The sequence below is a fragment of the Cetorhinus maximus genome, chromosome 7 (assembly GCF_964194155.1).
Source record: "Cetorhinus maximus chromosome 7, sCetMax3.hap1.1, whole genome shotgun sequence".
Taxonomy (NCBI): Eukaryota; Metazoa; Chordata; class Chondrichthyes; order Lamniformes; family Cetorhinidae; genus Cetorhinus; species Cetorhinus maximus.
The window spans coordinates 135,549,547-136,702,979 of NC_135885.1; the positions used below are offsets into that span (position 1 = coordinate 135,549,547).

Consider the following 1,153,433-nt stretch of genomic DNA (forward strand, 5'->3'; position numbering starts at 1 on the left):
CAATGAACCACTTTTTGAAATGTAGTCACTGTTGTGATGTAGGAAATGTAGCAGCCAATTACTGCACAGCAAGCTCCCACAAACAACAATGTGATAATGACCAGATAATCTGTTTTCCTGCTGATGTTGATTGAGGGATAAATATTGGCCCTGGGTGCTGTGGCGTATTGAAAATTGCATTGTGTTACCAACTGAGCCACAACTGACACCTTGCTAATGTATGTTAGTTGGAGCCAAATTAGAGTTATGATCCCCACACACTGTTATTGCCCAGACTGTTGCTGACAGTTCCTGCTCACAGAAGTGGACAATACGAGCCAGGAAGTGATCATTTTGAGTGACATTTAAAGCATCTCTTACAATGCTTTGCTTCCTCATTGCTGTACTCAAATATCAGCAAAGATTTTGTGATCAAGTGTGGGGATTAAACCCATGACCTACTGGCCTGGAGGCAAAAAAGCCACCAGTGAGCAAAGGCAGGCACCTTGCATGGCATTTTGGTGGGTGCAGATAATCGACATTTGCTGACTGATCATCATAGTATACCAACTTTCATGAGAAACACAGCATGCTGTGACTGTCTTGTTTCTGAAGTATAATGGTTAGTCAGCGCTGTACTCTCCGGCCTAACGATATGACCCATGTTCCGAGTTGGAAAGTTTGCATGCACTAATCCTCTGGCAAGGTAAGGTTATGTTCACCACTGTCCACAGATGTTGGTGTACAGGCGGCAGCAGATGGGGATAGGTCATACCTGAACTACCTTCAAGGGCTTTCCTCTTAGTCCAAACACGTATGGCAGGAGATCCTTTTTAAGCAACCCATTGATGCCGCTATTGATGAGGGTAAAAGTTTAAACAATTGGCGGAAATCCTCACGAGAAACTAAATGCCAGCAAAAAGGGAAAAGGAACAGGCCAGAAATTACTGAACAAATTTCAGGATTAAATGCTCTTCAATTTGGTTCCATTTTACTGCTGAATGGCCAACAACCATTGACACCAATTTATATTCATGGTGATCACGTGGCCAGTGTAGATGCTGGAAATTGACGTGCATGGTGTCAGTGCATTTTGCTTCAGCTGGGAATTTCCTACATTTCGCTGCATTTCTGTCAGAAATCCAAGCTATGGATGGCGGAAATTTGGAACTCCCTTTCCCCAAAAGGCTGTGTGTCCTGGGTTCATTGAAATGTTCAAGACTGAAGCCAATAGATTTTTATTTGGTAAGTGTATCAAAGGAAATGAAACATAGACGATTAAATGGAGTTGAGGCACTGATCAGCCGTGACCTAATACATTGGCCAAACAGATTGTGGTCAATCTCCGCCAGATGACATAATCTACCGAGCTAGTATAACCCACTAAGCTAGCAACTTCTTCAAAAGCTCAACCAAATTAATAAGGCGCAGGGTGGAATCATCCCAGATTTGCACTGTTTTGTAGCGGGTGTGAAAAATGACGTTTTACCCGCTGGCTGCAATGGCGGCTTTTTGCGCCGTATCATTCAATCCTGCCTCATTAATTATGCAGCTACAGGAAACATGCCGTCTCATTGGCGGGCGACCTCGGATTTGCCCACCATGTTGTTACCTCACCGTTTTTTCAATGCTGGGCATCATATTTAAAGTGCACACACTTCTCAATGCTTGCAGCCCAGGAGGGCACCGGTGAAGACATGGCCCCAAAAGCCAAGAAGACTTCAGCCCCCTGATTCAGTGACACATTCCAGGGACACCTTTTGGATACCATGGAGGCCCGCCGCAATGTCCTCTAGCTTTGGTCTGGCAGCAGGAGGCCCATCAGTCTCACTGCTCCAGCTTGGGAGGGGGTGGCAGAGGTGGTCAGTGCCAATGCTGCACCCAAGAGGTCGGCCATCCAGTGCAGAAAGCGGATGGATGATCTCATCTATGCCACCAGGGTAAGGCAACCATTTGTCACTCTAAACTCACAAGGCCATCACACATTCATTGGCATCTCACTCACTGCCAGCTCAAGGGACATCACCACCCATTCTCACACACATACCCTCACATGCTCATCTGGCTCCTCTGCAGACTGCCCCCTCAGCCCTCACCATCTTGAGGCCACTTGCACAGATCAACATGTGTCCCCACACACACTCTGGGATATCCTCCTTCCCCAGCACAGCCCTCGTTCTGCAGCACCTTCCCTTGCCTGAGGCCACTTCTCCCCCTTCCCCAAGCAAGCCGTGCAGCTGTTGAAAAGCTGCCCCCGCCTTACAGTTGGCCTGGTAGATAAAGACTGGCCCTAGAGTCCCCCTAAAAGTGATGTGGTGCTACCTGCGAAGCCTGGCACTAATGACCGCGAGTGCTACCTGAAGAAAAGTAGGCAAACATACCTGGAAGTCCCGAGCGAAATGCAGCTTGACAGGTTCACGGCGCTTATGTACAATTGTGAAACACATTGGCATACAATCACACCGATGTGCCCGGATGATCCAGCATGGGGGAATGATCCAGCGAGCAGGGCTTATAATGACATGCAGATGTATTAAAAAGACATTACCGATGTCCGGCGGCAGGAAACACGGCCCACCATTGGCGGGCAGAGCGGATGATCGCAAACTGGTTTCACAACATTGTGAAACTGATGTTTGGCCTTCCCGCCATATTGTTCGCTCACGCCTGCCATGACGCCCAACGCCAACGAGGATGGAAAATTCCATCCGCAGTCTTTTCTTTCAAGACGCCATGTTGAGTGACTCTGATAGCTATTCTCTATTCGGGTGACCATACAGAACCTGATATGTGAGATCGGGGAATTATCTTATGAGGAAAAGCTGGACAGGCTGGGCCTGTATCCACTGGAGTTTAGAAGAATGAGAGGTGATCTCATTGAAACATATAAGACCCTTAGGGGACTTGACAGGTTGGATGCTGACAGGATGTTTCCCCTTGTGGGAGAGATCAGAACTAGTGGACACAGTTTAAAAATAAGGGATCTCCCATTTAAATGGAGATAAGGAGATTTATTTTCTCTCATCGGGCCATTAGTCTGTGGAACTCTCTTCCCCAGAGAGAGGTAGAGGCAGTGTCATTGAATATTTTTAAAGGCAAAGGTAGATATATTCTTGACTAATAAGGGAGTCAAAGGTTATCGGGGTAGGCAAGAAAGTGGTGTTGAGGCCACAATCAGATCAGCCATGATCTTATTGAATGACAGAGTAGGCTCAATGGGAGTAATGGCCTACTCCTGCTCTTCATTTGTATGTTCGCTTGTAAGGTAGAAATTTGTATGCATTAGTCCAATTGTACATTCCGCATAGCGTACCAGTTTGGCAGAGGGGCAGCCTGTGCTTGGTTTCGGCAGGCGTTCGTCCCCCTGGCTAATTTGTGGGGCTGCTTTTATTAATAACTACCAGCAGATATTTGAAAGAAAGGTTAGGCCCCTTGGATATGTAAATTAGGGGCCTATCTTCTGTTAAAGGACCCCTGTTGGGAATTTGGCAGTGACGAGTGCGGCAGGTGTGTTCACTTATAACATGTCCCTACTCATGTGACAGAGTCACATGAGGGGACTTGTTTTGTAACATTTCTCACATCTTTTTCTTGGAAAACTCAGTCTTCTTCAGTGCCCCCGACAGCTGCCAACGTGAGATATTAAAATTATTTTCCCTGGCCCTGCAGCAGCTCCGAAGACCATTGTAGCCCCCAACCCCTTCCTTGATCATCACCTGATCACCTGATCACCTCCTTCCCTACATCACCTCTTCCCATCTGATTGTCTCTGACTCCTCCCTCAATTTACCTGCAGTTTGCTGCTTTCTGAAATTGATATCTACTTCGCTAGTGAGCTGCCCGGGGACGTGCAGTAGGTGGCTGCAGCTCAATGATCTAATTTAAATAAGGCTCAAGGCCTGATTTTGATTGGGCCCCAGGACTTCTAGATCATAAGAGCATAAGAAATAGGAGCAGAAGTAGGTTATTTGGCCTATTGAGCCTATTCAGCCATTCAATAAGATCATAGCGGATCTGATGGGAATGGGACATAAGGGTAGTGACATTTTACTACAGTTGTACAGGGCATTGATGAGACCACCTTTGAAGCACAGTGTACAATTGTGGTCTCCTTACTAAAGAAAGGATGCAATTGTATTAGGAGCTTAGAAGAGGCTCACTCGACTCATTCCTGCGATGAAGGGCTTATATTATGAGGAAAGGTTGGACAGGTTGGGCCTATACCCATTGGAGTTTAGAAGAAAGAGAGGTGATCTTATTGAAACATATAGGGCAAAGTTTTTACCTCGGCAGGCGGGCATGCGCCCGGCCTGCCTGTGCATAAAACGATGCGCGTTGACGTTGGGCAAGTGTCCCATCAACGCGCAGTCACGTGATACATCTGTCAGCGGGCGCGCGCAGGAATTGGCAGCACGCCCGCCGACAAGTAAAAGGCCTGTTAAGGCCATTAAAGTCCCAATTAAGTTAAATTTTTCACTGCCCATCCAACCTTACGGTTGGCGAGCGGGTGAAAAGGCCAAGAGGCCTTTGCATTTTTTTGGAAACCTCCATGGGCGGGATGAGGTTTCCAACATCAAATAAAAGTAAAATAAAATGTTTTAAATTTCACTTATAACATGTCCCTATTCATGTGACAGAGTCACATGAGGGAACATGTTTTATAACATTTCTCACATCCTTATTATTTAAAAAAAAACTCTTCATCTCCCTGAGGCAGCTCTGTGCTTCGGGGAGATTCTCAAGCATGCACTCGCACCCATGTACAAAATCTATGCTCGCCCCGCTCACCCTCCTCTCCCCCGCCACCCTACACAGGCAGCGCTGAGCGCTGCTGCTCATGTTTCACGCTGGGTGGGCCTTAATTGGCCTCAATCGTGGGTGGTGGGCGGCTTCCGGACCACCCCTGCCTGACCTGCCAAGCCCGCCCGACAAGGGTTAAATTCTGCCCATAAGATCCTGAGGAGACTTGACAGAGTGGATGCTAAGAGGATTTCTCCCCTTGTGGGAGAGACTAGAACTAGGGGGCACAGTTTAAAAATAACGGGTCTCCCATTTAAGTTGGAGACGAGGAGAATGTTTTTCTCTCAGAGGGTCATTAGTCCATGGAATTCTCCTCCCCAGAGAGCAGTGGAGGCAGGGTCATTGAATATTTTTAAGGCAGAGGTATTGATTGACAAGGGACTCAAAGAATACAGGGGGTAGAGTTGAGGCCACTGTCAGATCAGCCACGATCTTATCAAATGGCAGAGCAGGCTCAAGGGGCTGAATGGCTTACTCCTGCTCCTAACTCGTATGTTCGTCAAAACCTGTCTAACTCAGCCTTGAAGACATTCAATGACCCATCCTCCACAGCTCTCTGGGTAAGAGAATCCTGAAGATTAACAATACAATTTCCACCTCAACATTCCTTATGATCCCTCCAGCATCTTGCTTGAATTGAAGTCAAACTAACGGGCCCACAGTTCTCTGATTCTGACTTGTTCCAAAATCTAAAACATTTAGTTTAAATATAGTGGGCTTTTTTAAAAAGTTGTAGCACCTATGCAGACTGAACAAAACTTCAGTGCAATTTTACTGAGTATGGGTAATTCACACACTTTCATCAGAAATCCTCCATCGCTGGAAAACTGGGAACATGTTCCTGTCATTGCAAATTAGGCCAGCATAACTAATAAATGGAATAAATTGCCAAACACTGACGGACAATTTTAAAACAAACCTTTTTCTTTTCTCTGTGATGGTTTGTTATTATGCACAACTGATGTACATGATGTGTACAGCTTGTTTTAAAAAAAAAAGGCTTTTTCTTGAACAATGTTGACAGTCTGTTTAAATGTTTGTGTTCAGGTGAGGGGTCTCAGCTTGTATTCAATTCCAATGTTGTGATTTTTAACTCGAGTGCTAGACAGCCACAAGCAAAGATGCACATGTGAAGTTAGCAGTCAAAACCATTGGCCCAGAATATTAAGGATTTTTCAGTTCACATGTCTTTACAGAAATATTTGCTGGCATTGAAAGGGACACTCTGACTGCAGTTGTAAGATCTATCTTATTTAAAGAGTACAGTCGCACATCTAACAGTGCTGAAGGTTATTTGTAGACTGAAGGTCTTTTCTTGTCAAGAGATGATGAATACCGTGTGCATAGAGAGAAGAGCATTGGGCCCTGCATTAACCGGAAAAGCCACTGATCTGTGAATAACTTAAAAAAGAAAACCTGAAGATTAGCAGTGTTGCTTTTTAAAATGATCCATCAAATTCAACTAGCACATCCATAGAGATGAATCATCTGCAGCCTTTGATTTGTACTGAGAAGAAAGTCCTCATCTTTTTTCGTTAAGGAAATATAAACACAAACAAAAATATAAAAGCAAAGACCTCTGTCTGCTTCCTGCACTTCTTGAGGATTATATTTCATAGGTATATCATTTCTCCCTTCTTTCATCTAATCTGAAGAGTATTGGATTGTAGAATCAATCTTCTTCCTAAAGCTTTTTTCCATATATAGGAATTCTCCTGTGTGTAGCTTTAGCTTTACAATGCACTGCGGGATACTTCCACAGCTTGTTTGAGAGCTCAGAAACAAGAGAACTCAATGGGAATCAGTGCGACTCACGTTATAACTTATACTTTACTTCAACAGCGGAATAGGAGAATGCCTGTTCAAATCTTACGTAAACACTTGAAATTTGCATTCTAACATTCAGAATGGGCTTGACTTTTAGCTAGGGGCTGTGTTTCACACATTCACTGTCTAACTTCTCTGCCAGCTCCACTAGAAAGTTGAGCTGGCATTATAATGAACAAGCAGTGCGCACCAACAACAGAGGGCAAGCGCACAAATCAATGTTAGCTGGCACTAACTGTACCCAACTGGGCTATTTTCTTGTTCCATTTCATAGTACAAAATTGAAGATTGCTAAGACAAATAACGCGGATAGGGTGCTAAACCACCTTTGTTCAAATAAATAAAAGAAAATGAGGGAAGGTTTATTCTCCCTTATTCATTCAGTAGAGCAATGCAATCAGAAAACAAATGTGGTGTTACTCTGAGGGTGCAAATAACCTTGGGATCCTTGAATTTCTGTGACTTTGGCCCCTCTTTACATGCACAGAATGTTTGCATGGATCGAAAACTAGAGATGTAGCTTCAGTAGAATAGACAGATTTCTTTCATTATTCTCTTCTTATATTCTGGCAAGTCATCTAGCTGAATGAATAAGATCAAGAGTTCCATTTTATGTTCTGTCAGAATTGAAGAAAAGACCCTCTTTCATTTTTACAGTTGACTCCACTATTAGCTAAAGTTCAGAGTCAACTTTTGTTTCTAGTGATTTAACAATCCACTGACCATTACTCACAACATCCTGGGGGTTGACATTGACTAGAAACTGAACTGGACTGACCATTTCAGTACTGTGGCTACAACAGCAGGCCAGAGGCTGGGCATTCTGCAGGAGTAACTCACCTTCTGATTCCTGAAAGCCTGTCCAATATCTAAAGGCACAAGACAGGAGTGTGATGGAATACTCTCCACTTTGCCTGGATGAGAGCAGCTCCAACAACACTCAAGCAGCTCAACACTGTCAGTGATGAAGCAGCCAGATTTATCCCATCCACCCACTTTAAATATTCACTCCCTCCACCACCGATGTACAGTAGCAGCAGTGTGTACCATCTACAAGATGCACTGCAGCAACTCACTGTGGCTCCTTTGACAGCATCTTCCAAACCCAGGACCTCTACCACCTAGAAGGGAAAGGACAGCAGACGCATGGGAACACCACCACATGCAAGTTCCTCTCCAAGTCACACATGCTCCTGACTTTGAACAATATCATCTTCCTTTATCCTATATCATCCCTTCCCAGATGCATCAAAATCCTGGGAATTCTTTAGGAGCAGCACTGTGGGAATACATACACCACACTGACTGCAGCAGTTCAAGAAGCTAGTTCACCATCACCTTCTGAAGGACAATCAAGGATGGGACAGTAAGTGTTGGGCTTGTCGGCAATGCTCACTCATGAATGAATACATTCATGAATGCAAAAAAAATGTCCTTGGTTGCTATTTACCCAAAGCAGATAAAAAAAATGGACAAGGACAGTTTGTGTATTGGGGACGATTTGTACTCAAGCTGGATTTTTGTGATGTGGAGGCTGAAGTGGATGCAAAGTGTCTGCTATTTTAATTCCTGGTCCTCGCTAATGTAATTCGACAATGACCCCTGCCTGAAGCCGGTGGGAATGATGTCACCAAGGGATGGTGGGGCGTTAGGGGTAAGGGCTGAAGGCTAGGGATGGGGTTTGTCGGTTTGGAGGAGTGTTGGGGGACACTGTGGTCAGCGGAGTGGGGAGATGCAAGATATTTTTGTCGAGCCATGAGGAAAGCTCCTTCTCAACCTGGCCCACAAGGGCCCTTTTTGTAAAGAAAAACACTGCACCTGTGCCTGAAGTGGCTAAAAACCTTGTCGTAGCTGGAGGGCACGAAATCATGTGCCTTTTAGTTGGCCTAAGTCCCCGTGACATCATCAGGATGCGACATTACCATCTAAATTTGGCCCCTGCTCCACTGTGATGAGTGACTTTCCCATCTCTTAATTTGGGCAAGTTAAATGATATGGCAAGGTGGGGAGGGGGAGCGCGGGTGAGGTTGGTGGGTGCTGGAAAAATGACAGAAACACCCTATGAGTATCATAATCATCCACCACATCATCAGCCTGTTCCTTTTTACTCATTGATGGGATGTGGGCATCACTGACCAGGCCAGCATTTATTGCCCATCCAAGAGTCAACCACATTGCTGTGGGTCTGGAGTCACATGTAGGCCAGACCAGGTAAGAATGGTAGATTTCCTTCCCTAAAGGGCATTAGTGAACCAGATGGATTTTTATGACAATTGATTCATGGTCGTTATCAGACTTTTAATTCCAGATTTTTATTGAATTCAAATTCCACCATCTGCTGTGGTGGGATTTGAACTCCAGAGCATTACCCTGGGTCTCTGGATTACCAGTCCAGTGACAATGCCACTATGCCACCACCCCCCACTGAACGGAGGTGGGGGAGGTGCTGGGAATGAAGTTGGGAGAGGTGGGGAAGGGAATGGGTTTAAAATCAGCTCCCATTGAATCAACTCCAATCAGTCCCCCGCTTCTTAAAATTTCGAATTGGTGTTTAACCAACCATTGACATCACGAGTAGTAAAATGTGTAAATGGGATCAAACATCAACCAACAAGATGACATTTTCATCGTTGACCCAAATGATGTGCTGTATAGCTGTTTCAGTAGAATTATTTCCATTAGAAGCTGTTCAAAATATCAATTTTGATTTTAAAATTGGACTATAATGCAGAAACATTTAATAAGCAAGCTATGTATTTAAATCTGGGAACTAAATACATTGTCACCGTACACCCTGGTCAGTAAATCATTTGCTGATGTTTACTACAGATCTCTTTAGAATTGTTAATTTTATATTAGTTGTGTCAAATTGTATGCAGGTGGTGGGCATTAACTTGTGCTCCTTTGATTTGATCCGAGTTCAGTGGAATGCCTGAGGTGGTGGCTGCTACGAAGGGTGGTGTGTCCCGCAAGGCGGCGAAACAGCCGCTGAATAAAGTCACTAAGAAGCCGTCCAAGAAGCAGAAGAAATCTCACAAGCAGAGCTATTCCACTTATGTATACAGGGTGCTGACCCAGGTCCACCCTTCCATCAGGATCCCACCCAATGCCATGAGTATCATAAACTCCTTCGCTGTTGACATTATTGAGCACATCATCTACGAGGCCTCACACCTCATTCACGACAAGTGCCACATCATCTGGGCCAGGGAGATCCAGAGCAGCGTCCACCTTACGCTGCCAGGGGAACTGGCCAAAAACGCCATCTCCAAAGGCACGAAAGTGGTCACCAAATACACCAACTCCATTTAGGTCAACCATTCTAAAGATTATAAATAGGAGCAAAACTGATTCTGTGCTGATTGGGTTAGGTGGTGCATGTTTGTAAGGTGCCGCTATGAAAGTAAAAGCTTATAAAGTGTAAAGATTGGCTCCAGTTCTATCCTTCATAGCCTGTCTTTCTGGAATAGAACAACAGTTACTGACTGTTCCTGTTTAAGACAGGTGATGTGACAATATTTATGAGTTATGGACTAACTAGATCTTGAAAACATTTTGCCATGAGACCTGTTTCTAATGTAACCAGCACCAAGCCCCAATATTGACTTCTATTCACAAAGATTTCTTGACCTGGTACATCAAAGTTTTCTCACATGTTTTTCCCCCACAAATTGTGCCTTTTCACCAAATGATCTTTTCAAGTTAATGCCATCAGGTAGCATATTGTACAATATGCAGTTTAATGCTAACTAAACTGTGTCCCACTGTGTTAATAAGAAAGAAAGGACTTATTATAGCACCTTTTGTGACCACAGGATGCTTCATAGCCAATAAAGTACTTTTGAATTGTAATCACTGGAGAATGCAGGAAAGTCAGTGGCTGCCAGATTACGCACTCTGAGAGCAATATGATGGATGATCTGTTTTAGTGATATTTGAGGGATAACTATTAGCCAGTGTTTGTATCAACCACATCTACAAATTCTGATCTTGCCCAAGCCTTACTTTGAACCCCAGGGAATCGCTTTCTTCAGCGATGAGATGGAAATTGTCTGCTGAATGTTTTCTAGATTTCTTGTAAGGGATGGAGTCACGTGTAATAATGAGCATCAAAGGTCTTAGTTGGCTGCGATTAGTCTGAAGTTATCTCTTCTTTGATAGGAATCTGATCCTGAGTTTTAATTAGTACTTCACACAATCACAGAATCACACAGTGCAGAAGAGGCCCTTTGGCCCATCAATTCTGCACCGACACGTGAGAAACACTCAAGCGCTTGCATTTTAGTTAATGCTCATTACTAACACTTTTACAAACTAACCTTTAAACATTAAAATAAAAGCAAAAAACTGTGGATGCTGGAAATCCAAAACAAAAACAAAAATACCTGGAAAAACTCAGCAGGTCTGGCAGCATCTGCAGAGAGGAACACATTTAACGTTTCGAGTCCAAATGACCCTTCAACAGAACTAAGTAAAAATAGAAGAGAGGTGAAATATAAGTTGGTTTAAGGGGGGGTGGGACAAGTTGAGCTGGATAGAGGGCCAGTGATAGTTGGAGATAACCAAAAGATGTCACAGACAAAAGGACAAAGAGGTGTTGAAGGCTCCTCTCACTCACTCTAACCTGTCTCTCTCTGAACTTGCTGCACTCCGTTCTCTCAGCTCCAACCCTGACATTGACATCAAACCCGCTGACAAGGGTGGTGCTGTTGTTGTCTGGCGCACTGATCTCTACCTCACAGAGGCTGAGTGTCAACTCGCAGACACTTCCTCCTACCTCCCCCTGGACCATGACCCCACCACTGAACATTAAGCCATTGTTTCCAGGACTGTTACTAACCTCATCTCCTCTGGAGATCTTCCTTCCACAGCTTCCAACCCGATAGTCTCCCAAACTCAGACGGCCCACTTCTACCTCCTACCCAAAATCCACAAACAGGACTGTCCTGGCAGACTGATCGTGTCAGCCTGTTCCTGCCCCATGGAACTCATTTCTTGCTATCTTGACTCTATTCTCTCTCCCCTTGTCCAGTCCCTTCCCACCTACGTCCGCGATTCCTCTGACACCCTACATCATATCAACAATTTCCAGTTCCCTGGCCCCAACCGCCTCCTCTTCACCATGGACATCCAATCCCTCTACACCTCCATCCCCCACCGGGATGGTCTGATCGCTCTCCGTTTCTTCCTCGAACAGAGGCCCGAACAATCCCCATCCACCACTACTCTCCTCCGTCTGGCTGAACTTATTCTCACACTGAACAATTTCTCCTTAAACTCCTCTCACTTCCTCCAAATAAAAGGTGTGGCTATGGGTACCCGCATGGGCCCCAGCTATGCCCGTCTCTTTATGGGGTATGTGGAACATTCCTTGTTCCAGTCCTACTCCGGCCCCCTCCCACAACTCTTTCTCCGGTACGTCGATGATTACTTCGGTGCTGCTTCATGCTCTCGTCTGGACCTGGAAAAATGTATTCATTTTGCTTCCAATTTCCACCCCTCTATCATTTTCACATGGTCCATCTCTGACACTTCCCTTCCCTTCCTTGACCTCTCTGTCTCAATTTCTGGTGATAGACTGTCCACCAATATCCATTACAAGCCTACCGACTCCCACAGCTACCTCAACTACAGCTCCTCACACCCCGCTTCCTGTAAGGACTCCATCCCATTCTCTCAGTTCCTTTGCCTCCGTCGCATCTGTTCTGATGATGCCACTTTCAAAAACAGTTCCTCTGACATGTCTTCCTTCTTCCTTAACCGAGGTTTTCCATCCACGGTGGTTGACAGGGCCCTCAACCGTGTCCGGCCCATCTCCCGCGCATCCGCCCTCACATCTCCCTCTCCCTCCCAGAAACATGATAGGGTCCCCCTTGTCCTCACTTATCACCCCACCAGCCTCCGCATTCAAAGGATCATCCTCCGCCATTTCCGCCAACTCCAGCATGATGCCACCACCAAACACATCTTCCCTTCACCTCCCCTGGCGGCATTCCGCAGGGATTGTTCCCACTGGGACACCCTGGTCCACTCCTCCATCACCCCCTACTCCCCAACCCCCTCCCACGGCACCTTCCCATGCAACCGCAGAAGTTGCAACACCTGCCCCTTTACTTCCCCTCTCCTCACCGTCCAAGGGCCCAAACACTCCTTTCAAGTGAAGCAGCATTTCACTTGCACTTCCCTCAATTTAGTCTACTGCATTCGTTGCTCCCAATGCAGTTTCCTCTACGTTGGAGAGACCAAATGCAGACTGGGTGACCGCTTTGCAGAACACCTTCGGTCTGTCCGCAAGCATTACTCAGACATCCCTGTCGCTTGCCATTTCAACACTCCACCCTGCTCTCATGCCCACATGTCCATACTTGGCCTGCTGCATTATTCCAGTGAAGCTCAACACAAACTGGAGGAACAGCACCTCATCTTCCGACTAGGACTTTACATCCTTCCGGACTGAATATTGAGTTCAACAATTTTAGATCATGAACTCTCTCCTCCATCCTCACCCCCTTTCCGATCCCCCCTTTTTTTCCCAATAATTTCTATAGATTTTTCTTTTCCCACCTATTTCTATTATTTTTAAATGTATTTCCATCCATTGTTTTATCTGTTTGGCCTTTTTTGATTCCTTCACCTCACCCCACCCCCACTAGAGCTATCTGTACCTTGCTTGTCCTGCTTTCTACCCTTAATTAGCACATTCCTTAGATAATATCACCACCTTCAACACCTCTTTGTCCTTTTGTCTGTGACATCTTTTGGTTATCTCCACCTATCACTGGCCCTCTATCCAGCTCTACTTGTCCCACCCCCCCCCGCCCACCCTAAACCAGCTTATATTTCACCTCTCTTCTATTTTTACTTAGTTCTGTTGAAGGGTCATTTGGACTCGAAACATTAACTGTGCTCCTCTCCGCAGATGCTGCCAGACCTGCTGAGTTTTTCCAGGTATTTTTGTTTTTGCTTTGAACATTAAAAGTTCTCACAGTCTTTTGTTCCTGCAGCCGCATATACCACTGTATTCATTCTTACTTGTCATTGGTTTGGGTTCATGCCTCAAGGGCATTTCTACATAAAATGCCTTGTTATCAATGATACTTTCCTGTTCCTGGCTTTCTTCCATTTACTTGATATATCCCTGAGTAGAGCAAGCCATCAAGATGAGAACATTAGTGCAATAACAAATTTAATTGTGCTTATCAGTGGAGGTAAACACTTAAAAAAGACATGACCTTCACACAACAATATTGTTTTTAATTCCAACACAATAATGGGATGCCTTCCGTTTATATCCTTCATATATGAAACACAAATTCAATTTACCTAACCCATTCAATGAATGCAAAATCCATCAATTATGTTGGCAGAATTTTATCAACAAATGTCTTAGCAAAATGTAGGCTTTAAGCGTTGGTCTCCTCAAACTGTTTCCAACGGAAAAATATGCAAGCTGTTCAAGGTCTTGTCATTGCATTGAAAAAAAAAACAAAAATTGAGTCTTACTTCCTACCAAAGTTTTTCTGTGCATCTTGCTCTCTCAATTTCTCTCTAAAGAATATAATCAACCCGTTACATGCTCTTTTTATGTCTCTGTACCTCTTTTTGCCATCAATTCTTTTTGACATGCAGCCTTTCTTTCTCATACCTAAGCCTGTTCTATTGATCTCCTCTCTCCTGTATATTTCTCATTGTGTTTGTATGCATTTCGCACATGATTTAATGGATTGGAGTTTAACTTCTCGATTGCTGGCAGCTTGGGGAGTCCAGCAGTGTGTGGGGAACCTGAACGTTTCAGCACAGTGTTTGTCAGTGGCTTTTTAACCTAGCCCCTGCATTTGCATCAGCTTTTTGGGTTTCCTGACCAAGTAGCATGCGTGGGTGGGATGATGACCTAATTTCAGCTGGAATATTGGAAAGGACCCTGGCTGGGATGAGCCTCGATGGGCTCCCCAGAATCAAAAGAGCACGAAACTGCAGCAATGGACTCCCAACATTGCAAGGCAGTCGACCTCACTACACTGAGGTGATGCTGTTGACTGTATGGGTCCACAGGAAGAAATCCGCCAATGAGAGCAAGAAAGCATGGTTGGAAATGGCTGAGGAGATCAGCAGCATGAATGTGATGCCATGTTCCTGGGTACAGTGCTGGAAGATGTGTAATGAATGACCTGATCAGGAAAGGTGAGTACAATAACTACATCCTGCTATGCGCATTGTACCAACCCCCTCACTCTCAGGGGGAGACAATGGAGTAGGAGCAACCGGACTAGTAATCCAGAGATCCAGGTTAGTGCTCTGGAGGGCCCGGGTTCAAATCCCAACATGGCAGCTGATGGAATTTGAACTCAATTAATAAATCTGAAATATAAAGCTGGTCTCAGTAACGGTGACTATGACAACTATCAGCCATTGTCGTAAAAACCTACCTGGTTCACTAATGCTCTTTAGGGAAAGAAATCTGCCATCCTTAACTGATCTGTGACTCCAGGCCCAGAGCAATGTGGTTGACTCTTAACTGCCCTCTGAAGTGGCCTAGCAAACTACTCACTTTGATGGCAATCAAGGGTGGGCAATAAATGCTGTCCTTGCCAGCAATGCCCACATCCCATGGAAGAAGGAAAACAATCTCTACCTTCCCAAGTTTACTCCTCTACATTGCTTCTCATTCCACTTACCTTCCAGATACACCCATTCCTCTCTCCCTAAGCACTACTTTACATCTCCATCTCAACATCCACCACTGACACTTACTCTCATCTTAATGATGACAGAATTAAATATCGCACAGCCACATGGCATTCAACACCCACACCTGCTGACTTGATGTCAGCCGCCTGTGAAATATGATCACGTGCAATAAAGTAACACCTTCTTATCTTGACAGTTCCAAATCAAGTCTTTCATCCCCCACAGGTCCATCAAGTGTTCTGTAGGTGATGGTACATGAGCAGGATGAAGATTCTTCAGAGGAGGGCATTCACTTTGAGAATGCCTAGTCAAAGGACTCACTGCAGACTGTCCACCCATTCAGATACACATATCTTGGAAGGACTGTCAATGCAGGCAGTTGGGTTCTCATAATGTGCCTCACAATGCGAAATCAGAAGGAATACAGAATTTTTCTGATTGCTCTTGACAGAGTTCTGCTGTGGCTCATTTGGTAGCACTGTTGCCTCTGACTCAAGAGGTTCTTGGTTCAAGTCCCACTCAGAGCTTAAGCACAAAAGTTAGGGCTGAAGTGTTGTCTTTCAGATGAGAAGCTAAACGGAAGCCCCATCTGCCTGCTTGGGTCCACGTTACTGGTTTCATGATGCCATTTTGAAGGGAAACAGGGGAGATAGCCTGATGCCCTGACCAATATTTATCTCTCAACCAACATCACAAAAACAGATTATCCAGTGATTATCACATTGCTGCTTGTGGCATATTGGCTGCCACGTTTCCGACATTGCAACAGTGATTATGCCTCATTGGCTGTAGAGCATTTTAGATGTCCAGTGGTTGTGAAAAGTGCTATATAAATGCAAGTTTTTATTTTTATTTGCTTTGGAAACCAGAGAAGAATTGCTAGGATCTGAGTGGGGGAAGAGTAGAGTATAGCTATTGACCAACATTTCAAGTTTGAGGACTATGCACAGACTTACTCAATGTCAGTTGCAAATCGGTCTATTTCCTGTGCGTAGATCTTGCTGCTTCTCTGTTTTAGTTTGTACAAACAATCTGTACAGAGTTCAGCAAATCAATAGACTTGAGCTCTGACAAATGTTCAGTAACCTAAACTGTTAATTCTGTTTTTCTCTCTCCAGAGATGCCACCTGGCTTGCTGAGTATTTCCAGCAGGTTTCTGTTTTCAAATGAACAGATTTGTTGGTCCCAAGTTTGAGGAAGCCTGCCTTGCCACTTAAAACCTGTACAACTGGCAGCAGGATCAGACTGTGGGAAATGGAACTGGGAGCCAGGAGAGCAGCAGAGGGTGCAGTGGGAGAATGGATCTAGAGACAGTAAACGCAGCGAGGATTAAAAACTGCGGAGAGTACTTGGAACCAGAATTGTTCCCAAAACCATCAGAGGAAGGGCAGAATGTTAGCAGTAGTTATGTCTCTTGGTGAAAGTAAGTCTGAAAATGGTGCTGAACTGCCCATAATGGGCCCGGGAAAAAGAATTGAAGTACAGCTGCGGGCAATGCAACAGGTTTTTATGGGATCAGGGCACAGCTGGGATGCTTGGATGGACGTGGAAGTGAATGGAGCAATAACCAGGTCAAATAGTGAAGCTGAAGTGTGGGAAGATTAGATGCTTGCAGACTTGGGTAAAAGGACCATGTTTAAAGATTCAGAGAGGGGTCCAGGAACCATTTAAGGGAACTGAAAACTTGTAAACAACAACATTTTTCTCGCAGTCTAATTGATCAGGTATTTAGCATGGCTCTATCTGTCTCCTTACGGAATCACTACAATCTTGCAACCATAACATTTTACAGACAGGCAGAAATTAATTTTGTATCATTTGTGAAAAAGTACCAATTAAGAAGCACATGAAATATTAAAACACTTAAATAACAGCTACCCTTTGGAAGTATGGGCACATGTCGGTCTTTCGATTGCATGGAAAATGCTGCCATAATACATTTCAGATGGAGCTCTCCTTTGTCAGTCCAGAAACTTGTAGTTCTGATAAACACTTATAACCAGACTACCTTGAACATTAGGTGGAACTTTCTGTGCCCGCTGGCGTGGGCGTGATCGGTGGCGTGAGCGGACAATATGGCGCGATCGGTTTTACGGTGGTGGGAAACCCAGTTCGCGATCATCCACTCAGCCTGCCAACGGTGGGCCACACTTCCTGCCATCGGACATCGGGAACCTCATTGTAATACATCAGCACATCATTATCAGGCCAGCCCACCGGAATCGCTCCCCCCCCTCCACAACCCCACTGGGTCGTCCATCCACGTTGGCGGGAAAGCACGCCGACGTGTTTCACAACAGCACATAAAAGGTGTGCACTTCGCGGCCTGCACTTTGAGGGGAACTTGGAGCTGAGTACATGGTAACGTTGTGCAGCGCTCACCTGTTGGACTTAAAGCTTGAGGGGCTCTGGGGGGAGGTCAGGGTTAAGGGCAGCCCTGGCGTTGAGGCGACTGGTGCTGGTGGCAGGGGTGGGTGGGGGTGGGGGGGGGGTGCAAGGGCAGCCCTGCCATTGAATATAGCGCACAAGCATTTGGGGTGAGGGGGTAAGGTGGGTGAGGGAAGTGGCTACGCATTAGGGAAACCTGTATAAAGTGACCATTCCTCTGTAACTGAGACAGTTCAGGCGCAGCCACAATGCCATAATTGGGGTCGGGCTCCTAGCTTATCTGCCCACTCAAGCAACGCAGAGGCATGAAAGTGTCACCAAGTGCTCCAAAGCAATTCCCCCCTGCCCCTCATGAGCATTTTAGTGGACTGGAGTACAGTTGGATGACTGCACATGTTGTACAATCCCCTTGCTAAAGCTGCCCATGGAGCAGACACTGGTGGAGGTGCTCACAGCCTCTTGTGATGTTATCATTCCGATTTGGAACAGTCTCCCCCATGGTTCAAGCTAACAGGGCAGCCATGCAGCGCACTAATCTCTGGCCATCCAAGTGGTGGCTAGCACTCTCCGGGAAGCGTTAAGGGCTGTCACACTTAACCAGGACAGGTTCTTAGTACACCTAGGCTAACCACGTGTCTCTCTCTTTCATCCTGCAGGAGGAGTACATCAGGATCATGGAGCCTGGAGAACTAGCTGTATGCTTGATGGCCTACAGAGCGTGAAGATGATGGAGGAGAGCGACTGAGGCTCCTGGCTGTGCAGAGGCAGGAGCAGCAATCTCAGGGAGAAGGGGTGACTGGGACTCGCACACACGCTGCCCAGGAGCCACAGTGAGCCGTCGCTGGTCGGTGCCTAGCAACACTCAGAGTCTATAGACGCCGCCTTTCATTCCTGCAGATGACCGAGAACCAGTGTTGCCAGAGACTGCACATGTCTAGGGAACTGGTCGGTCACATCTGCCACTTACTGCAGGATTTGGCACCACGGGGACATGGAGGGCATCCACTGTCAGTGGCTGTGAAAGTGACCTCGGCGCTCAATTTCTACACCAGTGGCTCCTTTCAGGGATCCTCAGGTGACTTCTGTAGGATATCACAAACCTCCACCCACAAATGCATCCATGAGGTCACAGATGCCATCTTTGTGAGGGCACACAACTTTGTGCATTTTGCCTGGGACTAGGGCAGCCAGGTTGCAAGAGTGATTGGATTTGCCCAGATCTCAGGTTTCTCACAGGTGCAGGGTGCGATTGCTGCACCCACGTGGCGCTCGGATCTCTGTCGCAATACATGGTCGACTACATCGATCGCAAGGGGTTCCATTTGCTGAATGTGCAGCTCATGTTCGACCACCAGAAACACATCCTGCAGGTCTGCACACGGTTTCCAGGGAGCGTGCACCACTCCTACACTCTCAGGGGCTATTCTAAAGCTAGGTCCCACCGGTGTGTGTGTCTCTGCGCTGGTAGAGGGTGTGGGTGAGCGCTGTGACAGGTCTTCAGGGAGGGTGCCTCCAGATTCCTCTCCAGAGGTTTCTTCGGGGTTGTTTGGAGGCCCTGGATCGTGGACTCCGTCGGCTGTTTGGCAGATGTGCCTCTGGAAGCAAGGGGATATAATCAATGCATGTCAGTCGCCTGTGAAACAGGACACAGCAGTCACAGCATGGTTGTCTGATGGATGTTGTACTGCCTGACCCTTACTTGGTTGAGCACCGCCGACCTCACCATCAGCACAGGAATGGTTCAGATCCTCACCGGCCAACTGGGTGGCTCTGTTTTCAAAGTCCATGAGGACCCTGATTTTGGGCATTCTACCACCGGTCTGCGACCTCTCCCTCTTGTTGTGTGCCAGCTTGTGCTGCATGAATAGAGATGGAGGAAGTCTAAGCAGGATGCCAGCCAGGCCAGGTGATAAGTATGCCTGGCCTGTGTGGGTGGTGAGTGGTCCCACAGACAGGATGAGGACATTGACGGTGAGCATGAGAGGGTGAATGGCGATGTCCTTTGAACTGGCAGTGAGTGAGGGCTCTGTGGATGTGTGATAGGTTTGTGAGTGTGTGAATTGAGGGTAATGAAAAGAGTGACTTACCCTGGCGGAATGGAGGAGATCATTCATCTTCTTGCAGCACTGGGTGGCTGTCCTCTTTTGAAGGGCATAGGCACTGACCACCACTGCCACTGCCTCCTAAGCTGGGTTAGTGCCGTTGCTGCCCATCCTATGGCCAGAGTGGGGGTAGAGGACATCCTGATGGGCCTCCACAGCATCCAAAAGATGTTCCAGTGACGCGTTGCTGAACTTGGGGGCTGGAATCTTCTTCAGTTTCAGGGCCATGTCTGCTGTGCAGCAGTGGTGGTCTGGAAGCACTGGGATGTGTGATTGTAGCCGGACTTTAAAAATTGCGCCCGGCGTGATGTAGCTGTGGGGCGATGGCGGGTGGGCGGGCGAATGAGACCCCGCTTGCCATGGAAATGGAATGTTTCCCGGGAATGCATAAATAATGTGGCGGATTTCGGATGATACGGAATGGAAACCCGCCATCATATCCAGAGTGTAAGATATTGTTTTACCCACCTGCTACCGCACAGTGCAAATCTGGGACGATTCCACCTGCTATTAAAGCAAATTCCATCCAGTTTACACATCATAATTCAGTTATAATTGTAGAGGTAAAACTCCAGTTTCCCCTATGCTTACATCTTCCTGTCATCTCACCAGGCCCTCCTGGCTGAAATGGCACATTCAGATGTCCTTGCAGGTGTAAAGTCATTGCTAGGCAATGCAGTGCTTGACCCTCTTATAGACATGAAAAGCCTTCTGGTTTCCCTTTCACACTGGCGTCTGTGCAGATACTGTACTGTATTCACCAACATCCTTTAAACAGGCACAATGTACAACAAGTTAAGGTTATGAAGGAGGAAGCCTTGTTCACAAAGTTCTGAGTTAGCATGACAGCCAGTGAACCACCTACAGTTTTGTTTCCCTTTGGCTAGAACATACATGACCTTGGATCTTCTGCTAAGCTGAATGCAGTCTCATTACCTGGCTAAAATTCCTACTGAATCTGCTGTATTGCGGTTGTTAACAAATGCAGGTTCCTGTGCCTCAAGTCCTTCCTTCTTTGTCCTTATGAACTCTGTAGGGAAGCTCCCATGTTGATTCAATAGGTAACCTTGGTGCTGAGCTACGTCTAATATGAGGGCTTGGCCAACTTGTCCAGCATTGAGGAGTGAATCACTCAAAACCAGCTCCGCTGGACAGGACATGTCATTTGTTTGCCTAACGGCAGAGTCCCGATGCAACTGCTCCTTGGAACTCGGTCATGGCAGGAGACTCCCAGGAGGACAACAGAAACGCTTTAGGGATGTCCTCAAAGCATCCCTGAAGAGGACAAAAATCCCTGCTGACTCATAGGAGTCCCTGGCTTATGGCCGACCAAAATGGAAATGGCTCCTTCCAGGAGCACACCGAACATGGTGAGAGACTTTGTCAGAACCGTGCAGCGGCTAAGTCGAGGTATTGGGGGGAGCGCACAAACCTCCAAATAATACAACCAACCAACCCTTCAGGCACCATGTGCCCTGCATGTGACAGAGTCTTCAGAGGTCAAACATTAGACTTATCAGCCATCTCAGAACCCATCAAAATAGAGTGGAAGCAAGTCATCCTTGATCCTGAGGCACTGCCTAAGAAGAATAGGAGGTCTAAGGCTAAATACTTAGTTTGCGATGATTTGCCAATCTCAACGAGCATAGAACATTGTAACCGACCACATCATTCTTGGCTATTGGGGGGGAATATTTAGCCAGCATACCTGCTTCTAACCAATAATCCCTGCTGGAATTATATGTATTTTTGACTACCCATAGTATTAAACAAGGCACTAATATTCTGTCCTGATCAGATATTGTTCTGCCTTCTGCAGATTGTAAATTTGAGGCAATTCTCAGCGATTTGTTTTCAAGAGTGATGATACTTTGTTGGAAATTAGGTTGGCTACTCTGAATCAGCAGTCACTGGGGTATTTGTGATGAAGGTGTTGGGTCTCTCAACCTGTCCTATACCCTCAGTAAGAAGATGTAGTGATTTGGGCAGGACTTTTAGCCCCCACTGTGGCCAGGACAGCTGGTTCCTTGGCTCCATCCAACCCCAGACGGAATGGAGAGGTGGGGCGGGGGTTTGTGGGGGGCCACACATCTGCCAGTGGTGGGTAGCCAATTGAATTAATCAAAGGCCTATTGAGGCTTATTGAAGGAGGCCAACTAGGATTTTCCAGTTGGTCTCCAGGCCCCTGCATGCGGCGAGGGTCAGTTTAGCTGCCAGGGGGCAGCCTCCCGGTGGCACACCTGGGGTAATTGGGAGACAACGCTCCAGGCAGACTTAGAGACCCTGCCTGCCTGGGTTTAGCAGTAGCCATAGGATGCCCTGTAAAAGGGATTGATCTCCTCTGTACTGTAGTACCTGGCTGCAAATAAGGCCATGTATTATTTTGAGTTTGAAGGAGTTGGAGAGAGCGCGCCTCTGTTTTGAAGCACCCTCTCTCTCACTTACCTGCCATAGCATCCTGCTGCTGCTTTCAAACTGGGGAGTCTCCGGTTGGCCCTTCAACTTCAAAAGCCTGCTCGCCATTGCACAATGAGCCCGCCTTCTGGCTAATAATTGGCCAATCATGGAAAATCAGAGGTAAGGGACTGTTTCCCACATACCGTGTAGGTTTCCAAACCCCATTTGAGCTTGACAGTGGAGTTCAGAAACCCGAGGGAACTCTGCCCAACAGAGAGTTCTGGTTTGGATTGTAATAACGGCACACGGTGAGATTTAATGCATGCTAATGTTTCTTGATTGCTTGTTGACTTGATTGCTTGTTAAGTTGGTAAGGCAAACGTGTGCTATAAAGTTGTGTAAATCAAAATTTATGCCCACCGGTATGATGGCAGATCAGTACGCAGTGGTATTTAAATATATCATCAATTACCCTACTTTCACTCCGGCTGCTATCTTTCATCCATTGGGGCAGAATTTTCTGCTCATCGGGCGGGCGCATGCCTGACCCGAACGAACGTAAAATGACGCGCGATATTTCAGTTGACGGGCACGCGCGGGAGTTGGCTGCACGTCCGCCGACAATTAACGGGCCTATTAAGGCCATTAAAAATCTAACTGGATTAAATTTTTCGCTGCCCATCCAACCTTATGGTCGGCGGGCAGGCGAAAAGGCCCAAGCGGCCTTTGCATTTTTTTGTGAAACCTCATCCATGGGCGGGATGAGGTTTCGATCCATCATTTATAAAAAAAAACATTTTCATGCTAATTTCTAACATGTCACATGAGGGGACAGGCTTCTTTTAATCATTTTTAAATTCTTTATTTTTAATTTTTTATATCTTCGGCTCCCTGAGGCAGTTCTGTGCCTCAGGTAGTTTTTCCTGTGCGCACCGGTGCGCATACAGGAAGTTCCCCACTAGCACCCCCGCTGAACCCGCCCGGTGAGGTCGTAATCCTGGTCTTGGTGTATTTGATAATTGCAATTATCAGACTGCCCAGTGAATCTATCCTCTGCCCTTTCTGACCTCTCGAGTGAAGCAACCAGACCACCTTTCTACATGGGTACCACGATCATTAACTAGTTGACGACCAACTGTATAATAAAAGCAAAATACCGCGGGTGCTGGAAATCTGAAATAAGAACAGAAAATGCTGGAGAAAGCTCAGCAGGTCTGGCAGCGTCTGTGGAGAGAGAAAAACAGAAAGCAGAATTTTATGGCACTGCCATGGCAGAGGTGGTGTTGGAAAAAACGGTGAGCCATCCAAAGGTCCACTGGGCAGAATTTAGCCCTCGATGGGCGGGTGGGCCCCACCGGCTAGGCGGCAGGCGGACAGCTGAACTCCGCCGCCGAAACGGGCCCCGCCGCCATTTTGAGTGGGCGGGCCGCCCGACGGGAAGCGCTATGTGCTTCCTGTGCGGGGACGGGGGAGGGAGTCCCCATCTGACAAAGTGCGCTCTTCCACACATGCACGCGAAAGAGCGCACTGCTCCCTGAGACCAAGTGCTGTCTCAGGGAGATCACCGACAGTTTGATAACTTAAAAAATAGAAAAATAAAAAAATTATTAATATGTCCCCCTCATGTGACAATGTCACATGAGATGGGACATGTTAATAAATATCACATAAAATTTATTAAAGTTTTAAAAAATGGATATGAAACCCAATCCCGCCAGTGGATGAGGTTTCATGTATTATCAGAAGCTTGCTGGGGCTCCTGGCCTGCCCGCCAGCCTTAAGGTTGGACGGGCAGGGCCTTTAATTACCTTAATTATCCTGTCGATGGCCTCAATTGGCCATTGACAGGTCGGCGGGCGGACAGCTGATCGCGCTGTGCCCCCGCCTTCCTGAATATTTAAATGGGGCGGAATGATGTCGGGGGTTCCCTGTGATGTCATCCCGCGTCAGTTTCGTGTCGGCGAGCGGGCCCCACCCCCAACTTGCCGACGGAAAAATTCTGGCCATTGACTTCGGCAGGACTGGAAAATCCTGCCGGCGGGAGGGGCTGTAAAATTCTACCCAGAGTTAATGTTTTGAGTCCAATACAGCTCTTCTTCGGGGTACTACTGTATGTTCTGTCAGTAATGCCTTTTCTGTAGCTTCCTTTTGGTGATAATTCATCAGTCTCCCCTATCTTGCTTACATGTGAGGTGACAGGAGTTTCTGCACGGGAGTGAGGGGGGTGCGGAGTGGGGGGAGGTGGTAAAAAAACACACTGGTCAAGACTTCATCAGCAGTGGAGTTTTCAACATTTTCCAAACTTTCAAAATAGAAATTAAATCTCCTGATGACTGACTTGATCTTAAAAAGATGACTCAACGCTCATCATGCAGGTAGTGTGCAAACAACCCAGGTCACGGGTATTGAATAGCGGAGCAGGCCTGAAGGGCCGAATGGCCTACTCCTGCCCCTATTTCTTATGTTCTTATGTTCAAATTGGTATAGACGTAAGCGGATTAGGGAGGTAAACAAGTGGCTGAAGGAGTGGTGTGGGAAAGAGAGGCTCCAGTTCTGATGCAGAGTCATACGGACTCGAAACGTTAACTCTGTCTTCCTCTCCGCAGATGCTGTCAGACCTGCTGAGTTTTCCCAGCTCTATTTGTTTTTGTTTCAGATTTCCAGCATCCGCAGTATTTTGCTTTTATCCATTTCATGGGACACTTGCTCCAGTAACGGGATAGAAAGGAGCTGTATCATTGGGGTAAATCTCCACCTGAACTGGCCTGGAACCAGGGTCCAAGTGGAAAGGATAAATAGGGCTAAAAATAAATAGACAACAAGTAAATTGGGGGCAGGGAGGGCTCATGCAGGTGGAAGAGACAGTATAAATGGCAGTCTGGAAAAGAAACAAAAGGGAAGAGAGTAGAGTATGAGTCAAAAATTATGCTTTAGGCACTGCAAGTAAAGGGAAAACTAAAAGATGTAAAATTATTAAACTAGAAGAGAGAAATAGGAAAATTGTGAGTGAAACATCAGAACTGGAGAACAGGGTAGGGCATGTGGGCTTAATAAGCGTTCTTTATACAAACATGTGGAGTATAAGGAACAAATTGAATGAATTGCAGGCACAAATTAAATCTGGAGGATATGAGATGGTAGACATAATGGAGACATTGTTGCAAGATGATCAGGTCTAGGAACTAAATATACCAGGTTATAAGGTCTACAAGAAATATGGGTTCACCTTGTTCACTAATATCCTTTAGGGAGGGAAATCTACCATCCTTACCTGGTCTGGCCTACTTGCGACTCCAGAGCCTCAGTAACATGGTTGACTCTTAACTGCCCTCTGAAATGGCCTAGAAAGCCACTCAGTTCAAGAGCAATTAGGGATAGGCAATAAATGCTGGCCTTGCGATGCTCACATCCTATAAAAGAATACATTTTTAAAAATGGGGAGAATGGTAGAGAGGAGGAGTAACCTTAATGATTAAAGATAAAATCACTTCCATGATAAGAGAGGATATAATAAGAGGAAAGAAGGTAGTGGAGACGAACTGGGTAGAATTAGGAAATAAAAAAAAAAGATTTAAGACTGCAGCAAGAGTTGTGTATAGGACTCCTGGTAGCATCTGTGAAGTGGTAGCTTGTATAATTGCTGAGATTAGACAAGCTTGTAGCAAAGGCAAAGCAGTTTTAATAGGAGGTTTGAACTTCCATATAGATTGGGGTAAGCAGAGTTGCATATGTCAGAAAGTGAATTTCCTGAGCGTTTGTCGGATCATTTTCTGCAGCAAAGTGTTCCAGAACCAACAAGGGGATAGGCCATATTAGATTCAGTAACTTGCAATGAGCCAGATTGAGTTAACAGCCTAATGGTGAGTGAACATTTATCTAGCGTTGGAAAGGAAGAAGCATGAAACAGCTACTAAGCTTCTAGATTTAGGTAAGGCTGCCTTCAGTGGATGGGACAGAGACTTGGGTAAACCTGTTAATGGGTAAGATGACAGAAGATCAGTGGGAGGTATTCAAAGAACATTTTAATGTGATACAGAACCAGTTTATACCCTTAGAGGACAGAAGACCTATTTGCCAAAAATGACAGCTACGGACAGCTGAAGAGGTAAGAGACAACATAAAATTATGTTAACTGGTGCATTCTCCATGGCAACACCTCTACCAATCAGAGCCCACTTGCCAACCAGTCAGCGCCATCTTCTCATGCAGTATAAACTGTTCCCTTTACATGTGGTCTTCTCGCGAATTGTCCGGATGAGTGTAAGACAAAAAGCTTTGACAACATGTGCCTTTTTTCAGCAATACTCTCAAGTCCTATGCCACCAAACGACTATATGCGTATAAAAATGCAAAAAAATTGAACAGGTCCTGGCGAATGGGAAAGATACAAAGAGCAGCAAAAGGTGACAAAAAGATGGCACAAGCTATAGAATGGGAGTACGCAAAGAAACTTGCCAGGGGTATCCAAATCAGGACAAGAAAAGTTTTACAATTACATTCAGAAAAAAGAGGGTGGTCAGAGGCAATGTGGGCTGCTTGAAAGCTAATGCTGGTGATGTTGATGATAACCAAATGGCCAACATGCTGAATAATTGCTTTGGATCAGTATTTACAGCAGAGGAAGAGGTCAGTCTGCCAGATATCCTGAGGAAATTATTGAATCAGGGACAGGGGCTCAACAAAATTAATGGAAACAAGATAACAGTAATTGAGAAATTAATGGCACTAAAGAACAACAAATCCCCAGGGCCAGACTCTTTCCATACCAGCATTTTAAATGGAGGAGTTGAGAACATGTTAGATGCCTTAACCATAATCTTCCAAAAACTTCTCAATTCATGGGGGAGAATTTTACTGTGGGGGTGGGCGTGGAGGGGACTTCATTTGCTCAACCTCCCCCCACACCCTCCCATAGAAAAGTTGGTCAGCAGCTTACCGACCTTAAACCGAGCTGCCCCACGGCGATAGTACACTGCGGACAGCCTGAATGATTTTAGAGTGGGACTTCCGTCCCTCAGGCACAGGAGGTCCAGCCCTCGAGAGCTGCCAGCCAATCGGACTGGCCGGCAACTGAGTGCCCCCGGCAGTGACAGAACGCACTAGTGGGCGTTACTGGGGCCACAAGAGGGTCCTGAGAAGAAGATCCATGAATATCAGGCTTCAAGGTAAGTCTGGGTTTTTTGGTTGAGGGGTGGGGGGGATCTTTGTATTTAGGGCAATGAAGGTGGAAAGAGGCCCTTAAGGGCCAATATGCCTAAGGCTGGGTGGGCTGGCTGACACCTTACCCACCCACCGTAATATGGGAGGCAGATCGGTGGGCGGGGGTGGGCAGGAAGGTAGTGGGCTGGCCACCCACTTTATTATATGTGTACCCTGCCTTCAAATACACCAGTGGGGTCGGGGGTAGGGGCATAAAGTTCTCCCCCAGGAACAAATCCTTTGGCTTGGAAAATTGTGCATGTTACTCTGCTTCTTAAGAAAGGTGAAAGAGGGAAACTAGAGAATTACAGACCAATTAGCCTAATATCTGCTGTCAGGAAATTACTAGAGTCTATAATTAAGGATTGGATGACTGAATTCATTGAAAATTTTCAGCTGATCAGAGGGACCCAGCATGGATTTGTAAAGGATATGTCATGTTTAAACTCCGATTGAATATTTTGAGGAAGTGGCTAAAGTAGTGGGCAGGGGAATGTCTTTGGACGCTATTTATATGAACTTCCAGAAGATATTTGACAAAGTCTCCACAAGAGACTGTTAGCTAAAGTTGGAGCTCATGGATTTGAAGGCAAATTATTGGTCCGGTTGCCAAATTGGCTGAGCAGCGGGAGACGAAGAGTAGGGGTAATGGGCAGGAATTCCAATTGGCAGGAAGTGACTAATGGCGTCCCGCATGGATCAATGTTAGAGCACTTACATATTCCAAAATCTATCCTTGCCTCAGCTGCCAGTTTTCCTGAGGGCAGCCAGGGTTAAATGTGGCAGGTTAAATGTCAGGCTCGCAGCCTCATTATAATAATATGAACCAGGGAACATGGTGGCTGTCTGTCTCCTGTTCTGTCTCCGTTGAACTGGAAATGCGCGGAATCGGGTCGGCTTTAAGGCTTTAAAAAGTTTTACATCTCACCTGACCCCAATCTGCCTGTTTCTTGGGGTTAACATTATTAAACAGGGATGCTAAGAAAGAAAAACTTCCATTTAGATGGCCCTTTATTATCTCTTTCAGAAACATCTCAAAAAATTTTATGTTCATTGAATTACATTTAAGTACAGCCATTATTGTTAGGTTGGCAAATGAGATAGTCATTTGGCACACAGCAATATGACACAAACAACAATGAACTGTTTTTTTTTAATCATGGTTGAGGGCAAAATGTTTCCAAAGTCCCTGTGAATCCATCAGTCTCTTTGAGTTAGTGCTGTCTAACTTTTAAGACCACTGGAAAAATCAGAAAGAACTTTAATTGAGCCTCTCATTAGAAGATCACTCCTCCAACCATTTGGCACTCCCTCAGTACTACAATGGAGCGCAAGTGCAGATTTTAAAAGCCGAAGTCTGTCATTCATGGCTCAGTTCATCGCACTTTTGCCTCTGAGTTACAAGGTCGTGGATTCAAGTCCCACCCTAGGTCTTGAGCAGAACAGTCTAGGCTGACACTCCAGTGCAAGTATTGAGGGAATGCAACAGTGTCAAAGGTGGACTCTTTTGGGTGAGATGTTAAATCGAAGCATCATCTGCCTTCTCAGGTGGATGTAAAAGATCACATGGCATGATCTCGAAAACAACGGGGGAGTTATCCCTGGTGTTTTGGCAAATATTGATGCCTCATTTAACATTCCAAAAGCAGATAATCTGGCCATTATCACATTGCTGTTTGTGGGAGCTTGCTGTGCACAAATTGGCTCCTATGTTTCCTGCATTACAACAGTGACTACATTTTAAAAGTATAGTGCTTTGACACACCCTTAAGCCATAAAAGGTGCTATATAATTGCAAATCTTTTATTATTCTCATAATTCTTCCAAAGGTAGTATCTTGTGGTGTATGAAATCTGGGCTCCCATCCAATGCTTCTTCACCTGGTTTTTATTTTTCTCATTGATCCAAGGGCACTGGGCCTATTTGTAGTGTGTTACCTTTGGCCTAGCTATATTAGTTAACTTTGAAGCAGGCCTGTTCGGCTCTGTATAGCTTTGTTACATATTATGGGCAGGATTTTATGTGTCGGCCAGTGGGGGCGGGGCCTGCTCGCTGACGCATAAAATGACAGGCGGTGATGTTGGGGGGAACTCCCGACGTCACCGCGCTCCATTTAAATTTTCAGGGAGGCGGGAGCGCAGCAAAATCAGTTGCGCGCCCACCAACCTGCCAATAGCCAATTGAGGCCATTGACAGGGTCAGTTAAGTAATTAAAGGACCTGCCCGTCCAACCTTAAGGTTAGCGGGCAGGCTAGGAGCCCCAGCAGGAACTAGAAAAAAACATGAAACCTCATCCACGGGCAGGATGAGGTTTCATGTAGGCTTTAAAAAATTTTAATAAAGGTTTTGTAAAAATTATGGACATGTCCCAACTCGTGTGACATTGTTAGGGGACATGTTAGGGAAATTTTATTTTTCTATTTTTATCTTTTTTACATTTACAGCTGATTTCCCTGAGGCTGCACTTAGCCTCAGGGAGATGAGTGTGCTCTTTTGTGCGCATGTGTGAAACAGTGCACTCTCGATTTTGGGATTCTCCCCTGCCCGCACAGGGAGTGCATAGCGCTTCCGTGCGGACGTCATGCTGGGCGGGCCAATTAAGGCCCGCCCACGTAAAATGGCGGCGCGCCTCCGATCGGGGGCGCTGACCAGAAGCGCACCCGTACCCGCCCTCCCTTCAACATCTCCCCCGACGGGGGGATAATTCAGCCCTATGTTTCCAATTAAATCAGCAGTTTACTAAGCTCTTTAATCTTTGAAGAGATTTAATTTGACTTGACCAACTCAGCAGTGCTGACTCTATAGTGATGCTGCTGAACTGCATCAAACCAAGCTTGGAAGTGCTCATGTCAGACCATACAATATGGAGGGGTCCATACATCACAAGTTAACATTCTTACGGTAAACAAACCAATAAGTTGGCAAGACAAAAGCTAAATACTGCAGATGCTGGAAACCTGAAATAAAAACAAAAAATGCTGCAAATACTCAGCTGGTCTGGCAGCATCTGTGGAGAGAGAAGCAGAGTTAATGGTTCAGGTTGATGACCTTTCAGCAAGACTCATGTTGTGTTTCCGATGGCTAAGGCTAACTTTAGCTATTATGACAGTCCTGACACTATCATGTAGAAGTGTTGCTTCCACAGCCATCAGATACAACACCGCCAAATGAAATTTAATTGACTCATATATGTTACTTCTTCCTTTCATAGCAGGTAGGCATTCAGCTAATTTGCTGCAGACTCCTTCAGCTTTATGTTTTAAAAAATAGTTAAATTTCACTTCTCCATTATTACACACCTAATGTTATTTGATAATGTGGAAGTTTTTTTAATATTTACATTATCAGTAATTATTATTAACCTCTTTGCAGATCTTTCTCTGTTGCTGCTTCACCTCCAAGTTGTCCTCCCTCAGCTAAGGGTATGCAATGCTGTAGACAAAAGGCTTCTTCCCACTTGTTGTCATTTGGCTTCAAATGAGGTTAGCTCTAGGGAAAGGGGTACCTTACTCCCACCACGGCGATGGGCACAACTGTTTCTAGTCTCCTCTCAACCAACAGGCTTTTCAAAAACCTCTGAACCAGCGAAACCCTCACATTGCAATTAGTTCCTTCATACACAGACTCTCAGTGCTCTGCTTCCTTGTATTTGGAATGATATTTTAGCTCAACATATGCACTAGGTAATTGAAACACCTTGTCCAGAAAGATACATGTTAGCAGCATTGCCATTTAATTTTGTAAGTGGATGGGTTGAGTATGCTCGCTACCTTCAGTAAAAGGGATAGCAAGTAGCTAGTTAGCACAAAATTAAATGCTGAAGGACACCTATCATTACAGACTCCGTATAGTGCATTTTTAGTACATAATAAAGCTACTGTATGACTGACACTGGGAGTTATTGGAATTACAATAATATGGAATGAATAACTACTGAAGAGAAAAATTAACAGCACAACAATGCATGTACTTGACTTTTTAAGATGCAATATAGGCACAGTTTATGGAGTGATGGCTGCAGTTATTTAGGAACATATTTACTGGGAATTGCATATACCTAGGAGGCACATTGCAGTGCATCAGCACAAATTGTTCTTCTTAATTTCATCAGTGTCTGTAAATGAAAAATAATGACGCTGACACACATGATTAAGGGTGAAAAATGTAGATTATTCTAATTACTTCCCTAAAAACGGAAACGTGATCGAGGTGGCCCTCCTATTATTTAGAACTATTAGATAAACCAGAAAGAAAAATTTTATTTCAGTCAGACTCAGAAGAGAAGTTAGAATCTTTTTGTGATAATGTTCTGTTCAGCTGGGAATTTATTGCTATGCATAATTATGCAAATGTGATTGCAATTAAGCATGAGATCTGTTGTAGGCTTCTGTAAATTTATTGCAAAGCTGGCATCTGCATTACTCATGATGAATTTTGGCAGTACTTATTTGGAGGTGCAATGACATTCAAAAATGGTCAGACGCAAAGGACTATTCTGTACATCAATTAATTTTCTTTACATACCCTAGGTATAGTATTATAAGTAATAGGTAGCTATCTTAAAACTCAATTTCAATTATTATTATATGTAACACAGACAATACTTATCCTTTTGCCTCTCGCTTCCTTATAGGAATGTGTTTCTCAAGCTATGCTACATTTAATGCTTTTTAATGTAAGCATGTGCAAGTTAAAGCTATATAATGACACAAAGTCTGCATCCTTGAAAGAGATACATGGTTATCAAATGCATTGTATTGAATATGTTGTCCTGATCTTGAAGTATAATTCATGAATGATGAAGTCACATTTGAATGAAATGGTTCTGGGTCAGGAGTGAAAAATGTTCAGCATTCAGAGCTGCTCCCATTTACAGTATGCCTAATTCTTTTAAAGCGACAGTGTCATCTTCTTATATTTATTTGCCAGTGGCTTCATAAAATAATTTTTTTTGACACTTTTAACCGCAGTATATACTCTTGAGGAAAACAGTAAAGGTATGAAGATGTGATTAGGTAATGCAGTGCGTGTGGCTTGGCATTCCAAGGGTTGCTTCATTAATTGTCATGTATTGTACCCATGGCTGTGTCACACCAGGGCTGCTCTTTTAATGAACAGATGTGATATCCCATGTGTGTTATCTAACAGCTCTGCAGACCACACACAAGTTATAAATAGAAATACCCATCAGCAAGCAAAAAGTGGACATTTCGTTATACACTCTGCAGTAACTATTAACCCATGAACTGCTACAAAACATGCCCTTCAGGTCAAATATCCAAAATACTTTTGGAAGTAATGGCCTTATGTCAATCTCATCAAGGGACCTTGTATTCCCAGTGCATAACAAAAGGAAACAAATATCTACTATCATTTCTCGATAAATCCAAGTAACATCTTAATGATAAAATTTTGATTTTATTAAGAAATGTTAATATTGATCAAAGGATGTACATTGGGACAAATAGTTGTGTCATCATAGGCCTTTATTACAAAAGGTAGAATGGACTTCTTTAAAAATAAAATCTTATTGGACAATAGGAATGAAAGCAGAAGTAATTTGATAAACTGATTTGGCCCAGTAAGTAATTTTGGGTTAAACTGCCAGTTCCTAATTTTGTCCAGTTTGGCCCATTTTGAAGTCTTGTTGTCCCCATCAACAACATATCAGGTAACTATAAAATGCAGAGTGATACATTAGTGTACTATGTATTGGTGCTATTGGTATCCACTACGGGTGGTTTTAGTGGAAGAAATGCCAGCCCCTACCCTCTGCTTGTCCGATTCCACATAAATAGCTTGAGATTACAAGCTTAGGGGAGTATAGAACTGCGTATCTATATCTCCAGTCTGTGGCAGCTATGTGTCCACTCTTTTCCTGATGTGTGGTGGTGTAATCAGTCCAGGACATGGAAGGAATCTGCAGCTAGTGTCTGGAGCACATGGGTTAATTTGTCTATTTCGCATGCCATAATAAGAAGGGAGAAAGATCCTTACATCCTAAGAATTTTTACATGAGCAGCTAAGGCAATTTGAAATCTTCTAAGCAGACATTGAAATAAGGAACTTGAAACCTAAGTGCTCACTCCTACAAAGCCACCTGAGATCACTCTGGGACAGTACACTGAAAAACACATCATGTGTTTATAAGATGCTTTATAAGTCACATTCGTGTCACACAGTGTCAGGCGATGACCAGCTCAAACAAGAGAGAATCTAACCATCTCCCCATGATATTCAATGGCATTACCACCACTGAAGCCCCCACCAGCAACATCATGGGAGTTACCATTGGAACCTAATTGGACTAGCCTTATAAATGCTGGAGCTGCAAAAGCAGGTCAGAGGCTGGGAGCTTCGTGGCAAGTAACTCACACCCTGACTCCCCAAAAGACTGTCCACCATCTGCAAGGCACAAGTCAGGAGTGTGATGGAATACTTTTCACTTGTCTGGATGAGTTCAGCTCCAACAACGCTCAAGAATCTCGACATCATTGAGGACAAAGCAGCCCACTTCGACTGGCACCCCATCCAGCACTTTAAACATTCACTCCCTCCACTACTGGCACACACTGGCAGCAGTGTGTACTATTCACAAGATGCACTACTGGAACTCGCCAAGGCTCCTCAACAGCACCTTCCAAACTCACAAACTCTACTGCCTAGAAGGATAAGGGCAGCAGGCACGTGGGAACACCACCACCTGCAACTTCCCTTCCAAGCCCCACACCATCCTGACATGAAACAACATCACCATTCCCCCACTGTCACTGGGTCAAAATCCTGGAACTCCCTTCCTAACAACAAGGTGGCTGTACCTGCACTACATGGACTGCAGCGGTTCAAGAAGGCGGCTCACCACCACCTTCTCAAGGGCAATTAGGGATGGGCAATCAATGCTGACCTTGCCACCTCCCAGGAATGAATAAAAAAAGGCTATAAAGAAACTTTACTGTGCATTTAGTGAATTAGAAAAAAAAAAAAATCCAAGGAGAAAGTTTCCCTGAGCATCCTTGAAAGAAATAGCAACAAGTTAAAATAACAAATATATGAATTGAAGGTAACATTTGCCATTCAATCATGTGAACAGCAGTAACATAAACAGACCACTCAAGCTGCTGGTTTGCATTGTTATATTTCCTGAACTCCCTGGTGAAGTTCCAGTCATACTGCTGTCCTCTCAGCTCATTTGACCTGCTGAATGTGCCTCTAAGGTATTTTCAACCATTCGCTTGAATAGCATTAAAATGACCCCATCTCCGTTACAGATATAAAAGTGAACTCGGTGTTTAAGACAGAAGTAAGGATGTACTCATTGTGCGATAGGTGGTGACGTCAAGTATTTCTTAGTGCAAAGAAGCATGAATGATGCCTCTGCTGTGTCAGTGCCTGTGCAGCTCTGGTTTTCTGGTGTGAGTGAGTGTCTAGTTAGCTTTTGGACTGATGTAGCACTGACAGAGCTGATGGCGGGGATGCAGAAAGCTCTAGGCTGCATGTTTTCCTCTGACTGAAAAATAGTCATAGATCAGCCGACTTGTTTTATTGGGCAGAATTTTCCCATAATGAAACTAAGTCCGGTGGCGAGTGGTTTTGGCAGCACCCAGCCCGCTGTCCGTAATGGTGGCAACTTGCGCCCGGATTCTGCGCTTGGAGCCTCATTAATTATTCAAAGATGCGCATCGGTCTGAATGACCTGGTGGGTCAGGACCTGATTCATCCACCAGCCGCCAGCCAGCGAATTCGAAGGTCCAGGCACCACATTTAAAGGCCAGTCCAAGACACAACCTCACTCTCTCCAGCCCACCAGAGACGCCTGGCAGCCAGAGAGCCTGAACAGGGAGGCAGCACCCCGCTTCATGCACCAGGCCCTCCAGGACTTAACCAGAGGGGCGCAGGCACACAGAGAAGTGCCCTATCCCAGGAGTGGCTGCAGGAGGCGCAGCAGCCTCACCTCTCCGGCCTGGGAGACTGTCGCAGAGCGGGCCAGCGTGGCTGGTATCTGTGCCCAAAGTGCCACCCAGTGCAGGAAGAGGATGAATGATCGCGGGACAAGTGCAGATGTACACGGCATTGCCCATCACTCATTTGTAAATAGGAGACTGTTGTAGGGGCGGCACAAGTACATATTTTTCAAGACAATATAATGTTTACACTGAGTAAGGAATTTACAAGTCCAGTCTTTCAGGTGGTTTCCTGGTACATGTGGAACTTCGCAGCTTCACAACTTCAGATTCTTTGTCAAGAATCTCCTTTTCCGGAGTTGCCTGAACATCAGGTGCTTCGGTGGGGACTTGTAGTTCTGTATCCTCAACTCTTACAGAAACATCAGACATGTCAGTCCTGGGTTGGAGTATCCTCAACAGGAAACGCAGACCCAGTCATGATCACTGGTGGAACCAAATCTTGCTGATTTGTCTCTCTCTTCCTTAAATGGTCCACATGTTTCCAGATGATCCGGCCTTCCACCTCCTTGTGGTAAGAGAGAGGTCCAGTCACAGCTTTGGTCCTTCTCCAAAGTTCTTCACGTATACCGTCTCTCCCAATGTAAATTTCCTCTCGCGACTATGCCAGTCATGTCTAGCTTTCTGGCTTCCCTGACTCCTTTCCACCTTCCCCTCGAAATTCGGCATTATTAAGCTCAGTCTCGTCCTGAGACGACGTTTCAACAATAACTCTACAAGTGTGACACCTGTTGGTGTGGGAGGGGTAGTCCTGTAATGAAAAATAAAGCGTGCTAGCTTGGTTGCTAAGGAATCTCCAGCTAGCTTTTTTATGCCTGCCTTGAATGTTTGAACCATCATTTCGGTCAGTCCGTTTGAGGAAGGGTGGCAGGGTGCAGTTTCTACGTGCATGATACCATTGACGCTGACAAACCGTTGACACCCAGCACTCGTAAATGCTGTGCCATTTTCAGAACCGACTACTTCTGGTAGTCTGCAAATGGCAAAACTTTGTCGTAGTTTCTCAATTGTGCGGTTGACATTGGTGACTTCACCTCATATATGTCCAACCATTTTGAATGGGCATTGACAATGAGCAGAACATTGTTCCCAGGAAAGGTCCCACGTAGTCAATCTGTAACCGCACCCAGGATCTACCTGGTCACTCCCATGGGTATAACGGAGCTGTTACTGGCAACTTTTGCAGTGCTGACATTGCACACAATGCTTCACCAAACTCTCTACTTTGCCATCCATCCCAGGCCACCATAGATAGCTGCATGCTATGGTCTTCATTCGGGAAATTCCTGGATGTGCGCTGTGTAGTTCAATTGACAGTGGCTCTCTCCCCTTTGGAGGAACTATCACTCGTGTTTTCCACAATAAGATCCAATCCTGGCTGGTTATTTCATGTCTTCTGTTGAAGTACGATTTCATTTCATCAGATATGGGCTCCTGTGACCAACCACGTAGCACTTGTTCTCATACATGTAGGACTGGGTCCCAACTTGTCCAGTCTCTGATCTGTCGAGTATATATCGGTGAGGAATCTAAAAAATTTAACAGTAAAACAAGTTCCTGTGGAACTGGGACGTGCTTATCATTTTCTTGTAAAGGCAAATGACTAAGGGCGTCGGCGTTTACGATTTGATTGCAAGGCTTATGTACGAAAGTGCATTCATATGCTGCCAGAATTAAAGCCCATTGTTGTATTGTTGCTGAGGCTATGGGTGGTATAGCCTTGTCCTCACTAAACAATCCTAGCAATGGTTTGTGGTCTGAAACGATTGTAAAATGGTGGCCATGTGCGTACTGGTGAAATTTCTTGACACCAAAGATGATGGTCAGGCCTTTTTCTACCTGTGAATATCCCTTTTCCGCTGTGGTGAGCGTTCTTGATACATAATCTATTGGCTGTTAAATGCCATCATCCATCCGATGAGAGAGCACTGGTACCACTCCGTACGGAGATGCATCATATGTCAACACCAATTCTTTCGTCTGGTCATAACGCACTAAAGGATTGGACGAGTGCAACAATTGTGTCACCTTTATGAAAGCTTCTTTCTGGGGCACCTCCCAAGACCAATGTTGGTTCTTTTTGAGTAGAGAATGCAGAGGGGCCAGCACTGTAGACAAATTGGGTAAGAACCACCCATAATAGTTGATAATTTCTTGGAATGATTTGAGTTTTGAGGCATACTTTGGTGCAGGTGCTTCTCTTGTGGCTCTCACTTTCTTCTCAACTGGGTGGAGGCCCTGTGAATCTACCCGGTGACCCAAATAGATTACCTCCCTCGCTTGGAACGTGCACTTTTCTTCTTTTAAACGCACTCCAGCTTGCAAGAAACGTTTTAAGACTTGTTCTAGGTTTGCCAAATGCTCTTTTTCTTTGAATCCTGTCACAAATACATTGTCTAAATAGACTACAACCTGGGGCAGTCCCTGCAGTAAGCTTTCCATTGTTCTCTGAAAGATGGCTTTGAAGTTACCAAAAGACAATGGTGTACACCTTTGTGGGTACCCTTACGCCCTCATCTCAATGAATTTCGGGCTCGGCATGATGCTGAACTCTTCTTCCGCCGTCTTCGTCTCCGTGCTCACTTCTTTGGGCAGGAGTCCTCTCCCCGTTCAACGGATCCTTTTACCCACCTCCAATATTCTCCCTCCACCTGGACCCCTCCCTCTGGATTCTTACCTTCTCTTGATCTTTTCATTGAGAACTGTCGGCGTGACATTAGCCGTCTCAATTTCTCTGCTCCTTTCACCCATTCTAATCTGTCTCTCTCTGAACTTACTGCACTCCGTTCTCTCAGGTCCAACCCCAACATTGTCATCAAACCCGCTGACAAGGGTGGTACTGTTGTTGTCTGGCGCACTGACCTCTACCTCGCGGAGGCTGAGCGTCAACTCGCAGACACTTCCTCCTACCTCTCCCTGGACCATGACCCCACCACAGAACATCAAGCCATTGTTTCCACCTCATCTCCTCTGGAGATCTTCCTCCCACAGCTTCCAACTTGATAGTCGCCCAACCTCGGACAGCCCGCTTCTACCTCCTACCCAAAATCCACAAACAGAACTGTCCTGGCAGACCGATCGTGTCAGCCTGTTCCTGCCCCATGGAACTCATTTCTCATTATCTTGACTCCCTTCTCTCTCCCCTTGTCCAGTCCCTTCCCACCTACATCCGTGATTCCTCTGACACCTTACGTCACATCAACAATTTCCAGTTCCCTGGCCCCAACCGCTTCCTCTTCACCATGGATGTCCAATCCATCTACACCTCCATCCCCCACCAGGATGGTCTGAGGGCCCTTAGCTTCTTCCTTGAACAGAGGCCCGAACAATCCCCATCCACCACTACTCTCCTCCGTCTGGCTGAACTTGTTCTCACACTGAACAATTTCTCCTTTAACTCCTCTCACTTCCTCCAAATAAAAGGTGTGGCTATGGGTACCCGCATGGGCCCCAGCTATGCCTGTCTCTTTATGGGGTATGTGGAACATTCCTTGTTCCAGTCCTACTCCGGCCCCCTCCCACAACTCTTTCTCCGGTACATCGATGATTACTTCGGTGCTGCTTCATGCTCTCGTCGGGACCTGGAAAAATTTATTAATTTTGCTTCCAATCTAAACCCTAGGTCTGGTGAGTCACCGCCGTTGTTGAGGTCTCTCCTCCTGACACTCCTGTTCATGCTGTGGCTCCGCTTCACCATGCCCCTCCTGCTGAAGCCGCGTGCAGAGTCACCTCTCCTTCCTGCACCTCCTCCCTTGCATTAGGACCATGGCAAAGGCAGCATTGAGCCCTGGATCCATATCTGCTTTTGCCTTCTTTCTGAAAGGAAACACTGAAGACAGTAATGATTCAGGTGCAAGAGCGCGAAGCTCAGAAGGTGACACATTTGGAGAATATAAGGGTCCATAGTTTTTCCGGACCTGCTTGTATGACGGCTGATGTTATCTTGTCTCTGAGACACTAGCACACACATCAAGGTGACCAAGATGGTATCGCAGATATGTAACACCTTGAGCCCTGTGTGGGATGCTAAAGCTTCAGTGAGATGAGTGACCCAACCTAGCTCTGTGCTCCAATCTCTGATGTGGCATATTAAAGGCCAATCAGTTGCTCATGGTCAGTGAGCGGATGACCTTTGGCCCATTAGAAGCGTCACATCTGGTGAACACGTGACAGGCCTTCATTGATGGAATGTCACATATGATACAGCTGTGTCTCCTCACTATTGCCTGCATTCCCAAATTCTACATTCTTAAGATGCAGCGACTGTGATGTGTAGCCACTGAGTTTTGAGTAGCCCTTTAACAGTGCTAATGAAGCCATTTGTTTTCAGTGGCTTTCATCGCAAGGAGGTTTTCCTCCTTTCTGTCTAAGCAGACCCCTGCTCACTCCTGCAGCAACATGAGGTGGAGGGTGACCCTAGAAAGGCAGCCATAATGTTCGCCCTTCCCTCTCACTGCCATCCCACAGCTTTCCCTCCTCCTCGCCCCCATTATGTTTGTCAGCCCGACCCTTGTCTCACAGCCCACCCCCAGCTGAAGTGCTGGTCTCTGAAAGTGGAGACCTGCATGAGTACCACAGCACAGCGGTGTTCCTCGGGACAATGAAAACCTAAGAGAAGGAGCAGTCCAACCCTACAGCCCCAACAGAGCGGTGACCATTGCAACAAAACCGGCGCAGCGCTATGGCAGGTATGTTCTACTCAGCTCGAAGTTACCGGCGAGCTGAGGTCTGACTTGCGCACACCACCCTTTTCACACGGATTTGAGGCCATTGTCATTTCCCACTGGCGTGATGGAAGGCTGGAAGGCGTGGCAAGATCCAGGCGAGCATTTTAACGAGCGTTAATGTTTTAATGAGCATTCATGACATGCTAATGTATGCGAATGGAATCCGCTCCGCTAGGCGGTGGGATAACCAACCCACCATGAACAGACCATCGGGAGAATTGTAACTTGTTTTTACGATGGTAGATTTGCGACTTTTTGCCGGCCGCTGGATCCTCCGCTCCCGCCCACCACGAAACCCACCACGGGCGGGATGGGAAAATTCCGGCCATAGAAGCAATAATTTCTTTTTGTTTTCTCTCCCTCTCTGCAAACCCTGTATCTTAACTCAGTGGGGTTTCACAACCACCAACCATCATCTAATATCCCACCCAAGTTGCCAATCTTTCTATAATATATAAAAGCGTAAGAAATGGGAACTGGAGTAGGCCATTCACCTCTTCAAGCCTTCTCTGCCATTCAACAAGATCATGGTTGATTTTTTACCTCAACTCCACCTTCCCACACGATCCCTGTTTTATATTTTATCATTTGGATCCATGCAAAGATAACACACCGGCCCTACGTGTGCAGCAACTTTAATCACAAAGGTTTTACACCATGCTCCTATCCCTAGTTTCCAGGGGCTGTATTTTACAGTTTTTGGTGGGGTGGGGGAATGGTGGCTGAACTGCTTCAGCATCCACCCTACCTGCCCCCCACCCCCCTTCAGAAGGGAAGTTTGTTGGCAGTCGACACACCCGAAAGAAGCCGGCCCCACAGCCCATAGTATGCTGCGGGTGGGCTAAGCTGGGCGCTAGTGGGATTTACGCCACTCCTCAGTGGGAGGAAGCCCCTGTCTCTCGAGAGCTGCCAGTCAATCAGAACGGGAGCAGTGGGCACTGTCAGGACAGCGAGCAGGCCCACGATGAAGAGAAGTTAGATGCTGGAGCCAGCCAAGTCAGGCTTTTTTGGGCAGCTAAGCATCAGGTAGGCTAGGGAGGGGACGAGGAAGGTCTGGTGCTGGTTTTGGAGGCCAGGCGGGAGGGGACGGAGGGATGGTAATATTTTGGGGCGGGTACCCTGATGTGCACATGGCACCCCCAAAGGATGTACCCCCTTTCCTTCCTGCCTTTTAAATGCTCATGTTTAAAAAATAGCCTCCCACTCCCCCCTGCTTGCCCATGCCAATCGAATTATGGCGTGGGCAGTGTATTATCCAGGTCAATTTTCTAGTTAATAAGTTCAATTGACCCTTAGTTATTTACTTAGAAATGGAGGGTGGGCTGCCGATTTCAGCGCCCACCAAACTACCATGTTATGGGGGACAGTTTAGGGTGGGTCGGATGGTGGTGGACTTGTCACCTGTTGTATTTTACATGCCCCCCCCGCCCCTCACCCCCTGCGGAAAACACACCGAGTGGTGGGTGAGGGGGTTGGGGGTGCATAACAGGAATTTCTTTTCACCTCGGGCCTATGTGGCTGACTTCTTATTCTGAGACGACGACTCTTATTTCTAGATTCCCCAGCCAGGGGAAACAACCTCCTGGCATCTACCCTGTCAAGCTTCTGAATAATCTCATGTGCTTTAATTAGATCACCTCTCATTCTTTTAAACTCCATGGACTATAGGCCTAGTCTATTCAATCACTCCTCATTGGACAATCTCCTCATCCCTGGAACCAGTCGGGTTAATATATATATTTAGATTGGATCTGGTTTGGATGCACTCAGTGATGCTTGAATAGGTAGTATGTGATGATCACATCTGCATAGAAGTTTACAACACTAAAGGAGGCCATTCTGCTCATTACGTCCATGTGATAATTTCCCAAAACTTAATCCGACCATAAAAAATCAAACGCTTCAGGTCCTGCAAATCTGAAATAAAAATAGAAAGCAACAGAAATGCTTGGCAAGTCTGGTAACCTCTACGGGAGGAAGCACAAAAGTTAATGTTTCAGGTCATAATGACCCTTTGTCAGAACCGAAAGATGCTGTAGAGATACTGTGCCGATTCCTCTTAGAGTATTATTCTTACCTCTGCTCCAAATATTTAACCACTATTCTTTTTAAAGGTGTCATGGCCTCTTGTTTTAAATACTCTCTTTAACAAAGTATGCCATACTCTAACAACTCTGAAAAATAAAAGAGGCAAACATTATATTGGGTTTAATTTTTATGAGTTTGACACATACGGAAACTACCTCAAGCTGAATTCTTGGAAATGGCTCCACTGAGGCACCAAAGTTCAGGTCAAGTGCCACATATGTCAAGTTAGAATAAGGAAAATAGTGGCACAGCCCCAAAATACAGCGAAGTAGGTGTTTTGGATGAATAGCAATGCTTACTCGCCAGTAAAATTCTTAAAATATAAGGCACGTCCTGCTGCACCAGTGTAATGTTTGAATTTCTACATTGCTTATCCATCTGGTCTTTGTGGGTGAACTTGCTGATCAGTGTTACTTATTGTTGAATTACATATTACATTGCAATTACATGAGAGATTACAGAGCTCTGAGATTCTTCTCAGTTCCTTCACTGTTGCTGGGTCAAAATCCTGGAACTCCATCCCCAACAGCACTGTGGTTGTACCTACATCACATGGACTGCAGCGGTTCAAAAAGGTGGCTCACCGCCACCTCCTGAGGGCAATTAGGGATGGGCGATAAATGCTGTCCTTGCCCTCATCCCATGAATGAATAGAAAAAAATTCCGAGGGATCTGGGTGTCCTAGTGAATGAATCGCAAAAGGCTAGTATGCAGATACAGCAAGTAATTAGGGAAGCAAATAGAATGTCTTCATTTATTATGAGGGGAATTGAATACAAAAACAGGGAGGTTATGCTTCAGTTGTACAGGACACTGGTGAGACCATATCTGGAGTACTGTGTACAGTATTGGTCTCCTCATTTAAGGAAGGATGTAAATATATTAGAAGCAGTTCAGAGAAGGTTTATTAGACTAATACCAGGAATGAGTGGATTGTCTTACGAGGAAAGGTTAAACAGGCTAGCCTGTTTCCACTGGAGTTTAGAAGAGTAAGGTGACTTGATGAAAACCTTTAAGATCCTGAGAGGTCTTGACAGGGTGGATGTGGAGAGGGTGTTTCCCCTGGTGGGAGAATCTAGAGCTAGAGGTCACTGTTTAGCACTAAGGGGTTGCTGATTTAAGACAGAGATTTGGAGAATTTTTTTCTCTCAGAGGCTAGTGAGTCTTTGGAACACTCTCAAAAGGCAGTGGAAGTAGAGTCTTTGAATATTTTTAAGGTAGAGGTAAATAAGTTCTTGATAAACAAGGGGGTGAAAGGTTATCAGGGTTAGGCAGGTGGTTACAGTCAGATCAGCCGCGATCTCATTGAATGGCGGTGCAGGCTCGATGTACCGAGTGGCCTACTCCTGCTCCTAATTTGTATGTTTGTGTACAGTTTCCCATTGGAGCCTTATGCTCACCAATTGTCAGGTTGGCACTGTCCAAATGCATTTCACTTCGGACTTACAGCCATAAAAATGGAAGAAAAAAAGACTTGCATTTATTTAGCGCCTTTCATGACCACAGGACTCCCAAAGTTCTTTACATACAACGAAATATGTTAGAAATGTAGTCACTGTTGTAATGCAGGAAGCACAGCAGCCAATTTGCAGACAGCAAGCTCCCACAAACAGCAATATGATAATGACCAGCTGGTCTGTTTTTGTGAAGTTGATTGTGGGGTAAATATTGTTCAGGGCACAGAGGATAACTCCCCTAGTCTTCTTCAAAATAGTGCCATGGGATCTTTTACATCCACATGAAAGTGTAGGTGAGGCCCCAGTTTAACATCTCTTCGAAAGACAGCACTTCTAACAGTGCAGCACACCGTCAGTACCGCACTCGAGTTTCAGCTTCGATTTTTGTGCTCAAGTCTTAGAGTAGGACTTGAATCCACAACAATAAGAGAAACAAAACTTGACACCAGTGAATAAATTGGATTTAACCCAAGGTCTTAGAACCAGAGAGATAGTGGGGTCCATTCTGTGATTCCTGGAATGACTTTTCTTCTTCCTCTAAGATGGAAAATTACCTCCCTAGACGAAATGTTACCTCATTCAATACAAACTTTGATACTAACATCAGAGGGCGTTTGCATTGAAAGAGTTAACGCTTTGGGATTGTTCATTTGTCACACATTTGGTTGATGTATTCAAGTGAAAAACCTCTTCACTATTTTGACAAAACCATTAACCTGTTTAAAGTGCAATGCCCTTTAGTCTAGAGATTAATTAATATCTTTAAAAAAACCTTACAAAAAACATTGCATAAACTTGTACTGTTTTAACCGTTCAGCACCCAGCAGAAGTATTTTCATCAAGTTAGTTTCAGTCATGGAAGTAAGCACTTTTTGTGTCTGAATATACATTTTGGTTTAACCACACAATATTTCTAATCTAAACAAATCACCAACCTGAATTGGATTTGTTCCTAACTGTTTGCAATTTGCAGTGTTGGACTGCACAACTTTGGTCTAGCGTCATCCTGTAAGTCACATGTTCTCGCTTTTTTTCAATTGATGGAAAGGTACACAGCAAACACCTCATATAATGTCTTTGACCACTGGAGATAAGGGCAAATAGTCAGAAGTATTAGAACATATGAACTGCAATGGGAAAAATTAGACTAAAGAAGAAACAAATGGAACCTTGTATATGAAAAAGACCAATAGGAGAAACATGTGTGGGACTGAGCTTTAATCAGTATGTTTGTATGGTATCCATAAACTACCCTGATGGCTTAAGATATTATTCAAATATTTTGAAACTGTTTCAGCCTTGAACACATGATTAACTCTCTGCTATTCTCTAACATGTCTAAATTGGAAAGTCAGAAATACCCGAATCCGTGGTCAATGATTGTGAGTGGGCAAATAATGGTGAGTTTCTAGAACTTTTTCTATGATCACTGGAATACCTAGCTTGGAGCAAATATTAAAGGTGATCATTTATTTGTCAACTGATGTTCCATCCAAAGATCAATCCTGTATTCATTTTACACTTGCTATTGAAGAAACACAATAAGAGTATAGGAAATTAAAATAGAGCCTATGGCACCTGACAGTGATTCTATAAATAACTTTTCTCTCATGTACATAGAAGCTTAAGAGATTAATCTTATAAAAAAGGTGTATGCTCACCCATGTAATTTGAAGTTGTTGGAGTGTATTTGTGCACTGACATTGATGACCAGTGAACTACTACTGAGTTCTGTTTCTTGACTGACCAGAACACAGAGTTGAATAATGGGGTTCACCAGTGTAAATACGTATCAAATACTGTTGATATTGTTAGGACCATGTGAAGAGGGGTAAAGTATGACTCCCCCATCTTACACCCCAAGCCTGGCCATAACAGGGTTTGTTGAGGATTTAGAAGAATGAAGAAATTTTACTCAATGTTTGTGTTTAACTATTTACCCACTGACAGGCTTCCTTGAGGTTTAAAACAAAAAGGGTTAGATTTTATTGAGTCAAAAGCCCACCCAGGTAAAGATTGCAAAATATTTTAAAAAGTAAATCCACACTTCTCGAACTTTTGCTACCCACATTCACACACACAAGCATGAAAAATGTACAAGTTATACTGTAGGTAGTTACTTTCTTAGCCAAATTGAGGTTCAATGCTGAGAGACAAAGAAATTGAGAGTTCACTGTTTGAGAGTCCTTGGGTGCATCACTGTGGCTGCGGCAGAGAGTTTTCCAAGTTGCTTTAGACTCCAGGAGTTGAATTGAAGCTCATGTAACTGCAATTGCCAGAAACAATTTCCTTTTAATCCATAATCCGTCTCTTCCAGAAGTAAGTGAGTTTTGCACCTGAGGTTCCTTTCGATGGAAAATTCACTATCTTCGTGCTGGATTTTTAAACTATAAGAAATAGGACCTTAACTTAGGAGAGGAGAGAACAGAGCTCCTACTGCTCCATTGGCAGCTTTTCCAGACTACTCACATTGTTTTCATCTTGCATGCAATATTAAAGAGATTTCAAAGTGGTTACTTTTAATCACATGACTGCTCTCCCCCACATAATAATTTCAGAAGGTGTTTGTTTATCTGATATCTGAATGCTTTTATTTCATGGCCAGGTTTCTGAATGGATCTTGTAATGCCCCATCCATTAACCCCCTGAATGAGTCATTATCCACCTTGGTGAGATAGGAAGACTTATCTCCATATTGCCATTGTTCTAGCAGACTTTCAACTCTGCTGGAAAGGTAGTCTTATAGAAAAGTAAATGCTGTGCTAAGAATATTTCAGTAGATCCTTTGAAGTGGTTCTTGACATCCTCAGGTGTGAAATTCCAGAGAAAGATGCACGTATGAATTGTATTCTACATTGGACATTTATAGAAACTGGTCACTGGCAATACCAGGCATCAAGTCATTTATGGCAACCATCTTTAGTCAGCATCTTCTCTTGTCTTTAAAAAGTCCTTTTTAAAACAGTTCAGCATCTTTTTGGTCAGCCAGTGAAATGACAGATTATTACAAAAAAGGCTTTGCATCTTGGTCTCACCAGGATTCTTTGCAAGAATACCAATATAAGAGGAAAACAACGATTTGTACTGTCTGTGAAGAGAGTGCTGATTGGTTGGCAAGTGGACTCTGGTAGAGGCGTTGCCATGGAGAATGCACCAGTGATGGTGACTGACAGTTAACATTAAATTGCAGATTAATATTACCCATGTGCAAGTCACATCATCGTGACAATATAGATTAGTATTGCAAAAGACATTTGCAGTAGAACACACAAGCGCTATCATATTTACAGAGGGAGCTAATTAATATTAGCTAGGTAGGGATGGTCACTGTTGGTTCCTGAGCTGCTTAGACTATTGGAACATCAAGAAACCGACTGGACTGCAACTCATCATTTAACTTGAATGATATTCAATAAGTTTCAGGAGTTCTGTTTGATTTGTCTTCGGAAGATAGGGAATATGTTTGCAGAAATTTTCCTCAGGAGGTGACTTGGATGAGGAAGAAATCATGATAATGTAAATAATACATGATCTACTGAGGTATTGTGCTTGATGGACATAATTAACTTATTTCACATCCAGTGTCTTATGTTCTTGCAGTAGCAGAATTACTGTAGGAAACTGATTTTAAAAATTACTTATCAACATTTTGTACATCTGTGGTTCATGGAGGCAGTTGCACATGGAAAAATGCAGCTGTCTTCAAACAGATTCAATTTTCACTAGTGGGATGTCCAAATACAACTTGTGGCCTTTATACTTTTTCAGGAGAAAGTCTAAAGCTGCTGGAGTTATTTGGAGAGAGAGGGTACCCTTTTGGATAGGTCCGGGGACACCTTTGGGAGAGGTCAAGTGCCCTTTGGGATTGATAAAATTAGACATGAATGCGTGTAAAATGTAGATAAACTCATTGGAATTGTAAAGCTGTCAAGGCATTTAAATCTCCTGGCTGTTAAATGTTTTTTAAAAATACATTCTGCAGTTTTTAAAAAATCAGTGCTTGATATTTTACTCTGCCTGCTTCCATAAGCCTGAGAGCTATCATGACAGCATTTATGCTGCATGACTGATTTCACAACCTGTAATATCATTATCACAGTGGGGTGCCTGTCAGTTCACAGTTTGATTGACAGCTCCAAGTGGTTATAAAGTCTTTTGATATGGGGTTATGAATAAAAATGCTTGTTTGGTGAGGGATTACGTACTTGAATGAAATGTTTGTTTTTATAAGGAATTATGTAGTTGAAAGGGTGTAAATGCAATGAGTGGGCTTTTATAAATGAAAGTGTTTCTTTTAGAAAAGGAAGTCTGCACTAGACGTTTAGAGCTTTATTTTATTTCATCTCAGCATGAGTCCTGAGGTCTGCCCATAGTGGATACTGGGTGAGTTGGCATGCAGGGTGTGAGGGCCAAGGATGGCAGGTATGTCCATGAGTTGGCATGAGTTGGCACTAAGTTGGCATAGCGGCTATAAATGGCCAGGGGGTGGTGGGTAGAGGGGAATAGTTCGGCATGGAGGGTATTAGGGGCCATGGGTGATGGATAGAGGGGCACAGATTGGCATAGAGGGTATGAGGGGCCATAGAGGTGAGTGAGGGGCATGAGGTGCACGGATTGGGTATGGAGAGCGATGGGGCCGGTGAGGGGTTTGAAGGGTGAGCACTGGAGGCTTTTTTTTTTGCAGTCGGATCAAGTCCTGGATCACCAAAGTGGGACTTTTAAATATCTTGTCTCTGCCACTCGGCATCCCCTGCGTCTGCGGCCAAACTCTTTCCGGGGCCGGCGGACTTAACTCCTGTTAGCCACCACCCCTCCCCTGCCGCCTGAAAATGCGACAGTCCAGGGCACTTTATCTCAAGTCAAGTTGGGGAGTTGGGAATTTTCCTGCCTCTGTGCAACTGACCCTGGAGTGAAAATTTGGCCCAAAGTGAATGCTCTGCTTAGCTTCATATTTATCCCCAGATTTAACAAAGAAGCTGAGATAGAACTGTGTCATAGAGTTTACTGTCACATAGACACTAATCTCATTTATATAAGGCACAGGCCACAGGTTTAAAGCTTCTTAGCGTTTCACAGCTTTTCTGGGCTTTATTTTCATCGAGGGGCAAAGATGGACAAAAGAAAAGTTGCTGTAAGTAAGCAAAACTGGTAGAAAGAGGCAATGGAGTTTTCTTCCGTTTTTACCTCTACTTGGTCCACATGTAAACGTGTTTACGAATGGTAGTGAACAAAAAGACTCCTTGAAGTAGTCAACCACAAATTCATTCATTTGGTTGTATGCGTAATTCCTTTCTCTTCTATATTCATAAATGCCTCTCCTACCCGTCTGTAGAGCGGTAGACTGCACTCTGCAGGTTCATTCATCGAGCACATGAGCTGTCCCTAGAAATTATGCCAGTTTAAGAAGTCAGGTTGGGGACAAGAACTTATTCACAGAGCTGTAGCCATATCTCCCCTCCATCCACTAATGTTTTTGGCTGGCTGACCCTTCAACCTGAAATGGCATCATACGCTTCAGTAAAGCTATCTAACCGTGCCTTAATACGGTCTATAAAACAGGATTTGAGAAACCTTTAGCGGGTCACTTCAGCTAGGATTTACACACTCCAACAGCTGGGTGAGCAAAATATTTATTGTTTATGCTAATTATCTGCCAAATTAAGTGCTTGAGAAGTGTGAAAGCAGCATTATTACAGATGGGTCCCGATTAGCTGATATCCTTTCATTAACGCTAATGGATTTAGATTGAATAAAAAAAACCTTAGAAGCAAAATGGCGCATACCTGCCATTTTCAATTGGGCTCCTTGTCTTCTACAATACAGGGAAAGAATTAGTCTGATTGCTTCATTCTAAACTCATCCTTTATGATGTTGTGACACATGGCAACCACAGCAAATCTTTCCCCATAAAGAAAAATAACCTTATGTTAAAAAAAAACAAAATATGCACAAGAATACAAGAACTAGGAGCGGGAGTTGACCACACGGCCCATTGAGCTCCGCCATTCATCGGGATCATGGATGATCTTGGGTTTCAGCTCCATTTTGGATTGAAGGGCCAGGCATCAAAAAACCACAATTTAGGGTTAAATATTGGTGGATGGAGGGGAGATATGGTTACAGCTCTGTGAATAAGTCCTCATCCCCAACCTGACTCCCTAACCCTGGCAAAATTTCTAGGGACAGCTCATGTGCTCAGTGAATGAGCCTGCAGAGTACAAGTCTACCACTCTACAGATGGGTCAGAGAGGCAGGGATGAACATAGAAAAGAAAGAAATTACACATACAACCAAATGAATTAACTTGTGGTTGACTACCTCAAGCAGTCTTTTTTGTTCGCTAACATTCGTAAACATGTTTACATATGGACCAAGTAGAGGTGAACACAGAAGAAAAACTCCATTACCTCATTCTACTAGCCTTGCTTACTTACAGCAACTTCTCTTTAGTTCATCTTTGCCCCTGGATGAAAATAAAGCCCAGAAAAGTTGTGAAACACTAAGAAGTTTTAAACCTGTGGCCTCTACCTATGTAAATGAGATTAGATGCCTATGTGACAGGAAACCCCATAACACAGTTCTATTTCAATTTCTTTGTTAAATCTGGGGATAAATATGAAGCTAAATAGAATATTCACGTTGGGCCAAATTTTCTCGCCTGCTCCCCATAATCCCTTAATTCCCTGAGATACCAAAAGTCTGTCTCTCCCAGCCTTATAGGTATTCAACAGCGGAGCAGCCACAACCCCCTGGGGTAGAGAATTCCAAAGTTTCACAACCTTTTGAGAGAGGTAATTTCACTTACACTTATATGTAACAACCTGTGATACCCTTGTACGATTTGTGTATGGGCATACAATTTGATAATTAGAGCGATTGCAATTCAGTGATTTACAATTGGCAAATTCAAAAGACAATGAATTATTTCATGCGTCAAACAAATGGCAATGGTCCAGGGCTGCACCCTAAACAGGGCTGCTTTCTCAGACTCCAGGCGGTGGGCTTGGAGAGGGTGGGGCTGGGAAAATAGTGAGGAGCCATGTTGGGGTAGCTCCCCAGCGCAGCCCCACCGCCATGCAAGTTTCCCCGGCTGAATGGGCTGTCCGCTGAATGGTGGCGGCAGCCCATCTAAATAATTAAAGCTCCTATTAAGGATGATTTCCTCAGGGGAGGCATTCCCTGCCTCATCTGGAGGTTATCAATTTCATGAAGGCAGCCTGCCTGCAGCCGTCTGGGAGGGCCACTTGAGCTGGAGGCTCCATGCCCCAAAGAGAGGGCCGTGAGCATGGTAAGGCAACCCCAATGGGCCATCTGGAGGGGGCCTGGCCACTTGGCCCCTCTAATCTTTGGTTGAATACTCAACTGCCTGGGGGCACCTCAAAATGCCCTTGAGTTCTCTGAGCTGCCTCCGTAGCGTGCACCGCTCCTTCTGCCGCTACCAAGGCTTCAAAGCTGCTGGCCCTCCGATTGGGCCAGCATCCCACCTGCCCTCTTTAACTGGCCAATTATGCCTCCAGAACATTCATGGAGCCGGTTCCACTGCTGGTTCCTGTGTGCCAGGTATCTTATCGTAGGTTTGCGAATTTCCTTAATCTTTCATAAAATAATTTTATCATTATTTTTATTAGTGGTGATTGTTTGAGGGTTGTGAGTAATTCTGGTTTCAGTGGGTGATAACGTTGAAGTTTTTATTCTCCCAGCCAGGTTTGATTATTTATAAGTAGGTTAATAGGTGTCAGCCCGTGAGGATTTATTGAGCAATTGTGAATTGTTGTAAAGCAAGAGTGGTATCTGTGATTCAGTGAGCTAATGATTGGCTAAAATTTATTTCGCACACCATAATTGACCAATAATGAACTTAACACATGGGTAACCTCATTATGATTGTTTTGGCCTAAAATGACGTGAAATATTAAAATAGACAATAAAGTATTGTAGTGAAATATATAGCTATTTTAATTCAATTTTAAAAATTTATTTTAAAAGCAAAATGCTGCTGAAGCTGGAAATCTGAAATAAAAATAGAAAATGTAAGAAAAACTCAGCAGGTCTGGCAGCATCTGTGGAGATAAAAGCAGGGTTAACGTCTTGAGTCCATATGACTCCTCTTCAGAGCTAAAGAGAAGTAGGAATGTGATGTATTTATACTGTTAAAGAGGAGGCAGAGCAGGTGGAGCTAAATAGGGGGTCAGGGATAGCTCGGAGCTCAGGAGAGAGATTGACAAAGATGTCGTGGACACATTACAAAGGGTGTGTTAATGGTAGTGTTAAAGACTAGAGAGGTGCTGATAGTGGCATAAAGGTGGGATAGCAGAATATGTTAATAGCAGAACAAGGGTCAGTGCTCTGTGAAAGCACAACATAGAAACAAGTGTCAGATGGCCCTGTCGGGGTGCGGGAGGGTCGGGGGGGGAGGTGCGGGGTGAGGTAGTTGTCGGTTGGGGTGAAAGGATAAAAAAGAGAGGGTATAAAAAAATAAATAAAAAATAGAAAGTAAAAAATATTTTTTTTAAAAAAATGAATAAATATATAAAAATAAATAAATAAAAATTAATACAAACATTGGATTAAAAAAGAAGTACAAATGGAGCAGCGAGTTCATGGTCTGACATTGTTGAACTCAGTGTTAAGTCTGAAAGGCTGTAAGGTGCCTAATTGAAAGATGAGGTGCTGTTCCTCCAATTTGCGTTAGGCTTCACTGGAACATTGCAGCAGACCAAGGACAGACATGTGGGCATGAGAGCAGGATGGGGTGTTGAAATGTCAAGCGACAGGGAGGTCTGGGTCATATTTGCAGACTGAGCGAAGGTGTTCCGCAAAGCGGCCACCCAGTCTGTGTTTAGTCTCCCCACTGTAGAGGAGACCACATTGGGAGCAGCGAATACAGTGGACCAAATTGAAGGAGGTGCAAGTGAAGCGGCTTCACCTGAAGGGAGTGTTTGGGGCCTTGGATGGTGAGGAGGGAGGAGGTAAAGTGTTAGGTGTTGCACCCTCTGCGATTGCATGGGAAGGTGCCATGGGAAGGGGATGAGAAGTTGGGATTCATGGAGGAGTGGACCAGGGTGTCACGGAGCGAACGATATCTACGGAATGCTGGTGGGGTAGTGGGGGGGAAGGGGAAGGGGAAGATGTGTTTGGTGGTGGCATCATGCTGCAAATGGTGGAGGATGATCCTTTGAATGCAGAGGCTGGTGGGGTGAAAAGTGAGGACAAGGGGGACCCTATCATGGTTCTGGGAGGGACCGTAAGGGGTGAGGGCAGAGGTGTAGGAGATGGGTTGGACACGGTTAAGGGCCCTGTCAACCACAGTGTGGCGGTGGCAGTGGGGGGGGAATGCCTTGGTTAAGGAAGAAGGAAGACATGTCAGATGGGCCATTTTGGAAGGTAGCATCATCGGAACAGATGCAACTGAGGTGGAGGAACTGGAAGAATAGGATGGAGCCCTTACAGGAAGCAGGGTGTGAGGAGCTGTAGCCAAGGTAGCTGTGGAAGTTGGTTGGCTTTTAATGAATATTGGTAGATAGTCTATCACTAGAAATGGAGTCAGAGAGGTCAAGGAAGGGAAAGGAAGTGTCGGAGATGGACCATGTGAAGATGAGAGTGGGGCGGAAATTGGCACTAAAATCAATAAATATTTTCAGGCCCAACCGAGGGCATGAAGCGGCACTGATACATTCATCGGTGGGTTGAGAAAAGAGTTGTGGGAGGGGGCCTGAGTAGGACTGGACAAGGAATGTTCCACATACCTTAAAAAAGACAGACATAGCTGGGGCCCTTTTGGGTACCTTTTATTTGAAGGAAGTGAAAGAAGTTAAAGGAGAAATTGTTCAGTGAGAGAACAAATTTAGGCAGGTGGAGGAGCATGGTGATGGATGGGGATTTTTCAGTCCTTTGCTTTCACAGAGCGCTGGCCCTAGTTCTGCTATATTACCTTTATGCTACTCTCAGCACCTTATTTAGTCATTAACACTACCGTTAACACTCCGTTTGTCTTGTATCCATGACTCCTTTGTCAAATTTCTCCTTAGCTCCCGCCTATCGCTAACCTTCTATTTTGCTCCACCTGCTCCACTCCCTCTTAAACAGTATAAAACCCATCACATTCCTACTTCTCTTTAGCTCTGAAGAAGAGTCACACAGACTCAAAACGTTAACGCTGTTTCTCTCTCCACAGATGCTGCCAGACCTGCTGAGTTTTTCCAGCATTTTCCATTTTTATTAAGGAATGACCAGACTGCCTCTCGACATGTCTCATAGTGGACAAAACGAAAGATTGAACCTCAGTTGGTGACAGATAGAACTGAATGGCCTCTATCTTAAAATGCTTTCTGACATCCCATTATGTCGCGATGATTGTCTCAAACCCCCAGAAATGTTAACCCACAACACAGGATGTGAAGTAAACGTAAACACCACCCCTGATTTGGAAAAGGACCTGAACTTGTGAAAAGCTATGCTTTTGTCTAGTTTTGAGAATCAACTCAGAGCTGTTTGGAATTAGTCATCAGTCATCAGTTGGTCAGACCACGAACTAACTGCAAATCATCAAGCAGCCAAGGTAATTAACAGCAATGCCTTGAAAGCAGGAGATCCCAAAAGAGAGAAGGCACACCCCCCCCACCCAACCTATTCCACTTTAAAGTTTGCCTGAGAATCAACCTCCTAGCTATGTAACTGCAACGACCCTCACAACTAACTGCTGTGAACTCTTCACTTTACCAGGCCCTCCCTTCAACTTTAAAGCATCAAACCCATCCAAGAAACAATGGGCCTGCAACACAGGCCACTGGAGATCATACACCAGAATCTGAAATACCTGTAATCTGTATAAGCTCATGACCTCTATCTTTATGTAATCTTTGTGTGTGTGTGTATGTATTTGAGAGAGAGAGAGAGAGAGAGAGAGGGAGAGAATGTATCTGACATTGTGCTTAATTCAAGGTAAATGTGTGAGAATAAATAGCCTCATTTTTTTCAACTCACATGAACTTGCTGCTGAATTATTTAATTGGAATGCAAGCTCCAAAGGTAAGAAAACACACATCCCTTTCCATACAAAACATACTGATCATGCGCAGTAGGAGAGCACATACATTCTGCCCGCGACAGAGGGCAGACAGAACCTTGGTTTAAGGTCTCCTCCAAAAGATGACACAATCGACAGTGCAGAGCTCTCCCTTAGCAGTGCTTTGGAGTGTTTGTCCAGATAATGTGCAGAAATCCTCAGGAGTTGGGACATTTCATGACAGCCTTGTGAGCTGAGAATGTTACCACCGAGAACATTATAATGGCACTTTCATTGTGGTCTAAAAGGCATGGCACAATCCACTTGCCTCATAACTGAAACAAAAAACTACAGAGAGGAAGAATGTGTTTTTAGCTTATTGTTGTATTATCTCCTTCTAGACTAATATAAAAGAAGCCGAACGGCAGGCAAAGAAGTCGAACACATTGCTTTAATGGAGACCTGTTGATGCTTCGGCTTACATGTGTTAAGTGACCGTGCAGGTGAACGGGACCACATGATATGGCGTCACTTCCTGTGATGACATACAGATTAGCATAAAAATATATTTAAATGATTATATTTAACATCATGACAAATACACTATCGCAATACTTATCTGCGTAATAAGTTAGGAATTGAGATGTACCTTTAATTGTTGGTTCTCTAACATGGATTGCTTCTTACAATATGCATTACAAAGAAATGCCTTTGTTGTAGGAATGCTAATTATATCCCATATCTTCGAGAAATAAGGCTATAAATCTCTTTTTGTATGAAAAAGGAAGGCATGGAGGATGTTAGATTTCTTTTATCAATGTCATTTAGTTTCCCTGCTTTATAAAAGGCAGTTTATTTCAGCTGCATAGAAACTAAATAATGCCCAACTTTACCTGAACCCTTCATTATTGAATTCCATTCATTACCATAGCATAATAGACGTATTCCTCAACAGAAATGCAAAATACTTCTCACTAAAAAGTGTGAGATAACAGCAATGAGAATGCAGGAATGCACGGCTTTCAACTGTAGGATTTGTGAGTTCATTGGAGTCAACTGAAAATAGCAGGGAATCATATTGCAGTGGCAGTAATGGCCCTTTAATACTTCACAAGTTTGATGATCCAGCTGCAGCGAGTGCAATTGTTAGCAAATGTGTTTGAATGTCAGAACAGCTAATGCTCAGGATTGGAGCCATACATTGCAGGTGGGTAAGAACTGCCTCCAAGCATATGAAGCAGATGTAAAGAATGTTAATACGCCTCGATGGGCCTTTTGCAGCTTGCTAAGAGAGCCACAGAGAGTAGATGCGGTCTGATGGCATGGCCGTGTTACAGGAAGGAGAGAACAGCCTAAGACAGGGGCCAAAAAAATAAAGATGTAAGTACTGCTCACCGGCCTAGTGTGCAGCCAAAACACAGAATGGCACAGAGGAAATTTAAATTACAGAGGGCATGGCTGAGATATGTTTTGGTTATATGCCTAGGACAACAATAAAAAACGATCATGTGAATGAAATTATTTAACACTTTGGCACTCAATTACTTAATAAAGAGTAGTTAAACTCATTCTGAAGTGGCAAATCCTACCTGATCCATCTGCTTGGCATTTTTGCAGTGACATCCAAAGTGAACTGTAAGAAGCCCATCAAGGTGGCCTACATTTCCAAAAGACATTTAATTTCCACACAAATGTTTATTAGTTAACTCAAAATAGTGGAGAGCCAGGGTAAGTCATAGGGAATAGATTTTTAAAAAATGGTGGAAGTGTTCAGAGCAATTTTAAACAGACAAATTTTTCATTGCGGCTTTCTTCTGACATTCTACTACTCTCTGCTCGCCTATCTTTTCACTATCATTAACAAAAACAGGATTATTAGGTTGTAGATATAGGAATGTAGGAATATAGGACATTGAAACATAAAATCATAGGACATGGGGACAAGGGTAGGCCCTCTGAGCCAGCTCCACCATTAGCTAAGATTATGGCTGATCTGGCTTTGGTCCCAACTTCATTTTCCCGACTGCCCCCATAACCCTTGATTCTCTTGTCGATCAAAAATCTCTCTAACTCTGCCTCGAATAAATTCAATGACCCAACCTCCACTGTTTTCTGGAGAAGAGAACTCCACAGACTAACAACCCTCTGAGGGGAAAAAAAGTTTCCTCAGCTCCATCTTAAAAGGGAGACCTCTTATTCTTAAACTGTGCACAAGAGGAAACAACCAGCTGATATCCATCCTTTCAAGTCCCCTCTGGATTCAATGGGTAAAGATACAATCTTTCAACTTTTCTTCATAAGATAAGCCTTTCATTCCCAGGAATGAATTGAGTGAACCTTCTCTGAACTGCTTCTAACACAATTATATCAGTTTTCAAATAAGGAGACCAAAACTGCACACAGTATTCCAGATGTAGTCTCACCAAACCTCTGTATAGCTGCAGTAGAACACTACTTTTATATTCTATTCCCTTTGCAAAAAATGCCAACATTCCATGTGCCTTCCTAATCACTTGCTGTACCTGCATACTAACCTTTTGTGATTCATGTACCAGGACATCCTGAACCCTCTGTACCACCGAGCTCTGCAGTCTCTCTCCATTTAAATGGCATACTGTTTTTCTAATCTTCCTGCCAAAGTGAACAAGTTCACATCTTCCCACATTATACTCCTAGTGCCAAATTTTTGCCTGCTCACTTAACCCATCGATATCCTTTTGTAAATTCTTTACCTCCTCTTGACAACTTACTTTCCTATCTTGGTGTCATCGGCCAAATTTATATCCCATGCATTTGCTTCCTTCATCCAAGTCATTGATATAGATTGTAAACAGTTGAGGCCCCAGCACTGATCCCTGTGGCACCTTACCAGTTACAGCTTGTCAACAAGAAAAGACCCATTTATTCCTACTTTCTGCTTACTGTTAGCTAACCAACCATTTATCCATGTTAATCTGGTACCCCCTACACCATGAGCTCTTTTTTTGTGTAATGATGTGGCACCTTATCAAATGCCTTTTGGAAATCCAAGTACACTACATCCACAGTTTCCCCTTTATCTGCCTTGCTTATAACTTCCTCAAAGAACTTAAATGGTCAGCATGATTTCCCTTTCACAAAACCATGTTGACCCTACCTGATTCCATTATGATTTTCTAAGTAACCTGCTGTAACCTCCTTAATAACGGGTTCCTGCAATTTTGCTATGACAGATGTTTAAGCTAACTAGTCTATAGTTTCCTACTTTCTGTCTCCCTGCTTTCTTGAATAAAGGGGCAGAATTTTGCCCTTGATGGGCAGGCGGGCCCTACCGGCTCGGCGGCGGGCAGGCAGCCGATTGCTGCCGCCAACACGGGCCCCGCTGCCATTTTGAGTGGGCGGGCCAATTAAGCCCTGCCCAGCGGGCCACCCGGTGGGAAGCGCTATGCACTTCCTGTGCGGGGGTGGGGGGGAGGGACTCGCCAACTGTCAAAGTGCGCTTATAGCTCCCTGAGACTAAGTGCTGTCTCAGGGAGAGCGCTGAAAGTTTTATAAACTTAAAAAATAGAAAAATAAAAAAATTATTAACATGTCCCCTTCATGTGATATTGTGACACGAGATGGGATACGTTAATAAATATCACATAAAGTTTATTAAAGTTTTTTAAAACAGACATGAAACTCATCCTGCTGGTGGATGAGGTTTCATGTTTTTTCAGAAGCCCGCTGGGGCTCCTGGCCTGCCCGCCAGCCTTAAGATTGGATGGGCAGGGCCTTTAATTGGCTTAATTATCCTGTCAATGGCCTCAATTAGCCATTGACAGGTCGATGCGTGGACAGCTGATTTCGCTGTCCGCCCGCCTTCCTCAATATTTAAATGGGGCGGGATGATGTTGGGGGTTCCCCCTGACATCATCCCGCATCATTTTTGTGTCGGCGAGTGGGCCCCGCCCTCAACTCACCGACGGAAAAGTCCTGGCCAAGGTGTTACATTTGCTATTTTCCAATCTGCTAGAACCCTTCAAGAATCTAAGGAATTTTGGAAGATTATAACCAATGCTCCATTTTCTTTGCAGCCACTTCTTCCAAGGCCCGAGGATGCAGGTCATGTGGTCCCAGGGACTTGTCAACCTTTAGGTCTAATGGTTTACCCAGCACCTTTTCCCTGGTGATGGTGATTGTTTTAAGTTTCTCCCTCCCTTTCTCCTCTTGATTTTCAAGTACCTTTGAGAAGTTTGCTAGTGTTGGCCAGGGGCTGCAGCCAAACAGTTAAGAGAGAATTGACTCTTCTCCTCTTTGTACTAAGCCAATAACCATTACCGGTGACCTCCGGCAACACTAGGTTTTCTATAGTGAAGACAGACACAAAATACCTGTTCAACGCCTCCACCATTTCCTTGTTTTCCATTATCAATTCCCCAGCCTCACTTCCTGGAGGACCAACACTAGCTTTAGTTCTTCTTTTCCTATGTAAATGCTTGTCGAAGCTCTTACTATCTGTTTTTATATTATTAGTTAGCGCCCTCTCATACTTTACCTTCTACCTCTTTATTTTTTTTTTGGTCATTCTTTGCTGGTTCTTAAAATCTGACCCATCTTCTGACTTAACACTAATATTTACACATTTGTAGAGTCTCTTTCAATTTGATACTATCCTTAACTTTCTAATTCAGCCACAAATGATGCATTCTTCTCAAAGACTTTTCTTTATCACTGGGATAAATTTTTGTTCTGCGATATTGAATATCTCCTTAAAAGTCTGCCACTACACCTCTACTGTCCTTTCCTTTTAGCCTAGTTTCTCAGTTGACTTTAACTCACTCTGCCTTGATACCCTTATAATTACCTATATTCACATTTAAAAAAAAATCATCTTAGACCCCATTTCCCACCTTCAAACTGGACATGAAATTCTATCATGTTATGATTGCTGTCACTTAGAGGCTCCGTTACCATGAAATTATTGATTAATCCTGCCTCATTGCACATTGCCAGGTCTAGAACAATCTGCTCCCTGGTTGGCTCTAGAATGTAATGCTCTAAGAAATAGTCTTGTATACAATCTATGAACTCATTTTCCAGGCTACCTTCTCCAATCTGATCTGCCCAATCTATAGGTAGGTTAAACTCACCCACGATTATTGCGGTATCTTTCTTAAATGCCCCATTTAATTATTCCTGTATACGTGTCCTACAATGTAGCTACTGTTAAGGGCGCTATAAATTACTCCCACAAGTGACCTCTTACTTTTCCTATTCTTTATCTCTATCCAAACCGATTCTACATCTGGCTCTTTTGAACTAAGGTAATCTCTCAATACTGTTCTAGTGACATCCTTAATTAACAGAGCTACCCCACCATCTTTTTCCTTGCTTCCTGCATTTTCAAAATGTCAAATATCCTTCAAAACTCAGGTACCAGTCTTGGTCACCTTGCAGTTATGTCTCTGTAATGGCTATCAGGACATGCATATTTATTACATATTGTTCTGCTATTAACACCTTCTGCTGTTTTACTTTTATGCCACTATCAACATCTTCTTTACTCTTTACCACCACCATTAACACTCCCTTTGTCTTATGTCCATGACATCTTTGTCACTCCCTCCTTAGCTGTCAGCTATCCTTGACCTTCTATCTTGTTCCACCTGCTCCACTCCCTCTTAAACAGTATAAAATCCATCACATCCCATTTCTACTTCTCTTCATCTCTGAAGAAGTCATGTGGACTCAATATGTTAGCCCTGTTTCTGCCTCCACAAATGCTGCCAGACCTGCTGAGTTTTTCCAGCATTTTCTGTTTTAATTTCAGATTTCCAGCATCTGCAGTATTTTCCTTTTATCATACATATTTATTCATATTTGTGCTAACAATTCATCCATTTTATTAAGAATGCTGCGCACATTCAGATACAGAACCTTTAACTCTGTCTTTTTTTTTTACCATTTTTGCAATCTCTGGCCTTATGGGCTGGTGCACTCTTAAGTTTGTTTTGCTCTGTCCCTTTCTGCCACACCCTGCTTATCATTACCCAAACTTCTACCCTACTATATTATCTCATTGTTTCCCTTTGATTTACCACATCTTCTCTCACATGATCCCTTCCATCCACCATTTAGTTTAAAGCCCTCTTTGCCTACCAGCTTAGACATACAATTCACCAGAACACTGGTCCCAGAACGATTCAGGTGAAGACCATCCCTATGGTACAGCTCCCACTTTCCCCAGGACTGGTGCCAGTGCCCCATCAATCAAAACCCATTTCTCCCACATCAACTTTTGAGCCACACATTCACCTCTTTAATCTTATTTACCCTATGCCAATTTGCTTGTGGCTCAGGTAATAATCCAGAGAGTATTACCTTTGAGGTCCTCCTTTTTAATTTAGCCCCTAGCTGCTCATACTCTCTATGTAGATCCTCTTTCCTAGTCCTATCTATGTTGTTGGTACCCATGTAGACCATGACAACTGGATACTCCGCCTCCCACTGCAAGTTCCTCTCCAGTCCAGAGCAGAGGACCCGAAACCTGTCACTGAGCGGACAACTCAGCCTTTTGGACTCTTGCTTTCGGCTGCAAAGAACTGTGTTTATGCCCTGACTATACCATCTCCTACTACCACTACATTCCTATTTTCTCAAATGGCTTGAGTAATATTTTTGGTCCAGATTCTCTAATAGTAATCTTCATTCTGCAGAATTAATACACTGCTTGACATTAATAGTCATGATTGCTAATTGCTCTTACCCGCATATACCTGTCAAAAATTGATCAATATCTACTTAATTGTTCCTTACACATCAATATATTGGTGGCTAAAATGTTGATGACTAAACCTCTCCACGAATCTTAAGTATGTTTTAGCAGAAGTACCAACTTGATGGTGATGGAATTAACATTGTCCTTGGAATCAACTTCTGGCATCATGCATTTTCAAACAAATTTGGAATTGCCATCATTTCATTGTCAAATTAATGTGACAGGGCAATGACAGTAGTAAACTATCGGTAAAGCCCACTTTTTTTGAGGAGTTTAAAATTTAGTAACTCATTAATAGTCTTTCCAGATACTTCAATGGAAGTATCGGCAGCAAACCATCAGGTCATAGAACATAGAGCATGCAAAGTAGAACTAACCAGTGAATACTAATTAAAGGAAGAACTTTCATTTATACATCTTCTGTGCCTTACAAGATTCTACATCTAAAGAATTGCCTTTGACTTGCATTCACTGTTGCTCTTTAAGGAAACGTAGCACTAATTTGCACAAAGTGCCACCAGCAACAATTGAGTTAAATGACCAGTTTGTCTGTTTTTTTGTTGGTTGCAGCTGAGGGAATTCTTTGGGACTAATCTCTACCTTTCATCGAACAGTCCCATGAATCTTTTGCATCCAGTTGAACAAGCAGATGGGGCTTTGATTTTGCATCTTCTCTAATAGATAGGACTTTGGAAAATGCAGTACGCTTTTCTGGGCATGTAGCGCTGTGCAGCATTCCTCAGGATGGAGGTATTGGCTTTGGAAAGGGTGCAGCTCATATTCAACAGAATGCTACCACGGCTGAAAGGGTTGAACTCTGAGGATAGGGTGCACAGACTTGACTTGTACTTCCTCGAGTATAGAAGACTTTTATTTATTTATTCATTCATTGATTCATTCATTCATTTGTGTTCTGCCTGAAGGCAGGTCCTTAGCTCTTTGTCTGCTGATGCTTCATCCTGAATGGCTTTCTTGGCAGTTTTTTTCAGTGCTGGTTTGCCATTGCCTTCGACTTATAGAAGATTAAGGATGATCTATTTGAGGCGATTAAGGTGATTGAATAATTTAATAGGTTAGATAGAATGAAAGCATTTTCTCTGCTGAGGGAAACCAGAACAATGGCTGCATCTACCAGTTATAACAAGCAGCATAAATCCAAATGATCCTTGATCTAGCAATTTGCTGTCAGATTAAATGCCCTAGACTTTCAGAGAGTTGTGGAGGCTCCACGGCTTATCCAAAATGCACTAGGAACCCAGATCTGTACATCCTGCCCCCATTTCTGACAGATCCTGCTTTTGCCGGAAGGGAAATGGTGTGGAACGTGACTCACCTGAAATCAGCAGGGCCAATGGAACTCAGTGCTGAGTTCAAACAGATCCTTTTATCGCTGGAGAGAGGTCCTTCATGTGTGACTTACGAATTTTTAGAATAGACGTAAATGCTCATGAAGGGTGGAACTGTCAAGCTGTCAAGTTTAAATTCTCTGCCCTTTAAATTTTGAAAAAAAAGCCTGTCTGTGCTTTTGAGTTGAAAAACAATCTGTGCTGCAGTTTCATTAAATGTTTGTTGACATAACCCGAAGTGCTGTCATTATAGCATTGCGGAGAAAAAAGAGACATTTTTGTAAAAGTTTTTTGTCTTGCACTCAACAGGACATTTCACAAAATATGTCGTACATGAATTCCAGTGCCAGTGTGATGCTAGGTGTGTAGGCCGTACATCCCAAAGACTGGCAGACTGTATCAAACGGCATGTCCCTTCCTCTGTTCACAATGGGCAAGGTACAGACTGTATCCAATCCTCCTGTGCTTGCAAAAATCAAAACGCAGTGTCCAACATAAGGTGTGATTCTGCGATTGGACAACATTTGCTAAATATTCCTCAGTGTGCTAAGAATTACGCTGACAACCAATTTAAGATTGTCAGTAAGGCTCACAGTGTGGTGCATTTGCATGCGCTGGAAGCCTCATTATATTAATACACAGGGCTCAGTTTTTTTGCAGGCAGAAAGAGCAGTTGCAAAGAAATTGTGGGAGATGAGTGAGAGAATGGTGGGACTGATTTAACCACTAAAGTGCTGTAAATATTCTGCTAGGCTATTACCTGAAATGCAAGCAGATGTTTTGTCTGAATTATTGCCTAACTGAATTAAAAAGTTGCTATGTGCATGAAAAGCAGTTGTTATACCAGTGAGCACTGCCCGTTTAAGTTTGCAGTTGCACGGAATGATGTGCTAAAGTAATGTTGTACCTATTTCAGCTAAACAAAATAAGCGACAGCCACTTGCTGGTTCATTCTTCAGGGCAATGCCTTGACCAATCAGAGTCAAGCTGAATGGTTAAATTTCAACCAATGCTTGGCAGTTAACTGTAAGTCACCATCAACTGGTGCATTCTCCATGGCAATGCTGCTACCAAACAGAGCGAACTTGCCAACCAGTCAGCACTCTCTTCTCATACAGTATAAATTTGTTGTCTCCCTTGGATTTGTATTCTTGTGAAATGTCCTGATGAGCACTTGCTGAAAAGCTTTGACAAAAATGTCCCTTTTATCAGCAATGCTCAAGTCTTATTACAAAACGACCATTATAGCATTATCATTACTTTACAGCTTTTACAACCTTCCATTATCACAGTGGGGGGCTGTAAATTCATAGTTTGCTCGACAACTCCAAGAGTTTATTAAAGGGTTAGCTCTCTTTGATGTGGGATTATGAATACAAATGTTTGTTTTTATTGAGGATTAAGTACTTGAGGGTATCTAAATGTATTGAATGGGCTTTTATGAATGAGTTTTTTTAGATAGTGGAACCTGTAATAAATACTTTGAACTTCATTTTGTTTCATCTCAGCATGCACCTGAGTTCTGTCCATGGTGGATACTGGGTGAGTTGGCATAGAGGGTGTAAGGACAAAGAGGAATGGGTTGGCATGAGTTGGCACGAAGTTGACATAGGGCTATAAGGAGTCATGGGGATGAGTGGTGGCATAGGTTGCCATGGAGGGTATTAGGGCCATTGGGATGAGTGGACAGGCATGGAGGGTATGAGGCGTGATGGGGGATGATGGAGTTGGCAAAGAGGGTATGAGGGACCATTGGGATTCAGTGGATGGGCATACTTTGGCATGGATGATATGGATGAGGCATGGAGAGTGGGTGGGTGTGAGGGGATGTGAAGGGGTGAGGGCTAGAGGGCCTAACAACATCCCAGGGAGCTGGCCTTTATAACTAGCTTGCCTCGTCATCTAAGCACTCAACTTTCTCTGTGGTTGCCTCTGATCTACATCTGGGATGGCAAGCCCATTTCTGGCATACACCTGTCCCCCCAGAACAAAGACCCCACCATTCAAGTCACTTTGTCCTGTGGCAGATGTGGCAAGCCGGGAGATTTCCCGACACTGTGCACACTCACCTCGGGAGTGAAAATCCAGCTCTATGTCTCCATTCCTACTTCATTTTGAGCTGGTTTCCACACACTGAACTGGCTCAGCACGTAAAAACAAACATGATCCAAAAAGAATCTCATCCATACTAGGAATGCGCACAATCTTATTTGCTTCAAAATCTATTTTTTTCTCTAACCGCTAACATTAATAATGGTGGCAAGCAATAAGTGGGCAAATCAAATGGGAGATCTGAAGACAAAGAAAAATGTCTCACTAATGTAGAAACAGTTTCCCATGTCCATTTGTGAACATGTTGGATGTCTAATGGTTATAGTCAGAGAGAACCATTTTTTCTCATTGAGCTCCACAGTTGGCTGCAGATTACCTTTTCTTCCCAAGAGTTGTGAGTAGCTGATCTACCAAAGTGGTGACAGTTCGATTGAAGGCAATCCATGAGCTTAATGTTCCCTTTCCCATGTAATCCTCCCGATCAGAAACAGCCCGCTAGGCACCCATTGATCCTTTTACAATAGCAACCAGTCAATCATACAATGAACCACTTGTAATTTATTGGTAGGTAAGGAAAGGAAGATCTTATGATTAGTAAGGAAATAGTTAAAGTCATGTCTCAGTGAAAGGTGTCCCCAGTGAAGAATGTCTAACATTCAGCTCCCATCCTTAAGCACAGTTCTGCATATCAGCAAACACTTTGGTGAGTATGGGAATTCAAAAAAAAATTAGCAAATGAACCCTATGCTCTTCAGCCTTAGGCATTCCGTTTGTGTGATGCAGTGGGTGATTTTGCTTGTTCTCCTAAAACTTCTCCTCTGTATTGCCTAAGGCTTATCTCTGCATATCAAAGAAGCCTGGTGCAACCTGTCCAAATTGATGTCTCTCTGATATCCCTGGGAGATTTGAAATTCATTGCATTTATAATACCACTGGCTTAAAGGCACAAGCTGCACTGCACACATCATTGTCAATTATAAGTTAAATATCTCATTACAAAGCAATGCCTCTCACTAGTTGTTCGCGACTATTGCAAACTGGAGTAATTGGCTTCTTGGAGGCACAGCTAGTGCTTTACAACATTGTCCTGGAGTACAGCCCCTTGCGCCTCTGCTAGTGGAACCCACAGCTGCCCTATTTTTAAAAAAATAGCTCCAGGGAGGATTATCTTTAAACTACTCTGTTTACCCTATAGCTGCTTTTCAACTACAGGCTGGGTCTCAGGGGAACAACCTAAATGCACCGTTCTTTTGAATTAATGTCTAAGTAATGAAGTTGGTCTTCCTGCAAATTGACTGGAAAAACATAAGGTTCTGGTATTTTGCCTCACCCCAGTTTTGGAACAGGGAGAAGAAACAGAACCTGAAACACCGCTAACCAAAATTCGCCCGGAAGTGCGGAGACTAGAGTTAGAGTTTCAGGCAAGGAAGGAAAAAGAAGAGAGAGAAGCCCAGGAGGACTGGGAAGCAAGGGAATTCCAAGAGAAATAGGAGGAATGTGCTTTCCAGCTAGTAAAGTTTGAGAGAGAGTTACAGGCACAGAAAGATAGGGAATTGAGACAGAATGCAGTAGCTAGGCTAAACCTGACTTTATCTGGTGGCAATTTAAATACCTTTCGCCCAGAGACAAATTTTGATTTCCCAAAGCGTTCCTGATTTGTCCACAAGTTTGAAGAGGAAGATATGGAAACTTTCTTTACAGCCTTCTGGCTGTAGAAACTGGCAGCTCAATTACAATGGCCAACAGAGTTTTGGACACTCCTAATACAAGGCCAGCTAGTCAGAAAACTCCACAAGGTTTATCCCATTGTGTCTTGTTGACCACTCTGCTAGTTACCATCAGATAAAGGCTGCTGTTCTCAGTGCATATGAATCAGGGGCATACCATCAACAATTGTGGAACTCCTGTAAAAACCCACACAGACCTTACTGGAATTTGAAAGAATTAAACGGTTCTCTTTTGACTGTGAAGGGTTAAGAGAAATAGTGCTGCTAGACAAGCTTAAAAACTGTTTCCCATAAAGCCTCAGAACTCACATTGAGGAACAAAGCATTTCCAAATTCAGGGACATAGCTATCATGCCCGATGACTGCGATTTAACCCATAAAACTCTAAACCAAAACGAGTTTGGATCTAGTTACTCTCCCAGCAAGTGAGAGGTAAAAAGCTGGTAGATGGAACAAAAATAGACGTTGGAGGAATGGAGAGTAGAGAAGACAGGTTACACCAATCCCCAGGTAGAGAAGACAGGCTACATCAATCCCCAACTTTAAAAGAAAGAGCCTGGAAGGTAAACCAGCAGAACCACATCCTGCTTGCTTCCAGTGTGGCAAGCCAGGCTACATAAAAGAGAACTACTGGGTGACCAAGAAACCAATGGGGCTGGGGGTGGGGGAGGGAATTGCAGTCAGAACCATGTCCATAACCTTGAAAGTACCAGGCCCAGACGCAAATGGACATGGGGTGGGACAAGGTACCTACCAAGGCTTATTGCACAAGGGGACAATGATTCTTTCTGCATCACAAGCTCCCAGGAAAGAAACAACTATTTTCTGAGACACAGAGTGTTTTCAAACACTGCTTGGAGCGAAGTTTGCTGATTTGCCACCTGAAAGTAGGGCAAACACCATCGTGCTGGTAAAGAGGCTTACTGGCACATGGTTAAAGATTCCCCTAGTAAAAATTCACCTACAGAGTAAGGGGGTCACTAGGGTAGTGGGGGTTATGCCGGGCTTACCGATAGGGAGAAAAAACCTATTGTTGGGAAATAAGTTGGTGGGACTCCAGGTACTGTGTCCAGGGGGTCAAATACGGTCCACAGGGACTGGGGAAACAGTAGGGAGCCAGAAAAAAAGCTATTCAGCTGCAGAAAGCTGAAGAAGATCATAACATCCTACAGGAAAAGATAGAGCCAATAAGGATTTAGGAACTAGAAGAAAAGCCTGAAAACTTCCTGGAGGCCAGGAGGGAGTCTTCTGAGATAAAAGGAAGGGCCTATGGAATTTAAAATCGATGAAGGAGCTGAATCAGAGGTCTGGTTAGCAGACATTTTCTTTCCAGATTTAAATAGGGACAGAGAAAGTTCCCAAACCAGCAGATAGACAGTGAGGGAGGTGCCTCACCCAGTTGAAGTGCCACAGGCACTTCAGAAAGCAGAAGCTGGCCATCTACCTGTGGGCAGTAGTGTTCCAAAACACTTGGGGCAGATTGGGGATCAACCTCTCCCCTAAGTAACAGAAACGGGAAAGTCAATATCCTGTAAGATAAGCCGCAATTATTAAAGGCACAAGGGAAGTAAAGTACAACGAGCTCAGGATTAATCACAGAACCATCAAAAAATCAGGTTCAAAACTTAAATCCGCCAGGACTTAGAAGTTCAAATTCCAAGGCCACTGACAATAGGATGCAAAGGGAGAACCCAGACATTTCACAGGGGTCTAAAAACAATACACCCCTTGCCATTACCTAGAAAGACAAATCATCAGTGGACTAGGATGGAAGTTAACAGGCTCATGGATTATGGAAGCAGCCATAAAGGGGTTACGAGCTTTGCAGACATCACAGCAAAGCAGGCACAATAATGTACCTCTTATAAGCTTCAAACAAAGTACAGCCTGGTGAAACTTTACCCTCACCTAGGGCCCAGCATGGAGTCTGAACTTTCCTTAACTGCTAACTGTTTTGAGACTCATATATCTAATAGTGTCACCTTCCTGAAATTTTGTGTACTGATGTTAGTAGACATTCACCAGTTAAAAAGTAACTGAAACTTGTTAGAAAAGGAAGGAAAAAGGACAGAGGACACTGTAACGGTGCTGAGTTGCTGGGTATGACTGAATGAGTATATGTGGAGATTGGATACATATATGTTTTCTCTTGCTTCGCAGGAAGCCCATGTTAAAAAATGTTATAGAATTCAATTTTCCCCATGGGATGGAGGCATGTCATGCCTAGTACAGACATCAATATATTACAAACTTTAAATCTATATATATATATTTAAAAGTGGACACCAAAAGCTGATGGCTGTAGCATATTGTGTGACTTGGCAGTACTCAGCTCCAGGTAGTCCTGAAACTCAAGCAAATGCTTATTTAAAATATGAAGAATCACAGCCATATGTGAAATTCACATATTCCTTTGTTAAAGATGGAGTGTCAACAGAATGGACAATAACATTACAGCCAACTCATCTTTCAGCTTCATCATGGACAATAGGGACATGGAAACTCTTGAGTTCTAGATGAATATGAAATGGATCTCATTGATTTCTCATTGTATTGTAATGGCTCCTCATTCCAAACACAAAGATCTTGGCCGTGTGAAACTCTCAGGCTCTGAAAATCCACAACACAGGACGTTTAACGATCTAACACATCATCTTATTTGGAAAAGGGCTAAGGACTTGTAACAGGTCACATGGGTAAGGCAGCCATGTTTGCTACCTGCTTTTAAAAAGTACAGAAGCTGTTCGAGAACAGGTACCATCAGGAACACCATCTAAGCCATCAAGCCAGCTGCAAGTCAACTACACAGCGAATGTACTATACAGATATACCTTGGAAGTGGGAGAAAAACTCTTCTCCCCAATTTGTTTCAATTTGAAGTTCACCTGAGAGCTGACCTCTTGGCAATTCAACTACAAGAAGCCTCTTGCTTACTGAGAATCCTCTGCTTTTACAAGACCTTCGCTCCAGCTAAAGCATCAATTCATCCAAGAAACTACTGACCTGCTACAAAAGAGACTGAAACAATTCCAGATTGTAATCGTATTTTTTTTTTTTATCTTCATCTGTATTTAATCTTTGTGTGTGAGATATGGCGTGTGTTTTAAGCCTACAGGGAAAATCTGTGAGAATAAGTAGTCTTCTTTATTTTTAAATTCACAAAAGCTTGCTGGTGGGAATAATTTAAATTGGGTCAAATTACTCTGAGGATGAGAAACCACACTAACCTCACATGTTAAAAAACTTTGGGCCTTCAACTTCCACAGAGCGGTAATCAGAGTCGGATTGCCACTTCACTCCTACTTTTTAATCTTGAAATCTTTCCGATCCTTTCCCCCCCAACCTTCTGGCACAGGCCAGGTGAGAACTACGCAGGGTAACGTATTTCTGGGGCCTTCTGTTGAAGGCTTTAGAGTCGGACACAAGGAGGCAACACCGCCTTTTTTACAACACTGGCTGCTGTAAATCAGGTGAGTTTAAAGGTCCAGCCACTTTCAAGCCAGGAAGAAGGTAGAAATTGGGGGCGTGGTCGGGCACTCGGAGGGGGGAATTGGACACTCTGGGGGGCATTGGGCACTTAGGGAGGGCCATCAGTCAGGGAAGGGGGTCTCTTGCAATCGGGTGAGGGGTGCGGGCACTTGGGGGTTCGGATAGTCGGGGAAGGGGGTTGGACAGTTGGAAGTGGTGGGGGGGTGGGGGGGGTTGGCCTGTCAGTGTGGGGGGGAGGGTTGGGCAGATGGCGGGGGCAGGGGAGGTTGGGTTGGATCAGGTCAATTCGGGCCTGGGGCGGTGTTTGGGGGAATCCCTGAGGTGTCGCATGGGGAGTAGTAGTCGGGGGAGGGGGGGTTGTGGGGAGGTGGGGGGGTGGGTTTGGTTGGGGGGAGTCCAGTGGAGACAAATCCTGTTGGTGGGGTGTAGGTGGGGGTGGGAGGGGAGTCCTGTGGTGGTTAGTTTGGAAGGCTGGGGCGTTCCACTGGGGGTGATGCTGGGGGAGTCTCATGGAGAGGGTAGTCAGGGGGTGGAGGTAGTTGGAGTGTGGGGGGGACTTCTGGGGGTTCAGAGGTTCAGGGATGTGGGAGGAGTCCCATGCGGGTCATCGGTGTGGGTTTGCACAACAGTTACCCAGAAACTAAAACTGATTTTAATTCTTCTAACATTTTCTGGATAACTATTGGTGTAAGACAGCCAGAACCATCCAAGGTTTGCAAGTTAAATCACATTTTCGGATGGGACCCAGTGCAGGGCAATTGCCCATTGGGAGTTTGCACTTTCCGGGCAATTGATGTGCAAGTCTTAACTGGGAACTTCTGAGGGGCAGGTAGGAGTGGTGGGGGTGCAGTTCTCCAGTGCATCTTTGGTTACCCCCTGAGTTACACTGCCTCAGAGCTTGGATGTTACAGTCCCTTCGACTACAGACAACGATATTACACATGAACTCTGTCCGTGACAGTTTCAAGCTATCTTAGAAATTTATACAGCACAAACTACTAAATCCCCTTTTAAATATATTTAAAGGTAGGAGGAAAATGGGGCCTAAAATCACCAATTTCACGGGGTTATACTCTACTCCCCAAAGATGCCTGAAAATGGTCATATTGGCCTCGGACAATTTTCAGGCTTCAGGGCAGTTGCCTGATATAAGTGTTAGGCCTCCTTGCATCCACTATGAAGGGACTAATGCCCCTTAGTGCCCCTCAGCGGTCCTGATGGCCGCTGCCAGCCATGGTCGACCAACCCCCCCTTTCCTGCTATTCCAGAACCACTGGCCTGTACTTGCTGCATGATCAGCCCCTCTCGCCCATTATCCAGACCCCTTCTGACCTGCATTTGCCCTAAGAGCCATTGCTAGTGAGGCAAGCAGTTTGAAATTGGTTGTCTGAAATGGACAGGCTGTCTGTGGGGGGTGCCACAGGCTGCAGCCACCGCGTTTAGATTAGGCCCAGGGTCCAATTCAGGTGGATAGGGGGGGCCTCCCTGGTTAAGCCGCGTGTGCTTAAGGGCGATGACAAAAATTCACAAATTCCATATTCAACATATTTCAAAAATTCAACTCGGCTAAATAAATAATTCATGATAATAGTCTTAAATATTGGAGATGCAACTTGATCTCCATCACAATTTACATTACCAGACATGTAGTTGCATGACTTTTTACCTCCAACCGCAACCTCCCATCCCAGTGAAACGCTCTTATTTTCTATCTCCAAAATCTTTGTAACTATTGAACGGAACCACTTAAAGAAAATGAGAATTTTTTTAATGCTGCTACGATTCCTGTCCCAAGTTGCTCGTAACAGTGTCCAGGGTCTTGATCTTTAATTCTTGGAGTCTTCAAGACAATCCTGGAAGGTTAGCAGACAGACGCTTGCTGGGTGGGCTGATTACCCACGTTCCCATCCTATCTGCGTTCTTGTGATTTCCGGGACTGGATTTTGAATCCGGAGTTGGGAACCAAACCAATGCCGGGGTAATTTCCGGGACCAGACCCCCATACCCCACCAGCGTCACTTCACTTGTGCGATGCCGTTGTCAAATTTAAGTGCCCTGATTGGGCCGAAAGTGAGCTCGACGCCCAATTAGTGGCATCGAGCATCGTCAGGAAGCAGGAGCTGCCTGCTGAACACGGGCAGAAAATGCAGTGGGCAGCCATGATGAGGCTTGCCGTTTGCCTTGCAGAAGAGAGGTGGCAGCAGAGCGATGGGCCAGCAGCCTAACCATGCACAAAAGCGATCAAATGGCCAAAGGAAAGTTCCGCCCGTGATCGGGAGCAAGATCGCCAAGGTCCCAAAATGTTTCTACGTAAAAAATCCTTAACCTCTGACTGTATAGAATCCGACGGGCTGTGCACTAATGTGAACCAGCCTGTTCGGGTTCGGTGATTTACAAGTTGAAAATCATCTTCTCACCCTCTTCGCCTGTTAACAAACTCTTCAAAGAGATTAACAGGCTGCTAATTGGAGGTGAGTGAGTTTCCTCCCCCTCCATTTTGAAAATCCCACCTCGTCCTGGGGGTACTGGGATTCTGGCACACAATCCAGTAGCACTATTTTCAATCCGTGCCCACTCCTGTTCTGGTCACAAGAAGACAATTGAAAATCCAGGTCCTTGTGACCAATTAGCTCCCTCTACCTACAGGAGGTCCACCTCACCTCTCTCTTTGTTTCCCCACCCCCCCTACCCATTGAACTGAGTATTCCCTGGGTTAAAGTAAAACAAATTTGGCCTTGATCCTGGTTACTGTGAAGAAACAATGGCCTGGATTTTGTCAATGTGTCATTCCCGACGTCATAACCGGAATGGTGAACCACTTCCACTTTCTCTCTTTCAGCCCTTTTCCCCGTGACTATAATTAAAATTCTAAATGCCAGCAGAATGCCTGCAAAACACGTGCAACTTAACGGCAGGGGAAAGCTTTTCATTGGTGAAAGCCGCTGTCCGTAGACGATACTGCATATTAAAGAGCCTATTAAAGAGCCTCCCGGTCAAACAGAGAGGCTGTACTTCATGGCCACAACCTTCCTTCCCAACTGCATTGTCATTAGCACAAGACTTGAGACCTCAGAGATGGCACAAAATTAAATTTCACTTGTAAATATTTCACATTACATCTGTTCCACTTTATTCACGTGTGCATCATCATTATTTGTTGAGACCAGCTTAGTCAGAGAGCTAAATGTACTGGCACGCCTCGTGGTTGGCACACATTGATGGGTACAGGGGAGATCGGGGCAATTCCTTTATTTACTGCGGAAGAAACAGTGTTGTGTTTGCTCTTGTTCACTCTTACCTGAATGTTCATATCTGTGCCCAGTGTTGTACTTGCCACTCTGTGGGACACGGCTGAACTCACAGGTTCAGCTGGCCCTCCCTCCTGTGCATTGTAAAGGACGTTGTCCAAGAGCGGTCTCAACAGGGGTCATTGAGATGTTATAGGTGAACTCAAAGCCTTGTTAAAAGACTCTGCCAGCCTACACCCTGAGATAGACCCACATGTGGACAGTACTGACAGCGCCCTTTAGGCCCCTCATTTTCTTACGTTGACTGACCATCCACACCACCCGCCCACATGCAGGACGCCAGGCCCTTCTCACGTGACTCCGCAATGCCACCGACCCCACCCTCTGTCCTCCCCTGGATCCCTCTTCCATCCCTCCGTGCCATCAACTCCTGTCCAAGAACCCCTCAGCACTGACTTACCCTTGCTGGTCGCAAGCCTCCATGCAGGAGTCCATTCTCCTGCGCCCTTCCCTTGTGCTGTAGAATTAAACAAGGAAAGCCGCTGACCTTACCCACAACTGTACAAAGCTGACCGTTGCGCACCACCTTTAAATAATTGTTGTGAACTGGGTGCCGCGAGATTCTTGTGCGCCGGTGACTTTATCTTGAAGGTAGGACATGATTTTTAAAAAGTTTTAGGCTAATGAGTACTCATGGTGTGCCAATGTATTACAAGCGGGAACCTGCCACAGGCCCACATAATGCTCACATGCTGCAAACACGCTGCTGAGTTTATCTCTGCCTCTCAACCCACTGTCAGGAAATCAAAATTTCCCATCCCTCCTAATTAATTCACCCCACACTCTACCTTTCCCACCCTTCGGGGCTCCAAAAAACTACCTCCTGCTAATGTCACTACTATTCTGACACTCTAAGAGCAGAATTATCCCAGATTTGCACTAAGGGCAGTAACGGGCGGGTAAATCAACGTTTTACCTGCCTGACACAATGGCAGCTTTTCAGGCCGTTTCGTCCCAAACCTGCTGCATTAATTATGCATTCCCGGGATACAGGCCGTTTCCATGGTGGGCAGGCTCCAATTCGCCTGCCACGCCATCACCTCCCCGCTTCATCACGCCAGGCAACACATTTAAAGTACAGCCACACTCAGTGCTTCCAGCCCAGGACTGCAGCAAAGAAGACACGGCCCCGAAAGGCAAGAAGACTGCAGCCCTCGAGTGCCTTTTGGACGCCGCTGTGATGTCCTCCACCCCGGCTCTGGCCTCAGGAGGGGCAGCTACATTACCACTCCAGCCCGGTAGGCGATGGCAGTGGTGATCAGTGCCAATGCTGCACAGAAGAGGTTGGCCATCCAGTGCAGATAGAGGATGAATGATCTCATCCGTGCAGCCAGGATATGGCAACCATCTCATCACTCTAAACTCACACACTCAAGCGCATCACACATTCACTGGCATCTCACTCACTGCCAGCTTAAGGGACATCACCACTCATTCTCACACACACCCTCACATATTCATCTGGCCTCATCTCCTCTGGAGACTTACTCCTCAGCCCTCAGCATCTTGAGGCCACTTGCACAGATCAACATGTGCCCCCACACACACCCTGGGATACTCTCCTTCCCCAGTACAGCTCTTGTCCTGCAGCCTCTTCCCTTGCCTGAGGCCACTTCTCCCCCTTCCCCAAGCAAGACCTGCAGCCATTGAAAAGCCACCCACATATGGCATCTGGTAGGTGATTCCCCCTAAAAGTGATGTGGTGCTGCCTGTGAAGCCTGGCGCTGATGACTGTGAGTGCTGCCTGAAGCAAGGTAGGCAAACAAACCTCGAAGTCCCGAATGAAGTGCAGCCCACCAAGTGCAAGCTTTATATATGCTGTTGTGAAACACGTTGGTGTGTTTTCCCGTCGATGTGGGCGGACGATCCAGCGGGGATGGGATGAGCCCGTCGGACTGGCCTTATAATGATATGCTGATATATTACAATAAGGCTCCCGACGTCCAATGGCAGGGAATGCGGCCCGCCATTGGTGGGCAGAGCGGCCGATCGCAAACTGGTTTCATGCCGTGGTGCAACTGATTTATGGCCTTCTCGCTATATTGTCCGGCTCACACCACCGAACACGCCTGAAACCGGCAGGCACGGGAAACCCCGGTCTAAGTGTTGAAGCGCTTCTGCATGTTCTTTGAGGCGCAGAGACACAATAATGGATTGAACTGTTGTTGAAAGAATTGGCTTTCTGTTCTGCTACCGCACTTGCAAGCAACAATGGTGATCATGACAATGATGATGTAATTAAAAAGCTTACAAGATTACCAGACCTACACATTTCATGTTCTAAATCCTGTTTGAGGCAAGCAAGACATGACCACATCAAAGGCAGCAGCATGTGGATTTTCTACGCTATTAACTCGTAATTAAGGAACTTGTCTTTGCCTCATTCTGCAGTTACTTGGTCATGTGTGTCACCAAACCAATTATTAATACACTGTTGAGATATCTCTTCTCACATAAAAGTGTTTTTGAGGATTTTTGCGTGTACTTCCTTCCCCCCCCGCCAACCCCGGTAAGAAAAATTCTGAAATGGCCATCAAGTATTGATCATAAAAGAATCATGTCTAAAGTCTTATTTATTCATTTTATTATGATCAGTGTTCAGGAAAAAAAATGAAATTATGAACAATAGCATGCCAATTTTCAGAATGAGATTGAAGCTTTTAACTACATTTTACATACTCAAAACTTGAGTGGCCTAATTATGTTCAATGAGTCCTGATCCCTGCTACCCCTAACCTCCATAGGGAATCGGTAAATGTTTGATCAGGAGAATACTTATCCCATTTTTATTTCACGGCCGCGTGCACCATTTCCTTTGGGAAAACTGTCATTAGGTTATTACAAAGGAAGTGGAGCTGGTACAAGCCACTTGGGCTCAAGCAGAATCCCACAACAGTTTCGGTCTGAGATATGATGACACAATCTCGAGGTTTGATAGATAATAAATAGAGAAATGATGTCCAATAATGTATAAGCTTCTGAATTTGGGTAGACTAAGAGATACAAAATTTGACTGAAGCCTTGTAAATACATTTTTGTGACTATTTTGATGCACTTAACAAAGTAAGCAGAGCATTGGGCACTTTGGGAAGCAGACCTTTGAGTGCAGCTCATAAATATCTACTACAGTTAAGTGGACTTTTTGCATTGTTTCACTGAAAATCAGGGTATTTTGCTGCATGATTGGTCAAAAACTTGGGATAATATACTGTTTTCTGAATAATTTGTTTGGGTTTCAGGATCTTTTGTCAAGCAACAACACACTTCATTGACAATACTATCATATAGAAAATTATCTCTACTTACAGGTTGTCACTGATGTTGGCATATAAAAAAAAAAATGACTTGCATTTCTGTAGCAACTTATCCATCCTCGGGATTTCCCAAGGCACATCTCAATCGATGGATTCCTTTGAAGTGCAATCACAATGGTTATGTGGGGATCAATGGTGCGTGCACATTGAGGTCCCCACAAGCAATAAAATGAATTAATCACGGGGCAATCTGTTTTCCATCCAAGCCCAATCAATTGTAAAATAAAAAATAGCTTTTGAAATATTTGTTATCAATGCTTTATCCAGACTTTCTTTTCCTTGTATTTGTTTGGAAAAAAGTTTCATAACATCAGGTGATCCCTTCAAGAGTACCATGAGGCAGGCACATAACCCATTCCCAGTCTCAAAACTCTTAGCTGAGTGGCTTTTGACCTTTAACTAAACCTGTGGATTATAAGCGTATAAATGCTTAACATGCTCGCGTGAGGTCATTTTTAACTGTGAAAGCAACAGAGGAACGACATTAACTTTTGTATATTGATATTCCTACAGTGTCATTTGAAGACTTTTATGCCCTGGGATAGGTTTTGAAGATGCTTGCATGGGATTGACGGCCAGAATTTTACGTTGTTTGAGCGGGTGCACGCCCGACCCGACAGAGCGCGAGATCACGCAAGAAGAAGTCGGGCGCATGTCCCGATGTCATCGCGCACTTGCGCGATATTCCACTCGGCAGGCCTGCACGGCGGTCAGAAGCACGCCCGCCGACAATTAAGCGGGCAATTAAGCCCATATAGGAGTCAACTGAAAGCGATTTTATGTGGCCCATCCACGTTTACAGTTGGCGGACAAGCCAATCGGCCAGGAGGGCTTCACGTTTTGGCTACAACCTCGATCCGGGGCGGGATTAAATGTCCGGGGTGGATAATAAAAAGAGATGTCTGGTGACTGAGGTTTTTTTTGAGTTCTGCTGTCAGTATGTACTGCGCAGACACAGTTTGCTGCGTTCTTTTTCTTCTCATTTAATCTGTCCGGGTCTGCAGCTCCCTGAGGCAGCTCCGCGGTAGCTGTCTGTCTTCAGGCAGCTCGTAAGAAGCCCCCGCCCGCAACGTCACTTTTCTTGGTGCCCGTCCTCTTCCCACGGCCCCCCTGGCAGCGCCAAGCCTTTCTTAGTACGGGTTTCATGCTGGCTGGCTGTTAATTGGCCAGTCAGTGCGAAATTGCGTTGGGGGAGCCGATTGCGACTGGAAGGGCTTCTTGCGTCCACTTCCGAGCCCGCTAATTGAGCGTGCCCGACGAGCACAAGATTCAGGCCATAGAATGCTACAGCACAGAAGGAGGCCATTCGGCCCATCATGGCTGTGTTGGCCGCTTGGAAGAGCTATCCAACCTAATCCCAGCCTAACACAAAAGCAAAATGCTGCAGGTGTGGGAAATCTGAAATAGATGCTGGAAATACTCAGCAGGTCAGGCAGCGGAGAAACAGAGTTAATGGGGTGGATTTAACTCTCGCCAATGGGTTTGATGGCCACCAGCCATCCCACCTCCTAGCCTGACCCTAATGGGCTTGTTAAATTCAGGGCTTGGTCTGTCCACTGCTTACCCACCCGCACCTGTCCCCACCCCAATTATACCAAAGGCGGAGGTAATTGAGGCCCTTAAGCAGGTAATTAATGCCCTCTTAAGGGCCTCATCCTGCTGCTGCTGAGATTTAAACCAGCAGTGGGAGAAGCCTGTGCTAAGCCCAAAGCCTATCCTAGTCCGGCAGGTTTCCCTGTACTGGCTGGTGGCGGGTGGGAGGCGTTCATCCTAATGAGTGCCCTGGGCCCATTGGAGGGCTTACACCAAGGTTTTACTCCCTGCATGGCCTCTCAAACCCCAGCCTGTCACCCCCTCACCTCCCCCTCCCCTCGCCAGGACCTGCCAGCTGGGCATTCGGCAAGACCCCCAAACGCATCCCCAAATCCTGACCCAACACTGCAGGCCTCTGCCCAAACCACTGGAGAGTTTCTCGCCTCCAATTGGCTTGCAGCTCTCTGAGGCAGAACTTCCTGATCCAGAAGGAAGGAAGTCCTGTCTCAAGCCTATAAATCAGCCAGCATTCTCCTCAGCAGGCTCCCCCCTTGGCTTTTTAGGGGGCCGGGGGTTGGGAGGGGGGGGTGACAAGGAATCTGGTGCCTTGTATAATTCAGCCCAATGTTTCCAGTCTGTGCCCTTTCCTCAGAACTATTGGTCCCCTGCTCTTTTTCCATAGCCCTGTAATTTTCTTTCCTTCAGGTGTTCTTTTTCTGAATGTTTCCATTGGATCTTCTTCCACGACCCCTTCAGTCACAGCCATAGAAGCATAAGACTAAAGTTTATGGGGGTGGCACCCCTTTGCTGGGCACGAAAGTGGTAGGCACCCTGCTCCAGTGGGCAGCAGGACTAGGGAGCACCATTTTGCTGGTGGCAGCCAATTAAAAGGGGCCACTGGACCATCATCCAAATGAGGATGGTGGCCCGCCCCCCCAAGAGCTGCCAGTCCAATCAGGGGGCTGGTAGTTCAGCAGCCTCAGCAGTGCCAATGTTAATGGTAGCCATCGCTGAGGCTGCAACTTCAGGATGCAGTCTGCCTAATGGCGAGGAACCCTTGAAAAGTCAGTAGATTTTGTGCGGGAAGATGGGGCTGGCCATTGCTGCCAGAGGGTCATGGAGTGCCCCTAAAAGAGGGTCCATCCCCCCACTCCTTGGAACCCATGTGGGGGGGGAAGGGGGAAATGACTCTTAATTAGCCACTTAAGTGACCCAATTGGCTGCACAGTGGGATATGCCATGGCATATATGCAATATGCCCTGGTGGTGGGAATACATCAGGCTTCCCTCCTGATGCCTTCCTTTGTTATATTGCCAGCCATCCCACCTCCCAGCCTGACCCTAATGGGCTGCAAAAATTCAGCCCATAGAGTCATTCCGGCACAGAATAAGGCCATTCTGCCCACCAAGTCCATGTTGGCTTTCTGTTGAGCCCAACAACCAATCCCATTTCCCTGCTCGATTCACATAGCCCTGCCAGTGTACTTCCCTAAAGTGTCAATCCAGTTTCCTTTTGAAATCATTCATCATCTCTGCTTCAGACCACAACCTGATGTATAAAAAAGCTTTTCCTCAAGCAGCCTCTGGTTATTTTGCCAATCACCTTAAATCTGTGTCATCTGTTTACCAATACTTTCGCACCTGGAAACAGTTTCTCCTTATTTATTCTATTAAAACCATTCTTGTTTATTTACAGATCTATATACATCTCAGTACTCTATCACAGAATCACAGAATCACAGTGCAGAAGAGGCCCTTCGGCCCATCGAGTCTGCACCTACACCTGACCTACCTACCTAATCCCATTTACCAGCACATGGTCCATAGCCTTGAATGTTATGACATGCCAAGTGTTCATCCAGGTACTTTTTAAAGGATGTGAGGCAACCCGCCTCCACCCCCCTCCCAGGCAGTGCATTCCAGGCCGTCACCACCCTCTGGGTAAAAATGTTTTTCCTCACATCCCCCCCTAAATCTCCTGCCCCTCACCTTGAACTTAAGCCCCCTTGTGACTGACCCTTCAACTCAGGGGAACAGCTGCTCCCTATCCACCCTGTCCATGCCCCTCATAATCTTGTACACCTCGATCAGGTCACCCCTCAGTCTTTTCTGCTCCAACGAAAACAACCCAAGTCTATCCAACCTCTCTTCATAACTTAAATGTTTCATCCCAGGCAACATCCTGGTGAATCTCCTCTGCACCCACTCCAGTGCAATCACATCCTTCCTATAATGTGGCGACCAGAACTGCACACAGTACTCCAGCTGTGGCCTCACCAAGGTTCTATGCAACTCTAAACGAGGTTGTGCTTCTGCTTCCCACCAGGTTGCCATTCCTTAGTCATGTGACATTGCATTGCAGTTACACCAGTAGCTACATCAGTATCAGGTGCTCCTGATGTTAACCCTTTAATCTACGGTTAGTTGGCTACTCACAGATGCGTCAAACAAGTGACAGAGGCCTCATTTTCAAGGTGTAATATAATCGTTTCTTACCCTGTGGAATGGAGGCATCAGTTTACCAGAGCCCAGAACTATTTCCAGACCTATAAATTACACAGGATAATAAATGGTATTTGCATCCTGAATAAATCATTAAGCTTGCTCAGTACCTATTGATATGCAAAAGAACAAAATCTCTCATGTTGTCCCAGACACTTTACAGTCAAGGAAGCACTTTAAACCCAAAATCAGTGCTGTAATGTTGGAGACACAGCAGCCAATTTACACACGGCGAGGCCCTAGAAAGAGCAATGTGAAAATGACCAGAAGATCTGTTTTTCCTTGATGTTGATTCAGGGATAAACATTGGTCTGGACGTCAGGAAGAATTCCACTGATCTTCTTCATAATAGTACCGCAGAATTTTTTATGCCACGCCTGAGAGAGCAGATGGGAACTCGCTTAATGTCTCATTCAAAAGACAGCACCCCTGCAAGTATTGCACTGGAGCATCAACCCAGATTTTGCACTCAAGTGGGACTTGATCTCATGACCTATCTGACTCAGAAGTGAGAGTGGTATGTATTGAGCCAAAGCTGACACTTCAGGCAGGCTAGATTTTGAGTAATTTTGGCTAACATTATTCATGTTAAGGAATTGCTGCTCGTGCAAACCAGTGAAAACATAAACATTGGGGAAATAATTGCACATTGGTAGAAAGTACTTACAGATCATCAACTTCACCAACATTGAAAATGGAAACAAAGTGAAATAAAAACTTCAACTGGGAACTATTCCGAATATCAGAGCAATAAAAATAATTATACCGATGTTGATGTCGGTATAACCTTTGCAGATTGAAACCAGCTGTACTTCTGTTCCCCAACTGTACCATTTTGTCATAATCGTAAAATAATTCCACTTTAACAATTAAAAACGGAGACTTTTAAAACTGGAAATAAAACAAATGATAAGGACAGTTAACACTTAAGGCAAACTAAATGCCTGCACTTCATTGTTAATTGCTATTTTAAAATGAATCCTTATTTCTTTTGGCAAGAACATTTACCAGGAATTAATTGATTTACAGTTAATTGAGCAACTTAAATAGTTGCAAGGCCTGTAAATTAATCACTTTTAATAGATGTGCAGTGTACCAGATTACTTGGCAATTCAGTATAAATTTGCTTTGTAAACGAGAAAACAATTGCAACCACAATAAAGCCTGATATTTGGATTATTTTTGTTGTGTGGTCTCATTCTTTACTGTAGTCAGGATTTCTTTGAAGTAGCTGATTGCACAGCTTTGTAAGAACTAATAGATCTTTCTAAGGCAGCCTCGCATAAAGTTGAAGCAGAGAGAGTATAGCATCTCAGTGGTAATGGAAAATTAATAATAGATACAGGCGGCATTACATTCAGGAGCAGCAATTAATTCTTCCCATCACATAACAATGCCAGAAGCAGATCAAACAGCATTGCATTTACATTAGGAACCCAGGATTCATCTTCAGTAAATGGCGTGCATTCTATTCCAAACAAGCACTCCTCTTTTGATTACTGAATGCCATCGCTGTCATTAATCGCTTATAGTGAGTGGAAAAATGAAAAAGTCTCTAAATGGGGATGATTGTACCATTTAATTAAATTGTCAATTAGCTTAATGATAAAATTAATACATAAACGTAAAACTCTTTATATGTGAGGTACAGCACTTGAAAGAGTATTATTGGCAACCCATTTACTCGTAATATTTTCTCTCTAGTTTGCTTTTAACACGTTAGATATTAAGTTTGTATCTTTACTCGTTCTTTTTGATAGTTTTGATAAACCACAGGTGAGTGTGTGCATTTGCGCATGTACACTACGTGTTTTTGATAGTTTAAGAATTTTAGTACTACATCTCCAATCGCAGGATGAGTTGATTCAAAATAGAAGGATGCAAAGGCCGGAGTAGGTCTTCCAAATAGCAACAAGGACAACTGGACTCACTAACTATTATTTGTCTTTTCCCTCCCACTAATTATAATAGGCTTCCAGCATGGCATTTAGAAGGGAAAAAAAATCAACAAGATTGCAAAAAAAACGTTTGAAAGGAAATCAAGGAAGTCGTGCATTTGCACCGCAGAAGTGCCAGGCAATGACCATCTCCAACAAGTCAGAAACTAACCATCTCCCCTTGACAGTCAATGGCATTACCATCGCTGTATCCCTCACTATCAGCATTCTGGGTCGCAACCATCACTCCTAGGCTCAACCACCTTCAGCTGCTTCATCAATGACTTTTCTTCCATCATAAGGTCAGAAGTGGGGATGTTCGCTGATGACTACACAATATTCAGCACTGTTCACGACTTCTCAGATACTGAAGCAGGCCATATCCAAATGCAGCAAGACCTGCACAATATCCAGGCTTGGGCTGACAAGAGGCAAGTAACATTTGCACCACACAAGTGTCAGGCAATGACCATCTCCAACAAGAGATAATCCAACATTGCCCCTTGACATTCAATGGCATTACCATCGCTGAATCCCCCACTATCAACATCCTGGGGGTTACCATTGACCAGAAACTGAACGGGACTAGCCATATAAATATTGTGGTTACAAGAAAAGGTCAGAGGCTAGGAATCCTGTGGTGAGTGACTCCCAAAAGCCTGTCCACCAACTACAAGGCAAAGGTTCAGAGTGTGGTAGAATACTCTCCACTTACGTGGATGAGTGCAGCTCCAACAACACTCAAGAAGCACGACACCATCCAGGACAAAGCAACCCACTTGATTGACACCTCACCTACAAACATTATTCACTCCCTCCACCACTGACGCACAAGGGCAGCAGTGCATACCATCTACAAGATGCTCTGCAGGGATTCACCAAGGCTTCTTAGACAGCACAGTCCAAACCTACAACTGCCACCATCTAGAAGGACAAGGGCAGCAGACACTTGGGAACACCAACACCTGGAAGTTCTCCTCCAAGTCAATCAGCATTCTGACTTGGAAATATATCACCGTTCCTTCACTGTCGTTGGGTCAAGATCCTGGAACTCACTCCCTAACAGCACGGTGGGTGTACCTACTACAGATGGATTGCAGCAGTTCAAGAAGGTTGCTCACCACCAGCTTCTCAAGGGGCAATTAGGGATGGGCAATCAATGCTGGCTTAGCCAGTGATGCCCACATCCTGCAAAACAACATATTAAAAAATTATGTAGAGTCTTTCACAATCACCAGATGTCTCAAAGCACCTTAAAGCCACTTTTGAAGTGCAATCACTGTTGAAATGTAGAAAACACGGCAGTCAATTTGCACACAGCAAGCTCCCACTAGCTGCAATATGATAGTGACTGTTTTCATGATGTTAATTGAGGGATAAATATTGGCAAAGGCAGCAGGGGTAATTTCCCCACTCTTTGAAATAGTGCTTATAGGTCCTTTTACGTCCAACTGAGCAGGGAGATGGGACCTCTGTTTAACATATCGAGCAATCTGGGAAAAGCAGGACTTAAATAATTCTTTTTTATGAGTTTCAACATTTCTGGAAGCTTAACAAGTTGTTTGAATTAAAGTAGGAATTTAGAACACCCTTTTAATCTTAGGAGCAAAATCAGTATATATTAAGGGACAAAAAGATTAGTAATATAATGGACATTAATTACTGTACTATTCATTGTTGTTAGTAAAATTATGATACCAAGATTATACCAGCTCACTAGCAATGATGCACATGTCTGCAGACTAAGTAAGGAAACAAACCTGCGTGAGAGCAGATCAGCGTGAGAAGGGCAGCGTCAGCGGGAGATAAAAAGGTAAAAAGATAAAAACCGGCAGCAGAGAGCCCCTTTGACCTGTTTCTACCTATCAGAGCCGAAGTGTAACATCAAAGGAAAACAGGTAAGGTGATTGGCGGGTTTCGCTTCTGTGTCTCTTATGATCGGCCAAGTGGTTTAAATCAGGTGATGTTATTACAGCTGAAGTTAAGAAATTCACTTTTAAAATATTTAATATCCAAATTAATTAATTGAATAGAATAGAGATGGCTGGGCAGGCGATGTGTTGCAGCTGTAGTATGTGGGAGCTGGTGGACGCCGGTGTGTGACCACATGGCGACCACATCTGCAGCAAGCGTTGGCTGCTTGAGGAACATCGGCTCAGTGTTGATGAGCTGGAGTCCGAGCTGCGGACACTGCGAAACATCAGGGAGGGGGAGGGTTACCTGGACAGTGTGTTTCAGGAGACAGTCACACCCCTTAGATTAATTATATCAAATTTAGACCATAGTCAGGGACAGGAGGGTGTGACTGTGAGCGAGGCAGGTAAGGTGGTCCAGAATTTAGCTTTGGAGGAACCTCAGCCAGTGCCCTTGTCCGATCGGTATGAGGTTCTTGTTCCCGGAGTGGGTGAGGGCACAGACTGCAGGGAGCACTGGCACCAGTAATGGGAAAGGAGAGAGCTATTCCATTGGGATAGGCTTCATCTGAACCATGCTGGGATCAGTGTCCTGGTGAATTGTATAACTAGGGTTGTAGATAGGACTTTAAACTAATTAGTCGGCAGGGGGGTGGGTTTAATTGAAGGGAAGTTTAAAAAATCAAAAAGAAACAAGAGAGCAGAGGTGCAGGGTTGTGAGGAGGTGAACAATAATCAAAGTGTGACAGGAAGGGGCAGAAAATATAAGCAGAAGAGTGCAGCAAAAATCAGAACCAGAATGAGAAATAATGGTAAAAAGTCAAAGCTTAAAGCTCTTTATCGGAATGCACACAGCATTTGTAACAGGATAGATGAGTTGACGGCACAAATAGAAATAAATAAATATGACTTGATAGCTATTGCAGAGATATGGTTGCAGGGTGACCAAGACTGGAAACTCAATTTTCAAGGGTGTTTGACATTTTGGAAAAATATGCAAAAAGGAAAAGGAGGTGGGGTAGCTTTGTTAATAAAGGAAGGTATCAGTGCAGTTGTGAGTAGTGATATAGGTGCAATAGATTGTGATGTGGAATCAGTTTGGGTGGAAATAAGGAATAGTAACAGGAAGAAGTCACTCGCGAGAGTCATCTATAGGTCCCCAAAGAGTTGCCTCATGATAGGACAAAGTATAAATTGGGAAATAATGGAGGTGTATAAGAAGGACGCTACAATTGCCATGGGCAATTTTAACCTGCATATTGACTGGGCAAATCAGATTGGCAGGGGTAACGTGGAAGACGAATTTGTAGAGTGCATCAGGGATTGTTTCTTAGAGCAATACATTGCAGAACCTACCCGGGAACAGGCTGTTTTAGATCTAGCAATGTGTAATGAGGTGGGTTTAATAAGAGATATCATAGTTAAGGATCCTTCAGGGGGTAGCGATCAGAACATGGTAGAATTTCAATTTCAGTTTGAGAGCGAGCAACTTGCGTCTCAAACCAGTGTCCTCAACTTAAATAAGGGGAATTACAGAGGTATGAAGAAAGAGGTGTCTAAAGTGGCCTTGGAAAATAGACTAAGGGGAAGGTCAGTGGATGAGCAGTGGCAGATATTTAAGCAGATATCTCATAACACTCAGCTAAAATTTATCCTGGTCAAAACGAAGGATTCGATGAGAAGGATGAACCACCCATGGTTAACAAAGGTGGTCAAGGAGAGCATCCAGTCAAAAACTACGTTATACAGAGTGGTGAAAACTAGTGGTAGGCCAGAGGATTGGGAATTTTTTAGGAACCAGCAGCGGATAACTAAAAAACTAATTAAGAGGGAAAAAATTGATTATGAAAGTAAATTGGTAAGAAATATAAAAACAAACAGCAAGAGCTTCTACTGGTATATAAAAAGAAAGAGAATAGCTAAAATGAGCATGGGACCCTTGGAGAATGCGACTGGAGAATTGATAATGGGGGACAGGGAAATGGCAGATAATTTTAACCAATATTTTGCATCGATCTTCATGTTGGAGGACACTATAAACATCCCAAATAAGCAAGATAAGTCAGATAAGCAAGGAGCTAATGGGAGGAAAGATTTTGTAACAGTCTCTATCACGAGGGACAAAGTATTTGAGAAACTAATGGGACTAAAGGCAAACAAGTTGCCAGAACCTGATGGCCTGCATCCAAGGGTTTTAAAGGAAACAGCTGCAGAGATAGTGGAGGCATTGGTCGAAATATTCCAAAACTCACTGGATTCCGGGAGGGTCCCAGCAGGTTGGAAAACTCCAATGTGACAGCCTTGTTCAAGAAGGGAGGGAGACAAAATGCCCAACACCTGTCATTGGGAAAACACTAGAGTTCATTATTAAGGAAGAAATAGGACATTTAGAAAAGCTTAACACAATCAAACAGAGTCAACATGGTATTGTGAAAGGGAAATCATGTTTGACAAATTTGCTAGAGTTCTTGGAGGATATAACAAGCAGAGTTGATAAAGGAGAACTGGTAGATGTAATGTACTTGGATTTCCAGAAAGCATTTGATAAGGTGCCACATAAAAGGTTATTGCACAAGATAGGAGGTCGCGATATTGGGCGCAATCTTTTAGCATGGATTAAGGATTGGTTAACACACAGAAGACAGAGAATCGGGATTAATGGGTCTTTTTCAGGTTGGAAAGATGTAACTAGTGGAGTGCCACATGGATCAGTCCTAGGGCCTCAATTATTTACTATCTATATTAGTGTCTTGGAGGAGGGGGCAGAGTGTAATGTATCCAAAATTGCTGATGATACAAAAATAGGTGGGAAGGCATGTTGTGATGAGGACTTAAGGAATCTGCAAAAGGATATAGATAGGTTGAGTGAATGGACTAAAACTTGGCATTTGGAGTTTTACATAGGAAAGTGTGAGGTAATGCACTTTGGTAGGAAGAATCAAAAGGCAGACTATTATTAAACTGGAGAGAGACTCCAAAATATTGAAGCACAGAGGGATCTGGGTGTTCTTGTGCATGAAACACAAAAAGTGAGCATGCAGATGCAGCAAGTAATTTAGAAGACAAATGGAATTTTGGCCTGTATTGCTAAGGTGTTGGAATTTAAAAATAGGGAAGTCTTGTTACAACAATACAGGGTATTGGTGGGGCCACACCCAGAGTACTGTGTACAGTTTTGGTCCCTGTATTTAAGGAAGGATATACGGGCATTGGAAGCAGCTGAAAAGAGATTCACTAGGCTGATTCCTGGGATGAAGGGGTTGACTTATCAAGAACGGCTAAACAGGTTAGGCCTTTACTCATTAGAGTTTAGAAGGATGAGGGGTGATCTTATTGAAACATACAAGGTTCTGAGGGGGTTTGACAGGGTAGATGTTGAGAAGATGTTTCTATTAGTGGCGGAATCATGAACTCAGGGACATAGTTACAGAATAAGGGGACACTCATTTAAAACTGAGATGCGAAGGAATTTCTTCTCTCAAAGGGTAGTGAATGTCTGGAATTCTCCACCCCAGAGAGTTGTGGAGGCCAGATCACTGAAAGTATTTAAAGAGGAGGTAGATAGATTTTTGAAATATCAGGGAGTTGAGGGCTATGAGGAGGGTGAAAACCCGCCATTGCTGCGAGCAGGTAAAACGTCTCCCTTCCCGCCCGCTACTGCACTTAGTGCAAATCTGGGACGATTCCGCCCTCAGGAAATATGAAAAATGACAATAATGCCCCACCACCTCCACCATCAAAATAATCTTTTGAAGTCAATGTACATTAAGGTCGGGAGAATGTGTAATCGGCAGCTGACCCAATATTGCGCAAAGTCAAAATTATCTCCCTGGGACCAGAAAATGTAGCTTTTCCTATTCTGACACATTTCCAACATACAAAGTTATAGGCCAGTAGCCAAGACATTCCAATCGGCTATTGATTAATATTCTCACAGTAGACTTTAGCCTGCAGCGTAAAAGCTCCAAAATATTAAATCAAATTGCAGGGTTGTCATCGTTTGCTTTTAAATTAACTCTGCCTGCTTTCGTTTCCTTCAACATCACAAAATAGAGATGCACTTTTTTTTAACCACAAATATCACAAATCTGTTCCGCTACAACAACAGCTTATATGTATATAGAGCCTTTAATGTAATAAAATGGCCCTTCACAGTAGAATCATAAAACAAAACATGACACCAAGCTACCTAAGGAGATATTAATTGCACCATACAATGGAATGGTTTACATCACCATTCCTGTAATAAACATCTTGCCATTAACTACAACTTGCATTTATATAGCACCTTTAATGTAGTAAAACACCCCATGGCACTTCACAGAAGCATTATGAAACATGACTTGATACTAAGGAAAATAAGGAGATAGTGGGACAGGTAACCAAAAGCTTGGTCAAAGAGCTAGGCTTTAAGGGATGTCTTAAAGGAAGACATAGAGGTTGCGAGGTGGAGGTGTTTAAGGAGGGAATTGCTCAGCACCAGGCCTACGCAGCCTGGGAAGGCCTTCAGCCGGGAACTGGCGGAGCAATTAAGATCGGAGCTGCTCAAGAGTTTAGAGTTGGAGGAGGGCAGAGAGCCCGAGGGGTGCGAGGTTGGAGGAGGTTAGAGAGATAGGGAAGAGAAAAACCATGGAGGGATTTGCGAACGCGGAAAGTTTTAAAATTGAGGCAATGCTCGGCCAGGAGCCAGTGTTGATCAGTGAACACCCAGGTTGTGGATGGCGGGGGGAGAGGTAATCAGGATGGGTGTGGTGGTAACAATTGGGAGGGAGTTGAGGTGATGACTGCTGGGGTTGTCGGGGGGGGATGTTGATCTGGCAATTAGGGAGAGGGGAGCCAAAAACATTGATCAGGAGTCCGTGCCGGTGTTGATTGGGATGGGTATGAATGTTGGCTGGCAGTGGCAGGTAGACTTAATGTGGCGATGAGAGGAATACTCCTGTACCTACATTAAATTTTTTTTTTACATACGTGCCTCGCTGGTGACAACCTCCAGTGGTCCTTTTAAGGACTACTAGCTAGATCACATGTAGACCAGGGTTTCCTGATCACAGCCAGCCCAGTGCCAGCAATGTTCACCTGCTTGGTTAAATAGCCATCAAGCAGGCTCGGGCCTCTTATTTGTGTTTGCAAAGGGCCCTAAAGCCTATTTCAGGTATGGGCTCTTTTGGTGCTTCCACCAGCACGGTGACAATACACGCCATATTGTTCGCTTTGGCACACATTTGACCCCTGAAAAATTAAGGCAGCATTATCAAATATATAGGCCTATAAGCTTTCAGACTGCATGCAAATATGGTGAACTTTATTGTAAATATCGAGAGCCACGAATATATTTTGAAATCGCACATGGAGTCCAGCTCTCTTGGAGTGGAAGGGTATGGATCGTACTGAAAGCTCACCGCACAGCCAATCCCCGACCCCAGTCATTGGGATCAAGAGTCAAGTGATAATGAGGCAAAGCCTCACAGCGAGGGGGATAACATCGGAGGAAGTTCAGTTCCTCCCATGCACCGTCCAATATCAAAGGGCAGAGAAAAGGTCATTGGTGAGTCCTCTTGATAGTGAGTGAGGAACTAAATTTTAAAAAAGACAGGAGATAAATAAATTGAATGAAAGACACACAAAATGAATATTATATTGCTGTACCTTTGCTGCGGTTAATTGTGAAGTGGAGTACTTAAGGTACATATCAATCTAGAACTGGCATTTTAATTTCAATGTCAGATTCCACTTGCAGAAAAGGGAAATCATTCACAGCAATGAAAATGGAAAAAGGGGACATTCGTCAATAATAAGCCCTGGCAGCACATTAGACAATTGATTAATAGAGTGCTTAACTGAGATTTTCATAAATATGTCTCTCCCTGCTAAATGAAATGTGCAGAAAACATTTCGGTATTGCTTGTTCCAACATCTGAAATGTTATATAAATATTAACACAGCCTGACTATCAAAGATAATTTCCTCCAACATTAACATTACCGTATCCTCTACATTATCCTAAGTAGATTCAAACCTTCTTCAATTCAACCCCGCACAATATTCTTTCACTTATCTCAGCATGCTTAGAAAATTTGCAAGTATTAAATATAGTTTGAAAAAAAATGCTGATTTATTTGATTTTATCTTTTCTTCCGCTCATAGATTCTCTCCATGTCAAAGCCAAGAAGATTGATTAAATTGGATCTCTACGCCTGACTGCTAGGAAGAGTGTGAAAGGGATTCTGTGGTAACGATTGCTCGGACTTCCTCCCCACAAATATGGAAGAAACCGGGAGGCACCTGCTGCTTCCTTTCTGCAGGTTGGCTGAGAAAATAAACTCACTGTGTGGGCAATAAGAGGCAGCCTACCACTTTGCCGCAGCAAACTGGTTGTCAATGTTTTGCATTACCACATAACTCATGCCGTTCTTAATTTCTCCTCGCGCAGTTCTTATTTTCTCCACCTCACACTTAATTTTCTGTGTCACATTAATCTTCTGATGTATGTCACCTACGACACTGCCAGCTACAACTCCATAGAAAAAGTCAGCAGCCACATAGGCCTGGAATGTTATAACCCCAAAAAGCACAAATGCACTTGTTGCAGATACACCACTTTCTCTATTGACGTGTGCTATAGAAATAGAAAAATTATGATCTTCAGATGGGCTACCTCTCCAAGGATGGGTAAGAAAGTGGAAATACCTGGAACATTGTTCCACTATATCCTATTTCATGTTTACTACTGCTTTTCATCTCTGTCTTCTTCCCATTTCATTCCCCATAAGTTGTGAGCAGACTTCCACCAGTACTATTCAGACTTGTCCTTGGAATTTCTCCCCTCTATTGTGAGGGAGGAATCCTGGTTCATGTTTCTCACTAATGCACAGATCAGTCCAAACATTTGCCAGTGTGGTGGTGTGTAAACAGTTCACCCAGAGAGGCCAAGTTGTTGTGGCATCATGCATTTTTACATGCTTGTTGTAGTCTGGGGCTATGGATAGTGATAGTAGAGGCTTCAATATTTTTTCCATCACATGGCTGACCAGGAATCTCTCCTACTGCCTGCCATTGGCATGTGTTGGAAGGATTTGCAGGTTGACACTCAACCTGTTTGGCCACCTTAACACACCTTCATTAACCACCAAGTCCTGCAGTGGGATTCGAACACAGAGTCTCCAGCTTGGAGGCAGGGATGCTACCCACTACACCACAAGACCTCCACTCGCCAGTGTAAGGATCCCATATCCCACCACTCTGTGGAAACTGTCAAGGTACAGACTATTAACCAAGATGGGTTGGAGGTTGAAATGCTTGAGAATATTTCAAAACAACAGAAAATATTTTTCAATTTGCTTCGAGAAAAACACAGTTGCTATCTTTTGACACCATACTGCCAGAACTTATACAGTAGTATATGCACCCTAAACTCTGTCTTAGTAAAGGAATCAGGTAAAAATTCGCTATATTGTACCCCAGGGATTCAATCCTTGGTCTGTGTAGAGATAGTGGACCAGTGGATTGGTTTTGAATGGGTTAAAATCAGGCTCAGCCAATCACAGCAGCGTGTTACTGAGCGTGTTGTATTCTGTATCAGCATCTTGAGCAAGGCAGGGTAAATTTCCTTCAGGGCCCCCACTCCTTCTTGCTGTCCACTGATCCCTGCTGGAAGCGAGCGTTGGGTTCAAGCAAGACTGTGTTGGCCCATATTGGTCTGCTTCTTGAGATTCAGTCTCCAGGCTCACAACATAAGGAACGCCGTCTTGCTGGAGGCCTGCTCTTGCAGCTCATCATGAGTTACCAAGCTTCAGGAACAGAGCAACAGGAGGGTAAAAAACAAAGGGAAGACCAGAGGAGGAAATTGCCTAAATAAGTAATCACAGACTCTTACAAAGGAGGAGTATTGTGGTAGAAAAAAAAAATGGATCTTTTTGAGACATGAGCAGCTATTAATAGTAATGCCTTTTATATAAGCTCATCTTGCGATACAGTTGAATGAACGAGTATATTGATTTTTTTTCTTCCCTCCTTGACAGTGCTGCAGTGTAAATGGAAAATATCAGACTTGGCAATCACTTAAATCATGTGAAAATTTCATAGACTGAGGAGTACTTTTGTGTGTCCCCAAATGACCAAATAGAAAGATTTCTACGTTTCTCCAGATGTGCTCCTTGACAGCTGGGGAGAACAAACCTCTTTCTGTTCTTTGTAATAAGCCAGCAATTCTTTAGCCGAAGCCTGATCCAATGCTTTTTCTGTCACAAACTGAAAGAAGATGGAAGACCTGGACTTGTATAAATGGCCTTGCTGAACCATCAGTCTTTTAGCTGTGCAAGGCGGCTGTGCCATTTACATTAGTCTGCGCACCAAATAAAATTGAAGTAACTTAGCTGTGACCTTGGCTTTGACAGTTCAAGTAGAAATGAACTGTACTGACAACAGAATCGCACAGTGACAAATTTGTCAACTTTGTTCCTTCCCAGCCTACACAACATTCGGAATCATTTTGGGAGTGCTTTTTATTTGTTTGGATTTTTTTTTTTTTGTTTGGTCCAGTGAAATTCTGGCTAAATCTAGGCACTGACATAACATTTAAGACAATTGCCAGAAATGCCACAGGAGCGATTAAGGGATATTTTTAAAAAAAATTAACCCAGTATGGTGGCGTCTGTCCACCTGGGGAACCGATGGACTGTGCCCAGGTTTGTATGTCACTTCTGGATTGAACATCGCCTGTTGTGGCTGTAGAGGCCGATTCGTGACTGGTCAGTCCCTTCCGCAGCTGGCACAGATGAATGGCGTCGACCCGAGGTCGGCTAATGCTTTCTCCTTCCGCTGGGCTCTCTTTTCCGCCACCTGCTCATTTCTTCTGTCCCCTGCTTTTTCCACACCCTTCCTGACTGCTTGTCTCCAAGTTCTCCGGTCAGCAGCAAGGACAACTCCGATCCCGGCCAACTTGAAGTCTCGCTTGCAGAAGTCCATGTATGGCAGGCGTAGGCGACCTGTTGATCTCATGTCGATAGCAAGTTCACTCCACAGCTTGTCTTTGGCGATGTGGCCGTCATCCATTCAGCTCACCTGACCCAGCCAGCAGAGTTACCGCTGACTCAAGAGGGTAAACATGCTGGGGTTTCCTGCGTACTTCCATATTCGGCAGTCAGCCTTGCCAGGAGATGGCCAATATTCATCTGAGGCAGCAGAGGTGGAAACTGTACAGACGCTTTTCTTGGCTTGCAGATGTTGTTTATGCCTCGCTGCTGAGAAAACAAGGCTAGTACACAAGCCTTTGTATTTTCGGCTAGTTTGCTGTTCGTCCACTCTCGCCTTCTGAACTTTGACATGACAGCAGCAGCCTTGGCAATCCTGGTGCTGATTTCAGCATCAAGGGACAGGTTGCTGGTAATTGTTGATCCAAGGTATGTGAAGCTGTTGACCACCTCCAGAGTGAAACTGTTAATGTTGTTGGAAGGTGGAGTCGCTAAGTCCTGGCCCATACCTCTGGTCTTCCTGACGCTGATTATTGGTCCAAACTTCTCAGTTTGGAGAGCTGATCTACAACCCAGCAAATTGTTTTGATTTGGAAGGCATGTTGGAAGATGATTCAAAAGTAACTTTCCGCAGGGAATTGGATAAATACTTGATGGGCAAACATTCATGGAGAAATGGAGAAAGGGCAAGGTACTAATTGAATAGCTCTTTCAAAGAGCTGGCACAGGTATGAGGGTCCTTCTGTACTTTATTGTTCTATTATTCTATGGCTTACTGTTATCAAATATTCCCTTCTCTTATTTTGTATCTGTCACCTATTGCTGAACAGTGCATTGATGGCCCATTGCCTCTAATGTTTTTCCCTGTCCTTATTGTAGACCGTAGAATAGAACCATAGAATCATAGAGTGGTTACAGCACTAAAGGAGGCCATTCAGCCTGTTATGCCTTTGCTGGCTTTCGGAAGGAGCAATTTGCTTAGTGCTATTCTCCTGCCTTCTCCCTTTAGCCCTATATTCTTCCTTTTCAGATAACAATGCAATTGCCTCTTGAATGCCTTGATTGAACCTGCCTCTACCACACTCGCAGGCTGTGCATTCCAGATCTTAACCACTCGCTGCATAAAATAACTTTTTCTCATATCTCCATTGCTTCTTTTGCCAATTACCTTAAATCTGTGCCCGTTGGTTCTCAATCCTTCCACTAATGGATGGTTTCTCTCTATCTATCCTTTCTATATCCCTCATGATTCTGAATACCTCCAACGAATCTCTTCTCAATCTTTTCTTTTCCAAGGAGAACAGTCCCAACTTCTCCAATCTATCCACATAGCTGGACTTCCTCATCCCTTGAACCATCCTCATGAATCTTTTTCGCACCCTGTCTAATGCCTTCACATTCTTACTAAAGTGTGGTGCCCAGAACTGAATGCAATATTCCAATTGAGGCCATACATGTTTATTATAATGTCACTGTTTTTGTACTCTATGCCTCTATTGTTAAAGCCCAGGATGTTGTATGCTTTATGAACCTGTCCTCCCAGCTTCATTGATTTATGCACATTACACCCAGGTTGCCCTGCTCCTTCACCCCCTTTAGAATTGTACTTTTTTCCCTCACTGCTGCCCTCACAGTACATGCTGGGGAAGTCAGGAGGAATTCTTTCCCGAATATTGTTTGAATTATTTATTAAAAATGAGACATTCTGGCTAATTCCACAACAACCTTTTCGTCCAACGGTGATCATTTTTACTTTTTAAAGTTCATTTTAGGGGATGCGTGTATTGTTGGCTATTCCAACATTTATTACCCATCCCGATTGCCCTTGAGAAGGTGGTGGTGAGCTGCCTTCTTGAACCGCCGCAGTCCATGTGGTGTAGGTACACCCACAGTGCTGTTAGGGAGGGAGGTTCAGGATTTTGACCCAGTGACAGTGTTTGGATTTGTAAGGTGATGTCGAAGGAGCCTTGATGAGTTTCTGCAGTGTATCTTGTAGATGGTACACATTGCTGCCACTGTTCATCAATGATAGAGGGTGTAAATGTGGATGTGATGCCAATTAAGTGGGCTGCTTTGGCCTGGTTGGTGTCAAGCTTTTGAGTGTTGTTGGAGCTGCGTTCAACCAGGCAAGTGGAGAGTATTCCATCACACTCCTGACTTGTGCCTTGTAGATGATGGAAATAACTTGGGAAGTCAGGAGGTGAATTACTCACTGCAGGATTCCTACCCTCTGACCTGCTCTTGTAGCCACAGTATTCATATGACTAGTCCAGTTCAGTTTCTGGTCAATGGTAACCGCTAGGATGTTGATAGTGGGGGATTCAGTGATGGTAATGGCATTGAATATCAAGAGGTGATGGTTAGATTTTCTCTTGTTAGAGATGGTCATTGCCTGGCACTTGTGTGGCGCAAATGTTACTTGCCACTTGTCAGCCCAAGCCTGGATATTGTCCAGGTCTTGCTGCATTTGGACATGGACTGCTTCAGTATCTGAAGAGTTACAAATTTTGCTGAGCATTGTGTAATCATCAGCGAACATCCCCACTTCTGGCCTTATGATGAAGGGAAGGTCATTGATGAAGCGGCTGAAGGTGGTTGGGCCTAGGACACTATCCTGAGGAACTCCTGCAGTGATGTCCTGAAACTAAGAAGATTGACCTCTAACAACCACAATCATCTTCCTTCATGCTAGGCATGACTCCAACCAGCATTTTCCCCCTGATTCTCAATTTCTCCAGTTTTGCTTGGGCCCCTTGATGAAACACACACGGTCAAATGCTATCTTGATGTCAAGGGCAGTCACTCTCGCCTCACCTCTGGAGTTCAGTTCTTTTGTCCATGTTTTAACCAAGGCTGTAATGAGGTCAGAAGCCGAGTGACCCTGGCGGAATCCAAACTGAGCGTCAGTGAGCAGGTTATTGCTAAGCAAGTGCTGCCTGATAACACTGTTGATGATCCCTTCCATCACATCATTGGTGATCAAGAGTAGACTGATGGGGCAGTAATTGGCTGGGTTGAATTTGTCCTGCTTTTTGTGTAAGGGCGTTCTTGGGCAATTTTCCACATTGTCGGGTAGATTCCAGTGTTGTAGCTGTACTGGAACAGCTTGGCTAGAGTCGCAGCATGCTCTGGAGCACAAGTCTTCAGTATTATTGCTGAAATATGGCCAGGGCCCATCGCTTTATCAGTATCCAATGCTTTCAGCCATTTCTTGATATCACGTGGAGTGAATCGATTTGGCTGAAGACTGGCATCAGTATGCTGGGGACCTCCGGAGGAGGCCAAAATGGACCATCCACTCGGCACTTCTGACTGAAGATTGTTGTGAATGCTTCATCCTTATCTTTTGCACTGATGTGCTGGGCTCCTCCATCATTAAGGCTGGGGATATTTGTGGAGCCTCCTCCTTCAGTGAGTTGTTTAATTATCCATGACCATTCATGACTGGGAATGGGGAAAATATGTGGAAAAGTTACATTTTTTGTCAATTTGTATGAGGGTTGGTCACCACACCACTTTAAATAGGCTATAGGACTATTAATACTGCACTTTAAGTTCCTCAATGATGCAATTAATATATGACTAGTGGCAGCTGCCCTTACATGTAAAAAAAATCACTCCGTGTAATTTAGATGTCATGTTATTACTGATAGCTAACACTGAGGGATAAAGCTGTCTGTGTGAGGGAAATCATTCCCGTGCATTAGTTGAAGACTTACCATGGCTTGTGCAGGGAAATGCCTTAGAGCCAGCTTTTTCCCCTCAGTGGGACTATGCTTGTCAAAATGCAAGATGCTTTCACAGGACTCCATCCTCAGCTCGAGAACGATGACCCAATGATTGAACAGTTCTGAGATGTGGGGACTCCTTCAACAACCACATTTACAAGATATCATGATGACAACGTCTAGGCTTGGGCTAATAAGCATCAAGTAACATTCATGCCATGACAAGTGCGAGACAATGAGCATTCCAACAAGAGAGAGTGCTGATAGTGGTACGACACTATCTGCTATCTTACCTTTATGCCACTATGAGCATCTTCTTTAGTCTTTAACACTACCATTAACACTCCCTTTGTTCTGTGTCCATGACATCTTTGTCAAATTTCTCCTTAGCCACCACTTATCCCAGACCCTCTTTTTTGCTCCACTTGCCCCACTCCCTCTTAAACGGTATAAAATCCATCACATTTCTACTTCTCTTTAGCTATACGGACTCAAAACGTTAACTGTTTCTCTCTCAACAGACGCTGCTGGATGCACTGAGTTTTTCCAGCCTTTTCTGCTTTTATTTTATATTTGCGTAAGAGAGAGCCTCATCTTGTCTGGACATTTACCAAGCCCTCCCAGGTCAGGCACAATACAGCAACTGTTCCTCCTGTACTAACTTTGTAACTTAGTCCTAACCTTAGAAAATCTGAATACCGTTTTCTATACAATCAGCCTGTAACCTTGCCGATGAGCTTGCCAATTTTACTGCTAAAGTGGGACAGTTATAAAGCTCCCACCAGGAACTAGATCAGACTTTCCAAGCTTATATCGTACACAACCATCAGATGGAAATAATTTTCATCCCATAAGTATGGCTGGATTTCAACCTAGAGGGAAAACACCTGAGTTTAATTCATTGCAACACCTGGTCTAATTTTTTTCTCAGTGCCATCTGCCTGGCATGCTGAATGCGGGGTCATGTCTGATTGGCATCAACAGAAATCATTCCAGAAAAAAAAATGCACCGTAGCTTTTAGTTTGCCTTCTGTACCAGCCTCTAAGGACATCTCTGTTGCATACCAAAGTCAGAAGTGATGCAAAGAAAGAGAAACAGACAAAGTGAAAGAACGCTAAGAAAACTGAACAGATGGCTTCCTGTACCGCACACACCAAATGATTCCACATGAAGCTTTTGATGAACTCTCCAAGCCATTAATGTAAAGTCGCTTCTGATGTGAAGAAACTGCATCTTGCAATCATTATTGTTTTATTGTTCATCTCCATGTGCAAAACTGCGCAATTCACAATGTGAACATAATTTATATTTGTGTAGTCTGAAAGGTAAACCAATGTATCCAATAACTTGAATTTGACTCTTGAGGTTCTTAGGCTCCAGTCACTTTGATGGCATGGGTTCAGATCCCATTGTGTCACCATGTTATATGATTGTATGTTGTCTTATAAAGAGGCCTAGAGGTCTGCATGGTTGAACAGTAACTGCTTACTAATAACACATAACTGTATACATATGTACAGTCCTGACTAAGTGCTATTTTCATGCCGACTTCTGCCAGACTCACCACTAGACTCTACTACACCCATGTGGCTCTCTACATCATAAATTGGGTGGTTCTGTTCCCCCAGGCCCGCATTAATCCCTATCGTCCTGAACAACTTAATTAGCTTGAATTTGACTAGTGGGGTTAAGAAGACGTTCTTAGGAGGTTGGTGGCAGTGCATATACTGACTCATTCTTTGGCCCGCTAATTACAGCAACTACAGCATCTCTCTTGCCTGTGATATTTGGTGCCTACAATGTCATTTTGACTGCCAATGTCAGATTTGTGACTAATGGCCTAAGCAAAACTAAGAACAAAACAAATTACAATACAAGATATTCTACAAACTAAAAAACACCAAATACACCCATCCCACATTGCTCGTTTCCTATTGAAGAAAAATTGTAAGTTAAATTTAAGAACTCAAGATTTAAAGTAAAATATTAATACTAGAGAACTGCAGAGTACAGCAGATAAGATATTGTTCACTGAAAAATGTGCAAGTATCTTTCTTTCTAACATTTAACATATGTGACATTTCAGCACTTCCCTTTGTTATGAAATGTCTGGTATGGATTTTCAAATATTGGCATTTCAGAAATTCTGACACAGAGGTTGAAGCCATATAAGAAAAACCTTTCACACAACTAGCCTGATCCTCCAGGGGCTGACATCATGTGAGGACCAGCCCTTCGTGTGAGTGCTAGCCATGGCTGGGTGTCAGCCATGGCTCAGTTATTGGCACACTTGCCCCCGTGTTACATGGTTTCTGGGTTCTAGTCCCACTCCAGGGATTGAGAACAAAAGCCAAGGCTGCAACTCCAGTGCCCTACTGAGGGAGTGCTGGCCCCATCTGCCTACAGGTACATGTAAAAGATCCCAGTTGCCATTTTGCAGAAGAGGAGAGCTATCCCTGGTGTCCTGGCCAAAATTTCTCAACATCAACATCAAATTTGTTGAGTGAAAATTAGTTGCCATGTTTCGTACATTATAACAATGACTGCACTTCAAAAATGACTTCATTGGCTGTAAAGCACTTTGAGGTTTCTGTTGGTCATGAAAAACAATACATAACTGCATGTCTTTCTTCTGTTTCTTTTTCATGTACATAGACCTCACACAAGCAGCGCCCCTGGGATGTAGTCAGTTCTCTTGTTTATTACAATAAAGAACACCACGCTTAGAGGTTTCGATTGACTGCCAATTTGTAGTGACTATTCTGCCAACCTGATCTGCAGATTTGTTTCAAGTGCTAGAGTATCCAGTCCGAGCATTAAACTTCATCTTTATTGCACAACAAATAATTAAATAATAGTGTTATTTCTAGTTACGAAGTGCATAAACTTGGGCTTGGTGTGGTACAGAATATAATTCTGTTGGGACACCCCCAATTTACAATCAGGTTCATGCCAATATCAGTGCAACTCTGGCACCAGATTGATTGCATAACACCCTGGTATACCACTTCTTCTAGAATCACTGTTCCATTTACACTTTCTGTAATAAACAGGAGAGGAGTGTTCTGGGTCTCCACTCCTGTTCTGTATGCTCAAGAATAACAGTTAATGCCTCACTGGCCAACCTAGATAAATATACAATTTATCATCCCACTCCCATCTACTCAAATTGGGTACCTATGCATACTTTTGTTTGAATAAGAGCTAGCAGCGGTTATGCTTTGGTGTTCCATGGATTATTGAATTTTAGACCATTTTCATTAAGCGGTCTGTGCTATCATGAAATGCTCAACAGCTAAGCAGCGCAGCAAGATCCGATATGCGCTTTCCAGAGATTAGAAAATGCCGCAAGCCAATGTAAAGTGAAACTGCCTTGAATCCTACATTTGCAGAAGCCATTTTACGATGCCAGTTCAAATAAATTTGGGACAGCACCAGGGACACACATTAGCTACATTCTGGGGGCAGATAACTAAAGACAGTTAGGTGATACCAGTTGCGAATGTGGGTAGCATATGGACGTGGCAATCAGAAATCTGGAGCAGCAGAACTTCACGCCATCTAATATCTCATTTCAATGTGCCTTCGAAAGCACAAAATTCAGCATTTCAAAACAATTCCTGCTGCCAAGGAATTTTAACAAAAATAACCTTTTTTCCCAAGGCTCAGCTATAGTTGTCAGTTAGCCCCACCGCAAGTGAGACGCAGAAAGCCACACATTCAGAGTGCGAGACCGTCATAAACCAAATAAGGAAAACTTGCACATTCATAAAGAATATCTGAAATGGCCCATGTTTGGGGCAAAAACAGAAGATGCTGGAAAAACTCAGCAGGTCTAACAGCATTTGTGGAGAAAAAAAGAGTTAACATTTCGAGTCCTTATGACTCTTCAGAGCATGTTTGGGGCACTCAGGTGCCAGTGTGAATCAGGTCTTATTCTTCAAAACAGCGATGCCCATGTTATGACGTGGCAGATGACGTGTGCCAGGCAGATCAAACCCATGAGGCAAACTTGATCATGCGATCACAACAGTTTTGCAATTTATTTATTTCGAGATGCGTGCCCTGAATTCTGAAGTAATAAGTCCACCAAGACTTCAGAGATTTTTTTAGAAAACTAAATTAAACATTTATTAACAAAAGAAAAGATTTCAAGCACATACATAGGTCTACAAATTACTACTATAATAACTCCTTAAACCCCTAATTAACCTGTCTTCCAGTTATACCCCCATTAAGGCAACGGTTGAAAAAAAGGTTTTAAACAGAGCCAGGCGAGTCAACACAATGTCCTGGACAGTAGAATTCAAAGTAGCCTTTCCCAGCTTCGGTTTCTGTAGACAGCAGGCTTAATGCACAAATACTGGAGGCTTCTCACACTTGTGTTAGATCTTACAATGCCTTCTCTGACACATAGCCTCATTCTCTTTTATACATGTTTCTCCCTAATCATGTAAATCCCATGGCTCCCATATGTCTTTGGAACTTTACCTTTCTTATAATATAAATCTTTTCATGGAAATAAACAGACTGCTTCACCTAGCTTACCTTTGAAATTCAAACTGCCCTGATTTATCTAAAAATGCAAATTCTCCTCACCTTAAATTCTAGGACCTCAGCCATGTTTACATATTTAGCATTTCAAACCTAGCTTCTTTTGATGAATCAAAGCCTCCAGACCAACTGTCTCCAATTCAATTAAATCCCACACACACACACATACAGAAACTATCCAAACCCCACAATTAACCTACTTATACAATAAATCCCTGCTTCTGTATTGCTTTTAACACTGCAGTATTATGAGGATTATTGTACTTTCATGGCACCCAATTGTCAAACTGAGAAGTATAGTATCATTTTTGGCATTAGAGTGGTCTTAATGTTTTTTTTCTTTTCAAACCAAGCTCTGATTTAGTTGAGCTGTCATTTTATCGAGTTTTAACATATTTATTCTCTGCTTCTGTATTGCTTTTAACACTGCAATATTTAGCCCTAACCAGTTTTACCAGTGGGGAACATATTTGCTTGTTTAAACCTTTACAGCCATTGTCAATCCAGGTTTCAGAAGACTAGATTTTACAACCATATCATTGTAACTGAACGCCGCATGTTCTGACCTTCCTCTGTTTGTCTAACACTGCAATTTTCACATTTGCTTTATCACGGTCACTTTGTGTATCCTGCTGTCTGCTTCACTATTCAAGCTACATGTGCATATTAGCCAGACATTTTCCAGCATACATTCCTAATCACAGCCTTTTGTTTGTCACTTCCTCCATTTTCTTTACAGTAATCTCTAGCTGCATACGTTCTTCCTTATTCCCCTCTCTCTAATCGCTTCTCAGCACTCTAAAGCTCCCTGTGCACACTCCATTATCTATTTCTTTCAACTTTTGTCCACTTGAACTAAGTTATTATTGTTTATGTTGTCATCAGTACCAATTGAACTGTGGGTCATTTGTTTCTGATGTTATTGTTTCTTAACTAAATATCTCATACAAAGTCTCTTAGTATTACATTACCTATTAACTTAGTTCCTGTTTTATTAGGTACCTCTGATGTTGTAAAAAGTATGATAGCATAGAAAAAAAAACAAATGATGTGTGTGCTTTAGGCTTGCTAACAGTTTTATACAATTCTTGTACTTCAACAGAACTTGACCACACAGAAATATTGAACTGGTTATTCTAACTAATCTGTATAAGCACAGATAGCCTAATGTTCGTCCATTGGAGATAGAAATATTGCATATAATTCAGAACATGATCCATCCCTGCCCCTGCCCCTCCCAACAAGATTCCCCTCCACCCTAGCTCTCAAACTGCATCTTTCTCTACTTTCTCCTGTCTCCCCTCACACCCCTCCCCGAGTTCAATCTGTTCTGCCCCTTGACCCATTCCCATAGAAATGCAGAGCACCTAACTATCCTTCCTGGCTCCCACACCAACTGACATTGTAAACAGGTCCCTCTCATCAGATATAAAAACAAAAAACAAAAACAGAATTACCTGGAAAAACTCAGCAGGTCTGGCAGCATCGGTGGAGAAGAAAAAAGTTGACGTTTCGAGTCCACATGACCCTTCAACAGAATTGAGTAAAGTTAGGAGAGGGGTGAAATATAAGCTGGTTTAAGGTGGGCGGCAGGGGGAGAGAAGTTGAGGGTGGGGTGGTTGTAGGGACAAGCAAGCAGTGATAGGAGCAGATAATCAAAAGATGTCACAGACAAAAGGATCAAAGAGGTGTTGAAGGTGGTGATATTATTTAAGAAAATGTGCTAATTAAGAATGGACGGCAGGACACTCAAGGTACAGCAAAATCATCTTTTGCCGTTGTCCTTCTAGGCAGTAGAGATCGCAGTATTGGAAGGTGCTGTCGAAGGAGCCTTAGTGAGTTTCTGCAGTGCATCTTATATATAGTACACAACACTGCTACTCTGCACCAGTGGTGGAAGGAGTGAATGTTTAGGTTGGTGGATGGGGTGCCAATCAAGCTGGATGTTTTGTCCTGGATGGTGTCGAGTTTCTCGAGTGTTGTTGGAGCTGTACTCATCCAGGGAAGTGGAGACCATTCCATCACACTCCTGACTTGTGCCTTTCAGACGATGGACAGGTTTTGGAGAGTCAGGAGGTGAGTCACTCGTCACAGAATTCTCAGCCTCTGGCCTGCTTTTGTAGTCACCGTATTTATATGGCTGTTCAAGTTCAGGTTTGTGGTCAATGGTAGCCCATAGGATATTGATAGTGGGGGAGTTCAGTGGTGGTAATTCCATTGAATGTCAAGGGGAGGTGGTTTCAGTCACTGTTAATGGAGATGGTCATTGCCTGGCACTTGTGTGGCACAAATGTTACTTGCCACTTATCAGCTCAAGCCGGAATGTTGTCCAGATCTTGCTGCATATGACACAGACTGCTTCAGTTTTTAAGGAGTTGCGAATGGTGCTGAATATTGTACTGTGCAATCATCAGTGAACATCTCTACTTCTGACTTTATGATGGAGGGAAGATCACTGATGAAGCGGCTGAATGTTGCTGTTCGCTATGTCCAGTTTGACTGTCATGTTTCCGACACTGCAACAACTCAAAAGTACTTAATTGGTTATAAATTGCTTTGGGACATTCTAAGGTCATGAAGGGCACTTTATAAATGCAAGTGTTTCTTTCTTTATCAAGGTGGGAACTTTACCATTAATTAATGACAGACCAATAGCATAATATCAATTCGTTACAGTGCAGCAGCTATTTTGTGTTGGCTGGTGTAAGTCTGATATTCGTCTAAAAGATGCCTAATGGGAAATAAGAGTGCGGACTATATGGAAACTGGAAACCTCCAATCATAAATGTCCATGACAGCATCCTCAATCTACTGCCAGATTCTCACTAATAACAGTTTTACAGTTATTGTATGATTTTTTCTCAACATCTTTTTAACCATTCAACCTTTTCTTTGAAAAATCTCTGTTATACTATTTTGACTATTTTGATAGCTTCACAGCTGTTCATTAACAATGATCAAACACTGTAAGTATAAGAAGAAATATATCCTATCCTGATTAAAAAGACGCAGTCCATTTTTCAGAATAAGGTCACAGTAAAAATGATCAATATTAGTGAGAATGACTATGGTGAGCAGTTCTGCTAAAAATATGGATTGTGTTTTAAAATCAAATCTCAAAATATTTGCAGCAGTACAAACTCAGCTGTGTGCTGCTGTTTATGAGCTTATTAATATCAATAATGTTAATTATTTAACATGGAAATAAATCTCCCATTATACATTTTCTAATTTCAGGTTAAATAAAATATGTCTTGTTCTGTTTGTGCTTAGGAGGTAACTGAAGATCAATAAGACCAATTATTGAAAAGGGTAACTATTTATCTTGCCATTAAGACTGCAAAATTGATTTCCAATGCTTTTCATTTTCCACATTTAGATTAATCTTGCACCATTTTGTAAACATTTTTTATTATGACACTCAGTCAAATCTGCAGCAAAGACCATCACGTTGTTAGATGTCAGACATCTTCTTTCCAGCCACCATTTTACAGTATAAACAGCTAGAAATAGATGTTACATAATTTTTAAAATGCAATATCAATTGGCAATTTCTGTGTATAAATGTTTCCCTATGTTTTGAAACCTGTATCCTCTAAAGTATGTGTGAGGGAAAAAAGAAATACGGGGCTAGAGAGGAAAGGGAAGTTGACGTAGGAGGTCGGTTGTGAACTTATTGAATGGTGGAGAAGGCTCAAGAGGCCATATGGCCTACTCCAGTTCCTATTTCTTATGTTCTCACTTGCTGGCAGCTTCAATCAGTGTCATAACGTACTGTTGGGGATAGTAATTAGGGATAATTGTCAAGCCGAATGGAAACCCATGATCTGAATTAAACAATTTCAGATATATGCTTGGCCAGTAACATTTGGCTTAATTTGGACCATTTTGGATCCTTATAATAATGGTGCAAGACAAAACCAGATAATTTGTGTGCGTCACATATTTTATTGTCCCAATTTCCTCAGTAATAACTTCCTACTCAAACTTCAGCTCATGGATAAAACCACTTAATTATATGCATATTTAAGTGTCACTGTGTTTAGCAACCTTCTTTAACTTGCTGAAGCTATTGCATTAGATATGTAGAACAGATTAAGCTTTGCTCAAGCACATGGTGCAGAACATGTTGTTTTGGCTTGTTTATTAGTAAAGTAAAAAAACTGTGATTTCTAAAGCTATATTTGTTGAATGCTGCTTATCGAACAGTTCAATATCAGTTTAGTTGTTTTCTGCTATAAAATGTGAAAAGTACAGTAAAACAAGGCTCGTGTATTTCAGAACATTGCTAAAACATTTAATGCCACCAAGTAATACCTTTACATAGAAGCAGAAGCAGGTATTAAATTCCTGAAGCATGTTCCACCATTCAATGGGGCCATGACTGATCTGTGGCTTTAAAATTATATTTGTATAAATATTTACGTGCAAATGTATGCTGAAAAAAACATAAGATATAGGAGCATGAGTAGGCCATTAGGCCCTTAGAGCCTGCTCCATCATTCAATACAATCATGGATGACCTTCTACCTAAATTCCACCTCCCTGTACTTTCCCCTTAATTCCCTTAATATTGAAAAATCTATCAATCTCCGTCTTAAATGTGCTCAATAATTGAGTAACCACAGCTCTCTGGGATAGGGAATTCCAAGGATTCATAACCTTTTTGAGTGAAAAAATTTCTCTTCATCTCAGTCCTAAATGGCCAACCAACCCCTTATTCTGAGATTGTGACCCCTATTCTAAACTCCCCAGCCAGAGGAAACATCCTTCCAGCAGCTACTTTATCAAGCCCTCTTAAGAATTTTATGTTTCAATGAGATCAACTCACATTGTTCTAAATTCCAGGGAATATAATGCCAATCTTATCAATCTCTCCTCACAGGACAATCCCTTCATCCCAGGGGCTAGTCTATTGAACTTTTATTGCACTTCCTCCAAGGCTAGTATATTCTTCCTTAGGTAAGGAGACCAACCCTGTACACAGTAACTCCAAATCTGGTCTCACCAAGGACCTATGCAATTGCAATAAGACTTCTTTACTCTTGTACTCTAATCCCTTTGCAATGAAAGCTAACTTACAATTTGCTTTCCTAATTGCTTGCTCTTCCTGCGTGTTAAATAAGGGTAAACACAGCTAGAAATGATAGAATGCTGGGTGAAATACGTTGATTTCTGAGCTTCTTAGAGCCATGTCATATCGAAGAGGGCAACATGACAAGGACATATGATATATGATAAAAGGTTAACGTGTATTCTAACCTTTTAGTTTGGAGACAAGTAATCGTGACTTTAGCCACTGAGCTGCAATGATGGTTGTCAGCCACATGGGCATGGGAAGTGAATATCTTAATTTCTGTATTACAGTATCAGTCACTTAAGTATAACTTAGTGTTAAGGTGTGATATGTTGTGCAAAGAGATACAACCTCCTCGGTGAACTGTGGTTTGGCATTACAACCTAAACCCACAAAATATGAATTTACACATTTCCTTGGCAAGTGTATGACAAACTGTAGCTACAACAAATCTTTTAGTTAAACAGCCCATTGTTATATTATCAATATATTTCATTCAGATTGCATTTAGAAGTATTTTAAAGGTAATTAATCAACTTAACAACCTCTTTCTTCATAATCACTATATTTTGTCTGAACGCCATTGCTGTAAATCTGTGCCTGCTAATTAAAATGGAGATCTATTAGCAAGTACACAAATTAAGTTCTGTCATTGGGATTGCTTTGACTATTGGTCATTTCTAAATGCCTTTTTAATCCCCTAATTTATATATTAAAATGCAATAGCTTTACGGTTTTAATCATTCTGGGATCAAATTTATCATTAGCAACAGGAAACCAGATGGTATAATTTTGATTTACCGGAGTTAAGCATGAATTAATGTACTGAGTGCCGATAATGAATACATCAAACCTGATATAGCCGAATCTCATCAATCTGGCATATTGAATTAATAATACACACTATGCACGGACTGAACATAATCTCATACACAACTGAAAAGCAATTTATTATAATACAACATTGTAATGTTTTCGGTTCTACTTTTGGGACAGTGTTTAATCATCTTTTTCAACCAACAGTCCAGAGAAAAATAATATAAACACAATAGCATTATAGACAAAAAGGCTTTGAGCAGTTACTGGGGCCCCAGCCTACTTTTGACCCTTTTTTTATAGTGCTGAACCTAATCTAAGACTAAATGTAAACCTGCGATCAGTTAGCACAGTTGCAGGAGAGTTTAGTGCCAGGAACTAATGACATCAAATCTACTGAATAATTGATGAAACCAATAACATTCTCTGCGCTGACAACTACTTTGCGCTATTCATCCCCGCAGCCTAAATTGATTGGGTTTTAAATTTTTGCTTGTCGGCATTTTTTGCGTAGCTGTTTGGTAAACCCTTTTGTGGTTAAATAAAAACAAATGGACAACAAAATAAATATGAGAAAAAGACCACCTGATTCTCGCAAAAACATTCCTAGGAGCGTACCTTGAGAGAGATATTTAATTTCACTTATAATCAAACACTATGCAGTGGTTAGCCAAATCCTCTTTTGGAACTTGCATCGGATCCGCTGATGGGAAATATTTCCACTTTTTATATTACTTATGATCCAGAATCCTATTTATTTGTGACTCCTGGTCAGCTATGTTACCAAAGTAGTGTCCCAACTTGACAATTAAAGAAAGGGCAGCTGGAAATGTGTAATATTGCCCCATCTGCAAAATAGAAAATAGTACATATGGGCAAGATTTTTCAGGTGCCAGTGCTTCCTGCTCTGCCACCGGGGAACACGTCCCCTCTGATCACGGCGGACCCTCAGCGAGGACCGTTGGTTGGCTGGAGACAGGACTTCCGCCCCCTCACTCAATCTGATTGGCTGGCAGCTCTGCAGTCCCAGCAGCGCCACCGCCAGCAGTGGCCAGAACTGGGACTACAATCAATCGCCTGATTCAAAGGGCTGAATTTTCGCACTTGCGTCAGGAAATTTCCCAACTCTGCAAAGCCGACTCAAGGGAAAGTGCCCTGAACTGTTGGATTTTCATTTGGGGAGAGGGGGGGTTGCTAACTGGAGTCAGGCCCGCCAACCCGGGAAACAGTGTGGAGGTGGCCACAGGGACAGCCGGGTGCTAAGATGGGCTGGATAAAAGGCCTACCGAGGTGTTCTGGGACTTGGTCCCAGTTGTAAAAAAAAGAGTAAACAAAAAAAACAGCCATCTAGCCCTCATCCCTCACAGCCCCTCATCCTGCACCCCCCACCATGGCGCTTTATAGCCCCATGCCAGCTTATGCCAACCCAGAACCTCACCCACCATCCTTTGCCATTACACCCTCCTTGCCAAGTCACCCAGTATCCGCCCTGAGCAGACCTCGGGGGCCATGCTGAGATGAAATGAAATAAAAGCCGGAATTTCCTAGCCCCATTGTCGTCGGGCATCATGGGGGGCGGAGGGAAGGGAGGACAACACAACATGGCGAGGAAGCAAAAAATCGGTTTTACGCTGTCATTAAACCAGTTTGCAATCGTCTGCTCCACCTGTCAAAGTCAGGCCGCATTTCCCGGCACCGCACATTGGGAACGTCATTTTAATACATTAGCACCTAATTTCCGCCCTGCTCGCCCGGCAGTATACCTCATGGCTTACAGAGATCAGAGGAGAAGGAGAAGAAGAGAGCGGCGGAGGCACCTGGTTCAGCAAAGGGAGGAACACCACCTCAAGATGAAGGACGGCAGAGCTAGCTGTGCATCGCAGCTGAAGATCCAGAGACAGCCATTACTCGTAGGTGCCGAGCTAGACCCAGGGTCTTTAGATGGCGCTTGTCATGTCTGCAGATGACAGACAACCTGTGTCGACGAAGACTGCACATGGCTAGGGAACTGGTCAATCACATATGCCACCTGCTGTAGGATTTGGCGCCACGAAGATATGGAGGGCATCCACTGCCAGTGATCATGAAAGTAACCGCAGAACTCAATTTTTACATTAGTGGCTCCTTCCAGGGCTCCACAGGTGCCCTGTGCATGGAGGCTTGTGAGATCCCACACAAGTGCATCCAGGAGGTCACGGACACGATCTTCGCGAAGGCACAGAGCTTTGTGCATTTTGCCCGGGATCAGGAAAGTCAGGAAGCTAGAACGCTGGGGTTTGTGCAGATCTCAGGTTTTCCATAGGTGCAGGATGCTATTGACTGTGCTCAGATCTCCCTGGCAACAAGCAGTCAACTACATCAACTGCAAGGGCTTCCACTCGCTGAATGTTCAGCTGGTGTGCGACCACGACAAACGCATCCTACAGGCCTGTGCACGATTCCCAGGGAGCATCCCAACTCCTACATTCTTAGCAAGTATCAGATCCATGACATCTTTCAGGGTCCAGAGAGGCTAGGCTGCAGGGTCGGCTCCTCGGGGACAAGTGCTACCCACAGAGGATGTGGCTCACAACGCCTGCACCCGCGGCAGACTGCAGCAAAGCGACAATGAAAATCACCATCGAGGTGCAGGCATCACTAATGAGTCCAGTGAGTATGAAGCGGATCCTCACTTTGGTCTGAAAGTTACACATTTCACAGGGAAGAGGCCCTGGATTGAGACACCTGCCTTCCTTGTATAGGGATCAAGGTTTCACATCTGAATGACATGAACACTGCTCATCAGAACAAAGAACCATAGGCAAGGAGATATTCTTGGGACTTTATTTGCAATAATGAACATTTTGTACAAGTGATTAACACCCATGCCCAGGCTGTGCAACTGTCAGCTGTGGCTCAGTTCATAACCCCCTCGCCTTTGAATCAGAAGGTTGTGGGTTCATGTCCCACTCCCGGAAACCAAGAACTGTGAATGTACTCGAAAGAGTTACGTGCAATCTGTTGATAACTCGAAAGAGTTACATCTCCTTAACCTTCCTAACTCTGCCGTTATGTCTCGGTGCTCCCCAACATCCACAGCGGAGGTGGAGGCAGCCTGCTGACTGCCACGCCCTTACTGTGATGACCTTGGCGGACGTCCTCTGGAGGCCCGAGACCAAGAGGTTTACTTTCGGGGTCCTGCTGTGTGGGAGGGGCACCCTCCTCGGCCTGTGGAGCTGGAGCTGCTGGGGTCACAGGAAGAGGGGATTCGGATGGCCGGACACTCCCGGAGTCACCTGGGTGGATGGCCCCGGGATGTGCACCTGCTGATCCTCCTCCCTATGGGTGCCCAAGGGCCCCTGGCTGACTCTTTGAGGAGAAGGGGAATCTGGAGTGAGATTGGGCTGCCCCACACCCCTCTCACACACACACTGTTGGCGGCCAACTATCATGTCAGCAATGGAGTTTCGCCTGCACAGCAGTGTAAGAGCAATGTCCTGGACCAAAGTCCCAATGAGGACAGCCATCCCACCGGTGATGACCTCAGTGGATTGGCATGCCGGCGCTATCACCTCAGACTGAAGGTGGATGGATTTCTCCATTGTCCCTTGCAATCTGAGGAGTGCAGTGGACATCCCTTCCTGATGTTCCCGAGTTTGCCTTTGCAGCTCCAGCAAATGAGGATTACAGAGGCTCCTCATCTGGCTCAGGCTCAGGCTCAGCAAATTTCTGGCCTCCAGCAATTCTCTGAGTGCCGGACACCTGGGAAGCCCCTGCCTCCACCTGCTGTGGATCAGACAGTGCGATGTGCTCACCAGATTGTGACCCTGAGGCTACTCTAGAACTACATCCAACCGAGGTGTGTGTCTTTGCACTGGTGAAGGGTGTGGGTGAGCGCTGTGATGGGTCTTCAGTTAGGGTGTTATCAGATTCTTCTTCGAAGGTGCCTTCGGGGCTTGAGTTGAGGACCTGGCTTGTGGACCCCCTCGGCTGCTCCCCAGGTGTGCCTGCGAAAGCAAGGAGAGATAATGAGTGCATGGCAGGGAACTGTGGAACAGGGGAGCTGACTCACAGCATGGTTGTCTGATGGATGTTGCACTGCTGGATCCTCGCTTGGTAGAGCAGCGCCGACCTCACCATCAGCACACGAATGGTCCAGGTCATCGCCGGCCAGATGGATGGCTCTGTTTTCAAAGTCTGTGAGGACCTTGATGTCAGGCATTCCTCCACCGGTTTGCGACCTCTCCCTCTTGTGTACCAGCTTGTCCTGCATGAACACAGATGGAGAGACAGTAAGCAGGATGCCTGCTAGGCCAGATGAGAAGGATGCCTGGCATGTGTTGGTGGGAAGTGGTGCTACAGATGGGATGAGGGCATGATCTACAGGGCAGATGAAGGTGTGTGTGAGAGAGTGAATGGTGATATCCCTTGAATTGGCAGCGAGTGAGATCCCTGTGGATGTGTGATGGGTTAGTGAGTGTGTGAGTTGAGAGTGATGAGAAGAGTGTCTTACCCTGGCAGAATGGAGGAGATCATTCCTCCTCTTTTGGCACTAGGGGCTGTCCTCTTTTGCAGGGCATTGGTGCTGACCACCACTGCCACCGCTTCCCATGCTGGATTGGTGACCTTGCTTGCAGGTCCTCGCCCAGAGCTGGGGTAGTGAACTTTGCAGCGGGCCTCCACTGTGTTCAGTAAGTGCCTGAGGAAGGGGACTGGTAAATTTATGGACAGCATGTTTCCTTCCTTGAGCAGCTATGACTTTCCAGCAGCTTCGGATCCCTTAGAGAGTCCTAGTCCTGTGCAGGGGAGCCCTTTAAATATGGCACCCAGGTTACTGAAGGCCTGAGGTGATGGTGAAGTGGGCGAATCAGGTTACCCTGCCAACGATCTGGTGTGTTTCCCGGGAATGCATTATTAATGAGACAGGACACGCTGGCAATGGGACGATATGGCGCGAAAACCCATTGCAGCTAGTGGGTAAAACGTCTGTTTTCCTAGCCCTACTGCACTTAGTGAAAATCTGGGTAATTCTGCTCAAAGTTCTAAGAATCTATTATGGACTGTTTTATATAAAAAGAACACTCTCATTGGCAAAAGACCATTCAATACATTTAAATTCCTTCAAGTACTTTATGCCTTATAAAAACAAATCAATCTATTCATAGCCCCACATCAAAGACAGCTGATCTATTTATAACCACTTAGAACTGTTAATCAAACCATGAACTTACATGACTCCCGCTGTGATAATGATAGGTTGTGGAAGCAGTCAAGCATACTAATCCTTTAATAATAACCCTCACAATTATGTCAACAAAGTGACATTGCAAGAACCTTTTTTTTTTCAACTGCAGGCTTTTTCTTACATCAAATATTTAAAGAGTAGGGGATTTAAATGGCTTGACAGTTCCACAAGCTTTATCCATTTTTATGCACATTAAATCATGCCTACTCTTAACAATCTCAAAGAGGTCTTGACCTCTACCAAATGACACCTGACCCCTCCCAAAGGACACCTTACCTGTCTAAATGACTCTGGCATGTTTGGACCTTTCCCTCAAATGTGTGAAGTCCATGAGTCATGTTTCAGAAACTTGGGTGACTGAAATTGCTTCTAAGTGAAGGCATCTGCACTTTTAAATGAGCTGAAGCTGGATGTTTACCTGTTATGGTAACTGCATCTATGATCCCTTCCTATCCACAAAAGGGGACTTTATAGATAATTACCCTGGTGCATATGTTTTGGTGCTGTAAGCAGTCAAGTTGGAGTAAGCTTTGACTTAGGAACAGAAGTCAAACGCAAATAAATGAAGACTTGGACTCTTATATTTAACTACACCGAGGTATATCCCAGTTTAGATCTGGACAAGTTGCCAAATCAGGCATTGATTTATAACGTGGGCTGTTTTTGCACACAGAGGGTGATTAGATAATGGAATATTTCATCACGTGGTTTTTGAGGAGCAGGCTATGACTTCAATTTAAAGAGATTAGGATAAGTCTATGGAAAGGAAGAAGAATAGCAGGACTTAGCAGCCAAATGGCCTCGTTCTGTGCTTTAATTTCTATGATGCTACGAATTCATCAGCCAGGAGTTATAAAATTGTTTCTCATATTACACACACAGATCAGCTCATTATCTCAAAATCAATATGCTGTGGTTGCTGGCAACCTGAAATGAAAACGCTGAATGATGGAAATACTCAGCAGGTCAGGTAGCCTCTGTCGAGAGGGAAATAGAGAGAAACAGGGCAGGTTTACGCTCCCCCAGGGGCAGGTGGGCAGGCAGACGGTGTTCATAAAATTGGGCATAACATCATGGGTGTCTTTGCCGGTGCCTATCCACCTGGATTTTACGTGCAGTAGTGGAGGCATTGGGCAGCTCTCTTGCCCTTCGGCCACTTGAGGCCCTGAAGTGGCCAACTGATGGCCACTTAAAGACCTCTTCCTGCTCCACCACAGTTTTCCCTGAGACAAGTGGAGGAGGATGCCAAGTTTGAAACTTCTCAGGCTATGGTGGGGGGGGGAGGAACGGCAGAGGGGAGGCAGGTGGGCCCTCTCCAAATGTCTGGTCCCCCCTTGGGTTTCCCCTCTCACACTGTCCTGAGCACCCTGGCCCGCATCACCTTTGACCCCTCGCTAAGTCCTCCAAACCTGGCCCCCACCAAACTCAATGGCCACCCATCCTGCCCACTTACCTCCCCATCTGGTAATCTTCGATGGGGACTGGGTGCAGCCACAGCAATGGGCGCTGCTCCCAATGGGGCTACTGGGATCAGAGAGCTGCCGGCCATCTGACTGGCTGGAGGCTCTCAGAAGTGGGAATACCCTCCTGGTGGGAGTGGGGATGGAAGTCTCACCTTGAGCAAATTAACACCCCTCCGAGCAGTAAATGGCTGTTGGAGCAGAGTGTGGTTCGCTACCAACTTTTTCACTGGGATGGGGGCAGTGGGAATCCCAGCGCCACGTAAAATCCTGCCCAAAATTTCAGGTCGATAAGCTTTCATCAGGAAACTTATCATGATGGACTCTAATTATTCTTGCTGAGATCTATCTGTGATAATTAAAATGACAGCTTGCACCATATGAAAAATGGTGGAAAATACTAAAGGACCACAAGGATGGCAACCCATCAAGGGGGATTTTGAGTATGTGGAATCATTTCACATTGTAATGCATACCAAGCCTGTTTTGAAATTGGTTAGACATTTCTCAGCTTGTGACTAAGCTCAATGAGAAACCGTGGCTGACTCACAGTTATATAACCCCAGTCAAGATCTTGCTTAAAAATTAATTATCTGATCAGCAAGCCTCTACAAATTCATGTACCACTGCCTTTCTCATATGACTATTGTCACTCATATTGAAATGAATACTTTTGGGCATTTTCTTATCCACTTTACTCTTGTGTATCTGTTAAAATATAATTATATGCTCCCTAAGAAGGAAAATGTCAGTACATTGCTATTACAGTGTGAAATACAGCATATTCTGGTATGCTTGCTATTTTCTACAGTGCATAACAATTCAGCACTCTCTCCATTATTTACAAAGCAGATTTAGTATTATTGCTGCTTTCTACAAAGTATATTTCTGTATTAGTTATGTCTTCTATAGCTATTATAGGAACTTGTTTAATACTATTTACTATCTCATGGTACTCCTTCATGTTTCATTAGCAATGCATGGGAAATTCACTTGTAATATTGTAAAACGACAGAAACTGTGTAATACTGTATCTGTTACATTAGCATCACCTTTCCTGTTTCATTCTTTGGTGTATCATCACACTTACAATATTTTTCATAAAACACAGTTCTGTATTGTTTGGTCCTCATGAGGAAGATGTGGCAGAGATTCTTCATACTTGCCTCCCAATGACCCTGCTAATCACACTCCTGATGGATAGGGTGGCCATTGTTGGATATGCAGTGAGAAGCTCACTAGCCTTGTGTAGCTTATTTTTATTCTTTCACAAGATGTGGGGCATCGCTGGCTAGACCAGCAGTTTCAATGATGCTCCAGCAATATTAAGCCTTTTCGCTAACCTACAACTGCCTTCGGCAAAAACAGGTTTTGTCCTCCTTGGGGAGTTTACTGGCGGGCAGGGGATGGGGGGTTAGTGGTTGTGGGGAGCTCTATTCAACACTCCAGGTCAGGTAAACCAACGCTGGGGTAGAAATTGATTTGAGAGAGTTTTCAGGTGCCGGAGATGGAGGCCCATGTTTCTCGCCTTTGGGCCTCATTGTAGCCACGAGGCCTCAAACATCTTGGAGATCCAGACCTTCATCGTCATTAAAGTCATTGGAAGGAGGCTTATTATTCATTCATGGGATGTGGGCATCGCTGGCTAGGCCAGCATTTATTGTCCATCCCTAATTGCCCTTGAAAAGGTGGTGGTGAGGAAAGCAAGAGCGTGTTCAGTACTCTTCAAAGTACATAACTGGGGGTTTACTGTTAATTGCCTAATGCAACATACATGGATTTAATACCACAAAAAAAATGTCAAAATCAAGAAAACTTAAGTAGAACAATTAGCATTATTACAATTCCATTGGAACTGTGTGTGTGTGTGTGTGTGTTCGTGTGTGTATCATTTCATTGCCATCTAATTGCAGTTACCTTTTGAGTTAGTGGGGCAGTGCCTGCATGGTGTAATGGTCAATGTGGGCCGTGAGTGTGGTGTGCAGGGCAAGAGGCAAAATTTAAACTTTTTTTTTCCGCTGTAGGGGGTGGTGGAATGGGAGAAACTATACAGAGCATTCAGGGGCATGCTCCACGTCTTTGTGAATATTGCATAGAGCCCTGAAACAAAGCCCCACTTTGCATATTTAAATTGGGCCAACACTCTGTTCAGGTGGCCTTCAGGGTTGCCTAAAAACAGCAAGGGCTAATATGACGTCAGCCACGCTGCAATTACAGTTTAGGTGGAGGGCCTCATGCCCAGAAATTGGGTAAATGTTTTGCTTGTTTTATGCTCAATTAATGGCCACAACGCAGAGTCACTTGTCACCCAATCTATTTGTACAAATTGCTTTTTAATGTTGGCTGGTCCTGCTGGAGTATTGTCATGAGTTTCTTCCTAAGCCAGAAACTTGGCTAACCAAAAAACTCATAGTCCAAGTAAAATACATTGCTTACAGCCCCATGGTTTGTATTTCTGAAGATCTGGATCACACCCTCCCACATGCTTATTTTCTTTAATGAAAGTAGGTTCAATCTCTGAATCTGCCCCCAGTATTGAAATCACCTATATTGTTCCTCTTTACTCTACTACTTAAATGTGTCTTTTTTAAGTATCCCAAAAAATACTCACAGCATTAAATACTTGGCTTTGCCAATCATGTAAGCAAAGCTAAGATAATCAATTGACCTCAAGATACATTGGCTCAGATCTTCCAATTTCCGGATGGTCATACCCCAGACGTACTACCCAAGGTGCACTGGGGAATTAATCGGAGGTCCCCACGCACTGATTAGATGGGAATTTCCTGAAAAGTTTGACCTTCCGATGAGCAATTACCCTGCATCTAGATCCCTCTGAAACTCTGAGTTAAAGTCGGAGACTGTAGGTGGTTCTGACTCGCTTATCAGAATAGTTACCCTGGAAGTTATAAAGATTGAAACCAGTTCTAACTTCTGAGTAATGATGCAACTGACATCCCCACCCACCAATTCCCTCTGAGGAGGCCTGGTTTGGAAGTCCGGACACAAAATGTGGAGCTCCAGTGCAAGGTATGTAAATGGAGCAGCGTGGCAGTCCAATGGTGATTGCCATACCTCGGAAGATTTTCCCCAATGTTGGTCCTCAATGGCCTGGGAACTAATCTGGGTCCATTTTCTGCCTCAGACTCGCCAAGGTGTGACCAGAGAGTGCCTGAATCAAGAGGATCGAGGATCAATGAAAATTGGACCTCAGGTCATAGAGTCATAGTCATAGATGTCTATAGCACATAAAAAGGCCCTTTGGCCCATCGAGTCTGCGCCAGTCAAACAACTATTCTAATCCCATTTTCCAGCACTAGGCCCATTGGCCATGGCATCGCAAGTACACATCCAAATACTTCTTATATGTGATGATGGTTTCTGCCTCTACCACCCTTTCAGGCAGTGGGTTCCAGGTTCCCACCACCCTCTGGGTGAAAAAATTCTTCCTCACATCCCCTCTAAACCTCCTTCCCCTTACCTTAAATCTATGCCCCCTGGTTATTGATCCCTCCACCAAGGGGAAAAGTTCCTTCCAGGTCTCGTCAACCTATTGAGGGCTAGTGGTACCTCTGCAGCTGAGACAAGGCATCAGTGTCAGGTATACCCAGGGGAAGGGGGCAAGGGATTTGAGTGGGATATTGTGGGGCCTGATTGCCATTCCTGATTGTCAATGGGAATTCACCTGCCCACGTGTCTCCACATGATGGGTTTTCAATTTTTCTTAATGTATCCAGATTTAGTGACAACCAGAGCCACTGAAAAATCCAGTTCTTGTCTCGCTCATTGCCAATTAATCTACCAGATACCCTTAAAAAAGGAGTTCTATGGATTTAGGAGTGGGACCAGTGCCTGCACGGACTAGGCATGGGCCCTCCCACTGCAAACCTTGCATGTTTTGCACCTATTTTTGTCTGAACAAAATGCATACCAATTTCTACCCCAATGATCTTGTTGATAATAGCTTTATTTTGATCCCGTGCTTTAAGTGGATCATACCGGAAATATTTTCCATTTCCACCTTTGACAATGGATACCCTTACATCATGTACAAGAATTTCATATTCCAAAATGAACTACTTTGCATTTATGTTTGCATTCGGATCAACTGGCAGATTCCTTAGTGCATTTGTTTATTTGGATTGGTTCTCTTTTAATGACAGCAGTCTTCTTTATACTCATCGCATTGCCACATAGGCTTGTGTCATTGACAAAAGTAACAGAAGTGGATCCAAGAACTTAGCCCTGCAGTAATTTGTTGTTTATTGCCCATCTAAGCAAGCTTTTTACCACACATTGTCACTTTCTACTATGAAGCCAGGTTTCAAATTAACTAGTTAATTTAATACTAGTTCCATGAGATGCTAATTTCTTTCAACGCCACAGATGTGGGATTTTTTTCAAATGCTTCCCAAGCTAGGTAAATTATACCTATCCATTAATGTAGCTACCTCTTCCTGTGCATTAATGAAGTGGAATTGGCCTGTTCAAAGACTACTCCTTATGTGATTTGTGCTGTTTAGGTAAAGCATGAAAAACTCTTTCTCTCTAGATAAACATAAATTGTATTGCATAAAACACTCTCCAACATCGCCATACTATTAATGTTAGATTAACTGGCCTATAATTTGCAGCTTAATGTCTCATTCCCTCTGTTGAACATCAGCATAAGTTCCTCCATGCTCCCGCTCTTAAGTTTTTGGCACTTTAATCGCATAAAATGCAGTCTCGCCAAATGCTTTATTCATTTCGTTGAAGCTTCTAGATGTGTCTATCCAGGCCAGCTACATTATAGATACTTAAAGAGAGAATTTCTGCTTGACTGGTGTACAGGAATGAATAGACAGAGATATTTTGGGCTGGGCTGGACAGTTTCCACCAAAGCAGTATGTCAGTCCTTTAATTCCTTGAATTTCTTCACAACACATGACAAACCTGTAGCATTTTTGATTTTGCTATATAGCCTTTGTAATGGATTTTTGATTGAATTATTTCTTGATGGTCACGTTATGTATAAAATATACATTATGGTTTGATATGGTGTAGACATTAAGATGTGCTTGTGAATGGTCTTATTTTAATATGTGGATTCATGTGGAACAAAGGATGGTTTATTATGCTAATGTTAGTTGAGTATAGAGCCATGAGTAGCATCCTATCCAACAGTGTCCCTGATAACTGTGCGGATAAATATCAATTCTGTAAGATTGCAGGTCATCAGATTGAAAGAATATTAGGGATCTTAATTGTCCAACAAATAACCTTGGTATCTGGAAACCCATTAATGTCTAAACACAGTTGAGGAATACCATCTTTAGCGTTTTTATTTCTGCATCCTCAAGTAATTGTGAAGCTATAAGGCCGATTCCCCAGTTGAGCACTCCCAGCGGGGAGCAGCACTCACAGGGAGCACCCATATAAACCAAGAACAATAGGCAAGTGTAAGGAAGCTGTAGTAGCAGGTAGCCACAACAGAGGAAAAGAAATCTTGTTCCAAGGATCAGTTTAATGCTGAATATCAGAAGGTATGTCATTGTCCTTGATATTCTGAGAACAGTGATGCCTGCAAATTATTGAGAGTCTACCATTTTATTTACCTGTTTAATGGTCAATAAATCTGTCTGCTAGTTTAGAGTTTAAATTATAGTCTGAAGGAGTGTTTATTCTCTGTCTTCCAAAGTCAAGGGCATCACACAGTGGCAGAAAATGCATACAGTAAGTAGGCCAATATACAGTGATAGGGGTTCGGTGTTAAATTCCTGGTGCTACATTTACCTCCATACTGGGAAAATATATTACATAACGGGATACCTTTTCCTTAAGCGAATGGTCAGTAACACTGAATCAAAAAAAGGAGCTGGAGTAAAGACCCAAAATGAAAACAATCTGATTTAGTGACCTCATCGTGTTACTGATTCCTGAGTCAAAGTAACTGGATCAGAAATTTTCACAATCTTCAGCTGTGAATCCAGTTAAGGCGCCTGTAGTTTCTTGGTCCTCTATAATGTGTCTATTATACGTGATCCCTTGTTGGCTATTATAGGTGTAAGAGGTGAAAAGTAATGTTGACTTATTGATTTTCTGACAAAATACGGCTCTGTGGAAATATTTTATAGCAATCACGATGGCTAGTTAAGAGAGCCATATAAAGTATAAGTGCTTGATATTAAAGCAATTGTTCAGCCAACTTGTAGGTCTGAGTGAGGCAAATCAAATAATAGGTCGCACTGTCCCTACAAAATCAAGAAATCTAGTTTCCATCAAAATGTAGTAAAGCACAATATATACGGAAGTATATTTAATGATCTAGGTCATTAAGTACTCTGAGTTTGTACTGAAAGTGAATAAATTGTAGCAATTTTGGGATCTGGGGAATGCAGAGTAACATTTTGCATTTATGCATGGATAAATGAAGACTCATCATTCAGCTAAGTTTTGTTTCAGTTTTGCTTTGCGGAATTATCTTTACAACCCCATTGCGATAACAACTGATGTTTTAAGTAGCAGTTATAAGTTTGCTCTGTTGCAGTACTGGAATGCATATGAAGCTGTGAGAGAGCTGTAGTGTCCAAGCACCATAGGGCTGAATTTAACCATGGGTTTCAGGGCCCCGAAGTTGGGGCTAAGCCTCACTCTTGCCGGCAGCGGGACCAGCTCGGTGATTTTCCCAGAGGCAGCCACATAATTGGCCGCCTCCCGGCCTGCCAACCAAGTGGGTGGGCTTCTGATGCTGCCGGCTCAATCAGAGGGCCTCAACATGGAGGTGCCCTATAAAATATTGAGGATGGTCAAGCAGACGGGCCCTTCCAGTCGGAGGAGAAACCTCTCCAGATTATTCAGCGGGGCCCCGAGGGTTATCTTTCCTCCCCATGGCCCTCTCTTTAAGGGGATAGAGGCGCTGGCTCCGATCGCCACCTGGGCTGGCACAGGGAGGCTGCCCCCATGAAGCTGGTAGCCTCCGAAAGGGGCAGTGGGCTCCCTGCCACCAGCAGGAAGATAGCAACCCAGAGAAATTGCTCTAATTAGGCACTTAATTATTTAATTGGCTGCCCGCCACCATTTCAGTTCCCAACCCTCCAGAGGGAAATGTTCCTGGTGGACGGACTGTAAAGAGGAGCTGTACTAATGTGGCTCTCCACTATTTTTCCACCCCTGAACCCCATCAGCCCCACCCACCGCCCCACCCCCACCAACGCCCTGGCTCCAAGCCAACCAACAGGAGACTGGTAAAATTCTATCCATAGGGCTACATCTTCTGGTCAGCGAACAGGGGGCGGGGCCTGCTCGCCGATGCGTAAAATGACGCGGGATGACGTTGGGCGGGCGTCCCAAGACCACCCTGCGTCATTTAGGTTTTCAGGTCGGCAGGCGCGGAGCTGAGTCGGCTGTGTGCTCACCAACCTGTCAATGGCTACTTAAGGCCATTAATAGAGTAATTAAAGTAATCAATGGACCTGCCCGTCCAACCTTAAGGTTGGTGGGCAGGCCGGGAGCCCTGGCGGGCTTCAGAATAAACATGAAACCTCATCCACAGGCAGGATGAGATTTCATGAGGGTATTAAAATTTGTATGAAATGTCTAAATAAAAGAAATTGACATGTCCCAGCTCATGTGAAAATGGCACACAAGGGGACATGTCAGTAATTTTTTTCCCTCATCGTTATTGACTGTTTGAAACCTGAGCTTATCTCCCTGAGGCGACTGACTGAGGGAATCCCCCCCTCGCCTGCACTGGGAGAGCATAACACTTCCTGGCAGACGTCAAGCTGGGCGGGCCTTAATTGGCCTGCCCACGTAAAATGGTGGCGTGCCCCCGATCGGAGGCGCCAATCAGGAACCTGCCCGCCTGCGCCCGTTTCCGCACAGCTCCCCCAACGGGGGAAAAATCCTGCCCATAGTGTCGTCAGATTGTTATGCAAGAGCCCTCAGTCAGTGTAAAACTGATCCAGAGCAAGCTTTATGTACACACTTATATACTTTGTCCATCTACTAGGCGTGGGGAAACGCTGCTTAACCTTTTCTTGGCTGATTTCCTTATCCGATCAAACATTTTCCTCATTTGCTCCCAGGTCCTTTGGATATTGAAGAGCATAGTCATCCTTTGTGAGATGTCCTCCCATACAGCTGGCTTTGTACTTTGAACAGGGTGCCTTGAATGCGAAAAAAGGATAGCCCTTTCTTTATCCATACGTTGTAGGGTGAACTTCATAGATCCATCAATGAATGGAGGTGTTCAGCAAAACCTTTGACCAGATTTGGGGCCTGACATTTTCTGAAAGCCTAACAAGGACAACAGTAGCAACCTTTAAGAGTAGTTGAACACAATTTTGTACACTGCATTTTAACAGGCATAATCCAAACAGCAGTTTACCATGGTGAACCTTTATAAAACATTAATTTGGCCTCCACTGGAGTATTGTGATTGGTGCTGGGCATCACACTTCAGGAAGGATGGGAAGACACTAGAAAGGATGCAGAAACGATTTACCAGAATAATTCCAGGGATGAAGATCTTCAGCTACGCGGATAGATCTGAGAAAACTGGGGTTGTATTCTCTGGAGAAGACAAAGCTGAGAGGAAATTTGATGGAGGTGTTCAAGATGAGGGGGTCTGGACAAAGTAGATAAGGAGAAACTGTTACCATTGGTGGAAGGGTCGAGAATCAGGGGGTGCTGATTTACAATGATTGGCATAAGACCCAACAGCACCATGAGGAAAAACATTTTTGCACAACAAGTGGTTAGGATCTGAAATGCACTGCAGCAGTGTGGTGGTGGAGGCGGATTCAATCGTGGCTTTCAAACAGAACTGGATCATTATCTGAAGAGGAACAAAACTTGTAGGGTTCCAAAAAAAGGGTGGATATGTGGAACTAGCTGAGTTGCTCTTGCAGAGATCCAGCATGGATGTGAAGGGTTGAATGACCTCCTTTTGTGCACTAATCATTTTACGATCCTATGAGTAACTAATAAGGCTGGTGCTGAAAAATCGCTAAAGGTTAACGATTTAAAAATATAAAAGCGTAATGTTCACAGCACTCGCATTTATAGAAACACAACCGGAAAGTATAATTTCAGTCCACCTGGCATCCCCTGTGATAAAGAATGTCGCGTCACACCCTCAAAGCAAAATGCGAAATGCTTTTCACCCAGTGAATTATTTTTGAAATGCAGTGGCCTTTGTTTTGTAGGCAATTGATCACTTTGCATATAACCAAATCCCACAAACAGCAGTTCAGATGTTAGACCAGTTATTTTGTTTTTGATGGAGTTAGATGGGGTGGAATGTTGGCTCGGACATCGAGGGAACTCCACACTGTTCACTGAACAGTGCCTTGGACTTTATACATCGGCATAAAGTGCTGAAGCAGATAAACAGGGCCTGAGCTTGATGTCTCATTCACAAGACACTTGCTTCAGGGACATGCTTAAGTGTTAGGCAAGAACATTTGTTTAAATCTTGTGGTAGGGCTTGAATCCATAACACTTGCCATTGACTGACCAGAGCTGAAATGTAAAAATAAAATGAGATGGTCACGTGCTCGGTATCAGCAATTTCAACCATTCTGTTCCTAAGCTAATCATAAATATGTTACAGTCCTTGCTTTGAAATAAGTCACATCATCAGTCATAAAGAGCTCCTCTGGCAGACCAAAGGGACTGCCAATAGCAAATGTACTTCATATAACATCTTTAGAACATAATGCAATCCCTATAGTCTATGCATTTACATTTGTGAAATTAGTCCCTAGTGTTAAATATTCACCCCTTTTTGAACAAAATATAGCCCAACGTTAATCTATAAATTCAGAATGAAAAGCTGCTAAAATGTGTGAAAGAAGTCATAGTTTGCTGGTTAATAATGTTATGATCCCTGTGGGGAAACTAAACCAAAATAATCAAATTTACTAAATGATCCCCAAATGAAGAATTTATCAATAGGATTTCACTTTTTGTAACTTTTACTTTAACTCAAATCAGGACCAACATAAATTAAGCATGAGTTAACAGACAACAATACTTTAAATGAAAAGGTAAATTTCACTGGCAGCGAGGTGCTTGGATGGGGGTACTGTGAACATTGCAGTCCATGTTTTAAATTCTTAACGTTTTGTTAATTTTCAAGACCTGCCTTACCAGTCAATATAACAAACCACGAGCACCCACATCACTCCCTGCAGACTTGTCACGCTACATAGCTCCACAGTATGCTGCCCTTTATCCAGGCAGGGTAGGTCAGAAGTCATTTTGACGTCCAAGATTCAAGGGTATGGTTATCATTAGCAAGGTACACTGCTACAAACCCTCCCTCCTTCGAGTCACGTCAGTCCCGAAAATGTAGCTTTCTAGAGTTCCTCTTCAAATGACCAACCAATAACACCTCAGTTCATGGTTTGGCCACTTCTGGGAAAACACCCAGCTCATTGGCATCTCCCAACTATTCACAAAGCTTTTCAGGCGTTAGACCTTTTTAACCAGCTGGCAGGTCGCCTTCAAGAGTTCTTATGTCTCTCTTTCTGCCAAACAGAAAAAAACTAACACCTTCCTGAGAGTGATTTGCTTCTTCTCCTCACAAGAATTATCTGGCCAGGATTGGTTGCAATGACAGAGAGTCTCTTTGTCATTGCAAAAATGGAGGAGTCCAAAATCCTGAAGTCCGACCCCGGAACATGGCACCGACCATTTTAACGGGGGCGGGTTGGGATTTGTACGTGCTCATTTTGTGGAAGCAGCTGCCTATATAAAACAAGAGTTGCCTTCGGTCACGTCTGATTTTAGTTAGCCAGGAGTGGGAAAAAAAAACATGTGCAAATTAGACCTGCTAGGAGGAGGTTTAAACTTTGCAGAGTCCTTGGAGAGGTAGGGTACCCCTATAGATATGGTCTCAGGACACCTTTTCAACTACCCTTTGGGAGAGGTCATCTGCCCTTTGGGAGAGTTAAGGTGTCCTTTGGTAGTGGTAGTGTGTCCTTTGGAATTGTTAAAAGTGGACATGAATGTGCATAAAAAGTTCATAAACTCATTGGAACTGTCAAAAGGAACTGTTAGAAACAACTATAAAGCTGTCAATGCATTTAAAACTCCTACCATTTAAATCTTTGAAAAAATTGTGTGCAGCTTTTAAAAATCATTTCTTGCTATTTCACTCTTTCTGTTGACATAAACCTGAGGGTAATCATCACTGGGTTTGTGCTACATGACTGATTTCACAACTTTCCATTATCATAGTGGGATGCCTACCATTTCACAGTTTGATTGGCAGCCACAAGTGATAATAGACTCTTTGAAGTGGGACTATGTATTCCACTGTTTGTTGTTATTAAGAGATTAAGCACTTGAAAGAAATGTTTATTTTTAAAAGGGATTATGTTACTGAAGGAATGCAAATGTAGTGAATGGGTTTTTATGAAGTTTTTTTTAAAACAATAGCTGCAATAGGCACTTAGAAATTTATTTTATTTAACCTTAATGTGGGTCCTGAAGATATGATGGATACCAGGTGAGTTGCCTTGGAGGATGTAAGGGCAAAATGTGGTGGGTGGGTAGGAATTGGTTGGCATGAGTTGACATCATTTTGGGGCTACCCACCATAAGAGGTGGGCAGAGGGGCATATGTTGGCATGGAGAGTGTGAGAGGCCATGGGGATGGGTGAGGGGCATGAGGTGGCATGGGTTGGCATGCATGGGTATGGGGAGTGTGTGGAAGGTGAGGGGGTATGAGGGATGAGGGCTTGGGGGCTCTTTTATTGTTTTTTAAAAAAAATTCCACACAGTGCCAGTGTATCGAGGCAGGTTTTCTGCCCAGCCTGCCTCTGCACCCAGCAACCTTTGCATTCATTCTGGAGTCGCCCACTATGACTCCCATTTTCACCTGCATCTCCGGACCAATAATCCAACCTTCCAGGGCACTTTCTCCTTGGCTGGGTTTGCGAAGCCGGGAATTGTCCTGACTGCGCTCCTGACTTGGAAGCAAAAATTTAGGCCTCAGTGTTCCTATTTCTGCCTTTGTCTACTTTCTCTTTTTGCCTGCACCTGGACCTTCACCCTTCAGCTCCCCTGTTTATAGCTGTCCTTTGTGTCTGCACGTCTCCTTTGTGTCTGGCCGCAGGGTGCCCACATCTTAACTTCCTTCCTTTTGGTACTGCTTCCGCGTCAAATGTTGCCAGGTCACATGGACCAGTATTTCTTATCATCCAAGAAAATTACAATTTTTAAGAATTCTTTCACAGGGTGTGGGCATCACTGGCTAGACCAGCGTTTATTGGCCATCCCTAATTACCTTTGAGAACGTGATGGTAAATCACCTTCTTTAATTGTTACAGTCCATGTCATGTAGGTACAACCATAGTGCTGTTAGGAACAAAGTTTCAGGATTTTAACCCAGCAACAGTGAAGGAACAGCGATATAGCTCCAAAACAGGATGGTGTGTGGCTTGAAGAGGAACTTGCAAGTGGTGGTGTTCCCACCCATCTGCAGCCCTTGCGCTTCCAGGTGGTAGAGGTCACAGGTTTGGATTGCTTTACAATTGATGCAAACTCTTAAAAGTCCTTTACAAACATTCTTAAAAACAATTACTAATTCCCTCAACAAATTTTCCTTAACTGGGCCAAAGGTCATTATAGTAAATAAAATGAATGCTGATTTGAATAATGGATTTATGAACCCAAAGTAGCAAAACTGGACAGTGAATTCTAATCGACTGCAGAGTTTATTCACTACTGACCTGGCAATATAAAGGTAAAATTTCTTGGTGGCAATTGTCGATCGGAACTGGGCACCATTCCTTTCCCCATCTCATGTGCACTGTGATTCATCTGGTGAAACCCTTCTCAATATCTGCATCCTCCAGGGTACATGTAACTGTGCTGCTGATCGCAAACAATGGTGAGAGTGCTGAGGAACAGTGTGGCACTGGGTTGCTCTGGGCCACTGGCAGTGTTTCCAGGCTTTTAGAGTACTGACTTCAAGAGACACTTTAAAACAGCTTTGTATTAGGAACAACAGCTGACCTGGCCATTGGGCCCTTCCTTTTCCCTCCTCTTCTGCCCTCAGAGAGGCAGGCATCATTCGAATTTTCTAGGCGCCTTTTGGGATGGACACCACTGGTGCCTCACTACAGAGACCATCACGTCCCTCCATCCATATAGATGGCCCCAGAACGCGGGATAGACAATTCATTCTGGGGCCATCCATAAGACCATAAGACATAGGAGCAAAAATTAGGCCATTAGGCCCATCGAGTCTGCTCCGCCATTCAATCATGGCTGATAAGCTTCTCAACCCCATTCTCCCGCCTTCTCCCCGTAACCATTGATCCCCTTACCAATCAAGAATCTATCTTTCTTGGTCTTAAATACACTCAATGACCTGGCCTCCACAGCCTTCTGTGGCAATGAATTCCATAGATTCACCACTCTCTGGCTGAAGAAGTTTCTCCTCATCTCTGTTCTAAAAGGTCTTCCCTTTACTCTGAGGCTGTGCCCTCGGGTCCTAGTCTCTCCTACTAATGGAAATATCTTCCCCACGTCCACTCTATCCAGGCCTTTCAGTATTCTGTAAGTTTCAGTCAGGTCCCCCCCTATCCTTCTAAACTCCATCGAGTATAGACCCAGAGTCCTCAAACGTTCCTCATATGTTAAGCCTTTCATTCCCGGGATCATTCGCGTGAACCTCCTCTGGACCCTCTCCAGGGCCAGAACATCCTTCCTGAGATACGGGGCCCAAAATTGCTCACAATATTCTAAATGTGGTCTGACCAGAGCCTTGTAAAGCCTCAGCAGCACAGCCCTGCTTTTATATTCTAGTCCTCTTGAAATAAATGCCAACATTGCATTTGCCTTCCTAACTACCGACTCAACCTGCAAGTTAACCTTAAGAGAATCCTGGACTAGGACTCCCAAGTCCCTTTGCACTCCAGATTTCTGAATTCTCTCCCCATTTAGTAAATAGTCTATGCCTCTATTCTTCCTACCAAAGTGCATGACCTCACACTTCCCCACGTTGTATTCCATCTGCCACTTCTTTGCCCATTCTCCTAACCTGTCCAAATCCTTCTGCAGCCTCCCAGCCTCCTCAATACTACCTGTCCCTCCACCTGTCTTTGTATCATCTGCAAACTTAGCCAGGATGCCCTCAGTTCCTTCATCTAGATTATTAATGTATAAAGTGAAAAGTTGTGGTCCCAACACTGACCCCTGCAGAACTCCACTAATCACCGGCCGTCATCCTGAGAAGGACCCACTTATCGCCACTCTCTGCCTCCTGCCAGAAAGCCAATCTTCTATCCATGCTAGTACCTTGCCTCTAACACCATGGGCTCTTATCTTTCTGAGCAGCCTCCTGTGCGGCACCTTGTCAAAGGCCTTCTGGAAGTCCAAGTAGATAACATCCATTGGCTCTCCTTTGTCTAACCTACTCGTTACCTCCTCAAAGAATTCTAACAGATTTGTCAGGCATGACCTCCCCTTGATGAAACCATGCTGACTTTGCCCGATTTTACCATGCACTTCCAAGTATTCTGAAATCTCATCCTTAATAATGGACTCTAAAATCTTACCAACGACCGAGGTCAGGCTAATCGGCTTGTAATTTCCCGTCTTTTGCCTCACTCCCTTCTTAAACAGGGGGGTTACATTAGCGATTTTCCAGTCCTCTGGGACCCTCCCTGACTCCAGTGATTCCTGAAAGATCACCACTAACGCCTCCACTATCTCTTCAGCTATCTCCTTCAGAACTCTGGGGTGTAATCCATCTGGTCCAGGTGATTTATCCACCTTCAGACCTCTCAGTTTTCCTAGCTCAAACTCCTTGGTAATGGCCATCATACTCACCTCTGCCCCCCGACTCTCTTGAACTTTGGGGATGTTACTCATGTCTTCCACCATGAAGTCTGATGCAAAGTACCTATTCAGTTCCTCCACCATTTCTTTGTTCCCCACTACTACTTCTCCAGCGTCATTTTCCAGTGGCCCAATGTCCACTTTTGCCTCTCTCTTGCCCTTTATATATCTAAAAAAACTCTTGCAATCTTCTTTTATATTACTGTCTAGTTTACCCTTATATTTAATCTTCTCCCTCCTTATTTCTTTTTTAGTTATCCTCTGTTGGACTTTGTAGGCTTCCCAATCCCCTGGTTTCCCACTGCTCTTCGCCACATTGTATGCTTTCTCTTTAGCTTTTATGCTGTCCCTGACTTCCCTTGTCAGCCATGGTTGCCTCGTCCTCCCTTTAGTATGCTTCTTCTTCCTAGGGATGAATTTTTGCTGTGTCTCCCAAATTACTCCCAGAAACTCCTGCCATTGCTGTTCCATTGTCTTTCCTGCTAGGCTCATCTCCCAGTCAATTCTGGCCAGCTCCTCCCTCATGCCTCTGTAGTTGCCTTTATTCAACTGTAATACCGTTACATCTGATTCCAGCTTTTTCCTCTCAAATTGCAAGGTAAATTCTATCATACTATTGTCACTTCCTCCTATGGGTTCCTTCACCTTAAGCTCCCTTATCAAATCTGCCTCATTACACATCACTAAATCTAGAATTGCCTGTTCCCTAGTGGGCTCCACCACATGCTGCTCCAAAAAGCCATCTCGTAGACATTCCACAAATTCATTTTCTTGGGATCCACTACCAACCTGATTTTCCCAGTCTACCTGCATATTGAAATCCCCCATGATCACTGTAACCTTGCCTTTCTTACACGCCTTTTCTATCTCCTGGTGTATCTTGTGCCCCACATCCTGACTACTGTTTGGAGGCCTGCACATAACTCCCATTATGATTTTTTTACCTTTGCAGTTCCTCAACTCTACCCACACAGATTCTACATCATCTGACCCTACATCATTTCTTGCTATCGATTTAACTTCATTTCTTACTACCAAAGCAACCCCACCCCCTCTGCCAACCTGCCTATCTTTTCGATAGGATGTATATCCTTGGATATTTAGCTCCCAGTCCTGATCCCCTTGCAGCCATGTCTCCGTGATGCCCACCACATCCATATGAACGGGGGGTGGTGATAGTCCCTGTAAAGAGATGCCAATGGTGTTCATCCCAAAAGGGCAGAGATTTGGTCCACTCTACCATTTTCCCACTGCCAGAGAGACCCAATAGGAATTTCATGGCCTTGGCTTGATGTGGTTAAAATGTAAATATATATATTTTGACTGACAAATTTCATGGGCAGAAATATGGTTTACACTGGTGTGGTGTGAGAATTGAATTTCTAAGGTACAGCCTGATACCATTCTGTCTGTACGTCAACTCATTGACTTAATCAAAATGAGCTGCTATGGACAACTTCAATAGATTTTTTTTTTTGCCCAAGGAATAAAAGGTATAAAACACAAATCTTTCAGTGACTAGCAATACTGATACAATGCTGCAGCATGTTTAACTGTTTTCAGCTCTTATCATCAGGTTGCTAATGTATTATGAGGTAGATTTGAAGAATGCTCTTAGCACAGACGTTTAACCAAGAAGAGTACATATTGATTATTCAAGCACAAAAGCCTGCCCATCCTGATATTATTACAGTTCTATTAAACTACCATCCAAAGGAGGCCAATTCTGTTAATGCACATATCCCTTGAGAGTGTACTGGAATGTCAGGCTAGATTATTCACTCTAGTTCTAAAGCGTGCTTGGAACTCACAGCCTTCCAACACACTGGCGTAACCCTCATAACTCAAATACATTTAGCTGCCTTGGCCCTAAGCCCTGGATTTCCCTCCCTAAACCTCTGCACATTTCTACTTCTCTCTGCTCCTTTAACATGCTCCTTAAACCTACCTTTTTTTACCAAACTTGTTTTAATACCTCCTTTTGCGGCTCAGTGTCAAATTTTGTTTGATAACACCCCTGTGAAGCAATTGCGACCTTTTACTACATTAAAAGCAATATTTAAATCTGTTGGTGACCCTCATCAATAGGTAGTGCAGTTAGAGATGGAGGTGAGGAGGAATTTCTTCCCTGAGAAGATCGTTAACCTTTGGAATTCTCAACCTGAAAGAGCAATGAAGGCTGCGCCATTGAATATATTCTAGGCGTGTTAGACAGATTTAGTCAAGGGTTATGGAGGGCTGGCTGGAAAGTGGAGAAGGCCACGGTCAGATAACCATGATCTTACTGAATGGTGGAGCGGGCTCCAGGTGTCAAATGGCCTACACCTGTTCCTATTTGTTGTGTTCTTATGTTTGTCTCAGTCTTCCTGTAAACTGTGTACGTGCAGACAGTGAGGGAGGGTGAGCTCAGGATAACTGTGTTCCTTGTTAATGGCTCAGTAGCCTAATGTTGATACTTGAAAAATGGTCACCATATTGAGGTATGAGATGGCTGCCTGTGCTGTGGAACTGCACCACAAAATGTGTCATTACTTTGACAGCGAATGTAATAATAACATTTAAATGCTGACCATTTTTCGAAATTTGGTCCTTAAGCAACTGGACATGAACCATATAACAATCATATAATTTTAAACTCACAGTTCTAAAATTAAAACTAGTGACTGTCACCAAAAAAATACACAAAATAATTTTAGAGAAGCAAATCTCTGTAATCTAATAAGCAAAATTGGCCTCTTTTGTTTGATCTCTTCTCTGTTATATTACTCAGTCATGGAATCATAGAATGATACAGTGCAGGAGGAGACTATTTTGCTCTTCACATCTGCACCATCTCTTTTGAAGAGTAATCCAGTTAGTTCCATAGCCCTGATCTCTTCCCACATCCCTGCAAGTTTTTATGCTTCAAGTGATTACCCAATTCCTTTGTGGAAGCTACTATTGAATCTGCTTCACTAGCCTTACAGGTGCATTGCATGAACAAAAATGTGCTCCCTCATGGTTCTTTTGCCAATTACCTTAAATCCGTGCCCTTTGGTTATCAGCGCCACTGCCATCGGAAACCGTTTCTCTTTATTTGCTCTATCCAAACCCTTCATGATTTTAAACAGTTCTGCCAGATCTCCTCTTTTCTGCTCTAAAGAGAACAACCCCAGCTGCTCCAGTTTATCCACATAACCGTAATCCCTCACCTGTGGGACGACTCTAGTAAATCTCTTCTGTACCAAAGCCTTCACGTCCTTCCTAAAGTGGCACCCAGAATTGGCTACAATACTCCAGCTGAGGACAAACTAGTGTTAATCTCAATATTACCCCAATAACTGGGGTAAATACTGTTCCTGTTTGAGTGCTCAAAGCAACCTCTGCCTGATGGAACTCCTAGAGCTCAAAGCTGCTTTGCCAACTATTGCAATGAACTCACATTCAGTAAGGGTCTAGTGGAATGGCTGCTAACTCTCCTGGGACCTGATTACACTGGATCCCAGACTTACCATGGAGTTTCTGCCTAGCCTAAGTGTCTGGATTTTCTTCCCCTCATTTTAATTAAACTTTTTAATTTCACATCTTTACAAAAAGGGGACCAAATGTAACCGTTTCTGGGGACATCTGACAATCCTCTTCACTGGCCTGCACAATAAGGCTGTATAGTGTGGCATCCTCCATGCAGCCGGGCATCTGGTGTCCCACTTTAAAGGAAGTGAGCACCCATTGGCCTCACAGACCCCAGTGCCAGATGTTGAGAGTGGGTGCAATCCCTATGTTTGCGGCCTGAGCATTTTGAGGCCCACCAGAGCCTAGTGGACATCATAGAAACCTGTGGGCATTGGTCTGCTTCATATTTTCACATCTCTGCAGATTTTATCGAGGCTGCTATAAAGTCATTAACATCTGTATTATGTTTCTTCAGACTGCACCACTATCTGCCCTTATTATGCTTCTGGCACACTCAACTGCATATCTAGTGGTTTAAAATATTTAAAACCCAAGAACATGATTTTCATTGCCAAATAGCTTTGAGAACTAGAAATCGGGCTAAAATATTTAAGGTTATCTGCTACGTCTGCAGCCTGTCATTCATTTTCTTTCAGTTCCACTACACTTAAGTGTCCTTTCCAAGGTCCCATGTTGCAAATACAATTCAGGAGATGTTTTTCTTTAAATTCTCCCGTCAATGAAGTGGCTTCATTTTTACTTGGAGATTGCCTCCATGTCAGGTGTTGATCATCATGTGCCCCTTAACTGACTTCATGATGTGAATCTATTTATCACAGACTTGCAGGACTTTTCCTCAGTGTCAATAAATCATTGAATTCACAGATAAATTATGGATTCTTTAAAATAACTTATTTACCGTCTGTACATTACTTCAGATGTTTAAGCAAAACAAGACGAGAGAACAATGCGCCGCTACAATTTATTAAACAGCAGACTGCGACTAACAAATACACTTTGATCAGCATGAATGGAGCACTTCCTGGCCGTTTTGTTTGCCAGTTCACATTCGTGAAACTAAGCTGCTGTGACAGGGCTTCATCCTTTTTCAAGCAAAAATACAGTTCTCAACAAGAAAATGCTTATGTGGAAAAGTGGATCCACAGCTGGCAGATTAATAAATAAAACGAATGTAGACATAAAAATGTGTAATTTCTTAAAAGGAAACTACACTCAAGGGGGGGAACGTCACCCTTATTCTTTGATTATTATTTTTTTGTTCTCCTTTCTTCTCTGATTACAGCTCCCTGCTTTTGTCAGGTTTGTAGATAACACTGCAAAAGTCTATTTAAAGATGAATTGACAGGGCCAGCTCAACCACGATGCGAAGCAATTTCAGATTTTCTCCCAGGCTTACAGACCACTAGATTCTCCCGACCATGCACTGTAACTTCAATAGCACTATAGTTTAGGGGACAAATGTGTACTGAAACCATGCACAGGTACCTCACTTTAATAGCAAATTGAGGCTTGTGCTCACTTCAGGGCCCCAAAATAGCCCTGAAAATTTAACAGTAGTCCCAACGCTCTTTCTGTTGCACTGCATCATTGTTGCATTTGTTCTGTGACTGTAAATCGAGCACAATGATTTGTCTTTTATGCCTCTGAGATATGCAGAGATGACACCAGTTTCTGTCTAAACAGGAGTTTTATTTGCAGTGCATTGCAGGCTTGACAAATAGCAATGGCACAGAGAACAGTCAAATACCAGACAATTGAATACAACTGTTGTAAAATGTTTGCTCCACTGCTAAATTCACCAGGGCTATTTTTAGACCGGGAAATGAACACAGGCCTCAAATTGTGACTGAAATGAGTGTCCTGCACCATTTCTGGTTCAAATTTGTCCCTTATCTTTTAGTCCCATTAAAGTTGCAGTACAAGGTAGGGAGAGCCCCTTTGTCCATTTGTAATCCCTTCATACAATTTTTCCCTGGATACCGACAAAGACAATGATGGAACAACATCAGCTTTACTGAGCCTTTTAATTAGTTTATTGCTCCATTTTGTAACCTGAATGCTATTCTTAGAAGTTTAACATCATTGGTGTAATCCTCTGGGAAAGACATTAAACTGCGAAAAATGTTTCAAATGACCTTGTAATCAGATTCAAACAACAGGAATGACTTGAATGAACAGGTTCTTAAAGGGATATCATAATCATCTGAATCCCCAGAAAATGATAAAGTGAGATGGTTATTATATTTTGGGGCATATAGACTTTCTTTGTTTCTGTGCTTTGTACTTTAAAGCTTCTGGTCAGAAACAGGCTTGAAAAATGTTTTTTTTTAATACTTGCCCATACAAGAGCATCATGCAGACATATGGGAGCGACAACTGATTCAGACACCGTGGCGTGGTGCTTTCACTTTTCAGTCATGCACACTTTACTATCTTCCACCTGCAGACAATTGAAATATCATCACCTATAGTTACTTCATCACAGTGCTGGAGGGCCATTTACCAAACTGGACAGAACCATTTTAGAACAATTAATTCAGCATCTCTAAAGTCTACCAAACTCTCCCTGTGTCGTTGCATCATATAGTTAAGTTGATATTATTTTGTGAAATCTGTATATTCAAACGTAGTAATGATCTGCCTAAGGGCAGGTTTCTGCTCGTTTCTCTATGCCTTGGGGTCTTGCACTTTCCTTTTCAGTTGCTCCTAGGAGCCTCCCATTTTCAATTTTACTGAGCAATAAGCAGCATGACTAGGGAAAAGAATGGTGGGTTCCCTTTGCCTTCCTCATGTGTGCCTAAGAGGAAACACAAGTCCTCTTCCTGAAGGATCCTCCACCTGTAAGCAGCCATTATCCCTTGAGGTGTCAGTTCTTCCACTATCGTCACCGAAAGTCTGTTGGTTCGCTTGTTGGGCCAGATATGGCTCGTAACTCTGAACCTGGGATACCTGGGCCTGGGGTGACGCGCAAAATGGCAGCGAAGACCACTTTGTGAGGCCTCAAATGACCCTGTTATTTTGTAAATATCTTTACATAAATGCCCTCAGTTGTGATATTGTTTTGTAGTGCATGTAGTTTCACAAAATGATTAATATCATGCCGAATATATAAATGGTTTGGTATGTATCAACACAGGAAGTGATGCAAGTTAACATTTGATATTGTAGTTAGAAGGAGGTCTTGTGGCGCATTGGGTAACGTCACTGCCCCTGAGCCAGAAGCTCCAGTTTCAACCCGTAAACCCTTCCAATGTACGTCAAGGGCAAGCAGTGAGAGCCGGAGAGATTCCTGGTCAGCCATCTGATGGAAAGAACGTTGGAGCCTCAACCATCATTATCAATAGCTCCAAGCTACAACATGCACGTAAAAGTGTGTTTCCATAGCAGCTCGGAATCCCTGCGGGCTCGTTTAGCTGGACGGCCGACGTGGATCAGTTTGGTCCCAACCGCATAGAGTTCAATCCCTGGTCTGGCTGGAGTGGATTTGGGGTGCCTCTTTGCCCTACCTGTGATGGAAATCGCGGTGCTGTGGGCCGGACCTGCCTTTGGGCGGGCAGAGAACTGAAGAAAATAGTAGTTGGAACAATGTTGATCAGTAGGTAACAAGTGAGTGAAAAGCTCTCCTGGAATCCTGCTATACTTCAATAAAGAACCCTTTTGTTTAGATTACCAATCATTGTCATAGTGTTTGTGTAAATAACCAATATTTTTCTATTGAGAACTTGCGTTATTAAGAACCATTACTTTTTATGGCTTTAACATTCATACTGTTTCGGGATAGGCAAACAATGGCCTATAGACCACATATGGCCTCCGCGATCTTTGCATCTCTCCCCCGAGCTGCACTGCATCTGTAAAGACTTGTCGGGGGATTTCGGAAGATGTTCTGAATTCAAGAATTGGAGACTTTGAGGCGGGAAGAAACTAAGATTACCCGCTTTTATCTGTATAGACTGACCTTTAGTGAATGACCACGGGAAGCGGTCCAAGCTAAGCCAAGCATCAGTGACCAGAGGCGGGAGTTCTGTGAGGTGGAAATGGAGTGCTACTGCCATTTGAGCAGGAGAAGTGGGCATGGGAGGAGGAGTGAGAGCAGCATCAAGATTTAGAAGGTAAGTAACCCTCTGGTTGTCTGCTGATTTCTGCTGACTTTGTGTTAAACACTGGAACAGATTGAACTGAAGTGGTTTAAAGTGCCAGTGGGCATAGTATAGATAGGTAATAAACTCTACCAGTAAAAATGCCAATCAAATATTTTCATTGCTCTGGTAAACTTTTATGTTGTTCTTAGTCCAAGGGTTTATTGATCAATGATTATTTCATCTCTAACCGTAACACAGAAAAGCACACTGGGGGAGGGGCGGGGTGGGGGGGAATGAAACCTCATACCTGTAAATAAATCCTGTTTATTTAAAAGCTTAATTAAAATACTCCAAGTTTAAATATAGTGTGTTCATATCACGAATATTGTACAGCATTATAATGAAGGGCCTATGAATTGCTAATCTAATCTAACTAGTTAACTAAACTAAGAATGGTTCATCGTACCGTAAATGCCACAACAAATTTCAATAGTAGCTGTTATTAACACAACTCATTACTTTGCGCATGGCCCTTAATAGCTGACCAAAATTTGTTAAGTGGCCCGTCCAGCCACATGATTGCCCACCCTGCTGCTGATGGAATTTATCAATCCAGTGTACTTGCTTATTTATCATCAGTTTTAATCTTTGCCATACTTCATAAAGTCTGCTGCTGTGTGCTGAGATTGATTTCCACTTTGGCCCAGAATTTGTTGGGGAACTAAAGGTGAGTTAATGTCCTTGAAGGTCTAAAGGACACTGGCCATCAGCTGTTTTCTGAGGGTCTGGGGAAATGTAGCCTGCACGTATTTTGAATTGGCAGTGTGCTATGCTGTTGTTCTTTATCACATCTCATGGTCCACAAGGCCATTAGTACAGAGTGCAATGCTAAAATGTGGGTATGCTTATGCATGTGGAAAGAAAATCGACAGCTACTGAAGTGTTGCGCATTGTCCCTCAGACTAATGTCGCTAAGATGTATTTGTAAGGCAGCATTGTAAAATTAGACAAAGCGCGAGCACACTCACTGGGACACGTGTTTCCTTTTTTATCCCTGGCATGCTCCTAGATTCTGGTTTTAAGAGAAACAGCTTTCAGTTTTTCTGCTCTTTTAACCCAGGCTGCTACTGCTCTATTCTTCAAAAACAAATGCTCTCCTATTTCAAAGAGAATGACCTCCGCCAGGCGCCTCCTGCAAAAGGAAGTTACCTCTTAGAAGTTACAGCTTACAACTGAGCTACGGCAGTGGCAAGCGGTAAGAGCAGGAGAGATTCCTGGTCAAGCCATCTGATGGAAAGAACATTGGAGCCTCAGCCATCACGATCAATAGCTCCAGGCTACGACATGTATGTAAAGGTAAAGGCAAAAAACTGCGGATGCTGGAAATCCAAAACAAAAACAAAAACACCTGGAAAAACTCAGCAGGTCAGGCAGCATCTGCGGAGAGGAAGACAGTTAACGTTTCGAGTCCGAATGACCTTTCAACAGAACGTTCTGCTGAAGGGTCATTCGGACTCAAAACGTTAGCTGTGTTCCTCTCCACAGATACTGCCAGACCTGCTGAGTTTTTCCAGGTGTTTTTGTTTTTGTTTTTGGCATGTATGTAAAAGTGTGTTTCCACAACAACTCAAAATCCTTGTGGGACCGGTAGGTTCGTTTGGCTGCTCCAGCTATTTCTGCCCCAACTGACGCAGAATGGTTTTAAGATGACCAGCAGCCCTTTAAGATCGATGTGCTGCTGACGGTCAATGTGACTCTTTGCTTTTTACACTGTGTGCTAAAGGCACTGAGTTATTGCAAAAATAAGCTGAATTCAGCTCCTAGCAATACAAAGGACCAAAATGGCAGAACCTTTGCGGCCAAGGTGCTAGGTCCTTCTGTTCAACCTTCGGTTCTATTGTGATGGAAGCTGGGATGAAAAGCTTAGGTGATTTTGTCTAATTTTGGTTGGACAGTAAAAGCGGCGTGTTGAAAAAAAAAAGTGCTGCTGCTCAAATTCCTGTCCCAAACTTATATCAATAAATTGTTGCATTTTTTCGCAGCAGCAGGCTGGCAAGAGAGAGGATTCAAACTCAAGTAATGCTGTGCGATCGGTTCAGTTTGTATAAGACTGACGGTTCCTTTTTAAATTAGCCCGCAGCCAGCCATTCAAAATCCAGCAACTCCCGCAGGAACAGGAGTAGGCCATTCAACCCCTTGAGCCTGTTCCACCATCCAACGAGACCAAGGCTTTTAACTGCATCTGCTTGCTTTGGTTCAGTAATGCTCAGTATGCTTGTCTGGCGAAAAGCTAATGCAGTAACTCCTGTCAGGCTATAATAGGCAGCTGTTTTATTCAAATCGGAGAATAAGAAAAGATACAATCAACTTGAAATCCCTGAAAGAGAGAAAAAAGAAACAGTTCCAATTTACAAGAAGCATTTTACATGAATCAGACACTCAGAAGTGGAATTTTTGGAGGCGTCGAGGGTGACTCCTACCAACTGGAGAGCCCCGGAGAGATCTGCATTGCCTCCTCCAGGATGGCCCACTGATAGCAAGTGGCACTCAGGCACTCATGTAGCCAGCGGCGGGTTTGCGCAGGATCAAGGACTCCAGGGGCGGAGGTCCCACTTACCGAGAGCTGCTGGCCAGTCAGAGGCCGACAGCTCTTTTGAACGGTAGCGCCACTAGGGAGGCCATGGCTGCTGTCGAAATGACACCCACCCGGAGGCCCAGAATCGAGGAGCGACCCAGGCCACATAGGTAAGTAATGGCAGGAGAGATTTCATGGGGTGGGGGTCATGGGGAAAGGGGTTTGGGACGTCAGTAGCAAGGGTTCAGCGGGCCCCCAACCACCCCCCACCTCCTGATGTCACGTCCCTCGGTCAGGCACTGAGTACCTTTGACCGAGGAACCACCCGGGGAGACGACAAGCAGACTGCAGAGTTTTACCTGACATGCACGCAAGCATGTCGACAGGCCTGCCCGCCACTGGGTTAACACCAATGACAGTGGGATGAGCCCTTCAGTGGTCATTAAGGGCCATCCCACCCCTGGCTTAATTCTGGTGGAGGCAGGAAAGCAGTGGAGTTCAGGCACGCCACTCACCACTAATTAAATGCCCTTCACGCCACCAAACACGCCACGAGAGAGGCTATAAAATTCCACCCTCAGAGGGATAAAAATAAAATAGGAAAATAATGACTTTCTTATTTAATAATTCTTAGTTCTTAGAATTACAGTGGGTGGAATTTTCTGTGCCTGTTGGCGTCGGGCGTCATGGAGGGCGTGAGCGGACAATATGGCAGGAAGGCCAAAAATCAATTTCACGACGTTGTGAAACATTTTGTGATTGTCCACTCCGCCCGTCAATATTGGCCCACCTTTCCCATCGCCAGACGCTGGGAATTTCATTTTAATGCATCTGCATAATATTATAAGCCCTGCTCGCCGGAATCATCCCCCCACCCCCACGCTGGCTCATCTGGGCACATCGCTCAGAACTTCGAGATTTATTTGTCCGTCTGTTTCTTTGTTTGTTTGCTTCGGGCAGCGCTCATGGTCATCAGCGCCAGGCTTCGCAGGCAGCACCACATCACTTTTAGGGGAGCTCACGGGCAGGTCTCTATCCACCAGACCAGCCTAAGGCTTTTCAATGGCTGCAGGGCTCGGGCTTACTTGGGGAAGCGGGGTATCTCAGGGTGTGTGTGTGGGGCATGTGTTGATCTGGCTTTATGATGGTGAGGAGGCTGTGTCCAGAGGAGATGAGGCCAGATGGAGATGTGAGCGTGTACGTGAGACAGTGAGTGGTGATGTCCCTTGAGCTGGCAGTGAGTGAGATGCCAGTGGGTGTGTGATGGGTTTGTGAGTGTGTGAGTTTAGAGTGATGAGATGGCTGCCTTACCCTGGCGAGACAGATGAGAGCCTTCAGCCTCTTTCTGCACAGGATAATGAACCACCACTGACACCACCTCCCAAGCCAGGGTGGTGACACTGATGGGCCTCCTGCAGCCAGAGCGGGGGTAGAGGACATTGAGGCGGGCTCCAACCATGTCCAGAAGGCATCCCAGGGATGCGATACTGAATCAGGGACTTAAGTCTTCTTGCCTTTTGGAGCCATGTCTTCTGTGCAGCAGTCCTCAGCTGGAAGCACTGAGAGGTGTGCATACAGCAACACTTTAAATATGGTGCCCAACATGAGGAAGTGGTGTGGTGATGGCATGGTGGGTGAATCGGAGGCTGCGTGCCAGCGGAAATCCTGTTGGAGAGAAGAGCAGTGCTTCTTCAAGGTAGGCATTCCTGGAAGGGAAGTGGCAGTCAATTAAACACTAAGATAAAAGCAAAATACAGCAGATGCTGGAAATCTGAAACAAAAACAAAAATTGCTGGAGAAACTCAGCAGGTCTGACAGCATCTGTGGAGAAAAAGGCAGGAAATTCCCACTTGTCTCTTTTGCCCTGTTCACCTTCATTGCTTTCCATTTCCCTCCATGTGTTTGACAAGGTGTTTACTAAAACTCACTTTCAAAGCCATATTTCCTTCCTCAGTGACTGTCTCCATCTCTGACTTACCCCACGTGGATTCCAGCTGAAGTTCCATCCCTCATATTTCGAACCCACCCAGGATTACAGGTATCTCCGGGACATACAACGCTCCTCGGACTGCTGTTCCCGTCGCATTCTGAGATCCACACTCAGTGCCATGCGCCACCATATGAACACACTCGACCTCTCCCTCCAGCAGCACCGACTCACCCTATCTCTAAGCTGTCCTTGCCCCCAGTTTCATTTAATTCTTCGTCTGATCCGAAGCCTTAATAAGAAACTTTGTCTCTTTCTTTCAGGTGCTAAGGAACGCAAGCTTCAACAACTCATTGATACCAATCCCCATCCAGGACCCTCCACCCCTTCCCTTCCCTCTGACCCCATCCCGTCTTCTAATCCCAGCCCCAGCCATGTATTCACTATATCCTCTGACCTTCCCCTCTCTGATGCTGAATGTTCAGCACTAAGCAAAGGACTCAGTTTCATACTCTTACGCCCTCACCTCAGTGAATTCCAGGCTTGGCACGATGCTGAACACTGCTTCCGCCACCTTTGTCACTTCTTTGGGCAGGACTCCTCCCCCTGTTCAATAGATCCTTTCACCCACCTCCAGTATTCTCCCTCCACCTGGACCCCTCCACCTGGCGTCTTACCTGCTCTTGATCTTTTCATTGAGAACTGTCGGCATGACACCGGCCATCTCAATTTCTCTGCTCCTCTCACCCACAATAACCTGTCTCCTTCTGAACTTGCCACATTCCGTTCTCTCAGGTCCAACCTTGACTTTGTTATCAAACCTGCCGACAAGGGTGGTGCTGTTGTTGTCTGGCATACTGACCTCTACCTTGCAGATGCTGAGCGCTAAATCGCAGACACTTCCTCCTACCTCACCCTGGACCATGACCCCACCACCGAACATCAAGCCATTGTTTCTAGAACTGTCACTGACCTCATCTCCTCTGGAGATCTTTCCTCCACGGCTTCCAACCTCAGTCTCCCAACCTCGGATAGCCCACTTCTACGTCCTCCCCAAAATTACCACAAACAGGACGGTCCCAGTACCTGTCAGCCTGTTCCTGCCCCACGGAACTCATTTCTTCCTATCTTGACTCCGTTCTCTCTTCACTTGCACTTCCCTCAATGTGGTCTACTGCATTTGCTGCTCCCAATACGGTCTACTCTACATTGAAGAGACCAAACACAGACAGGGTGACCAGTTCGTGGAACACCTTCGGTCTGTCTGCAAGCAAGACCCAGACCTTCCTGTCGCTTGCCATTTCAACACACCACCCTGCTCTCATGCCCACATGTCCGTCCTTGGCCTACTGCAATGTTCCAGTGAAGCTCAACGTAAACTGGAGGAACAGCACCTCATCTTCCGATTAGGCACTTTACAGCCTCCCGGTCTGAATATTGAGTTCAACAACTTCAGATCATGAACTCTTTCCTCCACCCTCACCCCTTTTTGATCCCTTTTTTCAAATATTAATTTTATAATTTATTCCCATTCATTGTTTTATCCCCATCTTTTAGCCTATTTCGATCTTTTCTCCCACACCGTCCCCTCCCCCACCCCACCCCACTAGGGCCATCTGTCACTGGCTCATTCTGCTTTCTACTCTTAATGTCACCATTAGCACCTCCTTTAGCCAGTATCACCACCATCAACACCCCTTCAACCTTTTGTTTTTGACATCTTTTGCAATCTCTCCTTTGCCTCCCCCTATCACTGGCCTTCTATCCAGCTTCACTTGTCCCACCCGCCCTTAAAAAGTATAAATTTCACCACATTTTTACTTCTCTTTAGTTCTGAAGAAGAGTCATACGGACTTGAAACGTTAACTCTGTCTTTCTCTCCAAGAATGCTGTCAGACCTGCTGAGTTTTTCCAGCAATTTTTGTTTTTGTTTTATTATTTTGCCCACTTAAGGTGCTGGGGGATGGATATCTACAATAAATAAATGACAACCATATCATTCAACATGTCACTGGAAGTTTAATAAATCCCAAGGCAAGGAAAGACATTTTTGAACAAACAAGGAGTTGGAGCTCAGCAATGAGAATTATCTGAGATATGAGTGCTGGAATAATCCTGGATTAGAATGTTGGCAAACACCCAATAATGTAGCAGTTGAAGACAGAAAGTTGAGCTTTGAGAGTCCAGTGTTGAGCTTTCCTTCAGCAAAAGACAATATCCAGGGAATCTACCTGAGATGAGAGGGTTGTCCTATGATGAGAGGTTGAGTAAATTAGGCCCATGTTCTCTGGAATTTGGAAGAATGAGAAGTGTTCTCACTTAAGTGTACAGGATTCTGATGGAGCTTGACTGGGTAGACACTGAGAGCTTCTTTCCACTGGCTGGAGAATTCAGAACATGGGGCCATGATGTGAGGATGAGGGGTCTATCATTTAGGGCTGAGGTGAGGAAAAATTGCTTCACTCAAAGAGTTGTGAATCTCTGGAATTCTCTATCTCAGGGAGTCCTGGATGCACCATCATTGAATATATTTAAGACTGAGATAGACAAGTTTTTGACTTCTCAGGGAATCAAGGGATTATGGGGAAATGGGTAGGAAAATGGAGTTAAGGTTGATGATCAGCGATGATCATATTGAATGGCAGAGCAGTGTCAATCTGGTATACTCCTCCTATTTCTTATGTTCCTACACTAATCACTCACTTTTACACCAGTGACGTCCTCGCTACTCTGCATGGTAAATTCTCTGTTAAGATGTGCTCTGCAGTGCTGTCCTTGAAAGTCACATCCCCAGTGATGTGTACTCCTGCCCCAGGCTGAAAGAGCACCTTGCTCCATAATAATTTTATTGCTTGGGGAAAAGCAAGGTGGGGAATTGTGTTGTATCAGCCTGGCCTAAAGCTTATAAAGTTACTTAGCAGTTTGCATCTGGCTCATCTTACCAGGCTGCTTTCTCAGTCTGCTTTCAAAGAGTTTGGAGGTATTCATAGGAAATATGCAAATTGACATGTACATCCAGATCACGAGGTTGCACCTCTGAGTTACTCTATTCTATAGGTATTGGGAAACCCATAAACATATGGCACACTCAGACCACAAAGGGTTGATTGGCGCTTCCACGCCCATTGTGGTATCTAGGACAAGACTCTGACTTTGCAACAAGGATATCTATTTGGATGTAGCAGCTTTGATTCTTATGCAGTCGCACTCTTGACCAAGCCACGAGTGGCTACGACAGTGACACCACATCCAACCATCACCAGTGGGTCCTGGGATTTGATAGCGCTCTGCAACATCACACGTTCTCAGGCGAAACTTGGCGAGGGTAGCCAGCATCTATTGCAGTCGATAATAGAAGGGTTGGTGCATTGAGCATCTTCCTGTTAAGCAATGGCACCAAAGTCACAACAGCAAAGCACCTGACAAATAAGCGGTGTAACTTTGGTGAGAAGGAGATTGTGACCAGCCACCACCAGCAAGGTTTTAAGACGGTCCAGGTATTGCAAATTTCCCCTTTGCAAAGGAAATATTAATTATTTAACATACTTAAATGAAGTTGTGGAATGGAACATGTGATTGGCAAATGAACTTCAAAATAGATGATGGTAGATTTTGATAGGAAGTATAAGGAGGTCACATCCTTCTTGGGAAAGAAAAGTGTGTTATAGAGTTGATATTCCAGGCAGCTTTTCTTGGTGCAGGCATTTAACTTTATTTACATGACAGCAGCAGCAACATGAGTGCAACCAACTCTATAACTAAAGAACCTTCCCCTAGAGGTTCCCCGCTCTGCTAATTCATTGGTTTACACACATCATGTGACCTTACAACACAGGATTAATCTTAAAACTTCAGTCCTACGCTTATCAAAACTATAATTACTACAAAGTGGCTGAGGAACAGAGAGATTTGTGGATATAGCGACCACTAAAAATAGTGACAAAGGCCATAAACCAAGCAAATAAAGCACTGAGGTTCATTTCTATTGGGTTATAATTGAAAAGGAGAAAGGTTATGTTAAATTTGTATTGAACTTTGGTTAGAACACACTCGGAGTTACTGTGAACAGTTCTGGCCTTCATATTATAAAAAGGACAAAGGGGCACAGGAAAAGGTGCAGAAAAGACGTGCTAGAATTATACCAGGAAAGATGGAAAAGGCTGGGCCTCGTTTCTCAAGAAGGGAGAAGACTGAGGGGTGACCTGATAGAGGTTTTCAAGATTACAAAGGGATTTGAAAGTGTAGATGCAGAGAAGATGTTTCCATTTGCAGGTGAGACCAGAGCTAGGGGCCATAAATATAGGATAACTGTCAATAAATCCAATAGGGTATTCAGGAGAAACCTCTGGCAAGAGGGTGGTTATAATGTGGAACTCACTACCACGGGGAGTAGTTGAGATGAATAGCATAGATGTAGTCATGGGGAAGCTAGATAAGCGCACGAGGAAGAAATAGAAAGATAGGTTGGTGGAATTCAATGCAGAGGGGTGAGGGGAGGCTTGAGTGGAGCATAAACATCGGCCTGGATCAGTTGGGCCGAATGGCCTGTTTCTGAGATATAAATACTGTACAATGTGCTACTTAAGCTAAGGCTCAATACATTGACTAAAATTATATGTAACTGAAAGAAGTGCTGTTGAAGAGAAACTAAACGTCAAGTCAGCAATTTCAATAGATCTGTAAAATGTATGCACTGATGCGTTCATGAATGCATCTTTGTAATGCACCACAATACATGATGACTTAATACAAGGTGATGCAAGGTAAAAGCTAAACTGTGTCTCAAAACATTTGTGTTGGTAATACTGAACACACCGTAACTCAGGGAACGCTTAAAAAAGACATCGTAAATCCATTTGTCATGTCATTATTTGGAATATAAGAGTGTACTATTTGTCCTCTCTGACATAGCAACATTTTAGGATGGAGCACGTTAATAAAGCTTATAAGAATATAAATGGGATTCTAGGCTTTTAAGTTCAATAGCAAAGTGATAATACTCAGGCCGTTCAAATCATTAATTAGACCACGGTTAAAAACTAAAAGCTGATACTGCATTCTCTGTTTGGAGGGCGATCTTCTGCTATTGCTGCATGTGTCATGAAACTAACATATTTCTTCTAATATATTATTGTAGTTTATTGTAAAATTGGTTTATGTGGTGAGTGTGGATGGTTGTCTGTTATAGCTGATTTAATTGAATTAGAGTCAGATAGGCAGCAAGCTTGACATTGTCAAAAGAGGTTAGGGGTAAAAGGCATTTGAAATGCTAATGAGTAAACATGGATAAGGTCCTGGCATGTAGGGTGTGAAGGAAATTTTCATTTTTAGATAACTGAAGGGTTGTTTAGATTTCAAAGTGATGATGAGCTATTTACAACTAACAAGATAAGCAAGGCCAAGCCGCATGTTTATTTTTCCCAAAGGTACTGACCATATTGGCAACATGAAAAATGTTTATATGATGGCAAAAGTAAATTTCCAAAGACATATCAAACAATGGAATTTACAGATTAAAGAGAGAGAAACATATATAAAGAGAATGGAAGGCTATGCTGGGGGGCCATGTAAGATCTAAAAGGATCATATGAAACAGCCTTGGGGAAGCCTCCAGCCATTTTTGCCAAAGTCTGCCGTGTCCAGTGGCCAAAGGTGGAGGAAAACCTTTGGAATTCCACTGTCAAGGGGGTGCTGTGGTAAACTTGCTAGCTTGCTATTTAAATTTAAAATCTATTTTGGACTGTTGACTTAAAGCGGGTGTGTTGTTGGGAGTCAGGCTAATTAGGAATTTTGGGATTTGTTATAGTATTAGGTAACTGTAATCTTATGTTTGTGCTTGAAATCTTTTCTTTTGTTAATAAATGCTTTAATTTAGTTTTTAAAATCCCTAAAGGTCTTAGTGGACTCATAACTCCTGAATTCAGTGCACAAACCTTCTCATAATAAATACAAGTTGCAAAACTGTTATGATAGCATGGCCAAGTTTCCCTTGTGGATTTGGTCTGCCTGGCACACCTCACCTGCCATGTCATAACAATGGAATCAGGTGGGTAGCTTTCTCCCTGCGTAGTTGCCTCTGAACTCCTGGTTCCATGGTTGGAGTGTTGGTTGGGGGGGGGGGGGGGGGGGGCGGGGGGTGGTGGTGGGGAGGGGGTGGAGGGAGGTAAGCAGTTTCATTTTTTAAGGCTTACATAGACCTGCAAAATTATGATAATGTCCTCAAGATGATGCCACCACTAAAAGTTAGATTGCTGTCTCTGTACAAATTGCATTTTAACTTGACAGAACACAACACTCTGTATGTTAGAGCCGGGGTTAACAACTCTGGGTGGGAGTATTCCTGGGGTTTCATCACATGACCTACCACCTTTAATTGTCTCACTCCCCATACTCCTGCCCTTAGTCCATCCTTTGGCCTCCCCACAGCCAATTGGAAAACAAATAGGTTCTCTGTTACCCATCTGATTAATCTTGGCTGTCTTTAAACAGGTCTTTTACCACCACCCCTCCCCATCTCCAATATCCCTACAACTAATAAATGAAAATGTTCGAGGAAAATGAAAATAACACTGTTCTTTTTACTATCCCTATGCTTTTTCTCCCTGGTTTCTCACAGCATTGTCCTGGAGACAATTCCTTTAATTGCCAGGAAGCACTCTAGGATAATCTGAGAGAGTTGGCAAACTTAGCTGGAGCCAGGCTGCTGTGGTACTGAGGGAGTGCAGCACTGTTGGAGGTGCCATCTTTTGGATGAGGCGTTAAACCATGGACCCACCTACTCCCTCACGTGAACACTATTCTGAAAAATAGCAGGGGATTTATCCACAGTATCCTGGCCAAGGTTTATCCCTCCATGAGCATAGCTAAAACCAGCATTATCACATTTCTGATTGTGGGACCTTCACAATGTCTCAACGAGCTTTACAGCCAATTAAGTACTTTTTGAAGAGTAGTCGCTGTTGTAATGCACCAAAATGCATCAGTCAATTTGGGCACAGCAAGCTCCCACGGGCAGCATTGTGATAATGACCAAATACTCTGATTTACTGATGTTGATTAAGGGACAAATATTGGGCAGGACATTGGAGATATCTCCCCTGCTCATCTTCAAAATACTGCCTTGGGACCTTTAACGTCCGCCTAAGAGAGAAGCCAGGGACTCAATTTCATTCGAAAAATTCTGACAGGGCAGCACTTTCTCCGTACTGCATTGGAGTGTCACCTTAGGTTTTTGTGCTCAGGATCTGAGTGAGACCTGAACCCACAACCTTCTGACACAGAGACAAGAGCTAACAGTGTGGAGTAAAGAGAAATGAATGCAGACAAAAGAAAAAATACAAACAACTGATATATCCATAAGTGCAAGTATCATCGATATTAAATCTGTTGTAAGTCTATTTGAACGCACAGTAGAAATCCATAATTGGCAGGCGAAGGAAGGGTGACGTGCAACATTACATCAAGTCATTGCTGCACACCAAAATGTAAATTGGATATAAAAGAACAGAATAAATAAAGCCATGATGAATATTTTTGCAGTTTTAGTCAAAGTCCCAGCTGCCTGTCAAACAAACTTCATTGGCACCAGCTGTGATATCATGTGTTAATATCCATAGCGAAATGGGTTTGGGCAGTCTCAATCCAGTTCCTATGGATGCCTGTCGCTATCACAATCACGCTCATAATCCCACTCATAATTCAGCAATACTTGAGCATTCTCAATTGGACAGGTCGTAAAAAGATATATGATGTGTAAAAGGAGAATATTAAAATGAAACCAAAGCTAGGTTTTTATGACTTGCAACCCCAACAACTTATTTCTCCCAGAGTTTACTATTAGAGTTTTGAAATGCAGAAGTTGCTTGTTCTCATGTCAAGGTGCCTCTAGAAACAGTAGACATCTGAAGAAACTTGGAGGTCCAGGTACATAGATCATTCATGGGAACACCACGGCCTGCAAGTTTCCCTCCAAGCCACTCCTGACTTGGAACTCTAGCATCATTCCTTCACTGTCACTAGAGCAAAATCCTGGAACTCCCTTCCTAACAGCACTGTGGGTGTACCTACACTGCATGGACGGCAGCGGTTCAAGAATGGGGCTCACCATCACCTTCTCAAGGGCAACTAGGCCTGGGCAATAAATACTGGCCCATCCAGGGATGCTCACATCTCACGAACAGATTTTAAAAATTTCAAATGTCATGCATAGGTACATATACTAATCAAAAAGACTCAAAAAATCGTGCCCTTTTTGTCTAATGGAATAGAACACAAGGGGATGGAAATCATGCTTCAGCTATGCAAAGCCTTGGTTACATCACAACTGGACTGCTGTGAGCAGATCTGGGCACCACACCTTAGGAAGGATATATTAGCCTTGGATGGATTATGGCATTTGTATAACAGCACAAGCGGTAAAGGTCATTTTAATGATCGCTCGGTTGAGATCACAAACATCTCCGAGTTGCTTCTCATCGATGTTGGAGCAAAAATATCTATTTTGAGCGACAAACACTACCGTCAGTATTTCTTGCAACTTTCTCTCACTCCGGTGACGGACATTCTTCAAGCTTACGATGATTCCGATTTTGGGAACAATCACAGCTCCAGTGCGTTAAAAAAGCATCAACCTAGACAGGTTCACATCCTACATAGCCAAAGACACAACCTTATTGGCTAAACCTTATCGATAAGATTGGATTCGAACTTGAAGACTCCACCAGAGCACGCAATAATGTGATCAACGATGCAGACTATACACACCGGCAACCTTCCTTATTTACTGGATTTGCAAGATTAAGGTCATGCACTTTGTGTCGACACATCAATTCCACTAGTTTCACTAGATTTGTAAAGGTTTCCCTTTGCAATCCATGCTGAAGTGTCACAGGTGCTGAAACAATTAGAAGCAAACATTGAGCAACTCATCAATGTGGATATTGAACCTAATCAAAAGCAAAAATGGTGACCTAATGCATTTACCTTAAGGCTAACAAAGTTATCATTCTAATCAAGTATCCGCTTCCTACAGTCCAAGAACTATCAGCATCATTTCATGACTCCAAAATCTTCACAAAGCTCAGCATGCAATGGAGCTAGCTTCAGATACTACCAGTAGAGCAAAGCTAATATCTTACAGTTTTTGGTATTCAGAAGGCATATTTAAGGACTGCAGAATGCCCTATGGACTAAGTTTATCACCTAGTGAATTTCAGAAGATCGTTTCTGCAGCCTTGTCAGATGTCGAGGGGATGGCAAATTGACTCAATGACATTGTTGTCCATAGAAGAGACAAAGCAAAACCTGAATAACAGTTATCAGAGGTGCTCATTTGACTCGGACAATACAGTTTGATGCTCAACAAGGAAAAATGCACATTCGCGGCACGAGAAATTGACTTTCTAGGATACAGAATGATAGTGGCTGGGGTAAAGCGTGCACACGACTGCGTCAAAGCCATTCATGCACTTCCGGCCCCATCTAACATGCAAGAGTTGGCATTGTTCCAACTTTTATCACAAATTCATTCCTAAGCATGCAAAGATTGTGGAGCCTCTTCAGGAGCGACTGTGCAAAGATGCACAATGAGAATGGACAATTGTACAGCAAACAGCGTTTGACACGTTAAAGGTGAAGCTAGCGTCTCTGCCAGTCCTCGCGCATTTCAACCCACATGCAGAAATGTGTGCAACAACAGATGTATCAGGAAATGTGATAGAAGCTGTGCTCTCTCAGTAAATTGAAGGAAGCGAAAAATCAATTTCTTATACATCATGCCCATTGTCGGAAACTGAACACAAATACTTTACTGGAGAGTGGAAAGCACTAGCCTGCATCTACACATGTGAACCTTGGCACATGTATCTCTATGGTATAAAGTTCACACTCCACAACAGTCACCAAGCAATGACTGCATTGTTAGACACATCAGGATCTGTTCATTGACCTCTCTGCATCTACGGGTGGTCAGACCATCTTCGTCATTCCAACTTCAAGGTCGAGTATCTCAAAGGTTCACACAACAGAGTTGATGACGTAGAATCACAACCTCAAATTCGTAGATCTAAGCATAGCCATTACAGAGCTTCATATCTCAAAGACTATTTCTGTACTTAGAGAAAACTAACAAGCCGAAGTGTTTCGATGTACATGTGCTGTTTAGGATGATTGAATTTAAAATAAGTTCAGAATTTTCCGTGCCCGTTGACGTCGGGCATCATGGTGGGTGTGAGCGGACACTACAACAGGAAAACCAACAATCGATTTCACGCCGTCGTGAAACCAGTTTACAATTGTCCGCTCTGCCTGTCAATGGCAGGCCGCGTTTCCTGCTGTCACACATTGGAAACTTCATTGTAATACATCTACATATTATTATAAGCCCTGCTTGCCAGAATCAGCCCTCTCCCCCAACCCCGCGCCCCCTCCCCCCCACCCCACCCCCCCCCCCCCACCCCCCCCACCCCCAACACTCTCCACCACACTGGATCATCTGAGCACGCTGGTGTGATTGCACGCTGACGTGTTTCACAACTGAACATAAGCGACGTGCACTTGGTGAGCTGCACTTCATTCAGGACTTTGACGTTTGTTTGCCTACCTTGCTTCAAACAGCGCTCACAGTCATCAGCACCAGGCTTCGCAGGCAGCACCACATCCCTTTCAGGGACGTTTATGGCCAGGTCTTTACTTATGAAATTAGCCATAAGGTGGGTGTGGCTTTTCAACGTCTGCAGGGCTAGGGCTTGCTTGGGAAAGGGGAGAAATGGCCTCAGGCAAGGGAAAAGGCTGCAGGGCGAGGGCATCACTAGGGAAGCGAGGTATCCTAGGAGGTGTGGGGGCACACATTGACCTGTGCAAGTGGCCTCAAGATGGTGAGGGCTGAGGAGGCAGTCTGTGGAGGAGATGAGGCCAGATGGAGATGTGAGGGTATGTGTGAGAGAGTGAGTGGTGAGGTCCCTTGAGCTGGCAGTGAGTGAGATGCCAATGAATGTGTGATGGGCTTGAGTGTGTGAGTTTAGAGTGGTGGCCACTTCTCCCCCTTCCCCAAGCAAGCCCTAGCCCTGTAGCCATTGAAAAGCCATCCACATATGGCTGATCTGATAGGTAGAGACCTACCCTTGAGCTCCCCTAAAAGTGATGTGGTGGTGTCTGTGAATCCAGGCACTGATAACTGCGAGTGCTGACCGAAGCAAGGTAGGCAAACAAACCTTGAAGTCTCGAGCGAAGTGTAGCATGTCAAGTGCACGCCTTATATATACTATTCTGAAACACGTTGGCGTGTTTTGCCGCTGATGTGCGCAGATGAACCAGTTGGGGCGGAGGTGGGGGGTGAGTCCGACAGGCTGGCCTTATAATGATAAGATGATGTATTACAATGAGGTTCTCGATGTACGATGGTGGGAAATTGGCCCGCCATTGGCGGGCTGAGCGGACAATTGCAAACTGGTTTCACGCTGTTGTGAAACCAATAGCACCATATAGTCCGCTCACACCACCGAACACACCTGACATCAGTGGGCACGGAAAATCCCAGCCTAAGTATCTATTTCATACCACAATATTGAAAAAAAACCTCTCATTGATAAAAACCCATTCAATACATTTAAATCCATTGAAATACTTAATCCCTGGTAAAAATAAACATTTATATTCATAGCCCTAATTCAAAGACAACTAATCTCTTTATAACTTTTGGAACTGTCAATCAAACTGTGAACATACAGGTCCAGCACTGTGATAATGATATTTGTGGAAGCAACCAAGGAGCACTAAGCCTATAATGATAGCCCACAGGTTTATGTCAACAAACAACTATTGAAATTCCAAGCATCATTTTTTGTTCAACTGGTGGTTCTTTCCAAAACTTAAAGGGCAGAGCATTTAACTGACTTGATTGTTTGACAGTTCCACACACCTCATCCACTTTTTTATGCACATTTATGTCTACTCTTAATAATCCCAAAAGGGTAGTTGACCTCTCCCAAAGGGGTATGCGACCTCTCCAAAAGGGTACCTATGCTCTCCAGAAGGATACATTACCTCTCCAAATAACTCCAGTAGGTTTAGACCTTGCATTGAAATGTGCAAAACTCTCGAGTTTCAGAAACCTGGGTGATCAAAATTGCTTTCGATTGAAGGCAGCCACTGCCTCCTGGAACTGCAGATGTGCAAAATACATCCTGCCCTGTACCCCCTCCATAAAAATAGTGGGTGCTAGATCCAGGGGTGGGACTTTGAGCCCTGGCACCATTTTGGCTAAGGCACAGAGCCCTTCCTGCCTTGTGAAAATTCAGGCCATAGTGTTCAATTGTTCAGTTGTTGTGTGTTTGATTGTGAGTGTGTTTACTATTGATGTCCATAGTGTTTGATTAGTTAAGCTTGGATATGGACTCAGAGAAAAGTAAACAAACTGTAGCAATTGCTGGAAGCTCGGGCTGTAAGCATGGAGCAGACATTTTAAAGTACTGTGAATGAATTCCTGTTACACACGTAAGCTGGTGTAAATCTAAAATTCAGGCAGGCACTTCAAACCATTTGCTGATCCTTATTTTAAATAGTTGGAAAGTCAGGTGAAATGCATGCTTTGATTTCTAATGTATGTTTCTGGTGAAAAAGGTTCCCTCCTGGAGCACGAATTGAAAAATGACCATGCACTTTTGATTTGACTATTCAGCAGTACAATGTTACTTAACATAATCATTAACAAGTTAAAAATTTGTTCCTTTCAAGTCTTCTTTCACTTGTGCAGGGCTAGGACTTTTTAAAGCAGCACTTTCTGTGAGGAAATAGTTTACTATCACTTGTGTCACCACATGGCAATGCTTTTTACACATGCCTACCTTTTGGCTAAAATAGGCCAGTCCATAAACCTATCTTGAGGTAGGAAATGACAACATCACTTGTCTATTGCTAGATGTCTGCTGCAATTGGGCAACACTTGTTGAACAATCCTGACTGCGCTGATTGCTACTCTTACAACCAATTTAAGATAATCAGTTGAGCTCGTAACATGGCTCATTTACACTTTCTATAAGTGACATACATTCATACACATGGACCCATTCTCTGCAAGCAAAGGGAATAAAAGGAAAAGCTTTGTGCCTTTTTTGAATTACCCGGGAGCTTGGGGAGCCTATAGTTCCCTGTAGCTTTCTCCATGGCAACGCCTTGACCAATTGGAGTGGACTTGCCAATTAATCAGCATCCTTTTTTCCCTCCTGCATTATAAATTGTTGTGATCATTTGAAATTTGGCATTCTTGTGTTTGTCCTGATGAGGGCAAGATGAACATTTTCAGCAACATGTCTCTCTTGTCTGCAATATCCAAGTGCCAGTGTCTGAAAACACGCGTTACATCACAGCCCCTATGGCTCATGTCATATTTTCTTTAGATCCGGTGCTTGTGTCTCTTAGCCATTGGCCTGTGCTTTATGAGCTCAAACAAAATGAAGAAAATGGAATCATTGGTGACCCTTTTTTTATAAAGTCCCCCTCCCCATCGCCCCAATGCCCTACCCGCTAAAATGAATGAGAATTGGAGAATAATGTGTGCTGTTGGCGTGAATAGATGATCAGTATTGAAGGCAGCAGGTTTCTCTGCGTACAATGTTGAGGCAAGCTGCAGCAATTCCAAATTTAGGGTTGGCTTTCTACCTGAGCTCAGTAAACGTACTGGCCAAAAACGGGACTGATGAGCAGGAGATTTTGCTGAGCAGCCACAGTCTTTAATCTCTTTGTCATTGCCTCTGATATTCCAGTAGGTGCCATTAGCATTTGTTTTGGCATAATGCTGAAAGGTTCTAAGATTAATCTTTTCTGAAATGCAGTAGGAATTTTAAAAAAAATTTTTTTGAGATGCAAATTTTGACATTTGCCACTTATATCCCAGATCTGTTTATAGACTGTAAAACTGTGCATACCATTAACTGAGAGCAAGTGAAACAACAATGTTTACGCAAATACACTTGGATATAATAAAAATCTGATTTATTGTCCCATATAATAAAAGTTTTACTAGCTTTGATTTATGGCATGTGCTGTCATTAATTTTCATGAATCTAGTCAATGCATTTTATAGAGTTTCCTTTGTGTTGTGTTTTGAACAGTACCAGGATTAAGACCTGCACAGACGCAACCTCCACAAGAGAGCTCTCCCCCAACCACCTCCCTAGCCCCCGCCCCTCCCCCCACCGAAACTGTGTCAGCAGTTTTTTATACCTTTCCAGTCAACTTTTTGAAATCTATTAGCATTCTTAATTGCACCAGTGCAGTCGTTCATTCCAACTGGCAAAATACCCAGTAGTCATATCATTTCCATTTTTTAAGACTGCAGATATGCAATGGGAGATTTAAGTCCAAATGCTAAATCATTCCTCAGTGTGCCAAGTGTGCAGTTAAGTTTCCTGTGGAAGACAATAACTGCTTTGCCCTGATTACTTTCTTAAGGGGAAAAAACAAAGACCCAAGCAAATACTGATTAAAGCAATTAAAACTTTCCTCTGCTTTTAAAAGTAGCCGAGGTTCTTTGGGAGCTCCCTGCTGTGTGTACAGAGCTTCAAATTAGACAATAGCACAATGGGATGAAATCTGTCATGCATTCTGTTTACTGTAGACACACTGGCTACTTGGTTGAAACAAGACACAAAGGCACATGATCATCACATTAGCGTGAGTCCATTTTGTACATTCAAGCTTTACATAACCCCAGGAAGGGCATGCGTTCAGTGTTGAGATACCCCAAGAAGAATGTGATCCCCTTCAAGCGATTTTTGAAATGAAATCTCATTCCCTAATCCCACCCCTCCCCGCCAATTTCTCCATGGAGCATCCTTAATTATCTGAGGGTGGCTGAACTGCGGCCAGCGCTGTGATTTTACTACCAGGCATGGTGAGGAGGCAGGTTCCAAGTATACCTCAGATGGAACAAGGACTGAACCCAGCCCTGGTGGTGTTATTCTGAACCCTGTGCTAGCCGTCTAACCAACTGATCTAACCAGTATAAAAGCAAAAAACTGCGGATGCTGGAAATCCAAAACAAAAACAAAAATACCTGGAAAAACTCAGCAGGTCTGGCAGCATCTACGGAGAGGAGCACAGTTAACGTTTCGAGTCCGAATGACCCTTCAACAAAACTAAGTAAAAATAGAAGAGAGGTGAAATATAAGCTGGTTTAAGGTGGGGGGGGGGTGGCGTTAGGACAAGTAGAGCTGGATAGAGGGCCAGTAATAGGTGGAGATAACCAAAAGATGTCACAGACAAAAGGACAAAGAGGTGTTGACGGTGGTGATATTATCTAAAGGAATGTGCTAATTAGGGGTAGAAAGCAGGACGAGCAAGGTACAGATAGCCCTCGTGGGGGTGGGGTGGGGTGAAGGAATCAAAAAAGGCTAAAAGGTAGAGATAAAACAATGGATGGAAATACATTTAAAAATAATGGAAATAGGTGGGAAAAGAAAAATCTATATAAATTATTGGGAGAAAAGGGGGGGGGGGATCGAAATGGGGGTGGGGATGGAGGAGAGAGTTCATGATCTAAAATTGTTGAACTCAATATTCAGTCCATCGAAACGTTAACTGTGCTCCTCTCCGTAGATGCTGCCAGACCTGCTGAGTTTTTCCAGGTATTTTTGATCTAACCAGTACCCCTCCCTCCAAATTAATGAATAAATTTAAGGGCTACGGAATAGCTCCTTAATGCCCGCGATGACTTTCCACCAATAGTTAAAATGTTTCGGATATATAGAGGCTTGTCAGAACCTCCTACATCACATCCCCAACCAAAACAGAAAGGGGCTGCTGCAAATGCTTTTCTCTTTCATCAGAAAGTTAGAATTATATTTATCTCCATCAGAATTATTTTTTTTCTCTCTCTCCCCCACAACAGCTGCACACTTGTTTCTTTTGTGAATGTATAGTTATATTGCAGTGGAAAAACACCCAATGCGAACTCACAAGTGCCGTAAGTCCAAAAACTAGCGAGATATAGAACGTTGGCATTCGAATAATTTGACGATACCAGACAATAAATTTAAAATGATGCTGATAACATGAGCAGTTGGACAAACGGTATCTGTATAGCTGCCGTGAATAGTTTAACAATTAATAACGATGCAAATGGCATAGCAGGGTGAGTTGGCATACTGCCTTTCCATTCCCAAGAAGTCAGCTTAAATCCAGGGGGATTGATGAGATGACCAAAACACTGAGGACATTTCTAGAGAGTTAGAATTGAAAAGCTGAGGAATTATGTCAAACTTATGCAGGGCCTCGGTTCGACCACACTTGGAAAACAGTGAATATTCTTGTCTCCGTATTATGAAAAGGCTGTGGAGACATTGGGAAAGGTATAAAAAAAGATTCACTGCATGGGTGGATACCAAAACTCAAGAGTTTATATCTATCAGGAAAGGTTGAACAGGCTGGGCTGTTTTTGCCAGAAAAGAAAACACGAACCAATTTCCCGAGAGTGATCTTCAGGATTATGAAAGGGTTTGATAGAGAACATGATTCTTGTAGATGAGACCAGAACCAGGGATCATAAATATAAGAGTCAATAATAATAATAATAATAATAATAATTCAGGAGCAATATCTTTACCTAGAGAGTGGAACATGGAACTTGCTACGATAGGAAATAGCTGAGGTAAATAGCATATCTAGCTTCACTTTAAATTCATCTAAGTACAAGGGAGAAAGGAATAGAAGGGTTGATAGGGCTAGATGGAAGTGAACAGGCGGAGGCTTGTGTGGAGCATATATCCTGAAATGGACCAGCTAGGTTTGATGGCCTGTTTTTGGCAATCACCGTCGGATTGCCAGCCCCCTCCTTTTTACTCGCTCTAGGCTGGAGCTGCACATTTTTCACATGGAACTTTGACCAGGGCTTGCTGAGAAATGTGTAGCGTTACCGGTCTGGAAGTCCCTTCTGTGCAGGGCAGCAGCGTCAGAGGAAATGGGGCCATGCCCCCTTTTTACAGCACTAGCTACCATAAGCCGGTAAGTTTAAACGCCCCAGCCACTTTGACAGGAGAGGAGCTAAGTGTGTAAGGTAAGTGCGTAAGGGGGTTAGGGTACCCAGGGGGTGTGAGTGGGAAGTAGTCGGTGGGGGGGGGGGGGGGGGGGGGGGGGGCGTGGGGGAGGGAGGGGGGGCAATTGGTTGGGAGGGTTTGGGTGATCAGGGAGGTGGGGGTAGTCAGGGTGCGGGGGGGTAGTTGGGCGTAGGGGGATAGTCGGGCGTAGGGGGATAGTAGGGCGTAGAGGGATAGTCGGGGTGTGGGGGGTAGTTCGGGGTGAGGGGGATAGTTGGAGGGGGTCATGTGGGAGGTTAGTTGGAGGGTGGGGTCTAGTCGGGGTAGTTGGGTGGGGGTGAAGTAGTCAGGAAGTAGGGGGGATAATTGTGGGGTAGTCAGGTGGTTGGGGGATAGTCAGGGTGGAGGATAGTTGGGTGGTCAGGGAGGAATAGTGGGGGTGGGGGGGTAATTGCTGTTCCAGTAGGCGGCTGGGCAGGGGGGGTGCGGTGGTGGTCAGTAGTATAGTCATCCAGGAGTTAGAAGTGGTTTTAATCCTTCTAACTTTTCCTGGGTACCTATTCAGCTAAGAGAGTCAGAACCATCTGAAGCCTCTGATTTAAATTGGAGTTTTGGATGTTCCAGGCACAGGGTAATTGCCCAACAGAAGTTTAAACTTCCCGGGCAATATCCATGCAGCTCTTGGACGGGGACTTCCGTGGGGTCTCCCAGCGCATCTTCCGGGGTACCTCCGGTGTACAACACCACCCCTCCCCCACCATCCCACCCACCCCTCCCCACCCCCCACCCCCCCCTCCCCCCCATCCCCACCTGGGAAACGATATCTCTGGGCCAATATTTTGAATTATTTCTCTCCATTGATACTGGCTAAGGGGAGTTACAGTTTCTCCAGCAGTCATTTTTGGGTGTATAATACACACCCGTGTCCACACTTCAATCTTCAGAATTACTCAAATTCCAGTTTTATTTTTATGTTGTTGTGTTTGCTTAGTGGAATTCAGTGCCGCCAGCGTTTAGAAAGATCAACTCTCAACACTACTCCACTAGTGATGTAATGGGGCTGTGAACTGATCGTTTTGCAAAGCACCAAATGCAAATAGACAAACACAGAAACATTACATTTTAAAAAATGGAAATATTAATGGGGCCTAGCAGAGGAGGGCCAGTCCCTGGAATAGCCATTGCTGCTCATTTACTTTTCTTTTATTAAATAGTAACCCAAATCAATTTAAACATTAATCTTATTCATACCAATCAATACAAACCTCGTACATGCCATGATTCAATTCTGTGCAGCAATCCTTCTTTTCTCTTATTCCCTTTTAGGTTCAATGTTTCAAATGAGACCGAAACTCATTCAATTCTCTCCCAAGCAGATTCTAATTTTTAAATTAATGTGATCATCCACAGTGAAGAATTTGTGCTAATCCGACTTTCCTCCAAAATTAACACGTTCGGCAATTTAGTAAGATCGGCGTTCTAAAATGAGCAATATTGCTTTTGTTTATATTAATTCTATTTACTTCAGAGCCAAGCTAACATGGGATGAAAATATATCTTAAATTGGGCAGAACCAACCCTTACTCATATGTCCTGGCCCTCCTCATTCAATCCTCCATCCAGGTTTCTATCTAACCCATGTGAAGATGGGTTTTTAAAAATATTTTGGGGAATATGGTGATATTCATAAAGAAGGTTGTGTGTGTGCGTGTCCATGATTAATTCAACTGGGGGTAAGGCTAGTCAAGACAGCTTGTCTGTGGGAACTAAGAGATAAAAGGGTAAATAGCTAGATGCATGCATTTGTAATGAGAGGCTATGGTTAAGTTGGATTTCAAGTAAATAGGTTGGGCAGAATTTTGCCCTTGGTGGGTGTGTGGCCCCCACCGGCTCGGCGGCAGGCGGACAGCCGACCCCTGCCGCTGAAACAGGGCCCGCCGCCATTTTGAGTGGGTGGGCCAATTTAAGACCCGTCCAGCGGCCTTCCCGACAGGAAGCACAGGGTGGGGAGGGAATCCCCAGCTGTCAAAGTGCGCTCTTTCGTGCATGCGCGTGAAAGAGTGCACTGCGCCCTGAGACTAAGTGCTGTCTCAGGGAGATTAGTGAGATTAGCACAAAAGTTAAAAAATAGAAAAATAAAAATATTATTAACATGTCCCCCTCATGTGACAATGTCACATGAGATGGGACATGTTAATAAAAACGACATAAACTTTATTAAACTTTTAAAAAACGAACATGAAACCTCATCCCGCCAGTGGGATGAGGTTTCATGTATTATCAGAAGCCTCCCGCTGGGGCTCCTGGCCTGCCCGCCAGCCTTAAGGTTGGACGGGCAGGTCTTTAATGATCTTAATTAGCCTGTCAATGGCCTCAATTGGCCATTGACAGGTCGGCGGGCCGACAGCTGATTTCACTGTCCACCCGCCTTCCTAAAAATTTAAAGCGACTGGGGTGACGTCAGGGGTTCCTCCCGACATCATTTCGTGTCATTTTCCCGTCGACAAGTGGGTCCCGTCCCCAAATCGCCAATGGGAAAATTCTGTCCGTTGGGTTTGAAATTTGCATTAGGTGATAAGTAGGGACTTGACCTTACAGCTGTTAAATTTCAAAGGGGGGTTTAGGAATGACAAGGGACCTTTATACAACTTACAAAGGTTTCATTAGTAAACAAAGGAAAGTTATTAAATTTTACTTGACCCAAAAGTGGAGGCAATAGGAAAACATGAAAGATTTGTATATTTTGGAAAAGTTGAGTTCAAAGAGGAGCTTAGGACAATGGAATCTAATATGAAAGAGGCAAAGGGTATTTAAGGAAAGATGTTGAGCTTAGTTGTGTGACTGTGTGGGGGAGATTCTCTGAGGCCAGGTCTGCGCTGGGAGAATGTGTGTAAGTTGTGAATTTGAAGCAGCCACCGAGTTTTCAAGCCAGAGAAGTCTTTGTTTTCAGAAAGATGTCTGATTCTGAACCTTTCTTTTGGATTTCCACAGCAGAGTGGAAGAGAGTGAGAAGTCGCGTGGTATCCCTTTTACTAAAGTGACAGCAATTATTGCCTTGGCTAGTGTCACTGGATTTTTATGGTTAAAAATCTGTAAGGGCACTGTTGCCAAGTAGTTTACTTGTGTGTTCCGATCAAGTGGATTTTTTGGGGGGGATGTTTTGTAAAACTGTCTTTATTGTGTAACTTTAATTTTGGGTGCTTAAGTTTTTTTTTCTTCGTGTTAATAAATCTTTTACTTTGAAAAGTCCTAAAAATGTTACTGGGATTCTATGCCTCTGGGATCAGTAGTTCTTTCTCTCATTTTCAAAATACGAAAAAAAGGTTATGATCAGTAAGACAAGTCTCCCTCTGGGATTTGACTTGCTCAGCGAATAACATCAGCTGTGGCCATAACACCCAAAATAATTGGAGTAGAGTTTCTGCTTTGGGTGCAAAGGGGAAATTGTGCCAAAAATGTGCTTGAGATGGTGGACTTCAGATTACACTTCAAGTTTACACTAAAATGAATTAGCATAATCACAAATGTAAAACCTTCCACGAACGAGCACAATCAGGCTGTGGAAGAGAACATAATGATTTATTTCTTTTCATTCCCTTAACTTATACTTGTAGCACACTGAACAAAATCAGAAATAACATCCTGTGTGACTGACTCCTCTCTCCTTATCATCTCTATCTCCATCAACTACTCCATCCTCCTGCAATCCCTCTCGTCTATAACTCACCCCTGCTGCATTTCTGTCTCCTGATTCTGCTCTTAGCTGATGCAGGGCAGATATTACATTGCTGCCTGTTTAGTGAGGGACTTCTTGCCCCAAGTGCATTGTCCCAAATCTGCACTGTGGCCTTAATGACTGGTTTAAACTTTACAAAAATTATCTTATGGGTGCTTATGCACACTAGTAGTTTGCAACTATGGTCCAACAGATAATTGTTAATGTGAACAGTAGAAATTTAATACTAGAAAGATCATGTTTTTTCAGGTAATCTTAACTTTTATTTATTTCACTGAACATATTTGTATATCTTAAATATTTTTCTATATGCCTTATAAGAAATTATTTAAGATACATCATAAAAAGCTGGAAGTGTAGCTAAACCTGGAAATATAAGAACACCCCATTATGAAAATATTTAAATTTAATTGAGGCATGAACAATATTACAATGATAGAGGGGAAAGCAAATGTGCTTTAAAATTATAGACAGATCTCAAAAAATAGGCACAGCACTCTTAACCAAAAGAAAAGTCAAAATTACATTGGCAATTGGAAAGTATACATGTTCTGAAGTCTTACAAGATACTTTCTGGGGCACGCTTATTAGTGACCAAAGAATCCATTATGCTTCAATGGTTGTGTTTCAGGAACTTAACGAATGCCATCGAGATTTTGTTTGGTAGGGGGGTGAAAATTTTGCACTCATCACGGCAGTAAATGTTAACATTGTGGAATGGATCACTTTGGATTTTAGGCACTCAGTTCTAGAATGCAGCACTTTCAGATCAGGAACAACGTGGCCAACTTCAAAGCAAGTGTGCCTTAACCATCAGATCAGAGGAACACCTCCATTAAATTTTGTGAAGTTTTAACCAGCATTAGGGCCACCAATGTGAATGCTTCCACTTCCAACATTTCTAAAGCTTTTATTAGCGAGATTGCTAATTTGGTGGCAATTTAAGGACAATTTTGAGCTTTCTCGTTCGTGAAAGGTATAGGAATTCCACCCATTACATCATGTAGTCCCGCTCATAAACTGCATCCTAGAAAACCATCACAAAATTATTATATTCTATGAAGCTACATAGCTGTGAAATAGAATTATCGGATTTCACCATTAGAATCTATCATTGTGCCAATGATGCAAATTTAAATTAACATTACAAGAGACTATAACTATGACAAATGCTGGGCGGTAAGGTTGGCCATAAGGTAAGGTAAGGCTTTACAAAATTATCTAAAAGCTTACTTGCTAAAACTCTAATACTTCATTACTAATGGTACTATATAATGATTCCCCCTTCACTTGGTTATGAGCAATCACACACTGAAAGCCAGAAGAATATGAAAAAAAAAAACTTAATTATTATACAATTGGGGACCATTAAAGTCAAATTCAGTGCCAATTTAAAAACTCAAGTTAATTACTAGAGAAAATCAGTTGTGGAGGTGGTGGGGAGGCGGGAGGGGAGTGGTGGGAATTGGACCCCAAAAAAACCTTGGAAGCAAAGTCAGGGAAAATTGGTTTAACAAACGGCTCAGAATGTTCAGTAGTAATAATAATGAGACAGCAGTGCTCGCCATTTTTACTGCACGGCAGTGAATGCAACTTTCGGCAGTTAAACACAAAAACCAAGCAAGATAAAGGCAAAATACTGCAGATGAAAACCAAGCAGTTGCTGTGGGTGATATCCTGCTTCGCCACGGTGTGCTGTTACAGTCTTCGCAGATTGATTTAGAAATCACTGAATTGTCATTATCCTCAGCTGCATATACATTATTGTCACTAAGAAGAAATTATGAAATTATGGGTGGAGTCATGCCTAAGTGCGGGTTTTCAGGCTGTATCATCTGAATTGCGCCTCATTAATTATGCATTCCCGGGAAACACGCCATTTCGCTGGCAAGCGGCTTCTGATTCGCCATCACCTCACCGCTTCATCATGCTGGGCGCCATATTTAAAGTGCAGCCATGCACACTCCTCTCAGTGCTTCCAGCCCAGGACTGCAGCACAGAAGACAGGGCCCCGAAAGGCAAGAAGACTGCAGCTCCTGATTCAGTGACACATCCCTGGAACGCCTTCTGGACACCGTTGAAGCCTGCCACGATGTCCTCTACCCCCGCTCTGCCTGCAGGAGGCCCATCAGTGTCACCACTCCTGCTTGGAAGGTGGTGTCAGTGGGGGCCAGTGTCAACACTGCACTGAATAAGTTCATCATCCAGTGCAGGAGGAGGATGAATGATCTCATCCATGCCACCAGGGTAAGGCAACCATCTCATCCCTTTAAACTCTCACATTCACAATCCCATCGCACATTCACTGGCATCTCACTCACTGCCAGCTCTAGGGACATCACCACTCACTCTCACACACACCCTCACATCTCCATCTGGCCTTATTTCCTTTGGAGACTTACTCCTCAGCCCTCACCCTCTTGAGGCCACTTGCACAGATCAAAATGTGTCCCCACACACACCCTGAGATACCCACCTACCCCAGTATAACCCTAGCCCTGCAGCATCTTCTGTTGTCTGAGGCCACTTGTTCCCCCTTGTCCAAGCAAGCCATAGCCCTGCAACCATTGAAAAGCCATCCCCTCCTTATGTGTGGTCTCATAAGTAGAGACCTGCCCGTGATCCCTCCCCTAAAAGTGAATTGGTTCTGCCTGCAAAGCCTGGCACTGATGACCGACCACGAGTGCTGTCCAAAGTAAGGTAGACAAACAAACTTCAAAGTCCTGAGTGAAATGCAGCTTGCCAGGTGCATGTCGCTTATGTTCAGTGTGAAACAGCATACTGACATGCCCAGGTCATCCACCATAGGGGGGATGATTCCCATAAGAGGGGCTTATGATGATATGCAGATATATTAAAATAAAGTTCCTGATGTCCGAAGGCGGGAAAGGTGGCCCGCCATTGATGGGCAGGACGGATGATCGCAAACCGGTTTCATAACTTGTGAAACCAATTTTTGGCCTTCCCGCCATATTGTTGGCTCATGCCCACCATGACACCCAATGCCAACAGGCATGGAAAATTCCGCCCTATGTTTCATTCAATGAAGAGTTACTGAGTGTTTTACGGCGTACTAAGCCATAATTACAAATGAGCAACCCTCTCTATCCTTGACAGACTAATTTTACAATTGTGGAGTCATATTCCCTCAGGTGAACATTTAAAAAGTATAGATCTTCAATAAGATAAGTTTTGATTTTTTTTATTTAATGATATTTATGTTTCTCCCTTAGCCCCACGTGTATGTCCCAATCTTTATTTTGCTTTGTGGTACAATGGTTTAAATGTGAGTTATATTCCCTTCTTTTTACTTTCTGTCTTGCCATCTATGAGAATCCTTCTGTCTGATTGGTTGATCAGCCTGCCTGCTGCCAGCTCTGTTGCTGGATGCCCCTAATCCACTGGAGGAGGCACCAAATGCAAACTGACACCCAAAAAGAGGAAGTCCACACTATAGAGCCTGTTAAATCTTTATGGGCAGCTTTTGCGATGTTAGTGGTGAGTGCTAGCCTTCGCTACTGACTGCAAAATCCGGGCAATTACATTTTATTTTGAACATAGCCAAAAATAAAGAAAGCAAGCAAGGACTTAAAAATACAGTCAAGCCAGAGGAAAACCCCTTGCTATTTGCAGATTTCACAGGCAACACTTATATGGGGCTCACTATCAGACACTTCCTTAGCCCCTAGGTAGGTTTATTTTTAAATTGAAGGGCCTGTGCTTTTTTGGTTTGGCCCCTGGCACTTGGTGTTGGAATGCCAAAATGATTTGTACCATACGTGCAAACGGAACAGTTGTGGCATTGCTTCTAGTGACCAGCACCTGAGTGTGACTGGAATCAACACTTAAAGACTTCATGGGACTATCAGTGTCATAACTGTGCTTGTGCACAGCTGTCCTTACTCCATAACTTAACTGGAAATGGAAGGTTGATGCCTGTTGCTGAGTAAAGAATATAATCCCCACTCCCACTCAAGATCTAACAAAAAACACCCCGCCTTCTTTTCAAAAGAAGACCCTAATTTTGTGCTGCCTCTTCTGCCAACAAATGGTGTCCGGACATGTATGAGCATCACACCATATTGCCGCTATGCAGCATGTGCCAATATTAAAGGTGCAAGAGGTTGGACCTGATTTTTTTTTGTTCATAAATGTGGGAAATTTCACAAGAAAAGGCAGGAGGTTGGCACTAGGTTAAAATGCTCAGAGACCCAGTGCAGACATGATGGGCCGAATGGCCTCCTTTTACACCGTAACAATTCTGTGATTTGGTGGGAGTGGGTGGGAAGTGGGGTGGGGGAAGATTCTCCTTCAAATTCAGCCGGCTATTGTGATATTTCTTTCACCAATTCACCTGATGGGGTAGGTCTCATTTTAATTATCTCCCATCATATTGTGCTAGCAACTGGTTGAGGCACCTTCAGAAGGCCAAAGGTCTGCTTGTTCACACACCAAGTGGACTGGTATATCTTTATGATTCTTCTGTTGAAAGAAGATAACAGATGAACATTAGTAGCTAAGCTCCTTGAATTTTATGGCCATTTAATAAAAAAAAAGAAAATTCCATGGATGAGATATCTTAAAGCACTGTTTGAAACTGCTTTTAAACATGTAGGGAAAAATGTAAAATTGTACAAGGGCCAGGAAACTCTGACCCGATTTCTTTTGGTCCCCTACTTAAACAGAGATCTAACATATTCCTGTCCTGTGAAGCCCACTACTTGATCTAATTGGCGGATGTTGATTAAGTTTGTTAGGAAGATAAAGGCTGAGTTCATATTCTCCAGAAATGTTGCATTCTGGTAACTTGACCATTCTTAATCACAATCACAAGTATTCAGTTTACTTAAGCTATCTCTTTCATTTATGCAGTACAGTCAAACTTTGCTCAGCCTAATCTCAGTGGAAATGACAGGTGGTGAAATGTCCGCAGTCAACAAAAAGACTAGCCAAGCACGTACTAGATAACGCTCTGAAAGACAAATAATGTTCCGAGGCATTGTCAGCTTGTGCTTTATCTCGCAGTAATAGTAAAGACAAGTAGAAGCAAATGCAGTGAGCTGAAACTTTCTAAACCATTCCAATCCTGCACATTTTGAATCATCGGTGACAATGTTGGCTTTGGCACCTGGCATGTTAATAGTTGTGCATCAGATAACATAACAAGACTGCAATATCTGAATTTGCTGAATCTGTGTTTGAATATGAGAGGAGATAGCTGGCTCCTTCTTTGATTCATTTGAGAGCGGCAGCACACATTGTTTGGCACATTATTCTTCTACAGTTCTCCTTTTTAATTTTATAGCGAGAGTTGTTTGCCTGTTTGAAGCCGCCTGCAGATTTGTTTTTGGTGGTGAGGGAGGTATGTTTTGAGAATCTTGATGACAAAAGATAAGGAACGTGTTTACTCAAAACAATCTGAATATACCCTATGTTTCCTCTGGTCATGTGCTTGACTCAGGCGCTTTGAACTTCATCTTCAGTCATCTCACAACATCTGTCTCAAAACAAGGGATGGAATCCAGTAATGCTAAAGGTTTGGATGTTTCCAAACATAAGAAGGAACTTATCTCACTATACTACTGAGAGAATGGTACAGTGCACTCAACAACGTATCAGTTGAATAGATTATTATTTTCATTTTTTTCTAACATTTGGTATATTATACAAGTCATACAATTATTATATGTTGACTTCAGTGGAAATTTATATCAGGTGAGGCATAAAGCCAGCATTGCACCCAATCATTCCACGCACCCAAATGGCGGGATAGGATAAAACTACCCCCCTATTGAATAGGGTGTAAAATCAGTGTTCTGCCTGATCCTGTGGGATTATCACACAGTGGGCAGAAATTAATGGTTGACGCGAGAGCCTGTCCACTGGCAGGAGAGCCAGCGGCAACTCTACCGTGGTCCTTCCCGTGGCACCCCCAATGAGACTAAAAGCCAATCAAGTACCTACCTGGTTGGCAACAGGATTCCCAGGGCCTAAATGACAGATGTCCTGCCTCTGAGAGCTGTTAGCCAATCAGAGGCTGGCAGCACTACAGTGCCAGCCATGCCACAGGAAGCGGTGGCCATTTTTGTCACTGTGGCCAATTTCTCAGGGGAGGAGCAGCCATGGAGCCCCGAAACACAGTTAAGTGAGGGGGCATGCTGGGGCCTGTCAGTCAGGCCCCGGTGAGGGGAGGGAGAAGTGATGGCTTAGAGGGCAAGGGAATCTTCTTGCAGAGACAAGTCTCTCCATTTGCCACAGGGTGCCTGAGCAGGAGGGACTCGCCCACACCCAACCCCCCCTCCCCCTCCCACAACACCCTCAGGCTGCAGGTAGGTCCTCTAGGGACCTGGCATGGGGCCCCTGCCCCTGGTAGAATATCAGCGATGGCAGGCTGAGGCACTTAAGTGGCTCTACACCCTGCACCATTAAGCACTTCCCCCCACTCCCGCACCGACCACCCCCCTCCCCCGTCTCCTGGCCTAATCCTGGGCAAGGCATTAAATCCCAGCTAGTGAGTTACATTAAAATTGCCCCCATTGAGTGCACAATTGCAACATTTAAACGTTGTTATTGTTCTTAAGCTGAATAATTTTTCATAATCCAATAGTCAAACAGGTCAATTCCAGCATAGTTGACTTGGTACAAATTCACATAAGCATTTTTGGGTTTAGAAATTTAAGACACAAGTTGTTATGCAAGGGTGGATTTTCCTCCAAAATCAAAAATCATTTTTATTTCTGAATCAGAATCTGCTTCATCGTGGAAACCTTTGTTCACAGTTGGGAATATTTATGTAAATGTTGTAACCTGTTCCTTTCAAAATTATGGCCTTAAAATAATGCTGTATGCTTGCCTGCCTGAAATTTCTCTTTCCACTACTTAAACAGGACCATTAACCAATCGATTTCAACTGAATTAATGCTTCAGCTTCAGTAGCAGAAAGGAGAGTTTCAGATTAATGCATTGTTAATTTCTCACCATTCAATTCCTGGGCTTAAATTTTATGATGTAACTTACACATTTTGCAATATCTGAAAGCTGGGCAATGAGTAATATGGAGAGGTGAAATTCCTCTTATCCATGGCCAGAAGCTTCTGCTCAGCATGTGGGGGTGGGCCCCGCTCGGTGACACGTAAAATGACGCACGGTGACGTTGGGCGTGCGTCCCGATGTCACCGCGCGTCATTCTGCTCTTCCGTTCGGCAGGCACGCACCAGAGTCGGCTGCGCACCCGCTAAACTGTCAAAGGCCTGTTTAGGTCATTAATTATACAATTAACCCTATTGAGAAAGCTGCCCATCCAACGTTAAGGTTGGTGGGTAGGCGAAGAGCCCAGGCGGCCTTCGCATTTTTCATGGAACCTCGTCCAGGGGTGGGACGAGGTTTCACAAAGGTTTCGTTAATTGAATAAAAATTTTTATGAAAATTCGTGAACATGTCCCAACTCATGTGACATGGTCACATGAGGGCACATGGCTAAATAATTTTATTTTTTGCAAGTTTATCACTGAAGTTAATCTCCTGAGGTACGGAGCTGCCTCAGGGAGATTTCTGCGCTCTTTCGTATGCGTGCGCGGCAATCAGCTCCGTGCCTACCCGCACCCGCTCCCCCATGTCTTTCTCTTGATAACTGGAGAAGTCAACATTGGGCACAAAAATGGGAGCTCCTATTTTGTACTCCCATCAACTATTTCAGTATATTCTCTGCTCCTCTCCGGGAAATCATTGGCCAGGGCTGAGCAATTTCCTGACCTATATGCTTTGTGTATGTGTTGGAAAGCAGAAGCGGAATTCATCATGTTTCATTACAGTCCTCGAGGAGGCCCAAAACAATTGCATTGTTATTTTAAATAGTTTCCTTTCCATTCTTCATCAGATTTATTGGTTCAAGACTATTTGACAATCTCATAAAAGCTGCTGGAGATCTTGAATATACACATTTCAGCGAAAAAATGGAATAAGGCAAATGGAGATTTCGGGTTACCAATGTTTTGCATTTGCAATTCAGAAACATTTCTGACATACCAAGCCATTACATAAAATTACATAAAATATACAGAACTGAAACAGGCCATTCGGCTCAACAATCCTTTCTGGTGTTGATGCTCTCCATGTTAGCCTCCTCCCATCCTTCCTCATCTGAGTCTGTCGGCATAACCCTCTATTCCCTTCTCCCTCATGTGCTTATCTAGTTTCCCATTAAATTTACTTATGCTACTCACCTCAACTACTCTCGGTGGTAACAATTTCCACATTCTTACCATTCTCTGGGTAAAGAAGCCTCTTCTGAGTTCCTTGTTTGTTTCCTTGGTGACTATCCTCTATTGATGACATCTAGTTTTGCTCTTCCTCACAAGTGGAAACACTGGCTCCATGTTTATCCTATCAAGATCTTTCATCATTTCAAAGACCTCTATTCGGTAAGCCTTCAGCCTTTTCTTTTCAAAAGAAAATACATGCACCTTCTCATCCTTTCCTGATAGGTATAACTTTGCAGTTCTAGTATCATCCTTGTAAATCTTTTATGCACCCTCTCTAGTGCCTCTATGTCCTTTTTATAATATGTTGACCAGAACTGCACATAATACTCCTAGTGTGGCCTAACCAAGGTTCAGTGTAAGATTTGAATAACTTCTTTACTTTTCAATCCTATCCTTCTAGAAATGAACCCTCGTGTTTGGCTTGCTTTTGTTGTGGCTTTAATGACCTGCACTGCAATAGTATTAACTATTGGAGATATTGCAGATATCCGAAATACTGATCCAAAGATGTTAGAGACTAGATTCTGAGTAAAACAGGATCATGGTGAAAATTCAAAATCTCTGCCTTTCTACCTTGTGCAAATTTCCCTTCCACAGCCTAACTTTAGCTCCAATGTTTGACGATGCCAGAGATGTTACAGATTTATTCAGAATGCCACTAAACGCTTTGCACAAAATTGATTAAAATTCCATGCTGATCATGAACAGGGTACATCTAAAACAAATCTCAGTAGGCAGAAACATGACCTGCAATTTATTTCTCCGCATGTAAACACGCCCTTTAATAATTCCAGCCAAGGTGAATTGCAATTTGAACAATTTCCCCCCTGCTAATTTTTTTTTGCAACACGTTGGTCAATTTGATTAAGAACAAAAGCTAAAAAAAATTACATTGCATTTTGCTTTAGTGGCTCACATTGCAGTGTAAAGGGTTTAATGTGGATATGTAAAGGAGACAGTTCACGTCATGTTGGGGAAGTGATGTAAGATTACATGACTATTTTGAGCAGGTTCTCTCTGGCAGCCTCATGGCAAGGATGGAGTCTCAATCTAGATGTAGTTATTCTTTGTTATGTTTTGAATAAAGTTGACCTCAGAAGAATCCAACAATAGTCATTAACAACAGCTCGAACACAAGAATATTAGACACACAGGCCATAATAAAGCACGCTGAATACTAGTGAGCAATGGCTAAAGCCAGTATTGGGTGGAGTTGATTGCAAAATTGCAATGTAGGTTTGGATGTAAAAGAATAATTTGGTTTCTTCCTTCCTAGTGCCTTACCTTGCAGCATCTAGCTGCATTGCTATTGTTTCAATATGTGACATCAGGGAAATTGTTGGCCTCAGCTTTCCAGTTCACACCAGGAATGCAGATCAGGAAATTGCACGCCCTGTGCTTTTTCCACCCAGTAATCAGCAAAAATTTAATGCTAAGCGTGCACAATCACCCAGTATGTGCTTCCAACACATGCCAGGAGAGCTGAAGTGGAAACTTGCCCCTACAATGCTATAATTTAGTGTGCTTGAACAATGTAAGCAGGAAAGTAGCACAAACTAAAGCTAAGATTGCTCTAGTAGCAGCTAATCAGAGGTCAGCAATTTAAAATCATTGGCAAAAGATCTAGAAAAGATACGAGGAGAAATGTTTTCGCCCAGAGAGCAGTTGGGGTCTGGAACTCTCTACCTGAGAGGGTGGCGGAAGAGGACTCCATCAATAAGGTTAAAAGGGAGCTGGATGAGTATTTGAGGATGAGGAGCTTACGAGGGTTGTGGGAAAGAAATGGGGATGTGGGATGAAAGCGCAATTAGTTTTTTCAAAGAACACAAGCATAATGGTGGAATGACCTCCTTCTGTGCTGTAAATTTCTATGATTCTAATTCATTGGACTTTCTTAAGATAAAAGCAAAATACTGCAGATGCTGGAGGTCTGAAATAAAAACAGAAAATGCTAGAAAAAATCAGCAGGTCTGGCAGCATCTGTGGAGAGGAAAATCCAGTTAAAAGTTTGAGTCAATGGGAATCGGGGGAAAACTTAGAGTCATACCTAGCGACAAGGTTGTGGTTGTTGGAGGCCAGTCATCTCAGCTCCAGAACATCACTGCAGGAGGTCCTCAGCGTAATGTTCTAGGCCCAACCATCTTCAGCTGCTTCAGCAACGATCTTTCTTCCATCATAAGGTCAGAAGTGGGGATGTTCGTTGATGATTGCACAATGTTCAGCACCATTCACAACTCCTCAGATACTGGAGCAGTCCATGTCAAAATGCAGCAAGACCTGGACAACGTCCGGGCTTGGGCTGACAAATGACAAGTAACATTCGTGCCACACAAGTCCCAGGCATGACCATCTCCAACAAGAGAGAATCTAACCATCGCCCCTTGACATTCAATGACATTACCATCGCTGAATCCCCCACTATCAACATCCTGGGGGTTACCATTGACCAGAAACTGAACTGGGCTAGCCCTATAAATACTGTGGCTACAAGAGCAGGTCAAAGGCTAGGAATCCTGTGGAACTCACCTCCTGACTTCCCAAAGCCGGTCCACTATCTACAAGGCACAAGTCAGGAGTGTGATGGAATACTCTCCACTTGCCTGCATGAGTGCAGCTCCAACAACACTCAAGAAGTTCAACACCATTCAGGACAAAGCAGCCCACTTGATTGGCACCCCATCCACAAACATTCACTCCCTCCACCATCAACGAACAGTGGCAGCATTATGTACCATCTACAAGATGCAGGAACTCACCAAGGCCCCTTGGACAGCACCTTCCAAACCCATTACCACTATCATCTAGGACAAGAGCAGCAGACACATGGGAACACCACCAGCTGGAAGTTCCCCTCCAAGCCACTCACCATCCTGAATTGGAAGTATATCGCTATTTCTTCACTGTCACTGGGTCAAAATCTTGGAACTCCCTCCCTAACAGCACTGTGGGTGTACCTACACCACATGGACTGCAGTGGTTCAATAAGGTAGCTCACCACCACTTTCTCAAGGACAATTAGGGATGGGTAATAAATGCTGGCCAGCGAAGCCCACATCCCATAAATGAATAAAAAAGAGTCTGTATGACTCTTCTTCAGAGCTCTGAAGAAGAGTCATATGGTCTCGAGACGTTAACTCTGTTTCTCTCTCCACAGATGCTGCCAGAGTTTTTCCAGCATTTTCTTTTTTGATTTCATTGGATTTTTTTGTTCCTCTTCCATGGTTCAACATCTTGGCTATAGTGAAATTACTACTGATAACATTGTATAAATGATTAATACTTTGCATGACCTCCCTGTTGTGAATTGCACTAAGACGAACACATGCTCAACTAAGGCAGTCATTATTGAAGTACTTCATTTACACCTCCTCACCAGAGAGGGCAGTATAATAAAAGGCTTTGGTATTGCAATATATTACGGGGAGAATTTTCTCCCCATTGGGGGTGCTGAGCAGGAGCGGGCGCGGGTGGGCGCACAGCCAATCGCTGCCCGCGATCGGCTGTGCACCACCATTTTACAATTAAGGCCCGCCCAGCGTGAAGTGCACCTGGAAGAACTGAGCGCTCCCTGTGCGGGCGGGGCGAGGAGGCTGAGCCGGGGCCTGCACTCTTTCACACATGCTCGCGAAAGAACGCAGAAATCTCCCTAAGGCACAGAGATGCCTCAGGAAGTTTAATTTAATTATGCAAATTTTAAATAAAGAAAAAAAAAATTCAGGCATGTCCCCTCATGTGATAGTGTCACATGAGCTTGGGTATGTCAATGAATTTTAATACAAAAATTTATTTGATTTATAAATCCTTCATGAAACCTCATCCCGCCCGTGGATGAGGTTTCATGATAAATGCAAAGGCCGCCTGGGCTCTTCACCTGCCCGACAGCCTTAAGGTTGGACGGGCAACTCCTTTAATTCTCTTAATTAGTTTTTAAATGGCCTTAACAGGCCTTTGACAGTTCGGCGGGCGCGCAGCTGACTCTGGTGCGCACCTGCCGAACTGAAAATCGGAATGACGCGCGGTGACGTGGGGACACACGCCTGACGTCACCACGCGTCTTTTTACGCGTCAGCGAGCGGGGCCCACCCATGCACGATGTGAAGATTCTGGCCTACGTTTCCTCTGTCTACTGTTTTGGTGGCTGTATTAATCTATTTAAAATAAATGAATTAACATCTCTGGTTAAAATAAAATCAGATAGGAATAAGTCAAACAAATGCATTAAATGTTTAGACATCAATAATTTTTGTGATTAGATGACCAAAGTGCTGGCTCAAGATCATTTAGTGAACAAGATATGGGATGACAACAAAAAGAATGGATATAATTTAATCATTGCTTTTTCTAAGAACAAAATTTTAAATTCACTTTGAAATAGTTTCCTGCTCCTTCACTCTTCTTCTTGTCACTTCAGATGTAACCCATGTCATGTTACAAGTCGCATTGACTAAATTGTTGGCAGGAGTTGCTACTACTGTTGAAATTATTTTGGTTCTGGTTTGATTCAAGGCCAACAAGATCAATAACACAGGTTATTAAGTACATAAGGGCATTATTATCGAAGTGCCAGTTCAAAGCAACATTTACTATAAGCTTAAAGCTTCCACTATTGAACTCTGTTCTCCAAGATAGACCACGCACTTTGTAGGATTCAGTCACCTGTCCACATCCAATAATTGATCAGGTGCCAAAAAACACGTATATAGTTAAAACCACTATGTACATGGAACAGTTCAGTAGCCAAGTTATTATCTCTTAATTTGCTCATACCTTTTTGGTGGGGCAATAAAAGTTCTGATTCTTGCAATCCATCAGAGACACAACCCGAGATTTTCTGTCTAGTTATGCTGGTTCCTGGCTGTAATTCAAAGTCATAAAGGCAGGAATTTCTTCAGGGGCTGCTGCTTTTGTTCCCCTGCCACTTGAAGGAATTGGAATGTGGAAAGTGCTTGCCCATGTACGGGTGTGTGCATTGTGATCATGTATAAAGGGTTCTGCCATTATGTTGTGTCATTTTCACCATTCTGTTGCTGGCACAAGAGGGGCCTGTTCGACTCCGACAACCAACCGTGAAATAGTTGGTGAAGGGACCATGGTTACACTTGGTTAGACACCATTTTTCTTTTCTTTTGCAGGCAGCTCATGGACTGTCAGCCATGCTTTGCTACAGCAGGCATTCCATAGTTAATCCTTAACCAAGGTTTTCCACCCACGGTGGTTGACAGGGCCCTCAACCGTGTCCGGCCCATCTCCCGCGCATCCACCCTCACACCTTCCTCCCCCTCCCAGAACCATGATAGGGTCCCCCTTGTCCTCACTTATCACCCCACCAGCCTCCGCATTCAAAGGATCATCCTCCGCCATTTCTGCCAACTCCAGCATGATGCCACCACCAAACACATCTTCCCTTCACCACCCCCCCCGCCCCCACCCTTCGGCATTCCATAGGGACTGTTCCCTCCGGGACACCCTGGTCCACTCCTCCATCACCCGCTACACCTCAACCCCCTCCCACGGCACCTTCCCATGCAACCACAGAAGGTGCAACACCTGCCCCTTTCCTTCCCCCCTCCTCACTGTCCAAGGGCCCAGACAGTGAAGCAGCATTTCACTTGCACTTCCCTCAGTTTAGTCAACTGCATTCGCTGCTCCCAATGCGGTCTCCTCTATATTGGAGAGACCAAACGCAGACTGGTGACCACTTTGTGGAACACCTTTGGTCTGTCCACAAGCATGACACAGACCTCCCTGTCGCTTGCCTTTTCAACACTCCACCCTGCTCTTATGCCTACATGTCCGTCCTTTCCCTGCTGCATTGTTCCAGTGAAGCTCAATGCAAACTGGAGGAACAGCACCTCATCTTCCGATTAGGCACTTTACAGCCTTCCGGACTTAACATTGAATTCAACAACTTCAGATCATGAACTCTCTCCTCCATCCCCACCCCCTTTCCAATCCTCCTTTTTTCTAATAATTTATACATTTTTTAAATATATTTTTCTTTTCCCACCTATTTCTATTATTATTTTAAAATTTATTTCCATCCATTGTTTTATCTCTTTTAGCCCATTTCAATCCCTTTCCCCCTACCCCACCCCCACTAGGGCCATCTGTCACTTGCTCGTCCTGCTTTCTACCCTAATGTCACCATTAGCACATCCTTTAGCTAATATCACCACCATCAACATCCCTTTGTCCTTTTGTCTATGACATCTTTGGCAATCTCTTCTTTGCCTCTGCCTGTCACTGGCCCTCTATCCCGCTCCACCTGTCCCACCCCCCTCAAACAGCTCATATTTCACCTTATTTCTATTTTTCTTTAGTTCTGATGAAGAGTCATACGGACTCGAAATGTTAATTCTGTCTTCCTCTCCACAGATGCTTTCAGACCTGCTGAGCTTTTCAAGCTATTTTTGTTTTCATTTCAAATTTCCAGCATCCGCAGTATTTTGCTTTTATTCCATAGCTAATGTCTGCCCTACCCTTCCAGCCTGCCTTCCTAGCAGAGGCCAGGGAATTCACGCACAAATGAAGATCACCATGATATTACGATATTGCCCAGAGACTGTGGTGCACCCTTCAGGCAATCCTTGTCATACTGAAAGTGCACTGGCATTTCTTACAAGTTGTAAACTCCAGTTGCACATTCTTCATGATACATCTTTCAACCGACAACAAAAGGTAGCAACTGTGCCAATCTGACGGGCTGACCCTTTCTCATTTATTGCCATGTTTGCCCTTATAGCTTCTTCTTACATCAAACAGAACTCCCACAGCCAAATTCGATACTAGAGCTCCCCCAAGCCCAAACCTCTGTCCCTCTTTCATGCCATGCACTCTTTTCCCTCTTAGCTTTATATTAAGCCTAGTTATCCCCACACTACCACCATGAACAAGAAAACTCTTGTAACACCTCTCTTACATTGCTGGATGACACAGAAGAGAGAGCTTGTTTTGTAGCAATTCCTCTTTTGCCCCCGCCCTCCAAATTTTCCTTTTCTTTTGTAACCCTATTTCTCTATTTTTCACCAAAGCTCCAGATGGCTTGCATTTAATTTTTCCACTCTTGTTTTTCCTACGCAGCAAATGAGCTGTTTTATTTTTCCTTCGTGTGTCGGCGTAGAAATTAAGAGTCAACATATAATGTCATTCTCCATTTTCCTGTGATGACAGGGAACAAAAGGCTCGAGATGAGAGATAGATGACCCATCATATAAAAAGGCTTTTTATTGTGCCCTTGTCGTGGTTTGGGATTCTGTAGCCATTGTTTCTACGAGAAAAACTTGGACGTCAGCGATGGCAATGGGTTTTGGGCAGATGTTTGCCTGATGGGGAATAGTTTACCCAGTGAGCCTCATACTGTAATGATCTTACACAGGCAGACAAGAGCTAATTAGAACATATAACGCAAATTAGGCTTTTCGGCCAACTGGTCCATACCAGTGTATATGCTCTACATAATCCTTCCCCCAACTACCCCATTTTATCTAATACTATTGTTCTATTCCTTTCTCCCTCATGTGTTTATCTAGTGTTCCCTTAAATACAGCTATGCTGTTCACCTGAACAATTCCTTGTGGTAGCAAGTTCCACATTTGAATAACGCTCTTGGTAAAGAAGTTCCTCCTGAATTCCTATCGGACTTATTAGTGCAAACTTATTATTTATGGTCTCCTCTACAAGTGGAAGCATCTCTTCTATGTCTAGTCTATCAAACCCTTTCATAGTCATGAAGACCTCAATCAGGTCATCCTCTCGACCATCTCTTTTCTAGGAAAAAGAAGCGAATTAAAACTGCGATGCGCAATTGTTTTGCGCAGATTCCAAATAATGGCCCATTTATTGGGAATATTTGGTCATTCATGTGGCATCCAGCAGCTTGGGGTGGATAAATTTCTTTGCTGTCTGATGTATTTAAAGGGTTGCTTTTGAAGAATTAATGCCAACACCAAAGTTTGGTCAATTAAGGCAGCAGAAAAGGTGCGAAAGAAGTAAAGCGGTAGTGAGACTGAGAAGAGAATTAAGGGAGCAGAAAGAATGCGAGGGAGAAATAACTTCTGTATTACTGGTAGGACAGATCACACAACAAATGGCCTGAACCTTGGGCTTGTCGGGCATGTGCCATCGGCTTCTAATGAGCTTCCTGAAGGCAGACAGCTGCCGCAGAGCTGCCTCAGAGAGCTGCAGACCCGGACAAATTAAATGGGAAGGAAAAAATGCAACTAAGTGTGTCTATGCAGCACATTCAAGCACCTGACAGCAGAACTCAAAAAACCTCAGTCCCTCAGACACCTTTTTTCAATTATATTTTGCCCTGGACGTTTCATCCCACCCTAGATCGAGGTTGTAGAAAAAGCGTGAAGGCCACCTGGCTGATTGGCCCGACCACCAACCATAAAAGTGGACGGGCCATGTAAAATCACAGTCAGTTGGTTCTTCAATGGGATTAATTGCCGGCGGGCGCGCTTCCCACCAAGCGAAATATCGTGCGAGTAGCGATGATGTTGGGATGCGGACCCGACGTCTTCTCGTGTGATTTCACGCTCTGTTGGGTGGGGCGTGCACCCGCACAAGCGACGTAACATTCTGGCCCATCTTTCTTCGTCAGGGTAGAAGCCTCCCAAGTGGACCAACATGTGCTGCTTCTTTACTTTTGCAACAGCTTCGAATTACGAATATGAAATTGCTCCAAGTAGCTTTCACCATGCTCGCTTCTCTGCTACTATGGAATAAAGCAACTAATGGGCAATGACATCTTGTCTACTGTCTCCCTTTGAAAAGATAAAAGGAGCGCATTTGTTTAAGACATAGCGACGTAATCTACATCATAAAGGAATTTCATTGTTACACTCCTGGGGCCCCATTACAATGCGAGTTTGTACAGGATGGTGGGAGTCAACACATCTTTTCTAAAACAGCGGAAAGCTAGGTTCTTTCTTTGGACCTCCATAAAACTGTGGAATTTCTTGCTTTTGTTGCGGACTCAAACGTTGTTCTAATGTATTTCAGCCTGCCTTTTCCTTTTTTTATGCTTTGTTTTTTATTTGTACTTGAGGTTTGTTTTTATTCGTAGGATGTGGACACCACTGGTAAAGCTGGCGTTTATTGCCCACCTCTTATTGCCCTTGAGAAGTTGGTAGTGAGCCACCTTCTTCAATGCAACTGAATGGCTTATCAGGCCATTTCAGAGGGCAGTTAGGAGTCAACTATATTGCTGTGCGTCTGGAGTCACATGTAGGCCAGACCAGGTAAGGACAGCAGATTTCCTTCCCTCAAGGACATTAGTGAATCAGACGGGCTTTTCATGACAATTTGGTAGTTTCCTGATCACCATTACTGATACTAGGTTTTTAAGCTAGATTTATTGAATTAATTCAATTCAAAGTCCCTCAGCTGCCATTGTGGAAATTTGAACTCCTTTCTTTAGATATTTAAGCAAAGCCTCGAGATTACTAGTCCAATACAGTAATCACCATGCTACAGTACCACATATGTAGACAACATGTGAAAACAACATACCTATTGCTCATTCTTATTATCCTAAGGACATGAAGGTGGACTTTCTTCCTAAGTTGCTTATGGTGATGGCACTCCCACAATGGTGATAATTAGAGAATTCCAGAATATTACAATGAGGGAATGGTGGTATATGTCCAAGTCAAGATGGTTTATTGTTAGTATTCCCATGACACTGATACTCATCTTTCTCTGGAGTAGATATGACTAAGGAGGAAACTGCCACCAAAGTAAGTTCACTGAGTTGCAGAGTATTCCATCACACTCCTGACTTGAACCTTGTGGAGAAGCTTTGAGGAACAGGAGTTGTCCTGCTCTCGCAGCCATGGTGTTTGGTATGTGGTGCCTCAAGTCAATGGTAATGCCCGAGATGTTGATTGTGAGGGTCTAAGTAATGATGGTGATACTGAAGGCCTTTCTCCTTTTCAGGACAGTCAGTACGTTGCATGAGTAATACCAGCTACTTGTCACCCAAGCCTGGGTATTAGCGACATCCTAGTGTAACTTGGCGAGGGCAGCTTCAATGTCAAAAGTGCTGGGAATAGAGCTGAATGTTGTGAATCCATCATCAATCAGCCCCATTCTGGACCTGTTAATGGAAGAAAGGTCATTGGCGAAGCAGTTGAAGATGGTTGACCCAAGAATGATTCCCAGAAAAACTCCTGCTGTAATGTCCTGTGGTTAAGGTGCGTTACAATTCCCGTAGAGACGGATGGCATTGAGAAATAAATTTGAACTTCCTGTTAATAGCTGAAAAGGTTGACACAGCAAGATTTCAAATTTTAAAACTTTACTTGTAAGAAATCACTAAAACACGAATGACTAAACACTACTTTTATAGACAACTTACACTTTAAACTACAGCGAAGATGGTTCCCCTTTTATTCTTATCACAAATTGCACTCTCCATGGGCTTACTACAGTCCTTACAGTAAGTGGTCTACTGTTGCTCCCAGTTCCATGGGTTTGTATTTCCCCATTTTGCTGAGTAGTAACATTGAGTGACCATCTCCAGGCACTTTCCTTAGTTTCCAGAGAGTTTCCTAAATCCACTACCAACTGTAAATCCTTTCCTGATGATTCTACCCTCTAGCCACACCAGGATGAACCTATTGGAATCCTTTGATAGCTGCTGGATGTGTTTCTTCGGCTAGAGAGTTTTTCCCTCCTGCATCCAGCTGTGGTGGCTCGCCAGGTGGTCTCTCTCTGTTGATCACATAAAAACTGTTGTCTGTCTGTGGTACTCATTGATTTGTAGGGACGACTGTCAGCTGATCTCAAAAAATCACTTCCCCTACGCACTTTTCCATAGCATGTGAAACACATTAGCCTTGCATCCTGGTAGAAATACTGATTAGTTATTCTTGATGCCAACTCTCATCATGGAAGCAAATGGACAATTTACAGCACAGCTGTTTACAACCGGATACTTTCAACACTTTCTGGGACTGTGGGACACAGGTTCTACCCATTATGTACTTAGAAAATGTGGCCATTGTCTCCAACATGAACACCTTACACAGTAACACAATATGGGTCTCCCTTTGATCTTTAACTATCCCAGATCTGTTGTCAAGCAGACTTCAGAATGGGTCACATGACCCCCTCCATTTTACTTTAAATTGAAGACACAGTTCCATAACAATCTTATAAATTTCATAATTGTAACAGGTGATTGGCCTCAAAAAACCAACGGCCTCTTCCCAGACCAACTATAGTTGGTAAGACTGCAGCCACCAGACGATATTTCCTTTGAGCACCATTGATCTCCACTTTGATCAATCTCCTTGCTATTATTCTCAATCAAATGCTGCATTGACATTGAGGGTAATTGTTCTCACCTTTTCTTTAGTATTCAGCTCTTGAATCCACTCTGCGTCCAGATTGTGTTGATACAGAAAAGAATAACATTATAGGGAAGATTTAACAATGGTCCAGATTTTATGATAGCAATGGCGTTGTTGTCATTATTCCTCTGAAAATGAGAGCGACTTCTGGAGTCTGCACATGTGCCAATAAACACAGAAATACAGAAGCTGCTGTCAGTAATGTTTTGTTTTTCCATTAGGTCCACTGGTGAAGTCCCCCCAGACTGTGATCAAGTAGAAATCACTGAACTAATTAAAACTTGCACTTTTACGCTATTAGTTTTGTTGAATGAGGTGTAACTGAGTTTCTAATGGTATATTAACTTCGTAATTACTCCTGAACAGTTTACATGTCCTGAAAAATAGATTTTATATATCTGGAATGTCAAGTTTCTCCAGTATGAAAAAAATATACTTTTTAAATAGTTTGTTTGTTTGAATGTTTGTTAATATTTCATCTTCTAACTTAAGCGATGTGTATGTCCCAATTTCACTGTGTAAAACCGTACTGAAAGGTGGACAATTTAATGGCATTTGTTTCCTGGTTTGCTGCCTGTAAGAATACTTCAATGTGATTAGCTGCTTCCCTTGCTTGATGACATCACAGTTGGATGTCTGGAGATCCACTTGACTCAGTGTCAGTTTCAAACTGATGTTGGGAAAGGGGAAGTGCAAACCAGAGTGAATGTTAAATCTTTGTGGATAGATTTTCACAAAGTTAGCTGTGAGCTGACTGCGAAATCCAGATCGATGTTATGAATGTTGAATTTTACAAGGCAGTTATGTATTAAAATGTTTTCCTTAGAAATAGAATGTTCTCATTAGAGGGGGGGAGGTGGTGGTGGTCATAGTAAACCTCTGCCCAGAGACAGGCTCATGTAATCTGGTTGTCATGGGAAAGAAACTAAACTGAAACCAATTGAAAATCAAGTGACAATTTTCATGCCTTGACACAATATCTTACAGTAAGAGGTCAACTGCTCTGGGAGATGGATTTAAGGGCATGGAGAGAGAGAGAGAGAGAGAGAGATAAAAGTAACTACTGCTGTGAAGGGCAGGGAAAGACTGTTTCCGTGTTATCAACTACGCAGGATGCTGGTGAGAGCTAGTTCTCTGCTTGAAAGGAAGAAGACAGAACAAATGGAACTTCTGGAGCTTGAAGGAACAAGGAGTACCCACGGTGGGCTTCACTCATGGAAGTTTATTCTGAGGAATACTCAGGCTGAGTGGAATGATTTTCGAAGGTCACTGTAAGATTCAACCTGGTAGTGGCAGGGAGAAGTGAGCCCACTGGAAAGCGGGGAGTAACTTGGGACTTAATCATGCATTGCTGCAGATCTACCAGAAGTGTGGTGCACAGAAAAAGGAGCTGTAAGATGAATCTTAAACTACATTAATTAGTTAATGCATAAGTACCTTTTCTTTTGTTTGGTGTATTAGTTACCTGTGTATAAGCAATGTTTTATATATGTAGATTTGAGTTTGCATATTCCAGTAATACTCTGAAAACAAGAAAAGTTGTCCTTTTGTTATTTCCATTGATCACTGAGAATGACATCTCTTTTAAAAAAGTTATCAGTCCCTGCAGAGATTGTAACACCTACACAACTAACAGAAAGCCATAATAGACTACTACTTATTGTAAGATAGAAATCCTTGCAATGGTCTACAATATTCTATAACCTGGATCAATAGTTAAACAGCCACTACCACATTAATCAATACTGCTTCCCACAGTTGCGGTGAAACACCAGAATGTAATACTTGATTTGTTTTGTGTATACAAAGTCTGTGTCTGTATATACAATGACTGCAGTTTCAGATAACAGAAAAATAACAGCATTTTAAATTGTTTTTTTGCATCAAGTGCTTAAATACTATTTTGGAATAGCATGGATAAATTTTTAACCCAACTCTGCCTTGTGACTTGGGATATTTGATTGAAAGTGGTCCCAGAAGCTTAATTTATTTGCAATATCAATTGACCCATAACTCTTTGATGAGGCTGTTACTTAAATAGTTGTTTAAATTCAATGTTCCTCCCCCTTTAGGTACCATGCCTTCTTAGACCACCATGGACATCTGTTGGATTGGTTATGATTATGCTGAGCAAAATATAATGGTTTCCTGTTGCCTTCGCAAGGAAACTTCCCATTCTTAGGCATAGTGGAAAGATTTACAGGCTGATAATCAACCTATTGGGCTATGAAATGAACATACTTTTCATAGCCATCAAGTCCTGAAGTGGGATTTGAACTCAGAGATTCTGGGCTAGAGGTAGGGATGCTACCACTGCACCACAAGACTCAGAAGCATCATTCACAGTCGCAAATGGAAAACTGAGTGACTCCAGTTTTTCCAATCTGGCATAATTTGTTGGGTCATGGTTTCAACTGGGCTATATGATAGCCATTGGAGCATGTGCACATTATCACTTTTCTCCTTAACATTTACACAGTCATACAGTGTTTTCTGTGTTAAAATTTCATGTATGCCATTCAGGATGCATTATTTAAATACCTAAACCTGGCTCCTATTCATCAGCTTTTCTGTGATTCTCAGTCAAAAGAATGTCTTCTACAGCTTTTTCATTCAGTGTCTTTGCTTTTGGACAGGGTTCGCTTGGATTTTGCATTCAACAGTCTCAAAGTTCAATGTGACTGATTATTTGAATTAAATATTAATCCAAGCAATACAATTGCAAAACAATGTTGTCGATTTACGTGTCAGGAATTAGTGCCCAGTTTGAGCTTGAGTGTAGAATGATTAAAATCATTCAGTTAAGAGTGAAAACTCAGATAGGAAGGATGATTCAGAATTCATTTCCAATTCAGCTAATACTTTTAAACAAAAAATTGTACAAGACGTAGCTTTTCCTTCTGCAGCTATCGTCAATCTGGGGGTTTTGCATTTGCAGGCTGATAATCAACCTGTTTGGATCCATTATGAATGCAGCTTCCTTAGCCACCAAGTCCTGAAGGAACTTGAACCTGGAGCTTCTGGCCCAGAGGTAGGGGTGCTACCATGAATCTTACAGTGACCTTCAAAAATCATTCCACTCATCCTGAGTATTCCTCAGAATAGACTTCTACCAGTAAGGCCCTTAATACATAAGGGACTCTTTAATATAAAAGCAAAGTACTGCGGATGATGGAAATCTGAAATAAAAACAGAAAACAGTGGTAAAACTCAGCAGGTCTGTCAGCATTAGTGGAAAGAGAAATAGAGTCACCATTTTGAGCCCATATGACTCTTCTTCAGGGCTAAAGAGGACTCCTTGTTCCTTAAGTCTCCAAAAGTCCTATCTGTTCTGTCCACTTTCTGGACCATTGGCAAGAGCAGAAAGGTGAAAGATAGATTCTGAGCACTTCACAGGATCTTTACAGTGCAGATGGAGGCCATCTGGTCCATCGAGTCTGCACTGGACGTGGGGTGAGGACCTGAAAATTCACCCAACAATGGGGTTCCAGTCCCAAAATAAAAATCTGGCACCTCATGTTTCATTAAGCAACTGAATCATCCACGCTCTGGAGGATCCCAGCTTTGATCCCTATATTGTGATTAGTTGGCTGATATAAGTTGAGCTGGTGGATTGAAACCTGCAGTTGGCCTCAGCACCCAAAATTCAGGAGAAGACTATCAGCCAGAGCTCGGGCAGAACTTCTTGCCAGAAGCAATGAGTGAATGCTGTGAAATATAAAGAGAGGTGCAGTGGTTAGTAACCCAGGAATGATCTGGAATTACATTCCAGGCTTTGAGTACAAATTTAGTATTCAGTGCCTTGGCGTTTGTGTTCACCTATAAGGAGTGCGGAAATAAAGTCAGTCCAGAATTGGTATGGTCACTGATGCCCAGTAAGGCTAGTTCTGAAACTGTCAATGCAGGTTTTGTGAGGAATCTCACGGGTACTGCTCCCTTCTTGAATTTGCTATAGCAATATAGCTGATCTGAGTTCACACCTGAAAAGAGCTAGTTGCCATGTTTGTCCATCAACTTCTGTTTCTATTTTAGAGTCATAGAATCATAGAGTTTTACAGCACGGAAAGAGGCCCTTCAGCCCATCGTGTCCATGCAGGTCGTCAAGCCCCTATCTACTCTAGTCCCATTTTCCAGCACTTGCCCTGTAGCCTTGTATGCTATGGCATTTCAAGTACTCACCTAAACACTTCTTAAATGTTGTGAGGGTTCCTGCCTCTATCACCCTTTCAGGCAGTGAGTTCCAGATACCCTCCACCCTCTGGGTGAAAAACATTTTCCTCAAATCCCCTCTAAACTTCCTGCCCCTTACCTTAAATCTATCCCCCCCTAGTTATTGACCCCTCCACTAAGAGGAAAAGTTTCTTCCTATCTATCCTAACTATGCCCCTCATAATTTTATACACCTCAAGCAGGTCCCCTCTCAGCCATCACTGCTCTAAAGAAAACAACCTTTCAAAAAAACACAACAATTTTAGAAAAACCCTAATATTTGTTTGGAGTACTGGACATATTGCACACAGGTCTTAACCATTTTACTTTAAAAGTAGAAATAAGGATACGAAAGCAAAACATTGGGGATACTGGAAACATGAAATATGAACAGAAAACGCTGCTCAACAGGTCAGGAAGCATCTGTGGAGAGAGAAATAGAGTTAATGTTTCAGGTCTGTGAGCGTTCATCAGAACTGGCTCAAGTTAGAGATGAAATATTTGAGCAAGGGAGAGGATGGGAAGCAGAACAAAAGGGAAGCTCATTGATAATGTGGAGGGCAGGAGAGATTAAATGACTAAAGGTTTCATGGTGCAAAAGCCAAAGGGAGTGGTAATGGGGCAAGTAAAGAATCAAAAGATGTATGTAGATGAGGTGTGAATGGCTGTATACCAGCCGCCCGAATGCAAAGTAAAGGTATTAAGAAAGAAACAAGAGAAGAAACTGAACTAGTGAAAAAAGACATGAAACAAGATGGTGTAGTATAAAGGGTTAACAGACGGGATATGCTAATGTATGATATAGATGGTGATGTACCACTGACACTAATCAGTCACGTGTTAGACTCTCAAGAGGTTAGATTCGTGCCTAAGAGCTACATGCCTACTCTGTAAACTGTTTAGAAGTAGCACTAATAAACAAGTGATAAGCAGGTACCAGAGTTTGTCTTCAGCCTGGTCAAGACCTAAGTCCCGTGCCTAGAACCCAAGGCAGAAAGACCAATCTCAGAACATGCTGGCAGTACGAACATAAGAACATACACATTAGGAGCAGGTGTAGAGTAGGCCTCTCAGCTGTTTGAGCCTGCTCCGCCAATCAATAATATCATGGCTGACCTGAAGGTAGCCTAAACCTCATATACCTGCCTAACCCCCGATAACCTTTCACCCCCTTGTAAATCAGGAACCAAGTGAAACATCGGTGTCATCAGAGGAACCATAGAGTGAAGAAGCAGTTCAATAAATGTTGGTGGTATAAGGAAGCATGCTGGAGAGAGGTAATGATGGCCTTACCGAGTGAGCGTCACTAGTCTTGCCCGCCAGTTTGATTGCCAGGAGAGTTCACAGAGAGGCCAGAAGCGGGAGTTATGGAAACACCATTTTCTCCAGTACAAAATAGTGTCAGATCTTCAAAATTCAAGTCAATTCCTTTCGTAATGCAATAGGTCCAGTAGCAGACGACGTTCTTAAGAAGGGGTGTGCAGGAGTCCACTGCAAATTTAAATCCATTATTAAAGCCTTTGACATCTATTTTAGTCTGAAGCAAAATTTAGTCATTGAAAGAGTGCATTTTAACCAGCGCTCGCAACGACCTGGGGGGAATCGATTGAATTATTTCTAACAAACCCATATCACTTAGCTAGTTCTTCAGGATACAGGGCGCTGAAGGACGAGTTAATCCATGATCGCATAGTCGTGGGTGCTCGGGATGAAAACTCTCCAACTCTCTGCAGGCCAAAGATGATTTTACGTTGGATAATGCAGTCCAGTATGCAAGGCAGGCCGAGGTTTGAGCATTTAACTGGGCTATAATTTGTGGCGAAACTGAGGCTTCACATGAATCTGTAGTTGGGTAGGCCCCATGGGCAGCGGCCCCACCCATACAAGAGGCCGCCAGACAAACCGAAAGGGCAGGAAACTCCACGCCAGCAGCCATTTTGAGATGTTTACATTGTGGCACAAAAACCCAGTATAGACAGCAAGGCTGCCCTGCAGGAGGGCGTGAAATGCTTCTAGTGTGGCAAAAATGCACATTTCAAGTGTTTCTGCAAATCCAGCAATTTTAAATGAAGTTACAGGTCAGCAAATATTTATGAAACATATTCCTTCCAAGAAGTCGAAAGTCCAGGAAACGACAGCCCTGCAGAGTTCCCGGGGAGGAAGTATATAGTTTTAATCCAGACTACTGGTCAGTTACAGTCCAAGTTCAAGGCTTCAATGCTTCTTTTAAAATTGATACTGGAGCAGCTGTTAACAGATTAGCAGATAACCTCGATCGGCTTCAGCCAATGACCCCTCATCCATCAGGCATCAAGTTACAAGGCCCAGAAGGCACTGAGCTTTAAATTAAAGGCAGGATTATTGCTCCCCTTAGCTACAAGTGCGACAGGTCATTGATTCTCCCTGTGCTCTTCACAATCAACGTATATCCTTGCTGAGTGGTGATGATAGCATACTTCAAGGAATCCTAGAAAAAACAGATGATGCTTATCATTTTGAAAAACTCGCTGTCCTTTGCGCAACAACTTTCAACATTTTATTTGGACACAGTAGAAATTCAGCCTTCAGCTGCTGAGGGAGTTTTTACACTCAGCAGTAAGCTCCTTTCTTTCACAGAGACACCAACCACTAGACCCAGGGCGAAGGTGGACGTTATGGATCTTTCAGTAAGGCCAGAGGTGGTAGATACAGAAGGCACTGCAGCGGACGCTGACCAGTCCCAAGAAGACCTGCTGGACCTGAATTGGCTCTTCCTAGAGAGAGTGAGGGGGAAGAATCCCTTGCAGTACTAAGTGATGTCTTGGAGGTTGAGGTCTAAGAGAATGATTTGTCTTTCCAGTTGATGGATGCAGCTTACAGAGTCTGTGTTGTCTTTTTAGGAGGATCAGCTGTGGTTTTAGTGGCTGAGCAGCATTCAGGGTTTAATTTCATTGAATCTACAGCGGTATGGCTTACTTTATCCCCTGTTGTTCATGAAGAGTCTTCTACTGAGAGTGCTTGGCCTGAGTTCAAGTTAGAATCCATAGAGGATCACACTACTAGAGAGCTGCTACCTTCCCAGGGTGAAAGTCAATTAACACCCATGCTTCAGCTGCAGAGGAAAGTCTTCCTCTGTTCAGAGCTGGAGGTCAGCATGGAAGCTGCAGCAGAACCTTTAACACTTCTGAAGCTGCAGAATCCTGTACAGCAATCGTATCCCCCGAGTTGATTATCTACAGGAAATTCCTCGCATTACAGAAGTGAGGCTGTCTTCTCTCAATGTTCAGGAATTCTTCCCATTGCCCAGAGTGGAGCAACCTCTGGGTTAGTAATCCAGAGGCCCAGGCTATAATGATCTGGGGATGTGGGTTCCAATCCTCCCAAGGCAGCTGGTGGAATTTAAATTCAATTAATACATCTGGAAGTGAAAGTTAGGCCGGAATTTTCAGACCCTGGCTGGCGTCAGGTGTCATGGTAGTTGGGGAGAGGGACACAATGGTGGGAAAGTCAAAAATAGGTTTCACGTCATCGTGAAGCCAGTTTGCGATCGTCCGCTCCGCCAGTCAGTGATGGGCTGTCTTTCCTGCCGTCCAACGTCGGGAACCTAATTTCAATGTATTTACATCTCATCATCTTGCCTGCCTGCCGGAATCGTCCCTCCATGTCAAATTTACCTCCCACGTCCACGTGACATCGGAACAACGTGATTCACAGCAGCATTTAAAAGGTGTGCACCTGAAGAGGGGAACTCAGAGATGGGTGCACAGTAATGTTGCACAGTGCTCGCCAGAGTCGCCCATTCAATTTCAACGAAGAGGCGCTGCGTGTTCAGGCGAGGGCACAGGTAAGCCGCTTTTCCCCGGCTGGCAGACAGTGCGGTGTCGGGGTAAGGGCTGCACTGCGGTTGGGGCAAGGTGCGGGGGGAGGCGCAAGGCAGCACGGTCTGTTGGTAGTGATCAAGCACATGTGAGGGGTGTGGAGGGAAGCAACCATACATTAGGGGAACCTTGAATAAAGTGACCATTCTCCCCTAGCTGAGACAGTTCAGCATTGATATGATTGGAGTTGGGCCTCTCACTTAACTGTCCACTCTAGCAAAGCAAATGTTCCTTAACTTTTTACCCCTCGGGCGCCAATGACAGATTAACGAGCGTTTTAGGGGGCTGCAGAACAAATGGACGAGAGCAAGTTGTACAATCTCCTTGCTAAAACTGGCCATGGAGCAACCACTGGTGGAGGTGCTCATAGCCCCTTGCAATGTCTTCATTCAGGTTTGGATCGGTCTCCCCCATAGTTCAAGCTAACAGTGCAACCTTGTGGGTTAGGAGAATGCCTGCACCTGAGCTGAGAACACAGCTTGCAGTTCAGTGGGTGAAGCTGCCTCTAATTGGTCAGGTGGAGTGGGGCGGAGGTGAGTCGGGTTTCGGGCGGCCATATAGTGCACTAAACCCTGGCCTTCCAAATGATGGCCAGCACTCTCCAACATGCGTTAAGCGGCCTCCAGACTTAACCAAGAGAGGTTCTTAGTACACAAATGCTAACCCGCGCCTCTTTCTCTTTCATCCGGCAGGAGGAGTACATCAGGAGCACGGAGCCTGGAGAACTAGCTGCATGCCTCGTGGCATACAGGGAGTGGAGATGAAGGAGAAGAGAGCAATGGAGGTGCCTGGCTGGACAGGGGAGGAGCAGCACCCTCAAGGAGAAGGAGCAGCTGCAGCTCCTGTGTGTGTCGACACCGAGCTGGATCCAGGGTCTGTGGACGGTGCTTGTCATTCCTGCAGATGACCGAGAACCAGTGTTGCTGAAGACTACGCATGTCCAGGGAGCTAGTTGGTCACATATGCCACCTACTGCAGGATTTGGTGCCATGGGGACTTGGAGGGCAGCCACGGCCAGGGCCTTGAAAGTGACAACAGTGCTCAATTTTTACGCTAGTGGCTCCTTCCAGGGCTCCACAGGTGACCTCTGTGGGATCTCGCAAGCCTCCACCCACAAGTGTATCCAGGAGGTCAAGGACGCCATATTCACGAAGTCACACAACTTTCTGCAATTTGCCTGGGATCAGGAAAGCCAGGAAGCAAGAGCGCAGGGATTTGTGCAGATCTCAGGTTTTCCACAGGTGTAGGGTACCATCGACTGCATTCATGTGGCGCTTAGATCTTGGTGGCAACAAGCGGTGCAGTAAGTGAACTGCAAGGGCTTCCATCCACTGAATGTTCAGCTGGTGTGTGACCACAACAAACACATCCTGCAGGTCTGCCTATGATTCCCAGAGAGTGCCCACGACTTCTACATTCTCAGTAGGTCTCAGATCCCTTCCAGGGTCCACAGAGGCTGCAGGGTTGGCTCCTCGGGGTCAAGTGCTAGCTGCAGAGGATGTGACTAATGTTGCCCATGCCGCGGCCTCAGAGTGCAGCAGAGAGAAGGTACAACGAGGCTCATGCTGCAACTTGCACTTTGGTGGAGCAAACACTTGAGATGCTGAAGATGAGGTCTGGACCATTCAGGTGGAGCCCTGCAAGACAGTTCACAGAAGTTGTCACGCATCATCATTGCCTGCTGTGCTTTTCATAGCCTGGCACTGCAGTGGGGTGAGGAGCTGCCTGAGGAGATGAAGGAGCTGCACGTTTCCTCCGATGAGGAGGAAATCGACGGAGATGGGAGTGAGGAGGTCCTCGAAGGTGAAGATGACGGTGATGCGGTTCATTGCGTAGCCCAGACGAGGCAGGTATGCTCAGGAGGTCCTCATAGCTGCTAGATTCGTGGAGAATGATGATGACATGCAATGAGGGCACTCCAGAGATCCTCACGTGGCATCTGTGAATGTTTGACTCCTGTCTGGCTGATGGCAGTGCGATGTGCTCACCAGTTTGTGACCCTGAGGCTACTCTAGAGCTAGGTGCCAACGAGGTGTGTGTCCCTGCGCTGGTGGTGGGTGTGTCTTCAATTAGGGTGTCATCAGATTCTTCTTCCAAAGTGTCTTAGGACCTGGCTCGTGGACCCCCTCGTCTGCTTCCCAGGTGTGCCTGCAAAAGCAAGGAGAGATACTTAGTGCATGGCAGGGGACTGTGGAACAGGAGGACTGACTCACAGCATGGTTGTCTGATAGATGTTGCACTGCTGGATCCTCATTTGGTTGAATACCGCCAACATCACCATCAGTACGGGAATGGTCCAGATCATTGTCAGCTATTTTCAAAGTCTGTTAGAATCTTGACGTCAGACATTCCTCCACCAGTCTGTGACCTCTCCATTTTGTTGTGTGCCAGATTATCCTACATGAAGACAGATAGAGAAAGTGTAAGCAGGACGCCTGCCAGGCCAGATGAGAAGGATACCTGGCATGTGTTGGCAGTGAGTGGTGCCATGGATGGGTTGAGGACATGATCTGTAGGGCAGATGAAGGTGTGTGTGAGAGAGCGAATGGTGATGTTCCTTGAACTGACAGTGAGGTGAGATCTGTCAGGAAGATACGATAGTTCTCATAATGTTATTGGAATTTATTGTAAAATAGAGTAATAGTGGGATGTGTCTATGCGTCTATATGTGTCTGTGTGTGTGTGAGACTTATTTGAATTAGAGGTAGCCTAGTCTAGGTGCTTTGATGTAAGAAGAGAAGTTAGGTTTGAAATGTTAATTAGGTAAACATGTGGAAGCTTAGAAACATAGGTGTCAAGGGAATATTTGCATTATTAAATAAACCAGACTGGATTGTTTTCAAAAGAGGGAGTGAAATGTATCACCTGGCCTGGTGAAGTTTAGAAAGAGTGTGTTTATTTTTCCCAAAGATTATTGGTAAAACTTAGTGCTGTGAGAGATGTTTATTATTGGAAATATAAAGTCCAAAGACATATTGAAACTGTGGGAATCTTCATTCAAAGGGGAAAATATGTATAAAGGAGCGAAGGCTGTGTGTAAGGGTAAGTTGTTTAAGATTCAACAAATGTGAAAAGCCTTCAGCATCTATGCCTCATACTGCTGCCTTCAGGGACTGAAGTTAAGAGAACTCACTTTGCATTCGACCATTCAGGGTATCACTTACTTTGCCTGGGTCTTTTAAGTTCTATGTGCTTTACTGTTGCCTTAACAAGGGTATAACTGGAAGATTAACTAAGGAATTTAAAAATTATTGTAGCAGTAACTTGTAGACATATATATACGCTTACAATCTTTTCTTTTATTAATAAATGTTTGATTTAGTTTTACAAAAACCTCTCAAGGCTTGGTGGTCTTATTATTACTGAATTCAAAGCCCGCATCATGAAACATACAAATTGAAAATTAGTTGTGACAGTTGTTTCAAGTTTCCCTCTGGGATTTGAACAGCTCAGCATTTACCATCAGCTGTGTCATAACAGGTCCCTATGGCTGTGTGATGGGCTTGTAAGTGTTGATAATGATGAGAAGAGTGACTCACCCTGGTGGAACGGAGGAGATCATTCATCCTCTTTCCACACTGGGTGGCTGTCCTCTTTTGCAGGGCATTGGTGCTGACCACCACATCCACCACCTCTCATGCTGGAGTTGTCACCTTGCCTGCTGGTCTTTGCCCAGGCCAGGGTAGAGAACATCGCGGCAGACCTCTACCGCGTCCAGCAGGTGCTTGAGGGAGGCGTCGCTAAATTTGGGGGCAGCATGTTTCCTCCCTTTGGCAGCCATGACTTTCCAGCAGCTTCCAACTCCTTAGAGAATGCTAGCTCTGTGCAGGGGCACCCTTTAAGCATGGCGCCCGGATTACTGCAGGCCAGAGTTGATGGCGGGGCAGGCAAATCAGAGGCCACCCCGTCATCAACCCGGTGTGTTTCCCGGGAATGCATTATTAATGAGGCGGGGCATGCCAGGAATGGGACGATACAACGTGAAAAGGTGTCATTGCAGTCGGCGGGTAAAACATCCTTTTTCCCATCTGCTGCTGCATTTAATGCAAATCTGGATGATTCAGCCCTTGGTCTTAGTAATGGTGACCATGAAACTATCATCAATTGTTGTAAAACCCCATCTGGTTCACTAATGTCCTTTAGGGAATGAAATCTGCTGTCCTTACGTGTTCTGGCCTACATGTGACTCCAAACTCACAACAATGTAATTGACTCTTAACTTCCCACTGAAATGGGAAGCTGTTTCAAGGGCAACTAGGGATGGGCAACAAATGCTGCCTTTACCAGTGATGCCCACATCCCATGAAAGAATAAAGAAAAAAAAAATCCTTGAACAGACAAAAGTGTGGTTCTCTTCCCACTGCCTGCAGGAAGTAGACAGTCCTCCCAGGAAATCATTGGGAGATCATCTCTTCTTCCTTTCCTGATAGTCTGACAGGAAGTTGGTTGTTTTTCATTGTTATTTAAGTTCATTGAAACCACAGACCTTCAATGTCTTTTCAATTTCTGACACAGCAGTGAGTGACACAGCTGTGACCCCTCTTCCCAAGAGTTGAAGATCATTCCTCTTCTGAAACCTCTTCCCACAATCCTTCAAGGGCACAACAAGTTCCTCAGTGTTCTGCGTTCTTCCCTTCTAGTCCCAGAGGGTCCAAAGTTCAATTCCGTTCAGTCTTCCCTCTTGAATCAGTCTTTCATTGAAAAGTCTTCATTGTGCTTACAGTTCAGTAATCCTGCAACCTACACTCTGCTTCCCAGCTACGCTGACAGCAATGCTGCTAATGTTGTCCTATTCTGTGGATGATGATGTCCTACCAGAAGAAAACCCTTATATGTCCAAACGTTCTTCCCTCAAGGGAAGAGAATACTAAGAGAGATTGAATTACCTTGCACCGTGACTTGGGGAGGGGAAGAGCGGGAGTTGAATAGAACCTGTGGTTGTAAAAAGGAAATGCAATGTAAGAAGACATAGGCCGGAATTTTCTGTCCCTGTTGGTGTCGGGCATTATGGCAGGCGTGAGCAGACAACATGACGGGAAAGCCAAAAATCAATTTCATAACGTTGCGAAATCAGTTTACAATCGTCTGCTTGACCCGTCAATGGCGGGCCATGTTTCCCACCGCCAGATGTCGGGAATGTTATTTAATACATCTGGATATATTTATAATCCCTGCCCACCAGAATCACCACCACACATTGGATCATCAGGGCACGTCGTCGTGATTGACAACTGTACATAAGCAAAGTGCGCCTGTTGAGCTGCACTTCACTCAGGACTTTGAGGTTCGTTGCCTACCTTGTTTTGGGCAGCGCTCGCAGTCATCAGCGCCAGGCTTCACAGGCAGCCACCACATCACTTTTCGAAGTCTAATGGGCAGGTCTCTACCTACCAGACCAGCCGTAAGGAGGGGTAGCTTTTCAACAGCTGCAGGGCTAGGCCTTGATGGGGAAAGGGGAGAAGTGGCCTCAGGCACGGGAAGAGGCTGCAGGGTGAGGGCTCTACTGGGGAAGGGGGGTATCCCAGGGTGTATATGGGGGCAAATATTTGATCTGTGCAAGTGGCCTCAAGATGGTGAGGGCTGAGGAGGCAGTCTCCAGAGGAGATGAGGCCAGATGGAGATGTGAGGGTGTATATGAGAGAGTGAGTGATATGTCCCTTGAGCTGGCAGTGAGTGAGATACCAGTGAATGTGTGATGGCCTTGTGAGCGTGTGAGTTTAGGGTGATGAAATGGTTGCCTTACCCTGATGGCATGGATGAGATCATTCATCCTCTTTCTGCACTGGATGGCTGACCTCTTCTGTGCAGCATTGGGACTGACCTCCATTGCCACTGCCTCCCAAACCGGAGTGGTGTGATTGTTGGACCTCCTGTGGCCAGAGTTGGGCAGGAAGACATCAAGGCAGCCCTCCAAAAGGCATTCCAATGATGGGCCACTGAACTCTTCTTGGCTTTCAGGGCCATGTCTTCACAGGCACAGTCCGGGCTTCAAGCATTGAGAACTGTGTGAGCGGCTGCAGTTTAGATATGGCACTTGGAGTGAGGAAACAGTGCGGTAACACCATGGTGGGCGATTCAGAGGCCGCCTGTCAGCGAGATGGCAAGTTCCCTGTAGCTGCATAATTAATGAGACATGAAAAGCCGCCATTGCGGCTAGCAGGTAAAATATCCTTTTTCCCAGCCACTACCGCACTTAGTCCAAATCTGGGACAATTCCGCCAATATTTTCATGTTGTTCTAAGTACTTGGGAGAGGTATAACATAAAGGGTTAACAGATGGGATATGCTAATGTATGACATAGATGAGAATTTAGCACTGACACTCATCAGTCATGTGTTGGACTCTCTCTCTCTCTCCCCCTCTGTCTCTGAGAGAGAGAGAGGTTGGAATCGTGCCTAAGAGCTACATGCCGACTCTGTAACCAGTTTAGAAGTAGTACAAATATACAATTGTTAAGCAGATACCAGAGTACGTCTATGGTCTGTATAAGGATCAAGCCCCACGGCTATAGTCCAAGACAGAAAGTTCCAATCTTAGAACAGATGGGGGCCGATGTTATGATCTAAGATCGTTGAACTCCACTGTTGCATCCCGAAGGTTGTAAATTGTCAAGTTGAAAGATGAGGTGCTGTTCCTCTATGAGCTTCATTGGAACACTGTAGCAAGCCAAGGATAGTAAGATCAGGATGGGAGCAAGGTAGAGAATTGAAATGACAAGCGACAGGAAGCTCACGATCATGTTTGTGGACTGAATGGAGGTGTTTTGCAAAGTAGTCGCCTGGTCTGTATTTGATCTCCCTATTGTAGGGAAGACCACATAGTGAGGAGCCAGTGCAGTAATATAGGATAAATGCTATGATGGAAATCTGAAATAAAAACAGAAAATGCTGGAAAAACTCAGCAGGTCTGACAGCATCTGTGGAGAGAGAAACAGAGTTAATGTTTCGAGTCCGTATGACTCTTCTTCAGAGCTGAAGAAGAGTCATATGGACTCAAAACGTTAACCCTGTTTCCCTCCCCACAGATGCTGTCAGGCCTGCTGAGTTTTTGCAGCATTTCCTGTTTTATTATATGATAGAGGATAAATGTTTGCTTTCTATTTGCTTATGGAGGAAGATAGAGAAAAGGCACCTAGTAATTGCTGTGGGTGTACCTACGCCATGGGGACTGCAACGGTTCAAGAAGGCAGCTCACCACCACCTTCTCAAGGGCAATTAGGGATGGGCAATAAACGCTGGCCCAGCCAGCGACACCCACATCCCAAAAATAAATAAGAAAAAAAATTGCCCTTCTGAACAGAGTAGCTGAGACCAGGAACATCACCTTGTAACTGACTAAACATACTGCCATCAGCTTGGAGCTGAACTGGAGCTATCAAATATGATTGTTATGTAACATTAAGGGCAAAGATTGGTACTTGTCTAGTTCATCCCTCAAATCATACGGTTTCTGCGTGTAAAATCTATAATATAAAGTGTTAAATCAATGCAGAATTAATTTGCTGTCTTTAGATCCTTTAAGATTAATTATTTAAGATTTCATGAATCTAAGTGGTCCGAGGTCTTAAAACATGCCGATTTTGAATATAATAGTCAACTACTGCCACAGAAAAGATCGTCACAGTGAGCTCAATATGTGTATTCAAAGTGAACCCTAAGTTAGGACAGTTTTCAAACATATGCTTATTGTCAAGGAGTCTCTAACATCGTGGTTTGAACAAAGAATTGGACGCGTTATATTGGACAATTGTAGCTCAAGTTTGATTTTAATAGGGCAAGGCAATCTTGTCAATGAAACTTCCTGTCCACCTTGGAAAGAAGGGTATGAAGATCGTTGCAAAAGGTGCTTAGCCAAAGTAGCATGGTCAGCTGCAAGAGGGAACAATCGGCAGGAGGTTGATCATTCACTGGGTGTTCGTATGTATGATTTCTTGTAACATATTTGTGGCTAATGGGTGTATGGATAACAGGTATATTGTAATAGGTGAATTGTATTGCTAACTAGTATTTACATCAAGCCTAGCAAAGACATCAATGTTTAATTTGAGCTTTGAGTTTTTTTTCCTTATTTCTCGTAATTCTCCTGTTCCAACCGTCACGGGCAAAAGGTTACTTCTTATGGCTCAAGTGGTGAAGGTCAATCCTATAAAGTCACAAGGTTCTGCATGAACTGAACTCTTCTCTCTATAAAAGATATCATTTCACTGCAATGTGGACTGTAGATTGGCTGCAAAAATTAAACCAATTAACCATTGCTTTACAGGTTTTTTGATCAAGTGATTGTCCTACCCTCCCAATTCAACATTCTGAGGGATAAGAACTGCAAAGTGCTGGGAAACACACAGCAAGTGTGGAGGGAAACAGGGCTATTGTTTCAGGTCGATGACCTTTCATCAGAATGGGAAAAGTCAGAGACGTAACAGGTTCTGAGCAAGGGGTGGGTGGGACGAGAAAAAACAGAAGGTAGGAGAGATTGAAATGACGGAAGCGTCAATCTTTGGGATGGGGCAAGGAAAGAAACAAAGAAGCAATAAATGTTCCTGGGGCAGGTATGCTGCTGACTGAAAGAAAAAAAAATCGCAACAAGCAGAGAAAATGGAACAAAACGGAGCAGAGATTAGGGTCTGGAATTGTTGAACTCGATGCTGAGTCTGGAAGGCCGTGAAGTGCTTAAACTGAAGGACGAGGTGCAGTTCCTCACGTTTATAAGCTATGTAAGCTTCAGGAACAGCACCTCATCTTTCGATTAGGCATTTCACGGCCTTCCAGACTCAGCATCGAGTTCAACAATTCCAGACCCTAATCTCTGCTCCGTTTTGTTTCAGTTTCTCCGCTTGTTGCGATTTTTTTTTCCTTTCAGTCAGCAGCACACCTGTCCCGGGAACACCTTCTGTTTCTTTCTTTCTTTCCCTGCTCCATCCCGAAGATTGGCTCTTCCGTCATTTCAATCTCTCCTGCCTTTCGCCCTATCGAGGACCTTCCGTTTTCCCTCGCCCCACCCGCCCCTTGCTCAAAACCTGTTACGTCTCTGACTTTTCCCATTCTGACGAAAGCTCATCGACCTGCCACGTTCACTCTGTTTCCCTCTCCACAAACGCTACCGTGACCTGCTGAGTATTTCCAGCTAGCACTTTCCCCTTTTTAATTCAGACCTCTGGCATCCTCCGTTCTCACGGCTTTGCAACATTGTGAGGGGGTTTAGTTAGTGGAGATGGGGAGAAGCTGTTTCCATTTGCAGGGAGTTCAAAAGCCAGAGGACACAGATTTAAGATAACTAGGAAAAGTGAAGCCTTTTTTTACACACAGCAGGCTATGATCGGGAATGTAGTATTTGGAAAGCTGGTGGAATTACTGAGGCCCAAGCACTACTGATCCATTCGGTACCCGCTGGTTACAGCCTGCCAACCCCCAAAATGACCCATTCGTTCCTATTCTTTTCTCCATTAACCGGCCCCCAACCCATGCTAATATTTTGCCCTCAACTCTAATTTTGTCTGAGAGCCTCTTATGTGGCAGCTTTTCAATGCTGTCTGAAACTCCAAATGCACTAACATCCACTGGTTTCCCCTATTCTACTCTGCTAGTTGCAATCATAAATCCGTGTTGATGTGTCCTTATCGAATTATGATTCTTTAAGTGCTCTATTACCATGTCCCTAATAATTGAGTCTAGCATTTGCCCATGATCTGAGAACTGAGCCTCCTAGTTTTGGGACATTCCTGCTGAAAATGTCTGTCCTCTCACACCTATTCCAACATCTTTTGTCCCTAAGTACTTTGAGTGACTGTGGATACTTTATTAGGAATGGGTGGTGGCACAGCCCAAGTTTGACTAACAGAGGATGCAGATGCTGCCTGGTCCCTATGGCAACATCTCAGATCTGGGCCTTAATCCCCAGGTCCACCTTAAATGGTTACAAGCAGCTGGTAGGTCTTATATAGGGGGCATGACCCAGGGCCACACAATGAGAACCAGGATAACACAGAAACTGCAAGCGTGGATAAAACACAGCAAGGAGGTGCAATCTGTGCACTTGTGTCTGAGAGTGTGACTAGAGAAGAGATGAAGCCAAGGGCGGTGATAAAATGCATCAAAATCTTCAAAAGATATCAAAAGAGGCACCGTTTTCAATAAGAATCATTTAGTTCAACTATTAAAATGTATAGTAAAATGAATAGTTTAGCGGAGGAGGCATCGTCTTAAACTTCAAGTAGATTGATAGAATGGACCCTACTGTGAATTTATTTTCAGCTACTGTGGAGAAGATAATTGCTGAGACTGAGGAAGTCAAAAACCATCCGTCAAATAGAAGAGAGGATCACTTCAAGCGAAAACCATGAGCAGCAGAGAGCTGTGCACACCACCTTAGAGCGGCTGCTGAACGTTTACTCAACACAGTGGCACGTCAGCGAGGGTGTACCTCGAAATATCGTGTGGACTCAACTTGGAAGGCTAGTGCAGCACTCTGTAGATTATTCACTCCCAGTTCGACCCAGATGGCCCTGGACCCTGCCTACACCATCCTGTCCAACCAATTATCATCTGAAGGCGCCAATCTGGATCGGCACCAGGAACTATTAGGTGTTCTGCAAACACTCCAAAACACAGCTAGTGAACCCTCTCAGATGTCGTTGCACTTACTGTTAATGAACAGATATTCTGTTGTGCTCTAAATAAAAAAAAACTGGATCTCACACAACTGACTTGACAACTATCGACAATTTATCGCAAGAGAAAGGGCAAATTTGCTTGACCAACCTTATTGGATTTTTTTTGCGGAGGTAACAGAGAGAGGAACTGGAGAGGGCGCAGGGAAAATTTACAAGGAGGATATCAGGAATACACCAGTATACAAATCAAGAAAGAATTGACAGCCTGGGTCTCCTTTCTTTTGAAATTCAGCGTGGTGGGGTGGGTTGGGCTGCAGGGGAGGCGGTGGGGGGGTGAAAATCCTTCCACTGGGTGACCTGCAGCTGCTGCGCTGCCCAGGCCAGCAGGGAGGACCTCCAGGCCTACCTGGAATGCTGCCCCCCCGCATCACTCCCCTCCACCGCTCTGCTACTGTTAGTCACCCAAAATGGCTCCTACTGCCTGCGGGGACCAGCTGGAAAATCCCAGTTGGCCTCCATTAACAGGCCTTAGTAGTCCGTTAATGACCTTAATCAATCACCTCAACCATTTCTAAGTAAAGTCAACCTCAACCAAGGGTCGTTGGCCTTGTCGCCCTCGATCCCTCTCGGGGAAGTGCCCGGGAACAGAACGGAGCCATGGAACCATCACGCAGGCCAGTGGCGTTATTCTTTGTACTTGCTCACCTCCGTCTCGGTCCCTGGTTGGGCCTAAAATTCAATCCCCTGGTTTTAGTGCAGTATGCCAGAACGAAGCAATTTAACCACTACTATTATTGCTGATGCAAGGTGATCTAGCACAAACACAAGCCATATACAGAAAGGAAATGATGGAAGGTGTAGAAAATGACTATTACCTAGTGGAGGGATGTTCAAATGAACCGTATATTAGTACCCTGTTGGAAATAGCAGTAGAAGAGAATGACAATTGGTTTGAAATTGTTGGTATCAGTATGTGAGACCCCCAACAAATCACTCAACCTCATACCTCAGCATTTTTTCTTTATAACATCATCAAGCGATGAAAAATGCTGACTCGAGGCATAGGTCTGACTACGTTGGACAGTTGGTAACTTATGATTCATATTGACTTTACTTAGAAAAGCTGGTATTAATTCATACATTGAGCCAAATTATGATTTTATTATTTCCAATGACTTGGATAGCCATAACACATATAGCAAGAGTTCCATACTGGAATGCTTGTTTGTGGTTTGTTTATTATAGTTTAATCTTTATGATCCATTGGACATAGTCTTAAAGTTGAATAAACCATGATTATAATTATTTTTGTAACAACTGAAGTTTACATACCATTGGAGCTTGGATGATATGACTCATTAGAGAGATGTGGAAACTCATAACACTGCAGTGAGTTTACATTATTGTACCTGATTAGTTGTTTAATGTGCATGTACTTACATGAGTGATTGCACTATTATGTATTAAATCAAAGGCCACTCCCTCATGCTACTTCAACCTATACGCTGTGTCTCCTATTCTTTCTTTTGTTTTAGGCAAATACAGCCCATCATCACCGCCTTACCTTACTCACCTTGCAGACACTTGCCAGCACTTCAGTCAGAGTTGGAATCGGCAGGCACTATTGTGTCTGCTAAGGCAGGCCTTTAATTCTGCCCACTCAAGGGTCGGCCCTCCTCTGTTTCCACCTCCATTGTGCCTGATTAGGCGGCAGACCCATCCCTATGCACATTAAGGCCCTGGCCCCATGAAAATCATGTCCGGTTCCAGTTTCCCGATGCTATTCAGTATTTCTTGGCCACATTCCATTCCTTTCCTAAAAGGGTGGTCAAGTGACTTGCTCCCATGGTCTCTCAATGTCACTCTTGAGCCAGTTGTTAAGAGACACCTGCACCAGTGAACCATGGATAGCTCACCCTCTGGTTGTTCCTCCCTTCCTCTGGAAAAACACCCGAGATCACCAATTAGTGTCTCCTCTTCCTGGAGTGACTGATACCAGCTAGCTCACCGAGCAGGAAATTGTGCGCTTCTGTGCCACAGAATATTGGAGCATATATACTCTGTGCGATTCAGATGCCTGTGATTTGACAATTTAATTTGTCTAGTGAGGATTCTAGCAGCCTCTAGCATAACTCACTGAAAGTAGCTCCTGATCCTGCAGTTAAAAGGAGTTCTGAATCAAACAAAAATCCATACAGCCAAGTGACCTATAATACAGGAAATCAACACTTTATATAGTCATAATTAGAGCTACTCCAGTGGACTTCTCACTGTGCCATTGAAAACAACAAGTTGATCAAATATGAGAAAATTCTCTTATGTTGTTGGCAGGCAAATTAATTGTGGTAATGTGCTCTTACATAATGTGCTCTTACGTTGACTCTTGTTTAACTTGCATCAGAGGAGTAGGATCCGTGTGTAGGGTCCTCACACTTAAATTGCCATATCTAGGTTCCTGATCTCATCAGCAGAACTACAACACCACAAGAAGATGGATTCTGTCATCAGGAGGTGGGATCCAGTGTCAGATTAGTAAATCCAATCAGCCACAGCTTACAGAATGCCAGTGCTCTCCAGCAGTCCAAGGTAAGTTAGTGTAAATGTAGAATTGCCTATAGACATTCTACCGATTTCTCAGCCTTGACCCAGGTATCAGTAGATTCAGTCCAGTTGACCCTGCCAAAGTCCTCCTCCCTACCATCTTGAGTCAAGCAACAGTCTGACGTGGTCATACTCACGGAATTATACCTATGTTCCAGGCTTCTCCATCGCCTTGCCTGAGTATCTCCTGTCCCACCAGCAGGACAGACCCACCAGAGCTGGTGGCACAGTGGTATACAGTCAAGATGGAGTGGCCCTGGGAGTCCTGAACATTGACACCAGGCCTCATGAAGTTTCTGGGATCAGGTCAAACATGGGCAAGGAAACCTCCTGCTGATTGCCATCAGAGATACTCAATCAGTAACTCCTCTGTGTCAGACACCATTTGGCAGAAGCACTATGGGTACCAAGGGTACACAATGTAGCCTGGGTGGGAGACTTCAAAGCCCATCAGCACCAGTGGCTCGGTAGTATCACCACTGCCTGAGCTGGCCAACCCTGAAAGATATAGCTGCCAGACTGGACTGGAGGTAGGTGTTGAGAGAACAAGGGGAAAAACCTTCGCTACATAGCATTAGAGAGCATTACATCGTACTTAAAGTACAGGCAAAGGCCATTCTGCCCAGTAGGTCCATGCTGGTGCTTATATTCCACATTAGCTTCACCCTGTCCTACTTCATCTAGGCTCATTGATATGACCTTCTATTCCTTGCTCACTTGTGTGTTTATCTAGCTTCCCCTTAAATGCATCTCTGCTATTCACCTTAACTACTCCTTGTTGTAGTGAGTGCCACATTCTAACCACTCTCTGGATAAAGAAGTATCTCCTCAATTTCCTGTTGGATTTATTAGTAACCATGTAATATCGATCCTAGTTCTGGTCTCCCCACACCAGTCCTCACTAATCTACATGTCACAGATGTATCTGTCCATGGCAGTACTGATAGAAGAGACTGCTACATAGTCCTTGTGGAGACAAAGTCCCATCTTCAAAATGAGGATGGGCTGAATGGCATCCTTCTGGGCTAGATAATTCTATGATCCTGGTTGCTTCCAGTAAAATGTCGATGCTGGTGGCGCACAAATAATACTGTTACTGTTATAATGCTCCATGCTATTATTAATTATTTTTTACACTGTGGCTCCCCTAACCCCACTTGCTTACAACGCTTTAAATTGCTTGTGGGCTTCTTAATAGTCATTGTGATTTTTTAATCAGAATGTATATTCAGGGGGTTTAGTATGCAAAAATAGCCATTGAATATTGTATAATGTTTCTGAAGTAAAACTTGCTTCTGCAGAGTGTTAATCTTGCTGATCTGAAAATAGGCAGGCCACCCTGCATTGAGAAGTGATAGATGTAGCTGGCTTTGGTTCTGTGTTCTTTGCGTAGACAGGTGAAAGAGGGATTTTTTTTTTGTTTTTTGTTTAATGTCATCCATAATCAAGTTTGACTTTTTAAGTCTGCTTGTCATCAGAAACAATTGTTTAAATCATCCTCTTATTGTGCTGCCTCCTTTCACAAATTTATATATAAACTGGGACAAGTCCAGTTAACTGGGATGAAAATTGTTGTGTTAGAGTGGGTAAACATTGTAAAGTTCAATGTCAAACCTCTGTTGCCACTCGGTCCCCGGGCGGGGTCTGCCAATTTGTTAACTTCCCCAATGGGACACTAATTTTGCTATGCTCCCAGGTGAGGAGGAATGAGCTGGCTCTCCTCCTTTATTCAACTCCCTCGGTTGGTCGCAACAAGGTTAATTTAAAAGGGATCCCTTCCCCCGTGGATACCTTTTCCCAGTCCAAATCTATGTATGTTTCAGAAGGCTTTATTGAGTCAAAGAAAGAGTAAGTTTATTAGTTACTAAAAACCCAAGGAAAATAATAAAAATGCAACACACGTACACACAGATCAGAAATGAGAAGTTAAGAGTTAAAAAATAAAAGTTAAGAAAGATATATGAATCAGTCTTTGGCTTGTCTGTGAGGCATTGATGGTGATACATTGCAGCTGTCAAGCTGGGTGACCCTGGTAGAGCTGACTTTGGCAGTTGAGCAGTTGGTTTGGAGACACTTGGTTCTGCAGGCTGGCTGAAGAAGCTGTCCTATTTCCTTTTTGATTGTGGCTTTGCTGACTTGCCTTCAGCAACAGAGAGAGAGGGAGAGAGACTTTGCCTGCAACTGCAGGGATGACTCATTGACCTTCTATGCTGTCACTTTCACAGTACACTAGCACTGCTCTTCAGTTGGCTTTTTAAACCCTTTTTCCCCCTGTGCATTCCTGTAAGGGAAGAAAAAAACATTGCCTCGCCCGCAGAGTCTGTTTTCTTTGATCTCTGACCATTTTACATTCACATTCTGAGATATAAATCAACACGAGATGGGTTTTAGATGCCTGCTGCGACGTGGTAATCAGTCTTTTGTCTCTGCAACCACAGGAGATTAAATTTCAGTCTTTTGCTTCTTTTCTATCTCCCTTTTAAGTATCTCTACTTGAAGAAGGCCATGACACCTGTTCAGGCGCGACATTCCATGTTCTCTCAGGACAGGTGTGTCAGTATAATCCACATAGGAATTTTCCAGAAAGTGGCCACTTTACATTATCAGCCATCTTTTGCTCAGTGTCCTTGCTTGTATTTCTTTAGAAACACGCACGGATTCCTTAAAAAGTTCAGTACGCCGGTAAATAATTTGTGGTCGTAATTGGCTTTTATGACACAACCTTGAATACTTCTATCTTTAATATTTTGCTTCTCTGATAGAACACTGTGCAATGTGGCTGTGGTACTAGGAATGCTTACCACACTGTACAGTTTCTTCATGTTGTCCGTATATTAGATCAAAGAAAAAAAAATCCAAATCAGCTTGGCAATTGTTTAATGTAGCAGCTTAAATATAGGAACATAGGAACTAGGGACAGGAGTAGGCCATTCGGCCCCTCGAGACTGCTTTGCCATTCAACTAGATTACGGCTGATCGTCTACCTCAGCACCATTTCCCCGCACTATCCCCATATCCCCTGACATCTTTAATATCTACAAATCTATCTATCTCTGTCTTGAATATATTCAATGATATATATGAAATATATGTAATATACTCCTAATTCCTATCTTCCTACATAAATTTGCTATCATATTTTAAATAACTCTATCAAGCTACACTGGCGAGTCCCTTTTAGTTGGGACTCAGTTGGTAGCACTTTTGTTTCTGAGTTACGAGGTTCTGGGTTCAAATCCCTCTCCAGGGCTTGAGCACATACACGATGGCTAATACCCCAGTGCAATACTGAGGGAGTGCTGCACTGCTGGAGGAGCTGTCTTTCAGATGAAACATTAAACTGCCTGCTCGGATGGATATAAAAGAACCCATGACACTATTTTGAAGAAGGGCAGGGAGTTATCCTAGGTGCCCTGGCCAATATTCATTCCTCAATCAACTTCACAAAAACAGATTATCTGTTCATTATCATTGCTGTTTGTGGGAGCTTTCTGCGTGCAAATTGGTTGCCGCATATCCCACATTACAGCGGTGACCACACTTCAAAAGTACTTCTTTGGCTGTAAAGTGCTTTGAGAGGTCTGGTAGTCATGGTATAAATGCAAGTCTTTCTATTTTTTTCTCTGGATTTAATGTGCAAATCACATGAAATAAGTGAAAAATAATTTAGTCATTCCCAGCCAATGATTTTTTTCACTGCCCAACAGCAACTGGGAGTAAAGATAGCTTGACTGAGCTGGATGGTTGGAGATGGGAGGTCACACGATGAAACCTCCAGGAATAGGATCAACCAGAGTTGGCAACACTTAACACATGGACAGATTTTTGGTTTTGCACTCACCTGATTTTCTTGTCCCTCGAGTAACAGGTCTAAAGCAGGCGACAACCGTGATATCGCCCATTTTCCATGACTGTCCTTGGCTAATTTCACCTCCAGTGTTTTATGACCATGCATTTTGCTTATTGGTGAAAATAGAAAATGCTGCATAATGTGCATCTTCCTCAGGTGCTGGGTGAAATATTACATTGTAAGCTTTGGACCTAAATTAACCCTGATCAGGTAGTGATGGATCAGGGCATTTAAAAGAAAGCCACCTTAAAGCTGCAGCATCATAGCCAAGGCGGCAGCCATTGCTGCCAGGGGTCCCCTCCGTGGGCCATGGAGCAGCCTGAAAGGATGCTCCCCCTGCCCCGGGAAACCACCTCCAGAGTTTACCTGGCAATCTGTGCTTCTGTCAGCAAAAATGCTGATGGGGGCAGGAAGTGGCCCTTAATTGGGCCCTTAAGTGGTTCAATTGACTGCCAGATGGGCAGTTGTGCCACCAGAGTTCCCACCGTTGGTAATGTGCCATGGCAGTGGTAAAGCATCGGCCCCCCACAGCACCCGCCCGACTCCTTCCCCCACCATATTACCAGCCCTCCGACCTCCCGGGACATGGGGAAAACCCACGCCATTGTCTTACTACAGTTTTAGGAACTCTTGGCAGTTGCTGAGTGGAGCAGTGGTTTGCAAAATGAAGTTTTTCCCCCCCACCCCGGGGGCCTGAATTTGAGCTCAGTTTAATTGCATGGCGGTATCTTTTTTGCCACTAGGTCAGGGAGGCCACATGTCCCAACCCTCAGTACTGATATCCTTTCTCTTATTGAGCAGAAAATATTCACCTGGATCAACCAATTTCAAAAGAAGGGGAGCGTTTTCACCTGCAATAATGGCACGGATTCTGAATGGAAACAGCAAAGACGAACAAAACCTTTTTAAAATCAAAACAGAATTGAAACTTCTAGCTACTAGGCCTGTTTTGTAATGTTATTCCTGTCTAAAAATCTGAGTGTCCCTCAGGCTCTTAAATTATTCTTATCAGGCAGATCTAAAGCAAATTATACCATAAAAGCTGATGGCTCCGTTGTTTTTTTCTATAACAGGCATTAAGGCGAGAATCTTCCAGACCCTATGTGGCGGGTCCGGCAAGCCATTGACATCGGCGGGTCCGGGAGACCCCACTGGCCTGAGGGGCTGGAGAATTCCAGCCTAAGTTTTTTAAAATTCATTCATGGGGTGCGGACGTCGCTGGTTAGGCCAGCATTCATTGCCCACCCCTAATTGCCCTTGAGAAGGTGGTGGTGAGCCGCCTTCTTGAACCGTCTGCAGTCCGTATGGTGTAGGTACACCCACAGTGCTGTTTGGGAGGGATTTCCTGGATTTTGACCCAGTAACAGTGAAAGAATGGCTATATAGTTCCAAGCCATGCATGAAGGTCTGGATCTCTTAGTAGATGTTGCAGAAATGAGAGTGGAGGCTGTATTAATTCAGAACTTGTATTCTAAGTGACCACAATAATTGCAAAATTATATTAACCTGATGTATTCTGCTTTGAAGTGATGACAACAATCAAAGTGTACATCAGGATATTAGCAAAACATTGCTGCATGCTGGTTCAAACCTCAGTGTATTTGTTTTTAAGAACCCACTGCTTCTGGTTAATCTAACTGTTTACATGTTTCATTATGATTCGTGCCTTTTTCCAAATTAAAGAACAGCCTCTTCGAGTTCCTATCAGCCAATAGAGTTCAGGGCCGTTAGGTTTAGAAATGTACCAAGATGTTCCTGTGGGAATGTGAATGGGCAGGCTAGATGGACCAAAGATCTATTGCTGCCTGCAATTATGACTATGATCATATTGCATCCCAGCCATTAATGCCACCACAGTGCATCATTATCTGCAAGTGACAGGTGGCTTTGTGGACTCAAAGTCAACGTATTATACATGTCCTTGTCTGCAAGTATTAAAACCAAGTTATTATATGCTGGTGATGGAATTTTCCAGTAAATCAGCTACCAATTATTGTTTGATCAATTTGCAATGACTTTATAATTGGAACAGCTTCATGCATCAACAGCAGGGAGTACACTTGCTGTTGACCTTTCCTGAAAATTGTTGTTCAGTTAAAAACAGGGCAAGAACAATGAAACCACCCTTTAAAATTGGTGCAACCTACAAATGACATGTAGATTGAACTGTCTTATAAAGTAATCAAAGGAAGAAAGGCTTGCATTTAAATAGCACCTTTCACAACCTCAGGAAATCCTAAAACATTTTACAGGCATCAAAACAGGTTTGAAGTTTACTAAATGTTCTAGTGTGGGAAATGCAGCAGGCAATTTGCATACAGCATGGTTCCACAAACAGCAATGTGATAATGGCCGGTTAATCTGTTCTTTAGGATGTTGATTGAGGAATAAATATTGGACAGGACATCATGGATCTGTCCTTTATTCTTCTTCAAAATAGGGTCATGGGACACTTCACAATCACCTGAGAGAGCAGACAGGTTTAACATCTCATTTGAAATACAGTACCTCTGACAATGCAGCACTCCTCAGTACTGGACTTGAAAGTCAGCCTTGATTTTTGTACTCAAGTCTCTGGAGTAGGACTTAAGCCCATAATTTGCTGTCTTTAAAGGCTAGAGTGCTACCAACTGAACTATGGCTGACACAGAAATTTATTAAAGGGTCCAGGTCTTACAGCAATTCACCAGTCATCCCATTCTGAACAATGGGGTAGATTTTCCCTCCATACAGTTTTCAAATGGTTGTTAGTACTGGTGGCAGGCTTGTGTACATTTTGGTGGGCAATGGTTGTAAAAATAATGCCCCTAGGCAACCTACTCGCTCTGGGCTTCCATAGCAGGATGAAATGTGGGATTCAGTCAGTGTGCAGGGAAAGTCAACACACTTCATGATGGGGTGCATCACATTTAATTGAACTGTGAGATGCATTTTATTGCTTTTAATGGGCTCAAAAATGGAATAATAATATTCCGATCTTTGCTGTATGATATCAGTTTGACTATAACTGAATTACGACTCTATATAGCCATTACAAATTAACAATAATTTATACTGGGTTTTTATAATACATAAGAACTTAATATGAACTCATTTATACTGAAACTATTTCAAGTTATAAAATGTTCAATTAATTTACATATAATGAAATAAAATAAACCTCCTAGAGATAGGGTAGATTCAAGCTGTAAATCGTGTTTAATTCTTCCTCTGTCCTTGTAGAAAACCACGGACAGCAGCTTTTGGATTTCCACTTTCAACTGCAGATGTGCAGATTCCAGAATTTGCTGTTACTTTCAGAGGAGTAGTGATGGCAAACCCTGACAGTTTCACCACCATTACAACTGCAAAATCTGGCCCATTATTGTTCATTGTTGTTAAATGAGCATTCCAAAGAAAGAAAGGTTTAGCTAGCAGGCTAAAACTCCCCTTCTCTTTTGTGTGAATGGATATATATGAAAAGAAACCCATAATGTTTGCGTTTTCTGCTCTACTGAATTTATGGCAATCCGATTTGCAGGTCCTAGATAGTGAAATAATATTTGATGCGATGTAGATCCATCAGAAAATACAAACAAATATTTATCTTCATTTAATAGCAAGTGCATACAATATTAAGAAGTAAATATTGACGTACAGTATTTTGCCAAGTGTTGTTATTCATTTGTGAGACAGAATGTCAAAAGGCTACTTTGACCACGATTGGTACTACAACTGGAACTGAGCCTGTCCTTCTTCAACAGTCTCACATTTTACTTTCCAACACTGGATAGTCTTTAGGAGAACACCTGGCTCATTTTTCACCTTCATAATTCGTCAGCACTGAGATCAAGTGTAAAGTCTCACAACAAGATCACTAACTCAGTGCAGGATACGGTCCAGATTTCCATTCTCGGGTCGGGTCTGCAGAGTTGGGAGAATTTCTGGCAGTTCCTTGACGGCTTGACGGTTATTTGACAGCTTTGACAAGTCCAACAAATTTATGCAGCTAGTCCAGTTGTCGCCACTGACCAGCTATATCATAAGCTGCCTGAGGGACTTTACATCCCATCCTTCAGAGAAACCATTTAATTTTTCCCTCCTTATCTTGATGTCTTTTCCCTAGCTGCATGTGAGGTGCATGAGGGGAAATCTCAATATAGATTTAATTGATTAGACACCTCGAAGGAACCTTACTTGGAGGCTCGCATTTCATTTTGTAAAGCTGAAATAGACAGGGCAGAATTTTCCCGTTGGCATGCCAGGGCGGGACCCACAGGCATGCACATAAAATGACATGTGGTGACGTCGGGTGAACGTCCCATCACTATGCGCCATCGCAATATTTCGTTGGGCGGGCGCACGATAATCTACTATGTGCGCCCGCCATTAATTAATGGGCCATTTAAGGTCCTTGAGGCGCCAATCAACCGCAATTTTTCAGGGCCCGTGCAGTCTTTGGGTCAGTGCACACGTGCAACGGGCAGGTGGGTAGGACACATTTGTATAAACCTCATCCACGGGTGGGATAAGAGTGCTCAGTGGGGTTATGAGTGTGCTCTGTCACATATTGATATTTCAAAGTCATTGATACTTGTCTGCGCAATCTGCAATACTTAAAACGCATACCTGCGGCTTGGTCTGGACTCACAACCTTCAGGTCAGCACACTGCAGTGAGGAATCTTTTTTGGGCCTGCATGTTTCAGGAAGCCTTCCCTTAGCCTGGGAATGGGAGCTGAGCTCTCCACTGCAGGCACCTCCTCTGAGGAGGAAGGGAGGGCTAGAAGGGGGAGGAGGCCAGGAGTGCACATTCAGCCTCCAGGGGAGCCACCTTTGGTAGGTCAGGCGTAGGCACAAGGGGCGCAGGGCCAAGAGGTTGTCCAAGGTGGAAGGGGCTGCCACTATCCTGCTGCCAGGGTTTACAGGCGACGAAGCAGCTACCTCAATATGTCTGAGGTGCAGTGTCAAAGGAGGCTCCGTCTCTCAAGGGAGACAGTCAACTATATGTATCAGGTGATAGGGCCTGAGATCTCCCCTAACTGTGTGGGTGGACACCCCATGCCAGCAGCTCTGAAGGTCACAGCTGCCCTCAACTTCTATGCCTCTGGCTCCTTCCAGGGCTCGGTGGGTGATCTTTGCTGTGTCTCCCAATCAGCTGTCCACACTTGTGTCAAGCAGGTTACAGATGCTCTGTTCAGGCGTGAATTGACCTTCATCCACTGCCACTGGGACCAGGCAAGCCAGACACAGCGAGCCAGAGGCTTCACAGCCATTGCTGGCTTCCTCCGCGTCCAGGGTGCAATATACTGTACACATGTGGCCATCAAGGCACCAGCAGGTGAGCCCGGTGCCTTTGTCAACAGGAAGGGCTTCCACTCCATGAACATGCAGATAGTGTGTGATCACAGGATGCTGATTCTGCAAGTCTGTGCAAGGTACCCAGGCAGCTCCCACGAAGCCTACGTCCTCAGACACTCCCAGATGCCGGGGCTCTTCAGTGCTCCAGCTCGGCTGGATGGATGGCTGCTGGGTGACAAGGGTTATCCCCTCAGAAGATGCCTCTCCGCCATCCAAGAACAGAAGCTGAGCAGTGGTACAATAGGAGCCACGTCTCCACAAGGGCTGTGGTGGAAAGAACCATCGGTCTTCTCAAGATGCACTTCTGATGCCTGGAGCGCTCAGGGGGCACACTCCAGTACCCCCCAGATCGTGTGTCACTGATAGCGGTTGCATGCTGTGCTCTCCACAATCTTGCGCTGGAAAGGGGGACGCAGTGGACGATGAAGATGTCGACACAGTGGCTGCGGCTGCACACGATGAGTCCAGCAGTGAGTCCGAGGATGAGCACGCACAGGGGGTAGACACTGACCCGAACATACTGTAGGGAGACAGGGATACCCAGGAGGCTTTAATCGAATGAACCTTCAGCAAGCACAGCACATATGGACCTCCAGGACAATCCTGGGCTGTAGGCTCCATACTTGATACCTGAGTGCAAAAATCTGCCTGGATAGGAACATTAATTAAGGTCCTTGTTAATAAAGCTGAATGTCCCATAAAGCACTCATTACATTATTGGAAACCATCCACCTGCAGAACAAAAGGGGCAACCTCAGCCATGGTCACATGTCTGAATTTAGTATTGCAACCAAAGGAACTTAATGAAACAAAATGAAAAACAAAACAAAAGCTGTTAAAAATCACACCAACTCATTAAGATCTCATTGCGGGCCAACACAAAAGCACCAGTTATAAACCCGTGGTGTTCCTAAGGTGCTTTATGTTTATGTTTACGTTTTCGGGTGTTACATGTTGGTGCTGCCCCCTTGCCAGGAGTGGCATCTGAGACAGCCTGCTGACTCTGCTGTCCTTTTGGCCTCGTTGACCTTAGCGGCCGTCCTCTGGCCCGTGGAGCCTGTGCCGGCCCCTCTTGGGAGGGAGCTACCAGTTCCACAGCTGGCATCTCCCCAATCGTCGCAGCCTCACCGGATGCAACAGTCACTGGCAGAGGGGCAGAGGAGCTGCCACCCTCATCCAGACTGCCCTGAGAGGAGCCCGCAGAGGTGACAGGTAGCTGCTGTGCCGACGTGAGGTCGCTTCGGACCTCCCTGCTCACCGTGATGGATGGGCACCGGGCTGGGAAACTTGGTGCCCAGACCATCTCCCACACTAGCACTGACCAGCTGAGGTCAATGCTGTTGTGAGGACTTGCTGGTCTGAGCGCATCCAGAAGGAGCTCTGATTGGTCTCCTGGAGGAGCCTCTCCACGAGAGTCACCACTCTCTCCATCGAGGATGCATGTCACTCAGAAATGTGGCTCATTGCTTTGGCGATCGTCCGCATAGATTCCTCCACCACAGACATCAAGCCAAGCATAGCCTCATGCGTCTCCCCCAGATGCTCCCACACACCCGGCCGCATTTCCTGCAGCCGCTGCATCGCGGACGATTCCAGAGGCGCATCATCAGGCATCGACTGAGCATGTGCCTGGTCCCCTGCAGTCCTCTGACTGCTGGTGCCATGGGCACTCTCTGTCTCTGCCAGCTCCTCCAGTGACTGTGAAGTGCCCTCACCGCTGTGCCCCAGGACACTAGCCGACGTTCTAATTCCCACTGAGGTGCTAGTGTCTGGGCTGGTGCCTGCCTGGCAGAGATGGTGTGATGCTGGTGAGCCTTCAGGCCCCTCAGGTGTGAGAGGGGAGCCTCTGCTACTCCTCCTCCCGGCCCTGCTCCCCTGATGCTGAAAAGAAGAACAAGGACATTGGATCAGTTAACGTGGAGACAATGTCAAAGTGCATCCCTGTCCCCCGGATCATTACGCGCTCATCCTTCCATAAGTAATGGTCAAGCCATGCTGCAAACTTCAATCACTGAACATTCAGCCCTGCCATGGCTGCTGGGAGAACAATGGTGACCTCACTGCTGGGCAAACATACCTGCCCGTGGCACCCCAGCCTCACCGACACCGGTGAACCTGGGTGCATGGCGCCTCTCCAAATCTAGGGCCTCCTGCTTGAAGCGGCTGAGAATCGCTAACTGTGCCGGCCCGCCGCCAGTCCTCACCCGCTCGGCGGCATTATGTGCATTCTCCTCCTGAGAAGGAGAGAAGAGCATTGATTAGTGCTAATTGTACCTGGACTCTCTTTGCGGACGACCCACCCCAACCAGAGTGGGACATTGCAGGGCCTCAGTGTCTTCTCACCCCACTGCTTTCAAACATTCACATAAAGATGCCAGGCCTGTCCTCCCCCTCGCTCACCATCCCCTTGGCCACATGTTGCCTACATCACATTAGGTACCACATGGTCTAACCTTCCATAGCAAGGAGGCGCAAGCACGTGGAGCGCAAAGAACAGCAGATCGATCAGTGCCAACGCCACCTTGAAGCTCCCCTCCCAGCATCTCATCACCCTGACTTTGACATGTCCTGGAGTTCCAGCACTGTGCCGAGGTGCAGCTCCTCCAGGTTGCCCCCAATACAGTAATGTGGGTCTCAGTGTACCACATGCTGCAGGGGCAGAACCCACCTCTTCACCACCCTCTCAGGGTGACCTCGGCATGGGCAATATCTGCTGGCCCACCCAGCGAAGGACACATGCTGTCAATGATTCAATGCAGTCACTACACTCAGACTTGGGGGGGGGGGTGAGGGTGGGGCGCCGGTGGGGGGGAGAAGCCGACCTGCTAGGTTAAGTGGCCAATGCCAACATGGTACTCACCCTTCCTGAGTACAAGAGGTCGCTGAAGTGCTTGCGACACTGGATCCAGATGCGCTGCACCACATCGCAGGAGCTCACCACCCCCGCCACCTCCTCCCAGGCACGTTTCATCATGTGGTAGGGGGGCCTCCTCCTCCGGTCCTGGGGTAACAGGACCCCTCCGTGCTGCCACCTCCTCAAGGAAAGGCACATCCAAAAAATGAGGGGCACAGTGCCCCCCCTGCCCTTCCCTCCTGCCTGGCCTGCCCCCCCAGCAGCGCTCTGCGGAGCCCTTCCACTGGCCATGATTCACAGCCTTTGAAAGGCTGCAGCAACTTTTAAAAACAGGCCGCCGGGTCACCATTGGACCCGTCGGTCATTGAAATCCCACCGCCGCCCGCACAGTCCCGCTGTCCTCGGGAGCCGCGATTCACACTGGGCGGGCCTTAATTGGCCCGCCTGCTTAAAATGGTGGCACGGACCTGATCGCGGGCAACAATCGGATCCGCGCCAGCCCGCACCCGGTTCCTGGGAGCGCCCCCCAGCCAGCCAGAAAATTCTGCCCCTAATCTTCGTAAGTACAGCATGCAGTGATGAACAGCAATGATAATACATTGCTATTGTCAATTTTATGATCCCTGGACTAGCCTGAACTATCTGAAGCCATCAGTAGTTAGGTTGGTTAGGAGCACTATGTGCTGGAACACTCACCATGCACTACGGGGTGAGAGGATATCAATTTGCACCAACAACTTTCCCTGTTACTGAATACTCAATCTGAACTACAAGGACCAAACTGAGGTCATGATAGACTGAAAAAATTGAAACATTTCTGGGCTAATCTTCTAAGTTCTACTGGCTGCCTAGGGATAGAATTCATAGAAACGTAAAGCACTGAAAGAGGCCACTCAGCCCATCGTGCTTGTGACAACTTCTTGAAAGAGCTAACCAATTAGTCTCACCCTCCAGTTCTTTCCCTATTTGCATTTCCTACAAATTCTTCCTTTTCAAGTAGATATTCATTTCCATTGACAGAAATTTCAGACCAAGTCACTAGCCTTGAGAGTCCATGAGACAGTGCAGAAGAGATTTACCAGAATGAGGGATTTTAGCTACAAGGTTAGGGTAGAAAAGCTTGTGTTATTCTCCTTGGAGCAAAGGAGATTTGATCGAGGTGTGCAAGAGTATGACAGTGTAGACGTGGTAAACAAAGAGAAACTTTTTCCATTAGCCAATTGGACAAGGTTTAAGGTTTTAGGAAAGGGATACGGGGAAATGTGAGGAAGAACCTTCGTATGCAATAAATGGTAATGACCCGAAACACTCTGTCTACAAGGCTAGCAAAAGTAAAGATGGTCAATGTTTTCAAAAGGAAAGTGAATTGGCATTTGAGGGAAACAGACTTGCACAAGGATAGAGCAGGGGTATGGGATTGACTGGCTTGCTGTACAGAGAGGCGCCATGGACTCAATGGGATGGATTGTCTCATTCCATGGGGAATGGCTTTAAGAATCTAAGACTTGCCTTCCAAGCTAAAGACCACCTATTGTTCAAGATGATCAGGGAATAGGAAATAAAAATGTCAGAACAAGGAAGTAAATCAGTGGTTGATTTAGAACTTTAGAACAGGTGATACTGGATTAACAACAGTTGCCTTTGCGTTTTTTTTCAAGCACCAACATTCCCACAAAGTGGGTGATAATGTTTCTGCAGATAGAAAGGATCTCCATTTTTGTGAAAATGGTTCCTGGGGCCTGAATCCAACGTGGCTCCAGGACACCTTTGGGAGAGGTCAGATGTCCATTGGGAGAGGTAAGATACATTTTTGTAGAGGCAAGGTATTCTTTTGAATTGTTAAAATTAGACATGAAAGTGTGTAAAAATTGGATAAACTCAGTGGAACTATCAAGCTCAATGCAACTGTCAAGGGAGCTGTCAAAGGAACAATCAAAGGAGCTTTCAAGGAAACGGTCAAGGGAGATATCAAGCTATCAAGACGTTTAAATCTCCTGCTCTTTAAACATTTGAAAAAAAACTGTCTGTGTTGAAAAAAATCTGTGCTTGTTATTTTACTCTGTATGTTGACATTAACCTAACAGTTACTATTATAGGATTAGTGCTATATGACTAATTTCACACTATATCATTATCACAATTGAGTGCCTGCTGGTTCATAGTTTGATTGACATCTCCAAGTGCTTATAAGATCTTTGAAATGGGATCATGAGTAACATTTCTTGTTTTCATAAGGGGTTAAAGGGAGTTAATTGCAGTGAATGGGTTTTTATCAATGAGAATGTTTTTTAAAAATACGTACTCATCAATAGACACTTAAGAACTTTATTTAATATCAGCATGGGTCCTAAGGTCTGCCCATGGTGGATACTGGGTGAGTTGGTCTGCCCATGGTGGATACTGGGTGAGTTGGCGTGCAGGTTATAAGGGAAAAGAGTGGTGGGTTTTTTTTATTCATTCACAGGATGTGGGCTTCGCTGGCTGGGCCAGCATTTATTGCCTATGCCTAGTTGCCCTTGAGGAGGTGGTGGTGAGCTGCCAATGGTTACCAGTGGTTGGCAAGAGTTGGCATTAAGTTGGAGTAGGGGCTATAAAGGGCTGTGGGAATGGGTAGAAGGGTATAGATTAGCATGGAGGGCATGGAGGGCAATGGGGGAGGTGAGTGGATGTCATGAGTGGGATGGGGCATGGGTTGCATGGATGGGGCATGAGGGGTGTGAGGGTTGAGCACTAGAGGGCTGTTTTTTGTTTAGTCTTTTATTCATAGTTGGGACAAAATGCTGGATCGTGGAGGCCAGCCTTTCGCCCAGCCCATTTCCATGTCCTACAGCCCCTGCGCTGCCCCTGTGCTCTTTCTGGGGGCAGCAGGCCCAATTCCTGTAAAACCCGCCTCTCCAGGATGAAAATCAGAACTTCCGGACACTTTCTCAAGAGTTGAGATCGTGGAGCTGTGAATTCTCCTGACTCTACGCACCTGACATGAGAGCGTAAATTCAAGCCATGCTGTCTTAATTGAACTTAAAACAAAATACTTCAACGTGCAACATGCCAGCTGCATTGAAGTGGAAACCACATTATTCCCTTGGGGCCACCTATTCAATGCACAGCTCCTACACCCATTCAGCCGCAGTTTTGCGAAGGAGCTTACAGAATTGTTGCGTGGGGATTCACATTGTAAAATTCAGCGGATTAAATCACTTACTAAATGCAGATAATTTCTGCAGCACTGGATTTAATAATTCCCACTAGGTATGCAACTCTTCACGAAACAGTTTCCTCCTTGTAACATCTGCTCAATGATTCTCCAAGTCTCCAATGGCAAATGCAACATGATTAGGGTTTTATATAAAGTTACTGTAATTTGAAGCAGGAATCAGAAGGAGAAAAAAAAATGCAACTTGCATTTTGGAGTTGAAATTGTGCAGGTTCAAATGGTTATTGAGATGTAGCTGTTGGTTTTAGTTTCAGGAAGGAAATATCTTACCATGCCCCAGATACGTAACCTTCATAAAATTTGTCTGATAGCTGCAACAGGACAGTTCGCTAATTAAACGAGATGCAGAAATGCCACCGTTATTGAACGCATTTCCTACAATCCGCAACAAATGTCCTCCTTGGTCTGCAATTGAAATGTGATTGTTTTTAATCAATCAAAGGGGTCAAAGAGCAGCTTCTGTCTACGTTTTTAATGGAGAGGTCAAGTGGGATTCATTTAAATCATTCTGGCTGCCTGTGCATAAGAACAACAACCTCTCTCAATGGCAATGTAATTACTTGTATTCATCCAGCTTCTCTGTTAATTCAGTAGGTCATAAATTCCAGTTTAGTTCAATCGTGGCTGGCTGGTTTAAAAAATACTATTCACACATCGTGATTGTTTTAAAGAGGCATGTGTTTAATTGGTGCAGTTTGTCATGGATTCCAGTTGTGACAGTTTTTCTGTAACATAGTACATTAAGCTTGCATCTCAACTTGTTGATGAAGTATTTGGGACTTATGCTCTGGTTTAAAAGACACAGTGATATCCCATTATAAGATGTTTATAGTGTCCTTTGCAAACTGCAAACTTTCGATTTTTGCTACATTCATCAAAAATTTAAACCCTGATGACAGAGTCTTGACCTCTGTTGTTAATGCCCTCATACAAATCTAGGGAAGCCAATTGCAGTGAAATGACGAACAATTTTTCTGTATGGTGCATGTCCCATTTGGCATATTATGTTGTTTTAACAAGCACTTCAAAGGAATACCTTTTGGATGCATGAAAAAATGGACTTCCAGTTATCCTAAAGCATCAATCAAGTTTCTCCAGTAAGTAAATTATATATTTTTCCAAATGTTTCTTGTAAATTTCTTCCTATCTTGCTTTGAATAAGCTTCCTGGAATGCCATCACCTGCAAGTTCCCCCCCGCAAGCCACACATCATCCTGACTTGGAACTATATCACCGTCCCTTCTTCACTGTCGCTGGGTCAAAATCCTGGAACTCCCTTCCTAACAGCACTGTAGGTGTACCTACACCACATGAACTGCAGAGGCTCACCACCACATTCTCAAGAACAGTTAGGGATGGGCAACAAATGCTGGCCTAGCCAATGTTGCTCACATCTTGCAAAAGAATAAATTTAAAAAAACTACTTTCTGATCGAGGCAAGTTACCAGGGATATTTTCAAATACGTCACATTTTCAGCCATTATTTTTGTCTAATTCTTGAAAGTGTCACAGGACATTCAACAATAACACCCCTGTTATAGTGGATCGCTATTATGGACTGTGCAGGTCCCAACATGCTGCCCGCAGTCTCTCACAGGGCCACCACCACTACCCCCATCCCACCCCCTCCACCCTGAAGAATCGAAGTAAATCTGTACGCGAATGGTTACTCCCTCATTCACTCCCTTTGCGATGTTGGTAGAGAAAGCAGGAAAGGGAGCCTTGGCTGCTTTTCACCTTCCAATTATGATGCTCCATCACTGCCGCAGCTAATATCAGTGAGTTCAACTCAGGCTGACATTGGTACCTTCCACATCTGCACCATTAGGCCACTTAGTGCTTTCCTAATCTATCATGAAAGCTCCTCTCTATAAAAGTGTGGACATACTGGAAGTATCAGCCGTGGCTCAGTTGGTAACACACTTACCTCTGAGTCAGAAGATGGTGGATTTAACTTCGACTCATGAACTTCAGCTTAAAATCTAGGCTGACAGCCCATTGCAGTACTGTATTGAGGGAGTACTGTGCTGTTGTCTTTCAGATAAGACATTAAACTAAACGAAGGTCCTGTCTGCTTTTTCAGATGGATGTGAAAGATCCCACGGCACAATTTCAAAGAACAGGAGGAGAATTCTCCCTGGTACCCCAGCCAACATTCTTTGCCCAATCAACACCTAAAAACAGATCCAATCATGAACACATTGCTGTTGGTAGGACTTTGCTGTGTGCAGATTGGCTGCCACAATTCCTACCTTACAACTACACTTCAGAAGTACGTCATTGGCTGTAAAGCATTTGGGACATCTTGTGGTTGTGAAAAGAGGTACATAAATACCCGAGTTTCTTTCTTTCATATGTTGTTGTATTGCAGCACCGAGTATTAAATACATCAATGTGTTGTTGCACAGACCCATGTATGTGCAATGCTTCTAATTTGCTACTAGTTGATTGTTTACAGCCACGGAAGCTGCTTCATAATTTGCAAATAACGTGGAATGAGTTGGTTTGGATACAGAATCGTCCTTGACTATTCACACAAACGCTAAAGCAAAATACCCTGGATGCTGGAAATCTGAAATTGAAAACAGAAAATGCTGGAAATATCCAGCAAGTTTGGTAGCATCTCAGGCTGGTGACCTTTCATCACAGCTGGCCTGATGAAAGGTCATTGACCTGAAATGTTCGCTCTGTTTTCCTCTTGATTATTCACCCTCTATCTTAGGGCGCTTCCCAACATGCCAAAATCTGCTAATATGCACACGATTCATAATCCCTTCAGTCAAAGAAGCAAAATGTGATTTTATAGAATTTATTGATATGCTTGCACAAGTCATGTCAGAACAACTAATCCTTCAGTGTGAACAGCACGTCACATCAACAACTCAAAGCTCAATAGTAGCACCAGCCCTGCTGTGAAACAAACTGATCAAAGGCAGAATATATTGGTCAGTTTATAGAAATAGAAGTAAATATCCTGAAGTGACTTCAAGGCAGAATTGAAAACCTGAGTGTTACAATCACCGAAAGCTTTTATCTTACATCATCATCTGAACCGTAGGCATTCCAGATATTCATTGTTCTGTACAAAAACGGCTGGTCCCTAATGCTGTAGCAAAATTTTCACTTGGCCACAAATAGGGTCCAACAGATATATTGATTTAATTAACAGCAACCTACATGTTGCTTTTTCTGGGTACAGTTTGTGGATGCATGCATTATATGCTAATAAGGAATATTAAATTGATTGAGCAATCCTGTGGCAGTGTGACTGTCTTTGAGCACCTTGCCGCTCGTAGCACGGATAACAGACCTAGCATTATGGAACATAGAAACATAGAAACATAGAAACTAGGAGCAGGAGTTGGCCATTCGGCCCTTCGAGCCTGCTCCGCTGTTCATTATGATCATGGCTGATCATCCAACTCAATAGCCTGCTGCCGCTTTCTCCCCATATCCTTTGATCCCTTTCGTCCCAAGAGTTATATCTAACTCCTCCTTGAAAGCGTACAATGTTTTGGTCTCAACTATTTTCTGTGGTAATGAATTCCACAGGCTCACCACTCTCTGGGTGAAGAAATTTCTCCTCCTCTCAGTCCTAAATGGTCTACCCCGTATCCTCAGACTGTGGCCCCTGGTTTTGGACTCCCCCGCCCTTGGGAACATCCTCACTGCATCCACTCTGTCTAGTCCTGTTAGAATTTTATAGGTTTCTATGAGATCCCCCCTCATGCTTCTGAACTCCAGCGAATATAAACCTAACCGACTCAATCTCTCCTCATATGTCAGTCCCGCCATCCCAGGACTCAGTCGGGTAAACCTTCGCTGCACTCCCTCTATAGCAAGTACATCCTTCTTCAGATAAGGAGACCAAAACTGCACGCAATATTCCAGGTGTGGTCTCACCAAGGCCCTGTACAATTGCAGCAAGACATCCCTGTTACTTTACTTGAATCCTCTGGCTATGAAGGCCAACATAACATTTGCCTTCTTTACCACCTGCTGCATCTGCATGCTTACCTTCAGCGACTGGTGTACAAGGACATCTAGGTCTCGTTGCACATTCCCCTCTCTCAATTTATAGCCATTTAGATAATAATCTGCCTTCCTGTTTTTGTTACCAAAATGGATAACCTCACATTTATCCACATTATACTGCATCTGCCATGCATTTGCCCACTCACTCAGCTTGTCCAAGTCACACTGAAGCATCTCTGCATCCTCCTCACGGCTCACCCTCCCACCCAGCTTTGTGTCATCTGCATGAAGAAAGGTTTGCATATTTTATAGCGTCTTTCACAGCTTCAGGATGGTCCCAAAGCAATTTACAGCTAATTTCGTATTTTTGAAGATTAGTCACTGTTGTAATGTAGGAAAGCTGACAGCTAGTTTGCACACAGTAAGATCCCAGTAAGAGCATTATGATGATAACCAGGTATTCTTTTTTCAGTGATGTTAGTTGAAGGAAAAATACAGTCCAGGACAAGGAGCTCCCTTGCTCTTTTCCTTATGAAGCATGGCAGTTAATTAGCACAGCATCGAGGCACACCTAGTGCACACTGAGTGGGATGTTTGGAATGCATCAGGCCACCATTAAAACTGTCTTGTTACCGAAGAGGGAATATTGACTACATTTGTCCAAAGACATACTGCTGTACTCGAAGATGCACCTTTAAAAATCCTGCTGCAGGGGATCTTGCTCAGAATGGTGCGTGCCTACTTGTGACAAGCCCCCGCAAGGACAGTAGACAGAGGCTGGGGAAAGAATTAATTTGGTTGCCCCACAACTCTTCAGCAGTCATACCAGTGTCCTGTTATTAGCCATGGAAAATAGCTGAGATGAGGTTGCACCAGGCCCCACCGTCCACATATCACTTGAGGCCAGCAAGTGGAGGTGTGCCAGTCTCGTTGCTGTCAGAAGTCTGCATCATCAAAGGGCTCCATGCCATGGAAGCACATGGAGAGGGTTGCTGTAGATCAGTGGCGCAAGCACATAATTAAAGCTGTCATTCATCAAAGCTAGACTAAGGCTTCTTCTAACTGATAGGTAAGTTCGGCAGACGTCACTGCTCTTGTGGACCAAGGTTAAATCCTGCAATTGATTGAGGGCTGGTTCTACCTGCATTGTTATATTTCATCTTGGCTGGGCAAAGTTGAATAAGGCGCAGCAGACCACAATAACTTTCAATATTTTGGTCAGGATACAATACTCCGGGTCCTTCTGATCAACTGTGCATCTCAACAATTTTTCAACACCCTGATGGCCTATTCCAACAAACTATTGTAGCCACGTGCACTTCACTGAGGTCACTCCAGATGATGTTGGGATACATGACAGCTATCTCTGAAGTTCAGGTGGCAAGAAAAATTAAAGCAGCAGCCACCTTGGCAGTCACTGCCACAGATGCCCTTGTTTGGGCAATGGTTTATAAATCTTGCTCTTGAAGACTGTATAGTTCTATAATATGCCTGGATCTTCCTTAGATCTGCTCCCACTCTGGCACTGAAACATCAGGGCTTCCACTGCACTTCCAGTGAAAATACAGTAGCTCCAAGGGAATTCCAACTTTCCTAGCTTCTTTGTGAACTTTACCCGATATGTTTTTCTTGGATATGTTGAGCTACAGTTATATTGACCAGTGTGCACAGGTTACATAGTGAGGGCAGTTATGTCTAGCACAGGTAAGGTGTAAATGCATTTTTCTTGCATGCTTCCTTTGATTCTTTGCTCCTGTCTCTCGAAGCAGCAGATGGAATCAGATAGCCATGAATACTTTTAAGTGTCTGGGCAATGAAAGTACCATTGTCTATCACCATTGATGAGGGATAGGATGCAGTTGTAAGAAAGTAATAGTTGCTTCAAAGGTGGAATGAAGTAAACAGACTTTTTAAAACTACTTTTCTAGTAATCTGATTCTAACATTTACTAAGACTTGCCTTTAGAAAGACTTACTTAGAGGCTTCCTTGTGTCTAATGACACATGAGGCAGACAAAGCTTATGGCTGGCGGACGGGCGAATCGGCCAGGCGGACTTTGCATTTTTGCTGAAACCTCATCCAAGGGCGGGATGAGGTTTCCATTACTAGGTGAAAGAAAAAGAAAGACCAATGGACAGACTTTTTAACATGTATATGATCAGATAACTGATTGTAACGCTTGGACATTTTTTTTCGTGATTTTAAATTCTTTATTTAATTTTTTTTTGAAGTCTTCAGCTCCCTGGGGCAACTCTCTGCCTTCAGGTAGCGTTTATTCTGTGCTCGCCCGCACCCGCGCTTATGTCCACGCCCACCCTCCTCCCACCCCCGCCCGGCAGCGCTGAGCATTTCAGTGCGTGCTTCACATTGGCTGGCCGTTCATTGGCCAACCAGCGCGAAATCGCGGTCAGGGGTCCATCGCGGTCGGTGGTCCAATCCCCGGCCGATCCCTGACCCACTGACCGTGCCCGCCCGCCGACCTGAAAATTCTCCCCCCAGTCACTGACGTCATCACAACAGCTTTGCTGTAACAAGGTCCTGCAGGCAGGTATTTAACATCCTTTACACGGTTTCACCTGGGTTTTATTTTGACTAAATTAACAATGTGGCTTTGCTATTTAGTCAACATCGGACCGGTGTGGATACCGAAGAAAAAGCCTGAAGGCTGAGTTCATCGATCATCCAACCCATCATCGGTTTTTAAGCACAGGGTACGTGACTGCCATTTATTCACTCATTGAAAATGTTTAGCTTCGGTTAAATATCTTTTACTTTAAAAGTTACATTTTGTAACATACTGTGTTTTTTTTTACTGATATTATGTCCATCTGTGAGTATATATTTTCACAAGAACTCACAGGATACCCGTTGCCTATATTTCAGCATTCAAATGGGATGTGTTTAAATTATTTATGTAACTTAAGTATTGCGTAGGTATAAAAATAAACAAGCTGAACTTCCAATCCTCACTAATCCATCTCAAAGATAGCCCACTTTCAACTCTGTAACATCACTCACCTCTAGCCCTGCCTCAGGGGAGGAGGCAGTGGTGTAGTGGTATTGCCACTGGATTGGTAATCTAGAGTCCCAGGCTAAAGCTCTGGTGAACCTGGGTTCAAATCTTGCCACAACAGTTGGTGGATTTTGAATTCAATTTTTAAAAAAATCTGGAATTAAAAGTCTAATGATGACCATGAAGCCACTGTTGATTGTTATAAAAACCCATCTGGTTCACTAATGCCCTTTAAGAATATCTGACATTTTTACCTGGTCTGGCCTACATGTGACTCCAGACCTGTTGACTCTTAAAATGCCCTCTGACCAAGGGCAATTAGGGGTGGGCAATAAATCCTGGCCTAGCCAGTGAATGAATGAAAAATAAACCATCTGTCAATGAAACCCTTGTACAATAAGTATTTGTTACATATCTAGACTAGACTATCCCAATGGTCTCCCCTCAGTTGCCCATTCTCCATCCTTTGTAAGCCTCAACTCACCCAGAATTCCTGCCCATGTCCTACCCTGCATTAAATCCCACTCATCCATTGTCCGTAACCTTGCTGACTTACATTAACCCCCAGTCCAAATTCTTACCCTTGAGGTTAGATCCCTTGATGGTCTCGACCCTCCCTACCTCTATAATTTTCTTCAGCCTCCCTGCCCCCACCAAACTCTCAATTTATCTTATTCTGATCTTTTGTACCAACCCCAGCACCGCCATCCCCCCCCAACCCCCCCCCACCAATCCCCCCACCCCCCCAACCTTTAGCCCACAATTGTGACCATGCCACCAGCTTATGCTGTGGAACGCCCACGCACCTGCCAAACCTTTTCACCTCTTCACCACCCGCTCCTCCTTTAAACTGCCTCTTAAAACCCATCTCGTTCAATGTTCACAGTGGTGTGAAATGATTTGGGTTGGCTTCAATGTTAAAGTGCATAAATACAAGTTGCCGTTGACTAGGGCCGTATCACTGTACATCACTATCTTAATCATAAAAATAGGATCCATATTAAATGGATGTGGCCTTCACAAAAAGCTGTTTGTTAGACAAGGAATAATACTGCTACCCTACACTCCTGGCAAAGTCTCACACTTGCAGGGAGCACTAAAGGTAAATGGCATTTGCTTTCCTATGCATGTTACTATAATCTATGTCTGAATCTGGAGACTAATTGATTTTGTCTCATTTTTCATCCATGAGCTGAAATTATTTGTCCACTTTTCCTTCTATTTCAGTGGCTACTTTTCTGTTTACAACATTGTCCTTGCCTTAGCTCCATAGCCCTTTATTACCGCCTTTTTGATGTTATTAAGCCTCTTTCTACAGTCCACTAGATTGCGTTTGATTTCTGAAAGGTTATTTATTTTGTGGATGCTGATAGCCCTAGCCATTTCGAGAATCAGTAACTGTAGTTAAATAGCTTTCGGCACTCATGATATCTTCTCTCTTTTAATGAATTCCTTCAGTACAACTTGAAGCGCATGGTCTCTGAAACGTGACTTCGATCTTAGTGTGGTTGAGTGAGTCATTTTCGTTCGGTTACATCACAACAGAATAAGTTACACTCGTTAACAAAGGTCAGGCAGGTCAGTTCCAGTTGTTAATCTATTTAATATGTATTATTACATCTTGTGTTCCATTGGGTGGTTTAACTTGCAGTTAACACGCAGAAAAGCGGAAAATGGCATTTTAACAATTGAATAGTAACTGTGGGTAATTACCATGCGTTAACTGCCCAAATAGTCCTAACGGCTACAGACTGGGAGATCCAGCTGCCTTTTTAAAAAAAATTAAAGCGCTGTAGATGAGGCTCAACTTAATAAGAACAAACTGGAAACATAAAACCAAAGTGCTGGACATTGCACATATTGATATCGAGAATCAGCATATTTCAAAGATCACTGCATTTTTTTATTAAAATCAGACTATTAAATATTCAACTAATGAAGACTGCTGTTTGAAGGATCTTGGTTGAGGCACATATATTGGCCAGGCTATACTCCAGCCCTTTTTCAAAATCATGCCATGAGATCTTTTACACCCATCTGGGAGCCTTACTTTTAAATCTCATCTGAAAGGTGGCATCTCCAACAGTGTAGCGTTCCCTCGGAAGTACACTGGAGTATCATTCTGGATCATGTACACTAGTCTCCAGAGTGGGATTTGAACCCACAGCCTTCTGGCTGAGAGCTACTTCCGAGCCACAACTGCATCTTGAGGAATGCAAGCTTGCCTGTGGTGATGCAGATGTACCAGCAGCCAAAGAGCCATTTGATGCTTCTAAATGGTTTAGAAAGAGGAGAATTTAGCTGGAGAGTGAGGGACAGCTGTGCAAAATAGCTAAATATCAGCAGCACTAAATCGGTTTTACTTGCATGGCTGGGGAAGCAGTTGTAGTCCGATGTCATGGTTAGCAATTCATTCACCAGCTTCAGCTGATGCAGTGTGAATGGTTCTGATGCCACCAGGAATGGATCTGTCGGGGCAGGAGTTCAGTATATGGATGATGGCCTGACTTGAATGGCCACAATCACAGTTTGAGCTGTCCCTCATGTTCCACTTGAGGAGCAAGTGGCCACACCTTCCCTGGCCTGCCCTCAAGTGGCTGAGGCTTGTCCAGATTTTCAGTGGAAGGTTGAAACCTGAGACTTCACCACTTGGGTCAGTTACCAGGTCGCGGCTGGCGCCGTTTGCAGTCAACCAGGAGATGCGCCGTTGAGAGGTGGAGCTGTCCGCAGTTTGTAAGGTATAGAGTTAGATCCAGAAGGGCCTGCAGGGTTTCAGATGAGTGTGCTTGCTCTTTTTTTTGAGGTCCCGTGCCAACGGGAATGGTTCGTTAACTGTCAGCCCGTGCTGTTCTTTGAAGCAGATGTTTTCTCAGGAAGTCCGACACGTGCTAGCACAGAATGCCACTCGAGCTGTGATGGTCTCAACATCGGCCCTATGAAGAGGATCTTACAGGTGCAAAGAAGATAACACTGTCAAACTGAAGGATTGCCTGGACGAAATGGGCACCAATTCTCACAAACCCGCATCTCGACCTGGACTGACTGGTCTGATGCTCCTCATTACAGAAAGGATGTAATTGCATTAGAGAGGGTACAGGGCAGATTAACCAGGATGTCACCAGGACTGGAAAATTGTAGCTATGAGGAAAGATTGGATAGGCTGGGGTTGTTCTCCTTGGGTCAGAGGAAGCTGAGGGGAGATTTGAATGAGGTGTACAAAATTATGAAAGGCTTAGAGTGGATGAGAAGGGCCTATTTACCTTAGCAGAGAGGTCAGTGACGAGAGGGCATATATTTAAAGTGATTGGTAGAAGGATTAGAGGGGAGATGAGGTTTTCACCCAGAGGGTTGTAGGGATCTGGAACTCAATGCCTGATGAGGTAGTAGAGGCAGAAACCCGAAACTCATTTAAAGGTGCCTGGATATGCACCTCAAGTGCCGTAACCTACAGGGCTACGGGCCAAATGCTAGAAACTGGGGTTAGGCTGGTGGCTCGTTTTCCAGCCAACGCAGACATGATGGGCCAAGTGGCCTCTTTCTCTGCCGTAAACTTCTATGATTTCTATGATTCTATGCTGGATCTTGCTGAAGTAATAGAGTTTGTGTTGATACAGGGCTCCAGTTGCCTCCCAACTGGAGCAATAAAAGGTAAAGTAACTAATTCTTGAGATTATCCCTTTCAGGTGTCTGTGAGGTACAATAGGCATCAGCATTGAAAACAGAGGTAAGATTAATTGTCACTGGCACGGCATGGCAGATGTTTGACTGTCACTGCGGCTCTGCAAGGACCAATGCCAACTCAGTTATAATCTCCCTGCTGAGCCTGTCCTTCCTAAAGCACTGATTCTCTGCCCTGTCCAGGAACCAATGCTTTTTGGAACTTTGTTGCCTGATTTAATATTTACTACAACTCATGAGCCTCCCTGGCATCAACCACTACTACTACAGATGCCTGCAAAGCTTGTCCATAATTGTCACTAATGCTTGATCTGAAATTACATTAAATAATATCCAGCAGTACTCTCCTAGCTGTGGAATGCTATTTTAATTACTTATATATGACCTTTAACAATTCCTTAACAAATTCCAGCAATCTTTTCTGCAACTTTAATAACATATTTCTATTTTTCAGAGGGATAATTGGAGAATGTAAATTTAATCCATTGCCATTTCACCAGTCATTCCAACATTCCTTAATTGTATCTACTTTGCATAAAATTTCCCAAATGTTGGCTCTGAGTTTTCTATTCCAGAAAGCCAAACTGTGAAGGATAGAACTACAGCCTAACCTTTAATTACTTTTTAAGCTTTTATTTACAGAGGTGGACATAATAATCATGCACCTCCTAATCCAACAACTACAATTTCAGTCTGTTCCTATTTATAGGAGCACAAGTGAATCCCCAGATAATGTCCCACCACCTGAATACAATTAAACACCCAATTAATTTACAATTAGCACTAGGAATCTAGAAATAGGAATATGTAAATGTATTTTTGCTATAGTAGGTGTGTGAGAATAGCTGTCTAAACTAGTCATTACTCAAGATCATAACTAACAATAACTGAGCAAACTGAGACTAAATCAACAAAATAATGCATTCAAGTTTCAAAGCTTTAATTACAAATGATTCAATGTGTTGCTTGCAATTTAAAAAAAACTATTTTATTAAGCAATGTTCTTCTGATCCTTTACATGCAGCAAAAACAAGTATTAATTTCCTGTTGGTTGAAACTGAGATTATCATTGCATCCATTGACTGGCAAGGGCGTTGTGCTTTTCAATCTGTTACGATCCCCATAGAGACCTATAGCTTTTAAAAGAGATTCAAGTTTCCAGTTGACAACTGAAAGAATGGCATGACAGGATTTCACATTTTAAAACTTTTACTGTAACAAACGATTAAAAGCAGTATTAACTAAACAGTATTTTCTTTTTTAGGCATCTTGAACTTTAAAACACAGAGAGGAATGTTCTCCTTTTATACTTATCATATTTCTCACTCCAAATAATTATTGCCTGTTTATTGAACAGACAGGCATATGTTGGCATGGAGAGTATGTGAGGACATGAGGGTGGTCAGGGGGGCATAGGTTTGCATAGAGAGTATGAGGGGACATGAAGGTGGGAAGAGGGACATGACATGACATAGAGGGTATGAGGGACAGGCAGAGGGCATAGGATGGCATGGAGGGTTTGAGAGGCTTTGTCCATAGTTTGGCATGGGTTGTCATGGAGAGTGTTTGGGGGGGTGGGGGTTAAGGGGTGTAAGAGGTGAGGGCTGGAGGGAAGTTTTATGGTTCCTTGTGTTTTAAAAAAATCCTTCAATACAGTGCTGGTGCACAGAGACAGGCCTTCCACCCAGCCTACCTCCATACCGGGCACCCTCCAGGCACATTCTGGGGTTGCCCTGACCAACTCGTAATATAGCCCACCACCCCAGAATGAAAATCTGATGTTTGGCCAGGCATTTTTTAGAAGTCAGGTTCGTGGAGCTGGGAAATCTCCTGACCCCTGCGCACCTGACACACAGATCTAGGCCTATATCTCAAAAGTTAATAGATGGATTTCAACAAAACTTGGTGCACAGATTGGGTATAGTCCAAAGAAGCGCTGATTAGTATTTGGCAAAGATGTGCATCTGGATCTGGCTCCTGGAATTTTTTTAAAGGGCCCATTAACATTGGCAGATAGAGTGAATTGTTTTTTTTAAAGAATATAGTGGGTTGTTTTATTTAGAATGTTGTTGATTGTTTTAGAATGTTGTAGTTCATCTCAGCTGCTGAAGTGGAAGTAGTCACAGCTGTCAAAATGTGAGCAGAATTTTCAGAGCTGGTTGTTGGATGTGGATTGGCCTGAAGCCTTCTCAGTGAGATGGAAGCTCTCAATAAATGTATTTTTTTTTCAGCTTTGTAGTTACAGAGCACCAACCATGCAGGGAAAAGATATTATTTTTCCACCCAAATTAGGAATATATTACCTTGCAATCATGAACTGTTGAATTAATTCTATGGAATGGTCTATGGTGCTTACATTTTATTTATTAGTGCATTTGTAAGTACAAGTTACAAGAAAAGTCAAGAATCTATGTGACAGAATAATTATACAGGGTTTATTTTTTAAAATTGTTTGGGACTCTGGTATTATTTATGTCAATGTAAATGGTGGTTGTTCTGAAGATTGAGAAACTCCTTTTTACATTTGATGCAGGGTGAAGGGCATCAAATGCTTCTGTCCAAGTGTTGCATGAATGAGGCCCAAGTTGCATTTTGACCCATCAAGTCACAGGCTTGTTTGTTAATCATCGTAACTCTTGCCTAGATATTTGTTGAGGTCTGTAGTTATGCAGGCATAAAGCAGGCACCGGAGTGTTCAATAAGGCAGGCACCCTGCACGTGCATATTTCTCACTACCACATTAGGAAAGCCTCCAGTACTGGGGAGTCCAGACCCACAGAACAGAAGCTCTAACTAGTTTAAATGAATTTCACCAGTGAGTCTGGGAATGGGCACATGAAACTCAGTTTAATATGGAAAACCTTGGGAGTTTTGTGCCTTGCAGTTGACCTCACAGATGCTATGCTACGAGCCTCAAACCCATTTACCAACAAAAAACGCTTCTTGATGATGCATAACCATTTAAGCTGTCCTCCCATCCCCCAACCACCCCATCAGTGACAAGCTCACAATTGGAGGCAGAAACACCCACAGGAGCATGGCTTTTATTATTTAATTGAAGCTGACACTGGAACATTTGCTGGGTCAGCACTGGTTCATTAGAATGAGGACTGGAAATGAAAAGCTGTAAAAGTGACCATAAAGCTATCAAATTATCATAAAAACCCAACTGATTCACTTATGTTCTTTAGGGAAGAAAACCTGCTGTCCTTACCCGAGCTGGTCCTACACCAATGTCATTGACTCTTAATCATTACTCTGAAATGGTCTAGCAAGACACTTAGTTGTATCAAAGAATGTGGAACTGCAGCAGTTCAATAAGACAGCCTCCCTTCACTTTCACTAGGGCAACTAACAGTAAAAATGGACAATAAATGCCAACCTCATCGACAATGTCCACATGCATAGACTGAATTTTTTAAAAATCAATCCGATTCTTGGTTTCACAAAATTTGTGTATCAACTCTAAATTTAACAGTGATGGAGTTTGAAAGCAAACAATTGTTTTCTAATTCTGTTTTATTTCCAATCTTCTCCATCCCTAAACATAAGCAAGCAAAGGACATTTAAAGAGAATGTTTTTCAATTAATGCACTATTGATCATACATCAGATCATAATCAGTCACAAAAATCAATGTTTACTTGTACAGCAACTTTCACCGTTTTTACTTTAAATATCTACAAATCCTAGGCAAATGCCAATATGGGGAGATGGACTCACAATTCATTGTGAGCACTGCTTGGAAGTCAAGCAGTTCAAAATGATAAAAGTCAGTGTAATGCAACGCAGCACAATTGCAGTTTAATGCTTTAAGTGCAGGACAGTGATGAAATTAATCTCTTGCCACAGCATTTCCAATTCTCGAGTTTACTTGAGAAAGGAATCCTTTGCGGCAACAAATCCAAATCAAGATACTCACGTTTCAGCTAAATTTCTTTCCGCTAGAGTGGGAGCAATAAAGCTCCTTGTGAACATCCTCAGCAGGAGGCATTTGAAAAGTGCTGTTGTATCAGTAGCTTTTATGTATTGGTTAACTGTACTCTGGAGACCTGCAAACTATGTATTAATATAGCAAGCAAGCTCAGTGCGGGAATCTCATAATTCTGGTTCATGGACTATAAGGTTATTGATTTTGCAATTAAACCATACAGCATTAAGAAAATACATAGTATCCAGCTTACGACAAGAGATCTATTGCAGCACAAAAAGAATAACGTCACCTCTTGCTTTCCCCTGATTACAGTTCGCTTAATGTCTGGTAGAATTGCTGGACTGAAAAGTTTACGAAACCTCAAGGAGATATAAGATAGTCTTCTCATGAAACGTGCAGAAAATCTTTGTACAGAAATGTCTGCTCACCAAATTCTATTTAATAGCGGGAACAGATAATCCATATATGGTTATTCCTTGCCACGTTTAATACAATTTAGCTTCTTTTTTGCACCTAATAAGGGTTAGACAGCACACTTGTACATTAGCATTTACATAGGAAATTTGTCAGCCACCAAATTGAGTGTCTGCTGTTTTATGTACAGCAGATCTGCCAAAGGCAGATGTTCACTCAAATGCCATGGTCATTTCAAGGACTTTGAAGCAACGTTGTCATGTTAACCATACCAAATATCATTTGGTTACATGATAATCGCAACATGTATGCAAACGCTCTTGATTGCTATTCCACGATCGCATAGTAACTCTTTTTTACCCCCCCCCCACCCCGTATAGTCATAAAAATGCATAGTGTGGTATTGTAATGTACAGAAGACACTGAACTGTTTCGCAATTCACCATAGCCTGGGGTTCAGTGAAATTCTTAGTCATGAAAGTCATACTCAATAAAATATTAAGTTTTGCGAAATAACTTTAATGAATTTATCAGTGAAAATAAATAAATTGACTAAATAACGTATTACAATAAATTGCCTACAACCGTGACTACATTTCAAAAGTACTTCATTGGTTGTGAAGCATTATGGGATGTGCTGATGTAATGAAAGGCACTGCAAAAATGTAAGTCTTTCTTTTTGGAAATTATGGACAATGGTGGAGATTGTGAAGCAATCATATGACATCATTAGAACATTAGGTCACTTTCCCGATTCTTACACTGGATTACCTCCCTGCATATTGCCAACAACCACTCAGTAGCTTTTAAATATTTTGACATTTCATATACTTAACAATTGCTTTACAATGTGACTTTTAACATGTGCAGACTGCACAGCTACTTGAAGAGTTGCCACACTGATTTCTACAATAATCAAAATTACCTCTAGTGGGTAACTAACCATTATGATAACGGTAGATAACTATTTGAATGCTGTAAAAGTAATAGTGAGTGTGTGAAGGAAGAGAGAGTGACAGATCTACATTTTCCACATTGATTATAAAGTAGACTATAAATAATGCATCTGACAATATGGTGCTTCACTGGGGATGATGCACAATTTATGACAAAACAGGACAACAGCTGGAATGGTAGCAAGTGAAAAATAAATCAAAGAGCTTTTAAGAACAGGCACATCAATATCAAATTTTCTTTTCCACATTTTATTAAATCTTATTATAACAAGGTTAACAAACGTTAATCAGACAGATATTTAAAGATTGCCTAAGGTCATCTGATACTTAAAAAAAAATCTTGCGAATTTAATGTTCTTGAAGTGAATGATGGTACTAATTAACAATCTTTACACGCTGTCTGTAAAACTCTTAGTTACAATTTCTGTTGTTGCTGGATTAATAAATTATGCCTTATGATAACTGACGTTCCAAAATATAAATTAAAGAATTACTTCAATTAGATTGATCTAATATTTAAATTGTCAAATGCAATAATACAATTGGTATTTTGTTAAAAAAAACCTATGCTGATGCGTAACATATGGGGACTGTTTAAAGACTTGCTATGAGGCTACATATTTGTTCAGTTAATTTTTCCATTGCATAAGCAAGAATTAAGGTTTGAAAAGAAATCTATAAATAAAAGATGGCAAAAGACATAGGATACAACGTTCTGAAGATTTTAGGTGTTGTGTTAATCAAATAGAGACCAATCTGCCTCTGAAAGAACTAAGTAAAATACTGGGGAGAATTTTCTCCCCATCGGGGGGGATTGGGCGGGACCGGATGGGTGTGCACACAGTCAATCACTGCCTGCGAGCGGCTGCGCACCGCCATTTTATGTGGGCGGGCCAATTAAGGCCCACCGAACGTGACGCGCACCCGGAAGTGCTGGGCCCTCCCTGTGCAGGCGGGGGGAGTAGGCCGAGTCGAGGCCTGAGTTCTTTCGCGCATGCACGCAAAAGAGCGCAGAAATCTCCCTGAGGCACACAGCTGCCTCAGGGACATTATTCGATTTTGAAAAATTTTAATAAAGGAAAATAAAAATTTAAAGGCATGTCCCCTCATGTGACAGCGTCCCATGAGCCGGGACATGTCTATGAATTTTATTTAAAATTTCTATCAATGTTTTAAAGCCTTCATGAAGCCTCACCCCGCCCGTGGATGAGGTTGCATGATAAATGCGAAGGCCGCCTGGGCTCTTCGCCTGCCCGCCAACCTTAAGGTTCAACGGGCAGCTCAGTTCATTATTTCAGTTGGAACTTAAATGCCCTTAATAGGCCTTTGACAGTTTGTCGCGGGCACAGCCCTCTGAACTGACTATCTGAATGACGCGCGGTGACATTGGGACCCACGCCCAACGTCACCGCACATCATTTTATGTCATGCGTGCCCGCCCGCTCCCGCCCAACCCCCCCAACAGGGAGAAAATTCTCCCCAATATTTTATCTAGTTCTTTCAGAGGCAGGTTGGTCACTATTTGATTAACACAATGCCTAAAATCTTCAGAACATTGTATCCTACGTCATTCAGGCCCCACTCGCCGACCCGAAGACTGTGCCCATTAAAAAGACTCAAATCCAATCCATTCTGACAGAATGAAAAGGTTAAGTAAAGTCAGGGAATTGTTCAAAATGCTGTGCAGGTCAGGCAGCATCAGTGGGGAGAGAAGTAGTTAACATTTCAGATCGATGACCTTTCATCAGAATCAGAATGGGATGAAAGCCTTCATCTCTTGGCAGCGTCTTCTTTAAGATGAATTTGGATAGTCATAATCAAGGCACTTGTGCGTGCAAATTCACAGCACAAGACACCCCATAGTTTGCAGGAACAGATATTGACAGTCTCAATTAGCAAGTAGGACAATAATGAAAGTATCACATTTAGTTGCTCGGTAGTACAGAACTTGACTATTGCTGAAAAAAGAAACATGTTGTCGAAGCTTTTTGTCTTGCACTTATCAGAAACAGGTGCAAGAATGCCAAATGCCAAAGGGAACAGTAATTTATACTGCATAAGAAAAGGGGTACTGATTGATTGGCAAGTCAGCCCCGATTGGTCAAGGCATTGCCGTGGCCAATGCACCAGGAGCAGGTCCCTTCGGCTGTTTGCAATAAGCAGAGTACTGACCATACTCAACCAAACCGTGCTTGCAAAACTCAGAACATAATGTCTAACGTTAGATGTGATTCTGCGATTGGACAGCACTTCTTGAACAATCCCAAGTGTGTTTAGAATTACACTAACAACCAATTTAAGAGTATCAGTTGGGCTTGCAATGTGGCTCACTTATGCTTGATGGAGGCATATGTAGGGACCATTCTCTGCAGGCAAAAGGAATATGTGAGACATTGCGCCTCTTTTGAATAAACAAAGGCATGGGGGAGGGGGCGCAATAGCTCCTTGGTGTTCTTCTGAGATGGACATTTAAGCACATTCATCCAGAATTTCCTATTTTCTCGACAAAACCTCTTACCTGTATATTTCTGAGTGGATGATTTATTTTTCATAACCTTGATGTGCCCGGTCTGGCTACATATGACACATTAACCAGCATATAGGGCAGGCTATTACGCGTTGGCGAGCGGGGGCGGGGCCCGCTCACCGACAAGTAAAATGACCCGCGGTGACGTTGGGCGGAACTCCCGATGTCATCCCGCCCCATTTAAATTTTCAGGTAGGCGGGGGCTCAGCGAAATCAGTTGCGCATCCTCTGACCTGTCAATGGCCAATTGAGGCCATTGACAGAGTCAACTGAGTAATTAAAGGACCTGCCCATCCAACCTTAAGCTTGGCGGGCAGGCCAGGAGCCCCGGCGGGAAGTAGATAAAGCATGAAGCCTCATCCACGGGCGGGATGAGGTTTCATGCAGGCTTTTAAAAATTTTAATAAAGTTTTTGTAAAAATTATGGACATGTCCCAACGCATGTGACAGTGTCACATGAGGGGACATGTTAGGGAAATTTTAATTTTCTATTTTTAGCTTTTTTACATTTAGAGCCGATCTCCCTGAGGCAGCACTTTGCCTCAGGGAGATGAGTGCGCTCTTCCGTGAGCATGCACGAAAGATCACATTCTCAGGTTTAGGGATTTCCCCCTCCCCCTATCTGCACAGAGAGCGCACAGCGCTTCTGAGCGGACATCACGCTGGGCAGGCCTTAATTGGCCCGCCCACGTAAAATGGCGCCGTGCCCCCAATCGGGGATGCCGATCGGAAGCGCGCCTGTGCGCGCCCACCCTTCAACTTCACCCCCTGACGGGGGGGGAAAATTCAGCCCATAAAGCCTACTTCTATAACAAGCTCTTGTTACACCACTGATCATGTTTGACTCTCAGGTTATTTTAAAATAAATTGAGTGAAATGGTTCAAATATATTTCAATTAGAACCTGCAACAATCACAGAGACAAGAACATGATTTAATCTAATGTGTACTTAAACATGGGCCACTCAAATCAAAGGACACTATTCTCATCCACATCCCCACCCAAGTCCCCACACTGTGGCGTTCCTTAAGCATGTGCATATAAATGTTGTTCCTGATTAGTCTTTTGTTCGTGAAAATTTCCCATTGAGTGTCACCCTATAAGATCACATTCCACCGATTGAACTTGAGGGGTTGCGTAACACAACTGGCTGACAGAAATAAAAAGAACGAAATATTATGGGTTGGGAGTGGTGGCGTTTAATAAGTCAGCGGATTATGTTGCATGTTTTAGCGACGATTCCAAACCAGTTACTTACTTCACAAGACTGGCACTGTACTGGAGACAGAATTGGAGCAGAGATAGTATTTCACTTCCATCAAAACAGATTAAGTCAATGGGTGAGGTCAAAATATTGTTTCAATGAAACAGAGACAAATAGAAATTGTTTTGTAGCAAAGTGAGGCTTGCTCTTGTTAAGGACCTTGTCCAACCTCATTGTGGTGGGAATTGATAATGCTAGAGGCAGTGGGAGATTTACCTACGTTGTGCTCAGTCCAGCTACTATATAATAGAATATTCTAGTTGCGCTTCAGGAATGCAAGTTTTTTTTTCTAGCACAACCAAATCTTGATTCCTTACTGTGAACAAATGCTTTTTCTCTTTAAAAGCATCCAAATGCCTTAACTGTCCTGGTCTATCATTCAGCCCCACTTCACACCGCAAATGATGGAACTTTTGAAGTTGCCAGATAAATGGCCTGTAAAACAGAAATGTTCTTCGGAGATAGTTAAGCATTTATTTTTAGTCAAAGTGCAATCACTGGGGAGATAATGGTATTGAAATTTGATTACGTTGCATTAGTTTTCCAAGCATATAAGCGTATGGGTCCAACATGACAGGCGGTGTGGGTCCACTCATTTTGCACCAGAAAGGCACTGCCCGCCACAGTGGTTTGGGTTGCTCCTTCGGTGCCCAGAGTGCACGTTGAAAATATTAAAAGGACTGATTAATATCGTAAAATAAGTGTCCTGTAGGACCCACTTTGTCAAAATAGTATGCCTGACTTTTCCTGTGATAAACTCACCCGGTAAATCATGGCACCAACAGCCAGAAAGGCTCCTGCTATTTAAAGGGCTCATACAGGCTGGTTTCTGGTTTGGCCCCTCAGGTTGCTGATTACCTGCTGCGCTTCCAGTTGGTCAATTTTCTGCATTCCATAAATGAATGCTGAATTCAAGGAACAGCCTTGTGCTGGTGCTTGATGGCTTTTGTCTGCTTTGGAAACAGTTTATTTCAATGGGGGGAACGGTAGCATAGTGGTAATGCTCCTTGACTAGTAATCCAGAGGCCCAGCAACATGAGCTTCAATTGCTTTGAAACTGCAACTCTACAAGCATTGAAATTCTCTGGTGTCTTGGATGAAACTAATATTCTTAAATCACCGAATACCTTTCCGTTCTTCATGCAGTTTATTGTGAACGATGGCAGAAATGCTCGATTGGCTCCGGGTCAAGCAGCCCCTCAATTTTAAAATATTCTTGCTTGTTTTCAAAGCCTTTCATGAGCTTGCTCCTCCCTAGTTCTGTAATTTCCTCCAGCCTCTCAATCCTCTGGGACATCTGCGTTTATCGAATTTTAAAAAATATATATTCTTCCACAATATGTGGGTGTCACTGACTAGGCCTGCATTTATTGCCCATCCCGACTTTCCCTTGAGAAGGTGGTGCTAAGCCACCTTCTTGAACCATGTGGTGTAGGTACATCACAATGCTGTTTGAGAGGGAGTTCCAGGCTTTTCACCCAGTGACAGTGAAGGACCAACAATATGGTTCCAAGTCAAGATGGTGTGTGGCTCGGAGGAGAACTTGCAGGTGGTGGTGTTCCCACCTGTCTGCTGCCCTTGTCCTTCTAGGCGGTAGAGGTCGCAGGTTTGGAAGGTGCTGTTGAGGTAGGCTTGATGAGTTGCTGCAGTGCATATTATAGACGGTTCACACTGCTGCCACTGTGCATCAGTGGTAGAGGGAATAAATATTGAAGGTGGTGAATGGGGTGACAATCAAGCGGGCTCTTTTGTCCTGGATGGTATCGAGCTTCTTGAGTGTTGTTGGAGCTTCACTCATCCGGGCAAGTGAGTATTCCATCGCACTCCTGATTTGTGCCTTGTAGTTGGTAGACAGCCTCTAGAGAGTCAGGAGGTGAATTAATCAGCCTCTAACCTGCTCTTGCAGCCACAGTATTTATATGGCTGGTTTAGGTAAGTTTCTGGTCAGTGGTAACCCCCAGGGTGTTAATTATGACCTCTTGAGCATCCCGATTTTAATCGCTCCACCATTTGTGATCGTTGCCTTCAGTTGCCAAAGCCTGAAATTCCTTCCTAAACCTCTCCAACTCTCTACCTCTTTTTTTTGCTTTCAGACGTTCCTGAAAACCTACCTCTTTGACCAAACTTTTTACCATCTGTCCAAATATCACCTTCTGTGACTCGGTGTCAAATCATGCTCATGTGACATGCCTAGCAATTTTTTTTTTATTACATTAAAGGTGCTATATAAATAACAGTTGTGGTTATTATTGAAATAAAGAACAGAATAGCAATCATTATAATGAAAAACTCAAAATCCTGCTGGATCTATTAAAATGCCCCACTGAACTACTTGAAGGGTTAGGGATATTCCTTGAACACTTTCTAACCACTTTCATTTTAATCTCTTGGAGATGTCCTGTTATTCTTCCTCAACTGAGAGCAATCAACAGGAGACTCTTGCTAAAAGAGCAGCTTCAATTAAAACCTTTTTGCCATCCCAAGTTAAAGGAGCACTGTGTACATGCAGAAACATCTTCCCATTTTTCCAGACTTTACACATAAATCTTTCATAATACATTGTGTTCACAAAAGCTAATTAAGGGAGTGTTTAGCTTCCACACGAGACCCCTACAGGCAAATTGCAAGGCCCGATTAGGCCCTGCTGTGCCAAATTGCATGACACTTATTTAATGTAACAATAATCCTGCCTAAACAAGCCTTGCAATATGATACAAACCAGCAAACATGATGAAAAGCTGAAGGTAGAGCATCGGAATTGAAGTAATGAGGAAAATGGAATAAAATACAGTCGTCATTTACAAGCACCTGATCTAATTGATCAACAATTACTTTAGCAAGCTACATTCTATACCTGCAAACCGGAACAAAGAATTTCTCTCATATTGCTAAACCTTCCACAGGTGCCTGAAGAATTTTTTATATTTTCTGCAGTGTCCAGTTCATATTTAAAGCAAGTTCTTGGGCAGCATTTTCCCGTCGGCAAGCGGGGGCAGGGCCCGCTCGCCGACACGTAAAATGACGCGCGGTGACGTCGGGCGAGCGTCCCAGTGTCACCGCGCATCATTTAGATTTTCAGTTTGGCGGGCGCGCAGCCGAACTGTCAAAGGCCTATTAAAGCCATTTAAAACCTAATTAACTCAATTTAATGAGCTGCCCGTCCAACCTTAAGGCTGTCGGGCAGGCGAAGAGCCCAGGCGGCCTTTGCGTTTATCATGAAACCTCATCCATGAGGTTTCATGAAGCGTTTTAAAATCTAATAAAAATTTATACATTTATTCTTTGACAGGTCTCAGGTCATGAGGGGACATGTTTTAAAAGTTTTAAAAACCTTTATTTAAAAGTTTAACATGGATCCGTGACTCAGGGAGATCTCTGCGCTCTTTTGCGCGCGTGAGCAAAAGAGCGCAGAGAATCATTCAGGGAACCCCCACCCCCTGCCTGCACAGCACTTCCGGGCGTGCGTCACGTAAAATGGTGGAGAGGACCCGATCGGGGCCACCGATCGGGTTCACGCCTGCCCCGCCCACCTCCGCACAACCCCCCCCTCCGACGGGGGGAGATTTCTGGCCCTTGGACAACTCAACAAATACATTAAAATGTCGAAGTGTGCATTTGTAATATAAACACACAAACTGCATTTGACTTGTGCATAGGAATGCCTGCACACACATTGACAACTTGCTCAATGCACTACTATTGATCCAACATTTCCTTTACTTATTTTATGCATCCACATGCAATCTGTGCCCAAGTAGTGGCTATAATTTTTGGATCATGCCCCCTGCTCTTGGGCTCCACAATCAGTGGATTCAAGTGCATCTATGTAGTTAAGCATTTTTTGTGAAGGTACGTTTCCAGCCCATGTGCCAGCCAAGCTCTGGAGGGTAGATAAGGGACCTGTTTCTGGACTTCCAGCATATCTGCTCTGAAACACCCAATAGCAAGTGTCCAAAGACAATCCAATGACCTTCCCTACAGTTACTATTTCAACTGATTGCAGAGCCTAAGAGCAGGGAGCATGATCCAAAAATTATAGCCACTACTTTTGAGAGTGAAATTAGGAAACACTTCCTTATGCAATGGATGCAGAAGTTTGGAACTCTCTTCCACAAAAAGTGACTGATGCTTGATCAATTGTTAATTTTAAAACTGAGGTTGAAGAGATCCTTTCTCTAAACCAAAGATACTAAAGAATATAGGGAAAAGGTGGGTACTATGAAGTTAGTTTGCTGGATCATCCATGATCTCATTGAATGGTACAACCCTTTCAAGGGGCTAAATGGCTTCCTCCCATTCCTATATGTTCCCTGTCTGAAAGCATGAAACAGAGGGTGAGAAATTCCCAGAAGCAACAAGGCATAGCAATCCACAACGTGGGAGGTCACAGAAGAATGTCAAGTCCCACCATTTTGCTGTACATTGGCATGTTAGAGAACTCCTGGAATCATGAATACAGCACAGGAGTCCATTCAAACTGCCGTGCCTGTGTCGGCTTTTTAAGAGAGACATCCATTACTTCCAACCCCCTGCTGTTTCTCCGTAGCCCTGTACATCGTCTTCCTTCAAGTGTTTATCCAATTCACTTTTGCAAGTTAATCTTGAATCTACTTCTGCCATCTTTTCAGTTAGAGCATTCCAAATCACAACGCACTGTGTAAAAAATATTTCTTCATGTCGGCTCTGCTTCTTTTGCCAGTCACCTCAAATCTGTGTTCTCTCAATACCGACCTTCCACCACTGAAAATGATTCCTCCTTATTCACTCTATCAAAGCTCCTCATGATTTTGACTAACTCTATCAAATCTCTCCTTAACCTTCTCTGCTCTAAGGAGAACTGTTGTGATATGGCTTTGTAGTGCACGCAGTTTAAAATGCTGATTAAAATACTGCTGAATATATAACTAGTTTGGTCTGCATCATCGCTGGTAGTTGGAACAGCGTTAATCGGCAGGTAACATGTGTATGAAGAGCTCTCCTGGGCTCCTGTTAATCTTCAATAAAGAATCCTTTGGTAAGATTACCAATCATTGGCCTAGCGCTTGGTACATTTCTGTTAAAAGACAATAACACAATAAGAACAATCCCAGGTTCCCCAATCTCTCCACATAAATTAAATCCCTCATCCCATTCTAATAAATCACTTTGGCACCATGCCCCACTTTTATGCCTCACCAAATAGACATTTCATAAAAATGCAAAGGATTACCTTCCCTTCTCAACTCCACGGGTAGATGTTTCCTGTGCATAGATGTCAGTCTGCACTCAGACATGAGCCTTACATGAGCTTTCAAATAGAAATTTTCATTGGAAAGCTTTTTTAAAATCAGAGGATCTATTGGGAACAATCACATCAGTGGTTGCAACTGATTGGAGTACACTGACGTTTCCAGTACAGGAATCTGTTGTTTAGAAACATCAATTGTCCAGAACTTTTTTGGAGCAGAACCAAACTACTCCCGGGCATCACTTTAGTACTTTGGGAGTGGAAACATGGAAGATGCAGTATTTAGATAGTAATTTTTTAAAATTAGTTTTGTTGTTGTGGACAGGGGAGGAGAGAAAAACTGAAACTCCCAATCCCTTTCTTTACTTTCCGTAATGAGCGTGGTTTTGGAAAGGGGGATGTATGCATGTCTCTAAGCCCCCTTGTGTAAGTAGTCAATTTGAATAACAGCAGCAAGCTTTTGTGGGTTTAAATAAAGAGGATTCTTTATTCGCGCATTCATACCCAAAGTCTATAAACTTCACATTAATCATTCAGCGCTCAGCACTCACACACACACACACAGACACACACACACACACACAGACACACACACACACACACACACACACAAACACACACGCTCAAGTTAAAGAGAATAGGGCACTTTTACAAGGTGTAGACAAAATAATAGTTCATAGTTCACATGTCTGATTGTTGCAGGAGAACAGTTGTTGTGGCCTGGTAAAGAAAAGAGTCTTTTAAACTCTTGAGTTGTAGTTTAAATGAATTAAAATCGCTAGACTCAAATATCAGGATTATGGCAGGATTCCCTTGAAAAGATGGCTTCTCAGCAGATCATGAAGTCGGCTCCTTGGGGCTTTCTTACTAGGAGGTCATGCTTTGTACTGGTGGAAGTTTTGGAGAGAAAAAGAATCAGGTTTGAAGCCTTCTAAGATTTGCATAGCCTCCAGGTTCTTAAAGGCAAAGATGGCCCTGCCATTTTACTGCTGCTGTTCTGCAGCCTTTGGTAAACTGTAACTTTTCTGTAAACTGCCCTAAAAGCCTCTTCTTTTAAAGGGTGACCAACACGGCTATGTGCCATGTGGCTCCTCGGAGCTGTCTTCCAAATGTAATGTTGGAATTCAAACCTAATCTTTGTGTTTGCAGACAACCCCCTGGGGTTTTGAGACAATCATCATCTTGGTCTCAGAATGACCCATTTAAGTCAGAAAGGCAGTCAGGGTGGTTTCAGGATATGGGTATTGTTATGTCAATAAGACATGAAAGAACTCCAAACTATGCACATAAGATATTATTCTTTTTGCTATTTTAAAATGGGCTTTTGCTGAACCACGAGATGGCTGCTCCAGGTCACATGCTTCACAAGATTGGCCATCTGTTCTAGAAGTTTCCAACAGAGATTAGAAGAACAAAAGTGTTCCACTCTCTTCCTTGTGGAATCTCCCACCCCATTGTAAGGCCACATTATAATCATGAAACTGGACGACTAGCAGGTGAACTTACTGCCCCAGCTGGGATGATAACAAAGACAGAGACATTGAAACTCGTTATACCTGAAGAAGTGTTAACAGTCACCATTTTACTCCTAAGGGGAAGAATGGATTTTGGCCAGAAGGACAGAAACTGCTTATGGGGCTGCAATTAACTCATTAATGGGTCATGTCACATGACCCCATGCTTCCAGCCTTTTGGATCATTTTAATATTACATTTCTAACCACACAGCTCGGACTGCTGCTTTAACACCAACGGGAAAGAACTCCAGCAGATCTTCAGGCTGACCAAGCAGCAAACCACCATCGATCAACTCCTCGAAGCCTGTTTGACTTTCAAAGTCTCTGATCGTCACCTGCCAAGCGGTCTAAGCACAGAAATCCCATCATGCTGCATCGTCATTCATTTCAAGGATTTTCATAGCTGGGTTGAACTCCGCCATGAAGGAAACACCCTCTGGACTTTGACCTCTTGAATTTTGGAAGTCACATGAACCAGGATTCATTTCTATGGTTCTTTTACTGTTGTTGCCCATAGTTGTAAACCTTCCTCTTTTCTATTCTCCCCTCCTCCACCTTACTGTATGTTTGTGTGTGTGTGTGTGTGTGTGAGAGTGAGGTTGTGAACACTCCCCCCCCACCCCCAACTCCCGGATTTGAATGTGAATAAACTAACCTTCTGAGTTAATCATCATGTGAGGTTGCTGCGAGTTATTTTGGAATTGGATCACACAAGCTGAGGGTTTGGGGAAAAACATTACATACTACTTTAAAACTAATTCAAAACCACCTCTGTTTACAGACAGACAGAGAGAGGATAAAGAAGTAAAGAAGTTCCTTTTCTCTCTCTCCTGTCCATAACTGTATTCACATCTCTTTATTCCTGAATGTCCCTTTGTCCTGTCAAGGCAGTCGGGCAGTGTTTTCTGGGATTCACAGACTGAGGGTCAGGTGACCCTTCAGCAGCCATCTTTTGCAGGCTACTAGTGTCCAGGTTCAAAAGTAAGACATTCCCAGAAGCTTCCATACAAACACAATCCATATTTGAAATTATGAATAGGACATGCTCCACTGGGCATGACTGCCTTATAATGTTTTACCACTGCTCTATGCTTCAGGTAAATATTTATATCTATAGTCTTCACACACTTGTGATTAGGCATCCTAACATCATTCCATAATTAAGAAAATTCCAAAATCCAGAAATGACTTGGTCCCAAGTATTCCAGAATGGAGAGGTAACAGTATATTAGTATTTGCTTGTTTATTTGCGTAAAGGTATTATATCGAGGATTTTTCTATTTCTGTTGTCTGTTAACATGGAGAAAGAAACAGGCTCCCTAAGTGAAACATATAGTTTACATAGCCTGCAAAAGTACAGTACGTCATTACAATGATCAATGGGAGCTGACGGTAGATAGAATGCAACTTTAATTTTGTCAGCTATGTTTAATATGAATAAATCTTCAAAGTTGCTACTAAATGTCACTGTTCTGATGATCACTTGGAGAAACGATAAAATCAGAGTGTGTGGTAATTGGAAATGTCATGCTACTGAAGCTTAGGGTTAATGCATATTATAAGGGGTAATGCACAGCCAGCTCCTGAAATTGACCAGACCTGTGCTAAACAATTACTGAGGGTAATTAATGGAGTGACTGTGGGGTTAGCGCCTTGGCCCTCAGCAATCTCTCACCTTAAAAGGCAAATAGGCATAAATGACAAGATCAGTTAAAGGGAGTTAGAGAAAAGTGGGAAAAAAGTCTTAATGCTTTAATTTAAAAAAAAAATACTGGCTTGATTGCATGATTTCAATGATATTTGTTTCCCCTTGTGGGAGAGACCGGACTAGGGGACACAGTTCAAAGATAAGGGGTCTCCGATTTAAGATGGAGGCAAGGAGAAATTTTTTTCTCTCTCTGAGGGTCATGATTCTGTGGAACTCTCTTCTCCAGAGAGCGGCAGCGGCCGGGGCATAGAGGTAGATAGGCTCTTGACTAACAAGGGAGTCAAAGGGTATCGGGGGTAGGCAGGAAAGTGGTGGTGAGGCCACAGTTGGATCAGCCATGATCTGATTGAATGGTTGAACAGGATCGAGGAAGGCAAAAGGCCCATTCCTGCTCCTAATTCAAATGTCCAAACTGACAGCACCTCATTGTTAAAGCTTAGGAAATGTCACATTTTAAAGTGTGAAATTAATTGAATTATATGGCAATTATTCTATTGCTTATTAATAGATTCTCTTAGATTTTTCGAGATTGGCAGCTACTTTCATAGCAGACACCAGGATATTAATGTCAACAGTGCCTCTGTTAGCTTGATTTCCTTAGAACAAAACACTCAGCTCACCAAACACACAACTCATTTTATTACACAAAACTTCTCTCTCGAAAAGACCTGCAAGATAGGGTGAGATTCTGTCTAATTGTCCAAATTTTTCCTTGGAAACAGACCCAGTTTTTACAGCAACCCCTTTTTGAAATACAGCTGTACTTTATCATTTGATTGGATATTTATAGGATTCTTGGCATTTTACCATTCTTACAGGACAGGTATCAGTTGGTTAAACGAGGTCCGTGATAATTTAGTAGATAATTCTTTCCAAAGATGACATGAGAATAATCTTTTGATGCATTATTCCATAGGGTTTTCTTCTGGCTGCGTGGGCTTCAATTGGCTGTTTTGACACCTCACAATAACGTTGCCTCTCTGACCGGAATTTTCCAGCTGCATTGGCTTCAGGTGTCATGGCTGGCGGTGGGGGAGGGGGGGTGGTGGTGGGTGCAGTATGGCGAGAAGGCCAGAAATCAGTTTTACACCGTTGTGAAACCAGTTTGCGATCGTCCGCTCCATCCGTCAATGGCAGTCCACGTTACCTGCTGCCACATTTCGGGAATGTCATTGTATTACATGTGCATCTAATTACAAGCCCTGCTCCCTGGCATCATCCCCCAGTGTCAAATTTAACGCCCACGTGGGCGTGACTTCAGTGCTTCACGCCTGCCTTTAAAAGGCATGCACCTGGAGACCTGAACTTCGAGGGGAACTCGGAGATGAGCGCACACAAACTTGTGCAGCGCTCGCGAGCATAGCCCGTAGGACATAGAGGGAGAGGCGCATTCGCGGGGGCTGCAGGCAAGTCGCTTTTTCCCAGCTGCCTTTCAGTCCAGTGCTGGGGCAAGGGCTCCAGTGTGGGTCAGACTGGGGTGGCGGTGGGGTGGGGGGTGGGGAGGTGCTGGGTTTGTGGGGGGGTTAGGCTCACACAGACTGAAAGAAATACTCAAGCACGTGCCTTGGGAGGGTGAGTGAGGGAGGGATGGTGACGGAAACAGCCACACACTTGGAAAAGCTTGTCAAAAGTGAACATTCTTCCACAGCTGAGACCATTCAGCTGCAGCTCCATTCCCCTGCTTGGAGTCGGGCCTCTGAAGCTTTACTGCCCACTCAAGCAATGCAAGAGCATGAAAGTACCACCAAATACTCCAGAACTTTTCACACTTCCGGTGCATACTGCAAATGAATGTGTGTTTTAGGCGGCAGCAAAGCAATTGGCCGACGGGGCAAGTTGTACAATCCCCTTGCGAAAAGTGACCATGGCACAGTCACTGGTGGAGGCACTCACAGTCCCTTGCAATGTCTTTATTAAGGTTTGGACCAGTATCCATTATGGTTCAAACTAACAGCGCAGCCTTGCAGTGCAGGTTAGGAGAATGCCTGACCTTGAGCTGAGAGCACAGCATGCAGTCCAGTGGCCGAAGCTGCCGCCAATCGGTCAAGTGGAGTGGGACGGAGGTAGGTGGGGTTTTGGACAGCCATGAAACGCACTACACACTAGGCACCCAAGTGGTGTCCAGCACTCTCCAGCATGCATGAAAGAGCCTTCAGACTTAACCACTTCGTACACCCACACTAATTCAGGAATCTCTATCTTTGATCCTGCAGGAGGATAATATCAGGAAATGGATCCTGGTGATTTAGCGGTGTGCCTTGTGGCTTACAGAGACCAGAGTAGAAGAAGAAGTGTGCAGCGGAGGCGCTTGGCTCAGCAAAGGGAGGAGCACCTCCCTCAATATGAAAGGGGCGGCAGGGTCTGCTGCTCACACAGCTGAAGATCCATAGAGAGCCATCGCTTGTAGGCGCCTCACTAGACCCAGGGTCTATAGACGGTGCCTGTCATTCCTGAAGATGACTGAGAAGGAGTGTTGCCAAATACTGCACATGTCCAGGGAACTGATTGGTCACATATGCCACCTGATGCAGGATCTGGCGTCATGGGGACATGGAGGGCATCCACTGCCAGTGGCCGTGAAAATGACCGCAGCGCTCAATTTTTACGCCAGTGGGTCCTCCCAGGCACCACTGGTGAGATGTGCCAGATCTCGCAAGCCTCCATGCACAAGCATACCCAGGAGGTCACAGATGCCATCTTCGTGAAGGCACAGAACTTTGTGCATTTTGCCTAGGATCAGGAAAGCCTGGAAGCAAGAGCGCTGGGATTTGCGCAGATCTCCGATTTTCCACAGGTGTAGGGTGCCATCGACTGCACTCAGGTGGCGCTTAGATCTCCATCGCAACAAATGGTCAACTACATCATCTGAAAGGGCTTCCACTCGCTGAATATTCAGCTGGTGTGCAACCACCACAAACACATCCTACAGGCCTGTGCATGATTCCCATGGAGCCTCCACAACTCATACTCCCTTAGCAGGCCTCAGATCCCTGGCATCTTCCAGGGTCCAGAGAGCCTGCAGGATTGGCTCTGCGGGGCAAGTGCTACCCGCAGAGGGCATGGTTGATGATGCCCGTGCGGTGGCCTCAGAGTGCAGCAGAGCGACGGTACAATGACACTTATGCTATGACCCAGACTTTGGTGGAGCAAACAATAAGCATTTTGAAAATGAGGTTCAGATGCCCTGACGGATCTGGAGGAGCACCGCAATACAGTCCCCCGGGGGTGTCGAGCATCATCGTCACTCACTGCGTGCTCCACAACCTGGTGCTGCAAAGGGGGGAGGACCTGGCTGAGGAGGAGATGGAGGAGTTGCACATATCCTCTGAGGAGGACATCGAAAGGGATGACGGTGATGAAGTCCTTGAAGGCAAGGGTGCCGGAGATGAGGCCATCGCACTGGCCAGATGAGGCAGACGCGCTTGGGAGGCCCTCATACCATAAGATTGGTGGAGGATGATGACGAGATGCAGTGAGGGCAGTCCTCACCTTGTATCTGTGAACATTTGACTCCTGTGTGACTGATGGCAACGCACATTCCCTCATTGCTCAGGCTCATGTTATGGAGACGCAGCGGAGACCCTAATAGTTGCTAGATTCCAGGAGGATGATGAGGAACTGCAGTGAGGACACTCCATAGGTCTTCACATAGCCTCTGAGAATGTCTGACTCCTGTCCAGCTGAGGGCAGCTCACTTGTGCTCTGTGATCAGGGCCATATCATGGAGATACAGCCTGATCCTTTGCCCAACTTCAGCACCTGACCCCTTTAGGAGCACAGCGTCATCGGTCACAGATGCTGAAGAGATGGGGGGCCAGCCCCACCTTAAGGTGCTGAGAGCAGACAGAGAGAATGACGGAACTCTGTGATGCCTGTCCACGATATTTTGGCAGCAATAACAAGCACCATTGAGGAGCAGGCATTACTAATGTGTCCAGTGAATGTGAAGCCAGACCATCACTTTGGTCTGAAGGTACTGCACAGGAAGGGGCTCTGGACTGAAACGCCTGCCTTTATCTTGTGCAGAAAGGTTTCACACCTGAGTGACACGGACATTGCTTATCAGAGCAAGGAGCCATGGGCAAAGAGAACTTCTTGGGGGTTTATTGACAATAGTGAACATTAAGTACAAGTGATGAACACCCATAGCCAGGCTGTGCAACTACATCTTCTTAACCTTCCTAACCATGCCTTGGTGCTCCCCCGACTTCCACAGTAGAGGTGGAGACAGCCTGCTGACTGCTACACCCTGTCTGTGGTGACGTTAGTGGGCATCCTCTGGAGGGCCCCAACCTGCTTTCAGGGTTCTGCTGTGTGGCAGTGGCACCCTCCTCGGACTGTGAAGCTGGAGCTGCTGGGGTCACAGGAAGAGGGGAGTCGTATGGGCCGAACACTCCCGGAACCACCTGAATGGATGACCCCGGGGTGTGCACCTGCTGATCCTCTTCCCTCTGGGTGTCCAAAGGCCCCTGGCTGACTCCTTGAGAAGAAGGGGAGGATGGAGTGAGATCAACCTGCCCCATACCCCTCTCGCGTTGACACTGTCGGAGACTAACAATGGCGTCAGCAATGGAGTTCAGCCTGTGCAACAGCAGTGCAGGGCCGAAGTCCTGGACCAAGGTATCCATGGCAGCCACCATTGTACCAGTGTTGGCCTTGGTGCATTGGCAAGCCAGCGCTATCATCTCAGCCTGAAGGTGGGCAGACTCCTCCATTGTGCCTTGCAATCTGAGGAGTACAGCGGACATCCCTTTCTGATATTCCTGAGCTTGCCTTTGCAGCTCCAGCAACTGTGGCATGACCAAGTCCAGAGGCTCCTCAGCTGACTTGGACCCAGCAGATTTCTGGCCTCCAGTTTTCCTCCGAGTGTCAGAAACCTGGAAAGTCCCTGCTGCTGTGGATTAGGGAGTGCAATGTGCTCACCAGATTGTAACCCGAGACTACTCTAGAACTAGGACCTACTGAGGTGTGTGTCTCTGCACTGGTGGAGGGTGCAGGTGAGCACTGTGACAGGACTTCAATGAGGGTGTCATCAGATTCTTCGTTCTGCCTTCGGGGCTCAAGTCAAGGACCTGGATCATGGACCCCCTCGGCTGCTTCCCAGGGAGAAATAATGAGTGCATGGCAGGGGACTGTGGAACAGGGGGACTGACTCACAGCATGGTTGTCTGATAGATGTTGCACTGCTGGGTCCTTACTTGGTTGAGCACTGCCGACCTCACCATCAGCACAGGACTGGCCCAGATCATCATCGGCCAACTGGATGGCTCTACTTTCAAAGCCCGTTAGGGTCTTGGTGTTGGGCATTCCTCCACCAGTCTGCAGCCTCTCCCTCTTGTTGTATGCCAGCTTGTCCTGCATGAACACAGATGGGGAGAGTGTAAGCAGGGTGCCTGCCTGGCCAGATGAGAAGGATGCCTGGCATGTGTGGGTGGTGAGTGGTGCCATGGACAGGATGAGGACATGATCCGCAGGGCAGATGAAGGTGGGTGTGAGGGAGTAAATAGTGATGTCCCTTGAATAGCAGTGAGTGAGATCCCTGTGGATGCATGATGGGTTTGTGAATGTGTGATCTGAGAGTGATGAGAAGCCTGATAGAACGGAAGAGATCATTCATCCTCTTTTGGCACTGGGGACTGTCCTCTTTTGCAGGGCATTGGCACTGACCACCACTGCCACTGCCTCCCATGCTGGATTGGTGACCTTGCTTGTTGATCTTCGTCCAGAGCTGGGGTAGAGGACTTACAGCGGGTCTCCACTGTATCCATCCAGCGCTCAAGGGAGGCGTCACTAAATTTGGGGGCAACATTTTTCTTCCCTTTGGCAGCCATGAATTTGCAGCAGCTTCCGATCCCTTAGAGAGTGCTAGCTCTGTGCAGGGTGCCCGGATTACTGAAGGCCTGAGGTGACGTCGGGGCGGGCGAATCATTATATGCATATTAACGATGTTAGCTGTGATGGCGCACCTGAGAAGCCTCGATCGTCACATGCCCTGGTCTAGATTTTATGCTGGGAGTGGGTTGGAAGGTTGGCATAAAATTGGACGCGATGCCATGGGTCCAATTTCTGGCGTTTGCCCATTCCCCCTGCCCTCGTTGCAATATTACACAAGGTGGGCAAGGCGTCATGCAGCCTCCCCACTTGTGGGTCAAAAGAGACCACAATTGCACCCCCTGGTGGGCAGAGGACCACACCTAGCGGAAAACCCAATGGCTTTTACTGTGCAGGCTGGTGGCAGGCAGAGCTCCCTGTGTTTCGTCTGCCCATCATTGGCCCCATTGTGGTGCTCCCCCTGTTTCCCTTCCCCCGTGGTTTACTCACCCAGCCTCTCACTCCCCTCACTGGAGCCTGCCATCCAGGCCTCTGTGATACCCACCCACACTTACCTTTATGTCTGGTTCCAGTGATGAGCTGTTGGTGATTGAATGCAGTCCCAGCAGTGGCCACCACTCCCACCCCTAACTGCCCTTGAACTGAGAGGCTTGTTGGACCATTTCAGAGTCAACTTGTGGATCTGGAGTCACATGTAGGCCAGACAGCAGGTTTCCTTCCCTAAAGGACATCAGTGAACAAGGTGGGTTTTTATGACAATTGATGATAGCTTCGTGGTCACCATTACTGAAATCAGCTTTCAATTCCAAATTTTATTAATTGCATTTAAATTCCGCCAGTTTCCAAGGTGGGATTTGAATCCATGTCCCAGAGCATTACCTTTGGATTACTAGTCCAGTGACATTGCCACTGTCTCCCCATATCACTGGAGCACCTTGGTAGGCCTTCCAGTACCTTGAATAATTATTTGTGTGAGGTAAACAGTTTTCCTTTCATGGCTGTGCTCTGGAAGTCTGCACCTCTGTCCTCCTCAGCAAAGCTGGGAGAGAATCTTCCCTTCTGCAGAGTCATGTTATAGGTTGCCCTTGGTGCCAATATCGGCTGCTACTCATTAGTGCCAGGTATATGTTACCATGTGCGAACTCCTGTAACTCATTTTTGCATGTCAATCACTGTGCTGGTTCTTCATCAGAAGGATTGTCCTCCTCTCAGATATGTCTTCTTATGCAGAATCTTGCTGTTGAGAAGGAGCTAAAGAAAGGGTGAGGGTTAATCTGGCACTGACAGGGTGCACAGTGGCAGAGGACAGACTTCACAATGCAGCTTGCTGTTGACAACCTGCTTGAATGTTTGTTCTTCTGAGCAACAGAAAGGGGTGCAAGTAATAATCAAAGACCCAGATCAGAAAAGACCCAAAAGCCTCAAAGTCTACAGTGTGGGCAGCAGTTGAGGGGCCACTGACGTCGAGAGCTTGGAGACAATCACGATGTTGTGTGTTCCAGCCCCCAGTCTTATTCCCCCCTCTTGTGCTGTGCTCCATGTTCTCCTTCAGAAAGGTTTAATGAGAGGCTACCGAAAAGGAGGGTGCACATGTGAAAGGTTTCACCTTGTGCATATGCTGAGCAGTAGAAAATGCAACATGCAAGCTGGGTGGAGAGGTATCAAATGGAAAGCAAATGGCTGGAGTGTGAAGTGAGGAAGTAGTCATCAGAGGAGTGCTTTGTTCTGCAATTGCTACCATGTGAGAAAAGAGTTAGTAGCTACGGTGAAAGCAAAGCAACGGATGAGTGTATTTTTAGACTGAGAATAAGTGGTGGCAGACGACCAATGTGATGGGTGGTGAAGGATGTGTTACAGAGGAGAGAATTATTCAGACTGCTGAGGGGGAACTGTTTTTGGAGTCATTGAGAGAGACAAAGAAATGAAGAGTTGTACTCACCACTCAGTCTTGTTGCCTTTGTTAGACCATTGAAACCTTTCCTGCAGTGCACCCAGATCCCAAGGTGTGGTGCTCATAGAGATGATGATCTTAACCACCTCCCTTTAGGCCGGGTGATGTGTCATTTTTGAGTTTTTCATTCCCATTCCTCTGACAGAGAATTTTCCACTTCACCCTCACCTCCTTCTCCAGGGAAGCTTCAGAAAACCTTGGGGTTGCTTAACTTGACTCATCTTGCATTTTACAGCACTAAAAGACACCAAAGTCAGCAAAGTGACTATGACCTCTCTTTAAGAGGTGCATGTCCGCTTTGAATAGATCTCTGGATCCCTCCTGTTCCTAACTAGCTTAGGAAAGAAATCCACCAATAATGTCGTAAATCCCTATGAAATGTGTTCTTGGGGAGGCCTGCGCCTGAATCAGAAGCCTGAGGCTATACCTGGAGCACTCTGCTGCAACTTGAATTATTGGGTTGGGTCACAGAGTTACAGGATTGTTACAGCGCAGGAGGGGGCCATTCAGCCCATCATGCCGGCACCGGCTCTCCGAATGAGCAATTTACTTTGAGCCATTCTCCCCGGAACTTGCAAATCCTTCCTTTTCAGGTAACAGTCTAATTCTCTTTTGAGTGCTTCGACTCAACCTGCCCCAACCTCAATCTCAGGCTGTGCATTTTTTTTATTCTTTCATGGGATGTGGGTGCCAGCACTTATGGCCCATCCCCACTCTCACCCCCCCACCACCCGCCAAACTGAGTGGCTTGCTCAGCCATCCCAGAGGGTTGCCAAGGGTGACGTTTACATGTAAATGTTTTGGTTTCTCTTTACAAAGCTGCTGTCCATACCAATAAGAGCAAACCATCCCCTTTGTTAATTTGGCCTCCGATTGTAGTAAATAATCACTCCACTTTGGCTCTATGTTGAAAGAGTGCATCAGAAATTCCCTCAACTCCTTGCAGTCCAGGAAGGGAAAAATACAAAAACCCGTGTAGTAACTGAACACTTCTTCTGTACAAAATCAACTTAAACCATCAATTTTTTCAGACCTTTTCTGAAGTAAATGATGTAATTAACAACATACAGGGCAATTGTTCTTGTTTTAATGGAATATACATTTAATTTTTTAAAATCTAGGTCTTTCCAAGGTACCTGTCATTCCAGCAATCAGTCTCCTTCAAGGTAACTTTGCATCCTTTAAATTATGCTAAGGTAATTATTCTGACAAAAAGAAAATTGAGTCCTGTATTCATGTTTATTGCATGTTACATGTTCACATGTATGACAAGTGAAGCTTTCACAAATGCCAAATTTCATCATGGATGTTGGATCTTTTCTACTGTATTCTAAACCATTGCAGCAGCTGCCTCTCTTTTACCTGTTTAATCTGAGAAATCAAAATAACTACGATTCTTCATATCGATAGACTTGGGTAAGGAAAATATATTCATTTATTATCTGGTCACCAATTAAAAAAATTTTCTGTGGAGAGATTGCTGACAAAATTTAGAGAGCAGGATATGAACTATACTCCTCTGCTGCTTCTGGACCCTGACTTCAGTGTCAAATGGGGGTCAGAAGCACGCACTGTGAGGGGAACATTCACACGGGGGCGATTCTCTCCCAACTGGTCAGTTAGTGGCTGGAGGGCAGGTTCACGATCCAATTAAGGTTGTCGGGCTGATTCCTGAAGCTGGACGGCTAATCATGGCCCTCCAGCACTGACGAAATAAAAGCTTGTTTTTCCATGTAAGAGAGAGAGAGAGAGATGGGGTGTCTCAAAATGGAAGTGCCCGCTCACCAATTTTTTTTCAACCTTTAAGCTAGAAAATCCCCTCAGCAACTGGGTCACCATTATGGAGGGGGAGTCCTTCCTCAGAGCAGCCTCAGGCCACAGCTGAAACCAGGCAGGCAAGGGAGGGCTTCGATTGGAGGACGTTCGATTGGAGGACAGGAATAAAGAAGTCTTGCTACAATTGAACAGGGCTTTGGTGAGACCACATCTGGAATAGTGTGTGTGGGTTTGGTCTCCACATTTACGGAAGGATATACTTGCGTTGGAGGCATGTTAAGTGCAGGTTCGCTAAATTGCTCCCTGTGATAAGGGGATTGTTCTCCACTGAGTTGCTGAGTAAATTGAGCCTGTACTCTCTGGAGTTTAGAAGAATGAGAAGTGATCTCATTAAACCATACAAGATTCTACGGGGGCTTGATAGGGTAGAGGCTGAGCAATTATTTCCGCTGGTCTAATTCACAGTGGCACAGTCTCAGGATCAGGGGCCAATCATTTAGAACTGAGATGAGGAGAAATTGCTTCACTCGAAGGGTTGTGAATCATTGAAATTCTCTACCCCAGAGGGTTGTGGATGCTCCATTGTTGAATACATTTAAGGCTAGGATAGAGAGCTTTTTGGTCTCTCGGGGAATCAAGGGATATGGAGAGCGGGCAAGAAAGTGGAGTTAAAAGCCCATGATCAGCCATGACCATACTGAATGGCAGAGCAGGCTCAATGGGTCATAGGTCTACTCCTGCTCCTATTTCTTGCGTTCTTGTGTCCAGACAACTGGACTATTTCTCAACTCCTCAGGGGACCCTAGAAGCCAACTGGAAAATTCCAGTCAGCCTCTGAGAGTAGACCTTCAACCATTGTTAAGCGGCCATCAGCCCCTTGCGAGTGGGTAGCCCTGCCGTCTTCAATCCCAATTCCAGGAAAATGACCCAGGGATAGGATGGAGCTGGCAACCTGGCAAGCTGGCCGGAAGCATGAATTTTTGCAACCCGGTCCTTGGCTACTTGGGGGGGGGTAAAATTCCTGCCCTTGGGGTACATGTTCTATGCCTATCACACTTCCTGTGCACACTTTGGGTAATCAGACCAAATTCCTGTATCACACATATTGACTAAAATTTCCAATTCATAAAACAGTGACATTTGGAACTTAAGAGCTAGACCAAGTACCAGTCAGGCATCGCAAACAGAAATGAAAATGAACAAGTAGCAATTTCAAAAAAAAATTTCCAATCAAAATCAGCAATCAACAATGGCTACCACTGGCCGGGAACGGAAGGGAAGCCAAAGCAAATTGATTGTGTTCCTTTAGAAAACTTTCAGCCACCACCTTTTTTTCTTTCCTAAGGTGGAGATGGTAGCCAAATGGAAACGACACCTGTAACATAATAATAATAATAATAATACCAAGATAACAATTTTTACAAGGATAGGAGTAAACTCACCTTCGAAGTGATACTTGCTGCATTTGCAACGGGTTTAGCTCCGTCTTCTTCAGGGGCCTGTGCCTGGTGAGATGCCTGCTGATTCACAGATCCATCACTGTCACCCAAAGAGCCTAATCTCAGCAGGCCACAGTTCCCAACATGCACCTTGTGTTTGGTTTTCTCTGCAACTAGTAATCTGCTCACGAAATCAAGCTTGGCTTTGCAGCATGACGATGCAATTTCATTAGTGGATCATTAATCACAGTGGGGAACTATTCAAAGAGGAAATTCTGTTATAACGTCTACTGTAGCATCGAGATGTTATCATGTCTTGCAGCACCAGGTTCCCCTCACTAACTTATTTTGAGCTCAAAACGCTCTCGTGACTTAAATCTGTCCGAGCTCGTGGTGACAGTCGTGAATGCAGAACCAAAAAAAGCTGCCCAGATAACAAGAAACACATCAAACAAATCTCCATGTTGGATATCTGAAAATCCCATTGATTTATAACAAAAGGACACAACTAACAATATGGTGCATTCTCCTAGTTCACATCGGCAGCAGGGAGTACCAGACACTGCCAGGAAATTTTGGGCCTTATGCCTGAGATTTCCTGATATGTTCAGCCGGCCAGTGAAGTTCTGGCTGCTAGCTTGTAAGCAGGAAATTGGTGCAAGAAGTAAGTACTTACTGAATTGGCTGTCAGCCTTAGATAATACTGAATCAAGGTCTTTTGTAACTGGTTAATTTTCAATGCAGTGTTTTAACATCCCTAAATTTTCACTTTTGTATCAAGACATATTTTGTCAATAGCAGTTCGTTCTTATTGGTTCCAAGCTAGTTTGTGTATCTACCTATCCATTTTAATGTTTTGCTTTTCTTCTGCGATGTGTTTAGTTTCCATTTGATTTTGAAGTGGTATTTTTCATTCCTTATTTTTTATTCCCTCCCCATTTTCTCCACTCCACCCCTAAAGGCATTGGCGTAAGCTGAGATAATTTCCATGATTCCACAGATCTTGGGTGCCTCCAATACCTCTTAGCCCTCCATGTAAAACCAAAACAGTGAATACCAGTTGCTTATTTGACCGTGGAATCACTAGAGCCAAGCCCAGTACCACCCTCATGTCACATCCACACATGCACACTAATGTGAAGCTGCACTGCTAAGTATAAAATAACCTAGTATACAGGTACGGGCTCATTATAACTAAGTAATTACTTCTGGTTGGTAAAGTGATGATTTATATTAGGGGAACATTGGAAATTCCGGTTAGTAGAGAATTCTGGTTGGCAGTGTGTCGGATAACACAAAGTCAACTGCAGTACCAGAGAACTGGTGGGAAGCTTATATAGTTCCTAATGTCAAGAAGGGAGATAGAACTAATCCAGTGAACTGAATTCCAGTTTGATTAAAATCAATAGTACAAGAGGGTACAATGATCTTTGCTGAAAGATCAGATTACAAAGAATCTAGGGATGGTGATATTTTCCCTAAAAGCAGCATGGATTTCTTAAAAGGCAGTTCATGTTTAACCAACCTTGTTGAAATTGTTGAAGAAATAGCAGAGTAGATAGGGGCTATACATTAAAAGTAGTATACATGGACTTCAGAAGGCTGTCAATGAGCTAGCACATAAGACACTCATGACAAAGTTCAGGGAAAATTGTGTCAGGGGTCAGCTAGCAGAATGGTTTGAAATATGTCATCAGAACAGAGTACAGGACTTAATGGAAGTTTCTAAAGTTGGAGAAAGTGGTGTCCTACATTATTCCATGCTGGGATTACTGTTGTTGTCATAGATGATTTGGACTCAGGAATTAGATTGAGCAGATTAGCACTGTTATTTCTTGAAAAGAGAAGACTGAGAGGAGACATGATAGAGGCCCTGAAGATTAAGAAGGTAATTAATTACAGACCAAAAAGTCTACTCTCAGCAAAGTGATGGAAAGCATCGTTGACAGTGCTATCAAGCAGCACTTACACAGCAGTAACCTGCTCACTGACGTTCAGTTTGGGTACCACAAGAGCCACTCAGATCCTGACCTCATTACAGCCTTGTCCCAAACATGGACCAAAGAACAGAATTCCAGAGGTGAGGTGGGACTGACTACAAGGCTACATTTGACCGAGTGTGGCATCAAGGAGTCCTAGAAAAACTGAAGCCAATGGGAATCAGGGGGAAAACTCCACTGGTTGGAGTTATACCTAGCCCAAGGGAAGATGGTTGTGGTTGCTGAAAGTCAATCATCTGAGCCCTGGGAGATCGCTGCTGGACTTCTTCAGGGTAGTGTCCTAGCCCCAACCATCTTCAACTTTTTCATCAATGACCTTCCCTCTGTTAGAAGTGGGGATGTTCGCTGATGGTTGCACAATGTTCAGCACCATTTGCAGCTCCTCAGATACTGAAGCAGTCTGTGTCCATATGCAGTAAGACCTGAGCAATATCCAGGCTTGGGGTGACAAGTGGCAAGTAACATTCGTGCCACATAAGTGCCAGGCAATGACCATCTCCAACAGGAGAGAATCTAACTATCTCCCCTTGACAATCAATGGCATTACTGTCGCTGAATCACCCACTATCAACATCCTGGGGGTTACCATTGACCAGAAACTGAACTGGACTAGCCATATAAATACTGTGGCTACAAGAGCAGGTCAGAGACTGGGAATTCTGCGGCAAGTAACTCAGCTCCTGACTCCCCAAATCCTGTCCGCCATCTACAAGGCACAAGTCAGGAATGTAATGGAATAGTCTCCACTTGCCTGGATGAGTGCAGCTCCAAAAACTTTCAAGGAGCTCAACACCATCCAGGCCAAAGCAACCCACTTGACTGACACCACCTTCAACATTCACTCCCTCCACCAACAACACACAGTGGCAGCAGTGTGTACCATCTACAAGATGCATTGCAACAGCTCACCAAGGTTCCTTCAACAAAAACTTGCCAAACTCGCAACCTCGATCGCAGCAGATACATGGAAACACTACCACCCGCAAGTTCTCCTCTAAACCACACACCATCCTGGCTTGGAACACTGTGGAGAAATTTTCGCTTGGCAGGCGGGCACGTGCCCGGCCCTCCCAAGCGTGAAATGACACGCATTGACGTTGGCCGAGCGTGCTGATGCCAATGCACAGTCGCGCAATAGTTCAGTCGGCAGGCGCACGCTAGAGTCTACAGCATGCCCGCCGACAATTATAAGGCCTGTCACGGCCATTACGTAATCAATTAAATTAACATTTTCGCTGTCCGTCTAACCTAACGGTTGGCGGGCAGGCGAGAACGCCAATCGGCCTTTGCATATTTTTGGAAACCTCATCCGTGGCGGGATAAAGTTTCCAAAAGCAAATAAAAATAAAATAAAAACTTTAATTTTCCATTAATAACATGACAGAGTCACATGAGGAGGCTTGTTCATTACATTTTTATCATATCTCTTCATTTCTCTGAGGCAGCCCTGTGCCTCAGGGAGATTATGCAGCACTCACTTGCGTGCATGTGCGAAGTTCGTGCTCAGCCCACTAGCCCTCCACCCCCCAACCCACATAGACAGCGTTCAGTGCTGCTCCTTGCATTTCATGCTGGGCTGGCCTTAATTGGGCCACCAGCGTGAAATTGTGGTCTAGTGCCGATCATGGGCAGCGGGCAGCTTCCTGACTGCCTCCACTCGCACACACCCCCCCGCCCCCCCTGCCGAGCACCCCTGCCAAGGGCAAAATTCTGCCCTAAATCTCCGTTCATTCACTGTCGCTGGGTCAAATTCTTGGAACTCCCTCCCTAACAACACTATGGGTGTATCCAGCACTACACCACCTGGACTGCAGTGGTTCAAGAAGCACTCACCACCACCTTCTCAAGGGCAATTAGGGATGGAAAATAAATGCTAGTCTAGCCTGTGATGCCCGCATCCCATGAACAAATAAATTTTAAAAAAACAGGGTGCACGTGGAGAAACCTTTTCCACTTCTGCGTAAATCAATAAAAACAAGGCTTATATAGAAGACTGCCACAAGCAGATCAAATATAGGACTTAGGGGGAACGTATTTACACAGAGAATGTAGAACTCACTGACCCATGGAATGGTTGAAGGAAATAGCATTGACACATTTAAGGGAGGCTTGATTTACACATGAGATGCAATGGAATAGGGGGATATTGGAGTAGGGTCGAAAGACATAATTAGATTTGGAAAGGCAGAGATTGGCATAGACCAATTGGGCTGAATGGCTTGTTTCTGCACTGTAGATTTTATTGAGATAAAATTAGATAGATTGGTAGATTGATGAGGGCAAGGGTCTTCTGTTGGTTGTCTCAATAACTGCTGCAAGCCCAGTCTGGCAGATATGTCTTCCAGGGCTTGGCCAGATTGGTCAGTAGCAAGGCCACTGATCTGCTGTTGGTGATGGGCATTGGAGTCCCCCACTCAGAGGTTCCACCACAATCTGTAACCGTGTCGCCTGCATTTCCCTCACTCTACCATGACCATCAGGCCAGGTAACCAACCCTGGTTAATGAAGCACGCAGAAGGAGCAGAACCAGGTGATCAGGATGGCCAAGGCAGGAAGCAGTTGAAGCAATAAAGCCTCCTTGAAACAAAATGTAACAAAGAAAACTTTGTTCCATTGAAGAACATGTCTGAATTTGTCACTGCCTTATTCTCATGCCCCATTCCCAACAACCTACCTGAGCTAGGTAGCAGAATTATAGGGGATCGTTTTAACCCAGCTCTGTTGGTGGGAAACCAATGGGGTTTGGGTGGATTTACTGGTGGTGGGTTTGCTGGATTTATATCCAGCCAGTATTAACCTCCATTGCATTTATCTCACTAGTTTTGTGGGGGCTCTATATTAATGTACTTATTTTAGTCAGTCTCTGCTTTGGGTTTGCAAGATGTAAAGAAAATATAATGGGACTTTCCTAATGATAATTAGTGATGGAGAACTTATATTGCCTAATGCACCTCAAAAAGGTTCAATTCTGAGTCAACACTGAGGTAATCAATGCTATCAGGTAGACTCTTTTGAAACTTCAACCTGGTATTAACTTGAAGAGCAGCATTCCAGCCAACTACACTTCATCACGAGTAGTGCTTCTGTCAGTTGAGAATGTAATTGAGAATTTCAAGTGTCTTGTGAAAAATGTTTTTGAATCTCCTTTTGATTAGAAATAAAAGACATTGAATGTACTTTTTTAGAAAGCTAATTCTATTTTGACTGCATTCCAGGTACAAATTTGTTTTACCAGCTATAAAGTCTGAAGTATTAAGTTTTGCTCACGCTCCCCTAACATGTGAACTGATATGCTGGTCAAGCGTTCATGTTGGTTTTTGCCCAACAGCTCATGTATCTTGGAATACAATCAACTTATATACATTATAAACAACATGATGGGACAACCTTTAGTGAAACACTTCCTTTGGATCATCCTCCAGAACTGACACTATTGTCAAGTTTGCTGGAAATGTTTTTGTGTGAAACTTGCTGATGTTTTTTTTCCTCCAATAAGAAAGAGGGAGGTCTGTTAGAGGCACTAATTCCATTTGTCCAAATTTTGTCCGATCATATTATATGTAATGTATAAATCCATGACCCTTACCACTTATAACAAGGGCAGCAGACACATGAGATCACCAAACTCTAAGCTATACACCATCCTGGCTTGGAACTATATAAAGTGTCTCACCATCACCTTCTCGAGCATAGTTGTGCATTGGGCAACAAATCCTGGTCTTGCCTGTGACGCTCACACCCCATGAATGAATAAGAAAGAATAAAAGCCAGTAAAAAGAGAAGATCTTGCATTTTATATAGCGCTTTTCATAATCTCAAGATATTCCAAAGTATTTTACAACCAATGAAGTACTTTTTGATGTTTTATCATTGCTGTAACGTAGGAAATGTGGCTGCCAATCTTTGCATAGCAAGGTCTCACAAAGAGTATTGAGAAAATGATCATATAATTTGGTTTTTAATTATACCCAGGGGTAAATAGGAGGAGAATAAGTCAGACTAAAGCGTGTGCATTGATTGTCAGAGAGTAAAAGGAAATGTAGAAGGGGGGCATTGTGAGTACAGTATCTGCAGGTGTGAGAAGAAAATAATCAAGGTGAGAAGTAAGATTCTTACTTTGACAACTCTTGTGAGGCCATTGAACTTTTTCTTGAATTGTAGCCATGTCCTGGGAAGCTGCTTGCATTGACTTCCTCTTTCCACTGGCAACAGATGTGTTGGCTGGAGGGCTTTCTTATGGCCTGGCCCAGGGTCTCCAAAGTTGCATCCAAGGACATGAGTGCACGCTCTAGACCTTTCAAAGCTACACAGCATTTCAACATCTCAATTTTAAATTTATCATTTTTGTTTTCAAATCTCTCCATGGCCTTGCCTCTCCCTACCTCTGTAATCTCCTCCAGCCCATAACCCTCAGACAAATCTGTTCTCCTCTAATTCTGGTCACTCTTAAGCATCCCCGATTTTAATTGTTCCACCATTGGTGGCCGTACCTAAGCTCTGAAATACCCTCCTTACACCTTTTGGCCCTCTCTCTGCCTTTTAAGACATTCCTTCAAATTTACCTCTTGGACCAAATTTTTGATCATCTGACCAAATATCGCCTCATGTGTCTCAGTTTGTTTTATAACGCTCCTGTGAAACATTTTGGGATTTTTTTTTATTATATTGGTAAAGATGCTATGCAAATACAAGTTTGTGTTGTTATTGTTATCTGCAACTAGAATGCCACTTCTCTTTACGAGATGCTGGCTGTCTTTAAACTGTGTCAGTGAAGCTCAATGTTGTGACCTTCCCTCCCCCATCCCAGGAGTGCAGGCAATGGACAGCCCAGGTAGCTCAGCCAATCTGGTTCATTATATTTTAATACAGTTCCTGAGACCACATGAATGTCGTCTGCAGCATGCGAACATTTTCCCTGTGCGACAATTTCCATGCAGCTTGGAACTTCTGTGTCTACAGTCCCAATTCCACAGATCAGTGATTAGTGGGAACACAGTGTACTCGCTTGGGTTACTCATTTGTCAAGTTCATTTCCACTTGCACATTTCTGAAATTCCTGGGATTTTTTTGAGGTTACTCATAAAGATCAATAACTTTTATTTGTTTCCCTGTCACTGTATTGCATATGAGCAATGCCTCAACATATCCAGTAGATTCCCCTCCGGAATTTTATGATGGAAGTTGGGCTCCAGGGTGTGATCACATGATGCTAGAGATGTCATTAAATGCACACGTCATCATGCAATCTGTTCAAGGACGTCACAAACACACTCAACTTGAGATCCATTGGGATCAGGGAAAATCTGATCTTTGAAGATGATCAATAGGCTGAAATCAATTGTTACCACTCCATTAGCTACAGAAAAATCTCAGAATTTCTCAGTGACAATCAATAAAAAAAACTGATGTTACAGGTATCTGTGTATAGTATGGAGAAGTTGAAAGGTGACACAAATATTTAGTTGTGCCCAATCAAGCCATACTTCTGGTCTAATTAACTGTAGGCAGTTCACCTAGGTTTTTGAATATAAAGCAGCGGTATTTCTGCACACTGTCTGTGGCAATCATGTCAATCGTAAATCAACCAAAACTGACCGACAATATGAACCAATAGATACAAAAAAACAGTCACTTGCACTTGTGTAGCACTCCTAATGGTGTAAGATGTCCCAGGGTACTGCATAACAGTGTTATCATGCAAAAACTGACAGCAAGCCTCATAAAGTTATTACGACATGTGATCAAAAACTTGTTCAAAGAGGTAGTTTTTAAGGAGTATCTTTAAGGAGGAGAGAGAGAGGCAGAAAGGTGAATGTTTAGAGAGTCATTTAGGGCCAGAGGCAGCTGAAGGTAGAATTCAGAGAATCAAGGATAAAGAAGAGGTCAGGCTTGGAGGAATGCAAAGTCTCTGTAAGGTTATAGGGCTGGAGAGGTTACAGAGTTAGGAAGGGATTTGGGTACAAGTGCGAGAAGTTAAGATTTAAGGTGTAGTCGGACCGGAAGCCAATGCAGGCAAATATGTCCAGGGATAACGGGTGAACGGGATTTCGTGTGGGTTAGGATGCACGCAGAAGTGATTTTGATGAGCTGCTGAAGTTAATGGAAGAACGAAAATGAGTCCCTCAACCCTGACAACTGACAATTCAATAATACCCTGAATATGAAATGTGAAAACAAATAATTACACTGCAAGTGCAGTGGGTTACAAGTGTGTTATAAATTTAGCTGCAAGTATACTCAGCATTCCAATGTTCCATCGCTTGTATTGAAACATCTGATTTTTAAAAATTATTCGTTCATGGGATGTGGCGTCGCTGGTTAGGCCAGCATTTATTGCCCATCCCTAATTGCCCTTGAGAAGGTGGTGGTGAGCTGCCTTCTTGAACTGCTGCAGTCCATGTGGTGTAGGTACAGCCACAGTGCTGTTAGGGAGGGAGCTCCCGGATTTTGACCCACGACAGTGAAGGAATGGCGATACAGTTCAAAGTCAGGATGGTGAGTGAATTAAAGAACATAGAAACTGTTAGATGAAAAAGATCCAAGGCCTATGAAGTCTGCCGCCTATCATCCTGGTAGTCACATGATACAACAATAATGGAGTTGTTGATTAATCAGGGTTGTCAATTTAGAAGTGAGCGTAGGTGGGCAAAAGATTTATTTTCTAGACAGGCCACAGACCATGCTAGCTGTCACACAAAAATAATAATTTGAATCCTGTATTTGATTCATTGGCAAAAACTTTGCAGCCTATTAATAGTTAGCTTGTGTTACTGGAGCATTGCTACCTCATGAACATTGTGCTTTGAGTACGGGTCACCAGTCTGGGAATGAGTTTACAGCACCGAATAATTAATCTTTAATTATAGATATTTTAAATATTAAAATAACACAGTTGTCCATACTTCAATCCAACTCTGCAATGATCCAATTCCTTCCACTGGGAATTTAACCCATCTGTGGTGACTATTATTTCAGATCCAGCATCTGTTTCCCTGTACTTTTCAGTTCAACAACTAGGTCAACTTACATTTAAATTTCACACTCCTCTCCTGTGTAGGAGCTGAATATACTTTGGGGTCCAGGGTGTGAGCTAGGAAGGGATGTATCCACCAGGACAACTTAATGTCTGTTAGTTGGAGAGGATGGGAGCTGAGTGGAGGAATCTGCTTGATTGCACTAGGAACTTAGCGAGGTAGACCAACATCTGAATTGCTGTTTATTTTATCCCTCACCATGAATCACTCACTTAAATATTGGTTTCAGTCATGCTGCAATTAATATTATTATTTAAGCTATAATTATCATTTTTATTCATTGAAATTAACGTTTTTTAATCACACTTCAGTGAACTACTGAGCTTAATCATACTGCAGCTAATAGTTTAATCACAATGAACTGTTTAAATTCCTAGAACCTTCTGTGCAGTCTGAGTTCAGTTGAATCTCTCACTCAGCTGTCTTCTGCTTCACCAAATGTCCCACAAAACCTGAAAGTCATGTAGTGTATCTGCTGAAGAACTGAGTTGTGGTGGCTAATTGGATGACCTCTGAGGAGCAGAGACAAAATGGTAATAAATTGTTTAATTAACAATATCAAATTACGGAGAAACAACAGCTAACGATCTTTCACCTTCAAGCCTTTAAGACACCAGAATCATATAAGAAACACCATTGCTTAGTTGGGAAGGCATCCAGTCCAGGAACGCACTTCATTTCTTCGAAGACAATGGAGCATACAATGTGGCTCTAATACAACACTGGTGGGACCTCCAGTCCTGGGATGCTATTTGTCTCTGCATGAATATGCAAGGCCAGTTTGTTTCCATAGCTTGAAATTTGGGCGGGGGGGAGTGCGGTGGGTATGAGGGGTCATGAGGATAGGTGGAAGGGCAGATCTAGGCACTGGGGGCATGAGGAGTATAAGGAATGGATGGGGGGGGTGCTGAGCTGGCATGGATGGGGCATGTGGAGTATGTGGGTGGGGGTGAGTGGGTGTGAAGGCAGAGAGCCGGAGGACCTTTGTGTTTTTACTTGAGCTGGAACAAAGTCCCACAGCACCAAGATGGGCCTTTTAAAGAGCCCACCTCCACAGCCTGCAGCCCCTGTGGTTGCCTTCGATTTTTTTTCCTGGGTGGGCTGGCACGACTCAAGCCCACATCCACATCCCCCAGCAATGAAAATCCCGCCTTTGTAGTCACTTTCTTCCAATGTGGGGTAAGCCTAGAATTTTCCTGACTCCCACCTCCTGCCTCAAGGATGAAATTCCAGGCCTTAGGTTCTGGTAGGAGCACGCAATCAGAAAATCACCCTGTCATCTAGTGAATTTTGGATTTGATTGATCTTAGCTAAACATATTGGATTGCTTAATCTCAAATATGACCAAACCCCACTCCGACTGCAGGACTACATGTTAATTCCATCAACAATCTATTGTATGGAATTGGCCCTCTCTAGTTATGAAAGGTGCATTCTTAATCTCCTCTCCCTTTTAACTGTGCCCACGATAGTACACATCATGCTTACAACTCTTGTTTAATGCCTGTTCATTGTTATGTGATGCAGAGAGACATGTTGAAACAGTGTTGTTATAACTGAACAGGATAAGATATCACCACTGACATTAAATTTAAATTAGAAAGCTCAGAGATCAAAGAGCTAAACAGGTCTATTAAAGGATATTATTTCAAGACTTCCAACTTGCGAGGAAATTAAGATTATTTGCTAGTGAAAAGTATTTTAGAAATTAGATGCATTCTCATATTCCTGACAACTGAAACTGAATAAGCAAGTTCAAACTTAATGCACGTTCAATACTCTTTATAGAGGATGCAAATTTCAATGGCTTCGCTTTGGCGTTGATTCAGCTCTGAAAGTATATCACTAAACTGTATGATATATGAGCAGAATTATGGTGGAGACACATTGATGGATGATATAATAGTGTGGAATTCATCCAAAGAAGAACATGACAATAGACTTCATAAAGAATTTGAAGTTACTAGAAGATTCAACCTGAAATTTAAAATAAGACAAATGTGCATTTGGAGTCGCTGAACTGACATTTGTGGATGACATGTTGACTAATGAAGGCATTAAACCTGACAATATAAAGGCCTCAGCTATTGTCCATGGTGAAAGAAAGACACATGAAGATTCCTAGATGTGGGTAATTGTTTGAGCCAATTCATATCTAATCATTTGGAAAAGCTACTACCTCTTTTAGTCAACTATTAGAAAAGACTACTGAATGAAGCTGGGAGGGATAGGTTAAAAAGCCTGTTCACTGCAAGAACTAGCTTAGAATCAACAACTCTCGAAGACCTTTAGAAAATTTCAGCGAATGCTACATGCTACAGCACAGAATGAGGCTATGTGGCCCATTGTGGGCAAGTTGGCAAAGAGCTATCCAATTTTTCCTACTCCCTGCTCTTTCCTCATAGCCCTGCAATTATTTTCCTTTTAAGTATATATTCAATTACCTTCCATAAGTTACTGTTGAAACTGCTTTCAGGCACTGCATTCCTGATCATAACAACTCGCTGAATAAAAACACTTCTCTTCAACTCCCGCCCAGCTTTTTTGACAATAATTTTACATAGAAACTAGGAGCAGGAGTAGGCCATTCAGCCCTTCAAGCCTGCTCCACCATTCATTATGATCATGGCAGATCATCCAACTCAATAGCCTGCTCCTGCTTCCTCCCCATATCCTTTGATCCCTTTCGCCCCAAGAGCTATATCTAACTACTTCTTGAAAACATACAATGTTTTGGCCTCAACTACTTTCTGTGGTAGCGAATTCCACAGGCTCAACACTCCCTGGGTGAAGAAATTTCTCCTCATCTCAATTCTAAATGGTCTAACTCGTATCCTCAGACTGTGACCCCTGGTTCTGGACTCCCCCACCATCGGGAACATCCTTCCTGCATCTACCGTGTCTAGCCCTGTTAGAATTTTATAGGTTTCTATGAGATCCCCCCTCATTCTTCTGAACTCCAGCGAATATAATCCTAACTGACTCAATTTTAAACCTGAGCCCTCAGCTTACCAACCCTCCTGCCGGTGGAAACGGTTTCTCCCTATCTAAATTGTCAAAACCCCTCATAATTTTGAACGCTCCTGTTGAATCTCTCCTTAACCTTCTCTATTGTAGAGAGAACAGTCATGGATACAAGTCATGGAGCATGCTACTGTAAAATGATCATGTTAATGCAGAGATTCCAAGCACAGAAAAGGACAACATCAGGCCAAGCAAGGGTTTTATTCTTTATAAATATGCATCTCCACTTCCAGGACAGAAATGTGTTATCGTGTGCCTTAGAAATCACACCAAAAGCGGATGGGCATAGAAAAGTACAGCAGTGACTCAAAACCGGAAATGTCAGGGTCAAGGCCATGCTGGATTTCGGACCTTGCCGGGTTTCCAATCAAGAGGTTCAGACCATGGGTAGTTCAGGTCAAGTCAGGTTGGGTGGGGTCAAGGGCCATTTGGAGCACGGGAGTAGACCGGCGCCCAAGCAGAGGAGCAGATAAGGTCTGACGCCACACCACGCCAATGTTGCACCTAGCTGAATTGTCTAAGTAAGTTTGATTTTTTTTTGTGGATTTTACTCAATTAAAATTGATGCGCGGCTCATTCTAAAAATGACTGGTTTTCGGACAACTCCCGTTTTTTGACAGCCGGATTTGAGACACTACACTGTATCATCAAAGCCATTGTCAGGTGCAGCTAATGGGAAGAGAAGCCAGAAGAGGCCCAAAGAAATACGTGTTTAATTTTTTTTTAGTTTCCTTGTGGTGCCCTTATTAAGGCCTCCCCTGCCCCGCGGTTGGCCATTAGGCACTCTGGAAACCACCTCCACCCCCACCTCATCCCACCACCCACGCATCCTTCCCCTCCCCTCCACCACCACCCCCGCCCCCACATGCCTGAGTGCTGGGAACTGTTTCTTTAGTCTTTTCCAATGGGGACCTTTCGTCTGACATTCTGGCCTCCGTCCAGCTGTCACTTCCCATGGATTTGAGCCAACAACTGACCAGGCACATGCAAATCACGCCCAGGCATTAACATCACCCACACTTCATACTGCCAAGGTCAGTGAGGGTTGCAACTTTCCCCGGCCCTGTCCCACCCTTATTTTCACCTTGAGTTGAAATCGGGTCTTATATGTTTATAGGTACAAGATGTTTTAAAAATGTTAACGTTTTTCAGAAGAAAAATGCCTTTTAGTAAATCACTCGCACTTTATTCTTACAAATTGTGATGACAATTCAACCCATCAAAGTAACATATTCCAGACTTTGTGTTATGCTCTATTTAATAGTTTACGCAAAAACTATCAGTGCTAAGGACTGTTTTAATTTGATATCCATCTCATTGTAAAACAATGGGAAGTAAAAAAAAACATTTGGTATTGACATGACACACATTCTCATGCTATAAATGCACCCTAAAGGATGTAGAAAGAAAAGCAATTGTTATCATTGGTATATGAATGTTGCCAACAAAAATTGTAATCAGAAGCAGTGAAGGTCTCTCTGTTCCTTACCATTGTCTCTGAAGGGCAAAGTTTTTATGTGGTACCTTGCACTGCTATGGATTCATTTTTGTTAAAGCTAATGTTTCAAAAACAGAAGCACAGATCTGATCCTTAAAGACTGAATTTTTTCTACTTTTGTGCCAGTTTGTTTCAAACTGTTGAATGGAATGTCTCCCTTTGGGAACTGAGCATCCCCAGGTCAGTTATAATGTGGCCTGTATTGTGTTTTATACCTTGGAGATATGCAGAGATGACATACACCACATTCTATGTTTGAACAGGACTTTACTGCGAAAGCTTTGTAAAAACAGCCAAAGGCTTCCATCTTATTTTCAGTTTGCGTCTCTCTGTAACCACACCCACGGGTTTGACTAACTGCACACAGCACAGAGAATAGTCAACAAACACACATAATCAAACACTGAGCAATTGAACACAACAGCCTGGATGCAAAGTAAAGCTCCCTCAACCACTTTCATAAAATGTGCCTTAATCCCATGCTCAGGACAGTAGCGTTAAGGTACATTCGCAACAGCCTAGATTCCCTTCACTTCAATTCTAGCCATTCCTCTGGCTTCTCCTGTAAATGACAAAGATAGGTAGGAAAATAAGACACAAAGATTCTGCAAAGGGATATAGATATTTTAAGTGAGTGGCAAAAAATGTGGGAAAATATGAGGTTGGCCACCTTGGTGGGAAAAATAGAGAAGCAGAAAATTATTCAAATTGAGAGACAGTCCAGAATGCTGTGGTACAGAGGGATCTGGGAATCCTTGTACATGAATCATGAAAGGTTAACATGCAGGTACAACAAGCAATTAAGAAGGTAAATGAAAAGTTAACCTTTATTGCAAGGAGGTTGGAGTATGAAAGTACGGAAGTCTTAGTCAGCATGTAACAAGCCCAACAAGAGGGGGTGCGATTCTAGGTTTGTCTTAGGAAATGAACTTGGGCAAGTGGGCAAAGTAGCAGTTGGGGACCATTTTGGAGATAGTAACCATAATACAGTTAGATTTAACATCATTTTGAAAAAGTACAAAGATAGAACAGGTGTGAAAGTTCTAAACTGGGGGTAGACAAATTTTACGAAGCTCAGAGGTGAGCTGGCGAGAGTGGACTGGATACAGCTATTAGAAGGGAAAGCAATGTCAAATCAGTGGGAGGTACTCAAAAGCAAGATTCTATGGACACAGTGTAGACGTGTCCCCACAAAAACAAAGGGTGGTACTGGCAAATCTAGAGCCCCCTGGTTACCCAGAAGCATACAGTCCAAGATAAAGCATAAAAAGAAAGCCGATGACAATCACAAAAGACTTAATACTGTAGAAAGCCTAGAGAAGCATAGAAGGTACAGGGGTGAAGTAAAATGGAAATTAGGAAAACAAACAGAGGAAGCGAAAAAATATTGGCAGGTAAAATCACAGAAAACCCAAAGATGTTTTACCAGTACATTAAGAGCAAGAGAATAGCTAAGGAAAGGGTAGGGCCGATCAGAGATGTACATGGTAACTTGTGCATTGATGCTGAAGATGTGGGCAGGGTTCTCAATGAGTACTTTGTCTCTGTTTTCACTAAGGAGAGGGATGATGCAGACATTCTAGTTAATGAGGAGGACTGTGAAACATTAGATACAATAAGCATAGTGAGAGAGGAAGTATTGGAACGGCTGACATCCTTGAAGGTGAATAAGTCACCAGGGCCGGATGGATTGTATCCCAGGCTGTTATAGGGAGGAAATAACAGATCATTTTCCAATCCTCGCTTGATACCAAGTGAGATGAGGTACCAGAGGATTGGAGATCTGCAAATGTTGTACCATTATTTAAAAAGGTTGCAAAGGATAGGCCAGAAAATTATAGACCAGCCAGTCTGACCTAAATGGTGGGCAAACAATTGTGAGAGACAGGATAAACTGTCACTTAGAAAGTCACGGTTTGATCAGGAATAGTCAGCATTGTTTTTTTAGGGGAAGATCATGTCTTACTGACTTAATAGAATGTTTTGAGGAAGTAACAAGGAGGATTGATGAGGGTAGTGCAGTGGATGTTCTCTACATGGATTTCAGTAAGGCATTTGACAAGGTCCCGCATGGCAGACTGGTCAGAAAAGTGAGATCACATGGAATCCAGGGGAAGGTGGCAAGTTGGATCCAAAATTGGCTCAGCGACAGGAAACAAAAGGTAGTGGTCGATGGATGCTTTTGTGAATGGAAAACAGTTTCCAGTGGTGTTCCATAGGCCTCGGGCCTTTGCCTTTTGTTGCATATATTAATGATTTGGACATAAATGTGGGAGGTATGATTGGGAAATTTGCAGATGACACAAAAATTGGCCATGTAGCTGACAGTGAAGAGGATAGCTGTTGTCTCCAGAATGATATCAATGGTTTGGTTGAGTGGGCAGAAAAGTGGCAAATGGAATTCAATCCAGAAAAGTGTGAAGCAATGCATTTGGGGAGGGCAAACCAAGTGTTATGATGCCGCAGATAATTTGTGCCAGGTGGATCAAATCCATGAGGGAAATTCAATCCTGCTATCATAACAGTTTTGCAATTTGTATTTATTTCGAGATGCATTCCATGAATTCAGCAGTAATAAGTCTACCAAGACTTTAGAGTTGTTTTGAGAAAACTACATTAAACATTTATTAACAAAAGAAAAGATTTCAAGCACATACATAGGTCTACAAATTACAATAACTCCTAAAACCCCTAATTAACCTGGCTTCTAGTTACACCCCCATTAAGGCAATGGTAAAAAAAAGGTTTTAAACAGATCCAGGCAAGTCAACACAATATCCTGGACAGTAGAATTCAAAGTGGCTTTTCCCTGCTTCGGTTTCTATAGACAGCAGCTTAATGCACAAATACTGGAGGCTTTTTGCACTTCTGGTAGATCTTACAATGCCTTTCCTGATACATAGCCCCATTCTCCTTTATACATGTTTCTTCCCTATAATGTAAAACCTATTGTTCCCATGTGTCTTTGGAACTTTACCTTTCTCATAATATAAATCTTTTCATGGTGCTAATATTATCAGTAAATTTTGGCCAAAATAAACACACTGCTTTGCCTAGGTTCTCTGGCTAGGTGTAACATCCTACCGTCTCTTTGAAATTCAAACTACCCTGATTTATCGAAAAATGCAAATTCTCCTCACCTCACATTCTAAGACTTCAGCCATGTTTACATATTTAGCATTTCAAACCGAGCTTCTTCTGATGAGTCAAAGCCTCCAGACCACCTGCCTCCAATTCAATTAAATCCCCGCACACACACACACACCGAAACTATCCAAACCTCACTATTAACCTACTTTTACAATAAATCACAATAATTTTATGAAATTTATTATACTTTCATGACACAAAGCAAGGGAATACTCAATAAATGGGAGGATATTGAAAGGGGTTGAGGAAGTGAAGCACTTTGGAGTGCATATCCACAGGTCCCTAAAGATGGCAGGACAGGTGGATAAGGTGGTAAAGAAAGTATATGGAATGCTTTCTTTTATTGGCTGAGGTATTGAATACAAAAGCGGGGATGTAATGATGGAACTGTATAAGATGCTGGTTAGGCCACAGCTGGAATTTTGTGTACAGTTCTAGTCACCACATTACAGGAAGGACATAATAGCTCTGGAGAGAGTATGGAGAAGACTTACAAAACTGCTGCCAGGTCTTGAAAATTGCAGCCTTGAGGAAAGATTGGATAGGCTTGGGTTGTTTTCCTTAGAGCAGAGGGGTCTGAGGAGTGACCTAATTGAGGTGTACAAAATTATGAGGGGCCTAGATAAGGTAAACCATAAAAGTTGTTTTCCCCTAGCTGAGGGGTCAATTACCAGGGAGCATAGATTTAAGGTGATTGGTAGAAGGATTAGATGGGACATGAGGAAAAACTTTTTCACCCAGAGGGTGGTGGGCATCTGGAATTCACTGTCTAAATTGGTGGTTGAGGCTGAAACACTCAGCTCATTTAAAAGGTACTTGGATCTGCATCTGAAGTGCTGTAACCTGCAAGGCTACAGTCCAGGTGCTGGGAAGTGGGATTAAAGTGAACGATTAGTTTCTTTTTCATCTTTTTCTGGCCGACACAAAGGGGGTGGGCTGAATGGCCTCTTTCTGTGCTGTAACTTTTCTATATCTCTATGGTGCCAAACAGATCATTGGTGAGGCCACAACTGGAGTACTGGGTACAGTTTTGGTCTCCTTACTTAAGGACGATGTTATGGGCCAGAGATGAGATTAATTTAAACAGCTCTGGTTTCTCCTCTCACTACCCATCCGTAAACAGAAAGGCTTTTTTGATTTTTGATTTCCCTCTTTATAGTGGTGGTGTATTTTCCCCAACCCATCAGTTTTGGAGTTATCCAACACTCTATTAATAACCCCACAGCCAACTTGAGATAAGATAAATAATAAGGTTGGTTTATTATACACACGCACAAAACATGGGAAAGGGGTTTCGCAATGTCCACCTATTTTTACACTTATACAACAATAGAGGGAGAAGGGAAAGTAAGGAGTACAGGGCAAGACCATGATAAAAAATAAGAGTTATGGTCTCACGTGAGTCCAGAGCCCAGAATCAAAAGTCCAGTGATGCATTCCTTCAGAGGTTAGCAGGCTGAACTGTTGCAGAGTGATCCAACTTTCCAGAATTGAGGACTTCCATGATGGGAGAAGGCACGTAGAGATGAATTAGTCTTGATGGCACAGATACAGAAATTCCAAAGTTCCACTTGTTCACAGTGTAGATGAGGGCTAGGCACATCACCTGGACAGAGTTCTTTCTGCTGCTACCTGTTAGATGATAAAATTGTAGGCAGGGGCAGGCTGCTTGCCCGGAGTCCTGCTTCTTTTCTGAGGTCAAACAGGGACTGAATATAAAATTCAAGAGCTGTATAATTAAAGGAATTCAAACAGTTCAAATCTCGGTCATGTGACAGCGTGGTTTTGGGTCAAGATATTCAGCTAACGAGGTGCCTGGTTGAAACCCATTGCGTTTTGGAGATGATAATGGTCGGGCCATTAGCACAACGTTGGAGACTAGGAGTCATAAATAGCTCCACCTTTCTTCATAGCTGGCTGGTGCAAACTTGTCATCTACGAATCCCTTCTGTTGGCTTGGCTGGAATGTTTATACAATACAAGTCACATTCCAGGATGATGAGGGAGCCTTTGTCCATTGGAACAGTTTAAAATCTTCCAGGAACCAGCATGTAATCAGCTGCAGCTATTTTTATCAGCCCAACAATTGTCCATTTTGAAAAACAGAAAAAATAGTTTTATAAAGTAGCCAGGCTGACATTGATATATATATATATATATTTTTTTTCTTCCTGTCCCTGGACGGGCAACTGACATATTTACACTGGAGACATTTCAGGGGAGATTCACTAGGTTGATTCCTGGGATTAAGGGGTTGTCTTTTGAGAAACAGTTGAGCAAATTGGGCCTATAATTCATTGGGATTTAGAAGAATGAGAGGTGATTTTATTGAAACATATAAGATTCTGAGGGGAGCTGATAGGGCAGATGCTGAGAGGATGTTTTCCCTTTGTGGGAGAATCTAGAACTGGGAGCAAAGTTTCAAAATAAGGGGTCTCCCATTTAAGACTGAGATGAAGAGGAATTTATTCTCCCAGAGGGTCATTAATCCTTGACATTCTCTACCCCTGAGGGTAGTGGAGACTGGGGTCATTGAATATATTCAAGGCTGAGTTAGACAGATCTTTGATCTGGAAGCTGGGAGTCAATGATTATGAGGGACAGGGAGAAAAGCGGAGGGAAGGCCACAATCAGATCTATCATCAACCTATCATCGGACTTGAGGGACCCCTGTTCCTATTTCTTATGCCCTTTTCTTTTTTATTTTCTTTATTCTTTCTTGGGATGTGGGTGTCACTGACAAGGCCAACATTTGTTGCCATCCCTAATTGCCCCTGAACTGAGTGGCTTGTTAGGTCATTTCAGAGGGCAGTTAAGGGCCACCCATTGTAGATCTGGAGTCACATGTAGGCCAGACCAGGTAGGGAGAGCAGATTTCCTTCCCTAAAGGGCACATAGCAAACCGGGTGGATTTTTACAACAATCAATGCTGGTTTCATGATCACCATTACTGAGACTAGCTTTCAATTCCAGATTTTATTAATTGAAATAAAATTCTACGAGGTGCCATTTGAACCCAAGTTACTGGATCATTATCCTGGACCTCTGGATTACCAGTCCAGTGACATTGCCAGTATGCCACCATCTCCCTTGGGTGTTATGACCTAACTAATAAAAGAGTGGCAGTTCAAGAGTTAAATATTACTGAACCAACACCTAAAATTAACAACCCTTTACCTCATATCAGCAGGAAACTGATTGAACTATAAAAGCTGAAATATGGAGCTCTCTTAATGTCTTATTGGCAAATGCAATGTCTGATTACCGCGGAACCATGCAGACCAGGGAAATCCCAAGTTCAATTGCTGGGCTGTGACATGTTAACTACAGTTGACTTCAGTGAACATGGCCTTGGAAGAGGGAAAATCAGCCTCACACCCAGTTACTGCTTTTGGAATATATACATATGTGAACAGGTTAGAGGGTAAGAATCGTGTGACGAGTAACTCACTTTCTGACTCCCCAAAGCCTGCCCACCATCTACAAGGCACAGGTCAGGAGTGTGATGGAATGCTCCCCACTTGCCTAAATGAGTGCAGCTCCCACAACTCTCATGAAGCTTGACACCATTCAGGAAAAAGCAGGCCGCTTGATTGGCGCCACATCCACAAACATTCACTCCCTCCATCACCGACACACAGTAGCAGCAGTGTGTACCATCTACAAGATGCATTGCAGGAATTCATCATGGTCTTTCCACAGCATTTCCAAACCCACAATCACTATCATCTAGAAGGACAAGGGCAGCAGATAGATGGGAACACCACCACCTGGATGTTCCCCTCCAAGTCACTCACCATCCTGACTTGGAAATATATCGCCATTCCTTCACTGTCACTAGGTCAAAATCCTGGAACTCCCTTCCTAACAGCACTGTGGATGTACCTACACCACATGGATTGAGGCGGTTCAAGAAGGCAATTCACCATCACCTTCTCAAGGGCAACTAGGGATGGGCAATAAAATGCTGGCCCAGCCAGCAACCCACACATACCATGAATGAATAAAAAAAATTAAAGTGAAGAAAGGATTGACCTTGACTGTGATGATCCCTATAGTTGTCTGTTAACACTCTCCAGACTCACACATGAAGAATGGCCAATTCGGTGAGGTGCCAACCGTTGGCTTGAATCCTGGGAATGACACACCAGATGAAACATAGGTCATTCTGCTCTTCAATTTTAAGTGCTGTGTCTCACGCCTGAAAAACGAGATGCAACAGAATCCAAATCATAGCCCTGTGTTTGTCGGAGCACAAAGAAAGCAATACCAGCAGGAGTAAAGCTCCTCAAAATATTACACATCAGGCAAACTGTAGAACAACCCCACTGCAATTAGTCCTGAGTTGGGAAATTTCCTCAGAGCTGCCCTCGCTCCATTACTGGAACTTTACACACACAAACAAGATTTGAGCCCCCTTTGTCCCTTTGTCTTGTGTCCATGACATCTTTGTCAATTTCTCCTGAGCTCTCACCTATCCCTGACCTTCTATTCTGCGCCACCTGCTTCATCCCCTCTCAAACAGTATAAGATCCATTGCATTCCTACCTCTCTTTAGCTCTGAAGAAGAGTCACAACAGACTCAAAATGTTAACTCTGTTTCTCTCTCCATAGGTGCTGCCAGACCTGCTGAGTTTTTCCAGCATTTTCTGTTTTTATTTTAAGATTTGCGCCCCACTTCCACCAAAACTAAATCAGCAGAGCAGGAGTGGCTCCAGAAAAATTCCCAAGCCTTTTGGTTTCAATGTGACTACCTCCCAAAATTAGGTCTCTATCTGTATTCTGTTACTGATTGGCTGAAAAAAAAACACAAGGCAGCGTGGTAACCTGAGATGTAATACACCTTTAAGAGACTGTGAGCAGATTGACCATGTGACTGCAAGACCCAATCGCTATATAGCGCAGGCTACCATGTTAATTGTAATGTTAGTCTAGAGTAGGGTCTGGCTGGAGAAGCGCACATCATGTTAATGCTCTGTTGTTTGTGTAAATAAATAGTATGTATAATACAAGTGAAAGGTATATGCAATGTTCCAGTGCAATACGGAGGCCAGTCTGCTAACCTACCCTTGATAGTGGTAGCAGGGGAGGGTCCAAGTCTACTTGGTTGGAATTGGCTTCGGGAAATAAAATTGGAGTGGACTGAGATTTTCCAACTCAGAATGAAAGACCCACAAAAATTGTTACAGAAATATGCTCCTGTATTCAAGGAAGAGCTCGGGAAGATTCAGGGGCTGCAAGCCAAAACCCACGTGGAGCCCGGAGCAAACCCCAGGTATTTGAAGGCGAGGCCAGTCCCCTAAGCATGACAAGAGAAAGCTGATGTTGAATTAGACAGACTGGAAACGTTGGGAGTCTTACAACCTGTACAATTTTCCAAATGGGTAGCAGCCATTGTTCCAGTACTGAAGCCTGACCAGAGTGTGTGAATATGCGGGGACTACAAGTTGATCATTAACAAAGTGGCCAGACTTGATAGGCATCCTATACCAAAAATTTATGAATTGTACTCCAAGCTGGCAGGGGGAACTGCATATAAGAAATCTGACATGAGCCCCAGCAAGGCGAGCTAGAAAAAGCCTCTCAGGTTTTTGTGACTATCAACACACATAGGGGGTTATACCAGTATACCAGGTTACCCTTCGGAGTCTCATCAGCTTGTGCCAGTTTCAAACAGACTGTGGAAAATTTGCTCCAAGGTCTACCCCATGTGGTGATTTATCTCGATGATCTCTTAGTAACAGGACTAACTAAGAACACCTGGCTAACTTGGAAGAGGTATTGAAGCGTTTCTCACAAGCCAGAGTACGCTCAAATCAGGAAAAATGTATCTTCTAAGCAAAAGAAGTGATTTACCTGGGCCATAGAGTCAACTCACAGGGCCTTCACCCAGTAGAAAACAAGGTGAGAGTTATTGGTGAGGCACCAAAAAATGTCACAGAACTCAGGTCTTTCTTGGGAATGGAGCCAGTTAACTACTATGGTCGTTTTCTCCCAAATTTGTTGACAGTACTGGCTCCATTATACGGGTCACTCAAGAAAAACCACAGGTGGACTTGGCAAGCCCCACAACAACAGGCTTTTATGCTAGTAAAGCAGTTACTACGTTCATCAGCTCTGTTGGTACATTTTGACCCAAACAAATAACTGATTTTAACATGTGATGCACCCCCTTCCGGAGTAGGGGCAGAACTCTCCCACCAGATGGCGGATGGCTCTGAACGGCCCATTGGCTACATTTCAAGAACACTCAGTGAGGTAGAATGAAGATATTCACAAATAGAAAAAGAAGGCTTATCCATCATGTTTGGCGTTAAGAAATTCCACCAATACATAACATGGTCGCCACTTCACCATAGTATCCAACCATAAGCCATCAGTAGACTTGTTTGGGGAAGAAAATGCAATATCCCCAATCGCCTTGGCACGCATCCAATGGCGGGCACTGTTTCTAGCTGCTTACGAGTATACTTTTATCCACAGGCCAGGAAGCCAGATTGCCAATGCTGACGCGCTAAGCTGATTACCGCTGAAGGACAGCAATGTCAATATCCTCATCTCTCAAGAACTTGTCTTGTTCTTAAAATTTCTGGATTCATCACCAGTGAATGCCAAACAGATCAGAGAATGGACCAACTGCGATCCAATTTTGTCTCACGTCAGGGAACAAGCCTTGCAGGGATGGTCTAATGAGCCAAAGTCGGGTGAAATGAAGCCCTATTTTAACAGAAGAAAAGAGCTCACCTGCCGGGATGGCATCTTACTGTGGGGAGCGAGGGTCATTCTGCCTTCCAGAGGAACCATTATTGATAGAATTGCATAGCGCACACCCCAGCATTTCCAGAATGAAAATGTTGGCCTGCAGCTACTTATAGTGGCCAGGGATGGACACTGAGATCGAAAACATGGTCAAGAGCTGCATGCAGTGACAATGGGTGCAGAAAATGCCTCCTTCTGCCTCACTGCATCCTTGGGAATGGGTCCGCCTCCACATTGACTACGTGGGGCCTTTTTTGGGCACAATGTTTCTCTTACTAATCGACTCCCACTCCAAATGGATGGATGTTTACGAGGTGAGATCACCCACATCTCCCGACACCATAAACAGATTGCATCAGATTTTCACAATGCATGGCTTGCCAGAGATAATAGTGTCTGACAATGGAACAGCATTCACTAGCAAGGAGTTCCAAAGATTTACAACTCTCAATGGCATAACACGTGTCAAGACCTCACCTTACCACCCTGCTTCCAATGGGCTGGCTAAGAGGGTGGTCCAGACCTTCAAGGCCAGAATGAAAAAAACTAAAGGGGGACTCTAGAGCAACAAAGTTATCAAGTTTCCTGCTCAGCTACAGAACCACGCCACATACAACCACTGGCATTACCCCCGCAGAGTTATTAATGAAGAGACGTCTCAAGACACAGTTAAGCCTCATAAGGCCAAATTTAGGAGGGAGGGTACAGAGAAGTCATAATGATTATCATTGGACATGAAAGAAACTTCACTATGGGGGAAGCTTTTTTCGCAAAGATCTTCGGAGATGGGCCCAAATGGCTATCAGGTGAAGTCAGTGCAGTGACAGGAGCCCTGTCCTACCATATCTCGGCTGAAGGTCGGATAATCAGGAGGCACATAGATCACCTCAGGAAACGGGAAACAGATCTACAAGAAAAGGTGTGCCACGCATTCGCTTTGGAGTCTACACCACAGGTGTAGCACTAGTGCTTTGGAAGTACCTGCAGAATCTGTTGAGCCTGAGAGAGTCGAAGAGACAAACTTACAGGTTCCGAATGGGGAACCCGGTGGACAGGTAACTCCTGAGAGGGAGGCCTCAGATAAACCATCCCAAGTCGTAGGACTATGACGGTCGACACGTTTGAAAAAGCCTCCAGAGAGACTGAATTTGTAAATAGTTCATTTTTGTAAATAGTTAATATATTGTAAAATCTACTTTCAAGTTCAGGGGAGGAATGTGGTAATCTGAGGTGTAATACACCTTTAAAGACTGTAACCACGTGACTGCAAGACCCAGTCGCTGTGTAGTGTGGGCTACCATGTAAATGTTAGTCTGGAGTAGGGTCTGGTTGCACACATCATGTTAATGCTCTGTTGTTTGTGTAAATAAATAGTATGTGCTTCATTTCATGTTGGTCTGTGCGTCTGCCATATATTGTAATCAACTCGCCTGCCAATAAATAAGCCTGCAACTAATTCATGAGCAAAGCGACCCATAGTCAAAATATAACAAGCAGCTAAAATATAAAAATATTACCATCCCAATACCAGAGGGGTCAAAGGAATAAAATGAATCTGTGGCCACACTATGGAACTGCGAGTAAAGCATGTACTAAGGTTTTTTAAGATGATATTGGAATGTCCATAGCACATTTAACCAGCAACAGCTGATACAATAGCTTTTAGGCATTTTTTTTATTAGCTTACATTTGTCAACTGACTTAATATTATTTCTTCATTAGTACACTAAAGTTTAAGCAAAGGAGCACCAGAGAATATTCGACTTGATCCCTGTTTGCTGTGTCTTTATTTTTCCGGTTCCAACCTGACAATCCGTCAATTAAGGGTACCTAACTCACATAAAATGGAACTGGAGTTTCATCAACATTAGTTCAAAAATAACCTCACAAAGACAGATAAAGAACTTTCTCCAAATCTCAACTGGGCGCTAGGGTTAAAACAACCAATGACAAAGAGTCTCATCCAAAAAGGGTAACCTACCTTTTTCTTTGAGGTGCCAGCTGACCTCCTGTTGCTTCCGGCACTTTTCTGATCTTCTTTCAGAATTCCAGATTTTCTTCTTGCCTTACATTCTAGCATGAGATGTATCTCTCCATTTGCCTCCTCCTTATTCCATCACATTCTTTTAAACAGACGCTTGGAACCATTGTAAACTTAAGTTGTTGCTGTCAGTTATTTCTGCTGTAACATGTTCTGGGCATAGCATTTCTGAGTAGTTAACCAGAGAGTTTCTCTATATGCATCACGATAGCCTTTAGCACTCTCTTGATAACATTGTGCTGCACTGCAGTCAGCTGTCAATTTACCTCATAAGCCTGCAAAGCTACTGAAAACAGTAAACAATACCTCAAAATGTCTATCTTCTGTCAGCCCTTATTTTATTGCAGCCATCAGCTGTGGAGGGATATTTTTATTCAGCAGCAGACCAGCCACAGGCTAAAAATAATTGAAAAGCAGTGGCTGTTATGAAACTTGTCTGCAACTTACCTGGCTTTATTCAATGGTGTAATGGGACGCAGCCAGAATTGAGGAAAAAGTTTCACAAAATAAGCTGCGATACTTGTTGAATAACAAAGGTCCAGGAGGGTCCATGCTAGAGTATCAAAGTTCATGCACAGATTTGCCCCATGGCTTGCCTAATGCATGTTGCAGCAACTGTGCTGTAGTAGGTGATTGTTCAACTTGTACCTGAACCTCTTGCAGCAAGAAACAGAGCTCTAGCTTAATGAGAGTATCTTCAGGGTAAATGGCATGTAATGATTTGCTGCCAGTGACTCTAAGTAGGCTTTTGGAACCGACACAGAGTGTTAAAGTCTAAACAACTCCAGTATTCCATATATAAATGTGTAAACACGTGTTATTAGTTGCTGACAACCTCTACTACGATCTTCTGGGGAACTGACAAGACTGGCCACATCTCTGACCTAATGTGGCAAATACCTTTTCAGCTCAGCTTTGTTTTTCCACGGTCCAAAGTGGATTTGGCACGTGGAATCATAGAATGGTTACAGCACAGGAGTTGGCCATTCGGCCCGTCACGTTCATGCTGGCTCCCTGCAAGATCAATTCAGCTAGTTCCACTTCCTTGCCTTTTCCCTGTGACCCTGCAAATGTTTTCTCTTCAGAGAAGTGTCCACATCCCTCTAGGAAGCCACGATTGAATTTGCCTTTAGCATATCCTCAGGTACTAGGTTCCAGATCCGAAATAAAAAGTTTATTTCCTCATGTTGGGTTTTCTTCTTTTGCCATTTCCCTTAAGTTGATGTCCTCCGCCAATGGGAACAAATTCACCCCATCTACTCGGTCCAGACCCCTCATGATTTTGATCACGTCTATCGAATCTCCTCTCAGCTTTCTCTTCGGTAAGGAGAACAGCTCCAACTTCTCCAATCTATCTACATAACTAAAGTGCCCCATCCCTGGAACCAGTCTCATAAATCTTTTCAGCACCCCCTCTAATGCCTTCACCTCCTTCCCTAAATGGTGTTGCCCAGAAGTGGACACAATACGCCAGTTGAGAACGGTCCAGGGTTTTATAAAGGTTCACCATAACTTCCTTGATTTTGTACCCTATGCCTCTATTTATAAAGGTCCAAGATCCAGTATGCTTTATCACTTTCTCAATCTGCTCTACTGCCTTCAACAATTTCTGTACATATGCCCCCAGGTTCCATTGCTCCTGCACCCCTTTAGGATTGTGCCCTTTATTTTATACTTCCTGTCCTCGTTTTTCCTACCAAAATGTATCACATCACACTTCCTTATGGAAATTTCACCTGCTACATTTCCACTCATTCCACCAGCTTGCCTTTGTCCCTTTGAAGTCTATTACTGTCTTCCTAATAACTCACACTACTTCCAAGTTTTAGGTCATCCGCAAATTTTTGAAATTGCGTTCTGTACGCATCCAAGTCTCGGGCTGGGATTTTCCAGCCCTGTCCTGGTGGGACCCGCTGCCGGAGATTCGGTGGCCCAGTTAAAAGCCCATTGACTTTCAGCGCAAGCGGATGATCCGGCGACGAGCAGGGCCGGAAAACTCTTCCCAAGGCCATTAATATAGATCAAGAAAAGCAGTGGTCCTCATTCCGACCCCCTGGGGAACCCCACTATACACCTTCCTCCAGCCCAAAAACAAAGGTTCGCCACTACCCTCTGCTTCCTGCCGCGCAGCCAGCTTCGTATTCATGCTCCTGCCATCCCATTTATTCCATGGGCTTTAACTTTGTTGACATGCCTGTTATGTGGCCCTTTATTAAGCATATTTTGGGAAGTCCATGTACAAGGCATCAACCATATTACCCTCGTCAATTCTCTCCAATGCCTCAGCAAAAAAACGGTAAACATGATTTACCGTTAACAAATGTGTGCTGGTTTCCTTTAGGTAATCCACATTTGCCCATGCGAGTGTTAATTTTGTCCCAGGTTATCATTTCTAAAAGTTTTTCCACGTTAAGGTTAAGCTGACTGGCTCGTAGCTCCTGGGTTTATACTTGAACCCCTTTTGGAATGAGGGTGTAACATTTTAAACTCTGCAGTTTCTCTGGCACAATCCATGTACCTAAGAAGGATTAGGAGATTATTGCAAGGGCTTCCACAACTTCAACCTTTACTTCGCTTAGTATACTTTGATACACTTCGTCCAGTCCTGGTGACTTATCAACTTTAAGTGCATCCATCCTTTCTAATAACTTCTCTTTATCAATTTTTATCCCCCTCTAGTGTTTCAACTACCTCCTCTTTCACTATGACTTTAGCAGCACCTTCTTCCTTGGTATAAACAGGTGCAAAGTATTCATTTAGCACCTTAGCCATGTCTTCTGCATCCATGTGTAAATCCCCTTTTTGATCCATAATCCATCCCCCTACTACCCTTTTACCATTCGTATGCCTATAGAAGTCTTCTGTATTCTCTTGTATTTTAGCTGCCAGTCTCTTTTCATACACCCTCCTTGCTTCTATTATTTATTTTCCACTTCCCCTCTTAATCTTCTATATTCAGTCTATTCTCACTTGTATTGTCAACCTGGCATCTTTCATATGCACTTTTTTTACTACATCTTGTTCTCTATCTCTTTACTCATTCAGGGAGCTCTGCATTACTTTCCTGCCTTTCCACGTAATGGGAATGTACCTCAACTATACACAAACCAAGGCAGCCCATTGTTTCATTACAGTTTTGCCTGCCAATTTTGATTCCAAAGTAAGTGCATTTCTTTAAAAAAGTCCCTGCGTGAAACAGATTCACTTATGCAGATGTGAATTAATCTGTTCCTGCATCCATTTTAAAGTTTAAGGGACAGAAATTCACAGGTAATCATTTTCAAGCTTGCAGGAAACAGGAATTATTTCTGTAATATAGTTATTTCCAGCTCCCAAGCTTATTTCCAAATTCTTTACATTGTAAAACGTGCATTTTAACCACTTATTATACTGGTGGGCTGCTCCTTCTCCCATGGCTTCATTTGCTGTGCCACATCACTTCAGTCTTTTCCCTCCTTTTATGTATTACGATGACGATTATGCTTCAAAAAGTACTTCATTGGATGCAAAGTGCTTTGGGATGCCCTGAGGTTGTGAAAGGCGCTATATAAATATAAGTCTTTGTCTCTTCCTCTCTTTCTTTCCTTCTCTGGCTGGGATTTTCCGGCCCCACTGTGGTGGGATCTTGCTACAGGGAACGACGAGCCAGCCAAAAATCCATTGACTCTCGGCAGGACCAAAAGATCCCGGTGGTGGGCAGGAATGGAAAATCCCGGCTTCTTTTTCTTCCTTTCTCAACAGTAACTTTCCTATCACTCAAGTTTATTAGACTGAGACTGGCATCTGGGGAGTGAAATCCAATGGACCTGATTACTGTAGAGAGCTTCACACTTAGGTAGCTGACTTTTAGTGTTAAGATGGAGCATGTGGGATGTCTCTATCTTTTACTAAGATTAAAACCACACGTTCCCTTGTAAAGAAGGTCTGGAAAGCAGTACATTGGTTTTTGTTGGGGTACATCCCAAATAGCTCCATGACGCAGGATTCTGTACCCTACAGGCTGTACCCAGAGACGCACACAGAGACAAACCTCAGGACTGGAGGACTATCAACTCGGTGAAAGATGCCCTTTGGCCTGCCCAAAATTTGCTGGTCTTCCAATGCGTGGAGCTGTCCACAACTGAGTGTTGCAGATTGGAACATTCCAAGGTTCAGGACTACCCACTCAGGGACTCGCTAAAGCTTGGGGTAGCCACCGCAAAGGCTCAATGGGGAAAGGCCACAACCTAAGGCCCTCCCACCATTTACACAGGTTCAAGCCTCTTAGTGCTGCTTGGAATGTATACACCGGGGAATGTTTGATATGAAATGTAAGTATACATGGTAAATATAACCTGTAATTGTAACTATAATAAGAGTGCTTCAGAGTGCCATATACTGTACTGAAAGATATTGAACTGTTCTGAATTTTATATAAGGTTCAGTTTGAACTGTCAAGTTATGTACTTTTATAAAATTTATAAATGAAGTATACTTTTTGGGAAAAAATATAGAAGGTAAGCATTAAAGATGCCCAAGAGATTGATTGGAGTCATATTGGGTCCTGTGTTAATTCAGAACCGTGCAAAATGTCCCTCTGGTATGTTTTTACATCATCTGGTTTCAGCATGCTTGCCAGTCGGAATAGGACCTGGTTCCAGGCCCACTACACTATTTACATATTGATGCATAAACAACTCCTTTGTACTGGCAAAGAATGATCAGTGTAATCCTACAGTCTGTATTTCAGTAAAATAGTGACATTCATCGGAGTGATGTTTTTCGACGATCTGTGCAAGAACAAATTGTCACAAACTGACTGATGAAGTCTGAAACTTAAATGAAGAGATTGAAACATGTCACAATGGCAGTTTTACCATTTGTTTAGAGGTATTGTCCATCATATATGTTTTGATTACACAACAGCTTCTCTTGGACGTCATTTACTCATTTGTGTGCCCTGGGACTAATTTCCTACTCTACTTGGTCTGTAGAACTGCCTCAATTAATGCACTGAAAACAGTATATTTTAATACTGAGTCATTTGGCTAGCTTTATTTTATCTCAATACTTTGTTATTCCTATAATTAAAAAAATACATTTTACAATTTGCAACACAAGGAACTTAAGTGCAGCTAATAGCTAGATGTTTCATAGCATACCAAAACAGAAAAACAAATATATATCTATATAGCCTGAAGGATCAATTGGTGCAGTTTTCTGCTGCTTTTGCTTTAGTAAACAAAAATGATATCATGGCTCCAGAGTGAATTCCGATTTGAATTCCAAATGGAGTGGAGTGAGACCCAAAGAGAAAGGCTGCCTCAAGCCACTTGAGCTTAAAACCAGGTAAAGTCTAATTCTAACTGCGGGATCAAACCAGGTTTACCAAATTACTCAGCTGGTCGGTTATAGTTCCTGGACATTCTATAAATTTAAGCAGAGTCTTTTTTAAGAAAAAAATGTTCCTTGAAACCAAACTTTCCTGCCTGCACTCTCTAAGCATGCTGCTGGCTGGTGAGTGGCACCTTTGTACATTCCCACATAGAGGTCTTTTTTGATGGTCATATCTTTTAATAGAGGTCTTGCCAGTTGTGTGTTTCCCTCGGCACCGAGGGACCTCTGAGTGGTCAGCGTGAGGTAACCACAGCAACAGGGTCAAGAAGCTAGAAATGTTAACTTACCCTGCAAGAACATCTTAAACTGTATGCTATTGCCAGTAATTGTTTTAACCCCTGCTGACATAATCTGAAGATGGTGGACAAATGTCCCGGAAAAGGGTAAACCACTTCAGATGGGAAGCATTGATGTACTTTCTGTGTTTACAATAGCCTACACTACGGTCGTCTACCTAAATAAGGTTGTCAACATCGTTTGGGTGTATTTCTGAAGCCTTAAACTACCCCCAAACTCCTGAAATTGGTCCATCTACCAGGCAGCCTGCCTTCCCACGCCAATTGAAATGCGAACAGGTACTTTGATATCTGATTGGATTCTTCTTGACTGTCAGTCAAACAATGCTTTCCCCCCCATCTACAATACTTTTATAATTAACGGTTGAAATTGCTCAAAGGAAATGAAGAAGAGGCACTTTTTCCAATGCTCCTCTGATGTTTCCCCTGGGTCTGCTCACAGCAGTATGCTGGAGATTAATCTTCAATTCCTGATGACTCCAGGACATTCCTGGGGTGTCGGCAACCCAATGCCAACATCATGCGAACTCTGTCAACTCTTTTGAGGGTGAAAGGTAGTTTTTTTTTAATCTATGAAAAAACAACATTCTAAGCGTTAGAAAAACCACCTTTTAGAACTATGTTCTATGAAATGCTCACTGTAAAATTTGACCTTCATGACTTATAATATTGGCAGCAGGCTTGAGTCGGAAAGTCAAGAGCCTGGCCGCTGATTTACAAGGTATCAAATTTTCCAATCAATGATATGGGTGTAAATGCTGCTGCCATGTTGCCAACATATGTTGGCCCAATATAATATTTAAATCCCATTAAAAGAGTCCCATGCTAAATTCCATGTCTTCAGCCAAACCTCTGCATGAGCTTCACTCAAATGAGTCCTGGGAACTGGTTTGTTCTTTGGAGTGGTGGCAGGGGGAGGGGGGTGGAGTCCCACACTTCAGAGGAGGAGCAGGAACGTGATGGGGGACCCCAAAAGGCAGGTGCAATGACTCATGAGGTGTTTTGGCCACATCTGTTACTAGCCCAGGAATGGCTATAACAAACTCCTTCACATCTATCCGAACATCTCAGAGCAGAACTATCTTTGTTGCCTTTACTTCATAAGACACATAATTGCAGCATCTACTGCATGCTGATCTGCAGGCACAACCTGAATCCCTCCTGTACAATTGAACGTTCATGCCATATCATCCTTCCTACTAATTATGGGGACATGAATCACATCACACACATTTATTAATTGAATAACAATACTATATTTGTGAGGTGCAACTTTTTTATTGCTTTGAGGAACAAAGACATCGGTTGGACAGGCTCCACAGCTGTCACGGGGCTCTCTTCATTGAAAAGAGTCACATATGGTAGCCATATGGGCATTGGGGCTCTTGTTTATAAACTCCAAAGTTATCATGAACAGAAAGAGTTTGCAGTCAATTAATGTTCAGATGATATCTGACCACAGAAATATAATTGTACACATCAGTTGCCATTATCCTGGAACAGCCACAATGTCATTGTTGTGCAGCGATGTTAGATTAGAAGGAAGGGGTGTGAGAAAAAAGTTAAATCAGAGGAAGCAGTCAGGAAATATAAAAGGAGTTCGATGAAACTGTCAAAAAGGCAGGTCAGTGGTAGATAAAATTCAATGAGGACAAGTGTTTATTTATTCTTTCATGGGATGTGGGCATTGCTGGCTATGCCAACACTTATTGCCCATCCCCAATTGGCCTTGAGAAGGTGGTGGTGAGCCGCTTTCTTGAACCGCTGCAGTCCATGTGGTGTTGGTACACACACAGTGCTGTTAGGAAGGGAGTTCCAGGATTTTGATCCATTGATAGTGAAGGAACAGAGAAATAGTTTCAAGTTAGGATGGTGTGTGGCTTAGAGGGGAACTTGCAGGTGGTGGTGTTCCCATGCATCTGCTGCCCTTGTCCTTCAAGGTGGGAGAGGTAACGGGTTTGGAAGGTGCTGTCAGAAGAGCCTTGATGAATTGCTGCAGTGCATCTTGTAGATGGTACACACTGCTTACATTGCAAGTGTAAAATATTAGACATTGGAAGGAAATAAATTGATGTTACAGGTACAGTATGGATGGTGCAGAAATAACTAAGAGTGAAGTTGAAAGAGTCTGGGGTAGCGATAGTTATCATACTTAACATGTTCAACAACTATAAATCATAAAATGAATGGAATAATTAATTATTTCACGGGATTGGTTGACTATAAATTGGAAGGCATGCTACTCAGCTTCCAGCTCCAGTACTGGGCTCAATGTTGATCAAAAGACAACAGGGGAACCTCCAAACCATGCATAGAAAAGATATGAGGCTGATTCCTGACATCAAAGGATTACAGTGCAAGGCAACACAAGCTTTGAAAGAGACAATTGAGTGGAGACTACATAAAAATACACATGAAATTGAATTGTATAGATAACAACTTTCAGTTACTTTTAATATAACACATCCCAAGGTGCTTCATGGGAAAGACTATATTGACATAAGGAGACAAAAGGATGTGTAGCCAAAGCCATACTCATTAAAGTGGGCTTCTAACAGCACTGAGGGTGTACCTACACCACTTGGACTGCAGTGGTTCAAAAAGGCAGCTTACCGCCACCTTCTCAAGGGCAATTAGGGATGGGCAATAAACACTGGCCCAGCCAGCGACGCCCACATCCCATGAAAGAGCTTTTTAAAAAGGGGCATCTTAAAGGAGACTGGAGAATTGGAAAGGTGGAGATATTTAGGGAGGGATTTTCAGAGGTTAGGGCCCTGCACTGATGGCCCAGTTACCAATGGTGAAGTGATGAAAATTGGGGGTGCACAACAGGCCATAATTGGATGGACAAGGAGTCACATAGCAACTTAGGGCTGAAGACAATTGCAGAGATAGGGAAGGGGTGGTGAGGTCATGGATGGGTTTGAAAACAAGGATGAGAATTTAAAAACGGAGGCTTTGCCAAAACGGAAATTGTTAAAGGTCAGCGAGCACATGGTTGATGGGTGAGCAAAACTTTGGTCCGCAGTTGCACACAGGTGAGTTGGGAGATGAACAGCAGATCAGATTAATCCAGAGCACTCTTTCAAGGTAGAATAAAAAAAAACAGGGAACAATAGGTTAAATTTGATGAAATTAAGGACATTTTAGGGACTGTTTGTTTACTCACGGAATGATGTACTTTTGAGAATGGTGTTTGGGGTTGGAGGGTGAAGGTAAAAACCTTGGATTTAACCATTACACATTTAGATAACTTGATGAGGAATCTGTATGGTTTCTCTATTTGCTTGATGGAGCCAAAGATGAAACAAATAATTGAGTTTATCTTGTGTGTGTGTGTGTCACATTTTAATCCGAATCTAAACAGCTCGCTAAAATACAAGAGGATTGGGGTACATTTAGCAGCGAGATTGTAGAGGCAAGGATGCTCATTAATCAAATCTATTTTATAAAATTGTCTAATTTTCTCTTTGCTAATGTAACTTGCATGAGTTTGATCAAATAAAATGGAATACTCCGGGCATCTGAAAGATTTTGCAAACATGTATTTTTAAAATAATGGGCACAAAGGGAACAGTTATTACCCTTGTCCTGTAGAGGTCGCTTTTATCTCATCATTATGTTTCAGCCTCTCTTCAGGAATCAAACAGACAGCAAAACCAAATCCGGAATCAATTATTTCAGAAAATTACACCTTGTGAGATACATGACATTCGTTTCACAAAAATCACTGTTTTAACATGTCTTGTGAAAAGTAATATGTGAAAAAAGTAACGTGTAACAAAAGTTAAAGCAGACAAAAAGTAATGATATCCACTTAAAAAAAAACGCTTTTTAAATTGATGATATACAGCAAAATGTAACAGGAATTAAGACTTTAAAGTTTACCACTAGCACATTATAAGAGTGTTTTTATAATAAAAACGATTGAAATGCAAACAAAATAACGGGGCAAATGTTCTTCAGCATGCACACTACAAACAAAGTGAGACCTCTTGTCTGATTAAACGAGCAGAAACGCATCAACTGACTACCTGAGAGTGGATGGACTTTCCTAAGAAATGCGCGCTGGCGAACTCATAAAAATCGGGAGGTTGGACAATGGAGAAGGTAATGTCGAAAAGGCTTGAGATGTGATTTCAAACTCAGCAGAGCTCTGTTTAGTATGATTAATTCTCGAGAAAGGTCGCTTCGTTGCAAGGCGATAAAAGGGAAAACAAAATCAATAAACTCCCTCGTGTTTGTTTACTGTTTAATGCATTTGATGGTGCCTGTAAGTGTTTCACTTTCCTTTCACAGAACACCAAGACTGAGACTTGGAGACCTCTTGGGGCTACGCAAGCGAGACTCCTTCTACCATTGTATGTGTGTGTGTGTGTGTGTGTGTGTGCACTTTTTAATTATTATAGCTTTGCAGTGTTCCTGTCACTTGCAAAGTTGCCCCTGTAAATATGCACATTGTTCTCATTGCACAAGGAACGAGTCAGCATTAATTCGACTGCTGTCTGCTGTACAGCTTTAGAACTCGGTTATGCTGACCCTGATCTTTAATGCCCGGTCTTGGCCAATGAAGGAGCAGCTCAACAATGCGTTCACCAAAGGTCATTTTTATCCCATGCCACTTAAAATTAGACTGATTAGGGGGTTTTCAAAGCTAATTTCTTGCTGACTGCAGTGTTCAAGAAATCTGTAAAGCCCGAGAATTAAAATCTTTCATAGGAAGTGGTCCCAGCTGATCAAATTTAAATTGACACATCTCCATCCTTGAATGTTCCTGCTTTAAAGGCAGCATTAAACCTCAAAATACGTCCACTTCACTCCAATAAACGCCTTCCTTTTAAACCTAAAACCTGCTTCTTTTGAAAAGTTTACATGCGTTGGGTTACGGTTATCTGCCCCGTTTGCCATCCCGGCTTCCAGGATCGGTCAGGTGTCCAGGAAACTGATTTTGGAACCGACCAGAAAATTACCTCGAAAGCGATGTAGTTAGGGACAGAAAACGATGAGGTAACAGTCAGCTCAAAACAGTCGTGAATCACGTCTGCAAATTGGAAATTAAAGAAATCTCCCGTTTTATTGAGAACCGGGGAGGGGGTGGACAGAAAGAAAACGTACGGGAAGATCGTATCCGTTCTCTATTTCGTTCAATTTCTCGTTCAGCCTGTGTCAGGTATGAATCCTGGCCGCTCAGGGAGTTGTGCTGAATTCTAACATCTCTCCAGCCCAGGCAGCTGGTGCATGCTGATGAAACTGACAAGCAGCGACCAGATCCTTCAGGGACGTGTCGAGACAAGATGGACCTGTTCGCAAAATGTGTCTTTTTATTTGTTTGCCCGCTGATCTACCACTAATGCTGGAGATGGAAAAATTAACATGTTTTCACTCTTGTCGATTACCTTCACTTTCTCTGAAAGTTAATGATGCCTTTGTAGAAAACACTTCTTTTTTAAAAAAAGCCCTCTTATTGTGCATTGTTATCTGCAGTTTGCAGTGTTCCTGCGAATTAATGATCAATTTAGCCTTTTATATATATGTGTGTGTGTGTGTTTACGTTAAATACACTTTTACTCGCAGTGTGATTGGTTAATGTTTATTGCCTGTTAAGAACCAAATATCCAGATTGCAATGCTCACAAAGATCCTTAACAAGTGTCGTGCTGGTCAACGGTTCGTGAATGCACTCTTGACTAAATAAATGACAAAATTATCTACTGGCATGGTCAATGGGTAACCGTGATTTTATTAATGGATTAACGATGGAAATTATTTATTGACAGAGCAATTTTTGTACAGCATGACTGAAAGTGATGAAGATTGAATAGGAAATATGTTCCACTGGTTAAAACAAATGTCCTTCCCGCTTCAGGAATAAAAAGTGCGATAGAACCTCATTTCCAGCATCCGCAGTTTTTTTTTTGCTTTTATTTTTGCTTTTATCCATTAGGAGGAGCTTATCACTTAGCATTGCCGAGTGTGACTTGCGACCTTCCCGAGCGAGCAAGCGCGCGGACGCAAACGAGTATACTGTAGGTGTCAGTGGCCACTTTAGGAAAAAAATGCTTAACGAAACATTTCACTTCCTTTGCTGACTTTACCTCCTCCCTGAGTTCCTGTCAGCGAGTCAGCATTCAACCCGTGCAGTCAAACGGTGTGTGTGCTGCACTTTATTTTTCATATTGTAACTGCCAACCTAAATAACTCTGAATTTGCGACCAGCTCATATCAGTGAGATTTGTGTGTGTGTGTGTGTGTGAGAGAGCGATAGACCCACAACAGTAGCACAAGATTGTGCATCCTGAGGCCATTATGTTGTCTGACTGAAGAAGCGTGTGCTTGAAGTGTTGGCGGGATAACTTAAAAAAGCAAGTTAAAACCTTGTCCCTCAGTCTTTGGCTTGTTTCGCCAAAGCGGTGCAGTTCTCATTCCTCGCCGCGACTCAGCTGTTATTGCTCCATTTTCCGACTAACGACTGACAATCAGGGCAACCCCGCACATTGAGAAGGCCGCGATCTGTGCGGCTGAACTGCAAAAAGCCTTATGATTTGTGCCTGTTGTGCGCGGGTTAAATGGGTGCTGTTTATATTTCTCTCTCTCTCTCTCTTCGTTTTTATTTACTGCTTCTGTCGATTGTGAAACGCTGCCTGTTTTGTCAGACCCACCTCGGTCTTCATCTGCATATCTGCGGTCAACACGGCTTTTATTTTTAATATCCCCTTCCACATGAATTGAAATGCAAGTTCTGGAAGTGCCCTGGCTTCAATTAAAAGCAAACACAATTACAGTGGGTCGTGCTTGGAATACAAGTTCGACACTTGCATCTATTAATCATGAAATCTTCCTGGACGCTATTTAAATGAACTTCAAGTTTAGACTGTCAGTTGCAGTGGGAGCTTTAAAGCCATGTTTATTCACAGCTCCTGATCTCACAATGTGCAGCCCTGTTGTCTAAAGGACACAACCACAGTCGTTTTTTGGGGCCACATAGAAACAAGCCGACCCTCTCCAATCTAATCATTCCGTTATTGGAAAGCAAAAGTAACACTTGTATAGGGGCGGGTGGACGGGCATGGGGGGGAAAGACTTGTTGAAAAAAAGGATGTGTGAAACTTTTCTGTCCTAACTGTCAAATTAGGAGCATCAAACGTGATGCTTCATTTTTGGGGGATTCCCCCCCAACCCTCTTGACTAAATTTAAACGACTGTCGCACTCAACCAGTCGCTGCTGTATTCTCAATACCTTAAATTGTGAGGATGTTGCAATAAGCAGTTTTATCCAAATCTCGGAACTCCAAACAAAAGCTGTTTGTGCAGGACCTGGCATTCTACACGCTGTCCCACTGGAGATTGGAAACTGTGATTAGGCTTTGTCAAGGACAATAGCAAACGGACAAATTGAAGCCGTTGTCTCAGAGTCTCTGAATTTTAAATGATCTTATTGATCTATTTTTGTGTGTGTGTGAGCGTGTGTGTGCATGGCCATCGCCGTTTCCGCACTTAAAAGGCTGGCAAATTCTTTATGTTGAAATATCATCTGTGGCCACCGTTTTATCTAATAAACCATTAAGTTGGGGGAAGCAAAGTAAATATCTTTCATTTTGACTGCAAATTAAATTTCATTTGACTTGGGGTTTTTTTTGCGTATGTATGTGGCCGGGATGATTACCCTCTCTCCGCACCCTGAAAACCAGCAATTTGGGGTCAGCTCCACCGTTTAATTCGAGAGAGGGGAAAAACGAAACCACAAGGCTGAACTGTAAACAATTTGCTCTTTCTGTCAGCATCTCGTTTCATTTCTGCATCAAACTTTCCCCCTGTACCACTTCTCTTCCCCCAGCAAGGTGTATTTCAAAGCAACACTTGCACACTTAATTATGGTCACTGGAGGATTAGAGAGCGGATCTGCACAAGGGGACAAAAAAACAAAACTGGTGTAAATTCTATTGTGCTGGTGCTGACTGCATGAATGCCATTTGATTCCTATGCTACACAGAATATCTGCACATTCCGGAATCGATCCTGTGCAGTTATTTGCTTGATCCGAATGTGTGTGTGTGTGTATGTGTTAATCGTTCAGAAAATGCCTTGGCCGATGTACAATTTCCACACGGAGGGCCACTAACTGTAAAAAAAAAGTCTGACCTATTTGTTCTGTCCTGGTATGTTTTTAATAACTTTGGTATTTCTTTGTGTTTCCATCTAGAATGACAGGGGGGTGGGGGTATTTGTGTATTGTTTAATCCCTAGGCCTGAACAGAGATTTTTCGAACTGAAGACTTACTTTAACCAGTAATGTTGCGTGTTTCCCCCTTATTATTAGGGAAGCCTTCGATATGCAACTGAATAGGGAGCAATTCGTCCCATCGATATATTGATGTAAAAGTGAGTAATATGCAGGATCGCTCTAAGATCTAGGTAGACACACACATACCACCCTTGCTATACCTAGGAGGGGGTCACAGTGTGTAAGGAATCTATTATAGCTCCAAAGTTGATCTGCTGATTTCCTCCTGATGTTTAGCAATGATGCTGTCAACGCATTGAGAGTGGAGAGATGAACTGCTTTAATTTATTGGATGTTAGTGGGATGAGGGGCGTTTTCAGTTTAATTGGAGTGTAAGTTTGTGGGGGGTGGGTGGTGGGGGTGAAGGTTAACATTCCGGAATCTGCTCCATGGCTCTTCTGATGATGTTCGGTTGGGGGGATTTCCAATACCTGAGCCACGGCCACTTGGCAAGTTGATCTCTCTCTCTCTCCGTTCCCCACTGCAGGCTGCAGTTAAAACAGATGGGAGAAGCGATTTATGGTCAACTTGCCCTCGTTTTGGCTTGGCAGGCTCGCTGTGTCCAGCGCTGCTCGGACCGAGAAGGAGCGGCTGTCCCTCCCTCCCTCCCTCTCTCACTCGGTGCGAGTGGAAAGGGGGTGCTATTTGATATATTCCTGGCTGGAAAGTTAATTGCTCCGCCCCCGGGATACCGTGTGACATGTCATTTCTCCTTTTGATGTTTATGTGTGTGTGTTATGTGTGTGTTTGTCCGACTGTGTTTCTCCTTCTCTCCGCTCCTGTATAGGGAAATAACAATAATAACAACTTCAGCAGGCCGGTGGTGGACTGTAAGGGACAGGAGACAACTTTGGCCAGCCACAGAACCCACCTTGAGCATTTTTTCCTTGTTCATGAGCGTGTGTTGATTTTTTTTATTTTGCCCAGAGGAGAACACCGAGGGGAATTTGTCTCTCTCTCTCTCTCTCTCTCTTCAGTTTCTCTATGTGCCAGCGACCATGGCCGTCCCGGTTGCCCTGATGCCACCAGCCCCGGTGAATCAGACTCCAATCTCGGCCCCTTCATCCTCCTCCTGCTCCTCCTCATCCTCCTCCTCCTCGTCCCCCGCGATCTCCTCGATCTCGGCTTCCTCGGCGGCAGGGGCGACAGGGCAGAGTCTGTTCCGGGCGGACGGTAGCGGTGGCGGCGGCGGCGGCAGCAGCAGCAGCAGCAACAAGCCGGTTTATTCCACGCCGTCCCCGGTGGAGAACACCCCGCAGAACAACGAGTGCAAGATGGTCGAGCTGCGAGGGGCCAAGGTGGCCTCGTTCACGGTGGACGGACACGAGCTGATCTGCCTACCGCAAGCTTTCGACCTGTTCCTCAAGCACCTGGTCGGCGGGCTTCACACCGTCTACACCAAGTTAAAGAGGCTGGATATAACGCCCGTGGTCTGCAACGTGGAGCAAGTTCGCATCCTGAGGGGGCTGGGCGCCATCCAGCCCGGGGTCAACCGCTGTAAGCTCATCTCCAGGAAGGACTTTGAGATCCTCTACAATGACTGCACCAACGCCAGGTAAGCAGGGCAGAGTCAGCACTGAGCATTGAGAGGAGAGGGAGTGGGGGTGGAGGGAGAAGAGTGACCAGAGCACAGGCTGGAAACCATGGCCAGGCGCATGGGGTGGGGGGTGGGCAAAGATCAGCCTCCACTTTTATCAACTTGCCCCTTCCCTGCCTCCGCACCACCACACCCCACCTCCCCCCCATCCACCCAGCCAGTCCTGCAAAGTGAAAGTTTTTTTTTTGCACTTTTATTTTCAAAGCAGCAGCAATATTCACGTTCAGCAAAAGCCCGAGCAAAGTTTTATTATTAAAAGTCGGCGACACGTTGGGGATGTTGTGCTTTTTGTTGTTGTCCCTTCGCTCACGAACCCCGAGTATCTCCAATGCCTTAAGTTGTGAGGATGTTGTGATGAGGAGTGACAAAGGTTAAAGTTTAGGTGGCGGATAGATTGCACTCCCCCTCCCCCCACTCTCTCCCCACCCTCAAAACAACCCCCCCAACTCTCTCCAATCGGACGGTTTCACTCTTAAAGCGTGAGTTTCCAAACGGGAGTTTAAGTCCCCTCTCCCCGGCGATTTCACTGCACCCTCGGTAGGTTCCACAGCTCTGGGCAAACCCTCTCAAAGCCAGCCCCCGGAGTTTCTGTGGCTACGGGTCTGTACTCATTCTAACGCGCCACCTGTTCGGTCTCTCCGCCTTTCCTCGTCATGTGTAACCAGTCCTGGCGACTAACGTATCATTACTGATATATTGATACATGTACGTTTAAAAAGGCACGCTCCTGGGGTTTAGTTCTCCCAGATTATAGAATACATCATGCTCAGGCTGCGGATCTCGCCAGTTAACACCTGCTGATCATGTCAGAGAGCCTAAAGTGAGATGATATTGGCGATCCCACTAGGCAGTGCAAGCGCCTCTGCTCGGATAGGAAGGGTGTATTGTAACCAGCAGTGACCTATTTTCAGATGGGATCCACCTGAGTGGATTTTCTGAAAACTTTCGACCTGATGTTGAAAGATTAAAGTTTAGGCAGAGACACTCTTCCGATCCAAGTGACTGCATTTGCTTTAAACTCGTGCTGTTGTGCGGGGGTCAAGTTCAGCCTGCAGTCCTGAAACTTCGCAGTGGTGCAGTGCTCTTTAAAAATAAACTAACTTGTATCAAGTTTAAAGCAGAGTCAATCCCAAATGATAACTTTAGTCCCAGAGTGTGTGTGTGTGTTTTCCCCCTCTAAACAAATAAGCTAAGTTATATGAAAGGCTAAATAGGTGATTCTCATCCTATCTTACTGAGAATTTCACATTGATCTGTAGCTACTGTAGCGCCGATTCATTGTATCTCTCTCACACAACGATAAACTGTTCCATACAATTCCTTGGACAAGGGCGTATGTGCATGCAACTGCCCCCCGCCCCCACCCCAGCCCCACCACCCTCTAGACAGGCAAGACTAACTTTCATGGGAGCCCCTGTTCCAGGAAACCCAAAATTGCACACATGATGCATTCTACAGTTAATAAGCCTTGAAATCTTTCACAAAATATTGTCTCTCTTTTTTTAAGTCATCTCAATTCAGCCTTCCTAAGGTTCAATCTTTCAAAAGGATTCAATGTATTACCAGCCCTTGGGTAATTATTAGTCACGTCAGTTTAAAGGGAGATAAGGTGTAATTGGCAAAACCTCTTGCTTTTATACCCTACTACTAAACAAGAGGTTTTCATGAATAGACATTTCAACTAATATATAAAAAAATGAGTGTACCCTCACTTACATGATGTGTTCTAAAATAACAGGCTGTACCAGATGGCTGCAAACAATTGTGCTTTTACACCGCCCGTTAATAGTTTTACTTTGATCTTTTTACACTTTAGAATATATGGCACATCATTGAGTTCTTACGTGTAAGTTGTACTGTGCTCTTTAATGATCCATATCAATTTAAAAGAGAGTCTTGCTGTATCACATGTTGCAAGGGCAACATTCACAACACCCACATTGATAACTCATTCTTTGCCCTCATCAGGTTTCTGTTGATTTAAAGTAATCGAACCAGCTTCCGTGTTTTTTTTCTGTAAGCTAACTTTTGCAATAACAGGTTGAATTCATATTTTAAAGGAATATTAGAGTTAAAATAACATCTGTTACCTACTATCACTTAGCCTGATAGGTTTTAGTTTATCTGAAGGATCCATCAGTGAATTAGAAGTGTTGGTGTATTTTCTAACACAATGTAGTCCAGTGTTCAGAAGCATGATCTCATCCTATGAAAGGGTTACTTTAAAATATGTTACCTTGGCAACACCCTTGTTAAAAGCTATCATAGTTTTGTTATATGTAAGGTTAAATAGATTAATCTTAACCTATCTTACTGTGAATTTCACATTGATTTGAAGTTACTGTGGTATGGCTCTACTGGTTTAAAACTGAGAATTAAAAGTAAGGTTCTTTTTAGGAAGAAAATGTTGCATTACACAGTTTTAAAAGCAATCAAATCTTAGAGAGCTTATACTCATCAGACAAGGTTACAGCACCCTGTTTAGCCACCTCTGTCATTTAATACTCATTGATGCATAAAGAGGTACAGAGTCAATCTACCCTTCAGATGGTCAAAACAGTTAATGCAGTGGAATTATTAAAATGCTTCATGGACCAGTGACTACTGTTTCAAAAACCACAACTTTACCCACCTCCTGTTGACAATAGTATTCACTTTTTTGTTGTATGTAACTTTGTGATTTCTTTAGATCCAGTATTAGAGCATAAAATGCTTACTGAATGAATGGGGAATCTTTATCCGCCACATGAGTGCCACATGCATTACTTTATATGACAACAAACTTACCCTCAATGCAATAATATGGGACGTAACATACATTGGTACTAGCGAACACATAATTGACTGATGAAATATTTTTAAAATTATCATTTTAAGTGTTCATAAAAAGATCTTATTTTCACTGACTACAGCTTTATATCTTCACAATCATTAAATCTTTGGGTAGTCGACTGGCTCTGCAAGTTTTAAAGCAGTATTGTACACATGGACCCTCACATGGAATTGGTCTGTTTAGTATTTTAATATATGCCATTATTGACTGTTACATTGTTAAAGTGCACAAATCATTTTTTTAATCAGGGTTAATTTTTAACATCAGAGGTATAACACTTAAATTAGAACATTCTCTGGAATGATATGAATCTTGTTCTATAGCAATACATTATAGCATTGTTCAAATCGAATATTCTGCACACATTACTTGAATAGATAAATGCATAATCAAAAATATCAATATTCTTTGATCATGTATGTGAGCTTGAACAGAATGCATCATATGGTATTTAATTGGTGAAGCAAATTGTACACTACCTATTGATTGGGTCCAGAAATTATACTTTATTTAAGGTGTATACTGTATATATTGTACAAGTTTTGTCTCATCAGTAAAGTGATATCCAAGGTTATTATACATATTGATATTAGTTCTTGACTTCAATACTACACATTTCCATGTGAACTATTTTTCTTTTGGTCTACAATTTTCAAATTATACCTCTTATGTATACAATAAATTCTAAGGAAGCCAAATGATATCTTTGCTGAACTTCTGTCCTGAAATTTTCAGAATATCTTTAAACCCTTCACTTGGGTTCTCCATATAATTTCAAATTTATGAAGGTGATGTCTGAGACTTTGTAATGTCTCACATTACTGAGTAAATTGAGAATCAATGTACAGAACAGGCAGGGACTATCCATATGGACTAACAAATGAAAATTTGTTCCACATCATGTTTTGCTATTAAATAAATGTTACTGTTATCCATTATCACATCCTACATTATAAGCACAAGCATTTTATATCCTTTACTCACAAAAATAGTGTTGCATTATGATTTGAGCAGTGAGGTACAAACATTTCAAATCCTTCTGCTTATCAAAACTGCGCATGTTTTCTTCTTAAAAGCAATTTCTAAAGGATTACTTTGTTTAAAAGGGAAGGTGAACAATTTTGGTGAAAACCAAATCACAGGAACAAAATGTCCTGTGCATAGTGCATAAAGCCCAAGTAGGCACCAGAACAGGAGTTTCCCATTAAACAGATTTGATGGCATGAGTTGAACTTCCATGAGAAATGCATCATATTAAGTGGCAGACCACAAAGGGAAGAGTTTTCATTATATCTAACTGAGGCTTACAGGTTTATATAATTATTCAGTGATCTACTACGTGTGATCCAGTGTGTTGCTCAGATTTGTCATTCTACAAGGGAGAAGTGAAATAACATTCCATGGACTGATACGTGTAAAAATACACTGAAGTGTGTAACTCTTTCAAGCCTTCTAACTACACAGAGTCTGGTTTATTATAAAGGTGAATGAGGTAATAAACTAAAACAGAGATTAGTTATAATGTGCAACTTTTTTTTTGCTGATAATGTGACCAGATGCTCTATAGGTTTCCTGCGCTCAGTTCAGGGTCTCACAGTGAGAAAAAGGGTAAGAAGGATATACTTGCGATATTAATGGCAGCATTATTGAAACGAGAAGCTATATTTTATGCTGTCACTTGAAAGCGACATAAATTGACATATTATTGTAAAACAGATATTGGAAGGGGAGCTGTGTTTATGATTAAAGAAACCACAACTGACATTGGGAAGCAATTAAGTCATAACTTTGAGTTACTGCTTGATCCCACATGCTGGAGTCTTATCTGATTGATAGCAACCCAGTTTGACGCAGGAACAAAGAATACCTTTTAAAATAATAAAGGTAAAATGAAAGTTTGGAAAGTTGAACTACAGAATAAACAAAACTTACTGCGGCTAAACTCTGAAACTGTCGAGCACACATAGGATATGAACAGCCATAATTTGTTAATAAGGACTATGATGCCCTGCTGATACAAAGCTCGTCATGCCAACAAATATTTGAGCAGACTGAAGGACTGCCTTGCATAGTGAAGTCCTCTTTTATAATGTTTACTGGAGTTGACCTTAACTTATTCTCTGTGATTTCTGAAATAATCCACTTTATTGTTTCTTTTTGTGTCCAAAGTAAGCAGTTGCTTCCAGAAAGTGCGATGGGAATGTATCTGATGTCAAAGGATTTGCTTAATTCCTTTGGAACAAGCAAAGGTATTGCTACATTCCGTATTTCAACTAAATGGGCTTTACAATAACACGCTTTGAGAACCATCATACCATGCGTAGGAAAAGGGCGACGAGGAACATTGAGAGTGAAGGATTTCTGAGGTCTTGAGTCCAAAAGGTGTCAGGAAGTCTTTACGTGACTTTTTTTTTACTGAAGTTGAGCGAGGACCAAGTCCCTTAAAAGTTACTTTCAGATTGTAGAACAAACATTTATTTTATAAACCCTAATAAAAGCTATCTGTTGTCATCAAAAAGATGGAGTCTTAAGGGCCACGCTTTTGATCATATCAGCTGAGAATAATCAGCATCCACGATTTAATATACATACTTCCAAAGTCTGATCATTTCAAAGTGAAGTGCATTTAGATTAGAATCAGCACTGGAACAATAATGAGGTATTGAGCAATAGGGGAAGTGTAATTCTGACATAATACTTGTAGTAAAACTCTACGTGTGTGTATGTGGGGGTGGGCCGGCCGATCTTTAAGGCAGTGATACATGGGAGTTTAATGGCAGTAAGGTGCTTAGCTAATACTGGAACACACAGGCCTGTAATTGCCTTTCAGAGCACCTGGTAGCGGCTGTGTCAGATTGAAATCTATCACTTTCACAATCGCTCTGAACTATTTCACTGCTGAAAATGCAGGCGTCCACCTTAATAGGAATTAAAGGCATCTTCAGTCAGAGGGTGAATGGTCTGGATCCTCGCGTTTGTAACAGGTTTTAGGCAGCTATCCCGCTTTCAGAGGGGCTGCCAACTCATTTGTTGTTTGGGATGCCAGTTGGTGTCATCCGATAGCTTGACAGCGATATGCAACTGCTGTCTGGAAGTGTCATCAAGAGGTCATGGTTTTTAAGTAGCGTTTCAAATCATATCACTTCGAGATTAAAGGGACCACATCCTTTCTGCTGGTCTGTACAGGGTGGCGTCCCCAGCTACCAAAATTTAAACAAAAATTCTATTGTCCTGCGTGGTTATCTCGTGTAAGGTTTCCGAAGAAGTCATATTGGCCTCGAAACAATAACTCCGTTTCTCTCTCCGCTAATGCTGCCAGGCCTGCTGAGTTTTTTTTCGAGCACTTCCTGGTTTTAAGTTATTTTTTTAAAACCGTCAGACAGACAATATGAGAGTACTTATACAGCCCTGGCTTAAAATGCCACACCTGCTTGGGGATTGAGACTTCAAAACTGGAAATGTTCTTCAGGGAATTGCAATGTTAAATCAGGTGAATCAAACTTAAATAAAACGATCGAATCGCTGTCAAGGCCACCCCGTGACTAAAACACGATTCCCCAGCAACCCCATCCACTCCCCACACCCAGCCCCATTCAGGCCAACCTCTGAATTGAAGCAATTATTTGATCATAAATCGACTATAACCAGAAAATTGCGTTCTGCGCCTGGAAGTACAGTTATACCAGTCCTACGTTCGTGAACTTTGCGTTGGTCGCCTTACTTTATGTGAAGGCACAACTTTACTTACAAGGGCCGAAAATGAGGAGAGGTCAGTGTTCACGAAGAGGGTAGGGGGTGGTGGTGAGGGGAATGGGCAGGAATAATACCACTGTGGTCATATGATATTGTTGCTTTGAACTGATTCTATTCTCCCTTCAGTCTCGCAACATGCGGAGTTGAATGAAAGGGGGGGTGGGGGGGAGTGTTGCGGGTTATGGGGAGGGCACTTGTCCGATGTGCATTTCACATCAACAGTGCAGTGGGGTTGCATTTATTCGGGTGAGAGAAAGAAGAGTCGGAGGGAGGGAGGAAGGGAGGGGGAACCAAAGGCAACTTTCCCTCCCCCCCCTTCAGCCTGATCCATGCAGATGTTTATTTTATGAGGGAGCTGTGTGTGTGTGTGTGTGTGTTTATGTCGCCCATGGGAATCGCTGGATCAGATTCAGATCATTTCGAGTGGAAATGGGTGCTAAGATACCAGTCACCCAGCAACCGCATCCAAGCGGGAATTGGGATAATAATAACTTCAAAAAGGGACGGCATAAGGCTGATCAGGGTGGGAACCAAACTGCAGGGAAAAATGAGACAGTGCGGAATTCACTCAAGTGGCCTTAATGCCAATTAAGGCAAAATGGCGCAGTCTGGGCCAGTGGAATGATTTCTTTTTTTTAAAAATCGCTTCGTAGTTTTGAGCTCGACCTCTTAGTAGACAGCTCTGAAAACAAATATCTCCGCGGAGTCTTTAAACATGGTCCCTGCTGTTACTGTGTTAACTGTGCTGCACTTTTCGGAAATAGAGACTGATACAATTGATATTTGCAAATACAGCTTGCCTATGTTACAAAGTAGATGGAACTGAAGCCACAACAGCGTGTAACTTTATTCTTCGAAGTGGACTGCGTTACTTTTCAGCTTCAGGCTGCGGTGCACAATCCTATCTGGCTGCGGTGAAATGGGCTAATACTTACCTCCAAGTGTTTACTGTCTCACAAAGCCGCCACTAACCCTGTGCTTCAGTGAGACACAAGGCTCATGGTCGGTGCTACCTTTAAAGAGACAGTGCTTCCCAACCGCCCCTCCCTCCTCCTTTTCCAATCTGTTTAGGCTGCGATTCACGCCCATGAATAATCCAAACAGCATCAGCAGTACCTTTTTTTTAAATCACGCAACGACCTTCTCAAAATGCCCAATACACTGTCTTTAACGATTCAGTTGATGTGCTGTGAAATAATATTTCAGAGAGGGGAGGGGGAAGATGACTGCTAATTGCATTGTAATATTACTGTCATGTTTTTTTTGAATGTATTACTTCTGGAGACTGAATTAGTGAATAATCAATTGCAATGGCTGAAGGCAGATTCTGCTGGTGTTTCAAACTCGCTTAAACCAGAAGGCGAGATAAAATGTGTACAAATATGTAGAACGGACCTGGATTATTTGATTGTCAATTATGTCCGCACCCCACCCCCCCACCCAAAAAAAAAACAATACATCTACATGATGCTCCCTTTTACTTCTCTAGCGTAATGCTTCCTCCACATAGCTTGCAATCCGAAAAGACTTGAAGGAGACAGGACTCGGGTCTTAGTTCGACTTATGTTTAATATGATCACGTACAGAAATTGATTTTCTTCAGGAATTAATTAATTTTTCATATCGCCCTAAGCTGCAGTTAAAAAGGGTGCACACTTGCCTGTTTTTTTTTGCAGAAATATTGCCTAATCATATTAATACGATTGCCCGAAGGATGGAAAGATAATTGTACAAACGCATTTGGAAATATGTATCACTGAGTATTTATGATTAAATTATGCAAATCGCCCATCTCCCGTCCTTTCCAGCCCCAGATTCTCTAATTAGGATTGATATGCTGAATGGATGTTGCTCAATCTAGATACAAGCATGACCAAAAAGCATAAAATTGGAAATGACAGGGCTGGAATTTAAGAAAGTAATTCCCCAATTCCTTTGCAGACTTGAGTGGTGTGGGCTAGCTACAGGAAGGAATGTCCCAGTGACCTGTCATTGTCAGCAGCCATTGTTAGCAGTGGGTAGTCAAGTCACTTTCTAGCTCTGCCGGCTCCTGCTTCCCATCTGCGAACCCTGATGAATTGCCGTGTTTAATACATTTCAGCTTTTGTCTGACTGTCTTGCGGTGGAGGGGCGGGGGGGGAGAGAAAGGACAGACTCAGTCACGAGTTACAGACACAGCTCCGCTCCATCTCTCTCTCACTCACACATGTAAAAGCCTGGGAAGGTGAAACTCGGCCCCCGGCTGATTGGCTTTGGAGCAACGCGCGTCGACCCCGGTGTTAACCCTTTTTTTTGAAACGTGCAAGAAAATAAGAGTAGGGGCTTGTCAGCGGAGAGCTCGGAGGTGGGGGGTGGGTTATTAACGACCTGCCGGCCGGCCGGCCAGTGCTCCGGCAACGCTTTGCCCTAGAGCCCCCACTCACTGCTGCTGAATAGGTCGCCTCCAACCGCAGTTTCTTTTGAAGTTTGTACTCTGCAATCTCGAATGGATCTGAGAATATCTCGAGATAAAAGGGGGAGGGGGTGCGGGTGTTGTCTGGGTGACAGAGGGAGAAACTTGGTTCCTTCTCGCTGAAATATTCAAAGCTCCTGTTTACCTTACAAACTTTGCTAAGCCTCCCGTCAAAGACAATGGCGTGAATGGATTCTGTTGCATCTACAAATTGCTAAACGTCTAACTAGGGAGATTTGCCTGTCTACTCGCTCTTACCCCGCTGTATAAACAGAGGCTCCATATGGTTAACACAGTAAATGCTGCGATTAGCGCTATAAAGGCGAAAGCTGTACAAACATCCCATTCAGGAGGGCTGGAGGCGGCTGGAGTGATCCCTGGTAATAGAGTTATGAGGTTTGGTCACTTCTGAAACATCTAACCGGCGCAGGCGCACACCAGCCTTATTTGATCCGAAAAAAAATGATGACAATGTCAGTCCAGGAGAGAGGGAAGTTAAATATATATATATATATATATACTTAAACAGCCCGACTGCCGCTGGCTGAAATGACACCAGCTTACAGAATGATTTGGAAAACTTGGTGCCTTTGCTTCCCATTGGATCTGACCAACAAGTTATTTGGACAGTTGCCATTCGGTTATTGGGGGCTGCCTTTGCCAGGCTGCACTCTCAAGGGTGGAGTTTTTACACTAAATGTCTCGGTGCGCCTGGGCAATAATGATGGAGCCTTTTCAGCCACTGACCACATCGGGGTTAGGGGGGATATTGAAGTGCTCTCTGATATGAAAGCCTTCAGTAGACCCCCCACCCACCACCACTCCTCCTCCTCCTCCTCCTCACACACCATCTACATGGGCATATCCGCGAGTGGGGAGGGGGTGCGTTTCTCAAAGGGTGCTGCGTGTCCGGCTACCACCCAGGAGCATTGAAACTCCCCCAACACCGTGAAATTCCGAAGGAAAAGTCCAGCTCCTGGGGGTGGGGGGGGCTTTAATATGTGGGCTATAATATGTGGGCTACACTTGAACACCGAAAACAGCAATTTAAGGATTTTGAAAGATAGAATTCCCTAAAGCCATTGCCCCAGATGATCAGAAGGTCCATTTGCAATTGTCATCGTAACATACAAACACTTAAATTTGGCAAGGGAACGATTATGACGTTGGATAAGATGTATTAATATTGACTCGTATAAGCCTATGAAGGAATCCGCCATCTAATTGTACGGCTGTTTTATCCGTGTACATTACAATAGCTACCATATTTCCCACTAGCAATTACTTGCTAATGAGCAGTCCTGCTTGTGTAATAATTATGAAAATAGCACGAATGAATAATATGAACGCTAGCTGTAGAGAGAATGGACATCTCCGCCACTGCTCATAACAAGCTAGTGCAGTTATGCAGCTATTAATGAAATCCAGGATATTAGTGAATGTTGGGGGCGGCCAGAAAGTTTTCTGGAGCTTGCAAATTGTAATGATGACCTTGGGGGTGGGGGGAGAAGAGAGAAACGCGATCTCATATTTTAACAACATTAATAATCGTAATGGGAGTAAAAGAACGGGGTTGTTTAATGACATGATAGAAGGTCTGGATAGCTATTTTTTTTTAAATACTCAGCAAGTTACAAGCGAGAGCCTGACATCAAATCGTTTAATACGTTAAAACGAATGCGAATGGAAGAAAAATGCTTAAGCAATCTTTTGAAAGTGCAGTGGGGAATAGCAAAAATAAAACATGATAAATAAAAAAAAAGTCTCCAGTCATCATTCCCCAGTACCCGGGAGAGCTGCTTAGATGGACTTTCTGCAAAGCTTAATGCTGTCCCATCGGAGATTTCAGCCCCGGCTTGGTAAATATAACGTGAAATGTATCGCTGGGAAATCAACAGCAGAAGTTTAAAAAGGTTCACATGATCCTTCAAGGCCATCATTTAGCCGAGTGATTTATCTCGTGTCGTCCGCGGACTGCAGATTCTAGATTGGTTATTCTGAATGGAGAGTGAATTAAATTGAGCTGACATGACATGCCAATAAGCATTGTTTCATTATTGAAGCGGAATTCATTTTTGGAGCCCAATGATTTATTGCATGATTTGCAATTATGAGCAGATGACCTAGTTCTTTGGAGGAGAACACAAATGATTTTCATGGCTCAAAACATTGGTTTTTTTTTTGAGACCTTGCCTTTTCCTATTACATTTTCTTTCGGGGGAAAGAAATCTGCGGGTTTAGTTGGTTCAGTTTTGAGGGAGTCCCAGTGACACGTGGGGGGAAAAGGTGAAGTGGAGCCCATATGAATTCCGACAGGGCCTTAAATGGAAGCATGGTAGTATCCTACAGCATTGTTTCGCCAAATGTTCTACAAGAGGGCAATTTAATACGAGAAGGAAATAGAAAACCTTTAGACTCCCTACATGGTTTATTAAGGGGGCGTACAAAATGGAGATTTCGAACACGTGAGGAAAGAATAACATTAATGGTTAAGGACATGGGCACCAAGGGATTTCATGCCTGACTTTTTTTCATGTAAGATGTCTTAAGAGTCGCCTTGGTACTATGCCAGTCCCCACATCATATGTTCTCAATGCGAAACAGTTGAAAAATAATCCAATGAGGTCAGTCTCTGGGTGTGAGATAGAGTGCTGGGTAGAGCTCAAAATAGTCCAGTGGATCTTCTAAACGGTTTTCAAGATTGTTCAGCCACAGAAGTAAATATAAGAGCCAGATCGACCACCCACTTTCCATGTGCTGAGAGTAGCAATATGAAATACCCTGACAGGGAAGAAAAACAAAACCTCCTGCAGCCAGAATTCGTTTCCTTTGTATTAAAACAAAATATTCATTTTACGGCTTCTCGGTGTTTAAGCAATTAAAGAATCGTCACCGACCTTATAATTTTGCTCTTGGAATTAGAAAGGAGGTCTCACTTTCTCAAAGACCTCAAGAAGTTCTGGAGATCAAATAGGGCTTATTACAGACTAAAGAGAGTTTTGGATTCAGGTTTAAAGAGGGTTGTCAGTCTTTCATTGAATTTATGTCAGCCAGGGATGGTTTGTGGTGTTAGGTTTCCCACAATAGTACTGAGACAGTGAAAGAAAGATTCAAATTATATAACATTTTTTAGAAGTTGTAATGTAGGAAACCTGGCAGCCAATTTTTACACAGCAAGCTCCCACAAAGAGCAATAGTGATTGGACAGGATATCAGCAATACCTCTTCTGCTCTGCTTGGAAACAATGCCATGGGATCTTTTTTATCCACCCAAGAGGGGTAAGACAGGGCTTTGGGTGAATGTCTCATCTGAAAGAGGGCACCTACAAACAATGCAGTACCTCCTCAGTACTGCACTGGAGTGTCAGCCTTGATTTTTGTACTCAAGTCTTGGAGTAGGTCTTGAACCCAGAATCTTGAGAGTCAAGAGTGAGAGTGCTACCAACTAAAACACAGCTATCACACAAGATGGTTGAAATAAATTCGGCTGGAACATTCAGTCCCTGTTACCTCTACTCATCTTCAAAGATCTCCTCTAAACCAGCTTCTTCCCCAAGTTTTGAATTGCCTCCACTACCCTGTTACAACTGCTCCATCACTCTAAAGGCTTTAGGACATTTACAATGTTAAAGGCCCTCTATAAATCTAGCTTGTCCTTTGCAGACAGTAGGCATGCCTAGTCAAAAATAATTTCTATTTCTCGGCTTGTGTTATGAAGGTGACTGGACAAAGATGGTGTCTGACTTCTTTTACAAGGACTATGTAACTTTTAATTGGTATTCAAAGAACTTGAACATTACAAACACATTAGGGCAGATATTGTGCGAAATGAATTATTAAATCCAAGACTATATATGAATGCTTACTGATAAAGCATTACTGATTTCTAAATAAATCAACAACCTGTTACATTAAAAAGGGTACCCTTAAACAGAGATCCAAAGCAGACAGTCATTAATGGAAGACACTTGTCTCCATGTGACAGTATTGCTTAGTTATGCAACCTGATGTGGGAAGACTAGCAAATTAATTTCTGTTGGACGTGTGCATTAGAAAATGTAAATTTTGCTTGTTGACTACCTCAGTGACAGGGCCTCAAAGCAGTCACTCTTCATTGTTCCTAAGGAGCTGGCTGAGTAATTGTACAGGCAGAGTGAAAAGAAGCACAGCTCTGTAACCAACCCCCCGCCCCCTCCGCACCCACCCCCCTCCACATCTACAAAACAAAGTCATTTTAATTAACAGAAGAGTACAAAATTGGTCAGAGGTTTCTCTCTATTGAACAGTGCTAAATACTTCGGGAAAATGTCATCCATTGTTAACTGTAGCCATTGCACAATGGGAAGTTGTGGAAGACACCCCAACAATGCAATAAAATCACACAACTGGTATGGAGTAACGTTTGTGGAATAGGAGCAATGTCTGCTTGGAGAAAATGACAGCCTAAACCAAAGTGTGCTCTTGAATACTTTTAATATTGTTTCCCTTGTCAGACATCCACTTGCCACTCACCTCACTTGCTAGTTTCATTTCATCTCCTCTCGCACAAAGGCTTTTCCAGTAGAAATTCTTTTCACCTGGTTTCTAAAATGCAGTAATAATAGGCTTGAATGTTGCATTGAAAGTTAGTACTAAGGTTGCACATTGCAAGGATAAAACAACTTCTTAAATGCTTACAGACAGCAAATTAGATGCATTAAGTGCCCTCCGTCTTTGCCAAGACGAGGGTCCTTTACCAACCTCAGGAGGTTCAGACCCTGGAATGTGCACTCTCTGTCAGTGAGTATTCAGTTCCCAGGACACCTCAATGTTTGTTGGACAATTTATGAATTTTTCATATAGAATTGGGAGGTATGTAGCTCTGTGTGGAGAGGACCTTCACTTGAACCACACCATTACTGTTTGTGCTGACATTTAAACCTCTTAGTGTGGAGAGGACTCAGCTCTGCAACATACCTTTAAGACGGAGGACAAGTGCTTCTAAGTGCTGTCATAAAATTATAGTTGCTGGAGTTGCTGAATATACTGCCAGCTGCTTTGAAAATATGCCATCACTTAACCTTTCTTAATGGCTGGTTTCAGATACTCAGAGTGGGGTAGGGCTAAAATTACAGTGTATTTTCTTGGATATTTGGTAAGCATGCTTTTAAATCTGAAGCTGAAGCTCACTGCTCCCTTTGAGTCTCTGTGATAATTGTATTAAGTAAGTGATTGTAAATCTTCACACTTTTCTCATCTACGGATCCAAAGCCTACCATTGCACCCCGTTTGTAACCTTGCTTCCATTTTTAGGTGACCCAAGTACATCAAACATCTACCCGCGATGCCTAATGTCATTATTTTGGCATAGGAGCCAATGGTAAAGCGACACAGTAAACATCTCTACCATCTTAACAGAAAAATACACTTATTCAAGCCTTGAGTACCAAGTCATACCCTTGTTCCTGAGTTGCAAGTTGTGGCTTCATGCTTCATCTCCCAGTTTGATTTTATAATCTCACTGACACAGTAATGCAGTATCAAGGGTATGCTGCAATGTCAAAGATGTTGTGCTGTAGATGTGGCGTTGAACTGAGGACATGTCTATCTCTTCTGGTGGTTCAGGTGGGCATTAAAGATCTGAATCACTATTTAAAACAGGAGCAGGTCTGTTGGCCAATATTTCTCCTGTGGCTAATATCCCCAAGAAGTAAAAAACAGTCATTCATTGGATTTTGAGACAGGTTTAAGGTTCAGAATGGTTGCTGTGTTCATCCATATAATAGCAGTTATTGTACATCAGAAGTAATTAATTGCTTGAAGCACTTTGAAATGGTTCGATCTGATAAAACCCTAAATAAAATCAAACATTATTATTTTTGTCTGATTCAACTGATCAGTTTTGAGTTATTTGAATTTTCTTGGAATTGCAATGAGCACTTGTATCTTATAGGCAGCCTAAATTTCTGTTTGGTTTACTTAGCATTTTGAAATGGATCACACAGGAATGGTTCTTGAATAGAAAACGCTAAATGATTATAAAAATACATAAGGTTTTCAAATAGGTAAAGCATATGATGTTTATTTTGGTAAAAATATGACATGGTCACATGACAATTTGACCAATTGATTTATTGTTGCAGTTGAATTGACAAAACTGGCAGATTTTATATTACGCGAGCAGCCTGTTTTTTTAAAACAAAATACCCAAAAGACAACTGTTCCAAATGTTTTAATTCTTTGGATCTAAAGCTGGGCTATTATTTCCAAGAAAACTCATCATAGATTCCAGATTTCCTCGAGCTTTTCAGTGCCAATGATCCACAAAGAAGGACAAGTTGAGAAAGTTTGCTAGGCGGTTTGATGTAATGCTACAAATGATGGCATATTTGTACTGACTTTTTTTCCCCCCATATTGGTATCCAATCCTTGATCAAAGGAGACAACATATAAAACCAATCAATAATTATGAATATTCAGAATTAGTTCTCTTTATTTTGTTAACTTCCATTGTGTAAATGCTTGACAGGCAATTCATGCAGTGGAGGAAAAAATGTTAAATTAATTAACCTGAATAAATGGAGAAGAGGTGTAGCACTGGGAGAACAGCCTTTTCTTAAAGCTTTCTTATAGTGTCTAATGGCAAAAGTACCTGTTGGTAAATATGACAGATTCTCTGCACCACAATTTATTGTCCTACAGTTCATCTGGACCATGAGACAACACCTTGAAGAGTTAAAAAGTTTGTCAAATCTTTTAACTTTTCTAATTGCGCAGCAGTTAACACAGCCCTTATTTTAGGTGGGTTAAAGTATGTACTATAGTGGTGGAAGGTTGATGCTGCGCTAATATACAGTTTTCCTTTTTCCTCCCCTACAGCCACAATAACAACTCCGTTTAGCTCTGAGCGCTGATAAACCTAACTAGATTATCTTTACTTACTTGGCTCAATTCACCAATGATAAACACACATGCAATTCAAGAGCCAACATTTCGATTGATCTTAACTTGTGTGAGTCGGTAGAAGCTTGTCATTGCAGTACACACTTGTTAGGGTAGGACTCTAACAAATTTTTGATTTATTTTTCCAGAACAAAATTAAAACCTGGAGCTGTTTCAAGCTTTCGCTTTGCCATTGAGTGAGGGAATATTAATTTTAATGGTCTGGTTTTGATTCAAATTGGGCAATATTCTGGAGCTCATGCTTCTGTGCTGGGTAATTCACTCAAACTTATTTTGGACATCACCCAGGCCTAAGGCAAAAATCTCCCTTCCTCTTGGTTGAAGTTCCTAAATGAAATGAGTGCAGATATTAGCAATCCATTTCCTGATAGCTATGAATCCACAATAGCACACACCTACTTATGATTCAGCATTGATTCAATTGGGCAATTTCAGTTAGAGAGAAGAAATAATGATAGATGGTGTGTGGAAATGAAAATATTACATCAGTGTTGTGTGAATGTTTTTATGAGGTTGGGAGCTTAGGCATTGTTGTATCTGCATCTAGTAGTATTAGCTGATTGAAGAAGTGAAAATTGTTTCAATTCCTGATGCCGTCATCTCTCACTTTAAGAATATCACTGATCTAGAGTATCGCATTATCTTGAGAAGGGGAAGGGAAATCAAATAGTCATTTTGATATTAGATAAATCAGCCATTTACAGAATGTTGATTCTCAGTAACTGCAGAACGAAGGTACATTTCTATACCAGGGTATTACCACTATGGATGGTTTATTCTGCCAAACTTAATTTATCCCAGAGTGGAGCTCATCCTTATTTGGAGATGAACTTTGTAATCTGAGGTGTTCAGTCTTGCTTCCATCGTAAATAATTTTTCCTAAAAGTCCAATTCATTTTAGCACTCCACTTTCATTTTGAAAACAATGGAATAAACTGGAAAGGGCATTTTGTGAAATGACTGCAGTATTTATCGGATCTGTCCTGCTTAGTTGTCATTTGCCGTTGGCTAATGGAAATCTCATATAATTGTCTTTCTATTTTTGTGTTAAGTTAAAATTCAGTTGGACTAACATAAGGGCAATTCATGTAGATAATGTGGTGTGTCAGAAATGCTTGTGTGATGACAGACATCCCACAGTGTTGTCACAGCAGGAAGACATCAGTTAAAGTAACAGATACGGCCCTTATATAAAGTGTGGTCAGCAGTATGGACAGGGTTTCACAAGATTATAAATCACCCCAGGGTCGCTTCTTTCCCACCAGAAGGACTGGGCTGTTGTTTTATTATTGTAATCTAATAAGTGAAGCAACCAGGGTACAAAATGAGCCTGTTGCCCTGACCTTCGCTTGGCTTTCTTTGAAAGTAAAGTGTACAGTTACCTTTCCTCTGATGTTGTGTAGGTTAATGTACAAAGGGGTTGCTTTGATGCCAGTTGCTCTCTCATGATACAAGGAGAGAGTAAGACCCCATAACATTTCCATTTGTGGTCTGAGGAGACTTGCTTGGGAAAACGATAAACCCTATCGTAAAATCCCATTTGAGAAAATACATTTTCAGCCAAAATGAAAGCAGCCCCACTGGCACAACTTGGGGGAAAAATGGTATTGTGCAAGCATGAACAAGAATTGGAATGCACTGATGTAATGGTTACAGGAGACTTTTTAATGGATATGTTTTCTAAAATTGTTATCCTGGTATTAAAATACATATGATTTTGTTTTAAGAGCTCTATTATCCAAGGTTTGGGCTGCGTTATAATTATAAATGATTCTGCAGGAAAAGTGATTGTTGGAGGCTGTGGATAAACATAGTCTTCAGCGATCTTTAAATGTATCGACCAAACAAAGTTTTTTTTTTCTACAACTGTAAACTCAGGAGCTACTTTAGCACATGACTTTGCTTTGCACATGGAAAGATTATGACAGAATCCTGTGCCCTTGCTTAGTATTCCCAGGATAGTACACTTTAAAAAATAATTTTAGTCAACAGTACAATTCCTCACAGAAAATATTTGTCCAAATAATATGGCCCATAAACTCTTGACTTCAGTTTGAATCATGTAGAGTGACAGGGAAGACTGTGTCTATTTATTTTTTCTCAGTGAAACTGCTTTTTGAGAAAGCAAGGGGTTGAGTAAAATATGGTTTGTCTTTAGTTTTTCTCAGCGTATTAAAATTTCAAGCCTTATCTGTTCAGCTTTGACTGTCAAATGGGTTATGTTGGGAGTCAAACTGACCCCTGGAGATAAACTCTGTCAGATGTTAGGGTGATTTATTAAATTCAGATTTGTGCAAAGCACTTTAACGTTGAGAGAATGAAAATACATTGCAGGTGGCTGACAGCTCGAGGCAAAATTTGTGCTAAATTGCAAACTCCAAAGGCAAATGAGACAAAAAGCAAGGAGGAAAATTGTTAGATTTCAGCACTTTGTTGTGGGATGAAGTTGAAAATTGCTTGATCTAAAAATTGGCGCATATTATGATCAGTTTTTTTATAAAAATAGCATCCTTTCTGTTTATTCGGAGCCTTTCAAAGAGGTGGTGTCTTTTTTTTTAAACGCACCATTGCTGTTTCATTTTTTTTTGAAATTGCTACCTGTACATCTTTCTAGGGGCGGCCTGGTAATGCTTCACAATAGACTGGTTTAGCTTCTTAAGAGTTTCAATGCTGACGTCCAAACTCAAGTTGCTCACTGGCTTAATTTTGCAGGCCTCAGCTAGGCCACTAGATGGAGCACTGTATGATAGAGGAGGGCTTCACCACACAGGGGGCAAGGGCACACTCATTCTGGTCATGGGCCAAAGGCCTATCTGCTCCAGTGAGTGCTGAGAGTTGTTGAAGAGAGATTTAGCACATAAATCAACTTGTAGTTAACCGTGCGGGAAAGTAACTGTGACACTGAAAGTACAGTCTTCAAAAAGTTACTAACATATTGATTGCTCCTTGGTTAGGAGCCTGGTTTTGAGTTTAGAGTGCTTGCTGGAACAACCCATTACAACGTCCAACGTGTGGTGTTATATGATAGTGATGCTGAGATTTTTTTTTTAAAAATCCATTTCATTTTAAAGAGGGGAACTGCTTTTTCTTTATTTTCCAATACAGCTACATTGGTATATCTAAAACAAAATTAAGCCAAATGGGACATGGGAGAAAATGTTCAGGGCTCTTGCCCTGCTAAAGCTTTAGCTTGCCCTTTCATTAAAATTCCCAGATGCAATATATTTAATAATAATTTCCCTAAGTTGGCTCCCTAATCCCCAAGTCTGAGTTCCAATATCCGAGCTATTATTTGTGAGTTTCACCTTGGCTTTGGAAAGGAAAATTTTTTAAATTTTAAAAGGAAATTTTAAATATGACCATTGAACACCATGAATAGATTTTTTAACTTCAGCATATAAACACTGTTACACTGTGTAGAAAAGAACAGAGCCTCACAAGTATCTGAAAGAAGGCATTTTCTCTGCACCCTCAGTGGCTCGGTGAGTTTATCTGGTGGGTAGCTGAACCATCTAGGTCAAGAAGATCCCAAATTTGATTCCTGAGCAAGTGTCACATTCATTGAGGTTTCTTGAGGTACTAGGCTGCTCGTCACCCAGGAACTGTACTGGTAGAATGTTGAACTCGCAACAAGAGGGTCATGAGTTTGAATTGTAGCTGTGGCTATTATTTAAACTCTATTTTCTTTCAAGCAGCTGGAGATGGAGCAGTGGCCAGGAGTGGAAGAAAACTTATGAGGATGCATAAAAAAATTAAAATGGGATTGAGATTAGAAGAATCACAGAATCACAGAGTCACACAGTGCAGAAGAGGCCCTTTGGCTCATTGAGTCTGCACCGACACGTGAAAAACACCTGACCTACCTACCTAATCCCATTTACCAGCACTTGGCCCATAGCCTTGAATGTTATGCCATGCCAAGTGCTCATCCAGGTACTTTCTAAAGGATGTGAGGCAACCCGCCTCCACCACCCTCCTAGGCAGTGCATTCCAGACCGTCACCACCCTCTGGGTAAAAAAGATTTTCCTCACATCCCCCCTAAACCTCCTGCCCCTCACCTTGAACTTGTGTCCCCTCGTGACTGACCCTTCAACTAAGGGGAACAGCTGGTCCCTAGCCACCCTGTCCGTACCCTCATAATCTTGTACGCCTCGATCAGGTCGCCCCTCAGTCTTCTCTGCTCCAACGAAAACAACCCAAGTCTATCCAACCTCTCTTCATAACTTAAATGTTACTTTTTGTTTTCTATTTTCCTCTCCATTTCTGCAAGAGCTGATTTCTTTGCTGGGATATGGTCCCAGTAAGTCTTATCCAACAGACAGTTCTTCGTTTGTGAGGCTAGGTAGAAAGCGTTGGTAGATTCTTTTCATTTGCGGAAAGAGTGGGTGCTGACATCACAACTGAGCCCAACTTCGACCTCTGCCTCCATCCACAGATGTACCCTTCCAGGATTGGCTGCTGGATTCCAGTGCCCTCTCATTAATAAGAAAATCCTGTGGCCAACTGTAACATCTATACTAACCGAGATTAGTTAACACAGGGATCAAACCAGGCATGATCTTGGCCTAGATGGTTCAGCTGTTCAATGGATAAACTCACTGAGCCATTGAGGGAGCAGAGCAAATGCTTCTTTCAGGATTTGGGCAACCTTGTTCTGTCATCACCAAACAAATGATTTCAATATTTTCTCTAGAGCTCTGCAGAAACATTCATTCAACGTTTGCCAGGATACAAGAAAGGGCTACACTCGACATTGAACCTTATCCTCGTTTTCTTTCCAAGAATATTGTAGCATGTTATTCGACTAGTAATCCACAAGCAAGGACGAGTAATCTAGAGATGAGCTCAAATTCCACCATGGCATTTGGGGAATTTAAATTTAATGACTAAGGAATCTAGGGCCGGATTTTCGCTATTGAGGAGTTAGTTTGAATTGGGAAATTTCCCGACTTGGCAGATCCACCTCGGTTTAAAGCACCCAGCCATGCACAATGTTTGCTCAGGTTGTGGGGGAGGTGGGTTGGGTGCAGGATGGAGTGGGGCCCGCTGACCAAGGAATCAATCCTAAGGGGCCACAGGGGCAGGCAAGTGCCATGGTTGGGTGGTTAGAGGGCCTGCTGAGAGAAAAAACATCAGTTCAGAAATAGCTTTGAAAAAGTACCTGCTGTTCTGAAAACTGGATAAAAGGGTCAATCAGACAGGCCATTACAGTATCAATAGCAGAGGCTTCAAGCATTTCACATCTCTTGATCTTGTCCAAGTAAACATTGAGACATTGACAAAAGAAATCACTGAAAGACCAGCTTATTTTAGCCACTTAAAGATGTCAATCAAGTAAAGTCAACAATTCACTTTCACTTGTCAAAACACATTTTCTGTTGAGCTATTGCTTTTATTCATTTGGGCTCTCAACCAAGCATGAATAATGAGGGCAGGTGGGCTATGAGGAATGTCTGAGGGGCATGTGTTGGCATGGAGGGTATGACAGAGGGTATGGAGGGGCTTGGGTGGGGTGGGGGCAGAGCATGGGCAAGCCTTGTTAACTTGCCTTTCAAAAGGGTCCGGAATCCAGACTTTGGTTCACAAGCACGAGTCATGGAGAAGCTGGCCTGATTCCGTGAAAAATGTGGTGGGCTAAGAGATGACTATCCCCGTAATGGAGCCGGTCAGGTCAGCAGCTCGTTACCTGCACCTTTATCCCATGCTGGCAAAAATTGCAATCTCTGGGAATGGGGAATCCCAGACTCTGGTCCCCTCTACCATTCTTAGGTAGCTCTGGAGTTTTTTTGACCCCATGGAAATCCAACCCCGAGTATCAGTAATGGAGACCGTGGAACTATAGGATTGTTGTAAAAAGCCAACTGGTTCACTCATGGCATTTATGGGAGGACCTTGCTGTCCTTACTCAGTCTGCCCTATATATGAGTCTATGCCCACAGTAATATGGTTGACTTTAACCCCACTCCTGAATGGTCTTGCAAACCAATAAGACAGCTCACTGCCAACATCTCAAGGGCAATGAGGAATTCGGAATAAATGTTGGCCTTTCCAGTGATGCTCACATTCCATGAATAAATAAATAAAATGTGCAGCTGTCGAATAGAATTATAACTGCCTTTTGACAGTTAGGAATCCCTTCCGACTGCATTTGTATATCTGTGCTGTAGCAAAAATAACACCCCTTTTTGAACTAGATATCCAGGAATTTCCTATGGCTCCCCAGTTTCCTTCTGCTTTGTAATAGGACTGGAAATGTAGAGGAAGTTGTTTGGGATGTTATGACAGAAAACATCCCACGTGTTGAAAGCTACCATTCGGGCATCCGGCACTCCAAGGGTGACGGGACCTGTTCTCCCTCTCCCACAAAACAAAATCTCTCAAGCTAATTCGGTGTCTTTTGCTGGTTACTGTCTGTCTGTGTCAGTGCCGCAACGTGAGGTTGCTGTGAGGTAAACAATTCGTGCAGTGGCAGATCCGGTGTCCGTTCTAGGATTCCTCACTTTTCAGGGCAGATCTTGTGAGGTAGACTGTCTGCTCACAAAGTTCTCCGAAAGGATGTTGCACAGACTCACATTGAAATGGTTACGTTGAAGTGAATATTCTGGATGAGAAAACAATGTTTAGAGGTGAGCAAGCGACTCATTTGCAAGGAATCACCAACATCCCATTTTCTTAAATATAATAATAACCTCTTCATAATAACATTGAAGAATTCACACCTACTCTTTAACTTAGTCACCACGAGCAACATGATGCCTCAGTGCAAGGAGAAAAACCCAAAGTGACACAATCTGAGCAATGAAATGAATTCCATGCTGGCTATCATTTTAAACTGATTTAAATTGATCTGAATTAGATTTATCCACACAGTGTTGGACCTAGGGCAGATAGGGATTTAGATCAATCTGCTTTAAGCCTAAACTCAAAACCATCTGTTACACGGAACTTAAATTGATCTTAAAAATGCTGATGTGCAGACATAGCACTGCAGAATATGATTACTGTATGAAGCAACAGATCACCTCTCAGCAGCTGAGACCAGACACAGACCTGAGTATTGAGCACTTTGCTTTTTTCTCTCTCTCAGCAAGACAATGGCAACATTCGTGAATTCATATGGAAATTATTGTTGTGCTGGAGCTGAAATTGTCAGTTAGCAAAGAAAGCAAGTCTGACTGGTGGTGTTCAGGCATTAAAATTAAATAACACACCATTTTGAACAGACACAAAATAAACCTTTTATTGCATGCGTGTGCAAATTTATACCAGCCACACTGATGAATATTACATCAGTTCAAATGTAAATCAAAAGCATTCAAGTTAAAATCAAATTGATACTAAATAAATGAACAACAGATTGAATCTCATGCAAATAACAATCTCAGTTCATGATATACCTATTTGTTTTTATTTGAAGGTAAACATCATCTTTATATTTTTACCCTCCGGGACGTGCATTGCTTTTGAGACTGATTCTGGGCTGCTGTGAACTAGCTAGTGGACACTTGCATGTAAGTTGCCTAGAAATGACTGTTCCTCTGTTACTTTCTCCTCATCCTCCTCAGGGTAACACTGGAATGACAGTAAACTTATCAGCTTTGGGGAAGGAACATGTGTCCCGGTGTTTCATAGCACCATACATTGATATGGGAATGAGCCTCTAGATCCATTTGAGGCTAATGCAAAGAATACTTATAGGGACTTGTTATACTGTCAGTTTGCTGTTGGCAATAGGGTTGTCAACCTTCCAGCATTGTCTTGTAGTCTCCAGGAGTTAAAATTAATCTCCTGGGCACTGCTGCATGCAACCTGGGAAAAAAATCATAAGTGTACTTGTAAAAGAAAAGTGTTTCCTTTTCCTTTTCTTTGAAGATTTTTGTTTAGTTGTAAAAATGTTGGAGATGGGAGGGACACTGTTTGAATTGACAGCCAAGAATCACTCAGTTGGGGAATGAACAGTCTGTTAGCTTTACATTTAGGCATGGGAATTTGGCAAACCTGAGGGTGAATATGTTGGGCAGCCAATGGCAATGCTCGGGGCTGAGCGGTGTGATTGGAGGAAGGGGGTCATGTGATGAAACCTCCAGGAATATGTCCAGCCAGAGTTGGCAACCTGAGTTAGCAGAGCCTACATAACAGAAATCAGAAGATGTGGCTTCAGCTAGAACGGGAAGAGCAGAGTTCTCATTGAGCGAGTATTGTTGGGTTTCACTTAGAAATGGCGGCAACGCCCTTCAACTCAGGGCAAGCGAAGGGGAACAGAAAGAGTTAATATGATCAGGAGTCTACTGCAGGGCCATACCTCTCAACAGAATATCAAATGAACAAAATTTTATACTCTCCTGGAAAGGCGAAATTAGAAAATTACTAGTTGTACAATTTATAGGAAGAAGTGGAGGGGAACCTTGGTGCATGTGATGTCATTACAAATTTTTCATTGCCATTATCACCATGTCAGCAGATCATGTCTGGTTTAGCTAGTGCTAACCATATAAATGTTGGCTGAATACGGACGTTAGTCTCTGATGCTGACACAACCAAAGTAGAAGAAGAAATCGAAGAGTAGGACATTGTTTTACAATGTTTATATTTGCTTTCAAACCCCTTAGTGACCTAATCACTACACACTTTCTATAATTTCCTTCAGTTCTACACCCTTTGAAAACTCTGAACTCCTCCAAATGTGGCCTCTTGCCAGATTTTCGTTGCTCCACCACTGGTGGCCCATCCCTTCAACCGCTTAGGCCCCAAGCCCTGGGATTCCCTCCTTAAGCTTTTCCAACACTCTTACCTCTCTCTTTCCACCTTTGAAACTTAACATTTTGACCAAGCTTTTGGTCATCAGTCCTCATATCTACTTAAGTTTCTCGTTGCAAAACTTTGTTTAATCATCCCTTCGAAGCGACTTGGGATGTTTTGCTACCTTAAAGGTACTATATAAGAAGTTGCTGTTGTTGACAGATTTGATATTTGTGATTTCAGTCACACACACACACAGGGAATTATGAATCTCAGCAATATCATCATGAAGACCAAGCGCTTCCTTTCAAAATGAAGGAAAATTGGGAAGAAAATCAGCTGACGTTCCTCTTGTAACTTTCCAAGTCACCAATTATGAAGCGACATTCAAATACATCTTTGAATAGGTGCAAAAATGCTGGAATGACATTGTATGTCAGTCAGCATATCTCAAGAATAAAGGCCAGCTGCTTACATGTCGGCTATGTACCCTGAAAAGGGACATACACCCAAAACCTCAACATCCTATTTATGGTCTTTACCTATGCCATTGACCTGACATCCATCTCCATCATTTCTGTTTGCATTTCAAGAAATCTCCAGCGCTTTGCTGTTCTTTTTATGTCGTGTGGCCCTGGAGTTTGATAGGTGGAGATGTGTGTTGCAGTGAAGAGAAATTATATATTATACCATAAGTACAAGACAGCGGTGTGAGGAAGTACTCAGGAAGTAGGGATGCATTTCATGGTTACAATTAGAAAATCAATTTACTTTTGTTTAACCAATTTTTTCAGCAGGCGTTCTTTTATAGGCATTCACTTTTATGTAACAGATCTTGAATATAAAGCACGGAAAAACATCTGTACTATAATTGCTTGTAACAACTTCATATTTCTATATTCTCTTAAAAAATAAACATAAAAAAGAAATCAAGATATAACCAAGACAAGACAAGTTAGTATATTTTGTTAAAAACAAAAAGCTAAAAGCTACTGCGGATGCTGGAAATCCAAAACAAAAACAGAATTACCTGGAAAAACTCAGCAGGTCTGGCAGCATCGGTGGAGAAGAAAACAGTTGACGTTTCGAGTCCTCATGACCCTTCGGCAGAACTGAAGTATAGTTAGGAGAGAGGTGAAATATAAGCTGGTCTAAGGTGGGGGGCGGGGGGAGAGAGAACTCCTTCGCAGGGGACCTGTTTAATGGGGAGGTAAGGTGCAGTGTAGAGACTCTGTTGCCTTCCCGCCTCTCCTTGATTAAGTTCTGGGCAGGAAGGCTCATGCTTGGCCTTCCCACCCGAATGTGAAGCACCTCATCTGTTTTTTTATTCATTCACGGGATGTGGGCTTCGCTAGCTGCCCATCTCTTGTTGCCCTTGAGAAGGTGGTGGTGAGCTGCCTTCTTGAACTGCTGCAGTCCATGTGGTGTAGGTACACCCATCGTGCTGTCAGGGGGTTCCAGGACTTTGACCCAGTGACAGTGAAGGAACGGCGATATATTTCCAATCAGGATGGTGAGTGACTTGGAGTGGAATTTCCAGGTGGTGGTGTTCCCATGGATCTGCTGCCCTTGTCCTTCTAAGTGGTACTGGTCATGGGTTTGGAAGATGCTGTCTAAGGAGCCTTGGTGAATTCCTGCAGTGCATCTTGTAGATGGTACACACTGCTGCTACTGTGCATCAGTGGTGGAAGGAGAGAATGTTTGTTGATGTGGTGTCAATCAAGCAGACTACTTTGTCCTGGACGATGTCCAGCTTTTTCAGTGTCATAGGAGCTGCATGCAACCAGGCAAGTGGGGAGTATTCCATCACATCCCTGACTTGTGCCTTGTAGATGGTGGACAGGCTGTGGGGAGTCAGGAAGTAAGTTACTTGTCGCACGATTCCTAGCCTCTGACCTGCTCTTGTAGCCACAATATTTATATCGCTAGTCCAGTTCAGTTTCTGGTCAATGGTAACCCCCAGGATGTTGATAATGGGGGATTCAGTGATGGTAATGCCATTGAACATCAAAGGGCGATGGTCGGATTCTCTCTTGTTGGAGATGGTCATTTCCTGGCACTTGTGTGGTGCAAATGTTACTTGCCACTTGTCAGCCCAAGCCTGGATATTGTCCAGGTCTTGCTGCATTTGGACATGGACTGCTTCAGTGTCTGAGGAGTCACGAATGGTGCTGAACATTGTGCAATCATCAGCGAACATCCCCACTTCTGACCTTACGTTGGAAGGAAGGTCATTGATGAAGCAGCTGAAGATGGTTGGGCCTAGGACACTACAGTGAGGAACTCCTGCAGTGATGGGGGAGGTGATGTCATAGTGGTACTGTTGATGGTATGTAACCAGTGATGGATGGTGGCCACAACATGGGTGCAACCTGCCAGGCAAATCCTGGTGGGTATGCCTGCAGCATGGTAGGGGCAGTCAATGCTGATTGGAGATAGGGCCAGTCACAGTTGAAGACATCTGCCTGCCCTAAATACTAATTCCCCTCCCCACCCACTTCCACTGGGTCTTCCCTACCTGACCCCAGTGAAGCCGCCCCACTTACCGTACTCTTGGGGCTCCATTGCCGATCCTCTGCCTGTGCCCCCTTGTGGTATCGGCAATAGCTGCTCCCTGTGGCACTGCTGGTACTGGAGAGCTGCCAGCCTCTGGTTTGGCCGGCAGCTCTCAGGGGCAAGAAACTTCTGAGGATGACGGGGATTTGATCCTGAGCAGGTAAGTGCCTAAATGGCACTAAATTGGGTGGCATGGGATGGGGAGGGTGGGGACGGGCGTGGAACAGGCGAGGCTGGTTTGCCACAGGCCCTCTGGGTGGATGGGCTCACTGCCACAAGTATTAAATTCTGATCATAAACTCCGTATTTGTCTTAATAGATGATGCCAGACCTGTTGAATATTTGCAGGGTTTTCTGTTTTCCTTTAAAAATGTTCTAGTAATTTGTAGACATCCAGTAGTTAAACTTCTGATTCAAACAGCATTCGCAATGATGGAGTGGTGAGATGCTCAGTTTATTGCACTTGTGACCTAGCCACCCAGAGCAACAACAGCTTGCATTTATGTAGCATCTTTAACATAGTAAAATGCCTCAAAGTGCTTCGAAGGGAAATTAGACACCGAGCCACGGAAGGAGATATTAGACCAAATGACCAAAAGCTTGGTCAAAAAGGCATGTTACAACGAGCATCTTAAAGGAGGAAAGAGAGGTAACGAAGCCGAGAGGTTTAGAGAGGGAATTCGAGAGCTTAGGGCCCAGAGAGAGAGAGGAAGGCACGAACATCAATGGTGGGGCAAAGAAAATCATGGACGCTCGAAGAAGCCAGAATTAGAGGAGCACAGGTGAGATCCCAGAGGCTATAATCCACTGTTTTCCAGACATATACCTGTCCCCCATGCATTTCATAACATAAATCTCGGAGGAAGAAGGCAAAGCTTAAAGCTGCTGATTGAGCGAGGAACTCGGAAGCTTTGATTTATCATCTCTGACATCAGCTGCTCTCTTAGAAACAAAATGAAACTCATCTGCACCGAAGGACTATGATGTAAACATCACTTTGATTATTTGCAACAAACCATTAAATTCTGGTGCAAGTCCCATTTATACCCCAGGTTTCAAGCACGGGGCTGCATTTCAGACGGCAAATGCAGCTTGTGAGGTAACGGATGAACAGCCTGTGGATCGGTATCCCCGACAAGCTGTAACTAAAGAGATTGTTTGCAAGCTTACACAGAAGGTGTTTGGTAGTTATTAAAACTGAGAGCTGTGGAACATCCTCAGAAATGTGCATGCCTCTGGGCAGGTCTTAAAACTATTGCTCTTTAAGCAGTTTATTCGGCTGTTGATTAATTATTCTCTGTTCACTTTTCTTAAATAATCATCCTTTTCAGGAAAGAATTGGAGGGACCCTCGCTCGTACATGTGCATGTGCTTGTGTGCAAGCACGTGCATGCTTGTTTGTGCACGTGCCTGCACACATGGTTACGTGTGTCCGAGCGAGTGCTTGGACAGCTGCTTGTGAGTGTGTTTGCATTTGCAGGATTCCGTGTGCATTTATGTGCGCAGGTGAGAGCGTGTTGCATTCTCATGTGCACATGGCTGCATGTGGAGAGGATGTGTACATGTGGGTACATAGCGCATGTGTGAGAGTGCATGTGCATTGGCACGCGTGCGTGCACATGTGTGTGCGTTTGCATATGCTCACTATAATCCGCACACACGCACATGAGGCTGAATTTCATTTTGCAAGCACTAAGTAATGTGAAGGTGATCCCAGGATATTCCAATCCAGGAATTTGGATCAAATTTTTCTGGGAGAATTTCCAATGAAGACAAAAATGTTGAAACCCAATGCGCTGTGAACAAATCAGCGTGCACCAAGAAAGAACTTGTGCTCACACCCAGAGATTTCACATACACTTCACAATGACCTCTCATCACGTGGAAATTTCCAGTCTTTCATTTTTACATGGTGTTTATGACAAAGCTCAAAAGAGGCAGATATTACAGAAAATGTGCAGTGCAGAAATAGGCCATTCGACTCGACTGGTACTTGTGCTTCACAAAAGCCTCTATCCATCCATCTTCATCTAACCCTATCGGCAAAACATTCTAATTTTTAACCAAAGTGCCTGTTTATTCATGTCTGACAGTTCCCCAGGCCAGGGGTAGAAAGATACTGGTCCCCATATTTTTTGTACAAGAGTTCCCGAGTTCAAAACTTAGATTTTTACTGGTTATAATAAAAGAATCCGATGAATATAGTTGAGATTCAGGAGTCTACAGTTTGTTCGGGATGTATTAATGTCATAATGTAGCACCGAACTAACCGGGAAGGTGATTAGGAGGGTTGGTGGGTGGTGGCCAGGTTGGGGGGAGGGTGGCAGAGGTTGAGATCCTCCTGGTACATTCTTGTTAAAAGTTTTAAGTATCTGAACTTTGAGAGCCTCAGGACCCTGAATAGTGGCGTCAGCCACATTGGCTCTTGTCATAAGTAGCCAAAAATAAGAATCGACAGACGGAAAGTGCTTACACAAGTAGTTTTCAAAAAAATTAGAAGCCCTGAAGTGATTTTTTATTGGTTTATTAAAATACTGCCTCCTTTGCATTAACAGTGCCACACTCTTTGATTAAAATACTTTGAGAAGATTAGTAAATTGAAAGGAAAGTTCATGGTGTCACATTTGGTTTTCAAATACTTTATTAGTTCTGAGCTTTGCAGAAGGAAGTTTCAATGATGGTTTTGCAGGAACTACTTAAAGAAAGCTTTGGATATCTTTTAGGCTAAAATAAAAGTAAAAGCTGATTTCTTATTAACTTGTACCTGTCTTTCCTTTCCCCCACACAGCACCCCCACCCCACCGCAGTTAACGTTCACACAGGCTATTCACAAAATAGGTTGTTTGGGATACACTTGTAAAAGTTCAATGCAGTCTGAATGCTTGGAATAAGTATGCACTTAATAGGACATAAGAACATAAGAAATAGGGGCTGGAGTAGGCCATTTGGCCCTTTGACCCTGCTGCACCATTCAGTAAGTTCATGGGTATTTTTTAAATCCTCAACTCCACCTACCCCCATTGTTCCCATATTCGTTAGCTCCCTCAACACTCCAAAATCTATCGACTGGAAATACTCAATGACTGAGAATCCAGAACTCTCTTGGGTAGAGAATTCCAAAGACTCTCAACCCCCTGAGTGAAGAAATTTCTCCTCATCTCATTCTTTATTCTGAGACTGTGACCCCATGTTCTACACTCCCCAGCCAGGGGAGTCTCAGCATCTACCCTGTTGAGCCCCTTAAGAATTTTATATACTTCAAATGGATCATGTCTCATTCTTCTCAACTCTAGAGAATATGGACCTAGTCTCCTCAATCCACCCTCGTGAGACCAATCCCAGGAACCAGTCTAATGAACCCTTGTTACACCCTCAGGAATGTGTCTTTCCTTCGGTAAAGAAATCAAAACTGCATGCAGTATGCCAGCTAGCCTCACCAAAACCCTGTATAATTGGGGATAATAGATAAAAGAAACACATCATATGCTGGAAAACACTCAGCAAGCCAGACAGTATCAGTGGAGAGCAATAGGGTTAAATTTCCAGCTCAATGACCTTCCATCAAACAACCCCGCTAAAAGTTTGACGACCTGAAATATTGGCCAGGATTTTCCAGCCCCCTCTGGGATGCGGGCTGGGAGGCAGGGAGTCAGGGGTGGTCGGGAGAGGAGGTCAATGAAATCGCGGGGAGCCACATCAGATCGGTTTCCCTACGCGGTCCTGCCAAGGGGGCATTTTCCCAGTGCCGAGGTCAGAAGCAGAGACTGCCCATTCCTAGGAGATCCGCAGTTGATTATCATACTTAACGGCCCAATTAATGGTCATTGTATGTGCTGTTATCTCACTGAACCCCCTGCCCACCCCCCCTCCACCATTGCATGCTGAGGTAGCCCTCTAAATGGAGGTGTCCTCCCTGCTGCAGGACGAGGTCGGGGTCAGGCACGATGGGGCCATTGCCACGTAAGCCTGGCCCCCACAGCCTCGTCAGTTTCCCCAGAGGGGATTCCCCTCTACCCCTCGGTCCCGTGATTTATTCATTTTATTTTTGCTTACCTGTCCAAGGCCTCCTGCCTGCCTCAGCGGCGACCACCCCTCCCGGTGGCATTGCCAGCCCTCTGATTAAGGTGGCAACGTAAGGAGCCTCCCCGCCTTCCTAATTGGACAGCGGAGCCTGCAGGCAGCCAATTAGGAAGCAGCCAGCGGTAAGTAAAATTCCCAAGCAGGCCCAGCTGCCAGTAAGTGCAGGCTTGGGACTCGCTTTTTACTGCGATGTCGGGCCCCTGACACCCGTGGTAAAATTCAGACTATTTTAAATTTGTTTCCCTCCCCAAAGGCGCTGCTTGAGCTGCTGAGTAATTCCAGCATTTTCCGTTTCTGATTCAGGCTTCCAGTAAGTGTAGTACTTTGCTTGTTTGAGGAAATAATTCAACAGATGATAGATAGGACTCTGCAGTTCTGATTTTCCAATCTCCTAAATGCATCCCTGATGATCAGAATTGATGGATTACAATTAGAAAGTTCACTGAAGCACCTATGCTTCTTTTTGATTGAATTATTCCACAGATACTGTTATCAAGGAGTGCGCATGGTCAGGTCTTGGCTAGAGAAACAGCATCCTAATGAAAGCATATTGACCTGGAACGTTAACTCTGTTTCTCTCTCCATGGAGGCTGCAAGTCCTGCTGAGTAGTTCCAGCACTTTCTGTTTTTATTTCAGATTTCCAAGATTCGCAGTGTTTAGCTTTTGTCAAGTCTCGACTCTTGGGTTGCCACTAAGGCTAAGCTTCAATTAAAAGATCACAAAGATGATAACATTGTTCTCCAATATGCCACGGTTTATTGCTGGGCTCGGCATGAAGTGAATGGCAGGATCAGAATGCCCCAGAGTGTATGAGTGTATGAGTTTTCTGTTGTGTCGAAGACTTGCCCATTGAATTGTACAACTCTGATATACACTTTAGTTGAAGTGATGTTTTTTGGTGCATGTTGCAAAACAAAGGTAGGGTTTTAGTTGCTTTAAATCTAGGAGCTAATTTAGGTCAAAATTAATTAGCTCCTTTTGACTAAGGACATTTCTCACAATTGTAAAACTGAATGAACGAGGATGGCAAGCAAACACTAGCAAGAGCTCGTGGAAATGCGACTCTGTGTCATTTGGTCTTAGTCTGCCAGGCTTCTGAGGGCCCAATAGGATTTAGCTTAGCAATCTATATGGATTGTTATGGCTTCTTGTAGTCATTTAGAATCCGAGCAGTGATCAGCATGATATGGACAGATTTGCTAGTGCTGATCTGGCTTTGTCCAGACTCCTCTCCGGAGATGTCCATCCAGTGTCACATTTGACAGGAGCTTTTGCTGCTTGACTGGCCTTCTGAAACTGTATGGAGATTCTGAGATGTCTCTTTGTGAAGGGAGGCTAAATAAAAGGAGATTAGGCTAATTAAACTGACGACAGTCAAAAGGCTCTGACAGAAACTACTTTGGCTTGTTGTCCATTTGATAGCTTGCATTGTTATGTTCTGTTTCTGATACCAGAAAAATAATTTATTTCAGTGACATTTGATTATGTTAAGAAGGTCTATAAGACTGAGGGGTTCCGCTGTGAATATAGCCAGCAACCTGGGCACAAACTGTGCTCAAAATTGTGCTGGTTTTCCAAGTTGAACTTTTGCTGAAGTGCCCACTCCAACCCATTGTTATATCGCCCACTGTTAAATCCCATGAACCTATGCAATCAAGCAGCATTTTACAGCATTTCTTTTTACATTAAAAAATATTCCTTGATATATTTAAGAGTGGTGACCTAGCAGGTTTATTGCAAACAAATAACCATTTTAATCAGAATGTCAATTAACCTGATTTTACAAAACTGAATTTGACTTAAAAGCTATACACCAGCATTTACATAGGTGTACGGTAGTCAGTTCTTAGTAAATTAAAACAGCATAATACCTAAAAGCTTTTAAAAGGTGCCTATTACCATCCTTGAACCTAAAGGAAAAGCTTAATTTTAAGAGCTTTTTCAAAGGGCTGCACTTGGATGCAATTAGCAGAAATTCGCAATGGCGATCTATTCAATCTGGGGGTGTGGCCAGTTTTGAGGGTGGGACCAATTTCCAACGCAATATCTTTTAAACAAGTGCAAAATATCGCAATTTGCCAAAGGTAATAATGTGCACTTGAAATTCCTCAATCTTTCCCACTGTTTTAGACATTTTGGGGTGAATTGAATTGCTGAGTGGAAAGCCCAGGTTTATCATTTAACTGTTTACGTACAAAATCATCTTTGGAAATAATATAGATTTGTTCTTAAGTGATTATTCCAAACAGAAGAGAAGCTCAAAGTGACCTGATGGGCCAGTAAACACAGGCTCTGTGAACAAAAAAATAACAGCTTTGTTGGTAATTATGAACCTTAAAATCACAGGAGGATGCAGTATTGAGATGTGCAATCTCTGAGAATGTGACTGTTAACCGGCCACTAATTATGGCCAAAGACACTTCCCCTTTTTTTTGTTTAGAGGAAACACAGCCCCCCGTCGAAAATTGTATTCATAATGCAAACCCTCTCACAACAGTTTCACTCTGTCTTGATTGATGCCACTTAATTGCTATTGCTGGATGCATCTGTCTCTCGTGGACTCTGTCTTTACAGACAATCTCATTTGGTCAATAGCAAAGCAACTTCAGTGGTCTTATTAAATATCTGCAGCTCAAACTAGCTGTGCTCCTCGCTGAACATATGCAAGTATAGGAGTGGGAGTAAATGTCAATGTTACATTCGTTAGGTCTTTAAGATTATGAAAGGGTTTGATGGGAAGATCTTTCCACTTGTGACGGAGACCAACACTAGATGTCATAAATTTAAAAGAGTCACAAATAAATTGAATAGGGAATTCAGAAAAAAATTATTCTTTTCTGTACTCTTTCATAGGACGAGGGCGTTGTTGGCAAGGCTAACATTTGTTGCCCATCCCTAATGGCCCTTGAGAAGGTAATGGTGAGCCACCTTCTTGAACCACTGTAGTCCATCTGGTGTATGTACACTCACAAAACTGTTAGGAAGGGAGTTCAAGGATTTGGACTCAGTGACAACATAGTTCCACGTCAGGATGGTGTGTGGTTTGGAGGGGAACTTGCTGTTGGTGGCGTTCCCATATGCATCTGCTGCTCTTGTTCTTCAAGGTGGTAGAGATCACGGGCTTGGAAGGTGCTGCCTAAGGAGCCTTGGTGAGTTGCTGCAATGCATCTTGTATATAGCACACACTGCTGCCACTGTGTGTCGGTGGTGGAGGGAATGAATGTTTAGGTTGTTGGATTAAGTGCTGACCAGGAAAGTTGCTTTGTCCTGGATGGTGTCAAGCTTCATGAGTGTTGTGGGAGCTGCACTCATTCAGGAAAATGGGGAATTATTCCATCACACTTCTGACTTGTGCCTTGTAGATGGTGGACAGGCTTTGGGGAATCATGAAGTAAATTACTCGCCGCAGAATTCCCAGTCTCTGCCCTGCTCTTGTAGCCACAGTATTTATATGGCTAGTCCAGTTCAGTTTCTGGTCAATGATAACCTCAGAATGTTGTTAGTGTTTTATGCAGAGAGTGGTTTGAATGTGGAACTAACTACCACAAAGAATAGTTGAGGTGAATAATATTGATGCATTTAAGCAGAAACTAGATAAACACAGGAGGGAGACAGGAATAGTGGTTTTACTGATAAGTGTTAGATGAAGTACAGTGGGAGGTGGCTTATGTAGAGTATAAGCACCAGCATAGAACTGTTGGGTTGAATGGTCTTTTCCTATGCTGCAAATACCCCGTAATTTTATGTAATAAGCTCTATAAGGAAAGAAGTTCTATAGAATTATAAAAATGTTTTTAGTATTGCTGAGAAAGAACACATATCGAAGCTTTTCATCTTGCACTCATTAGGACATTTGCAAGAGTACCAGGTGTAAAGGGAACAAGAATTTATACTTCATGAGAAGAGAGTGCTGATTGGTTGGCAAGCGGACTCTGATTGGTAGAGGCGATGCCATGGAGAATGCACCAGTTAACTGATGACTGATAGTTACCTGCCAAGCTTTGTTTAAATTCAAGCCAAGCAGGTTCACTCTGATTGGTCACAGCAGTGCCCTGGGGAATGAACCATAGAGTGGCTGTCACCTATTTTGTTCAGTTGAAACAGGTGCAATAATCAAGCCAGGGTGTAGGTAAACACTTGTTTTTATTTTCAAAGTTCATCAGCAAACTTGGCTAATTACCAAAGAACATTCTGACAATGTTTAAATTTTAAACTATTTAGACCTTCATACAGTTGGCATATTAGTTTACAAGCAGAATGAAAGCACAATGAAGTAAATCCGAGTGTTGGTTCTGTGGTTTTTTTTTCAATCCGAGCCAGGGAGTATCTCTGTGACTTTGATATTAGTATGATTGGCAGGACTCAAACCCCACAGTTAAACAAACATCTTGGGCCGGATTTTGGCTATCGAAGGGGATGGCTTGAGTCAGAGAATTTCCTGACTCGTCGCACTGAACTCAGTAAAAAGTGACCTGAGACATGGGATTTTTCCTGTGGAGTTGGGGGGCGTGGATGGTGGTGGGGAGGGGAAGCCGGGGTACAGATTCAGGCTGGGCCAGCCGACACCGGAAGCAGAGCTTAGTTGGCCATGGGGGTGGGCAAGTGCCACTGTGGGCTGGCTAGAAGGCTTGCATTCATTCTCTGGGACTTGGTCCCAGTTGTTTTAGAAGTTGCTAAGTCCTCTATTCCCCACCCTTCACACCCCCTAACCCCATCATACAACTGACCCACCACCAATGGCCCTTCATACCCTTCATGACAACTTGATGCCAATTCAAACCCCACCCACACCCCCCTCTCAAACCCTCCATGCCACCCCCATTGCCACTAATGCAGTATCCACCATGGGAAAACCTCAGGAGCCATTTGGAGATAAGGAAAAGTAAATTTCCAACAATCTAATGCATCTCTCACTCCTACACAATTGATAGTGGGGAGGGAAAAAAGCACCCATTCCTAAAATTCTTTCAAATTCTTTTAAATCTCCTGAAGTGGTTAATATCTGATGAAAACAAATAAATTTCCAATTAGCCATCACATCAAAGGCAGCTAATCTTTTTAGAAGCCTCTTTAAGCCATCAATCAAACTGTGAACTTGCTAAGATAATTAAAGCTTTTGAAACTCAGCCACTAATTCACAATATAATGATGACCCTTGGGGAACGAAAAAGCTCTATTGAAACTGCATGACCAGATGCTACTTTGTTTTCTAACCTACACCTTTCAATCAAAGCAGTTCAGCAGAGGATTTTTTTTTAACTCTCACTGACAGCAGAATGCTTTTTCTAAGTTTAAAGAGCAGGGCATTTAAAAACAACTTAAGATTGTGACAGTTATACGGATCGTATCTGCCCTTCGAGAGTGTTTACATCTACTCCATCAAAATGGGGCATTTTCAAACTCAGCACTAAGTTCAAATGGCCCTGCTGAGTTTGAGTTTCTTGCTTGTATGAGTCATAGCCCACCCCCTTCCAATTTTTTTCTCGCTGGTGGATGTCAGAAATGGGGGTAAGACTTCCACATTTGGGACCCCCCCCCTCCCCCCCCCCCCCCTCGCACCCACTGTTTGTAAAGATCCGCCAAGTCTTCTCAACGCTGTGAAAATTCTCATATATGTATACGCATTTCATACTTTACTCAGATGTGCATCATGTAATAGATTTTTAACTGTTTTAGCAAAATTAAATTATGAAAGGACGTGACAAAGTAGATGGAAGCAGACTGTTTGCAGTAGTTAAGGGGTTTAGCATGAGGAGGCACAGATACAAAATCAAAACAGAGCAGAAGAACCTTCTTTACACAGATCATTGGGAGTGGTAGATGGATATGACCTATCTCTGGAAGTGAGAATTAGTGATTGTTTCTGCTTCAATGTCAACATTCTAGTTTAGATTATAAAGGCAGAGGAATAGGAGCTGGAAGGATATGAGTACAAGGTAGTTAAGTATGATTAGGACCACGTGCATGGAGTATGAATGCCAACATGAACCTGTTGAGCGGAACGGTCTGTGTCCATGTTGTAACTTTGTAAAGTCACATAGAAATACAAAGATGTTCTACATCAGTTACACCATAAGTAGATCAATGGGTTGTGAGTAGCACCCTCATTTATAATGTTAAGGGAGCAGGGCTTTTAAGTGTTTCAGCAGCTACTGGCTGTTTCCAGGCTGCCCCCAGCTAGTATTCTGAAAGTATTAAGCAGAGTTACAAGAGGTGACCGGGAGGCACCATAAGTGCACATGTGTCACTTTAATAATGCTTCGGATTATGGCACAATTTGGTAGACTGTACTTCCCCTTTAACTGGTAATAATGTGATTGACAAATTGTCTAAAAATAGACGTGTCTGTTTGGTCAGTATCAGAAAATGAGTACTTCACAGATAAGCAGATTTTCTTTCTATCTCTTCCTTCGATGGTTGAAATGTGAATACAGTAAAGTACTTTGGCTAGATCGCATTCAACTGGGCATCATGTGATAAATTTCGGAATGGTAGCATAGACACTTTATAAAAAGGGACAGGTTAGTAATTTATTCACATATCCTTGAGGACATATACTTTTTAATTAGTGTTTGCTGGACCTGAATGCTTAATGTGGGTAAAGTGATATTTGCATTGTACAAAAATTGCAGCAACATCCTTATATGAGGAGCATTTTACTTTCCAGCACAAGTAACATAGTGATGGCTTCCACTTGACAACTTTGCAATGGACAATGATGCACAACCCTGATGATTCCTCTCCCACTTCTAAAGAAAATCACAAAGGCTCTCCCTTTGCTATTACACTAACTAGTAGTACAAAGAAATTGTGCAGTGAAAAGCTTAGATAATCAGACAGAAAAGTAAGTGATCTTATTACTTTTGTCCTTCTGTTGCATCAAGGATGGTGATAAAATGACTTCTAGTGAGATTTGATGATAATCAATTTGAGATATTAAAAGGTGTGGCCTTATCCATTTTAGACTGTATTAAGATAAGATATTGGTTGGTCAATTCCAGCCTCATCATTCACATAATTAACTCGTCACTGTGTCTTGCAATCATGAAATACAGTCCAATTCCATTGTCAGATTCCCCCACCACCAACATTCTGGAGGCTCACCATTGACCAGAAATTTAACTGGGCCAGCCACTCAAATGCTGTGTCTACAAAAGCAGTTGGCAAGCTGGGAATTTTCTGGCGTGTGTGTGACTCACCTCCTGGCTCCCCAAAACCTTTCCACCTTCTACAAGGCATAAGTCAAGAGTGTGATGGGTGAGTGAGGTTCCACCAGCAGTCAAGAAACACAACACCATCACAGTATAAAGCTGCCTGTTTGAGTGGTACCCATCCACCAACCTAGATGTTCATTCCTTCCACCACTGGCTGCAGTACAGTGGCTGCAGCGTCTACCATGTACAAAAGGCAACTGCATCAACTCGCCAAGGCTTCTTCGACAGAACCTCCATACTGCAACCTCACCATCTAAAAGGACAAGGGCAGCATGGGAACATTAAAACCTGCAAATTCGCACCAAGTCACACACTGTCCTGACTTGGAAGTATATTTTCATTCATTCTTCGTCCGTCCCTGGGTCAAAATCCTGGAACAATGCCTTGACAGCGATGGTCACATCCTGTGAATGAATAAAAAGAAACAATTCAGTCCTGTTCGTCATCATAAATATTGATCTCTTGTTAAACTTCTGATATCTACATATCCTTGAATGAAAAGCTACCACACTAAAAACTGCACATGTCCAAACAAACTGCATATCACCATTTGTAACCTGATTGCAGAGAAAGCTTTAATTTATTTATCTCTGTTAAGTATCCCTCACCTTTGAGAAGATACACGGTCAAGCAGCAATGATGATTCTGGAGATTAGGCATTTAATCTTTGTGGAAAGGTGAAATAAGTTGGGTTTGTCTTCTTTAAATAGTGACTTCAACTTGATCAAATAATGTTTTTAAAATCATAGCAAGAGTTGATAATGTTATCCAAGCAAACTTTCACTGTGGTGAAGAGTTTAAATACCAGGGCATGCACTAAAAAAACTAGGAAGTTATGAATAAGAAGGGATGTCCTGTAAAGTTAGGCTGAACCTGTTCACATGTGGACTAAATTAATAGATGTGGTAACTACCATGGACATTTTAAATAGAATTATAGAATGGGTACAGCACAGAAGGAGGCCATTTGGCCCTTGATGTCTGTGCTAGTACTCTGGAAGACCAACTCAGTTAGTTTCTCCCCCCTGCCCTTTACCCATAGCCCTGCAATTTTTTTTGTCTTCAGATAACTATCCAATTCCCTTTGGAAAGCCACAATTGAATCTGCCTCCACCACACCCTCAGGCAGTGTAACCCAGACCCTAACCACTCACCCCATAAAAACAACTTGTCCTCATGTCGCCTTTGGTTCTTGATCACCTTAAATCAGTGTCCTCTGGTTCTTGAGTCTTCCAATGGGAGCAGTTTCTCTCTAGCTACTCTGTCCAGATCCCTCATGGTTTCGAACATCTTGATCAAATCTCCTCTCAACCTTCTCTTCTTGAATCCCCAGCTTCCCCAGTCTATTCACGTAACTGAAATCCCTCAACCCTTGGACCTCACTCTCTAAAGCCTTCACGCCCTTCCTAAAATGTGCGGTGCCTAGAATTTGACACACTACTCCAGCTGAGGCTGAACCAATGTTTTGTAAAGGCTCACCATATTCCCCTTGCTTTTGTACTCTGTGCCTCTATTTATAAAGTCCAGGATTCTGTATGTTTTATTGACCACTTTCTCAACCTGCCCTGTCACCTCCAATGTTTTGTGCACATGCACTCCCATATTTCTCTGCTCCTTCACCCCTTTTAGGATTGTGTTGCCACTCCTCATTCTTCCCACAGTTCTTCCCATCATTTCACAGTATTAAATTTCATCAGCCACACTGTCCACCCATTTCTGCAGCTTGTCCATCCTCCCACAGTTTGCAATGCTTCCTAGTCTTGTGTCATGTGCAAATTTTTAAATTCTGCCCTGCACACGCAAGTCTAGATCATTACTATAGATCACGAAAAGCAGTACTGACCCCTAGGGAACCCCACAGTGTAGCTGCCTCCAGTCTGAAAAACAACCATTCACCACTACTCTCAGTTCACTGTCACTCAGCCAACTTTGTATCTGTGCTGCCATGTCCCATTTCTTCCATGGGTTTTGACTTTGCCAAAGCGTCTGTTATGTGACACTTTGTCAAACCTCTTTTGGAAGCCCATGTACATCACATCAACCCTCATCAACTCTCTCTATTACCTTCATCAATAGACTCTTGCTCTTAGGCAGTCCCTTTGGGTTGAGGATGACTTGCTTTCACTGCAGTCCGATGGGTTCTGATAAGTCCAATGCACGATCTGCAGATTCTACCACATGCGAGGTGCTTGAGAGGTTGGGTAGAAGGGTTATTTTGGGTTTGTGCATTCCCTCTGATTCCTTGACTTCACCTATTTGTGTGCCCGATGAAACATCTCAATGTGTTCTCTGCCTTCCCAAAAAGCACTTCTCCATTTTGGCCAGTCACAAGCCAGGGTCTCTCATGAGTCAGCAGGGAAGTTTGACCTCTTCAGGGATGTTTTGAGGGCATCCCTGAAGAGTTTCCGCTGCCCTCCTGGGAGTCTCCTGCCAAGTTCTGAATAGGGCAGTTGCTTTTGAAGTCCAGTGTCAGGCATATGAATGACATGTCCTGCCCAGTGGAGCTGGTTGGGCACAGGGTAACCAAGCAGGAGGGAGCCCCCCCTGCAGGTCGCTGGCAGGCCTGTCAGGGTTTGCCGGGTGGCTTGCCCACATGGCATGCCCTCCCCAGCACCCCAGACTGAGGCCCTTGAGAGGCCCATAATTGGCTTCCTCAACCCTTCCCACCCTGGACTTAATTGACAGTATTCGTGAAGGTGACGGGCTCTTTACCCTTGCGCCTTCCCGTCCACTAAATGGCCTCCCAGACTACTCCAGGAGGTAGTGGTGGTGGGGGGGGGGTTGGGGGGGAGATGGTTGCGGTGGGGGTGGGGGGGGGGTGCATTAAATTCTGCCCAACATTTCCAAATGCCAGGGCTACTGCAGTTTCAACATTTACTTTCCTCAGCGTACTCTGATACACCTTATCCAGTCCTGGTGATTTTCAACTTGAAGTACAGCCAGCCTTTCTAACATCTTTATCATGTTTTATCTCATCCAGTATCTCAGCTTCCTCCTTTTTCACTGTGGCTTTGGCAGCATCTCCTTCCTTGGTAACTTAGTGCCTCAGAATTGTCCTTCTTGCATAAATTCCTTTCTTGGTTGCCAGTTGGCCCCCTTTTACTAATTATATGCCTATGGAAGATGTTTGTCTTCCCTTCTGTATTAGCTGCCAGTCTCTCCTCATACTGTCTCTTTTCATCATTTATTACTTTATTCACTTCCTCTCTGATTTTTTTATATTCAGCCTGGTTCTCACTTGTATTGTATTATCAATCTAACATCTACCAGACAAATCCTTCTTTTCCCTTTGCTTCATCTCACTGTCTTTCTCTTTCGTTATCTAGAGAACTCTGGCTTTGCTTGTCCTCCCTTTTCCCACCTTGGGAAAGAACCCTGACACTACCTGAGCCATCTCTTCTTTAAAGGCAGCCCATTGTTCCATTACAAGTTTTGCCTGCCAACCTTTGATTCGAGACCAATGGAAAAAAAGGAGTAGCTTTTTGGCCTGAAAACCATCCAAAAATATTTAATGTTCCTGCAGTGATTTCCCAAAAACAAAAAGGATACTTCTATTTTTCAATTGCCTGTGCACAGCATAATTTGACTTGTGTGAGGCGTCAGTTTTGTGCCCTTTCTTCTGATCTCTCTGTCTAAAGCAAAAGAGGTTTGACAAACTTTTTTGTTCACTATAGGCAGTGACCTTTTAATGGCAGGACACTGAACTGGAAATGTCAAGGGGTATAATCACACATTTATTATACTTTGATTCCCCCACCCCCATTAGTCACATGAATATGAGATTATTGCTTTCTTCCCTATTATGTTTCTGAGGTTGTGTTATCATGCAGTATGTCCTTGAAAAGCTGATGTGTACGAACGTTCAGTCGTGGTGTTCTATTTCCATTTCTCCCGCATGCTGTGGAAACAAATTTGGATTGACCTAAATTGAGGGGAAGTGTAACTTTAGCTGCTCCTACAATCTGCGACCCCGGGCAATGCAAAACACAGGTTTATTAAAGAACCAAACAGGAGGTCAGCTCAGCCAGGCCTATGCCTAATGTTCTCTTCCTTCTGATTTCGCCTTCTGCTAGACTTCCTTTGTCTCCTCAACATGGCTGCTCCCCTGATTTCTTTTTGAGATTTTTTTCCCTCTTCAACATGCAGCATCTACATCTGATTCCAAAAATATAAATAGTTTGGACTCTGGGGACAGCGGAGCATTTTTCACATGCAAAATCGTGTTTGTATTTCCAATGGGATTACAAACAATTGAATTAATTCTGAATGACGGAATCAGTCAACTTAAGTCCCTGTTCTACAATTAGAACATTACTTAACCTGGTACAGGCCAGGCGCCGAAGCCTACTGACTGATCCCATTGAAGATAGAGTCGATCTAGATTTAAAGGCATTTCAACTACTCACTGTGGCTTGTGGCAAGAAATATACCAATGAAAAGAGCTGTGGTCGTTTTTGCTGCTGCTTTTACATAAATGACTTGTCTCGGTTGACCAGGATTCTCGTCTCTGAGTCAGAAGATTAAGAATTCAAGCCCAATGCCAGATACTTGAGTACAATATCCAGGTTGACACTCAGTGCAGGACTGCACTGTTGGAGGTGCTGTATTCTGGATGAGATGTTAAGCTGAGGTGCTGCCTTTCCTCTTGGGTGGGCGTAAGAGATCCCTTGGCACTATTTCAAACAAGAGCAGAGCTCTTCCGTGATCATGGCTAACAAAATATCTGTTTGTGGAATCTTGCTGTGCACAAATTGGGCATTCCCTTCATTACAACAGTGACTACACTTCAAAAGTACTTATTTATTTATTCTTTCACGGGGTGTAGGCATCGTTGGCAAGGTCAGCATTTGTTCCCCATCCCTAATTGCCCCTTGAACTGAGCGGCTTGCTTGGCCATTTCAGGGGGCATTTAAGAGTCAACCACATTGCTGTGGGTCTGGAGTCACATGTAGGCCAGCCCAGGTAAGGATGGCAGATTTCCCCCCCTAAAGGACATCAGTGAACTAGATGAGTTTTTACAACGCCTGACAATAGCTTCATGGTCACCAACACTGATGCCAGCTTTCAAGTCCATATTTTATGAATTGAATTTAAATTCCAGCAACATTACCATTACGCCACCATCTCCCCCAAAGCCATCATTGGCTGCAAAGCATTTTGGTACATTCTGAGGTCGTGAAAGGTGCTATAAAAATGCAAGATTTTCTTGCTTACAGTTTTTGCACCCTGTTTAATCTTTAAAGATATGCACTTGTTTTTTATGACTGTGAAAGCAGTGGCCTGGGGTGACTATTAAAGAGACAGCTACCTTTTTGTTGGCCACAGCTACAAAGAAATATAAATCAAACCTCTTCAATATTCACTTTTACTTTAACTGTCATAAAGTTCAAGGCATTTTAATTATATCTAGTCGAGATGACAGTTGTACTGCTGAAATCAGCTCTCATCTTTATTTATGGTTCCATAAACATTATCATGTAGCAATCAAACTAATTTGCTTTTCAAAGTGAAGACATGCAAGTAGGCTTGAGCACTGGTGAGGGGGAGGGAGCAGAAAACGATGCAATATGAGGAGATTTAATCTTTAATAACACAGGGAAGCATTTCGTAGAATCTCAACAAGCCAAAGGATCAGGAAATTGTCCTTTACATTTAAAGCTTGCTCCCCTGTTGCAGTGCAGTGCGACCTCGAATACAACGTCTGCATTATGACGTATATACCATGGTGTAACCTAACCCCGCACTGTCATGAAACATCTCACTGTGAAGCCTTGCATTACAGCAACAGCTTCTACATCCATCCCCATAAATTAATAATTAGCCTTACATACACTAGCACTTTAACCAGCTGCATTGAGATGAATGTGAGGCATGTGACAGAGCTTACTTGTGGCAAAGCTGGACATCTGGCTTGTCAAAATAGTTTAAAAGGAAACTGTGTAAAAATAGAAAATGAACTAAAGGCTTCCTTATTTACAACTGAGATGATAAGTTATTTCGAGTTTTGTGCCGGGAGGAGAGAAAAAAGGCAGAATACATTTGCTTAAAAAAGCAGACAGTGCAAGGGGATTAAAAAGCTCTCTAATCAGATAGAAATGGTTTGGCCACTTGATTAGGGCTGATTTCCACCATCTGGTGATACTTAGGGAGGAGCTACCCTTGCTCATTGAACACTGTAGCTGCTTAATTTGTGCAGTTCCTAGACATTTAAAGCTCTCTGCAAGCAAATTAACAAGAGGGGGGTTAGCGTAATAATGGAGTGCTTCAGGTTTTGTTCACGCAGACAGATGGATGGAGTGAGCTCAGACTGAATTCAGCCTTAATTGCATTGTGTCATTTAAAATTCTATCTGCTCCCTGTGTTTTGTTTACAGGTTCTGGATCCAAAAACCTTGGAAGTTTCAATGCAAAGTGAGACAAAGCACTGTGTAATTCTCTACGACTAGGTATTCATTACCGCTGTTTGCCCTGGAGGCGAGAATGTTCGAAAGGGCAGAGAATTATTGTGTATGGGGCATTGCACATGGAGCCGGAATGTTATCCACTCCAAAAGTGTTGATTTAAATGAAATTAGCAGCTTGGAAAAGTGGTGGGATGAACTTAAAATTTGCCTGGCGGTACAGTTTTGGAAGAAGGTCACTTTACAAAGAGACGGTATCCATTTTTTACACCTCTCCCCACTTCCCAAATCCGCCAAGGCTATGCTTAACAAAAAAGAAAAAAATAATTTGAGCTCATTTAGGCGATCGATTGAAATAAATACATATGTTTACCTCACAAACTCTGAACGTGCCCCGGTGCAAAATTATTTGGTGCCACGAGAAATTTATTCCACAGCATCCCCTAGTTCCAGCAACACATTTCGAGCACTTGTTAGGTGCATGAAACTCCACCCCAACCCCTTCATGAAGTGCACAAGGAAAGAAACCACTGTGTTAATATTTGGCACCAATCTCACTTGTTTATGCGTTGTTAACATTAAATCGCCTCATTTATACCTGTTCTAATGAATGGAATAATTTTTTGAATTTACGTTGAACCACAATCAGCAGAAAGATATCCAGCCTGATTGCGTTGAGACTTTATAAAACAGGCTGCAAACATTTTGCCAAATTGGAGAGACACCCCTGTACGTTCCAAGTGACCCGCTAAACAGTAATCAGAGACAAACGGCAAAGACAGAAACAAGGCAGTTAAAATAGTAAAGTACTACCTTGCAAAGGAAAGGACAGAAATGGTACATTATTTATAGGAATTAAAAAATAATGTTCTGTAAATGGGAGTGTATCTGTGATTGAGTGAGCAGGTTGTGAGGCTGACGAAAGCTGACTGGGATTTGCTATATCTCCCAGTGTACATTCTGGGTCCGCAGATTTGGAATAGTTGTGAAAGATAGTGAGAAATGGCTTAAGGTGCATTGCATGAAGTGTTTTTTGCTTGACTTTTTTTTTTGCCTGGTGATGACAGAAAGTGAAGAACAGGTGTTGCTAAGGAGATTCAAACATCTAGGTTATTGATCTGTTGTTTTCAGATTTTGTTTCCAGATGTCCTTTGCACAGTACAGTGCAATAAAATGGTTTAAATTTGGACAGCGCCCTGTCAGACAGCAGTACCATCTTCCAGAGTCTGTTTTGTTTTGTGTGTGATATGTTTGACAGGCCAGCCTGCACACAGTGCCTTTACAAAACAGGAGAATTAACAGCGAGTCTTTCAATAAGCTAGTGCGTTTGTTTCCTTGAAGGATTTTAGGGCGTAAAGCAATCAATTAATGGTGTGCAAACAATCAGCAGAAACAAAATCTGAAACAGAAGCTTGGCATCGTGGCTGATCTTTGCCTTAAGCTCCAAAGGCCTGGACAGCGTTTCACTAAAGATCCTGGTCCTTCTTTAAACATGAGCCTCTTTGCATTAATTCAAGATTGGACCAAAGTTTCTGAACCAGCAGATATTCCGTGTCACCTGACCAGGGCACGCTGTAGCAATGGTCATAAAATAAGACAAATTGTGGGGTTTTTTTTCATTGCAATGTGCACTTGGCAGATTTTTTTTCCCCCCTGGAATTAGTTTATTTCCGAGGAAAGAAGCAACTTAAGAATAAAACATTCATGCATTAAGAGGCAGGGTGTTTGGTCAGGAGCAATACCTTTCACAGGGAGAGAGTGCTGTGGGAAGACAAGTGACATTCTTCTGTTGCAGCAATTTTAGATGGACAAATTACAGTGGGGAAAATTTCCTGACTCTGTAAAATGAGCAATGATGACATCTGTGGATGCAGGCCTGTTTATATCTTTGTGAAGCCTTTGGGGAAATAAATATCTCTGAACATTCGGTGAAATGAAGCTCACTTAATAAATCAAACTGACACAATAACACTTCTGGCACATGACTCTCTCCCTCGCTCCGCCACCACCCCCTCCCTTCCCAGCAGTGCCTACTGTCTCTATTCTTGCACCACCAAATGGTGCATCTCTACAGGCGTCTGAATCAACAGAAACACAGAGAGAATTTATTGAGAGCCACTTCTGTTTGTGAGGGACATCAGTTGTTAAGCAGGCTGAGACGATAATGACTTTTGACCCTTTAAGCACTGAGCAGGTTGGTGCAGCTCCTGGTCCTTGGTAACCACTTCGCTCAAACTGTACTGCACATCGGAGCTATCACAGGTAGGTGATAGGGGAAGGAAGGGGACATCCTGGGCACTTGGTTAAATGGAAAAGTGAGAGACTTTTTTTTAGGCTGTCTGTTTTAACACACATCAAAGCAATGATGCAACAAAGTCAATTTTCAGCCCCCGACCCCCGCATAACATGAACATGTGTTATAGCTCACCAGCATCTTAAGCTCCTAAAACACAGCAGAAAAACAGTTTTCATTATGATGTCTTTTAACTGTGGACATTAAATGAAGGTTGATGCATTTGTGTTTTTTAACCAAGTGCTGGACCTAATGGAAAACCATGGTGTTAACATATGATGACCAAGCCAGTTACCTGGGGACTGGAACAGTTTTTGTGCAAACAGTGCTTAAAGTGTCAAATGTCATTATCGTTTCAGCCTCCTTAGCCACTGACATCCTCACAAAACAGAAATGGCTCTCAATGAATTCTCCCTGTGTTTCTGTGCTGATTTGATTCAGGCGCCTGTAGAGACACACATCGTAGCTGATTAAACCCAGGTACGCCCAGTATTTGTTTCTGTGCACAAGAAAGCAAGGATGAGGTCTCTACCTTGCTCTGTGACTTAGTTAATATGAAATATCCTGAAAGCTGAGCTCTACTGGGAGCCAAATTCTGGACTTCAGTTTTATTCTCTTAACCTTTGACTGGATTAAAAATCTTAATATTCATGAGACATTTCTCCAACCCTCTCCAATTTCCTTTAATACTGTTTTTGTAAATGGCAGCAAGGATGCAAGTGGACTGCAGCCGTTCAAGGACCTTCTCAAGGACAGCTCGGGGTGGGCAGTAAATGCTGGCCTAACCAACGACATCCCGTGAAAGAATACATTTTTTAAAAACTGGTGTTTGACGTTGGGGGTGGTGACTGACCTCCTTTTCTGTCCTATCACCTCTGGGATTTAAATTTGAATGCAGAAACTGGTCACCAAACAAGGTAGCCTCCCAGCAAGCACAGATCGACTAGGCTTTGGGATATGTGCTAAGCCACACTTTGCATCTGCACTGGCATGGATTTTACTTGCACCTGTGTGTTCATGATGAGTCCAGCTACGTAATAATTGTTCTTGTTCAATTAATGTGTTTACAGTTCACTGTAAGTCCCTAGTAAGTAAGCAACTGTTGCTAAGAGTTCATGTTTGGTCAGATTTACAGCCCATTTACTCAGTCAAGGTCGGGCACTTTTCTACATATTTGGTAGAGTCAAGAAATTTGGCTGGTTATTTATCAGTGTTGATAAAAGGGAGGGTTGTCAGTGATGACAAATGCCCATTTTTGCATTCTTTGGTACCTGGTATCAGCATTGAACAGGTCAAGTATAACATGGGTTAGATCTTGATTAAGACAACCTCCACTGCAACTTATTACTGGATGATCAATTGTTCCCATATTTCTCGAATGCATCTTTGGAAAGACCTTCAGCAAGAGTTCCTTTCCTATTCTTGTTATAGAAATTGTGAATTTCCGATGACAGCGGTTTAGTTCCAGTACTGCTCTCAATCACATGTAAGCTGAGCTGTCCATACATATTTTTAAATATTAGTTGGTACAGGCAAAAAATGGTTTTGTAACAGAAAGTCCTTTCAACCCCTTTGCTAAAATTGGACCCATTAAGTTAATGAGAATAAACTGCACATGTGATTTTTAAAACAAGCCTGTGTGGCAATTAGTTTACGATGAAAATGTTGACTTCTGTTGAACCATTTCTGTAGTTAATACGCACAAAATCAATATTGAAAGCTGGGACAAAGTTATCTAAATACTTTGTGGCATTGCTGGTAATCTGTAAATACATTAAAATAGATTTCCTTAAAGGGCCAATATGGCCTCATTGGGAAATGTACTTCCCATGCTGTCATACAGTGGTAATCACACTGCACTGTCAACCAGGAACTTTCTCATAGTAGCAAGTAGTCCACCTGATGGAAAAATAAAAGAAAGGCTTATATTTATATAGCACCCTTCATGACCTCAGGATGCCCACAAAGCATTTCACAGCCAGTGAACTACTCTTGAAGTGCACTCACTGTTGTGATGTAGGAGATGTGGCAGCCAATTTGTGCATAGCAAGCTCCCACAATCAGCAATGTGATAATGACTCGATAATCTGTTGTTGTGATGTTGGCTGAGGAATAAATATTGGCCAGGACACTGAGGAGAACTTCCCTGCTTTTCTTCAATGCATTGCCACGGGATCTGTGTGTCTGTTGGCACTTCATTTTAATGCCTCATCTGAAAGATGGCGCCCTGGTGCAGCACTGGAGTGTCAACCTCGATTTTTGTGCTCAAGTTCCTGAAATGGGACTTGAACACACAACCCTCTTGTTTAGTTTTATTAAAAATACTTGTTTCCCAAACCAGTAGTTGTGACCTGTGGCCTAATGCTTTCATGTGTAGTTGATTGTCACGTTGTATTCTCCGATCCTTCCCCGATTTATTTACAGCACCTTTTAGGATAATTAGAGGAGAACAGTTTTTTTTTAAAGGAGCCCTTGTCTTCACAAAAGATGCCATTTGGCAGACTTCAGGGCGAAGAAGCGAAATATGTACCAATTTTTGGCAAGGTAGCATCACATGGAAGTGACACAATGATGCCTTTGTATGCAATTTACGCCATTGTGTTGCGATGTTTCTCCTGAGTTTGCTCGCAGCAGTGTCCAGGAGATTAATCTTTAATTCCTGGAGACCCAGGACAATCATTGAGAGTTGGCAGCCTTCCTGTGAGCTAAAGGAATGTTGGCCGGGTTGGGCAGCTCATCCTCTAATGGTGTCGTGGGACCTCTAATGTTCAGTTAAATCGCTGGAACATAAGTTTAACATTCTGTCCAATGCACAGCACCTCTGACAAAAAAAAAAGCACTTGAGTATCAGCATAGTTTATGCGTCCAAGTCTTGGATAGGGGCTTGAGCCTTTTCACTCAAAGGGGAAATTGCTACCAGCTGAGAACAAATTATACTTTCAACTTTTCACTCACTTAGGTCCAGATAGAACAGGGAGCTAGAACAGTGCCAAGCATAATAATTATTAATCCTTTCTGAATGAAAGAATTGTTTTTTATGAGTAACACGAAAAAAAACGCAGCGACTTGTCTTTTTAGCTTCAATAGGATTTGAGATTTAACAGAAACATTATTGCCTATTTTCTCTCCATTTCATCATCTCTCCTGAAGGTCTAACTTATTGCTGAAGTATGATTCCTCCAGTACCAGCTACCCTCCGTTATCCTGCCCAAGTGGCCAGTATTTGCATTTGAACATTGACGGTGAGTTATGGTTGCCAACTCTCCAGGACTGGCCTGGAGTCTTTAGGAATTGAACATTTATCTTCAGGATACTGCTGTCAGCAAATAAGTGGTGCTTTTATTTTCATTTCCTTTGAACATTTATTAGTTTTACAAACAGTGGAGGTGGTGGGGGGGAGGAGCTGTTTGACTGACAGTCAAGAATCATCCATTTGGAAAAGGAGACTCTTTTCACTTCCCAATTGGCTTGGGAAGCTGGGCTGCTGTTAGGATAGGCATGTTGGACAATTGAGGATGGGGGCAGGGTGATTGGAGGCTTAAGGTCAGTTGATGAGATCTCCAGGAATACATGTGATCAAATTCATTCTCTGCTGTTTTAGATGATAGGTTAGAGAGGTACATATCCAAGATGATACAAAGATAGGTGGCATTGCAAATTGTTTAGACTGAAGCATAAAATTACAAAGGGATATTAATAGGTTAACTGAATGGGCAAAACTGTGGGAAAATGGAATTCATTGTAGGTAAATGTGAGGCCATCCATTTTGGACCTATACTGGATAGAAAAGAGTGGTGAAAAGTCAGAAACAATGGAGATTCAGAGACTTGTAGCTTCATGCACATAGATAGTCAGTATCTTATTAAATATATTGTTAACGTTTGTTAATGTCGTATCAATTACATTATTAAGGTTAAGAGGAACCGATGATGGTATTAATTGTCTTGGAGCACATATAAATAGGGGATAGCTGGGACACTGGGTGGAGGAGGAGGAGAGCTGTGAGACTGAACAAGTCAATAAAATCTCTTATTAAAGAAAAGCTCTGTGTCTTGGTTTCGGCATTACCAATTGGCTTAGATCCTATTAACATAGATCATTAAAATGCCACGTACAGGTACAGTAAATAAACAAAAAGGCTAATGACATTCTAGCCTTTATATCTAGAAGACGAGGGTAGAAGCTAAACAAAGCCCTGGCTAAATCACACCTGGAGCAACGTGAACATTTCTGGGCACCACACTTCATGATGTTGAAATTGGCCTTGGAGTGAGTACAGCATATATTTACTAGAATGATGCCTGGACTCCAAGGGTTAAATTACGAGGTGATGTTACACAAATTAAAGATATAGTCTCTGGAAGTTAGAAGGTTAGGGGTGATTTGATCAAAGTTTTCAAGATATCAAGGAGAATTCATAGGGTAGATAGAAACTATTTCTGCTGGTTAGGGAGACTAAGAATAGGTGGCATTGTCTAAACTTTAGAACTGGATCTTTCAGGGGTGAAGTTAGGAAACACTTCTACACACAAATGCTGGTGGAAGTTTGGAACTCTCTTCCCCAGATAAAAGTTGATGCTAGTTCAATTGTTAATGTTAAACATGAGTTTACTGGGTTTTTGTTAGGCAAAAGTATTAAGGCATATGGAACAAAGATAAGTAGATGGAGTAAGATCACACATCAGCCACGGTCTCATTGAATTGCAGAACAAGCTCCAGAGGATGAATGGCCTCCTCCTGTTCCCATGTTCCAAAATTGTCCAGATGGTTTCAGTTGGAGCCACTAGTAACAGTCAAATGGAAAGCCTGATCTAATTGTGCAGTTAATTGTGTGAACTGCATTGAGGCGTTTCAACATTGTGATATGGTCCTATGTTAATGCACATATTTTTCACCCTCTATCCCAGGACACAACAAATGATCTAATGTCTACTCTTGGTGAGGCAAGAGAAGCAACTTTCAACTTTGATGACATTGGAAAAACAAAAGTCAGTGGAAAGGAAACTCCATATTGGGATGAATAATAGGGAGCTGGGCCACTAGTGCCAGTGTCCATCTACCAGCACCCCTCACCCTGTGCTAAAGTTGAATATTGCTCCCACAGAGCCAGATAAAATATTCCTAGCATTGTGGCTCACTACTCACTGGTAAACTCAGTGTGTTAACCAGTTGTGGTTTCTTTATGGGAAACAGTACACTGGGTTGGAATTTACTGGAAAAATAAACCATACACACTTTCAGTAATGCCCAAGTTGGTGAGCCAGTTCATGGGCTTAGCACACCTGTGAGCTGTGAAACTCCAGAACTCGCTGTTTGATTTACATTTTCCATCCTTTTGCCTCATACAATCAGCATCTTGCTGTCAACCTCCCTTTTATTTTTAAGAACTTGCTGAAATTATACATTATTTGCCCGTTAAACTCACTGCAGAAGTCATCAACATGATAATTGTGAATAACTGCCAAATGACATCACTGGCCCACAAACTGAACAACTTAAATTGTGGTGTCTCAATCCTTCAGCTAGTGAATTGTTAGTGGAGATTTTTAAAAATGCCAAACTTAATTTATTTTTAAAATTTTTTTTCTTTTTGTCTTTTTTCTTCTCTCATAACCCATTCTTCCTTTCCCTCTCTTTATTTCTTTTTCTGCACCTGATTTGACTCTAAATCATCCTATTTCCTTCCTCGTCATTCCTCTGCTTCTCAATCCTTAAATCTCATTGGTTAAGGGTGATAGGCTACTGTCTACATTGTTCACCAAGATTCCAGTTGCCCCGTTGCCCTTGCCCTGCTGTTCTCAGCTTGTATTTTCAGCAAGTGACAAGGTAAGAACATTTCAAGCTGAAGCATGCAGGAATAAATCTAAGGAAGATATGAGATGCCCCACTCCTCCTCATTGTGTTTGTAAAATCTTTGTGCTACAATTTATTTTCTCAAAAAATACTGTGTAGACAGGGTGACCAATAGGCTACGGGATACAAAGAAAATGAGTTAGCAAGCTCACGGGATAAATTGGCCTTCTATCTGTCCAGCTACTCACTTCTGTATATTGTCCCGGATTTTGCAGTCTGTGTCGAAGCAATGACACTTGCCCCTGACCTAGAGAAAAGATCTAACGATCTCTGTTCCATCGTTTTCCTCTTGAACCTGGCACCAAGTCGAGGGGACCTTCAGCCTCTTCCAGATGCAATGTCAGCAAGTAGGGAAGCAGCCTGCTGCATTGAAGTATTGTCACAGAGGGCAAAGCAGGATGTTAAAAATACTGAATACCTTCTACCTTTGATTTATGATTTCAGATAGCAAAATAAATGATTATCATTGGATCTCAGTTAATAATTAACTTGGTGCCAAAAACAAGTCAACCTAGAATGTGAACACAATACCGTAGGTTAGGAATTTCATCCTTCAGTCTCTCCATCTCTCTATATCTCTCCCTTCAGCATTAAGGTATTCCTACCTGTTCAACAAACTTTTGGTTTTCTGCCCTATTATCTCCTTATCTTGGTGCTGAGTATGTTTGATAATGTTCCTATCAAGCGACTTGGGATGTTTTATGATGTTAAAGGCATTATGCAAATACAAGTTTTTGTCCAATTGATATTCCCCAAGGTTACATGTTCATAAAATTAGATATTGGGCAGTGCAGGTACAATCATAAATTTAAGGTGCTCGGGTTGCTTACTGCACTTACCAGGACGACTGCACCTTGAGGGAATGTTGAAAGCAGACCCTGAACTTCTAATAGTGCCATGATTTCTTTCTGTGACATGCTTTAGTTTCCTTTGAGTCTTTTTTTATTTAGAGTTCGGAAACTTATGTTGACAGGCATTTTGAAAATAAACCCACGTCCTCCCATTTCCATATTGTTCATTATATTGGAAAGAAATCATTTTAATGATCCTATTTGCACAAGTCAGGTTCATTGACAAGGCCCTGTTAAATTGTGATAGCCCATTTAATTCCAGAAAATGGCATCTTATATGCCTGTAATTTTTTTTCTATGCAAGTGATGACTTAATTATCGATTGCAAGTGTATCCAAACTTGAGTAGTTCCAAACTGGGCCAGATTTGAACTTTTCCAAAGACACCACCTCAGCCCAGTTCAAATGAACATGCCCACATCACAAGTTAATCCAGCGCAAAGTACATTTAACCCGTTTACTGACGTCAGGACTAAAATGTAAGCAGCTAAAGTTTCCAATTATTAGTATTTGTGCTGCTATGAACTATTGACCAAGCTCATTCAGAGATGCTGGAAAAAGTGCTGGAGATTTAGCACTGGCAATATGTTAGTTGTGTTATATCCTATCTTATTAAAGTGGTTTCTGTCTCAATTAACTGTAATGATGTCTCTCTCACTGCGCTACTTTGCTTCCAGCACACTTAGAATTCTATAAAGACGTTACCCCACCCCTAAACTGGGAGGATTTCAAATTTTAAAATTTCCCTTAAGAAGAAGACCGAATTTTAGAGTTTAGGCTAACGAGAGTGTCGGCTGATGGAAATCTTGGTTATGCTCATTTCCCATTCACCTTTCACTCCTGCAGTTTACGATGACAGCCTTTGAGGGACTGTTGGAGGCTTCTAAATAAGCTACAGTGGCCCAGAAAGGGTTGCCAACCCTCCAGGACAGGCCCAGAGTCTCCCAGAACCGAAGATCAATCTCCAGGTTGCTGCTGTGTGCAACTGTGGAGAAAATTCATCGGGACATTAAAAAATATTGCTTTTTTATTTTGTAATTTTCTTGAAACATTTCTCTTTACCAGATATAATGGTATTGAAAATGGGGGGAAAAATGGTTATTTGACTGACAGTCAAGCATCATCCAATTGGGGAATGAGTCTTTTTGCTTTCCAATTGGGGTAGGAAGACAATGTGTCACGAGGATAGATGTTGTTGACTGACTAATGGCTGGAGCATGGGGTAGGTCATGTGATGAAACTCCAGGAATACATTTAATCACAGCTGGCAACACTTGGCCCAGATTTTTACTCCCAGGTTGGGTGTGTAGAGACAGGAGAATTCCCAGCTCTGCAAACCTGACTGATTAAAAATGGTCGCCTACATGTTTTCATTCTGGGTTTGGGGGAGGGTAGGTGGATGGTGGGTTGGGGGTGGGGTGCAGGCTGGATTGGAAGTCAGGCCTGCCACCCCCAGAGTGTGTGCGGAGGCTGCCGGGTGCGGAGAAGGGCTGGGCGGAAGGCCTGCTTCCGTGCTCAGGCACTGTGTTGAATTGAATTTAAAAAAAAGAATGAAGCAAAAGACAGCCCTCCAGCCCTCACCCCCCACACACTCCGCCTGCCCAATCCATGTCAACCTATGCCACCTCATGCCCCACTCACCCCAGGGTCTCTCATACCCCCATGCCCCTCTACCAACTCCCCATCACCCTTTATAGCCCCTATGACTACTTAGTGCCAACCCATACCCCACCCACCATCCTTCCCCTTCATGCTAGCTCACCTACTATGCTTTGACAGTTCCTTGACTGCTTTGACAGTTCTTTGACAGCTTGACAGTTTTAATGAGTTTGTGCACTTTTAACGCACAATCATGTTTATTAATGTATAATTCTAAACGATGCCTTACCTCTCCCAAAGGTGTCTCTGAACCAGATCCATGGGGTGCCTTACCCCCAAAAAGGAATACCCTGGCTATCCAAAGGAATCCACCAAGTTCAGCCCTCATACCTCATCTAATGGTGAAGATGTGGGCAAGGTCCTCAATGAGTACTTTGTCTCTGTCTTCATTAAGGAGAGAGATGATGCAAACATTCTAGTTAAAGAAAAGAGTGTGAAATATTACATACAATAAGCATAATGAGAGAGGAAGTATGGAGGGACTGACATCTTTGAAGGTATATCACCAGGGCTCGATGGATTGTATTCCAGGCTGTTAAAGGAAATCAGGGAGGAAATAATGGATCCTCTGGAGATCATTTTCCAATCCTCACTAGATACAGGCAAGGTACCAGATGATTGGAGGTCTGTGAATGTTGTACCAATATTTAAAAAGGGTGTGAGGGAAAGGCCAGAAAATTATAGGCCAATCAGTCTGACTTCAGTGGTGGGTAAGTTATTAGAATCAATTCTGAGAGACAGGATAAATTGTTACTTAGGCATGAATTGATGAGGGATGGTCAGCATGGTTTTGTTAGGGGAACATCGTGTCTTACTAAGTTAATAGAATATTTTGAGGAAGTAACAAGGAGGATTGATGAGGGTAGTGCAGTGGATGTTGTCTACATGGATTTTAGTAAAGCATTTGACAAGGTCCCACATGGCAGACTGGTCAGAAAGGTGAGATCACGTGGGATACAGGAGAAGATGGCAGGCTGGATCCAAAATTTACTCAGCGACAGGAAACAAAGGGTAATGATCGATGGATGCATTTGCAAATAATAAGCGGTTTCCAGTGAAATTCAACAGGGCTCACTGTTTTATATATTAGTGATTTGGACTTAAATGTGGGAGGCATGATTGGGAAATTTGCAGATGATACAAAAATTGGCCGAGTAATTGAGGATAACTGTTGTCTCCAGAATTATATCAATGGTTTGGTTGAGTGGGCGGAAAAGTGGTAAATAGAATTCAATTTGGAAAAGTGTGAGGTAATGCATTTGGGCAGGGCAAACAAAGCTAGTGAATATTCAATAAATGGGGGGATATCGAGAGAGAGGTTGAGGAAGTGAAAGACTTGACGTGTAAGCCCACAGGTCCCTGAAGGTGGCTGGACAGGTGGATAAGGTGGTAAAGAAAGCATATGGAATGGTTTTCTTTGTTGGACAAGGTATTGAATACAAAAGCAGGGATGTAATGCTAGAACTGTACAAAAATCAAATTAAGCCACAGCTGTAATTTTGTGGACAGTTCTGGTCACCACATTACAGGAAGGGCATAATTGCTCTGGAGACAGTACAGAGGATATTTACAAGAATGTTGCCAGGGCTTGAAAATTGTAGCTATTGGGAAAGATTGGATGGGCTAGGGTTATTTTTCTTAGAACAGAGGAGACTGAGAGGTGACCTAATTGAGGTGTACAAAATTATGAGGGGCCTAGATAGGGTAGACAGGAAAGATCTGTTTCCCCTAGCTGAGGGGTCAATTCTCAGGGGGCATAGATTTAAGGTGATTGGTAGAAGGATTAGAGGGGACAGGAGGAAAAACCTTTTCACCCAGAAGGTGATGGACGTCTGGAATTCCCTGCATAAGTTGGTGGTTGAGGTTGAAACACTCAGCTCATTTAAAAGGTACCTGGATCTGCACCTGAAGTGCTGTAACCTGCAAGGCTACAGACCAGGTGCTGGAAAGTGGGATTAAAAATGTGCGGCTAGTTTCTTTTTTTCCTCTTTTTTTTGGCATGCGCAGACATGATGGGTTGAATGGCCTCATTCTGCGCCGTAGCTGACCACAAAAGAATTACAGGGGCATATGTTGACAGTGAGTGAGGATAGGGTAGGACATGGCTCTCTGGTTTCCACCCCCACTTCCCGGCCTGCCCCCAACCCTGCCCACCTACCAATGAGTGAATGTTCGACTAATGAAGATCTTACAGGCACAAGATGGAGGTTAGCATGCATGGACTATGCCAAAGTATAAGTCAGTGCAAGCTGTTGGAAAGAACTATCCAATAAGTCCTTCTTGCGCTTTCACCATAGCATTTTTGTCTCATTCAAGTATATGTCCAATTCCATTTTGAAAGTTTCAATTGCATCTGTTGCCACCATCCTCTCAGGTAATGGATTACAGGTACAATTCATTGCATAATATTTTTCCTCATGTCGCCTCTGGTTCTTTTACCAACTTTTTTACAACTGCAGCCTGTGGCAAGAGCAGAGGGGAGAAGAAAAGGGAAAAAAAACATCAGGACCAACAACCTGAACCACTCTACAAACCCAACTTCGCAAAATAAAGGCCAAAATTACAGTGAAGGAACATGCAGCAGCCTTTTATTACACAGACCTACAGACTTTCTGTGTGGTTTTGAATTGGAACTTGTTGTGATTAGAGAGCCATTTCAGGGCAGTGGCCTCTACAAGGGACCTGCGGCCTGTTTGGACATGATAAGCAATAACGTGTCTTCTTAACCCGACCGAGTTGAATTGTTTTTGAGCAGCGCAGAGTATGAATTAAGAAGTGTAAGCTAGATGGTAAATATAGTGCCAAATCATGTACAGAAAGCAAAATAAAGGAGTGAAGAAATATGGAGTTGAGAGAGGTATAAAGGAGACAAAGTGTAAGTTAAAAAAGGTTATATTTTTATTTAAAAAAATATTTAACAGTAATTAAAATATAAAGGAATGAGAATCACACTTGTAAATGTTGGCCTTCATTGCAAGAGGATTTGAGTCCAGAAGTAGGGATGTCTTAATGCAGTTACACAAGGCCTTGGTGAGACCACATCTGGGGCAGAATTTTACAACAGCGGGATTTTACGTTCCTGCTGTCGTCAATGGGATTTATAATGGCCCGCCGCATTTTCCTACCCCGTACCCGCTGAAACGGGCTGTAAAATTCTGCCCCTGGAGTATTGCGTGCAGTTTTGGTCTCCCTATCTAAGAAAGGATATACCTGCTATAGAGGGAGTGCAGTGAAGGTTCACTAGGCTGATACCGGGGATGGCAGGACTGTTGTGTGAAAAGAGATTGGTTGGACTGGGCCTGTGTTCACTACAGTTTAGAAGAATGAGAGGGGATCTGATTGAAACTTATAAAATTCTAACAGGGCTAGACAGACTAGATGCAGGGAAAATGTCTCCCCTGGTTGGGGAGTCTAGAACAGTCTCAGGATACAGGGCAGGCCATTTAGGACTGAGATGAGGAAGAATTTCTTCACTCAGAGGGCGGTCAACCTATGGAATTCTATGCCACAGAAGGCTGTGGAGCCTGGGCCACTGAGTGTATTCAGGAAAGAGATTGATAATTTTTTGGATATTAGGGGCATCATGGGGTATGGGGAGAAAGCAGGAATATGGCATTGAGATAGAGGATCAGCCATGATCATACTGAATGACCTGCTCCTGCTCCTAGTTTCTATGTTAATTTTCAGTGCCAGGGAGGTTGCCTGGTAGTAATTAAAACTTATCATGGTGTTAAAAGGGTACTTACACTAGAATGGACAAATTCTAACTTATCCTGGCAAGTTTGGTGGGCGTCTACCACGAAAGTAGGGCAACCTCAGTCTGCTTAATGTGTTTCAATATGGAGTCTCCTGGCGGGATACCAGTGCACTGGAGGAGCAGGGCGACTCAGATAGCAACTTCCTGCTGTCTGTGTGACTGCATGTGTGTAGTCACTGGAAGTTGCTGTCTGATTTGCACTTTAATAACGCTGAGTGCTGTTAGCCTCACTGTTATTTTTAACCACAAAATCCAGGTCAATATAAATAAACCTAGCAGAGCGTGGACCTCCCTGGCAGCCTGGTGATTGGGAAACGACAAACAAAGTTACGGAAGACAAAGGGAAATGAGGAGCGAGCTGACAGACCAAATTGCCTGTGCTGCATTTAGTAATTAGCTTTTAACAAGACACATGCCATCCTTGTTGCAGTTAATGAAGCAAAGACGTGGCACTGAATGTGAGGTGCAGCTGGCATGATCAAACTTATTTGTTTTCCCGAGGTCCAGAGAAATTCCCATCTCAGAGCCTTGCGCACCATGCCCCTTATCTCTGTTTGCTCAGTTGTTTGTAATATTGAATACTGAAAGAATTTCAATAGCTTGTACCATGAAATCATTTGTTATCCTTCATCAGCCACACGGGCTTGCTGAATTGTGAAGTAACCCAGGCCTTTAGCCTCCACACGAAGCAATTCATAAAGTAGGGAATAAATATATTGTTTGTCTTCTCTGCGTACATAGAAAGAAATGTCAAACTTCATGGCATCGGAAATCCAAACGGTTTTCGAGATCTTACGTAGTCATCTTTTGAGATTCTCGCTGTCACAGACTCTGAGAAACCCATTTTGTTTTTTTTTGTATCTGAGTCTGTTATTAGCTTTAAATAGGAGCTCAATAATAAAAAAAAAAGCCAGAGAATTTGATTGCATTGTTTACGTCTGCACAATTGTCTAATTCAGTTGCAGTTTGTTGTGAGGAAGTACTGTTTTCATGTTTCCCAGGCTGCTTGTATAAGCAGTTGCCGAAGTTCCCAAATCAGTGTGGGGAAGAAGTTCAGCAGAGGGAATGAGAACCTCTTGTGAGCGTACTGTCGTTTTATCTTTCACAGCTAAAAAGATCAGCTCTTCCTTTCAAAAACCACGCGCTGTACAGATGACAAAATGAAAATAAGGATTAGTGAGGGCTGTGGCGTTTATGAACCAAGTTCCCCAGCTCTGAGTACCTGTGATTTGGGATGCAAATTTGAGTTTATCTCCCTTTGTTTTTGTTACTGTAATATCCTTTTCAATACGGAGATTCTCACAGTGATCAGGAAATAAAAATGTGCATTTTTACAGATTGCATGTACTGTTATGAACATGCAAAATTCACCAGCTGCTCCATCAAACTAGGACAGTTGGAGCATCATGAGTAAAGGATTCCCCCTTCTTCAAAATACTGTCCCCCACCCTCCCTCTCCACCCTTCCCCACAGCCATCTAATCTCGTGGGAGGAGGCAGGTCAGAGGCTGGGAATCCTGCGGCGAGTAACTCACCTTCTAACGCCACAAAGCCCATCCACCATCTGCTAGTCAGGAGTGTGAGGGTATACTCTCCACTTTACTGGATGAGTGCAGCTCCAACAACACTCAAGAAGCTCAACACCATCCAGGACAAAGCAATCGTTTAATTGGCACCCCATCCACAAACATGCACTCTCTCCATCACCAACGCACAGTGGCAGCAGTGTACGATCTACAAGATGCACTGTAGGAGCTCACCAAGCCTTTTAGACAGCATTTTCCAAACTCATGACCACTACCACTTAAAAGGATGAGGGCAGCAGACACATGGGAACACCACCACCTGAAAGTTCCCCTCCAAGCCACTCACCATCCTAACTTGGAAATATATCGATGTTCCTTCATTGTTGCTGGGTCAAAATCCTGGAACTCCCTTCCTAACAGCACTGTGGGTGTACCTACACCACATGGACTGCCACAGTTCAAGAAGGCAGCTCACTACCAACTTCTCAAGGGCAATTAGGGATGGGCAATAAACGCTGGCCTAGCCAGTGATGCCCACATCTGTGAATGAATAAGAAGAAGTCAAAAACAGAGAAATCTCAGGGCAAGTTAGGGAAAAAATGTTAAATTATTATTGTGATTTTTACCATGTTACTTATTTACGTTACTGAGCAATGCAGAGAATATTTGCTGCATGTTTGCAAATGCATTTATCCATGGTCTAGCCGATGGGTTGGCATTATTCTAACCGGGTTATGGTTACTTTGTCTAGTTACTTGGCAGAGCGATGGATACTGGGAATTGCCCATTAAAACAAAGCATGAACTGGGAGTTTACAATTTAAAGTGAATAAAGAAAGAAATTACATTTACACAGCACCTTTGACAATCTCAGGTCACCATAAAGCGCTTTGCAGCCAATTTGCCTGAAAGTGTAGTCACTGTTGTAATGTTGAAAAACGTGTCAGCCAATTTGTGCACAGCAAGCGGCAATGAGATAAATGTTGGTTGAGGGATGAATATTGGCTTAGGGATCTCCCATTCTCTTCATAGGAAAATGCCATGGAATTCCACTTTAGTTTAATGTCGCACTTCTGACAGTACAGCACCCCTTCAGTACTACTCTGAAGTTTCAAGCAATGGTTATGTACTGTCAAGTGGCACTTGACCCCATGACCTCCTAACCCAGAGGCACAAGAGCTGTCACTGCACTGAGTTACACCAAATAATTTGCATTTCATTCATAGCAGAGCAAAATATGCTCTTATGATTGGATGAGCACCAAGCCTTTTACTGGGTGGACATGTTAATTAGTGCGACTAGTGAAAAAAATCAGATGGGTCATTGTTTACAGCAGTGACTGCGCACAGGCTAACAGAAGCTGATATTATGCTTGTTACGCAAGTGACATTGTTTAAAATGGCCCTGAATGGTTACATGTATGGATTTAATATCTCTGAGATGTTAGACAGACAGCAGTTAGTTTCGCATTTACCAGCTTCATTTGGTTTTCTGACTCCTTGTGTTGTGGTATTCCCACATTTTTCTGGTAAGTCTTCTCTCACTGCCTGACTTTGTTTGCTGAAATGCTGTAGTCATAAATATTTTGAATCAATACTTTAAATGTTTTTCAAATATTGCTCTAGTGGAGTTGCTTAACTAAGCATGAAGTCACTTCATGTACTTAAATTTTAAATATTGCTTTCATAATCATAAATTTTAAATATTGCTTTTGATAGGAAGTTGTTTCCATTTAGAACAGATTATATAATCACTCCATTTGTAATTTGCAATTTTTTTCACTCTTAAAATGCTTACATAGAACTACATAGCATCGCACAGAAATGAGCCATTCAATTCAACAGGTTTATTCTTCATGTGGGCCTCTTCCCACCCCTCTTCATCTAACCCAGTCAGCATAACTTTGTATTCCTTTGTCCCTCATGTGTTTACCTAGCACCTCCTTAAAGGCATCTATGCTGTTTGCTTCAACCACTTGAGTTCCACATTCTAAGCGTTCTCTCGGTTAAAAAAAAGTTTCCCCTGAATTCCCTATTGGGTTTATTAGTGTATCTTATATTTGTGGCCTCTAGTTTTGATCTTCTCCATAACTTCACTACGTCTACCCTATCCAATGCTTTCACAATCTTAAAGGCATCTTTATCAGATCACCTGAGAGAAGAGGGGAATAGATAGAGTGGACAGGATAAAATTGTTTCCCTTGGTGGAGAATTCTAGAACCAGGGGACATCGATTCAAGATAAGTGGCAGAAGGTGTAGAGGGGACATGAGGAAGAACTTTTTTAATGCAGAGGGTAGTGGGTGTCTGGAATTCGCTGCCCAAGTTGGTAGTAGAGGCAGAAACTCTAAACTCTTTTAAAAGGTACCTGGATCTGCACCTTAAGTGCTGTAAGCTGCAGGACTATGGGCCGGGTGCAGGAAGGTGGGATTAGAAAGGGTACCTGGGTGTCCTCGGGCTGGCGTGGACAAGATGGGCCAAATGGCCTCCTTCTGTGCTGTAACTTTTCTATGGTTCTATGGCTCCAGCTGTTCAATCTTTTTCGATAGCTCCCATTTCTGGTATTATCCTGATAAATCTTTTGGCACCTTCACCTCTATATCTGTTTTATAGTAAGGAGGCCTGAACTATGGACAATACTCCAAATGTGGTCTAACCAGGATTCTAGTTTCTCTGCTTTAAAATTCTGTTCCTCTAGAAAAAAGACTGAGGAAGATGGTGGTGTATCGGTAATGTCGCAGTATGAGTAATTTAGTGATCCAGACTAATGCTTAGGGCACAAAGATACAAATCCCACCAAAGCATCTGGTGGAATTTAAATTCAATTAATAAAATCTGGAGTATAGATTATAGATATATCAGTAATTGTGACCATGAACCTATCATCAATTGTGAAAAACCTGCCTGGTTCATTATCACAGGATCTTTACAGTGCAGAAGGAGGCCATTCAGCCAATCGAGTCTGTGCTGGCTCTCTGAAAGAGCATTCCACCTACTCCCACTCTCCTGCCTTATCCCCGTCACTTTGCAACATTCTCTCTTTTCAGGTAGTAATCCAATTCCCTTTTGAATACCTTGATCGAACCTGCCTCCACCACCCCTTCAGGAAGTTTGTTCCAGACTCCAACCACCCTCTGGGTGACAAAATATTTTCCTCACATCACATTTACTCCTTTTGCCAATTATTTTGAATCTGTGCCCTCTAGTTCTTGATGTTCTCTTGAGTGGGAACAATTTCTCACTATTTACCCTGTCCATACCCTTCTGGATCTTGAATACCTCTTTCAAGTCTCCTCTCAGCCTTCTTTTCTCCGAGGAAAACAGTCCCAACCTCTCCAATCTATCCTCATAGCTACAGTTCTTCATCCTGGGAATCATTCTTGTGAATCCCCTCTGTACTCTCTCCAATGCCTTCACATCCTTCTTCAAGTATGGCACCCAGAACTGGATGCAGTACTCCAGATGAGGCCTAACTACTGTCTTATTCAAGTTCAACATGACCTCCTTATTTTTGTACTCAATTCTCCTATTAATAAAGCCGAACATACTATATGCTTTTTTAATTACTCTCTCAACATGTCCTGCCATCTTCAATGACCTATGTATGTATGTGTACATCGAAGTTCCCCTGTTCCTCCTTTAGAGGCTGTCCCTTTATTTTATACTGTCTCACCATATCTTTCCTGTCAAAATGAATCATCTCACACATCTCTGCATTGAACTTCATCTGCCACTTGTCTGCCCAATCCACCAACATGTCTACTCCTTTTGAAGTTCAAGACTATCTGCGCCCCAGTTAACAACGTTTCCAATCTTCGTATCATCTGCAAATTTTGAAATCATGCCCTGCACGCAACAGCCTAGGTCATTTAATATATATCAGGAAGAGCAAGGGTCCCAACACTGACCCCTGAGGAACTCCACTACAAACCTTCCTCCAATCTGAAAAATAACCATTTACCGCTATTCTCTGCTTCCTGTCACTCAGCCAATTTCTTATCCAAGTGCCTACTTTCTCTTAATCCCATGAGCTAGAATTTTGCTCACAAGCCTGCTGTGTGACACTGCATCAAATGCATTTTGAAAATCCATATACACCACATCAACAGTGTTCCCTTTATCAACCTTCTCTGTTAGCTCCTCCCAAATCTCCAGCAAGTTAGTTAAACATGATTTTCCCTTAATGAACCCATGCTGGCTTTCCTTAATTATCATGCAATTGTCGAAGTAATTATTGATTTTATCCCATACTATAGGCCAGGATTTTACACTGACTGGGTGGGCACACGCCCGACCCACATGAGCGTAAAATAGCACGTGATGATGTCAGGCAAGCATCCCAATGTCAACACGCACTCGTGCGATATTTCGGTCGGTGGACGCGTGCTAAACTCAGAAGAGCGCCTACCGACAATTAAGAGGGCTACTAAGCCCATTAATGGCGCAATTGACTGGGATTTTTCACTGCCTGTCCAACGTAACTGTTGGCAGGCAGGCGAATCGGCCAGGCGGCCTTTGCATTTTTCAGGAAACATCATCCAAGGGCGGGATGAGGGTTCCGTTATTAAATAAAAGAAAAATCTATGCACAGAATTTTTATAATGTCTATGCTCAGCTGACTGCTTGTGTTGCATGGACTTTTTTTGCCAGGTTTAAAAATCTTTATTTGATATTTTTGAAGTCTTCGGCTCCCTGAGGCAGCTTTCTGGGAGTGTTCCCCCGCACCCAGACTGACTTCAGTGCTTGCCCTCCATTTGCCCCCAACCCAGGCAGTGCTGATCATTTCGTGGTTGGCAATCCATTCCCTGACCCGCCGATCGCACCTGCGCATTTACCTAAAAATCCTGCCCATAGCTTCCAGGAGTTTCCCTAGCACTGGGGTCAAACTGACTGGTCTGTAGTTGCCAGCTTTATCCTTGCGCCCCACTTTGAACAAGGGTGTAACATTCACAGTTTTCCAGTCCTCTGGCACCTCCCCTGTGTCTAAGGAAGACTGGAAGATTACCACTACTGCCTCTGCAATTTCCACTCTCACTTCCCTCAGTGCCCTTGGATGCATCTCATCCGGTCCTGGCACCTTACCTATTTTAAGTAAAGAGAGCTTTTCCCACACCTCCTTCCTCTCGATTGTAAGTTCTTTTAGTGCACCCAGTCACCTCCTCCCTTACCTCGGTCTGGGCAGAGGAGTAGAGGGATTCTCGGAGTTCTTTTATAAAGACAGATGCAATGTACTCATCCAACACCTCTGCTATTTCTCCAGCCTCCACATGCCAGTCCCCTTTTTTGCCCCTAATCGGCCCTACTCTTTCTTTTACCACCCTTTTATTATTTACATGCATATAGAAGACCTTAGGATTCCCTTTTATGTTCACTGCCAGCCTCTTTTCATGCTCTCTCCTTGCTTTTCTTATTAGTTTCTTCACTTCACCTGTGGTCCTTCTGTATTCAGCCTGATTCTCCATTGTATTTTCGACCTGACATCTGTCGTACGTGCACTTCTTCCTTTTCACCTTTACCTCTGTCTCTCTCGTTATCCAAGATACTCTGGATTTATTTGTCCTACCTTTCCCCTTCAAGGGAATATACCTTGACATTGCCTGTAATACATTTTCTTTGAAGGTGGCCCATTGTTCAGCCACTCTCTTTTCTGGCAACATTTGATTTCAATGCACTCAACTCAGATGCATTCTCATCCCATTGAAATTGACTTTCCCCCAATTAATTATCCCTGCTCTAGATTGTTCTCTGTCCTTTTCCATGATTAACCTAAACCTGGGCCAGAAATTTCACCTCGTCGGTGGGGGGGAGGTTGTGCGGGGGCGGGCGTGAACCCGATCAGGGACATGCCATCATTTTACATGGGCGGGCCAATTAAGGCCCACCCAATGTGATGCTCGCCTGGAAGCGCTGAGCGCTCCCTGTGCGGGCGGAGGTGGAGATTCCCTGAGAGGTTCCCTGTGCTCTTTCATGCATGCGCGCAAAAGAGCGCAGAGATCTCCCTGAGGCACGGAGGTGCCTCCGAGAGATTTGTTTCAGTGCTAAAGTTCTAAATAAAGGTAAAACCCCGCCCGTGGATGAGGTTCCATGAAAAATGCGAAGGCCGCCTGGGCTCTTCGCTTGCCTGCCAACCTTCAGGTTGGACGGGCAGCTCAGTAAATTGAATTAATTAGGTTTTAAATGGCCTTAACAGGCCTTTGACAGTTTGGTGGGCGCGCAGCCAACTCGGCTGCACGCCCGCCAAACTGAAAATCTAAATGACGTGCGGTGACGTCGGGTCACCACGTGTCGTTTTGCGCGTTGGCGAGCGGGCCCCACCCCCGCTCGCCGACAGGAAAATTCTTCCCCGGTACACCAGAAGAACTTAAAATCGAGAGGAAGGAGGTGTTGGAAAGCCTATCTTTACTTAAAATAGATAAGGCAACAGGACCGTTCCCAGTCTCACTCCTTCTCATGCTTTTTTAACTCTCCGACATCACTCTCGGTCTCGCCTCTTCTCGCATTCTTTTAACTCCCTGACTCCGCTGTCAGTCTCACTCCTTCTCACACTCTTTTAACTCTCCGGCTTCCCTTTCGAGAAGGAAATCTGCCATCCTTACACAGCCTGGCCTACATGTGAGTCCAGATCCGCAGCGATCTGAGTCTTAACTGCCCTCTTGAAATAGCCAAATAAGCCAATCAGCTCAAGGGCGACTAGGGATTGGCCAACAAATGCTGGCCTTGGCAGTGATGCCCATATCCCATGAAAGAATAAACTTAAAAAAACCCATTGCCTAGTTTTCTATTTTAATGGCCTTATCGCGATATAGCCTGCATTGCTATATGATTTGTGTATCTGTATCCCCAAAATCCCTCTGCTCCTCTGCCTATTTAAACTCTTATCTTTGGAGGAGGGACTTCCTTTTTTTCCCTCCCAAAATGTACCACCTTATCATCTGTAAAGAAGTTTATTTGCCAATTATACATCCAGACTGCAAGTTTATCGACGCTTTCTTGCATTTTGTCAGAGTTCTCTTCTGTATTGACTATCGTCCCAATTTGGTGTCATCTGCAATGCTTTGAAATTGTACTTTTGATTCCCGAGTCCAAGTCATTTATTCAAACAGCAACAATATACATTTATGGTGAACAACAGAGGTCCCAGAACTGATCATTATGGAATCCCCACTCCCACCTTTTGCTCCATCTTGGTGGAGATTTTGAACTCTTTTCTCAAGAAATATGTTATACCAGAAAGATGTTTTGTATAACAAGCCCAGAAGAAAGTGGGGGTGGGGTAAGGCTTGTGCATTGAGATCAATTAGGATGACATTGAGGGAGGGGAAGTGATGCAATGATTGACCCCATAGTCAAATGTTGGCATATCAATGATAATATTGGGTGCGTCTTAGATATTCCCTCAGGTTGGTGTCATTGGCCTCCCCCATAAGTAGACCTGCATCGCTTAAGATCAGGAGTTTACTCTTGCTTCATAAGATCAAGGTGTACAATAGCACAACCCAGGGTTGTAACAATTAGATTCCTTTACAAGATCCTTTGCTAGGTAGTCTGATTACTATTTACTGTATTGCTCTCTGATACGAATCATTTGGCTGATTTGTTTTACAGTCAGCAAAGGAACATATAGAGTAATAATTATAAGGAACTTTACTATACTTCACTCCCTCCTCATAAATAAGAATCATTGTTTAAGCACTGCAAAGTCAGAGAGAATTGTCTAAATAACATTTTATTTTAGACATTCTCACAATTGAATCAGATTAAGCCTTGCACCATGGACCTGGCTGACTCTGTTCTTAAGATACATTAATGTACAACTTGCATACCTCTCTCCATAGATCTTACCAACTGACCCTAAGCATGTGAGACCTTGTTCCTTTTTAGTCCTTCTCTTTGGAAATGCGGTAGTTTGATAACTGACTTCTTCCAGGGGTTGACCAATAGGACGGCCATTTAATTTGCATCCTGTCTTGTAAAACTCAGAGAGATGAGGCATTCCAATCTCTAAAATGTGAATATTTGCTGGGCAGATGCTTTCTCTGGTTTTTGATCTACACCCCCAGCATGTGGATGCACTGCAACTCTAACAACTCGAAAGCATATTTTAGCGTAAATTACACTTTCTGTGCCAAAGTGGTTGAAAATTCTGGAATGTAACATTTACTGTAGGATGCTGGGGGAAGAAAAAGTCTCCAAATTGAGAAAGAAAAAAAAAATCAGCATGCAAGAGCCAAGCAGGATGTGCCAAGTGACCTCCTCCTGAGTTGCATGATTTTAAGCCAAGAGCCTAAAAAAAAATTAGGACTGTTCTTTCCCTCAGGGAAGACAACATTGTGGCATTCGGCACATCTCCTGTCTCCATGGTGTCATTGTCCTTTCAGAGATATTTCTTTTCATTTGCTAGACTCTAAACTGACTTTTACGTGGTTCACAAAGGCAGTGCTGAGCACATCTATTCTTCTTCCCGTAACTGTGCCTTTTTACATCAGCACCCGCTGGGCCCAGTCTTTCACATCAATAAACCCGCTGAAGGAGCTATGTTTACTGTAAGTCGTGGCCTGTTTATTTTGCTGTTAACCCCTCCGAGATGTAATGGAGTGATGACTCAATTTACCAAATTGCTTCAAATGTTCAGTTCCTTCCATGTGTGTGTGTGTGTGTGTGTGTGTGTGTGTTTACCTTCCCTTCTGCTAAGGTACTTCACAATACTTCATACATGCTCTGCAAAATTACAATATGCAATCTCTTATGAAAGGATTTAAGTTGAGATGGCATTTAGTAGGCTAGGACAGATTGGTTTATTAAGACAGATGCAGATTTTTCTTTTCTCTGGCCAGAGTGGGTAAGTGGAGTTTCTGGAGTGGATTAGAGTCATCTTTGACATAAATGAGTCTAACAGTAATTTGAAGGCTAGTAAGTCATCAGTTAGTATCAACTGTGGCTCAGTTAGTAGCACTCTCACGTTTGGATTACAAAGTTCTGGGTTCAAGTCCCACTCCAGGGCTTAAGTATAAAAATCAAGTACTGAGGGAGTGCTGCACCGTCAGAGGTGCTGCCTTTCAGATGAAACATTAAACCAATTACACATGCCTGCTCGGTTAGATGTAAAAGATCCCATGCCACTATTTCACGGAAGAGCTGGAAAGTTATTGGTTTGGGCTAATATTTATCCCTCAATCAACACCACAAAAGACAAGATTATCTGGTCATTATCACATGGCTGCTTATGTGAGCTTGCTGCATGCAAATTGGTTGCCATACTTCCTACGCTACAACAGCGACTACACTTCAAAAGTACTTAATTGGCTTAAGGTGCTTTAAGATGTCCGGTGGTCATGGAAAGTTCTAGATTAATTCAAGTCTTTCTTCATTTTACCTGTCTTAAGTAAATCTTCGACCCATCACAGTGCAAGTTGTGTCAAGCAGAAAAGTCTTGAATCTACTGGATCATGAGTAGGCCTATGTCTTAAATTGGGAATTTATCTTGTTTCTGACAACACGGTTCCCACTTTATTATCGGATAAAATCATTTACTAGGTGGCAACAGTATTGTAAAGGCTATTTTTCTCCCCCTTCTGACAGATAATATCATTTTCAGGCAATGCCTTATTTTAAAAATTCTTATTCTTGCATTCAAATGCCTCTATGGCCTCATCCCAATCTCTGTAACCTCCTCCAGCTCTACAACCCTCCGAGATCTCTGTGGTTGTCCAGTTTGGCCTCTTACTCATCCTCAATTATAACTGCTCCAGCATTGGCATGCCTTCAGCTGTCTGAGCCCTGAGCTCTGGAATTCCCTCCCTAAACCTCTCTGCCTCTCCACCTCTCTCCCCTCCTTTAATGCTCCCTAAAACCTACCTCTTTGACCAAGCTTTGGTCACCCACCCTAATATCTCCCTAATGCTCTTGTGAAGCAGCTTGGGATGTTTTATTATGTTAGAAATGCTATATAAATACAAGTTGTTTTTTGTGTGACAATGGGCAAGATTTTCCAGTCCTGCCCGCAGTGGGAATCATCGCAGAAGATTCGATGGACCAGCAAAAGGTCCATTGACTTCGGAAGGGAATTTCCGGTCTCACAGCAGGTGGGACTGGAAAATCTCACCCAATGCACTAATGGCAGTGACTCAACAAGTAGGCTTATCAGCTCAATCAATGTATGGGTCAGTTACCAGTGTAGGTTCCAGCAACTTCTCCTTTATTCTGTCTGCACTTAAGCAGTGACCATCCTAAAATAGGCATGAATGTTTTAGTATTTATTCTACAATTGTGACTATTCTTTCTGATATTTAGCAATTGATTATCATTTTCTCTAAAAATAGTGAATCTCACATCATGTATATTATCACACACGTATGGTGTAGAATGGGTTGCTTGCTGACCATCCATTGTGACACCTTGAGCTAAAAAAAGAAAGGAATAAATATAATTGATTAAACAGTGATTTAATGTTATCCTCTTGCATTTAGTAGATTTCATGACTTCAAGTGTCCCTATGCACTTTACAGCAATAAGCTACTTTTAAAGTATAGTTACTGTTGTAACAAAAGAAACAAGTGAAGAGGACACTCAATAGAGCGCATATTTCTGCCATGCTGTCTTAACTCAAAGTGGTCATAATTCCGCAACTCTTCCTTTGCCTTGCCTGGTTGATGATCTGTAAATACAAAGCTGAAAAGAAGTATTTTTCTAAGAGCTTCCATCACACTGAAGTGGCATCAGGCCAATTCACATCCAACAACCTACTCTGAAAACTCTGCTCACATTTTGACAGCTGTGACAAATTTCACCACAGCAGCTGAGACAAACCATAACATTCTAAATCAAACAACCCACAACTTAAAAAAAATATCAATTCACTTAACGCCAAGTATTAATGGATCGTAAAAAACAAATTCTAGTATCTGGATCTACATCTTTACCAAAAACTAACAAGTTCTTCCTTGGATCATACCCTACCCGTGGACCAAGTTTTGTTGAACTACGTCCATTAGTTTTTGAAATATATTGTTTACAGGCAAACAATTAATAAACAGGGGTGAAAATATTACCTCTGCCCACCTTCACTGGCAAAGGTAATAATGCAGTCAATGTTGCACAAGCCAAGATTCCACAAAAACCAATGAGATAATGATAATGGTAGAGGGGTAAATGTTGGACAAGACAACAGGGAGAACCCACCGACGTTCTCTGAAATGAGAACTTTTATGTCTACCTGAGAGTGCAGATGAGGCCTTGGTTTAAAGCCTCTAAAAGATGGCACCTTTGACAGTACTGCATTCTCTCTCTCCTGCACTGGAGTGTCGGCCTAGATTTTGTGCTCAAGTGTCTGGAATGAACCTTCAATTTTCTGCCTCAGAATTGTGAATGTTATCAACTGGTCCACGGCTGACAGCTTCAAATGATGTTTAGAAACTGTTTGCTCTTGTGGCTTACATCACTTGAATTCCTCTGCCTTGAAATCTATTATTCTATGCAACAATAATGTGCATGTTGGCTAAGGTTGATTTTGGCTCCCCTGCAGTAATTGCCGCTTTGCCTCCAGAACACTAAACCGAACCAAACTGAATTGATGTTGGTATTGATTGATATTTCTTATGTTGGTGTGCAAAGATTCACTTGTAATGATGTAGATTATGGGGGAAGAAAAATCATTCAACCCATAAAGCTTGTTCATGCCTCAGACCATACATAGTCTGTCCTCTTAAGCATTCTTCTCAATCCACCCAGCCTACTGCTACAGACTGACATCTGAGAAGCCCAATGGAATTTCTTCCAATCCCCTATAAAGACCGCTGAGAAAATTGCAGAATGTTAATTCAACAATGCAACCGATGTATAACGCTAACTAGTTGCACTCCACATATGACTGAGGTGTCTCAATCATAGAACCATAGAAAAGTTACAGCACAGAAGGAGGCCATTTGGCCCATCTTGTCTATGCCAGCCCTAGGACACCCAGGTGCCCTTTCTAATCCCACCTTCCTGCACCCGGCCCATAGCCCTGCAGCTTACAGCACTTTAGGTGCAGATCCAGGTACTTTTTAAAAGAGTTTAAAGTTTCTGCCTCTACCACCAACTTGGGCAGCGAATTCCAGACACCCACTACCCTCTGCGTAAAAAAGTTCTTCCTCATGTCCCCCCTACACCTTCTGCCATTTATCTTGAATCGATGTCCCCTGATCATGATTCCAGGATAGCAAGGATCATTGTATTTCAAAGTAGATTTGATCATCTTCATTTATCTTTAACTCTATAGTTGTCAATCCCGTTATTTTTTAAAACAATTAATCAAATCCACGCTTAATTTAACTTGGGATCTCTTCCACGTGATTTGCAGGGGAATCAATTTTACTCTCTAGTTTTCATTCAAGTCTGTTATTGCTTTCATGTCCTTTAGTTCTGCAATCACACGCTAAGTTAGAAGTCATCGTCTGGATTTTTACGCACCATCGATGCCCTCCCCGCTCTGGGAATGGGCTGGCAGGTGAGGGGGGTGGTGCATAAAACTGGGTGGGATGACACCTACTCGCTCTGCTGGTATTTTGGGGGTAGCTGGCAAGCGACTCATCTGCCCTTGGACCAATTGAGGCCTTAAAATGGCCAATCTTTTGACACTCAAGGGTCTCTTCACAGCACTGCTGGTGTACCCTATGGCCTGCTTACTGGCCCTGGTGAGCCTGCCCCACTCCTCCAGTGATTGTTCCTGGCCTGGGGCCTATTGCAGTGCCAGCATGTGGCCATTGCTCCTCGTGGCGCTGCTGGGCCTGAAGAGCTGCTGGACATTTGATTGGCTGGCAGCTCGGAGAGGTGGGCCATTCTGTCTCAGAGGGGCAGAATCCGTGACTTCAGGCAACTAGTTGATTGAGCCTTGTAAAATTCAGTCATAGTTTCCAGGCAGGCAGTTGTGGGCTCATCCCTGACTTTCCAGCTGGTGAGCAGGGCACTGCCTGAATTGTTAAATGCTGGCCCATATCTACATAATCCGGTGGCTTTTATGATCTGAATTATGTTATCCATAAACATTTACAAGCAATAAGGTGATAGGATCTGTAAATTCCTGGATAGTCTAGAAATTCAGCATTTATGTGCCTTTATAGTAGGCTGCCGCATAATATTCTAAATGTGGCTTTACCAATGAGTTACGAAAGAGGGAATCGTGATTTCTCTTAGATGGGAAGCAGCAATGGGAGGATGGTCCATTTTGATGGCTGGGCCTTATTGATGGTTCTGCTGGTCAGCTGCCCTTCTGAAATGGGTGCTTGCCCTGAGGCAGCTCGCTGGTGCTGCGTCTAAGGTGATCAGATGGTACTGAAGTTTTCAAGCGGACAGTTAGATAAGTCGCGTGGAGGATGGGGTAGATGTCTGGGGTGATAGCATCCCAAACTTTCATGATGGGGGTCTGATGGAGTGATCCTGCCCCTGTGGACCCCACAAAGATTCGCTTTATACTTACCTTACTGGTGGCCCAACAGGAGGCAGTTAAACAGCAACATAAAGGAGTTTACAGCCCTTTGCCCCAACCAGTCTCTTGACAGTGTTCATGCTCCACACAAACCTCCTCCCACATAATTCACCTAACTGTATGAACACGACCTTCTTTTCCTGTCTCCCTCATGTACTAAATGCATCTATACTATTTGTCTCAGCCACTCCATGTGATAGAATAGCGCAGGATTTTATTATATACATGAAGCTCCTGTCCGGATCAGGCCAGTGCCAAATTAACTCCAGAAAACAAAGTAGCCATGGAATGAGAAATAAGTGGGAAGTGTATCGTTTAGATTTTAACTCGAGTTTCGCTGCTTTCTGCTCGGTAAAGTGAGCTGAAATCCCCCCTAAAGAATGAAAACACAGGTGTGCCTCCCAGTACATGGTTAACACTTTTGATTAAAACTTCAAATTGAGTGAATAATGACCACTGAGTCATCTTCTTTTTCCTTAAAATTTGTTGCCCATCCCTAATTGCCCTTGACCTAAGTGGCTTGCTGGGCCATTTCAGAGGGCAGTTAAGAGTCAACCACATTGTTGTGGGTTTGGAGTCACATGTAGGCCAGACCAGGTAAAGATGGCAGATTTCCTTCCCTAAAGGAACGTTAACGAACCGGATGAGTTTTTTTACAACAATTGATGATAAAGTCACCATTACTGAAACCAGCTTTATATTCCAGATTTATTAACTAAATTTAAATTCCACAAAAACAAAGTATTTCAGATGCTTGAAACCTAAAAGCAAAGTAGAGAGTGTTGGAAACACTCGGCAGATCGGACAATACCTGCGGAGATAAAGTTGACATGTGGGGTTCAAAACCAACAGCAGCTTACGTTTATTTTAACATTCAAAGCCATCCCAAGGCGTTTCACAGAAGCATAATTAGACAGAAAAAGACACTACATGAAAGTCGTCGGCTGTCCTTCGATTCGTGAATGACACCTAACAAGTTTCGCAAGTTTCTGCCATTTTCTTCATGTGACTGAACAGGCCAGTTCTCAGTCCATAGATCTTGAGGCACAGGGGCAAGGTGTGCCACGAGGTAGTGGGATCCAGAGTGCAGGGTTTGCTTCCTTTTCTTCTCTGCTGATACCCTGCCTCATCATTAAGACGTTGTGACTCAAAGCACGATGCAGCCTGATGGCCAAGTTGTCGCCTTTTCCAACGATTGGTAGCAAGCTCCTCCCGGACATTAACGTCAATGCTACCCTGCTTCAAGGAGAGCTTCAGCCACTCTTTGAAGTGTTTTCTGTGTCCTCCCCTGGAACGTTGGCCATTTGAGAGTTAAGAAAATGGTGCCAGGCGGAGGAAGGGCTTTTCGGTCATCCAGAAACAGTGTCCAGTGCATCAGAGTTGATTTTGCAGGAGTTTTGCCTGAATGCTTGTGGAGCTGGCTTCAAGAAGAACACAACCATTTGTTCGATGGTCCTCCATTGAATCCGGAGGATGCAGCAGAGGCATTGCTGATGGAATTTCTCTAGCTCTTATGTCTAGCTGATATATAGTCCAGGTCTCACCGCAGTACAGGAGGGTGACGACAACTGCTCTGTACATTAGGACTTTTGTTGACTTGTGGAGGTCGTTGTTATCACACACTCGCTGCCATAGTTTGTGAAAGGCTGAGCTGGCACAGCTGATCCATTGTTGAATCTCCCTGTCAATTGGTGGCCTTTTGAGAGAGGCGGCTGCCATGGTATGGGCAGTGCTCAACATATTTCAGAGTCTCTCTTTCAACATATATGGGAGGTGGAATATTTGGCTGACCAAGTGTGGCTTAACATCAGTTGTTTTGGCAACATTCAAGGGCGAACCAAGTTTCTTGCATGCAGAATTGAAGAGATCAAGAGTGGCTTGCGAATCTAGTGCAGGGTAGGCATCCGCAAACTGTAGATCATGTACATCTATGGTGGTCAGTTTGGTTTTGGCATGGAGGCAACTGAGGTTAAAGAGTTTTCCATCTAGGTGGTTTTTAATGCTGACAGCAGAGGGCAGTTGATCTTTGTTGAGATGAATAGTCACTGCCCGGTAGTTTGTGTATAGTACGGGTGCTATCACACAGACTTGCTTGACAATGGTCTGGATTTTGAAAGAGGCTTTTTCGGACCTCCTGCTCAAGTCATACATCATGAGGCAATTGCAGGATTGCGATGAAGTTTCTTGGACATCGTAATCATTGGAGCATAATCCATAGAGCCTTGCGATTAACCTAGTCAAATGCTTTGGTCAGGTCGATGAATGCAATGAAGAGTTCCTCGTGGTGTTCCCGACATTATGCTTGGATTTGTCTGGCAACAAAGACCATGGGCTGAATCTTTGGCTCGGCGAGTGGGGGCGGGGCCTGCTTGCCAAGGCGTAAAATAACGTGGGGGGAATTCGGGCTTGTGTCCCGACTTCACCGCACGTTAGTTAGGTTTTCAGATTGGCGGGTGTGCACCAGAGTCGGCCGCGCGCCCGCCGAACTGTCAAAGGCCTTTTAAGGCCATTAATGAACTAATTAAGCCTATTGAGAATGCTGTCCATCCAACGTTAAGGTTGTCGGGCAGGCGAAGAGCCCAGGCAGCCTTCATATTTTTCATGGAACCTCATCCACGGGCGGGATGAGGTTTTATGAATGAGTTAAAGCTTTCAGAAAATTTTTTATTAAAATTAATAGTTTCACATGAGGGGACATGTCATAAAAATTTTTACAACACTCTATTAGACTGTTTAAACTTAAAACTAATCTCCGAGGCACCTCTGTGCCTCAGGGGGATTTCAGCGCTTTTTCATGCACATGTGCAGAAGGGCGCAGTCTGACTCAGGCAACCTCCCCCCAGCCCACACAGGGAGTGCTCAGCGCTTCCGGGTGCGTGTCACGCAGGGCGGGCCTTAATTGGCCCGCCCATGTAAATTGCCGGTGCCCACACGATTGGGGGGCACCGATAGGCTCTGCGCCAGCTCTTGCACAATCCACATCCACCCCAGAAAGGGGAGAAAATTTGTTGGGGGTTCCTCTGGAATGTCTGAAGCTACATTGTGTGTTTCTGGGAGGATTTCCTCAGTCACAGGAAATAGGTAATTCGAGAGAATGTGTGTCAGGATTTTCTGTTATGGAAAAGAGGGAAATACCTCAATCGTTTCCACAGTGTCATTTATCTCCCTTTTGAAGATAATTATAATTGTCATATTCCTGAAATCCCAAACCTGTAGGATGAGTTAATGGAATCCTAATATGAGCAAAAGCCCACCAACTTTGAAGGCCTAAGCTGGGATATCATTGAGACTGCAGGCTTTGTTCTTTTTCAACCTTTTGATTGTTTGCTGCAGCTCTCCCATTGGTGGTGGCTCAGGAGCAGAACCATTTGGAAAAACAGCGTAGGAAAAACCATTGCAACTTGTCTCCTCCTGCTGACCAAGTATGTTCAACATGGCCTCATTAAACAATCGCCCTCTTCTGCCAGAAGGACAAAAACCAAACCACATTGGAAGCATCGTAGATCAAAGCGTTGATAACTCCTGGATTATGTTATTGTTCAGGTCAAAGATCTAAGCGATGTCTGTATCATGTGATCTATCAGGGGACTGATGCCTGCTGAACTGATGATCGACTTGTTCGATCTGTGATTAACATCCACCTAGCACCAAGACATCACAAGGCCCAAAACTCCAAGAGGAGGAAGGTCAATGTCTCAGCCTTAAAGCAGCTGAAGAGAGGAATTCCAAATGCAGCTCACAACCAATCTGGAAAATCTTCACACATCCAGCTCAATTCTAGAGCAGTGGGATCACATAAATTCAGCTATACCAGGCTCCTGTGCCCATTCGGTTTGAGCATCATTGACACAAGAACTGGTTTGATGAAAACTATGCTGAAATATGTGACCTCTTAGAACAAAAATGAGCAGCCTTCATTGCCTGGCAGAACCACCCAAGGTCACAAGTTGAGAAGGCAGCATTCCAATAGCTCAAGGTTGACTGAGGGGGTGGTAGAGGCAGGGACCCTCACATTTAAGAAGTATTTAGATGAGCACTTGAAACGCCATAGCATACAGGGCTATGGGCCAAGTGCTGGAAAATGGGATTAGAATGGATAGGTGCTTGATGGCTGGCACGGACATGATGGGTTGAAGGGCCTGTTTCTATGCTGTATTACTCCATGACTCTATGACTTCCAAAGCCAAATTCAGAAGATAAAGGACAAGTGATGGGAAGAGAATGCGAGATCCAACAGTATGCTGACCATCATGACATGCAAAGCCTTTTTGAAGCCACCAGAACCATCTATAGACCTAGGGCAAATGGACAAAATCCCCTTTGTTCACAGGATGATGTTTCTCTGCTATCCGTCAATGCTTAGAAAGAACATTTTCAACAGCTTCTCAACCATCAATCCATAATGCCAGCTGATACTCCCCAGGCTATCCTCCACCGTCGATAGGAGGGATACATCAAAATAGAAGATATTAAAAAATGGGTTTTAAGGAGCATCCAAAGGAGAAGAGAGAGAAGGAGAGGCAGAGAGGTGTGGGGAGGAAATTCTAGAGCAAGCGGCCTAACTAGCTGAAGATTTGGATTCTTCAACAAAAACGCTCTTTGAACCTACTTCACACTTGGAACTTCTTTAAACTCCTTCACCTCTCTCTCCCAACTTTTAACAGTCCCATCAAAACCTACTTCTTTCAACAGTGCTTCTCCTAACTCTTACACTATCATTCAGCATCTGTTTGTTTTCAACATGGAGGGCCTGGCAATTGTTCTTTTATGTAATTAGAAATGAGAGCTCTTTTCATTGCCCGACCTCTCTGACCACCTCCAGCGATCTCTGCAACTCCTCCAATTCTGGCCTCTTGCGCATCCCCAATTTTAATCGCTGCACCATTGACTGCCATGCCTTCAACTGCCTAGACCCAAATCTGTGGAAATCCTTCCCTACACACTCAGCTCTCTCTCCTCCCTTTGAAATGCTCCTTAAAGCCTACTCTTTGACATGTTCTAATGTCTCCTTATATGGACAACCACTCCTGTGAAGTGTCTTGTGATGTTTCAAGGTGCTATATAAATGCAAGTTGATGCTAAAAATAGTGCCCATTTTGCTGGCCTTTCCCCCCCACCCCATGGTGAAGTCTCTAAGCACTGTGCTGTGTTAGCGAACAATAACTAATTTCTGTCTTTATAAATTTCCCCACCTGAAGGAGCAAGATAGAGGCATTGCAGCAAAAACAGTTAACAAGCTATGGAACAATGTTTTCATTGGTCTCCTGAGAAAGTGTGAATACTAAGAACCTAAAATCAATCACCCTTGATAAAACAACTGTTAACAATTAAAAGGAAGAAATGAAATGTATGTTTGTTTGAAAAAGGTAATAAAATATATCACCAACTAAAAGAACAAAGTTCTGTTCAGATAGTTTAGTCTTATTTCAGCCATCATCGTTGACAAGTTTTTATCTTTAAAATTAAATCAGGTTAACTTTCTAAAGTTGCACCAGTTTTCCTTATTTCTTCTAGTTGCACATGCACCTTCTATTTATTGTATTTGTAGTATGTTTTTCATTTCTGCTTTTTAAATTACCTTATAACCCCATCCCTCACTAAGGGCTATGCCTCATGTTATCAAATCGTTTTGCTTGTCTGGTCAGCGTGTGAACACTTCATGGAAATGACCATTCTTTGTATGTGAGGACTATGTAGACAAGCTATCCAACTGACCATACTGCACCCCCACTAAACCTGAGTCTATCTTCATGTTGTGCCCATAAATTTGTCCAATCTGGAGGGCAAATCTGGAGCAAATCTAGGCTAATTTATCGTTTCCATTGTCCACTGGGACTGCAGTCAATTGTAGGACTCTTAATATTGCCACAGCTGAAACCACCTATCTCAGGACAACCCAGGAACTGAACCGTGGACATTCTGTCTATTGCGTAGTGGAAGTCTATGGAGAACGCTATTGTCCGCCCAAGTTTTGAGGAGCTTTGTGGTCTATATTTTAATCCTCCCTTTTATTTTTCTATTAATATACTCCCCTTCCCTGCTACCTTCCTGAATTCATTGATTCCTTGTGGGGGAACAATTCCAAGGGGATCACTTACCTTTTGTACCTTGTCTAGGTGGTCATTCTTTAAGTGCGACTCCAGGCACTGAATGTTACGCAGCTGAGAATGAACCTGTCCTCATGACCACAACCACACACATTGTAACAGGAGGCACAGGATAGAGATCAGTATTGGATATGCTGCCTGTATTTCTTGTTCCACCTTCCCAAGTCTTAGGATAGTATGAACAATGACCATCTTGGCTGTGAACCATTAGCTCAGCACAGACTCGCCTTAAACATGGGATCATCCTGACCTGTATTTCTCACCTGAGTCTTTTGGTCAATATCGTTTTGTTTGGAGATGGGAAGAATTAAAAAAAATATATATATATAGATTTTATTTCTTCTTGTAACCAAGGACAACTATTCGAAAGTTCTCTTTGGTATTATTTCATTGCTGTGCCGTCATTCAAGTGGGCATATCCCTCCCCACCTTGATCTTTCTCCATAAGACTCATGCTTTTAATATAACGTCACAACAACAACAACCAGTATTTATATAGCAAATTTTAACATGGTGAAATGTCCCAAGGCCCTTCACAGGAGCATTGGCAAACAATGTTTGACACAGAAACACATAGGCCAGAATTTTGATGTTGGCGTGCGGGGGCAGGCCAAGCACGCCGATGCGTAAAATGACGCGTGGTGACTTTGGGCGTGCGTCCCGATGTCACCGCGCGTCATTTAGGTCTTTTGTTCGGCGGGCGCACACCAGAGGTGGCTGCGCTCCCGCCAAACTATCAAAGGCCTGTTAAGGCCATTAGGAAACTAATTTAGATAGTTGACAGTACTGCCCATCCAACCTTAAAGTTGGCGGGCAGGTGAAGAGCCCAAGCGGCCTTCGCGGGATGAGCTTTCCTGAAGGTTTTATTAAATAATTCATTTTTTTTTCACAATTCATAAACATGTCCCAGCTCATATGACAGAGGACATGTCTAAATAATTTTAATCTTTCTTTATTTAAAACTTTCAATGTGAACTTAATCTCGCTGAGGCAGCTCCATGCTTTTGCGCGCATGCATGACTCTCCCTCCTCCCTCTGCCCGCACAGGTAGCGCTGAGCGCTACCAACCGTGCATCACGCTGGGTGGGCCTTAATTGGCCCGCCCACGTAAAATGGTGGCGATCGGCTCTGTGGCCGCCTGCGCCCGCTCCTGATTGGCCCGCCTAACAGGCAGAAATTTCTGCCCATAAGGAAATATTAGGACAGAGGACAAGTCACAGAGGTAGGCTTTAAGGAGTGTCTTCAAAGAGGAGGGTGAAGTTGGAAGGTGCAGATGTTTAGGGAGGGAATTTCAGAGCTTAAGCTCTGAAGACATGACTGCCAAGGACTGAGAGGAGGGCAAGAGATCTAGAAGGGTTGTAGGGTTGGGGCAGATTACTGAGATAGGGAAGGGTCACAGATTAAATATGATCAATCTCGCTTTCACAAGCAGGTTTGTTAAGCTCCAACCCTTGTTTGTGGAAAAGCACAAATAAGAGACACTTCCAATTGAAGCATTTTATTCATGAAGGCATTATGGTAGTGTAAAACTTTAAGTGTGTGTTGCTATTGCTGTGGGCTTCCCTGCAGTTGGAAAAAAATCTTTTAATCAGCCCCAAGCTTTTAATATACAAAATGCTTTCAGGTTAGCACAATAAATGAGCAGCTTCCTCGCGTATAAAATACTGTTCCCTACAGAAGAAAAAAAAAATCAGGCATTTAAATCCTGCTGTGTCTATAATACTCACACTAACATTTAGGGCTTATAGACTCAATTATAATAACATTGCTGGCCAAATACCTGTAATTAAATTCAAGAGTGTATTGCTTCCTTCAGGAATACAGAAATCTAAGTCATTCTGAATCTTTTTCAATGGCTGGGTTAGTTAGTAACATGCAGAGGATTAGATACATTATTATTTGAAGGAGAACAAAGGTGTAATAAAAAATGAACAAGTACTTGCTGACTTCTGGCTGTTTTTGCTCTCCATATTTCACTTTGGTTCCAATAATGGTGCACAACAAAGCCCTTTGGTTTTGTGGTTGTATGTCTTGATGCAGCTAGTTTATTATTACAGTATGGTTTCTTATTTAAGGTTTAAAATGATTAAGACCCCCTTCTTTTTCACCACAAACTCAACTTAGAAGTTCAACATTAGAATGATATTTTCCCTTCACTTCAACCTCTGTAAGCACAGTACCATGTTGGGATATAGCCTAAATATAATGATTGTCGCTCCCAGTGTGGAACTTCGCTTGGCTGGAGAAGAAATCAAGCCATCCACACAGTGGTCAATGCGGTTGATTTGTTATTTCTACTTTTCTCATTTTTAAAATGTTCACAGTCAGAAGCGCAGCAAGTTGGCTGTGCTGCCCTCTCAGTTAATACTTGTGATGCTAATTCACTAAATTTGCCCTGATGTTCCATGGGCAGCAACAGCCCTCCAGTGCCTGATGCAAGTGGTCTTTCATAACAGCTACTTAGTTATGGTGTTGGTAGAACATCTGATTTTGGGAGACATTGCAGAGAAGGCACATCTAGCTAATCTCACTTTGCATCTCCTTTACATCCATTTGTGTGTACCTTGCATCTTGGGTCCACTGTTACAGCTAGGAAATAAACCCCACCCACCCCACCAGTCCAAGGACAATCAGATCAATGATATGAGTCCCAATGCTACCTATAAGCATTGAATGTGGGACTTTTGTGATATAATGGCTCATTAACTTCACATATACTTATGTACTGAGCTAACAGTGAAGCCACAAAGTAATTATTTTTAATGACATAAAAAATGTAGAATTTTCTAAAACCTTGCATTGTGATTTGGGATTTTCCCTTTGAGTTTTCATCCTCAGCTGAAGAGAATGAGACTCACTGGTTTCTACATTTTTATGGATTTCTGATGAAATAGAGCAAAGAGCATCTTGTGTAACCTAGCTTGTTAAAATGGCTGAACTTCTTTAAATTTAATTCAGCAAGGACTGGGCAATGCACAATGTCAGTGGGGAAAACATAGACTGGGAGATGGGGTTGTAGCATGGTTGTAGAGGTGGCAGCAAGGCAATAGATAGTTTCAAACTCAAGGATCAGAATTTAAATTCGAGGAAGTGTGGGGACCAGCAGCCAGTGTCGGTCAACGGGAACAGTAATGATAGGCTGCACAGGGATTTAGGATGAGCTGAAGTTTATGGGAAACAGAGGCAGGCCAGGAGAGCTTTGAAATTACTGAGTGTGGAGGTGGATAAGAGATTGAGCAACATGTGTGTGTGGAGTCGGGTGACATTAAAGAAGTGGAAGTAGATGGTCTTTGTGACTGATAGATTTGTTTGCCCCTGCAGAAAAGATTTCGATTGATGCAGAAGAAAGATCCCAGATTCCACTTATTGAAGAGTGCGCAACATTCTAACAAAATTATTCAAAATATATTGCAAGCAGGACGTCTAAGAATCCACCTCCTAGTCTTTTGATGAACTACCAGTCAGCCAATTAGATGTCTGATTTGCTTGCCTTAAAGAGGTCATAACCTTTTAATTGGGTTAAATTGGCTCTATTGGAAGTACCAGACTTTAGGCACCATTTACTTTTAAATGCATCATGAATTTGGCACTAGGACCTACTGAAAACATCTCATATTTCTGTGCACTTGCCCATTCATTCAGCATTTTTCATATTTGACCCTTTGCCTCATATTTTCCAGTTCTCTCATTTTTTTCAAAAAAAATCAAGTTTTCCAAAGGAAAGTTTGGAATTAATGCCACTGATCAAACACTGATGCATTTATGTATTTAATATATATAACTTATGTATTTGAAATCCTCATCCATATCCTTGTTACCTCTAGACTTGACTATTCCAATGCACTACTGACCAGCCTCCCCAGTCTAGCCTCCACAAACTTGATGTCACTGGAAACTCTGCTGCCCTCACCCAACTCCCCACAAATCCCACCCTCCCATCTTCCCTGTGCTGACTGACTGACTGACATTGTCCCTCGGTTAAGCAACACCTACATTTTAAATTTCTCATCCTTGTTTTCAACTGCCACTCCCTATCTCTAATCTCCTACAGCCATACGGCTCCTCAAGATCCCTGGTCTCCACCCCTCCCTAAATATCTCCACCTCTACCCCTCTTTCCTCCTTTAAGATGCTCCTTAAAACATATCTCTTTGAGCAAGCCTTTGGCGACCTGGCCTAACAGCTCCTTCTGTGGTTCAGTGTCAAATTTTGTTTGCTAATGCTTTAAAGCATCTTGTGACATTTTTAATTTGTTAAAGGTGCTATGTAAATATATAATTTAGGGGGAACAGTGATAATGTCACTGGACTAGCAATCCAAAGGTCCAAGCTAATGCTCTGGGGGCATGGGTTCAAATCCCACCACAGCAGCTGGTGGAATTTACATTCAATTAGTACAAAAAACATCTAGAATTAAAAACTAGTCTCAGAAACTATTATTGATTTGCTGTAAAAACCTGTTTGATTCAATAATGTCCTTTAGGGAAGGAAACCTGCTATTCTTACCTGGATTGGCCTACATGCGACTCCAGATCCACAATAATGTGGTTGACTCTCATCTGCCCTCTGAAATGGCCTAAAACAGTCAGTTCAAGGGCAATTAGGGATGGGCAACAAATATTGGCCTTGCCAGCAATTCCCACATTCCATGAAAGAAAAAAAGAAAATAAACGCAAGTTGTTATTTATACCTACAATAATTAACCTGTAACTAAAATTCCAATTGTGGTTTCTCTGCATTAAAGAATACAACAGTATTATCATTTTCCCACAGGATGCAATTGATGTCCGTGTAAAAAAAGTTTTTTTTTGGGTGACATTTAAAGACAATTCTCTGATTCACGCACCGGCACTGGTGACTTTGGCTGAAATAATTTCAATACGCTCACACGGTCTGTTCACTTAATCAGGGAAACAGAAAAAAAAATAGCATCTCGTTGTTTTCTTATTTAGAGAGAGAAGTTTTCACCCAAACTGAGGAATTCTTCGGCAGGCTATGTTCCAAAAAAAGCCTGCAGCCTGTTATGTTGGCTGGTGAGAAAGTTTACATTGCGAGAAATAATGGTACTAATTGAAATATGGATTCTTTGCAGCGAGCTTAGTACTCATTAGGATCTGTTTTCAAATGAATCTATTTTAGCAGCATTAAGACAAAATATTGCAGATGTTGAAGATCTGAAGTTAAAAACAGGAAATGTTGGAAACGCTAAGCGGGTCGGACTGTATTTGTGGAGAGAGAAAAAGGGTTTGGAACTGGAGGAGGCCATTTGACCCTCGAGCCTGCTTCACCGTTCACTGTTGGCTGATCTTCTACATCAACTCCACCTTACTGCACTGCCCTTAAATTCCCTCAGTATTTTTTCTTTATTCATTCACGGGGTGTGGGCTTCACTGGCTGGGCCAGCATTTATTGCCCATCTCTAGACGCCCTTGAGAAGTTGGTGGTGAGTTGCCTTCTTGAACCGCTGCAGTCCATGTGGTGTAGGTACACCCACAGTGCTGTTCGGAAGGGAGTTCCAGGATTTTGACCCGGTGACAGTGAAGGGATGGTGATATATTTCCAAGGTAAGATGGTGAGTGACTTTGAGAGGAATTTCTAGGTGGTGGTGTTCCCATCTATCTGCTGCCCTTGACCTCCTAGATGGTAGCGGTCGTGGGTTTGGAAGGTGCTATCGAAGGAGCCTTGGTGAATTCCTGCAGTGCATCTTGTAGATGGTACACACTGCTGCTACTGTGCATTGGTGGTGGAAGAAGTGAATGCTTATGGATGTGGTGCCTATCAAACAGGCTGCTTTGTCCTGGACTGTGTCAAGCATCTTGAGTGTTGTTGGAGCTGCTCTCATCCAGGCAAGTGGAGAGTATTCCATCACACTCCTGATTTGTGCCTTGTAGATGGTGGACAGGCTTTGGGGATTCAGGAGGTGCGTTCCTCACCGCAGGATCGCTAGCCTCTGACCTGCTCTTGTAGCCACAGTATTTATATGGCTAGTCCAGTTCAGTTTCTGGTCAGTGGTAACCCCCCAGGATGTTGATAATGGGGGATTCAGTGATGGTAATGCCACTGAACATCAAGGGACGATCTAACTGTTGGATTCTCCCTTGTTGGAGATGGTTATTGCCTGACACTTGTGTGGCACGAATGTTACTTGCCACTTGTCAGCTCAAGCCTGGATATTGTCCAGGTTTGCTGCATTTGGATATGGACATATCCAAAAATCTCGCTCTTTCTGCCTTGAATGTACTCAATGATTGAACATCCAGAGCTCTCTGTGATAGAGAATTCCAAGATTCACAATGTTCTGTTAAATTTCTCCTCATCTCAGTCCTAAATGACCAACTCCCTATCTGAGACTGTGTTCTAGATTTCCCAGCCACAGGAAACAACCACTCAGTATCAACCCTTTCAAGCCCCTTAAGAATTTTATATGTTTCAATTAGATTACCTCTCATTCTTCTAAACTTGAGCGAATGTGGGTCTAGTCTACACAATCTCTTCTCATAGGCCAATCCTCTCATCTCACGAACCAGTCGAGTGAACATTTGTTGCGCATCCTCTAGAGTGAGTATGTCCTTCCTTAGGTAGGGAGACCAAAACTGTGCACAATACTCCATTTGCGGCCTCACCAATGCCCCATATAGTTTTCTTTACTCTTGTACTCCAGTTCCTTTGCAATAAAACTTAACATACCATTTGCCTCCCTAACTGTTTGCTGTACCTGCATGTTAAGTTTCTGTGTGATTCATGTAAAAGGGCATCCAGGTCCCTCTGAATGCAAACGCGTCCCAATCAAAAAATATTCTTCATTTTTGCTGCAAAAGTAGACAACCTAACGCTCTGTTTACCTCTCATTTATCTATTTTACTTTAGTTCTAAAATGGTCAGGAAGGATTCATGTCACCAACACAGCCAATGGATGTGTATGACTGGGATTCACTGAAGTAGATCAGAGATGCTTTAACTCGTATTTTGCACTTTGTGAGAGATTTGAGGTGAAAATGCAGTTTGAAAGTTAATTATTCAAATTTCTTATCATTTCTGACCTGCAAACAGGCTAGGCCATGGGTGAGCTATCCAGCCCAGTGCTGATGGAAAAATGATACCATTTATCAAGACTATTATTAGCCAGCATTTGTTTGCAAAATCAATTCTGACAGCACAGCGTACAGCACGCAGAAATGGTTTAATCTTGTATGCGTGGCCTCAATATAAATTGTCTCCTCAGCAGATGAGAGGCTATAGGGGAGGGCATTCCGTTTGCTGTCTGTAGCGAGATTGTTTTCCTGCGATTGATGAAACAATGGGCACCTTCCCCAGTTTGGGGACATTGTTTGCAGCTCTTCTCCAAGTGTGGGGGTGGAGCGCTGATCAGAGAATCAGGGGGGAGAGTCACCTGGGCTTGCTCACCAGGAGTGTCCAGGAATTAAAGTTTAATCTCCTGGATGCTGTGAGCAACACTCGGGTGGAAAATCAAAGTGGCAATTAAAAAAGAAAAAAAAGTTGTATTCTGAAAAAGCATTTCTTTGAGCACTGTTCATTACTGGTGAAGATATTGGAATTGAGAAGAAAGGCTGTTTGACTGGCAGTCAAGAATCATCCATTCAAGTAATGAAGTGTCTGCTTTGCTGTCCAATTAGTTTGGGAAGGCACTAATATGGGCATGTTGGAGGACCAATGGTGTGAGTGTGGAGGTGGGGAGGCTTGGAGGCAGGAGGTCAGGTGATGACAACTCCAGGAATATGCCCAGCCAAAGCTGGCAGCCTTTTAGCGCTCCTGATTCATGGCGCTCCTGATTTTGTCCAGGAACTTCATATAAAAGACTAAGGCCAGAATCTTTGGGTCGGCGTGCGGGGGTGGGCCCTGATCGCTGGCACGTAAAATGACACACAGTGATGTCGGGCGTGCGTCCCGACCTCACCGTGCGTCATTCTGATCTTCAGTTCAGTGGGCGGGTACCAGAGTCGGCTGCGCGCCCACCGAACTGTCAAAGGCCTATTAAGCCCACTTAAATATCAATTAAAGGAATGAACAGAGCTGCCCGTCCAACCTTAAGGTTGTCGGGCAGGCAAAGAGCCCAGGCGGCCTTCACATTTATCATGAAACCTCATCCACGGGTGGGATCAGATTTCACAAAGGCTTTTAAAGTTTAATAAAAATTTTAAATAAAATTCATAGACATATCCCAGCTCATGTGACACTGTCACATGGTGGTGGGGGACATGTCTTAATTTTTTTTTTCTTTATTTAAATTTTTCTAAATCAAACTAATCTTCCTGAGGCAGATCCATGCCTCAGGGAGATTTCTGTGCTCTTTCGCCTGCATGAAAATTCTCTCCTAAGTGATACCAACCTGGCTGTGCGAAATTGGATTATTCTTTCCACAGCAGCGGTACATTTTGCCACCCCCAAACTGAACAGGACATCTGGAGCCTCCCAACACTAAGATGACATATAATTAGCTCCAGGTCTGAAGTTGTTGAGTTGGTAAGATGGGAATGCCACACAAGAAGCGGACTGCACTTAAATCTGCATCAGTGTGGTCTTTCTCCCTTATAGTGTAATCATATTACTACAATAAACATTCCAAAGATGACATTGGACCAAACTGTATCAGGCAGTAACCGTAAGAGCTTCATTGCTAATTAAGATTTTTATTTTCAATCCAACACATTAATACCTTGATGATTTAGTAAAAATGGAAAATTATTCGTAAAATATATCCGCGGTGCATTTTTATTCCTGAAATTGGACTTCCTCTCTTCATTTTCTTTCAATAACTGCTTGGCCAGATAAACAAAATCTCTCAATATCACATTTTTGCTTCATTTCTCCATGAGGACAACACCATAAAAATTACTGCCGTTATAGTATATGAAAATGTCTCAAGGTGTCTCACAGGTGTTCTGACGTGGCAGGTGATGTGCGCCAGATGGACTAAATCCATAAGGGAGGCCACGCTATCACAACAGTTTGCAATTTGTATTTATTACGAGAAGATTTGTGCACTGAATTCAGAAGTATTAAGTCCACTAACACCTTTAGCGATTTTGAAAACTAAATTAAAACACTTATTAACAAAAGAAAAGATTTCAGGTACATACAAAGGATTACAGCTACTTAATGCTGTAACAAATCCCAAAATTCCTAATTAGCCTGACTCCCAACTATACACCCTCTTTAAGGCAACAGTCCAAAATAGATTTTAAATTTAAATAGCAAGCCAGCAAGTTTACCACAGCACCCACTTGACAGTGGAATTCCAAAGGCTTTCCTCCACCTTTGGTTACTGGACACAGCCGACTTCTGCTAAAGTGGCTGGAGGCTTCCCCAAGATTGTTTTACATGGTCCTCTTTGACCTTATATGGCCCCACAACATAGCCTTCCATTCTCTTTATATGTTTTTCTCTTTTTAATCAGTAAATTCCATTGTTTTATATGTCTTTGGAAATTTACTTTTCCCATAACATAAAAATCTTTCGAGTTGCCAATATGGTCAGTACCTTTGGGAAAAACACACTGCTTGGCCTTGCTTATCATGTTAGTTGTAAACATACTATCATCGCTTTGAAGCCTAAACAACTCCTTGTCTAAAAGTGCACATTTCTTTCACACCCTACATGCTAAGACCTTATCCATGTTTACTCATTAGCATTTCAAATGCCTTTTACCCCTAACTTCTTTTGATAATTTCAAGTTTGCAGTCTATCTGACTCGAATTCAATTAAACCAGCTACACAGATAACCATCTGTACTCACATCCGTAAGCCTACTTCACAATAAGGTAATGAAAAAAAAATGTTAATTTCATGACACAGGAACATTATCAAACAAAACCTGACATGAGGCCACATAAAAAGATTTAAGGACAAGTGATTAAAAACTTAGGGCAGAGTTTTTTAGCCGGGGGCGGGCCCGACACGCTGACGCGTAAAATGGCGCGCAATGGCATCAGGCGTGTGAGCCGACGTCATTGCACAGTCCCGCGATATTTCGTTCGGCGAGCGCGCGCTGGAGTCAGCTGCGCGCCCATCGAGATGTAAACAGCCTATTACGGCCATTAACAAAGCAATTATTGTAATTGTTAACACTGCCCATCCAACCTTAAGGTTGGCGGCCAAGCGAAAAGCCCAAACAGCCTTCACGTTTTTGAGGAAACCTCACCCACGAGCGGGCTGAGGTTTCCCAAAGCTTTTAAGAATTAAAATTTTTTAAAATGTTCATAAATATAAAAACATGTCCCATCTCATGTGACACGGTCACATGAGGGGACATGTTTAAATACATTTCTAAACCTTTTATTTAACAATTTTAATAGCGACTCGATCTCCCTGGGGCAGCTCTGTGCCTCAGGGGGATTGAAGCGCTCTTTCTCGCGCATGTGTGAAAGAACTCTGGCCCCGACTCTCCCCCTCCCCCACCCCACTCGCCCGCACAGATAGCGCTGAGCGCTACGGCTCACTTATTACGCTGGGCAGGCCGTAATTGGCTCGCCTGCGTAAAATGGCGGCGTGGAGCCAATCACGGGTGGCGATTGGCTCGGCACTGCCCCTGCCCACTCCCGCCAAGTACCCCCCCCCCAACCCACCGTATGAAAACTCCTGCCCAGGGAGGGTTGAGGCCAGGAATGGAATTGAGAAACAAAGATGAGGATTTTAAAAATTGAAGCATTGCCACTGGGAGGAAATGTAAATCAGCAAGGATAGGGGTGCTGGGTGAATGGGACTTGGTGCGTATTTCAGGCTGCACTTTACATAATACATTGTAAAATATAACTAGAATGTTTGATTAGAATCCACTAACTATTAGTCTACCTAAAATTCACTTTCAGAAGGCTATTACTATCGTGAAGAAATCAATTACAACTGATAAAGAAGATTTGTCACACAGATGACATGGTGTAAACAACATCAAAATGTGTAATTTGGACTTCTTCCTGGCTATAAAAATACCGATCCCAGTTAAAGGGGAAACTGTTCACTTTAAAAAAAAAAATCCACCATATATCGGTGACAGGTAACCTGAATTGCTAAACTGTATATGGTAACAACATAGCAAGAATTCAGCGACATCAATCATATCAATTGTGGCATCTCTTTCAAGACACGTACAACAAGTACCAAATACCAGTTGCTGCCAAGCTGAGGGATCCTCTTTGCCTTCACTGAAGAGCATTGATCACAGCTACCTGAATTCAACAATCAACCATAGAATCATACAGCACAGAAGGAGGCTATTTGGCCCATCCTTCGAATGTCGGAAACCTTGACCCATCAAACGTGGGTATTTGAAGTCGAGGGTTAAATAGGAAAATGCACAATATACCCAAGAATTGTGGGGGTCTGGCTAGCTGAACTGCTCACTCCAAGATAGGCCAGTGTGAGGTCAAAATTCTGAATCAGCTTTCCATCTAGAGTCTGAAAATAATCCCCAAGCCTGGGTATCTCTTTTCGATCTGGGCTCTGTATATATGAGATTTAATATTTATGTTTAAGATAAAAGTTTATTTATCACACAAGCTGGAGCTAAGTCTCCTTAAACCACGCCTTTTTCAATCTATGCTTGGGTTATACGGAGAGCTCTACAGGCTGCCTAATCTTGCTGCTCAGGGTAACCTCTGAACAAACATAACTGACAATCAATGCTGAAAATCGTCGCTCAACCTATCTTTCTGCAAGCATGACGTGTCTTTCATTTTCTACTGTGTTTGCATTATTCACTTGAATGCACTGTGTGAAAATACGAATGCATGTCATAAATTTGAATATTTTGACAAACAAGGTTTAAGCAGTTCCAGAAGTGACAATGCAATGGCTCCCCTCAACCCCCCACCTCTCCCTTTCTTCTTTTACATCCCTGTGGGAGCTTTAATTGCATCTGCTTTTTCACAGTGACTGGCTAAGGAGTGTCTTACCTCCCTGCTGATGCCTTAGTTTTTCAGCTGTATTAATCTGTGAAGGAGAACTCCCCACCCCCTTCCCTCGGTCTTGAGGGATCAGCACTGGCAATAAAAGAGCTGGAATGAAGTATTGTCCGTGACTACGCCTCGCAGTCACAGTCTGGGCACCAAGCGGGAAAATGCATGACTAACTACAAGACCAGTGACATGGCTTTAGCCAGTTCAGTGGAAGAGGCCTTGCCGCAGGTTAATGTTATTTGTCATGATCAGACTGTTGCTGGGGAGGGAAAATGAACATATTCCCTCCGTCAGAAATTGAAAGGTGGGAAAGTATCAAAAAAGTTCTTAAGATTTTCAGATTTTAATGTCTGATAACAAAAATGTATAGTATTTCTATGTATTTAACAAGAGCGTTATTTTCCTGTCACCTGAATGTATAGGCCCAGATTTTGCAGCAATGGTGCTTGCTGCTGACTGATATGTATTGTCAGTCTGTTGTATATTTTTATATCCCTGGAGCAATGCAGAGATGACACTAGTTTCTAAGCATGCACAAGGTTTATTTACAAGAATTTTAAAATATCTCTACAATGTCTGCACTCATGCTTAAAGCTCAGCTTCTAGTAGCTTCAGTGGTGTCTGTTTACTTTAGCTGTCTGGGTCAACACCCAAGCTTAACCAAGCACAGTGAGCATAGATTAGTTATCAGACTCTCACAATAGAATACTATTGAACACTATACTGATCTCGACCAAAGCTATCCACAAAGGTTTAATGATCTCATGGTGTGGATTTCCCTTTTCCCCAGTGTCAGTTTGAATCTGGCACCAAGTCAAGGGGATCTCCAGGCATCCAGCATCAATCATGTCATCAAGCAGGGTAGGCAAACAGCCAATCACATTGAAGTATCCTCACACATGCAGCAAACCAGGAAGTAAAAACTACCCTCTTCATTTTTAATTTTTAAATGTTATGGGTAGCGAACTAAATGATTGGAACATACACATGGGATTAAGGTAGAAGTTAAAATATCATAAATGTTAAAAGAGTGTTTTTGAAAAGGTGGAATTTCTTATTATAATGGAGAAATTTGAAATCCAACAATATAACATTAATCTTTCAGGACCTTTGAGGATGTTCAACACTATTTTATGTACTTGGGACGCCGATAAAAACTCAATTACACCTCATTCAATAAGGTGTAACTTTTTTAGTGACACTAAGAGCTTAAGAGTACATGTCCTGGTCTGTTCAGTGATTTCTAATTGATTGCAGCTTGGGTGGGACCTTTGGAGAAACGTAGTGCCACTGACAACAACTCCTGGATTTCTGCATTCGGTTGGGAATTGCGGAGTCCAGAAATTGCTGTCAGTTTCAAGAAGTAATGATGTTGGAGGCTGACGGCTTTGCTGTCATTGCTACTGTAAAATCTGGGCCAATATAATTTTGGACTGACATCATGATGTAAAGCTTCTCCCTCGGAGTGACAGTGTGGGGGACAGTTCTCAGATTTAATGGTGGTATTATGGAACCCATACAAACTCCAGTAAAACTAACTGAATTTCTCTCAGAGGTTGTATATTAATAAACTACACATTTGCGTATATCCATTAAAATGTTAACAACCTTATCTCTGGGTGCACTTCTTGTAAGCTTCACACCAACTTCCTGTAACACTTTTCTGTCACATTTGGGTACATCATTGCCATTGACATAGAGAAGCAGAAACTCTATGTAGTAAACACTCTAAGTGAATTGAGTACAGTGTTTCATCAGTAAATGGATGAATTGTGGCATTGGTCATCGTGATAGGATAAGATATTTGGGAGGTGCAATAAATGCTGGCCTAGCCAGCGACACCCACATCCCATGAATGAATGAAAAGAAGAGTTGCTGGAAATCAGGAGCAGCAGAAAGTCAGGAGCAAACAGGGAAACCTTGGAGATTCCAGGGAGGCCTGTAAGGTACCAGAGACAACAGCATGTAGTGGCGAAAGGCTTAAATGCAACACAATCAACGCACAAATTAAATATAAATTTAAATGAAAAGAAGTGGCTGCAATGAAAAAGATATATCTTAGCCACATGAAAATTGGTTATCTAAAAGGGTGGGTGGATTTGTGTTCTCTTACCTCAGTGGCACCAGTTTTAAGAGGCCTGGGCCTTTATTTTGAAGATTCAAACACAGGGTTATTGGAAATTGGTAAATCACCCTGTCCAGGTGGAATTCGTCCTTGGTCACTGAATGTAGCAAAGGTAGAAATAGCAGAGGAATTGCTCACAATATTTCAGTTCTAATTGAATGCAGGAGTAGTGCCGGTGGATTGGAGGTTTGCTAATTGTGTACCATTATTCAAACCTGGAAACTACAGCCTGTCATTGGTAATTGGAGAAGTTAGTGGAAACCATTATGGACAAAATCATCTTTCCTTTGGAAAGGTATGTCTTAGTCAAGGAGAGCCAAAATGGATTTAATAAAGACAAAAACAAAAAACTGTGGATGCTGGAAATCCAAAACAAAATCAGAATTACCTGGAAAAACTCAGCAGGCCTGGCAGCATCGGCGGAGAAGAATAAAGGTGACGTTTCGAGTCCTCATGACCCTTCAACAGAACAAATTCTGTTGAAGGGTCGTGAGGACTCGAAACATCAACTTTACTCTTCTCCACCGATGCTGCCAGGCCTGCTGAGTTTTTCCAGGTAATTCTGTTTTTGTTTTTAATAAAGACAAATTGTGTTTAACTAACTTAATTGAATTCTTTGAGGGAACAAACACGCAGGATGGACTGAATTGCTCCCTTTTCAGCAAATTTGCAAAACTCGAAGCACTTTCAGTGACTTGTTGAGGCAAGCTTTACAGGTCAGTGGTCAGCTTAACATTGGAAATCCAATAGGAGTGCCATCTACTGGCATTACAGGGAAAGACGCAACACTACCAGTGGACATTTTAACGTCGGGTTCTCCATAGAAGTGTTTACATAGGACTCTTCCCAACCCATGTACTTATGGTAATATACTTGAAAATGTAACATGATCTCAAGCATTTGATTTTCCCTCTAATATTAAAGTCATGTATCACCATGGTTTAATATTTATGTGCAGGGAGGTCATTAAAGCATATTTAGTATGTATCTTTAGGAACTGAAGTTTTCTGTCTTACCTATATACGTTCTGTACTACGACTTTGCAGTTTTATTCATGCTCCACCTTTGTATTCTTTATTTTAAGGTGATGCAACTTGTTTTGGATCTCAGCTGTGTCCTTCATATATACGTGCATATTAAATAGGAGCAGATGTAGGCCATTAGGCCCCCTGAGCCTGCTCTGCCATTCAATAAGATCATGGCTGGGCTGTTTGTATTTCTAATTCCACGTTCCCATTTACCTTTGATTACCTTGCCTAACGAGAATCTATCAACCTCGGCCTTAAAGATGTCCAGTGGCCCCGCCTCCATCGTCTTCCAGGGCAGAGAGTTCTAAAGTCGCACAACTGTCTGGGAGAAAAAAGTTTCTCCTCATCTCTTTCCTAAAAGGGCGCCCCCTAATTTTAAAACAGTGCCCCCTAGTTCTGGACTCACCCACAAGAGGAAACATCAATTAGTTGAAACAGAGCTCTCTGTCACTGACTAGTGACCATGCATGACCGATTTGCGACACATATTTAGAGTCTGACTTCATAACAAAAATTACAAGGGCTTGTGGATGGTTAAAATAGTCTGTTCAATGCTGACATTCAAGCTTCTCACTGAAAATTCTGCCCCTCCACATTTGAATTTATAATGTTTTGATGATTAAGCAATTTAAGCAACAATTTTTCTGGTGGTTCATCAATTGTACTTACACTTAAAAAAGCAGTTCTGCCTCAAAGCATTCATAGTACTTCCTGGGAGATGGTAGCCCTTGGAGGAATCGACCCTATCTGCACCATTGGTTGCTTCAGCTTTGGGGATACTGTCCCCTGTTTATGTTGCAGACAGGGAAACCCATTTCTATCTCTTGACTTCTGTATAGTCGAGAACCCTCCAAAGCTATGAGTTTTTTGGGGAGGTGACTCATTCCATGCTACTGTTAAGTCTTCAGTCCGGCCATGAAGAAAATGTCTGACCAGCAAAGTAACAATCTCTTAATGAACAAGTGTTATGGACCTTGCAGTAGATAACAGAGTTGATTGGACACTCCTGTCAAGGCTCCTCCAGTGATGGCTAGTCGGGTAATTATGGACCCCACCTTATTTGCTGCCTGCTGAAATTAGTGGATGGTGAATCAGAGGCTGAAGGGCCATAGGTTCTCACCCTATGTGTCTCCCCTTGTCAGGAGTGTTCAACCGGGGAAATCAGTCTGAACAAGCAATATTTGTCTCCCCGCGACCCTGAATTGGTAAAGTGAGCAAAAAAATAATATTTAGTAAGTTATGAAGCAACAAGAAGAAACACAGTCAATGGTCACTCATCTGTGTTGCCTCATCTGTGGCTCACTCTCCCCTCTCAAGGAGAAGGTTGGGGGTCCTAGTTCCGCTCCAGAGACTTGAGCACAAAACCGAGGCTGACACTCCCAGTGCAGTGCTGAGGGAGTGCCACAGAACCAAAGGTGCCATCTTCTGGCTGCGGTGTTAAACCGAGGAGCCCGCCACCCTCTCCGGTGACCGTAAAAGATCCCGTGGCACCATTGCGAAAAAGAAGGGGATGTCCTGACCAATATTTATCCCTTACCCAACATCACTTTGGGGGGGGAAAAAAGATTGTCTGGTCGTGATCACATGTTGTCTGTGGAGGCTTGCTGTGTGCAAATTGGCTGCCCAAGCTTTTACATGACAACATCTCCAAAGGTATTTCATTGGCTGTTATGTGCTGTGAAATCTCTTTCATGGTCCATGAAAGGCGCTATATAAATGCAAGTTCTTTATTTCTTTGCACCCTGGCATAAGTTCCTCAAGTCCTTTTTTCTTCTCAGCACCTGCCAGTTTCATCTGATGAGTGACTCGTCCTTGTTAGAGGTGTTTACAAGTGCATCCAGTTGTTATGCTATTTAACAAAACTGGAAAGGGTTTTGCAGGAGGCCCCTGGTTTCAGCGACAAACAGGTTAAAAAGGAACCCCCCACCCCCCATCCCCACCCCCTCCCCCCACCCCCCAAACTCCCCGATTCTCATTTTGAGCCCCACCAACCCTGAGATTGGCATGTACCTTTTGTATCCGTCTTGTAACCTGTGACAAAGTGACATGCAGGAAGGACAGGGGAGAGAGGTTTAGGTTTATTAAAAAATCGACTTGAGATGCTGTGGCTGCCAGGGATGTGCTGATGCAGCTTTCACACAGGCTCCTGCCCATCTGAGAATCCGGCGTCTGCATTGTTTGGGACAAAAAGTGGCCGGACTCCCCCCACCACCCTCCAACGAGGCTTTATCGGAGTTGCCTCTCCATTTACCCAGCGCTGCCCTACAGATAACCTTTCTGATCCAAAGAAAGAAACAGCTGAGCTGAGATGCAGCGTTCATTCAGAGTGTGTGGAAAGTGTATCGGAAATCTATGACGATTATGGCAGTGTAAAGTGCACCTACACTGCTGACATAGATATACCGGGGTTTTCATTTGTGTGTTTACAAAGAGCTCGCCTGCACAAGCCTGTATTTCTCACATCTCCCGGCTCTGTTCTTTCAGGAATATTGGAACATTGATGGGAAACGTTCCTGTTCTTGTCACTCTTTAACTGCCTGTATGAGAATATCCAATAACGTTGCATTACTCCTAAAGTGTCAATTCGGCAAGTCAACAATTTAAAAGGTTTTCATATCTTTTATTAAAATCTCATTTGCCTGCTCCCTCCGTGTCTCACTGAGCTTAAACTGTGTGTAAACCAAGCTTTGCACAGCATAGTCTCTACTTCAGTGTTCAGGCTATGTTGAGTTAGCTGACATTAGTTGGCCTGGATTAAGTAAGAATGATATAGCTAGCTGGACTCTGCTCCAATCTTAGCTCATCTGCTGCTGAAACCCTCCTCCTTGCCTTCATTACTTCTAGATTTGACCGGTCCAATGCACTCCTGGCTGGTCTCCTACATTCTGCCCTCAGTAAACTTGAGGCCATCCAAACCTCTGCTGCCCGTTTCTTAAATCCCACCCAGAAGCCAATTGTGCATTTAAGTGGCCAATTAAAGGCCCCTTTCTGCTGCTACTGGCAGCGGTAGGTGGACCTCCATCATGCAGGGAGAATGCCTGGTGAACCCTGGTGGCCTCTAAGTAGGTTTGTAGGTGGGTCCCTCTTGATCTGGCACTCTGTGGCCCACAGAGAGGTGTCCCCCCCACCCCTGCCGCCAGCCATGGCCACCCTCACGGCAGCCCCCCCCACCCCTCCCCCACTGCCCTCATCACCCTACCAACCCCCGCCCCAACCTCCAAACCAGGGCCTGCCTGACTGACCCCGGTGATCCCAGGTCATTTAGTTGCAAGGGCTCTGTTCACTGCTGCGTCCTCTCCGCTGGGTGCAGTCTCAGCAGTGGCCAATGTTTCTGGTGGAGCGGCTGAGACCGGAGCGCTGCAGGCCCTCTTTCAAAGCCACAGGAGTCCCGAGGGTAACCAACTAGTTGTCAGATGGGCCTAAAATGTGGCCCGGGGTCCACATGATAACATCAGTTGCTGTCCCAGATTTAAACCTGAAAAAAAAATGAATTCCAAGTTCTTGCCTTAATTTCTATAACATGTTTCCAAATCTCCACTACAATTTGTTCTTATGGAATGTATTTAACATTAAACAACGTCCCATGCAGCTTTAAAGCCATCATCATTCAAAAACAGATGTAGTTTGTGAGTTTGTATCGCTAATTGGTTTGCGACTTGATTTTTGTTAGATCTTTACCTGTGGTCTAGGCTACATTTCCTCTGTTTCCTGGCTGGTTAAAATCCTTCGATGGCATCTTCTTTGATTGAAATTAACACTGAAATGAGTCTCGTTTGGTCTTCAATTACTAATCCGCTGCATCAGAGGGAAACAATGAAGTGCCGAGTTTTGATAGCTTTAAAATTCAGCTACGGGACTTTCAGTGTGGGTGAGAAATACCTACAGCTTCCTTGGATTGCATTGTTCAGATGTGCCACTTACAAACAAATGAAGTGCATCACAATTTCAGGTCACTTGGGCTTTCTGCCTTGTTGATTATCTCTATTGATAAAGCACACTTTCGCACTCACCTCAGATATAGAAAACAACATCGGCGGTAAGTACTAGTGAGTAGAGCAAGTCCGAGGCTAAGTTAAGAGGAAAGCTATTGCCACTGGGAGCACAGAAGGGAGTCATGAGGTGACTGGGAGCATGCTCATAGTCAAAAGCATTTCAGACGTTAGACATAATAGCATTCATTCTCCGATTTTCTTTGCTCTCAATGATGGGAAACGCCCAAAACCGACTCCTCCATCTGTACTATGTGGATACGGGAGTCAATTTGAATCAGTTTGAACTCGGATGTGCTCTCCATCAGTCTGTTTGAAGCTGATTAACAGGAAATGCCACAAACTGGGTGGGGGGGGCAAGCAAATGTGGTGGACTTTGTACACCCCTTGTCTAGCTTTGAGCAACTGTATATGCTGTTGCATTTTGTCTGACTGGGTGGATGGTGAGTTGTTTTTCTGGGATTTAATTTACTCTGGTAGCTCACTGGTTAAGGGCATTGAGGAAAATTCCTTTGTGTGCTATTTTAAAATCAAAGTAAACTATTTAATGGCTGCATTAAAATAGTGCACAAAGGAATTTAACATAGATGTGTTAACCAGAGCATAACATGTTACCAGAGGAAATTAAAGCCTTCCCTGGTGTCTTCTGAGTCTAAACTGTAAAACTCATTCCACACGTGGATTATTGCCACTGTTGTTTTATGTTGAAAACTATCCCATAAGGACTGGTTTGAACGTCTCGGTGAGAACAGGGCAGCGGAGTGCCCCGTTGACACACAGATAAAGGGCACTTAAACCTGGTTGTGATTTTGATGCCTGGCGTGCACAATGCTGGCCTTGTCAGAAACAGTGGCCGGACTTTTCCGCTCCCGTTGGTGGCGGGCGTGATTGGACGTTATGGCGAGAAGGCCAAAAATCGGTTTGACGCCATTGTGAAGCCAGTTTGCGATCGTCCGCTCCGCCCCGTCAATGGCTGGCCGGGTTTCCCACCGCTGCACCTCGGGAACCTATTTTCAATACTTTAGCATCTCATTATAAGCCCTGCTCACTGGAATCACCCCCTCCCCCCGCCCCCCACCCACACTGGATCATCCGGGCACACGCCGACATTGTGGCCGATGGGTAAAACGTCTTTTTTCACGCCCGCTACCGCACTTAGTGTGGAATCATCTCATGTTTGCTCTGTGGGAGCCAACTGAGCAGCATGCAGCCCAGAATTGGGCTGAGCAGGTGAGTTATTTTTGTTTCCTAAGGGGTAGGAGGAGAAGCTCAGTACTCCTCTGACTCCCCGGGTCTCTCCCCAGGCATCGTAACCCCCCCCACCCCCAACCCCCCACTCCCCCCAGCCAAACTCCCTGATGGTGATCACATTCGTACCCTGACCTCCCCAAACCACACACCTGACTACCTGGCTGCCCCCGTCGGTAGCCCTCTGCCACGTTCACCCCGCTCCTGCCCACTAGCCACTTGATAATCAGGCCTGCACTATGGTAATGAGGCCTGGGAGTTCAAATAACCCAGGCCTCACGGGCCACGAGCTGGAGCTCTCGTGTATACGTTCTGAGAGAGACACATTTCATCCCATCAGGTAGTTTGGTCACCAATGGTGACTAATGATTCAGTTCCCAAAGGTACCTGGAGTTATTTCAAAAAGAAATATTCTTTCCTGGCTATGCTTTTTATTAAAATGAAGTCAAATTCAAAATAACCCAAATAAGAACACAAATACTGCTTAAGTTTTCTAGTTCCCAAAAGCTTGAAATAATCTCATTGTAGACCCAAAAACGCTGGAGTTTCATCAAGCGTATTTCTTGCAGCTCTCCATGTGGTTGGTGAACTGATATGTTGTTGCTAGGCATATGACTACAGTGCGACTGTGAATATGGCACCCTGGATATACATTCACATAACAATTAGTTTCTAACCTTTTATGAATAATATAATTATATAACAAATATGGAAGATGGAAAGCCTGCTATGCACTCTAGGCATCGAACACAATCCACTTTATCTTCTAAGTGAAGACCTTCCAACATTTTCCCCCATACCTAGATGCCCTTCAAAATACTGACAGCCCTGCCCCTTGTGAAGAAATTCAATAATCATGATTACTTTATGTAGTATAAGGGTGTTTGGCATAGCAAAGCTTAATGTGGGACTGGAGAATAGTACAGCGCACAGTGTGATGTAAATGTTCATATGACAATGGGCCTAGATCAGTCTAAGAGCATCTGGAGACCTGTGTAGAAGTAAGCATGGAGTTGGCTCATAGTTTGGTCTGTACTTTGTACATATATGTATAGTTCTGTGTTACCAAAACAAAAATTACTTCAACCTTGCAAGCCTCTGAACCTCTTTTTGAAATCAGCTGACCAACATTTCATAGAACCTCTTTACTGGACAGATGTGCTTCCCAGAATGTCCAGTAAGGCACTGAATTCTAGTGACCATTGATTGTGTTTCTTTCTGTTGCTCCATAACTTACTGAATATTATTTTCTCACTCACTCTTCCAATTCAGGGTTGCGGGGAGTCGGAGCCTATCCCAACTGGCAGTGGGTGCCAGGGGCAGGATATACCCAGGATGGGACATCAGTCCATCACAGCGCACACACGCACACTGAGGGGCAATTTACCTTAGCCAATCCACCTAACCAGCGCACCTTTGGATAGTGGGAGGAAACCAGAGCACCCAGCGGAAACCCACGCAGACACAGGGAGAACGTGCAAACTCCACACAGACAGACACCCGAGGTCAGGATCAAACCCAGGTCCTTGCAGCTGTGGGGCAGCAGCACTGACCACTGCGCCACCATGCTGCCTCCATATTATTTTTTAATTGTGGTAAATTTAGTCAGGCAGATTGTGAGAGTTTTATTCTGTCTGTCCATGCTTTATCTCATCATGCGATTGATCCCAACCTTACATGATAAAAACAAGGAAACGTTCTATTCCTCTGTCTCCACACCTTTTATTTGGCATTTTGGAAAGCATAAAATTCCCTAACACTCACAAAAAAGTAAAGATTGGATGCTGAAAACCATATCAAAACCTTCAGAAACAGCTGCAGAAAAATGTAGGACACTGAGAATCCTAGTCCTGGACTGTGCACAGCAAGAACTCAGCTGACTTATTCCTAGACCAATCATGGGTTTGTGATAGACCATTCTGAGCTCATTTCCTTGCCAAACAGTAAAATAAAATAAATTGAATTCAGTTGCTTAAGCTCCCCAGTGTGAACAGAAACTGGTTCATTGTTGAGTGGAGTTATTTTAAACCATTTGTTTCCTTCTCCCGATGCTTGGCTTGTTTCAGGGAAATGCCTTGTCTGACTCCAAGTGAGAGGAATGAGTTTGAGAAAGGTAGAACGAGTTCCAAAGGTTCTTTTGCATGGAGGTTGGGAAGGCCAGCAACATCTTTAATGGGAGATTGCTGCTGTTTGGAATGGGACAAAGGGGACTGGAATTGCTTGGTGCATCACAATGGTATATAACACACAAAAAAACGCAAATCATGCTTTTTGGCATTCATATCATACAGTATTTAGAGTTATCAAACTAACATGTATGTATACTCCTGTATTGCCATTCCTGTGTCTGTGGCTGGAGGACTCTTGCACACACCACGCAGGCATGATTTTAGGACTATTCCCATTTCAGGATTCAGAGAGTGGTTGGGAAGCCGTCTCTGTTGTGCTGCCTGAACACTTTGATGAGTTTACAGCCTGGCCACGACTCCCATCTTTCCATCATTCCCTCACTTACTCAGCTGGGTGACTGTGAAATGCCACTTTTATGCCGAGAGCAAGAAATACTGTGGAACTGAAGAGTGACAAAATCTTGAGCAAGTTGTACAGGTTGTCTCTCAGTGTGTGGTAAGCAAGAGCCCTTGAAGATTCAATTTCTAGTACATAAAATCGTCATTTAAATTGTTTTCCACTTTAATACCAGGGGTGAAATATCTCTAGATGTTCCCTGTAGACATGTGAATGTTTTTTTTCTTATAAATACACATTTTTTTGTCACTGTCAAGACTATTCTTTCTACCTGGCTCATACAAAAAGCTTGCTAGTGTTAAAAGCGAATTACCATATCATTTACATCAAGCTCTGCACAAAGTATAATAAAAATCAAATACTAATTTCTGAGCCATCAATACATTCTCTGTACAGTTGGGATAAAAATTACACTGACATACAGATGATAATAACAGCATCTTCTCTCCACTCTAAAGGCACTGGTAAAGTAGACCTGTTTATTCAATGTCATTTGAAGCAGGGTTGTGTTTCCTTATACAATTGCTGACATGAGCTGAGGTAGGTGTAGAGCAGAGGCTGGATACTTGCATAAAGGAGAGCAATTCCCAATTGCTTTTCTACACTTGGTTAACAAGCTTCCTTTGAGGAAAGAAAGATTTGCATTTATATAGCGTCTTTCACAACCTCGTGATGTTCCAAAGTGCTTTACAGCCAATAAAGTACATTTGTAGTGTAATGTATGAAAGCCAGCATTCAATTTGAACAGAACAAGTCTCCCACAAATACCAGTGTGATAATGACCAGATAATCTGTTATTTTGCTGTTGGGCGAGGGATAGACATTGCCCAAGGCACCAAGGAAGAACTTCTCTGCTCTTCGTAAAGAGTGTCAGAGTCATTACGACACAGAAGGAGGCCATTCAGCTCATCAATTTCATGCAGGCTCTCTGCAGAGCAAACCAGTCAGTCCCATTCCCCACTCTATTCCTTTTTCCCTCAAGTGTCCATCCAATTTCCTTTTGAAATCAAGGACTGTCCCTGCTTCCACCACCCTAGTAGGTAGCGAATGCCAGGCCATTATCATTCACTGTTTAAAAACGTTCTTCCTCACATCCCCGCTGTATCTCTTGCCCCAAACCGTAAACTCATGTCCCCTGGTCCTTGTAACCATCAACTAATGCGAACAGTTTTTCTTTGTCTACTTTATCTAAACTTGTCATTATCTTGTACACTTCCACCAGGGGTTCAAGGGGAACAAGCTCAGCTTCTCCAACCTAACATTGTAGCTAAAATCCCTCAATCATAAAACCATTCTGGTAAACCTCCTTTGTACCCTCTCAAAGACCGTCACATCCTTCCTAAAGTATAGTGACCAGAGCTGAATGCCATACTCTAGTTGTAGCCTAATCAGAGCTTTATAAAGATTCGGCACAAGTTCCCTGCTTTTGTATTCGATACCTCAGTTAATGAAGCCCGAGATCCCATATGATTTGCTAACTACTCTCTCAATATGTCCTGCCACATTCAAAGGTCTATGCACATGTATCCCAGGTCCCTCTGTCCTTACATACTCTTTAGAACTGTGCCATTAACTATACATTAGCTCTCCATTTGCCCTTCTGCAAAAATGCATCACCTCTCACTTCTCCGTATTAAACCCCATCTACCACTTGTCTGCCCATTCTGCTAGCCTATTTCTGTCCTGTTGTAGTCAATTGCTATCATCCTCACTGTTTGCTGCATCTTCATGTTTGGTATCTTGGGCACATTTTGAAATTTTACCTTATATTCCAAAATCCATGCGTCATTCACTTTTACATCTGTTTGAGAAGTCTAAGGTTTGATCTAAAAGGAAACATCTCCAACAGCACAGCACTGCATTGAAATATCAACCTAGATTTTATTTGCAAGTCCTTGGGTGAGACTTGAACCCATGACCTTCTGGGTCCAAGGCAAAGAGCGGTATGTGGAGAGGAGGAAGGAAAGAAAGAAAGACTTGCATTTATTTAGCACCATCCGCAACCTCAGGATGTCCCAAAGTGGTTTACGTGCAATGATGTACACCTGAGAGTAAAGGCCTGTCTGCTTGTATATCCTCTCATCCATCATTAGTGCAGGGATAGAAAGTAAAGTACAGGATTGAAAGAAGCTTGGGAGTGCCTTTTTAATGAAGCCAAGGGATATTTTTGAGTTACTGACCCAGGATTAATCCCAGGCTTCCCTCTGAGATTCTGAAAAGGTTTTTTTTTATACATCTATATTTTTTTCAGATTGAGCCACAGTCAAAGTGTTCTGTAAGTATGTGGAAGTTTGACATCCCTGAATAAGTGATAGTGATATTTATCAGTGTGAATAGCTCCAGAAGTAGGTGATGTCTTTGATTGATGCTCTGCCTCCTTTGGAGCGGAATTTGACGCTGGCGGGATTTTACAGTCCCGCCAAAGTCAACGGACTTTTGAACAGCTCGCCGCATTTTACAGACCCGCCCCTGCCACAACGGGGCCATAAATTTCCGCACTTGGAGCATTGTGATTTCCCCTGAGTTTTTTAAATGGGGCAAGGAGGGCAGGTGAACCATGCTTCCATCTCCGAGTTAACCCGCTCAAGCTGCTGATGTCTGCACAGGGCAATGGTTAGGGAAATTGATTTGGCACTTCATATCAATTCCTATATATTTCTATATTTACCTTGGCGTTTCAAAGTATGGACAATTGCGCATAAAAAGTGTCAAAGGCCGTGGAAGTGTTGGCATCAGAGCGATAGCAAATCATGAATCGCAACATATCAGTTACCTGAACTCCAGGCAACCAGCGATTTTGAGTTACATGTAGAAACAAATTCCATCATTTTTCTTTGTCGGACTATGGAACACCATCACTGACACAGACTTCCGTTCTTGAGTTAGCTTGTTCGACAATTTGTCTGGTAAACAAAGAGGAGTAAATAAACCTTGAGTTATGGCAACTGAAGCTCAGTCACGATGTCTGTGAAAAATTGATCGCATGCAATGTTTATGCATATATGTGTATAAGATGCCTAGTTTTTTCTCTCTGTCTCATTTTAAAGAAAGCTGTTCAAAAGAGCGGTGCTATCATACCTGACTTCAGGCATTGGTCCCTTTCTGAGCACATGGTCCCAAAGTAATGTCAAACAGTGTCGTCAGGCTGTGCACTCACTGCCAATAGCTCATAAAACACAATGACTGAACATGATCCCTCTCACTCTCTCTCTTTCCCTGCATGTAGCTACTCCTGCCAGGAGGTCTGCTGACATGGTGTATCATGCTCGTCTGTCTTGTGCCATCCTCACACATCCACTGTAGCTCATCAGCAGCTACTCTGTGATGTGTGTCATCCAACTATGCTCAAGTTTTTCTGCTGTGCTCCACTTTGCCCCCTGGAAGAGACCTCTGTAGCTTTTCAGCTCCGATGAAATGGCCGAAATACTGAGATTTTCTTTTCTGGATGTCACTTTATAGAGATCTTTTTGCCCTTTGCTATTTCAAGCACCTCTTCATTTATCTTACGGTCTGTCTGTGGAACTTTAAACATACGTCTTAATACATTTCAAAGGCCTCTATTTTCTTCCACAGATCTTTATTTATTGTCCAGATATCTGAGGCATATAGGAAAATGGAAAGATTGTACCATACAGGGAGTATTAGCCCAGTTAGAGGTTTGGTTGGCTAACAGGAAGCAGAGAGTCGGGGATAAGTGGGTCTTTTTTGGGTTGGAAAGCTGTAGCTAGTGGAGTGCCACAGGGATCAGTGCAGGGCCCTCAACTATTTACAATCTACATCAATGACTTGGATGAAGGGACTGAATGTATGGTAGCTAAATTTGCCGATGGCACTAAGATGGGTAGGAAAGGGTTGTCAAGAGGGGGTAGAGAGTCTGCAAAGGGATATAGATATGTTAAGTGAGTAGGCATAAACTTGGCAGATGGGGTATAATATGGGAAAATGTGAACTTGTCCATTTTGGCAGGAAGAATAGAAAATCAGTATACTATTTAAATGGGGAGAGACTGCAAAACTTGGTGGTACAGAGGGATCTGGCTGTACTGGTACATGAATCAGGAAAAGTTAGTATGCAGGTACAAAATTAGGAAGGCAAATGGAATGTTGTCATTTATTGCAAGAGGAATGGAACATAAAAATAGGGATAAAAACAAAAAGCTAAAAGCTACTGCGGATGCTGGAAATCCAAAGCAAAAACAGAATTACCTGGAAAAACTCAGCAGGTCTGGCAGCATCGGTGGAGAAGAAATTTCTTCTCCACCGATGCTGCCAGACCTGCTGAGTTTTTCCAGGTAATTCTGTTTTTGTGTTGTGATAAAAATAGGGATGTTTTGCTACAGTCGTACAGGGCCTTGGTGAGACCACAAATAGAGTTCTGTGCACAGTTTTGGTCTCCATCTTTGTAAAAAAAAGATATAATTGCATTGGAAACTATACAGAGAAGGTTCACACGACTCATTCCTGGGATGAAGGGTTATCTTATGAAGAGAAGTTGATCAGATTGCCCTATACCCATTGAGAGGTGATCTTGTTAAAACATATAAGATCCTGGCTTGTTAGGGTGGATACCAGGAGGATGTTTCCTCTTGTGAGGGAGAATTGGGAGAGAATTTTCCCCTGTCAGGGGGGTTGTGCGGGGGTTGGCGCAGACCCGATTGTCACCCCCCCACCCCCCCCCACCCCCGATCGGGTCCGTGCGCTCCCTGTGCGGGTGGGGGAGGGTTCCCTAAGTTGGGAGTGTGCACTTTCGCGCGCAGAGGTGCCTCAGGGAGATAAGCTTTAAGTTTTCAAAATTTTAATAAAGAAAAACAAAATTTAAGACGTGTCCCCTCATGTGACAGGGGTCACATGAGTTGGGACATGTCAATGAACTTTAATGAAAAAATTGATTTAATTTATAAACCCTTTATGAAACCTCATCCCGCCCGTGGATGAGGTTGCATGAAAAATGCGAAGGCCGCCTGGGCTCTTCGCCTGCCCGACAACCTTAAGGTTGGACGGGCAGCTTTCCCAATAACCTTAATTAGTTAATTAATGGCCTTAACAGGCCTTTGACAGTTCGGCAGGGACGCTGCCGAGTTGGCTGTGTGCCCGCTGAACTGAAAATCTAAATGACGCGCAGTGACGTCAGGATGCACGCCCGCCGTCACCCTGCATCATTTTACACTTGGCGAACGGGCCCTGCCCCCGCTCGCCGAGCTGAAAATTCTCCCCTTGAAGTAGGAGGCACAATTTAAGGATAAGAGGTCTCCCTTTTAAGACAGAGCTGAGGAGATGTTTTTTTCTGAGTGTCGTTTGTCTGTGGAATTCTATTCTGCAGAAAGCAGTGGAGGCTGTGTCATCGAATTTATTCCAGGGAGAGTTGGATAGATTTTCGATAGACAAGAGAGTCAAGGGTTATTGGAGGGTGGGGAGGAGGGTGGGGGGGGGATGCAGACAGAAAAGTGGGATTGAGAGCACAAACAGATCGGCCATGACCTTATCGAGCACGGAACAGGCTTGAAGGGCCGAATGACCTACTCCTGCTCCTAAGTCCTACGTTCCTATGTTTCTAATGTAGCATCTTGTGTGTTATTTCCTTATTACAAGCTTAAGTTTTCTTGTTGTAAGCACATTCCTCATCTTCACAAAATTACTTCTGGCTATCTCTAGCCTGCCTTCTGCATCACAGCTACCATCTTCTGTTATCATTTGTCTTAAGCAGACAAAATTAACTTGTTCCTCAAAGTACAAGTGCAGGTAAATAAACCATGGGCAACATTTCCCAACCTCCCCTGTTGGGGGGGGACGTGCAGGAGAGGCCGTGGGCAGGCGGCCTTCCGATTGCCCCCCACACCCCGGTCGGGGTGGAGGTGCCGCCATTTTGCGTGGGCAGGCCAATTAAGACCCACCCAGCGTGACGTCCGCCAGGAAGTGCCAGGAAGAGGGGGGATTCCCTCAGCCGGGAGTGCATTGTTTCGCGCATGTGCATGAAAGAGCACACTCATCTCCCTGAGGCAAAATGTTGCCTCAGAGAGATCGTCTCTGATTTGAAACTTTAAATAAAGGTATTTTAAAAATTTCCCTGCCATGTCCTCTCATGTGAAACTGTCACATGAGTTGGGACATGTCCATAACTTTTATTGAAACCTTTAATAAAAATTTAAAGACCCTCATGAAACCTCATCCCGCCCGTGGTTGAGGTTTCATGCTTTTTCTGAGGCCTGCCTGGGCTCCCGGCCTGCCCGCCAACCTTAAGGTTGGACGGGCAGGTCCATCAATGAGATTAATTAATTTTTTAATGGCCTTATTAGGCCAAACTGAAAATCTAAATGAAGCGGGGTGACGTTGGGACGCATGCCCGATGTATCCCTGTGTCATTTTATGCGTCGGTGAGCAGGCCCTGCCCCCGCTTGCCGACCAGCAGATGTTGCCCCATAGAAAGGCCAACAGCAAGAAGTGAGCTTTACAAATGGAGAATTAGAGTATAAGCATAGAGGAGCGATAACCTATTGTACACAATTTTCAGATGCAGCTGGTGTGCTGTTTTGGGCAGAGCATGATAAAAAGGAGACTAAAGCTATAGAGAGAATACAACCAGAACACAACAGTAAGGTGACAGGGAAGGCAAGCTATATTCACAAGAAGAGATTTGAGATGTTGAAACTATTTCAACTGGTTTGGAGAGGGGTCAGAGATCTAATAGAATTTTTTTTAAATTATGAAGATTTTTGATGGAGTGAATGGGGGAAGATTTTTTGTCATGTTGTAGAGTCCATAAGCAGGGGTCACCAATTTAACATTGTCAGTCAGAATGTGGAGGGAAGTTAAGATACAATGGGGATGTTCGAGCATGGAGTACTCTACCATAAGGACTTTTGAGGCACAGACTATTGCATGAGAGGAAATTGGACAAATATTCGTAGCAGATGAAGATGGAGGACTATAGGGGAGAAAGCTGGCCATTGGAATTACTTTGGGATTTTTCTAACAAACAGCATCTAGCAGAAGCAGCTCAGTGGTCCCCTTCTGACTGTAAGGTTCTATTGGTCCGTGGAGAATGGGAGTTTATAGAGCCGGTCTTGCCAATACTCGGACATCTGCATTTATAAATTGTTGGACTGGAGCCTTCACCGATACTGGTGACTCATGCAGTACAACGCTTTGCAAAGTGTGAAGATTATATTGAGCAGAGCTGATCCTGGTATCTGCAGCGTACAAGACTAAGGTTTCCAAGAAGTCTTAAAATTTATGTTAGCTCCTGAACACGCCATCAGCCCCACAAATTATATCATTGGCCCTTTAAAAGCTATACATTTGTACACCCATAAACATTCTTGCACAGTATATGGAAACTTCATGGTGGCAAAGTGTAAATAAATGCAAGTTTGAGAGTCCCTGGGATTCCTTTATGAAACCGTTGAGAAGAATGTAATTATTTTTGCTGTTCAAAGAAGCACTGACCTGCTTCCAGAAGAGTTCTCTAAAACACGATTGAAATTACACTCAAACCAAACTTGAGACTGTTTTCAAAAAATTGACTTAAAAGAAATTTTGATCCAGGTAAAGGAATACTTTCTGCTTGAAGATCAGGGCAAAAGCATTTTTTTTTTTCCAAATGTTCAAAAGGCAGTAAGTAGTGATTAAAATAGCAATGTGAAATGCTGTGAGATTAAAGTGATGCTAATGATAACTGAAAGAAGAAAAGGGCAAGCTATATTTTAATCCCTGAGAGAATGGTTAATGACTTCTATTGCCTGAGATTAAACTAAACCTGTCTCATCAGCTCTTTCTACTGAGCAAAAAAGCTTTCCACACTTCAATGTATTAAAGTCTGTTTTAAGGTTTGCATTTAACCATAGAGACTCTTAGAGGCTACACAAAATACATTGGTCAGATTTCTTGAGCGATTGTGTTCCTTTTGTGTGCCAGGGGTCTGGTCTTGGTTTCATAAAGTATTTATCTTGCGAGCTAACAAAAATAATTAGAAATGCGAAGGATTAAAGCAAAAAGCTTTTTTTTCCTAGCTTGAAACATTTCGGCTGTATGAAGACCAGATATCAGTCAAGACAAAGGCTCAGTAAGATTTGCTGACATATCCTAAAGAATGTTTTTATGTTAGAGGTGTCTGCACTATTTGAAAGAACCAGTTCATGTATAATGTACTGCTTACAGCTTCAGGACATCCCAAGGACTATTACTTGGCTAAAAGCAAAGAACTGCGGATGCTGGAAACTACTATTACTTGGCTGTTGGTTAAACACACTCCCAGTTCTATTGAAAGGTTTTCTTTCATTTCCATGGAAAACCTTTCATTTACCCCCAGATGCGTTCTTTAATAATTAAACTGAAAGAAGTGTGTTAAGCTGCATTATGGAACAATGTTAATAATAATTCCTGTGTGGTTTATGTTATTGCCCAGCAATGGACAAGGAAGAATGCTGCAGATGTTCAAAATATATATTTTTCAAAACATGTGTTTGTTTTAATTATGTGACTACTGCACTGAAATCTGACAGGACATTTACATTGCTATATTTGGAGAAGAACGTTATGTTACAAAGTTGAGTGCAGTGATTTGTCAATGTTGCAACACATTTAATGCTAGCTGTCTCAGCAAATAAAAACAATTGGTTGCATTAATTTGTTTGCTACTGAAAATTCAGTGAATGGTGTCATTTTTGCTGCCTGATTTTTGGTAATAACACACAGCTTGAGAAGGGAGTAGGGTATGTCACACTGCTTTGTAAAGGTAAAAGAAGTTATTTACTGAAGCCATTATTAATTTAAAGCGGTAGTTCAGTTGAGGACAAATTCTTGGGGCAGAATTTTTCTCTCGTCAGGTGGGCGCGCGCCCGACCCGAGCGAGAGTAAAATAGTGCGCAATAATGTCAGGTGAGCGTCCCGACGCCATTGCGCACTCTCGTGATATTTCGCTCGGCGGCACGCATGCGAGAGGCGGCAGCGCGCCCGCTGACAATTAAGAGGCCTGCTAAGACCCTTAATCAATTAATTAAATCAGATTTTCCACTGCCCGTCCAACCGTTTGGTTGGCGGGTGGGCGAAAAGGCCAAGCAGCCTTTGGATTTTTGAGGAAACCTCATCCACGGGTTATAAATCTTCAGCTCCCTGGGGCACCTCAGTGCCTTCAGGGAGCTTTCAGTGCGCGCACTCACGCTCGTGCGCAAACTTCCACGCTGGCCCTCCTCCTGCCCCTACCCTGCCAGCACTCAGTGTTGTAGTGCACGATTCATGCTGGCAGGCCGTTAATTGGCCAGCCGGCGTACAAATCGCGGCCGGGGCCCGATCGCGGGCAGCAGTCGGTTTCACAACCGCGCCCGCCCAGCGCGCCCGCCCAACAAGGGCAAAATTCAGCCCTCGGTCTCTTTATGAAAACGTAGCCCATGATCAGCAGAGGCAAGTGGACTGAGCACCATGGCAAACATTTCTGATGAGTTTCAAAAAGAGCATTTTGTCACATGTAGCATTATTGGAAATCAAAGTTGTGCACCTTTGAACACACTTCAAGTGATACTTATTCTAATTCTCTCGCAAGCTTTTCAAAAATTTAATCTCTGTAGTTAATTTTTACAAGCTGTAGGCATAATAAGGGTGGCCTATTTCATGCAGTTGAAAAGTAAATCACACCATCAGAATACTTTTTTGAAAATCAAACACCTGCAGAGAATTATTATGGACTATGTATGCTTTTGATCAATGGGAGAAGGGAGTGTTGCAGTGGGGGGTGGGGGTAGGAGAGTTCCTCAGGCTGCTGTTTCCGGCAAAATACTTAAATGAGAAGCCAGAAATCCTGAACCTAGGAATCTTGAACTATTGTTTATAACATTGCTCACGGAAAGAAAACTGAGGAAATTTCCCCTATTTTTGTTCTGTTATGAGAAGTGCCAATTAGGGTTTCAGTGTTCACTGAACCGGATTAATTGGGAGCTTGGAACATGTTAGGGCGAGATTTTCCAGCTCCCCCCACGGCCGGGATCGTCCGGCACCCCCCCCCCCGAATGTCGATGGGCTGTTGGTGGGGCGGCCGAATCTCCCACAGTGTGCCTTGCCATGAAAAGGCTGGAAAATCTTTACAATGGGCTGTTTCCTTGAATACACCATTTCCACAGTGCATGCTCTGGTCCAGCTACCTCACATTGTCAAGTTCAATGACTCTTTGACAGCATTGCCTCCCAGCGATGACCTACAGTCCAACCGAGAAAATCTGCAAAAGCAGGAAACAATTTCACAAATGATAGCATAATGGTTATATTATGTGGTTTGTCATCCAGAGACCTAAGCTAAAGGTCTGGAGGCACGAGTTCAAATCCTACCATAGCAGCAAGGGAGTTTAAACTCCATCAGGAGTCAGCATGGGGGACTATAGAAATTTGCTGTGTGGTGTCCTGGTACAACCTGAGGACATGTGGGCACGACCTAAGGAATAGAGATTATTAACATGCATGCAACTAGGTGAACAATTCAATGACAAGAAATCAGTGGAAGTGAAAAAAAAAGGAAAAATGGAAATAGTCATTTAGTCGTACAGAACTTGGGCAGGGTCATTCGGCCGGTGACCGGGGGTGGGGCCCGCTCGCCGATGTGTAAAATTATGTGCGATGGCGTCGGGTGGAACTTCCGACGTCACCCCGTGTAGTTTCCATTTTCAGGTCGGCGGGGGCACAGCCGAGTGAGCTATGCACCCGCCGACCTGTCAACGGCCTATTGAGGCCATTGAAAAAGTAATTAACGTCATTAATGGACCTGCCCGTCCAACCTTAAGGTTGGCGGGCAGGCCGGGAACCCTGGCGGACTTCAGGAAAAGCACAAAACCTCATCCACGGGCGGGACGAGGTTTCTTGAGAGTATTTACATTTTTAATAAAGGTTTCAATAAAAGTTATGGACATGTTCCAACTCATGTGACAGTGTCACATGAGGGGACTTGTCAGGGAAATTTTTCTATCATTTGTATAACAATTTTTAATTGGGAGCCGATCTACCTGAGGCAACGCTTAGCCTCAGGGAGATCAGTGCACCCTAGGCTGAGGGAATTGCCCCCCCGCCCGCACAGGGAGTACATAGCGCTTCCTGGAAGATGTCACGCTGGGCGGGCCTTAATTGGCCTGCCCACATAAAATGGTGGCAGCCATTGCCCACTCCCGCACTTCCACCCCGACTGGGGGAAAATTTTTCCCCTTAGGTATCACTGAATAAGACACATGTTAGAGCTTTCTGTCTTGAACTCATGAGGACATTTGCAAGAATATCAAATGTAGAGGGAACAACAATTTATACTTCATTAGAAGAGAGTGCTGCTTGGTAAATGGATTCTGATTGGTAGAGTGTTCTTACTGAGCAGTTGGTAAAGCTGAGTTATTTAAAATTTCAGAGGGAAACTTTAAACAACTGTAATAACCTATATTTTTAAGTGGTATGTGTGAGATGCAACTCTAAATTCAGGAATCAGACCACCAGTTCTCGAGAGGTTTTATATTAAACTAAATGAAACATTTTATTAAGTTACAACACACTAAACACATATACATGGCTACAAATTACTGCTATCATAACTTTTAACAAATTCCCAAACTAATCTCTGTTAAGGCAACAGCAACCCATAGACTTAACCAAATGCCTGGGAAAGCATTTTCACTGTATGAATTCAAAATGAGGTTCCTTTCACTTTGGTGTCTGTGGAGACAGTTGTAGGCTTACAGCTGCTTTGATCTTACATTGCCTCTGCCCTGCACACATGAAAACTGCTATCGGCTACATCCAGCACATCTCATTGAATGTAACTTCTCATTGTATCACCAGCCTCTTTGAACTCCACCTCTTTTAACAATAAAACCCCTTTCATTGCACCAATTTTATTAGTAATATAAACACATTGTTTGGTCTCTGCTAACTAGGTGCCAGATTTCACCCCAATTCTTGAATGCTCTATTCAAAAAAATGCAAATGCACTCTACCTTTATTACATCTCAAAACTAGTACACATCAAAACACCCAGACTAGCTGGTTTTAATCCAATTAAGACACACCCACAGACTAAACCTCTATTTAAAAGAAAAATAATTTCCAATAATATTAATACATTAATAGCTTCATGAGATAGAGGCATTGTCAAGGGAATGCACCATTTAACTGATGACTGACAGTTAACTGCTGAGCTTTGTTTAAATTCAAACCAGGCATGTTGACTTTGATTAGTCAAGGCATTGCCCTGGGGAATGAACCAGAGAATGGCGGTCGCCTATTTTGTTCAGTTGAAGCAGGCGTAATGGTGTACTTGTTCTTTCTGTCTGTAAAAGAATAGGCTGTTTGCAATAGACAAAGTACTGACCATTACTATCAGCCTGTGCTTGAAAAATTCAAAACACAAGTGTCCACCATTAGATGTGATTCTGTGATTGGACAACATTTGCTAAACAATCCTGAGTGTGCTGAGAATTACGCTGACAATAAATGATCAGTCAGGCTCAGAGTATGGCTCACTTACACATACTAGAAGCTGCATATATCAACACACAGAGCCCTGTTTTTTTTGCAGACAAAAAGAACATCGACACACATCGCTTCTGTTTCACCTGAACAAAATAGGTGACAGCCATTCTCTGGTTCATTTACCAAGGCTGATAGTAATGGTCAGTGCCTTGTCTATTGCAAACAGCCTATTGTTTTGCAGACAGAAAGAACAAGTACACCATTACACCTGCTTCAACTGAACATAATAGACGACAGCCATGCTCTGATTCATTCCCCAGGGCAATGCCTTGACCAATCAGAGTCAAGTTGCCTGGGTTGAATTTAAACAAAGCTTTGCAGTTAACTGTAAGTTATCAGTTAACTGGTGCATTCTCCATGACAATGTCTGCACCAATCAGATTCCTCTTGCTTACCAATCAGCACTCTCTCCTCATGAAGTATAAATTGTTGTTCCCTTCACATTTGGTATTCTTGTGAATGTCCTGATGAGTGCAAGACAAACAGCTTCGATATGTGTCTTTTTTCAAAAAATGGAAATTAAAAATTTATTGTAATTATTTATAATCATTCTAATTGTGAATAGAATTCTAATTCTGAGATACTTTTGTGACAGCATTGATTTAAAATTTACAAGATACTGGCAAAATTGTTTGTCTCCCATTCAAGCTACAGGCAATGTTGTTTGCATCTTATTCAACTTACAGGCAGAGTTGCTTGTCTCCCTTTCAAGCCACAATCAAAGCTGCTCTTCATCCATTCTAAAGATAGGTGAAGTTGTTTGTGTCTCATCCAGGTTACAGGCAAAGTTGCTTGTTTCCCACTTAAGCTACCATAACAGAACGAAAATTCATGGTGGTTTATACACAGGTGTATACCACCTTTGGTACTTCTGTGTTGCTCTTGGTTCTGTGACTACCAGGAGCCCAGGTAGCCGTCAATGGTGGGAGTGGATGAAGCCTGTAATGCTGTGAGACTGGGAAAACCTTTGGAATGAAAGAAATTTAACAGATCTGTACTTTACACCTACACATTGGAGATGAGACAACAACGAGCTACTGAATTTAAAAAGAATAACAAGTTGTGGTAAAGAATTTTTTCTTTTGTCTTGAATTGAGCGCTCCTTATCATGGGGGATATAAAATTTAGAGAATTTACACTTTTTATACCCATTGTTAGCTTTGAGCAATCCCAGGTCAGATCTAATGCAGAATAAAGCTCTTTATTCAAAAATGAAACACTGCGGATGCTGGAAATCTAAAATAAAAACAGAAAATGCTGGAAATACTCAGCAGGTCAGGCAGCATCTGTGGAGAGAGAAACATTTCAGGTCAATGGTCTTTTATCAGAACTGAAAGTCTGAAATGTTAACTCTACGGCCAGAAGTTTACCATCGGCGAGTTGGGGGCGGGTCCCGCTCGCCGACATGAAAATGACGCAGGATGATGTTGGGAGGAACCCCCAACGTCATCCCGCCCCATTTAAATATTCAGGAAGGCGGGCGGACAGCGAAATCAGCTGTCCGCCCGCCGACCTGTCAATGGCCAGTTGAGGACATTGACAGGGTAGTTAACCCAATTAAAGGCCCTGCCTAAGGTTGGCGGGCAGGCCAGGAGCCCCAGCAGGCTTCTGAAAAAACATGAAACCTCATCCACTGGCGGGATGAGGTTTCATGTCTGTTTTTAAAAAGTTTAATAACGTTTCTGTGCTTCTTGTTAACATGCCCCATCTCGTGTGACATTGTCACATGAGGGGCACATGTTAATAATTTATTTATTTTTCTATTTTTGATGTTTATAAAGCTTTCAGCGCTCTCCCTGAGACAGCACTTTGCCTCAGGGCGATGTGCGCTCTTTCGTGCACATGTGCAAAAGAGCGCACTTTGACAGTTGGGGAATCCCTCCCCACCCGCACAGGAAGCACATAGCGCTTCCTGTCGGGCAGGCCGCTGGGTGGGCCTTAATTGGCCCGCCCACTCAAAATGGCGGCAGGGCCCGCTTCAGCGACGGAGTTCGACTGCCCGCCCGCCGCCGAGCTGGTGGGGCCCACCCGTCCATTGAGGGCAAAATTCTGCCCAATATCTTTCTCCACAGATGCTGCCAGCCCTGCTTAGTATTTCCAGTATTTTCTGTCTCTCTTTACTTAACATCAATCACGAGGGACCATTGAATAAAAAGGGGATAATTCCTCCTTGTGCCATGTTTAACAAAATTGTAAACCTGTTCTTTATAAATTGTTTTATGATTTTGTTACGTGTATCACATAAGGGAATTTTGCTCCCCCATCCCTCTTTCTGCCCTACATGTGCTTCAATCCTAACCTCTCCTATTTTTACAATAAGACATGTCCCTTTTGTAAACTGGCTTGCAGGAAACCTCAAATAATCCTAATTAGTATGTATTTGTAGGTCGTCTTCTGCTGTGTCCTCTACTGAGAATGCTACAGTGTTTTGCAGCACTTGTGAAATTTCCCTTTAAAATGTTTTGCTAAGCCCAGGTGTATTTATTCTCTGACTAGGCTGGACGATGATTTGACATTTTTTTGTACAGTGACTTTGCTTTATTTTTACATATGTTCAGCAGAAGCTGCGAGTGTGTGGGCTAGTCAAGGAGTCTTGTATGAGTGATGAACACTGTTATTGAGAGTGGAACCCAGAACATGTTAGTTATGTCGTTTCATCATTCACTTTGTGCTAAGAGTAACAGAGACATGGGCCTGAATTTAAGCCCCTGCCATCTGAGGAGTTGGCGAGGAACCCCCACCCCCCGCTGACTCCAGGAGCCCCAGTGCCAATTTACGTGCTAACGAGCATTGATTGGCATAAGGTGGGACTTCTGCCATCACTCAGGAGGAAGTCTTGCCTTGGAGAGCCGCTGACCAATCAGATTGGCTGGCAGCTCCCCAGTCACTCCAGTAACAGCGCTGTAGTGGCCGGAAGAGGCACTGCAGGGAGCTGCTTGGAATTAAGTCCAGGGACCTGGAGGACAGGTGAGTGGCAGGTGTCCCAGAGTGGGGAGGGTAGACAACAGCTGGGGGGTTGTGAGGCAGGTGATTGGGATCTCAGGGGATAGGCCATGGTGGGGAGGGGGGTGTTGGGTGCTGGACGTCACCTGGCCCTAGGCCTCCAGTCAGAAGGGGCTTTCTGATGGAGGCGCTCCCCCCACTTCCCGCCTGAGATTGAACTCAATTTATTTCCAGGTCCCCCCCTCCCCCTGAGCTGTCATCCACCCGCCAGCCTAAAAATTGAAGCGGGTCGGGAAAAGACCCTTAAGTGGCCATTAAGTGACCCCACTGTAAAATCGCTACCTGAGGATGGGAACCTGGAGGGAATCCCGTCCGTGCAATTTCACGCTCCCCCATCCTCAGAACCTGCTGTGGCGGGGTGGTGGGGGGCGGGGGGTGGGAGAGCTTAAAATTCTGGCCATGGGTACACTTTCCTCCAGTCACTACAGCAAGCAAAGCAGTTGGTGCAAGTGTGAAATGGGAAAACCCTGTCTTTAACACGCACTGCAGCCTCTTAGCAGTGATCAGAGCAAACAATATGTGCCAGAACGCTAAAACTGGCAAAGAGGTCTCTGACCTGCTGAACTCTCTTGCTGTTTGTCAAGTTAGTAATGACATGAGCGTTAGTGTCTTCACTTCTTGATCCAAATTTAGGCTTGCTCAAAAAAACTCTAAATCCACACTTCAAATATTTATGTTGCAGGTGCTAGAACACTCATCATATCACAAATTACCTGGTGACAACAGTTTGCATTAATCTTGCGCCTTTAACGTCCCAAGGCACTCCTAGAGCAATTATCCAACAACCTTTGACTCCAAGCCACATGAAGAGATATTTGAGTAGGTGACCAATAACTGGGCCAAAGTGGCAGGCTTTAAAGCAAAGGTTTGAAATGGCAGTGCCACAGTAGAGTTATGGGGGCAAAGTCTTCAATGCGCCAAGCCAAAATTTCCATTGAGCCAGCAGAAGCGTCTTGCATAAGTAACCATATTTAGTATTTTGAGTATAATATTTAAGAAGAGAACGTTCAATATTTTATTTTCCAAGGAGGTAGATCAGTTAATCCTGAAGGAGCACAGAGTAATGCAAGAATTTGCATGTGCGGACTATAAACCCCACTTCAACTACTTAATGATTGTATGCATGTGGTCTCCTCAAGGAATTCAGAATTTTTCATTTCTTGTCTTATTTTGACTTTCATTTATGCAATGGAACAAACAAACTGTTTGCTGGTCACGATCTTTTGGCTTGAGTGTATCCATGACTCTAGTATGTCGTGAAAGTGAACTGCTGTGAAACGCCACACCCCTTGATTCACTGGGCTGTCAGTGTGGTGCTAGTCCTAGAAGGCTGTGAGCCCCCTGGGACATTTTGTTATCTTTGCATTGGTGACGCAAACGGCTTGACTAGAGCTGTGTAAATGAACCAGTGCCATTTAGACGTTGAGTGCATGTTGACTGCCTGATGCCAGTGCAGCCTCTGTGATTTATCTGAATGCTGTTGGACTCACTGAGCCCAGGTCATATTGAATGCTGTGGCCTGCTTTCATTACCAGCCTCGTAATTTAGAAAACACCCAAAAAAGATGTTTATTGAAATAGGCCTGTTTCTATCCCGCTGCATGGGAAGCATGCTGATAAAGCTCAGCATTAAATCAGCCTTGCTTGCATGGGAGGCAACATGCGTTAAACATTTCCAAATTAGCTGTTGCACAAAAAGTTGATACTTGGTCGGTAAATAACGTGAGCAAAACTCCCGTTACTTGGAGCAACCAGGAATAACGCCAAGACTTTGTACTTGATTGCACTGGGATTTCGCCAGTTTAACTTGGGAGCAGGGTTTTGTAGAGGAGATGCATCGAATGTTGCTGATGGGAGAGGAAATGGTAGCAGATAAGCTACAGAGTAAAATGTGTGAGATAGGGTTGGGTAGGAGCTGGGAGATCAGGAAGGCGGGGAGGAGACGGGGGCTGGGGAGTTGCACAGAGTCCCAATCTTTGAGCCAAAAATAGTCTATTGGAATAGTGACAGTAGTAGGAAGCATGCTTCCTAATTATAACCCTAAATGATCACAGACCATTTTGCCATGAACAACCACTGTACCATTTGGTTCAGACTTCTAAAGCCAGTCATTGCAAACCTGGCGGACATAATCTCTCAGTTATGCTGTAATATGTATTTTGATGACTTACATGTACAACAGAGAACCTCAAGCTCTTCATTATTACCATCTCACCAGTGTGAACAGCAGGCATAAGCCCATCTTTATTTGTGGTCACACATGTTGCCCTAAGCTTACGCAGTTAAGATGTATTTACAAGGGCTGTGGAGCCTGAAGTGCTTTGAGGTGCTGGCAAAGACATGATTGGTTAAGGTCGCCATAGAAACCGATTAGCTTTCATTTCTGTGACAGTGTCAAGTGTATTGTACTACAGCCATAAATTGTACTTTAGGAAAGGTTCTGACAAAACAGTGCAATGGGGCCAGGGAGCCTTCAAAAGCTGAACAGAAGACGCCTTTGCAAACTGCAAAATATGAGATAACAAGCGTCAGTGTAAAACATCTTCAGTGGCAGTTGTTTAAAGACAACAAATGATGTATGAATAACACTTGAAAGGTTAGCAGAGAATACATGGGGCTTTCTGACAATGGGTGTTTGTCACATGCAGAATGCAAAACAATATGTAATAATTTACAATGCATCACTATGGTAACAATAACTCATGGCATAATTTTTCTCTTCTTGATGGAAGGACCCTAGCCTGATTTAAAGGGCAGTGCCAGACTTAATGGTCAAAAGTACCTGACACATGGACCCTGGTTGGTGCAATGTAGATGATGGAAACTGTAATATCTAGATAATAAAGGTTAGAAGATGTTTCTGAAGAACAGAGCAATGATCGTAAAAAAAGCAGCTTCCCCCAATATTGAATGATCCAAAAATGCGCCAAAAATACCTGCGGTCTATTTGTATGTTTGAGGCCATATTATGATGCTCCAAACCATCTCCTGTTTGAAGGCCATAGCTTTTGGGCTTGCCAGTCAGAAATTCCTGATACCACCAGCTATCCCCCCGCCACCGCCCCACCACCCACCCCCCCTCCACCCCTTGAAGATGCACCATAACTGAACATGAGGTAATTGAGATCAATGGTATTTTTCGCAAACATGCTGATCAAGAAATTGCTAACTCTTGACTTTCTATCTACTCTTCGCCACATGCACCTGACAAAGAGAAAAACAGTTGGAGCTGCGGAGGAGAGTGGAGAAGGATCTTTCAATCTGTGCACAGTAGGCAAAGTGTTAAAAGGCCTAGAAAAACATTATTTCATCATGTCTGTTCCATTAGAATTCACTTGGGTGGCTGAGAAAATGGTTTATAGATCCAAGAGGGGAGTACAAGTAAAAACATTCCATGCTTTTCATGTGTGATAAATTCCCCAAACTCATTTCTCACATCTCTGGGATATAAATAACAATCGGGGAGGGATGGGGGTGTTAAGAAGAAGCAGGCCACGGGTTTTGTCTGTAAACAATCCTTTTTGTATTGCGAACTAATTAAATGTTAAATATTATTTACACTTATGTGCACGAGGGCATGCTTTCAGATCCAACTAAAAAGAGCGGATTTTGCAAACTCAGCATTGCCAGTGTTGTCGGCAGTTGGCTGAGATGAAATTAATCTTTAGTTTTCTGTCAATAAGCAGCGAGGGAGGACGGCAACACAAAACAAAGTAGAAGCACAGAAAATCCGCTGGAAATGATGGCGTGGCTCCTTAATCCTTGATGGACACTGGCAAAATGCTTCGTTCAGTGAATATGGCAAATAGAAATGTTTTATAATTCTGGCTCTGACTTATGGAATAACACTCTAAATGGACAAGGTGTGTGGCATGTACTTTAAAATCATTAAAGAGCATTTGGCAGTGCATGCGATATGTATAGGTTTCAGAGTGGCATAGCCCTGAGGGCTTTTTTTTGTGTGTGTGTGTGCTAGAGAATTCAGAATTGTGGGAGAGCATCTCTCCATCGGGTGAAGGGATTGCAATTTTTCTACAAGCAAATTGGGAAAGAACATGATTTTTCCCCATAGTGTTACCAACCTTCCAGGTTCGACATTAAAGATGATCTCCAGGACACTACTGCAGTTCATCAGAGAGAAAAACAGTAGGGGAATTTTTTTGAAATGTATTTTTCTAATTGCCTTTGAACAGTAGAAGTAGTGGAGATGGGAGCAAAGGCAGGTTAACTGGGTAGGATGATAGACAGTGGAAAGTCACATCTGAAAACCTCCAGGAATATGGTCAACCAGAATTGGTAACCGTACCCCAAAGGCCCACAAAAGCTAATATTCTACTTGGAATTTTAATTACTGTTTGAGATCAGCTAACTTGCAACAAACCCGGGGCATATCTGGTTCACCTTTGGAAGAAGGGCCTGTTGATGTTTGAGATTGTTGCACTTGTGGAGTAGTTTGCATTTCACATATTTGGTCTGTGTGGCTTAGTTCCCCTGTGGGCAATACATTGGTCTCCTAAATAATGGATGGAAAGAAAAATTAAAGACTTGCATTTACATGGTGCCTATCACAATTTCCTCAAATGCCTCAAATAGCGCTTCACCTGCGTTGGATTACTGTGCAATGTGATTGTTATTTAGGCAAACAGCAGCAGCCATTATGCTCAAAGCAAGCTCCTATGAAAAGCAATGAAGTAACTGGCCAGTTAATCAGCTTTTGGAGGCACATGTTGAAGAAGGAATGATGTCCAAAACTCTGGTGAATTCCAAATTATTCTTTCAATAGTTTAGCAGGATCTTTAGTGTCCACCTAAACCACTAGAGTTGGAAGAAGAACATGTCACATGAAAGACGGGGTGACAGAGGAACAACAAGAATGATATAAGTGTCAATGATCGTGAAGACTTTATTCTGTTTTGACCCAATATCTACACAGGCGCACTCTCCAGGAAGGGTTGTTGAGTAACTGCTCAGACTAATGAGAAAAAGCAAGAGAAATATCAAAATAAATATCGTGAGTGTGTACTCACGAGAGATGTTCCTCAAAGAGGAATGTGTGAGACATGTAGGTATTTTGCAGTCATCCCTTAAAAGCAGCTTTTCGGGCTCAGCTAGAATGGCCTCTCATTTATGGCTAACTGGGCTCATTTGGGAATCCAATCTTGCTCAGTTTATTTCTTGATATCCATTTTCAGTTGGTTTAAAAACTTACCAAACTACAAACCAATGTAGCTCCAGTTTAATCAACTATATTACCCAAATTTATTCTCAACTTTAAGTCGGTCTTTCCTTTTTAAATTTCTGATCTCATTGGATTTTTAAACAGATTTTTTTATTTCAGAGAGTCAGTTATTTTTATTTAGCATCTTGTTTCTTCCCCCCTCCCCACTGCCACTATTCTGCTTGTCAGCTATGTCTCAGCTGGTAACACAATTAACTTTGAATCACAAGGGTTGGGATTTTCCAGCCCTGCCTGGCATCTTCTGGTCCTGCCGAAAGGCAATGGACTTCTGGCTGGCCCATCGCATCCCATGTGGCAGGGCAGGGCAGGGCGGGAAAATACCAGCCAAGGTTCTGGGTTCAAGTCCCATTCAAGGAATTGAGCACAAAAATCTAGCCTAATACTCCAGTGAAGTACTGAGGGAGCACTGCACTGTCGGAAGTGCAGTTTTTTTTTAAATGAGATGTTAAACAAGGGTCCCATCTGCCTGATCGAGTGGATGTAAAAGATCCCATGGCACTGTGTCGAAGAAGTGCAGGGGAGTTATTATCCTGGCCAATACTTATCCCTCAATCAACTTCACAAAAAGCAAATTATCTGGTCCAGGACAAAGCAGCCCACTTGATTGACACCCACCCACAAATATTCATTCCCTCCATGATGGACACACAATGGCATCAGTGTGTACCATCTACAAGATGCACTGCAGGACTGCACCAAGACTCCTCAGACAGCAACTTCCAAACCCATGACTGCTACTATCTAGAAGGACAAGGCCAGCAGGCACATTGGAACATCACCACCTACCAGTTCTCCTCCAAACCACACACCACCCTGACTTGGAAATATATCGCCATTCCTTCACTGTCACTGGGTCAAAATCCTGGAACTCCCCCCTAACAGCACTGTAGGTGTACCTACACCATATGGACTGCAGTGGTTCAAGAAGGCAGCTCACCACCGCCTTCTCAAGGGCAATTAGGGATAGGCAAAAAATGTTGTCTTAGCCAATGGCGCCCACACCCCATGAATGATTATAATTAAAACATTATCACATTGCTGTTTGTGGGAGTTTGCTGAGTGCAAATTGACTGTTGCATTTCTTACATTACAACAATAACGAGTCTTCGAGAACTACTTCATTGGCTGTAAAGCACTTTGATATGTCCAGTGGTTATGAAAAGTGCTGTATAAAAACAAGTCTTTCTTTTTTCCCACTTATGATCCCACATGTTGCTGCCGGTTTTCACTGAATGCTTTCTTTGCACAAAGCTGACTCTTGCCCCCACTCATGTACTGATCTTCACTGTCATTAACACAGAGCCTTGGACAAGGCAGTAGGGCATGAGGGATCTCACTCCATTGATGAGCCTAGTGTAGATGCAGGTTACCAACAGCTTCGCCATATTCCTTGATGTATTACCAGTGGTCTCTTGCTTTCAATCAGGCTGCTCGCACCCTCTTGCCATTGGCTCATCCAACACGTCCATTCTCACAGTGCCCTGTCTTTCCACACCAGTTGGAACACTAATCTAATTTTCATTACCCAATTGAATGACTCTTGACTCTCGGTTGAATAGCCTTTCCTAATTTTGAGTTAATTTTTGATAACTGGTAAACAAAAGCGTTCACCAAAATGAAAATAAACACAATTCTTTAATGTCCCTAGGATTTTTCTCCTAGGTTGCCCAAAGTAGCGTCCTGGAATTTAACGTTTAATTCCTAGATCATGCTGAGCAACCCTGAAGGGTTGGCAACCCTCTGTCAGACAACTTAATATAAAAACAAAATGCTGCGGATGCTGGAAATCAAAAATAAAAACAGAAAATGCTGGGAAAAACCCAGCAGATCTGGCAGCATCTGTAGCGAGAGAAACAGAGATAATGTTTTGAGTCCAATATGACTTCTTTGGAACTGTCTCTCGTTCTGAAGAAGAGTCATATTAGACTCGAAACGTTGACTCTGTTTCTCTCTCCCCAGATGCTGCCAGACCTGCTGAGGTTTTCTGGCATTTTCTGTTCTTATTTTATATTAACTTCAAACACAATAGTAATTTTGGTCAAGTCCTTTTTTTCTCTTGGTTTTGGTTGTAGATAAATGAATTGCGTTGGAAGTAGTGTCAGTGGTGGTTGTCTGATGAACGTTTGACAGCTTAAAGGCTTCACATGCTACCTCTTGCACTGTGAGACTCCTTCTTAATGTGGGAGTTTTAGCTGGCCTGATAATGACAGCGACTAAACCGCTGACGACACGTTATGGAAAGCAAAACTGCAAGAAGAAATTTATGGTCTGCACAATGAGAAAATGGGGGCGGGGGGGAGGAAAGGCAACAGAGAAATGACCCCTGATTCAAATCTTCATTGCTTTTCCAAGTGGTATGAGAAACAAGGAAGGAGTTGACAGGATATGTCACACTAATATTTAATCCATCTGGTCATACAATCCCATTCTGAATAGAGTTAGGCTGAAATGTTAGTGATGATCAGGATTTTTTTTTTGAATGGGTCCTCTGTTGGGTGCCTCCTCAATAGTACTGTGCCATTTAAAAAGAAACCCTATTGTGGCTAATAGCTTCCATTTTTGTGCTTAACTGCTGACAGAAAGTTGTTACTTTCCTCTGAGGCTCAATAGTATCTTTGTGCTGAATCACTGCTGTACAATAGGGGGCACGCCCATTCTACACCCCCATTCCAGTCACACCGAAGACCCCTAAGCCTAGCCGCTCTTGTTAGGGAATTTGTGGAGTGGAGGTGAGGTACAATCCAATATTGGGCAAAAGGGGGAAAAAATATCAGAGGCTATGTCAACAAAATCAGAGGGTATGTCAACCAGTTTCACTCTGTCCTCCCAGCAAGTGGTACTGCAGTGATCAAAGACTTCAGATAAAAGGCCTTATTTCTACTCTCTATGTTGTGACGGTGGTGAGGAAAGAGAGGCCAATTAAGTAAATAGCTTCTAAAAAGTATGGGAAATCCTGTCTCTATAAACCTCCAGCTGGGAATTGGTTTTTAAAAATGGGGACTTCATTAAGTCAACTGTTTGTGCTATGCCATAAGGTTAAGCGGCTGTGTAAATCTTATATTTGAATTTGTGACCTGTATTCCAACAGATATTGTGCTCAACTGCAATATGTTTGCTTTTGCTTTTATATTGTTGCAATATGTTTCTGGTATTTTGCTGTTGATCACTGTGCAAGACCAATCTCTGGGTGTCCTGCCACTTTCAAAGTGGGTCTGGCCCTGCACCGGTGGGCATGTGCCCCCTTCATTTTCCTTGGGCTCTGCCCTATGGCAATGGTCTCCTGTCCCATCACAAAGTGACTTTGGAAAGTGGAGGGATGGAGAAAGTAGGGGAGGGAAGGAGGGAGGAAGTTTCAGAAAGGGGTAGGGGAGGGAAGAGGGAGGGAGAAGGGAGCGAGGAGAGAAGGAAAAATTGGAGGGCAAGTCACTGGGGAGGGACCATACTCTTGTTCACCTCGGATTGAACAGCTGCCTGTCTCACCATAAGATAATAATTTGCATCATTTGGCGTCTAAAGAATCAAGAAGAATGGAAAACAACAGTTACATAGGAGCAAATTGAGCATTAATTGTACAGCTAGGGGAACAAACCTTTCAGAAATAGAAATCTCAAGAACAGAAAACATTCCACCCTAAATTGCCAGGCTCTCTTAAGTAAAGTTCAATATTATCCTTTCAGAAAAAAACAAGGTACTGAGCAACCCCACCAAAAATGAAGCAGTTTGGACTTCAGAACTTATCCTGCGCTCGTTAGAAGAGGGAAACGTTCAATGTTCAATCACTAGATTATTTCCTTTTAGCTTCTCTTTATACCACCCAGAGTCTGGGCGATGTATAATTCAGGCTAACCGTGCATAAAGCTGTTAATTTCACTCTTGATTAGGAATCTGTTGTGGCATCTCATGGGTTTAGCATATCTATAGCCTCTCATTCCTTCTGTTTTTCTCACCCTTCTTGCATTTAAAAAAAAAAGTCGTCCACTTCCTCACGCTTTTTGCCCTTGACAAATAGACGAAGGACAAGAAATCTGTTGTGATTAATGGTCAAGGAACACCAAGTGTCTTCTATCATCTTTCTCGCTTGCGTTTATTTAAATTGATAACGCGTTTTTGGCGAAATGGCGTACCTCTGGTTAATAAAGGAAGCACAACACTGCCCACTCTCCTTTGTAAAGTCAAAGTTGAACAGCGAACAAAAGGTGACAGAGCTGTAATCATTTTCTTTCTTCCCCTCCACTGGCCCCTTTCCCTTTTCTCTAACTTTTCTCTACTGTTCCCCCTTTCAACCCCCTCCCCCTGCTTCATTAGATTGGCTGAATGTTTATTTGAAATTGTAATGAAATATTTACTTTATATTGCCATAAGGATTAGCAGAGATAATTGACTGAAGTCTGCTTCAGAATTTTGGTTATAATAGGGCCCCTCTTGTTTGAATACAGACTCAGTGTGGGGGGTGGGGGTGGGGGGGTGGTGGTTGCAGTGAGTGCGTGTGTATGTTCGTTTCTGCCTGTCAGTTGCTCTCCACATGTTGCTCTTTCTTCTGGAGATAAGTGGGCCTAACGCTGAACAAATAGTGGAAATGAGAATCCACTGAGAATCATTCGCTTCTCGTTTTCCCATGGCAGATTGATAGGAGCCCAGTCACAAACCCAACCCCCTCGCACCACCATCCCCCTGTCCCCCCCACTATCACCACCACCTCACCACACCCCCCAACCCCCTTTAGCAAAATTATTTTGTCACAGAGAGCAAATCCAATTGAACAGTTCCCCCCCCCCCGACCCTCCCCGGATGGTAAAGGAACACCAGTTGTCAAAATCAGCAAATGTAATGAAAGGGACCGAGTGGAATAAATTGGCATCAGGTGCAGCACTCTGTGTATGATAGGCTGCTGCATTGTGTCCGGTAGACATTCAGCGATTTCAAATATAATGGGAGAAATTAATGCAAATGAGGGGATGGAATTGAAATGTATTTTAATGCAGATTCGTGGGGACCTGGTGAAAGCTTGATAACAAGTTGCTCCAGGAAAAAGACTACATTGTGCCGGGTCATTTTTTTTCCCATTTCTTGTCACTTGTGCTTTATAAGGGTCCATTGTTCTCTTAAGTAAACTCTTTTAAACTATTGACATTACTCATTTATTTGAATTTCAGATGGGTTTTTTTCTCCCCTCTTTTCTGCTGACACTGTTGCCACAGGAGATCTGGGAAAACATTAATAGCAGGAGAACAGGGGGTCCCTTTGCAACACAAGATGAAATCATTAAGTGTAATGTTGCTGCTGTCCGTGCCTCATTATAGACCGCATTCCAGGCAATAAACTGTACATTTTCACAAGTAGATTCCTGGCTAAATGAATTACTCCAGGCCTGGGACAGTTCAATGCGACATGGTGCGTTACATTGACAACGCAGAATGCAGCCGTTAAACATCGTTCCATTTATCAGTACTTCGTTAGTTGCCCACTTTTCATTTCTTTTGCTTCCCCTATCTCTGACTTTCCTGCCATCACATTGTGAAGGGAGCCGAAAACCTCTGACACAGGCAGCGCTCAGTCACCGTGACTGCCTCATCAGCACTTGTGTGCTATTGTCATGTTGCCATGTGCCAGAGCATGCCTGTGTCACCGTGTCCATGTGTCATGGCTGCGAGATGAGTCCGTCTAAACTATCCTGCCAGTGGAAAATAAATTTTCCCTGAACCCTGCAATAAAAAATTCTTTCTGACAATTTCATTTAAATAGAGGATGTGTACTGCATAATAAACAAGCGAGTCCATCTGCCTGTTGGGGTAAATATTGCATCTAGTGGGAATCTGGCAGCACATTTTCTACTCAAAACATAATAAAACATTGTCTTATAAACACTGGACTTACTGACTAGTTGATTTGATGCGTTATCAAATCTCAAAGTCCCAAATTTTGCGGGAAAACTTATACTCACCGACCAAAGTGTTGAAGAATGTAATCTGTGTTTAGACACAAGTTTCATTTTTAATAGAAAAGCCTTCTTTTGTCTCTGTGGCACATAGTAGTAGACTTTTAGCTTTCCTGAAGCTGGGCACATTACTACCATTTAGAAGGACAAGGGCAGCAGGCAGATGGGAACACCACCACCTGGAAGTTCCCCTCCAAGTCACTCACCACCCTGACTTGGAAATATATCGCAGTTCCTTCACTGTCACTGGGTCAAAATCCTGGAACTCCCTCCCTAACAGCACTGTGGGTGTACCTACACCACAGGGATGGCAGCGGTTCAAGAAGGCAGCTCACCACTGCCTTCTCAAGGGCAATTAGGGATGGGCAACAAATGCTGGCCCAGCCAGCGACGCCCACATCCCATGAATGAATTTAAAAAACACTACTGCAGATGTAGGTAGGCTGCCTGTTACATATCTTCCCTGGTTTCCATCTCACCTAAAGTCGATGGATAGGAAAGCTGGGCAGTCTATCTGCAAACCTGCACAGCAAGTTGAACATCCATCCCATGAATTCATGCAGGTGGCAAGGAGGTTGTAGAATAGCTTTATGCAAGACCTTCACTGTTCCTGGTTCAGAGTTCAGGCGACCTCCCCAGTAGCACTTGGAAATTGGAGGTACATAGGAATTATTTTGCCCTCTCCATACTCCTCCCACCCCAACCTTCCACCACAATCTTGCTCCATCCCTATTCTGCCTTTGATCCCACAGGGGGAGTATTGCTCTTGGCAGAGCATCCTTCTGCCTACAGTGACTTCTCACAATGGCTATGCTGGGATGGGGAGCTCGATATGTGGGAATTCGTTAACAAGCTTTGAGCTTTTACACCATGGTGCAGCATGCGGCGTGTTTGGCCAACCATGACATTTTCTTAACAAACAAGGGAATAAATAGTTACAATTTCAATAGGAATGCAAGAGTGCAGGCCATTCAGCCCCTCAAGCCTGCTCCACCATTCAAGTACACCATTGATGCTAGTCAATGTGCCATCATCTAACGCACAGACACCCTGTGACACCCAAGCCTGATGGAATAGTTTAGAACCTTTGTCAAATGCCAAGCACCTGGTTGTGGCCTGTCCAGAGGAAGGTAGGTGGCGAGTTTCTAACAGGTGTTCTCTGTTAGCCAGAATGCAACCCTACTACACAGCGGAGTTACAAATCAAACACACCAGAGAAGGGGTAGGCCCGATTACCCGTACCTTTCAAATGAGACAGTTTTGTGTTACAGCGAAAGGATTGGGCAGCCTAAAGGTGAGGTAATGAGGCTGCACAAGTGGTCAGCCAGTGCATTGATAAAAGCAAAGCCAGGCCATTCAAGTCACTGAAGAAATGGTTAGATGTTGCCACAGGAAAATTAAGACCCATCGACTTGGTATCACGAAATGGCAAAATCGAGCGAGTGAGAGGGCGGAATTTTAAGGCCTCGTCGCGGTGGAGGCGGGGCTGCAAAAAGCGGGGCGAGCACTCCACAGGTCCATTGGCTTCGGTGGGACTGGAAGACCCCGCCAGCGGGAGGGGCCGTAAAATTCCGTCCAGAGGGTCTGCTTCATCCAAAGCCTCCATATCAAAGGCAACAGGGCAGCCGGGTATTGTTATTCTGCAGTGCAAAGCTGTCGAGTTGCGAACTGTGCCAGAGCTGTTGGTCCACACAGGTTGGTGCTCCTCCTTAAACAAGCAGAACTATCACTTTTAGAGAGTGATTTTTCCTTGAAGCAGTGATTGATAGAAATGCGAGTGGATGAGGTTCACGGCTGTGGTAACATAAACACAGCAATCTGTTTGCTTTTTCTCAAATCTTGTTCCTACATGCTCATCACAGTATTCTGAAGAGCGAAAGGAAGTACTTTGCAACCTCTGCATTTTGCAGGCAAGGGGCCGGAGGACAGTCTGTACATTTTGCCAGAGTATTGGGCAATAATCTGCAGAAAAGGGGGGATGAGGGTGATAAAGTTGGAGACAGTTCAAAGTATTTGTAACCATGTGTTAAAAAGCAGGAGAGAATGGGGGATAGTAGCAGAGCACTGGAAAGACTTACAGGAGAGAGGGGTAGTCCTTTACTGGATCCAGAGGATTAATAATCCTGGGCTGTATGGAATTAGGGAGGTGTAATAATCCTGTCCAAAGGTAGAGAGATTAGTTCTGTCCTGTAAAGGAAGATGGGGTAATAATCTTGTGCAATAGGCAGACGGATTAATAATCCTGTATTACATGAAAAAGCAGAGAGTAATAACTCTGTACTATAAATAAGGAAAGTAGATGATGATCCTATATCGTAGGCAAAGGAAGGGAGTAATGATCCGATATTGTCCAAGAGGAGGTATACAGTATAGAAGGAGATGTGTTATCAATCTTGTACTATATGAAGGACAGGAGTAAATAACCCTACGCTTTATAAAAGGAAGGGATAGTTCTACATATAGTGCTCGGTATATTTAGCATCGCATGCTTCTTACTCCATTGCTAGTTACATGTGTAAATGTGCAGAACATGTAGAGTGGCAGGGGGAGAGTGCATTAACAAGCACCAAGTCCTGGGCAGATGAAACATGCCGGACCAGAGTTTCACAAAATCAGGCCGACTCCAGAGGCCTTTGAAAACGATGGGCCAAACCCAGTTCAGGGATTCCTGCCCCCATTCCCGGCACTGGCAATTTTCGCTGGATAAGGGAGTGGCTAGCAGGCCCGCACCCTGCACTCCCGACCTAGCTGGCTCCTTTGCAGGGTTAGGCACCTCATACCCACCTACAACTGTCATGGAGTCCAGCCAGATTGTTGAGGACTCGCGGCTCACAGGCCCTCAGAGGAGTCGTGAACCGTAGTCTGGATTCGGGAACCTTTTGAAAAATAAGTTTAAAAACATTTGCCTGTACCCCCTTATATCCCCCTTGCACCCTCAATGCCCCTTCCATGCCCCTCACCCAGCCTGCAATGTGTACCGTATGCACATGAGCCATATAATAACAATGGCAAGCTGTGAAATGCTTATAAAAACAGCACCCATTCAGAAATTTGTTTTGAAAAAAAGCTGCCCTAACAACCCTATAGAAGTGTCAATTGGACAGAATAATTATAGTGCTGGTAACAGAAACTTTACCTCACTTCAAACTTCTTAATCTTGTCCAAATAAATATACAGACATTGAAAAAAACTAATCAAAGAAAGAATAATCCATTATAACCGCATAAAGATACCAATCAATCAAAGCTAACACTCCACTTATGCCTGTAAAAACAGAACCCCTGCTAAACTAATCCATTAGTCAATCGTGGAGATCAGCCAAGCATTCCTAATGTCAATCATCCAGACCTTTAAAGTACCAATAGTTGAAGTTGTAAGCACTTGAAACTTTTTTTATCTTGTGTAAATAAACATTGTGCGATTGACAGAAGCGATCAGAGAGCCAGAGCTGTCAAACAAGCAATATTTTGCCTGGGGCTCAGGTGTTACAGTACCCCAATGTATGGATGTATGGGCTCTCAGCCAAGCTTCACTGTGCATTCTTGACTGAGAACAAAGATAATCTCCCTGAGTAACCTATTTTTTCCTCACTTAAGCAGTGGAAGAAAATACTTTATTTTTCACTACAACCATTGTCATCTAGTAACTAGTGGCAAAAATATTAGAGAAGATGACCAAATAAGTGCCTGTTCTGGATTGTTCATGACCCATTTTGAATCACATTTAAATCTGTAGACTGCATTCAAAGCAGTTGAATACAGTCTTTTGCTAAATTATCTTTTTGCACAAAAGAAAGTGATTGTGTAACATCTGTTGTTTCTGACTTCCCAACTGTGATATGTGTAGTCTGAGTTTAAGTGAGTGCTTCTTTCATTTGTGCATGTTGAATGAGTCAGAGTCCATCCCTCTAAAACCATTGTTAAAATGTAAAACTTAGTGCCTTGAATTTGGTTACCTGCTGTGTGCGATATCTTTGAACAGGGCAAGCTCTTCATTTTCTGTTTCACTGGGATGCAGCCCTTACACAAAGACCCAGACAAACACTTGGTCAGATAGTTTAAAGTCACTGCACTCCCTATTCAAAGAGAATCAGCCATTGCTCTGTCCTGGGATTCTCGTTCAGCGTTCATTCTTGCTTGGGGATTAGATCCTAAATGTTTGTAAACTCAGGAAAGTTGCGAAATCAAGTTCTGATTTCTATCATCATGCTTCACAAACTGGGAACGTATCCTTTTTCTTTCAGATGAGTGGTTAAACCGAATAGCTTTCTTTCCCATTCAGATGAATGTAAAAATCGCCCATTGCTCCTGTTTTGAAGAAAAGCTGGGATGTTCTCCCTGGTGTCCTAAGGCCCAATGTTTAATCCTCAACCAAAATCGCCACACACAGATTATCTGTGCACAAATTAGTGACTAGTCTTCAAAAATGTATTGTAAAGCAGTTTGAGATGTCATGTAAATGGCTAGTTCGTTCTTTGTGGGTCAGATCTCCCCATGGCCTGGCCCTTTCCCATTTTTGTAATCTCCTCCAGCCCTGCAACTTTCTGAACTTCCTGCACTCCTCCAATTCTGGCCTTCTGCACATCCCCGATTTTCTATGCTCCATCATTGATGACCGTGCCTTCAGCAGACTAATCTCTGAACACTGGAATTTCCCCTTCCTAAACATCTCTGCTCTCCTCTGTTGCTCCTTGAAACCTATTCTTTGAGCAAGTTTCTGGTCACCTGCCAAGATGTCTCTTGATGTGAAACAAAAACAGGAACAGAAGTACCTGGAAAAACCCGACAGGTCTGGCAGCGTCGGCTTTTCCAGGTATTTCTGTTTCTGTTTTTGTTTTGGATTCCCAGCATCTGCAGTTTTTTGTTTTTTGTCTCCTGGTGTGGTACGGTGTCAAATCTGTAAACTCGGTTCAGACACGATGGGCCGAATGGCCCCCTTCTATGCCGTTAAAATGCTGTTATTCTGTGAATCTCTATGTGATAACACTTCTTTGAAGTGCCTTGGGACTTTTCACTATGGTCAAAGGTGCTACATAAATGCAAGCCATTGTTGTTATAAGAAATATCCACAGCATCAGCAAAGCTTGCGAGGGTCAGATTCTTAGAGAACTGCCCTGAATGAATGCGTTCACAATATAAATAAAGCCAATGTAGATACACTGGTGAGCCAGTGGATTCAGGGGGGGTGATACAGGCAGAAAGAAAAAAACTGTAACAGATTTGCTGTTGTCTGAAAGTTACAGAATGTTGATTAATGTGTGAGATAATGGACTTGGGAAATGAGTAAACACTCCTGTGCTCCCTGCTTTGTGCTTGAATGATTTGATGACAAGGGCAGAGCAAGGTGAGAATTTAACAGGATTGCCGAAAAAGCAGGATGGAGTGAAGCATGACTGAGCATAGCAACAACATTTTCCGAGTGGGAGGCTTTAACTTAATAAAAGAAAAAGTGGAAGTTTTTAGAACACGTATAATTAAAATAGCTCAGGGGAATGCAGCATAATTTCTCTTGTAAGTCTATGCAGATTTAATTTGCAGCTTTAAAGCGTCTTTCAGGCTACCCAGAATGATACCAGTTTAAAAGACTGTAGGGAACAATCACAAGTTTCAATTACCTCAACACATTTTAGCAGTTCAAATATATTTTAGGTGTTTAATAGATAAGAGCCCATGTCATTCTTTGTTTTAATTTACTTCTTTTTGTCTGTTCAATGGATTGTAACCTGCTTAGATACAGACAGTGGGACTGCGCTTGTCGAAATGTATTTGTAGAGATCCTTGGTTAGACTGCACCTGGAGTATTCTGTACAGTTTTGGTCTCCTTATCTACTGCCATTGAAGGAGTGCAATAGAGGTTCACCAGACTAATCCCTGGGATATGGCGAGATTGTCTTATGAAGAGAGATCAAGGAGACTGGATCTGTATTCCCTCGAGTTTTGAAGAATGAGAGGTGATCTCATTGAAACTTACAAAATTCTAACAGGGTGTGACAGGGTAGATGTGGATAGGATGGTTACCCTGGCTGGTGGATCTAGAACCAGGGTACACAGTCTCAGAATAGGGGGCAGATCATTTAAGGCTGAGATGAGGAGAAATTTCTTTAGCGTGATGTATCTTTGGAATTTCCTATCACAAAAGGAAAGGGGCTGTAGAAGCTCAATCACTGAGCATGCTCAAGACAGAAATCAATAGATTTCTGAATACTAATGATATCAAGGGAGGTCGAGTGGGAAAGTGGCGTTGAGATAGATGATCAACCTTGATCTAATTGAATGGCAGAGCAGGCTTGATGGGCCAAATGGCCTACTCCTATGTTCCAACGTTCCTAATTGTTCTTCTAGTCCCTAAAAGAAAAAAGCTTGAATATTTGCAAGGGCAATAAGAGTGAGGTTCACTGTACAATGTCCTGAGTTTTCATGGAGTAACTGTGACGTTCTACCTCTTGGTTTGTGTTCAGTGCAAATAGCTCCAGTAGATCTTAGAAACGTGCCAACAACTTACATATACAATGCCCTGTATATCCCAATATGCTTTACAGTGGGAAATAATGGACAGTGAACAGGATGCAAGGGAGAAGCTAGGACAGGTGTCTTGGGCATTCTTGAAGAGATAGCATTTTGAGGACAATTTGAAGGAATGAAGAGTGAAGCAAAGGGATTTGGGAAAAAATTTTGCAGTGTGCAATATCATTACTGTGCCACCTATGGTGGAACAGAGAAGCAGGGGGAACCTGTAGACCAGAACTTGAAGAATATAAGATGTTGGGCTGAGGAAGATTGTAGAAGTACTTTTTAGAGAAGCTATGGAGGAATTTGAAGAACAGGATAAAGTCAGAGTGCGCGGGGACCAGGAATTGTGAAAGAGGCATCTCCTAATATCGCCTTATGTGGCTTGGTGTCTTACTTTGTCTTATAATGCTCCTATGAAGTGCCTTGGGGTGTTTCATTACATCAAAAGAGCTGTATACATATAAATTGTTGTTGGGTGATGGGTATGGAATTTGGTCTGGATTTGGATAGGAGTTCTGAATGAGTTAAATGTGTGGATATGGCTGTCGCATTGAACAAATCAATCCTTGAGATCTTCTTGAAGATACAGGTAGGGGTTCAGTTGGAGAAGAGCAGGAGCAAGGCTCCAATCTTTGGGAGATGGGAATTAGTGATCTTGGTGATGGATCAGAAGTGTCTGTGGGCTCAACCCGAGTGAACAGCTGAGAATGGAAATACGATTGGCCCTTACTGCACGAAGACTCTGGCAGAAGACAACTTGGATTGTTTCAATCCAGCTGATGCGAAATGGAGACAGTTCCAATTCATTCTGCGCTCGCACATTGAACAGCAGAGTATTAATTGTGAAATGTAGGTGGAGGCAGAGGAACAGTGTGAAGTTTCATCAATGCTCTCAGGAAATGGAATCCATGTTTGCAGATGGTGTGGCTGAGGGTCAATATATAGATGAGGAATAGAAGCTACCCAAGGATGAAGCCTTTGGCACACTGGAGATGAAATTATAAACCTGAGGGGGTGAGACATTGTAGGAGGTGAACCAATTGTGTCAAGAGAGATAGGAAAGCAGGTGAAAATAGTGTTACAGTATTTTATGTAAAAATACAATTGATGGCCTGAGAAAAGAGGCGCAGGAGGGGGACAAGCACACAGCCTCGGGATGAAAATTCATGTTACTAGCCAGCATGCTGCTTTGCTGGCCTCAACCTGCTCCAGAGGCGGGACCCCAGACAGCAGCGCTATACCCGCTCGAATTTTCCAGTCAATTTTCAGCCCCCCCCGAAGGACGGGGAACAGGCCAAGCCACCAGCTCGAAGAATTACCTCCCAATAATGGTGGCTGGCTGTCGAGGGAATTAAAAGTTTAAAAAGTTGGAGAAAGGGTGCTTCCATCTTGAGGTGCCTCCTCTCTACCTTACCTGGAAAGACAAGTTTTCACTTCTTCTGTGCTTGAGAGCCTCCTATTGGCCTTCCAGCTTTGAGAGCCCACCCGCCATCCTTAATTGAACAGCGAGTCTACCCTAGCTCTGGACACTGCCCAATCCAGGGAAAACCAATGCCAGTTTCCCACAACGTGCGGGCATCTGACCCTCATTTGACCCCAACAGAAGCGTCCTTTAGTCCGTGGGGAAAACCATACCTGATCGATGTCAACTATGGCTCGGTGATAGCAACCTCGCCCCTCGGTCAGGATAGGATTGTAGGGTCAAGTCCCACTCCGGGAACCTGAGCACAAAATTTAGGTTGAGGCTCCAGTACAGCACTGAGGGAGTGCCGCACTGTCAGAAGGGGTGTCTTTCAGATGAAATGTGGAACTAAATCCCCGGTTGCCCCCTGAGGTGGACTATTTAGAAGAAGTGACACTTATCCTTTGACCAATCATTGGGTTATTTTCGCACTGTTGTTTGTGGAACCATGCTGTGCGTATATTGGTCTCCACATTTCTTGGTTTACAGCAGGGGCTACACTTCAAAAGCATTTCATTGGCTGTAAAGCACTTTGTAAAGTGCTGAGAAATATGCAATGTAAAGGCAAGTCTTTCTTTACATGTTTTTGTGAAGTTTTATTTCAACCTGCTATACATAAGTGAGGAGGATTGATGTGGTGGCACATGTTATAATGCAGTAAGTGGTGGAAGGAGCAATGGTTCTCTGTTACCATCTCTGGATCATACTATTGTTTAACTAGATATTACACAACAAAAGTGACACTCTAGATTGTAGGGATAGCGAGGCTCACTTAGGGGAATGACTTGTGACCCCCAGGAGAATATCAGATGTAAATCTGTAAATTGTGACTGAGCCCTCAGGGTAGTTTTAATCCTACATGGAAAGCAGGCATGTTGGCAGTTATAATCACCTAACTTACCAAACTGTCTTTGAGCTGCTGGAAGCTGACAGGTTTGTTTATTTTAACCTCCTGAGCTCATGGCAAGGATTTCTGCTCAAAGTCAGAAGCGTCCTTTTTAATATAGGCATGTGGGGTCACACACACACACATACCCAGAGACATACACGCACACACACACACACACACAGACACAGACACACAATCACACACACACACACCCACAGACACACACATACACACACACAGACACACAATCACACAATCACACATACACACACACAGAGACACACAATCACACACACACACAGTTCCATTTAAAAGAAGGAAGATTTAAAGGAATATCATTATTCCTGCAAATTTGTCAAACTTTGAGGTACTGATTTCAAGCTTGTAACATAACTTTATTCATATTAGAAATTTTAATTTTGTCAACAATGACAACTGTCTCTTTTAGCCTCTATTGCTTCCCAAAAATAAAATGCTTCCTTCTTTAAAAGAAAGAGGAGTCGGTGCAACAGTTTTGCACTCGTCGGAACATACAATAATGGGAAGACTTGATACAGGTGTTTGATATCATGTGGGGTTTTGATAGAGTAAATACAGTTGGCAAAGGCAGAAGGGTTGGTAACCAGGGAACACAGAGTTAAGGTGATTTTTGAAATTCTTTCATGGGATGTGGGCATCGCTGGCTAGGCCAGCATTTGTTGCCCATCATTAATTGCCCTTGAGAAGGTGGTGATGAGCCACCTCCTTGAAGCGCTGGGGAGGGAGGGAGTTCCAGGATTTTGACCCAGCAACAGTGAAGGAACGGCGATATATTTCCAAGTCAGGATGTTGTGTGGCTTGGAGGGGAACTTGTGGTGTTCCTATGCGTCTGCTGCCCTTGTCCTTCTAGGTGGTGAGGTCGTGGGTTTGCATGGTGCTGTCAAAGGAGCCTTGATGAGTTTCTGCAGTGCATCTTGTAGATGGTACACATTGCCGCCACTGTGCATCGGTGGTGGAGAGAGTGAATGTTTAAGGTGCTGGATCGGGTGTCAATCAAGTGCTGCTTTGTGCTGGATGGTGTTGAGCTTCTTGAGTGTTGTTGGAGCTGCACTCATGCAGCTAAGTTGAAAGTATTCCATCTTGTAGATGGTGGACAGGCAATGGAGAGTCAGACGTGAGTTATTTGCCTCAGAATTCCCAGCCTCTGACCTGCTCTTGTAACCACAGTATTTATATGGCTAGTCCAGTTCAGTTTCTGGTCAATGGTAACCCCCAGAATGGTGATTGGCAAAAGAATCAGAGGCGACATGATGGAAGGATTTTTTAAATGGCAAGTTGTTGTGCTCAGGAATACATTGCCTGAAAGAGCAGTAAAAGCGGATTCAATAGGACCTTTCAAACAGAAATTGAATGAAAACTCGGAAGGGGAAACAATTGCAGGGGAAAGAGCAGGAGAGTGGCGCTATCTCTTTCAAAGAAGTGGCACAAGCCACGTGGCCTCATTCTGTGCTGGGCATTCTATGGCCAGGATTTTCATGGCGGGAGATTCGGCTGCCCAGCCAAAAGCCCATTGACTTTTCGCGGGATCTGACGGTCCCATGGCAGGTGGGGCCAGAAAATCCCGCCCGATGATTCTACGTTTCTATCATGTCATTTACCCCCACAAGTCTTGCTGGAAACACAATAATACAATTTGCACATTTGTAATTTATATGTGGTCCCCCGTGGCCTATTTATCTTTTCATTCTTTAGAGATTGTCTTCTGATTATTTGCAGTTTTATTTTGCAAGATCTTTGGGATGTTTATTTACCATTATGTGACTTCCCTTTGGCCTTTTTATAGAAAATTCCCATTGCGTGGATCTCAGTGTCCTGGATTCAGAAAACTTGTAATGAAATCCACTGTATACATCTGCAAAATTTTCAATAAGTGTGTTTTTTTTCAATATTGCTTGATTTCCATAATTAACCAAAACGTTGGCAGTGATTTCCCCAGCATAGCCCATTATGTGAAACCCTCCAGTTTCCTCATAGGTGCATTTCCGATTGCCTGCAAATTGCATTTCTTTTCGTCTTGCTCACGGGAATACACACCAAGAAACTTTTCCCGACAACCTATGCAAATTAACGCACTTTATCTGACATTGGAGTATTTTGTGCCCATCAGTCTCTAATCAAACACCAGCAAGTTTGTCACGGAAGGAAAAAAGCAATTCTTTTAATAGCATTAAACGAACCATGAGGATTCACTACTTAATGGTTCCTTTACCAGTTGCAGCTGTGTAGCTGTTGCTTGTGCTGAAGCACAAATTTGTTTTCCAGGGAGATAGATGCAGATTCCAAATTCTTTGGCTATTTATTTGATACATATAAACACACATGCCAAGACTCAGGATGTGAAGAAAATGGGTTTCCTAGTTTGATGTGTGTTTCCCAATGTACATAAATATGACATAATGTACCCCATACTTACACATTTAAATTTGTGTATTTTTTAAAGGACCATTAACTGCTTTTATTTGCTAATTGAACTGTGGATTAAGCAATGCACTACATTAAACCAGAACAAATTTGGTTTTGCAAATGATGCGCAGTTTTTTCCAATGATGAATCTGTCAAAATTTTTGTTAATATTTATCTTCAAGTCTCATTGGGTCCCAACAACAATAACTTACATTTATATAGCACCTTTAATGTAATAAAGCATCCCCAAGGCACCACACAGTCCGTTATTGTGGGTTTATCTTGGGATTCATTGGTTTCTTACTCTCGAAGAGAACTTGAAGGAGGCAATGGTCTTTTGCTCAAAAACATTTATCCACCTGCTAACTATTTACAAAGGTTAAATAAGACCAAGACATAGCTGGAGCTACTCTCTGAGATGCTTCACACTCACCTCCTCTCAGTGAGTGATCACTGTGACATGGCTCCTTATGTACCTGCTCAGTATCTATCATTAGAGTTAACCCTTTACTCTAGACACAAGAGCTTTTTGAAACAAAATATGACACTGAGCCACATAGGAGATATTAGGGCAGACAACCAAGGTTGGTCAAAGAGGTGGGCTTTAAGGAATGCCTTAAGGGAGGAAAGCGAGTTAAAGAGGCAACTGGGGCTTGGGCCCTGGCCAACTGAAGACACAGCCACCAATGGTGGAGTGATGAAAGAGTTCAGAATTAGAGAAGTGCAGATATCTCAGAGGGTCGTGGGGCTGGGGGAGATTACAGAGATAGGGAGGGGTGAGGCCATAGGGGAATTTGAAAACGAGGATAAGAATTTTTAAATTGAGATGTTGCTTGACCCAGAGCCAATGTAGGTCAGCAAGTACAGGGTTAATAGGGGAAAGGCCTTTATTGCGATTTAGGACATGGGAGGCAGATCTTTGGATAGCCTCAAGTTTGCAGGGGGAGGGAGGGTGGAATGTGGGAGACCAGCCAACAGTGCATTGGAATAGTCAAGTTTAGAGGTAATGAAGGCAGGAATGAAGGTTTTAGCAGCAGGTGAGCTGAGATGACGCAAAGTTGGGCGATGTTACGGAGGTGCAAATAGATGGTTTTAGTGAAGGCACGAATATGAGGTTGGAATCTTACCTTGGGGTCGAATGTAACACCAAGATATTTAATTGGAGGAAATGTTTACTCATCCAGCTCTGGATGTGAGGCAAGCAGTCCAATAATTTAGCAACAGAAGTGTGGGAGATGAGGGCTAGTGGGTGGGAGATGGGGTCTCCGGGCTGAGGGGCATATGGGAGATGGGGATTTTTGTCAGAGACAGTGGGTGGTAGGAGAGTGGGTATCTTAGACCAGAGGATGGGAGATTGGGAGTTGGGCCTTCTGTAGGGCTGGTTTCCCTGAGTGCACCCCATGGTGTTGCATGCTGCCAGAGGATAAGACAATATGCAGTAGTCAAGGAGGCTTTAGGTACCTCATTTGCATATGCAGAGGGCCTAATTCCTGTTTATAATGATGATCCTTGTTTGTCCTTACCCAATCAGGCTGTATATGGGTGCTTGCTTAACCTGCCCAACGTTTTGGGCTTTAGTAGGCCATATAGCACCTGAAAAATGGAGGTTACCCAACCCATTTCTAGATCCATAAATTAGTAGTTAGGTTGCAATCTGATTTCTTGTACACCAAGATGGACTTTGCACTGGATGCAATATAGCATGAGCCTTAGGTGACAACTACAGATTGTCAGATATTTACAATTGCCATTTCTTTAAATAATTGTCACTTTGTCGTAGTGTGGGACTTTAGCTTAAAAATGCAGAGGCAAGGCCAGGAAGGAAGAAAGAAGGAAAAAAAAATTCCTTTTATATTCTGCCCCATCACGTCTCCCAAACATTGTGAATCAGTTCACGTACAATGAATTGGAATCACTGTCACCGTCATGCTGGCAAACGTGCCAGTCATTCTGTGCATAAGCAAAGCTCCATAAATAGAAAGGAGCTTTTGGTAGTGATATTTTTTAGAGGTATGTCGGCCAAAACAGTGGGAGAATTCCCCGTCCCTCTCTGAAATAGGGTCATGGGAGCCAGTGCTTACTTCAGGCACAGGCAGTTTTTAAAGATAAAAGTATTCTTCCACGGGCTGTGGGTGTCACTGGCGAGGCCAGTATTTGTTGCCCATCCCTCACTAGCCCGTGGCTCACTCGGCCATTTCAGGGGCCAGTTAAGAGTCAACCACGTTGCTGTGGGTCTGGAATCACAGGTAGGAGACCAGGTAAGGATGGCGGATTTCCTTCCTTTAGGGACATTAGTGAACCAGATGGGTTTTTACTACAAAGTAACAATAATTTTATGGTTACAATTAGCTTCAAATTCCAGATTTTTAAAAAAAAAATGTATTTAAGTTTCATTAGTTGTCATGATGGGATTCAAATCCACATCCCCTGAGCATTAGCCTGGGCCTTATAATTATTAGTCCAGTGATATTCCCACTATGCCACTGTCTCCTCCTAAAGTGATAGCTGTGGACTAGCTACTCAATAGACCCTTCCCCAATTTTCTATTCCATTGAAGAAAGTGGGAAGGAATTTTGGCCGCAGCATTTAGGGGACCTGTCTACAACCTGCCTGTGCCGAAAGTCCAAATTACCCGTCTTGGCACCTTTTACCTATACAGTCAGTTTAATGTCTCATCTGAAGTCACAAGCCATCTTTCCTAATTGCTTGCATCTGATGCAAAAATTAATAAGTTGGTAATTATGGTTGCATGTGCACAATGGGTAATTAATGAGCAGGCAAGCCTAGATTTACCACAGCAGTAATTGTTCTCAATGAGCGCAGCAGGACTTTCACAACACTGTGATAACTAGTCATAGCATTGATATCAACTATGATTCAGTATAGTATTTGTAAATACAAGGCTAAATCACAATCACACTCTGCCACTAAGGACAAAACAACATGGTACACGTATCTTTGCTTCACAAACGTTTTATTTTCCTAAGCTTTCTGTTAGCAGTTCGATAGAAAATATCAAATCCCTTCCAAAGAAAGAACAAAGCATATGTAGATGCTGGAACATGGAAAAAAAACCCCCAGAAAATGCTGGAATTACTGAGCAGGTCAGGCAGCGTCTGTGGAGAGAAAAAAAAACGAGTTAATATTTCAGAGCATTCTGATGAAGGGTCATTGGCCTGAAATGTTAATTCTTACTCCTTTCTCCACAGATGCCCCCAGTCCTGCTGAATATTTCCAGGGTTTTCTGTTTTCTCATCCCTTCTCAAGATTTTTTTTCACTAATTTTCACTCTGGCGCCTAGTACAAGCCACAATATTTATGAGCTTTCTTTTGGTTCATTATGGTAGGAGAAAAAGATGCTGGGCAGTCATAGAATCAAAGGAACAGCGCAGAAGGGGCCATTTGGCCCATCATGATATTTCTGTTTCTTCTACTTTCAATCCTTCCTCAGGCTGAGGTAGTCCAGTATTCTGCTGCTGGCTTGAGTTCATTGGGAAACAGTTCACCTTTGCACATCCATTGAGCATCCATAAAAGCTATTTTAGCATCCGGTGTGAACAGACAGTGCTTGATTCTGGCTCACTGAGATCTTTTGACACAACGCAAGACATTTTGTTCCAATCGAGTAAAGGCGCATGTCTTCCTATAATGGTCAGTCATCCTCATGTGAAGGAAATAAAAGGTCTTGTAAAAATTACCAGACCCTCAGATGGTCAGTGACAGCAATGCCATGGCTGTGAATATCAGCTGAAAACATTGCTGGAAACAACTGGTGTTTAAAATGAACTCCAAAGCAAAAAAAGATGAGCATAAAAAGTAGGGAAAGGATTGGTTTCCTTTTAGCCTTTTTCCATTTTGGTAAATTACATCATTTTCTTTTGTCTCTTCACTACATGCTCGGCTGAGAAGCTGGGCAGGAGACTTGCTGTTGGCTCCTCTGATTCTGAATGGACTTGGAGGCAGTATTTGAGAAAGCGGTGTGGGCTGATTAACCCTCCATTTTACTTTCTTTGAGAGCCAGTGGCTGTGTTTTACTCTGATGCCTGTGTGGCATAATCACTGGCATGAGTCTGCTTCTAGGCATGTTGGCGCCGTACCACTTTGACACCCTTACCACACCGCATAATCTAAGCTGACACTCCATTGCAATACTGAGGGAGTGCTGCACTGTCGGAGCGTCGCCATCTTATAAATGAGACGGACGGTTAACCAGGGATCTGCCTTCCCTTCTCAGGTGGATGTATAACCCGTGTGAGATTTTGGGGAAGAACAGGTGACCCAGCCAATATTTATGCCAAATCTAAGGACAATAAAGCAGATTATCTGGTCATGTATCCTGTTGCTGATTCTGGGACCTTGCTGTGCGCTGCCTCATTACAACAGTGTCTATGGGCGGGATCTCCTGGACCCACCAGCAGCGGGAACCTTGGCGGGCGGGGGGGCTGTTTAATTTGGCATGAGGCGAAAAACCAATTTCCCAACAGCAGGATGGACTTCAGGAATTAAGTCCTCAGGACTTTAAAGGCGGGTCGAGGGTCCCGATGGATGATGTTGGGAAGGCCTTTTGCAGACATTAGCAAATCATGCACGCTCATTAAAAGGCCACCTCGCCGCAATTAAGCTCCCCCTTCAAATTAAGTTACCCGCCAGCGCGTAATTGGAAGGTTCATTTTTATGACTGTGCATAAGTAGCGTGCACCTGGTGAGGCGCGAGACTTCTTCCATGATTAACGGTGAGCTGCCGCTGCATTGTCCTCTTTGTGGGGAGTGTCTGTAAATGCCAGCCTGTGCACGAGACCAGGCGGTGGCAGTGCAAGTTGCATGGAGGATGACCAAGGAAGGGTTAGCAGGGAGGGGGTGGAGCAGCGGACGTGCAAACGTGAAAGGGATAGTGCAGGCTGTCCGGGTGCCCTTTAATTTTGGCACCTGGGCCTTCGGCGGTGACGATGGGGATGGTGGCTCCCTCTCTGCCCCCGCCCCCCACCTCTGTCGCGAGAATCGGCGAGCTCCTTGTGGCTGCATGTTTAATGAGCTGAACAGTACAAGGTCGTGCGTGGTCAGCCACCCAGCCCAGTGGAAATCACCCCCACTTCCGCGCCCGCCTCCGAACTTAGACTGCAGAATGGAAGATTCCGGCCTATAGTGCAAAAGTACTTCATTGCCTGTAAAAGGTCAAGTAAGACATGACATTAAAGCATGTACTTTCTTTTCTCATTTAATGGTAATTCCAATGATGAAAAGTTTAATTTGCCACTGTGCCTCTCCCATACATTGTTGTGAATTTATGCAAGAAACAATCTAACAAAATTAGCAACTGGGGGCAACACGATTGTGACAAAATGATTTAAGGGGGATTTTGGGAGTGTGAACCTTTGAGGTTTGTATTTTAACAAGGGACACATCTGCTGGCCTAATTTGAAAAGTATGCTGTTCGCTGGAGGGATTATAGTAAATCGGATATCAAATGTCAACCTTTAGTCATTTTTAATGCTGGGATTTCCTAGTCCCACCCAGCTGCCAGGATCATCCAGTCCCGCCGAAAGTCAATGGGCTTTGGCTGGCCCACTGCACCCACTGTGGAGGGTCCAGCCATGGCGGGGCCAGAAAATCCCAGCCTAAGTTCCATTAGCTCAGTAATAGGAGTTCAAAAATCAAAACAAACGTAAGGCCTCTGGATATAAAGGGCAGAATTTTACACCCGACGCGCAGGCGCGTGCCCGACATGCCGGAACGCAATATGACGCGCGATGACGTCGGGCGTGCGTCCCATCGTCATTGCGCTGTCTCGCCATATTTCATCCGGTGGACGCATGGCAGAGTTGGCTGCGCGCCCGCTGAAAATTGAAAGGCCTATTAAGGCCATTAACTAACTAATCAACTTCAAATTTACACTGCCCGTCCAAACTAACAGTTCGCGGGCAGGTGAAAAGGCCAAGCGGCCTTTACGTTTTTTTAGGAAACCTCATCCACGAGCGGGATGAGGTTTCCTGAAGCTATTACAAAGTAAATAAAAAGTTTCATTTGAACTTAAAACATGTCCCATCTCATGCGACACGGTCACATGAAGGGACATGTCTCATTGTATTTTTCTGCTCTTTATTGATTTTTTTCAAAAAGCGCTTCAATCCCCCTGAGGCACGGAGCTGCCTCAGGGAGATTGAAGGGTTGTTCCACGCGCATGCGCAAATTGCGCACTAGGCCTGGCTCTCCCTCCTCCCCCTGCCAGCACAGGCAGCGCAGGGTGGGCCTTGATTGGCCCGCCCGCGTAAAATCACGGTGTGGAGTTGCTCGCGGTGTAGCGGTCGGCCCCCTCCTGTCGAGCCCGCCCGCCAAATGGAAAGTCCTGGCCAAAGTGTATTAACAACGTCATTCTTCACATGGCCTAACGTCTTAATTTTTTTTTTTAACTTTATCCCAGGGAAAACCAAAGGAGTAGATTTGTCCAAACAAAACTCCAAGTTGTTTTGTAATGCTGCCTTCTATCATTAGCGCGCCCTTAACTAGAAACAGGATCACAGTCCTCTGGGGGATTGTTCCCTGACTTTGTCAAGTCTTCGAACATTGCAGCAACTCTGGAGCCACATCTGAAGAAAATGCTGTTGTTTCTAGTGAGCAGTGTGACACATGATACCGTTCCCCTGCCGGACCAGACTGATGGTGGTCTCCTCATTGTCTTGCACTTGCGAAATCAGCTGTGTTGCTCAGCCACCATTTTTTTTTGCTGGATTCTCCAGCTCTTAAAAAAAAAAGGCTCATGCTCATCTTGCGTTTCATCTTTCCGATTAAGCCCTTTTCATACCTCTGCAGAAACCCAGCTGTCCTTTATCCTCAATGTCCCCATGCATAACAGAATTAAAAGCTTGTTAGTCAAAGGAACAATACAATTCTCTTCACACTTGTTCCTACAGTTTTTCAGACTTTCCAACTAGACGTGGGAAAACATTTATACCGACGCTGTAATATATGGTTTGCTTTGAAATTCAATATTTCTTTTGCAGCGGAGTCATATGATCTAAATTCAAATATACAAATGGTCCCTTGGACTTAATGGTTCAATGATTAACGCCCCCCCCACCCCACCACCCAACCCCTACTTTCCCTCCAGAATGTCCGCTCATTCATAAATAATGCTCTTGGCATCCATGACCTTCATATTAACAACCAAGCTTTGCCTCATTGCGATGTTGTTTTGCCCTTCACTGGGGGTGATACATTCAATCACCTGCCCCAACCACAGTGAAGGATTGGTCCTTATTGCCAAATTGCTCTTTTATCTCTTTCCCCCCCTGCTCCTCTTGTACATTCGCCGCCTGTGAGCACCTCACCTTGCTCCACCCCATTTACCCTCCTCGACCTCTCCAAGCCCCACTTTTGAGTTTCTCAGTAAAGCATCGTCCCTCCTCTCCCCGCACCCCCCACCACACCCACCCCACCCCACCCCCAGCCTTTTTCCACTGAATCATACCACGGCCCTGTCAGGGAAGGAGGAAAACGGCAGTGGGAAAGAAAAGGAGAATCCACAGTATCCAAGCTTGAGGACTCTTCAGCCAAACTCACCCCCTCAAGAAGAAAAATGGAGAAAAGTAGCAATTCTCCAGCGCTGCCAGAGTTTCCCACAATGAACACATTTTTAACGATTGCAAACGAGGAATACATTTTGGTAGTATATAGCTCTTTGACTAATAAATCAGCAAAATATTTTACCAGTGAAATATTTTACCATTAAATAATATTTGGTATAATTGCATGACTTTTAAATTTTAACTGTCATGATAGAGAAGTGTGTTCAGGATAGTTCGAGGATAGTTCATTGCCAAGAGGTCACTACATTAAAACTATCATTTTTGTGTCAGGGTGCAAAATGATGCCATTGTTTCCACGGGTTGTTTTCAATTAGAACTGTTACAAATTATGATGAAAACTTGGGTAACATTTAGTATAAGCACTGAAAAAAGTCTTTAAACATATGTTTATGATTTTCTTCAGGCAGTAAACTGAAGATGTCTTTGCTCTCCGCTGTGTATTAAACATGAGTGTGTAAGGTATTGACACGCGTTGTATGCTGAAGACCCAAGAACATCACATTATGGTACTAACCAGGGAACAGACTATTTTAGATCTTGCCTTGAGTAATGAAACAGGATAATTAGCAATCTCATAGTAAGAGATCGTCTGGGAAGAGTGATCATAATATCATAGGATTTCATACTAAGTTTGAGAATAACGTCCTTAAGGTTGAAGCTAAAGTATTAAGCTTAAATAAAGCCAATTACATCGATATGGGGGTGGGCGGGGGGGTGGGGGGGTGAGTTGAGCAAGGTAGATTGGGAATCAGATCAAATCAAGCACAAACAGCAGTGTCTGGAATTTCTTCAATTGCTAAAATAAGCTGCATTACTGCATCATATATTTCAGCTCACCACTGCTCAGGGTTGGGGGGAAGGGGAGGCGGGAGAAGATCGATGGTGTTCACAATGGTGAACATTTGAAGAAATATTTCATAATTCTCAATAGATACACCTTTTGTTGGGAAATAAAATCTTCACAGGAAAAGTGATCCACCCATGGCTAACTAAAAAGGTTAAGTATAGTATTAGATTAAAAACAGGGACTTATAATTTTGCCAAGAAGAATAACAAGCCCAAGGATTGGTAAAAGATATGAGCATGGATAGAGGATTGGTGGTTAAAATGCAGAAAACAGAAAGTAGGAATAAACGGACCATTTTCCGGTTGATAGGCTGTTGCTAGTGGAGTGCCACAAGGTTCAGTGCTGGGGCCACAGCTATTTAGAATCTATTTCAGTGAAGGGGCTGAGTGTAATGTATCCAAGTTTACTGATGATACAAAGCTAGGCAGGAAAATATGCTCTGGGGAGGACACAAGGAAGCTGCAAAGGGATATAAACAGATTAAGTGAGTGGGCAAGAGGTGGTAGATATTGTGGGAAAATATGAGGCTGTTCACTTTAGTAGTAAGAACAGGAAACCAGAATATTTTTTAAACAGTGGGAAACTATTAAACATATGGTATGCGGAGGGATTTGGATGTCCTTGTATATGGAACAGGAAGTTAACATACAGGTACAACAAACAATTAGGAAGGCAAATTACATGTTGACCTTTATTGCTAGTGAGGGGATGGAGTACAAAAGTAAGAAATCTTTGCTGCAATTGTACTGGGCTTTGGTGAGACCCATACCTTATTGTGTACAGTTTTTGTCTCCATGCCTAACGAAAGACAAACTTGCCTGAGAGGTGGTGCAACAAAGGTTCACTAAATTAATTCCTGGGATGAGAGTGTCGTGCTGTGAGGAGAGATTGAGTTGAATCATCGTAAACTCTCTGGACTTCAGAAGAATCAGAGGTGATCTCATTGAAACATATAAGGTTCTAAGAGGGCTTGACAAGTGCAGAGAGGTTGTTTCCCCTGGCTGAATAGTCTGGACCTAGGGTGTTTAATCTCAGATTAAGGAGTCAACCATTTAGGACTGAGATGAAGATAAATTTCTTCACTCAAAGGGATGTGAATCTTTGGAATTCTCTACCCGACAGGGCTGTGGATGCCCAGTCATTGAGTATATTCCAGGCTGATAGATTTTTGGGACCTAAAGGAATCGAGTGACACGGGGAGCGGGCAGGGAAGTGAAGTTGAGATTGAATCCTATTGAATGGTGGAGCAGGCTCAAGGAGCCATGTGGCCAAATCCTGCTCCTATTTCTTATGTTCTTATGTTGTACCATTTTCACGGTGAGCCACAGGTTCATAGTTCCTCACATCACTTCCTCACATAGTTTAACTGTGCCTTTAGAGGGAGATCCCGATTAGAAGCTGTGAGGAGAAATATTTGGAGGGAATGTCACTGTTGCGAAGCTCCTCACAGGCAATTAATTACTGACCAATGGTTGGTAGGATTAGGTTAAGTAAATGTTAGCTTGACCAGAAATTCCAAACAGTGTTTAACTTTTATTTTAGCGAAAGCAGTTTATGGATCCCCTTTATTCATTTTATATTCATCTTTCAAATTCATAAGCTAGCAGAGTTAACAAATGTGTGTCTTTGTACCAGGAAAGGCTTTGGGGAGATCATTTGACCAGACTGCCTGAAACATTAGATACTCAGACTGTCACTTCCCTGGTTGTGAGCCAGTTTTGGATATTTTTACACAATATCACCGAACAATACCTCAATTAAAAGTTTCAGACTGTCTGCATCCTGAATGTTTTATTAAACCAGAAGGTGTTGTGCTCTTTTTGGATACACTATCGGTGATGAGTTTGTTTATGATTATGAACTTGTTCCCAAATTGATAAAAGTGCATTTCTATAGCAGGGCAGTTAAAAGGAAATTTATTTAATTAATCCAAACGCTTCAGCTTTGAGTCACCATTGCTTTCTAGGCCCGGTACCTATTGATCAGCACCACTAAATTTTATATTCTCATTGTCTAGACAATACGTTCATCCACAGCAATGCTAACACATTACTTTCAACATCATACAAATTGCTGTGCTTTTTTCTCTCAAGATTATGGCCCTGAAATGACACCATGGGAACATGTTGACCCATTTATTTAAAATGGGTTAGTACTTCATTAACATAACAGAGGAGTTCATTTCAAATGGTTATGTTAGATATTTGTTTGGACACTAATTTTCCAGGGAGTAATTTCAGGGCCTATATTGCATGTTATTCCAAAGGAAAGGTAAAATGTTGTGAAAAAAAAGGAGACGCAGAGAATCAGGACATTTAAATGTAAATTGAGTTTCTTCTTAAAATACAGGCCTAGTAGACCCAGTGAAAAAGAATTAATTGTTAAAATTGGCATTGAATGGGCATTAGAGTGGTCCGTTGCAGCAGTCTGTAGTAACCATTTGGATTTCAGTAATCTGTTTAATTTGAATAGGGAGGAAATTCTTGTTAAAATTAAAAGATACAACAACAATAATCAGTGCAAAATTTCAGAAAGGCAAAACCTGTTTAGATAGAAACCATTGAATAAAGTCTGCCTCATTAGGGAGACCGCACTATGCCAACCTCATTAGAGTTGATCCAGTACTAATGTGCACTGGAAATGGATTGTTAGACACTGGTGAGAAAGCTACCACATAATCATCACAAATATTTTCTCAGCCCTCCATGCCAAAAGGTAATCTTTGTGTTTCTAACACGGTGGCCACTTTTCTGTGTCTGTATGTTAGTTTTTCAAACGTTAACAATGAATAATCTGGGAATATTACTGTGCGTGTATTGATAATCATGCACAGCCATGCATGACTAAATTCCTAGTGATGGTGAAAAAGATGTGGGGTTAAACAATGGCCGGAATTTTCCGGTCCAGGTGGCGTTGGGCATCATGGCTGGTGGGAAGGGTGGGGCAATAGGGCGAGAAGGCCAAAAATTGGCTTCACGCCGCCGTGAAAGCCAGTTCGCAATCGTCCGATCCACCCATCAATGGCGGGCTGCGTTTCCCGCTGCCATACGTCCGGAACCTAAATTCAATACTTTAGCACCTCATTATAAGCCCTGCTCGCCGGAATCATTCCCCCACGCTGCATCATTCGGGCACGCCAGTGTTGATTGGAGGCCAACATGTTTCACAACTGTACATAAGCAAAGTGCACCCTGGCGAGCTGAACTTCGCTCATATCTTCAAGGTTTGTTTACCTACCTGGCTTCGGGCAGCACTCATGGTCATCAGCACCAGGCTTTGCAGGCAGCACCACATCGCTTTTATGGGGACCTCACGGGCAAGTCTCTACCTACCAGAGCATCCATGAGCCTTTTCAACAGCTGCAGGGCTAGGGCTTGCTTGGGGAAGGGGAAGAAGTGGCTTCAGGCAAGGGAAGAGGCTGCATAGTGAAGACTGTACTGGGAAAGGGGGATATCCCCAGGTGTGTGTGCAAGTGGCCTCAAGATGGTGAGGTCTGTGGAGGCAGTCTTCAGAGGAGATGAGGCCAGATGGAGATGTGATTGTGTGTGTGTGAGAGAGTGAGTGGTGATGTCCCTTGAGCTGGCAGTGAGTGAGATGCCAGTGAATGTGTGATGGCCTTGTGAGTGTGTGAGTTTAGAGTGATAAGATGGTTGTCTTACCCTAGTGGCACGGATGAGATCATTCATCCGTCTCTGCACTGGATGGCTGACCTCTTGTGTGCAGCATTGGCACTGACCACCTCTGACACCCCCTCTCAAGCTGGAACGGTGAGACTGATGGGCCTCCTGTGGCCAGAGGGGGATAGAAGACATCACGGTGGGCCTTCACAGCACCCAGAAGCTGTCGCAGGGATGCGTGACTGAATTGGGGGGCTGCACTCAGCTAGGCTTTTGGAGCCATGTCTTCACCGGAGCAGTCCTGGGCTGCAAGCGTTGAGAAATGTGTGTGCGGCTGCAGTTTAAACTTGGCGCCCTGCATGAGGAAGTGGCGAGGTAACGGCATGGTGGGCAAATTGGAGGCCGCCTGCCAGAGAAATGGCATGTTTCCTGTCGCTGCATAATTATTGAGGTGGGAATGGGACAATACGGCGCGAATTGCAGCCGGCGGGTGAAACAACTTTTTCCCCGCCCACTACCGCACTTCATGCAAATCTGGGATGTCCCGCCCAATATTATCATGATGACACAACAGGGACATAGGGACAGGAGACAGCCATTTAGCCCCTCGAGTCTGTTCCATCATTCGATGAAATTATGGCTGATCTGTGACCTAACTCCATATAATCTAACTTTGTCCCATACCCCCCAATACTTTGGGTTAAACAGAAATCTATCAGTATGAGATTTAAAATGAACAATTAGCATTGCTGCTGTTTGAGGAAGAGAGTTTCAAAGTTCCACCACTCTTTGCACGTAGAAGTGTTTCCTAACTTCACCCTGAAAGGCCTGGCTCTAACATTTATTTGGGCTGTGCCCCCTAGTCCTACACTCCCCAAACAGCAGCATTGAATTATATTGAATAATTGAAGGAGAGGGATAGAGAAAGCAGAGCTAAATTATTACTTCAGTTCGGCATGAGTAAAGCACACGCCATCGGTAATGCACCATGCAGACAAACCTTTAATTCTGATCCTGCAGGGAAATATTGATCGAGTAAAATTGTGCCATATTGGAATTATCTATCATGGTATCCAATATACTGTAATTTCTCTAGCGTTTCTTAGTTACTGGTGTTATGTCCAATATACGCATTAAGATATTACAAATTCTAAAGCTGTATTTTTTAAAAGTGGACACCAAACGCTGTTTAAGATGGCTGTAGTATATCACATGACTTGGCAGTGTTCAGCTCCAGACAGTCCTGCAACTCAACCAAATACTCAGTCAAAATATGGACAATCACAGCCGCTTGTGAATTTCACACACCCCTTCCTTAAGGGTGGACTGTCAACAAGAAAGACCATAACAGACCAACCGACTCAACTTTCTTGCTTCACCACGGGCAATAGAGACATGGGGGCAGGATTTTCCTGCCCTGTCAGGGGTGGGACCCGCCATGGACGAGGCAGCACCCCAGCCAGAAGTCCATTGACTTGCGCCGGGACCGGAAAATCCCGGCAGCGGGTGGGTGCAGAAGATCCCGCCTATGCAAACTCAATGGGTTCTAGACAAATATGAAATGGATCTCATTGACCTTTCCTTATATTGTGATGGCCCCTCATCCAAAACACAAAGATCCTGGCTTCTCTGAAACTCTCTGGGTGCTAAAAGCCACAGCATTGGATGTTTACCAGTGAACGCCCTATCTTGTTTGGAAAAGGACTTTGAACTTGTCACAGGTCACATGTGTAAGGAAAACATTTTTCTTACCTGCTCTTAAAAATAACATAAGCTGTTTCTGGAACAGATACCATCAGAAAAACCATCTGAAAAGCCATTAAACCAGCTGTAAGACAAAGATGCAGCCAAGGTAGTATACAGCTATAACTTGAAAGTGGGAGAAGGACTCTCCTGTCAACTTGTTCCAACTTCAAGTTCACCTGAGAGCCAAGCTCCTGGCAATTCAACTACAAGAAACCTCACGGTTTACTGAGAATCCTCTGCTTTTACAAGACTCCAGCTAAAGCATTAATTCTTCTAAGAAACTACATGCCTGCTATGAAAGAGACTGAAATAATTCCAGAATGTAACTGTATTGTTTTCCCCTTCATCTGTATCTAATCTTCATGTGCGTGATAGTGTGAGTGAGATGTTGCGTTTAAACCCCTGGGGCAAATGTGTGATACTAAATAATTTTATTTACTTTTAAATTCATATAAGCTTACTGCTGGAATCATTTAAATTTGGGCCAACCACTCTGAGGGTAAGAAAACACACTAACCTCACATGTTAAAACATTTTGATCAGGGACAACAGCAAAACACACAAATTCTGTCAGTGACACTGGATGCGATGTGGAGGATACATTACTGTATGTCCCAATGCCTTGAACATGTGATATCTAGTGGATTTTTTCCTCAAAAAAGAAATGGCACTACCCCAATTAAAAGTACTGAGGTGGTTCTGCATGGCTTTTAAACCATATTTTGAAGTGTATGGCTGATCTTTGCAATTGCTTACGTACGTATAATGGCTATTACATACCTAGAGCAATTTCTAATCATATAAAATACCTCACCGAAAAAAAAATGTTCTGCTATTTTTCTGCCATTATTCTGCTCCCTGTTCCCTCTTGGTTTCCACCAAATTTGGTGTACCCATTATTTTTTTTGTAACTAATATGGTATGACAGTGACCTGCTCTCAGGATTCTACCATCTTGCTGCTTAAGTGGGCTGATCAGAAGTACATTTAACCAGCAATGAGCGGGCTTTTTTCTCTGTTACTTTTCTCTGATCTGTGGTGACATGCTTCACCTTCTGAAAAGAGGTCACTTTAGTGTCTAATGGAAATACAGGACAGGACAAGTAGTCTGATGGATATACCTACCAGTGCAAGTTGGGTGTACCCATTGCTCATTCTTAACACAAGCAGAGCACTTCAGCGCGAAACTGGATTGGATAGAGGTGATGTGTAACACAAGTACAACTACAGTGCTTTATAACTTAACCCTAAAGCTGTTTTTTTCATGATTACCCCTTTCTTACATGAAGACAGTACTGAATCCAAGGTTGCTTTTTTCTGGTGGCTTTACACGGAGGTGCATCTTAGAACGCAATACAGGAGAACCTGAGCAATCAGACGAACAGCTAACTATAAAATATCACACGGCCAGATTGTAGAAACTTCCACCAGGCACATGTTCAAGAACAGAACGGAACCAACCTGACCGTGGGATGGCACGGAAGGTTGCTAAAGGTTGTAATGACTTTTACCAGTATACAAATTCTTCCTTTACTCTGTATTTTAACAGATAATTGGGATATAAAAAAAGTTCTTGTTAAGCAATGGTTTTCATTCTGTGGTCGAAATGGCTTCCTTTTAAATCAAAATGAAGGGAAAACTTGTTTCCTTCCTTTTGAAGAACAGCTGATTGCTGAGAGCAGTTCTATTCTGATGAAGCGATGTGACTAATTTTATCCCCTAAATGCATTTAGGCGCTGTCAGGCAGGCTGGTTTTGCAAGTGAACATGCAACGTGATGGTATTATAGTAAACAGCACTTAAGCACAGCTGGCAGAATTGATCAGGGCCATATTAGAACGAATTTCAGCAGATGACTGGAACAGCAGAAACAATAACTGAATATGCAAACAGTTTCTAACAGCAAATACTCAGGGGATCTGGCACCATTATTTCCGACTTTGAAGAGGGAAAAGAGTGCAAATTTGTAACCTTCTCCTATACAAAAAGGTTCTGGGTATTGTGTAGGCATCTGCCTGTGATTATACTGTCATAGTTAGCAATTCTAAACTGTTAACTCCATTGACTTTATTTACAATTCATTAATTATTAAAAAGGAAAGAATATAAACATTAGATAATTTCTGTTTATAAAGACATGCCTGAGAATCACAAGGCCCCAAACCAATCAATATTAATCAGAAAGGATTTCCTGTTGAACTCAAATGCAAAGGCACATTAATTGTCTCTATTTCGAAAATCTGTTTTCTTTCTGTTTCCTGTGAGTGTTAGCTGATTACATGCTTGAGCACAAAGAGATATTTTCGCTTTAGTTAAAATAAGCCAGAAGGGGAACTGCAATAAATCTGAGTTTAAAATATGGTGATTTGGGATTCGTGATTTCCTGATTATCAGGGATGAATGTAAATTGCTGCAAAGTATTCTTCCGCACTTAAAAAAAATAATTTAAGTTAATTGTGTACAATTGTGTGGTCAAAGCATGGCCTCACCTACTGGGAATGCGTATTTGGGAATTTGGGCCTGAGGTCTGACCAATGCTGTGACTATTAAATTAAATGAATCAAAATTTGTGAGGAGTCCAAATCCCTGATGCATAAGGAAAAGGTTGTGCAGCCTTCTTCAAATCTCCTCCTCAGCAAATAATTTCCGAATCTTGACTTAGCGAATAAGCTGGATGTACATTTTAGATTGTGCTGTTGATCGTATACAAATATTTAAGGTTAGGAATTCTTATGCTTGCACCTGAAATAGTACAGATTTTAAATAAACCCAGTTCTAATTAAAGGTCGCCGCCCTGAAACGTTAACTCTGTTTTTCTCTCCACAGATGCTGCCTGACCTGCTGAGTATTTCCAGCATTTTCTGTTCTTATTTCAGGTTTCCAGCACCATTTGCAGTACTTTGCTTCCATATTAGTGTCATCCAGGTTTTATATGAATTTTAATGCAGCATTTAACTTCATTCATATCATTGAAGATTGATTTCTTACAGAAACTTTGATCCAGTTTAATAAGATTAGGTAATCCTGCTGAAAAGAGAGACATGATTGTTGAAGATTTTCATCATGCAGTCATCAGGACAAATGCAAGAATGCCATATTTCTCCATGGCAACTCGTTGGCCAACCAGACTCCACTTGTCAACCAATCAGCATCCTTTTCTTCTGCATTGTAAATTGTTGCAATTGTTTGAAATTTGGCATTCTTGTGCTTGTCCTGATGAGTGCAGGATGGAAAGCTTCAGCAACATGTCTCTCTTTTCAGAATTATTCAAGTTCTATCCTACCAATCGACTGATTAAGTTACCCGAAAGTTCATTCATTGAGGACGCATAAAATGAGGCACAGATTAGAAGCTACATGTTCCGTCACGACATGAATGGAACTAAATTTTGGATGGGGGCATACGGGTCACTGGTGAGATACCACACCTAAATCCCAGACTGCGAATTTTAAAACAACTGCAAGCAGTCCTGTGTGGTTACCCCGATCACTAAATGCTCACGAGACATTGTTGGGCTTCGCACATGCAAAGTTCTTGATTTCAGGTTGCCGTTGACATGGATAACACGGCTGCGCACAGGCTTGAGTTTTCCAGCTGCTGCGCTTCTCACCCAAACAGCTGGCAGCATGACACACAATCTTTATATGCATTCCGACCCTAATTAACTTTTTCCAACCCAAACGCTTAAATGCCATCCTTTGTTTGGCAGTCGAAATGTTGGGCCTGCCTAACGTTGGGGTTAATATCGAGCCTTCGATACAAATCCCCTCATGCCCTCATTCACTTTCTAAAGCCAGGGTGCTTGGATGTCTTCACTTACTTTGGGACCCCAGAAGATTCCTTACAGCGTAAGCACTTTGAAGTTTGACGGAAATCAGCACAAGGTCACTAATGGAAATCCTTGGCCGGGATTTTCCGGCCCCATTGCGGGCGGGACCAGCCCAGGGCAGAAGCCCATTGACTTGCGGTGGGATTGGAAGATCCTGGCGGTGGGTGGGTGTGGAAAATCCCACCCCTTGTATCTAACAGTTAAGGGAGACATTTTTTAATATAAATTGGTGCGCTCCTTTTGCAATAAAAGAACATCCTGGGAATTTGGGCATCGAGATCAATGCATCCCGCACAATGCTTTGCTTATTAATTGACAATTGGGAGAAAGTTGCGCAGGGTGCACATTCCCCCCCAGGCCAATGAGAACAGAAGGCTGAGGGGGTGACCTAATAGGGGCCTTCAAGGTTCTGAAAGGCTTTGAGAAAGCAGAGAGAATGTTTCCGCTTGTGGGGGAGAGCATAACTAGAGGCCATCAAGATGAGGCAGTCACCAAGAAATCCCCAGCAGGGAATTCAGAAGACATTGTGTCACCCGTGGAGTGGTGAGAGTGTGGAACCCCTACCACATGGAGTGGTTCAAGCCAAATAGTATAGATCCATTTAAGAGGAAGGTAGGCGAGCATATGAGGGAGAAGGGAACAATGTGTTACAATGATAGATTTGACAGGGACTGCCAGTTGGGCCGAGTGGCCTGTTTTTGTGTCAATATCCTGTAAATGTATTGCCAATATCCTTTCCCTTTGCGCAATACCCTACATTGGGAGTTTTAACCCCAGGTTTTTTTTTAAAAAAATATCCTATTTTTCCCTGCATAAAGTTGCTGCCCGTTAGCTGCCCTCCACTGAGGTTAGACTTTTAAACTGGTTGAGGCCAGTAGACCCAAAGTCAGCGCATTTTGTACCTGTTCCAAAAGGGCTCCAAACATGGGGGAGCCTTCACCTAAGTCAATGGTTTCCCCCAGTGCTGTTTACCGCTTCCAGGGCAGTCAGTTTTCACTGATCCTTCTCAAGGTTGTCAATCGAGGCAACCTCTGGCTCTCTCGGCCTAGCCAAGTTGGCTGCCGTCTGGAAGCCGTAATTTGAACGTTTTGTTTTGTTGCTACAAAAGCCTTGGGTGTTAACAGCAAAAAGAAATGTATCACCTCGCATTATTCCTGAAGCTGAGAGAAGTTATTGTTATCTTTCAGCCTCTTGAATATTGGGAGCATTTCAGAAACCTTCAATGTCAAAAGCCTTCCATCCTCACTTTATTGAACTCCAAATGGTTTGGGACAAGCACTGTGGTAGTTTGTAGCCATAACAGCTGCAGATGTATTTCCTCCCACTTGGATCTGGAGCACTATTTCTGCTAATGAGTAACAGATAACTAAAAGCCTCAGCTTTAGATTTAAACTACCCAATCAGAAAACTGGATTTTTGATTCAGTTGATTCGATTGGGTGGTTTGGTCCATCAGATGACCAATAGTGGGTTGAGCTATTATTCGATCGCGGTGTTGATTGAGAAAAAAAGGGGGAAAAAAAGAGATTGGCATTTATATAACACCTTTCACATACCCACAGGTCATCCCAAAGTGCTTTACAACCAATGAAGTACTGTTTTAATGTAGGAAACATAGCACCCTTTTCACTCAATCAGCTCCCACAAACAGCAATGTGACCATGGGCAGATAACCTGCTTTTTAGTGATGTCGATTGAGGGGTAAACATCGATCGGGACACTGGAGTTAACTCCCCTGCTCCTCTTTGCAATGATGTCATGGGATTTTGCACATCCACCTGAGAAGGTCAACTGGACTTCGGTTTAACCTCTTATTCAAAAGCACCCCTCGGTACTGCACTGGAGTGTCAGCCTTGATTTTGGTGCTCAAGTCCTGGAGTGGGCTTTGAAGCCACAACCTTCTGCCTCAGAGAAGCCTTCTGCAAGAGGGAGTTGTGCCCGTTTTAAGAAAAAGGCAAAACATAAGGAAATAAGAGAGAGAGTCAGAAGTTGAAAATTACCATTATTGTCTTGTTGCATTATTTATCTTACTTATCAGCATCCAAACTATCCGTGGAAAAACAGGCCATAAAACAGTTGCCAATTAGCTCAGATTTTCTTGGCAGAAGAACCAGTGACATTTGGACTGTGGGTAGCTGTATTGGATAAACCTCCTTATTTCCCCAGCTGTTGCTGTTCCCAAGCAGGGATCGGCTCTGTGCATCCTCCAGCTACAGGAAGCTCTTGGCTCCACAGTCAGGGGGAATAAAGAACTTTACAACTGCAACCCCCTTTCAATCACTAGTTTCCATTAAATGCTTCAGAATCGGTCTGATGTCTTGTTTCACCATTCTCAGGATCACGCTGTTTAGCAGAACAGGTGGTACAGATTGCGAGAAATGAAATAATGTGCCTTTATTTTATAAGCAGGAAAATTCTTTTGCCATTGCAACACAGCTTGGACCAATTCTAATAGACAGCTCATGCTGGGAAACATTGGAACTAAAAATCTGTCTACAATCAGAGGAAAAAAATTGCTGAAAATAAGTTTTAGTAATATTTTACAAACAAAACGCTCTGATTTATTGGGGGTTGTTAATGTCAAGTGAGGCACTGGGAGAGGATTATGTTGATTTTGCTTCTAGTTAGAAAGTTCCATTTAATAATGTGTATAAATGATTATATTGTTCTGGTTATACTTACACCACTGATGGATTATTTTTTCCAGGGTAAGTTGCAGTAGTCGCAACTTTACATTCTTCTCCTGAGATATATTTCCAGTGTGATACAAATGTGTGGAAATTAGTACAACCGTGCTTTAACTAACGCTGAGAGAGCTTGCAATATCTTCTCACACCTTCCAATACAAAGAGTACCGTAAATATAGAAGGCAGAATGAGTCTGATGAGGAGCAATATGCCAAACACTTGCCAAAAAAGATTTAATTTGCTCCATTTCCAGCAAAATCAGAAAGCTGCTCAAAAGTAAATGTTGTGCGATTTTGTAGGGATGCCAGTCAGAGGCAAATCAGCACAAAAATTTGCTTACGATATTGGTACACTTATGGCAGAGAAACAGTTCCCCATGCCTGATTAACTAGCTCTTATCACTGCTGTGGGACACCAGGGGCAGAATATTATGCTCAGCATGCGGGCGCGTGCCCGACATGCCCAAGCGTAAAATTACGCGGGATGACGTCGGTCGTGCATTCCCAACGTCATTGCGCAGTCTCACGATATTTCGTTTGGTGAGCGCACGCCAGTGTAGGATGCACGCCTGCCGATAATTAAAAGGCCTATTAAGGCCATTAACAATCTAATTAAATTCAAATTTACGCTGCCCCATCCAAGCGGCCTTTACGTTTTTTAGGAAACCTCATCCACGAGCGGGATGAGGTTTCCTAAAGCAAATAAACATTAAATAAAAACTTTATTTTTGAATTAAAAACATGTCCCACCTCATGTGACAGAGTTACATGAGGGGACATGTTTTATTAAATTTTTATTCTCTTCATTATTTTTTTTACACAGCGCTTCAATCTCCCTGAGACAGCTCCGTGCCTCAAGGAGACTGAAGCGCTCTCTCTCACGCATGCGGGAACTGCTCGCTAGGCCCGGCTCTTCTCCCCCCGCCTGCACAGGCAGCGCTCAGCTGCTCACGATCCACGCAGGGCGGGCCTTAGTTGGCCTGCCCACGTAAAATCGCAGTGCGGAGCCGATCGCGGGTGGCAGTCAGCTTCCCGACTGCCCCTGCCGAGCACCCCGCCAAGGGCAAAATCCTGCCCCGGATTTATTATCAATGATTTGCGTAGCAATTCACCTGAAGCTGTTTGTCTGCAGGGCGCAATAGTTGCGGTGAAGCGTTTTGGACGGCTATTTGCTGATGGTCACCAGTTGGCAATCACAGCTGTAACCGAAACTACTTGTGGCTAAGAACCAATGTGCAACTTTTGTTGCATGTACCACCAACTAAAGCATGCATGCAGCAGAATCCTATCCGTGGTGTGCTGATGGTCTGTCATATTGAATAAGAATTCCTTTGGCAAAAGATACATTTATGTCAAATCATGAAGAGGATTGTATGAAGCTGAAGGAAAAAAAAAACTAATTGTGCAACAAACCTTTCATAAGTTTCAGATTTAAATGTATTTCTAAAGTGTATATTGAGTTTCCAATTTGTTTCCTTTCTGTTTCTCAGAACTATTCTTTGAAAAATAAATTTTCTGTCCTTATTGTAATTGAGAGCTAAGTGAGTTCTTGTCCATGTAAAAATACAGGAAGATATTTTAAATCTTTCAGTTGGAAAACACGACCTTATCCATTAAGGACGTGCTTCATTTTGTGTATGAGAAAATCGTGCATGTAAAGAAAAACGCACATCAAGCTATTCAACATAAGGGACACCATGAGCAGTGCCTCCAATTCTTATTAATAGTGCATAATGGTCCAAATGTTGTAGGAGTGGGGCATGTCATAATTTGAGCCATTAGGCAGACCTATTCCTGCACCCTTCAGCACGAATATAATTTGTGCCATAACTGCGTGGAAGTCTGAACTGTTAACAACGCTGCAAGGGTATCTGGGACTTTGAATGATGGGACCAATAGTCTATCTCCTTAACCCATGAGATTTTGGGATTGAGAAAAGAAAACAGGAATGACTGAGTCTCCATAGGATGATGAATTAGAGTTAAATTAGGTACAGAAAGAGAAATAAAGTGAGGGAAAGAGAGACTGATGAAGGGAGAAAAAAGAGACAAAGGGGAGGCAAGATAAAAGATAAAAAAAATTTAAAATTCCACATTTTTGAACTTGTAAATCTCTAAGAAGCATTCTCTGCATGTGGGAATAAGATGCAACAGTTTAAACTGTTTACTACCTGGCTGGAGAGATTGGTTGTCATTGCATTAATAATTATCACATCGCTAAAAGGGTACTTACTCTGTTAAGTATGAGCCCTAACCTTCTGCAGTGAGTTCAATGGGCAATTAATATGCAAATCCAGCAAGTCCTTAAAAATAACAGAGCGTCTAAGGGTGAGATACCATTTGTGCAAATGAAATCTGCTACCAATTCTGGAGATTCGCAACTCAGATCAATTCTTTTAATCCCTTGAACTTGCTGGCTGATTTGTGCATTGTGAACTTGCTGTTATTTTTGCAGCAATAATTGACCCATTGGATTGAAATTTATTTAATATTATATTAATCCTACTCTTCATGTCGCTGGTATATCTGTTACTTCACCCGATGGTTTTAATTTATGACACAAGCATCACATTCCACAACTTTTTACGCAGAGGGTTGTTATGATCTGGAATACAAAGGGTAGTGGAAGCACACTCAATAATAACTTTGCAAACGGAACTGGGTAGGTGCTTGAAGTGAGCAAAAAATATTGCTTCCAAGTTCAGTATTGTGGATTTGCACAGTCCAAGTGAAGATCTTGAAAATACTGATTGATGAGCATGAAAAAATAGTGGGAAGTGGGGTTATTTAGTGAGTTCTTTCAAAGAGCTGGCACTGGCATGATGGGCCTAATGGCCTCCTTCTATGCAAGTTCATTGCATAATTCTATAAACTTTCTATATGTTTTTTTTTGCGATGAGTGACCATTAAGATTATGTCATATCCGACATAAAATATTCTGAAAGCTTTTGAGTTCTCGGGCTGAATTGTAATTATTGAGAGATGCATTATTGTCAAAGGGGGAGTTTAGTCTGCATTAGCAATTCAGAGAAGAAGGTTATACGCGTGAGCTGTTTAACTATCCGCATCACTAGATATTCGCTGATTATTTTATTTGTGCTTGGATGCCACACGGTGGTTTCACTGGTTTGATTCAGTTTAGAAAGGAGGCAGGTGCTCATGTACTGACAGATCCATTGCCAGATGCACCAGACAAGAGGAAGAATCTGATTCCAGGATGGATTCAAGGCAGTTTCTGTGGAAGGCTCGCAATTGAGCTTTCTTAAAGCTCTAGCCCATGAGTAATCTTGGACCACAGGCCCTGAGGTATCATGGGAGTTTCTGCTGCTGCAGCGTACCCACCGCGCCAGAGGTACGATGGAAATCTCATCTATACCCTTCTTCCGTTAAAGTTGGTGCTCGTACGGTAGAAGCCTGAAGAGGTGCAGGGCCAAAAAAAAACGTACCCAGAAAGGAAAAAAAAACAGTAAAAGCTGGGGAATAAGAATACTGGTCCGAACTGGTCTTGTATACCTTAAAGTGGAACACCAGTAAAAAAAAAGTGGGAAATAAGAGCACTGGTCCAAACTGTTTTTTCCTTCTGGGTAGGCTGGAATTCTCCAGCCCCGCTGTGATGGGACCCGCCAGAGGGGGCGGGGGGGGGGGTGCGGTAGGCCAGCCAAAAGGCCCATTGACTTTTAGCGGAACCGGAAGACCCTGGTGGCAGGCGGGGCCGGAAAATCCTGGCCGCATTCTTTTTCCCTGTGAGACACCTTTGCCTGTCTTTGTCTCAGGCTGATTTCCCGAACCATTGAACGGGGGCGGGAGAGCCAGTGTCCGCCCTTGCCCAAGATCCATGTTATTACACTTTCAGTGGGCTTTGCTAGACAGCAACAAGGTAAAAAGAACCCCAAGTGGCTTTGCCTTCTTTAAGCCGGGGCGGCGAGGTTAATTGCAAGTCGCTACCATGGCCCAGCTAAGATCAGCAGAGTGCCATTCACTGGGGATGATCAAACCTGTGGCCTCCTGAGCCTATGTCTCTTGTCACTAAGTTCATCTAACAACTGGCCCATTAAAGATTGCCCCTAAGATTATTTCACCTTGCGACTTCGGAGAGCTAGATGCAAAATATGCTGCGCATTGAGTGCATACGCTCGAACCGGTAATGGAATTTGGTAAACTGGGAAATTAGGCTTCCACGTTTTGCTTTTAAAATTCTGAGAGAACACCCGGTTATAATTAATGCAACATTTAAGATATATATCACACGTTGCTCCCAAACTCCGAAACAAGACTGGTGAGACGAAACATGAAAGGACGCTGTTACGTTTTGATATGGAGAGCACACAGACCGAAGCTTAGAGCACTTTGCTTGTCAAAGGTTTGTAATGAAGGGATAAAGATTACAGCAAGCTAACAGGAGGCGTTTGGAGGAAAGTTTGCAAGTGCGTGTGACAGCCTATGCTCTCTCTCTCTCTCCCCCTCATTTCAAATGTTGGCAGAGTAGCAGTCAGCTCCAAGGGAAATGTGGTGCTTTCATACTTGAGTAATTGATGAATTGTATGCAATATGCAAATGAGAATACATAAATCTTATGAATGACAGCTTAATTTATGTGAGCCTTAATGAATGCAGGATTAGATTTTAATTAAATATCCTCAAAGGCACCCTGACTTGTAAGTTTTTTTTTTCTGGCCTTCTTTTTGAAGACTTGTTCCACATTTAATGGATTTTGTGAAAAGTAAAGGAGAAGATCAGTCAAAACAGGTTATTCAGAATTGCTTTTTGCTTTAATGAGATTCAGTGTTGCCTGTTGTTTGAGTAGACAAGTATTTAATAGCTATCAAAAATCAGATCTACATAAAAAAAAATGCGCTTTCTTATTTTTCTGCCAAATTCCTTGTGAGCTTTGTTACATCAAAGAAACAGCATGTGAATACTATTGTAAAAATACTATATTTCTTTCACTCCAGTAGGAGTCACATCTTGAACACAGTGCAAGAGGATTTTCTTCCAAAGGCCATAAATGCCATATGGAATCATGTGGGATTTTTGCCAACTAGGATTTCCTATAGGATATTTCTGCAGAAGAACAATAGAACCACATTTTGTTTTTGAATGTATGCGTTCATGAGTGCAATGTTTCATTCTTGTGGCACCGCGCTCAATATGCTGCCGGATATCAGCCTGTTTAATGTTGTTTTACCCTGGTGTGACAGCAAGCCCAGTGGAATAGTCATCTGCTAGATTGCACACAAACACCTGAGCCCTATTTGAAGAAAAAAAACTCCATTCAGTGAGGATGGCAGGATAACCTACATCTGCAAAATGATATACATGCCTGCAAAAAGATGTAAATAAAAATGATGTGCGGGGAGAGGAACCATGCAGATTATCAGAGTGGCAAGGATAACCAGGGCTACTTCTGACTTACATCTCGTTGTTACTGCCTGTTCCAGATAAAACAGCTGAATACTGGTGATGGGGATCATGAATTATCGATAAACTTGACCGTGGCCAGAAGCAGACAGCTTGGGCAGGGCTCTCTAATTTTTTTCTAAGTCTCTGTATCCTTTGCGAGTGTTGCGAATTAACAGGATGTAATGACACATCCCCAGCCAGCCCAGGTAGAAGCAGCTGTCTTTGTCCTGTTGTTTTTTTAAAAAATTGAATATTTTTCATTTGATGTCTCCAGTTGCCCTTAAAAGAATAAGACTCTGACTGCAGGAAAAAAAAAGGAAGTCTCTTTGGACAGTGGTAAAGAACATTTCTTTACACGTAGGCCCGTCTGATAATCCAGCCTCAATTCTGTGGATGTTCCTGCATCCTGACAGTTGTGAGAGATGGATGATTGATAATACGTTCGTTTCTGCTGAGTGTAAATCAACAGTTTGATAAGGCTGTCACAGCATGTGCTGATGAACACACACTACATTGCATAACATCTTGCTCAAAGAGACAGTATCCCTTTAAACCTGCCCTGGCAGCGATAATAGTTCAGTTCATTCAAATCTGTAATCTAAATAATATAACCTTTTAAAACACTTCAATCTTCTTTAAGAATTCAACGTATACCCTTCTTGATTTCAAACCAAGTTTTATTGCTATTTGCTATACAATAAATGAGCATAGACCCAAGATTATCTAGTAACCACTCATACTGGTGGTGTTTATTTCCAACCTACTGACATGCAATAGGATTGAGTTCTACATGTGACGGTCTTAAGTGTGTTCATACTTTGATATCCATCAGTGCCTGAAATGGAACACTGCCTAATTTTATCTTCTATTGCCATCTCTCTTGTCGGCTGATCAGAACTGGAACTTGCACTGACTAGTGTAGAATGATCTCTAGCATTAGATTATTATTAGCTACCGGAGGAGGGGTTTGAGTCTTTGGTAACGATTATGTCACCCTTTTCCAGTGGGAGCGCCTTCATATTTTGATAACAGGACTGTATGGCGATGCTGGTGTGGAGGTGTGCTCTGAATGAATTGCCAAATCTGTATAAGTGCTACCTTTTCTCATGGCTAGTGGAGCAGCGGTTCTCAAACTAGATCCTGCAAAACTTTAGGGGTCTGTAACAAACTTTCTGAAGGGTCTGCAAACTGATGGCGAAGTGCTTCTTGAACAGGGCCAGTCTTGAGGGTGGGAAACATGGGCAGCCGGAGGCAGGTTCGGTGTGAGCTGGGAGGTGGGAGCAGAGTGCGGCCGCCAAATGAAGGCAGCGCGCGTGAAGGAGAGTGTCTTGAAGATCGCCATTTCAGGAAGTAATACAGAAGTAAATATCTGTAAGTGTCTGTAAGTAAATATCCGCCATCTTAAACGCATTATTGAAACACTCATTTTATGCAGTACTTCCGTATTATGAGTATTATAATTTAAGATGTGGGGGTGCTGTGGATGGGGTCCATGATTACCAATCTATTCCTAATGGGTCCTTCAACCAAAAAACCTTGGGAACCACTGATTTAGCTTTTTTATTCCTTCTTTCATTGGGATGTGGATGTTGCTGGCATGGTAAGCATTTATTGCCCATCCCTAATTGCCCTTGTGAAGGTGATGGTGAATCGCCTTCTTGAACCGCTGCAGTCCACCTGGTGACTGCACTGGTAGGAAATGGGGCAGCGGCATGCATTGCATTGCTGTGGGGAGACATGGAATGGAGGACAGGGGTGAGATTTTTACTCATTCAAAATCCACCCACTTACACGATGTTTAAAATGGGGCCCTGGGTGCTCCCCTGCAAGACCGTAAAGGTGGGTGAGTGACACATGTGCTCCCTCACACCTCCTAGTGGCCAGCTTTCAGGGATGCATCAGTGCAGGCCTTCCAACAGGTCCTCTCAATTGGCCTCCAGGCAACTCAAGACAGCGGTGGGGCCAGAAGGAGAGGAGGTGTCTCTCAGAAAAATGCAGCCCAAGTACTGTCCGAATTATTTGTTTATTGTTGGTGAGAAATTGAGCAGGGACACTGATGTCATTATAAAGGCAAAGGCTGTAAGAATTCTGCACCGCCAATCAAACTCTAAAGTCATTCGGTTTTAAGATATTACCTATTCCTGTGTGAGACCATAATCACGTACACACATTGTAAGTGCCGACATTGATTCTGCAGTGCCTCTTCATTCAATCACAGAGGCAAGAGCTAGTTATGGATTTAATAATGTATTTCACATGTGAGCTCTCAGTTTTACTGCTCCAGATACGAGCACAATGCTTGTTTTGTAAATTTAAGACCATTTAATGTTCACCTGAAGGGGCCGCTTTTAAAAACCAAACTGCTGATTCCGCTAACATTTCAATTTGCACTAACCAGTGTTGAATTCAGCAACCCAGATCAAAAAGATTCCAGATTCAGACCCCCCCCCCACTCTACACTGAAGTAGCTGATTTTAGAAGGGCTGTTGGAGAATGCCTGACAATTGGTCTTGATACTCCTTGACCCCTGTCAAAAAGTGTGCAGATGGCAGGTGAGAAAGATCAGGATCAAGCTTAGCTGTGAGGCATTCCATAAGGAATGACACTTGGGTTGGAGTTGGGGTAAATGTTCCAAGCCAATGGGACCTTTCCTGCTTTACCTGATAAGGCAGGTGGATCACAAGAAATGGTGTTGCTTGTACAATTTTGGACTCTGGTGTAAGCTGCACTTGCAAAAACCATACAAGAGTTTAATTCATCTGGTCAGTTTGATGTTCATCTGCTCTTGCCTGTCTTCAGAGCGTTACACAACACTTGCGTCCTGCGTTTACTGTCCGTATAAAATGGGTGTCAGAGGTGATTCGTGTTATGGCTTTGCAGGAAGAAGATTCTTCAAGGTGTAATCTTTGAAATTAGATTGCCACAGCCAAAGTTATGAAAACAGATTTAGCATTCATTGGAACTCAATTCAGGATGTTTTGGGTGGAGGATGACAGCTGAAGGATGCCAGGCACTTTCACTTGTACCTGTTCCATACCCATTATTACCCTAGGCCCATGTTTACACGTTCAGGCATTTTTAGCTAGGACCTTGTTAATAAAAACTGTCTTCAAAAAGAGAGTCATGTTGCCAAAACTGTATTCACATGCTATGACTCACCAGGAATGCTGGTACAAAGTTACACCACCTGTTACACCACCTAATGATCATCTTAACCATACGAATGGTACCAGCCATTGCTGTCAGTGTCACCACTACCCTCATCTTATATGCCATGGAGTTATTCTAGGCTAGCACATGGGGCATCTGCAACATCAGTCAAGTGGCAGTGCAGAGATAAACCTAGCAGGTGCTTTGTTTATGAAGGCAAACATCTATATTGCTTTTCCCCAGGGAAAAGCGACATTAGAATGGTAGGATTTCCCCAAAGCTCATGACATTATTGATGGTACATATGCAGCCATCTGGATGCTAAAGTTAATAGCGTGGCATTCATGAACCACCAGTACTGTCAATGTGTAAGACACCAGTGACTAGCTATACAGACCATACGATTAATGGATAATTCCCAGAGAGTAGCATAGCTTTTTAAAATTTTGAAGCAGTCTTCGGTGGGTAAACTGGAGCAATGGCTGGCAGAGAACCAGCAAGTCCCATTTTGTCTGAATTCCTGGGCTCTACTGCTGAAAAAGGGATGTGGGTCTGTCCTCTAACCAGCAGCTTCCTGCTTCTCCACTTGGTGCTTCTCATTCGCATGTGATCTTCCCTCCTTCACTGTACTCTTTGGTGGCCATCATACCTCTGACCAAGACGCTCGTGGGTTTGAGCTCCCAGCCCCCACCATTACACGGACTTAAGTACAAAATCTAGGCTGATGGTTCAGTGCAGTGCTGAGGGAATTCTGCATCACCAGAGGTGCCTTCTTTCAGATGCAACGTTAAACCAATGTCTGTCTGTTCAGATGGATGTAACACCTTTGCCAAGAGATGAATTGATGAGTTGCAGCCAGTATTTGTGCCTCTACGCTGCATTATTGACACGGTAATTATTCAAAGGAGTGCGAGGCAGTATAAATGCATGGGACAGCAATCAATATTAATAGGGCGTGAGTAAACACTTGATGTCACACAAATTTTACCCATCCTATACCAGTATCTATAGGTGACAGAGGCTGCACTGATGTACTGTATCCCCTCTGACCAGGCATTCTTGACCAGTCTCCTGAGTGGGCTACGAAAGAGAGCAACTCCCCCACGTCCTGCATGTTTTACAGCCATTGTATCCAAGGCAATGCTCAATAATAACAGTTCAGAATGTAGAAGGAGTGCCGGAATTGTTTGTCGGCAAGGGAAGATCCTTCTCTTCTCAAGGTGCTTTAAATAGCTGTGTTATTGCCTCATGTCCTGCTCCTGAATCTGTGCTGTCCCTCTGATTGGTGAACTATGGATCAAAAATATTGCATCTCAAAAGATGTTTTAAGATTGGCCGTTCACTTCTTCACCAGGTAAAAATCCTGCACTGGCAACATTCTGTCCCATCTGAGGCCATCTGAGATAATCTATTTTTTTGCTGTTGAGGTCCACAACAACACAAAGGAGGATAGATCTTCAGAAGGTGGATTCAAGAAAATTGGCACTTGAGCCATTGAGCAGGAAGGAGATAAACTGACATCAGTAGAAAACCAGTTGACCCACATTGCTTCAGCAATCATATCCTTTCTAGCTGCGTGCATATTAATTCAGCGGCCTCACTCTCCTGCGTGTTATAGGTCATTTCAATCTTAAAATCATTTCTGGAAGTTTATTTCGGTTGGAAATTCTTACCTCTGCTGTCTAGACTCACAATTAAAGTGACTGCTGGTCTCTCATGGTCCTCAATTACAGGAGAATCAAACCGAAGAATGGAAATAGAGGGGCTAATGTTAACCAAACTCACCGAGCAGGATTCCCACAGGATCAGGTTGATCATGGGGCCCAGTATCACTGCATTGGATTTCAGTGGAAAATAAAATTGGGTGGAAGGCAGGACAGTTGTCCTGAAGGACAGTTGAAGTTAAAATTCCTTCAGTAGAAGCTGGTTATCTCTAATATAATGTAAACAAAGGGCTGAAGGCATTGGACACAGCAAAGGCTAAGGGCCTGGACAATATCCCTCGGTACTGAAGGTTTGTGCACCAGAACTAGCCGCATCGTTAGCTAAGCTGTTCCAGTACAGCTACAACATGGGCAACTGCCTGACGAAGTGGAAAATTTGCCCTGTCCACAAAAAGCAGGACAAATCTAATCTGGCCAATTATAGCTCCATCATTATATACCCAAAGCAATGGAAGGTGTTGTCAACAGTGCGATCAACCGGCTCTTAACTCAGCAATAGGGTAGTTAGGTCGGGTTGGGTCGGCGGGCGGGGTGTGGGGGTGTTGTTTGGAGGCTGGGGGTGGGATGTTAGTTGTGGTGCTCCATTCAGTTGCACCGGTTAATCCCTTAGTTATTCCAGAGATTAAACTGTGCAATATTCAAGGGTAAGTATCGAGGTAAGTCTCACGTATCTGGCCCAAGTCTCTGACTCTGAGCTCAAGGTTGGAGACATTTGTGGAGGATTCCGGGCAGTCCAAATCAGCGCATAAGAAGTTTAAACTTCCCAGGTAATTACAATGCATGCATGTGCTGCAGGACCTCTGCAGGGTCCGATGCACAATACAGCCTGGGCATCAGAAGCTCTGAACATGAATTTGCTTTGAACTGTGGGCTAAACATCCCGCATGCAATGCTCATCCGCTCTTTCTCCTTGAGCACTTGTATTTCTAACTATGAAGCAGTTACCGATAGCTTGTGCATGTCCACGTGATCCATGGTTAGATATTGGACCTACAACATGTCTGTGGGGGTGCCAGTTAGCTCAGTTGGCTAGACGGCTAGCTTGTGTATCAGATTAACACCAAAATCTTGGGATTTGATCCCTGTTCTAGTTGAGGCAGGCTTGGGGCCTGCATCCTTGCCTTACCTAGTAAAAAAAAAATCACTGCACTTTGCTGTGGTTTGATGAATAATCACCAAGGACCCTGTCTTCAGGCAGAGAACTCAAGAAGAGGAGCATGTCTGCATATATTTTCAAAGCATCCTTTGAAACTAAAGTTGATAAGTTCCCATCTGTGTGTGCTGAGCAAATCTGTTTTCAAGTTGTCATTGGCTTTCTTTTTCTCTCGCACGTCCTCGTCTAACCTAATTCGATCATCTGAGACAACATAGTTTATCAACGGTGAAGCTTTGGGGTAAAAATGAAAAGTTGAATTCAGCCTTTTCTGACAAAGTACAGCCAATTATTCTTGACAATTTTTGTTGCTGACCTCTGCAATGTTGTCGATACCCATCTGAGAGGATGTCTCAAGAGTTTACAGTACGCTTATTGGCTCTATAGACGAGGTGCTGGTATTCCAGAAAGAAGCATGAGGTGACAATAGATTAATCCAATTAGTGTCCAGTTCTACTTCAGAACTTATTACAGACTGAACCACCACACTTTGTATTGATAAAGTGAATATCCAAAGGGTTTGTTTTAAACTTCTGCGATGTCCTTAAAGCACAGGACACTAAAAGGAATCAGTTAATTAATTAACTGTTAATTAGTAATAGTATGCTAAACTTTCTCTCTCAGTAAAATCCTAATTTGCTCCCTCATGATATCAATTTTGGATTTTCATTTGAACCAAGTGCCTTTAATCATCACCCTTAGTGCGAAAATGCAGGGAATGTCGATATATTTTGGGGGAGGTATGTTTTGCTGTATAATGATCTAGGTTGTTATTCATCAGGTGATCAGGTGTTATTCTGCTCTTAATTCAATGTGGAAATTTTTTTTGCAAGACAATTTGATTAAGTTAAATGAGTTGAGTTAATCATTATCGCAGAGCAATATTAGATTCCAAGTTGTTTCTACATTGGAATTTGCTGTGTCAGTCACCATTTTAGTTGTGTAGAAATAATGACGATCATAGACCATAGCATCATACAGCACAGAATGAGGCCATTCAGCCCATAGTGAGTTTGCCAGCTCTTTGAATAAATAAAATGATTTGTGTTCTTATCCAATACCATCATTAAATTTTGACCGACAACACCAAAACAGATTATTTATATCATTTTCTGGCTTATTGTAGACAAGTTGACTCTTATTTTTGCCTATATGACTATCGTGGCTTGCCTTAAAAGGGAAACTAGGGTGCAGAGGACTGGGGTGCAGGGGCCAACACACCTGCACAATCTTGCTTCTGTATGGATGGAAAATTTTATGAGATTTAGCTGTGTTCTGTGTACTCCTGCACTGTGGAACTCTGTGCTGGGTGCTCTAAATAAAAATCACCTCATTAAATCTTCCATTGAAAAAAAATTAAGGCCTGAATTCATCAGAAGATGGGGTCTTACTTCCTGCCATCTGAAGAGTTGGCAGGGAACACATCCCCATCGACTCCAAGTACCCTGCAGCCATTTGACACTGGAATGAGCGTCAGTTGGCTGCAGGCGGGATTTCTGCTGCTCACCTGGGAGGAAGTCCCGCCTCAGAGAGCTGCCAGCCAACCTGATTGGCCAGCAGCTCTCCAGTCCCCGCGACAGCGCTGCAGTGGACAGAAGAAGAAATGCAGGAGGATGTCGGAGTCTGGGCACCGGAGGCCGGTGTAAGTTCAAGGGGTCTCAGGGCAGTGAGGGGAAGGAAGGCCTTGGGAGGAGGAGCGGGACGCGAAGGGGGCAGTCGGGATCTTGGGGGAGAAGCCTTGTGGGGGAGGTCCGGAGGTCACCGGATCTTAAGGGGAGAGGGATGGGGGGCGGCCTCAGTCAGAACGGGGCTTATGATGGAAGTGCTTCCCCCTCCCCAACCCCAACCAACCCTCACCTGCCGCACCCACCCCCCCCCCCCACCACCCACCCCGCTTCCCACCCGGGATGGAACTCTGTTCTTTTCAGGGCATCCCCCATGGGTAGTCAATCCTCCTGTAAGCCTAAACTTGAGGCTGGATGGGAAATGACCCTTAAGTGGCCACTTAAGGGCCTCAATTGGGATAAGGGTGGGCTTCCTGTCCAAGGCCCGGAGGGTATCCTGTCACTTTAATTTCACGCTGCCCCCGCCTAAAATCCCACCAGTGGCGGGGGGGAGCGTAAAATTCTGGCCTAAGGCTCTGGGCAGTGCAGAAGCCCATCTTCCATTTGATTGAAGCTGTCTTTGAACGTAGCGGAGAGAAATTTCTCCATGTTTCTGTTGGTTTTGCATCCAAATTCCAGCTTGTGTTTTTCGCCATCTTTTACACTCGTTCAGATTCGATTCCTCTGAATCAGGCCTCACCTACAAAACTCACCACTCGCCCAGGCCAAGATTGTGTGATTGTGAGATTCCGCCAATTGGCTGGCTAGTGAAGGCTCTTTAAGTTGCACTAATTTTCTCCCATGCAGAGGCACTAGTACAGTACATTTTAAAAGTTTTTTTTTAAACATCAAAAAGTATTTAATTTGCTAAGAAACAGACTAGTCTATGCCAAGGAAACTTAAATGATTTAGTGCAGTTATTTTTAAAGTCGTTCACAGTGATTGTAAATCAGATTACTCACAAGTGGAAGATTGACAACTTTATTTAAAGTACTTATTTTTGCAGATAGGCCCATTTTTCTGTATTAGCAAAACTGTACCAGGTTACCAAATACATCAAGGAATAAACATTTTAATGGGGAAAAAATTGCATTCCCCTTGCCCTGCCCAATTGTGTGTTTTATGGCAGATTTTATGTCCGTGATTATGCAAATAAATTTTAGCAGAATCCTGAAGCTTAACCTAGCCATCAAAATTTCAAACGCATTTTGGGTGTAATTTCCCAATTCCGCCCAAAGTGAAACTCTAGCCCTTCATCCCCATTTGCTCAGATTTCCCAATTCCTTTGTTCTCCTCCCTTCAATGATCAGGTTCTCCCATTTAGCCCACTGATCCCCTGAACAGATTGCATATGGTCTTTATTAGCACCTCTCTGAGGAGGCTGTAACTTTTACTGAAGAGTGCTTTTCCATTTTAATCCTTGGATCCTTGCGTTAAAAGATAACTGATTTGAACTGTATCTTGGCACGATGTAATTGAAACAAACTTGCCCTATATGACCCAAGGCTGTCAGTGTCCAAGGAACAGAATTCTGCACACAAAATGTGTAATAGCTATTATTGTTTATGTGTGTGTGCATGTCTGTGTAATAGCTTCTATTTTATGTATGTTTGTATGTGTGTGCGTGTCTGTATGTGTATATATGTGTGTGTAGTGTGTCTGTGTGTGTAAACGTGTGTGTATGTGTGTGTGGTATTTGTGTGTGTGTTTGTATGTGCGTGTGTGTGTCTGTGTGTACGTAATGGCTTTTATTGTTTGTGTGTGTTTGTATGTGTGTGTGTCTGTGACTGTGTTTATATGCATGCGTTTGTAAATGTGTGTGTTTCTGTATATATGTGTGTGTGTGTGTGTGAGAGAGAACGTGTTTGTGTGAAAGAGTGTGTGCGTGTTTGTGTGTGTGTGTGTGTGAGTGTTTGTATATGTGCCTGTGCGTGTTCATGTATTTGTATATGTGTGTGTATGCTTTTTCTCTGGGCTATGACAATAATTGGGATTGCTTCCATTTCTGGTCAGAGTTTCTGCAAACTAATCAATAAAGCATGAACTGTTATCTGTTGTTAAAAAATAAGAATAAACTGGAGATAACGCTTCAGTTAGAAGTTCATACTGCATGACAAATAGCTACTTTGTAAATTTATTTGCTTACGGTAGAGTGAGATAACATAGGAAACAATGATGGAATACTTGGTGAAAGATTTACAGAGATAATGGGCAGAATCTTCTGGCTGGTGTGCGGGTGGCGGAGTCCACACGCCAGTGTTTAAAATGTCGCGCGAGCGCCCCGATGTCAGTGCGCGGTATCATGATATTTCGGTTGGCGGGCGCGCTATACAGTGGGACGCGCGCCCGCCATTAATTAAAGGCCTCGCTAAGGCCCTTAACTTGCCAATCGTCGACGATTTTGAGGGACCCGTGCGAACTTTGGCTTGGCGCACGGGCCCAACGGGCAGGTGGGTAGGTGATTTTTTTTACAAACCTCATCCAGTGGCGGGATGAGGTTTGATATCAGGTTTAAAAACGCTTAATAAAGTTTTTGTTTATTTCATTAACATGTCCCATCTCGTGTGACATTTTCACATGAGGGGGACGTGTTAATGAATTTTTTATTGTTCTATTTTTTATATTTGCCAGCCTTTCAGCGATGTCCCTGAGGCAGCGCTTTGCCCCGGGGAGATGTGCACTCTGACAGATGGGGATTCCCTCCCCCCATCCCGGCACAGGAAACGCATAGCGCTTCCCCTCGAGCAGGCCGCTGGACGGGCCTTAATTGGCCCGCCCACTTAAAATGGCGGCGGGGCCCGTTTCGGCGGCAGGCGGGCAGCCGATCGCCGCTGCCGAGCAGGTGGGGCCCGCCCGCCCATCAAGGGCAAAATTCTGCCCAAGGGCTAGTCCTGTTGGATTGGAAAGTTTCCTTTTGCAGCTGTGCTAATAATTCCAAGGAGAATATTCACAAAGTAAACACATTAAAGGTGAATGTAGCATTGCTTGGCCAGTCATTTTGAAATGTGAAACAGTTTTGAGTACTAACATGCTACAGTCCTGAGGAAGTGCTGTACTGATGGAGGTGCTGTCTTGAGATGTTAAACTGAGGCCTCATCTACCCTCTCAGTACACAAAAGATCCCAAGGCACTCTTCTGAAGAACAGCAGAGGATCTCCTTCCCCCAGTGTCCTGGCCAGGCAAATGTTAACATCACTGAAACAGATAACCTGGTCATGATCACATTGCTGTTTGTGAGAGCTGTCTGTGTGCAAATTGACTGCTCCATTTCCTACATTACATCACTTCATTGGCTGTTAAGCACTTTGGGACATCCCGACATAGCGGAATGCACTATAGAAATAGAAGTCTTCCTCGACTGCGATGGTAAACTATGATTTAGCTTTCTTAATGAATTGTCAATTCTGAGCAGACTGAGCTGGGGTGTTGGGGGTAAAGTTGACTGCCCAATAAGAGATGAGGTGCTCCTTCAAAATGAAGAATGATAAAACTGGTGCAGGTTCTCTTGTTGAACACCAGACGACTATTGAGAGGGACTGGAGAGGGCAGGCTGCGGCTGTTGTGTTTAACAATGAAAAGATGCATGGGTGCCCCAAAATATGGGAAGAATATAGAACATGATCCAATAAAATTGGTTGTGTATAGATGGGAGTTCTTAAGCTAGTTTCTTCATAAACTGAGTAGTTTACCACATGCTTCTCATGCAGTGACAAAACAAATTAGACTAAACCCTGCATTAAGCAGTCGCCCATGGGAATGAGAACAAGTGTCTGATTAAAATGTGAGTGGCTTCATAATTCAGCTTTGGTTGCAAAAGCCATTACAGATCTATTCCACACCTAAACTATAGACTCTGTTCCTTAGTCCCTATATGACTCAGTGCTGTGATTTCTGAAAGGAATTGTGTCACATGACCTCAAGGCACTTTAGAACTGCAGCGATTTCAACTTAATCAAAATTCAAAAAATGCTGGAAATGGTCAGCATCTGAGGAGGGAGAAACAGAGCTAGCTTTTTACGTTGGTGGTCTTTCATCAGATGTAGCACCAGCCATTTTTCCTCCTCTCTCCCCACCATCTAGGGTCCCAAACACTCTTTCCAGGTGAAACAGCAGTACCCTTGCGCTGTTTTCAATTTAGCATTCTGTCTTCGCTGCTCATGACGTAGTCTCCTTTATCTTCAGGAGCCCAAAGGTGGATTTCAGTGCTCGCCACGGTGGGTCAGTCCACCAGCTGGAGAGCCGTTGGCGATTTTGCTGCAGCTATTCCTGGGAGCCTCATTGGGCTTAAGTCTCAATCAGGCGGCTCATTGGCTGGCGTCGGGATTGGCAGCTCCACCACTTTCCCACCAATCCTCCTGATGTTGGGTGAAGGTCCCGCCTCGGGGGGGTCTTCCGGCCTCTCTGAGGGAGCAGTGAGAAAGGTGAGCACTGCCCGTGCTCTGCTGGGGCCTACCAGATGGATCGTTGCTGAAACAAGGTGAATGGGGGCGGGATTGCTGGGGCCAGTCAAAGTGGCCCTGGCGAGCAGGAGAGGGAGAGGGGTTGTTGTCAGGGGCAGGGGATGACTCCTGAGGGTACCACCAGTGGATGCCCGAGTAGGAGGGATCCCTTTCCCAGCGTGTAGCCATAACCACCAGGGATTACCTGGCGGTTTGCCCATGGCATGAACCCCCCATCTGCTGCTGGTTAAATACCAGTGGCAGTGGGATGATGCTCTTAAGTGGTCAATCTTGACACTTCTAACCCTCGAATCAAAGGGTGGGGGTGGGCAGGAAGGTGATGGGGTCTCCACCCAGCACCTTCATATCCCATTATATAGCACCTCAACCTCCCAGCCCACCCCTGGGGGGCGGTGTTGGGGGTGGGAGTGGCGGGGGGGGGGGTGGGGATGGAGTTGGGGGGAGCATCAAACTCTGCCCCGAATGCAGATTGGTTGACTGCTTTGTGGAACAGCTCTGTTCAAGGTGTAAGCATGAACCCTGAGCTTCTGGTCATTTGGCATTTCAGTTCTCTGCCCCACTCTCACTTTGACCTCCCTGCCCTTGACCTCCTACACTGTTCAAATGAAGCTCAAACTAATGGCAAGAAACATCAACTGACCTTTTGATTATGCACTTTGCAGCCTTCTGGACTCAACACTGAGTTCAACAATTTCAGATCATAACCATTGCTCCAATATTTCCAGACAGCAGTTGTTGGCTGTTATTCTGTTATTTCCGATTTACACCTCATCTGGATTGTTCTTTTGTTTCTATCACCATGTAGCTTTGATTCACTAAGAAATATAGTGGAATTCTTCAACATCCTATTTGCACAGAATTAATTTAGTCATTACGCACTGCCATCTCCTTTTGCCTTGCACCATCATCCTTTTTGTCATTTAATCTCTCTCGCCAACCAGCCTATCACAGCCCTACCTTTTTACCCACCCCTTACACTGCCTCTGTACTCGCTTAAAACATCTCCAACTTTCTCTGGTTCTGACAAAGATCACAGGCCTGAAACTTTAGCCTTGCTTCTCTCTCTCCACAGGTGCTGCCTTACCTGCTAAGCATTTCCAGCATTTTCTGCTTTTATTTTAGGTTTCCAGAATCCGCAATACTTGGCCTTTGTAATTGAAATTTAGACTTGGCTGCATAGATGCTGCCAGACCTGCTGAGTTTTTCCAGGTAATTCTGTTTTTGTTTTGGATTTCCAGCATCCGCAGTAGCTTTTAGCTTTTTGTTCTTAACAGCTCATTTGATGTTGCCAGTTTGTGCAGTGCAGACTCTGCATGCTTCAGGATCCTCCAGTCCACGTGGATATAATGCTTTATGGTAATTTTCACCACATGAAAAACGGCACGTGTTACAAGTTAGCACCAGGAAATAATCCTGCAATTTAGACAATGCACTTACCATTCATACTGCCTGTTTATACATGCTAAACCTGAAGTAAATCCGGCTTCAGGCTTAGTTTAAGTAGTGCACTTCAGACCAGCAGTGCGTAGTGGCTAAATTAACTCTGTGCAAATAGGACCTTGAAGAATTCCACTATATTTCTTAATGAATCAAAGCTACATGGTGATAGAAATCCCTTCACAGGGATTTGATGCTTCTTGCGCAATTACACAGTGCTCTTGTTATATGAATATTAGGATGCCAATTTTCAAAGCTTTTCATTTAAGGGAAACATAATGGGGGTGGAAGCTTATGTGACAGGTCCAAGGAAAGATTGGAAGAGTTTGTAAAGAATGGGTGTTCCAGAGCATTTTACTTCAGGGGTGTTGTTTTAAATATAACTCGGACACACAATATGAAGGCATTATATGAACACGATAGACAGTGCTTTATGAACCACTGCTCTGGGAATTCTTAACGCTTTATAACAGGAGCTTTACTCTACATTTATTGTGTTCTATGCTTTGCGTGAAATAATGGTGTTGTGTAGAGATATTATATTAATGCATATTTACCTAGTAACACTTGGTTTGACAGTGTGAGGGAAGCTTTGAATTGTGTCTAATGTGCAGTATCCTGAACAGGGCAGTACGTGATGGTCTATGTAATGTGCGCTCACTGTTATGTACGTGTTCAGAAGTGGGTACAAGAATATTTGATGGGCAATGCAGAGGGAATGGTTGGTGAAAATGTCCAATTATTTGGTAGTGCCAGGATTCATTACATGGGCACAAAATCTAATCTAGGAGCAGAGTTTTGCCATCGGCGAGCAGGGGGCGGGGTCCGCTCGCCGACACGTAAAATAATGCGGGATGACATCGGACGGAACCCCTGACGTCATCCCGCCCCATTTAAATTTTCAGGAAGGTGGGGGCGCAGCAAAGTCAGCTGCAGGCCCGCCGACCTGTCAATGGCCAATTGAGGCCATTGACAGGATCATTTAAACAATTCAAGGACCTGCCCGTCCAATCTTAAGGTTGGTGGGCAGGCCAGGAGTCCCGGCGGCAACTAGAGAAAATATGAAACCTCATCCACTGGCGGGATGAGGTTTCATGCAGGGTGTTAAAATTTTTTAACAAAGTTAATCTGTAAATTATGAACATGTCCCATCTCATGTGAAATTGTCACATGAGGGGGACATGTTAGGGAATTTTTTTTTCTATTTTTAATATTTTTCAAAGTGGAAGCGATCTCCCTGAGGCTGCACTTAGCCTCAGGGAGATGTGCGCTCTTTTGTGCGCATGCGCGAAAGAGCGCACTCTCTCTTTTTAGGGAATCCCCACCCTGCCCGCACAGGGAGCACATATCCCGCTGGACGTCACGATGGACGGGCCTTAATTGGCCCGCCCACGTAAAATGGCGGCGCGGCCCGCTTCGCTGGTAGGGATCGGCTGTTATAGAAACCGATCTGTTTCCATTCCCATATTGGATGATTGGAAGTGAGAGATGTGCTGTTTCCAGAATGGATGGCTGGTCCGAAATGCCAGCTTTGTGTCCGACTGCCAAGTGAAATCCTGCCCTCTTTGTTTGAACGCTCCAAATGTCTCGTGTTTACAGAGAGTAGAGGAGGAGGAGCCACTCAAAGTGCATGATTCTCCTTAAACTGAGGGGAAAATGTCTTAACTCCCAGCAACTTTATCCAGTTAATCTCTTCACAAGGCAATTCAATAGATCGACTGGTCTTGATGGGAATTTTCAATGGATGATTGAATTGCCTCTGTTGGATGATCCATCTGATGGTTAATCTGGTTTACAGTTTTAATTACATTTATGGAAAAAAATCTCCTAATTATTATACAAAGGGAAAAAAAATGGCTTATACAGTGCCTTTCTCAATTCCATGATGTCCCGAGGTGCTGGACAGTCAATGAAGTACTTTTGGAGTGAAATTGGATGGTTCAGAGCTCCTTTTCAAAATAATGCTGTGTGATCTATTATGCCCACCTGAGAGGGTAGATGCGTTCTTGGTTCATCTCATATGAAAGACAGAACCCCTGACAGTGCAGTGCTCCCTCAAAACTGCACAGGAGTGCCAGTCTAGATTTTGTGGGCTCAAGTCTCAGGAGTGGAAGTCAAACCCACAAATGTTTTGAGCTGGAGGTAAGCATGCTACCCACTGTGCCACAGCTGCCACTATGGACGCCGGTGACTATTCTTTTTTGGGAATGAATGTTAGCAGTGTCTTTTCAGTGTTGGGGTGAAATTCACAATGAAACCTTGCAACCAAGTATTTGTGATAACTTGATTTGCCACCTAGTCCTGAAGTGCTGTTGGCCACTGTTCTTGTTTAATCAGCCAGCCTGGCACACAAATTACAGTTGAGATTGAGGGTTGGATTCTTCCCATTCAGCTGCTGAACGTTGGTGCCCTAGCTAGGCCGATCCTAGCTAGGAAAGCAGTGGGAATCTTGCCATTGCTCTGGATTGGTAAGCTATATATTACCAAGTTAAACCCCTTGCCATACTCCTTATCTTGTACCTCAGTACTTAAGCTCTCTGCACATGGGATAAGTGGGATGCATACTTGTAGAGAAAGAAGAGATGGTTTTCACTTTCATGGGTGATGGAAAACTGGCAGCAGTGGATCTATGTTACACCTGTCAACCACCCCTTTTAAATTGCCTTTCTGTTCAAGTCAATGCAAAAGTGAAAATGACCTTCAGAGAGTGTACTTTGCAAATGACAAATTCCATAAGGGTGAATTTCTCAGTAATTTAGTTTGGAGACTCTTAAGCATGGAAATGCATTTCCCCCACACAAATCAGACAGGAGGCTAATGTTAAAAAAATATTGATCGATTACCACCATTGGAGCTCCTGAGTATATCATATTAGATTATAACCCAGCTATAACTAGTCTCTATTATCCATTCCCATATTTTAAGTTTCCAGAATGACCATAAAAGGCCACAATAACTTCCTTGTTGATATCACAGGCTGGGTCAGGAGTGTGCGCGCATTGAAAATCATGCTCAGATGGCATGCCAGCCTTCTGACACCGTGATGCGCTGGAATTTTCAAAAGAAGGTGGGGGAGGGGAGCAGGCAACTTGCATGCCTCCAATTAACTTGCTGTTAAGCTCATTGAAGAGCTTGTTAACTGGCCAGAGAGAGACAGAATCAAATTTTCAAAGTCAATAAAGGGAAGCGCAAATGGCCTGGGACATGTTAGTGCGCAGCTGTTGGGTGCACAGTGGGAGCCATTATTGATTGAGGCTGCTGATGAAAAATCTTGTTTAAAAAATGAATAGTCAAATTGAGGTGCTCAAGCAGTGGCACAAGGTTGGCATCGCATGAGTACCTGATGAGCATTTGGGCACTTGTGGGGACCATCGGCTGCTCACCCTCTGTTGCCCTCTCAGCTCCATTCCTCCAGCAATGGCAAGCCCACTAATGACTGACGTTTGCCTTTTAAAATCACCTCCCAAAACTAATCCCCGCCTACGCTCCAAGCCTGCCAGCCCTTACTGGGCGCTGATCTCACCACCGTGCCAAGTAGGATCTTCTTCACTGAAAATAACTGATGCTGATGCGCTGCGGGGTCAAGAATTGGAAATGGCCCAGACTTCGGGTTCCTGGCCCTTGACTAAGAATTCAGGCCCACGCTTTGTATACCAGTTGCCTTAATTTAGAAGAGTGACCACAATTATTTTGTTCAACTATCTTGTCACAAAGATTGGAATAGCCTGTAGCTGTAGTCAAATTAATGGACAATTAGCTGACTGTTATCCCTTCTTTTCTTTACAGAGACAGAGTGGGGGGGAGTGAGGGGTGGGGGGGGGAAATGCGTGCTTCTCATTCCCGCACTTTCAGTAATGGTTGAATAATTTATCAACATGTAAAATACCAATTATGACTTTTTGCTGGTTCCTTTGGATGACATAATTATGATTTAAAACGTGGATTAGCTGTGTGTATTTTCTGGTAGTTCAAAGCCTGTGTGCACAGTTCTCTTTCATTGATCATTCTACCTAATTGTAGTGCCCTTTTAAAAAGAATTTAAAAAAGCACATTGAAAAAGAATTGCGAGTGATTAATTGATGCAGTCTATCTTTCTCTAATGACAATGACTTTGTTGTGTTGAAATTAGGAATGTAATTGAGTGTAGTTGCTCTTTAATCTGATTGCTTTACCAGTAGTTTGTGTGATGGTATCAGGTTTTAGCCTGTATTGCTGGGTCAACATGGGCCCAGTCCATTAAAGGAGCAAGGTTCAGCGAAAGTTCGCACTCTATTGTTTCACCATGGTTACAAAACAAGAAAGGAGAAATCCTGCATTTCTAACCTACTGTTGCAATGGGCCCTGGAGGTACCTAAGCTTGTTATTGTTCAAAAATTAAAACCAGAAATGTAAACCACACAATTATCTTCCAAGTAAACAGATGACTGTCCTTCATTTGCTACATAAGCAGTGCACAGATGTTCTGAGTTGAATCTAATGTCAATAAGTTAAAAGCATATATTTGTTCCGTTTTATGCTGGCCACCTTTAATAATGTTTAAACAGCGGGCACCCTAGTCAATTGCATATTAGCATAATACCGTTCAATAATACGCCAATGTTGCCTTTTGTGTACATTGGGTGTAAAACCTTAATCAAATTATTTATAGGACGCAAAATTGCAGTGTCTTTCAGCTGTTCTTGCAAAGTATCCTTTATCCGTAAATCCGAAAACCGAAAACAACCAAAAACTGCACTTGTCTGGACCTCATTGACCTTTAGCATGGGAAGTCTAGTTGTTTGTCTGCACTGTTTTTGTGGCGAACATGTCAAAAAGAAACTTATTACAGGTACTCTATATTTATTATTCAGTGATACATCTTACTTTTCTAGCCATGTTATTCACTTTAGACTATAGCTAGCCTAAGTTTATACGTGGCACCCAAAAACTGAAATGATCTGAAATCCGAAATGCAATCCACCCTGAGCGTTTCGGATAAAGGATACTCAACCTGTATGGGCCTATATCAATATTCCATTATAGATCAATACATCCTATACATGGCTTGTGTGAAACTGATGGCAAGTATAGTCCTCTTGCCTGAAGGCTGTTGTGAAGTTTTTGGGACAGAAACAGTTACATAAGGACACAATTTATTAAGAGCAGGCATAGGCCTTTCAGTTCTTAGAGCCTGCTCCATCAGTCAATATGATCATGGCTGATCTGATGTGGCCTTAACTCCACTTTCCTGCCGACCCCCCTTTCCTGCCTTGACTCCCTTGCCAATCAAAAATCTGTCTAACAAAAGTTTATATTCAGCCAGCGACAATTGGAACTAGAAGTGCATGAGCTGTTAAACATGAATCCATTATTATTTCTTCCTAGTAGACTCCCTTAGCTGGTACTTGTACTGTCAAGTGGACAAAATACGCTGTGCAATTTTTAATACACTACATGTTTTCGCAAGTTTATATTCAAAACTGTTGGAACTATATTTGTAGGGTAGAATTCTAGAAAAGCAGGATTATCTGTAGCATTCTGGGATGGGAGTGGTGGGAGAAATGCGTTGTCTTGGAAAGGTGACGGCCCAAAGGCAAGTTGGGATGGTCTGCTTTGAAACCTCAACCTCTTGCGTTCTCTTCTTGACTAGCAGAGTGAGTTTTTGACCGGACTGATATATGCTTTTCAAAGAGTGAAAAGGCCCTCTCCAATGGAGCTGTTGACAATTACATAATACAGCAAGCAGCTCCTGTGTGGGTTTTTTTATGAGTCTATTTTAAAAAGGAGTCATTTATTCGTGAAGATGCTTCTCACGCATGTGAACATTGACGGAGGCCATTTTAATGTTTGAATCCTAAAGCCATGTGACATAGTTTGTGACCAGTTCCAATGACCAGACACTATTTGTTTACTGAAGTAAATCTCAAAATAACCACGGATTAACTGATACAAGCTGTGTAATGTGATTGGCCTGCAGTGATATCATGCTCCCTGGTGATCAGTCATTGGGTGAATTATTTCCCATGTAACGATTTTCTCATGAATATACACGTCACTTATCAGAGTCCTTTCCTGCATTATAAATGTTCATGAGCATCATGACAAGGTTCAGAGTGTCAGGGTTTATAGCGTGAGAACCTTCTGCATCAAAGTGAGGAAATAAGAAAAGGGAAAATAGCTGAAAAGAGAGACGTATTGCCAAAGTTTTTCATCTTGCACTCAGCAGGACAAATGCAAGAATGCCAAATTTCAAACAATCACAACAATTTATACCACGGGAGAAAAGGGTGCTGATTGGTTGACAAGTTGACCCTGACTGGCTGAGATTGTTGCCACGGGAAAATGAAAATGAAAGGACAGAGAAGTGGATTGTTTCATGGCAAGAAACATCTTGCCTAGTGGTTGCAGCTGTAGCTTATTTTGGTACCATGAGATAAGGTCACTCCTACTGCCCGCCCACTTGGTGTCGAACTGTGTAAGCACATCTTTTTCTAACCCTAAGATGCCTGCAGAAGGGCTGAAACACCAAAGCAGAATGGATTAATGGTCAGAATGGTTGTATAGTCAGATCAGAGTGCAGTATTTTCTTTCCAAATAGCACATAAATCATAAAAAGTGGTTAATAATTCAACAGTTAGATATCCTGTAAAAGAAGCCCAAAGCCACTCCAACATCACCTTGCATTTATATAGTGCCTTTCATATTTAATTGGCACTTCATAGGAGCGATTATCAAGCAAAATTTGACAATGAAGGGGATATCAGGACAGGGGGAGGTAGCTTTAAAGTGGATGTCTTAAAGGAGAGAGAGGCAGAGAGATTTAGGGAGAAAATTCTAGAGTTTAAGACCTCAGCAGTTGAAAGCTTTGTAGATGGCTTTGCGGGTGAATAGATGGCTTTGTGTCGCATTAGTCATATTGATCAGGAAAAACCTAGATGTGTGTAATAATTATGGTTTTATTTAGTGTGTAATGTACCTTTCAGAATAATACTTGTTAGGCAAGATCACGTGATCTGTAGCAACCAATGGGAGAGTAGTGCGGGCTACCTCAGCCATCAGTGCAGGGATGGAGTTGGAGTTGAAAGCACACGTGTAGTTGCTGCTGTGTATATTGTAAATAAACTTAATGGCCAGAAACGTACTTGTGTTGGGTGGGCTATGCGGGAGCAGGCGGGGGCAGGCAAGGAGCCAATCGCCACAAGTGATCAGCTGCGTGCCGCCATTTTACGTGGGCGAGCCAATTAAGGCCAGCCCAGTGTGAAGCACGGCTGGTAGCGCTCCGCTACCTGTGTGGGCAGGGGAAGGAGGGAGAGTCAGGGCCTGCGCTCTTTTGCGCGTGCACGCAGAAGAGCGCAGAAATCTCTCTGAGGCATGGCGCTGCCTCAGGGAAATTAAGCACATATTGAATTTTTTTAATAAAGAAAGAGAAAAATTATTTAGACATGTCGCCTCATGTGACAGTGTCACATGAGCTGGGACATGTTTGTCAGTTTGCCTGTGGATGAGGTTTCCTGAAAAACGTGAAGGCCGCCTGGGCTCTTCACCTGCCTGCCAACCTTAAGGTTGGGCGGGCAGCGCTGTTAATTATCTAAATTACTTTCCTGATGGTCTTAATAGGCCTTTGACAGTTCGGTGGGCATGCAGCTGCCTTCGGTGCGCGCCCGCCGAACAAAAGACCTAAATGATGCACGATGACATCAGGACGTACGCCCAACGTCGCAGTGCGTCATTTTGCATGTCGGTGTGTCGGGCCCGCCCCCGCAGCTGACGGCAATATTCTGGCCACCGTTTCCACTCAAGGAGTGTCTGCTGATCAACTCTTTCACTAATAGAATACAACTCGGCCATCCTAAAGCAATGTGTTTGATGGACTCTATTGAGCCAGTTGATCTGAACTGAGGGGATGGTTGAGACATTGGAATACGTCTCAGTCCCACTGGATTGTGGAGTGGAAAAAGAACAGCCAGACTTTCCACTTCTGATCACCAAACAATTATTCCTTCTGGAGCAAAGCAGCGTAGGGACATTATGTGTGGACATGCTCGGATGCCTCTGGAACCCATAGCCACTCACCAACTCACCGTCCAGTGTCACACATGAAGAATGGTTGAGATTTTGGAGGCTTTCCAATGCCTCTGCTGAATCACATTCCAGGGCTCTGATGCTTACAGAGAAGTGAATGTGGATTCAGCAGGACCTGGTTTTCGCTTTCTTACTTTGCTTCCTGCCCTGGAAGCCAGCCAGGTTGACAGGATGACCAGCTGCTGGGCGGAAAGACCGACAATCAAAGGCTGTAGCTGGGGATCCTTGGGGACGGCTACTGGAAACCAGGAAAGGTAAGGGATTGGTGGGGTGGGGGAATGCGGTATGTTCCAGCAATCGGAAGGGAGGAGAAACTGGGAGAGAAGACAGATTGGTGAGAGTGAGGAGCGGGGAGCCAGTTGATACGTGACAGCCGATTTGCTTGAGGGGCTGGGCCAGGGATGATGGGGGTGGGGGGAATAAGCACTGCTGCTCTTCGTGAGCCAAAAGGAATACTATAATCAGCCCTCAACTGCTGGATCCGGCTGCTCCCCACCTCCTTTTAGCTGCCGGGATTAGCGATTCCTTGGAAACCTGGCCAGCTAGCGTAATCTTCAAACAGCTGCCAAAATACCAGGAAAGGGTGCCTCGTTTAGAAATTATAATGCAGGACCCCTCTCTCCAGAGCGGACAACAGCACGATTAAACAGGAAGTTGGCCCATTAGCTCTGGACTGGTGATGGGTTTCGCAAATTGCCAATTTAAATATCCCTTCTCCAAACCCGTTCCCGCCCACCATCGGTGGATGGGGAGGGGGTTCGGTTAAAATTTACCCCCCATGAGTCAGCGCCTTCAAGAGTGCAGGAAGAAGCACCTTTTGCTAAAATAGAATTACAACTGAAAAAATGCATCAAAACATTAAGTTTACCAATATGCACGTGTTTCAGCAAATATTTTTCACTGGCTGCTGAGAGGTAGAAAATTTCCATCCCTGTATTTTTCTTATGTCGTCCATTAAGAAATGGTGCCTTGTTTGTTTTGGCTTCTCCCTCTTTTTAAGCCATTTGAAATGGTCAATCACTTCTGCAGGTGCTATAAGAAAGGAAATGCGTGCGTTTTCATGAAAATAATGATGGAAACTCAGTGCTCCGAGTGTTATATGTTCTACAGAGAGGTCAGGTGCAGACTTCTGAAGGGAACAAAGTGTGTTGTTTGTCCATTACTGTCTGAAGTATAATGGGAATTGCAACAATAGCCATTGTACATGTTCACTGCATACAGTTCCTTTAATCTTTAATTACCTCTACAATCAGACTACCTATGTAGCAGGACAATACACAAGTTATAAATTATCTTAAATTTATGTTTGTTGATGTTTTATAGACCACTGTAGTTTAGCTGTAAAAATAAACCTTGCCTTGTACAGTACTTTCAAAGCCCTGGCGTTGAGCAATTCTGGACCGGTGGCTATCTCAGCTTTACTTTAAAATGACATTTGCCAATGTACTTCCTTCTCTTGAAGGCATTGACTCCTTCAGTCACTCACTGGATAAGCCTAGTGAATTATCTGGGGTTATAGTGTTCCCTCTAAGAGCTTAACCCAACAGGAGCACACACATTGTGGGCTGGATTTTAAGGGGCACAGTGGTCCCCTCCCACGCCCCCACCGCCCCCCGCCTCCCCAACCCCAGCTAAAAGGTATGGCGGGGGGGAAGCCCGCTCACATTCACAATGGCTGTCCCATAACAAATTTTATACCGGGGGCAGTGTTAATTGCTTTAAAGCGAGACTTCCACCACTTTCTCGGGAGGAAGTCCCGCCTAAGAGAGTTGCCAGCCAATCCGATTGGATGGCGACTCTGTAGTCCCAGCGGCGCCACTAGGAGTGGTGGACACTACTCGTACTACAGGCACTCCCACAATGCAGGGGAGACCAGCTAAGCCTGAGGAGAGGGGTGTTGGTGAGGGGTGTGATGGGGGTGGGGGACTGGGTTCAAGAGGCCGGGGAGGTGGGGGGGAGGGATGGCGGAGGCCTCTTCCTCTAGCCTGACACCAGCCCGTGCAGCTAAAGCTGCCAGGCTTCCCACGTGGCGTTTCCACTCCAGAGGTGAACAAAAAAAACAAGACTGATGCTCCAGTGCAGCGCTGAGGGAGTACTGTACTGTCCGAGATGCCGTCTTTCAGAGGAGACATTAAACCAAGGCCTTTTTCCCATTTCAGCAGGACGTAGAGAATCCCATAGCACTATTCTCTAAGAAAAACAAGGAAGTTCTCATCAGTGCCCTGAACAATATTTATGCCTCAATCAACATCATAAAAATAGATTATCTGGTCATTATCACATTTTTTTTTAAAGCACAAACTGGCTGCTGTGTTTTCTACATTACTACATTAAAAAATTCCTTCATTGGCTATAAAGCACTTTGGGATGTCCGGTGTGATAGGCACTACATAAATGCAATTCTTCCTGAAAATTCTGTGCAAATATTTTGATACCAATATTACCCAGGAAGAAAGTGTTAACAGCTAAATGATTAAGAACTGTGTTTTTGTGGGCATAACTAGGAGCCCCCTTCTCACCCTGATTAACAGTAAAATATTCAGTGTGGCTGCAACGAATATATATATAGGGACCACCCGTAGAGTCAGAAGTTGGCGGGGATCACTGGGGAGTGTTGATTGGCTGGAGAATCAGCCAATCTGATTGGCCGGCAGCTCTGTAGTCCCAGTAGCGCCAGAGGCAGCAGTGACCAGGACTGGGACTACAAGCAGTCACCAGGTTTTAAGTCCTGGAGTCCATAAGTGAGAGGATGGGAGCCGGGGGTGGGGTTTCATGGCGGGGAGGGGAGGTACGGCTTATAGCAGGGATAAGTGCCTTGATGAAGAGGCTGGAGGGGAGGGGGCACTTGCACGGGGCAGGCACTGCGGGGGGGAGGCGCCCTTTGTGGAAAGAGGGGTCATGAGTGCCCCCCCTTCACATCCGATTCCCGAGCAGGGTGACCTGCCAGGCTTCTCCCCTGCCCCTGAACTGCTTCCACCAGTCTCACATTGAGGCCGGGTGGGAAGCAGCCCTTAAGTGGCCAATTAAGTGGCAGCCCTAGGCCTCATCCCCCCCACCCCCCTGCCATTTCAAATTACAGACAGGCCACCTGGGGAATTTCATACCCCCGTCCGCCCCAGCTTGTGGGGGTCTGTAAAAATTTTCCCGTGGAATTTTTAGTAAGTGTATTATGTGACTATGAACCTGGACTAACGTACATAGTCAGAAGGTTGTGGATTCCAGTCTCACTCCAGGAACTTGAGTACATAACCTAAGCTGATATTCCATGTGCATTATTGAGAGAGTGCCGCACTGCCGGAGATATATACCTCTCGGCTGAAATGTTTGAGGCCCTACATCAACACAAAAGCAAAATACTGCAGCTGCTGAAAATCTGATGTGAAAACTGCTGACCTGACAGCAGCTGTGACGGGCGGAACAGAATTACGTTTCAGGTCGATGATCGTTCATCGGAAGTGGAAAACGTTAGCGATGTAACAGATTTGAAGCGAGTAAGGCAGGGAAAGAGGGGAGGGAGGGGGAGAAAAAAAAGGGGAGGCCTGTGATAGGGTGGAAGGCGGGAGAGATTGAATGACAAAAGGGATGATGGTGCAAGGTTAAAGAGGATGATAATGAAACAAGTAAAGGAACGAAAGGAACGTAATTGTCTACCCTCCCAGGTGGATGTGAAATATCCCACGGCACTTCTTCGAAGAGGAGCAGGGGAGTTTCCCTCCACCCACCCCCGGTGTACTGGTCTGTCGTTATGTGCGGGGCAAGTTTTTTACGTAGAGGGTAGTGAGCGTCTAGAATTCGCGGCCAGAGGAGGTGGTGGAAGCAGGTACGATAGTGATGTTTAAGAGGCAGCTTGACAAGTACATGAATAGGATGGGAATAGAGGGATACGGACCCCGGAAGTGCAAAACGTTTTAGTTGACGGGCAATATGATTGGCGCGGGCTTGGAGGGCCGAAGGGCCTGTCCCTGTGCTGTACTTTTCTTTGTTCTCTGTTCTTTGTTATACCCCAACCAACATCACTAAAATGGCTCCACAGACGTTGCCCAGGCTGCAGACCATTTCCAGCATTTTCTGTTTCCGTTTCGGAGTTTTGACGCAGCAGTAAATTGCTTTTGTATCACCAGGACAAGTGATCTTTTTGTTATCCTGTTGCTGTTTGCGGGCGCTCGCTCTGAGCAGCTTGGCTGACACACCTCCTCCAGCAGTGAGTACGAACTTATGCGCGGACATACGAGTTAGGGGCAGGAGCCGGCCGCTGCACTTCAAAAAGCACTCCATTAACTGTAAAGCGCTTTGGGCATCCTGAGGCCAAGCTAGGCCCTGTAGAAGTCCAGATTCTTTCTTTCACCCAGGATAATTAATTCCGTTGTTTAATCTTTCCTTAAATAACAACTCGTGCGAAGCTTCCCTCTGAATTTGACTTGGTAACGAAACCTTAAAGTGACATATAACGAACTCAGTCATGGGTTTGCGATATGTAGTGACCTTAAAAACCCTTCCACCGTGATTTTAAAGAGCAGGAAGCTACTCAGGGACTACCCATGGCAGCAACGGAAAAGTGCTACAAGGAGAAGGTGGAACTCGATAGAAGAAAAGCGATCATCACAAAGAATATCAATCTTGATAATAAATGATTGCTGAAGGTTTGATATAGGCCATGGCTCAATTGTCAAGGGCTTAAGGACCAGATGAAGCACACGGAGTGAAACTCGGAGCGGCTTTAATGTGATACAGAACCATTATGCACTCTTAGCCCCACAGGTTTACTTCTCTTGTGGCCTGAAATTTAAAAAGAGGAATGTTTTACTTCAAAACTGATGAAAACGTTAAATTCAGTCCTGAGCATGCAAGTCTTTTTTTCTTGACAAGATAATCGTACCCTCATGGGGATTGACAAGATTTTTTCACACAAGCAGGGCATTCTTTTTCCTTTTCTCAAACAATGCATGCTCTAAGTGCATCATAAATTATGACTGTATAGGTTCTTCCCCAAACAGCACCTTACCTTGATGTTTTTTTTGGTGACCGGCCCTTGATGCTTTGCGAAATGAATGTCTTACCTCCGAACTTCACCCCAAAAGATATTTCGCTTCTGCCGCTGCTTTGAGGCAGTCTCCGATTGATATTATGATTTATAATACACTTTAAATGTTTATCATCCTCTGGAAGCCCAAGCACTTATACTTAGGATGGAAATGATATCATGAGCATATTCAGAAACATGTAAAGTGATCCTGCTGTACTTCAGGTTGTGGCACATTTGAATCAATAAAATATTCATAACGCAAACTTGTCTTCATGACCTTTATTAGAATTACTGTAAAACAGGATACTTACAGACGTGAAGTTTTACCTTGTGTGGAGTCATTTTGGTTGTTTATTCAAGGCTGCAGGGTAGGGAAATCTCAGCAATTATTTTTTTTTCTGCATTTATTCAATGACCACGAATGACAACAGAAAGATTCCAGTAGCAAAACTGGGAGAATATTGGGTGATTTTTCTTCCATGTTTCACAAACCAACATTAAAGAATCGGTCTGGCAATTGTAATTTAGCGGTAACAAAAACAGAATTACCTGGAAAAACTCAGCAGGTCGGGCAGCATCGGCGGAGAAGAAAAGAGTTGACGTTTCGAGTCCTCATGACCCTTCAACAGAACCTGTTCTGTTGAAGGGTCACGAGAACTCGAAACGTCAACTCTTTTCTTCTCCGCCGATGCTGCCAGACCTGCTGAGTTTTTCCAGGTAATTCTGTTTTTGTTTTGGATTTCTAGCATCCGCAGTAGTTTTTTGTTTTTATCTCTGTAATTTAGCGGTGTTGTTTTCAGCTGACGGTCAGGGAGAGTGTAGGTTTCTATCTGTTGTTTTTGAAAAAAATTGGAATGGAGGGACATTAGAAAAGATCTTCATTTTCTCCAGATCAAACCTGCTAGCTTTGATTCATATCATAATATTGTGGAAAATCTGTCACAACTTTTACCTGATTTGCCTTTCACCTAACGAAGATGGCTATTTTCCTTCATACGTGTGTGAAAGGAGAAGCGGTTTGATAATCCTTGGTGCATATTAGATGTCGATAACACCAGTCTGACTGCTCAGGCATTAATTAGCCTTTGTGTTCTGCTCTGATCAGTCACACCCTCAGGTCAGGGCATGGCTCAATTTCTTTTACAATTCTTATTTGGCCTTCAACTGCCTTTAAACATTTTTTTTTATTCTTTCATGGGATGTGGGCATCGCTGACAAGGCCAGCATTTTGTTGCCCACCCCTGATTGCCCTTAAAGTGAGAGGCTTGCCACATCATTTAAGAGGGCAGTATACACTCAACCACGTCGCTATGGGTCTGGCGTCACATGTAGGCCAGATCTGGTAGGGATGGCAGATTTCCTTCCCTAAAGGGCATTAGCAAGCCAAATGGGTCTTGACAACAATCAATGATAGTTTTGTAGTCACAGTTACTGAGACTAGCTCATATTCTAGATTTATTCATTGATTTTGAGTTCCATCAGCTGTCACGGTGGGATTTGAACCCATATTCCCCAGAGTATTCATCTGGTTCTCTGGATTACTAGCCCAGTGACAGTACCACTACTCCACACACCACCATCTCCCCTTAATCCTGCAACGCTTCATCAAGACATGACATTATCTTTTTGTCCTGACTCCTAAAATTGTGGGAGCCAAGTGCTCCCAAGCAAAATTATTATGGGGGGGAGTTTTCTCCCTGTCGGGCGGGCCGGTCGGGAGCGGGCGCGGAGCCGATTGCCACCTGCCATCGGCTGCCTGCCGCCATTTTGCGTGGACGGGCCAATTAAGGCCCGCCCAGCGTGACGCTCACCCGGAAGCGCTCAACACTACCTGTGTGGGCTGAGGGCGGGGGGTAGAGGGAGAGTCGGGGCCTGCGCTCTTTCACGCATGCACGCAAAAGAGCGCAGAAATCTCCCTTAGACACCGAGCTGGTTCAGGAAGATTAAGTCCAGTTATAAGGATGGCAAATAAAAAATAAAATAATTCAGACATGTCCCCTTATGTGACAGTGTGACATGGGCTGGGACATGTTTATGAATTTTCATGAAAAATTTTATTTAATTAACAAATACTTCATGAAACTTCATCCCACTCGTGGATGGGGTTTCATGAAAAATGTGAAGGCCACCTGGGGTCTTCACCTGCCCGCCAAGCTTAAGGTTGGACAGGCAGCCCTGACAATCACTTTAATTTGTCTATTAATGGCCTTAACAGGCCTTTGACAGTTCGGAGGGCGCGCAGCCGATTCTGGTGCGCGCCCACCGAACTTAAAGATCAGAATGACGGGCGGTGATGTCGGGTCGCATGCACCCGCCATCACCACGCGTTATTTTGTGCGTCAGCGTGTAGGAGCTCGCCCTGCACGCCAAACAGAAGCTTCTGCCAGTGGTGAAAATAATAGTATCTGTCTGAGGACTGGTCCTCTGCTCACTTCTCCGTTCCTCATGGACCTGGACCTTCCTCTTCAGTTACTCACAGGGACCTCCCATTTTCAATTTCAAGTTATCTAACATCATCCTCTTTCTTCCTCTTGGTTACATCCCTCTAACCTTCTTTAAATCACTTCATGCAGCCAGTTCTCATGCCTTGGAATATGGGCAATCCGACCTTGTTGCCTTCTGTTGAAGATATTCATGAACAATCTCTCTGAAGGCAGAGGGGCATGTGAGTGGGGTGGTGAAAAAGGCATATGGGACACTTGCCTTTATCAATCGAGGCATAGATTACAAAAGTAGGGAGGTCATGTTGGAGTTGTATCGAACCTGGGTGAGGCCACAGCTGGAGTACTGTGTGCAGTTCTGGTCGCCACATTATAGGATGGATGTCATTGCACTGGAGGGGGTGCAGAGGAGATTCACCAGGATGTTGCCTGGGATGAAACATTTAAGTTATGAAGAGAGGTTGGTTAGACTTGGGTTGTTTTCGCTGGAGCAGAAAAGACTGAGAGGCGACCCGATCGAGGTGTATAAGATTATGAGGGGCATGGACAGGGTGGATAGGGAGCAGCTCTTCCCCTTAGTTGATGGGTCTGTTACGAGGGGACATAAGTTCAAGGTGAGGGGCAGGAGGTTTAGGGGGGATGTGAGGAAAAACTTTTTTACCCAGAGGGTGGTGACGGTCTGGAATGCACTGCCTGGGAGGGTGGTGGAGGCGGGTTGCCTCACATCCTTTAAAAAGTACCTGGATGAGCACTTGGCACGTCATAACATTCAAGGGTATGGACCAAGTGGTGGTAAATGGGATTAGGTAGGTAGGTCAGGTGTTTCTCACATGTCAGTGCAGGCTCGATGGGCCGAATGGCCTCTTCTGCACTGTGATTCTGTGATTCTGTGAACAATCTTGCCTCCTCCAACGCCCTGAGAACTTGTTCATTGCTCTCATGTTCTCTCCAACTGACCAGCTTCATCATCCTCCAGAACTATGTTTCACAACTCCCAATTTTTGGATATTTGCTTTTCTCAAGGTCCACGTTTCAGCCCTGCATGACAATACACCCCAAATCAGGCTTGACAATTGTTTTCTTTACTATTATGCTGAGCAATTCTTTTCGTTCGGAGAATTCATTCTTTGCCGTTGCTATTGTAGCTCAGATTTCTTTATGGCAGTAACCATCTCCTGACAAGATGCTTCACAGGTACTGATGTTGTAATACCTGTCCCAGCTGTTGACCATTTATCTGCTTTCTTATCGTTATTTCTTCCGCTTGTCAAAGTAAGAGGTTAATTGGTGAAGGTGGAGAGATTTTCAGATGACCAATTCTTAGTGACTAGCACAGGGTATTAATGGACAGAATGAATGAAGTGGTGAAAGTTTCTGGAGTGAAAATTAATGTAAAAAGATGATTATATTTGAGGACTAATAATTGAGATTGACAGACAGGGTTTTAAACAAAAAATTGGCACAGGGCAAGAATTGATTTGCGAATAGCAGAACTTGTAAACATCCTCTTGTATGCATTTCTGATATTATTATATAATTGCAGTTCTTCTGTTATTTTCTCTTTAGACTTGGATTTGGTTGTAACCTGTTCTCACCGGCAGTAAATAGCGACAGCAGATTGCTTGCCCAGTTATGCACCCCACCCGATTCTCTTCCTCCCTTTGAAGCCGATGTGCCTTGTCCAGCGAGAGCGGCTTAAAACTGACCTCTCAAAAGATTACATAAATAACATAGCCCCAGCAAATGTTAATGTGTACCTGCGCGCGCATAATATAAGTGCCATATATTTAATCGCTTTCCACCCAAAAACCTAGCTGAATGGCAGTGGATTTTGGTCATTTATGCCAGTCCATTACTGTAAGGTCTGCAGACCACAGAGTTTTAGCCAGGAGGCAGCAGCAACTGTTAGAAAAGCTGATCATGGAGAGTAGACCCCCCCAATCTCCCAGCCCCCTACCCTCTCCCTCATTCATTTTCTTCCTCCTCCTAGCTAATTGTCGGATTAGAAAGTGGGGACAAATCTCCTAGAGCTGACATTGCCTTTTAATTTCCTGCAGAATCCTAAAATAGCATTCATTTAAACTACTACACATATTTGGCTTTTAAAAATCCCATAAATCAATATCAAGCTAACTGCAGTAATTATTACAAGTTAGAGCATAATTTTCAAGCTGAAAGCTCCATGTCGAATTTTAGCATATGCAAACTAGGCAATTCTAACATGTATAGATATTAATATTGAGAATCAGGTAACGAGATACGAGCTATGAATAATGCATTAACAGTGGCTGATCTTTATGAAAGAAATGAATTCAGCATGTAATCTAATTAGTAAAGGCAGTCTATTACATCTAGAGAAAAAGCAATCGTCCTTGAAATAAGTTTATTTACAATCTCTCCCAGCACTTTCAACAACTTCAAAAATGTTGCTAACTGATGTGGAATGCTCACTGAATTGAGATGTGTTTTTTTTTAAAAAATATTACTCTCTTTCTTCCCCAGTTCCAGGCCAGGAAGACCTCCCAAACGATCCCAGAGTGTTACGTCGCCAGAGAACTCCCACATCGTGCCACACACTGTCCCTGGACTAATGTCTCCAGGAATGATCCCACCTACAGGTAACTGGTTTTTCAAGAGAATAATCTTCGCCTTGCGTGCATGGTTGCCTTGAACTAAGTGCGAGTGCCCAGGTGGAAGGGCAGGCCCTTCATGTTTGCCTGAGATCGGCATGAAATTAACTAAGGCAAACGTTCCCTTTTTGTTGTGGCGTGTGGATTCCTTCCATGCCCACTGTCAGCGATGATTAATAGAATTTCGTTAATTGCTTACACTTTGTGCTAGCTTTCCCCAACTATTGCGAGGCTTTCTAAAAATAAACCACCCTCCCCAACCCCCCACCCACCCCCCCTTCTCTCCCCGCCACCGTCCTCCCATTTGGGAGGGATCGCTGCTCCAGAAAGTTGCAGGAGATGTTAAAGTGTCCCAATGGGGGTCCTTTTCTGAATGTTCAGTTGTGGAACTGAGGCAATTGGAGCAGGAAAGTCACAGGCCTGGGTCCTGCTCTATGGTGGGTTAAATAGTCTCAGTCCCAAGTATAGCTATAATTCACTTCAGTGTTCCTGTGCTACATGGGGGAAAGGGGAGAGAAACTGCCTGGCTTCTTAGCCCCGATCAGTGTCCCACTGGACAGAAAGTGAGATAACAGATTGAGACTCAGCTGTGGAGTTCTCAAGGTTTGCATAATCTGGTGACTCTCAATGTCTCCGCTCACACACATGGGGCAGAATTTTACCGCAGCGGGATTTTATGTTCCTCCTGAAGTCAGTGGGGTTTAGAATGTCTCGCCGCATTTAACGGCCCCGTCCCCGCCGAAACGGGGCCGTAGAATTCTACCCACGAAGAATGACCGCTTGGGCAAAGTAATCGCAAACAGTATCAGCTGTGACTCAGTTGTTAACATACTTGCTTCTGTGTTAGAAGGGTTATGAGTTCAAACCCCGCTCCATGACCAAAGCGTAAAAATCTAGGCCGACGGTCTAGTGGAGTGCTGCACTGTCACAGGTCCTGTCTTTTGGATGAGGTGTTAAACCGAGGCTCCGTTTCCCCTCTCAGATGGACGTGAAAGATCCCATGGCACCATTTTGAAGAAAAGGAGGGGAGTTATAGACACTGAGGTGTCCTGACCAATAGCCATTTCTTGATCAACATGACAAAAACAAATTATCAGGTCATCTCACCTTCCTTTTTGTGGGAGCTTGCTGTGCGCAAATTGGCTGCCATAGTTCCGACATTTCCTGCAGTGACTGCACTTCAGAAGTACTTAATCGTTTGTGTGGTGTTTTGGGGACAGCCTGAAATTGTGAAAGGCGCTATATAAATGCAAATATTTCTTTTGACAGACAGTGCCTGTTGAACTGTGCTTCAGCATGACGGGTAAAGAGGAGAGTAATGTAAAAGAGAGAAATTAAACCCTTTTAAAGGCAATCCAAATACTCCAATGTTATGTGTGCACGTTCAGCTGAATGAGCAAAAATTTTGCTACAAGAAATTCAATTTGCTACTTTTGAAAATTCCTCAACCTTGCTTGAGGTACCTCCCCAAGGAGTTGGGTGACTTTTAGCTCTTACGGCTCGAGATCACTTGCAAGTTTGAATGGAAATAACTTAATAGTCCTCTTGTTGTGTTTGTGAAAGCATTGCAAATAGTGTCCTACTTTGGTGCTGAATAGTGCCAGTTTGCTGTTGGGATTTCTATGCCAGCTAAAGAGCCAGAAGTCGGGGCAGGGGAGAAACTGAACCCCCAGAGCAAGGGTGAATTTGGCTGCCAACTCTGGAAAGTTAGGTCGTTTTTATTTCATGCTTCTAAGCAAACAAATGGATGCCAGTAACTAGGCCCTGGCTGAATGTCAGTGGTGTGTTGATGGTTCCACTGCTGTGCTAAACAGAATGCCTGTTAAATCACTGGTGGAAGATCTTCAAAATCAACACAAATATAACAATATATAAGCCAGATGCTTTATTTTTAATCTGTAAAGTGGAGTAAGTGCGCTCAGTTTGAAAGAATATAATTTCTTGCCCATGCTTCGAACGCTTTGGTTATGACTTTGCCGTACGTTTGCACTTGTTGTAATGTTGTCGGGGGGGTTTCAATTGATTTTGTTTTTTAAGAGTCACCCCCATGTCATGGGCGGCGCTTGTGAAAAACAATTGAAAGCAACTATTAGATAGGTTTTCAGTTTTATAGCAAGAAGAAGAGGAAAGAAGGGGCAGAGGTTAATGCCCCCTCCAAGGCAGGTTTAGAGGCAGGGAGCATTTCATGGGGCGAGAGGGTGTGGTTTGGGGATCCCGTTGCCTTCTGGCTTCTGCAGCTGATTAAGTCTGGGCTGTCCTCCTGCCCAGATTCCAATTGAGGCTCTTCATTGGGTGATTAATACCCACTTAAGGGCCTCATCCCGCCGCCGCTAGCGTTCAACCAGCAGCCGGTGAGAGAGTCATCGTCCAGGGAACCCCGGAGAGCACACTCGGTCAGCTTTGCTTGTAGGCTCCAGGAGGGGTTCCTCGTTAGACCCTGAGTATCTGATCGAGGGACCCGGCATTGGGAAGTCAGCCCTTGCCCTTGCCTCCGACCCTCTTCACCCATCGCCCACCCTCCCAACCCTTTAACGACACCCCACCTGGGTTACACCCTCAGTCATCTTTGGTCTCGGGTCCCTCATTGATCCTGGGCCTCTGGTGGGTGCATTGAAAGCAGCAGTGTTGCTGACAGCAATGGAGAGCTGCTGGCCTCTTTGGCGGGCACTCAATACGAAGGGCATTGCCCAATGGAGGCAACGCGGGGCTTCTGCCAGAGCTCCAGCCAGTAGGCAAGACTTCTGTCGCAAACATTAAATTCAGCCCATGGAGTTCCACAGTTTTGAGACCCTGCATAGGAATGAATTCACTAGGAGCGAGTGTATTGAGTCTTGGGTTGGGCTTTTCAAAGGGCCACAGGGTCTGAAGCTGGTAGGAGCTGCCGATGAAAATCACAACCCTGGAGGTTGTGTCGGAATCCTGACATCTCCAGGACGGCCTCGAAGTTTCAGTTGGCCACCGGGAGGGTGGGGGTGGGGGAGCGAGGGAGCGGGAAAGTCATTTCGCTTCCCATTAGTGATCCAGCTCTTTGAAGAGCTTGTGAATCCTGAAACGGAATGAGATTTTGAACATTTTTGCTGGTGACCCCGCACAGTTTTGCATCGGTCAGTGCACAGCTGTTGGTCTGGCCAGATGACTTGGATAACTTGCTTTACACAACTGTTAACTTTTAATCAGTGGGTCCAGTGAGTGCTGGAGCGAGCACCGTTCCTACCCACCTTCAAGGACAACTCATTGCTCTAATCACCAAGGCAGTGGCAGCCCCTAATTTGGCTGCCACCTGCCATTGCCCCTGGTGCCAGGCGGGCAGTTCCTGCCTCTAGGATGGCTCTCTGTGCCTCTCATTGGACGCTGAGCTCACCTCCTGCCCAATCCGGCTATTTGCATTTGGCGGTCACATCACGGGCGGGGTCAAGACCCAAAATTCATTTGGGTGTCAGGTTCCCAGCCCCGCACTGAAAATCCGGCTCTTGAATTCAACCGAGGAAGGGTGTAGGGGGAAGGATGAGTGTATATTATGAATTGTAAAATAATAAAACATTTTGCAATAACCTGCATTTTAATATGCTGCCTTGCAAATTTACAAAACATTGAATTTACCATGTCACAGGGAAGAAAAGGAGATGCAACTCTGACAACTAAACATGTTTGTCAGTGTGTAGAAGATTAAATAATTGGTTTAATTTCCAAATTATGAACCGAGGGAATAAAATGCCAGTCAATGTCCAAGCTTAATATATTTTTAGATGCTATTTTTTTTTGCGCAAAATGTTTTTTTATCCCCTCATGTTGCAAGGCAATGATGAAAGGCATTAGTCGGGAGACACACTTGAAAAGGAGTACTCAGCCAGTATTGCATGATTGCTGAGCTTTCTGCAAGAGGAAAGGTCAGCAGGAATCTGAGCGACTGACAAAACAAGGCCAAGAGAGAAGGGAGGAATGTTTAAACTCTGTGTGCCACACCAAGTGCCCTTTTAAAAACTCCAATATACCAAGGGGACAAATTCATTGAGTAGTTGATTCCCTCACAGCACACGCAAAAATCATACGCTTGATTCCAGCAAATCATTAATGCCTCCTCCCTTGAGTAATGTTGATATTACCTTCTTGAGAAACGGCATTGATATTTGTTGCAGGATTGCTGGAACATTTTTATATGTTACGATCAATTGTATGGCCCTGAGGATAGCCTTTCCACAAACCCATTCCTATAGAAATGCCTGGGGCTGGTTATGAGCAGCGCACAAATATTACCCGCGGACAGGGTATTTGCTTTTGTATACCATGGAAATTGCACATGATGTCAAGGTCCCTGATATTGAAGTTGACACTGAAGACGTGAAAGAAAACAGAAGTATACAGCCCACTTGCGTGCTACCATGGTTCTTATGTGTTTTGGTCATTGTTTCACCATGCTTGGGTTGAGTGCAGTTATTGAAGTTTAAAACAGGTATCATCATATCTATGTTGACACGAAATAAAGGGAGAAAATATTGGGAACCTTTGGCAACCCAGTCAGCGACTGAAAGCTAGGGACCGATGACATTAACAATTTGGGCCCGACCCCCAATAGAAATCCTAAAGTTATGGGATCCACCTTACCAACTAGCATTACGTCCGCAGATTTGTCCACAACAGTAACACGCAGCAAACATTTGTTCATAGGCATGATATTTCTAAGTCATAAGGTTCTGGGTTCAAGTCCCACTCCAGGGATTGCCTACAAAAAACTTCAAAAAGCCGGTACACCAGTGCTGCACCCTGTGAGAGGGCGCTGTCATTGGGTTAAGGCGTTAAACCCGCGGCCCCATCCACCTGTTCAGGTCGGTGGATAAGATTCCATGGCACTATTTCAAAGAACAGTAGGGGAGTTATCCCCGGTGTCCTGGCCAATATTTAGCCCTCAATCCAACGTCACAAAAACAGATTAGCTGGCCATTATCAAATTGCTGTTTCTGGGAGTTTCCTGAGTGCATATTAGCTGCCACAGTTCCTACATTACAACAGTGACCACACTTCACAAAGGACGTAATGGGCTGTAATGCACTTTAAGATGGCTGGTACTTGTGAAAAGTGCTATTTAAATGCAAATCTTTCTTTTCATTAAATTTAAGGGCAGGATTTTGCCCTTGGCGGGGACCTCAGCGGGGGTAGGCAGGGACGATTGGAAAGCCGAGTTCTGCCCGCGATCGGTTCCGCACTGCGATTTCACACAAGCAGGCCAATTAAGGCCCGCCCTATGTAGATCGTGATCGGCAGCGCTGAGCACTGCCTGTGCGGGCAGGGGGGAGGAGGGAGAGCGGGGCCTAGCGCACAGTTCGCGCATGCACGAGAAAGAGCGCTTCAATCTCCCTGAGACACGGAGCTGCTTCAGGGAGATCGAAGCGCTGTTTAAAAAAAAAATAAAGACAGTAAAAATTTAATAAAACATGTCCCCTCATGTGACATAAGATGTGACATGTTTTTAATTCCAAAATAAAAGTTTTTAAATGTTTATTTGCTTTAAAAAATGTAAAGGCCACTTGGCCTCTTCGCCTGCCCACCAACCGTAAGGTTGGATGGGCAGTGTAGATTTGAATTTAATTAGATTGTTAATGGCCTTAATCGGCCTTTTAATTATCAGTGGGCGCGCAGCCGACTCCGGCGTAATATTCTACCCTAAAGAATGAAGAGTCTTGTGGGGTGCAAAAAAACTATGTGCTGCAATTTTCCATATGTTCTCAAGTGAAGCTCTGTACCAGCGACACTAATTTGTAAAATTATAGAATCATACAACACAGGAGGGGGCTGTTTGACCCACTGTGCCTGTACTGGTTTACTGATAGAGCTACCCAATTAATCTCAATCCCCTGCTCTTCCCCCATAGCTTTGCACTGTATTTCCTTTCCAAGTACTGCATATATCTTATTCCCCTTTGGAAGCTACTATTTTATCTTTGCAAAAGGCAGTCCATTCCAGACCATAACATCTCATTGCATAAAACAAGTGTCTCCCCATCTCACATGAAAGATGCAGATATTTACGGATCAGCCTTCCAGAGGGCTGATGAAAATAGGGGAGAGAATCATAGATCTGTGATTCAGATTTCCAAAATGTACTTTTTTTTGTTGGGGGGGTAGGGGGGGGGATGTTTTGACTACACAGGAGGGTGGGGTAGGTGGGGGGCAGTGGTTAAGTTCACCAAAAAACAAAGCCTGACCCTAACCCATTCACTTCCAGCTTTACCCAGGCTGGGTTGAGGCAGGGCAGATAAATAACCTGCCCGCCAGAGGCGGGTTCATATTTTAAGTACTTTAATGAGGTTGCTCGCCTTAAATTTTTGCTGATTTCCACTTTTAATGGCCACAGCCATATTTCCCAAGGCTCAGGAAATGCATCAGCTAAGGTAGGTGAGAATGGCCAGATCTATGAGGGTAAGTTACTTTCCAGCGCTTCTTGTGGGCCAGGAGGAGCGGGAGTGCTTCTCCCCAGACTGATCTCCCCGAGGTAACTTGCTACCCTCCCCACGATGGTGCAACCCCTCCGGCCCCATAATCTGCTCAAGACCTCTCGTGTCTGCTTTCTCCCCCTCACTGGCCTCTGACCTCCCTGAGGCCTTTCCTTTCCCTCCCTCCTTTCCTCTCTTCAGTACATCCCATCCCATCCAACAGCTTCGCAACTTGCCCAGCTGCAGACTCAAAAACACATGCAAAAAACTTAAATGAAGTCCTGACATTAAATTCTCCACCTGCTACGACCACCCCATCCCCAAAACCCCCCCGCCCCACCTTTATGTATGGACACGGGTGAGCACCTGTACTAGACCAACTAAGGGTTAAACTATATTCAGCATCACCTGATGTCAGGTTGGAGGCTGAAGGATGACATCAATTAACATTATCTTATGGTGTTAGAACATGTGGTATCTGTTTCAAATCCTTTGGATTTTTTTGGCAGCACTAAATATGAATTTTATTAGTTCTCTCTGTCATTCTTATGCTTAAAAAAATAAAATTAGGTGTGAATAATAAGAGTAATTTACTTATCGTGCTGTTTCATGGCTACTCCACATTTAAATGAATCTGCAGGACAAGCTATTTTTAATACAATTTTCTACACAGTTGCCAATTCCAGGGAACTTGTTTCTCTTTTCCCTCTGGTTCGTGCTTTTCTTCAATATGTAACTATGCAGCTCTGTGCCTATGTTGAAATTTGTTTTGTTGGAGTCAGTTACTTCCTTCAGATACAGTCGGCCGCTATTGGCCACCATCAAGATTTGACCTTGTCGATCACTTTGTGTTAAAACAACTGCAAAATCCAGGGGGGACCGAAAACTAATTCTGTACGTGAAAGTAAGCTTCAATCGTGTGGTTCTCTTTCGAGCAAGCCAGCTATTGGTCTTGAGTCCATTCCCATAACCGGTTCTTTCAGATTTATTCTGCAAGGGGCCTTGCAATGGATTCACATTCCTGGAACTTGCTGCCCACAATCGAGGGTGGTGGAAGCAGAGACAATCCACAATTTCAAAAGGAAATTGGATGGGCACTGAAGGGAAATAAGCTTGCAGAGTGACAGGAATACCGCGGGGGAATGGGACTGACTGGATTGCTCCATGCCGAGAGCTGGCATAGACTTGGGTGGGCTGAATGGCCTCCTTCTGTGCTGTAAATGACTCTATGGGCGGAATCTTCCTGGTCCTGCCAGCAGCAGGAAACTTGGGGGGGCGGCGGGTGCAGGGGAACTTAATTTGGTGTGAGGCCAAAAAATCAGTTTCCTGATGGCGGGATGAATTTCAGGAAATAGGTTCTCGGGGTTTTAAAGGCGGATTAAAGGTGGGTTGAACTTCCTGACAAACAATTTCGGGAAGCCCTTTTGCACGCATTAGCAAGTCATGCATACTCATTAAAAGGCCAGAATTAAGTCCCCTCTCCAAATTAAGTTCCCCGCCAGCGAGAAAATTGAACTTAAGTTGACATGCACCCGTCAAAGTAAACTTCTGCCCATATTAACGGTGAGTTGCCACTGAATTGTCTTCTTTGGGGAGCGTCTGTAAATGCCAGCCCATACTTGAGACCGGGTGGTGGCAAGTTGCATGGAGGATGACCAAAGAAGGGTTAGCAGGGAAGGGGTGGAGCAGTGGTGGGGCTAAAGTGGAAGGGAGAGTGCAGGCTGCCCGGGTGCCCTTTACATATGGCGCCCAGACCTTCGCCCCCAGGAGGTGATGGCCAGGACGGCGACTCCCTGCCTGCACCCCCTCTCCCCCTGCGAGAACCGGCGAGCTCCTCACAGATACATATGTAGTGAGCTGAACAGTGCGAGAAAACGCGTGGTCAGCCATCCCACCCCACAATTGAGAATCGCTCCCAATTCCAAGCCTGCCACCAAACTTAGACTCCAGGATGGAAGATTCTGGCTATGACTATATAAAATCAGAAACTCAGCTGGGCGTTGGAAAGGCCTAACGTGGTCAAAGTTCACTGAAACTTTTCAGCTCATTGACTTCTTCTTTGACCAACACCTTGTGGGAAACAGCTGATTTCATCTTTTATATTAGGAGACATAGTGGTGAATCCTAGAGTGTGCCTATTGTTTTCATATTTGGTTTCAAGTAGTGCCAGATGTCTCTTAATCCCTGGAATGCAAGGCATTTTGTTGTGACCTCAGAAGATGGTCTGGTATGTTTAGGAAATGCTGATGCAGCTCTGCACACACTGACTGTCACTGCAAAAATGGTGGAGATTGTTGGCATTAGCTCCCAATTCTGAAACTAAACAAACCGCCCATTTGAATACAGTGCTTCAAAGTGTAAACAGCAAATGGAAAAGGTTTTCTGGGGTTAGATAAGAAAATAAAAAATAGGAACATGAGCAGACCATACAACACCTCGAACCAGCTTAGCCATTCAATATAATCGTGGCTAGGGTTGCCAACCCTCCAGGATTGGCCTTGAGTCTCCAGGAATTGAGAATCAATCTCAAGGACACTGCTGTGTACATCCCTGGAGAAACATGAAAAAAATATTGATTTTCTTTTGTCATTTCTTTGAATATTTATCTTTACCAGACATAAAAATATTGAAAATGGGGGAAAAAAAATGGCTGTTTGGCTGACAGTCAAGCATCACCCAGTTGGGTAATGAGTCTTTTTGCTTTCCAATTGGCGTAGGAAGGCACTGCGTCACGAGGATGGATGTATTGGCTGACTAATGGCTGGAGTGTGGGGACAAGTCACGTGACGAAACCTCCAGGAATACATTTAATCACAGTTGGCAACCCTAGTCACAGCAACTCCCTGGGCTCAACTTCACACCCACTCCCCAGATCCCTTGATTCCCAGAGAGATCAATAATTTATCTATCCCAGCCTTGAATATACTCAATGATGGAGCATTCATAACCTTCTGGGGCAAAGAATTCCAAAGGATCACAATCCTTTGGGTGAAAAAATTTCTCCTTATCTCAGTCCCAAAGGATTGACCTCTTACCCTGAGACTGTGACCTTGTGTTTCAGATTCCCCAGTCAGGGGAAACAACGCCTCAGTGTCTGCCACGCTAATCCCCTTCAGAATCTTGTATGTTTCAATGAGATTACCTATAGTATATAGAATTATTAATAAGGATAGCTTAGTATTGTCTGTGAAAAGTTAAATATCCAGTCTTTTGTTTTTCGCATCTGCTTTACAAGCAGTTTAGATCAAGCCAATCTGAAGGGAAAGTAATATTACCAATGGGCTGTGGTTTCTCCTCAGGGCAGAAAGTAACGATGGCTTGTAGTCACGCTGTGGCTATGAACCTGATATGAATGTGCAACCAGCTTCAAAACAGATGTCAGGAGGAGGGAGAAAGCCCACTCTAGAGTACATTTTAATGCAGTAGTCCTTACTGTGTAAATTTGAGCTCATCACAAGCTCTGTACCTGTATCCTAAATCGCACTGACCCCTGCCTTTGCCCATCAAACTCGTGCTTACTGATCTACACAGGCTCCAGGTTCGGCAATACCTACATTTTAAACTGCTCATCCTTGTTTTAAAATCCCTCTGTAGTCTTTCCCTTCCCTTCTCTGTAACTTCCCCCAGCCCTCCGAGATCTCTGTGATTCTCCAATTCCGGCCTCTTGTGCATCCTTGATTTCCATATTGCCTACAACTGCCTAGGCCTGAAGCTGTGGAATTCCCTCTCTACCTCTCTTTCCTCCTTTAATATGATACTTAAGACCTAGCTCTTTGTCTAAGCTTTTGGTCACCCTGTCTTAATAGCTCCTCATATGGCTCAGTGTCAGATTTTGTTTGATAATTGCTCCAGTGAAGTGTCTTGGGGTATTTGACTAAAATGACCTGGAATTGAAAGCTAGTCTCAGTAATGGTGACTGTGAAACTATCATTGCTTGCTGTAAAAATTCATCTGGTTCTCTAATGTCCTTTAGGAAAGGAAATCTGCCGTCTTTACCTGGTCTGGCCGACATGTGACTCCAGACCCACAGCAATATACTTGACCCTTAACTGCTCTCTTGAAATGTCCATTTGATTCAAGGGCAATTAGGGATGGGCAACAAATGCTGGCCTTGGCAGTAATGCCCATGAAAGAATAAAAAAGACAGTTGCTTGAGTTGTTGTTGGTCTGCCTTCAGGTTTAAAGAACCTCCAATTTCTGCCCTTTGGAGTAAGTGTCTCAGAACCCTATAGCTAATGGAACATAAAAAATTAGCAGCATTGCTGATTTGCTACAGCCAGAGGGGATGCAGGGAATTAAGGTACCTTATTATATATCCATGTTACATTTGTGTGATTATGTAGGCTTAAGCTTTATTTATGCTCAGAGACATAGTTGACAACCATACATCCTTTCAGTGAAGCTGCTCAATATACATTAAGGCAGCCTAATATATAATTGGGACTCTCGCCAACAAGTGGTAGAAATGAGATTGCTGTCGCTTTGAAGAAAAATAGCAACCAAATGTTTTGCCTTCTGTCTTCACATTTATGCTCTTAAAATGCTTGCACACCGAGACAAACATCAACCACAGCTGGAGGATCATCAATTTGGTGAAAGACGCTCTTTAGTCTGCCCGAAACTTGTTGGTCTTTCAGTGCAAAGAGTTGTCCACGACTGAGTGTTGCAGACTGCCACATCCCAAGGTCCAGGACTACGTGCTGAGGGATGCACTAAAGCTTAAGACAGCCACTGCAGAGGTGCAGTGGGGAAAGGTTGCTGTCTAAGGTCTTACAGCTGTAGTGCACCGAGCAGCTGGAAAGTGTATAGAACCCTCAGGCTGTATGACTTACATTGAATGTCTACGATGGATATTACTTGTACCACTGTTGTATTGAAGCACCTCAGAGTGCAACATCCTCTATGTAGAAAATTTGAATATCATTGCACTTTCTGTAATAACTATTTTGAAATGTTTTGTAATGTTTTTTCGGATATTTTAAGAATAAAGTATATTTTTGCAAAAAAAACCTTCTTTAAATAACTTAAGCTTTAAAATGGTTCTGAGCTGAAAACAGAGCTGAAAAATCTGGTAAATGAAAATAAATACATGTGTGAATGTGCTGGTGCCACTGTGATTTCTTTCTAAGCATTTCTTTGTCACTTGTTATTTCTATTTTGCCACAATGACAACAGAAGGCCATTGCGCCAGAACGAAATGGTCTCCCATTGCTGGAGAAAGTTTTCTGTGGCTAAAACCAGCTGAATTTAAAGTGATAACAGAATCCTTTCTTCCACATAGCCCTAAGATGCGAAGGCAATAAAGGTAATCTGAAAGAGAGAGACAGAGGCCATATTTTAACCAAAGAGGATTAGGATTCCTTTTCCAAACCAGCAGTCACAAGCTTAAACAAGTATTAAGCTGAAGGAAGAGAAATTTAAGATTATACCACAGTTTGCTCATCCACAAAAATGGCTCCCAACAATGGTAGAGAATACTGGAGAGTCTGTAGTGAGCAAGGCACATCCTGTACATTGTGTAGTTGCGTGCTAAGTTTAAAGCCTGTTATCTAAAGGGATTATATGATGTCCTAAAGGTTCCTGAACACTTCATTGAGTCAAGTCCAGTTCGATGATGTGTTTCTCTCAGACTCCAACATAGGAGGAAGCTTGAGTTTCTTTCTAGTCGCCTTTTGTTATTTGTTCCCTTGATATTTAAACATGTGGCGAGGTGAAAGCTGCGTAGGGTCCTATCCAGGGAAATCATGGACTCTTTGAGGATGTAGCAGGATAATTTCTTTGAAGTATAAGGTTTTCGAAGGTCATTTTGCACGTGAACAACAGATGGCCAGCAATTAAAAATTGCGAGAGATAAGTTGACTTTCCCAATTATTTCCATGTTCTGCCCGATAGAATTTCAAGGCGACCCCGTAAATGAAACAGGCAACAGGCTGCTTAAAAAATACAGATTGAGTTACTATGCTGTAGAATCCTAATTGCAATTTTTATTTAAAATGGGTGGAGCGTGGGCTACCCATGCTCCATCCATTTGTACCAGACACCGAATGGCTTTAGGCACAGTACTTAACAGGACTGCTGTCGGCCGATCAGAAAGTAGCCCCGAAAGTAATTTATATTTCCTTTTAGACACAAAAAAATCCTACTAAAACCTACCTACTTACTAAAACCTTGTTAGTCTTTTCCACCCCACCCCCACTAGAGCTGTACTTTGAGTGTCCTGTCTTCCATTCTTAATTAGCACTTTTCTTAGACAAATATCACCACCTTCAACACCTCTTTGATCCTTTTGCCTGTGACATCTTTTGATTATTTGCTCCTATCACGGCTTGCTTATCTCCACAATCACCACACCCTCAACTTCTCTCTTCCCCCACCCCGTCCCCCCCCACCTTAAACCAGCTTATATTTCGCCTTTCTCCTAACTATGCTTCAGTTCTGCCGAAGGGCCGTGAAGGCTCGAAACGTTAACTGATTTCTTCTCCACCGATGCTGCCAGACCTGCTGAGTTTTTCCAGGTAATTCTGTTTTTGTTTTGGATTTCCAGCATCCGTAGTAGCTTTTAGCTTTTTGTTTTTAAAAAAAACCTATGTCTGTTTCAGATCTGCCCTTTCAGGAGGGATCACCTACACCTTACCCAGAACCAACCTGGCCAATATTCCATCCCCTCAGAACTGGTGAGCTGCAACCAGCAAATGATCCCAGTGGATGTTTTTCAGTGGTACCTAAAACCATGTTAATGAGATCTCAAAATGTCTCAGGTTTCAGGCCGACAAGTACGGGCCGAATGGGCTGACTTTGTGCCTGTTTTGGCCACGGTTGAGATTCACCTCCTGCTATCCATTCCTGCTACCTTGCCAGCGACTGTTCAGAATGCCACATATAGTACGCACAAGTTACTTCCAAAGCTCAGGTGGCACAATCAAAACCAACAAGTGTCGATGAAGCGGGAAAGCATGGCAGGACAGTCTTAACGTCACTACCACTGCTTGGTATCAGACTCCAGAGCCAGTCACTATCTAAGCCTCTCAAAGCCGTTCATTATCCCCATGTACCATGTGCAGCAGTGGATACACATTATGTGCTGTGAATGTATTAATGTATGTGTTGTAACCAAAAACTAATAGGTGGTGATCTCACTCAGTGCCAGCTATATGGCAGATGTGGGAGAATAGAATTTTCCTACTGGCATTGTAGGAGGTGCTTGGTTTGGTTTAAGACAAACCTGGAGGGAAGTTGAAGCTTAATGCTGACTTTGGTTTGTGCTACCATTGTCAGAAATGGTGGCACTTGTGTACAAAAAGGATTCTATCCTAACATTGACATCAGCTGAATAAAATTGAGAAATAATTTCCATGCAAAAGGATTATCGCTTGTTGGAAATTAATTTGAAAGAGATCACTTTTGAGCGTGATGTTGCGGGGAAAGTTCAGTATTGAAGGTGGTTGTGCAGTTTGCTCTTCTTTTGTTTTCCATTCGCAATGTTGAAACAATAGAATTAATGGGCATGTTGCTCCGGCTCAGGACCCTGTGCAGCAACGATCCCTGAAAACAAGGCCAAAGTTGCAGGTCACTCTGAACCTTAGTGCAGTTTGCAAAAGGTCCATATCTCATGCCAAGACATTCGCTTGCACCATTTTACAGTTACCCCAAACACAAATTCCTTTATGCCTATAATTGCCAGAATAATGCAGCAGTCATTAAATTGTGTATGGAAAATCATATACTTTAATTATAAAAGACTGCACATAGAGTACTAATCACAGTATTTGTCATGCTAATGTATAGAGCTTCAGTTTATTCAACAGACTGTAGAACTTGTCTACATTGGTTAATATAATCTGTCCAGGACAATTTGAAAGTTCATCTATGATTCTTGTTTTCTCCCTTCCATTTTTTTAATTGCTAACTCTTTGCTCTAAATATTGTCATCTTCTATTAAAGAGGTACATCACAAATCAGTGCAGCAAAATTACCTGAGGCACATTGCCGTCTTCATGCAACACATCACATGCCCAATCAAGCACTTCCTCTCAAGAAGCCTCAGAGCTGTCCATCTGCAATTTGTACATAGGAAACTTGTCTTCTCCCTAATTGATAATGTTCAAGATTTTTGCATTTGCCACCAGTGGTGAAATACCCCTTGCAAATATTCAGGCAGCAAGCGTGCTTGTTTAATCATGAATGCAATTATGGTCCAAATCCGATAAGATCATTTGGACATGGGGAATATTATGAAAAGCAATACTCAATCTTATCGGTTCTGTGACCTTATTGTTCCCCGTTGTGTGGGGATAAAATAGAATTTTGATAATGTATGATTGAAAGTAATTTGTGCTGTTAATGCGCAAGATCCTATCAGGATTTGGGCATTGGCTATTTTTTTGTGAAGAGCAGTAATTCCATTTGCAGTTGACAAAACAAACATTGTGACCAATGCTTTGCGTCTTTGCAGCCTGGGCTTGTTGAATCTGGTTGAGCGATAAAGAAAATTTCCTTTCATCCCATTTGCCAAATATATCCCAGCTACTTGAGTTATTGATTCTATTGATATTCAAAAGAAGTTTCGAGAAAAATGCGACTTGTGGCCATTATTCTCAAACGTCCAGTTCAGAGCAGCATTGTTAAAGATGTGGCATTCTTAAAGACGGGGGGGGGGGCGGGGGGGAGGAATTTAATGCCTTCCCCCGGTGCAAGTTTGGCGGTGGGGTGGGAGCATTTAATCAGGTGGGAGGGTGGCAGATGGGGACCCTGCCACCTACCTGCCCGCACCTAATTAAGCCTCTGGTGGAAAGGCCCGTGGTCAGTCTTCCTGCCTCGCCACCAATTGAGGCTCTTATGTGGGAAATTAATGCCTACTTAAGGGCCTCATCCAGCCGTCGCGGGTATTCAATCATTGATTGGTCGGCGGGGGGGGTGCGCTAGCCACGCGAGGATCTTGCCAAGAAAAACTGTGAGGGGCTGCTTGCAGGCTCCCGGGAGGCCGGTTGGGGTGTCTCCTGTTCCTGATTGAGGGGCCTGGCATCAGGGCTGGGGGTGGCGGGAGGAGGGGGCTGCTGAGAGTCAACCCCTTGCCCCTGCTGCCAACCTTCCCTCCCTCCACCCCGGGGACACCTCTCCCACCCTCGCTCACTGTGCCCAGGGAGACAGCATTGATATTCGGGCTTCAGCTGGGTGTCATACCGGCTGCTCCACCGTCTCCTGGTGGCGCTGCTGTTCAATGGAGCTGCGGGCCTCTGATTGGCTGGCAGCTCTCGGTCGGCGGGACTCCTGCCCACCTCGGGGTCCTTGATCTGCTGTCCGGTTAAGAGCCTGAGTGGCACTTAATTTGCTGGGTCTTCCCTAAAAGAAGCAACATGGAGCTCTCGTCAGCTCTCGAGCCGGCGGACGAGATTCCCGTCACCTCCACTCAATCCAGCCCATTGGCTCCAAGATGTACAGAGAGATGGGGAGGCAGAGAATAAGAAATAGGGGCCGGGCTAGACCATACAGCCCCTCAATCATGCTCTGCTAATCAAAATGACCATGGCTGGCCAGGAGCTTTAACCCCACGTTCCCACTCGTTCCCCATCTCCCTCAACTCCCTGAGTGGAGGAGTGGGGGACTATATTTGCAACAAGGTGACGATGGTCGCGGACAGCTTGTAAATTCAGTGATCATGGAGAACCTGCTGAATTTAGCAGCAGGACCAGGTTATCATTTTTTTACTCAGTTTTCTTCCAGGCAGCTTGCCAGACTATTGGGGTGGGGGAGGGGGAGGGGTGGAGCGGTTGGGATAGTAGTTTGGTGGGGGGGGCGCTGGGAGGTTGTTTGAATGTAACAGGTGATTTATTGAAGAAGCCAGGGGAAATATTCCTGCTCCACAAACTCTCTTTAATGGAGTATAGGAAGGTTCTATATGTACCTCGGCTTAGTTGGTGCACCTTTGGTTCTAAATCACAAGGCTATGTGTTCAAGACCCAGTCCAGGGTATGACCGCAATAAATAAAGGTGATATATAGTGCAGTACTGAGGGAGCACTGCACTGTTGGAGGTGCCATCTTTCGGATGAGACGTTAACCCAAGGCCCCGTCTGCCTGCTTGTTTGTAAAAGATCCCATAGCACAATTTTGAGGAAGGGCAGGGGATTTAACCCCACTGTCCTGGGCAAATATTTATCCCTCAATCAACATCACAAAAACAGATTAACTGGTCAGTATCACATTGCTGATTGTGACTACACTTCAAAAAGTACTTGGATGTAGAACATTTGGAGATGTCCAGTGGCTGTGTAAAGCGCTACATAAATGCAAGTCTTTATTTTCTTTTCTGTCTCTCAGTTTTGGCAGCGCTAGGTTGTAATTCTACCAGCACTGTTCTAAATGGATGAACAGGAATTCATTTGTAGTTGACACATTGAACATTGTGACCAGAGAGTGGTGGCTTTGTAGCATGCAATCTTTGAATTTGGTTGAGCTATAAAGAAAATCTGTTTTTATTCCATTTGCCAAACACATCCCTGCTGCCAGAGTTATAGATTTCGCTGACAGTCAGCTGAACGAAAAGGCAAAAAGATCCTTATCTCGGATTGCCACCAACCTTTGCAGAGTTAACAATGTGTGTCCAGTAAAGGCCTGAGAGGACTGGTTATTTAGTAACTCTCTTATTATGGGAATATTTTGATTGGCGATGCATGACCCCCCCCCCCTTCGCCAACAGCCTGTGGCTGCGTGAAACAGGGTGGCGAAGGCTTTGCCAATGGGAATGGACCCCACAAAAAGAAACTGCTCCTGATAAAGTGCCAATATCAGATTGGCGATAAGGACCAGTGGATGTGCCGCTGCCATGGTCACCGCCCGGGAAAACAATAGCATATTGGCAAATAAAATTATACGCTGCCATATTAAGGTGGAACTGGTTTGATAGAAGTAACTGTAGGTTAATTTTTTTTTTGCTCTATTAGCTCAGCACTGGGGTCTACAGCAACAACAATAACTATTTATAGAGCACCGAAACGTCCCAAGGCACTTCCTAGGGAGGGTGTCAAACAAAATGTGATACAGCCCAGGAGGGCTTTGTCCCCAACTAAAAGAATGGAAAAGGGAGTTTGAGGTTTGGAGGCATTGATATTGATTCTCAGTTTGTTTAATATGGCTGCAATAAGGAGTAGAGTTTAAATTTGGTATCAAACTGTACTGGAGTATCCCAGATTGGGGGTGGGGTGGGGGGGTGGTGGGGGGGAGCGGGGTGAGAGTTTGCCAGATAGTTAAATTGATCCCAGGAGTACACATCTATCTGTGTTGATGACCTGACCCAAAGAGTTTGTGGATACCAGCTATGGTAGCATGATGGAAAAGAAATAATGCAGTCTGGACATTACAGGGCTACAGTCTGAGATAAAAAGAAAGAATTTGCACTTATTTGGAGTCGTGGGGTGGAATTTTACAGCCCCTCCCGCCAGCGGGATTCTCCATTTCTGCCAAAGTCAATGGACTATTGAACAGCTCGGCCCATTTTCCGGCCTCATCCCTGCCGCGATGGGGGCCGTAAAATCCTGCCTATAGAGTCATAACGGTATAGAAGGAGGACACTCAGCCCAACAGGACTATGGCAATATATATATGTATGTGTATAGTGCCTTTCATGGTTTCGGGATGAACCAAAGCACTTTACAGGTAGTGAGGTGCTTCTTGAAGTGTAGGCTCCTTCGTAAGAAGCACACGGCCAGCTCCCATACACCTGGGACAGACCAGATAATTATGCAGTTCGAGCTGAGAGGTAGAAAATAAAGTAGGGAGATAACAAGGATAGATTAAGAGAGAGAGAGAGTGCGAGGGAGCATGTAATGGAAAATTAATGGAGAAAACAAGCAAATCCACAGAAGGTGGTCTCTTAATAAACATGGTTCTTGGGGCATTTGGTTTGCATACAGTAAATTATTCCAACTTTACTAGGTTTAAATGGGCACCTGCAAAGAAGCTGCCCTTTGGTAATATGTGATTCGATGAGGGTAATCTTTCTGTCTGAAAGTATTGCAATTTTGAGTATTCTCAGAATAAAGTTAGATTATTTAGCCAGCCAAATTTAATGATAATATTTAAATTGTTCACTCTGTATTGCAATTGGCTTCAGTTTGCCCTATTTGAACAAGCTAAATGACTCTCTGGAGTTATATATAATGCATATGTTTTTTGTGCGTGAAGAACACGCAGGATTGTGCTAACTGCTGTTATCTCTGTTGTCTTTGCTAAGAGTCCAAAGTGTATTCCACAACCTTAGAAAAAAAGTACAATATTGCAGACACTTGAAATTTGGAATTAAAACAGACAATACTGAAAGTACTCGGCAGGTTGGACAACAGCTGTGGAGAGAGAGACAAAGTTAATGGCCGGATTTTACTGTTTGGGCTGCAATCCCAACTTCAGCCTGAATTCTGGATCGGGAACCCAGAAGTGGCCATGGCGGGACATCACACGCAAACTTCCCAGCCAAGTCAGAAGTGCCTGCGGAAGCCCTGCCCAATTAAGGATGGTGGGCGGACTAGGGAAGCAGAAGACTCAATCAAAGGGCCTATTAGTGATGTGGGCTGGCACCCCCAAAAGGAAAGGTGGGTGCTGCTGAGACAAGCAGGAGGCTGCAAGGGTGCCCCAAGATTTGGAGGCAGCATCGTAAAAACTGACGCATGGCCACAGTTATCAGGCCATCATTGTGGAAACCCCTCCACAGTACAGCCTATGGCCGTGACTGTAGCTTTTCCTTCCAGCGGGTCCCTGGCGTTGTGATGGTGAGGTGACGTTGATGACCCCCTGGAGGCTGCCGCTGGTTCAATTCCAGGGGGAGTTCGTCCGCCATCGGTGAAATCCTGGTGTCCCCTATCATCTTTCTCCAATTGGCTCATTAATGAGCCTAATTGGTTATATGTCATTGCCAGGTGGGTAGCCTCTGCTGTGTTAACCCTGCATTGGGTAACCAGCCGGACACACTATACTCCGACTTTGCTTTCTGACCTGGCTCCTAGCCTGTCACAGTAAAATTCAGCTCAATAGGACAGGATAATGAGCTTTCATCAGACCTGTATGTAGCCATCATGGGGAGTGCTTTAAACCAGCACCTTACAAGCACAAAGCAAAAAGATTAATATTACCTCAAACTAATAGAACTTGGCTCCTGGTTGCTTTGCAACGTTTACCCTGTTGCTGAGCCCCATAGATCAGGCAGTCCCCAGGTTATTGTAGAATTAGTGCTGCATGACTGACTTAATGGTAGTGTACGGGCACCGCAACTGATAACAGAGTGCCTGGGTCACAGAGGGGAAACTGGGCCAGGGTTCCTACTCCTAATTGTGTGCATGCATCAATCTTGCCTGGCAGTTGAATGGCTTGCCAACACTTGGTGCCAGGGCTTCTGTGTGAATGATGGTCATCCATGCAAGGTACCAATGGGTGAAGAGTGCCTACGAAACTGCACATCAACACCTTCAGGAGGGAGAGTGGGAAGACCTGAGGGGAAAATAAATTGAACCTTTCAAGTATGATAAGTCTATATATTGTGCAACTCAGCTACTTCCCTTCATAGTCGCAGATGTGCTGGATCCACAATGAAAGAGTTGCAAACAAATGTTAATGATCAGCTTAGTTCCAACGTAAATCGATGCACTGACATGCTGAGAAAGAGCGATGTGGCTCCTTGTCTGCATTTTTCAGGGCAGTGAGATTTTAGTCTTCAACCCATTCTTAGTGGAGGGGGAAGCGCTGAGCAAACTCAGGCACTTTTCCCACAGGGAGGAAGTAAATAGTTAGAGGGAGATTAACCTGTGATCTTTCTGAGCTCCCCCTCAATGTGCCTCGAGAGCAAACATTCGGCAATAAGTTGCCTCACTACGTTTCGAGTTAGACAGTACAGTGCACGGCAAAGGAAAGTAGGATGTGGAGGGGAAGGGAGTAGGTTTCATCTCCGCACCAACTCGCTTCTCCAGGAAAACAAATGACATGACCACAGCCAAACTGCTAAGCTATTTTGCCAATTTTGCTTAGCAGTTGACAAATACCGTTTTATTTAACACTCGGCTGAGCAAGATGTTCCTGCATAAACAGGGGGTGCTCAGCCCATTGCCTGAAGCGCTGTAGTTTTCTTGATTGTTAAAAAAACCTTTTTAATCTTATCTTCAGCTGTGGAGTCGTACCTGTTTTATTGTAAGTGGCACAATTTTGGTGTTTACGTCCTCAGAGCTGCAGCCACAGCTGTGGAGGCATTGACACACTCCCGGCAATAGATCTTGCTGCACACTTTAAGCAGATGCTTTAATCCTGTACTTTCTGTGGGATTTAACTCCATTCCATCAATTCATCATGACGAGGCTTATTAAAACCACAAATTTCGGATATTTTGTTAATCCTCAGCTGGTTGTAACACTCCTCTTATTTTGTGGCAGTTGATACCAACAACATTAAACATTCGATGATGCCTCCAGTTTGAGGGAAATGCATTTGCCAAACAGTAACACAAACATCTAGAGCCTTTTGGGCCCCATTTATCGGCTCCACAATTCAGATGATTTGCAACTTTTGCCCTCAGAGGATTCCACAGTGTTTATTTACTGAATCTATAGTGTTTATCCCGGATCTGTCAATAAAATATTCCTCAGGATGTTTAGCTCAGGGAACTTTCTTGCTTGGGGTTCCGGGGCAGTGTCTGGTTTTGACAATTGGAGTTAACATTGGGATTTTTAGCTTGAGCAGCAAGTTCAGTCTTGAGCAGCCAGTACCGTCAACGTTTATTAGTGCTCAACAAGACGGACCTTATTTGAATGGAGTTTGCGCTGACCACTAGGGCACTAAAGTAATCATTACAATTACAGGTTGTGTCAGACGCTACTGTTGTGATGTGCTAGAGGGGCAAACAAGTAAAATACAACCAAAACATCCGAACCCCACGGGACATAATCATACGGTGCAAATGGATTAATTATTTCAAAGTGTAGGGGATAATTTATCCAGGGTGGGGAGGCAGGGGGTTGGGGGGGGATTCACCATGCAGGAGGCCTAGATACCAAAACCTATTGTATTTGCTTGGAGGCTCCCAGGGTGGTGGTGGGCGGGGTCCCTGTTCAAAGGCACTCAGTGCCTGATTGAGGTATCCAGCAATGGGTGGGAGGCCCCCACCCCACCCCCCCCACTGAGAGCCAGCCTCCTACTCTTGCTGCTGACCCCCTCCCCCCTCTCCCGTGACCCACTTCCCACCCATCACCCACCTGTGGCCTGGGAACCTCGGCGACCCTGGGCCTTGGGTGGGGGGGTGCAATGCCGGCAGACGCCAGCGCTCTCCGGGTGGCGCTGCCTGCAGCGACAGCTGCCGGGTCCCTCTGGCTGGCCCCGGGGGGCTGTATTTCTACCTGGGAACACCCAGTTAAGTGGCTGAGAGGCACTCAACATGGCAGGCCTTTCTGAAAGGAGGCAACGCTGAGCTCTACAGCAGCTGAGACCCCCGTCCCCTCCATCAAACGCTGCCCTGGAAATGGGCAGATTCAAACCAGATTGAGTTTCTGTTTTCAGATGTTTTGCACTTCAACTGTTGACGTGACCCAGCTCACTCATTTTTGGGAGTTTTGAGCTCATAAATCCCATTGCACTTCCAGTGAATCTGTGACAATGGAGTGAGGGATACCCCAAGGAAACTCATCCCCACTGTCTCTGCCCTGGGTTGAAAATATTTACCCACACTTCACTAAAGAAGCTATAATGAATTTCAGCCTCAATCGTTCCGTGTGTAAACACACTCCAGAACAGCTCTTTGCAAAAAGAGATTTCTCCCAAGCCCTCTCCTCACTCTCTCAGTGTTTATTTTACATTGATGTCCCCTCAGCACTGCCTCCCAGACCAAAGGAAATAGTGGAATGGTGGTTCCTGTTGAAACACTTCAGGATTTTAAAATCCTCGATTAAGTTTCTACGTTGTCTCTTCTACTCCACTGAAAATGATCCCCGTGACTGAAGTGCGCCTTCATTAATATAGTTTCCCATCCCTGGCATCATCCTGCTTAATCCACACTCCGGCTCTATCAACACGTGCAGTGTCTGTAGGTTGACAAGTCTTTCTGCAGTTAGGGAAAAAACGTTTTCAGAGGTTTTCCTTATGAGATTACACCTATTCAATAAGATTTCCTGATGAGTCAAATTATACATAGCTTTTGGAAAGATTGAGTTTGATGAGCTAAATACCTTTTCTGTTCCTTCTTATCCTCTATTTCTGTCCACCTCCATCAACTACAGTAAATATTGTGCCTGATGCTTCAGTCATGTAACAAGTTATAAATAAATTAATATTATTTTGAAAGCTTACACAAAAATGTCATTTTTGGCAAAGATATATTTGCTTAATATGTTTAACAATATTAAATTAACAACAGATGCCTTGACACAGTAGCAGCCATGTGTACCATCTACAAGATGCACTGTAGAAACTCCTCCTATTCCTTTCTTCACCTCAAACAATTATCTGACTTCCTTTAAGTGCAACTTACGTTTCAGACTTAAAGCCTGAATGGCCTGACAGTGTGGTATAATGTGGATCTGTGAGTAGAGCAACAAACAGGCTCTGAATTCAACGTTGAAAACATTCCATTTGGGAAGTACACCTAAAGCAATAAGTCACTTAACTTTTTTGGTGATGGGAGAGGGAAAGGCTAGTGTTATCTATTGTTTTATTATCATAAATATCTGTAAATAGCTGGGATCTAATGTGTTATGTGAAAGTATTCCAGGGGGCCACATTTCACGGCTCACATGATGTATAACAGAACTAGTTCAATCCGGTCCTTCTACCAAACAGACAGCATGGCAAAATTAAACATAAAGGGTTTCTGATCTTTCCAAGCTTAAAGTGTGATTTTTAACAACATCTGGGAACAAAAGACAACAAGAAAACATAACACAGTGGCAGCAAGTGTCTGTGAGTAAACCTAAAGCATTTTAAATGAATTTAGTGCTGATTTGGAAAATTGGCTCCCATGGTCTGGGTGGTACTTAAGTAGCTATCAGCAGGTAAATAATTATAGCTTAGAGTAGCCTACACATTATCAATAGCATAATAAGTGTACAACACTTGCATTTCCACTTTCTATTACAGATCAATCATTGGTTTTCAACTGGTGGGTCCCAAACTGGAGAAAACTCCAAGTAGATTAAGGAGAGTCCCTAAGGTGTCTGTCTCCTTCTCTCTAAATGTTTGTCTTTTTCTGTGTGTTTTTTTCTCTTTTTAACAAAATATTGGTGTGGATTTTCTAGTAGCAATGATGGCGAAACTATCAGTGCTCCCTGTCACTACTCCTCTGAAATTGATGGCAACTCCTGGAGTCCACAAATACACAGTTAAATATGGAAATCCAGAAGCTGCTGCCAGTGTATCTACACTGCTCTGTTGAAGTCCCCTTAGACTGCAATAAAGTAGAAATCACTGAACTGATGAGAGCTTGTCCCTTTTTGCTATTAACCTTGCTGTAAAAACACTTGAAAAAAATTACACCTTGTTGGGATGAGGTGTAACTGGGTTTTACTAACTTCATATTTACTGATGAACAGCCCCACTGGCCCTGAAAAACGAATTTTATATGAGTAGAATGTGAAATTTCTCCATTACAATAAAACAAATAACATCTTATTTAAAAAAAACCTTTTTTTGAAAAAAATGCTTTTTTTTTAGATTCTACTTTAAGTCCACATGTCTGTCCAATCATTTATTTCACTTCGTATAAAATTGAATTAAAAGTGAAGAATAATCTGTGCATTTTATTTCCTGGTTTGCTGCCTGTGGAAATACTTTAATATGATTGGCCGCTTACCCTGATTGATGACATCTCTGCTACCAGATGCCTGGAAGTTCCCCTGAATACCGCCAGATACAAACTAACATCAGAAAATAGGAAATCCACTCCACAGAGTTGCTACATCATTGTGAATGGCTTTCTTTGAGGGTGCGTTGTTGCTTCACTGCTGACCTCGAAATACTGGTCATTATTCTTAAAGATATGCTTTGTGTTTATCAGATGAGGTATATTTGGGCAGGGGTTGCTTCCCCTTTGACATATCCTCAGTCAGCATCAGAAACAGCACAGCCCAATTCAAAGCTTCCTCTGTGCTTCACCAATTATTGTCCTCCACCATAACTGGAAAAGTGTGCCAGCGCGGTGATGTTTTCCACTACAGTGAATTCTCTGAGTGAGATTGCCAAATTGGGAGCAATTTTGTGCTGTCAGTCTGTGCCCATTAAAAACTGGAATGAATTCTGAAAGATTATTCCATGTTGGACAGTTAGTAGGCAAAGAAGTAAATCGGTCCATCAGTCTGGACTACAAATGTACACATCATTGTCCAATAGGTGAATTAATACTCATCATTGACTCACAAGTGAAAAATTAGTGGGGGTAAAATATAACCTTGCGGGGGGGTAGAGTATTTTTGCATTTATTAATATTGAGTTTTATTTTTTGCTGTTACTTGCACAAACCTGTAAATAAGGTGGATAGAGCTTGAATTTGGTTTGCAGTGATATTGTCGAAATACAGCAGAGAGAACATAAGACGCTTTTATGTTCATTCAGTAAATGCCCAAAGCATCCTGCTTAAACAGTTATATCCCGTCTGTCTGACTGCGACCCTCCTTAACATTGAGCAGGTGACTCAATTAAACATAAATCAGGCATAAATGCCCTACATGGGACAGAGTAGTAAATCAAGCAAATTATCAAATGGCAAAACTGATTTTGTGCTTTGGGCAATGGGAGCTGCCAGCACTTATACATCAAAACTTCACTCAGTGTAAGATTGATTTTATTTTATTTTGTTTATTTTAATTCCCTACAGCAAGCTGCATTTATGAACTGAAAATCTGTCAGCATTGCTAGAGTCCCTTGAAATGATTTTTATTCTTCTGTGTCCAGTCATAGGCCATCTGACTGGATTCTGTTTCACAACAGAAGCTATTTGTGGCAAGCCACCATCTTAGGAATAGTTTTGAGAATGGAAGAGTACTTTTAATAAATGGCAGCAGTTTAAGTTACAAAGGGGGTGAAATTCTTCTTTGACCCCAATGCCAAAGAAAATTGGGTGAACAGCACAGCAAACAGCAAATTATCCGTTTTGCTCCCCCATTGTCACCACCGTTCTCTCTCTATTTAGAATCATGGAATTTTGCAGTGCAGAAGGAGCCCATTCAGCCTATTAAGTCCGTGTTAGCTCAATCCCAAACTGATCCCACTGTCGGGTTCTCTTCCCCAAGCCCTGTATCATCCTCTGCTTTGCATACTGATTTCATCTCATTCCCTTAAAAAATTCAATGATTTCTGCCTAAACAGTTCATTTTTGTAAAGGATTTCATGGTCTAATGGCCCTTTGTATGAAGATGTTCCTTCAAAATTCTCACCTTACTCTCTTAGTGATGACGTTCCATTGATGACCGCCTATTAATGCCTTCCTAACCAAAGGAAATAGTCCACTTTATTTATTTAATCAAAGCCCTTCACAATTTAAAAGGGAAACTTCTATTAAATATCCTCCTGGCCTTCTCCGCTCTAGTGGAAACTAAAGTCCCAATATCTCAAGTCACTTCTTACAGCTGTACTTTCCCAACCGTAGATTCCTGGTGTACCTAAGTTATAGGGGCCGATTAGCTCAGTTGGCTAGATGGTTAGCATGTGGTTCAGACAACATTGTGGGCTCAATTCCTGATCTGGCTGAGGTAGACTTGGGACCTGCCTCCTTGACCTACCCCTGATAGTGGAAGGCGATGGCACACCACCACTGAGGGGAAAAGTAAAACTGCCTAGGAAACAGCTCAGGATGAAACATCAGCAGACAATGAACCAAGGACCTTCCCTCAGGCAGAGCACACATGATGGTGATTTAAGTTATAGGGCATTTCTTGGCGGTAATGTCCTCTATGTAATGGGCTGCTTTAAACTTCACACAGCACCCAAACTGTGACGTAACTTAATTGCGCAAAATTATTTTTAATTTGAGTGAATCTGTAATTCATTGGTTTTAAACCATTTAAATAGTTGCAATCACAAGGGCTGATATTACTTAGCATAAAATTTGCTTAATGTTTTGAGCTGCTATTGACTCCACTGAAATGAATCCCTGGTGATTTATGTACAGAAACCACCTTAAAAATAGATAGAAATGTTTGCATTTATGTAGCACCATTTATGACCTCAGGACATCCCAAAGTACTTTATAGTTAATGATGCACTTTTGAAGCACAACTCCTATGGGGTTGGTTAGCTCAGTTGGCTGGACAGTTGCTTTGTAAGGCAGAATGATGCCAACAATTCCTGTACCAGCTGAGGTCATCCATGAAGGCCCAGCCTTCTCAACCTTACCTGAGATGTAGTTAAACTCACCAGTTGTCTCTCTCTAATGAGAAAGCAGCCTATTGTCCTCTGGGACTATGGTGACTTTCATTTCATGGGAAATACAATAGCCAATTTGCATATAGTAAGGCCCCACAAACAATAATGTACTAATTACCAGATAATTTTAATGATGTTGATTGAGGGCCAGAACAGTGGGGAAGACTCCCCTCCTCTTCTTCAAAATGGTGCATTTGGGTATTTTCGGTCCCCCCTAAATGGTGCCTTTTTTTTTATTCATTCATGGGGTGTGGGCATCGCTGGCTAGGCCAGCATTTATTGCCCATCCCTAATTGCCCTTGAGAAGGTGGTGGTGAGCTGCCTTCTTGAACCCACAGTGCTGTTGGGGAGAAAGTTCCAAGATTTTGACCCAGTGACTGTGAAGGAACGGTGATATATTTCCAAGCCAGGATGGTGTGTGGTTTTGAAGGGAATTTCCAGGTGGTGATGTTCCTATGCACCTGCTGCTCTTGCCCTTCTAGATAGTAGTGGTCGTGCATTTGGAAGGTGCTGTCTAAGGAGCCTTGGTGAGCTCCTGCAGTGCACCTTGTGGATGGTACACACTGCAAACACTGTGCATTGGTGGTAGAGGGAGTTAATGCTTGTGGATGAGGTGCCAATCAAGCTGGCTGCTTTGTTCTGGATGGTGTCAAGCTTCTTGAGTGTTGTTGCAGCTTCACTCATCCAGGCAAGTGGAGAGTATTCCATCACACCCCTGATTTGTGCCTTGTAGATGTTGGACAGGCTTTGGGAAGTCAGGAGGTGAGTCATTTGTCACAGGATTCCTAGCCTCTGACCTGCTCTTGTAGCCACAATATTTATATGGCTAGCCAGTTCAGTTTCTGGTCAATGGTAACCCAACAGGATGTAAATAGTGGGGGATTCAGCCATTGAGTGCCAAGGGGCTAGATTTTCTTTTGTTGGAGATGGTCATTGCCTGACACTTGTGTGGCACAAATATTACTTGCCACTTGTCAGCCCAAGCCTGGATATCGTCCAGGTCTTGCTGCATTTGGACATGGTCTGCTTCAGTATCTGAGGAGTCGCGAATGGTGCTGAACATTGTGCAATCATCAGTGAACATCCTCACTTCTGACCTTATGATGGAAGGAAGGTCATTGATGAAGCAGCTGAAGGTGGTTGGGCCGAGGGCACGACCCTGAGGAACTCCTGCAGTGATGCCCTGGAACTGAGATGAGATAATCTCATATTTGTTTCGAATAACGATCAAAGTTCACTTAACACTTTGTTCTACAATGGTCCTATTGGCATGACAGCCTTGTTTCAGCTCAGTTAAGACAAGATGAATGCACACAAATTCTTGGAGAATGTTAACTTGGAATGATTCCATTTTTTAATTTCTGTGTCATCATAAAATGATGAAGATTACTCGTGCTCCCCTTCCTTCACCCTAACAAAGAAAATTACAGCTTTTGAAGAATTGGAGAATATTGTTGCTTGCTTCCTACTTAGGATTTAGATGCCTTGATCAAATATTACTCAGTATCTGCACCACATCCACCCAATAGAGAATGAAGAACAAAAATGCTTTGCAGAAATCATGATTACATATCCAGCGAAACCGGGCAGGTACATTAAAATATACCTTACATGCACAATGAAGCTACCTGAAATGCAGTGCTAATAAACCTTTTGCAAAATGCAGAGTTTCATTCTTGAAGTTTTCTGGACTTTTCCTTCAAAGATATCTGCTTTTCTAATTCTGGCCTCTTGAGGATCCCCAATTTTAATTGCTCCACTATTGGTGGCCACACTCTTTTAGTTGCTTGGGGTCTAAGCTCTGCAATGCACCAGCACTACCACCCCTCCCCCCCAACACTTCTCTGTCCCTCTATGTCACTTTCCTCCCTTAAGACACTCTTAAACCCTTAAAACCTATCTTTTGACCAGGTTTTTGACATCCGATGTAATGGCCCGTATCTTCTGATCTCTGCATTGTTGGAGACCGGGCGTACCCCGCAAGATGCACTTGGTGATCCTCTGGAAGTCCTGATGCAATAACTCTGTGGGAATTGCCCAGAAAGTTTGGCCTTCTGATGGGCAAGTCGCCTGCTGCCTGAGACTCTCCAAATATTCCTTTGACTCTGAGCTACTACCCTACCCACTTGAAACCCTACCCATCTGCCACCTTATCCAGCTGCCTCCCTACCCACCTGCACCCTACCGACCTACCACCCTACTCCGCTGACACCCTACCCACTTATCTCACCCACTCTACCCACTTGCCTCCCCCATCCTACCCACTTACACACCTACACACCCACCCATTCACTCATACAGCCATTCGCTAACACACTCAAAAGCTATTTCAATGGACCAAAGCTTTTCAGTGTGCGAGGGAACATTCACCAGAAGACCAAAGCTAATGCGGTAAAAAGGGGACCTGGCCTATCTCCCCCTCCACCCACCCCCTCCCCCACTCCACCCGCCCTCTCTCCCCTGACTATCCAGCGCTATGAGGAAGTGGTCCGATGGGAGACCGTTCTGCTTCCTGAAGAAGTGGGATGGGAAGACCCAACCGGAAATGCAAAGCTCCACTGGGGCGCGGGAAAGTGGAGCTGCGACCCAGCGGTGATTGGCACTCCGCTGAAGATTCTGGCCAACGTTTCCTCATGCAGCTCAGCGTCATAGTTTGTTTTATAACGCTCCTGTGAACTGCCTTGGTACATTTTATGATATTAAAGGCTCTGTATAAACATAAGTTACTGCTGTTTTCTTTCAAGGAACACCCAGATTTTGCAATCAGTTCAATTCAGAAAGTACCTGGTTTGAAAATTTATTTGGCACAGATTCCAAAATTTCTCTAAAAATGCGGAGGGAACGAAACAAATGCAATTTTATTTTTGAACCCAGAGGAGCTTGATCGTGTTTTTACAGCAAAAAAATACCTGAAGCTCATTATGTTTTGAAGTTGAGTTTAACAAAATTATAATCTGTGAAGCTGCAGTATCAAATGTATCTGTAGGTGATTCCACATTTAACAGCTCGCAACTCACTATCTGATAAATCTAGCAAGTATTACTGTCAAACTCTATCCTAAGCCCGTTAAGGAGCAATAAACTGCCTTTTGTTACCTCCCGATGCTGTGTGCAGTGCCATCTGCTGCATGGAGTTTAAAGGAAGACAAGTGTTTGTGATGTATACTTGGAATTAATGAGTTATGATATGTGTTTAAAAATGTTATGTATATTTGTTGACGAGTGTGCAACTCTGTCAAAAATCATTCACTCTGTCGGAATAGTTGAGCTGATCATTTCTGAGATTTTGGATAGTATAGGATTTGCACAGATGAACGATGGGCGAGAACTTGTTTTGTAAACTGGAGCTTATGCAATGAAAAACATCATTACTTCTTTAAGATTCATTGACTAATGGTTGATTAATTACACTTGTAAACTGCACATGTTATTCGGTGCCCAAATAACAATCCCCTTCTATGCCTTCAAATGGAGATTGATGGCGTTATGAGATAACAACAACAACTTGCATTTATATAGCACCTTCGACAGAATGCCACATCTCTGGATGCTTCACAGAAGCACTGCAAAATGAAATTTGACACCAAGCCGCATATTGAGGCATTTTGGCGAACAACCAAAAGCTTGGTCAAAGAGGTAGGTTATCAGGAGGGTCCTGAAGGAGGAAAGAGAAGTAGAGAGGCAGAGGGAGAAAATTCCAGCACTTAGGGCAGCTGAAAGCAATGCCACCAATGGTGGAACAATTAAAATTGAGGACATTCAAGTGGCCAGAATGAAGGAAGACAAACATCTTGGAAAGTTGTGAGGCTGGAGGAGATTACAGAGATAAGGAGGAAATTGAGATGATGGAGGGATTTGAAAACAAGGATCAGAATTTTAAAATTGATGTGTTGCTTAAAGGAAAGGCATTGTAGGCCAGGGAGCACAGGGCCGATAGGTGATTGGGGTTTGGTACAGGTTAGAACATGGGAAGCAGAATTTTGGGCGATCTCAAGTTTATGGAGGATAGGATGTGGGAGGCTGGAGGGAATGCATTGGAATAGTGCAGTGGAGAGGTAACAAAGGTATAGACAAAGGTTTCAGCAGCAGATGAGCTGAGGCATGAGTGGAGCCTGATGATGTTACTGAAGTGGGGAGGCAGTGGCATAGTGGTATTGTCACTGGACTAGTAATGCAGAGATCCAGGATAATGCTCTGGGGACCCTGGGTTTGAAACCCACCAAGGTGTATGGTGGAATTTGAATTCAATAAAAAAAATCTGAGTCCGATGATGACCAAGAAACCGTTGTCAATTGTTGTAAAAACCCACCTGGTTCACTAATGTCCTGTGCAAAGTCTATGGGCCCTGACAACATCCAGAACTGGCTGTGCCCCTAGCCAAGCTTTCCAGTACAGCTACAACACTGGCATCTACCTGGCCAAGTGGAAAATTGCCCAGGTGTGTCCTGTACACAAAAGGCAGGACAAATCCAACCCAGCCAATTACTTCACCATCATCAGTAATGGAAGGAGTCATCAACAGTGCTATCAAGCGGAACTTGCTTAACAATAACCTGTTCACTGATGCCCAGTTTGGATTCCACCAGGGCCACTCAGCTCCTGACCTCATTATAGCCTTGGTTCAAACATGGACAAAAGAGCTGAACTCCTGAGGTGAGGTGAGAATGACTACCCTTAACATCAAGGCAGCATTTAACTGAGTGGCATCTAGCAAAACTGGAGTCAGTGGGAATCACTCTCCGTTGGTTCGGGTCATACCTATTACAAAGGAAGGTGGTTGTTGGAGATCTGTCATCTCAGCTCCAAGACATCGCTGCAGGAGTTCCTCAGGGTGTGTCCTAGGCCCAACCATCTTCAGCTGCTTCATCAATGAGCTTCCTTCCATCATTAGGTCAGAAGTGGGGATGTTCGCTGATGATTGCACAATGTTCAGCACCATTCGTGACTCCTCAGATACTGAAGCAGTCCATGTCCAAATGCAGCAAGACCTGGACAATATCCAGGCTTGGGCTGACAAGTGGCAAGTAACATTCATGTCAGGCAATGACCATCTCCAACAAGAGAGAATCCAACCATCACCCCTTGATGTTCAATGGCATTGCCATCACTGAATCCCCCACTATCAACATCCTGGGGGGTTACCATTGTACTGGACTAGCCATATAAATACTGCAGGTCTGAGGCTAGGAATCATTACAACGAGTATACTCACTTCCTGACTTCCTAAAGCCTGCACACCATCTACAAGGCACAAGCCAGGAGTGTGATGGAATACTCCCCACTTGCCTGGATGAGTGCAGCTCCTACAACACTCAAGAAGCTGTTCACCATCCAGGGCAAAGCAGTCTGCTTGATTGGCACCACATCCACAAACATTCACTCCCTCCACCACTGACGCACAGTAGCAGCATTGTGTACCATCTACAAGATGCACTGCAGGATTTCACCAAGGCTCCTTCAACAAAACCTTCCAAATCCATGACCACTACCATCTAGAAATACAAGGGCAACAGATAGATAGGAACACCAACACCTGGAAGTTCCCCGCCAAGTCACTCACCATTCTGACTTGGAAATATATCACCGTTTCTTCACTGTTGCTGGGTCAAAATCCTGGAACTCCCTTCCTAACAGCACTGTGGGTGCACCTACACCACAGGGACTGCAGCGGTTCAAGAAGGCAGCTCATCACCACCTTCTCAAGTGCAACTAGGGATGGGCAATAAATGCTGGCCCAGCCAGCGACACCCACATCCCGTGAATGAATTAAAAAGAAAGTGAAAATAGGCAGTTTTAGTGATACCATGGATATATGGTTGGAATCAGATCTCGTGGTTAAATACAACACTTAGGCTGTGAACAGTCTGGTTCAGCCTCAACGAGCTGCCAGGGATAGGGTTGGGGTCAGTGGCTAGGGAATGAAGCTTGTAGATGTGACCAAAGACAGTGGTGACTGAAGTCAATAAGGTGAAAATGACAATCATTTGAGTGACCAATGAATATGAGGTAAGTTATTGAGCCATAGTTTTCTGTCAAAATATTGGTGTTTGCTGTTATTTGTATGCTCATGGTTCAGGAACTGCAGATATGTGGTTAAACTCAAATATCTGCCCAAGATGTATCACTCTGCTAGTAGGTTCACAGAAACATATGTCCTGCCTGCCTCACCATGGAAATATATTGAAAGGCATGAAGTTGTTGCATTTGCAAGATAGGTATGAACTAATCTCACCATAAAATTTAAGTCTTGTCCGTTTACTTCTAAGTACGCTTAATGAAGTGATATGTTTTAATTAATGCTAATTAACCTCTATAGCAGTGGAAATTAACTATTACAAATATGGAGTCTTATTCCTTAAGGTTTTAATTGTTGTTGGAGATTTTTTAAAAGTAACTTTTTAAGTTCTACATTTTTAAATTTTCTGCCTTCTGTCTCTTTTTTCTTTTTCTTAATTCAATCTTTCTTTACCTTTTTTTTAACCTCTTTCGGTATCTGATTTGACATTGAATCTACCCACTCTAATTTACACTTCCTTCTCCATCCTCATTCTGTTAGTTCCACACACTTTCAATCTAATTGGATAAGGCGATACTCATTCACTTGCTCTGTTTACTTAGTTCCCAAATACCCATTTTCCCTCAATGCAATGTTATCAACTCACAACAACTTGCCAAGCAAAAAATTTAAAAATTTAGACATGCAATATGAGAAGTCTGACAAATGACAAATCCCATTAGGTGCTCTATTACAGCAAAATTATGGCCTTTTTTTTTCAAAGGACAAATGAAATGAAAACTGTGTTTTAATTTATCCTCAGGAAATAGATGACAAAGAGCAGCCAAAAGTGTTTATTGCCTGTCTCTAATGCCTAAGGGTGTTAAAATTCAACCAAACCTTGTGGAATTGGCTTTCCCCACCCTATCACTATAAAGTGCTCCAAGATCTCAGTGCTCCTCCACTTTTGACCTCTTGTCTAACGCTGTTTTAGTCACACCACCATTGGCAGTTAGCCTTTCTTTATTTTGCACAAGTGAGATTTTAGTTTGTACTGCATTACTCTGGGTGATGGGATCATACTGCTTTCTTATATGTAGCTTATAGCCTAACATTTTATTTAATTTCATGATGCATCATGGATTGAAAGGCCTGATTTCTTGGGCTGGATTTTGCCTTCGGGGTGTGTAACCCGAGTTGGGAAATTTTCCAACTCAGTGAACCTGCCTCAGTAAAAGGTACCCCTGAACATGCAAATTTCACTCTGGGATTGGGGGGGTGTGGGTCTTGTCTGTGTGTGGTGGGTGCGGGACAGAGTCAAGCCACCTACCCCACAAGCGGAGCGTAGGTGACCATGGGGGTGGGCAATTGCCAAGGTGGACTGATTAGAAGGTCCACTTCAGTTTTCTTTGACTGTTTTCCCTGGATGCTTGAGGTTGTTAGGCTCTCTAGCCCTTGCCCCTTATACCCCTACCCACCCCCCATGACCCCACATAGCCTCCATGCCAACTCAATGCTAAAACATGCCCCCTCATACCCTCCATGCCAACTCCTTGGCACTCAACTAGTGTCCACCATAGACAAATCTCAACAGCCATGAAAAAGATAAACTTCTAATAATTTAATAAACTCTCACTTCTGTATATTTGATAGTAGAAAAAAGCTATCATTTATAGAAGCTATTCAAAGCTTCTAAATCTCAAGTGGTTAATTGTTTATAGAAACAAAAACATCTATTTCACAAACCACATCCAAGAGAGCTAAATGTCTAATAGCTTCTTTAAGCTGTCAATAAAACTGTGAACTCACAACGCCCTGCTGAGATAATTGTAGCTTTTGAAACTCAGCCAAGCTTTCATAATAGCCTTTTGGGGCAATTTCACTAAAGAGCTCTATTGAAACTGCACTACCAGGTGCTACTTTTTTTCTAACCCAAGCCTGTCAATCAAAGCAGTCCAGCAGCTACAGCCTGTTTTTGTTTCAGGTTTAAAGAGCGGGACATTTAAAAAACTTGAGCTCATGACAGTTATACAGAATTTATCTGCCCTTTAAGAGCATTTATATCGGCTCCATAACAATTATATATTCTGCCCTTCAAGAGCGTTTACATCTACTCCATCAACTCCTGACTCTCTCACTGCAGGTCAAGGCTCTTGCAACCCTACCACCAAAAAGATTTTCGGCCCGAAATGGGGGTGGCACTTTTGAATCCGGGTCCCGCCCACCACTTTTAAAGGTCTGAGGAGCCTTTCTGACTCTGGAAAAAAAATCTGGCTCCCGATTGCCAGTCTAGTACCATAACCAGAAAGCTACCATATACTCAGTAACATTGGGTCCTCTCTGCAGCAGTGAGACTAATAGTTTGGCGTTGGCAATTTTTTTGGATCACCACTGCAGTTTCTAAGTTCCTGTCTGAGCTGCAGATAAGCCTGTTTGAACAGTGGGAAATAGTTACGCTCAGGAAGACAATACTGAATAATTTGATTTGAGCTTTGCATTCAGAGGGGAGCCATATGATCTCTACGGATGAAAAAATTAAGCAAAAGACAATATAGTTAAGTGTTGTATTACTTTTGAATTCCCATTGATTGCATTGCAGCTGACTGCTGCACGGTGTCACTACGAATTACTATTTTAAAGATGAACCTTTTGAAAAACTAGCAAATGGTTAGCCTGCCTGGGAGTTCTTTACAAAAATAAATAGCAGAAAATACAGGGAACAATAGTAGAACAAGATCAATGATATCATTCACTGTTCAACCACCAGCTGAGAAAGACTCCAATCAATAAGAAATTGCCATTGTTATACCACAGTGATTAAAATCCATAGATAGAGATGATGATTAAACCTCCCAGCACCTGTCCCCTGGTATTGCATCTCTGCCTCACTTATGTCAGACCATAATTGCAGCAAGGACGTAAATTTCTGCAAGATTATTTCTGTTCCAACAGCATGCACAACCCAATAATCCTTAGGAAATATGCACAGTAAGCCTGCCGGAAAATTATTGTCTTGCCAGTAAGAGCCAGCAGGAAGATACCTTTGGGACCAGCAGAAAGCTGATTTAATACAATCACTATGAATTCTGGCATTTTTTGCTACTTGTAGATCTGTTTAGCTATAGGGAAAAATAACTGTCATTTTCCTTCTCTTAACATCACTAATATTTATTTCAGCACACAGCTCACAGGTCTTAATTCGGGAGGTTCTAACATCAGAGACTGGTTTGTTGTTATCCGTCATTTGTAACTGTCAGTTGCCTGCAGACAATGGAATGGCAGGAAGGACTAGGAATTAGTAACAGTGGATATAAAGTTGCCGATTGTAGTTGGACATATTCCTGGTGGTTTCACCACATGGTCTTCCGCCTCTGACCACCCCACCCCCACAGTGTCGCCACTCGTTGCCCCACACACTCCTACCCACGATGAACTGCCTTCCCAAACCAATCAGGAAGCAAATAGAAGCTTTATGGCTCAATTGGATGATTATTGGGTGTCAGTCAGACAGCCTTTCCCTCCCCTCCCCCACCACCCCACCTCACATCTGGTATCTTGATAACCAGCAAATGAAAGCGCTCAAAGAGAATGCAAAATCAGGCACAATTTTTAGTGGCCCTATGACTTGTCTCCTGACGTTGCTTGTAGAAGTGTCCTAGAGATTAATCTTTAATTCCTAGAGACTCCAAGGCAATCCTGGAGGGAGACAACCCTTTATAATCTGTTACCTTTACTGTCATTATGTCCAAGGCTGCAATAACACTGTATTTAATATATATATGTATATATATTATATAATGGGATATATATATATATACATATGATGGGATATTATACCTAGGACTCATTTCCAGTGTTCTATTGTTAATGCCAAAATTCTGAAACAGAATATGTTTTACAGTTAAACATGAGCAGACAATGAGTAAACCAAGCAAAGAAAAACAAAAAAAAAAATTGCTCGCTTCCTTAAAACAAGTGGATGCAAATGCAGTGTGGTTTTCCATTTCAAATCAGTGCAATAAGCCTGAACAAATGGCTGTTGAAGGCAAGTGATTACTTAATCCTGGTTCTAGTTAAATATTTGCAGGTGTTGTTGAAATGTGTCCCTAGTAAGCCGTGCGGCTGCCTCACAATGCACTTTAGAACATTTTGTTGCTATTTTAAGTACTTAGTCATTTTGTAAGCCCCTCAGTGATAAAGAGCAGGCTGTTATTTGATCGTCTTTAATGACAACTCCTCCTGCTCAAACTCCTCTTGTCTCCTTTGATTTAATGTTGGAAGATCAGGGAAGTTTAATTTTTAATCAGCATAGATGGCTTACTCGGGATTGCTGAGTCTTGAAGGATGCAGCCTCTGGTGAGTGTACTTCTGCAGGCCTTGACAACAACTTGCATTTATATAGTTCCTTCGATGGCGTCAAACACTCCAAGGCACTGCACAGGAACTTCATCAAACAAAATTTCACACCGAACCACATGACCGAACGCTTGGTCAAATTGGTAGGTTTTACAGACCGTCTTAATGAAGGAGAGAGTGGCGTAGGGAGGGAATTCCAGAGTGTCGGGCCTAGATATCTGAAAGCATGACCACCACTGGTGGAGTATGACAGAAAAGGAGTGGGGGGGTTTTGGGGGGGGGGTGGGGTGTGCACGAGGCCAGAATTTTGAGAACCAGATATCTTGCAGGGCTGGAGTCGTTTGTGGAGATAGGGAGGGCCGAGGCCATGGAGGCATTCGAAAAGAAGGACGGGAATTTTAAAATCCCAGCGTTGCTCAACCGGGAGCCGGACTAAGTTAGGGAGCGTAGGCATGATGAATGACCGTGTCTTAGCATGAGTTAGAATATGGGCAGCAGAGGTTTGGGCCGATTTTGATGGGTTGAGTGTTTTGTCCTTTTTCTCTAGTACATTGGTAAATAAATGATTGTTCTGGTGCATCGGAAGCAGCCTGTGTCTTGGCCAATACATTCCTTGGCTAAAAGTTGGATGCCGGAGTTTGCTTTCTTAAAAATAATGAGGTGACTTTTATTCATTGAAGACAATCTGCATTTAAAATCCCAGGAGTTTCAATAGATCTGATGCCATCAAAACATGTGGAATGCTGTTCCTATTAGTCTGGGAGGCAGACTCCCACTGATTTTAATAAGACCAGACGAGACAGGGGAGAAGATTAGTTTTAAAAACAAATAAAGCTCCTACAAAATTATTCTGATATTTGCAGAGCTGCACTTTAAAGTTAATGAGTTATGATGTGTATAATAATGGATACCAAACAGTGATTACAGGAGGGTGATCTAATGAAAGGGTTTAACTGAAGTAATAAGCCCCAAAACACTGGGCAATTAGCCCAGCTATAATACTCTTAATTTTATGATGAGGGTTCACTCTGTTTTAATTTATTATGTTGACGATTTTGTACCTGTGCGGTGTTCTGTCCTAAACAAAAACAACCTCCAAAAGGATGAAAATCGGCCAGTTCAGGAAGAAAAAAGCTGAAAATGTGAGAAATGTACAGCAAGGCTTCCAAGGGCTCAGAATTAGACTAGAGAGGTCAACGGGCTGGGTTCTTTGGCTCATTGAGGTCTTCAAGGTCATGACCAGAATTTTACACAATGGCAGTGGCGCCGCTCCTCTTGGCTGAAGTGTCAGAGGCACACCCCTCTCCACATGGTCTGGAAGCCCCGGCCTGATTGTACGGTCATCAGGCCGTTAGTCGGCCCAGGGTGAGACTTCGGCCCCCACTTGGGAGGAAGTCCCGCCTCTAAGAGCTGCCAGAATCGGATGGCATCAGACTGGCAGTCCGCCAGTCCCAGCAGTGCCACTGAGAGCGGTGACCACTGCTAAGACTGTAGCCAGTTCCCAATGACAGTTCTCACCAAGTGAATGGGTGGGGTGGGGTGGGAGGGTTGGGAGGGTGGGGGTTCGGGTTGTGGGGGTGTTTGGGGGTTGTGCGGTTGGTGGCGGGGGGAGTGGAGGCTGGTTTTCATTGGGCCAGTCTGGCAGGCCCCAGTTAGGTGGAGGCGGGGGAACATCATCGGGATGGCACTGTGGAGGAGACTCAAGCATGGGTGGGGAGTACCGTAGGTGGGGACCTCTGTTGGGTACATGGTGCCCAAACATGAGGGCACCCCACCCAACCCTCCCAGCCTGAAGCCCTGGTGGCGTCTTCACATGGCATGGGCACCCCCATCCCAAACATTGGTAAAATACCATTAGCACTGGGAAGAGGCCATCAATTGGCCACATAAGGGTCTCAATTGGCTGAGGGCTGGGTAGAGTGCCCGGTGTCTCCATGCTGCTGTTAAAATGCCAGTGGAGGTGGCACCCTCAAAATGCCACCCAATTTTATGCCTCCTGTCCTGCCTGCTAGCCCGGTCCTAGGTTGAGGGCTGGGAGGGGCCCCCATGAAAGGGTTTGGTGGACTTAGAGAATATATTTGTACTTGAGGGTGAGAGCAGAAGTTAGGGCCATAAATATAAGATAGTCACTTTAATAAATCCAATAGGAAATTCAGGAAAACCCCTTTACCCAGGGATGGTTAGAACGTGAAGCTTGCTCACACAGGGATTATTTGAGGTGGATAGCAAAGGGGAAGCTAGATAAATACATAAGGAAGAAAGGATATGTTGGCAGGTTTAGTAGAGGAGCATAAATACCAGTATGGACCTGTTGGTTCGAATGGCTTGTTTCTTTGATGTAAATACTTTGTAATAGATCTCTGAAGGCGGAGGGGCATGTTAATGGGGTGGTGAAAAAGGCATATGGGACACTTGCCTTTATCAATCGAGGCATAGATTACAAAAGTAGGGAGGTCGTGTTGGAGTTGTATAGAACCTTGGTGAGGCCACAGCTGGAGTACTGTGTGCAGTTCTGGTCGCCACATTATAGGAAGGATGTGATTGCACTGGAGGGGGTGCAGAGGAGATTCACCAGGATGTTGCCTGGGATGAAACATTTAAGTTATGAAGAGAGGTTGGATAGACTTGGGTTGTTTTCGTTGGAGCAGAGAAGACTGAGGAGCGACCCGATCGAGTTGTACAAGATTATGAGGGGCATGGGCAGGGTGGATAGGGAACAGCTGTTCCCCTTAGTTGAAGGGTCAGTCAGAAGGGGACATAAGTTCAAAGTGAGGAGTAGGAGGTTTAGGGGGGAAGTGAGGAAAAACTTTTTTACCCAGAGAGTGGTGACGGTCTGGAATGCGCTGCCTGGGAGGGTGGTGGAGGCAGGTTGCCTCACACCCTTTAAAAAGTACCTGGATGAGCATTTGGCACGTCATAACATTCAAGGTTATGGGCCAAGTGCGGGTAAATGGGGTTAGGTAGGTAGGTCAGGTGTCTCTCTCGTGTTGGGGCAGACTCGATGGGCCGAAGGGCCTCTTCTGCACTGTGATTCTGTGATTCTGTAGGGGAAGAGGTGCTCTTTGAATTTTTCCTTGCTATCCAACTTCTTAATATTCTGTAAGATGTCAGATGTGGATCCTCATTAGAACTGTGTTCTGATGAAATGTATACACCCATTACATCAACCTGCCGTCCACCCTCTCCCCCAGTGATACCATACTTGCTGCACACCCTCAGCATCCTGTGACTCTTAAGACAATAGAAGGTAGCAAACCTAAAGTCTGAAGTTATAAAAGTCCAGCTTTCAACAGGGCTGCAGAGCTCTTGGGAGAAAGATGAGATATTGGGCTAATTTTCATGTACACACTGGGTGAGGTTTTCCCAGTGTGGGTTTGACACTTAGTAAATTACTCTCACAGTTCCTGGTGCTTGAGCTGAGCTTGACTGGACAGTTTAGGCAGCAAAAGATGGAGCGGTCAAAGGGGGAATGAAGAGGCTAAGTTGACGTGGCGAGTAAAAATGAAATCAGGATCAGTCTTGGTTTTAGGATGGAGGTGATCATTCAATCTGCATTTGGTGTTTCCAATGTGACCAGCGAGTAGGTTGGTAGAAGTGCCACATAGAAGAAGTTTTTAAGGCCTTGGACAATGGTGTAGGAAGAGAGAAAATGTATGACATAATTGTACGGGAAAGTGACAGGAGAAGAGCAGGTTGAGGTGATAGAAGAATAACCTAGAGGGGAAAAGTCCATTGTGAAAGAAAAATGAGGAGAGATATGAAGAGAAGATGTACTGGGTGGAATGGAAGAAGATGACCTACCAAATAGAATAACGGGATCACAGAATTGTTACAGTACAGACGGAAGCCATTTGGCCTGTTGTGTGTGTGCCAGCTCTCTGTTGGAGTAATTTACCTCATGTCACACCCCCGCCTTCTCCCCATCATCCTGCACATTCCTCCTTTTCAGAAAATAATCCAGTTCCCTCTGAAGGCCTCAATTGATCCTTCACCAACCACACCCTCAGACAGTGCATTCCAGATCTTAACCACTCACTATGTGAAGAAATTTTCCTCATGTCACATTCCTTCTTATGCCAATAACCTTAAATCTGTGCCCTCCCATTCTAGAACATTCCACCAGTGGAAACAGTCTTCCTATCTATTCTGTCCAGGCCCCAGATGATTTTGAATCTATCAAATCCACTCTCAACCTTTTCCGAGGAGAACAGTCCCAACTTCTCCAATCTAGCTGCGTAACTAAAGTTCATTACGCCTGGCGCCATTTTCGTGAATCTTTTCTACGCCCTCCCTCATAACTTCACATCTTTCCTGGAGTGTGTCCCAAGGAGTGGACGAAATACTCCAGTTGAGGCTGAACCAGGGTATTACACAAGTTTAACATAACTTCTTTGCTTTTACATTCTTTCCCATGTTAATAAAGCCGAGGATGTTGTCTGCTTTACTAACTGGTCTCTCAACCTGTCCTGCCATCTTCTGAGATTACTGGGATGAATGGGTTGGAAGGTGGCCCCCTGTTATTACTGAGGGGAGGAATGCTGATTGAAAGCTCGTGTACAGGAAGTAGGTCAGGCACGCTCAAGTAATACAGCCAAGGAGAAACATCAGCGGAGGGAAGAAAGGAGAATATTTCACAACCTCCAGTGTGGAAATTGGAACGACTGGACAGGGATTTGAAAAAGATAAAATGGCCCTGGTTAAAAATGGGATGGCGTCTCCAGGGGGAATAGGCTTGGGAGAAACATCACCTCCGTGGTTGTGGGAGTCAGTGGGCCTGTAATAAATGTCCATGCAGTGTTGTGGAATGATGAGATGGGAGGCCAGAATAGTTCAAACAAAATGGGATCAGCCTTAAGGTGCCAGGGTGTGAGTGTGGAATTCCTCGAAAAGCAGTAAATACCTAGAAACTGGAGAATGTAACTCAAATATTTAACAATATGAAAATACAGGGTGTCTGATATATTCTACTGGCTGATCACATATTCAAATCAAGGCACATGAACTGTGGCAGTTGAATATCTCTGAAATGAGTTTGGGCCATTTCAGTTCTACTCCTTAGTGGAGGTGGTTCGCATGTAAAATGAAAACATGACACCCTAAAGTTGGAGTTGCTCTTCCGAAATGAGACCTTTAAAGGCTTTTAGAAGTCTAGAAGTCTTCTTTCAAGGCTAAAGAAGCTATGTTCAATTAGCGAATGCTTATACACTGACTGAATTAGAAAAATTCTCCAGTGTGGTCGCATTTTGCCCTGTGTTAACATCATTAATTTTAACCTACCAAAAATGTCATAAGCCATACACACACTGATGGGTGAAAGTTTTGATAAAGTCTGGTTTAGACCTGACCCATCTGTGTATGCTCGCTTGTATATCCTAACACTCTTTCTCCCCCATGGAGAATGGGTGTGGAGAGATGGAAGGATTTGCAGGCTGAACAACAACCTGTTGAACTGTCTCATCACTAACCCTTCCTTGGCCAACAAGCCCTAGAGTGAGATTTGAACCTAGACCTTCTAGCTCAGAGGCAGGAGTGCTATCAGCCAGGCCACAAGGGTTCCCATGTGAAGGAGGATCTGCTGATTCAGCACAAGCCATCAGCTAGAATCTATTAGGCTTTAAGGCTTATTTTACAACTGATCCAGTCACACCTGACTGTGTAACCATGGCCAGGATTTTCCATGCATCGGGCAGGCTGGGCGGGAGAGGAGCCGACCGCAGCCCACGATTGGCTGGGCACCACGATTTCACGCGGGTGGGCCAGTTAAGGCCTGCCCAGCGTGTATCATGAGCGGTAGTGTTGAGCATTACCTGTGCGGGCGAGGGGAGGAGGGAGAGTCGGGTCCAGCGCTCTTTCACACGCATGCGCGCAAAGGAGTGCTTCAATCCCCCTGAGGCACGGAGATTGAAGCGCTTTTTAAAGAAGTTATTAAAAACATTAAAAATTTAATGAAACATGTCCCCTCATGTGACTGTGTCGCATGAGATGGGACATGTTTTTATTTTCAAAATGAAGTTCTTATATAATCAGTGTTAGCTTTAGGAAACCACATCCCGCTCGTGGATGAGGTTTCCTAAAAACGTAAAGGTCGCTTGGCCTTTTCGCTTGCCCGCCAACCGTTGGGTTGGACGGCAGCGTAAATTCGGAGTTAATTAGTATGTTACTGGCCTTAACGGGCCATTCAATTATCGGCGGGCATGCAGCCAACTCCAGCGTGCACCCGCCGAACAAAATATCGCGAGACAGCGTGATGACATCAGGACGCACGCCCGACATCATCGCGCGCCAATTTGCGTTCTGGCGTGTTGGGCCCGCCCCTGCAAGCCGAATATAAAATTCTGCCCCAACTTTATTTAAAAATCTACCACTTAATGTTGATTTAAAACACATCTTATGCGATTGAAGATGCATTTAATTGCCCCTTTCTCTAACACTTTTTCAGTGTTGAAGTCTGACAGGTGATTTGCACAGACTGTGTGGAATTTTTAAACTCATTTATGCGCACACAGTTGTTACACTGCAGAAGGAGGCCATTTGGCCCATCGTGTCAGCTCCGGCTCTCCGAATGAGCAAACTCCCCGGTGCCGTTCCCCCATCTTTTCCCGTAAGCCTACACGTTCTTCCTGTTCAGAAACAGTCTAATTCCCTTTTGAATGCTTCGATTGAACCTGCCTCCAACACACTCTCAGGCATTTCAGACCCTAACCACTCGCGCGTGAAAGTCTTTCCCCCTTGTGTTGCTTTTGCTTCTTTTGCCAATTACTTTAAATCTGTGTCCTCTTGGCCTCGATCCTTTCAAGAATGGGAACAGTTCCTCCCTATGTATTCTGTCCAGACCCCTCGTGGCTTTGAATACCTTGATCAAACCTCCTCTCAGCTTTCTTTTCTCCGTGTAAAATAGTCCTAACCTCTCCAATAATAAAAACAGAAAGTGCTGGAAAAAATTAGCAGGTCCAGCAGCATCTGTGGAGGCAGATGTTTCGAGTCCAACTCGATTCTTCTTCAGAACACTAACTTCTCCAAACTATTTTCATAACTGAAGTTTCTTATCCCTGGAACCATTCTCACGAAACTTTTCTGCATCTTGCAAGTAATATGCAGCACTACGTTTTGGTTATTGGGGGGGATGAAGCTTGGGGACTTGATGTGATAGGATGCGGAGGGAATTGTGTTTAGAACTTTGAGTGAGTGCAACTATAGAGTGGCAGCACCTGCAGTTGTCTTTTAACCCCGTTTGTCTGGTCATGTCCCTGAATGAATGGATTACCGAAACCGGAGAGCCTAGTGATTTACTGAGTGCAGCAGAGCCACAATTCATTTGCACTGGCTGCTATACAAATGTGTGGGAAATCAAAGTGCCAAAAGAGGCTTTGCAAAAGGGTGCCGTCTCTTTGATAAGTTTGATGCGGCTTTATTTAACCAAAGGGTGTGTGTCAAATAACAGTTCTGTTATCTCTGCAACATCTGCATATTATTCAAAGTTTTCCCTGACAGGTTATTACTTGTGGTAATGGTATTGTACCCATGAATATGGTACGGACATCATTGCATGCCAAACAGGGAGTACGCTGGTTGCTTAAGACTATGCTTAGTTGGTAGCACTCTCACCTCTGAGTCACAAGGTACTGATTCAAGTCCCATTCTAGGGCTTGAGCATAAAAATCTAGGCTGACACTCCTGTGCAGTACTGAGGGTTGCTGTCCTGTTGGAGGTGCTGTATTTTGGATGAAATATTAAGCAGAGACTCCAACTGCCTGATCAGATGGATGTAAAAGATCGCATTGCACTATTTTGAAGAATTGGAGGGGCGTTCGCCCTGGTGTCCTGGCCAATATTCATCCCTCAATCAACTTCACAAAAGAACAAATTATCTGATCATTATCACATTGCTGTTTGTGGGAGCTTGCTGTGTGCAAATTGGCTGCTGTGTTTCTACATTACAACAGTGGCCACATTTCAAAAGTACTTCATTGCCTGAAAAGCACTTTAGGATGTCCGGTGGTCACAAAAAATGCTATATAAACTCAAGTCCTGCTTACAACATCATCAGTACAAACCCTGAGTGAGTAAAAACACCTCATCAATTCATCAGTGCACAACCATAAAGTGTCTGTGTTAAAATAGAGATTATCCCACCACTGCCTATGAATCCTTGGAAAATGACGACATTGTAATCATTAATCTATCAAGCAGGATATCATTTTGGAAAGTCTTGGTCGTCCAATTTTGGGTTGACACCTTTTTGCAGCCAAAAATGAAGCAGAATAGTTCTGCCCTTTATCAACTTCATGGGGCGGAATTTTATGGCCCATTCGCAGCAGAGCTGTAAAATGTGGCGAGCCATTCAAAAGTCCACTGACTTTAGTGGGACCGTAAAATCTGGCAGGCATAAAATTCCACCCCATGTTCTACAATAAAGTAACAGGCATTCTGGGATCTACTGGCAATAAACTAATCTTGGAATTCAGGCAACGGATCTGAAGTATTTTCATTTAACTGTAATCACTTATGATCTCATCTGAGCTACTCTGCTGAATTTCTCTCTTGGAGATCTTCCTGGACTTGTGCCCAAATTCACTGCGCACAGTGACTGGTGGAAAACTGGGCAAGTTCCCTGATCCATCCAATTTTCTGATGTTCACTACCTGGGTGATTCCTGTATCTCCTCTCAATTTACCATTTGCAGCATTTTTGGGGAGGCGGTGGCATAGTGGTATTGTCACTGGACTGGTATTCCAGAGATCCAGTGTAATGGTCTGAGGACCAGGGTTCAAATCCCACCATGACAGATGGCAAAATTTGAATTCGATAAAAATCTGGAATTAAAAGTCTAATGATGACCATGAAACCATTGTCGATTGTTGTAAAAACCCAGCTGGTTCACTAATGACCTTTAGGAAACCGTCCTTACCTGGTCTGGCCTACACATGACTCCAGACCCACAGTTGACTCTTAAATGCCCTCTGAACAAGGGTAATTAGGGGATGTGAAATAAATGCTGGCCTAGCCAGTGATGCCCACATCCCATGAGAATAAATAAAAGCTAAAACATGTACAGCAAACATGAAAAAATGTTCAATAGTACCAACAGAAATACTCCACAAATCAGACTTGTGGCCTGTGGAGGGAGAAACAGGGTTAACGTTGCAAGTCAATGACCATTCATCAGAACTGGGAAAAGTTAGAGATGTAACAGGTTTTTAGCAAGGGGTTAGTGGGACAAGGACAAAAGGAAGGTCTGTAATAGGATGGAAGATGGGAGAGGTGAAAGACAAAACAGGGCCAAAGGGAATGGAGATGGGGCAAGTAAAGAAACAAAATAAAACAAAAGATATGCCTAGAGCAGGTGTGCTGCTGACTGAAAGCAAAAATATGAGAAAAATGGAAACATGTAAAGAAACAGAATCAAAACGGAGGGGTGGAGTTTATGGTCTGAACATTGTTGGACTCAATGTTGGGTCCAGAAGGCTGTAAAGTGCCTAATCAAAATATGAGGTGTTGTTCCTCAAGCTTGCATTGAGCTTCACTGGAACAGTGCAGCAGACCAAGGACAGAGATGTCAGCATGAGAGAAAGGTGGTGAATTAAAATGACAGGGCAGCGGAAGCTCAGAGTCACAGCTTACTGAGTGGAGGTGTTCCGCAGTCACTCAATCTGTGTTTGGTCACCCCATTGCAGAGGAGATCACATTGTGAGCAGTGAGTACAGTAGGCTAAATTGGAAAACCTTCTTCTGATCAGTATGTAATTTATCCCATTCTAAACTATCACAAAGTGCTCTACTTTCCATAATTTATGTAAGTTTTCATCTTCAAACAAAGCCAAGTAGCTTTACTGCCTTCATTGCTTAAATGGGAATTTTCTTTTAAACTAAACTGTCATGTAAACCTAATATGTCAGAAATGGAGATGTCACACGTGCCAACTTCCTCAACTCAGTGAAGCTGACAAACAGCTTTGAAATAGCTGACACAGCTCTTAAGAAGGTGACAGCTCAAAGATAAAACATGCGCCTGAAAAACAGCCCTGCCATGTCCAAGGCCACTGCTCCAAGGTGACTGAATAAGCCAAATTTCCCTTTTATTCCACCGGATTTCATGATTTCAATCAGTGCTTTGGCATCACATTTCCACAAATTTGTTTCTTCTTCTGTGAGAGCTATTTGCAGGAAAAGTGCAGCAGGCGCAGGTGAATGCCACCACCACTAAATTCCCCTGGCACCCAGCACCCTGACCGAGCAATGTATCACCGTTCCTTCATTGTCAGTGGAACTATAGGTGGGGTGCTACATTCCCGCTAAGTTGTACGGGTGTGCAGCCATGCAGTAGCCTGGAAGGTACCAAACAGGTCTTGTTCCACGATAAATAACACACATATTTAAAGGGACAGGACGCTAAAGAAGAGTCGTATAGACTCGAAACATTAACTCTATCCACAGATGCTGCAGAGCTACTGAGTTTTTCCAACGCTTCCTGTTTTTATTTCAGGTTTCCGGCATCTGCAGTATTTTACTTTCATGTTCAAAGCAGGGTCTTGCCAGTTTCAGGTGGGTGCCCTTTCTCCTGCCCGGGTAAAAATATAAGATTGAGGGAATGAAGTGGGATGTTACATTGGATCGGATCAGGATGGAATTCCTCTATGTATTTTATTGTTCCCACAGGGAAAGCCAAATGGTTTCATGTCTTTTCCTGTGTGCCATTGTAACTAACAGAGGAAACTTTTCCTTTGATGTACTCCCCCACCCCCAGTGGTATTGTTTCTTTATTTCCTCTTATTATGAGGGTTAACAAAAGCAGTGGAGTGAGATGCAGGACATGACCGACGTCCAAAGAGATGCAGCTTGGTCTGTGCACTATTTGTAGAAAGCTGGTTTGTGCATTTGGATGAAATTTGCGTGTGTGCCTGACTTTGGTATAACCAATGCTGAAATTACATCCAAACGATGTCCATATTTAAAAAAATATATATAAATAAATAGATATAAATTATTTGCATTTTGTATCACCTTTCATGACCTCAGCACACCTCAAAGTGCTTTATAATCAATGAAGTACTTTTGAAGTTTAGACAATGTTGCAATGGGGCAAAGGTGGCAGCCAATTTTCTCACAGCAAGCTCCCACAAACAGCACTATGATAATGGCCAGGTAACCTGTCTAAGTGGCTGAGGGATAAACATTGGTCAGGACACTGCTCTTCTTCGATACCCACCTCATAGGGGAAAAGGGGGCTTGGTTTAATTGCTCATCCGAAAGATGACACCTCCAAAAATGCAGCACTCCCTCGATATTTCGCCAGGAGTGTTATCCGAGGTTATGTGCTCAAATCTCTGGAGTAGGGCTTAAATTCACAACCTTCTGGCTCAGAGCTTTAAGAGTGTGACCAGCTAAGCCAACAGGTCGCACAGGTATGCTTTGTGCACAGGTGTATAAGCCAGTGTACTTTAACTTTGGTGTTGATTCTTGTCTGACTCTGCTCCCTTGAAATGCCTTGGGAAACCTTTCTACGTTAATGGCATTATGTAAGAGCAAGTGATTTTTAATATTGTTTAATATTCAATTTGCTAACAGTATGCATTAGCCAGATTCTTGATACATTATCAGGAAAAGATAGTTTGCAGTCTTGTGGTAGTGTACAAATATTTGATTGATAGGAACACAACTCATATGGCTGCGGAAGTTAAGGGGCAATTTTGACCACAGATTAGATTGGGCAGGCTGTGAGCCTGACTGGGTGGGCCTGTCCAACTGGATAATGCCTGTTAACCTGTTTGCAAACAGATGGATTCATGTTTACTTGTGAATTTGCCAGATTCTTGTAGAATTGGAGTTGAGTCATAGGCTGGATCTTCGCAGAGTTGGGAACATTCCGTGGACCTTTAAAAATGGTGACCCGGACCCGATTTTGGGATTCCAGTCCCCATTCCTGGCACCCCTAATTTTCATCAGTACCGGATCTGGACCTGGCCAGCTCCATTGCTCGGATACCCGTCGCCCAGCCCTCTGCAATTTTCATGGACTCAGGCCGACTTTTCAATGAATCGTGGTTCACGGTCTCTCAGAGGCATCGTGAGCCATAGTCCGGATGAGGGAGCCTTTTGAAATGTAAATTCGAAAGTTCTTACCCATGTTCCCACCCCCTCCACCCCCACCATGCTAACCTATGCCCCTCCACACAACCCGGATGGCCACTCATGCTCTCCATGCCAACCTGTTCCCCTCCAATCACCTCACATGGCCACTCATACTCTCCATGCCAACGTATAGCACTTCAATGTCCATTTACCCTGGCCAGGATTTTCCGGCCCTGGTGTGGCAGGTCCCGCCGCAGTGGATATAGCGAGCCAGCCAAAAGTCCATTGGCTTCAGCGGGACTGGAAGATCCTGTCAGTGGGCGGAGCCAGAAAATCCCACCCCCTCTATACACTCGATAGAGAACAGATGGACCCTAAAGTAACAATGTGATGTGTGAAAAAGCTTTAGAAAACACTAATTCATTCATAACTTTCTTACAAAAAACTCCTTTTACTACAGCCCTATAAACATGTCAATCAACCAGCCCTTTAAAGTATCAGTAACAGAAAGTGCAAGCACTTGACACCTCTTTATCTTGTGTAGATAAACATTGAGCAATTGAGAAATAGGTCTAAGGGAGAAAGCTGTCAATCAAGCAGCGTTTTCCCTTGCTGCTTCAATAGACTAATGGATGCTTGGGCACTCAGCCAAGAATGTATAACAACCAGTGTCCCCAAATCATTAGCCTAGGCCTCTGAGTTACTGCTCTAGTGATGTTACCACTATGCTACCATTCCTGCATTTACAAACTAATGTAGGCTCTTAAAGATCTCTGAAAATGGCATCTTAAATGGAATGAAAGTGGACACAGCAGACCATGCTCTAAACGCAATGAAGCGTGTAATATCCAACAATTTTTTTTTATTCATTCATGGGATGTGGGTGTCACTGGCTAGACTAGCATTTATTGCTTGTTGCTTGCTTGCTTTAAAATGGAGCAAATGGCTGGATTGGTCATTTCTGCATTTGCATGCCCATAATATTTCCCTGAAAGCTGTGTGACCTATTGAATTTGGTGAGAAGGCTACTGCTTATAATTGGGAGAAATAGTTGCTGAATCGAAAAGGACATTTTCATTTTTTTCTAACCGAAAGTCACCTCCATGTTTAAGGTGGTTTCCCAACAGCTCCAGAAGTCAACATTGCTTCATACAAAATAAGGAACCAAAAGATAATCAGTCCTTTGTCTTTTCCTTGGCTGGAGTTTGAGATGAAATGTAATGTCAGTTTTAAGGATTGAAAATGGGTGTCATTCAAGGTTGCTTTTCTCATTGTCCAGCAACAGTTGAAAGGAACCTTCAATGAAAGTGTATCAACTGTTTCACAGCCTCAGGGAATAATACCTCGTTTATTATCAGTCTCTTCGCTGTTTTTCTTCTGCCTTTGGGGCAAAAAATGATCTTGTAAGATAATACTTACTGAAGCAAAACCTTTGACCCCTTGCTGAGCTTGTGCTCCATTAATAAGTTTGGTAAGACAATTGTGTGGGGCTGCGCCTGACCTAAGGTTGGACATTAAGTGAATAACCCAGGTGGCTAGCTGCTGGTTTAAAGAAAACCATTGTTTCCCTGGGCAGTTGAGAAAAATTGACAGAATGATTTGGAAAAGAAAATAAACTGCACTTAAATGATATTTGCTCAGCGAAATGTATTTAAATTGTCAAAAGACGAACATTCATTTTGTACAGTTTTAGCAGGGGAACAACAACACACCTTTGATCTTCTTCACTGATTTTGTGAAGGGTGCTTGTGTCCTGAAATGACTTTTACTACCAGGAAATGGGCTGAAATCTAATATTAGGTATTGCTATTTCTTGGCTGCCTGATTATGCTTTGCCAGGTAGTTGGGATGTGTGTGTTTGCTCTGTGTGTGTGTGTGTGTGTGTGTGTGTGTTGGGTGTGTGTAGTGAGCATGGTGTACATGGTGAGCACAGTGTGCATCTGTATGTGTCTGTATGTGTCGGTGCGCGTGTGTGCCTGTGTCTGCATGAGTGTGTGTGTGCATATATGCACCTCTGTGTACGTGTGCATGTTTGTGTGTGTGTGCGTGTGTGTGTGTGTGCAACATTTAAAAAATCTTGGAGATAAATTGTTTGTAAAACAAAATGTTACAGTCAGTGGGCTGAACAGGCTGCTGGTTTCCCAAGAGGTCTAAAGGGTGGAGAAATGTGCTTTGTCCTTTAGCAACAGAGTCAAGGAATATGAATTGTGACTGTCTACATGATTTAACTTTCAATCCTTTGAAATGTAACTGCAATAGTTAGACATGTTATCTCTCACACGTGGACCAAAACTGATCTCTGTTCTTTACACATTGAATTTACCATTTCCAGCAACAAGCCTAACTTTTTGGGGTTTTTTGAAGGCCTGTCATCCATGGTTTTCCCAATTGGTTTTCTACCCCCACCCTGCTTTGATTCCTCCAGGTTGAGCACCCCCAACAGTTAAGAAATTGAGTGCGTGCCATGTGCCGAGGATTATGAGCTGGATCCTACCTAAACCAGCCTATCAGCAGGCATATAACTGTGTCCTGATGATCTAGCACCACCCTTTGCTCAGTGATCAGTACCTCCACCAGCCTTCTCCTTCCCTCCCCTCTCCTGTGAGCAGTTCTAGGCACCACAATGGATATATTGGCTTTGGCTTTGGAGGTTGGGCACCAGAGATTTGCTAGAATGATACCTAAGCTCTCAGGGGCTAAGTTAGAAAGAGAGATGATATGAACTAGGGTCCAGCTGTTAACTTTAAAACCGAGGTTGATAGTTTTTTTATCTTTTGGGTCACAGATCAGCCATTATCTCATTGAATGGCAGAAGGCTTCAGGCTTAAATGCCCTTCTCCTGTTCCTATGTTCCACATACACACACACACACACACAATCATGCCTATCAGCAACTTAGCAGACTGGGACTTGTACTCTACTCCTAAATAGTTAGGGGAGAGGAGGCATGTCAAAGTTGCTGTGTCTGGCACAGCAAGGCCTAGAATTTCCTCAGATTTCATTGCTATTGCTTCTTTAACTAAAAAGAACTGCACTCACCAGTGAGAGTTACACAAAAGTTTCCTGGATCTGCTTATTTACATTCCCATTGGAACCTAGAAGCATGAGTAGACTATTCAGCCCCTCAAGTTTTATTTTCCAGCCATTCAGTTAGATCAGGGTTGATCTGTAACTTAAATCCATCTACCTACCTAAGTTCCATAAGCGTTAATACCCTTGCCCAATAAAATTCTCTCAACCTCAGTTTTGAAATTTTCAGTTGACCCCCAACCTCAACAGCATTTCAGGGGAGAGTACTCCAGATTTCCACTATCCTGTGTGTGAAGTATTTCCTGGCATTAACTCTGAATGGTGTAGTTCTAACTTTAAGGTCCTGCCCTCATATTCTGGACTCCCCTATCTGAGGGAATAGTTTCTCCTCTACCATTTCAAATCATTTAACACCTCAGTTATACCACCCCTTAATCATCTATACTTAAGGGATGCAAGCCTGTAGCGTGGCCTCATAATTTAACCCTTTCAGTCCAAGGTATCATTCTGGTGAATCAGTTCTCCAAGATCAATATCTCCATCCTGCGGTGCAGTGCCCTGAATAGTATTCCAGTTACCGTTATCCAGAACTTTATACAACTGCAGCATAATGTCCACTCGTCTGCATTCTGCTGGTGTAGACATTACTGTAAAACCTATTTCAATAGGTGTAGTGAGCAGCTGACTAACCCAGTGGGTCAATTCCCTCAGGTCATCTCCTGTTCTGGCTCCATATTCCCTTAAGAGCTGGATTAAGTCTGGTATTGGAGGCCTATTAACCAAATGTGTTTGCCTTGGAGGCTGGGGGTTCCCTGCTTAGGACCTTTTCAGGTACACCTAACAGTCAATGCATCATCTCTCAAACATTACAAATAGGCCATTTATACTAAGGCACCTCTATCATTGATACTTTTACACCCAGCAGAAAAATCAGGGAGGCAATAAAAAAAAGGAGTCTTTTAATCTATTTTCTATTTTCTGCTTGTCTACCAGTTAGAAAACTATTGGATGTAGATTTTTTTTAAAATGGCTTGTTGACTGGCAGTCAGAAATCATCCAATCAGGTAATGAAGTGTCCAATCATTTTCCGATTGGCTGGGAAGGCATTGCATCATGAGGTTGGGTGACCAATGGTGGGAGCATTGAGCGGGCCAGTTGGTGCCAGGAAGTGACCTGTGAAGCCTCTAAATTACGTCCAAGAGTTGCCAACACTCGCAGAAACGTGGGGCAGGAGCCCTTTAAAATGAATCTACTGTGATAACGGCAACTGCAAACAATAAAATCTGTTTGGCGATGCTTTGATGCTAAAATCAGGCTCTAGAGACACATGGGAAGGAGCGCAAAAACATGTGTGTCAAAGGGAAATAGATTTTACACAATTAGATTTTTGCCTCAAGGCAGGCGGGGTAAAGTTTTTTTTTGTCTTTGATCAAAACTAAAACCAAACTAGACGTGAGGAAGGAGAGAACTCAAGAAATTAAAAAGAGTAACAAAGTCACACAAGTAATGCACATGAAAAGAAAATAAGGTTTAAAGTGGAAAAATGCAGTGGAGAACAGAATTAGGAGGGGAAATAATAAAAGGCGACGGAAGTCACGGAATCAGAAAGGGATGATGGAGGAAAGAGAGAATGAAACATCAAATCAAAAGTCTCCCCTGCCACCCTCTACATCCCCCCACCACCCCTGTCACCCCGGTGCCTAATGGTCTCAGGGATAACGTACTGTCTGACTCAATAGACAAACTAATCCACAATAGACAAGAAGTCCGGCTTCATTACAATAAATCATCCCCAACTCCGGCCTGACACCTGGCCGGATTGGTTAAGTGGCCAGTGGACATGAGCAGGAATTTGCTGGAAGAGACCACAAGCAGTTATCCATGGGAAGCATTCCTACTCCATCTGACCCTTGAGGGGTCCAAAGAGCATAAAGCTTTTAATACTTACTATGTACCATCCTGTAGTGGTTCTGCTGCCAATTGAGCACCAAAAGCGTTAATGTTCTGTGACCTCTGCATCTTGAGCAAGCCCACTTTTAGCAGGAGCCTCATCCAGGGCCTGAATCACAGCCCTCCCATTGTTTTTAATTTCTCTTTAAATCAACCCGTAAGAGTCTATTAACGACAGACAAGACAAAATATTTGAGAATTGGATAATATAGTGGATCCATGTCAAGGAGGGTTGCACAGTCTCAATTATCCTCAATTCCTGTCTGATCTTGTGGCCCCTCAGTTCAGGTGTGAACATCTTAACTGCGTACAGCCCACCCACTAGAAAACTAAAATTGCCACATTTGCACGTCTAACATTGTGAGGAGTTCAGTGTTTTACTTAGAAACTAATATTATTATCCCAGAAAGAGAAATTCTAACTTTAATGTTTTTTTTAAAAAATCTGTTTTTTGCATTAAACCATCAAAAGATTTACAGACACTGGTTCATTTAAACCCGGCGAGTAAACCTGGCATTTTTACTTCTCCCACATTGGCCTGGATTTTACCCACCCATGCCGGTGGGTTTCAAAGTGCAGGGGCACGTTAAATCCTCCCCGCCCATCCTCAACCTGCCTGAAATTTTATGGGGACCGAGGAAAGTGTCCCCCACTCCCAAAGGTCATTTTCCATGCTTTTAACCCTCCTCCCAGCCTTTTGAACCTAACCCCCACTTCACCCATTTTGCCGGGACTCTGGGCCCCGGACTTACCTGCGTTCCTCAGCTTGGTGGGACTGCCGGCAGTCACTGCACCCATCTGGCTCTGTTGGGACTACAGAGCTGCCGGCCAATGCAATCGGGAGCAGCGTTAATTGCTGTAAATCAAATTGGCTGGCAGGTATCCAAGGTGGGACTTCCTCTCAAGGTAGAGGTGAAAGTCTCGCCTTAAAGCAATTAACGCTGCTCCCAGCATTAAACTGCTGCAGGGCAGCTGTCGGGATTGTGGGCGGGCTTTCCCCTGATTTTTGAGCGAGGGTGGGGGTGGAAATGTGGGGACCACAGCGCCCCATAAAATCCAGCCTATTGTTTCATAGGCCAGGGTTTTACATTGGCCGGGCGGGCTTGGCGGAAGTGGGTGGGGGTGGTCATGGAGCCGCTTGCCGCCTGCGATTGGCTCCGCACCGCGATTTCCCACGGGCGGGCCAATTAAGGCCCACCCAGCCTGGATCACGAGTGGTAGCGCTGAGCGCTACATGTGCGGGCGGGGGGGAGGAGGAGGGAGAGTTGGGTCCAGCGCTCTTTCGCACTTCAATCCCTCTGAGGCACGGAGCTTGTTTAAAAAAATAAATAAATACATTAAAAATTCAATGAAACACGTCTCATCTCGTGCGACTGTGCCACACGAGATGGGACATGTTTTTATTCTTCAAAGGAAGTTTTTATTTAATTTGTCATAGCTTTAAGAAACCTCATCCCGCTCGTGGATGAGGGTTCCTACAAAATGTAAAGGTCGCTTGGCCTTTTCGTTTGCCTGCCAACCGTTAGGTTGGATGGGCGGCGTAAATTTGAAGCTAATTAGTTTATTAATGGCCTTAATAGGTCTTTCAATTATCGGCGGGCACAGAGCCAATTCCAGTGTGCGCCCGCCGAGCAAAATATCGCGAGACAGCGTGATGACGTCGGGACGCACGCCCGACATCATCGCGCATCATATTACATTCCGGTCTGCCGGGCACACGCCCACAGAATGTAAAATTCTGCCCATAGATTTTTTTTACATGTGCCAATGCCAACTTCCTTTCAGGCAATGTTACCTGTTGAACCATGGAGCCTATTGTCTTTTTAACTGCACTTAACTCATTGTAGATGGGTGGCGGCCGGGGAAGAAGCATCGCAAAGGTTGTTTTTTTCCTCCAGGAATGGCTGAACTAAATTGGAAATGGCTCAGGTGATTATTGCAATGCGAGCACAGCTGGAGCTGGTGTTTAGTGCTGACATCATGGTTTTCAGGTGATGATTTGAGACGTTACTTTAAGGTCATGTTCTTGTCCACGAAGATGACTACAAAGAAATTACATCCTACCTTAATCCTTCCAAATTATAGACCCTAATAAGTGAGAAACAATACATTCTGGTTTCTTTTTCACAGCACCGTGTGTGCCCTGTTCTCTCGATGTAAGATGGGTGATGAATGATGTTCGTCAACTTAGGAGCAATAATTTGCATTTAAATGGTGTTCTAAGGACAAGAGAGAGCTAGAGAGGCAGAGAGGTTTAGGAAGGGAATTCCAGAGTTCAGGGCCGGGCAGGTAAAGCCATAGCTGCCCACGCTGAAATGAAGAGAATTGGAAATGTAGGAGAAGCCAGAATTGGAGGAGCATAGAGATCTCTGAGATCTGTAGGGCTGAGCAAGGTTGCAGAGACAGGGAGAGGGGAATGTAGGTCAGGGAGCTCTGGGGTGATGGGTGGACTGGCCTTAGTGCAAGTAAGGATACAGGCACCAGAGTTTTGGATAAGCTCAAGTTTAGGGGTTGGGGTACAAGGTGGAAAAGAAAAGACATCCATTTCTACACCGCCTTTCATAAACTCAGCTACTGTAATTATAGCCACTGGATTAAATGCCTCAAAATTAATTTGCTGCCTATACAGTTTAAGAGTACAGTGTTCGGCTCCATCTGAGTGCGATGCACAGAGTCTCACATGATGACTCCTGGAGAAGGTGAGGCTTCATTCAGAGACTCAGGACACGGGGTCATAACCTTAAAATTAGAAGCTAGCCTGTGCTTCAGCAGTGATTCAGGGGAAACTTCTTCACGCAAAGGGGCTGTGAAAACCTGGAACCCTCTCTCCCAAAAGCTAGAGGGCGGTTGAAAATTTCGGAACTGAGATGGCTAGATCTTTAGGCAAGGGTTTCAAGGGTTACGAGTTCGGGCAGATGGAGTTAAAGTACGGATCAGCCATGAACCCTTTGCACTACCTCGTATCCTTTATTCTGCAGAAATGCAACAGGCTAATGTAAAACCCTTGATCGGAGTACAGAAATTGATATTCATGGGCGAGACAAAATCAACGGCGCGTCACTTCCAGAGTGCTGCACTAGTTACAGACTCCGTATTTAAATGACCCCTGCATACTGCTATTTTCTGCGTTTATCTGTTAGAATGCAAACAAGCTTTTAAATGATGTGCCCCTTCTTTCCAACCGGAAAATCAGCTTCACACCATCTGCCTATCAGATGTTTAGAAACTAGGGCTGCGTATTAATGCCACATGCTTTTTTTTTCTCCTCCCCCTCCCCCCATGCCTGTAGCCGCACCACTCGTGCTGCTCATAGCAGCGTCCGAGTCATGTCGCCGAAACGCTTACGACGGCTGAGTGATGAGATATTTATAAAACTGATAAATCTCTGAATTAACAGGAGTCGGAACACCAGACTTTATCCAATAAGTAGTTTCTTAAAGGACCTTTCTAGACTTCTTCTGTCAGATGTCATTTTGATAAAGGCGAGTCTGTCTCTGCCTTCTAGTCCCTGGCTATGTTTTTCCTTGTTTGCACAGCCTGACTTGCTTGAGACTCTCAGTTTGCTCATTTAAAGGCATAGAAGCCTGGAATGACTTTATTAATCCCCCCCCCCACCCAGTGTGTTTTGGAAATAAAGAAGTGTTTTGTTCACTGCTCATCTGATTTCTAGATTGCTCAATTCACAGCACTGTCACATGATTATCACAGAGGTTAGCTGAGAATTGACACCAAGATGCTGCAGGAAAAGCAACAGCTGAGCTAATTCTCTTCTAACGTTCTGCAATATGACATCCTCATAGGCCGAGCCCACGTTTGGGCCCGCCCAGTTTAAAGGGATCACAAATCTGGGACGTTCATCCCTTGATTTCAGAATGATCACAGGTTGCAGGGCAACGTATCCCACCACCAAACCCTCCACCAGCACCAACCTAAGTTTGCCGCCAGTGTGGCTTGTCACTAGGAACGACAGATCATGGAACTGACTCTTCAATTCATCACCACTTAGTACTTTCAGTGACAGGATGTTCAACAGCTTAAAATACTCCATACGTAAAAGAAAGGACAGACACTTAAAATTGAATTATTTTGTCAGTTGTTTTCTTCAGGCCAAGTAGACTTTGTCTACTATGTGTAGCCTAAATCCCACACGCCCAGTATTACAAAGCACAGAAACAGGCTATCTGGTCCAGCTTGTCTATGTTACTACTTGTGCTCCACACAAGCATCCTTCCACCCCTCTTTCCCTAACCTGATCAGTATAACCATCTATTCTTTTCCTCCTCCTGTGCTTATCTAACTTCCCTTTATATGTACCTGTGACATGACACTGAAACCCAATGACAACACCTGCACTGATTCATCCAAGAAAAATATTTTTCCATTGGCATTATGTTATAATGGTAAAAAGATATTTAAAGCCGTCTTCAGTAATTAATTAAAGTACACTCCTGTTAAGAATTATTTTTCTCCCCAGTTCAAAACGCGTAAGTGTTCAAAAAGGACACACACGTCAGGGGCAGAATATTGCGCTCGTCGAGCAGGCCCGCGCCCAACCCGGACGAGCGTAAAATGATGCGTGATGACATCAGGCAAGCGTCCCGACGTCATCGTGCACTCGCGCGACATTTCAGTCGGCAGGCGCGTGCTGGAGTTGGCAACGCGCCCGCCAACAATTAACGGGCCTATTAAGGCCATTAAAGATCTAATAAATGAAATCTTTCGCTCCCTTCCAACTTTACGGCTTGGGGGGGGGTGGGGGGACAAAAAGGCCAAGCGGCCTTTGGGCTTTTTTGTGAAACCTCATCCACGTGCGGATTATGGTTGCGATCAGTGATTTAAATAAAAATAACAATTTTTCAAATTAGCTTGCGACAAGTCACATCTTATGTTATTAACATTTTTTAATTCTTGTTTTGTTTATTTTCAAAAGTCTTCATCTTGTTGAGGCAGCTCTGTGCCTCAGGGAGATTTTACTGCATGCACCCGTTCTCATAGGTGAAGTTCCGCGCTCACCACCTCCCCCCCACCCCCACCCCACCCTTCCCCCCACTACACAGGCAGCACTGAGCGCTGCAGCGCGCGATTCACACCATTAGTTGGCCAACCAGCGTGAAATGGCGGCCGCGGCCCGATCGTGGGTGGCAGTCCGAATCGCAGCTGCTGCCTCTTGCCCTCCCCACCCCGCCCTGCCGAGCCTGCCCGACGACCGGAAAATCCTGGCCCAGGCACATAATGAGGACTTAGCATTGCCAAACCAGGGATGACATATTCCTGGAGGCATCATCACACGACCTCATGCACCCAACTGCCCACCTCTACCCTCCTGCGATTGGGCGCCCAACATGTCCGGACTCATGACGGACGGTGCTCCCAGCCAATTGGAAAGTCCATTAGCCGATTGACTGACAAGTGGAGTATCATCCAAACCGCCTGTTTTCCATGTCCGATGTTTTTATAATTAATAAACAAAAGAGAATTTTCTCAGAGTAGTGTCAGTAATTTATAATTCTTGGGGATTTTTGCAGGGTTGGCAGCCCTATAAAGACCTGCGCCAGTTATACTGGGGAATCTTTTTGCACTTTCTTCCCTCATTTGGCCGTAGCCGTTGCAATAGCATTTACCTTGCTGACCATGTTGTAACCTCTGCTTTTGTTACAAAAGTACTATGAGCTTAAGACACTGGGCTCTGCTCCTCAATCACGACTTTTGGTTCTTAGATCGCAGCCTTGTGCATTGGAGATAGTGGTGGCGGGGTAGGGAGATTGGAAGGGAGGAGAAACTGAGAGGCCCTGTAACTTTAATTCTACAGTTAGGATTTTTATATTAAATTCTATATGTTAGAACCTGAACATTAGCGACATGCTCTTGTGTTAAAAGCCATACATGAAACTTGCATCTTTTAGAACGGGTATAGCAATCTCTGGTAGCTTGAGGGTATTGCTAATAAAATGTCTGGAGACGATCATATTAATTTGCATCCTCCATCAAGGAACTTATTTATGCAAGTAGTGGTGACTAATGTGATCAGACAAGTGTTGTTGTAGTGGCGTATCTCAAAAGGATTTGATTGTAGGTATGTGAAATAAACTATTCATGGTTGCTAACCCTCTAGGCTTGTTCAGGTCAATCTCAGGAGAAAAATCATTGAGAGAATGAAAAAAAGGTGTGTTTGCTTTCAGTTTCCATTCTGTTAGCGATAAGAATATCAAGAGATGGGAGCAAGGGAAAATGGCTGTTTGACTGAGCAGCTGGAGCTGGGAGTTCATGTGATAAAACCTCCAGGAATATGTCAACCCAGGGTTGGCAACAGTTAGTGCGGTGCAGTTTACAAGTTTTTACTGTCAGCAGTTGGGCTGTTGACTCCAAAGTGATTCCCAAGCCATCTAAGCTGTATTAATAGATCTGAGCCAGGTTAGTGGTAATAAGGGAGCTGTAATGAGGCCCCCTAGTTTGGAGGGTGTAAACTCCGCTCCCGATCACCTGCTGCTGATCCCAGCTCAGGAGCCGCCAAGATTGGTGTCGTTTTATAGCCACGACACTCCTTCCCCACTCTCACCACAGAGTTGAGTGAAAGACCTGCTGGAGCTCATTGTCAAGGCATAGCATGTAATGAATGGCCACTTGGTGATACTGGAGAGTGATTGGGGCCCTTTATCCAACAAGGACTGCATATCACGATGAGACTGGGGGAAGTTTGAAAGAGGAAAAAGAGCGTGTAAATATATGATTAACAGTGGGATTCTGTGTCATGTTATATAATACATGTGGACATCATAGATGATTAAATTTTGCCTGTAACATGATCAGCCCTAAGCTGCATTGGAGCATGGAAGTGTTAAGCTGATTGTCCTGGTAAGTATAATGCAGCAAGAAGTAAATTCAGATCGGCATTCTGGCTTGTGCACGATTTATATTTGAGAACCAGGAAGTAATTTTGCAGAACTTTTCCTCAGAGGATGAACAGGGCGGAACAGTGACTGTGAGGAGGATGGATTGTGCATCTTCTTTGGAAGAATCATGAACCAACCATCCCTGGCTCATTACCATTGTGATGATTATAGCCCCAAGTCAGACAATGGAGGTGTACTTATCATTGTTTCCACGGGTTCATTTTACCACTAGTGATGTCAGTGCTCAAGTTAGATCCATTAATCAACAGATTATCGCCAACAATAGGTTATTTAAGAAAAAAAATGACTGTGTATCTGTGTTTGTTTCAGAGTTTTTATAAAGCTCTTAGTAGCCAGCTTGTTTACGAATGGGGTATCCTTCTAACTTCTAATTCAAAACATAAGGCAACATGGAATGGTAAGATGACACATGCTTCCAAACTGCCTCAGACTTAATCATAAGAGCTACACTTAGCTCAAGTACTACAAGGAGGTTCTCCGTTGGCTGCCTGATACATGCTTCAATTTACTTGGCAACAAGCGATTTGCATCTGTCATCGACAACCAGCCCGACGTGAATCTTCAACTTCACAGCCTGGGCCAACTAAATGAGAAGGTCACGGAGTGGGGGCATTCAATTGCAAAACACAGATGGAGCAGTAAACTCCACATAGACTTCATACTTAGACACTTCCTTCATTCCAGATACAAATTCATGACAAACATCCAAGTAGGGCTTCACAGATGAAAGAACGTCAGATGTAAGTGCATGGATTGGTTTGGATGGGTAGTGACAAATTTCTAATGCTCTCCTCCCTTCTTTATCCTTGGAGGTAGTGATTCATGCCTATATCTGGGCTGAGGGTGATGGCAGGATTCCGATAAGTGGTCTCCTTCACCTGTGATCTTGAGGTTGAGTGTTACCTGATGACTTTGCTATGAAGGAGCATTACAACATCAATAGCTTGCATTTGCATAGCGCCTTTAATGTAGTAAAACATCTCCAGGTACTTCAGAAGACTAGTTATTAAGCAAAAGTTGACACCAAGTCATATAAGGAGATATTAAGACAGATTACTAAATACTTGATCAAAAGAGGTAAGTTTCAAGAAGCATCTTAAAGGAATAAAGTGAGAGATAGAGAGCCGGAGAGATTTAAGGAGGGAATTCCAGAACCTTAGGCCTAAGCAGCTGAAGGGATGGCTGGACGGGGCAATTAAAATTGGGCATGCTCAAGAGGCCAGACCTGGAGGAACCCAGAGACCTCGGAGGGTTCTGGGGCTGAAGGAGATTATAGAGATAGAGATGAGCAAAGCCATGGAGGGGTTTGAAAACAAGGATGAGAATTTTAAATCTGAGGCATTGTTGGACCAGGAGCCAACGAAGGGTCAGAGAACACAGGAGTGATGGGTGAACAAGTTAGGATACAGTCGGCAGAGTTTTGGATGAGCTGAAGTTTACGCAGTTTAATATACACCATCATAGGCTAATCTTAGAAGTGTTTGCCTATTTCACTATGTATCTCTTTTTGTCTCGTCGTCTCTTTATCAGGTCTCACGGCGGCAGCAGCAGCCGCAGCAGCAGCAGCTACCAATGCCGCCATAGCAGAGGCCATGAAGGCGAAGAAGATCAAACTAGAAGCCATGAACAGCTTCCATGGTAACAGTAACCAGCATGGTACAGAGTCTGAAAATGGTGACATGAACTCCAGTATTGGTGAGTTCCCTCAAAAAATAATCTACGAATTAAGAGTCCGACACATGTTAATATCAGGCAAAAAAAAAACGTAGACACAAAAAAAATCACATTTTTGCAAATACTGTGACATTGCCAATTTCGCATAGGCCTTGCTGAACACTTACTAGAGTTGCCACTGGGCCCATTTGAATGGACTGGTACGTTGCACACAAAGGCCCAGAAAATCCTGGAAGTAATTTTCTGGCAGTTTCAGAGTAACTACAGCATCAGCATAGAGTTGTTCCACTTTTCTTTCCTGGGAAAATTTGCAAATAAATGATTTACACTGGTTTTACGCCGAAACAACCAATATGCACGACTGCCCCAGACATTTGCATTGCTGCCCAGTCTCATTCGCTGAAACCCCACTTGGCTTGTTAAAATAGCTTTGCTCACATGCAAAAACTCAGGGCCCATGTTTTCCAGTCCCGCCAGAGGCAGGTATCGTCAATTGACTTTTGGCCGCTCGCCAAATTTCCCCATCCCGTCAGCGACGAATCCCGCGGCTGGCGGGACCGGAATTGATGGCCAAAAGTACAGGAACACTTGGAGTCGCTAGTTTTTTTGTCAATTTCTTTACTGGTTGTTTTTAGCAGTTTCTTTTACATGTTATTTCTCCTTATGCATAGCCGCACTGAATTTTCTATACCTTTGAATGCTTTTTTATGGCATCATTATGTATTCCATTACAAAAGAGGAAAGCTTACGATTGCATTTTCCCAAACATGCTGCGCTTTACATGCACAAATGATGGCTTCAAGCTTTAACGTTCACAACCCGATTGCTTGTTTCTGTTGATTTTCACTTGGCCTATGCCGGTTTTTATGTCGTGGCGAATGTTGATGCGATTCAGGAAATTTGGGTGTAAGATCGCTGTTAAAAACCAGGGGTGGGATTCTACGCCCCCATCGTGGCAGGGGCGGGGCCATAAAATGTGGCGAGCCGTTCAAAGGCCCATTGACTTCAGTGGGGACTGTGAAATCCCACCGGCGTAACATTCGCCTCATGCACTATTCCCATGTCAGTAGATTCTAGAAAATTCCTTTTCTTTTTAATGCACTTCTGTGTAGAATAATGTGCAATCATGAATAAATGTAAGACTTCGCAGATTCTTTAAGTTTGTTTTAATGTCCGTCATTAGCAATGCAAAGCTCACGGTTCAAACAGTGATTCCACCCTTCACTTCTCCGACCCACCCAACCCTTTCTATCCCACTCAAGGTCAGGCTTTGGACTTAAAACAATGTAACTTTGAAGATTCTAGGCTCTGTCATCCTGTAAATAGATTGTTGTTGGACGAGATGGTAAATACTTTTATAAATAATTCCTGATAACTCTATTACCCAATATCAAAAATTTGCTCGCCACATTTTACATCCCTGACTCCACCACAATGGGAAGATTTGGAGAGCGGCCAAAAGTCAATTGGTATTTATAGGGCCTTACAGGAGAACTCATAACAGTATCGATTTTAACACCTTGGAGAATTTCAGGGGGTAGGGAGGAGCTTTCTTTACACTTTCCTCTACAAATTGGTTTCTGTCCCCTCCATTTTGTGAAGTTGTTGACGCACATTTGCAAGCTTCCTTCTAGTACCTCACCCAAGTGGCCATTATCAACTGCCATTCGTCGTAGGATATTGGCCATGCTGTACCTCACAACTGAGCCCTGGTCAATCTACATATGTGTACTTCCAGCTCAAACAAGGGTTAGGAAGCTCTAACAAGGATTAGGAAGGACCAGAATGGTGAAGAGAGTTGAGATACTCTTCATCCACAAGAAATTCCACATGGCCAGTGTATCAGGTGAAGTCCCAGAGGACCATAGACTACAATCTCATTAGAGAGAGAGAGATGACTGGTGGTGAGTGTAACCTGAGGGTCATCACACCTCAGGCGAGGGGTGAGGTTGAGAAGGCAGGGCTGGCACAGGAATTGAACCCATGCTGTTGGCATCACACCTGCATTACAAACCAGCCAACTGAGCTAATGGAATCTCTCCAAAACAAGCTCCTATTGCCTGGCTTCACATGTTAATCCCTGTTTCGAACTGTGGGCAGAGGCGTGAAGGCGGGCATCTGACACCTCAAAACCAGACAGCTCCGGGCAGTTAGGACTTGTCAGCCTAGGTTGATGGCTGACCAAAGAGAAGGAAAACTCTGATTTTCAACCCTCAGCTGTGGATGCAAATAACAAAGCCTTCGTCGGCTGACAGCACAGACCGGACTGGGTGATAATGTGAAAGGACAGATGAAGGTCTCCAGCTTGTTTAGCAGCTCATCTAGACGTAGGGGAGGCGGTGGCATAGTGGTATTTCACTAAATTGATAATCCAGAGACCCAGGGTAATGCTCTGGGGACCTGGGTTCGAATCCCACCATGGCAGATGGTGGAATTTAAATTCAATAAAAATCTGGAATTAAAAGTCTAATGATGACCATGAAACCATGTTGTAAAAACCCATCTGATTCACTAAAGTCCTTTGGGAAAGTAAATCTGCTGTCCTTACCTGGTCAGGAAAACTGATTTTTTACTTACCTGGTCTGGCCTACATGTGACTCCAGACCCACACCAATGTGGTTGACTCTTAAATGCCCTCAAGGGAGCGACGCCCACATCCCAAGAATGAATAAATTTTTAAAAAGGACAACTTAAAACCTGCATCCTTGTGACACTTGTTGCACCAGTGCAGCATTAGCTGCCTCGTATGAGAGAGTGGGAGGGGCTCTGCACTTAAATATACTCAATATTTAGTTTGTTCAGCAAACCAAATCAACCAGCTCCAGAGCCTTTGTTAACCAGGCACTGTGGTTAATCCTGGTACCCTGATCATATTGAGCAGCTAACTTTACACAGGTCAATGGCTGGACCTGTGGCCTTTTTGCTCTTCATGTCCTTTAGGGAAGGAAAACCTGCATCCTTATCTGGTCTGGCCTACATGTGACTCCAGACCCACAGCAATGTGGCTGATTCTTAAATGCCCTCTGAACAAGGGCAGTTAGGGATGGGTAATAAATGCTGGCCTAGCCAGCGGTGCCCACATCCCATGAACGAATTTTTAAAAAAGATATTCATTAAATTTGCTGAGCCATTGGAATCGATGACTCAGGTTCGGTGAGAAGGAAAGAACAGCATTTGTAAGGTCTGGTTGACTGGTCTAATGTGAGAGGAGACGGGATAGAATCTTGTGTAAATGTTAGTCAAGATCGAGTACAATCCAATGTCAGGAAGAGGTGAAAACTCAACTCCCTTGAAATCAAAACACAGCCTTCTTTCTTAACACCACAATGAGCATGGTGGCAGAGACTGATGGCGGGATTTTCTGGTCCTGCCTGCTGGTGGGGTTTACTGGTGCCGCCAATGCCATTGAACTTTTGGCTGACTTGCCGCATCCACCATGATGGAACCGGAAAATCCCAGTCTTAATAAAACGCACTGCCCATGAAATTCCCACCATTTAGCTTGGCAAGAATGTTTTTTTTTATTCATTCATGGGATGTGGGCTTCGCTGGCTGGGCCAGCATTTATTGCCCAGCCCTAATTGCCCTTGAGAAGGTGGTGGTGAGCTGCCTTCTTAAACTACTGCAGTCCATGTGGTGTAACTACATCCACAGTGCTGTTAGGGAGGGAGTTCCAGGATTTTGACCCAGCGACAGTGAAGGAACAGCGATGTATTTCCAAGTCAGATTTGTGAGTGACTTGGAGGGGAACTTCCAGGTGGTGGTGTTCCTATCTCTCTGCTGCCCTTGTCCTTCTAGATGGTAGTGGTCGTGGGTTTGGAAGGTGCTGCCAAAGGAGCCTTGGTGAATTCCAACTGTGCATCGGTGGTGGACGGAGTGAATGTTTGTGGATGTGGTGCCAATTAAACGGGCTGCTTTGTCCTAGGCGGTGTCAAGCTTCTTGAATGTTATGGGAGCTGCATTCATCCAGGCAAGTGGGGGGTATTATCTGCCCCACCTGGACGACTGTGCATGATTTTGTTCGCCGCCTTATGAGAATGATATTCAAAATTGACAAGGGCCAACCAAGTTGATAGCTAGGGTTAGGCACTTGAAATGTAAAGAGAGGCTGCAGGAATGTTTACACTGGAAAGGAGAAGGATCAAGTCTGATTTACGATAGCAAAAGGTAAAGAGAGGATAAATATTTAACATATTCACAGATCCTACAACAAAATTACACAACCTCAAGATTAGAAGTGAGAAGACAAAAAGACAATTTAGATTTAATTATTTTATGTTGAAGGTGATGAAAGTGGAGAATGGCTGGCAAGGGATGAGAGATTGTATCGGCAACTTCTAGAGAATTAAATTTATTACCCAATAAAAATTATTAGTAGTGAGGTATGATAGGTGCTTTGGGATATGTTTCCAAGATACTGGAACTTGTCTGATGGTTCTGTGCATTCCGACGTCCTTACGTTCCCATCATAGATGCATATGTTAATGAATCACCACCAGGAGAATGCCAAGCCTAGCACTGGGTTTAACACCTCATTCAAAAGATGGCACCTCTACCAGTGCAGCACTTCCTCAGTGTCAGCCTAGATTTTGTGCGCAAGTCTCTGGAAAGGGATTTGAACCCACAAATTTGTGGCTTAGAGTCAAGAGTGCCACTACTGTGTGATTGTTGTAATGGCATAATTGTGTGTAATGGTGATTGTTTGTTTATCCACCACAAAACCAAGCTTCATCATTGTGTAAACTAACAGAAATGCATATTTCCCCCACAAAACAGCCTGCCTTCCAGCCCACAAGACACTGGCAGCCGAACAGACAAGACAAATTGGTGGTTGTTACTAATGCGTTTGTGTTGACTGGTTGCTTTTGTAGCCAGAACTGCAGTTGTACCAACCATTAAGACAGTTTGTTCAATATGAAAGGAAGAGCTTATGGGTTTTCAGTACCCATAAAATGGAGAGCAGGCCACCTACACCCTCTGGAGCTGAATATCCTGTCGATGCCCATCCAGGGTTCAGAGTCAGAGCTTCAGGCCCCACTCACTGGGATGTCCACAGTAGGCTTCCAACCTTGACTCAAAACAGGAATGTTGTCACTAAGCAATGGGTATGGAGCATGGGAAAGGGACTAAGCCAATAGCTCCTTCAGAAAGCCAACACATGAACGATGGTCCAAATGGCCTCCTCTTTGCAATGTAACTCCAATAATGACAAAACAGCCATTTTACATGCCATATTCTGAATTTCCTGGTTTTTGATGGACTCCTCGTGCATCAAAGTTCATATTAAAAATTTGATGTCTGTCGTGCATGATTTTTCGACCATTATCCCAAATGGTCAGAAAATGTTGTGGAGGGTTGAACTATAATTTCCAACATGCCCTTGATGGGCCAACCTCCCTGCAGAAAGCCCAAAGGCAGCTATCTACCCCTTCCTGCAAAGAATAATGCTCTTTCCCAGCGGACAGAGCTCTATGGGCCATTTGCCATCTCACGTAATCCCTGCTATCAGGAAGTGAGGGAAGTCTGAGTCATTGTCCTCTGCACTGACAACCTGCTGTTCAGAAAGTATGACCACCTAGATTATCACTTCTTTTCGTAATTGCTTTAATGCTGCTTCATGATTGTCCAGCTGGACGTGTCTTTTGAGGTACATGTAAAGTTGTAACTGCACTGTGTGATATTAGCAAAATGTGTTTGTACGAAATTTCTCCATCTGCTAGTTCAATTTAACTGAGCTTTTGACCAGTTCAAAGCAAACCAGGTTATTGGCTTCTTTAAAGTAGCAAGCAAATGCATTTTACAAAGAGCAGGTGGAAGTGTTTGCCACTAATACTGCATGACCAAAGTGTGCAGATGTGGAGGTGGGAGCAGAGTGAAGCCGGATGAGATGAATTTGAACTCCCACAGAGATGGATATATAGCTTTGCTTCCGCAAGGGGATGAACCTATCAGCTAAGCCAGGAAGCAAACATCAACTGACTGAAGCAGACAGGCTTCAAGTGACAGGAAAGCCCCAGGAAAAAGTGTCCTGACTTTGATGGTCACAAGGCTAGTCTTACTGGATGACCATGTCATATAAATTGATGTTGCTGGGCTATCTGATCATCAGTGAAAATAGTATTCTTGTTTCTCCTATGGATAGAAGGAGGTTATTCAGCCTCTTGAGCATATTGCTATTAAATTAGATAATGGCTGATCAGCACATGAACCCTGTACCCAACTTGGCTCCATTGCCCTTTATAGCTTGCCGAACAAATGATATTTTGAAATTTTCAATTGACCCCCACCCCACCCCCAAGCTTCAACAGCATTCTTTTTGACAGAAGAGAATTCCAGATTTCCACTACACTTTGTTAGAAGAAATGCTTCCTGAAATTAACTCTGAACAGCTCTGATTTTAACCAGAGGAAGTAGGATAGAGAGAAACTATCAAATGTTTTAATCACCTCTTAATCTTCTGCACTCAAGGGAATACAAGTATAGCCTGTGCAACCTCTCCCTTACATTTGAACTTTTCTTCTTGATTCCCTTCCTGCATCTAATGATGCATGAGGCAGGCAAAGCACATGCTTACATCTGATCCGTAGCTAGCTTTCCTGGGACAGGTTGCAGGCCTGTTGCCAGAGGCTGTAGTTTGAGGGGCATCACACCATATCAAGCACAGCTGACCCTCCCACTCTTAACCACCTGCCATTGGGTATAGCAGAAGGATTTACAGGTTGATGATCAACCTGTTTGGCCACGTTATGAATGCAACTTCCTCGGCCATCAAGCCCCGAAGTGGGACTTGAACACGGAGCTTCTGGCTCAGAGGCAGGGATGGTACCCACTGCACCACAACACGTCCTTTTAACTCCTTTAGCCCTGTTAAATTTCAGGGAATCTGTGCCACGCCCCTGCTAAGGCCAACATACCTTGTCTCAGGTGCAGTATGCAGAAATGAATGCGGTGCTCCAGTTTCTTTTAGGGAGCACAGATTATCAACTTGTACAACAATTAATGAGCATTAAGACCCTTTTCTGAAATGATTTCTTGTTATTTCATTGTGTTAATTTCTGGCTTTCTGTCATGTCTTAAGCTATGCTGTAGTAAGTACAATGATTCAATTCTACCTCTTACCGTCAGGATTAATGCAGCAACATGGGCTTGAGATAACCAATCGATCATAGCAGGCACACCTAAAAGCTTCTAACCTCCTGGAATGTTGTACGGTGAAAGGCTCTGGGAAGCTCCCATGTTCTTTGCTCTGGTATTATAGATTACTTTCACATTTGAACAGGGTAGGTCGGCGACAGTAGCTGGAAGCGGACAAGTTAAATTCTGAGGCATATTAACCAATATTAAGTAGTGTTAAGTGGGAAAAATGGCATAATTATGGTGTTTGAGACTATCCTTAAATCAGAAAATGCCATTGCTTAAACTTCCAGTCGTTCCAGGCCACCCAAACAGCATTGCTGTGGCACGTCACTGGTACAGTTGCTGGCTCTGGTTGGGTGCGCTCACCCTCTCGTCTGAACCTCCACCCTCTCCCTTCACAACCAGATTCCTGCCATTGGTCACCTGACACATCCATCCTCGTGCCGTCCCACTTCCCCTGGAATGTTAACAGACTTTCCATCACTCGATCGGATGGTTCTTGGCTGTTGGCCCATATACCGTTATCATCCTCCTCCGAACAACCCCCCACCCCATTTCTAATATTTTTACAATGAATAAAGAGAAGTGTTCAATGAGAGTAACATTATAATTTTTCTCTAGGATTGCTGGAAGTAGTGTCCATGAGCTCAATTCTTAATTCATAGCACCAGGGCATTCTTGGAGGGTTGACAACCCTAATCGCTGGTGCCAACTAACCTCACACTCAAAATCCAGAAAGAGACATCCACCCACTAGTGTTGCAAAGGTCACTTCATTCATTTATTCTACTCAGGTGAAAAAGCCCTCTTCAACATTCAATGCAGTCTGTGACTTTTAATCTTGTGCTAACCAATAATTACTTGTGAATGGAGGGCTGGTGTATGCAGGACAGATAATCAGATAGTCTTTAATAGATTGGTTTGGTTGGGGTTCCAAAAACAAATTTTCCCAACATCTGTTGTTACAGTTAGCACTTTACTGGCCCTAAGTTAACTGTTAAGTGTCTTGGTAGCGCCACAACAGACCGGGCTGGCTGAGTCCTAAAGGACGTAGCTGCTGGACTGGGTTTGCATCAGATGGTGAGGGAACCAACAAGAGGGAAAAACATACTTGACCTCATCCTCACCAACCTGCCTGCCGCAGATGCATCTGTCCATGACAGTATCGATAGGAGTGACCGCCGCACAGTCGTTGTGGAGACAAAATCCCGTCTCACACTAAAGATACCCACCATCATGTTGTGTGGCACTACCACCATGCTAAATGGGATAGATTTCAAACAGATCTAGCAGTTGAAGACTGGGCAACCATGTGGCGCTGTGGGCCATCCACAGCAGCAGAATTGTACATAATCACAATCTGTAACACGATAGCCCTGCATACTCCCCACTCTACCATTACCATCAAGCCAGGGGATCAACCCCTGGTTCAATGAAAAGTGCAGGTGGGCACGCAAGGAGCAGCACCAGGCATACCTAAAAATGAGGTGTCAATCTGGTGAAGCTACAACACAGAACTACTTGTGTGCCAAACAGCATAAGCAGCAAGTGATAGACAGAGTTAAGCGATCCTACAACCAATGGATCAGATCCAAGCTCTGCAGTCCTACCACATACAGTTGTGAATGGTGGTGGTCAACTAAACAACTCACTGGGGGAGGAAGCTCCACTAATATCCCCACCTTCAATGATGAGGGAGCCCAGAACATCAGTGCAAAAGATAAGGCTGAAGCACTTGCAACAATCTTCAGCCAGAAGTGCTGAGTGTATGGCCAGGATTTTAGGGCCCCTCCTGCCTAAAGGGATACCCTCCAACAAGAGAAAATCTAACCATTGCCTCTTGACATTCAATGGCATTACCGTCATTGAATCCTCCACCATCAACATCCTGGGGGGTTACTATTGACTGGAAACTGAACTGGATTAGCCATATAAATACTGTGGCCACACAAAAGCAGGTCAAAGACTAGGAACCCTGTGGCAAGTAACTCACCTCCTGACTCCCCAAAGCCTGTCCACTAATTAGAAGTTGCAGTCAGGAGTGTGGTGGAATACTCTCCACTTGCCCTGATGAGTGCAGCTCCAACCACACTCAAGAAGCTTGACACCATCCAGGACAAAGCAACCCGCTTGATTGACACCACATCCACAAACATTCACTCCCCCGACTACCAATGTACAATGACAGCAGTGTTTACCATCTACAAGATGCACTGCAAGAGCTCACCAAGGCTCCTTAGGCAGCACCTTCCAAACCCATGACCACTACCATCTAGAAGGACAAGTGCAGGAGAGAAATGGGAATACCACCACCTGGAGGTTCCCCTCCAAGCCACTCACCATCCTGACTTGGAAATACATCGCCGTTCCTTCACTGTCGCTGGGTCAAAATCCTGGAACTCCCTCCCTAACAACACTGTGGGTGTACCTACACCACATGGAGTGCAGCCGCTCAAGAATGCAGCTCACCACTGCCTTCTCAGGGACAATTAGGGATGGGCAATAAATGCTGGCCTAGCCAGCGACACCCACATCGCATGAATGAATAAAAAAGAGTCTTTCATTGCAGAAATATGATATGGTGCTTTGTTTTGATTCAGAATTGCACCTTTACTGTGTGCAATGGGAGAATGGTCAGGCATGCTTTGGTTTTAGTTCAGTCCTGATTCTTCTGCACTTTATTGGAAAGGAAGCAATCTAGCATACATTCATCAGCTATCGGATATAGGTTGAAGAATCCATTGTCACATTCTTAGTTTTTACTCAGCCTGCTTTTCTGCTTTTCAACTCAATGTCAATTGGTTGAATGCTTCCCTTCCATCTGATCTGGAACAGTGTGACTGAAGTGAGATATGGGAGACCTGCTGCAAGGTCTCGTTTTGTTTTAGACATTCAGATTGCTATATTGGAATGCTGCACATGTGAACCACAGCATTACATAGAACCATATAGAAATGGCAACAGACCATTTTGCCCAACATGTCTATACTGGTGCTTATCCTCCGCACAAACCTCATCCCACCCTTCTTCAATATGGATTCATGTCTGTGATAAAGCCTGATAAATGGATGTATTCAATTCCCCAATGTCAAAATAATCTCATCAGAAGAACATAGTAGTAAAGCCACCTCATTTTACAATAATATTCCTTCCTATATGAAAATGTAAAACACAATCTCGTATATGTGCTTTCAAAATAGATGTGATTGATGTGTGGGGATTAGGTGTACATATTTCTATACAGTATGTGCATTTTGTTATTCAGATTGTTAATGGCACATCAAATTAATGTGGACAATAAAAGTTTGTTTAGGTTGAATAATAGGGTTAAAATGATTCACAGGCATCTAAAGATCTTGGAAAATAGGGTGGCTCAATAAATTCAAAGGATTAGCACACTGCCTTTCATCCCCAAGTAGATAAGTGGCAGTTGGCCCTCACCAGTTGATGGCTGTGGTGTTAAGCCCCAACCCATTACTAGTGGGTTTGATTCCACAACATAGACCTATCCACAAAAAATAATGCATTGACGTTAAACTTACTTCTTATGCTAGGCTGGCAGAAGGATGGTTGGTGTGAGAACAGAAGTACCATCCTTACACCATAAGGTATATCTTTCTGACATTTGGTTAGTGTGTATTGTTGGGATAGAAAAGAAGTTGCAAACCAAGGAACAGCTGAGTTTGGGTGATGCCACATGGAAGCAATCTATCACCCCTGAATGGGAACCAAAATCCTACACTCCAAAAATTATAAAGTCAGACATCCTGAATCTATTTATCACTTCCTTATGCAACAAGCTGAATCTGACTATGTTGAGCCCTGTCGCTGCAAATAGATTGGACAATCCGCAATATTAGCTCATGCCATTCAGTAACATGCATACCTCTAAGGTGATTCACTGAATTTGCTTCTGTGTTTTACTTTTGCTGCTCAATGCGCATCTCCTCTGTACTTGTGACAATTTTTTTGCTTTTTTGTCTTGCTTCATATTCTTTTTATAGTGTCCATCAGTTGATTTATGCTTGCAGAAGTAAAAAATGAGAGCTGGAACCCCTTGGGTGTTAGTGTGAAAACGAAAAGGAAAATGGCATTAACTCGGGCAATCAGAAGAGATTTCCCGATAAGGGTGAGGGGCGGGAAGAGGAGGGGGAGAAGTGGGGGATGGTGGGGTGGGGTGGGGTCACAGATTTGCTGGGTGATCGAGATCAATCTCTGTTTGGGGTAACAAAATAAGGTGCCAGAACACCCGTGACTGTACTGACACAAACTGGGTCAGAAGTGAAAAATAAAACATTGTCAACTCAGCTCACACTTACAAAGGAGTTAATCTAGTGAGGGTTCCTTTCATCGGCAGTGTCATACATGCGATATTTAATAACAAGAATGGATCAAATCTCAGCTGAAATGTGCAATGGGGGAGGGCTTTGTCCCACATCATGAATAGCTCAAGCTTTTTTCTGGTATTAAAAAGAGCCAACATCATCATTGCTTCTCTCTCCTGAATTAAGACATTGCTTAAAACCGACGTCTTTTACTGAGCAAAAACAAAAACAAAAATACCTGTTCTGTTGAAGGTCACGCGGACTCGAAACGCTAACTGTGCTCCTCTCTACCGATGCTGCCAGACCTGCTGAGTTTTTACAGGTATTTTTGTTTTTGTTTTTGTTTTGGATTTCCAGCATCCGCAGTTCTTTGCTTTCATCTCTTACTGAGCTTTTGGCCACCTGTCCGACAGCTCTATATCTGAGTTGGAAATGCCACGATATCAATGCACATTGTTGCTTTATTAAACCTTATCAAAATGAAATAAAATAACAGCTGTATATTTCATAGATTTGCGGAGGTGCACGGTGGGTTACTTTGTGACAGCAGGGGGCAGATGCAAATTCTTTCACTGCCACCACTGACTGAAAATGGTGATAGCTGGTTGACATTGTTTTTTTCTCATGCAACATGGGTTTCAGCAGCCCCCTGAAACCTCATAGAGTGATTATTCTTCATGGACATGCCCAGCAATCCATGGATCAGTTTGTGGCGCTCTTATCTCTGAGTCAGGGGCTTATGGATTCAAGTCCCACTCCAGAGACTTGAGCACTAAAATCTTGGCTGGCAGTCTGAGGGATTACTGAGGGAGTGCAGCACTTTTGGAGATGCCACCTTTCAAATTAAATTGAGACCTCATTTGCTCTCCTGGTTGGATGCAATAGATGCCATGGTGTTATTTTGAAGAATGGCAGAGGAGTTCTCCCCAATGCCCTGACAATATCTTAAATCAATATCAGCAAAACAGATTATCTGGTCATTATCACAATGCTGCTTGGGGGAGCTTGCTGTGCACACCTCAGCTGTGTGCAAATTGGCTGCTGTGTCTCCTATATTATAACAGTTACTACACTTCAAAAGCACTTCATTTGTTGTAAAGTGCTTTGGGATGTCCAGGGTTTCTGTTCACCCCTTCCCTATCCCAGGGCTATGAAACCAATTGTATCAGGCCTACTGCTTAGACTAGCCAAATCAGCACAGAATGTCAAGTGTGTAACATACCTGCTTTGTGTGACTCAGTATCACACCATGAGTGGTAGAGTAGAGGAGTTTTAATCAAAAACATTAACTATGCCTGGCCAGCCTTGCACGTTCAACCCTCTATAAACTTAAGGTCATCCTAAACTCTGGTGTCCATGTCCTAATTCTGTTCACCCATCACTCCTGTTGTCACTGACCTACATTGGCTCCGGCTTAAGTAACACCTCAATTTTAAAATTTTCATTTTTCTTTTCAAATCCCTCCATGGCCTTATCCCTTTCTATCTCTGAAATCCCCTCCAGCCCCCACATCCCTCCGAGATATCTGCGCTCTTCCAAATCTGCTCTCTTGGGAATTCCCGGTTTTAATCGCTCCACCAACCTTTTTCCGCCAAGGCTGTAAGCGCTGGAATTCCGCCTCGCTACCTCTTTACTTCTCTTTTCCCCTTTAACACTCTCCTTAAAACCCACCTCTTTGACCAAACTTTTGATCACCTGCCCTGACGTCTCCTTGTGTGATTCAGTGCCAAATTTTGTTTCATAACACTTGTGTGTGGCACTTTGGATGTGAGATTTAATAGAAAATGTATTACCAGAAAGCTGCATCAATGCAATTGTCCCCAGACGGATACAATTGTTGAGATGTAGTTTGCGGAAAGATTTCTACATTAGGCCTGACAGTTGCGGATCAGGGGCGGAATTCCGTCTGACATCACGTGTTGAACGTTGTCAAGTCACCGAGAATTCGCTATAAAGCTCTCATTGTTTGCCCGGTGAGCTCATCACTTTGTAACTGTTTCCTGTAGCTTGCATATCAAACAATAGAGTCATCTTGCTCATTCGGGGTAAATGGAAGTGAACAGCAAAGTTTAAAGCTGAAGTAAGATAACACAGTGCGAATGGCTGGGAGTGACAGCTCTGGAGAGGTCACAATAGTGGCAGTGCATGGTGTGGGAACAGTTGGTAGCCCAAAGCCAACAGTGTGTGGAGATTAGAGCTGGAAGGCAGAGAGGTGAAAGGGGGAGAATCACCAAAGTGATAACAGTGGAGACTTGTTTCTAAAGGGGGGGAGAATGTAACTAGGTGCCTGGAGTGATACCTCGCTATGGACTGGTGTTAGCCCAGCTTGTTTCTCAGTGAACCGCTCAGTGAACTCGTTACTGTGAGTTCTGCTTAAACCATCACGTATATTCTTTTCAACTGATTTCCATTGTGACCAATATCACAGCACTCATAAACCCTTGGGTATGCTAACAATTAAACAAAGCGATACGTGCAGCCTGGAAAAAAACGTCTGGCTGAACCTTTTGGTGGAAAATTTGTTAAGGAAGTTGGGACAGAGAAGCTGTGACTGCAGATAAGCGAGCAGATAGGGTCAGACTAATCGCCTGAGCTGAGATCCACTGATTAACAGAGTGCGGTCATGCCAATGAAGCTAATAGGAAACTGTTTTATCTCTTCCCTTTCACACTGTAACCTTGAGCCGCTGCCTCCAAGCAGCATTATAATTCTAGTAAATGAGCCACTGAAGGCACAGAAAGTGAGGCATTAGCACTTTGGGTAAAATATATGGCCGTGGTGCCTTCTCTCTTTCATCCACAATCAATTGGACTATTTTACTTTAATATTTACTTGCTAGGATGAGATGCTCGTCTGCATGATGAAGAATGGTCTGCCTGTGGCGTTTGAAGGTGACCTGTCAGTCGGAATGGACAAATCTCCCGCTTCGTGAAATGTACAAAATAAATCATTAAAGCAGGCAGCCGCATGGTCCCGGATTTAAATCACCTCAGATTTATTATTGGAATTAATTCTTCGTTTGGCCATCGAAATGGAGGGTGAGAAAAATGATGAGCACTGGAGGGGCCTCAATACTCGAGCTGTCCTACTATTGATTACCAGCAATGTCTTGGTGATCTCTTGTTTATATCAAGCACTGCCCTTGTGACGGATTTGCTGATCTGAACTAATGACTTCCAGATAAGGTGCGAGAGATGCGTTTTGTGTCACAGTCGACTGGGCCTGACAGCAGCACAAAGGACATTCGAATGTACACCTTAGAACTTTGAAAGCAGAACCTGCAAGGTTCAGAACTTTGCAATGCGTTAATACTGCAAAGTAGATTTTGTTTTTTTTTAAATTTAAACGGTGTCAAAAGGCAAGCAGGTTCTTAAAAGATAAAATACAAAACAGAAGTGCTATTCTGTTTCACGGTGCCTCAACTGCCTAACCAAACACTAGGATATGTGTTAATTTAGCTGCTCAATTTAGACCTCTCAACCACAGCCCCCTTGAGGTAATAACGAACAGGCTGTCGAATGCACTTAAAGCGTTTGAGATGAAAGCTTGTCTCTGCACTTTTATTCGCTGCAGCCAACAAAGAAATGGACGCATAGTTAGGAATGTTCCTTCAGTTTTTCTTGAGTTTGGTTGCCTTTACTAAACTGAGCTAGGATGATGTTCATGGTCTATTCTCATACAGGAATAGGGGTCATTCAGGTGAGATATGAAAAGTCTGGTTGCTGATCACCACGGGTGGCTGTCCCTTCAACTCTCTAGGCCCTAAACACTGAAATTCTCTTCCTACACCTCTCCACCTCCCTACCTCTGTTTCCTCCTTTAACAGACTCCTCAAAACCTATCTCTTTGACCAAACTTTTTGTCATCCAGCCTGATATCTCCTAATGTGGTTCAGTGCCAAATGCTGTTTGATAATGCTCTTGTAAAGCATCTTGACATGTTTTATTTTAGTAAAGGTGCTATATAAATGTAAGTTGTTGTTGGTATTAGCAGTACTTCAGAGAGGAAACCAGAAAATCTTGGGTTTCCTTAGTGCACAGTTCTTGTCCATTAATAGCACCTGGATGGTAAAAGATTATGTGGCCACATTATCTGCTTGAATTAGAGGGAGTTCTAAGGTCAGGGAGCAGGCAGCAAGCTTCCCTGATCCATAGTACCTGCCTGTCCACAGCTATACCCCAATTTCAGGCCATCCTATAATGTATGTGTGCCATGAACTAGATTATATTACATAAACATAAACAACAGCACAACTTATTGTTCTTGTTGATTGGGATGAGGGGGGCAGAGTGGGGGTGGGGGGGTGCGCGAGGAAGTAAACTGCTCAACTCATTACAGGATCAGTTTTATTGGCATTCGAAAAGAATCCTACACTCCCAATGAGAATCCCCCACTTTAGAAGATCAGAGGCTGGAGGTAGGGTTGCGCCGTTCTCTGGCCCATCATTTGCCTTGAGCTTGGAAGGTGAGATTGGTGATATAAAACTCGTACACCATCCGAAATGCCCATTGCATTCTTGGCCCAGATTGTTCACTCGGGTAATACCAGATCAACTGATGTTTGTTAAAGTGATTTCATCAGTGTGATTAAGTAAAGCCTGTGTACAAGTGGTGACCTTCGCTTGGCATTTGTGAACATCAAAGTCATGTCACTGTTGGGACGGTGGTAGGTGCCAACAGAAGGTGTCATTAATTTTTGTGCTATTTCTGCTATGCGTTGTGATTAAAGAGAAATGAAACACAGTGACCCATTCATACATCCTAACGTTTTGCATTACGTTATTTCATTCGATTTTGGAGTCAGTCTTTAGCTTAATGGCAGCATTGTCATCTCTGAGTCAGATAGATGCAGAGTTCAAACCCCACTCCAGACAGTCATGGCAAGTTCTAGCTCTGAACTCTGGGTTGGCGTTCATCGAGTAATTCACATCTAGTGGGTGAGAGTGTCCCTCCCCACCTTATTTTAGGGGTTGTGGCATCCCATTAAACCCCATTGAACTAACCACCCTATCAGTTGGTAGAAAGATGGTTATGGCTAGGGAATGAGCACTCATTGTTAAACAACCTGAAATCCCGTCCATTAAATCACACAGTTCTCCGAGGGAAGAGATTGAAGAAACAAAGACACAAGCTTTCCGTCCCTTTTATTTCACCCTTGGTACAAGAAAGACTAATTTTTGGTGGCACTGTTAAACTTTCTGGGTTCCTGCATTGCCATCTCTTTATGTTCTCAGAGCTTTCTAGAAGTTTTGGACAGACATCAGAAAATGTGATAGACAATGAGAGTTGATTGATGAACAATGTAATGCCCACAACTCCAAAGTGACTAATTTCATTAATGTCAATAGTAGGAGTAAGGGGCACGTGAGGAGACAGGTGACTACACCGGAGTGAGACGGAGAACGAGTGAGTAGCAAATTAGGTTCACATGGGAATTCGGTGCACAGGGGGAAAGAGCTGTGATATATGCAGGAATTATTCTAAGTTAATTGAGAAAGTAATTAAATTAAGCTAACTAAACAACATTAGAGAGCTTATAAAGCAGTGGGAGTTCAGAGAGAGAGAGAGAGAGACAAGTCCATAAAACAGCAGAGAGAGCGAACCAGGAGTTTACAGATAAAATCTATTCAGTGACATCACAGGAGTCCCGTAAGTTGATTGGATGTTAAGTATTGTCCTTTCCGGACTCGGCACAGAGGAGATGATTGGTGAGTGACAGGTGAGTTAGTATAATTATACCATGCTGTAGTAAATACTTTATACAAAGTTTAAGGTATGTGAGTGCAGCTCAGCCATGTGGAATGTGCATCTTGCAGGATGTGGGAAGTCGTGCGACTATATCTGCAGGAACTGTCACCAGCTGCAGAAACTTGAGTGGCAGCTGGAATCACTGTGGTGCATCTGCAAGGCTGAGGATTATGTGGATGCATTGCCTAGGGAGGTAGTCACATAGTACACATAAGTAGTACATAGGCAGAGAGGGAATGGGTGACCACCAGAGTATCTAAGAGAAACAGGCAAGAGTGCAGAAATCCCCTGAGGCTGTCTCGCTCTCTAACTTTTTTTCCATTTTGGATACTGGTGAGCGAGATGGTTCCTCAGGGGATTGTAGCAAGAGCCAAGTTCGTGGCACCGTGGGTGGCTCAGCTGCACTGGAGGGGAGGAGGAAGAGTGGAAGTCCTGTAGTGGTAGGGGATTCCCTAGTTAGGGGAGCAGACAGGCGTTATTGTGTCCGTAGACATGATCCCAGGATGGTATGTTGCCTCCCTGGTACCAGGACTAAGGATGTCACCAAACAGCTGCTGGACATTCTATTAGGGGAGGGTGAACAGCCAGGTCATGGTCCACTTTGGGATCAATGATATAGGTTGGAAAAGGGATGAGTTCCTGAAAGCAGGTTTTAAGGAGTTAGGAAGTGAATTAAGAATTGAGACCTCAAGAGCAGCAATCTCAGATTACTCCCAGTGCCACATGCTAGTGAGCATAAGAATATGAAGATTGAGCACTTCAACATGTGGTTGGAGAAGCGGAGTAGGAGGGAGGGCTTTAGATTTCTGAGGCATTGGGACCAGTTCTGGGGCAGGTGGGACCTGTACAAGAAGGACAGGTTACACCTTAACAGGACTGGGACGAATGTACTCATGGGGAGATTTGCTAGTGCTGCCGGGGCGGGTTTAAACTGGATTGACAGGGTAATGGGAACCTGAGGGGACATTCAGAGTGGAGAGGAACTGGCAGTAGGAAGTATTGAAGTATTAACTTATAAGGAGGATATATCAGAGAGTAGTATCAAGGTCGATAGAATACTTAGAGAGTTTCATTGAATTAGAGTAGGCAACGGTAAATCATTAGATGGTGTCAGGGTAAGGGGGAATGTAAAAAAAGCCTAAATCAGGACTAGTGTGCATGTGTGTAAATGTACACAGTGGTTTTAATAAGATTGGTGAACTATAGGCACAGGTTGACAAATGGAATTATGATATTATTGCTATAACAGAGGCCTGGCTCAAAGGAAGGCAGGACTGAGCATTAAATATTCCTGGGTACAAGGTGTTTAGGAGAGACAGGAAAGGAAGAAAAGGGGGAGAGGGAATGGCAGTGTTGATTAAAGATAGCATTACAGTTCTGAAGAGAAAGGATGTTCCAGAGTGGCCAAGATGGAATCTCTCTGGCTAGAGGCAAGGAATGAAAAAGGTGTAATAAGATTGATCGGTGTAATGTATAGACCACCAACCAGTGGAAGGGATGTAGAGAAACAAATCTGCAAAGAAATTACAAGAAATTGCAAGAATTATAGAGCAATCATAATGGCATATTTCAATTATCCAAATATAGACTGGGATAGGAATACTGCAAAGGAACAAGAGGGGCGAGAGCTCCTGGGATGTGTTCAAGATAATTTCTGCAGCAGTATGTTTCCAGTCCAATGAGGGGGCAAGTACTGTTGGACCTGGTTCTGGGGAATGAGTTGGCCCAAGTGGATCAAATATCAGTGGGAGAGCATTTAGGGAACAGTGACCATTGTATCATAAGGTTTAGGTTGGCCATGGCAAAAGACAAGGAACAACCCAGAGCAGGGATAATTAATTAGGGGAAAGCCAACTTTGATGAGATGAGATTGCATCAGATGCAACTGATCTGAATGACAGATGTCATATAGAATATACAATGGAGAATCAGGCTGAATATAGAAGAAGCAGAGGGGAAGTGAAAAAACTATTAAGAAAAGCAAGCAGAGGGCATGAAAAGAGACTGGCAGCTAATATAAAATGGAATCTCAAGGCCTTCTATAAGCATATAAATAATAAAAGGGTGGTAAAAGAAAGAGTAGGTCCGACTAGGGATAAAAATGGGGACTTGCACATGGAGGCAGGTGAAATAGTGGAGGTATTAAACAAATATTTTGCACCTGTCTTTACAAAGGAAGAAGATGCTAGCCAGGCTGAGGTGACAGAAGGTAACTGGTACACTAGAAGAATTTATAATTGAGAAAGAGGCGAAAGGCTATCTTTACTTAAAATTGATAAAATACCAGGACCAGATGAGATGCATCCAAGGGTACTGAGGGAAGTGAGAGTGGAAATTGTGGAGGCACTAATGATAATCTCCCAGTCATCCTTAGACACAAGGGTGGTGCTAGAGGGCTGGAGAACTACGAATGTTACACACTTGTTCAAAAAAGGGGTGCAAGGATAAAGCTGGCAACTACAAACCAGTTAGTTTGACTTCAGTGGTAGGGAAACATCTGGAAACTATAGTTTGGGACAAAATCAATAGTCACTTAGACAAGTACAGGATAATTAAGTAAAGCCAGCAGGGATTCATTAAGGGAAAATCATATTTAACTAATTTTCTGAAGTTTTTTGCGGAAGTAACAGAGGAGGTTGATAAGGGCAATGCTGCTGTACATGGATTTTCAAAATGCATTTGATAGAGTGTCACACAACAGAATTGTGAGCAAAATTCTAGCTCATGGAATAAAAGAGAAAGTAGACACTTGGATAAGAAATTGGCTGAGTGACAGGAAACAGAGAGTACTTGAGCATTGCTGAAAAAAGAACCATGTCGAAGCTTTTCGTCTTGGCCACATCAGGACACATCGAAAGAAAATACCTATATAAGAGGAAAAATACAATTTATGTTGTATGAGAAGGGAGTGCTGATTGGTTGGCAAGGGACTCTGATTGATAGAGGCATTTCCATGGAGAATCGCCAATTGATGGTGGCTGACAGTTAACTGCCAAGCATTGTTTGAAATTTAAACCAGGTTGTTTGACCCTGATTGGCCAAGGCATTGCCTGAAGAATGAGTCAAAGAGTAGTGGTTAATGAACATTTTTCAGATTGGAAGAAGGCTTGTAGTGGAGTTCCCCAGGGGTCAGTGCTGGGAATCTTGCTTTTCCTGACATATATTAATGACCTAGACAGTGGTGTTTAGGGTATGGTTTTGAAATTTTCAGATGATTCGAAGACTGGAAATGTTATCAATTGTGATGAGGATAGTCTTGAACTTCAAAAGGACATATATATGTTGATGGATTGGGCGGACAGGTAGCAGATGAAGTTCAATGCAGAGAAGTGTGAGGCAATTCTATTTGGCAGGAAGAATATGGAGAGACAGTGTAAAATAAAACGAGAAACTCTAAAGGAGGTGCAGGAACAGAGGGACATCGGTATTTATGTGCATAAGTCATTGAAGATGGCAGGGTATGTCGAGAGACCAGTTAGTAAAGCATATATTATCTTAGGTTTTATTAATACGGGCATTGAGTACAGGAGTATGGAAGTCATATTGAACTTGTATAAGACACTAGTTAGGCCTCGTCTGGAGTACTGCATCCAGATCTGGGCACCACACTTGAGGAAGGAGAGGAAGGCATTGGAGAGAGTACAGAGGAGATTCACAAGAATGGTTCCCGGGATGAAGAACTGTAGCTATGAGGACAGATTGAAGAGGTTGGGACTGTTTTCCTTGGAGAAAATAAGGCTGAGAGGAGACTTGATAGGGGTATTCAAGATCGTGAGGTGTATGGACAGGGTTAATTGTGAGAAACTGTTCCCACTCAAGGGAGCACCAAGAACCAGAGGGCATAGATTCAAAATAATTGGTAGAAGGAGTAAAAGTGTTGAGACGAAAAAGAAAATCACCCAGATGGTGGTTGGAGTCTGGAAGAAACTTTCTGAGAAGGGTGGTGGAGGCAGGTTCGTTCGAAGTATTCAAAAAGGAATTGGACAGCTATCTGAAAAGAAAGAATGTGCAAGATTATGGTGATAAGGCAGGGGAGTGGGCTTAGGTAGAATGGTCTTTCAGAGAGCCAGTGCAGATTCAATGGGCCGAATGGCCTCCTCCTGCACTGTAAAGATTCTGTGAAGCTTGAAACCATCCTAACCTCAACTTTACAACAACAACTTGCATTTATACAATGCCTTTAACATCAAAATAGGTTTCAAGGCAGTTTCAAACAAAATTTGACACCGGACCACATAAGGAGATATTACGCCAGGTGACCAAAACCTTGATAGGTACAAAAGAGTGAGAAGGCAAGCGAGGTAGAGAGCTGAGAATTCCAGAGCTTAAGGTCTAGGCAGCTGAACGTGTGGCCCCAAATGGTGGAGTGATTAAAATCAGAAATTTTCAGAAGGCCGGACTTGGAGCACAGTGATCCTGAGGGACTGTAAGGCTAGAGGAGATCACAGAGATCGGGAGAAGGAAGCAATGGAGGGATTTGAAAATAACGGTGACAATTTTAAAATTGAGGCATTACTTAACCAAGAACTAATGAAGGTCAGTGAGCACAGGGGAGCTGAGGGACTTGGTACAAGTTAGGACAAAGACAACAGAGCTCTGAATGGCTTCAAGTTTGCAGTGGGTAGAACAAGACAGGCTGGCCAAGAGTGCATTGGAATAGTCAAGTGTAGAGATAGCAAAGGAGAGTTTCAGCAGCATATAAGCTGAATCAAGTTCACAGTCGGGTGATGTTAGGGAGGTGAAATTAGGCATCTTAGTGATCGTGCGTGTATGTGGTAGGAAGCTCATCTCATGTAGTGAAGGTTGGGAACAGTCTGGTTCTGCCTCAGCCAGTTGCCAGGGAGAGGACTAGCATAAAGGGCAAGGGAACAGAGTCTATGGTGAGGACTGATGACAATAGCTTCTGTTTTCTGAATATTAAATTGGACAAAATTTCTGTTCCTCCAATGGGTGTCAGGCAAGCAATCTGACAATTTAGAGACAAGAGGTCGAGAGAGGTGGTGGTGTCATCAGCGCATGTGTGGAAACTGATGCTGTGGTTTCCAATGATGTTGCCAGGTGACAGTATGTAGATGAGTAATAAGGAGGGATGAAGGATAGATCCTTGGGGAACACCAATGGGAATGGTGTAGAATCAGGAAGAGAAGCCATTGCAGCTGATATTCTGGTCACGTGGCTAGATGAATAAGAATAGAACCAAGGCAGCCATTCAAAAATCCATTGAGTTCTGCAGGACTGTAAAATCCCGCCATCATAAAATTCTGCTCTCGGTATGTGCAGACCCACCCAACTGGATGCAATGGAGAAACCGTTGAAGCAGAATTTTATAGCCAACCACATTAAAGGCTGCAGGCAGCTCGAGAAGGATGAGGAGAGATAATTTGCCTCTGTCACAGTCAACTAGAATGTCATTTTGTCATTTTACAATAACAATTCCTGGTTAGCACACAACCATTTGGAAAATATTTCCACCTTAAGTTTTCTTGCCTCCTGGATCCAAGTGCCTGCTAAATGATTGTGTTTAACTCCTTAAAGATTTGAGTAGTTTTTCACCTGCTCAATGGAAATTGAAAAGTCAGGTTGACATTAGTCACAGGTCCAACGTTGTTTTCTGGAGTCCAGGCCAATTCACGTAGTATTTGTTTGTGTCCAGTTTGCATGAGAGTTCACAGCGGGTGGAATTTGGATTATGGCAAGGGTTTATACATTTAATGTATATCATTCATGTAAAACTGGGCTAGAGAAATAGGGCCATGGTGTACAGACATAACAGTGCTATTTTTAAGTGATGCATTCTTTCCTTGTTTCAAATGACACTTTGATACTATATTTACAATTAAATAACAAAATCTATGCCAACTTGAGAAGCAGAATTGGTTGCATCATTGAAGGTTTACTGAAGTAGAGACTGAAGCCTGGATTCCCACTCCTGGGTTGGGAGCGCAGTGTTGGGACATTTCCCAGGACAAAGTGCCCCATAAATTGGGATTTTCATTCCAGAGTGGTGGGGTCCTCTGGAAGTCAACCCCGGAATAATTTCGGAGGCTGTTAGATCGGAGGTGGGCTTGACAGAAGGCATGCATTGGCACTGTGTTGAAGTGTAAAAAAAAATTAATAAAACATAAAACATCTCTCACACCCCTTTAACTCACATACACGCCCCATGTTCCATCCATGCCAACCCATGCCCTCCATCCACCTCATGGCCCCTCATACCCTCCCTGCCACTTCATGCCCCTCTGCCTACTCCCCAAGGCCTCTCACACTCTCCATGCCACCTGATGCCCATCTTCCCACCCCATGGCCCTTTATAGCCCCTATGCCAATTCAGTGCCAACTTGTGCCAACCTATGCACCCCACCCATCATCCTTTGCCCTTACATCCACATTGTCAACTCGCCTAGTATCCACCATGGGTAGAACTCAGGAACCAGGCTGAGATGAAATAATATAAACTTCTAAGTATCTATTGCAGACTATTTATTTCCAAAACATGCTCATTAATAAAAACCCATTTACTACATTTACATTCCTACATTACATAATCCCTTATAAAAACAAACATTTCATTCAAGAGCATAATCCCTTTTAAGAACAAACATTTCATTGGAAGCATTGGAATCCATAATCTCATTTCAGAGAGTCTAAGACTACCTGGAGCTGACAAACTATGAAATGACAGGCACCCTTTGTGATGAAAGAAGGTTGTGAAATCAGTCCTGGAACACAAATCCAGTAATGGTTGCCATCATGCTTATGTCAAAAGACAGAGTGAAAGAGCAAGCAATGATTTTTTTTAAAGCACTCCAGACTTTTCTTTCAAAGATTTAAAGGGCAGAAGTTTTAAATGCCTTCACGGCTTGATAGTTGCCTTTGACAGTTCATTTTGACATTTTGACGTTTACTTCTGACAGATGCTTCTGACAGTTGCCTTTGACAGTTGCTTCTGATAGTTGATTTGACAGTTCTTTTTGTCACTTTCACACACCTGGGTCATCAAAATTAGACATGATTGGAGGAGCTGCTGATTTATGTGGGCAGCTGCCTCCGTAAAACAGGCATTTGCGAAATGTGACCCATATCCTTTCCCACCCCTGCGAAAATGGTAGGTGCCATGTTCGGGTGCAGGACTTCTGATTTTCGGCCTCTCCTGCCATTTTTACAATGACAGAGGGGGTCTCCATCATTGCCGAAATCTAGGCCTGGGTTGCTGGGAGATGAAAAACTGAGGTGACAGCACCACCCCTGGCAGGAAGGTGTAATGACAGTGTGACGATTTGCTGTAGACCTTTACCATTATAAATGGTGACCCAGGAACTTGCAATAAAATACGTCAATAAGAATTCCAAGGATCTTTATGAAACACCATGACATCAAAGCTTATTCATGAAATAGGAGTACATTTTATGAATTAATGTTCCCACAGCAGATTTTTTTTTGTGCTAGGAATATATATTGGCAACTCAATCGATGGAGGTCAGAAGCATGGCACGATTTTCCATCCTCTAAGTTTAAGGGATAGCAGTCCTTACAGGGCACACTGACCCCTGATATGAGCTTCCACGTTGCAAACCTCTACACCGGGAGCAGCTTTTGGTAAAGTTGATTCCATAGAGATCCCACACAGCTGAAGTGAAGAACTTCAAATCGAATGATCGGCGGTGTATCTTATAGAATTTTCTTTTTTTTTTTGCATAGGGCAGAATTTTACATTCGACATGCGGGGGCGGGCCCGACACGCCGGAATGTAAAATGATGCGCAATGACTTCGGGCGTGTGTCCCGACGTCATCGCGCTATCTTGCAATATTTTGTTCGGGGGGTGGGGGGGGACGCGCGCCAATAATTGAAAGGTCTATTAAGGCCAGTAACATATTAATTAACTCCAAATTTACGCTGCCCGTCCAACCCACAGGTTGGCGGGAAGGCGAAAAGGCCAAGCGGCCTTTACGTTTTTTTAAGAAACATCATCCAAGAGCGGGATGTGGTTTCCTAAAGCTAATACTGATTATATAAGAACTTTATTTTGAAAATAAAAACATGTCCCATCTCATGCGACACAGTCACATGAGGGGACATGTTTCATTAAATTTTTAATGTTTTTAATAATTTCTTTAAAAAGCGCTTCAAGCTCCCTGAGGCAGCTCCGTGCCTCAGGGAGATTGAAGTGCTCTTTCGCGCGCTAGACCCGACTCTCCCTCCTCCTCCCCCCGCCCGCACAGGTAGTGCTCAGAGCTACCGCTCGCCATCTAAGCTGGGTGGGCCTTAATTGGCCTGCCCGCGTGAAATTGCGGTGCGCAGCCAATCACGGGCAGCCGTCGGCTCTGCAACCACACCCATTCGCTCCTGCCGAGCCCGCCCGACCAATCCTGGCCATGTTTTTTACATGCTTTGCCAATGGTTATAAATAGGTGAGAGAACTATAATTGTTAGGCTATATTAAACTTGCTGGGATGTTCTGCAGCCTTATATATTTAATAATATTCAGAGCAAGGTATTTGTGGTTTTGTTTCAGGCCTTACTCTGCATGGGAAAGCATGCATTTGGGATGTTGCAAAGATATTAGCTTTATTAACTTTGTTAACTTCTTGGAACATGTGCTCATTTATCTATTGTGCAAAATAATGCCTCTGTGTGAGATTTACTGACAGAAAGTGGAGAGATTTACAAGTGAATTTTGAGGAAATGTAGGTTTCTGCTGTTCTTAATTAAAAGGAACTTGCATTTATATAGTGCTTCTCATGTCCTCAGGACGTCCCAAGGAGCTTTGTAGCCAATGAGGTATTCTTGAAGTGTAATCACTGTTATAATGGAGGAAGTTAATTATAGGGGGAGACAGTGGTAATTTCATTGGCTCAGAGGTTCAGGTTAATGCTCCAAAGACATGGGTTCAAAACCCACCACGGCAGCTGATGGAATTTAAACTTAATTAATAAATCTGGAATATAAAGCTAGTCTCAGTGATGGTGACCATGAAACTGTCATCAATTATTGTAAAAACCCAGCTGGTTCACAAATGCCCTTTAGGGAAAGAAATCTGCCATCCTTACCTGGTCTGGCCTACCTGTGGCTCCAGACCCGCAGCAATGTGGTTGGCTCTTAACTGGCCCCCCTGAAATGGCCGATCAAGCCACTCAGTTCAAGGGCAATTAGGGATGGGCAACAAATGCTGGCCTTGCCAGTGACGCCCACACCCCCGTGAAAGAATAAAAGAAAACCTCCCTGAAACTCCTTCCGGCAAACCAAACACAAGATACGACATAGAAGGTGCATTTGCAGTGACTTCAACAGATGGCTATTGTCAAAAGTGTGGCCATTTTCTTTTTAACAGCACCTGTCTGCTGATCCTCAGAAAACTGAATTAATTTTACAGGGGAAAGAAAATGGACATCCCAGAGAAAGGTGGGAAAAAAAAAAGAAGCAAAATTTCTGGCCATGGAACAAGGCTTGGCACTTTCACACTTAATTCCCTGCCTAGCTGATGTTAATGAACCTGAAATCCTCACCGTAATTAGATGTGGGAATTGCTTGTATTTTCAAGCAGATGATGCTGTTATAATGAAGCAAGTGACAGGGAATTTAAGCCCGTCTACCGTACTCATTTTGTGTCAGTTTAAAAAAGGCTGAGGAGAAGTTTTAAGAAAGCAATTTGGCTTTCCATAAAAGGAGCTCATTTAAACCCCGTGAGAGGTGGCGGTGAATGAGCAAGTAACACGTGGCAGATCACAAGCAGGAATTAACTGCGAAACAAATGGCAGCCACTGTGGATGCTGGGAAATGATGGGGAAGTTGGGGGGTGGGGGTGGTTGGGCGGAGGGAGGGGAGACGGTGCTGCGGGGAGCGGTGTTGGTTGACGCGCTCATTCTGCCTGCCCTGTTGCCTGAGAAGGCCAAGGCTCCAGAGAAGGTTCCGGATTGAGTGCACAGCTGTAACTGCTGATGAGCTAATTGCTCCTTATCTCTCAGTCCCATTCATCTTCATTTTTTACCAATTACTGGGAATTATCAGTGTTCTCAGATGGATCTGAGAGTTAATCCTTTTGCCTTTTTGGTTCAACTCACAGTTTCCGTCAACTGATTTCTTAGCAGGCATATGGGGTTAATAGACAGAGTGCAGCCCCACTTTACAGACTTGTACAACTCAATGTTATAGCTTAATCTGACTTTCTGCATGCTTTACTTATATTTACTTAATTATTTTTAAGAGTGTTCGGCTCCTTTCCTCTACCTACTGCTCTCGTGCAGTCTGCTTCTCTACAATGGATCTTTAAGTGACAGCTGCCCGTGACGCTGCTCTGCTTTTTGTTGGCTCCAGCTGTACTGGGTGTTGGGAGTCAGGCAGAGGGTCACCTCCACCGCTTTGCCAAACGCACCTACCCCACATCCTCATGACGCTCCACCTGGTGGCCCGTTTGGGAACTGACAGAACTCACCCACCTGAGGCAGGTGAATGATGAGCAACGTGTGGGCCTTGGAATTAACCTGCAAAAGTCGAGCCCTCAACCGAGTGAGCCAGAAGCCTGGCTGAGCTAATTATTTACGGGGCCTGCATCCTTTCTGAGAGCCGGCATAGCCGTGTCAAAGATTTATTTCGCTCGGGAAAGGACATTTTCCCTCCATTTTATACAATGTCTCAATTAACTGGCTGGGAACTTTGAACATTTTCAAGGATGTAGGTTCTGATTTTTGGGTAGGTTAGCTTCAAATTTACATGGTCGGAATCCAAGTGGGAGAAGGGGCTGATTTAATTATGAAGAAAATAAGGGTAATCATTAATATTTATGTGAATAAATAATTAGCGTAGAGCAGCATATGTGAGGGGGTTTTGGTCTCATAACCAATTTAAGAGGGGGACATACATACCTTAACTGAATATTTTCCTCCTCACCCATTAACCCGATATTTTAAATGGATATTACCCGCCATAACTTTCAAAGAAAAGAGATACTTTGGGAACACATACCCTCCCCGAGCTCCTCAACTGCTAATTAAAGAGTGTCCTGCGTTTTTAATCATTAAGTCACGCACACACACACGAAATAGAATGCGCCACATGATACAAGCAAAAGGACAAGTGCATAAGAAGAATACCAACGGTCATCCACTTTCAGCTGCTAGTTACATACATTTAAAAATGTATTCAGTATACTGCCTACAAGATGAGCAGAACCATGTTACTTGAAAGGAGGAAAGAGTCAGCATGAAGTCACTTAAATTTACCCAAAACGGGCAAACTCAGAATTCACCCAAATTGCTCCCACTTCAGATCAGAGCCTCACTTGTTGCTATTTCGAGGTCCACCCCTGCTTATTGTTCAAGAATAAAACTGTGATATCAATATATTTATAAGGAATGGAAAATTTTTACACTAAAACATGGAAAGTTTAGTCTCCTCTGCCCCGGCTTTTCTCCACCCGCAAATCGCCAAGCCCTCCTTGGGCATCTTATCTGAATGATGAGGCATGTTCCTTCGGTTCTAGCATTGTGCTCTTTCCCACCAGCCTGATGCTGCTGTTGCTTCTTGCCTGTTTTGGGCAGATGACTGACTCCGTCTGTACAATTGGGGCCAGGGGATAACTCTGGTCGGATGTATTCTTGGAGGTTTCATTGCATGACCTTCTGCCTCTCGCCACCCCACCCATAGGTTCCCACCATTGGCCAGCCAACACACCCATGCTTGCATTGCCCCTCCTTCCCACAGCTAATTGGAAAGTGAACAGATCCTTCAAGATCTGATTGGAGGATTCTTGACTATTAGTCAATGAGCCTCTATCCACTAGCCCATGAAGGTTTGCAAATAAACACTACAGAATGATCATTGCAACTCCTATTAGTTGTGAATCTTGGTGTCAAGCCACTGCTCCTGATGTGGAGTAAAACACCCAGGAAAATGGCAAACTTCTGGTGTGGACTAATTGCAGAAATTAACGCATTAACGCTGTTGGACTGGGGTCTAAACAGTAAACCCTAAACAGTGAACCCTTACAGCTTGAGTCCAGTTAAAAATAGTAACTTGATGAAACAATCTACTGCAGTTCCCAACATCCCCAGTTTAATTCCAGTTAATGTTCCAGAGGAGGAGTTGGAAACTTTACCCACTGCTGCACAAATAAGGTCCCGGGATCAATTATTGGGGCTTCTCCCCCTCTTTCCTGTCAGGAAGTGGCAGAAACAAATGTGATCATTGCCTGCCCACCAGCACCAGGTGAATTATGCCATTGGCTGCACTGCCTAGGTAGACTCTCAAGGGTCTTGCGACTGGGAATGTCAGGGGTGGTGGGGGGAGGAGTGCGTGCATCTGTCTGCTCACCCTCGTGCCCTCTGGGTGCCCAGCCCTCTGTTTCACCTCGGTTTCTGATGCTGCTCCCCTCTCGGGCAATTGCGTTAAAATTGCAGAAGAAAAATACCACAGACGCTGGAAACCTGAAATAAAAAAAAAAGAAAATGCCGGCAGTAGTCAGCAGATTAGGCAACATCTGTGGCGAGAGAAACAGGGTTAACTTTTCAGGTTGTGACCTTTCATCGGAACCCGAGAAGGACAAGGGCAGCTCTGATGAAAGGTCACAGCCTGAAACATTAACTCTGTTTCTCTCGCCACAGATGTTCCCAAACCTGTTGAGTATTTCCAGAATTTTCTCAGAGGGTTAAAATTTGCAGTCATCTCCTGATTGATATCATCCGACCCTATGTGCATATGTAAAAAATGCACTCCAGCTTCGGGCAGCAATCTTTTCTGTTTGAGGAACATGCCAGGCCTGGTTTCTTGTGAAGAGGAACTGTAATCAGACCAGGGTATTTACTTAAAGCTAGTTTATTTACAATATGTACGATATGTACAAGGTGGTTACTGAGAAGGCACATCTCCTCTAAGAGTTGCCTGTGGGATGTGCAGAGTCTCTGGCAGATGACTGACTGTTGTCAGTGATACATCATACTCTACATCTTCTCGGCCTTTTGGCTAAGATCAAGTGTTGCAGGGGCGACACCATGGTCCTGCCAAGGCAAGGTCGGGATGGAAGGGCTATAACCAATCGAAATCCATACCGTGGGTTACCTATCACCGTCCGAGTCACGGTGAACCACAGCGAGGGAGGATCACCTATGGATCGGGGCTTCTTCACCAGGAGGATCCTGTTGAAGGCGTGCGGCTTCCAAGCTCCGGAGATCTTCACCCTGCACGACTCCCGCAAAGGTGGTTATTTTGACGTGACGTTCAAGCGGGTGGCAGACTGCGTCCGGCTCCTGAGGGTGTTCGAGGAGAAGAGAGACCTGCCGGAGATGAAGATCCTGACGGCGGAGCCACACTTTTCTCTGCCGTTGCAACGGGAACGTGTGGTGATGGTGCATGTGTACAACCCCTTCGTCCCTGTCGCCGACGTGGTCACCTTCCTCACCAGGTACTTCGATAAGGTGGGGAGCGGCACCGAGATTCGAGACGACCTGGGGATCTGGACAGGCAAACGCCTGTTTAAGGTCACGCTAAAGACCGATGGTAAGGGACCCATTTTCCACCCTCCTTCCAGTTTCACTATCGGGGGAAACCGTGGCTACCTGGTCTACGCTGGGCAGCCCAAGCATTGTCGCTCATGCGGCAAGGCTGGTCATGTGGCGGCCAACTGCAGCGCCTCCCTCTGCAAGATCTGCAAACAGGAAGGGCACCAGACAAAAGACTGCAAACAGGCCAAGTGCTGCAACCTGTGTGGCGAGGCAGGTCACCTCTACAGGACCTGCCCCAAACGCTGCCGTACTTACGCACAGGCAGCCAAAGCCGACCAGGGGGAAGCAGAAGAAATGTTTCGTGTCACTCCAACCACCAAGGCCCCCAGGGAGCTCAACGGGACAAAGGAGGACACAGAGAGAGACAAGGTGGAGAAAGAGATTGAGGCAACAGAGAGCCAATCAACAGCACTACCCCCTGAACCTCCCAGTCCTCAGGACAGCGAATCAATGGAGGAGGAGGCAGCAGTGGAAAAGCAGCAGGGGGAGTGGCGGACGGTGAAGAACAAGAAAAGTAAGAGGGAGCGAAGAAGAAGCAAAGGCGTTTCCCAGAGAAGCGGCAAGAGGCGTCTCCCATCCGACACGGATGACAAGGGCAGCAGCTCTTCGGATGATGAAGTGCCAGGGCGGCACCGACAGAAGAGGCGGCAAAGCTCCAGGGCGTTGGAGGACGAGACACCCGAGCTCCAGAAAATTGGAGACAACAAGGAGACCAGCGCACCCCAACTTTGCCTGCAACCTGAGGAGGCCAGTGCACCACAGCCCCTGGAATCTGGGAGCAGTGAGGCAATCATCGCACCCCAGCTCCAGGAAGCCGGGAACAGCAACACCCCAGAGGGGGTGAGTTTTGGAGAAGCTTCTCCAGCAAAGGTCATCTCAAAACCCGCTCTCTACGTGAACCTCCAGATGCCACCGGAGCAGAACACGGCCAAGGAGATCTACCTCAGCCCATCCAAAGTGAAGGAATTTGAGCTCACTACGGGTATGAAGGAGCAGACTAAAGGTCTGGGACTCTCAGAGACAGTGGGTTTGGTAGGAGAATAAATGCTTTAAAATGGGTTTAAAGATTGTATCCATAAATGTGCGTAGCATTAAATCTACTACGCGATGTGTTGCGACCTTGGACTACCTAGCCAAGGTCAAAGCTGACCTGTTGTTTCTGCAGGAGTGTGCGATACCGCACCTCAGCTCCTACAGGCAATGGTCACGATGGTGGTCCCACGGGCCATCGATCTGGTCGGGTGGAAACGACTCTCGTTCCTCCGGCCTGGGTATTCTGCTGCGGGGAGGCAACTTCACCGTCTCCGAGGTCAAGGAGGTGGTGGGCGGGCGACTCCTCGTAGCAGACGTAATGTACAAGAACGCTCCACTCCGGTTAATTAACGTGTATGGCCCGGCACAAGGGGCTGAGCGGCTGGAGGTTTTTCAGCAGCTCCCACTGCTGCTGGCGACCTCCAGGCCGGTCATTCTGGGCGGTGACTTCAACTGCATCATCGATGCGGCTGGACGATCCGGCAGGGCCGGCAGCAGATTGGACGCTACGTCCAGATCCCTGATGGAAACAGTTAAGGATGCCAAGCTGCACGACGTCTTCAGCAACCCTGCAGATGGAGCGCAGCGTAGATACACCTGGTCGCGGCCAGACGGGTCCATTCGTTCCAGGATAGACTTCCTGTTTGTGTCCCGTGCATTCACAGTCAGATCCACCGAGGTCAAGCCGGTGTTCTTCTCTGACCACTGCCTCCTACTGGCGGACTGCCACTTGGAGAAGGACCTGAGGGTGGGCAGGGGGGCATGGAAGCTAAATGTGCAACTGCTGACCCCAGAGAACATTGAGGAGCTCAAGAGGGATTACAAAGGTTGGAGAACCATGAAACCCCTCTTTGAGTCCCTGACACACTGGTGGGAAGCGATCAAGGGAAGCATCAAGAGGTTTTTCATCCGCAAAGGCACCCAGAAAGCTAGAAAGGAACAGAGGGAAATGTCCCGACTCCAGAAAAAGATGCAGAATCTGCTCCGGCTGCAGTCGATGGGGGTCGATGTCAAGGAGGAGCTCCAAGAGGTGAAGGGCCAGCAAGCCTCGCACTTTGCCTCGGAGGCCTCCAAGATCATCTTCCGTTCCAGAGTCCGCTCCGTGGAGCAGGATGAGACGTGCTCACGTTTCTTCTTCCAAAAGGTACACAGAGAGCGCTCTGTGATCAGCAGCCTGAAGGAAGAAGACGGCTCAGTAAAGTCATCACGGTCCGACATTCTGAGGATCAGCAAATCCTTTTATGCCGGATTGTATGACGTGAAGCCCACGGACAGCACGGCCTCCCAGTCCTTCCTGTCCTCTATCACGGAGGTCTTAGACCACAGTACGCGGGAGAGCCTGGACAAACCGCTAACTCCTGATGAACTGACTAAGGCCCTCGAGTCCTTCGAGAAGAGTAAAACCCCCGGAAGCGACGGCTTGCCGGCGGAGTTGTATTCGGCTCTGTGGGACTTGATCGGCCCAGACCTGCTAGGAGTGTACGAGAGTATGCTCCTGGCCGGTAGTATGTCAGAATCCATGAGGAAGGGCATCATCACCCTCATCTACAAGCACAAGGGGGAAAGGGAGGAAATTAGAAATTGGCGACCCATTTCACTGTTGAATGTGGACTATAAGATTCTGTCCAAGGTCATCGCCAACCGGGTCAAATCCGCTCTGGAATTGGTGATTCACCCTGACCAGACCTGCTCTGTGCCAGGCAGGAAGATCTCTGACAGCCTGGCGCTGCTCAGGGATACGATTGCCTATGTACAGGACAGGGGTGTGGATACCTGCCTCATCAGCTTGGATCAGGAGAAGGCCTTTGACAGAATATCGCACACCTACATGGGGGATGTGCTCTCCAAAATGGGGTTTGGGGAGGGAATTCGAAATTGGATCCAACTGCTCTACACTAACATCAGTAGCGCAGTCTCAATCAATGGGTGGGAAACAGATAGCTTTCCGATTAAATCTGGAGTCAGGCAGGGCTGTCCTCTCTCGCCTGTCCTTTTCGTGTGTTGCATAGAACCCTTTGCCGAGTCCATCAGGAAGGATCCGGGCATAAGAGGAGTGACGATCCCAGGCAGTGGAGGCACTCAGGTAAAAGCCTCCCTGTACATGGACGACGTCGCCGTCTTCTGCTCGGATCCGCTGTCGGTGCGCAGACTGATGCACATCTGCAACCAGTTCGAACTGGCCTCGGGAGCCAAGGTAAATCGTGGGAAGAGCGAGGCCATGTTCTTTGGGAACTGGGCTGACCGATCCTTTGTCCCCTTCACTGTCAGGGCTGACGGCCTGAAGGTGCTGGGGATATGGTTCGGAGGGACCGGGGCATGCGTTAGAAACTGGAAGGAGCGAGTGGCTATGGTGAAAAGGAAACTGGGCATGTGGGAGCGACGCTCCCTCTCCATTGCGGGTAAGAACCTGGTCATCAGGTGTGAGGTACTCTCGCTGTTGCTGTACGTGGCGCAGGTCTGGCCCATTCCAGACTCCTGCGCGATGGCGATCACTCGAGCCATCTTCCGCTTTATCTGGAGGTCGAAAATGGATCGTGTCCGCAGGGACGCGATGTACAAGCCTCTAGATAAAGGGGGAAAAAACGTGCCCAACATCGCCCTCATACTGATGGCCACCTTTGTGTGCGGCTGCATCAAGCGGTGCGTAGACCCTCAGTACGCAAACACCAAGTGTCACTACGTGCTGAGGTTCTACCTGTCCCCGGTGTTGCGAAGGATGGGTCTGGCCACGCTGCCGCGGAACGCTCCAAGTAGTTGGACCGTGCCGTACCACCTGTCCCTGGTGGAAAAATTTATACAGAGAAACACCTTTGACCACAAGTCCATCAGGCAGTGGTCAGCACGTAACGTCCTAGAGGCCCTGAGGGAAAAGGAGAGGGTGGACCCTGTGGGATGGTTCCCCGAGCAGACTGTCAAAGTCATTTGGCAGAATGCCTCATCGCCAGAACTTTCCAACAAGCATCAAGACGTAGCTTGGCTGGTGGTGAGAAAGGCCCTCCCCGTCAGATCCTTCCTACACGCCAGGAGGCTCACCCCCTCTGCACGTTGCCCTCGAGGTGGCTGTGGTGGGGAAGAGACCGTTGTTCACCTCCTTGTGGATTGTGCCTTTGCAAAGAAAGTCTGGAGAGAGATGCAGTGGTTGCTGTCGAGGTTCATCCCGAGCAGTTCTGTGACACAGGACTCTGTGCTCTACGGGCTGTTCCCAGGGACACACACCGAGACAAACATCAACTGCAGCTGGAGGATCATCAACTCGGTGAAAGAGGCGCTTTGGTCTGCCCGAAACTTGTTGGTCTTCCAGCACAAAGAGTTGTCCCCGACCGATTGTTGCAGACTGGCACAATCCAAAGTCCAGGACTACGTGCTGAGGGACGCACTAAAGCTTGGGGCAGCTGCCGCAAAGGCGCAATGGGGAAGGGTCGCTGTCTAAGACCTTTCTACCACAGCGCACCGAGAGACTGGGAACTGTTTAGAGCCCCTCGGGCTGTACAGATCAAAATGAAAGGCTGTAAATGATTGTAATATTGTTTGTACTGATGCACCTGGTGATACATTTTGTAAAAGTTTAACCTGGATTGTACCCTTGTAATGTTGTTTTTGAAATGGTTTGGAATGTGATTGAAGATATTTTATGAATAATGTATATTTTTACAAAAAAAAAAAAATACTCTACATCTGTTGCCCTCAGTGAGGGTAGCTGACGGGTCTCAGTGGCAGACCACCCATTATCTTTATCTTTGTGGAAGAAACAAATCTGCCTGCGGCTCTCAGTGCGGCATTTGACCAGGTCGCAGCACAGTGGAAATGATGTTCACTGTGACCATGTTGCAGTGGATATGATGTTCACTGTGACCAGGTCGCAGTGGAAATGATGTTCACTGTGACCAGGTCGCAGCACAGTGGATATGATGTTCACTGTGACCAGGTCGCAGCACAATGGATATGATGTTCACTGTGACCAGGTCACAGCTCAGTGGATATGGTGTTCACTGTGACCAGGTCGCAGTGGATATGATGTTCACTGTGACCAGGTCGCAGCACAGTGGATATGATGTTCACTGTGACCAGGTCGCAGCACAATGGATATGGTGTTCACTGTGACCAGGTCGCAGTGGATATGATGTTCACTGTGACCAGGTCGCAGCACAGTGGATATGGTGTTTACTGTGACCAGGTCGCAGTGGATATGATGTTCACTGTGACCAGGTCGCAGCACAGTGGATATGGTGTTTACTGTGACCAGGTCGCAGTGGATATGATGTTCACTGTGACCAGGTCGCAGTGGATATGATGTTCACTGTGACCAGGTCGCAGCACAATGGATATGGTGTTCACTGTGACCAGGTCGCAGTGGATATGATGTTCACTGTGACCAGGTCGCAGCACAGTGGATATGGTGTTCACTGTGACCAGGTCGCAGTGGATATGATGTTCACTGTTACCAGGTCGCAGTGAATATGGTGTTCACTGTGACCAGGTCGCAGTAGATATGATGTTCACTGTGACCAGGTCGCAGCACAGTGGATATGGTGTTCACTGTGACCAGGTCGCAGTGGATATGATGTTCACTGTGACCAGGTCACAGTGGATATGATGTTCACTGTGACCATGTCGCAGCGCAGTGGATATGGTGTTCACTGTGACCAGGTAGCAGTGGATATGGTGTTCACTGTTACCAGGTAGCAGTGGATATGGTGTTCACTGTTACCAGGTTGCAGTGGATATGATGTTCACTGTGACCAGGTCACAGTGGATATGATGTTCACTGTGACCATGTCGCAGCGCAGTGGATATGGTGTTCACTGTGACCAGGTAGCAGTGGATATGGTGTTCACTGTGACCAGGTCGCAGTGGATATGATGTTCACTGTGACCATGTCGCAGCGCAGTGGATATGGTGTTCACTGTGACCAGGTAGCAGTGGATATGGTGTTCACTGTTACCAGGTAGCAGTGGATATGGTGTTCACTGTTACCAGGTTGCAGTGGATATGATGTTCACTGTTACCAGGTAGCAGTGGATATGGTGTTCACTGTGACCAGGTAGCAGTGGATATGGTGTTCACTGTTACCAGGTTGCAGTGGATATGATGTTCACTGTGACCAGGTCACAGTGGATATGGTGTTCACTGACCAGGTTGCAGTGGATATGATGTTCACTGTGACCAGGTTGCAGTGGATATGATGTTCACTGTGACCAGGTTGCAGTGGATATAGTGTTCACTGTGACCAGGTCACAGCACAGTGGATATGATGTTCACTGTGACCAGGTCACAGTAGATATGATGTTCACTGTGACCATGTCTCAGCGCAGTGGATATGGTGTTCACTGTGACCAGGTAGCAGTGGATATGGTGTTCACTGTTACCAGGTTGCAGTGGATATGATGTTCACTGTGACCAGGTCACAGTGGATATGGTGTTCACTGACCAGGTTGCAGTGGATATGATGTTCACTGTGACCAGGTTGCAGTGGATATGATGTTCACTGACCAGGTCGCAGTGGATATGATGTTCACTGTGACCAGGTTGCAGTGGATATGATGTTCACTGTGACCAGGTTGCAGTGGATATAGTGTTCACTGTGACCAGGTCACAGCACAGTGGATATGATGTTCACTGTGACCAGGTCGCAGCACAATGGACATGATGTTCACTGTGTCCAGGATGCAGTGGATATGATGTTCACTGTGTCCAGGTCGCAGCACAATGGATATGATGTTCACTGTGACCAGGTCGCAGTGGATATGATGTTCACTGTGACCAGGTCGCAGCACAGTGGATATGGTGTTTACTGTGACCAGGTCGCAGTGGATATGATGTTCACTGTGACCAGGTCGCAGTGGATATGATGTTCACTGTGACCAGGTCGCAGCACAGTGGATATGGTGTTCACTGTGACCAGGTCGCAGTGGATATGGTGTTCACTGTGACCAGGTCGCAGTAGATATGATGTTCACTGTGACCAGGTCGCAGCACAGTGGATATGGTGTTCACTGTGACCAGGTCGCAGTGGATATGATGTTCACTGTGACCAGGTCACAGTGGATATGATGTTCACTGTGACCATGTCGCAGCGCAGTGGATATGGTGTTCACTGTGACCAGGTAGCAGTGGATATGGTGTTCACTGTTACCAGGTAGCAGTGGATATGGTGTTCACTGTTACCAGGTTGCAGTGGATATGATGTTCACTGTGACCAGGTCACAGTGGATATGATGTTCACTGTGACCATGTCGCAGCGCAGTGGATATGGTGTTCACTGTGACCAGGTAGCAGTGGATATGGTGTTCACTGTGACCAGGTCGCAGTGGATATGATGTTCACTGTGACCATGTCGCAGCGCAGTGGATATGGTGTTCACTGTGACCAGGTAGCAGTGGATATGGTGTTCACTGTTACCAGGTAGCAGTGGATATGGTGTTCACTGTTACCAGGTTGCAGTGGATATGATGTTCACTGTTACCAGGTAGCAGTGGATATGGTGTTCACTGTGACCAGGTAGCAGTGGATATGGTGTTCACTGTTACCAGGTTGCAGTGGATATGATGTTCACTGTGACCAGGTCACAGTGGATATGGTGTTCACTGACCAGGTTGCAGTGGATATGATGTTCACTGTGACCAGGTTGCAGTGGATATGATGTTCACTGTGACCAGGTTGCAGTGGATATAGTGTTCACTGTGACCAGGTCACAGCACAGTGGATATGATGTTCACTGTGACCAGGTCACAGTAGATATGATGTTCACTGTGACCATGTCTCAGCGCAGTGGATATGGTGTTCACTGTGACCAGGTAGCAGTGGATATGGTGTTCACTGTTACCAGGTTGCAGTGGATATGATGTTCACTGTGACCAGGTCACAGTGGATATGGTGTTCACTGACCAGGTTGCAGTGGATATGATGTTCACTGTGACCAGGTTGCAGTGGATATGATGTTCACTGTGACCAGGTTGCAGTGGATATAGTGTTCACTGTGACCAGGTCACAGCACAGTGGATATGATGTTCACTGTGACCAGGTCGCAGCACAATGGACATGATGTTCACTGTGTCCAGGATGCAGTGGATATGATGTTCACTGTGTCCAGGTCGCAGCACAATGGATATGATGTTCACTGTGACCAGGTCGCAGTGGATATGATGTTCACTGTGTCCAGGTCGCAGCTCAGTGGATATGATGTTCACTGTGACCAAGTCGCAGCACAATGGATATGATGTTCACTGTGTCCAGGATGCAGTTGATATGATGTTCACTGTGACCAGGTCACAGCTCAGTGGATATGGTGTTCACTGTGACCAGGTCACAGTGGATATGGTGTTCACTGTGACCAGGTCACAGCTCAGTGGATATGGTGTTCACTGTGACCAGGTCGCAGTGGATATGGTGTTCACTGTGACCAGGTTGCAGTGGATATGATGTTCACTGTAACCAGGTCACAGCACAGTGGATATGATGTTCACTGTGAGGCAAATCCAAGAAAAATGCCTCAAGCAGAACATGACCCTTTACTTCATTTTCATTGACCTTGCAAAGGCCTTTGGCACAGTCAACAGGAAGGCTCTCCGAACAATCCTGGGAGCATGTGGTTGTCCAAAAAAAATTGTCAAGATCATACATTTGTTCCACGATGTAATGACAGGACAGGTTCTTTTAAGAACCTGCTTCCTTTGAGACCTCGAACAGAGTGAAGCAGGGCTGCGTTCTAGCACCACTCCTCTTTAGCCTGTTCTTCACCTGTGTCCTTAGCCATACTATCAAGGATCTTGGAGAGGGATTCTGTCTCTGACATCGTCTTGATGGCTCACTCTTTGACCTACATGTCTCAGTGCAAAATCTAAAACTTTTGAGAATCTCATCCAGGAAGTCCTTTTCACTGATGATTGTGCCTTAATAGCTCACAAAACGAGAAGTTTCCAGACCATGATTGACAGATTTTCAGAGGCTTCAAAGCTGTTTGGATTGACCATCAGTCTTGGAAAGACCGAGGTTCTACACCAGCCCTTGCCAAATTCCAGCACTGTTCAACCAGACATCTCCATCGATGATATAAAGCTGAAGAATGTTGATAGCTCCAAAAACCTTGGAACCATAATCTCCCACAATGGTTTGCTTGATAATGAGATATCAGCATGGCGAGGCAGGCACTCGGAAGTCTTCGCACCAGAGTAATAAATCACCGCAGTATTATTTGCCCACAAAGATCAAGATGTACAATGCTCTTGTCAATACTTCCCGCCTCTATGGCTGTGATTCCTGGACTTAATACCGCAAACGCATAAGGCAGTTGGAACAATTTCACATGCGTAATCTTCACTCCATCCTCGGCATCTGCTGGCAAGACTGGATCACAAACCTAAAAATCTTAGACCGAGCCCAGGCAACAAGCATTGAGGCAACACTCCTGAGTGCCCAACTGCACTGGGTAGGGCATGTCATCAGAATGGAGGACCATCGCAATCCAAGGCAGCTGCTGTATGGAGAGCTGGCATCTGGCAAAAGAAATCAAGGTCAGCCACACAAGTGCTACAAAGACTTGCTTAAGGGAGATCTGAAGTGGTCCGGCAGCAAACCTAATAAGCTGGAAGAATCAGCGTGAGAAGGAACTCGGCTGGAGAGCCTTGATCCATAGAGCTTCTGTCACTTATGAAAAGGATCGGCGTCAACAACTTATTGCTGCCTGTGAACTACGTCATAGAGCAGCACCTATCTATGTCACAACGTATAAGTTCCAATGCCCCAACGGTTTCCGACTCTGTGCTTCCAGCCTGGGACTACATAACCATCCACAGGTTCATCGTTGATGAGTCTGCGCATGCATCGTCTTCTTCCAACTCGAAGGACAACCATCCTCATCATCGTCTGTTAACCTTTTATACTACAATTCCCATCAATTGCCAGAGTCAGCTCCCAGTGCCATTAGGACAAGCCAGTAACCTGGTTTATTTTAATTGCCTAGCCTTCTGGCTTCCACAGAGTGGGCGAGCTTCCAATCACATCCCAAGTTTATGTTGCAAGATTAGCTTAAACTAGCTTGTGAACTGTAGGCTCCCAGAGGAGGAACCAAGCTAACTTTAAAGCAACATAGATAGTGTAAGTTGTCCAGTTAAGTGCATGACGGTTACTTTGAATTCGGTTATCAGTGTTGAAAAACTAAAGCACGCCAAGTCGGTGAAAGATCATTTGAAGCAGCTACGTTCTGTTCATCAAACTGAGTTACTGAAAATCATCACAGGAAGAGTAAACTTGTTAACACCCACACTCAGAAATGACTGCAAAGAAGCAAAGAAGTACATTATTATAAAAAAGTTATATGTAAAAGGGTGGCTGGACATTTCTGGCTCTGTTGGCATTGGGCGTCATGGCGAGCGGGGGGTGACAACATGGCGAGAAGGCCAAAAATCAGTTTCTCGCTGTCTTGAAACTAGCTTGCGATCGGCCGCTCCACCTGTCAATGACGGGCCGCGTTTCCCACCACCACGAAAACTTAATTTCAATACTTTAGCATCTCATTATCAGCCCTGCTCTCTGGAATCATTGGGATGACCCCAATGCTGGATCATCCAGACACGTTGGCATCCATTAACGCTGACGCGTTTTAGAACTGTACATAAGCGAGGTGCACCTGGCGAGCTGCGCTTCTCTCAGGACTTCGAGGTTTGTTTGCCTTCCTTGCTTCGGGCAGCACTCACGGTTATTAGTGCCAGGCTTCGCAAGGAAGAGCCACATCACCTTTAGAGGAGCTCTCGGGCAGGCCTCTACCTACCAGCCCAGCCATAAGGCGGTGGTGGCTTTTCAATGGCTGCGGGGCTAGGGCTTGCTTGGGGAAGGGAGAAGAGTGGCCTCAGGCAAGGGAAGAGGTTGCAGGGAGAGGGTTGCACTGGGGAAGGGGGGTATCCCAGGGTGTGTGTTGGGGCCACATGTTGATCTGTGCAAGTGGTCTTAAGCTGGTGAGGGCTGAGGAGGCAGCCTCCAGAGGAAATGAGGCCAGATGGAGATGTGATGGTGTGTGTGAGAGAGTGAGTGGAGATGTCCCTTGACATGGCAGTGAGTGAGATGTCAATGGATGTGTGTTGGGCTTGTGAGTGTATGATTTTAGAATGATATAATTACCCTGGTGGCATGGATGAGATCATTCACCTATTTTCTGCGCTAGATGGCTGACGTCTTGTATGCAGCATTGGTGCTGACCACTTTTGCCATCACCTCCCAAGCTGCAGTGGTGAGGCTGATGGGCCTCATGCAGACAGAGTAAGGGTAGAGGACACCACGTTGGGCCTCCACAGCATCTAGAAGGCATCCCAAGGATGCGTCAGTGAATCGAGGGGGCTGCACTCTTCTTGACTCTTGGGGCCATGTCTTCACTGGAGCAATCCAAGGCTGCAAGCATTGAGAAGTGTGCATTCAGCTGCAGTTTAAATATGGTGCCCTGCATGAAGAAGCGGTGAGGTAACTGCGTGGTGGACAAATCGGAGGTCGCCCGCCAGCGAGACGGCCTGTTTGCTGCGGCTGCATAATTAATGAGGTGGAAATAGCATGATACGGCGTGAAAACCCGCCATTGCAGCCGTCAGGTAAAACAACTCTTTTCCATCCCGCTAACACACTTTGTGCAAATCTGGGGCAATTCCGCCCAATGGCTTAATATTGGATTGTGACTCAATATTTTTACTACTTGAGGAGTGATCTCTCTGGCAGTCCCTCATGTCAAGAATGTATCTTTACAGATGGCTGGGCTTAAGTGAGATGTCGGTGTCGGCTGTGGGTTTGCAAATAGCTTATCAACCCTGCTTTAACCTTACAGGCTTTCACAGAGTGAGGACATTTGTTGTTGACCGGTAAAGACGATGGTGTATTTTTGGCTCAAGCAGCCGCCCTCTTTTCCTGTCTCTCTTGCTGTTCCCTCTCACTGGCTGTTCTTGTTGATCGAATGGCGTTGACACCATCTTTGATGAAGGATCGCCATTTTGGTCCCAATTGGGTATCTGCTGCCGATGTATTCATGTTAATAGAGCAGACCTTCATGGAGGCTTGGAGAATGTGTTTGAAATGTTTCCTATGGCTCCCATGTGAATGGGAACCCTGGTGTTGCTTTGCACATAGCGCTTATTTGGGCAGCCTTGAGTTGGGCGTTCCGACAACCTCTCCTACCCATCTCGGCTGACGTCAGATTATCATGGTTTCTGTACCAAATATATCAAATCCAACTGAGATTCATGGTGAGGTGTTTGAAAATGTCCCTCACTTCCCACATCTTGGTCACTATCAATCCATAAATGCTGACATTGATGAAGAGGTACAAAACCGAATCCGATGCGCTGTCTCAGCCTATGGTAAATTACGTACTCAAGTTTTTGAGAATCTAATGGGTAACATTTTTCCCCACGATTCTCTTCAGTGCTGAAGCTTGGACAACTCACAGACATCATACCAAAGCCTAAGGACAACGTCATCAATGCTCTCTTAGAAGGAACTTGTGAATCAAGTGGGAGGACGAAAGAACTAACACGAACATCCTCCAAGCCACAGATATGCCAAGCACAGAGAGCATAATAATCCCAGTGTGAATGTAAAAACTGTATTATATCACTGATAGGCCAGCCTTTAATGATTGAAGTAAGATCTTATGGAGACATAGGATAGTCCACTTCCAATAGCAATTACTGACTAGGATATGTTGTTTGTCTCTCATGTGTTATTGAAAGCTTATCTCAAACTCAAACAAGAATGTATATTTTTGAGAATATCATGTTTGAATGAGATTTGGAACTAATGCATGAAGGTGATCTAAGATTTGAGAAATCATCTTGAGTGATAACATTTAAAGAGATCCAAACATGACATTGTCCCTGCCAGGCATGTCCCTCTCACCTTTCTTGCATTCAACCTACCTGACGTTCTGAAAGAATCCTTACATATAATCTCATCAGATATAGTTCTATCTTAATAGTCTCGGACCTGACCTATATTCCCTTGCCCGCAAACATTCCAATTAAGCTTTTAAATGCACATTTTGCAATGTAAAATGGAACGTATACATTTATAATAGGATTTCTTATGTCAACAGTTGGCTGCCATAGTGTAGATAGCAGCTATTCTGATTGGCTCCTGCCGACAAGCCTAATTTACAACAACCTTAAGGCCTTTATTTTCAGGCACTTGACATTGGTGCACTTCTCAGTTCACATCGATTGTCATGCATGAGACTGTTGTTTTGGGAAGGGGGCATCACTGCCTGTACTAGAAATGGGAGAGTAAGTTACTGATCAGATTTACAGGGCCCCATCATGCAAAACAGCGATTGCTTTTACTCATATCTACAATGACACGAAATATCCACGAGTCTTATGAAAAAATCATCAATACTAAAGCCTTCTGACTGTGTTTCTATTTATCATAAGCCCCTTGTTGATGGTTTCAGAATCCAATACCATGCTTTGGTATTGCTGTGAGATATTAGAATAGAGAAGTTGGGATTGTTCTCCTTAGAGCAGGGAAGGTTAAGGGGAGATTTAATTAGAAGTATTCAAAATATTGAATGTTTTGATAGAGTAAATAAGGAGAAACTGTTTCTACTGGCAGAAGGGTCAATAACTAGAGAATACAGATTTAAGGTATTTAACAGAAGAGCCAGAGGCGACAGGAGGAAAATTTTTTTAATGCAGTGAATTGTTGTGATCTGAACTACACTGCCTGTAAGGGCAGTAGAAGCAGATTCAATAATAACTTTCAAAGGGGAATTGGATCTTGACGGGGAAAGTTTTCCAGGGCTATGGGGGAAAGAGGGAGGGGAATGGGCGTAATTCCCTCTCAGAGCCAGCACAGTGACAATGGGTCAAATGCTGCCTTCTGTGCTGTATCATTCTACAATTAGAGTTAATGTTACACCACGTTTACCAGCTACCAATCCCAGGTCCCATTAGAGATTGTGCCTCTTTAACAAAGGACGGGTCTGTCAGTTAATGGATCCGTGGCATATTGTTGGGCGTTCATTGCTGTTCGTTTTATTCCTGTGTCCCCAGCAGAATCAGCAAAGACTGTTGATTTTTTTTTTAAAAAAAGGATCCCTGCTGTTGAAAGGTAATGAGGTTATTAACAGTTTTATTGCCAGCCAAATAACATCCCTTTTAAATGTCTTTTCTGTTGAACCGAAAGATTGCAGATACAAAGAGAAAGACTTACGTTATTTTTTAATCAATTCTCCTTCTGAAATTATATATTATTATTTAATGCCTCTGCAGCAGGCCTGAAAGAACATTATAAAGAATGGATTGAAAGTGAAGTGCGTCCTCCTTGCAGATACAGATCTGTTTGGTCACAGGCAGTAACAGCTGTCATCTCAGCCACACTGCTGTGATTTAATTAGGCTGTTTATGTCCTTTCTAATAATAATCCTGTCTCTGTGAAAGGGCAAATGTGGCAAGGATTTTTTTTTTCCATTGGTGTTGCATATTGAGGAATCTGGCCTACATCTGATACACAGAGGAAAGGCCATAATGCAGAATGGAATCACTATTCCAGTCACTTCAAATGGCTGATGGATTGCATGGAGGAAGAGGGTGCTTATTTCCTAAGGGGTTACGCAGGGGCCAGGGAGTGTGAACCAGATTGAGTTGTAAGAACGAGAAGAGCTAATAGATACCTATATTCTGTGAAATGCTTTTTAATTAATACAGTTTAACCATCTTTAAGCTTCTCACAATAATACAATAAAGGGAAGCCAGTTTTAGCTGTGTGTTTTATTTTACATAAATGTATTGGCTCAAATCTTGCTGGAAAAGTAATGGCGAGGTCATGGCACAGGCTATTATTAATGCGCAAATCGGCCAGAATATTCAGGCGCAGCATTATGTCGTGAGTCGCGAATCTTCAGAGCTTGATTTGCATTGTTCCATTTTGTTTTGCACAGACAATATCTTGTCCTGAGCATTCTGGTTAGTTTTAAGAACTTGCTGTATTAAACTCGAACTGAACCGGCTGCAGAACAATAAGGCATGTACTTAACAGTGTCAGTAATTTCTTTTCACTCGTGATAATTGTTACTGCAATGCCAATCAACTTCTTTGGATCAGAAAGAGAACAAGTTAAACTGTTATGTTTTATTCCTGTAGGTAATAAATTCTTAAGTTATTTAAAAGTTTTTAAACTTTAATTTTCCTTCTTACTTTTCTTTTCTGTTTCTTTCTCTCTCTCTTACTCCACCTTCCCTTTCCCTCTTTATTTCTCTTTCGGGAAAATCGTACCTGATTTTACTCTAATTCACCCTATTTCCATCTCTTTCCTCTTTTCCAACAAGTTAAATTTCCAGCAAGATTTTGGCCCATACTTTCATTTAAAAAATACACCATCTGCACTTTATTGTACTCCTTTCTCACTCCTTAAATCTCCTTGGTTAAAGAAATAGGCTGATGGTGCCGTCCTTCACTAAGATCCCCAATGCCCCATTATCAGCTCGCACTTCCAGTGAGTTATGGGGCAAAGGAATTGAGTTGAAGGGTGAAGGAAATTGTCTAACAGTGCACATTGTACATTGCCTCATTCCAGCAAGATTCGGGCTAGTCGAGATGTGCATACCTTACTATTAAAAACCTTGCATACAAGTGTGCCTTTCCTGCAAGTGTTATATTTATTTCCTGCAGCAGGTTTTCCTTCTCACTATTTCTGTTATTCCTGTTCACCTTTCTTGCCTGTAAAACCTGCTGATCACACTTAAAAATAATAGCTATTTATTCTATTTATCTGCCATTAGGTCTTCAGAGCTCTGTCCTCGAGGGGCGGTGTTGTTATCTCTGAGCCATATTACATGATGTGGCCTCTGACTTACTCTCTTTTTCCCACTGCCACCTCTCACAACCCACTCTGAGCACCAATGCCTTTACCAACACCCTTCGCAGACAATCCCCAAACTCAACGGTTGCTTCCTCCCTCTTTGACTTCCATCCCTGTTGCCCTTTTGACCTGTCTCAGCTGTGATTACTTCCTTAAGACTTATTTTATTCAGACGTTCTGATCGGTGCTGTTTAATGGAAGAGCTTGATGAGAGTTTTAGCTGATGGAAAATCTACGTATTCTTGTGCATGCTCTCTGTTGGCCAGGGGGTATTTAAACAAACCATGTCCTTTCATGGTCTTTCTAAGCTGCCACTTAAACTTCAAATGTTGCTTTAAAAAAGAAAGGCTTGCATTTATGAAGTGCCTTTCATCACCTCAGACATCAAAAGTGCCTTATAGCCAATGCAGTACTTCTGAAGTGTAGTCATTATTGTAATGCAGGGAACACAGTGGACAATTTGTGCACAGCAAGCTCCCACAAACAGCAATGCAATACATGGCTATTAATTTGTCTTAGTGACCCTGAGTGAGGGATCAATGTTGGCCAGGACACTAAGGGGAATTGCCCTTCTCTTCCCAAAAGTAGTGCTGTCAGATCTTTTACATCCACCTAAGAGCTAGGGCAGATACTTGGTTTAAATTAAGGCAGAGGTGGATAGATTCTTGATAAGCAAGGGGGTGATAGGTTATCAGGGGTAGGCGAGATGCAGATTTGAGGCTACCGTCAGATCGGCCATGATCTTATTAAATGACAGAAAAGGCACGAGGGGCCAAATGGCCTACTCCTACTGCTTGTTCGAATGTTAAATGTTATCTGAAAGACAGCATCTATGACAGTGCAGCATTCCCTCAGTACTGCACTGAAAATGCCCACCTTTTGCGCTCAAGCCCCTGAAACGGGACTTGGACCGACAGCTTTCCAACACAGAGGCAAAAGTACGACCAACTGAGCCACGGCTGATTGCTAGTGCCTTTATCGTCAACTGAGAAAGATTGACTAACATCTGTGGTCTTCCTTCCATTCTCAGTAGGTTAAGATTGAAATATTGGGACACTTTGAGACTTGGCCAGAGAGATGAAACTCTGACACACTGAGGCAGAGCAGCAGGAACAGTAGTAGCATGTTGGGGTTGGCCTGCCTCTGCTGCCTGAGCAGGTTTTTCTGCAAAGCTGTACCACAGCCAGGTGGGGCCCCCATGCAAAAGCTCAGAATGAAACTTTGCGATCATGCGGAATAACAATGATTAGGCTCTTTTTTTTCCTGCTGTTCTCTATTGTCGCACCTTCCTATTTCTAATGCCTCCTCCAGCCCTATGTGACCTCTGCACTCTTCCAATTCTGGCTCCTTGTTCATCTTCATTTCCCTTCCCCTTCACCATTGGCAGCTGTAGCATTGGCTGGGATTTTCTGGTCCTGCCCAACGTGGGATCGGAAATTCCTTCCCGAAGTCAATGGAACTTTTGCTGGTCTATCAAATTTTCCATCCCACCTGTGATGATTACCACGGCAGGTGGGACTGGAAAATCCCAGCCTTGAATTCTCTTGGCTGTAACTTTTGAGATTCCTTCACTATCTCTCTCTTCCTTTAAGACGCTCCTTAAATTCTACCTCTTTGACAAACTGTTGGTCATCGATCCTAATATCTCCTTATGCAGATTGCCATCAAAGTGTGCATGAAAACATTTCCCTTGGGATATTTTACCATCTTAAATGAACTATGTGGGCTGGATTTTGTGCAGCCCTCTGGGAGGGGCTGGGATGTGGTGGTAGGGGGATCAGGGGAGGAGTGGGAAAATTTTGAGGTAAGGCGGGCAGTGGAGTGCACATGGTCTTCCAATCGTTATGGCATTGTACCAGCATGAGGGAAGCCAGAAAAGGCCCTCCCACCTAGGAGTCAATTGAGCCACTTAAGTGGTTAATTAAGGGCCTCTTACCGCTGCCACTGGCATCCTAACAACGATGAGTGAGCCCTCTGCCATGTGGGGAAACTGCCCAGTGAACACAGGTGGCCTCGGATTGGAGGGGTCCCTCATAATTTGGCCCACGAAGGGGTACCTTGGTGGAAATGGCCTCCCCTGTGGTGACACCCCCAACACCACCATCCCACCCCCCCCACCCCCAACCGTCCCCACCCATGACCCTTAGCAAATGGTCCCGTTCATGGGGCCTGCCTGATTTGTGACCAGAGACCCCACTCGCCTAGTTACGATGCTGGCATCCATTTCTGCTTCCTTTTACCTGGGTGCAGTCCCTGCAATGGGCATTGCTCTTAGTGGCGCTGCTGAGATCGATGAGCTGCCTTTTGAAAGCATGGGAGCCCCAAAGGCAATTTTGTTGCCGGACATGTCTAAAATGCAACCCGGGGCTCCACCGAATAGCCAAGGTGGAGTTTCCCCGGCTTCCCTGCCCATCGTCGGGTCCATCGCTGCCCTGGCTAAATATAGCCCGATAAATGGAAGTTGCTGTTCTTGTAATAGGGGTTCTCGTTAAACATGAGATGGTGACTTTCAAATGGGCGGGTATGAGACCTGCACATCTTGTGCTATTCCTAATAAGTACAGGAGAGTTAGTAGAAATGGTCAGTTTTGGATAAGGGGTGTTGTTGAGTGGAGTAGCAAAAAAAGATGAACTTCAAAATAGACAAACAGATCTATCTAAAACTGCCCTGGGTTTCAGATACTGCCTAATATGGTAGCGAGTTCCAGCATTTTTGGCTTTTGGCCTGGAGATTGTGGTCAATGAAAACGTAAGGGTGCTCGCCACTGACCTCAAAGTAAGCCTCGCTGTGAGATCTACTGATGTCACTGTTGAGAATTTCACCGCTATCGCCCTGCAGTGATACTGCAATAGTTTGAAACATTATAAACTGCAGTTCCATGCTGGGAATTCCCAATGATGGCATAAAACTGTCTAAGCAGCCAATCACATTAAAGGATTTTAACAGACAGACAGACAGGAAAGAAAAAAGCAGTAAAAGAAAATCACTTTTAATTTTTTTTTACATAGAGCAAGTCCAAGATTGAGACATACCCATGGGGCAAAGTTAGAAACTGGAACATCATGAGAAATCTTCTAAAAAAATGATTTTTAAAAGTTTTCAGAAACTAATTAATCGGAATGGAAATATTTAACAACCTTGCACAAACGTAAGAATATTTTCTCACAGCAGTCCTGTTGTTCAGCAGTAGTTTTTACTCATATCACAAAACCCAGTTACACCTGATTGAACAAGGTGGAACTTTTCTACGGGGTCTCCAACGGCGATGTGGGAGTGGGAAAGTTGACATTCTCACTGACTTCAATGATTGCCGGCTCTGGGATGGGGTTTACAGCTCAGCCTGTGTCGCAGCCCCCGAGTGACAAACCGCAACTTCAGGATTTCCACACTAATCTGCGGATGCTCGACCTCCCAAAGTTGCCGTCAGTTTCAGAGGGACAACGACGGTAAAGCCAAACAGTTCATAATCAACCACCACCCACCCCTGCAAAGCTCAGGCTGATGTTCAACATGCATTTGGGGAGATAGACTATGGAAAGAAGAATCCCATTAGTCCAATCCCTTACTCATTTTCTCACAGCCCTGTGATTTCCTGAACTTTTCAAGTATATATCCATTTCCCTCTAGAAAGTCACTATTGTATCTGTTTCCTGCACCCTTTCAGGCAAATAATCCCAAATCATAACCACTCACTGTGTGAAAAAAAAATCCTCTGTCTCTTCTGGTTTTTTTTTGCCAATTACCTTAAATCTGTGTCCTCTGGTTACCGACCCTGCTGCCAGTGGGAACTGTGCCCTCTTATTTACTCTGTTAAAACACTTAGAAACATAGAAACATAGAAACTAGGAGCAGGAGTAGGCCATTCGGCCCTTCGAGCCTGCTCCGCCATTCATTATGATCATGGCTGATCATCCAACTCAATAGCCTGCTCCCACTTTCTCCCCATAGCCTTTGATCCCTTTCGCCCCAAGAGCTATATCTAACTCCTTCTTGAAAGCATACAATGTTTTGGTCTCAACTACTTTCTGTGGTAACGAATTCCACAGGCTCACCACTCTCTGGGTGAAGAAATTTCTCCTCATCTCAGTCCTAAATGGTCTACCCCATATCCTCAGACTGTGAGCCCTGGTTCTGGACTCCCCCACCATCGGGAACATCCTTCCTGCATCTACCCTGTCTAGTGCTGTTAGAATTTTATAGGTTTCTATGAGATCCCCCCTCATTCTTCTGAACTCCAGTGAATATAATTCTAATCGACTCAATCTCTCCTCATATGTCAGTCCCGCCATCCCAGAAATCAGTCTGGTAAACCTTTGCTGCACTCCCTCTATAGCAAGAACATCCTTCCTCAGATAAGGAGACCAAAACTGCACACAATATTCCAGGTGTGGTCTCACCAAGGCCCTGTACAATTGCAGCAAGACATCCCTGTTCCTGCACTCGAATCCTCTGGCTATGAAGGCCAACATACCATTTGCCTTCTTTACCGCCTGCTGCACCTGCATGCTTACCTTCAGCGACTGGTGCACAAGGACACCCAGGTCTTGTTGCACAATCCCCTCTCTCAATTTATAGCCATTCTGAACACCACTAATAAATCTCACCTTAATTTAACTTTATAAAGTAACTAAGCCAAGACTTATAAAAGATTATTTGAAAAAAACAGCTATAAAGGAAAACAAATAGGAGATTAAGGTTTACTTATTTCACTCCGAGTAAAGAGATGTGTTACTGTTTACATGCAAAATCCAGTTTTAGCTTAAACCTAATCGGGAATGCATGAGATAAAAATGTTTAGTGCAGTTTCTGCCGTCAGTGTTTGTATAAGGTGCAGCACAAAGCACAAGACAGAGAGCTCAAGGACATTTCTGCTTCAGATTCCCATGACACTTTCAGCTGTATTGTGAATGTTATCAAGAAGCACTTCATGTCCCGCAGTACATATGGGAAAGCTGTAAACAGCTGTCAGAAAGCGGGCTTCTCTGCTGTGCCCATTTAAAGCCGGAAATATCTCTAAGCCTGCCCTATTTATCATGTTTCCCCTAAAATGCTACAACGCACTTGCAAACTAATGGGCATTGCAAAGAATGGGTCACTTTGCACCGGATCAGTGGGCTTTTGCTGTATTTGCACCAGTATAACAGAAATAAGAGTCACATGCACAAAAAACACTTGCGATTACTACTCGGCACAAGCGCCCAGGTTGCAGCATAGACGCTTGCTTTTTCAAAGAGAAAATGCTAATATTTTGAGTCACTGCAGAGGCAAGTATGCAAATGTCAAATAAAATGTTTATTCCAGATCAGATTGTAGCATCTTCCAACAGACACAGCGCTGTATTAATTTGATCTGCAGAGGACAAGAATATTGCATTTGCAAGAAAGGGTGGCACTTGAATCTTTGCACCAATATAACAAGGGTTGCTGTCAAGTTTATAGATACCTAGCCTGAATACCTCAGAGAACAACGTTTCTAACCTAATATCCTATCTTTGTCCTATAAAAACATTACAGAAATTTAACTCCCATCCATTGTCTTCAAACTCTAATTCAACCTGATTTTGCATCTGCCAAGGGCATTCATCTTTGTTTTACAAGGTAATATAATGTGTTATGGTAAATTATGCTATCTTAAGTTTTAATTAGGTTACACATATTCAATATAATGGCATGTTTGTTGTTCTAAGGTAACCAGAACATCTAATGTGATCAGCAAACATGCCTAGTTTAATTCTACAATTTTCCTGATTCCTTTTGATAAGAATAGTATAAGATATATTTTGATCAAGACAAGAAAAATGCATTTCCCAAAATTAATGCTACATTGAGTTAAAAGGGATTCAGTTTAAAAAAAAAGGAAAAGTTACTCTTTTTCTCGGTACATTGATAACTGTAACAGTGCCACTTCATGCCCTCGTCTGGGCCTGGAAAAATGTATCAATTTTACTTCCAATTCCCATCCCTCTCTCACCTTCACATGGTCCCATCTCCGACACTTCCCTTCCCCTCCTTGACCTCTCTTTCTCCATTTCTGGTGATAGGCTGTCATTAAAAGCCCACCGGCTCCCACAGCTACCTCGACTACAGCTCCTCACACTCAGTTTCCTGTAAGGACTCAATCCCATTCTCTCAGTTCCTCCACCTCCATTGCATCTGTTCCGATCGTGCCACCTTCCAAAACGGCACTTCTGACATGTCTTCCTTTTTCCTTAACTGAGTGCTCCCCCCACACGGTGGTTGACAGGGTCCTCAACCGTGTTCAACCCATCTCCCACACCTCTGCTCTCACCCCTTCGTCTCCCTCCCAGAACCATGATAGGGTCCCCCTTGTCCTCATTTTTCACCCCACCAGCCTCCTCACTCGAAGGATTATCTTCTGCTATTTCCGCCAACTCCAGCATGATGCCAGTACCAAACGCATCTTCCCCTCACCTGTCCCCTGTCGGCATTCCGTAGGGACCCTTCCCTCCATGACACCCTGGTCCACTCCTCCATCACCCACAACTCCTCATCCCCTTCCTACAGCACCTTCCCATGCAATCGCAGAAGGTGCAACACCTGCCCCTTTACCTCCTCCCTCCTCACCGCCCAAGGCCCCAAACACTCCTTGAAGTTGAAGCATCTCCTTCAATTTGGTCTATTGTATTCGCTGCTCCCAATATGGTCTCCTCTACATTGGGGAGACTAAATGCAGACTGGGTGACCACTATGCGGAACACCTTCACTCAGTCCACAAGCATGACCCAGACCTTCCTGTCGCTTGCCATTTCAACACACCATCCTGGTCTCACGCCCACATGTCCATCCTTGGCCTGGGGCAGTGTTGCAGTGAAGCCCAACGCAAACCCGGGGACCGGCACTTCATCTTCTGATTAGGCACTTTACAGCCTTCTGGACTTAACATTGAGTTCAACAACTTCAGATCATGAACTCACTCCTCCATCTCCAGTCCTTTTTTAATCCAATTATTATTATTATTTCTATTTTAATTTTAATTTTTATTTCTATTCTTATTTATTTTCATTTTTTATTTATTATTTTTCATTTATTTATCCATTTTTAAAATCCTTTTTCCCCCAACCGACACCTCCACACCCCACAGGGCCATCTGTCACTTGTTTCTATGTTGTGCTTTCACAGAGCGTTCACCTTTGTTCTACTATTAACACATTCTGCCACTATCAGCACCTTCTTTACTCTTTACCACTACCATTAACTCTCCCTTTGTCCTGTATCCAGGACATCTTTGTCAATCTCTCCTTAGCTCCCGCCTATCCCTGACCTTCTATCCAGCTTCACCTGCTCCACCCTCTCTTAAACAGTATAAAATCCATCACATTTCTATTTCTCTTTAGCTGTGAAGAAGGGTCACACAGACTCGAAAGGTTAACTCTGTTTCGCGCTCCACAGATGCTGCCTGACCTGCTGAGTTTTTCCAGCATTTTCTGTTTTTATTTCAGATTTCCAGCATCCGCAGTGTTTTGCTTTCATATTATGGAAAAGTTACTCCCTACTTGACCACTGAGATCCAGGATATTTTGAATGTTCTGCTTGTCCATTGGAATTAGCTCTGATTCTTTCAGCAATGTTTGTGCAGGAGTTCCTCAGTCAAAGCATAAAACCCGAATGGAAAGAGTTAAACCCAGTTTTATTCTGAAAAGTCCAAATTTGGCAAGGTTCAGAGAACTTTATATTTTATTACATTGCTTGCTTTCAGAAAAATGGCATTATGCTATGCAATCCACTGTGTAAGCTTAACAGCACACCCTGATCTTTCCCAAAATAAGTGACTTTATTTTCTTGATCTATTTTATACTTGCATTGGTTTATTTGTTCTTCTGTGGCACTAGAATGTTCTCAGGCTACTTTCATGGTTGTTTAATGATATTCCGACATGATATTCATGTCAGTTTAAGGACAAGGATTCCCCTGACCTCTCGAAGTCCAGAGACAAGGATATCTGGGATTGCCATTAGTCTACTAATTTCTGCTAGTCTAGTGGTAACAATACCTCTAACTCATGTCAGCCTAATGGCAGGCTATCTAATACACCTGCCGATCTAGCGGCAGCAATTCCTCTAACTTTTGTCAATTTAGTGGCGGAGATATCTTTAAGTCTTGTCCATCTAGTCATAGGGATGCCTCTGAATTCTGTTAAACCACTGGTAGGGGTACCTCCAACACTTATCACCCTAGTGATAGGGATACATCCAAAACTTGTAGACTGACAAAAGTTAAAGGTAGACTTAGTAATGTAGCGTTTTTGAAAGATGGGGGCAGTCAGGTATCCAGGATGTGCCAATGGTGGCACAGACACTTACTGGACCCATGCAGACATCATGTCCACTTACTTCAGAAACTGTGGTAAAGCCGCTGCTAATGTGGTGCTGAGGTTAGCGGGTGCAGTGGTGCGATCCAAGGATGCTTCTGGGATCACTGCCCTCATGTTTTCACGGCCAAAGTGAAATTGCAGCATACAGCAATAGATATGTTTTGTCACCCTCTCAAGGAAGCAGCAGCTTTTATTTAAGTACCAGAAAAATGATGGCTTTGTACTTGAGATCTATGGAGTTTTTTTCATTAGAAGCCTTTCATGTAAAACACCAACAACAACTTTTATCATCCAGGTCAGCCTTATTAGGGATATCAATCCTGAACAAGTAGAAAATTAAGTATTATAACGAAGTTAAAAAAATGACTGCCTCATATGAGGCAATAAATCAAAGGTTCATAAATGACTCAAACTTTGTTCATCAACATTACAAAGCGTCATTCAGTACCTGCATTATATTTCACTCTCAGTGTGTTATCCTGTAAATAATGCTGAGCCATTGGGATACAACACACATTTTCAGATCAACATCCTGTACAAAATGGAACAGCTGGTGCTGAGGGACATTTTTATGAGATATGATTGGTGCTTAAAATTTCCTATTCTAGTGCTTTGATAGCAAGTAAGGACTTTAAATGGTAAACGCTCAGAGTGAGATTACTCAATACACCAATTTAGCTTTCACAAAACAGTGTGCAGAAAATGAAGTAGAAGAACATCATTTTCTATTGCTCAACTTTATTTGCAACACTGCAAAGTCATACATCATGTTGTGAATGTTTCCAGGTCAGCTATGGCCCTACAGTTTCTGACAGCACCTGGATGATAAATCTTCTGACCAGGTCTGCAGTAGAATAGTATCGTAATGTCTGCAGGTATTGAAAGCTCTTATTGGCTGCCTAATCTTTTTCAGGAGATCTCCTATTTATTTTGTAAAGATTTCAGTTCTCAAGACCCTGATATAATCAACGCACATCGAGGCAGCATTCAACCAAGTGTGTTACCAGGGAGTTTGAGTAAAATTGAAGTCAGTGAGTATCAGTGGAAAGCACCCCACTGGCTAGAGACAGATCTGGCATTAAGGAAGATGGTTGTGGTTGTTGGAGGCCAACCTCAGGCCCAGGACATTACTGCAGGAGTTCCTCAGGGCTGTGTCCTGAGCTCAACTGTCCTCAGCTACTTCCTGGCATCATAAACCATGAAATGCGACTGTGAACTGATGATTGCACACTGTTCTCCATTCATAGGTTGTCAGATAATGAAGCAGTCTATAGCTACATGCATCAAAATCAGGCTTAGGATGATAAACGGTGAGGAACATTCATGCTACACAAGTGCCAGATAATGACCATGTCCAACAAGAGCCTATCCACCTCCGCATGACATTCAACGACAGTACCATCACCAAGTCCCCCAGCATCAACAGCCTGGTGTCACCATTGATCAGAAACTCAATTGGAGCAGGCGTATAAATTCTGTGACAATCTCCCAAAGCCTTTTCACCACCTATAAGGTATGTCAGCAATGTGATGGAATTTTCTCCTCTTGCCTGGATGGGGGGAGCTATAAGAAACCTCGAAAAGCTCCGAACCATCCAGAACAAAGCAATCAGCTTGATTGGAACCTCATTCATTAACTAAAATGTTCACACCTTCCACCAATCATGGCTGCAGTGTGTAGTATCACAGACTTTGTTTGCCATCTGTGGTAGGGACCTGTGGGTGGTGTCTTTTAGAGTGAGAGGCCTGGTACACAGCAGGTCTTGCACTGTTTTGGTGGGGCATTGCTTGGTTTCAATGGTCAGGCGAGCCCTTATAATTGAGGACAGCACCCTACTGCAACATTTCATCTGCCTTCACAGCCATCAGCCGATCGGCCATTGAAGAATTTGGTTGCGGTAGGACTAATTGAATGGTGGCCCCTGTTCGTTATGCTACAAGTTTTTGCAAGGTATATTTATGGAGGCTTTGAACATTCTACCTCACCCCAATGTAAACACCCTGTGACTGTGGTCCATGATTGCTTATTCATCAGCAGAGATCCTGTTTATTTTGCAGTTAGCCTCCATATCTGGAGGTTGTCTGGCTATCCGCCTCCTGTCAATGTTGTTGGTAGCTGCAGTTCACCCCAACATAGAATATATATACAGCTCAGGTACAGGCCTTTCAGCCCAACCAGCCCATGCTAGTGTTTATGCTTCATTCAAGCCTTCAGGATGCACTGCAGCAAGGCTTCTTCAGCAGCACTTCCCAAATCCACACACCCATCACCTCGAATAGTGAGGGCGGAAGGTGTGTGGAATCACACCACTTCCAGTTTCCTCTCCATGTGACAGACCATTCAAGAAGACAACTGACCACCACCACCTCAGGTCAATTAGGGACGTATAATAAATACCAGCCTTGCCAATGATGCCTATATCCCAAGAATTAATTTCAATAAAACACTTTCTACCTTCATTCTATTCAATTTTTCAAGCACTGTTCATTAAGTAGTTGTATCTGGCTTTAGTCAAATGCAATGCTGTATTTCACACTTTAAAAGAAAGACATACATTTCTATAGGCCCTTTCATAATCTCAGGACGTCAGAAAGTGCTTTACTGCCATCAAAGTATTTTTGAAGTGTAGTAATGTAGAAATCTTGTACACCCTTTCTCCAAAGTGTTACAATCCCAGCTGGTGTTAATACTGAACAAGTCAGATCTCAGAGTGAAACCTGGCTTGATAGATCCTAACATTTCTTTTTAGAAACTACGGGGTGAATTACTGAACAAATTCACAGGAGTCTGCTGATGAGATTTTAACACAAAGCATAAAACAAAATGATTCAAATATTCACTATTCCTTCACCCTCGTGATGTCTTTACAGGCACATACAAATTCAGAAAGATAAACAAATTCACCAGATCCATCTTATACTCTAATATTCAGGGCGAGTGTGCAGTACATATGAAACAACCGGCAAACTGTGGACAGACACGCCACACTCCAAAGTAAATGACAGATGTGGCCCAAGCAGATTCTACAGAGAGAACTTTCCCCCCATTGTGGGGGGTTGTGCGGGGGCGGGCATGAGCAGGCACCGCCATTTTACATGAGTGGGCCAATTGAGGCCCGCCCAGTGTGATGTGTGCCCGGAAGCACTGAGCGCTCCCTGTGCGGGCGTGGCGGAGGAGGGGGGGTGGTTCCCTGGGTTGGGAGTGCGCTCTTTTACGCGTATGCGTGCAAAAGAACGCAAAAATCTCTCTGAGGCACAGAGGTGTCTCAGGGAGATAAGTTTTAAGTTTTAAAAATTTTAATTAAAAAAAAAAAATAAGACTTGTCCCCTCCTGTGACAGTGTCACATGAGCTGGGACATGTCAATAAACTTTAATGAAAACATTTATTTAATTTATAAACCCTTCATGAAACCTCATCCCGCCTTTCTCAATAGCCTTAATTAGTTAATTAATGGCCTTAACAGGCCTTTGACAATTTGGCGGGGGCGCAGCTGACTCGGCTGTGCGCCCACCAAACTGAAAATCTAAATGACGCCTGGTGATGTCGGGACGCACGCCCGATGTCACCCCGCATCATTTTACGCCTCGGTGAGTGGTCCCCGCCCCCGCTTGCCGAGCCGAAAATTCCCACTCCCCCCGGGGATTTTTCAACAACCCACTCAGATGCTTCTAAAACACTGTGATCCAACCAGTCCCACTGAAACTCTGTCTTTCTCACCAGGGTTTCCAATCTCCACATTTAAAGAACTCGCCTTGGAATTCTCTCTAAAAGCCACTCCCTCTCAGGCAGCTTCAATGAGAATCCACCTCCAGGGTTTCAATCTCGCTTTCTGAGATTCCTTTCCCCTGGATCTCCAAGTACACTCAAGCTTGTACTGCCAAGCACAATTTTTGATCTTTTGCTGTGCCAAGCAGAACACCATTACTCCAAATGGTACTTTGGCCTACAGCATGGAATTACCAATCTTCGGATGACCTCTTGGATCTTCAGGGCTTTTCTTGAGCTCACTCTGCTTCAGGCCTGCTCCCTACAACTCTCTCTTTATTTCCGAGCCTATTGCTCTGCTTCTTTCTCTCAGCTTGGCTTAACAGGATCTGTTTCTGATCTCTGTCCTTCTCCCTTGCCTGGGACTGTTTTCTGGGACCTCTTTCTGTCACATTCCCTTGTTTGGGACCTTCTTCTTGGTTTGGGACCTTCTCCCTATCCCCCTCCCCCATGTCCTGCTGCCTGGTACACCTTCCCTTCAATCGTGTTCCTCTTCAGGTCAACTGACCTGCAATTTCACACTGTTTCCTTTTCCTTCTGAGCATGTGTGCAGGGTCGGTTCCCATCTGAAGAACATAAAAATGGACTAACTGCGCATGTGTGACCCTTTCTCAGCCAGCGCATGCGTGAAATTGATGAGCTGCATCGGCGGCCATCTCCTGGTCGGCGCATGCGCAGGAGGCCTGAGGCCTACTGGGAACTGTCGTTCCTGGTATCTGAACTCCCGATCTTCGGCTGCTGATTAAAGTGTTCTTTTCTCTCTTGAGTGTCGTTACAAAAGCAAGTTCTCATGAGTAATAATGAGATCATCTCCTGATAATCTGTTGGTTAAACATTGGCTTAGACACTAGGGTAAACTCCACTGTTTTGCTTTGTGGTGCCAAGGGACCTTTTGTGCCTACCTTAAAGGGCAGACAACCCATCAGTTTAACATTTCAGCCAAAATACGGCATCTTCCACAGTGCAGCTCTCCCTCAGACCTGCACTGAAGTGTAAGCCTAGTCATGAGGCTATGCACCTTTACTTTTTGAAAATATGATTTTTCAACTTTAGCTGACTGGAAATTTTGCAATTTGAACTGAGACAGAGAAAACTGGTTAAAAATGCAAGGTCACATTCTAAGGTGAAGATGAGAAACAAACAAATCACCCTCAGGGGAGTGTGAAGAGAAAGACATTTCCTATAATCCAGACGTCCATTGAAACTCGTAACTGTCTAAGGAAGAGAGATTAAAAATGCAAAGTACTGGATATTGAAACTATGGTTGTCATAGGTGGGCCCATCCAAAACCTCTTGGAAATACACGGTGGGTGAAGTATTTCGAAGCAAGGCTGCCTAACCACTTTAGTGAGATTGCAAGTGACACAGGTGGTGTCAAAAAGTCTTCGGCAGAGGAAACAAGCTGAAGGCTGCTCTGTCTCTCCCTCTCTCTCTTTTGGAAGATGCACGTTGCCTGGTGCGAGAAGCCAACTTGACCAGAATACTACCAGCGAACTGAGATCACGTAATAATTGTACCATCTTGTACATCCAATCACATCCAAGAAACCAGCAAACATAAATCGGCTGCAGCATTTAAAATCTAGGCCTCAAGGACCATATTCATTTACATTTTTTTTATTGGACTCTAACTGATGCTTGTGTGTGTGTATGTGTATGGGCCTGAATGACTGCACGAGGGCCAAATGCCTGACATCACGTTTTAATATTTTTCTCAGGTTTAGTGGTCAATAAATTTGCTCTTTCTTTGACTCAAGAAAACCTTGTTTGATTGCCTCCTTATTGCTCACAGCTTAAATCATTCTGATTTGGAAGACATACCCTGGTGAAAAAGAAACTTAAACCTTTGTTGTGACCAATTGACCAAGAAGGTTGAAGAGAGGGGGCCAGTTCACCCCTTCTCACCTGGTTGTAACACATGGATTAGGCATGGAACTCTCTGGAGCAGGACTTGAATCCACCACCTTTGGCTCAGAGGCAAGAATGTTATAGCTGAGTTGCAACTGATGCCTTGACCTCTCGTCACCACTCCATCAGGTTCATAGTGTGGTTAGCTGAATAATACAGATCAGGTAGTGTCAGCATTTGACTTGTCTGTAATGCCTGCAAAAAAAAAAAGGCCTTGTCAATGTTCAAATTTGAGATTCTCAATAAATAATGAGCAATTGGGCAAGGTGTCTGAGGGCAAGTGTCATCAATGGAACTGTACCCAAGCAAGCAGTCAATGGTGAAAACTAGTGCGCATGTATTTCATTTCCTAAGCTTGATCTGTGAGCCAGCCATGAATCTTGCCCTTCTTTTACAACCTTTTCCCAAAGGCATTAATCATTGTATTTATGGAAAGAGTGTTCCATTTGCTGATTATCCATGCATTCTCTCAAAACTTGACATTTTAATTGTTGAAAGTAATGCTACCCACTATAGCCGGTCATACAAATAAATCACAAGGGGACCACTCCATGTTGCAACATTATCGGACCCTAAGCGCTTCATTTGAGCACAGGTGAAATACTTGCAAAACAAAATAGTACAGTTTCTGGTGTTGAAGAGCAATATAGAATATTTAACTGACCAGCTGTAGTATTGTGCATGTCAGTGACAGGACACAAACCATTAAAAAAAAATATCGATTATGAGAAGCAGAAAATGTTCTAAATGCACTGTTGGCTCCTCAGCATTTGTAACACTAGGTTAATGCTTTGAATGTCGTCCCTCACCAGACCTGATTACAAGTGACCATTTTCAATGCAACTACACTCCTACTTTAATATTCAAAAACCACAATGACTCACGACACAATTTCTGCTTATACATAAGAGTGAGTACAATACTGTACTTAGCCTTAGCGCTGTTAATGCCCTGAGGAAGATAATGAGGCCCAGTGGCATCTAAGGCTTTCAATCAACCTCTATTGGTGATTTACAGACACTCCTTGTTGATAAAAGGATATTTGCAGAATCTAATTCTGCATGTGGATATAGGTTAATGAAAGCTAGTATAGAAATTGGTCCTATAGAAAGTGAGCCTGGGGGATTAATAATGGAAACTACGAAGATGGCAGGTGAATTGAACAGGTACTTTGCATTGCTCTTCACTATAAAGGGTACGAGTAACATCCCAGAAATAGCTGTAAATAAGGAAGTGGAAGGGAGGGAGGAATTCTGGAAAATTCCAATCATCAGGGAAGTGGTTCTGAGCAAATTGTTGGAGCTGCGGGCTGACAAGTCCTTGGGTCCTGATGGACTTCATCCTAGGGTCTTAAAAGAAGTGGCTAGTGAGATAGTTGATGCGTTGGCTTTAATTTTCCAAAATTCCCTAGATTCGGGGAAGGTTCCATTAGATTGGAAAATAGCAAATGTAACTCCTTTATTTAAAAAAGGGAGGGAGACAGAAAGCAGGAAACTACAGGCCAGTTAACTTAACATCTGTCATAGGGAAAATGTTAGAAGCTATTATTAAATACGTTATGGCAGGGCACTTGGAAAAATTTAGGGTAATCAGGCAGAGTCAACATGGTTTTGTGAAAGGGAAATCATGTTTAACCAATTTATTGGAGTCCTTTGAAGAAGTAAAGAATTCTGTGGAAAAATGGGAACCAGGGGATATACTGTATTTGGATTTCCATAAGGCATTTGAGAAGGTGCCACATCAAAGGTTATTGAAAAAAATAAAAGCTCATGGTATCAGGGGTAATATATTGACATGGATAAAAGATTGGCTAGCTAACAGGAAACAGAAGGTAGGCATAAATGGGTCTCTTCCTGGTTGGCAAAATGTAACAAGTGGGGAGCCACAGGAATCAGCGCTGGGGCCTCAACTTTTTACAATTTATATGAATGACCTGGGTACAGGGACCGAAGGTGTGGCTGCTAAATTTGCTGATGACACAAAGCTAGCTGGAAAGTAAGATGTGAAAAGAACACAAGAAGGCTACAAAGGGATATAGATAGGTTAATTGAGCAGGCAAAGACCTGGCAAATGGAGTAAAATGTGGGAAAGTGTGAAATTGTCCATTTTGGCAGGAAAAATAAGAAGGAAGCACATTATATAAATGGTGAGAGATTGCAGAGCTCTGAGATGCAGAGGGATCTGGGTGTCCTAGTGCATGAATTGCAAAAAGGCTATGTATTTAAGCAGGAAAAACAAGTAATTAAGAAAGCTAATAGAATTTATTGTGAGGGGAATTGAATACAAAAGTACGGAGGTTATGCTTCAGTTATACAGGGCATTGGTGAGACCACATCTGAAGTACTGTATACAATATTGGTCTTTTTATTTAAGGAAGGATGTAAATGCATTGGAAACAGTTCAGAGAAAGTTTACTCGACTAATACCTGGAATGGCTAAGTTGTCTTATAAGGAAAGGTTGGACAGGCTAGACTTGTATCCACTGAAATTTAGAAGAGTAAGAGGTCACTTGATTGAAACCTTCAAGACCCTGAGGGGTCTTAACAGGGTTGAAGTGGTGAGGATGTTTCCTCCTGTGGGAGAATCTAGTTCTAGGCGCCACTGTTTGAAAATAAGGGGTCACCCATTTAGGACAGGGATGAGGAGAAACTTTTTCTCTCAGAAGCTAGTGAGTTTTTGGAACCCTCTTCCTCAAAGAGCAATGGAAGCAGAGTCTCTGAATATTTTTAAGGCAGAGGTAGATAGAGTCTTCATTAGCAAGAGGGTGAAAAGTTATTGAGGGTAGGCGGGAACGTGGAGTTGAGGTTATAATCAGATCAGCCATGATCTTATTGAATGATGGAGCAGGCTCGAGGGGCCGATACGTTCATAAATATTGGCCGAAAGGGTGGGACCTGTCGGGGCGGGACCTAGCCTGCCAACAAAAAGCCCTTCGACTTTTGGTGGGAATTTCCGGTCCCATCCCGGCCATTAAGTCTGCTTAGAAACTTTTCATCATCCTTGGAGTCCAGTTCATTTGTAGCTTCGGAGTTTGGCAAATAAAGTAACTGATAACTGAAACTTCACCGTGTTGAAGAATGTAGCTCTAAGCTTTGGCTGTACTATAGGTTATTATAATTTTTTTAAAAATCTGGCAAGAAAAATTATAGCACATTCTTTTACAGTTCACGACTCATTGTATAAATAGTAACAATTTGTGCCACTTTGCATAAATGACCAAGTGTAGCACTCCCAAGTGAAATATGATATCTATTAATCATAATGTTTGACTGGTGCTGCAATGCCACAGCAATGCACCTATCTTAGGCACTGTTCTCCTGTTCTGTTTCAGGACCAATGGAGTTTACGGAATCACACTGGATGTAATTTTAGGTGTTTTGTGTTGATCATTTGCTGAGTTTAAGGTGGTTAGTCTGCCACTTAAGGCGGAATTCTATGGTCCCGCCAAAGTCAATGGACTTTCGAACGGATCATTGCGTTTTATGGCCTCACCCCCGTCACAATGGAGCTGTAAAATTCCACCCATAGTCTGTAGAGGGCACACTCCTCGGTAATGTGCACCATCTTTCAACGAGTGCATTAAGGAGTTTGTACTGAGGCCCCAGCGGTGGAGGTTAAGTACACAGGGGTCCTGGCCCATCCTGAATCTGTTTGGCACGGACCACTCTTGCCATGGTAGTTCAAAGCCTGCCATACAACAGATGGGGTTTATCACAAGGAACTTGCTAATGACTTCCCGTGTTTCCTATTCCTTGATCCAAAGTATGCCTGCTGCCAGGTCTTGCTCAGGAAGGGTGCTCCGTGTGGGACGCCGAGATGGAAAATAGGCAGTAGGTGGGTTGAACAGGTCATCATGGAGTGAGCTTCAGCCCAGATGGTTTCAACTAGCTTGTGGGTTTTTGTCAGAAGCTGGTTGAAACCATCTGGGCTGCAACTCACTTACCTTGATCTCCATGGTGACCTGTCTCACAATCAACCTCTCCCTTAAAATTGACACTTTACAAGAGTTTCTCAGTTAAAATTGTAAGTTTGGTAAAGCGCCAAGACTTCTCTGCTTGTATTAATGGAGTTCTTTTGCACTATCAATGACCCTTCTGAATATTTAACATTAACGCAAATAATAACTAACAGAATTTGACTTGAAAAATAAAATAATGATGAATTTATCTTAACACATGGCAAAAGAACATTAACGTTTAATCTGCTTTTGAAAGGAGATCTGCGATTAAATATTTCTGTTACATTTTGAATTTGCCACTTTGGCCAGGAAAAAGTGGCCCATAAATATGTAACCCTCCCCAGGGCCGTATGGCAAGAAGCATATCATGTTTTTGTGCCCAGTGTTGCTAAACTTCAAATGATGGGAAACACTTTGTATAACCTTATTTCATTATTTACATCTTCATATTTTATTCCAGCCTTACTAGAGTGGATGTATTGTTCACTCGATGCCATTTTTGGTGGGAAATTTTGGAAATGCTATTTAACAGCAGGTGCCCAGCAGATTGATTCCCTGTTTAATTTTCCTTTCCGCTTGCCAAAGTCATTGATGAGCAAATTCAGGCCCATAATGTCATACGCATGGAAATTGGACATGATGGGATGGGGTGGATATAATTCCTCCTGTTAATAATTTTAGCAGGAAAAAAAAAAACAAGTTTGGAAAATAAAGTCTTTTGCCAAAGTTCTCAACACAAGGATTTCATCTTCAATGTTTTCCCAACAGCATGCAATTCTCTCAGTGTCATCTATTACTGAAAAGGACAAATGCATTTCAAGACTAACTGATTGTTTTTAAACATTTAAACCTGTCAAAGCTGAAGAAGTATTTTCTTCAGAACATCCACGATGTTCTCACTTTCTTGTGTTCTCTTTGCTGTGTGTCACGCTGAACTGTGTCCTTTCATAACTGGATTGACACCAGCACAGACTCTTGGCAAAACAAAGCCAAAACACAAAGATCATAGATTTGAAAAGGAAGAGCATCTCCAGTGAGCCTTGTTAACACAGGCGTGTAAAGCTGAGGTGTTTAGTGGCAATGCAGGATCACACTCGGGAGGCAGTTGCATCTTCTGGGTGTCTTTTAGTTACGACTATTGTTATGATCCCAGTGGAGACGAACAAACTAAACAAAAACAAATTTACCAAAGAGAAAACCAATGGGCGCTATTTCACTTCTTATAACTTTTACCTTAACAATCAAACCAAAATTTGCATAAATTGAATATGAATTAATTGGCAAATTGCAGTCAAAATTAACTATAAATTATATATTAAGTAGGAGATACAACTAAGATAGATCTCACAAAAGTGCTGGGCAGTCCACTTAGCATATATGACATTAATGTCAGCCACAATATCTTTCAAAGCACTCAATCTCCTCAGGCAGAATTCCAGCCCCTTTTCTTCGAGGATTTAGCATCTGATCCTGAGCTGAGAGCAGCACCCAAACAATGCTAGGTTGGCAGGCACGGTCTTCATTAAAATGGTGCATGTCTGAAGAGCCTCCTTAGCTCTGCTCATGACAGTCTTGATGGCATGGATCTACCCTGTGCACTGTATGGCTGGTGCTGGTCAGGCAATTCCTTTAAAATAACTGAAGCAGAGGCAGTAACTTTATTTTCCTTTATGTCTGCTCTCAGATCCAGCCTTTGTGTTCCTTCAGCCTGCCTGCTCTGTACCACTGGGTCTCAGCTCGGATGGCTCTGTGTCTTTTTTTCTGGTTTCAATCAGTTTCGGTTTCCCCCAGGAACCTGCAGTTTCTGTTTCTGTTTCCATTTTAGTTTCCCTAGAAAACTGAAGGTTCAGTTTCCCTTTCAGTTAGTGTCTGATCCAAAAACTACAAGCTTTGAAACCATGGATCCCATTGCACTATGTTTAGAAAAATATGGAAAATCTGGAGAATACTTTTCACTTTGAATGAATGTACTTCTTGTCCTTAATATCCACATATATATATATAAAAGTAGCTCAGTATCACCGAAAGGATGGGGCACAAAGTTATGGGATCATGCTTGCAGCTAGAGATTTTCATACACGGAACTCCTAATATCAACTGGAACATTAATGGTAGGGAAATGCTAATAGACTTGCCAGCAGTTTTTGAGGATCTGCAGCCTGCATATTTTACTGTGACTGTTTATAGAGGAGACCTGGAGAAGGCTACCTGAATCCCTTCTTTGATTAAAATGGTGTGGCGGGCAGGGCGATCTAAAAACAGGAAATAAAGAAACTAAGTTAAAGGATAAAGGTGGAAGAAGGCTACCTGCAAGGAAGAAATCTGCTTTTTTAGAGCTATAGTTGAATTTAAGTTTACAGAGTTCAAGGGCTGTGACTGGGATTAGTGTTACAAGCAGCTGTTTCTATGAGCCCACATGCATTTGCCATATTGTTATGTGTGTGCATGTGTTTTTATTGTCTAGTGTAACAATCCTTTTTTTTTGTCTTTAATGTACCACTCATGATCAATTTTCAATGCTTTAGTGCAATGTAATCACTGCCTGGCCAGAATATGTGAATTGATCATTTGGTTTTGCTGCTTGTTCTCAGATCTTAAAATCGTAAATCATCTTCAGATCAATACAACAGCAGCCTTGGTCTATGTTATTGTGAAAACATCATCCATAATGGAATTGGAAAATTCTTACTATTAAAGATCTTTGTGTTCTTCATTCAAAACATTTCAGCCTGAGGTCTCTATGCAGAAGCTCTTGAAGAACTAGAAAATAACTTGCACTTATATAGCACCCTGAATATAGAAAAGCAGCTCACGTCTCCTTACAGAGATGTATGAAAATCGACAGTCGGCCTGAGAAGGAGTGATTATGAGATATGACCAAAAGTTTGGCCAAAGACTGGGGAGTCTAAGTAGGAGCTTGAAAGAGGCGAACAGGCAAATGGAGTGAATTCAAGAGAATAGGACTGAGCTGACTGAAGACACTGCCAGCACTAATGGGGCAAAGGGCAGGAGAGATACACAGTGTGACTGGAGACATTGAAAGGCTGGAGGAAGTTTCAGAGATAGTAAGAGCCAAGTCCATGAAAGGCTTTAAATACCATGATGAGAATGTTAACTTCCAAGTGTTGATCGAGACTGGGAACCAATGTAGGTCAGGAAAGATTGGAATGATAGCTGAGCAGGACTAAGCATTGTGCTCAAGGGGTTTAGAGAGGAATGGGGTGTTGGTAGATACGGTAGATAGCGAGGAAAGAGGGGTCTAGGCTTGTTTTTTGAGGAGGAGGCATGATGGTGGCCACCAAGGGCAGACAACAATGACCGTAGAGAGGGAGCTGTTTACAATATCATCTAAAATCAGGAGGGGTAGTTTGGTGGTCAAGACTTTAATGGAAATGTGACTGAGTGATGAGGAAATAGGTTTCATGGATAAGATTAGTTTAGGAAGGGTTGGGGTAGAAACTGTTAAGAGACAAGGGATCAGGGCTGAACTATGGATAGACCATCAGTCATCATTGGGTTTTGAGGAATGAGGGATTATATCTGAATTACATTTGTTTATCTGGAATATGCTGATCCTACAGAGAAGTGTGCTTCATTATGAGGTTATCAGGCTCCATTGAAGTCAATGAATAATATTGGGCGGGTGCAAAATTAGAAATGCACCCAATCCCCTGGATTTCCCACTCAACCAGTTAGTGTTAAAATTACCACCATTGTTTAAATTAGATGCATTAAGGAAGAACAGAGTTACGTGTATGATTATGGCAGTGCAGATTTAAGTTAGATGCCAGAATGTTTGGCTTCATGGGCAGGGGGAAGAGGGAAGCAGTAGAGGGAGTTGAATGGATGATTTCTATATTGAAGATGAAGGCATCCATTAGCTCCTTTCACTTAATACAAATGAGGGTAAAGGGGGAAGGGATAAAAGCTTTATGGAGTCAGTTGGTAGCAGTGAAAAGGAGTCTGGCCTTATCTTTGCTCTCTTGGATATGTTAGAATAGTGAGCCAGTTTTGCAGATGTGGTAGAGTCTTGACAGAGCTTGATATGGTAAAATAGATAGGGTGATGGGTGGTGAAGCCAGTTACGTTTCACGTTTGTGTCCCTTGGATTTGAGGGAATGAGGGTGGACATTCATAGTCAGTCAAAGGAAAATTTAGACCAATGTTGTGAACCCAATGAAGCTTTGACAATTCCACTGTCGCCATTGAATTTTGAGGAATGACGGATTATAGCTGAATTACATCTGTTTATCTGGAATATGTTAATTCTACAGGCAAGTGTGCTTCATTATGAGGTTATCAGGTTGAATTTGTCCAGTAGTCACAATTGAGGAAGAATTGGCTCGATCACTGTTGATGAAAAGAGATACTGGTATTCATATAGCACCTTGGCATGTTCTTCCAAGTGCTAAAAAATGTATTATGTTTGAAACGTTTTCACCATTACATTGGCAAACAAAGCAGCTATTCTGCACACAACATAATAGTGAGCTGAATGACGTGTTGGTCTGTTTTTGTACTGCATTGTTTGAGAGAAGAATGCTGATGAGAACATCAGGAATATTTCCTGCTGTTCTTCAAATCGTACTCTTTTTAACACTTAACAGGCAGTATAACGGACCAACAGGATCTTGGCTGAATATCTCATTTAACAATACAGCATTCTCCCTTTACCATCCTACAGTGTTAGCCTGTATTACGCACCCAAGTCCTGATGTGAGGATCAAGCACCCAATCTCCTGAAGCAGACGCTACTGTCCTACTAACTGAGTGTTAGAGAGGTGGACATCAGCTAATGATCACTATCCAATAACCCCTTTTGCAAACATACGTGCGTGTGTGTGTCTCTATGGGCGGAATTTTACACCAGCGGGATTTTATGGACCTTTGAACAACTTGCCCCATTTTAAGGCCCCGTCACCGCTCCCTCCCCCACCGTGACAGGGCCATAAAATTCCGCCCTATGTGCATGTCTCTGTGCGTGTCTGTGTGTGTGTCTGTGTGTGTGTCTGTGTGTGAGTCGGTCTGTGTGTGTGAAATGAGGGATTGGTTTAGTGTATCCCCTTGTCAACATTGTCCTTGTATATAAGACTTTGGGTAGCCCTGACTCAGATTACCATGTCCAGTGTTGGTCTCCTCATGCTGGGTAATGTGTAGACTTTGTACACCCCAAAGGAGGCCCACAAGAATGATACTCAGTTTGAAATACCTTAAGTATCCATATAGAATTAATTAGCTGGGCCTATTTAATTTATGAGGTGCATAGATTCTGATGCAGTCTGAAGGAATGAGACTGTGGCCCAGATTTTCATCCCTTGGCCGGATGCACAGGGGTCAGGAGATTTCCCAGCTCTGTGACCCTGACCTTTAAAAATGTCCGTCCACAGTTTGGATTTTCGGACGGTGAGACAAGGGCTGAAGTAGCAGCCGGGGCAGGCGACCCTGTAATGAGTGCGGAGGCTGCCGGGTGTTGAGGTGGGCTGGACAGATGGCCTGTCCCTATTCACCGGCACGGTGTTAAATAAATTTAAAAATGGATTAAAACAAAAAACATCTCTCCAACCCTCACTTCTCAGCCCCCTCACCAGCCCCACAAACTCCCTATGTCCTACTCATGCTAACCTATGCCAACCCATGTCCTTCTACCTACCCCCCAAATGGCCCATCATACCCCCTGTGCAACCCATGCCCCCACCCACCACCCACTCCATTGCCAACTCACCTCGTACCCTTGGACATTTCCTTGACATCTTTGACACTTCCTTGACAGCTTTGATACCTCCTTGACAGCTCCCTGACAGTGGGACAGTTCCGTTAGAGTTCTTTGATAGCTTAACAATTTCTTGACAGCTGGAAAGATCTATGACAGATTAATAGTTCCAATAAGTCTGTGCACAAAAAAGTGCATAATCGTGTTAAATTTTAACAATCCCAAAGTGTGCCTTACCTCTCCAAAAGGTACCCAGGGACACTATCCAAAGGGCTATCCAAATGACTCCACCAAGTTCAGACCTCCTGTGAAGAAGAGTCATACGGACTTGAAACATTAACTCTGCTTCTCTCTCCACAGATGCTGCCAGACCTGCTGAGTTTTCCCAGCATTTTTTGTTTTTATTTCAGACTTCCAGCATCTGCAGTATTTTGCTTTCACTAGGCCTCCTCTTACCTGTTCTAATCTGCACACTCAGGGTTTCACATTCCTGGCCTACCAAAATCCTATTTAGTAGAGGCGGCTGGTGATTTCAATGGCCAGCTGCCTTCATGAATTGCGCATGTGTGAACCCCAGCCCGACTCCAGTCCCGCCCCAATGAAGGTGGAAAATGTCAGGTTCAGGGGCAAGACTTGGAATTGTTTGCCATTCCTGGGATTTTCGCCATAACGGAGAGGCTCCATTGTGGCAAAAATTTGGGCCTATGTTTGTATTGACAGGCTGGGAGGAATTTTGCCCTCGCTTTCTGGCTGGGTGGAAAACTGGGATCAAGTGGAATGCTGATTTTACACTCCATGCCCCCACCCTGCCCCGCCCCGCCCCCAAGCCCCACAATTTTAACCCATCCCGCCATTCGGGAAACTGATAAGATTGGGTGCAATGTTGGTTTCTACACCCTGTCTGATTTTATTCTCCATTGAAGTCAATGAATAATATTGGGTGGGTGTAAAATTAACATTCCACCCAATCCCCTGGGTTTCCCACTCAACCAGTTGGTGTTAACATTTCCCCAATTGTTTCAATTGGATATATTAAGGCAGACCAGAGTTATGGGTATAATTATATCAGTGCGGATTTGGGTTTGATGCCAGGAAGATCTTTTTGTCTGAGAGGATAGTAAAGCTAGGGGCAAGTTGCCAGATATTACAGTGGGCGCTAATTTGGTGCATTCCTTCAGAAAGGGTTGTAATCACTTCCTGGCTGGGATGGAGATTATGGCATATCAAAGATATGTGGAATACTAAGTAACATAAACATGATCAAATTGATCTCCTGCAGCAGCTTTGATTGCAGAAGATGATTTGGGAGGAATATTCCACATTTTTTCCCCATGGTAGCATCGTGGTAATGTAACTAGACTAGTAATCCAAAGGCTCAGGCTAATGGTCTGAAGATACAGGTTCAAATCCCATCACAGCCATTCATGGATAAGTCTAGAATATAAAACCAGTCTCAGCAATGGTAACCATGACAGCTATCATCAATTGTAATGTCTTTTAGGGAAGGAAATCTGCTGTCCTTACCTTGTCTGGCCTACATGTGACTCCAGACCTACAGTGATGTTGTTGACTCTTAACTGCTCTCTGAAAAGGCCTAGTAAGCCACTCATTTCAAGAATAATTAAGGATGGCCATCCAATGCTGGCCTTGCCAGTGATGCCCACCTTCCATGAAAGAATAAAGAAAGATTAATTTGCCTTGGAGGTTTCATCTTTTTTGTTTGCTTCTCCTAGATTACATTGGCAGCAAAGGAATTGTTGTGAATCATGATACTTAAGGCATCACAACTGTGTGGAGTGGATTCAATGGACCAGTTGGTCTTTGTCTGCCTCTCATTTGTTGTCTGCCTATCTGTCTGCTGAAAATCATCTCAATGATTAACAATCATTAAACCACCATTTAACTACTTCAGGATCATCCTGAACAGCAAAGATAACCCTTGATTTCTCTTCTCCACTCCCAACTTTCCTTCTCACTTTCGAAATCGGCAACATGATTCTTCATCTCAACTTTTGAGTTTAATTCTATGAAGAACTTGCTTGAGATTCCTCAAGCCCATTTCACGTAAGATCATTGTTATTGTTTTCAAATCCCTCCATGACCTTTCCCCTGTGTGTGTTAGCTCCTCCAGCTCTACAACCCGCCAAGATCTTTCCAATTCTTCCATTCTGACCTCTTATGTATCCCTAATTTTCTTCATCCACCATTGGCAGCCGCGCCTTCAGCTCTAGAATTTCCTTCCTAAACCTTTCTGCCTCTCTACCTCTCTCATTCTTTAAGATCTGCTTAAAACCTACCTCCTTGACCAAGCTTGTGTTGACTTGTCCTTTTATCTCCTTCTGTGTCTCGGTATGAAATGTTATTTGATAATTGCTCCTGTGAAGCACCTTGGGACGTTTTAATCTGTTATGATATTTTGTAAATGTAAGTTGTTGTTGCAGTGATCAACTATTCATTTGCAGGGTACAGCTGCCATCTTAGTTTGCCAAGATATACTCCATAACAATTCATCACAATTTCTAAGGAAACTTTGAAAAAAAAGCTGCAGCATGTTCAAAAAAAAAGTCAGATCTAATTTCTGATAGAGTGCAGCCTTTTACAGTCAGATAATGTGATCAGTTACAGTATAAAATTATCCCTTGAAGATTTCTGGTTATTAATGTGCAGTTCTATCAATTCAAATCAAGTGCTTCCTGAGTAAAATTATTTGCCTCTTAGGAATAATGTGATTTTGTCATCAAAACTGACCCCATTAGATCAAAAGCTTACAATTATTTAAAATATAGTTTATAAGTGGCTATTGCAACTAAGTACAATGCCAAGGCAGTGTTAGTGATTGTCTTTATGCTTAACATCTAATGAGTATATCACTTGTGCCGATGATCAGTTTTTAATTTTGACAGTTGTCACAGGGTCATTGAGGGCCAGGATGTCAGAGACAAGTAAAGATATGGCCCCTTTAAGAACTTCCCCTTTAAGAGCTTTCCCTTTAAAGATAATTGCAGCTGTATTGTGAGTGCCTTGCATCGGAGAAGACTTCCCCAGCCAGGTGAGCATAAAAGGGAGTTTCTGTTTGTAAAGAAATGGGGGGCTGGAATTTCAGGCCCCATTGGGGCCAGGATCGAAGCCAGGTAGAAGCTAAAAATAGCCTTTCATGTTGGCATACTAATTCCCTGAATCCATCCTGCCTCTGGACTGTTTTTGTTGTGGGTGGGGAGGTTGGCAGTGCTACTGGCCCGCGTGTGGTGGATAGTCCCAGCTCATCAAGAGCTTCATTGTGACCGCTGAGAAGAGGTAGACTGCAGGAAGTGGGGTTTGATTTAGGTGCCTGGAGGTAGCAACTCAGAGACAAGCTGGGGGACCAGTGCTCCAGGGAGGCCTGGAGGCCCGTCTGGTTAGAGGAAAAGCCAGAGGCTAGCCCTGTAGAGGAGTGTTCCCCGACCCTCAAAGTGGTGGCCTGGCTGCAAAATCCATCTTCCAATTTAATTTTTAAAAATGTAAAAGAGAGGGTACCTCCATTTTGAAGTGCCCTCCACCTTACTTGCCTTCTTTGGAGCCTGCTGCTCCTTTCAAGGTGGAAAGCTTTGACCTGCCAGCTTCAAGAGCCTGCTCTCCTTAATTGGACCCAGAGCCTTCCTCCACGCCCCGGTGAAAATCCCAATGCGTGACTGTTCCCCTATGGGCAGATTCAGCACCTAGAAACAGTTCCAACCTCTTCCAAACCCACCCCGCCCCAGGGCTCTGAGGTAATGGGAAACAGTTAGCTTTTAAATCCTGTGTCACTTTGTCAGAATTTCAGAAGACAAGCATTTGTTCATTCTGATTGGAAGATGCATGCCAGTAAAACTTTGTGCCTCAAGTTAAGTGCAGCCAGTTCCCTTTGATAGTTCTCTGACCTGAAAATATTTGTATGATTGAGAGCTGAAGGTTAATGTGGTAAAACGGCTGATGAATACCAATTGTGTTTTGAAACACTCCAGTCATTTTTTTTTAAACTCATCAAACTTATTAACACTACTGCAGTTGTGAATCAATCTAATCGTGTGGAAGGTAGGATTGGAAGATTACAGAATTATTTTCCATCGGTTGACCTGTGACTTTAGTTATGATAGGCTTGTGGCCTGCTGCACTTTCAGCTGATCATTGTTTTCACATGTCATAAGTCCTGGATCCAGGCCTATATTCCTGCTATAAGCTTTCCTGAAGCTATTTTCAAGGTTGGTATGCATGGCACAGACTCCCATTCAGGTTTTGCTTCATTTTTGTTTTCAAGTGGTTGCCATTTTGTCACGTTGACCTTTTGCAAAATGGGATTATTTTCTGGGGCAAGTTCCATTTCTGAAGGGCTGTAATCAATGTCTGTAAATGTGGCATCTCATGAATTTAGTGTTGATTACAGTTGAATATATTTGGCATTGATTGAAACATCCAATGATAGCTTCTCTGATTTAAAAAAAATTCATTCATGGGATGTGGGGGTCGCTGCAAGGCCAGCATTTATTGCCCATCCCTAATGTCCCTGAAGGTGGTGGTGAGCTGCCTTCTCGGATTGCTGCAGTCCATGTGGTGTAGGAATACTCAGTGTTGTTAGGGAGGGAGTTCCAGGATTTTGACTCAGCGACAGTGAAGGAACGGCGATATATTTCCCAAGTCAGGATGGTGAGTGGCTTGGAGGGGAACTTCCAGGTGGTGGTGTTCCCGTGTGTCTACTGCCCTTGTCTTTCAAGATGGTAGCAGTCATAGGTTTGGAAGATGCTGTCTGGAAGGCTTGGTGAGTTCCTACAGAGCATCTTGCACATGGTACACACTGCTGCCACTGTGCGTCGGTGGTGGCGTAACTGTTTGTGGATAGGTTGGCAATCAAGTGAGCTGCTTTGTCCTGGATGGTGTTGAGCTTCTTGAGTGTTGTTGGGGCTGCACTCATCCACGCAAATGGAGAGTATTCCATCACACTCCTGACTTGTGACGGCTCAGTGTGTGGCTGAATAGTGCAACTGAACAGCAGAACCATTCAGCGCAATTAAGCTCTCGCTCCGATCCAGATTTCCCGTGTTAATCGACCTCTGCTGGTGAGGTGGCATAGGTCTTACATTTTACCTTTGCACACTTTGAAAGGAAGCAGAACATTAGTCGGAGTTTCTGCACCTGATCGCTATGCCTGAGCCTGCTGATATTCATGAGAGTGGATTTTGATTGAAGTTGTGTTACTTGCACTGAATTTCTGCAGAACTACTCCCAGTCAGCCATCTTAAGGTAGGTAGGAAGGAGATTGAAGGACTTCACATAAATAGGATTTTTGCTGAAATTACAATGGTCAGTTGGGAGAATGTGCTAGGAAGTTCACAGCATCAAACCTCTCTACTGGGAATATCTTTCAACTGTAATGTCAGTGCTCTTCTGTGTTGCTACAATTCTGGCCTCTTGTGCATTCCCAATTTCCTTTGCTCCACCATTGCCAACATTGCCTTCAGCCATCTAGGCCCTAAACTCCCAAACTAAATCTCTCCACCTTTCTATCTCCCTCTCTTCCTTAAGTCACCCCTTAAAACTACTTCTTTGACCAAGCTTTCAGTCACCTGTCCGAATATCTCCTTGCATGGCTGAGTGTCAAGTTGCAGCTGTGAAAACTTTTTTGTGAAGCATTTTGCTACGTTAAAAGTGCCATATAAACAAAGTTGTTGTTGCTAGGGGCTGAAACTTCCAAACCAGAGGGAGAAATAAATAACCATACAGTATTTGTGAAGATAATAACCTGGATTTTGTATTAAAAGTAATGGTGACGCTATTGGCACTCCACAGGCTGTGGTGTTAGAAAACCTTGCTGATAGGCTTAGCATTGAAATAAAAGCAACAGTCTGAAGTAAGGGGAGCTATTAGTTATCCACCAAATGCATTCAAAAGTTCAGGTTTTGGAAAGGTGCATTTAATTGCATGGTAAGTGATTATTTCTTCCAAATAACCTCTCAGGCCCTGAAAATTTAATTTTACAAATGTGGGTCACTCTCCTTCAGAAGTTAATTGTTGTTTGAGAATTTTTAATTTGAACTTTTGTCGGTTTTCCTTCTCTCATCTCTACCTCTTAATTCCCTCTCAGCACAATCTAAAGCTAACTTATGCTTCCTTATTTATGTTTCCTTATTTAAACACTGCTTGGTTGAGTGAGGATTCTGATTGAAGAACCTTACTCTTTTTCTTGTCCTGCTCACAGATGCCCTGTAGAAGGCAACACATTGGACCAGCTGCCAGATTAGAGCAAGCACAAGTCTCCGCTCAAAGCCCAAAAAAAAAACATTTTGGGCAGCTGCCAATGAGTTGAACGACGAGTGCTGTTCCTTTGCAGCTGACCACAAAATCTGGTCCATTGTATTTTGTGGCTGAGCGGACATTCTACTCTTTTTCAAAACTGGTATCTAAGCTAACTGTGCTATGCAACTAGTGATTTATTCACTTTAACATTATGTTTGCTACTACACAGATATAGAAGTGTAAATTTCGTGGAACCCTGGGGTTGCCGACAGGGTCTGGCTCATTGTGATCAGGGAGTGGGGTGGCAGGCTCTGACCTTCATGCCCAATCTGCAGAGCTCCCAATTTTCTGATTATTAACTATTGACTGGACAAGTGGATGTCCCACAAATTTGAAGAACTGGTCTTTGAGCCTGATTATCCAATCCAGGTGGATTTGTTCAAATTTACCCTATAAAATTAATCCTCTTCTGGTTTCCTCGTGTCTCAGTTAGAAGCTGCAACCTAATAAGGAGATTTTTGGAAACTACTTGCCTCAGCTTTTTGATTCCACAACATTCTCATTCATAAACTCTTCATTAGGGGTACATTATCAGTGGACATGTTTGCCGACAATCTTATTGGATAATTGTTGTAGATCTAATGCATTTTGTATTGTCAGACCTGAAGAATGAATATCTAACTTGTTTTCATTTATTAATGACTGACTAATTGACTAAGATAATAGTGAGACTAAAAAACTGCAAATGAATGGAGTTTAATGAAGTGCTGGTTGTCTGGAAGATATAATAATCTTCATAATGTTATTAGAATTTATTGTAAAGTACAGTAATAATGGAGTGTGTGTTTATATAGCTGGTCTGAAGGCTTTGGTGTAACAGAAGATAAGCTGGGTTTGAAATGTTAAGTTGGTAAACATAGGTGTAAAGGGAATATTTGCATTTTTAAATAAACCAGACTGGATTGATTTCAAAGGAGGGTTGAAATGTTTCACCTAGCCAGGAGCAGTTAAGAAACATTGTGTTTATTTTTCTCAAAGATTACTGGTAAACATGGTAGTATGAGAGTTTTTTATTATTAGAGGTCCAAAGACATAGTGAAACAATTGGAATTTGCATTCAAAGGGGAAAATATGTTTAACGGAGAGAAGGCTGTGTGTGAGGAGGGGCATTCTAAGATCTAACAAGTGTGAAAAGCCTCCAACATCGAAGTCTCAAGCTGCTGTTAATAAAGAACTGAAGTTAAGAAAACTCACTTTGCATTTGACTGTTTCAGGGTATTGTGTGTTACTTTGCCTGGGTCTTTTTAAAATTACTGTTGCCTTCACAAAAGGATAACTAGGAGTTAAATTAGTTAGGGGATTTAGAAGTTATTGTAGTAGTAATTTGTAGATCTATGTATGTACTTAAAATCATTTCTTCTATTAATAAAGGCTTAATTTAGTTTTGTTAAAAAAAATATGACTCAGTAGTCTTATTACTACTGAATTCAAGGCATGCATCTCAAAATATATACAAATTGCAAAACAGTTGTGGCAGCTGTTTCAAGTTTCCCTCTGGGATTTAAGCAGCTCAGCATTTACCATTGGCTGTGCCATAGCACTGGTTATGGTTAGGTTTGCTTCATAGAATAGGTGTGACCTCATTTGCAATGCAAAGAAGCAAATGTGACAACAGAGTGAAAACTCATAATTAATTAAACATCATATTAGTTGATTAATGGTGTCAACTAAAGCAACAAACTATTTTTAAAATTTAATGGCATAATGCATCATAGTCATATAATTACTGTGAAGGACTTGAGCATATTTATTTTGGAATAAATGTCCGTTACAGTGATGGTACTTTTTATAATTGGTCGAAAGGTATATTTTATGGTCCTAGTGCTGGGGTAGTAGAACAGAAATGCTATAAATTTTCCTTTTGTGAGGATTAGGATGGGCTGGTCCAGCAGCCTCTGATCTTTCAGGGTCTGCTTTGATCAACCCTTTCCAACTCTTACACAAGACTGAAATGGGGAGCTTTTGCAATGGGAGATGGGCAAGGAATAATGCTAAAGGTATTCCTGGTAGGACTGCAGGCCAGATGAAAGGTATGTTACTGTATAGGAAGGCAAAAATCTTTTGTCACTTGAGGGTATTTTTCTTTTGGTTTATCAAAAAATAATGCAAGGAAAAACAATTGCCTCAAAAAACCCTTTGATGAAATTTGTACGAGTACACCCTGTTTTTTTTTTAAAAAGCAACATTTAAATGTAATTCTCATTTCAGTGAAAAATTGTTAAAAGACCATCCCAAGACAGATCTATTCATATTCCTGTAGTACACAAATATTCAAGCTGTAACTTACAACTGAATGCTTCGGTATACTGATACCTTCAAAAAGGTTTCTTACACCAAACCCACCTGCATGACATATAGTCCTTACTGACTTACAGGGTGGACTGAGATTGGGCACATGCATTCCTTCAACCCAAGAAATGTTCTCTGCTTACTGGACAAAGCTAACACTTAATACAATGAAAGACACACAAAGTGAAAGTGGGCTCAAATATTAAAAGCCTTTCACTGCTTGAAGAAAGTCAACATGGAGAACACTGCATATTATAAGCACCAGAAGAAAGTAGGAGATTGATCACCCAAGCTCCAGTTGGTGCTATCCCACTCATACATCTGGCTCCACATCTCACTCATTCCCAACTTGGCATATAACAACCAGGCAAACACCACTTACAGCATCTTACTCTGTTGAAGGTCTCTTCAGAACCCAGAATTTCCTTTTTCTGTCACTGTAGACCTGAAGGAGCAGCCTGTCAGCACTGCCCATGTCTCTAGGGGGTTGGTAAAAAGTACCTCAGAATCTGGCATAGTGGTATTGTCACTGGTAATCTAGACACCCTGGGTAATGCTCAGGGGACCTTGGTTCAAATCCCACTATGGCAGATGGGGGGAATTTGAGTTCAGTAAAAATCTGGAATTAAAAGTCCAATAATGACCATTGTTGATTAACGTAAAAACCCATCTGGCTCACTAATGGAACCAGAAGGAAGGAAATCTGCCGTTCCCACCTGGTCTGGCCTACATGTGACTCCAGATCCAAAGTAATGTAGTTGCCTCTGAAATGGTCTAGCAAGCCACTCAGTTGTATGAAATTTCTACAAAGTCAATAAAAAGGAATGAAACTGGACAGACCACCCAGCATTGACCTAGGCACTGGAAATGACAATGCAAACCCAGCATCCTGTAAAGTCCTCCTTATTAACATCTGGGGTCCTGTGCCAAAGTTGGGAGAGCTGTCTCTCAGATTATTTAAGCAACAGCCTGACATAGTCATACTCACAGAATCATACCTCAAGGATCATGTCCCAGACACCAGCGTCACCATCCCTGGGTATGTCCTATCCCACTGGCAGGACAGACCTAGCAGAGCTGCTGGGACGGTGGTTTACAGTCTGGAGGGAGTTGCTCTGGGAGTCCTCAACATCAACTCTGACCCCCATGAAGCCTTTTGGCATCAGGTCAAACATGGACAAGGAAACCTGCTGATTACCACATTCCCTCAGCTGATGAATCAATACTCTTCCATGATGAAAACCACTTGGAGGAAGCACTGAGGGTGGCAAGGGTGCAGAATGTACTTTGGGTGGCAAGAGTGCAGAACGTACTCTGGGTGGGGGACTTCAATGTCTATCACTAAAAGTGGCTTTGTAGCACCACCAGAGATCAAGCTGGCTGAGTCCTAAAGGACACAGTTGCTAGACTGGGTCTGCGACAGGTAGTGAGGGAACCAACAAGAGGGAAAGACATACTTGACCTCACCCTCAGCAACCTGCCTGCCATAGATGCACCTGTCCATGATAGTACTGGTAAGAGTCACCATCGCACAGTCGTTGTGGAGACAAAGTCCCATTGAGGATGCCCTCCACCATGTTGTGTGGCACTACCACCGTGCTAAATGGAATAGATTTTGAACAGACCTAGCACATCAAGACTGGGCATCCTTGAGGCACTGTGGGCTATCAGCAGCAGCAGAACTATACTCAAACACAATCTGTAAGCTTATGGCCCAGCATATCCCCTACTCTACCATTACCACCAAGGCAAGGGAGCAGCCCTGGTTCAATGATGACTGCAGGAGGGCGTGCAAGGAGCGGCACGAGGTATACCGAAAAATCAGGGGTGAACCTGGTGAAGCTACAAAACAGGACTACCAGTGTGCCAAACAGCATAAGCAACAATTGATAGACAGAGCTAAGCAATTCCACAGCCAATGGATCGGATCTAAGCCCTGCAGTCCTGCCACATCCAGCTTTGAATAGTGGTGGACAATTAAACAACTCGCTGGAGGAGGAGGCTCCACAAACATCCCCTTCCTCCATGATGGAGGAGCACAGCACATCAGTGTAAAAGATCACTCTAAAGCATTGGCAATAACCTTCAGCCAGAAGTGCCGAGTGGATGATCCATCTCGGCGACTTCCAGAGGTCCCTAGCATCACAGATGTCAGTCTTCAGCTAATTTGATTCACCCCATATGATATCAAGAAACAGCTGAAGGCACTGGATACTGCAAAGGCTATGGGCCCTACAATATTCCAACAATAGAACTGAAGACTTATGCTCCAGAACTTGCCATGCCCCTAGCCAAGTTGTTCCAGTACAGCTACAACACAGGCAACCACCCGGGAATGTGGAAAATTGCCCAGGTATGTCCTGTACACAAAGCAGGACAAATCCAACCTGGCCAATTAATGCCCCATCAGTCTACTCTTGATCATCAGTAAAATGATTGAAGGGGTCATCAATAGTGCTATCAAGCGGTGCTTGCTTATCAATAACCTACTCACTGACACCCAGTTTGGGTTCCGCCAGGGCCACTCAGTTTCTGACCTCATTACAGCCTTAGTTCAAACGTGGGAAAAAAGCTGAACTGCAGAGGTGAAATGAGAGTGACTGCCCCTGACATCAAGGTAGCATTTGACCGAGTATGGCATCAAGGAGCCTTAGGAAAAATTGAGTCAACAGGAAGCAGGGGGAAAACTCTCCGCTGGTTGGAGTCATACTTAGCACAAAGGAAGATGGTTGTGGTTGTTGGAGGTAAATCATCTGAGTTCCAGGACATCACTGCAGGAATTCCTTAGGGTAGTGTCCTATGCCCAACCACCTTCAGCTGCTTCATCAGTGACCTTCCCTCCATCATAAGGTCAGGAGTGGGGATGTTCACTGATGATTGCACAATGTTCAGCACCATTTGCAACTCCTCAGATACTGAAGCAGTCCATGTCCAAATGCAGCAAGACCTGGACAATATCCAAGCTGGAGCTGAAAAGTGGCAAGTAACGTTTGCACCACATAAGTGCCGGGCAATGCCATCTCCAACAAGTGAGAATCTAACCATCGCCCCTTGACGTTCAATGGCATTACCATCACTGAATCCCCTGCTATCAACATCCTCGGGGTTACCATTGACCAGAAACTGGACTGGACTAGCCATATAAATACTGTGGCTACAAGAGCAGGTCAGAGGCTTGGAATCCTGAAGCGAGTAATTCACCTCCTGACTCCACAAAACCTGTCCACCATCTACAAGGCACAAGTCAGGAGTGTGATGGAATAATCTCTGCTTGCCTGGATGAGCTCCAGCAACACTCAAGAAGCTTGATACCATCCAAGACAAAGCAGCCCGCTTTATTGGCACCCCTTCCACAAACATGCACTCCCTCCACCACCGACGCACAGTGGCAGCAGTATGTTCCATCTACAAGATGCACTGCAGAAACTCACCCAGGCTCCTTAGGCAGCAGCTTCCAAGCCCATGACTGCTACCATCTAGAAGGATAAGGGCAGCAGATAGATGGGAACTCCACCGCCCAAAAGTTCCCCTCCAAGCCACTCACTTGGAAATTTCTTGCCACTCCTTCATTGTTGCTGGGTCAAAATCCTGGAACTCCCTCCCTTGTAGCACTTTGAGTGCACCTTCACCACATGGACTGGAGCAGTTCAAGAAGGCAGCTCACTTTCCCAAGGGCAATAAATTCTGGTGATGCTTACGCCCCGTGAAAGAATAAATTTTTAAAAAGTCTTGCTCCAGGATCTCGAGCTAAGAGAAACTGAGGTGTTATGAAGAGGTTTACTTCAATATAAATTGATAGTTACAACCATTACCCCATTCAATCATGGGACAAATAACTTTTTTTTGTCATTCCACCCCAGACAGTATCAATAGTTACTGCTCGGATGTAAAAGCAATCAAGTTTGAACCAGGGCTTGTTAAGTAAATCGTTTTTTTTGCCAGATTATTTTGAAATGGTGAAATCAAAAAAGAACTTCATCCTGTATCTATAAATAAAGATGAAGGCTGTTTCCTCCAGTGCTGTTGTTGATGAATTTGACTGATTTATTTACAATACCATGACCCCCATGACTAGACCTGGATCGGTGAAAGACAGTGACAAATAGGGACCTTGATTCTTGCAGTATGAAAATTGAGCTCTGTATAGGTCAATGAAGTGGGAAATTGTCTTTTTAATCAATCACACCAAACTGTAACTGTTGCGTTCCATTGATTGTTGAATCTAGTAATTCGTTGTCTGTCTGTCTGCCTGTGTCTCTCTATCTCTCTCTCTATCTCTATCTGTCATGGCTTTTAAGTGATGAAGAAAGATGCAGGTAATACACTTTGAACCCTGACCTTTCACTTGAGTCTAAAAAACCCCAGACAGTGGCCACTGATGATCTCCCGTTCACCCTATCAAACATCTTGCTGATCTGGAATTAGTTAAATGTGGTTCTTCTCATTTTATAATTGACAAACAATGGGAGTCATTTTAACTTTGAGTGACTGACTCCCATGAATGTGAACGGTGGGAGAGATGTGTACTGAGCAGTCAGTCCAGTTTAACTTGTTTTGTACTATTGGCTGATGTTAAATGACCCCTCGTGTGACCAAACTGCCCCAAATGTGTTACAATAAGGCAGCAGTCTTGCTCTGGGAGGATGGAAGGATTGAATATAGGGAATGTGAACAAGATGAGATACAACCAGGGGCAGCAGAGGAGACAATTTCTATTCTATTTGACCTGTGTGATTCCCAGGGTCAATGGGAAAAAATTGGCTGTTTTTTTTTGTTGTTGCCTATAAATTCCATAAAAATAGACTATTTTCTTTATCTCTGTGGAATCTACCTAATCCCAAGCTTTAAAATGAAATTTAAAAGTGAAGGGATTGCATGAAGTGGGCTTTTGGAGACAGATTACAAGATTGAGCCAGGAATACTGCACAGTAAATGATTGCTAAATAAAAAAAGGCTCTCTTACCATGAGCTTTGCATGTTTATGGATGCTCAGTTATTGTGTTTTTCTTCATAAACTGCTAGAGGCTTTATTCAATGTAAGGTTTGAAGTTTATTACTTAATTATTTTACTTTATTGCCTCATTGTTATATCTAATATATTTGGCTTTATTAGCACAAGATGTATCACAGAAAAAAATTGAATTAAAATGTTACATGCATAAATACATTTTAAAAATGTTTTATATTCAAACAGATTAACCTGCATGAGGCATGCATAGAAACAGCAGTAGGTCATTCAGCCCCTCCATCCTATTCTGCCATTCAATTAAGTGTGACTGATCCGTATCTTAACACTTTTTACCCAGCTTGGTCCTGTAACCCTTAATATGCTTGTCTAATGAAAAACTATCTTTCTCAGTTGACCCTTGGCCTCACCCTCTTAGGAGAGAGTTCCAAATTTCTAAGGATGAGGGTGATTTGTTAGATTTTTTGCAGAACGGTATTTTACGTACCATTTGTTTATTTGCTACAACTTTTGGATTAATATGAAGCTGAGCTAGTCATGAACTGATGGAAAGTGGGTCAATTTAATGTCTTGTTGATATCTAATAAAAGTCCCAAATGCCTGCATTATCACCTCTTTGAGCCTTTGTAAAGGAAAATGTATGCTTATCTGATCCTTATTTGACAATGAGTTTGGATGTAAACTCCTCCAGGCTTATCGCAGATTTCATAAAAATTCCCGTAAGATTTTGCTGACATTTTTGACTGATTTCTTATGCCTGGTAATAACCTGCCTCACTGCCTCAGTTCTATTACTGATAGAAAGTGGCTAATGTTAAGGCTACCATCATCTCTCACCTTGATGATCAAGCTTCGTACCAAATATGTCAGTGAAAGAACTTAGCTGTTGCATGTGGATGTTAAAGGATCCATATTTAAAAACGTAAGCCATCATTTGATGCACAGTTAAACCTGTATTTAACAATCACTTTCAGGCTTCGAACAAGCTAACTATATTCCAACAGTATGACAGCCCTTAAACATTGCTCTTTTATTAATGCCATTGTGAGGACTTCATCGTCTAATGCTGTCCCAAAGTGATAAACCATACCTCTGCAACTAAGGCACTTCACAGGAGTATTATAGTTCTAGACTAAAATGTCCTATTCCCAACTTGACCATGAGAGCACTGTGAAGCATTGACCTTGACTCTAAACTTGTTGCTTCATTCGGGCCTAGGTAACACTGATAGCTGTTATGAGGCAGTTGCTTAATCTTGGTGCTGGTCCTGTTTAATTGAAACTCTTTCGAGTTATCAACAGTCACAGATTGCAACTCTTTCGAGTGCAATCACAGTTCTTGGTTTCCAGGAGTGGGACATGAACCCACAACCCTCTGATTCAAAGGCGAGGGTGCTATGAATTGAGCCACAGCTGACACCATTAAAAAAAAATTCTTTCGAGTTATCAACAGTCACAGATTGCAACTCTTTTGAGTACAATCGCAGTTCTTGGTTTCCGGGAGTGGGACATGAACCCACAACCTTCTGATTCAAAGGCGAGGGTGCTATGGACTGAGCCACAGCTGACACCATTAAAAATTCTTTCGAGTTATCAACAGATCGCATGTAACTCTTTTCGAGTACATTCACAGTTCTTGGTTTCCAGGATTGGGACATGAACCCACAACCCTCTGATTCAAAGGCGAGGGTGCTATGAACTGAGCCACAGCTGACACCTCAGCTGACACCATTAAGGAGACATTGGTTGATTCAGAAGATAATTGGTTGCTTAATCAGGTTGACCACGTGGACAGGCCAAAGCTGCAATCATTACACCTTGATTGTTGAGTCAAACAAAGGCATTGTTTAAATTGCATAAAGTCCTCTGGAAGACATCAATGGGAACATCGACAGTCCACAGAATATTTAGAATAGAAAACTCAGTTAGCATCAATAGTTAACAGACTCTCATCATCAAATACATAACAATTGGACACTACAATATGTTCCTTCACTTTCCCACTCCTGTGTGTCAGCCATGCCTTGGTAGCACTCTCACTTTTGAGTCACAAGACCCTGGGTTCAAGCCCTACTCCAGTCTTGAGCACAAAGATCAAGGCTGACACTTCACTGCAGTAGCGAGGGAGTGCTGCACTGCTGGAGGTGCCATCTTTTGGATGAAACATTAAACCGAGGTCCTATCTGTCAGCGTACATAAGGAAATATTAAGACAGGTGACCAAAAGCTTAGTCAAGAATGTAAGTTTCAAGGAGCACCTTAAAGCTATTGTACTAGGTATTACAACTTTTTATTTTCCCACTGTATGAAAAAGCTAAGCTGCCTTTAGATCTTTAACAGTTTCTTAATAATTAAAGCAATGTTACTTATGCATTCCTATTTACGTTGTGTGTCAATATTTTCACCTGTTGTATAAAAGGATGCACAGTGGGTGTTCGTTAGAATTAAAGCATTTATAGTCTGATTGTGAGTCACAGATTATAACATTTTGTTTAGCTTCGGAATAAATTGCTTCTCTCAGCAGTCTCCACTGTATGGATTCTATTTATGAGCTGTGGCTGCAATGCTCTGAATTAATATGCAGTATTATGCTAGGAAGTTTACTGGTATTCTATAATTGATGTTGACAGCAGAGTTGTTAATATTGTGATTCTACTACCAAACAATCTGACAATTAAAATGTATAATAATTTATATCGTATTGCTAGTTGGTCTCTCATGGCATCATTCACAGAGAAAATAAAATAAAACTTGTCCTCTCATTCTGGAATGGCTTGCTTCACACTATTTGATTCATTGTCTGACTTTGTCCTTTTATTTGTCTTCTATACTTTTTGTTCCTTTCTTTCTCTCTCTCGTGTATTGTATATTTTGGATCTATGCAGAGCTTAGACTAGTTTCTATGTGCGTAATAGGTTTTAAAATGTTTGTTCCATGCTTACAGTTCTTGTTTACAGCTCTTTCTACAGCTTTGTTTACTTTTCTCTGAGTCCACACCCAAGCTTAACCAATCGAACACAGTTAGCATCAATAGTAAACAGACTCATAATCAAACACAGAACAATTGAACACTGCAATATGTTTCTTCACTTTCCCACCCCTTTATGTCAGCCATGCCTCAGTTGGTAGCACTTTCACTTCTGAGACACAAGTTCCTGGGTTCAAGTCCTACTCCAGGTCTTGAACACAAAAATCAAGGCTGACATGTCACTGCAGTGCTGCAGTTTTGGAGGTGTCACCTTTTGGATGAAACATTAAACTGAGGTCCTATGTTTGTCCTGTGGGTTTAAAAGCCATCAGAAGGTCATGGTTGATTAACTTTTCATTATGATCCGACTATTATTTATTAAGAAATCAGTCTTAAAGGTATGTTTATCAAGTGAAGTATAGTTTAAACAGAAGGTTTTCATCCAAATGTAATTGACGTGTAGACTTAGTTAAAATGGCCCTTCTAGAAGAAGCCAAGAATCATAACAATTTTTGGAAGAAGGAGCCTGTTCAGCCCTCATACCCACATTTCATGCTTGGTCTTCAGCTGATGCTGTCAATGGTAATCCCAGTTCTCCTTCTCTGCTCTTGTATCATTTTCTCATATTCTTCCCTTTGCAAACCGTTACATTCATGCAGGCTACAAAAAGCCTTTTTTCTCAGTATTTCTTCATGTAACCTCAAACTAGCAGGAAGAGTGTAAAAATCCAACAATTTACTTGGATTTGGGTCAGATGTAATTTACCCAATTAAATGTCCATTATGACAAATCTAGATTAAAAAAAAAGAATGAGACAGATTTTTGATTGACAAGGGAGTTAAGGTGGTGGCGTGGGTGTGCTGGTGGTGAAAGTGCAGGTAAGTCCACAATCAGATCAACCATGCAACCTTGATCTTATTGAATGGAGTTGCAGGCTTGATGGCCCGAATTGCCTAATTCTGCTCCTAGGTCTTATGATCTCATATATTTAATATTTAGGACTCCCTTTTCCACAGGGATATCCACGTGGTTTAATGTTGTTACTCATTTATTCCTTCAGTTACAGGAAAACTTTGAGTTGAATATTGCATTGCATGCCTAGTAGCAAATGGTTCAAAAGAAAATCTTTTGTCTATTATTTTTAATTGAGCTATTGACCCATTGGGGAGAATTTTCTCCCCGTCGGGCGGGCCGGTCGGAAGTGGGTGAGGGCGGACGCGGAGCCGAACACCGCCTGCGATCGGCTGTGCACTGTCATTTTACGTGGGTGGGCCAATTAAGGCCCACCCCAGCATGACGCGCACCCGCCCGGAAACGCTCAGCGCTACCTGTGCGGGCAGGAGGAGGAGGGAGAGTCTGGGCCTGCACTCTCACGCGCATGTGCGTGCAAGAGCGCAGAAATCTCCCTGAGGCAGCTCCGTGCCTCAGGGAGATAAATTTCATTATGAAAAATTGAAAAAGAGAATTAAAAAAATTATTCAGACATGTCCCCTCACGTGACAGTGTCACATAAGCTGGGACAAGTTTATGAATTTTGATAATTTTTATTTCATTAATAAATCCTGGATGAAACTTCATCCCGCCTGTGGATGAGGTTCTATGAAAAATGCGAAGGCCGCCTGGGCTCTTCGCCTGCCCGCCAACCTTAAGGTTGGATGGGCAGCCCTGACAAGTACTTTAATTAGTTCGTTAATGACCTTAACAGACCTCTGACCCTTCGGGCGCGCAGCCGACTCTGGTGCAGGCCCGCCGAACTGAAGATCGGAATGGTGGGCGGTGATGTCGGGACGCACGCCCGATGTCAACGTGTGTCATTTTATACGTCGGCGTGCGGGGCCCGCCCTCGCTCGCCGAACAGAAGGTTCTGCCCATTATGTTTTAAACAGATTAATGATACAATTTAAATAGCGGGATAGAGGAATTTGACAAAAATGTGTAAATGCATTCAGTATTAAATCTGCAGAATGCAATCTCCTCTAGAAAGGATAGATTGATCTCTCAACACTACTCTTGTAGAACTGGAGTTCATGGTAATCACCCATAGGCAATTCTACAGAATTGAACCATTTTATTCTGAGTTGCCTTAAGTCTCCTTCTTGACAGGCTGACAAGTGCTAACATTGGTCTTTTCCATGAAGGTGAATTGTGGTACTTCATAGGAAGTCATGAAATACTGTTAACATTCCCCTGAGTGAGGATGATCCAGTTACTCAAAAGTGTCACAGTCACAAGTGAACTCCTGTATAAAGTGGAGACTTCTGAGTGGGGATAACCTGGGAATTTTATGATTTTTGCCAAAAGATATCCTACCTCTCTCCTGTAAAATATCGTTCATGTAAAATGGTGTTGCATGTGCTTGCTTTATTACGAGAGCTACTTTGAGTGTGTGAAAACGACCTGTATTGTGAGCATACTGATGTGAATTGTATCATGTAGAGTGTTTTTTTTCTCTTGGAAAAATCATGGGTGTTGTCATAGAAATTACACTTTGTGTGATCAAAAGACAAGTGCTGTCACAGACGGCTATGGGAAAATGAGAATTGATGAGATCTTGAGTGAATTATAGTTTTCTCACGACTTCAGATCGTGCAAAACTATAGCAACATAGTCTATTCCTAACACTCAGGTACGTTTTCAATGAAAGCAACTGTTTCTGCGATTAAAACAAGTTTTGAATGTCACGACTTTTTTCAACATACACCTTTGGAAATATGGCGGTAGGTTTGCCCTTTTCAGGCAGCTGCTAATTCTATCACAATGCCCAGCTTATTTTGAGGGGCGGGTTTTTAACGTAGGAATGGCAGAAAGTGAGAACTCCGAGGCAACCTGCTGACCACTGGGTCTGGAAAAGGTAGGCCCGAGAGCTGGAGGGAGTCCATTCCTTCAGCTGGCTGGTGGGAGGCATGGTTGCTGAGTAGGGTTGCCAACACTCCAGGATTGGCCTGGAGTTCCCAGGAATTGGAGGTTAATCTCCAGGATGCTGCTGTGTGCAATCATGGAAAAAAGATCAATGGAACATTAAAAAATGTAATCTTCTAAAATTTTCTTTGAACATTTCTCTTCACCAGACTTAAAAATATTGAAAATAGGGGGGAAAAAAAGGCTGTGTGGTTGACAGACAAGCATCATCCAATTGGGTAATTTGCTTTCCAATTGGCATAGGAAGGCAGTACATCACAAGTATGGATGTGTTGGCCAATGAATGAGCATGGGGGCAAATCATTTAATGATACCTCCAGGAATAAATTTAATCACAGTTGGCAACCCTAGTGTTAAGGGTCTCCTGCTATGGTTGTAACCCGGTTTCTCTTTGTGGATCCAAAGCGCGAACCTTTGAGTCTCTTCTGTGCCGGACCTTTAGCTGGGACTGTGTGGAGCATATGTGTCCTGAGATGACATTCGAGGTTCCATTTACATCATAGGACCCCGATTTGAATGGTAAAGGGGCTACTGCCTGACTCAGGCAGACTGTCTGGTCACCCAGCAGTACGTCCTTGGGAAAATAGCCTGCAACCTCCTTCTGCAGGAATGGTCACACTCCATCATTTTAGGGACATCATTATCCTCTTTCTGTCAGAACCAAAGTCTTCTCCCATAATTTCACTTCAACTGTGTGGATCTTACAGAGAACTTGTTCTGCTGAAGAGGATAAAAACAATTTCTGAATAAGAACAAGTTTAATACATGTCCAGGCCACTTTCTGGTGAGTTTAGTTAGCGCAGTGGTGATAGTGCTAAAAGGATGGAACAATTGTCTACTTGTGTGTGTAGGCAGTGCCAGTATCAATCACCAGAGTGAGCATTATCAGAAATAGATTGAAGGACCTTTCACTCTGCCTAAATAATGCATGTATACCAGCCAATCTAACACACATTTCTGTCACTGGAGCTTCACTGCTCCCACATGTTCTAGCCTGAGTTCATCAGTAAATTGACAGTTCTGCCTCATTGTACCACCCGTCTCAATTGTCTAATGCCTTACAGGATATTTAAAGATGTTCTTCGGCATCAATGTGTTTGCAAATGGAACATTTAAGAGCCATCAACCTTCTCAGCCTTGTTTGCATGCTTGGCAATTATAACATATATCATCTTTTGCAGATTCTCTGACATGCAATGAGAGATGGTAAAAAGGTTGAGATTAAACACTTTGCTTTGGTGCTGGCACTGGCTGATGAATAATTAGCATTTGATGTTTTTGTAAAGCTAAAATGTTGGCCCAGTGCAGCATAGAATCATATTAAATATAGTCAATCTGTTTGGAACAATTTCCTTCAACACTGATATTGAAGTACTGTTGAACTATACCAGTGTTCTTAAGCAACAATGAATGATGAGGCATGAAGAATTAGTTTCTTTTTAACCGAGGCAATGATTAGTTTGGCACGAAAAGATTCCCAAGTACAAACAAATTGCTGGTTAGCTTAAAAAAATGCAAATATACAGATGCCCTATCATTCATTATTGCCATTAGATTAGTAAGTTGGAAATAATGTCATTACAAAAACATAATGTAAGGAATAATGATTTACATTTAAAAATGACAGTCACCCTACTTTCAGGAAGTAATAATTAGAAATCAAGGAAACCAGGATTCTTCTTAAGTCTATATCCCAAAAGGAAAAGACAGTTCAGACTAGTACTCTTAGTTCTCAGTTTTTACTGGTGTTCCATTTTAAGGTATACAAGCCCAGTATTCTTATTTCCCAGTTTTTACTGTTTTTTATCGTTCTGGGATATAAGGGCTTTTATAACACTGTTTGTTGATGCACAGTCATCTATTGTTCCAATACTGGTCCTTCACCTCCAGTTTTGATAACATAGTCCCATTGTGGCATACTTTGCAAATTCTGTGATAAACATATTGTCAACAGGGACCTTGGTGCATGTTGGTGTGGTGTAAATAGTCTATCACTATTTTTCATCAACCTCACTAATGGCTTCCAATTTTTTTACTCATAAATATATTTTCAGTGCATTCCAGATGACCACATATATTATTGCCTGGTGGGCAATTGGCCCTGGTCTAAGGAAAGGAAAATCAGCTCAGTTCAAACCTTTCTTTTTCTCCTGATTAAATTTTTGTGCTGATTAAGTTAAGTGCTGGGCTTCAAACTCTTTTAAATCCAAGCACTCAAAGTGAGCATGTCAATCAGCTAAGTCACGCATAGCACAGCCAGATACTGAGTAAAGCACCCCTTCATCATTTTCACATGGTCCATCTCTGACACTTCCCTCCCCTTCTTTGACCTCTCTGTCTCAATTTCTGGTGATAGACTGTCCACCAATATCAATTACAAGCCTACCGACTCCCACAGCTACCACGACTACAGCTCCTAACACCCCGCTTCCTGTAAGGACTCCATCCCATTCTCTCAGTTCCTTCACCTCCGTCGCATCTGTTCTGATGATGCCACTTTCAAAAACAGTTCCTCTGACATGTCTTCCTTCTTCCTTAACCAAGGTTTTCCACCTTTTAGCCTACTTCGATTCCTTCACCCCACCCCCACGAGGGCTATCTGTACCTTGCTTGTCCTGCTTTCTACCCTTAATTAGCACATTCCTTAGATAATATCACCACCTTCAACACCTCTTTGTCCTTTTGTCTATGACATCTTTTGGCTATCTCCACCTATCACTGGCCGTCTATCCAGCTGTACTTGTCCCACCCCCCACTTAAACCAGCTTATATTTCACCTCTCTTCTATTTTTACTTAGTTCTGTTGAAGAATCATATGGACTCGAAACGTTAACTGTGTTCCTCTCCGCAGATGCTGCCAGGCCTGCTGAGTTTTTCCAGGTATTTTTATTTTTGTACTAAGTAAAGCTCCTTCTGTCTGTCCACTCCTAAACTTAAAAGAGCTACTGCATCAGAATTACATTCTTTTTTTTTCATTTGCACAAGCATTTGCTATCCTCTCTAATAAGATAGATAATGAGTTGCAATTTAGGGGGATAGTCCTTATGTAATAGGTTCATGTTTGCTAACAACTGGTGCTGAGATTTTCTAAACTCATTTAAGGTAGGATCCAGACAACCAGTAGAAAGAGGAGATTTCATATCCTTCACTTTTGCTGGATTTGAAGTCAAATCCTAAAGGTGAAAGGTTGTTCCCCTACTCCTTCACCAATTTCCCCAAAGTTCTCACTTCTTGCTCACGTGTAATGATCAGTACTATGAAGTATCTGTGCATTCAGGTGAGGTTAGGAGCACTGTCAGCAGTCGTGGTCTCAGCTAAATAGCCTGCAGCATTTGCTGTTCTGGCTCACACTTGAAGAATGCCCATTTGAGCTCGGTATTGGGAATCCTCATTACGTCTGCTGCAAATACCTTCCTGGTTCATGATGACAACACCTCCAGTAAGTGGGTCCCACATCCCTTTGTATGCCAGAGCAAATTCACACTGCCCAGTAATCTACCTATACAACAGTAACAACAGTGTGATCCAAGTTGACATTTTCACACATGGCCCATGTATCTCTCCTATCAAAGGTGGAAACTCTTTCGAGTTACCAACAGTCACAGATTGCAACTCTTTCGAGTACAATCACAGTTCTTGGTTTCCGGGAGTGGGACATGAACCCGCAACCCTCTGATTCAAAGGCAAAGGTGCTATGAACTGAGCCACAGCTGACACCTCATATCAAAGGTGGAACTTGAACATACCCATTGAGATCAGGCCAGATGCAAATTTTCCCCCAGCACATGGTTTAGATACAGTAATAACCGGGGCATGACAACTGCTTGAATTTAGGGGAATTTATCTCTGAAGCTTACATTATTGAAATAGTTTCGAAAATACTGGGGGAAGGATGGCTGTCAGGATGATGTTGAGCTGGATGGACTTTTTCAGACGTGATCTTGTGGTTGGTTTTCCCGGTGGCTGAGCTTGTGAATCCATCATCTGATGTAGCCTCAAAGGCCAGGAAGCTTCCAGCTTCAGCGATCTATGTTTACTGAGCTAATCATTTCTATTATAGGCTTCAACAACTGAACTCAGAGCACCCAGGTGACAGCTGCTGGTAGGATGGGGATCAGTCAGTTAGGGTTCCTATCTTATTATCCAGTGAATTCTGCCAGATGATGAATGTCAGCTTTGGCTGTGAACAAGGACCGTTTAGAGTCTCACCTGACAATGGCAGGTGAAGCACTGAATGGCCATCCCCTCTAATTGTATCTCCGCTCACATGAGGAGGAAGAAACCCGGTGGGGGGGGGAGGAATAATTGTTTTTCTTCAAATTACACACTCCTTATATTTATCAGAATTAGCTTTCAGCAAGCACAGTCTGATTACTTTGCTTCTGATTAATTAAAATTTCAGTCAATAACTGTGCACGATCAATCATCAGTTAATCAACTCATCATTATACCCAAGGTGTAATGGACTCCTTGCAGCATAGGTTTAATTTGTAGCACATCAGTAAATTTACAAGACTCTGTGATGTGGAGTCAACCAGTTTATATTTCACTCAGAATCTTAAACAAAAGTAAGTCCAATAATTGAATCCATGTAAATACCCTACTTAACAGTTAACTAAGTGACTAGTATTTGTTTAACTAAGTTTGATTGATCCCAAACCATTGCAGCTTTATGCCTTCTTGCATTCAATTAAATCCCATTACCATTTCCTTAACATCACCAAACTCTTGAACTGTGCACATACATATTTCAAATGCAATGTAATCAACATGTGTATGTACTCACAGGATTTGCATTTTCAGCAAACATCCTTTTCATACAGCTCATTACTCATGCTTTTGTAATTCATCTAATGGAGCTTTAGGCTTGTTGCCTGAAAAGCTGATTCCTTTTTGGTGGAATCTCAGCCACACTGGGCAGCATTTTAACCATGGTAATGCCGTTCCTGGAACAGGAAGCAGGCACTTCTGCTCTTTCGCAAATTACAATGAAAATTTAATGTGCCAGCGGCACACACAGGAGACACGTGATCACGCGGTGGGGGAAGGTTTTCAGTTGTGAAACCTGCCATCACCTGACAAAAAGCAGCAGGTACAGGCGGACTATGAAAGAGCCTCCTGAGCAAACACAGGGGGGGCTCTTCATCATCCCTGCCCAGCTCCATTGCCATTAACATAAGCACAAAGGATATGGGTGCTTTTCAAAATTAAATCTCAATTCTAAATATTTCATATTACATTTGTTTCACTTTATTCATTGGTGCATCATTGCTATTTTTTGAGACTAGCATAGTGAGAGGGCTAAATGTGCTCATGGTTGGCACTTATTGGTTATAGGGGATTTAGGGACATTTCCTTTATTGCTGAAGAAACAATGTGTTTTTTGTTCACTCTTAATTAATTGTTCATGTTAGTGTTGTACTCGCCACTCTGTGGGACATAGTTGAACTTGCAGGCTCAGCTGGCCCTCCCTTCTATGTACTGTAGAGGACCTTGTCCAAGATCATTCTATGCTGGGATAATTGAAATGTTGTAGGTGAGCGCAGAGCCCTGTAAGGACGCTGCCAACCAGCACGCTGAGATGGACCCACATATGGACCCTACTAACACTGCCTTTTAGGCCCCTCATTTCCTTACCTTGACTAACTATTCCCAGGTCACCAGGCCCCACCCATTTCATTCCCCCATGTCCCCGACGCCACCACACCCAAACCACTGACTCACCCCAGCCAGCCCCGAGCCCCTATGCAAGCTGCCATCCCCCTGCTCCCCTCCCTTGTATTGTAGAGTTTGACAAGGAGAACCACTGATCTCAGACACGACTGCACAAAGCCAACTGTTGCATGCCACTTCTAAAAGAGTGTGGACCAGGTGCCACGAGATTCTCATGCACCTCTGACTTTATGATGAAGGCATTTTGTAATGACAAAAAACTTTAATATAATGAGCATTCATGATGTGCAGATGTATCATAAGTAGGAATCTGCCACAGGAAGGCATGAGTCCTGACCTGCCCAAGACATGCTGCTGACTTATTCTGTAAATCCAAACCCACCATCAAGAAAGTCACCTCTCCGGCCATATTTCCTGCTCTTGCTGGCCCCTTAAAATTCACCTCCCACCTCTCCACCCTTACCGTTAGCCATAAAATACAGTATTGGAGTAGAGTTTCCACTTGTTATATCAATACAATCCGAATAGAATTGGCTAACAGTTGCAAAAAACCTGAATGCTAAACTTAGGTGAGTTGCGCCTAAAAGCAATTTTATTCCTGGTGTCCACTATCATTTACACTGGTTTAAGATTCCATTTTACTGGATCAGATCCCCAGGCCAAATCTGGGGATCTACTGGTTGGGGAAGACTCGTCAAATTGCACTCAGTATCCAAGGCATTAAGGCACGAGTTGACAGGTTTTAAAATCTAATTGTTGTATGTTCAGTAGGTCTCGCTAAGAAGTTCCGAATCTTGTATGATTGAACATTAAGTGTTTGTTGATAACACATAAACATGTACATATATACAAGGTATAGCCCAAGCTGTGAGCCAACTCCATGCTTGCTTCTACACAGGTCCCTGTCCAGCCCACAACTGACTCTAGTCCTCAGGTCATGTGTGTCTTTGCATCACTCTGTGGGCAGTACTGTCCCCCAGTCCCACATTAAGCCTTGCTATGCCAGATATACTACAATTATCAAAGAATAATTCATTTACTTAGAAACCGACTGGTGCATACCAAGGAAGCTATTAAACCAATCAGAAAAAGTTTTTTTAAAGACTGGTTTTAAATTGGGCACTACTTAAAAAAGTGTTCATTTCTTGCTGATGAACCCATTTTCAGTTGTTAATAAAAGGTTACTACTTTTTCACCCATGTCGGGCGGGCTTGGCAGGGGCAGGCGGGGGCTGTCGGGGTCAGAAGGCGATTTCACACTGGCGGGCCAATTATGGCCTGCCCGGCGTGAAACGTGAGCGGCAGCGCTCGGCGCTGCCTGTGTGGGTGTTCGAAGGAGGGCGAGTGGGGAACTTAGTGCATGCGCGCGAGTACTTGCTTCTTAATCTCCCTGAGGCACAGAGCTGCTTCAGGGGGATGAGGAGTTATAAAAGAAATAATAAAGGAAATAAAAATGTCATGAAACGTATCCCCTAATGTGACTCTTGCATGAGCAGTGACATGTTATTAATTAAGTTTTTAAATTTTTATTTTATTTATATTTGCTTTAGGAAACCTTATCCCGCCCGTGGGGGTTGTAAGGCTGGACGGGCAGTGGAAAATTCAACTTAATTGATAATTTAATGGCCTTAACAGGCCTGTAAATTTGTGGCGGGCGCGTCATTTTACGCTCGAGTGGGTCGGGCGTGCGCCCGCCTGCCAACCTAAAAATCTTACCCTTAAATACACAAGCAGTACATTTTCATGGAAGGAGACAAAAAGGAACGATTATATTATATTAGATTTCCCGATTGCTAATTCCTGGAAGATTTTAGTTTTGTGCCTATGCAAATGAATTTTAGCAGAAATTTGAAGTTTAACTTTAATCAGTGTAATTTGGGTGCGATTTTCTGATTGTGCCCAGAGTGGAAGCTCTACTCTATTATCTTAACACAGATTAAAGCAATCATCAACTGAAGATAAACCAGCTAGCAAAATAGACCTGCTGAGTTTTTCCAGGTAATTCTGTTTTTGTTTTGGATTTCCAGCATCCGCAGTAGCTTTTAGGTTTTTGTTTGTAGCAAAATAAACTGTTCCTTTAAAATGTGTCAATTTAGAAAAAGGAAATCTTGACAGCCAGTATTTTGAAGGTGAGGATTGCATTGAGTCACTTCCATTAATAAAATATTTTCACAGAGAATTAAAAGGACCCCAAGTAGGAAGCCAAGCGTTTGTGTTCTTTCATTTTTGTACAATTAATTTTCACAAATGAAATACCAATTAGATTAAAGTTTATTGGAATACAGTTCAGCAGAAGAGGGAGATGAACCAGCTTATTTTGACTCCCTTTGTAATCAAATGTTTGTAGAGCTTTTACTATGCCCCTGACAGTATCCATGTTTGTAAGACTTTGATTGGAATGTACACAGAGGCATCTGGTTGCATTTAGTTTTTACTGTCATACTTGTTTGATTTGCACGAAGCAGAGAGAGAGATTTAGGTCTTGTTCTGTGGGCGAAGGGAACGCAAGTCTTGTGAAAGATATACAGCAATCGTGACACTGTACTGCATGTTTAAAATACTGCTAGAGGGGAAAGAAAGTTGTGTTAATAAAGTATAGTGAACAACATTGAGGAGTTGAAGAGTGATTTAACTTCCGCTGACGAGATATTTTGCACCTGAATTGTGTGAGCGAGTGATTTGCATTAATGAGATGAAATACACTCAAATGACACAAATTTGTGGATAACCCAAATGTAAAGCAGCCTAATCCAATGACCCTTAAAGTAATGGCATTATTGCTGATGCTTCAATGAATAAAATACCAACTCCATCATTTAAACCATTGAAAGTAGATTTAGAAATCACACAAGCTTCAGCTGGCCAAAATCTCCTTTTTGGTTTGTAACTGAGACATGCTCTAGTTAATTATGGGCTAACAAATACAATACTCACCAATACATGTAGGAGCTGCCGCCTTGGCAGTGTATTACGGAGCACTAGGACATATATTCTTCATTCTACAGCTCATTGGGTGTGGCTTTTGCAGGAGCTTCTCTATGTTCATTACCCCCCATATCCATACATTCCTTATCATTATCACAGCCCTTCAGTTATTATGGAATCTTAAAGTCGAATGAATCATGTGTCCTGATCTCTATGGCTGAGATAGCTGTAGTGACACCAGTCTACAAATATTTCATGTACTCTTTCTGCAGCAGTCGAGTGTATGATCTTTGATCTGATTAATCAAATCAATATTAATCCAATCGATAGCAATCATTTATTAATCATATCAATACTAATCAGATATCATATCAATATTAATCAAATATTAATCTGATATTGGATATTAATATTGGATCAATATTTGATCTGACATCTGATTACTATTGATCTGATTAATAAATTATTGCTATCAATTGAATTCATATTTGGTTAATATCAATGTGATTAATATCTGCATTATTCAGCCAAGAGAAGTAGATCAAAATGGTTCTTCATGTTTTCAGTTGTTGAGTGAATGCAGTGGTTCCACATTGACCTAGTTTTTCTTTCTTTATGCTAACAGAAAAAAGAAAAAAAATTGGTAAAACTGAAAAAAAAATGCCAAAACATACATAAAGCCTGGTAAAAATGGCATGTTATATTTAGTGGGAGATCTGGTTTCTCTGATTACCAACCAGGTAGAAAGCTTAAAAATTATCCCCATTATCTTGTACACAAAATTGCTTGGCTAACTAGTTGTGTATTTATTAACTTCAATGGTGTCCAATGTTTATTTCAATGTCTGATATATTTAACAATTTTTTTTAAACTTGCACTTCAAATATCTTTTATTGTAGCCTGTTTGTTGAACTATTAAAAAGTACGTAGAAAATTGTTCTTTAACTTTTTGTATAGGAGTAGTAAAGAAATTCTTTCTATCAGAGTTGTTGGCAAACTACTTATTTTCTTGTTCTTTGTCATCTGGGTGCACAATTGCTTCTGCATGAAGGTCATTCCATCAATTGAGAACACCTGTAAATAGAAATATTGGTCTTGACTGTCCTCTTTGTGTTATTTTGCCATCAGCAGTAACCTGTTTCACTCGTGTTCAAATAAAATTGATCAGAAAATCTAGACTATGTTGAAACTGCTACTCTTTACTATTGCATTTTATTACAACTTCATAAAATGGCTCTTCAGATTCTCTTGTCTTCTCTTTTCTCCCATTTTTGTCTATGATGGCTGACTTTGTTTGATGGATTCAGATGATGCATGGTGCCAGGGAGTAACTGAATTAAACCCCAGATTTGAGTTAACCTTGAAATTGAGGACTCTCTTGCTTTGGATGTTCATGAGGCAAAACTAGAGTCCAGCAAGCCAAGATCCACTCTTGGACATCTTGAGGAATTCTTATTCAAATTAGTTGAATAGATAAAAGGATACAAGAGCATTTTTTTTGCATTAAATGCACTTACTTTAAACAAGGTAATACTATGACTGAACTAATTATTAACAACCTACAAAAGGAAAATATAGTATAATCTATATTGCAATGCCCACTGCATCAGTCACCTATTCAACATGACCACCCCTCATGTTTATCGTCATTTAAAAAATATTTTAAAGGTGTCAACTTTGGCCTCTGAGTCAGAAGGCCCTGGACTCAAGTCCTACTCCAGAGAATTTAGGTTGATCATCCAGGGTATTAACAAGTGAATGCTGCACTGTTGGAAGTGTTCTGCTTAGTCATGCTAGGTCCTCAGTGATTTAATTAGTGGTCCTTAAAGGGGCCACTGAAGAAAGCTCAGGTAAAGGAAAAAAGATAAAGTTATATACTACCTGTCATGATCCCTGGATGTCTCAAAGCACTTTACAGCCAATGAAGTACTTTTAAAACGTAGTCACTGTTGTAATGCAGGAAACATGGCAGCCAAGTTACACACAGAAAGCTCCCACAAACAGCAATGAAATAATGAACAGGTAAGCTGTTTTTGGGATGTTGATTAAGGGATAAATGCTGGCTAGGACACCAGGGAGAACATCATTGCTGTTCTTTGAAGTAGGACCATGTGATCTTTTACATCCATCTGAGAGGGCAGAGAGGGCCCCAGATTAATGTCTCACCCAAAAGATAGCACCTCCAACAGAGCAGCATCCCTCAGTAATGCACTGAGAGTGCCAACCTAGATATTTGTGCTGTAGCGCTGGAGTGAGACTTGAACCCAGAACCTTCAGATTCAGAGGTGAGAATGCTACCAACTGGGCCACTGCTGGCATGCAAAAGCCTAATAATTATAAGTTTTATATTTGTGGGCCAAGGAAAGACTAGAGTTAAAGGAGGTGTATTGTCCCCCTCATCCCCCCAAAAAAAATTCCCCCTTATTAATGCAACCTCCTAGCTTACTCCATTGGTAGAGCTGGAAGAATCGCTGCCTTACCCCACCAGAGAGTGGCTGTGATGTGCCTGTTAGGCACTTGTTTGGTCCTAATGCCTCACTGAGGGCAGAAGGAAGAATATTCCTTCTGCTTATAGCAAACAGCAAAGAGTCAAAATCTTTCCTGATATATTTTAAATCTGCATAGTACTGATGGGGTTGAATCTGTTTTGTGCCTGTGCCATTGTTGGGTTGTGTTATACCCAACTAAACTGTTGCACCCACACACTTAACCTCCAATATATTCAGTTTCTTCAACATCAGCGAGACACTGGGCTGTGTTCTTGCATCTAAGGAAGGTAGGCGGGTTGGTAAATTTTCCGGCACCCGCCTCAGGAAAAAGTGCCCTGAATAGCACGGAGGGGGCAGTTGGTGGGGGGCGGTGGGGGTGGTACGAGATAGAGTCGGGTCTGCCGCCCTCTGACACAGATCAGAGGCAGCCATAGGGGCTGCCAACTGCCAAGGAGGCCTGGTTAAAAGGCCCAACCCCGTTCTCCGGGATGCTGTCTCGGCTGTTTTGTTAAGCACTAGGCCCTCTGGCCCTCACCCCTCATACCCCTTCAACTCCCCACCTACCCTAATGGCCCCTCATGCCAACCCATGTCACCTACCAAGATGAATTAAAATAAAGTTCTAAATATCTATTAGAGTTCACTATATAAAAGACTCCCATTCATGAAAGCCTATTCAATGTACTTAAATCCCACCAAGTACTTAATTCCTAATGAAAACAAACATTTGGATGCAAAGCTCCACATCAAAGACAGATAATCCTTTAATAATCTAAAAGCGAAATACTGCAGATGCTGGAAATCTGAAATAAAAACAGAAAATGCTGGAAAAACTCAACAGGCCTGACAGCATCTGCAGAGAGAGAAACAGAGTTAACATTTCGAATCTGTATGACCCTTCTTCAGACCCATACAGACCCTGTATGACCCTTCTTCAATAACCTCTTTGAATTGTCAACCAAACTATCAACAGTTTCCTCCACATGAGTTTGAGACAAATGAGTTTCACTAAGAAATTGGTAAGTGTGGCTTTGGTCTTGAGTTCAGATGGGGGTGTTTCTCCATGATAGATGCTGACCAAGGAGGGCAGTAGATGATTCAATTGACAGTTTGACTGGCCATTCTCCAGACTCTGAGCTGGGTGAGGGTCAGAGCTGAAGTCTTTGGCTTCCTGTCTAGCTGGAACATACAATCGAGAGGAGCTAGGAATAGAAGCCACATTGGCTCCTCAGAGAGCGACAGTTGCTTTCTTAAGCTGACAGACCTGCTAATTTCAGAGAATAGCTGCTCAGAAAAACATACTTAGTTTGTTAACATGTACAATGTGGCATGCTTTGCCTTCTATGTTACAAGGGCCATTATGAAATAAATTAAAATTCACTGGAAATGTTATTCCTGTGCATTCATATATTATTTGTGATTTACAATTAGCCTTGTGTCATGGAGTATATATCAGTCTACATTTCAGAAGATGGGAGAATTGCATGCGAGGGCACGTGCAGAATTACAGTATCCAGTTCACATAACTAGGGGTTCCATTGACATGACCCCTGGGCCATGCTATCATATGACTAGATATTGGGAAATAAAGGTAACTTCTTATCATAGGTGACTTGGGATTCACTTACAGGGAAGATCAATGGTACTAAACCTAAGTGGATAACTAGTGGAGACCTGAAATGTGTAATACTTCCTTTGGGAGAATAGTGGCTAGTACTATTGTTGCTGTAGTTTTCTTGGATTATATGGCTAGATTTCAGCTGTTTTTCCACCACTTTTTTTTCTAGTTTTGACGAGTGTTCTTTCCGTCTTTTTATTTCTGTTCCATCCATCACCTTAAACATTCACTCCCTCCACCACTAGTGCACCATGGCATCAATGTGTACCATCTACAAGATGCACTGCAGCAACTCGCCAAGGCTCCTTCGACAGCACCTCCTAAACCCGTGGCCTTTATTATGTACAAGGACAAAGGCAGCAAGTTCAGTGGAACACCATCACTGCCAATCCATCCTGATACGTCCACATAAGGGGCATTCATCTATTGTCGCTGTATCAAAATCCTGGCACTCCTCACCCAGTAGCACCGTAGAAGCACTTTCAATACACAGATGGCACCTACTCAAGGGCAGCAAAGGAAGGGCATTAAATGCTGACCCTGCCTGTAAAGGCCACGTAGTGAGAATAAATAAATATCTCAAGGGCACTAATTCATACCAGGGTGCAGGAATTGTGGATACTAAACGTACTTTTTGGTAGCTTGCTGAAGTGGCCATTCTTGACAACCAGGCAGTCAGTGGCTATAGGCTTCAACTAGGATGAGCTACAGCAATAGTTGTGAATTTGAATATGAGATCCATGTTTCCTCAGCAAATTGTTTGGACATACACATTAGACATGCAAAAAGCAGGGGGCATGGGATAAAAAGTGAAATCAATAACAAACAGTTGCCTATACAAGCTCTAGTCACATTACAGGGATAGGACAAAATGAATAGTTACACTAATTGAATAATTGTTTCTGAATGTGATGGTTCATGACCCTCTACCTTGTTTCAGAAGTTAGGTGAAAATTTATTGTTGATTTGCGGTCTCCTCTACATTGGAGAGACCAAACGCAGACTGGGTGACTGCTTTGCGGAACACCTTCGGTCTGTCCGCAAGCATGACCCAGACCTCCCTGTCGCTTGCCATTTCAACACTCCACCCTGCTCTCATGCCCACATGTCTGTCCTTGGTCTGCTGCAATGTTCCAGTGAAACTCAATGCAAACTGGAGGAACAGCACCTCATCTTCCGACCAGGCACCTTACAGCCTTCCGGACTTAACATTGAGTTCAACAACTTCAGATCATGAACTCTTTCCTCCATCCTCATCCCTTTTTGATCCTCATTTTTCAAGTATTTATTTTCTAATTTTTATATATATATTTTCTTTTCCTGCCTATTTCTATTATTATTATTCTTAAAAATTTATTCCCATTCTTTGTTTTATCCCCACCTTTTAGCCTTTTTCGATATTTTTTCCCACACCATCCACTTTCCCACTCCATCCCCACTAGGGCCATCTGTCACTGGCTCATTCTGCTTTCTACTCTTGATGTCACCATTAACACCTCCTTTAGCCAGTATCACCACCATCAACACCCCTTCGACCTTTTGTTTATGTCATATTTTGCAATCTCTCCTTTTCCTCCATCAATCACTGGCCTTTTATCCAGTTTCACCTGTCCCACCCCTCTTAAACAGTATATATTTCACCACATTTTTACTTCTCTTTAGTTCTGAAGAAGAATCATATGGACTCGAAACGTTAACTCTATATTTCTCTCCACAGATGCTGTCAGACCTGTTGAGTTTTTCCAGCAATTTTTGTTTTTGTTTCAGATTTCCAGCATCTGCAGTATTTTGCCTTTATTTATTGTTGATGCTGTCCTGGGCTTTTTATTAACCCAAGATATTATGTTGCTTTTATTGATGACAAAATGTATATTAATGTTTAAAATAATACCTCAGGTTTCACTAAATTTCTCTCCATTTCGTGATACCAACTCAGTTGCATTTACTACTAGGCCTTCATAGATATCCTCTGATGCCCATTGCCAGAGTTACCTGTAGCAGGTAATTTACAGCATTATTCACTATACAAAGAGTAAAATTGTGACCTGTATTAATCTGCCTTTATCAGGACATTTTTAAAATTTGTTTTTGGGATGTGGGTGTTGCTGGCCAGGCCAACATTTATTTCCCAACCCTATTTGCCCTTGAAAAGGTGGTGGTGAGCAACCTTCTGGAACTGCTGCAGTCCCTGTGGTGTAGGTACACCCATAGTGCTGTTAGGGAGGGAGATCCAGGATTTTGACCCAGCGACAGTGAAGGAACGACGATATATTTCCAAGTCAGGATGGTGTGTGGCTTGGAAGGGTACTTGCAGATGGTGGTGTTCCCATTCATTTGCTGCCCTTGTCCTTTGAGGTAGTAGATGTTGTGGTTTGAAGGTGCTGTTGAAGGAGCCTTGGTGAGTTGTTGCAGCGCATCTTATGGATGGTACACACTGCTGTCACTCTGCGCACTGCTCATGGAGGGAGTGAATGTTTAAGGAGGTGGATGGGCTGCTGCTCAAGCGGGCTGTGATGCCTTGGATGCTGTCAAGCTTCTTGAGTTTGTTGGAGCTGCACCGACCCAGGCAAGTGGAGAGTAAGCCATCACACTCCTGACTTGTGCCTTGTAGATACTGGGAAAGGCTTTGGGGAGTCAGAAGGTGAGTTACTCAGTTTTTTCCTACCAGAATTATGAATGAAAATACTATTGTAATTTTGGGCTCTTCAGTTTCAAATAGCCATATACTAACTCTGGTTGTTGACTGACATGTCAGTAAATTCTGAAAGCACCCAAGGAACTATGATGGTTTGATTGTATGAACAAACTAAACTTCTGATTTAAACCTAAAAGAGTTTGCTGCGAGCTACTTAAAAAATTGACTACACAAACCAAGGGTTTTTAGGAATAAGTGCCACAGCCTATTATAAACAAAAAAAAACGCCTCTGCTCACTGACAGACGGTGGGATAAATAAAGGAGTTTTGTTTTGCCCCTTCTGTCCATAATATTACCAAAGTCTTATAGATTGAATTATTGGCTAGAACTGAGGGGTTCGGCTGATCAGGAGAGAATGAAGCAGCTTGTTTTTGCCTGACCTCTTGTTGACCCCTCTTGCCTCGCCCACATGAGCACCAGCTTTGAGCACAAATGATTGTCACGGTTATTTGACCATGGAATTGTCTTATTCACCTATGCACACTTTGCATCAGGGGTCAGTGAGTTGCAATCAAAATATCATTTGAATTTGTTTTTCTCCTCCGTAACCGAATGACATTTTTAGTGCCCTGAATGAGATTAGTTACTGCAACGCACACTTGGGATCATAACCAGGACCGTTCCTAGTCCTTAGTTGGCCACCTCCACGCTTGCTGCCCAGTAGGGATGGATGGCTCCTGATGCTGCAGGCCCAATAAGAAGCCAGCAACCCAACTGGGAGAGGTGGTTACTGCTGAGGCAGGCAGGTGAGCATGGAGTTGCCTGCATTGAAGTTATAAATGAAAATATAAATGAAGCTGGTAGATACAATGGGTTGGAGGAGAAGCCACTCCGTAGGCCTAGCCTATTCAAGAATTGGCTGTTTGCCTTTCAGCTCTGAGGTCCCATTAATGGGGGGCAAAGAGCCTCCAACTCTGATGGTCCCCCTGGCCTGCCACTGAGAGACCACCTCAATTGAGCCAGCGGCCTCCACCTTCAAGGGTGGGGCGAGGGAGGGGTAGGGATGTGGAGGGGTGCAGGGGATGGTGGTGGTGTGGGGGATTGGCGTGCTTTGGCGTTGGTTAAATACCAGTGCTGGCACAAAATGGCCCCCAGGTGGGGCCTTTAGTGAACGACTTGGCTGCCTGCCCCTGTGAAGTGGGCTGCCAACCCGATTCCAGATTTTCCCCTTTACATCACCCAGAAGAAGGAATGCCTCAACCCCAACTCCAATCCCACCTCCACAGGGCTGGGAAAATCCAGCCTTTTGACTAAGTATCACACCACAAACTTTATTTACTCACTGATCCATTAGGGAATCTTCTGACATTCATTCTACAACTGTAATCTGACCTCTGGGTTAAATTGCCATCGTGAAATCACTACATGGCTTCTAGTATTTTTCCTAATGGGAGTATATTTTACATTGGTTATATGTCTGTTCTGGCAATCACTCAGACTACCATGTCATCAATCTGTGTCAATGCTTGAGAATACTGAATGAGATTGAGAAGTAATTTGCAGTTTGCTACCAGAAAATTGTTCTGATCACGTGTTGTAAAAGTATCTTTTTTTAAATGCAACATATACTTAAATTCCTAAATCAATAGAGTTTACAAGTAGACAGCAATGCACACATTAGGCAGTGCTGTTGGAAACAGGATTGTGTATTGTGCTGTGGAGTATTGCTTGCGCTGTGAGAGTAGGAATACTTTTGGAAGGGATGTTAATGATGGAATACCTTTTGCAATGGATTACTTACAGAACACCCAAGAGAGAGAGTGTAAGGAAACTGAGGAAGTGAGTACAAGTTTTCACCACCCACCTGGAACTTAACACTTCCAGCCCCCTATGAACAAGGCAAAAAAGGCAGAAAACCTCAGGGCTTTTAGGAGATCACCTTTAGCCTCTTGGTAAAGGGTAATAATGCAAGGTAGGTTCTTGATAAGCTAAGGGGCGAAAGGTTATTGACGGTAGGCGATAAGATCTGCCGTGAACTTACTGAATGGTGTAGTAGACTCTTGGGCCGAGTGGTCTACTCCTGCCCATAATTGGTATGTTTGTAAGTATGTGTAACACTGGCTGAAATCAGTACACTCTGCGTAAACCAGAACTCAGGTTTGGGACACATACTGTGTTATTCAGACTGTTCAAAGCATTTGGCCATTGAACAGATATTCATTTGCAAAGATACATTTTTAGTTTTGTTCACAGTTGTACCAATAAGCTGGTCCAATAAAGAAGTGCAGATGGCCTGTATCAAGTGTGTAGTTCAGTCAAATTCAAGCTGTCTTTAGTGTGGGATTTGAGGGTTTAGTTAAAGAAGCTTTTCTCAAATGCTTTGCTCTTTGAAGTACGAAATAAGTTATTTTACCCTAACTAGCCTTCCAAATATAACCAGTGTTGCATGCTCGGGGAGTGACCCCTGCGTGCAGAAACTAAATGTGTGTGTGTGCAAATGAGAGAATATTTATGTGGAGAGGAAGCCACAGCAAGTGGATATATCATAAGCTAAGAAAGTAATTCTGCTAGAATGGTGGCACTAAAAAGAAAGACTTTAGATCTAGAAGTGCTTCATTAGCCACTTGTGTACAAGACAAAGGAGCTCAGTCATGTGGTTCAAAACCATCTCGGGACTAATTTTCCACAACATAAACCCTATGTATCCTTTATTTCCTGTTAAATGTAGACTGAAAGATTGAGCTTGTCTTGCATTTTGTGCAATATGTAAACGATTCTACATTACGTGCTCAGCTTCTATAGCAGCACCGGTGTTGAGCTGAAGGTAATAACAAGGAAACTTGACTTGTCATTGATTTTTGGATTCCACTTTCTCCGAAGTAACGCCATGAATAAAAAGTGAAACCGCAAGTGAATGAGGAGTTTTGGTCTCCTTACCTAAGAAAGGACATACAGGCTTTGGAGGGGGTAATTCCTAGGCTGATTCCTGGGGTGAGGGGATTGTCCTATGAAAAAACATGGGCCTGAAGTTTATCCCTCCACTTGCGTGCGCGGACGATCGGCGCTCCCGCCCGAGACTGGCAGCCGACGGCAATCGTGCGCTGGCTGGCCAATTAACAGCTGCCCAGCATGAAACTCGTTCTGAGAGGGCCAGCACTGTGGCGTTGGGTAAGAAGAGGGTGAGCGCCTCCATGGAGTGAGCTGTGGGAGGGGAGGTTTGAAAGGATGGAAGGAAGGATACAGTGAAGGTCATGGAGAGGGGTTTTGGGAGATTGTGCTGTGGCGGGTCCATTAATACCTCTTTAAGGATAGAAGCATCCTTACTTGCTTAAGGTATGAGCAATATGGTTCACAGAAAAAATGAGAGTCCACTTATACAAGAAATGTATACCCCTACATCCACAATCCTCACTTCTGAGCCTTATATCCCACCCTGGGTTTAGAAAGTGCAAATTGGGCATACCCCACATGCCTGTTCAGCTCATGTCCTGACCGTAAGACACACGAGCCTCTTAAAATCGCAGTCCATTGCCTACTTGATTGCCTAAATTGGCCCTTTAATTAACATCGGGAGGGGGGCTGCCGACGTTTGGGCATGCCCACCCAGTGAATTATTGCGATGTGGTGAGATGACGTTGGGAACACCTCCCAAAGTCTGCACACTCTCTGTTCCACAGGATGTTGGGAGTGCTGGGTAACTGCACAGGCACCATGAAGTTCAGGCCATTGAGTAGGCCAGACCTATATTCCCTGGAGTTCAAGAAAATGAGAGGTGATCTCATTGAAACATCTAAAATTCTTAAGGAGCTTGACAGGGTAGATGCTCGGAGGTCTCGAACTAGCGGGGTCACAGTTTCAGAATAAGGGGTCGACCATTAGAAGTGAAGTGAGGAGACATTTCTTCACTCAAAGGGTTGAGAATCTTTGGAATTCTCTACCCCAGAGAGCTGTAGAACACACAGTCATTGAGTATGTTGAAAATAGAGGTCAACAGATTTTTTGGATAATAAGGGAAATGAGGATTATGGGGATGGTATGGGTTGCTGAGCCAGATGAACAGCCATGATCTTATCGAATGGCAGAGCAGATTCAATGGCTCAAATGACCTACTCCTGCTCCTGCCCTTATGAAAACTTAAATGAAAGGGAAAATGCTGGAAGTTCATATTTGCTACACACTTGAAATATTATCCTGTTCTTTTATTAAACATGTTAGGCATGCTGCATATTTACAGTATTTTTTTGGTGCAGATTCACAGACTCTTTAAAAGCCATTGAAACTATAGGCAAACTCAACGATGCAGCGGAGTCACGTTGAATAGGAACATCAGTCAAAGAATAGGGCCTTTCGTGCAACTCCTGTTAACCCGACCAGCAAAGGCTCCGTTCCAGGAGTGGATCCTGACTGAAATTTCCCTCCAGCACCTATCGACGCCAGGGAAATAAACCCACCTCAAATACCTGGCTGCATTATTCCATTCTCCTCCCCCCCCCCACCCCCACCATGCTCGGGAAGGAGCTGAGGGAAGCAGCCGGGTCACAGCTTGCTAGAGGCAGCACCATAACATTTCCAAAGTTTGAAAGATCAAAGCTTACACCTTTTTGAGTGGAAATATACTTTGTGATGGAATATTGCGCTCATCTTTATTAAATAAATGCTGCATGTTTAATTAATCCTGCACCAGAGATTGAGGATTAATTTGATTTTTGGGTTTGGGGAGTGGGATGTGTGAAAAGCACAGGCTGGTTGGTGGGTTGGCAGTTGTAAGTGTTTTTAAATTGGGAGTTCCCAATTAAGAAAATCATTTTTTTATAAAGCCATTTTAGGGGTGTAGCTGTGGTAATGAAATCTGATGTAAAAGTCACAGACATGCTTTGAACAGTTTGAGTATGAAGTGTGTCTAAATTACAAGTGAAATGTCCTGTAAAGCATAGGATTGAAACAAAGCAGCCCACTTGATAGGTACTCCAGCAACAAACATTCACTCCCTCCACCACCGACGCACAGTAGCAGCAGTGTGTACCATCTAGAAGCTGCACTGCAGCAACTCAGCACAGCTCCTTAGACAGCGCCTTCAAAGCCCATGACTGCTACCATCTGGAAGGACAAGGGCAGCAGACACATGGGAACACCACCGCCTGGAAGTTCCCTTCCAAGTCACTCACCCATCCTGACTTGGAAATATATCGCCGTTCCTTTGCGCTCACTGGGTCAAAATCCTGGAACTCGCTCCCTATCACCATTGTGGGTGTAGCTACACCACGTGGACTGCAGCAGTTCAAGAAGGAAGCCCACCACCACCTTCTCAAGGGCAACTAGGGATGGGCAATAAACGCTGGCTCATCCCATGAATGAAGAAGAAAAAAATCTTACAGCTCTGAAGAAGGTCATTTGGCCCATCATGCCAATCTCAGAAGATTCCTCCTTTGTGCTGAGTTAGTTGATTGTAGCAGCTGAGGCCAGTGCTGCTGCGGCAAGTAGGGGGAATATAAGATAAGTTCGCAATGTCTCTTCAGTAGCTTCCTCTAGGTGTACGCATGTGTGGACATGGAGTGAGGATAGTATTGGGCTGCACTGTAATCACTTTCGTGGGGATGTAGCCCACTGATTCCTGAGTTCACACATCAAGAATGCCTACTTGAAGAACAACTTAAACTGGTCCCTTAGTGCCTCAGATTAGGAGTTTTCATGCTCCAGTTTAAATCCCCCCCCCCATGGCCTAACCTCCTTCACCACAGCAACCACCCACCCCTAATCTCTGACTTCCTGACTCCAGCCTCTTGTGCACACTACCAACAACAACTTGCATTTATATTGCACATTTAACATTGCACCCCATGGCACTAAACGAGAGAAATGAATAAAAACATTTTTTTGACAGAGTCACAGAAGGAGAAATCAGGGAAGATGACCATAAGTTTGATCAAAGAGAAGAGGGAGAGGCAGAGACGTTTGGGAAGGAATTATAGGGCTTGGGGCCAAGGCAGCTGAAGGCACAATGGCCAATGGTGGAGTGACTAAAAACTTGCTGACTTTGCCTCTAACCACATGGGTCAGAAGCTGTGCCATAATCCCCCTGAAACCCTTTGTTTGGAGAAATGCCTATGTGCACTGTTGCCTTTGTGCATTGTGGCTAGCCATAGTCATGTGACCTCTGACATCATCTTTTGTAAATGAAGATTATAGGGCAGTAGCCATTTTACACACCACATGGAACACTGGTCGATAATCTGGGAAGAGCAGATTTCCTGATAGCTGCCCCCCTCGCCAAAGAGTGGTGAATGGTGTAACCCCAGAGAGAGGAAGTGTACATTAAAACAAATAAATGTCATGCTATTGTGGTGAACAACATACACCTCAGCAGAGAGTGGGATAACTTCTGGGTCAGTTGAATAAAGCAAAACTCTGACAAGACTTTGTTCATCATTCATTCAGGAAGGCAGCTCGAGGTGGAGTTGGAAAGTAGACAGTTTTATATAGCTTTCAGTGTGAAAGCAAACCTCTCAAGTTATAAATGGAAACTGACAGTCCCATGCAATGACTGTATCAGACAACAATTCCAGTAAAATGAACTGCCCTGTTATGTGTTGTATCTGACATGCATCCTTTGACATGTTGTATGTGTGATTTGTTTATCCCTTGGGCAAGCAGCAGTAAGCAGCATTTAACTGAGATATGTGCTCTGCAAATATCTTTGACAAGTAAACAAGTGTACTGAACCCCAATATTTTCTGATGTCCCCCAATCAGATGCCGTTTTCACTCTAAGTTGCGTCTTTTACACGGGTAGAATCTTCTCAGCCCTGCACAGGTGGGTTGGAAGGTGGGACCAAGAGCAAATTGCGAGAGCCATGCCATGGGTCGGCTCCTAACGCATCCCTGTCACTGCGAAACCTTGCTGGAGGCAGGTGCTCAACAGCTGTGGCGGAGAGTCAATTAGGGCCACTTGAGGGTCAAGATGACCGACTGTCGGGATGTTCTAGACATCGGGTGGTCCCCTGCTAAGGTTGAAACCAAACGGATACTTGGAGGCCTACTCCCGGTGGCAGGCCAAAGAGCCAGTTTTACCTCTTCCCATCCCTGAGCTATTGGGATCAGAGGGTTACAGCCGTGGCCACAAGTAATCCTGTGAAGCCACAGCCTGCCAGCTGTGGCCATTCTTCATTTTTAAAGTTCCCACACAGTTCCAGAGAGTGCCTCCACCTTGAGGCGCCCTCGCTGTCTCCTACCTGCTTCAGCAGTGCCGTCCTCTCCCAGTGGGGCTGCCGGACATCTGCACCTTTGGACCTTCTGATTGAGCCTCCCACCTTAGGGGAACCCACCCACCATCCTTAATTGGGCGCTGAAGGCCGAGGCGGCCTCCTAATTGGTTGCCTCCAAGAGGATTGCGCAGTCGGGTGGAATGCAGATGCCATCGGGGGTCAGGACTCGGAGGCTGCCCTTCGAAAAGCTGCAGGTTCCGCCCAAGGTTTCAGATTGCTGACCTCTCATCAAACTTAAGGATGCAACAGGATTTAAACAGGTACAGAGGCAGTGAGAGGTGGGAGGAGAGGAAAGAACAAAGGGGAAGGCCTGAAGAGGAACTCCACAGATCCTGCCTGACCTGCTGAGTATTTCCAGCACTTTATGTTTTTATTTCAGATATCCGCAGTGTTTTGCCTTCACACGAGAAGAGCTGCGGTGCACTTCATTGACAAATTCTGAACTTGAGTTATTTAAGCTTTATGTGGACAGCCCCAGATACACTGGGGAATGACTGATAAATGGTTTTACCTTGAAGGACTTGATTTGGGAGCTTTCTGCTTGAAACAGCACAATGTTCAAAACCTTGGAACGGTGCAAATTGATTTCTTCAATCAGTCTGATACCTGCAATTTCCCTGGTATGGCTGAGATCAAGGCCTTCAAGTTAGTTCGATATCTTCCTCGGTACACGACTGGCGGCATTCTTCAAATGTCCTGCTGCCTTTTATTCACCAGAACAACACAAATTGTCTCTCTTGTCACCTATGAGATTACAGTCACTGCCACTGGGAGTCATCTCTACTTCTTTTCCAAGTTGCAGCCTGGGCCCAAGCAGGCAGCAGCCGCAAATTCCTAATTTGCTGTCGGTGCGGCTTTGTGTTATAGCCTCCTCACTCGATCAGGACTGATTCTTCTCAATTGAATTTAAAGACACAGCTTTCAGCCAATACAGTGTGATTGAGTTGCGGATACTGTACAAAATAGAGCTGCCGTTGTTTCAAAGCGCAGAGGGATACAGAATGTTTCACTGTCAGCAGAAGCGTTCATTTTGCTCTGTGTAATACAAGCTTTATCCACAGAGAGTTTAGAAAGATAGCTGGAAAACACAGCCATGCTATACTTCCCGGGAATGTTGTAGTGGTTAGCTACTGATTACTGTACCTTGTACTTACATAAAAACAGGAGGCCATTCAGCCCCTCAAGCCTGTCCCACCATAGAATGAAACCATGGCTACTCTGTATCCTAACTCCATCCACCCACCTTGGTTCCGCATCCATTAGTACCATTGACTAGCAAAAATCGATCGATCACATATTTAAAATTATTGGTTGAGTTAGCATTATCTGTTTTTTTGTGGGAGCGAGTTCGACACTTCTCACATCCTTTGCATGAAGAAATGTTTCCTCGGTGGTCTGGCTCTGATACTAAGGGTGTTTCCCCTTGTTCGAGACTCCTCCACCAATGGAAAATGTTTCTCTCCACCTGCCCTGCCAATTCCTTTCTTTTGTATGAAACGTGGCTCTTGGTTTTCGAACCTTTTTTTATAGGTAGAGGCACACCTCATTGCTTCAAGAATGATACCTGTGGCTGGGATGTTCCGCGGGAGATTCAACGGCCCAGCCAAAAGCCCATTGACTTTTGGCGGGACCGGATGATGCGGACAGAGTCGGACAATCCCTCCCCATGTTTTAAATCCTGGATGTGTTATTTAGGCCTCATCTGGAGTACTGTGTCCAGTTCTGGGCACCATACTTGAGGAAGGATGTGATGGCATTGGAGAGAGTACAGAGGAGAATGATTCCAGGGATAAACAGCTATAGCTATGAGGATAGATTGGAGAGATTGGGTTTGTTTTCCTCGGAGAAAAGAGGAGACTTGATAGACGTATTCAAGATCCTGAGGGGTATGGACAGGGTAAATAGTGAGAAACTGTTCCCACTCAAGAGAACATCAAGAACTAGAGGGCACTCTAGAGGTTCAAAATAATGAGCAAAAGGAGTAGAAGTGATGTGAGGAATTTTTTTTTTTACCTAGAAAGTGGTTGGAGTCTGGAATGAACTTCCTGAGAGGGTGGTGGAGGCAGGTTCAATCGAGGTATTCAACATGGAATTGGATTGCCACCTGAAAAGAGAGACTGTGCAAGGTTACGGGGATAAGGCAGGGGAGTGGGAATAGGTTGAATGCTCTTTCAGAGAACCAGTGCAGGCTTGATGGGCCAAATGGCCTCCTTCTGCACTGTAAAAATTCTGTGAAATTATTTCAAAGGATTGCTCTGCTAATGACACGAAGGATTTCATTTCATCCATTCCCTTTGAGGTATATGTGCCAATGTCCTGGACATGATTTAGTTGGACAATTAATGTAAAATTAGAGGAACAACTTAATTCTGTTTGTTTATTAAATTAAAATGCTTCTTTATCAGATTTTAATTAATGATCAGAATTCTAAATGTTTAGTCTCGAGTGAATTTATTTTAAACAACTCTGCATAGGTTGTCAATTGTGCGTACGCTATTATTTTTCATGTGGAGAATTCTACTGTGGTGACACTGCATGTGCAGAAATAAATTATCTGCACAGACTCACATGTGGCATCATAAGTTTTGTCACTGTATGTACAATTTGTGATAAAACAACCAGAAAGTCCCAAGTTTGATTCCTATTCATTCCTGAGTTGGACCTCCATTTCAGATGTGTTACAATGTCCTCAACACCTCTGGATTGAGGAGAGCAAAATACATGCACTCCTGTTTACTGTTCAGCAACTCTCGCTATAAGAGAGTGAGTGTATGGACATTAGCTGAAGCCAGACTAGAGTGTACATGTGAAACCCTTTCCCTAGTCTAATGATGGAATAGCTTGCTAATATTCACCAGCAATACTTGCCCATCAACAGTGACCATTTGTATGTGGTATTCGTGAGTGCGCCCAGTACCTTTGGAACTGCTCTATTGCTACAGGGTCAGAAGAGGAAATAAATATTTGCAGAGAAAATTCATTTGAAAACCTACGGTAACTATGGTTTAATGTAATGTGTAGTACACCTTTAAGAAGAATGTTATAAAGGAAGATCACATGATCTTATGTAACCAATAGAGGAGTAGCGCGGGCTACCCCTGTAGTCAGTGGTCTGAGTTAGTAATCAGAAGTATGGAGACAGGGTTTGAGTTAAAAGCACACATGCAGCCGCTGAGTATCTTTGTAAATAAACAGAATATCTTTCACCTAAGGGCTGTCCGCTGATCAACTGTGTCTATTATACCAACTCGGCCATCCCAAAACAAACGTGTAACCTGGATCACTAAGTCCCAACAAGCTGGTGACCAGGATCCTACAAAACCAAAGAAAGATGAAGAGTCATACGGACCCGAAACATTAACTCAGTCTTTCTCTCCACAGATGCTGTCAGGCCTGCTGAATTTTTCCAGCACTTTTTGTTTTTGTTTCAGATTTCTAGCGTCCGCAGTATTTTGCCTAAACCAAAGTAAGGCTTCAGAGTTATATCACCATACAGAGGTTTCATCACAGTAACGATGCGTCAATTTAGGGCAAATTTACAGACTGTTACGGGAGACAGGACTTTTTTTTAAATAGAAGAAATATGAAATCCCAATTATTTACTAAAGGAATGAAGCCACAGGATTCGTCAGTTTTACACAGAAGAGTTTTTAACTATTCCAGAATCAACAAAACAAACACTAAATACCATCTATCCTATACTCCAACATCCAGAATTAACATGAGTTAAACATGAATTAACAGGCATATTGTGGTCAAATATAGACTATAAATTGGACATTAAATGGCAGACACAACTAAGACAGATCTTATGAATTGGTTCAGCAGCCCACTCAGATTTTAGTGATCGTCGTGAGTCACAACGTCCCTCAAACTCTGTCTTCCATATAAGGAACTTCATTTTCTCTCCTCCTAGGAGCTAGTCTGATCCCCCGTTGACCACAGTGCACAACTAACTCGACCACAGGCTCCATCTTCACCGCAAATCGCACATGTCTGCAGAACCTGCTCAACTTGGTCTGGAAGGGGTAAACCCACCAATGTTATTTTCCAGTAACAGAAACAGCAACTTATTCTCAGCTTCGGGATCTGGGCACAGCCTTCCTCAGTTCTCTTCGGTTTGATGGACTGCATTAGTGGACTCAACAACTGCTACTGCACAGCTTGATCTAATCTGTCCTTTTATATCTTTCACCAAGAAAACCTCAGATTGCTCCTGATTTCCTTAGAGACTGGGAAGTTCAGTTTCATTTCCAGGTTTACCTTTTCTTGCTTCCCTTTCAGTTTCATTCTCAGGTCAGCTTCAGTTTTTGAGGTCGGGTCTGCCTCAAAATCATAAATTCAAAAATGTAGATTCCCTCACAAGAGTGTTGCGCTGCATTCTTCAGTGAGCTTCAAATATCATTAACCAAAGGTGCAGATAGAGTTATAGTGCTTCAGAGGTCGTTCTCAGCCTTAAAAGGGAATGTATGTCGGAACTTTCAACTTAGGCAGAGATGTAGAGCAGATGATCTTCAATTCACCACCTATTGTGCGAGTCACCTGATTTTCCTTTCTCATGACTTTGATATTGTGCATTTTACAACCTCGCTGCAGTTGGACTTTTTGTCCGTATTGTTTAAAATGTTTCCGAGGCAAGAATTTGCATGTGTTAGATTTGTCTCATTGGGAGCTCTCTTACCTTTGAGTCAGAAAGTTGCGGGTTCAATTCCCAACCCAGAAGGAAACAACCGTTCAACTTTTGTCCCATTTTCAGGTATACAAGACCAGTTTGGACCAGTATTCTTATTTCCCAGTTTTTACTGATTTTTTTACCCTTCTGGGGCTTAAGGGACTTAAGCCTAAAATCTAGACTGACGCTCCAGTGCAGTAGAGTGGGTGCGTTACACTGTTAGAGGTGTCATTCTTCAGATGAGTGCATAGACCGAGCCCCTTTCTGTCCCCTCAGGTAGAAGTAAATGGTCCCATTGTACTACTTCAAAGAAGGGCAGGGGATTTCTCCCTGGTGTCCTGGCAATGTTTAATCCTCAACCAACATAACAAAAACAACCTCCCTGCTCATTATCGTATTGCTGTTCACAGGAGTTTTCTGAGTGTGAATTGGCAGCCACATTTCCTATCTTAAAACAGTAACTATATTTCAAAAGTTACTTGATTGGCTGTAAAGCATTTCGGGATGTCCTGAAATTGGGAAAGGCATGATGCAAGTGCAAGTTCTTTCCCTCTCTGCATTTTCAGTACTATCTCACAGGATTGCATTGTTTAGGTCAAAAAACCTATTCAGGAGTAACAGCTGCTGTGGCTTTTCTATCACAAAATGCACATTTTTAATTAGCTCTACACCTTACCAAAAGCAATTCTGCTCCCAAGTAGAAGAGCTTCACTATCGAGCCACATAAATGATATTACAGATGAGAGAAACAGAAGGCAGGATGTGTGTCTAGGGAAAGCGGGTTAAGGAGAAAAGAAGGTTGATGCTTTGTCTAGAAACACTATAGACATTAAAGTAATCAAAGGAGTGTGTTTTTCATGTCTCAGCACTGGCTTTTTGCTGTTTACTGGTGTCAGAATTTGTTTTTAAATGACTAACCTCTAATATAGGATACATTTTTGAAATCTGTAATGTTTGCGTCAGGGTTTATTTTATATAAAGTTGGATAATTGTTCTAAGTAACCATGTTTCTGTAACAGACTTTGGTTGCTGTTGTAAGACTCTCTTTTTTGGAAACAAAAACAGAATTACCTGGAAAAACTCAGCAGGTCTGGCAGCATCGGCAGAGAAGAAAAGAGTTGACGTTTCGAGTTCTCATGACCTGCTGAGTTTTTCCAGGTAATTCTGTTTTTGTTTTGGATTTCCAGCATCCGCAGTTTTTTGTTTTTATCTCTTTTTGGAGCTGTCATTTCAGTTTGTACTAGAGATAATGCTGCAAACTTTTACCATGTACTCTTTCATATGGAGCAGTTTTTACACTTTTTAGAGGTAGTTTATTTTTCTTTCCATGAAATTATCGTGCTGTTTATATCACCGATTTACAAATGTTATACCCTTTGTAAAGGGTGATGTTGTCTTGGTAAAATATTCTAAAAGACAGTCGGCAAATTAGAGATGAAATTCAAAAAGGGGGATTTTCCACTTCAAAATGTTTTGCTCCAATATAAAAATGGAAATCCAAAATCTTTTGCTTTGTTCTCTTCAACTTTTTGTTGAAAACTCTTTCAAGGACATCATTAGGGGAACTGGTTTGGAGGACGCACTGATCATGACAGAGAGAATGAGCTCAATTAACATTAGTGGAAATACTCATTAAACCAAGAGTGATTCAATAATGGTCTCATTTCAACTCTTTGCGCATTTATGTGTATGCTTGTGTGCATGAATTGACTGCCCTTGACTGTCAACATTACCAACTCCTTTAAAGTCAATCCCCTCACTATAATAGTGAAATGAGTTTCAGTGAGGCACTGTTAGCTTAATCATGGGCAGGTTTGCACTTGCTGTGGCTTTCCAACACACTGATGATGCTTTTGGAAGACAGGCCCCTTCCATCTTTAGGACACGGCAATTTGCTGAGTGTCCAGTAGAGGATTGTTAGGACTACAAGGTCGGAGGTGGGGATGTTTACTGATGATTGCACAATGTTCAGTACCATTCACAACTCCTCAGATACTGAAACCATCCATGTCCATACGCAGCAAGACCTGCACAATATTGAGGTTTGGGCTGACAAATGGAAATTAACATTCACACCACACAAGTGCCAGGCAATGACCATCGCCAACAAGTGAGAATATAACCATCTCCCCTTGATATTCAATGGCATTACCATTGCTGAATCCCCCACTATCAACATCGTGGGTGTGACCATTGACCAGAAACTGAAGTGGACCAGCCATATAAATAGTTAGCTACAAGAGCAGGTCAGTGACTGGGAATTCTGAGGTGAATAACTCATCTCCTGACTCCCCAAAGGCTGTCTACCATCTACAAGTCAGGAGTGTGTTGGAATGCTCCCCACTTGCCTTGATGAGTGCAGATCTAACAGTAGTCAAGAATCTTGACACCATCCAGAACAAAGCAGCCCTCTTTATTGGCACCCTATCCACCAATTAAACATTCCCTCCCTCCATCACTGATGCACAGTGGCAGCAGTATGTACCATCTACAAGATGCACTGCAGCAACTCATCAATGTTCCTTCCAAAACCATGACTTCTACTACCTAGAAGGACAAGGGCAGCAGGTGCATGAGATTACCACCACCTATAAGTTCCCTTTCAAGTCACAGACCATCCTGATTTGGAACTACATCACTGCTCCTTCACTGGGTCTAAATCCAGTAATTTCCTCTCCCTAACAGCACTGTGAGTGTGCTTATATCACACGGACTGCAGCAGTTCATGAAGGTGGCTCACCACCACCTTCTCAATGGCAATTAGGGATGGGCAATAAATGCTGGCCTAGCCAGCGATGCCCACATCCCATGAAAGAATGAAAAAAAAGGGCTTGAAACAAGGATCAGTGGTTGAGAGTGTCAACATGGAGAGCACATCTAAACAAAACTACTGAATTGTGAGACTGTCAGTGTCTAATTCACAGAAGAGGTGTCCTGAATGAGATTGCAGCCTCAGGTGCTAGTTACATTTTTGTTTTTATAAACTGTTGCGAGGTTATCTTTATACAAATTTTGATTTTAATTAATAAAAATATGAATGGTATATAATAAATGATGATTGATGTGAAAAATAATTAAAATTATTTAACTCTAGATAGGTCATTACTGGTACAAAGGGTAGGATTTTTGTGGGGTTAGGAAGACTGCACAGACTATTAAAAGTGGCAGGTGAGATCTGGATGTGGAAGCCCTGCCCCCATTTCCAGCAGATCCTATTTTTGCCAGCAGGGGAAGGGGGCAGGGTATGATTCACACAGATGGGAAAGCTGAATTCAGCAGACCATTTGAGCTTAGTGCTGAGTTCAAACAGGCTCCATTTTGGCTATTCCAAGGGCCTTTACCTGCACTATGGGAGTCACAAACTTCTTGAGTAGATGTAAACACCCTTGAAGGGCTGATTAGGACTGATAAGTGTCATGATCTATTTTTTTTAATCCCCTGCTCTTTCAATTTGAAAATAAAAAGGCTTAAGCTGTCAGTGAGAATTAAAGTAACACAGCCTGCTGGACTACTTTGATTTACAGGCCATCTGGTATAGGTCAGAAAAAGAAATTACCACCTGTTCCACAGTTTATTCCACTGTTTAAATAGAGTGCTTTGTTGACATTTCCCAAGGGCTGTTATTATGTCATCATGAATGCTTGGCTGAGTTTCAAAGTTACAAAGCATTATCTCAGCAGGAGGGTTATGAGTTCACAGTTTGATCATTTAAAGAGGCTATTAAAGCACCAGCTGTCTTTGGTGTAGCCACTGAATAGAAGTGTATTTTTCATAACAGATTAACCACATGAGGAGATAGGCTTCATAAATCAGAATCTTTTCACAATCATGTGTGTATGAGTGAGGGCTGTATTAGATTGTTAGAAGTTTATTCTTTTTTCATCTCCAGGTGGCTTCTGAGGTCTGCCCATGGTGGATAATGGGTGAGTGGCTATGGAAGTGTCATGGGGTATGAGAGAGCATGGGGATATGGAGTTGGCATAGAGGTGGATTGAGGGTATGGTGGCTGAAGGCTAGTGGGCCTAACTGCATCTAAAACAACAGAGATAAAGTCCCATAGAACTAAGGAGGTCCTTCTAACCAGCCCGCCTCAGCATTCATTCGCCCCGCGGCTTCCTGATGTCTGCTTCCAGGGTCAACAGGTAGGACTCGATCCTGCCCTGCCTCCCCGGAGCAAAATTTGTGCCTAATACTTTAGCTGGTTATATATAGATAGATGGCTATAATAGTCACTCACAGCCCACACCACCTTATTTATACTGACTGATTGAATCTAGCTCCCTGGTCCAGTCTCTACTTTTTCAATGGATTGAGCGCAGGGTGTTTTTGGGCAACTTTATGAGGCATCTGAGGGCACAACTGACAATATTGTCACTTTTTAGGCTACAATCAAACTTAAATATTATCCAGCTAAAATATTGTGAAATGATTTCTTTCTGAAGAAGAGGAGGAGGCCCTTCAGCCCCTCTTGGTCTATTCTGCCGTTTAATTCGATCATGGCTGATGTATTTCAACGCCATCTCCCTGCAGGGACTCCAGATCCCATTAGCCTTTACTTATCAAAAATTTGTCAATCCAGTACTAAAGTTTTTAATTGATCCCCAACCTCTTTGTGGGGCGGTGGTGGTGGGGGGGGTGGTGGGGGTAGAGTTCCAGATTTCCTCGATACTTTGTGCTTCCTGACATTAACTGATTTAGTATTAGCTTGAGATTTAAGTTAACACCCCCTTGTTCCAGGACTACCACCATCTCCCCACCCCCTACCCACAAATCGGAAGGAATAGTTTCTCGCTATCGACTCTATCAATTTATTTAATCACCTTAAACACCTCAATTAAATCACCGCTTAATCCTCTATACCCAAGAGAATAGTCTATGAAACCTGCCCTTACAATTTAACACCCTCAGCCCCATTATTATTCTGGTCAATCTGCGCTGCACTCCCTCCTAGGCCAATATGCAGTCAGACCAGCCATGTTTTGGAAGTGGAAAATGCATAAATGACTTTACTGGAACAGTTTAAGAAACAATATAGACTTGGCGTTGAGGTCGCAGTCGTCATACTCATGGTTGAACTGGTTTACCATGAGGAAGTAGATGGGGGAACACGAGGGATGAGCACCCAGCTTATAAGGGGAGCTTTTTCTTTCACCTAGGGGTTGCTGTGCCATTCACAATTAAGCTTGGAGCAAAAGTGTGCAAGGAAGGCCAGGGAAGAATGTGTATTTCCCCTCCCTTATGAGCAGGGTAAATACCTATGACAGGCAACTTCATTAGATGGCCATAGATGTGTACTTTGCTGGTTAAATGATAGGCTTTCACTGGAGGGCATCTGCTGACTGCCCCCGCCCCCTCTCTCCCCCCATCCTGATCAATTATAGTCGACATCAGTGGTTGTGGTGAGCTTCTCCTGGATATAATAGGACAGAAAGGCTGCTGTGGCAAAGAAAATGCAATTTCCCTCCTTTTTTTCCCCTCTGCTTTCAGACTGCAAACTATAAATCATTCTCGTGAAGAGATAATGAAGCAGCAAACGGATGCAACTTTAATTCTTGTCAGGGGAAATCTTCAATATTTGCCGAAATAATGTGATGGGAGAGGGCCAAAGGTTCCGGGTTAGAAAAACTGCCCTGATTGGAGGCTTCATTGTGGAGAGCATGATGGATGGGCACTGAGTTGTTTGAAGAGGAGGAGGCGGGGAGGAACAAAAATAAAGTAGAAAAAATGTAATTGATTTGTTTCTGTAGAACAGGAGGAAGCTCTGTTTGCTCAGCAATGTTTGAGGTCTGGTGGGTCTGTTGGTTAATTCAGTGTGGGCTGCAGGCTTACTTACCGACTAGATAGAAGGCCAAACAGAGAGTTGTTTGCTCTGAAGATTGCTCAGCAGCACAGAAACAATTATTCTCAAGCTGGAAATGAAGAATTTGTCAGTGAGCAACAAAAGGCTATTACAGAGAGCTGGAACGCACTGAGAAATGGGACTTGTGCCTTCAAGATGACTCACAGGGGCTGATCTCGGACATGACAGTTAGAGCTGCTCAAATGGAATTTGTGGCTTACGTAACTGAGTATTCTGCAATTTATTTTTTATTGATTAGAGGACAAAATACTAACATTGCCGAGCTTAAGCTATTTAATTGCAGAAGTACTTCAATTCATTCGCAGTCCTACTGTTTGCTCTAATGTTTTTTTTGGAATCAAAGTTTCGCAATTGGTGCGCTGTTTAAAAATTGGGGCTGAGAGTTTCCACTTTGGCCGCAGCCCATGAGCCGGATGCAGATTGCTCTAGTTTTAAGAAGCGTTTTGCATTCCTCGTTTTACCGCTCAACTAATTTGCATACCTTGCCAAATGTAAAGGCTTCCAGCGGACAGCGTTTTAGAATGTGATTTTCTTTTTCAAAAATGGCATTCAAAGAAAATTCCTTGATGTATGTAAGAGTGATGTCTTAGTGCGGTTTGTTTCATACCACTGAAAACGGGTCTATCACAAAAAAAAAGCATTTTTAATGACTGCCTAATCCACCACCTGTGAGTAACTCAGTTTTAAATAACTGGAAATGACTTTAAAGGAAGTATACAGAGCAGTTTTCTCATTTCGTTGGTGTACGGTAGTCAGTTTCTTATGAAATTTTAAGTATATATTGTATAGTTTTTAAATGGTCCCTATTAATGTCCTTGTACCTTTAACAAAAAACAATTTAATTCTTGGAGACTCCCCAAAGACATGCAAATGGGCGCAATTAGTGGAATTCTCAGTGGCGATGAATTTGGTCAGGGGGTGTAGCAAATTTTTAAAATTCACTCAAAATGTTTTGGTCTCAACTACTTTCTGTGGTAATGAATTCCACAGGCTCATCACTCTCTGGGTGAAGAAATTTCTCCTCATCTCAGTCCTAAATGGTCTACCCCATATCCTCAGACTGTGAGCCCTGGTTCTGGACTCCCCCACCATCGGGAACATCCTTCCTGCATCTACCCTGTCTAGTCCTGTTAGAACTTTATAGGTTTCTATGAGATCCCCCCTCTTTCTTCTGAACTCCAGTGAATATAATCCTAATTGACTCAATCTCTCCTCATCTGTCAGTCCCTCCATCCCAGGACATATTTTTGCTTCACTCACTAATCCTGGAAGTAAAACTTGCTGCTTCTCAATTCTCTGTGCAAAGAAACTTTTCATGCTCCCTGTTCTAAATCCCTTATGTCTGATCTTGTGTTTTATGGGCCCCTCAATCCAGTTCCTCCTCCTGCTGGAAAGTTTGCTTCTATCTACCCTGTCCGTTTTTTCGTAATTGTTAACACTTCCATCGTATTTCCCTTTAGCCTGCATTGTTTAACAAAACAAAGGCCCAATTTTTCAATTCTTCCTTCATATTTTCCCTCATATATTTGTGTGCTTATTGTATTTTCTCATAACAAACAGTACCTAGTGAATCCGCATTTTCCCCTCTCTTATGCTTCAATGTCCTCCCAAAGGTGCGGAGTCCAAGACTGCACACACTATTCTGATGGAGGTCTTATAAACATTTTATGTAGACTCACCATAACCTCCTGGTTTTTATATCCCCCCCAACTTGTGATAAAACCTAAGCACCCTCTTCCCTTCTAAGCACCCTGTGCTCCACATGTATGATTACAATAATGTCATAAAATAAATTATAGGAAGTAAGTTGAAAAAAGTTCAGTGATATAGTGACACTGTAATAGATATCCCTTTGAGTTTATAATTCAGAGTGACTTCTGCTTAATAACTTAAAGAGAAGTGAGGCAGGCAATCACTATAACATCTCCCCATGATTAACATCATTCCCTCAAGGGTGCGATAAAAGGCTCTCACTTAGGTCTTGCGTGCCACACTTTCAGTGATCTTTTATTGCTGCTAACATACAGTGAAATGCTTGCACTCATTCTCACTCTTTCAAAATTGACTCACGGTTCTCACAACCTCTCCTCAGGGCACTTTCAACATCCCATAAAAATCTTCTCATGCCGACATGTAAACGTTGAAGGCTGATGTGCACCCGGCTCCGTTTGCAAGCCCGCACATATGTGAAAAACACATGCCAGCAATCAAACACATTTCTAGCTAATACGAAATACTACGAGTGATGGAAATCTGAAACATACACAGAAAATGGTGGGAACGCTCAGCAAGCCAGGCTGCATCAGTGGAGAGAACCAGCATTAGAGAGGTGTAACAGTCTTTTAAGCAAGTACAGAGGCAGGGGAAGTGGGGGGGGGAGGAAAGAGTAAAAGGGTGAAGGTCTGTGATGGATTGGAGGAAGGAGTGATTTAATGAACAGCAGAATTATTACCAGCACCAGCAGCCCAAAACGAAATGAAAAGGGGAGCAGTAGCTATGAACTGAAATTGTTGAACCTGATAGTTGAGTACGGGAGGCTATCAAGTGCCTAATTGAACAATGACGTTCTGTCCCTTGAGTTTTCGTTAAACTTAATTAGAACAGTATAGGAGCTGGCCAAGGTGGGAGTGGCATGACAAATTAAAATGGCAGTGACCAGAAGCTCAGGCTCACACTTGAAGACTGGGAGATTGGGCTTCCCCAGTGTAACAAAGACCACATTGTGCGCCATTACTGGAATATGCTAAATTGAAAGAAGTAGAAGTATATTACTGTTTCACCTGGAAAGAGTTTGAGGCCCTGAATGGTGGGAAGGGAGGAGGCATTGTAGGTGTTGCATCTCCTGTTTATGCACAGGAAGATGTAACAGGAGGGGGAAGGAGTGTTGACTGTGACTGAGTGGACCAGGGTGTCGCCAGCAGAACACTACATTTGGAATGCTAAAAGGTGATGGGAGAGGACAATGTACTTGGTATTGGTGAAATGCTGGAGGCGACAGAAATGGGGAAGGATGATCTGTTCAATGCAGAGGCTGGTGGAGTGGATGGTGAGGACAAGAGGAACCCTATCACGGAGAAGGTGGTGGGAGCAGGAATGAGAACAAAATTGTGGTAAATGAGATGAACATTGTCGAGAGCCTTGACAGCCACTTTTGGAGTGGCGGGGGGTATTCCGTGTTGAGGAGGAAGGAGGACATATTGGAAGTATTTATGTGAAGGGTAGCATCATCAGAACAAGTGCAATAGAGACTGAGAAATGGGGAATATAGAATTGAGACCTTACAGGAACCAGTGTGGGAGGAAGTGTATTCAGAGCACCTCTGGAAGCCAGTGAGGTTATAGTAGACCCGGGTTGTTGACAGTCTATACCAGTGCCACGGACAGAATGTATATGCTCTTGTGCTCTCTTACTGTCTATAATCAATAGGTCTTATATTGAAAGAGGTGTTTCTTTTCTTAGCCTTGTAGTGTCTATTCCAATTAAATAATTTAGCAGCAAGCTTTTGTGAGTTAAAATAAAGAAGGTTATTTATTCTCACACATGCTGAATTAATGCAACATTGCACACTTAGTCTCATGCATGTACATGTACACACATACACACGATCACACGTAAACACACAGATACAGATTGGATACAGATAACTGTATTCTGTAAAATTTTTTACAGAATACAGTTAATCCAGTCTCTGATTTATGATTTCCAGTCCCCCATGTGGCAGAACTGTGATTTCTTGAATGGATTCAATGATTTAAAGTTGAAGTGAGGGTCTTGAAACCTGCTGTGAACCCTTCACTTTACGAGATTTCTTGTAGTTGAATATCTAGGAGGTTGGCTGTCAAGTGAAGTTAGAAACTGGAACAGGTTAAGTGCTTTGGCTGCTTGATGACTTGCACTAGTTTCCAACTCTGGTTCTCAGACAGGCTGGCAACTGATGGTTCTGATGAATCTGCTGGGTCCTAGGGTAACAAAGGTGCATCTCTGAACCCAGTTTCGATCACATGACTGCTGGGTTAACACTTCTGAGGCTCACCTAGTGTAGTTTGGATGGGGGAAGCCATCGTCTCACAATAGGAAGTTGAAGCCTCCAATCTTCCCTTTTGCCAAGTATGAAATATGAAGATGGGTGGTCTTGAAACTCCATAGTCTGTGGCTGTTGGCTCATCCTTAAACAATAAGGTGTGTGAATTCCACAAATGGCTGTGAGGTACCCTCACCTATGTCCATGTTTAATTAGGTATTTACCAGAGACTTGATGCTACCTATAGTCCAAATGCCAAAAGTCATGATTTGTGGAAGCCAACTTAACAGCTTGTTTGTGTCCAATTTTTATAAGGTATTGAGTTAAAGTCATAATGGACCATAACCACAAAGCTCTGGGGCAACGTACACTGGGGTGGTATGCCAAAGATGTGCTAGGGAGCCACCCTGGATGTTTCCAGGTAAGAATTGGACAGCAATTGCCCAGGAAGTGCAAACTTCCGATGGGCAATCGCCCTGCACTGGGAACCATCCAAAAATGTGATATAAGTTGTAAACTTCGGATAATTCTGACTGTGTTACAGCAACAGTTACCCAGAAAAAAGTTTGAAAAGTTAAAACCACTTCTAGCTTCTGGATAACTATAGTACTGAGACACCCTGATGGCTCACGGGACTCACTGACCACCCCCTCCAATCACCTTCATCATCCTCCCTAACTACCCGCGCCCATGGGACACCCCTCTACAGCTACCACCCCTAGACTCCATCCCCAACCTCCCATGGGAGTAATCCCTGATCCCTCCCCCATGAAGCTCCCCGCCTCTCAAAAACTGCCCTCATCTACCCTCTGCACCCCACCCCCCCAGGCCTGAGGCCTGAGACGACTTACCTCCCAAACCCCCAGACCCAATCCCAACTCCTCCCGACTCACGCCCCCACCCCAGGCCTGACCTGAGTCCCCCGCACTGGGCCAATTCACCTCCAACCCCTACTCTGGGCCTGACCTGATGCCCTCACCCACCTCCCCCCCACCGCAAGCCCGGCCCATCTCCTGACTCCGCCCCATCCCCCCAGGCCCCAGGCCCGACCCAACTTGACCTGACCCCCCACCCCCCCGCCCCAAATCCTACCCACTTAACCTTATACACTTATCTTCTCCCTGGCTTTTCAAAGGTCTTTAACCTTGGCTGGACCTTTAAACTAACTTGGTTTACAGCAGGTAGTGCTGGTAAAAAAAAAAGAGGGCGTGACTTAATTACCTGTAACCGAGCTGCCTTCAACACTAGGCCCTGGGAGCATGCCGCGTGACACAAATCTCACCCGGCCTGAGTTGGAAGGTCAGGTGCAATATGAGCAGCTGGATTTCAAGGTAAGTAACTAGGAGCGGAGTGCCATTCCGACTCAATTGCCACTTTACAGAACAGAACGAGACCACTCAGTCCATTGTGCCTGTGCTAGCTCTGTGGAAATGCTGGCCAATTGGTCCCAAGCTCCTGCTCCTATCCAATAGCCCAGCAAATTTGTAAAAATTCTCATATACAATTGGACTTCAAAGGTCCATCTGGTCTATAGCAGTGGCAACAATGCAGACTTTGAATTAAAACCTAGAGTGAATGGAATCATGCCAAGTCATAATGTAAATGTGGTATTCATTAGCATATTAATGAGACTATAAGAAGCAAGACCAAAGATTTTTTCAAAAAACTTACCTCAGCCAGCCTGTTGATTTATTAAAGGTAATTCCAATAGGCTAGAAAGCACCCTGTGGAGTATTGTAATGAGAATGCATATTTCTCCAGTCCACTAGCTTAATAAAGGTATTCAGCTATTTTTGGATTAAAACCTCTTGGTAAAATTGTTAACAAAGGAGTTTTAAGTGAATGCATTCAAAGTTTGTTCAGGCTAATGTTCCTAGCTGAGTGGAAATTCAACATGTTCCATGGAATTATGTCATTTTACAATGTCCGTCTATAAAGTTTAACTTCAAAGGTGCGATATAAAAACGAGTTGTTGCTGTTGTCCAAGAAGAAATACAGAATATATGGAGCCCTAAAGAAACGTAAATTCAATTCTGAATAAGGAATTCACGCAGGTAAAAAAAAAACTACTGCAGTAAATTGATTAAAGTAACAGGTGCTCAGAGTGAAGATTTTTATAATTCACTTGAATTTATAAAGCACCTTTTCATGACCGCAGTACATCCCCAGGTGCTTTTCAGCCACTAAGGTACTTTTTGAAATGTAGTCACTGTTGTAATTGTCTCTACCTGATAAGAGTGAATCTATTACAGATAATCTTGTCTTCCCTCATGGGATCCTGAATGGTTGGAATTTTTAGGTCAGAATTAGCAGAACATAGACAAGTACAAGATTGGGATCTGGGCAAGTGTGGAAGTTGGAGAACTATCTAAAGGTGACATTGAAAGGGGCCAAAGGTATTAGTAAACTCAGATACTTAATCATTATGGTGCTGCAAAGGCAGAGCAACATTCAAAGTCTACTGAGTACATTTTATGCCGCTGTCCTGGCCAAAACTCCTCAGTTGATGGCAGAGTGGATAACATTGGACAGGGAGGTCAACGTGAACAATTCACGATTTGAACATCGAGAGCCGTGAATTCAAGGCTCTCAAAATCACTGCAGGTACAAGTAACACAGGGCAGGATTTTCCCGTTGGCCAGTGGGGGGAGGCGGGGTCCGCTCGCCGACGCATAAAATGATGAGCAGTGACGTTGGGCGGAACTCCCGACGTCACCGCGCCCCATTTAAATTTTCAGGAAGGCGGGGGCGCAGCAAAATCAGCTGCGGGCCCACCGACCTGTCAATGGCCAACTGAGGCCATTGACAGAGCCATTTAATTAATTAATGGACCTGCTCATCCAACCTTAAGGTTGGCGGGCAGGCCAGGAGCCCCGGCGGGAATTAGAAAAAGCATGAAACCTCATCCACGGGCGGGATGAAGTTTCATGTAGGTTTTAAAGAATTTTTATTAAAGTTTTTTAAAAAACTATGGACATGTCCCAACTCATGTGACACTGTCACATGAGGGAACATGTCAGGAATTTTTTTATTTTATTTTTAATATTTTGGACAGAACAGCCGATCTCCCTGAGGCAGCACTTAGCCTCAGGGAGATGAGTGCGCTCTTTCATGTGGACGTCACGCTGGGCAGGCTTTAATTGGCCCGCCCTCGTAAAATGGCGCCACGCCCCCCGATTGAGGGCGCTGATCGGAGGCGCGCCTGTGCACGCCTGCAATTCAACTACGCCCCCGCCGGGGGTAAAATCCTGTCCAGCGTTTATTTTTGAAGGGGCTCACTGGAAGAGTACTGGGGAGAGGAGTCTGGGGCAGGAGAGTCTGTCACCACCTTCTGCACCTGTTGGTCCCCACATCCTGAATTTTTCTTCACTTAAATGTTGCAGGGCCTGGTTCTGCCTGCAGATCAGCTATAGATGCATCTCCAAGGGAAAGCTGCAGCAACTTAGCCCCTAGTTAAGATGCCACCTGGCCATTTTTATGGCAAAAAACCCTAACTGGCATCAGGGGGCCCCTCATCCACCCATCGGCGATAGTCAGAAAGGGCGCAAAAGTGTTGCTTCATGAGCGGGCAAGTAACCCGTTTGTTTTAACTTCTCAGTCACTTTCTGCTGGGTCAGTCAGTTTAAAATTGTCCCTTTGTAATCTGTGCGTGTGCACTGTCGGAGGACTGCAATGTCCTAGGCTGGGATTTTCCGGTCCCACCTGCCAAGGGAATTGTCGTGGACCTGATGGAAAATTTGACAGCAAAAGGCCCGTTGACTACCGTGGACCTGAAAATCCTGCCCCTGGCCTCTCTTTCACTAGTTGGATCACAGAACAAGAGATTGCTGTCTCAGCAATTAGCTGTATTCCAGAGCTTCAGTTCATTGGATACCAGAGAGGATGACCAATTATCCATAAACCAGATCATAGTCCAATCACAACATTATCACATTAATTCTGATTGGCTCAGTCACGGAAAGCATTTTGTACAAAAAAAAAGTTACTATGATCTGACCCATTATATATGTTGCCCATGTCCTAACATGCACAAAATCCCATTCATCTATCAACCGTGTGCTTGCTGACTTATATTGACTCCTAGTCAAGCAACATCTTGACTTTAAAATTCTCATCCTTGCTTTCAAATCCCCCCATGGCCTTGCCCCTTCCTATCCATATAATCTGCTCCAACCTCACAAATCTTTTCACTCCATTAATTCTGGCCTCTTGAGCATCCCCAATTTGAATTGCTTCACCATTGATGGTGTGCTTTTTTGTTGCCTAGGTCCTAAGGTCTGGAATACCTTCCCTAACCCTCTTTGTCTCTTTACCTCTCCTTCTTCCTTCAAGACGCTTCTTAAAAGCCAAGCTTTGACCAAGTTTTTGGTCATCTGACCTAATGTCTCCGTATGTGGCTCACTGTCATGTTCTGTTTTATAATGCTTTCCTGAAGCACCTTGGGATATTTTATTGTATTAAAAGTATTATATAAACGTGACTTATTATTTAAAAATACTTTCCCCGTCCTCTTAAAACTGGAAGCAAAGCACATGTCCAATCCCAGTTTCACTTTGCTTGAATGGGATGGCTTGCTGAACAGAATAATTGCTCCAGGCCGTCAGTATGCTTGCAATGCATTGGAAAGAGTGTGTGGTGTAGCTTCAAATTTTATTCATGTCTTCACACTGTTGTGTAAGTGATTCACATAAAAAGAACTCTTCTTCATTGAATCTGCAATAGAGGTGATTAAACTGATTTTCGTTTTCTTCTTCAATACATTGAAAACAAAGTTAAAGCTACACGCGGCAAAGAATGATGTGACATCCTGTCGTGAGACATGTCCTTTTTACCTTGGACTCTAGGGGTGGGACTTTGTTAGTAGACAGACTACAGACATACTTTGGTATCTGCTTAACACTTGTTTATTAGTTCTACATCTAAACAGGTTACAGAGTAAGCACACCACTCCTAGGCACGATTCCAACCTCTCTCTCGCTCGTCTAACACGTGACTGACCGGCTGTCAGTAGTACATCATCATCTACATCATACATTGGCATATCCCACCTGTTAACCCATTATACTACATCTCCCACCAAGTATGCTATCTTACTTTCAGCAACAACATGAAACTATATCTTTAACTATTTATGTCCAACTCCTACTCTTCCCCTCCCCAAATCACAGTCCTGGGGGGGGGGGGTTCAATCTCCCACAGTATTCTTGACGCTTAAGGAAGGATGTTTTGGAGGCAGGAGGGTTCTCCTCTGAATCTCGTAGCACATCATCATCTTTGGAATAGAACAACACTTTAGTGGCATTGCTGTCAACATAGCTGGGAAGCAGAGTGTAGGTTGCATGATGACTGAACTGCAAGGACAATGAAGACTTTTCAATGAAAGACTGATTTAAAAAGGAAAACTGAAAAGTATTGAATTTTAGGCCCTCTGGGACTAGAAGGGACGAACTCCGGACAATGAAGAACTTGTTGCTCCCTTGAAGTAATAAGGGAAAGACCTTCAGAAGAGGAATGATTTTCAGCTCCAGGGAAGACTGTCACAGCTGTGTCATTCACTGCTGCATCAGAGACTGAAAAGACATTGAAACTCTGAGATTTCAATAAACTTTGACGGTGGAGGAAAAAATGACCAACTTCCTGTTAGACTGTCAGGAAAAGAAGAAGAGGCAATTTCCCAATTATTTTCCAGGAGGACCATTTACATTCTGTAGGTAGCGGTAAGAGAGCTTCTCTCCGTATGAGGTTGCTCTACTATGAGCAATGGGAAGAATTGCTTCTTGATGCCTCTTGATGACCTAAACAATATCCAGGCTTGGGCTGACAAGTGGCAAGTTACATTTGTGCCACACAAGTGCCAGGCAATGAAAATCTCCAACAAGAGAGAATCTAACCATCACTCCTTCGTATTCAATGGTATTATCATGGCTGAATCCCCCACTATCAACATCCTGGGGGTTACTATCGACCAGAAACTGATCCGGACTAATCATATAAATATGGTGCCTACAGGAACAGGTCAGAAGCTAGGAATCCTGCAGTGAGTAACTCACCTCCTGACTCTTCAAAGCCTGTCCATCATCTACGAGGCTCAAGTCAGGAGTGTGATGGAATACTCTCCACTTCCCTGGATGAGTGCAGCTGCAAAAACACTCAAGAAGCTTGACATCATCCAGGACAAAGCAGCCCATTTGATTTGCAGCCTATCCACAAACATTCACTCCCTCCACCACTGACACACAGTGTTAGCAGTGTGTACCATCTACAAAATGCGCTTCAGGAACCCCCCAAGACTTCTTAGGCAGCACATTCCAAATGCACAGCCGCTACCATCTCAAAGGACAAGGGCAGCAGACAAGTTGGAACGCCCCACCTGGAAGTTCCCCTTCAAGTCACTCACCATCCTGACTTGGAAATATATTGCTGTTTCTTCACTGTCCCTGGGTCAAAATCCTGGAACTCCTTCCCTAACAGCACGTTAGGTGTTCAGGTCTTGATGTAGCAATTCTTCCCATTGTTCATAGTGGAGCAAGCTGATACAGAGAGAAGTATGGCTCTCTTACCACTGCCTACAGAACGTAAATGGTCCTCCTGGAAAATAATTGGGAAATCACCTCTTCTTTTCCTGGACTGCAGCAGTTCAAGAAGGCAGCTCACCACCACCTTCTCAAGGGCAATTAGGGATGGGCAATAAATGCTGGCCTAGCCAGCGATGCCCCTAAAATGAATTTTTTAAAAAGGCAACATCATCTTCTGTAATGAGATAAATTTCCTGTAGATAATCAACTCGGGGGATACGATTGCTGTACAGGATTCTGTAGCTTCAGAAATGCTAAAGATTCTGCTGCAGCTTCCGTGCTGACCTCCAGCTCTGAACAGAGGAAGACTTTCTGCTGGGGCTGAAGTATGGCTCTCAATTGACTTTCATCCTGGGAAGGTAGCAGCTCTCTAATAGTGTGATCCTCTATGGGCTCTAACTTGAACTCAGGCCAAGCACTCTCAGTAGAAGACTCTTCATGAACAACAGGGGATAAAGTAAGCCATGCTTCTGTAGATTCAATGAAACTAAACCCTGAATGCTGCTCAGCCACTAAAACCACAGCTGATTCTCCTAAAAAGACAACACAGAGTTCATAAGGTACATCCAACAGCTGGAAAGACGAATCATCCTCTTAGACCTTAAGCCCCAAGACATCATTCAGTACTGCAAGAGATTCTTCCCCCTCACTCTCTCCTAGGAAGAGCCAATTCAGGTCCAGCAGGTCCTGGGGATATCACCATTTGCCGCAGTGGCCCCTGCATGTGCCACCTCTGGCTTTACTTCGTGAAGAACTGAGAGATTCATAATTTCCACCTCCACCCTGGATCTAGTGGTTGGTGTCTCTGTGAAAGAAAAGAACTTACTGCTGAGTGTAAAAACTTTCTCAGCTTCTGAAGGCTGAATTTCTACTGCTTCACAATAAAAGGTTGGAGGTTGTTTCATGAAAGATGGTGAACTGTTCAAGTGATAAGCATATTCTGTTTTTTCTAAGATTCCTAGAAGTATGCCATCATCACCACTCAATAAGAATGTGCATTGATTGTGAAGAAGATGGAGAGAATCAATGATCTGTCACCCCCTGTAGCTAAGAGGAACAATAATCCTGCCTTTGATTGGAAATTCTATGCCACCTGGACCTTGTAACTTGGTGTCTGATGGATTGTTAGGAAATAGGGATAGTTTAAGTAAGTTATATTTGTATTTTGTGGGTATTAGGAATGAGTTTTAGCTTTAAAGTTTAAGTTTAATTTGCATTTCTGTATTTGTGTGTTAAGAAAGGTCAAATTTAATTTTAGCTTCACTTTAAAAGGTGTCTGCATTACTATTGAGAGTTTTATGACTGTTGCAGTTAAGTTAAACAACGAAGAGTAAAGAAACTGGGCTATTGCCTTGCAACATGAGTCCAGAGAGGTAGGCTCCACCCATCCACACGCGCACACACACACACACACACACACACACACAGATAAAGAAGGAACTAGAAACAGCAGTTTTATTTGGAAGCTGTTTGAGTTCAGTTGGTTTTGAAAGCTGCTGGGAGAGACTGGAGCAAAGGGGACAGATAGCCAATCCCAAGCTTAATAAAAGACCCCAAAATCCAGGGGAGTAGAACAGGAGCAAGTCCCAAGAAGACCTTGTAGTCCAAGGAAGGACAGGAACCCTGAAAAAGCCCTGTTAAGTGAAGTTAAGAGTGAGGGGCAGAGAGAAAGTCTCCAAGCTTCAGGTTTACAGAGACAAAAGCTACAGAAAACAGATTTAAAGAAAGAACAGCTTGCAAGAGGCCAGAAGGTCCAAAGAGATGGCTGAAGGTCTATAACTCCTTGCTTTGGACATGTGAAGCAATGGTACTGTTGACAGCTGAGTCAGTGAGAGACAGTGTGTAGAGGAAAGCTTGAATGCATGTGATGACCCAGGGGAGAGGAACATCAGAAGGAGAGTTTGAAACCCTGGGGGTGAAACCTTGCGGAAGGTATCTGAGAGAAAGCATCGGTTTGGGAGATTGGAAACTCTTGTGTGAAAGACGGAGTTCGGTGAGACTGACTGATTGGTTTATGGCGCGACAAGCATCTGGGGGGAGTTGAGGAGAGATCCGTCACATCTGGTTGAGGTGGCATCTGTCACTTGGTTTCAGAGTGTGGTCTGTCTGACCACAGGTCGCCTATTGGTTTACATGGACTGTGTACTTACTGTGAACCTTGGAATATAAGATTATTTTTGTAACTTGTGATATCCTTACAAATCTGTATATACCTGTAAAGGTATAGTTGCGGGTGAAGGAGTATTGTAATATAGTTGATCTTTTCTTGTTTAATAAATGTTATGCTTTTGTTAAAAGGTCATTAGCTGACTCTGCTGACTCTGTTCAGTAGCCCCCCTCCATGTCTTTAAACAAACAAATAAAAGTTAGGATCTATCAAGCTGGGTTCACCCTGGGATCAGGCTCGTCTAGTGGCAACCTAAGCTGGGATCATAACAGATTGAAGAGTCATTGGCTGAAGCCAGTCGAGGTCGTCTACTAATATGTTAACAGTAGCTCCAGTATCAATTTTAAATGTTGTATCGGAGCCTTGAACTTAGTTATCTGAGCTAATATCTCCTTATGTGGCTCAGTGTCATAATTTGTTTTATAATGCTTCTCTGAAGCACCTTGGTGTGTTTTATTGTATTAAAAGTACCAGATAAACATAAGTTTTTAAAAGTGGAAGCAAAGCAATTGTCCAATCCAATTTCACCTCACTTGAATGGGAGGAGGGGGAGAGGGAGGGGAAGAGGGGGTCGTGGGGGTGGCACAGTCTTGCTGAACAGAATAATTGCTCCAGGCCATCAATATGCTAGCAGTGTATTGGAAAGAATGCATGGTGTAGCTTAAATTTTTTTCATCTCTTCACACTGTTGTGTAGGCGCACCACATGAAAAGGATTCTTCTTCATTGAATCTGCAAGGTAGAGGTGACTAAACAGACTTTCATTTTCTTTTTCAATACATTGAAAACAAAATTAAAGCCTCATGCAACAAAAAATGATGCAACATCCTTCCTAACACTGCAGCCATTTCATTAGTATTTTTAATAAAGAATACCTTCCCACCAAGTCACTATTCTACTGCATGGGGGGAAAAAAGCCTTGTCTTCTTTTATATATATCAATGATAAATTTCTAAACAAAACTGGTGCTGCTGAGTTAATGCTTTTATTTGCTTAGATGCCTTAAGTTTAATTTGGCAAGACAAAAGCATTGGATCCAATGATTGGACCGCTACTGGCGCATTCAATGTGCACTTTCAAATTAGAGTTGACAATTGCAAATATACACCAACCAACACGGTAATAAAATCAATACACATTTTTCCCTGAGGGACCACTATTTACTGTTAGCATTGCCATTTGCTTAAATGGATGGCATTTATGCCTGAAGAAAGCTTGTAAGTACTACTCACCATGCTTTAACTAAACAACTATTGTTGGAGCTACGCAGGAGAAAATCCTTTCTTTTTATTTGCAGGCCTGTCAAAGCTGTGGCATCTCTATAGTCTTTGGTAATGGCTTTTATGTTTGTCTTGTTTAGAGACATTTTTCTTCACAAACACTACAATCCTTTTCAAGTATTTTGCACCTGCTGGAGGCTTAGGTGGTGTCTGTCACTTTATATCACGATCTAGTTTTGCATACAGGTTATGTTTTCAAATGGACTGAGCTTGTATATATAGTGGGGTGGTAGCAGAGGTGTTTGGCAGCGAATATTTGGCCAACATAAGATAAGAAATGGGGATGTTCACTGATGATTGCACAGTGTTAGGTAATATTCACAACTGCTCAGATAATGAAGCAGTCCGTGCCCTTATTCAACAAGGCCTGGACAACATGCAGGCTTGGGCTTTTAAGTGGCAAGTAACATTGGTGCCACACAAGTGCCAGGCAATGACCATCCATAACATGAATCCACCCTTGCCGTTCAACACAATTACCATTATTAAATCCCCCACCATCAACATCTTGGGGGGTTACCATTGACCAGAGACTATAACTCCCAAAAGGCTGTCCACCATCTACAAGGCACAAGTAAGGAATGTGCTGGAGTATGCTCCACTTGCCTGGATGAGTGCAACTCCAGCAACTCCAACAACACTCAAGAAGCTCGACACCATCCAAGATAAAGCAGTCCGCTGGATCAAAACCCATCCACCACCTTAAACATTCACTTCCTTTACTACCGGCACATAGTGACAGCAATGCATACCATTTACAAGATGCACTGCAGTAACTTGCCAAGGCTCCTTTGACAGCACCTTCCAAAGCTGCTAGCTTCAAGAACAAGGGCAGCACATGCTTGGGAACACCACAAACTGCAGGTTCCCCTCCATGTCACTCATCATCTAGACTTCACAGTCACTGTGTCAAAAACCCCTCCTAACAGCATTGGGTGTACCGATATACCACATGGACTGCAGTAGTTCAAGAAGGTGGCTCACCACCACCTTCACAAGGGAAATTAGGAATGGGCAAAAAATTCTGGCCTTGCTAGTGACATTCGCAGCCCATGAATGAATAAATAAGGATATTGGTTCTGTCTCATATGCCATTCAGGATATAAGATACTCACCATCATTTTAACAGTGGGTCAAATCCCTGAGCTGATTAGGCATAGCCGGCCTTGCTAAATTGGTCTACTTTGTACCTGTTTTATGTTTGAAAAGCAGGTGTAACACACCCACAAATTTCTACCTTGGAGTGAAGTAGGATGAAACTCCACAGCCCTGTTTCATTTAAAAGAAGACTGCTTCTGGTATGAAGAAATTCAACAAATTCTGATATTTCAATATTGACATGGCACGTTCTTCATCAAGAAGATATATGGCAAGGCTTCTCTTTAATTGTTCATTTCTCAATCTGTTATGACGCGGCTGGTGATGTGTGCCAGGCGGATCAAATCCACGAAAGAAACTCGATCACGCGGTCAGAATTGTCTCTCCATTCCAGTTTTATCTTCTTGCAATAGTATGGCCCTATATCGCTTACGTCAGTGGCCAACTTAAATTGCTTGGCATCATTGGGTACTGCCAAAGCTGGTGTCATAGTCAATACAGTTTTTAAACTGTCAAATGCTGTCTGACACCCTGTGTCCGTTGAAACTTCTTGTTCTTTTTTAATAGTTCGGTCAGTGGAGCAACCACACTGCTAAAATTTGGTACAAATTTCGGTAAAATCCACTCATGCCCGGAAATCTCAAGGCTTCTCATTTTGTTGTAGGCTCAGGGAAATCTACGATAGCTTTGAATTTCACACCTCTCGGAGCCACCTAACCATGTCCAATGGTATGGCCTAGATATGTAACTTGCGCTTTTGCAAATTCACTTTTAGCCAAGTTCATCACCAAATTAGCTCCTGGTAGTCGATGAAACAATTCTTCCAGATGTTGTAAATGCTCCTCCCATGTTTGACTGAAAACTAACAAGTCGTCAATATAAACAGTGCAATTGCTCAGTCCTGCAACTACTTTGTTGGACAGTCTTTGAAATGTTGTGGGTGCATTTTCCATACCAAATGGCATGACTTTAAACTGATATAGTCCGACTGGCGTCACAAAAGCCGATATCTCCTTTGCACTGTCCGATAACGGCACTTGCCGATATCCTCTCAGCAAGTCAATCTTTGTGATAAACTTTGGTTGTTTCACTTTCTCAATGCAATCTTCCAACCATGGCATGGGATATGAATCCGCGTTTGTCACTGCATTCACTGTTTGATAGACCACACACAGTGGCCAGAATTGTTCCCTCGTCCGGCAGGCTCAGCGGGGACGGTTGGGAAGCCAACCATCGCCCGCGATTGGCTCCGCTCCACGATTTCACACAGGTGGGCCAGTTAAGGCCTGCCTTGCGTGGATCGCGAGTGGCAGTACTCAGCAATACCTGTGCAGGTGGGGGGAGGAGGGAGAGTGGGCCTGGCACGCAGTTCATGCATGTGCACGAAAGAGCGCTTCAATCTCCTTGAGGCACGGAGCTGCCTCAGGGAGATTGAAGCGCTTTTTAAAGAAATCATTAAAGACAGTAAAAAAACTTTTAAAAATGTCCCCTCATATGACTCACATGAGCTGGGGCATGTTTTTTAATTCAAAAATAAAGTTTCCAGTTAATGTTTATTTGTTTTATGAAACCTCATCCCGCTCGTGGATGAGGTTTCCTAAAAAATGTAAAGGCCGCTAGGCCTTTTCGCCCGCCCGTCAACCGTTAGGTTGGACGGACAGCGTTTATTTGGCTTTAATTGGCTAGTTAATGGCCTTAATAGGCCTTTCTATTATTGGCAGGTACGCAACCGATCCCGGCGCGTGCCCGCCGAATGAAATATCGCGCAAGTGCACAATGACGTCGGGACGCATGCCCGATGTCATCGCACATCATTTTATGCTTGGGCGTGTCGGGTGCGCGCCCGCTTGCTGAACGTATGTAAAAGTCTGGCCAGTGTTTGTGTTCCATTTGGTTTTGGTACCATCACAACAGGCAAACTCTAGTTACTGCAACTGGACCCAATGATGTCATTTTGAAGCATGAATTCAAGTCATTTCTGTAATTTTGATAACTTTGCTGGATTTAACCTATCAGGATTTTTTGCCCTCTGCACTCACAGCATGTGTAGCTAAATTTGTCCTCCCCAGCTTATTCTCACACAGAGCTTTGTGTGACTGCAATAGCTTTTCCAAACCACTTTGACACTTGGCTGGAAGGTAACTCAATATTACATTTAAATTTTCAAGTACCCTCTCATTATCCAATTTTATTAGAGGAAAATCAATTTCAGAATCCTTCATTTCCACCTCTTTCTCCTTATCTACCACAACTAATACCTTCTTTTGGCCCTCTTCCCTGTCAAAGTACTTTTTAACCATATTTACATGACACACCCTCTGCTTTCTTCTATCTGGAATATTTATTAAGTAATTTACTTCACTCAGTTTCTTTTCAATCCTGTAAGGCCCAGTAAACCTTGCCTTTAACAAGCCACCCAGTACTGGTAACAGAACCAACACTTTCTCCCAGCAACAAAACTACGAGCTTCTGGCTCTCCTGTCTGCCTTCACTTTCATCACTTGCTGCGATAACTTTAAACATTCCCTAGCCAACTCACATGCTCTGTCTAATCTTTTTCTGAAGTTTGATACATAGTCCGGGAGAGTAGTTTCCGAATTTTGACCCCCCAGTTTCTCATGAATCAATTTCAGTAGTCCCCTTCCCTCATTGCCATAGGCTAATTCAAAAGGACTAAATCCAGTCAATGCATTAGGAGCATACCTGATAGCAAATAACAAGAATCCTCTCCCCAGTCCTGTGAATAGTCCTGACTATATGCCCTCATCATAGTTTTTAAAGTTTGATGTCATTTTTCCAAAGCCCCTTATGACTCCGGATGATAAGCTGTTGACTTAAACTGTTTTATCGCCACAATGTTCATTACTCCCTTAAACAGTTGTGACATGAAATTTAATTCCTGCTCTGCTTGTATTTCTTTAGGTAAACCATATCTTGTTTTAAAAAAAAATTAGTCAACTTTTCCACAACTCTCTTTGTTGTAATATTTCTCAAAGGTATTGCTTCAGGAAACATTGTAGACATATCTATTATTGTCAGGAAGTACTGATTTCCACATTTAGTCTTAGGGAGGGGTCCTACACAATCAATCATGACCCAAGTAGAAGGTTCTTCAACTGCTTGAAATGGAATTAGAGGTGCTGTTTTAATCATTGTTTGTGGTTTCCCTATCACCTGACCTGTTTTCCACTTATTCTTTAAATTTACCTTCCACAATGGAATAGGTTTAGCATCTCCATGAACCCCACTTATTATCACCTGTTTGTGCAATACCCCATCTGAACAACAAATGTCACTATCCCACCACATTAAGGATTGACTAGTCCCTGTGTCTCTTAAAATTTTAATATCTTTACCCACTCCACCTTTTACACATGGAAAGACTTCCCCTTCACATACAAGATCTTTAAACATTTCTGCAACCTGCTCCTCAGAACTCCCTTGGGTAAATTGTGAACATACTCCCACTTCTGTACTTATCACCGATTTTTCCTGTTTTATCTGTACACAAACCACTGGTTTTTCCTTTGCCTGAACCTTAGAACCAACAGCATTTTTACTTCCTGAACTTTTCTGCATCCCAATAATCCCAACAGATTTTCCCTGTAGTTTCAACAAACTGACTTCATGGGTTGAATTATCCCCCCCTCAGGAGGAAGGTTGATGGGTGGGCTCGTACAAGTGCGCTTCCGATTGGCACCCCCGATCAGAGGAACGCCGCCATTTTACATGGGCGGGCCAATTAAGGCCCGCCCAGCGTGACGGCTGCATGGAAGTGCCATGTGCTCCCTGTGCGGATGGGGGGGGATTCCCAAAATCAAGAGTGCGCTCTTTCGCGCATGTGCACAAAAGAGCGCACTCATCTCCCTGAGGCTAAGTGTAGAGGCTCTAAATGTAAAAAAGACAAAAATAGAAAAATAAAATTTCCCTTACATGTCCCCTCATGTGACAATGTCACATGAGTTGGGACATGTACATAATTTTTACAAAATTGGCCATTGACAGGTCAGCGGGCGCGCAGCTGATTTTGCTGCACTCCCGCCTTCCTAAAAATTGGGCGTGGTAATGTTGGCAGTTCCCCCCAATGTCACCGTGTGTCATTTTATGCGTCGGCGAGCGGACCCCGCCCTCGCTCGCCGACTCGTAAAATTCTGCCCCATGTGTCCAACTTTATTACAATGAAATCACCTCAATTTTCGAGTGTCATTTCTACCCTCAGCATCTTCCTTTTTAGCCTGAGAAAAAACTTCCTGGGAATTTCCACCTTCTCCTTCTCTTCCCTGACTACCCACCTTCCTTTCACCTTCCCACTTTCGATCCTTCTCTGATTTAAAAGGGTGACGAAAGAAAGGATTAGATCTATGAACTAATAACCATCAGCTATTTCTGCTGTTTGTCTGACCGTTTTAAATCTCTGTTCCTCCACATGAGTTCTCACTACCGAAGGAATTGAATCTTTAAATTCTTCCAAGGGAATTACTTCTCTAAGAGCTGCATGTGTCATCTCTATCTTTAATGCCTGTATCCAGCAGTCAAAATTGTTTTGTTTTACTCTCTCAAACTCAATATAAGTTTGCCCAGGCTGTTTTCTTATATTCCTAAATTTCTGTCTGTATGCTTCAGCAATCAACACATGTGCACTCAAAATAACCTTTTTTTTAAACCACATCGTAGTCCACTGACATTTCTTCTGACAGCGAAGCATAAATCTCATGTGCTCTACCCACCAACCTAGATTGTAACAACAATGTCCAGTTTTCTTGTGGCCATTTCATCTGTTTAGTTATTTTCTCAAATGAAATAAAGAATTTCTTCATATCTCTTCCTTCAAACTTTGGAAGAGCTGGCACAAGTTTAACCATCTCCCCATTGGGCTTTAGGTTAACATTTTCTCATCATCCGAACTTTCCTCAGCACCTGATGTCTCTTTTATACAGTCCAGCTTTTTAAAATCGATACACTCTGTCTCTTTCCTTCTCTCATTCCTCCATTGCCAACTTCTCCCTCTGGAGATCAACTTTTCGCATTTTCATTTCTTTTTTAAATAATCTCTCTTTTTCCTTTTCTTTATCTGCTGCCTCTAGTTTCAGGTTTTTTTTTTCCATTTACAATTTTTTTTCTTTTGCCTCCAGTTTAAGTTTTTTCAGTTCCTTTGCTTGTTCAAATTCCAGCATTTTCGTTTCTAACTGAAGTCTCGGTACCTCCAGCTGTGACTCACTAGTGTGACTCACTTCCAACTTCAAATGCTGTGCTATACCTTCAACCATGTCTGCTTTCTTTGATCCTACAGGTAACCCCAACTGCAACTTATCCACCAACTCTGTTAACTTACCCTTAAATACTTCTTCCAACCCAATCAGAGTTATATCTTCTACTTCCAAAAATGTTTTAGCTGTGGGTACAGCGATCTTTTTCAGTCTCACTACTTTACAAATCCCTCACACCAACTCCTGAATTCAAAATGCTTCCCATACTCGTAACCTTAAGATTCATGAACTCCAAACCAATCAAGGATTTCAAATATCCTGCAAAGAGCCCCCAATTTGTTATGATGTGGCAGATGATACGTGCCAGGCATATCAAATCCATGAGGGAAACTTGATCACGCAGTCACAATGGTTTTGTAATTTGTACTTTATTTGGAGAAGCGTGCCCTGAATTCAGCAGTCATAAGTCCACCAATACTTCAGAGATTTTTTTAGAAAACTAAATTAAACATTTATTAACAAAATAAAAGATTTTAAGCACATACATAGGTCTACAAATTACTACTATAATAACTCCCAAAACCCCTAATTAATCTGGCTTCCAGTTATACCCCTGTTAAGGCAACAGTTTAAAAAATAGATTTTAAGCAGATGCCTGCAAGTTACCACAATACCCTGGTCAGTAGAAATAAAAATGGCTTCCCTCAGCTTCGGTTTCTGTAGACAGCAAGCTTAATGCACAAATACTGGAGGCTTTTCACACTTCTGTTAGACCTCACAATGCCTTCCCTGACACATAACCCCTTCTCCTTTATACATGTTTCTCCCTTTTAATGTAAATCCCACTGGTCCCATTTGCCTTTGGAATGTTACATTTCTCATATTGTAAATCTTTTCAAGGTGCTAATATTATCAGTAACCTTTGGGAAAAATAAACACACTGCTTGGCCTAGCTCCTCTGACTAGGTGTAACATCCTACCATCTCTTTGAAATTCAAACTACCCTGATTTATCTAGAAATGCAAATTCTCCTCACCTCACATTCTAAGATTTCAGCCATGTTTACGTATTTAGCAATACAAACCTAGCTTCTTTTGATGAGTCAAAGTCTCCAGACCAGCTGTCTCCAATTCAATTAAATCCCACACACACACACACACACACACACACACAGAAACTATCCAAACCCTGCTATTAACCTACTTTTACAGTAAATCACAAGAATATTATGAGAATTGCTAGACTTTTGTGACAAAACGCACAAACATGCTGGAATAATTTGTATCAAAATGTGTCAGTGCATTGCAAAACTGTTGCGGTGTAATTGCACAGGATGCTATCGTAGCTGTAATAGTCGGCAGCTATTCAGGTGCATTTGCTACATAGGCATAAAGACATTGTTTCTTTGAAGAAGTCACACCAAATTGATTCTCAGGCCTTTCAAAGTTTACAGAACACTAAACGTCACCCTCAAGCCCTTCTGTTTGTGCATTGAATGATATAAGATTTCTAAAACTCAACATTTTAAGGTAGTCTGCTCTCAAAAAATGACTTGTATTTGTATAGCGTCTTTCATGACCGTAGGATATCCAAAGTGTTTTACAGCCAATGAAGTTGTTTTGAATGTAGTCACTATTGTAATGCAAGAATTGGGGCAGCCAATTGGAGCATAGCAAGCTTCCACAAGCAGCAGTGTGATAATGAACAGAAAATCTGTTTTTATACTTTTGAGGGTTAAGTATTCACCAAGACACTGGGGAGAATTAATTTTTTTTCTTTGATCTAGTGCCATGGGATATTTTACATCCACCTGAGAGGGCGAATAAGACCTTGGTTTAAGGTCGCATCCAAAATACAGCAGCTCTGACAGTTCAGCACTCCCTCAGTAATGCACTGGGAGTGTCAGCCTAGATCATGACCTCTAGTTGCTGGAGTGAAATCTGAACCCACAACCTCCTGCCTCAGAGGTGAGACTGCTACCACTATACCACAACGCATACTAAGTAGCTGGTACCCCCTTTTCATTATGGCACAGGAGCAGCTGTAGCAGTGTGGTTATTGTGCCATGTAGATGTATCTAAGAATATGATATTTATAGTTGTTTAGTAGGACATAACTTGAGTCTTGCTAAAAAAAGACATTTTGTCAAAGCTTTTTGTTTTGCACTCATCAGGACAATCACAAGAATACCAATGTCAGAGGAAGTAACAACCTTATACTGTATGAGAAGAGAGTTCTGGCAAGTGGACTCTGATTGGTAGAAGCATTCTTGCAATTGTCCTGATGAGTGCAGATGAAAAGCTTTGACAAAATGTCTTTTTTCAACAATACTCGGTAGGATACTTCCAAAGCTAAAGATGCAAAAATGAGATGAAAGCGTTTAAGCGACATTAAAGGTTTGGAATTTAAAAGCTTGTAGATAGTTAGGTAGCATTAGGAATCAAAGGCTCAGGGTGGTAAGGAGTTCCACATTTCTGTAGACTTGTGCAGGGCATTCATTTCAACAGAATAATGTTCTGGGGAGGAAAAAGGTTGTGCAGAATTGGAGCATTGAAGGACATAAGAAGAAAGAAAAAGATCAACATCATAGGAACATAGGAGTAGGCCATTCAGTCCCTCAAACCTGTGCCGACATTCACTTAGATGATAGCCAATTTGCATCGTAACTGTATTTACACCCCTTAGCCCTTTGCCTAACAAAAATCTATTGATCTAAGTTTTCAAATTTTCAATTGACCTCCAGCTTCAAAATGGTTTATAGGGAAGAGAGTTCGAGATTCCTTCTATCCTGACCACACTTGTCCTGATACAAAACACTACTGTACATTCTTTACACAATAAAAATCTGTTAAAACTGCCCAGCATTTACAAGCAGTTAAAGTTTCCATTTTCTTCCTATTGTTTCAAGTTTCAGTGCTTGTTTTTCTCTTGTACCAAATGCAACATCTGCTTTCTTTTAGTTGCATTTTTAGCCCGACTTTCAATAAGACAAGTTACTCTTAGTTTGAGTGTCATGCCTAGAGTTGGGCTTGTATGTGAGCTATTAATTGAGTCTAACAGTGAGCTGTAATTGATACAGAATCACGATTCGTCAAGAGCTGTAATAACAAGGTAATGCCATTTCTTTTTAATCTCCTTGCACTCCCTCCTTAGATGTTTTCTCATCAAAATTAATTCTGTTGTAGGTTGGTAAGGTAGCTTTCTTATGGAAATGAATCATTTTTCAGGCTTTTACTTTCAAGGCTTAATACCTACCTATAAATCAATGGCATGTAATAGAAGACTTTTCTTTTTTGTGTTCAAGGTTCTTCAAAAGCAAACTCAAAAGAATCTCCAAAGAGACACTCTAATTGCACAGAAAGCAATGCCAAATATCAGGATATGCAAGGGGATATTTTTTGAATTTCCCTTCAGGTTGACAATGTTTTCAATATCTGAAGTTGATACTCTGCGGTCTTCTTTGTAATATGTCCCCCAGGCTGGGTTAATCTTTGAGTGAGCAAGGAAAATTGAATGGTAAATAACAATTCTGTGGCATTTTTCCTTTCAATGTCAGTGTTCACTATACAAATATCACAGTTGAAGACTATCGCACCGGGACATTTACATGAGGGCCGCTAGTTTGCCTTGCAGGAACATAGGAACAGGAGTGGCCCATTCAGCCCCTCTAGCCTGTACTGCCATTCAGTTAGATCATGGCTTATCTGTATCTTACAGATGCCCTCAATCACAGTGTGCTTCTTGGGGGAGGGGAGAAGAGATTTCTAGATGTCCGCAACTGTTGTGTGAGGAAGAGCTTCTTGATATCATCCAAAAACATCCTAAATCTAATTTGCAGATTATACCTCCTTGTTTTACACTTCCCAGCCCGAGAAAATAGTTAAAAGCTAAATACTGCGAATGCTGGAAATCTGAAATAGAATAAAGAAAATGCTGGAAAGACTCAGCAGGTCTGGCAGCATCTGTGGAGACAGAAACAGAGTTAACATTTCGAGTCTGTATGACTCTTCTTCATAGCTCTGAAGAAGAGTCATACGGACTTGAAACATTAATTCTGTTTCTCTCTCCACAGATGCTGCCAGACCTGCTGAGTTTTTCCAAGAAAAATGTTTTGCTGTATCTAGATTAGCCTATGCAACTTTCCCCCTTAACCACTTACCCCAAATATCATATGGCCCTGGTCTCCATTCTGTTTTAATTACATCCTTTATATAACAAATTTTTAATGGATCACTTTTACGTTACACATTTGATAGGTGCTGTAGGTTGATCTTAAAGGCTGGCAATCTCCATTTGTCTTGTTCCCTGTTGTAAGAGGTTCAAAGGCCAGACAATAAAATTCGGATAAGGAGACACTTGATGGAGTGGTATAAGGACAACTTATTAAGCGGCAAAAGTTATACTTAACAAAAGAAGGCAGTCGATATCCTAGTTTAGGTGGTTCTTGCTTCCCACTAGCTCCAGTGGTTGCAAATGGCTTGTGACTTCTGTTCTTCTTTCTCTCTGTATGTCTCCTTCAAATCTGTGCAAATAACTGCTCCAAGTTCATTCTTTTTAGCCCCTGCAAGCAAGGCTCTTTCCTATGCTGTTGTGTTCTGATCTTGTTACCTGTCTGTCAATGCATACATTAAGTGTCAATTGTGATCACGACCGATGGTCACGACTCTTAACAGTTGCAACCCAAATAGCACATCCTTAACACACAAACAATCTGTCCATACATGTGGTTCTCATTATCTCAAGCCATGCAAGCAGTACTCACACATTTAAAATAATCCTTCATCTACCAGGAATTCATGCACAATACACAAAAATAATTCATCGAAAACTATAAAGACACAAAAAAGCATAAAAAGGTTCGCATTTCCTGCAATGCCAACCCTGAAGACGAATTCCCCTCCGGCACCAATTACCAGGCAATAGTTGGAATCCATTTTGTTCAACCCGATGCTGTTTTAGATTTAAAAGCAAAATAAAACAACTTAAGTTGAAATAACATCACAGAATGGTTAGAAGGAGGACATTCAGCCCATCAATCCCGTGCTGGTTCTTTGAAAGAACAACTCAGCTAGTCCCACTCCCCTGCCTTTTCCTCTTAGCCCTGCAAAGTACCGCCTTTCAAGTCTTCAGAACTTGCTAAGCTTCTAAAGAGGTGGTGTTATTTAGGTCATTGATGATTATGGACACGGAGTTGGAATGCTTTTTAAAATTCTGGGCAGTGAGTGACTGAAAATAAAATAAATCATAATCTTATTATCCACTCCCCCCAATTTATTGTAGTTTATATATACTTAGCTCTCCAAGAGGGATCAGTGCAAAATTTACCAGCTTTAGCTCTAATGAAGTTGTAATTAGAATAAAGCTAGAAATACAGAAAGGTGAACTGTATGAACTCAAATGATTTATGGCCGAAGTATTAACTTTGTAAAAGATGGTTCAATCCTTGATTCATAATGAGTCAAAAAATAATGAATAATTAAACCATAAGCATTGTGCATCATGGATGTAACTTGTATCGAGATTTGTTTAGGCATGCTGGGCCAATTCTGAGCAACTTTATTTCCCTGTTAGGCATACCCATCTCTTTTTTATTCCCTGTCTGTTCTGCTCTGTGGGTCACCTTGTGACTGATCTAGTAATGTATAAATTAAATAAAAAGGTGATGAGGCACTGTGAAAGGCTGACAGCAATGCTGCACTGCAGATATTCTCATAAAGGACGGAGGGGTCTTGTGAGGAGGGTAGAAGTGGAATCCGATTTGATAGGAGCTTTCAAAAGGCAATTTAACATGATCTGGGAGAGGACTAATTTGCAGGGTTGTAGGAGAAAAAGCGAGGGTACGGGGCTAAACCGGACAGCTCGTTCAAAGAGCTGGCACAGGTACAATGGGACAGAGGGCTCCTTGCTGTGCTGCAGGATCCTGAGCTTCTGTTCTATGATTCCTTCTTTCCTCTCCTGTTAAGTCTTCTGCCATTTTCTGGATGTGTTATGTTCCCATAAGCATCCTCTGTTCTTGGCAATCCTGCCCATTTCTGCTTGTACCCTCGAATAATTGCCTCCCCTTCATATTTTGAAAGCATTGGAGGAGAAATTGATCCCTGTTGTATATATTTTTCTGGGCAGAAAATTCAAAACAAAGGAGTACAAATTTCCACTGGGCCGTGTCCCACGTCACAAGGTTACTTGAAGTATTCCTGATGTCTTGTTGGCCATAATGATTTTCAGGCATTGCAGGGTGCAGTCATAATCTGGTAGGTGCCCCTTGCACATATTAATCAGGGACTACTTATCTTCACGTGCATGGGCGCAATGGGCCGAATAGCCGCCCGCTACCCTGGATGAACCTACGTGGACTGAGGAGGAGCAGAAGTGTTTGTTGTGGCTCCACAACACTCCAAGTCTGTGTTAACCTGCCTTACCCCATCCCAGCCTAAACTGGAAATCTTCAAACCAGCGAGCTGCCTCTAAAGGCACAACTACCGCTGATAGCTCCCCCAGTTAGTACTGAAATGCTGCCTGAGGAGTAACTTTGGAGTGATTCTCAAGCTCCCCTCGCCAAGCTGTTTCATCTCCATCAATACAGGCTAATCAATTTCCCCCTCAAATTGGCGCCTTGCCAGGACAGAAAGGCATGGACACTGGCTGCCCTCGGGTACCTGATCCAAGGATTCATACCTTTTTGTACAAGGCTACAAACTGCACACCGGCACTTAATTCAGAAAGGGGGAGGGAAGAGGAATTAAAAACCCTGGCCCAACATCTACGCCCTCACACGCATCCCAGCAGATTCTGTTGGATAGGGATCAGCAGCTGGAATGGCGACTGTGCTCCTAAATTCCAAGCCATGAGATCAATTGTAAGACTATTGCCACGGCCCCAGCTCAGAACGGGACGTTTAGCACAGATTAAGAGGCAAACCTTTTCAGTTTATACGCTTCAGTTACTCTGTGATCTTATCAACTAATGGCTTTCCAAGTGTAACCTTATATGTTAAGCACAGTACAATCTTTATTTTCTGGTATGCATGGGGAATGGGTGGTGCCAGTTAATTAAAATGTTAGTTAACGAAGAGTTTCCATTCACCAGTGGAATACAGCTCAATACCTGTAGCATGAACTAATATGCAAATGCAAGTGCTCAGGAAGTAAAGAACAGTATTCTTTTTACTTCTAATCTTTGACAGTACATTAAGACATAAATTTAAGTGTGAAGTTATACAGTATACAGGTATGGGTTCCGGATAACTTCGCAATTGCTTTCCATTGGTAAAGTAATGATTCGTACTAGGGGAACATCTGAAATTCTGGTTGTTAGAGTGCCAGATGACACACAGTTTGCTGTAGTAAGGAACTAATTGGCTGAGGGGGGTCAACATATTCCTGCAACAGCGACAGACGGAATCATCCCTTCTCGACGGGTGTCTTGCTGCCTGAAAAAGTGGTGAGACAGCCGTGCTGACTCTGAGGAGGAAGGCCCACCATTACTTCTAGCCATCAGGCAGTTAAGTGGACCTTCGATGGGCCTTCCTCCAGACTGAGGACCCTGGAAGACAACTTCCAGCCTGTCGAGAGCTGCCAGCCAATCAGAGGCTGGCAGGTCTTGCACTCAGCAGCACCGCGGAGGAGGCTGTGGCTGCTGCAGGAACAACACCCCCAGAGTCCAAGAAGCGTGGAGTTACCCAGGAAAAAGATAAATGCTGTTGGGGGTTTTGCAGGGTGGGTGTCATGGGGAGAGGGGGGGCCATGAGAGTAGGCAGCAAGGATATGGGGGTGGCTGCTGACAGCCACCCCACCCTGCCCCATGTCCATGATCATGCACAGATTAGTGCAGATTGAGGGACCCCTCCTCTTTCACCCATTCAGCTGACACGCAGCCCACAAGTTTAAGCAATCGGCAGGCCCACCTGGGGGGAGATTACAGCGGAGTTGGTAAGAGGTGCTTAAATGGTTATTAATTGGCCACTTAAGGGACTCAAGTAGAGTTGGGATGGGGAGGTGGACCATGGGCCTTCCTGCCCAGAACTTACCCAACGCTTTCCCGCCTCCTATGGAAGTATCAGTCCCGACGGCAACCTGTCAAATTTTCAGGCCGGCCTACTTCCTTCCTTGTCTCTGTGGGGGGGTGTCTAGTGTTGCCAACTCTCCAGGATTGGTCTGGAGACTTCAGGAATTAAAGATCAATCTCCAGGACACTGCTAAGTGCAGTCCTGGAGAAAAATCGTCGGGACATGAAAAAATATTGTTTTTTTTGTCATTTTCTTTGAACATTCCTCTTTATCAGATATAAAAATATCGAACATTGGAAACAAAGGCTTTTTGGCTGACAGTCTACCCAACTGGTTGATGCCTATGAGTCTTTTTACTTTCCAGTTGCTGTAGGAAGGCAGTGCATCATAAAGATGGATGTGCTGGCTGACTAATAGCTGGAGCATGGGGGCAAGTCATGTGATGAAACCTCCAGGAATGCATTTAATCACAGTTGGCAACCCTAGAGGGGGGGCGGAAGATTCCAGCCAACATCTGGTATTTATAGAGCACCTTCAACACAGTAAAATGTCCCAAGGTGGCTTCACAGTCAGTCAGTCAAACAATATATGACACCAAGCCACATATTAGGATAGGTGACTCAGTCAAAGAGGCAGGTTTTAAGTACTGTCTTAAAGGAGGAGAGAGAGGTAATGAGGCAGAGAAGTTTAGAGAAGGATCTCAGTAATGGTAACCATGAAACTATCAACAATTATTGTAAAAACCCATCTGGTTCACTAATGACCTTTAGGAAAGGAAATATGCCCCTCCTTGCCTAGTCTGGCCTACATATGACTCCAATTTGAATGACTCTTAACTGCTCTCAAAGGGAAATTCAGGATGGGTAACAAGTGCTGGCCTTGCCTGTGGTGTCCACATCTCATGAACAAATGAAAAAAGTCTGAAGGCATGATCACCAATAGTGGAGTGTAGAAAATCGAATATGTGCATGAGGCCAGATTTCGGAGGAATATAGAGTTCTTGGATCCTGTGCTGATTAATTCGCTATGAACATCACCCAGAAAGGTCTCAACCTCTGGTGTGAGCTACACAAGTTGCTTTCACCAAGGATGCTACTTTTATCATTGTTGCTCGATTTGGAAATAAAAGTATCAGCCGGGATTAATGCCTCTGGTCACTCTCTGGTGAGCTGAGATAGGCAGAAGCGTGGATGTCAAATTGGGCTTATCAGCGATTCCTCGAATTGTTGAACAGCTTTCCAAAACGCACTTATCCTCTTGCAAGAAGAATGACCGGGTGTGAGAGAGGTGTCAGTCTGCAGCCAGCATCTGTGGAAGGAGCTTGAGAAAATTGGAGGGAAAGAGTTAGAGAAAAATGATCTTCCAACACAAATCTAAATGAGGCCTGTCATGTGACTCACGGGTTTGGCTAATGGACAAAGATTCCAATTCCTAAGGAAGCTGTCTAAGTGAAATTCCAAACTGCCACCAGTTAGCTTTTTGAAGGAAATATGCAACTGTTTAATCAGATTAAAACCGGATCCTACTTATCATCCTGGTTACATAAGGCTGAATTTAATGTTGATTGGGCAGGCACGCGCCCGACCCGATCAGGCATGAAATCGTGCGAGGTGACACTGGGCGAGCATCATCGCGCACTTACGCGACATTTTGCTCGGTGGGCGCACGCAAGTCAGAAGCACGCCTGCTGAAAATTAAGAGGGCAATTAATCCCATTAATGGCGGAAATGCCTGCTGTTTTTCGTTGCCCGTCCAACCTTATGGTTGGCGGACGGGCAAATCAGGCAGGCGGCCTTTACATTTTCCTGAAACCTCGTCCAAGGGCGGGATGAGGTTTCTATTAAGAAATGAAACAAAAATCCGTGAGCAGCGTTTTTGTTATCCATGTTTTCGGGTGCCTGATTGTGATGCTCGGACATTTTTTTTTTCTGATCTCTAAAACGTCATCGGAACATTTTTCGGATCTGCAGCCCCCTGAGGCAGCTGTCTGCCTTCAGAGAGCTTTCTCTCAGCGCTCGCCCGTGCACCTGCATTGAAGTCATCGCCCGCCCTCCTCCCACCCTCACCCCAGCAGCGCTGAGCTGTTCAGCGCACGCTTCCCACCAGCTGGCCGTTAATTGGCCAGCCAGCGTGAAATCGCAGTCGGGGTCCAATTGCGGTCCGGCGGTCAGTTTCCTGGCCAATCCCCGGCCTGCCGATCGCGCCCACCCGCCGAGCTAAAAATTCAGGCCATGATGTTGGTAACGTGCTCTCTCGGAAAACCAAATTAGTCACACATCTTTCCCAAGCACATTAAGTCTTAAGCGTGGCTTTGTGTCGCGCTTTATAGAAAGTAGCGTTAATCAATGTGCCCGGTTAAAATGATAGAAGCACATTGAAAAGGCAGATCTGTAGGTTTCAAATGCGTTTGGGCAGTTTTCTGCAAAGCTCAAAGATTTGTTCAGAGCAGGACTAAACGAATTAAAATGTAATCCCTGCAAATTTTTTAATAAACTATTTTAATAGCAGTGAGTAAATAAAAATGGCAGGGTTATTTAAAGCTCCTCTTAGATCAAAATAATCTATCACAGTGTGGAGGGTGTAGGAAGGGGGTCTGCATTTAAAAAACCAATTAAAATATGTGATGCCTTGTAATTATATAAATTCTACATTAATTACAATTTAATGAATAAGTTTGGGGGCTACATTTTATATATTATTCAAATTCATATACTCTAGGGGTATCAATAATTCATTGCACATAAAGGCCAAACTAATTTATTTATTCAGAAAAAAATTAGGATTCGTGCTTTTCTTTCGAACAATGAAGACTCAGCATAAATAGAGCTTCTTAGGATACAGCTGGCCTCTCTTCCCTGTGAGAGACCCATTGAATGTTCACCTGATGTATATGAAGATTGACACTGAACTTAACATGCAAACATGAAGCTTGGGAGACATCAATGCCATTGGAATAATGATCTAGACATGGCATAAGCAAGTCTAAAGCAAATCCCTGTGCCTACATATACCCTTTTGTTAGTCGAATGTTAAAGCTGATCTGAAACCAATCAGCATGAGCTTAAAAAACACCTTGTTCATATTTTAAAACTTACTTTCGGCTTCTGCATTGATCGAGCAACTTGCATTTCTATTTTCCTCACACTGAGAGTCTCGTGGTTCCCTACAGAATGTTGAGCAGCCAGTTGTGGAACAGGAGGGGCAAAATGGAAGAGGAGTGGGGTTAGGGGCAAGGGGTGAAGGTGGGAGAAGAGAACAGTTGAAGAGAAGGGCTTTTAGGATGTTTTTTTAAATCATGGGAAGATAATCATGAGGTGAAGATGCTAAGGCAGTCAGTTACAGAAGATGGAGGCATGAAGGCTAAAAAATAGCTCCAGATAGTTGGGCAGAGGAAGCAGGGGACAACAAAGTAAGCTAGTGTCAAAGGAGCAGAGAATGCCAGCAAGGACATGCAATTGAAATGGCTGGCTGAGTTAGGGAGGGTTGTGGCCATAGAGGGATCTGAAGTTGGAGAAGGAGCCAGCAATGACGGGACAAGGGTCATGATGTGGATGAGTGAACAGTTCATGACAGTTTGGGTGACGTGCATAAGGAGAGTGGTGGGAGGGAGGCTGACAAGGAGAATTCTGGAGAAGCCCTGTCTCAGGATAATAGGCTTCACCAGCACAAGGACAGAGATAATGGTGCAGAAAAGCAAAAGTTCACAAGTAAAAGAAAACAGCCTTGGTAATGGTTTGGGTGAAGGGCTGGATCTTGAGATCTCAGAGAATGTGAAATTTCCTCTTTCGTGGGCTGAGCTGAACTGGAGATGACAGCAAGAGGAATTGAAAAAGTCTTGTCTAGAGATGCACAGGCGTTTGTGAGAGACGAAGAGTTTTGCCACTATTTATCTGGAGGACATTTTGGCTTATCCCAGTATGGATGTTGGATAGCGAGTTCAAGAGATCTTCTAGCTCCATTGCAAGCAGCTAGTCATTTAATCGTCTCAATTTAAAACCAGATGTTGCATCTGTGCACAGCTATTGGTCTTTCTTTCCTACGTAGATCTCATCTGCTTCTCATTTTATTTATTATGCCATGGGATTTGGGCATTGCTGGCTAGGCTAGCATTTTTTGTCCATCCCCAATTGCCCTTGAACTGATTGGCTTGCTTGGCCATTTCAGAGGGCAGTTAAGAGTCAACCACATTACTGTGGGTCTGGGACCACATATAGGCCAAGGATGGCAGATTTCCTTCCCTAAAGGGCATTAGTAAACTAGATGGGTTTTTATGACAATCGATGATGGTTTCATGGTCACCATTACTGAACTTATTAATTGAAGTTAAATTCCACCAGCCGCTGTAATGGGATTTGAACCCATAGCCCCTGAGGATTAGCCTGGGTCTCTGGATTTCTAGTAGAGCGACATTACCTCTACACCACCATCGTCCTCCTAATGATGAGCAAGACAACAGAGCATTTTTTTTTATTTGGACCATACTTGGGTTTTGTCCCCTTAAGGTTATTGCTGCACCATATGCAGAGGACTGAATTGCCTGCCAATTTCCATTATTTACTGGTGGTAGTGGGGAGGGCTTTTGTTTTTTTTTGCAAAGTATAAAGACATCTTTTAGACTTCCAGCTACGATCTTGTACAAAGTAGAGAGGAACCAAATACATCCTCAGAGGTTGACTAGCAGTGGGAGGCGATGGTGTAATGGTATTGTCGCTGGACTAGTGATCCAGAAACCCAGGGTAACTCTCTGGGGACCTGGGTTTGAATCCCGCCAGGGCAGATGGTCGAACCTGAATTCAATAAAAATCTGGAATTAAAAGTCTAATGATGACCACAAAACCATTGCCGATTAGTGTAAAAACCCGTCTGGTTCACTAATGTCCTTTAGGGAAGGAAATCTGCTGTCCTTACCTGGTCTGGCCTACATGTGACTCCAGACCTACAGCAATGTGGTTGACTCTTAAATGCCCTCTGAACTAGGGATGGGTAATAAATGCTGGCCTGACATAAATGTATAAGAAAACACACTGGTGTGCATGGACTTCCTCTGTTTTTCTGCTATTATGATCCCACCCTTGATGAGGCTGCGTTTATATTAAACATTCAAAGTTGGTGGGCCATGACCTGACTTTGACGGGGAATGATTGGAGACCTCCTAGCGGACCAGTCTATAATTCTGTGCCACCTAACTCCAGCGGACCTGCACAAGACTTGTGCTTAAATGCGCTCGGAGTGTGGAAAGCCCATTCCACAGTCTCGAGACATTTAAAATATACAGCTGGGGAGTGGAGCTTTGCACAAACATATAAACACGTGTGCACAGTGTTCACTCCTGCGCAGGAGCCAGAGAGTTCAAACAAGACACTGCCTCTTCACAAGCCTGGCATCAATAGTGATAGTATAACATACTGAAAGAGTTAAGGCAGAATCAACAAACTGTCTGACAAGAGATTGCATTGCATCTTCTCTCTTAAAAGTGCATGCTGTAAGTGTTTAGGTAAAATGAATTTAATCCATTTGCCTTGAAATTCTTTCAAATGGGATTATTGAAATTTTGAGATGAATCTCATCCCTATAAAATATCACATTTATCCAAAATTATGCTCCCAGGTAGAGCCGCGCCTGTGGTCAGTTATATCGGCCATTGTCAAACTGCTACCGGTGATTTCCCAATATGCTCTGGTCATACACATGGGCCCTCACCAGGAGCATGATGTCAAAAACACACCGTGGGCAGAATTTTCCGTTTGTCAGTCGGGCGCGTTCCTGACCCGAACAAGCGTAAAATGACGCGCAATGAGGTCAGGCGAACATCCTGACATCATCGCGCACTCGCGCGATATTTTGGCCAGCGCGGGAGTCGGCAGTGCACCCGTCAACAATTAACAGGCCCATTAAGGCCATTAACAATTTGAATTAAAATTTATGGTTAGCGGGCAGGCAAAAAGGCCAAGCGGCCTTTGGATTTTTTTGCAAAATTTCATCCACGGGCGGGGTGAGGTTTCGATCGGTCATTTTAAAAAATAAATAAGTAAATTTCATACTAATTTCTAACATGTCCCTGGTCATGTGACAGAGTCACATGAGGGGACTTGTTTTTAACACCTTAAAATTCTTTATTTTTATTTTTCTATATCTTCATCTCTGAGACAGCTCTGTGCCCTCCTACCCCTCTTCCCCACCCCCTACACAGGCAGCGCTGCAGCGTGCGTTTCACGCTGGGTGGGTCTTAATTGGCCCACCAGCGTGAAATCGCAGTCAGGCCCCAATCGCAGGCAATGGTCGGCTTCCCAACCACTCCCGCCTGACCCTCTGAGCCCACCAAACAAGGGCAAAATCCTGGCCCGTGTATGTGAATGTTTGCATTGTAGCTTCTCCTATAATGCTTTTTGTAATGGAAAGGAGTCTTTAATTTTATAAGCAGTTTTCTTCGTTAATATTTTGGTTTGGAATTGCAACCCATGGGGCAGAACCTTCAGCTCGGCGAGCGGGGGTGGGGCCCACTCACTGAGGCATAAAATGACGCTCGGTGACGTCGGGCGTGTGTCCCAGCATCACCGCGCATCATTCCGATTTTCAGTTGGGCGGGTGTGCACCCGATTCGGCTGCGCGCCCGTCGAACTGTCAAAGGCCTATTAAGGCCAATTATCTATTAAGTAAAACAATAAACTGAGCTGCCCGTCCAACCTTAAAGTAGTCGGGCAAGCGAAGAGCCCAGGCGGCCTTCGTATTTTTCATGGAATCTCACCCACGGGCGGGATGAGATTTCATGAAGGTTTTTAAAGGTTTGAAAAGATTTTTAATCAAATTCATAGACATGTCCCAGCTCATGTGACAGTTTCACATGAGGGGACATGTCCTAAAAATTTTTTTTCCCTTTATTAAAATTTTAAAAACTTAAACTAATCTCCCTGAGGCAGTTCTGTGCCTCAGGGAGATTTCTGCGCTCTTTCGCAAGCATGCATGAAAGAGCGCAGGCCCCGACTCAGCCTCCTCCCCCCACCCGCACAGGGAGAGCTCAGCGCTTCTGGGCGTGCGTCACGCTGGGCGGGCCTTAATTGGCCCGCCCACATAAAATGCGGCACCCAGCTGATCGCAGGCGGCGATTGACTGCGCACGCCCACACCCGCTCCCGCACAACCCCTCCCCCACAACGGGGAGAAAATTCTTTCCATGAGAATAAAGTCACCTTGCTACAGGGCTTCGGCGAGGCCACATCTGGAGTAGTGTGTGCAGTCTTGGTCTCCACATTTAAGAAAGGATATACTTGCATTGGAGGCAGCACAGCACAGGTTCACTAAATTGATCCCTGGGATGAGGGGGCTATCCTATGATGAGAGGCGAAATAAATTGGGCTTATATTATCTGGAGTTTAGAAGAATGAGAGGCGATCTCATTGATACCTCCAAATATTGAAGAGGCTTTATAGGATAGACACTGAGAGATCGTGTCCGCCGGTCGGGGAGTCTAAAACATGGGGGCAGAGTCCGCCGGATAAGGGGCCAATCATTTAGGACTGAGATGAGTGGAAATTACTTCAGTTTCTGATCTTCCTCCTGTAGCTTTCTATTTCTGCAGCTGTTGCAGTCTTCTTTGTGAATATCAGGGCTTTGAGACCAGAAAGCAACAAAGGAACAAATCCAAACCAAACAAGTGTGTATCTAGTGAATAAGGACAGTTAAGCTCCTGTGTTTTAAACTGCATGACGGATAATGAATATCTGGTGGGAGTTGGTTGAAGCGAAGCCATAATTTATTTGTGGGTGGGAAGGGGTTAGGTTTAACATTTAATAAAATCATGAAAGCAGTTTATAATCATTGAACCTTGAGATTAATTTTAAGCCTCAGAAAGGTTTCATTGCATAGCCTCTGTTTTAAATGGATCCATTCCACAATAATTGGGAGACCTCAAAAAGAGTACATATGGAGACTTGCGCAAGAGAATATGCAAGTACAAGTTACAGGCTGTGGTGCTTTCTTTCCATTCCTGGTCTTGATCTTGCACACAGCACAAATTCAACAGCAGTTCATAGACCCCAGCAAAACAACATTTGTCACTGTCACATCAACATATTTATTGGTATCAACCAGAGTGCAAGTTAAACATCAGCAAAAATCTGCTTTATAATGTTGGCATTGAATGGAAAGTGTAGAAATTCTGGCCAGTTGTAGGGTGGAATTTGGGATGAAAACTGTCTCACCATATTTTTTCCCCTGCCTGCCCTCAGAATTCCAACTGTGGGTGGGAGTGGAGATGGGGTGGCCTCTTGTCTACTTCCCTCTTTTTTTTTACCCCATCATCATCAGTGGCCATGCCTTCAGCTGCCTGGGCCCCAATCTCTGGAATTCCATCCTAAACCTCTCCACCTCGTAACTTCTCAATCCTCTTTCAGACCCTCTTTAGATCCCATTGGTTTGACCAAGTTTCTGTTCTGCTCACCCTAAAGCCTCCTCCTTTGAATCGGTGCCGAATTTTGCCTGATAACATGCCTGTGATTCACCTTGGGATATTTGTGACATTGAAAGTGCTATGTTAGTTCTTGAGTATTGCTGAAAAAAAGAGACATGCTGTCAAAGATTTTTGTCTTGCACTCATCAGGACAGACACAACACCAAATTTCAAAAGGAGCAACAATTTATACCGCATAAGAGTGATAATCAGTTGGGCTCGCAATGTGGCTCATTTACACTTCCTAGAAGCTACATGCATTCATACACAGGGACCTTTCCTCTGCATGCCAAAGGAACCTGTCCAGACATTTCCTTTTTTGAATTAAAAACATAGAGGACAATCATTCCCTGGTATACCTCCATGGCAACAAGGCGAACAATCAGAGTCAACTTGCCAACCAGTCAGCACCATTTTCTCATGCAGGGTAAATTGTTGCTCCCTTGGAAATTTGGCATTCCTGCATCTGTCCTGATGAGTGAAAGGTGAAAGCTTCGGTAGCAAGCCACTTTCGCCAGTCATGTAAAAGTGCTATATAAGTTATTGTTGTAAGTGGTGTGAGCCCCCAACCTATGACGTAAATAGCCATCCCCACCCCAGGTTTAGGGTGGACTCAGGTGACCAGGTGGGCAGAAGTTCTGCTCCACCTCACTTCCGACATCAGAGCGGGATCCTGAGCGTCTACGCTTAAAATGTCCGCTTACTTAAAATCACGTAAACAAGAAGTTAGCTTGTGCTGGATTGAGCTGCTGCCTTATGAACATGCAGAGATTTGTGTTTTCTACAACTTGTTCCAGTCCTATCATTGTTAATTTATGGGTTTCTGTCTGTAACTCAGAATGTTAGATTTGCTGTATAATAATGAGCGTAATCTCTACTCTAAATTAATCTATAGCCTATTCATTTTTAAAGCGGGTTATCACAGAGCAGTTCATAGTTAATATTCATTAAGGCTCCCAACATACTTTATACAGACTGGTTTTATCTGTATTAAGTCTTAATTCATATTAAATCTAAATTAATAGGTTTTGTGTCGCTGGAACTCGTAGGCAATTTGGTTTCATTAAAAGCCAGTAAAATAGACATATACTGTTGATGTGGATTTAAGTCGATCTGCTGTACAGATGCAATTTAGGCAGTAGACTTGAACAAAACTGGAAATTAGCACATTTAGTATTCTCAAGACATAAATACACATCGTTTTGTATGAAGTGTCTACCTTACTGGAATGTTAATGCTGATTAATAAATGGCAGGTCCAAGTTTTCTCTTCAGTGAAGACAAACTGGCAACTCCGAAAAATTGGGGGAGAAATTAGGCTCATTTTGTGGGCAGAAGATGGATGGGGTAGGAGTGGGGTGGGGTTATAATGAAGGATCAATTGCGCGGGGGGCAATGTCCCATGCCCTAAGAACACCTTAAATTTCTCTGGCACCATATTGGCCTTGGACGATATTCAGGCAGCTACCTAAATGTTAGGTCCCTTATTTACATTAATGAGGGGGCCTAATGTTTGCTGAAGGGCTTCTTCCAAAAATTGGACAGCACTGAGCAATCGGACCCTGTTGGAAAAAAATAGCTCTTTCCAACGCCAGCCTTAGCTAGCTCAGCAGTTTACCTTGGGGTTGTAACATACTGTGCACTTCAGGAGCCTTCAGCACTAATGCTGTACCTAATTCAATATAAAGGCAGCCAAAGAACCAGTGGGATCCAGGAAGGGGAAGATGAAAATCAAAGTGGCTCATTCTCTGCTAGAGTTTCCTATTAATGTTAATTGCTCCCAGCGTGAGCTGAGCCTATGAAAGTGGTAAGTAAGACACATGTTCCTCAATCTCATTTGGAAAAGTAAAATGATATGACTGATAATTACAAATTAAGCAAAATAATAAGATTGCAGTGGTTTACTTTCTGAAACTCTAGGCATTTTCGTATCCAGTAAACTCTGTAGATAAATGGCAACAATTATTCAAATTGTGCATTTAGCAGGCAAATAATTGAAAGAAAAAACAAGCACACGTGTTTTTGGTTGAAGGGGTGGGTTCTCACCGATCACCTTTGTTTAAAGAATGTTTAGTGTTTTTTTTGGTGACTGAGGCAGTCAATAGTGGATGAAATACTGACCTGTGAAGCCTCTTTCTCTGTTAATTTTTTTTAACCGTGTTAGTTTTTGGTTGAATAATAAGTCCTGATAACATTACTGGGATCATTGGTCTGGGCTAGTTATGAGTCCCATGGTGCCAGTGAGCTGATTATAACTCACAGTGATATTGTTAACCTTGCAGTTGAGTTGTGTCTGTGTGCACACTTACACTCGTGTGCAGTCGTGTTTCTTAAGGCAGGTGCCTCACAATGTTGGGCTCATGTGATGCTCTGAGTCAAGGATGTTCAATCAAAAAAAAACCATAAGAATCAGCAGATGGACAGAAATAAACAAAAGCAAAGGAATGCAAACTCTTGACAATGGCTTGATGTTCAAGGAGGGACTCTGCTCCTGACAACCGGGTAGATATTTTTCTTGGTTGGAGGGGGTAGTGGTAATCCAGCAGAGTGGATCACCACCTTGTTATCAATTACAACTGAATTATTTACCTAGAGAACAGTTGGATTATGGGGCTCGCTATAAGGAGTGGTTGAGGGTAATAGCATAGCTGTGTTTATGGAGAAGAAAGGTAAATACATGAGGGGGAAAAGAGTAGGAGGTTATGCTGATAGGGTTAGCTGAATTAGGGTGGGAGGAGGCATGTGTGGAGCTTATGCAACAGCATGGAGCAGTTCAGTCAAATGTCCTGTTTCTTGCGATAAATATGTAATTTTTGTCCCAATGATATGAATGAGATGGAGATCAAACAGGCTCTAACCCCTCAAGATTACTGCTCCCACAACCCCCCACCCCAAACAAGGTTTCCAACTCCATCTGCAGCGCCCAGGCCTCTGATCGCTCCTGACAGTCCATTGATCCTCCACCTCGGGCCTCCCAGCTACCTCCCCACCTGCAACCACCCCCCCACCTCCCCCCACCACCTCCCCCAGCCCGCCACCTCCTCCTTCACCCCCATCCAATACCCACCACCACCAGGTCTCCAAGCTCCCCACAAAGCTTCCGGTACCTATTGCCTGACACCTTCCACTCCCCCACTCCCGCTTAGGTCTCCAATTTATCCCCATTGGGGCCTCAGAGACTCCCTTCACTAGCAGCACTCCAACTTGCCACCCCTACTTCCCCCTCCACATTTCCCTCCTCCCCCACCCCCAACGCCCTCTCCCCAGTCTTCCAAGAGCTGATCAGCCTATGAGCTGTTCATTAATGATCCTTCAACCTGACTGGTTAAGAAATGTCTCACACCAGCTCCCACGTACCGTGTAAAGGATTCTGCGCTTTTTGGATGTTTGGTTGACAGGAACTTGCTGTGCCTTTGTAGACAAGTGCCAGTGTAACGATCGATTGGCAACGTTCCTTCAGGGCTCAGTGCAAAATCTAGCTGAACTTGAGCTGGTCTCCAAATAAGTGGTTTAAACAAGAGTTGATACTGCGAGAATTTTGATTGGTACAACTGGTAGAAATATTTGACTCTGCACATAATGTCCTGGGGCCGAGTCCCATTTGATCGTCTCTGCAGTTGTCCAGGAAGCTGTTATTCTGGATATTCTGCAAAAATAAAAAGGTTTTGCATCTTATGGGGAAAGGCAGGATGGACAACGGGCATTGCTTGCCCCACTGCTGCTTGGCTGTCACTTCCCTGCTGGCTGATCGTAAATCGGAAGCTGCTGCGCCTTCCCTCTGTTCAACCCTAGGGGAAGGATGGTGAGTGTTGAGCAGCTGACAACAGTCGGAAATTGGGCAGAGGACAAAGGAAAGAATGCTGATGAAGGCCAACTCACTCACAATGTGTTCTCTTTCCTATCCTACAGGTAGCAGCGATGGCTCCTGGGATAAGGAGAAACTGCAGTCTCCCACTGCCCCATCCACACAGGGCTCTGTCAGTCATCCTCCCCTCTCCAGCCAGCACAACCTCGCAGTAAACCACTCCCTCAACTCCCTCCAGCAGAACCACTTAATACCCAATGGTGAGGACAACTTTCTGTGTCATCAGATGTCCTTGTGTATGCCATTATTTTTCAACCAAACCCATGTTGGGTAAGAATGCTGAATAAGCGTAAAATTAACCACATGTTGCAGACCATTTTGTATCTCGCATAAGTCAAAGGTTGCTAGCACCTGTTTAACCACATTACAGCAATGGCACCTGGGAGGTATTCGTTACACAAATAAAAATCAGAAACCAAATCATGCTTTAAAAAAGCAAGTTTGAAGTAGGTGCAAAATACTTGTTTTATCAAGCGAGGCTGCACCTATACCCTTCGATTAACGCTGACCAGTGGTTTCAGCATGATGGTGCACCCTGTGCTAGTACCTTTCAGCATTGACTTGTAAGAATGGAGGAGCTAGTGAGAGGATGTATGGTTCCGGATGGCGTGAATTTATTTTTAATTGCGACTTTTGTCTCTATTTACTGCCAGTATAACTAATTTTTAGGGGAGAATTTTCCCCCTGTTAGGGGGGGGGTTTGTGCAGGGGTTGGGGTTTGTGTGGGGGCGGGTGGGAACAGGCGCGAATCTCAGGGAGTACCCCCCCCCCCACCTGCACAGAGAGTGTGCACAGCGCTTCCGGGCAAGCGTCATGATGGGCGGCCTTTAATTGGCCCACCCACGTAAAATGGTGGCGTGGCCCCGATCGGGGGTGCCAATCAGGTTAGCACCTAGCCCCGCCCTCCCCCGGAAAACCTCCCCAACGGGAGAGGGGGCGGAATCTTTCCCAATGAGTCTTGGAACTAGGAACCTGAGCTCATGGGTGCGAAATGAAGATGAAAAACAGCTTTGGTGGGGCTGTAAAATGGGTGGGAGCAGGTCAGCAGCCATTTCACGCCACCCACAATCTCGAATTTAACCCTCACAGTGCTTTTTAAACTTATCAATGAATTACTAGTACACTATAATGAATATATTAACAATTTATTCTTGGGCTTTTCTATGGATAAAATAACGAGTATTATATCAAGCCATTCAAATTGGTAAGGATGTTCCCAGAAAATAATAATTAGTGCTTGAAGTTCGAATGTTCAGTTTACCTGGAAACACAGGTAGCAATTGGGACAGAAGCAAAATATTGTGGATGCTAGAAATCTGAAATGAAAACAGAAAATGCTGGACATGCTCAGCAGGTCATGCAGCATCTGTGGAGAGAGAAACCGAGTTAACGTTTCCGGGTTGATGACCTTTCAGGGGTAGGTTTGGATGATCTCATCGACTGAGATTGACATTTGTGTAGTGGACATTAACTTCGTACAGCCTCTGATGCACTCGCAAGCTGTGTTTATTTTTATGATGGCTGTGCACTTTTTTTAAGCTTTCTGAGTTTGCATGTTGCAAACTCTTTCATTGGGCTTCAAAGCTTCCCTAATTGCTGGCGGTACAGGTACAAGGTTACCTGCATTGCTCTGTGCGGGTTGAACTAAGACACCGTTAGAACTCCTAAGTCCTCAAATAATATAAAATAAAGGATACAACTCTAAAGTGGGTTCTGCGGGTGCACAAGTCGTTGAAGGTGACAGGACAGATTGGGAGCGCGGTTAAAAAAGTGTACAGCATTCTAGACTTTGGTAATAAGGGCAAGAGCAAGGAGGTTATGTGGAACTTGTATAAAACATTGGCTGGAATTTTCCAGCACCCACTCCCCCCTCCCCCAACCGCGCCCCCTCCCCCTCACCACCGCCCCCTCCCCCACCCCGCAGTGAGGCCAGCGAGCCATTGAAATCTCTGTTCACATCGGCAGGACCGGAACATCGCACACACGTGAGGGGTTGGAAAATTCCAGCCATCAGTTCGGCCTCGCCTGAAGTGTTGTGTTCAGTTCTGGACGCTGGGCTTTAGGTAGGATGCGTAGGCATTGGAGGGAGTGCAGAAAAGATTTACGAAAATGGTTCCAGGGATGAGAAATTTAAGTTATGAAGATAGACTGGAGAAGCTGGGACTATTTTCCTTGGAGGAAAGAAGGCTGAGAGGGGATTTGATAGAGTTATTCTAAATCATAAGCACATTTACCTTAATAGCAGGTAGTTACCTTAATAATGGACAGAGTAGATAGAGAGAAACTGTTTCTAATCATAAAAGGATCGAGAATTAGAGGATACAGATTTAAGGTAATTAGGGAAATGACAGAACTTTTTTCATGCAGCAAGTAGTTAGATTCTGGAATGCACTGCCTCAGATTGTAGTGGAGGCAGGTTCAATTGAGGCATTCAGACTGTTATTTGCAAAGGAACAATGCACAGGGTTACAGGGAGAAAGCGGGAGAATGGCACTAAGTAAATTGCTCATTCGGAGAGCTGGTGCAGACATGATGGGCTGAATGGTCCCATTCTGCGCTGTAACTATTCTGTGAATGTTAGAGGGTATTTTATATCCTAAACAGGCAGACATGTGAGCATGGGGATGAGCAGCAACAAAGTCTAAAGAGAAATATAACATTTAAACTCAGACTGCTGCGTATGGAATACCTGATTGAAGCATTTTTGCTAGTCTACTTTGTATCCAGAATCAGTTGTACAAACCATCCTTGAAATCATTGAAATGATTTCTCTTTCAGGTCTGGAGCTGCCCTTCATGATGATGCCCCATCCACTCATTCCTGTCAGCCTACCTCCGGCATCGGTTACCATGGCTATGAGCCAGATGAACCACCTTACCACTATCGCTAATATGGCAGCTGCAGCCCAAGTGCAAAGTCCCCCTTCCAGGATGGAAACCTCAGTTATTAAGGTAAATGTGAACAGCTACAATTGTGGTAATTGACTAATCACATAGATCATTGCTGAAAAAAGAACCATGCTGTTAAATCATCAGGACAGGTTCGCAAGAATACCAGTTGTAAAGGGAACAACAATTGATACTGCATGAGAAGAAAGTGCTGATTGGTTGTCAAGTGATTGTTTAAGGCGTTGCCGTGGAGAATGCACCATGGAACTGTTAACTGCCAAGCTTTTGTTTAAATTAAAACCAGACAGGTCAACACTGGTCACGGCATTGCCATGGGGAATGAACCAAGGAATGGCTGCACCCCAGCACCCCCACCCCACCCCACCTCACCAACCTTTTGTTTAGTTGAAAAAGGTGCTTTGCAGACAGAGGAGCACTTCACGCATTGTACCTTTTTCAAGTAAACAAAAGCTTGGTGGGGTGGGATGGGGGCGCTGGGGTGCAGCCATTACCTGGTTCATTCTACATGGCAATGCCTTGACCGATCAGAGTTGATTTGCCTGGTTTAGTTTGAATTTAAACAAAAGCTTAGCAGTTAACTGTTCTGTGGTGAATTCGCTATAGCAATGCTTCTACCAATCAGACTCCACTTGTCAACCAATCAGCACTCTCTTCTCATGCAGTATAAATTGTTGTTCCCTTTACAGATGGCATTCTTGCAAATCTGTCTTGATGAGTGCAAGATGAAAAGTTTTGACAGCATGCCTCTTTTTCAACAATAATCAAGTTCTGCACTACCAAACGCCTAATCATGTAGATGGTGCCAACATTCAGTTGAAAGGGTGTTATCCTACTGTTCTGGGCAATATCTTGGATTAGGCTAAGATGTTAATAAGGGCAGTATCCAGGCCAATAATGAGAATTCCATAATTTGTACATATTCCTATTGTTTAAGCAGGTTCATTATTAGGGAGATATTTTCCATTATCGACAAATTTTAGGGAAAATTAATTGGGCGCAAGTAGATTTTTTACATATTCATTGCTCCTTTCTTTCAATAAATTGAGAAAATGTCAGAAAGTTTATCCTTGAATCTCTAAAGATTTCCACTGAGGTCATCCCCCTGAGTTGCCTCAATGAGTTACGGAGATGTATGAACCAGGGAGACCTGAGGTTTCTCGCATAGTCTGTGCTAAGTTAGCTGACCTCCATCAAGGAGGAAGTGCTGCAGTGCTCCTAGTTTTGAGGTGAGGGGAACTGGCCAAAGTTCCTGCTTTTCTTGGGTGTGCAAGTCTGCAAGCATTGAGTGAGGATAGGGTTGGAAGCAGCCACAATGTCCAGAGTCCATACTCCTGGCAAAAGTTATGACTCGAAATTCTGCTGGAATTCTACTCATCTCTTGCCTGAGCTCCACTGGGAGGCAGTGAACCCTCCAGGGAAACATCACAGATGGCTGAAAACCATTCGCCTAGGTATGTTGTCACATTCCCACAGGAGGAGGGAAATATCCTTATGGAATTGCTGGAGCAGAGGAAAGGAAATCGACAATAGAAGGAAAACTAAATGCATCGGTCATATTTAAATAGCCTAATGGATGATACAGGCATGCATAAAGGATGTTTCTTGTTTGTCCTTGCCAAAAATGGTGGACAATATACTTACTGACTACCATTTTATGACCTTAGGAGATCACATTGTTCCTGAAAAATGGGTGCAAGGGAGCCCAATTGATCCACCAGTCCATACTTGAGTAGAATAGCTAATGTGGAACCTCGTCATTCTGATGTAGGCTTTATCCTTTTCAGGTCAGATTGCTGAAGCTGTATTTCATTGTCAGATGCCCCCCACCCCCTCCTTTACTCGTCTCCAGCTGCACATTTCCTTACTCAACACTTTTTATTACATTTAAGATTAGCTTGCGAATAAAAGAACTGCTCCGTTTTGGCAGCTGTGTTCCCGTGCCATGTTTTGATTCATAAGAGCAGAGAACGAGATGCAGAAGTCATCCAGCCTGATTCACGGTGGTCCGGATTAAATTGGACATGTAGCAAATTGGACATACAGCAATGAAATGTCTGATCCGTGCCCTAGTTAATGCAGGCTCCACATTCGATGTTGGTATGCAGAATTTCTCTTTAATTGTGATTGAGCCCACGCTAAAGTCACACTGCAACACTTTGTGTAATGGGTATGCGGAAGGGGAGCATGTGTGAGATGAGAATTACAAATGTGCAGCATTGTGCAATATATAAATACACAGTAACTAATATTGGGCTGTTCCACAAGTGAATAAGACCTCCCTATCCCATATGAGTTTGTCACTTATGATTAATGAACCCTTTATTTCTTGCAGAATAAACTGTGTTAATTCACTGTATCAAAGGAATGTAGTGGAGCAGCATTGCCCAGGGCTCAATAAAATATGACAAGGATTGGTCCAAAAGCAATGGGGTTGATTTTAACCTTAGCTGTCTGGTGTAAATCTGGTGGAAGGGAGTTAGGCAGTTCAAATCAACCATGTGACTCACCAGCCAATGTCCCACCTAAATCAGTTAGCCTGTTCCTGTGGGCAAGCAGTAAATGCACTTACTTGAGATTAGTGATGTTTTTATTTACATGTGCAGACTGAGATACGATAACATCATTGTGGCCCAAGTCTGGAACTGATGGTAGGTCATGGACCTGAATCGTTGGGCTGGATTTTTGCTTTGGGGTCAGAACCCCAATATTGGGGTCAAAAGTGGGTACCAGCCCCGCACCATGTCAGAAATGGTTACCCGACATGGTTTTTGATGAGTTGCCCAATTGATAGCCAGAGGACGGGCTTGCCATCCAATTAAAGATGGAAGTCAGCTTCCTGAGACTGGAGGGCCAATAGGAGGCCCACAGGTAATAACACAAGAGTGCTCGCTGAAGACCAGACTTAAAGAAAAATTGGTTTTGACCATGGCCACAGCTGCCAGGCCATGATAATTGAGGGACAATCCTTCTCTGGATAGCCAGGATCCTATGGTGTGGCCTGACACCCATGGTGGGTGTGGGGAGCTTATCAGAGGGATGAAGAACTGACCCCACCCTATCTGCCACATGGAGGCTGCCTCATCTCAGTAGATGTGTTTCGGCCGTTGTGTGGGGCCCACCTGCTGACTGGAAAATTCCAGTCTGTGTGGAAGCGGGGCCTTAATAGGAACCTAATTACCTCCAGTTGGCTACTGTTCCACTCCTGACCCAGCCTTCTCTGTGCAAAATTAATATTTGTTCAAAATTAATATTTGGTCTCAGGCAACTATCCCACATGTTGCAACTATGCTTCTGCAGCTACAGAAGCTTGTTTTAAGTGACAGGCCACCTATCCCACAATTAAGACCCAGAGACAGGGTCAGAGCATTAATTCTCACCTCCCCAAGCCCCCCTCCCCCAAATGTCATCGTCTTGCCAATTTTCTCACCTCTCCTGACAGTGTTAACTACTTATTGGAGTTTGTTTACATGGGATCCGTCACCTTCCAATATTTCGCCATTATTAATATGTGAAGTTAAGACTGTGAACATTGATTTTAACCCTCAGGGTTTCAGGTGGGCAGGGAACAGAATGAGTGAAAAATACCCTGCCAGGCCTACATGTCAGGCTGCAGGTATATTAGCTCCCTGGCCTCATCAATATGCCTCCCATCAGTGAACTGGAGCCCAAGTTCAGGGAGCTGCAGGCTGCTGACCTACGGTAACCTCGATGGTGAGAAATTAAAGGTGAGGAGGTCTTTGACTTCAGGACAAGAAAGGCCGTGACTTTCCTTGTGGGACCTGGATGACGCTCCTCCTTTCTGACCACAAAGCAAGAAAGATTTCCACTTACCCTTGGAAGGGTCTCTTCTTCTTCCCAATAGCACTAGTGGCTTCAATGCTTAGGCCCCAAGCTCAAGTGTAATCCCATCCCGTTGACGTCCTGGCACTCAGGTTGCCAACTCTGGTTGGAAGTGTCCCTGGAGGCTTCATCACATCACCTTCCATCCACACCGCCCAGTTCAGCAGGTTGCTTTTTATCCAACTCCCAATATTTTTCTAACTAACAAATGGGAAAGAAAGTGAGCTCCCAACATTTTTAAAGCCCCAGTGGCTTTTCTCCCTGGTTACTGGCAGCAGCATTCTGGAAATCTGTTCTTAATTCCTGGAAACTCCAGGTCCATCCAGGAGAGTGGCAACATTAAATGGGACCCGGATTTGTATACATTTATGATGCTCCCTCCAAATTATTATTATTTTTATTTGTTCATGGGATGTGGGCGTCGCTGGCTAGGCCAACATTTATTGCCCATCCCTAATTGCCCTTGTTCGTAGAGCATTTAAGAGTCAACCACATTGCTGTGGGTCTGGAGTCACCTGTAGGCCAGACCAGGTAAGGGTTGTAGATTTCCTTCCCTAAAGGGCATTAGCGAGCCAGATGGGTTTTTACGACAATCTGCAACTGTTTCATGATCGTCATCAGCCTTTGAATTCCAAATTTTCAAATTTCACCATCTGCCGTGGTGGGATTCAAACCTGGATCCCCAGAGCATTACCCTGGGTTTTCTGGATGCTAGTCAGTAACAATACCACTATGCCACCGGCTCCCCTGTGCACATTTAAAATGGTGGCCAGCAAGAAGCCTGGTTGAAAGCCTGAACACTCTGTTTTAATGACCGCCTGGAATTTCTCCCAGTGGACAGTGTAGTATTCAATTGTTCTCCGATTGTGAATCTGGTAACTGATCTATGCTCACTGTACTTGATTAGTTAAGCCTGGGTGTGGCTTCTGAGCAAAGTAAACAGACACCATAGGCGGCACGAGAAGCTAAGCTGTGAGCAGCCATTTTGTGATTGCAGGGATACTTTGAAACTATTGTAAATAAATCTGTTGCACGCTTAGAAACTAGTGTCATCTCTGCATTGCTTCAAGATATATAAAATGCACAACAGTCAGGATGCATTATGGAATACTCCTGCTCCCAGCTATTCACAATAATGGAGAGCATGCTTCAGCCTGACCAGCACCATGTGTTTGTGTATGCGTGAAAGCCAAATGAGCTCTTCCTCCAGAACCTGAGGTTCAGCCTCACCACCCCAGATTAGCTAATCTGGCGCAAGACTAGGACCATCCTATTCTCTGCCAAAGTTGCTTGTAGCATTTGGCAGCCTGTTTTCCATTTTTTGTGCTAATTACTGTCATGAGCTTTGCATTAATACTGAGTACTCTTCACAACATTTGGACTAACAGTGAATCAGTCATTGGACACAGGAACTTTGAGTGCAATCAGCAACCTTGGGCTCAAATTTCTCTCAAAGTTGCACTAGTTTTCCACAGTGAATTTATGGTTCGAGTTTCTCCCCAAACCTACTTGCATAATCACGAAAGCAAACCTTCCAAAACTCCAGTGGAATGGGCAGCATATTAAAGAGCAATTAGGTTTTCTTTTGCATTCATGAATATTCCTTGATGTATTTAAGAGTGGTAGTTCTGGTGCTGTATTATTAATACAGCTGCGATTGGGTTTATCACAAACGATCAACATTATTAACAAGAGTGTCTAATCCACTACCTGTAAGTAACCTGATTTTAACTCCGTGAAGGTGACTTTGAAATACTATACTGAGCCATTTGCTTGTTACATTGGTATACAGTAGTCAGTTCCTCTGTAAATTAAAGAATGAACATTTAAAAGTGTCCAAAAAGGGGTCTGAGGAATGTTTGAGGACTCTGGGTCTATACTCGATGGAGCTTAGAAGGATGAGGGGGGGATCTGATTGAAACTTACAGAATACTGAAAGGCCTGGATAGAGTGGACGTGGGGAAGATGTTTCCATTAGTAGGAGGGACTAGAACCTGAGGGCACAGCTTCAGAGTAAAGGGAAGACCTTTTAGAACAGAGATGAGGAGACACTTCTTTAGGCAGAGAGTGGTGAATCTATGGAAATCATTGTCACAGAAGGCTGTGGAGGCCAGGTCAATAAGTGTATTTAAGACCGAGATAGATAGGTTCTTGATTGGTAAGGGGATCAAAGGTTACGGGGAGAAGGCGGGAGAATGGGGTTGAGAAACTTATCAGCCATGATTGAATGGTGGAGCAGACTCAATGGGCCAAATGGCCTAATTTCTGCTCCTATGTCTTATGGTCTTATGGTCTCGTATTGTCCTAGTGCCTTTTAAAACAAAAACTTAGGCCGGGATTTTCCGGCCCCGCCATGGCGGGACCACCGGCAGCCCAGCCAAAAGTCCGTTGACTTTCAGCGGGATCAGGTGATCTTGGCGGTGGATGGGGCCAGAAAATCCCATCCTTAATTTAGCAGAATTAGCAACAGTTAGCAGAAGCTTGCAGTGGCAACGAATTCCATCAGGGATGTGACCAGTTTGTGGGCAGAGCCAGTGTCTAGCGCAGTGTTTAAAACCATCACTCAAACTCATGGAAACTCGAACGGCATTTAATATACCCCAATCCTTTACACAGCTTTGGCAAATTGCCTTTTGGAAACTCCAAATTTCGTAATAGGCAGAGTACAGACTACACAACCAGCCCATGCTTGCAAAACAAAACGTCGATTGTTAGATGTGATTCTGCGATTAGGCAGCACTTACCGAATAATCCTGAGTGCGCTAATAGCTACACTATCAACTAAATTAAGGTAATCAATCGAGTTTGTAACTTGGCTCATTGACACTTTCTGGAAGTGACATACATTCAAATACAGGAGCCCGTTCTCTGCAAGCAAAAGGAATATGGTCAAGCCTTGTGCCTTTTTTTGAATTGTAGAGGAGTTGGATAGCCTATAGCTCCCTGTTGCTTTCTCCATGGCAACGCCTTGACCAAGTAGATTTGACTTGCCAACCAATCAGTACCCTTTTCTCTGGCAATATAAATTGTTGCAATCCTATGAAATTTGGCACCCTTGCGTTTGTCCTGATGAGTGCAAGATGAAAAACCTCAACAACATGTCTCATTTTTTAGCAATGTCCAAACTCAAATGTTTTTATTTTGATTCCGAATGTTCTGACTTCATTCCTGCTTCACCATGATATGCTGGGAAAGCATGTTTTGCTTGAGCAAGCTCTCACTCTTTGTCTAAGTCAGGCATACGTGAGATGTCGTTCTGTCTGTGGGAATGTGCAGCTACCCGGGGCCACTGGGAGTTACAGAAGAAACAGGAAGGCAGCTGTAACCTGGAGGGGCAAATTGTGGCAGCTACAAACTGCAATGATGGTGACAACTGTGACCTAAAAATAGGCTTTGCACCCTTTCCCTTTCAACATCTGCCTGGTGCAGGCAGGCTTGTTAACAATATGGGATACTAGGATGTACTGGCAACAAATACTTTGGGTGCAATTCTAAGCTGCCCCAACTCCGTCACCACAACAAAACAGCTGACAGGAGAGGGCCTGGGGGGAGGCTTAAAAATAAAAATGTGGTGACATATAACCCCAAACCATCATGTACATGTCAGCCCCCATTTTTACAGTGCAGGTTGCCCACGGTGCGAGTGTCCAGGTCTCGTTAGGCGGGGCACGTCATTATAATAGTTCAACCTGATGTCCATGGTGTAGTTTGAGGATGATTTTAATTTAGCGCCTGCGGGATGGGTTTCCCAAGGCTCAGGAGATTCCGTTGCAAAAGAGAAGTGTGAGCAGCCAGATCCAGCAGCTGAGTACTGTTTGGAGCACTGTTTCAGGGCTGGTGTGCTTTCCTCCAATGAACCGTGAACCCGATCCCCAAGATCCTTGGCTGTGGCCCTCTGCTGATTTTCCCACCTGACAATCCGTCTGGCTGTGGGTGGAGGGGGGACATGGAGTATAGAAATTGCGATGAGATCCTGCCTTCAAATTTATCAGAATCTCTGTGTTCCCACCTGCCCCAACCACCAGCTCCCTCCCCCAAACATGATCTCTCCCCGCCTCCCCACAAATATCATGGCCTTTATTCCTTTTAAGCAAGGATTGCATTCTTTTCAGAGTCATGCCAGTGGGAATTAGGACTTGGGGTTGGGGGTGGGCATGGTGGATTGGGGTTCCTGGGGACCTGGGGTGGTGGGAAGGCTTTAATTGAAAGGATCTATTTCCAGTTGACAGATTGCTTATAACAGACCTTAAGCTGCTTTTCATACTTGCTCAGTGAGAGCAGCCTCCTTGGGCAACTCTGACATATTTGCAATTGGTGGCCTTCAGTGGCTGGGCTCTGCTTTTATACGGAGTGTGAAAATAGTGTGAAACCACTGGTGTCAACTCATTGATGATGTGCATGTGACATGCATCCCAAGGAGGGAAACCCCTGCCTCTGCAGTTACACATTCTAGGAGATAATTTTCCTTCTTTTTTTTTCTTCCTCATTCGATGGAGTTTTTAGCCGACCCTTTGGTGTCTGCACTCATCGCACCCAAATTTCCTGGTCTTCACACCCACATTTCCAAGATGTTCTGCCAGCGAGGGTGAAGCTCCACACATGAACACAAATTTATAAATGTACCCCCAGAGTGTAAAAAGGTTGTAGATTGGAGGTGGAGGAAACTGTTGACCTTAAGAGGGTCTATTTTTATTTTCATAGTACAGGAAGAGGAAAATATACCATATAATCGAGGATAATTAACAATGAATCAAGGACTGGAACTTAACTTAAACTAGAGAATAGTATTAGCAAAAGTAATGGCATGAAAGACTTAACAAATGGTTTGGTCTTAAAGGGAAGAGGTGAGGAAATTACAGATGCCTTACCAACTATCTTCCAAAGCCCTCTTGATTCAGGAGTTGCCCCTCTAGATTGGAAGGTTTAAATGATTTTGGAAAGGTGAAAGGGAGAAACCAGGAAACTGTAGACTGTTAGTCTAACATCTTGCGGGGAAGTTATTGGAAACAATAGTTTAAAAACAGAGTGACTGAGCAATTAGAGAAATTTGAGCTGATTAGGGAAAGCCAATCTGGATTTGTAAAATGTAATCTCTAATGAAGTTAATTAATTTCTTTGGGATGTAACTAAAGCCATACATCAGAGAATATCTATGGGTGTCAAAGATATGGTCTTCCAGGAGGCTTCCGAAAAGTTTCCATATAAGAAACTGTTAGCTGATGGAATTGAAGGCACATTTTGTGCTGGTTAGGAGATTCGTGAGGCAGTAGAAGACAGAGAGCAAGGATAATGGTTATGTGCTCAAGTTGGAAAGAAGTGACTAATTGTGTCCCAAAAGTGTCTGTGCTGTTGCCTTAACTGATCACTATATTCATTAATGACTTGAACAGCAGAATAAAAAGCCATATATCCAAGTTTGCTAATAGCACAAAGAATGGTGTTACAATAAGAATTGTAGATGGGAGCATAAAATTACAAAGAGACATTGATTGATTAAGTGAGTGGGCAAAACTGTTGCAGATGCATTCTTGTGCTGGTAAAAGTGAGGTCATCCATCTTGGACCAAAAAGGACAGATCCGAGTATAATTTTAAATAGTGGGAAGCTAGTAACGATGTACGTGCAAAGACATTTAAGGGTCCATGTACAAAGATTAGGTACAAAATAATAATCAAAATGACTAATGGAATGTTAAGATTTATAACTAGAAGGCTTGAATGTAAAGCGGTGGGGGGTGGGGCGGGGGGGAGCTTTTTTTACAGCAATACCAGTTTCTGGTTAGATCTCATCTGTACTGTTTACAGTTTTGGGAACTGTGCTTTAGAAAAGATATATTGGCCTTGGAGGGAGAGCAGCAAGTTCACCAGAATGTTACCACAGGTCGGATTTTCTCATAAGAGACAGAAAACTGGAAGCGGGTTCGATTTCAAAACTGACAGTGATCTTCCATGGTTTGGGGCCTCAGCTAGGGTAAGGGGTGGGTCTGCCATCCAATTAAGCTGCCGGGACATGGGAATGGAAGTGGGCCAGCTCCGGAGTGGGCATTATGCAAGGGCACCTGTGAAACAGCTCTACAAGTGTTCCTACGTCTGACACGGTAGAATTTCTGCTTTCAAACCACATGACCAGCCAATCATTAACATATACAGTTTTCTTGATAAACTCCCACCTGCCTTTCCCAAACCCAATATTCTAGAGAACATTGCTGTGAATCCTCTATACTGTCGGTTAAGGCAATCCTTATATGTAGGATATTATTATCTCTTCCTCTGTATTTACCCTACATGGACTACCATTGTATGCCCCTTCCTGCACCTTCACTATCCCTTCCACCCTTCCCTCATTGTGTGCAGCGCTAAATAAGGAAAGTATCTTATACCATGCCACTAACCTTCATAAAGTTTCCTTCCTTTCTGACTCGCCTTCAACTTGATGCGTGCCTGCCCTCACTGCACTCAAAGGCTGAAGGCACCTTTAGGCTGAGCCACCTCCACTAATGTTCAAAATCACCTGAAATTGGCACTCTTACTAAGCCCTTAAATTGTTTACCTGGTCTGTTAATAGGTACTGGTCAGCTTCGAGGCCTACACTCGCCCCTGTCCTCACGGAAGCCACTAATGACGGAAACAGAGGCAGGACTTAAGGTCTCTTAAGGCTATTTTCCTGCCTGCCTCTGTCCCAGCCCCGATCCCGATGGAAAGATCTGGCCTCAGGACTCCAAGGGTTAGATTATGTGGAGAGATTACATCAACTCAGCTTGTATTACCTGGAAGATTAAAAAAAAGTCAAGGGGTAACTTGTTTGAGGTTTTTCGTATTATGAAACAAATTGATAGGGTGGATTTAGAGCAACCTGTTCTTCTGCTGGTGGGAGCATCGCGGCCAAGGTGACACATTAAAATCTGAGCCAGATTACTTAGGAGCGGAGTAACCTCTTCATGCAAAGTGTGGAACTCACCCACAAAAAGCTGTAGTTGTAAACTCAATTGATCATTTTAAACCTGAGGTTGATTAATTTTTTTCTTGCTAGACATGGGTATAAAAGGATATGGAGCCATGGAAAGTGGATGGAACTAAGATATAGGTCAGCCATAATACTGAATGCTGGAATTGGCTTGAGGGGTCCGGTTAGTTTGGGGGGATGGGGTGGATAGGATAGAATGGAGCAAAGCCGGGCGGTCGCCCTGCCTATTAGTTATCATATCAGTTGGGGTCTTCTCCCACTGTGGTCAATGGGTCATTTGCTATGTTTGAGGAGAGTGGGAGGAAAGGCTTTTCTGCTGAATGCGAACGAATTCAGATTGCTGGGTTTTGCATTTTTCAGGGTGGAGACTGAATATGACTCTTTGTATCTGATTAAAATGCGTCCCACACAGACACCATGTGTTTCAGTCACCTATTTACTGAGGAGAAAGCTGCACTTGCCACTGAGGGGGAGAGGCACCTGATGCTATTTTGCCTTTACGTCACCTGTATTACAGCTGTACCTAGTGCAAAACAGCCCTCTGTGACAATAACAATTTGAGTAGTATTTGGCCTCCAGTGCACAGAGATCCACCCAGTGCGTAGTGTTCTGCTCAGTGTGATGCAGAAACAGTGGTGTTAACCTGCATTTTTGTAAGGTGGTGCCGGTGTCCAATTGGCACCTGTAGTCTCTCACTATTGGGTTCTAACCATTTAAATGATATACACAAAAAGCTTTAGATTTGATGCCATTTGAACCCTGTGACTACATTTAGTGCCTGGCATTAGATCTTATTATTTAGTGATTTATTGGTCCTTCCATCAGTCTCCCTCCCCCGCCTCTCAGAGCTTGAGTTTTCCAGTTCTGATGGAGCATCTGTATCACTCGCCTTGTCCTTGTTTCAAACCTTTCCTGCTGTTGTTTGTAGGAACGTGTTCCTGACAGCCCTTCACCTGCTCCGTCCCTGGAAGATGGCCGCCGGCCAGGGAGTCATCCTTCTTCCCATCGGAGCAGCAGCGTGTCGAGTTCACCAGCCCGGACTGAGAGCTCCTCTGATAGAATCCGTGAGTTCCGTCTACCGATATTCTCGACACTAAATTTTTCACCTGGCTAATTTATTAAAGAATATTTCAAATGCGGTATGTGGGATTAAAGGGCAAGAGTGAAGGAAGATCAACACTGTAACAAAAAAATGAATACATATTCTGAAGCAATATACAAAGGTGCAAATGTATTTCAAATGGTTACTGTACGTTGCAGTTGAATCTGAAAGTAATTTTTTTGTTGATTTTCTACCTTCCTCCTTTCCTCATTGACTGTTGTTGGGATGTGGTTCCATTATCCTGCCCATTGCTCATTTGTGGCCTTATACATAAAGGGATGTATTTCCTTGTCTCCCCCCTATTCTCATAAGAACATAACATGGTAAGAGGCTCAATAGTAAGGGGAACAGACAGGCGTTTCTGCGGCCGTAGATGTGACTCCAGGTTGGTGTGTTGCCTCCCTGGTGCCAGGGTTAAGGATGTCACTGAACGGCTGCAGGGCATTCTGAAGGGGGAGGGCAAACAGACAGAGACCGTGGTACATTTTGGTACCAACGACATAGGTAGAAAGAGGGATGAGGTCCTGCGAGCAGAATTTAGGGAGCTAGGAAGCAGGTTAAAAAACAAGACCTCAAAAGGTAGTAATCTCTGGATTACTTCCGGTGCCACGCGCTAGTGAGTATAGAAATAGGAGGTTAGTCCAGATGAATGTGTGGCTGGAGAGATGGTGCAGGAGAGAGGGCTTTAGTTTTCTGGGACCTTGGGACCATTTCTGGGACCTTTGGGACCTGTACAAAGCAGACGGGTTGCATCTGAACCGGAATGGGACCAACACTCTTGTGGAGAAGTTTGCTAGTGCTGTTGGGGAAGGTTTAACTTGGCAGGGGGATGGGATCCTAAGAGGAGGTTCAGCAGGGGGAGATGCACAGCCAAAATTAGAAAAGAAAGCAAGTGAGTCTGGAAGGCATAGAGGTTATAGGTCAGTTAAGGCACAAGGGAGTTTGGCAAGGTTGGATGGTATTTATTTTAATGCAAGGAGTCTGACGAATAAGGCAGATGAGTTGAGGACACAAATTAACACATGGAAGTATGATGTCATTGCTGTCACAGAGACATGGTTGAGAGAGGGGCAGGATTGGCAGATCAATCTTCCAGGATATAGGGTCTTCAGGCGAGACAGGAAAGGAGGTAAAAGAGGAGGGGGTATCGCAATATTGATCAAGGAATCAATTACAGCAGTAAGGAGGGATGACGACATCTAAAAAGGCTCCTCAAATGAAGCCATATGGGTGGAACTGAAAAACAAAAAATGAGCAATCACATTGCTGGGTGTGTACTATAGGCCCCCAAACAGTCAGAGAGAAAAGAAGAGCAGATATGTAGGCAAATTTCAGAGAAGTGTAAAAATAATAGGGTAGTAATAGTGGGGGATTTCAACTTCCCCAACATTAACTGAGTTAGTCGTGGTGTGATAGGTTTAGAGGGAGCAGAATTCTTATAATGCATCCAGGAGAGCTTTTTAAGCCAGTACGGAGAAGGTCCTACAAGAGAGGAGGCGGTCCTGGACTTAATTTTAGGAAATGAAGCCAGGCAAGTGGTAGAGGTGTCAGTGGGGGAGTATTTTGCAGATAGTGATCATAACTCCATTAGATTAAAGGTTGTTATGGAAAAGGACAACGATGGGCCAGAAATCAGAGTTCTCAATTGGGGGAAGGCCTATTTTAATAACATCAGATATGATTTGGCCAGAATGGACTGGGAACAGCTACTTTTAGGTAAATCTGCGTCAGAGCAGTGGGACTTATTCAAGAAGGAAATAGGAAGAGTACAGGACCAACATATTCCAGTAAAGATAAAGGGTGGGACCAATAAATTCAGGGAACCCTGGATGTTGATGGATATGCAGGATTGGATAAAGAGAAAAAGTGATGCTTATGGCTTATGGCTTATACTGAGGGCTCAAAACAGTGGAAGCCCTAGAGGAGTATAGAATGTGTAGGGGGGATCTTAAAAAGGAAATTAAGAGAGCAAAAAGGGGGCATGAAAAAATGTTGGCAGGTAAAGTAAAGGAAAATACAAAGTTATTTTACAAGTACGTTAAGAGTAAGAGGATAACTAGGGAAAGAGTAGAGTCCATTAAGGGCCATAGTGGTAATTTGTGTGTGGCGCCAGAAGACGTAGGTAGGGTTCTAAATGAATACTTTGTCTTGGCGTTCACAAATGAGAGGGACGACGTGGATATGGAAATCAGGCAGAAGGACTGTGATATAATTAGAGAAATTATCATAGAGAGGGAGGAGGTTCTAAATGGTCTGGCAAGTTTAAAAGTAGATAAATCTCCAGGCCCGGATGAAATGTATCCCAGGCTGTTGAGTGAGGCAAGGGAGGAGATAGCAGGGGCGCTGGCAATAATTTTCAATACCTCTCTGGCCACAGGAGAGGTGCCAGAGGACTAGAGGACAGCCAATGTGGTACCATTATTCAAGAAGGGAGGAAGGAATAAACCAGGAAACTACAGGCCAGTCAGTCTAACCTCAGTAGTAGGGAAATTATTGGAAGCAATTCTGAGGGACAGAATTAGCCTACACTTTGGAGAGGCAGGGATTAATCAAGGACAGTCAGCATGGTTTTGTTAAGGGGAGGTCATGTCTGACCAATTTGATCGAATTTTTCAAGGAGGTGACCAGGTGTGTAGATGAGGGCAATGCATTTGACGTAGTCTACTTGGACTTCAGCAAAGCTTTTGATAAGGTCCCGCATGGGAGACTGATAACGAAGGTAAGAGCCCATGAGATCCAAGGCAATTTGGTAAATTGGATCCAGAATTGGCTGAGTGGCAGGAAACAGAGGGTGATGGTCGAGGGGTGTTTTTGTGACTGGATGCCTGTGTCCAGTGCGGTTCCACAGAGATCGGTGTTGGGTCCCTTGCTGTTTTGTGGTATATATAAACGATTTAGGCTTGAATGTAGGAGTGTTGATCAGTAAGTTCGCGGATGACACAGAATTGGTGGGGTGGTAAATAGTGAGGTGGATAGCCTTAGATTACAGGAGGATATAGATAGGCTGGTTAGATGGGCTGATCAGTGGCAAATGGAATTTAATCCCGATAAGTATGAGATGATGCACTTGGGCAGGACAAACAAGGCACAGGAATACACGATGAATGGTTGGACCCTGGGAATTACCGAGGGTCAGAGGGACTTTGGTGTGCATGTCCACCAGTCCCTTAAGGTAGCGGGACAGGTAGATAAGGTGGTTAAGAAGGCATATGGGATACTTGCCTTTATTAGCTGAGGCATAGGATATAAGAGCAGGGAGGTTATGCTGGAACTGTATAAAACGCTGGTTAGGCCACAGCTAGAGTATTGTGTGCAGTTCTGGAATTGGCATTATAGGAAGGATGTGATTGCACTAGAGAGAGTGCAGAGGAGATTTACCAGGATGTTGCCTGGGCTGGAGAGTTTTAGTTATGAGAAGAGATTGGATAGACTGGGGTTATTTTTCCTGGAGCAGAGGAGATTGAGGGGGGACACGATTGAGGTGTATAAAATAATGAGGGGCATAGATAGGGTAGACAGGAAGGAACTTTTCCCCTTGGAGGAGGGATCAATAACCAGGGGGCATAGATTTAAGGTAAGGGGCAGGAAGTTTAGAGGGGATGTGAGGAAGAATTTTTTCACCCAGAGGATGGTGGGAATCTGGAACTCACTGCCTGAAAGGGTGGTAGAGGCAGAAACTCTCATAACATTTAAGAGATATTTGGATATGCACTTGCGATGCCATGGCATACAAGGCTATGGGCCTAGTGCTTGAAAATGTGATTAGAATAGTTAGGTACTTGTTTGACCGGTGCAGACTCGATGGGCCGAAGGGCCTTCTTCTGTGCTGTAGACCTCTATGACTCTATGAGAAATAGGTATTGGAGTAGACCATTTGGCCTTCAAACCTGCTTTACCATTCAATTCGATCATGGCTGATCTGATGGTGGCCTGAACTCCACTTTCCTGTCTGCCCCCTCTAACCCTTGACTTGATCCCTTGTCAATCAAAAATCTATCTACTTCAGCCTTGAAGAATGACCCAGCCTCCACGGCTCTCTGTGATGTAAAATTCCAAAGGCTGATGAACCACAGAGAGAAGAAATTCCTCCTCCTCTCCGTCATACATGAGAAACCGCAGTCTGAAACTGTGCCCTCTGGTTCTAGATTCCCCCATAAGGGCAAATATCATCTCAGCATCTACTCTGTCAAACCCCCTCAGAATGCTGGATAGGAATGGTGCACCTACGTTCCCCAGGTGGCAAAGGTCAAGAAAATCTACCTGTTGAAATGTCAACAGGACTATTTGACACTTGAGACTGGGGGCTGTGCTTGATCCTCTTCTTCCATGATAGACTTAGGAATTTTCCAGGAGAATGCACTGTTTAGCTTCAAAGAACAGGAACGCTGTCTTATTTTTCTCCTCGCTAGCCTAGAGGCGCTGAGCCAACTATAGCTCCCAAGTTGTGGCTCCAGCTGAGAACTGGGTATCAAACATGGAACCTTACAGTCTCAGTACCCACTACTTAGCCAATGGGAAAGTTCGCCATTGATTTAATTGCAACGATCTCTGGGTTCATGAACAATGCAATCTGGAAGTCTTTCTCCAGAAGCAGGCTCTTAGGTATAAAACAAGTAAGGCTTCCACCAGTTGCCGAAGTGCAATGTGGCATGTGGTATTGCAACATTATGCAATGGAACCAGCAGTATGTGGATGCAGCCTTTCAATTAGGAGACCTTTCAATAACATACATAAAGAAAACAAGATATAATGTTAACATTATTTTTATTCTCCATTTCTGTTCAGCAGTTTTATGAATACTTATGTTTGAATAGTGGGTCCTGATGACCCCATTGGGCAATTGGCTTGACCAGAATTTTGAGCACAAGAAATAAAATGATTGCTGAATAATTGCTTCACTACCAATATCAACCCAGCTTTTGTTACACTACATCCTAACAGTGCCATCCGCACCTACAATTTGTGTGAAACTGAAAACTGGCAGACGTACACTTAACATTGTGTTTGTTAAATTTAAATCTTAAGTGCAAGGACTTGTTGATATCAACTGATTCTAAGCAGATAGTGCCAAACAGGATCTAGGAATGAAAGTGTATTCCTGAAACTCCCTTGTCTTATCCTGCATGGTTACTGAAAAGTAAATTGTTTGCTTTAACTGATAGCTGTCCATCAGAATGGATTGTCAATTAACCAGACCCTCCTGGGGTTGTCCCCCACTATCCTACCTGGCCCCAAGGAAGGAGATCTTGCTTGTCATGATGGAGGACATGAAGCGAAAAGGATGCACACTGAAAAAGGTAAAATATCCACTACATCTGATGTGTGTTTCAGCGTTCACTGCAGTAAATACTCAGGCAGATTCCTTTACCGGTGATCAATGAATAATGACTTATTTTCAAGTTGTCACAGTATTTATATCTGCTCGGTTCTAAACCCCAGCAACAAATTTTATTAACCTACGTCTTTTTCCTGCACCCTTCAGCTTGAGGGGTTCTTGTGCTGCTAATTACCAGCCTTAACTTTCTGGGGCCAGTTTAATGGGCAATTAATGTGTAAGTCTGAACTAAATAATGTAGAGTATGCGATATTATCGACCAGGAAGTTCTGGAGGTCTGCAACTCTCTTAATCCCCTGAACTTGCTGATTTTTGTGTCTTAACACATCATTGTTTTTCTAGCAAACTTTGGACCCATTATAATCTGTGATCCACCTCTGAGTAATTCTCTTTAACAGAATAAATTCATTTAATATTCACAGCATGTAGTGCTTTATGCAGAGGTGCTTGTTTATGTAAGTAGACTGGGAGTGTGGAGACTGGAGACTGTCGTTGTACGCAATCTGAAGAACAGAAACTCCAATGGACTCGGCACACTCGGCCAACGTCATCGCGTGTCATTTTCATGCTCAGTCGGGTCGGGAACATGCAGACCCGCCGAGCTAAAAATTCTGCCCAAAATGCTTAGCGCTTTTTTTTTAGTTGCAGTTAATTCTATTGTATTAATTACCTCACGTGTTTCCCATACCCTCAGACTGACTTTACCAGTTTGCAGGAAACTCGTCCTCTGATAAAAGGCCAAAATGGCATAAAAAAAACCTCTTTTTTTAGGATAGTACTCTCCCATCCTTCCCTCCTGAAAATATCAAGACCTGGTAGTGAACAGCGCAAAGCTGTCTGCTGTAAATACCACATAAGCAAGAGACCGTTTTTCAATGTGAGTTTTGGGAAATGAAGACAATGAGATCATCACAGCTAAATCTAATCACCTGATAGCCACATGTGTGTTCTTTGTTCGGGCGCTAATTGGTCTACTAAGCCCTCAATATGACGGGCAGAAAATTGCCGCACATTTCTGGTCAGATGTGCTCTGCCCACCAGAGGAAAAGAAACAGATGTCAATGAGGGCCCCATTGCAAAATTAGTTTGCTCTAATACAGCTTCTCTCAGGAAAAGCAGACTTTGGACCAGCGGTTACCGAGCTTGAATGTGGAGCTAGGAGGAATAGAATTGTTCCAACCTGTGCCACGTTTAAAGAACGCAGGCTGCTGCTCTTCCTTCCCCGATCTTGGCCACACACACACACCGACGTGGTCTCTTATTTCCCCACCTGCTATGGCTCAGTGAGTATAGCGCTGTCACCTCTTCGAAGGTTGTGTGTTCAAGACCCTGCCCAGAGACATGAATGCACAAACCTAAGTTAACAATCCACTGAACTGCTGAGGGAGTGCTGCACTGTTGGAGGTGCCACCTTTCAGATGAGACATGAAACCAAGGCTCTCTTTGTTCTCAAGTGGACAGGGAAGACCCTATGGTGCTATTTCCAAGAAGAGTCAGAGAATTATCCCTGCTGTCCTGGAGAATATTTATCCCTCAATCAACTTTACTGAAACAGGATATCTGATTATCACATTGTTGTTTGTGGAAGCCTGGTGTGCACAAATTGACTGCCATATTTCCTACATTACAACAGTGACTAGACTTCAAAAATATTTCACTGGCTGGAAAGCGCTTTGGGACATCCTGAGGTCATGAAAGGCTTGAACCCCCAATCTCTAACCCCCGCTCCCCTCACCATAGGAAACTGGACAGAGCAAAGTCACTCTCAGGATCTTTCAATTGTGAATGAATGGAACACATGAAATCATTTGTCATTCTCCGAAAATTAACAATATTTTTTGCTGCCTAAAACGACGATAGTTCAAACACATGAACGCCAATACTAAAACCTTGTTAGAATTGTGAGAATTAGCACTGGACAGAAAGCATCCTAATTCAGTAAAATAGTCATTTTCCCCCCACACACTGTGGAGGATCATAAATGCAACAATATGTAAGTCATTTTTATTGAATGTTCGTGTAGAGCATTTTAAGTGAATATAAAGTCATACACGAATGCTTAACTGTAATGGTGTTGCACATTATTACCAATTAGGATTCTGTTCCTAAAAAAAGTAATTAATTCTCAGCCAGTTGAAACCTTTAAAGAGAAAGGTGATTAAGGGTTACATAAGAACTTAATAAGTAAGAGCAGGAATGGATCATTTGGCCCCTCAAGCCTGCTTAGCTATTCAATACGATCGTGGCTGATCTGCAGCTTCAATTCCACCTTCTTTCCCACTCCCTGTATCCCTTGATTCACTGAGAGATCAGGAACCTGTCTATCTCAGTTTCGAATATATTCAATGATGGAACATGTACAATTATTTAGGAGAGGCATTTCCAAATATTCATAAACCTCTGAGTGAAGAAATTTCTCCTCATCTCAGCCCCAAATCATCAATCCCTTATCGTGAGATTGTGCTCCCATGTTCCAGAATCCCCATGCAGGGGAAACAACCCCTGAGTCCTGCCCTCTCAAACCCCTTCAGAATCTTCTATGGGTATTTCACTTAGATTATCTCTCATCCTTCAAAACTCCAGAGAGTACAGGCCCAATTTACTCTGTTTCTCATGATAGGACAACCCCCTCATCCCAGGAACCAACAAAGTGAACCTTCACTGTCCTGTCTCCAAGGCAAGCATATCCTTCCTTAGATATGGAGACCAAAACAGCACACATTATTCCAAGAGATAAAAGCAAAGAACTGCGGATGCTGGAAATCCAAAACAAAAACAGAAACAGAAACACCTGGAAAAACTCAGCAGGGTCAGGAGGACTCGAAACGTCAACTGTGCTCTTCTCCGCCGATGCTGCCAGACCTGCTGAGTTTTTCCAGGTATTCCTGTTTCTGTTTCTGTTTCTGTTTTACACATTATTCCAAGGTGTGGTCTGAACAAAACCCTATACATTTGTAGCAAGAGTTTTTTATTCTTGTGCTTCATCCCTTTGCAATTTAGGCGAACATGCCAGTTGCCTTCCCAATTGCTTGCTTTATCTGCATGCTATCTTTGTGTTTCTTGAACAGGTACACACAAGTCTCTCTGAACATCAGAATGTCAAAGTTTTACACCTTTTGCAAAAAAAATTTTCTACTATAGTGAATAACCACACACTTTCACATATTATACTCCAACTGCCACCTTCTTACCCACTCATTTAATCTAATGTAGTCTATATCTCTTTGCAGTCTCTCTGTGCCCTCCTCACAGCCTACCTTCCCACCTAACTATTGTGTTGTAAGCAAATTTAGATACAGTGCTCTCAGTCTCTTTGTCTAATTGATTAATATAGATTGTAAATAGCTGAGGCCCTAGAACTGATCCTTAGAACCATAGAACCATAGAACACTACAGCACAGAAAACAGGCCATTCGGCCCTTTGAGTCCGTGCCGAAATATTATTCTGCCAGTCCCATTGACCTGCACCTAGTCCATAACCCTCCAGACCTCTCCCATCCATGTATCTATCCTTGTGGCACTCCATTAGTTACAGCCTGCTGTTATGGCACAGCCGTTGGTAAATGCTGAGTTGTTTAAATCCCAGAGGGAAACTTGAAACAACTGCCATAACTTGTTTTGCAATTTGTATAAATTTCAAGGTGTGTGCTTTGAATTCAGTAGCAATAAGGCCTCCAAGTCTTATCAGTTTTTTTACAAAGCTAGATTAAACATTTATTACTAAGAGAAATGATTTTAAAGCACATACATATGCCTACAAATTACTACTATAATAACTTCTAAATCCCCTACTTAATCTAACTCCCAGTTACACTTTTGTTAAGGCAACAGTAAGACACACAGATTTTAAAAGACCCAGGCAAAGAAACACGATACTCTGGCAATCCAATTCAAAGTGAGTCTTCTTAACTTCAGTACTTTGTAGACAGCAGCTTGAGGCATAGATGCTGAAGGCTTTTCACAATTGTTAAAATCCTAAAATGCCTACCCTTACACACAGCCTTCACTCCTTTATACACATTTTCACCTTTGAATGTAAATTCCCATTGTTTCACAATCTCTTTGGACTCTACCTTTCTGAAAATAAAAATCTCTCATAGTACTAAGTTTTACCAGTAATCTTTGGGAAAAATAGACACACTGTTTCTTACTTTTCCTGGCTAGGTGTTATATTTCACTCACTCTCCTTGAATCCAAACTAGTCTGTTTTTTTTAAAATGCAAATGTCCCCTTTACCTCTTACATTTTAAACTTCACCCATATTTACCAACTTAACATTTCAAACCTAGCTCACCCTATGTTACATCAAAGCCTCCACACCAGCTGACTTTAATCCACTTAAGTCTCTCTCACATACATACACACGCCACTATTTTACAATAAAATCTAATAACATTATGAGAATTATTATATCTTCTAACACTGCTAACTTGAAAATTCCCTATTTATCCTTACTCTCTGCTTCCTGTCCATTGACCAATCTCTATCCATGCTAACATATGACTCCCAACTCCATGGCCAGAATTTTATGCTCTCTCACTGGCGGGATTTTAGGCAGGTGGGGAGGGGGAGGGGGAGGAGAGCATAAAATTGAAGGGACGGGATTCCCTCTGGGTTCCAGCCCACCCTGACCACACAGCAATTTTACACTGGGGTGGACAATATCTGGGATGGTAAGCCTGCCCTTACCCCAACTGAGGCCCTTAAGTGGCAAATTATTGGCCACTTAAGGGCTGTTTCCCACCCAGCCTCAATGTTTAGGCTGGTGGGAGGATTGATGTTACATGGGGGAAGCCCAAAAACGAACATGAGTTGCATCTTGGATGGGAAGGGGACAGGGTGCCTCCATCAGAAGCCCCCTTCATGAGGTTGGGCATCCCCCCCTGCCCTCCCCTTAAGGTGTGGTGGACTCCAGACCACCGTTACCTCACCGCACCCTGGCCTCTCCCCCAAGATCCTGATTGCCCCCTCCGCATCCCCCCCCCAAGACCTTCCCTACCCTCGTTGCCCTGGGATCTCTTGAACATACCTGGGCCTCCAGTGCCGAGACTCAGGTTCCGATGTTGTTGTAATGGTGGCCGAGCTGTACTATTAGTGATAGAGTTGAACTGCAGACACTTCTTGGTGGAAACATTAAGTTTATTTACCATATACTCAGCAGCAACTACACATGTGCTTTCAACTCCAACTCTATCTCTACACTGACTGCTGAGGTAGCCCACGCTACTCTCCTATTGGTTACTACAGATCATGTGATCTTCCCTAGCAAGTGTTCTTCTTAAAGGTGCATTACACACTAAATAAAACCACAATTACTACAGACGTCCTCCTGCTTTTCTTCTTTTTCCATTGCACCGCTGTAACTGCAGTGACTGAAGATCTGCCAGCCAATCAGATTGGCCGGCTGGTCCCTAAGGCGGGACTTCCTCCCAAGTGAGGGGCAGAAGTCCTGCTTGCAGCCACTTAACACTAAGTCAAGTGTGAAATGGCTGCAGGGCGCCCAGAGTTCCCGCTAACTCTCCGGATAGCAGGAAGTGAGACCCCCACCATCCGAAAAATTCAGGGCCATGAGCTTTTATCTTGCATATTAAACTTTTGAGTAGCACCTTTACCATACTGGAGATAATAATAGAACTGTTCTATCCATGTAGGAATTACAAAGGAAATACCAGAAGCTGTGTTAGGATGGAAGGCCCATGATCAAACTAGATATTTATAGACTGTCAGAGAAAAATGTGTTTGGTGGGTTGAAAGGCCTATTCTGATTCCAAGCTTTCTTGTTTTCATATGAACACTAGGGTGAGTGTTCACTAATTATATTCAGTACTGCAAATTGTAACCTTTATGAGTGGAAAAAACAGTAAAGATAAAATCCTATTTCGAAATGTATGATTTCACTGTGACATGACAAAGCAAGCCCTCGAATGCTTATTAAAATGCTTTTCAGTTGAAAGCTTACTCCAAGTATGAAACTTCATCCAGCCATGAGTTAAGAATAATATCTCCGCTTACAATCCGGGCCATAGTTTATTATATTTTACCTGGTTAGTCTCACTTGTGGAGATACTTATCAAATAACATTGGAATGCCAAAGAAGTTGCATTCCAATGGTTGAATGAAAAGAGGGCATGAACCACAATGCATTCTAGGTGTGTTTTCTCATGTACAAAACACCTTCTAATAAATTAGCTCCAGTGCTTGCAAGTTCTTTAAAAAATGTGTTTTCACTGGTATAATCTTATTTCACTAGCTTGGGTTTTTGCCAAAATGGTTTGCTGCCAAAGACAATGAAATCTAAGCTATTCCTCGGCCCATTGGGTCTTCCTGGCTGTAGTTCTGAAGGGAAGTTTTGGAAGGTGAGAGTCCTGGCTTCCATTATTGCTGGGCGGAAGCATGGGTCCCAAAATAGGCCCTACAGTGTTATCTCTGACTAACACTTCCAACTTGTGAGAAGGCATGCCGGGAATAAAGCCTTGAAAAGTGAAATCTCCAGAACTAGCATCAATCCCCATTGGTGTAAAGGTTACGCACGCTGGCTTATGTCTCAAACCATTTGAAATTTTCAATCTGCTCCAATCTCTAGATCGTAAAAATCGCTCATTGTTTGCATGTTTTATTGTAGTATTTCAACATGCATCACACTGTGGATCTCCTCAAAGTTATATTCAAACTAAACTAAGCCCGGAATTTTCCGGCCCTGCTGGCCTTAGGCGCCATGGTGGCAGGGGTGGGGCTGGACAATATAGCCAAAGTTTAGCTTCACGCCTTGCTGAAATCAGATTACGATTGTCCGCTCCACCTGTCAATGGTGGGCCACGTTTCCCGCTGCTGCATCGGGAACCTAATTTCAGTACTTTAGCATCTCATTATCGGACCTGCTCACTGGAATCATCCCTCCGCACTGGATTATCTGGGCACGTTGGCGTGATTGCACACCGACGTGTTTCACAACTGTACATAAGCGACATGCTCCTGGCGAACTGCATTTCGCTCGGGATTTCGAGGTTTGTTTGCCTACCATGCTTCGGGCAGCACTCGTGGTCATCAGTGCCAGGCTTTGCAGGCAGCACCACATCACTTTTAGGGGGCCTCATGGGCAGGTCTCTACTTACCAGACCAGCCATAAGGCGAGGGTGACTTTTCAATGGCTGCAGGGCTAGGGCTTGCTTGGGGAAGCAGGAGAAGTGGCCTCAGGCAAGGAAAGAAGCTGCAGAGCAAGGGCTATACTGGGGAAGGGGGGTATCCCAGGGTGTGTGTGGGGACACATGTTGATCTGTGCAAATGGCCAGAAGATGGTGAGGGCTAAGGAGGCGGTCTCCAGAGATGAGGCCAGATGGAGATGTGAGGGTGTGTGTGAGAGAGAGAGTGAGTGGTGATGTCCCTTGAGCTGGCAGTGAGTGAGATGCCAGTGAATGTATGATGGGCGTGTGAGTGTGTGAGTTTAGAGTGATGAGATGGTTGCCTTACCCTGGCGGCACGGATGAGATCATTCCTCCATTTTCTGCACTGGATGGCTGACCTTTAGTGTGCAACATTGGCACTGACCACTTCTACCACTGCCTCCCAAGCCGGAGTGGTGACACTGATGGGCCTCCTGCGGGTAGAGCGGGGGTAGAGGACATCGCGGTGGGCCTCCAGGGCGTCCAGAAGGCATCCCAGGGATACGTCACTGAATCGGGGGCCTGCATTCTTCTTGGCTTTTGGGGCCATGTCTTCATCGCGCAGTCCTGGGCTGCAAGCATTGAGAAGCGTGGTGCGGCTGCAGTTTAAACATGGCGCCCTGCGTGAGGAAGCAGCGGGGTAACAGCATGGCAGGAAAATCAGAGGCTGCCCGCCAGCAAGACGGCGTGTTTCCTGTGGCTGCATAATTAATGAGACGGGAGTGGAATGATACGGCGCGAAAACCCGCCATTGCGGCTGGCCGGTAAAACGACTTTTTTTCCCCGCCCGCTACCGCACTTTGTGCAATGATTGTAATGATTCTGCTCTCAGATTCCAGCATTAAACCGCCCCGCCCCCCCCCACCCCCCACCTCTCCTGGGCTCATTCAAATGATAAGGAATATTTATAAAAGCCAAATACTGCGGATGCTGGAAATCTGAAACATAGACAGAAAATGCTGGAAAAGCTCAGCAGGTCTGACAGCATCTGTGGAGAGAGGGAAACAAAGTTAACGTTTCGAGTCCGTATGACCTCTGAAGAAGGGTCATACGGACTTGAAACGTTAACTTTGTTTTTCTCTCTCCACAGATGCTGTCAGACCTGCTGAGTTTTTCTAGCATTTTCTGTTTTTGATAAGGAATGTTCCTTGCCTGAAGCACTCCATTTGGGAATGCAGGATATGGTGAGTTTTAATGCTCTGCTCTCAACTGATGCTTGGTAAAATGTGGAGAGGGCAATTTAACTCTTAGCTTGAAGTCATTACCCTCAGAGGAAAACTGTAGGCTCCCATTAACCATTATCTCGCCTGCTTTTTGTTGACTAGCAATGGAACAATGAGAAAACAATTGGGTATGGGTTGGAAAACAACTCACGTGCCAGTATATGAAGAAGTGCCACCCTCAGTTACACAAGAGATTGAGCCATTTAGCAATAGAAAGAGTATTTGACTTGAACATTGATGTATTTGGAGGCAAAAAGGTACAAATCCAAAACTACAATACACCAGAACACTTAGCCAAAAGAATAGGATGTTCTTTCCATTGTTATAGTTTGTCTCTCATCCTGAGGTCCACTTGCCTACGTGACTGGCCGATGGGACAAACTCATAGGGCTGGATTTGACATTCATGGGGTTGGGGGAGCGTATTGCTCTCATCACTGCCCACCCCCCTCCTGCACTCTGTTGCAAGATTCGGCCAATAGCCGATTGCACATGAAAGAAGCCCGCCCTGCAGCTGTAACGTATTGCCAGCGGGCTAAAGCAGCAGAGAGTGGGACTTCCACCCCTCAGCCGGATGAAACCTCGCCCTTGAGAGCTGCCAGTTGTAGCAGACTAAGAAAAGCCAGGGCTCAGTACAGGAGTGATTGCTTCAAGGGCTGTAAACAGGCCCATGGATGAAGAAGACGTAGATGCAGGAGAGAGCAAGTCAGGGATGTTGGACAGAGAGGGAATGGGAAGACCAGGGAGCGGAGTACAGGTGGGTGGGTTTCGGCAGCCAGGCAGGGGGGAACAAAGGGCGGGGGTGTGGTATCATAATTGGGTAGGGGGCAGGTGCCCCCAATGCACACAGGGCAGACCCCAATGGACGTCCTACCACCTTCCTTCCTGCCTTTTAAGCAGTTTCCTGTACATAGTGCTTGCTCACTCCTGCATGCCAACCATTTGATGGCCTGGGCAGTGTATTATTCTAGTCAATTGGTTTGGTAACAAGCTGAATTGACTGTTATTTATTTTAAAATGGCAGCAGTCCACCCACCTACCGTGTTATGGGGGACAGCTCAGGGGTGGGTGGGAAGATAGAGGGCTTGCCAGCCCTCGTGTTTTATATGCCCCTGTGCTGAATACGTGGCATGGTAAAATCCAGCCCATGGTGTGATCCCAGGCAGCACCAAACCTCCCAGGCATGAATCTTTCCTCTGATTTCCCTCATACTTTAGCCCTTCCTTGGAGAGAGGGTTATCACTTGCAGTTGTGGTCTTGACTCACTTGGCGCAGGAGCCAGTTTTTGCACCTTGCTTCCTCCTGATCTGCAAGAAGAATGGTTGGCAAATAGGTGGCAGTGACGCAACTCATTTTACACCCTTTGCCATCAATGCCTTGGAGAATTGGCACAGTGTAAAATGGCTGGTACAAAATCACTGCCACCTTTTCCTGCCCAGCGACATTAGTTCAAAGCAACGCCACTTTATTATATAAACCTAATTGTCCTGGGTAAGCGACACAAGATTTTGAGCAGAAGTTTCCCTATGCACACAACCTTTAGTACTCATTCTTACTGAAGCCCCCATTACTACTTTGTGAATTTCATAGAATGGTTACAGGGCCGAAGGAGGCCATTTGGTCCATTATGTATATGCCAGCTCTTTGTAAGAGCAACTCATCGATTCCCCATTACCGGCCTTTATCTGAGTTCCACAAACCTGTTCTCTCCAGGTAATTAGCCAATTCCCTTTGAAAACCACAACTGAATCTGTCTCTGCCACACTGTCAGGCAGTGCACTCTGGATCCTAACCACTAACTGCATTAAAATGTTTTCCCTCATGTTTCCTCTTGTTCTTTTACCGATCACCTTAAATCTGTGTCCTCTGGTTCTCGACTCGTCCAGCAATGGGAATGGTTTCTCCCCATCTACTCTGTCAAGACCACTCGTGATTTTGAACACTTCTATCAAATCTCCTCCCAACCTTCTTTAAGTAGAACAATGCCAATCTATTCTCCAATCTATCCACATAACAGACTTCTCTCACCTCCTAAACCATTCTCTTAAATCTTTTCTGCACCCTCTCTGAAGCCTTCAAATCCTTCCTAAATTGTAGTGCCCAGAATTGGACACAATACTGTAGTTGAGGCCGAACCAGTGTTTTATAAAGGTTCACCCTAATTCTTTGTTTTTCCAATTTCAGCGATTAAGTAGCTATTTTTAGCGGTTCATAAAGTTTGCTCTCAAGTCTGTGTAGAGTTAAGAGGATGTCAGCTACAGCAATAATGGAGGGGCTATAATTGAGCATAACACTCATGGCAGGTCGAAGGTCAAATCAACTAGGGCGTCAATCCTTCATCACTACTTGGTAATCCCTGATGGAGAGTGCTCATGCTGGATGTCAGTTGAGCATAACTTGAGAACCCCCTTGGGCTGTTTCCAATGATCTTTGTCAATGTTGCACAAGAGTTGTACATTGAGTTTGGTACCCAAGGTTCTGCTGGCAACAGTGAAATCATACCCCATCATCAGTCAGGAAAGAAGAGGCCAACAAAAAAGAAAAACATAGAAACACAGAAATGCCGCAACGCAGATGGAGGCCATTCAGCTCATCCTGTTTGCCCTGGTTCTCCAAATGAGCAATTCACTGCCACTCTCCCTGCTTCTCCCCATAACCCTGCACATTTCTTCCTTTTTAGATAACTGCCTTTAAAATTCCCTTTTGAATGCTTCAGTTGAATCTGCCTCCACCACACTCTTAGACAGTGTATTCCAGACCTTAACCAGTTGCTGCATGAAGAAGTTTTTCTTTATGTTGCTTTAGTTTCTTTTACCATTTACTTTAAATTTGTGCTCTCTCTTTCTCGATCCTTTCAAGCATGGGGACATTTTTTTCCTTTACTATATCCAGACCCCTGATTTTGAATACATCTGCCAAGTCTCCCCTCAGCCCCCTTCTCTCCAAGGAAAACAGTCCCAGCTTCTCCCATCCATCTACATAACTGAAGTTCTTCATCCCTGGAACCATCCTCATGAATCTTTTCTAATGCCCTCTTTCCAATGCCTTTACATCCTTCCTAAAGTGCAGCACCCAAAACTGGACGCAATGCTCCAGCTGAGGCTGAACTGTGTCCAATACAAGTTTAACTTCGGCCCAGACCTCTTGGTCTCCCAATGGTTGTGCCCGGAGTTCACTGGAAGATTTGCTGGGGAACCCTTCAGAAGTTCCAGCGCAAGGACTCCACTGGAATTGCCCAGGAAGTTTCAACTTCTGATGGGCAATTTTCCACTTCTGAAACCCTTGAGTTAGAATTGGAGACTTTGGCTCGTTCCGACTCACTTATTAGAACATTTATCCAGGAAATACTAGAAGGATTAAAACCATTTCTAACTCCTGGGTAACTATACTACTGACAACACCCCACCCTGACCCGCCAACCATCCCCAACTCCTGTAACTACTCCACCCCAATCCCCCGACTACACCTCTAACAACTCCCTGACCCTTTCAACTACCCCTCAGCTTTATCCCTTGACCTCCAACCCTCTGACTATTCACCCAACTACCCCTGAATATCTCCCTGACTCCCCCAACCCCCAGATTCACCCCTGACCCTCCAACTAACCGCCGACCCCTGATTCCCCCCAATCCTCAGACTCACCCTGACCCTCTGACTATCCCATTGACAACCTGGCTACCCTGCTGACACCCCCTCAACCAACTGACTACACCCCCTACCACATAGCTACCCTCCCCCTCACCTACATACCTGCCACCCTACCTCCTCACCTGCATACCATCCCTTCTCTCCATAGCTTCTCAAAGTGACTTTGGGACCTTTAAACTTACTAGAATACAGCAGAGAGTGCCATAAAAAGAGGGCGTGGCTTGGTCTCCCCTGACTATCCTGCACTACGAGGGAGGACTCTATACTTCCACATTTCTAAGGAGGCCTAGTTCACAAGCCTGGGCGGGAAGTGCAGAGCTCTGGTGCAAATGAAGTAAATAGGAGCGGAGTGACAATCCAATGCTGATTGCTACTCCTCGGAAGATTTGGCCCATAACCTCCTTGCTCTTGAACTCTCTGCCCCTTTACTAAGCCTAGGTTACTGCCTGCTTTATTAACCACTCTCTCAGCCTGTCCTGCCACCTTCAATGATTTATGCATATATACACCCAGGTCCCTCTGCTCCTGCATCCCCTTTAGAAGTGTGCCTTTTAGTTTATATTGCCTATCCATGCTTTTCCTACCAAAATGAATCATTTCACATTTCTCTGCTTTGAGCGTCATCTGCTACCTTCTATTTCACCAACTTGTCTATGTCCTTTTGAAGTTCTACACTGTCCTCCTTCATAACATATTAATATCTATCAGGAGAAACAAGGGTCCTAACACTGACCCCAGGGAACTCCACTACAAACCTTCCTCCAGCCTGAAAAACACCCATTACTCATTACTCTTTCCTGACACTCCGCTAATTTTGTATCCATGTTGCTACTGTCCCTTTTTTCCTTGAGCTATAACTTTGCTCACGAGTCTGATGTGTGGAAGTCCATGTACACCACATCAACTGCATTGCCCTCATCAACCCTCTCTCTTACCTCTTCAAAAAACTCCAGCAAAATAGTTCAACATGATTTTTCCCTTAAGAAATCCATGCTGACTTTCTTTAACCATATGTGTCCATGTGACTATTAATTTTGTCCTGAATTATTGTTTCTAGAAGTTTCCCCACCACCAAAGTTAAACTGACTGGCCTGTAGTTACTATGTGGTGCAATGACTTAGTAATGCAACATGTTTTCTTGATGTGTGAATTGTCCAGAAACTTGTGGCAAAGCAGTGCCACTCTGAATTGTGAATCACCAAAAGTTGCTGGATGATTTGCACAATTCCACCTTTACCTTTGGAAAAATGAAATCTCGTACTTAACCTCCCCATGGGTTTCTTGAAGTGGTTTACTTGCACGTGAGTTTTCCATTACGCTCACCATGGAAAGTTAAGTCCAGTAATTAACGGCGTAAGTAACATTTTAAAGAAGTGGTAATTGTTAACGACTGACAATCAACCTCTCAGGCCTAGCAGGTGACCAATTAAAAGTGTGGCATATCATTCCTGTGCGTAGTGAATTATTGTTGGAGTTTGTCACACTGTTAGATTTAGAAAAAAAAAGGAAATTTCTTATATTTCCTTTTTGCCTTCATTCAATCTGCCTTTTCCTCCCTTTAATTTTCTTTCTGTACCTGATTTGACAGTAAATTAATCCAGTCTAATCAAGTCTCCTTTTCAGTCCTCCCCCTGTTTATTTCTCAGTCTTTAAATCCTTTAGTTAAGGAGACAAACCACTCATTCCATTATTTATTAAGGTCTCAGATATCCTGTTGCCCTTGCCACACTGTTATCAGCTGATATTTTAAGCAAACTATAGTGCAAAAATTCTTTGCACTGAAAAGTGTAGATATTTGGGGATAAAGAACTATAGCTATGAGGATAGATTGGAGAGGTTGGGACTCTTTTCATTGGAGAAAAGAAGGCTGAGAGGAGGCTTGATAGGGGTATTCAAGATCCTGAGGAATATGCACAGGGTAAATAGTGAGAAACTTTCCATTCAAGAGAACATCAAGAACTAGAGGCCACAGATTCAAAATAGTTGGCAAAAGTGATGAGGAAAACTTTTTCACCCAGAGGGTGGTTGGATTCTGGAACAAACTTCCTGAGAGGGCAGTGGAGGCATGTCCGATCGAAGTATTCAAAAGGAAATTGGGTTGCTATCTGAAAAGAAAGGATGTGCAAGGTTACCGGGATAAGGCAGGGGGGCGGTGGGGCTAGGTAGAATGCTCTTTCAGAGAGCCAGTGCAGTCTCAATGGGCTGAATGGTCTCCTTCTGCACTGTAAAGATTCTGTGAAGTCTAACAAGGCACACCAAAATATGCCTGAGTCCATCAAAATCTGGATCATTCTAATTTCCTTCTGCTAAACAGTACTGAGGAATCTATTAGGGTTTCCTATTTTCCATCCATACACTCTTGACTGCTCTGAACATTAGTTACCGTATAACCTAATTATAAAAATGGATATGGTTTGTAGAATTTAGTCAGTGTAAGGTAATTGAAGTAATTCCCTGAGTAAACACCACATGACTGAAAACATTCTTGCGGGATTTCATTATTTTCCTCCAGCCTCACGGCCAAATGATTATTCAAACATTTTCTTGTTGATAATAGTGCTAAGCATGTTTATAATTTAGAATAACTGAAACCGTTTCGGCAGAAGAGTGTCCCTTTAAAAAGAAAACAGTTTTGCTTTTGTGTTTTTTTTTATTAAAGATTAATTCATTAATGCAAAGGACGGCAAGTAAATTGCTTAGCAATTTGCTGAGGATGAATTAATGAACAGATCTTCATCCAGCTCCCAGAGTGGAAATTTTCGTAATAACCTCCGACCTCTTTTCTGGCAGGTTGTTTAGGTTTTTTCCTTAGTTTGAAGGTTTTCATTAGTCTAATGAGTACTGTGGAAGGGCAAGCAGTTAGGACAACTTACAGTGGATTGCTATCATAACAAATGAAGCAATTTAAATAACATGTATGGGCTTATGCAAAAGGTTGTACAACAGGATCTGCAGTTGACTACATTAGACCAACTAATAAATAAAGTAATCCCGATAAGAGGGTGTTGTTGGCTGATAAAATTCATAATTTACCCACACAACTGTAAGGAGATGATACATTGTTGTGCAGTCCATGGCAACAGAGAGCATTTTATACTTATGAGTGCCTCTGACCTTTTGTTCATCCATCCTAGTACATTTTACCTAGCACCGGATATATAACTAGATTCAATCACCAGATTATGGGGGACCAGGAGAGTGAGATAGGTTAACCATCAGACACATTCATACTTACCTTGATGATTTTCTCAAAATGGCTCTGATGTTTTTCCAGCTGCCCTTCGAGTTGACTGCAAACATCATAATTAAACATTCTCAAAATGTTTTGTTTTAGCAACTGGGGATAAGTGTGTGTGATGTAAACAGTAGAAGGTTCCATGATTGTTATTTGTGCAAAGGTTAAAAGGAAAAGAGCCCAGGAATTTGTGCTGAGTTAACCAATCTGAGCCAGGGTGTTGGCAGAGGCCCTTTGATTGGCTTGAAGGCCTTCTCAACCAGTAATAGTGAGGAATGAGTGGGAGAGGGGAATTGACTTGGATGCCTGCTGCTGACCATTAGCCTCCAACCCCTGTCGAAGTGTGTGTAATAATTGCAGGTGAACCTGCTTATAACTTATGTGTTAGCCTAGATATCATGGGTCATTTGGGGGTGAGAAATCTACAATTGGGTTATCAATTCTTGTGGAACAGTTGTCCAGTGAGGAATTGAAACCATCAGCTTAGGAGGGAATGGGGATCTCAAATTGGGAAAAATATTGAGAACCAAACCTTGAAAAGAAACATTGGTAGAAATATCTGATCTGTCAGGGAATGTATAATAACTGTGCTGAGTCAGTCTGACTGGGGAATGATATGGGAAATATGCTGTTTGCTAATGGTGAGCAGAGCCTGATATCAGACATGACAGAAATTGAGCTTTGCGTATCAGTGTTAATAGGATCCATGCCATTTGATGAACTTTAAACCGAGGCACAGAACTTTTTTTTTATAGAGTTTATTGACTTTGTTCAGTCTCACAGCTCTCCTCTCACACACCTAGGGAAAAATTTTTCCCTCGTTGGGGAAGTGCGGGAGTGGGCGCGGGCAGGCCCACCTCCGATCTCGCCGCCATTTTACGTGGGCGGGCCAATTAAGGCCCGCCCAGCGTGACGTCCGCCAGGAAGCGTAAGCACTCCCTGTGTGGGCGGGGGTGTATTCCCTCAGCCAGGAGCGCACTCTTTCGTGCATGCACGCAAAAGAGCGCACTGGTCTCTCTCTGAGGTTAAGTGCTGCCTCAGGGAGATCAGCTCCAATTTAAAACCTTTATTAAACATGTTTAAAAATTTTCCCTGCCATGTCCCCGCCTGTGGCACTGTCACATAAAAAACATAAGTTTTATTGAAACCTTTCTTAAAGATTTAAATACCCTCATAGAATCTCATCCCGCCCGTGGATGAGGTTCCATGCTTTTTCCAAAGCCCACCAGGTCTCCCGGCCTGCCCGCCAACCTTAAGTTTGGATGGGCAGGTCCATTAATGACTATAATTACTTTTTCAATGGCCTCAATAGGAAATGATGCGGGGTGACATTGGGAGTTCCACCCGACGTCATACCGCGTCATTTTACATGTCGGCGAGCAGGCCCCGCCCCCGCTCGCTGACCGGAAGATCCTGCCCCTAGTGTCCCAGTTGCCCCCTATTTATATGTTCTCAAAGTGCTGAATTAAACAATGCCCTTCACCTGTGTATCCTATCGATATAATTAACAATCAGTATTTGGTAATTCTTCACCACACAATTCACTCTCTGGTTAATGTTGTAGCTGTGAATATGACAGCTTAGTGGTGATAGTACTGATGTAGCAATCCGGAGTTTGTGAATTTTATGAATTTGAATTCAATAACTTGGTCTTTTGTGGGCTAGCACAAGGAAATGATGATGAAAGCTGTCGGTCTGTCATTAAAAGAAGAAATGGTTCATTATTGTCCTTCAGGGATGGGATCCTTGCACCCTGCTAAGTGTGACCTACATGTGACTCCAGTCATGCATTGCATGATTGGCCTTATACAAGATACTGGGAAGCCAGTAGTAAGTGTACAGCAAAGTGCCTAGCATTAGCTAGGCTGCTCGAGTCCAGAGAGCCTGTGGTAAACCACAGGTCTCATTCTCAGTGAAGAATCTGTGCTCTATGAGATGACCAGTCATGCATCATCTTTCTAATATGGCTATCAGACATGAATCTTGCCCCTGCCCTACAATATGCAATGTTAAGTGGGCAGAAGTAACACCATTGTTAGTTAGCCAGGCCTATGACATGTGTTCAGTTGGTAAATATTGTATGATATTATTAATATTTGGTTGATGGTCTGTTAACTAATGCTAGTTTCTCTAGAACTAGTTCTTCTTAACCTGGCGAAGTTGATAGGCCATAATTCGGAGAGAGTCCAAATCTTTGTTTTGCCTCAAAATTCAATAGATCAGCATTGAGGCAATCTCCTACAGCAGGAAATGTTCTCAGCAGCAGTAACTACTCAGCTGGGACATTCACACCCTGATCTGGATGGAATTACAGAACAAATGCAGGCCACGTTGGACAATCCTGCACATTCATACTTAGCGAGCTGAAAAGTCTTAAATAAATAGGTTGCACGTTGATTTAAATCCATGGAAGCCATTCCGTGACAACATTCACTGACAGTTTAGGGAATATTTTCTTCCCATTGTGTGTAGAGAATTGTAAATTAGGCTGCCATAAAAATGGACTTCTGCTTTCCAGCAGCTTATCCTTTGGAGACTTGAGCCCTTGAGGTAACTGCGTTTCATTGCACTTTATAACATTATTTTTAATGCATTTGATTGCCAGAAAACAGAAGCTAATGAAGATTTGTTGAAATGCTTGCACCAAAACTATTTTCCTGTTATAATTACAGGATGGATTAGTTTTACAAAGTAAAATATTTCATCATTGTTAAGTGCAATAAGAATATTCCTATTTAAATGTCATCAAATGACTGGCTTTATGATAATTGATTATATTTGTAGCATGAAATATACCCTCTTTAAACAATCACAGAAGCTGTAAGTTGCTTTCCCCCTGGAAGCGAGTCAAATTGCAATCAACAGTCTGAAGCAAACTTCCGTATTGGAATCACTGATTTCTCATATTTCAAGATTGTGTCATAATTTATAATTCAGCCCTTTTATCAAAGACTAGAACCCTGTGCCTTTTATTCTCGGATATTGGAGAGATGGTGGCCCAATGAGTGCTGCCAAGTGGAGGCAAGCATTCTCTGCCTGGTAACCCTCCTGCATTTTTGTTTGTGATGACAATCATGGAAACAATTCCGGACATTTGGTTCCGAGTTTGGGTGCAGTGTCTGAATTTTATTTTTTTGCTTTTTCTTTCCTCATAATTCCTTCTCCAATGTTCTCCACTTCTTTCCTCTGTTAAAGGCTTTGACCCTTTTGCTGTGCCCTAGGTTATCTTGCCCAGGAGGCAAATATCCAGTCCGAATCATGTGCCAGAAGACTACTCGATTCTGGAGAGATTAACAGTTGAGCCTTACCCTGTCGCCTGATATATTATGGACTTGGGAAAGTTGATAACCATAAATCCGGGGGACATATGTGAGTTGGCAGAGGTCATGTAGAATTTGACAGTGTAAATGGAGGCCATTCAGCCCATTGTGCTTGCCCCAGCACACTGAAAGATCCCAATCCCCTATCCTTTTCCCCGTATCCAATACAATCGCAGGCTTGGCAATACTTTAATAAGTGACATTTCGCTTTTCCACAGTTGAGAGTAGAATGTTCGAACACTGTGGCTATTAAGCCTTGAGGTTCATATTGAATAGCTGCTGTAAGGGAACTCACCAGCAGTATTCTAAGAGTAGCAAAAACATAGAGGATGAAATTCAACCTTGACAGGGACGCAGAACTGGCAATAGCACTATGGCTGCCCAGCACCCTGCTCGGTTGTGCTTTTCATGAATGAAGGGCTGCACTCTGTCTGCTACTGCTCATCTTGTAACCTCCACATTGGATTTTTCTCCTATATAATCAACGTTAAGTCACAGAGATACTTACAGAAAGATAAGCCTTTTTATTGTGCCAACTTGTGTGACGTGCTTTTTTTTTTGGCCATCTTAGGCTGCAGTGAAACTTACACAGTTGCGTAGGTAATATACCATATACATATATCAGGCTCTGTTGCACAGGAGAATTAAATTGAGTTGAGCAGAAGACCAAGTGGAAAGATCAATTGCATCCATGTGAGAGGAGATGCAAAATATCTTTCTTTATGTTGGTTTAATAATTTATGACAAGGGTCAGAAGCTGCATTTACGTAGGCAAAATTAAATCACTTCACATGACCAAATGTTCCTAATTGGCATTAACACTCCTGGGTTGAGTTTGTAATTCAGTAGTTTTAATCTCAAGCATTCATCAGTAATGCAATTTTTGTTTTTTTTTGTTACCAGATGCCAAGTGTCTGGTTTGCTGAGATGACAACTTAAAAATACCACACTTGCAGCTATGGGTCAGCAGAGTCAGTTTAAAGTATAAACTTTATATTTTAAATCTGTTTTGCCTTTGTTGCATGGCCTTATTTCAGCAACAGCAACGAGCTTCTAGATAACAGTTTCAACGTACTTGGAGAGGCAAGGTTTGATCAGGGATAGTCAGCATGGCTTTGTCAGAGGGAGGTCATGCCTAACAAATTTGATTGAATTTTTTGAGGAGGTGACCAGGTGTGTAAATGAGGGTAGTGCAGTTGATGTAATTTATATGGATTTCAGCAAAGCCTTTGACAAGGTCCCACATGGGAGACTTATAAAGAAGGCAAATGCACATGGGATACAGGGTAATTTGATAAGGTGGATTCATCATTGGCTTAGTTGTAGGAGACAGAGGGTGATGACAGAAGGATGCTTTAGTGACTGGAAGCCAGTGTCCAGTGGCGTACCACAGGGATTTGTGCTGGGTCCCCTATTATTCATCATTTATATAAACAACATTGATGACTATGTGGGGGTTAGGATTACTAAGTTTGCAGATGACACAAACATTGGCCGGATGGTTAACAGTGAGGTTGATTGTCTTGGGCTACAGGAAGATATAGATGAAATGGTCAAATGAGCAGATAAGTGGCAGATGGAATTTAACCCTGAAAAGTGTGAGATGATACACTTTGGAAGGAGTAATTTGACAAAGAAGTATTCAATGAATGGCATGACACTAGGAAGTTCTGAGAAACAAAGGGACCTTGGCGTGTGTGTCCATAGATCTCTGAAGGCGGAGGGGCATGTTAGTGGGGTGGTGAAAAAGGCATATGGGACACTTGCCTTTATCAATCGAGGCATAGATTACAAAAGTAGTGAGGTCATGTTGGAGTTGTATAGAACCTTCGTGAGGCTACAGCTGGAGTACTGTATGCAGTTCTGGTCGCCACATTATAGGAAGGATGTGATTGCACTGGAGGGGGTGCAGAGGAGATTCACCAGGATGTTGCCTGGGATGAAACATTCAAGTTATGAAGAGAGGTTGGATAGACGTGGGTTGTTTTCATTGGAGCAGAGAAGACTAAGGGGCGACCTGATCAAGGTGTACAAGATTATGAGGGGCATGGACAGGTGGATAGGGAGCAGCTGTTCCCCTTAGTTGAAGGGTCATTCACGAGGGGACATAAGTTCAAGGTGAGGGGCAGGAGGTTTAGGGGGGATGTGGGGAAAAACTTTTTTACCCAGAGGGTGGTGATGGTCTAGAATGCGCTGCCTGGAAGGGTGGTGGAGGTGGGTTGCCTCACATCCTTTAAAAAATACCCAGGATGAGCACTTGGCACATAATAACATTCGAGGCTATGGGCCAAGTGCTGGTAAATGGGATTAGGTAGGTAGGTCAGGTGTTTCTCACGGGTCGGTGCAGACTCAATGGGCTGAAGGGCCTTTTCCACACTGTGTGAGCACTGTGTGATTCTGTGATTCTGTGAAGGCCCTAGGTGCTTCAAAAAAGCACAACTAAAAACAAACACAGGTAGTCAATGTGTAAGATGTTGTGAGGGATGATCCAAAGCTTGTTCAAAGTGTGTTTTTAAGTATTGGTAGGGGGAGGCCAAGGAGTTTAGTAAGGGAACTTAAAGTGCATGGAGCCTCAGCCACTGAAAGCGAGACATGGCACTAAGAGAGGGAAAGGCTGTAAAACAGGTTTGAGTCCGATGGGGGAGTGAGATGGGGAGGGGACTTGGTGCAGTCGTAAGGCTGGAGGACTTTACAAAGATGGAGATGGGCGAGGCCATGATAAGATTTAAACAAAAAGCCAAGAATTTTAAATTATAACTAATGAAAGACTGAGGGCCAATGTGACTCAACAAAAACAGAGACTTGGTGGTACATAATGCTGACAGCAGAATTTCCAGTGAGTTAAAGTTTATAGAAATGGGAGACCGGTGAAGAGTATACTAGAATAATCAAGTTGACAAAAGCATGGATGAGGGTTTCAGCAGATAATTGGGTGTGATAGGATGGAATGAGGAATATTATGGAGGAGGGAGTGTTTGTGATGGAGAGGATCGTTTTGGAAGCTCCACTTGAGCTCAACTGGCTTGGTAGTGGTTGAGAATGATGACTTTGGTCTTCCTATGTTTAACAGGAGGAAATTGCAGCTTGTCCAAGGCTGGAGTAAGTAGTCTGGCAACACCAAAGCACTGAAGGCATATTGAGAGGTGGTGGAGAAATGGGGCTCTGCGTTAGCACCAGGAATGCGGTAGTTGGCCCTATATCAGTGGATAATATTGCCAAGTGAGAGCATGTGGGTGAAAAAGAGGAGTGAGGGGGTGACCATAGATTAAGTACTGTTTGGGGTTCTCCAGCATTTGTAAAACGCTTGACAAAATGCACTTGCACATTGGGCGCGCACACATCGACACAGTTAATTTTGTTTTTGTACCGGAGGGGGCAGTTTCTGGGAGAGGTACTGGGCCACTAGATGGAAGTACGTGCGATGGTCCTGTTGATACCCCAGGTCTTAAAGCTTTGCACAAACACATAAATGAGACAGCACTTTGAAAGCAAGGCAGCAGCTTTGTTCCAGGGCTCACAATAATGATAACATTAGATTGTAAGACTCATTTCTTCCTCAGGTCAATTTGTAAGTTATGTGCCAATTGCAGCTCTGAAAGCTCTGCTGCTCCATCACTGTTGTGAAAATTTGTATTGTTAGGTATTATCACAGCAATCAGGGTAATCAATGCATTGACTCATCATGACTCATTTATAACAACTACTATTGCCAGTTTTTCCAAACATGTATCTCACTAGTTTTGTGCTGCCTTTGTAATAATGCTTCACACTCTATCAAGCCAGAGGAAAATAATATGGTGCATAAATCCAACTGAGGTAGACTTGACTCGCATCAAATAGCTGCAGGATCCAAAGCTTAAAGGAGGTTTGTGTTGAGAACTGAAATTGCTTGACGTTGCGGGGCAGAAGCCGTGTCATTTTAACTTAGTGGACTGTTATTTGGGATGTAAGTCAGAAACACTAGATGTAAACCATGCTAAAATACACACTCAATCCTGGTGGATCTAGGTGATGGCACTGACTTAAGCCTATAGAAAAGCGAGACAAGTTTGCTGAACAACTCGTGAAAGCAGGAAGTGGTTTAGTTCAAAGTGGACAATAGCGAGTCGGGCACGGCACATGAATTATCAGCTCATTAATATTCTTCCATCCAAGAACATGTTCACTTTCGTGCCCTCTGCAAGTCTATTTTTATCATGAAAACTGCCTATTAGCAGATGTCATACTGTAACTGCATCCTGTCACAAGTTATCAAGGCTTCTTCTGTAAAATGGTTGCTGCTGTCCACCACCAAGTGTGAACCCTGTACTTGGAACGATGGAATACCAGTCAAAAGCTATGTACCACTTACTGCCTGGTTACCTTTTTTTCCCCCAATTATTTACTATTGCTGATGGCTGCTGTACTGGCTAACACATATTTTAATCTTTTTTTGACAATGAGAAATGTACTTTGTATTAAGTTGACAGTTTTCTTAGCATTAGCATCCAAAAGCAAAATCCAAGCCAAACAGCTGAGAATATTCCAATGAGCACCAGTGCTAGGCACACACTGGAGCTACAAAATTAAAAAGAAAGAACAGTGGAACAGTCTGTCAGTAGCAAAGAGGTGAAATCCATTACCTTCTGTAGCCATTAGTAGAAATTACAGTGAAACATTGGCTGCATATGTAGGCATATGCATAATGACTAATGGGTTGGCTATACCTATGTTAAGGTGCAACACTGAAATATCTGTGGCCAGTGCCCCTCATGTGTTTTACAGATGTAAGCTTTTGTGGTGGAATCATTGGCTATAAATGAGGTATATAACTCATTGCAGGATCATTTCCTGCCTTAATTTCTGAGGTAGACTAAGCAACGGGAGATTTATTTGCTTAAAATGTACGTTATCAGCACCAGAATTGAGGTATACCCACCATAGCTTGTTCTGTGGCTGAAGAAGGAAGCCTAATTCACATGTCCTAAAGATGTTTTGCTTAAAATATTCCAACCATTTGTTACTCAATAGATATGCTTTGATTACTGTGATTAAGCAGTTAATATTTAGCAGGTGATACAGTGACTTTATTGACAACATATTTGCAATGCTTACACGAGTTGGTTTCTGGCAAAAATATTTTGGAATTGTAGTTAAACGGACCAATGAGTTGGTCAAAATGCAGGAGTACAGTATCTTTATTCGAATCTTGCAAGAAAAACATTCTGGTTTCCTGTCCTACAGTAAGCCAAGTGAGCCACTGGGCTCAAATTTATAGCAATCTGCCACATTATAGGAACTCTTAGTACATGTAATATTGGACATAACCAAAATACTGTGGATGCTGGAAATCTGAAATATAAGCAGAAAATGCAGGAAATATTCAGCAGGCCAGGCAACATCTGTGGAGAGAGAAAAATCATGTTAACAGGCAGACTCTTCTGCTCTGAAGCCTAAAGGAGCAAAGGTGGTAGTGATTCCATACACAGCCTTCGCTCCACCCTACCCCCTTCCATCCTTTGCCTGCTTCCCGTTTCCAATCTTCTTGCAGCTTTTGCTACCGGTACCCCAATATGAATGAAGTTATGAGCAGTCACCAAGAAAGCGAAAGCAGCATTGACTGATCTCAAAGTGGTGGAGGAAGAGAAGCTCGCCAGGTGCATGCCACTTATATACATTCATAAAAGTGAACATTCTAATTTCTGACTGGCGAGGAACTTAATTTGGCGGGGGGCGGGGGAGGGGAGTCTTAATTCTGGCAAGGTGGCCTTTTAATAAGCATGCATGACACGCTAATACATGCAAAAGGCTGCCCGACATTATTTAAAGTCCCGGGAGTAAAATTCCAAAAGTTCATCCCGATGCCGGGCGACTGATTTTTGACCTCACGCCAAATCGTGCTTCCCGCTGCTGGTGGGACCAGAAGATTTCACCCAATATTTCAGATCACTGACCTTTTGATATAATAGCAGAGTTATTTAGCTCTTAAATCGTATAGTATGTCCATAACCAAATCTAATTTCTAATTGTCATCCATGTTATTCAATGTATTCATCAATGAGGCTTTCAGTCATAAACAGAGATCCAAGTGACATTACCAGATAGTTCTGAAAATAACTTTCCCTCATTTTGTTCTGGATGTTTTGTCATTCCTGCGAGCAGGAGAATGGTGGAAACACGCTTGCACATTTTACTGTGGGAATGGTCGATCACCATTCCATTCACAAGGGATACTTGGTACCTACTGTCCATCTAGACTCAACCCCACACTTGTCAACTGACTGATGCCAATTAATGAAAGCCCTCCTCAGGGGGAATGTAAAGAATGTCTCTTCAGGGTGAAGAAACCTTGGAGACAGGAAAATTAAACTGCTCCAGATAACCATACAAAGCTTAATGAGTATGACGGTTCTGGCTGAACAAGTAGACATGTCTGACATTCGGTGAACTACTTTTCCATGGTTCTGGATAACTGGTTCATTAGGTCTCATTCCCATTTTCCCCTTTTGCCACAAATTCGCCTCACAATTTCATCAAGGGACCAAAGGGAGTTCTTCTGTGTATTGCTGAGACACCCGCAGCTAAGTTCCTTCTTGGACACAGCATTTACAGCTGGAGATTTAGCCAGGTTCTGAGGAAGAGGCAGCCAAATTAATGAGCATTAAGCAGAGTTGGTTCTTTGTGCTGAAATGTCAGCTGTGCATCTGAAAGCAAATCACAAGCACGACAAGATTTTTTATCACCTACACAGTTTGAATTTGACCTTCAGCTAGTGTCATTGGCTTGCTGTGACTTCTGGAGGGAATGGATGAAGTGGTTAGATTCAGCCACAGGCTCATTCAGCTTGACCATAGCCATCTATACAAGCACAGTACGGAAACAGTGTCTGACATGGTGGATGCAGGTGAGGGTGTAAGGGCAAAGTGGATGGAGGCATGGGATGGCACAAGTTGGCATTAAGTTGGCATGAGGGTAATAAGGGGCCATGGGATGAGTGGGGGGATTCTTGAGTTGGCACTAAGTTTACATGGGTCTATAAGGGACCATGGGGATGGGGGGTCATGAATAGGCATGGAGGGTATGAGAGGGCATTGGGGTTGAGTGGAAGGACATGGGTTGGCATGGAGGATATGAGGGGCCATTGGGGATGGAGGACCATGGGTTGACATGAGTTGGCATGGATGGGGCATGGAGAGTGCTGAAGGGGTGAGAGAGGTGAGGGCTGGAGAGCCTAATATTGAACAATGCAACTGGAACAAAGTCCCAGAGAACTTAGGTAGGCCTGTTCACCAGCCCGCCTCAGCACTCGGCAGGCCCTGTGGCTGTCTCCACAATGTTTCCGGGGGTGGCGGGCCAGTCTCTAGTACACAACCTGCCCCACACCCCAATCTAGAGTGAAAATCCTGCAATCCGGGACACTCCTTCCCTGAGGCACATGTGGCAAGTTGGAAAATTTCACGACTCTGTGCACACAGCTCAGGAGCGAAAATCTAGGCCTCTATCTCTACTCCATCAAAATGTTTCATAAGTTTGAAGACCTCTGTTGATCAACTCCCACCCTTCTCTTTTCAAGTGAAAAGAGAGTTCAGGTATAACCTTACATTTCTGGTATCATAAGTGCTATTGGTTCACAGAAAGTCCACAGAACATCTTCTTGCTCTCTTTTCTTCCTTCACCTTTCCAAGTTATGCTGGGTATGAGGGGAAAACATTCATCACGCACTTTTATCACATCTCAGAAATTTCTCAATACACTTTGTATGTAGTTACTTTGAAGAATGATTAATATTGCATAGATGGTATGCCAGCAAAATCCCACAAACACTGGGTGAGTTGGCATGGAGAGTATAAGGACAAATGGTGGTGGGTGGAGGGGCATGGGTTGGCACTAAATTGGCATAGGAGTTTTAAGGGGTCATGGATTTGATTTGCGATCATGGATTGGCATGGAAGATATGAGGGGCCTTTGGGGGTGGGTGGAGGGGCATTGGTCAGCATGGAGGGTATGAGGGGCTATTGGGAGTGGGTGATTCATCTGCCATGGCACCAGGGTATATTTTTTAGCATCCAGTTGAATATCAGGAACAGGCAGATATGATCACAAATCCACAGCCTATTACCTCCAGCAGTGCAGTGCAGCAATCCTCTAGAACTGGGCTTACGTGTGAACCTTAGGTTTTCAATACACTCAAACTTTGGAGTGGGATTTGAATGTACAAACCTTTGAATCAACAGAGAATGTTACCAACTGCATCAAGTCAGCACCTTGAGACCGAGCCCTTGGTTTCAAATCCAGCATCACTTGTGACGTGAAGGTCAGCCATGTTTGTTGTCTGTATGTGAAGTGAACAATTCTCGCTGGAATGACTGATTTACATAAGCTCACATCACAAAAATGCCCCTGATTCCTAAGACTCCTAAGACTTTTGACAATCTCACCTGAAAGGATTCATCGGAGTTTTGGTGTGGGAAATGGGAGAAAAAAAGGCCAGACTAATGCGGTTTGGGATAACTTTGGGGCTGATGCACGTTGATTGGGAACAGGATTCGATGGTTTATTCTGCATCAAAAAGTGTGTGCACACTTCCAAGGTTTAGCTTCTTTGTGAAACCAAAGTTGCTTGGCACTGATAATGGACTTGAACTACATGTCAAGTGTCAAAGCCTAAATAGCTACTAAGAGAAGTAGAGTAAGATGCCCTCCTCCAGGGAATCTTACCTTTCTTTCCATGCCCTGTTTCTGGATTCAGGTTCATTTATTATTGCAACTGCAGCGTTGGTGCAAGGCAAAAGCACTTTACAGAAATGCTACAATTAAAATGTGAATCTGCACATCCTTCATTGCACCTCACCTGTGCATACTTTTTAATCTGGGTGCCTGAAACAAGACGTGGTCTATTTCTCAGCAGGAACATTCCTTAGTTTGAGAGAAGAAAATTCACTAAAAAAAAGTAAAAATGAGAATATCATTCCCATACACTCTGTTGAGCTGCAGCCTTTTATTAACCACTGATTTGTTTTACTCATGTAATCTGGGGTTTGTTGAGTCCTGTATTTGGATGCTTTGTTGCCAATAGTATCGTAGTATTGTGCAAGTCTGTCCAAGTTTACTTACACTGTGGTGATGAAATGTCAATGCTGCCATGTTGAAGATGGCATCAAAGTCATACTCTCTGTCTTTAACCCTGTAATAAGAAAAGAGTAAACCCATACAGGGCAGGGCTGGGCATCAATACTGAAGTCATATTTTGCACTATCGATGACCAAATTCATTGTAATGTAAGATACCATTTGCTCTGCACAACTCTCAAAAGTTCTGACAAATTTACTCAAGTAAGCATTCAATATAGATTTTCAGGAATAGCCCGCAGCACTTAACTGCATTTAGTAACTGCCAAAGAAAAATCACATTTCATTAAATAGTGCATAGAATTGCACTTTTCATTGGCAGACGATAGCAATAGTACAAAATGTTTCTAAACATAGCAATCTTCAATAGTTGTCAGTATTAATTAATTGCACTTCTTGCTTTGAGTAACACAATGGTTTGAAGAAATTAAGCATGGGATAACTCAGCTGATAAAATTTAGAATATGATAGATCCCGCAATTAAGATCTGTTTAGTTCCTTCTTGTGTAAGTACAAGATGTCTGGAAAAATATTATTTTAAACACGTGAAGTATAATTTCAACTTTCAATTTTATGAAATAACTGGTAGCTTGGAATGAAAATTCTCACTTAAACCGATTGAGTAAACAGGATTATGGAGTTCTGAGCCTAACACAGTGAAGGTATTCAGACTGCATGATAAATACTGAGAGGAAAGATCGAGGAGTCTATGACAAATTTACAGATCCTCAAATTAACATCTTATATACCCCACCTTAAATCACAAGTGCTCTTCCTATTGTTTTTTCGCCTGTATAAAATTAACATGGCAAGTTTTTTTTTAATTCCAATTCTATGCTGGCAGTGGATAACATTGTTGGTGCCAATTGCAAATGTGCCCAAGAACCAAATCGAGTTGTGATTATTGGAAGATTCTGTGTCTTTTGTTTACTTTGGCGAGGATTTTACTACCCCCTCCCGCCCGGCGGGATATTACGGCCCACCGAACTGTATGGAGATTTAAATGGTTTGCCTAATCCGCCAGAGAGAGACATGCCGCGGTGGGGCCATATAATCCTGGCCTATGTGGCCTAAATTCCTGCTTTATCAAACATGTTTCATTAATTTGTTGACTTTCCATTTCCTCATTCTAACAATTACTGCTCCAACTTTTTCAGTTGCATATTGTCGATTCCATTTCTTACTAACTTTTCTAAGCTGTTGGTAGCTCTCAGCACTGGATTACATGCATTCTTTCAATAAAACTACCGAATAACATAGTGGGCAAATGCATTCCCTCGCGATTGAACTGGGCTATACAGGCACTTGTTTTGTTTTCCAGTTTATGCTAGGCTAACTGATCTTGGCTGGAATTGGTAATGACATTCTGCTTAATGCCCTTCCTCCTTTGTGACCATTTGCAACCTCGGGTAGCTCTCTTTGTGTGTGAGACATAACACTTCTCAGAAGGCATTGGTAAATATTTGACAGTTCATATCTATTTCTTTTGTCAGCACGTGCAACAACTAATTCATTTTGAAGCTCTCACAAAAGAATACTTTACGAGGAAATACATTTAGTCCACTCCGTTGGGAAGAGGAGCTTCCCCCATACAGCTAATGAAGATCCTGATCCCTCGTGAGGAAAATGCTTTTACAAGACATAAGTGAATTTGGGAATAAAATGTATTGAAGAGTCAGTTTGAATTCAGAAAAAAAAATGTGAACTAAGAAAGGTCTTTGTTGATGGCAAAATTCTTAAATTGAAATGAGCATAACATCAAATTAGTTGCAAGAGATGGTTTATAATAGTGTAGCAGGGGAGGCAGTTAATAAACTCATTAATGCATTGATCCAAGCACTCTGTGGTTGCATCACAAGGCAATGGGAAATTTGAAAAAATGTCAGATTGAATTTGTACTGTGAGGACAATGAAGTAGAATCTGTACTGGTGAAACCATTGCCATATTTACAGGTATGATAGAAGTTAATAAGCAGCCAGACAAGGCTTTGCTATTATCAGATAAACAGCTACAATGGTGATTCCCCTTGCATTTGCACAAGCTCAAAAATAGAATTGCACAATTTATATGAAAATTGCTATCTGTAATCTGCTGATTCTGGTTGTTTATTAACGGAATTATATTATGCAGAAGCAATTTGTCACAGTCAAATTTGGGGAATAATTCTGAGACACAAATTGATCAGATTTCTTGAATGAAAATTGGTGATTAAGTGTTGATACAAGGAGAGTAATCATTGGATTAAGCAAATATTGTTTGTGGCTGACATTATAGACAAAATCATAAATTTTATAATGATTAGAGCAGATGTCAGCAAGTTATGCCAGTAGTCAAAGCACATTGTCCATTCAAAAGTGTACCAAACATCAACAGCATGAGATAGGCTAGAGGAATGATCTGTTTCACAGGTTATTTTTAAGCTAGTTGATAAAGTTTTTATGTAAATAGAATGATTTAAGGGTTGTTTTGCTTAATAGAAGCTGACACTCCTTCAGGTCAGTGTATCTCACCCAATTAAACGTAATTTTGTAGCTGTCCCAATTAGTTCAGTGAAAGGCACTGCGTGATGGAGATCCCAAACCCAATTTGTGCTCCATGTTGAGTTAGTTGATCTCAGCCAAGGCAATGTAAGAAATACAGCAATTGGCTTCAACATCTCAGGACTAGGGAGGAGAAAAATCATCCAGACTTCCTGCTCCTGATTGCTCCCTATTGATTTCTCCTGGAAAGTGTACATGTATGGCTGAGAATGTAACTGGCCATGGTTGAAATATCCCCTGCGGTCAGGTTTACTCATGAAGAATGTTTCCTTGGATATGGACCGGAAGGACTGCTGGCATTCAAGGAAGCTGGAGTTTATACTTACAGGGCAAAGGAGAAAATAGACCAAAATAATGAGCTCTATAATAAAGAAAGACTTACATTTACATGGCACCTTTTATGATCATGGGACATCCCATGTGTTTCACAGCCAATAAAGCACCTTTAAAGTGTAGTCCCAGTTGAAATGTAGAAAACACAGCAGCCAATTTGCACGTAGCAAACTCCCACAAGCAGTAATGTGAAAATGACCAGCTCATCTGTTTTTGTGATGTTGTTTGAAGGATAAATATTGGCCAGGGCCACTAGAGATAAGTCTCCTGCTCTTCTTTGAAATCATACCACGGGGGGCTTTTACATCGACCAGAGAGGGAAGACAGAGCATTGTCTAATTGTCCATGTCTAAAGTTAGACTTTGGCTTTTAACTGAATAACCATTTTGGCTGGGATTTTCCTCACCCCCCGGCCCCCCACCCCCCAAGCGGCCGGCCCCGTCGCAGGTGGGATGGGAAAATTTGGAGAGCGGCCAATTGACTTTTGGCCACTCTCCAAATTTTCCCATCATGCCTGCAATGATGCCCATCATTGGCGGGGCCTGAAAATCCCGCCCTTGTTTCCCTTTTTAATTAAGGAACTTCGGTGCTCAATACAGGCCAAATACCAAGGTGGAAAATAGTTGGAGAGAAGGCAAGAAATTGTGCTTAGCTGAAGCCAAACCTGTTTCCTTATTGGATTATACTGAGTTGAATGTTCTGGAAACTAAAATTCATGTTGAAAGCTAGTGGGAGATAGTTAATCATGGAAGGCAAGTGAAATGAAGTTATTTACTTTGGATTAAGCAAATCTAAACAGACTCCTGTTATCCTGTAGAAACAGAGCTTAAGAATGCTAAATTATCTTTGGCAGCTTACAGCGTATGAACAAGTTTTCCAGCACATAACACATTCAAGAATGATTGTACATAATGTTGGTAAAGCTGAAGTGTGCAGATCTCAACTGTGCAACTGATTTCCCTTTATTTTTTTAGACTGTTTGAGGGCACATGTACATTAAATATAGTGTGGCATGATAACGCAATTGTTTAAGGAGGGATAGAAGTTTTTTTTTTCAAATAATTATTTTCTTGTGCCAATTTTCATACTGCTCCTCTACACTTGAAGAAGTTAACTCCTTGTTAGTCAATAGATCCACAGGCAGTAATTGCACATTTACCATGTGTTCTTATTGATAGTGAATTTTGGCAGGTCAATTTGGGTTGAGAGAAGACCCTTTCCTCAGCTGACTTCACATGTACACTTTCAGGAGAGTTTCAGGATTGCAATCAGGAGTGAAAACCTATGGCAATTGTTTCTGTCGTCAATGTAAGATTGCTGAGTGCGCCTCTAGCTCAGCATAGGCCAAGGACTGAACGTAGGCCTTTCATATATGCCTGGCTCAGCTGGATAAAGCTGCAGAGCCATAGGATGAACCCGGAAGCATTGCGTTTATCCACGGTAGACGGTAGAAGGGCATTTTAATATTGCTGCTCTAACACTGACACTCAGAAACTCATAACCTCTGAACACTTCTTCCCTTTTTTGCCCATATTAGTCGTAATTGGGGCATGCTGAACCTCTGATTCCATTAACCGTCGGAACTACGGAATATGGTGCATTTCTGTGCCTTGTTCAGTGGACAGTGGTCGTGTACTTGTACATTTTATGGTGAGTTGTAAGCCAAATACTTGACTTGTCGGAGCTCCTGGTAGTTGTTGTCCACCACTCAAGCCTGTACTTGTCAGCTATGTAATGACCAACTAATACTATCCTTCTTGGGATTGAGAGGGAAAGGGTAGCAGGTAAGCAAGGCCTATTTTGAGTTCTGTTTTGCTCCAAGTCAAGTGTCTGGGACTGAATCAACTTCCAGTGCAGGCTCCATAATCCAATTCCTGAGAGGCAGCCCAGGTTACAAGTCACAATTGACCAATCAAAGCATATCACTGGATGCTGGAATTCTTCTCAGTTGGCTCTGTATGATCATACAGAAGGAGATAACTTGCTGAGAAGGTAATTCTACTCCTGGCACGCTGTCTTCACTGACAAAACATTAGCTTTATTCCTAAACAGACTTGGGGACCCTTAATTTTGGCCATTATGCCTACCTGTGCTTACACTAATTGGAGATAGGTAAGTGCAGTATGTTCCAAGTGAAAGAGAATGTACAGTCCATGGGGAAGGATTTCTACTATTAGAAAATAGATACACAAAGAGCATGTTTAATTTTTTGAACAGTAGAAATATTTCTATCAATTGGGCCTCTAGCTGGGTGAATTGATCTGTAATTTTGTTTAGAGGCTCTTGACTATATTAAAAATGACCTTAAATGTCAGATGTTACGTTGATCAAAGAAAAAAGTTAGCTTGAACACTGTTGTTTCTGCATCACGTCAATGATAAACCCAGTGGAATTCTCTTCCAAAACCTTTATTTTGTCTGCATTCAAATATCTATCAAAAATACTACTTTTATAAATATTGTTCCCGTCTTTCTATTTGGACTAATTTACTTTCTGTTTGGTCCATCTCTCCTTCTTGTAAAGTACCATGACATGCTTTTTAATATGAGATCATTGTATAATAGTGCCAGCACCACTGTGGATTGGGAAGGGACTGTGTGTGAGGAACTTCCAGCTGATGTCACCACATGCTACACTATCAATCTCCAAAATACAAGCTATTGGCCTAGAATTTATGATGAGAATATCAGTGTACTCCATCCTAATGAAGGAAATTTGACAACAACCTCTGGGGCATGAGCTCTTACAGTTAATTGCAGAAATCCACACGTTGCTGTCAGAGATACCCTACAAGGTGCACTGTTGTAGCTCTCACTGAGAGACTCCACACTAAGATGACTGCAGGGGTGCAAACTTGATGGGCAGAATTTTGCCCTTGATGGGCGGGCGGGCAGCCGACCACCGCTGACGAAATGGGCCCCACCGCCATTTTGAGTGGGCAGGCCATTTAAGGCCCGCCCAGCAGCCTGCCCGACAGGAAGCGCTATGTGCTTCCTGTGCGGGGGTGGGGGGGGAGGGATTCCCCATCTGTCAAAGTGCGCTCTTTCACACATGCACACGAAAGAGCGCACATCTTCCTGAGACTAAGTGCTGTCTCAGGGCGATTGGTGAAAGGTTTATTAACTTCAATAATAGAAAAATAAAAAAATTAATAATATGTCCCCCTCATGTGACAATGTCACACGAGGTGGGGCATGTTAATAAATATAACAAAAACTTTATTAAAGATTTTTTAAACAGACATGAAACCTCATCCTGCCAGTGGATGAGGTTTCATGTATTATCAGAAGCCAGCCGGGGCTCCTGGCCTGCCCGCCAGCCTTAAGGTTGGACGGGCAGGTCCTTCAAGTGGCTTAATTATCCTGTCAATGGCCTGAATTGGCCATTGACAGGTCAGCGGGTGGACAGCTGATTTCGCTGTCCGCCCGCCTTCCTGAATATTTAAATGAGGCGGGGTGATGTAGGGGGTTCCTCCTAACATCATCCCGTGTCATTTCCCCATCGGCGAGCGGGTCCCGCCCCCAAATCGCCGCCGGAAAAATTCTGGCCAGTGTGTTTGTCCACAAGTTCCATTGAAAACATTCAGGCAGATGCAGTCAGGAGGAAGTGAGTTTTTGATGTTGTGGTAAGTGAAAATTACTATTGAACAACCTCTCTGGCTTGAAAAAATAATTTTACAACTATGGAGTCTCAATCCCTCAGAAAAAATTTAGTGTTGGATGTGTTTTACTTTATCTTTCTATCCTTTTTTTCAAATCTCTCTTTTAGCCCCATCTGTATTTCACTTTCTGTACATCATTTAAATCTAAATGCCTAGTTACAGCTTTATTCTTCCTGGTTTGGACTTTGTGTGTCTCCGTGAAGATGTTTCGGTCCAGTTGATTGGAGAAACTTGCTGTCGCGTGCCCTGTCGACACGTGCCAGAGATCCCCTGTTGCAGGCACTGGGCTAGAAAAGTTGCCGCATCAGAAAAAAACTCCACTGACAAACCCATGAAACATGCCTGGACAGGTGTCAGCGAGACGATCGCTGAATGGTGTTTCCTCGCCATTGAGAGTAAAATCTGGGCTAATATGTAAAAATCTGAAACACATGTAATTCCGCACCCACTAGATTTGCTGATAATTCTGTGCTGTGGGGCTGGATCTACCAGGAATTAAGTTAAAGCCGCCCGACTTCATTCCACATTCTATTACATATTTTTTTTATTGAATTCAGTAAGAGTCTATAAAAATGGAGAATGTGCCTTCTAAGATCAGTAATGCAGGATAAGGTCCAATGTGCAGAAACATAGAAAATCGCTTTTGTAGTTTAAATTACATTCTCTGAATAAACTGCTAACGCTTGGAACCTCCTAAGCTGATCATATCTGTTCTGGCGGCCCCACCAGTGTTGGTCGGTTCATCTTGAACTGATAATGCAAAATGTAATTAAAATACGGCAACAGAAGAACTGCATAGCCTTTACAATGTGAGGCCTTGATCTTCCGTTAGGGTTAGAGAGATTACAGTGCGAAGTAGTAAAACAGGTGCAGGACATTTGATACCATTACTTGTGCTGAACAAATTACACGCTCTCTTTTTCTCTCCTTGGGCCTCATGGTGTTTCCGGAATTTTCTTACAAATTTCAAAAACCGTGTAACGAGGAAATAAAAAGCAGAAAATACTTGATCTGCCTGTTAGGTAGGACCACAGGAAGAGTACATGAGAAGAATAGGAAGCAAATTGAGACACACATGGGTATGTGCAATAAAAGTTACTCTGCGGTTCACTGGGGATCCAGCGGAGGTTTTCTCTGACACAATGTAGCAAGTTATTGGATTGGAAACCCTTTTCAGTCATGACTTATGCTCTCTCTTAATATTATTGGAGTCTGACTAAGCCTCGTTAAGTCTCCATCTCATTTACCAGCTGCAACTATCATGCAAAGTTCAAAGGATACTAATGTTCTTGGACTTTCTTGTTATCTTCTCTTTCAAAGATAATACTTTCAATTTCCTGACAGGTCAATTGAATTTACATGTAGCCTCAATAAAATCTGCTGAACCGCAGGCAGAATATATGATTCCGGTTACGTATATATGAAGAAAAGCACAAAGCCTTTAATGACGTCAGATAAACTGGTTCAAATTCTCTGCTTAAGACAGGATACTTTAAATGTGCAATTCAGAACTCGACATGCTCATATTTCTATACATCTGGAGGGATATAACTTACTTTACACATAGCTTCTCAGATGTCATTGTGATACACATTGTCACCTAATTGAGAGTGTAGGTTAGCAACCTACTCATGGTGGGAGGTTGACTGAAGCAGTGCAACCTATTCGATGTGACTGTCAATGGAGTCCCAATCCCTTATCCTTCTCTATCTCATGTTGCTATATTTGTTTCTTAGCTTCTCTCTAATTTTCTATCCATACATCTCTCCTTTATATTTCTATAGGGAGCCACTGCACCCTGGTTCCTCGCCCAAGTGACCATTCTTTATTTGTCAATCTGGACAGTGAGTGCAACTGGGGGCCATTATATTGGAACCCAATTCTGTTCTTCCCCAACAAACATACATCTATTTCCAGCTATCAGTTAAGTACCCTCACCATCTCTTACTAACCCCATCCTAAGCCCAGGGGTGAATAAAATGAATTGTATCAGCTCTAATCCAACTCTGCCTGAGTTCAACAAGTCAACATGATGTCTTGGACAAAATTTATGAGTTTTCTTGCTGTCTGTAATCAACGTGTTTTGTACGTGAGGTAAGGTGTGCATATTTTCTTACCCTCAGATTGATTGTCCCAAATTAAATAATTCCAGCAGCAAGATGTTTTGTTGATCTTAAAGTAAAGAAGATTATATATTAGCCCCCACTTTCCTTGGAGATTTAAAATGTAACATCTCACTCACTCACCTCACACACACAATCACTTAGGGCAGAATTTTCCCCCCATCAGGGGGAAGTTCAGGAGCGGGAGCGTGGAGGCGCGCCTCTGATCGGAGCCCCCGATCAGGGATGTGCCGCTATTTTACGTGGGCGGGCCAATTAATGCCCGCCCAGCGTGACGTTCACCAGGTAGCACTATGTGCTCCCTGTATGGGTGGGGGGGGGAGGATTCACTGAGCTGAGAGTGTGCTCTTTCACGCGCATGTGCACGAAAGGGCGCACTCATCTCCCTGAGGCTAAGTGCTGCCTCAGCGAGATCGGCTCCACATTTAAAAATGCTAAAAACAGAAAAATAAAACTTCCCTGACGTGCCCCCTCACGTGACACCGTCACATGAGTTGGGACATGTCCATCACTTTTAGCTAAACTTTTATTAAATTTTTAAATACCTACATGAAACCTCATCCCGCCCGTGGATGAGGTTTCATGCTTTCTCTGAAGCCCGCCAGGGCTCCCGGCCTGCCCCGCCAACCTTGAGGTAGGATGGGCAGCCCTGTCAATTATCTAAATTGTTTTATTAATGGCCTTAATTGGCCGTTGACAGGTCGGCGGGTGCACAGCTGATTCGGCTGAGCCCTCACCGACCTGAAAATTGAAATGACGTGGGGGTGAAGTCGGGAGTTCCGCCCGATGTCATCCCGCCTCACTTTACGTGTCGACGAGCGGGCCCCGCCCCCTGCTCGCCACCAGGAAATCCTGACCTTACACGAAGATTAGATACAGATTGGAAAAAATAACATGATTACAAAGCAGAGTTGTCTTAGTCTTTGTTGTGGCAGGCTTGTAGTTTCTTAGTCGATCTGATGCTTTAGTTGGAGGGAAGGTCTGTACAGCAGAGGATTTTCATTAAGCCGCAAAGCTTCGTGCAATCAACTTTGCAGGAGATTGGTTCTCAGATGAATTTGAAGTTGAAACAGGTTGGGGAGAGTCCTACCACATTTAAGGTATTGCTGTTTATTACCTTGGCTGTTTATTTGATGTTCAGTGGATTCTATAGCTGTCTGACGGAATCGGATGGAATTCTCTCTCTACCCCAGCTTTTGCTGTTTTTAAAGTTGACAGAAGACGTGACTGTGCCCACCATGTGGCTTGTACAAGTTCTTTGTCTGAAGAAAGATGGTGTGCTGGTTACGCATCCCTTGTTGTTGTTTGACACTTTGAAATTCATCCTGTCTAGTTTGGATGAGGGGCCATGTGGAAAGTCGATGTGATGCATTTCCCATCATCGAGCACAAATTGAGTTTCGATGTTTCATTTGTCCATGGTGAAACAGAAAAACAGGTTGACTGGAATGCTATAGTCCTTTTAGTTGACAGTCCATCCTTAGACAAATGGATGTGTGAATTTCCAGGATGGCTGTGAATATTCATATTTAATTAGGTATTTGCTTGAGACTCAGGACTGCCTAGCTCAGAGTTTTAAAGGTCACATGATTTGCAGTGGCCATTTGAATAGACTGTTCGGGCAGAATCGCCCTTGCCCATTGGCGTTGGGTGTGTTCAGTGGTGTGAACGGACAACATGGCGAAAAAGCCAAGAATCAGTTTCACAATGTTGTGAAACCAGTTTGCGATCATCCACTTCGCCTGGCGATGGTGGGCCACGTTTCCCACCATTGGATATCGGGAACCTCATTGAAAGACATCTGCATTACATTATAAGCCCAGCCCCCAATGGTTCCCCCCGCCCCCCAACGCCACCCCACCACCACCACTGGATCATCCTCCCACTCATGCCGACGTGTTTTACAACAGTATATAAAAGGTGTGTGCTTGGCGGGCTGCACTTTGAGGGGAACTTGGAGGTGAGTACATGTTGCGGAGCGCTCACCCAGGTCACCAGTTGGATTTCAAGGCAGAGTGGACAAGGGAAGCAGCCACACATTAGGGAAACCTTGTATAAAGTGACCATAGTGGAGTCGGATCTCTAGTTTCTCTGCCCAACACAGAGGCATCAAAGTGCCATCAAGTGCTCCACAGCTCTTCACCCCTCAGGCACAGTCTGCAAACTAATGAGCGTTTTAGTGGACTGCAGATCAGTTGGACAACTGGGAACATTGTACAATCTCCTTGCTAAAGCCGGCCAAGGAGCAGTCACTGGTGGAGGTGCTCACAGCCCCTTGCAATGTCATCATCCCGGCTTGGACCAGTCTCCCCCATGGTTCAAGCTAACAGCACAGCCTTGCAGTGTGGGTTAGGAGAATGCCTGTGCCTGAGCTGAGAGTACAGCATGCAGTCCAGTGGGCAAAGCTGCAGCCAATCAGTTGGAGCGGGGTGGAGGTTGGTGGGATTTCAGGCAGCCATGCAGCGCACTAATCTGTGGCCATCCAAGTGGTGGCCAGCACTCTCTGGAATGCGTTAAGGGGCCTTCAGACTTAACCAAGACATGTTCTTAGTACACTCGTGCTAACCCACGCGTTTCTCCCTTTCACCCTGCAGGAGGAGTACATCTGGATCACGAAGCCTGATGAAGTAGTTGTATGCCTCGTGGCATTCCTGCAGATGGCCGAGAATCAGTGTCGCTGAAGACTGCACATGTCTAGTGAACTGGTTGGTCACATCTGCCACTTACTGCAGGATTTGGCGCCACGGGGCCATGGAAGGCATCCACTGTCAGTGGCCGTGAAAGTAACCTCAGCGTTCAATTTCTACACTAGTGACTCCTTTCAGGGCTCCACAGGTGACCTCTGTGGGGTATCACAAGCCTCCACCTGCAAATGCATCCAGGAGGTCACAGATGCCATCTTTGCGAGGGCGCACAACTTTGTGCTTGGGTCCAGGTTAGCCATGTTGCAAGTGCGATTGGATTTGCCCAGATCTCAGGTTTCCCACAAGTACAGGATGTGATCGACTGCACTCACGTGGTGCTCAGACATCTGTCGCACCACACGCTCAACTATGTCAACCACGAGGGACTTCATTCGCTGAATGTGCAGCTGGTGTGCGACCACCACAAACACATCCTGCAGGTCTGTAACTGTGATAACCTTGGTGAGTGTCATATGGAGGGCCAAGGCCTGGGAGGGCCCCGGCCTGCTTTCAGGGTCCTGCTGTGTGGCAGTGGCACCCTCCTCGGCCTGCGGAGCTGGAGCTGCTGAGGTCAGAGGAAGAGAGGATTCAGATGGACCGGACACTCCCAGAGTCAACCAGATAGATGGCCCGGAGGGGATTGGGGAGGGGGATGGGTACACCTGATGATCCTCCTCCCTATAGGTGCCCAAGGGCCGCTGGCTGACTCCTTGAGGAGCAGGGGTAGCTGGAGTGAGATCGAGCTGCCCTGCACCCCTCTCGCGTGCACACTTTTGGAGGCCAACTATGACACCAGCGATGGAGTTGAGCCCACACAGCAATGCAGGAGTGACGTCCTGGACCAATGTCTCCATGGCAGCCACCATCCTGCCAGTGTTGACCTCGGTGCATTGGTATGGCGGCACTATCATCCCAGCCTGAAGACGGACGGAATCCTCCATCATGCCTTGCAACCTGAGGAGTGCAGCGGACATCCCTGCCTGATGTTCCTGAGCTTGCCTTTGCAGCTCCAGCAACTGTGACATGACCGAGCCCAGAAACTTGTCATCTGACTCGGACTCAGCAACGTTCTGTCCTCCAGCAGTCCTCCGAGTGCCGGGGACCTGGGAAGTCCCTGCCTCCACCACCTGCTGTGGATTAGAAAGTGCGGTATGCTCATCAGATTGTGATCCCGAGGCTACTGTAAAGCTAGGTCCCACTGAGGTGTGTGTCTCTGCGCTGGTGGAGGGTGTGGGTGTGCGCTGTGATGGGATTTCAAGGAGCGTGAATCCAGATTCCTCTTCAGGGGATTTTTCGGGACTTGATTTGATGCCCTGGGTCGTGGGCTCCGTTTCCCAGGTGTGCCTGCGGAAGCAAGAGGAGTTAATTAGTGCAGGCATTGGCCCGTGAAACAGGACACGTCACTCACAGCATGGTTGTCTGATGGATCTTACACTGCTGGATCCTCACTTGGTAGAGCAGCGCCGACCTCACCGTCAGCACAGGACTGGTCCAGATCATCACTGGCCAGCTGGATGGCTCTGTTTTCAAAGTTCATGAGGACCTTGATTTCAGGCATTCTTAAAACATCATGTTACCCGCCCACTATCGTACTTAGTGCAAATCTGGGATGATTGCACCCTTTGTGTTCAAAATTTTAAAGTATTGTCTGAAAGTTCATAATATTCCGGAGCACGGCAATGGACTGAGATTTAAAATTATCTTAATTTTTTACTCTGGTACTCATAAGTAATTTGATCTGTCACACACACAGAAATGTTTACTGTATAGTACTTATGGACATATAAATTCCCTTGAAAATACTGTACTTTCTGCATGAAAGGATATGGTCACATTTTGCAGGAGTTTTTCATCTGAAAAGTTAGTCTTTGAAGCAAGCCGATAAAGTGTAGTGTCCTTTTGTGGAAGAGGCCTTGCATTTTGTATCAATACCTGCGCACAGACTACAAGCCCTGATGGAATTGTTTTCAGGGAAGAAAAGGATAATTGAGCTTAGTCCATCTGAGTTTTTATATATTCAATTTGGCATCTTCGGTGTGGCTTTTCATGTATACAATAGGATGCCACATTCAGTTCTATAAGCAATGACCAGCAAAGAGCTCCATGGCAAGGAACAGAATCAGTCTCTTTGCAGTACGTCTCTGAGTAAACGTGACTTTGAATTTTTCACAGCCTGACTTTCAGCTGACTATAGTACAGTAAAGTTTAGTAACGAGCCAGGAATATTAATCTGTGATGATACAACTCCAGAATTCAGATCCAAATGTGAAGGTCAAATAAATGAGGCTGCTGTTCAGTTGGGTAGATCCTGCAATAGATTGTCAAGGAATTGAACACACATTCTGCTCCATTATTAGAAAACCAGCATTCGCAGCATTCAGCTGTAGGGAATCAGGAACCTATCAGTGGATCATGAAGCAAGTAGACTCATCATTATAACTGGCATTTATATAGCACCTTTAAAGCAGAAAAATGTCCAAGGTAGTTCACTGGAGTGTTATCAAACAGAATTTGACACTGCGTCATGTAAGGAGATATTAGAACAAGTGACAAAAAGCTTGGTCAAAGAAGTAAGGTTTAAGGAATGTGTTAAAGGAGGAGGGAGAGGTGGAGGAGCTTATGAAGGGAGTTCCAGAACTTAGCACCTCAGCAGAATTCACCAACAATGAAGCGATGAAAATCTGGGATGCATAAGAGGCCAGAACTGGTAGAGCACAGAGATCTCAGAGGGTTGTAGGGCTGGGTAGGTTTACAGAGATGATGGGCGCAAGGCCATGAAGAGATTTGAAAGGAAGGATGGAAATTATTAAAGTGCAGCATTGCTAGACTGGGAGGCAATTTAAGTTAACGAACGCAGGGGTAATAGCTGAATAGAATATTGGAGAACTAATTGTACACTGACTATGGAATCGCCAAACATTATACTAGCAAATCAGTCATGTACCCAACAGTAAAGAACAAAAAGAAATTTACTTACATTTGTATAGCGCCTTTCACATCCTCAAGCCTTCCCAAAGTACTTCAATACAGTTACCGTTGCTACCTGGGCAAATGTGAATAAAGGATACTTAATCACTACTGAAGGTGGTCTTGGAGTCAAGGTAGCACACACAAAATTTAGTAGCTTAAGCTCACCACAGAGAAGAAATGCCACAGTTGGGAATCACACAAAAATTGCAGTATACCATCTACCAGTAATGACTTCTTACTAATGACAGTGTATGCTATGAATAATCATGAAAGAGCAATGTGTGCTTATACACATTAACAAATTCTCTCTTTGCATCTGTACACAGCATTTTTAAAGAAATACTTTGAGCTCGATCTACAGAATGGAAATACCTATTTAATTATTATCTAATTCATCCTACTTTACACTTGGGGTGTACTTAGATGTTATCTCTATTCCTTGCTCTGTAGACCCATTATCTACTGGCTTATTTATGTATTGTTGTGTCTCTCTCTATCTGCTCAATTTTTTTTCACATGGTTGTCGCACTTGTCCTCTTGACCTGTATCTAATTTTCCCAAGTTTTGAATGTGTATCAAGAGTGTCAGTTGAGCCTCTGTCATATTTAACCTAATGACTGCACTAGGCGGCTGTTGAGGCACGGAGGGGTTGACAGGCAAATAGAGGGGTTTATTCTTCTTATTCATCCCCAGCCCAATGCCCAAAGTGGGATGAGGGTGCTAGATAACGGAACGGAATGCAACGGAAGGTCGACCAGTGCTTTGTCCTGGTAACTGTTCAGTTTTAGTTAAACTCCAGCTATGCTCTCCTGCAAACTCGAGGGCTCTGAACCTACATCAACCTTCTGCTGAAGGCTCTCTGGCCTTAGGTATGTCCTTGGGGAGAGAGTGTGCACCCAAAATTGGGCAAACATAAATGCTACTCACATGGGTTCCTGAGTACTGTGGTTCAGGGATGGTTAAACAAATTAATTGTTTTGGTGCAACAGGTGCATAGAAACCAATCTTGCTTGAAGTTGAAATGAAAACATAGTGTTACTAGGGCAGTAGGTAAAACATTATATCAAAGGGATATTCCTGTCTTGTAATTTTTTTTTTGAATTACCAGTTTAGTAACTGAAGGATAATTATCTATATCACGATGATATAATTGCAACATCAATCATATTTGCAACTGCACTTAATTTTTCATTTAATATTAAGACAAGGTTTTAAAAAATAATCTAATTTCCTAAGGTTGCTGTGGTGATCAACATATCTGACCAGCAACAAAGTTTATGGAGCGTGGTGTTCCTGGCATTCGCAGAATTTGCCTGAAACCTTCCCAACGGAGGCTGCAAGGCCTATTTAATAGATGACTGAACTCTGCTGCTTACGCGCCACACAGACATAAAGTTCTTGCACACATAAGCAAATTGCCTTCCCACTGAACACAATAACATGGATAAGTTGCAGCGCTTTTTGTGTCTTCCTTTTTCACTAGTTGCTCGGCGTAATATTACGAACAAAAATGCTAATGACAACAGAAGCAAAAATCAATTCAAACACCGACGTGCAGCACCTTGAACCAAGGTTGGTTCCTGCTTGTGCAAGTTAATGCATTCTGAACAGCAGTTACTGAAAAGACAGCACCTTCACTAAAAAGAGTTTGTCAATTTTTTTTCCACTGGCTGACAGACACACAAAAAAAAACTATGAAGTAAACCCTGTTGAATCTATCATTCTGTCACGGGGAAGTGAGGAAAGCAGAATTGAGATCACTGTAATATAAAAAAAAAACATGTGACACTTTCTGGGTCCTATCCTTGAAGACAGCACTGCTTTAATACTTTATTATTCAATAAAACAATTATCAACAGTGACTATCCCATTTATTCCACAGTTCGTGCAGTCCCCCTCTTTTCTGAAGTTTCAGGTTTTCCAAAGTACACACGTTTGCTCACAGCTCTTGTTAAAATTTAAGTGCTTTGTCACTGGAAAGTAATTCAAAGTGACTGTATGATTAAACAGCTTTGATTTGCATTTCAACAGGAAAAACAGGGCAAAGGACCTCCTATACTTAAAAAGTCCTCACTCTAGTCATATGTTACATTTATTTCTCACACCGCTGAATGTGACATAATCTTTTGCTATCAATGCCTTTCTTTTCGGTTGGAGCCCATCTCTTAAAATCACATACCTGTTCATTACATCTATTTTCCCTACTCGTGTCAGTGCAACCAACCATTTGCTATTCATTATTATGTAAACTGTGTCTCTTCTTTACATAATATATCCTGGTATATACAGAGAATGTGGTGTGTTCAGCAGTTTATCATATGCCATTTGCAATATGGCTTTAAAAAAATTCTAGAGTATTTCAGATTCACATCATTGCTGAGGCTGTTCCTCGTCAGCAGTTTAACGTTATATATTTCACAAGACTACAACATTTAATTTAACTCTCAGATTGCTTGAAATTCATAACTATGAAAACAATCTTCCTTTCATTTTAGATTTGAGATGGGTAAGTCACAACTGTTGATACAGTCTGTGTTGCTCTCTGATAATCACGTCGTAAAATAGCAAAGATCTTGTCACAATTATTAACCTTTTAATGTCATAGTGTGTCGTTGAAATATTGCCACGAGCTGTTGGTAATGGTTTTTACAGTAAATGAACAAAACTGAAGGGCAATTTATGGGAGAACTAAAAGGCACTAGAGTTGAAGATTTGGAATGTCATCTGAACTCTTTGAAGAGATGAATGCCTAATGATCACTCCGATGTATAATTTGTTATTGTATAATCATTCTCAGATGCTCCAAGATATCTATTAATTATGTCCTAATCGAGCTTAGTTATCTATTCTTCTGCAATCACTCTCACAGTCCCTTATTCCCTCTGTAATCATTCTTCGATGTCTATTATTTCTTTTGTAATTCCTCCTAGCTATCTATCATTCACTCCCAGGTATTATCAGTTATCCTCCAAGCACCCTCAAGTTTCCATCATTCTCCCTCTAATCACTCTCACTTGTAATACCTAAATTACTCCCAGGTATGTTGGCTTTTCCATAATCATTCGCAGACACTTACCATTCCCACTGTGAAAATCAACTTTGATGACATTTATGACATACGATACTTACTGCGAGTATGGTTCTTTATCCTGTTACTTAAAGAATCAATACTTCATACAATTGAAATCAAAAATGATAATTCGTACGTGCAAATTAACATCACATCAAACGGCATCATGTGCTGTTCCAGAATGAGTTTATAAGTGTACAGATGAACCAACTGGGCACAAGATGCCCACTGAATAAAGGAAATCTCTCCCGAGGAACACTGAGCCTGTTGATTGCTTCATTGCATGTGCAAGGGTTAAAGGGACCAAAGAGAACCATTCTGGTCCAAACAACTTTCCTTGACTTGAGTTCCACGTGAGTCATTTTCCTGCCCACTGCAAGACCCCTGGTTCGATTCTTACACGCTCAGTGTCCGTGCTTCATTCTCCACACCTCGCTCACATCCATGGGATTTCAACCTTTCATCATCACAAGAAAATGGCCTTCACTCACTAACACCAGTGAGGTATACATGCTAGAAAAAGAAATTGGCAGAAGACAAAGAATCATTTTATGTATTGGGGAAAGTGGAATCCTAATGAGGATATATGGATATGACATTTGGATAACACCGTAATTGCTTAAATGATATGGACTAATAATGCATCCTGCTGATAATTGTTATTAATTTAATCAATGAGGGAGTCTGAAATTAGGGGTCATAAATGTAAGATAGTCATTAATAAATCCAATTGGGAATTCAGGGGAAACTTCTTTACTCAGAGACTGATGAGAATGTGTAACTCATTACTACAAGGAATAGTTGAAGCTAACAACATTGATGCATTTAAGGGGAAGCTAGATAAATATATGAAGGAGAAAGGTATAGAAGGATATGCTGATAGGGTGAGAATAGAATGATATGCTGATAGGGTGAGAATAGAATGATATGCTGATAGGGTGAGAATAGAATGATATACTGGTCGGGTGAGAATAGAAGGATATGCTGATAGGGTGAGAATAGAAGGATATGCTGAAAGGATGAGAATAAAAGGATATGCTGATAGGGTGAGAATAGAATGATATACTGGTCGGGTGAGAATAGAAGGATATACTGAGAGGGTAAAAATAGAAGGATATGCTGATAGGGTGAGAATAGAAGGATATGCTGATAGGATGAGAATAAAAGGATATGCTGATAGGGTGAGAATAAAAGGATATACTGAGAGGGTAAGAATAGAAGGATATGCTGATAGGATGAGAATAAAAGGATATGCTGATAGGGTGAGAATAGAAGGATATGCTGATAGGATGAGAATAAAAGGATATGCTGATAGGGTGAGATGAAGTAGTCCAGGCAGGAGGCTCGTTGGGAGTTGGGAGCGTAAACCAACTGGGCTGAATGGCCTATTTGTGCTTTACTTCTATGTCACTCAGCTGAGAACACTTGAATGGTTGTGAAGTTGATGATGTCAGAAAGACTTGGCTGCTATACTCTGCAATCTGCAATGTTTGCAGTTCTGTTTCACTTTCAAAGAAAACTGCAGTGCTTAGTGTTTGCCACCCATCTCACTTAGCTGTACTATGAATCTATTTGCCTGCATGAGCTTACCAGCCCAAGGGAGGGTGGAGGAGGACTCATGCCAGAATGTCAATGCACATGTCCACAAGTGGGGCGGCATTGTTAAATCTACTCCATTACATGTCAGCACCATAACAAAGGAGGACTACATTTGCTTATTTACCTTTTTACAGGTAACATTTACATATGAAAGATCTTCACTGGCTACGAAGTGCTTTGGGATGTCTTGAGCATGTGAGAGGCACTACATAAATGCAAGTGTTCTTTTAATGCTCACTTGCAGGGGTAGTGATGGGTTATTGAGAGAGGATGATTGGGAGAGAAAAGGTAATTATTATTATTAATTATTCCACACACAAATGCACTTCATTTCAGATAAACTTGGGAAAATTTTGATGCTCCCCATCTCTCCCTTTCCCCAGGGAATATTAAACCCGTCCCAAGATTCTAGTGCCTACTAGTTTAAAGGGGGATTAAGTCAGGAAGGTAAATGAGAGAAATCTGTTGATGAATTTTAAGAAGTTACTTAAAAGGTGAGACGTGTGACTTGCCATTATTTATCACTTTTCACAACGTTGAGCTCCTAAAAATTTCTACAATTTTCAAGACCATATTTTCAATAGAAACTGCATGATTGCTTGTTTGAGTCTGATTCGTAAAGCTGAGAAAGAAAAACTCCTGTTATACTGCAGATTGTTTCCTGTTTCATGTATTACCCATTGTGTTCTCTGGCATGCCTATCCATCTATACTCTGTTAAGGTAGCTGTCCTAAAGGCCCCACAGGATACGAATGGGCTAACTCGAAAAAATAAAGACAAAACAACAGTCACTTTTGTTAAAGATTACGATTTAAGAAAAGTAAGTTTCCCAAGGCTCTCCCTTCACTCCAGACATTTTGCAGTTGGGGGAATTTGTTCTTTTTCTTCTGATCGAGATTGTTTTGTCAAAATTACTGTAGCTGTTGGAAAACTGAATGTGACGAATTGGGAGTGAGTTGCCATTGAAACACAGGGAATGTTTAGCTGTCATTCACTTTTATCTGTCCCTGCTCTGGGTAGAACGCAAACCAACCAAAGCAAGGAAATGAATGATGATAATTGTAATGGTCTGAAGTGGATTGAAGGCACTATTGCTCAACAATAACAACAAAAAAAAAACTCCCTGTAGCTTTCAATGTTAATGCTGCAGGCTGTGTAAAAGGAGGGGTTTGTTGGGGGGAAGCCTTTGCAGTATGGATGTGGGGCAGATTTAACACGGGCGCAGATCAGCTTGAAAACACATAGGAAGCAAGATAAATTAACTGTTTAAAAGAGGCAAAATGCGGGCTGTGTAATTCAACACCTGATTTAGAAAGTATCAAGCAAAAATAATCCTTTGATTATTTACATATGTGCAGTGCAAGTCAACAGTGTCTAAATAACAAATCTGCTAAACGTGATTCTTGGCCCTTTCCGCGATTTTTCATTAGTGCTTACAAAATCCATTTTAACGGTTTTCTCCCACACACCTTCTCCCTCAGGCCCATCCAAACCAAATTTCACAGCCAGCCTCTGTAGCTTTTGAAATGGAAAAATGGTTTCAAATCACTGGCAGAGCTTAATGACTTCTGACTGCTGAGAAATGTTAATTTAAGCCAGACCAAATGTTCCTCAGCTGCAAATATTTGGTGTTGTTCACTGGGAACTGGGAAGATTTATGAGAGCCCGGTGGCAAAGACTCTACACTCACATGCTTTACATTACAATTGTTTCACATATTAGTGGATAAAAGGCTGTCGGAGAGTGGGGGGGGTGGCGGAGAGAGAGCGTTCAACAAAAAGCAACACAGCCTAAAAGGAATAGGGATCAGAGAAAGGCAGCTGTGAGGGATGCATTTTGCAGCTTGCATCTTTCTGCTGCTAAAAATTCTCACTATAGTGCAGACTAAATAGGCTATTTATTTGTCAATCTATATATTGTTTGTGATCTCACAGGCTCTAGTCATGTCTTAAAGATCTGTTTTATTGTGTTGATTGGAATGTTGATAATTCTCTGATGGATGCTACACTGTACGACAGTTTCATTTGGCCCATCATTTTTTTTCTCTCAATGAATATAACAGAGTGCTTTTGTCTTGCTGAACATGAGATCTTTGATAACCTTTTGCAAACTATTTGTTCTCGTTTTCTGGGATATGGATAAGTTTGCCACTTGTTGCCTTCTCTTATTCCTCTGGTGTAAGCAGTGACTCATGTCACGCAAGCGGCCGGCTTTCATTTGGAGTGGGTGTTAGCCCCCTGTTTTACCACAAGCATACCAGCCCAATCCACTACTCGGCAATCGTCCTGAGATGAACACTCTTTTAGCCCGGATCAGTGCTTGCGATCAGAAGTAGAAATCCGGACTGATTTCCCCCAATTCCTCATCTCATTAATTTAGGAAGACCGAAGCAAGTAAAGCCATTGTCAAAAACTCTTACCTGTACACATCAGGGTTTTTTTAAAATTGAATTTAAATTCATGGCAATGGCAATTCTGAGCATCTGGCTCTTCTCGTGACCACGGTCTCGATTTAGATACTGCAGATGACAGGATTACGGGGCGGATTTCGGCCCCCTAGTTGGGTAGCTCAAGTCAGGAAATTTCTGGGAAATACTTCCCTGAACGTTGCGATTTTCATTCTGTCGGGGGGAGGGTTCTAGTGCGTGTGCGAGATGAAGTCAAGCCTGATGCCCCCACATGCAGAAGGGATGTGGCCACAGGGGCTGCTGAGTGCCAAGGCAGGCTGTTTAAAACAGGCTTTGTTCTCTGTGCTTCATCCCAGTTGTTTTGTTAAATATTAGGCCCACTTAGCCCTTGCCCCTCACCCTCCTACCCAATGCCCGTTGCCCCTTATATCCCATTGCAAACTCATGGCACTTCCATGATCATTCAGCCAGTATACAGTCTGTACAGATCCAGCGAATCCAATGGCATGTGTGGAACTGCTTAAAAAAAAGTTTTAATTTTCTTTAAAAAAAAACTGCTGTTACTACAACCCTATTAAAGTCTCAATCAACCAGACCTTTAAAACATCAATAACAGAAATGATAAACACTTGACACCTCTTTACCTCGTATAAATAAACACTTAGCCATTGAAAAAAATTATTATTCTTCTGCGCACCTTCTGTGCAGGCATCAAGGTTTTAAGTAGATCAAATGGGGGAGGTAGTGAACGAACAAAAGGGAAGGCCTGTGATAAGGCAGAAGACAGCAGACATAAAATGACAAAAGAGTTGCTGATGCAGGGCCAACAGGGAGTGGTAATGGGACAAGTAAATAACCAAAAGATGCATCCAGAGGAGGGGTGAATGGCAGAATAATGAACAGCTTTGTCCAAGAGCAAATTCAGGAGAGAAACAAGATTAATACAGACACATACAAAGAAAAGGAAACTAAATGGGAGCAGAGGTTACCGTCTGAAATCATTGAACTCAATGTTGAATCCAGAAGGCTGTAAAGTCCTAATTGAATGATGAGGTGCTGTCCCTTGAGCTAGCATAGAGCTTTGGTAGAACACTGCAACAGGCTGAGAATGGAGAGGTCAACATGAGAGCAATGTAGAGAATTATACAGGCAGGCCACTGAAAACTTGGGATCATGATTGCAGACTGAACGGCGGTATTCCGCAAAATGGTCATGCAAACTGTGTTTGAGCTCCCCAGTGTAGAGTGGACCATATTGTGAGCAGCTAATACAGTATGCCAAATTGAAAAAAGTACACTTAAATCACTGTTTCACCTGGAAGGAGTGCTTGGGCCCTTGGGCAGTGAGGAGGAAGAAGATAAAAGGGCAGATGTTGTATCTCCTGTGCTTGCATGGAAAAGTGCCACGGGATGAAAAAGCATACAGGATGTAAGTGATGATTGAGGAGTGGACTAGGGTGTTGCAGAGGGAAAGATCCTTTCAGAATGCTGAAAGAGGACAAGAAGGGAAGGTGCATTTGGTGGTGGCATCACACTGGAGGTGGCGGATGATCTGTTGAATACAGAGGCTGGTGGCCTGGAAGTTGAGGGGAAGAAGACCCTTACCATAAGTCTGGGAGGAAGGGGTAGGGATGAGAGCAGAAGAGGAGGCAATGGGTCAGACACAGTCGAGGGCCCTGTGAGCCAAAGTGGGAGTGGAATTCTCGGTTAGGGAAAAAGGAAGACATATGGAAGTGTTAGTGTGGAAGGTTGCACCATCAGAATAGATGCAATGGAATCAGAGCAATTGGGAGAACGGAATGGAGTCCTTACAAGAAGCAGGGTTTCCTGATATCAGGCCACATACAAAATTATTTTTATTTGAAGGGACAGGTGACCAATGTTAGTGCTTGTGAGTTGGAAAGCTGAAGATCCACCAAAGCTGCTTTAAAGCTCTTGGAGGTACAGATGAAGTATCTGAGGTGAATTAATCCTCCGGTTTCTTCTCTCTGTGTTTGAGGAAATTTTCAGCATCTTCCTCTCCATATGCAGCTCAGTTGAAAATCAGGTCTGGTTCATTTTGTCACGTCCACAATGGGCATATAGCCTGCCGTCATTTACATTCAAGGTTCATCAATGAGTAGCCACTGGAGCAAAGTGCCTACTGTACCCTGAGCCTTAGCCCAATGCAGAGGCTATGATCTCAGAAGTAGAAAAGGGAGAAATTGGTGGAGAAAACTGCGAGAAAAGAAAGCTGAAGAATCTCCAGGTGTCTGGGATAGTGACTCACAGCGATAGTAGGAGGGACTCTGAGCTGCAAAGAAATAGGGGTGAACCTTTATCAATTAAAACATACTTCCCCCTCCCCATTTTAGCCTTCTCAAGGCAGTTCATTGATAGGCCCTACAGGTAATATCTACAGGGACAACAAAACACTGTGCGAAAGCTCAAGTGGTTATTGAGAGTCTGTGTGCTAACAAGACTTCCATAGTCTTCATCACTGCAGTTTACAGTGGGTTCTAGTAATGGGGAGCCCTGGGTTGCTAATGGTGCTGGTGAGAATGCACTCCCACAATAATTCCTTATTTCTTAAAAGCGGAGCTAAGCAGCACATAGGAAAGGGGTGAATTTCTGGCAGGTTTTTCCCACTCCTTTATTATACCTTTAGAGGTGAGAGGCATGGGAATCCTCGAAAAAACATTGTTTAAGGAGAGCAAGTGGGAGAGACTCCACAGACCTTCACTCCCAATCTTGTTGTAAACGGAGCCAATTATAATAAATCAATAATTCTAATCATTTCAAGTTGACCATGACGCAAAAATATAGAAAAAGTCAAAGTGGAAAATCTTATTGATATTGAGTTTTATGTAATGCATGGGAGAAGAATTTATTTTAAGGGGTGGTACACAGATACATCTCTACGTCCGGGACCTCACTCATCCAATGCCAGTAGCGAGATGAAAAACATAACAGCAGAATTGGCCGCAGTGGATTCTGGTCAGTATACTCCCTCAGGTATCCATGTATCTCTACCAAGGGATCATCTGCCCGGTCAGTGTTTTAGGAGCTAATCTGTAACCCTGGCTTCACTTTGGACATTATTCCTTCTGACTTTGGTCCCTGCTAGAAATGAGTTACCATCCGCACAGTATCTACCCTGGCAACCATCTGGCAGGTTTTATTCAGAGGCAAAGGGTTATGGAAAAGCCTCCTGTCTACCTTGGGAGGGATTTATAACCTTTTATCATTTCAAGGTTAAAGGCAGAAGTTAATTAATAGCCTTCCAGTTAATGGGAAAGTTCATTTAAAGGGAGCGTTTGCTTAGGCCTCATTGAATTCCTAGTACATTCCACAGTGTTTACTTAACAGGGCTGATTGATTAAAAAGAATATTTTGTTAATGTGAAGAATTAGCATTACTGTTATATTTGAGGAGTCAAAATTGGAAAAGCCTTGTTTTTTTTTAAATGACCAGTGTTGACCACTTGGTTCATTCAAGGTCAAAAAATTCATTTTATGGGAGGCATGAATGGATAACGATGATTTAAGTAGCCTTTATAGGGCTGTTCAATTGGAGTTGGAAATATTTAAGTAGGCCCTAGTGTATGGTCCTGAAGAAGTGGCGTAAATATTCTGAAATCTCTATGGAATTTGGTAGGGAATTTGTATATTGGCTGAATATTTCCCAAAAAGTTTGGTTCAAGGTTGTGAAGGAATTTTAGGGAGGCTGAGGATTATGAAGTTGATTTTGGGAACCAGTTATGTTAACTACACAATGCATACATTAAGCAGTCTCTGAAAGCTGAAACTGCAGATTTGCCCGAGTGAAATTTTTCTGATAAGTCAACACGATAACATTTCAATGAAGCTCTCAAAGCACATTTTCCAATTCGAACAGAAAGTGAGTGTGGCAGAAAATTCCACTTTGAGGAAAAATCCTAACAGAATATTTTCCATCGTTGGGTGTCTTCCATGTCTCACAATATTCCCAGATTGAGTGGAAGGAAGACAAAACAAATATTGCGCAGTGACTCTTTAAATTATTCATTTATTCTAATTTAAATATGGACAGTTTTTCCCATTTCAGTATTTTGATTTAAGAAATTCCATTCCTCTGATTCTGGATTACTGCCCAACTCCCACCCCATCCATTCGATCATCAGAAGCAGTTCTTTCTATCATAATGTCACTGCCCTTTGGAATCGTGTTATAAAACCATTTTGCCTTGTTACTTTCTCTCTCTCTCTCCCCAAAGGCCAATCTTTCAACTCTGCCTTTCCACTGCTTCAACAATAGCCTCCATCCCTTAGTTATTTAATTTTTTTCTCATTCTCCTGTTCTTTTTGTCTCTTCACGGAGATTTTTCTTTACATAAGCAATATTATATAAATATAAGTTACTGTATATACTCAAGTGGTATCTCAAATAAAAGTTGACCCTGACTTTTGGCCAAAAAATTCTAGCTCTTTCTACTCAACGCCCTCCCGCCACCTCTTTTGTAGACCACCTCTCTCCCTCTCGCTGAATCTCCCCCACTCGCCACTCCCCTGCTCATTTTCTCCAAACCCTCACTGTGAGTGAGGGCTCAGGAGAGGGGCAGCGAGAGGGAGGAAGTGAGCAAAAAGCTGTGAGTAGCAAGAGTGGGGCAGGCAAGTGGTGAGAGGGAGAGAGTCTTGAAGGGCGGGAGAGGCCGTTCCAAAATGGCGCCGATCAGGTCATGCTTTATAGTGACGTAGTTGTACAAAAATGTCACTGAGCCAAAGAAGGAGACATCAGGAGCAGTGATTAATAGCTTTGACAAAGAACTAGAATTTAAGGAGGGCATTAAAACAGGAAAGGAAGGTGGGGAGGTTTAGGGAAGGAGTATCAAAGCTCGTGGATTGAAAGGTTTAATGCCAGGGCGTAAGGTGACAAAGTATAGATAATTTCAAAGAGATTTCCAAAGAGCTGAGACTTCATGTATTCTTCTTCAGGTGCTATGATTTACAATGTCGGTGATCATGGCCCACCAAGTTTCACGGCCCTTGATATCTGCCAACGGCTTGGTGTTGATCTCGAACCTTGTACCTGTTCTGCTTCTTAAGCTCTTGGTGTATTTCCTCCTTTGTCTCCATCTTGTTCGGCTACTCTCAATTTGCCCAGACACTACCAGGTGTTCTAGTTTCTCTCTCCTTAGTATGTGCCCAATGAATTGTAGTTGTCTCTTGGTGATTGTGATAAGGGTGGCTTATTAATGATAAAGTTGAGCTGCAGACACTTCTTGGGTGGAAACATTAAGTGTATTTACAATGTACTCAGCAGCAACTAAATGCGTACTTTCAACTGAAACTCTATCTCCACACTGACTGCTGAGATAGCCCATGCTACTCTCCTATTGGTTACTCCAGATCATGTGATCTTCCTTAACAAGTATTATTCTTAAAGGTACATTACACACTAAATAAAGCCATAATTACTACAGTGATCATATGTAAAAGTTCTGTGCCTACCTTCCTCAAAGTGTCCTCATTAGTTGTGTGTGTTGTCCAACAAATCCTCATTATACGTCTCAGAAACCACATCTCTATTGCTTTCAATTTATCTTCCATTGTCTTGCTAATATTCACACTTTCATATCCATGTAGTAATGTTGACCAGATGTAGCATCTTAGTATAATCTCTTTCTGCTTTCCATAGAGATATTCTTATTTAATGTATGAAAGAACAGTTAATGATGGTGAAGCAGACATGCTGGAAAAGGAACAGGAACCCCATAGTTGAGGAGCAGAAGGAACATGCAAAGGTGTAGAGCTGGAGGGGTTTACTCAGGGTGATAGCTGGAGTTGGAAATAAGGATGAGGATCTTCAATCTATCCACTGCTGTGTTGTGGATAGGTGGACCAAAAAGCACAAACGATGAGTGTGGGATTCTGAAAAAGTTTGGTTTGTGGAGACTGGAAATCTGAGGAGTTTGTTGATGAAATTGAACCTTGAAGTGAAGAAACTGTGGGTTAATATCTGAGCAGTGGTAAGGGAAAGGTAGCAACAGACAGGCAGTGTTTCAAAGGTGGAAGAATGTGATCTTGGCAAAAGAAATCAGATGTGGAATAAAAAGTTTGGCTGGAGTTTGAACTGGAAGCCAAGGTTTCACAGCTCTGAATATAGCCTGACTTGGCAATTGGGAAGCTTGATGGAGTCAAGGCCAGAAGTTGTGGGAGGTGGTGGCATAATGGTATTGTCACTGGACTAGTAATCCAGAGACCCAGGATAATACTCTGGGGACCCAGGTTTGAGTCCCCCCACTAAATAATGGAATTTGAATTCAATAAAAATCTTGAATTAAAAGTTTAATGTCTAAAAGTCTAAAAAACCATCTCAGGATAAGTGATTGGCCATTTAAGTCTGAGATGGGAAGACACTTCTTCACTTAAAGGGTTATGAATCATTGGCATCCTGCCATCCTTACTTGGTCTGGCCTACATGTGACTCCAGACCCACAGTGGTTGACTCTTAACTGCCCTCTGAAATGGCCGAGCAAGACACTCAGTTGTATCAAACCACTAAAAAGAAAAGTCTGAGAGGAATGGAACCTGACAGACCATCGGCATCGTACCTACACCACATGGATGTAGTGGTTCAAGGAGGTGGCTCACCACCACCTTCCCAAGGGCAATTAGGTATGGGCAATAAATGCTGGCCTAGCCAGCGATGCCCTCATCCCATTGCAAAGGGCAATATTAACTTATCTTAAACTTTACCCTGGATGTTAAATGGATCAGTTTGAATTATGGAGCCTCATCCCTTCAGCTGGTAAACTGTTCTTAGAGATATAAAGCTATGTAGCGAGCTTAACAATAAAGCCACTGGATAGTTTGGTGGTCTTGGAAAGTCAGTTTAATTGTTCAGGCTAACTCTCCACTTGTGTATATTGCTAAAAGGTAGCATGAAAATGACCTAGAGTGCGAGGCTGAAGATGGAGCTCTGGGCACACCAGGGGTGGTGACCTATGCACGGAAGTTCAAAGCAATGCAGTGATTGTGCTGAGCTGGGCCTGAATGCTAAGGAGATGGACAGTGGTGGAGTAGAACAGAATGCCTAATGTGGCAATGGCTGCAGTTGTACTGTAAAATAAAGATTGGATGAAGAGAGAGAGGAAAAGAAGAGGCAGAAAGGAAAAGTTTTTTTAAAGAAGTTAAAATTTAAAATTTGACAGTCTTTATATCTCTAAGAACAGTTTACCAGCTGAAGGGATGAGGCTCCATAATTCAAACTGATCCCTTTAACATTTAGGAAAAGCAAGCAGTTAGGAAGGCAAATGGAATGTTAGCCTTCACTGCGAGAAGGTGGACTAGAAGAGTAATGATGCCTTGTTGCAATCATATATAGGGCTTTGGTGAGACCACACCTGGAATACTGCATACAGCGTTGGTCTCTTTAATGATTTTCTTGCCTTCGAGGAGGTGCAACAAAAGTTCACTAGATTGATTCCCGGGATGAAAGAGTTCTCCTGTGAGGAGAGATTGAGTAGAATAGGCCTATATTCTCTGGAGTTTAGAAGAAAAAGAGCTGATCTCAGCAAAATTTATATAGTTTTTTGGTGGACTTGACAGGTAGATTATGAGAGGCTGTTTTTACTGGCTGGAACTTGAGGGTCATCATCACAGGATAAGTGATTGGCCATTTAGGACTGAGATGAGAAGACACTTCTTCACTTAGAGGGCAATGAATCATTGGAATTCTCTATCCTGGAGGGCGGTTGGTGCTCAGACAATGAGTATATTTAAGAATGAGATTGATAAATTTTTGGGCACTAAGGCATTCGAAGGATATGGGGGTTGAGGGGGTAGATGAAATTAGGTAAAAGTTCAACCATGATCGATTGAAAGGCAGGGAAGCTCAAAGACACATACCTCAATCTGAAGTTCTTCCTGGGCCAGGGAGGTTGATTAGTACTGCATTCACAGTTATGTTGTTAAACAGGTAGTTATAGTGTTAATTACTAGCATTAACTTCCTCTGGTGAGTTTAATGTTCAAGTAATGTGCAAATCTAATAAATTCTAAAAAGTAACGGGGAAGATGAGGTTAGATGATGATTATGCAAAGCAAACAGCAGCATGGCATAAATAGACTAACAAGTTCAAGCGATTCACAACTCTCAGCATATCTCTTCATCCCTTGAATCTCCTGTCTGATTAGCATGATGTAGTGATGTGCATTGTTAACACAGCATTATTTTTCCAGCAAGATCTGGACCATTAAAAATGAGATAATACGAAAGTGTGCCAAATGTGTCTTAACTCGCAACAAGTTCCATTTCCCTATCACTCCTGGCCCACATTGGTCCTTGGTCAAGCAATGCCTGGATATTAAAATTCCCATCCCTCAAATCCCTCCTTGACCTCGCCCTCCCCACCCATTTCGATAATCTCCACCAGCCCCACAACACTCTAGGTTATCTGCACTCTTCCAATTCTGGCTTCTGACACATCTCTGGGGATTTTAATTGCTCCACTATTGGTGGCTGTGCTTTCAGTTGCCAAGGGCCCAAGCTCTACCTCTCCATCGCTCTACCACCCTTTCCTTCTTTAAGAGACTCCTTAAGACCTACCTCTTTGTTTTAGCTAATATCTCCCAATGTGGCTGAACGTCATATGGCCAGCATTTTGTGGCCCTTCCCGCCCGGCTGGATATTACAGTCCCGCCGAACTGAATGGAGATTTAAATGGCTTGCGGTATCTGCCAGGGGGAGACATACCGCGGCCAAGCTGTGAAATCCTGGCCTATGTTTTCTAATGCTCATGTAAAACACCTTGGGACATTTTATGATGTTCCAGGTGCTATGTAAATACAAAAGTTGTAGCTGTTGCATTATGAGATGAAAATCTGTGTAAATGTGAAAAAACCACGTGAGCACATGGTAAACTTGCTGGGGTAGAGTTTCTGCTTTGGACGCAATTACTGATCCAAGCGCAAATTGCGCTGGGAATTGCCTTAGCTTGAGAAGCATGTTTCTTTTCATGAATCTCCATTCAATCTGTCATGATCCCGGGCAACCAGGCAGTGTTTTATAAGGTTGTTTTCCAAAAAAAGAGCAAATTGCTTTCAAAATATTCCTCGATATAATTGAGTGGTAACTTGGCGCAGTTCGATTAATACAGCTGAAAATGGGGTTTTCACCAAAAAAATGATCACATCTTTAACTGCAGTGCCAATCCAACACCTCGTAGACTCATGATAGCACAGAGGGAGGCTATTCGGCCCATCAGGTCCATGCCAGAACATGCCTGTGGGTAACCCAAATATAAATAACTGAAAGTGAATTCTAAAATCTATATGGCACCCACAAAAGCACAGAAGTAGCAGAAACTCACAGTGATGGTGAATTCGACCTGGAGGCAGGACCAGCTTTCAGCACATATCTTTGAAATTCACGTGAAACAGCATGGGGAAATGACTTAAGCTGGGATGTAATGTGCGCTTAAAATTCGGCAATCTTTTTTATCAGTTTGGTCAATCACAAGGAATTGAATTGAAAAAGACAGTGCAACTGAACTGAGTCACTCGGCCACTGTATAAATACAGGATTTACATTCAATAATATAAAAGGTATATTGCTAGAAACTGCAAAAGGAACTGTCCTAGCTAGACAGATGTAACAGTGAAGTTACAATAGCCCCAGAATAAGAAATCAGCTGATAAGATGCAAGCTGTACCAAGTTCCTCAGTTCCCTGTTGCTTTGAATGTTTAGCAAGAAGTAAAGGGGAACGTTGAAAATTCAGAGATGCTGACACGTTATCCGATGGATTGTCAACTTTTTGTAAAAGTTTTGTATCTTCCATTCATTAGCTCCCAAAGAAAATGAATTTGTCCTCCCACGTTGCAGAGTAAGCTGGTCAATTATTTACACGTGGGTGTGACATTTTGAAAGAGCTAGTATCCTGACTGTTATTTTGCTGTGTCAGGTCATACATAAAGCTTTGCAACATGGTCACAGCCTGACAAAGCTCTGACTTTTCAATATGAACGTGAGACACTAAAGCTTTTCTCTCCAAGGTCGATTAGATAGCAACTGATCTGTCCCTCAACTCCATTTATCCATTTTTGCTCCCTATCCCTTGGTACTGTTACGTAACAAAACTCCATCGATTTGATCTCTTGAAAATTTTTGTTGACCCGACACCTGTTTTGGGGGGGGGGGGGGGGGAGAATCTTTCCAGATTTCCACTACCGTTAGCAAAATCAGGAAGAAAAAACTAGCGCTAATTTCAAGATTATGCCCCACTTGTTCTGCATTGCCCCCGCCCCACCCCACCACAGCCCCCACCCCAAAGGAACTAGTTACTCTGGGTGGGATTTTCCGGTCTCGCTTACCCCGGGGATTGTCGCAGGTGGGATGGAAAATTTGATGGACTGTTGACTTTGGGCGGGAATTTCACCAGACCAGAAACTCCCACTCTGTGCGTCTACCCCATTGATTCCCTTAATCACCTTGATTAAATCACCCCTAAACATTCTAAACTTAAGAGAATACATCCCAATTTGGCTCACAATTTATCCCTTTAAACATCAGTAACATCTGCACTATACTACCCTCCGGGTTCAATCTCTCCTTCCTGAGGTACAAAGCTGAACACAGTACTCCAGATAGAAACTGGCCAAGGCTCTGTGGAATTAATGTCCATCTTCCTCACTTTACATTCCAACCCCTTTGACACTACTGTTGTATTGCATTAAATATGATTGGTCTTGACTACAACTTATAAAAATGCATGATAAATCAAAGAGCACTTTGCAAAAAGAATTTATCTTGCTCCTTTGAACTCTGTGCTAACATGAAAATTCTGTTCCCTTTTAATTTGTCATTTTACTTAACGACAGTTAAAATGGTACAAAAGCAAAACGCCGCAGCTGCTGGAAACCTAAAATAAAAACCGAAAATGCTGGAAGTACTCTTCTGCATCGGGAGAAGCAGAGTTATGTTTCATGTCTGTGACCTTCCATCAGAACTGACCTGAAACATTATTCTCTCACCACAGGTGCTGCCAGACCCACTGAGCACTTTCCAGCATTGCATTTTCCAGCATTATGTGTACAGTTAATCTGGTGATGGCTAGAGCAGTATATAATTAGCAAATAAGAAATTCCCCTCCGTTCCCCCAGGAGATTACAGCACTGCCTTTGGGACTAGACCTGTAACACAATACACTCAAGGACTGCCATTGACAGCAGGTCCACGCTACTCCATCATATAAAGTTCTGGACCTACAGAGATCGGATGGGATTGAAGATTCATATTTTTGTGGAGTTTGTAAGTTGGAGCTGCATTTACGACAAGCTCCAAGGAGCTCTCGTAGATGTGCGAATTGTGGTTAGAAAATAAATAGGGAGAACTGTGCCTTATAGGAGTTACATCGCCATTTGAGCGTCACCACCCTTAACTGGATTCTTAATTAGAACGCAGAAGTGTCTTCAGATGTGGAGTTTTCATCCCAGGATCTTCAAAAGCAAAACACCAATAGCAGCAAAGCTCAGTGCCTGTTGCTGGGGCATTTGTGGACATGGCCAGAGCTCTAAGCCTCCTCATATAGATCAGCAATATGACTTTAACACTATGTCCAGGAGTCTCCAGGTGTTTCGTAGGAAACAATTGTTTGGCGAAGACCCTGAGCCAAAAATAGGAGGTCCAAGAATATGTCCTTGTTGCAGTTGCATACAAGATCGCTCCTCCCCTCTAAGAAATTTAGCACACTGGCACTGCAACATATTGAAAAAATGTTTCCATTGGTAAGAGACCCTACAACATAAATGGGATATTAGAGTTGCCCCTATAATCTTGACTGGAATGATCTCCCTGCACCGCCACCCCCCACCCCGCCCTTAGAAAATACATTATTTTTTGCAGAAAAATAGTGAAGTAAATCCAGAGAAAGCTTCTCGTAAATTGGAGGGGCTGCAAATTGGCTGTCCTGCCCTCCACATCGGATATTCTAATCTGCTTTCCTGTCAACTGAAGCCCTGGGTCATAGACACCAAGGTACAAAGTTTACCTTGTCAAATACCTTTGGCTTGCTGGCTCTGTACAAAATCTGTCATAGTTGGTAAATCGACCAGTTTCACTCAGATTGGGGCAACTTTACCTTGGGTAATGGTGATGGGTGGTGGAGGAGGTTGCGGTGTGTTTGAAGGAGGCAGAAGCACTGGGCAGAAGGGAATCCACCTGTAGAGCTCAGCATAAGGCCTAGGCCATTTTGACTCCTGCTCCTCTGAAGAATAAAGCGGAACAGTATCCAGGGGTGACATCAGTATCAGCAGTGGGGAAGAAAGAAAGTAGAGATGGCAGCCTGAGGTCACCAGGGATCTAATGTCATCATCATGAACTCAGCATTGAAAGAGAGAATTGGCAGCAAGGAAGAATAAACAAAGCAGGACCTGGATTGGGTCAAGGGCCTCTTCCAAGGTTTGAGGGGCAGGAGGGGGGGAGGGTGCGCTGGGCAGGGGGGTGGTGGGGGCAGGTTTGAACTCCAGCCCTTCCTGATCTACAAAGGTCCCACAGAAAAGTTGCACTTTTTATATTGGTCTCTTCTGACCATTCTACAACTCCCATTGTGGTACAATGTGCCAGAGTTGGGCCTTTTTGCAGGCCTCCCAAATCCAGAATTTAAAAGGCCATTGCATGAATGCCAATGACACCATTGAGTGGAGACTGTCCATTGGGTAAGATAGGCCCCCAGTGTGCCAGGTAGGGGTGGCCCTGTTGCCTGTTATGAGCTGAATTAAGATGGTTGAGGTGGGTTTAAATAAGTGTGGAGCCCTGCGCAACCTTTTGACAACTTAACCTTTAACCACACCTGCCCAATTCTTGTGGACAGGGATTTAAACTATAACTGAGTTATTTCAGTTATAATAGGGTCTGAAATGACATTAAGTTCATTCAGTGTTAACCCAGAAAAGGTCAAGTTTACCCTCATTTCTCCAGTTGAGGGATTTATCAGGGTCACTTCTGGGGCTTCTGGTAATTTTTACATAGAAACTACAATGTAATAACAGGCCATTAGGCCCATCTGGTCTATGCCAGTGCTTATGCAGGGCAAGGCAATGGAGGAACTGAGAAACAAGGATGGGAATTCATAAATTAATAGCAGAGAGCCAATGTAGATCAGCGAGCACTGGGGTGATGGGCAAATAGGACCCGATACAAGCTATACCTCTCAGACCTGGTCAGGAGCAGCTACAGTGTACTTAGAGATTTTACTGTTCAGTGACCAGTGAGATAAGCCTCTGATATGTATGGCTGCTAGAATAAGGAAACACACACACACACACACACACACACACACGTGAGTTTTCATCCCTGATCTGGGGTGGCAGGGTTCTCTGGGAGTGGGCTGGGTGACCCCAGAATGAATGCGGAGGCAGGATGGTTGAAAGGTCTGCCTCAGTGCACTGGCACTTCTTCAAAGATTTCTCAAAAAGCATTAAAACAAAAAGCAGCACTCACCACCCCACCACCCACCCCGCCACACTCCCCCCACCCCCCCATTCTAACTCATGCCCTCTATCCACCCCATAACTCATCATACCCTCCATGCCAAATGATGCCCCTATACTTACTCCCATAATCAGTCATGCCCTCAATACCAAGCTATAGCCTCTATACCAACTTAGTGGAAACCCATGCCCCTACCCACCACCCTTTGCCCTTACATCCTCAATGCCATCTGAACCAAAATCGACAATGAGCAGACCTCAGGAGTCATGCTGAGATCAAATAAAATAAAGTTCTAAGTGTCTATTGCAGACTTTATTTTTTAAAGTACATTCTGATTTGTACTACATTTACATTCCCTCAACTATGTTATTCTATAAAAGAACAAACATTTCATTCAATTGTATTATCCCTTAAAAAAAACAAGCAATGGAATTCATAGACCGACTTCAAACATTCTGTAACCACTTGGAGCTGTCAACCAATCTGTGAAATGGAAGGCACCCTACTGTGATAATGAAAGGTTGTTTAACCAGTTACGCAGCACAAATCCAGTAATTATAACCTGCAGACTTATGCCAACAGACAGAATGAAATAGCAAGCAATTACTTTTTTATCAGTTCAGTTTTTTTTTTCCAAAGATTTAAAGGACAGGAGTTTTAAATGCCTTGACAGCTTGACCGTTGCTTTTGACACTTTTGAAAATTTTGACAGTTCCTCTCGACAATTCTCTTGACAGTTCCAATAAGTTTATGCCCTTTTTCTATAAATTCATGTCCACTTTTAACAATCCCAAAGGGCAGCTTACTTCTCCCAAAGTTGTCCTGGGACCATATCTAAAGGTGCCTCTCCAAAAAGGTGCCCCAAAATGACTCTGCAAAGTTTAGACTTGCTTCTACCAGGTCTAACTTGCACACGTCGTATTTCCCACTCCTGGTTAATGAAAATCTGTCACATAAAACGCGCATGCACAAATCCCAACCTGGACCCATTTCTGCCCCCACAAAAATGGTTTGGGGGTGGGACTTCTGTATTTCAGCCTCTTCCACCATTTTTGCAACAACAGAGAGTCTCTCTGTCTTTGCGAAAATTCAAGCCAAACACGCACGCACACGTGCTCACACACACATGCACACACACACTCTCACACACACACACGCACACTCACACTCACGCACACACTCTTACACACTCACGCACACACTCTTACACACACATGCACACACACACATACAATGCTCATAGTAAATTAACATAAGTTAGACATTTTTTTTGAATGGTCAGCATGGACTTAATTAAAACAGACTCTGGGCCTAAAATGGGTTTCTTACTTTCAATGATTTCTGTAACATTTTAACAGATATTGGCTGCCAATTTATACATTTACTTTGGGCTGTTAAGAAACCAAAATTAAACCTTGAAAAATCACAACGTAGTAAAAAGAAAGATGGAATGAGCTTTCATCTCGCTCATTACAGCCGAGGCTTTCAAGTAAGGCCAGGGTTAGATTGGCTCTTATCCACTTCAAATGTGAAGTGGTTGAATACAGGAATTAATGTTGCTGCTCATTAGCAGCCACCATTGGTTTCCTTCAGCAAAGTTGTCATTTCATAAACCACTATCAAAATAATTCAGCTTAAATTCTTAAAATGTAGGACTTGAACAGGGAAAACAACATTTTGCTTAATTTTTCTTTAGCCTTTTTTTATAAACTTGTGCCTCATAGTAAGGGCTGAATACAGTACAGCGAACATAGGCCTAAACAGGCCCAGGATAGGCTGAAGATCACAGACACACACACACGCACACAAGCACACGCACACGCACACGCACACGCACAGACACACACACACACATGTGCTAAGCACCACATTACAAAATACAAGTCAAATGCAGTTGCTGGTATAAGTCCAATATTTATATAGGTGACCACAGTCAGGTGAGTGAAAAGCTGTGCTCCAGAATCTATGCTATATTTGCATTATTCCATAGAATTACTGTATTCCCATCTGCTGGGTCACAGCTAAAAGAGAGAAGCTTGCTTCTGTTGCAGAGGCCTCATGGGACTTCTCTCCTCCATTTCTCCCTCTCCTTATCTCTTTATTCCTCTTTCTCTCCAACGCATCTCCTGTACTTCTAGAATTTATCGGGAGATTTTAACCCCTCCGCACCCAAAGTTAAGCTCGAGGAGGTTGATTTTCCGTCCAGTTCCTGCTCAGGATCCTTGATGGTTTCCAGAGTGGGGTGGGAAAACAGCTAGTAGAGCGGCAGAAAGCTGCTACAGCAGTAGAATGCGAAACTTGCTTTTTTAAGTGGGCTATTGCAACATTGGAGGAAGCTGACAGACTGGGCAAGAAGGACAGCAGCGAGTGCCAAAGGAAGGGCAGCCAACGTCAGAAACTTTGGTTGTTCTCCCAACAGAAATGCAATGAGGGGAGAGGGGAAGTGTGGTCTGTTTCGGACCCACCGAGCATGTCATATGCCCACTGTGGAGAGAGGTCACTGTGACAGTGAATGGCACCTCCTTAACGCCCTACCATTCCTTTCCAGTACAGCAAGAGTTTTAATGTCCTCACCAGGACTGTAAAGGCAAGCTGCTGGGGAGGTGGGGGGGGTGGGGTCGGAGCCCGGAGGGTGGGGGTGGGAGGTCGGAGCTCTGTGGTGGGGGGGAGGGGTCGACCCTCTGGTGGGGGTCGGACCTCTAGTGGGGGTGTAGGACCTTGCTGGGGTGGGTGGGGATGGGGGGTGGTTGGTTGGGTGGGGTCAGCCCTTCTTGGAGTAGTGGGGGTGGGTGTTCAGGTCAGGTCAAATATGCAAGGGGACTGGTTGGTTTGGACCGGGCAGGTCGGGTTGTGGGGGAGTCGGGCCTCGGGGGACCAGATCTTCGGGGGGCCGGAGAGGTGTTGGTGAGGTTTGGGGTTTAGGACTTGGGGCGTGTGGGGTGAGGAGGGAGTCAGGTTGGGCTTGGGGGGAATCAGGTCGCAGAGGGGTGTTGGGTTGGGTGAGTTGGTGGGTGTCGGATTGGTTCGTGGGGGTGGGAGGGATGGGTATGGGGCGGTTGGGGGTTGGCAGTTAGGGATGGGGTCAGCTTAGGCCTGTGGGGGTGGGGCTGGGGGATGAGAGTTGGGTTGGGTGTGATGAAGGGGTCAGGTTGGGGGTTGTATATTGTGGGGGGGTGGGGGGCGTTTGAGCCTTGGGTGGGTGCGGGGGTGAGTCCGGCCTCCGAGTGGCAGGAATTCCATGGGGAATCGGGGGGGGTGGGGGTGAGGTACATCGTGGGAGGGATGGTTAGCCGGGGGGTGGGTAGAGGGAGTCCCATGGGGGAGTCGTGATTTTAGGGTGAGTCCTGTGGGGGTGGGGGCGGGGGTTTGGTCTTGCACCTTACAATAGTTACCTAGAAGTTAGAAGAGGTTTTAATTCTTAATTTCTCTGAGCAACTATTGGTGTAACCCGGTCAGAATCATCTGAAATTTGCAATTTAAATTGCATTTTCGGATGATTCCCAATGCAGGGCACATGCCCTGAGGAAGTTTGGGCTATGAAGTTCCAGGAGGTGCTCCCCAGCGCCTCTTTGGGGTACCCCATCCAATCCGATGCTGGGAAGCTTGGAAGTTACAGTCCCACGTCCCCATCATTGTCTTTCCTCCTGCTCTTGGTTTGCTTCTATCTTAAGGACATAAATGAAAAGCCGTAGTGAACCATATTATAAGGAGTGAAAGAAGGGTTTATGTTGATTATGGAGAAATGTGATAGAAGTGTTTGAAATTGTGAAAGAATGAATGGGGTAGATAGAATCAGAGTGTTTCTAGTAATGAAGGGTTCTAGACCAAGGGACTTTTTTTTTATTCATTCATGAGATTTGGGCGTCGCTGTCTAGGCCCGCATTTATTGCCTGTCCTAAATTGCAAACTTAAGAACTGATTGGCTTGCTAGGCCATTTCAGCGGGCATTTAAGAGTCAACCACATTGCTGTGGGTCTGGAGTCACGTGTAAACTAGACCAGGTAAGGACAGCAGATTTCCTTCCCTGAAGGACATTAGTGAACCAGATGAGTTTTTTAAAACAATCAACAATGGTTTCATGGTCATCATTAGAGTTTTAATTCCCAGATATAGATATTGATATAAGGTATAGATATATAGATATAAGATTTAAATCTGAGATTCAGAGCAAAGACAATCCTCTTTGTACAAGATTGTGAGGCTGTGGATTTCATGTGTGTGTTTTAATGGTTATAATTGACATGGGATTGGCTGGGTGATTGAAGATGTTAAAAGGATATGGAATAGATGACTATTCAGTCATGTGGAGCGTAAATGGCAACATGGACAGGTTGGACTGAATGGCTTGTAACTTCTTCTATGAAGGTGAAATAGATTTGGGTAATCTGGATTCAGTCCTTGGGTGTAACTCAAGTTAGGGTTGGACAATAAAAAATATCTTGCTGGCCTAGCCAGCCACATCCCATAAAATATTTAAGAGGGCTTTGTAGTTGTTTCAAACAAAGTGACACTTGACTGCACATCTTAGTCTAGATTCACTTGCCATCTGTAAAATGAAGCAGACGATTGGGTCTTCCTGGGCTTTATCCCACTAAATATTCCAGCTTTCCTTCATAAAGATAGAAGTATATATGAAGGCACAGTTAAAGAAAAGGCGCAACTTCCAGTTCAGATCATGCATTGCTAAACCCGGCTACACTGTTGTATAATTCGATACTGGGTAGTGTTAGATAATCAGGCCACTCACAGAAGTGACCAATTACTGTTGTACCTAAAAAAATATCTAAGGCAGGTCTGAAATTTCTCACAGGCAAGACTCTACTCTGCATTTAATTTGTCCTGCCCTTATCTGCAAGTGCTGATTGCTGACACTTGGTGCGAAGAGGTGAGAAAACATTTCCATCCCAAAGCGCGGATATCCTCGCTCCTTTATCAGCAGATGTATCTTGCTCAGCCAAAAAATAAATATTTAAAGCTTTCACAAGAGCCTCTAAATGATACCAGGTACCAGACAAAACGATGGGAAGCATGCTTGTCCTTTGCTGCAAAAAAAAGGCTATTATCGCTTGGCAAGAAGAGAAATGTTTGTGTGCTACTTCCCTGCCTTTTCACAGATCGATCCTTGCAACGACATGCCTGCCTTGTGAGGAACAGTGGTTGATTGCCTACAGAGAGGGGCCTCTTGTGTAGATCAATATCATTACCAATGTTCATTGCACTTAATGATGCAAATTTAAATCAGTGATTTATTGATGGGGTCCGTGCATTTTTATTTCGAATGTCAGTGCTTGGTGGATCTGGTGACAAAAAACAACTAGCAATTGAATGGACTGCCGTTCACAACCTGATCCTATGAAATGTAGGGGGGTGGGGAGTGGGGGGGCACACGAGCATCTTTGAGTTGATTAGACTGAAACTTTCCACAGGCACTGTCAAAGGCAGTAAATAGGCTTGTTTTTTGGTTAATGACAGCACACTGCTACAGCTGGGATTGTTTAATATTTTACGAGTCTTACTTTGTTTGGCTCTGAATGATCTCGGGCAGTCAAGGATTTATGAAACATGTTTTTTTTTTTGCAGCCCATCTGTGATTTCCTATCTTTTGTGGCCTTGAGAATATGTTTAAATTTATTAAAGAGAAGCAAAGGCTCATTATTTCAAAGTAGCGCCAAAGTGACACCGTGAATTGGTTATTAATGGGAAGGCACTGCCATAGGGCGGTTGGAATTTAATGATATCCTCCAAGAAAATATGAGAGTGTCACTTTCTGAAAAGTCATGCTAAATGTCAGCTTTTAAAGTCACGTTGCTAATTTTCTGCTATGGCACGGTAATGTTTTCTATAGCATTTAAGAAACATGGGCCACTGCCTTTTGCCGATTATCCCCTCGCCTTCTCGAGCAGCGCAAATGTGCTTGCGCAGCCTGTCATTTAATCTCTAAATGTACTGAATGGAAAAAATAACAAATCTCTCTCACACCCAGCTGAGATGGTTTGTAAGTTCCTGCTGCCCACCAAAATGCTTTGCCTACCCACATGCAAATGTATCGGCCTCCATATATTTTCTGCTGGACCTAGTAGGCACTTTTTAACCAGTGTTCTCAATAGTGGCTTGATTTTTAAAAAAATCATTGTTACCTGTCTTTTCTGCTCAGTTTAAACCTAGCATGGCTACTTGCTAACCTTCTGCCTCACAGGAAGAGTCAATCTATTCGATGGTTATTTATTCTGTTGATTCTTTTTATATTTGTCTTGTTGAATGACAGCAGTGCTAGGGACTGAAACATTTTCACTTTGATTAAAAGGTGAGACAGCTAGGAGCAGGTAAGCTTGTTAAAGGACAACGTGGGCTGAGGTTGAGGCTGTTGGTGGATTTCATAGAAGTGTTCAACATCATAAGGAGTCTAGGCAGAGCGAAACCTTTCCCACTGGCAGAAGGGTTGAGAACCAGAAGACACTGATTTAAGGTGATTGGTGCAAAAAGAACATCATTGGCATAAGCAAAAACTTCTTTACAGAGCGTATGGTTGGAATCTGGAATGCACTGCCTGAGAGTGTGGTGGAGGGAGATTCAATCATGGCTTTAGAAGGGAATTGGGGAATGAAGGGAAAATGTTTTCAAGGTTACAGGCAGAGGGTTGAGTTGCTTATGCAGAAAGCCAGCACAGACACAAGGGGCCAAATGGCCATGTTCCATATTGTAACCATTTTCTGATTCTATGATTTTACAATTCTTATTGACCAACTGCAGTCGGAGGAATCACTAAGAAAGGTATTATTGATCTTGTACGCTCATTGATCTATATTGCGAATTCTGACTATGTCAATTAGTGAAGCCGACTTAATTGTTTTCGCTGCCATTTGAAATGAACGGTTAGGCAAAATGCACATTGAAGAATGCGTTAATCAAACAGCCTCAACTTGAAAATTAAGCTGTAAATTTTTAACTCACTTTGTGAAGCATTGGAAGGTCAGAGGAAACAGCAATAAAATTCATACTTTCTCTTCACAATTTGAGGATGGAAGCAGGCTGGTGACACCTTGGCATCCTCATGCTATACAAAGCTGAATCCGCATCAACTCTGGAGTAAGAAGTAGGTATACGCGAGTGTTGGCAGAGAACCGAACACATTTCCTGCTTTGCACCACATGCGTTGCTCTGCATGGCTCCGCGTTGTATGTAATACAGAATCCTTCAACTTTTGGTGAGTTTTTTTTTTGGATGTCGAAGGTAACAGATTGACACCCTGCGTTTCATCGCCCTGGCCATTGGACCTTACCGCATTTCATTCCACTCTGGGCCACAAAAAAATGGTTGCTGTAGATTTCTTTTCAGGTGGGGGATGGTTTATGACAACATGACAGCCTTAGAAAGCAAGACAAGGGGACTCTTTAAAGAAGCCCTTGATGGTTCTACAGAATTAGCAAACGACATTCTGGAGCAGAGGTCCTGAAAGAAAAGGGCTGCATGTGTAAGCTGAAAATGACTTAATAAAAGGGTTAACAGCAGCTCAAAAAGTACCAATGTAAATTGCACCCACTAACAATCCAGAGCTACAATAACTGAGAGTTACACAGCTATAGGAGAATCCTGACACATCGTGCATTGACATTTGAATCCCAGAGCCTTGAGTTCAAAGATACACACCACAATATTGAGATAAAGATATTTCCAGTGCCCCACAATGGTTTACTATGTGTTAGCAGTGACAGATTTTTCATTATCATTTGCCAAAGTTTATACATTGAGTCATTCCTTCTTTGACTGGCCCTTTTAACAGTAAACCTCACAATGAGAGTGGAGACAATTAATCCGAAGGTTATTTATCAATGCCAAGAACTGTCAGGGTTCCCTCTTGTAACCAACGAAAAAGCAATTTTGCATTATGTCATTTCATTCCGAATACATTGTATTTACAGATCTCCATTGCTTTTTGCTGCCTATTATCAGGTGGAAGAGTTGTGACTGAGATGTTGTTTGTGACACAGGTGACCTGTTAGGATTTGATAAGTATTTACTGCAGAGCAACCGAAGGGTTGTCACATCTGTTGTTGGCAGAAGAGATGGAAAAAATAACCTGGAAATGAGGCGTTTGATTTTTCTGGTTCCTACACTCAAGCATCTGTTGCTATAATTAAGTGGCGCTCAATGATTGCAAACTGATGGTCAAATAAACATGCACACAACTCTCTGAATTACCAGCATAGAATCTTCTGTTCTTAAAGCAACGAGGGAAACAAATACACTCACTTCAGCTGGAACAGAAGGACAACTTTTTTTTTGATGGCAGCTGCTTGACTTTAATAATTAACTTTCCCAGAAGATTGAACTGTTTGTATAATTAATCACTAACTTAGAATTGTAAGAGAGAAGTTGGCGTTGGCTAGCAATGGGACAACTGTCAATTCAAGACAGCTCAGTTTCATTTTAACCATGGTTTTAAACAGTAAACCATTGCAGGTCTGCTTAAACTGTCAACCTATTAAACAACTCGCCCTTGATTGAGAATGTGTAAGGATCAAGAGGTGGAAAGCATTGGCTGCTTGAAGCAGACATTCCACTTTATAGATTTTTATCGAGCAACTTATATACTGAATCTTCAAGCGAGATAAAATTACTTGTTCATTAACTGTGAAAGCTGTATACACACGCACACACAAAAAAAATCCCACCACGTAAATGATTCCTCTTTAGTATTCAGCACTGCCTATAGTGGTAAAATGAATGAGAATGGAAAAATAATTACAATCAAAGCCCTCATTATTCTGCACAAATGGATGTACAACAAGAGAATCTGTTTTTTTAAACAATTGTCAGGTAAATAGAGTACCTCTCTCCGTGCCCAGACTGACAGGCTAATCAGTAATTTTGCAGCAATGCTATGGCAGTCGCACTAACTGGGATGTGGTGGCTCTTTGCAAGCACCTCAAGACTGCTGGCCTCACAAACTCTGTTAACACAAGTTACAAAATAAACATACATGAAGTACAGCATCACAAGTATAAGAGGAATTGCAATTCAGATACACCTTCTGAATCAAAGTTACTAAGGCTAACCAAACTTCATAGTAACAATCTGTGATGGTTTAATATGATTGAAATATCAAATATATGTAATATAAACTAATTCAAATATTATCATATAATAACATGTTACATATACACTATATATATATATAATATATATTTTATATATATTATATATATACAGCAAGATATAAATAGTGGATATTCTGCATTTTTAAACATTTTTAGTGCATATGTGTATAAATCAAACTATAAATAAGGGAGTTCAGACTTTGTTTTAATAATTTCAATGGCACTTTCTTGCTTTCAGCTCTTAAAGGGATGCAGTTCCACCTTTTAAATCCCATATTAGTCAATGACTGATATTCTAGGACTGGTAACTAAATGCTTACAGTCTATGTGCAGATGCTGGGATTATCTCCAATGTTTTCACTCAATCTGCTGTAGAAATACATGGAATAAATAGTATAAACTAATTAACATGGCACCAGCTGTTGCCACTGTTTGGCAAGCATCTGCAGATCGGGAGCCACAGTATTTTCTTCTCTGTAATTTGGTTTGCAGTGGGATCGTAATATTGCAGGCTTTAGAATGTAACTTAAGAACCATTGGCTTTTAGCAGACTGTTACCTTGTGGACGGCTATGTGTATGAGTTTGTGTGTGTGAGTGTGTAAGCAGTTATTATTGCAGATGGAACAGATGGCAGATGTATAATTGTGAAAATTGATAGATGGGATATGATGTCATTGCTTAGTCTTACTGGAGGAATAGTTTTTTTCTGGGGGGGTGGTGGTGGCACAGCTGACCTCTTGAGTTTTGGCCTGCACTAATCTTAATTTTTAATTCTTAACTCCTTTGACACGTTGTTCATGATTTAAAATGTGTTGCTTTTGTGCCACAGCTTGACCTTTGTGTCACGGAGAATTTTTTTAATGAATTGCTTAGAAAAAACTTAGAGATTCTCACCATTGCACGCAGTAAATTTTGGGCTGTATTTTGCTTGTTCTAATGCAATGATATTTGCAATTCTAACTGATTGTCTTGAGATTCAATCGCTGTAAAGCTAAAAATAATCATTTGTATGAAGCTTGGCGTATCTCTTAACCTGATACCGCATTGAAGAAAGATAAATACAATATATGCATTGATTAGAATGTATTCATTAGAAATCTAAACTGAGAGGTAAAGTTTCCTTTGTGAAATTGAGCCGTTCTTTACAGGATCTAACAGATGTACTGTTTCTGTCCAGTAGAGAATATCAGAAATCAGTTTATTTATCTTAGTGCTGTATTTAGAGAGTTTTGATTGTAGAAAGGACAAATAGTAATCCGAAGCATTGCCAGTTTCAAATGGTGTGAGAGCTTATGATAAAATATGTAACTCTACACTTTTTTTAAATGAAAGGCAAAAATGTACAAAAGACAAAAAGAAAAATGCAATGACCTTGAGCAGACAGAAAGCAGCACCAACATTTCATCTAAGCCGTCCGGCTGTTAAGAATGGATTCTTACTGTTCTGGACTTGAACTCCAGTGCCAGAACTTGTGGCATACTGTGTGGAGAGGATAAAATATTAATGCAAGGTAAATGAGTGCTTGCTGAGCTGACCGTGCCATATGGCCCGGGTAGTAGAAACAGGACGCTGGCCAGCCTCAGCTTGCCGTATGGAGTGGGTGGATAAGAGAGAAGGGCAAAGCCTGGACCAAGCTGAGATCACCATATGGGCTGGGTGGAGTAACCTGTGAGCTGGCTGCTGCAAACACATCTGCACGCTGATGCATCTCGAACAGAATGTGCACAAACACGTATAAATAATAGAAACCATAAAAATTAATAAAGAAAAGATAGCCTGATGGTTCAGATTAAAGTAGGTGAGCTCTGCTTTTCATCGCTCCTTTCCAGAAGTGACGACGCCCACATAAAAGATGAATAATCAAAGTGAGCTGGAGTCTGTTAAAGGGTAACATCAATCACTTATAGTACTGACATTTTTGCATTGCATTTAACATATGGTATACAAGAAGACTTTACAATAGTGCGTGAAAGATAGACAAAAGAACTTGTTTCATTAATTATTTTACATAAGAAGTATTAATAATATATTGTCAATTTTGCACCAAAAGATAGTTTTGCTTTGAGCTGATATCTACCTTATTTATGCCGTCTATTATAGATGAGCACAGTGCTTATTCCTCCCTCTCTGCACTCGGTTAATTTATGTATATTTTGAAGGGAAAGACCCGAAAGGTGCATACGGTTCTCCTTTCAGTTTTAAAAAGAAACTTGCACATACTTGTACAGTAAAAACTTGAGGGTATTTAAGAAACAGCAAAACAGCAATAAGAATCATCAAATCTGACATGCATCCTGCATAAGTGGGAGCTGCTAACGTACTTCAGTAATAAAGGCTACATGCCTGCTGAGTTCCATGATTGTTTGGAAGGTTTGAAGAAAAGATTTTGAAAGGATGCATGACCCTTGATTGACTGCTTTCACCCTGATGGGGTTACAGCAGGAGTAGTAAGTGTGTTAGGCGTACGGCTAAAATTAGAACCAGGTCTTGGGTACATCCGCTCTTGACCGTCCAGCAGACTTGACTGGAATGGTCCCAAAGAAAAGTCATATTGGATTCGAAATGTTAACTCTGTTCCTCTCTCCACAGATACTTTCAGACCTGCTGAGTTTTTACAGCACTTTCTGTTTTTATTACAGATCTCCAGTATCCACAGTATTTTGCTTTTATTATACTGGAATGGCCTTGTAGGTGTGAGGTTGAGTCATAAGGGTGACTGGTGGGTGAGGACCATGGTTGGAGCCTTGATCTCCCTACAATTGGGCATCCCTATAACCTCAATGTTCAAGCAATCCAGTGTGTACTCTCTACGAGTATAACTGTTGAGGCTAGGCATACTGGCAGACCCAGCAGTGGATGTCAAGACCACATAAAAGTTCAGGTTGGGATCTTGTCCTGTGTGACCTTGAATTTTTGCCATCAAATTTTAAACAATGTTTAAAGGTACCCCATTTCAAAAGAAGGGGCAAGTATTCCTTAATTCTGGGGAGCCTTGATAACCCTCCTTTGAAAGTTCTCCCACTGATCATTCCAACTTCTCCCCACCTCCTCCCACACCCATAGCACTGCCAGCTTATATGGTATGTGCCTTAGATAGACATCTAGAGGGACAGGGCCCTCATTTATTGTAGGCAAATTAGGGAACACCCCATTGATCCTGGGAAGATCCACCATGGTCAGCAGTGAGTTCCTGGTGGGTGTTATCCTGGCTTTCGCTCTGAACATCACTGGTCCATAGATTTTTTGGGTCACAAGCTTTCAGAAGCTGAGAGGCAGAGTAGAATAATCTTTTTTGAATTGAGTGTCATTTGCTTTATTGTACATCAATAGTTCAGTTGCTTTTTTGTTTCACTTTGTTTTTGCATGTTCTTCGCAAAAATTGTCAGTATTGAATGAATTGGCCTCATCTCAAGTTGAAGTTTGGACCAAACACAGGACATGGACATGGAACATAGAAATCTAGAACACAAGTTACATTAGCTGAGTCCAGATTTGTCCCTTTTATGTTCCTTCTGATTATATGTATTGCAGCATTTTTTAATTGATTCTTGAGATGTGAGCATTGCTGTCATGGCCAGCACTTATTGCCTATCCGAAATCGCCTTTCAGAAGGTTGTGCTGCAGCTTCTTGAACTGTTGCAGTCCATGTGGTGTAGGTATGCCCACAGTGCATTTTCCTGCATTGGTTTGATACAGCTGGGTGGCATGCTGGGTCATTCAGAGGGTAGCTAAGAGTCAACCAAATTTCGTGAAAAGTTGGGGTGAAGCACGTCACAATTTCAACAAACAAGAAATTTGCTTTTATGGACTGGGATAGGACTTTGCTAATTTTACCTTCCAGTGAAATAGAGTGTTCCAGTTGCACCTAACATTGGTTCCACAGCTCTGGCCAAGAACAAGCAGCATTATACCTTGTGATGTTTCGATGGCAGCTAAGATTGACATATGAACTAATTGACCTCCACCTTGGGCTCTCTTTTATCAATTGAACGATCAAACCAATTTCTCCATCCACCTCTTAGGAGCATCCTTTAACTAAAAGGTTTTGGGATTTTTCTACAAGTAAAGGTCATTCGATTCCATTCTTGTATCCCAGTATTGGCAGTCACATATTAGTTGTCTTCCGTTGCTTTCATATTGATTGATGCAAAACTCTTTAATCTCAGAGGGGTGCCATTTAGCTATTTAGTTTCTACCGCTTTTGTTGTGTTTAATTAGTGACTATTGGATTCTGGGGCAGTAGAAACCCCTTTGAAAGCTGAAAATTGCTGTAAGCGATGTTGCCATAGGAACGTTTAAAACATTTGTGCCAAAATTCTCCTTCTGCCACTTTAATGGTGGAGTTAAGCCATCTATTTTAAACGAGTTGCCGGCCACATTATAATAGCACAGAAAAGCTTGACACAAGCATATTCAGTGTTTATACGATAACATCAACAATAGTAATTCCAGACTTGGGAATGCACTTTGTGCAGTAGACAGAAAGAAAATCCATGCATGTGGATGTGATTTTTGAGTTGGAGCTAGAGCTGTGGAATCTACCTGAAAATTTAAGCGGGCTGAATTCTACAGTATCGGCATCCAATATTATTACAGAATTGACATGTAATATGAAGACAGTGTTCATTTTTCTGTGATTTTTATCAAGAATAACTAGTCAACATTACCCGAGCTGCAGGCAAATGAAATAGAGTAATGTGGAATTATCTAATTTTGCACTCTACAGTGGATCCTCTTGCCAAAGAATTGAATATTATTTCCTTTGCATATAACCAGAGTTAATGGCCTGATTTTAACTTATTCAAGCCCCATTTACTTAGCAGTTAACAGCAGTGCCAGTATCTTCCACGCAACAGTCAACAAAATAGACCTCTGTCAAAAACAAATCCCTTGATTGTTTTGGAAATTGTTGGAAGTTAACAAAATAGATAACCATTTAATATTTCTGTTGTGCACAGATGAGGTCCTGATGTCCACTCCAACCACAAGGGAATGTTTTGAGAAGCTTTCCCTGGCTGGCCAGCATCTACCTCCAGGTTTTCCAACTCCTCTCCTCTTCCCTGATGGACTTTCCTCCATAGAAACTCTTCTGACGAATATCCAGGTAAGTGCAATGTACAGGTGCAGATACATTCTGGGTCACCTAGTGTAGCTGTTGTCAGTAACCAGCATGATTGACACGCAGTCCACTGGAAAGCAAAATGGGCATGGAAACGGAGTGGAAACAGCATTGCCAGAAATGCGATACAAGTATTTCCAAAAGCAAGACTAATTACTTATAATTTGTGAATGATGGTCAATTAATCCATGAATATATAGATATTTTTCATATCCGTTTACAAGTTTCCTACATTCGGCCCATTGTACCTGTGTTGGCTGTTAGAGCTATCCCATTGGTCCTACTCCTTACCTTTTCCCTTAAACTGTACAATTTTCTGTTTCCAGGATTAACTAATTCCCATTGAAAGTTACTACTGAATTTGCTTCCGCCGCCCTTTTAGCCATTGCATTCCAGATCATAGCAACTCACCATGTTAAAAATAATTCTCCGCTTTCCTCTGTTTGTTCTTTGTCAGCTATTTTAAATCTGTGACCTTTGGTTGCTGGCCCTCCAGCCAGTGGGAACAGTTTCTCCCCATCTACTCTATCAAAATCTGTCATAGTTTTTAATACTTCTATTAAATCTCCCATAAACCTTCCCTACACTCCATATTGCTTTGTTATTTACAGCACCTGTACCACACATTTTGTTCATGGAACCATATAACCATAGAAAAGTTACGGTGCAGAAAGAGGCCATTCAGCCCATTGTGTTTGCGCCGGCCAAGAGAGAGAAAAAAAGAAACTAGCTGCCCATTTTTATTCCCATTTTCCATCTGCAGGTTACAGCACTTCAGGTGCAGATCTAGGCACCTTTTAAATGTTGTTCACTTGAATGTATTTTTTTTTTCTCTCAAGTGGATGATTGTTGTAGCCATCAATTTTTAACTTTGCCATTACTACAGCTAGTCAGTGTGTGTAAAAATATTTTCAGAGTTGCCTCACCTGATGGGAAAAGTTGTTATTATTATAATTTGACATATGCAAGAGTAATTTAATGCGAAGCAAGTGCCACCTACTGGAAGTGATGATTGGAGCTGTATATTTACGAGTTTGTTATAATTTACTGGAAACATGACTACTTTAAAATAAAATTTCAAAATACTGACCAAAAGTATCAGCTCATATGTTGCAGCCCCTGATGCATCTGAAACATATGTCTGGTGCTTTGCTAGAATTGTTTTGCATTGAGCTAGGTGACTCAAAGTACAAAAGGACATTGAGCATGTGGTGTTCCTAGAAATTGGTTCATAAATACAACTCAATGATACAGCTTTCTGTGCATCTTCTCTGTAAGTTGAATCTTTTGAAAGAATCATCTTTTTAAATTTGTGGAATGTGGGGGATGACAACAAAGCTACCATTAATGGCCCATCCCTGGTAGCACTGAGCATTAATGTAGGGCCTTCTCTTTGAAACCCTGCTGTCCAGTGGCATCTCCCACCATGGCATTGGATGACGAACTCCAGGATATTCAGTGCCGGTGAAGGAACTCTTGCATATGTGTCCAAGTCAGGATAGTTTGTAACTTACAGGACAACTTAGAGTTGACGGATAGTGTTCCACTCAGCAAAATATGGTTCCGTGGGTAAATGCGCTGCACAAAAAGGCACTGAGTCACATCGATCAAATTGACACCTGATTCAATTCTTGGCCTGAGCTTATCCCTTTGCTCTCTACTGCGGTGGAGAATGGGATTTGGGAGGGACACAGTTGACTTCAATGCCTTTTGAATAGTGAAACGGAGTAATGAAGCCAATATCATCGATCACTATCCGGGAGGCAAGGACGTGCTTCCAAACATTGAGAGAGGAAGACCGGGTTTAATGGAGAGGTCATTGAACATTGTCATATGATGTTCAATAAAACTCATTCTTTGGCCTCACACATTAATTGAAAGTAAAAGATTAGCTAATTAGCGAGACATTGGAAGCCATGGAACTGCACCAGACATCAGTAGCTACTTTCAGGAGAGACGGGGAGGAGAAAAGGGGAGCATATTGGAGATATTTTATTTCCTATAATATAATCAGCTGGATATTTTTGTGGCCTGTTGGAACATGGGGTAATGGTGACTAAATGGCTGCTGGGAACGAATTAAAACACAATTAAATAGCAATGCAGAGCTTCCTAATGTTCAGTGTTGCCTAATAATGTAAAACTGGGAAAAAAAAAACTTTATTTTTAAAAGTGTGAATTTTCATGAATTAATTTGTAGCCTTTTAAAACCAAGACAAGCAAATTGCTGTTGAATTCAATTCAATTTTCCGAGAGCCACCAGGAAACAGAGTAAAACTGCCAGAACTAATTCCTCTTGTTGCTCCGAAAAGCTGTCAATGCAAGAAGACGTTTGCTGAGGCTTCTTGTCATGATCTTAAACCTGGGTTTCTGGCACAGGCACTTTGAATGATTTGCTAATGGCGTTTTGTTGTTCTCTGATTTTCTTGGTGTGAACAGGGGCTACTGAAGGTTGCCATAGACAACGCCAGGGCCCAGGAGAAGCAGGTGCAACATGAAAAGACAGAGTTGAAGATGGAATTGTTCAGGGAGCGGGAGATGAGGGAAAGCTTGGAGAAGCAGTTAGCTGTGGAGCAGAAAAACAGAGGTGAGTGAGTAGAAGACGGAAACATTGCATGTGCTCCTGACAGAGAGAGAGAGAGAGAGAGAGAAAGAAAGAAAGAGAGAGAGGGAAGCAATACAAGGTGAAACAACATGGCCTTCCTATACAAAAAAAAAATTGACACCAACCTGTTACTGTGTCTCTCTTCCAGCAATAATTCAGAAACGGTTAAAGAAAGAAAAGAAAGCAAAGAGGAAATTACAGGAAGCACTTGAGTTCGAAACCAAGCGACGAGAACAAGCAGAGCAGGCGTTAAAACAAGCTGCCTCTGCAGACAATCTTAGGGTCCTGAACGGTAAGTGCATGTAAATGACCTGTGATTGAATCTCATGAAAGGATGTGGGCTCTTGTCACTTATCATTGCACAATAAACTTTGACAGAGGCTCTAGTCACTTTGCATTCAGATTGCAGAGCAGGCTGATTAAAGCATTGATAGCTGGAGAAACCGAGCAGTATAATTCACTGAGATTTCAAAAATAAAATAATGACAATAATCGCTTGGTCCCATGCGTCAACGTGAAATAAATGGCGAGAACATATTCTGTCCAGGTACCCAATTTGAAAAGTGAACTCGGTGCTCTGATCTTTCCCGTTGTTAGATGCGGTGACCCAGGAGATGGAAGCTGACCGCAGCACTGGACGAACAGATGCTGAAAGGACAATACAAGGTACTTGACAGCAATGGTTATAAATCTGGCTCATGTGCCATACATTTTGCTTAGCTTCAGCTTGTTATTCAAGCATGCAGGTTTCCAGCTGGGCCACATTAAAACACGCTTTGGCAAGGTCAATCTTAGTCTGAATGTTTACACATAGTCTGCGCATTGATCCAGATCTTAAAAAAAGAACTTTTCTTTAAAAGTCAATTGGACTCTTTTGATTTTTTAGGATTAAGGATGTACTTAAGTTAATTATAAGCCACATGAAGCTTTGCCTGTTTAGAGAAGTCAGATCATAGAATCCATGTAATAATTCAAACTCAATAAGGTACCTGTGATAAGGTGTGCGATTGTAATTGTGTGTCTTTGGCCTCATAGTTTTATTTTCCCTTGCCTGAATGATCACCTCTGATCATCTCATGGTTTGATGCTTGACTCTCCTCACCATTTACAAGCCAATCCTTGCCTCAGAAACGTGGTCGGAATTTCCTGGCCCTCCTGCCTGGGGGAGGGGGTCTTCCGGTCCCGCTGCAGCGAATGGACATTTGATTGGCTCGCTGAGTTTTCCGGCCCCGCCCTCTCCACAACGGGGGCCAGAAAATTCTGCCCGTAAGAGCAGCTGGCACATGTGTGCTGAAGATGTTCTGGAAAATTGGGTGTGATGTAACATGGGCCTGCACTCAATTTGCTGATCCACGCTCTCACCGAGGGGCACAGCGTTTGTTTATTAGGTAGAGGCAAACTTGCAGTTGACTAGTTTGTTAATTTCATTTTAGTTCAAAGGACTCATTTGTTTTGAACTTTTAGATATAATGGAGGACAACGTTCCATTTGTAGCTTAGCCCACCCACTGCCTGTCCCAACTTCAGAACTGGCGACTCAACTGTGCGGACAGATTGGGGTAGATTTTCATCTTCACCTCGTAGGCGATGATCTGGCAGGACAGATTACCAGGCCTTTATAAAACTCACCTGATTTTCATTCTGTTTATTCACTCACAAGTTTACCAGCCAGCAGGCAAATTCTAAAATCTGCCTCGTTGTCTTTGTAGCAGACATGAAAGGCTGAATTTTGCGTTATTTTGCTGCGCAGTTTGAGCTGGAAGAGTATGTAGTCTGGGGAAAGGCGGGGCTACATTCTAGTCCCTAAGGATCAGTAGCCAAAGCATTCCACCTATATATGACAGCGGTATGTAAATTGTATTCAAATGTTACCAAGACAACAAACATCATTTCCAAAATCTCTGCAATCTCCTTCAGCTTTACAACACTCCGATCTGCACTTTGCTCAGTTCTGGCCTTTTTGGCATCCGTGGTTTTAATTACTTCCTCATTGGCAGCCGTGCCTTTAGCTGCCTTGGCCCTGAGCCCTGGAACACCTTCCCTTTACCTATTTGCCTCCCTTCTCTCCTCCTTAAGGTTGCTCCTTAAAACCTACCTCTTATCCAAGCTTTCAGTCACATGTCTTAATATCTCCTTACCGAGGGTTCAGTGTCAAGTTTTGTTTGACACCACTCTTGTGAAGTGGCTTGAGATATTTTACTAAGGTGCTATATAAATACAAGTGTGTTTATTCTCCCTAGCATTTATCCATAGAGAATAAAAAATACCATCCCTGTGACTACTTATTAATTAATGCAGATCTGTGAACCATCCTACTCTTTTGTACCATGTTTTCCCTTGGTGCCCTGGGACAGAGTACCATTTCTGTCAGATTCTCCTACTCCTTAGTGCTCCTTCAGGAACAGGAAGGTGACTAACAAATTAATTACTACACGGGGCCTTTGGAAATGGAGGGGACCCTTACCTCAGGCCAGCTGAGACCCAAGTGGAGTCAGCTAGAGTTTGACTCTCATCTGCTACTGCAAAGGCACCCAGACCCTACAGGCATACGTTGCTTGTGTTAATCTTACTGCCCTTTACCTATCTGGTGCGTGGCACAAGAAGCAGTCAGAAATTACCATCTTGATGCCAACTTTTCTGTTCAGTTCACTTGGTGTCAGCCTTGGATCAGTAGCAACGCCTTAATCTGGAGGTTGTGGGTCCAAGCATTCCCCCAGAGACCTGGGCACATAATCCAGATTGACTCCCGGGTATAGTACTCAAGGAGAGGTGCTTTTTGTTTTCCCATTTGAGACTGAGGCCTTGTACACTTTCTCAGGTTGACTTAAAAGATGCCATGGCAGTGTCCAAAGAAGAATGATGAAGAATTCTCCCTACCAGATTTCCCAACATTTTTCCACCAACCAACACCGCTAAAATAGATAAATATCATTGCTGTTTGTGGGACCTTGCTGTGTATAGATTGGGTGCTGTATTACAACAGTGGCTAAACTTCAAACATATTTCAATGAATGATTGACTTTGAGATTGTAAAAGGCATGATATGTTGTTTCTTCTTTCATCTTAAACTAGCCTTAAACTGCCCTGGCCCAATTTTTAAAAATTATTTTATGGGATGTGGGCGTCGCTGGCAAGGCCAGCATTTATTGCCCATCCCTAATTGCCTTTGAGAAGGTGGTGGTGAGCTGCATTCTTGAACGGCTGCTCTGGTGACCAAACCTTCTGCCAACGTGGGCCTAACATTTGCCAGTGATGCAAAGTGAAATTTTCAAGACTGAATAAGTAGATTTTTGTTAGGTATGGGTATCAACAGATATGAAACAAAGAACAGGAAGAAAGACTTCCATTCGTATAATGTCTTCCACAATCTTAGGACATCCCTATGTGCTTTACAGCCAATGAAGTACTTTTGAAGTGTAGTTCTAATATAGGAATGGGTCAATCAATTTGCACGCAGAAAACTCCCACAAAAAGCAATGTGATAATGGCCAGACAATCTGTTTTTGTGATGTTGATTGAGGGATAAATATTGGCCCAGACCCTGAGGATAACTCCCCTGCCCTTCTTTGAATAGTGCGATGGGAACCCACCTGAGAGAGCAGACAGGGCCCCGGTTTAATGTCCCTTCCAAAAGATCGTATTAGAGTACAATATTGTACTGCATTGTACAGTACTGGATTGTCCACCTAGATTTTTGTGCTCAAGTCCTGGAGTGGGACTTGAACCCGGAACCTTGTGACTCAGAGTACGAATGCCACTAGCTGAGCCACGGCTGACAAGGACAGGTGCATCACAGAGTCACAGAATTGATCGGTGTAGGAGGAGGCCATTTGGCCTATCATGTCTGCACTGGCTCTCTGAGCATTTTAACTTAGTGCCAATCTCCTGCCTTTTCCCCATAACCCTGCATATTGTTTCTATTTAAATAATCATCCAATGCCCTCGTGAATGCCTCATTTGAACCTGCCTCCACCTCACTTCCAGGCTGGAATGGAGCTGAGCTACAGAGCAGCCACAATCTGATTGACAGAAACAGACTTGAGGGGCTGAATGGCCTACTCCTGTTACTATTGTCCAATGTCCCTCAATATTCATTGTTTGTAACTGTGCTGGTGCATTCACCCACCTTTTTAATACCCTTCAGCACTGACTTTGCAGATTCTGGTGGCTGTAATCATGGTATAATCACTGGGTGAGGCACAGAGAAATTTTGGGCTTGCAATATTTCTCTATCCGGCAGCTTTGTGGTGCAATTTTCTAATTAGTGCGAAGGAATGATTTAAAAAGATTGGCCGGCACTATTCCAATTACATGACAATACAAAATATTTACCTTAAAAGTTGCAATTGGCCTGTGAATGCTGCTTTTGCATGGCCCTGCCCATGCTTTGCATGTCAAAAGCATTTATCTAATTGTCAGCATTCTACATTTTAACCACTTCAGTTTGGAAAAAAAAAATCACCGCCTGACACTCCCCGCTTCCTCCATCCACCTCCCCTCTTGACCGTCTTCACTTTATTTCATTCCCAGGATAACATTATCACAAATGTATTCCTTTAATGTCATCTCAGCTCCACTTATTCTGACACCTTTGATCCATTTGTTACCCATCATTCATTTTCATGGGGGGGAAAAGAATCTTTGTATTATAATGTCACCTTTCAAGGGAAGGTGAGATCAGTATGGTGATGAGCTGTAACTGATGCCAAGAGGCAAGAAAGGAGAGTGCAGGTGCAAAGTGTTTTATATACTGCCCCCGGGGTATCTATAAATCAAAGCTGAGGTGGAAATGCTTTGTTGCAGGCTGACAATGATGTCAATTTTTATTACCATTGTATCCACAGTGACTGAGTTCGAGGCAGCCAGCAGTTGGGCTAGTCTCTCCTTTTACTTTCAATTAACTGAGATGTTTGAAGAGCCGGCACAATTTGATATACACCATTTAACTCAGCTAATTCAGGCTCAATCAAATAAAGGTGCGATCATTTTGAATTGTGTCGAAGGGGTAGATTTTCAGCTCAACCAGTAACCCCACCACCGCCCCCCCTGCCGAGGCATTGCAGTTTAGCTTCCCATTATCTCTTTATTTATCTTCCTATCTATCTACCTTTCTTTCTGTCGATCTCTATCTCTCCGACCACTTGTTGTCGCGTCGCCAGACTCAGCCCCTGCTCAAGCTTATTTTCCACGGCTGCCCTCACCCACGCCTTTGTTTATCCCCAGTAACCCCCTGGATGCACCCTCTGGAACCTTGATCCAAAACTCTGCTGTCCTCCAAAATTTATCACTTGACTAACAGTGCTAAAAAAGAATTCGGGTTATGAGGTCATTACCACATTGCTGTTTGTGGGAGCTTGCTGTGCACAAATTGGCTGCCATGTTTCCTACATTACAACAGTGACTGCACTTCCAAAGTATTTCATTCTCGGTAAAGCGCTTTGGGGCATCTTTAGGCCGCTACATAAATGCAAATCTTTCTTCCCTTTGGCCTGTATCCTATCTTGCACCAAATCCCATTTACCCATCATCTCCGTGCTCACTGACTTACAGAGGCTGCTGGTCTGGCAACACCCTGATATTTTAAACATTCTCGTCCTTGATTTCAAATTCCTTCATGGCCCCACCCCTCCCTATCACAGTAACTTCCTCCAACACCCCCACCCCTTCACCCTCTCACAGTCACCTCCTCCAACCCGCATCCCCCTCCCTATCGCAGTAACCTCCTCCAACCCCCACCCCCCTCCTATCACAGTCATCTCCTCAAAATACCCACCACTCCCTCCCTCTCACAGTAACCTCCTCCAACTCTCTGCCACCCCCTCCCTCTCACAGTAACCTCCTCCAACCTTCCGTCACTCCCTCCCTCTCACAGTAAACTCCTCCAACCCTCCACCACTCCCTCCCTCTCACAGTAACCTCCTCCAACCCTCTGACACCCCCTCCTTCTCACAGTAACCTCCTCCAACCTTCCGTCACTTCCTCCCTCTCACAGTAACCTCCTCCAACCCTCCACCACTCCCTCCCTCTCACAGTAACCTCCTCCAACCCTCCACCACCCCCTACCTCTCAGTAATCTCCTCCAACCTTCCGTCACTCCCTCCCTCCCACAGTAACCTCCTCCAACCCTCCACCACCCCCTCCCTCTCACAGTAACCTCCTCCAACCCTCTGCCACTCCCTCCCTCTCACAGTAACCTCCTCCAACCCTCCACCACTCCTTCCCTCTCACAGTAACCTCCTCCAACCCCCCGCCACCCCCTTCCTCTCACTGTAACCTCCTCCAGCCCCAAGACCCTCTGAGATCCTCATGCTCCTCCAATCCTGGTCTCTGGCATACCCCTAAAGGGCCAATCAATTCCCACTTAAAAGCCTCATCCTGCCACCGCTGGGATTTAACCAGCAGCGAGAGAGACCCACGCCAAGCGGCCAGTCTCCTCATTGCCCAAATGCAGCACCGGCATAGCTGGTACTGGAGAGCTGCTGGAATCTGATTGGCTAACAGCTCTCTGAGGCGGGATTTCCTGTGCCTGGGGGAAAGAAATCCTGCCTGCAGTCTATCAACTGACTGTTAAATGGCTGCAGGGCAGGCGTCCTTCTCCTGGTTGGGTGCCCAGTAAAATCCACCTCTCTGTGTCAGAGAAACGCATTCAAGAATGTGACCATGATAAAGTTGCTCCCACAGCCTTTTTCATTTGTACTTGTTCATTTGTAGTTGCCTTTAGGAAGCAGATTGTTGGTTCCATGTTAGATCATTTTTAATACACAGCTAAACCTCCAGTGATGTTGCTCATGACGACCAAGTCTTGAAAACCCATCCTGTGAAATATCCAGTTTTTCCAAATATTAATTAGGTTTTCGGGGGTGCCTCCATTTGAGGTGCCCTCACACTCTCCTCCCTGCCTCAGCAGTGCCCACATCAGTTGGTGGGGCAGCTGTGGGCTCTCCAGTTGGGTCTCCTGCCTCAGGAACCCACCCATCCTTAATTGGACAGCAAATGTGGTGGGGGCCTCCCTAATTGGCCACCTCCAGGAAGATTCCAACTGTCAGCAACACATCTGACCCGTGTGGGGTCAGGACTCTGAAATAGTCCTGATGCCTGAAATTTTTCAAATGGGCATTAAATTCTACCCATTGCATCAAGACTTAGGTCAGCATTGTTACTTAGTGGTTTCAATGCCAGAAGCATTAAATCTGTTTATTCCCTTTCTATTATTTATGGCACCCAATATATGTTAATTTATTGCCTGGCTGTCATGTGAATTGGGTTGTTAAGGAATACTCTCTCACACACAGGTGACATTTCCAACCCTGGTCAGAAGCCCCAAACCCCAATGAGAAGGTTTACGATATATAGAGGGAACTTAATTTCACACATTTAGTTGCATTACTGTCAGCAATCTATGTAAAGTAAAGCACATTAGTGCATTTCATCCATACCTGTATCAAACACTTGGAAGTGAGGTAAAACACAGCGTTGTACGAAACCTTCACTTTGGGCAGTGGGTACTGGGGGAGGGGGGCATGATCCTCTAAGTTGGCATAGGGGCTTTTAAGGGGCCATGGGGGTGGGTGAGGGGACATGGGTTATTATGAGTTCTCACTTTATCCTAACAATATACTTCATCCCCAAATCCACCAGTGTAGCAAGTTTTCCATATCTGAAATGAATCTCACTGACTTAATGAATAAATTAGCGGTGTTTGTTGTGCTGTTGGCCCGTGATCCGTGATCACTAGGAATTAGTTTGGGGGCACTACCAACCTATAACCTCAATTCGGACCATGTTTGAACCCAAATCCCAGAGATGAAAGGCCACTGACCTATTGCACCACCCGGAGCTCCACTTTCACACATTTATGACAATAACTAATTCCACAGATATGATTATCAATCTTTTTTTTCAGAATTGTGTCTTTTTTAATTTGTCTCTGATGATACTTCTGGCTGTATAGCCTGACCTTATTGAGGAAGCAAAATGGCAGCCAAAAGTAATGTGTAATACAGATTGTTGACATTGTTGGCTTGTTTAGTCATAGCTGGTGGTTCCAGATTGCACGGTTAAAAACATTGCACGTGATTTGATTCGGCAGTCTTTATGGTGCGTGCTTCGCGTCGATTAAGCCCCTTCCAAAATCTAAGCAGTGAAAGGAACTATTTTGTGCATTTTTATATCTGTCAGTGGGATATTAGACTCATTTGGCACGGCTAACTTAATAGAAAATGTTTATTTGGGTCATTTGTGGTCTTGTTGCGAGTTTTGAATGTTATTACAGTCGGGAGAGTTTCCTGGTCTAAGACTGCTAATTATATTTAGATAGATGTTTTCTGCTAGTGAAATACGGTTGTAACTTTAGTGATTATGTATAGGTTCATTACTACAATGTTGGGTTGCCAATATCCATTGGGATGTCGAGAGCATCATTTCATGGACATCAGATACTTTTCCACAGAGAAAATGGTTCTGGCCGTCCTTAAATGGATGAGCACCCACCATGAACACTAATTGGCCAACTGGTCAAAAATCCGGACACTCATTTCTTGATTAGCAACCCATCCACTGGCTTGAACTCCCTCCACCGCCTGGTTGCTGTAGCTACGGTGTGCACCAACTACTGAAAGCACTGCGGCAACTCACAAAAGCTTCTTCAGCAGCAGCGTTCAAAGCCATGATCTCCACCAGCCAGAAGCTTTGATGCTCAGTTCCCCCTTCAAGTCATCCAGCATTGTGATTTGGGCACATGGATTTCTGTTCCTTCATCAGCGCCAGATCGAATTCCTGAAACTCCATAATTAACAGCGTTAATTGTAGAAGTACCTTCACCAGGTGTGTTGCGACATTCCAAGAAAGGGTCCGCCATCAGGGATGGGCATTAAGCTTTGGCCTGTTCAGCAGTGCCACCATCTAGCATATTGATAAATAAAGTAAGATGTCCATTACCTGCTTTAGGTGGCCACCAGAGGTGCCTGAAAAATCATGCAACCAATCTGAGGTTGGAGATTTTTCAGGGCCCCTTGAAGTGTTTCGAGCTGATTTGTTTCCCAAACTTGGGCAGAGCTGGACCAATTCCTTCCCCCTCCTCTCGCATCAAGAATGACACCTTGGGCAGAATCTTGTTGGGGCGTCAGGGGTCTCGCCTGGCAGCTGGAGAGCCAGTGAGAGACCCGTGCTGCCTCTTTTTGGGAAGGCACGCTGAACCACAAGCCAATCAGGCAGTGGTGGGGCCAGCAGTGGGCCTTCCCATGGAATCAAAACCCTGGGGGTGGATGTCTCACCCACTGAGAACTGCCGGCCAATCAGAGGCCAGCCGTTTTTGTGCTCAGCAGCGCCACAGAGGAGGCAGTGGCTGCTGCAGGAAAAACACCCACTGGGGTCCCAGTGTCACAGACTGACCCAGGCCACAGGTAAGTATTGTGGGGTGGGGAGGAGTTTCATAGGATGGGGGTCACTAGGAGAGGGGTGTAGGGGGGGTCAGCAGCAAGCGTAGGGTGGTTTTCAGCCACCACCCTCCTCTCTCCTTCCCAATGCCAAGTCCCTCGATCGGGTATTGATACCCAGTAGCAGCGGGATGAGTCCCCTTAAGTGGTCATTAATTGGCCACTTGAGGCTCTCAATAGGCAGCGAGGCGGGAAGGTCGACCATGGGCCTTCCCCACCCAGAGCTTAATTCTGGAGGAGGCGAGAAGGTGGCAGGATTCTGGTATGCCACCATCCACCTTCCTGCCCCCAAGCCCACCAGCAGCGAGAGCAGAACATTCGTCCTTTGACTCAGATACCTGCTGATTGTATTCCAACATGAGTCAATGCCTTTGCAGAGAAGGGGTTTGTGCTCTTAAGACTCTAGAATGGGGCTTGAACCCCAAAACCTTCTGACTCAGAGTAGAGAGTGCACTGAGCCAAGGCTGATACATATGCCCACTGTCTCTTAAGGCATTGTTTCCTTACAAGGCTGGCAAGTTAGTTGCTTCCCAATGAAAGTTAAATTCACCTTTGGAGTCAGACCCAGCCAAACAATTAGCTACATTTTCCAGACTGGCGCTCCAATGCAGTACGGAAGGAGCACTGTCAAAGGCTCCATCTGCCTACTTAAATAAATGTCAAAATTCTCCTTACATGATTTAAAGTAGAGCAGGGGAGGGCAGGTGCCCCTTCGTATCTTTCTTGACAAATATTTATTCCTCAACCAAATTCACTGAAACAGACTATCAAGTCATTATCACATCATTGTTTGTGGGAGCATGCTGTGTATGAATTGGCTGCTTTGTTTCCTCCAGTACAACAGTGACTGAACTCCAAAGACATGCACACATTGTTTGCCAAGTGCTTTGAGACACCCCGAGGTTGTTGAAAGTTGCTATATAAATGCAAGTGTTTTCTTTCAAAAAAGGAAAAATTCTCACCAGGCTAACGCATCAGTCTTTCGATCGGGAGCACAGTTTCGATCCCTGGGCTAACAGATTTCACTCAGTGCTGGGGATTCGGAGCGAATAATCTCACACTCTTTCCATATGAGAATTTGGTTGAAGTCCAAGTGTAAATTGATAGCAAACAAATTTACAACTGTGGCTTTAACATGGTTTCTGAAGCAAGTGGGACACTTGACAACACACTTTAAAAAAAAATAGTAGAGGTCTGTGTACATCAAACTGAAAATGTAAGTTTTTTTTGAGGAAGTTTACTATTGATAATCTTACCCAGCAATTTACAGGGGCCTGTGGAATAAAATGTAATGCAATCCCCTCTAATGGGAGCCGACGGAACAAGTAGTAACTCCTTTTAGGATTTTATTCCTCTCTTTTGTCTTGCTTGACAGTAGTAACACAGAATTTTTATCAGGCAACAGGGTTTTGTTACCGCAGTTAATTAAAGCTACACTGCACAGTTAATATGTGGTCTAAGGCTTCTAAGCTGGTGTTTCCTTATGCTTAGGACTCCAAAAGCCCTCCTGCGTAAAATAAGCCGTGTAAATATGCCTGAATTGAAACTGAGACCAGTAAACCTCCCATTGTTTTCTTTTAATAAAATGTTCAAACCCCCCCTTTACAGATTACCACACAATGCACAGGAACCAAACATCACACACTTATTACCCTTTCTCCTTTTTGTTTTGGCACTGCCATTTTGGTGCTCAACAATTCACCAGACCCGTGTAATCGATTGCCGGCAAGTTTGGACGTACAAAAACAGAAGGTGCAATTTATCGTCAGCGTTAGCAGAAAGGATGAAAGAAAACAGCAATATTCTATAGTGTAAAGGTTGCTGTTAGATAAGGATTTACATCTGTGCCTTGCACATTAATTGCTGAGCATTGTCCCATACTAACAGGCCTGGGCTGCAGGCTGTTTTACAAACTCTATATAGCAGTGACCTCGAACCTTTAGAAATGTATTAAAAATATGACACCGCCAATAAGGACTCTTAATTTAGACGTGTACTACTTTATCACGGTCACTGTGACAGGGGACAGAACATAGACCCAGTGCAATAATGTTTTTGCACTGTTAAAACTGCATTAATGAGAACATCATTTTGGGGAACTAATTATTTCTATTTGTCTTGTGTCATGCTTTATAATTCCACTATATTAGCACAGGCAAAGCAAATTAATTGCTTTTGCAGAAGTTGAATCATTTCCAAGAATGAGTGCAAATTCACTTCCAGGCTCTTAATTACTGGCAGTGCATTGTGTCAGAAAATTCTGTTGATCTTCCCCACAGCACCTGGAATAGATCTACATTATATAAATGTATATGTATTCGCATTATTTTAACAGAGCCGATTGTTTTTTTTTTTAACATTTGAGTGGGGGATGCTTTCCTCGCTTTGGTCACGCACCCAATTAAAGGACTCATCACTTAAAGGGTTAACTGCAGAGGGGAAAAAAAGAACAAATCTCATTGAAGCAAAAAGGCAGTAATTAATGCCTCCCTTAATTGTCTTCATAAAATATTTGCATGTGTCTAATTTGCATAATGTGCATGTATTAATTAATCTTTCAAAGGTATTTTATGCTGAAAGAGGCCAAAACCATTTTTTTTTGTTTTATTCAACATCTAATTGAATATTTATTCTTTCTTTAAAGAATATTTACAGCATTCAATGGCCCTGGTTCTGTTCTCATTTTTTTTTTCACGAATAGCACTGAGAACAGCAAAATTGTAAATGATTTTATTCAACTGAATACTGCACATGAGCGTTCCCTCATATATTTGCAGAGGATGCTTAATAGATCATGCAGCATTCTCTTTCTCTCTCTCTCTCTGTCTCTCTCACTCTGTCTATTCCAAATTGTTTCTAAATTTACCCAGGCCCCAGTAAATTTCTCCCCTGTTGCATAACACACAGCTTGAACTTTATTGTGAAACATTGGTGGGAAAGGTAAGAGAGACCAACTGCAGCTCAGAGCTGGGTTTGACTAATTAAATGGCGTTACAATTCATATTACAAATAATTAATTTTTTTTTAAACTTAGAACCCGGCAAGTATCCCTTTTAATTGGCCTCCATAGACTATTTTAAGCTATTGAAAGTGTATTAAGCTCTTCCATGAAGGAGGTCCCTGCAATGATTCAAGCTGGGACTCTTCTTTTCCCTCTGACAGTGCTAACCTTGTGGAAGCTGGTGACATTTACAAATGAGTGGATTCTGCTATTCGGGGGTGCAGTGAAATATTTGATGCTGACCATTTTCTTCCTTTCAAACAAACACGAGGAGCAGTGGGAAAAGCTTAATGTATGATAATGATTTGCTGCAGTCTTAGTATCGGGGAGCGGCACAGCTTCAGCACCTTTCTCCAGCATAGACTTTCATTCAGCTTTGAAGAAAATAATATTAACCTACACTCCTGTTTGGACTGCTATCCTGAAACTCTCATAGACTTTTCCCTTTCCCTGTGGGCTGTGAAAAAAAAAAACTATCTGCAAGTTATGATATTTTTCAGTCAATTTACTCTGTGGGACTGAAAATGCCAGGTAGACAACTGTGAGCTTTTAATGCCTTGATAAAAGTTGTTGTGTGAAAATGATAGGAAAGAGAGTCACATAGACCCATTTTCATGCCTATTATTTGTCAGGTTCCTCCTGGTCTTTCCTGGCGCAGCTTTCTCTCTCTAGACAACATTGACAACTTTCATTTATATAGCCTTAAGAAATAAAGCGCCCCATGGCACTTCACAAGAGCGTCATAAAACAAAATTTGACATTGAGACACAGGAGAAGACAGTAGCACTGACAAGCAAAATCTTGGTCACATGGGTAGGTTTTAAGAAGTTTCTTAAAGGAGAAAAGAGGGTTAGAGAGATGGAAGGCTCTTTGGGAGGGAGGAGGAGCGAGGCCACGGAGGGATATGAAAACCATGATGAGAATTTAAAAATCGAGGCATTGTTTAATCGGGAGCCAGTGTATGTCACCGAGCACAGCAATGATGGGTTGACAGGACCTGGTGCATACAAGGACACAGGCAGCAGAGTTTTGGGTGACCTCAAGTTTACAAAGGTTGAATGTGGGAAGGAAAGATCATTTTTGCCTAGTATCAGACTTTTTCATGGCTAACCTAGGGATGTGCTTTTGTATGGTACTATTCATTTAGCCTCTGCTTGACTCCCAGATACCCCTCATCCCGCTCTATAATCTCAAAGATGGAACACACCATTACTCCACAGTACTTTTCTCAATTGTAATTTCTTCCATTAGCAGATGAGAAAATCAGCAATAAGCATAAGTCATTCAACAACAACAACAACTCATATTTATATAGCTTCTTCAACATCCCAAGATACTTCAAGGGAGTATTATCATATCATTTGACACAGAGCCATACAAGGAGATATTAGGACAGGTGACCAAAAACTTGATCAAAGAGTTAGGTTTTAAGGGGTGTCTTAAAGGGGGAAAGAGTCATGGAGTGATTTAGGGAAGGGAATTTCTGAGTTTAATGCCTCAGTAGCTTCAGGCATAGCAACCAATGGAGGAGCGGAGAAAATCAGTTGCAAAAGAGGCCAAAATTAAGGAACATAGAGATCTTGGAGGGTTGGGGCTGCTGGAAGTTACAGAGATAGGGAGCAACTCATTATAGTCTATTGTCCTTCCATACTACTTCAAGCCTCCAACATGGCCTGTATGTATCTAGCCATAGTCCCAAAGGAGCATAGGCATCTCTCTCCATTAGAGAGAGACATTTTGGCTACTTGTAGCTTGAGGGGTGCCACTCTGAAAGCATGGCGCAAGGCGCCGAGACAGGGCCTCCATGAATTGCCATAGCTGGTATAGGAATTGAACCTGCGCTGTTGGCATCATTTTGCACCTCACTCTAGCCAGCTGAGCTAGATACATGCATTTAAATGTATTTAAGATAACCACTGGGTCAAAATCCTGGAATTCCTTCCCTAACAGCACTGTGGGTGTACCTACACCACATGGCCTACAGCAGTTCAAGAAGGCAACTCACCACCACCTTCTCAAAGGCAATTAGGGATGGGCAATAAATGCTGGCCTAGCCAGCTATAAGTGAATAAAAAAATATAAGGAACACAGTAACATTCAAAACACATATTTCTTTTGCAAAGCTACAATGATCAATCAACAAAACAGCCCATACTTAAGTTTAGAAATTACTGCCAGTAATCTTTTTAAATTCTTTCATGGGATTGTTGGCAAGGCCAGCATTTGTCCTTGAACTGACCTTGTTAGGTTATTTCAGAGGGCAGTTAAGAGTCAACCACATTGCTGTGGGCCTGGAGTCACATGTCAGCCAGACCAGGTAAGGATGGCAAATTTCCCTCCCTAAAAAAAATTAGTGAATCAGATGGGGTTTTTGTGACAAGCAATGATACTTTTATGGTCACCATCATTGAGACTAGGTTTCAATTCCAGATTTATTTACTGAATTCAAATTCCACCAGCTGCCATGATGGGATGTGAACCCATGTCACCAGAGCATTAGCCTGGGTCTCTGGATTACTAGTCCAGCAACATTGCCACTATGCCACCATCTCCCCAAATAATAGTAATATCAGTGGATACATGCTAAATATATTGCTACAACACTCCACTGTCGGTATTTTAACAGATATGTTAGCCCGTTTAAAGGGCAGAAAACATCGACAAATGATTCACCTGATAATTTTGCAAGTATTAATTTCTACCTTTTAAGCTCCATAGATAAATATTTCAATAATTCTATCTCACATTATTTATGAAAAGCTATGCTAAAAATTTTTTGATGAACTGCGATTGTATCTTCTAAACATTTCGATAAAATTGAAATGTGCAGATTTATCCCAGAGTTCAACATAAGCGCCTGCCATAATAATTCCCAACTTTAGGTTGGGGGAAATTAGCCCAAGATGTTAAGGTGGGCAAACTCTAATGTCTTAGCTCTAAATCTATGATATGGCAGATGCGATGTGATTATTAATAATATTATAAGAATATATGGCACTATCAAAATCAGAACGTGATTCTAATAGTGGGAATTATACATTTTTAATTACAGCACATTAATGCCCTCTCTATCATTTTCATTTGGGTGTAGAGCACCTCAATCTTGAGTTCAAAATACCAAACAATTAACACTTTGATTCTGGGTATTTGAACCTGAAAATCTGTTCTGGTCTGATGACATGATATTTAACGCCCATGTTGGCAGGTCAAAGTTTCTTTTTAACCCCACATTCTCTCACATTTCCTGCATAGCTTATAAGGGGACAGTGAATGAGCATTGAAACAGAGGAAGATGAGCTGCTATTGCGAGAGAGAACTGAGTGGTGGGATTATTTTTTAGATTCCTCTAACTAAGGCAGACTGAAATTCAGCCCTTGTACAGGAATGGAGTTCTTTTTGTTCCACTTAGGAAAGACAGGCCAGGATTTTCACCACTGTTGCCAGCCCCACCGATTTTTGGGCAAATCTGAGTGTAAAGTTGCTTTGGAGTTCTGCCCTTCCATGCTTCAGTGCACCATTTCCCATAAACCATGGTTTGCACCTTTACAACACTGCATCCAAACGGTCCACTTTAAAATTATTTGGCGCCAACTTGTGCTGAATAATGGACAGTTTTGTAATAGGGTGCCGGTGGGGGTAGGGGGGTGAGGTGGGGTGGTGAGGGGTGGGGTGGGCATGCTGATTTGGATTGGGTTGAGGCTGCCTAAAGTCATTTTACAGCCATCAAAGAAAGAAGGGTTTCACCTCATCAATCTTTGCTCAATTCATTCCAAATTTTTAGATATGAGAAGACAGCATTGAAACCCTGATTTGCCATTCCTGATTTGGGAGCACGGAATTGGTAAACTTACCCAAAAGTCGCTGGATTTTTCTACGCTTAACCGCTAATTTCCCACTTGTGGTCATGACAGTACCTCAGACACCTGGAGTAACAGGCACTGTTGTAGCTTGCAAAGCCAGTAACAGCCTGCGGCCAAGTGAACAAAAGAACCACCTATGGTGAAGCATGGGCACAAGGTTAAGTTCACTGATTCTTTGCTGCCAATGGGAAGAAGTAGGACAGATTGGAGAACTGGCTTAGTTTGGATTAGTCTTTGGGACTGTGACAGAATGTTATCTTACGGGGGCTTAGCAACTCAGTGTGATGTGCCTATGATTTAAAATAATGGTGAGAATGAACCTTGGCAAAGAGAATGACTGATCGGGGAAGGCCTTGTATCATTTTTGTCACAGTCTAGCCGGATGGATCAGCATGATTACATCATTACATTGCACGCTTCCAAACCAACAGCATGAAACTTTGCCTGTTGCTTTTCTGTATATGTTATAGCTCCATCGCCAAACCTTGCTTCGTTTAAGCGCAGCTCCATGCTACACCAGTGCCTTAACTTCTATAATGGTTAGTCCTCAGCTCCACAGCGGGAACCGCACAGACAAAGCCCACCCACCCGTGGCTGGCTGACATAAGTGCTGGCAGTCACTGGGTGTTGTGGTAGCTTAAGGTTCCAGCCCTAGTCACTGTTCTGCCTGGCAAGTTTTCAACCTTCTTCCCTGCCCACAAAAGACACATCAGTGACAGAAGATTGTGCAACGCAATATCACACATCGCAGGACAATGAGACAAAAGGCTACAAAACAGTAGCACAGAAACAATGCTGAGCTCAAGTATCGCAGATTCTGGCCTGCAGGTGTTTTGAAATAGTAGGACAAGTGTGTCATGAAAGCTACCTTTGGTTTGTAAAAGTATCTATTGTGTAAAGGCTCCATTGAACAGCTTACATTGTTTCTGAAATGACAGCCTCATTTTTCTGTTGCATAAATGAGAGCCTATTTCCATTAATCACTAATTACTCAATTATAAGAGTTACAGCATTCTGTAAGGCTAATTCATCTTTCAGAAAATTTGGATCAAATTAATTAAAAGCCATACACGTACTTTGCATTTGGCATTTTACTTGAACAGAGCATAACTTGGATGCACACATCCACTTGTATACCGCACGTTATAATCCAGCTGCAACAGTTTGAAAGCTTAGTGAATAGAATGTGGTATGAGTAGTGTAACTGTGAAATAACCTCACTATTACACACTGTGGAAGCATTGTGTGGCCTCAGTTATAAAATTCTGCACTAAGAGCTAACTAAAGGACTCATTGACCTGTTCCTATACTAGACCTTGACTGACAATGGTATCAAAGGTACTTAAACAAGGCCCTAGATAGCTCTTGTCCAAAACGCCCATTATAGACCATTTCATGCTCGAATGCGCGTCACTTGGCTGCAGGTAGGTCTTCCGCCCCTCACTCAGGAGGAAGTCCCGCCAGAGCTACCAGCCAATCTGATTGGCTGTCAGCTCGCTAGTCCCTGTAGCGACAGGTGCTGCAGTGGACAGAAGAGGAAGTTCTTCAACATGCGAGAGCCCAAGTCCTGGGACCGGACAGAAAGGTAAGTTTTGGGGGCCCCAGGGTGGGGAGGGTAGGGAAGGGCTTGGGGGGTGGAAAGTGGGTGATTGGGGTGTTGGGAGAGGCCGCGGTGGAAGGGGGTGGGCGTCCAGCAGCCACCGGACTTTAAGGGGGTGGGCGGCGCCTGAAGTCAGAAGGGGGCTTCTGATAGAGGCCACCCTAACTTCCTGCCCAAGGCCTAAGCCTGATCATTTTCAGGCTTTCCCCCATGCTAGGTAAATCCTATCACCAGCCTAAAAATTTGAGGCTGGGCAGGAAATGGCCTTTAAGCCGCCAGTAATTGGCCACTTAAGGGCCTCAACTGGGGCAAGGGTGGGCATCCCGTCCGAGGCCTTGCCCACCCCAGCGTAAAAATCACTGCGAGGTCAGGACAAGCGGGAACCCAGAGGGAATCCCAGTCCTTCAATTTCACGCTCCCCCTGCCTAAAAACCTGCTGGCAGGGGAGTGTGAAATTCAGGCCATTGTGTATCTGTCTGGATGTGTGAAAGTAAATGTTTCTTATCAACACACAGAATTACACATAATATGCAGCACATAAAATGTTCCAGTCAAGCCTCCTTCCATTCTTTCCCCTCTATCTACCAGCATTCCCTTCTTCTTCACTTGCTTATCTGACTTACCCTTAAATGCATCTATACTGTACGCACCTCAATTACTCCATGTGATAGCGACTTTGCTGTTCTCACAGATTATAAGGAAGCATCTCCTGTTTCCTTATTTGATTTCTTGGTGACTGCAACTATTGTTGTTCTCCACTTTTGCTAACACGGCGTTGACCTTTTAGGGCAAAATGGCAGAGGCTCTGCTCCCAGTGTGCAGACTTGTTCAACGAAGGAGCAGATTAAGTAATCAGGGTGGATTGAGGAATCTGTGCGGATTGAGGTATCACTGCTCTCCAATCCTAACTCTCGTCAAGTAAGACTCCACGCCAAGAGCACAATCTGCGATGTATCTCCTTTTAGAAAACTCCAGCTCCCGAACTGAACCTGAATTGTCCAACAAAGAAACCATTCAGTCAAGATGAGTGTCCGGCCACTCATCAAGGCAGAGTTAAACCTCCCCTTCAGTTTCGATTTCAAAATACTTTCTTGTTTTGATTTTAGATTATTTCCACCATTTAGGCTAAATTTTGATTTCATGATCATTCGGTGCCATCCCCCATCCATCTATCACACAAGAAATAAGTCCTGCCATAAATTGTGAGCAGGCTTCGTGTGCTGTTCTTTTTCTGGTACTTTCCTCGAGAATAGAAATTTATTCCAACCAGGAAAAGAGCATTTAGTTTTAAACCTTGTGCAGTGCTATCGGTTAACAAGTGGATCACTTGATACCCAATTTCGAGTTTGCTACCTGGCAATGTTACGAAATAGCGAAATGCAATCCTCAATACGCCGAGCAGATTTGCTGTCTTATGCAATAAAAATGCAATTTTGATTTTGCTACTGTAAAACAATGGTCTCCACAATCAGTTCACGAGTCATTCAAGAGAACCGCATTTATTGTTCAAGTGTGCAGTGAGATTCGTTGGGTCACGCCCCATTTTATTTTTCAAAGGATCGTCTCACCCTTTAATGAATTTTGTACAGCATCTCTGCACTGGTGCTTGAATTTTTAAAAAAATCACAAGAATGCAATGCCTTGGAGGCTTACGGCAAACTACTTTAATTAGTCTTACTGCTGTCTTTTCCTGGAATTGCTTAGATTTTGTTGACAAAAGGTGCAACAACAGTAGCCAAACTCGCAAGGTAAGAGAAAATGCTCATTAAAAAAAACTGGGCCAGCTATTCATCGTGCACTGTTCACTGACATGTCCTTTGACTCGCTATTTATAAAGTTTGCAACATACTTTCGGTGTCAAATGTAATCTTGACGGAGACATTAAACTTTGGGGTGGCTCCCTGCTGTGACATAATTCTTAAACATTTTCCCATGCTAAAAGTTACACCCCCATTTGCTACGTTTCCTGCCTAATTCCAGAGCACTCTTTTGTGCCTTCCTGTCTATGTCTCTATCTAAAATTCCTAATGGCTTAAAAGCAAACACAAAATTTGTTTTTACAATCCTGCTCATCTCTAATTAGCTGCTTCCTGTTTTAAGTAATCTAAATAAAAGGGATTAGGAATTTGTAACATATGCTCCCTGATGTTTGTTTGCTTTTTATTTTGACTTCTCCCGGCTGTGTTATCAGCGCCTGATGGAACATTACCACTTGTTTGTCATCAACTTCTTTTGTGTTCCTTTATATAAAAAAAACGATTAGCCCATCAGGTTAAAGCCTGACTGTGAAATGAATTATGCTTCTTTTTTTCCCCCCTTCTAGGCACAGTAGCATTTAAAAACAAGCCACAGCTTTCGAATACATTAAAATGAGTCATGCTAGGCCTAATAGATGCTGTAAAAGGCTGTAGGACAAGTGAGGTCATATGCGTTCAGACCAGCACGTAGGCCTGATCTTTCAAATGGGCAGAACGCATCTTCCATTCCAGGTGTTAGCGAAAGACACTAGTTAACTCTGACCTCTTGCGCATCCCCCCCACCCCCCCCATACAATTTCTATCACTTCACCATTGGCGGACATGCCTTCAGCTGCTTGGGCCCCAACAGCTGGAGTTCTCTCCCTAAGATTCTCTGCTTCTCCACCTCTCTTTTCTTTTAAGATGCCCCTTAAAAACCTACCCTTTTTTTTTTGGTCACCTGTCCGAAATTCTCTATATGTGCTTCGTGTCAAACTTTGTTTGTCAGCTGCTCTTGCGAAGCAATTTGTGATGCAATGTTGTGTAAAAAGAAAAGCTCCCAGAAAGAAGCCATTGGTTAAAAAGCTGGAAATTCAGCTTATAAGGTACTTTTTTTTCAGCGAGTACCTGCTTTTATTTCACGCTGGATGGCTGTAAACCCTGATATGACTGAAATTCTAATGTAAAAAGCTAAAGGGCCTTATCTGTTCTAGTCATGACAGGTGGGATATATTTTATACTTGACACCTTAAAGGCAAGATACATTCATCCATCTGTTAGGAGCATTATGCAAACATGCTGATAGAGGGTACATTAGCTTTAATACAGGACCCAGCGACAGCAGATTAAACCTCACTATTCTGGAGTGGAGCGTCTTACAAATCTATCAGTAAATGCATTTCCGCAGTAGTCCTTCTAAATATTCAAATACTTTTAGATAAAGCAGTTTATTCTGTACTTGAACGCTGAAATAGTAACACTGATTGAGAATAACAGATTGATGTGGTGTCAAATGATGCTCAAAAAAAAACAATCAAGGTATCCTGATGTACCATAAACCATGATAGAGGTTTGATTGTCAACAAAACTTATTTCTAGTTGCACTTATAAAGAGGAAAGAAATTGCAGAGCTATGGGGAAAGGGCAGGAGTGTCGGACTAATCAGCTAGTCTTCCGGAGAGCTGGCACAGATGTGATGAGCCAAATTACCCTCGTTGTGTACCCCTGCCTACTATATTATTCTACAATTCTCAAAAAGATTTACCATCACTTATGTATTTACTGTCGAGAATTTGAAGGAATGTCCTTGCCTTCAATGCAAAATCGACTCTGCTTATTATGGGGTGTTGCAGCCCTGTACAGCACAAAACAATTACCACTCCGGGGAGAAAAAAAATCATTTTATTTTTGGAACACAGTGCAGTTTTAAACATCTTTACTGTAACAATAGGTCGTGCCCAGTGATGAAGAGAAAGCTCTTCCACTTTGTAATTACTTGTGTGGTGCCAGCTGTCAAGGTCTGTTTCCTCTCTGATCTTCCTTCTCCCATGGACCTCGGTATAGACTCAACACGGAAACACAAATTGCTGGAAAAACTCAGCAGGTCTGACAGCATCTGTGAAGAGAGAGAGACAGAGTTAACGTTTCGAGTCCGTATGACTTCTTCAGAGCTGCTGTAGAGTCGGCTTCAGTTAAACTTGTCAGGCAGGTCCCATATTTCAGTCAGATCAGGGAAGAAGCTGACAGCTTCTCCTCTCCTTCTCATGTGGCAGTTTTCTACCTTGGTCTGTGCCTTCTAGCATCAAGCTACAATACAATCCTGTTGACAGCTTTTATTTTCACCTTTCTCTCCCACCCCTCCCTTCCACCGCAGTTCCCAAAATTCTTCATCATTGAAGACATTGATTTACACTGGGTTGGAGTTCCACAGATACCTGCCCCTAACCGCAATCAACTCTATTTCAATGCCTGTGAGTTTTGGCAGATTGCTTGGCCATGCCATTACGACCAAGACATCACAGCTAAGCTCAAACGTGCCCTGACCTGATGGACAGCTACAAACACCTTCCTGCCCAGCTCATTGAACAGTGGTCAGGAGCAGGAACCCTGACCGCATTTAGCCGTCTCTGACCCATGGGGCTGATTTTAACCCATTCGAAACCCACCCACTCGCACAGATTTCAAATCTGGCCCATTGTTGCTGATGCCATTGAATCTTCTCCATTATCACCATTGGGCCTATAAGTGTATACTTGAACTCTAAAGAATCTATCCCAAATTAGTGAAAATTAGGAAACCCTGCAAGCCTCTGTCAGCAGATATATTCAAAAGGGTGGAGGTCGCTGCTGGAAATTCTCCCCCATTTGTTGGTCTACATAGAGTAACACTTTATAAGCTCTGAAACTGGGTCCATATATTGTTGATTAAATTTAGGTCACCAGTTTGTGTTTCTTTTTTTCAGATGGAAGGATGTATCTGAAGTCATCTGTCATGTACTGAGATAACTGCAGTAACACGCCGCATGACACAAAAAGACAATTAGGAACACGAAAGAAACAATGTAAAAAAAAAAGACAAAATACTGTCCTCTACGAACAAGCGGGTTAACTGCGCTTTCGAGACAGCTTTACCCAGTCTGCATAACTGTTACTGTGTCATCCATGAAATGTTTGATGTATTACGACGAGAGTCCTCTCACGGCAACTGACTTCGATGGAAGAACTCTGAAGCAGACACTGTTGCTGAACTAGAAACAACCAAACTCAAATAGTGACTACATTCAGGAGGTCACTGCTGGCAGGCATACGTGAATAAACGGCTCAAACATGAGCTTTGTGCTTTTCCTTTTGGACTAAATTATGACCAGTGCTGACAAGTACAATGTTAAGCACATCACGCAAAAAAAAAAATACTCACCAGTAGTCAAAAAGAAGCGAACAAACTTTTCTTTTTAATGTTTGTTATTCCCCCCCCTCTCTCTCTTTTTATTCTTATCATTGCTGTGTTTCAACCCAGCAAGAAAGCTTCCGAACGTTTCTTTCCTGAACTCAAAAGGAATTTAACTGATAGAACTGAGAGGTTATTAAAAAGCAAACACTACATCACTGTTGTGCAGATGCGTGTTTCAACTGGGGAAAGAGAGAAAGCCACATTGCGTATTCAGGCAAGACTAATGGAAGATAAAACTGGCATTGAGATTTCTCAGCTTTAGGAAGCAAAATTAAAATAAAAAACACACAGTAAACAAAAGTGAATGTAAGTTGTTTTAAAAGTCACAAAAAATATATATTTGTGCACTCCACCCTGACATATATCTGTGAATACTGTTTGCTTCTTTCAGCCAAACTACTGGTCGTGTGTATATATGACACAGGGAGTAATGTGTATGCAGTAGATTATTAGAGAATAAAACTACACTACTTTTGAAATTTAGATGCTGATATGTTTTGTCACTCTATTTGTTCCAGAAACTGCAATTTTTTGTGATGAAGCTCATTAACAAAGCATGCAGGCATGTAAATATTTGTTCTCAAGTCACAGTATTACTGATCGGGATCCTTGGCGTCTGCTGTGCGCCTCTGCAAAATCAGCACGGTGGGTCGAAAGTTCCTCTCTGCCTGCCACTCATGTGAGGAGAGCCTGTCTCTAACTCTCTGATACAGAACTGATGATATTAATTAAGATTTGTGGCGGTTGCAGTGAGTTGGATCAAAACGCCACAGAAATGTTTCTCATTTTTTTTTAATTATTATTTTTGCGTCACCTTGAGGCGTTACTCTTCAAAAAAAAATAGGAACTTTGCAACACTTGATGTAACAGTTGAAAAAAACCTAGCTGAGTGGTGAGTTAAAAGTCTGTACTCTCCCTGTGTAATAGGGAAGGATGGTTATGTGTAATTATCACTGTCTTTGATAAACTGTGTGTTCACCTTTGTGCAAATAATTGGAAGTAAACTCCAACACCGTGCTAATTTGCTAGTGTAGCTTTTTCTCTTCATTTTGCCTTTGTTCACTGCCATGCTAACCCTGAAAAGACTGTCTTTGCAAAGAAAAAACAAACGGCCACTGTTGACCACAGTGCAAAGGGAATAAGTCAAACTGTACAGTATTGTACCTTGTCATTTTTCTTGGTCATTGGTGAACTTTGAACCATCAGATCAGACGAGCTGATAGGTGTTACAGGGCCTTCAGAATTCTTTCAAGTTCACAAATTGATTAAAAAAATATCTTTCCCTTGCCAAAGGATCTATTTGACTGGCCTTGTGAAATCTGGTTGCATCCGCCAAGCATTTTTCTTTTTTTAGCAATGGCGTAAGAATAAGAAGAGATGTATTGAACTTGAAATCACAGCTCAGAAATAGAAGATTATGCAGCAGTACAGGAAAGAAAAAAAAATGACCAAAGTTGCTAAGAACCTGACAACAGCTTGTTTTCCACATGGAAACAGGGCATCTAGATTTTTGAAATGGCATTTCTGAATTAACCAGATCCTGAAACCTTGGAAGCAAGATATCCTTTGAATATACAAATAAGTCAGCACGAGGCTTTGTATTCAGGTGGTGATTATGAGATGACAGATATCTGAAAGAAAAGGTGATGTGCAAGCTTAGCACCCATGTAATGATTGAAGGCATTATCTGGCAAGTGAAGGGATACCAGTTTTCCCTTGCCCTCCCACGACTCATCAGACATAGCATCTCAAGAGTTGCAAAAGGGAGAATGAGAAAGGGTGCCCCTTGTTTTTCTAGCAGCGATGGTCTTGAAAGGGTTAACAGCTGTCTTGACGTGCATTCTGGTAAGGAAAGCAAACTTAATTGTCCATGCGATCTTTCTTTTAAGACGAGAGAAAAAATATTAAAACTCTTACCGAGCATTTGTTGTTCCTCAGCTTCTTGCATAGAGTCTTTACTTTAACGTAGATCACCCTGGGACAATTACCAATCCGGACATTTTCCATTCTCTCATAGATTTAGTGCAATTGTGGTGACTCGCATTTCAACAGTTAACATGCTACTGTCAAGACATTAGACAAACCATATTCTGCCAATCTAAATCAGACATTCCCACATTCCAGTTGGCACATGACACAAGTGGCTGGCACTTTGATGGTTAATAGCCTATCATCTTTTGTTGAGCTGTTTGAGATGCCAAATACTTTGGTTTTGAAAACAGAAGTGAAAAGGATAAAAAGGAAGCTTATAGGAACCCAATTACTAGAGAAGGTTTCAAAGGAAAGAATATTTTAGAATATTATTGCAAGTTTTCAAGGAAAAAAGTCATAAGAAGGTTTGTGCTGTAGTCTTTTTTTAATTACCCCCGGTTCTGTTGTTTATTAAACTCTGTTCATTGACTCTCAATACAATACATTTTCCCGTTATTGTTTATATACTTTTTATCTCAAGCATTTTAATGTTTAGCTATCCTGTATTATAACCACATTTGTGCTCTATGCAAGCCCTTGGAACAGAACACACTCATCTTCAACTAAGACATACGAAAATTGTCTATTTTTATCTATATATTTAAAGTTTTCTAAAAAAAAAGGTTATTACGAATTTTGTTGTACAAAATCTGTACAAAAAAAATCTGTTTTTACATCATAATGCAAGAAATCAAGATTTTTCTATGGTAGCTTAGTTATTTGAGCCTGGTTTAAATGTGAGAACCACGTTTACTGTATTGTATTTAATTTTCTTTCTTTTCAACAATCTGCTAATAAAATTGTCTGAAATCTCCATATGATGTCCACAAACTTATTGTTTCCTTCCACCGAGCCCTCAGACAACTTCTCCGGCACGTTTAAAGATATGTGCCATGGCTGAACTCATTCCAGTAAGTATGGTGTTAGCCGAACACAAAGGACAATTCCAGAGCTGTGGGAAAAGGGCAGGAGAGTGGGACTAAATTCGGGAGCTTTTGCATAGTACCGGCACCAATATCATAGGCTGAATGGCCTCCATCGGTGCTCCCTGATTCTATGACATGAAACAATGGTAGGTTCGCCATCTAGTTTTCCTTTACGATTAGACTTGTTAAACTGCAGGCACTGATTTTGAGTTAAACTGCTGGCTGTGCCTTTTTTCCTCTTACGCATGCACGAAGCTCCAGTTTCTGGTGACCAGATGTTGCCAGGCCTTTAATGTTGGTGAAAAGTTGATTGGACACACTGCTCACTTGCTAACGCTAAAATGATTTACAATGAATTTTTTAAAGCAGGATTTCCTTGAGATTCCCTGACATTTTGTTGCAAATTCGAGGCACAGTCAATTTGCTAAACCTCTTGTATCTTCACAGGACCTTGAGTTGCATTTATAATGGGCATGCCTCCTGACTCAGGTGGTGAAAGGACAGTAAGTTATTCCCCATTATTTTCGGGGTTCCATCTCTCCATTTCGGATGGGCAGGGGGCGCTAAATCTACCTGTAACTCAAGTCAGGTTGGGAATATTTAGGAACTTGGAAGCAGGAGTAGGCCATTCAACCCTTTCAAGCCTGCTCCACCATTTAGTTAGATTATGGCTGATCTTCTACCTCAAGGCCACAAACTATCCCCACATCTCTTGATATTTTTATTATCTAGACATTTATTAATCTCTGCTTTGAACTTACTCAATGATTGAGCCTTCACAGCCCTCTGGGATAGAGAATTCCAAAGATTCACCACCCTCTGAATGGAAAAATTCCTCCTCACCTAGTCCTAAAAGGCCTCCCTCTTATTCTGAGGCAGTGTCCCCTGGTTCTAGACTCACCAGCCAGAGACCACATCCTTTCTGCATCGACCTTGCCGAGCACAGTAAGAATTCTGTATGTTTCAATGAGATCACCTCTCATTTTTCTGACTCTAGAGAATACAGGTCTAGTTTCCTCAATCTCTCCTCATAGGACAATCCTGCCATCTTGGGGATCAGTCTGGTGAATCTTTGTTGCACTCCCCTATGGCAAGTATAATCTTTCTTAGGTAAGGAGACCAAAACTGTAAACAATATTCCAGGTGCATTCTCATCAAAGCTCTATACAACTGCAGCAATTTATTATGTCTCACTCTTGCCATGACCTTCCATTTAATCCTTTGTTTTAATGACCACACAAAATAAGGAATCTGCTGATTGTAAATAGTTAAATGGTTCTGGTAATTTATTTTGCATTGGTACTTTGATATCTGTGGTGGTTTGCTTGTGTTACTTGCTAGGAGGGCTGTGTACTAAATGCTCAGTTGCTGAAATGTACATCTTGAACACTGTCTGAAGGCAAGCTCTTCCTGCTTAGTTATTTATTAATAGTCATTTGGTAGTACAGAACTTGAGGATTGCTGAAAAAAAGAGACATGCTATCAAAGCTTTTCATCTTGTACTCATCAGGACAGCTTGCAAGAAATATCAATAGTAAAGGGAACAACAATTTATACTGCATGAGAAGAGAGTGCTGATCAGTTGCCAAGTGGACTCTGATTGGTAGAGGCATTGCCATGAAGAATGCAAGAGGGAACAGTTAACTGCTAAGTTTTTTTTTCTAAATTCAAACGAGGCGGGTTGACTCTGGTCAAGGCATTGCTAGGGGACAGCCATTCCCTGGTTCATTCCCCATGACAATGCCTTGAAACCAATTAGGTTTAAATTTGAACAAAAGCTTGGCAGTTAACTGTTCCCTACTGCATTCTCCATGACAATGTCTCTACCAATCAGAGTCCACTTGCGAACCAATCAGCACCCTCTTCTCATGAAGTATAAACTGTTTCCCCCTTTACTGTTGGTATTTCTTGTGAGCTATCATGATGAGTGCAAGATGAAAAGCTTCGATAGCCTGTCCCTTTTTTGCAGCAATACTCTAGTTACTTATTCCTCATCCTGTTGATCTAATTGAGATGGACAAATGCATTACCTTTTGTCACTATTATACTTAATAAGCTGGGCTTCTTTTTGGCTCTGTCCAAGTGGGTCAGCCTAGATATACTGTCTGAACTGTAAGTGGCTACCATTTTCCTTCTTCCTTTCGTGAATCCATTGATGCGGTTTGAGCACATTTCTATTAAGTCACCGGTTTGTTCAGTGAGTACATATGTAGACATTCAAAAGGGAGTTGGACAAATTCCTGGAGGGAGCTGATATTGCACACCAAAGGTTGGTGGGATGTTGACCAAGATACACCCTGGTCATTGCTATCTCCTGGCTCTTGTTTTAATATAAGAACACTGTAACTCTTGTCAACGCAAGATGGCTGGCAACAGCACTTCTGCACATGCACACTGCTCCTTGCAAATCCAATGTTGTCCCTATGCTGTGCCCAACATGCCAGGGTCACATTACACAAGCGCCAATGATGTTACTGCATGCGGGTGTGATGAAGGCAGAAGAATTGCGCATGCGCAAATTTCAAAATTTGGCATTTTTCTTAAGCCGTAGAGAGAGAAAGAGGCTGCTCTCTTTCCCCCCTCTCTCTGTTTCTCCAATGACAGGCTCTCCGCAAGGTCACAACAGAAGAGACCACCGAACAGCGTAACCGAGTCGACAATGGGCACTTAAAGGAGGAAAGAGAGGTGAGGAGGCAGAGAGGTTTAGGGAGGGAATTCCATTGTTCAGGGTGTTGGGGCAGCTGAGACAACGGTCACCAATAGTGGAATGATTAAAATCAGGGTTGCTCAAGAGGCCAGAATTAGAGGAGCGCAGATATCTCAGAGGGTGGTGGGACAGGACATTACAATGATAGGGAGAGCGTGGCCATGAAGGGATTTGAAAACTAGGATGAGAATATTAAAATTCAGGTGTTGATTAAACAGGAGCCAAGGTAGGCCAGCAGGCACAGGGCTCATGGATGAACAGGACTTGGTGCGGATTAGGACGTGGAAAGCAGAGTTCAAATGAACTCAGGTTTTACGGATAGTGGAAGGTGGGAGACACGCCAGGATAGCATTGGAATAGTCGAGTAACAAAGGCATGGATGAGGGTTTCAGCACCACATGAGGTGGGGTGGAGTTGGATGTTGTTACAGAGATGGAAGCAGGCAGTCTTGGTGGTGGAGGGCCTACGTGGTCGGGGACTCATCTCGGGGGTCAAACAACACAATGGAACATTTTAATCCCCATTTACACATGAAATTTGCATGAAGAACTCTGTTGGTCTGAAGAGTTCCTCCCTTTGCTGGTGGTAGCAAAATTATGCACATGCTTTTTACAACATGCTTACAGCTTAGTTACAAATCGTGAGCAGAATTCTTCCCATCTGGTTTTCCGAAGTGTTAATGGGGGTGAAAGTTGTCATGGGCTGTTAGCATAAAAAGGCCGATAATAAATTAGGAGCTGATTTTACATGGGCCGCAAAGTGATGAATTAGCTGACAGGCATGAAGAGGCCGTTGCACCAATTAATGAATTCTGGAATTGGAAAAACCAGTCTCTCAGTGCTGGTGACTGTGAAACTATCATGGTTTGCCATAAAATCCCATCTGGTTCACTTTCACAGGGAAGGAAATCTCCTGTCCTGGTCTGGCCTACATTAATTGGTGCTATGGTGGGATTTGAACCCATGTCCCCAGAGTTAGGCTGGGGTACTAGATTACTAGTCCAGTGAAATTACACTACGCCACCATCTCCCCCAGCATGAATTGGGGTTTATATATCAGTGTGGGAGAGTCAGGGTGGAATTAAGAGATGGTTTACAAAGAAAGTGTCTTGACTGAGACGGGTGTTAAATTGGGGGGAAGGATTTGCGAAAGTGGAGGAGTACTGGCAGATAAGCCGTTGGCCTGAATTTTGAGCATCTCCTGTACTTGTTTGTGTTCAACAATTAATCTCACAGGTGAAGTTGGAGAATGCGGAGGAAGAAGATTGGGTTGCCTTGCTTTCTGGAGTTACAGGAGAGCTGATTGTTTAGAAAGAGTGTTTGTACCGTCTGAAGCTGTCAAACCGGATCCACTGAAGTTTTGTGTTCTATAGTTCATGATGACTTCACATAAATTTGGCTTCTGTAGTAGTGCCAATGGTGGATTGGGAGACTTTCTGAGAATTGTCACCTTGCTGTGGTGGAGAGGCTTGCGTGTCCCAGTGAACCTGAGAGCGATGCCGTCTGGAGCACATGCTCCTGGTAGGGTCTCCCATGGCGGTAAGGTTGAGGGGGAGGTTCCAGGCAAGAAGCCCTCAATGGCAGAGCAGGCGGAGGAGGGCTGTGGCCCCAACAGCTGCAAAGGCGGGGGGGAGGCTGCAACGGGGAAGTGGCCCCAGTCGTCGTGGTCTGCCAGGCCATTGAACCCGGCCACCAACCGCCAAGACCCTGTGGAACCCGGCTGCGCACCGGAGTTCCCATGTTAAACTACCGCAGGTTCAGGCCTCTGTCAGGTGAAAAGCCCTGTGGCGATGGCGGATTGGCGACAGGGGCAGGGCTGTGATACCTGGATGCCCCCAGCCAGGATTGTGCACACAGGCGGCGGATGTGTGCCAGTCATCGGGCACCTGTGCCAGGACGAGGGTGCCTTTCAGCAGCTGCACCTGCAGCTGAGCAGCCCTCTCTCTGCGCACCAACGTGCCCCACTGCAGAAGGACATGTGGATTCGGAACTGCGCTCCTCAGTCACCTGAAGCCTCAAAAAGCTTGACAGACATCATCCTCGATTCTGAGGGACTGCCCACAGGAGACGGCGCAGGATCCGGTGGTGATGAGGAAGTCAGGGCGAAGTCAATGCAGTTCTGGAGTAGATCACTGGTGTTGGCACTGAGCCAGAGGAGAGGGAATTAGGGCTTGTGGTATTTCTAAGGAGGTTGAGGGATGTTTCCTACTCCCCAAAGGACAGGATGATAAGGTGGGAGAATGTGGTCCTGTCAGTGATTGAGAGGGTGAGCTTTCATGTAAAGTCAAAGGTTCGCCCATGGTCACAGATGGAAGAGTTTCTGTGGAGCAGAAGATTTAGAGATATGAGGAGGTTGTTGAATTCAGAAGAGACAGGGCCAGGTAATTTTAGCGTCGGGTTTAAGTTGCCAGGGATGAGGAGGCAATCGGCACAGAGCGTGGTTGAGAAGAGGAGAGAAAATAATTCAGAAAGGAAGGTACTGGATAGCCAATGGGATGGGAGGTTATAAACAATGGGGATTTTGTAGCAGTGGTAATAAAGAATGATGTTGCTGAGTAAAAGGATAGATCAAAATTACAACCAAAGGGCTGAATTTTCTGGCGGGCATTAGAACCGTGATCTTGTGCCCATATGGGTGTTCCGAGCCTGCACATGTTGTCAATGCACCCTCCAGAGCAATCTACTGGGAGGTGGCCCCTAACTGGTTACCTTCAGTGATGTCAGGCTGGCAGCCCACCAGGTGAGGTGGATGATGCCAAGGCAGGCGAACGCGAGGGCACCTCAACACGAGGCACCCTCGGCTTCCTGCATTGAAGTTGAAAGTTAAAATGTCTGAAGCTGATAGTGCCTTCGGCGTGGACTAGGAAATCCCTTCACAGATGGGGCTATGGCCTTTCATCCCTAGGCTCTGTTGTAGGAGCATAGAGCCTCTGGCTCCATTGACCCCAGGGGCCTGCCACCGGGACACTACCTCGATTGAACTGGTGGCCTCCACATCCAGTGAAGAGCTGCTCTGATGTGGACTGGCACTGGCACAAAATGGCCCATAAGTGGGGTTTTAGTTGGACTAATTATCAGTCCATCTCTGTGGAGCAGCAGCTGACCTGGTTCCTAGCCCATCCCTCAGAGCCATTCCAATGTTGCTCCTTTCTATTTTCCCAGCCATGCTCCCCTTCTGCACACGCCACCCTCCCCAATGCAGCCCCCCCCACCACAACACACACACACACACACATCCAACCTAATCTCCACTGGGAAAATCCAGCCCAAAGTGTACCACTCAGGAAGAATACATTGACGTTGGAGGGGGTGCAGTGCAGAGTCACCAGAATAGTATTGAGAGTAAAAGGGTTAAACTATGAGGACTGGTGCACATACTTGCTCAGGTGTTTAAAATTATAGAAATATTTTACAGGGTGGATGAAGAACAAGGGGGAATTCAGGTGTTCAGGCCATTCAAAGTGAAAACAGCAAGTGTTTTTTCACACAAAGGGTGTGGAAAATTGGATCTCACTCTCCGCCACATCCCGTGGATGCTGGATTAATTGAAGTTTTCAAAACTGAGATTGAAAATTTGTTTGTCAGGTAAAGGTATCAAAGATATGCATCAAAGTAGGGTGGATGGATTTAGGTGCAGGTCAACCATGATCTAATTGGGTGGCAGAATAAGCTTGCGGACCTGAATGCCCTACTTCTATTCCTATATTCCGCAGTCTGCATAGGGATTCCAGTGGGGAACAGGGTAGATCATTTAGGGCCTGATTCTTAACTCAAGTTAAGTTCAACTCAAGTAGGGGAGAAGGTGGCGTAGTGCTGATGTTTCTGGGCCTCTAATAAACCAGAGGCTCAAGCTAATCCTCTGGGGACCCAGGTTCAGAATCGCACCATGGCAGCTGATGGAATTTAAATTCAATTAAAATAATCTGGAATTGAAAGCTGGTCAGTAGTTGTAACCGTGGCTGGGATTTTCCGGACCCGTCACAAGCGGGACAGAAAATTTGCCGAACCAGGGAAAACATCCATTGACTTCGGCAGGAATTTCCAGAGGCCCATGAAACCATCATCAGTTGTTGTAAAACCCATCTGGTTTGCTAATGCCCTTCTGGGAAAGAAATCTACCATTTTCACCCGGCCTGGCCTACATGTGATTCTAGGCCCACAGCAATATGGTTGACTCTTAACTGCTCTCAAGGGCAATTAGGGATGAGCAACAAATACTGGCCTTACCATCACCCACATCCTATGAAGGGAAAAAAAAAGAATGGGGTTTGAGTGAGTTGTAGCCTGCAAAGGCACTTTCAATGAAACTCTCAATCAGCCAGATTTCAATCAAGTTAGAACAAGTGAACGTTCAGTCTAGGATAGATAAGAATCTGGGATAATGGCTCCCAAGAGTTCAGCTGGGAAATAGTAATGGATAAGATATCAACACGAACATATTATAGTGGATCAGGAAGAAGGTTAGGAATATAAGAGTCCAAAATTGGGGAGAGGAAGGGTAGAGATGAGGTAGAGAAGCGTGTAGGGAAGAGAGAAGATAGATGGAGAGGCAGAGGAGTTTGGATTTGGGGCAGGGATTGGTATGTGCAACCAATAGCTAGAACAGTTGAAGGGAGTTTGGGAATGTTTTGCTTGGTACTTCCAAGTGACGGCCTTCCAGAGTAATGATGATGATGAAGTGGGCTGCTTTGAGGCTCTTCACAGTGGTTGACTATATTACGAAGCTCTACAATCCACAATTTAAGCAGTGTGTCTTTTGGAATTGAAACAAGGGAATTTTATTTTGGAATGCTGGAGTTTCCCAATTTCTACTGTTTACTCTGTCGCCCTGTGACTCTCTAGCAATTCGCATCCTTCAACTCCTTAATGTCGTACTGTTTGTTTAAGTACATAGTCACAGAAGATTTCCTCTGTGCATTGGCTATGGCAAAATCATAAATCCATTCTTTACAGGCAAGTTTACAATTTCACTACAGCAGAGAAGGCTCTCCATATATTTTGCGAAGCAGCCTATTGCTAATATTTTCCTCTGCACATTAGTTTAACAAATTTATAATGGCATTTGCAAACATCATTAAAATTAATGGGTGAAATATTGAGATATATTCACGAATGTCCTATCGTTGTGAAAAATTACATTCAATCCTACTTGTTTGCAGCTTGTTGGAAATGACCTGAACCACCTCTTAAAATGCTCCATTTTTCCTTAACCACAAAAACTCCAGCTCTGAAAAATGTTTGCAAAATCCATTTAAAAGCAAGATACTGAATTAACAATGATTCATTTGTACACACTGGACTCTTGTTTTCCAATTTAAATGCTGATGCTAAGCAATGCTAACAACTGTGGATAAATTAATGCTTACCTTTTGAATTAGGACCCAGGGGTGTTAATTTAAGGGAGGACACTTCTTAAAAAAAATAAACAACCCAACACATGATAAATCATGCGAGCAGAGAAATTATTTTTGCTAATGATCTTTAAAATCACCGTCGCAAACAAACAAAACCTCACGGAGATACAGCACAACTTACTGAGTGAAACCGAGAGTTCCACATCTTTTGTTAGCAGTTTATTACCAATCCCAGAAAGCGTTCTTCACAACTCCAGGGAACAATTGTCCAATAAATTAACCGTGAGCTGTAGCAACCAAAAGCCTTTTAGCACATGTTTTTCCAAATGAGACTAATGACCGCACAAAGCCTATCCTTTGTGATCCAGTTTACTGCAGACCTGCATGTTGCATTTTAAAAACCTAAGCATTTTCTTCCCTCTTTTTTTTTGCTAGTCCTCCAAATAATCAAGGCTACTGGCCATTCAGTGACTCTTTACCAATTGACCATTCTTGTGTGAGCCTGCTGGATGCCAGTTAACTGCCCTACTGAGGTTAGCCCTCATTATCCTCACTCACTTCCCACCAGGATTCTCTCAATAGAGAACCCAAATGATTTTTGGGTACAGAGGGAATCAATGGACATGGGGGTAGGGAGAGAAAATGGGATTCATGTAAAAGTTCAGCCATCATCTTATTGGACATTGGAGAGGGCTCGAGGGACCATACAGTCTTCTGCTCTTACTCCTTATGTTCTAACCTGACTATATTTCCCCCTTTTGCTTTTTGCTCCTCTCCGCAGATGCTGCCAGACCTGCTGGAGTTTTTCCAGGTATTTTTGTTTTTGTTTTATATTTCCCCCTTCCCTAGCTTATTAATCCTGAGACTAGACCGAACATTTTCAATGTTTACTTTCGATGGGGCATCTGAATTTTAAATAAGCATTTCTTATCTACCCCACCCTCAATACACACACACACCCAGAGGATATATTGGCTTAAGACTGATAGGAATCCAAGGAAGGCAGAGATGTTGGAGATTGGTTCACAGTGGGTTAAGTCTGAGGCAGTTAACATGATACCATAAGATTGGAAGGATATTTAGTTACTGTGGGAGGCTTAAAACAACAGAAGTCAGCTATTTGCAATGGCAGGAGAACAATGCACTCAGGATTTGTGTACATTCAAATGCTATTTTCTTGAGATGAATTACTGTGGGGCAAAACAGCATAAAAGCATACTCGATAGTTCTTGTTAAACAAGCACATTTTCCATAATTGTACTGCCAGCTAAGCAAGCTGCTTGCATTTAGATGATTTATTTATGTACATTTCTGTATTTATGATGGTGTTATTCGTGTTTTTATTTCTGTTTTCCATTCACGAGACAAGGGAAGGAATCATTCACCTCCTCAATTAGATGTCTGATCTCGGCTAAGACAAAAGGATTTTGGATGAGCTCTTCTCTTTGCAAAATAAGTTTAGCATTAAGAAGGATCATGGCAAATATTAGCTTAAGCCTATTTACATTCTGAAGTTCAATATATTTGTATTGCGTAACAGGAGTAAAATAGAAACAGCTGTAAGAAATGGTATTTTATTTCCTCATGTTAAAATATTTTACCTGCTTTTGAGATACAAATTAACCAGTCACCTATACTAACCCAATAAAACCTTTACGTAAGCTCCAGTGATATGATAAAGTAACTCCTTTATTCGAGCCACAAGCCTAAAGTGTGCAGTTGATCTGTAACAGGTACCTCATTACAAATCAGCATGGAAAAAAATAGAATCAATGTTGAAACAAAAATTTGTCTTGTAAGCAATCTGGAGTGAAATGTGTTGACACAGCAGACATAGCATTCTGTAAAGCCATTTCTGCATGCTTTTCAAGCACAGCCATCTCGAGCTGGAAGAGATGAATAATTGACTGATTACTGCATAATTCAACATACTGTTGTAAAAATTCAAGGTCTGGCAAATTTGAAGCTTCTTTTTTATTGAGACTGAGGTTAAAGTTTCAATCAACCTTGAAGTAAAGCTCTTCAAAAAAGGCAGGGATTAATTATTTATTCTAGATTTATTTATTTCTGCAATACAAAGGGTTTCTTTTTACATTTTAAAAAACTTTCTTAAAGCAGACCCTACCCCCCCACCCCACAAACTCCATCACTGTTCCATCGCCTTGTTGGGCTCTTGTCTCCAGGCAGTGGAAGCTGTTGGCTCATGTCAAAATGTGTCAGAATTTAAAATGGTAGAACTGGCATTCAACAGCAATTGGCTTTTCAATCAATAATGCAATCAATATATTTCACAGATATTTTCCCATATCTAAATTACTCCGCCTAGATGATGTACACTGAGTGAGTGTTTTTAGAATTCAATAGAGTGTACTGCCAGAGGACGTTTGATATTGTTGTTCTACTTCAAGGTGCTTTGCAGCTTGGATTTGCTTGCTGTGTGTTTTAAAGATCAGCAAATATCGATGTATTTTTGTATATGCAGCCATCTCGCCTTCCCTTCCTCTTCCATTTAAAATTGCCCACAATGACATCTCCATACCCACAGTCATTCCTTTGGCACATCTTCAACTCACATCTCCATGCACAGATAAACATTAGGAAGTGCACCACTTGAAGACAAGAGGGTGTTGGTTCTCTCTACAGATGCATTACACCATCACCACCAAACGTCCATTCTCCCTCCCCGGTAATCTCCACCCCCCCATCCCAACACACAAAGTCAATTAATCTGATAAAGACCTAAATATAACTCTGGCATTATTGGTGTACCGAGGCATCAGTAGTTAATAGGACCAATCTACTGAATGTGGAACAACCCTCCTAACCATTACATCAATTACATCTTTACACAAAAGATTTGAATTCTTCAGAAGTGAAGTTCGGAGTTATCTTTTAGCAACGTTTTTGGCCATCTCTTTTTTAAACATGTGAATTGATAAGAGTATCAAATCATAGTCAAGTGCTTTACTCAACTCTTCTACCTCTTATTCCATCACTCTAAGCATTGAATTGTGTACCAAAACCAATTGTACATAAATATCTGCATTTGCAATTAGATCTCAAAATGCCATGGTGTATGACACCCTTTAAGTAGCTGGGTGATTTTTGTTTTGTAGTTTGGTCTTTTTAGAATGGATATTACGGTGGTCTGAAACCAATTCATCAGCCAATGTGTCAGTTTTGTAACATGTACAGCGGAAGCAATATTTGCTTTTGCATTGAGGGAAAATGCTACTGTCACACGTGCAAATTTACTTTTGTGTTTGCAAAGGCAAGGGTATTGTTTTACATACATTTTTTGCATTAGAGGCAATTTTCTACAGATTTGTGCATGCAGAGAATTGTTGAATATGGTTATTTTTGCAACTCATGAATACCTTAATTATTAGCACAACCAGCCACGTTGGCCATCTTCGTCTGTTATTGCAGATAAATTACATGCTATAATAAAATCTGTTAGAACCAAACTTTAAGTGTGTGCAAGCTATAGAAATATGACTAGGCATACTGCAACACTGAACTGCAGGAAAAGCATATCAGAACTTTGCTTCCTGGAGATGTTGAGACAGACCATACAAGAGCAGAAAGAAGGATGAAAGATATTCTGTAATTTGTATCAGCCTTGAATACAGATCCACTTAGTTTAATGCAGTTGCACTTTGATTGCAAGATGCTGACATAAGTTGCATTTGCAACATGGAGTCTGCATGGCTTAATATACGTGGTAACTTGTGTTGTTGATCTTTATCAAGGAGCTTAGACTGGGGCAATCTGAGAGGCAGAGAGTGGACATGTTGTCAGTGGATATTATTTTTCAGAGAGGGTATAGTTTGAATAGAGCTTTAGGTCTTTCCTGCTTCAGGTGTGGTGGATCCTGCTCCGGATGGTTGGTACATGAACAACACAGGAAGTGTTTCAGGGTGCTGACCGGGGAACCAGATTTTGAAGGATTTCTACCTGTTTGGCCTCAGGGAGGACATAATAGGGCAGATTTTATGAATGTGACACTTCCAGCACTTTACCTTACCTGTCCAGAGTGCATTTAAAGAATTCATGGGTGGGCTCCCCATAATGTTTCATCCATTTATTTTAACGGGTGCAAAACTGGGGATATTTTCCATTGTCCAATCAAGGAGGACAAGACATTGCATTGGGAGTGTGTATCCATACAATTTACCGCAGTGTCTCAAATCTTTTCTTTTACCAGGGGTTTCTTTGGGTAATATGCTAATTGTATCGCTAGGTGAACAGTTCTTGATTTCTGTCAAAAATTGTAAGTATTGTTTCAATTCTATGTTGAGCAAACTTTCCCCGGTAGCACTGAGGGGGCCTTTCTCCTTATCACCCCATATGAAAATGTGTTAGCCAGATAGCAACTGCTTTGCTCTAGATGGCTGGTGGGCATATCTATTCAGCTCATACAATGGATCAGCAACAGGAATACTGATAGTTTCATGAGGTGGAGTCTTTGGGCTAATAGATTGCACATATGTACACCTTCACGAAATCCCTTTTTGCAATCAGTTGGAAGGGTTGCAGTCTGTCAATATTCAGGGTAGTGTATTATTGTAATCAGTATCAACCGTCATTGTCATTGGCATCCTTCAATCTGCATAAGATGGTGGACATGTAGCAAATTAAACCCGTCGGGTTGGCATTTTTTTATATTGCAAGATGTGAGCATTGTGCCATATTGCCCTCTCTGCTGCCCTCTATGTTTGGGAGGTGTTGAAGAGTTGGTGAAAATTTGTGAAGTGTGTCTCAGAAAGGGAAATGATCCAACCAAGCTCCCCTCTATTCCATAATCAAATACAAGTGAACTTTGAGAACGAGTACATGTCAATTTTTTTGCAGTGGAAGGTAAAGAGTGTTTTGTTATGGCCAATAGCTATACCAAGTGGATAAATGTTGAGTCGATGCTCAATACCACAAATGCCTAAATTTTTGAGGTTTTGAGAATTTGCTTTGAAATTGATGGGTTGCCGAAGGTGTTGGTATCAGATAATGGCCCACAGTTTCTGTCAGAAATGTTTGAAATGTTTCTGAGCAAGAATGGAGCCAAACATTCTCTAATGCCACCATATCATCCATCATCAAATGGTGCTGCTGAAAGAAGTGTACAGATTGGGAAGAGATCTTTGCAGAAGCATTTGCTAGATGACAAGCTAATTAGAAATTTCCATGTTTCTCTTCAACAGCAGCTAGACAATTTCCTGTTCTCTGGCAGAATAACCTCACAGTCTACAACAGGTTGCTCACCTTTTGAGTTAGTAATTAAACACATTCTGATGTCACAAGCCTGACATCAATAGCAAAGTAAGAGAAAATTATGATGACCCAAATGCTGGGAAAAGTCTGTATTTTCTTTTTGTGTGATGTCCCCTTTAAAACCAAAGTGGACTTGGGAGTATTCTGAAAGAGGGTTAATTGGTTTCCTGATTATGACATAATTCCAAGAAATTCCCATGTAACCGGATATTGCCATTGGGATGAACAGCTAAGAAGTAAAGGGTAAATAGAAAGTTAATTGCAGTGAGGTTGGGTTCCAGCCTGTGTTTTCTGTTTAGTAGTTCGGAGCACACTGAGAATTCAGGTGAGGGAAAATAAACAAGGGTGGAATTTTACACTGGTGGGATTTTACCATCCTGGCAAAGTCAATGGACTTTTGAAAGGCTCGCTCCCACTCCAGCCACGACCAAGATTCTGTCTGAAAGGAGCAGTTTTCTAATTGGCAGTTTTAGAATAGATATTGGTGCTGAAAGAGGACTCTGAGAATAGAACAGAGACTGTGTTACTATGTGTGTATTACAGTTGGAAAAGGCAGGGAGAATATGGGAAAGGGATTTTGAATTGGATAAAACCCACTGTTGTTGTTTCAGTGTTGCTAGAGCCCACCTAACCATTTAAAGGAATGGGATAAAGGAGTCCCTGGGGATTCTGTGCCATCAAGAATGTTGTGACCCAAGCAAAAGAGAGTTTGTAGATGCATACCTTGTCAGCATTAACCGTGTGTGGGAAAATTGAATGGAAGACAGCTGCTGGTGAAAGCGACTCAAGGGCCAAAATGTTTGCATGGGAAATGAGAAATCCTACATAGTTGAAGCCATGTTGAAAAGACTCTGAGAATACATGTGGTACCACACTTGTGCAGGAGGTAACACAAGTGCTCATAGCTACTTGTTTTGGAAGTCTTTGTTGTATGGACTATATGAAGTGAAACACGTTGTTATTTGAAATATCCTTCACTTGTTAATTAATGTTTGAATTATGTTGATTTTAGTTGGTTTGTTGCAGTCAAAGTTTTAAAAAGTGAAATCCTGTCCAGTGGCGTTCTTTCCAACGGTATCATGGAGATTCCCTTCGTTTTGAAAAGGCTATCGGTCTCTACAGGAATCATAACACAAGACAAAGTGAAGATGAGTCATGAGGCATGAAAATTTGAGGGTTCACTGCTGGTCAGAAGGTCACAGTGAAAAACCACTGAGATGATGAGAAGTATGTGATTGGAGTTGTTGTAAAGAGACAAACTGCATTCACATATCTAGTGAAGATTGGAGAGAGACTCCACCATGTCATGTAGATCATTTGCTTGGAAGAGGAAATCTGACAAAGGGAGAGCATGATAAACCTCTTATAATCCAAATTCCTCTTCCAGCCCAAAGTGAAAGCCAGAAAGAAAATGAATGTCAAAAAGAAACTGAAAGCTTACTGGTATTATGGCGTCCATCTGTAGAGCAAAGTGAGTCAGGGTCTTTGATTAAGACAAATCAATTGTCACAGCCCCAAACATTAAGTGGGATTGAGAGTCAAAGTCAAAGTTCAGATTAGTTCTTTTCATTTTTTTCTTGTCAAGCGATGATATTTTTGTTAAAGACATACTGGTGTTAAAGAAAAATATTTTTGTTTACATGTAAATTACTCTGCTAGTATCTGTCATATATGTTTTGGTTGTGATTACAGTAAAAATAAGTAGGAACCCTACTTTTCAGGTATTATTGATGTTGATTGACTCATATTGTGTTCTGAGAACATATCTACATGTACCATTTCACATTTTAATGTGTAATTTGTTTTTTTTCAAGTGGGGAGGGAGTGTAGTATATTTGCAAGATCTGAGCATTTTATTATATTGCCCTCTCTGCTGCCCTCTTTGTTGAGGGAATGTAAATAAGGTTAGTTCAATAATGGCTGCCTGCTGTGAGCCCGCATATTAATCTTTTATCAGTGCAATACAACAGATGGGATAACTTCATATGGTGCAATTTTGCTGAAGGCTGAGGAGACCAGTACATAAGAGGCAGGTTCTGCCACAAGTACTGAATATGAAGCGGTTATCAGGTATTGTTATGGTTTGTTGTTTTCGGTATTGGTGCCTGTTACCTAGCCGTTGTAGCCACTTGGTGGTACATGCTGGCCCACATGTGATGTCGCCATTTTCCTCTATCATGGGCTAGTGCCTCCCGAATCGATGTTTAGGGCCTTCATGTCAAGCTTACAAGCATCCTCGAAACAGAGCATTGGGTGTCCTACTGGCCATCTGGCTCCAATTATCTCCCCATATAAAAAATCCTCAGGTACGTGATCATCGTCCATTCTGCGAACATACACAAACCAATGATATCATCTTTGCTTAATGAGCATCAACATACTTGGGAGTTTTGCCCTTGAAAGGAGTGTTGCATTTATGATTTTGTCCTTCCATGATATGCCCAGAATGCGTTGCAAACTGTAAAAATGAATGTTGTTGAGCTTCCCTTCTTGATAGCCATTGTTGAGTAAATCCCAATGATCCTGTCATAGTATATTCATTCTGTCACAGCCATTAAGCCCCAGGTGCCTAGGAATATAACGGCTCACACACAAAGTTTTCACCAAGAAGAGGAGTCAAATCCCTTTCTTTTACTTCTTACTGAATTTGGCTCCCCCCCCCCCACCCCCCTCCCCCACACCCCCAGACAGGCAACAACATTCAGAGCTTGCTTTTATATAAGACCTTTAACATAAAAGTAGTCCCAAGGTGCTTCACAGACACAGATCCAGGAAAATTAGACAATCACCCCCCCTGTCGGGGGCGGGGGGGATGTTCAGGAGCGGGCACGCCTCCGATCGGCACCCTCAATCGGGGGCGTGCCGCCATTTTACGTGGGCGGGCCAATTAGGCCTGCCCAGCGTAACGTCCACCAGGAAGCGCTATGTATGCCCTGTGGGCGGGGGGGTGGCGGATTCCCTGAGCCAAGAGTGTGCTCTTTCGCGCATGGAGCGCACTCATCTCCCTGAGGCTAAGTGCTGCCTCGGGGAGATCGGCTCCACAATAAAAAATCTTAAAAACAGGTAAAAAAAAAATCCCTGACATGTCCCCTCATGTGACACTGTCCATCACTTTTAAATACACTTTTATTAAGTTTTTAAAAACCTACATGAAATCTCATCCCGCCCATGGATGAGGTTTCATGCTCTTTCCAATGCCCGCCAGGGTAAATTAATTACTTCAATTACTTTGTCAATGGCCTCAATTGGCCATTGACAGGTCGGCGGGTGCACAGCTGATTTGGCTGAGCCCCCGCCTACCTGAACATTGAAATGAGGCGGGGTGAAGTCAAGAGTTCTGCCCGACGTCATCCTGAGTCATTTTACGCATTGGTGAGCACCTCCCCCCCACCCCGCTCGCTGACAGGGAAATCCTGGCCATGGTTACACTGGTAGGTAGAAGAAGAGTCCAGCCACACGTTTGATGGTGATACTGTTATGGAGGAAAAATGTAAACCTAGGAATAGGCAGCGAATATAAAGTATACTTGTTTGTCAATGTGCAAGGAGCAATAAAGGTTTTCTAAAGGAATAAATCTCAAGATCTGATTTATAGACTTCGTTATATCATGTTTTAACTTCCAAATGAGGTCAATCTAGAGAAGAAACTCCTCTATACTTCAACTGGTTAAGGCAATGAGTAACTGAGTTGCTGTGCAAAGCAGCAATGTCCCCAGTATCATCTCCGTCTGCGCCCCATTGACTAATTTCTGCTGTGGTGGCATTAGTCTTGTCGCAATTGGCCTCATTATCCTGGGTTAGGGAGGGGGAAAATCAACTCGTATTTGCTTTCACGCCAGCTGCCTTAAGGTCTTTTCATGAAAGCGTGCATGTGAGGACATCAGGTGAGAACAGGATTGGCCAGAGCTGTAACACCCTCCATTACCTCAAACACCTTTGCTGGGGCAAATTTCGCATTTCTCCCCCAGTGGTGTTATATGTTGTTTCGTTGTGCAGGACCGATGTTAAGCCTTTGCTTTTTCATGATTTAAACCATTGTTATTGCAGTTAATTTAATACCACTAGGTCCAATATTTAGCAATCAGACACTAAATACTTCTTCAAAACGATTGACCATTTAAGCTTTCGCTTTTCTTTTCCTTTTACAGTAAGACACTGGGCAACTTATTCCCAGAAGTGTGGATCAAGCACATTGGAATTAGTCAGATGTTAGAGTGAAGGATGGAGATGTTGATGGTAACCCTATAGGTTTCAATGGATGACTGGATTTCAATTTTTCATGACGGATGATTTTTAATAGAAAATGAATTTAAAAAATAATTTATACTAAAATTGGTTAGACGCAGCTGCTACAGATTGGATAGCTTTGGCAGAAGTTGATTAGTTCGCTGACCGGGAAGTATGAGTTTCTGTCCTGATAAAGCAGCATTTATGGCTTGTAGTGACAAGTAAAGAACACATTACAGGAAACAGTGCTTCATCTTTTTTATAGCTTTTGCTACCTACCAAAAAAAAGAGTTCAGCTTGCAGCACTAAACGATGCAGCCTCCTCTCAGTGCATTGCTGCTATGGAGTTTAATTGATTTTTAAAAAATCTATCAAGAAGTTAATCATTTGCCCTACTTAACTCAATTATTTCTAATTGAAAGTGCACATTCAGTCACATTTTCCATGGAGGCCAGCTTAACCCTTAATTTCCTCTGCACAATCTTTGCTTTGTTCCTACAAAGAGAGAGAAAAAAAAGACATTAAATTCTACAGCGGCCAGTTAACCTGGAAAGATTATTACAATTGCAGTTGATTTAGTCACAAAATGCTCTTTATTTCTGTTGTCCAGGAATTTACTTTTTCTAATTGTTTGGAGAAGTTCCACTCTCAGCTAAGGGTAGCACTCTTGCCTCCGGGTTAGATGGTTGTGATTTTTAAGCTCTACTCCAGGCATTTGAGTGCATAATCTTGGCAAGCGTTTCAGTGCGGTACCGTATTGTTGAGGTGCTGTCTCTTGGATGAAATGTTTAATATCTTTCGGGAGCATGTGAAAGATTATGATTACTTTTCGAAGAAGAATAGTGGATTTGTCTTAACCAAAAATTATCTCCCAACCAACATCATAAACTATTTAATCAGTCATGAAGTGTTTACATTTTCAAAAGCACTTCATTGCCTGTGAAGCATGTTGAGCCTTCTTGAAGGTAAGAAAGATAATATGTAAATTCTTTCTTTAATGGAATCATGAGTTTTTTTTAAAAAAGGACACCAGCTATGCAAGTCTGTAGTTTTTAAAATATACCTATTTTAAATAGTTTCAAGTCAAAAATGATGAAGGACAAAAATGTCCTTGAGAGCTTGTTACTTTTATCTGAATCATATACCGAGGGGAAAAAAAAAATCTATGGGTGACTACAAAACAATAGATTTAAAATGCAATGTAATCTAAATTGCCTGATTATTTAACTCCAGCACTAGGCCTACATTCAGAAAGCTGGGAGTCGAATTTCTGCTTCAGTTGACAGTACTGGCTATTTCTCCAATGGATGAATTACGCTGTTTGAGAAGGTGCCAGATGGAGTACTTAATCTCTGGGGTAAGAAGAAAATAAAAATTGGTTAGGTGACCAATCCCTCTGAACAAAATTGCGGAGCAATTACAGTCCATTATCCGAGCTGAAATAAGACTGTGTATGGAAACACGGAGGGAAGGGAAGGAAAATATCAAGACCAGTTCATTTATAAAGCAATCAGAATTGTAGGTTTATTAACACAGTAAGTAAAATTGAAAGCAGGGGTAGGTAGTCATGTCTATTATTCCCAAAAATGAATTACAACCACTGAAGATTCAAACACTTTGATTGATAAATGTCATTTGATTTTCAGCATGGATTGATGCATTAAATTGAGAAATATTGCTTATAATGCATATTATAAATGATAATACCTAAAAGACATTACGCACTTTCTTCTTTAATGTGTCCCTTGTTGTGTTTCTCACTTTGCAGCTTCTATTACACTTGATGATGACGGAGGTGCTGTAGCCTAATAGGGCAAACAGAATTTCTGATTTTGATGGATTTGAAGGCATATTGCACCACTTGATAGAGCCTTTAGTAATGTTAACAGTGCATTAAAGGAAAATTCAGTGTGTTTATCTGGGAAATGTGAATGTGTAGCTACAGACAGAATATTTTGGAAAGAAAAATGGGTTGGCCCTATAGATTTAGCTCACGACACATCAATAAACATGTCTGCAAATGGACATTAAGTGGAATTGATCATAGTATTTACATACTATTTCTAAATCATAGTGAACAATAAGCCAATTCTGAGGTAAGCATAGGTAAAAAGAGAACTCCTGGACACCCATTTTTAATCTGTAAAATTGTCATTAGTTCTTTGAATTTCACACGCCCATCTCTTATACCATTTTATGGGACGTGTGCCCCATGTCAGCCATAGTTCAGTTGGAAGCACCCTCTAAGTTAGAAAGTTGTCAGTTCCAGTCCAACTCCACAACGTGAGCACAGAAATCTGGGGTGACACTCCAGTGCGGTGGAGAGGGAGTGCTGCACTCTTGTGTCTTTCAGATGTAAAATGTTAAAAGTATGTCTTCTCAGGTGGATGTAAAAGCTCCCACGGCACTATTTCAAAGAAGAGCAGGAAAGAAAACCATGGCATCCTGGCCAATAGTTATGCTTCAATCAACATCACACACAAAAAATCTGATCATTATCACATTGCTGTTTGTGGGCGCTTATGTGCAAATTAGTTGCTGCTTTTCCAATGTTGCAACACTGACTACACTTCAAAAGTACTTCATTGGACTTCAGTGTTTCAGTACTTCAGTGTTTGGACATCCCAACATCATTAAAGACACCAATTAGGTGCAAGTCTTTTTTTTATTGCAGTATTCAGTTAAGTGCAATTTATTTGCCTAGGGTCTCCATCTGAAAGCAATAATGAATAACCCTGAGCTCATTTTTATAACCCTATCACCAAATTCAACTTCATCCATTCTCTAAAACCAAACAACAAATCCTGGGCATGAACGGTCTGGATGGACACTGACCCAGTGGTATTTAAAGGAATTGCCAGTTGCATTTATTGGCCCCACCTACTTCATACCTGTTTTGGGACGGAAGTTGAATTTCTTCCCCAACCCACTCCCCCCCAACTCTGGTTCAAAGGCTCCTCCAAAGACTACGCAGATGTCAGTTGTGTGTGAGAGAAGCGAATGGCTTCATTTAACGTAAGATAAAGGTAATGCTGCCTAATCAGAACAAACCATTATATATTAGTGAAACTGCGGAAACAGGATCATGCAACACGAGGGCAAGCTACATTATTTAAATTAACATTTTGCAAGCATGAACATGAAGGGCCAGTGAGAGGGTGGATGGGGGTGGGGGAGGTTGGTGGAATCAGAGCTAAGATGGTCTGCATTTATTCAACCCGAAGTAATTATTAATTTATGCTTGTCTACAGTCTTAATGAAAGTGAGAGCTGAGAGGAATGAATGGGAAGAGATAATGTGCCATGAAATTGTGTTGCAACATGAACAGGAGTTACCTTTCTCTTTCTCGACTCTCTTCTTGAACCTGGGAATAGCGTTTCAGCTTTGCGTTGATCAAAACCTGGAGAATGCAGAGAGACTGAGTGAGAGGCGAGAATGAAATTAAAAAAAAAAATAAAAACACACACACACACACACGATATGAACTGGAATCTTGTGGAATTTTTTACCTCTTTGTTTAATGGCTGTGTCATAGCGGAAGAACGAATGTTGCTGTGCAGAAAAGCATGTCAGCTATTAACCTTTCCCCAGCCCATCAACTTTACTTTGCAATTTTGCCTGTGAACCATTAGAATACCCTGAAGAAATGACTTTCCAATTAAAGCGGATCTTTGAGAACAGCGCCTTTTTTTTTATATCTCTGACTCCTAGTGTTCTTTATTCCAATAATTTAAATTGGAATTGATTTTTCAATTTGAGCCTCGAATGCAACAGACATGCATCCGGCAAAGGCCGAATGGAGTTGCAGGGCTGAAATATGTGTCACAGTGAAAAGCATCCCATAAATTCACAGGGTCCTGACTTTTTAATGCATTTTTTTTTTGCTGCTTTCGCCCACCAGACAGCAGACTTTCAGAGCACCACCGACACGCTGCGAGCGGGCACCTGGTGGGAGCTGTGAAGCCCCCTGCTCACTTTCACTGGTGATTTTTATTTTGTAGGCTGGTTTCTTCTGAAGTGAAGTATGAAGGGGTTATGTTCAAGCTTTTCGCTGCCACAGCTAGGAATCAATAAAACGTTAGGCTAATGTTTATTTTATATCTGCGACGGAGTGTGAAAATTCTGTCAACATTTTAGGTTTCCTTGGCTAGAAATTCTTTGGCGCGACCACAAAACAGGAGCCTCTGTGTCGAATAGGGTTGGCGGTGAGAGCTGGGATATCCGTGCGCAAGGTGTGCCTTGCCCCCCAGAATATTGGTTAAAAGACCCCAGTATAAACGACCAGGGACCCACATATGAAACAGGCTTTTACGAATGCCTGGACTCATACATTCACAATAACCATGTCTATAGAGGCCCGACCAGCAGTCCTCAATGGGATCATTGGATGCCCCGCCAATAAGGTAAGTGGAGCGTTCCATCCTAACTCCACAGCAGTCTTAAAAAGTAGTTGCAAGCCCTTGCTAGGTCCCGTGTACTTTACTGCAGCTGTACAGAGGTGAGGGCCTTGGTGGAATATCGTGTACAGCTTCCGTCTCTCTATTTAAAAAAAAGAATATAATTGCATTGGAAACAGTTCAGGGAAGCTCCACTCAACTCATTCCTGGGATGAAGGGCTTATGTTAGGAAGAAAGGCTGAGCAGGTTGGGCCTGTATCCTTTGGAGTTTAGAAGAATAGGAGGTGATCTTATTGAAAAATTAAAAATCCTGAGGGAACTTGATAGTGTGGAAACTGGGCAATGGTTCCTCTTGCGGGAGAAACTAGAACTAGGGGGCTGTTGTGTCTTTTACAGTCTGCTGCCACCATATGTGTTAAGGTTCTCGATGTAGAACTCAAGGGATCTGTCTCTATACTATCTATGCTAATCAAGATATTGAGACCGATGAGTGTACTGGTTGAACACATTTACATGATGTTTATAAGTAGCAACAGCTATATACAGCTCTGCACAGGCCTTGATCTAACCTGGGTCCTAACAATTACATAGGCTGAATACTTGAGTATATGCCTAGATTATTATGTATACACAAAGTCTTACTGATACAGAGTCACATACAGTGGTGAACACCTGCAGTAGAGATCACAAGCAATAGTGAACATCTAAGATGGAGGTTGTACTTTTATCCTCCAGCTTTACACACGGTGATGTCATAATGATGTCACCCTGCAGTTCCATATAGGTACATGTCATTGTCTGTATTTGCATGCATAGCATATCACAACATCCCCCTTTTCCTGTTTGATAAAAAGAAAAACTTTGTGAGAACATACTTAACAGTGAATATCAGGCATATCAAGATTGAGTCACGTTATAGAGTCTTAACACATGAAGGGCGCATGACATGACCGTATCTTGTTCTCGTGTAGTTTTTCAGGGTGTTATGTTGTGCTCTATGGTTCTGCATTCACAGCTTGTGTTCCTTGGCTGTTCACTACAGGATCACCTTTCATACAGTGTTGGTACTTGTGTGGTCCTCTGCGGCTGAGAAAACACTTTATCTGAGTCAGCCTCAGTCTGATTCGTCGGTGGTTCAGCACGCGCAAAGTGAATGTGCCAATGGTTCCTCCTGAGGATCTGACCGTTTGGCATCTCAACCTCTTATGACCATGGCTGTGTGCACTTTCACAGTACCTTTCCTTGTATCCACATCTTTGTGTGTTTTTTTTCATTCAGGGGATCTGGGCGTCACTGGCTGGGCCAGCATTTATTGCCCATCCCTAATAGCCTTGGGAAGGTGGTGGTGGGCTGCTTTCTTGAACCACTGCAGTCCATGTAGTGTAGGTACACCCACAGTGCTGTTAGGAAAGAAGTTCCAGGATTTTGACTCAGCGATAGTGTAGGAACAGCAATATATTCCCAAGTCAGGATGGTGAGTGACTTGGAGGGGACTTCCAGGTGGTGGTATTCCCATCTATCTGCTGCCCTTGTCCTTCTAGATCGTAGTAGTCGTGGGTTTGGAAGGTGCTGTCTAAGGAGTCTTGGTGAATTCCTACAGTGCATCTTGTATATGGTACACACTGCTGCTACTGTGTGTCGGTGGTGGAGGGAGTGAATGTTTGTGGATGTGGTGCCAATCAAGCGGGCTGCTTTGTCCTGGATGTTGTCAAGCTTCTTGAGTGTTGTGGAAGCTGCACTCATCTAGGCAAGTGGGGTGTATTCCATCACACTCCTGACTTGTGCCTTGTAGATGGTGGACAGGATTTGGGGAGGCAGGAGGTGAGTTACTCATCGCAGGATTCCTAACCTCTGACCTGCTCTTGTTGCCACAGTATTTATAAGGCTAGTCCAGTACAGTTTCTGGTCAATGGTAAACCCCAGGATGTTAATAGTGGGAGATTCAGTGATGATAATGCCATTGAAAGTCAAGGGGTGATGTTTAGGTTCTCTCTTGTTGGAGATGGTCATTGCCTGGCACTTGTGTAGCGTGATTGTTACTTGCCATTTGTCAGCCCAAACCTGGATATTGTCCAGGTCTTGCTGCATTTGGACATGGACTGCTTCAGTATCTGAGGAGTCGGGAATGGTGCTGAACATTGTGCAATCATCAGCGAACATCCCCACTTCTGGCCTTATGATGGAAGGAAGGTCATTGATGAAGCATCTGAAGATGGTCACTGCCTTGAGGAACTCCTGCAGTGATATCCTGGAGCTGAGATAACTAACTCCAATAACCACAACCACCTACCTTTGTGCTAGGTATAACTCCAGCCAGTGGAGTGTTTTCCCCCTGATTCCCATTGACTCCAGTTTTGCTAGGGCTCCTTAATGCCACACTCAGTCAAATGCAGCCTTAATTTCAAGGGCAGTCACTCTAACTTCATCTCGGGAATTCAGCTCTTTTGTCCATGTTTGAACCAAGGTTGTATTGAGGTCAGGAGCTGAGTGGCCCTGGCAGAACCCAAACTGGGCGTCAGTGAGCAGGTTATTGTTAAGCAAGTATCACTTGATAGCACTGTGGTTGACCCCTTCCATCCCTTTCCTGATGATCTAGAGTAGACTGATGGGGCGATAATTGGCTGGATGCTGGATTGGATTTGTCCTGCTTTTTGTGTACAGGACATACCTTGGCAATTTTCCACATAGCCGGGTAGATGCCAGTGTTGTAGCTGCACTGAATCAACTACAACACTCAGTTGGTGATCCGGTATGTGAACACTTTGACCTACATTTAACTGTGTTAACGGTTTTACTCTCTGGTCGTGCTCCTGGGACACCCTCTCTCTCCGTTCTAATAGAATATCATGAGCTTCCATCTGGATTAGGAGTAGATGGGGTGAGAGAGTGGTACGGACTTGCATTCCAAACATCAAATTGGTGGGTGAGGGTAGATCGTCTCCCTGTATTGTGGCACGAAGATTGAGCATGGCGATTCAGAAATCCTGTTAGTTGCCTTACACTTCAGAAATGTTACCTTGACCATTGTGATGGTCCGTCCTGTTAACCCGTTGGACTGAGGGTATGGTGGGGAAGAGGTGATGTGTTTCACACCCCACTTTGTGCATATGTCCTGGAAGGGTTTTCCTGTATATTGAAGACCGTTGTCTGAAACAATGGTTTCAGGCACACCAAACATGCTGAAAATCACAGTGAGTTTGTCAAAAACTGTAAAGCTGGTGGTGTCCTTGAACTAGCGAATTAAAGGGAATTTGGTAAAATAGTCTGTTACCAAGATGTAATCTTTGCTGTCTAGATGGTGTAAAGAACATATTTTTATTTTTTTCTTGGACTGTGGCTTTAAAAACTACCATGGTTGCAGTTTAAGAGTTCAATGGAGCAGGAAGAAGAAAATCTACAATGTTGCTATCCTGGAACAGTGTGTGCCAGGTTGGACAGAATGGTGCTAGAAAGGAGACTTGGTTTAAGAGGGAACTGCCTAGTGATGGCATTTTGATTGGCTCCTGACCAAGTGGCCAGGTTCTGTGTGAGGATAGTGCAATAGATCAGCTCCTAGTGTTTTGTAAGACTCCAGTAATCTTGCCATAGCAGCTAGCTGGCTATTCCGCACATTGCTGTATCCTACTTTCTCTGAGAGACCCCTGTCAGAAGGAAAAGGGGAAAAATCACCAATAGAGACATTAAAAGCAAGTTTTAACCAGAGAACCACAGACCCTGCAAGTGCTTGGAGATCACCATGTGTCAGCCACAACAACCTGCAAGAAATTTGGTAGAAAGCAATCAAAGCCAACCCACCTAATCCACATTGGTGCTATTGAACTGTTTTATCTCACCCTTAAAATCCGTGTGTGTGTTTAAGAAGGGGTAGAGTGTAAATTATAGACTTAAAAGTTAGCAGTTCATATTTCTTTCTTTTGCCGCTGGTTACAGACAAATTGTTTAATAAAGAATTATTTAGTTGTTAAGTTTACAAACCTGCTGCTTGTGTTCTTTTAACCTAAAAAACAGTTAGGGTAGAATTGGGGCAATTTGGTGGTCTGATTAAACTTCTCACATTTGTCTCGGCTCAGGGAGCAGTGGGGCTCGATAATTCAGTGCCCTATCCCCAGTGAGTCATGACAAAGGGTGGGGGCTCGTCCGGAATATTTTGGAACAAACGACAATGACAATTTGGGTGTAGGTTTAGTAAGTATAAAAGCTAATAGGAAACGCCAGGTTTGTAATGTTAAAATAAGATGGCACTGGAAACTCCTAAAACTTTCCTGCAAGTGGAAGAGATGTCCCTGACAATTTTACAAGGGACTCCAAAAGCCAGGTTAATTGAATTGGCAAGTAAGTCAAGAGTAGGATTGCCTGCCAAAGCTAGGAAGGCAGAGATAATTGAAGAGATAGCACAGCATTTAAAACTGGAAGGAATACCTGAGAGGTTGTGTTCTCCAAGGGGTGGTTCATTGGAATGAGTGCAAATTCAGTTGCAAATGAAAAAAATTGGAACCAGAGGCAGCAGAAAGAGAAAGGGCATTCCAAAGGGAACAAGCAAAATGGCAGGAGGGAGAAAGAAAGACGGAAATGCAAAACTTGGTCTCTAGAAGGAATTAGAAATGGCAAGGTTAGAAAATGAGGAAAGAGAAAAAGAGAGAGACAGAGAATTCCAGCTTAGAATGCTGGCAGTTAAAAAAAAGAGACACCAGGAGGTAAGGCAGAACATATGTTCAGATCAGAATCCAGTGGGGAGATGTTTAAATTTGTGCAAGCGCTTCCAAAATTTGAAGAAAGAGATGTTGAAGCATTCTTTGTTTCATTTGAGGAGATAGCTAAACAGATGAATTGGCCAAAGGCAAACTGGACATTGCCCATGCAGAGCAAATTGGCGGGCAGAGCGCAGGAAGTTTATGCTTCACTGTCTAGGGATTATGATGTGGCGAAAAAGGCCATTTTGAGTGCATATCAGTTGGTCTCTGAAACATACAGACAAAAGTTTCCAAATTTAAAGAAACAGCGTGGGCAAACTTACATTGAATTTGAAAGGCTTAAACAAAGCAGTTTTGGCAGGTGGATATGAGCATTAGGAGGTTAAACTACCTATGAAATTCTCAGAGTGACCATTATCTGAGAAGAATTTAAAAACTCCCTCCCTTCTGTAATAAGAACCGCTGTGGAAGACCAAAGGGTTGCAACTGCCAGACAGGCAGCAGTAATGGCTGATGATTATGAGCTGGTCCATAAAACCAAACCTTTTTTCCATCGCCCCCATAAATTTGAAAAGGATGGAAAGTGGGAGAGTGAAAGGATGGCGAGCAGCCAGGTAAAGAAAGGATAGGTGGGAATACTTCGAGACCTCCTCCCCAGATCAGGAAGGAAGGTTCTGAGGGTGGAGGTGAAACTCAAAGACCCAAGTGTTGCCACTGTAATGAAGTGGGGCACATTTGTTCAGAAGGCTGGAAGTTGTGAGGGAAGCCAATGGGACTTATTGGAGTTCATAAGAGTGAGCCCGAAAAGGGAACTCAAAAAGAAAATGCCACGGATCAAATTGTAGCTTTAACTACAAATAAGGATCTGGGGGTAAACACTGCTGTGAATGCAGGTAAAGTGAATAAGGTAGATGAGAGATATAAAGGGTTTTTATCTAAAGGGAAGATAACCCCTTTTTCATCAAATGATGCAGCTAAACTATATTAAGGGACACAGGAGCTATTCAAACTCTTTTGCTGGAGAAGGACCTAGTTTTCCCTCCAGAGAGTTCAATGAAAGCTAAAGTATTGGCAAATGGGATAAGTGGAGAGTATATCCCGGTTCCATTGTACAAAGTGAAATTGGAATGTGATTTGTTGTCTGGATCGGTGGTTGTAGGAGTGGTTAAGAAACTACCTGTTGATGGAGTGGATTTACTCTTGGGGAATGATTTGGCAGGAGTGAAGGTTATAGCTTCGCCAGTAATCACAGCAAGTCCGAAAGAGGCTAAAGAGACGGAGCAGTTACAAGAACGAGTTCCTGGTATTTTACCATCATATGTGGTGACCAGAACAATGGCTAAACAAAGCCCTTCACCAGAGGTCAACGGAATACCACGAGCAGATGTTAGAGTAGCTGAAACCTTAAGGATGAGGATAATTCAAAGGAAGTGTTTGGCATGTCTTCATTAATTGAGGCTCAGAAAGCATATCTAGAGTTAAACAAGTTAGCACAGTCAGTTCACACTGAAGTTGAGGCTGAAGGAGTTCCCGGAATTCTGATGAGGAAGTGGAGACACCCTCACAGACCTACAGATGAGGAATCAACTGTTGTTCATCAGAAAGTACGCCCAAATATCGTAAGGAGACATTGCAAGTAGCACATGAGATTCCCGTGCCAGGACATGTAGGAATATGGAAAACCTAAACAACGATAAACAGGCATTTTACCTGGCCAAGACTTCACAAAGACATGGTGCAATTTTGTAGAATGTGTCATACATGTCAGGTAGTATGTAGACTTCAATCAAACCAGCAACTTTAATACCCATACCAGTTTTTGTAGAACCATTTGTCAGGTATTAGTAGATTGTATAGGACCATTGCCCAAAACAAAAGCCAGACATCAATATATCCTGACAATCCTGGATATAATAATCCGATTTCCAGAAGATATTCCTTTAAGGATAATTACAGCTAAGGTGGCAGTAGAAAAGTTAATTCAGGTTTTCACTCGTTATGGCCTACCGATTGAAATACAATCTGACCAAAGTTCTAACTTCATGTCTAAAGTTTTCCAGGATATAATCAGCAGTTGGCTATCAAACAACTAAAGTCTATCGCTTATCACCCACGGACACAGGGAGCTTTAGAGAGATACCATCAGACTCACAAAACCATGATTAAGACCTATTGCCATGAATACCCAAAGGATTGGGACAAAGGATTAAGTTTCTTACAGTTTGCTACCAGAGATTCTCCAAATGAATCTACTGGATTTAATCCATTCGAATTGATCTATGGTCATGAAATAAGAGATCCATTAAAATTGATTTTAAAAAAAAGTTCATGAAGCCGAAAGATGAATCCTCCATGTTGGATTACCTGTCCATGTTCCTGGAAAGACTTACAGGAGCGTGTAAAATAGCACGGAGCATTTAAAAATCTCACAAGCCAGAATGAAAGAATGGGTAAACATGCTACAACTAGAACATTCCAAGCAGGAGACAAAGTCATGGTATTATTACCTTTGCAGGGTGAACCCCTGAAAGCAAAATTCTGTGGCCCCTACAAGATAGTTAGGAGGGTCAGCGCAGTGACTTATCTGATAGATACTCCTGAGCGTAGGAAGAAGAAACAGTTTTGTCACATAAACATGTTGAAGCAGTATCATCACGGAAAAGATGATCAGAAAGAGCAAGTGTGCCAGTTGGTAGGAGTAGTGGAGAATGACAAAGACAGTATAAGTCAGGTAGAAGGAGAAATCGACAGTGCACAAAGTGAACCACCTACAACTCAACTAGCCAATACGAAAATAATGGGGCAGTGAGACACTGTTCTGGTATTTACAGGAAGGACCAAGGGAAGATTTAATAAGGTTACTTAGGAAGCATAAGGAAATTTGTAAGGATACACCTGAATGTACTACGTTAACTAAACATGATGTGGATGTAGAGACTCAGTGCTGATGAAAAAACACCCATATCAGTTGAGCCCGGAAAAATGAGCTCAATTAGAAACAGAGATCAAATATATGGTAGAAAATAAATTGATCGAGCCCAGCCAAAGCAGCTGGAGTTCACCGGTCATGTTGGTTCCTAAGGTGGATGGATCCATTAGATTTTTGTGTGGATTACAGGAAAGTGAATGTAGCAATGAGGATAAATTCATACCCTCTTCCTCGGTTAGAGGATTCCATTGATATGGTGGGCAGTGCCTCATTTCATTCTAAAATTGATCTATTGAAGGGACACTGGCAAGTGCCATTAACATCAAAGGATAAAGAAATATCTGCCTTTGTTACACCAAGTGGGTTGTATCAATGTCTAATCATGCCCTTTGGATTTACAAACAGTCCAGCTACATTCCAGAGACCTATGAATTGAGTCGTAGCTGAAGCACCTAACTGTGTGGTTTATTTAGATGATGTTGTAATATAGAGCAACACATGGGAAGAACATGTAAGGCAGTTAGAGGACCTGTTTAAACAATTGCAATTAGCTGGCTTAGTCATAAATCTGGCCAAAAGGAAATTTGCAAAAGCAAGGGTAACTTACCCACGTCACACTTCCGGACAAGGGCAGGTGTTGCCAAGAACAGCAAAAGTGAATGCACTAATGGAATTTCCTATTCCTAAAACCAAACGGGAAATTATGAGGTTTATGGGAACATTTGGGCTTTATAATAAGTTTGTGCCTAATTTCAGCACAATAGCAGTACCTCTCACCGATCTGTTAAGAGGCAAAAGTGGTATGGTCAGCAGAATGCCAAGCAGCCTTTGAGAAGCTGAAGGCAATCTTAATAAATGAACCTGTGTTGGCCATCCCTGACTTTTCCAAACTTTTTAAAATGGCGGTTGACACTAGTGACTTGAGGGTAGGAGCAGTTCTATAACAAGATGATTAAATTAGGGATAGAGAAGCTGGTGGGGTATTTTCTAAGAAACTAAATCAATATCAGTGGGAGTGCTCTACAGTCGAAAAGGAAAAGAAACATAGAAACATAGAAACTAGGGGCAGGAGTAGGCCATTTGGCCCTTCAAGCCTGCTCTGCCATTCCATATGATCATAGCTGATCCTCTATCTCAACATCATATTCCCGCTTTCTCTCCATATCCCTAGATGCCCCTCATATCCAAAAACGTATCAATTTCTTTCACGAATACATTCAGTGACCCAGCCTCCACAGCCTTCTGTGGTAGAGAATTCCACAGGTTGACCACCCTCTGAGTGAAGAAATGTTTCCTCATCTCAGCCCTAAATGACCTGCCCCGTATCCTGAGACTGTGGCCCCTGGTTCTAGACTCCTCAATAAGAGGAAACATCCTCTAGTCTGTCTAGCCCCGTTAGAATTTTATACGTTTCAATCAGATCCCCTCTCATTCTTCCAAACTCTAGTGAAACAGGCCCAATCTCTCCTCATATGACAGTCCTGGCATTCCCAGTATCAGACTAGTGAATCTTCGCTGTACTTCCTCTACGGCAAATATAACCTTTTTCTCTTCACATATTTAGAGAAACTTTTACAGTCAGTTTTTAGGTTTGTTGCAAGTTTACTCTCATACTCCATTTTCCCCTTCTTGATCAATCTTTTTGTCCACTTTTGCTGAATTCTAAGCTGCTCCCAATCCTCGGGCTTGCTGCTTTTTATGGCAATTTTATATGTCTCCTCTTTGGATCTAATACTATCCCTAATTTCTTTTGTAAGCCATGGTTGAGTCACCTTTCCTGTTTTATTTTTGCGGCTGACAGGAATGAATAATTGTTGTAATTCATGCATACGTTCCTTAAATATTAGCCATTGCCTACCCACTGTCAACCCTTTTAGTAAGGTTCCCCAATCCACCATTGCCAACTGGTGCCTCATACCCTCATAGTTCCCTTTATTTAGATTCAGGGCCCTAGTTTCAGATTCAACTTCTTCACTCTTCATCCTAATGAATGATTCTATAATTTTATAGTCACTCTTCCCCAAGGGACCCCTCACAACAAGATTGTTAATCAATCCTTTCTCATTGCATGATACCTAGTCTAGGATAGCCTGCTCTCTAGTTGGTTCCTCAATATATTGGTCTAAAAAACCATCATGTACACACTCCAGGAAATCTTCCTCTACAGTGTTATTACTAGTTTGGTTTGTCCAATCTATATGTAGATTAAAGTCACCCATGATTACAGTTGTACCCTTATTGCATGCGTCTCTGATTTCTTGCTTAATGCCTTCCCTTACATCTCCATTACTGTTTGGGGGCTTACTGACAGCCCCCATCAATGTTTTCTGCCCCTTGGTGTTTCTTATCTCCACCCAAACACATTCACATCATGATTTCCCGAGCCAATATCCTTCCTCACTATTGCATTGATTTCCTCCTTTACTGACAGTGCTACCCCACCTCCTTTCCCTATTTGTCTGTCCTTCCTAAATACTCCTGGATGTTCAGTTCACCCTTTCCCTTACCTGAGTATGAATTATAAAAGCAGTGATCTTGGAAATATAAAATGTTTTTTCTTATGACACTTCATTGTACACTATTAATAATTACATTATTATTTAGCCAAATGTACTAAGTGAAGGATAGCTACCTAATTTAAATTAGATGTATAAAGTCAAACTGAGTTACTTACAGAATTGCTAGACTCCAGGTGTGCTTGCTGGGTGAATTTCCCAATCATTTCCATTATGGCCAGATCATGTCACCACTAATTGGAGCCTTTAATATTGGGCATGAGGACACGTGTCTGTAGAGATGCAATAAAGGCATCTTCTATTTTCTATCAGCAAGAGAAGCAGAACCCTACCATTCCGATGGACAGAAGTCCTTCCCCCAGTCCTTAGACGATGAATCGAGGGACTGGGGGGGGGGGGGGACTCAGGGAAGAGATCCCAGAGAGGAGGTAAGGGCCTTAGTTTACAGTCCCATCATCGAGGGACTGGACTGGGGAAGACTCAGAAGAGGTCGGGAGGGGAAGGGCCCTTGGCCACAGACATGGTGTCTGACTGCCCCCGGGGCCTTCCCCTCTCCTCCCGGCCTCATCTCTAAATCCCGAAGTCCTCCTGAATTAACATTTCAAAAAAATATGAATTACATTTCCCTATGCTTTTCCCAGTTTCCTTCTACATTTAAAGTACTAAGATTGCAAAAGGACTTTAAAAGCAACCTATGTGCACTTCGATTAAAATACTCACAGTGCAGAACTAATCTAACCCTCTATCAAAACATAATCGAAAGGATTTGCACAATGTACATTCATAACCCCTTTAACACCAGCGGATTATGTTACTGTTAATGTATCACATACCCTGTGATGAAATGCATTTTTTAAAACATGTTTCATCTTTTTAACTCTGGCATTGTCGTTTCTTCAACACTTTGAAGTTTATGCCCAACACGATAACAAGTGAACACTAATCTACACTGTGAATCCACTGGTGTTCATTGAGAAGTTTAAAACTCGAAATGCGAGGCTGTTTAGATAGAGCCTATTGTTTCAACCATTGAATGTTAAGATTGTTCACATTGTCGATAAATATAATGTGATTGCGATGCATTGTTACAAGTGTAACTTACTGAAATCAGTTAATGCTTAAGATGGTATAAGGGGGAAGGATGGATGAATGAGTGTAAATCTCGTGTTTGTTGTTAATGTATCACATACCCTGTGATGAAATGCATTTTTAAAAACGTGTTTCATCTTTTTAAGGGTGGAGGCACGAAAAGAACATATTTTTATTTTTTCTTGGACTGTGGCTTTAAGACTGAACTGTGGCTTTAAAAACGACCATGGCTGCAGTTTAAAAGAGATGTTCAATGGAGCATGAAGAAGAAAATCTACAATGTTGCTATCCGGGAACAGTGTGTGCCAGGTTGGACAGAATGGTGCTGGAATGGAGACCTGGTTTAAGAGGGAACTGCCTAGTGATGGCATTTTGATTGGCTCCTGACCAAGTGGCCAGGTTCTGTGTGAGGATAGTGCAGTCGATCAGCTCCTCGCCTGACAAGAGGAGAGACCTGAAACCTCTCTCTCTCTCTCCTGTGCTTTGTAAGACTCCAGTAATCCTGCCATAGTAGCTAGCTGGCTATTCCACACATCGCTGTATCCTACTTTCTTTGAGAAACCCCTGTCAGAAGGAAAAGGGGAAAAATCACCAATAGAAACATTAAAAGCAAGTTTTAACCAGAGAACCACAGACTGCAAGTGCTGGGAGACCACCACGTGTCAGCCACAACAACCTGCAAGGATTTAGAAGAAAGCAAACAAAGTCAACCCATCTAATCCTGAATTCCGGATTGGTGTTATTGAACTGTTTAATCTCACCCTTAAAATCCATGTAGTGTGTGTGTTGTGTGTGTTTGTGTATGGGGGTTTAAGAAAGGGTAGAGTTTAAGTTGTAAACTTAAAAGCGAGCAGCTCATTTTCTTTCTTTTGCCGCTGGTTACAGACAAATTGTTTAATAAACAATTATTTATTTGTTAAGTTTCAAACTTGGTGCTCATATTCTTTTAACGTAAATTAAACAGGGCATTTTGGTGGTCTGATTAAACTTCTCACATTTGTCTCAGCTCGAGGTCAGTGGGGCTTGATACTACAGCGCACTATCCCCAGGGAGTCGTGACAATGGAATAGATCAGTGGATATTTTCGACCATGGGACAGAGGTGATTTCATGTGGTAACAATGGCTCTCTGCCCTGCTGTGGGTTAGTGCATCTGACAGGTACGGTATGTCTGTGTCAATTGTCAATGTCTTTATTAATTCCTGGCCAATAAACTGATTCTCTGGCAAGGTGTTATGTTCATTCTGTGTCCATGGGTCTGACGTGTACTTGGTTTAACATGGTTTGAAGCATTGCCTGAGGTATGAGGACTTGCTTGCCTTTGAATATCATGTTCTGGAGATGCCCAGTTCATCTCTGCAGTGCCAAAATGATTGGATACTTTCGTGAACATCCTTGATGTGATCAGGCCAACCTGAGATAATAACTTGCTTCAGCTGTTGAAGCTGTGGGTCTTCTTGGGTGGCCTGTTGATTCATTTAGCTTGACCTTGCCTGAAATGGATCAAGTTGATGTGGAGATTGTCTTCCATCTCATATTCAATATTGTCCACGTGGAGGTCTAGAGGCACCTCTTTGTTGACTGAATTGGGTAACTGACTCAGGATATCAGAGGTTACCTGTGTGTCTCTTTATGAAGTCAGTGCCTCCTTCAGTGCTTTCCTGTGTAGTGGTAGTGGCCTCTACCACATCATGGGTAGTAGACCTGAGCATGTCACTGCACACTGGAAAACCAATGATTGCCCAAGCCACTGGTTTCCGCAACATAAAAAAATGTTGGTGTTCACCTGGATCTTTCATATTGGCATTGTATTGTGATGTGCCAATGCATGAGCCGGCAGACCTGTTGTAGGCGGTAAGCCTGTCAGATGTTGACTGGACAATGTCATGCCATTGTCCTGTGTGTGTGGTGTTGAGAACGTGCAATGGCAAGATTTTGGCAGACAAGGGAGTCCAGCGTTATGGGGGGGCAGATGGGAAAGTCAAGTTGAGACCACAACCAGATCAGCCATGATCTTATTGAATGGTGGAGCAGGCTTGAAGGGCCGAATGGCCTCTTCCTGCTCCTGAGTCCTCTGTTCCCCTCACTTTCCATACCCTTTCTGTTCTTTTGTTTGCTCCCTTCTTCTCTCACGATTGTCTCCACCCTGGCTTCTGAGAGTGCGGCCAGTCCAACTTCATCCTTACAGATTGGCAAACTGCTTCCGGGTGCTTAATTGGCAACTGCAGCTTATTTGAAATACACTGATGAGGTCTTGGGCCGTTGGCTTTGGACCGTACTGCCTATGTCAGGCCTGAAAATGGACCAAAACAAATTTCCGCCCCCTTTTGTTCATTCCCCCTAGATCCCTCCTTTCCTCCATGAAGATGCTGACTCTTGCTGGGGTTCAGCACCACGCTTTCTAGCAACTCTTCAGTACTTTGTCCAAGTGGCATTTCTCAACAGCTCTCTGTAGACAATTGGTAATGAGAGATTATTAAATGTGAGTGGCATCACAATGGAGTTTGTTCCCATCTATCATATTTTGGGAATTTTTAGCCATTTTATTTCAACCAAAAGGATCCTTTTTATCTAATGAAGTGTATTTTTCAATCTCCGAGGAAATAATGCATCTAGTCAAAAGCTGGACAATATGTCAATTAGAATTTTTTTTCCTCAAGGGACAAATGATGACTAGTTAACTAGCTAAACCTCACTCCCATTGTGTTGAGTCCTTCCAAACCCGCAATCTCTACCATCAAGAAGGACAAGGGCAGCAGATACATGGGGACAACACCACCTGCAAGTTCTCCTCCAAGCCACACACCATCCTGACTTGGAACAACATCATCGTTCATTCACTGTCATGGAATCAAAATCCTGGGACTCCCTTCTCAACAGCACTGTGGGTGTAACTATACCACATGGATTTCAGCAGCTCAAGAAGGCAGCTCACCACCACCTTCTCAAAGGCAATTAGGGAAGGGCAATAATGCTGGCCCAGCCAGTGACACCCAAATCCCATAAAAGAAAAAAGGGGAAAAAAATCCCTGTCCTCTATGAACAGAGTAGGAGCTAACAAACAGCACCAGAGAGTCTTTTATTCCAAAACAGTAAACTAGGGTGGGAAGTAAGGTTTTTAAACATGGAATTTATGGGAAAAGCTCATACTAAGCAACAAAATAAAGCATTTATATTTGTGACACCATAATATACATATATACAAATGTTACTGGGTAACAATCAGGAGTTGATACTTTACCTAAGTTAATTCCCCTCATCAAAGGAAGCTGAGGCTATCGGTTGGCGTTGACTGAGACTTTTGCTGTGATCTTAGCATCATCTGAGGATTGAACCTATCATCTGCCAGGGCCATTTGAGTCACAATTTGGCCAGCCATCATTCGAACCTACTAAGCAAAGATTGTCAAAGCCTCTGAATTACAAGCTAAAAACTGTTTTGCAATGTATTGCAGCTGTAGATATACATACAACAAATAAATATATATTTTGCACTTGCAGCATCCAAAACAAGTCAATTGAAGCATAAGCTTATTTGGCTATCATGATGGTTCAGTGAGATTCACTACTGAGTTCGCTGAGGCATTTGCATCAGAACAGACCTCAGTGCTCCATAGGGAAGGGAGATTGGTCAGAAGCTCTATTCCTGATTAACAATCATTGCTGGAAGTGTATATGAGTGAATATAATGTGAGAACAGTATCATGCTCGGTTGTGATGCACCCCTCCCCATATTGACACATGTGGTCAAGACCCAGCATCTTGTTATGAGCTACTTGGACAAGGTGACCAGTGCTTATGCAACCATAACCCAACATCTTGAGGAAAAGACAGACATAATTGACAGACAATGACCTGAAAATAAGCAAAATAAATGGGTGGAATTAAATTGTGCCGGCTTTCCTGACCTCTGCCCAAGTAAGAACCCCAATTCTGGGTTTGAGGAAGATGTAAATTGGACTATGTCGGAACAAAGAGAAAGTGAAGTTGTTGACCTGAAAATTAAACTTCATAAGGGTCTAAAGAATGGAGTTCATGTAGCGTAATTACCCCAGAACATTTACAAGGTATTTCTCTTTTTCGATGGAAGATCTTTATGTCTTCTGTCCTTTTGTTTAAGAATTGCAGTGACCTCATTTTAGAGGCTTAAATTCTAAGCGATACAGCCTGCAACACAAGATCACACCACTTCTGACATAGAAACATGTTCATGTAGAAATAAAAAGAAAATAGAAAATTTGTGCAAACAAATGACATTATCTTAAAAACCAAATACAGTCCGATACAGTATTAGGAAGTAAATGGTACTTTCAGTGTATGTAGACATGTTTGTGCAGCAGTACACCTTTAGTTATGGTCAAATTGAAAAACAACCTCATTAACACAAGTTGCACATTAGTATACATGTCTTAACAATGACAACTTGTATTTATATCGTGCCTTTAACATAACAAACTTTTCAAAGCGCTTCACAGTGACATTATAAGGAGATATCAGAACAGACAACCAAAAGCTTGGTCAAAGAGGTAAGCTGAAAGAAGTGTCTTAAAGAATGAAAGGGAGATAGAGAGGGAATTCCAGAGCTGGGGCCCAGCCAGCTGAAGGCACACCCATCAATGGAGGAGCGATGATCAAGAGGCCAGAATTAAAGAGTGCATTTATTTCAGAGAGTTGTGGTGCTGGGTCGAGATTACAGAGTTATGGAAGGTCGAAGCGACTAGAGATTTGAAAACAAGGATACGAATTTTAAAATCAAGGAATTGTTCAACTGAGAACCAGTATAGGTCAGAGAGCATAGGAGTAATAGCTGAACACGATTTGTTGCGAATAAGGACATGGGCAGCAGAGTTTTGGCTGACCTCCAGTTTACAGAGGGCAGAATGTGGGAAGTCAGCCAAAAGTGCATTGAAATAGTCGAGTCTGGAGGTAACAAAGGCATGGATGAGGGTTTCAGCAGCAGATAAGCTGAGGCGGGATGGAGTCAGGCAATGTTGCAGAGGGTGAGCTGGTGGCTTTTGTGATGGGGCGTGGATGTGTAGTTGAAAGCTCACCTCAGCATCACATAATACGCAATAAACTACACTAAACATTGAAAAATTGTTCAAAACACCTAAAGACCTTCCGCTCATGCACCACAACTGGAATACCAGACATTATTAAAGATGAGGGATGCGGCTTTAAAGAAACGTTAAGGGACTTTACAGGCAGATTAAATGCAGAAACTCGATGGATTGTACCAGCTCAGAAGAACCTGCCGTTGGGGGTTTGCAATTTGTGTGAGGAGAATGGTTGCAGTGAGATTAAGGGCTATTCTGGTGCCTGTGAGAGAGATTTTGTTTTGCTCGGGTAAAACGTAATTATTGGCAAATGTGAGACTGTTCTGGCAGCATGGGGTTGGGAGCAAGGTGAATTTGAGAGGCATGGTGGGGGGGAAGAAAAGTTTTCATGACATTACATGAAAACTGCTGTGGAACCAGAGATTAAATATTGATTTTAAAAGTTTATATTGTCTATATAAGAGTGTGCATGTATGCTGTTCCTAAGTATTTCTGCTGCTTTTGATGGGACTTAAGCTGGCACATATGTAGAGATGGTACTCGGTTTAAAAAATAAGATGACATCAAATTCTACCATGGTAAGTGTTCCTGTAGTTGAGCTGTGTATCAGTACACGATTCAATCTCTTTCGATATTTGCTGACCTAACAACAATCACTGTCTTCAAAATAATTTCAGCTGTGAAGTATTTTGAAACATTTTAGTATGACGAGGCTCCATGATCAGACCTGTAGTCCAATTTGAATTCTATGCAAATAAATGGGTTTTGACTTTTTAGATTCTGAAGGGGGTTTTTATAGAATGGACGCTGGGAGATTGTTTCCACTGGTCGGAGAATCTAAAACACGGGGGGACGCAGCCTCAGGATAAGGGGCCGAACATACGCGCGGACATGCGGGGCCCACCCCCACACGCCAAGGGGAAAATTCTGCCCCATAACAATTTTCAGCATGAAAACGTATCCTTCTCATCTTCCCCTGACTTTTTTTTTGGACAACTATCTTGAACTTATGTCCTTTTTGGTTACTGATTCTCCTGCCAGTAGAGACAGGTTTTTCTCTATGGGGAGTTTATGAAATCATGCTTTTGGCAGCATACTTTGCTGCTGGAAATGCATTTTGGGAGTACAAATGCATGCTAACCGGGATTTTTCGACCTCAATCGACAGAAAGCCATGGAAGCATGTGCTCAAATTCCTAAAACCTAGTCCTGGAGGCTCCCCCTGTAGAAACGCAGTTTTTTAAAAAATTGTCCAACATGAATATAAGTAATAAATGTCCTTATTATGAATCACAGAACAGAATTAGTAAGCGTTTGCACATTTTTTTTTTGAAGGAGTGTAAAGTTTCCAATCTGATCTGATTCCGCTTTTATCATTATTATTGATGCACTCTCAGAAATGTTTGTTACGGAAGAGGACCCTGAAAAGGAAATAATTCTGATGTATGACACAAAGCGATTGCCGCTCTCATTGATCTCGCTTAATGTGCCGTTGCTTCATCAGCCTTTTATCTCTCTTTCCCAATATGTCAGTAAGGGAAGAGAGACGACTGTTTTTCAAGGATTTAATGTGATTTTTACTTATGCATTACCTGTTGAAGGAAAGCCTCGTTACAAACGCATGCATCGTTGCAAATGGCTTTCACTTTGCCCTGAACAGGGTAAAAAAAAAGCTGTCCTCTTTAAATGTAATGACCCAAGGTGAATGCAAGCCAGATGTTTCGCTGGTTTGCAAAACTAATCTGTTCTTGCTGATTTTTGAATGCCATTGATATAACGAGCAGTTATTGCTTCCTTCGTGCAGCAACAACGTTCTCAGGTCAGGTTCTCGGCAATTTGCGGAATAGCTGCTAGTGTATTTCATTGAAGAACATTTTGAGGTGCTTAGAAGCATAGCTTGACTCAGTCGCATTTCTGTCTGTGGCTGTCATGTTAACAAGGAAATTATTGTGCGCTGATTGTGTTTTTTTTTGTTTTGCTGTGGGTCAATGCTGTTTAGTTCAGTTTGTATACTAGCGCTTTTATCTATAAGATTAAGAGTACCTTGTCGTGACAGTTGTAAGCAGAAATGGGGCGGAGCAGACCACTGCCATTTGTGCCTCCAACTAACTCCAACAGTATCTTAAAACGTAAATAACAACGAAACACAATTTCTAACACAGTAATAGAGGTTAATCTTGGGACAATTAAGTCTCGAGGGAAAATCTTTTTCCACTGGGTTTAATTGTCCCTAGATGAATGTATACGATTGTGGCGTATGAGAGGCAATCGTCGCTTCTTGTCTCTTAATGGTGGCCTTTAGTCCCCGGCTTCCAGCCTTGTTACATTCTTCTAGCCCTTTGGCACATATCATCAAGCCCTTAGGCTTCTTCATGACAATCCACAGATTGATAGTCACTCTGAATCTTCACATGAATGTCACCTTGGTTAAAAGAATTGTGAGAGGATTTTTCAACTCGCAGTTGCCTACCGCCTTCAAAAAAATGAGAATGACACCCTCAGAAGCTGTGAAAAGAAATGGTTAGTGGTGAAAGTCAATTGTATATCGTTGCGAATGTTCTGTCACTCAATGTGGCACCAGGATGTAATGCAGATTGTGTGATGGGGGGGGCTCGGTCAGTGATAAAGGAGAAGAAGATGGCTGTAAGGTCAAACACCCTGTAACATGTGAACTTTTGACTTTCCATCTGCAACTGCTCTGGTTCTCTCTGCACTTCCACACAGACATATAAGGGGAATCTAGTTGCTGCATGAGGGAGAAAGGGATAGAAAGTTATGCTGAAAGGGTAAGATGGAGGAGGGTAAGAGGAGGCTTGTGTGGAGTATAAAACTGGTCAGAGCCAGCTGGCCCGATCAGCTTGTTTCAGTCTTGTAACTTTGATGTGATTTTAAGGATGGTTTCCCAATCCTCTCTTTGTCCTTCTGTGAATGTTCATCGTGCAAGGGGAAAGGCAGCACATTATGTCATTTTGTGTGGCAGAGTTGTGAACACCTGTACCTGAGGGCTGAATAATTTGGTCAGCACCATGAAGTAGCATCAGATTTGTTCAAGAGAGGGCATTAATTGTTAAATGGCAGAGTTCTGAAGTAGCAGCAGGAAGAGGGACACTGATTAATTGTAGAAGTGGGGGAGTGGATTTTTTTCTCCGTAGTGCTGCTTGCCCTCTGAGTCCAGTACATCTATATTCCCTTGATCCATTCTTAAAGTTTTTTTTTAAGTGCCTATGATGGTAACTAAATGAAAATGAAATGTTTGGTGGGAGAACCAGTCTGGGCAATATTGGGAACCAATGCATTAGTGTTTGTGTAGGAAATGTGTTTGCATACTATTTGGGGGTAGATGGTGGCGTAGTGGTAATGTCACTGGACTAGTAATCCACTGGACCCAAGCTAATGATCTGGGACATAACAGCTTCAAATCCCACCACAGCAGCTGATGAAATTTTAAATTCATAAAATTCAGTAATAAAGACCTGGGGAAGAATCTTCAAGTCTGTATGCATAAAATGATGTGCGATGACATCGGGTGTGCGTTCTGACATCATCGTGCACCATCACAATATTTCATTCGGCGGGCACACGCTACAGTTGGCTGCACACCCGCCAAAATGTAAACAGCCTATTAAGACCATTAAGTAATCAATTGAGCCACTTGAGAACGCTGTCCATCCAACCTTAAGGCGGAAAGCCCAAACAGTCTTTACGTTTTTCAGGAAACCTCATCCACAGGCGGGAAGCTTTTATAAAGTAAATAAATAAATTTTCATAAATATAAAAACATGTTCCCATTCATGTGACACATGAGGGGACACGTTTAAATAAATGTTAAAGTCAATTATTTTATTATTTTAATATCTATTCAGTCTCCCTGAGGCAGCCCTGTGCCTCAGGGAGATTGCTGCGCTCATTTGTGCGCATGCACGCGAAAGAGCGCAGGCCCCGACTCTCTCTCCTATCCCCCCCACACACAGGTGCTACCGGCCGCATATTACGCTGGGCGGGCCTTAATTGGCCCCCGCGTAAAATGGTGGTGTGGAGCCGATCGCGGGTGGTGATTAGCTCCACGCTCACCCCCACCCGCTCCCGCCCAGCCCGCTCGCCATAGGAAAAATCCTGTCCCGGGAATATTAAATAATCTCAGTAATGATGATCATGAAGCAATTGTCATAATAACCCATCTGGTTCACTAAAGTCTTTTAGGGAAGGAAATCTGCCATCCTTGCCCAGTCTGGCCCACATGTGACTCCAAACCCACAGCAACATGGTTCATTCTTAACTGCCCTCTGAAATGACCTAGCAAACCACTCAATTCGAGGAGAATTAGGGATGGGCAACAAATGCTGACCTTGCCGGTGATGCCCAGATCCCATGAAAGAATAAAGAAAATAACAATTTGTCCGAAGGTTATTTTTGAAGGCAAATGTTAAATTGTGTGTAAGTAATTTAGAGTTGTTCAAGTAAGTATAATTCTGGCATTATCCATTTGTGTATGGCATATTTGGACAGCAAAGATCGAAGATACAAACTGTTATACAGCGATATTAATGATTGGTTTACAAATCGATACAAGTATTGCTGAAAAAAAAGAGACATTCTGTTGAAGCTTTTCGTCTTACACTCATCAGGGTAGATTCTCAAGGATACCAAATCGCAAAGGGAATAACTATTTATACTGCAAGAGGAGAGGATGCTGATTGGTTGGCAAGTGCACTCTATTTGGTAGAGTCATTGCCATGGAGAATGCACTAGGGAACAGTTAACTGCCAAACTTATGTTCAATATAAGTGAACATAAAGCGTGGAATTGGGTTCCCTATTAAGCCTATTTCTTCCTCAAATACCAAACTGCTGCTGCTGCTTGTAGCTACTCCTGACAGGAGATCTGCTGTCAGGGTGTATCACACTCATCTGTCTTGCGCCATCTTGACAGATCCACTGTAGCTCGTCTGCAACCACCCTGTGATGTCCATCGCCCAATTACGCCCACGTTGACCCCTCTTTCCGCTGCCCTCCACTTTGCCCTCTAGAAGAGATCTCTGTAGCTTTTTAGCTTCAATCAAAGGGCTGAAATGCTGACATTTTCTTTTCTGAATGCCAAAGCCTGTCCACCTTCTACAAGGCACAAGTCAGGAGTGTGATGGAATACTCTCCACTTGCCTGGATAAGTGCAGCTCCCACAACACTCAAGAAGCTGGACACCATCCAGGACAAAGCAGCTTGATTGGCACCACATGCACAAACATTCACTCCCTCCACCACTGACGCACTGTTGCAGCAGTGTGTACCATATACAAGATGCACTGCAGGAATTCACCAAGGCTCCTTAGACAACTCCTTCCAAGCACATGACCACTGCCATCTAGAAGGACAAGGGCAGCAGATAGATGGGAATACCACCACCTGGAAGTTCCCCTCCAAATTACTCACCATCCTGACTTGGAAATATATTGCCGTTCCTTCACTGTCGCTGGGTCAAAATCCTGGAACTCCTTTCCTAGCAGCACTGTGGGTGTACCTACATCACAAGGACTGCAACGGTTCAAGAAGGCAGCTCATCACCACCTTCTCAAGGGCAACTAGGATGGGCAATAAATGCTGGCCCAGCCAGCAAAGCCCACACCCCATGAATGAATGAAAAAACTCATTTTAGTGACCTTTTTCCTCTTACTATTTCATGCGCCTCTTCCTTTGTCTTGTAGAATTTTAAGGGTATGTTTTAACATTCACATTTCAAAGGCCTCTATATTTTCTTTCACTCGTCTTTATTTATTGTCCAGGTTTCTGAGGCGTGCAGGAAAGTGGAACGAATGCAGCATTTTATGAGTTTATTCCTTGTTACAAGCTTGAGTTTTCTTGTTGTTAACACATCCTTCATCGTCAACAAACAATCCTTTCTAAAACTATCATGTTGCAAATGTGTAGATTGGCTAAGCTGATTTAAAACAAAGTTCAGATGTGATTGCTTTTCACAATATCAAAGGGTTGTTTTTTTCCCCTCGAGGTTAGTTTTTGTTCACTGATTTAAATTGCTAATGGCTACAATTGCAGGGGTCCTTGTGAATAGGATGAGGGAAGTTATTGATCACTGTGAATGTCACAAAAATAAACATTAACAATGTCTTCAGCTGATTTTTGAGCCATCCGTTAGGTCTACCAAGAGCTAGTACAAATGGGCAGAACAGGCTCCACACGTCTGTACCTGAAAGTAGCACTCAGGGTCCTTGTAGCTTTTAGTGAGTGTCATAGCAAAATTCTTGAGAGAATTTTATCCCCGTCGAGGGGTTGGACGGGAGTGGGCGTGGGCGGGCACGCAGCCTATTGCTGCCCGTGATCGGCTGGGCGCTGCCATTTTACCTGGGTGGGCCAATTAAGGCCTGCCCAGCGTGACGCGCAACCAGAAGCGCTGAGCGCTCCCTGTGCGGGCGGGGGGAGGAGGCTGAGTCGGGGCCTGCGCTCTGTCGTGCATGCTTGCAAAAGAGAGCAGAAATCTTCCTGAGGCACAGAGCTGCCTCACGGAGATTAGTTTGATCTTTAAAAATTTAAATAAACAAAAAAAAAAAAAAAATTTTTAAGACATGTCCCCTCGTGTGACAGTGACACATGCGCTGGGACATGACAATGAATTTATTAAAATTTTTTATTAAACTTTAAAAAAAACCTTCACGAAGCCTCATCCCGCCCGTGGATGAGGTTTCATGACAAATGCGAAGACCTCCTGGGCTCTTCGCCTCCCGACAACCTTAAGGTTGGACGGGCAGCTCAGTTAATTATTTTAATTGGCATTTAAATGGCCTTAATAGGCCTTTGACAGTTCGGCAGGCGCGCAGCCAACTTTGGTGCACGTTCACCGGACTGAGGATCTGAATGACGCGTGGTGACGCCAGGACGCACGCCCGACATCACCACATGTCATTTTATGCGTTGGCGAGCGGGGCACTTGCTGACCCAAAGATTCTGGCCTAAGAGACCAGCGATGAAAACCACTGTTTGATGCCTTATCTAAAATGTCCTGGTTAGGCCACAAAGAAAAATATTGGTTGGAAGGAACACAACTTCACAATAATATGAGCGCGTGTCTGCAGCCAGCCATTTTAAAGCTCTATGTTATTTATGCTTGTTTCACAAATTCCTTAGGGATGTTCTGCACTTGGATTAACCTGAGGGACAAATAGGAGTGGATCCTTATTGCTACGAAATCAACAGAGTAGGTGACACCCAGGGCTGATTTTTTTGTGGGGTGGGGAAAACATGGTGGCGTGGAGGGGTGAGGGAGAATTAAGGTCTAACAGCTCCTAAAACAACCGAGACAAAGTCCCAGAAGACGAAGGTGGGTCTTCTAACCAGCCCACCCCTGTGGCCCCCTCATATCTGCTTCCGGGGTCAGTGGGCCCAATTCAATCCTGCCGCTGCCTCCCTGGAGCGAAAATTGGACCTAACAGGTCTGCTGGGTCAGGAAATTTCCCAACTCGAGCTACCCACCTTGCTAGCAAAAACCTGGCTCCCAGTATCCATTAACAACATTTACTTGTTTTTATGCAACACACACGATTATAAGTAAGGAATCACTTGGCGTCATGTGTTATCACACGCATATTTTGCTGCATGATCTCGTACTAAGGTAACATTTTTAACGGATGCAGAGTTTTAGTTTTCACCAGCCCCCGTCATTCCCATTTGCATTCAGTTGGAACACTGGCAGAGACCCACAGGTATAATGATAAGCAACATGCAATTGTACAAAAGCAAGTCACCTGCAAACAATACAAATCCACTATTCTTCCATGTAGTTGGTAAAGCAGATGGGTTATGTTCACATTAAAGGGATGGAGCCTTCAAGAAATAAAATGTGCGGGAAAGCTTTTTGTTTGGTAATGGGGCAGGAGAAGATGAGCCATGAGTTAGTTTCTGTACAATTTAACCCCCCCATCCACCCCCACAAACACACACACAAACACATACAATTTAATAAAAGTGGTAAAAGATTCCTCAATCATGGCAATGTGCCAGTACCATAGAAGATTCATTGGACAGGATTTTACTGGACCCTGGGAGATGGTGTAGGGGAGGTGGGTGGTGGTTGGGGGGAGGGGGTGGGCGAGGGGGGTGTTGGGGGTGTGGGGGAGCGGGTGCGCAAAAAAAGTTGTGGGGAGCCATTTCGGAACCGCATCACATTTCTACTTCTCCTTAGCTCAGAAGAGGAGTCATACGGACGCGAAGCCTTACCTCTGTTCCTCTCTCCACCGGTGCTACCAGACCTGCTGAGCTTTTCCCAGCGTTTTCTGTTTTTACTTCGGAACTGCTTCCTGACCAAGTCCTGGCATCAGGGAATCGGACAGGCTGTCCACCATAAGGAGACGGGCAGCTAACTTAAAATACGTAAAGGCCCTATTGAGGACTATTTTACCATAACGTCAGAATTTTGCCCGGTGAAGACGCCACGAGGTGAACTGAGGCGACCTCCCAGCGGCAGCCTGGGGTGGGCGGGAATGGGGAAGACATTTCTAAAGCAGGGATGGGGAGGGCCACAGGCAGGGAAGGCAGCACCCGCAGCCCTCACAATATCCCTGGAGGGGTTTCCCCCTCCGTGACTCGGACCTGGCATTTTTAAAATGAACACTTTCTTGCCTAACTTCTGTAGGCTCCAGGGTCCCCTGCCTGCCTCAGTAGCGGCCACTGTTCCAGGTGGCGCTGCTGAGCAGCCGGCCCTCTGGGCCACCAGCCCTCGGCTGCAAGCTGTTGTCCTGGAGGGCAAAGCCGGGGTCAGCCACTGCCACCCATAAAATTCACGGGGGGGCGGTGGTGGGGGGTGCAGGGTAACGGAGTAAGGCCTGCTGCCATCCCATGCCAGCTACAGGTATATTCTGCTGACGTTGGGTTGTCCACCCAGTAAAATTCAGGCCATTGAATGAATGGAGATCGGGCTGTGGAAATAAGAGCAAAGCACTCGGCACATATCTTGAGCAGTCCACTAGAATTAGTTTAGCATTCTCCGTAACGATTATTGGCAGTCTAACTGGCAGTCAATGAACTTGTGTAATGATTCTGCAAGAGTTTGATTAAGGTCCAGCTATTTACGTAATCAACTTTACTTAAGGTAACTCTTGTGTGTTGCTTTCAGGAACATAAGAACAGGAGAAGGCCATTCAGCCCCTCAAATCTGTTCTGCCAGTCAGCGAGATCATGGTTGATCTGTATCTTAACTCTATCCATCTGCTTTGTTTTTATACCTTTGTCTAGCAAAAATCTATTGATTGTAGATTTAAAATTATTTGTTTAGATAATATATACTGCTTTTTGTCTGAGAGTTCCATATTTCTACTGTCCTTTGAATGAAGAAGCATTCCTTACTTTCCCTCCTGAGTGGCCTAGATTCTGACTTTGAGGTTGCTCCCCCTTTTTCCCAGCACTGGGAAAGATTTATCCAGACGTATCCCATCGGTTCCTTTCAAAATCCTAAAAACCTCATTCGAATCAACTCTTAACCTTCTTTCCTCTAGGGAACACAAACCCAGGGCAGAATCTTCCGCTCTGAAGTCTATGTTCAGTAGTGGGTGTGGAAGTGGGAGTGACTCCTGCTTGAGGGGCGGGGTGGGGGGGTGTGGCAGGATGGCTGAACACATGTGACCTTGCACTGTTTAGCTCATTACTTGTGCATGGCACAGAGAATCTCATGGCAGGGGGCGGGCAGGAAGGCGCCATCCCTGCTGTTATCTCATGGGGTTGAAGGTCTGGGCGCCATATTCAAAGGCCACTTGGACAGCCTGCACTATCCCTTCTACCTTTGCCCAGCCACTGTTCCACCCTTGCCCGCTAACCCTCCCTCCCTCCCTTCCTTGGTCATGCTCCACGCAACTTGCACTGCCACCACCTGGTCTCAAGCACAGGCTGGCATTTACAGACAATCCCCCCAAAGAGGACAAATGCAGCCGCAACTCACCGATAATCGTGGAAAAAGTGAAGCTCGCCAGGTGCCCTTCACTTTTATCCAGCCGTCAAAGTGAAAGTTCTAATTTCTCTTTGGGGGGGCAATTTTAATTTGGCAGGCGAGCTTAATTCCAGCGAGTTGCGCTTTAATGACCAATCGTGACATGCTAATACATGGATAAAGGGCTTCCTTACATTGTTTGTCAGGAAGCTCAACCCGTCCCTAACCTGCCTTTAAAGTCCCGAGAACAAAATTCCTGCAGTTCATCCCGACATTGGGAAACTGATTTTTGGCCTCACACCAAATTAGGTTCCCACTGCCCGCCTGCTGCTTCCCACTGCTGGCGGGACCGGAAGATTCTGCCCGTCGGTTATGTCACCTAAACCTTGAAGCCCTGGTAACATTCTTGTGAATCCTCACTCACTCTGTCTAAGTCCAATATATAAAGGTCATCGCCTTCTTCGGCAGTCTTCAGGATCGAGGATGACTTGCTTCCACTTCGATTCGATGGCTTCTGAGTTTGGTGATAAGTCCAATGCACGATCTACAGACTCTGCCACTTGTGGGGAAGATGGTGTTTGAAGGGTTGGGCTGCTGAGTTGTTTGGAGGCTTGAGCGCTCCCTCCAACACCACGACTTCACCTTTTGCATCCTTCCGACAAAGTCTCTCGGTGTGTCCAGTGCCTTCCCAAATGAACCTTCCCCATTTTGGTTGGTCACGAGTCAGGGATGTCCATGAGTCAGTCGGGATGTTTGACCTCCGGGACGCTTTGAGGAGATCCCTAAAGCGTTTCCTCTGCCCTCCTGGAAATCTCCTGCCGAGACCAAGTTCCAAGTAGACCTGTTATTCTGAGTATCTGGTGTCAGGCGTATGAACGACTTGCCCCGCCCAGTGGAGCTGGTTTTGAGGGATTCGCACCTTGATGCTGTGCATGTTAGCTTGGGCGAGGATGCTACTGTTAGATTGCCTTTCTTGACAATGTACTGCTGATGTGGTCTAACCAGACCTTTGCATAGCTGGAACAAAGCTTCCACCCCTCGACGTTTGAATCCCCTAGTTATAAGGGCTAATATTCTATTTACAGCAAGGTTTTTCCTCCCTCCTTGCACTGTCATCTGGGGATCCCATAAAGATTTTTCCTTGAATCTCCCTACTCTCTTATTCATTCCCATACCTCCTGTTGGTGGTCTCATTTGCAGGTCCAGTTTTAGTTTCTACGGGCCTGAACTTCCACAGAGTGGCAATCTGAGTCGGTTTGCCACTCCACTCCTACTTTCATACCTGAAATTTTTTTTGATCCCATCTTGCCTAACCTTCCACCCAGGCCAGGTGAGATCTAGGAAGTGCAGTACGCCCCCAAGGCCTAGCGTTGATGGCAGCTCAGCCAGATGTAAAGAGGCCACGCCCCCATTTTACAGCACCTGCTGCCATAAGGTAGGTAAGTTGAAGGTCCAGCCAAGTTTAAAGACCCTTGACAGGCCAGGCAGAAAGTAAGTGTATAAGATAATTGGGTAGGTTTTGGTTTAGGAGTGGGGGAGATTTTTTGGGGGATTTGGGTCAGGTTGTGTCTCGGTTGGGGGGCGCGGCGTTAGTTGGGTTGGACTTTGTAGGAGGGGTGTGGGGGTGGGGGTTTTGGGTTGGCCTTGGCTTGGTTCGGCTTGGGCCCCTGCAGGGGGCAGATGAGGGTCGGGTCAGGCCAGGCCTCAGGGGGGAGGTTGGATCAGGTCAGGCCCGGTTGGGTTTGATGGGGGGGGTGGATGGGTGGTTAAAGTCAGGAGTCGTGCCTTGGTGGGTGGGGGGTGTGGGGGGAGGGGCAGGGGGTGGAAAAGGGAAGTATCTTGTTGGTGGTGGTGGGGGGTGGGATCCCTGTGGGGCATGGGAGTGCTGTTGCAGGGAGGAATCCCATGGCTGCGGAGTCTTCATGTGGCTGGGGAGTCCCTGTGGGGGCAGTCCTTTGGGGGTTTGGGGTGTGAGGGCAGTTCCGCAGGGGGTGGGGGGAGGAGTCGTTGTGGGCCTGTACAATCGTCACACAGAAGCTAAAAATGTTTTTAATCCTTCTAACTTTTTCTGGGTATCTGTTGATATAATACAGTCGGAACCATCCAAATTTTGCAATTAAAATCACTTTTTCGCTTGGTTCCTTCCAGGCAATTCCATGCAAACGTTACCAGGGAACTTCCAAAGGGGATTCCCTAGTGCATCTGTGGGGTACACCCCCAGTTACACTGCCCTGGAGCTCGGAAGTTACAGCCCGACATGTCTACCAGTGACACTGAGATCTTAGCCAGCTCTTTCAATCATTTGATTGTCACTGTGATATCAAAAGGCTTGGCTCTCATGAGTCTTAACTGTCTCCAGTTCAATATTGGAGATGGTGAAGCCATTTGGTTCAACCACTGCCACAAACTTCACTCCCTTCCTGCTGATTCTATCCCCTTCCATGATCAGTGTCTCAATTTGAATTGGACAATTCAAAACCATGCTACCCTATTCCATCATGAGCCAAGTTTCAGAGCCTACATCCTCTCCATCCTAAAAAACCACTTACTTCCATCTCCAAAACATTGTGTCTCTCCGCCTCAACCACAGCTTCTCCACCACTGAAACCCCAATATATAGCTTTATCGCATGAAGGCCCAATTGCTTGAATTCCTTGCTGGCCTCCCATTATAATCTCCAACCTGTCCGAAATCTGCTGTATCCTACCATTTCCTCAAAACCTCATCCTTGATGTTATATGTTGCTTTCCAGTCTCTCAAAACAATGGAGGTGCAATTGGTCAACAGCAGCAGTGCCTGCAATTAAAAAGAAAATCAGACACAGTATAAAATAACGTTCCGATTCATTAGCAGCCCTGCTTTGCACTACCGAGATCGAAAAATTTCACTCCCATAAAATTAAAATCTTTGTCCTCCTCTTTCATTCCCATGATGGCATCATCCTGCCCCATCCTTGCTACCAACTCCAGTCCTGATGAATGCTGTTGCCCTCTTGCTCTGCTTTATTCTGTATCTTTCCTCCCTTCACTTCATAACCTTCAACATGGGTTTCTAAGCTCTGGAAGTCTTCCTCAGTTCTAATGCCACCATTTATGCAATATGAAAGTATACTCAGGAACAGTTTTTCCTACCTCAAATGGCTGCATATTGTGGGACCATTTTAAACTTTTAAAGGCAGCATTAATCATAGAATCATAGAGTGGTTACAGCACCGAAGGATGCCATTCTTCCCATTGTGCCCATGCCGGCTCTCTGTGAAAGAAACTCAGCAAGTCCCGGTTCCCCGCCATCTCCCAATAGCCCTGCACATTATTTCTTTTCAGGCACTTATCCAGTCCCCTTTTGAAATTCACCATTGAATCTGCCTCCAAGACACTCTTAGGCAGTGCATTTTAGATCATAAACCTATCACTGTATAGATAAACTTTTCCCTATATCACCATTGTTCCTTTTGCCAATCACCTTAAATTGGTGCCCTCTGTCTCTCGACCCTTCCACCAACAGGCCCAGTTCCTCCCTGTCTGCTCTGTCTAGACCCTTCTTGATTTTGAATTCCCCTATTAAATCCCTCCTCAGCCTTGTCTTCCTTAAGGAGGGAAATCCCAGCTTCTCCAATCTATCCTCTTAACAGAAGTCCCCCATTGCTGGAACCATTCTCATAATCCTCTCTAAAGACTTCACAGCCTTCCTAAAGTGTGGTGTCCAGAATTGGACACAATACTCCAGCTGAGGTCGGCCGAACCAGTGTTTCATAAAGGTTCACCATAACGTCCTTGTTTCTGTATCCTGTTTATAAAGCCCAGGATCCCGTTTGCCTTTGGCTGATCTTGCCATGTTTCAAGCTATATTATAAAGTTGGACTATCTCCACATAACATGAACAGATAACCAGAAATTCTAATTCGTCAACTTAAATAATATAACTAACGTTTTGACAACATTCATCAACTGTGCTGTTGAGAGCCCCTATAAATAGTTGTATTTTTTCCTCACTCTTTGGCTAATTTATCAAATATAAACACACCACAATCTTGGATTAAGAGACTCATGGGGCGTTAACCTGTTCTTTTCGCTTATGCTATCTTCCTTGTTATATCCTTTTTAACATTTGTTTGTGGGGCTATTATTTCTGCATATAATGATTATCAGTTAATATTATCCCCATACCTGGCTTCTGTTCCTCTTTGTTTTTAATAGTAATGATATTGCACTAGCTATTTGTGCTTCCCAGGCTTTAAATTAGCTGCTCACCTCAACTCCAGGGACATCCTGCCCGCCATATATACATCTTCCTGTTTCCCCAGAACATGCTGTATAAGGATGGTCAGTGAAAACAAGCTTTGCAAGTTGGATGCCGGGTATGTCAGCACAGTTTTTCACATTTCACACTGAATTAACAAACTTGTCACCATTTATATTGGTTAAATGTATTCTTAGCTGCTTGAGAAGTACTTAAAGGATTATTATTCCAGATACAACATCCCTGTCTACTCCCATTTGTGAACTAATTTTGTACAAAATTGCCCAGAGCAAAATGGCATGCCCTCACTGTTTTGATTGGGGGTCATTATTATGAATTCCTTTTGCGGTGTAAAACCTATATGAAGGTTTAAAATAAAAACACATGTTCACAAGGGGATTTTTTTTTTTTCTTTTTGTGTTCCCAGCTGTATGGGCCACTAATGTAAAGTACAGAAACGGGTATTGAATAGACCCAGAAAGACACTGCATGCAAGAAGATAGGTGACGTCAAACCTGGAATGGTCGATATTTGGGCTGAATCCAAAATCTTTGAGAGCAAACCTGCCAAGGAGAAATTTAGATTGTTAGTTTATTTATTCTGTTTCCCCCTTAAAACAGACCTTGCCCATTGCAAAGGTTTTGCCTGGCCTATTTTAATTGGTTCTGTTCCAATTGGCTTGCTTTTCTGCTTTCAAATCACTCCGGAGTCTACTTGCTGTAATAAATTACATAACAGAAACAGGTAAGTAATACCAGGAATACAATTTCTGTACAGAATAATGATCTTTGTGTATAGCTTGTTTTCAATTACTTATGTTGATTGCTAGTTTAAATTCTTAATTGGCATTGGTTACAGAGAAAAATATTATCCCTTTCACCTTGGGTGATTATTTTCAAAGTTCCTGTAGTAACAACCATGGATAATTATTAATCACTTGGTTATAGCCAGTGATTATTATCGTTTCCCAGTAATTATTCATGGATTCAGCTGAAGCTGGGCTGTGTGATGATACATTAAATTGATTGGCCTATTAGCTGGTGATGTACAAAGGTAAAAGATACAAGCCTGAAAATTATGCTGTGTGGTATTATTGAATGCAAGTTTACCATGTTCTTCTCAAATCCCTTCATCTGTTATTTTAACAGAGGTGTTAGTTCAATTAAAATGAAGAGGTTAACAGCTCCATTAATGCAACAGACAGAAGAATTTGCTATGAATGCATTAAGCTTTAGTAGAATAATGCACTGTGTAATTTTCAGAATATACATTATTGGGACTGGAATTGTGCAATAAACACCATATTGTACCTGGCTAACAATAATGAGCAATATTACAAGTGGGTAGTAGGAATAAATGCTATTAGAATTGGTTAGTTGTCCTATTTCAGGTGCATATGTAATATATATGATCGCAACAGTAGTGTCAAACAATACTTGTGATCTGATGATGTTATCGGCTGTCTGTCCAGAAATATCCTTTCAGATGTGCACCCAAAGCAATACATGTGGTGCAGCTGTGCCACGCGATTTGGATGGGTAAATGATGAACACTCCCCATTACCTGGTTTAAGTGTTAATGAGATTTTTTAAAAAAGGAAAAAATCAATGGGCCATAACTTCTAGCGAGCGTCGGAAAGTGCTGGCCTGCAGGAATTAGAAGAAATAAATGCACACTTACCTGATCTTGAAAGTTACGTTGCCACTTCTGTTCACCAGAGCTACTTGGGGCCTGCATGGAAAGACTCTTTGCAGGTCCCAGTGAAGTGTAGCTCTGGAGGGTCCAAGGAGGCCACAGCCCCTTTTTTACAGCACTTGCTGCCATAAAGTAGGTAAGTTTAAAGGGCCAGTGAAATTGACAGTCCGGGAGAAGGTAAGTGTCTAAGGTAAGTGGATAGGATTCAGGGGTGGGGTGGGGGCTTCTGGGATCTTTGGGCGGTGTAGGGGGTCGGGAGTGGGAGCGCGTCAGTCGGAGGTCCAGTGGGGGGGCGGTGAGCAGAAATCCGCAGGTAGTGGGGCGGGTGGTCGGACGTCATTGATGGTGATCCGGGTGTGGGGGGGTACTTGGAGGTTTGGTGGGGTGGAGTCCGATGTCAGGGGTGGGTGGTGGTGGTCGGGAAACTGAGATCCGGGGAAGGGTGGGGGATGTCGGAGGTCCGGGGATGGGTTGGAGGTCTGATGGGAAGTTGGGGGGCTTGGTGTGGGTCGGAGGTCTGGTGCGGGAGTCAGAGGTCCAGGGGGTTGGGGGTGGGGTTGTCAGAGGTCGGGGAGTGGGGAGTCGGGGGAGTGGGGGATTGAAGGTCGGGGGGGCGGGGATTGGGGGGTGGGCGAGTCGGGTGTGGGGGTGATCTGGGTCTTTACAATAGTTATCCAGAAGTTAGATGAGGTTTTAATTCTTCTAACCTATTCTGAGTATCTATTGGTGTAACCCTGGTGTTAACGATTTTAACTGCATTTTCAGATGGTTCCCAGCGCAGTGCAATTATCCAGAGGAAGTGTGCACTTCTGGGAAACCCTTGCCTTGGAAAGTCCAAGAGGCATTCCTCAGCACATCTTTAGGGTACCCCCCAAATCCGATGCTTGGATGCTCAGAAGTTACGGCTCATTATGTCACTACACTATCTCCATTTCAATGGCTGGAGCATGGTCCTTAATGGGACAGAACTCCAACCATCTGATATCCCTTAGCATCATGCAGGAAACCCTGTTTAAAATTTCATCAACTCTCTATTAGGCTTTTAGTCCTAAGCCACCTCCTCCACCCCTGTGTATCAGTGGTATTCCTCAATCCTGGCCTCAAAGTGGCCAAGCGCAATGGTAAAAAGTTAAAATATTGATATACGCAGCAGAATTTTCCAGGCCCATTGGAGATAGTCTTGAAGGCAAGAGAGCTGCAATAAGGTAGGGGAAGGCATGAGAAGGGGAGCTTAATACCTTCGGCGCCCAAATGGGTTGGCTGCCCACCAGACGGCTGGCAAATTAGGAGCCAATTCCTCCTTGGGAGGGCTCGCTGCCAAGTAGCGGAGAGCGCCACGGAAACACTTGTGGCTTCCCAATGATTTCCTGGTGGGGGGCTCTATTTATGGGCAGGTCACAGCCCATGTAAGGCCTCTCAGGGCCAATGTCCATGATGCGGAATTGGCACCTCCAGTGCCCCACAGCCACCACATCTTGCCTGGCTCCAGCACCCTCCCCAAAACCTACTGGCTCTTCAAATGTGCCTCAGCATTGAGGCGCCTTCTTCCTGGAGCTGCAGCCTCAACACTGGCCACCATTGGCAGTGGCGCTACTGAGCTGCTGGCCCTCAGAATGTGCCTGCAGCTGTAGGGGGCAAACTCCCCTCCTCAAATTGGGCAATGGTCAGTTAATTGGCCACCAACAACAAGTGCACCCAGGATTCCACAGCTCTCTGGAGTCGGGTTGCTGCCTGCTTTCAAGTCGGCAGTGGACTCCCAGGTTAGCCGAAAATGTTAACCCACGCTCTTTTAATGTCAGGACCAAAAACTGTCTGGGTGCGGAAAATGTCTAAATAATCTTTCCAGTAAGTTTCTGATGTACTTCGATCTATAAGTTCCTTCCAAACAATTGTACAACTTTAAAGTGGAAAGAAGACACATTTGCAATCAGATAATGCTTTGACTAATAGTAACAGTGCTGGGCACATGCCGGTCATATCCATTCCTTGCCTGGAAAGGGAGGTATTTAACTTAAATTGCATTTGAATTAGGTGAGGGGACAAGAACATCCACTCACTCAGTTGCTGTTTAGTTTATTGTGCATGGGATCAGGGGTATATATTATTCTCTTTATATTCATCATTACAAAGGACTAGCCAACCTAAGAGGAAGACCAGTAGAAAATAAGAAGGTTTTCATTGTTACAATGCATTTGGCTGCTATCATGGATATGGATGGGGAGAAAGCAGTTTTTGCTCATGAGAGGCTATTCAGGCCTTTGGAATTAATCAATAGCATCATTCTGCAGAACAACATGAGGTGGAGGGCATGTGGGGAAGAAAGATAACAGGTAGTAAGAGGTATGGTGGGTGGGAAAATAAATATCACCTCAGAAGTTAGTCAGTGATTGAGAATGTTTTCAGATCATCATGGCTTTCACAGAATATAATCATATAAAATTAAACTAACCTCATTGTTTATCATTACAATTTTACAGGATGTTAATGCTTTAACCTCCTCCACAATATTTATTTTTCCTTTACTTTTCAGAAGAACCAGTGAAATTCCAAAACTTCCGATAGTTTTCAGCAGTACTTGAGTTTCAGAATTACCAAAGACATTGCTACTTCTCCCTCTTCCAATCCAAATCCATCCACATTTTTGAACCACTTGAACTACCATCATGCACAGATTTGATCATTGGTACGGAACCTTAGAATAGAAAGTATTGCTGTTTATTGCTAAAACATTTACATGTTGAACAATAACCGTGTGATTGTAAAGCGAAACAGAAGAAGAGCTCTGTAGAAAACAATGCAGAGTACCAGTTACAACATCTTCCAAACATTGCCATCATCAGGCATAGCATCAGGAAAATGATCTCTGTCTAATGTAGTAAAACATTTTGCGGTTCTTTTGATGTTGCGAAACTCCTTGCGCTGTTTGATATCACATCAGCATGCATCAGAGCTCTGGCTGGATATGTTGGGCAGAATCGCCTGTGCCCGCTGGCGTCAGGCAGCGTGAGTGGACAATGTGGTGAGAAGGCCAAAAATCGGTTTCACGACGTCGTGAAACCAGCTTGCGATCGTCTGCTCAGCCCGTCGATGGCGGGCCACGTTTTCCTCGTTATAATACTTCTGCATATCATTATAAGGCCAGCCCGCCGGATGAGGTCGGAGGTTTTGGGCAGCTGTGCAGTGCACTAAACTCTGGCCATCCAAGTGGTGGTCAGCACTCTCCGGAATGCGTTAAGGGGCCTTCAGACTTAACTAAGAGAGGCTCTTAATATACCCAAGCTAATCCACACATCTGTCTTTCATCCTGCAGGAGGGGTACATTAGGAGCATGGAGCCTGGTGAACTGGCTGTATGCCTCGTGGCTTACAGAGAGCGAAGATGACGGAGAAGAGAGCGACGGAGGTGCCTGGCTGCATTGAGGGAGGAGTAGCATCTTCAGGAAGAATGGGTGGCTGTGGTACCCACACATGCTGCTGAAGAGCCACAGTGAGCACTCGTTGTTCAGCACCCAGCTAGAGCCAGGGTCTATAGATGCCGCCTTTCATTCCTGCAGATCACTGATAATCAGTTTTGCTGAAGACTGGCGTGTCTAGGGAACTGGTCGGTCACATCTGTCAGCTACTGCAGGATTTGGCACCACAGGGACATGGAGGGCATCCACTGCCAGTGGTGGTGAAAGTGACCGGAGCGCTCAATTTTTATGCCAGTGGCTCCTTTCAGGGCTCCACAGATGACCTCTGTGGGATATCACAAGCCTCCACCCACAAATGCATCCATGAGGTCAAGGATGCCATCTTTTCGAGGGCACACAACTATGTGCATTTTGCCCAGGACAAGAGAGCCAGGATGCAAGAATGATTGGATTTGCCCAGATCTCGGGTTTCTCAAAGGTGCTGGGTATGATCGACTGCGCTCACGTGGAGCTCAGGTCTCTGTCGCAATAAGGGGTTGACTGTGTCAACTGCAAGGGCTTCCATTCGCTGAATGTGCAGTTGGTGTGCGACCACCACAAACGCATCCTGTAGGCCTGCGCACGGCTTCCAGGGAATGTCCACGCCTCCTACATTCTCATCTGATCACAGATGCCTGATGTCTTCCGAAGTCCACAGAGGCTGCAGGGTTGGCTCCTCGGGTCAAGGGCTACCTGTAGAGGACGTGGCTGATGACCGTCGGGATGCTGAAAATGATGTTCCGGTGCCTGGGCCGGTCTGGTGGTGCCCTGGCAATATAGTCCACAGGGGTTGTCACACATCGTCATCACCTGCTGCACCTTTTACAACCTGGCGCTGCAATGGGGAGAGGAGCTGGCTGAGGAGGAGATGGAGGATCTGGAGGTCTCGTTTGATGAGAAGGATGTCGACAGTGATAAGGGTGAGGAGGTCCTTGAAGGTGACGATGACGGCGATGAGGCTGTTGCACTGGCCAGACGAGGCAGGCGCACTCGGAAGGCCCTCAGCTGCTATATTTGTGGAGGATGATAACAACATGCATTGAGGAGATACCATAGATCCTCACATTGCGTCTATGAACGTTTGACTCCAGTCTGGCTTATGGCAGTGCACATACCCTCTGTGATAATGCTTCTGTCATGGAGACGCAGTGGAGGCCTTAATACCCGTTCGATTGCAGGAGGAGGATGACGACATGCAGTGAGGACAATCCATAAATCTTTACAAAGCCTCTGAGAATGTCTGACTCCTGTCTGGCCGAGGGCAGCTCGCTTGCGCTTTGTGTTCAGGGTCATATCATAGAGACGCAGCCATGAAACTGTAGAAGCACCTTCAGCACCTGAGCCCTTCAGGGGCACAGTGTCATTGGTCACAGATGCTGAAGAAATGGGGGCCAGCGCCACGTTAAAGGCGCTGAGAACACAGAGAGAGAATGACGGAACTCTGTGGCGCCTGCCCACTACACTCTGGCAGAAACACAAACACCATTGAGATGCAAGTATCAGTAATGTGTCCAGGGAATGTGAGGCTGGACGATCACTTTGGCCTAAAGGCTGCACAAAGCACCGGGAATGAGACCCTGGACTGGGACGCCTGCCTTTATCTTGTGCAGAAAGGTTTCACATCTCAGTGACACAAACACTGCTCATCAGAACAAGGAGCCATAGGCAGAGAGACATTCTAGAAAGTTTATTTACGATAGTGAACATTATGTACAAGTGAATAACATCCATGCCCAGGCTATACAACTACATCTTCTTAACCTTCCTAACCCTGCCGCTACGTCTTGGTGCTCCCTGGACATCCACAGCGGAGGTGGAGGCAGCCTGCTGACTGCTTCGCTCTGTCTGTGATGATCTTGGCGGGCGTCCTCTGGAGGGCTGAGACCTGGAAGGGCCCAGCTTTCAGGGTCCTGCTGTATGGCAGTGGCCCCCTCCTCGGCCTGTGGAGCTGGAACTGCTGAGGTCACAGAAAGAGGGGATTCAGATGGGCCGGACACCCCTGGAGTCACCTGGGTGGCTGGCTACAGGGGCTACACCTGCTGATCATCCTCTCTATCGGTGTTCAAGGGCCCCAGGTTACTCCTTGAAGAGAAGGGGTAGCTGGAGTGAGATCAAACTGCCCTGCACCCCTCTTGCATATACACTGCTGGAGGCCAACTATGATGTCAGCGATAGAGTTGAGTCCATGCAGCAGTGCAGGAGCAACATCTGGACCAAGGTCTCCATGGCAGTTGCCATCCTGCCAGTGTTGACCTCGGTACATTGGTATGCCGGCACCATCACTTCAGGTGGAAGGACTCTTCCATCGTGCCTTGCAATCTGAGGAGTGCAGCGGACATCCCTTCCTGATGTTCCCGAGCTTGCCTTTGCAGCTCCAGCAACTGTGACATGACCGAGTCCAGAGGCTCGTCATCTGACTCAGACCCAGCAAATTTCTGTCCTCCAGCAGTCCTCTGAGTGCCGACACCTGGGAAGTCCCTGCCTCCGCCTGCTGTTGATCAGAAAGTGCGATATGCTCACCAGAGTGTGATCCCGAGGCTTCTGTAAAGCTAGGTCACATCGAGGTGTGTGTCTCTGCACTGGTGGAGGGTGTAGGTGAGCACTGTGATGGGTCTTAAGGGAGGGTTTCAGCAGATTCCTCTTCTGAGCTTCCCTCAGGTCTTGGCTGGAGGCCCTTGGTCGTGGACTCTCTTGACAGTTTCCCAGATGTGCCTGCGAAAGCAAGGAGAGATAATTAGTGCATGGCAGTGGCCTGTGAAACAGGACACATCATTCACAGCATGGTTGTCTGATGGATGTTTCACAGCTGGACCCTCATTTGGTAGAGCAGCACCGACTTCACCGTCAGCACAGGAACAGTCTGGATCCTCACTGGCCAGTTGGCTGGCTCTGTTTTCAAAGTCCATGAGGACCTTGATTTCAGGCATTCCTCCACCAGTCTGTGACTTCTCTTGTTGTGTGCCAGCTTGTCCTGCATGAATAGAGATGGAGACAGTATAAGCAGGATGCCGGCCAGGCCAGATGGCAAATATGTTTGGCATGCATGGGTGGTGAGTAGTTCCATGGATGGGATGAGGACAATGAAGGTGAGTGTATGTTAGAGTGAATGGTGATGTCCCTTGAACTGGCAGTGAGTGAGTGCCCTGTGGATGGGTGATGAGTTTGTGAGTGTGTGAGTTAGAGGTGATGAGAAGAGTGACTTACCCTGGCGGAACGGAGGAGATCATCCATCCGCTTGTGGCACTGGGTGGCTGTCCTCTTTTGCAGGGCGTTGGTGCTGACCAACGCTGCCACCACCTTCCAAGCTAGATTAACGATGTTGCTGCCCATCCTGCAGCCAGAGGTGGGTAGAGGATATCACGGTAAGCCTCCATTACATCCAAAAGGCACAAGAGGGATGCATTATTGAACCTGGGGGTTCCAGACTTCTTCCTTTCGGGGCCATGTCTGCTGTGCAGCAGTCGTGGGCTGGAAGCACTGAGAGGAGTGCGCGTGGCTGCACTTTAACTATGACGCCCGGTGTGATGAAGTGGCGAGGCGATGGTGTGATGTGTGAATGACAGCCCACCTGCTATGGAAATGGCGTGTTTCCCGGGAATGAATAATTAACATGGCAGGTTTGGGATGCTACAGTGGGAGAAGCCACCATTGCGGCCGGCGGGTATAGCGACATTTTATCCGCCCACTACCGCGTTTAGTGCAAGTCTGGGGCGATTCCGCCCATTGTAAAATTTTAGGATACTGTTATTTGTATTTAAGGAAACCTCCATGACCTCACTCGACATAATTCAGCTCCATTGAGATAAATGTTCCAACCTCTGAAAGAACTGATCGATCAGGCCATTGTGATGGATGGTGGGATCCTCCACAACTAATCAAAGTGGAGAATTTTGAAATCAATTTTGTCCTTGTGGCCGATATACTTCCCTCCATTGAAATAAAAATTGGGAGAAGTGTAAAATGAGCTGTCCCCCCGCTATTACCCGTATTAAACCATCACACAAAGTCAAGATCTACCCTCAAGTGTTCACAGAAACCAAGGTAATGGTACACCATAATACTTTAAAATGTGCTCTTTGAAACTTCAAAGCATCTACTTTCTTATCCTAAGTACCATTTAAAAATAAATACAATTATATAATTGAAAAGCATAGTCTTCTTTTAAATTAATACTTTTGGTAAGCTTAATCTGAAATATATTTCAAAGTCGTTCACTAAATAAGTATATTAAAGACAGAATAAGGAATAAATTATTGCTAGCAATAATAGCAGATTAATGTTTTATGACATTTCTCTAACTGCTATTTTACCCAGCAGTATTAACCCATTTATTTTACCGTAAAATCTGGTTTGACTTATACTATCATGTGGGTAGAACATTTGAGAGGTTTATCATATCAAGATTTTCACCACCTAGACTCTTGACGGATGACTTGTGTTTCAGAGTAAAAACAATTGCAATCTACTATTTGTCATAGGCTTTAGATGTCTCTGAATATTCGCTTAGAATTTGCTGGAGTAAAGAGCTGAACTTCCGAGGTGAGGTGAGAGTGACTGCCCTTGACATCAAGGTAGCATTCGACCGAGTGTGGCATCAAGGAGCCCTAGCAAAACTGGAGTCAATGGGAATCAGGGGGAAAACCCTCCACTGGTTGGAGTCATACCTAGCACAAAGGAAGATGGTTGTGGTTGTTGGAAGTCGGTCATCTCAGCTACAGGGCATCACTGCAGGAGTTCCTCAGGGTAGTGTCCAAGGCCCAACCATCTTCAGCTGCTTCACCAATGACCTCCTTTCCATCGTAAGGTCAGAAGTGGAGATGTTCGCTGATGATTGCACAATGTTCAGCACCATTCGCGACTCCTCAGATACTGAATCAGTCCATGTCCAAATGCAGCAAGACCTGGACAATATCCAGGCTTGGGCTGACAAGTGGCAAGTAACGTTTGTGCCACACAAGTGTCAGGCAATGCCCATCTCCAAAAAGAGAGAATCCAACCATCGCCCCTTGATGTTCAATGGCATTACCATCACTGAATCCCCCACTATCAACAACCTGGGGGTTACCATTGACCAGAGACTGAACTGGACTAGCCACATAAATATTGTGGCGACAAGAACAGGTCAGAGGCTAGGAATCCTGCGACGGGTAACTTGCCCCCAAAGCATGTTCACCATCTACAAAGCACAAGCTAGGAGTGTGATGGAATACTCCCCACTTGCCTAGATGAGTGCAGCTCCCACAACACTGAAGAAGCTGGACACCGTCCAGGACAAAGCAGTCTGCTTGATTGGCACCACATCCACAAATATTCTCTCCCTCCACCACCAACGCACAGTAACAGCTGTGTGGACAAGATGCACTGCAGGAATTCACCAAGGCACCTTAGAAAGCACCTTCCAAGCCCACTTGAAGGACAAGGGCAGCAAATGGATGGGAACACTACCACCTGGAAGTTCCCTTCCAAATCATTCACCGCCCTGACTTGGAAATACGTCACCGTTCCTTCACTGTCGCTGGGTCAAAATCCTGGAACTCCCTTCCTAATAGCACTGTGGGTGTACCTACACCACATGGAATGCAACGGTTCAAGAAGGCAGCTCACCACCACCTTCTCAAGAGCAACTAGGGATGGGCAATAAATGCTGGCCCAGCCAGCGAAGCCCACGTCCCATGAATGAATAAAAAAAAATTGCTGTACAAGTAATTGAGAAATGACAAAGCATTTCAAAGCCGTTTGGCAGGTGTAGCAAGACACTTATGGTAAGTATTTGAGTATTTCATGGCTTCGTTTGGTGCCCTTTAATGCCCAGGCATGAGTGTTTGTGAATAGAACCAAGATTCTATTATAAAGGATGTGATAAATGGACACTTGGATAATAATGATCTGATTGGGCATAGTTAACACGGATTTATGAATGGGAAATCATGTTTGATAAACATATTGGAGTTTTTTGAGGATGTTACTAATAAAATTGATAAAGGGGAGTTGGTGGATGTAGTATGCTTGAATTTTCAAAAGGCTTTTGATAAAGCCCCCCGCAGGAGGTTTGCAATGACTTGACAGACCGGACAAGTTTCAACAAGAAACAGATTAACTTTATTACAGAGAGCTTTTCAGCTGCTACATGCTCGATCAGGACTCTTATCAGGAAGCCCCACTCACAGATTTCCCACACTTAGGGCTCATTGGTCACAGCCTCCCAGGAACCTGATAGACAGCAGGAAAGGCTATACCCTCAGTTACTACATTTCCTCCCCCTTTAGTTTTTTTTAAATTACAGTTTCTATTTACAGGGAAACATTTGAATATCCAACAACATATGCATATATACAGCTTCTGGCAATTAAAGATCAAGTATCTGAGGTGCTCTTCCACTTGAGCTTCCTCAACAGGGTTGATAGGATCTGGAACTGCAACATGAGATACAGCATTAAAAAGTGGGAGTGGCAGTTCAGGGTTTAGCAACTCAACAGAGACATTGTGCATGTCTATTCTAGGTCAGCCTGTCACCTCAGGGATTGACAGTTCAACATTAATCACAGGCGGAATAGTTGGTTGCTGGAATGTCTCTCTGGCATGAATATGATCCATATGCTTACAAACGATTCTATCTTCAACTTGCATTTGGAAAGGCAATGGACCAGTCCCTGAGAAAATGGTTCCAGGAACCCAACAAGGTCCACCGCCGAAGTTTCGCACAAGTACTGTGTCACCTACACTGTCGCGCTTTGCTGTGTATATTGAGATTCAATTTTTGATTATTCTGATTTCACTCTACCTTCCCCTCTAAATTTGGAAACACCAGGCTTAACCGTGTGTGTAGGCAGCATTTCATCAATAATTCAGACGGTCTTGAACCCATAGTCGAATGTGGTGCTGTGCGATAATTGAGAAGAAAGCGGGAAATTCGAGTTTCTAAAGTACCTTCTGATAACCTCTTCATACCAGATTTGAAAATTTGTACAGCTCCATCAGCTAAACCATTCGATGAGGGATGGTAAGGGACGGTTTTAATATATCCGATTCCATTCAGATTCACAAATTTTTGAAACCCTGTGCTGGTAAAGGCTGTACTGTTATCAGAAACGACAATTTCAGGTAGGCCATGTATGCTAAAACAGTGACGCAGATTCTCAATAGTTGCGCTCAATGTTGGCGATTTGACTTCATATACACCCATCCATTTAGAATGTGCGTCTATAATCAACAAAAACATGGTACTTAAGAATGGTCCCACATACTCGATATGTAGTCTAGCCCAAGGTCAGCCAGGCCACTCCCACGGATGCAGTGGAGCTGAAACAGGCAACTTTTGTTGTTGCTGACACTGGAGACAGTGCTTGACCATGCTTTCAATGTCACCGTCAATGCCTGACCACCAGATATATCTTCGTGCAAGCATTTTCATCTTCGATATGCCTGGATGCGCATTATGAAGCTCTGTCAAGAGTGGTTCTCTACCTTGTGATGGGATGACAACTCTTGATCCCCAAAACAAAATTCCATCTTGACTGCATAATTCTGTGTTTCTAGCATGGAATGATCTCAAATCTTGAGATACAGGCAAATTTGACCATCCTTGCAAAGCAAAGTCTCTGACTTTCCACAACATTGGATCTCTGTTCATCCAATTTCTAATTTGCTTAGCGCACACAGTCGAAGAATCCAAGAAATTCAGTAATAGCTCAACTTCTTGTGGAACAGGAGCATGTACCATGCTATCTGGTAACGGGAGATGACTAAGCATGTCTGCATTTGCAATGTGTAAGCCAGGGCAGTGCATAAAAGTATACTCATATGCAGATAATGTCAGAGCCCAATGTTGTATTCTTGCTGACGCTATTCAGAATGACCTTATTCTCACTGAATAAACCCACTAATGGTTTTGAATTCTCGAAACATAGCCAATGGGCCTTTCTGATCCATTTTCCATTCTATGTGGTAACATGGCCCCGACACCATGACGAGAGGCATCACATGTTAATGTCAACTATTTCGATGGGTCTTAGTATACCAATAAACACATCGAATGCGATGAATGCAACAGTTTTTTACATTCACAAAAGCTTCTTCCTGTTGTGAATTCCACAACCAACAGTGATTCCTTTTTAACAGCAAGTGTAATGGTGCCCAATGCAGTTAATAAGTTAGTCAAGAAGTGGCAACAGTAGTTGATCATATCCAGGAAGGACTTGAGGTCGGTTGCAATGGATGGTGAGGGTGCATCTTTCATTGTCCGAACTTTCTCTTCCACCCTGTGACCCAGGTAAATAACTTCTGGTGCATGAAATATGCATTTTTTCTTCTTTAACCGTATGCCAACTTCCATAAACCTCCTTAACACCTTCTCCAGTTTGGCCAAGTGTTCGGTCTCGCTTGACCCTGTGATTAGAACATCATTTAGGTATACTACCACATGGGGAAGTCCTTGCAAAAGACTCTCCATTGTTCTCTGGAAGATAGCGGCATGCAAACGATACTCTAAAGCGTAGGCTAGTGTACTGATAAAGACCTTTGTGTGTGTTAATAGTCACGTATTCTCTCTGTGTGCTATCCAGTTCTAACTGTTGGTAGGCATGACTCATATCCAATTTGGTATAGGACTTGCCTCCAGCCAGCTTTGCATATAAGTCGTCTATCCTTGGGATGGGGTACTTGACTAGTTTTGCTGCCTTATTTACGACAATTTATAGTCCCCACAAATGCATATGGTTTGGTCAGGCTTAACCACTGGAACTATGGGTGCTGCCTATTCCAAGAATTGGACAAGTTGGGTGATGCCCAGCTTTTCTAACCAGCACAGTTCTGCATCCACCTTCCCCTTCAACATATAAGGCACAGGTCTGGCCTTAAAGAAATGTGTTGTCACCTGAGGATCTACATATATCTTGGCCTGCACACCTTTTAACTTCCTTAATTCATTTTGAAAAACCGTGCTATATTTCCTTAACAGTTCAGGAACTCCTCCTGTTTTCAGGTGAAGTATCTCAGACCAGTCAAGCTTGATCTTCTGTAACCAGTCTTGGCCTAAAAGACTGGGTCCTTCTCCTTTCACCATTATCACAGACACTTGGCTGTTTGATGCCTTTAAGACACTGGTACTGTGGCGCTGCCCTTTACCTGAATAGATTCTCCAGCGTATGTCTTTAATTTAGCGGTTATCCGCTCCAGGTTTATTGGCTGTCTACCTTCATTAAAGTATTGAAAGTGTGCTGTCCCACCACTGTAGTTGAGACACCTGTATCCACCTCCATTATTCGTGGCTTCTCCTTAGCTTGGATTGTGACAGTGATGGGTTCGGTTTTCACCGCGGTTTCATTATACAGAGAATAAATGTCGGTGTCGGCAACTTCAGGTTCTGCTGTATTCTTTAATTCAATCATGTTGGTTTGCTGCTTTATGGGCTGTTTCAACTTTTTTATTCATTCACGGGATGTGGGCTTCGCTGGCTAGGCCAGTATTTATTGCCCATCCCTAGTTGCCCTTGAGAAGGTGGTGGTGAGCTGCCTTCTTGAACTGCTGCAGTCCATGTGGTGTAGGTACACCCACCGTGCTGTTAGGGAGGGAGTTCCAGGATTTTGACCCAGCGACAGTGAAGGAATGGCGATATATTTCCAAGTCAGAATAGTGAGTGAATTGGAGGAGAACTTCCAGGTGGTGGTGTTCCCATCTGTCTGCTGCCCTTGTCCCTTAGATGATAGTGGTGTGGGTTTGAAGGGTGCTGTCTAAGGAGCCTTGGTGAATTCCTGCAGTGCATCTTGTAGATGGTACACACTGCTGCTACTGTGCGTCGGTGGTGGAGGGAGTGAATGTTTGTGGATGTGGTGCCGATCAATCGGGCTGCTTTGTCATGCATGGTGTCAAGCTTCTTGAGTATTGTTGGAGCTGTACTCATCTAGGCAAATAGGGAGTATTCCATCACACTCCTGACTTGTGCCTTGTAGATGGTGGACTTGCTTTGGGGAGTCAGGAGGTGAGTTACTCATCACAGGATTCCTAGCCTCTGACCTGCTCTTGTAGACACAGTATTTATATGGCTAGTCCAGTTCAGTTTCTGGTCAATGGTAACCCCCAGGATGTTGATAGTGGACGATTCAGTGATGGTAATGCTATTGAACATAAAGGGGCGATGGTTAGATTCTCTTTTGATGGAGATGGTCATTGCCTGGCACTTGTGTGGCACGAATGTTACTTGCCACTTGTCAGCACAAGCCTGGATATTGTCCAGGTCTTGTTGCATTTGGACATGAACTGCTTCAGTATCTGAGGAGTCGCAAATGGTGCTGAACATTGTGCAATCATCAGCGAACATCCCCATTTCTGACCTTATGATGAAGCAGCTGAAGATGGCTGGGCTGTGGACTCTACCCTGAGGAGCTCCTGCAGTGATGTCCTGGAGCTGAGGTGACTGACCTCCAACAACCACAACCATTTTCCTTTGTGTAGGTATGATTCCAACCAGTGGAGAGTTTTCCCCTTGATTCCCATTGACTCCAGTTTTGCTAGGGCTCCTTGATGCCACACTCGGTTAAATGCGGTCTTGAAGTTAAGGTCCCTTCACCTCATCTCGGGAGTTTAGCTCTTTTGTCCATGTTTGAACTAAGGCTGTAATGAGGTCAGGAGCTGAGTACCCTGGCAGAACCCAAACTGGGTGTCAGTGAGTACGTTATTGCTAAGCAATTGCAACTTGATAGCACTGTTGATGGCCCGTTCCATTATTTTTCTGACGATCGAGAGTAGATTGAAGGGCGATTATTGGATAACCCTTCTCAGCTGTGGATCAGGTTGGATTTGTCCTGCTTTTTGTGTACAGGGCCAACCTGGGCAATTTTGCACATAACTGGGTAGGTGCCAGTGTTGTAGCTGTACTGGAACAGCTTGACTAGGGGCACGGCACACTCTGGAGCACAAGTCTTCAGTACTATTCCCGGAATATTGTCAGGCCCCATAGCCTTGGCACTATCCAGTGCCTTCAGCCATTTCTTGATATCATATGGAGCGAATCAAATTAGCTGAAGACTGGCATCTGTGATGCTGGGGACCTACGGGGGAGGCATTTCCTTACTATGTGACCTTATGGCAGTAATAGCATTCTATCTCCTTGAATTTACAGGTGTCTGGTCCATGGTCACCTTCACATCTTTAACAATTTAAACTTGGAGTCGCTGCTGAAGTGTTTTCACTGGGTCTTTTCATATCTCTAACAGCGGACGTCATCTCTCGCTTCGATGCTGTGAGTCTGTTTTTGCATCATGCTCGGCGGTAGCTTCCTGCGCCATGTTGTATGTGTCGCAAAGCCTACGAGTCTCTCGCAGCAATTTCCATGGCGAGGGAGATTTCTAGGGCGCGCTTAAAATCGATGTTGGCCTCGTCGATTAAACAGTGCTGTATGGCGTCATCCTTAACTCCACAAACTAATCAGTCACGCGGCATATCAATTATCCCCGAAGCCGCAGTGTTTTGTCCACTGCGTAAGGCTCACGACAAAGGTTGCGGTGGACGCTCCTGGGGCCCTAACTGTGGAATTAAATTTAAAACGCAGCATTATTACGGATGGCTTCGAATGGAAGTGCGATTTCACGAGGTCCACTAATCCATTATAGGACTTAGAATTGGGCCCGCTCGGGGCCGTCAGGTTACGAATGAGGTTATATCGCTTTCTGCTTTTCTTCCGCGGTAATTGCGTTTGCTACGAAATGAAAACCAAGGCACCCAACACACTGGCTTCAGTCTTTCATAGCCACATCATAAGGGTCAATTCTGCCAAAGAGTGGCATGACTGGCGAGCAGTCTTTTTTTTCTCTAAAGATTCGAAGTACTCATGGTAACAAGGCGAGGTGCAGCATCGGAGCTATTTTACCTTTGTCGCCAAATGTAATGACTTGATGGACCGGACAGGTTTCAACAAGAAACACATAAACTTTATTACAGGGAACTTTTCAGCTGCTACATGCTCGATCAGGACTCTCGTCAGGAAGCCCGATCCCCCAGAATCCCCGCGCTTAGGGCTCATTGGTCAGAGCTTTCCAGAACATCACGTGACCCCTGATAGACAGCAGGAAAGGCTATACTCTCAGTTACTACAAGGTTGGTTAGCAAAATTAAACCACATTGGGTTTGGAGGTAATATACTGGCATGGATTAAGGATTGGCTAACAGGCAGAAACAAAGGTTAGGAATAAATGGGTCATTCTCACGTTGTTGGGCTGTGATGAGTGGTGTACCAGAAGGATCAGTACTTGGGCCCCAGCTGTTCACAATATATATCAATGATTTGGGTGTCTGAAAGAAATGCAATATTTCCAGATGACACGAAGCTAGCTGGGAATGTGTGTAGTGAGGAAGATACAAAGTGGCTTCAAGAGGATTTGGACAGACCGAGTGAGTGGGCAACAGCATAGCAGATGAAATATAATGTGGAAAAATGTGAGGTTATCCACTTTGGTAGAAGGGACAGATGCACAGAGCGTTTCTTAAATGGTAAGAGATTAGAAAGCTTAGAGATGCAAAGGGACCTAGTTGCCCTGGTCAATAAGTCAGTGACAGCTAGCATGCAGGTGCAGGAAGCAAATAGGAAGGCTAATGGTATGTGGGTCTTTATCGCAAGAGGGTTTAAGTACAGAGGTAGTGAAGTTTTGCTTCAATTGTATAGAAACTTGGTTAGGCCGCACGTGGGGTACTGTGTGCAGTTTTGGTCCCCCTACCTTAGGAAGGATATTATTGCACAATGAAGGCTCACCAGACTTGTCCCAGGGATGGCGGGACTATCCTATGAAGAGGGATTGCGGAAACTAGGCCTGTATTCTCGAGAGTTTCAAAGAGTGAGAGGTGATCTCATTGGAAAATAATTACAGGGTTAGACAGGGTGGATGCAGATAAGATGTTTCCCCTGGTTAGGGAGTCTAGAACCAGGGGACAACATTTCAAGAAAAGGGGGAAGCCACTTAGGACTGTGATGAGAGGAAATTGTGAATCTTTGGAAGTCTCTACCACAGTGGGCTGTGGAATCTCAGACATTGGGCAGATTTTTAGCCCTTGATGGGCGGGCGGGCCCAATCGGCTCGGTGGTGAGCGGGCAGCCAAACTCCGCCGCCGAAACAGGCCCCACTGCCATTTTGAGTGGGTGGGCCAATTAAGGCCAGCCCAGCAGGCTGCCCGACGGGAAGCGCTATGCACTTCCTGTGCAGGGGGGGAGGGATTCCCCATCTGTCAAAGTGCGCTCTGCTCCCTGAGACTAAGTGCTGTCTCAGGGAGATTGGTGACAATTTAAAAAACCTCAAAAATAGAAAAATAAAAAATTATATACATGTCCCCCTCATGTGACAATGTCACACGAGATGGGACATGTTAATAAATATGACATAAAGTTGAATAAAGATTTTTAAAATGGACATGAAACATCATCCCGCCTTAAGGTTGTTCGGGCAGGGCCTTTAATTGGGTTAATTATCCTGTCAACGGCCTCAATTAGCCATTGAAAGGACGGCGGGCAGACAGCTGATTTCGTTGTCCGCCCGCCTTCCTGAAGATTTAAATGGGGTGGGATGACATTGGGGGTTCCTCCTGACATCATCCTGCGTCATTTTCTCGTCGGCGAGCGGGCCCCGCCCCCAAATTGCTGATGGGAAAATTCTGGCCATTGTGTATGTTTAAAGCAGGAATTGACAGATTTCTAAATAATAGTGACATAGAGGGATATGGGGATATTGTGGGAAAAGGGCATTGAAGTGGATGGTCAGCCACGATCGTATTGAATGGCGGAGCAGGCTCGATGGGCTGAATGGCCTACTCCTGCTCCTATGATCTTATGAATACTTTCAATAATTCACATGCCTCCCTGTAACTCCATCTATATATCACCTCCTAGGGAGTCTCAGATCACTTCCCTATTTGCAACTAAAGCATAGGTGTAAAGTTAACCATTAGGCTCAGAAGCCTGGATGTGATAGCAACTGAAATGTGTCAAACAGTTAGATGGCAAATTCCAGCGCTCATTGTCAGGGGAGCATTGGAAAGTATTTAGTGGAAGACTCGGAGGTACAGCCATGGAGAAAGATATGACAATCATCAGAGGTGTGAAGGCAAGATGGGTACTACAAAATGGTGGCAAACATGAAGCATTATGGCCATTGGAGGCATCAAAGATGTGCTGAGTATGCAGCAAATGAAAGATTATTATGTTTTCTCAATGAATTTTCAGATTTTAAACATAAACATGTACCATACATAAAACTCAGCTGTTACACCTAATAGGGGGACATGTATAAACATTGGGATTTAATTAATTTGTCAATTTAAAACATTTGGCAGTTTAGAAATACTTTGCGTTTTTAAAAAATTGGCAATGTGCAAACACTTGAGAACCTGGAAAAATGTGTTGACACATAGGTTCTAAAGAAGGGATTGTATTCGGTGTACAAAATTATGAGGGGCCTAGATAGGGTAGGCAAGAAAGACTTGTTTCCCCTAGCTGAGGGGTCAGTTCTCAGTGGGGCAAAGATTTAAGGTGATTGGTAGAAGGATTAGAGGGGACAGGAGGATAAACGTTTTCATCCAGAGGGCGATGGGCGCCTGGAATTCGCTGCCTAAATTGGTGGTCCAGGCTGAAACACTCAACTCATTTAAAAGGTACTTGGACCAACACCTGAAGCACTGTAACCTGCAAGGCTACGGACCATGTGCAGGAAAGTGGGATTAAAATGAGCAGCTAGTTTCTTTTTTTTCTCTTTTTGGCTGGTGGAGACACAATGGGATGAATGGCCTCTTTCTCCACCGTAACCTTTTTATGGTTCTATGGCATGATGAGATGGAATTGAATTGGCAGCTACCAAAAGCTGGGATCCAGTACCTGGCTTTACTGTAGTCCAGGTCAGAATGAGTCAGAAGGTTGTGGGGCCAAGTCTCACTCCAGAGACTCAAGCACACAATCCAAGCTAACATTTTCATTCAGTATTGAGGAAATGCTGCACTGTCAGAGGTGTCAACTTTCAGATGAGATGATAATCTGAGGCCCCATCTGCCTTCTCAATTGAGAACAAAGATTTTACATTATAATTTTGAGAGCAGCAGGGGAGTTCTCCCCAGTGTCCTGGCTAATATTTTATCCCTCAACCAACACCTGAAATCAGATTATCTGGTCATTATCACATTGCTTTTTGTGGGAGCTTGCTGTCTACACATTGGCTGTTGTATTTCCTACCTTACAACAGTGACCACACTTCGAAAGTACTTCATTTACTGTAAAGCACCTTGGGATATCCTGAGGTTACGAAACATGCTATATATAAATGCGCATCTTTCTTCTTACTGATGAGTCAGCTTGGTCAAGTGGAAATTGAACTAAGATCACTCCTTTATCCCTGGATAAATATCTATCGGATGTTTGTGACGGTGGCGGGGGGGGGTAAGGTTTTTGCTTGAGAATGGACTATGCATAGTCTCCTATTTAGTTCCCTAATACACGAAGCAAGGGTGCTACTGTGCAGATTATTTCTTGAGAATAATGCTGTAGAAAATTAAGCAGATCTTGAGACTGATTCTAAAAATTTTCCTTCAGTTTGCACTTTAATTTTTCACAAAATAACAAAAGGTGACAATAGAGGTGATACTCATCTGCTAAAACCTTTCTTCATATTTAATGACCATTTAAGAAAATGGTAGGAGTGCAGAGCTTAGAAGCATGATATCGGAATAATTTGAAGCACAACAAAATATTTGACAGTTTTGTCTTCTTGTTGAACGAAAAAGAAACAAAATTAGAGTTGACACTTTAAAACAAGTCACATTTGCTGATTTTGCTAGTGTTCTCATTATCTGTGACCTTCATTTCCTTAATGTTGTCCTCATTCATGGTACACCTAAGTGTTCCTCACAAGCAGTTTTAGTTAATCTCTGTAGACACGCCTTCATGTGGCAAGCTCAATATACATTGATCACTGATCTATTCCCTCACCTCAGTTATGTGTTTAAAAATAATGTTATTTCTCTTGTTCCTTGAAACCCTTCCCCAGAATATTTTAAACCTTAAAGTGACTCATTATTATTATGGTCTCCAAAAGCAGTCAAGTTACGAGATAGACAAAGAAGGCTTTTAATTACAGTTTGTCCTTGTCCTATCTTCCTTCAGACTGGTTTTGTACATCGTTACAAATTTGCATGCAAGAATTAAAAAAAAATGTCTGCTACATTTTGGTGCAGCATTAATTATACACAGGTAAAGAAAAATGCTAACACTTTCAGCCGCTGACCTAAGGGCACGAAATGGAAGTAGAAAGCAGTGCATGGTGCCTTGTACTTGCTGCACAAGAGTTTTGAGATCTCTGATTGCAAAACTGATTCTTCATGCAGGCAATATAATTATGTCAGCTGCTTTCAAAAGGCACATTTCCTTATTACAATTCTGATACAACCTTCTGTTGAAATTAACTATATATTCTGCTAAGTGTTCCAGCAAATAGGATATAAACCAAAGAGAAATAGGATGTATTAAGCACTGTGCAGTTGAGTTATAGCCATAAATTGTATTCTCTCGCTCCTTACCATGAATTCTCATCAATATTAGTGCCTTTTATCCATTTTATCTCAGCTGCATATTAATAACCTGCAGTTCCAATGACCTACACAGCATAAACTGTTTTTTATTCATTAACTGTGCTCTCAAGTGAAGCACAATCAAAGGACTCATCCTTCCTCAACAGCTTGGATCAATATGCCAAAGGCCAAGGGAAATATCTGCAACAAATGGATATATCCATCGATAAAAGTGAAAAAAGGCAAAATAAGCCTTCCCATCAATTAAAATGAAAGAGCTCGACCCAACAATCCTCTTCATGACAAATTTCAAAAATGAAGCATGCGGTGGTTCGGGGAATTTGGTCAGATGTGTTAAAAATTGAAATTCACATCCCTTTTTCTCTGATTAGGAAATTAATTTATGCAAAGATTTCATTAAAATTTAGCATGCTCCTGCAGTTTATTGAAACCGACTCAATCAATAAAAAATTCATGCGTAGAAAATTCATGTAATACTGGGGGACAATACATAAAAATAACAACGGTTATATTTTAACTGATGAAACTCATAACTTTGAGCCTTTTTCTAATAAATTAAGAATATTATTCAAGACTGAAATAACTATTACCAACTAAAGAATGTTGCTTTATGGTTCCTATGAAAGTACTGTTCTCTGTGGCCTAAAGATGGCTTAACTATGCAAAGCCAATAGTAAATAAACCTAGTTTTTGCTGCACATTTGCTGAAATTACAATAAAATGATGATAGATTCATACTTGTACCGAAATTAGACTCATGGAGGAACTCCATCTACTGGTGCTCAGGATGCAATAGCGACAAAAAGAAAAGAAGCAGTGTTAGCCTTGAGGAATAGCCACAATCTAACTCCCATGTTATTTTATCATTTTACCCGAGACTTTGATGATACAAGCAACATTCCTATTATGGATAGCAATAAAATAACTGACACTGGTCCTTTCATATTATAAAATTGCTGCTGTGATTATTGTCAAGTCACATCACCCAGACAGCTTTGATGAGATATTGTTTACATGAGCGTACGATGGTCAAAATGGTGGTGAATATATTTTACTTAACAATCACAAATTGCAAGCAAATAGCTTCAATAAAAAAAAATTGTATATTGTATTTTGGATGTGATCAACAGAACTCAAATATCATTGTTTATACTTATGCCTTAAAATAGGCCCTAACTGCAATGTTGAGGAAATGCTGGAATGGAAATTGCTCTGTGTAATACCGGCCCAGATTTTGCTGGGGTTAGTTGCCTGGCAATGAGCGGTTACTTAAACATTTTCCCCCATCCTTCAGCTTGAAAAACTTTTAGCTGCAAGTTGCTCGGCGTGCAAACCGATAAGAGCGCAATGAGGAAAACGCAGCAACTGGGATGTCAGGCCAACTTTCCCTCTCCTTTACCAATAGGTTCAAGGATTGGGATTGGAACGGCAGAAGTGTTGAAAAGGAAATAGGGCGAATTAGAGTCAGATCGCGTGCAGAAAGGGAAATATAGGGTGATATTTTAACCCATTCAAAACACAACCCCTTGCACAGAGTCAAAATCAGGCCCATTGAGTGGAAAGGAAAGATTGGATTAAGAGAGAGGGGAAAACAAAGAGAAAGGCAAAGTCGGACTTTTTTTAAACTTTAAAAATCTCTTTATGCAGCACAGTTTCAGTTGTCCTCTTTCTGGGCTAGAGAGGTTGAGTACAATTGCAGGGAGATAAGTCTTATAATTAAATTTCATAATTAAACAGATGCTGTTAAGTACAAGCCTTAACTTTGTGTGACAGATGCAATTTGTAATGATTGAGCAAATGTAGAAACTATTTGCAACTCACAGGGAGGTTGAGGGCAAGTTGCTGTTTTCATGTCAGCAAATTTTTGGCAATTTGCAATTCAATGTAAAGTTCAGTATAGCCATCAGCAATGACATTTCGATGTTCTTAGAGTGCTGAACATACAAAGCTAAAAGATCTCAGGACAGCTGCCTGTCTATATAAGTGGTTTGAATGTGTGAATTACAGGAGGAACTCAGCAAGGCAGCACCGCTGGACCGAAGCCTCATTAGATGGGAATGCAGGCCGGAGAATCAGGAGTATAGGCCTGAATCTTCGAAGGAGTGGCAATGGTTGTTGCGCCAAAGTTGTTTTCTTGCAGCAAGCCGGATCACCACATTTTTGGCTAGGACTTCCGATCCCAGCTTCTCCAGAAAAACCTGGAATGGAAGTGCTTCTTCTTAGCACTGGATTATTGGGGAAAACAAGCCACGCCCCCTTTTGACGGCAGTAGCTGCCGTATTCTGGTGAGTAAAGAGTTTACATGTCCCAAAGCTTCTTTGAAAAGCTATGGAGAGAAGGTAAGGGGGTAGGGCGGGTGAGGTAAGGAGGTAGTGTGAGAAAGGTAAATGGGTAGGAAGGCAGCTGGGTGGGGTGGGGTAAATGGGTAAGGGGTGAGGGGGTAGGTTGGCAACTAGGGTGAGGTAAATGAGTAAGGGGTGAGGGGATAGGGTGGCAGCTGGGTGGGGTGGTGAGGTCAGGTCAAGCTGGGTTGTCGGGGTGGGGCTGGATGTCAGTTAGGTGTTGGATGGTGGGGGATAGTTGGGTTGAGGTGTGGGGTGTTGGGAGCTAGCCGGGTCAGGGCATCGTGGGGTGAGTTGGGTGGTGGAGGCTAGTCAGATTGGATCGGGGGGGCAGTTGGGTGATCGGGGCTGTGTTAAGGGGTCGAGCAGGGAGTCGGTGGGTTCAGTTCTACAGTTACCCAGGAGTTAGACTGGAATTTTTCTGTCTAACATTTCCTGGCTAAGTAAGTCCAAACTCTCCGAGGTCTCTGAATCTTACTCAGAGCTAGAGACTTTTTGGAGGGTCCTAGGGAGCTGGGGAATTCCCAATTGGAAGTTCAGTTCCAACGGAGTCAGTGTGAAGAAAACCCTAAGTCAGCGGGGCCATTTGACCTCAGTTTGTCTGTTGCAAGGACCTTATGCTGCAGTGTGGAAGGCAAAAATTGATGGTGTAGACCTAAGTGCTCTTGAGGGGCTATTAAGGTCTGAGTGTCATGATCTGAAGTTTTTTAAATGCCCCACTCTTTAAACATAAAGGAAAGGTTGAAGCAGTCACTGAGAGTTAAAAAAAACTCTGCTGGACTGCTTTGATTGACAGGCTATCTGGTGTAGGTTAGAAAATAATAGAGTCCTTTGTCTTCAAGAAGGCTATTGTTATGTCCTTATGAATGCTTGGCTGAGCTTCAATAGCTACAATAATCCCAGCAAGGGTTTCTGAGTTCACAGTTTGACAGTTTAAAGAGGCTATTAAATGTCTTTGATGTGAGGTTTGAATAGAAGTTTTTGTTTTCATAAAAGATTAACTATCTGAGACTTAAAAGCTTTGAAAGGATTTCATGGATGGGAGTTTTTTCATCATCAAGCATGTGTAAGTGAGAACAGTATAGATTGTTAGAGGTTTTTTTTTCTTCTTATCTCCACAGGGCCCTTGACATCTGTCTATAGTTGAAACTGTGTGAGTGACTATTGAGAAGGCATGCGGGCTATGAGGGGGAATAATGAGATGGCATCGTTGTGGGTGGGGCATGAGTTGGCATTAAGCCTGCATGGGGGCTATGCAGGTGCTTAGTGGTGGGTGGTGGTGAGGGGGTGTGAGGGGTGAGAGCTAGAGAGCCTCACAGCTTCAAAAACAATGAGGACAAAGTGCCAGAGAACCGAGGCTGGCCTTCAAACCAGCCTGCCTTGGCATGAAGTCGATCATAATCCTAACCCCTTTTTGGGACTACTCCAGATCAGGTGTACTCCTTGGATGATCATTTTCACTTAAGGGTGAGGAAGGCAGGCCTCACCGACACTTAAATGAATCTGAAGAATTGATCTAACTCTTCCTGAAGGAAAGGAACCACCAGAGAATATTACCATCCTCCAGATAGCCTTTTTAAACAAGTTTTAGCCAGATTATAGCAACCTGGATATTATAAGGGTCCAGACATCTCCCAATAATGAACCTCTCCGCTGAAGAGTCTACAGAGATGGGTTCTTGAGTTTGGACACAGAAGACCATATGAGGCAATATATTTTCTAAATTATATAAAAGTTTATTAAGGAACCAAACATGCAATTCACATTTGATGGTGAATCAATCACAACATTGATAATTCTAGGAAAAGAAAGTATAATCTGGTTTCTATTAGAGAGAAATAATGTTACAGAGAGATATTTAAGATATCTATCAATATTTAAGGTAGTATTTACCTTCATTCCCTGAGTAGTAAGCCACAGAGTCTAGCAAGATGTCTGCATCCCAATTAAGGGGATGACTATTATTGCTACACCGCAGCCTCTATACCTTTACCTTGAGAAATGCTGGAGTGAATCTTAAAAATCTAAAAATCCCACAGTGTGGTTCTAATATTTATACTATAAGAGAGCTGAACCAGCAGGAAGCATGTTGAGCACAGATGGTGGAAAACATTCTTTGTTTCAATTAACATCCTTCATTTTAGTCAACATCCTTCAAGCAAACAGGATACTGAGAAGTGCAGATGGTGGTTACCTTCTTGCTACCCTCAGTTTTTGGGATTTGGTTGACAAGTGATTTACAGATACCCTTAAGGCTAGGCTGTGGTATCTTGGAATTTTATGAATGCCATGCTGGGGTGATGTAGAGGCCAGGTCCTGTTTTTTTCAGGAACTGCCTTGTGTTAGAAGATATACCATATTCAATGCCACTGGATGTTGTTGACCTTGAGCACACAACTATGCCCAGGCATGTTTATAAACTTCTGAACCTTTGTCCAGCAGATGAACTCTGCTTTTAATATTAAATTCCTACTTCATAGGAGAATCACTCTTTTTAATCTTATAACTCAGTATTTATACCTGGATTCCTTCACGGGTACTCATCCGTTCCTGTGTCCGCCAACAATCTACTTCTAGGGTCAGTAGGCCCAACTCTGTCCCAACCCTGCCCCCACCCCCTGAGAGAAAGCTGCGACTCGCCGGAACCACCTCTGTTAAAAATTGCACAGGATCGTGCAATGTTTTCTTCCGGGGTGAGGGGCGGGGGCAGGGTTGGGATAGAGTTTGGCCCATCGAGCCTGGTGTCAATGTAATTAAGTTGTTTCTTTAAGGCTTTCTTGGCTCTCTTCTTGGGAGCTGATTTCTTCTCATCAACCATCTTCAGTTTCAGACACATTGGACTTTGACAACCTGCTTGTTGACTGACAATTACATTGTAGAGCAACTACATTGTTAAAAACAATTGTTTCTTAAAAGAGGTGATGGGTATTGGTTCACTCATCAAAATAGTATAAATGGGTACAGCTGTAACACCCTGGTGGGGGAAGGGATTGGAAAAGCTTGTATTGAAGAGCTATTTTGAGAATAAACCAGCTTGAGGTAAAAGTAGTTTTGGACTGTTTCTTCCATGACAAGCACTTATTGTGAGTAACACCTGGAAATCTCCTGGTTCAAGCTCCTCCCCACCTTGGAAGCAAATCCAGCCCTTGTGTTGCTTATATTGCTTCCCTGAATCTTATCATAATTCCAAAAGGTAATGGCAGAATCTCAGGAGAATGTAAAAGAAAAATAATCTTAAAATGGCAAGATGTCATTTGATCCATGGAGTTTGTCCCTCCTAGTAGAACATCAGGAATGTGCCCCCACTCACAGACTCCCAATGCATTTGATCTCTGGAAAGAAGAATAACTATCACTGAAAGTTTTAAAAACGTAATATAGCTAATGTAAAAATTAAATTAATGAAAAAGTCCTCATAAATGCTACTTATATATTTATCTATCTTGTTCAGTTTAAGTGGTAATAAGAATTCTTCATACACCAATAAATTAATGCTGTTAACAATTTTTTATGGATTTGTAAAAACATTATTTGCAGATCAGTGTTACCATATTGAATGTTACTGAGTAATCATGACATTTCCATGGGCAATGGTTTTAAAATGCTTATAATAACATTATACATATAGAGCATTTCATACTGGAACAGAGTTTTCCATTAATGAACACTGGAAATTTATTATAAAAACAAAAAACTGCGGATGCTGGAAATCCAAAACAAAAACAGAATTACCTGGAAAAACTCAGCAGGTCTGGCAGCATCGGCGGAGAAGAAAAGAGTTGACGTTTCGAGTCCTCATGACCCTTCGAAACATCAACTCTTTTCTTCTCCGCCGATGCTGCCAGACTTCTTGGAAATTTATTGCTTTGCATTTATTCATATCTAAAATTGGCCTTGAATCCTTGTTAATGATTAAATATAATTTACAATGGTGTTGTATTTTAAAGGATGAGATCAAAAATTTGAAGCCAGGTGCTGTATATATAATCTCTCTGCATTTCTTTTTGAACTTCCCTACTCTAAGTTCTTTTGTCTGCACTAGTTATGGTGGCTGTCTATGTAAACTTCCTCCTACTTATCCAAGTGTTGTAGCACCACCAATGGAAGAAAAGTGTAATTATTGCATGAAAGGCCCTCTAGACGATTTCCCATATAAAGGTTGTTACAGGAATGTTTTGTGGAAAAATAAAAATAAGAACAGCATATGTGCATGCGTGTGTAAAATAGGGACTGCATTAAGTTTTCACATGCTGATCCAATGTTCCCTTGCTTTCTAACCCCATGTTACTTGGAGAATACACCAAGGGGATAATTTTCTCTCTGTCGGGTGGGCCGGTTGGGAGCAGGCGTGGGCGATCGGTTGCCCGCTGCCATTTTACATGGGTGGGCCAATTTCCACAAAAGAGCGCAGAACATATTGAGAATTTTTAATAGAGTTAAAAATCACTTACACATCTCCCCTCACGTGACAGTGTCACATGAGCTGGGACATGTTTATGCAGCTGAAGTCATGGGTGCCGGAAGTGGACCAATTGGAATTGGAAATACTTAAGAGGCCAGAATTAGATGAACGCAGGTATCTGGGAGGGTTGTTCAGCTGGAGGAGATTATAGGGATAGGGAGGGGCGAGGCCATGGAAACATTTGAGAACAATTTGCCCTCTGTGCAATGCTACGGAAGATCAATATTAGTTGATTTCCCATGGCATTGACATGGAGCATTTTTAACTTGACCTGCACATTGGAAAACTGAAGGGATCAGCTACAACCACGAGCTTTCCACACTGACTGATGTTACTCCTTTTAGATTCAGGAAGTGTAAAACTAGCATATCACTCAATCCTGTGGGTTTCCCACCTTACATCTTTGGTTAAAATTAGTAGGTCAGAGAATCTGGCTACTTTTTTCCTTCTTACTTCACGTTGCTTTTCCTTACCTCTTCCCTGTCTCTGCCTCTCTTTCTTTCTCTCTGTTGCTTGTCTTTTCTTACTACATTTTTTTTTGGATTGCTCGCTTTCTTTTCTTTGAATTATTGCACTATTCTTTTCTTTTGGCAAGGAGATTGATAATAGTTTACTGGGAGGGGAGAAGGAGCTGTGCTTGGCCTGGGAGCTGTGGTGTGTGTGGTCTGCTATATCTTGTTTGCCAGATCTTCTGTGACAATTCGTCCCCTACGCTCCTTGCTTGCATTGACTGCCCCACCTCTTCACTTTTCTCTAATCACCCGTCACTACTCCTACCTCTTTCTTCCATGAACTACCCCCTATATCCTCCCTTTCCCTTGATCCGCTGCCACTCATCCGATCCTTAAACATCCAATCAGTCCCACTTATTCTCCCCGTAGGTGGATGATTCAAGGTCTCAGGTGCCTTTCACCCTCAACCAGTTTTTCTCTCATTACTTCTCTCCCTTCCTGTTCAAAGGGGCTTTAGTTTTTAGGCACTGCCTATAGCTCAGAAGTCCTAGTGAGGTCTGAGAAACTTTAACTCTTGAGCCTCATCTGCCAAGGCCTTGTTAAATCTGGGCAGAGAGTAGCGGGAGGGAGCAAGATGTTGGGTGGCAGGAGAGACCCGTTATGGATAAAGAAGTTAGCTCTTTTCTGATCCTGACATTTTCCCCACAGTTACTTGAGGGGAAGCCACAATACCTTCAGTTAAAATTGCTGCCTTCCCTTGATTTCAGTATATTTGTTTGTAAGGAAGGCATACCCTTCTGGCTTTTCCCAGTTGTCCTTGTTGCCTGCACATAAGAGTAACTTAAGATCGTAATAGATGGGAAGATAATGGGGTCAGCATGGTTCACAGCCACCTCTATTTAATTTGCCCACCTTTTCGACTGGCAGTGTTAAAATTGCCCCTTTTCCTTTTTTTTTTCAAAATCTATATTGTAGTTTTGTCAGTGTAATAAAATTAGAGTGAGGAAAATAAACAGCATGTCTGCTTTTCTCCCATTTGTCTTTCTCCTACTGTCCCTGTCCCACTGTCTCAGGAATGTTAGAAAACAGAATTTCTATCTAACAGGTGAAAGTAATTAGAATTGATCTTTTGTAGCTGTGAACAAAGGCAGAGATGAGATCATTACTTGGTTTTAGCATTCAACTGTTCTCTTTTGAAAATTGAAGTAACATTGAATAGACAAAGGCTCTTTCTCTCTCTCTCTCTTCCTAACCAACCATCACTTCCCTCTGCTACCCTAGTGTATGCATTTCTCTCTCTCTCTCACACACAACTCTACCTAATGCACTTTCTCAAGTTCACAAAACAAAGAAAAAGCTATGGTAATCAGAATATAGTCATTTCTTTCTCTCTCTCTCTCTCTCTCTCCTTCTGTCCCTCTCTCTACTATTCAAACCTTTAATGCCGGACATTATAAATTTCAGTTACTAAAAAAAGTAATGACAAGGCATCTCAGAAAGTTTTAGGAGTGATTTATGGGAATCCGATGCCCATATTGTGTAATCTAATTGATAAGTGTTACAGAGGCAAGGTCCATTATAGTTTTAGACATAATGGAAAAGGTTGATGCACAAAATGTAATAGAAATGTAACAGCAATTTGATTTTCATATTACTCTTTTGATATAGGAATCTAGAACAATGTAACAGGTATTATCACATGTACGCTAACAATATCCAGCTCCACCTCACAGCCTCTTCTCTTGATCCCTCTGTCTTCTCTAAACTTTCAGATTATTTGTCAGACATGCAACATTGGGTGAGCAGAAATTCCCTCCAACTAAATATTGACAAAACAGAAGCCATTTTCTTTGCTCTCCATCATATTTTGTTTCCTGCCGCTGACTCCTTCTTTCTCCTTGGCAACTGTCTGTGGCTGAATCCAAATTGTGGGGCAAGATCTTGCCCTTGGATGGCGGGTAGGCCCCACCGACTCGGCGGCGGGCAGGCAGCCGACCCCCGCCACTGAAACGGGGCCCGCCGCCATTTTGAGTGGGCGGGCCAATTAAGGCCCGCCCAGCGGCATCCCCGACGGGAAGCGCTATGTGCTTCCTGTGCGGAGGGGGGAGGGATTCCCCATCTGACAAAGTCCTGTCTCGGGGGACTAGTGACAGTCCGAATAACTTCAAAAATACAAAAATTAAAAAATTATTAACATGTCCCCCTCATGTGACAATGTCACACGAGATGGGACATGTTAATAAAGACCACATAAACTTTATTAATTTTTAAAAATACAGACATGAAACTTCATCCCGCCAGTGGATGAAGTTTCATCAATAATCTGGAGCCCGCTGGGGCTCCTGGCCTGCCCACCAGCCTTAAGGTTGGACGGGCAGGTCTTTAATGACTTTAACTAGCCTGTCAATGGCCTCAATTGGCCATTGACAGGTTGGCGGGCGGACAGCTGATTTCGCTGTCTGTTCGCCTCCCTAAAAATTGAAATGGCTCGGGATGATGTCGGGGATTCCTCCCGACATCATCCCACGTCATTTTCCCCTCGGCGAGCGGGCCCCGCCCCCAAATCGCCGAGGGGAAAACCCTGGCTGTGGTGTTATAATTGTAGAGATGAGCCTCTGACCACATATCACGTTATAACTAAGTCTCCCATTTGCACCACCACAACATCACCTGACTCAGCTGTTGTCTCAGTTTATTTGCTGCTGAAACCTTCATCCATGACTTTGTTACCTCTAACTTGACTATTCCAATGCTTTACTTCCCAGCCTCCCTCGTTCTACCCTCCACAAACTTGATGTCATTCAAAACTCTGCTGCCCCTGTCCTAACTCTCAACTGGTCCTGTTCACCCTTCCCCACCCCCATGCTTGCTGACCTTTCTTGGCTCCCAGTTAATCAATGCCTCATCTTGGTTTTCATATGCCTCCATGGCCTCACCCCTCCCTGTCTCTGTAATGTGCTCCAGCCTACATCTCCCTGAGATCTCTGCACCCCTGCAATTCTGACTGCTTGGGCATTTGCAATTTTAATCACTCCGCCCTCGGCACCATGCCTTCAGCTGCCCAGGCCCTAAGCTCTTCAATTTCCTCCCTAAATTTCTCTGCCTCTCTTTCCTCCTTTTAAGGTGCTCCATAAAACCCGCCTCTTTGATTGAGCTTTTGATCACATGCCCTAATATCGCCATGCATGGCCCAGCAACAAATTTTGTTTCATAACACTTGCAAAGTCCCTTGGGGCATTTTATTACATTAAAGGTGCTAGGTAAATGCAAGTTGTTGAGTTAGTAATGATGCCTAATAAATAAACATTATGAGTTAGCTTGATTTCATTTAAATCTGTATTTCTCTTTAATGAGAGTGAATTAAGCAGTATGTTGGAATTCTGTATTTGCATTTGCATTGTGCTTGAAAACAAGTTGTGCTTAATTCTAATTCTCTTAATATTATTCTGTCGGTGTCGGCTGGTAGGACTCTTGCCTCTGAGTCTGAGTCTGAACCAGGGGCAGAATTTTCAGGTCGGCTTGCGGGTGCACGGCCGACACGTCTGAGCGAGAAATAAAGCGCGTTGACGTTGGCCGTGAATGCTGACATCAACGCGCACCCTCGCCATATTTCGCTAGGCGGGCGTGCGATGGAGACGGAGGTGCGCCCTCCATTAATTAAGTGGCCAGTTAAGGCCTTTGAGACACCAATTGTCTCGGAGTTTACGTGGCCCGTACGATTTTCAGGCTGTCGCACGGGCTAAACCGGCAGGCGGGCAGGCCACATCTTCAAAAACCTCCCACGGGTGGGATAGGAGGGGTGAGTGGGCTTGTTAATGTGAGTAGTTTCTAATTTAGCTTATAACTTGCTGCTGCTTACTTGTGTGAACAGGACATCTTCAAGTTGCCTCAGAGCTGCTTTGACAGAAATAAGAGTTCAGGATTCAGTGGTGGTTCCAGGCCCTCGGAGGATTCATACCACTTGGGGCTTCCAGGTATCAGGTAGCCTTCCCTTACCCTGGGAATGGGGATTGTGGTCTCCGCTGGAGGCACCTCCTCTGAGGTGGAAGAGAGGGCCGGAAGGGAGAGGAGGCCAGGAGTCCCGATTCAGCCTGTGGCCATCAAGGCGTCAGCAGGTCAGCCGGGTGCCCTCGTCAATAGGAAGGGATACCAATTCATGAACGTGCAGATAGTGTGTGATCACAGGATGCAGATTCTGCAAGTCTGTGCAAGGTACCCAGGCAGCTCCCATGACGCCTACATCCTCAGACACTCCCAGGTGCCGGGGCTCTTCAGTGCTCCAGCCCGACTGGATGGATGGCTACTGGGTGACAAGGGCTATCCCCTCAGAAGGTGGCTCATGACGCCTCCCTGCCACCCAAAAACAGAGGCCGAGCAGCGGTACAATAGGAGCCACGGCACCACAAGGGCTGTGATAGAGAGAACCATAGGTCTTCTCAAGATGCGCTTCCGATGCCTGGACCGTTCAGGGGTGCACCCCAATACCCCCCAGATCATGTGTCACTGACAGTGGTTGCAGGCTACGCTCTCCACAATCTGGCACTGGAAAGGGGGGACTCAGTGGAGGAAGAAGATCTTGACGCAGCTGCTCAGGCAGCGGATGACGAGTCTGGTGGTGAGTCCGAGGACGAGCACGGTGAGGTGAACGTTGAGGGCATAGACGCAGACCTGGGCAACCTCCATGGAGGCAGGGACACCCGGGAGGCTTTGATCCAATGCTCCTTCAGCTCGCCTACCAAATAAGAACCACCACCACATGGCAGGGCTGCAGGCTCCACACTTGATACCTGACAGGAACATTTGCTTGGTGAACAACATGCACTATGTGCCATTTCAATAAAGTTTAATGAGAAACAAGTCAATCATAACATCATGGGTTACCCTGCACCTGCAGAACAAATGAAGGACCCAGAGGCTTGTGGTACAAAAACACATTTAATGTTATGGTGCCTGACATACATTATATAAATTGAGAGGTATTATCCATCACACCAATTATCAATTAATGTATAAGTGGGGGAAACAAACATCACCCGTGATCAGACCATGTTGTGATTAAGATGCTTTAAGTTTGCTCTAGGTGCTCCCTTTCTCTGGCACCGGCATTGGAGCCAGCCTGCTCACTCTGCTGTCCTGTTGGCCTTAGTGACCTTGGTGGGCATCCTCTGGCCCATGGAGCCTTTGCTGGCCCCACCTGGGAGGGAGTGGCCAGTGCCATGGCTGGCATCTCCCCAGTTGCTGCAGCCTCATCAGATGCCACAGTCACTGGCAGAGGGGCGGAGGAGCTGCTGCCGTCATCCGAAGCGCCCTGAGAGGAGCCCGCAGGGATGACAGGCAGATCGTGCGCCAACGTGAGGTCGCTTTGGACCTCCCTGCTCACTATTGATGGATGGGCACCTAGCTGGGATACTGGGTGCCCAATCCATCTCCCACACTAACAGTAACCACCCGAGGTCATTGCCGGTGTGAGGGCTTGGAGGTCCAAGTGCATCCTCAGGAAGCCCTGATTCAGCTCCTGGAGCAGCCTCTCCATGAGAGTCACCATTCTCTCTATGGGGGAGGCAGTGCGCTCAGCCATGAGGGTCATTACATTGCTCACACTCTGCAAGGATTCCTCCCCAGCAGATAACATGACACGCATTCCCTCATGTATCCCCGCCAGATCCTCCCGCACACCCTGCTGGACTTCCAGCGTCTGCTGCCTCAGGGACGACTCCAGAGGCTCATCATCAGCCACCGACTGAGCATGTTCCTGGTCTCCAGCAATCCTCCGACTGCCAGCACCCTGGGCACTCTCTGCCTCCACCTGTACCTCAAGCGAGTGTGAAGTGCCCTCATCAATGTGCACCGAGATGCTAGCCGCCGATCTAATGCCCACTGAGGTGTTGGTATCTGCGCTGGTGTCTGCTTGGCAGAGAGGGAGTGATGCAGGTGCGTTGTGATGGGTGCTGTCCTCAGGTGGGTCTTTGGGCTCCTCACCCTGATGGGCAGCTGGTGAGCCTGAAAGGAAGAACAAGGACATGTCATTAGTTGAAGTGGTTACACTGTTACTGTGCATGCCTGGCACCCGGATGAGACAGAGATATGTGTCAGGTGCCCTCATCTTTCCATTGTCAATTCCAGTTTCGAGCCTCACATCAATATAGAGACTACACTGGAATGGTTGCAATTACAGACATTCTCACCTCAGTGCACTGCACTCTTACCTCCCTCTGGCACCCCAACCTCACACCGGCTGCTTGACTTAGGCTCATGGTGCCTCTCCAGCTCCTGGGCCTCTTGCTCATACTGAGTGAGGATGAGTAGGTGGGGCGGTCCCCCACTGGTCCACAGCCTCTCTGCATTGTTATGGGATGTTTTCTCCTGAAAGGACAGAGGAGAATTGATTAGTCCACCCTCTACCTGCAGCGCCATAACAGCCTGGCCAACCTCACCTGAGGAAAACCTCGCAGGGCTCAGTTGATTCGTGACCCTGGAGCCGCAAGACACTCGGTGCAAGCAGCCAGGGCTCGTCCCCTTGCTCAGATGCTGCCTCATTGACATTTTCCACTCACACTATAAGACCTCAGAGGTCCAAGGGCCGGGGCAGGGGGGGTGGGGGTTGGTGGTAGGCAGCTCTTACCTGTTCTGCAAAGTGACTCATGCCAACACGGTACTCACCCTTCCTGATCGCAGGTGGCCGTTAAAGTGCTTCTGCCACTGCACCCATGTGCGACTCACCATGTCGTGGCCTTTGACCCTTGATGCCACTTCCTCCCAGGCCCTTTTGGTGAGGTTGGGGGGGGTGGGGGTGCCTCCTCCTCCCGTCCCTGGGAACAAGGATTTCTCTCCTCGCTGCCACCTCCTCCAGGAGGGCAGCGAGACACTCATCAGAGAAATGCGGGGCTGAATGCCTCACCGGCCTACCCTCCCGCCTGCCGTGTCCACTCGCAACGCTGTCCACCACGAGGTCAATGTCCTTTGCTGGCAGCCTTCCAATGGCTGCCACGGCCGCGTTTGAATCGGCCACTAGGTCACCATTGGACCCGGTGGACATTGAGCACCCACCCACGCCCGCCCCTTCTCGCTCATTCAGCATCTTACGCAGGGTGGGCCTTAATTAGGCCCGGAGCTGATCACGTGAGGTGGTCGGGTTCCGGACTGCCCCCGCCAAGTCTGCCCGACAAGGGAAAAATTCTGGCTCAGGACTTGAGCACAAACAGCTAGTTAGACACTCGAGGGCGGTGCTGAGGGAGTGCTGCAGGATCAGAGGTGTTTTCTTTCAGATGAGTCATTAAACCAAGGCCTGCCTGCTCCCTGAGGTGGACTTATAAAAATCCCTTGACGTTATTTTGAGGAAGAGCATGGGAATTACCCCTGCTGCTCTGGTCAATATTTGTCCTTAATCAACATCACGATCATTATCACATTGCCGATTTGGGGAACTTGCTGTGTGCTTATTTGTTGCTGTGTTTCCTAGGCTTCAACAGTGATTGCACTTCAAAAGTACTTCATTGCCTTTAACGCATTTTTGGACATCCTGTGGTTGTGAAAGGTGCTATGTAAGTACAAGCCCTTTTTTTTATTTTTACGATGCAGTCAAAGATAATCTAGAAGACAGAACCAAGGTAATGTTGCCTTGGACTGCATTTATCCAATTCTAACACAACCATCACCGAATTTAGATCAAACACGAATAGAATTAAAATAAGCTATGGATTTAAAATCAAAATGAGTTGTTCTAGGTGCATTTGGAGATCTAGCCTATTCAGTTAAAATTGCTTTATGCTAATGAACTTTTGTTCACTTATCTTCTAAATATATTCCTGCAGTTCAGTCTAGAGAAGCACAATTACTGTTGCTATCCATGCACAGCTAAAGTACAAAGTACAGTACTTAACATAAAGCTGCAAATGTCAGTCAATAAAGTACAATCACTAAAACTTAGAATTGGTTAATTCAGTATTGCTTTCATTTCTTGTAATGAGGCAATGTTGGTATAAAAGTGGAAAGATCCTTTCTTTCTCCGATTCAAGCAATGCCAGGAGTGCAATAACAAAGATTAATGTACTTTACTTAAACCATGGAGTTTCTACACCATTTATTCATGTACACATAATCGATATCCATACACACATGGAAACATGGTTACAGCCTCATCTGTCTTGCATGAAAACCTTCTCAAAAATGCATCCGTTTAGCAATGCAAATACACACAGGTAAGCTAGTTATTCTACATAATTTGTTCCAATGACAGCAGCACCTCCACTATCCCAGCTATATTAGACAAGACAAATATTGCAGACCATCTTTTGACTATTCGATCTAATATGTATGAAGACTTCTCATGCCCTCGCGTTCACCCTCCTTACATTATTGCAGAAATTTAAGAACTCCAGGAAACAGAACAGAAATAATTGTGCTTGAAAGGTCCTAGTGGGAATTTTAGTTGTCTGGCCATCGAGCTTCCTTGATGTAAGGGGATGGCCCACATCCAGCAGCAATGCAAGAACTGCATCTCCGGTTAATTCATCAGGTCAGAAGTTTGAATATTTCCTATACCTGCGACATTTAACTATTAGATCTGGCCAGCTACATACATTTAGCATTTGACTCTATACTTAATCTTATGTGTACGTTTTCCTCTGCTGATACAATTGAAAGGGATGCCATTTTATTAAACCGGGGATATATACGAAGATGGTTTAGTAAAAACAGGTTTTGTTTAACTTTACGCACAGAGCAAAGTTTTGCCCACTTTTATATTAAATTCATAATAGGTGCTGAACACAAATCAATTCATTATTACTATCTTTTAACCTCTAGGGCTCAAGGAGTGGGAGTGTCCATTTTACATGTTTTCACTCGCAGGGCATGTGGATTGTCTGCATTGTAGCCTGCTGCATGGGATGCATACAGTGCTCTCAGTAACAATTTTCTATTCAATAAAAAGGAGCCAATCCTGCACAACATTTTAACATTGCACTTGTGATATCTGTATAATCTCCAGTAACGAATGGAAACCAAAATTGTTTGGTGGCATTTTCTTTTATGTACTATTTTCCTTCGATCTTTGTAACTTGCGTCTCGTCTAATTGTTTAATCACTAGTTCCCCGCTGCAATTATTATAACTTTGTATCTTGCGTACAGTAAATATGAGGTAATAGGCGCGGGCGGGCGCGGACCCAATCGCCGCCCGCGATTGGGTCAGCGCTACCATTTTTCACGGGCGGGCCAATTAAGGCCCACCCCCCCATACTTCATGACTCCCGTGCATAGGGAGTGGGTGGGCGGCTGTGGGTGCGCTCAGACCGCTGGGTCCAATGGCGACCCGGTGGCCTGTATAAAGGAAGGCCTGGCAGCCTTGGAAAGGCTGCTCGCAATGGCTGGGCGAAGGGCTCTGCAGAGGGGCAATTGAGGTGACGCACATCCAGAGGGTAGGACATCGAGGTAGGCCATCGGGGCAGGCCAGGCCGGAGGGTAGTCCATCGGGGCAGGCCAGGCCGGATGGTAGTCCATCGGGGCAGGTCAGGCTGGAGGGTAGTCCATTGGGGCAGGCCAGGCCAGAGGGTAGTCCATTGGGGCAGGCCAGGCCAGAGGGCAGTCCATCGGGGCAGGCCAGGCTGGAGGGTAGGCCATCGGGGCAGGCCAGGCCAGAGGGCAGTCCATCAGGGCAGGCCAGGCCAGAGGGTAGGCCATCGGGGCAGGCCAGGCCAGAGGGTAGGCCATCGGGGCAGGCCAGGGCGGAGGCTAGGCCATCGGGGCAGGCCAGGGCGGAGGGTAGGCCATCAGGACAGGCCAGGCCAGAGGGTAGGCCAGAGGGGCAGGCCAGGCCGGAGGGTAGGCCATCGGGGCAGGCCAGGGCGGAGGCTAGGCCATCGGGGCAGGCCAGGGCGGAGGGTAGGCCATCAGGACAGGCCAGGCCAGAGGGTAGGCCATCGGGGCAGGCCAGGGCGGAGGGTAGGCCATCAGGACAGGCCAGGCCAGAGGGTAGGCCATCGGGGCAGGCCAGGCCGGAGGGTAGGCCATCGGGGCAGGCTAGGCTGGAGGGTAGGGCAGGGGTGCCAGTGTGTCCCTTGTTTTCCTGATGACTGCCTTGCTGCCCCCCTTGAGGAAGTGGCAGCACGGCAGGAGGTGCTGGTTCCCCAGGATGGGAGGTGGAGGCTTCCCCACATGACGAAACGTGCCTGGAAGGAGGTGGTGAGCTCCCGTGATGTGGTGCGGCGCACCTGCATCCAGTGTCGCAAACGCTTCAACAACTTCTTGCGCTCTGGAAGGGTGAGGACAATGTTGGCATTGGTCACTTAACCCAACAGGTCGGCTTTCCCCCACTGCTGCCACCACCCCCCTTCCTCCCAACAAGCCTGAGTGTAATGACTGCATTGAATCATTGGCGACATGTGTCCTTCGCTGGGTGGGCCAGCAGATATTGCCCATGCCCGAGGTCACCCTGAGAGGGTGATGAAGAGATGGGTTCTGTGCCCGCAGCATGTGGTACACTGAGACCCACATGACTGTTTTGGGGGTAACCTGGAGGAGCTGCACCTAGGCGCAGTGCTGGAACTGCAGGACATGTCAAAGTCAGGGGTGATGACCTGCTGGGAGGGGAGCTTCAAGGTGGCGTGACACCGATCGATCTGCTGTCCTCTGCGCTCACGTGCTTGTGCCTCCTTGCTATGGAAGGCTAGACCGTGTGGTGCCTAATGTGATGTAGGCAGCATTTGGCCAAGGGGGCCGGGGGGTGGGGGAGCAGGCCTAGCATCTTTGTGTGAGTGTTCGGCAGCAGCGGGGTGAGGAGGCACTGGAGCCCTGCAATGTCCCACTCTGGTTGGGGTGGGCCGTGCATGAAGAGAGTCCAGGTACAATTAGCACAAATCAATGCTCCTCTCTCCTTCTCAGGAGAAGAATGCTCATAATGCTGCAGAGCGGGTGAGGACTGGTGGCGGCCAGGCGTAGTTGGCCATTCTCGGCCGGTTTGAGCAGGAAGCCCTGGATTTGGAGAGGCACCATGTGCCCAGGTCCACTGGTGTCGGTGAGGCTGGGGTGCTACGGCCAGCAGTGAGGTCAGCATTGTTCACCCAACAGCCATGGCAGTGCTGAATGTTCAGTGATTGAAGTTTGCAACATGGCTTGACCATTGCTTATGGAAGGATGAGTGCATAATGATCCGGGGGACAGGGATGCACATTGATATTGTCTCCATGTTAACTGATCCAATGTCCTTGTTCTTCCTTTCAGCATCAGTCGGAGGACTGCAGGGGACCAGGCACATGCTCAGTTGGTGCCTGATGATGCGCCTCTGGAGTCGTCCATGATGCAGCAGCTGCAGGAAATGCGCTCGGGTGTGTGGGGGAGACGCATGAGGCTGTGCTTGGCTTGGTGTCCGTGGTGGAGGAGTCTATGCGGACGATCGCTGAAGCAATGAGCCACATGTCCGAGCGCCATGCATCCTCCATGGAGAGAGTGGCGACTCTCAAGGAGAAACTACTCCAGGAGACCCATCAGAGCTCCTTGGGGATGCGCTCGGACCAGCAAGTCCTCACATCGGCATTGACCTCAGCTGGTCAGTGCCAGTGTGGGGAGATGGTCTGGGCACCACGTTTCCCAGGTCGGTGCCCATCCATCCACGGTGAGCAGGGAGGTTCAAAGTGACCTCACATCGGCGCAGCAGTTGCCTGTCATCTCTGCGGACACCTCTCAGGGCGCTCCAGATGAGGGCGGCAGCTCCTCTGCCCCTGTCCCAGTGACCATACCATCCGGTGAGGCTGCGGTGACTGGGGAGGTACCAGCTGTGGGACTGGCAGCTCCCTCCCAGGCGGGGCCAGCACAGGCTCCACAGGCCAGAGGACGACCGCCAAGGTCATCGAGGCCAACAGGACAGCAGAGTCAGCAGGCTGTCTCAGATGCCACTCCGAGCGATGGGGCAGCACCTAGACGTAGCACCCGGAAAGGTAAACATTAGGCACCTTAGGCACACCACGGGTTTATCACTGGTGCTTTTGCGTTGGCCCGAGATGAGGTCTTTATTATTTGCTTTGAATTGGAACACCATTGTCATTTTTTGGCTTAAGTTTCTTTGCTTGTCATATTAAACTCAGATATGTCACCATGGTTGTCTGCGACCCCTTCCGCCTTGGTCTACCTCTTGGTCCTGTGCCCCTTGTGCCTGAGCTTGTCCTCCCAAAGGTGGCTCCCCTGGAGGCTGAATGTACACTCCTGGCTTCCTCCCACTTCTAGCCCTCCTTTCCTCCTCGGAGGAGCTGCCTCCAGTGGACAGTTCAGCTCCCGTTCCCAGGCTAAGGGAAGGCTTCCTGAAACCTGCAGGCCCAGAAAAGATTCCTCACTGACCTGAGGGTTAAGAGTCCAGACAAAGCAGCTGGTCTGCGTTTTGAAGTATTGCAGATCATACAGGCAACTTTCAAAAAGTTTCAAAAATCAATATTTGAGAGAGCACACTCGCGACCCCAGTGAACCCTCTTATCCCGCCCGTGGATGAGGTTTATACAAATGTGACTTACCCACCTGCCTATTGCACCCGTGCGCTGAAAGATCGGCTTCGATTGGTGACGGACGTGCAGCAGATATCATCACGCGCCCGCCCAGCGAAATATCGCGATGGCGCGGGGTGACATTGGGACGCTCGCCCGATGTCACCGCGCGACATTTTACATGTGGATATACGGGGCCCGCCTCCCCCCACACGCCAACGGGAAAATTCTGCCCATAATGATTAATGAGTTTTGATCGGATTCATCATAATATTTTCTCAATCAAGTTGATTAATATTGTATTTATATTGCTCATCTGCAATGATTATGAAATGATTCTGAAACAACATAAAAGTAACCATTCATGCATGCAAATGGACCAATGCACAAAACGTCAATGCAGACATCTGCTCAGCCTGTCAATGCCAGAACATATGATGGTATATATCATTCACTGTTGCTACCATTTTGTTTTTTTGCCTTTGGCACAGGTAAACGCTCACCTCTTCAGGCGATGCTCGGTGAATGCCAGAGATGTCAGTTATTTATTAAATCCAAGCACTATCCAGCTGAGCATCAGCACTATCATATAAATGGAGCATTCATTTTGCTTTTGCTGAGAGTGAGCCACAGTCACTGTGAAATGTGACATATCCTCAATTAATACTTCATCACTTCTCGGGGATTGGAGAGTGTACATTAGAGAAATAGGCATGTGCAATGTTTTTGGAGCATGTCATTAAAATAAAAAGAATCATTGTTCAAAAGCAGACCTCTGTGAAACATCAGCTTCAATGGGGTTTAAATCAGCCAGTTTACTCTGAAATGTTGTCCTTTTAATGTTTGTTGTCTAAAAGTAAATGAAGCCATCATCCAATGCAATGATGCGCAGCAGAAGTGCTATATAATGTGATGACCAGGTGAAGAGGAGTGAACTGGCTGTCCTTTAGTCAGCCTCCACGGTTGATCACAACAAAAGTTTAAATTTCTTTTCCATGAGGATATGCCTTTCCTGAATCCACATGTATTTATTATTTAATAAGGAACCAATCAAACAAGGTTTTCTTGAGTCAAAGAAAGAGCAAATTCATTAGCCACTAAACCCAAGGGGGAAAAAAAAAGGAACGTTAGAGTCCAATAAGAAAAGATTAAGAGTATACGGCTAAGTGCCCTTTGATTGTCCTTGCTTGTCTTACATTGTTAAACATTGTGGCCAATTTAGGTTAGTTCAGCTCGTTTCCTGGATGCAGTCAGATGTAGAAGATGTTGCAATTCTTATGAGATCTCAGTTCGTTGGTAGATTAATTTACTTGTTCCAACAGAGAGAGCTCTTCAGCCTTTCTCTCCTGCTGAAGTCTCTTGCAAAAAAATCTCTGCTCTGACGCCCTCCCCCTGGCTTGGTAAACCAGTTCTTAAAGCCCTGTTGACTGTATATTCCAGAGGAATTTGATTACCATGTCTGCTGTAGTCATTCTGTTGTAAAACAGGAAATCACATTTTTGATGTCTCACCTCACAAACTTTTGACCAGTTTCAAGATAGTGAAAGCCATCAGGAGATGGCGGCATTTCACACTCCTCGGCAGGGGAAGGGGGGGCGGGGGGGAGGGTTGCGTGTCTGATCCCACTTGGGTGGAGTGCAATAAGAGCAAAATACTGCAGATGCTGGAAATCTGAAACAAAAACAGAAAATGCTGGAAAGGCTCAGCAGGCCTATCAGCATCTGTGGAGAGAAAAACAGAATTAACATTTCGAGTCCGTATGACTCTTCTTCAGAGCTGGAGCTGAGGAAGAGCCATATGGACTTGAAACGTTAACTCTGTTTTTCTCTCCACAGATGCTGTTAGACCTGATGAGTTTTTTTCCAGCATTTTCTGTTTTTGTTGGGTGGAGTGCATGTTGTATTCTGACTGGCTAGCAGACCCCCATTGTCTTAATAAGATTACAGTTTATTTAAGTCCAGCGCTTTGCATTTTAATATCTCTTCCTTAGACAGTGAGTTTGGATGGATCTGTAAATTACCCGAAAAGTCCCTGTCTTCACAGTCCCTTGGGTGTTTTGTTTGCTTTTCTCACCTTCACCTTGCATTTTTACATAGTTTGTCCTGTCTCATTTCAAATTGCAAAATTTCCAGTCAGTTGAAAGTTTGAAAACCATATTTTCAAAAATAAAGGGATTAAAGCCTCATTTCAATAAATACATAAATGTAGAGATAATGTTTCCACTTGAGTGAGATCAACACTATTTGTCATAAACATAAGATAGTCGCTAATAAATCCATTAGGGAACTCAGGAGAAACCACTTTACCCAAAGCGTGGTCAGAATGTGCAACGCGTGGGCCACATGTACTTGAGGTGAATAGAATAGGTGCATATAAGGGGAAGTTGGATAAACAAGTGGGAGAAAGGAATCGAGGGATATGTTGATGGGTTGAGATAAAGGAAGTTGGGAGAATGTTCATGCGGAGCACAAATGCCAGTATGGAACTGTTGGGCTGAATGGCCTGTTTCTTTGCAGTAAATTCTATGCATTATAATCTTTTTGTTTTTGCATGATGTCTCGTGGTTTCACTGAGAAGATTCCAGCTGTTACACAAGGAGTCTGAAGGCTCAGTCAATGGCTGAAGGCACAAGGTGTAACTACTTAGACCAACAACTCAAGAATTCCTTAAGGATCCTTGAAGTTTTGGGTTGTTTCAACACTTCATTTATCCCATAGCAAGAAACAAAAGAGAAAAACATTCTGGAGTTATGAAATGAAAACCTGAAAACTACTCAGCTGGTCCACACCCTGTTTTTTGTCTTTACAGATACAGTTCGTAAATAACATTCATGCCACGAAACTGCCAAGCAATGCCCATCTCCAACAAGAGAGAATATAAACATCTCCCCTTGTTATTCAATGGCATTATCATCGCTGAATCTCTCACTGCTAACATCCTGGGGCGTTGCCAAACTCTAACACCTAGAAGGACAAAGACAGTAGACAGATGAGAACACCACACCTGTAAATTCTCCTCCAAGCCGCACACCATTCTGACTTGGAACTATATTACTAATCCTTCACTGTCATTGGGTCAAAATCCTGGAACTCTCTCCCTAACAGCACTGCGGGCATACACCTGCACCACATGGACTGCAATGGTTCGAGAAGACAGCTGAACACCACCTTGCAGGGGCAATTTGGGATGGTCAGTAAATGCTGGCCTTGCCAGAGATACCCACATCCCATGAATGAACAAAGGGAAAACTATTGTATCTGCCATGAATTTACCACACTTTTATTCCTTGTTTTATCTTTCTTGGTGTAAGGCGTGTGCGTGTTATTAAAAGCAGCAGGCCATTGTTCCAAAATGAGCACACCGCCAGGAAAGAAAGGTTGAATCGGAAGGTCTGCAATCAATGGCAACAACTTTCATTTGTATAACACCTTTGATGTAGTAAAATGCCTCCAGGTGTCTCACAGGTAGACAAAATTTGACACTCAGCTTTGGAATGCTTTACCACCAGGAGTGATTCCTTTTAAGGCAAAATTTGTCCAAGGTGATACATGACGATCGGGGGTTGGGGTGGATGGGTTGGGGGTGGCAGGGTGAGCAGTGCACTGGGATTATTTTTGATTGCCCTAGTAGAGAGTTGGCACAGAAATGGTGACTTCTTTCTGTAATTGAAATGTCAATGACTCCGTTGTTCTACAGACTTAGATTAATCTCTTTATGTGTCTCGGTGTCAAATTTTGGCTGTAACACTCATGTGAAGTGCCTTGGGATGTTTTATTACCTTAAAGATACCAAGGAAATGCAAATTGCTGTTCCCAGTGTCTCTGCTACGGAGCTGGGATTAAATCAATTAATGAAACAATTTGATCTTAATTGGCTTCAAAACAGCTGACTAGGCATTCGTTTGTTTTTGGTCAGTTAGGGAGGGAGATATTTCTTCTTATTAATATGGAAGATTTTTTCAACAATTTACAGCACTGTCCTAAACAATTTGTGGGAACACCGTCACCTGGAGGATCTCCTCCAAGCCACTCACCATCCTGATTTGGGAATATATCGTCGTTCCTTCACTGTCCCTAGGTCAAAGCCCTTGGTAAACTCCCTTCACCACATGGACTGCAGCGGTTCAAGAAGGCAGCTCACCACCACCTCCTCAAGGGCAACTAGGGATGGGCAATAAATGCTGGCCTAGCCAGTGATGCCCACATCCTGTGAATGAATTAAAAAAAATTATACATGCATAGGGATGTAGCTATAAATAGCAAAAAGTTTCAAATTTCTTATTAGTAGCATTAAATCTAATTGGATGATTTCCTGTGTAATCTATATCTAGAAATAATGCTGAGAGGTAAGTTTAGATACTGCGGCCAATATTTCACTGGCTGAAAAGTCAGGGGTGATCCTGTCTCTACCGGGTATGGAGGCCATGACTCTATTTTACGTGGCTTAGGTAATTAGTTGCCTGAAGTTGTGGTTTTCACCCTCCTGGGTAAAGATGTTCTGCCTCCAAGAGCTGCTGTCCGATGAAATAGTCAGCAGCTCTTCATTCCCAGCAGCACCACCAGGAGTGGTGGCCACTGCTGGGACTGCAGCAGTCCCTGGGTCAGTGACACTGGAGCAAGCTAGTTCAGTTGAGCCATGGCACGTGACACCAAACTTCGTATAGAAATATCGCGTGCTTTCCTGCTCGCAGCTGTGGGTGCAAACAAAGTCTTCCACACCTGAGGCATATTTGCTAGTTTTAGAATCCAGCTTCTGGCTGAAAACATCTATTGTTAGAACTAGTGCGCAAGTGAAAATGAGCGAGGCTTTTAAATGGAGATTGGCCTTGCCATTGTGCATTGCACTGCAAAGTTCGACCGGAATGAAGGATTATGTAATCTTGTGACAAACGAAGCCTTGGTTCAGTTTTCATAAGAAAATAAGGCAGTAATATCATTGAAAGAAAAGTGCTGACTTCAAGTGCCGTGTTGACAACTGTGGCTGGACACATCCCGGGGGGTGTCTTCACAATGATGTCCTACCTTCAAGTGCCCCTCCCCCAGACTCCTGCCATTGGTCACCCAACATATCAATTATCATGAAGTCCCGTCCTCCCAAGGCTTTTCAATGTTTTGCTGGTTTTGACTTTTGAGAATTTGGTCACCCTACACCTGGGCCAGGTTATTGAGGTCGGGGGGCGGGGCCCACTCACCGACGCGTAAAATGATGCGAGATGATGTCAGGTGGAACTCCCGACGTCACCCCGTGTCATTTTAATTTTCAGGTCGGCGGGGGCTCAGTCGAATCAGCTGTGCACCCGCCAACCTGTCAATGGCCAATTGAGGCCATTTAAAACCTAATTGAAACTGGTTAATGGACCTGCCCGTCCAACCTTAAGGTTGGCGGGAAGGCCGGGAGCCCTGGCGGGCTTCAGAAAAAGCATGGAACCTCAGCTACGGGCAGGAGGAGGTTTCATGTCGGTTTTTAAAAATTTAATAAAAGTTAGATTGAAAGTGATGGACATGTCCCAACTCATGTGACAGTGTCACTTGAGGGGACATGTCAGGGAAATTTTATTTCTCTACATTATTCATTTTTAAATTTGGCGCCGATCTCCCTGAGGCAACACTTAGCTTCAGGGAAATGAGTCGCTCTTTCGTGCGCCTGTGTGAAAGAGCACACTCTCGGCTGAGGGAATCCCCCCCTGCCCGCATAGGGAGCGCATAGCGCTTCCTGGCGGACGTCACACTGGGCGGGCCTTAATTGGCCCGCCCACGTAAAATGGCGGCGTACCCCCAATTGGGGGCACTGATTGGAGGCGCGCCCATACGTGCTCGGTCCTGAATTTACCCCCCCCCCCAACAGGGGGAAACTTCTGCCCCTGGTGCCTGAGCAGGAGAGCTTCTCCCCACACCACGCCCTCATCTCCATGATCCCCTAGCGAGGCTGCCAGGTTTTGGTGAGATTACCAGCAAGACATTTTTCTAAATACAATTAAATATCCTGTTCAACAGAGTTTATAAAGATTACAAGTGGGTCAAAGTCACATTTTAGCTACACAAAGCCTTGACTAGACCACAACTGGAGCACTATGAGCAATTCTGGGCATTACACCTTAGGAAGGATATATTGGCTTTGGAGGGGGTGCAGTGTAGATTTACCAGAATGATAGCTTAACCCTCGCAGTCCAGCTATCGGGAGAAATTACACAAACTAGGGTTATATTTCCCGAGTTTAGAAGGTTAAGGGCTGATTTGATTGAAATTTTCGAGGGCAGAATGTTGTGCTTGGCGTGTGGGTGTGCGCCTGACACATAAAATGACGCGCGATGATGTTGGGCATGCGTCCTGACATCATCGCGCCGTCTCGCGATATTTCTGTCGGCGGGTGTGCGCTGGGTCCAGCTGTGCGCCGGCCAATAATTAAAGGGCCTATTAAGGCCATTAGCAATCTAATTAAATTCAAATTTATGCTGCCCAACCAACCTAACGATTGGTGGGCAGGCGAAAAGGCCAAGTGGCCTTTACATTTTTTAGGAAACCTCATCCACGAGCGGGGTGAGGTTTCCTAAAGCAAATAAACGTTAAATAAAAACTTTATTTTTGAATTAAAAGCAAGTCCCAGCTCATGAGGGGACATGTGTTAGCAAATTTTTATTCTCTTCATTTTTGAAGCGCTCTTTCTCACACATGCGCGAACTGCGCGCTAGGCCCGGCTCTCCCTCCTCTGCCAGCCCACACAGGCAGTGCTCAGCGCTGCTGCTCACGATCCAGGCAGGGTGGGCCTTAATTGGCCCGCCTACGTGAAATCACGGTGTGGAACTGATCGCAGGCGGCAGTCAGCTTCCCGACCACGCCCGCCGAGCACCCACCGTCAAGGGCAAAATCCTGCCCCAAGATATTAAGGGGAGTTGATGGGGTAGACTGGGGAGGTTAGAACCAGGAGTAAAAGGACAACAATTAGAGTCAGGCATTTCAGGAGTGAAAAGTGGGAAACACACAGGTAATTAGGTCTGCAACTCCTTTCTGCAAACTACAATTGATGGAAGATGAACTGTTAATTTTAGATCTGAGGTTGATAGATTTTTGTTAAACTAAGGCATAAAGGGTTATGGCACAAAGGGTATATGGGGCTGAATTTTCCGTTCGTCGGGTGGGCGGAGCTGACCCAATCGCGGGCGGGCGCGGACTATTTTGCGCGGGTGGGCCAATTAAGGCCCGTCCAGCGTGACGTCCGCAGGGAAGCGCTATGTGCTCCCTGTGTGGGTGGGGGAATCCCTAAAATCGAGAGTGCGCTCTTTCGCGCATGTGCACAAAATTGAGCACACTCATCTCCCTCAGGCTAAGTGCAGCCTCAGGGAGATTGGCTCTACTGTCAACAATATTAAAAATAGAGAAAAAAAAATTCCCTTACATGTCCCCTCATGTGACAATGTTACTTGAGATGGGACATGTTCATAATTTCCATAACAACTTTATTAAAATTTTTAAAACCCCACATGAAACCTTATCCCGCCGTTGGATGAGGATTCATGTTTTTTCTAGTTGCCACCTGGGCTCCTGGCCGACCCGCCAACCTTAATGTTGGACGGGCAGATCCATTAATTGCTTAATTACCCTCTCAATGGCCTCAATTGGCCATTGACAAGTCGGCGGACGCGCAGCTGATTTTGCTGCGCCCCCGCCTTCCTGAAAATTTAAATGGGGCGGGGTGACGTCGGGGGTTCCGCCCAACATCATCCCATGACATTTTACGGGTCAGCGAGCGGGCCCTGCCCCCGCTCACCGACGGTAAAATCCTGCCCATGGAGTTTGTTTGTAAATCGACCATGATCACATTGAATGGCGGAACAAACACGAAGAGTTACCTGGTCAACTTCTGTTCCTATTCCTAATTTTGGGAGGACCTACCACCTGAAGGATCCTACTTCGAGCCACACTTCAACAAGGCAGGTTACCCAGAATGACATTGGATCCTAACCAGCACAGCCCTGTCTTCAGTAACCCCAAGAGGGCTCTTAGCAGCAATTGCTACTAAACATGAGAAGAGGTGGCTGGTTTCCATTGCTATCATGTACCAATAATTAGGAGTTACAAAAGTGAGGTTGGTTTTGAAAATGTAACCGATTCTGGAGTCTTTCACTTCACAAAGTGAAATATCATGTGTCAGATATTCGAAATGGTCAGCTGCATCAGAATAACTCCTTTCTGTCATGTATTTAGTGGTGTAAAAGGTGTGATTATAGGCCAGCTCCTGGTGACTGTGGTTGGTCTTTTTAACCAGTTTCTCTAATGTGTATGCAACAACTAAACATGGTCTTGGACCATGCTGTTAATGCAGATATCCTTTCAAATGTCAATAATTCTTTCAATGCAATGAGTCATTTCCCTTCTTACTGTAGGCTCTGGTCTGTTTCTCTTCACTAGATATCTCATCATTGATCATTCTTAACCTGTCCCGTTTCCAAAATGATGATAGCCTTATAATGAGGAACCTGAGAAAGTGAATATTGAACAATCATCAAGGGAGATGTGAATAAAAGTTATTAATTGCCTTTGGACTAGCCAGAAACTGAAAATGTTTTTGTGATTAAGTGTTTTATAGATAATAAAGTTGAACTTAACAATGGTCGATGGTCATGAACGTAAAGTACTTGTCGGACTTCAGAATCTTTACTATTATGGACATGCATTTAGTAGCAGTTATTGTATGATTTTTCAATTATCAGTGATTTCTAAAGATATCCTTCACTGGCTAGTATCTGAAGGTTCAAAAGACATATTGCCTTTTAAAGTACAATACCATCAAGATTTGTATTAATTTTTTTCATTATTTTGAATGTGTAGAGATGGGAGGGCATTTTCACTATCTTTGCTTTTCAATGGTCTTTTTATATGCTGTCTTAATTAAAATCTATCCATACATTTATTCTTTTCAATGGCATTTGCCTCACACAGTAGTTTTGAAACGTTGAAAGAAAAACAGAAAATGCTGGAAAAGCTCAGCAGGTCTGGCAGCATCTGTGGAGAGAAAAACAGAGTTAACTTTTCGAGTCTGTATGACCCTTCTTCAGAGCTAAGGAAACGGTGTTAATTTCCCTCTCAGTGATGATGATGACCCTGGTCTTTTGACACTGCTCTGTTGTCTGATTTGTTCTTGGGGTGTGGGTAATGTTGGCAAAGTGATGTTTATTGCACGTTCTTGGTCACCCTGACATGATGCTGATGGACTTAAGGCTGGTAACGATACTCCCACAATGCTGCTAAGTAAGGAATTTCAAGATGCTGATCCAGTAACGGTGAAGGAATGGCAATTTTGGTCTTGGTGCCAAAGATTCATTGTTATATAATTTTCGGATGAAACCCTGAACTGAATTCGTAGTCTGCCGAGCGGACATAAAAGATCACTATTTCAAAGAAGTGCCCTTGTCGATATTTATCCCTCCTAAAATAAAAAAAACGGTTCATTTTCATGGGCTTTGCTTAGTGCAAGTTGGATGCCACATTTCCTACATTACAACATTGACTGGCTTTCTTTCTTTAACATTGTTAAAGGATATATTGTGGGTTTCAAAGTAAAATAAGCAAGGCTCACTTACATACGCCGAGCAGTTCATTTATAGTTTTGGAGCAGATCATTTGAGTATTTTTAATTAGCTTAATCCACACAATGGGACGTGAACACTGGCATCTACCATGATTAAGCTGAGGGACACTATGGAATATCTCTTGGATATGGGTAGTAGATATGTCATTTAGCATTTAACAAGAGTTTACACTTATACAGCCCCCTTAAGGCAAAAAAAAAGTCCCATGTGATTCACAGCTGGGAACAAAACCTGACCAGAAGGATTATATCCAACTTGCAATCACATTCAGTGCGCGTAAGATTGCACCTTACTTATTACCTCCTGTTAGCGCTAGTATTCAAACCTTGTGACTCACTTGCAATAATAAACATTGTAGAACACTTTAAAAACATCTTATTAATGAAGTCAGTATAATTTTGATATAATAGTTCTAATTGTGTTCCCACCTGCTTGGTTCTTTAGTTCTTTTCACTTCTACTGTTAAGCTGGTGACAAGATATTTACACATTCACCTACTAATGCATTGATTGCTTCTATTATTGTATGTACGTATGAATGCTTCAATAAATGTTTGTTCAGAAGGTTCGAAATGAATAGCTCCTGACTGCCTTTTGTTGGATTGTGATGATGATCTTATCACATGTTTTCACTGGTAGGTGACTGCCCATAGAAATGGAAAATATTAGCAGGGTGAGTTTGAATACACAGACATCAAAGCAAGTTATTCTTTCAAGGGATGTGGGCGTCACTGGCCAGGCCAGCATTTGTTGCCCATGCCTAATTGCTCTTGAGGAGGTGGTGGTGAGCCACCTTCTTGAACCACTGCAGTCCATGAGATGCAGATATACCCACTGTGCTGTTAGGGAAGAAGTTCCAAGATTTTGATCCAGTGACAGTGAAGAAACAGCGCTCCCACTTGGCACTTCTGGCTGAAGATGGTTGCAAATACTTCAGAACTTATCTTCATTCCAAACTTTTGTACGTGACTCTATTGTAAATTTCCTTTCCATGTTTTATAGCTGATCCAAGTGCAGTCCTGTCATTGATAGACTAGCGAGATAGGGATTTCTGCCCAAGCATAGGAGACAAATAGAAAAGAACGAGTGCTTTATTTATATTAGCTGGATGTCATTGTACAACTGATGAAGTACTATTATTCTGAATTCCAGTCACTGTTGCAATATAGGAAATGTAGCGGCCAATTTTCACACTGCAAAGTGCCACAAACAGTGATGTGGTAACGACCAGATAATCTGTTTTGTTGATGTTGTTGAGGGAGATGAGTTGGTCAGGATACAAGGGAGTTCCCCTGCTCTTCCTTTAATGAGGCCTTGGGTCCACTTGAGGAGTCAGACAGGGCTTCGGTTTAACATCTCATCCAAACAAAGGTACTTTAACTGTGCAACAATGTTTTTATTCGTTCATGGGTTGTGGGAATTGCTGGCCAGCATTTATTGCCCATCTGCAATTACCCTTGAGAGGGTAGCGGTGAGCTGCCTTCTTGAACCACTGCAGTCCATGTGGTGCAGGAGCACCAACAGTGCTGTTAGGACCAGGATTTTAACCCAGCTGCAATGAAGAAATGGTGACATAGTTCCAAGTCAAGATGGTATGTGACTTGGAGTGGAACTTGCAGATGGTGGCGTTCCCAAGCATCTACTGCCCTTGTCCTTTCAGGTGGTAGAGGTCACTCACGGGTTTGGAAGGTGTATGGAATATTCGCTCAGTACTGCACTGAAGCCAACGTGCTCCAATTTGTGGAGTGGTGCTTATATGAAAACTGATCAGTACAAACTGCTCTGAGAGAATTGTTTGAGCCATACACTTGAACGATTCTTAAGCGCTTATGTCCGAAGTCTTCATTCACAGCAGTCCTTAATCCTAAATCAAAGAAAATTCCCAATTGCACTTATTTATTTTTATTTATTTATATTATTCATCAAAATTATGCCAGGGATGAAAGGCTTAAATTGTCTGGACTGGTTGCAGGGACAAGGCATGTATCTCCTTGCATATAGAGGAGTAAGTGGAGACCTAATTTAAATGTTTCAGATGATATCTGATAGATTAGATGGATCAAAACTATTTCTTCTGGTGTATGGAGTCGAGAAAAAGAGTGCATAACCTTAAAACAAGAGCTAGACTATTCAGGCGTGATGTCGGGAAGCTCCTCTTCAGAGAAAGGGTAGTGAAAAACTGAACACTCTTCCTCCATTTAAGCCTTTGAGGCTGGATTTTAATTGAACATTTCCAAACTGAGATCACCTAACAAAATTCTATCAATGATATTGAGGGTTGTGGGACCAAAATGGTAAGATGGAGTTACAATACAGATCAGCAATGATCTAACTTAATGGTGGAACAAGCTCAAGGGGTTGAATGGCTACTCTTGTTGCTACATTTCTGCGTGTGGGATTGCCAAATTTATGGCTCCTGGACCTTGGTGTTTTTTGTGGTCTTCATTGAATTTCAGAGCGAAGCTGGGGCTAAAGGATAACATGGGCAATGGTAACTGAACTTTCAACACTTTCCCAGGTGCTCACATTCTTTGAGTTTTAAGTGCAAAGTGGAAATCCTGTTCCGCTAAATCGGAAATGTAGGCTGGCACTGACTGTAGTTTCCTCACTATTCCTGCTTGGAAAATAACCCCTGAAAGGACCTTCCTCTGTCATCTGCAAGGGCCATAAATGAACCGGACCTGTGTAACCTTAAGTTAAACTTAAATGGTGCAAGTCCACACCACACAGTGGTCTGAAATCTGGCATTATTTGCGACTGGTCTCCACAGAGGCTAGGGTGGCTGATTTGCAATACAGAAAACGTCATAGTTATGTAACAAAGTTGGGGATAGAGTACATTTTTGAGGGAAAGCTGAGGGAGCTTAGCCTCCGACCTGCTAACCTCGATTCTGTCGCCACCTGTCAGACCCGGAGAAGTGTCGTGCTGCTGCAGTGATGGCCCTCACCTCTAAGCCCACTCCAGTCTCGTGAATAACCCAGTTCACTAACTGTTGCAGAAATTACACAGTGACCTTTAAGTGAATGTTGATTCCTATTACTCATCCTTTGTGAGCAGTAAAATGACTCTTTAAATGCAGTTAATATGGTTCCTAATAGCTGGTGTGTTTATTCATTATGCAGCCCAAAGTCAAGTTATACAGAAAGTTTGATGTTCCGATTTGAACTCTGATTTGACAATGGCTCTTATTTGTTTTCATAGCAATAAGGCCATTCTACTTAAAGCTCTCTTGAATTAGTTCTTGCTTTTACTGTTTTAAATATTTCAGGGAATCTAGCTCGATTTGTCTCCTTTTCCTTTTTCCATACAGTGGTTCTGAATAAAAGTATTAGAACCTCCCTTAAATATGTTTGAAATTTATAATAATATTCTCAGATGCTGGACAACACACTTTTCCTTTCAAACGTACTTAAATTACAAAACCCAAAATGAGGACTTGAGGTGAATAGCTCATTAAATGAGATAATACATAAATAATAAATACTTTCAGTTGTCAATCCTTTTTCTAGGACTATTGAACTACAGTACTGTTCTATGTAAGTTTTAAAACAAATAACATCACTTTTCATTATATAATTAAAATATGTGATGATTTCATAAAATGTGTATGTGAATACAAGTGATTGAAAATACAATTATTTAAAAAAGCAGGGTAATGTTCAACTTGATGCCAATTTTAGTTGTAACAATTTGAAAACTTATCCTAGTGCATTTGGATTCGATGCTTTATTACTTTGAAAATGCTCCTTCTTATTGCGATAGGTTTAGTAGCCAAATAGCCCAAGGTACCAAAACATTAGTCAGGTAATGTCTAAATTTCAAACATTAATAACCCTGTTGTCCCTCAGTAGTTACTGTGAGCAGTTCTGTCTTGTTCCTGATTGTTCAGCGTCTTCTCCAGTTCCGTCATGCAAGGATTGGGATGGAGCTAACCCTTGTAGCAATGAAACTTAGATGTGTGCATGGTAAATGCATGTGAAATATAAACATGTTCCAACAAAGGCCAACTTATTCATTTATCTTTACATATGTGCTATGTAGTGCAAGCCTCCTGCCGTCTCAGACAGCACCTCTTTAACACACAGGCCATCATAGCCCATTGAAAGTTTCTCCAAATAATTTTCTATTGGATTCTCAACAAAGTGCATTCACATTTTTTTGAGGCTAGTATAAATATATGTATACATGCACATATTTTCTGAAGCATTGCACATGTGTATATTCATATCTATATTTTCTGAGGCTATGCATATATATATAATATATATATATGCATAGCCTCATTTAATATATATATATATATATGCACTCATTTTTATTGAAGCCATTGATGAATTAATATATTTTAAGGTCAGTTTATATTTGAATGTACAAACATAATTGCACATATCTTGAGTATGTACGCTCCAATTCATGCTCTATGGTGTTGGCCATGGCTCGGTGGTAGCATTCTCTCCTTTGAGTTCAAAGGTTGTGTGTTCAAGTCCAATTCCAGGATCAAGTGCAAAAGCCTAGGTTGACACTCCTGGTCAATACTGATGGAGTGCTCCACTGTCAGAGCTGCTGACTCTCAAATGAGATGTTAAACTGGGACCCTGTCAGGTGGACCTAAGACACCCTATGACAGTGTTTTGAAAAATAGCAGGTGAGTTATCCCTGATTATCTGGATTAATAGTTATCCCTCAAGCAACGTTTGTAAAAAAAACTGATTATCTGGCCGTTATCACCTTGCTGACAATTGGTTACAGTCAAAAATGTTTTTCCCTCTTCACACACAACCACCCAGACCTGCTGAGTATTTCCAACATTTTCATTTTCTTTCTATTAGCCTGTTTATATGAAATAGCCTTTATCCAGACAGCATGTACTTTAAAGACGTTAATCATAATCCCCCCCTCAATTTCTTTTCCAGTGTAAACAGGTCCAGTGTTAGTAAGAGCTCAGAACCCGGCTTTGCAGTCATCCATCCCACTCCTCACTACAGAATCATCCCAATGTGGTCGCAAGATTTGGAAGGCAGCGTGACTACAATTAAACACCAGATTACCCCTCTTCAAGGGCACCTGACTGTTGAGGCACCCGCTCCTCATGGCTGCAGTCTCTGCAATGGCCACCCTGTGGCGAGTAACTCACCTCCTGACTCCCCAGAGCCTGTCCACCATCTACAAGGCACAAGTCAGGAGTGTGATGGAATAATCTCCACTTGCCTGGATGAGTGCAGCTCCAACAACACTCAAGAAGCATTACACCATCCAGGACAAAGCAGTCTGCTTGATTAGTACCCCATCCACAAACATTCACTCCCTCCACCATCGATGTACAGTAGCAGCAGTGCGTACCATCTACAAGACGCACTGCAGAAACTCACCAAGCTTCCTTAGACAGCACCTTCCAAACCCACAACTACTACCATGTAGAAGGACAAGTGCAGCAGACACATGGGAACACCACTAACTGGAAGTCCCCCTTCAAACCACTCACCATCCTGACTTGGAAATATATTGCCGTTCCTTCACTGTTGCTAGGTTAAAATCTTGGAACTTCCTTCCTAACAGCACTGTGTGTGTACCTACACCACATGGACTGCAGCGGTTCAAGAAAGCAGCTCACCACCACCTTCTCAAGGGCAATTAGGGATGGGCAATAAATGCTGGTGGAGCCAGCGATGCCCACAGCACATGAATGAATTTTTAAAATCCTCTACAGGGGGGATGAGTGTTTGTTGGTTGTATATCGTTGCTGGAAAGAAGTTCCATGTTGTTTTAAATCCAGCAGTTTGCATTTTTAATGTTGGGTTTCAATGTCTGTAGATTGCCTGAAATGTCTCTCTCTTCACACTTTCTGTGAGGGTGGGTTTTGTTTGCTTTTCTCACCTTTACCTCAGAAGGTGGCCTCGCATTCTAAAAAGCGGTTTGTGCTGTCTCATTTCAAATTACACAATTTCGAGTCGGCTGAAGGCTTTAAAATTCATTGTTCAAAAATAAAGAGCTGGGACTTCATGACAGTTTATGGAAACTTGCTGCGTGTAAATTGGCTGCCCTGTCTCCTTCATTGACAGCTTGCCAGTTGGTTGGGTATGAATGCACAGGTAATCCACGAGGCTCTTCTGCAGGGCTGAGCTGGAAGCGATTAACTGAAGGGAAACGGAGTAATCTCAGGTCTGTGGTAGTGAGTTTGGGGTTGTCATTATGGGCACTTGCTGCAGATAGAAAGATTTTTGTAAGGTCAGGAGGAATATCGCAGCTCCACAAATTATCCCCCATAAAGATCACTAGCACATTTTCTCTTTGGGGCTTTCAGGGTGGTCTGTGGCAGTCTCATTAAGGACTATTGAACTACAGTACTATACTATTGGTCCAAAGCTCCTCTGATTGGATCATGCATTTAATGTAAGGTTGTCAATCCTCCAAAATTGTCCTGGAGTTTCCAGGTATTGACAATTAGTTTACTGGAACAAAAGCAGAAAATGCTGGAAAAACACAGCAGGTCTGACAGCATCCATGGAGAGAGAAAAACAAAGTTAACATTTTGAGTCAACACTCCACCCTGCTCTCATGCCCACGTGTCCATCCTTGGCCTGCTGCAATGTTCCAGTGAAGCACAGCACAAACTGGAGGAACATCACCCCACCTTCCGATTAGGCACTTTACAGCCTTCCGGACTTAACATTGAGTTCAACAACTTCAGACAATGAACTCTCTCCTCCAGCCTCACACCTTTTTTAACCCCCTTCTACATTCGTTTTTTATTTTTATCCATTTATTTTATTTTATTTTATTTTTATTCATTTATCCGTAGTTTTATCCCCCTTTTTAACCCATTTTCTATCCTTAATTTCCTCACCACTACCCCCTCCCCACTGTACCATCCCCCACAGGGCCATCTGTCACTTGTTCCATGTTGTTCTTTCACACAGTGCCACCCTTGTTCTGCTATTATCACATTCTGCTTTCTTACCTTTATGCCACTATTAGCACCTTTTTTTAGCACTAACCGCTACCATTAACACTCCCTTTGTCCTTTAGTTCATGACATCTTTGTCAATCCCTCCTATGTCCCCACCCATCGCTGGCCCCCTATCCAGCTTCACCTGCCCCACCCACCTTAAACAGTATAAATTTCATCACATTTCCACTTATATTCAGCTCTGAAGAAGGGTCATACGGACTTGAAACTTTAAGTTTATACTTCTCTCTCCACAGATGCTGTCAGACCTGCTGAGTTTTTCCAGCATTTTCTGTTCTTGTTTCAGATGTCCAGCATTCACAGTATTTTGCTTTTATATTAGTTTACTGGACTTTGGTTTAAGCAACACAAGAGGAAAATCATTCAGGCATTAAAAAAAAACTCCTTTTATCTATTTTCTTTGACCTATTTTAATTACTAATTATAAAAATATTAGAGATTGCGTGGGGGGAGAATCTGTTTGACGTTGAGAGTGTATGCTTGCTTTCCAATTGGCTGTAGGAAGGCAGTGCTCCAGGAGGATGGACCAATGGGGAAATGGTCTGACACAGGAGGTCATGCGATGAAACCTCCAGGAATGCACTCAGCCAGACCTACCAGCTGTAACTCCAAGCTCTGCACCCTGCAAAAGAGCAAAGTTGCTGACAGTGTAGGACCCGGATTTAGATTATTTTACTGGACATTATGTCACTGTTAGGCAGGAGAGCTGGCCAACTTAAAATTGAGTTGGGAGGGCCTTGGGTGGCAAGTGAAGAGTATTTTTTTCCTCTATAAAGCATGCATTCAATTCTGATCACACTGGAAAACAGGGAAGTCAGCAGATGAAAAATCACTCCCAAGATCTATTGCGATATCATCGGATGGGGAATAAGTACAGCAGCAAACACAATAACATGTAAAATTGGCAAATAGCCCTATTCCTCAGATTGAGAAAGCTTCATTTCTGCTTTCAGTGGAGTTTTTTTTTTCCCACCTTAGAATATGTAGATTGTTGTACAAGGGGTTCATTACTGTGTCTCATCAGCATATCACGGTTGTACTTCAGCACAGGAAGTGATGCAGTGTCTCATGATCTTGCTCTCTCTTGTTGAACCTCATGGTAAAGATGTAAACACAGTAAGTGATGTTCCAATAAAATTAATGTCTCCCTTACCTCAGCAGGCCCTGTAAATATTCCGTGCTAGCACAATGCGACCAAGAATATTATACAGATGATAAGTAATTTTCATTTATTGTGAAAATAAACAGTGAATTCATTCTGTGATACTCCCCCATTACCAGTAAAAGCACATAGCCAGAGTTGTTAAGAATACTTTTACATTTATAGAAAATGAATAGAGACTGTGGCAAAACTAACTTGTTTAGTGAATGCAACCCAATTGTCCTTTTGCTGTTCCATTACTTTAAGACATAAATAAGCACGCTGAATGAACATCTATATGAAATAAGAGCTCTATAAAACCTTTTCTATCGCTATTATATTTTCAACACGTCAAAAAATCACAATCACCTTTACGACAATATCCCATTTTTCATATTGGTCAGTGTGATGCTTTATTTTAATTCATCCACTGTAGTTGAATACGTTTCTTGTGTATTTGCAAATGTAACTTAACAAAAAAACAGAAAAATGCAGATCCTTGCACACTGACTAGGAAGTACAAGGAAAATGGAAAATAGCAAAGGGATTGAGATAGAAGCAAGTTCGCCCCAGCAGACAGCTTCCAAAGATGGGAGTGCATAACAGGATTTCAGGCATCCTCCATTTCCAATACACTTTCTTCTACATGAAGTTCTGTCCTGAACCATATCATATGCCCCATATAAAAAATCCCTCTCTATGATGAACGCTTTTATGTTGACATCCCACTTATATTAGGAAAACAGTGAAGTCCCAGTTCTGATATATTAGTACCAAATACTTAACCAGAATGTCAACATCCAACATAAATTCTGGCACAATTAATGCAACAAATGTTTACACCCCTAATAGTATTAAAGGACTTCTTTTGTTATCACTTATGTCAACAGGCCCTTATCTTAGTATGTAATGTGTGAGTGTGGCATGTGTCAAGAAAGCAATAAAGCTTATTAAACCTATAAATTAACCGTGGTATGAGTGTGATCATAGTTCATCGCTCTTCATTTACTTAAGATGGACACTGCCATAAACATAAATTTGACTTGGGAATGCCTGAGGATAAATATCACATAATTCAAAGCAATTGGCATGGAAAGTCTGGAGAAGAATTCTACAAAATTATTTTTGTGGGACACAACACCTTTATACAGCTGGACACATAAAGATAAAGTAGAAAGCAGGGACGTCAGCATAGCAGATAATTTACAAAATGTCCAGATGTCCAAATATGTGTAATGCTGACTAATTTCAACAAATTAGAATGGCCCTTAACACTTTTGACCTAAAGTGGGTAGAGTTGTGCTATAGTCTATAGTCATGTGGAAACCAATACTGATCAGGCTTTTTAAAATGTATTTCTTACTCTGCCATCTCTTTTTATGTCCCCTCTTTACCTGAAGGCGTCGATGGATATGTTTCCTGGCATTAGTTATCCTCTGCTTCCTCATCAAATGAACGTTTTTAATGTGATCCCGGAGGGTCCTTATTGGTAAGCTATTGCATTGCGGAGGGAATAACAGCCAGCTCAAACTTACCTTCATATCGCATGTCCACATGTGGGGCCGGATCCTGTGGCCGCAAATCAGGCAGGCCGAATCCCGCCCCCCCCACCACACTCGTGTAAAGTACGGTGTGATGACGATGGGTCGGCAATATGATGCCCTCATGTCACCTCCGATATTACAGAAGGTTTGGAAATTGGAAGCCCGCCCGCCATTTTGAGATAACCAATTAGCAAGCTATTCAGCTTGTTAAAGATGCGATTTTCCGTTGCCCACACCATTTATATGGGTGTCACATAGCAAAACGTTTGGGAGTGCTTTACGGCGGTAATGAGGGGATGGCGCAATGGGACCATGGCTGCATGTAGCAGCAGAGTCAGCCGCTGAAGGTAGCAGCATGTGAATGGTTTTTGACTTCATTTGTTCACTGTTTTGAACTTGCCATAATAAATGAGAGATCGAGATGGCAGGGGCCTTTAAATTGGTATCCATGACTGACTTCCTGTTCACGGCATTACCCCTCTCCTGCATGATGTCCCAATTTAGACCCCCGACTGGGCGGACAGCCCCCCCTTCGTACTGTTAACTGGCCTTCCGCGCTTGATTTTCCAGCCTTTCCGAACCATTCACTCTCTGTTCCACCTCCCAGTCCCTGCCGAAAACCGTAAAATCCAGCCCATGAACACCTTGCAGCTGGAGTAACTGGCTCAGAAGTGGGAGCGGTAACAGTGAATGGTTTATTTTCCATTCCCTGACACAGACGCACTAAAAACAATTGTAGAACTTCTATTGAGCCATCCCAGTCGAACTTAGCTAACTGGTACAGACCAGGAATAGAATCTGTTGAGCATGAAATTGGGTAGCATGAATACTACGACTTTGGGAATTACACACTACAGTTCATATGTACAAAAACATATACATCACACACAATAAGACACTGAAAATACAGAGAGAGGAGAAGTCACAATTACTTATGTGAGTGATTAATGGTAAGCACATAGCAGGCAGGAGACAAGGTAGATGGGGGAAGACATTAACGTCATGGGGAGGATGTAGCAGTAGTGCCACTGGACTTGTAATCCAAAGACCCAAGTTAATGGTCTGGGAACATGGGTTCAAATCCCACCACGGCAGCTGGTGGAATTTAAATTCAACTAATAAAATCTGGAATTGAAAACTAGTCTCAGTAATGGTGACCGTGAAACTATCATTGATTGATGTAAAAACCCATTTGGTTCAGTGATGTCCTTTAGGGACAGAAATCGGTCATCCTTACCTGGTCTGGCCTACATGTGGCTCCAGACCCACAGCAATGTAATTCACGCTTAACTACCCTCTGAAATGGCCCAGCAAGCCATTCAGTTCAAGGGTAGTTAGGGATGGGCAAGGAATGCTGGCCTTGCCAGTGACACCCACATCCCAAGAAAGAATTTAAAGGAAGATATAACAGAATTCTACTTGTGGATTTCAAATTGAATTATTATATTTTACTGTAGGGGGAAAGTTAGTTTTAAAAGAACTTTTCTGAATCTCTTCACGATTAAGAGCTTGATCTGGCTCATGCCCCTGTTTACAGCATTTTATTAATTTACAATGTTTGTTGCTTGTACACATCCATATTTCCGGTTCCTTTGATCAGTAGGATATGATCATCTACACAACAGTGATGACCTGAAAAGTGACACCAGAATGAGGTGTGTGAGAGGTGAAGAAATGGAGATGAACACTAGGGATGTCAATACCAAGTTTGAAATCAAACATAACAAGGAATTTACAAAAAAAAAAGCATTTCAGACAACTATCACAGTTTCAAACCTTAAAACAAGCAAGCTTTGTACTTAACTCCAAAGCCTATCGAAGTAATATTGAATTGAGAGATGCCAAACTGGTATCTAACAGCATCATTAAGACACTTGTGTTCAGTTATCATATAGCATGATGAACCCATCTGGAACAGGGAAAGAGTAACATTGCTACTACAGTATCAGATATGCTTTGTTGTTATGCGGTTGGGGTGGGGTGGGGGGGTGGTGAGGGGGCAGGGGTGGGCACCGCCATTTTATGTGGGCTGTCCAATTAAGGCCCGCCCAGCGTGACGTGTGCCCAGAAGCACTGGGTGTTCCCTGTGCAGGCGGGATGGGGGGGGTTCCTTGAGTCGGGGCCTGCGCTCTGTCGTGCATGCGCGTGAAAGAGAACAGAAATCTCCCTGAGGCACAGCGCTGCCTCAGGGAGATTATTTTAAGTTTTAAAAATTTAAATAATGAAAAGAAAAAAATTTAAGACATGTCCCCTCATGTGACAGTGTCACATGAGCTGGGAGATGTCAATGAATTTTAATAAAGATTTTTATTCAATTTATAAACACTTCTTGAAACCTCATCCTGCCCGTGGATGAGGTTCCATGATAAATGTGAAGGCCGCCCAGGCTCTTCGCCTGCCCCCCGCCAACCTTAAGGTTGGACGGGCAGTTCAGTTTATTAGTTTAATTGATATTTAATGGCCTTAATAGGCCTTTGACAGGTTGGCGGGCGTGTAGCCGACTCAGCTGCGTGCCCGCCGAACTGAAAATCTAAATGACGCGCAGTGACGTCGGGACGCACGCCCGCCCAACATCACCGCCCGTCATTTTATGCGTCGGCGGCTTGCAGACCAGAAAATTCTGGCCTTGGTCTTGTTGTGCCAACATATTATTATGGCTTGCAGTCACAAAGTCACAGCTGTGTTCCATGTAACTTGGCCATGGTAAGCTGTTCCATAATTGCAGCCAATGCGAGCATAAGTGTAATGAGGCCAGCTAACTATTAAAGCCATAATCATGCACTTAATCAGTATTTAAGGGTTCAACGTTTGGTACATCAATTGAGAATTGAATAATGCCTATCAGCATTAGCAGGTACTAAGCAACAATGCAAAGCGTAGTGCATGGGTAAAGCTCTGACATCACATGCAGCCTCGCTAATGCAACAGAGGATAAACAAATTTGAGACATCTGGCCAGATAACAAATGTCACACTGCAGATGGCAAACTTGGAAGGTTCTGACAGATAGTAAGGATGCTTTCCAAAGCAGCCAGCAAATCTAGATTGAAAGGTATGTAAAGTCATAAAAGATATATCTTGGTCATTTATTTAAACAAACAACAAAAGGAATGTGCATTTATATAACATACTTGAATGTTCCAAGGCACTTCACAGGAGCGATGTCAAATAAAATTTGACATTAAGCCATGTAAGGAGATATTTGAGTGGCTGATCATAAACTTGCTCAAAGAGCTAGATTTTAAGGAGCTTCTTGAAGGAAGAAAGAGAGATGGAGAGGTTAAGGAAATATATTCCAGAGCTTAGGGCCTTAGCAATTGAAGGCATGGCCACCAATGTTGGAGTGATTAAAATCGGGGGGTGCTCAAGAGGTCAAAATTGGAAGAGCACAGGGATTTTGGAGGTTTGTGGGTCTGGAGGGGGTTACAGGGATAGGGGTGGGGAGCTAAGGCCATGGAGGAATTTGAAAACAAGGATGAGAATTTTAAATTTGAAGCATTGTCAGACTGGATCAGTGAGCACATGGGTGAACGGAATTGAATATGAGTTAGGAAATGAGCAGCAGAGTTTTGGATGAACTCAGGTTTTTGAAGGGCGAATGGGAAACTGGCCATGAAAGTAATGGAATATATCAACTCTGCAAGTAGCAAAAGGGAAAGCTGTAAATGGAAAGACTGACATTATTATCAAGCCTTTCACAACCACAGGAGGTGCCAAAGAGCAATTACAGCCAATTAATTACTTTTGAAGTGTAGACATTGTTGTAATGGAGAAAACACAGCAGCAAATTTGCAGTAGGCTGGGCCTCAGTTTAACATCTCAGCCGAAAGACAGCACCTCCAACAAGGCATCATTCCTTCACTAAGGCTTTTGGAGGGTCAGCCGAGATTTTTGTGTTCAACTTCCTGGGATAGGAATTTGAATCCACAACCTTCTGACTCAGATGCAAGAGTGCTACTCCCTGAGCCACAGTTGGCATTGTGAAATAAAGAAAATATCTAGACACCAACTCGGAGGTCCGGTAGCATGCTAATTCCATCATCGATAAGCCAATGGCTTCTGCGCTGGCTCGGTCATGTTCATCGGACGGATGATGGCCGTATACCCAAAGAACCTCTGTACAGTGAACTGGCCACTGGGTCATGACCTCGCAGGCATTCATACCTCCGCTACAAGGAAACCTGCAAACAAGATACGAAGGTGGCAGACATTGACACTGACACCTGGGAGACAGTCATTCATGGCTGTGATCTCTAGAGGTTAGCTATTTGGAAAGGCATTGGAAGAGGTGAGCAGAAATGGAAAAACTAGGCTGGACAGGTAGAGGGCCCAGAGGCAAAAAACAGCAAATTGTGCACCACCTCAGCGCACTTACTCCATCTGCAGAAAATACGAAAGAGACTGCCATGCCAGAGTGGAGAACCTGAGCCACACCAGGCGATGTTTAATGGTGGAGATGAGAAGTTTTTTTTCCCTTCAGATGGTCGTGAGTCTTTGGAACTCTCTCGCCCAGAGAGCGGTGAGGTCAGGTTTAAGATAGGATGAGTCGGTGCTGCTGGAGGGAGAGGTCGAGTATGTGCATATGGCGAATATTTTTAAGGCAGAGGTAGCTAAACGCTTGACTAATAAGGAAGTCAACGGTTATCAGGAATATGTGGGAATGTGGATTTGCAGCCACAATCAGATCAGCCATAATCTTATTGAGTGGCGGAGCGGGCTCAAGGGGGCCAAACAGCCTACTCCTGCTCCTAATTCGTATAGTTCATATGTTCATATGTATGAATTGACCACAACAGCGCAAACCAGCATCTTAGGAGATGGAGGGCTGCCACTACCAAAATCCAGAACTGGAAACAGTTAAATGATTTTGATCAGAAAGGCTGCAAACATTGTGCCCAAATCCACAGTTGCAGGTATTGAAGTAAATTATAACAGGGGTTGTTTCCTTTGATACCAACTGGGATCTAGCAAAGCAGCACAGGTGGATCTGTGATGGGTCAAAATTTGCACTCAACACTTTGACATCAGTGTTTCTTTGGTAATGTGCTCAGAGTGGTTTCAAACCGTGGAACCTCTTTTATTCACAGGTATCTGGTAGGTAGCACAAAAGAAAACAAGAATAGTGGAAAAAACGGTTAACTGAAAGGAAAATATTACATTATTCAAGTTAGTGGGAAGAGTTCTGCACAAGTCTTGTTTTTAGCTATTTCACATAAGCAATATTTCTTTCTTAACACTAAAATATTATTGCAGAGGTAGAAAGCAAGATACAAGTTAGTTTAAATGCTGATGCTGGACATTTGAAATAAAAACAGAAAACACTGGAAAAACTCAGCAGATCTGGCCGCATCTGTGAAGAGAGAAACAGAGTTAACATTTCGAATCCAATCTGACTCTTCATTGCAAGAGTCAGACTCGTCTCTGTTTCTCTCTCCAAAGGAGAGTCATATTGGACTCAACGTTAACTCTGTTTCTTTCTCCACTGATGCTACCAGACCTGCTGAGTTTTTACAGAATTTTCTGTTTTTATTTCAGATTTCCAGCATCCGCTGTATTTTGCTTTTACTTTAGCGTTTAATTCACTGCCACTTCTCTTCCAAGAATGCCATTCCTTGAAGTTCTGCTCTTTCCTTTGACGGGACTTCCATTTGTCTCTTTCATGTTCACCTTCATTGCTTTCCATTTCCCTCCTGGTGTTTGACGTTTACCAAAAACTCACTTTCCCAGCCACATTTCCTTCCTCAGTGACTGACTTCAGCTCTGACTTACCCCACATGGATTTCAATTGAAGTTCCATCCTTTCGAATCCACCCAGGATTCGAGACAGACAGTATTCCTCGGACTGCTGTTCTTGCCACATCCCGCGATCTACACTATGTGCCATGCGCTGCCATATGTACACACTCGACCTCTCCCTCCAACAGCACCAACTCATCCTATCTTAAAGCTGTCCTTATTGACAGTTCCATTTCATTCTTCGTCTCATCAGAAGCCTTAACAAACTTTTTCTCTTCCTTTCAGGTGTTAAGGAACACAAGCTCCGACAACTTATTGGTAATGATGCCCATCCGGATACTTCCTTGCCTTCCCTTCCCTCTGACCCCATCCCATCTTCTAACCCCAGCCCTTGCCATGTATTCACTATACTCTCTGACCTACCTCCCTCTGGTGTTGAATGATGTGTGCTCAGCAAAGGACGGTTTTATCCCCTTACGCCCCCACCTCAATGTAATTTGAGCTCAGCACGCTGTTTAACTCTGCTTCGGTCACTTTCGCCCCCATGCTCACTTCTTTGGGGAGGAGTCCTTTACCCACCCACCCCCCTCCCCAACAGACCCTTTTGCTTGCCTCCAGTATGCTCCCTCTACCTAGACCCTTCCCTCTTGCCTCTTACCTGATCTTGATCTTTACATTGAGAACTGTCGGCATGACATCAGCCGTCTTAATTTCTTTGCTCCCCTCTCCCACTGTAACCTGTCTCCCTCTGAACTTGCTGCACTCCACTCTCTCAGGTCCAACTCAGACATTGTTATCAAACAGAGCTCTGAAGAAGTCACATTGGACTCTATGTTAACTCTGTTTCTCTCTCTACAGATGCTGCCAGACCTGCTGAGTTTTTCCAGCATTTTTCTGTTTTGATTATGCAGGTTAGTTTAACTGTCCTTCCATTTTGGGTTTTGATCTATCCTATAAAACCCCTAATTGAGTGGGGAGGAGGACTCCTGCCCAAAGGAGTGAGCATGGAGGCGAAAGCGACGGAAGAAGAGTTCAACATTGTGCTGAGCTCAAAATTCATTGAGGTGGGGGCGTAAGGGGATAAAATGGAATCCTTTGCTGAGCACAGATCATTCAACACCAGAGAGAGGTAGGCCAGAGGATGTAATGAATACAAAGCAAGAGCTGGGGTTAGAAGATGGGATGGGGTCAGAGGGAAGGCAAGGCGAGGGAAGATCCGGAGGGGCGTTGGTGCCAATAAGTTGTTGGAGTTTGCATTCCTTAATACCTAAAAGGAAGAGAAAAAGTTTCTTCTTAAGGTATCAGATGAGATAAAGAATGAAATGGAGCTGTAGCTGAGGAAAGCTTTAAAATAGGATGAGTTGGTGCTGCTGGAGTGAGAAGCCGAGCGTGCAAATATGATGGTGCATGGCACTGAGTGTAGATCTGTGGATGCGGCGAGAACAGCAGTCCGAGGGACATTGTGTGTGTCTTGGAGATACCTATAATCCTGGGTGGATTCGAAACATGAAGGATGTTTATTAGGTACCTGTAGATTGCATTCAATCATCCTTGCTTGCCTGCATAATGTGGGTGAATCTTCCACTCAGATTTTTGGTTTTTAAACAACATAGATGGTTTCTTAATTGAGTAGCTGTCTGCCTTGTACATTACAATTGACAATGTGCTAGTGTTAATGAGGCCTTCAGTTGAGAAGCAAGGACATGGTTATACACACAAGCACTGCAGAAAGTGTATCCTTTATGAATGCTCTCCCTAATGCCCTAAAATCACTGAGGAGACAAAATCTAAAGATTCCAAAGTTGTTGTGAACTCAAAGACCAGTGCAGGTAACAATCAGCTATGGATTAGAGGCTTTGTGTGAGGATAATGAGTGCTACTTTTTGCACTGTGGGCAACATGCAGAACTGACTTTGAACAGGACCATGTGTGCAGCAGCACGTGTCTGTTTCTCATGCTAATGCCAGCACCAAGCTCTGCAAAAGGTGTCAGTCAGATAGTGCTGCTGAAGTTGTACTTCCCCCTGGATCAAGAATACAAGGCATTCCTGAAAAATCTGGTAGATATTCAACAATAGAGGATAACAATCAGATGCAAGTAATAAGAATCAGAATGCAAAAATAACACACCTTTCGGGCAGACTCTATGCCTACCTCTTCTATTGGAAACACATGTGAAAGTAGTTCATAGCATAGATCTCATTGTAGGCCATCACTTCATAGAAAGTACATTTATGGCAGTGCGTCATGATTAGTACAATAAGCACCCATGACCTCCGTGGATCGTTTATATAACATAGACTCGTAGAATAGTACAGAACAGAAAAAAAGCCAATCTGCCAATTGAATCTTTTAAAGACCATTCCGGTTAATTCCCACACCCCCACTCTTTCCCCGATCCCTGCAATATTTTCCCCTTCAGGAATTTATCCAATTCTCTTTTAAAGACTACTTTTTGGCCATGAAAAGACAATTACAGCCACAGATTGCTTATGGGCATATCGAACTTTTGAAGGAAGACGTGTATTTTTAAAGAAATACAAGCAAGGATGCTGAGCAAAAGTTGGCTGATAATGTAAAGTGACCACTTTCTGAAAATTCCTCTGTGGATTATACTGACAAACTTGCCCTGGGAGAACATGGAATGTCGCACCTGAAGATGTGTCATGGCCTTCTTCAAGCAGAGACACTTGAAAGACAGATAGGAAAGATGCATACGACTGAACTTTAATCTCCTGTGGCTGTGGAGACAAAGACTGATTAACACATCTCAGCAGGCATCTAAAATCCACCTTGTGTTTATTTATATCTCAGAATGTATAAAATGCCTGGAGATGAAAGAAAACAGACTCTAGGGGCAAGTCATGTTTTTTTTTTCCTTACAGGAATACAGAGGGAAAAGTGTTATTGTGAAATTTTATTTCATAATCCTCTTGAGGATTGGAGCATTGTGTCCAGTTCTGATGCCACATTTTAGGAAGCATGTGAAGGCGTTGGAGAGAGGTGCAGAAAATATTTACAAGAATGGTTCCAAGGATGAGGAGCTCGAGTTGAATTCAGTTATGTGGATAAATTGGAGAAACTGGGGCTGTTCTCCTTAAAGAAGACAAGATTAAGAGGAGATAGTAGTGTTCAAAATCACAAGGAGTCTAGACAAGAGATAGCGAGAAACTGTTCCCATTAGTGGAGGGTTTGAGAACCAGAGGGCACTGATTTCAATTGACTGGCAAAAAAAAAAATGGTGACATGAGGAAAATCTTTTTTACGCAGCAAGTGGCTTGTATCTGGAATCATTGCCTAAGAGTGAGGTGGAGGCAGATTCACTCATGGTTTTCAAACAATAATTGGATTATCATCTGAAGAAAGCAAAATTGGAGGGCTATGGCGAAATGGAGGAGGAAGTGGGAGTTGATTTTGCAGAGAGCTGGCATGAACACAACTGTCTGAATGGCCTCCTTCTGTGCTGTGACCATTTTATGACTGGCAGTTTCTCAACAGTGAGTACATATGCGAAAAATAAATTAAAAATATACTTTGCCATCGTAAAAAAAAAGCTCAATGCAACATATGTCTGACAACATCATTGTAAATGTGCACACGGTCACTGGCAAAGACCCTGGTCATGATCTAATTTTGTTCAAAATATTATTCTCAACTAGATATTATCAACAGGCGATATTTAGTTATTAGGTGTAGCGATGTTAAACACCGACATGAGAAGATGTTCTCTAGTCAGTATTTCCAGCGGAATCATAAACTAATGTGTTTCTGAAATATTTACTAGGCCTTCCTGTTAAGCCTTCAGCTGTCCAAGCCTCAAGCAATGGCATTTCCTTCCTAAGCCTCTCTGCCTCTCTACTTCTTTCACACACTTTAAGATGCTCCTTAATATCTACCTCATTGACAAAGCTTTTGGTCACCTGTCCTACTGTCTCTCTATGTGGCTGTGTGTCAAATTTTGACAGATAGTGCTCCTGTGATAAGCTTTGGGACTAACAGCATACAGTTAAGAATGTTGTATAAAGGCAAATTGTTCTTGTTACATTTATCTGCTATGGTAATACACTTAATGATGCAAAGATATTATGTAAGCTGGTGTCCTCTGTATTACCAGATCTGACCATGCATTCAACGCTTTGTCCCTGATCTCCCATCAGTTTTAGTGGTCGGATACAAAATAAACCACAGCTGAGTTTAACGTTTGCTTTTCACTGTATTTTACACTTCTAGGGAAATGGCAAAAAATTGTTTGTTAACAAAAATGTTCATTTTTGTAGCAGGAACATGCTAATAAATGCCACTACTGGCATTGCAACCAATGGATGATGATGTGCCCTCCTCCTGGAATTTTTGGTAATGCTTATGGGCAACATTTCCCCCCGTTGGGGGGGAATTGCGGAAGTGGGCGTGGGCATGGGCAAGCTGCCCTCCAATCGGCACTGCCATTTTTCATGGGTGGGCCAATTAAGGCCCGCCCAGTGTGACGTCCGCACAGAAGCGCTATGCGCTCCCTGTGCGGCTGGGGGGAAATGCCAAATGCGGAAGTGTGCTCCCTCATGCATGCATGTGAAGGAGCGCTCCGATCTCCCTGAGGCTAAGTGCTGCCTCAGGGAGATCGGTTCCCAAAGTGAAAAAGTTATTCTGTCGAAAATTTCATTAACCGTCCATGTCCCCTCATGTAACGATGTCACATGAGTTGGGACATGGACATAACTTAAAATAAAAGTGAATCTTAATTTTTAAATTCAGTCATGAACCCTCATCCCACCCGTGGATGAGGTTTCATGCTTTTTCAGGTGGCCGCCAGCTTAAATTTGGATGGGCAGGTCCAATAATTGGTTTAATTGTTTTTTGAATGGCCTCAATAGGCCGTTGACAGGTCGGTGGGCGCACAGCTGACTTGGCTGCGCCCCCGCCCGCCTGAAAATGCAAATGACACGGGATGACGTCGGGAGTTCCGCCCAACATCATCCTGTGTCATTTTACGCGTCGGCGAGCGGGCCCCGCCCCCACCCACTGACAGGAAAATCCTTCCCTATGTTCCCTCTTCCTGCATTGTTATTCCTGGAATTCCCCTGGTTATCCCTCAATTCTTTATACGCGTTTCACCTCTGGATGCTGGAATGGGAATATTGTTAATCTGAATAGCTCCCTCGTAGACTCGCCCCTTAACATAATGGAATGACCGATACACATTTTAAACACCCTACAATTTAGGATTTAGCAATAGATATCACTAAAATAAAATACAACGCCCCTTTTTTGCCTGCATGTCTGGAGTTGTCAAAGCCTTTTAGTCTATGCTTTGTTCCTTTGGCAACATTTATTTTCCATCTTTAGAAGAAAGTTCCTGGAGGATACAGCGACACTGTCAGTGCCAGCAGCTGAGTCGCATCTTGTGAGGCCGAGGGACCTCCTTTATTCCCGCTGTGCAGAAGGATTAATGAGATAGTTCCCTGTCCTGGCTTAACTCTGATCAATGGACAGATGGATACCAACTGCAGCAGCCCCAAAACAATAAAGCAGAGAAAGTATGCACTCATAATTCCTAACAAATTAGAGCAGTCATGTGCGTTTAATCTCATCTGGACTTTAGCACTACGTTGTGCTGTGGTTCATATTGGAAAATAATTAGGGGCCCTACCTGTGTAAAAATGACAGTAATTTTGCCTGGGTACGCTAATATATTTGGCACAGTGGAGTTTAATATTTTGGTATCAGTGTCAAAGTGACAGTTCAAGGTCACTGAATAAACACGCTGCAAGACTCAATGATTTCTCTTCAATCCATTATAAAGTACTCTGGCCTTGCAAGCCAAATTGTCCTCTTTGCAGTAATTTTTGGTGTGGTTTTGTTTATTTAAAATTACTGTTTGGCTTAGTCTACAAAATAAGAACCGCAAATAAGCATGGCATGAGTAAAATGAATAATACAATATCACAAAAACTGAAGCACGTCACTAACTGGATGCACTTTGTAATGGAGACAGCTGCTCTGCTCAATATATTGTTGAACTCCTTTGAAATCTTGCATTTCTTTTTGGTAGAGTCATTTATGCCCTGGAAAGGATGTTAAAACTGTAGCTGTGCAAAAATCAAGCTTCTGTGCATATATAATATTGTAGAAAGGAATAAGGATTAGACATCGAGGGGATTTGAACAAGGATTCAGGGTGATCCCATGAACTTTAGAAGTTTAAATACTGGGCTGGATTGGGTGGATTAGGATTAACTGAAACTTTTTAAATCCCTTCATGTTGCAAGTGGCCATCAACCACTAAAGGCAATAATAAAAATTATGATTTATGTTACTTTGGAATGGGAACTGATTGAAATAGATATTATGTAAGCTAGTGTCCTCTGTATTACCAGATCTGACCATGCATTCAATGCTTTGTCCCTGATTCTCCCATCAATTTTAGTGGTCGGATACAAAATAAACCACAGCGTAAAGCTTCAGAATGTTCACAATCGGCGTATTCAAAATTTAACAGTGCTAGCAAAGAGAACTCTTGAGTGCTCCTTCTTAATGACTCCTCACAGAATTTCAAATTATCAGAAACATGTCTTGTGTTGCGGTTCAGGTGAACCAGGAAAAATGCAAAATTCACAAAAGGAAGTGTCGCCATATGGCGTCCAATGCAAATTTACAAGCATTTTCAGCAGAACAATTTACCTTTGAGCAAGACAGTTTTTTTTTGTGAAGAAATGAAGTGGGGGAATAACATGATAAAGTGAAAAAAAAAAATGTTCCTGTAATTAATTACAGCTCAATTTCTCAGAAACCTTGAGCAACAGCATCGCTGTTTTGGGTGCAGCTGAGTGATCAGCAGTGATACAGATCCCACTAGCAATCGTTAGCACTGACGTTGGGCACAAAATTGATGTAAAATTGAGTAAGTCCACCATGTAAAGTCAAAACATGAAACATGACACAAGAGTGCCGAAAGGGAAGCACACAGGAATTGTGACCATTTGTGCAAACTGTGCATATGGAGTTCCATTGGCATATTCTAAGTCACTTTCAATATGATTTTGCCTACACTTTATTATATTCAGCTACAGATTGGCCCAGGACTGTGTACCCCTTTTCACTGCCACCTGGATCTTCCTGACTTGGGTCAGGGATTTCTGTTGTGGAATACTGGCCGGGATTTTCTGGCCCCACCATGGGGGGGCGGGAATGTGGCAACCCAGCCAAAAGTCCATTGACTTTCGGTGGGACTGGACGATCCTGGCGGCGAGCGGGGCTGGAGAATCCTGCCCGATGTCTTGCAAGCGTTAGAGCGGTGGAAGGTATTCACCAAAGAGTGCTTGGCTTCCTGTTGGCTGGGGTTGGCCTGCTGAGGAGTACACCATAGTGGAAATGCATTCAAGTCTATTTCTTTGCTAAAAAAAAATATTGACTTTATCACCAATTTGAAAGTAGTAAAAGGAATGTATAATACAGTTAGGAAGTCTCTGCTTTTTTTCTTTTTGAGGTGCCAGTGCCCGTGCAATCTATTTTAACAGGCAGCACTTGGTCACAGAGATGGAGGAAGAAGTCTGCAACTCACTCCCCCTGAAGGCCCAAAATGCCAGGATAGTTGGAACTTTCAAGACTGACATCAATAGATTTTTGTTGGGTAAGGGTTTCAAGAAATGTGGAGCAAAGGGGGAGATGTTGGCATAGTGGATTAGCTTATCCAGAGGTCCAGGCTAATGCTCTGGGGGGCACAGGTTCAAATCCCACCACAGCAGCTTAATAAAGTCTGGAATTGAAAGCTAGCGGCCATGAAACTGTCATTGATTGTCATAAAAACCCATCTGTTTCACTGATGTCCTTTAGGGAAGGAGATCTGCCACCACGGCCTGGCCTCCATGTGACTGTCTACAGCAACGTGGTTGACTCTTAGTTGCCCTCTGAAATGGCCTTGCAAGGGCAATTAGGGATGAGCAACAAATGCTGGCCTTGTTGCTGACATTTCATATCCTATGAAAGAATTAAAAAAACACAGGCCAATGGAGTTGAGACACAAATCAGCCATGATTTGACTGAAAGACAGAGCAAGGTCAAGTTGCTGACTGGCATACTCCTGTTCCTAACCTCCCAATGTTGATTCACTCTGCCTGAAGCCTTGTAGTGACAAATACCTTCATCAGAATAGCCCTGTTAAAAAAAAACTTTTGGGTGCCACACACCATCTGGTAGTATAAACTCTGGTGAAAAATTGCCTTTTAGAACAAGAACGATTGTAAGAATTTTATAAATGACTCTAATTTCAGTGGGCACAGCGGCATTTTAGTGAAGGGAGAGATAATGACTAAGGATTGGTGCTAAGTCTATTGTTCCACTTTAAATTGTGCATAATTTAAGTTGTCTTTATTCAAATATAAAGAAAATGGCACTCACCTGGGAATGATTGCCAGACTGTAACCTAATTGAAGGAGGATAGTTGATGTCTCAGGCTGCATTTGCTAGCCTTGAGCAGTTTATAATATTACCTGAGCTTACAGATCAGATTACTGCTTTGAAATATTCCAAGTACCTGTTATTGTTCTGATATATACCACAAATTTCTAGAGCGATTTTAATCAGTTTTTATCTCAATAACATCTCCCATTGTAGTGCCACACATAAAAGCTAAATTGTTGGTTGGTTCCAGTTACTCTGGAGTGAATTGTCTGCCTGTCTCATCCATTTACATGTATCAACCAGTTTATTGACTAAATTTTAGTTGGGAACAACTCGGTAACTAATCTTGAGTTAATGCTTAATTGATGTGTGATTACACTCACGTTGAATGATTAACCATTTCATTAAGTCCAATGCGTTTGGGTTAATTTATCAATGACTACATTGCATTGATTGGTAAGAAATCTGAATAATTATTGTATGTTATATTAATATTCTACTATTTTCAACTTATATTCACCCAATTTCCCATCCCCTTCTCATTAACATCTTCTAAGATTCTTTGGTTGATGAAACCTATGGAATATTTAATATATTTGCTGATATAAATGGTATAAAAGTTCCAATTGTTTTCTTGGGTAAATTCTGTGCTTATATAAATAAGTTATTAAAAAGATGACAAAGAATAAAAGCAACACCTTGTTCCCACTGTAATCATTTTAATGGCACATCTGTCACATAGATGTCAGGACTCCCAGTGATATGACATTTACATTACACAAAATGGATCTGTTAGAAATCTACCAAAGTAAAAGTCACAAACACCTTCCAGTAATGATGACGATAAATCAGAGCCCAGGCTCGGTGAGTACGGGTCGGAAGAGCGAACGTATAAATTGTACGTTTCTGAGATTGACCTTTGCTCTAAAAATGCAAATAGTCATTGTAAAGGGAGAGGGCGAGAAAGCAGCTTTATTTTGACATATTGGCATCTTTAAGTCACGTCAGTATGTCAGGGGAGACTCTAGCTTTAAATCAACAGCTTAGTGTAAATGCACTGAATTTTTATTGGCTCTTTGTTACGAACACTGTGCAAACTAAAAATGAAATTCCTTGTACTCCTTGCAGCAAGACAATTTTATTGGCAGTAATTTAAATACAACCTTCACAGCACTCAATATTGATAATATCGAGACAAATCTCTGCTTGCAATTTGGAATTCTGTCAGTTCCTTGGGCTTTAATCCATTGAGTTCCAAAATGTACTTTGTGAAATCTTTTCCTGTGCTATAGCTTGAGATCCTAAAGCTGGAATGCTACGGAGAGTTTAACGTGCTGTACACGCCCTGTATATGTATGTGTCTGTTTGTGTATCTTTGTATTTATGTGAGTGTGTGCATTTGTGTGCTTTTATCCTCGACATGTGTATTCTTGTGCCTGTAACTGTGTGCGTGTATGTGTGTGTGTCTGTGCGTGTGCATCTTTGTGTGTATGTATTTGTCTGCCTGCATCTGTGGGTGTGTGTATGGGTGGAATCTAGTGGAAACGCTGGAGGTCTTAGCCACTGGTTCTCCAGCTGATGGGAGACGCTCTTTGTTTCTTTTCAGGAAAGCCTGCTGCATCTTGTTCCATTCAGGCACTTGATAGGCCAGCGAAGGGCCTTCCCCCAGGACCAAAATACCCTGGGGGAAGACTTCCTGCCCACTGAGAGTTGCCGGCCAATCAGAGGCTGAGAGCTCTATTGAAGAGCAGCGCCACCAGGGAAGTGATGGCTGTTGCCGATACAACACCCACCCAAGGCCTAGGATCGTCACTGGATCCCAGACCAGAAGTGAGAGATAGTGGGAGATGGGATGTGGGGCTGGGGGTTTAGGGGGGGTCAGCAACAAGAACAGGGGGTTGCTTTCAGCGGCCTTCCCTTTCCTATGCCGGGTCCCTCGGTTATGCACTGAGTGCCTTTGAGAGAAGGACCTCTGTCCCTCCTGCCCCCACCCCCACCTTGAGATTGCAAGCAGCTCTAGCAGAGTTTGCTCACTGTGAGTCCCCCGCTGGGTTAATACCAGCAACAGCGGGATGAGACCCGTAAGTGGGCATTAATTGTCATCCATAGGCCTTCCTGCCATGCACTTAACCAGAGTGGAGACGGGATGGTGGCAGGGTCCCGAAATGCCACCCACGTCTGATTCAGTACCACCCCCTGCCACCAAACTCACCACGGGAGAGGGCAAAATATTCGCCGTGTGTGTGTGTGTGTGTGTGTGTACTTGGGCTGGATTTTATACTCCCTCACGGTGGGTTGATTACATCCAGCGAGCAGCCTGCCCACGCCTGCCCCCACTGCAATTCTACCAGCAGCGATGGTGGCATTGGGTGGCCTGCCCACCAGTGGGCCAATTGGGGCCCTTCAGTAGCAATTAATTACCACTTAAGGTTAAGGGCCTCTTCCTGCTGCCGCCAATGTTTAACTGCAAGCGGGAAAGGCTTAAGCCAGTGCCCAGCCTGACAGGTCTCCTTGCATGGGATGGTGATGATCAAGGGGTTGGGGATCCCTCCTTAATGAGCCCATCGGAGGGCCCCCTCCCCCCCCAATGTTTTACCCCCACACCCCACCCCGGTTTACGCCCCCCTTTTAGCCTCCCAAACCCCAGACTCTATCCCAAACAAATACAGAAAAAACCGGAAAAACTCAGCAGGTCTGACATCATCTGTGGGGAGAGAAACAGGGTTAACATTTCGAGTCCGTATGACCCTTCTTCATCCGGACTCGAAACTTCAACTCTGTTTCTCTCTCCACAGAGGCTGTCAGACTTGCTGAGTTTTCCCAGCATTTTCTGTTTTTGTTTCCAATTTCCAGCATCCGGAGTGTTTTGCTTTTATCCCCAGACTCCATTCCCTGGGTGGAGGTCTGCCGGCTGGGTACCCAGTGAGACCCCCCAAACACTGACCCAAATCCTGATCCAACATCACACGTCTCTGTACTGGGCAGTTGCTGGCCTCTGACTGGCCAGCAGGTCCCTGAGGCGGGACTTCCTGATTGAGTGTCGGAAATCCTGCCTCCAGCCTATTGACGACCAACTGACCATAAAAAGGCTGCGGGGCAGATAGTGCTTCTCTCGGTGGGCTGCCCCCTGACCTAGTCAGTGGGGTGGGGAATCGGTCATCTTGTATAATTCTTGTGGATGGGTATTTGTGCATGTGTGTGTGTGTACGTGTTTGTGTGTGTGTATACTTATGTGTGTGTGAATTTATGTGTGGGTCTGTGTGCACGCATGTGCGTGCGTGTGTACGTGTGTGTATGTACTTGTGTGTGTGTGAATTTATGTGTGGGTCTGTGTGCGCACGTGTCTGTGTGTGTGTGTGAATTTATCTGTGGGTCCGTGTGCGTGCATGTGTATGTGTGTGTATTTGTGTATGTGTGTGTGTGTGTATGTCTGTATTTGCCCGCCTGTTTCTGTGAATCTCTGTCTAAAGCAGTTTTGAATCAAACAGAAAAGCGCCATCTGCTGTCCACAATTATGCTACTGAACCTGTAACATTTCTGATTCAAAACATTAGCTTATAATCCAAAGCTGCTTCTTGCTCCAGTTATATCGCTGAACACCTTCCACCCGATGTGATTTAGTGATGAAGCTAGCTCCTGTTGTCGAAGTGCTGCGTTGTATTACAAGGTGGATTCATAAACAACAGGAAACCTACAAACATCATTCGTGCACAATTAGTGTTTGCAGTTTTGCCAGTCTGGCTAGGCTGTTTCCTAATATTAGGGGAAAATCAGTACAACCCAATAATGTGGAAAGTTAGTTTGCGTGCATGGCTGCTTTGGTCAGCATGTTTGTGGCGAGACTTAAGATGGTGGATCTGGCCTAAAGGCCACAAACTTTGTAGCCAGTGAAATATTCTGCTAAAGATGTCCTCTACGATGGGAGCGTTTGGTACTTTTTAGGGTTGTAGGGCTGCCATCACAGTTACTACAAGGAGAGCATCAGCATTAACTCCTCTTCAGCGTTGCTGCTGCCATCTGAACCCCTGGACATCAAAGCTACACAGATTTTTTATTTGTTTTCATGGTGCTCAGGTTACTTCTGCTGGTGCATGGTAAAGACATCATTGAAAGAAAACTGGTCCAGAAACGAGGGAATGTCCTACAATGTAAATTTTTTAAAAAATTCATGCACGGGATGTGGGCTTCACTGGCTGGGCCAGCAAATGGGGACCCTCATTTAGATCAGAAATAGTCAGAGCCTGCGCACTGCACACTCTGACCAATCCTATGGTCAATGGAACCCAAGAGACCTGTTGGAGGTAAGTGTCGGATTATATTCTTGGGCCAACAGGAACATAGGACTTAGGAGCAGGAGGAGGCCATTGGGCCCTTAGAGCCTGCTCCGCCATTCAATAAGATCATGGCTCATCAGGTTGTGGTCTCAACTCCATTTTCCTATCTGTACCCCCCATAACCCTTGACTCCCTTGTCTATCATAAAATCCATCTAACTCAGCCTTGAATAAATTCAATAATCCAGCCTCCACTGCTTTGTGGGGTAGGGAATCTCACAGACTAATGACCCTGTAAGGGAAAAAAAAATTCTCTTTGTCTCCATCTTAAAAGGGAGACCTCTTATTCTTAAACTGTGTCCCCTAGTTCTAGTCTCTCCCATAATGGGAAACATCCTCCCAGCATCCTCCCTATCAAGTCCCCTCAGGATCTTATATGTTTCAATAATGTGGCTTTTCACTCTTCTAAACCGCAATGGATGTAGGCTCAGCCTGTTCAGCCTGGAGGTAGGCTTGCCAATTCTGGTTGGGGGCAATTCCTGGAGGTTTTCTCACCTGACCTCCCACCCTGTCCCCTTCCCCCCAGGGTCCCAACATCGGTCCAACCTCCTGGTGAGATGCCTTCCCATGACCAATTGTGAAGGGAACAGACTTTTGGTTACCTGATTGGATGAACCTTGACCTTTAGTCAGACAGCTTTACCCTGTCTCTGATACTTCCTGGACTAATGAAACAAAGTGTTCAAGGAAACTCCATGCTTGCTGGGCAGCCATGTCCTTCAGCTTAATATTCGATTCATGTAGACTCCAGGGCAATTCTGGAGGGTTGGCAACACCTATATGCGGGGTGGGGTGGGGTGGGTGAGGGGGGGAAACAGGAATGTTCTTCTAAGGTTTACCAAAATGAACCTGGGCCACTGCCTCCACAGAACACCTTACCTTCTGCGATCATGACTCAATCCACCCCACAATGTGGTGGCAGACAGCCTGGCCTAATCCTGAGGCTTCAATTCAGAGAGCTACATCGGAGACACTTGTTTGGCTCCCTCTGGCTCACCTGTCAAGTTTAAATGAGACCAGGGCCTCGAGGCAGGGACTGGGTGGAAGGGCCTCTTGACCATTGAAACAGATGGCTGACCACCTCAACTTGTGGGAGATGGTGGCACAGTGGTAATGGGCACTGGAATAGTAATCAAGAGACCCAGCCTAATGCTCTGGGTACATGAGTTCAAATCCCATCATGGCAACTGGTGGAAATTAAATTCAATTAATAAATATGGGATATAAAGCTAGCCTCAGTGATGGTGACCATGAAACTACCACCAATTGCCCATCTTGTTCATTAATGCTCTTTAGGGAAGAAAATCTGCCATATCTTTACCTGGTCTGGCCTACATGCGACTGCAGACCCACAGCAAAGTGGTTAGCTCTTAACTGCCCTCTGAAATGGCTGGGAAAGCCACTCAATTCAAGGGCAATTAGGAATGGGCAACTAATACTAGCCTTGCCAGTGATGCCCACGTCCCCGTGAAAGAACAAAGGAAAAAAAAAATCTTTCATCACAATTCCTAGAAGGACAAAGTGCAACTTGGACAGCAAGGGAACTAAGAGTTATCAGGATAGGATGGATAAGTGGAATTATAGTAGAAGATTAGCACTGATCTTATTAATTGGCTGAATTGTCCACTCCTGCTCCTATTTGCAATTCATATTCTTATGTAATTGTTTCCAAGCTGCAGAAAACGTGTCCCTGGCGTAGAAGTGGCCTTCTAATTGACTTCATGATATTATAACAATTGAACTATTGGCCTTAAAGGGACAGGCCAAGCTCCATGATTCTGCCTCCTAGTAGCAGATTGATACATTTTGCATTATTGTGCATAAAGCATCACATTCTCCGATGGTGACTGGTCAGCACCTTTATGGGAAACCTGTACTTGTTCTACACCAGTCCGTGTAACAGTATGGGCCGTAACTTCTGTCATGTGGAAATCAGTCAGCTTGCCACTCCGCTCCTATTTACTTACACTGGAATGCAGCCGCACCTATCTTACTTGACCTTTAGACTCAGGCCAGGGGAGAACAGTGTAGTGCAGCGGGTTCCCAGGCCTTGCGTCGAGGCAGGAGAGTCGAAGGTAAGGAAGACATGGCCCCCTTTTTTTTTTAATGGCACTAGCTGCCGTAGAGCACGTATGCTTAAAGTTCCATCCACTTTGGGAAGCCAGGGAGAAAGGAAGTGTGTAAGGTAAGTGGGTAGGATTGGGAGGGTAGGCTGCATCAGGGGGGTGGGGGGGAAGAGTGACCAGGGAATAGGGGTGGGCTGTTGGGTGATGAGTGGGGGGCAGGGAGGGTTGACAGGCGTTGTGGGGTATTTGGGGGCTGGGGTGGGCAGTCGGGGGTGTGGGCGTAGTTGGGGGTGGGATGGGTTAGCTGGGGGTACTGGGGGGTATTGGGCGTAGTTGGGTGGTTTCTGGGATAGTTATGGTGTCCTGAGAGGAGTTGTGGGATAGTCGGGGGTGTGGGGGGTAGTTGGGGAGTTGCAGGAATAGTCAGGGTGACCCGTGGTGAGTTGTGGTGGGTCAGAGTGAAGTTGGGGGTTGGGGAAGTAGTTGGGGTGAGGAGGGTGGGGGTAGTCGTGGAGCCCTGCGCAGGGTCTGGGGGAGGCGTCTGTACTATAGTTACCCAGAAGTTAGAAGTGGTTTTAATTCTTCTAACTTTTTTTCTGGGTGACTATTACTGTGAGACAGTCAGAACTATCAGGAGTTTGTGATTTAACTCTGGGTTCTGGATGGTTCCCAGTGCAGGGCAAATGCTCAATGGGGGTTTGAACTTCCTGGGCAATTGTGTTGGGACTTCTGGAGGTGGGGGGGGAGGTTCTTGGTGCATCTTTGGCATACCCCCCACCCTCCCCAGCCCCGCCGGGTATGACACTCTGGAGCTTGGAATGATGGGCTGATACATAGAAGACTTCAATCAATCTCATATTTTATAATCAAGAAAGAAAGATTAGTCATAACTTTAGTTATTACTATTGTTCACTCTTCACCATCAAGATAGCTTAAGTATATATTAACACGGTAAAGAGAGTCATTCACAGGGTGATTACCAATCAGTCATACCTTACAGCCTACAAAGGGAAATGTGATTCTTTTTTATATAATTTTTACATAATTGCCATTCAATTGGGTTCAGCAAAAGATCTGCTGAACAGCTTTGCTGGTGTACTTTGTATTCATTTTATTGTAATCAGACAATGTAACGTTATTCTCAAATGTGACAGCAGAGAGATGGTCCATTATTCCTTTCACGACGATGAAGAAAATGACAGTCAGGACAGAAATGAAGAGGAACTTCTTCAAAGGACTGTGAAATGTTGAAGTTCTTCACCCAGAGACTTGTGGATGTTCAGTCACTGAGTATATTCAAGACCGAGGTCGATAGATTTTTGAATACCGAATGAATTAGGGAATATGGGGACAACGCGGGAAGTTGAAGTTGAGGTTATGCATCAGCCATGATCTTATTGAATGGCAGAGCAGCCTTGAAAGGCTGGATAGCCTACAATGCTTCTACTTCTTAAGTCTTTTCTGTAAAAAAAAAGTTCTGTTATGTCTAGTTTAAAATGACCCTGTCTTCTATTAACCAAGTGTGTACAGCTATGGACATGTGAAGCATGTGCAAGGGTATGGGGAAAAGGCAGAGCAGGACTAAGCAAATACAGGGTTAATTTTCAGTGGTCAAAATACAAATGTGGCACCTGCTGAATTTCTGATATCACAGAATCACAGAATCTTAAAGGCACAGGAGGAGACCATTCGCCCATCATGTCTGCACCAGCTCTCCAAATGAGCATTATGACTTTGTGCCATTGCCCTGCCTTTTTGCTGTGCTCTTGCACATTGTTTCTGTTCAAATAATCATCTAATGCCCTCTTGAATGCCTCGATTGAACCTGCCTCCACCACACTTCCAGGCAGTGCATTCCAGACCCGAACCACTCGTTTTTTCTAACGTCACACTTGCTTCTTTTGCAAATCACTGTAAGTCTGTGCCCTCTCATTCTTGATCCTTTTATGAGCGGGAACAGCTTCTCCCTATCTACTCTGTCCAGCATCTCTATCAAATCTCCTCTCAGCTGCCTTCTCTCCAAGGAGAACAGTCCCAACCTCTCCAATCTATCCTCATAGCTCAGTTAAAGCTGATATGCGCTTTCATCAGGTGTGGCTCCAATGAAGAACAAAATCAGGAAATGATTCTTTGACCATCTGACACACTAAGGGGATTATTTATCCCACAGAATAGTTCTGATTGGTTGGGATAAATGTAAAACATTTCTGATCTGCCTTAACTTCCTTGGGTTCCGAGGTGGAAATCAGCCAGTAATCTGCTTCTGTTATTGAGCACTAGTGCACTGCAATTGAGGCTAATTGTTCTCAGAAATTTTAGTCAATTTTTCCCTCTTTACTTATCGTTTTGATTGCTATTTTTATATCTGGACAATAACGCACATGCTGGTGATTAATTTACTGTACAAATTATGCCAGTTGAAATAATGCATAAAGTCCATTTTATGCCTCAAAACAGTTCAGCAGACCACAGAACTATGTAACTGCTTTCATCGTTGAGGTTGGACAATCATTTTTTCCCTTTCACTCTGCCTGCCTCCTGTAGCCATCTGTTCTTTTCACAAACGCTCCATTTATTTCGCCTCACCTCTTGCCCATTTTAAAAAATTAATTTATGGGGTGTGGGTACTGCTGGCAAAGCCAGCACTTATTGCCTATCCCTAATTGCCCTCGAAGGTGGTGGTGAGCTATCCTCCTGCAGACAATAGAATGGCTTGTTAGGCCATTTCAGAGGGCACTTAAGCGTCAAAGTGTGGGTCTAGAGTTACATATAGGTCAGACTGGGTAAGGACAGCAAATTTCTCTCCTGAAAGAACCAGATGGGCTTTTCAACAATACTATATTTCATGATCACCATTACTGATACCAGATTTTTAATTCCAGATTTATTTAATTAACTAAATTTAAATTTAGTCTCTCTTTCTTTCAGCATGATGATCACTAGTGGGCTGATTTTCCTCTTCCTTGGACCTGGGAAATATTCAGTTTCTTGGTTCATCCCAATTGAATACAAAAGTATGGAGGTTTATTATTCAGTTATACAGGGCGCTAGTGAGACCACATCTGGAGTACTGTGTACAGTCTTGGTCGTCTTATTTAAGGAAGGATGTAAATGCGTTGGAAGCAGTTCAGAGAAGATTTACCAGACTAATACCTGGAATAGGTGGGTTGTCTTATGAGGAAAGGTTGGACAGACTAGACTTGAATCCGCTGGAGCTTAGCAGAGTAAAAGGTGACTTGATTGAAACATATAAGATCTTGAGGGGTCTTGACAGGTGGATCTGGAGAGGATGTTTCTTCTTGTGGGAGAATTTAAAACTGGGGGTCACTGTTAAAAATAAGGGGTTGCCCGCTTAAAACAGAGATGAGGTGCATTTTTTTCCCTCAGAGGGTCGTGAGTCTTTGGAACTCTCTTCCTGAAAAGGTGGTGGAAGCATAACCTTTGAATACTTCTGAGGCAGAGGTGGATAGATTCTTGGTAAGCAAAGGGGTGATACATTATTGGGGGTAGCTGGTATGCAGATTTCAGATCAGCCATAATCTTACTAAATGGTGGAGCAGGCTCGATGGGCTGAATGGCCTAATCCTGCTCCTTGTTCGTATGTTCGTAAACAGGGGTGGTGGTCCTTCATGTCAAAGCTCTGCTTCCAACACACTATCCTGGGATTTTCAGGTCTTCTCTGAGTTAAGAGGCCAAACCTTGCCGAAATGGGGCATCTTATGGCGTTCACTGCTCATTAAAATTCATCCTGCTCCCAACAGGTCAGATATAATTGGCATTGTACCGCGCTGTATGTTGAGCTGATCGTGGCACAGTGACAGCAAAGGAGCGGCAGGGACCTTAGGCTGTGAACCATGTTGTTTAATATCTCCGTAACCAGTGCAATTTAAGAATTGAGAAAGAAACAATGCAACTGTAGAGAAGGAAATGCATGAATTAGTAAAGTCAGGTTCAGAGAGATAAATAAAGAAAGGGAAAGAGATATTGGAGTAAGAAAGATGAGAAAAATACAAAAAAGACAAAGGAAAAGGAAGGAAAACAGTAATATTTAAACTCTCTAAGCATTTACTGTTGACAGAATTGAGACTCAACGGTTAAATTGTTCCCTTTCTGGGCCAGAGAGGTTGTTATTGTAGTAATTATGGTTTTATGCAGTGTGTAATGTGTCTTCAAGAATAATACCTGTTGAGGGAGATCACATGATCTGTAATAACCAATAGGAGAGTAGCGCGGGCTACCTCAGCAGTCAGTGTAGAGATAGAGTTGGAGTTGAAAGCACACACGTAGTTGCTGCTGAGTGTATTATAAACAAACTTATTTCCACCCAAGAAGTGTCTGTAGGTCAACTCTGTTATTTGAGTATAAAACAGGATTGAACAGAAGAAATCAAGTTAAAAATAAATCGGCACTGCACCTCGCCCAGTGATTATAAATAGCAAGCTCCTTTAGCAGTGAAGAAGTTATCCTCTCTCAAAATGCCAAAATTTGGGAGAGTTGATCCTTTTGAACCAGCCATAGACAATTGGCCTCAATACATAGAATACTTCACGTTCTTTATTTCAAGCAAACAAGATTACAGGGGAAGAGAAAAAGTGAGCGATCCTCTTGAGTAACTTGTGGGAGCAAAACCTACAGCCTGATTCAAAGTTTGATGGCACCCAGTGCCTCAGATTCAAAGAATTTCGATGGATAGGTGAACCTCATGAAGGGTCACTTTTAACCTAAGCCCTCAGCCACGATACAGAGGTTCAGGTTTAATTCACAAAATAGAGCCCAGGTGAGACAATTGCATGCTAGGTGGAAAATTTGAAGCAGCTAATGGAACATTGTGAGCTCAGAACAACTCTGAACGACATGCTCAGGTATCGTTTAGTGTGTGGTGTGAAAGAGGACACTATTCAGAAAATATTATTGCCTGAAGTGAATTTGAATTTCAAGAAGGCACCAGAGATAGTTCTGGCCATGGAAAGCACAGTAAGAGATTCAAAAGCAATGCAGGGTGGGCAAAACGAGACCGCCCTCCACACCGGGCAGGAAACCTCAGCCGAAAAAGACGCGATAAAGCGAGACTCTGCTGAGAAGTGGGGGATAGCCGCCGCTAGCCGAAGAAGAAAGAAAAACAACTCAGCAGTGAAACTGAAGAATAATTTTAATAGAGGTGGAAACAGTCAGTCTTTTAGTGATTAGCAGTTTAAAGAAATCAAATGCTACTATTGTCACAGAAATGGACATGTGATGAGGCAGTGCAAGGAAAGAAAAGAAGAAGCCCAATGAAATCTACAACGTAGAAGAGTCTGAAATAACAAATTCAGACATTGGCTCGTTGTTTAATCTGAAAGTTGGAAAGCCAGAACCAATATCTGTCATAGTGAAAGTAAATGTCAAGCCTGTTAGAATGGAAGTGGACAGAAAAGCTTCCACCACCATAACTGGGGAACATACCTTCAGATATCTGAATAATGGTGAACATCGATTAAGTTTCGAAGAAACAGCCGCCAAGCTAAAAATATATATACAGATGAAGACAGTCAAATAAAAGTCATAAGCAGAGTAACTGTCCATTATGGAAACCAATCGGCAAAGCTACCCTTGATGGTGGTAGCAGGTGAAGGGCCAAGCCTCCTGGAGTGAAATTGGTTAAAGGAGATTAAGTTAGAATGGCCTGAAATTTTCCAGTTGAGAGTAAGTGGGCTACCAGAGCTACTTAGAAACTACGGCACCGTCTTTAGGGACAGACTGGGGAATATCCAGGGCCTGCAGGCTAAGATTCATGTGGATCCAGAAGCAACTCCTCACTTCATGAAGGCAAGACCAGTGCCATATGCCCTGCGAGAAAAAGTCAACATTGAACCGAACAGACAAGAGAAACTGAGCATTATACAACCTGTTCAATTCTCAGAATTGTCAGCATGCATAGTCCCCGTCCTTAAACCCGACCAAAGCGTCCGAATTTGTGGGGAGCGTGAGTGATAGTTCCTCCAAAGGGAAGGGAGCCACTTTCAATTGAACTACACAGCGCACATGCAAGAATTTCTGGAATGAAGGCCATATCACACAGCTATCTATGGTGGCCTGGGATGGATGGCGAAATAGAGAGTTTAGTAAAGCAATGTGTGCAATGTCAGCAACTGCAAAAGTTGCCAGTGACAGTTCCATTACACCCATGGGAGTGGTCAGGTAGACCCTGGGTGCAGTTACATAATGATTATGTTGGACCTATCCTGAGAACAATGATTCTGCTCGTTATCGATGCCCGTTCCAAATGATTGAACAGTGGCACAATCGGACAGAGTCAGCATGGATTTATGAAAGGGAAATCATGCTTGACAAATCTACTGGAATTTTTCGAGGATGTAACAACTAGAGTTGATGAGGGGGAGCCAGTGGATGTGGTTTATTTGGACTTTCAGAAGGCTTTCGACAAAGCCCCACATAAGAGATTGGCGTGTAAAATTAAAGAGCATGGGATTGGGGGTAGTGTATTGAGATGGATAGAAAACTGGATGGCAGACAGGAAACAGAGTAGGAATAAACGGGTCTTTTTCTGAATGGCAGGCAGTGACTAGTGGGGTACCGCAGGGATCGGTGCTTGGACACCAGTTATTCACAATATATATTCATGATTTAGATGAGGGAATTAAATGTAATATCTCCAAATTTGCAGATGACACAAAGCTGGGTGGGAGGGTGAGCTGTGAGGAGGATGCAGAGATGCTTCAGTGTGATTTGGACAAGCTGAGTAAGTGGGCAAATGCATGGCAGATGCAGTATAATGTGGATAAGTGTGAGGTTTTCCATTTTGGTAGCAAAAACAGGAAGGCAGATTATTATCTGAATGGCTATAAATTGAGAGGGGAATGTGCAACAAGACCTGGGTGTCCTTGTACACCAGTCGCTGAAGGTAAGCATGCAGGTGCAGCAGGCGGTAAAGAAGGCAAATGGTATGTTGGCCTTCATAGCCAGAGGATTCAAGTACAGGAACAGGGATGTCTTGCTGCAATAATTGTACAGGGCCTTGGTGAGACCACACCTGGAATAGTGTGTGCAGTTTTGGTCTCCTTATCTGAGGAAGGATGTACTTGCTATAGAGGGAGTGCTGTGAAGTTTACCTAACTGATTCCTGGGATGGCGGGACTGACATATGAGGAGAGATTGAGTCGATTAGGATTATATTTGCTGGAGTTCAGAAGAATGAGGGGGGATCTCATAGAAACCTATAAAATTCTAACAGGACTAGACAGGGTAGATGCAGGAAGGATGTTCCCGATGGTGGGGGAGTCCAGAACCAGGGCTCACAGTCTGAGGATATGGGGTAGACCATTTAGGACTGAGATGAGGAGAAATTTCTTCACCCAGAGAATGGTGAGCCTGTGGAATTCGTTACCACAGAAAGTAGTTGAGACCAAAACATTGTATGTTTTCAAGAAGGAGTTAGATATGGCTCTTGGGGCGAAAGGGATCAAAGTGTATGGGGAGAAAGCGGGAGCAGGCTATTGAGTTGGATGATCAGCCATGATCATAATGAATGGCGGAGCAGGCTCGAAGGGCGAATGGCCTACTTCTGCTCCTAGTTTCTATGTTTCTATGTTTACATGAGGTGAAGTCACCAATGTCGGCTGCTACAGTTGAGAAACTACGTCAGAGTTTTGCCATTCACAGAATACCAGAAGTAGTTTCCGATAATGGCATGACATTTACGAGTGCTGAATTTCAACGGTTTATCAGCCTCAATGGTATCACTCGTGAAAACTGTACCGTACCACTCTTCTTCAAACAGACTAGCCAAAATGGCGGTTTAAACATTCTAGGCAGGCATGAGAAAGCTAACTGGTGATTTCTTGGCAACCAAGCTAGCACACTTCCTTTTTCATTACAGGACTACCCCTCACACAATGACAGGTGTCACACCTGCGGAGTTATTGTTGAAAAGCCATCTCGGGACGAGGTGGAGCTTAATAATGCTGAATTTAGAGAGGAAGGTGGAAAGGAGTCAGGGAAGCCAGAAAACTAGACGTGATTGGCATAGTCATGAGTGGAAATTTACCGTGGGAGAGCCAGAATACGTGAAAAACTTTGGGGAAGGACCAAAGTGGTTACTGGGTGAAATACGTGTAGTGACTGGACCTCTATCTTACCATGAGGAGGTGAAAGGCTGAGTCATTCATAAACATGTGAACCATTTAAGGAAGAGAGAGACAAATCACCAAGATTTGATTACAGCAGTGATCATGACCGGGTCAGCATTTCCTGTTGAGAATATTCAACCCAGGACTGACATGTCTGATGTTCCTGTAAGAGTTGAGGATACAGAACTGCAAGTGCCCACCAAAGCACCTGATGTTCAGGCAACTCCGGAAAAGGAGATTCCTGACAAAGAATCTGAAATTGTGGAGCTGCGACATTCCAGATGTACCAGGAAGCCACCTGAAAGACTGGACTTGTAAATTCCTTACTCATTATAAATATTATGTTGTCTTGAAAAATATATATTTGTAAATATAATATGTATTGCTGAGTTAAAGGGGGAGCAATGTAGTAATTATAGTTTTATTTAGTGTGGAATGTACCTTTCAGAATAATACTTGTAAGGAAGATCACATGATTTGTAGTAACCAATGGGATACCTCAGCAGTCAGTGTAGAGGTAGAGTTGGAGTTGAAAGCACACGTGTAGTTGCTGCTGAGTATATTGTCAATAAACTTATCGTTTCTACCGAAGAAGTGTTTGCAGGTCAACTCTATTGTTAATAGTACAACTTGGCCACCCTGCAATGATTAGCATTGCATTAACAATTATCACATTGTTAAAAACTACTTACACTGTTAATTCTGAGCCCTAACTTTCTGCAGTGAGTTCAATGGACAATCAATTTGCAAAGTTCTTAAAATGTAGTCGACAGCGAGATGTTGTTTGTGCAAAGCAGTATAAGTTGACCAGCAAGTTCTGGAGATTTGCATCTCGTAGTGTATTTCTTAACTCCTGAAATTGCTGCCCTAATTGCATTGTTAACGCACAGTTATTCATCTAGGAAGCTTTGACCTAGTGTAATTGCCCCTGCCTCTGGAATGGGGCTGGGCAGAGGCAACTCCAGCAGCAGCCAGAGGACACAGGCATCAGCGGCCTGGTGCAAAGCAGCTCCTGAAAGATCAACGCATTTCCCCATCTTGGAACACCATTCATCCTGATATTGTGTGATAGTGGTAACTCAAAGCAACAGGTTCTAATTTACTGCTGCTCCTTGATGTGCACCAGGAGTACATATCCCAACATTTCACCTTCCCAGATTGTAAGTGTGACATTCGTTACATTTCCCTAGTTGCCTTGAGAAGATGATCGTGGACCTCCTTCTTGAATAGTATGGATGCATTGAAGGGAAGTTAGATGAGCATATGAGGGAGAAAGAAATAGAAGGGTAGAGGGTGAGAGAAGGCTCATGTGGAACATAAATACCAGCATTGAGCAGTTGGGACAAATGACCTGCATCCGCGCTGTAAATACTATGGGTGGACTTTACCGTGCCCGCTGGCGTTGGGCGTGTTTGGCAGCATGAGCAGACAATATGGCGAGAAGGCCAAAAACTGGTTTTGCAACGTCGTGAAACCAGTTTGCAATCATCTGCTCTGCCCATCAATGGTGGGCCACGTTTCCTGCCATCGGACATCAGGAACCTTATTTTAATATAGCTGCATATCATTATAAGCCCTGCTCGCCGGAATCATCCCCCCCCATCCCACCAATGCCAGATCATCTGGGCACATCGGCATGTTTCACAACTGAAAACAGTGAATTGTAAATAAACTTAATGTTTGCACCCAAGAAATTTCTGCAGGTCAACTCTATCATTAATAGTACCACTCGGCCACCGTACAACAATTAGCATGGCGTTAACAATGACCACACTGAACCTGGTGAGCTGCACTTTGCTCAGGACTTCAGGGTCTGTTTGCCTACTTTGCTTCAGGCAGCACTAACTGGCATCAGCGCCAGGCAGCACCACATCACTTTTAGGGAGCTCACTTACGAGACCAGCCATAAGGTGGGTGTAGATTTTCAATGGCTGCAGGGCTATGGCTTTGTTAGGGAAGGGGGAGAAGTGGCTTCAGGCAAGGGAAGAGGCTGCAGGGCGAGGGCTGTGCTGGGAAAGGGGGGTAACCTAGTGTGTGTGTGTGGGGACACATGTTGATCTGTGCATGTGGCATCAAGAGGGTGAGGGCTAGGGAGGCAGTCTCCAGAGCCCAGACGGAGATGTGAGGGTGTGTGAGACAGTGAGTGGTGATGTTCCTTGAGCTGGCAGTGAGTGAGATGCCAGTCGGGCTTGTGAGTGTGTGAGTTTAGAGTGATGTGATTGTTGCCTTACCCTGGTGGCATGGATGAGATCATTCATCCTCTTTCTCCACTGGATGGCCAACCACTTCTGTGCAGCATTAGCACTGATTACCTCTGCCTCCACCTTCCAAGCAGGAGTGCTGACACTGATGGGCCTTCTGTGGCCAGAGCTGGGGTAGAGGACATCACGGTGGGCGTCAATGGTGTCCGGAAGGCGTCCAAAGGATGTGCCACTGAATCGGGGTGGGGGGGCTGCACTCTTCTTGGCTTTTGGGGCCACGTCTTCACTGGTGCCCTCCTGGGCTGGAAGCACAGAGGTGTGCGCGTGGCTACATTTTAAATGTGGCACCTGGCATGAGGAAGCTACCAGGTGACGGGTATGGAGGACGAGTCGGAGGCCACCTGCCAGCAAAAGGGCATATTTCCCAGGAATGCGTGATTAATAAAGTGGGATTGGGATGATACGGCATGAAAACCCGTCATTGCGGCCGGTGGGTAAAGCGTCCTTTTTCCCACCCGCTACCACGCTTAGGGCAGAATCGTCCCAGATTTGCACTATATTACACTGTTCAAGACCAGTTAGTTTGAAGCAGTTTGATATCACTGAGTGGTTTGCTTGGACACTTCATGGGGCTGTTAAGAATCAAATAGGTTTGAATATATTGGCACTGTCACTTTGGGTGCAATCAGCAATCTGGACACAAATTGCGCTTGGAATTGTCCTGTTGTTCCAAAGTGAAGTTAGGGAACACAAACTCAACATAAAATCTTCCATGAACTAGCACAATCAGGCTGTGTCATAGAATGCAATTTTCTATTTTTTTTCGCCTTCTGTTAAAAAGTGCTCCTTGGTATATTTCAGAACGGTAACTTGACACAGTTTGATTTAATATGGTTGAAAAAGGGCTTATCACAATAAAAAAGCATGTTTAATAATACCCAGTTCCATCGCCTATGAGGAGCCTGATTTTAAATCACCGAAAATGACTTCAAAAAATTATACTGTATCATTTACTTGTTCAATAGTGCACACTACTCAGTTCCACAGTAAATTAAATATTTCCTGCGGTATAATAAGTCCTAAAACTTGCGCCTTTGCATCTAATAAAACCGGCTTAATTTGAAGATGGTCTGCAAACAGAAGCTATTGACAGAATCTTGCCAAGCTCAATATTTTGATCTGGGGGTGTGGTCATTCTGTGGGCGGCACAGGCTTCCAGCTCGATGCTTTTTAAATCAACATTAAAGATCGCAGAAACTCAATTTATATTTGATGTGATGTGTTGAAAATTCCCTCATCCTTTGATGCTGGTTTTGTCGACTTCAGGCAAATTAACCAATGGAAGTTCTAGGCCATTGATATGAATATACATGATATTTTTGTTTAAAAATCCTTCTCATATGCATACATGCTACAATTGGAAACCTAACCATTCAGCCCAAACGATCCACACCGTTTTAAGCATTTATGACTTTAGCTTCCATGTGAAACTTGCACAGGGCAAATTGCACAGAAAATACATTGTGCAGTCAAGGGATAATCAATTGTAGGAAGTCAAGGAAGAAATAAACCAGAGCAGATCACTGTGAAAAGGAAAGTCTGCTGTCAGCTCTAATTAGATTAATGCATTAGAACTTTTGACCACAACAGAATTTTGTCTGATCTGTTCTTTGTACAAAACATCTCAGATAACCACAGCTGAAGTCATTGTAGTAGTAATTTGGGGAAGAGGGTGGGTGGTTGCAGAGTGGGGGAAATCACCTTGCCATCCTAAATACATGTCACATTCTTTATTCAGTTAAGTAAGGATTAGATTGGCAGTCTTTTTACATGAAAGTAACAGTAAAGCTATTACCTTCAACTTTTAATGGGTAACTGTGTACATCTCCTCTTTCAGTACAAATAGACTGACAGCTGATCTCGCATAAATCCACAGTATTCTGTTACCAACAATCTGCTTGTCAGCTTTAGGCTGGTTTCAAATATTCAAAATGAAACAGCCAGCAATCTCTCCCTCGCCCTCTGTACAAATGCTAATTGACATAAAAAAGGAATAATCAGTGAGCAGGTTACTGCAGAAATTGTGGTAAAGGAACTAATAAAACAACATAGAAAAATTCAATAAATATTAAAAATGACCATCATCAGAAAGTAGCTGCAGAAATGGAAACAGCTGTGATTTAAAAAAAAATAACATTTGTTTTAAATCTAGAAACTTGTTTGGTCAGAAAGAGAAACAAATCTAAATTTAAGCTCAACGATTATGTTCTGATCCTTCATTAAATGTGCATAATCTAGAACAAAGTCGTAGCATCACTTCTGTTGTTTCCATAGATTTTTCCGATTAATAGCCTGTCTTATTTGGGCAAACAGGATTTGTAAGTGGAAGGAATGTCTAATTATATCACCATTTGATACCATAAATCTTGTTATTCTTTAATTGTTGTTTTTAAATACTTTGGAAAACTGTGCACAGTTAAGCGCTTTCTTTCTGTTGTATGTGCTGCGGCTGAGTTAAAATTCCTGTTTCAGCTAGCACTTCTGGACATTTGGATGAGAGCTGAGAAGAATGTGCTGCGTGTGGAAGGTAAAATTCTTCTAAATCTCAAATTGGCATTATTGAATTTCTGACAATGGTAACAGAAGATTTGCAAGCTTATTTCTGAGAGAGCAAAAGAGCTTCTGCATTATTTATATGCACTAATGGTGTTGCATTGCTTTCTGTGTGGAAACCTCAAAATACTGATGCCACAAAAGAGAACCCATTCAGTTCCGACCCTCCTTCGCTATGTGATAACATTTGTGATTCATTTCGCTCCTGTCAAAAATATTTTAGTTTTTAAAAATGCTCCTATTTCTTTTGCCCCCTAATTTTTTCATTAATATTTCAGTCATTTTATTGATGGTATGATCATTAAAAAAGTCACACAATGAAATTGATTTTAAGTCATATTAAAACAACAGGAGCCAAAATGAAAGCATTTTAGTGGTTAAGCACATTGGAGGACTGCAGCTATCCTAAGGATGTTGCATGCATTGTGGATCATGCCTCAAGACCGGCTGAATCTCTCTACTAATATTGTATTTAGTAGTAAACATGTAGAATCACTCCACTCCACTAAAATATAATGATTTTGTTAAAAATTCATTCATGGGATGTGGGCATCATTGGCCAGGCCAGCATTTATTGCCCATCCCTAATTGCCCTTGTTCAGAATTATTTAAAAGTCACCCACATTGCTGTGGGTCTGGAGTCACATGTAGGCCAGACAAGGTAAAAACAGCAAATTTCCTTATCTAGAGGACATCAGTGAACCAGATGGGTTTTTACAATCGTTTTATGGTCATTATTACAATTTTAATTTATTGAATTCAAACACCACCATCTGCCATGGTGGGATTTGAACCACAGGTCCCCAGAGCATTACCCTGGATCTCAGGATTACTAGTCTAGCGACAATACCATCACCTCCCTGAGATGAAAAATATATTGCTGTTACTTCACTGTCGCTGGGTCAAAATCCTGTTATACAATTTCTTATACAACTAATTAAAAACCACTAGGTATGGTTTCCTACGGAAGCAAATGCACAATGCATTGACTATTATGATTCAAGATGGCCAGGAGAATTGAATGCAGGGGCATGACTAAAACTTATTCCCTATTTGTGCAGTCCTTCCAAAATTCCTCTACTGGAGATGGGTGGAGAACAATAGAAAGGAGGACATTTTGGCAAGGCATCCCAAACTATGTCCCCATGTGTCAAGTACAGGATTCAGGGAGAGAGATGAATCAGTTATATGGGTGTGCTGGGAAATGGCAGGTAGATATTAATGTAGATAAATGTAAGCTAATGTAAGTTGGAACTAGAAACAACAATCTATGTATGTTCACTGTCAAACATAGAAAAGGGAAATGAAATGGAAGTAATTACTGCGCATTCACTAGAAGTAATTAGTGCACTTGGCTATAATGCATAATACATTATTCCAGCCTTCCAGAGATCAATGGCAATGTTACATTTCTAATACTGTGCAATAGCTTAGCCTGAAAAAGACATTGCTGTCTTGGAGAGTGCAGTGTTTAATAGTTCAATTGTTCTGGGTTTGATTATGCTAGTCTGATAGCTGATCATTTTACGCTTGCTTGATTGCTTAAGCCTGTGGAGCTAATGAGTTAAGAAATCGATGTATGTTCCAGAAAGTTGCTGCAAAGAACATGTGTGTTGGAAATCCTTAAGTTCTGAGATGTTTTAAAGTTCTGTAAATAAGCTGTTTGGATTTATAACTAGAAGCAGCTCTGTATTGTTCTGAGATAAATAAGATATACAGTGACACCATGAATACATGACAAAAATTGGTCATGAGGATGGTTGAAAAAAAGTTTAACTTTACCAGATCCAGAACCATTTCTTTCATCGCCTGGCCATGGGAGTGAGGAATTCAGGGTTCATGACCTACATTCTTGCTAAGGGGATGGGCAGACCAGATTTGGCAGCAATTCATAAGAAAGTGATACTTGTACATCGTCCCTGAGCAGAAGGCCAGTGAATATTTGAGCAGCTCACGGAAGATACATCTACGTTTGATATGGTAGTAAATACTCTCGCAAAATACTTCGGGCCAATGGAAAGTGTGACGATCGATCAATATACATTCTGCCGGAGATGTCAGGGAAATGGTGAGTCCAGCAAACAAATGTGGCAGCATTGTGGCAACTGGCTTCTACATGTAAATTTGGTACACTAACCAATGAACTAATTTGCGAACAATTAATTGAAAAGACTTCGATTCCACAAATTAGGGAACGTTGCCTCATGGAGGATGATGACTTAACTTGGAAAAAGCCATGACTTTGCCTGTCCAAATTGAATCTGCCATGTTAAATTCAAAGAGGCTACTTGGGAATGCACCCTCCTTAGATTCAGGTTTGCAGACACAGCCTACCCAACCAGCTCAAGCCCACGGACTATGGACAAGGAGACCTCAGCAATCGCATCAACACATGCCCCAACATGGCCAGATACCTTCAAAACTGTGCCCAAGTTGTGGAAATTGCTCATAATGAGTCACAATGTCATGTCCAGCTTGAGGGAAAAAGTGCAACTCATGCTTCAAGTGAAATCATTTTGCAAAGGTGTGTAGGTCATCAAAGAAGAAGATGTCATCCGCTCGATATGTGGAAGAGTTTCTTCCTGGAAATGGCATGCATATACTGTCACAAAAGGTAAAGTACCAGATCACTAAGGAATGCAATCCTAATTGAAAAGGAATTACTCACAAAACTGTGTACGAGGACCACAAAAAGACACACTCAGAAGAGAGACTATTCCAATGTGAGGAGTGCAAGGTTTTGTTTTGGACTCCCTTCCCCCTGCAGGGACATCTGCTGATACACAACAGTGAATAGACTTTCACTCATAAAAACACATACTGAAGAGAAGGAGGAAATTTGTCAACACTGAGGCCAGAAATTTGCTGACAATAAATAATTACGTGTGCACATTTGGTGAATGTCCTACCAGTGCCCCTACCATGAAAAAGCTTTCAGCAAAAATGATAGGTTAAAGATGCTTATTAGAACTCACACACAGGAAAAACTTCACCAGTGCTCAAGACGTAACAAGGCTTTAGTCAGAAGGGGGGCTTAGATGAAACATATGAGGACAGCAGCCAAGCTTATGATAGGTCATAACTTTCATATGCCACTGACCATTCTTAAGCCATCAAAACCAGTTAACAAGAATGCCACAGCGAATGAAGATGAAAACGCAAAGCGACATGGTGAAGCAGAAGCATACTTAGACAAATAAAAGCTTCAAGAGAACCACGATCTGAGTTTGGAGATTGAGTTCAAATCAAGTGGCCAAATCTTGACCAAAAACTTGCATCATCTCTATCAGGCCCAAAGCAGATCAAGTGATTGCTCAGTACCAATGCTTATCTGATGGATGGCAGCATCAAGTGAGATGCTTAATGGTGAGCAGATCGGATCATTTCAAGGACGGTGATTATGAGGATACTTTTCCTTTATCTAATGAATGATGTTGATCATCTGCCTCATCAAGCTGATCACACAGAGCCGCAACAACAAATTTGTAGATCTAATCGCAGATTGAAGAGATCTCCGTGTCTCGAAGACTATTTCGGTACTTGGAGAAAACCGACAAGATGAACTGTAAGAAATGATATGCTTGCTATTTAGAATGATTTAATTGAAAACAAGGTCTTTAGTTAAGAGGGAAAAGTGTAGTGTTCAGTTGTTCTGAGTTTGATTATGTTAGTCTGATAACTGATCCTTGTACACTTGCTTGATTGCTTAAGCCTGTGGGTAGAGCTCATGTGTCAAGAAATCTGTGAATGTTCTAGAAAGGATCTGGGGTTCCTTGCAAAGAACATGTTTGTTGGAAGTCCTGTAAGTTCTGAGATGTTTTAAAGTTCTGTAAATAAGCTATTTTATAACTAGAATCATCTCTGCATTGCTCTGTGATAAATAAGATATGAAGCAACCCAGCGAATACATAACAGAGAGGGTTCAGAGGAGAGTGACGAGTGTGGTACCAGGAGTTAAGGCTTCAAGTTATGAAGGGAAATTCAGATCTGAATTTATTTTCATTGGGGAAAACAAGATGGAGGAGCCATGATTGAGGAATAGAAGTTGTAGAGGTACATTAAGTGTTTGACTTAAACTGTGAAGGTAGAATGAGATGACACATATGCAAAATTAAGAAGCATCAACCAAGTCTCTGGATCAGAAAAATAATTCTTCTGGGGTTTTTCAACTGTGGAACAAACTGTTAGTAAAAACAATTCCCACTGAGCTAATTAAAATCTTCAAAACAAGTTAAATAAGAAAAGGATGAAAGGTTATAGGGACTATTAAAGACAGCGATAGGCATAAGTTCACATTGCTGGAGTAACCGTGTTATTAGTGGAGAGAGAAGGCTAAAGTTAAGTTGTCGAGATGCCAGAATTAATATTCTGAAAGTTTCTGATTGCTGTTGGAGGTCAGAAAGAACCTTCCTACTGGATTTCAAATAAGCTGAGGAGAGTCAATGACAGTACAGGTTTTGCTTGCTGTTTTGAAAGAAGGAAATTTGAATACCTAATGGCCACTCTTTTGATTCCACACTTTCATATTTCTCTTGCATTCAATTTGTAGACAGGAAACTTCTATCACATTACACCCTTTCTTTCTTTAGTGTTTGCTCGAAAGCTATTTAAAAATCTTTTTTGCAAGGTTGTGGAAATGGGGAAGGGATGTGCATTGTATGAATGTAACTTAATTTCCCCTCAGGAAATGGCTGTTAATAACTCTTATCAGATGACTGGTTTCTATAATTTAAATTAATCGATGAAGAGTAATTTATATTCGGTATATGATGGCATTGTTAATGGCCAGTAAAAGGCAAAAATCCTAACTCCTTAGTTTAACGGGGGCTATATTCCTATTATCAAATCAAACATGTTGTGACATGAAAATGCGGATTTGGAGAACCTCAATCCAAAGTTGAAATGCAGGTTGGTTGTTGAATGAGACATCATCGGGGCCTTAGAAGCAATGTTTACACTATATTACGGAGCTCATAACATCAGCCTTCATATTCATCCTTCAAGGAGCTTAGGAACAGACAATTCCAATTTTACACTAAGTCACTGATAACATTCTGAGAAACAACTATCCATCAAGTGCCACTTGGGAACTTGAAGAATAGGAAGTTATAAACAGGCCTTTGCTGATTGACACCTCTGCGCTGTTCATACTCGAGTGAGATCTGAGGCTCCTCGGACCTCACTATTCGTATGCAGGCTGAACGTGGATGCTCTGGAATGTCGAGGCCGTTGTCTATGAAATAGAAGTGTTTGATGCACAATTTCCATTGTCTTTTGAAAAATTGCCTGATTACCTGCATTGTTCAGATTGCACCTCGCGTGCTATAAGAAATTGATGCGCAGAATAGCCAATTGTACTGAATATTAACCTATATATTTTATTGTATTTATAAGGACAGGAGTTCGGGACACAGAGCTAAAAATAGGGGAAAGATCTAATTTGAGGAACTGCCCCTTATTTAAAAATTCCTTTATTTATTTTGACAATTTAATTCAAGTCTGTATTTATTTCTTCAATGTATTTATGCAAGGGGTGTTTTCTTTTTGCAATGTCATGCTGCTGGTGCCCTTTAGTGCTATCCTAAGCTAGTAAACTGCATCTTAACTATAGTATACTCCTCCAACTTACATATTAAAAAGATTTTACTGCCCGACTGAAGTGGGTGTTCAGGCTACCCAGTTGTAAAGCTGGGCGACCACTGTAGCAAGGGTAGGAATTGGGAGGGAGGGAGGGGGGGTGGTGGGGTGGAGGGAAGATGGGTAGGATCGCTCCTTACTGTTTTCTGGCATTATTGCCCCATTTCTACTGGGTAGGAGGCCTCAAGGCTGCCCACTACCTGTCTGAGGAATTGAGCTAAGTCCATCTTTGTGTATACATGTACTTTGGTTTGTAATAATGGAGAATTGCAAGCCTCTGTTGGTGTAATCTGATGCCCTTGACAACCATTTATTCGTCACCCTTATTATTTTTCTTTGGATAGCAGAAGAAAAGGTCTTCAGAATGCAAAAAAAAAAATAGGTTGGTAGCAAGCAATTGGCGATCCAGCTTTTATCCCACAACCCTTCTTCAGCCACAGAGCTGACCCAGGAGAAAATGACTGTATGACGTGTCATCACAATTCCCAGCTAGAGCGGAAATGATTAGATAATACCTCGACCAATCACAGCTGGAGACCCGCGCTGCTTCAAGTGAAGGAGATTGATTTTTCACAGATAACTGGTAATATGTAGCTATGATCCATCTATTGCATTTTGCTGGGGAATAATCAATTTGTATGATGTAACTATCCTCTACTCGTTGCATTGTGCTGGAGAAATAGTCCTGCTTTTATTGGGAGACTCTGTTGTAGTTTTGCACACAAATTCTGTTTACTGCAGCTCATAGAGGTACTTTGTTAAATAGACTCTATTTGCTGAGTAAATAAACTGCTCTAGTGCACTGTTAAAATAACATTTGGTTGTTGTAAGTGCGCTGTTTAAATAAACCCTGTTTGCTATAGTGCGCTGTTTAAATAGACCCTGTTTGCTGTTTGATGGAGTGTGTTGTTCAAATAGATTCTGTTTGCTGTTTGCTATAATGTGCACTTGAATAGAGTATGTTGTAATGCTTTTGTTTAAAATAGGTTCTGTTTGTTGTAGTGCTCTGTTGAAATAGATTTTGGTTGTATATTGTTTGTTTATACAGATTCTGTTTGTTTTAGTGCTCTATTTAAATAGTCTGTTTGCTCCGTAAATAGAGTATGCTTGTTGTAAAATAGACTGCTTGATAGGAGTCCTATCATAAATGCTGCCCTGTCTCTAACTCATTGGCTAGCACAATGGTGCCAAATGATACACTGAAGGATTTTTAAAAAAGCAAAAAAAATCATTCGAAAACAAATGAAATTTTAAATTCATTGATGGGATGTTGGTTTCGCTGGCTGGGCCAGCATTTTTTGCCCATTCCTAGTTGCCCTTGAGAAGGTGGTGGTGAGCTGCCTTCTTGAACCGCTGCAGTCCATATGGTGTCGGTACACCCACAGTGCTGTTAAGAAGGTAGTTCCAGGATTTTGACCCAGCGACAGTGAAGGAACGGCGATATATTTCCAAGTCAGGATGGTGAGTGACTTGAAGCGGAACTTACAGGCGGTGGTGTTCCCATCTATCTGCTGCCCTTGTCTTCTAGATGGTAGCGGTCGTGGGTTTGGAAGGTGCCGTCTAAGGAGCCTTGGTGGCTTCCCGCAGTGTATCTTGTAGATGGTACACACTGCTGCTACTGTCCCTCGGTAGTGGAGGGAGTGAATGTTTGTGGATGTGGTGCCAATCAATCGGGCTGCTTTGTCCTGGATGACGTCAAGCTTATTCAGACTTGAAAAGTTTACCATACAGTGGCAGGTTGTTCTTTTCAATAAGTTTGTATTGGAAGGCACAGCCTAGTTACATGCGACAGACAATTGCTTTGGGTAAAAGAGTCTACATCTACCTTAAAGGTTGGAATGCCATCTGAATGACATCAATTTAAGGCATTTTAGGTAGCACAGAACTTGAGTATTGCTGAATAAAAGAGGCATCTTTTGTCAAAGCTTTTTGTCCTGCACTCATCAGGACAATTCACAAGAATACCAAATGTAAAGGGAACAATTTATGCTATATGAGAAGAGGGTGCTGACTGGTTGGCAAGTAAACTCTGATGGTAGAGGCAATGCCATAGAAAATGTACCAGTTGATGGTGATTGAAGTTAACTACCAAGTATTGTTTGCAATTTAAATCAAGCGGCTTGACTCTGATTGATTGGTCAAAGCATTGCCCTGAGGAATGAACCAACGAATGACTGTCACTTATTGTTTTTAGCTGAAACAGGCTCAATGTGTGTACATGTTCTTTGTCTACAAAGAACAGGGCCCTGTGTATTAATATATGTAGCTTCCAGTACACACAAATGCACCACACTGCAAGCCCAACTGACAATCTTAAACTGGTTGTCAATGTAATTTGTAGCACACTGAGGATTATTTAGCAAATGTTGTCCAATTGTGGAATCACATATAATATTGGACACTGTTTTGAGCTTTGCGAGCAAGGGCTGGTTGGGCACAGTCCGTACCTTGTCCATTGTGAACAGCAGAAGGGATATGCTGTTTGATACAATCCACCAGTCTTTGGGATGTACGGCCTACATACCTAGCATCGCACTGGCACTGAAATTCATATACCGCATCACTCATTTATGTGATAGGCTGAACGTCTTTTTGGCTTGATGGCAGCATCCTGTTAGTGATGAACACCACTCGTGTTGCTATTGCACAGTAGCAGTGTGAAACAGCTAGCTTCACCTGTTGCTCAAATTTTTTGAGGTACCTTGCCCTTTCAGGCTATTCTGGGGTAGACTTGGCACTTTTCAGGCCAAATGTGAGGCCTTAGGCCCGTTGATGAGTTTGCATGATATTCAGGGCAAAATGATCTGATCAGGGTAGCCGTTATCCTGCAGGATGTCTTTGCACCCTATTTCGGCATCAAGCTTACATGGTGAGCAAATGCCCTGGACCCTATTTACAAGGTTGCCAATAAGGCCAGTCTTAAAGCACGTGGAACTGTAAGAATCCCAATGCGTATATTGACCAGTGAAGGTAGGTTTGCAGTAGACCATGGTAGAATATCCCCTGGCAGATTTCTCAATTAACCGTCAAGGAAAGGGAGTTCATTTGACTGCTTCATTCCAAAGGTGAACTTGAGCGCACAATGGAGCCCATTAAGCAAATTATTACATGTAGCTTCAGATTTAAATATAGCAAACATATCATCCATATACTGGATATATGCAAGGGGTAGGAAGTTAGGTGTCATTCCATCGAAGACATGTTTCTCATGGAACCCAACAAAAATGTTTGCGAGAGCTGGGCCTAGAGGGGATCCCATGGCAACACCATCTATTTGGACATACATGATGTTGTTATAACTGAACTCAATTGCGTGAGTGGCTGAGTTCATAACTTCAATGAATACTGATTCACACAACAGTGGCGGGTCTAGATTGCCATGATATAGTGCTGCAATGCAAATATCAAAGACTTTTTTAAATGGAACATTGGTGAATAGGCTAGCAATGTCAAATGAGCACATGGACACAGCATTGCTATCAATATGCAAGTTTACTTGCCAACCAATCAGTACCCTCTTCTCGTGTAGCATAAATTGTTGTTCCCCTTACATTTGGTAAGTCTTATGAATTGTCCTGATGAGTGCAGGATGAAAAGCTTCAACAAAAACTGTCCCTCTTCGACATCACTTATGTTATATTAACAAATTGAAATAAAGCTTGCTGAGCAGGACTTAAAACGCCTTCCCTTCTTGACCCAGGAAATCTCGGTATGGTCATTGTGGACAGAGAATAGTTAATAACCTTCCTGCTTTGGTACAAACGAATTGTACCTGTTTGTGGGTCCCAACCTCAACTGAAAATTCTTCCTCATGCGCCTTAACTTAATTTCCAGTATAATCAGTTCTGCTACAATCTAGGGTGGCTGTGTGTTATCCTAAATATTTTAAATAAGACCAATTGGGAAATTATTGTCGGAAATTGCAAAGAAAACATTCACTGCTGGAGAAGTCTCCACCTTGGTACATTTGCCTTGAGAAATCAAATATTAAAAATTGTTGTCTCTTCTCTTGTTTGTACATGGTCACACAGAACTTGACAAAATCAATCTTTGTTAGTCGTGGTTCTACGTCGTTTGATGACTCCCGGTGATATTTGTATGATTTTCACTATACTGCAACTGCCTGTCGCTTAACTTTCTTTCATGCATTTCATTACCTTTTCAAACCTCCTGATAGACAAAATGAAACTTCATCTGCAAAATGCCATCTGAAGTTTATAGTTTATTCAATGTCACAGCCAGGTTAGCTTCCATTCAGAATGAGAATGAAATTTCTGACATTGGTTTAAGCACTGAAATTAAAACACCAGACATAACAAAGGGAGTTTTCCAGAGCTAGTGGTGGTGGGATTGGAGGGGGAGGGCGGAGGGGGAGCGGGAAGATTACAAAAGATGCCATTGGGCTGGTGAGCTGTTGTGCTCCCACCTCCTTCCATCATTCTCAGGGGAGGATCGGGAGTGAAGTTGGGAACTTCCAAATCTGAGGCGGGAAGGATAATGCTGGAAAATCAGAGTGTGGGGTTTGGCATTAAGATTAAACCACTCTCCTGTCATGCCTTCCTGACATCCTGGATCCTCTTGGTGCACTGCCTCCAGGCTGGAAGGACCATGCTCTTTCTGCTGGCTTCCTTGTTCACTTCCATCCCCACCTTAGTGGTTCGAGAGGTCACCCTCTTCTTGGAAGAGCTTACTTCTCTACAATCACTCAGACCCTGCAGCAGGACCTCTAGGCAAGAGTGAGAGACCCAGGGGAGCCGCTTTTCCAAGTCTTCTCATCACTCTTATGTGTTCTTCAGGCTAAAAGTAAAAATAACTGCTGTCGAGCTTCCCTAAAACATGCCATAGTTCCGTTAAACAGAAATCATTCCTCCGACAAAATGGCTGCCCACCTTCTCTAACTGCTCAGGGAGCCCCGAGGTGGGTCTTGATCGGTTGCCTTCCAGACAGAGCATCCAGAATACCTGCTGTCGCTACAACCGGATCCCCGACCTAAAAATGGTCCTTATGTTTCATTAAAACTAAGACGCTAAGATTCCAGCCAACACCTGTACAGCATTTTGCAAGCTTATAGCATACACCATATTTGCCAATTATTTTGTTCCATAATCAAATAGAACTTTGAAGACGTATTCAGTAAGGCTAGATTTTCTAGTTGTCATGTAGCAAAGCTAGAATCATCAACAACAATAATAAATTAGGTTTATAGAGTGCATTTAATGTCTCAAGCTGCTTCAAAAGGACATAATAAAACCAATGAATGCAACAAGCTGCATAAGGAGGGGTATTAGGATAGGTGACTAAAGTCTGGACAGAGGTAGGTTTTATGGAATGTCTTAAAGGAGGAAAAAGAGAGGTAGAGATGTTTAGGGAGGAAATTCCAGAGGTTAGGTTCCCGACAGCTGAAGGCGCAGCCACCAATGTTGGGGAATTAAAATCAGGGATGCTCAAGAGGCCAGCTAACTCAGACAGTTATGGGGCTGGAGGTGATTACAAAGCAGGGAGGCTATGGAGGGATTTAACCAGGAGCTAATGTGGGTCACCAAGCACAAAGGGACTTGGTGCGAGTTAGGAGTTTTGGATGACCTTAAGTCTACGGAGGGTCGGCCGTGAATGCATCAGAATAGCCAAGGCTAGAGGTAACAAAGGCAAGGATGAAGATTTCAGCAGCAGATGAGCTGAGGCAGGGGTGAAGTTAGACAATGTCAGGGAGATGAAAATAGATGGCCTTAATGAAGGTGCTGAGGTGGATGTTGAGTGGCAGTGAGATTAAACTTGATGATGCATTCTGCCACAATTAAAAAGGCTGAAGTCTTATCCAGGATCACACATTACTTGGGTGAAAACAGAAAACACTGGAAATGCTCAATAAGTCCGGCAGCATCTGGAAGTACAGTGTTAACATTTCAGATCAATGAACTTTCATCAGAAATGGAAAAAGTTAGGAATGTGACAGGTTTTAAGCAAGTACAGAAGCAGGAAAAAGGAGGAAAGAACTTCTGTGAGTAGCTCTGTGATAGGCTGAATGACAGAAGTGATCAAATGACAAAAGGATAATGGTGGAAGACAAATAGGGATGGTAATAAGAGACACACAAAGAAACTAAAGATGGCTCCAGAGGCAGTGTAAATGGGGAAAAAGCTAAATCCTTACTACAGCTGCCACCCAAAGACAAAAGCATAAAATGCACAGAAGAAAGAGAAACGGGGGCAGTGCTATATCTGAAATTGTTGAACACAATGTTGAGTCCAGAAAGATGTAAAGTGCCTGACTACAAATAGCTTATATTAAGCAACAACATAGGAGGCTGAGGATGAGGTCGCATTGGGAGTGAACTGTAGAATTAAAATGACAAGTGCCGGGGAGCTCGGGATCACGCTTGCGAGCTGAACGGAGGTGTCCCACAATGGGGTCAACTAATCTGCATTTGGCCCTTCCGATATTGAGGGGACTGCATTATGAGCAGTGAACGCAATACATTAAGTTGAACAAGTATAAGTAAATCGCTGTTTTAACTGGAGTTTAAAATTCGATCAGACTGTACTTTTGATGAAAAGATCAAATTGTTTCTCCCCCTTGGTTTAATTAACCATATTCTTCCTTTGATCAATAGAAACTGACTTGTTCCATTGTGAAGATGTGTTTGTTGCAGATGTGCAGAATTAACTTGCTTATAGAATTAAATGGAGACTCAGGCTACCCTATGACATTAATTTCACTGTGGTAAATAGTATCACAATGTAACTTGGATTTTGTGCTAATTGTTATGGTAAATTGGATACATCAAAGCCACAAAAGTAGCATTGAGCTTGTTTCTGGGATTGTGTGCCTGAAGGAGTTGATATGTGTTTGTTTTGATATCTAAGAGGTGTTAAGTAGTGAACTTGAAACAATTTAGGAGTTTTAAACATAATTATTTGTACTTTGTGAAAGTTCTGAGAGAAACAAATGGAGAAGATAAAAAGGGATGTTGATTTTCTTTGCTCTAGCAAGAATGTTTTACATTTTTTAGCAGAGACTCATGACTTCAATTGGGAATCATCCATACCAAGTGCCCCTGACCCATTACAGAATTCCACATTTTAAATGGAATTCCTGGGCAAGTTGCATTGGTGAATGAGGGCATGGTAGCCAATTGTGTGAAGAAGGGGTGCCCATTGGCCAGAATTGGAAAAACCGAGAGTCTAGGGACAATCTGGAGCTGGAGTTTTAGAGGGATAAAGAGCAGAATTTTCCCAGCCAGGAATCAGTGCATGCGGGGTGGGAAAGACATTGGGTCAGGATCATGATATCATCCTGCGCTCTTCTGGCTTTTCCCTGGGGCAGATTGAAGCAAGCAGGGAACAAACTTGGATCTGTCAGGTGAGTCATTAGCAAGTGGTTGAGGTAGGTAAGAAGGCAACCAAGATCTATTTTAACCATGAATACTGGATCTCCCAGCCAGGGGAGCTATTTCCTGAAATGTCAGCGACTCACCAGAAACACCAAGGTGAGTGCGCGGCGGGAAGAGCTCCTTCGGTGAAACTGACAGGCTGGGAAGCCTTTGATCAGTTAAACTGAAGAGCTCCAGCCATGGCCACTGAGAGACTCCTGTCCAAAGCACTTCTTCTCTCAGAGAGTGCTTTCGCTATGTGACAGATGATTGGCAACTTCTTGGAAGGTGCTTCACCTGTCTAGCACTTCACTCACTTTCAGCTGCACTACCCCGCTGCCAGACTTTAACACCATGTGGGAGTAGATTTTAGCAGCTGGTGCCTTCCATCTCTGCCGAGGTTCAAAAGCAGCGGCCACACCACCACCAATGGCACCACAGCAGCAACGCCACCAGCAGCACCAACTGCCTTCTCCTTAGTCAAATGCTGCCCCTCCATGGGGCAGATGGGATGAACACTGACAATTGACTGGAAGGAATGAGACTTCAAGCACAATGGGGGGGAAATCATCCCAGAATTGCACTAAGTGCAGTAGTGGACGTGAAAAATGATGTTTTACCCGCTGGCCGCAATGGTGGGTTTTCACACCATATCATCCACTTCCCGCCTCATTAATTATGCAGCCGCAGGAAACACACAGTCGCGCTGGCGGGCAGCCTCTGAATCACCCGCCAAACCGTTACCTCAGCGTTTCCTCATTCTGGATGCTATATTTAAACTGCAGCCGCGCGCACAGTTCTCAATGCTCGCAGCCCAGGACTGCTCCAGTGAAGACATGGCCCTGAAAGACAAGAAGAGTTCAGTGACCCGTCACTGGGCTGCGTTTTGGAGGCCGACCACGATGTCCTCTACCCGCACTCTGGCAACAATCTAACCACTCCCGCTTGGGAAGTGGTAGCAGTGGTGATCAGTGCCAATGCTGCACAGAAGAGGTTGGCCATCCAGTGCAGGAAGAGGATGAATGATCTCATCCGTGCCGCCAGGGTAAGGCAACCATCTCATCCCTTTAAACTCTCACACTCATAATCCCATCGCACATTCACTGGCATCTCATTCACTGCCAGCTCAAGGGACATCACCACTCACTCTCTCACACAAACCTTCTCATCTCCATCTTGCCTCATCTCCTCTGAAGACTGCCTCCTCAGCCCTCACCTTCTTGAGGCCACTTGCACAGATCAACATGTGCCCCCACACACACCCTGGGATACCCCCCCCTTCCCCACTACTGCACCCCTCCTCCCCCCACCCCGTGACCTCATCCCTTTCCTGAGGTCACTTCTTCCCCTTCCCTAGACAGCCCTAGCCCTGCAGCCATTGAAAAGCCACCCCTGCGTTACAACTGGTCTGGTAGATAGAGACCTCCCCGTGAACCAACCTAAAAGTGATGTTGTGCTGTCTGTGAAGCCTGGTTCTGATGACCGTGAGTACTGCCCGAAGCCAGGTGGGCAAACAAACCTCGAGGTCCCGAGTGAAGTGCAGCTCGCCAGGTACACTTCGCTTATGTACAGTTGTGAAACCCGTGGGTGTCCAGTTGCACTGACGTGCTGGAATGATCCAATGGGGTGAGGGGGGGGATGATTCTGGTGAGCAGGGCTTATAACAAGATTCCAAAGTATTGAGATTAGAATCCCGATGAGCGGCGTTGGGAAACATGGTCCGCCATTGACGAGTGAAGTGGAAGATCGCAAGCTGGTTTTATGATGACGTGAAACCAATTTTTGTGACCTCCCGATATTTTCCACCCCCACCCCACTATAACTCAAACGGGAGCGGACAATTCCACCCAATGTCCACAGACAGAGCGAATCAACCCACTCTATGTTTGAGCACCAGTGCCTCAGGAAGCTTAGGTTGTCGTGGCAGGTTGCTGCTGATATCTGCATCCTTGTGCTGCTGGACCACTTCCCAAGGAACTAGGTGGAGCATGCATTGCCAAGGTACAAGGTACCTGTCACTGGAGGAATAGTACTGCACAGATGGAGGCTATTCAGCCCATCAAGTCTGTGCCAGCTCAATTGACGACCATTTCCTCACACTTTCCCCATATCACTGCAATATTTTCACATTAAAGTATTTATCCAAATCCCTTTTTAAGGCTACTATTGAACGTGTATCCACTACGCTATCCCAAATCATAATCACTCATTGTATGGAAGCTTTTCCACGTGCTACCTCTGGTTCTCCTGGCCAATCACCTTAAATATGTATCCTCTGGTTATCAACCCTTCAACTGTTGGAAACAGGTTCTCTTTAGTTAATCTATCTGAACCCCTCGTGATTTTACACACCCCGGTCCAACCTTTCCTTAATCTTCTCTGCTTAAAAAGGGTAAATCCCCATGTTCTCTAGTCTCTCTACGTAACTGATCCCTCATCCCTTGATGGTTCTTATTATCAGAATTATGAGTTTGATTTGGCATGGGCTTTATTAAACATTTTGAGCAGATGAAAGAAAAGCGAGCTACTTGTAGTTGAAACTTTATTCTTCCAGTATATGCAACTATTTCTTCAAATGGTAGTATATTCCAACAGTGAAGGATTATACACAGAAAAACTTAGGAAAGATGATAACAGCAGAGTACAAGAGATATATAAGATACAATAGGCTGTACCAAGAAATATCCTTAAATTTGGCAATTTGGTAATTATAAAATAATGCTTAGAACTGGAATTTTTAAAACCCAGAACAAAGCCAGAACTTCAAAACCTGCAACAGATGAAAGGGCTTTCATTTCATTTCATTCCTCAGAAGAATGCCATAAACAGTACTTGTATTCTGTTCCAGCTCCAATTGGAGCAGTGTACTGAAGAAAGGACAAATCTTTCATCAAACAACCTGACATCATGCCCTTAGAGTTATGAATTCTAATAATAGCTCTTTTTTAAAAAAATCAAACACATCTTCAGTGGAAAAAAAGGTTATGGGCCTTGAACATTGGGAGGTTCTTGTTTCTCCGTAGAATAAATTTAGGCAGTTTGTCAGAACAACTTTAATCAACTTTCCTCCTGAACGCAAACACATTAAAACAGCAAAAAAAAAAAAATCTAATCAGCATTCTGGTAGCTCCATTCCTTCATAAGCGTTTCTACCTTACAGCTGGCCAGAAGAGTTGACAGAATTGTGGGCTAATCCACTGCTTTCTTCAGATCCCTGTAATTTTATTTCTGATAAAATGAGGTAACCCTGTCAAGATTTAACTGAAACAACACTTTAACCAGGATAGTGTTGATGTTTCTCTGCATTGTTGGTGAATGGCTTTGCCTGTGTGTTAACCAGCAATGTTGACCGCAGCTATTACACGTTATTCATAAACATGACTTGAAAATTAATATCTACTCATTTGCATTTTGTGCATGTGCCAGGTATTGAACTTTGTCACAATCTGCTTTGATGTTAGGAAACACTTATAACAGACTCTGATTCACAAACCAATATTTCTCCATAAATTGTTAATATGCGACTAATTAAGAAGCAATTTAAGAATCAGGTTGAGATCAATCCGCCCTCACACCTTCTTCTCCCTCCCAGAAATATGATAGGGTCCCCCTTGTCCTCACTTATCACCCCACCAGCCTCCACATCCAAAGGATCATCCTCCGCCATTTCCGCCAACTCCAGTATGATGACACCACCAAACACATCTTCCCTTCACCCCCTCTGGTGGCATTCCATAGGGATCATTCCCTCCGTGACACCCTGGTTCACTCCTCCATCACCCCCTACACCTCAACCCCCTCCCACGGCACCTTCCCACGCAATCTCAGAAGATGCAACACCTGCCCCTTTACTTCCCCTCTCCTCACCGTCCAAGGGCCCAAACACTCATTTCAAGTGAAGCAGCATTTCACCTGTACTTCCCTCAACTTAGTCTACTGTATTTGTTGCTCCCAATGCGGTTTCCTCTACATTGGAGAGACCAAACGCAGACTGGGTGATCGCTTTGCAGAACACCTTCGTTCTGTCTGCAAGCATTACCCAGACCTCCCTGTCGCTTGCCATTTCAACACTCCACCCTGCTCTCAGGCCCACATGTCCGTCCTTGGCTTGCTGCATTGTTCCAGTGAAGCTCAACGCAAACTGGAGGAACAGCACCTCATCTTCCGACTAGGCACTTCACAGCCTTTCGGACTGAATATTGAGTTCAACAATTTTAGGTCATGAACTCTTTCCTCCATCCCCACCCCATTTCTGATTTTTCCCCCTCCTTTTTGTTTTTTCCAATAATTTATATAGATTTTTCTTTTCCCACCTATTTCCATTATTTTTAAATGTATTTCCATCCATTGTTTTATATCTACCTTTTAGCCTTTTTCGATTCCTTCACCCCACCCCACCCCCACTAGGGCTATCTGTACCTTGCTTGTCCTGCTTTCTACCCTTAATTAGCACATTCCTTTAGATAATATCGCCACCTTCAACACCTCTTTGTTCTTTTGTCTGTGACATCTTTTGGCTATCTCTACCTATCACTGGCCCTCTATCCAGCTCTCTTGTCCCAACTCCCCCCCTCCCTTAAACCAGCTTATATTTCACCCCTTTTCTATTTTTCCTTAGTTCTGTTGAAGAGTCATACGGACTCGAAACGTTACCTCTGCTCCCTTCCACCGATGCTGCCAGACCTGCTGAGCTTTTCCAGGTATTTTTGTTTTTGTTTGAGATCAATCTGGATTGAGTTTGTAAAAAATGTGAACACAGAAGAAAGAGTACTTGTGAAGTACTGATTGGAGTGCCTCAGTAAGATTGATGTTGGATAGTAACAATAACATTACAGAAAAATAATTTCTGTTTTTCCAATTTTTAAATCAATGTGTGGCCACAGTCTGCATTGCAAAAAATTGAGAGAAATACTCAAACCAACTAGACTTTGTAAATGGTAGCATAGTAACATGTTGTTATTTTGTACTCTTCATCTACTTTAGACAATGTCTTGTAACGGTTGACATGAGGTTTTAAGTTACGGACCATCTGTGCCCTGTTCGAGACAGAACAAGAAGCCAGCAGATTCACAATTGCTACTGTAGACTGCAGCCTATAAGAAGACCACTGAAGCATTTAAAAACCCTCCCAAAAACGGAGGTCGACTTATACACCGAGTATAACATTTGGACCACAGGTATTGGCGTAGACTGCCATTTGGAAATGTGAAAAAAAACATAATACCGGTAATTCAAGTTAAAGCAATGTGTCATATTTTATTTAATGAAATAATTCCACAAGGATAGTTTGAACTGTAATCATAACATTTTTTTTAAAAAAACATCAAACTCGTTGCCTTCAGCATCCAATGCAAAGAGTTCTTGGAATTTATTGTGAGGCACTTTGGCTATGGCACCACTTTGGGATCCCACTCTGGATCAGATGTGGTTGCAGAATCATCTCTCCATGGCAAATCCTCTCTCTCTCCATCCATTGAGTTGGATATTCCACATTTAAAAAAAAATTATTCCATGGGATGTGGGTGTCGCTGGCTGGGCCAGCATTTATTGCCCATCCCAATTGCCCTTGAGAAGGTGGTGCTGAGCTGCCTTCTTGAACTGCCGCAGTCCATGTGGTGTAGGTACATCCACAGTGCTGTTAGGGATGGAGTTCCAGGATTTTGACTCAGCAACAGTGAAGTAACAATGATATATTTTTATCATTTATCATTTTCGGGGAGGTGCTGGCGTAGTGGTATTGTCGCTGGACTAATGATCAATAGACCCATGGTAATGATCTGGGGACCCAGGTTTGAATCCCGCCATGGCAGATGGTGGCCAAGTTTGGCCATGTCTTGTTTAGCCTAGTCACAGACTAGCCGAGCAACAGCCTGACATAGTCATCCTCACAGAATCATACCTGACATAGGTATGGACAGCATCACCACCGCCATCCCCGGGTATGTCCCAGCAGGACAGACCCAGCAGAGGTGGAGGCACAATGGTATAGAGTTGGGAGGTAGTTGCCCTGGGAGTCCTCAACATCAACTCCAGACCCCATTAAGTCTCATGGTATCAGGTCAAACATGGGCAAGGAAACCCCTTGTTCATTAGCACGTCCACTTTCCCTCAGCTGATGAACCAGTGCTCCTCCATGTTGAACACCACTTGGAGGAATCACTGAGGGTGGCAAGGGCACATAATGTACTCTGGGACTTCAACATCCACCACCAAAAGTGGCTTGGTAGCACCACCACTGACCAACTGGCTGAGTCTTAAAGGACATAGCTGCTAGACTGAGTCTGTGGCAGGTGTTGAGGGAACCAACAAGAAGGAAAAACATACTTGACCTCATCCTCACTAACCTGCCTGCTGCACATGCAGTTGTCCATGGCAGTATCGGTAGGCGTCACCAGCGCACAGTTGTTGTTGAGACAAAGTCCCGGCTTCACATTGAGGATACCCTTCATTGTGTTGTGTTCCACTACCACCGTGCTAAATGGGATAGATTTCGAACAGATCTAGCAACTCAAGATTGGGCATCCATGAGGCGCTGTGAGCCATCAGCAGCAGCAGAATTGTACTCAAACACAATCTATAACCTCATGGTCCGGCATAACCCTCACTCTACCATTACCATCAAGCCAGGGGATCAACCCTGGTTCAATGAAGAGTGCAGGAGGGCATGCCAGGAGCAACACCAGGCCTACCTAAAAATGAGGTGTCAACCTGGTGAAGCTATAACACAGGACTACTTGTGTGCCAAAGCATAAGCAGCAAGTGATAGACAAGGCTAAGCAATCTAACAACCAACGGATCAGATCTCGGCTCTGCAGTCCTGCCACATCCAGTCGTGAATAGTGGTGGACAACAAAACACCTCACTGGAGGAGGAGGCTCCACAAATATCTCCATCTCAATGATGGAGGAACCCAGCACATCAGTGTAAAAGATAAGGCTGAAGCATTTGCTACAATCTTCTGCCAGACATGCTGAGTGGATGATCTATCTTGGCCTCCTTCAGAGGTGCTCAGCATCACAGATGCCAGTCTTCAGCCAATTCAATTCACTCCATGTGATATCAAGAAACAGTCATATGAAGTCATTACACACAAAGGTGCAATGTTAAGGCATAATCAATGACAAATCAGATCCATTCCAGCTCCTCAACCATCGTACAGTCCTATTGCATCTAGGACAAGATCCCAAATGCGACCAGGAACAATATCCAAGAATGAGAATCACACAGAACACTGTGAGCAATTAAAGAAACTTCCAGACAAGGTTACCATCCATAGATCTGGGTGTACCAGTAGATTACCTTCCCATTTTAGAGACTCAAAGATTCATCAGTTCTATGCTCTTATATAATGGTAACTAAACATGGAGATGTGAATAGTTTTACTTCTTTGGAAAGTGGGGGAGAGTATCTTTAAAAAGAGAGGGGGATGTTATAATATGCCTTTAAGGGATATCAATATGACATCACTAGAGGGGAAATGTGTCATGTGATCCAGTTTTAGTTTCAATTTTGCTTTTGAGCAGAGCACAACACACACACACAGCTCTGAAACCTTCCAGCTTTATACCTATGTATAACTTTTCTCATGTGCCTAATCTTAATAAATAAACCTACAATGTGTCTACCTAATCCATTATGACCAATTTGTGCCTGGTGTTTGTACAGTAAATAAGACCAACATATTATATCATTATAATAACACAGCAGATGTAAACATGTATTTTGGCGTGTTAAACAAGGGGTCATCTTATATGTTGGGTCAACATATACACTGTGACTTATGGTATGCATTGAGTGTAAGACAAGTAGCTGCTGTAAGTTGCTACATTGGCCCCAAACTTCCATAGAGGGGAAATCAAGGGGGTGGGGTGGCAGCATGGCAGGTGGATAGGGTGGTAGGTGGATAGGGTGGTAGGATGGCAGGTGGTGAGGCAGCAGAGTGGCGGGTGGTGAGGCAGCCGGGTGGCAGGTGGTTATGATAGTAGTGGGTAGGGTGGCGGGTGGTTATGACAGTAGTGGGTAGGGTGGCAGGTGGTGAGGCATCAGGGTGGTTATGATAGCAGTGGGCAGGGTGGCTGGCGTTCAAAATGAGTGAAAGATAAAGAGCAAGTTTCAAATTATTTTCTAATGTGTAACTGATTTCTAGCCTATTTTTTAAAATTGGGAGCAAACACTGGATGGCGAAGAGAATTAGAATAATCGGTTCTGAATGTAGAGGAATGTTTTACAAGCTGACACTGAAGGAAATGAAAACATTTGAAGCCATAAAAAACGTTTCCTCCAATTCCATGGGCAGAATCTTCTGGCTGACAGGCGGGTGGCGGAGCCCGCACGCCAGCGCTTAAAATGTCGTGTGAGCGTCCCGACGTCAGCGCGCGGTATCACAATACTTAGGTCGGCGGGTGCGCTATGCAGTGGGATGCGCGCCCGCGATTAATTAAAAGCCTTGTTAAGGCCATTAACTCACCAATCGACCAGGATTTTGAGGGGCCCATGCGAACTTCAGGTCGGCGCATGGGCCCAACAGGCAGGCGGGTAAGTGATTTTTCTTTTACAAACCTCATCCAGTGGCAATTTCCATTTGCTTCTCACTCAAGGGGCTGATGAGCAAATTTCGGAAAGAGAAGGTTTGGCACAACATTAAACTCAATTTCACATAAAACTTGTGCTATAAAGAAAAGAAACAGCTTACAGAGCAAAAATAAAGCAATGTCAAGGCAACAAATTGTTAAGTTTTAAAAAAAGAGTAATGAATAAAAATGACCAGAGTGTGAGAGGGTTAGAGTGTGTGCTCAGCTCATTCCCAGGGCGGAACTTTACAACCCCTCCCACCAGTAGGATTTTCCGGTCCCGTCAAAGTCAATGGACTTTTGAATGTCTCGCCACATTTTACAGCCCCACTCCCACTGAGACAGGGCCATAAAATTCCACCCCCAGTCTCGCTGCTCACTCAACTCTCATCCACCATGAGAGTGGGTTTAAGTGTGTGCTGGTGTGCAGTGGTGAGAGTGAGTGAGAAACTTGAGACTGGGAATAAGGCGAACACACACTCACTCTCTCACATGCACGCATGCACACATCCCCCCCCAGACACACTCACTCTCACACTTATTCTCTCTCACTCCCACACACACACACTCCCACACACACTCACTCTCACTCCCACATACACACAATTACACATTCCCACACACATACACAGTGTCACACTCTCACACACACTCTCTTACTCACACACACCCACTTTCTCTCCCACTCCCACATACTCTCACTCTCACTCACCCAGACGCACCAGGCCAACCTATTCCCCACCCCCTCCTCTAACCCCGGACTCTGCAGCATCTCACTCCCAGGCCTTGCAGCCAGCCTCTCCTTCTCGGGGCCTTGGGCACACTCTCTCTCTTTCTCTCTCTCTCCCTCTCTCTCCCTCTCTCTCGTCCCTCCCCCCTACCCCACCTGAAAGAAAACCTCGTTCCCCCTAGCAAACTCACCGCTGCTGGTGGTCCCTGCTCCTCCAATCACAGGCTGCTTGTCTCCTGCGTTTGACTCACAATTGAGTCTATCAGCAGCAATCGTGGGAGAGGAGCGGCCTGTGATTGGAGGAGCAGCTCATTGCATAATCTTCCACTCTGATTTATCTGTTCGACCTGCATTTTGACAATTGGTTCCTGGGGCTCCGTAGAGGGGCTTCAGGGATTGGACGAGGACCACGGGTTGGACAAGCCCGAGCAGAATGGATCAAACCCCTGATCCTGTACTCTTTTAGTTTGACTGGATCATGCTCCATTTGACTGTACCATCCACAAAAAAAGAGTCATTTAAAACACAAAATTAAAATCAGTAAGTACTAGGAATGCAGCCACTGTACAAAGTTGCAAACCAATTATTTAAAATGTACCATTCCCAGCAAAAAAAAATAACCGGAGCTTGCAAGTAATTTAATCAGCAATTTAAGAGAATGGGGAACAATTAGGAGATTACATTGTATTTCCTTAAACAGCTTGCGTTTATTATAATGCCTTTTTTTTAAAAAAATACAACTCATCCAGAGCAGCTGGTCAGAGTTGCTACACTAATTACCCACTATTTGAAAATTCCTGGCCGTCTTTGGTTTGAGACCGATGAAGTCTGAACCTGACCCAGAGTTTGTCTGAAACAAGCTGGAAAATTTCTTTTTGGGAGCAATGAAACCTCAGCTTTGTGTGGGGCTGTCGCAGTGAAACGTGACTGTCTGTGGTTATAGGAACTGGGGAAGACAGGGGCAGGGGTGGGCCACTCGGCCCATTGAGCCTGCTCCGCCATTCAACTAGATCATGCTCGATCACCTACCTCAATGCCACCTCCCTCTGCCATCCCCATATCCCCTGATATCATTAGTATCCAGGAATTTATCGGTTTCTGTCTTGAACATGCTCAATGATTGAGCTTCCACAGCCCTTTGGGGTGGAGAACTGCAAAGATTCATCACCCCCTGAGAGAAGAAGTTCCCCCTCATCTTGATCCTATTTGACCTGCCCCTTATCCTGAAACTGTGCCCTTTGGTTTTAGACTCACCAGCCGGGGGAAACATCCTATCTACATCTACCCTCTCATGCCCAAGAGAATTCTGTAAATTTCCGTGAGATCACCACTCATTTTTCGAAACTCTAGAAAATACAGGCCCCGTTTCCTCAATCTCTCCTCATATGACAATCCCACCATCCCAGTGATTAGTCTGTTGAACCTCCATTGCACTCCCTCCATGGCAAGTATATCCTTCCTTAGATAAGGAGACCAAAACTGTACATAATGTTCCAGGTGCAGTCTAACCAAAGCTCTAGACAATTGTAAAAGGTATGTTGATTTACTCTTGGTCGCTGTTTTGCTCCACTTCTGGCTCCTGCAGTCCCTCCATTTACACCAAGCATTACACATGTGAGAGCAGCATTGAGTGGGACTTGAACCCAGAACCTTGTTATTCAGGTGTGTGTGCGCTATCAGCTGATCCGCAGCTGACAGAATAAGACCGAGAGTCAAGAAGACCATCTCTTAATTGAGTGTATGTAATAAAACACAAAAGAAAAATTTCTTCAGAGGTGGTAGCATACCTGAAAGAGGACTGGGAAGTGCATGTTTCATGACGATTATTCCTATAAATCTCCAAAAACAAAGGTTACAAACTCAGAGTGGGAAAAAAAAAATCACTGAACCATTCACCTGGACTTTTGAATAGGAAGTGAATGCAGAAATAATATTTGGAAAGCAATGTTGATATTACTGTTGGTCTATCTTGGTGTTAGCTTGGCTCTTTTGGTAGGACTCTCAGGGCTGGATTTTCTCATGGGCTTTGGAACCAATTGAAGACCCTGTGCCCGCACTAATTGGCAACAAAACTGGCATAGCAGTGGTCTTTTGGGGAGGGGGGAAGACCTTCTAATGGCTGCCTCTGGGCTTGTCTTCCCATTAAGGATGGCTGGCGGGTTTCCCATGCGGTAGACCCAGAGGGCTGAAAGCCCTGGAGATGTGGCAGCCTCACAGGGAGAGGTGGATGCTGTTGAGGCTTGCCGGCGTGATTGAGGCACCCTGGGAGGTATGAATCAGCAGCCAAAATTGAGGGCCGAATCGGTTAGGCAACTCAGAGCAGAGGAAAAGCCCCTCCAGAGGGATTGTTTGGACCGTGGTGGCCTTTCCTGCCTGCAGCCGCGTCATTGGGACCTGCAGCATCCGGCAATGATGACTTCCTGGCCTCCTGCAACGGGAGGCGGCTTCTTTTGAGCAACCAGTCTCTGCATGTGGCAAAATGCTGGCTGCAAAGTCAACCCTTAATTGGGGCCTTAACCATCGTAACCACCCCTGTGGAGCAGGCAGCAACCCTAATCCGAGCCTGCTCCTGGGAACGCTCGCTGGTCAGGGGAATGCATCGGAAGCTGCCCCGAAGTGGTCACCAACACCCCTAATACCATTTTCTGGGCAACCCCCCTGTCCCCAAGCTCCTGACTGCAGGGCTGGGAAAATTCAGGCCTTTGAGTCAGAAGATGTTGCTCAAGCTCCACTACTGACTTTACTGTTAGGGAAGACTCCCAGTGTCCGGGTGAATATTTCCTTTTATCATTCTTTCATGGGACATGGGCATCACTGGCTAGGCCAAAGTTTTTTATTGCCCACCCCTAATTGCCCTTGAGACGGTGGTGGTGAACCACCACCTTGGACTGCTGCATTCCATATAGTGCAGGTGTGCCCACAGTGCTGTTGGGGAGAGAGTTCCAGGATTTTTACCCAGAGACAGTGAAGGAACAGCGATATAGTTCCTGGTCAGGATGGTGTGTGTCTTGCGGGGGAACTTGCAGCTGCTGGTGTTCCCAGGCTGCCCTTGCCTCTCTAGATAGTCGAGGTTGTGAATTTGGAACGTACAGTTGAAGGAGCCTGGTTGAATCGCTGCAGTACATCTTGTGCATAGTACACACTGCTGTCACTGTGAATTGGTGATGGAGGGAGTGAATGTTAAAGATGATGGATGGGGTGCCAATCAAGTCCTGGATGGTGTCAACCTTCTTGAGTGTTGTTGAAACTATACTCGTCCAGGCAAGTGGAAAGTTTTCCATCACACTCCTGACTTCTGCCTTTAAGTGTTGGACAGGCTTTGGGCAGCCAGGAGGTGAGTTACTCAGTGCAGAATTCCCACCCTCTGACGTGCTTTTGTAGCAACATTATTTATATGGCTAGTCCTGTTCAGTTTCTGGTCAATGCTAACCTCAGGATGTTGGTAGAGGATGATTCAGCACTGGTAATGCCATTGAATGTCAAGTGGCGATAGTCAGTGGTGGTAGTGGCGTGAATGTTACTTTCCACTTGTCAGCCCAAGTCTGGATATTGTCCAGGTCTTGCTGCATTTGGACACAGACTGCTTCAGTCTCTGAGGAGTCATGAATGGTGCTGAACTTTGTACAATCATCAGCGAACATCCCCACTTCTGACCTTATGATGGAGGGAAGCAGCTGAAGATGGTTGAGGCGAGGACACTACTCTGAGGAACTTCCGCAGTGATGTCCTGGAGCTGAGATGATTGGCCTCCAACAACCTCAACCATCTTCCTTTGTGCTAGGAATGACTCCAACCAGCGGAGAGCTTTCCTCCTGATTCCCAATGACTTCAGTTTTGCTAGGGTTCCGTGATGCCACACTCAGTCAAATGCTGCGGTAGTCATTCTCATCTTCCCTCTTGAGTTCAGCTCTTATGTCCGTGTTTGAACCAAGGTTGAGGTCAGGAGCTGAGTGCCCCAGGCAAATCCAAACTGAGCAGCAGTGAGCAGTTGTTGCTGTGTCAGTGTCACTTGCTAGCAGTGTCGATGACCTCTTCCATCACTTTGTTGATGATTGAGGGGAGGTTGGTTGTACTGGTCATGCCTTTTTGTGGACAGGGCATATTTGAGCAACTTTCCACATTTTCGGGTTAATGCCAGTGTTGAAGGTGGACAGGAATAGCTTGGCGGGGGGTGAAGCTCGTTCTGGAACACATTCTTCAGTGCCAGAATGTCATCAGGATCCAAAGCCGTTGCAGTATCCAGTGCCTTCAGCCGTTTCTTGATATCATGTTAAGTGAATTGAGTTTGTGCAGAACAAGGTTCCATGAAATGAATGGTTTTGGTTAAGGTTTGGGTTCCACCGGGGCCACTCAGCTCCTGATCTCATTACAGCCTTACTCCAAGGACAAAAGAGCTGAACTCCAGAGGTGAGGTGACAGTGACTACCCTTGACATCAAGGCAGCATTTGACAGAGTGTGGCATCAAGGAACCACAGCAAAACTGGAATCAATGGGAATCCATTATCAACAATCTGAGGGTTACCATTGACCAGAAACTGAACTGGACTAGCCATATAAAAATAATGAGGCTATAAGAGCAGGTCAGAGGCTGGGAATTCTGTGGTGAGTAACTCACGTCCTGCATCCCCAAAGCCTGTCCACCATCTACAAGGCAGAAGTCAGGAGTGTGATGGAATACCCTCTACCTGCCTGGATGAGTGTAGCTTCAACAACACTTAAGAAGCTCAACTTAATCCAGAATTTGGTTGGCACTCCATCCATCACCTTAAACATTCTCTCCCTCCACCACTGATGCGCAGTGGCAACAGTGTGTACTGTATACAAGATGTACTGCAGCAACTCGCCAAGGTTCCTTCGATAGGACCTTCCAAACACACAACCTCTACGAGCTAGAAGATCAAAGGCAGCGAATGCATGGGAACATCACCACCTACAAGTTCCTTTCCAAGCCGCACATCATCCTGACTTGGAAATATATCGCCATTCCTTCACTGTCGTTGGGTCAAAATCCTGGAACTCTCTCATTAACAGCACTGTGGGTGTACCTACACCATATGGACTACAATGGTTTAAGAAGGTGGCCCATCATCACCTTCTCAAGGGCAATTAGGAATGACCAACAAATTCTGGCATTGCCATCGACGCTCATATACCAAGAATAGTAAATAATTGCTGAGTTTCAAAATTGATACATTGGTTATAAAGCATTTTGCCTTGTTGTGCCAATGTGAAAGGTGCCTGAATAAATTAAAATTTTTACTTTGTTCAATAAATCTACTTTCTCGTTATAGTCTGATATTTGGTCAGATATTATAATGCTCTGTCAATTTTTTAGAGATATGTAAACAATCCATTGACCAATGGAACTTTTAAAAGTTTTGCTGTTCATTATTCTGAAATCACGATCAAATTCTACCTTGATATTGGTCTAGTGAAGAACCTTTCAAATCCATTAGGAGTTAAGAATTTTGGCTGAACAGCACAGCTCTGTTCCCAACCACGGCAATGGCTACTCCAGGTGTTGGCGAATCAGGCCTAGGTGGGTTCGGGGTTGGCAAGGCTCATTAGGAGCCTTGTTAAGGGGAAGTAATGAAGGCCGACTGGTATTTTAATATGAGAGCAAAAAAGTATTACTGGAGGGTGCTAGTGCCCTAGTTAGGCCTACAGACCCTCTCTAGCTGCCTGGGTGGGATTACAGCCAAAGGTTGCCCTGTAGAGAGATTGCACAACCTTCACAGTGGTGGCCTGGCTGCTTTCCATACTTTTTAATTAAATATTTTTAGAAGTGGCTGAGAGGACTCATTCTTGTCTAAGTGTCCTCTTAGTTCCTTACTGCTTATTAGAGCTGGGTGCCTCTCTGATTGGGCCCCCACAATGAGAGTCCGCCCATTGCCCTTAATTGGCAGGGAACCTGTCTCTACGTCAAGTCAGGGGGCGCCCTGGTAAAAATTCCAACCAATGACTGCTTCATTCCCCCTCCGGTGGGAGGCAGGTTTGTGCCTGGGATCGGTAAACAGACCCGACTGCTGTTCCCTGCCACCAGAGAAAACGTTCAGCCCCCTATCTGTGAAAGTAACCGAAAATGCAAACGGATGGGAAAGGGAAATTTATCTTTGAGGAGGGCTCACAGAGGCAAGGGAATCTTCTGGTCGGCGTGCAGGGGACGGGCCCCGCTCCCCGACGCGTAAAATGACGCGCGGTGATGTCAGGCGTGCGTCCCGACGTTACCGCGCGTTATTCCAATCTTCAGTTTGGCGGGCGCGCACCGGAGTCAGCTGCATGCCCACTGAACTGTTAAAGGCCCTATTAAGGCCATTTAACAGCTAATTAAACTAATTGTCTGGACTGCCTGTCCAACCTTAAGGTTGCCGGGCAGGCGAAGAGCCCAGGCGGCCTTCGCATTTTGCATGAAACCTCATCCACGGGCGGGATGAGGCTTCATGAAGGGTTTATAAATCAAATAAAATTTATTATTAAAATTCTTTGGCATGTCCCAGCTCATGTGACACTATCAGATGAGGGGACATGTCCAACTAAATTTTTAAAATCTTTTTTTCAGATTTTCACAGTGACATTAAAATCCCTGAGGCAGCTCCGTGCCCCGGTGATTTCTGCGCTCTTTCGCGAGCATGCGCGAAGGAGCACAGGCCCCGACTCTCCCTGCTCCCTCCTCCCCTCCCGCCCGCACAGGGAGCGCTCAGCGCTTCCGGGTGCCCATCACACAGGGTGGGCTTTAATTGGCCCACCAAAGTAAAATGGCGGCGATTGTTAGGAAAAACAATAGAAGCAGAATAGGTTTTAAAAGAGGATAGACTGGGAAATTCTGGCACTCTGATGGATGTGGGCGCCCTTGTACATGAATCATAGAACATTAACATGCAAATTGCAGTAATTAGGAAAACAAATGATACATAAGCCTTTATTGCTAAGGGATTGGAGAAAAGAGTACAAAATTATTACTGTAATTTTGCAGGGTCTTGGTGAGACCACGTCTGGAATGTTATACACAGTTTTGGTCTCCTTAGCTAAGGAAGGATATACTTGCCTAAGAGGGAGTGCAACGATAGTTCAGCAAGAGTAATTCCTGGGATGAGAGCATTGTCCAATGAGGAGAGATTGAGCAGACCAGGCCTGAATCTCTTAGAGTTTAGGAGGATGAGAGGTGATTTCATTGAAACACAAAAATACTTAAGGGGCTTGACAGGGGAGATGCTGACATTTATTTCCCTGGCTGGGGAAATCTTAAACTGCAGTCCAGGATGAGGAGTCAGCCATTTCGGATTGAGATGAGGAGAAGCCTTTTATTCGGAGGGTTGTGAATCTATGGAATTCTCTATACCCTGGAGACCAGTGGGTGCTCAGTTGTTGAGTGTATTAAATATATTGATGCAAGCACACATGAAAAATCTCAGATGGAATATTTAGATTTTTTTAATTAATTTTGCTACCTGCTCAATACTTGACAATGTGACTTTGTTCCATAATAATTTTAGCTTTATTCCCAGTTGTAGAGTTCCTAGGGTTTAATATAGCAATTATCTTGTGTGAACTAAAAATTCCATTTATCAGTTTCAGATTAGTTCACCTACTATTAGTAAGCTTTCATACCATTCATATCATCACCATGACGATTATAACCTCAACCACGTTCTAATCAATTATTTAACAATTGTTTAAAAATATCATGGTTGAACATTTAAAATAGAATGTTTTGTGGCCATGCTATCTGGTTAATTATGGTTTCCTGTATTGCTGCATCATCCAAATGTGTGCATTGATTATTAAAATTACATGACATGGGACTTGTAAACATTGTGGGAAAGGGCTTCCACTCGAATGTGCAGTTTTTTTTCAGCATGAAAATGCTGAATTCAATATGAGTGAAATTGGAGTAATTGGAGCAAAACATTGTGGAATTTTAAGTGCAATTTGTAGTTAGCGCAACCCAAGTTTCTGCATTCTTTCGCATTAGTTTTAACAACGTAGTACTGGAAGCTATTCCTGCCCACAACACTGGCTACACCCCCAGGGTGAATTAATCACCACTGCCAGTTTGCAGACCTTAACAAAATGTCCGGTGCTGGGAACAGTGTTGGGAAACTGGCATGCTGTCTGGCACAGGCTTTTTTCAGCCCCATCCATTTCAGTTCCTACCCTCTGCAGGGCCCAAAAATTCAGTCCTTGTCGGCCGCTGGTGATACATTGCCCACCTGCTCCACCGGGGAGGGAGGTCTTGTTCCAGGAGGTTGCAGATGTCAACAGTGACCTGCAGAGAGAGCCTGAGCCTCCTCAGGCACTGGTGCTCAGACATGTCGAGAGAGCTGATACCCTGCCTGTCGACCCTGTGTTGGCGGGGTCTGCTCCTTCGAGCTAGGTGCGAGCGTCCTTCCCATCTGCCCTGTGGAGGGACAACGTGTGGTTGAGGAGAAGGCAGCTGGTGTTGCCCCTGTTGCTGCTGCTGGAGCCGTTGGCAGTGGTATGGCCTCTGCCCTTGAATCATCAGCAGAGGTGGATGGTGAATTTGCATAGCGTATTGATGTCCAACAGCAGGGAAGTAGAGTTGAAGGCGAGTAAAGTGCTACTTAGGTGAAGTGCCTTCCAAGAAGTTGTCAATTACCTGCCAATAGTAGAACTCTGAGAGAAGGAGTGCTTTGAGCAGCAGTCTTTCACTGGCCATGGCTGGAGCTCTTGAATTTCACTGATTAAAGACTTCCCAAACTATTAGCTTCACTGAAGAAGCTCTTCACGCTGTCCACTTGTCTTGGTGACCCTTGCAAATTGCTGACAGGTCCCCTGGCTGGGTGATCCAGTTTTCAGGGTTAAAACAGGTCTTAATTGCCTTCTTAGCCACCTCAACCATTTCTTAATGGACTTACCCAACAGATCCAAGTGGGTTCTCCGCTCGCTTTCCCAGGGTGGTATGTGGACCTGATGTTAGTTTTCCACCTCATGTGGACTGGAGCCCCCCTCCACCTGGCTGCGTAAATTCAGCCCATTAACTCCGTTTCTCTCTCCATGGATGCTGCCTGAGTGTTCTCTAGCATTTTCTGCTTTTATTCCACAACTATAAAGCGTTGAATCTGCTCCCAGCCAAGGACTCGGTTGGCGAGTTGAGGCTACAGTGCTGTAGTTGCTTTTACCACTTGAGTTTGCATTAGGCACTGGCTGCCCCACGGAGGGTAAGAATCACAGAATCAGGGCTTACAGGCTAACCAATGTGAATATAGGCAGAGCCCAACCTTACATATTCTGGACAGTATCGTCTAAATTATCCACCCCTTTTGAACTAAAGACGTGGTGAACCTTCTTCTACTACCATTACAGTCCATGCCTTGAAGGTGCTCCCGCAACAATGATGGGCAGGGAATTCCAGAAACTTGACTCAGCGACAATGAAGGAATGAGTTCCTTTATTTCATAGTCTGCAGCTCAAAGTATCAGAGCAAAGCTGAAGACTCTGCTCCTTAGAAATAGCTGGCCTGGTAACTATACAGCCATTAAAATGTCAACATTTCTCCTTATTAATCCTTATGAAATCCTATTATGTTGACTGAAGGCCATTAGAAGGTATTTCTTCTTCTATTCTGTCTTATTAACACAATACACACTTAATAAAAAATAGATTAATAGTTCCAACTTCCAGCACATTGCAACTGTTCCAAATTATTAATTGCTTAGCTAACTACCTTGTAATTTGGTGACTGCTAAAATTTAGTTGCCTAAAGGTCATACATATATCTCCAAAAACTCTTCTGAGCTGTCTGTTTTAATGCGCTGTTGCTTGTTTAGCTTTCTGGGTGTCAAAATGAAGAAATATGAAGCCAGGGTAAAGGAAAACTAAAAGCGCTGCATGTAAAGAGAATATTAAAAATGCTTTTAAGAAAATGGGTATTTACTTATTGTTTTCAGTGAGATGGTTGCGCCTGCTTGTAATTTTGTGCCCTTTCTTAAATGTTTTAAAATGTTCCCTCACTTGAACAAGACTCAACTTGCCTGCCCACTGCCAGCCCTGTAACTGTGGTGATCTGGTGATCTATCTACTATTCTTAGTTCCCCTCTGACATGAGACAGCCAACCCACCCTGCTCCACATGTGTGGTGGCTGTACTCTGCTTCTGCACCAAGCATGCCCTTGACCACCACTCATTTGCATACTCCTGATGAAAGTGCCCTGAGTAAGATGTTATACATCATTTCACAAACCTCCTGGAAAGTATTTACAGATCCCCAGGGTCGTGTGGACCCAAGTTTGTGAACCATGTCATAGAGGGACAGACCCAGCAATGAGTCCATCTCAGTTATACCTGTGACCGATTTACATTACAGCAGACACTGGTAATAATGGTACATAGAGTAAATTCAATAGAAATGCTTGAAATTATTCCAGAAAGAAACTTTCAAAACAATTTGACACATTCAAGTAGTGGATTTGCTTGTGAACAGTTTAACAACAACAAATGTTGATGTGCCTAATACACGTGTCAGGTTTGAGATGGATCTACCCCAAAAAACTGGAAGAAAATAATCACTAGTATTGAGCTTCTTTATGGTATTCCATAATTTCATAAGTGTTTTTTTCTATTGAAGTGCTTGATATGACCCTCCTAAACCAACCCGCAAGGCGCTTGATGGTTTGGTTCAAAACTGAAGTGACGCAAAGTGCAACATTCAAAACCACAGCAAATGTTGACTTTACTTCCTCAGTGTGAACGTTGAACAATAATTTTCACTTCAAAAAAAAAACCCAACCACAATGTAGTGGGGCTGTAAAACTCATTTTGAAGTCAAGTCTCCATGAGTGTGAAACGCAGTTAGCATAGTCCACCACAAACTTCTTTTCAAATATCTGCACATCTGAAATACCTATTTCCTCCCATTAACCTGCTCCTCGTTGCTGAGGAGGGAAAGGGAGAGTGGGAAGGAGGGTGTGTGCCGCCTCATGTGCCCAAGTGCTTGGGCAGCTGCTCGCTCTTGGACAGCCTCAGCCAAGTCGTGTGGCACAACTTGCGTTCGCCGTGACTGCCTTGCGCAAAGTCAGCTGCCGTTCGTTCGCTTACTCTTTCCCCCGGCCGTGGCGTCCTGAGTAAGCACGCTCACCTTATTTTGGTGTTCCCCCTGTAAAGTCGGTACAGCTCCCCAGGTGCCTGCGAACCCCAGTTTGAGAAACGCTCCTTTACAACATAGTAATAAATCCAAATACTTGGACTTGGAGATTCCCCCTGTATTTTTTTTTAAAAAGTTTGAATTATGTCCGGCGCAAGTTCAGTTTCCACCTCTCTTTTTTGCATCAGTTTTTTTTAAATGGAAGCTGGACCCGCAAAACTGGCCACGCTCCCAGGGTGAATTAATCGTCATTCTGAGGTCCCGACAGTTGTGCTCATTTGTGCAGGGCCTTCGAGGATGTTCTGAAAATGAAACTATTCTTTTTGAGGACAGCAATAGGCATGTTTTAAAAGCTTTCAAATATAAATTATTTTAATTTACTAAGAAACTAACCGCTGTACACCAGTGTACCTAACCAATGGTCCGGCACAGTTTCTTTTAAAATCGTTTTGAGTTTTCCAGCAGTTGGTGGACCAGACTGATTAAAAATGCTTCTTTTTAAGTTGAACCCATATTCAGCTGTATAAATAAAGCAGCAGGAAGTTACCACTCTTAATTAAGAAGATAAGAACATAAGAGATAGGAGTAGGAGTAGACCATTCGGCCCATCGAGCCTGCTCCGCCATTCAATATGATCAAGGCTGATCTTGGGCTTCAGCTCCATTTTCCTGCCAGCTCCCCCATAACCCTTGATTCCCTGAGAGATCAAAAATGTGAATGTTTCAGCCTTAAATGTATTCGTTGATGGAGTATCCATAACTCTCTTGTATACAGAACTCCTAAGATTCACAACCATTTGAATGGAGAAATTCTTCCTCATCGCTCTCCTCTCCTCATTTAGCTTTATCCTTATTACATGGGGTTGCCACAATGGTGGTTGATCATCCTTGATATCAACCACCATTTGTTGGATTGGGCAGATGGTTATACAGCCAGACCTCCTCCATGCTGCTGCATTTACCCATTTATCCGAGCTGCAGGGGACCAGCACTGATAAATGCTGACATTCATGCCCCGGGGACTGGGTTCTTTTGTGGCCAATAAGTCCTGGGGCTGTATTTTACATGCTCCCCACCAGATGTGTTTTAGGCGAGGTGAGGAGCATGTAAAAAAAGGGCATGTGGCCATCCCACCACTATCCCGCCCATTCCCCAGCTCCGCCCCCCCAGCACTGGTCCTTGTGGCACTCCACTGGTCACAGCCTGCCAACTTGAAAATGCCCCATTTATCCCTACTCTCTATTCCCTGTCCGTTAAACAATCCTTTATACCATGCTAATATATTACCTCCAAAATCCAATATGCCCTTATCTTATATATTAACCTTTTGTGTGGCACTTTATCAAATGGCTTTTGGGAATCCAAGTATGCTACATCTACTGGTTCCCCTTTATCAACCTTACTAGTTACATACTCAAAAAGCTCTAATAAATTTGTCAAACATATATATCATGTACCATTTTGAAAGCAAACTTGTTTTTAAAATGTTGTCCGATTGTGCTGATTCATGGCAGATTTTAGGTTCAGTGATATGCAAATGAATGAGTCAAAGGACCATAGTCATCTCTGTCCTTTAGGGAGAAACAATTGGTTATATATTGCTTGGGGACAGCAGCCTCTATGGGCAGAATTTTGCCCTTGACATCTGAGATTGGCAGGAGTGGGCGGGGATGGTTGGGAAGCTGGGACCGCTGCCTGTGATCGACAGCGCACTGCGATTTCACGCTGGTGAGCCAATTAAGGCCCGCCCAGCATGATACGCGAGCGGCAGGGGTGAGCGCTGCATGTGCAGGCAGGGTTAGGATGGCAAGCAAGCCTAGCACAAGCTTCACTTATGCGTACAAAAGAGCACTGAATAATGTCTCTGAGGCACCTCCGTGAAGAATATCTTGAAAAGATTACTAAACAACAGAAAAATTTAATGAAACATATCGCCTCATGTGACTCTGTGACATGAGCAGGGACATGTTTTTAATTAAAAATTAACTTTTTATTTCATTTGTATTTGATTTTGGAAACCTCATCCCGTCCTTGGATGAGGTTTCCAAAAAAAAATGCCAAAGCCGCTTGGCCTTTTTGCCTGCCCGTCAACTGTTAGGTTGAACGGGCAGTGAAAAATTAAGCACGATTGATAACTTAATGGTCTTAATAGGCCTTTTAATTGTCAGCAGGCATGCTGCCCGTTCCGGCGTCTGCCCACCGACAGAACTATTGCGCGACTGTGCATTGACATCGGCACACTCGGCTGACGTCATCGCGCACCATTTCACGCTCGGTCAGGTTGGGCGCGTGCCCGCCCAGCTAAAAATCCTGCCCCATGTGTCAACATTTTGAGGTTTCACATTCTTGCTGATTCAAATTAAATTTTGCTTGTACATTCTTTCTTCTCTTCTGGATTATTTACCATCATCTGTGAGTGGTGAACATCGTGTTGGTTCAGTTAGTGATCACTCCTCATGATGGCTTTCTTGCATGAAGCTTGGAGGCTTGCATCAAGCTGAATAGTGTCACATTCCTGATCAGTCCTCTCACACTACTAAATCCATCAGTGAAGTGACCATCTCTGGCTGAGATTTCTGTTCAGCCAGTGTAGTGATTGCTCACCTTCTCTACAAGGATGAAAAATCAGTTTCTTAGATGTGCTACTAACTGCTAAACTATGGCAATCGCAGCTCTGGGTCTGTTGCATTTGGTTCAAAACCATTTGCTAAATTTGACAAACAAATTGCTAAGTTATCTGCATTTAACACCAGAAAAGCAATTTTAGAATTTCTGTTACCTGGAATGTTTATCACTGTGTTTACCAAATTAAGAGTGTTATTTATAGTGCAATATTTTTCACAAAGATCTAAATTTAAGCAATAAAATATTAAATGTAGTGAAATTTAAGCCTGTTTAATAACTCAAAAACGAGATCAATGGCTTTTTAGTTTTGGAGGGAATGCAACAGTAACAGTTTAGATCCGAGATAAAATAATTAAGAATATTTCTCTCTATATATCAAGTAACATATACCTTCAGCATTGGACAAAGTCCAGTTTTTTCCTAGTTTTTCATTAGCTTATGTAGCTTCAATTAGAAAATGCGAAGCCACCCTCAACGTTGATCAATGTATTTTGAAGGACTAAAAAAGCCTTGAAGAATATGATGCGATTGTCATGAAATAGTTTAGGTTCCAGTTTTCAAAAATCTATTCCAAACACTTAAGCGAATGAATTCTGCAAATAGGTGCCAGAAGTAATTCACAGTCTGTGCTTTGCACAGATAACCAAAATACCTTATGATTTATAGTTTGCAAATTAAAAGAATATCCTTCTCTAAGCTTTGCCTTTGAATTTATTGGGAGCAAAGCACTTTTAAAGAATATTCTGCTCCAGCATCAAAGAGAACCAACTGTAATGCTGTGCACCAGGGTTGATCGCAAACAGACACGTGTCCCACTGAAAAGAAAATATACCTCACAGACCATATGTGATTAAGCACTAGTCCATTAGGCTGTTTAAGTGCTTCTATTTGCTTTCTAGATTTCGTTTTATTTCAATGGAAAAAGTGCAATTTTTGCCTTGTAGAAAAACCAAACTTATCTCAACCAGAACTGAACAAAGTTTGGGTTTGACTCAAAATCATCAAACCAGAGTCAGATTATCTCAGCTTTTTTTCCTTTTGCCCATATGTGCGCTCATTCCTACGGAGTGGGTAATCTCACACATTGTACATTTTGGTTTTACTTTGGCATGATACAGACTGCAAAATAGCGAACAATTTCTGGAAAGCAGTCCAATGTCAGACCTCCGGACTCCAAAGGGCTAACTCAAATTATTTTCCCTGTTAAAAAATGTGCAGTACAGCAATAAAGAAAAAGTTACTAAAAAAAAACACACTATAAAAGACTGAATCACTTTTCTAAAAAGGAAATCTTTTGCTGGTGAAATAGCACAGCTTCCTACACGTACTTTGGGCTGCATCATGTTAGATTTAGTCCAGCTTGAATAATTGCCCAGTTGTTATCTGAACATTCTTCAGATATGCACTAATCTGTTTTCTTTCCTGTTTCCTTCCTAATAAACACTTACTGCAGTTAACAAAATGAGAGCACAATGCAGTTCTGCTTGTCTTCCAAGATCCATTATAATGAATCACAATGCACACTTATTGATTTTTGCCCATTAGAGCACCATGATTGGCTGCATAATGTTTGATGGGAACTAATTAGGTAGCAGATGCAGTTTTTTCCCCCCTTTTGCAGATTAAGCTTTTTTTTATATAAAATATTTTTGCGATATTTCATCTCCTAACTTTTTTCCTGAAACTGCATCTCAAAAGATCTCTCAGACTGCATAGATGGTGGATAAGTTGGAAGCATTAAATTCTTCTTAAAACACACGCTGACTCATTTTCTTTGTAATTGCTTAATGACTACATACTTACAAAGTAGGAATTAATAATTGTCTTCAACATTCTTCATCTGGGCCTTGATAACTGGAGAATGCTTGTAATGCTGTCTGACGTATTCTGTACAGCCACTTTTTCGATGCTTAGTGAAAGCAAATTAATCAATTCCCAAACGAATAACACCTAAAATTAATTCCTACCGAGTCTGCCTGTCATCCATTTTCCATCTGAAATACTTAATTTGTTTTTCCTGAGATTTGAGAAATGATTATACTGCAGCAGTCACTGAACAACACTGTTTCATTAGAATTTGGGGCCAATTCTATTCACAAACTATCAATATCTCCGCTACTTACTCTAACCCCATTGATGTGGATGAATTTGCCCATTGATGAGAACAAATATAATGGGCGTTGGGTAATTGGAGTAGTTTAAGCTTTGTGCTACTTTTGGACCTTGAATTATCACTTGTTCGCAACACAACCTTGTCAAGGTATCAGCTTTAACTAATGATCATTGATGGGAAAAGGAAACTGATAATGCAGCACCTTACTCCAAAGTCAAGCACCTGTAAAACAATTCAGTCTTACTTCATTTTGCAGTTAATCCTCTTTCAATCCAAATTGTACCAATGTATACTCTTTGTCCACAAGCCTGTCACTTTCATTTGCTGCATTGCTTCCCCTCTGTATGTTTTTATACTACAACAGCTTAAGTGCGACTCATCAAAGAACATTATCTTTAAAGGACAATCAATGCACATTGGAAGACATGATTTCTTTGTAGCCTGCAAATGATACAATGAGGATTAATTGTCTATTCCAGGCCCAGAAACCAGGGTAATCCTTGGCAGTTATGTAATTCATCATCTCATCACAGGTGGTCAAGAACACTCATACCCATTGTGGTGAGGATAATTCCATTCCTGTTGCCATGGCTTGAGGCATCAGCAGAGAATATATTAAAAGAAGAGGGGTTAAATTGACAGGCCAGCTGGAAAATCCTTGCATGGGATGGCATTAGATGCTTCAGAGGTCAGATTTAAGAGAAAAGCGAGACAGTGAACAGTCAGGATTTGAGCAAGGAAATGCAAGGCACAGTCTTCATCTGGGGAAGTCAAGAATGCCGGAAATAGGGATGGATTTTATGGTAACTGGTGAAGGAATGCCAGCCACTTGTTGTACTTCAACAGAGGTTCCTGTTAGTCAAATATTGAAAAACCCATGTTTCATTCTAGAGAGAGACCCACATGAACAGGGTAAGGAACTGGGGCCTGGATTTTTGCCATGACAGAGAGGCTCTCTCTGTCATTGCAAAAACCCAGGAAATGGGCGAAATTTCTAAGTCCCTTTCCCAAATCCAGCATTTCCCATCTTTGCGGGAGCAGGACTGGAGGCAGGCCAGGGTTTGCACATGCGTGATTCACGGAGGCAGCTGGCCATTTAAATCACCAGCTGCCTCCACTGACTTCCACTTTTAAAACCCTAGCTGCATGAATCCTGGAGTGCACACAGCAGACCAAGTAAGAGGAGGCCTGAACCTGGCAGATTCTTTGGATAGCTAGAGTGCCCCTTTGGAGAAGTAAGGTACCCCTTTGGATAGGGTCTTGGGACACCTTTGCAGAGGTAAGACATCCTTTAGGAGAGGTAAGGCACCCTTTGGGATTGTTAGAATTAAACATCATTATACACTTTTTGCGCACAAATTCATTGGAACTATCAAGCTGCCCAGGACATGTCGAGCTGCCCAGGAACTGTCAAGCTGTCAAGGAACTGACATGCTGTTGAGGAAGTGTCAAAGGTACTGGGTGAGCTGACATGGAGATCGTAAGGGAAAAGGGTAGTGGGTGGGGGGTGGCATGAGTTGGCACTAAGTTGGTATAGGGTGTATGAGGGGCCTTGGGAGTGGATAGAGGGGCATGGGCTGAAATAGAGGAGTATGAGGAGCCGGGGATGGGTGGCCGGTATGGGTTGGCATAGTTTGGGTTGGATGGGGCATTGGGAGTGTTTGGGTTTGAGGGGCTGACAGGTTGTTTTTTTATTTAAACACACTGCCAGATCACAGAGGCAGGCCTTGCGTCCAGCCTGCCTCCGCACCTGGCAGCCTCCGCACTCATTCTGCGGTCACCCACCCTGACTCCTATTTCAGCCTGTCACCATCACCCAACCAAAATCTGACCTGCAGGCAGACATTTTTAAAGGTCAGGTTCACTGAGCTGGGAAATCTCCCGACTCTGCAAACCCAACCTGGGGACAAAAACCTGGGCCTGAGTGTCTCCTTAACCAATCACATTGAAGAATCGTTGATGCTTAGGTTCTGAACCAGGAAGTGTTAGTTACAATATTGAATTCAATGTCAAATCAAATACAGAAAACAAAATAAAGTGAATGAGAGCTTAAATTATTGAGGGAGATGAAAAGAGACAAGAAGAAATTGTAAAAAAAAACTTTTAATCTCCAACAAGAATCAGGAATGAGATTCCACATTTGTTAAAGTTCTTTTTCATGCCAGATAGATTGTTTTGCAGTAGTTGAGACTTACTACATTATTGAATGGATATTTATATGAGAAAAGACAAGTCCTAACTTTGCCTACTATGTTTAATGCATGTATATCAGATACATCAGCTTCACATCCTTCCATGAATTTGAATGGTAAGTCTCCTGTCAAGATATCATTCTCATGCATCTTTTGGAGGAGCAAGGTTAAATGGGCAGCGACTTACTGATTCCTGCATTTGGCGACATATGTAAAGTTGCTGGAAGTTGTTGTCCAATTTACACTTTAATAATATTAACATTATTAGCCGCACCTTTACTTTAAGTGCAAAATTTGGCCCAATATCTTGGTGACCAGCAAACCAGCAATTGAGAACAAGTTGGAAATGTATTGAGAGGGGGCTACATGGAAGTATGAGGGAATGGAGCAAAATAATGAGATTGAGGAGGGAAGTTGTCATTCATCATTTTGGTTTAATAGCAAACTGAATAAAAGACTGAAAAAAATGAAAAGGGTTAATTATTCTGGTACAAAATTTATGGAAAATTGGAATATAAAACCATGAATATAGTTTGTTGACCTCCATGTTCTCATCAAATGAGGCATTCTTGTGAAATTTAGTCCTCAACCTTGTCACATTTCCTGTTTTACTTTCACCACTCATGCCTCAGTGCCCCAATTTTTTTAAATCTTTCTGGTGGTCATGAGGATCCAGTTCTTTTGGTGATCATAATGGAGCTGGTGCATCAACTTGCTTCCCCCAATAATATCAGCTCAATATGGTTTATTAATGTCCTTTAGGGAAGGAAATCCGCCATCGTTACCTGGCCTGGCCTCCGTGTGATTCTGGACCCATAGCGATGTGTCTGACTCTTAACTGCCCTCTGAAGTGGCCTAGCAAGCCACTCATTTAAAGGGCAATTAGGGATGGTCAACACATGCTGACCTTGGCAGTGACGCCCACATCCCATGAAAGAATAAAAAAATATGGGCGGAATCAGCCATGCCGGTGCAAAAGGTGGATGAATTTTAAATGTAAGTGAATCTAAAACCACTTACGTTCTTATTTCCTGCCATCTGTTACACTGGTTTAAAACTTAATTTGCTTCAACCAGGCCAGAGTCTAAAATTGACCATGTACCCAGATCGACATTGTGAGATTACGCTGGTTTAGGAAGCTCTTCAAATTGTCTTCACTTTCTTAGGTACACAGGCACTCGTGAGTCCTTTTAAAAGATTTTTTAAAAATATCAATAAAGATTTAGTTTAGTAAGAAACTGACTAGTGTTCTCCAAAGAAATTATTAAATAGTTCAGTTTAGTTTTTTTTTTATAAGTCACTTTCAGTAATTTTAATCCAGGGCACTCGCAGGTGAAGGACTGGACACCCTTATTAAAATAATAATTTTTGGCGATAAACCCTTTTTCAGCAGTATTAGTAAAACAACACCTGATTACCACTCTTAAGTCTGTCAAAGAATACTTCCATTGGAAAAAACATAATTACATTCTATTGTGCTGCCCTGGTTCACGGAAGATTTTACATTGGTGGTTTTGTAAGTTAATTTTAAGCTTGAAGCCTAACCAGTATCCAGTTTATTTTGGCATAATTGATGCCCAATGTGAAAAATCTGCCCAGGGACATTTTAACCCCAGCAGAGCATGGTGGAAACCACAGTTCCCATGATGCATCTCTGTCTGACAAATCCTTGGTTCACTTGCCTTGTTTACTTGGTTGTCACATGATGTGCATTGGTTAGAATGCACTCTGCACATTGTCGTTTGAGAGGTGAAAACCTTATGCAGCACTGCTCTTGTCAGACTGAGGCCTCCTCTGCCTGCTCGGGTGGATGTAAATGATCCCATGGCATTATGTTAAAGAAGAGCAGGTGAGTTATTCCTGGTGGACTGGCCAATATTTATCCTAAATTTAATTTTATCGGATAAATTTATCCGATAAACTTATCCGATATTTACCCTCTAAAGGCGTCAAGGGATATGGGGAGAGCGCAAGAGTACAGCGTTGAGATAGAGGATCAGTCATGATCATATTGAATGGCAAAGCAGGCTCGAAGGGCCAAATGACCTACTTCCCCTCCTATTTTCTATGTTTCTATCGCTCAATCGATATTACAAAAGCAGATTATCTGGCCATTATTACATTTTTATAAGGTTCACTAGGCTGATTCCTTGGATGAACCAGTGTCTTATGAGGAAAGGTAGAGCATGTTGGGCCTATACTCATCGGAGTTTAGCGGAATGAGAGATAATTTTATTGAAATATATAAAATTCTGAAATGGCTTGACAAGGTAGATGCTGAGAGGATGTTTCCCTCTCCTGGGGGAAACTAGGACTACTGGGCACAGTTTAAAAATAAGAGGCCTCCCATTTAAGATAGAGATGAGGAGGAAGTTGTTCCCTTAGATGGTTTTTAAACTTTGGAATTCTCTTCCCCAGAGAACAGTGGAGACTGGGTCATTGAATATATTCAAGGCAGAGTTAGACAGATTTTTGATCGACAAGGGAGTCAAGGGTTATGTGGGGCAGGCAGGAAAGTGGAGTTAAGGCCACAATCGTAACAGCCATAATCTTAATGAATAGCGGAACAGGCTTGATGGGCTGAATGGCCTACCCTTGCTCCTTCTTCTTCTGATCTTATTATCTTATTGCTGTTTGTGGGAGTTTGCTGTGCAGAAATTGACTGCCATGTTTCCTGTGTTACAACAGTGACTACACTTCAAAAGTACTTCATTGGCTGAAAAGCACTTTACGATGTCTGACCAGTGGTCCTGAAAAATGCTATATAAATGCAAGTCTTTCTTTTTATCCACAGAAACCAATTTTGTTTACATTAACTGGACATGCTGGGTCCTTAGTTCCTGCGATATCTCCATCTCTCGGAGAGAAGCAGTCTCTGTGTTGTAAATTTCTTGGAGTTCTTTCTAACACTAGATCATTAATATTATGGGCAAAGTTAATTATCTTAGCATGAATGCTTTATCTCTGATGTGTTTTTTTGCACCAGAAATGTTATTCATTAAGTTTCACGTGTGGCTGGACAATAAATTCAAATGCTGGCTGAAGTCACTTTAAAACAATGATTTGAGTAATCTGATTCATTCAGATAGCAGCGTTGGGATTGGTTGTTTTCTCTAAGGGATCTTTTTTCAGCAAATTATTGTTATTTGGTTCCTTATTTGCACCAATCAGAAAAAAACTTGACTTTCATCTGCTGTGGACACATTTAATGTGATATCCCCAAACACTTCTTGGACTGAACTTTGCTGGAAAAAGATAACGGTTATCATGCCACACGCCATTATTAATATATACATTAGCCAGCAAATTCAGAGGGTTAGGAGATATCCCGTGAGTTGAATATTCACAGCACCTGCAATTTGATTTATGCTGTTTTATGATTTGTCTCATACAAGTAGTACATTGCCCTTGATCTCCCATTATTTTGAGAACTTGCTGGTTTTGCACATAAACTATCCACTAAACCTAACATAGAAAGCTAAGTTTGGGAATTAGTAGTGTAAGCATATTTTTAACAATGTGGTAATTGTTAATGTAACTCCAATCAACCTCTCTGGGCCAGAACGGGTACAATTTATACCAATCAATCCCATTTCTGTATGTAGCAAATTGTTGTTAGAGATTTTTAATAGGCACGATTTTTAAAAATTTATTCATATTTTTATTTGTTGTTGCTTTTTTTCTCTCTTCGTCCAATCTTTCTTTCTCTCTCTTTATTTCTCTTTCTATGCCCAACTGCATTTTAATTCACCCTATTTCCTCTTTTATTGTTTATCTGTTTCTTTCTCAATCCAGAAGAATTATTGCTACAGAGATATACAGTTGGCTGCAGCATGCTCTGGGATCTCCATTGTCCTTACCACCTTGTTATTAGCTCACATTCCCTGCAAGTTACAAAAATAATTCAAGCCGAATAATTCAAGGCGCATGAAAATTCTAGCTAAATTCAACATATTCCATCCTACTGCATTGATGGCCATAGACATACTCATACTCCATCTGCATTTTGTTAAAATGATGTTTCTTTCCAAATGAGGTCTAAGCATTGCAGTTTTGAAATGCCATCAAGGTTGGCCAACCGTAATAATATGCAAAATTATACTGTGAACCTCTCACTCTTCCTAAAAAAAAGGTAAACCTTTTGCATAATAAACCGTGATACTATGATACTAAACACAAAATGATTCTTTGTTGGCCATTCTTGGTGGCAATCTTGGGAATTCTGAGCAACAATACTCAAATGTCCTTTGGAAAGAAGTAGAATTTTTCCAGGATGTAGATTGAGTCACACGTGTGTCTATGGACATTGATATTAAGTCCTTGAAATAATGAATCTCTTTGAATTGAGTGATATAGTCATTGAAGCTAAAGATTCTTAATGAGACAGATTGAAATTCCAGATTTAATTTACTTCAGCACTCAATTAATGTCCCTGTGCTCTGGTTCAGCTGATAAACCTTGGAGTTGTTAAGTGAATCCACCACTTGCTATAATTTGTGCTGAATATCTCAAGCTGTCAACTACAAGGACATTAAGAACTAGCCTGTGTTGGCCAGAAACTTTTTTCATTGTTATCAGCACAAAAGCTGTTAATTGAATTGGTCAGAAAACATTTAGGTGACTCACCTCTGAACATAAACCAATGCAGGAAAGCAAAGTTAAAATCAACTTGTAACAAAGAGTAATCAGTGTAAACTTAAATAGTAGCGGGGATGTTTTCTGGATTGAGACACACTTAAATGATTGAAAATCCAGAGAAAGCTTGCTAATCCTGTTCTGATGAAAGGTCGCTTGACCTTAAATGTTGGTCAGGATGTTCCGCTCCCACCCGCCTATCGCGAGGAGGCCAAAAATTGGATTTACGCCATCGTTCGTGATTGTGCGCTGCAGTGTTCAACGGTGGACTGGATTTCCCGCTTCAGCATGTCAGAAACATCATTTCAATATATTTGCACCTCATTATAAAGATTGCTCGCCAGAATCATCCCTCCACGGTGGATCATCAGGGCAATTAGAATGACACGTTTTACAACGGTATATAAGAAGACGAACACCTGGCGACCTGCACGTCGCTTGTGACTTCGAGGTTTGTTCGCCTACAATGCATTGCGCAACGCTCACGGTAACCAGCACCAGACTTTTCAGGCAGCACTACATCGCTTTCAGGGGGTTGTCACAAGCAAGTCTCCACCTACAAGACCAGCGGTAAGCCTTTTCATGGGCTGCAGGGCTAGGGCTCCACTGGGGAAAGAGGGAAACTGGCCTATGGCATGGAAGGGATTACAGGGCAAGAGCCTCACTGGGGGGCATGAGTGGGGAATGTTGCACTCAGACACATGACTGGGGAGGGTGTGGGTGGTTAAGCGTCCTCAGCAGCAGGATGGGGAGAGAGTATGTTACAGAATGACATAAGCCACTTGGGGTCAGAATGGGAGGAACACTGAGTGAAGAAGTGCCTCAGTTTACATTGGTGAGCTTGCAAAGACTGTCCTTGTCCCAGTCCAGGGAGGGGGAGGGCATGTCAGGCCAGTCTCAGTTGTGCCCAGGATCTTGTGTGCAGGGCATTGCCATAACATCATGAACCTCGGTCCATGGGGTTTCTGGCATCATAGTTGGGCCACAGATGACATGCTCAGTCAGAGGAGGCATCTGCAGCCTACAGATGGGGAGAAGATATTGCGGGGGCATCCGGAGGATTTGGAATGGGGTATATGTGCCTCAAGATGGGGAGGCTCGAATTCCAAATGGGGCATAGGCACGTCCACATCAACATGTTCGGGGTCTAATAAACAGATATTCACCACAATCACAATGGGATCAAGTATGCGGGGGAGGATTGAGAGGTCTTGGAGGGAAGGAAACCTGAACATTAAGCTCCTCTGGGATGATGGAGTGGGGTGGTTTCCACATTCACAAAGGGATGGCCCAATCTGCTCTGGCAGTGAGACCTCAGCACCACCACCTTCCACCCTGAAGCAATGGCGCAGTACAAAATTAAAAAGAGGAGAAGCTGTGCTGGAGAGAGCCCTGTAGGCAGGTTGGAGGACAGGTGCATGCACCGGGCCGGAGGGGGGGTGGGGTGGGTGGATGGGTGCAATTAAAAGGCCACCCAACTGAACTGTGCATTCCCAAATGAGTAGAGGTGCACAGCTTAGACATGCTAGGAGCCTTTAAATGACAATGCAGGGAATCAGGAGAGTGAAGCTATGATGTGCATTCATGCAAGACTAATCCAGCAAAGTGGCACCAGTCAATCTCCTTATATTAACCCCTTGTTCACAGTGTGGAGATTCCCCAGTGTGATAAATTGGGCGTCTGGACAAGCTTCAGATGCATTTTACAATCGTGGCACTGGCAGCTTCACAGAAGAGAAGCCTCAGGCCCCCCTCAAATAATCTCAGTTCCTGATTAAACATTTCTCCTCATGTGTATTTCCAGGAGTGTGGGATTAGAGTGCAGTGAATGAGGATCCCAGTGCCTGGGCTGAAAGCACATTTAAGTGCCTGACCAAAGCAATCTCATCGCAGTCAGTCATGTAAAGGGGGGGAGGAGGGGGTGGAAGGAGCACTTTGAAACACACCCTGCGCTGGCCAGGATCTCAGTGGCGAATAGTTTCTGACACTCGAACAAAGCCCTTGAACCCACATTCACTGACGAGTCATTGACCATTACAGGCTGATGCTGACTCATCCCTGTTTCTCATTGAGGCTGCAGTGAGGAGACCATCAGGAAGTTGGAGCCTGGGCTTATTGCTGCTGCATAACCACATACAGGCAGGAGAGAAGGAGGAGATTGTGATGGGGGAGCCTGGCTCACCAAAGTGGGGATCAAAACTCTCAAGAGAAAGGGGCAGCAGGGCCCCTCTGGAAGCAGAACTCGCATGTCTTATCTGCAGATGAGTGAGAGACAATGTTGCTGATGCCTCCGCATGTCCAGGGATCTGATGACTCAAATTTGCCATATTCTCCAGAAATTGGCACCATGGGAACTGGGAAGGCATCCATTGCCAGTGACTCTGAAAGTAACCACCGCACTCAACTTCTACGCCAGTGGCTCCTTCCAGGGTTCCTCTGGGGGCCTTGCGGGATCGATCTGGCATCCACACAAATGCATCCATGAGGTCACAGACGCCCCGTTTTGAAAAGTCCCACAATTATGTCAACTTTGACAGAGATCAAGCAAGCCAGGAAGCCAAAGAACTGGGCTTTGCACAGACTTCCGGATACTCACAGGTGCAGTGTGTCATTGACTGCGCTCATAGTTATAAAAGCTCCCTGGCAACAGGCACACCCACACATGAACATGAAATGCTACTACTCGCTCAACATACAACGGATTTCCAACCATTAGAAGCTGATCGGGCAAAGTCAGCATGGTTTCATCAAGGGGAGGTCATGCCTGACAAATCTGATAGAATTCTTTGAGGAGGTAACGAGTAGGTTAGACAAAGGAGAGCCAATGGATGTTATCTACTTGGACTTCCAGAAGGCCTTTGACAAGGTGCTGCACAGGAGACTGCTCAGTAAGATAAGAGCCCATGGTGTTAGAGGCAAGGTACTAGCATGGATAGAAGATTGGCTGTCTGGCAGGAGGCAGCGAGTGGGGATAATGGAGTCCTTCTCAGGATGGCGGCCGGTGACTAGTGGAGTTCCGCAGGGGTCATTGTTGGGACCACAACTTTTCACTTTATACATTAATGATCTAGATGAAGGAACTGAGGGCATCCTGGCTAAGTTTGCAGATGATACAAAGATGGGTGGAGGGACAGGTAGTATTGAGGAGGCGGGGAGGCTGCAGAAGGATTTGGACAGGTTAGGAGAATGGGCAAAGAAGTGGCAGATGGAATACAATGTGGGGAAGTGTGAGGCCATGCACTTTGGTAGGAAGAATAGAGGCATAGACTATTTTCTAAATGGGGAGAGAATTCAGAAATCTGGAGTGCAAAGGGACTTGGGAGTCCTAGTCCAGGATTCTCTGTAAAGGGAAGACCTTTTAGAACAGAGATGAGGTGAAACTTCTTTAGCCAGAGAGTGGTGAATCTATGGAATTCATTGCCACAGAAGGCTGTGGAGGCCAGGTCATTGAGTGTATTTAAGACCGAGATAGATAGGTTCTTGACCTGTAAGGGGATCAAAGGTTATGGGGAGAAGGCGGGAGAATGGGGTTGAGAAACTTATCAGCCATGATTGAGTGGTGGAGCACACTCGATGGGCTGAATGGCCTAATTTCTGCTCCTATGTCTTATGGTCTTATGATCATGCAGTTTTGCGCCAAATACCCAGGAAGTGTCCATCACTCATACATCTCAAGTAGATCTTAGATCCTGGACATCTTCGAAGGGCAACACAGGATCCAGGGTTTGTTCCTCAGTGACAAAGGGTACCCGCAAAGGACATGGCTGATGACGCTTGTGCAGTGGCCACAGAATCATGCAGAGAGAAGGTACAATGATGCTCATGCCACTATCCAGACATTGGTGGAGCAGACCACAGGCATCTTAAGGATGTGATTCCGATGTCTGGACGGATCTGGTGGAGCACTCCAGTACACTCCCTAGAAGGCCTCACAGATCATTGTGGCTTGCCGTGCACTGGCGCTGCTAAGGAGGGAGGACTTGCCAGATGCCGACATGAAGGAGCTGCACCTTTCCCACGATGAGGAGGACATCGAAGGGGATGAGGGCATTAAGTTTGAGGAAGCCAAGGCTGAAGGGGAAGAGGCCATAGCATGGACCAGACAAGGCTGGTGTGTGCGTGAGGCCCTCATAGCCACCAGATCCATGAGGAGGATGATGGGTTGCAGTGGGTAGCCTCTTGGACAAGTGGCCTCCATCATGGGCCAACATGAGCAGCAGATTTGCTATTCCTTTCATTTCAACCATGCACTTTAATCTGAGAGTGAATAGTTACACGTCAGGCTTACATTGTCCTGATCCTATGAAGGATGATGACCCCTCAGCAGGGTGTGTCCTTGCTGAGATGAGGTGCTAACTGAAGGAGGGAGTCCCGGCATCAGCTGTCAGAAGGTGCTGCCTCTTCAAGCGTCTCTCCAGCATCCCACTCGCTACGGCAGCCTACAAGAGCCCAGAGCTGTTCCACTATCCTCAGTGGGCTCGTAGCTGTATACCTTCAATCTGACAAACTCCTTTAAGAGACCCATCTCCAGCAACGGGACAACGCATTCTGTGTAACCTCGATAGTGAACCTGACAGGTGACACTTGGGCCAAGGCAGCTGAGGATGTGCTGAGGTGTGCATCTAATCAGAGATGATGCGATCCTCAGTGTCACCTTCTCTATCACATTCACATCCGGCACTCTCAGCTAGGGATGCTGGCCTGTTTTAACCTCACCTCACTATGCATGTGGACCACCTGAGGATGAGGACATTCAATCGCTTGCATGCCAAACATGAAAATGCCCCCTCTTTAAGACACACATTGTGCCCTCATGGCCAAGCCTGGCCCTTGCAAACTCCAAAATGCTCAGACACCATGAAGTCCTCAAGGTCACGAGTCATTGCTAATAAAGAGCACACTTCAGCTTCAGTACATACTCGGTCCTATCCCATTGCTCCCCTCAACATTGCCTAAAGCTAATGATGTGCGCTTCTGGAGCATGCTCAAAGGCTCTGTTGACCGTCAGCAGTCACCATTTGCAATTGGCATCATTCGTCTTGGTGACTGCTTAGGTGATGGGACACACAGCGCTGCATCCCAACAATGTAACAAGAGCCTTGTGGCCGCAATACAGACAATTACAGGTTGAGAAATGATCAAGGCTGGAGGTTCGAGTGCCAGGGCAATAATGTGGCTGAGAGGGGCTTAGCTTTGGCACCTTAAGGTGACAAGGCCCTCCCACTTATTGGTCAGCTGAGCAGATGTATACTCAAAGTCAGAAACGCAGTTAGTAGACAGGAGCGCACATGAGCTCTTGAATATGGGCTCATAGCATGAAAACTCTGCCGAATGACAGAGCACATGGAGTTGGATGATTTATGACTCTTCTCCATGTGTTAACACATCTCTCCTTGTACACCACACCTTCACCTTCCAAGAAAGCAGATGAGATAGGAGAACACTGCTGCCTCAATCTTACACAGCCAAGAATAAACATGACATGACCCTGCAAAGCATATGAACGAGGTTCCTTCCACAAGGGAACTTATCATTAGGGTCGAGACATCACTGATTTCGAGAATGGTCTGAAAAGGGGGCACTCACTGTGGTGATATGAAACCACACTACATAGACCAGAAGCCCATGATGGCGACATCTGCGATGAGGGACCATGGTCTCACACCTGATTGACAGCAATACAGCTCATAAAAAGAAGGCATACACAAGAGGAGATGTGAAATAGGTGTGACTCTATTTACATTTGTGAACATTATATACACGTTCTGAACACCTGTTGTTCTCCTAAATTTTTTTGATCCTCCTAACCCTACTGCTACATCTGGGTGCTTCCCTGACATCCACAGTGCAGGAGCAGGCAGCCTGCAGACCGCCATGCCCTGGTGTCAGTGATGACTTTGGCGGGCGGCCTCTGGGGAAGCGAGGCCTGGGGGGCCCCGGCCTGCTTTGGGTGTCCTTCTGTGGGGCGAGTGCACCCTCCTCGGCCTGTGGAGCTGGAGGTGATGGGGTCACAGGAAGAGGGGATTGGGATCGGCTGGACACTCCTGGAGTCAACTGGCTGGAGCGCCTCAGGGTGTCCAGCTGCTGGTCTTCCCCCTCAATAGGTGCCCGAGGGCCCCCGGCTGACTCCTTGAGGAGAAGGGGCAGCTGGTGTGAGATTAAGGTGCCCCACCCCCCTCTCGCGTAGCCAATGGTTGATGCCACTAATAGCTACAGCGCTGGAGTGCTGCTCCTGTAGCATTGCAGGACCCATGTCTCCATGGTGGCCACCATCCTACCAGTGTTGGCCTCGATGCGTTGGCATGCCAGCACTATCACCCGAGACTGAACGCAGATGATGTCCCCCATCGTCTGTTGCAAACTGAAGAATGCAGCTGACATTCCCTCCTGATGTTCCCGTGATTGTCGCTGGCTATGGTTGGCGGGCAGAACGCCATTTTTAACACCTGCCGCCGCACTTAGTACACGGAGGGAAAAATTCCACCCGTCAACCCTGTTTCTCTCCAAAAATGCTGCCTGATCTGCTGAGTTTTCCCAGCATTTTTTTGTTTTCATTGTTAATCCTGATGGCTGATTCCTTTTAGCCCTTTTCAGAATTCCTCGAGGATTTAAAATCTTTCCTTAAAACGTGTCCTATTTTAGGATGTTATATTGTTACAACCAAGGACACAGCTCAACACTATTATAGCAAAGATCTTATACTGTTCTGTAAAGAGGTGATTTGATCAAGAAAATCGTGGATTACTGTGCTATGCTCAATAGTTAAAATAAAGCATGTGCAGGGGCTTCTGTATGAGTTCCCCCTAGTTATTAGGATAAATTTGAATTAAAAAATGCTAAGCACAAGTATATTGTACTCATAGCCACTCCAGAGTGCTGTTCTCAATCTTCTACACTGAATTACAAGCCCATTCACGGAACACAGTCCCCGCCCCTAGAGCTGGGCACAACTCCGGTGTTTCTGATAATTGCATCCTTCAGGTGTGTTCATCACATTGTAGCCAAAATAATGGCGCACGTGCACTCATGGTGACATAGGATGGTGAGTCTTTGGAATTCTCTACAACAGTGGGCTGTGGGAGCTCAATCATTGAGCATGTTCAAGACAGAAATCAATAGATTTCTGGATACCAATGGCATCAGGAGATATGGGGGTAGTGGGCAAAAAATGGCGGAGAGGTAGATGATCAGCCATGATCTGTCTGAATGGTGGAGCAGGCTTGACAGGCCAAATGGCCGACTCCTACTCTTATGTTCCGATGTTCCTATGGATTCAGCATTAATAACCAGCAATGGCCAGCAGCCAATTGAAGCCAGGTTTGTTTCTTCTGCAGCTGCTGCAATTACTTGAAATTCAGTCTAAAAACAGTCAATTTATAGCAGAGCTGGACACACCTTTATGGCCGGCCTCAATTGACTGCTGGTCTCATGTCTTGTTTGCCAAGAGCAGACCAAGGCAGTCAATTGAAACCAATATAAAAGTAAGACCAAGAGCATTAAATATGTCGGTTGAAGATGGCTTATTTCCTGGCAGTCCCACTCTTCTTTGCGTTGCCTGAGGATCCTTTGCTCCAGTCATGTATCGATTATGATTGACCATGCTGCTCAATTGCACTGATTCACGGGAGGCTTGACGTTTAGGGTTGAGCTAATGAGTTTCCACGGGGATTTGGGCGTAACTTCACCTCAGCAAGACTGTTGCTGTGTTCAGTGCTCTCTGGGTGCATTTTGTCAAACGGGTCCCTGGCAGAAGTCCGCACCCATGTATCAATTCAATTCAGACCTTCACAGGGCAAATTTCAGGGCCTTTTTGGTATCTTACCTAATTTTGGGGAGTCTTATTAAACCATATGGTCATTTTACATTCTGCCTAAGTTAACCTTCTGTATCCTTTTTATTTTGCATTCAGTATCAGTGCCTCTTGCTGATCATACACTGTCAGCAAAATTCATGGCATGAGGAAAGTCAGTAGTACTCCCCTGACCAGCATACACATTTTAGCTCTGTTACTACACATACAGAGCTTCATAACATGCACACTGAGCGGCTGCTCAGGGAGCTCTTTTCATTTCTAAATTGCTTTCATTGTGGAATGATCTCGCTTAAGTAATACGCTCCTGATTCAGCAAAGTTTGTGGGATTAGTGATGTATATGGCGTAGTTGGAGAAAGCAGGGGAGGTGTCCCTATTCACTAGCCCATTATCCCTATGCGTTTGGGCACTGTAATGGCTTGAAATTTCCTTTGTGTCCTCATGAACATATTTCGCCGATTGAATCATTGTTAGGAAGTATGCCAAACATTCCTGCCATCTTTAGTTTTGTGATCATTCCCACCGCCATTTAACAGCCAAAATAGAATGTTAAATGTATGTTTACATTCCCCGAGGAGGAATGAGCAGAAATAGAAGCGATGGCACATCCAGATTTATCTTTACATGTAAAAGCTTTTGCTCTGCTATGAGCAGTGCCTCTCAAAAGCTGTCACACTAGTGGCTCCATCATGATTTGTTAAGAAGTTATCTCGTTCTTTACAGTGTTGTTGTGCAATGTATATTCATCTGTTCTGTACCCTAATTATCTATAGGGGTAACATTTACTACTTCTGCTCCGTGGAAAAGACAAATTCTGAATTAGATCCTTATTCCCCTGGTCATAAATTTGTTGGTTGTGCTGTCGAACAGGATGCAGAGAACCACAGAAACCAAATGGAGGAACAGTAAAAGCATTATCAACAGCGCCGAGCTTGCAGGATTTTGTTTCAGCAACATAAAGAACTGTTAGTTGTCCAAATTTATAATATATCAATAAGATCTGTGTTATTATCTCATGACTTATAAAGGAAAGCAATGTCAATTGTCAGGAAAGCTGATAAGAACATGACAGCCCAAAAACGAAACCACTTGGTTCACTGTTTGCGTTGTTAACTGATCGAGCGGATGCCGAGTATGTTTGGCCTGGAAATTGCTTCGACTCAAACCTAGCCGGAACTGCGCGCTGCCGTGTGCCAAACCCGATGAGCAAGAGGGCCCCACGAAACCCACCCCCCAATTTACATCGTCAGTAGGCGACTGGCGTGCTGGTGACGCCAATTGCATCTCAACTGGCAGCACGTCGGACAGGAGGAAAGTGAAGGTCAGCCGGCTGCAATGCTATCATTGGGTCTACCCTGAATCTGAGAGGTGGGGGGGGGTGGAGTTTGGATGGGGAATTGCGAGACCGATTGTGGGAAGCCTGGGTGGGGGTGGTGGGTGGGACACTTGCTCCTTCTGGCTCCGCATTTGGATAAATCGAAGAAAATGTATTTCACTCTTTTGCGATAACCTCCAGCTGATGCTGTTTTGTCCGAGAGTCATAGGGAATCGGAGTCGTTACGGCACAGAAGGATGGCATTCTGCTTTTGGTGCTGTCTGTTTGAGATAACTGCGGCAGTCGTGTTGCAGTCAGTTGGGGACGTCTATGGAAAGGGGTCTGTGGTCAGCAGTGGGCCCAGATTGGCTGTGGCAATGGGCCTAATGCCTGATTCAGCCAAGCACTCTAACTAATGTGACGGTGCAGCACATCCCTAACACGGATTGAGTGACCCATGCATGCACCCCCTGCCATGTTGAACCCTTCAGCGCCTGTTTGTTACCTGAAAATCTTGGCTGACTGATCCAGTTTCTGCTCTCCCGTGTCAGAACAGTTGCACATGGTCAAGTTCCTGATGAAATAACAGGGTAAATTTTCTCCTTCACCATCTGGTCGATAATCCAGTGGAACAGACCACTGAGCCATTGTAGAAACAGGAGGTGATAGAAATAAAATTAGCTGGGTTCTATAATGGGCAGGCACTTGCCTCCACCGGGCGAGTTCTAATGAAAGGTCATTGCCCTGACACATTAACTCTGTTCTGTTTCTCTCTCCACAGATGCTGCCTGACCTGCTGTGCATTTCCAGGATTTCCTGTTTTTAATGTCCCCACCAGATTGCTATCTGGGCAGTGAATGAAAATTTCCCCCATCCAGGCTACATTTCTTTGCCTTTTTATGCTGTGCGATGCCAACGAAAACAACGGGCTGGGTTTTCATCCTCGAGGTGGGTAGCGAATGTTGGGAAAATTCCTGGCCTGGCCCGCCGCCTGCCTCAGGAGAAAGTGCCAGGAAAGATGGTATTCTCATTCTGGGTGGTGGTGGTGGTGTGGGGTGGGGGGGTGGGGGGTGGGGGGTGGGGGGGTGGTGGTGGTGGGGGGGTGGTGGGGGGGGGGGGGGGGGAGTGGTGGTGGGTTGCGGGCTGCAGTTTGGCCAGCAGACCTGTAATGTGGAGCCAGCCACAGGGGCTGTCGGGTGCTGAGGCAGGCTGTTTAAAAGGCACACATCAGTGATGTGGGACTTCGTCCTGGTTACAAATGAGATAAATAAGGCCCTCTAGCTTTCACCCCTCATGTCGTCTTAACCCCCCATACACTTCCCATGTCCCATCCATGCCACCTTATGTCCCCCCACCCACCCCCATGGCCCCTCATTCCCCCATGCCATGCCCTTCATGTACCCCCTCATACCAAGGTATGCCCCCCACCCACCCCCCCCCCCCCCCCCCCCCCCATATGGTCCTCCATACCCTCCATGCAAAGGTATGTCAGCTAACCCATCCACATCTTATGGCCCCTCAGGCCCCCAATGCCTAGCTACTCGAATGAATTTCTGGGCTCTCAACCAAGAATGCATAATGAGGCTCGGCTGAGAGCCCAGAAATCCATTAGACTGTTGAAACAGCTGACCCCCAAGGAAAACATTGTTTGATTGACAATCTGGCTCTCTGATCTAGTCTGTCAATTTCACAATGTTTATTTAGACAAGATAGAGGGGTTTCAAGTGCTTGCAATTTCTGCTATTTATACTTTAAAGAACCTGGATGATTTTCTTTATGAAAATGGAAGGTCACGAATGAATGACTGTTTCTTATAAGCATTTTTTTCTTTACACATCCTATTGTCACTATCGGGTTCATTGGTTCCATACAGTGTATGGTGAATGGGCATGGAAGTGGCATTTCAAAACGAACCTTCATGCAGACTGTAGTTCACGATACCTCTGAGGTGCCGTGAACCACAACTCTTTGCAAATCTGCCACTGCTCCATGAAAATTGCGGGGGCTAAGGCATGCCTACCCCGCAATGGAGCCGGCCAGGTCGGGAGTGCAGTGTGCGGGCTGGTGACCCGAACCAGCCCGCACCCGTCAAAAGGCGCTACTGAAAATAGGAAACCCGGGAATGGGGTCGGGAATCCTGGAATTGGGCCCCAGCTGTCATCTTTCACTCCTCCGTGGAGTCTCACTGACTTCATGAAAATCCAGCCCAACGAGTCTGAGCCAGTGTTAGAGCAAGATTCGGATTCTGATGCTTTGGTTAGAGCTTGCTTCATGTGGTGACCAGTTTTCAGAACCGAGATCCAGAGTGGAAGAATGGACCTTTTAATGAAACATAATCAACTTGAAAACTATTTTAATGCTTTATTTAAAGACATAACATTTTATTTTAACTGTAGACAATTACCTTTGATTTACGTATGCTTAAAATCAATTGTGAAGTTAATTAAGCTGCATGCTTCAGTGATCTGGTTGCAAGAAGAAATTGATATTTACTATTCATGCCTGTTATTGTCAAAATCATACTCTGCATAATCGCAAATCTCAATAAAATCCTCCCTGCAAGGAAGCATCCTTGGAAAATTAAGGTTGCTCATATTTTGTCTTTGGTAAAAGCAGCATCTTTGACCCTATTCCAAACTCTTCTGCCTTGAGGAGAGTTAAATAAGGATGCATTGTGAACATGCTACATCAAGATAATGTGCACATCAGAGTAACTGGAAATAGCGAACCACATTATTTCTTGAATTATTTAGCATTTTTAATGCAGATATGGGTAATTAAGAATTAATTTCAAATTGATTTGTATCTTTAAAATGTGGCATTCCACTTCATGGATTTTAATTAACCTAGGGTGGGTGTTTTGACAAATCGCAAGTGAATTATCCTCTATGTTAAATTGCCAATGAAAAGGTGTCCACCTTTAATTGATATGTGACATCTGTGCGATTCTACTTATAGTTCTGACCTACCTTCAAAGCTGATGGTACAATATTCAGCTTAATGTTTATTTGGGCAACCCAATGTTCAGATCCAGATCCAGTCAATGGAATGAAGGAAAATAAAGATTTGTATTTATATAGTGCCATTTATGACCACCAGACATCCCAAAATGCTTTACATCCAATGAAGTACTTTTGAAGTGTAGTCACTATTGTAATGTAGGAAATTAAGCAGCCAATTTGTACACAGCAAGCTCTCACAAACAGTAATGTGATAATGACCAGAAAATCTGTTTTTGTGATGTTGATTGAAGGATAAATATTGGCCAGGACAGCAGGTGACACCCCATTCTTCTTCGAAATAGCGCCATAGGTTCATTTACCTCCACTTGAGGGGGTATCCCATCTCATCCAGAAGACATCTCCTCCAACACTGCTGAATTCCCTCGGAACTGCAATTGAATATTAGCCTAGGTTTTTATGCTTAAATCCTGAAGTGGGACTTGAACTCACAAACCTCTGGCTCAGAGGCAAGAGTGCTACTAACAGAGACACTGCTAGCATGGAAGCACCAAAAAGACCTGGAGTTTCTGCTCCACCACCAAAATGCAGTAGAACCAAATTCCCTAGCGTCCTGCATGTGGGGACATTAAGCCCATGTTGTATTATGGGAATGGAATCACTTAAATACTTAGGGCTGAATTTTCGCAATGACAGAGCGGGTCTCCGGCTTATCCAAAATGGCACTGGGGGCTGGATTCCAGAACTCCCACCCCCAAATCTCGCACCTGCCATTTGGGCCAGGTGGCAGGGACTGGGGGAGAAGGAGGAATGGGGCCAGCTTGTACTTTGCACACCATGGCTCCCGGAGGCAGCTGCACATGTCAAAGTTCAGCTGCCTTCAGTCAGATATAATTTTTTCTAGTGGGATGTCCAGTGCATGACTTGTGCATTTTAGACCTATCAGGAGAAAGTCTAAAATTAGTGGAGTTCTTTGGAGAGATAGGATATCCTTTTAGATAGGTCCAAGGACACCTTGGGTACAGGTCAAGTGCCCTTTTGGGTTGTTAAAATTAGACATGAATGTGCATAAAAAGTGGATAAACTCATCGGAACTGTCAAGTTGTCAAGGGAGCTGTACAGTTATCAAGGAAACCGTCAAAGCTCATTGCAGATGTCAAGGAATTTAAATCTCCTGACCTTTAAATTTTAAAAAAAATACAGTGCTTGTTATTTCATTCCATCTGTTGCCATAAGCCTGAGGGTTAACATTATAGGATTTGTGCTGCATGACTGATTTCACAATCTATTACTATTACAGTGGAGTGCCTGTCAATTCAGTTTGATTGACAGCTCTAAGTAGTTAGAACCTCTTTTGTGTGGGGCTATGAATACAAATCCTAGTTGTCATAAGGGATTAAATGGTTGAAGGAATTTAAATGTAGTGACTAGGTTTTATTCAATGAGAGTGTTTTTTTTAAAATAGTGGATTTATCAGTAGACACTTAGAACTTTATTTTATTTACTCTCAGCAAGGGCCCTGAGGTCTGCCCGTGGAGGATACTGGGTGAGTTGGTATGGAGGATGTAAAGGCAAAAGGTAGTTGATGGGGGTCATGGGTTGGCATAGGCCCTATAAAGGGCCATGAGTGGTGGGCATAGGTTGGCATGGAGGGCATGAGGGACCATGGAGGTGGGTGGGGGGTATGAGGTAACATGGGTTGGCATGGACAGGGCATGGGGAGTGTGTGGGAGGGTGAGAGGGTTTGAAGGGTGAGGACTGCAGGGCTGTTTTTTGTATTATTGTTTTTTTCACAGCTGGAACAAAGTGGCAGATCACCGAGGCCAGCCATTCCCACAGCCCACCTCTGCACCTAGCAGTCCCTGTGCCACCTCTGAACTGTTTCTGGGGTCAATGGGCCCAGCTCCCATTAACAGCTGCTCCCACCTCAGAATGAAAATCCGACTAACCGGGGCATTGTCCTCTGGGTTGAGATTGTGGTGCCGGGAATTTTCCCAACTCTGCCATCCCAACCCAAGAGTGAAAATTAGGGTCTTAGGGTGAGTGGCTTGTATAGATGGTAGCGAGGCATGCATCCTGAGTGGCAGTCAGAAATTCTCCAGTAGCTGGTATGGTGGGAGAAGCCGGAAGGCTTTTGAGTTCAAACATAATTCTTGAAAGCCTTTTTTGTTTGAAAGACAAGCAATGTTTGTAGAAGAGAAGTTAACTGAAACTGACTCTGCTTGGGATCAGTCACAACAGAAATCACTCCAGCCCTCAGCAAGCCAAGGATCAACTGGGCCTAACTAGAATGCACTGGCTGGAATTATTGGTCAAGCCTGGGGCCTACCTCAGGCATGTCTGATTAGTTGTACAATGTAGAAAAGGTGGAGTAGAGAGTGCAGAAGATTCACTCACACTCACCCCAGGATCAAGATTTGGGATCAAACCCCAATTCCGTTCCTCCTTCCCTATTAGGGTAAATTCCCATTCCTGTTCTCCCATCCCCAGAATTCTGGCTCCAAAGTTACTCTGCCAGCTGCAATAGTTGTATGTAAAACAAATGAGAACATTTTTAACTGAGAGTTTCAAACTGTTCATAATTTAGCACAGGGTAGGGCTAAAAATAATTCTATCACCCTTTAGATCAAAAGGAGCAGTAGAGCACACAAACTAAAAAAAAAAACCCTATGAGGATGAGCACATTTTTGGCACAGAGTAAGTAGAGCTTCATTTTGGATGGAACCTCTGTTATAAATAACCTGGGACAAGTTGGATGCTGTTACTGGGTGTTAAAAATGGAAATGTTCCATTTTCCAACACTCACCTTAACATTTTCCAAACAATACTAGTTTTAAAAGATGACAACAGAAGATATGGGTGAGATTTTAACTCATTCAATACCCTCTCATTTATACAGAATTAAAATCAGGCCCTATGAGAATGAGAGATTTTCATTTATATAGCACCTGTCGTGATCACTGGGGATCTCAAAGAGCTTTAGAACCAACAAAGTATTTTTGAAGTGTTGTCACTGCTGTAATGTAGAAAAAAACTGCAGTGAATTTGCCCACAGCAAGCTCCCATGAGATCAGATTATCTGGTTTTGTGATATTAATTTATGGTTAAATACTGGTTAGGACACCAAGGAGAAGTCCCCTTCTCTTCTTATAAATAGTTCATGGGGCCTTTCATGTCCACCTCATATGTGTCCTGACCATAGGAGGTTCAAAAGGTCTTAGCCATGCCCCATGCCAAGTTATGATGATGTAACTTGAGATGCCAGTGAATGTGTGATGGCCTTGTGAGTGTGTGAGTTTAGGGTGATGAGATGGTTGCCATACCCTGGCATGCATCCTCTTTCTACACTGGATGGCCAACTCTTTTGTACAGCGTTGGCACTGACCACCACTGCCACTGCCTCCCAAGCCAGTGCGCGGCTGCAGTTTAGATATGGCACTCGGAGTGAGGGAACGCTGAGGTAACGCCGTGACGGGCGATTCAGAGGCTGCCCGACAGCGAGACTGTGTGTTTCCTGTGGCTGTATAATTAATGAGGTGGGAAGCGGATGATATAGCGCAAAAAACCACCATTGCAGCCAATGGGTAAAATGTCATTTCTCACACCCTTCTCATACCAGTTTCTCACTACTGCACTTAGTGCAATTCAGGGACGATTCCGCCCCAAGTCTTGGCTCCCACACATGGAAGCATGAACTTGGAAAATTTAAAACTGGCTTTTCTTTTCTGTGACGGCTCTCACGGTCAAATTGTTTACTGGTGCTCACATTCTGTTCCATCAAGAGTAACCACTTGGATGAAGTGCTACCGAACCTCTACCTTCTATGGAACTGTATCTCTGGATGAGCCGCTGTTGTCAGCAGTGGTGGGATAGGATGAGGAAATGGGAAAAGGAATGATGCCAATTATTAATCCATTCTCGATTTCTGATTTTCAAGAAAAAAATATCAGAGTTATGCATTGAAGATGGTAAGACATATAGGTGTCTTGTGAACAAAATGGCAAGTTTGTGGTGTATGCAGTAGTCTTCAAAGGGTTAATTCTCTTGAATAATTCTCTGCTTGTTGTATTTGGGGCATAAAATTGGCTTTAGAGGACTAAACGGGAAAGTAATTTAAACAGATCTATGTGGTGGCCTGACTAATTTATGGTGCTGCTGATTTTTGATCCTGCTTTATATATTTTAGGGCCAATCATATTGAATTGACCCATCTATACAACCTTGGTGAGGCCGCACCTGGAGTATTGTGTGCAGCTTTGGCCTTCTTAGCTAAGGAAGGACATACTGGCCATAGAGGGAGTGCAATGAAGGTTCACCAGACTAATCCCAGGGAGGGCAGGATTGTCCTGTGAAAGAAGATTGAGGAAACTGGGCCTGCATTCACTAGAGTTTAGAAGAATAAGAGATGTCATGATAGCAAAGGAAAAACACTGAATTGCACCCAGAAATATTGGACTTTAAAAAATAAAACCGGAGTTTTTAAAATGCACACAAACCACTGGCTGATATGCTGCAGGGTGACTCTCTAAGAGATAATTGAACACCGCCCTGTTGCCAGACAATGTACTTCTAAAGACATCCAGAAACTAATTGCTCCCTCCGGTAGAGACAATGGGACATAATGGGAGATGAGTATCATCTCATCAAGAAATCCTGTGAGCAATGCCCAGACAGATTTGTGAATTCGCTTCCCACTTGGAATATACAAAGGAGGGCTTAAAAGTGAGCTGAAAAGCTGCCCTGGTTTCTGTCTGTGGTGGGTGTTCTGAGAGGGCAGGTGCAGGAAGTTTGACTCAGAAGTAACAGCCACACACAGTACCTCTGCAAATCGCCATTTTACAGGTATCCCAATCTCTCTCCCTCTCTCTACCGAATTCAATTCTACTGGAACTTCGAAACCGACTATTCATCTACCAGAGTCAATTCTACTGGAATCTCGAATTACAACAGCCGCAAAGCTCAATCACCTACTCCCTACGAGTCAAGGACTGTTCCATGCATGTGTTTTATCCTTTCTCGCCTTTAGTAGTTAATAAACTTACTCTTACCTTTAACTCAAGAAAGTCTGATCAAATTGGCTCCTTCAAAACCAGAACGATTGGGTCTGGAAAAATGATATCCATGAATGGGATCCTTTTTAAATTAAATCTTGTTGCAACTAACAGAAGTGGTGGGGGGCTGAATAAAGACAGGGAGCCAGTTCATCCCTCCTCACCCAGGGAATAACAATTTGGGCAGGTCCCAGCCAGAAGGTGACAAATTGAGGGGTCTCGCCTGGATCAACAACTTTGGGGAACCTCACCTGGGGGTGGGTCGGAAGAGAGGTAACCTCGTTGAAGTGTTCAAAATTCATACAGGGCTCAACAGGGTAAATGCAGGATGGATGTTTTTCTTGGTGTGGGTGGTGGGGTGGGGATGTTCTCGAACCAGGGGACACAATCTCAGAATAAGGCGTAGGTCATTTTGGATGGTGATGAGGAGGAATTTCTTCAGTCAGAGGGTGGTGAATCTTTGGAATTCTCTACCCCAGAGGGCTGTGGAAGCTCAGTCATTGAGCATGTTCAAAGCAGAAGTCGATAGATTTCTCAATACCAATGACATCAAGGGATACCGTGATAGGTGCGAGAAGATGCATTGAGGTAGAAGATCAACCATGATCTAGTTAAATGGCAAAGCAGGCTCAAGGGGCTGAATGGCCTACTCCTGCTCCTATGCTCCTATCCTATTCTCCAGCCACAAAGGCTGTTTGCTCATTAAGCAACAAAGTAAATAAAGTCTATTGACAGAGCCTATTTAAAAGGCATCGGTACGACCAAGACTACAGAGTGCCCCTGATAAAAGCAGGATGACTTCTCCAGCAGAATGCGGTGAGTGGAGGATATTCGCATTCGGTGTGTAAAATCAATCCCTTACAGCAGTTAGTAACAGCAGTGCAGACTTCCAGGTGAGACTCCATTCTGGAGGGGAACAGTGGTGTCACTATGCGCAGCCATTAAACTCTCACTGTTAGCTTTCGAGAGCTTTCTTTAGCTGATTTCAGATAAAGAAAAATGAAACACCCATGACAAATACAAAGAAAAGAAGTAAAAGCAGAAACAGCTGGAACTATTTAGCAGGGCAGGCAGTATCTGAGGAGGGAGAAGCAGAGTCAATTGGCTGAATCAAGCATCTGTGCCAACCACCAGCCGCACCCCCCTGCCCCAAACCCCACTCCCCCCAGCTAAAATGTCAGGGGAGAGTCCACCAAGGGGAAGGATGCTGCCCTGCAGCTATGTAATGGTGAATTGACTAAGAGCTCTTGAGCACTGGCAGCGCCACCATGAGCAGTGACCACTGCCAGTATTGCACATGGGGCATGAGGAAGTGCCCAGCAATGGATCAGAACTTTGTAAGTGTTTGGGTGTCATGGAAGAGGTTCAGCTATGGGGGTGGGAGTTGGGGTTTGAGAGGCCATGGTGGGGAGGGTAACATGGGGGGATTACACCTTGCATGGAGGGGGTCCTCCAATGGGCTTAGGGGGCCAATTAAGATGGAACCCCCACCGTCTACCTGCCCACAGTGAAAGCTGGTGGCGATGGGATGAGAGCCTTAAGTGAGAATTAATTGCCCACTTAAGGATCTCAATTTGCCCGATGCCATCCCTGCCACTGGTAAAATTGCAGTGAGGGCAATGTTGGGCAGTTTGGCGACAGGCAGATTGCCCACTGGATTGGACATGACCCCCACTACCACCTTCAAACCCACCAGCAGGGGACCATTAAACTGAGCCCAATGTTTCAGTTCAGTCACCTTTCATCAGACCAGGAGAGGTTCGAGCTGTAAGAGGTTTTAAGAAAGGATAGAGACAAGGGGGAGGGGAGGAAAGTAAAACAAAGAGGATGGTCTGTGATTCGGTGGAGCGCAGGAGAGGCAAAAGGAGGTACTAATAGGACAAGTAAGGAAACAAAGTTGAATCTAGAGGAGGTGTAAATGGCAACCACAGAACCATTGTCAGCACCGCTTGTCCAAAAAAATGGAAGCAATGGTTATGATTTGAAATTATTGAGCTCATTGTTGAGTCTGGAAGGCTGTAATCAAAAGATGAGATATTGTTCCTCATGTTTGCATTGGGCATCATTGGAACTTTGTAGAAAGCCAAGAAGAGAGAAACTGAAGCGGGGGTGGGATGGAGAATGAAAATGGCAGGCAACTAGAAGCTTGGTTTCATGTTTGTGCACTGAATGGAAGAGTTCTGCAAAGGGTTCACCCAATCTATGTTTGCTCTACCCAATGTACAGGATATCACATCATAAGCAATGATTACAGTATATTAAACTGAAAGAAGTAGAACTATAGCACTGTTTCACCTGGAAGAATTCTTTGGGGCTCTGGACAGTGTGAGGTAAAAGGGCAGGTGCTGAATCGCCTGTACTTACAGTGAAGCATTGGAAAGGGGAAGGGAGGGGAGGGGAGGGCGCATTGCAGGTGATAGAGGTTTAGACTAGAGTGTCATAGCGGAAACAAATGCTGAGAGGGGAGGGGAAGATATGTTTGTTGGTAACATCACGTTGGAGGTGGCCGGATGCCAGAAGATAAAACCGTTGAATGTGGAGGCTGGTGGGATGAAAGATGAGGTCGGGAACTCTATTGTGGTCCTAGAGATAGGGGAAGGGATGAGAGCAGAGTCATAAAGGAGGAAGTGAGATAGGTAAATTATGTAGATTCAGTCTTCTGTGTACATATAGACCAAAAACCATTTATTAATTTGAATATTTCTGACCTTCATCAAGTTGTTATCATTCCAACTCTAGCCTCTGATAATTTCTTTTGTACTATTCTGTTGGAGGTGGTGAATGTCCCTGTGTTTCTCCAGGCCCATATGCTCTTCAGGCTCAGAAGGCTCATTAACCTATGTTAAGAGTGGAATTCAAATTGTAGCACTTCTTACTGATTTTCGTCAACCAGGATCAAACAATTCCAGATTACTATGGAGGTGCCATTTTCCCCCCTAGTTCACATAAATAATCCCATTGCACTTCTCGAAGCAGAACAAGGAAATTCTCCCAGTTTTCTGTTCAATGTTTGTCCTTCACTTAGGATTACTCTCCCGCCAGTGGGACCTTCTAGTCCCACCAAAGTGAATGGTCATTTGAATGACTCACCACGTTTTCCACCCAGTGTTTCTGGTCATTGCTATGTTTGCCTTTGCTTCAATAGTAATTACTCTTCAAAGGTATTACATTGGCTGTGAAGCATTTTGGGACATCATGAGGACACAAAAGAACCTTTGCAATTGAAAGCTCCTTCCTTCTGTCTTGGACTAGCACATGTAATACCCTATTACAGTCATCCATATAACAGTTACAACCCAGACAATATAATGAATGCAGAATATGGGTGGTTTGAAAGAGAAGAATGATATAGATGTGAAGTTAGTGTTGTGGTGGGTGGGAGTTGCCATGTGAGGACGCTTTCACTGGCATTGAGGTCATTAGACTTCATATGACATTGCTGCCAGGTCCTTGGGTCTGGATTCTGGCAGTTGCACTCTGGAGCCACCTGCTCCCACTTCTTCCTGAAGATGGTCCTTGGCAGTCTTCTGGTCCCTTATAAAACCATGGTGCCTCTCCTGCCCACCTCTGGCACTGCAACCATCAACCCCTAACCCTCTGTCTGCCTTGCTGTTTACTTTGCCATCATTTAAATTGCAACAATATTTTTCAGTGCAGCATCCCTTGTAGAGGGACAGCCTGCCTTTAAGAAAAGCAACCTGCCTTTGCTTCTCAAATTCAATCCAACCTCAGTATTAGACATTTGTGTGGTCATCTAAACTCATTAAAAATCCCCTCTACAGCTTTCCCCTTCCTTCTTTTATTTCAAATTTCTATCCATTTATTTGTGACTCCACCTACCTTGCATTCTACCCACTGTGAAACCATTTAAACTCTAATAAAATTTTAGGGGCTGGAAATTTTTGAGCTTTGCTTTTTGGAGATTGTGATTCATGAACTGCCTGTGCAGATCAGAAAATGTGGTGCACCACGTGGTTTCTGAACACTACTATTGGGCTCCCTGTTGAGTGCAAAGGCAGCCAGCAGGGTTCAGAATGAGAAAGCAGCACTTGGCCCATTCAACCGTGACTACAGTTGTCCAGATGAGCTGGGTGCACCAAAATTTCTGATCTGAACATGGCCAGGCTGTTCACAAATCACAATTTCCAAAAAAACAAAGCTCAAGAATTTCCAGCCCCCAAAATTTTATTAAAAGTTAATTGGTTTCATGGTGGGTAGAACGCAAGGTAGGTGGACTCACAAATAAGTGGGTAGAAATGTGAAATAAAAGAAGGAAGGCAAAAGCTGTAGAGGGGATTTTTAATGAGTTCAGATGACCACACAGGTGTCTATTTCTGAGGTGGTATTGAATTTGAGAAGCAATGGCAGGCTTACTGTTATGTTTATGTGGTGGGGTAGTTCACTCAGGAGCCAGAATTTTCCATCCCCCCCATGGCAGGTTCTTCCCCCAGCGGGTGCTCGTTCACATCAGCGAGACTGAAAGACCCCTCTGTCATGTATGGACAGGAGAATTCTACCTAAAAAAAAGAGTCCAATTTGTTGTGGCAGCATGCATTTTTACATGCATGTTATAGTCTGGAGCCAAGGTAGAGGCTCCAACTCTCTTTCAATGACGTGGATGACTAGGAATCCACCATTGGCATGTGTTGGAAGGATTTGTAGGTTGATACACAAACTGTTTGGCTGCATTAAGAATGTGTCTTCTTTGGAAGTGCTGAGGTGGAACACAAATGCAGAGCTTCTGGCTCGGAGGTAGGGATGCTACCACTGTGCCACAAGACCTCCTATCATTGCCTCTATACTAATTCTCTAATGTCAATGGGTGTGGAACAAAATGTGATTTATCAGTGGATTCCTAAGAATGCAACAGGGAATTAATGAGATTCCAATGGTTCTGCTTTTTAGTTTGCTCTATACCATAAACAGGACGAACAAATTAGCTATTATGTGACCAACATTGTGATTTATTCTAGATCAATATATAACATCACATGCCAGATCTTTGACAATTCGCTATCCCCCTTTGTAATTTATCAAGCTTTTTGCATGTTTTATTTGCATAGATTTTCTGGTATTACAATCTAACTCCCTTTGTATACTATTCCATGTGTTACTGCAAAGTCCTTGCTGCAGCTCCAATCGATAATGTTGATTTGTGATAATGTTGATTTGTGATAATGAAGGAATACGTACACCAATCCACAAGAATGCCCATTAAATAGTCTGATAATCCAGTCGTGCCAATAACAATAAACCCAGCAACAAAACTGGAAAACACCTTTTATTTTCTGTCTTGCCAAAACAACTTTCCCCTAGCCCTTTGTTTTATTTTGTATAATTAAATCCTTTGACAGACTCCCAAAATACTAATAGATTTGCTTCATTCAAGTGAAAAGCAAGGGAAATTAATTTTTCACTGATCTAGCCAAATATGCCCTTACATGTGTCTCCCTTTGCATTTACTGGTAACTGGCTGAGTAAAATCTTTGCTGGAACATACCATTAATATTTTTTAATAATCACATTGCCTGAAATGATGTTATTATTTCTGATGATCACACGCTGCTTGATCTATTACTGGTCTAGATACCAGGCAATCCACATCAGTTAAGTTCCTTAGGAAACAAACAACTAAGGATTCTCAAAGGACGTTAAAGTCATTTTTGCTGGAAAATCACAGCAAATGTTTTAAGAGGAACTTCAAAAGGGAAAATAAATAATGCCATTATTCTTCACTGATCTTTGCAAACAAAAATAGACTAAAAAAATGCAGGCATTTGACTTCTAAACCGCTCTGAATGCTGTTACATTCTCAAAACTTAGTAATATTTTTCAGATGCATAATTATGATGAAGAGCTGGCGTCAGGTTGAAGAAGCATGTCTAATGCTTTTGCCTCCAGGAAAATAAGTCACTTTTATTGAAGGAGGGACTTATAAAAAGACCCAGCTTATGAAAGAACTTGGCCCTTTGTTTTGTGTGTGTGGTTCAAGCTATCTGATATCTTTCATCTAATGCTACAGTGGACAACAATTTATGGCTCTGCTTATTTTTCAAAAACATATTTTGGGTTTCTCAGCCAGTGATCTGAAATCTAGAGCCTGCACGAAAGCATGGATAGAAATTTATTAAATCTGACAAATAGCCTCCCATGTGGAATAGAGGAAATAAAGATTCATTCTATGTGTTTGCGGGATCATTTTGATGAAGGAAAGGCGAATTGAGCATGACGTATTCTGAATCAAATTCAAATCAGCATTCTTACATGAAGACTCATCACATTTTTATTTCGATCATCTATTGAAGAGGGGGCTCAGTTGGGATATTCTACTCTTATACATTATTACTGTCTGCAGTGCATGCACCACAGATCTCACTTCCCTGGTTAGCTGTTAACGAGACAGGAGCCCCTGTGCACAGTAGGTGCAAATTCACATTTATTATCTATTGGCAACTGAAGTGAAGTGAAACTTCTGGTATAAACAGTGGCAAACTTGCTCTAATTTGACTTCAGAGCATAACTTTGAAGGTCTGGCTGATTCAAGCAGGTTGGAGTATTCACATATTAGACTCACTTGAATGGAGCACCTTGAGTCTACTTGTCCTTCGCTTGATCTGCGACAAAGGACAGACATACCCGTCTGGGCTGTTAGTTTAGTGCAGTCCACCACATTGACTGTATTGGGCCAGAGCACAGAGTAAAGGAGCTGCCAGAGTGCATTCATTTCAAATCACACTGATCCAATAACATAGTGCAAATTGGTGGAGTGAATCTTACTTATGTGTAGAGTCTGCACATTATGCCCAGGGCACACCTTTCCAATTGAGGAATTGGGTTGTTCAACTTTATGGGACAAGTATACCATGTTTAAAAGCCATGTTCATATTTGTACTATGCCTTGCCATTACTTCATTGCTAAGGCAAATTCACAGCATTGCAGCTGCTAGAACTGCTGCAGGGTGACATTTTTCACCATTGTTTTAATAATTTTAATAAACCCAAAACAAAACTAAGTTGAAGTATTCAATGTGATTGGAGATATCAGGGGAACCAAATTCCTGTGCTCAATTTTCTATTCAAGCATACCAATGTATCTTACAAGTCACTTTACAAAACTGAATCCGTACCTTTAAAAAGACTCTGCACCTTCAGCCTGTGAATATTGATATAGTTCACAAGTAACTATATGGAATCCAGATGCATGGAGAATAAATACATGTTAACTAGAGATAGACTTTACATATCAAATAATTCACTGTATATCAGCAAGGCTGTAAAACGAAATCATGTGCTTACACATCAGATATCAAAGGTTGCTCACAACTTATATATTTCTCCACATTTTATGTTGCATCCCAAGAGACTGAAAATCAAAATTGAATAATTAACGCATAGATTTCTGGGTCTGTAATTTTTTGTGACATTAATATAGTCAGTAATGCATTTTCTCAGCCGTATACTGTTACAGTCAGATGAGGAGTGGTAGAATGGATCCCCTCTTTTTCCTCCTCTCGGTGGACCCCAACAGGTGTTTTAAAAGAATTCACTTGACAACTCAGTGAGCATTTAACTGTTTAAATGCTGCAACTGTAAAAGACACACACAGACAGGTTTTCTTCTATGTTTTAAATGAAAAGGAAAAGTATATTTATTGTTCTTAACACTCAATAGATAAAAATAAAAATGTTCCGACCCTCTTTCACATATGCATTCAAAAGGGTCACGTACACACACACAAGTAAGTTACAAAGAGGGGAGGGGGATAGTTTTTTAAGAGTCCCTAAAGAAGGCCAACCATATACAGATCCTATAGATCAAATACCTGGATGGCTTCAGGCTGGGTTCGGTGATCTTTCTGGATTCCATGACAAGAAGACTTAAAATGTTGACAGACGATCTCTCTTTTCCTCTGGAGTCAGCAGCTGTTTAGTTATGTTGAAGATGCTGCCTGTGGCATTTGACTGGTCAGGTGCAGGCAGGGCACACGCTTGCTGAGTGGCTGGAGAGAGCGAGAGGGATTGTGAGCTCTCTCCTAGCTGTTAGCAATTCAAGGTCTTTCTGAACTTTGACCCTCAATGCCTCTTTACACAAAGGCTTACTGTCACATGACTTCTCTTCACAACCTAGCCAGTTACCAATCATGGTCATAACAAGCTCATCCCAAGTCCATTGTTTAAAGTGATTCATTTAAAATGGTCAGTGGGACTTTTCAATCGGGATCCATTGTCCAAAGTGATTGAGTTTAACAGCTCAGTCCTCATCCACCTGAATTATGCCTGACTGTCTTTGAGTAGTCCTGGGAATGGCAATTCACATTCATTTAAGCTTTTTGTCCTTTGTGGGCTATGTGCAGACAGCCTGACTCAATTCTGATAGCTTTGTAAATTGCAAGGTACAGTAATGTTCGACCATTTTGAAACCGGCTGTTTAGATTATTTGAGTCTCTTTAAAACTTATGCTGTGGCTTCAACCCACTCGATAAACAAAGTAATTTTTTGAAATAAAACAGGGTTTTATAACAATACATTATCTGGAGTAACATGCAGAGTGCAATTCTGCAGAATTACCATGCTGGTTTTTGTTTTAGCGCTTTGCACACCTACTGAATTTCTGTAACCTTGGTTACTGCAAGAGGTTGATTTGGTGACTCCAGTATTTTTTTTCAGTAACGAGAAAAACTAAACTGCAGCAAATAAAATCAGAAAGCAAATTATAGACTCTACAAAAAGCATAAGAAAATTAGGTGGGTGGATTAATGGCGCCAGTTTTACATCCCTACCACAGTTGAAAGTTTTGTCAATTTGCTCTTTAGTTGTACGCTAATGCAACTTTTCCAAGATACTATATCAAAAGAAAAAAATGATGGACTTCTATCAATGGAGGTGGACCCAAACAAAATCATTCCAGATCTTCAATTACCAGATAGATGGTACATAAACCTCAGCTTTCACTGTGGAGAACCTGAATGTTTTATTGAAACTGGTGGCTCTGAGGATTCCTCGACAGTTGAGTAGGCTTGAGGGATCATATGGTCTACTCCAGCTCCTATTTCTTATGTCCTTATGCTAACAAATCAAGACAAAGTACTGCAACATAGGAAGCAGAGAGTCAGGTGAATGCTGTCTCCTTTTCTCATCATTCATGAGAGAAAATGTGGAAAATTTTCCCTGGACTGAGGAAGAATGCTAAGATAGGGAAGACAAAAGGGTCCCATTCAGAGCTAGGGCGTGGCTGTGTTGCACATGCACTAAGCATTCAATCCACACTCTGTGGTTACATCTGCACCAGCTTCATAGCAATTGCCGCAACTCTCACATCATAGACTTCCCAAATCATGTCACCGAAACTGTTTCTCCAGCTTGGTACCATTTAATGGAAATTGGATGTATTTAATTTCCCACAACGTTGGCACTCTATCTCATGAACACACCATACGGCTCATCCTTTCACACAGGATAAAATGTAGGTCAGTAATTAAGGTGCTTCCCATGTTTTATTAAAACACTGAAAAGCTATTGTTCTCCATTCCAAGGAGAAAGCTGGGTGCAATCATTAGTACAGGCCCTCCCATTGCTGGCAGTCCAGCCAAATTACACGGCCATTAGGAGTGATGGTGGTGAGTTACAGTTCACTCAGGGGGCTAGATTTTATGGTTGCAAATCAGATGAGCCAACACACTACCCCCGGGCTTACATAAAATATGGTGTGATGACATCTGGCCAGCAATCCAATGTCATCATGTCGGTCTCAGATATGGCGAAAGGTGAGTAAGTGCTGAAATCAGAAGTTTACCTCCCATTTTGCAAAAAAAACAATTGACAAGCTATTGAGCTTATTAAAGACCCAATTGACAACAATTTTTTTTGTTACTCCCTCCAATTGTTATTAGTCAGACAAGAAAATGTTTGGGAGTCGTTTACACCAGGTATGAGGAGGTGGTACAAGATTGGATGAAAAGGCTGCAAACAGGACCATGGCTGCTTGTAGAAGCAGAGCCTGCCAGTGAAGATAGCAACATTTGGGTGTTATCAAACTTCATTTATTCACTGCCTTTCGGCTGCCATGACAAATAATGAGAGAGTGAGAGGCTTTAAATTGTTGGCAGTGACCAAATTCCGATTCACGGCATAACCTCTCTTCACCCGACGTCTCAGCCTATATACCCGATTGGGCACAGATTCCCGCCAAACAGCCATTTAATGCCTGATTTGCCAAGCTGAGATGGTAGGGGTGAGAGCTACCACACACCTTTCGTTCCACCTCCTTCACCCTGCCGGAAACCGTAAAATCCAGCCGGGTGTCCGAGTTGCTGTGGCAACGTGCACTTTAATCAGCATGTTGTACATGTTGTAGTAGTATTGCATGAGGAGGGTATTGAATTTGGGCAGCAATGGCAGGTTTGCTGTTGTGCCTTTGTGGTGTTACAGTTCACTCAGGGAGACCAAGTTACTGTGGCAACATGCATTTTTACACACATGTTGTAGTCTAGAACTATGGAAAGTGATGGTAGAGGCTCCGACTTTCTTTCCATCCCACGGCTGACCAGGAATCTCTCCTGCTCTCAGCGCCTGCCATTGGCATTTGTTGGAAGGATTTGCAGGTTGATACTTAACCTGTTTGGTTGCGTTACATACATACCTTCCTTGGCCATCACGCCCTGGAGTGGGACTTGAACCTGGGGCTTCTGGCTCAGAGGCAGGAACACCAGCCATTGCACCACAAGACCTCCACCACTAGGAGTAGATCGTCCAAATAACTGATGTAGAAACTACTTTTTCTACAGGTGTAGGGAAACCTTCCTGTCCTCTACATGCCCAACAAAGTACACACTTGATTCCATTTCCTCTTGCAAATGGCTAGCAATCAATCAGGAATTAAAGGCAGCCATATCAATGCCTCTCCAACAAGGAACCATGTTAGACAATTGGCTGGATATTTAACATTAACAAATGTTCCCTTTCACTTTGTGTGGGGATCTGCTGAGATGAAGAGAAATTTCTTCAGCAGGCTGTGAATCTTTGGAATTCTGTACTCCGTAGGGCTCTGGTAAGTTATTGAGTATATTCAAGATTGAGATTGATAGCTTTTTGAACACTAGGGGGAATTGAGGGATATGGGAAGAGACTGGGAAAGTGGAGTTGAGGTGCAAAGTTAACCATGATTGTATTGAATGTGGGGGGCAGGCTAGAGGAGTCATATGGCCTACTCCTGCTCCTATACCTTATGTTCTAATGCTGGCAGGAAAGAGGAACACAAGGCAACCGTCATGCCCTTCAGCCCTGCAAGTAAAGGCCTGACACATTCAGGGCATCATAAGGGGGCATCAGTGAAGCGCTGAGCTCCAGTCATTAGCAGAAAATGGCAGCATGCAAGCAGCACTCAGACGGGCAGGTGGCATCAGGCAAATGGATTCATGCTCTACAAGCACTCACTAATCTGCAGAATCAATTCCTGTAGTTTTGTTGAGAATCTTCAGTCCTCCCTCAATAAAATGCAGCACAGTGCTCTCCTGGCATCTATATAGTGTCATGCCAGTGTAGGCATAAGGATGTTCCATTTAAAAAAAAACTGTATTCCTTTTAAAATGGACCCTGATGCACTGTAAGATGGCTTGCTGAGGGGGGTCACCTGATTTTTCTTTTCCAAATTCAACGGCCTAACAAGCTTTCTGGAAAGTTCTAAATTGGATTATAGTGAGCAGTGGTGTCCCTTGAATGGACATGCTTAAACAGCACTCTGCTGTGGAATTTAACACTTGCAATTGGCAAGGCTCCCTCCAAAACACTGGAACAATAAACTTCCAAACTCTCTGACTCTAGGTCTGCCATGTAACAAAGGAGACTGATAACCCAAAATTAAGTGCTAAAGACCACTATTTACTTTCTAGTGTATATTAATAGCTGTTAACTATGTGACTGAAACTCCTTCACTATGAAAGATGTTTGTTTGCCTTCCGTTGTCTATCAATGGTCATGTGATCAAAACTGTCCTCTGATTTTGAAATCCTTTTAATCACAAACTGAGGGAGGCCGGGCAGCCTGCATAACATCAGCAACAAACATCACAGCTGCAAAGAAAGGCTCTGACATCTTGCCATTTCAAGACCTGTGAGGCATAAGGTCTTTTAAAAGCCTCTTCCAACCAGTTTTGAACAGCTCCGAGTTCATCTGTAAGCAATTGGACTTCTGGTTACAACAGCCATTTACACAACCTGTTGAACAGTCTTTACATTGAAGAAATCCTGAACTTCAATTCCAGAGTGGGAAAGTTTCCTGCCTTCACTGGACTCTCAAAGACATATAAACTCTAACTATTCTGGTTGGTTTTAACGTTAGTAGACGTGCACTACTATCTTTAATTGTATCTTTCTTGGAGGTGAGTTGTGTGATTGATGTAGCAATAGACCTTTCTAGGGTGTGTGAATAATTAATACTCTTTTTTAAAAATCCATGAAAGTCTCCAGCTGGTGGCTTTTAAATTGACCGCACACTAAAAAGTCACGAAAGTTGATCTCTCTCCCCCGGTCCATAACAATCGGCATATGGCAGGGTCCACCCTGGGAACCTAGCAAATACAGGCAGTAACAGGCAGCTCCAGGACAACCCACACAGAAGCTCCAAGGTCAGAGAATCCAAGTGTGATGTGATTTTGCTCGTCAATACTCCATAAGTTATTATTGAGACTTAGGCATCAATGTACAAAACACCGTCACTACTGGTTAACAGAGGACATTGTTGGAAGGCTTCACATCTTTTCATGGTAGCCAGGCCTACATGCAGATTCCTTGTCAACCTCAAGAGGCTATCAGCAGCGGGGCACTGCAGGAGGGGAGATGTATGAGAACTTGATTTATCGGGCGATGACTGATCTGCCTACTCAAGCCAGACCTATCAGAGGAGCGCAGGAGAGGCTGGCAGAGGACAGGAGCTGTCTGGAGCGTAGACACCGAGGTACTAGTGGCAGGGCCATTTCACAGCCCAGCACAAACAGGGCATTTGCCACAGGTGAGCCTGAGGGCCTCAGAAAGAAGCAGAAGCATTTGCTCCAGCTAAACTAAAGACAATTAGAAGGGCAGAAAACTAAGGGGGGATTCATCCCAGATTTGCACTAAATGCAGTAGCGGGCTGGTAAAACGACATTTTACCCGTCAACCGCGGTGGTGGGTTTTCACACCGTATCGTCCCAAACCCACCACATTATTTATGCATTGTCGGGAAACATGCCATCTCGATAGCGGGCGGGCTCTCATTCACCTTCCTGCCATCACCTTGCTGCTTCATCATGCCGAGCGCCATATTTAAAGTCCAGCTGCGCACAAACCTCTCAGTGCTTTCAACCCACAACTACTGCAGGGGAGATGTCCATGAAAGGCGAAAAGACTGCAGCCCCAGGTTTAGTGATGCGTTACTGGAATGCCATTTGGATGCCGTGAAGGCCCACCATCATGTACGCTATCAGGCTTCTAGCATATATCAGAGACACGCATCCACACGACGGGCAGTGACATCACCAATCCAGCATGGCAAGCAGTGGCAGCGGTAGTCAGTGCTAGTGCTGCACAGAAGAGGTTGGCCATCCAATGCAGATAGAGGCTGAATGATCTAATCCGTGCCGCCAGGGTAAGGCAGTCATCTCATCACTCTAAACTCTCACACTCACAAGCCCATCACACATTCACTGGCATCTCACTCACTGCCAGCTCAAGGGACATCAACACCCATTCTCACACACACACCCTCACATCTCCATCTGGCCTCATGTGCTCTGGAGACTACTTTCTAAGCCCTCACCATCTTGAGGCCACTTGCACAGATCAACATGTGCCCCACACACACCCTGCAATACCCTCCTTCCCCAGTGCAACTCTCGTCCTGCAGCCTTTTCCCTTGCCTGAGGCCACTTCTCCCACTTCCCCAAGCAAGCCCTAACTCCACAGTCATTGAAAAGCTACCCACATCCGGTAGGTAGAGACCTACCCATGATCCCCCCCTATAAGTGATGTGGTGCTGTCTGTGAAGCCTGGCGCTGATGACTGCGAGTGCTGACCGAAACAAGATAGGCAAACAAACCTTGAAGTCCCGAGTGAAGTGCAGCCTGCCAGGTGTTCATCACTTATGTGCTGTTGTGAAGCACGTCGGCGTGTTTTCCCACCAACCTGGGTGGACGATCCAATGGGGAGGGGGATGAGTCAGGCGGGCTGGCCTTATAATGATATGTTGATATATTACAATGAGCTTCCCGAAGTTCGATGATGGAAAACACGACCTGCCATTGGCGGGCTGAGCGGACGATCGCAAATCGGTTTCACGCCTTCTTGAAACCCATCGCGCCATATTGTCCGCTGACACCACCGAGCACGCCCGATGCCGGTGGGCGGGCAAAATCCCGGCCTAAGATTAAACAACACAGGTGCTAAGCTAAGACCAAAGGAAGCCTGGATTGATCTCATCTACACCAGACGAGGTAAAGTAACCCTATCCCTTATTACCCATTATGGATTGGCACCCGTACTGGTTCTCCAGGTTGCCTGAAGGTATCTCAGATATCGGCAAGGATTTTTTTTCCGTCAGTGGGGAGTGAGTCCTGACGTTGGGACCATATGCAGGTCCCGGGTCTTCACACGCGGCCAGTGGGTCTGCTGGCTCTCCATGCCGCCAACCTAATCAGAGAACTGGAAGCTCTGTAGCCTCTGCGGCCACCAAGACGGGCGGGCACTGTTCAGGTTGCAAGGAGTATGAGAGGGTGCCTCCAATTATTGGCATCTTTGGAGGGGAGGTCAAAAATTAGTACTTTTCTTTTACATGGGATGTGGGCTTCAGTGGCAAGGCCTGCATTTATTGCCCACCCATAACTTCCCTTGAACTGAGTGGCTTGCTTGGCCATTTCAGAGGGGCATTAAGAGTCAACCACATTGCTGTGCGTTTGGAGTTGCATGTCAGCCAGACTAGATAAGGATGGCAGGTTTCCTTCTTTAAAGGAAATTAGTGAACCAGATGGGTTTTTAAGACAACTGATGATGGTTTCAAGGTCACCATTACTGAGACGAGCTTTATATTCTAGATTTATACATTGAATTTAAATTCCACCGGCATGATGTGAACCCACATCCCTCCAAGGATTAGCTAGGGCCTTGGAATTACTAGTCCAGTGACTTTAATACTACTCCACGATCACACCTAGGGCTGAGGCCAAGCAGGCAGATGCCAGCAATCGAACGGAAGCCCCACCTACAGTGGTGTCAGGGTCGAGGGGGCAGCCTTAGGAGCCAGGGGCCCCCTCTTTCGGGCCATGGAGTCTCTACATGCAATTACCTTCAACCCCACTCCCGGGATGCAGCTTGGAGGCTACCTCCATACAGCCAGAGGCCTTCTCACATGGCGGGAGCCACTCTGCGGCCAGAGAAATGCCTTAAGCTAGGGAATATAGGCCTCAATTGGATCTTGAATAATCTAAATTGGCCTTTCGCCACCAGTTGCCAGGCGGCTGAGCCTCTGCCCTTCCCGCTGCTGGTAAAATGGCCCAGCGGCAGGAATGCATGGTAGAGCCATCTCAATGCAGCTCCCTGGTACTTTCTTGACCCCCCACCTCCTAGCCTGCTATCCGGGGGGATGCTGGTAACATCTCACCCATCTAATATACAGGGCAGGATGGATCCATGGCCACCGATTGGACAATTCTCACACCTCAGCCTGGGTGAGCATGATTGTAATGCTGGTATTGGCTTGATGAATAACTGAATCCCAATGGGCTTCAAGGCAGTAATCAAACCTGAAGTGAACTTCTGCCAAGAATCACAGAATCACAGTGCAGAAGAGGCCTTTCGGCCCATCGAGTCTGCACCGACACGTGAGAAACACCTGACCTACCTACCTAATCCCATTTACCAGCACTTGGCCCATAGCCTTGAATGTTATGATGTACCAAGTGCTCATCCAGGTACTTTTTAAAGGATGTGAGGCAACCTGCCAACACCACCCTCCCAGGCAGTGAATTCCAGACCGTCACCACCCTCTGGGTTAAAAAAAAGTTTTTCCTCACATCCCTCCCCTAAACCTCCTGCCCCTCACCTTGAACTTATGCTCCCTTGTGACTGACTCTTCAACTAAGGAGCATTGTCCTTACTGATAACATCCTGAATTTTCTCAGTAGGTTCCCAAAAGTAGTTAACAAAGATGAACAATGTCTCTTTTCCACCAAATCACATAACTTATTTCACATAATCACCAGAGATTTTAGTGATAAATGCATCTTGTTAAAACAACATTGAAAGAACTGCTGAAAGATACATAAAAGAAACGTGGCAGTTCAAGGAGATTATTTCTATTGACATCACCAATCTTCCTGCTTTGTCCTTCAGGCAAAATTGCATAGTAGGTGCAGCATAGGAAACAGATTTGCTTTTAATGTTTTACTTAACTGAGAAAATTTTGCATATAATTAGATGTGTCAGGCTGAAAATTAATAATGAATGGCAAAGAATCATATTTTCGTAATGAGGCAATCAATTTTAATTATTTGCAAAAGAATTAAAGAAGGCGGCTTACCATTAGTAACTCCTAAAAAAAAAATTATTGCAAAGAGTTATCATAACTTTCATTTATCCTTTTGTATTTTTGCTGCACATTTTTGACTTTTATTCTCCAATACATTTGTCTCTGAATCAACTGACGTGCTGGTGTGTCTTAAAGAGTTATTAAAGTCATTGGAGGACGGAAGTGTAAGCGTTATGATCATGGACATAAAGCAGAGTCATTTAATGAAATGTTAATCCAGTCTCTCACGCTACTGGACCCAATAACTCTCCCAAATGCAAATCTTCTAATGATTTGAACAGGACTCACTTCTTAAATAGATTCAAAAATGAAAACAGGAATCAAGAAGAGGTTACAATTTGCTGTGCAATGATGGACATTACCACCAGTTGTTATCATATCAGGCTTAACTTGTTTCTATCAAGTTCCTTGCTCTATTATTAAACAGAAGCATTATCTGTTCAATATAATAGCTTACCAGCTTCATAGCTGAGGGAGGAAATTGGTACAGTATAGTACTAATACAGTAGCATTATTAACAACTATTTTAAATAGGTGGGTCACAAAATTCAGTTTTGTAGCATCGCTGATGTCAGCGCTATGGAAGCCTGGAACCTGAAAATGGTGGCTGGACTACTGCAGGACTCTTCCGATGTGGCCCATGCAGTGCACCATGCTTGTAAGGGTGCTAGTGTGGATGTGGGATGCGTACATTGAAAGCATGCGTTCAGCTGCATGAGGCTTTGGACTGCACCACCTCACCATATGCCGCAGCAGCTTGTGTTGGCTGGCTGACAGGCAACAGCAAAGACACTGGTGGAGTGACTGCAGTGGTGGCATGAATGCACGGACTCTGAGAGAGGATAGCAGGCTCATTCATCATGCAGCCACTGAAATTCCTGGGGTGGTGCCTCAGCAATGCTAGTAATCTGCTGGGGCATAAACCGCTGGACTGCTGTAAGGCCCTGCAAGTCCCTCTGAGCATTGATAGCCACAGACAAGATGGCAGCAGTCTGCTAGGCTCCACAATGCTGCTAGGCTCCATGCTGAATGCTGAGGCAGCCAGTCATGCAGGCATTGCTGGGCCCAATGCCACTGAGGTAAATGAGGTGGTAGTACCAAAGTCGTGAATAGCAGTCCTTGTGCCAAAATAATGGGACAAACTTATTTTTAAGCCTGCCTGTTTTGCCGTGGCATTAGTAGCCCCACATCAAGCTGTAATCATTTTGAAACTGGGCTATTGCAAAGTGTGTGAAACAGATTGCATGTTACATCAAACTCTACTTTAATAAACATGATTTCAAATGTTGCAAATAGATACATTGGCTAAGAATTTCCACTTTGGGTACAATCAGAGATCTGGGTAAAAATTGTACTGAAAATTGCAGTCGTTTTCAGAAGTGTTTTTTTTGCTCACATTTCCCTGTACTTGATTATTGATGAACTGACGATCTCCCACATACCAGTGAATTCGCTTTTTGGAGCGTATCTTTTTAAAATTGTATTATAATGTATTTCTTTGATATATGTAAGTTTTGTAAGCTGGTGCAGTTTGATTAATATAGCTGAAAATGGGGTCGATCACCTAAAATAAGCATTTTAAATCATATTCTCTAGTCCACCATCTGTGAACTGCCCAATTTTAAACAACTGAAAACAACTTGAAAAACTATACAGAAACATTTAATAGTTCTACTGCTGTGCACTAGTATGCTTCATAATGAATTGAAAATAAATAAAAACATTGAAAGCTGCCTGTCGGTGTCCCTGTGCCTAAAAATTTATTTTAAGAGTCTTTTTGAAGACCCATCAATGGGCATAATTAACGTAAACTTGCTGCGGTGATGAATTTGATCTGAAGGAATGGCCAGTGTTGTGGGTGGAGTTGGCTTCTAGTGCAAAAGACCATGGGAACTCCAGTTACACAATTGTAATTTGTGATTGAAATTCTGTGACCTGCTGCATTGGTTTGGTCAAATTCAGGCAAACAGTACTGAGCAAACCAACACAAGAAGCAGAAACTCCAGGCTATTCGGTTTATAGACTTAGAAACTCCTATCAATAGCTTTCCCAGAAGGTGATTGTTTAGTTATGACAGACACTTATCTAGTTGAGGAATTTAAAATGACTAAAAAGTTTAGATAGAGAGAAACTATTTCCTCTGGGAGGGGAGTCCAGACCAAATTTAAAATTGAGCTATGTTGTTGAAAGGCAATGAGAAGTAGTACTTCCTCACATGAAGGGTTGATGGATTTGAGAAACAGTTCAGTTATGGACTAATTGAGTAAGACATGAGTGGTTGATTAGTTTACTCATATTCCTATGTCCCTACGATGGCTGAAGAACTGGAGTCCACTTTTAGTAAGAGGACAACATTTTAAAATGTTTTTGCCGCTGGATCCTTCCAGGCAGCCTTGGGGAACCTTTGTTGCCCCTAGTGAGGCAGGAGCACATTACTGTGTATGTTGACCCTTTGATACTCTAGTCAGGTGACCCTTGCATTTCATTATCATCTCAAAGGAAAATAGAGAACTAGCAGTCCAATTTTGTAGATTGGCAGGATTACCACAGGGGCAAGGAGCAATTGATGAAACCCATGAAGGATTGAAAGTGTTGTACAACAACCCTAACCCCCTCAATTTAATTAATAGGAGAGGTTTTCATGCAATAAATGTCCAAATAATGTGTGGTGCCAATCACCTTAACGTGTACATTAAGGCTTGCTGTCATGATGCTTTCACTGTGCGACAATCCATTATATCAGCGTAATGAATCAGGGTCACATGTTAGAATGGCTGATTGATGATCAGGGCTGACCTTTGCACTCATGGATTACGATTGCAGGATGCTTACACAGGAAAAGAGGAACAATGGCACTAAATAGATTTTATTGAGAAGACCATAGGAATTTTGATATCTTGTTTTGGGTGTCTGGATGAATCTAATAGAATCATGCAGTGTCTGGATGAATCTAATAGAATCATGCAGTGCAGTACAGCCCAGACAGCCTCTAAGATTCATTGCTGCTTGCTGCATAATATCAAGGTTCAGAAATGATTAGTACTTTCTGAAGCTAAAGGGGTGATGATCAAAAATATAAAAGTTGAGGCACACTTAATAAAATATTGACTCTAAGGCTCCTTTTGCTCTGGGATACTAGTTGCCAACATAGATCCTCACAAAACCAATGCAGTAATAAGGGGAGCTGGTGGTGTAGTGCGAATGTCATTATACCAGTAACCCAGAGGTCTAGACTAATGTTCTGGGGATATGGGTTCAAATCCCACCACAACAGCTGGAATATACAGTTGGTCTCATTAATGGTGACTGTGACAGCTATTGATAATTGTTGGAAAAGCCCATATGGTATACTAATATGTTTTTAGGGAAGACATTTGCCATCCTTACCCAGTTTAGTTTACATGTGACTCCAGATCCACAGCAATATAGTTGAATCTTACCTGCCCTCTAAAATGGTCTTGCAAAGCCTCAGTTCAAGGGAAATTATGGATGGGCAACAAATGCTGACTTAGCCAGTGGCACTCACATCCAATTAAAGAATAAAGAAAGAATGTCAAACTTCTATCTAAATATTTTTAATTCTTATAGTCCAATTGATGCGTCATTACCCTCTGGAGTCCCTCCCTTTCATCAAATTGGCTTCACTTAAATATTTATTCTGGGCTATGAATTCAGTGTCAGTCCTATAGCCTTAGGAAGATTTTTGTTTTGCGTAGCACCATTCCTAGCTGGCGTATGTCAATTTGCCTGCTTCACATTTGTGGAGTTGCGAATGAAATTGAACACTGTGCTAGCATCAGTGAACAGCCTTACTTTTTATTTTATGATGGAGGAAAGGTCATTGATAAACAGCTGAAGATGGTTGAGCCTTCATCTTGGATGTGGGTATCACTGACAATAGCAATATGTTTTGCCAGTCCTTCTTCACCTGAGGAGGTGGCGATGGGCATTCAATCTTTGTAGCAGTTTAGATACAACCAAGTGTGCCAAGCAACCAAGTAGCTACTTCAGGGAACAGTTAAGGTCAAATTGTTCATAGGCTGCTTTCCTCCACCATCATGCCATCCTTCTCCTCTACCCTGTCATGAGGCTATGCCCCTTTATTTTTGAAAATATGATTTTTCAACTATCTGGAAATTTGGCCATGTGAACTGAGAGAGAGCTAATTGCTTAAAAAATGCATTCTAAGGTGAAGGCAAGAAACAAACAAATCACTCTCAGGGAAGTGTGAAGTGCCCTATAATCCAGACACCCAATGAAATTCATAACTGTCTAAGAAAGGGACATTAAAGATGCAAAGTACTGGATACTGAAACGATGGCTACCATAGACAAACAAGCCCAAAGCCTCTTGAAAATACACAATGGGTGAAGTATTTCAAGGCAAGGCTGCCCAGCCACTTGAGAGGGATTGCAAGTGACACAGGCGGTGTCAAGAAAGTCTTCAGCAGAGGAACACAAGCTGAAGGCTGCTCCCTCTCCCCCTCTCTCTCCTGGAATAAGTGTGTTGCCCAGTTCAAGAAACCAACTTTACCAGAAACCTACTAATGAACGGAGATTGCGTAATCATTGCAAAGTCTTCTACATGTGACTGCATCCAAGAAACCAGCTAACCTAAATCGGCCGCAATATTTAAAATCAACATCTCAAGGACAATCAAAGAATATGTAACCTTATATTCTTTTACATTTTTTATTGGACTCTAACCCCCTTATTTCTGATACCCGTATGTGTCTGTGTGTGTGTGTTTCTGTGTGTGTGTGTGGGCCCAAATGACTGCATAACAGTCAAATGCTTGATGTCACATTTTATTATTTTCCTCGGGTTTGGTTGTTCATAAATTTAGTCTTTCTTTGACTCAAGAAAACCTTGTTTGATTGGCTCCTAGTTGCTCACAGTTTAAATATTTAACTACATTCTTATCTGGAAAAGCCATATGCTCATGAAAAATAAACTTAAGCCTTTGTTGTGACCAACCGAGGAGGTTAAATCAAGGGGAGCCAGTTCACACCTTCTCATCTGGTTGCAAGAACCCCTACCACTGAAAAGCTAAAGCATACCACAGCTCAACGTCTCCAAGGTGCTTCTAGCTGATCTCTCCGCCTTAACTGTTCTCGTGCTTTGCAACTCATTGAAAATACTGCAACCTGCATCCTCACCTGCACAAAATCAAACACTCAAGTTGACCCAAAATTTCCAACCTCCGCTGGCTCCTGTGCCTCTGCTAGTTGACTTCAATGCTTTTGTTCCTGTTTTCCAATGTCTCCATGACCATGCTTCACCGTCCGTTTGTTGCCTCCTTCCTTATGCCCCTCAGTGTTCATGTTTCTCCCCCAATATTGGACTTTGCCTTGTCCCTCTCTCCCCCTACTCTGACCTTGATGGTTGTTTGTTTCAGCCATTATGCTCTAGTCCTCTGAAACTCCCATTCCTATTCCTCCTTAATGGTTTTAAAGAAACACTTGCTCAGAATCCCAGCCCCTTTGTTTATATCGGCGGTCTCAACTCCAACATTCTTCATGGTTCTTTTTACTCCTTCATCTTGGTCAATAATTGAGTCTTTCTCATGCTTGGGAAAACGTTGTTTTGCAAATGTGAATTGATTTTGGAATTAATCCATTTGGAATAATTGCACTTAACAGGGACTTCAGTTACGTGGAAAGATGAAACAGGCTGGGGTAGTTCTCCTTGGAGCGGAGAAGGTTAAGAGGAGATTTGATAACCGTGTTCACAATCATGAATGGTCTTGACAGAGTGAATAAGGAGAAACTGCTCCCAGTAGCAGAAGGATTAACAATCAGATGGCACAGATTTAAGGTGATTGGTAAAAGAAGCAAGAGACGGCTTTTTCTTTAACATAACAAGTTTTTGTGATCTGGAGTGTGCTACCTGAAAGGGTGGTGGAAGCAGATTCAACAACGGCACTCAGAAGAGAATTGGATGAATACTTGAAAGGAGAACTTTTACAGGGCTACGAGGAAAGAGCAGGTGGATGGTATTAGTTAGATAGCTCTACCAAAGAGCCAGCAAAGGCACAATGGGCTGAGTGGCCCCCTTCTGTACAGTACCATTCCATGATTCTATGAATAGACAAAATAACTGGAGCAAAATGTGAAGGAAAAAATAAAAATCTAAAAGTTTACAACCATTCACTGCAATATACAGCTGAAACAATTTTTCTATTAAAAGTATTACAGAGAAAAATGAATCTTACTACATTTGATTCTTTTATCTGTAGGTATACCTTAAATGACAAACTGATATTTTAGCCAAAAGGTAAAGACATTTTGGGCAGAATGCAGTGAATGCTAGAAATCTGAATTTAAAAATAGCAACAGCATATGTTGAAAATACACAATTGGCTGATCAGTGTCAGCAAAAGCGAAAATAAGTTAACATTTCAGGCATGTCCCTATACCAGAACCCAGAACAAGCGAGATACTGGATGACCTGCTGAGCTTTTCCAGTATTTCCTGTGTTGCTATCGGACAATCTATTGTCTTATTTTCTGCCTTAAATGAGAAATGATCACTGTAAGAAGTTAAATGGCCTGGTAGTTGGTCTACTTGCAATCCAACAAAAGCTGAAGTCAGGTCATTTAATCAAGTTATGATCAAGAGGTTAAGAAAATAAGCAGCCAACTAAAATTATCAGGTTCCTTCAAGGTGGACAAGGAATTAAGCTGTGGTAAATTAATCATCCCTTGGATGGATAGGAAATCACCATTTGAGGTTGTGTGATTCATCAATGGCAGTACATTTCAGGGAATATGTGTTCAGTTTAATGTTATACTGTGTATCAATAAAGTTTCCTTCTGTTTGCTTTTTTTTCAGGGATTTTCCTGGAGAAAAGCGAAAGGAAACTTAAGCTATTGGTTTCAAGGGAGAAAATACAGGGTGCATTCAGGAAGGTAGTTTGGAGGTTGTTGAGGGTTTAATTACTGAGGGGCTTGTAGCCCCTGTTTGATTATTTGAAGGGACTGCTCCTCAAATTCTGGCTGCACCTCAGCTCCATGCTCCTGATCTTTGAGGGGTGGTGGGGGGGCCCAGGAGAGGTTGCCTGCGGTGCCCACTGGTGCCCTTGAGATCTTCCATGGCCAGTGGGTGCTGTGGGGGCTGGAGTGCATCGTAAACCTGGAAACACGATTTTAATTTGATTCTGTAAGCTTCCTTTGATGTTTTGTTTCAGTTAAAGTGCCCCATCAGGGGCTGTTTACCTCCCTTTTTAATTAGTTCATTTTATTGATTTTTCGTTTTATTTAAAAGAGAGCATAAACAGGGAGTGCTTGAGGAGCCTGTGTTCTATGCCTATATAGAATGCCAGAGGATGCAGCCCCTGTTTGATTTTTTTTGATTATTTGAGGGGGATGATCCTCTAATCCTGGGTGGAACTTCAGCCCCACATTCCTGATCTTTGGCCACCGGGTGCAGAGGGGGTTGGCAGATCAGGGGACCTACTTGTGGGTCTGGTCCTGAGCCTGGCCAATATGCCCATTGACAGGTCCAGGCAGCAGACCACGGAGGGGGTTGTTAGACTCGACTGTCTGACCCTAGTCTGCAGCTACGTTCACACCCGGGTGTCCCTGGAAGGGAGCACAGAGCGTCCACCCGTATGCTTGAGGCCTTCTGTGGCCGGTGGGCACTGTAGGGGCTGGAGTGTATTGTTAGTCCCAGGAACACCATTTTAATTAAATCAGATAAGATTCCTTTGGAAGTTTTATTTTTTGTTACAGTGCCCCTTTAAGGGGCTGTCAACCCTATTAATAATTTATTTGTTCATTTTATTGATTATTTACTGGTTTTAAGAGAGTATATAAAAAGGGACTGCTGGGACACTGGAGCATTGGTAGGTAGGAAGGAGACAGAGATACGTAATGCTGAATTCCGTGTGTAAATCTATCAAGAGAAGGATCTGTGTCTAATTTCATACTTAACCATCTGGCTTGGATCAGTTTAACACTGGGTGGGAAGGAGGATTGACATCAGCGTCAGTGTTTTGGGAATGGGGGAAAGATAGAGACGCACTTTAGGGGAGAGGGGAAGCAGAGAGCTGTGCTTTGGGAAAGCTGTGGCATGTTAATTTGCTGAAAACCTAAATATTTTTGGGAGGGAAATTCAACTTCAGCCTAAATGCCAAACATCCATTAAAGGATCAGCCAGTCATTAGAAACTGCATGTTGATATGGTGCTCAGTGCTAAGTGCAGCAGATTTTCTCTAAGTAAGGATGTGAGTGAACCACATTTCACAACAGTCCAACAGTTTCATGGGCATTTTCCTTTTAATGACAATATATATCCAGGTTCCTTTCTTTAAAAAAACCTGAATTCAAATTCCACAGTGGGATTTGAACTACGTTCTCTGTTGTTATGACAGATGATGCATGCCAGGCAGATCAAATCCATGAGGGAAACTTGATCACACGGTCACAATTATGTTGCAATTTGTTTTATTTTGAGATGTGTGCCCTCACTTCAGAAGTAATAAGACTACTAAGACTTCAGAGGTTTTTAGAAAACGTAATTAAACATTTATTAACAAAAGCAAAGATTTCAAGCACATACGTAGATCTACAAATTACTGCTACAATAACTCCTAATTAACTTGGCTCCCAGTTACACTCCTGGTAAAGCTACAGTAAAAACAAATAGATTTAACCAGACACAGGCAAAGCAACACAACACCCTGGACAGTGATATTCAAAGTGAGTTTTCTCAGCTTTGGTTCCTGTAGACAGCAACTTGATGCACAGAGGCTGGAGGCATTTGACACTTGTTAGATCTTAGAATTCCTTCTCCTGTGACACATAGCCTCATCTCCTTTATACATGTTTCTCCCTTTTTAATGAAAATTCCATTGTCCTGATATGTCTTTGGAACTTTACCTTTCTTGTAATATAAATCTTTTCATGGTATTCATATTATCAGTAACCTTTGGGAAAAATAACCACACTGCTTGGCTGAGTATCTCTGGCTAGGTGTAACATCCGGCCATCTCTTTGAAATTCAAACTACCCTAATTTATCTAAAAATGCAAACTTTCCTCACACTTCACATTCTAAAACTTCAGCCATGTTTACATATTTAGAATTTCAAACCTAGCTCCTTGTTGATGACTCAAAGCCTCCAGACCAGCTGTCTCCAATACAACTAAAACCCCCACACACACGCATATACACACAGAGAAACTATCCAAACCCCACTATTAACCTACCTTTACAAAAAATCATAATAATATGATGAGAATTATTATATTTTCATGACACTGTTTAGACCACTAACTCAGTAAAATAACCACCAGGCTACTGTACCCAGTGCGCATGATAACTGTATGACACACCTGAATAAGGAGGCCTATTATTCCTGCACTGTGGTAATGAAATGCAACTTCTGCCACAATATAATGCATATCAAGCCACACTTCTTTGCGTTAATTATGATGGTTTAATTTGGTACCAGTTAAATGTTACACAGTTCTTTGAAGAAGAGAGATTGTATAGTTGGCTGCTAAGCACAGCCATTACAGATGACATCTCTTCTCAATCCTGAACCCTAGCAGAGATGCAATGAGGCACATGGGGAACCAACAGATGCTTGAGCAATTCAGGATCAGATTCTTGGACCAGGAGGAGAGAGATCTGGACAATATTTCTCCAAGAAGCTCAGCAGTGTGTCAACAACCTGCTCTGAATTGCCGCTAAATTGTCAAAAGGTAGGCTTGATATCCAGTACTGGGCGAGTGGGAATTTCTTCCAGCTAAAATATTGGAAAGACTTAATTCATTGCCTTCATTCTATACCACAAACCGCATTCCCTAGCCCCCAACTCCATCTCTCTCCCTGGCAGCTATTTGAGGCTCAACCACATTTTTCACAAACTTGGTGTCATAGTTGATCCAGAGATGAGCTTCCAGATCACATATTCACACCATTACTAAAACTGCCTAGTTTCATCTCTGTAACATCATCCAGCTCTGCCCCGGCACAGCTCGTCTGGTGCTGAAACAGTTAATTCCCCAATTTCATGCATTCATTTTTTAAATAAAATTTGTGTCCATTGAGGTAACCTAAACATTGGTCAAGTAAGCAGCTTTTTTACTTTTGTCCCCTGGTTCCACCTTCATGCACCTAGGTCAGGATTAGTAGTGATCATGTAAATCTACTTTCATTCTGCCTAGGGTTGTGTCTTAGCACCAACCTCAGACAGAACCCTTCCCTACACTAGAATAAAGATGTTTCCACTTCATAGATGACCCATCATGCGGCCTCTCTGAGAGTGCCAACTCTTTCCAAACCAGGAGACATTTTGTGTGTGAGCACTTGATTAAGGGGTGTTCTAACTGCAGTGTTTACCATAAGTGAAGGAGTTGATAGGGTGGGGAAAGATAAAGTAATTCCTCTGATGGGAGGATTCAGAACAAGATGGCATGATTTTAAAATTAGAGCTGGGTTTCAGTGGTGACCTCAGGGAGTACTTCATACAAAGAGTAATGGAAATCTGGAACACTCTTTCTCAAAAACAGCTGTTGAGGTTGGGAGTCAATTGAAAATTTCAAAGTTCAGATGAATAGAATTTTGTTAGGTATTGGCATTAAGGATCAGCGAGTAGATGGCATTACATTACACAGCAGTCATGATCTAATTGAATGGTGGAACAGGCTCAAACAGCTTAAAGGCAATCTGTAGGCAATGGGTCAGAACTGTTCAAACTCATTTTATATGGGAGGTTATTGCCCAAACAGTCAGAGCTTGATTCAGACTCTCAGATAAAAGGGCACTGATTTAATTAATTGGGTAAACCAGTTCTCTAAAGGGCACATCTTAAATGTTTGCGACAATGAGATATGAGGGTAGATTTTCGGGGCTCTTGCCTGTGGAAGTGACCTGGTCCGCAGAGAGTGTAGATCAAAAAATATCAGACGAGCACACCTGCCACTTATGTTTACAGACCAACTACCTAACCATGCTCAATTTTAAATAAAATTGCTTGTAGGGTTGGATATTTTCCAGAAGATAATGGCATATGCTGCAATTTTTATATTCTGTGCAGCATTGCATCTTCTACTTACACAAGAAGGAATCTTTAACAGCATTAAAAAGAGTAATAATAAAACCAGCAATAATGAAACCAGTTTATTCCCATGGATAAGTAATCTCTGGGTTATCTGGGTGAAGTCCCTTGCCACAAGTGATTAGTATGTTACAATCGAATGTGCCTTCAGGGAGTCCAACAGGAGGAAGACCAAACATCTTATCACTATGGTAACTAATCTGTAAATTGGAGAACATCCTTCTATTTGATTCTAATATAGCTGGTCTAAGGGAATTTTTAAAATATTGCTGTACTTGATGAATGATTTTTTGCAAAAGTGGTGACATTTTGCATCTTAACTGTGTAATTGGATTGTTAAAATGAAATAGATTGCAAGTTCACTGAAAACAGTGTTTGTTTGGCTTTCCTCATCAGTTGTGTTCTCTTGTGGGCTCAGCTATTAATATTTTCAGATCCTGACATAATCTCCTTAAAGTGTATTGGGTTCTTCCTGGAACATAAACAGTAAATGCTGGAAATGCTCAGGAGCTCTGGCAGCACCCATGGGGAGAGAGAGAAACAGCTTCAGTCCTGTGGCCTGTTGTAAGGGCTCGTTCTAGGATTTTTGACAGTAGTGGCACCCAGGAAGATAACACGTGCCTCCATCGATCTGGATTTATTGTTCAGCTTTCTGCGCCGTCTGCTGTTGTATCACTTTGACAGCCTGCTGGAAATACTGTTCCCTCCATTTGTTGTATGCTTATGCCCCGCCCCCCCCCACCCCACCCTCATTTTATCAACGTGTGAGTGAATCCACTCAAGACAAATGAGGGGGCAGGGCCAGTCTTACAGAAAGCAACTCATATAGTTACTTATGAGACAGAAGGGGGGCCACTCAGCCCATTGAGTCCATGCTGGCTCCCCATGGAGCGATCCCATTGCCCACTTTATCCCCGTGGCCCTGCAAGTTTATTTCCTTCCAGCGTCCAATTTCCTTTTGAAATTATTGATCATTTCCACTTGCATCACCTCATGGTAGCAAGTTCCAGGTCATTACCACTTGTTGCGCTAAAAAAAAGTTCTTCCTCACATTTCCCTTGCCTCTCTTGCCCAAAATCTTAAATATGTGTGCCCTAGTCCTTGTACCATCAGCTAAGTGCAGAATCACAGAATCACATCATCTTAACGGCATAGAAGGAGGCCATTCAGCCCATCATATCTGCACCGGCTCTCCAAATGAACATTATGACCTAGCGCCATTGCCCTGCCTTTTCCCCCTACCCCTGCACATTGTTTCTATTCAAATAATCATCTAATGTCCTCTTGAATGCCTCGATTGAACCTGCCTCCACCACACTTCCAGGCAGTGCATTCCAGACCTGAACCAATTGCTGTGTGAAAAAGCTAAAAGCTACTGCGGATGCTGGAAATCCAAAACAAAATAAAAACAGAATTACCTGGAAAAACTCAGCAAGTCTGGCAGCATCGGCGGAGAAGAAATCAGTCAACGTTTCGAGCCCTCATGGCCCTTCAGCAGAACTGAAGCATAGTTTCAACAAGGGAGAAATATAAATTGGTTTAAGGTGGGTGGGGGGGAAGAGACACATTGAGGGTGTGGTGTGAGCAGATAATCAAAAGATGTCAGAGACAAAAGGGTCAAAGAGGTGTTGAAGGTGGTGGTCTTTGTCTGAGAAAAGTGCTAATTAAGAATGCAAGACAGGATATTCAAAGTACAGCTCTAGTGGGGGTGGGGTGGAAAGACTAAAGGTTTTAGTTTTAGATTTAAAAATAATGGAAATAGGTGGGGAAAGAAGAATCTATATAAATTATTGAAAAAAAAGGCGGGTGGGGGGGGGAAAGAAACGGGGTGGGGATGGGGGGAGGGGGAGTTTAAGATCTAAAGTTGTTGAATTCAATATTCAGCCCAGAAGGCTGTAAAGTGCCTAGTCGGAAGATGAGGTGCTGTTCCTCCAGTTTGCGTTGGGCTTCACTGGAACAATGCAGCAAGCCAAGGACAGACATGTGGGCAAGAGAACAGGGTGGAGTGTTAAAATGGCAAGCGACAGGGAGGTTTGGGTCTTTCTTGCGGACAGACCGCAGGTGTTCCGCAAAACGGTCGCCCAGTTTGCGTTTGGTCTCTCCAATGTAGAGGAGACCGCATTGGGAGCAACGAATGCAGTAGACTAAGTTAGGGGAAATGCAAGTGAAATGCTGCTTCACTTGAAAGGAGTGTTTGGGCCCTTGGACGGTGAGGAGAGAGGAAGTGAAGGGGCAGGTGTTGCATCTTCTGCGTGGGCATGGGGAGGTGCCATAAGTGGGGGTTGAGGAGTAGGGGGTGATGGAGGAGTGGACCAGGGTGTCCCGGAGGGAACGATCCCTACGGAATGCCGTCAAGGGGGGTGAAGGGAAGATGTGTTTGGTGGTGGCATCATGCTGGAGTTGGCGGAAATGGCGGAGGATGATCCTTTGAATGCGGAGGCTGGTGGGGTGATAAGTGAGGACAAGGGGGACCCTATCATGTTTCTGGGAAGGAGGAGAAGGCGTGAGGGAGGATGCGCGGGATATGGGCCGGACACGGTTGAGGGCCCTGTCAACGACCGTGGATGGAAAACCTCGGTTAAGGAAGAAGGAGGACATGTCCGAGGAGCTGTTTTTGAAGGTAGCGTCATCAGAACAGATGCGACGGAGGCGAAGGAACTGAGAGAATGGGATGGAGTCTTTACAGGAAGCGGGGTGTGAGGAGCTGTAGTCGAGGTAGCTGTGGGAGTCGGTAGGCTTGTAATGGATATTGGTGGACAGTCTATCATCAGAAATTGAGACAGAGAGGTCAAGGAAGGGAAGAGAAGTGTCAGAGATGGACCATGTGAAGATGATGGAGGGGTGGAGATTGGAAGCAAAATTAATAAATTTTTCCAGGTCCCGACGAGAGCATGAAGCAGCACCGAAGTAATCATCGATGTACCGGAGAAAGAGTTGTGGGAGGGGGCCGGAGTAGGACTGGAACAAGGAATGTTCCACATAGCCCATAAAGAGACAGGCATAGCTGGGGCCCATGCGGGTACCCATAGCCACACCTTTTATTTGGAGGAAGTGAGAGGAGTTAAAGGAGAAATTGTTCAGTGTGAGAACAAGTTCAGCCAGACGGAGGAGAGTAGTGGTGGATGGGGATTGTTGGGGCCTCTGTTCAAGGAAGAAGCTAAGGGCCCTCAGACCATCCTGGTGGGGGATGGAGGTGTAGAGGGATTGGACATCCATGGTGAAGAGGAAGCGGTTGGGGCCAGGGAACTGGAAATTGTTGATGTGACGTAAGGTGTCAGAGGAATCACGGATGTAGGTGGGAAGGGACTGGACAAGGGGAGAGAGAAGGGAGTCAAGATAACGAGAAATGAGTTCCGTGGGGCAGGAACAGGCTGACACGATCGGTCTGCCAGGACAGTTCTGTTTGTGGATTTTGGGTAGGAGGTAGAAGCGGGCCGTCCGAGGTTGGGCGACTATCAAGTTGGAAGCTGTGGGAGGAAGATCTCCAGAGGAGATGAGGTCAGTGACAGTCCTGGAAACAATGGCTTGATGTTCTGTGGTGGGGTCATGGTCCAGGGAGAGGTAGGAGGAAACGTCTGCGAGTTGACGCTCAGCCTCCGCGAGGTAGAGGTCAATGCGCCAGACAACAACAGTACCACCCTTGTCAGCGGGTTTGATGACAATGTTGGGGTTGGACCTGAGAGAACGGAGTGCAGTAAGTTCAGAGAGAGAAAGATTAGAATGGGTGAGAGGAGCAGAGAAATTGAGATGGCTAATGTCACGCCGACAGTTCTCAATGAAAAGATCAAGAGAAGGTAAGAATCCAGAGGGAGGGGTCCAAGTGGAGGGAGAATATTGGAGGTGGGTAAAAGGATCCGTTGAACGGGGAGAGGACTCCTGCCCAAAGAAGTGAGCACGGAGACGAAGACGGCGGAAGAAGAGTTCAGCATCATGCCGAGCCCGAAATTCATTGAGATGAGGGCGTAAGGGTATGAAACTAAGTCCTTTGCTGAGCACTGAACGTTCAGCATCGGAGAGGGGAAGGTCAGGGGGTATAGTGAATACGCGGCTGGGGCTGGGATTGGAAGATGGGGTGAGGACGGAGGGACAAGCAGGGGTGGAGGGTCCCCGATGGGTGTTGGAGTCGATGAGTTGTTGGAGCTTGCGTTCCTTAGCACTTGAGAGAAAGAGAAAAAGTTTCTTGTTGAGGCGACGGATGAGGCGAAGAATAAAATGAAACTGGGGGCACGCGCAGCTTTGAAAAAGGGTGCGGCGGTGCTGCTGGAGGGAGAGGTCAAGTGTGTTCATATGGCGGCGCATGGCACTGAGTGTGGATCTCAGAATGCGACGGGAACAGCAGTCCGAGAAACGTTTTATGTCCCGGAGATACCTGTAATCCTGGGTGGGTTCGAAACAAGAGGGATGGAATTTCAGTTGAAATCCACGTGGAGTGAGTCGGAGACGGAGACAGTCACTGAGAAAGGAGATATGGCTGTGAAAGCGGGTTTTAGTAAACACCTTGTCAAACACCAGGAGAGAAATGGAAAGCAATGAAGGTGAGCAGGGCAGAAGAGACAGTCGGAAATCCTGTCGGAGGACAGAACCATACTTCTTCCAAGAGGGCATTTTTTTGAAGAGAGGTGGCAGTCAATCAAACACAAAGATAAAAACAAAAAGCTAAAAGCTACTGCGGATGCTGGAAATCCAAAACAAAATAAAAACAGAATTACCTGGAAAAACTCAGCAAGTCTGGCAGCATCGGCGGAGAAGAAATCAGTCAACGTTTCGAGCCCTCATGGCCCTTCAGCAGAACTGAAGCATAGTTTCAACAAGGGAGAAATATAAATTGGTTTAAGGTGGGTGGGGGGGAAGAGACACATTGAGGGTGTGGTGTGAGCAGATAATCAAAAGATGTCAGAGACAAAAGGGTCAAAGAGGTGTTGAAGGTGGTGGTCTTTGTCTGAGAAAAGTGCTAATTAAGAATGCAAGACAGGATATTCAAAGTACAGCTCTAGTGGGGGTGGGGTGGAAAGACTAAAGGTTTTAGTTTTAGATTTAAAAATAATGGAAATAGGTGGGGAAAGAAGAATCTATATAAATTATTGAAAAAAAAGGCGGGTGGGGGGGGGAAAGAAACGGGGTGGGGATGGGGGGAGGGGGAGTTTAAGATCTAAAGTTGTTGAATTCAATATTCAGCCCAGAAGGCTGTAAAGTGCCTAGTCGGAAGATGAGGTGCTGTTCCTCCAGTTTGCGTTGGGCTTCACTGGAACAATGCAGCAAGCCAAGGACAGACATGTGGGCAAGAGAACAGGGTGGAGTGTTAAAATGGCAAGCGACAGGGAGGTTTGGGTCTTTCTTGCGGACAGACCGCAGGTGTTCCGCAAAACGGTCGCCCAGTTTGCGTTTGGTCTCTCCAATGTAGAGGAGACCGCATTGGGAGCAACGAATGCAGTAGACTAAGTTAGGGGAAATGCAAGTGAAATGCTGCTTCACTTGAAAGGAGTGTTTGGGCCCTTGGACGGTGAGGAGAGAGGAAGTGAAGGGGCAGGTGTTGCATCTTCTGCGTGGGCATGGGGAGGTGCCATAAGTGGGGGTTGAGGAGTAGGGGGTGATGGAGGAGTGGACCAGGGTGTCCCGGAGGGAACGATCCCTACGGAATGCCGTCAAGGGGGGTGAAGGGAAGATGTGTTTGGTGGTGGCATCATGCTGGAGTTGGCGGAAATGGCGGAGGATGATCCTTTGAATGCGGAGGCTGGTGGGGTGATAAGTGAGGACAAGGGGGACCCTATCATGTTTCTGGGAAGGAGGAGAAGGCGTGAGGGAGGATGCGCGGGATATGGGCCGGACACGGTTGAGGGCCCTGTCAACGACCGTGGATGGAAAACCTCGGTTAAGGAAGAAGGAGGACATGTCCGAGGAGCTGTTTTTGAAGGTAGCGTCATCAGAACAGATGCGACGGAGGCGAAGGAACTGAGAGAATGGGATGGAGTCTTTACAGGAAGCGGGGTGTGAGGAGCTGTAGTCGAGGTAGCTGTGGGAGTCGGTAGGCTTGTAATGGATATTGGTGGACAGTCTATCATCAGAAATTGAGACAGAGAGGTCAAGGAAGGGAAGAGAAGTGTCAGAGATGGACCATGTGAAGATGATGGAGGGGTGGAGATTGGAAGCAAAATTAATAAATTTTTCCAGGTCCCGACGAGAGCATGAAGCAGCACCGAAGTAATCATCGATGTACCGGAGAAAGAGTTGTGGGAGGGGGCCGGAGTAGGACTGGAACAAGGAATGTTCCACATAGCCCATAAAGAGACAGGCATAGCTGGGGCCCATGCGGGTACCCATAGCCACACCTTTTATTTGGAGGAAGTGAGAGGAGTTAAAGGAGAAATTGTTCAGTGTGAGAACAAGTTCAGCCAGACGGAGGAGAGTAGTGGTGGATGGGGATTGTTGGGGCCTCTGTTCAAGGAAGAAGCTAAGGGCCCTCAGACCATCCTGGTGGGGGATGGAGGTGTAGAGGGATTGGACATCCATGGTGAAGAGGAAGCGGTTGGGGCCAGGGAACTGGAAATTGTTGATGTGACGTAAGGTGTCAGAGGAATCACGGATGTAGGTGGGAAGGGACTGGACAAGGGGAGAGAGAAGGGAGTCAAGATAACGAGAAATGAGTTCCGTGGGGCAGGAACAGGCTGACACGATCGGTCTGCCAGGACAGTTCTGTTTGTGGATTTTGGGTAGGAGGTAGAAGCGGGCCGTCCGAGGTTGGGCGACTATCAAGTTGGAAGCTGTGGGAGGAAGATCTCCAGAGGAGATGAGGTCAGTGACAGTCCTGGAAACAATGGCTTGATGTTCTGTGGTGGGGTCATGGTCCAGGGAGAGGTAGGAGGAAACGTCTGCGAGTTGACGCTCAGCCTCCGCGAGGTAGAGGTCAATGCGCCAGACAACAACAGTACCACCCTTGTCAGCGGGTTTGATGACAATGTTGGGGTTGGACCTGAGAGAACGGAGTGCAGTAAGTTCAGAGAGAGAAAGATTAGAATGGGTGAGAGGAGCAGAGAAATTGAGATGGCTAATGTCACGCCGACAGTTCTCAATGAAAAGATCAAGAGAAGGTAAGAATCCAGAGGGAGGGGTCCAAGTGGAGGGAGAATATTGGAGGTGGGTAAAAGGATCCGTTGAACGGGGAGAGGACTCCTGCCCAAAGAAGTGAGCACGGAGACGAAGACGGCGGAAGAAGAGTTCAGCATCATGCCGAGCCCGAAATTCATTGAGATGAGGGCGTAAGGGTATGAAACTAAGTCCTTTGCTGAGCACTGAACGTTCAGCATAATAGTAAGACTTAAGAGTAAGAGTGAAGCTAGCATTGTGCATGTAATATTATTTTAAATTTGATTACTGCAAATATTTGTCATCTCTGTATGATATTGGGGTTCACCTCTGCTATCTCTGTTCTATTTTGTATGGAACCACCCAGGTGTCTGCTGACCTACTTTGGCTCCTAGTGCTTCAAAGTTAAAATTCTTATCTAAAATGAAACTGGGGGCACGCGCAGCTTTGAAAAAGGGTGCGGCGGTGCTGCTGGAGGGAGAGGTCAAGTGTGTTCATATGGCGGCGCATGGCACTGAGTGTGGATCTCAGAATGCGACGGGAACAGCAGTCCGAGAAACGTTTTATGTCCCGGAGATACCTGTAATCCTGGGTGGGTTCGAAACAAGAGGGATGGAATTTCAGTTGAAATCCACGTGGAGTGAGTCGGAGACGGAGACAGTCACTGAGAAAGGAGATATGGCTGTGAAAGCGGGTTTTAGTAAACACCTTGTCAAACACCAGGAGAGAAATGGAAAGCAATGAAGGTGAGCAGGGCAGAAGAGACAGTCGGAAATCCTGTCGGAGGACAGAACCATACTTCTTCCAAGAGGGCATTTTTTTGAAGAGAGGTGGCAGTCAATCAAACACAAAGATAAAAACAAAAAGCTAAAAGCTACTGCGGATGCTGGAAATCCAAAACAAAATAAAAACAGAATTACCTGGAAAAACTCAGCAAGTCTGGCAGCATCGGCGGAGAAGAAATCAGTCAACGTTTCGAGCCCTCATGGCCCTTCAGCAGAACTGAAGCATAGTTTCAACAAGGGAGAAATATAAATTGGTTTAAGGTGGGTGGGGGGGAAGAGACACATTGAGGGTGTGGTGTGAGCAGATAATCAAAAGATGTCAGAGACAAAAGGGTCAAAGAGGTGTTGAAGGTGGTGGTCTTTGTCTGAGAAAAGTGCTAATTAAGAATGCAAGACAGGATATTCAAAGTACAGCTCTAGTGCTGTACAGCTCTAGTACAGCTCTGGATTCTTACCTTCTCTTGATCTTTTCATTGAGAACTGTCGGCGTGACATTAGCCATCTCAATTTCTCTGCTCCTCTCACCCATTCTAATCTTTCTCTCTCTGAACTTACTGCACTCCGTTCTCTCAGGTCCAACCCCAACATTGTCATCAAACCCGCTGACAAGGGTGGTACTGTTGTTGTCTGGCGCATTGACCTCTACCTCGCGGAGGCTGAGCGTCAACTCGCAGACGTTTCCTCCTACCTCTCCCTGGACCATGACCCCACCACAGAACATCAAGCCATTGTTTCCAGGACTGTCACTGACCTCATCTCCTCTGGAGATCTTCCTCCCACAGCTTCCAACTTGATAGTCGCCCAACCTCGGACGGCCCGCTTCTACCTCCTACCCAAAATCCACAAACAGAACTGTCCTGGCAGACCGATCGTGTCAGCCTGTTCCTGCCCCACGGAACTCATTTCTCGTTATCTTGACTCCCTTCTCTCTCCCCTTGTCCAGTCCCTTCCCACCTACATCCGTGATTCCTCTGACACCTTACGTCACATCAACAATTTCCAGTTCCCTGGCCCCAACCGCTTCCTCTTCACCATGGATGTCCAATCCCTCTACACCTCCATCCCCCACCAGGATGGTCTGAGGGCCCTTAGCTTCTTCCTTGAACAGAGGCCCCAACAATCCCCATCCACCACTACTCTCCTCCGTCTGGCTGAACTTGTTCTCACACTGAACAATTTCTCCTTTAACTCCTCTCACTTCCTCCAAATAAAAGGTGTGGCTATGGGTACCCGCATGGGCCCCAGCTATGCCTGTCTCTTTATGGGCTATGTGGAACATTCCTTGTTCCAGTCCTACTCCGGCCCCCTCCCACAACTCTTTCTCCGGTACATCGATGATTACTTCGGTGCTGCTTCATGCTCTCGTCGGGACCTGGAAAAATTTATTAATTTTGCTTCCAATCTCCACCCCTCCATCATCTTCACATGGTCCATCTCTGACACTTCTCTTCCCTTCCTTGACCTCTCTGTCTCAATTTCTGATGATAGACTGTCCACCAATATCCATTACAAGCCTACCGACTCCCACAGCTACCTCGACTACAGCTCCTCACACCCCGCTTCCTGTAAAGACTCCATCCCATTCTCTCAGTTCCTTCGCCTCCGTCGCATCTGTTCTGATGACGCTACCTTCAAAAACAGCTCCTCGGACATGTCCTCCTTCTTCCTTAACCGAGGTTTTCCATCCACGGTCGTTGACAGGGCCCTCAACCGTGTCCGGCCCATATCCCGCGCATCCTCCCTCACGCCTTCTCCTCCTTCCCAGAAACATGATAGGGTCCCCCTTGTCCTCACTTATCACCCCACCAGCCTCCGCATTCAAAGGATCATCCTCCGCCATTTCCGCCAACTCCAGCATGATGCCACCACCAAACACATCTTCCCTTCACCCCCCTTGACGGCATTCCGTAGGGATCGTTCCCTCCGGGACACCCTGGTCCACTCCTCCATCACCCCCTACTCCTCAACCCCCACTTATGGCACCTCCCCATGCCCACGCAGAAGATGCAACACCTGCCCCTTCACTTCCTCTCTCCTCACCGTCCAAGGGCCCAAACACTCCTTTCAAGTGAAGCAGCATTTCACTTGCATTTCCCCTAACTTAGTCTACTGCATTCGTTGCTCCCAATGCGGTCTCCTCTACATTGGAGAGACCAAACGCAAACTGGGCGACCGTTTTGCGGAACACCTGCGGTCTGTCCGCAAGAAAGACCCAAACCTCCCTGTCGCTTGCCATTTTAACACTCCACCCTGTTCTCTTGCCCACATGTCTGTCCTTGGCTTGCTGCATTGTTCCAGTGAAGCCCAACGCAAACTGGAGGAACAGCACCTCATCTTCCGACTAGGCACTTTACAGCCTTCTGGGCTGAATATTGAATTCAACAACTTTAGATCTTAAACTCCCCCTCCCCCCATCCCCACCCCGTTTCTTTCCCCCCCCCACCCGCCTTTTTTTTCAATAATTTATATAGATTCTTCTTTCCCCACCTATTTCCATTATTTTTAAATCTAAAACTAAAACCTTTAGTCTTTCCACCCCACCCCCACTAGAGCTGTACTTTGAATATCCTGTCTTGCATTCTTAATTAGCACTTTTCTCAGACAAAGACCACCACCTTCAACACCTCTTTGACCCTTTTGTCTCTGACATCTTTTGATTATCTGCTCACACCACACCCTCAATGTGTCTCTTCCCCCCCACCCACCTTAAACCAATTTATATTTCTCCCTTGTTGAAACTATGCTTCAGTTCTGCTGAAGGGCCATGAGGGCTCGAAACGTTGACTGATTTCTTCTCCGCCGATGCTGCCAGACTTGCTGAGTTTTTCCAGGTAATTCTGTTTTTATTTTGTTTTGGATTTCCAGCATCCGCAGTAGCTTTTAGCTTTTTGTTTTTATCTTTGTGTTTGATTGACTGCCACCTCTCTTCAAAAAAATGCCCTCTTGGAAGAAGTATGGTTCTGTCCTCCGACAGGATTTCCGACTGTCTCTTCTGCCCTGCTCACCTTCATTGCTTTCCATTTCTCTCCTGGTGTTTGACAAGGTGTTTACTAAAACCCGCTTTCACAGCCATATCTCCTTTCTCAGTGACTGTCTCCGTCTCCGACTCACTCCACGTGGATTTCAACTGAAATTCCATCCCTCTTGTTTCGAACCCACCCAGGATTACAGGTATCTCCGGGACATAAAACGTTTCTCGGACTGCTGTTCCCGTCGCATTCTGAGATCCACACTCAGTGCCATGCGCCGCCATATGAACACACTTGACCTCTCCCTCCAGCAGCACCGCCGCACCCTTTTTCAAAGCTGCGCGTGCCCCCAGTTTCATTTTATTCTTCGCCTCATCCGTCGCCTCAACAAGAAACTTTTTCTCTTTCTCTCAAGTGCTAAGGAACGCAAGCTCCAACAACTCATCGACTCCAACACCCATCGGGGACCCTCCACCCCTGCTTGTCCCTCCGTCCTCACCCCATCTTCCAATCCCAGCCCCAGCCGCGTATTCACTATACCCCCTGACCTTCCCCTCTCCGATGCTGAACGTTCAGTGCTCAGCAAAGGACTTAGTTTCATACCCTTACGCCCTCATCTCAATGAATTTCGGGCTCGGCATGATGCTGAACTCTTCTTCCGCCGTCTTCGTCTCCGTGCTCACTTCTTTGGGCAGGAGTCCTCTCCCCGTTCAACGGATCCTTTTACCCACCTCCAATATTCTCCCTCCACTTGGACCCCTCCCTCTGGATTCTTACCTTCTCTTGATCTTTTCATTGAGAACTGTCGGCGTGACATTAGCCATCTCAATTTCTCTGCTCCTCTCACCCATTCTAATCTTTCTCTCTCTGAACTTACTGCACTCCGTTCTCTCAGGTCCAACCCCAACATTGTCATCAAACCCGCTGACAAGGGTGGTACTGTTGTTGTCTGGCGCATTGACCTCTACCTCGCGGAGGCTGAGCGTCAACTCGCAGACGTTTCCTCCTACCTCTCCCTGGACCATGACCCCACCACAGAACATCAAGCCATTGTTTCCAGGACTGTCACTGACCTCATCTCCTCTGGAGATCTTCCTCCCACAGCTTCCAACTTGATAGTCGCCCAACCTCGGACGGCCCGCTTCTACCTCCTACCCAAAATCCACAAACAGAACTGTCCTGGCAGACCGATCGTGTCAGCCTGTTCCTGCCCCACGGAACTCATTTCTCGTTATCTTGACTCCCTTCTCTCTCCCCTTGTCCAGTCCCTTCCCACCTACATCCGTGATTCCTCTGACACCTTACGTCACATCAACAATTTCCAGTTCCCTGGCCCCAACCGCTTCCTCTTCACCATGGATGTCCAATCCCTCTACACCTCCATCCCCCACCAGGATGGTCTGAGGGCCCTTAGCTTCTTCCTTGAACAGAGGCCCCAACAATCCCCATCCACCACTACTCTCCTCCGTCTGGCTGAACTTGTTCTCACACTGAACAATTTCTCCTTTAACTCCTCTCACTTCCTCCAAATAAAAGGTGTGGCTATGGGTACCCGCATGGGCCCCAGCTATGCCTGTCTCTTTATGGGCTATGTGGAACATTCCTTGTTCCAGTCCTACTCCGGCCCCCTCCCACAACTCTTTCTCCGGTACATCGATGATTACTTCGGTGCTGCTTCATGCTCTCGTCGGGACCTGGAAAAATTTATTAATTTTGCTTCCAATCTCCACCCCTCCATCATCTTCACATGGTCCATCTCTGACACTTCTCTTCCCTTCCTTGACCTCTCTGTCTCAATTTCTGATGATAGACTGTCCACCAATATCCATTACAAGCCTACCGACTCCCACAGCTACCTCGACTACAGCTCCTCACACCCCGCTTCCTGTAAAGACTCCATCCCATTCTCTCAGTTCCTTCGCCTCCGTCGCATCTGTTCTGATGACGCTACCTTCAAAAACAGCTCCTCGGACATGTCCTCCTTCTTCCTTAACCGAGGTTTTCCATCCACGGTCGTTGACAGGGCCCTCAACCGTGTCCGGCCCATATCCCGCGCATCCTCCCTCACGCCTTCTCCTCCTTCCCAGAAACATGATAGGGTCCCCCTTGTCCTCACTTATCACCCCACCAGCCTCCGCATTCAAAGGATCATCCTCCGCCATTTCCGCCAACTCCAGCATGATGCCACCACCAAACACATCTTCCCTTCACCCCCCTTGACGGCATTCCGTAGGGATCGTTCCCTCCGGGACACCCTGGTCCACTCCTCCATCACCCCCTACTCCTCAACCCCCACTTATGGCACCTCCCCATGCCCACGCAGAAGATGCAACACCTGCCCCTTCACTTCCTCTCTCCTCACCGTCCAAGGGCCCAAACACTCCTTTCAAGTGAAGCAGCATTTCACTTGCATTTCCCCTAACTTAGTCTACTGCATTCGTTGCTCCCAATGCGGTCTCCTCTACATTGGAGAGACCAAACGCAAACTGGGCGACCGTTTTGCGGAACACCTGCGGTCTGTCCGCAAGAAAGACCCAAACCTCCCTGTCGCTTGCCATTTTAACACTCCACCCTGTTCTCTTGCCCACATGTCTGTCCTTGGCTTGCTGCATTGTTCCAGTGAAGCCCAACGCAAACTGGAGGAACAGCACCTCATCTTCCGACTAGGCACTTTACAGCCTTCTGGGCTGAATATTGAATTCAACAACTTTAGATCTTAAACTCCCCCTCCCCCCATCCCCACCCCGTTTCTTTCCCCCCCCCACCCGCCTTTTTTTTCAATAATTTATATAGATTCTTCTTTCCCCACCTATTTCCATTATTTTTAAATCTAAAACTAAAACCTTTAGTCTTTCCACCCCACCCCCACTAGAGCTGTACTTTGAATATCCTGTCTTGCATTCTTAATTAGCACTTTTCTCAGACAAAGACCACCACCTTCAACACCTCTTTGACCCTTTTGTCTCTGACATCTTTTGATTATCTGCTCACACCACACCCTCAATGTGTCTCTTCCCCCCCACCCACCTTAAACCAATTTATATTTCTCCCTTGTTGAAACTATGCTTCAGTTCTGCTGAAGGGCCATGAGGGCTCGAAACGTTGACTGATTTCTTCTCCGCCGATGCTGCCAGACTTGCTGAGTTTTTCCAGGTAATTCTGTTTTTATTTTGTTTTGGATTTCCAGCATCCGCAGTAGCTTTTAGCTTTTTGTTTTTATCTTTGTGTTTGATTGACTGCCACCTCTCTTCAAAAAAATGCCCTCTTGGAAGAAGTATGGTTCTGTCCTCCGACAGGATTTCCGACTGTCTCTTCTGCCCTGCTCACCTTCATTGCTTTCCATTTCTCTCCTGGTGTTTGACAAGGTGTTTACTAAAACCCGCTTTCACAGCCATATCTCCTTTCTCAGTGACTGTCTCCGTCTCCGACTCACTCCACGTGGATTTCAACTGAAATTCCATCCCTCTTGTTTCGAACCCACCCAGGATTACAGGTATCTCCGGGACATAAAACGTTTCTCGGACTGCTGTTCCCGTCGCATTCTGAGATCCACACTCAGTGCCATGCGCCGCCATATGAACACACTTGACCTCTCCCTCCAGCAGCACCGCCGCACCCTTTTTCAAAGCTGCGCGTGCCCCCAGTTTCATTTTATTCTTCGCCTCATCCGTCGCCTCAACAAGAAACTTTTTCTCTTTCTCTCAAGTGCTAAGGAACGCAAGCTCCAACAACTCATCGACTCCAACACCCATCGGGGACCCTCCACCCCTGCTTGTCCCTCCGTCCTCACCCCATCTTCCAATCCCAGCCCCAGCCGCGTATTCACTATACCCCCTGACCTTCCCCTCTCCGATGCTGAACGTTCAGTGCTCAGCAAAGGACTTAGTTTCATACCCTTACGCCCTCATCTCAATGAATTTCGGGCTCGGCATGATGCTGAACTCTTCTTCCGCCGTCTTCGTCTCCGTGCTCACTTCTTTGGGCAGGAGTCCTCTCCCCGTTCAACGGATCCTTTTACCCACCTCCAATATTCTCCCTCCACTTGGACCCCTCCCTCTGGATTCTTACCTTCTCTTGATCTTTTCATTGAGAACTGTCGGCGTGACATTAGCCATCTCAATTTCTCTGCTCCTCTCACCCATTCTAATCTTTCTCTCTCTGAACTTACTGCACTCCGTTCTCTCAGGTCCAACCCCAACATTGTCATCAAACCCGCTGACAAGGGTGGTACTGTTGTTGTCTGGCGCATTGACCTCTACCTCGCGGAGGCTGAGCGTCAACTCGCAGACGTTTCCTCCTACCTCTCCCTGGACCATGACCCCACCACAGAACATCAAGCCATTGTTTCCAGGACTGTCACTGACCTCATCTCCTCTGGAGATCTTCCTCCCACAGCTTCCAACTTGATAGTCGCCCAACCTCGGACGGCCCGCTTCTACCTCCTACCCAAAATCCACAAACAGAACTGTCCTGGCAGACCGATCGTGTCAGCCTGTTCCTGCCCCACGGAACTCATTTCTCGTTATCTTGACTCCCTTCTCTCTCCCCTTGTCCAGTCCCTTCCCACCTACATCCGTGATTCCTCTGACACCTTACGTCACATCAACAATTTCCAGTTCCCTGGCCCCAACCGCTTCCTCTTCACCATGGATGTCCAATCCCTCTACACCTCCATCCCCCACCAGGATGGTCTGAGGGCCCTTAGCTTCTTCCTTGAACAGAGGCCCCAACAATCCCCATCCACCACTACTCTCCTCCGTCTGGCTGAACTTGTTCTCACACTGAACAATTTCTCCTTTAACTCCTCTCACTTCCTCCAAATAAAAGGTGTGGCTATGGGTACCCGCATGGGCCCCAGCTATGCCTGTCTCTTTATGGGCTATGTGGAACATTCCTTGTTCCAGTCCTACTCCGGCCCCCTCCCACAACTCTTTCTCCGGTACATCGATGATTACTTCGGTGCTGCTTCATGCTCTCGTCGGGACCTGGAAAAATTTATTAATTTTGCTTCCAATCTCCACCCCTCCATCATCTTCACATGGTCCATCTCTGACACTTCTCTTCCCTTCCTTGACCTCTCTGTCTCAATTTCTGATGATAGACTGTCCACCAATATCCATTACAAGCCTACCGACTCCCACAGCTACCTCGACTACAGCTCCTCACACCCCGCTTCCTGTAAAGACTCCATCCCATTCTCTCAGTTCCTTCGCCTCCGTCGCATCTGTTCTGATGACGCTACCTTCAAAAACAGCTCCTCGGACATGTCCTCCTTCTTCCTTAACCGAGGTTTTCCATCCACGGTCGTTGACAGGGCCCTCAACCGTGTCCGGCCCATATCCCGCGCATCCTCCCTCACGCCTTCTCCTCCTTCCCAGAAACATGATAGGGTCCCCCTTGTCCTCACTTATCACCCCACCAGCCTCCGCATTCAAAGGATCATCCTCCGCCATTTCCGCCAACTCCAGCATGATGCCACCACCAAACACATCTTCCCTTCACCCCCCTTGACGGCATTCCGTAGGGATCGTTCCCTCCGGGACACCCTGGTCCACTCCTCCATCACCCCCTACTCCTCAACCCCCACTTATGGCACCTCCCCATGCCCACGCAGAAGATGCAACACCTGCCCCTTCACTTCCTCTCTCCTCACCGTCCAAGGGCCCAAACACTCCTTTCAAGTGAAGCAGCATTTCACTTGCATTTCCCCTAACTTAGTCTACTGCATTCGTTGCTCCCAATGCGGTCTCCTCTACATTGGAGAGACCAAACGCAAACTGGGCGACCGTTTTGCGGAACACCTGCGGTCTGTCCGCAAGAAAGACCCAAACCTCCCTGTCGCTTGCCATTTTAACACTCCACCCTGTTCTCTTGCCCACATGTCTGTCCTTGGCTTGCTGCATTGTTCCAGTGAAGCCCAACGCAAACTGGAGGAACAGCACCTCATCTTCCGACTAGGCACTTTACAGCCTTCTGGGCTGAATATTGAATTCAACAACTTTAGATCTTAAACTCCCCCTCCCCCCATCCCCACCCCGTTTCTTTCCCCCCCCCACCCGCCTTTTTTTTCAATAATTTATATAGATTCTTCTTTCCCCACCTATTTCCATTATTTTTAAATCTAAAACTAAAACCTTTAGTCTTTCCACCCCACCCCCACTAGAGCTGTACTTTGAATATCCTGTCTTGCATTCTTAATTAGCACTTTTCTCAGACAAAGACCACCACCTTCAACACCTCTTTGACCCTTTTGTCTCTGACATCTTTTGATTATCTGCTCACACCACACCCTCAATGTGTCTCTTCCCCCCCACCCACCTTAAACCAATTTATATTTCTCCCTTGTTGAAACTATGCTTCAGTTCTGCTGAAGGGCCATGAGGGCTCGAAACGTTGACTGATTTCTTCTCCGCCGATGCTGCCAGACTTGCTGAGTTTTTCCAGGTAATTCTGTTTTTATTTTGCTGTGTGAAAAAGTTTTTTCTCACGTCACATTTGCTTCTTTTGCAAATCAATTTAAACCTGTGCCCTCTTGTTCTTGATCCTTTTACAAGCGGGAACAGCTTCTCCCTATCTACTCTGTCCAGCCCCCTCATGATTTTGAACATCTCTATGAAGTCCCCTCTTAGCCTTCTTCTCTCCAAGGAGAACAGTCCCAACCTCTCCAACCTATCCTCATAGCTAAAGTTTCTCATCCCTGGGACCATTCTTGTAAACCTCTACTGCACTCTCTCCAATGTGTTCACATCCTCCCTATATAGAACTGTACACAATACTCCAGCTGAGGCCCAATGAGTGCCTTATATAAATTCAGCATAACCTCCTTGGTCTTGTACTCTATGCCCCTATTAATAAAGCCCAGGATACTATATGCTTGATTAACTGCTCTCTACACCTGTCCTGACACTTTCAATGAGCACATATACATCCAGGTCTTTGTACTCCTGCACCCCTTTCAAAATTTCACCCCTTATTTCATATTGTCTATCCATTTTCTTCCTACCAAAATCCATCACCTCACACTTCTCCGCATTGAACTTCATCTGCCATCTATCTGTCCATTCCACCAACTTGTCTGTGTCTTTTTGAAGTTCTACACTGTCCTCCTCACAGTTTACAACACTCCCAAGCTTTGTATCATCCGCAAACTTTGAAATTGTCTCCCTGAAGGCACATTTGATTGTAACACAACAAGATCTAGATCATTAATATATATCACACAAAGCAAGGGCCCCAATACGGACCCCTGGGGAACTCCACTACAAACCTTCCTCCAGCCAGAAAAATATCCATTGACCATTACTCTCTGCTTCCTATTTTTTAGCCAATTTTGTATCCATGTTGCTACTGTCCCTTTTATTCCATGAGCAATATCTTTTCTCATAAGTCTATTGTGTGGCACTGTATCAAATGCCTTTTGAAAGTCCATGTACACCACATCAACAGCGTTACCCTCATCGACCTTTTATGTTATGTCTTCATAAAACTCCAACAAGTCAGTTAAAAATGATTTCCCCTTTAGAAATCTATGCTGGCTCTTCCTTATCAACCCATGTTTTTCCATGTGACTATACATTCGATCCCAAATAATTGTTTCTAGAATGTTGCCTACCACTGAAGTTAAACTGACTGGTCTGTATTTGCTGGACTTATTCTTACAGCCTTTTTTGAACAAAGGTGTAATGTTTGCAATTCTCCAGTCCTCTGGCACCTCCTCTGAATCTAGGGAAGACTGAAAAATTATGACCAGTGCCCCTGCAATTTCTACTCTTACTTCACTTCAATATCCTTGGATGCATCTTGTCTGGTCCCAGTGCCTTTGTTTAAGTGATGACAGGTTATTCAACACTTGGTCCTGATGAATTTTGAACCCTTCAGTGACAGAGCTTCCTCATCTGTCACCATGGACTGGGTAGCATTTACCTCCTTGGTAAAGATGGATGCAAAGTATTCATTTAATACCTCAGCCATGGCCCCTTCATCCATGTGTAAATTCCCTTTTAGGTCCCTAATTGGCTCTACTCCATGTTTTTCCACCCTTTTAATATGTATATTCCTATTGAAGACTTTGGGATTCCCCTTTATGTTGGCTGCCAATCTTTTCTCATAATCCCTCTTTGCTTCTCTTTGCTTTTTCACCTCCCCTCTGAACCTTCTGTATTCCTCTTGGTTCTCTGTTGTATTTTCTACCTGACGCCTGTCATAAGCACAATTTTTCTTTTTCATCTTAATTTCTATCTCCTTTCTCATCCAGGGAGCACTGGATTTGTTTGCCTTACCTTTCCTCTTCGATGGAATGCACCTTGACTGTGCCCAAAGCAATTCTCTTTTGAAGGTAGCCCATTGTTCAGCTACAGTTTTTCCTGCCCATCTTTTGTTCCAGTCTAACTGGCCCAGGTTCGTTCTTGCCCCATCGAAGTCGTCTCTCATCCAGTTAGTTATTCTTACACTGTGTTGCCTATCATTCTTTTCTATCATCATCCTAAAACATATAATACAATGGTCACTGTCTCCTAAATGTTCCCCTACTGACACTTGATCTACTTGGCCCACCCCATTTCCAAGAACCAGGTCCAAAAGTGCGTCTTTTCTTGTTGGATTGGACACATATTGCCTTAGAAAGTTTTCCTGAACACAATCGAGGAACTTTTGCCCTTCTCAGCCCTTTACACTACTACTGCCCCAGTCTACATTCGGGTAATTAAAACCTCCCATTAAAACTACTCTTTAATATGCTTTATGCATTAATAATGCCTGCATCTCTCTGCAATTTCCCTGCAGATTTGTTATTCAATGTCCTTCTTACAAGTTGGTGGTTTATAGACTACACCGAGCAATGTAATTGCACCCTTTTCGTTCCTTAGCTCTAGTCAAATAGATTCTATCCTTCTGGAACATCCTCTTTCCCCAGCACTGCAATGCTCTCCTTACCCAACACCGCCACCCCTACTCCTTTCCTTCCTTGCCTATCCTTTCTGAACACCTTGTACCTGGGGATATTTAACACCAGGTTCTGTCCTTCCTTGAGGCAGGTCTCTGTTATCGCCACAACATCATATTTCCACATGGCAATCTGTGCCTGTAACTCCCCAATTTTATTTACCACACTCCGTGCAATCGCATCCATGCGTAGTAACCCTGATTTAGATTTTGTTACTTTCTCCCTCACCCCGACTTCACCTATTAACTTACTATTCTCTATCGCAGATTTGTTACAGCACAGAAGGAGGCCATTTGGCCCATCGTATCTCCACCGGCTGTTTGTAGGAGTGATTTTACCTCGTGTCACTCCCCTGTTTTCTCCCCAAAGCCCTGCACAATCTTCTTTTTCAGGAAAGAACCCAGTTCCCTCTGGATTACCTCAGGCCACATGGAGTTCTGACTTGACAGAAGTATTTCTTGTATTTTGCAATGGGTCGCTTACAGCAAACTGAGCAACTACCCATAATTTAAAACATTTAAAGGCTAAAATCATAGAGAGAGTGGGTCAAATTTCACTGCCAATATAACAGTGAGGCGAATGACACTTGCCTGTGTTAATATGTAAACGGTACAGGAACTTCAGATAAGGAGCAGATGCACCATTAAATGCAAAGCTGTTGCCTGAGTTGTGTGGGCTGACCACTAGATTTGCAAAAATTACATTTCACTCTTCTACCATAAAGATTCATTGAACATCGTGAAGTTGTGTATTTGTGCAGTAGATAGGAATTAAATCCACCACAGATATCTAAGGCTAGTGACTGTAAATACAAGTACCCTTTTAATGATATGATAAGTGGTAATAACTGTCACTGAACCTCTCTAAGACTGAAAATTAACTACTGCAAGTGTGAAGTCTCTTTCCTTCAGATTGTGAATTGTTTTAAGAAGATATTAAATATAGCAAAGGTTAGATTTAAAAAAAAACTTACTTTCATTTCTGTCTCCTTTTTCTCTCTCTTACTCCAATCTTACTTTTCCTCTCTTTGGGCGCATATTAATGCAGCCCCCCCAGGGATGTGTGCAGAGGTGGGAGGAGCTTTATGATCGGGAAGTAAGGTGTAAGGTGGAGACCCCACCAAATTCCTCCGATTTAGCTCAGGGCAGCAGGCACAAGGGCGGCCTTCCTGCCTGGAGGAGAATTGAGGCCCTTCAGGGCTACTTAAAGGCCTACTCCTGCTACCACTGGTATTTAACCAGTGGTTGGTGGGAGCCCCGACATACAGGCAATCCACCAAGCAAAACCTGGCGGGTATTCCTGTGGCCTGGTGAGCAAGGCCCCTTCTACTTGGGCAGCCAAAGACCTCCTGGAGGCATGGGCTCCCCTCGGTGAAGAATCTCACTTGCCCTAAACTCTAACCCCCTTAACCTCTTGTCAGGGCCTCCATGCCTAGCATTGGTGAACCTGCCCCACTTACCCTATTCCTGAGGCTCCATCACTGATCCTCTGCCTCGGCCGCACTGCAGCATAATAATGACCACTGCTCCCAATAGCACTGCCGCTATTGGAGAGCTGCGAGCCTCTTGATGGGCTGACAGCTCCAGGAGGTGGGATATCCATTTTGCACCAGGATTCCTGGGAGGGACTTCCCCTCACAGGAGCTGGGAAACCAGGCGATGGGAAGGTAAGTGTCCGATTGGGACTTAATCCCATCCGGCCTCCCCAAAATGGCTGCGGTGTGGTTGTCGCCTCTTTTCCAGCTAGTGGATGGGACCCCCGCCCGTGCCCCCGCACCACCCTGCCCCCGCCCCCCCCCGCCACACCCCGCACCACCCCCGCCCCCCAGCCGTGACCATTTGTTTCTCTTTCCTCACCTGACATTGCATTCATCTCCTTTACTTCATCCTTCTGCTGTTTATTTCCAAATCCTAAAATCTGATTGTTTAAAGAGCACTCCCTCTGTTGGTTGCCCTGTTCACTCAGGTCCCAGGTACCCTCATTCCCCCGCTGCTCACCCTTTCAGAGCTTAGCAGGCAAACATTCTTTGAGTTGAGGTCATTAGATGCCCTGTGACAGCAAAATCTGGCCCGTCAAAAGAGTGAAAGGACAAATGCATGTATATCAGCTCAACTGAAGTCACATGGACACCATCTTATGTTATAATTCTTCTATTTCAGTCCTTGCCTGGAGGCAGCTCCCATCCGCGGCACCGGGATCTCCAAGATGGGTAGGGCAAGGAGGCAGGCCCTGAATCAACCTCAGCCAGAATGGGAATTGAACTCCATGCTGTTGGCACCAATCTGTGCACACCAGCCAACTGGCCGCCCAATTCGCAGTGACAACATACACATGTTGTAGCCTGGAGCTATGGATCATGATGGTAGAGGCTGCAATTTCTTTCTGTCGCATGGCTGATCAGAAATCTCCCCTGCTCTTACCGCCTGTCATTGGTGTGTGTTGGAAGGATTTACAAGTTGATACTCAGCCTGTTCGCCGCATTTTGAATGCACCTCCCTTGGCCATCATGTCCTGGAGTGGGTCTTGAACCCAGAACTTCTGGCTCAGAGGCAGAGACGCATTGTGCCACAAGACGTCTTTCTAATTATAATCATGAGGTTTACAAGATTGTTATGTTTTGGGACTGTGTCTTCAAATTAAAGGTAGAACGAAAGAGGCCGTGTGACCTGTTCTGAAGTCTGCCTGACAGTAAGCTTGGGTGGCTTGGTTGATAGCGACCAAAGGAAGGTTTAGAGAGGAGAAGCTGCTTGACTTTGTGAGCTACCACAGCCAGAAGTGGGGTGGGGGAGACAGTCTCTAGCTGACGAGATGCACCCCACAGCCATCTAAGTATTCTGAGAAATTTGACCTGGTGTGGCAAGAGGGGAACAATATTTGGGGAAGGCTTTCCTGCTGGTATTAGATTAATGGAAAGCTCCGGAAATTAAGTAAGTGCCTGGATGCGAGCATTCGAAGTTACTACTGGGCGAAATAGGGAAATGTGAACCCATTGGAAGCTGGGAGCAACATTGGACTGTTTGTTTAAGGACTGTAATTCCATAGAGAGTGTGATGTTTAAGGAGTATGAAAGAGGAACATTCCTTTCTGTGGTTTAAAGTATAAGCCGCCTATGAAAATAACGTTTAGTTAAAAGTGTTTAGTCATTTGTTACTGTAAAAGTCTTAAAACGTGAATTCTTGGCGTCACTTTTTCAGCTATTAACTGAACATTCAAATTCCTTTCTAAAAGTTATCAGTCTCTATGGGGATTGTAACACTTATTAGTGATGCATTAATACCAGGCCAGGCCATATCACTTACTGAAAAATAAATGATTAACTATTTAGCTAATAGAGGCCAGGCTTTCAATTTTGAACATAACTAGTTTAAGTGTCTTTGTTTTGAGTTTTATTAAAATGTACTGGCCTCTTAATCTCTGCATATTTTACTTTGTGATCAGGATATTAAGTGGGATTTTCTTTGGAATTTTTCTCTCCAACTATTTCAAAATTAATTTAATGTATTACATTTTACTGATTATCCTACAAATAGAATTATAATAGACTCCAGCTGTGCAGTGTTAGGGAACTTAATGCCAACAGTGAAGTATCAGACAAGAAAGTGTGAAAATACCTTCCTGGCATGTTGTCAGTGCTTTTATGCTTGCGTAGACTGTGTGACTGCAGAGGTTAACCATGTCTACGACAACCCCTTCAATTGCCTTATTCATGTTGCAGGTTATAAGGTGGAAATGACTCCGAGCGACGCGATCGTACAAATGCTTCGATACATTTTCACCACATTCCTCCCTCTGCGGTTTAAAAGGCACCAGCGCCCCCATTAAAATATCGGATGGAGAAACCTGGTGTTCATGTGTTTGTCAGAGGATTATAGAATGGTTGCAGCACTGAAGGGGGACATTCAGCCCATGCGTGCACTTGCCACCTCTCTGCAAGAGCAACTCAGCTGGTCCCATCAACCCCAGCCCCCACCCTTTCCCCGTAGCATTTATTTTCTCTCCAGGTGCTTATCTAATTCCCTTTTGAAAGACACAGTTGAATCTGCCTCCACCACACTCTCATGCAGTACATTCCAGATCCTAATTACTTGCTATCTTAAAAAAAAGCTTTTTCCTCATTTTATGTACGATAGCAATGCCAACAATCGTCTCCACCCCTATAGTGCACAGGTATCAAGCAGCCTTTTCAACAATATTCTTCTGTCCTGATAGATCAGCAACATTTCCTCACCATTTGGATATCCGAGGGCCAATTTTCCTTTGCTTTGTCCAAGGGGAACATTTATGTCCTACAAAAAAAAATGTCAGGAAATAGTTGTGGGGGGTGGTGGGGAGTGGATTCCTATGGCGCCAGAGAAGTGATTTTAACCCACTGTTCCAGGTGGGAACAGGGAGCCACCATTAAAATTGTTTCTGAAAAGTTACTGCCCTCTTCCCGTTCGATTCCAGCCCACTGCCACCTTAACTGGTTCCTTTTATTTTAATGTGGTCAAGGAGCTGCTTGAGTCATGTGATAGCCTCATTTATAGATGGATTTTGGAGCCCTTTGATATCTTTAGGATCTCGGAAGCACTTTAACTGCCAACTGAGTAGGGTGCCTGCCAAGGCCATTCTACTCAATGAAATTTAGTCTGCAAGAAAGTAGATAGTAAAAAAAGGACTTGCATTTATGTAGCACCTTTCACACTCATAGGATGTCCCAAAGTGCTATATAGTCGATGTTGTTTGTTGGATAAATTTGGCCAGGACAATGGGGATAGGTCAAAGGCAATGGGGCGGGATTTTCCACCCCTCCTGTTGCCAGGATCATCCAGCCTTGCCAAAATTCAAGGGACTTTTGGCTGGGCCGCCAAATTTCCATGGGGGGTCCTGCCTCGATGGGGCTGGAAAATCCCGGCCTTGGGCCCCAACGGTATTCTGACAATAGCACTGAAGATTTGTGCTGCAGAACTTGCTGTGCCCCTAGCCAAGCTGTTCCAGTACAGCGACAACACTGGCATCTACACGGCTATGTGGAAAATTGCCCAGGTATGTTTTGTACACAAAAAGCAGGACAAATCAAATCTGGCCAATTATTGCCCCATCAGTCTACCCTCAGCCATCAGTAAAGTCATGGAAGGGGTCACCAACTGTGCTATCAAGCGACACTTGCTTAGTAATAACCTGATCACTGACACACAGATTGAGTTCTACTAGGGCCACTCAGCTGCTGACCTCATTACAGCCTTGGTTCAAACATGGGCACAAGAGCTGAACCCCAGAGGTGGGGTGAGAGTGACTGCCCTTGACATCAAGGCTGCATTTGACCAAGTGTGGCATCAAGGAGCCATTGGAAATCATTGGGAAAGCTCCCCACTGGTTAGAGTCATACCTAGCATGAAGGAAGATGGTTGTGGTTGTTGGAGGTCAGTCATCTCAGTTCCAGGACATCACTGCACTAGTTCCTCAGGGTAGTGTCCTAGTCACAACCATCTTCAGCTGCTTCATCAATGACCTTCCTTCCATCATCTGGGGGAGACGATGGCGTAGTGATATTGTCGCTGGACTAGTAATTCAGGGACCCAGGGTAATACTTTGGAGACCTGGGTTCGAATCCCGCCACAGCAGATTGTGGGATTTGAAGTCTAATAATGAAAACAAAACTATTGTCAATTGTTGTAAAAACCCATCTGGTTCACTAATGTCCTTTAGGGAAGGAAATCTGCCATCCTATCTGGCCTATATGACTCCAGGCCCACAGCAATGCGGTTGACTCTTACATGCCCTCAGAACAAGGACATTAAATGCTGGCCTAGCCAGTGATGCCCACATTCATCCCATGAATGAATAAAATATAAGGTCAGAAGTGTGGACATTTGCTGAAGTTTGCACAATGTTCAGCACCATTCGCAACTGCTCAGATACTGAAGCAGTCCATGTCAAAATGAAGTAACACCTGGACAATTTCCAGGCTTGGGCTGACAAGTGGCAAGTAACATTCATGCCACCAGGCATTGCCCATACCCAACAAGAGAGAATCTAACCATCGGCCCTTGACATTCAATGGCATTACCATCACTGAATCCCCCACTGTCAACATCCTTGGTGTTACCATTGACCAGAAACTGAACTGGGCTAGCCATATAAGTACTGTGGCTACAAGAGCAGGTCAGAGGCTAAGAATCCTGTGGCAAGTAACTCACCTCCTGACTCCCCAAAGCGTGTCCACTGTCTACATTCACAAGTTAGGACTGTGACGGAATACTCTCCGCTTGCCTGGATGAGTGCAGCTCCAACAACACTCAAGAAGTTTAACACCATCCAGGACAAAGCAACCCGCTTGATTGGCACCACATCCACAAACATTCACTCCCTCCACCACCGACAAACAGTGGTAGCAGTGTGTACCTTCTCCAAGATGCAGTGCAGGAACTCACCAAGCCTCTTTCAACAGCACCTTCCAAACCAATGACCATTACTATCTAGGAGGACAAGGGCAGCAGACAGATGGGAACACCACCCCCTGGAAGTTCCCCTCCAAGCCACTCACCATCCTGACCTGGAAATGTATCGCTGTTCCTTCACTGCCACCGGGTCAAAACCCTGGAACTCCCTCCCTAACAGCACTGTGGGTGTACCTACACCACATAGACTGCAGCGGTTCAAGAAGGCAGCTCACCACCACCTTCTCAAGGGCAATTAGGGACGGGCAATAAATGCTGACCCAACCAGTGATACCCACATCCCAAGAATGAATAAAACAAGTCCCCTGCTTTTTTTCAAAATACTGCCATGGGATCTTTAACATTCACTTCAGAGGGCAGACAGGGTATCAGTTTAATATCTCATCTGAAAGATGGAATCTCTGTGATGACCTTTAACCTGGAAGCAGTACAATAAGGAAAATGTTTAATTTCTTTAAAATGAAAGTGGAATCTGTAATTGATTTTAAGAATGTTTGAAAAGAACTTTTAAGAGTTTGCATCAATTTTAATTTTCTTGGATAATCACAGAAATTTAACTGCACAGAAGGAGCCCATTCGGCCCATCGTATCTTCACCGGCTCTCCAAATGAGTATTATGATCTAGTGCTATTGCCCTGCCTTTTTCCCAGACCCCTGCACATTGTTTCTATTCAAATAATCATCTAATGTCCTCTTGAATGCCTTGATTGAATCTGCCTCCACCACACTTCCACGCATTGCGTTCCATACCCGAACCACTATTTGTGCGAAAAAGTTTTTTTCATATATGCTTCTTTTTCAATGTGAAATACTGGTTCATGTAACCTGATGACCCTTAACCTGGAAGCAGTACTAACAGTTAGGTTGTTAAGATACAGATGCCGTGTGGCCAGGCACAAAGGAGAGCTACAAGCAGAGGAGCTGGTGGGTGAAGGGCTAAATGCAGACACACAAAGATAGCAAATGGAGAGAGGAAGAGAATTCTTGTGAGGAGAAGAAGCAAATCATTCTCAGGAACAGGTCAGTTTTTGTTTTGTTTTAGAGAACAGGAGACAGGAGCTCTTTGAGGTAATGTGGGAGCTGACTAAAAACCTGAAAAGCTGTGTGAATAGCTCAGAGATGCTAAAGAGGCTGGGTGTTTTCCCAGAAGTGACCAAACCATGAACTGGGATGTTATTAATCGGTCAGTTGAAAAGGAACTCTGGAAAGCTACACCATCAGGACTGTCGTAAAATGAGGGAGAGAGTCTTCGCAGAAGTTTACTTTGCTGATGATAATTGTACCCATAAAATTCAGAGGTGAAAGCCATTGTTGGATAAGAGTCCTGACCTTCCCTGCATAAATAAAGAACCACATACTGTGGAACTATGTAGCCACATAATGCCACATTTGTGTGGGGAGTGGTGTGAATGCTTGTGGTTGCATAAGACATATCTTTGATGTATTAACTATTAAAAGCAAAATTTACCTTTTTATTTGAAGTATCATTTGCCTATTCATGTTTAATTTGTGTTGGTTCAGATTCATGCCAAAGTAAAAGCCAACAAAAGTGGAATCTTCTTGCTAATGTCTTCATTTGGGAGTCATTCAGTAAATTTGATTATTTTGGTTTGTGACTTCCCCACGGGAATTGGAGTTTCAGGAGTTTGACACAGTGACAGTGAAGGAACGGCGATATATTTCCAAGTCGGGATGGTGAGTGACTTGGAGGGGAACTTCTAGGCGGTGGTGTTGTCATCTATCTGCTGCCCTTGTACTTCAAGATGGTAGTGGTCGTGGGTTTGGAGGGGGATCCAGGGCCATGGTCATTACCACTGGTGTAACAATGAGTGACTTTGCTCTACCCATTTCCAAACATTGGCACCAAACAAGAGGCATTCCAGTGCCAGAGGTACACCAGACCTGTACCCCAGACCTGTTAAAAAGACCTAAACCCAATATTGAGGTTAGGTGCAGTACTCTTCAGGTGCATTCTGCCTGCTGTAACTCCAACTGGAGAAGGAAATATGCCTTTAAATATGGAATTGCTTTCCTAAGCCATCCCACTTCCTCTCTCTGCTCCTTTAAGACACTGCATAAAGCCTACCTCTCTGAACAAGGTGCTTTTCACCTATCTCAGTATCTCCTTATTTCTCTGCAATGCCTCTGCCACATCCTCCTGATTCAAGGGGATGACTAGGGAGCAAACACTAGTTTCCTCCTTGAAGCCAGGTCCACAAGCATTCAGGCAAGTTTCCTGCAAAATCAAATTCAATAGACTAGACACTGTGTCTGGATGGCCAAAAACCATCTCCCTCGCCAGGTCCTGTTAACCAACTCTCAAATGACCAACGTTCCAGGGCAAGACAAAGAAAACACTTCAGTGACACTCTGAAGCTCTCCTTGATGATAGGAGCATTGACATTAATGTCTGGGAGGAGCTTACTACCGGCCTTTCAAAATGGCGACAACTTGCCCATCAAGCTGCATCAGGCTTTGAGTCACAACATCTTGATGATGAGACGGAGTAGCGGCAGAGAAGGAGAGAAAAAGAAGCAAACCCTGCATTCTGGATCATGGGGCCTCCTGCCCAGCTGCCCAAATACCTGCAAGTGAAGAATCAGCCTGTTCAGCCAAATGACGACCCATGGCAGAAACCCACGACCCAGAGTGGATGTCATCCTCGAATCAAGGGACAGCCGTTGATGATGGAGTGTGGTGTCAAATTTGTTCCTGATAAAGCTCCTGTGAAATGCCTTGGGGTGTTTTACTGCATTAGTCTTGGAATGTTTATTACATTTTATAAAAGTAGAATTACGGTCAAAGTTCAACCCTGACCTTATTGAATGGCAGAGTAGGCTCGAAAGGCAAATGGCCTACTCCTGCTGCTACTTCTTATGTTCTTGAAGGCATTATACAAATACGAGCCTTGTTGCTGTTTCATCCTCTTTCCTGCAAGATATTCTGAAAAAAGACATAAGGGTGCTTTGCACCTCTACTCTATAACTTCTCACAAGGTTGGCCACATAACTAAACACGCATGTCTAGAACTTCCTCCACATGTTACATTTAATCCATAGGCAAAGCCATTGCAGTTACCCCACGGCCTTGCCTGTGGGATAAAGGTAAAGTGTGGAGAATTTCCATTTGACAATGTTCGGTATATATAATATTATTCTTATTTTGTAACCCAAGATTCAATGGGGCTTTATACAGTACACCTGCAGAGTTCGCACGTAACCTAGAAAGCCCTGCAGGCAGGAAACACAAAAGCTGCCCTGGGTGAATAAAGTAACATTACAGTTTAGATTTCTGTAGAACACCACTGTGGTTCAGGGCACTTGCCAGTGGATTGTGTTGGTAAATATTGGAGTGTGTAGCTTTTAAATAGCATTGAGATTCCATTTAACAGGAACTTAGTTAATGGAGTATATTCCACTTGCTGTGAAGTTTACAAATCATAATATTTCTATTCGATTTAATGGTCTCTGCAGGACACACAATAATCATTTCATCTACCCAGATCTAGAATGTTGGGTTAATTTGCACTTTTGTTACCTTAGGGGGGGCAAATGCCTCAATGGCATCAATGATTACTGGTCGCATGCAGTCTATTAAAGTAAACATTCCTTACAAACTGAATTATATACTTCCTATTCAGCCTTCAGACATCTTTTATGTCCCATTAACCTTTTACAACGTTTGTCTGGCAAATTGCTGTTTCTGTTGGAAGTCCAACTACAAAATACTGCAGTTGATGAATTGATTTGTTTAATTGAGAACTGGCTCACTCTTGGAAAATTCACACTTGTTGTGGGATCATGTTACCTATGAGAACATAGCAGAGGAAAGGCTTGGAGATCCCACAGAATGGGTCTGTCCTGCTCTGATCCCCGTAGAGACTGATAGCTTAAAAAAAAGAAATTCGAACTTACGATTGACAGCGGAGAGGATGACACAGAAAGATTTCACATTTTAAGACTTTCATTGTAGCAAGCAGGCAAAAAACACGATTGACTAGATGGTGCTTTTGTAGGCAATTTATACTTTTAACTGCAGAACATAACTTTCCCCTTTTACATTTAACACAATGGAAAAACCAAGTCACAGATACACTTTATACTTTCCCTTAAGTAGACATTTTATATTCCCAAACCCAGTCCAAAATGATTCTTAGCTCCTGAGGATTTTCTTCCATTCTTTTCTTTTCCCAGCCTGATAATTTTCAAAGGTGAGAGCTTCTCCTGGCCATTCCCTCACAAGCACAAACTAGGTGAATCTTCCAGCCTTGTTTCAAATCCTCAAAAATTTGGTATTTTCAAACCGAGCACGAGCTCCCATCTACATTCCTGTGCAGTGAACCACAGAGATTCTTGACCTCTGGCTGCTCTGCCTCTCCCAGGTCTTAGCAGGCTAACTGTGTCTGTGAGTTTAAGAAATATCTTTACGAAAGCTTGTAAATCGATCTTACAAATGGTCTCCTAAGAACCCTCCCCCCTCTCAGCCCATCTCCTTGGCAATGTGAATCACATGGGTCTTGTATCCAGGTGGAAATGCTGATTTGCTATTCTTTAGACCCCAAATCTATTCTATCATGGAATTAAATGTACAGTTCAAAGTTTAACTGTTTACTTTACATTCTCAACACCTTCCTGGGACTTTGGAAAATAGCAGTCTAACCACTGTAAACACGGGTGGTGATGCCATTGTCTCCAAGTGTGAACACCTTACACATTCTTTCTAGCAAAAACAACTCAGGCCTCGCATTATCAGTCATGTCATCCAGCCATGTTGTTAGGCAAACTTCAGAATAGGTTGCATGAACCCTTTCATTTAAACCTAACTTAAATACACAGTCCTAAAACGTAACAATCTTATAAGCCCTATATGTGTAACAATCCTCATAGTCCTCCAGTGGAAAGAATACTTTTGCACAGATAGGCTCTCACAGGAAGGGTATTGAAATTTCTAACAAAACTAGAATTATAATTTCTTGACTATGTTTCATGCAAAGCATACCTTGTAGACAGGAAAGCCAATTCGTCATCCAAGTGATTGTGCTTTGAGCTTTATTTAAAAACTGTGGTAACACCTTTTTTCCATAACTAATGGACATAATTACCTGGCCAAGTCTTAATATTTCAGAACTGCAGCAGACAGTCAGGTAAAACATTAACACAATTTTTTTTTTCAGCTGCTGATTGCTCTGTTAAGCATTTCCAACATTTTTGATTTTTTTCCTCGGTGTGAGTTTTTCCTTTCTCTCTTATTTTATATGCTCCAGTTACATTGATTGCTCATGAGACATCAACCAGAAAGTGTTGATTTTAGGTAAACCTAAAAATATAGCAGATGTTGAAGATACAAACATTCACCTGCTCTCCAACACTCGACACTGATGCACTCAGCTGGACACATCACTCCATGTATGTTTGATTTTATTCGCTTTATGTATGCTTCTTCATCAAGTTGAGAGCGAATGATGCTTCAGAGTGCAATATTATTTTTGCCCTGACTTTTAATATCGGATACTCCCAGGCCAGGTAGAACAAGGGTAAAATTTAAATTTGAACTCCATTCTATTCCAAGAAGTGCAGCGACCAATGCGGCAGCTTGACATTTCCTCATACTTGTCTACCCTGTCTCAATGCTGAGTCAGAAGGTTGTGGCCCCAAGTGCCACTCGGGTACATAATCATCATCAGTGATGGACACATCAATGCTGTGCCACTAGCAGTGCTGTCAAATGTATGAGGCAGAGGCACCACTTGCCCCCATAGATAAAAGATCCCATGGCACTACTTCAGCAAAGAGCATTGGCATACCCTTGTTGTCCTGGTCACATGTATACCTCAATCAAAACCATTAACAGCTGACTAGCTGGTCATTTACCTCATTGTTTATTTGTGGGATCTTGCTGTGTGAAAATTGGCTTTTGTCTACCTTACAGCAGTGACTACACTTCTAAAGTACGTTATTGGCTGTAAAGTGATTTTGAAGTGTCCAGAGGATTTGAATGCAGCAGCCTTCTTTCTCATAAGATGATGGTTTGCACCATGGTCATCAACTCTGTGTTAAGCATCGCTTGGTGTGGCTCAGGACCCCCACTTTGGCATGGCAGTGTCTTCTGCATTTGCTGCAGAGGAGGACAGTGGCCTGGGAAGGTGCATGATTTGCTGGCCTCAGCCCTCTTCTTGGCTGGCTGAGCTTTTAGTTTCTGCTCACCTCTTCCACATGGGCCTCCCCTCACCATTAATCCAATCAACATATCCTTCTATTCCTTTCTCTCTCATGTATTTATCTAGCTCCCCCTTAATTGGATCTATGCCATTTGTCTCAACTGCACATTGTGGTACTGAATTCTGCATTCTAATCATCCTCTGGGTAAAGAAGTTTCTCCTGAATTCCCTATTGGATTTATTAGTGACTATCGTATGCTTAAATCCTCTGGTTACTGTCTCTCTCACAAGTGGAAACATCTTTTCTACATCTACTCTAGCAAACCTTTTCATAAGCTTGAAGACATCTAACGGGTCACCCCCTCAAGTCTTCTCTTTTCTAGAGAAAAGAGCCTCAGCCTGTTCAATCTTTTGAAATCGAACCCTCTTTTATAAGTTCTGTAAAACCACGTTTCCATGGGTTTTCTTGTGGCTGCATTTCAAGTTGCTTTTGATCTCTTGTTTTCACCCTAAACTGTAAGCCCAGCAGAGCAGCTCAGCAGCTAGCCAAGAACCATGGTGTTCTCAACAGTTTATCTCCAGAGGCCACAGCTGTCAGTGACTGCCTCCCAGTTGTCAGTGTCGATGTTTGAAATCTTCATATCTCGCTTGCAGGTGTCCTAGTAGTGGAGGTTATGGATGCCCAGGAGGTCATAACTCAGTAGCCAATTCACCACACAGAAGGTTTTTTGGGTATGTGGCTGTCAACCATCAGATGAAAACAAAAATAAAAACAAAAAACTGCGGATGCTGGAAATCCAAAACAAAAACAGAATTACTTGGAAAAACTCAGCAGGTCTGGCAGCATCGGCGGAGAAGAAAAGAGTTGACGTTTCGAGTCCTCATGACCCTTCAACAGAACTTTCTGTTGAAGGGTCATGAGGACTCGAAACGTCAACTCTTTTCTTCTCCGCCGATGCTGTCAGACCTGCTGAGTTTTTCCAGGTAATTCTGTTTTTGTTTTTAACCATCAGATGAATGTGGCCAGGTCAGTGCAGACATTGTTGGCCTAGCAATAAGTGTGTGCTGAATAAATTAGCATGCTCCTGGACCTCTGAGTTGGTGAACCTGTCCTGCCAAGAGATGCTGGATATATAGTAATATATGGCAGTATAATAAAATTCATTACTCCTTTCATGACTTTTCTCAATGACCATTATAGGCAAAGAATCTCAAATAAGACTTTGTTTCATGTTACGTAATTACATCAGCTCAGAATAATGCCGACTCATACCATGACTGAAAATATATCTTCATTTATGATTCAGAGAAACATCAAATATAGAGGAACTTAGCCATTGTTTCAGTTTGATTTGAAACGAGAGATTTAGAAAGACAATGTTGTGATCTTGTGTAGTTTCAATAAAAAATTATTCACAAACATTTTGCAATTTTCAGAAGCAAGTAAGCCAACCATGTGTGTTATTCACCGAAATGTGAGGCAGCCCTGTTGGCCACAGCTATTGATGAAGCAATCACATTCTTCTAAACCTGAACGCGACAGGATTAATTATCCGTCTGCTTTTCTTCTTTTTCTAACATGAAATCTTCATTGCAGTAAATTAAATTATCAAATGAGTTAGTCTCTTAAATAAAATCATAAAAGCAACAGTTCAAAGAGTTATCAGGCTTCATGCAAACAGACAGTTATTTCATCCGTGCCAGCCCAAACATCAGCAACCAGCTGCCATCTGCCAGAGAAACAGAAAGAAATGGAGAACAAATCTAAATAAAACATCTTTGTTTTTTTTTTAATAGAACACTCATGGAAATACTGGCAGCTTGTTATAAGCATCCATCTGTTTGTTATTTAATATGTGTGAATAGATGGGGTAATGAATTTGTTTTTAGAGCACTCAATAACAAGGGAGCACAAATATCCTTCGAACACACGGCAGTTTAAATGAAAAGATGCTCTTTTAAACCCACACAAAACAAGTGACAAATAAACTTTCATGGTTGATTCAGACTTTACAAAGTATTTACAGCGTAAAAAATAGTCCAACAGGTCAATGCTGGTATTGATGTTCCACATGGGCCTCCCCTCACCATTAATCCAATCAACATATCCTTCAATTCCTTTCTCTCTCATGTATTTATCTAGCTCCCCCTTAATTGGATCTATGCTATTTGTCTCAACTGCTCATTGTGGTAGTGAATTCTGCATTCTAATCACCCTCTGGGTAAAGAAGTTTCTCCTGAATTCCCTATTGGATTTATTAGTGACTATCGTATGCTTAAATCCTCTGGTTGCTGTCTCTCTCACAAGTGGAAACATCTTTTCTACATCTACTCTATCAAACCTTTTCATAAGCTTGAAGGCATCTAACGGGTCACCCCCTCAAGTCTTCTCTTTTCTAGAGAAAAGAGCCCCAGCCTGTTCAATCTTTTGAAATCGAACCCTCTTTTATAAGTTCTGTAAAACCACGTTTCCATGGGTTTTCTTGTGGCTGCATTTGAAGTTGCTTTTGATTTCTTGTTTTCACCCTAAACTGTAAGCCCAGCAGAGCAGCTCAGCAGCTAGCCAAGAACCATGGTGTTCTCAACAGATAAGTTAGGGCAAAAAGTTGATTATTGAATGAGTTCACATAAGACTATAATATTTAGAATGGCCTGCTCTTCCAGGACCATTTGCACAATAATGTTGGTTGATATTTTCCAAATTTCACACATGTAGCCCACGGTATTATTACCTTCCCTGATAAGAGCAGCGTGATGATGTCATAAAGCAAAGCACAACATCTTTCCAAATCGCATCCCAGAATTTGCTTGCGAATCACTAGTGCTGGAAGAGTAAATTGGCCCATGACTCGGTGTCAAAATAATGGTGATTCTAATGGCTCTCATTTTTATTCATGTGCAAGTGTTACAGCAACTTCAGGCAAGGACAGATGTGAAATTAAATGCCAGTGGTGAGCTCCATTGACAAACAAACCCACAGACATTAGTGGTGACTGATATTGTACACATTCTGGAATTGTGCATGTTAAATTCAGGGCCAGCAGAAATAAAGGAATTCTCTTTAATTAGGTGTTAATCATAATGGGAGCTTTATGAAGATGGAGACATCAGGAATAAGCATGTGCAAGTTACCCTTCGTACTAGTGGCTGCATTGAAATTGACCTTGGAGAAAATTCAAGCAAAACGTTAAGTGCTGTCGTTCCCGTCAAATTGTAATCTTTAAAAAAATATATATTCTTTCATAGGAAATGGGCATCGCTGGCAAGGCCTGCATTTGTTGCAGATCTCTAATAGATGAGGTAGGCCATTTCAGAGGGCAATTAAGAGTCAACTGCATTGCTGTGGGTCTGGAGTCACATGTAGGCCAGGCCAGGTAAGGACGGCAGATTTCCTTCCCTAAAGAGCATCAGTGAACCAGATGGATTTTTGCGACAATCGGCGATAGTTTCATGGTCACCATTGCTGAGGCGAGCTTTCAATTCCAGATTTTCATTAATTGAACTCAAATTTGAACCCGTGTCCCAGAGTATTAGCTTGGGTCTCTGGATTACTAGCCCTTTGACATTACCACTGTGCCACCATCTCCCCAATTCGTCTCATGCCTAATGCCAAGCTCAAGATTAGGATGCGATCATTTATGATAAAGATTAATGTTGTGAGTTAAGGTCACATGATAACAAGGCCCATGCCATGTTTCCTTTTAACTTGGGGATAAAGCATACTGGGCCTGAGCTTCCATAGCCCAATCTCCAGCTGTAACCTTATCAGGACGTTGGTGGAAAACCCTTGAAAAAACAGTTTAAAACTCTGATTTTATTTTTAACCATTTATGTCCAGTTTGTCATGGGGTTCTGCCCATTCTCTATTGGAGATCGCCTGAAGAAGTCCTAGGTGATTTGCGTAAAGGTGGTGATTCTGCAGTGAAGCACTCCCAAGGAGAAGCCCATTATTTACAATGGTCTGAAAATCACACCAATCTCCTGAGTGTTCTGCTCCCAGCGAGAGCACCAGCTGGCTCTGTTGAGTGCCACTGAACCTGAGCTTCTGAAAAATTCATAACAAGTGACCCATGTCCACAGAAATGTTTGGAATAATAAAGTTGAGTTACATTTTATGGGAAATAAATGCTTTTTACTACAGCTGCTTTGTGCAGACTATTCCAGACATTGACAATACATGCAGGGGAGTATATTGCCTTCGCAATGAATTGTTAACAGGGCTGCCATTTCAGAGTTGCGTAGCTGCGCCAAATAAATTGGCATTGTGCAATATTGTGATCTTAGTACATTTTAATCTTCCGGCCGTGTCCTTGGCGTATACATTCCGGGAGCGTAAACCTGGGATGAGACCATAATGCCAGGCGCCAGCAGCTGATGAAGATGCGTTGGCTTCCCGTGAACTGTTGGCATATTCAGTGGTGGTGGTGGTAGGGTGTGAGCGGGTCAAGAGAGAGGGAGATCAGTGGTGAGGGACTTAAGCAGGAGGGAAGGGTAGACTGTATAACAAAGGGAACATCACCCTGGATCAAATTGTTAAATGTTTTATGCCTAGCTTCCTTAAAGCACCTGCTGGAAACAGCTGTTGAGCATCTGGATTGTTTCTCGGGGTTGTGTGGGGAGGGGGCTGGTTGTGGAATGGTTCCGGCTGCATTAAGGCTAGGCATCCTCTGCGTCACATTTAAGACCTTAATAAGTTTTGTGCGTTATTTGTGTGCTGTCTCACGGTTTGCTGTTTGCTGATTGGCTGGCTGTATTTTGGCTTGGTGAGTGAGTCAGGTACACACAAGTTTCAGGCCCCTGCACCTGATAAGACAGAGACTCTGCCATCATTTTGTAGGTCAAATCGGGAATGTGCACTGCATTCTTATAAACAGCACTTACTACTGGCACGTCCACCATTCCATAATACTTTGGAAGGGTATTATTGCCATAGAGGGAGTGCAACAAAGGTTTGCCAGACTTGTTCCCAGGATGGTGGGACTATCTTATGAAGAGAGTTTGATGAAGCTGGGCCTCTAGAGTTTTGAAGAATGAGAGGTGATCACATTGAAAGCTACAAAATAATTAAAGACATAGACAGGATAGAGGCAGGTAAGACATTTCTAGAACCAGGAGACACAGTTTCAAAATGTGGGGGAAGCCACTTAGGAGCGAGATGAGGAGAAATTTTTTTACTCAGACAGTTGTGAATCTTTGGAATTCTCTACCTCAGGGGGCTGTGGACGCTCAGTCATTGGACATGTTTAAAGCAGAGATTGACAGATTTCTAACTGTTAATGACTTAGAGGGATATGGGATAGTGTGGGGAAAAGGCACTGAAGTGGATGATCATACTGAATGGTGGAGCAGGCTGAATGGCCTACTCCTGCTCCTATGCTCCTATGTTCCTATGTTAACCCATTTACTTCAAAAAATATTTTCCTTGAGACGTTTTCAGAGCTAGAAGTTTAAGATATCTTCATGATTAATTAGAGTCATAAATGATATAATTTTCATAATTAAAGTTGGGTTCATTATCAAAGAAGGAAACCCATCAAATTTTATCTTAAATTATGTATTCAAAATAATAATTGTTTGCACCTAGGAATTAGGTCGGAAGTAAGTAATAAAACTAACAGGTTGCAATTGCTCCTAATTGTAAACGTTTAACAATATTTTTGGTGGAAACGAGGATTTGTATAGATCAAAGATTTCCAATGTTTATAAATGTTATTTTTAAGTAAAGAATTAACCAAGTTTAGGTACAGCTGTGTTTTTTAAGATGTCATATATTGGAGCTTTGGAATGTGGTGGTTACAGTGATTAACACACTTGTACAAAAGTCATTGCAGTCACATGGAGAATAACTCTCCTCAGGATCTGAATTTGAATCCGACTAAGACTGATGAGACGGAAACTCTTTCCTTTCTAATCTCTAATTATAAGGTTGCTAAATAAAAAGTGCCACCAACCAGTTCTTATCACATCCAAGGCACCAAACTCTCAGCGCCATAAGCCTCATGTATCAGTGACTTGCTGCACAAGTCAAAATGACTTTGCTTTTTAATCAAATCTCCTTTATGCATGTAAAAGCACTAAGGATTATAAAATGACAGCAATCATCACTTGTGCGGATGATTACCCTTTTGTCTTTTGGCTTTGTAAGAATTACATTTCCAACCCACTGAAACCAAATCCAAATTCATAGTTCAAATGAAATGTGAATCCTTTTGTGTTTGTAGCGTTGAGTCACTTTAATTCTCATCAACATTGCTCGTTCACATAGACCATCTTGTTTTGGAATTGCGGCTGGGAGAGAAGTTGAGCCTTAGGCTCGCACAACACTTAAACCCTAAATATAACTGAGTCTATAGTTGGTTCTGGAATGAATGCTATGGTTATGGTTGAAGATGGAGCTGAGAATATTTCTGCATCCAATATAGATTCTGTGTAAATAAAAACAAATAAAATGCTGGAAAAGCTCAGCAGGTCTGGCAGCATCTGTGGAGAGAGAAACAGAGTTAACGTTTCAAATTCATATCAGAGATAAAGAGAGGTAGAAATGTGATGGAATTTATACCGTTTAAGAAGGGGTGGAGTAGGTGGAATGAGATAGAAGGTCAGGGATAGGTGACATCTAAGGAGATATTGACAAAGATGTCATGGACACAAGGCAAAGGGAGTGTTAATGGTAGTAATACAAGAGTAAAGAAGGTGCTGATAGTGACATAAAGGTCAGATAGCAGAAGGTGTTAATAGCAGAACGAGGGTCAGCGCTGTGTGAAAGCAAAACATAAGAACAAGTGACAGGTGGCCCTGTGGGGAGAGAGGGCGGGTTGGGGGGTGGGCGGTGGTGGTTGGTGGGGGAAAGTGTTAAAAAATGAGCAAATTAATAAACAAATAAAATTTTTAAAAATCAAATAAATAAATAAAGATTGGATTTAAAAAGGGGTAAAGAGGGAGGAGACAGTTCATGGTCTGAAGTTGTTGAACTCGATGTTAAGTCCGAAAGGCTGTAAGGTGCCTAATTGGAAGATAAGATGCTGTTCCTCCAGTTTGCGTTGGGCTTCACTAGAACATTGCAGCAGGCCAACGTGAATGCTTTGGATCCTGTGTAGCTTATTTTGCCTTTATAGATTCATTATGGTGAGTCAAAGCTGCTTCTCTGTAGACCAATGCCAGTCCCCTACCTTGCTTTATCTCCATTGCCCTGCAAGTTTATTCCCCTCAAGTGTCCATCCAGTTTCCTTTTGAAATAATCAACCATCTCCACCTCATGGAGAGTGAGTTTCAGGACATTAGCACTCACTGCATGAAAAAGTTGATCCCCATAAGCCCCTTGCATCTCTTGTCCTCAACCTTAATCTATGTCCCCTAGTCCTAGAACCATCAGCTAATGGAAACAGCTTTTTCCTGTCTACCTTATCTAAACTTGTCATAATCTTGTACACCTCTATCAAATTTCCCCTCAACCTCCTTTGCTCCGAGGAGAACAATCCCCTCCAGCTTAAACTTGTAGATAAAATGGTATCTATAACTTATTTTCAACTGTCTGGTCTATGAGGCACACTCCAGCATTGCAATTTGAGCCTGTTGAGATACTGAATATGGGTGTGATGCAGAGTTAAATTAATATACACAGTTTTATGATTATTTTCAGCTGCGTATGAAGCTAATATACCAAATGACCACTTGAAAATGTACCCGTCGTCAATAAGATTCAGCTTCACATTTCACTCTCTAATAGACATAGCGCACTGAAATTATAACCATGTATCCTTACAGGCCTGAAGGTTCTGCTCAGCTGCTGGGCTTTTCAATGCAATTCACCCTTAATCAGCATAACCAGTGGAAAAAGAATCGCAGAATTATCAAGCCAAATTGTGCTCGTGGGAGTCAGTGTTTTTGTGAACTTTTGCATTAGTTTAACAAACATCGTGCTGGAAACTGACCCCGATTACAAAGCTGGCTGACCAGCAACCCAACCCCCCCAAGGCTGAATTGATCACCGTTAGGAGTTTCTGCTAATTGCACCCGTACACAAGTCTTTAAGCTGGAGCTTTTACTCACAGGTACATTTTGAAGGATTTTGTATGAAGTTTTTCTTAATTTAATAAGGAACTGACCGATATCCACCAATCTAACTAGAAAATGGTTTGGAAAGTTATCAAGTCATTTTCAGTCATTTGAAATCAGGGCCAGGATTTCCTGTTCGGCGTGCGTCCCGACGTCACCGTGCGTCATTCCAGAGTCGGCTAAGCGCCCGCCGAACTGTCAAAGGCCTGTTAAGGCCATTAATAAACTAATTAACCAAACTGACATGGCTGCCCGTCCAACCTTAAGGTTGGCGGGGGGCAGGCAAAGAACCCCAGGCGGCCTTCGCATTTTTCATGAAACCTCATCCACGGGCGGGATGAGGTTTCATGAAGCGATTATTAAATTAATAAATATTTTTAAAATATTTGATGAACGTGTCCCAGCTCATGGGTAAATGATTTTTAACTTTTTTTATTTTGATGTTTCAAATTGAACAGCTCCGTGCCTCAGGGAGATTTCTGCACTCTTACACGCGCAGGCCCTGACTCAACATCCTCCCCCCGCCCGCATAGGTGGTGCTGAGCGCTACTGGGTGTGCGTCACGCTGGTCGGGCCTTAATTGGCCGGCCCACGTAAAATGGCGGCGTGCAGCTGATTGCGGGCGGTAATCAGTCTGACGGGGAGAAAATTCTCCCCCAGGTTACCCACAGATGGTGGACTGACATTGTGATTTAAAATACTTATTCTTTGTGGTAAGCCCTATTTCATATGTATTAATAAAATTTTATCTAGTTACCACTCTGAAATACATCAAGGAATATGTTTTAAAGCAAATCTTTAAAGAAAAAGTTATGTTTTAAAACGCTGCCGATTTGACCTGGAGATTTTGTAATTGGTGATATAGAAGTACGTCTGAGTGGAAATCAAGGGAAAAGGGAAATGATGCTTCCAGACGGACACAATTTTGAGAGCAGTTTGCACCGGTGGCAGTGATGCATCACAAGCAGGAACTCTACTCTTGTTTTCTACATTTTCAGGTGTAGACACAGTAATTGATTTCAAATGTCATATTTACAGCATAAGCTCATATTTATTCTTCTTCCTTTTTCAGGTAAGATGCCCTAAGGGGGCATTGGTGACCATGCACTTCCATTGGTTTGAGCCATGATTATGCTTGGCAAAGCACAGCAGTGGTTTGCTTTTGCCTTCTGCAGTATAGCTGACCAGGAAACTCTCCCACTCTTACCGCTTGCCATCAGGATTTAAAGGCTGATAATCAATCTATTTGGCCACATTGTGAACACACCTTCCTTAACCATCCAGTTTTGGGAGTGGGACTTGAACCCAGAGCCTCTGGCTTACAGGTAGGGGTGCTACCAGTGCACCATAAGATGTCTGCACAATAGTTTGCCATTTCTTAAATGCTTTGTTATAACATGGCAGATAATGTGTACCAGGCGGATCAAATCCATGAGGGAAACTTGTTTGCGCTATCACAATGGTTTTGCAACTTGTATTTATTATCAGATGTGTGCACTGAATTCAGAAGTAATAAGTCTACCAAGACCTTCAGAGATTTTAAAAATTAAATGGATCCGTTTATTAACAAAATATAAAAGATTTCAAGCACATACGTAAGACTACAATTACTTACTACTATAATAAATCCTAAAATTCCTAATTAACCTGACCCCCAGTTACACCCCCTTTAAGGCAATGGTCAAAAATAGACTTTAAAATTAAAACAAACTCAGCAAGTTAACACAATACCCTTGACAGTGGAATTCCAAATTGCTTTACTCCAACTTCAGTTTTGTTATATAGTAGACTCATGTACACATGCTGGAGGCTTTACTGAGGTTATTTCTCACACTCCAGTTGGATCTTACATGTCCTTCTGACACATAACCTTTCATTCTCCTTTATATATGCTTCTCGCTTTTTAACATGTAAATTATATTGTTCCATATGTCTTTGAAACTGTATCTTCCTCATAATGTAAAACTTTCATGTTGCCACTATCTATTATCAGCAACCTTTGGGAAAAATAAACACATTCCTTAGCCTCGCATATTTGGCTAGTTGTAAATGGACTAAGATCCCTTTGAAATCCAAATCTCTTCACTTATATAAAAATGCTAATTCCCTTCACACCTTACATGCTAAGCCAGCATCCATGTTTACTTATTGACATTTCAAGCACCTGGCTTCTTTTGATTATTTCAAACTTGCTGTCTACATGACTCCAAATGTAATTAAGTCACAGACAGACGCAACTTCACTTAGCCCCATAAACCTACTTCACAATAAACCAGAAAAATGTGATGAAAATTATTATACTTTCATCACAGCTTAAAGACTTCTTCCAATTGGAATGTGATATATTTTTTGTTGCACTTCCATGACCAGCTTAAAAGCTAACTGTTATGTAGGGTTTTTACAATGATGTTAAGCAACTTATCCATGGATTGCATTGTTGGGGATTTGGGGGTATGGGGCGGAGGAGGGGCTGGGGGAGGTTGTGGAGGGGGCCTCAATAGCGCACCTTCTAGCGCAGCTTGGAATTACTGACAATAACTTTTGGATTTCTGTGTTATCCGGTGCTTGCTTGGAAGTTGCTGTCAGTCTCATCAGAGTAATGACAGTGATTGCTGACAGTGTCTCCATCATTAGAACCATAGAACCATAGAACACTACAGCACAGAAAACAGGCCATTCGGCCCTTCTAGTCTGTGCCGAAATGTTATTCCGCTAATCCCATTGACCTGCACCCAGTCCATAACCCTCCAGACCTCTCCCATCCATGTATCTATCCAATTTATTCTTAAAACTTAAGAGTGAGCCCGCATTTACCATGTCAGATGGCAGCTCGTTCCACACTCTCACCACTCTCTTGAGTGAAGAAGTTCCCCCTAATGTTCCCCCTAAACCTTTCCTCTTTCACCCTAAAGCCATGTCCTCTCGTGTTTATCTCTCCTAATCTAAGTGGAAAGAGCCTACTCGCATTTACTCTGTCTATACCCCTCATAATTTTGTAAACTTCTATCAAATCTCCCCTCATCCTTCTACGCTCCAAGGAATAAAGTCCTAACCTGTTTAATCTTTCCCTGTAACTCAACTCCTTAAGACCCGGCAACATCCTAGTAAATCTTTTCTGCACTCTTTCAATCTTACTGATAGAAACATTACCACCGCAAAATCCAGGCCATTAAATTTATTCAATGGTGAGTTGATTACATTTTTGAATCCCTGTTCTCATTTCTTGTTATTTTACTGCAATGATCATTAGAACTACCTTCTGTGTTGGAGATGCACTATAGTACTTTAAGTAGATTTCGAAACAGCTTTAAAACAGAAAAAGAAATCTGCTCAGCCTTAATGTGAGGAGCCAAGGCACAAAAATACTCCACCAGTGTGGGAAGTAAGGCACCCTATCAGAATTCATAAATTACCCATTGACAATTAATACACAATGTAAATTACTTGACCCACTAAAATAATTTTATTCCTGCTAATAAAGACTAAATAATGGCATTTGCTGAGGTCAGCTACATTCTATATGGGCTTTGCATATGTTTGTGAAAGAGTCTACAAATTTGCTGAAGAGTCCTCAACCAAACTGTCCATTATAGAGGCTAATTAACATGGAGACATTATTGAAAGAACAGACAAACTGAATTAACATAACCACCCCAGGCCTGTACAAAGCACAGCAATGAATTATGTGCAATGCCAGGGAGAAGAAAAAAATGTAAACTAAAGAACTATAATGCAATGTGCCAATATTCCTAAGGGGAAAATCATAACCTGGACAATTACTATATTTGACCTTACGGATTCATGCCTCCACTCACCGCAGTCTGAAGTGCCAGTCCCCATTAAAATTGAGTTGTTCTGCAATGCTTTTTAGTTGTTGCTGTTAGCTCTTACACCAAAACAGCAGAAGACACCCAAAACTCCCTAACACAAGACCACAGGAGGCTCAAAATACATTAAAGAAATAAGGATATTTATTTGAGGTAAGAGGTAGAGAGAGAAAAACAGCAGAAGTGGTTTTTGCAGGAAAGTGCTCTCAGCTTTGTGCTCTTTAACTTGCTCTTTACTATTGTAATGTTACAGAAAAACAGAAAAATGCAGACTTCATTAATTCTTCTTTTTATGGTTGCTGAAAATCTCCTCAATTTCACAGAATGTCTAGAGGGTTATATATAAAACGATTCTAAACGCAAAATAAAGACACCTGCTGGCACAGAACTGGAATTCAGAAATATCCTGTAACCTGCTGAAAGAGGGAATTGAAACAATGTGCGTTACACAAAGCCTTACTTTTAAGTTGCAATATGTTCTAATGAAAAAAACATGACAAACTAATGAGACAGTGAAGATTTGGATAATTGTTCCTTTTAAAGTTGCTAACATGTCCAACGGTTATTGGCCAACAGAACAAAACTAATGGGGTTTATTAAACTGGAGGCAACACATCTGCAAAACATTTCCTCACATTCCTTTTGATAATCTTCCCTTCCTTTTTATAGTTTAATTAATATAGGTGCCTAGCACATTACTTATCGTAGTAATGTATGAAATCCTGGGATCACAAATTGTGTCACTAATATCCTGAAATATCAATTTCTAACACACATTACTATTCTCTCCCTCTCTATGCCAGTAACCACAACAGTGCCACCAATTTTAAAAGGTGTCCTTTTACTTGGAATGATTCAATAGAAATTATGAATTTCTTAAGAAGAGAAGACTACTTAGAAGCCACAAATGGAGTAGTACCACACAGAGGGCCGCCTCAGTTGTGCTCCTGATCCCAAGACACCTTAGCCAGGCAAATTATAAGTCAGGTAACCATCTTTTGTCTATATATCAGTAACTGCGCTTCAACATTAATTCACTGGTCAGAAAGTGCTTTGGATCTGAGAAAACGAATCGCAATATTCTCCCAATGGTGAGGGACTAGGGTCTGTGGAGGTTCAAAGAGGTTTGCCTGTCCAGCAGAAAATTCACTAAAGGTGTTAAGGTCCAATAAGTAATCAAAAATGCTAACTAAGCATTGACTATAATACAAAGGAGGGGGGGCATTATTCTACAATTGCTCAGACTCTTGGCCACACCCTACTGCATTGAGTTTTCGGCACTTCATCCCAGGAAGGGTACATCTGCCCTAGGGAGGCTGCAGCACAAATTCACCAGAATGATGCTGGGTCTTAAAAGGTTAAAGTTTAAGGCTAGCTTGTTTAAACTTGACTTTGATTGTCTTATGTTTGGAAGGTTAAGGGATGATGTAATTGAGGTGTTTAATTGCTACAGGGATTCGCTGGGGTTGATACGTATGGTTGGATTTTATGTGCATTGCCGGGCGTGTTTTCGGTCCAGCTAGGAGAACAGCAAAGGGAAAGAGAGGTTCCAGGCCAAGGGAAGCAATAGCCTAACTAACCACTGGAGGGTGGGTGACCACGCCAGCACAGTGAAGCCAAGCATTTGCATAGGTGTGACCAATGTCCGGCGATCTCAACAGTGTTTTAATTGTAACCACCTGGGACACTTCGGAAAGCTATGCAAAGCTAAAACAATGAGATGGACGGCTGGTCCCAACACGATTCAGGAGATTGAGGTACCAAACCAAGAGGAGAGATAACCGTGCTTTGTGGGTGAGGTCAAAGATTCTGGATTTTATTTCTGGAACGCGGACACCTCAGTGAATAGTCACCTCACAGGAGCCAGTGTCACAGTCCTCTTGGCCAAGGAACCATGGCTGAGAGACCTCTGGCTACGAACGACAGACACACCACTCTATGGGCCCAGAGGCTGATTTCCAGTTCGAGAAATGATTCTAGAACCATTAAGGTATGACAAGCCGATATTTGAAATCATGTGCTTCATCTGTAACCAATCTTTCTCCTTCTGAGCAGAGATGCCTGTATTGCCCTGAATCTTCTTAAAATGATAGAAGATGTCAAAACAATCCCTGTCATCAATTACATAGAACTGCGTGAGACCCAGAAGTAATTATAATCTCAACTGGGATTTCAGCTCTGAATTGTCTTCACTCTTTGCAGAGTTGGCTTGTCCACTTTCTTTCCAGGCAGCAGAAGCTCCTCGTTGGTCAGACCAGCCAGCTATTTAGATGGTCACCACAATACAACCAGGAGAATAACCAGCAGTACCAAGATGAGCCCCAACCTCAGGATCCAACAGTTGCTGTCACAACATCTGGAAACACCACAGCGCAGATACTGATACCTCCAGCCATAACACTCATTGGCCAGGCGATGCTGGAACAGGTAAGTAGCCATCAACTGGCCACAACACATCTCAGTGAGGCAAGGAAGCACACCAAAGAGAACAATGTTGCACAAAAAGCCAAATAGTAAGGTGACCCCTGTTGGCAATAGACATCCACAGAACAGGGAGAAACATCCTCAACTCCTGCAAAGATCACGGTGGACAACACACAAAGAAGCACCAGGTTCACATCAAGGACGAGCTGAGGGCACGTTTTCTCCAAAAGGAACGAGATAAGCCACTGGCCACCAGGCACACCAGATGGGAAGTTGACAAGGAGTGGTTCAATTCGAAGGAGCAGAAGAAGAGAATTAAATGCAGTTGGCCAAGTGTCAGAAAGACAACCGACATTGCAACCTCCAAAGCAACAAGGTTTGCCCAGTTCAACAGAGCCTACCACTCCTCTGAATATAACAAGAACAAGATCTGGAAGAATTCTAAAGCCTCCAGATCGCCTGAATCTGTAAACACAGACACTTGATGGAAGGGGGGGTGGTGGGTGTGGTGCAGGAGAAGGGGTAGCCTGAGGATAATGTAAATACATTGGGTAAACACAGTTGTACTGTCAATACTTTGGGTAAAGATTTGGGGTAGGTGTAGTATAAGGGTGTCTGGCAAAGAAAGGACTAAAATGGGACTGGGTACAGTACTGCCTATAGTGTGATGTAAAGAGACCAATGAGGAGCTTCTGCTGCCTGGAAAGAAAGTGGACAAAGTCTAGTGGGCAGCCTAGGCCTGGACAGAGACCTGTGTAGAAGCAAGCATGGAATTAGCTCCTAGCTTGAACTAGACCCTTTATATATGTAGATAGTTATGTGTTAACAATAAACATTTAGGGTGGAATCATCCGTGCCTGCTGGCGTCAGGCGTGCTTGGCAGCGTGAGCGGACAATATGGAAAGAAGGCCAAAAGTCTGTTTCACAATGTTGTGAAACCAGTTTGCGATTGTCTGCTCAGCCCGTTGATGGCAGGCTGTGTTTCCAACCATCGGACGCCGGGAACCTCATTGTAACACATCTGCATATCATTACAAGGCTAGCCCGTCAGACTCATCCACCCGTGCTGGATGGTCTGCCTATGTTGGCGTGATTGCATGCTGCAGTGTTTCACAACTGCACATAAGTGACATGTACCTGTCGAGCTACACTTCACTCGGGACTTCGAGGTTTGTTTGTCTATCTTACTTCGGGCAGCCCTCGCAGTCATCAGTGCCAGGCTTCGCAGACAGCACCACAGCACTTTTACAGGGGCTCAAGGGCAGGTCTCTACCTGCCAGATCAGCCATAAGGCGGGGTGGCTTTTTATGGCTGCAAGTCAAGGCCTTGCTTTGGGAAGGCGAAGAATTGGTCTTAGGCAAGGGAAGAGGCTGCAGGGTGAGGGCTGTACTGAGGAAGGAGGGTACCCCAGAGTTTGTGTGGGGGCACATGTTGATCTGTAAAAGTGGCCTCAAGATGGTGAGGGCTGAGGAGACAGTCTCCAGAGCAGATAAAGATGTGAGGGTGTGCGAAAGAATGGGTGGTGATGTCTCTTGAGCTAACAGTGAGTGAGATGTCAGTGAATGTGTGATGGGTTTGAGTGTGTGAGTTTAGAGTGATGAGATGGTTGCCATATCCTGGCTGCACAGATGAGATCATTCATCCTCTTTCTGCATTGGATGGCCAACCTCTTCTGTGCAGCATTGGCACTGACCACCGCCGCCATCGCCCCCCAAGTTGGAGTGGTAATGTTACTGCCCTTCCTGCCCCTCCTGCGGCCAGAGCGGGGGTAGAAGACATCACGGCGAGCCTCCACAGAGCTTCCGAAAGGCGCTCAAGGGACATGTCACTAAACTGAAGGGCTGCAGTCTTCTTGCATTTCAGGGCCATGTCTTATTTGCAGCAGTCCTGGGCTGGAAGCACTGAGATGTGTGCACGCGGCTGTACTGTAAATGTGGCACCTGGCGTGATGAAGCAGCGAGGTGACGGTGTGGTAGGCGAATCGGAGCTCGCCTGCCATGGAAATGGCGTGTTTCCCGGGAATGCATTAATAGTGCTGTAGGCTGGGGACGATATGGCGTGAGAAGCCGCCATTGTGGCCAGCGGGTAAAACATTGCACTTAGTGCAAATCTGGGACGATTCCGCCCTTAATGTTAATCTATACAAGACTCAGAACCTCTTTGTGCGACCTACTGATCAGCATAGAACATCTTACAACAATACCCTCTTCCTTCTGTGCCACCTGCCCTACAAAACTCGGACACTGTACCCCTCTCTCCCTCCCCCTGGGCTTTCGGATCACTACATGGCCTAAAACCCCATGACTTACCTATCCTGGGCAGCCATGATCCTCCTTGGGCTTCTTCCTACAGTCCCAGCAGTGCCCACTGCTGAGCTCCGGCGTTGCGGGGACTGACAGAGCTGCCGGCCAATCAGATTGGCCACTGGCTCCTGAGGGCAGGACTTCCTCCCACTGAGGGGCAGAAGCCCAACTGTTAAACAATTTAGCCCCTGCAGTGTGTTACGGCTGAGGGGCAGGGTTTGACTTCCAGCCAACTTTCCTTCCAGTTGGGGAATGGGGGGGTGGGGGTGGCGGTGGGGTGGAGCGATGGGAGAGGTGAGCAGTCTCCTCTGTAAAATGCAGCCCAATGAAACGGGAACCCATATCAAGGGGCAGCATTCGCAGAACCCCAGCTGTGGCCTAACCTGGGCTTTGTAAAGCTGAAGCTTAACTTCTTCCCCCTTTTATTCTAGACCTCTAGGTGTAAAGGCCAGCATTCCATTAGCCTTTTTGATTATTTTCTGGACCTGTTCATAGATTTTAATGTTCTAAGCATCTTTTTCTTCGTTCATTCTTTCTCAGAATGTGAACGTCACTGGCTGGGCCAGCATTTATTGCCCATCCCTAATTGCCCTTGAGAAGGAGGTGGTGAGATGCCTTCTTGAACTGCTTGCAGTCCATGTGGTGTAGGTACACCCACAGTGCTGTTAGGGAGGGAGTTCCATGATTTTTACCCGGCGACAATGAAGGAACAGTGATATATTTCCAAGTAAGGATGGTGAGTGACTTCGAGGGGAACTTGGTGGTGTTCCCATGCATGCCATGTCCTTGTCCTTCTAGGTGGTCAAGGTCATGAGTTTGGAAGGTGCTGTAGAAGAAGCCTTGGTGAGTTGCATCAGTGCATCTTGTAGATGGTGCACACTGCCGTCACTGTGCAATGGTGGTGTAGGGAGTGAATGTTTAAAGTGGTGGATGGGGTGCCAATCAAGCAGGCTGCTTTGTCCTGGATGGTGTCCAGCTTCTGAAGTGTTGTTGGAGCTTCACTTATTCAGGAGAGTGGAGTGTAACCCCAGCCTCTGACCTGCTTTTGCAGTCACAGTATTCATATGGCTGGTCCAGATCAGTTTCTGGTCAATGGTAACCTCAGGATGTTGATATTGGGGGGATTCACTAATGGTAATGCCATTAAGTGTCAAAAGGAGACGGTTATATCCCCTCTTGTTGGAGACGGTCATTGCTTATGCAGTGCGAATTTTGACATTTTTCAGCCCAAGCCTGGATATTGTCCAGGTCTTACCGCATTCATTATCTGAGGAGTCATGAATGGTGCTGAACATTGTGCAATCATCAGCAAACATCCCAACTTCTTACCTTATGATGGAAGGAAGGTCAGTGATGAAGCAGCTGAAAATGGTTGGGCCTAGGACACTGCCCTGTGGAACTCCTGCAGCAATGTCCCAGGACACCCAATTCTCTTTGTCCTTCATTGTTTCTAACTTTTCACCATTTAGGAAATACCCTGTTCTATCCTTTTTAGAACCAAAGTGGATGACCTCACATTTGCCTACATTTTAAATCCATTTGTCATAGTCTTACACATTCCCTTAATCTATTAGTATCTCTTTGTAATATTTTGCTTCCATCTACACTGCTTACGATGCCTCCTAACTTTGTGTTAACAACAAATCTGGATATGTGGCTTTCTATTCCATGATCTAAGTTGTTGCGAAATACTGTGAATAGTTGAGGTGCCAACACAGACGCTGGTGGAACATGACTAGTCACATTCTCCCAGTTCGAGTATCTGTCCATTATCCCTAATCTCTGTCTCCTGCTGAACAGCCAATTTCCTGACCAGGGCAATAATTTCCTTCAATTCCATCCAATTCAACATTAGCCAACAGTCTCTTATGAGAGACTTTATCAAATGCGTTCTGGAAGTTGATATAAATGACACCATTGACATTCCCCACCACTAAGATCACCTCTTCAAAAAAATTCTGATTCATCAGCTATGACTTACCCTTTACAAATTCCTGTTATTCTCTGATTAGATCAAAATTCTCAAGGTGCTCAGTCACCCTTTCCTTAGTTATAGACGTTAGTAATTTCCTGACAACAGATGTTAGGCCAGTAGGTTTACAATTCCCTGGTTTCCCACTTTTGCCTTTCTTAAATATCGGACTGACATGCACAATTTTCCAATCTAAAGATATATAGTCAGTTCATAGTTCTCTAGTTAGGAAGAAATGGGCTTCTGCATGACCACGCTTAAATACATTCAAAAAGCTGTGTTCTCAGCATCTGAACAAGACTAAACACTTTAATAAAAAAATAAAAGCAAAAAACTGCAGATGTTGGAAACCCAAAACAAAAACAAAAATACCTGGAAAAACTCAGCAGGTCTGGCAGCATCTGCGGAGAAGAACACAGTTAATGTTTTGAGTCCGTATGACTCTTCAACAGAACTAAGGAAAAATAGAAAAGAGGTGAAATATAAGCTGGTTTACACTTTAATGTTGCTATCAAGTGGATTTACCTGACTTGTATATTAACATTAACATGTTACCATTCAGCAGCTTCTGTGAAGCCCAGATGATGCATTGTACACTTTCATGCTTAACAGTCAATGCTAAAATCCAAAGTCACAATGATTTGGTTGCATAATAATGCACACTTGGCTTTTCACCTTTAGGTTTACGATTGTTGCCATAAGAATGTTCTGGAATCATGGCCAAGTTTTAAGCAGATTAGCTAGGTGCTTTGCTTAAATACGAAGCCAGGGAGTATTGGCTGAACACAATTGTGCAGTGAAAGCTCTAACATCCTCTACCCAGAGCCTGTGTGTTATTGCTTTATTAATATGGTTACATAAAAAGATACTTGCACGCATTAAAAGTGGCAATGAGAGTGTAGCACCTGATCTGAAAATATGCTTAAAAATTAATCAAGGAACAAACACATGCAGTTCATGGCCTGTAAATACAATTGACTGGCAGAGAGACAGAGAGAGAGAGAGAGAGAGAGAAGGAACATTAACAAAGTACTGCTGCTTATTTTCCTGACCTGCCTCCTTTCCTGGTCTTTGAAGTAAATGAACAAATGTATCCACTGAGTGAGCCTATAATATGTTTTAATACATTGCCAAACATGGGAAATAAAAAGAACTCTGAGTAAGTGAAGGTAGCATTTACAAATAATCTCTCCCACAAGAATAGACCCGACTTGTCTATGCAAGCTGACTGGCATGTATGAGTTTATAAATGTGGATAACAAGGTTGGAATTCATATAGTACAGGGCATTTATCAAGGAAGATGTGGAAACAAGCTATTAGATGTCACTTGAATAGATCAGACTTCAGAAGCAGAGACACATCAAATAGAAAATGTTTATAAGGCTGGAACTGATGTGCGAAGAAAGCACAGGCCACTGCAAACAAGCCAGATAATAGATTCACTGCAAATTCGAAGGGCAAGATATTTGTTAAGGTGCAATTTTCGGTGACAAATCACAAGCTCCTCACCCTATGGAACACATTTCCCTGTATTTTTCTCCACTCACCAGCACTTTAACTTTAATCAAGCAGCCTGTTTTTTTTTTCCCTCCCTGAAGTGTTATTGTGCTATCGCTTTCAACCTGCCCGAGAATGAAGTTTCCAGGTGGTGTCTGCTGTATAAACAGCTTCAGCTCCACTTTAATTCACAGTCTTAAAAAGCTGGGCCAAGCAAGCTGGCCATTTGCTGGTTGGGCGAGCAGCTGTCTCAGTACGCAGCTGGACACTTCCTTTACTTCCTGCTAAGCTGAGGAAGGACATCAACGCTTTAAAACGACGCTGCTAATTAAAATTTAAAATGCTGGCAAGGTTGAGTCTAACCAAGACGCCAACAGAAGTACCCGTGCAACTGACCACAGATTCATTCACTTCCCTTCAACTGCCCTGTGGCTTTTGATATGTTCATAATCCACATTGGCTTCAGAAAACACAAACTTAGAACAGAAAACTTAGGTTTCAGCAACCAGTGAAATTTGTCGGAAAAGAGGGACCATAACTATAAGAGAGGCACTAATAAATCCGGTAAGGAATTCAGGAGAAGCTCCTTTCCGTGGAGAGTGTTGACCACGTGGAACTCGCTGCCATTTGGAGTAGTTCAGGCAGATAACAGAGGTGCATGCAAGGGGAAACCAAATAAGCACGTGAGGGAGAAAGAAATAGAAGGATCTGCTGATAGGGTTAGAGGAATAAGGGTGGGAGGAAGGTTGTGTAGAGCATAAGCAGTGGCACAGACCAGCTGGGCTGAATGGCCTATTTTACAATGGCAGTCAGTGTCAGTGGTGATATTGAACGATTCAAGCACAAGCCAAGGAGAACACGATGGAGTAACACAAAAGCAAAATACTGCAGATGTCGGAAATATGAAATTAAAAACTCAAAGTGCTGGAAAAACTCAGTAGGTCAGATAGTATCTGTGGAGGGAACACAGAGTTAGCATTTCAGTCCCACGATGCTGGGCATTCAGTCCTCAGCAAAAGCCTCAGTTTCAAATCCTTATGTCCTCAACTTAATGAATTTTGAGCCCGGTGTGACTCTGAGGTCGCCTTCCATTGCTTTCACCTCCAGGCTCTCTTCTTTCACCAGGGTTTCATCCCCATCTTGCCTTCAGAATTCTCGATCAACCTGAACCCCCTCCCTCTGGCCTCTTACCCTCTCCAGGTCTTTCCACTGAGCACTGTCAACGTGACATGAACTGTCTCCATTGCTCCGCCCCCGTCTAACTCACTCTAACCTATTAAAAAAAAGCTCTTGATGAAAGGACATCGGCCTAACACTGATTCCCTCTCCACAGATGCTGCTGTTTATGATCACCTCAGGCAGTGATACAAAATGGACAATATCAGATCAGCTGGTATGATAGTGTTTGATATTCTGTTCTCCTGGAGGAAATGGAATTAAATATCAGGTGTTATGCGTAACAGGCAGTCTATTGTTACAATCATGAGGTTCATAAGATTGTGGTGTTTTGGTGCTGTGTCTTTAATTTAAGGTAAGATGAAGGAGGTCATGTGACGTGTTCTGAAGTCTGCCTGACAACAAGTTTGGGTGGTTTGGCTGTTAAAGATTAAAGGAAGGCCTAAACTGTTTTACTGGGAAGAAGATGTAAGGTATTCGTACTTGCAGAGAATGGCAAAAACAGCTCTGATACCAATAGACAGACTGGGTCTCCAAGTCCACTTCCCAGGGAAGTATTTAAAATGTCAGGTTGTAAAAGCGTATACTTTGAACTGTCCACTTGATTCCAGGATAGGGTACAGTTGTGGTCTAAAGGATAGCTAATCAACATCTCTACCTGGATACAAGGCCCATGTGATTCCCATTGCCATGGTGATGGCTTTAAGATGGGAAGAGTACAGAGGAAGCCATTATGATATCAGATTACAGGATTTCCTAAACTATAATTGAAAGCCACAGTCTGCCTGAATCCAGGAGAGGGAGAGCAGCCATAGACAAGCAAGGTGCTATGGTTCATAATGCAGGAATGTGAGTAGGAGCTCATGTTCAGATTGAAAAGACCAAATTTGTGGGGGTAGGGTTGGGGGTGGGGGGGGGGGGGGAGTTAAAATGAGGATGGGGGATTTGCCCAGCTTTAGCTGGAGGGAGACATCTCCAGGGTAACTCGCACAGTGAAAAACAGCTCTGCAGTTAAAAGTTTCTAGCCTGGGGAAAAGGAAAAGAGAGTTAAGAATCATTTTGAACTGCATCTGGGAGAATTGAATGCCTACTTAAAGGACAACGTAACATACACCCGATAGTGTTTCTCTCTTGGTTGTGCTAAAACTCCTGTTCCGTAGTTTAAAGTATAAGCTGCCTAAAAAAATGTTTATTCAGGAGTGCTTTTCATCTGTTTGTTACAGTAAACATCTTAAAACATGAAATTTTGTTGTGTTTTGCTTTCAGCTATTAACTGGAAGTTTGAATTTCTTTTTAAAGGGGATCGCGCCGCTATCTAATACCACCCGCTGAGTACCACTGCCAAAATGAATTTCCACCTGGATAAGTTTGAAGAAGTACTTTAGATACTAAGTGATACCATACGACCACATCAGGAAATTGCCTCCTCAGGAGTAACCAATTAGGGTAGCAGACACAAAGCATGGGCTGAGCTAAAGAATTGCGTTGTAGTCAGGTTCTGTGAAGTCTTTTTAAGTGCTTCAGGTGGTTTATCTCTGATTTAGCCATTGTATTGCAGCCACATTAGAGAAGAAACAATGAAGACGCAGCCATGGAAGTTAAAGGGAAAATTGATAAGTGACTCTGCAATGACTTGCTTTGATACGTGGAAAGACTGGGCTGTTGTAGCAGTCAGCGCTGTAGGTCTCAGAAGTTACAAATACAAAATGGCCTGCAAGTCTAAATCCACATGATCACATTTTCCTCCAAAATGCTTTTGCTTGCATATTTCATATTGTTTTTGTCACAGGGTTAGCACCCACAAGTTCTTCAAAACACCTTTGACCAGCCTTTCATCAAAGCTGCCGAAATTTCAGAGTTCATGATGTCAAAGTGACTTATTGATCAGGAAACAATAATCCTCCTGGATAACCTTGTGAGGCACTTCATGAAGCTGTCAAGTACAGAGATTTGCAGACGATTTGATCTTGCTGAAGTTTGTTTCATCCACCTGAGTACAATTCAGCAAGTCATGAACTCTGGAAAGGAACCATCTGATCATAATCTCTATCCCAAGCTTGATGCCATTAGAGCTGGGTGGTGGAAGGAGTAACAGAATCAAGAGCAACAAATGCTTTGTAAAGAGCCACCAGGCATTTTCTTATGTGAGGTGCGCAGAGAGATGATTTTAACCTTTGATGGGGGAAACAGTGGGAGGAGACAGCAATCACGCGCAGGGGCCCAATCATTTTTAACTGCCTGGCATCACTGGACTGCCACTGGTGAACTATGTGGCTGTTTCTGACAGAAATTTGCCCTGTAGAGAGGAGGCAAAGGTTGGACAGCCTAAAGATCACTTGCGCATCTGAGAGAAGCTTGCCTTCGGGAATGTAAATGTAGAAGTGGGGTAGAGAGGGCAGTGAGGGGGGGGGTTTGTGTTGGTGGTGGTGGGGTGGGGGCACAGTATTCTTGTGGCTGGGGGAGAGGGAGCCCGGGCAATAGAGGTATGGAATTTCCTGGTGGAGCTCTCAGGAATACTTAATCAAGCATCAGCCTTGGTGGCTTCCTGACACCAGGACCACCGCTGTCAGCAATCTACTCTGGAGCCCATTAGCTTTCCATTGGGATTGTATGTATGTCATGGGACCCCAGTTTTCATTGAGCACTGAGACTCCGCTCAGAGTCCAGCTAAACTCAGTAGAGGTAAAATTCCTGATTAATGAGGATGGAGCCAGAAATGGAAAAAACTTCATTGTAAATCTTAATACCTCCCTACCCTTTCCCATAAATAGGGGAGAATTGAAATCGCTCCAAAATTAATTGCATCTCACAACAGTGGCTTACTTTTGTGCAGTAACAAGCCAGTGCTTTGACAGAAGTTTTGGAGCACTGCCATTGCCGTATTCCATGAAGGAATGCCATCATATCAATTTAATTAACTATTACCTCACCTCCAACATTGATGTCCTTTTCTCTGACAAAACAGTTACTCTCATGCATCCTGGTCATCTCCCTTTGACTGGCCTCTTCCATCTTGCTGGAGGGGCAAAGACTGCAGTGTATCTGATGAACAATTGGCTTCGCCGCCTGACCTGGTTGGACCACTTGAAGTGTGATCAGGTCTCAATTCCCTCTGCCAAACCCACCACCATTCCAGGGTCACCCTGGAAAGCAAAGATACTGCCAACTTCTTGTCTCCACCAGCAATTATCTCATTAAACCTTTCTCTCTTACCCCCTCCACTATCACTTCCATCTACCTTTGTTAGATGCTCATGGTCCTCTTTGTCACTAAGGTTGAGACTACATTCTAAGCTGTCCCTCCTTCTTTCCTCTCTGCTTTCTTTGAGATCCTCCCCTGCCCCAGACCTCTACCTCTCCTAGTTTATTTCCCATCTCCACTCATGCTCTTCTCCTAGCTTGGCTTGTCTATGAAGCCTATCTCCAACTCCTTTGCCCTTGTATACCTAATCTACCCTTCACACCACCAATACATTCCTACAGCTGCCTAGGCGCCACACTCTAAAATTTCCTCAGTGTACTCTTCGGCCTCCCCGCACCCTCTATTTTTCCCTTACTTCTTTCTGCACTCACCAATCCCAATACAAAATACATGTTGTGGCACCAAAGGTCCCCAACACTGATCAGGAATAACAACTTAATTTAGGGATAGACTGTGTCAACGTTGCACCTCTTTCCCTGAATTTATTGCAGTGAAATCCTTCAAAGCAGATTGAGGTAGAAGATGCAGTATGTAGTCATTTGCCAGTGGCTTGCATCCCGTCAAGACTGGAAGCAAAATCTCTTCACACGCCACTCTGAGGCTCTTAACTGGTGCCAGACTTTGCAATAAAGAGCATTAGCAGGATTTGCTATTCAAATTCAGTACTGGCACAAAGCTTTGACCTGATTAGACTTTGTTGCTGCTATTGTCCTTCAAAAATAAATTCTTTTCAATATGAGCCAAAGTGACATTTTAAATGGATGTGGATTTGGCAGTTTTACTTCAATCCTCTACAATAATCGTTGAAATCGGGACTGTAACCATCGTGCTACATGTCTGATCTAATGAAGAAAAATGAAGTGATTGCTTCCCTCAGGCCCAATTACTGCGAATTCAGAAATTGTATCAGGCGAAAAGGAAAACAAATTGGTTGATAACATGGTATCTATTGTAAACAAACATTAACGTACAGTTAACATGATGTTTGTGTACTGTTATTCGTAAAAGTTCACAACCGAGGGACAAGTTAAACATCGAGCAAACTCATTTTTGGTAAACCTTGAGGTAACAGGAAAGCAAACAAAAGCTTACAGATCCAAATCAGACTTGACACAAGCTTTAGTTAATTGGTCTTCTATAGTCTTTATTCAATCTATGGGTAAAGATTAATCTCAGGAGAAACACGAAGTTTCATTAGACACACTATGGCTCACCATCTGACTGGTTATATGAACTAACTAAGCATGAGATAACAGCTTTATTAAGGAGTACTAATTGGTGTAATGTTTCTAGGTGATAAAAGTTCAAAGAGACAGCATCAACCTTGAGAATGATTAACCTTTATTGAAAAAATATAGTTCAATATAGCATCAGGATGGTTTCTTCACAGGAGTAATATAACGGGGCTTTGTTGCCTTGGGATTGATATATTATATTCAATATCTTGTCAACAATGTACAGATACATGTTTACATAGCTGTTTTATATTCAGACTCTTACAGCAGCTATCTGCATGTGCTTTGTTCCTTATTGCCTGTTGTCTCATTTTTGTCACACTTCTCGTGTTACTTTTTTCCATCATCGTTCCCAGTGTCCACCTTTATAATGGACTTTGCGTGTGTAAACGTGACACACTGTAATTACACAACCAGTCTGCTGGATGGCATTGTGCTCAAATCTTCACAGGCCCTCTTAGAAAAAAGCCTTTGAAGCCATCATGGGGTAGGGCTTCTGTTGTGTTGCACTGGCTTTCCTCAACGCAATTACCCCGGTGTGGCAACCGACGTCAAGGATCACAGAATTTTAAATGCAAATTACATGTGGAGCAAAACTGCTCACAAAGTGAAATTAGACTGGATGGTTCATTTTTGTCCAGTGCAGACATGGTGAGTTGAATGGCCTCTTCCTGTGCTCTAAATTTCTGATTCGATATGGCAGGTGACATATTTCCAGCTGGAAATGTACATACGCTTCCCTGGCTGCCATACTAGGGGCTTAGTATAAGGACATAAGAAATAGGAACAGGAATAGACCATTCGGCCCATCAAGCCTGCTCCACCATTCAATAAGATCATGGCTGATCTTCTTGCGCTTTGATTTCCACATTCCTATCTAACCCCGATAACCTTTGATTCTCTTGCCTAACAAGAATTCACCTACCTCTGCCTTAAAAATAGTCAATGGCCACCACCTTCTGAGGCAGAGAGTTCCAAAGTCGCATAACCCTCAGAGAGAGAAAATGCTCAATGGCACGTGACGTAAGGACTGTGCATTGATAGATCTTACACTTTAAAACAGGGACTAAAGTACATCTGCACTCCCTGGTCTAATTATCCCATAGTCCAACTTATATATATATATATGTGTGTTTGTATATGTGAATGTGGATATGTATGTTGAAATAAGTGATCCTTTACAACCATTATAGAAATAAATTAAAACTAATTGCTTATTTGAATAGAAAGATCAATTTGCTTTTTGATATCCTTCATGCGGCAGAGAGACATGGTAATTTTAATTTTGAAATGCTTTTTGAAATCGGGCTATTGAGTTGGATGATCAGCCATGATCATAATGAATGGTGGAGCAGGCTTGAAGGGCCGAATGGCCTATTCCTGCTCCTAGTTTCTATGTTTCTAAGCTAAAGGGTGAGGGATAGATCTTATTAGTGGGGTATGCCTACCATGCCCAGCAGATTCTGGACGATTATCATAAGCCACAGCAGTGACAGTGGCTAAACAAGGAGCTGCAAAATGGGCCAGTTGCAGACACAAACCAGCCTCATATGGCGGTAGCAGCTCTCTCCCTCAGGATCCTACTGCTGTTGATAAAACAGAAGGAAACAGCGGACCTTTCAAATGAGCACATATCAAACTTCCTTGTATATTCTTGAAAATCACCCTCACAACTATCTCCAGGTTGTTGACAATTCATAAAACTTTCAAAGATAATGACCAAATCACAAATGTATTTGGAAATGATATATACCTTTCTGTTACTAGTTCATTCTGTTATTCGCTCATAGTAAATCTGAGATTCATTCCAAAATCTGAGTTCTAACAAATTAAACCTGCTGCTTGTAATGGCCTGGCTGACTATCATCTGAATAGAGAATGTATAGTTATTATTATTATTTAAACTGAGGGACAAAATTGGACTCAATAAGACCAGTTATTTGGACACAATGAGCCCCCCAAGGTTTCCAAATGGATTCTACGAGCACACTTCTAATATGATGTACATCAGACTCCATATTATTAAAGGAGTTAGAATGTGTACCTAAGATCTGCCAGGAATGTGCAAGGCAGGCAGGTCATGACATCAACCAGCATGCAATGATGTCTTAACGTTAGCACTACCATTTCAGAGCTCCATGCTCCAACCTACAGCCCCTTTTAGCCTCTCATAGCTGAACACGTGTTCAATGACATGATGCCCACTACCGCCACCCCCCCCTCCCCCCCACCCCCCCACCAACCCCAGCATTGCTATTTAAAGGGATTGTCGACTAATTACTCATTAGTGAGCTGGATTATTTCTCCTGGCTGTTGCTGCAACTCTACACATTTCAAAGCAAGCATTTTGCGTGATAAATTGTTTCTAAACCTGACTTATTTCCTGGACATTTGAACCACAGCTGTCATAGGTATCACAGTCATCTGAATAGTAACAGATTTATTGAACCTGACCCTCCAGCGCCTCGCTGACACAGCGTTTCCGCAAGTGACGATAAGTCTGGTCAAATGCAGAAAATTGGGTCTTGCCCCTGTTTTCAGTGGGGTTAGACATTGAGTGTTGCATCATGATCCATTGCAATATCCAGCAATAGCTCCGCTGGAGCAGATCTGAAGTCCCAGCAAATCAATCTGTGAAACCAGTGCATTTAGTCCATCACGCCTTCATTCCCTGGCACTTCAGTGGCAATAACCGCGATATTAACCATTATTTCATTATTGCTCTGGTGTCACGGCAAATTCCCAACCAGGAAAAAGCCAAAGGAGCAGAAAAAAAAAAAGGGCTGCTGGAAAAGAATTCTGCTTGAAGGAACTTTGTGAACATTCGGTAATGAATTGTGACATTTACTAAAATAAATCAACATTATTATTGAATCGCGTTTAACTGATGTTGATGCATGTAGAGAATAGAAAGGAATTTCTAGCCAAGATTCTGTTTTCAATTAATGTTAAAGGATAGGATGTCAACTCAAAAGGAACAATATAATCATCACCTTGTCACCAAGGCTTTGTTTCAACTATATATGAAAACATTGCCTTGGTCATCAACACCTGCGATTATTTGAAGCCCTGTCAAATAAGACGCTTCAAAATGTCTTTCAGTTTCTAAAAGACCCCTTGGGTTTAAGACAAGGGAGTAAAGAAGCAGACGTAAATCGACAGTGCATGTTTAGCAAAAGAAAGGCTTTATAGAGTTATTTCCTAAGGTTCTTTGGCAATCTGGACAGGTATTTATCCACCTGGTAAGCCAATCATTTCACTGAAGGGAAAATTTAACAAACTTTCAGCACAGTTAGGCCTTCCCTTAAAAAAAGCTGTTATGCATAAAAGGCTTAAAATGCCAGCAAAATGTAGCAGCAATACAGCTTCCCCTTAACTAATTTATTGGAAAACCAAAACAAAAACCAGGATTTTGTCAGGGCGGCAGCGGCTCCAAATTGGGCCGGGGAGCCAAGTAACCCACCTCGGCCTTTTGGGGGAAGCCCCTACCAGGTCAGGCAGCTTATGGGCTCCCATCAGGGCTCCCATCCCCTTGGAGTACGAGATTCCGCCTCCAAGCTTGCCGGCTGATCGGAAGGTCGGCAGATCTTCAGCCCCAGCAACACGACCGGGAGTGGTGGCCACCTCTGGGACTGCACCCAACCCAGAGAAGAGGCACTGAGGCAGCAAGCTAAGCGAGGATAGTGGTCGCTGGCGCTAGTCAGCCAGGGCCTGGTGAGGGGGTGGGTGGGGGGAGGGATGGAGGGGTGGGGGGGTGGTGGGGGGGCAAGGAGGGGGTGTTGCCGCTGGGGCGGCTATCGCCGTGGGCCAGAGGGTGCCTGATCAGGAGGGCTCCCTAAGCTCACGGGGAGACAATGGGGTCTCCAGGCAGTGTCCCTGTGCAGAGGAATGTCTTAGAGGTGGGAAGGTGACAGGCACGTTAACCCTCGCCCTTCCTTCCAATTTTTCGGTTCCCCCTCCCCACACACCCCGCCCCCCCCGCCCCACACCCACCCCACCCCCAACTGCCCCACACTTCTGCCTCCTATCCTGCTCCTGCAGGCAGTGTAAAATCCCAACCAGGTTTATATTGTTACTGTTATGTTAAGGTGCAGAAGTTTGACTGTGCACGGGCATCCATGCTTTCCACAGTGGACCATGCAGACAAGATTTCTGTACTATTGGGGTGTTTGATCATTCTTCATTTGCAATGTCCTCTTTATCTTTGTGTGTGAGGCATTGAGCTGAGTCTTTTACCTCACCCCCTACGTCCAGTGAGCACACTTGGCAAAGCTCTCAGGGGTCCAAAGGAAATTCCCCTTATTTTGCTGTTACATCAGCTCTGATGTCCCTGGAAATGCTATGGAACCTCCTGAGAGAAAGCTGTTGAATCCCAATGGGCACCGGTACCTTTGTAATGTCTCCAACCGCTCCCTTGGGAACAAAACTAAACTTACCTATAGCATTAATAAATAAAATGTCATCAACACAAAACACATTTTTTAAAACGTTATTTCACTGTTTCCACCTTTTGACACAGAACATTGGGGCTGACTTTTAGGCCGACAAAATTTTACGGTCCTGCCGGACTTTTGAACGGCTCTCCGCCATTTACGGCACTGCCCCCACCCCGATGGGGCTGTAAAATTCCACCCCATGCTTTCCATTTATCTTCCCGGAAATATTTGCAATGCAATGGAAGTGATGTTGAGAATCTACTTGTGAATGACATATTTAGGGTTTGTAGAAAAAAAAATTGTCTCATATCCATCTGGCCTTTACCGTTCAACTGAAATGCTTGGATTTGCCAAAAGCAGGTTAAATGTGACTGACCAGTCTTTCCTTCAGTCATAAATAAAATAAATATTAATCACAGGAGCTGCTGAGCTCACAGGATGAGGGGATTCTGATGGGTCGGGCCCTCCCAGGGTCAGCTGGATGGATGGCCCCAGGAGGTACACCTGCTGATCCTCCTCCCTATGAGTGCCCAAGAGACCCAGGCTGACTCCTTGAGGAGAAGGGGTAGCTGGAATGTCCCACACCCCTCTTGTATACACACTGTTGGAGGCCAACTATGACATCAGCGATGGAGTTGAGCCTGCACAGTAGTGCAGGAGCGATGTTCTGGACCATGGCGGCCGCCATCCTGCCAGTTTTGACCTCGGTGCATTGGCATGCCGGCACTATCGCCTCAGTCTGAAGGCGGATGGACTCCTCCATCATGCCTTGCAATCTGAGGACTGCAGCAGACATCCCTTCCTGATGTTCCCGAGCTTACCTTTGCAGCTCCAGCAACTGTGACATAACTGAGTCCTGAGGCTTGTCATCTGACTCGGACTCAGCAAATTTCTTGCCTTCAGCAGTCCTCCAAGTGCCGGGGACCTGGGAAGTCCCTGCCACCACCTGCTGTGGATCAGACAGTGCGATGTGCTCACCAGATTGTGATCCTGAGGCTACTGTAAAGCTAGGTCCCACTGACGTGTGCTTCTCTGCACTGGTGGGGGGTGTGGGTGAGCGCTGTGATGGGATTTCAAGGAGGGTTCCTCCAGATTCCTCTTCAGGGATTTCTTCGGGGCTTGATTGGAGGCCCTGGGTCATGGACTCTGTCAGCTGTTTCCCAGATGTGCCTGCGAAAGCAAGGAGATATAATTAGTACATGGCCATGGCCTGTGAAACAGGACACATCACTCACAGCATGGTTGTCTAATGGATGTTGCACTGCTGGATTGTCACTTAGTGGAGCACCACCGACCTCCACATCAGCACAGGACCGGTCCACAACCTCACTGGCCAGCTGGATGGGTCTGTTTTCAAAGTCCATGAGGACCTTGATTTCAGGCATTCCTCCACCGGTCTGCGACCTCTCCCTCTTGTTGTGTGCCAGCTTGTCCTGCATGAACAGAGATGGAGGGAGTGTAAGCAGGATGCCTGCCAGGCCAAATGATAAGTATGCCTGACATGTGTGGGTGGGGGCTGGTCCAATGGATGGGGTGAAGATAATGAAGATGTGTGTGAGAGAGTGAATGGTGTTGTCCCTTGAACCGGCAGTGAATGAGGGCCCTGTAGATGTGTGATCGGTTTGTGAGCATGTTAGTTGGAAGTGATGAGAAGAATGACTTACCCTGGTGGAACGGAGATCATTCTTCTTCTCTTGGCACTGGATGGCTGTCCTCTTCTGAAGGGCGTTGGCGCTGACCACCACTGCCACTGCCTCCCAAGCCTGATTAGTGAGGTTGCTGGCTGTCCTGTGGCCAGAGCAGGGGTAGAGAACATCATGGTGAGCCTCCACTGTGTCCAACAGGCGCACAAGGGACACATCACTGAATCTGGGGGCTGCAGTCTTTTTGCCTTTAAGGGGCAAGTCTCCTTTGCAGCAGGTGTGGGCTGGAAGCACTGAGATGTGTGCACGCGGCTGGACTTTAAATATGGCACCCGACGTGCTGAAGCGGCGAGGCGATGGTGTGGCCGGCGAGTGAGAGCCCGCCTGCCATGGAAACTGCGTGTTTCCCCGGCAATGCATAATTAATGCGGCGGATTTGGGATGCTACGATGTGAAAAGCCGTCATTGCGGTCGACGGGCACAACATCATTTTACCCACCTACTACCTCACTTAGTGCAAATCTGGGATGATTCTGCCCGTTGATTTTTATTAAAGAGAATCAAATTTCCTCTCTTGCTTCTGGGGTATTGCACCCAGTTGCAAGGAGTGATGTTTATTAATAGCAAATGCTATCATAGAATCATTGAATAGAACAGCACAGAAGGAGGCCATTCAGCCCATTGAGTCTGTGCTGGATCTTTTGAAGACTATTATACCCCCACTCTTTTCCTGTATCCCTGCAATTTTTTTTCTCCTTCAAGTATTTATCAAATGCCATTTTAAGACTATTATTGACTCTGTTTCCATCGGCCTATCAGGCAATGGATTCCAAATCTTAACCACTCGTTGCGTAAAAGATTTTTCCTCGTGTCAGTTTTGGTTCTTTAGTCATTCTGTGCTCTCTGGTTATTGCCCCTTCAGCCAATGGATCTGTCAATACTCAAAAGGGAGATAATCATCACCACATTAAAGCCAAGAGTTTGGTACAATTAACCTGGGCAGTATAAGCCAAATAGGAGGAGCCAACACAATTCTAGAAAAAAAAATCGGCAAAGCCCAACACAAATTTATCTAATTGGTACCGATTGGATAGCTTTATCAAATAGCAGGCACAGACATGATGGGCGGGATACTCTGGCCCTGCTCACTGCTGGGATTGTCCACTCTTGCTGAAAGTCAATGGACTTTTGGCTGGGCCACCGAATTTCTTGTGGCGGGTCCCACCACAACGGTGCTGGTAATCCCAACCTTTATGACTCTACGATTTTATAACCGAAAGACTGTTGTGTAAGCAAAGACATATTCAACATAGTGAAATAATTACAGTTTCCATAAACAATCATCAGTTTAGATTTCCAAATGTGAATAAATAAAAACATGCATTTTCTTAACTATGAATTCATTTGTTTATCTTTGCAAGTTAGGATGTCTCTGAAATAAATTTAAGTAATTGATAAAATGAGGGCTTTAATGTGAAATTTAGTGACAGTGTACTCTTTACTGTGAAGAAAATCATTTTGCAGATTGGTTTAGAATAGTTTGGAGAAACAAAGTGACTTAAATTCTTTTCAAAGATTGAGATATAGCCTTCCTCTAGCCATGACAAAATTCAATCAATTCATGTTGGAAAACTTTATGAGTTAAACTGCATCATTTAGGTAACTTTTACCAATTTATTTCCAGATCATTGTGAAGTGTTGTGTAAAGGGAATATCAGCCTATATGATCTAAAAATCTCTTAATGGTAGAGCTTTAAATTTTTGAAAAAAGTACATAGGTTAATAAAGCTAAGGGTAACAGTGCCTGAATCAGGTATTCAGGTAATAAACAGAAGTCATGCATGGTAAAATCATTTAGCAAAATATTAACAAGAGATTTGACTAAGTAATTGAAACAATGGGTTACATTCACAAATATTTCCATGAAATACTTCTGAAATATTTCCATAAATGACAGAATCTTAATTTAAATGTCAATTCGGGGTAAAGGAATGAGATTTATAATATTTAAATAAATTACCTATAAACTTTATCATTGAAATTCATGGGATTCATACACCAGATCTTAAGAGGTAGACTTAATGTTGCATTAATCTTCTACCGCACTAATCCTTCGACTGGGCTAACTCTAATAATGCAAAAAAAAAACTAAAGTATCAGTTGGTCAAGAGGTCACCTGGCTGTAATCCATGTGCAAAAAATATGGGCCTTCATGGAATTGGGAATCATTAAACAGGGGAACGATTTATGTAACAAATTTGAGAGTAATATGAATGCATAGCTAATGGCAATTTTTTATGAGGAATCCTAAAATAACCAGGTTACAATAAAAACCTTCAGGATGACAGGTGGGTGGTGACACCTGAGATGCCCATTTCAAATATTGATGACATGATGCTGCAGGACAATTCAGAATCCTGATGACTTACCGAGGAAGAAATTTGTCCATGAAGCACCATTTGTGGTAGCTCACTGTATTTTACATTGAAAATCTGTTTTTAATGATTTTGGTTAATGATAAATATTGGCCAGGACAACTAGAAAATTCCCTTGGTCCCCTTTGAAATAATGCCATGGGATCTTTAAAATCTTACCTGTGAGGCTAAAGGTGGCCTTGGTTTAATGTCTCCTCTGACAGTGCAGAACTCCCTCAGTACTGCAGTGCAGTGTCAGCCTAGACTGTGTTCAAATCCTTGGAGTGGGTCTCAGAGGCAAGAGTGCTCCCAACTGAGCTACAGTTTCATGTTTCAAATTTCCTTGATACCCCACAAGCACTTTACAGGGACAAGTGGCATCAGAGCCCATTTAACCAGCTATTGATAGGAGTAAATAGGAAGATAATGTTATGTCCAGCTGAAACAAATGGCAAATATTGGTGTACTGCCATTTGGATTTCTTGTGAGGACCCTTTATTTAAAAGAGGAGTCAGATTTTTAGACTGAAGGGCTAACCAATAATTGCAGCTGCAAACAGTATGTCACAGCATGGCAATTAGATAAATTGGAGCCCATTTTAACTGAACAAAATCAGCATTTATGGGGCACTAATAGGTTGGGAAACTTACTGCCCCATGGTGATGTTTACAGGGTCTATCACTAGATTGACAAAGCACTCCTCTGTTTTAGTTTGTAGACCTCCTCTAATAACAACAATAACAGCTGGCATATTTATATAGCATCTTTAATGCAGTAGAACATCCCAGAGTGCTTAAAAACTAAACTGTGGTCCTATGATATGCATAGAAGCCCAAATACCATTTTAGGATGGTGTTGGCCAGAGTCTGCACTTTCCAACCAGTGATCCAGTGAAACATAGGAACATGAGGAGACCATTCAGCCCATTCATGCTTGACCTGCACCTGAATTCCAATCGTTACAATTTGTTCCATTCTCTCTCCAGGCCTATCACAGGATGTCCAATACAGCCAAGAAACCCTAAAAAGATGGATTGTACATTATTGCAGTGGTGCCAGGAGGACAGCTTCATAGGAGCTTACCACATAGAATCTAGAACAATGCAGCACAGAGGGAGGCCATTCGGCCTGATGTGCCTATGCTGACCCTTTGGTAAAGCTATCCAATGAGTTGCTCTCTCTTACCCTGTCGCCACAGCCACGTAATTTTTCCCTTCTTTGAGCTTTTAAAAATAATTAACTATTTATGGGGGAACTAATTTCTTTTGTAACTGCACGTGTCTTTCCATGCTAACCATCCTTACTCATACGAAAAATTCATCCCCCCATCATTACCTGTTTAGCTTAAGGCTTTGGAAAGCTTCCTCAAGTAGAGTTTCGTGAAACAGCAGTAAGAAAGAGTGTGTTGTTCGTCAAGGCTTCAGTTCGTGATGTTCGCTTATGGCCGATATGCATCATAAATATTAACCCTGAGCAATATCTTAGAGGATTTCTAGTGTTCTTTTATCAGCTCCCTGGAATTTGCAAGTTTAGAAGATTCACAGCATCTCATTGACTGTTCAATGATTTCTCCCCATACAAGCTCAATCAGCAAATGGGGGTGGGAGGGACCTCTTGGGGCTCATCAATGGTTTCCTTCTGTTCTCTCATTCCTTACGTTAGAACCGCGACTATCTGATCACCAACATGGGACTTACACCGCATCTTTTGCGCAATCCTTTCAATAAAAATTCCACGTAAGAAAAAAAAAAGCTGCATTGTTATTTTAAAACACTCGGTGTTGGCTTTCTGTAACATGTGAGTGGTGTTGGCCTCGTTGTGACGGGACGGGCCGTAGGATATTTGGTGGCCCAGTTGGAAGCCCTTTGACTTTCGGCTGGACG

General features: G+C 43.6%; 1 protein-coding gene across 5 annotated transcripts; it reads left to right on the forward strand.

Annotated features, from left to right (window-relative positions):
- Positions 1-297,385: 297,385 nt before the first annotated feature.
- On the forward strand, positions 297,386-848,638 carry LOC144683022 (dachshund homolog 1-like). 5 transcript variants are annotated; one of them, XM_078546002.1, is made up of 12 exons: positions 297,386-298,330; positions 496,893-497,008; positions 559,681-559,827; positions 723,323-723,478; positions 726,057-726,229; positions 737,918-738,053; positions 743,254-743,388; positions 820,009-820,154; positions 822,608-822,755; positions 822,922-823,065; positions 823,371-823,439; positions 845,366-848,638. In XM_078546002.1, exons 1-12 carry the CDS (start codon positions 297,774-297,776, stop codon positions 845,401-845,403), a joined length of 1,965 nt encoding a protein of 654 aa, XP_078402128.1. In that variant the 5' UTR covers positions 297,386-297,773; the 3' UTR covers positions 845,404-848,638. The 5 variants fall into 5 exon arrangements, with proteins under 5 accessions (XP_078402128.1, XP_078402129.1, XP_078402131.1 ...); XM_078546001.1 differs by having other exon boundaries at positions 297,387-298,330; positions 559,663-559,827; XM_078546003.1 differs by lacking the exon at positions 743,254-743,388 and having other exon boundaries at positions 559,663-559,827.
- The last annotated feature ends 304,795 nt before the right edge of the window (positions 848,639-1,153,433 follow it).

Coding starts and splice junctions, on each gene's coding strand:
- LOC144683022 (XM_078546001.1), top strand. CDS start 297,774: ATGGCCGTCCCGGTTGCCCTGATGCCACCAGCCCCGGTGAATCAGACT. Junction 822,756..822,921: donor TGTGGAGCAGAAAAACAGAG/GTGAGTGAGTAG, acceptor TCTCTCTTCCAG/CAATAATTCAGAAACGGTTA. Junction 823,066..823,370: donor CAATCTTAGGGTCCTGAACG/GTAAGTGCATGT, acceptor TCCCGTTGTTAG/ATGCGGTGACCCAGGAGATG.